This window comes from Pezoporus flaviventris, unplaced genomic scaffold, assembly GCF_033815535.1.
Source record: "Pezoporus flaviventris isolate CSIRO_AGI_PZ_B2104156 unplaced genomic scaffold, CSIRO_AGI_Pfla_v1 ptg000013l, whole genome shotgun sequence".
In the NCBI taxonomy this organism is placed as follows: domain Eukaryota; kingdom Metazoa; phylum Chordata; class Aves; order Psittaciformes; family Psittacidae; genus Pezoporus; species Pezoporus flaviventris.
The window spans coordinates 5,136,828-6,290,260 of NW_026892561.1; the positions used below are offsets into that span (position 1 = coordinate 5,136,828).

The window sequence follows — 1,153,433 nt, forward strand, 5'->3', positions numbered from 1 at the left end:
AATCTAGTGCTAATTTATTGCTATGGTTGGGTTTTAGGGGAAGACTTTCAAAGTTGGTTTACTGGGGTGATAATGTTCTGTCTGCATATTCATTGGAAAAACACTTGCAGAATTCCTCATTATCTCTTTCTGAATGATTCCATATGTACATATAAATATAATGACAGTTTCAGGTGTTTGCTTAGCTGCTAAAGAGTCTGCTCTAGAAATCTGAATAAAGTGATAAAAGCAGCAGTGGAATGAGTGTCCTGTTTCATTTTCATTCCTCCCTCCTCACAGGTACCCAGAGTTACTTCAATACCAAGACGTGGGCAAGTGGATTCTGAGAAGCCCTTGTCCTGCCCTGCTCTTGGCTGTCAGAGGCTCCTGCTATCTGACTTGTGAAAGCTGACCTTTTAAAAGAAAGATGGTCTTTAAAAGAAAAGTTTAGGTTTAATAACTGGGTCTTCTTTGGATCTCATTGTCATCCTTTCTTACCTGTCTCCTGACACCCATATCTGCCCCACAGCCTGCAATTTCCAGGTCTTAGCATAGACCTAATGTGGATTGCTCATCTCTGCCAGAGACGCTTCCTTTCTGCTGAGGTATCCCAAGCCTTTAGCTGGATAGAAAGGACAGACTGGACTCCGTTACCCATATGGGAAATGATGACATCCCATTTGTCAGCTCCCATGCTGGTAACCTTCTTCCCATCCTCTCCACCTGCCCAGCAATACCACAACATCCAAACATAAGCTTATCTGCCAAGAGCATCTGCCTTGCTCCTCAGTCAGGCAGCATGCCCATTCTGGATCCCACTCTCCCCATGTTTGTTTCAGCACTGCACATTCAAACTCTTTGCTCTTGCCTCTCCTTTCACTCCTGTCTCAATTTATCTCTGGCACCTTCTGTTCCACCCACAGCTGCCTTTACCTGCTTTTCCACCTTGGGATCCTGATCACATCTCTTCTGAACCCTATAGACAGAGTTGACTCTAGTGATTTCTTCAGAGACCCACCTCTGCTTTTGGAGTCCACCAATAAACCATGTCTCTCAAAAGCTATCCCTGACCAGCTGGGGATGGGAGCCTGAGCCCTTCACCATGGGTCTTTGCTAGCATCACATATGCATGATGAGGGCTTACGCTTTGGTGTGGCAGTGTGCACGATGTGCACGCACCATTGCACAAATTCTTGGGGAGACCACCAAGCGAGCTGAAATATACGCAACCTTTTTCTGCCAGTCTCCACTTCACTTTCCTCCCACGAGTGCTGAAGAAGTTCCCCTCCACCTGAGCAGCCAGATCCTGCTTCAGATGAGCCTTGCACCTCTGAAGGCCTGCCATGAGCCTCTTCTTTTGGAGAATATGACCTGTGTCTCGGACGTAAGTAATGCACATTGTACGCTCCACAGTAATTCTCTACTAGTCGCTTGTGTTGATTCCAAGGTAAGGCAACAGCAGGGATTGCGAAAGGTTCAGAAGCAAAGATGGGGTCTGAAACTGGGAGTCAATTTGACAGAACAATATTTACCCTTAAGAACCAAGGCATGTGTTTATCTGAGCACAAGTGGAGGGCTCTTCTTGCAGGGAGACCACATCCCCATTGCATCGCCCTGCTTGTTTCCACTCTGCTCAGTGAGCTGGAGGGCCCTCCCTTGGAGCTGCAGCAACGTATTTACATCCCTTTGCACGGGACTGGGTGACAACTATTAAAATGGTGAAATTAACTTGTTTTCTGGGCATTCTGCTCTCCTGACAAGAAAATCCTGCTTCAAACCCCTGTGCAGGCAGTGTAACTGCGCTGAATCGGACCCTCGCTGTGAGGGGCTTATATATTCTGATTGGGGCTGCGTTTGCAATTATTTTCTCTGCCACACCAAAGACCTTTACTGTAGAGCTGCAAACCAGTTATAGGAACATGAAATGCTTTGACTTCTTCACTAGGGAAACATTAATCCAATCACAGGTTATGTCCATTACAGACTATGGCAATATTGTATACAGGAATTCCCAGGAGAAGGTTCTACAAAAATTGGAATCTCTCTATAACCATGTTATGAGATTTACTGGTGTGGATAAAATGGGCAGAGTTAAAATTACCAGGCTGGCTATCTCTAAAAGACAGGTGAAGTCTGCTGGCTATCATTGCTTCATAATATTACAAATGGAAAAGCCCTGAAGTAATTGAATAACACATCTGCTGAAAAAAGCCTTGTGAACTGCTATAACCTAAAGATAGAGTGCAAGGAAACAATGTAGGTACAGCACCCAGTTAAAAGGAAAAAGATGCCTTCCTTACCTGGTGCAGGAAGATATCGCAAATGCAGATAGAGATTCTCTTTTTGCCTCCAAGACTATATGTATGTGTGTGCTTTATGTGTGTGTGTGTCTGTCTGTCTACCTCTTTTCACATAAAAATAAGCTAAACCCATTTCCCCAGCAGCCAGAGGCATGGCGCTGGATGGTGACAATTTATAAGCAGAGCACGCTGAGTTTGCTTTTGTACTAAAGGCTGCTAAAAACATTTGCCATGGCTTGCAAAGGAACTGATTTTTGTCCCCTTAAAGTCTCTCTGTCCCTGTGCAGAAAACGATTCCAAAGTACTCTGCAAGAGTTGACTCAGGTTTTCCCTGTGCTTTAGTATCACTGTTCAGTGGTCCATAGCCACGGTTTAATAGCAGAGAGCAACTTCACTGGGTTTGCTGCAGCCCAGGTCTGAGGAAGATGCATACTGATGCAGTCATTGCGCTGCAGAAGGTCTGTGCGCCCTTCAGAGGGGAGGATGGCCCACAGCATCGCCCTGATGGACAAGCATGTCACCTGCAGGCAGGGAAGAGCCACACGCTCCAGACCCAGCAGAGCTCACCAACCCTCACCTCATCCACCCTCTGGAGGTAAGTGTGCTATGGACCAGGCTTTCTGTGGCGTGTGGATGACAAGTTGACTATGAGCTGGCAGTGTGCCCTTGCGGCTAGGAGAGAGACAGCATATTAGTGTGCATCAGGATGAGTGTGGCCAGCAGGTCCAGGGAGGTGATAGCCCTCCTTTACTCAACCCTGGTGAGGCCACATCTGGAGTACTGTGTCCAGCTGTGGGCTCCTCAGTACAAGAAAGATGAGAAACTGGAGAGGGTCCAGCAGAGGCCACAGGGGTGATCAGGTGTTTGGAGCATCTCTCTTATGAGGAGAAACTGCAGGAGCTGGGCCTTTTTACCCTAGAGGAGACTGAAAGGGGACTTCATTAATGCATATCAATATCTCAAAGGTGGGTGCCAGGAGGATGGTGCCAGACTCTTTTCAGTGGTACCCAGTGACAGGATGAAGAGCAGTGGCCATAAACTGAAACACAAGAAGTTTCACCCCAATCGATATTGTGATTCTGTGAGAGGGGATTTCAGATCGGATCAGACACAATACATCTTCCTGTGGCTCTGCCTAGGAACAGAGGAGCACCTCTCATTACTCATGTTCTTTCCCATCTGGTTGCTCTGAGCGGAGGTCCACAGGCACCTGACATGAACTGCACTGCAGCAGCATGGCTGTCAGGGGCTGTCATAGATGGACAATATAGGGGAGCAGTGATTTATTTCGTGTTTCATGCACCTCCCCACAGCAGCTTACTGCACGTGGAAGGAAGATATGCTCTTGAGAGAGGGAGTCTGGAGAGGTCTGAATCCTCCCATGGAAGGAACACAGAGGAGGCTGAGACCATGAGTGCTGATGGGGATGGTAAATAGAACTTTGAAATCAGTGTTGTGTGTTGCCTCCTCCCTCGCCCCTCTTTTTGTCATGAAGTCATTCACTGGAAAAGTTCTTTATAATTGAAAATGTTTAAAAAATCCAATTTGGCAAAATATAAAAATGCTGCTTTTCCTGAAAGGTTTGAAATTTACAGTCTGGAAGCAGTGGGAAAAGAAACCATCTACCTTCAGTTGCAGCATCAATAGCCTGGGTATACGAAGGAAGATCTTCTTACCAACTACAGCAAGTTATGCCACTGGGGACAAAGTCTTTCTTACAGTCATAAGGGAGCCAATATCCTACTGTGATCGCCTGTTACATGCACAAAATTATACTGAGTATAAAGAGTCCCCTGTTAATTTTGCACATTTAGGGCTCTTACCCCTGGTATGTTCAGCCAAAGCAGGCTGAACAAACACTGAGGATTTGGACACAATTCCCTTCGGTGGGGGCTTTCTTGGTTTTGCTCCATGTGTTTGCCACTAAGGTTAATGAGGATGGTTCTGCCGCATTTATAACCCATTTTAAGGCTGGGTTAATATGTTTATAGAGGCGTAATGTTTTTAGACCCTAAGTGTTACCCATGCAGCTATTTTATGCCCCTTTACAGAGCTGGGCTGCCATAAACAACAAGGCCACTCACTGGTGTTTGCTGTGCAGAATGCAGAGCGCAGTCCTGAGGGGAGACAGCCAGCTCTTGGTGGGAAGTTGTTTTCTGGCAAATCCATGTTGTACACCAGCACTTTCATTTCTTTATCCCCTAAGGCAGATTTCTTTTCCCCCTCGGTCTGTCACAGCCCTGTCACATTCCCAAAGAGTTTGAGCAGCTGATCCTGAGTCACCAGATGAAAAATACACAGCATGTCCAGGGAGACTTCACTAAGAAGTTAGGAGGAAGAGGGGAGGAAGATGGAGAAGCAGGATTTAACTTCAGATAAGAAACTGGTTAGAGCATAGAGCTGCTCTTTAGCATAGGAGTGGCTTGTTCAACACTGACGGCTGGGTGAAACCTTTGGTCCTTTTAGGTGAAGAAGAGTTTTGCAATCTTTCTAAACAAAGCTAGCACTTTACCCTGGAAATCTTGACTGCAATTCACAGCTCTTCTATGGATTGGATGTTGCAAGGTTCAGGAGAAGGTAAGGAATATTAATTTGTGTGATTTATCTCAAACGCCATGATATTTCTATCTCATACCAAAGCCGCTTCATATACCTTTTTTCATGTGAGGAAACACCCATTCCTCACATGATGGCCCAAGACTCAGGCAGCTGAAGTGAACTGAAGCAGAACAGAAGTGGGTCACAGAACCAGCGAGGGAAGCGAATGAGACTGAGCCACAGCAGCCAGCTGAGTGATGGCAGCGGGTGCTTGGCTAAATCATCACAGAAGCTCCCAAGGCAGTGTTGGCAGAGAGCAAGCAGTAACTAAGAATGGCTGTTAAATGCAGGTATTTCATACCTCTCATCCTTGCAAAAAAACAGGGAGAAAGATTCTTGCAAAGTACTTCCTTTTCTGTCATGCTCGCACTGCATGTTTGTTACGCCCTCTCCCTGAACCAAGCTGTCATTCAGCCATCCTGAGACATCCCAAACCATTCATCTGAGGATTTCTGACTGAAACAGATGTAAACATCACAATCCCCAAGTTATTAGTTAGTTCTATGCCTACAATATGATTGAGGGATCCGTGGAAAGCCACACAGAGAAGAACCCCATAAACCCCTATGTCACTTGATATAATCAGTGTAGATGCCACCTTTTGGGGTTATTCTTGTTTGCCCAGGACAACCTCCAGGTATCTCTGATGGCCAATCAAGACTTCCCAAGCTTCCTTGCCCAACTTCATCATAATTACACACTTATTGCATCCATGTAGCCCATAAACAAAAAGCTAAAAGGAATGTACTTCATTTAGGCATTGCAGGTAGATACAGAGATAGCTGGAGTTGTTCTGCTGTGAATGCCAACTGTCCTGCCTCCTGATACAGGGGAGGTGCAAGGCATAATAGAGACAGTATGATGGTGCAAAGATAAATGGTCACAGCCAAGGTCTCCCTTCGACCTGAGGCGTGTGGTGTCCGACTGAAACTGTTCCCTGGTGCCAATGCCAGTCTTAAACAACTTAGGTTTCAGATCTGTAACTGGGTTTAGAGCAGTCTGTGTGTGGGCTGAAAGGGAAAAACATCTCATGGTTTTCATTGACCTAGACAAATGGTGGCAGTCTGCATGGTGTGGGGCCAGAGTGGAAACCCAAGCCCTGGTTTGTGCCACGTCGCATGGAACATGCCAGGTTAAAAGGAGGGTACATTCTGGGGAGGGGAACTTGTATTCAGGAATCATCAAAGACCATCAGTGTAACTAGTGCTGTCCAGGGTAAATTTACTTGAATTTGGTTCCAGCCTCCTCACTGTTTCAGTATCCAAATGCCTGCAGTTTACATAAAAACATGTTTGTGCCCAGCCTTTAAGTTCAAAACTGAAGGCACAACTGAGAGAGACAAAGAGATGCACGTTGCTGTGTCTTTGATGTGTGTTTACCAGCACGTCTGTGGTCAGTATCCTGTCTGCATGCTTCCACAATACAGAGGGAGTGTCTGGGGGTACCAACAACCCTCAGACATTTTTTTAATCCCACACTTTCAAATGCATTTAGGCCAAAAGCCTTTGTTATTGTGAGTCCTCTGGGTGAACAGCTACAGGCGAGTTAACACAAACCATAATGATGGCTGCAAGTATTAGCAGTGGCGCAGACGAGCCTTGTGTTTCCATCCTTGAGAAAAAGCACAACCAACATATTCAGCCCTTGGCTGCCCCAAAGCATTTTCTTGTGCTGTTGGGAAGATTAGAGTGCTGTGTGTTACTGGAGAGGGGATTAATCGGTGGAGCTGAACACCACTAACCCCTTGTTCTACCTGCCACAAACTTAACCAAACCTAACGGAGAGAAGGAAGTGGTCCCTGGTGTAACCATCGAAGGCACGCTGGTGTAACCCATGGGGACCACATACCCAGGCAGGGACAGGGCTGGTCACTGAACTGGGTACATCCCAATCTCATCTGGGGCAGCTCTGGCATCAGAAAAGCAGTTCAGTCCCAAACCAAGCCACAAGGCTAACCATTCATCAGCACAACTGCACTGATGCCAGTGCAGAATAGCAGGAAAGTTTCTATCCCCATGTACTTTTAAATCATCAAGCTAATAAGTACCCTGGATGATAAGATTTAATCTTTTAAATGCAGTATGGATTTCTTCCCTGAATTATGCATGATAACATCTTTAGGCATGAGCTTTATTTTCTCTCCTGAAAGAGCTGTCTGGTGGTGGTGGTGGTGGCGGTAATCACTGTGTTTTACAATTTGTGAGGCTGGCCCAGGGAAGGCTCCCTATTGCTGCACAATCTCTGCTCACTTCCTAGTTGTACCGGGCCCTAGGATGGTGCCAGAGCATCTCCAGGAGGTGTGATGCTGTTAACCCACTGGTTCAACAAGCTGATACTGCAAAAGTGGCCAAATACGATGTTCAGGGAGATCAATGGGGGTAAAGGGAATAAACAGGAGGATTTCAAAGGTGACAGGATGGATTCTGATTGAGCCTGGTCACATGCAGTCTCCACAGGGGACTTGCTGGTTGCGCAAGGGTGTATGAGCCCACATGTTATACAATGGCCACAGATTGTAACAAACGTATGAAATCCTGTCTGAACACAAGAAAACACTTTCTGACTGTGAGGGTGGCCAAATACTGGACCAGGGTAGTCCTGCAGTCTCCATCCCTGCAGATATTCAAAACCCAGACGGGCACAGCCCTGGGCAACCTGCTCTGGCTGACCCAGCCTGAGCAGAGGGGATGGATGAGATGATCGCAAGATGTTTTCTAACACCATCCACCCTGTGATGCTGTTTTTCCTGTTTCTTCTACCCATTTCTGACAATTTTACTGCTCATTTTGCAGCCAGCAGTGTAATATCAATATTTAGCTCTTTTGCAGTTTTTTTCTCTCCTTCATCTGCAATGCTGTTAATGAGGTTTTTTTAACAGCTAGGGGAACTGGGGCAGTCAGAAAACAACCAATTTGCTTAAAGACATTCAGGAAGATAGGGACAGAGGGACCAGATTTCCTGAGTGTCACCTCCTGCTCCTGGATCAGAACTGCAATGCCTGTGTAAGGGGTATTTCGGGAGAGATGCCCCATGTATCTAGCACCCAGTGACAGCAGAGGCCGAAAGCGTTGGGTGCACCACTCTATCCATGGATGCAGCCCTTGGATTGTAAATCACAGCAAAGGAGTAATGCTTCTGTGCTTTGCCAGGGAGACAATGGTGCAGGCAGCTGTGCTCCGGTGAGCTCAGCTGAACCACAAACAAGCAAGCTGGTGCTTTAATGAAGGCATATTTGCCACCAGTAAAAACAGTCTTTATCCACCAGTGCTTCAAACTACAGGTCTAGTTTCTGTATATCACATCATATTTGCTTTTTTTTCCACAGTGCTTCTACTATGGGTCTCAGATTTGGCCAAGTTGCAATGCATAACAACAGAAATACTAATCCTTAACAGCACTATTATTACCAATTCTTCACAACTGATGTTTCTAACATCATAAAAATTCCTTAACTAAAGCTCACGCTGCTGTGATTTTGCATCTCAATGTATTTTGATCTATTGACAAGTACACCTTTATAAAAAAAGTAACATGATTTTTTCTCATGAATATTGAAAATCAGAGAGAGGAGCAGATGTGCGTGCATGTCTACAGACACACACACAGAGCCCCCACTTTAAGTACTTGCTTAAATCCCAGATCCTGACAAATAGGAATGATCTGCTTCTTACTCTTTTGGTGAGCTGAATAAATATGTGGCTTGTGTTTGTATGGACTAGGAAGGAAGCAGTGGCCATTTATGGGTGATTAATCACAGTCATGTATTCTTTATTTCCTATTTATGGGTGATACAGTGGGCTGAATTTTAATCAGCTCTCACGGTTGGTAGGTTTTCATGTTCCTGCTTTCAGTAGTTAACACTTCAGAGATATCAGGAAACAAAATGAGTAGAACGGATGTGGGTTGGGATGGCACTCTGGGTTTAGTGATGACTTTGCTTACTGCCTTCAGAGAAGGAACAAAATGTCTCATGAGTGTGGGCTTCTGGGAAGGTAATTTGGAAATGAGTGCAGTTACGATAACATCACATAACAGTCAGTAGAACAGTGAGCCTAGTTCAATTAAAACCAGCTATGAACCCAGATTTCCACTGTCTCTACCTAATACACTTATGAAAACTAATGCAGAAGAGGGAACAAAATGCTACCACTGGCATGCAGACAACATTCCTATTTGAGGGTGCTTCACAGCCATTCAAGTGGCATAGTCACAATTAAGTGGGAAAGGGGAGACTCCAACCTCATGCCCCACTGAATCAGTGATGCCTTTGACAGTAGGTATGTCTAAAATAGGGATTTAAAGTTTTCCGTTCTTGTTACTCAGCAGATGAAGCTGGCTTTTCCTTATGGTCAGAACTGGGACCTACCCCTGACTGGAGGGGGAATGCTGCCCTCCATGGCCTCTGACTCTGGTACAGTTGTAGCTTGAAAGACTGGCAGAACAAGTGCTGTAAGATCTCGGGTAGAGCTCAGGAAGGCTCATTTAAGGATTATGGCTCCTTAATTCTTTCTTGTTCTTAACTTAAAACATGCAGCATGGCAGAACACTCTTCAGCAGAGACACAATATTCATCCCTTTGTTCACGGAGTGAAGAATAATTAACAGAGCCCTTACCTCTTTGGTAAGCATTGAATGATGCTCAATTTGAACTTTACAGTACTAAAGTGGTATTAAGATAAGAATCATTTACTGTATCCTGACCTCAGTTACACCATAGTAAGCCTGAATTTGGAGTCGGACCACTAGAGTAACTAGAACTGACTGGGACTAAGACTGGTGCATGCCGTATTTGGTATTCCTGGCATTTTTATTCAAGGCAGTCAGTGGGATCCATTCCATCACCCACACCTGCCCTCTGTGTGCCACACACAATGTATTTATTACGCATGGTACTAATAGCACAGCAGGCGATTAAAATGGAGAGCACTTTAAAAGTCAAATTGGCCTTTTACATCACATAATTTGGGATGGAGGCCAGATTGCTCGGGATGATTTAGATACCTAACTCAATCAGTGAGTATGAGACATCGAAACGCCTTTGGAAAAAAACCAACCCTGCAGTCCCTAATCTTTAAATTTCATCTTTAATTTTGGAGTGAAATTGGTGCTTAGAAAATACAGCTCAGGGAGGGTAGGGAAAGAAGAGTCCAGTGAGCTAAACTGAAATCTCGGTGAGCCAGGGACTAGCGTCAGCTGAAGAGGAGATGGGAAATTAGGATGTGGCTCAGGCTGGCTCGCTCGCAGGAATACATTGACAAAATCAATGCAGGCAGATGACGCTGTCCAGCCCCTAAAAACCTACAGTCCTTTAAAATGAGGGTCCTGAGTGACAGATACTTTTCCAGGCATTAAGGCTCTGACAGCCCAGCCAAAGTACAAGATCAAGAAAGTAAATTTGAGGGAGTTACTTTATTACAGATAACACTGCCTTTTCCAGATAGCCATGCTTCAGTTAAACCCGCTGAACCAAGCACCACATTGCAGTTCAGGCAGGGAAAGCAGCTTGCCCAAAGATATGATACAGGACAAGCAAAATTAATAATTTTTAGATACAACATCATAGGAATAATGTGAGGAAGTTTTTTTTTCTTTTTATTGGGATTCTTGAGAAGATTCTCCTCAAGGGCTACTATTTAAAGCCCAACTTTTTCGTGCTGCTTGGATTCAGTTTTTATATCCTAACATGAAAACAAACCTCTGGAAGGAATGCAGCACTATATTCTGCTGTGTGCACTGGGCCAAGTGGAGAAGAGCCACTTCACCGATGGATGTTAATTCAATGACAGGAAGTATTTAAGTGATTTTTATGAAATGAGGATTTAGCTCACAAAGGGGCTTGGGACATGGAGACTTCAGCAATTTGGGGGGCTAAATGATAGAGCTTTGCTTCAAAGTCAGCCTGAGACTGAACAAAACCATTCTGAAATCACCCCATTGGCTTCAGGTTATCCTTTGTCATGGGAAGGGGGTGCTTCAGTTGTCTTTTCTGGGGCTAGTGAGAGATCTCAGGGTCCAGAGCTGCCAATATTCCAGCAGTGAAGGTACGTGTAAATTGTGACAAATAAGATGGGATTTACAGAGGAGTAAGTGCTGTGCAAGAAGAGCGATGGAGGCAATGAAGTGTTTCCTCCTGGATGCATAAATGGTGTAGGGGTTCTTCAGGGTTTTACTCGCTAGCCCAGTTTGAGAAGAATATTGCTTATCTGGACACATATGTGTGGAAGAGCATGCCGATGTGTGCATGGACAGGCTGGGGTTAACAAAAGGTTTCTGTCAATTCCCAAGCATGGCCAGTTTGTCCTCTGCTACACATGGTAGCCATAGCATGGAAATGCAGATCTACTCTTCATTAGTAATCATTTAGCTCTTTTATATTACATGATGAAATTAATATTATTAAAGATGTCTTCACAATTTCCAAGTCCAATTATTTTTTTATTAAGAATTAAACTTTCAGATCCCATGTATGCCTTTGAAAATCTCAGTTTGTAGGTCAGAAACACCAAAGAAATTTGTAATAACCTACTCCTTGCCATAGGCTTTGTCCAGAGTCACATATCGATGGAGTGGGACTCAAATGATGGATGCAGACAAATAACCAAGGCTTTGTACCTTCCAAGCCCTGGGAGTACAACACAATGTATGTGGGAAGCACAAAAGAGAATCCAGCACAGACCAGTCATACTGCATGAAGGCTTCATCCAGTAGCTCTTGTTACCCTGTGGCTTCCAAGGAATACAATATTAGAGCAGTGATTTGATCTTCAAGGGCTGGATCATGCAAGATGCAAAGCCAGCCAGCACAATTCCTCTTCTACACTCATGCAAATTAATATTATCAGGGCTTAACAATGGGGGATGATGGAGACAGTCATTATGGCATCAGCCTGGTTTGTGAGGATCCTTATACTAATTTTCTTCTCTGACCTGTACTTTTTTCCAGCTTCTATCTAAATCAATGTTTAAAGGCACCAAAACTAGTGAAAAACAGACTAAAATACACTAAGATTTGAGCTAGAGTCCAAGCTGACAGGTCAATGAGACATAGTTTAAGATGGCATCATTCACCCACCCGTGCCCATGTGTCAGCTGAAAAGGAGCCACAGAAGGTTTGTGACTTCAGTCTGCTTGTCTTAGTCCTCCATAAGGCCTTTGCAAGTCAGAGGAGTAAGTGCGGTCTCCAAGCCCCAACAGTTTAGAAGGGAAAGCTATTCCCTGGGCATCCTTTTGGAAGCAGCAAGGTTGCAGCTTTAGATTGATGTTCTTCATTCTGTGATCATAGTTAATTATAAGAAATTAATAGAAACATAGCCAGATCCAAAAGTTTATTAGAAAGTAAGCATTGTAGTTTAATTATGCCACTATGTTGTGCACAACACAAAGCCCACTGAAATCTGGATACTTGATGATCTTTGGAATTTGACTAAGAGCTTTTCGGCCTTAGGGAGAAACTTGACAATTACTAATCTACATATGCTGACAATCTCTACATATCAGGGGCCCCATGAGGGTCTTTAATTGCTCTGTAAACTTCAAACTGGAGTGTTTTTCAGTAGGGAAGAACGAGATGCTGCATTCAAGCTAAAAAAGAGCGGTAGTTGACATGTTTATTAAATACCCCCAGGCTCCAAAGAACTGCAGGGTGGAAGGTTCTCTGGGTAGAAGTTATAAATGCAGCATCAGATTTATTCAAGACAGAACAATTACGCATGAATGCTCAGGTGAAACTATGGCACGATGGATCCAGGAAAACTTCCTGCAAAAGCATTTCCACAATTTCAAACAGAGTGCCTGTTCTCTGACTTCTGCAGCCCTTTCTGCCACACTGGCTTGAGTTTAATGCCCGTGCACACATAATGTCTTCATGGTTTCAGTGGGAGTGGACAGTTGATTTTTTAAGGTGCCAACCAGAGCTTTTTCAAAAGTAAAACAAGTGATGTCTGCCTCACTTGTACAATTGTAGACAGTGAGTTTTGTCCATTATGTGGCAGGGAGAGGCTTCTGTCCTCCAAGATACCTTCAATACAGGACCTGAATTTATACCAGAAACTATAGCAGGTCTGGCTCAAAATGTAGCAGGAAAACTGATCACTTCATAGCAAAATTGATAGCTTCATGTTCCTTTCCTTTAATTTACAGTTTGACACAAGCCCACACTTTGATGATTAAGGTTATTCGTGTGTTACAGACAGCGCAGAAGGTTATTCTGGCTCAATCTCTTGTTGCTGTATTGACTTGATCTTGGCTTTGATGTTTACCTTGAATGTTGTCAACATAATCGCCAAGTGAATTCTGATTGCTTCATTTCTCATTTTCTTTGTATTTCAGGAATGTCTAGCATTATCCTCTCACTGCCATGGGGGTTCACTACCCCTACTGAACTGGCCACAGCACACAGAGAAAGAAATGACACTAAACCCTCTAGAAGCCATCTAACACAGCAGCGTCAGTCTTGGCGAGGGATTTTACAAACTGCTTTATCATTTCTGGGGAGCAGAAGGAAGAGACAGAGCTTGGACTGCACCCTGATGAGATGTGCAGCACTCACCACCCTGTCTTGCAATGAAGTTGATCAGGAAGTAACTGGAGGGGATAAATCTGGAAACTCCCAGCATCAGCTGCATTCTGGGCCCTAAAGACATAATCCAAACCTTTGAATTTGAGGAGGTAGAGTCTTATCAATGCAACACGTTAAACAACCTTAACTCCAGTGAGCAATGCCACCACTGTAACACTTGTTTATTAGAAAAATGCATCTGATCTCAAAGGCCTGCATGACAAGTTCATTACATATCAATTTAATTAGCTGATTTACATTTAATTTACATTTCAATTAATGTCTTTAGCAACAAAACGTTGCCTTAATAGGGTAATTGCCTGTTAGGCAATATGTAAAAGAATAAATAGTCACATTCTGAGGGAGAATTCCTATTTTCAATTTTTTATTACCATAAATAACCTAAATAATTATTGCTGTTAAGGGGCCATGTCCCAGCTCCCTTCTGGGTCTAATTATAAAGACTTAGTACCTCATTAAGCAAAATGCTTTTGGAGTCACAGAAAAGCATTACTCTAATCGTGACTCATTAGTTTCCACAAAAGAGGGGGAAAACTGCAGAAGTCGGCACATTTCACGATATTATTCTTGTGGTTCATAAGCAGCAGCGTGTTTGAGACGTGGCTGTTACAGCTGTGCAGGCATTTCTGTCACGAAGCCCTATTTTCAGAGCACGTTTTTTGTGTAACTTTGGTCATTAAGAGAGTCACATCCAACTGGAAAAGTTGTCATGTGCACCCCTGGCATGGAGCAAGAAGCTTGAGCAAAGTATTGGTTTCCTGTTCCCTGAGAGCTCTTGTTTCCCCCATGTGGCCACAAGCATGGCGAAACACAGGATTCCTCTTTTTCCACCATGCCAGAAGGGTTGCTTTCATCACCCAGTGCATAGAAAATGGGCATGTCTTTTAGGATTTGTTTAAATTCAATGATACTTTATCACAGCACTCCTTGTCTGTAACTAGAGAGCAAAAACTGACTGCAGGCTTGGGTGTGACCAGACTGTGACTTTAAGGCTCTTAGTATTGGATTCAAGCCACCGTGGCAATGCGATGTAAACCACTGATCTCATCTATGCTCACTCTGCTGTTTTAATTTGTTCAAAAACCCACAGAAGGTTTGGCATGGTGCTGGAAGGTTTTATGCTCCATTAGGCATTGACTCTCTGTGCTAGTCTAACATTACACTGGATCCAGCATTGTCTGTCCTTCAGCAGCCAGTGCAAAGCCAATGCTAAAGCACTAAGCTGGCACAAACTCTGTGTCAGGAGCTCTGCCTGATTTGATTTACATGTGTGAGTTTTGTTTGGGTGAAGTTTTCTCTGCTGGCGATCCAGTGGTGCAAAGATCCAGAACTGATGACTGGAACTAAGGCACTGATTGCATTTGCTTAAAATTATGTCTTCTATGGAAAGAGAAAGGGACTGATTAAGGTTTTGTTTAGCAAAAACTGAATTCATAATTTTGTAGGAATAGATACAGTTTTTAAAAAGAAAGTATTTAACTCATGAGAAAACAACCTTTTCATATAGTGTTAGTTTCCTCATTAACCTTTAATCATGATTTATATGTAAAAGAAACCCAAACTCAAACACCATGCTACTCTTCCTTATATTGCAGATAAAGCCAAAGCTAGCAATAGGATTTTTTTATAATAGTGTTGTGCAGCTTCTAAGAATAAATAATCTGTGTTGGTTTTTTTTTTAATGTTTTTTCTTTTTTTTTTTTTTTTTAGTGACTGTTGCTGTCTTCATTTCACAGGTAGTTAAACTGGCAGCACAAAAAGTGATATTTCATATCTCAGAGCTGTAAAGGAGACCCCCTAACTTCACGGTCCGGCCATCCTGCTCTCATGTCTACTGAAGTAAATGATGGCTTTAGTGGATTTTGGAACTCATCTTCAACCCCAGTGTCTTCAGACAACTAAAGAGTGTGGTGCAAACACTGCTCCTTGGTACCTGGTATAACTCACCCAACTTCAGAGGTAATTCATCTGGACTATGTGCTTGGGCAAATTTATTGCCAGACCAGGCAAGCTCTAGTTCCTCAGTGGTTAATTCTCCTGTAACAGAGAGCTGTATGAATATACCATTAGAACAGTAAAAAAGAAATCAGGAGGGAGTCACTTTCTTCTAGTACTAAATGCACCCTTTCAGTGGGATAAGGAAAACAGAGATGTCTTTAAACAGAAAGAAAAGGTTCCACTTCCCAAAAAATTTCTTCTTACCTTCAGAAGTTAATTGCTTAGGACTCAGAGGTATCTCCTGGTATTCTGCATTTTACTCTTGCTCCTATACTTGATGATCTGGAATTCTCTTCTGAGCTGCTAACTGAATTTTTGCTTTTTAAAGCTCATTTAAAACCTCTCCTACTTTCCTGTGTCTCTGATTAACACTAAGCCACTCTATCCTTTCTTTTCCTGCAGCTTCTTATATTCGCCCCTTGCTGCAGCCTGCAAGAATTCTAACTGTCATCTGCTCTTCTTTTTGGGTTTCCATTTTTTCCCTTTCTTCCCGCTCCATTTTCTCTCTGTTGCTATCTGGGCTGCTCTATGCCATCCTGTTATACTTTCTAGCTCAGATCTGCCTACTGCTGTAAAGGGTTTGACGATTTTCTTTAGGAAGAATTCTAATAATAGCCACAATCCTGCCCCTTTACAAATCTTCCTCAGAATGAAAAAAGTTCTTTCCTCTAGAGTGAATTCCATTGAAAACCAAAAGTTCTTGTTAAAAAATAACATCTCCCTCTCTGTTCCTGATGGATTGGAGAAATTTTAAAGGAGCAATGTTGTAATTCACAGGGAATTCGAGCATAGATCTCAGAGCTCCCTATTAGACAGAGTAACTTCAGCTATTACTTAAAGAAAACATTTCAGTTTTCTTCTCTAATACAACAGCAAGCTACAGTTTATAACAGGAAAACAAGCCAGCCAGAAAATCCTTGAGGTTCTCTAGTGACTTCACTGTTGTCAATCAAATTAACATGAAGATGCTAAAACACTGCTGCTTTAATAGGCAAAGGGACAAAACTCCTGACACACTGCAGAGAGGCTTTTGAAAAACAAGTGCCTAGATGCCATCTGAGCTGGATGAGGCTAAGAGAAACCAGAGCCTGGGACTATCATGGGATGTCATGGATTTTGAGCTTTAACTGCCACTCAGGTGGCCTATGCCAAAACTGTGATTTCTCAGCCCCTTACTTAGCTGCTGCCTCAGCCTGGCAGCCCAGAAGTAAAGATTTTCCCTCTGAAAACTGGGGTCTGATGCTCGCCTCCTGGCCCTGATCAGAAGTAGTCAGTAAGACAACTCTGACAAGCTTGGAGCCACACTGTGCCTTTGCTCTCAAGGCCTCAGAAGTCAGCATTCCCTGCTACCCTTCAACATTCCCTTTGGCCACGCCAGGTGCTGCAACGCATAGGCTCCAAAGCAGATTCTTCAGAGCCCTCTTCTCTGTTCTCTGCTCAGTAAGCAATACTTTATCATTTACTTTTTTTTAGTATCTTTTAGAGTCACAATGTTTACAGACAGAACGTACTGTTATTAAGGTAGCCTCCTATACATCACAGACCATTAAATACTGTTGTCACTCTTCAACTATAGTATGTTCTGTTTTGACAGAAGTCTTTCTTTAGTCAGTCCCTTGTTTTCCTTTGGTATTGTCAGAAAATGAAAACTTCATTTTCCTTTTGATAGCTTCTTCCAGAGGTTACTCACTTTCTCTGTTAGGATACAGGGCCCAAAATCTAATTAAATATTTTTAGCTTCATCTTCTAGCAATTGCCTTTTGTTATGCTTTTCCCAGTTATATTAAAGATTCATACAGCACCCTGCATTTTTCAACACAAAGGTATTATCAACTGTACTCAAGCCACAGCTTTTGGCTTTCTGTTAAGGCCACTGTATTATGGCTGCTGCAGCTGGAGCCATCACAGCTAACCTTTTGCATGAAACGGGTCTTCAATGCAGAATGCAGGTGCCTTTTCGTACACTTCCGAGCCAGCTGCTCTGAATTACTGCAGGATCAGAGTTGTTGTCTCTGGGATGGCAGAAGAATGGATTAGAGTAGTTGGTGATTTCGGCTTCCTCCATGACCATCATCTTGAGTTGCTTTGCCAACCCAACAATGTCCTTTTCTTTGCTTTTTAAATACAAAGCTGTACAGGCGTAAGGAATAAAAGCTCTAATTTATTCTGCAAAAGTGTTCATCAAGTGAGAGACAGGACTCTGGGAAAAGATTAAGAGCTTACATTTTTCATTTGACTTATTTCACATAAAATTTCATAGAGGATAAAATGATGGGAGGCAAAGAAGCAGAGATATTTCTGTTTTATCTCTGTCTAAGGACCATAAATCTTTCTGAAGTACCATTAATTATAGCAGCGCCATTCACAACGCTATTGTTAAGGGTCTATCAGCAGTCCCATTATAAACCCCTATTTTCAGGGGTTTATAACTTGGTTAGAAGAATTTTGTTTCAAGCAAAAACTTCACTGGGGCAATGTCTTTATCTAAGACATTTTTATTTTTTCAATGTAAAACACAAAGGAAAGTGTTACCTCTTTTGAACTGAATAAGGGAGAACCCAGGAACCATCTAGGGGTACAAAGCTAAAGCTGTCTTGGCTGACTGTACCTGTACCATTTGTGAATTCTTAAGACTGTATTCACAGAAGTTATCTCAAAGATTAATTTAGGCCATAACTTTAAAATGCAAGTTTCCAATTAGTACAACTGAATTCAAGGTCTGGAATATTCCTCTAGTGGCTGTAATCAAATCAGATTTGATTTCTTTTTTACCTGAGGCCAGCCAAGAAAGAATATAGCAGAATTGGAAAACAGCTTAAATGTTAAATAAACTTCAGTGTCTTTAGCTTGCCTTTTTCTTCTTCTTGTTATTGCAGGCATGACCTACATCAAGAATCAGTGAAGTTAATGGTCACATCCGCTAAAGAGCATATTGGCTTAGCAGAGGAATTTCTCTTTCATGGCTCAGCCAGAACCGAAATGTTAGAGAGGCACAGTGTTTCTCCAGATGTGTAGTGAAAAATGCCCTTCAATAGGCACTAGTGAGACTGGGAGGGCCCAGGGAAGAAAGGTCACTGCTTCACCTATATAACGCTTTTAGCAGGTGGCCTTTTGCCTGTAGCAACTTGTAGGTTCATCAAGGAAGCCTAGAGCTCTGCCCAGCTGTGTCCTTGCACATTAAGAGCCAGATGCTCAATAAAATAGGATCCACAAAATCATTGTGTGTTTTTTCTAAAGCAATAGATATTAATGAATGGTAACTTCTGGGAAACTTTTTCCTGCTTTAAAGTAGAAAGATTAGATGAAAACGTATTTTGTGAAGAGTGTGCTGACACCAGCAGGAAATCTCCATCCTCTGTCCTTACCAATAGTCTAACACTCTAGCTTCCCCGTTACATAACTGTATGCAGTAATGCAAATCACTTTGGTCCTCTTAGATCCTATTAGAACCTCTCGTATTACAGAATTCTTCCAGCTCTACTTTATAGCAAACTGGGATTGTTTAGTCTTAACTTCTGCTGCCTGTTTTCCTCCACTACAGTTCTCTGCACAGGAACTGACTTTTGCAAACTGCACATTTAACCCAGCCAGAGAGGGAGATCAAAATAATTAATGCATGTGGGTATTCTCCTGTGGCATTCCCTACAGTGCTCTGATTCTGCTTTAAACACTGCTGAATGTATCTTGTTATAATGGGTTCCACTACCTAAAGTACTTTCTTCTATCAGTCTTGATTGTGTTGTCTTTTAATTTCATTGCATGTGTCCTCTGAAAGGATAAACAGGCATGGGTAAATAGAAGAACCCATTTCTACATATTATTTAATCCCTTATGTACCTCTTTTGTATTACATTACACTCTCCGAAGTAAAATAGTCTTAATGGTTTGTTTGCCTTTTCTAATATGGAAATCTTTCCATATTTCATAATTCATTGCTGTTATTTGAGCAGATGTCTTCCTGGAATTCTCCAGTTATTAATGACAAGACAATCATACTTGGTGATGATATCTAAATTAAGGATGTGCAGTAAGACAGAGGTCTCTTCTGGCAGCTCTGTCAACATTAGGGGTTTGATGTAGGCAGAAATGGCTCTCTGACAACACCCATATGAACTGCAGGAGGGTGTGGAAAACTGTGGAAAGCTCCCTTATTTCTTTTACTCTTATTGCCAGAATGATTCTGCAATGCCACTTTGCACCCAGCAGAACACTTCCTAAGTTTAAGGAGAAAATCATTCCTGGCTTCTTAGTCAAAAGCACCTCTCCTGACAAATGTTACGATTTGCTCACTAACCTCCCATCTTACGTGAACTAGTTCAGTCTAATTCACATTATTTTACAGATCCTGCACTTCAGAATATCCACTGCAAACCTCACTCTTCCCAGTTTTCCCCACTTTACTTATTTTGAAGCAAATTTTCATACATTGAAACTCCTGAGGCCTGACAGTCATCAGCACTGCAACAATAAGGTACAAATCTTGTGATAATTGTATTAAATCAGTGCAACCTCACTCTTTTGACAGTTACTCTTCATCTGTAATGATAGAAATAGGAGCAGAATTGAATTATCTTGATGACAACAGGGCTCTTCCATAGCAGGCATGTTGGAGGGCCTGGAGGACAGAAAAGGATGAAGCTTTCAAACGGAGGAGATTGCAAAAACCTTAGCATAATGCAAAGCTGTCATCCAGGCTTTTTTATTACATGGAACTAAGCATAAGTAGCGTTACAAGCAGATTTACTTTTCTAAAAGCAAAGGAATTCATGTGCTTTCACAGCAGGGAACTTTACAGCAGTTAAAACCTCAGGTCTATTAAAGTAGCATGCACTTTCTGTGGATTTGCTTATCAGTTTTGCCTATTAGCAAACGGATTTATGCTGAAAGCCAGAGTTTCCCTCGTTGTCCCCCAAATTCCTGCAGTGCAAATGTAAAAATAAATTGTGCATTTCAACAGAATGAGAAGGTCCAGATGGATCTCCCCCTGCTGCTGCAGAAAGGGCTGGACAGGAAAAGCACTGCAGCAGCAGCAGCCTTTCTTTCCAAGACCCAGTGGGGTGAAGTGGCAGAAGCTCTGCAAACAGAGGGATGGAGAAGTGTCTCTGCAGACTGCATTGCTCTCCAGTCTACCTCAAATTTTCCCTGACTTACCAAGGAAACGCAATGAAATTCATCGCTGCCTTATCACTTCAGAGGAGCTTTCTGTCCCAACTTGTGCTCCTTTTTCAAGGGTTATAAAGTACCTCTGTTACAGGGCACTGCACATGGATATTAAATTTTCATCACAAACATGATGCCATTTTTGATTTCAGCATTTATCTATCTTCTGTTCTTATATGGCCACACTTACCATAATACCTCATACTTTACAATCTTTAACACATTACTTATCCCTTCAAAAAGCATGTATGTGAAAGGTAACCAAAAATAAGAACTAAACCATATTAATACTGTTCCCATCTGAGGCTATGGATCTTTGAGATTTTTTTTTTTCTTGTTAACTCTGGAATGCTATTCATAACCTTGAGGCTGATAATACATAGAAAATTATTACGTCCAAGTGGCAACCCCTCCCTAATATATCTATTACAGGTCTGTGATTCAAAAGTGAGTCTTTTCCAGGTCTTTTCCAGAATCCTGTTCTTTGCTTAGATAGGAAAATAAGAAGTCCCATTAATAAAAATAAAGCCTGCATTTCCAATCATTTATTTATGTTAAAAGACTGGTATCAGGTATTAGCAGTGATATTTAATCCATCTACAGAGTTCACTTTTGTCTGCACTGGCATATTATGTTCTTTGCTTAGTTTCCTTTCAAAAAAAATAATCAAAATTAAACCATTTTGAGAATGTTGTTTCTTTCCAGATTGCAGCAGAAGCTTTCTACATCACACAGCATGATTCTTCTTTGACATGGTAACATTAAAATAAAGCAATCCATGGGATGCATTTGAGCCATTGCTCTCTTTTGGAGGCAATCAAAATTTGTGGCTCAGTTTCCTCCCTTCTATACAGCTGTACTTGTGAATTTGAAGAGTATTTCAAGGCTTAAACTCCCTCACAGCCTGCGACCGAGATGAACAGAAGCTGCTAAAACATAAAGTCAGACTGTTACACGTGTTACACGTCACTGCAAATACTCTTGAGAACGACGTAGCAGCAAAGACTTTGGTGAATAGCCTTAGTACGAACACAATGGTGCTCAAGATCAGCAGCATAAATTTGAATCTAGTAATGATAACAGAAAAGCAGGCCTGAAAAGACAGTGTCAGATACGGAGTGTGGAGAGGAGACTCTGAAGATGGGACTGGTCACAATACACCATGCTCACTCTGCGCCCCACACGACTAGATACATTGAAATTCACTGCTTTTGGCTGTTCAGCCCAGGAACTGTGTAGAACTTGGTTTTCCCTTCATTTGAAGGGAAGGCTCTTTGGCACCTTTCCGCAGTAGGACCAAGAAACTAGAAGTATTAGACACATCACAAGCTCCTTCTGCATGCCCCACAATACCACTGCTCAGGTGTGGCCTGATTCGCTGCCCACTTCAGCTTTTGCACCAGCAATCCATCCCTGACTCAGCACCCATGAGTGTGACTGTCCCTCCCGACGCTGAGGGGTTGGTAATTACTCTGCTTCCCATACACCCCAGCAGCACCCCAGCGGCCCTGAGGGAAGTCCCAGAACTGCTGTTCTGTAAGAACCAGCGCATACTGTGCGTACAAAGGCAAAGAGCTCCGCGGCGAGCAGAGCGAGGGTGGGAAGGCCAAAATCACCACACACATCGCAACATGGCCGCGGCCATTACCGCGGGGCACTGTGGGAAGGACAGGCGCGGCCGCGCAGGGCATTGTGGGAAGGCGGGAGCGGCGCCGGAGGGTGGGGTAGGCGCCGGAAGTGCTGCGGTTGCCGTGACGACGGCGTCGGCCCCGCGGCGCGGGCGAGCCGGAGCGGGCCGGGACCCCGCGGGCCCCGCCGCCCATGCCGCGGAAGGCGCTGCTCTGCGTCCTGCAGCTGGACGTCCGCTCGGTGAGTGCCCGGTTCGTGGGACCCGCCGTGCTCAGCCGGGGTTCGGCGGCCCGCAGGCTGGACGAGAAGCCGCGGTTTGTCCTTCCGGTGCCGCTTCCAGCGCCGCTTCACCTCTCTCTGCCGCCGCCTGTTCCGCCTGCCCGGTGGTGCTGCTGGAAGACCGGTCTGGGCTTTGTAGCTGAGCTCCGGCTGGCTGCTGGGCAACTTGTGCTCTTTTGTGTGTGCATCCCCCGGCAGCCGGTCCTCAGGCTCCCCGGTGATGTTAGCACCAGCCGTGCGCCTTCACCGTCCTCACTTCCCCGTGTTAAAGGCCTTTTTTAAGAGACACTGATTCCTGGGGAGCTGTACGGTGTGGGAAGAGCACTCCTGAACCGAACAAAGTAAAAGAAATCCCACGAAACAGCATCTTACACATGGCATATGCATCTCTGTGAGTGGTGAGGTCCCTGTGAGTGCAGGATATGGTACTGGGCAGCTATGAAGTGCCTGAAGGAGATTGTGAGGTCAGTAGGTGTGAAAGTGGAAAGTTTTCCCATTAATCACGTTAGGACCGTTCCCTGTGCACTTTGCAAAGTTTTTTGCTTATATACAACATAGGAATAAATACAACTATCATTTTCCTGATAACTTTTAAGGAGCAACTGGAGTAATCAGTGCACTGTCACTCTGGAGTTGTTGGCTTCATACACCCTGGTTGCTGTAACCCAGAGGTTTGGCCTCCTCATAGGGTAAGAGCTGCCAGAATACTTGCTGCTGAAAGGAAAACCCAAGGTGCCATCCAAAACATTTAAGTGCACGTCCAGAAAGTATCTACTGGGAAATGGACCCTGATTGCTGAGCCACCTTTGTTCCCAAACTTGTGTGGCTGCTCTGAAACAGCGCTGTGAATTTCTACACATAGACTGTGAGGGTATCACTCTAATGGTGTTGTTTTGCTGTCCCAGCAGTTAGTGTTCATAATGCAGAGGCCCACTTGATTCCTGGAAAGCTACAGAGCCAATTTGGCATTTCACTCCTGTGATGGTTTGAAAGCCTGAATTTCCTTCTGGTTAGTTGACACCCTACTCTTATGCAAATATCAACACTGATCTTTCACTTAAATAATTTTCTTCCTTCCTTGGTGTTTACTTTCTTGATATATTTTTGGACAGCAGTTCTGTCATTTCACAAGCAATCTTTGTTAGCTAGAAAGACCTGGTTCTTTTGGTAGTGTTTTATGTGATTGACTCAGCAGTCTTCTGATCATCTTAGGGATGGGTGCCACTCTTCCTCTTTAAAACTGCATTGATCAGGATCAGAATTGAATTCAGCATTCCAGATGGGGTCTCACTGTTGCTTTAGGTTATATCCGGGAAAAAAGTCCAACATTCATTCTGTATGTCTTAATCTGATAGTCTCCTCACAGCTGAGCTGCTGTTATGCTGTCATTTCTTTGTTAACACACACATCTTTCCCTCAGCCCGTTTGAAGGTTAGTTCCCCCACAGTGAAAACAAAACCTGTTGTTGATACACAGTAAGTACATCTCATGCCTGTCACTGTGGTCCCACAAAACAGGTTTTTCTGTAACATTTTGTTGACCTTTGGTGATTTCTGAATTTTAATTGGAAAATGTCATGAGAATACTCTGACTTTTTGTGTCAGGGTCATTAAAAATATTGAAAGGCATGAATCCCAGCATATACAGAGCAACATTTTTAATAGTAACCCTCAGATTGATGCCTGCCAGATTTGCACGTAATTGATGTGGAAGGTGTCCCTGCCCATGGCAGGGGGTTGGAACCAGATGATCTTTAAGGTCCATTCCGACCCAGACCATTCTGTGATTCTGTGATGCTGTCCTTTGGGCAGTTCTGTAGCACCTTAGGACTTTCATACTAACTCCCATCTTCTGCATCATAAGTAAAATTTTCTTGTGTGGCACCATATGATATCCTTTGTCCAGAAAACAGGTTTTTCAAGAAGCTGTCAGGTTTTGCTTGATTGATCTATTTTTATGAAATGCACTGCTGGGCTTTTTTCTAGTCATGTTTTCTGCCACATCTTTATTCTTTTATATATTTAAGTATTCTGGTTGATGGGGTTGGGTTTTTTCAGATGTCTTTTTCTGCCTCACGTGGTCCTTGCGTTTGTTATTTTTCAACAGATGGTGCTATCCTTGTTTTCATAACATAGGCTTTATTTTTGTATAGACTCCACCAGAAAAATTACATGCTTTCAGAGCTTAGGTTGAATATGATTCAGCCTCCTTGTGGCTGCTTGGTCCAGGCCTATGGCATATTGGGTAACTTCTGTTGCCACCATTTCATTCTTTAAGTTGTTTGGTTTTTTGCTCCTGTGTTAAGTATTATTAAAACCAGGGTAAATGATTCAGTTGTTTCTGGGACATAGGTTTGTTAGTTTTCACATCTCGGTTGTTTATGCTACTTCCATTGCTTTCTCCTTGTTTACTTTATTTGTGACTAAAGTCTTGTCCAAATTTATGATTACCTTTCCTATTCTTTTACAACATTCTGCATATTTCTTAACCCTCTTTGAAACCTGTCCACTTGTGTCAGATGTTCTGTCCTCTTTGGTTTTCCCTTGCTTTAGGATACAGATGGATTTTGCTCCTTTTAACTTACTGAAATTCCAAGATCTTTTCCAACTTGAGTCCAGCAGCTGTTTGGTTTATCTTACTGCTAGTTTTCTTCATTTCTGAAAGGCTGCTCTTCTAAAATGGAAAACTTCAGTTAAAGGCCTTATTTGGTTTACCCTGGCATTAATTAAAGTTGAATAATTCATGATTGCTCAGACTGAGATTTCATTGTTATTTGTTTTTTTTGAGACTAATTTTGGTGCCCTCCTCTGCTGCTGGCATTTAGATTGCTCATGTAGGAACAGAATGAAATTCACATTATTCTTCATGTCATTGCTACATGGAGAATTCACAAATGCAGCAGGGAAGGTAGGTAAAGCTTAAGCACTGAGGTGAATTAATAGCATTGTGGATTACTGTCAGGTAAGGAGACTAAAATATCTTCACATGGAGAAGATTATTTTTGCAACTCTAAGTCCAAAATGCTATTCTTTCTGGAAGCTTGCACTCAGCAGAAGTTAATACTGGCCATGGCCCTTCACAGGGAGCTCTTTGTTTTGATGGTAATGGACAATTAAAGGTATTTTTCCAGGCCTGCCTTTGTCATTGGTTACATAGGCAGCTACAGTTTTAGAACTGCATGTGACAAATGGATGCCATAGGGAGTTGTGGATCAGTAGAATTCTGTTCCTTTCCATGAGATCACAAAATGGTTGAGGCTAGAAGGGTCACCTAGCGCACACTACTCAGGATTGTCTCTGGATGGCTCTTGAATATCTCTAGGGAAGGAGACTCCTCACCCTCTCTGGGCAACATATTCCCATTGCTGAGTCACCCTCACAGTAAATTTCTTCCTCCTGTTCAGGTGGAGCTTTCTGTGAATTCAGTGATTTCTTTATGGCTATTTGTGATGTCCCAACAATAAGGCTAGTACACGTTTTCCATCCTCCTGGAAACTGCTGCAGGGAAGTCCAGAGTAATGCTGTCCTAGGCATTCATCATAGACCTCCTGGCTAGTAGTAAGATCAGTTAATTGCAGCATTGATATCCCTCTTCCTTAGCTAATCCATAGATAATACTATGGCAGTTTTTAAAATGGTCCCCGCCTGAACAGTTTGCACTCAGATAAGAGCTTCAATTTATCTCCTAAGTGTTGTGAAGCTCCATGCATCACATATTACAAAATAGATTTCATGAACTGCAGGAATACATGTGTCATTCGTTTTTTGGAGCTGTTTTAAAGTCACATGAACATGTAGATCTGTTGTTCCAGCCAAGGCAGCAAATTGTGCAGTTTATCTCAAAGGTAGTAAAAGCACAAGTTTCCACATGTTTTATCTTGCCCCATATGACAATTTGTAAGGATTATTCTTCTTTTGCAGGATAGCCAGAATAAATGGCACCTGTTATTTGCAGTTTTGTCCTCTCTGATGTCTTCAAACCTTTCATTTCAATAAATAGGCAGATATTGGTTGCATTCTCTAAGGTGAAAGGCACGAAACCCCAGCTAAAAATGATAGTCAATTCTACAGAAGTGTCAAGATGAAAAGCAAGAACTAAGCTAACATGACATGTAGTATGTAGTTTGGAGGATCTTGCTTTCTATGAATGAAATCTGTCTCTTTCACTCTCTGCTATTCACGCTTGCAACTGCATGAGTGTCATACAAGCTGTTTCATGCTTGACAGTCTGTTTCAACTGGGATATCTATTACTCTGGCAGTTCTTTTGCAGATTCGAAGCCCTCATTTACATAGAGTGGAAACCCTTTTTTTTTTCCTCCTCGGATTTTTATGAGTAGAAGCACTTTTTTTTTTTTCTTACACTGTATCTATAATAATCCATCACACATTGATTTCTCTTATTTCTTTCACCTGAGGCTGTTCTTCTGCTATTTATACAGTTTTCTTTTAAATCTGGTTAGGATTTCTCAAGTAAAACATTCATTTGGGAGTAGGAAACTGTAAGCAAAGAATTTATTTTCATTCCTGTCACTCTCCTCCTTTGTCTTTCTACCTGGCAATTGAAAGTCTGAGCACTTTCACCAGCAACCTTATGTTGGAAGAGATAACCTCATATTTATTGTATTGCGATAAAAAGTGAATAGTAGAACTGAACTGAAAGGTGACAGTTCTCTGGCTGGCTAATAGAATAAAATCACATGGCTGGGAAGAAAACAGTAGATAGTTTTACAGTAAGTTCTGTACATCCTTGCAGTGAAAACTCAAGAAAGAAGATCTAATGTTCATCAGAGCTTTGAAAACACACCAACTTCTTCTTGCTTAAAGAATAAGAATTGTCCAGGGAAAGTTAAGTGGCAGTATCAGGGAGCCTAATGAGGACCCTTCCCTGCCTTGAATACCCTGCATGGTGGCCAAACTTCTCAGGTGAAACTTTGTGTGCTAAGTAAGTGTCTGATAGAATCATGGAATAGTTAGGGTTGGAAAGGACCTTAAGATCATCTAGTTCCAACACCCCTGCCATGGGCAGGGACACCTCACACTAAACTCTGTCACCCAAGGCTTTGTCCAACCTGGCCTTGAACACCGCCAGGGATGGAGCATTCGCAGCTTCCCTGTGCAACCAATTCCAGTGCCTCACCACCCTCACAGTAAAGAACTTCTTCCTTATATCCAATCTAAACTTACCCTATTTAAGTTTTAACCCATTACCCCTTGTCCTATCACTACAGTAACAGAACAGTTGGTTTTTCTTATTTACTCATTAGAAGACAAAGTTAATAAAATGTTTGCAAACAGACTTGCCTTTTTTGGTGACTGGACAGAGTACAAATGTCTAAATATGTACATTTACCAGTGTCATTCTCTCTGTAGCTAGACTAAAATTTGAAAGGTTCTTTGTGTCTTGGCCTCACATAGACCTTATTCAACATGACTCCATATAGAACCTCATGTGACCCTTGATGGTTAACTCTGGTATAGTTAGTCTATGCCTTAAACGTATTAACCTGAGATTGAGATGCCGGGTTTCGCTTGTGGTTGAAGATTGGAGTATGTTTACTTACAATGAGAAGAATTTGGTCCTGATTATTTTAAAATGGTGATCGTTTTTCCTAGTCATTTTTCTGTAAAAACAGAATTGCTTCAGAAAGGATTTTTTTTCACTCTAGTCTGTTATAATCTGACTCTTGGAAATCAACCATTTCGGACTTGACCATTTCATTTTTGTCTTGGAAACAGCCATTACTTCTGAAGTTCAGGTTGTTTAATGAATGTGTTACTCTTACAGATAACTTGTCCCGGAGTACTGCTGAAAGACAAAGAGGAACTTTATCTCAGTGTCTCTGTATTTGGGCAGCACAAAAAAACTCAATGTGTCCCGGCAGCGTTTCCACTCTTCTTTCAAGAAAAACTAGTATTTGAGAAGGTAAGATAGTGTCAATAGCTAGTACGAGCCAGGTAAAACCTATCCCAAACTCCACAGAAACTCACTGCAAAACCGCTGGGCACAAGCAGTCACACTGAGGATAGGAGTCACACACAGTATTATAATGCCTGCTTTTTTTCAGCACACAGGAGGTGTGTGTGTATATTATCCACATGTTTTACTCAAGATTTTTGCATGCTAGAGATTATAATGTATGTTGAGACTTTTTAGATGTTTGTTCATTCTTCTGTGAACTGTCCTTTCTCAGTGCCTGTTCTCCTGGCTTGGAAGGAACTGAATGTTGTTTTAAAAATTATGGCAAGTTGAAGAACAAAGGCTACACAATACAGGAAAGTTAATTTAATTTAGTAGAAAGACAGAATAGTAGCTCGGGCCTTTTTGGTGACATCTTTCTCCCTTTGAGATACTTTTCTCATGGTTTGTCACCAGAATTCCCAGGTTGGTACTCTGGCCTTCTAATTTATAGTTGTTTATTACTTATTCTGAGTCCCTGCTAGCTTCATTATTAGTACCACAGGGATAATGAAACACAGTATCTTGCAGATATGATCTGGCTTCTGGACCACCTATGAATAATAATACTTTGCCCTTTCTAGTTCTTTTCCTTTAAGCATCCCCCAGCACTTTGAAAACCAGACTGAGTAAACATCAGTGGTGCTCTGGTGATGTGGGTAAGATACAAACAATGATAATTTCACCAGCTACTGAAGTGTAGAAAAGACCATAGTTCTTTAAAGGCAAACATACCACAAACTGCTTAAGGGAGATGTACTGAATACTGTTTTCAGTTTAATTTAGGGGAGGACACCAGGATCCATCTGCTTACAAAAGAGGTGAACAAGCAAGCTGAGAATATCTGCCTTCTGACAAATAGCTATTGCTCAGGTCTAGATACTTGTGCAGCACCAGTACTTTGTGTTTTTTAGTGGCTGGTACCTTGAAAGTGATCTGCACCACTCTGCTGAGACTTTTGTACTGAATTAGAGGAAAATCTGTTACCTACTGAATATCCAGTGCATCATCCTCTCTTATTCCTTGCCACCTATTTCACATGGGATTCAGCTTAAAAAGCACTGAACAGTACTCTGTACATGAATAGTCACTTCCATGGAAATAAAGCTCAAGGTGTAAATATATTAATGAACATATTTTTCATCTATCAGAATTCTAGTACATTCAGCAATTTCTCTTTCAAAATTTTCTCAGACAATACTTCTCTCTATGTGTTCAGCTCTTCACAATACCTCCTAATTAAAATATGGAGAGCTAACCCTGAATGGCTAGAAAGCATATGACAAGAGCTGCTAGCTTTCAATGAATTTGATCATGTGCCAAATGATAATTTCAGTTTCCTTTCTTTTACCAGTGGGGATAGGACTCTTGGCAACCATCTTGGCAAGGGAGAATATTGTCTTTTAGAGGTTTTTTTTTTAACTTCTTTTTCCCTAGAGGTCTATCTGATTACTTTGGTGCATTATTACTTAATTTCTTTTCCAGACATTTGCTGATATAGTTGATCCTGGAGACCTTGTGGAGTTACTGGAACGTAGGTTCTGCTTTTTATCTTTACTATGTTGTATGCATTAATGTCATGCATTTATAGGCCCCAAAGACTTTTTTGGGGATTAAAGTATGTGATAATTTTTCTGTCAGGAGCCTGTTCTCTGAAAAGCTAGTGGGTAACCAATGTAATATATCATGTACTAAGTAAGTAGAATGGTAACATTAGTGGGTTACCAATGTAATATATCATGTACTAAGTAAGTAGAATGGTAACATTAGTGGGTTTTCAGAACAGAAGATTCCTGGCCAGTGCAGGTAGAGTTTTTTTGCTGTCTTTGAATACTAGTGACTTACCCAAAATACTGTTATCTAACAAAATGCCTCAAGAAATGTGTGCTACATGCTTTAGAACAGGAAAAGGGTAAAAAGTCATAATTAATGGAAAATCCAGCGGGTTATCCAGATAGATAACAGATTCCTGTATCTGATCTTTATTATTATTAATTTTCAAATAAGCATAAACCTTTGTTTTTTGTAAAATTGCTCATTTTGCTTCCTGAGAAAATTATCTCTTGCCACATGTGGAGCGTAATGAATTGTAATGAGACAACACTGAACTCAGACTCCACAAATATGCTCCTTCATATTGGGAGTTCTATGAAAAGGCAGCAAAGTTTGCTTCATCTTCAAAAGGAAGGACAAACTTGGCAGCAGATAGGACTTACCAAGTTCTAAGTCAAATTTAGAGTTGTCATTTGTACACTGCTAATGCCATTGTGTTCATCTGTGGTATTATGCAAACTGTTCTTAATTTCCTCTTATTGTTGGTGTAGTGGAGGTAGTTCAGCTATGTACAGTGCTGTGGAGCTTAAATCAGTGAGCCAGTTTTCTTGGGGTTTGACTGGGAGAATTACTTTCCATTTTGTATTTTTTAACTCATGAAAAAACTTTTTCCCTTTCTAGTTGACACAACACTACTTGAACTAATACAGCTTGTTCCTCCAGGTATTGTATCAGTCTCTTCATAAATTATGCAGTTTAGTAGGTGAATTTCCATGAGGACATTGCCCCATTACAGCACAATCACTTCTTCCAAGATGCAAACAACATAGAAGGCTCTTCAACAAATAGTCCTCTGAATATAAAATGTTAATAGATCAAGAGGATCTCATTCTTGAAAGAGAATAATAACTGAATATTGAAATGTACCATACTCAAGCTTAGGAAAGTGATAATATTTTAAAAATGGAAAATAAACTGAACTCATCCAGTGCACACTAATTAACTGCATCACAATTCACTTGCAAAGTGGCTGTCTATGAAATTTCAGAGTGCATAATCTTGTTCTCAGAATGACACTTTTTTTTACTTCCATTTTAATGGTGACCATTGGGAAAACTCTTATCCTCACTATAAGTATTACAGGTCTCTTGGGATATATGAAGATAATAAATAGCGATTTGTCATACTTCTGTTATTGGTTTGTGTGATTATAAAAATCCATTTTAATGAAATTCAAGTGTTCCCATGAATAATGTAAATCTGCATTTTATTGGAAATAAAGTCAAGTTTTAAAGAGGACTCATTTGGAAACTGGTATTAAAAGCGCTCGCTGTCTCCTGTCCTTAGTACTTTCAAGGAAGCAGTTTCTTCTCTTGGGTGACTCACCAGGCTCTTTACGTGAAGAAATGTACTAAACACAGATTTTTGTTGTGGGAGGGTAAAAGATCTTTCGTAAGGAGTTAAATTTCAGGGGTCAGCCCAACATAAGCTGATAAGATGACTGCAATAGCACAGTTTTTAATTTTTTTTGTACTATAAGTTCAAGGTTTTCCCCTAAAGAAAATAGTTTTTTAAGAGAAGTAGTAAACCAGGATAGTGACAAAATCTTGGAATAATTATTTTGATGTTGCTTGCATTTCTTTCTTATTACTATGCCCGCTATTACTACTATTCTGTAATATGGAATGATGCAGCTTTTGATAAGGGATTTGCTGCCATAAAAAAAAGAATACTGATTTCTTCTGTGGCATGGAAGTGAAAAAAAGGGGAAAACTACTTAAGAATTGCCTATAGAAGACTTCTCTTACAGAACAGTTAAGACAATCTTATTTAATTTTTTCCAGTAATTATGAATCATACTTTCAGAGTAGATTCTGCACACTGCTGCTGATTTAACTTGATAAGGTTATTTCCCAGTGTGATATGAGTTTTAGAGCCTTGCTGTTAATTTGTAGAGAACAAAACTTGCTGAGTTTCAGTATGGTCTTGTGCATGGTGTCTGTACTATGTCACTTTGTCTATTTTCCAATTAAGGTACATATTTTTCTTTTTAGTAGGAAATGTTCTAGCTACATATGAAGAAAATACAAGAGATTTCCTGTTTCCTGACCCTAAGCTTACCCATGGGCACCATGGTTTTGATCGTGAGATTTTAATGAAGAGGTCCTCATCTTTTACAGTGAGTGAATATCTGTGGATTGTATTTATGATACAGTGTGTTCCACTGAAGAAGCCCCTTGAACTACTTCAAATGAAAAGTGATTACTTCTGACAGATTTTGCCATTTCAGGTGTTGAATGTACAAATTCACAGTTGAACTTTGATGAAGGTATAATCCCTTTTCAAAATGCTTCAAGAAATTATTCAATGAGAAAAAGTTAGTTTCCACTTGGTTTGCAGTGTGGCATCATGATATGGCTTCCATACAATTTAATCCATGATGCAGTTGGGAGTGGAAGGGGTGCAAGAGAAGAGGGAAATACCACACCAACTTCACAGTTCTCAACACTAAAACCATGTAACCCTCCTCCTCAGTCTGCCTTTGTAGGATTTTTTTTTGGACCATTTCTGGTACTGTTTAAGACAATGACAGCACAAATATATAGTGCTATGTCATCTGACTTGTGGGCTTCTCTGAGGTGCAACGTTACCATGAAAACAGTAAGGAACTGAAATTTAGCTTAGTGCTGCATGGTTATTTTTCAGTTCCAAAGCCTGTTTCTTAAGTTTGGGCCATTCACACTAGTTTAGTGACTTGCCTTTTCTACAGTTTCAAAAAAACTGTGATAAATGACAACTAATTGGCAGAATGAGTGCAATGAATTAATGTTAATTTTCTGGAGAGAACAGCTCAAGTACGTAGTAAATGAAAATGAATTCATATCACACTGCCCTTTCATAGAGTTTGACTGTTGAATCTTGGGCGTTGGTGGAATAACTCAGGAAGGCACTTTGAAGGTGATGATGTGGGAGGTGTGTTTTGTGGCTTGTTTTATCCTATTTTCATTAGGTTTTACTGGTGGATTGGCAGGAGATTTGAATTGGGAAAATAGGGGCTTACTTACCCTGTCCATTGTGATTGGATTGAAAACTCATGTCTGGAGGAAAATTATGACTAAAGGTCATTGGTACCTTTTAGCTGGTATAATCTTTCCCCTACAAGGGCAACTTGGAAATTGCCCAGTCACTTGCAATTAGAAGTGCTAATTTGTTGTCTAATGCTGTGTTACATTTAAATGAATTAAAGCCATGATTTTGTGATACAAAATGTATGGTTCTGCAGCAGCTTAAACTGTCCCTGCAAAAATAGCAAAATTGGGTTTTGACCGTAGCATTCTTTGATATGGCTTATCCTATGCGTGTTACTGGTGTCTCAAGAGAGGGGATGGGACTGTATTGCTTTCATATTACTTGTAGAATAGGTACTTTCCTAATATTGGAAAAGCACAGATAGAGAGGCAGTAATATATGAGATGGTATTAGCAAAATGGTTTCAGATTTTTTGTAAATGCAATACGAGGAATCTTTGCAGAAGCAGAACCAATAAAGAAGTTTGTTGGACTGAGGTCTTGAATACAAAAATTAGGTACTTTCTAATAAAGAGAAGGTGCTGTAATTTGTGAGCTCTAGAATATGTGATCAGAGTCATTTGGATGTGTAGCTGAATGATGACACTGTAGTAGCTTTAAGAAGTGTAAGACAGATGTAAGACAGAAATGTGCTTCCATGTCCTTGGGAACAGTGTAAATGAAATCCATCTCTGCCCTGGAACGAGGATTGCAGCAGCTGTTGCTCCATACTATCTCCATCACAGAAACAGTTTAAGAAAGGAATTTGGCACACTGACCCCAGTTTTCTGAATAATAAAGAATCTGTGTTAGATGGAATTGGAGGGATGCTCCCAAAAAGAACTTGTGGTTCCTCTCCTTGCTTGCCAAATGGGATAGCTGTGAAAGAATTTTTACCTCCAGTAGAAGTGCAGTCTCAAATGCCTCCATCTTCTAATGTTCCTTAATCTTTACTGGCAAGTGTCTCCTGCTAACTCTGTCCACACCAAGCACTGAATGTGAATGCTAAGCAAAAGGCAAAAGTGTTAAACAAGGTCATGAGAACCCTCACATTATTCCTATGCCAGTCAAAGCCGTGTTCTTCCCTCATGAAAAGTTATTTATAGCTAGCTGAGATGTTGAGTATTTTTGACTGACAGCTGTGCCTCGGCAGCACTTTGATTGCCAATAAATTTGTCTTTTATTAAAAGAAAATAAAGGTAGCAACAGCAGGGTTACGGTTGTGGAGTTCAGATAGGCAGTGACAAGCAGTGTCTGATTAACACTGCTAATCTGCCAGTTGGAAGGAATCCCGAGTTTAGAGGATCAGAACTCCTCCAGAAATCTGGCACTTGTCTGATAATGTCTCTGGCTAAATGTCTTACGAGGCTTACAAACACAATACACATACAGGACATGCCTCGAGTTATCTCTCCTGGTCCAGTGTTGCCCAGCTGAGGTTTTGCTGCCTCTTCTGTATTTCTCTGCAACCTTTGCCTTTCAGAATATGTTTAAGCCTTGACTGCTGATGACTTCTTACAGATGGTCTTATCTCCATTCCCACCCTCGTGCAGTATTTGCCATGTTACTTAAAGCAGTTTCTTTTTAGCTATGCTTTCATTAGCAAACCAATGCAAGGTGTTCTATTATATTCATATATACCTTTTTGTGCTACAAACTTGTACTTATTCTCCTGGCAATCAAAGCACATATTAGACTTGTTTTCTAACTTGTGTTCTTCTAAATATGAACCAGCTTTAATTTTTTTTCTATGAGCAAATTATTATTAAATCCTTATCACTTCTGTTTAATGGCTGATACAGAAGGATTGACAAGCCTGATCAGGGCTGTAGACACCACTAAGCCAGAGGCAGAAGAACAGATCCCAAAAACCTTCTGGCTGGATTTTCATTTACAGATATCTTTGGGGCTATATGGCAGTCTTTTCATAATGCTGTATTGAATACCCTTCAGCAATCCCTAGTTTGGGAACTGCAGAAAATGGAAGTTCTCTGATTGCTTTTGGCCTATAAGTTACTTTTGACATCTCCTTGCCTGTCTATGCCAGTGCCATCCTGTATCCGCTGTCCACAAACCATTTCTTTGAAGAAGACATAGTTTTGTGTGATTTATTTCTTTATTTTAGGTAGGAGCATTTAACCATTTCCAGTCTCTGTAAGAGCAATAGGTGCTCAGTTGTTGCTTTTTATAGAAGACTTACTAATTCTGATATGTCCTTTTTTAAATTGTTGATAGCATTTGACAATTCATTTGTAATAAAATTAGTTGATTAAAGACGGTCAGCTTTAAAGTCTCTGTTATGTGCCATAACTTGACTTGATTGAATCCTGGGCTCAGTTAATTGTTATGACTGAGCTTTCGTGGTATTTTTGTCATTTCATTTCTGTAATCTAACCTGGAGTCAGATCATATTCCCTTGTGGGAAATCAGTGTGTGTTCAGTCTGGTAGTAGAGGACAGTTTGGTTCAGCAGTAGACTTCACTTACGAAGTTCCTGCTAATTCTTAAGAACAGAGGGCAGAGTCACAAACAGACCAGCACCTTTTTGTTTCTTGGTGATTTTGTGCATTCATGTGCACAAATGCCGATGCACACAGATGCCTCAGAGCAGCAAACTCTCTCTGTGTTGAAAGGAGAGAGGGGAGAAAGTTCTAGGGATGATTGATTCTGTCTTTGCTTCTGCAGAGCTGTATAAGATGCACATAGGTGATCCCCACTTTTTATAGCATATGTGGCCTTTAGTTCTTTTATGACTTTTTTAATGTCACTCAACTTGTGTGTTATAATCTCTGCCATTTACACCCAGTACATTTGTATACGTTGGTCAATTCTAGATAAATTTCACAGCAGACAGAGCTCTTGGAGGTATTATGTTTCTAGACGTGGCTGCAGTAAAAAAAGATGAGTTGAACAGAAACTGTTAGCCACATAAAGACAGATAAATCTGCTAGCCATTAGTACAAGTGTGCTGCTTGTCCAGGAGGTCCAGTTGGACCTCACTGATTCTAAATTGGTAAGCTGCCTCTTGCCAGCCACATGTGTAAGAGGGAATCGAAAGTGAAACGTGGTTATAGAACATGGGAGACAATCCATAGAAATCAGACTTTGATCTAATGGTTACAGAATAAAGAGTATTCTTAATCATACTGTTACAAATTGATGGTAATTTGCAGTGGAACTGACCAATTTTCAATATGTTTTTACCAAAAAAGATTGCACAATTGAGGCTGTTTATAAATAAGTTTCCAAAGTTAGAGTTAATGAAACTTCCAGAGCATGACTGGAATTTTTATTGATGCTATATAGCATGGCATGAAAAATCTTTGAAAGTGCTTTTGACTAAGATATGTGTTGAAATAAAAGTCAGACCTTAATTGTTGTACGAAAGCAATATAATCATCTGTAATTGAATTGTCAGAAATGCAAATGTTAGCATCTTGACATTTACCATTGCTGTTCTGTCTTTTCTAATTATCTTTATTAAAGGCTGAAATTAACAAAGGAAATGGCTGAAAATTAGGAATGGTTTGTTACATTAGGTGACATTTACCTCTTTGATACCCTTTATCTTGAGTTGGAGCTTGATGTTCAATTATTGTCTCTCTTCTAGGGAATTGCACCAAAACTGAGATTTTCTACAAGCTCCCTTATTACAGAAAGCCTGTTAAGCTCAGGAAGGAGTCACATACAGGTTAGCATAATTTAATTGTTTGCAATTTAATTTTTAGATTTAATATTGATAGCCTTGCGTCCAATTTTTGCATGTGCTGCTCACTTCAAACTTTTCTCATTCTTTTGTTGTGGTTAAAGCAGTTATCATGGGTGCTTGACAACTTGATTAAATTTTTAATCAAGTATGAGTAAAGAGTGGGCTCGGTGCATGACAGCAAACGCTGAGAGTTCCTTGAATCTGAAACAATTATCAGCTGCTGTGTTCTATGATCAGCTGAAGTGTCAATCCCCGGTGTATTTATAGGTGGGAAGATGCCTTCTCACCATTTCTTACTGACACTTAAAATTAAGGACAATGAAAGCCAGGTGAAGTCAGAAAAGGTATCTTATAAAAACCAAACCAATTAATTTAATTGTTTTCCGTAACAGTATCAGTAACTGTAATGAAGATGAAAAAAATGATTTTTTTGTTGAAATGGCTGTCACCAGTATTAATCTGGAAATGCTGCTTCTGCAACAAGCAAAGTTGAACTAGCTGAAGAGACTAGGGGGAAAAAAGATCTCCTATGTGTTCAGTCATTTGGTAGCACTTTACTCTGGTCTCATGGATTGGAATTTTGGTTGGGTTTCCTGGCACAGGTTGTCATGTAAAGTTATTTGTATGTCCTCCTGTTTTTTGCTGTAGTACTGGAAAAATTGTTCAGCCTCATTAAAATGGAATGGTTGTCGGGAAGGCTTGCATGCAGAGAAGGTTAAGGAAGTGTTTGTGGCATTTCTAATTAGTTATTGAGAAGTTTCTTCCAAATTCAGCAAACAAAATGTATTGAGACACTTAGATAAAGAATTAAAAAAAATAATAAAACAGTAATTGTCAGAAAACTAACTTCAGTTTGATTTAAAATTTAAAATGTCCTTAAAAATATTTAATATGTTATGAATGACATATAAAATTTGTATGTGTTGCAGTGAAGGTCTAGTTTCACAATTGGTGCGAGCCAGAAGAAGCACAGCTTACTTCTGATTAAATTGAAATTAAGCTTAGAGAATTAGGTCTGGGTTTGTTTGGGCCAGTTCCATACTCCAGCTCGCTACAGGTGCACAAGTGCTAGTGCAGGAGTGAGAAAGATACTGGCATGAATAGTCCGAGTGATGCCAGATTCACACTGTGTTGGTGCAAAACAAACGCACAACCTCAGCCTCTTTTGTTGTTGGGCAGAGAAGTGATTCAGAGCAGTCCTGCAGAGAAGGACTTAGGGGTGTTGGTTGATGAGAAACTGAATGTGAGCCAGCAGTGTGCACTTGCAGGCCAGAAAGCCACTCGTATACTGGCTACATCAAAAGAAGCATGACCAGCAGGTCAAAGGAGGTGATCCTGCCCCTCTACTCTGCTCTTGTGAGACCTCACCTGGAGTATTGTGTGCAGTTCTGGTGCCCTCAACATAAAAAGGACATGGAACTGTTGGAACAAGTCCAGAGAAGGGCCACGAGGATGATCAGGGGACTGGAGCACCTCCCGTATGAAGACAGGCTGAAGAACTTGGGGCTGTTCAGCCTGGAGAAGAGAAGGCTGCGTGGAGACCTCATAGTAGCCTTCCAGTATCTAAAGGGGGCCTATAAAGGTGTTGGGGAGGGACTCTTCATCAAGGACAGAGGATAGGACAAGGGACAGTGGGTTTAAACTTGAGCAGGAGAGATTTAGGTTAGACATTAGGCAGAAGTTCTTCCCTGTGAGGCACTGGAATAGGCTGCCCAAAGAAGTGGTAACTGCTCCATCCCTGGCAGTGTTCAAGGCCAGGTTGGACAGAGCCTTGGGTGACATGGTCTAGTGTGAGGTGTCTTTGCCCATGGCAGGACATGGGACTAGATGATCTTCGGGTCCTTTCCAGCCCAAACCATTCTGTGATTCTGTATAGAGAAAAAGGCTTGAAGTCAAGCTGGACATTTCATTTCTGAGTTCTTCTGAAGCAGTTTGTGCAACATTCAGATTCATGACTAATGTCAGTTTCCTCAAGCTTGAAGAGGAATTTCCAACAGGAAGAAGAGTTTTGCTATACGATTATTTTTTGTCTTTTATAATTTGTGAATTTGGGCCAAATTTGAACAAAAAGTTAATTATATCTGTACTGTGGTATTCAAAGATAAAATGCTGCTGACTAAGTAGCCTAGTAAGAATTGTAGAATCTAGAGTACCTTGACCTATAAAGCTTGTAGATTAATTGGTTGCTCGTTTAATGCTACGGTTTACAAAGGAATTATAATGTATTTCCAACAAAACTCTAGTGTTGGAAACAGCTTCCCAGAATATGAAATCAGTCACTGAAGATGTTAAGAGTTACTTGGAGGGGGTGTCAGCCCTGGTTGCTAGATAGGCTTTGCTGGTTGTGGGAAGGGAGGTGCACATAAATTAAAATATTAAACAGGCTTCTAGTTCAATTTATATACTTTATTGTAAAGGGAGAGAGTTCTAAAAGGTTAAAAAGAGCTTAAACAGATGAAAAAATGCTTCAAGTCTATGTCTGTGCAACCCAGGTAAACTTTGTGTGAAATGAAGTTGTGACAAAACTCAATTTACTTTTTCACAGTCTCTGTACACTAACTGTGTAAGAAAGCTAATTGGGTGAGTATCAGACACTCTACCTTAACTAACATCTAGTAATGTGTGGTTTAACCTTCTTTTGGTTTCAGAGAAAATGGAAAATATGTTGCTGCATTTTAAATTGCTGTTTGATTGTAATTATATGAGGGGAAATCAGTTCCCTCTACATTATTTCCAGTGATCTTTGTTCTGCATGCTGTCAAAGCAGATAATTTCTCTTTTTCACTTTAGGATGATTTGAATTTGGTACATCACTCAACCCCAAATGGAAAATTGCAAACAAAGTTGCCAAAGAAAAATACTCTTTCACCTGAGAAAAACAGGAACAGCTTAGCAACAAAGAGCTACGAGCAGCCTACAATAGCTTCTAAATCACGTTCTCCATCTCCATACACAAAAAGACGAATGTGTGAGCTATCACAAGACGCCAGGCAACGACTGGCCCATTTAAAACTTGGTCCTTATGAATTCAGAAGAGATACCGATAAACCTCCATTTGTAGTTAGACGGGTTTGTATTCTCTCCAAAGTGCTTCCAGCTTAAGCTCAGATCAAATATTGTTCTTTCACTAAATATAGCTCCAAAATTTCATTCAGCTCTTAGTTTAGATGAATAATTTTTCTCTCCTTAACAGTCTGTCACATAGTGATTTAAATGTAAAATTAACTAAAATAAAATTTCTTTTATCCGCGTTAGTAACAGACAAAGATCAAATTCTTTCATGAATATCTTGGTTAAATTCTCCAAGGCTCCATTTCTTTTCTTCCAGCGCACTAGACAGGATAATAGGTGTATAAATTCAGCTTGGAAGTAATTGATATCGGTATTAAAAATTCCTGAATAAGACTTTAAAGAAAGAGTGTCTAGTCACATTCTGAACATTTGCACTTCCTCTCTTTCAACTTTTTTTATGTTGGCATCCTGTGATCTTTGAAACACTTCCTCTGCTCAGAGCTACATCTCTAACACTTTGACTCATAACACTAACACTTTGGTTCATAATCAAACTGACTTTAGCACCCGCATAAGGACTTTGTTAACCGTATGTGAAAAATTGCTCTGAAATTAGGTACTTATTTAAAGAAACTGTGTTTAAGTGCTTTAATATGAAGGGGGCAGATTTCACATCCTCTTGGAGGATGATATTCTCATATTTTTTTTTCCCCCTTTTAGTATTACATATAATTGCAACAACCCTTTCTTTTTAGAAAACCACTTTGACTGTGTAGGGGCAGAAATGGCATTGTTCTGATTCTCTGCTATGACATTATGATTTGCCTGCAATTCTGGAAACTTCTCAAAGCCATTGAGAATTTAGTGTTTAATTAGTTTGCTTCTCACTTTATTTATGTGTTTTTTTTTTAGTTTATGTACAAATGAATTAATAATATCTTGTCAAATTTCAGAACTCTTTTCCAAGTTTTGTTCTACATATGGGTACCTTCAGAAATTCAGATTAGCCTTAATAAACCATTAAGCATTCATAACATATTCTCTCCCTTTATTTCTCTCTCAGATATTTTACTTTTATCTCCTTTTAATCAATTCTTCAGTTTTTTGATCTATAGGTGAAGTTTAGTTTAATTATAGCATCTTTAAACACTGATTATTGATTCAATTGCTTGGTTATATTTGTACAAAAAAAGAAAAACCTTTTCTCTTAATGTACCGTATCCTGACTTTCATGGCCTTTCTAGATTGAGAATGCTTCTTTTAGGGCAGCTTTACTGCCGAGGACTCTTTTGGCCTGGAGATTTTGTTTTACATGAAGGTTAAAATTAGATTATGTTAAATGTAACTTTTTTAATTAGGAAGGGATTCAGATCTCACTTTGTGACATCTGAACTCTTTGGATTAAGTATGAAATGCAAGAATTGGTTCAAAAACTGCAGACATGATAGATGAAGGAGAAGCTATTTGCATTTTTTTTCTTTGAACAATATGATATTCAGAGCTTTCTAGACCTTCCTAGCACTGTTTCTGTTTATGCTCAGTAATGTTAATAATATATATAATGTAAGCAAAGTGTAGTAAAATCAGTTTCAAATAGTATTTAAATAAAAATAGTATATTTCAGACAGGACTGGATGTGATCTTATGAACAAAACCAAAAAAAAAATAGGAACTTGTACATCTTATACTGATCATTTTAACAGTATCTTTGCTTCAGGTTGAACAACCAAGTCCTGGTGCTAAACTCCATACCTGTTGTCATACACGAGAAAGTGCAGCAGAAGCCTGGAACAAGGCAGACCATGGTCAGTATTTTCTACTATATATCTCAGTAATGCTTTTATTTTCTGCAGAAATGTTGGTCTATAATGGAGAAAAAGGAAGAATACTGCATAAGCTACTGCTGCAAAAGGTGGTTTTGAATACTACTTTACTTCATGAAACTTGAAACGTAGTCCTATGTAGTATGAAAGTAGGAGTAGAACATAGCAAAGCTCAGGTGAGGACTCTTTCACTCTACTTGTTTTAATGAGTTGCATAGTGCAGCAAATCTGCACCTCAGCCTCTAGGTGTGTTGATCAGGCTTGGAGTATTGATCATTTTGAAGTTTAAGGGCTGTTTTGCTTCAGAAAAGAGTATTTATTTCAGCAGTATTTGTAAGTAGTGGATCAGTGACTTACCATTATTAATGAGCATCCAGGATGTGCTCCAATATCTGCTTCATCATTCATTAGTGTCAGTAAGTGAGAGTTTAATAAGAAGTGTCAGACCAGAAATTTAAAGAAGTACCCTAAAACGTGATTTTATTGCATATGTCTGGCAACGTATTTCACGTCTCATCAGTATTTGTTCATTATGTGTGCTCTGCCTCGTTCTTATTGTGCCTCCTCACTAATTACAAGTTTTTATGTAGGAAATTATTGTGAATTTGTTATTTTACATTTGTTCTTTGTAGTAACACTGAATCTACCTCGAGAGGATTCACTGGTTACCTGCTTGTGTCTTGAAGCTTAACTGTAACTTCTGAACAAAACAGATTCCTAGGATTAAAAACCTTAATACTGACAGTACAGTTTAGTCCTTTTGGCTTTTGTGCAGGTAGCTTATAGAGGGGTGTCTTTACATTGTGGTACAGCATAGATGTACCTCTTTGAGCTTAGGTCACTACAGACTGGTAGAAATAATCAATAAAGCAGATACAACTTAATGTCAGTCTCGCAGGGATGAGTCTTGTATTGACATTGGTGAAACATCCTCACCCAATATTGACCTAATAAGTTTCCTCACGTGTTTCCATGGCCTTCATACTCATGTTTGTGCATCAGTTGTGAGGGATGAAATTAAGAGATTATAAGAGGAGGGAAAAGGAGCCATAAGGAAGCTTGTCCAGAGAAGATTAGTAAGGTAGTGTAATGTGCATGAGAATTTTTGGGAATGGTGGAGCCTGATTTTATACTTACTTAGGCAATTAATAGATTAACAGAATCCAGGACACTTGCATACACCAGTTAATTATTATAAATATTATATTCCATTAAATGTGGGAATTGTTTTCAGCTAAAGAAGGTGATATCCTGAAATATTCTGAGACTGTTTAGAAATTCAGAGGGTATAATAACAACAATAATAATAGTAGTAATAATAGTTACAACAACTTTAATATTGTTTGGGAGGAGAGGTAAGCTATTTTGTAGATTTCATAAAATTGAGGACATTTGGATTATTTTATTTTTTTTTTAAATTTCTTCTGGGATACATCTTTTTTCTTTCTCCAGATTCTTCTCTTCTTGGCAGCTACAGACCCAGGAAAGCCAAAGTGAGTACTCTGAAATACTACTGTTTACACACTGTTTTTTGGGAAGCTGTGAGTGAGAAGGATTGTCTTGCATATTTTCTTGCATAGGTATTTTTGAAACTTTATCTACTGTAGTAGCAAAAGCAAGCAAAGGGATATGTTTGTTAAATCTGATCTAACCCAGTTTAGGCCTGCTGACAGCTTATTTACACATAGAAAAATGAAACTTAACACTCTATATTTGTGCTTGTAGGTACAGGCCTTGCTTCTCCTTGGCATTAAGGCTTGTGACAAGGCTATAGAAGAGCTTTTAAAGGCAGTTTGCCTTCCCAGTCCTTCTCAGAGCAAACTCCACTCTAGAATTATATAGAAGGGTAGCACTTGTGCAACTGGGAAGTCACTGTTCTGTTATTTCACATCCTTCCTTTTTCAGATCTTAGCTGCTTTGTATATTCCATGAATCTAAGGAATGATGTCAGGGTTCCCTTAGTTTTGGTGGGTTTTATTCTTTCCATCCTCCTTTAGTTGTTTTGCCTGTCTTCTTGAAGTACTGTAGGAATCATGGGTTTAGGCATTTAATTATGTATGCCCTCTTGGATTTCCTAATGGCTGGGAAAACTGATGATGACAGGGAGGAAGAAAGAAGGTGAATTATAAGGATAAACCTTGCCATATATTAAGTGCACTTTTGTCAGATTCTAAGCTTTTATTACCAAGGATTGCAGTTTTGCCTACCATGTAATTCTAATATATTGTGCCACTTCTAGCTTGTTCCATGTCTGTAAATGAGATACTGTAGAGAAAACAGGGAAATTCTACTAAATATACTAAATATGTATTTTTGGTTTTGTTTCTTTAAGATGGCTATTTTAAAGTCGTATCGTTTCCCACATCCCTCTGCTCTCCCCCAGTGGGAAAGCAGATTTTAGAAGCAGTAGATTTTATGCAGATAGCTGCAGGTTAAGTCATCATGTTCTTGATGCCACTAATCACTTGTGATTCTCACAAAATTAGGGCTGAAGAGAATGTATCTCTTTCTTGCCAGAAATATAATACAGCTTTGTTTAAAAGGAGCTGTTTCCCAAAGCTGAGAGGAAATAACCCAGCAGCCTGGAAAGAGCTTATGAATAACCTGATTACTATTGGTCTGGTTTTGTTGTGGGTTTTTGTTTTCCTTAGGTTTGGGAAACAGCTCCTGTAAAAGTCTCCATGCCAGATAAAAGGTGGTAACCCACAGAGACTTTTTAGTGGTGTGTTACATGTTAAGAGGAATCATGAAAGGAGTAATGAGTGTAATGAAGACTGAGTAGATGATGAGTAGATGGGCCTGAGTTTTCCCTTGAGGAACATCAAATCATGAGAGAGCAAAAAGTCTAAAAACAAGGGGTATCAGACTGAGGAGAAGACTAAGGTTAAACTCTCTGGCATCATTCTGAATCTGTGAGATTTCTGGGAAGGGTAAGCCTTTAAACTGTGCAATGAGACAAGGTGATAAAAGGGCTGTTACAGTAGCCTTTGTCGTAAGGTGGTGTGTAAGATACTTGCTGATTTAATTTAGACCAGGGCTCTTTCTATGAAATGAGGGTCCTTGTTCTTTCTGCAGCAGGCAGATATTCCTGCATGTGTGTGCAACCTTTAGCCTTTTGGTTTGAAATACAGAAATATGAAATGTTTACATCTTGATATTCATAATAAAATTTAGCAAGGTTTGGTGGGTTTTTTTACAGGCAAAATCTCCTCATGGAAAATACTTTGGCAGCTCTGATGTTTGCAATGAGGATGTGATCTCAATTCCAGACAACAGACGGTCCCATTCTGCTGGTTCATTAGAGCACTCAGCATCTCCAGCACTTCATAAGCATTCTCTAAGTTCTGTGCTAAATCGATCCTCTCTAAGGGAAAGGTAATGTCCTAGTTTTGTTTGTGAAATTCTGGAGTTACTAACATGAGCAGATTATAACAGTGCTTGCATGACTGTAGCTTGCATGTTTGGAGGTATGCAGGCTGAAGAGACCGAAAAATCTTTCCCCAACACCTGTATTGTTGTTTGACTTCTCTTCAGGTGCAGTTTTTGCCATCCCCTCTCTGCTTAATGAATAATGCGGCAATGAAAAGGATCTTTGACATCTCTGCTGCTAACCTTCTCTGAAATAATGAAGCTCTAGATTTCAGGCCGCCAAATGTCCATCTAAAACAGAGAATACTTAAATAATCATTGTCTCACAGACAATTAGAATCTCAGGAATGTGACTGTAGCTACATGTCAAATAGGCTTAATGGGAGGTACCTGGAAACCTTTTGTAAGCACATACTTGTGGCTATGCTGTAGTCAGATGCATGACTAGTGTGTGAAACATGCTTGGGCTAGCATTAATCTAGTAAGTGTATTATTTTCCAATCTTTCCGATTAATTGACAGCTTAAGATTTTGTTTTGTTTGAGTTGAAGTGTGGGTCTCTGCAGGAGTTGTGTTATCTATTAATTGCTATATTTAAATTAGTTTTATTAGTCTCCACTGACCACAGTGAGGTTGGGATGGAGACAGTTTCCATTATTCCTTAGTTCAGTGGATTTCAGTCCCTGGGTTAGTATTTTGGGCAAGTCTTACAGCTTCAGTCTCATGAGAGTGAGATGGAAGAAATGTCAAAAAGCAACCGATTTTTTCTTGCTTAATTCCTCCAGTCCTTCAAGGCAAGTATTCCCTACCTCCTGCTGAGTGTATTTGGTGCACAATGCCTCTACTGTACATTCAGTTTAGCAAGTAACTAGATGGCTTTCTGGGAGCAGAAAATCTTTATACAAAGCTGGACCTGAATAAGCAAATACATAAAATAATTGGGAGAAGTTGAGGATCAAACTGATGTCCTGTCCTAAATGCTGAAGTGTTTTCTGAGGCCCTACTTGGAGATGTACGTTGGTGGCTAGTTCACACTCATTCCAGACTGTTTCACCCATGTTACCGGTTGTACCTCAGTTAGTCAATGCTCACAAGGTGCCTTTTATAGCCTACACACAGCCTAGTTCTTTTTTGTCTCAGATTTTTTCTCTAAAAAGAAAAATGACAGATGGCAGGTGGGGATTGAATTTTTAATATTCATAAAGATCAAGTTGGTGTTTTAACATCTTCCTCTGCTTGAAAACTTGCTTGTTTGTTGATCTGTGTAATAGTATTTCTTGAGAACTGTTATACAGAGATTAGGATGCAGCTGGGGTTTGGAGGAAGCTTCTTTGTCATCTTGTCTACCTCCCCACTCTCTTCTGATAATGTCAGTGCATTAGTTCCCTATGTCTGGGGAAGAGATACAGTAATGGGGACTTCTTTAATCCTTTTTCCAGCTGGACTTCGTTTGGGAAGGGGAGTACATTTTAAAATGCATTATATTTAAAGCTGGAAGTGTCTTTTATATTGATAGCAGGAAAGTCTTGTATGTTGTGAGCTGCTGTTACATGCATGGTCATTTAGTCATCTGTCACTTAATCTTGAATTTGTCTGAATGTTCTTGCTTTTTCTCTTTATGAGCCCCTCTTCAGAAGAGATTTGTGATCTTGTGAAAGTATGTTTTTTTCTTCTGATTAGAACAAATGTTCTCAGCTTTTTAGAGATGTAAGATCTCTTTATGTTACTCTTTATGTTAAAGATGTAAGCACTTAATTTTGTCATCAGGAAATTATCAAAATGAGAAGGTAAAGGGCATAGGCTCAAAAAAATTCATTTCATGCTGCTGAGAGAACAGTTTTAGCTGACTGTATACTGAGAGTTATACTTGGAATGACAAACATGGAGCAGAGGTCAATGTTTGGAAATGCATGCAAACGCTGTTGTTCAGATCATAGAAATACAGAGAAAATGAGTACTACTGAAAGTACATCAGTGTTAGTGTATTGGCAAGAATATAGAGTCTTATCTCACAGTATTTGATGTTTATTTCCTCAATTTTATTTTGAATTACAAAGACAAAGAGCTTAGCGTATCCAGGCTTATATTTTTAATGTTAGTCAACCCAGAGTGAATATGGAACTTGACTCCCCACCTTGACCTTTAGTTCCCTTTTTTCCTTTTTTCTCTTTAAAAAGAGTAGTGTGAAGTGAATATGTGTCTTCTTGAGAGCATTTGCCAGAGCCAGCTGCTGTGAAGTCACTGAAATACTTTTCCAAGGTACAGAAAATGGGGTCTTGCATAAGGTCCTCTGAGCCCTTTTGTATCCTTTCTAGCAGTTTCCAGTCCCTTTGCTTGAGGGACCACAAGGACAGTCCTCTCCCCTTTTCCCCTGGGTTTGAGCCAGAAGCAGAACTGTAAATAGATTTACTGCTGAATCAGGGCAGCAAAGTTTTGAATATTTATTTTTCATATTTTAGTTTTACATTTTTCATTATTTAGGTCACCTAACATTTGCTGGTGTTGCAAACTGACTCTCAGTAGAGTGTGGCTGTACAACTCCACTTCCCACTTTGATTCTAGCTGGTGTGCAGACCAGTTCTACATACACACTCTTCAGTTCCTGCCCATGATGTGTGGCCAGCAGTATATGAATACAGTCGACTTGTCCCCATGGTCTGGTTGTTTGAGCATACGTAAGTATTCTTTTGTGTATAGATAGGTATCCTATATGCTTTGGAAAAGAGCATTAGCACTATATTCTCTCAGTGCTGCTCCAGGAAAGCAAAATCCATGGTGTATATACATCCTCATGCGCTCCTAGAAGACGGTATTTTTCCTGGGGACTTACAAGCTAAGCCTACCTTGCAGCACCGAAACCTGCAGCAAAGTACCTTTTATAAAGAAAAGGAGAAGTAGTGAAATGGATTCTGTAAGGTCAAGAAGCCCTGTGAATGGAGCTATGTGCTGGCACAAGAGAAATCCTTTTCTGAAGAGACTATAGCAATCATAGAAGTATTTGACCATTTCTGTTATGTTGAGAGGCAAAGCTACTTCTCATGCATTTGGATCAAAGGATTCTTTTTCTTACTCTGGAAATGGCAGGCTTTTGCTTTTGTTTCCAGAGTGAACTGCAGCTCAATGTCTTTTTTTTATGTTCTCCTGGTTACACTTCAGATATGTGATCTTATCCACTATAAAATTTAACAGAAACCTAAGTTCTCTTTGAAGTAAGACAGAGGTTAACTGTCTGGATCAGATGCCCTTCTGTAATATTCCTCTATTGTTTTACTACCATCTTTTTATATTATCTTTTTCCAAGTGCTACGGAAATACCAGGATTGTTAGATGTTACTGATGATAGATATAATGATAGATCCTAATAGTTAAATATTAATGAACTACTAGATCCTACATGAAGGCCTTGAAAACTCCAGTTTTCAGAAGGTTTGGCTTCAGTGATTTTGAAATGTGTCACCCCAGGATCTAGGGTACTAATTTTGTTGCAGAGTAAAATCCAGACACAGGTAGTTCACCTGGTATTTTTGACTGTGGCATACATGCTGAGACAGGGTTTACTTCTGTGAAAGTATATATTTAAGTTCTGACAAGTTTCCACTACAAATAGAACACGGAAAAAATTAGCTTCCTTGGAAAAAAAAAGCTTGCTATAGGGAGAGGATGCAACTTGGTTTCCTGTCTGTCTCTGGTCATTTATAAGTAATCATATCCGATTTTATTTTGAATTTAGTTTGGTAATGAGGTTGTTCTTGAATCTTTTGGGTTTATCACTCTTACCTCTTTGGGGAAATGTACTTATTTTGCATTCTTTAAGTTAACTTCTGGAATCAGCACTTGAAGATCAGTTATTTCATACTATAGTTTGCAAAACTGAGCAGTGCCTAAGCCTTGTTTCATATTTTTGAGCAACATCTGCACGATTTGTCATCTTCATTGGTTGATTTTGCTGCAGTGGTAAGTAAATTTGAAATCGATTGCTGTCAAAGCTGTTTTGTGTATAAATTAATAAATTCAGAGAAGATAGAAAGTAATGGAAAAGCTTCCAAAGGGAATAAGGAGGTGCAGCCCATTTATGACATACTAATGATTTAGTACCAGCATAACTTCAACCTTTTGGGGGGCAACTGCTCAGCTAGGGTATTGGCCTTCCTTAAAATCTCAGAAGCTTCACTTTTTACATGAGGGTGATTCATCCTATCACAGTTTTAAGGGCTAGATCTGAAACTTAGAAGGGAAAAGAAAGCCTTTACTGATGTGAAAACTCAACACTGAATGCATCTTTACTGCTTGAAGGCCTAACTGTAAACAGGGCTTGTGAAAATAAGAGGAACTATATAGAAAGGATGAGAACTGTTTACTCTTTTTTTTTTCCCATTTCTTACTGAAGAGGTATACAGCTAAGCTGTCAGCTTCTGCTTCCAAATATTTAGGCTTCTGTGCTTTGATTTAAGGCCTTGTCTGTGTGTAATTGTTTCAGCCTCATAGTAGTATTCTGATATTGTGAAACCAGCCTACTTCTTCCACTTCAAATACCGTGAGAATGTAAGGATTTTTATATGTTGGCATATTTTCATTACAATTCAGGAACTGGTATGTACCAACATAGTCTCTAAACCACTTCTGTGCGGCATCTACGCTAAGGTTTATAGCCATCAGTCATTTTAAGAGAAAGCAAAACAAAATTGCATCCTTTACTAAGTAGACCAGTAAAACTCTTAAGTGTAGCCCAACCTTTCTATTGTGCCTCTATACAGACCAGTATACACTGAGAACCAAGTTCATTGTACTGAATTACCACTTCACATGCTCTTAAATGAGAATAAAGCAACTCCTCCACTTACAGCGAATGCTGCATAAGTACCTACTTGGATATAAAATCTGTGAGGTTTCTCTTCTCTTTCAGAATAAAATATATTGGGCTTTCTCGAGAATCTCTTCTTCCATGTTTAAGTTCTTGCAGATTGCGTTTTCTTCAGGTTATAGTTAGCTTTAAGAGTTCTTTCTCCCTCTTTCCTCCAATTACAGTAGCGTTCTTTCCAATTGAGAATCTGGTACTACAGGACTTAATTGATTTCCGTCGTCTGCTAGTTTGTCCTTGTATGTGTATTTGCTCAGCATGAAGTCTGTATCTTTGAAGCTGATGAATTCTTCATGGAGGCCACATGCACCGAGTTATTCAGAGGCTAGAAGGTGTAATGTTGGGGGAAGGGGTCATGCTAGGCTTTGCAAATATTCTGCAGTAGGCTTCTGCATTAATTCTACTGATATGAAATGTATTAGTACCTCCTGCTGAAATGTGATATTAACATTTTGGCTATGTGCAAGAGGATGACTGGATTGTCTGACATTTGAAAATTCCTATTTATTACAGCTCTCAAGTTTGCAAGCTGCTGTTTCACTACAGTACATGGGATGTATCCTGTTTGTACTTCTAATGGAGTATTTCATCTTAATGGATAAAATTATACATGAAAACAACTTTAATCTTTAGCAGAGGATCTAGACTGTCTGCTTGGCTTCTTTGTTTGTTTGTTTGTTTTCTTCGGGTTTTATTTTTCATCAAGGTAGATATTTTCAGTATGACCTTAAAAAAAAATTCCTTATCTCATAGAAGAAAATAAATGCCTTTAGTCACATTACAGGGAAAATGGTTCTGTTTCCTCAATTGGACTCGACACAACACCTTTGAAATTAATCTTGAGAAGTTGTCTGATTGATCTGGCTCTTTCTAGGTCACTGAGCTATATTTCCAAAGTGTTTATACAATCTATTGGAATCAATAAACAATTTAAACTGATGTAACTGCAGAATGTTTGCAAGTCCCAAGGAAAATTGAAAGTATGACAAAGAATACAGCTGTAGAAGTTTATTTCGTTTATCAGGACAAACTGTCATTGAAATGAAATGACTTTCCTTTCAGCATTGCAATATGATAGCGACACCTTAATCACATAAATAAGTAGCTAGTCATTTTAAAAACTTGTTATTGGTGATTTTGGACAAATAGAATCTCTTTATTTATACTCTTAAGAGGCTGTGCTATAAAGCTTGTTTTATAAAATATTTCCAATAGGAGAGTTAGAGCATCATGAAAAGGTTTCACTTTAGAGTAGGGCTGCTAGATTTCGGGCATGATTTTATTTTAGCTTGAGTTTTAGTTGATGTAAATATTAACATTGTGACTTTAAATGTGAATTAGACTCTGTAGTTATTACTTAAATTAGACAATAACAATACTAGAAGAGCTAATTAAAAAGAAGCTGGTACTGTTTTAATCACACTCCAGGTTTTGATTTTCGTTTTTGTTTTAGGGGGAGTAAATGAAGTTGGGGGGGATGTGTGAGTGCCTAACGTTTCTTATACCGCAGCGCACACTAGTGGATTGATCCATAAAATCACCCGAAGAAAGAAATTTAATAGTTCTTGAATTAAGTACTTAAATCTTTTCCTTCTTCTGCAGACACAGCCACTATTTTTTAAATGAATACAATAGCAAGTTGGGTTTTCTTTTTTCCAAAAGTAAATACATTTCTCTCCAAGGATATTTGTAAATTTAAGATTAATAACAATGATCTGAAATCTTACATATGAATTTCATAACATTTATTTCCCAAAGGCAATCTATTCCAACTTCTCTGTGGCAGCAACCTGGATGCTGGAAGAACAGCAGCAGCTGCTGTATAAATAAAAGAAAATGCCATGACTTCATGGGTCTATCTTTTATTTGTCAAATGGGAAATGACTCACTCTTACCATATCTAGGATGCAGATTTTTAAACATGCATTTTGGGGGTTCTTTAATATTAGTAAATGTTTGGAAATGCTAATGGGAAGTCGTAAGATGATAGTCTCTTTCAGTTTACCTCTCCTTCCCTTTTGTTTACCTCTCTTCTTTATAAAAAGAAGAAAAAAAGGATGGGGTTTTCTTTCAAACCACCACCAGTGATAGAGCACATGCATTATAATGCAGTACATCAAACTGGGTTTGACTGTGTTAGGGAAATGAATGTTCCTGCCTGCTTAAGGGACTTAGACTTTTATTTCTTTAAAGGCAATGCTTTCCTCCACTAACAAAATTCACTAACCATTTTGCTTTCTCTTAGAAAAAGTTATGTGAGATCTTTCAATGCAACAGATCGTTAGATTCTAGTATGCAAAGGAATTGAACAGTATGGATTTGCCATACATGCTGTAGGGTTTGAAATTATTTGTAAGTGTTCAGGATGCTAATGCAATTGTTATAACCAGCTTTATAAAAATTCTTGCCTTTAATGATCCAATAATAAACAATGTTAAACAACATTAGAAATGTGGAGGATACATCCCCCTATAGATATATGATTCATGCTTCCAATATTGTGTCATTTCTCAGCATTCAGAAAAAGGCAATTTAATTTAGAGAAACTCAGAAGTAGTCTGAAAATACTGGGGCTATTTAGAACAGAGATGTATGTTTCATAAAGGTAAGCAGTAATAAGTAAGTCCAAATAAGTTGATAAGATACGAGAAAATAGAATAAAGTTACTTAAAAGCAGAGAAATGGTCGCTTTCTACTTACATTTCTTTTTCTCTCTGGTAATAGAAGGAATGATTCAAAAGACTGCAAAGAACTCCCTGCCCTGCCTTAACCTTCAAGGCAGACTGGCACTTCCTATTTTCAGGATCCTGCTTCTGTTAATTTTAACAGTGACAAGTTACCTGTTTTGTACTAAAGCTTTCTGTGTGTACTCGACTTGCCCTTTTTAGAAAGAGCTGCGCAGTTCTTTAGCTGTGTTGAAATTTCTGGAAGTCTGATGAAGGTAAACTAAGCCAGGCATGATCAGATTGGGGATTTCAGAGTGACATGATGGATAATGCAGGGAATATGATAAACTGGAGAGAAGAGGGCAGAGGGGCTTGCAGTCTCAGTCCCACAAACCCATCCAGAACCCACTGTGGAATCTCAGGGTTTAGAGTTATGATGTTTCTCCACTGCATCAAATTTGTGAAGCCAGCTATCAAAGCATATCACTGTTTCTTGTGCTCCTAATCCACCCAGAGTATGGCAGCCCAGTACTGCTGTTGGCTGTTGTTCCACCAACTCGGACTGCACTGATATGTCTTGCCAGCTCACAGCTTACGTGGTGACCCACATTCGTAATAACGTGATACCACACTGAGCTTTTATTTTCCTGGTGCAAAGTCAGGTTCTCAGTGTGTAAATAATCCTATTCTTAAAATCCTACTTGCCTCCCTTAACAGTCTGAAAATAACTATTGCTATGAACTTTATAGAACCATAGAATGGTTTGGGTTGGAAAGCAACTTCATCTAGTTCCAACCCCCGTGCCATGGGCAGGGACACCTCACACTAAACCATGTCACCCAAGGCTCTGTCCAACCTGGCCTTGAATACTGCCGGGGACTGAGCATTTACCAGTTCTCTGGGCAGCCCATTCCAGTGCCTCACCACCCTCACAATAAACAACTTCTTCCTTACTCCAAGTGGGGTCTCACAGGGGTAGAGTAGAGGGGCAGGATCATCTCCTTTGATCTGCTGGTCAGGCTTCTTTTGATGCAGCCCAGGATAATTTCAGCCAGCTTCTGAACTTGCTGAAACAGATGAGGGTGGTGAGGCACTGGAATGGGTTGCCCAGGGAAGTTGTGAATGCTCCATTCCTGGAGGTGTTCAAGGCCAGGTTGGACAGAGCCTTGGATGACATGGTTTAGTGTGAGGTGTCCCTGCCTATGGCAGTGGGGGTTGGAACTTGATGATCTTAAGGTCCTTTCCAACCCTAACTATTCTATGATTCTATGAGGGGTTTGGGTTTTAGAAAAGTGGGAAAAAAGTGCTGCAAAACATAGAAGGATAAAATCCCAAAGTAGCTGTTAGCTTGAAGTCACTCATATCAAGCAAGCTACCTGGTTTTTAATTTAAAAAAGCAACTTAAAATGCAGTTCTATCTTGTGAAATAAAGACTCTGAATTTGCAATTTTTTTTACTCCATAGGCTTTCCAATTTGCACTCGTTGGGGTTATCTTCCTGTTGATTTATTCCACCGAAAAGAATTTGATGTGTATTATACTTCCTTTAAAGAGAGGAAAATAAAACCTGATCACTGAGAACCGAATAACTGTATAGCTTTTCTATCCCATAGAGACAATGCAAACATTACAGAAATATTACTGAAGTTACAAAATCATCAACATTTTCTGTTTCACATCTTTTGTTGGTATTGTGCACTGCTTTGAAATCACTCTTTACTTGTACCCCAGAGGAGCAAAAGAAACAAACCTAAACATTGTATATGTTGCAAATAGAAAGAAGTAATGCATGCTTCATGATTTAAAACAACAGCAGAATAAAAAACCACAAACAAACCTGAGTCAAAAGCGTGTTTGAGCTTTCAACAAGGAAATGTTTCTTCCCTTTGTTTTTCCTCTTCCAGATTTAGCTCTGGTTGGCCTTTACCAGCAAATGGAGAGGAGATCCACATGAGAGTGAAAAATATTTTGAGGACACACAGTGCTAGACAGCGCCTAATATTTGTGAGTTTGACTGCAAACTAAATCCTTTCTTTTCTCCAAGATGGCTGAGGAAGAGAACTGTACCTGCAGTCCTGGTTTTATTTTAATATTGTCCTTTTGAGGCAGCCTTGATTGTAGAAATATGGATCTAGTTCCTAAGCTGAACTGTTTCACACTATTTTGAGTAGCCTGCTTATGTGTAGTTGCTATAGGTAACCCTCTCATGAGTTATTAAGAACAAAAACTTTCTTATATATATATATATGTATATATATATATATATAGTTCTCCACTTCCAAGTCAAGAAAAAAATATGTTACAGATCCGTAGAACATCAAGGCTTAACATGTTGTGCAGCTGCACATCAGCAGCTGCTTGTATCCAGCTGTCTATAGGGCTAATGTTATTCTTCAGATGTGTGCTTTTTTTCCTTTAATTACATGACTTTCGGTGAGCAGAGCTCTTTATCTAATAAGATTATGCCCAGGATCAGAATATTTTGTCCTTGAGACTGATGGAATTTTGAAGTGTGGTTTTAGACAGATAAAAATTTTTGCTATTGTCATTTTGAGGAGCCCAGTTGTGACCCAGCACAATCCCAAAGCATTGTACAAACTGAATAACAGTAGTGCTCATCTGCAAAGGACTCAGGGTCTTAAGTGTGAGGTGAGGTAGAAGAAAGGTAAGATAAAAAGATATAAGGGTGAGATTAGGTAAGATTAAGATTAGGAGCTCTGATGAAATGACTGGTTTTGTCTGACAGTCTTAAGACACAAATGTTATTGATGGGTTAGAAGACATACGAGTCTCCCAAAGTGGAGAAAGACATCTTTTTTTGCTTCAATTTCTCCTCTTAGAAAATAGGGATTGTTGATAGAAATCTGCTTTTGAATGGTCCTGCAACTTTAAGTTACTACTGTCCCCAGCTCTCCACCTTTCCCCTCTGATGTAGTTTACTATCAGTGAGAAGTGTGGGAGCCTGCCCCACCACCTCACACTTCAACACAGGAACAGCAGATGTAACACACTGGCACATGAGCTTTGCTGGCTGGGACACAGTGACTCCACCTACTACAGTAAACCCGTGGCAGAGTGAAGGATGCTGTCTCAATCCACTGCTTCAAGATGTACTGAAAAAAGTCTTAGCTCTGAAGTCTCTATTTATTTATTTCCCCAAATTCAGCCATCCTAGGCAGCTCTTTGTGTTGCCTGCATGCTTTCTTAATCTATTTTCTCTTTCTGTTCAATCTTCATTTTAAGCTTAGTTGTTGTGCTTTTTGTTTTAAACTCAAAAACCCTTCTCTCATGCATGCTAAGACTGATTTAGTTCATGCTTTACCTCCCTGGGTTTGTCTACCAACATTGTGATCTTATGAGCTGCTGCCTTTCAAATAGAAGATGCCCATCACACTTTTCTGTTTCTCAGCTACTCCAAAATAGGTACAAATCATGTCAAATGCTTTTCTGATGTTTCAATGAACTTAAGATAACAAATTGGATTTCATTATGGTCTAGCACCTACATGTAATGAAAGTTTGCACAGCCTGAACTATCTCAACTGGTCCTTGACTACTTTCCTTGAGCAACAGACCATGACTTTTTGGTGAAAGATTTACTAGTTTATTAGGACAGCTGGATGGCTGATTACATGGTTTCTTCAGACAGTCATAAAGACCATTAAGTACAATAATGGGTAAATGAGAATTCCATCATTTTCTTCCTATTTACTTACTTATATAGTTTAAAACATTTTACTTTAGAATTATTAAACCATACAGATATTCACTTGTTACTGCAACATTGCACAGATGCACACAATTTTTCAAGCATGTTGTTAGGTTCTTGAAGCATGGTACTTTCTGTTGGCTTTCTGTTAGCACAACTTGTCACTTCCAGAATCAAACCCTTGCTGAATACTCACAGGGATTAAAAATCAGAGATGATGCTTTTCTGTTTCCTTTCCTGTTGAAAAATCTCAACGTGTTTGTGCCCAAGAAAATCGAGATATCAGGGTACTGGATAAGATTTTTGATTCTTTAATTAGCAATATGGTCAGAAAGGTGTTGAGAAAGGACCATTTTTCTTACTCCATTTTCTTCCACCAACCAAAAGGAACGGGAGGATGTTACAGAGAAGTCTCATGGTGTTTGGTGACTGTGTACAGCTAACTTGTGAAAGCTGTGCTAACAGCAGCTGACCAGCTTAAAACAAAATGAAAATGAGGCCTACTTGCAGTGAGTACTGGAAAGTACACCAGGATTGGTTTGTTCTTCCCCAGACTGCACAAAATCTAGGCTGAGTTGTTGCACAGTTAATGGATGAAGTAAATGAGTCATCTTGAAAGTGAAGGAATAGTAAAGGAAGTGCACTGGCAGCGTGGCAAGTAGATTTTGGCTCCCGTCTGGATTCTCCTTCAAACTTTGAAAGGTTAAAAAATATCTCTTATTTTGTTTCATTCTGCTAAATAACTATTCCCAGAAGCATTCAGCTGTGTTTTCCAAAATTTTGTTTCCATAATGTTCTATAAAACTAGTGTGACTAGAGCTCTACTGCAGATTCCTTAGGGTCCGCACTGTAGCTTTCTGCTGTGACATTCTGACAGTATCCATAATGTTTCCATCTTTTTTTGCTTTCCACAACATAATTTGCCTCTGGCAAATGCTGCAGTTTTATTTACCACTGTACCCCGTTTCCTCTTCAGTGCTCTATAGTCTGTGACTGTTGAAGGAAGAGAGCTTTCCTGTTTACAAATACACTTATTACCTCGTATTATACCACAATAAATTGTGTTAGGTTTTTCCTCATCCATACACCTGCCATTCAGTTTGCTCTGCTTCTTACTGCCGTCTTCCACTATATTCATTCTCTTTTCTCTCAGTTTTGTGTGATGATTTTTACTGCAGAGTCTTTGTTTCCAGTTATTTCTTCTATAGCATGAAAGATGATTTTGTTTATTAATCCTTACAACAACTGGTTTCTTCTGAAAGCCACACTTAGTATCACCTCCTAAGCAGTGCTCTTCAGAGTAGAGTGAACGTGTTTGTGTGGTGGAATTTCTACCATCCTGCCTCAGGTGAGCAACTGGCTCCCTTCACATGAAATGTTGTCTTCCTTACTTACGTAAGAAGGCAAATATGGCTTAATTAATGTCTAGGTAGCATTTAGAAGATCAGACTGCTTTCTAGTGACTACTAAGAATACCACTGAAGGGTCATTAAGTGTATCATAGATATTTTTTTTAATTGGCTAAGTGTGTTCTCAACCTTGTATATGGAATCGAAGTATTCAGATGTGTGGAATGCTTCTGTCTGTAAAATGCATTGAATGGATAACAACGGCTCATTAGAAAAGCTAATAAATAATAAGTTTTAGGTTTCTTCCCCCCCTTTTCTGCAAGAAACAAAAGTAAGGCAGTGAGCAGTTTCATAACATTTTACCCATGTGTTTGATGGGGATTACTGAAGGTTGTGCTGTCTGCATAGTTCTCTAGATCTATATTGTCTAAAAATTCTTTTCAGTTTATTACCTTAAAATTATTAGCTGAATTGTACTGAACTTAATTAAAAGTGTTCATAAATGGCATTTGGCTCATTACACTTTGTCCCTTTCTCCCCCAAGAAATGTAAGCACTTTAATAGTCTTCTACTAAATGGAAAGAATTTTTGAAATGAGATCATTGTAATCAGAAACCAAGGTAATGAGAATTTGATTTCTTCCTTTTTTTTTTTCAGGATGAGAGTAACTCATCTAAAGGAGGCTTGACTAAGACAAGAGAATCTGCACTTAAAGCACCCTTATCCATGAGGCAACAACAGAACGGGTATGGAGTTTTTCTCTGACCAAGACAGAACAGTCATAATCCTGACATTGCCTTTTAAATTTAGCTAAAAAATTCTCTTCCTATTTTGAGCTGTGTAATATATTGCACTGGAGAAAAGCTTCCGTAGGAGTTACTCCTACCAAAAGCAGAATGCAGTTAACTATAATTATGCCTTTCATGCTGTTTGGCAGTGTGTCAGTATAGTCTTCATAAAACACTCATTTTGGAACTGGACTTGGTCATAAAAATGATCCTTGGGCAGCATGTTTTAGATTTCATCAGCCAGAGAGCAAATGTCACTTTAAAAATAACTAATTAGTTATTTTTTCTTAAACCTATGGGAGTACAAAAATAAATTGGAGTTTATTTAGTGATATGGCTTCGGGCTGTTTGGTTGTTTTCTTCTTTTTTTTCCAAAACACATTTGGAAAAGAGAAGCAGCTTCAAAATATACAGCAAATATATATACTATGGTTGTGTGATTCAGCTTGCCATATTTCAGAAGACATCTTGAAAACCTGAGATCTTGAAAGCCTGGTTTATGTAGGTTAATTATTCTGTGTACTCCTCACATTTATGACTAGGGTTTTGCTTGAATATTTTACTTAAAAGCACCAGTTGAATTGACTTTGACAACGTCTTTAGTAGCAGTTATCAATATTGCTGTTCTCTATGTATGCACACAGTATTTTGTACAACGTTTTGGGTACTTGTTGAAGGAAAAATACCAAGTAATGTAAAACATTTTTTGGATTGTATGGATTTGGATTGTTTGGAGTTTGGATTTTCTGATTTTCTTTATATAAAGAGAGAAGTCCTGGAACTGTGGTGCTAAATTTGAGAGGTCCTGACATATGAATAAACAGGGTTTATTTTGATAATTAAGTGTGATGCAATATTTTGTAACAAAGGCTTCCTGAATCGTACTTGAAAGAGGGTAAGTAAGTCAATAGGGGTATTGTAGCAAACTTCAACTTGTAATCAGTTAGATCTAAGATGTTCATTTATGATTTCTTGGCTTCTTTTTTTTCAATTCCTATAAATTGTAGTCACCTCTGTGCAAGGGATCTAGTTAGTCAGATTTCCACATGTATGCAAAGTTGCCGTTGAAGTTGTTGGTATTCCTGTGCTCACTCCTTTAATTTGTGTGTAGCCTTTCTGCTCCCTTAACCTTGGCCCTGACAGCTGCTGCAATTACATTTTGTAGGATGTGTTTGTGAGAAAGAAAGTGCAAGTTTTTGTTTTGGGGCAGCTTTGGGATTTTGTGGTTGATGCTGAAACTGCAGACCATGAAAAAAGAAAACCCAAACCTTAATACTGCAGAATCTTGAAGTGATGAGATATGAAATGTGGCACTCAGATTGGGAAAAGACTGCTCCTTGGGTTTAGAGGCCAGCAGCACTAAGGGCGAGACATGAAAGGACTCGAGGAAAGTGGCTGCTGAGTGTTTGCCACAGTGCTCATAAACAGGATACAAGGACAGAGACAAAGTTCATAGAAGGACACAGTACTGTAGACCAAATGTTGGCAGTAAAGTAGATAGATGATTGAAAACCACTGGGAGTAAGGAAAAGGTCCATGTTTTGTGAAATATTTAGTACATGATTCACTCAGAAAAGAACTGTGACTCTTAAAGGATATGTATGAGGGAACAAAACCCTATGACAGGTATTTCAGAGCAGGGAGTTGCATGAAGAAGTCTTGCTGTTAATACAATTTGTGAGTGTAATTCCCAGATTGCTTAGCTTGGGTTGTCAGCTGGTTTCCAGTTGAGGCAACAGAGGGACTCTTCTCTAGCTTGGCTGTATCCTTTTGCACACCAGTGCTAAGTATCTCATGTGCAAGGTCTGGCTAGTGGAAATGCTTGCACTCCCACCCTCCAAAAAAGGAAGGTAAACTGAAGCTTATGGGTTTTTTCTAAGTCTTTGTCAGTACCAGAATAAGGAATCTGTGAAAGTTACTGTTGGGTTTTTGAGTCTTTCCTTTACTGCAGTTAAAGTAGTTGGATTTTGAGTGTCTCTACATGTAGATCAAGCTTTTAGTCAAAGTCAAGCACAAGGCTGCCTTCAGGAAATGAATACCGGGGAAAAGAGTGTCAGAGTTATTTCTTGTATAGTTACAAGTGCCACTTCTAGCACTGTGCTTATTTGTTGGCCTGAGAATGCTTCATCACAAGTGAGGTAACACTAACTGAAGAAAAGAGGAGGTGAAACTTCAGTTGTTGGTGGGTCCCGTGGGTATTGACTTGTCTACATTTAATACAGGCCTGTATAACTTTTCTATCAGTTTTGCTGTTTAGTAGGTCGGTTCTTTGTGTCCAGACTGTGAGTAGAGTTCACCCTCTCCGGGATGATGAACAGGTTTAAGTTTGCTTCATGCTGTTGACTGACTTTAAATGTTGGAGCTCTTTTGAAAAAGTGTGGAAGAGGCCTGCCTTCCTTTATGATATTGGAGCCAAATAGAGATCTTGTTGTTTTACATGGTATAGGTTGGCATCACCCTAATATTTGAATGATAGAAATCTAAAAGGAAAAGCTATTCCTTCTTTTATTTTCATGGGACAGTGGAAACTTAGAAATGGGAATTTAGAAAACTGATCCTACATCTTCCTCTTCTTCCCTCACCATTTTCCTTTCTTAAAGTGAAAACTTTGTGTTTTGATGCAGCTAGATAGAAGTATATTTGTGAGTCCTTTGACAAAAGGTTTCTTTCAGTTGTGTCACAGGTGTTTACTGATGTTAACTTAGAATCATAGAATCATAGAATGGTTAGGGTTGGAAAGGACCTTAAGATCATCTAGTTCCAACCCCCCTGCCATGGGCAGGGACACCTCACACTAAACCATGTCACCCAGGGCTCTGTCCAACCTGGCCTTGAACACTGCCAGGGATGGCGCATTTACCACTTCTCTGGATGACCCGTTCCAGTGCCTCACCACCCTTACAGCAAAGAACTTCTTCCTTATATATAATCTAAACTTCCCCTGTTTAAGTTTTAACCCGTTACCCCTTGTCCTATCACTATAGTCCCTAATGAAGAGTCCCTCCCCAGCATCTTTATAGACCCCCTTGCTATGAGGTCTCCACGCAGCCTTCTCTTCTCCAGGCTGAACAGCCCCAACTTTCTCAGCCTGTCTTCATATGGGAGGTGCTCCAGTCCCCTGATCACCCTCGTGGCCTCCTCTGGACTTGTTCCAACAGTTCCATGTCCTTTTTATGTTGAGGACACCAGAACTGCACACAATACTCCAGGTGAGGTCTCACGAGAGCAGAGTAGAGGGGCAGGATCACCTCCTTCGACCTGCTGGTCACGCTCCTTTTGATGCAGCCCAGGATACGGTTGGCTTTCTGGCCTGCAGCGCACACTGAAGTCGGCTCAATGTTCATTTTCTCATCAACCAACACCCCCAAGTCCTTCTCCACAGGGCTGCTCTGAATCTCTTCTCTGCCCAACCTGTAGCTGTGCCTGGGATTGCTCCGACCCAGGTGTAGGACCTTGCACTTGGCATGGTTAAACCTCATGAGGTTGGCATCAGCCCACCTCACAAGCGTGTCAAGGTCCCTCTGGATGGCATTCCTTCCCTCCAGCGTATCAACTGAACCACACAGCTTGGTGTCATCAGCAAACTTGCTGAGGGCGCACTCAGTCTCACTGTCCGTGTCACCATGTCACTTGAGGACAATGTTTTAATTACTGTTTTGACCGTAGTAGATTAATAAGTTACATGTGTGTAAGAAAATGTAAAGCTTCCCTGCAATATGTAATCCATTTCTTAAAGATGGACACTGTAAGCTTCATATTTCTGGTTTCATTTCACAGACTGAGAACATTCACGTAAGGCTGAAGATAACTCTGTCCTACTTTTTACATGTCTTAAGTGTCTGAACCTTTGGGCAAATGTGAAAAATACCACCTCAGTAGCCATTTTCTGCTTATGTTTTTTTTAACTACTTGTTTCATGCTTTATTACAGGAAAATGCTCGTTTCATTACATGACACAAGCCTTTGTTTTGAAAGTTTTAAGAGAAGTTAAATAGTCATGAAGTTTCAATATACATGCTTCAGCTCTGTCAGTGTTTTGTAATGATTTTCAGAGATAAATTTCACTTTGTAGATCTAGGAAATAATTTCTCAAAGCAGCTGAAATATGAGGCTGTTATTTGTGTTTAATATTAAAACAGTGACACAGAAGATGGGGTGGGGAAGGAACATTCGATTGCCACTATATCATAATGTATTTGGGAGAATACTTAATCCAAGATGCTTCCGATAGAGCACTTTGCAGCTGCAACCACAGTAATTTAGTATACCTCTGATAGATTGTCTTCATATTGAAATAGCTGCTTGTGGTTACATTTTAACCTTGAAAGGACACAAAAATCCTACTGTGTTGCTCTTGCATAGGCTTAGTACCTAGCACGCTGCCTATCAATATACAGCAAGATTACTGCATGCTCTTTGAAAATTAATTTGCTTTCTATTTGGGAGGTATTATCAAGTGCACTCAGATAAGTGGGGGAGAATTTGTGTGTATGAATAACATGAGGCTCCCATTTCTTAGAAGTAGCTGCAGTGCAGTTTTCATTTCAATTTGTGAAAGGTAATCTGTGTTTAGCAGCTCTACATTGTGATTTCTGATGATTTTGTGCTTCTGATTCCTATTCCTTGTCTTGATTTGTTCATTATTTCTTCTCTCCTTTCTTTTGACAGTTCACCAGTGCTGCAGAACACTACTGTTCATTTGGATAATGGTGAATATTGGTCTAATCGTGCATCTGTATACAAAGGGAAGCCTCACAGAGCCATCTTTGAAGAGAGTCTTGAGAAAATATACAGAAACATGTACCAAAAAGCTGCTGGCACTGCTTCAGACAAAAACCCACACTCCTAATAACAATTCACCTGGAAATGCACAGCATGTAGTGTTCTTATTTGTTATGAGATCTATTTTTATGTAACAAATATTTGTACTCTATTTTTAAGGTGTAATTACGGTTGAGCAGGGTTTTCAAGAAGTGGGGTTTTGGTCTGGGTTGCCAAAGGAAACTATTAACTCTGCTCCTCACCTTGCTCTTCCTTCTCTTCCTCCCCCTCCAAACAACAAATCAGACAAAAACAACAGCAACTAAGCCCATCCACAGTTAAGCAAGATGGTGTTACTCCTATGGGACTATGAAAAGAAGGCTCATTTGAAAACATTTGAAGAGTAATATGTCTGCTGGCCCTTGCTGTCTGATATTAACTCAGGTTTTTGCTGCAGTCAATTCTTACTTAATAATTAAAGCTATTTAGTGACATAAACAGGCTTGGCTGACAAAGCAGGATATCGTAGTGTTCAGAGAGGGGGTCTAAAAAGGAAGGTGAATGTGAGCGTTGTCTTAAAAGCATCCCATGTGGGACAAAGGGAATTGTTTTCTAGAATATTGGCTTTGGATTATTTAGTTTTGAGAACTCTGATACTGACCTGTAGACCTGTTTTCAAAGTGATCTCAAGCACCTTTAGTCACAAATTTCCTAATACTGTCAAATTTTAAAAGAAACTCACACAGCCCAGCAGCCTTTGTATCTGAAGAAAGGTCATCTTCACACACCTTGTGCATTTGAGAGCTTCCAGCTTCTCTTGAATGCAGCCACAGTATTTGCCAATATACTTGTAATTTTAACCAATATGAATAACAAAAGAGTGTGGAGGGGGGAAGACTGCAACTAGTCAGCAAACTCCTCATATACTCTGTGCAGACCTTCTGAAGTTCCTGCATCACAGTCCCACCTAATCTGGAGCCTGTCCTTCCCAGTCTGCTGGGATCCTGTTGGCAGAAATAGCATCGCTTTTGCTAAAGGCCACCAAATGTTCATCAGCAGTTCGATGCTTTCCCCAGAGATGGAACCTTTACAGCCTCGCATTGAACAGATCCCACATTAGCAGACCAGGGCAAATTGCCCATGTATTGAAAAGCAGAATGTTTTAAAAGGGCAAGAGTGTCCATCTCCTGCTTCCTTTCAGAATGGGGGGAAAAAACAAATGCCTGTTCTGGCTCCTTCTCTGTCTGAAAGAACAGATTCAGTTACACCAATGCCATTTTACCTGTTATGATTGGATAAAGGATAAAGCTAGCAGCACAGATGGCAGAACATATGACTGTAACCTGCCAGCATGCCTAGATAAACAAGAAGTTGGTCTACTCTGCCTTCCATCCTTTAGTGCTGAGACAACGTAATTGAATTGAGAAAGCAGTTGGTGAGCAATTATGCTAGTGGGAAAGCATGTTGAAAGGCTTTGTGCTTCTGTTTCAGGAATGGGGACTCTCAGAGGAAGTGTCTTGCATATAGACATTTCTATTCTTTGGAACTGTTAAACCAGTTGAAGTGGATTAGCACTGATAACTTCCTGTCCCTGATGCAGTTTAGCACATTAGTGCTTTCAAAGGGCATTAGTTGCACAGTCCTATGCTATGGATAAGTGTTGAGTCACTCTATGAAGTAGTAGTGCACTTTTTTTGCAGAAGTGAAAAGTAAAACATACTCAAGCTGTGCCACTGAAGGCATGGTGGCCATGGAGTATTGTGCTACCAGTACCTGGTATTGATTCATCAGCCTGTTCCTGTGGCCCCATGTTTGTCCATAAAGGAACAGTTTCTTTCTCCTTGCTGCTCAGGAGAGTAGGTATATTCAAATGGATCCTAAATAGGCAGGGCACATTCTAAGAGATACTTTCCAAGCTTTTGGCTTAAATGAATCTACTGAAATATGAAGGTTGTTGCAGTTACCTAAGTTTGAGCCATAGGATTTATTGTTCTTCTTATGGTAGCCCAGTTTTCATTCAATATTCTCTGTGTTTTCCCTCCCCAGTGTCATAGCTTAGTAGAAGCTCCAGTCTTCTGAAGATTGGCTGCTCGCCTTTGGCATAATCTGCTTCTATGACAGAATGACTTTTCCATTCCTTGCAATCCAGCAGATTTTAGTCCTTGTTCTATGCATTAGAAGGCCTGACTGCTGAGGCTTTGGGTTTTTTTAAATGGATGAGTCAGGACACAAGTTGCCATGTATTCAAGACAAAAAGAGGAGATGAAGGAAGTTGGAGGCCATGGTGAAAAAACAGTGTAGTGTTTTTGAGAGCTCCAGAGGAATGGCTAGGGTATGCCTGTTTGATTCCCCTAGCTAAAGAAAGGAAACATACGGTAATATGGCAACCTTCAGTTTTTCAGCAAAGATGAAAAATTTTTCATCAAAGTTGAAAACTAGATGGGAATTAAAAAAGAAGTTGTTGACCAGCGTGAATATTCTCAGTGTAGCATTCGTATGCAGCATAACAACAAATGAAGCAGATAGACTGTGAGTGTCTTTGGCCCTTCTCCAGCTGCGAGGGGAGATGGTGTGTATAATGTCTTTCTGAATCAGCTGCTGCAGGATATGTGCTTCTCTCTTGGGTCAGAGTCATTCTACAGCTTGTATGCTGTGATACAGCAGAGAGTGTTCTTTTCCAAGCACTGTGCTGGAAATCTGGTTTGGTTAATGGAAAACTTTTCTCTGAAATGTGACTTAAAACCCAAATTACTCCGATCTGTCCATAAAATCTGCAAGCCACTTTGTTTTCAGAAGCATTTGGCCCCTTCCCTGTTTGCTCAGCTAACCCTCTTATTAATATGCGTGCAGCTCAAGTGCACAGAGCACTGCTGCTCCTTTGCTGCTGCAGTATGTGATAAGTATAGGTTCAGGCAGCGAACCAACGTAGTAATAAACTGTAATTGTTTAGTGCACCTTGCCTTCTAATACAATTTAAATCCCTTCTATCAAATGCAAATTTCCAGGTTCCTGAGTGGATCTTTAAATAGCACTTTTCTATGCTCATTCCTTATCTTTTGCCATCCACAAAGTGGTCTGTTAGTGACAGTGGGATGGCATAATTCCACCCCCGTCATTTTACCTCCTAAAGGAAAGCTGCCTACTCAAATCTAGAAATAATGGGCTAGATTAAGAAGGAATTAGTGTTTTTCTGTAGAGTCTGTCTCTTTCTCTTGCCCTCCCCAAGTTATTATAACCCATGAGTATTCTCACCAAATGCTATTCAGCATCCAGTGTTGCTTGCAGTATGCACTCAGTGCAGTATTTTAATCACTTTCATTTTAATTAAGTCAGTCTGCTTCCTACTTAGTCCCTCCCCTCATTCCTACAAATAACTTGTTACAGTTTAGGATATTGGGGTGGCTTTACACAAGCTATTTACTTGTGTTCGGTAGAAATGCAAATCCTTTGGTGGTGAGTGGTAGTTGCTTTGGAAATAACTTGGTCATTGACCTATTGTGGATTAAAGACAAAAATGTCAGACTCTAATGACTTGCCTTATCTAAGTTTTCCACTAGGAGAAACTTAAATTGGTCCACTAGGCACAGGAGAAGATGAGTAATGGGGACACATAGGAGCATCTCGGCAGTCCTGAAGTGACGGATCTTAAAGGTCTTTTCCAATCTAGTTGATTCTGTGATTCTGTAGATGGGCAGCAGTGTTTATACTCCAAATCTGAGCAGCTTGGAAGATGCTGAGAGCTGTTCTTTAGATTGTGCACCACATGCTTGTATTTTTCTATTACTTTAGAGGCTGCCAAAATGGTGAGGGGAGAAAGAAATCTACCTAGAGTTGTTGGGAATCTATATTTTTGGTAAAGTAACAGAACATTTAGCTCTGCTCAGTATTAAAGAGTCTTCCAAACTCTCTCTCATTGTTACCTCAGCTGTAAAATGGGGAGTTTGTGCTCTGTTGAAGTTTAATTAAATGACTGTGAAGTGCTTTGGGATCCTGAGGTGACTGTTGCAGAAATTATTTTGTGGAAGCCTGGCTGAAAAGTCCCATCTCATCTCCAGGTTATTAAAGAGGCTTTATTTTAATTTTCCCAGTTTTATTATGTTTTAATTAGACAGTTATTAAGCAAGTGTTAATCTTATCAAGATAGAAATCTATTAAGTCTAAGAGACGGCTGAAAAAGATAATGAAGTACTTTACTACGTGTGCTTTTAGGCACTAATTTTTGCAGTTGGTATCCCGCTCAGCTTCTGTCTCCTGCATAAGTTGGGTTCATCATACTCAGACTGATTGTTCTCATGATATCTTTTCTTTTCTAATACAAATCATTTTTGTCATCCTGATGTCTCAGTGCTGTCTGCTGTGTGTACTAATCAGCGCTATTAACATCTATCACATCATTTGTTCTCATCTTCTCCCCAGGAGCAAGGGGTGCAATGATGTGTGCAACTTGACAGTGGAAAAGGTTGTTGTGGTGTGCCATGGGGTTGTCAGAGAAAGTAAGTTGGAAGGAATCTGCCTTTTCAGACCATGTGCACAGAATAGCTTATTAAATCTACTCTTCCTGATATTCAAGCTTCAAAGTCTTTGCTGAAATGCTGAACTATGCAACAAAATTCTTCACCTTTCAGCAGTGGTCACATAACTGTATAAATCTTGTAATGTAGAATCTCTGGGTCATGGGAAGACCTACCATGATGTTCATTTCTTCAGTGGTTATGGAGTGATCATTATCAGGATGCTGAGAGTATCTCAAGAGATTTGGTTAGTAGTAAAGGAATTTGGGGGAACTTTCAAATCAATGAAACTTAGCTGCTTGATTCTGGTGAAAGTAATTGAAGCTGGAATATTTCTGTGGATGATCTTGACAAGCTACCTCACTGACAAATGATGTCTGGTATAGGTGAGGGTCTCTGGCAGCAGCAGAGAACCAGTCTTTGCCCAATTCCCTTCGGTTTCAATGAATAAACCAGTGTGGTGGGAAGTGACCAAGAACAGGTAGTATTTCTATTACTTAGTGAACTACTAAGCACAAGCCCCACTTGTGCATTGGTTTCTACCGCTTTCTCCATGGAATTCAAAATGTCATCAACCAAAGCCCTTAAAAGATGAAGCTGTAGCTCTTTTTGTTACCAGTGTTGGCTTGCCAAAGACTTGCAGTTTGTTCCCTGTTTGTCTTGAGAAATTCTGTGAAGTGCAGTGATAATTTGTCAGGATGACAACATAAAGGAACTGTAATCTTTTTCTTTGCTTGATCAGTTTGGAGATTGTGCTCTTTCTTCATGTGTATTTCCATTCAGCTCTGGGTGATTGCTTCCAACCTAGCAGTCTGAGAAGTGGTGATCTGAGCCTTCTTCTCAGCCCTTCAGGGAAAGGAGTTTGCTGTTACACAACAACATCCCTCTTGGTTCATAAGAATTGACCGATCCTGAGAATACAGCACAAAAACCCTGTCCTGTGGTCAGGCATTTATGTAACCCTGCAGAGCTGATGCCATTGACAGAGCTTCACACAGAGGTGGGGTGGGAGGCTGAAGGCTTGGAGAGTGGCTTGAGAGTGGCTTCTCGTGGCATGCCGCGAATTATGCATTTGTATACCGTGAATAATCAGTGTGTAAAATAACCTGTGAGACTTTGAAGTAACAAAAGCACTATTTACATTGCTGAGTGGGGGTGAATTCTAATGCTTATATTTGTATTGTTACACTGACTTGAATTTTTGAGCGGTTAGCTAATTGTGTTGTTACTATAGTCGTATGAACTGGTTCATTCAGTACTCCAGTAGTAAACATTTGCTAAGAGGTTGCTTTCCCTGCCTGCCTTGTTTTCACCACAGTCATCTAGTGTTTACATACATTTTAGCCTCTGTGCCATTTTTGAAGGCTTTATTTGTCTCATTTACGTTTTTGGTTTGGATAATACTTAAATATGAAATCCATCTGGGGAACATATTGTATATTCATGTTGAGGGGTAAAACCAGTTTTTAATTAAAATTTTATACAGCACTTGTATTTCACTTTGTCCTGTTTTATTATGAAACACTTCAATCTTCTTCCTAAAACACATATGTCTTGTGTGTTTCAAGATGTTCCCTGTTGCTCATGCAGAACCAGTTTCTGAGCCCTGTCAGCAGAGTGCCATATGTTCTGAGGTTCATTTAGCTTCTCTGGCGTTTGTGTAGGCAGCATATTGGATGTAATGCAGCTAAGCTCTGCTCCATTCTTTTCTTTGTAAACTTGTCAAGAGATGAAAAAAGCAGAGAGAAGAAAACACTGAATAATACTGGAGTGATTTGAATTATCAATAAGTTATGGTGACTTGACCAATCAAAACTGAGGTTTCTCATGTACTTGAGGATTTTCCTTAATTGTGGCTTATGCGGAGCCTGTGAAATGATGCATTCCTCAGTGCTACCTGGTATTACACCCCAAACAAGTGCTGAAGATTGAGATATAACCCAAGCCATTTGGAAACGACAAGCATTATGTGCTCTTAATTTTGCACTGATTTGCAAAGAAAAGCAAGTACTGGAAGATGAGGTTGTGAGGGGACTGTGCTCCTGTCTGTTGTCTTCTTGCTCTGTGGAAAATAACTCTCCACTGTTGAAATGCCTGATACTAGAAAGAGAAAACTCAAGACTGATGGTGCCCTCGTGCCATTTTTCTTACCAATCCATTCCTGTTTCTTCCGTGCCTCTCCCTACCATGAACCAGTAGGTACATCAGTCTTTAATACACTAGTGTGTAGGAACACAGCACTGATGCCTTACTGATGGTAGCCATATATTGTCAGATACTGATCTGATCTGTCGAAAGCTTTTCAGAACCATGTTGGTGACTGTGACAGAGGACCAGAGCATTATTGTGATTCTGTAACTAGAGCTGAAAAAGGAAAGAAGAAACTAGCAAAGAAAAAGAGATACATACGAAGCTGTTTCCCCTTTGCTGAGGTATGAGAGTGGAGGGAAAGGGCTGGAGTGGCTCCTTGATACCAAGTGTGTGGAGGAGAAGGGAGGGGAACTTCTGCAGTGCTGACCTAAGGTCGGTCAGAAATAAGCAGATGGAGTGACATGAGTGTAAACCTGGTTGAAGTGACAGGCAGCTCAGCTCCTGGGACTCTATTTACATATGTTTAAAACAAACAAAAAAGCTGCCTTTGTTCCCCAGGAAAATCTATTTACTTGGCATTCAGCTCATGTATAAGCTGGAACTTCTTTCATGGAAGATGTAGAAAAAAGCAAGTGACATTTCTGCTTTGATGTGAAGCTGAAGCTGAGATTTGATTTTGAAATATGAACGTAAACTGAAACTACCTCCAATTTAAAGGGAGGAGGAGGGGGGTTAATGACCTTAAAAGTTTTGGGAAGTTTTTTTTTTCCCTCCCCTTGGGGACCAGAAGAAATTATAACAGTAATCTTACTTATAGCTATAAGTCTACAGAGACAGTGGCTGTAGGTTAATGAAAAATTGACACTGCTCCTTGCCTGTGCTTCCAGCAGGATTTCTTTTCTTCAACCTGATGTGAACTATTGCACTGGATGTGTTGGTTATGAGGCTCACATATTAAATTGGATGTTGCGTTGTGGAAGCTACAGCAGCGAGTCACAGCTGAATGTTTTGGACAACTTTCCTGTTTTGACCGAATGCAGCAAAAATCGGGGGTTTCTTAAAATGGTTGCCATGGTCCTTCCCCCTCACACATGCACACACACAGTAATAAACCAGTATAAACCAGAAAGCAGGCAGAGGAATTGTCCTCAATGATCTCCAGCCCAATACTGAATCAGGAGTGCCATCAACCCAACCTGATAGTACTCTAGTAGAGAAACCACACCATGGAGCAGTAGCTGAGTGTTGCACGTGCAGTTGGTCTTATGTTTTGTACACATGTGTGTACTGTTTAACACATGTACCGTTCACACATCCCCTTGCATGGCACTGACCTCCTCAGGGGACATCCTGTGGCTCACAGAGAGTGGCTCAAGTGCCCTTTGCAGGAGTCTATTTCTGCAGTGTCCTAGGGGGCAGCTTCTTTGTCGATCCTGGGAACCAGGCACAGAGATGGCATGAGCTCAGCAGCTCAGGCTGACTTTGGTTTGTACTCTGACAACTTAATATCTGTCTGTTGTCCTTGGCATGGTGGTGCCATCTGGTCTTGCTTGGACAGCTTATCTGTAATACTGCACTGCATGGTATTTCAGTTTTTGCTTATGAAATCTTGGGCTGTGTTTGAATGGCACAGCGATACCTTGATGCCAGCCTTTGACCAGATGGCACATGCTTAAATAACATCCCCCTGTGTACTGTGGTGAAGGTTGATTCACAGAGGTGTTTGAGACAAAGGGAGGGAAGGCATGAAGATGGCTTCAGGTATTAAATGGGATCTAAAGTCAGGAATTAAAGAGCCAAAGGATGGCCACAGACTTCCCTGCTTCCCTCGAAGGACTTCATAGCAGACTTTGAAGAGTACCCAGTACTTAGGCTGAGGGGCTGTTCTGGGGCAGAAGCGTTCACCACCTCTCCTGTAGGAGTTTCAAGACTCATTTGATTACAGAAAGGTGGAGAAAATGCACGACTCTGAGGGTCACAGTACACGTGGGAAGAAGCAGCATCATGTGTGGTGGAACCTGGGGCAACGATGGGCAGCACCAACAAGGACTCCTCCTTGAGCATTTTTCTAGTCTGAAATGGGGAAAGTAAACGTACCCCAGTAAATGTATATACAGGGCCATGAGATGAGGGCCTTGAATGTGGTTTTCACCACCATCCACTGTATTTTGTCCTTTGCCATTTCCTTTTGGCCTTGTCTCTTTTCTGTCTTCCCAAGGTTATAAAGTCCTGTTTCTCTGCATGCACTGTCTGTGATTTTTATGTATGTGGTGTAAGTTCATAACAGACAACTGCTTAATGTAGCAGAAAAGGCTTGATCAAATCCAGCAGTTGAAAGCCAGAGCAAGATGCAGTCACACTAGTAGTAAGGAGCATATGCTTTATATATATATATATACATATATATGTGTGTGTGTGTATACATAATGAGTATTGACTCTTTAGAGCACCTTAAATAGAAACTGGTTTCTTAGCTTGCGGTCTTTCTGCCAAAATTGATAATTACACTAAAAGAAATATGTCAGTTTGGTAAGGAAATAGGCAGGGACATTCTGCCATATGCACTGTGGTTATTGCTCAGTCAAAGATCACAAGTTCTACCAGTAAATGCTAGGTCAAAGTAGAAGATTAGACCTTTCAGAAGCTCTGAGTCTGGTCCTACTTCAGTGCATACGGCCTGGACATGTGCAGCTGGGCTCTTGCCACTTACCGAACCACAGAGTGTCCCCGAGGTAACTGGAGATACGGCTCTAGCTTAAATAGATGGGCAGCTTGCTTCACTTATTAACTCATTACCTTTTAATCTGAGGAGAAGCCAAACCCTGCTTTGGGGTATATTCAGGCTTTTCTTATTTGTCATAATCTTTTCAAGACCTATGCTACATTGATGACTTTTTAATTAGAAAGAAGACTTAGGTAGCAATACAATGTACAGCTAAATACCCACCAGTTCAGGGAGCGTGCTTTTGCTGCTCTGCAGAGATAGATACAGAAACGCACACCTGGAAACCTCTTGCCGATATGTCAGCATTTTGAAACTGCTACAGTTTGAGGTTACCAGGGTTATTGTCTTTAGCCTGGGGCTTAAAACGCTGCTCCCAACCTAGCATCCGGGTAAGATAAGATGAATCCACCGCAGGTAAGAAGTTGACCTTAGTACTTGTAGGAGAGATGCTTCTTGACTATGTCAGGCAAAATTGTTTCAAGCAACCTTCTCCTTTCCCCCCCTGGCAAGGAAGAGGAGTGTGATGTGCTGGTGTTGGAAGCACTGTGCACTGAGAAATGGAGAAGTGAGCTGCATTATCTGGGATGGGGGGAAGCCCCCCCCAGGCACAAGGCTGTGGAGGGGAGTGGTGGGATTCCCATTGCTGGAGATGTCACAGCCCAGAGCCAGGCATGTGGGGAAAGTCCTGTGAAGGCACAGTGATGGGTACCCACACAAATATGGGTCTCAAAATGTAAGTTCATGAGTATGAACAAAGCAATGCAAAGGCAAAGCTGGTTTTAAGGTTTTGCATTACTACTGGCAGTAAAAGTAGGAGGGGGTTTCTGATATGTTTTTGTGTGTATATTTATTGTTATTTTACTTGGGAAGGGAAGAGAAGGGAAAGGAAGGGAAGATAATATGCGGAAGAAAGGAATCTAAACAGTGTACATTTACTGAGTTTGTTTGTTTTCTTCCTTAGGACCAAAAGTGCAGCAGATCCTGGGCCTTTATAGCCTACATGCCCTCCTTTCCATGAGCTTTACCCCAGTGACATTTCCCTCTGTATTTTGTCTTTTATCATTTCCTTTTGGCTTTATCCCTTCTTTTGCCTTTCCATGGTTATAAAGCCCTGTTTCTCTGCATGCAGATCCTTGTGATCCCATGTTTTAAAGGGTCTGCTTTAACCCAGGAACAGTGACAATCAGCTGCGATTCACCTAGGCAGGTGCCCGTCTGCCCAACGGAGGCTGTAGGAGCTGCTTCTCCTTGTCTCAGAAAGCAAGTGCAAGGAGCCAGAGGAAACACAGTGCCCTGTTTGCTAACTTACTCTCCACCCTGCTAAAATGCATGCGGTTTCACTTCTTTCCTTTGTAATAAGCTGTGCCCACCGCAGCGTATATTCTTTTAAATAACATTTTTAAGTATTTTCCGGTAAATTAAAGTGATGACATGTTTGTAGGGCTCATTGTTAATTTCATTTCCTTTGGCTCAGCCAGCCAGATAAAATGCAGCGTTATTAATCTCTGTTTAAAAGAAGATCCTTTGCTGAACAGTAATAAATGATCTTGATAGATTTGTCAGGAAAATGAATGATAATCATTTGCAGATAGACACAAGCCTAGTATGGAAGATTAATAAGAAAATATGTATTGGCATCATTAATAACATCTGCTGCCAATGGACTTGTATATTGGTTACAGCTCTGAAAGCGGTGTTCTTGCTAGGATATTGCAATTCATCCCGTGCTGTGAGGAGCGAGGCTGTGTCATGCTCCTGGGGCGATGACAGGCTACTCCCCAGTGAGGAGCCCAGCACCAAGGCTGCACCGCAGCCCGACACATCCACTGTTGGGTAAGTCTGTCATCACCATAGCCCTGGATCCGCTGGGCTCTGACTTCCTTCTCACTTGTATTTCCTCATGGCACTGCTAAAAACCCTCCCAGACCCCATGAATTTGCTCATTCCTTGCTTGTGGGGGTATGGCTGGCTTGGATCCTTGTTCTGTTCTCGTGGTGTGGGCTGAGCAGTGCCAGTGCAAAGCTGCTTCTAGCGCAGCACAACACCTGCAGCACCGGGTGTTTGATGTGTGCTTTTGCTCAGGGTTTCCGCTTGTCCCACCTCATGTATCTCTATAAAGGTTCCTCCAAAGCCTGCCAGAGGCATTTCAGCACTTGTATGTCTTCTGACAGCTTTAGAAAGTACCCCCGCATCACTGGGTGCACAGTGCATTAGAGATAAAGCTCTTCACAGGTGCTGAATGTGACTGTCATGGGCCTGTGTTTTTTCGGCCTTGATTGTCACTGTTAGGAAAAGAGTGCTTTATTTGGAGCTTATAATCACTTCACCTGCAGAGCCTCTGTTGGGGTTTCCTCTCTTAAAACCCTCAGAGCATATCAGTGCAAAGAGCTGTATGCTCACAGTACTGCTCTCTGCCACAGCATCACCCTGCGCTGGTAGGGAGTCAAGAATCATCCCGCACCATCCCATCCAGTCCCTGTCCTTGTCCCTGCAGCTCCTTAGCACATAGACGTGCTAATGGGGAGCTGCTGGGGTGAGCATGGGTCTGCTTGCTGCAGGAGGGACCCCATGGGGAGATGTAGCATAAACTGGAATTTATCAAGGCTGCAGAGGAGAGGCTGGGAGATGCAGGGGAAGAGCTGCACATGGATGTAGGCAGAAGGAATGGGGGTAGAAGAAGAAAAGGAAGGAGCAGAGGCATTAAAATGAGAAAAAACATGAAAAGGCAACCCCCCCCATCCCCAATCTTCAACCAGAAGGAAAAATATAACCTTTTTTTTTTCTGTTTGATTTTTTTTCCAGCTAAATATGGTGCTTTCCTAGATAATACAAGCAAAGGTCAAGATGTTTTGAGAGAACTTTGGCTTATTTCAATAAACCATTTCAGCCTCCTCCTCCCCAACCATTCTTTTATCTTTCATTTCAATTTAGTGGTTTCAAGCAGAGTAGTAAGTCAAATAAAACTCCCACTGAAATGTGTTTCTCCTGTAGGCACACAGCTGGCTGCATCTGGCAACGCGGATGTCTCCATTCCTTCTGTGGGCCAAGCTCAGAGATGCAGTCACGTCTCTCAAAGTCCATTACTTTGTTTAACTGACACAGACACCATCACTTTAAAAGAAACATCATCTTCCAGGGTCCATGCTGTGAGATGGGTCAGGGTCATATAACCACAGATCAAAGCTATTTGTGTCATTAAAAAGGAAAGAAAAGGCTTAGTAACTTTCAGTTCTATTCCCCACAAAACTGAAGTTTTCTTGGGGGAAAAGAATAACCTCAAACCTTTTAAACCCTGCCCTGATATTCCTCATCCTGTTCTGTGTTGCTTTCCACATGGCCTTAGCGGATGTGTGGTCCATAAAGAGGCAAGAAAGCCATTGAGCTAAGTGCTGCTAAGGGGCTCTGTGGCTCAGGAGCACTCAGCACCTCGCTGCTCCAGGCAAGGAGGCAGGAGCCCTGGTATTACTAAATGCATTAGAAACGTGTCCGTTATGATTAGACATTTACCAGCTATTAATCACAGCTGGTAACTTGATTTCCTCTAAATGTGTTGAGGCACCCTCTGATCTGGGCACCACCTGCTCAATACTGAGTAGTGGAAAGGCAAGGCAAGCTCTGCGTCATATGCCTCTTCCCATGGGGGTGCACAGGTGACTGATGGGGCTGAGATCTCCCTTATTCAAAGGAAATCTATTTTCTCCCCTTAGAAAATGCTTGCATTGACCTGCACGAGCACAGCACAGACCCCATCCTGCACGGCTGATTCAGTTGCCGCCATCCAAATTGATGATGAACAAAGGAACCGTGTATCCAGGTGGGCACAGAGCTGTGTTTCTCCTCTCCTTGCTGGATCATGACTCATTTTCTTTGTCTTTATAGCTGTGCTTCACTGCATGCCCTTACCTCCCTGCAGAGCCCATGCCGGACGGCTTGAACGTGCCCCTTGGATGCTGGAGTGGAGGGTTACATCCCTATGGGCATTTTTAGCCATCTCCAGGTGAGCATCCTAACCACCAAAGATATTAACAGTGGGTACTGCTCTCTGTTCTTCTGGAGATGGTTTTAAAAGCTATGGCCATACCACATTATGTGATAGTAACAAGATGGGTCAGAGAAGCCTGGACTTACTCTTGGAAACAAGGTCCAGCCTTGCTGGGTATTTCCTTTCCCTACCACAGCCAGGTCACTGTGGTCCCAGGGAGACCTTTGTGCATCAGTGCAGTATACATAACCACAATAACCCAAAGTCAGAACTGGCTTTGTTACTAAGGCACCTTTATTGCTGGCAATGCTGTTAAGGGGCAGGAGCAGCCTGACAAGTAAACAGGCTCAGGCTGTTGTAAGACCAACTGCATGGCAAAGTGGGCAGGATGACGGGGCTCGGGGAGGGTGGGAAGCCTCCCCACACCGGTGTAAAACAGAAGTCCTTCCCCTAAATACAGCAGTGCAAAATCAGCCCTGAACTGGTGCACAAAGGGAGTGAGGACTCAGCCATGCCACAGCTGGGCTTTCCAAAGCCTTTGTTCCTTGTTTGGCTTAGACCTTTAAAATTGACCCCAAGTCTCCTGATTTCACCACATGTTGCCTCACAGACCCCCTGCATCCTGCATGTGTTGAGTCTTGGTCACATCTTATGTTACAGAGAAACCGAGCCCTGCAGTCATTTCCAGAAATCAGTGCCTCCAAGGAAGGGCTGCACCAAGGTGTTCAGGCATATCTGGGAACCATCACAAGGGTCTCTGTCACTGCGTGGTTCCAGTTTAGACAAGAACATGAGGACCCCCGAGAGAAACCGAAGCCACGCACTGCCTGACCCTACCTCAGCCAAAATATGCCCATAGAAAGACATTAATGGTCAGCAGGAGAATAGCATTCACATCGCAAACAGTCTTCCACGGGTGCTTTTCCTCGATGCTGGTGAGTTTCTGTTCCAGGGCAGCTTTCTCCTCCTGGGACAGGGTGGGCTTGGGGCCGGTGGACAGACCGCAGAACCACAGGTACAGCATTTTCCAGCAGGGAGGCTTGTCTGTTGTGAGAGATGGACCAAAACACTGGGTGTTATCATCTATCTGGGACTCTTCCCTCCCTCCTTCCACTAGTTTGGAGGTGCATCGACCAATCTGGAGTGGGGTTTGAAATGCACCTTGCATGGGAGATGCCAGATGATGACAGGAGATGGGGAAGGGAAGGGTAAAGAGCTCTCTGGCTGAACCATGTACAGCACAGCCTGATTACACTCTGTTGATTGCAACACCAATCATTCATTAGTTAATTAACAGACCTCTTCCCCCTCCTCCCTGACCCAGCTTCCATCCACTTTCATGAACTCCTGACAGCATGATGGTCCATTTAGAGACACCCTGGCTCATTCATTACACGTGACACGCCGGGTGAAGTACGCGCTTTAATTGTCAGCCCTGCGCCGTGTGTATTTCACTGCCTCTTCTTTCCAAATATAAACTTTTTGTGAGATGCAGAATGTCAGAAGGCCTTGTAAAAGGTGTTACCTGGGAAAAGAAACCTCATTAAACTGTCAGCTGCTGTGTTGCACATTTCCTTTCCCATCAGTACTAATTACCAAAATACCAAGACACTTGTTTATAAGAATCCGAGCTAGTTAAGTGAGCTAGGAATTGATAAGAAATAATAAATAACACTGAATGGTTGCATTCATCTTAAACCCAAACTCACTCTGCTGGGTCAAAAAAAATACTAAGAGATTTCTTTAGTTGTTTGTTTCTGTTTGGACTGGCTGTGATTGGTACCAGTGTCATTTGGGCTGACCAGCAAAAGGAAGGAGTGAAGACATCTTATGTATATACCTTTCTTCTGAGATTTCTGCTCTGTAACCTTGGAAGGTTAAGCTCAAAACCAGAAAGCTGCATTTTTGAATGGATTTGCAGAATAAACCTCTGTCCACTCTGAAAAGAACTTGCCTATGTAGCATCTCCTGCTACCGTTCTGTCTCGTGACACCTCTTTGCCTTCATTTGACTCTTTGCCTTCTTACTAAGTACCCTTGCTAGGACACACAGCTATTTAAGCAATTTGGGTCTGAGTTTTAACCATGGCTTGTATCCTAAAGGAAGATAAAAGATATTATTGGCTTAATGTAAATGAGAAAGCTGAGGCTTGTGGATTTATCCTAGGACATCCACGAAGTGCACGTCTGCTCCTAGTGTCTCATTGTCCCTTTGGGGCACGATGCTATTTTGATACAGTACATTACAGCAACACTGGGTGAGCTTGGCCCACGGAGCCCACACAGGGGTAAGGAGGAGACATCTCTAGCACATACACAAGGGGGTTGTCTCCTATCAATGATGAGGACAGGAAGAAATGGCACTTTTATGTGCAGAAAGCTGAAATTACAGAGCCTGCCACAACTTTTGTAGTGCTAGTGGTAGCTTTGGTTATGCCTGCAGTAGTGCTGTGAACCTCCTCAAGAGCATGTTGGTGGGACAGACAGATAGATGCAGTACCATGGCACAAAGCTCCAGTGTCAATGGAGCAAGGAGCAGTGTCCCAGCAGCACAGACCTCCACCCTCCCAAGGGGTGTTCATAAGTAAGTGGCCACTGACTTGCATTTAAGAAGTCCAGCACACCATTAAGTGTGAAGGCCTTAAGTGTAACTTGGGCATAACTGGAATGGGGTAGTTTGCGTAAGCAAATAATTTATTCTGGAGAGGAGGAAAGAAAAATCATTTTACTGAATGGTTTCTTTCTAGGAATGGTAGCTCTTCTGAGCCATTCAGAGGATTGCAACATGGGGGTAAATGCTAGGAGAGACACTGGGAGGACCAAGAACCACAATACTTACATTTGTCACACCCTTATAACTGGCATACCATAAAGCTGTGCCCCAATTCCAGTGAATGTCATGAGCTTTAGAGGGACTTGCATGAGATCTTGGCTGTGCACTCGCAGGTGCATAATTGTGCTTGTTCAGAGTGTTCCTACCTGCCTCCTGCTTATCGCCGGAATCTGTGCTTTCAACCAAGTCTCTCTCTCTGTTTGCTCTGTTGATCTGTGCTCCTCCACTCTTGTAATCCTTCAGGTCGATGGCAGGTGCTTTTCTGTGCCTTGTCCACCACGTCAGGGAAGCGAGCTGCAAAGTGGGACAGAGAACAAACAGGTTATTGCCTGTCATATCCAAACTGGCATGCCTCTTGTCTTCCTTTCTGAGGGTGCAGATCCAAGATGGTGCTGAGAGACCTGTTCTGGGGTGACAGTTATTCCCCCACGTCATCTCACCTCCCTTCTGCACAGGTCCCCACACTCTGGACCAGAAGACTGGTACCACCCAGTTGGAGCTGAAAAGCTGAGAAAAAACGTGAGTTAATCTAGTTTCCTTCCTTGCATTTTTATAATTAACCTGTTCCATCCCTGTCTTCACCAGGAGTAACCTTTTAGTAGCCAATGAAGAAGCGGTTTCCCATTTGCTAGGGTCACTTGATTGACATGAAATAATGATGATCTGCATCCAGAATGGCAGCTCTCCAACAGGGAAGGGTAATAAAATCAATTAAAAAAAAAGGAAGCAGCAGCCAAAATAACCCTCTCTGGCTACAGTCAATCACAGCCAGCCACTGTACCCTCAGCAGAGAAAGAGCAGTCAGGTGTTAGCATGCAGGTATATGGCTATAGGACATGACGCAGTTATATGGCCATGGGAACACTGGTGTTTGAGCAGCTCCTTCTCTGGGACACGCGGAGGGGTCTGGAGGATCTTCTGTTTCAATTGTCATTTTATAGGAAAGGAAAACCCAATGGGAACACTAAACCCCACAGCTGGGACAAGTGGACTTCCAAATGAGCTTATGTCAGGGCTCTGAGTGGGAAAAGCAGCAGTATTGTGTCTCTGTTCTATGACTGTGTGTATGTGTTCAAGAAGTGCAACTATGGGACAGACAGAGCCATGATGTGGTGAATATCAAGTTACAATTCACATGCAGGATTACACCATACATTAGACCAAGAGAGATAGTTAAAAGTATTAAAAAATGAGCTCTGGACATACACAGTAAGACTTGGCTGTCCAAAAGCCTTTCCTCTTTTTTTTCTCTATTGAGCCAAGCCAAGACATTACCTCTGTCTGCAGTCTGTCAATGAAGATGATGGAAGATGATGAGCAGGCTGCTGTGGCTGCAATCTGCTTTACAAAAGCAGGTCTGAAACTCTTCTCCTCCCTGGGATGCGGAGAGTGCACAGAAGGTGTTAATCTTGCAAACCTCACAGTGGTCTTTTTGCAGCTGTGGGATGGAGTTAATCATCCCAGGGGCTCCAGTGTGAATTTAAGCCAGGCCTGCTGCTGCTCTGACTGATTATGGCACACCAGGACATCCTAACCCCTGTGTGCTCTGGCCAAGGATGATGCTCATCGGTCCCATTGGAATGCTGCTACCCAGGGCCATGGACTGTCCCCCAGCTCCAGCCCATCAGAGGAGCCACAGGATGGGACCAGGGCAGCAAAGCTGCAGCGGTGACAACAGGCCAGGTGAAGTCTGACGAGCGGCTGCCTCCCTGCTCTGCCCGTATGGAAATGAACATCTCAAATGGGTCACTTACAAAGTAAAGTGATGTCCCTGACACATGAGTTTAATTCCTGACTTTTACACACACAGATCTAGGCAGGAGTTTCCAGCTGACACAAAATGTTGCATAATTTCCAGAAGATTTATAGCTTTATTTAAATCATTTTCAACCAAGATGAGCATTGGGCAGGGCTAATCTTTCTTGTCACGATGTGCTAAATTGCTTTGATTTGATGATCCTCATCTTTCTCAGGGATTTTTTTTTTCTTTTTAATCACTTAGGAAATGTCACTGGCGCACAGCAAAGTTTCAGGCTACTAGAGGATTTCCAGAACTTTCCTTTCTTTTCCCTCTTCTTTCTATGCGTCTCTGAATGACCGACTCTTTATATTGCAGCAAAATCTGCAAGGGCTGATGTTTACCTGCGGCTCAGACTCTGCCAGACAGGAGCAATTCCCAATTGAAAGCAGCATAGACGTACAGGTAACCTCATATGCATTAGCCCATTGACCCAGCCAGGTGCTGGTACTTTGACCATGGCCAGATAAAGCAAACCATCACCCTAGAGGGCTCCTTGGTGAAGCATCACAGCAACACTCAAACTTCAAGCTCCCCATGTGGGTTTTGGGTGGCTGAATTCCCTGAGTGAGTCCCCTTTTCTCCTCTTTGCCATTGCCAGAAGGATGCATGCTGAGGCAGAATGCAGCACTGGGTGGCCATAGAGGCCACCACGGAGATGGGTACAGTTCCCTGGCACAGATCCACAGAGGGATAGGGATAGGAGAAGCAGATGATGGCACTTGTTCTGCATGCCTGGAGAAAGCAAGCAAATACATAAATAAGAACTGCTGACAGGGGAGCTGCGTTAGTATAATTGACTTTGACCTTGAGCAGGAGAACAGGGGGTAGCTGCTTGTCTGGTCCTCTAGAGCCCTGTGTCCCTGCTCCCCACTGCAGAGCTATGTATGGGCACTGCTCGGAGAGCCCTGTGTCCCCCCCACTTTAGTTTGCTCCTCTCTTCGTGCCTGGTTCCCACAGGAGCTGAGTGTGCTTTGCTATTATAGCACTAAATATGATGTGAGACCTTCAGCTGCGGCACCTCAGGGTGCACGGTGTGGGTTCAGGCCAGCCAAAGCAGTGCTGGGCTGTACACCTAAAGGAGTCACTGAAGCCAGAGCTCAAGACACAGGGAAAACATCTCCGATCCCAAAGTACATCGTGTGGAACTGCCAATCCATCAGCCTGTCTGAGTGAGCCCTAACCCCCGGGGATGTCACCTAACTTGTGTAGCACTTGTGTTTTGCAGGCTGCTCCTCTCCCTTTCCCCACCTCCCATTCTCCTTGCACAGGGGAGTTTGCAAGAGCTCAGCAAAGTTTTCCTTTTGTTGTTTGTAAACTAGAATAAATCCTTCTGTTCCAAAATGCCATCTGGCACCTGACAGTTGTGTTTCAGCTTCACAGTCTCAAATCTAATTGTAAGCTCTTTTTCAGGGCTTTCAAGGACGGTGTGACACAATATGGACTACCTACAATGAAGACATATGAACTCGGGAGCATACCAAACAAATTCCTTGCATACTTGTTTTCCAGCAAAGCATCAATCACCACAGGGATGGGAGAGTGTCCAAAACAGCAGGAGAAAATGCTACAGCTTGCAGTTCTTGGATTGTAATTCATTTAAAGCCAGACACATTAGCTGTACCACTAACATCAGACACAAATCTCTGTCCTCCTTTTGCGCATCTACTATCTCAAAAACATTGAGATTCGATATTTAAAGTTGTCCAGTGTAGATCCTCAGCTGGTGTAAAGTGGCATAACTGTGCTCAACAGCTGCTCCTGGTCTTTGAAGACAATGGAGCTATGCTGATTTACATCTGCTGCAGGAAGATCTATCACTCTATTTGCTTGGCTTTTTCTTTGGTGGCTTGTTTTTCTTTTCCTTTTCCTTGACAAAATAAATGGTGTAATTCCTAGCTTTTATGTGGTGTCTTTCATCATTACACCTCAAAGCACTGCACTGGCAGAACTAGTTCCATGCAATCTTTAGAGGGGAAATGTCCAGGGCTCATAAAGTGAATTGACCAGCACATGGGACTGAGAAGCACCAGAGCTTCAGGTATCCTCAACCAGGACACCCAATACCAGCTTGCCCCTCTCAGCCACTATCATGGGTGATAGTGGCTCTTCACCACAGGTTTGCCTGCTTGCATGCCAAACCCCAGCAGCTAGAGGTCACTAATGGCCAAACACAAAGTTCAAGTGCTGGTTTCTACCCAGTGTTAGAGCCTGACACATCCATCCTGGTTTCCCAAAACCTTTCTGTCCTTGAGCCATCTCAGCACAGCCGCAGACTAGCTTGAGATGAGGAGACAAGCCCTGCTTGCAGGACACCACGAGAAACCGTGGTCCAAACCTACATCTGCACTCACATTTACTGCAAAAGTTGGGGTGAGTTTGACTGAGGGGAAAATGAACACTGCTGGTTTTAATGCTGCCCACTCTGACTCGTGCCATGCAGGCAATAACCCAGTAATGTTGGCACCTACCTCAGCTTAAGGCCCACACCTTCACTTTGGCTGTTCTCTGAGGAACAAGGTCAGAACTTTGCTGTTGAAATTGAGGATAAACAGTAGAACCTGAATGGAAATCAGAGTAAAAACAAAGAGGAGCAGGCTTTCCCATGCCACCGAGCTATGGGAAGAGGGCATTGGCTACCACTGTGTGGCACAAATTACCTGTCACCCCGTATCATTGTCTTTGTGGTAAGAAGGTATTGAAGGCAGGGGGGCACATGGAACATGGATGGTCATCACTATCATCCGATGATTAATTTATCTGGGTCTCTGTGTCCAGCCTCTCACTGCCACAGGCAATATCATTAATTCTCATTAAATCTCTTCAGCAGAACCATTAATGCAGAGGTCAAGCACTGAGCTCAGCAGTACGTGGGGTCCATTGCCTACTGAAAGGTTATCCTGAACAGCCCTCTTTAGAAAACTTCCCCAAAAATGCCCAGCCTATGTTTGTTCATGGCAAGCTCTACCCCTTTAGCAAGCTCTCCTCCCTCCCTGGATCTCTAGATGTACCTGGAGGGGCAGTCACCACCTCCAACTTACCCTTTGCTTCTCTGGGATAACTGCACACAGGTTTAGACAAAATCCTATCCTCCCTGACCATTCCATTGGCTTTCCTTCCTGGACCGCTTCCAGTCCAAATCCACCTTTTCTGAGCACTGGCTTTATGAAGACTATGTCAAATAAGGTCCCTTAAGCCCCACACCTATAAACTCACCTATCGCTACTGAAAATCTCCTCCAAGGAATCTCTTATGCTCATAACCTCTCTTTCCCTGATGCTATTACAGTACCTCTTCATCCAGAACTCTCCCTTTTAAAATATGACTTAGATGTTCTACCTCCAAGGTCAGACTACAAAGTCTGTAGGTGCTGTGGCCAACTTCTTCGTTTCTTAAGCTGCTGGTGTGATGTTCGCTATTTGCCAGTGCTGTGTTAATGCATCTTATCTTGCTATTGCTGTGGGCAGGGAGCACTGCACATGTTTAGTTATCACAGGTCAGATGATGAGTGGGAACTCATTAAACCACAGTAATTAATTGCTGGCAACCATCTGGCCACCCCTGAGCAGTAGTGAACAACGTAAGCAGCAGAACTAATGGTGCCTCCTTGTCAGTATTTCTCTCTCCCATGTGGATCCTCTGATAGCTAATAAAAGCTGATACTTTATCTCAAAGCAGACACAAAGACAGTCTCCCTCTCCCCCCTTCTTCTCTATCTGAGCACCTGCTTTCATGTAATCTTTAGGAGCTGGGTAACATTCAATCAAACATTGATGGAACTGGTTAATGCTTTACAAGTTATGAGGAAGCAACAGATAGAAAATGCTCTGATGGCATCACCTGCGTTTCCTCATGCAGTTAGACAGGAAAAAAATAGGTCTTTTAAACCTTTCCAGTAACCTTTGTTTGGAGGTAGATGGCAGGATTTGTTATATTGACAGCTGCTTTAAAACTTGGGACTGGGAATAGCTGCTCTAAGGTCTTATTATATAAAGCCTCCCAACTCTGCACCACTTTAATGTGTTAAGTAAAAGAAAGTTGTGCCTGACTCAAAGTTATTAAATGTAATTGAGATCATATTGGGACAAAATGTTGTTTTCCTAAATGCCCATGTTGCAGAAGATATTAATCTTGTTTGCCTGCAAGATTGATGCTGGCTCTGCTGAAACTGGGTAGATGCTACAATTAGATATATTTAATTCCTCCTCAGCAGTGCTCTGTAATGCGATTTCATCTCCTTCCCCTTCTCCTTTCCTTTCTCTTCCAGCTATGATGGGCTGTGGTGTCTGCCCAGCTCTAGGCACAGCATGGGAACTCACACTCAATTTGGAGCACTCAGTGCCTCAGGAAGCATTAACGCTATGCAACCTGGGGAATAGAAAGCTGAGGAGCCAGGGCTTCTTCACAGCATATGCATTACACACCATTTCTTAACCATGGGAGGAAAAGGAAAGGACAGATTTCAGACATCTTTTGGAAACCAAACGGGGGCTCTGAGGAAAGGTGCCACTGCACATCACTCACCTTTTCCTCAGGGATCGGTGGGGTGCAGAGACTGATAAGGACAATGACAATCGCAGTGAGGACACAGAGGACGAAAGCAAAGTAGAGGTAGTGCATGTCCTTTAACACAGCTGGCCTTCTGTCCTCCTCACCACAGGACGGTGCGCTATAAATAAACTCCATGATCATCCGAACAAGACCAACAGCTAGCCCAAACATGAGGCCCCAGAAAGCACCCTGAGAAAAGGCAAGCATAAAGGAAAGGTCACTGCATGTTACCTTTGGTTGAAATTATCCTCCCCTTTCCTTCCCTTTCCCTTCCTTCCCTCTCTCTTCCCTTTCCTTTCTCTTCCCTTTCCCAAGACCTTTTATGCCTGATGGAAACCCACACTGACATGCATCAAAGGAGGGTATCTTCAGTTTAAAAATCCTTATTTTCTCTTTCTGCCCTTGAACATGGAACAGATAGAGCACAAACAATGCAAGAGTCTCCTCCTAACAACATGCCCCCAGCTAGAATGACACATCATCCCCAAAGTGCAGAACAACTTTGCCTTCCATGTCTTCAAATAAGACTGCCAAGAAGTACCACTTGCAGTGGCTGCTTGGAAGCAAACAAACACATACAACACTAGAGACTGGGCTAAGGTCCACTAATGCATGCCAGGGAAAGTCTAATTGTCACACATTAGCTGGACTGACTTTGGACAGAGTTTGGAGTCTCAGACACTGAGGGGAGAGTTATTTCTTTTATCACATCAAACTAAATATGTATATTAATTGGTTGTTGACACTCTACTTACAGGCTCATTAATCCTCTTGCAGAAGATTGCCAGGATGAAGAGAGCTGTGATCGGTGGGGCCAGATAGCTGGTTATGGACTGAATGTAGTCGAAGAGCTGGCCGCTGTTGGCCGATTGAATGATGGGGATCCAGAGAATACTGATGACTATAAGGATGAGGATAATGACTCTGGAAGATGAGGATAAAACTGTATTAGCTCTGCAGGTGTTGGAGCACACTTGAAAATAAGTTTTTCAGGAAAATTTCCAATTGCTCTCAGAATTTCCTGAGAAAAATCCGCACAAGACTCCCAAGAAGAACCTTTCCCTGTGCAGAGAGAGTGTTCCCTTCTAGAAAGTCAATTCAACCAATTCCCAAAGTGAACTTCACAGATTTCGGAGTGAGCTGAGCTAGGGCTTGCCAGTCAACATGCATGAGAGCTCCACAGGGCATGGTGGCTCCTGTGGGCTGGATCAGTGCAAGCCTTTCAGCCTGGTATGTTCTTCGAAGGACTAGCTCTTTGATGTAACAGATAGAGGGAGCTGAAAGCTTGTGGAAGCATGGAAGCAGTCCTTCTGCTACCTTTCCAAGCAGATAGGATGCTCAGTCTAGCGCCATTGCCAAATTCTAACTCATTTACTGCTTATTAGAATTGCTTCTGTGGTCTCAGGTGCATACTGTAACCCTCCTTCATCTTTGCCCTGTATGTTACAGAGGTTTCTCCGTATTGCTGAACAAGAAGGAGGTTCTTCCCCTCTCACTACTGTATGGTGGTGGAGTATGAGACTGCCTGCACCCCTCAGCCACCCCACAGCAAAGTTTAGAACTTAATGCTCATGACTGGAGAGCAAAAGCACCACAAACATTCAGAAAACAGCTTAAATTCTGCTATCAGGAGGAGAATTTATATGCCCCTGATATAATGCAGTACCAAAGCTTGCTCGCAAAGGGCACTATAACTTACCACAGCGACAGAGAGCTGGGAGGCCCAGCTCTGCACTTTTCCCTGAAAAAGAAAGGAGTAATTGCAATGCATCACTCCTGTCTGATGCAAAAATAACATGTTCTTAAAGACCTCTGGTGCCAGTGGCTCCAGAGCTCCTCTGGCTTCTCTAAAAGTTGCACTGAACTCAGTATTTATGTTAAGTTTAGAGAAGAGAGAGGCAATGATCTGCATAGCTCAGTGGTACACTCAGTGTTTCTCTTTGACCAGGTCTGTCCGAGATGAAGCTGGAAAACGTAATGCTCTTTCCCAGGCTGTGTTTCCACTCTATATTTTAGGCACCAGATTTTCCTCAGTGAGCCCAGACTGGAGAATGTAAATGCTGCCCTCGAAACAGATGATGAGAGCAATGAGACATAAAGAAACGTAAGGACCTGCCCACAATCATCAGCTCCTGCTCTGAAGCCTTTCTGCGGATCCGCTGCCAGATGTCTATAACGAAGAGAGTGCTGCTGCTGTTGAAAATGGACGTGAGGGAGCTCATCAAGGCTGCCATCATCACAGCAATCATCAAACCCCGGAGCCCTGGGGGAGCAAAAAAGGGAAGGGAAAACCAGGATTAGACCTTTGGCCTCTCAGCGCTGTCTTTTCATCCTTATGTCTGGTAGCTGCATCCTCATCCTTAGGATGGATAAGGGCAGTCTGATCTCCCCCCAGCAGCACATGGCTCAGCCCCACCTCCACCTGTATAAAGGTTTCTCACCATCAGGCATGAGTTCTATCACAAGTTTGGGGTAGGCAATGTTGGAACAGCCCACAGCAGCTCCACAGACCCTTTTACAGATGTCTGGGTCCACACAGCCCACTTCATCTGTAGAAGACAGGAAAGGAACAAGAGGTCAGTGCAAACCCCGTGGAGCCATAGGCAGTTTAATTCAAGGGAACAGATCTTGATGCCTTGTGTGGTTTTGTATAAATTCAGAGGTGCAGCTGGAATACAGCGAGAATGAGTGGAGCTGAAGAATGCCTTCTATCATCAAATAAAGGTGAAACTTCGAGGTGGCATCCCGCAACCTGTTCAGGGGACAGATATAACTCTCCTGGATGTTGCATACTTGTAGCCCTTGGTGGTTTGTTGTTTGTGGGAACTGGACTGTTTCCATGAACCTGTTACCAAGGATGTTGCAGGCTTACTCCTGTTTGAGGAGACTGGGAGAGAGGCATTTCCCTCCAGGAGCAATCTTCTTAACAAACAGAGGTATTCTTCCCGGGAAGTGGCATGCTCTGGAGAATCCAGCAATGAGACCTCCTTGGGAGAAAACAGGAGGAGACAACAGGAAAACGGGGCTGTTTTCCATAGTCCCCCAGGAATTGAATGAATCTGTGTGGTAGGTTGCTAAAACCCCCACCAAACACCTAATGAAAGTAGCCTATAGGACCTGAAGCATTACACTCTCTATTCCATCTCAGTGACTTCCTCCAGTTAGATGCATACAATGTCCACAGCAGGGAGCTATATGCCTCTAATGGCAAAAAAATGCCCCATATAGATACTTTCAGTGACTTCCACACTGTGGAAGCACTGGAGGTGGAGAGGAAGGGCACGGGAACACCATTGTCCTACAAGAATCTGTACGAGTGTGCCTGCAGGACAGCAGTTTCTGAGGTGCAAAAGTGCTGGTGAACTTAGTAGTCATGGCAGGTATAAAGCCCTGCGGAAGCTTACCTGGGTAAAGAGCTCTGCTGATCATTCCTGGCATGACAATGAAAAACATAGGGAGGATTTTCAGATATCCTCCCAGCACCGATCCACCTTTTGCATGGGAGAGGTTCTTGGCAGAGAGAGACCTCTGGACTATCACCTGCAAACAGTGCAGAGAGGGAGCAAAGAGTAAACCAAAAGCACTAAAGAGAGAGCAGGATCCATTCTCTCTCTGTCTCCTGTTCTCATGGATGACTTTCATCCATCAGAATCACCATGTTTTTCGTGCCAATGGCAACTTTCCCATCTCAGTTGGCTGCAGCCTGCTGCCACTGCTCAGAGCTCGGTGCACAGGCTGTAGGAGAGGGCAGCGTGGAAATTTCCTTTATAGGAATCATTTCAGCCTTGACTGAAATGAAGCCACCTTGAGGACTGGAGACGGCAGCTGCACAGCAGCAAGAGACAAGGAATGGAGCAGGCTGGAGGTGCTGTGGTTAAAGTTTCCATTGCACAAAAGCACCGTGTCTCGAGAAACAGGAGTTTTCCTTGTTTGCAACTTTGGAATTGAATAAGAAACATAAGACCTCTAAGAACATGAATGGCTTGTCTGGAGCTCTGCACAAGGTCACTGCAGAGCCAGCTCCAGCTCCACATTTTCATACCCTTGTCACACTAACTGCATGAAGACTTCCCAGTATGCACCAGCCCACAGTGGGATAAAGATGGAAGAAACCCACCTTTTCTTTCTGCACTAAGAATTGCACAAGATACTCCGGTCTAGACCAGCAGGAAGGCAGTAACTCCTGCACAGTGAGACACAGTCTTGTTTTAGCTCACAGATCCAACAGCTGAGGATTGGACTGGAAATAAACGTGTGGCAGTTTGCCTGCAGAGGGAAAGACTTTCTTTACCTGGTCAGTGCACCAGGTCCAAAGAGCCAGCACAGAGAGTCCAAATATAAGGCCAGGCCAAGGAAGGTCTCCTGTGAGTGGATCCCTGAACAAGTGAAAGGCATCGGCACGTGGGAGGTGACAGGTCGTGTTTGGGACTATGACCTTTGGTGTTGCTGTGCTGTATTTCTCCTGAAGTCCCTCATACCAGCCAACTTTCTCAAATCCTGAAAATCAAAAGGCAGTGATTTAAGGCCTGGTTCATCCTGCTGTTGTTTCCTTATCTGAGACTCATAATTACTTTTATTTTCTCCCGTCTTCCTCTTATCTCCTTGCTTTTCATTCCACCCTCACTTTTGGCAGTCGAGATTTCTACAGGAGTCAGTTGGATTTTGCCCAGAGTCCTTGTGCTTTTAACAGTGCATCCTGGAAGAGCATCAGTGCAGGAAAACTCCATGATCCTAACCACCACAATGTCCTCAGCTTCTAGTCTTTGCTCATATCCCTCCAAGAGCTAAAGCAGGAAGATATGACACGAAAAAAGACATGCCTGTATCTCTGTTTGCCAAGAAGGCTCAAAGCAGAGACTGATGATGGTCAGTTCCCTGTTGATTTTTTATGATGTTCAGAAGATTCCACAGTAACTCCCAGGAAAGTGAGCAGAATAACTCCAGATTTACATGAGCACAGTGAGAGTTGAATTTGGCTCTGGGAGTGCAGTGTTTCAAGCTCTTTACCACTCTTAGTAAAGCCAAACTGTCAAGGTGAATTTAACCCGAACCTCTCCTCCACAGTTACTAAAAAGGATGAAGCAAGTCTGATGACCTGGTAAATAAGGGTTGTTAAAACTCATTTCTGCAGCATACATGAAAGGGTGAAGTACCTTGGCACCAGACATGAAAGGGTGAGGTACCCTGCTAAGGCCTAATGACCTTGGGACCATTAAACTAGTGTATGATGCCACTGTAGGTTCCTCTTACCTATGAACATGAGGACGAAAGCTCCCAGAACCATGATGAGGGTCTGCAGCACATCTGTGTATATCACTGCTGTTAAACCACCTGTCAGGAGAACCAAAGACAACCGGCAGAATGCATCACCATGCACAATGCAACAGGTACCTCACCTGGGAAAAGGATTTCCTTGGCCCCAGGACTGTGATTTCAGGACAGACCCACTGGGAGAAGCTGGCATTGAGCTGGTCCCCAGGAGCCTATAGGTGTCATAAGCCCTCCCATGAGGAATGGCCTGAAGGGCTTTTCCATTCTCATGAGAGGACTTGGAGGCAGTTCAGCATTTTAATATCTGAAGTTGCTAATGTTGCAGAAAGAGAAGATAACAACAAATATGGGTGATGGTAACTATCTGCACAAGGGGAGTTGGGAGCCTTCTGTAGTGATAGAAAATCCCCTAGGAAACAGTGATGTTCCCTCATACCAGTTTCCCTTGGGTGAGGAAGAGAGAGAGGAATAGGTTTCCAATAGCTGGGAGTGACAGGGCAGGTACTTCCAGCAACCAGGGGAATCTCTCCCTCAGACCAGGACCCAAATACCTTCCCCTATGTAGGAAAGGAGAAACTTCCATCCTAGGTTCCAGTTTATAGTGTTTCTTTTAGAATCAGCTATTTACCAGCTATGGTGTAGACAGCAGTCACTGCTAGCAGGACCACAGTGGACAAGTAGAGGTTCCAGCCCAAAGACATTTGGATGAACAGTGCTCCGGAAAAAATGTCTGTCTGGAATAGAACAGAACAAGCCCAAGGGCAGTCGGGCGTTAGTAGTGCTTCGTGCAAGGGATATATAATAAAGCAGCCTGCAGCCCTCTGCGGCTGAAAGCACTGACCAGGGAGGACATCACGAAGATGAAGAGGAGGAGAAAGGATGGGGCTGTTGGCTGGGAGCCTTCTTGCTCTCAGAGTAAGGAAAATCATCCCTCCAGTTCTCAGCATCTGGAAGCTGGGGGAGCAGGGGGGTGAAAAGATCAAGGTCCTATGCCAAGGGTCTAAAAAGCCATCAAAATAAAGACTCTTACAAGCAGCCTTTATGGCATTCATCCTTCACTGTCAGAGAGAGGTACGGGCAGAAACTGCCATTCCTTTTGCTGACTGTGAAGATGTCCATGGGGAGCAGGAGTCCAGGAATCCACAGGCAGACACAGGAGGGAAATGGGGGCAAATAGCAGAGACCAGGTTCTTCCCAAGACTACATCTTGGTGACCGAGTGGCCAGGAGACACTCCTGCTTGAAGGGCCCTAAAGAATCACTGATGTCTTGTGCCATGATTTATTTATCTGAACAGGTCAACGCCTCACTTTTCTATCCATGCGGTTCAGCATACCAGAATGACTCCAGAACAGGTTATACCTGCTGAGGACCTTACTAGAAATACACAAGCCCTCATCAGCTTTGCTTTTTTTTGACCCTACTGGCAGAGAAAGTGAAACCAGAAACTGGGTGAAACCCGGAGTTATACAGATAGCATCACTGAAAGTGATATGGGAGATACTTATGTTGGGAAACCAATTTGAAGGACACCTGCAAATCTGGTGTGGAGTGAGCTACAGGTAAATACATTTGCCAAGGGAGACAGAAGGGATGGGGCAAGATCTCTATTTGCTGTCCCTGAAATAAACACCTTAAAAGCAAGCACCCAGTGCAGTTCCTGGCCATGCGACAGGACAAACGCTGTCAGTACACCACAGGAACCACAGTGTCTTCTGTGATTTGACTTCCCAGCAGGACATACAAACACCTCTGTAGCCACGCAGGATCAGTCCTTTGACAACACTGTTTAATGAGATCTCTGCTTTTCTCTGCAGTGCCCTACTTGCTAATCTATGTTTGGGCAAAAGGCATAGGGAGAAAGATCCTTCTTGTAGCTCCTGCCTGCTGTCCAGCCAGCCGCTAAATGAGCTCTCTACAAACAAAAGCACTGCCTAACAGAAAGCACCTGCCATGCCCACAAACTGCACCAGCCACATCCATCAGCCACGCCTGAATTAGCTGCACAGAGGAGAAAGCACTGAGATGAGACAGCAGCGACCGCGGCCAGGGTCCTGCTCTGTGAGGCACTGTCAAAGACTGCTCTGCTGAAGGTCATTTTGAAAGACTGGTCTGCTTTCACCACATAAATTGACTGTAGCTGTGCACATCGTGATGCTGGAGAGAGCTTCCCTGTACCCCTCATGGGTAAAGAGGCTTCAAGTGCCTCTTTGCAAGACTTCATCCTGGGCCATACTTCAATCCCGCAGAGCAAAGCTCCTGGAGGCAGCGGTGACAGCAATAGGTGACATAACCAAGAGCTGGTGACTAGAGGAGGAGGTTTAGTCCATACTCCCATCCTGGAAATCCTCTTAATTCACCTCCCAGGACCTGAGATATAATAACCCTGTGAGAAGAACCCTGAAAAGAGCTGCGCATGTGTCCCTCATCTCCAGTCAATGTCTTCCAAGGCAATTTGACATCTAAACACTTCAGTAGGATCTAGGGAAAACTGACTTGTACTGGCCATGGGACAGTCAGCTGGAGACAAAGGACTGACATTTTCAGTCCCTGTAATGGAGTCTGAAATACAGCCCTCTTCTTCCAAGGGCACAGGTAGTTCTTAACAAATCTCTTATGTGTAAGTTCTGCCTGTTTACTAATGGCATTTAAATGAAGATAAATACCCAGCAGCTTACACTGCTTTTTTTGGCTACCAGTAGGGTACAATCCTACAAGCAATGCAGGGAAGATGCTGAGTTTTTTCTTAAGCTAGAACCTACCTCCCTTTCCCCATGCCTTTTTTATGCAACAAAAGTGACAGAAAGAGACATATGGATATCTCAGTGTCTAACTGGAGATGGGTCATGAGTGGTGTCCCTCCAGGGTCAGTGCTGGGACCAATCTTGTTCAACATCTTTGTCTGCAAGATGGACAGTGGGATTGATGCACCCTCAGCAAGTTTGCTGGTTGCACTCAGCCTCAAGAATAACCACAGATTTATGATCACTTAGGATAATTTCAGATCTACAAGACACAGGCAAATCTTCAGATGGGGTAATGCTGCAGTTCCCCTGTTTCTATTGCCTAAGCTTTGATCTGATAGAAGAGGAAAAGCAGGCAGACAGCTTACGGTACTTGCACTGTTTAATAATTAGCTGCCATGTCCCTGTAAAGTTCTCATTGTGCATTGCTGTTTAATGAGGGTTCTCTCTTAGGAGAGGTCTCCATGATCAATACAGAGGCAGGTATTTACTTGAGCAAAGCCGCATGCTAACACACTGCTACTGTTTCTGATAGCTGAGCTGGTCCTTTCAAGGACATTGGAGTTATCTCTGAGAAGCCCTGCAGGGTACCTGCATGACCCACCCCTGCCCTAGACACAAGGGTGCTGTTCAGTTGGGTACATACCGATATCCTGGTGAACATATAGAGGATGAGGGACAGCACGGACATGTAGATTTGTATCCTCTGCCCTCCAAATCTCTTCTGCAGGTACTCGGGCATGGTGACCACTCCTGCTGCGATGTAAACAGGTACAAAGATCCAGCCGAGGGCCAGAAGTGTCCAGGTAGCCTGTTAAGGAGACAGGGAAATTAAAGGCATGTGATTCAACACATGGGAATATCCCTCTCCTCTGTCGTTTCACAGGACATTGTAAGAAAACAAAAAGGTATAGCGCCATGCAATGCATTTGGGAAGCAGGCTGTCTTTTTCTCCCTGCTCAGAAGATGAGAGGACAAATGGAGGAATTATTACAATACAGTTAGAAGCCTTTGAAGTTATCCTCCTAAATCGTGTGTGTCTCGGTGTGTCACATCCTATTCCATCTACTGGTCTCTTTGGGGAAGATGGTGTATTCTATTACTCTGGATCTCTGAAAGGTGGTATTGTATTTGGTGGCCTTTGAAACCACTGATGCTGTGCCTGTGAAGAGTTAAGTGATTCAGAGAAGGATGGGAGCATCTGTTTGTTGCTTGATTAGCAAGTGATGAGGCTGAGGCAGCAGGCTGTCCCTGCGAGGCATAAAAATAAGCAACAGCAAGACTCTGCTGGGATGTTCTTGCAAGCTGACGCTGATGTGCCTCTGTCACTGATAGATAAAGGGGCAGTTCAGGTGCTTTGCCACAGGTGAAGGGCCTTTTGGAAGGTGTAAAGGCATCTCCCATCACGTATTTCTTCTCTGAAAACCACCAAAACGCCAACAAGAGTTCTTGAACATAAATAAAAGCTTGTTGGATTATCAAACCTTACCTTCCGGCTGTCTCAGGCCATTACCTTTCATCCAAGTACCTTACATTTGTCCAGATTTTACTCTGATCAGTTATTTAAGTTATCAGAAATGAAACTGATCTCTGTGAGCAGAGATTGTGAGGGATCGAGGAGAAGGGCCGTGGTTCCTGCAGCGGCAGAAACTGGCTTAGGTAAAAGGTGCTCATATGATCCCTGCAGCTAAGTAATGTCCCACGACAAAAGGAGAGAATAATGACTGACATACCTAAGGTCCCTTTCCAATCTGGAAGAAATGAATCTAAACTCATGAAGTTAGATTTGCCCTGACATACAATCTTGTTTCCATGGGCTTCGAAAATGACTTGAATAGATTTACTTAAAGCACAGTGATATTGGTGTGTATGTCCTACATGCACCAGGCTTAACATAGGCTCTGTTTTCTTCACAAAGGACTTAAAGGTGATCTTCATGGTTAAGAATAAAACCCAATGCAGTGAATAGATATCCCAGGAAAGAGCTTTTTGTGGGCTGTGCCTGTGCTTGGCAAGCATCCGGCCCTATTAACGGTCTCTGCTGCTATAGACAAGAGATTTAGAGTTAGGTGAGTGATGTTTATTGTGAGGCTGGCACTAATCTCACTCCTCATCACTGCAGCTGAGAAATTCCATTAGCATCACACACAAAGGGCCTGGTTTTCATGCTGTCTGTGGTGACAGTGGCTGTTTTCTAGGCCACTTCAACAAGCCAGAATGAGACCTGCCTTCACACCCAGATGTTCACCCAGAGACAGGGGAATGCAGTGTTGCTGATTCTTGTGGCTTTACACTGAATGTAGGAGCACATTCTGCTGTTCTGCAGATCCCCTACACCCAGAATCCTGTGATGATCCAGCACCTTTTCAGCATTCATTCTCTTTTATTTATCTTCATGAGTGCAGACTAAAGCTTAAACATATGGCCATGTGCTTCTGCGAAGTTCAAAGAGCTAACAGTTTTAGTGGGTTCCCCTTAAAGTAAAATAAAGATCTCATGTTTTTAAGGCTGTCTGAATGTCTGGAGGCTTCTCTCCTGAGGCATGAGAGCTTGCAGTCACTGATAATGTTAACATCTGATTTTGGAGACAAACCCCCCATCCCTCTGTAAACAGTGACACCTTAGTTGACAACGTAAATAACTCTTACATTCCACTCGAAGCCCCCAACAGCAAGGCCCCCAGCTGCTCCAGTGCCTGCCAGGCCGATGAATAACCCACTGCCCACATTGCTTGACATCAGGGATGCTCCAATCTGAAACACATGGCACAGGCACAACAGAAAATCACCTTGAGGAGCTTCTGTATCATTTTCGCAGGGGCCTCATCTCCTTGTAGCTGGGTGCTATGAATGGGTTTTCCTTCTCCTTTCCTTCTCTGTTTCTATATCTTACAGAGGGTGTACCTGCTCCATTCCACCACCCCACTCCAATGCAAAGCCTAATCTCAGAATCTGGGTTCACTTTGTCAGTGGTTCTCCGGAGTTACGTGCCTGTTATGGAGCATACAGTGGGGTAAGGAATGTCTGCTGACAGCCACAAACACCTCAGTGTCCATGAAACGTGAAGGATTTTTCCATTGCCTTGTTACTCAGCCAGCAACGTGCTTTCTCTAACCTTGCTGACCCTTGCTGTACCTCTTGCAGTGAACTTGCGTGTGGTGTTTTACATGCCCATGGTGACAGGAGCACTTCCTTGGAGTTCCTCCTATGGGAGGGCATTCCTGAACCATAGCAGGGATGATGTTAGAGACATGAAGGCCTTTTGTGCGTACACACAGGTTCAAAGATGCTCAGCTCTGCAGTAAACTGGAAAATGCTAGTGCCTAAAGTTAACTTTAACTGTAGGCTGTGGGCATGGTAGGGTGTCCCCAGCATGGCTCATTGACACCCTAATTGGAAGAATGCAAGCACCAAGGCACTTTAAACAGGGCAAAGGCTATGTGACTTGATTAGCACGTTTATTTGGCACAAAGCCTCACCTTTCTGTGTGCCAAGAGCAAATCTCTGGCAGGGTCGAATGAAGAGTCACCCGAAGGACAAGTCCGGCCTTTTTGTCTCTAGATTGTTTTTAGACACATTAACAACAAGGAGCTTTTCTCTCCTTAGCACTGCTTCACGAGAAACAAGGAATGAGATCTGCTTCTCACCTTCGAGAAAGGTAAAACATTAATATGGCATCAACACTGATTCCTGCCAACGGCTTTGCCTTCTTGTCTAAGAAAACCCTGGATTAGAGAGCTAGCTGCCACAACGTGAATTTGCAGCGGAGGTGGTGCTCTCAGGAAAGGTGAGCAGTTTTCCTGCTATCTCTATCAGACACCGAAATACAGAAGCTACATTGCACAGGAGCAGCAATGCAATACCAGGGCTTAGTGGAGGGTGTCTAACACACAGCAGAAATCTGTCACCCCACTAACAAAACACATGTAAGCCAGTTACGTACTCAAGGGGGAGGCCACAAGGAGCTGAGCCTGCAGGAGTGCTGCAGAGGCAGAATCAGCTCTGACAAACACAACTGAGAAGTGAACAGCACTAGAGGTGGCTTTGAACCTAGAACGGTAAGTCAGGAGGGCCAAGAGCTGACCCGTACCAAACAGACCCTGTGACCGCCTGTGGATGGAGCCAAAAGCAATGAGAATGTTTTGGGGTTTGGTTTCTTTGTTTTGTTTTAGAAAAAAAAAAAGAGCAATACTGGGGGGAAAAATGTTCCATTTTAGTTTCTTTTAATTTCCCTCCTCCAAATTAGAGAAAAGCACCAATCTAAGCTTTTCCATTAAATGTCACTTGGCTGAGACAGAAGTATAAAGAACATTAACGAAATAACGGATTTTAGAGAGGTGTATGTGTCTCTGATGGAAGAGGTTGACAATCTAACCTAATGAATTTATGGGCAATGTACATCCCAGGTTAAAAAAGACAAAAATACAGTGTTTTGGTTGAGAAGTGCATTCTGTTACACATGACTCACTGGAGAGATATATGGTGCTGGTGTCTGGCATTGGCTGAGAAGCATCTCTATTCCTGTGGCGTTTTTATTCCTTTCAAACTTTAAACTATCTTTATATGTACAATTCACACCTACGAAAAGGCATCTCCAATAGATTTCTTTGTTCTTCATAGTGAAGATTTATACTTTGGTGGTTTGAAGTTTATACCCTTTACATCATTAGTCAATAATCTCAACTTCACTCTAAATAGCAAGGGCTCAGAAAGTCCTGGGCTTTGGGATTATTTGTTCTTCAGTCTCTAAATGCTGCTTAATGGATAGCACATTCCTAGGTTACCTGCTGCTTTCTTGGCTTGGGGACAACAGCATCTTTGCTTAGTTGGGGCCAAAGGGTTTCAAACCCAGCTAGGCAGTCAGTGCTCCTCACTTCCATCAGTGTGAACATTTTTACTGCTGATTTTAGCAGAGAAATCAAGTTGAGAAAACCTGAGGATTCTGAACTATCCTTTTTAGCCCAGCAGCTCCATGCAGTAGCCCATTAGCAAAGCTGCATGGGGTGATTCCTGGGGGATCCTCTTCATCTAAACACTACAGTCAAAATATGTGTGGACTGGGGCCCCTTACAAGACCTGCCCTGCTTACATCCAAAATTGCTTTCAAACCACGTAAAACAGAGGGATGCATTTTACTCACAGGCCACCAAGTCATGGATCGTCCAGCTAGGAAATAGCCTCCAACAGTGCTCCGGCTTGCTCGTATTGATGACTGCAAGCACAGGAGAAAGAAAAGCTTTTTCCTCCATTCACCCCACTCTCAAGTCAGATCCAATGCCCATCCCAGTATCCTTAAAGCATCCCATCAGCAACCTCTTGCACCACCCTAGCCCTATTCCCTTGGGTGCTACTGCAGTCAGCTGGCTCGCCCTACTCACAGCAGCACAGGTAGTGCGTGGCTCTGACACAGGCTGAAGCAGGGCCCCTGTGAAAGAAGTCTGATTTTGAGAGACCTAGGGCTTCGTCTGCTCTCAGCCATGTGAATATAAGTGTTTTCAGCTCCAAGAGAAGCTGCTCACCTTCTGATGATGGTGTGCATTAAGAGGAAGCATTTCCCTCTTTGCTGTCCAGCACCCCTGGCAATACCTTCAGGACACATGGGTGAGAATCAGAGGACAACCTTATAAACCATGGGATGCCATAAAGTACTGCAATTGGGCATGACATGCAAAGGCACTCCAGGATCACTAGCAATGCCTGCTGCAGCTCCTGCTGCCTTGCTTCTTCCCATTGCTGTGGATTCAGGGTTTCCAGCAGCCCCACACTTGTATGGCCACATCATACAGCCCCATCTGGGAACTGCATGAGAACTGCAGGGATTCCGAGGGTGATAGGATGTCCATAGGCCAGCGAGCCCCTCCGATGTGGCTGATGCTGCCTGTGCCTGCTGTTTGCAGCAAGCAGGAACTTGCAGTCAGGCACCACAACACCATGGTTTGCTGCACATGGCAGCAGCCAGAGTGGTGAGCAGCACTGCCACCAGGCCAGGAGAAGCCTGAATGTCTGGTCTCAGTATCAGCTCCAAACACTTTACTGTGTACTTGTAAAGAGTGCCAGGCCTCACCCATTATTTTTACCCCCCTTTGTTCAGGTTTATACAGTCCAGCTTTGGAAAGAAGCTGCTTGTACCTATTTAATGACTTCCCTTGAATGAGCCAACTGGGAAAGATAAAACACCTGAGACAACCAGAACAATACAAGCCTCTGGGAACGCGGCTTTTGCAAAGCAACATGAATAACTAGCAGCAATCTTCCCAAAGCTGTTTAAAGTCCCATTTCAGTCTTCTCCACCCCAACCCTGCCCACTCCTGGTGCGAGACTACTTTGCAGCACGGGAAGTAGATATCATCTCATCCCCAGAACTCCGGGGACTGGCCCCCGGTTATTCCCATGTGAAGGTTCACTGTCACCCCCGGACTTGCTCAACAGGATAACAGCATGCACAGAGGATGCCTTCTGCAGGCAAACACCTTTGTACCCAGGAGGATCAGAAGCTCTGCACTTCAGGCAGACCTAAATCCAGTCACTTTGGGGACTCACCCATATCCCAACGGTGAGGACAAAGGCGAAGTAGCAAACCACGACGATGAAGTCTGCCACCCCAAAGGCTGCTGTTGTGTCCCCCAGCAGCACGGGCAGCTCTGTGGTGGTCGGGGTCTGCTGGCTCATGGCTACAAGTGAACTGCTGATTTTCCCTCTCACACTGGACTTTGGTGCACGTTGGTCTTCATCGCTTCCCTTGTAATAATTAACAGGAGAAGGTGTGAGTGGGAGCAGGACCCAGGCAAGACAGTGGCTAATGTTTTCCTAGCAGGAGTTTTGGCTCCACGGTTCATCAGTGAGGACTTCCCCCCATAATATTGTGGTGTGAGCATCCCTCCCAGATGCTCCTGTGTTCTTCACCAATGGTCCCCTCTCCTGCCTGCTTATCCATCGGTGACAGCCATTGGGATGTCAAATGGAGAAGTGTCACATTGCCTTTCCCCCACCCCTCTCTTACACCACTTTCTCCACAGCATCCTACAGAAGAAAGTTCCTCCTATAGGAGCTGCCATAGAGGGAGCTGCTCTTTCTTCCTGGTGCAGGTGGTAAGGATACTGATCTGTGCAGGATGGATGCAGCACCCGCACTCAACCCCTGGTGCAGGACCAGCCACATGCAAGGGCACTGTGCCCTTTTCCTCACTTGGTCCAGCATGTGCTGGGATACTCCATGCTGCAGCAAGACCCACATCCCAAGATGGATGGCCAGCAGACAGGAGCACATGTTATTCTGCACGTTCACTTTGCAGGTAGCAACAGGGGGAAGTGCACGAGGAGAGTGCTGAGTTTTCTTGGCAGGCCCTGCAGCATCCACATGGCCAGCAGGAAGGGGTTAAGCTGCTTGTGGGACAAGCTGAGCCAGTGCCAGGTCACCTACGTGGGTTGAAAGCAGCAGTGGCATCAGGAGCAGCAGGCTTGAGCTGGTAAAAGGGGGTCATCCACTATCACAGCAGCAAGCTGCAAACCACAGCTCCTCCTCCCCATCCCACCAACTGCTCGGTGCAGCAGAGTCATTTCTCAGTGGTGCAGCATGTCTTGTATGACAGGACACCTCAGCTGAGGGCACAAGCCCGGTTTGGAGGCAATGTGGGGACCTTCCAGCACCACCCCAGCTCTCCTTGGCACTATCAGCACTCTGAAACACACCATCTCTCTGTTCCTGCTTTGGGATGTCTTTGAGAGGATGGCGAAGGGTCTGCAGAGCCATTACAGAGGTGGCTGCAGGACCCAAGCCTTCTGCAGGCAGTCCCCTGATCCTCCAAGCAGAACCATCTCCTATCTCATCCACCCTCCACCATTCATGGTCACCCACCCCAGCATAACATATCAGTTGGAACGGTTTAGACTTAGGTGAGCTTTGTTTGTTAAAGAAAGGCAACAGAACCTCTCATTTGGCTTTATCCTCCTCTCTCCCAGTGTTTTCTTGCAAGTGCTGGCTACCTACTCGCTCATTAACTGCAATGCTAAAGCAAGGCCCTTGTCCATCCCTGCTCTCCAGCCTAAGGATCCCTGAGAGCAGCATCTTCCCTCAGCCTCGTTATCCACAAGAGGCTTTTCAAGACTGAAATGCTCCAACACACTGGAGTACGGTTACCTGAAATTAACACTCTGGAAGCCTAAATCCCCAGGTGCAAACAGACAGCTCTCCCTGCTGATTTACACTCACCCACACGCTTTTCCCTCGTCACACCACAGCACCCGAAACCAAAAGGACAGTCACCTAATCCTGAAACACATTGAATTCCTGAGCAGGAAGCAAACAGAGCCGGTATATCGAGTCTTTCCAAATGAGGAATCCTGCTCCCTGCGGGGAGCCCAACCCAAAGCACTTGTGCACCCTTTCCAAGGTGCTGTACCAGCAGCAATTACTATCTGCAAACACTCGAAAGCTTGCACCCCTGGAAAGTAGACACATCTCATAAGCCATTCCCAGCAGCTGTGAGCTATCACAGGTCCATGGACTCACCAGAATGATGTTGGCATGGTGCTGTTGGGTGTTATCACAGCAACTGGATCGTCCCAAGCCATAGTGGCCAGCCCCATTGCTGTTGAGCTAGGGTAGGATCGCAGTGGCTGCACTTCGAACGCGGACCATACCTCAAGTGCATCTGCATCAGTCCCCTCTTTGCTGCTCAGTGGTCTTGTGGCCCTCGTGCCTTCAATCCTGTTGTGGCTGGAGTTGCTCCACTCCTTGGGGCTGGCTGCAAAGGGGTGCTCCTCCCACACTTCCCATGGGATGTGGCTGCTGTCCCTGCCCACAGCCGCAGGGATGACGCATGCCAGTGTTGTGTGACACTCACCCTGGCTCCCAGCAGGAGCTCTGGATGAGAAGCGGGGTGCACAGTGCGAGGTGCATGGTGTGTGCCAACAGCAGGGCAGTGCTTATCTCCCACTCCATGCACTTTGAAGTCAATATTGGCAGCTATTCCAGCCCTGGGAGAGGTGGCACTCCTTGCCCTGGGAACTGATGGGGGAATTCATGTGCTCAGGAAACAATACACATTCAACACAGCTGACAAACAAGCAGGCAGTCATTGGAGTGAAGGGTATTACAGCAATATAAGCCCAGTAGGTGCCCATGGGCAGATCACTATTGATTCTGGGAGAGGCAACTCCTTTGCTCCTGCTTATCTGCAGGGGCCTGGCAAGCCACCTTGAATGCTCTTGTTAACTGCTACAGCAAACCCATCTTCCCCTGCAGCAGAGCACCTCAAAGCCTCTCGGTTATGTAGGCAAAGCTGAATGTTGCTTCCACAAAGCTAAGGGATGGGTTGGCTTATGTTATCTGTGCTGGTGGGAGCAGTGGTGATGGCAGAAGAAGTGCTGGGCATGGTGAGGAGGAGTGAGCTAGGGCACAAAGAGGTTGCAGGGCATGAGCAAGCGCTGGTGGAGGTGTTGGCTCATGGAGGCAATGGGCACAGAGGGCTAAGCTGGGGAATACAGATCTCCACCCTCTCCCCATCCCTCATCTACCTCCCAAAAAACTCCTTCCTCCACCACTCCTTGGTGCACGCCTGGCTTCATGTGGCCTTTCTTTTGCCTTCAATGGTGGCTTGAGAGCAAGGCTAGCAAAGAGAGATCAGAGACAGCCTCTGCAGCTCACACAGCGGGGCTGGGGCTACCTCGTGTGTCATCTCCTTGGCCAGAGATGGTTCCATCAGCACCAAGCCCTGCAGCCACCTCTCCCAGCACCATCATGATGCGCAGCAGAGGCACAGGGCAGGCTGCAGAGAAGCAGCAGCCCTGTTAACATCACAGTTCCAGCAGTCCCTTAGAGCTGCCCGAGGCCTCCCGCAGCACAGTTAACACACTCCCCTCTCCTTGCAGCAGAAGCAACAGCACGTTTGGTGTTCTCTTGTGCCCCCTCGCTCATGTCACAGCGGCTGAGAATGAGCCCTTCAGCGAACGGAGATTGTAAATGGCGTTTCAAAGCGTGCAGCTCAAAACCCCATCCCTACGGTGTGCTGGAGAGCAAGTGTTTGTGGGGCAAAGGATGCTCAGTTAAGTGACAGGCAATTATTTCCGCAAATGTTAACGAATAAATGGACTTCCTCTTCATTACGGAGCTGCTTCACAGGTGTCAGCAAATAGCTCCAATGACAATTAGTGCATTTCTAAATGGATTGAGAAATTGGCTTCTATACAGATAACAATGCAATGAGGCACGGCGAGAGCCAAGCCTCACTTCTCACCTTAACCCCTGGGGGGATTTTTGCTGCGTGCTGGATGGGTGATGCATTCAGCTAAACCATTATTTCTTCTCAGCCCTTTCTCAGAGGGAAAGACTCCTGAATGAAATCCAGCAGTTTAATTTTGCTTTGATATGAATGGGCTTTAAATGTATTTAATGTTTAAAGGTAAGCTATTCAGCTCAGAGCCTGCTCCCGAGGAACAGCACAAGAGCAGACCCCCGGGAAGCTGTGGCGATGCTATTGCAGCTCTTTTCTTCCCTCTGCAGGCCACATCCTGATTTTCACTCCTGGACTGTCCCATAAGCCTGGAGCGAGTCCATCACTGCAGAACTCCTTGCATTATTTCTTTTGCTTTAACCTTGGGGTGAGTCAGGGGTACCTGTGATGAAGGCAGTGGTGTAAATGCCTCGCAGAAGAGCTGACTGTGACGGGAACCTCGGTACCACCGCAGGCTCCTTTATGCATCCATCACACCAGGGAGAAAGCTCACAGCTCTGTGTGCTGCAGGCTACTCCTGTCCGCTCCTGGGGTGAGGGAAGAGTCACACTGAGGATGCTTTTATTCAGTTCCAGCCATGCAATGCTGGTGCACAGGCAGGTGTGCTCACATGGGATGTGCTTGGCTTGGGTCTTCTCCTCAGCAGGGAGCTGCAAGCACTGACCAGTGCTTCCTCCCTCCCACTCTATCCCACAGATCACTTACAGCTCCTTCGTGAGCACTATGGACCCATGACCTTGTCATCTGTGTGTATATTAAGGATCATTTGGGTGGCATGGTTTAGTGTGAGATGTCCCTGCCCATGGCAGGGGGGGTCAGAACTAGATGATCTTAGGGTCCTTTCCAACCCTAACTATTCTATGATTCTATGATCATCTTGACATTCAGGGCAGTTTAAAGCTAGCATATAGGTTTTGCTGCACTTAACAGGGACAGTTAAGTGAGAGGGCTTACCCTTGTGCTAAGCATGGTGCTACCAACCAGTCAGTCTAGGCTGAAGTGAGCACTACAGAGAGTGGAGTCTCATCCCATGTGCCTTCATCCAGGTGACTCACCTGCCACCTCAAACATGGGCTTGCACCTCCCTGTTCAGCTGAGCTGCCATAACTCCCCTTGCATCCCACTGGGAAACTTCCATGATGGCTGGGTGAAGGTGAGAAACCACAGGAGTGTCATCCCGCACTTCCAGCCGCAGCTGCCTAGAAAAATCATTCCAGGACCAAATAGACTCAGGATGGATAAAATATGTCACATTTACTGAGTGACTTTTCTGAGTAACAGCCAGACTTTGAAAGATATTAGCAAGGGTGAAACATTAAGTGACAGAACAAGGACGCTTTAGATGAAGGATGTTGTTCTTTCTTTAATTTACTCCCCTGTACAGCCTTGGAAAGATCTCAGCAGAGTAAGTGTCCTTATTGATGGATACGCTATCCTTGTTAAGACAGGACAACATACTTATTTACAGCTTTCATCATTGTCACAAAGGCACAAAGCAAACAGATAGAACTAACGAAGATTTAGCTATTACATAATGTCTCTACCAACGCCATGCAGTAGTCTGGGTAAAGGCCCCGGGAATAAATCTGTTTATAAGACTACTTTTAATGCATTTAAGACATGAAGAGATCCACTCGTGGTTTGTATTAGGAGCCTGGGTATTGCTTTTCTGGAAAATGCAATGGCTCAGGCTTGGAGGACAAATGTGAGAAACACCAAGGAAAAGAAAGCCACATAAGCCCCAAGATCCAAGCTGTGAATCGCTGTGTTCATGGTGATGCTCCACGATGGAGTCTGTTGTGAGCTGTGACAATTATGCACTGCCAGCAAGATGAAGATGCAGTAATAACAAATCAACAAGCAAAAGAGATGGAGGAGTTGCAGGAAGAACAGGACCACCTCATTTTATCCTCTCTGGGTGCCTCTGAAGATGACAGCCAGCCAAAGGGGAGGGCAGGAGGAAGAAGCCATACTGCTTGGGAAAGTAATGCTCTACAGCAAAGCAGATAAAGTAATGCTTCATAGCCCCTGCAAAGTGCAGGTTTGGCATGTACCACAGGAACAGCCAGTTTCCTTTTATGTTCTCCTGCAATCCATTGTCTGAGAATCACAAGGAACTTAGAACAACACTGGTAAAGTGGAGGTGGTGCACAATGAGCTGGAAAGCTCCTGTGGGGTAGGGAACAGAGCGCTTCCCAGTATGACCTTGCACAAACGTTTTACAGATCACACAGTGGGGAAAAGTGTCTTTACTGAACGATTTTGATGTAAAACAGCACTCCCTACACAAAACTAAATTGATCCAATGCATTTGAGCTTTCACTGTGGTCCATTTCAAGAGAAAATACCCCATGACAAAACGACAGGCATCAACAGTCTGGGTGCTTTGGAACTGCGGATTCAGGCAGATACCAGCAGCTTGATCCATCTCCACTTGGTGTCTATGTAGAAAATCCATCTCATTTATGTGAGGGCAAAACGACAAGGAAGAACATGATGCTTCATTTCAGAGTCAGGAGGCAAGATAAGGACACTCACCCTTGTGACAGACTAGTCAGTGTTAGGAGGCTGGTGGCTGTTCTCACCAGCAGGTTTGTACCAGACTTCACCTCCTTGTTTGGAAATACTGAAGTCCAACAGAAGGAACCAAGGAAAAGTTCCTTCCCAGCTGGCATTTTGCCTCAGAGCTCCACAGAGCATTTATTAAAGCTACAAGTTCTTCCCCATGATCTTCAGTGCTCCTTCATTCCCTACCCCATGTGCAGCTTCTCTCTCAGTGTCTGTTCCCCATGTCTGCATCAGGGCCCCAGGGAAAATATCTTCGCCAGCATGATTTGGCGGCTGACTCTCCCTTGAATGCAGCCTTGAGGTCTGGGGCAGCAGCTCCTCTTGCTCCAGTGAGCTGTCTATGAACACAGCTAATATCTTTCCGCATCCAAGCTCACTCAAAGACAATTATCCTTCATTGTCATTTCCCTGTAACCGCTTTGTTATGGACTCACGGAACTGGAAATGAAATCCATGGGTTTCAAGTCAAACCCTATAGCTCCAAGACCCTCTTTTTAGCTTCAGCAAGAGCTTCCCACAAAGTCTGTCTGTTCATTTCTAGTTGGAACACTTTTCAAAGCAAACTGGACAGATAAGATACAATTTTCTTGTAGAAAGAATAATTTTTGGAGGATGCTGTATTTCCTTTGACTCGTCGATAAAACAGATGTCAAAAAGCTCTATGGATGAAGGATATATACGAAGTGAGTACCGTCTTCAGAGCTACTATCCCTAAGGAAAAGAACCAGAGAGGAAGGCTGAGCCAAAATGGTTGCTGACAGAATGAAGGAAGGGGAAGAGAAGTGGGGGAGAAAAATAAAATCAAAGTTAATGGTTTGTTACAGTTTGTGGGGACTGAGGAAACAAAGTCTGGAACTGCAGGAGTTGTCAGGCAGTCAGATAGGGTTACACTTCCTCCACACACAGCCTGCAGTGTCGGCTTGATTAGGCGAAAGAACTTGGGACCGCTACAGAGAAAGCTGCCTTGCTCCCTGTCAACTTGCAAAAGCTGATCAGCATCCCAAAATGACAGCTCCCCCCAGGGATGAGATTCCTTAAAACAAAACTAAAATGAAAGTAAGAAGTCTCTGGTCCAGTTTCAAATCGTGTTTTGTAGCTGCCCTACAATAAAAGAGGTTGGAATGAGATAGAAAGACTATGACATTCCCCAGCAACACCCCCAGTGCTAACGTTCACCATGAAAATAACAACTACAACAATAACTTATACCGCTCTTGTACCTGAGTCGAGCAGCTTGTGTCCTGAGGAGCACATCAGACTTGATGAACTACTGCCATCAACTCGCACAGTGTGATGAGAGCTCGCGTGGGAGGAAGCTGCTGCTTCGTGATGCCCTGGAGAAGCTGAGGACAAAATGTATTAAAGAGCCCCATGTGGAGCTGCATTTCCAGGGGAGGGTTTGGAGTACATGGAAAGGGAATCATCTGGTTTTGGACAGTGGCCAGGACACAAGAAATAATGCCCTTATTCTTGGCCAAAGCGTCAGTGGAGTTTCATTACTTCCAACTCCAAGCCTTAAAAATGCTTGAGCTGGGGGCCAGAACAGGATTATATTGGCTTGGATATCATGAGATTTCTTCTCTTTTTTAGCAGTGAAGGGTTTTTTATTCCTTCTGGTTTCTCTTCCCAGAGGATGCATTTTTTACACTTCTCTGCACCACAAGGAGCTCTAGCAGCAAGTCTCACACTGGCATGAAATCCGGGATGGGATGCTTACAGCAGTCCCATCGCTCCAGAAACTAGGACTCTAGGGGAAACAATAAGCCTCACCAGGTCTACAGGAATGTTGCGGGTGCTCAGGTGAGGCTCTGCTCTTACACTCCCCTGCTCTCCTGACACAATCTCTACTCTTCAATGTGCAGCCTTCCAAGCTGCAGCTCCAAGTACAGGTCCCCAGGAAAACCCCAAGAAACAAGCTCTTCTGTGAGCAACTAAACTGCTGAAACTTGCTTTCCTTTGGATGTATGCCCTATGATGGGAGGGTCTGGTGTCAGAGGAAGGGGTGAGATCTCACACACCCATTCTAGTGGTCAGAGTACACTGCTGCTGTGGATTCTCCCTTAGCTAATGAGGGTTAAAGCTCACTTTATCTTTGCTGGTAGGACTGAAAGGGTCTTTCTCCTCTGCTCCATCAGTTATTTCCATGAACCTTGTAAGGCCTTCATATATTCAAAACTACTAGTCCTCTGTCATGTTTAGTTGGTGTTAATCAATGCATCCCCTAGGATGCGATGCTCAGAAGCACCAAGGGGTCCTTGCCACCTCCTCCCTGTGATCACCCCAGGAAATCTCCCTTCCAAATCCAGGGAAAGAAATTGCTCAGATCACCTCTGGCAGCATCTGTGGCTTTTCTCTTCCCACCTACAAGTGTCCTGCATGCAGGGAAGGAGGGAACAGGGCCTGGCTGTCTGGGACATTTGCATAGCCATTAGCTCTATCCACTAACCCAAAGCAGAAGGGGTGATGTGTTGAGCTGCATGTGGAGGGATGGGTGACTGCTGCAGGTCACACAACAGGCCATGCCTGGCCACCGTGTTACGTGATGTACTGACAAGGTCCAAGATAAGAGGGGCAGCTGCACTGTGGACCTGCGGGCAGGGAGAAGGTGTTTCCTGCCCAACCAGTGCTGCAAACAGCAGTGAACCCACTGTTCACATTGTGACACACAGCCTGTATTCATGTGATAGACCCGGGACACATCTGACTTGTGTCCTCTTCAGCAAATATGCAGCAGAACAGCTCTGAAGTTGCACAATTCAATTAAAGACAAACAAAATCACCCTAAACCCCAAACCCTTTAAAGACCCATGCTCTCAATAACCACTTTTTGCCTACTTGCTTTTCTGCACCTAAGTGACCAGAAAGCAGCAGAAACACACTTTAACAGAGGGTTTCCCACCTTTTCCCCACCTCCCCAAAGCAGGTTTAACAGCTCTCCAGGAACAAGTTAGCCTCCAATAAATCATTACGTTTACTTCTGCACTCAGACCCCACTTGCCCTTCAGTGCTCCGATGGAACAGGATTGATTCACCCCAAAGCACCTTGAGACGAGGTCCCTTCGGCTCAGACAGCTCTGTGCCATCTCCCATGCACTCGTGTGGGACCGGCAGGTCCCTGGTCCCCAGGGATGCCCCGCTCGGCACAGGGTAAAAGTGCCCAGCGCTCGCTGTCCGGCTCCGGCACGGCGCGGTTACCACCAGATGGCAGCTGGAGATCGCGGAGGTGCCGCTTCCCAGCGGCACATGGGGGGAATTCGGGGTTCCTCCGGCCTTGCGAGGGCAGCCTGCAAACACCGGGTGACCTTGGCACGGCCTCACCACCGCGCAGGGATGGGAGCTCCCCGCTCTTCACCCCGAGCAGGGGGTGAACGCACTCGGTGCCCCAGCAAGGGCAAGGGAACTGGATGGGGAGGACACCGTGCTCGTCCTTCCATGCGTAGGAGAAAGGAACTCGACCAATTCACAGGCCACATCTCTCCTCCCCCCACCACACGCCTGACCTCTCAAACCACGATGTAATTCAAAAGGGAAGGCTTTGCAGAGACCTTAGAGCAGCCTCCAGTACTTAAAGGGGACCTATAAGAAAGCTGGAGAGGGTTTTTGCAAGGGCATGGAGTGATAGGACAAGGGGCAATGGATTTAAACTGACAGAAGGGAGGGTGCTGAGGCACTGGCACAGGTCACCCAGAGAAGCTGAGCCTGCCCCATCCCTGGCAGCGTTCAAGGCCAGGCTGGACACAGGGTCTTGGAGCAAGCTGGTCCAGTGGAGGGTGTCCCTGCCTGTGCCTGGGGGTTGGAACTGGATGAGCTTTGAGGTCCATTCCAACCCAAACCATTCTATGATTTAGATGTGGAATCGCATTAGAAAATGACTTCAGACTCACTCATGCAGTTCCCAGTCCCAAACATATTTTAGGCAGAGCAGCTCAGAGTACAGGGAGCAACCCCTGCTCCCTCTCCACACCAAAGCCTCCCCCACAACCCATCACACTGCTGGGCTGCAGCAACTCCCTACACCACCAGATGCAGAAGCAAGAATTAACCTGCCATTATCTCTTGCTTCTCGTTATCAGTCCCCACTGCTCAGAAAGACCCCTTCCTCCCTCCCTCCCTCCCAGTCAGTCCTGCAACAGAACCATCTCACTGTGCCACACCACAACTCCATCTCCACATCCTCATCTGAAATATTCTTGTCCTTCTTTTCCCTGTTTTCCTTCTTCCTCCTCCTCCTCCTCCCAGCTGATGGCCTTTGTGGGCTGTCTCACAGAAAGATCCAAATCCCAGCTCTTACAGGGCAGCCATAGGGAGCTTCCAGAGGAGCTTTCTTTAAGGAGCTGCGCAAATGAGGGGATCCACCCATTCCCAGATGCACTGACTGATTAATTGATCCTCTGTCGAGAGGCTGGGATTAGTTCTGCTAATGCAACTGGTTGTCCTCTCAGGCCAGGCAATAGGAACACTTTACATCAGTACATAGCATTCGCAAAGATGCCCCATCAGCTTAAAACAGTCCCCTATTGCCCAAAGACCAGATCCACACCTGCTCCAGGGTGTAAGGGAGCACTGTTCACCAGCTGGACCCCTTCACAAAGGTGTAAGGCCAAGTAGGTAGTGCATCCCACCAGGGTGTCTCTGGGGAGTCTGCAGCACAGCTCAATCTGGGTGCACTGTCCCCCTGAGCAGAGTTTTACACCCAGGAGAGTACTTCCCATCCCGGCTCCTTGCAGCCTTCCGCAGGCAGCACAGAGGTAACTCAGACACAGAAGCTTGTCTCAGCAAGCTAAAGAAATGGGAATATTGCATGTTGCTCATCAACATCCATCCCCTCACCCCTGACACCCAGAGCTTCATCTCTGCAGAAACCAATGGAGCCAAAAAAGGGACTAGACAACACATCAAGCGTTATCAGTTTAATCCAGCCCCAGTTCCTCATTTACAAATGTCAGCCCTCTATCCAAGCTTCCTTTGGCTTTCATCTTTTATCTGTGTGCTGTCTCTGGTTTGCCCCTTCTGGTCGCTACTGCTTTGATCTCCTGAACCTCTGTAATCCTGAGCCCAAGCCACGATAGCGCATGCTGATGGGTTTGCACGTTTATCCTTTTGTTTTTCTTTACATTCTTTCATCTTTTTCCTCCTTTGAAACTTCAGGCGGATTCATTCTGTGCGGCCAATGGGCATTTTAAATGCCCAGCCTGGGTAAGTGACCCTGTTAGGGTTCCCCATGCCCTTGGACCTCTGCATCCCTGTGCTGCTGGTTTCTGGTGTGGTTGTACTTGGCTTGTACAGCTCTGCAAGACCCCCAGGGTTAACCATAGAGGTTTGCCTATGCCATGTTATCTGGTCCCTAAGGAGCACGGAGAGTGTCTACTGTTCCATGAATAGTTTCATCAGCATAGGAGGCAGTTGGAGCTCAGATTGTGAGGTAACTCATTTGATTTCAGCTCTTTTCTCCTCCATGAATACATTGAGAAGAGCAAGAAAGGCAGCAGCAGAAGGATGAACAGGGGCTTTTAAGAAAGTTTTGCTATTAGGTAGGGCTGTAGCCATCGGGCAGTCATGGAAGCACTCATCTTCCCCATCCTGGAGAGTGCAGGAGCACTGCAGTAGAGCCAGAGCACTGCAGTAACCCTGTGAATTCCATGGGAATGACACTCAGCTTGCTCACTCAAAAAGCAGCCCCTTAGCCTATTCACCAGTAGTTTTGGAACAGCTGTGTGCAAAGTGCCCTCATTTTTAACTAAAAACGTGGGAGGACAAAAACATGTGAACACATGGATGTGTCTTCAACTTCCTCATTCTTCACTGCGAGGGACAGGGCTGAGCAGACTGAGCTCTCTCTTGTGGTCTCTGGTTGATATGGACTCAATCTGAAAGGAACAATGAGCCACTGCACTGAACCGTCCTCCCCATTCCCCCCATCCCCATAGCCCCGGGCTCCTCTGCCCCGGGGCCCCGCATTGCTGCGGGTACAAGGTGCTGCATCAGGGGGCAGCAGCTGATGCAGCAAGATCTGCCTCTCCCTCCCAACGAGCCCTCCCGAGCTAAGGGCCCTGCTGCCTCTCCTCAGGCTGATTCCTTTTGAAAGCAAAGCACATAACATCAGGCCTGTGTTTATTTTCCCCTTAAATTAGGGTGGCTTGATTTTAATTGAGAGATCTGCCAGAATAAGGCACATTTGTGCAGCTGTCATCAGAAATGTGTGGCTGCGCATTCTATTTCTTTTTCCTTTTTCTTTTTCTTTCTTTTTCTTTTTCTTTTTTTTTTCTTTTTCTTTTTCTTTTTCTTTCTCTTTTTCCTTTTTCTTTTTCTTTCTCTTTTTCCTTTTTCTTTTTCTCTTTTTCTTGTTCTTTTCCTTTTTCTTCTTTTTCTTTTCCTTCTCGTTCTTCTTCCTTGTTTTCTTTTTTTCCCTTCTTTTCTTTCCTTTTTTCCTTATTTCTCCTTCCTTCCATCTCCCTTCCTGCTTTCATTCCTCCCTTTTTCACTTCTCTTCCTGCCTTCTGTCTTTCATATATCAACTTACGTGGTATATGTAAGCTACCCCACTTACAGAGAAGAAACAGAACAAAAGGGGAATAATTCCCATGGGATCTCAGATGAAGTGGAGGTGTCACCTTCCACTGAGGCTAACACTGTTCCTCCCTATCTAATGTGAGAAAAGAGTGCTGGGCTTCACCTTCCCCTGTTCGTGGTCATCTGGTGTATTTGTGCTCATAGCCTTGGCTGCGCATTGATGGGACTGGGCAACCTGTGCATGGTGCCCTCCAGAGAGAGGACTGCAGTGGACAGTCTGGCATGACCCAGTTTTCCACTGCTGTATCCCAGACTTCCCCATAAATACATGGAGTTTGGGAAGCCGTGTGCTGAAGGAGCACTCCAGGTCCATATTGTTCCCAGACCCAGAGCTGAACGGTTCGGCTCTGTTTCAGGTCTCTGACAGACAGTGGTCCTCGATATATGACACTGGGAATGGCTCTGGAAACAGCAATTGCCCAACAGGGAGAGGAGTCTGTCTGGTGGCCTGTATGGCGTCATCACCCCAGCATCCTCTAACCTCTCTAACCCCTTGATTTATATCAAAGAAGTCTACTTTACATTGTGGAAAGCAACCAGGGAGATACAGCCCTGCCTGATCCCTTTTCTCATCTGGAACAGCTGGAAAAAGACAGTAGCCTGAGAAGCTGGCTGACCTCCTTGATGCATTCATCTGTCTAGCCTTATATTTGTCCTTTAAATAACTTGTCAAAAAACAAACAGGCCCAAAACAACCAATCAGCAGGAAAAAAAGAGCCCAAACAAAACAAGAGAGACTTCCTTTTCCAGCCTTGCTCTTCTGCAGTTGCTGGTCTGAAGTAGTTTAATCTAAACCAGGCTCCGGCAATTGCTGGAGAAAGCAATGTCCATGGTGGGTATTTAGAGACTGGGGCTCGCCTGCCGTACACTATCCAGGGGTTTATTACCTGCTGAAAAAGCTTAATGTGCTTCAGGTGCTATGCAATAGCCAGATGTCATGGCAGAAGCAGCTTGGAGAGTGCTGCTGATAGAATGCCACCAGTGCCAAATGTGATATTCAAGTTCCAGCTCATCTATTAATACAGAAAGCAGAGGAATGGCTGAACTGGTAAAGACCAAAGGTCCATCCAGCCCAATAGCCTGTCTATGGCAGTCAGCCGCAGTAGGTACTTGAGGAAGGCTGTCAGAACAAGGCATGCAGATCGTGGCTCAGGGCCAGTGATCTGTGGTGCTGGGATTTCCGGAGCCAGACATAGTGTCTTTGTATTTAATAGCCCCTGGTGAATTTTGCTTCCAGGAATTTATCCAGCTAATTCTAAATCTCTTTGTATCCACGGTTTCCTGTGGCAAGCAGTTTCACAGCTTAAGAACACGTATTGTTTAGTGTTGCCCATTTTTTCATGCCCTGAGGCTGGGTGAGTTTTCTCTGTTGGATGCCATTCAAGATCAGCCCTGGATCCAGCTCACACGTAAGAAATGGATGGACGGGTGGATGGAGTCTGAAGTAATGTGGCTGTTGTGGTCAGATGTGCAATCATCAGCAGGCCACAAGCAGGGTGTGCTTTAGGAGCCAAGACACAGCTCCTCACCTGCCTGGTTGTTAACAACTCACATATTATGTGTATCCATTATGGAAAAAGTGAGTTTTCAAGAGTGAACAGGAACAGGAGAAAATGGGCATAATGTAGGTAGTGAATGAAGGACAGCGTGGAACAAAATGTGTTCGTCAGATTGATAGAGAATGGTGTGACTGCAGGCAGCATCCCTTGTCAGGAAAGTGAAAATAGTGTTCACAGAATCACAGAGTTTTTAGGGTTGGAAGGGACCTTTGGAGATCATCTACTTAAACATCTAATTCAAACAGCTTTATGCCCAGTCCAGGTAAGTAAGATGGGCAGGCATTGTGTAAGTGAAGACGTTGAAGGAAGACCTTAAAGTGGGAAACCCCACAGGGAAAAGGGATACAGCACACACCACTGCAGCAATAGAAAGGGCTGATTTCTCCATGGAGGTCAGTGGTTGTGCCTTTCATTTGAGAACTGTCAGTTTTCCAGCTAAAGCCCACCAAGCAGCCAGGCATTTGCAAGGTAGAATAACTGTGTTTAAAGCAGGTCACCCAAGATGCTCATCTTATCAAAGTCACCTGCATCATTTCCACCCTTATCAGGAATGTGGAATAATGGGAACTATTCCACAAGCTATGGCTCAGGTATGGGGGATTTAGAAATTATTCTGAAACCACATGTGGTCACAGCGCCTTATTTCCCCACCAGCAGAACTGACGGAGCAGAAGTGGGAATGTTTTCCACTTAGAGTCCAATTTCCAGGATTGCTTAGCTCCCACTTAGGCAACAAAGTCATTGGCCAGATGTGGGAAAGAGCCAGTTGGTGCTGAGCAATTGTACGTCACCCCTTCCTTGACTGAGCAATTCAAAGCCTTGTCCAGGGGCTATTTAGGGATCCAGAGCCAGTTTAAACACCGCACGGGTGACCTCAGGCACACGAGAGATGGTCAGCACGTTTTTATGGGAAAGTGGAGTGCAATCCAAGATGCCTTGTAGCCTTTTTTTTATTCACCTGACACATGTGCTCCAAAGACAGTGAAAGATGAGAAAATAATATGGCCTTGATAAATGACCAAAAGAAAGTTTCCGATCTGTAGCGGTTCCCATTATTCTTCTTATTCTTGGCATCAGCAGAGTTATGGCAATCTCCCCCCTTGCCCTCCCCCTTAAGCTCTACTCCCCCTCATTTTTCTTTTCCCTGTCAGATTCACAAGAGTGGCACCTGGGAGCATTTGGACCAAAGGGAAATTGACTGAGCAAAGTTGCCTCTTTTCAAATGCATTTCCTTAAGGGACTGGAATGAATGAGAATCATAGTCATAACACGGCTAAACAGTCTTTGTTTAACTTAATGCAATATAATAATCTTAAGTGTTGCAACACAGCTCCTTGCTGTGACATCCTTTTTCCATTTGCTTAATTTTCACCCCAAACACACGCTGTTAATAAGCTGCTGAGAAAATAGAGCTCTTGTGACAAAATCCAGAAACCGAGCCCCTGTATGGTGTGTTAGATACACAACTCTTATTTGGACTGGCAAGTGGCACTGAAATTGGTATTGCAAAATGGATCCATTTTTCTTGCTGCCAAATGTGATGGACAGATGAAAAGGGAGAGTTGGAGAAGTGGATGGCAATAAGTAGAGAACAAATAAAATGAAACCCCTGACGGAAAGTAACATGTGAGTTAGAATAGACATGTGATTGCCAGCAGGGAAATGCAGGATGCGGGGTGCTTTGTCAACAGCCAAAGCTAAAATAAATGTCACACTGGCATTGAAAACTGCAAGATTAAACTCCTCCTGGTGATTTATAATTCAAAAGAGAAAAAGGCAGACAGACACCCAGTGACTGCGCTCAGAAGAAAAACTCCTATTGACTTTAGTGGGGTTTGGAGCAGGTCCAGCGCAGTAAAGGTTCAAATCAGATCTCTGGAGTCAGAGGGTGTTTGGCCACTGATTTTAATCAGCAGAATCAGGATCTTAATCAAAGTTTGGTTTATATTTCCTGCTTTTTCACTCGCTTTGTAGCAAATCTGGGAGTCATACTTGCTTTGTGGGGGCTAAGTGAAAGTAAATGAAGACTGCCATAAAACTTGTGACATCTTTAAATTAAAGCACAGTTTCGTGAAGGAATATGACTAAACCTTTCCCTTTCATTTTCCCAAACTGGCTCAATGCTTCAGAAAAGCCTGAAATAAACTATTTCTGCACAAACAATGTTTTGAAAGGATCAAAAATTGTCCCGAAGATTACAGGGAAGGAGTTTTTCCCTAAAAAATAATATGCAATAGACTCTCTGACTAAGTGAGAGCGACAAAATGCTTTATTTTATGTAAAACAATTCATACAAAAATGATATAGGACCATGTGGAAAAACAGTAAATAAGATGCAAAACACATAGGTTCCCAGGCCTTTATCCTTCCAATACCTACAGCATTCTGTGACTTCTTCACCAGGCATTTCCATACCATACTTGAAAAGTGGATTTGCTTGGCACTGGGTACTGATGTCCAACCTGCAAAAGCAAGGACAGAATGGAAAGCGATTAAAAATCTCAGCTTTGGCCACTCAAACCCTTTCTAAGAGTCTCAAGAATGTTTTAAAGAACAAGATCAATGTCTGTGGATGAAGTGCTCAGCATGTTATTTCCTTCGGAGGAAAGGTGTCCACTTCTGTAAGAGTGGATGGTTCATAAGCGTGTAGAAAAGAAAACAGATAAATACTGTTGAGGCTTCTACATTCTGGATGTGACTGTTCAGGGGCTCTGGTGCTCCCTAGGTTGCTCTATTAGCTCTGGACAACTTGACATTGGCATCGAAGCCAAAGCAAAGCTTGCTTGTTTGATGTGCTTCCTTCAGGAATATTTAGCTAGTGAGAGAATGGGAGGGAGCCAAAGGTAGACTGCAACCTTACCCAAGTGATCTACCAGGAATGGTGAATTCAAGCATGTTTATTTGGTGATTACTTTGATAGTTTATTTATTGGATGAGTCAGTTTTCCTTTTAGTGAGATACTCTGAAAGCTGTAGCTTCAGCAGGAGAAATCAAAGCTATTTTAAAAGCGCACACTGGGGACTTTTGTCACCAAGTCATGGTAACACTACACATAAATGGGATCTTCCTTTCCCATCCCCATTCCTCTTCCAGCCAACTATGCACAAACAACAATTTTATGACATCTGTGAAGGCTTTGGTATAAGCAGAAGGGGAAGTAGAACTGCTTCCATACTACAGATTTATTTTAAGTCCAGCGAACAAACTCACATTGCAAAGCTAAGGAGAAACTGCAATCCACAGAGAGAAACAGACTTCATTGGATTCCTTTTAAAAGGAATCTCTCAAACCAGGCAGATTTCAAATCTCAAAAGCCTATGACTTCTCAAAAGAAGAAACACACAAATTTTAATTTCATACAATAACTGACAAAATTCCTTGGTTTGTGCTTAGTTTTCTGTAGCCTGACTGTAGATTTCTGCAGAGTCTCTTATTTCTCTCCACTAAAAACAAATAGAATGGATGACTAAAAGTTTCCAGTGTTTCAGAAGTTACATCAGGCTTTGTCAAATAGCTCCTGGGCAGTTCAAAGGGCTGTCTGAAGGGATTAAAGCTCTTTCTTGTCAGTGGGATCCTCTGCGCAGAAGCCTACCTCGACAAAGCTGAGTCAGAGTCACAGTTTTGTCAGCAATCCTTTCTAAGAGTAGGAGAAAACCCTTCTCCATGCCATGCTCCTTCATGGTTCTCACTGTTGCATAGAACTATAGACAACGCCAGAGCAGAAATGTCTGGTGGACATGGCACAGGCATTGTTCTGGCCCAGAGACCGTGGCTGTGATCATCAAGGAGAAGAATGAGTAACTCAGTGGGATAGCTAAAAATCACTTAGCTGAGATGGAAAGATGCCTTAACACCAACGCTAGGAAAAGAAAGAAAAGCTAAAGGCATAAAAGAAGGGAAAAAGTATTCCCTGCAGCTGAAAGAAGAATCCTTATAGCAGTTGTTTTAATGCATAAACATTCACAAAAACCTCTAGAAAAGATCTCTACTTCGGGGAAAGGAGACGTCTTCATCATTTGAAGGAGTTCCTTGCTGCTGGCGATGAGAGAAGTTGGCATAGCAGCAATGCCCTTTGGTTTGAAGGACAAATTACTCAGGAGAGTGTGGGCACGATCACCCACATAAACTACAAGTGGAGACAAACACAAATCACACAGGCAAGTACCCAGAAATGCAGTGATGTCTGTCTCTGCGAGACTGGGATTAGATCACATGTTAATAGCAATTTTTGTTTGACATGAAGAATACCTTTGGAGCAGACTTTGTGTAACAGCAGCATTTCTGGAAAGAAAAGGCCCTGAAAAATGTCTTCATACTTCTCTCTGTATGTGTATAAATATTGAGCTGCTTTCCTCTCAGACACGCCACTGAACTCTGTGCTTGTTTGGATGTTGAACCTGGAAACTTCTCAAGAGTTTTGCGTACGGATAATTCATGAGTTAAAGCCCAAATTGAAATGCCGTGTTACAACTTGTAGAAATGTTAGACAAATATAATGACCATATTTTCCAGTTACCTAATACCCACTCAAAATATAAAACCCAAAAGAACAGAATTGTTTTCATTGCTGTTAACCAGACAATATCACTCCAACTAAATATACTATGTGATGAAACCAATTTAAATATTGTCCAAGTATTTAACACTGTAAATATTAGACTTAACACTCCATAAAAACAGGCTTTGATGATGCAGGCTGACAAAAGGAGACTAGTTAATTGCAGATTACATCATGGCTAGGACAGCATCACTGCTAGGACAGCCACGATAAATGTGAGGTGCAAAGTAAATCTAATAAAATCAAACTAGTCTCTGTTCAGTGTTCACCTCCATCAGTTTTGCTAACCTTTCTTAGCAAAGATGGGGGGAAACGTAGTCCTAGGGAAAGGAGTATTTGGAGTTCAATGTATTCATGAAGCTTGCATTTAGAGCATGAGTCAGTAAAACATTCAAACCTGTGTTTGATTTCAGGATGTGTTTATGCCCCTTTCACTACAAAGGGACTGATATGAACTGACATTTTCCTATGGTGGGAAGCTTTCCTGAGTTAGGGTCTAAAGTCTGTTAAATCTAATGTAGGTTTCACAAAGGATAATCTTGTAGAGCATGGCATGGCTCCATCAGAGTTAAGGAAACAAAAAATTTAAAGCTTTTGGTTATTGATAATTTAAATGGGTTTCTTAAACTTCTGAGCTCAGATAACTGCGTTGAAAATGAGAACAATTTCCTGTCATTCCAGGCCTGATTTTCTTCTCGTAGCAATGCTGTATCCTTGTGTGTCTATCTGCTTGTGTGTCTATCCTCATTGTTACCTGCCCAGGTATGAATGTCAAGATGGATTCTGTCCTGTGTCATAAGAAGGCGGGTTCTGTGGTACCAGGATGTCCCCAAAGCCATAGGGTTAGCTTTAGGTCCATAGCAGTAGGAGATAGAGCTTCCAGGTGAAGCCTGGCTCCTCACTTGCACTCCTGAATGATACGGAGTCACCCTCTCAATCACCCTCTCCCCTCTACTGATGGCTCCCAAATGTGCCATATGGAGGCCTGAATTCTCAGTTGCCCAAGATAACAGAAGTTTAATGGACTACAGAACTGTATTGGTTTCCCGACCACTTGTAAGGTCACAGCTGCTGTGGTGGTGAGCTGAAAAACTATCTCCAGGGGGAGTCATTATGGTTGAAATCAATGAAGGAGCTTCTGGTGGTTGATGGGAACAAGTGGTTGCCACCATATTTTGGACATAAAGTACATGTACCTCCCAGAGTGCTGTGTCCCTCTCCTATTTCATGGGCATCTTTTTCTCTCTTTCTGCTCTACATAAGCCGAGTTCAAGCTCTTTCTACAACATCTTGCACTGCCTAGAAAAACAAGGAGATGCTGGAAAGGGCCTCACACTAGCAAAAGGTCTGGTTCCAAAGTGGCTTGTGAGGCCTGTAAACATGTCAGAGTCGTATCAAAATAATGACATTATATAGAATAAGTGAGTCCAGCTGTCGATGTTGACACTCTTGAGCCATGAAAAGTGATATAACTTAGAATAGTTGTGGCTTGTGCAGGCCCAGTTTTGTTGTCTGACTTTGTATTTGCATGCACATGGGGTGGTTACCTGCAGATAAGCAGTAGTTTAGGTGAGTTCATCTTGAGCTGGTGGTCAGCATTACTTTGGCAGTGAAGCTAGTAAATGAAGTCTGCAACTAGATAGAAACTGCCTTTTGTGTGTTGTGTGTCTTTGGTTCTCTATGTCGGGTGGTTGCCTTCCTCTGCCTGGAGGGACACAGGATCACCCACGGCCATGATCCACTTCTGTAACTGCTGCTGAAGAAGGGTATATAATGCAGATTGCAGCAACAGAGCACATCTTCCACATGCCAAGAGTACACTGGTCAGAAGTAAAGGCAGGAATGGGATGCAGGCACCCCTCCAGCTTCCCTTGTTTCCACTGTGTTTGTCTTTCTTAATTAACCCTGCACCATGTTACTGACCCAAAGACATGGCAACAGCTCTGTTGAGAACTGCAGGGATTAAGACATTTGCGTTATAATGCCTCAGCCATGAGATCATAAATGCCCTTATGCTCTATTTTGTTGTGCTGGGTTGATAATGGAGGCTGATAAAACTCCCACTTTCTCTCTGTGTTCAAGTGAGCTAATGTGTCTGGGCTCGTGAGATCCTGGCAGGCGGAGAAAGCAACAGCACAAAGGCCCCAATCTCGGATGTAATCAAATAATGAGGCTGTTTGAGGACATTACTTGTTAACATATTAGCAGGTACCAGGGGTAAGTGAGTGTTTATTTAGTCCTGGTGTAAAAGCATGTCTAAAATGATTTATGCTGGAAGCTGTTTCACAGCAAACAGGCTGCTTTCATGAAAGCGGGTCAATCACCATCTCCCGTCTGCCCTCATAAATCATATTCAGGTGCTAATGTAACCAAAAGGTTTATATAATCTGCACAATCAGTGTGGAGGTCTGGGTGGGTACAGTAACAGCCTGCCTGCATAAATGCCTTCTGCGTCTAAAGGCTAATATTTGAGGGGAGTCAAATGATTGATTAAAAAAAGAAAGAAAAGAAATAAACTGCTATGACAAGTAACAAAGTGTACGTACAGTTTTCCAGCCATATTTTATATACATGGGAGTAACTTGCCACTGTCCAGATCTGCTGCTGGGACTGTTTTCACATCAAGATAGCTTACATACATACACTCTAACAGAAAGTAGACCGTGATTTTAATGTAACAATGACAGATACCAGAAGCACAGCACTGTAAACTGGGAATGGCTTTCTATGGTCCCCAAATTTCTCTAGTTAAAGGTTAGTGTCACATTATTGACCTCTTTTTCGTGCTGGTGGAGTATTCCTTTGAAAAATGACATAGGTTGGGAACGACCTCTTGAACCTACATCCAATTTCATCAAGCTCCTTCTTGAAATTCACTATAGATCTTTTCTTCTGATGTTTGCTTCTTTGTCTTCCCTCCTCTTGTAGAGTGCTACAAGAGTGCATTTCTCTTCTTCCCAGTTTTCAGCCTGAACTTATCCATGGCCAGTTTATACTGACAGTCAGATTTTATCCTGTTCTTCATATCTGCTTTCCTATTCCAACAGTGTTCTTTGGTTTAATTAGCTTCTCTCTCCCACATATCTTTACCAGTGGATATGTTTTTAGCTTGGATTTTCATCATGTCGTAGACGACAGAACACATAACCCCTGTAACACAGCATGATGCAGAACTTGAACAATTTCTATTTCACTTCTTTCAGACATAAAAATTATCATTTTGGTTCACGTCAGTCAATAGTATCTTCTCTCAAAAGAAACCATTTGTCACATAAAACAATTTGGATTGGTCTTATAATGGTATATATCCTAGAGCAGCATCAGTAGCACACACTTTCTACTTAGAAAGCTGCAGCTACCTCTTTTGCTAACGCATTCATCAGGGAGCAACATCACCAGCACTGTTAGTGCTGAAAACAAAAGGGGGTTACAAAATATTGTCCCATAATAGTTTGATTTGGAGACAGTATTTTGTGAATGCAAGTAGCAAATGTATTTGTTCTGAGAGGTAGCATCATATTACCAGTCTGCTGAAAGTGTCTGGAGACTTATTGATGAACCATGAAGCCCAGACTGCAGGTAATGACTGTGTTGCTAGGACTTCAATAGTTAATTGCTTTTCATTATTTTCTTCTTATGAGTCATATTATGCCATTACTAAGTCAGAAAGCATTAGGAATTGAATAAGAAAACAAAAAGGGATACTGTGCAAAATAAGTAACCGAGTGCAAGGATCGGTGAATAGTTGGTATCAGCAGATTGAAGGTAACATTGTCAAAATTTAATAGCTGGTAACTAGATGCAAGTAAGAAATGAATTTGTGGGAGTATTCAATAAAATCCTGTATTTCTGTAGTGGCAAAGCTAATGAAGATGCATTCCATGTATTTGTGTCCTTTCTCAGTTTTCTTCCCATCACAAGAACTCACTTCTTGTTCTTGGTGATAACCTGCTACTAGGCTATGGATAGCCAAGCTCTTTCTATATGCTGAACTTCTTACAAAATCAAACTAAAAGGGATTAAGTAAATCCAGATTGTAAATCAGCTCTCTGGGACACAAGAAGGTTACGTTTGCTTGATGTGTGCACAGATAAATCTGCATCTGGAAGGCATGCAGTAGTTTGAGTTACAAACACTGCATGTTTGTAAAAATCCCTGGTTTATGTCCTTTTAGGTTAATTTTTGGTAGACCGACAGTATCCTTTACAGCCAGACGAGATGCTGGTCCGTTGCTAAGCAAGCTAATTTGTGAAGAGCAGAGGAACAGTGAGTCTAGGAAAACCCAGGTCAGTGGGTCACAGGTATCAATGAGATGTCCTTCCTTCTTTATTGGGAAGACTGATGTCAGGGTGTTCCTAGGAAAAAAGGCTTCCAAATATTCCAGTCTTTGACTAGAAGAACTCTAGACAGTGACTTCTTTCTTCCGTAAGAGAGTAGTGGCATCACTTCTTAGGTTTTGGGGGTTATTTTTCTTTTGGAACTCTAGAGAAGATGATGGGAATCATGGTCAGAATTTCTATCACCTTGTATTTTTCATGTGTTTCTTTTGTTTTCCTTCCTGTTGATGTGTTGAATTATTTGTGCTAAACTAAGAATAGGGTTGCCTAAATATTCTTCTCAAGTGTCTTTGAACTGGATGATGAGGGTGTGAACTTGTTTGTGTGTTGGTTTGACCAGTTGGGGATCATCATATGGGTACCCATTGTTGACTGCTCTATTCTCCTCTCCTCCAGAGACTGGCTATGTGACATTGGGCAAGTCTTCTTGCTCATCCAGTTTGCTCTATTTATCTTGAAGTTCTTTGGCACTGAGGTTTGAATCTGCCTGTAGCAGGGCTAGCGCTCAGCATGGGGATGGGGGGCCTCAAAATACACAATTCTAGTACAAAAAACAAATTTACAATAAGGCTGTTTATTGCACATAATGGACCAGCTTAACTGTGTCAGTCTCATTCTGAGAATCTCATTTAGGCATCAAAGCCATCACCACAGGATGTAAATAGTCTTCCAAAATTAAGTAAAGATGACACAAGACAATTTTTAATTCTTTTAATCCAAGTCATGAACATATTGAGGCATTTTTCTGTGTCAATTTGTTTCAATATTCTTCCTTTCTCCAAGAATCATTTATTGACTTAAGTCGTCTGTCATTTAGACAGTCAATGTGGTCTTGAATTCTGACTTAGCAATCAATAGGATAGGAGACATAATTAATATACTTATTGCCAATGATTAGACTGGTTTAACCTGATTAGCCAGCCAGCAACACACAAAGAGGAATACTAAAAAGTGCCTTTTGGCTTTACCATTAAAATAAGCGATTAAGTATCAGCCCAACAGGAATCACTTCTATTTATCAGTCCTAGAAAGGGAAATACATATTACACAGAATTAATAGTCTTTTATGTCCCTCAATAGTCTTTTAAATAGTCTTTTAAATGCTGCTTTTCCTAAATAAAATAAGAATTCACATACTTCTCTTGTTTTTCTCAAGACACTGTTGTTGTGAGGTACTGGTTTACCTCTGCAAAAGGAGAGTAAAAGTAGGCAGTAGTTTCCCAAGACTTGCTTAGGTCAATCAATAGTCAAACTGACTTGATTAGACTTTATGTACCTGTTGGTGCATAATCAGACTAGAAAGCAAGTTGTTCTGCCTCCTGTGCCATTCGTGCCTGGTTTTTGGATTAAGGAAGAGATGGACTCTGTTACAGGAGAAACCACCCTTATTGAAGCCCACCTAAGTGTGTGGTCCAAGTAACCATGCAAACCCCAAGCTGAATCCTGCTGCCATGGAGAACTTCCAAACTGGATACATGAAAGAAGACAAGTACCAGGAATTTTCAAGCCAAAGTGGAGAAGGAACTAGAGTCATGCACTAACCTTGAGCTGTGGGTTGTTACCTTTAGGACGATGGCTGCTGCTCTCCATTTCTTGCCCAAGGACCCTGGGTTGGGCTGTCTCCCACATCAGTCAGCCTGAGTGCCTGTTGTTGAGCTGAATTTCACAGTAAGCGAGCCATGATGCTTAAGATGTGACTGTCTCATTATGGAATAGTTCATGGCAGTATTCCTCTAACCTAATTGTAATAATTTAGAAGTTTGGCTTCTGAACCACACCACGTCTGGCTAATTCCATTGCAGGAACAGAGAGAGATTGGCATCTTCAGTTATGATTCATCTATCATGTCAAAGATAGATGAGATTGATTGAAGAGATAATGCGCGATGACCTTAAATGAGATACCTATTGTTTAAAAGACTGGACATTACAAGATAAAAATTTCACCCTGTCACTGCAGAATTAAAAGCTGACTTCTAAAGCAGGCCCACTGAATAACCCTAAACCTAAGGGTTGCCTAAACCCCTGTGACAGCCTTTCCTCAAGGTCATAAGATGAAGGTAAAGTAATGTTTAACATAGATGGGAAGCAGGATGTGGTGTTGGGAAAGCACATTCTCTCTCTGGTACCACTAAACAGGATTGCAGGGACCATGGAAACACATCCTCCATGCCTTGGGAGAAGTCCTAGGTAAAGGTCAGGAATAATAGAAGCAAATGCTCATTCATTTCCTTAGTACAGTTTTGTTACTGCCCGTGTGTGAAAAAACCATTGCTGAGTGGCTAGCCAGGCAGCAGTCAGAAGGTTTTTCAATCTATAATAGCACCCATCCATTAACTATAAATGACCTATATTTATTTGAGGTGTCCCTAACAAAGCCATGTGTACATTGCACAGAGCAATAGACTATCAAGTTATCAACTATTTAAAGCAGCCTGTGTTTGAATTGTCATTTTTAAGTTTAACATTTTGTTGTTTCAATACCTAAAGCCTCCTTCCCAATGCAGCAAAAATGCAAAACACATTGAGAGAAAACGCAAAACATACTAACTTGATTATTATGAGTGCTCTGGATTGTGTCACAATTCGCTATTAATTTAGAGCACATTCCAGTGGCTTCTCCCTTCCCTCTGCATCCTGGACCAATCTGTCAGAGAAATGCAACACCGATTAAATAAAAAATATAACTGTGCCTATATATATTTTAAAGCCTGCTGCATGGAGGAAATGTTTTAGATAGGCAGTTTAGGGAGAGTTGTTTTCCATTAGCAGCTTGAAATGATGGGCTGATTTTGAGGGTCATTTGCATAATGAATTTCTTCCGGGCATCAGGGACATCCACACAGTCAATTCTATGTATACCATCATGGGCTTAATGGTGAGGTTTGTCTCAGCTCCGCCCACCCATGATGGAGACCCAAATGATGGTTAAATCCCCTCACTGAGAAATTGCTGCAGCCAGAACCAATTTCTGCTCTGGAAGAGGAGAAATGGCCTTGTGGTTACAGATCCAGAATAAAGCTCAGCAAAACCAGGTCGTGTTTCTGCCTCCTTTATAGACTTCCTGTGTGACCTTGGGTGAATCACTTACTCTCTTCCACCTGTAAAGTGAAGAAAATGAATTTTCCTATTTTCTCAGCATAAGAACATAAATTCTGGGGGGTAAGGGTAATATTAGCTTGTGTTGTGACAGTACAAAATGGGGTCCTTGTGCTAACAGAACTATTGTGAATATAATATTTATTTAGAGCATCTTGACATCTCTTTGTCCGAATCAGCTTATGGAAGGATTGTTTATTTGTTTAGGTGTTTTTTCCTTATGCATATAATCAGACTTTTCAGAGATTCTATGGGTGTTTTGACACTTTTCGGGCCACATATTGTGCAATTAGTATGATAGGCATGCATTAAGGTGGAAACATTGAGTTACAGTCATCTCTTTTTAGCAAAGCTAAAAGCCAAGTTTCAGATCCTTTAGATACCTCACAGAAAGATTTCATCTCCCAGTAGAAAGTTGCTCAGAATTCACCTTCCATAACGACAAAAGGACCATGTCCACCGGAACAGTGGGCAGATCGTTCTCGATCAGTGAGGTTTGGATGTGCTTGTTTTTTGCACTTGGTGGTGATAGTAAATTTTGAGCAAGCAATTTGGGATCCAAACTCTTCGTAGTTGGACAGCGCAGCTGCAATATCTCTATACAGTTTTTACCCAGAGGGAACCATAAACATCCAGCTGAGCACACCCATTTCTAGTTTCTTGCTTATGGGAGAACTTGTTTCTCAGCAGGACATCAGCTCTCCAAGCTGCTGTCAGTGTCCATGGGACAAAAGTTTGAGGGATTAAGAGAGAAAAACAAGGCTTTGTGATCTGTACTAGGCAAATTCCATATGTGCATCTCCTGAACAGCAGACGTTTTCAATGGCCACCGAGGGTGATCTAACTGCTGAGTCCTGATCCAAGTAGGAGCAAAGCTGGGCAAATATGGGGCAGGGGGGGGAATTCTTCCCTTTCTGAGTGGTTCTGCTGTAAAAATGACCTCGTCTTCTTCCAGAGAGACATTCACAGTATGCGAATGATCAGCCACTCCTCTGAGGGATAAAACCAGACTATGAGGGGTTTGCTCCGGAAAGACTGGAGCAGGCTGGGTTCAGTCTGATAACTCCAAGGTATTATCTATGGCTCCAGTGTACCCTTGACATTTTCTGCCCTTTGTTGTGGTGTCCAGGCTAGGAGACTCATCACCCTGACGTACCCTCCAGCAGAGCAGAGTACCTCCAGGAGGACTCCATCAATCCCGCTGATCTTTTCCGCTGGCTGGAGCGGGAGCCTAGTGCAGGTGTTTCAGTGAAACTTATACAATCCAGATGTAAATCCAGTGGCAAGTCCCTCAGGATTAGACATGTCTGGAAATGAACATTATTGGGCTGATAAGATTTCTGAGCATTTTTTCCACAGGAAACCCACTGATTTTCATCTCCGGGTTTGGCATGCAAGCTCCCTAAGGCTCCTGGAGAGGCATACGTTGGATTGCCTGTGACAAGATATGAACAGGAAAGCTCAAGCTGACATGAGGAGCCAGGCTCCGATGGCAGTTAGGAAGGAAAAGCCATTCTATGTTTTACTGTCAACTTTGAAAATGTGTTCAGGAAAGGATTATAATGTCAAGATTGTAATACTGGTTGCATAAGAGACACTGTTTGAGGCAATCATTATTTGGAGAAAAGCTGAGAGAAGAGGCCATTCTCTTCATTCCTGCTGATACACCAAATAAAAAGGGATCAGCTAAACCACAGACAAGCCCCTTTTTGCTTTTGTAACTGTTCATTTTTTCCATCAGAATTGAGACCATGGAGCTAAAAGTCAGTAATGAAAACCTTCCTTGCAGCCCATGGCTTTGCAGTGCCATAGAACAGAGTGAGATTGAGGTGAAATGGAGTCGATCCCCAATTCTCCAAAGTGGGACATACAATGGTCTGAGCTTTAATCTTCACACAGATGAAACTGCTGCAGCGGGACTGGTTTCTGGGCTGATGTTTCTCATCTCTCAGTTATTGAGAGCCTGACAGGAAGCAGAGAAATGTTATCAATTCCCACTGCTCCAAACCATCGCTCTTGCTGTGCTGGCATACTTGACAGCCTGAAAATGATCAGGTAGCAGCTGCTTTTTGATTTCCTCTATTATCTTTAATCCATTGTCTCATGGAATGGTTTGTTAATGCTTTAAGGACATCCTAGCGAGGGGAGTGTGGTTTCCCCTCTAGCCAGCAGGTAGAGCCAGCAAGCCTTGCATCGTGTCACAGGTTAATAGCAATTTCACCGAAACCTGGATAAACAGATAGCTTCCTCTCTCCCTTCCTCCCCCAGAGTAAGCACCGAGTCTAACAGTGATCCTAAAAGCCTGTGTAGGGAATGAAGCTTTTCACAGTTGCAAAACACTTGCACAGGTGACCTTCTGTAGTGAAGATGTCAGTGTTTGCTCAAGTGTCTGTGCAAGCAAGTCCAGGAGATGGGAATCTCTTTGGATACAAACCAGCATCCAAACTGTGCTAGCTCTGTATTTGGCTTTTTTGTAGGAAAACATGAAACAAACACCACTTTGCTGCTTTCCACAGGGAAGGGGTTGTGGCTCCAGGCAAGGCCGCTCTGGACATGTTTGAAGCCACAATGTGCTTCTTTCTTCTTCTCTACTGCAATCATGACTTTGAGTCATCATCTCCTTTCTTTAGCATTTAAAAGCGAAAACAAGGTGGTGTGTCCTGGGAGCACTGTTGGTCCCCGTGCTCCACACCACAGGCAGCAGAGCTTCATGCTGGCCACCACCTGTGTGCTTCAATCCCTATTAGAACTCCTGTTTTTCTCATGGGGCATGGACTCAAACACTGTGTTTTATAAAAGAGTACACTTCTGCTTAGATTACATTAGAGAACATTATGCTATATCTAAGACAAAACCTAAATAATTCTACAGACAATAGTTATATATATTTTTCATTATTTCTCATGATAACCTATGTGCACAAACATCTTTGACCGATTTTATGAATCCTTAGACTGTTCTATTTCACTTTATACAATCTCATTTTAATACCATTAATGACCATAGCTCTAATTTCTTGCTTCGAAAATATAACTGACATTATAACCTACGTACACTTTTCATATAAAACATATAGTTACCCTTTTCCCCTCAGTGCTTTTAAAAAACCTTTTGAACTGCTCTCCAATCCAATTTCTAGGCATTCCCAGCACAGTCATTTACCTCTGGTAGGCACAGAAAGAGGTCAAGGATGGTGAAAGTTGCTATCACATCACAAGAGCTGATAGTGCTACTTTCCCCTCAATACCTTCTTTTGCTTTCCTTGCAAGGCCTCTTTGAGTTCCCTTGACCCCGCTGCCCTGCTCCTTTCTACTGATACAAGAGAATTAATAATAGAGCTCCGGTCTTCACTGGGGCTGCACAACCGCTGGGATATGGCAGGAAAACACACAAGCATACACTCACAACAGCTAACCCTCCACCTCCTGAAATCCATTTTCCTTGAGGCCTTTGATCTGGAGCAGGTGGGGAAGAAAGCAAAAAGCCTCTGGGAGAATTACGACTGTGCTGCCTTCCTAGGTGGCATCGCGGCTTCCTTGAGGCACCCCGTGCCATTAATGGCTCCTTTGTGCCAGTGTGTATCAGACCACCAAGGCATTTACCCAAAGGCCGTGTGTAGAAGAAAAAGTAATGTTTTTTTTCTTCTTTCTTAAGGTCAGATTTCAGTCACACAGCAGTTCATGCGCAGGCAGAGGGGTAATGGGACAGCAGGTTGGGGGAACAAGTGGTTTTTCTCATCTCTGTTCCGTGGGAACTGCCATGGCTCCTCACATAAGCGTGCACTATCTCCTCGTAACGTGACTCCAAATCTCCTTAAATCACTCGATAAAGCCCATTTTTATTCAACTTCCAAAATTCACTAGCAAAGAGAAATAGCTCATCTCAGCACAGGGTCATTGTGGCCTCGAAGTCCAGCACTGGACAAACACCCAGCTCTGATCCTGGGTGCTTCCTGCTTTTGGACTGCCAAAGTGCTGGCAAATTTTGCCATAATTTGCAGAGATTATATGCTGGGCAGGTGATAGGGCTGGTAATCAGATACCTGGGACACCTGAAGGAGATCTCTACTGTACTTCTGCACCGAAGTTTCAAGGACTGGTGAAAAACTCATACCCAGCCCCATGCTGATTGTGTGCAGGAGAGTTCAAAGAACCATGGAAGTTTCTCCCCAGCCTTGTGAAAAACCTTAACAAATACAGAAGTCTACAAAACTGATGTCTTGCATCTAATGGACATAAGGGAAAATCAGTAGATTGTACAAACTCCTTGTGCGTGCTCTACCCCATCAGTGGTGTTGGGTACAAGGGAACTTTAATTGCAGTTGAGCAGGGAATAACCAGATGCTTCTAAGAAATGGCCTGCTGCCCTGGAGGGGAGGTTTATGGAGAAGACAAGCACATTGTTCATCCTTATTTCCCCTTTCCATCCTCTCCTCCCCTTTTGGCAGCAGAAGCAACAACGCACAGCCCCAGGGACCTCCATCTGCTTCTCTGTCCTACTCACCCTCTCATCCTGCTCCTGCCACCTCCTCTCCTCCCCTTGGGCCTAGTTCTCATCCACAGACCACTGCAATGCAGCTCTGCCCATATAATGGAAAAGCCTGGAGCCAGTTGAGCAGGACACTCTCAAGCTAAGGAAACTGTTTTTCGCCACCAGTGAATGCTTTCAAACTGTCCCAGGCCAAAAGTCTGCTGTGTGTACCTCAAGCAATGCAAGAGCTGTTTCAAACCAGAGGCATAAATGTGATTGTCAGGTTAATCTGACCCCTATTCAGCTGCCTGGCTTTGAGGAGAAACACAGCTTCATTATTTCACTGCTTTCCCTGAGTGTCCCAGAAACCCTTTACATTGAAGGCTGCAGGCACAAGCATTGAAGTGCTGGGTGTCCAAGGCAGTGTCCAACTGGAATTCTGATTTACAGCCACAACGGCTTTGGAAAAGTCATCGTACTTTTGAAACAAAAGGAGGAAACCAAAAAGAGAAATAACAAGGGCTGATGATGTATCTCCTTATAATCTCTTGTGATATTCTCAGTAAGGGCCAGAGAAGCCAATTCAGACTAAATAGATAGAAAATATGCTTGAACCCACAGTTGTTAGGCTGGCTTGGAGGAAGCACTCATTGACTTCTCAAATCTCATCCATCTGTGAATGAGGTATTGAAATCAGAAACTGAGAGCGATTCCTTTCCCCAGCTACCATCCTTAGACAACAGTGCTCTGTAGTGTGATCCTCTGAAGACATTAAAACGTCTTTCCCTTCCTGTAAGTAAAGATTTTCTTTTCCTTCTCTTAAGACATTAATTACAGGGTCACTGACTTTGGCAGATTACTTGCTAAATTGAGCTGCATCCTGATATCCTATATTTTATTGTGATGACCACCCATCTTGACAGCCACTTGGGCTTGACCTGAGATTATCCAACACTGAATCCGTGACTCTTTAAAGGGAGAGGATTAATGGCTGCTTTAAAGTGATCTAAGATCATTGAAGAAAGCCACAAGCACTCACTTTTCTACAGCTCCTGGGACCTGTTTCCTCTTTTGTCTTGACATCAGCCATCACTGATCTCCAGTCAATGCAGCAATCACATAGCTGCACTGGGAGTTGAATCTGTTTGGTGATCTGGCTAAAAAATAAATTAAAATAATTAAAAAATATGCATATTTCTTCTTGTTAGGGTGGTTGTAAGCTGGATCAAAGAGGTCAGGGTCTTCCACAACCACAGATGTCACCACAAGAAGGACCACACGAGTAAATTCCTGCTCTGGCATTAACAAAGCCCTGGTGAACTGTAAGAGAACCAGTGTCTCCTCATGGACCCCAGGGATGGACCACAGGAAAATACTGGAGAGATGTGAGTCTCAAATCAGGTCATTATCTACACTGTACAGAAACTACCAAGCCAAGGAATGGCACTCACACCACCTATTTGACCCAGGTAGGAGCTTCCATAAATCCTCACTCTTCCACTGAATCTTTGAAGTACAGCCCATTCTCAATCTGGAACAAGCTCCCTGGCATTTGAAAACTGAGAGATTTTTGCAATAAAAAGTTGTTCAGCTTGTGTGCTGGAGTTATGACAGACAACCTCACCACTTCATGGCTATCACAATAATGTGAGTTCATATAGAAATCCATCCTTCCCAATACCTGGTGGAAAAAGAAGTGGCAGAGGGGGTTTTATTGCCCCACCTGCAGGGAGGGACTGAAACCCCTATTGCACCCCAGGGCTGGTGGAGACAACCCCTGGCTGCAGTTTAAGATAGGCACAGTGTCCTTGTAGAGCTGTGGCTCTGGCTGAAGCATTCCTTCATCAATGGGCACCATTTATCACCAAGATGCAGCTGGGTTCCAGCAGCGACAGAAGGAAAACACTGGCAATGTTTTCATTAAAAGGTACAAAAGATTTGCAGTGTAGCTGACAGAGGCCATATGTGACCTGCTCAGTGTTCAGCAGGGCTGGCAAAGAGCAAAAGGAGTGTCCCGTGAAGGTAAAGCTATACCTCACCTTAATGAACAGCAACGCGGGTAGGAGGTGGGAGAGGATGATCAGATTTCCTCTGACCTGGAGTTCAACTTCTTTGGATGCAACAAGAGTGGCTGAGATAGCAAAGTAACTCATCATAAAGGGGATGAGAAAAGGGGGACCCCTTTAAATCCCTTTCTGGAAAAGCTTGGCCTGGGGCCATTCACAAACTCACAGCAGCAGCAGTGATCTGCATGCAAAACACTGTGCTTTGTGTGTCACAGCAAAATAATACCAGCGAAAGCACTGCGGTCTGTGCAAGAATGCCCCCTGCTTCCACACAAATGGACATGAGGAGAGCGATACAGGAGCACACACACAGCCAGCTCTGCTAGGGCCAACAAGACAAACTGTAGGTCCTCAAAGAGATGAAAACGGGGGCTGAAACATGTTCTGTGTTCATGGAAGAAGTGGCTAATGCTGTGTTTTGTCCATCAGACTTAATTTCTTTTGAAATCAGCCCTTTGGTAAATCCCTGCTACTGAAAGAGTCAGGTATGAGTCAACTCGTATAAGACCATTTTGGAGGGGTGGAGGAGGAAGACCCACCACTCCCACCAGCCAGCCTTGCACATACATTTTATACGCATGTGATCAGCCACAGCAGTGGCCAAGAGCAGGAACACCAAGGTCTTGGCAGACAAAGCAAGTCCCCTATCATCTTGGGCTCCATCAAGAGTCTGGAGAGCTGCATCTCATCTTCTCGTTTTATATTCAGGACACACAGAAGTGCTAAAGGACTGTGGGCAGAAATTGAGTTTGTTTCTTACTGTAAGGGGTATGGTCTTCCCTAACCTGAGTCAAGACAAGATGCCCATCAATTCTGTTCACTTTATTGCTAATCTTCCCATCTGCCTGATGAATTCTGCCTGATTTTGTTTAGTTACATAGAATCATAGAATACTTTGGGTTAGAAGGGACCTTTGAGATCACCTGGTTACAACCCCCTGCCACAGGCAGGGACGCCTTTCACTAGACCAGGTTGCTCTAAGCCACATCCAACCTGGCCTTGAACACATCCACAGCTTCTCTGGGCAACCTGTGCCAGTGCCTCACCACCCTAGCAGTGAAGAATTTCTTCCTTATAGCTAATCTAAACCTCCCCTGTTTCAGTTTAAAGCCATTCCTCCTTACCCTGTCATTAGGTGCTGTTATAAAAAGTCCTCTCCATCTTTCTCATAGGCCCTTTTAGGTACTGGAAGGCTGCTAAACACAGTATGTTTTATATTTGTCACCTTTTATTTCATTCTATTGTTCTCAGCTACTACTGTGAAATCAGTAAGAAAACCTTCCTGAAGCAGCATTGGAGAGGTGGTCTGTGCAGTCACACCAGCTGTAAGAGAAGAAGGAAACAGACCTTGATCTTGTTTCATGCTGTCAAAAAACACTTGAATAAATCCAAACATTTCCTCAGTTAAACTGGAGGTCAGGGATAGAGGAAGAGACTCACAGTTACTTCATTCCCTGTAGATGGAGATCAGACTAAACCACAGCTAGCTTATAACGCTAGCCACTGACACACAGCCAGCTGTGGGATGGCACTTGGAAATGTTCAAACCAGGCTGGGATTCCCCCGGCCGGAGGCATTCAGTGCCAGTTCACCTGCCAGCTTCTGGGGCCCTGGTTCCAGCAGTGCTGCACAGAAAACAACTGCTTTATCAGCTGGGGAAATGAACCACGGTGAAGAGCTGAATGTCCGCATGGCTACTAGGTTAATAGAAATAATTGTATTAAACAGTGTTATGTATTGTTTCTTCAAGTAGCAGCCCTTCACAGCCCCACATGGCTGGAATACGGTTTCACAGAATTTACATAGGCACTTGTTGAGGTGTTGGGGGGAATATGTATGTTATAGCATCCTGACTTGCTCTCCTTGTATGTCACATGTTACTCACCTCTGCTCCTGCCCTCTGCTCGCCTCCTCCACTGCCCCATTTGTGCAAAGGAGGCTTTGTAGAGCTGGCAGGGTCAGTGATTAATTACACAAAGATAAACAGAGTTAATATTCTTCCTGGATAGAACTAATTACTCAAGTGTTTGCTTTTATAAACCCCAGATTGATTGTCTCAGGGACAAACCAGTCTAATTGAAAAGACCGCTTGTTTTCAAAAGAGGAAAAATAACAAGTTTGTGCCTCCTGGGTTTTGGAGGGATTTTTTTCCCCCTTCTCCTTTTCAAGGAAATGGAGGCAGTGAAAGAATTGGTACATATTGTTACATCCCTCACCGGACATCACAGCTACCCCTGTGGCTGTGCCTCAGCCATTCCTCATTTTCCCTTTAACACAAGCTGTTATTTCTCTCACCAGTGTGTTGTGGAGGATGCTGGTGTGTGAGAAGGAGGGTATGCATATACTGAAAAGAATGTGCATACCTAGCCCAGCAAGTTCAGGATTTAGCTGAATAAAGGCAGGAAGAGACAAGAGGCATGATGCGGTCAAGAACACGGAGTACACTCACATCTTTTGCTTGTATATTCTCTAAATTAATTCATGAAGCCTCTCACATCTGGGAAACTGAAAACAACTGGCACACCATTTCTGCTCCAATGCACTCAAAACACTTTACATCTTTCCTGTTGCCTGAGTCTGGCGTGTTGCCCCCTATTCTCTCCTCTTCATGGCACCTCAGCATCTCAAAGCACTTTGAACTACTTTGTCTTTCCTTGCATCCCGCCCTCTCTGATGACTTCTATCACTGATGTCTCCTCTGTCCTTTTCCCTTTGCCTTTGTTCTTCTTAAGTAGACTTTAGCACACAAGATTGGGCTAGTGGAACAGCTATGGGGCAACAAAGCTGCCTCAGTGTCATAAAAGAATACACTGACACATAAGACAAGGTACAACAGAGACTTGGCACAAAATGCATGACTGAGCCCTTCACCCCTGAGAAGCATGGTCCGATGGACTGAAGCAAGGACCTGGAAAAGGGGCTTCATCTCAGGAGGGGCCTTGATTATTTCTACACCAAGATGTCCAGCAGTGTAGACTGAGGCTGGGCAGCTGATTTCCAACTCCTGATCCCTGCCTACAGTACCAACCTGCCCAGCTTACGTCTGCATCCATATGACTTCTTGAAAGTGGAAGGGAGGAAGTTCCAGCTGTGGAGTTGGACTTGTGAGTGAGAAGGACACTCACATGCCATTAATTCAGGGTCTTGTTAGCCAGGGAAATACACTGATCATGACAGTGCAGGAGGTGGGTGAAATTCTGTAAGCAGCAGACCTCTTCCTATTTTCAGCTCCTAAAATCACCCAATAGAGATGAACCCCATTAGTCTGTTTCCTGCTACATATCGCCTGAGTGAGGCTGTGGAACAGGAAAGCCACCTTCCATCCTGGCTAAAAGTATTCAATCTTAAATAATCTGTGCTTAGTGATAACTGAGACAAGGGCAAACCACCTCCCAAGCATGCAGCTGTGTACAGGCTGGGGCACAGAGGGACAGGAGGCATTTCAAAGGAAGGTGATGGTTCTGAGAGAGAAGTGGCAGAACAGACCCAGGCACTCTCAGAAGAGACATGAGAGAAGCACCCGATACTGTGAGGGGATAGTAGCATCATCCCGGGGAAGAAAAAGCAGAAGCTTTACAAGCCAAAAGAGGCTCAGGACCAAGTGCAAAGAAGGTGTCTCCTGCTGCTTGTTTTCATCTGCTTGTTTTCAGCCATGCTCGGGCAAACACAGCAATACAGTCATTCTTCATAAATAAACAAACATAACACCCACTTCTGTGCCAGTGAAAAGAGCACTGTAGGCATTTTGCTAACTAGTCAGCTTCAAGAGGAACAGAAATACCAGTGCTGAATGGAAACCCCAATAAGCCAAGTCTGGCCCGACTCTATCAGGCACTTTTTTTCTGAAGACAAAAGATCTGATGCAAGTTTCTCCATTCTCCACCCCTAAGAAAGTCAGGTGAACCTTTTGCTTCCTTAAATGCAAACCATAAAGCAGGCAAACACTTTTTCACACATACCTGCATCAGGCAATTAGCTTGTCTTTTCATTAAGCCATGACAAGGATGATGGCATGCTGTTGCCTCCCGCACTTTGACTTAGGATGAGAAAACCCAGCAGCACCTTGTAAATCCCAACACTGCTGACAGCAAAAATCATCAGCAGCTCATTCCCCTGGGGAAAAGATTTGTGAGAAAGGTGCTGAGCTCTCCTTACCCATATGCTTTCTGTTCTCACTACGTCTATTCCTTCACCTGCTTTCTGTTCATCTCTGTCACAAAATTCATGTGTGAGAGCCCAGAACTGAGAAGGATTTTCCTTTTCTCTTTCCCACTTCCCCCTCCTCCAAGAGAAGACAATTCTAAGTGTTTGAGCATCTCCTTAAAAAGGGCTTTTCTCCAGCTGTCCCTCCCTTTTGTTCTGGATGGATTATATGGTGTCAAGTGTCCTCAGCAGCCATCCCTGCTCCTATCCAGCACTGCAGTGTGCAAAGAGATGCATGGTAGACAGAGAAAAGTGCAGGAAGAGAGAGAAAAGGAATTACCGGATATTAAAAATTGCTGACCCTTTACAATTGTTAATGCTGAGAGAGGGTTGTTGTTTTTCATGTGGGAGGGCTGGGCAATTTTCACCAAATTGCTGGGCTGTTTGGTGATCAGGCAGAAATTCAACGGCAATAACAGGTTCTCCAGTTTCCTGCCCAATTACCGAGAGGTTTGGAGGTGAAGCCGCAATGTTTGGCACCTTTAATCAAGCCTTTCCTGCTATTGGCAGGAGTTTTCACCCTGAGCGTGATACACCTTCTTATGGAGGTAACAACAATAACTTTTCTCCTCCAGTTTCAGGGCTGCTGTCACAGAAAGCACCTGCTTATTGGTACTGGTGTTACGGAGAAACGCTGCAGAGCAACAACTTCTCCCCAGGCTTAGTGGGAGCAGCTGCCAGTGGAAATCATTTGGTACATTTACCCTTTCCCTGTTTCACTTGCTGCTACCATTTCTTATTTCTAATCTCTAATAATAACCATCAGACTGATAAGCAGTAATTCCTATCTGTACTTTGCAAATAAAATCAGTGTCTTTCTTTACAGAGGATGAAGATGAAGGACTGGGAAAAGCAGCGTCTTGCCCAGCATCACCCAGAATCCCAGTGACATACAGGCAGATCTCTTGTGACCTGATTCAGTGGCACAGCTCAGAAGAAACGCTACCTGTCAATAAATGTTCCATAAGCACACATACATCTATACATGGATAACAGGGTCAATATTGTATGTGACATTTCATAACAGTGCTGCAAATGGGCATTTGGCAAAATGTCTTCCAAAAGCAGCCCCAACTTTTGCAGTCCAATGGGCAACGTGATGAAGCAACTCACACCCTTGTTCCACCTCCCTCTTGACCTCTTTCTTCCTGCTGCCTTTGTGATCTTACCTCATCATTGAATGCTAAAAGTCAAACCCCAAATCCAAAGAGTTTTCATAGTGTTTCCTGTTGGGAAGTTTCCGGAGATTAACATGCCTGAAACCAGCTTAACTATACAAAAGTACGGCTGAAATGCTCTGGAATTTACTAAACAAATACATCCTTTTTACAGGTACTTTGTTTATTTTAATCCATGTAGCCTGCTAAGAATTTCCTATTCTTAGGATAGGGGAAAGGGTAGGGGAAAGGAGAAAGGATAGGGGAAAGGAAAGGGAAAAAGCAAGGGGAAAGGAAAGGGAAAGGAAAGAAGAAAGGAAAGAGGAAAGGGAAGAGGAGAGGAAAGAGGAGAGGAAAGGAAGGGAAAGAGGAAAGGAGGAGAAGGCTTGGCTTGTTGAAGCGGAGAAGTGCCTGCTGCTGTTTAATCCATTGAACAGCCAGAAGCCTTGCAGGACTCGTGTTTCAGCACTTTAAGCCGAGTGTAGTGTTGCACCAAGTCAACCCCCTCCAGAATATCTAAGGAACTGCTATAATGGAGACCTCTTTGCAATGCTTCTCTCAGCAGCAGAGTGGAAAAATCTGGTAACAGAAAAAGCATGCCATGAGTTTTCTCTCTTTGTGTTGCGTTTGTTTTCTGTCATCTTACAATACTGTTCCATAGCCTCGTGTCATACACTGACTTCTTTTGTGTTAAAGTGAAAATATGGAAGTGTGGGTTTCGCTTCCGGACTGCACAGCAGTTGATAGGAGCACTTTGTGGTCAGATATGGCTACTGTAAATTTTATTGAATTTGAAACACACACTGAGAGGCAAATCACTTTGCAGATGTCAGGGCAATTCAATCCACAAGGAACGCGATCTTAAAAGCATCTGCACTGCGCTGGCTTTCGAAAATGAGGAAATTCTAAACATCTAAAACAACCACTAGAAGTGTTCTTGCTTACTTGCAATCACAAACTTGTGGCTCACAGAAAGCATTCAAGGATTTGAGACAAGGTATGCATGTCCTTGCTAAGGATACATGAATGCAATAGTGAGTAAAGCCAACGGTCTGCATAGGCTGGCATTCCTTCCCCAGCAGACCTGACATTAGGTTTCTGGGAAAGGAAATAAATGCAGGGCAAGGGCTTAGTGCGGAAAGAAATTGGTGGAGTCTTAGGAAGAGTAAGCTATTGAGGGATTTCTTTCTGTCTTCAACTACCTGCTGGTTGATGTATAGGGAAGAAAGAGACAAACTCCAGAGGTGCAAAACAGGGCAAGAGGCAATTGGTGCAAGCTGCAAGAAGGGAAATTCTGGTATGATAAGAATGAGAAAAAAGTAATGATGAGGGTAGGCAAAGAATTAAAAAGGGCTGAAGAGGGCTGGAAATCCCCATTCTTGGAGCTGATAGACACCTTAAGCAACAGGACCGTGAGCAGCCTTTGAAAGGGGCTTTGAACCAGAAGCTCCAGATTTCTCTTCCAAGCTGAACTGCACTATGGCAATCTAAGGAATATGTGGTTCTGTTCTCTGCTACTCTCTGTTCTAACCACACTTGCAAAGACAAGTCACTCAAACTAAGTTTATTTGAACTGTCCAATTTAAAGAGAGAAACAATGTTTAGATCAGTCAGGACAGACAGATCCATAGTGTTCACGCTGTTCTCTGCCTTCATCCTCAATACATTGCGTGAGTGTGGGCATGTTTGGGAATGTTGCTAATGCAACAGATTTCACCCAGCAAGACATTTTCCATCTCCCTGGGATGTTGAGAGGTTTAGAAGACTGTTTTGAGAACTGTTTTTGAGGTCCTTCTGAGCCAATGGGCAAAAGAACTTTATTGCATAGTGTGACCATATTTTCATAATAAAAACTTGGGGCATTTTTAGTGTCAGTATTCCTGACAATTGCAAAACAGTCCAAATGCCCTTTTTATGGTGTTCTGAAAATGTGAGGTTTTGATTAAACCTCAGTATGTATACATTTCTCAGAGCAAGGACATGGGGTTTTAATTTGCCAAGTAACACCACACTCTGATGAGGTTCATTTATTAATACAGCTGATTGGAAAAGCCCATCTCTGTCCCTGTGATAAATGACATTAGTTTGACATTTGGACTTCAGCCTCCATGAGGGTCAAAGAGGGGGGAAAGATATCTAAGCTATTATAGGAGCCACATACTAAAAAAAAAGGTGCTTTTTTTTCTTTTTGTTCATGTATCAGAACAAATCCTATCGTGCACGGCCAGTTTCAGATTTCCTAGAAAGTAACCAAGGGAGCTCTGTACAAAGCAGCCATTTACCTTCTCCTGGAAAAACCCACAAATTTCAGAACAGCAAACTAAATTCTTGCTTTGAATATCCTCAGAATCTCCTTCACACACAGAAGATACTGCATCAAAAGAAGATGGTTGAGGGAGATGAGTGTCCCCTTTTTGCTCCCCCATCTGGAGCACTGTGTTCAGTTCTGTGGCCCCCAACATAAGAAGGATGTGGACCTATTTGAGCAAGTCCAGAGGAGACCACGAAGATGATCAGAGGGCTGGAGCACCTCTGCTATGAAGAAAGGCTGCGAAAGCTGGGCTTGTTCAGCCTGGAGAAGAGAAGCCTCTGGGGAGACCTTATAACAGTCTTCCAGTGTCTGAAGGGGGCTACAAGAAATCTGGAGAGGGACTTTTTACAAGGGGATGTAGTGACAGGACAAAGGGGAAATGGCCTTAAACTGAACAATGGTAGAGTTAGATTAAAGGAAGAAGTTCTTTACTGTGAAGGTGGCACAGCACTGGCACAGGCTGCCCAGCAAAGCTGTGGCTGCTTTATCCTGAGACCAGACTGGAACCTTAGTGAACCAGCTAGGTAAATGGTGGGCTTGGGTGCACTTTCACACACCTGCCTTTGCCTTTCACTAATGAGAATGCTGGGTGCACCTTCCTTAAAGACCTAATGTTCTGCTAGGCTCAGAGTTGCATCTTGAACAAGCATTGTGTTGTTACAGAAATCAAACACTGATTATGTTGAAATTAGTGGGAAAACACTGAATGAACCAGGTTTTCTAAAGGAAGCTGCTGCTTCCTAGAACAAGAAAAAGTGAGTTTTATCTCACAAGAGGGCAGCCAGAGTGAAAGGAGTGCAGCAGCACATCAAGTGCAGTTTGAAACACTTTGCTTTTCACGTTCATTTCTGACTATTTTCTCCCAGCTTAAAATTTCTTGTAAACTGCATCAGAATACTGACATAAGAAGCCTGGGAGTTTATGACCTCAATGTAGCGATAGCATTCCTGCACAGGAAGTCAAAATCAGGAGGTCTTAGTTTTAAGCCAGAAAATCTCTTTGGAAGGTAAGATTGTAGTAATTCTAGAGGAGTTGTTCATAGCTTCATAGCATGAAAACATCCTGCCATTACGTAGAAAGCAAGGCTCTACATCAGCAGTTTATTCCAAGTTATTCTCTCTTAATAATATTCTCTCTCTTGCCTCTGAGCCAAGCCCCAGATTTTGCATTCAAGGCTTGAATCATGCGTTACAAGATAAAACAAAGTCCCCAACATCCTCCTTCCCTCCTCCAGCTAAAGAAAAATGAAATTACTTCAGGCCGAGAAGTCATGAACAAGCTAAACACAGCAGGGCCATAATGTGCAGCCTGACACTGCTGGCTCTAAACAAAACAATTGCACACTCATCTTGAAAAACATCTGAAGAGCTGCACTGCATGGAAAGAAGAGTCCAAGGGCCAATATTCATTCCCAGAGCAACTACGTTGGCTTTGGTGGAGTTACTCAATAGGTTTACAAAGCCATTGTGCTTCTCTCACTTCCAGCAATATCCAAGCACATCTGAATCACATTCTTTTGCTAACCGTTTCCTCTCCTCCTGTACAAAAGCAGCCTTAACGAAAGAGGCAACAAAAAGATCAGGCTGTGTTATCTTTTCTTCCTGCTCCAATATTTCAAGTACTTTGGGGCCTTGCTCCTTCCCTTGAACAGCAGCCATTTCTTGGTTTATTCGGCATAAATTATACAATTATGTTTCATATCATCACAAGGCATCTGCAAATGAATAGCAGACACCCCTTTGCACTCAGCCTGTTTAAACAGGATGCCGACAGAGGAAAGAATGTGTAATACAATGATTGCACACTATTTCCAATGGCAAGAGCCCTTTTACACCTGCATAAATAGAGCTGGGCCTGGCTGGTTGTAGAGGCATTGTCTCTTCCAGTTACATGCCGAGCTGTTCTACCAACCACTGTTTTCTTTATGGTTTGGTGTGCTGGCTTGCCTTCCACATTGACTTAAACCTCTACCTGCATGATTACCTTTGTGAAATGACAGACAAGTAACAATAGAAAGACCTTTTTGCTGCAAAGACCTTTTTGGAGCAATTTAGAACAGAAAAGAGAAGTTTCACTGAATAAATATGCTGCTGAACCTGACCCTTTGGTTGCCATAGATTTAACTTGTTTCGGTTCCTCCACTGGTTGTTTGAAATTTGCTATAAATTATAGTTCCAATAGACTGATCAAATTTTACTGATCACTATGGATCAGTAGTGCACAAATTTTGTGCACAAATGTCATGAATTCACTGAGGGTGGGAATATACAGAAGCAGCATGAATCCTCCAGACACTGCAGTAAGGATGGGTGAAGGGTCCCATCATCAGCTTTCAGCTGCCATTGCATGATCAGAAGATTTTGATATTTAAACAGACCTTTAAACCAGATGCAGTGTTAGATTAAAAACTATAAACCTGATTGTTTGGTGTTATGCAAGGAACAGTTTAATTGGAAAGTATTTGGCAACCTGTTAGGTTGTAAAATGTTTTGACATTATGCCAATCAGACCCTTGGAGCAATAGCAGCAACTCAAGAGTTGTGTTGTACATTCTGTGCTACATGCGAGGTATGTCTTCAATGGAATCATTCTGAAGTGCATTTAATGGCTGTGGAAGGTGTGGTTGAGCAATGCAATCATTTTGCAGAATAGCTACTCCATTAGCAAAGCCAGTGAGGGATTCCTCCAGGCACTATCCAGGCAGGACCTCTAGTTTTAGTCCCCAGGCTCTCCCACTACTACTCTTTATGCTGAGTGCTTGGCCATGCTCACTCTGGGAAGCTCTGGATCGTTTTTACTAACGCCAGCATTTATCACTCCTTGATACATGACTCAAACCATCTCTCTTAAATCAGGCTTTTAATGGCCAGCTGTCGCATCTAGTTGAAGAGGTGGACAGATAAAAGACATTAAGATAAAATGCTGCTCCTATAGTGCATTAGCTTTTCTGGGGTTGTCTGTGAAGGACAAGATACCACAGACATAGACAGACAAATGTGAGTGAGCCCTCCACATGCAGACATTTCTGCTCATCATGTTTCCCGCATATGTTTTAAACGAAGAATGTTTAATGGATATCACCACAGTTCTTTGCCTTTTCAGAGGGGTAAGCTGACTTCATTGTATTGAAGAGGTTGATACAAAAATAAACACATGACCACTCAGTAATTTCACTGATTGGAAATGTGAAAGGAGCAGGTCCTTTGGGGTTGTATCAGGTAACCCAGCATCCAGTTAGAGAAGCTTTTCCTTGTAGGATTTTTTTTCTGGCCCTTCTGATTTTGTTCTAGAGAGGAAGAGAATGGGAATAATGGAAAATACATGAATAGAGCTGCTCAAAAAACATCAGTGCAAAGTTTCATGTTTGAAACAGCCAACTTTGAAGCCAGCTTGGCTCAGCAAAGCATTCTGATTGTAACAACTACATTTTTGGCATGAGAGGAATAGCAACTAATCATTTTGATTTCTTTCCCTTTGTTCTTTAAATGTTTAAATGTTTTGTGTCAGTGATAATGTTCTGATTTGTTGTTTGAACATTGTCGTGGTTTAACCCCAGCTGGCAACCAAGTACCATGCAGCTACAGTACTGAAATAAAGTAAAATATAATAATAATAACAGTAGTAGTAATGATAATAATAATAACAATAATATTAATGATAAATAGTATAATAATAGAAGAATAAACCCCAAGAAAGACAAATGATGCATAGTACAATCGGTCACAACCCAATGCCCAGCCTGTCCCTGAGAAGCGATCAGCCCCTTCTGGCCAACTGCCTCCAGTTTCTATACTGAGCATGATGCTCTATGGCATGGAATACCTCTTTGGCTAGTTTAGGTCAGCTGTCCTGTCTCTGCCCCCTCCCAGCTTTCTGTGCCCCTCCTCACTGGCAGAGCATGAGAGACTGAAAAGCCCTTGACTTACTCTCATACTAAATCCAAAACACAGCACAGTACCAGCTAGTAGGAAGAAAATTAACTCTATGCCAGCAGAAGCCAGGACAAACATATAGTTCACATCAGTTATTACAGTACATTAATATGTGCATCCATTCATACTTGACATTATGTTTCAGCATTGAATGGAATACATTACCTTGATGCTGATTCTGAATAAAGGTACTTCAAAATAATGGAATTCTTTGTGATTGTAGATTTTGGGGGTTTGGCCTGCTTTCATTAAGAGCACATAGGAGCACAACTCCTAAATAGTAAAAATGTAAAGATTTGGATCTATTTTGGTTTCTTTTCTATTTGATATCATGCAGTGGGGTAATTATTTATTTTTAATATTATTCCCTGACACTTCTTTGTTCCCTCAGTAAGCTGATAAACTTGCGATACTGGACTTCTACTCCTGCTCTCGGTTACCCATTGTGCCGACAGTTTGTGTTCTCTACCAGGAAAATCAGAAAGCCTGCTATAGAGCTAAACACCTTGAGAGATGTCACCAGCTGTATCTTCCTCCATCCTGCTTTTAAAGACCTATAGTGGCAGAGAATTGAAATCCTTCCCAGGCAATCAATTCCTGTGGCTTTTTCCTTCCTCTTAAGGTTTTCTTCCTGTCTAACCCAAACCACCACTACTGCAATTTAAGTCCATTACTTCTTGCCTTATCCCCAGCGGATATAGAGAAGAGTTCATTACCCCCCTCTTTGTGGCAGTCTTAGAAATATTTGAAGCCTGTTATCATGACTGTTTCACAGTTGTCTTTTTTCTAGACTAAACAATCCAAGTTCTGTCAATCTTTTTCACACAAGTTCAATTTTCTGGCCTTCTCATCATCTTTGTCATCTCTTTTACGGAGCCACCATCATACTATCTTCTTCCTGCCACCTACCTTTGTAACTGGAAGAACTTTTTATCTCAAGGTGCACATGTACCACCAGGCACAATTCAGACTTCCAGTGGTGTGGCGTTGCTGTTACACCACTAGTAAGTGGCGACAGCATGTCATGGACCAGATCACCTGAAGTTTACTGACATAACATCAACTCAGCCACAGACATCAGGACTCAACGTTGAAATATGGAGAGATTAGGTAACAACAGTCAGCTCAAGCTGGTCAATGGCATGAAATGTTTTTATTTCCTTTTCTTTGCTCTGCTTCTGTTGCTTTTTTTTTTTTTCTTTTATTCTTCAATTTTCAAAGTAGAATTCTAATAAAAAAATATTAGAATGAGACCTATAAGCAAAATTCCTCAGGAAGCTGGTTGCCTTTGAAAAATATGTGGGGACACAGTTTTCCTTTCAGGTCAAAATAGGGATTTTTATTTTATTAAAATCAACTGTTCGAAAATCTGAAATTGTTGGGAAAAAAGGATGCTTGGCAAGTGTGCCTAACTATATGAAAACCACCAAGCAGGTCTTTAACTTGTGGTATGAATGCTATTTCCATCTGTGCATTAGCGAACATTTCAGCAAAGTACTCTGATATTATAACATAAGCAACAAACTTTACCACATCTATTATATTCCTAAATATACTTCCCAGAATCACCATGAAGTGACAGATATAACACACTGGAGGTGGCTAATTTTATGGTGCTCCTCTCTATACAAGGTGTCTATTATATAAATCTGGGACGCTTTTTCACAACATGTACGTCTCTGAGTAAATACAACTTTAAAGGGAAGATAATTATTTCAGCACAAGTCTTGGTGCAGAGTTTTGAAAAAAGGAGGCAAATTTTTGTTCCTCCATTTATTTCTTGGAAAATTGTTTTGGCTATAAACTGTTCAGGCTTGTAAATTCCTCTCTGAAAGCTAGTCACAGGCATATCTCAGATAGGTTCAGAGTGCACTTTTGTTTTAGATAAGCTATACATGCTTCGGAGACTTATCTGGCTCTCCCCTAAAGGTCTTCAGTTTGCAAAGTTAAGGTAGTAGTATCGCGACTAAAAGCTTTTACACCACATTGGTTTTGACTTTTCCTTCCACTGAAATTAAAAGAACAGCATCTGAGATGATCCCTCCAGCACTCTCTTTGGCTGGCCCTGATTAGGTATAGGAAATGCAATAGAAAACAAAATTGAGCTACTGGGTAGTAAAAGGGAACACACAGAGTTATGGGCAAAATATTCCAGTGGAACTGATTTAGTCAAACCCAAATGATCAGGGTCTATCCAGGAGAAACTTAAGTCTCGTTCTTGTGCAGGGGATCATGCAGAGCAATCCCTGCATTTCCTTGCTCCTCTGCAGGGCATGCTGACAGCAAAGTAGATTCTGCCTTTTGTTTATTTATTAATAAAGCTGAAACATTGACTAGTTCACCGTGGTAACTAGTTCAAGTGATAACTGTAGCTCAAAAGAGGCCAGAGCACTGATGTGCCCAGGGCAGGCTACAGTGAGCTTATGGGCAGATCCTACACTTGGTTGCTGTGCCCATCCAGGTGCTGGGCACTCGAGTGCAACCCAGGCAGTCACAGGGGAAGCAGTCCTTTGGCCAAGGATTTTGCTGTGCTGGATATGACTCTCTTAAACAGAAGTCTTCCATATTCATACTAAAGATAAATTCTGTTGAAAAAAAATCATCTTGGGCCTTGGGAAAAGGCCAAACAACCAACTCAGCTCTTTCAATTTGTTTTCTGAAGAATCCTGCCCTGCCTCATGGATGTTGTGTTCCCTTTCATTGCATCATTGCAATACTGCCCAGGAATATTCGTTTCCAGCTAGCAGCCTTGTGCACTTCACCTGCTGCATCAAAACCTCCTGTTCTGAGGTGATCTGAGCTGCAGGTTGACTGAAAAACCAGTTCCTCTCATTTCTGAATGTAACTGGAAACTGTAATGATAAAATAAAACGCAGCTTGGATCCTCAAGTTGGCATCTCAACTTTTTCTCCTTCCAGGGATCTACTCTCTGAGACCACCTCTGAGCCTTCCCGTTAGAGCCAGATGGTTAAAAAAGGAACTTTGGGAATGCCTCTGACATTCATATTATCATCATCACTGTTTAAAAGGCACAAGAGCTTGGGATCTTTTGCAGATCCCACCCTCCTTGTGAGCACAAAACACACTAAAAAATCATGGTCCCAAAGAGCTTTTTATCTAGTTGGCAAAAGAAAACCCATCCCCTAAACCAGAGAGGAGGAGGATTGTAATTGTAAGATGGGGGAGGGTTGCAATAAAACTCTAGTGCTGGGAAATGCTGGACCTGTTAATATAGCACTGACTGGATTGCACACATGGTTTTAACCTTTAGTTTGGACACCTTCAGGTCCCACAAATGTCTATGTTTTACTGGTGGCCAGGACACAGACCTTTTTATTAAAGAGGATCAATTCATACCAATGCCAGGTAAGGAGAGAAATCTTTCCCTGGCATCTCCAATCAGTTCTGCCCTTCTCCTTTGGAACATACTTCCTCTCCAGCTAGTGGGACATCTTGCATGTGTTGTGGCGCAATTCAACTTAAGTCAACGGAGGGGGTTAGTCATTTTCTGCCCATTCATCCCAGTGTCAGAGGAGACCTCCTCTTCTTCACAGCTCCTGAAGGGTTTCTGGGAATCAGCAGGACCTTGTGCTTTTCCTCCTGGCGTCAGCAACTTTCCCCTTTTATCACATTTGCTGCTGACTCCTTCCAGTCTGCTGCTCCTTGCAGCTGTCTGCCAAAACCAATATTCTCACAGCTGCCAGAGGCAGCTTAGACTGGCACATCATAAAAGGCAGCGAGGGCCACATTTCCAGATTAAAATAAACCCAGCCACTTCAGCGCCTTCTGACAATGTGTTTGACATGCCTGTGCTGTGGCCTCACTCCTTGGCTGTGACAAGACACAGACATGACCATGGCAGCTCACATGGGCATCTCTCTACTTCTCCATATGCTCACCAGGAGTTGCCCGTAGGGTTACACAAGCGCCACAGATTTAATCCTCCTCCTCCCTCATACCTACCTTCTTTCCCTGGGATTACAGAGGTCTGTGGTTGAATACCAGACTGACTGTTGCCTTTGGTAGGACTTACCTCCTAGCCTTGCCATGATTAGGTGCATCTACTGGTAACTTATTTTTTGCCACCTCCTGATCCTGGTAGGAATAGGAAGAGGCCTTGGCCATTGCAGTACAATACATCTTGTTCTGGAAGGAGGTTACCCTCTGGGTCCATCTGCAAGTAGCAGCAAAAGGGAAGAGCATTTCTACGCATTCCAGGCAGCACTATGTTCTTCTTTTCCAAGAAAAAAAAAAAGATGAAACTGGCACAGCAGCCTGCAATTCCAGAAGACAGGAATTCCTAACCCAGGTGGTCCTTTCCCATTTGCCGTTCCAAAGAAAACTTCGGCTTTGTGAACAATGTCTAACAGGAAAGAAATTCAGTGCAAAACAAAAAGAGCAAGCCCTGGGCAGAGCAGTATAAACAGTGCCTGAACTTTCTGCTGTGTGTAGAAATTATATTCACAGGCTTTGAAGCCATAAGGCCTCTTTGCTTTTTCACTTCAGTCAGTCGGTAAAGTCATTTGGAATTCCCTGGGGAAGGGTCCCAGGGCATGTGTTTATGGGTCACTGAGGGTGAAAACTCTTAGTCTCAGTCAGAGGGCAGCAATCAGTGTTTACTGAAAACCCATCTTGCAAGGACGCGAGCTCCCACGTGTCCCTCCTTAGCATGCTAATAAAATGGGAGCAGGTGGCATGGCACACAAACCCTTTTAAAGAATCAACAGTGATCTACAGGTCTGTCTTTATCTCTTTCTACTTCTGACACCATGAAGCAGGCACAGTGTTTTGGGGCAAAACCCAGACTGCCTTACTGCGTATCTTCCCCAATTCCTACCTTACTGCTGTTCTCCCCTTGGGCATACTACAGATGTGTTGACAAGATCCCCTCCTGCCATCTCCCTGCACCCCATGTTAGCATGCTTTAAATGCAGAGGTTGGTTTGTAGGCTCAGTAAAACTTTACAGCCACCAAGAAGCATTGCCCAGCCTCTAGACTGCTACCATGAGGAGACTGGCACCAGTGCTGCTATGGAAATCCCTGGGTGCTTCCCATCACAGTACTCACTAGCCAGACTTTCATTATTTGAACTGAAGCTGTTCTTTCTCCATATTCCTAGTGAATCTGTTCTTTTGAAACAAAGGCTTTAAAATTGGCTGGAAAATGTCTTCACGTGTAGCCTTTAGCTGTCATATGAAAATCTACCCAAATCTGATCCACTGAAATCGAAGACTACACCATGTCTGGAACTAGAAGGTTTTCTTAACATAGTAACGTTGATGTATTGTAATCAAGGACTTTTCTCAGCTGTAGTTAGTGGATCTTATCAAGAACATTTCTAGATCCCTCTCATTCCATTTCTCCCTGACCCTCTTCATTTGTGGGAAAATCTTTGGGAATAAAGAGCTGTTCTCTGCCTCTTCTGGGGCTGGGAAACTCAGCTTGTGCTGGGTAGCTTATCCACTCACACCATCTTTCTAAACTGATGGTGGGAATGACTCAAGTATTTAAGTGGAATTAAAATGGTGCAAATACATTAGCTGTATCTATCTCCCTTACAGCCATCTAAATTCCTCAGATTTTAACAGTTGTAAGAGCAATGAGATGAGTATCTCTGTAGTGGTGCCTGTGTCTCTACACTGAAGATGGAAGAAGCTCAAATATTGCTTAGATTGGTTGTCTAAATTTTGCATAGGTAAAGTCAGTGCCAGTGTGAAAGAAAAGGCCCTCATAAATCTCAGCTATGGAAGCTGAGACTATTACAGCTTTCAATCTATCAGCTTCCACTTGCATGCTTCATTAGCAAACAACTTGCTGCTATATTTTTTTAACTTCTTGAGGCTGTTTCTTAATTTCTGAGTGAAAAATTTTCCCATGAGAAGGCAAGGAGTCATCTCTTTCAAAAGTCTTCCTTGGGAAATGGTTGGGTTTAGAAGACCTTTTTGCCAGGAAAATGAGGATAAAATACTTCCCATCAGCTCTGCATTCTGGGCTGCCCAGGGTGTATCTCATGGAAGCTGCAGTTCTGAGTCTGTTGTGACCTCGTCTTCTCCTCAGCTGAACATTATCTCCAAGAAAAAATTTGGAGGGCAAGCAGTTAGTCAAATGGCATGTCTGGGTTCCTTATCTAGTCAGTCCAGAGAGCAAAATATCTCCAAACATGCAGTGATCTGTTGTATCTGAGCTGTGGTGTTTAGAATGAAATGACTTGCACTTTAGACAGGCTCATCCTTCTCTTTTACTCATTTCAGAAGACAACCTTTAGACAACTATAGTTATAAGAAATTAATTTGAGCCTCCTGTGACTGAAGTGTCCCAGTGCCTCAGGATACTCCTTACATTTGGATGAGAACTAATTGAAATCTGATAACACCTTTTTTTCTACTGGGGGAGAAATTGGTACTCTCCTCTTCCGCTCTGACATGGGATAAAACAAGTATGTGAATTTCCCATGAGTCAGATATTTTTTCCCATCCATTGCTATTTTTTATGCTGTGATGCTCTATGTGGAGTCGTACAAGAAGGAAAGCTTGCCAAAAATATCAGCTTTTCCTAACCAGCATGACAGTTACAATATATGCAATGCAGATGGAAGACGGCACAGTGTGGACACTTTTATAGCATGAAGATTCTCAGCACTGTCAAAAGCAGAGTGTAAAAACAATAGGCCTGACTTTGCTCCCATCTGCCCTGGTGTAAATCAGATATAAATCCAGGAGAGCTGCACCTCTATAAACCAAGGAAGTGAGATGAACTAAGAACCGGACCCATATTACCTTCTAATCCCTACAGTAATTCAAGTTAACACCACGCAACAGATAAATTTTATGAAAGGCAATAGGAGAAATGGGGTTAAGTTTCATGTGGAAATTGAGGGTTTGTGTAAATTCCTGTCCTCCCCTTCTTATATGCTTACAGCTTCTGAAACTTAGCAAATCTAAGTTACAAAACTAGGTATTCTTTCAGGAAGAAGCTGTACCAGCGTCACAACAAAACATGTAATCTAATCACTGCTGTCCATGTTCCTCCCCAACTCCTGTTTCTCCTTCCCCTCTGAAACTGCAGAAGAATCTTCCTGATCTTCATCCAGCCTGTTACAGTTCTCAGCCTACCAGAAGATGTCGAATTGATACAGGAGCAACATGAAAAGAGATGACTGAGAAGGGGACTAGATGTCTGTCAAATCATGACTGGCCTGCAGAAGGTAAAACCAAAATGATTATGCACTCTCTTCCAAGAGAACAGAACAGAACGAACTGGAAAGCTGAAGACAAAGTTTAAAAAAGTGAAAAAAAAGGTGGCTTTTGATAAAATCTCAGAATGGTTTGCATTGGAAAAGACCTTAAGATCATCTAATTCCAACCCCCATAAAGCATGTAGTTAAGCTGTGGAAATGCTTGCCATAGGAACTTATGGAAAGTAAAGGTTTACAAGACTTCAAGAAGTGGGGTTTTGAGGGGAAAAAGCTCAAATCTATCAAGAAATGTTAAGTACTCCAATATAGGAAGTCCCCTGAACTATATCATGCCAAAACCTGAGGGGTATTCTGTGGGAATTTCCCTACATATGCTCCTTAGACCATTCAGTGTACACCGACTTTGAACAGAGGGATGAACCATTGGTCTGCCTGTGCATAGCTGTTCTTACAGCAATGTATGGGATGTAACCGGATGGGGCAATGTCTGAATCTCTTTATCTGGGAACAGGAATGGCTGCAGAATCCACATGCTCTTCCAAAACTGACTCTTGACTTCAGTTCATCCCCAGATGTCTGGCACTGAATGTTGCCTACCCAGCAAGCCAGTTGTAGGAGACCTGGCTGAGTCTCAGGTTCACATGGTAGCTTCCTTCCTTCTTTGTTGATCCTGTCAGTCCCACATCCTGCTCTCAGCTGCAAAGTGACTCAAAATACCTCTGACAATCCTTCAAGGCTGTGGTCCAGAACCCCAGCATTTAATAGTCATGCTATCCAAGCCATTTAAATCATGGGTAAAGAAAGAACAAAGTGAAATCTCTCTGAGCCCAGCTGCACACATAATAGAGGGTTTTTTACAGCCTAACCCCAACAGGGCATTGGAAACCCTGGTTGACTTAAGAAGCCAGAAGATATTCTCCACAGGAGAGAGCGCAATTCTGTTATACAACCCATCTGGATTAATGCAGAAGGAAACAAGGCAGATGAGCAGAAGTATGTGGAAAATAGCTAGAGGATGAAGGCATAAAAACTGGCCCAAACAGGACAGCAGCAAACTTCCCAGTAATACAGCATCGTCAAAATGAAATCCTTCTTGAAAGAAAGTGGAGCATAGGATTGGAGAATTAAGGGTCTATGCATGCTGGGGAAAGGGCCAGATGACTGACTTCTCAATGCCTGAAATCAGACATCTGTTAAGGACTGTACGTGACAAACTCTTTGCAGAGAGTTAATGAGGTCACTAGAAATGGTTCAACATAATAAATTTAATGAGGCAATAAAAATAATTAGAAATGGCCTAGCTTCTAAGAGTTTGGATCTGAATTTCCTCACAGTTCAGGGCTGTTTGGATTGAAGGCTTTTGCTTGGCCCATTACAGAGGGAGAAGTGAGGAAGGAAACTGGAATTTATATCTATTCTCTGCCTTTTACATGGTTGGGTATGTTTTCAGGACAGTGTTTAGCCCGTTCTCGTTTCTCTATTCTTATGAAGCACTGAAGTCATATTACATGTGAAACAGCTACATTGATTGAATCTGTTTGAAGTAACAAGCGTTTAGGATCTGTGACACTGAAGACCACAAAATGCTGAAGAGTTAGCTGAGAAGAAAGATGTGAAGCTAAGCATCATTCAGCCTCAAATCCTCTAAAACTGGGATTTGGCAATGTAAATTATATGCAGTAAAATCCACTGTGTAATTCACCTCCTCGTCAGAATTTACAAATCCAATAGTGGCTAACCCTTATCTACCATCTTTGCTGCCTGAGATTCTGGAATTAGATCACAACAGAACTCAGAAGTATTTTGCCTATGGAGATATACTTTCCTCCCATCTAGAACTCCGCTATGATCTGGCAGCCACAGCTACCTGAAGCCTTCAAGACTCCTGGGCCATTAATACTAGTCTTAAGCACAGCAAACTCATTTTAATATGTGATGATGTGTATTGGTTAAAGACCTTTCCTGCAGTGGTAGCTATTTCCTGGAGGTAACCCTAGACCTGTAGCCATCCTCTGGGACAAACGTTCCGGCCACAAGATCATTACCACTGCTTTGTTTTTTAACAAGAACCATCCCTGTTTTGAAATCTTTATGGAAAAGAAGACTTAACAAACTGTATCCTGAAGGGACATGTATCTTTATGGCATATTGCTCTTCTACTGTAAAAGAACATGCAAGGAAGGAGGTGGACACTTAGTGTTGGGGGAAGGATCTCTGCAGGCACCCAGAGGGATCTTCCATCCTGCACTGACAAAGGATGCTTGAGTGTTTATTCTCAAGGCTTGAATTACACTATAAACAGAAGATGAAAGTTTCAATATAGCTGAAATGCTGAGTTCTAGGTATATAAATCAGGTACATTAGATACTGTCCTACATTAATATGTATATAATATTCTGTAGTCAATTACATATGCGATAAGCCAGTACAGGAGTTACTTCTTGGAAAACAAAGTGATCTCTTACACATGGCACAGCTCAAAGTGAAGTTAAAGGTATAAACCATGTGCTGTTCCCTCACCTGTACTCTGCCAAAAGTCTGTACAAGCATGGCAGCCCTTTCTGTTGGTACTATCTAGGTATGGTTATCATACACAAGTAGGCTGAGAAACAGATATGTTAGGAAAGAGCAAAAATAATCATGAGTATGATTACTCCTGATGAGGATGGGCTGCCTGAATTATACACTCCACACTTCAGCCTGCTTAAAATACCCATGTTATGCATGTAGCCTTCACTTAATAGATGATTTCAAACCTATTATTGATCTATTCAGATCATGTGCTTCTTATTTCAGGTATTAGCACAACCTGCCTCATACTGCATCTGAAATGTGGGCTTCCTTACATGCCTGATCTACGTTTGGAGGCCTGGGTTCCCAAGCAAAGAGAGCTGGTTCCAGGTTTTAGTGGGTTTGCTGAACTAATTGGGTAACAAGAAATCATTATCACCTCAGCACAATGACTTTTGGACCCTGCTGTTGTTAATAAAAACCACTGCAAGTCCAAAATCAACTCACACCAATGCTGTAAGTCCAAAATCATCTGAAGCTGGCGGGAGCCCTTTCACACCATTGTCTTTAAGGTGGCATGTTTCAAAATGTGAAATATGCAGTGGGGACATCTTCACACTTGTACACAAATGAGACTTGTCTCAGGCAGTAGCACACTCTTCACACAGCTGCCTTGCTCCCTTTTACTTACTTAACTTCTATTGCTGTCTCTTACAGGCTGTTTAATCCCAGAGCATCAACCCTACCAATGCCTGCTTTCACACTCAGAAATACTTACCCTGGCAGGGACAGTGGAAGTGTGGGACAATGTCTTGCCCCTGACATGGTTTTCTAGATTATTCCAAGAACCACATTGAATTCAGACATGGAATTATGCTATTAGATCTGTGAGTACCAGCGGCAGCAAAGGAAGAGCTTCCTTGTGTCTGTAGGCTGACAGGAATGTGCCAGCTCCCCAGCCTGATTGAGAGCCCATGTATGAGGATTGCTTCAGACCAAAAGGGTACAACTGGGGCTTTAAGCAACCTGGTCTAATGGAAGGTGTCCCTGATCATGGCAGGGGGGTTGTAACTGGATAGTTTTAAGGTCCCTTCCAATCCAAACCATTCTATGCTTCTATGAACTTGAGCAACTCAAGCCAATGCTCTGCAGATGCAAAACTAAGTACCAACTATTTTGAGCAGGAGAGCTGTTATATCACTGAATAGAGCACTTTGCTCATGAGTGGAACACGTTTATTTTGTCACATCATTTGTAAATCTCTAGTAATGGCGTAAGATTTTTATCTCTGACCTTTTCTTTCACGTTGGGGTTTCGACAAGGTAAATGCAAAAGCCATCTCGCTTGGCTGAGTTACAGAGCATAACTTCAAGGGCATTCTTTCATTTCCAACCTTCCGTTGCTTTTGACATAAATCTTGGGAGCTGGGCTACTTAGAAAGCAGCAGGACACCCCAGTCAACATTTCCTATTCTTTCTTCTCAAAATATTCTTGTTTTCATTATAAGGTACTCTCAGAAAGGGGAAGGTTTTATTAATTTTTTTTCCCTGCAATGCTACAAATATGAGGAGATCAAGAGCAAAACCCGTGTCAGACAAAATCCGCTCAAAGCGAACCATTGAGTTGCGCTACATTTTGCATATGTGTGTATTTAACCTCCTTGCTGCTACGGGATTTTTTGTTGCTCTTTCTTCCCCCCTCTTCCAAGTGCTGATGGGGTTTTAAGATTCCAAGGCTAAGATATTTTAAACTTCAGTATTAACTGAATATGTTTCCTCTGGGATATCCTAGGTAAACTAGATGCTGATTTTTCTTGGCATGCTCTGCTAAGATTTTATTGGTATCAACATTTTCTGTGTCTCAGGTCACATGGCAGCAAAGTTCCTCCTGAAAGTTCAACAAAACCCATACTAAGAAAAAGACATTCTCCACTGATTTTAAGCCATTATAAATTAGGCTCTAAGCATGTGGGAAATCAGGGGAATTACTGAAATGTGTTTATCTGTATCTAAGAACCAAACATGGGAAGGTATGGCCCAGGGCTCTGGAGATCATAGTGTTAGACAGAAACAAAATATAGAAGAAATGTGTCCCTTTTAAAGAAATATTTGTATGCACACACAGATATGCCTGTGTGTGAATATTTATATCAGCCAAAACATGACTGAAAAGTATTAAAGTCAAAACCATACAGAAAGGGTATGACAGACAGATCTGATGCGTCACTCTTTTATCATCTTCCCAGGCTGCTTTAAATGCAGCGTGAATACCAGACTACAAAAGGCAATTTTGAACACAGTGTCTATTTTGAGCACATGGATGTACACACAAACGTTAGGAAGTGTGTATGTTAGTTCTTGTTCTGAGAAGATCTACCCATCCTTCAGTAAGATGCCACATTCTCACCATTGTCCTCACTGAGCTTTCCAGGCCCTTTGTGATTTTTGCAGCCAATACGTGGGTTGCTATGTTTGGTGGGTTTTATGATACCATATGCTCTCATGCCATGCATCAAATTAAAGGCATAACTAATAAGCACCCACATGCATGTGGCATCTAATGTTCAGAAAGAGAAAGAAGGAGGCACGACCACTTCTTTTGCTGGGAACTGCCTGTGGGAGGCAAAACTGGAGGCTGAATTCAGACATAAATCTCTTCCCAGTTAGGTGGGAATTCTCATTCTTTTTAGGCTGAATCTTTCAGTAAGAACATTTCACAGGATGATATTGTTTAAGAGTAATTAGCAGGTTTAAAAAAAACAAAACCAAACCCACCATCCCTGCCAACCTAATCAAAGCATCTTAGTATGAAAATACAGGTAATTATTTGACTATGTAAACAATCCCACTTGGAATAGATTCTGAGTTTTGAGGCTGGACTGTAAATACTTTACACACAACTTTCTGTATAATCAATTTGCAGCTGGGGCCTGAGTGAATAACTGATCTGTTTCAGCTTACCTTTCCATCTGCTCCGCTCTGCCAGTGCTGTCTGCCCTGACATCCTGCTCTGCTGTTTCTCTAAAAACATGGCCATTCAGTGTACCATGTTAGGTCCTTTCAGAAGGAGCAGTCTTTCAAGGATGCCTTCAGTTCACCTGGTAAAGACTCTGCTTAGAGATGATGTATTCTGTCATTGAAAAGAGGAACTTTTGGAGACCAGACAAGTCTGCCCATTGGAAATGAATTTATAGCTGCTGGTAGAGGAGGCACAATGGTGATAATTTTTGATGGGGGAAGGGAAACTTACTATATGTTAATGTGGTTTGTTTAAGCAGGTTAGTAAGTCATACGTGCTCCTTGCTCCTGTGGTCAATGTTTTCGATGGAGGAAGACTTCTTATTGATTGCTCATTGGGAAAGGGACTTCTTAGCAGCTTTCTAATGTAGTGGAAAAATACTTAACAAGTTTTTGTTACAGCTGCAGGGACATTACAGTAGAAAAGAAGCTTCACCTGGGAATTTTCTGTAAAGAGGTTTGAAGGACTTCCTAGAAGGAGGTCATAAAGGAATATTCATAATCAGTATCCACAATTTGTCATGTTGAGAATGAAATCTCACATGCAAAACAGCCTCAGATGAGAAAAAGGAACCATCTTAACAGCGCTAGTCATCAAGAACTCTCAATGCCCAGCACTACACTCTTCCACAATCCAAACTGTTCTAGGTTGATTTCCAAATGTCAGAGCACTGTACAGAATTAGATGCTTATGTCTAGATTGCCTTTTATGTGGGGAAATCTCTCATCCATGCTCACAAGTACTCTAAATGTACTCTCTAATGTCCCCATAGGCTCATGAGTGCTCCCTGGTGCATCAACCCTTTGGAAATTTCTGTTGGAACAGTACTTGAGGGAACCACAAGACTGCATTATTTATGGAGATCATCTGGTCTCACAGTTCACTATGCAATATGGAAACAACATGCAGCTGGATATCAAAGGCCATGACAGCTGCAGAGGGCCACATCTTTTTTCAATATCACTGCTTTAAGGGGGGGGGAAATGTCTCTTTTCTGGGCTCTTCTGGATCACTGATTTGACTCAGAGCCTGCAAGAAAGGTCTGCAAATGAAAAGGTATCAGTGAATGGTTTGTGAGCTATTTTGTGAACAAAGTACAGATCATTAAAGCCAAGTTCCCTTCTGTTTCTAATCACTTCTCCCTTAATTTAATCCCTTTACAGCAAGAGAAAATGCAGAATGAGTGAATGTCAGAGTCTACAGAGCAATGGTCATGAAGGTGAAACAAAGAGAACAGTTGATTCTGGTCAGGCCTGGACTAGACTCCAGGCTAACTGTGCGGTTGACAAAATACAGGTAGGTCTGAACTCAGCACATTCCTTAGTGTATAGGGAACACAATTTAAAATGGTGGGAGCAACACAGATCTGAAGAAATCAAATGATCTGATTTGACTCACATCAGTCCCTAACTTGCTATTTCTTAATAATATCACTGGAAAATGCAGTAAAGTTGGCAAAATGCTTTTGTTGCTCATGACAAAGAAGCTGCACCCTTGAGATGCATCATTTCGGGCCCTGCTGCCTTTATGGTTTGAGTCCATGTGGTACAAAGGCAAGTTGAGGAGAAAATAAAGGAAGGCCTGTGGCATACCCAGGAGGACCACAACACTGCCTAAGTTTCGTAGGTGTTTCATTGAAAGAACAGCAGAGAGTTACTCACAGGCAGTCCTGAGAGGACAGTTGCAAAGAGATCCTACGTTCCATGACACTGGTAAAGCAGGCCAAAATTTGTTTCATGTCTTATTTTTCTTCCACCTTGGCAGCTTTCTTTTCCTGAAAGAGATACTGAGGAAATCTGTGTATATTGCTGCTGAGCAGACAGAAGACATGCTGCTCCTTTTGTTTGCTTATTCCTTCTGGATTATGCCAAAAAAAGACATGGAACTTGTTACTTTGCAAATTCTTTACTGAGAAAGCACTTGACTGATGCTGAAATATGACTACTTGGCTTCCTAGGCTGTCAGTTCTGATTTACCAGTTCTATGCTCTCGGTTCATTTCTATAAGCAAAGGGAGCAGCAATAAACATAGTAGCAAAAATACAGTGAAGCTGACAGTGGCTTTAGGATGAGATCACATTCCACATGCAGCAGTCAATCTGACTTCTTGATAGAGGAATTCCTAGAAAAAGAAGGAATTTGTGTTTATGCACCTTTCTGTCTGTACAAAGACTGTTGGAGAAAAAGAGCTCTTTCTTCCCATGCACCTCTGTTCTCATCACAGATGCTTGTGCCCTGGTGAATATTCTTCAATGCTTTGATGATCTCAATTTCAAAGGCTGCAGAGAGAAGTCCTCCACTTCTTTCAGACTTCCCCACTAAGAGATCTCTCTGTTAAGCTATTCCATGTCCCTATAGTTTCCTTTCTTTATCTACACTGATCCTACTCTCTCAGGCTGTGTGAAATAATTCCTTTCATATAGGATTTTTATTTTACATCTCATATAAGGAGGAGAAGGAGTTGCATGCATGCACTGTCCTATCTACGTTGTGTGGGGTTTTTCAGCCATACCCAGAAACCATTAATGCTGATACCATTGTATTTCTATGTGTCATTTCTTAGACACATTCATGTGCTCTTGGCCACACACCATGCAATTGCAGTGGTGAATGCATTGTAAGACATAGACAGAGATGGAAGCTGAAAGATTAAAAAAATAAATGAGAAATGGAACTGTAGATAGATTTGACATCCCAACATTTCCTTATCCCTCAGCAGATGCATTTATTATATGCACATTTCCAGCAACACAGAAAAAATGCCTTTTTCAAACTCACTGCATTGAAAAAGGGGTTAGTTTGACCTATGAGGGGGATCTCAACATAATATGTACAACTTAGACTTTCAGTTCTGAAACCTCTAAGCCTCAAATGTCATATGTCTTCAGATGGCATATAAAGGCCTCATTAGTGTCCTACAGTCCAGAAATGACCAAGACTCCCATCATTGAAGGTCACAATGCTAACAGAAGTCAGCAGTCAGCCTCAACAGGCTGGATAAGAAACACAGGTCTTTCTGTTTAGAAGGGAACTGTTTTGTGTTCAGAACTCTTGAGTTCCTCCAAGTTCTAGAGGTCTGCTGCAGTATGTCCCAGTGGGTCTTTCTGCTAACCCCAGAGAGCTTTTGATGGGCAATGCTAGCTTTGAAGCTGGCAAAAGTCTGAAAACTTTGCATAAAACAAGGCAGCTTCAAGCAGAAGTTAAATACACTCAACTGTAGCCCTGACAGCAGGACTAACCACCATTAGTCACAGTTATTTGTGCAGAACAATTAATACATTTTTCCTTTGCTAAACAAATGCAATTTGCAAGCTTAAACCATACAAAAGGGTGGAGGGCTTTTAACACATGCCAGTTGCATTTGATTTCTCTGTCTCCAGATGGCAGAGAGTACAGAAAGAGCCTACAATTCTCGGTGTGAACATAAATCTCCATCTGCAGCCTCTGTATGCCGCAAAGCCTGTGACTCTTTGAGCTGCTTTGCACAGGCTGGGCTACTGCTGGGTTTGTGTGACCATCTTCTCTCGGTCCCCAGGTGCTCCAACAGACAGGCCCATATCTGCACATGGTTAAGGCAGAAGGCAGCAGATCTAAGCACATCAGGGATCTTTAACCAAACCTGACCACAGCCATTGAATTCAGGATGAGAAACTTAACATGAGCGGTTTCTCTAACTAGAAAGCCAACTGTATCCTGGGCTGCATCAAAAGGAACGCGACCAGCAGGTCAAAGGAGGTGATCCTGCGCCTCTACTCTGCTCTTGTGAGACCTCGCCTGGAGTATTGTGTGCAGTTCTGGTGTCCTCAACATAAAAAGGACATGGAACTGTTGGAACAAGTCCAGAGGATGTATCAGGGGACTGGAGCACCTCCCGTATGAAGACAGGCTGAGAAAGTTGGGGCTGTTCAGCCTGGAGAAGAGAAGGCTGCGTGGAGACCTCATAGCAGCCTTCCAGTATCTGAAGGGGGCCTATAGGGATGCTGGGGAGGGACTCTTCATTAGGGACTGTAGTGGTAGGACAAGGGGTAACGAGTTAAAACTTAAACAGGGGAATTTTGGATATAAGGAAGAAGTTCTTTCCTGTTAGGGTAGTGAGGCACTGGAATGGGTTGCCCAGGGAAGTTGTGACTGCTCCATCCCTGGCAGTGTTCAAGGCCAGGCTGGACAAAGCCTTGGGTGACATGGTTTAGTGTGAGGTGTCCCTGCCCATGGCAAGGGGGTGGAATTTGATGATCTTAAGGTCCTTCCAACCCTAAATATTCTAGAATATATATAGATATTCTATACTAGAATAAGGACATTAAGTAGAAGAAGAGTCTGAACATCTGTCTTTTACAGCTAGCTTAGTCTTTAGAACTTGTTTTCTCCATGGTAAATGTCAGTATCCACACACTGGAGATAAATTAACGAAGACTTCTTCAATTTCTGTGTTCAAGTGGGAGAAACTTGACAGATATGCATTTAATCTATTTGTGATTTAGAAAGTCAACCAGCTACCACAGAAATAGCAGGCCTAAAGACTGGGTGCTTGCTGCCTAATGCCTGGCCTTTGCAAGTGCCAACCAACTATCATCATGAAAGGGGTGGACAACTAGGTGTGTCTGTTGTCCCTCTTCTTTGCTCACTACCTGGTGCAGAATAGAAATTCACATTAATTCCCAAGCCAAAAAAGGCCAAAGCTACTTCTGGGTGCTACTAGGAGCCTGCCAGCACACATCACATGGCATGAGGGTTCAGATGGTGGGGGCTTTGCTCTTCACACTGCTGCAGAGGAACACAGTGCCTGTGGGAATCACGCCTTGGATGGTTTTATGATGCTCTGAATGTGTAAGACTGAATTTATAGACTTTTCTTATTGGTGTTTTCTCAGCATAGTGGCTCCCTCTGTGAGAAGGAAGGCAAGCAAGCAACTATAACTTTAGAAAGTATTTTATTCATTGGGTTCTGTAGTCATCAGGAAATCAAGAGGCAGAAAAAAAGCACCCTCTCAGGAGAGGTACAGATTAGACTTTGAGTCAGTCCTACAGCCAGCTGCTTTAAAAGCCTCAAAAGGGGCTTAACCATTTAACAAATGATTTAGCTGGTGAAAGTCTGCAGTATGAATTACTGTGGAATTAAGGAGATGAGAATGATGAGGAAGGAGTGAGGGGCTTTATCAACTCAGCTGAAAAAGGGAGAGAAGGCAAGACAGCTCATAGATGCCTGTGCTTTCCAAGCCATCCATGAATGTTTATTGGGATGTCATGTCTCTGACCCCGGAATGGGATGCAAGCCAATCTGTATAAAAAGATACTTTTATATTCCTGGCATAGTTTTGTGGTGAACAGAATCTGCTGTATGTATATTTTATGTTTCAGGTTGCAGGGCAGGGCCCTGTGTGGGAGTTTTATATAATGTCTTTCAATATTTATTTGATTAAAATTTACAATTATGATCCTTAGAGAAAATGATTCTCAGATGCTGGATTCTAACTCCATAATTTGAATGAGATTATGCACACACACAGAGACAATATCTTACTCATACACAGCAGCCACTCTATCATGTAGGCTTCTCCAGCCCTCCGCTTCTAAATATCTCTGGTAACATGTTTATCCTCACAGCCACCATATGGGTAAGCCCATGACAGATTGATACACAGATACATTGACCTAGAGGCAGACAGTGCCTACAGTTAAGTGTCTCCTGGGGACCTTGTGGTTATTGAAGACAAACTGGTATGTCCAGAAGGTATCTAAGCCTACCAAAGACTCGGCTGCCTTTTGAAGGCAGAAACTTCCAGTAATCTTTACCAGTTCTCTGCAGAAGCAGTAAAGCACAAAAGCTGCAGCAGTTGATATTTACATAGCTATGTCCAGACAAAGTTAAAGTCACCACTATAAGTGAATTGGATTTTCCAGACTTCCTTGTGTCTTAGTCTTACCTGCAAAGATCCCCATCTACAGGTCTTATTTGTACCAGGCAACATGGGCCTACACTGGCCTCACGTCATACAACTTTTCTAGTGTGTTTGGGAAGACAAGTGAATGGTGGCTACAGTTAAAAAAAAAATAAAACGAAAAGGTTCAAACTGGAAAGATTAATGTAGGAGAGGCACTGTGTTGGCTGACAGAATGGGGCTGCGGAAACACAGCCATTGGAGGAACAATAATTTAGCTGAATACTTACTGTACTGTACTCTGCTGTACGTTTCAGTGCAGTGGGAAGAGTGATGTTCTCCAACACAAAGATCCTTTGCTTCTTAACCATTCCAGACCACAGAAACTGGAACAATTTCCTAGTAGAATGACGGTCAAACAGATCCAAGAGTACACTGTCAGTAATGTAGAGACACTAAACATATTCCAAACATTATCCCAGCATGTTAGTCTGCTTCCTGTTGCTTTCTGCCGTTCTAAGATCGCATCATCACAATTGTGCTCATAAGGAAAAGCCTCCAGTGATTCACCCCACTGTTTCTTCCATGTGGACCTCCCTGATTTCTGAGCTCCTCACAAATCATTTCAATGAGGTTAATAGCAGTCTACTCTTATAGTTCTTTCTCCCATATACAGATACACACAGAAGGCTAAAGGAGATTATTGTATCATTTTGGGTGCATGAACAATAAAACTGGACCGTGCTTGAAAGACTAAACTGGGTAGGGTTTGCATGGTGGTAGTTGAATCAGCTCAGATGAATGATGAGACAAATGTGTGCCACACAGGCTACCAAAACTTGAGTGGCTTGGAACAAGCCAGGGCAGGCAAGCATGTGTGTCTAGTCACACTAGTGAGAACAATAATGTCTTTACCGTTCACATGTAATTGAAGCAGCCAAAGACCTGTCAGCACAGTAGTTCTCATTAAACATGAGCATTTGCCAATGGTGAGTGGAACCTGGCATTTCCCAGACAGATGTGTGCAGACACACATACTCAGCCTGAGGTTTCTGGGAAGCTTTTAGCCATACAGCTACTCACTGTAGGCCCTAAGAGCAACATCTTTGGTTTGCACAGGGCTTATTGCACACTGAAGAATCTTCTGTACAATGTGGGCACGGCTGGTCCAGAGTTTCCAGGAAGCACTCAGTTGTAGGCACCAGAAAGTGTTGTGATTTTCAGGTACAATGATCAGTTTATTTCTCTTAAACTCTGCACAGAGGTTCTCTGCTCTTCCTGTTGGGTAAGGAAATCCTAGGCAAATACCAAAAATCCTCAGATTCCACCAAAAATAACTGCCAAGTAGAAAGTCTATGGAAAGGCAGATGTGAATTTACCTTGACCTGTTGCACAGATGCCAGGGACAGCAAAAAGTTAGGCTCTAATCACTACTATGCTGTGCTGTTTCCTCTCACATTCCCACGTGGGCAGGAGGGAGAAGGAGAAATCAAATATCCTAAAGTTGAGTTTAGGTCATCAGGAGTCTTCAGGGTTAATGGAAACCGTTATTGCTGAGATGCCAGGGAAAACTATTTCAGACCTATCAGCTCTGCCAAAAAGAGAAAAATCAATCAAACATTTGAGTTCCTGTGTAGGAAGTAAAAATAATTATTCTGTTATTTATTACTGTAAAAAAAGCTTCATTTCAGCCAAAATATCTGAAAAAAAAGCATTCAAATTTTATGTGTTTGTGGCTGTAGGAGGATTTGAGTTGGATGGCTTAAATGAGTCCCTGTGTGTCTGTGTAAATGTCACAACATGCCAAATAAACAAGGGTCTGAGGAGTCTGAATACGGCAGCATTTGAACTTGGGGAAAATTCAGATTCATGGCCTGCTTGTATTTTGGCACAAGAAACTGAAGCAAAGCCTCTACCTAAACACACCCAGGACTGAAAAGTTCAACCCCGTATCCTGTCTCTGCTTCCATGCCTGTTGCTGACATAAACAAGCATGAAATGTGCTGTTTAGGCTTTCCATGTGCCACAAATGGGCTAATATTTTCAGCTTCAATTTGGAAATGCCTCTTGTTGCAGCTTTATAATGAGCTGTCTCTATAGCAGACAGCAAAAGCCAAATTCGATCACCTCAAAGGAGGTGACCCTGCCCCTCTACTCTGCTGTCACTTGCAGTATTGTGTGCAGTTCTGGTGCCCTCAACATAAAAAGGACATGGAACTGCTGGAACAAGTCCAGAGGAGGGCCACGAGGATGATCAGGGGACTGGAGCATCTCTCGTATGAAGACAGGCTGAGAAAGTTGGGGCTGTTCAGCCTGGAGAGGAGAAGGCTGCGTGGAGACCTCATAGCAGCCTTCCAGTATCTGAAGGGGGCCTATAGGGATGCTGGGGAGGGACTCTTCATTAGGGGCTGTAGTGACAGGACAAGGGGTAACGGGTTAAAACTTAAACAGGGGAGGTTTAGATAGGATATATCTTTCCTGTTGGGGTGGTGAGGCACTACTTTGCTGAGCAGTCATACAGTTTAATAGAAACATCTTAGTAGAGCTATCAAATTCTGCAGCATGGTTCAGTAAACATAGGTGACAACCCAATTCCCTGTTACTTCTATGGAGAGGCCTAAATAACATATGTAGATCCTCTGGAAATCATCCTTATTCTTTTGGATTAATCTTTGCCACAAAAGCATTCAAAATAATACATATGAAATGGGGGACAACAAAAGGAGACAGAGGAATAAAACCCAAGAAATACAAGTGTTGCACACTATAACTGCTCATCACCCACTGACCAATACCCAGCCTGTCCCCCAGGAGAAATCATCTCCTCCCAGTTTCCAAACTGAGCTTGATGCTTTATGGTATGGAATACCCCTTTGGCTAGTTTGGGTCAGCTGTCCTGTCTCTGCTCCCTCCCAGCTTCTTGTGCCACTCCTCACTACAGAGCATGAGAGACTGAAAAGCCCCTGACTTAGGGTAAACCCTACTTAGCAACAAATAAAACATCAGTGTGCTACCAACATTATTCTCATACTAAATCCAGAAACTGGCACGGTGCCAACTACCAGGAAGAAAATTCTATCATCTCTTCATGTCTATCCTAGATGACATGGTCCGAGACTGGATCTTACTTAAGAGAAGATACTTCCAAAGGGAAATTCCACAGGAGATGAGTTCTCTAGTGATGGAGTAGCTCTTGGCTCTTGGCTGCTCACTTTAGAAGACATATCTGTGGAGGCCACAGCAAATTTTAAGAGACCTTACCAGAGTATGCTTTACAAGGCCCATTTTCACAGAGAAGGCCACCTCCAAGGCTATGCAGTTGAAAGTGTGTATTCACCTCCTTGAAAATGAGGGCTCTTTTGACAATCTGCTCTAGTTCTGCATGCACTGATCTTTTGGTTATTTTATGGTTGACCCTTTACACTGTATTTAATGACTTTATGGGAATCTGGGAAATCATCCAATCATTCATAGTTGAAATATTGCACTTTGGACTTGGTACCAGTACAAGCAATCATGTACTTTATAAGACTGACTGGGAACTGGTTCCCCACCCCTTTTGCTCTTTCAAGAACTACAACCACCACAATAAAGTAGCAGTAGAATTTATGGTTTACAGTAAGTGGAAAGAAAGCGCTTCTGGTATCCCATCCCTGGTGCTAGCTATTTTGCTTAAAGCATTAAGGCTCCTATGAAATGCTTCATGCACAATCACATGCAAGTATCTACCAGGCTTTCACCTGACCAGAAAGTAACAAAAGTCTTTTTGCCATTGCAAAATAACACACATGTTAGCTCAGATCAAGTAACACAGAAAGACAGAGTTGCTCACTCAAGGCCTATAAAGATTCTCTCTTTGTGACTTTTTTACTTCTTTGACATCAGTATGTTATATAAAAGTCACTCTTTGTGGCAAGGCTCTCTTATACACCCAAATGAACTCCTGACATATGGGGAAGCAACTTTAATGTGACCTGGACAGAGATGAAGGCAGGTGGTCTTTAATTTCAGAGAGAGCTGAGAGAAGGGGATCTTCCCAGCTTGAAGGATAGCTCTGCAATTTGAGTTAAGACAAACACAGCTCCCAGACCATTGCTCTGGTATATGGACTGTTTTTAAAAGGAGGAGATGTTATGTCTGTCAACCTGCCCAGAAATCCTTTAGCCGGCAAAAGGAATCTGAAACCGAGATTGACAAAAGCCAAAAAGGAATATTTTGCAAAGGTTTGAGGGGTGTTGGGACTGGGGAGAGCAAGAAAATTCCTAGAAAACATAGCTGGAAAAACAGATTGGCCATTGATTTGTAACAAGAGCTTAATCTGCCTCAGTCAAGCATAAACGAGTAGGTTCCCAGGGCTGTGGCTTTCTGGACAGAGACAGTGGCCAAGTGGAGGAAGAGCTGCCCACGGTGGTATTGTGTGTAAAATGCAATTGAGCATGTAATATGGATGAGCCTGAATTATGTGGGGGAGGCAAACTCCCCTGATGTAGTTTCTGTTTTCTGGTATTGCATTCAGGAGCTTCTATCATAAAGAATCAACACTCCAGAAAAAAACTTGGTTTGATGTTTAAGTAAAAGAACTGGGAAAGGATCATGGCACTAGAGAGCACCCTTTGGAAAGCACATCAGTATGAACCCTCCACGTCCCACAATGCCAGCAAGGTCTTTTTATTCCTTCCCAGGCTCATAAGCCTTTCTCAGGCTAACTGAGGGTGATATTAAAGTCTTGCCTTTGCCCTCTCAGAGGAGATGGGAGCGAGTACTGCTGCAACTGGTCCCTGTGAGATGTCCCCTCATCACTGAAAATAGATTCATGCTGCTTGCAAAAGCACCACCAGCACTGCCTAGGAGCAAGCAGTGGAATTCAAACACATTCGATGGCTGCCTGTAAGGCATGTCGTTCATTTTACGAGCAATTGTAAACCAGAAAATTCAAGGAACAGTCTGTGGAACTACAAATACAAAATGCAGAGGCTCAATAGATTACTTGGGAGTTTCTCTCCAAGAAAAATTTCCTTTAGACGTTTATGAATAATATGGCTTCTGTGCCACACACAGATGTCACAGCTCTGTACTGGTCAAATAAACCTTTTCTCCCAGCAGGGATTTCCATTGCCACAGGTCTAAGCACCGCACCAGCAGTCAGCTGCTACGATGGCAAGTGTGGGGGGAGAGCTTCATTATTAGTTATCCAACAATGGGGAAACTCAGGTGCTGAGCAGTGAAGAGCCCCAGGTCACAAGGGGATCAAAAGCAGTGCTGGATCTGGAGCACAAGCACCTGACATAAAAAACGTAATTCAGTGTTCCCCAAAATACTCCATGATTCTAGGTGTGGGGAAGTGAGAGGAATGGGTGAAAACAGAAAGGCCTTTTAAGAAGAGCTCCTTTACAGCTTCATATAGTCTCAGATGCTCAGAAATAAATGACTGTCAAAATAGCATCCAAGGCTAATAACTTTATGAAGATATTCTTGATAAAGGAAGGCATAATCTATGATGCTGCATATATTGCATATTTGCTTATCTCTATCCTATAAAGTTTAAACACTACTGAAGTATATAAACTAGGAAAAACTTATAATAGATGTAGCAATAACAAGGCATCAATGATACTTTGAGTTTGCAGAGAGCCTGAAATGGTAGCTCCAAACATGCCCTTAGGGCTTGCTTTTTATTGCTTTCACCTCTTACAACATAAAAAGAAGCTTATCATGAAGTGCTACAAAAGCAGCTGTCCAAGGCTTTGCTGAATTCCCATATTCAGGCAGAAGGCAGAGTGCTTTCACCTTATTTTGAATGAGGTTTGGCTTTCAAAACTTTGAGAAAAACTTAGTCCTTAAATGCTGCTCCCTCCCCAGCACCATGCAGGTTGGGCTTTTTCCTCTGTATCTGAGCATGTTTGAAGTCTGCTCTGCTAGTTCTGATATAGAATCACAGAATCATAGAATTGTTAGGGTTGGAAAGGACCTTAAGATCATCAGGTTCCAACCCCCTGATACCATTCTTTGAACACTGTGGTCACTAGCTTCAGAGTTAAATAACCTGTAAGTGTATTGAAGTGGCCCAAATTGGCTGATTTTTATATTCCTTTTTCACCAAATGACCCAGTGCACTATGATTTGGTCTGACAGAATACAATGCTCTCCCTCCCTCTGCTAATTTCTCCTTGTGACCACTGGGAGGAAAAAAAAATCCATTGTTCGTGCAGGTCTGGCTGATAGGCTCACCTGCAGTGGCCTCATCTTCCTGTGGCTCATTTGAAAGCAATACGTGTTTAATGCAGAAATGCTGTCTGTTCATGGTCCTTCTGTAGTACACAGAGAGACTTTGCTACCAAATCTCTCTGCAAAAGCAAGGAAAATCCCAGAAACTTGCTCTGACTGCTGCATTGACAGACAGAAACATGTAGATTTTTCTTGGCAAAACTTATCCATGGCTCGACATAGTGAAAACAAAAGTCATAACAACATGTAAGAGGGCAGAAAACTCGGGGGGGGGGGGAAATCTTACACTCCTTCACATGATTTTTTGCTTTTAAAACCGTCCCTCAGAAAGCATGCTAGTAATTATGCATTTGCATGTTATTCTTCATTTAATGATCTTAAAAAAACCCCACTGTCAACCCAAAGAAACGAGCACATCCATTACCTAAAATTACCACCAATCTTCAGTGACTTTTGCATTGGCTTTGTCTTAGAGAAAGCAAACGTTTCACATTAGGGGCTATACAAATGAAGGGTTGCTCCCCTTCCTATCCCAGGAATGGAACCCTCAGGTTAGTCAAGCTTTCATTTCAGAAACCAAGGGCCCTCATAAAATTTCTCTCTCTTCAAAAGCTACCTCATCCTCCAGCAGTGCCCTTCTCAGTGGATCCTGCAGGAGGTCACATTTGGCATCTTTCGGGATAATTCGAGTGTAAATACTAGGGCTCATTCCAAACCTAAGGGACACTTGGAAACAACGTTGTGATGGCAAGACAAAGAACCAAACAAGTTTTGAATAATTCAGTTGAAAAGACATTTTAGAGTTCCCATAGCATCTAAAACACCTTTGTGGGGCAGGGAAACATTATGGAGGCCTTCATGGAACAAGACGCCCTGCACAGGGAAGTGGGAAAGGAAGACAAGTTCTGGGAGCACTGGAAAGAAATGAGACTTTCTGAGAGACTATAGAGCTGTTACAAATCACGTAATATGGCAGCTGCTGTTCAGTTATGGTTTTGTTATTTAATGACATTGGCCTAGGCCACACTGTAGAAACAGCTTTGTTCCCCCTGACAGTGGCTTGCTCACATTGTAAATTTTAGCTTCATCCAGCTTCTAGCTGTAGGGCTCAGCACCAGTTACAATGCGACAAAAACAGAGCTGAAGCAGCTAAACAAGATTTAGGTGCCAAGACCAAAACTGCAGTCCAGAAACTCAACAGGCACCTAAATAGGCAGAATTTTCAGCAGAAGGGTGCCCACAGCCAGGCTGGAGGTGTCCTGCAGAGGTTACTTCTTGTTCTGGTGTTTTCTTCTAAGATAAAAAACAGAGGGCCCAGATAAGATCTGTGGAAGAACAGAAATTAATATCTCTTCTTATGAGGAGACCCTGAGACCCATCTGTCCCACAGCCAGGTTTCAGAGTGGGGCAGAAAATCAAATACTCTTAACTAGTAGCATCCTACTTAGAAAGTAGATCCGGGGGTAGATTAGAGGACTTTTTACCCCTGGAGTGTTGAATTCTCTGAAGGCATTAGAAAAGTAGGTGGGTCTACAAGGACTTCACTGACGCCAACACACTGCAGGAAACTGAGAATCAGCCTTCAGATTTAGAAGGACTCCTCTCAGTTGCATGGCAGGAGTTAGTTTGCTACTGTCTCACTCAGTTTCTGGGCATGAACCTGTGCTCCTCGATGGGAGGAAAGACTGGCAGAGAGAAGGTAGTTCAGAAGACTGCCGGAGTAAGAAGGTAGAGAAGAACAATGCAAATATTCATTCACATTGGCAAGACAGTGAAGTTTTGTCTTTCAAATACCTGAAGAAAAAGATGCTCCACTTGCTCTCCATGTCAGCATGTGACCTACGTAAATAAGAGGTTTCCAATGTGTTCTTTCTGGTAGGGAAGACATTACAACTGTTCCAGCTTATTCTGAACTTCTGAAGTAGGATCAGCTACTATTTAAGATAAAGCAACAGAAGCAGCAGCTTCTCCCCAGGATGAGTTTACTTACTTTTCAGCCCTTTTTTTTTCAGAACAAAAAAGAAGCTATTTACAGAAATATTAATAACTGCTGCTTCAAGAAAAAGCTATTTGAGCTGTTATATAAACTGCACAAGCCACTGCAGTATTTAAAAATCCTATTATTCACATTAGTTGAAGGCATAACACTCTTTCTTTGAAATAAAAATAGCAGGACACAGCAGAAGAGGCTCAGAAGAGCCCGAATATAACACCAGCTTTGCTTTTTTCCTCTCAATTCTGAACAAATACAGCCAGTATTTTCAACAGGGTTAAGTATGCAGAGGCTAGGCCAGGTTGCAAACAGACCTAACTTCTTATTCATGCATCAAGGAGAAACAGAAAATGTTGTATCTTGAAGCCTCCCAAGTGAAAAAGCACTTCAGCTTGGACTTTGCATAGCCACCTGCTTCTATTAGCTGTAAGGTAAAAAGATAGGTTGCCACAATATTTTTCACTATAAACACTATCCACTTAAATATGGCAAGTACTCACTCTCTGTGCTCTCTGCACACACCTCAATGAGTACTGGAGCTGAAAAACTCTCATGGTTGCACTTAATGACTCCTCTCTCACCTAATTCACTGTGTAAGGGTGTGAAACCATCTGCTTGCTTTCCCTGGAGAGCTATTGAAGGCATTGTCATGACAAAGATTCCTTGCCTACATTGTAACAAAAGAGGAAGAAAGGCAAAGAGGAGAGGCTACAATTAAAATGGATACACTACCTAAGTTATTACAACTTTCCATCTCTCCTGGTAACTCCTCACTCCTCAAACCCAAAGCAATCAGGGTGGAACTCCGCGTGTTCCTCACTATTCATGACATGATCTGGTGACCTGTGGAGCATCCTTTTCCTGCATCAGTCTCAAGGAAAGACAAGCCCAGGAAGCATGGGGAGGAGTTCAAATGGAGCTCCTGGCTTCTTGGAAACTGCATGGATATTCAGTAGAGCAAGGGTAAGTGCTGTTTCTATACCTTCAATCACTACAGCTTCCTAAGAACTGGTTCTAAGGCTCACTGTATGACTGTACGATTTTGGAATTTCCCAAAACATCACCCTATGGTTTTCACTAAAAGTACAAAGCCAGAAGGGCATTCTTGTGTCTTCCATGCTCATGTTTTCAATTCCACCCTGACACTTCTAAATGAAGTGAAGACTAAGAATAGCCCTAAGCACTCCTCTTCTGAGGAAACTAAACTCTGTCATAGATACCCAGGTGCCAAGAACCCAAAGCCCCTGCAAAGTCATGAAGATGATGTCCACATGATAAGGTGAATCTCCTCAGCTCCCTTCCACCTTTAGCTCCACCGATCAAATGCAACTTTGAGCTATTAAGAGACATGAGGGAGGCATTAAAGCTAGACAGCAGTCTCCATACTGCTATGAAATGGTGCCAGAGACTCAAAAACAAGCCTTCAGGTTTAAGGGAACTCTCCTGTATGAAGGGAAGGTGAGGTGATAGAATAAATCCCTGTGACATAAAGAGTTCAGTAATTATCTGGGGAATGGCAGACAAACAAACACCCAGCATATGGAGCCAAGAGCATCTTGGTAGTACATCCCTCAGCTCAACCAACCTGGAGAAGGCTTTTGAACATCAATAAAAGTGTGCCTTCATGCCAAATCATGAGTATAGTTCAAGCAGCAGGCTGAAGCAGCTCTGGAGCACCCTGCTACTCTAGGGGAAGTCCTCCTCTCAGAGAGCCATCAGACCATATGCCTATATATGTAACTGCCCATCTTCACAAACCTCCTTTACATACCAGAGCAGTAACTTTTATTTGTGATCAAATCCCATTTGAGTGACTTATTGTGAAGTTTTCTGCATTCACCATGCAATGATCCTAGAGGGTGTTAAGTGGATCCCTCCTTCTCTCTCACATACAGCCAACACCTCACAGGGCTGACAGGAGATTCCCTGGGGATTCCTCTCCATCGTGTCCCATGGTGTGACACCAGCATTCCTTCACCCTTTGGAGTGGGTCCAGTGAGGGGTTTAGACAAGTAGCAAGGGGAAGTGTTTGCTCAGTTGCTGCCCATGTTCAGGATCTCAGCCAACATCTCACATTCTTATTCCTGAATCCTCCTTCTTCTAGTGATACATGTGGATGCTAGGGATATAGATAGCAGCAGCCTAGAGAATGTAAAGAAGGACTACAGAGCCCTGGGAGAGGTGGTTAGGGGCTCTGGAGCTCAGGTGGTCTTTTCATCAATTCTCTAGGGTACAGGGAAGGACCTAAAAAAAACTAGGAGGATTAGCCAGGTTAATAAATGGTTAAAAGGGTGGTGTCATAGTTAGGGGTTTGGGTGTCTTGAACACGGGACCCAAGCTTGTAGGCCAGGTCTAGTGGGGGCTGGTGGAGCTGCTCTGATAAAGAAGGGAAAGAGCAGTTTTGGTAGGAGGCTTGCCGGACTGGTCAAGGAGGCTTTAAACTAGATGTGCTGGGGGAGGGGGGCATCATTCCATTCCAACACACACAGTCAGTTGCCAGCACCTATCATAAATGCTTGGAGCAATGCAGAGATATCCCAGCCCCTCCCACCAATGAGCCAGCTTCAGTTGGAGCTCGGCTCAGATGCCTCTATACAAACGCCTGTAGCATGGGGAATGAACAAGAGGAATTAGAGATGTGTGCACGTCTATGGGGCTATGATATAATGGGCATCACAGAAACATGGTGGGATGGCTCCTATGACTGGAGTGTTGGAATGGAAGGTTACAGGCTCTTTAGGAAGGACAGGCCTGGCAGGCGGGGAGGGGGAGTTGCCCTTTATGTTAGGGATAGGCTGGAGAGTATGGAACTCTGTCTGGGGACAGGTGAGCAGTCCACAGAGAGTTTGTGGGTCAGGGTTAAAGGGAGAACAGCGATGGGAGACATTACTGTGGGGATCTGTTACAGACTGCCTGATCAAGGAGAACCCGCAGATGAAGCAATCCATAGATAGGAAAAGCCTCACGCTTGCAGGCCCTTGTTCTCATGGGGGACTTCAACCACCTTGACATCTGTTGGAACAACGGTATGGTCCGGCACAAGCAATCCAGGAGGTTCCTCGATTGTGTGGAAGACAACTTCCTTCTGCAAGTAATAGAGGAGCCAACAAGGAGAGGTGCCGTGCTTGACCTCGTGCTCACCAACAGGGAAGGGCTTGTTGGAAATGCGACGCTCCAGGGCAGCCTTGGATGCAGCGATCATGAGATGGTTGAATTTGAGATTCTCAGGACAGTGAGAAGAGTGTGCAGCAAGCTCACTGCCCTGGACTTCAAGAGAGCAGACTTTGGCCTCTTCAGGAACCTGCTTCGGAAGGTTCCATGGGATACAGCCCTAGAGGGCAGAGGGGCCCAAGACGATTGATATTCAAGGATCACCTGCTACAAGCTCAGGAGTGTTGCATCCCAACCAGAAGAAAGTGCAGCAGGAGGGCCAGGAGACCTCCTTGGATGGATAAGGAGCTGCTGAGGAAAATTCAAATGAAAAAAAGCGTTCGACACTGTCCCACACGACATCCTTGTCTCTAAATTGGAGAGACATCAATTTGATGGATGGACCATTCGGTGAATAAAGAACTGGCTGGATGGCCGCACACAAAGAGTTGTGGTCAATGGCTCAACGTCTGGCTGGAGACCAGTAACGAGTGGTGTCCCTCAGGGGTTGGTGTTGGAACCGGTCTTGTTCAACATCTTTGTTGCTGACATGGACAGTGGGATTGAGCGCGCCCTCAGCAAGTTTGCAGATGACACCAAGCTGTGTGGTTCGGTTGATACGCTGGAGGGAAGGAATGCCATCCAGAGGGACCTTGACACGCTTGTGAGGTGGGCTGATGCCAGCCTCATGAAGTTTAACCACGACAAGTGCAAGGTCCTACACCATGGTCAGAGCAATCCCAGGCACAGCTACAGGTTGGGCAGAGAAGAGATTCAGAGCAGCCCTGTGGAGAAGGACTTGGGGGTGTTGGTTGATGAGAAAATGAACATGAGCCGGCTGCAGTGTGCGCTCGCAGCCCAGAAAGCCAACTGTATCCTGGGCTGCATCAAAAGGAGCGTGACCAGCAGGGCAAAGGAGGTGATCCTGCCCTCTTGTGAGACCTCACCTGGAGTATTGTGTGCAGTTCTGGTGCCCTCAACATAAAAAGGACATGGAACTGTTGGAACAAGTCCAGAGGAGGGCCACGAGGATGATCAGGGGACTGGAGCACCTCCTGTATGAAGACAGGCTGAGAAAGTTGGGGCTGTTCAGCCTGGAGAAGAGAAGGCTGCGTGGAGACCTCATAGCAGCCTGCCAGTATCTGAAGGGGGCCTATAGGGATGCTGGGGAGGAACTCTTCATTAGGGACTGTAGTGACAGGACAAGAGGTAACGGGTTAAAACTTAAACAGTTGAAGTTTAGATTGGGTATAAGGAGGAAGCTCTTTCCTGTTAGGGTGGTGATGCACTGGCATGGGTTGCCCAAGGAGGTTGCGAATGCTCCATCCCTGGCAGTGTTCAAAGCCAGGTTGGACAGAGCCTTGGGTGACATGGTTTAGTGTGAGCTGTCCCTGCCCATGGCAGGGGGGTTGGAACTGGATGATCTTAAGGTCCTTTCCAACCCTAACTATTCTATGATTCTATGTCAGGGACTTATCCCAATTTCAGGCTTCGTCTAGGATGGAGAGCAGAGTATTGGCTCTGCCAGAAAGCTCTGGGTAAAGACTGCCCTGAAATAAATGGCACCAAAACTATTCTAGCCTCCTCACCTGGCTGAAACTCTCCCCAGAAAACTACTCTATTAAACTTCACTCCTTTATTCCGTTTCTGCTGTGCATGTTACTGACAGTCCAGATTTCTTTCTGCCTTCCAGTCTGGTCTTTGTTGTTGTTATTGTTGTGTTTTAAAGCAGCCTGTTAGTAGGTCTCAGCACACAGCGCCTGGCTCTCAAGTGTATGGGGTGCCAGGCCCAGGAATGTCATTAGCAGACGTGTTTAGAGAAAAAGGGTTAGTTAACCACAAAACCGCCCTGCTGATAATTTGTTTAACTGCTCCCGTGGTCAGAAGTGTGGTCAGGCTCCCAGCATCCAGGAGCTGTTAATCACCTGTCAGCGGGCTCTTGCAGCGTCTTCTGCAATTGCAGCCCTTGTCCTTTGAGGCCCTGTCAGCAAGGGAAATGAAAAGAGCAATATTCCAAAAGCTTTCAAGAGGGCGAGCAGAACTGTGGCTGACTCTCATCTGTGGTGTGTCTCATCTGGAGTGGGCTTAACTTGCTAACGGAAACCTCCATTCGAGCAGTAAAGTACCATGCAATTAGCAGTATTTTGCAGCTGGACTTCTGAGGAATCCATCTTTTTTCTGTTACCCCACCCTACCCTTAACAGCTTCTGAACATATGGGCCAATTTCAGCAGAACTAGACACATGAGGGAAGTCTCATGCATATTATGTTCCTACGTGTCACAAAACCAGGGCAGAAGGAAGGATACTTTCAGTGCAATCTCAGCTGTTATGTACCTGAGACAACATCTGTCTCCTGAGAGGAGACCAAGTGCCCCAACTGTAAAAAGAAAAGTCAAGTTTGCATCTTATTAGAGACATCAGAAAACCCAGTGTCAGGACTCATTGTCCCAGGCTCCTGGTGTGCTAGGACAGCTATGGTTTTGCATTTGAGTATCGCTTGGGGCTGAACCCAGACCAACAACATGAGTCTCTGCACTGAAAAGCAGTCTCTGCTCCACAGTTACAGGCTGAAAGGAGATGTGGGCCAAAGCACACCAGCAACTGAGGGGGAGTGAAAAAGGCTGAGGACATTGCTGAGACAATATGTGTGTTTCACTAATCAGCCCTAGTGATGAAAGGAAGATGTGATGTTTGACAAGACTGTCACCATGCAGGTTTGCTCTGGGACAATCCAGCATAGAAGCTACTGTGATCCAGTCATATGCTTGCTTCATGTTCTCAGTAGTTCATGCCTGCTCCCACAGCTAGGCACAACTCCATTCCCAGACTCTCCCCAAATATTTGCCTTACCAATTAAACATGGGGTCATCTGGACTATACTGAGCACCATCCTCCTGCCCACCTCTTCTTGTGAAACCAATCCCAGGTTTCTCCAGATAACTCTCTTCACCCCAAACTTGATACCTTACCTCCAGGTAAGGTCTGCTTGTCTGACCACAATGCCTGGTGGACCTCACTGCACTCCTTGCCTGAGTTCCTCTTCCAGAAGCTTCTCCATGCCAAATGCCATCAAGGCCTGCTATCAAAACTCTTTAGGATGTCTCCTCTTCCCGCTCTGTCATTGACCCCTGTGGCTATCTTGCTTTAACCAGTGATTTTGACTGTCCCACTGGCACATTTTGTCCTTTCCCTTTTCTCCCATCTTAGCTTGTCATCCCACTTCACAGAACAGACAGAACAGCCACGTTTTTGGTCCATCTCCACATACTCTGCAACATGGATCCTGGGCCTGTTAGGTCAGTGTCTTATGAAGGTAGAAAGTGGACTAGGAAAGGTATGAAGGCCGGAAGCAATTCCCCTGTGTTACTGTCATGCCTGATTTGTGATCACCACAGTGGGGTGCCCCTTTGGGAATCACCTACCCAGGGTCACTAGATTCCTTTCCTTGCGGAGCTGTAGGAGTCCCACATGGTCCCTCAGATGGAGAAGCTGAAGCACATTCTCCTGATGCCCAAACAGTCCTTATCAATGGGTCAGTTGAACCAGAGCTGGGTCCTGCTCTCTCCCTACAACATTGGAAAACTTGGCAAGCCTGCAAATCAGAGAGGGAAAAAAACAGAGCTGGCCATGAGAAGTAACAGCAGAGAGGGGAATAATGGCTTCAAGTCTGTGTTAGAGGTATGTTTTATCCTTTCCCTGAACTAAAAAGAGAAAAACATGAAAGCTTGAAGGAAATGCGTATTTCCAAGAAAAATGCTATGTGATTAAATTATAAGTTTTGATCACTGGTGGTGGGTGTTTCATCACACTGGAAACTACTGTTACAGGGTCACTGTGCACTAATTAAGCTTTATTTGCTCCAAATCACCTCATCACTCCCACAGCCTGTGTGCACTGTCTTAACTTCAGCTCCACACAGCCCGTTCTGGGCACACACGCAGAGAACTGCTGTAATGATGCTCTGTCTGCTCCGCAGAGGACTGCTCCCAGCCATGCTGCAGGCTCTGCTCCTCACCCCTCCAGCCACCACTTGTGCACATACGAGCACCACCTCGTGTCTGTCCTAGAAAGAAATGCCTGGCTTCAATGCCTTTGGGGGCTGTGATTTCCCAGATGATGCATGCACATTTTTGAGAGCAAGCATAACCTTGTAGGCAGCAAACCCATGGCTCTCCTCTCCTGATAAGCACTGCTCTTCCTTTACATTGTGCAGATGAGGACTGCTTATTTAACCACCGGTATACATAGCACAATAAAACAGACTATATGAAGGCACAGGGGGATGTTTTAGGTTAACAGCTCAGCTAGCCTTGGCAGGGATCAGTTGATGGAGTTTGCAGCAGTGATTCTGGCAATTACCTTGACCTGTGACTAAGGTGAGCTAATGTCAGTTATTGCAATAGCTGCAGTTTCCAAACCAGCTCCCTCATCCCACATGAGCTTGGTGCAGAGGGAGAAGTGGGCCATATGTTTAGAAGTCACTGCAAAGCCCCAGTAAGCCCATGGGAAACCTTATGCTGCTTTTGATGGGTTTTAGACTGGACCTTTATGCTTCAGCAGCCTGCTAATGCAGAACAGTGACTTCAGCAGGCTCTGCTCAGGAACATGAGGCAGTATTAGTGAAGAGGCTGAACCAAAGCAACAAAGAATAGATAGACGGGGAGTGACTTTGGGGGTAATCAGATACATCAGCGATGTGGGATTCAGACCAATATTCAGTGTACACTGGAAACCCTCCCTGCTCCTCCGCATGGGGAAGCTCTGTTTAGCTTCCACCTGGATGCAGGTGTATCCAGGTTCTGCTGGGGGATGGAAGGAATGCAAGCCTCAGGGTGAATATTTATCCAGGCTAGACACAAACTAAAAGACACTGCTTACACTGCTGTGGATACCTCTGGACTTAATTTTCAGAACAGCCAGTAAGCAGAGCCATGGGAACCAAATCCAGTCCTGCTCTGCTGGATTTTGAGGCCACTGGGGACTTAAAAGCCTCTCAATTGACCTCCTGCAAAACTCAGCCCTTAAACCTCACCCAGAGTTTCCTTCAAATGGGCCAAGAAGATGTGGGGAATGAGGCTGGGACTTCAGAGCAGGGCTGGCTGGCTTTCTGCTGGACTTTCTGCCAGTTACAACAATGAGACCCCATGGGCTTCAGATGTTTTACACCATGGTGTACATAGAATATCCTTTGGCCATGCCTTTCCATCCTGTACCTTGGTTAAGCCCAGATATTTCTGCCTATTCAGTACTTAGTTTATTCTAAATAAAAAGGGCTGTTGACAGCATGTGAAAGATATATGTAAAACTGATTTGTCAAACCTGGGCCTGGCAAAGCTTTCTGAGACTGCAGACCAGGGCATATGCCTACAGGCATGATTTCTGTTTCCTTGTTGCCAGGGGACTCGTGTCTATCTCATTGAGTTTATTTGTGGGAAGCAAAAAAACCCCACAAAATGTCAATAAACACAAAATGCAACAAAGAAAACGCCAAACTGACTGACGGGCTTTCTTCATACCACTTCCTTTTGTGGAGAAACAGCATCTGTCCACTTCAATTAGAGCAAAATATTGAGGAGATGTTTCCTAATGAGCTGGCAAATAAAGGTGCCAAAGGGGTGAGAGCTGAACTCTGGAGAGGATGTTGGCTTTCCCCCCCTGATTCAAATTCTATCTTTACTATTATTATTTTTGCTTCCTCTTTCCATTTAATTTGGCAATTGACTTTTGCAAGAATAAAGCTTTTTAGCATTCCTCCTTCCGTGAACTGAGACTGAACACAGCCAAAATTAACTTCTCCCTGGGAGGTGAAGATAGAAGAAAAGGAAACTGATCTTCATTTCCTACCTCCATCCCCCTGACATTATATCCTTTATTTGCAAGGCTCTCACATCATCTGCGTAAAAGAGAAAGAAAATAGTATACCAAATTGGAATCCTCTATCTGGAAATATTTATCCACTTAAAAATGGCATTGCCATAAGTAGTTTGATTTCTTATCTACTCCAGATTGCACTGCTGTAGGAAAAGTAACCCCTTTAGCCCACTACTGTATGCTGTGATTCATCAGTGAAACAACAGGGTTTTGGAGGGTTCAAAGTATTTCCTTTCTAGTCTGACAACACAAAGCAAAAAAGGATTTGTTTCTGAGGAGGGACTAAAGGGGGGAGGGAGAGATTTGCTGTTCAAAGGAAAAGAATCTATTGAAAACAATGGAATAATTTGATGATTTTTAGACATACATTTTAGAAGGTGTGTGCATTTAGGAAAATACTCAACTATCAATTAGTTAAAATACTAGAAAGTATCTATCTATATCTTTTGCACTTAGGCACCTGGAAGGGAGAGGTAGGAAATGTTCTGACTTCTGAAGTGCAACACTTCTGATTTTGTAGTGCAACATTTCCTACAGGCTATCTTTCAAAAGCAGACAATACAAGTCTGTCATATTTTTGTTTATGCTGCAGTCAGATACAAAGGTTGTAAACTAGAGTTGATCACAAACCCTGTCTAAAGCACGTGTGCACTTCCATGACACTGTTTATCTTTAGTGTTTGGCCAGTTGAGATAACACAGTGGTGTGTCAAACGTGTGACGTGTTATCTAGATACCGTGAACACTTTTGTTACAGGGACATGTTGACACAGTGCTTTGGAGTAGATGAAGACAACATGATGGCTCCACTTATGCTAAAGAACAAGATGAGTGTTCTTATGTTAATATCCCTCCCCCATGCCTAACACTATCAGCCTGAGCTTGCAGGGTGGAACTGATCAGCTGAATTCAGCAACAGAAACGTTAAAAACCAAACAAACCTTATTTTAGGTGTGAGAAGAACTTCATTTTGTTAATGTGGAATTGGAGAGAAAAGGGTAGCCAGTTCTTTAATACAGAAAACATGTACCTGCATGGGAACTTGCCTTCAGGTTGTTTTTTTAAGTGTTCTTTTGCTTTGTTGAGAATAAAAGCACAGTATTTGAAGCTGACAGGCTTGAGGACATCTGAAGTGAGAAAAATAAAGAAATAACATTCTTAAGTTCCTTCTTGACCACTTGGACAAATCACAGCTGGGGCCTCCCTAAACATCACATGCCAAGTTCTGTCACGCCTGTATACCTGAATAAACTACACTATTTCAGGTCTGCCTCCTTGCTTGAGGAGCTCTACAGTCCACTCTGTGCACCCTACTGACATCCCTCGATATACAAGGAAGTCATAAAGGACAGAATTTAGCTGGAAAGCTGCAATTTTGGGAGTGCAGGGAGAAATATAATCTCAAAATAAACAGCTCTTTAAGAGCATGTCTACCCTGTGACATAGATGACAGCAGAAAAGGGCAGGAGTTGGTAGGGATCCGAACTGGAAGTCCACTGAGAGCTGTGTGAAGGTATAAGATTAGGCCTGGAAGTACAACAGCCACATTTGTGGGGTACCAGACAATGCAAAGCCTCTCAGCTCCCAAGGTAGGACAGGAATAGCCTGATTTCTGGAGGTAACACGACAGAAACCAACCTGTGTCCAGCTGCCTCCCAGCCTCCCTCCTGCACAAACCATTTCAGGGAGGTGAGGATTGCATGACAAATTCAATTAGCGATGAGCCTGAGGGGGAAAGAGGTTGTCAAAACAGACGATGAAAACAAATGCAGTTTGAAGCCAAGGAAAGTAACCGGCATTAAGTCATGCCCACGAGCAAGGGAAAATAACATACTAGGAACTATGAGGTAAAGTGGACTCATTTGGTTTTTTATCATTGTGTTCCTTAAGTTTCTTGTTTTTCTCCCCTCCCATTCTCTCTACCATGCTACTGCTTGGCTACACAAGAAACACTTTGACAGCCGCACAAAATCATCTAACATTTCCATGGCAGTGAAACACTAAAGCATAAACAGTTTATTTCTCTTTAAATTTGTAAGGAAAACAAACATTTTATAAGGCTCCAGTTCCCTCAGCCTTTTCCTCCCCTGTAGCCCCCAAAATTATTGCCAGTGTAAAAGACAAGAAAGAAAATAGACCTTAAGTAAACAGAGTGGTGAGTGTTATTTACTATCCGCTGGTTATATGCCAAGGAGATATCAACCAAGCAGACATTAGGAAAATATTTATCCAAGCATTAATATATTCTTTACACATGACACATTGCACATCATTATTTAGCTGGGCTGATAACATGGAAGCTTTACTAACAGCATATTTCTTCCTGTGCTTAGAAGTCTTTAAAGCATTTTTAAGCCTAGCAGTAAATCACAGCCTGGTTTGTAGATGTATTCTGTATACACATGCATATTCTGCTTCAGCCCTCCTAATCACATTGCTGAATGTCCATGACTTGTCTTGCTTGGTACTTGAATGTCATTTTTGTGATTGAAAATGGAAAAGCAAAACAATCAATGTCTGCCACATCCTAAATTCCTACTAAAATTCCCAGAATCTCTGTTGCTTAATGAGGGGACTGATGGGTGAAGCAGATCAGATAATACAAGAACAGACAAATCTGAAAAGACTCCTGAACAAATCAAGAAAGCCTTTAAAATGTCTAAAGTACTCCATTGTGCCAGGGTTGGGAGGTGGTGGGCTTATCCTGGTGATCTGTCAATATGTCTTTCCCCAGAATAAATCCCAAGAATTCTTATTTTGGTCTTATCATTCTTTTACTAAGCTTGGCAGATGAAAATATTTGGATAGTTCCCATCTGTCCTAGACAAGGAGATGAATCTCTGGTTGTTCGGGCTGTTCCTGTGTAATACATACCAATTCCTAGATACTGGCGTTAAAGTGCACCTGATCACGTTGATCAATAATTGAATTAATGGGCACAGAATAGAGGCATGAATTTCTTAACATAATTAGTCAGCAGTAAAACATAAACAGTCAGCATAAAAGGTGTGGTACCCACTGAGCAGAGGACTGAGCTCTGAAGGGGAGGAAGAAGAGGAGCAGAGATGTGTAAGGATTAGTCAGTGGGCCCCTAAGTTTCCTCACATCAGGCCTCACACCAGTCGCACCACAACTGTGAGCAGTCTTCAGTGTTGCCTTCAGCAACAAGCCAAAGGTGTGGACATCAGACACCCCATAACTCAGCACTGACCTGAAACACTTCTTCATACTTCTCAGTGGTACCATTTAGCCAACTCTAAGTATTAGCAAAACATTAAAATACTGCAGATCCTACTTAGCCTGTCTTATATGGAAAGCTGGAGCCTGGAGAACTTTCGTGACACAGCCAGAGTTGGTGACACTCTCAGGAACAGAAACTGGGTCATGATTCCTTTTGTCCTGTCTGAACTCCCAGGCCCCCATCAAAAAGCCTGGACAGTCTTTGCAGCTACAGATTTGCTCAGCTATCCACAGGGACTCGTAAAGGCTAAAGCTGCCTTTAAAAATGACTTCTTAGGCATGCAAAGGCATAAAGATAAGTTGTAATGTACAGCTCCAGCACATGCTTGCCTACTAATCCATCTTTCCAGTGAAAAACAGTCGCAAGGAATTGCAATCATTCTGTTTATAACACCAAGATCCACAGGCCACTCAGTCCAATGGCATCTCATTTTCACTTAGTTAGGGATTTGTCATGCTCTCTAACAAAGGGTTGACTTAATAATGCTCTAATAATTCATCATATTAAGGACAGAAATGAAGAAGGAAATTGTTAACACAGTTAACACTTCGAAGTTAAGTGCTTAAAAACCCTTAAAAAAGGGTGCTGCGACCTGTCAGTGCCATTGGCTGATACCACATGTAATCGCTTGCATCTGGGACCTGGTTTTCCAGCTCTTGAATCAAAAGGGAAACTTCAACCCTTCCCAAATCTCTAAGACTACTGAAGTGAGTGAATTGTTCCAATTAGGTTATGACTGTTGGTTTGCTGCATACCAATTGTAGAGCACTCCAGCCATATAACTGAGAGAAAGGGAAGGGGAAGAACAAGTCTGCACATTATTTCCCAGTGAGAAACACTAAAAGAGATAAGAACATTTCAGAAATAACTGATAAGCTACATCCTGCTGATGTTTGGTTTTATTTATAGTAACGGATTAGCTGAGCTGAATCAAGGATTCTGGGTGAGGAATGTCTCCAAGATGAATGGGAAGAAAAGGCTCATGTGAGTGATGCGCCACTAACAGAATCATAGAATCAACTAGGCTGGAAATGACCTAAAGATCATCAAGTCCAACCATGTAAGAACAGACTGAACATTGCCTATTGATTTAATGGCAAGAGTAAGGCTTGCTTCAGGAAGTTAGGCTTCATCTTGTAAATTCACAGATTTACTTTTAAACCCAGATGGGATTATTAGCCTTGGACCAGTCTCCAGTATGGCAAAGGTTCAGCAGCACCTGCCTCAAGCCCGTAACTTCTGTTTTGAGTTTTAACACCTCTCAGGACTGTAAGGAGGCCAGCTTGAGATATTCCAAATGACAGAGACTGCAGTTTATTCCATTTCAATGGAACATTAATAGTTTAGCAAGATTCACAACTTGCACTTGAATTACAGGTGGCAATATTCCAGCATGGTTTATTTAATGTGTTTATAAAGTCTGCTGCCACGTGTTCTGCTACTATCTTTTCCATGCTTAAGCTAACACCAGTGAATTGTGTCTCCTACATACCTCTGGGATATACATCTCCAGCCTAACTGGTAGAAAATTGGTTGTTGATGCTCAGGAAATAACTGATTTTCCATCTATTATAATGTGTCCTTACTGAAAGCCTACGCTGCTGATACACAAACCACTCATTACAGTTTCTAGTTAACAAATGGGTTTCGTCAATTGCCCCAGGCACTGCCTAACAAAGTTGTGCTTAACGGCTAAGAAGACCAATTTCTTCAGGGATATTGCTTAAATGGAGCACAGATCCAGCATGCACAACAGTTACTATTCATCAGGCACCAGGAGAAAAAAAGCCTGGCAGCAAGCCACAAGTGTAAAGCAGCCCTATAAGCTGGCAGAGTAGTTTATAATTACTGCTATTAAAATATACACACACGCATATATATATATATATATATATATATATATGCACACACACACACAGAGAAGATTTGCTGAGATATAAAATGCTGATGCTAACTTCAGGGCAATATTTCTATGATGATTTCATTCCACGATTAAGTATTTCGGAAGGAAGATACAAGATATTAATTAAAGCAGAGGGTAAATACCTCTTTAATTAGCTGATGAAATACAATTTGCATGGAAGTGAATTCTTTTTAATAACAGCTGAATGTGCCTGGGGCAGTGTTTCAGCACATCCCCAGTTTTTCCTTTCTGTCATCCTCAGGGAATTATAAATAGATGTTTAGAGACTAATTCTGATCTAGCCCAGTGTTTTTATGAATTCATTTCACTTTAGTGGAATTACTCTGGTCTGAGGAATCAGAAAGAGAAATCAGAAAGGGAAATCAGGCCAGATGATTTTGCTGCTTTTTCCTCCTGCACAGCACAGTGGAAAGAACCACTCGGATCAATGAAGGGATGAGATTGTCTAGATGTGAATACAGAAGGGAGCAAGAGAGATGCGACTGAAAGGCCTGGCTTTACTACTCTGACACAGTTATCACATAAATCCCTGTTTGAGCCTGTTTCCTCAGCCACTTAGTTTTCTGACTCCATTAGATATTCCCTGCTTAGACCTATGCCAGTCCAGAAACACTGAAGAAGGGTATTCTTGTAGCTATGGAATTACCAGTGAATGTGAGATACCCTTTTTGCATTTGCTCTTGCTTTGTTTTGATTTTGGTAGCATCATTGCCTCAGTTAACAGCCTCCAAAGAGTTCTAGACTAATATGCAGATGCTGAATATTTTACTTTAACATCTAGGATCAACATGTGCTCCCAGATCATCTCTTTTCAGCACACTACTCAAACTCTGCTCTGAAGTCGGGATTATTCATTTCGTTGTGGCCTCTTCTATGTCATTTATCACAAAGGAATCCAAGCATTTCATAAATGATGATGATAATGGGTTTATTTTCACAGCTTACTGGTGAGGAGTTAGTTTGGCTGCTTTATGGATGGGTAATGGGTTCACAGATGTATTAAGATCCATGTTTCTTCCAAGACTGAAAAATGAAAACGGGCTGTGATTTGATTTTTCAGCTGATAGTGCATCCTGGGTCACTGCATGCGTTCTGACCACCTTTTACCACAGACAAAACTGTGAAAGCTCAGAACTTCCATAAACCCAAGCTTTGCAAAGCCAGGATGCATCTAAATAATTCCTCATGGGAAACTGGTATAAAGATTTGTTCAAACCCAGATCAAAACATGGTTGCATGTTCAGCCTCCTCCAGAACCTCAGGCTGAGCTTCTGGCTGCACTTTCCTCACCCTCTTCTCACATTTGCACCTCCAGGCTTGCAAGACCTCTGTATAGACATGGCCAAAACCAGGCATTTCTAAGTCTGTAGAGAAGACAGTTGATGCCTGCTTTACAGGTGGCATCCATTGATTCCCTGGAGCCTCCTGGGGAATACTGGATGTGGTCCAGGTTCCACACTATGGAAATCCCACTCTAAATCTCTGACCTAAAGAACATTTTAGAGTTTTCTTTCTCTTTCACTACTGCTTCCTTCTAATGCAAGTGGTGACTGGCATCGTGTAGGGAACAAAACTGTGGTTTTGGAGGGTGTTTTGACCTTTCCAGTTCAAGCTTTGTTGGCAGCAGAGACAGATGTGTCCAGAAGGCAACTTATTTCAGTCTGCAGAGTGAGATATTTCTATGCACTAAAAATATACTAGGTTTTGGTGTTTGGAGGATCATGCATATAATCATCTGCAACAGTAAAGACTGACATAAAAAGAGGTTGAATTAATGCTTTCAGGGGCATTTGCATTATTAAACAGCTAACAAAAGAAATAGAGAGATTGCATTATGTGGATGGGATGGACTTCAGCCATCTAAACAAAGGCTAGATCAGTCAGCTCCACAAGTTGCCATTAATAAAGGACCTGAGGTCTTTGCTGACAACTGAAGAATGGGAAAAGCTAGGTCTAGAGGCCCTGTTCTAAGCTTGTATACAAATGAGCTGTTGTGAATGGTCTCCTCTTCCCATTCTTTCCAGAGATCTCCATTTTCTTCATTCTGTTCCTGACAGATATTGAGAACAAGAGGAATTGGAAATGTCAAATTAGCTATTTCTTTCACCATGCTGTAACTAGAAGGGGGAAGCTTCAGAAGGAGGGAGGAGATGGGAGAGGTATTCACATGCCATAATGTGCCACCACCAAACAACTGCCCCCGAGATTTTATGAGATGAATATTTGTGGGTTTTACACAAGCAAAATAATGTACTTTTCCCCTCTACACACATTCTGGGAATTTTTTCTTATTTTCTTTTAGAGCAATAAGGTCAGTGTTGGCACCCACCTTGATAGATTTCAACCTGCAGAAAGCACAGTCTCCCTCCCCAGCCAAACCTCTTCTACAGCCCAAGTTTTACAGGTCAGCCTCTTTACTGGATTACTAAACCTGTTCTGGTTGTCTGTTCTGCTTTAGTTCATCAGCAATTGCCTTTTCCCTTGGCTTCCCATGTAATTTTCCAAAGCATTTTCACCATGCTATCAGGAAAACCTTCATACTGAACCCACCCGTTTTCCCTCTCTGGTACTGCATTCCACTCTTGTCGGAGAAGGACAGGTGCTTTTGGACATACTACAGCCCCACAAACAGCAGGAAATCTTCTATCGAGTCAAGGATGAAAATAGTTACCTGGCATTTGACCCCAGCTCCAGAGTTACACGTGGTTTTGGGAGGCGAACCCTCATACTTGGTTTTAAAGGATGTCATCTAAGTCAGGACATCTTAGACTGATTTCACATGTGGATGACAACACAGTGCTTCTCCGGAACCATTTAATATAGCATATAGGGGGAATGTGATTTGGTTTTGAAGTGTGGGGAAATGAAGGGAGAGGAGACAAGGAGCCCTATGCAGAACTAGAGAGTTCAACAAATGATTTCTACAAAGAAAAATGCTATTCTTTGTATGCCAGCACCTTTTAGTTGCAGGACTTAAAAGAGTTTGGGGTTCTTTGTTAACCACTTGGACTGATGCCCAACAGTTGTTTTCATTTATCCTCGACATTTTCAACTGCTCCCATTGAAGTGAGATAAAGTAGCAGAAAGAAAAATAAACTCTCTTTCTTTCTCCCCTCTTTCCCCGGCCACTTGGGTCACTGTTCTGTCTTGTTTTATGGAGATGTGACCGGGTGCCGTATGAGCCGGCACGGAGGGTGAGGCAGGAAGGACAGCCTGCAGTTGCGGTGAGGGGCTCACAGCACTGGGATGCACCTCCCACCTCTGCTACAGCCTTCCTGCACTCTCTTTGCCAAGCCACTTCACCTCTCCATGCCTCAGTACCTTGTCTCAGAAAGAAGGTATCGCTGCTTCTTTCTCATCTTGTACCAGCTTTGTGTCTCTAGACCGGAAGATTTATTTAGGCCAGGGTAATTTTTTACTACTTGTTTCTTGCCCTGCCTAAAACAATGGGGCTTTGGTCTGTGTGAACATTTAGTTAACAGAAAAATTTAGCTAATAACAAGAGTACTTGTCCAGATCTGCACGTCCTCTGGGTTTGCCTTAGCTTCCTCATGGCCAGAGCTGTTAGAACAGTTTTAATCATTCTGTGACTATACTTGACAGTTTTGAATGAAACCCAAACCCAAATTGAAAACTGATTTGAATTGTTATTTCTTTTCAAACCCAGAACTGAACCTACACTCTTACTTTGAAGACTATGTGGGACTTCAAAAAAACCCCAGCCAACAGATCAAAACTTTCTCTGCAGAACTCAAATGAAAGAATGACTGCTTTGAGTCCATAGAAGATTTACTTCCTCGATGATTTCAGTTCCCTGTTATTCATCATGTCATGTTAGTTGAAGTTATTTGCGTAAAAATTAATAATTCCTGAAAGCTTTAAAGACTCTTGCATAAACTGTTACTTAGAAGAAATTTGTTATGAAATTCATAGTCACTCATAGTCAGTCTTCCATTTAGAAACCTTTGGTCAACTCATTAGGGGGAAAACACAACTAACAAACAAACAAGAAACATGTTAGTGGCAGCAATTCCCTGAAACCACGAAAGAGAAAGATAGCAAAGGTCAGCCTGACAGAAATGGTGTTTGGATCTGATTTTCCAGCTCAGTTCTGGCTACTGATGTGCCTAAGCTGTGGTGCTTGGACTTGAGTTCCTCTCAGTTTTGGTGAAAAAAAGGTAAAGAGGAGCTTGCGATGCTGTGCTTCAGACACTGAGGTGAGCAGCAACAATAAACCCCAGACATGGAGCCAAAACACGCCTGAGAAAGGGTCATCCCCATATCTTGCCATATCTCAAGAGATACGAGTTTGCTCCTTGCTCTGGACTGCTACAAAAAGCTTTCTCCCGTTAACAGAGGTGTGGGGGATATTGGGTCGTTGCTGTTGAGGCAGCCCACTGCAAATGCTAGTTTTGTTTTGCTTATGGCTGGCCAGGGAGGCTGGTGCACCTTAATTGTGCTAGCTGGAACCAGTTGGAATTTCTTCCCTCAATTCAGCTGCATTTTTTGACCAAGTCTTATGATCCAGCACAAAGTATACATGATGTTTTGTCTGCTGGCTTTCTGAAGTTTGACTCTGAAATGAAAAGTCCTGCAGAAAAATGAAGAATCCAAATATTTTACTTTGATTTTCATGAGGTGTTGGTGCTACTTCCCAGTCAGTCTTGTGCAGTTAGGCATAGTTTCTTTATGGACTTTGATCTCTGCAACTGCAGACAGCCACTGTCAGAAGCCAAAATCATTGCAGATGATCCCACATATGAGACAGGCGTACACACGACTGTGCTCTTCTTGGAAACCTTCTGCCTGCTGCTGTTTTCATAATCATAAAATCGAGGCCGTGTTGAGTGAACAGCACGGCCTTGGTTTTGACTGGACACAGACAGAAGGAGAGAGAAGAAACAGGCCTGGGAAAAGCCAAGGTATGCCAAATGCCTGCAATTACCTGCCTCTGCCCTTCCTTTCGCCACCTGTGAACAAGTAGCGACGAGTGACTGCAATGACTGGAGTTATTAATCGACAGCTCAGATGAATTAATTTCATTTTAGGTGGAAAAAAATGTTCCCAAACATCCAGGGCTAGGCCAGCAAAATTAAGGAAAAGCAGGAGAAGAGGGAAAAGGGGGAAACAGCCATTGCTCAGAAAATCCTCCTCTCTTCTTCATTCTTACTCTCACCCTTCCAGGCAACAGCTTCAGTCCCAGCCTTATCTGAGCCTTCGGTAGCCACCAGAACACCTGGATGATGTGACAAGGTTGGGAGGGGTGAAGCAGATGTGTTCTTCTACAGATTATCTCCCACGTAATATCTGAGATTTGCTCCCCTAGATGGGGCTGTAAAATACATTGCCCACCACATAGCAGGTAAAAAGGAGGAGCTTCCTTTCTACAGGAGACACTTATAGGAGTACTCTGTGAGCACTGAGATATAGTTAGTTTTGCCATGCCAGAAGGCATTTGTGTATAGTATGACAACCCCAGTTCGTCTTGCCTTTCCACCAGTGAAGACAGAGAAGATTGAAACCAAACGCGAGTCCCCGCTCAGGTGTTTTTCATAGCTCAGATGAAAAACAATCAGACAAGATGACTCTCTTAGGGAAAGAGCAAGGTTTCTAGAGGCAGTAACAGCTGTCTGCCTGCTAAGGGAAGCTGCAGCTATTCCTGAAAGCATAAATCCTATCTTCCTTCCATATCCTTCCTTTCCACACTCCCAGCTTCATGGCAACTCTGCCGTATCTCTATTACCTACAGGGCTGACGTGGACAGACCCAAGGCACTCTGCAAACCACCCAGTGACAGAGATACTGCTGGTGGTGTTAGAGCAGATGTCTTCTGTCTCCCTGGCTCCCTTCCTTGTTTGCTTGTTGCTGCGACCTGTAAGCTGTTTCCACCCCACTAAGTGACTGGCAAATCACCACAACCCACTGTGTTGGGAAGATAAAGGTAGTATCTGGAGCACTGTGTGATCAAATGCACCCAGACACCTGATAAAATCCTCCCTCCCTCTCTCCTTCTCTTGGAGAGTCTGTAGGCAGTCCCTCCTGCAGGCTTCTGCGTACATGACCATGTCTGAAACTCTCTTTTGTGACACCTATGCAGGGACTGGCTGGCTTGGGCTAAGTCCTTTACAATAATTGTCTGGTCCTACCCCTCCTCTGCTTTGAATGGTGAAGATGGGGTCAATGACTTGCAAAAATAAGGCAGACTGGATCAGATGATCATGCAGTTCCCCACTGGGTGTCAAATCCCAGCACACCCACTGCTAGCCCATTATATTTTAATAGGAGGAGGATGATAAGTCAACACTTCAAAGAGAGAAAGAAGGCTGTGGAGAGCTTCCTGGTTTCTTTTTCAAGGGGAAGAAAGAATCAGCCTTAATTGGAGTCACTTCTTATCTGTTTCCATCATTTTTGTTTCCTGAAAGAGGGAGGTTAAAATGGACAAGAATAGCACAGGAAGAGTCTGAAAGAGAAAACAATTTTTCCTTGTTGCTGCAAGTCCCCTTTGTGATTTTCTTCGTTTTGCATGGATAAAATGACACAAACCTGCCAAAATGTGCACAGAGTCAGATTCTTATCTCCACCCTCCATTACCAGAGCTTTGTCCTTCACAGTTTGCCAGACACCACGCTCTGACTTTCATGGAATCATACAATCATTTAAGTCAGAACAGACCTTTGAGATCATCAAGTCCAACCATTCACAGAAGGGACTGGAGGATGCTCAATGAATGAGCTAGGTGCAAGGAATCTGTTCAACCATACAGTTAAAAATCATGGCCTCTTTTGGATCTGCTGCTACCTATAGAGATGTAAGTAAGCATTTATGTCATTGTGCTGGAAAACAGTCACCATTTTTGGCTCTTAGGTTGCACCTCAAGAAATTTTATGAGGCCGAGAAGGAAAAGCATTGGCTTTACCCATAACAAAAGTAATAGCAAAAGGCAGAATTGCAAGGATTTATGTTGCACAAGTGTTTTCTCAAAGCCATGGAGCTTTTTTTCACTGAGCAAAGAGGAATATGTCATTCTGAGTTTGCCAGCATGGGAAGTAAAATGACAGCGTGGTGAAGATGGAGCAGCAGTCATAAAGCGTGTGGTGAGAGGTAAATGCTGGCTTCTCCCCATAACCTTTATTGCAGCCTGCCCACACTTGTTCACACAACAAACTTGTCTCCACTAGGTTTTCACCTCAGGCCAGGTGCCTCATGACAGTGAACCCCAAAGAGGAACACAATGTTTTCCTCTAGTAAAGGTACAGCCTGAACCTCTACATTCCCTTCCTGACCTAGCACTAGATGCAACGGCCTGGGCAAGAAGAACAGGAGTGAAAAGCAAAGTAGACCTAAGGTCACTGCCACAGACTAGCTTCAAGCTCATCCCTTACTGTGCCAGTAAAGCATCATTAATTTGTCTTTTGTCTTCTTCTTCCTTTTTTAAGAAAACCTCATATTTCCCGTGCCTCTGGGGAAAATTTCTCCAAGGCCCATTGTTGGATAAACCATAGTAAAAAGAACTATGTGGCATTGCAGCTGACCCCAGTTTAACATCCTGAGCCTGTTATACCTCAGGGTATAACTACTGTTATACCCTAAAGGTATGTTGCTGTCCTCTCATAGACACCGATGGTGTCTATGCTTCTGTTCCTACTGCTCTGTGGTTGGCAGAGGCATGGATTAATAATATCTAAAAAGATATTTTTATATCTCTAGTACCTTTTGTATCTCCCTTCATTGTACAGAAACCATGTATGTTCTACCACTTGGAAGACATGTGAAAGTTAGGACCCATAGCTCCTGGGGAAAATGGGAATGAGAGCAACATTCTGGTGTGAAGAAGGAGAATGGCATGATAAAAGGGTCTGGATGAGGTGGGTCAAGTGTGCAGTCAACATACAGGTCCCACAGAACTAGGAGCTCACCTTGGTGGAAACTGAGGTCAGCAAATAAGAAGGCATAACTGACTGCAAATCCAAACTAGCATGGTGTCCTGGGTTCAGCAGTAGCAGTCATTTTTCTCCTTCTTAGTAGCTGGTGCAGGGCTGTGTTTTTGACTCTCGGCCTGGGAACAGTGCTGATAACACCGATGTTTTTAGTTGCTGATCAGTCATGTTTAGTCTGACCAAGGACTTTCTGAGTCTCATGCTCTGCCAGGGAGGAGAGGAAGCCGGGAGGAAGCAGAGACAGGACACCTGACCCAAACTAACCAAAGAGGTATTCCATACCACAGCACGTCATGCCCACTATATAAACTAGGGGCAGTTATCCAGAAGGGCTAGATCACTGCTCAGTCGGGCTGGGTATCGGTCGGTGGGTGGTGAGCGGTTGTATTCCCTTCCCTTGCTATTTCCTGTATCATTATTATTGGTGGCAGCAGCAGTGATTTGTGTTATACCTTAGTTACTGGGCTGTTCTTATCTCAACCCATGGGAGTTACATTCTTTCAATTCTTCTCTCTGTCCCTCCAGGAGCCGGGGGGGAGGAACTGCCTGAGTTACTGACTGCACGTAAACCACGACACATGGAATAACTGAAGCACTACCTCCAGAAGGGGAGCTGTCAGGTAAAGGAAAATCCAACAAAAATGACAGAAGGATTTACTTTTAAATTAGTTACACAAGGAAATGAAACTTGTGAGCTTGTCCTCTTTGTGTCTCCGTACATGACATGAAATACATGGTAGTATTTCCCAATGATTTTTATAGCTGTCTGTTTCTTGAAAAGACAGATATGGAAGAATAAAACAAAATGTTCTTGCCTATTTCTTGAACAGAGGTCACAGCAGAGGCAAATCACTCACTGAAGAACTGCATGGATTTTCCCACATTAACCACTGGAAAATCCACATTAGTTTGCCACTCTTGAAGCAGAAATTCATAAGATGCCATTGGAAGTGATGCTCATGGCACAGTCTGCTTTAAACTAACACAGACTTAGGTCATGAAACAAGTTCTCCACAGTGTCAGGGTTTTGCCCTTAGTGAAGAAACCAAAAGGTCAGACTAACCAAATCCAGTTCCAGATAAATGTAAATAGCAAACATGGTGGAAGCAACATAAAGTGAATCCTCCAGATCAGTGAAGACAGGAACAGAAATACCCCTGAACAGAGTAAAACATGCACAGTGTGAAAATATCCATGATTTCATTCCTACATACTTGGGTTACAAAACTGGTCCAGGTTTTGTAATGTAAGAAGCCATATAGGATTGGATTTCAGTTACTCACACAACCAGGTTACAGATACACTACATACTGGTTAAGAACTCTACATGTCTTACCAATTCTTCCACTTCTAGAAAGGAACTGGTACGAATGAAGCCACTTGTTACCAGGACAGACTGGACACTACACACCTCCTAACCCAAGCTTTGGTTTCAAAGACCTCTCACAGGGCAGCTTGACTGGAAATGGAGCAGTTTCTTGTATCCCGGGAGACCTGACACTACTTTTCCAGTAACTTGTTGGACTAAAACAGTAATTTGTGTGAAATCTAGGTGTTCAACTGGGGAAAAAAAAAACAGGTATACAACTGTAAAATCATGTCTCCCTTTCCCTAACAGGCATGTGCTGCTCAAGGTACGGTAGGTGGTGGGTGGGCAGGATTCATAGTGGCATGGAAGGAACAAAGGAAAATGAAAATGAAAGGGGCAGAGTGTTCAAATATTAAATGATTCCATTTTACGCTGCTGATGCAATCTGAGCAAACCAGCAATTTCCTTTCGGCCTCTGTTTTATGAGCGATCCTATTCAAGCTTTGATAATAAAAGGAACACAGGTGGGTAATTAAGGAGGTGTGAAACACGAACGAATAGCCAGCTTTCTGCTAGTGCTTTTCGCAATGTGTTCTGGAAGGCTATCTGCATCCAAGTGCTGAGTGATTGAGTGACCTCACACACTGACCTGGGGACTCATTTTCTTCCAAAACAGAACAAAACTCAAAAGGTTTCTGTAAAAATTTTGCTCCAAAAATTGCTGACAGGTTTGCCATTCCGAGGACTGTTTAGTACCACCACTACCTCACTTGTGAGCATGCTTTTCACAGATCCTAGCAGAACACAGAGACAACCATACTAGGTCAAACCAAAGGTCCATCAAGATGCATCTGGTAGTAGTCAGCAGTGCATGTTTAGCAAAGAGTGTAGTAGGGCAAGTGTAGAGTAATCCTTCAACTTGCATTGCCTCTCAGTTCTTGGTTTACAGGTTTATAGGTTGCATTTTAACCTTCACATTTAATAGCCTTCTGTGGAGCTCTCCTCCTTAAGTGGATGAGAATACACCAGCTACACACCAACTTGAGCACCACCCCTCTGAAAACTGAGAGTGAGGTTCTGTCTAGTCTGAGGGCACTCTTTACACAGGACTGAAACATACAGTTAGCATTTTGATTTACCTAATCATAAAAACACATATATCTTTAACACATGTAATATGGTTTTCTATTTATTAAAATTCAGACTTTGGTGATTATGTTTAATTATATTGCATATGCTACCTAAATAATACATATGCACATAGGAGAGAGTGCTAGCTTTAATTTTGTTACGAAGGCTCACAATGAACAATAGATTTAATCCATTTCAGACATCAATTCTCTTCCATATTAATTTTCCTAATATTCAATCAGACAAATTTAAAAGTCTTCAGAGCCAACAACAGAAAAGTTTCACTGAGAAAACACCACAATGAAATTGAGATTTCTTCTTCCTGACACAAATGCCTTGTTAAACAAGCAGCAACATACCCATATATGCTATTTTCCTCTAAAGATCAACCTACATCTGCTAGAACACCTTACAAAGGCCAAATACAGAGGACATGAGCAGCTACAGTGAATCACAAAAAGAGGTCCTTTGATCCAGTACTCTGCCTTTTATAGCAGCCAGTAGCCAGAGTGCAAAGAAGCAGAAAAGGACAACTACTGTGAAGTTTCCCCTCTACACTTCAATCTCTCAGTAAGCAGAAGTTCACTACCATAAGCAAGAGCTGCCTTTGGATAAATCACGTTAAACAGTCTGTGCTGAACTTCTGCTCTGTTAATGTGCCCAAACCCTTTTTAAGATGTTTATCCTTGAGAACTGTGCTTACAGCCAGGTGAATGATACGAGCAGGAGCAGGCCTCCTCTGCTTCATTCCTCATTCGGTTAAATTCCCAGGCAGTTCAGTTGTGTGATGCCCATACACACTGCTAACAAAACTTCTGGGAAGGGTGAGTTTTTTAGTTCTTTTCCTTGGAAAGCAAATCCAAGATCACTGGTTCTGTAGCTTACAGCCTCCCTAACCATCTCTCACATCCATGAACATCATGGGACATAAGAAAAGGATAAGGAAAGGAAACCTGAACATTTAGAGAGCTAGATCCTTAAAATTACTCCCTATGCAGCTTCCATCTGACTTGTGGGAGTAAAAGGGTTTATAGCTTGTTAACTTCTGCCTGTATCACTGAACTTCAATGTTGTTTCATAGAATCATAAAATGGTTTCGGGTGGAACAGACCTTAAGATCATCCAGTTCCAACCCCTGCCACGGGGAAGGACACCTCACCCTGGACCATGTTTTACTAGGAACTACGATCCAAAGTCTGCTTTGTTTCCCCACTGTTACTTCAGGTTTGTATTTTGCCTTTCTATTTTGTTGTTGTTGTCGTTTACTTTCCTAAAGACTACTTCATGATGCAGCAAAGCCACAGAAATAAAGCTAGATTGCAAAGCTGATGTCTAGATGTTCCATCTGGGTGCAGTCTAACTTGCTGGCATCCTTTCCCAGGGTTAAATCCTGAGGTTAGCTGATCACAGTCAGCTGAAAATTTGCTCTCTGTTCTAGCCCTACTGTCTGCGGCTTAGCAGTAATGGTTTGAAATGATGAAGTTACAGTTGTAATTAATTCAACCAGATCACAGCCATATATCCACAAGGAACACAACTTCAGAGAGCATATATATTATTCCCAGATATAACTATGAGGACTTCTAAAAACACACGGATGTGTGTTTTGGTCTTTCTTCTTCACTCCAGTCCTTGCAGACTGGCACCTCCTCCATTTCTGGGAAGGTCCCTCCTATAATGAAATAAGTACAAGAATGCTGCTCCCGTGCATGTCCTTCTCATCACCTGAAGTGTGGAAAGCTGCATAATTACAAAGTGACCCCAATGGCTCCACAGAGAACTATAATCTCGAGATTAAATCCATTTAAGAAGCATGATCCCAAATATCCAACTGGAGCACAGCAAAACCAAAACTCCCTACCGACTGTCCCTGCCATAAAAGTGATTTAGATTGGTTCTCCCCATACATGAGTTCTCTCCTGGCCATCTGAATCAATTAACAAAACAAATAATAGATCACGGTGTTTTTCTTTCCAGCCAGGTTTGTGCTTTTTATGAGTGAGCAGTTAAAAAGCATACATCTTACAATGTAAAATCCTGGAAGCTCAGGGGTCCCTTAGCTGCCGAGCAAAACGGAACCAGCAAAGTTCATTTGTAGGGAACAGTAAAAGAAGTCTTGTCATTCCTGCTGGAGATGCTCGCTTCAGGGTAGGGCTGCAAACTGAACTGCTCTGATCTTCTGCTCCTGTGAGACCATCCAAATGCTGTCCTTAGTAACTGAATGCCTTTAATTCTTCAAGGGAACAAAATGTAAAAGGACCGAGCCTTTAACCAGTTTCATAACTTCTCTGTGCCCCAGTCTGATTTTCATGCCATAAAATGGAAGCAATTTACCCAGTTCTGCTTAGCTGCAAGTTGATGCCTGGCTGTATACACAGCCTTACTACCTGGAGAAGTCTGGACACTATTTATTACTGACCTTCAAGTCACCCGTTTCTCTCACAACTCTTCTGTGCTGCACTGACATTTCCCAGCTCCTGTTACGAGCTCTAGCTTTCTGCACTGGCCTTCCCAACATTTACCAGTATGCATTGCCTAGGACTGCACTCCCAAGGACTCCACTAGCCTGTGAGGATCTCAGCTTTCTCTTAATATCCAAAATGCCCAGCATAGCCTTGATGAACAGAGCAGGTTTATCTAGAAATATAAAAAACATAAAAATATCAAAACATTTTCACATCCTCCATGTGACACACATGGAGGTGCACCCAGAATCTGCAAACAGACTCAGACCAGTTCTCACTAACCATAAACTCAGGGGACAGAGCTGCAAAGCTCTCCAGAAAAGACCTGAACACCTTTAAGTGCCTTAAAGCAGTCTTGAAGGAAAGAGCCCAGACTCAGCAGCTTTCACACAGCTGTGGCTGCTTTGAGCCCATGCTGCAGCCAGACCAGCACTCAGCAGCACAAGGGAGAGCACACAGATCACAGCTGAGCATCTTTATCCCCCCTCTTGAGCTCTCTTTGAGCCTTGCAGGGCAGACATAGACAACCTACTTTTCTCATGTTTCAGCCTGTCATGTAGAAAGTCCTGCTAAGGACGCAGGGTCTCTGAGTTCCTTACACATGTGGAATATCACCCTGATCCAGAGCAACATGCAGATTTCCCATGTGCTTGTTTGTGGCTTCTACAGCAACTCAGCAGCCAAATTCATGCTGGGCTGAACTCCTAAAACATAAATAGTTGGCTGATACATCTGTTAAATCTCAAAGGGCAAATAGCAGAGGCTGCTCTCCCCTCCAGCAACTGCTGCAAGAAGTGGTGCAGCATCTTGTTCTGTGGGACACAAAGATCTCCTCCCATCTGTCATGTAGATTTGCAACAAGAAGGAGGTGATCTCAAAGCAAGTGACTGCTTTATTGGCACTGGGCAGAGCACAGGAAGTGGATGGAGGAGTCCGAGGCTCAGCAAAGCCCCATGTGCACCAGTATGACTGTACAGATGCACAAGCCAGGTCTGGCACAGACACAGGCAGCCAGCTGAGGCTTTGCTTGTGCTGTCGCTGGTTTACTGTTCAAAGTAGCTGCAAAGAACATTGCTATCTATGGAAGAGCACAAGGGATTTACATCTTTCTGGTGTAAAGTGCATACCTCCAAATGATGTAACTAACAAACAGCCCCAGAAAATCCCCAGAGCTTGTGCAGATGAAAGGGAAAGCTTCAGGAGCTCTGGAGAGCTGGCAGGATATGCAACAATAGGACTGAGTAGTGCAAAGACATTGACATAATTGTCTCCATTTATTTTCATTCTCTTTGAAAACTCAGAGGCTCCCATCACTTAGGGAAAAATGTGGAAAAGAGTAGGCAGACCCCTCATTATCACAGCAGGTTTCCACCAACATGAAATCTCCATGGTCTCTATTCTTTGGCAGTGGCACTGGTAAACATGTTTTATCAATTGGCCACTGTAAACAAAGCTGAGTCCTGCTTTGGAGCAAGATAAATATGAAATGCAAGTTAGGTGGATGGCTGCTAGTCAGACCTGATTCCTGGGAGAGATGGGGGAAATGCAGAAAGGAAGATCCTTGTCAGAGCAAAGATGAGTAATATCTTGCATGTGAACATGTCAGATGCTTGAGAATCCAACCTAGGAACTATCGAGTTTCCACTCACATCATCAGTGTTTACTCTGGAGTAAAAATTAGTGACTTTTTCCATTAAATCCTATTGATCTATTTCTCCACCAAGAAGCTTCTTCATCTAAATCACTGGTTTATTGTGCCTCTGATTGTTTAAGGGGATGTCATGGGAGCTATTGAAGAGTCACTTAAAATGCTATTTGTCCTACCACACATAGGCAAGCAGTGTTTCCATTCGAAACCTTGCTGCATGAATTAAATCTTTCAACACAAAGTGGGCTTTGTTTGCAAAATTAAAGTAATATGTACACGTATTCTACATGTCCACAGACCCTTGCAGAAGGATGGCTAAATCACTCTGCTGTTCAGCTGCTCGGGAATGAAACACAAAGGGAATATTGAGTGAGGAAACCCACATACACGGGTTACAGCTTTCTGAACGGGATGCAGGTTCATGATGCTTTTGCATCAGCAGGTGTAAACAGGGTTTAGCAGTTTACATGCATATTTACAGAAGGCTCACTCAGAGCCTAAAACAGAATAAGCTTTGTATTCCTGTCTCCTTAACAAGTTATCACTTTTGCCAGCTCAAGTAGCAGAGATTTTTTTTGTTTGCTTTGACCTGGGAGGTCCTGATGTATTCTCTGACAGCCAGTGATGCCCACAGTGGATTATCAATGTGAAAAACAAATGAACAGCCAGTCCTGGCAGCAGGCGGAAGTTCCCTGTTTGTGCACTGTACTTTGTAGGAGGGTATGAGAGGTGCTTCATTGTTTGGAAGTTTGCCTCCTTCCAGAAGATGTCCCTAAGCATTTGGGATAAGAAAGCAGTTCAACTGAAATATGGTCTGAGAGACAGCCCTCCAAAAAAGGGAATGCAGCTCCGTTATAACGCCCTTCTTTCTGGCAGCATTACCACAAAAATTTGGAATAGAAGAATTTTTCTGGTTATCCTCAGCTTAACAAGCAACAGAACATAACCCTCTTACCTATTCACGTATATTTTATGCTTTGGGAGCGACACTGCTATCACAGCCTTGGAAAACTGACATTACACGAAACAAAAGTAATCCTCTCCACTTCAAACCTTATATCCCAAGATCTCTGAACTTCATTATATTATTGTACTGTCCAAAAATGTTTAAAAGTGTTTCAGGCATTCCACTGAGCAACTAGAAACAGACATTCCTTTCCCAAATCCTCTAACATCTATGTCCCAAATATAGAAGAACAAGCAGTAAAGTGGGAGAAAAAAATAAGGAAAAGCAGGAAAAAATGTCTTCAATTTTGCTGGCACTTCATTTTGGAGAGGGGTATGCTCAGAAGCCTTCAAGTTTGAGAAAGAAACATTTCATACCATGTTGTTTTGGCACTTTAAAAAACCTTGCATCCCACAAGGTTTTAAGAGTCACCACTGAAATATTCCTCTGAATGAAATACATCCATTTGTCCCCTAAAAACTTACTGCACAAATTCTTTCACAAATGATTTGCTATTTCAAATCACAATTAACAAATCTCTGAAACTTCCACTTCTGTGCATGATTTTACAATGTAAAACCTGGTCTCTTGCAAGCAGATGAGGAGAACATTCCTCTGAGGTGAACTGTAGCACTTCAACACCTAGAAGTCCCACCAAGGCTACCAGAGCCCAACACAGAAAGAGGGAGACTATTCAAATGCCTCACTTTTTCCACTGCCCAGCTTTTCTTAGATTGTTATGTGGATTTTCATTAGGCTCCCAAGTATGGAGAACTTTTATTATTGCTATAAACTCTGCTCCTGAAGCGGATTTTCTGACCCTTTCATACCAGACGTTTGGCTAAGTGTAGTATCAGTTTAATATCTGACACACAGCCTGGTGGGAACCATATCCTGCCACTGACACAGGAATAGATGTCATCAGACAGATCCATTCCTCTGCCACACTTCTAACTGAGCTACCTGGTTTTAATAATGGCAAGGAAAACATCTGTGTTGCCTCGCCATGTGACTGGAGTTCAAGAGAATGAGCCACACGCTGCAAGCATTTCTTGGAATTGTGAACTACTGTTCTATTCAACATCCAGCTGGAGGCCGATATCCACAAATACTCATGAGTGTAGATCAGCAAATGCCTGTCTTTCATCTAGAAACTCTGATTCCTGTGTCAACAAGGCCAGGCAGGATTCTCTGCCATCTGCGGTTTCAGACTTCAGATGGCTATGCCACAGCTCCAAGTGAATGAGGGGGCTAATTCATAAATGACAAGTAGAGAACCATCTAAAGACTTAAGTCTAAATGAATTGAATGCAAAAATTATTAATTACTGTGGTTTTAGTCTATTTAGTAATATGCCCAGAAAGTCATGTAGTGAAGCTGCTGCGTAACTGGGAGCCCAGTGGGGTGTCAGCACATCCTTACACTGACCAAGGCTTAATACTAGAGAACTGACCATCTCCAGAACCATGACAAGATTATTCATTTCTAATTTAATGGAAAGTAACAGCAGTCATAACCATTCTGAGAGAATTCAGGACTACTCAGGGCAGAACCATAGAGCAGCTTTCAAACTGCTAATACAACAGCCATTGAAATTCAGAAATGCTCTGTTTCCTCAGTTATGACTCAGGGAAGATCATTGCTTTAGCATCTGTCCTAGTTCTGATCATCTCCTGGCACTCACTAGACATATGTTCGGGCAGCATCTACATAGAGTTTGTTTTCCTTTCAGTCATATGCAAAAGGAACAAAAGGGACTTGGGAGAGAATTACTGTTATTTTTGCATTCTTTTGCAACTCCATCTACTTCCCATCTCCAAAGCCCTTTGTAAAACAATGGATTTTCCAGTGCATTAGGACTTGCCACTAGCCCAAGGATTTTCACTGCTCCTGGCAGCCCGCTGCATTGGCAGACTTCCCTCTGCATCCTCGACCTGCTGCTGATTGATCCCTGTAATCCAATCCATTTTCAACAAGCCACTTCAGCTCCAATAAAAACAAGGGGTTTTGCTGATTGCTGGTTTCAGCTGCAGCTGTTGGAGCCACAAATCTAGAGAGAAATGTTTTAAATCTATTTGTAAAAAATCTACTGATAAAAATAAAATTATTCACTGCTTTTATTTAGTTAAACTCAAAGGGATAATAATCACAGCTTCTTTTTATGCATTGTACCTTCTTCAAGATTTTATGCCTGTATATCTCTCTTGGTGTGATTAGGATGCTCCTCTAAGTAAATAAGAAATGTTAGGGCTGAGTTTCCCCAGTGCCTTGGTGTATGTAAGCATGAAATAGCTGGCTTAACATGGGTGCTGCAAACATTTCATAGACTTTAAATCTTTAACTTAGAAGAGACTGTTCTAATCTGCCTCTTCTGCAAAGCATCAGCCAAACAATAGTCCCATGGCACTCAAGAGTTTTTGCACTACAATTACAATTTCTATCTGAGCTGGGAAAAAAAACCCTAAGACATTGCAAGATACAAATCCTGACATCCAGACAGCAAACTAGAGACAATTCCCAATGCTTCCAGGTACATTATTATTCCAGTTCTGCAGTTACGTGCAAAACTGAAGTTCTGTATTTTATCTGTAGACTGAATTGGACAAGCTGCAGCTTCCAATTCTGGGATCTAGCAAGGGGTTTTGGAGATGGTAGTGGTGTAGAATAAAGCAGTTATTCCATGTAGCTAACCAAAAGGAAAGTTTAGATACCTTATTTCAGAGAAGAGCTCACCCTTTCTCTCCCCTTTGTAAAGAATGTTCTCTCGATTCAGAACAACATTGCTCTTTCCTTTTCCACCCTTCCATAATTGTATTTCTGCTATTACTATTTGTGGCTCCATTGGTTTGACCAAGGTTGCTGACAAAAATAGGGACTGTGATGGGATCTCCTGAAGTAGGAACCATATTTTGAAGATAGCATATTCCACAACCCCTTCTAACACTAAAAGTCACAAAAAGAAGACTGATATAGGCTATGTCCTGGGTTCAGCAGTAGCAGTCATGTTTCTCCTTCGTGGTAGCTGGTGCAGTGCTGTGTTTTGACTTCCAGCCTGGAAACAGTGTTGGTGAAGCCGGTGTTTTCGGTTGTTGCTAAGTGATGTTTACCCTGACCAAGGACTTTGTGAGGCTCATGCTCTGCCAGGGAGGAGGGGAAGCCGTGAGGAAGCAGAGACGGGGCGCCTGACCCAGGCTAGCCAAGGAGGTATTCCATACCACAGCACATCATGCCCGTGGTGGGGGGTAACTGGGAGTTACCCAGAAGGACACAGGCTTCCGGGTGAAACTCGTTTCTTGGCCGGTGGTATCGTATTCTCTTCCCTTGTTATTTTCTCTTACCATTGTCATCATTGGTGGTAGCGGTGGTGATTTGTGTTGTACATTGGTTGCTGGACTGTTCTTGTCTCAACCCGTGGGAGTTGCACTCTTTCAGTCCTCCTCCCCAGTCCTCCTCCTTGTTCCTTGATTGCTCTCAGCCCAGCACCACTCACTGGGAGTGAGTGAACAAGCTGTCTGGCTAGGGTTTAAACCACGACACCCTAAAACCAGTAGTACAGAGAAGTCCATACCAGATAACTGATGACTATGGTAAGATGTGTATGAGCGATACATTTTTCAGAGTTATTTGTTTCACTGCAGTAGTTAGTGGCCTTTGGCTGATAGTTTAGCTCTCCTTTTGTTTATGGCTGTTGCTTGCAATAGCTAGTTTTACTATGAAGGGCAAGGAGGCACTAGAAACATGAAGTATGGGCCAGAGAATTGTATTGGGAAAATTATGAGAGCCAGCAAAATTTTATTTCATTGAGCCTTATATGCTACGTTTGGCCCAGCAGGGTTTTAATGAAATGTTATTGATTCCAAGGCAAGCTTCCAATGGAAATCTGCCGAGATTCCTGGGGGTCTCTGCTGAGGCTGAAGACCTTCGATGTGCTGATCCTTGGCTGTAGCAGTTCTGTTAATGGGTCTGTTCTTCAGAAAACAGACCAGAAAAGTCCCAAAGAAGCTGCTCAGTAAAACGATACTCCTCTCAGCAATGCTGCTGCCATTTGCTCCAACCCTAAAAAGATGATAATTTCCCAGAGCACTTGTAGGGCCTGGAGAACTTCTGATATATTAAGAATAAAAAGGAAAATAGTTTCTGGTCCAATTTAGCCAAATATTTGGTGGGGAGAAGGAAAAAGGTTGGAAAAACAAGTTGAAAAGGCCTGTCCCTCAATATCAGTGTAGAGCAGAGAAACAGTAACTCAGAGTTTAAGTATGAGAAATATTTACTTGAAGAAAGGGAGAAGGATGGGAGCTTATCACCCAAAGCCACCAAATGGACTATCTCAGATAGTTTCCTTGCAAAGGAGAGGATGTATACGAATTTGCAGTGAGCAGGAATTGAGCTGTCACTACCAGATAAATTAGAGCAGTAAAGAAGAACATAATATTGCTTATGCAAGTCCACAGCCAAGAAAGTCTTTTAAACAACTGGTAAGCTTTGAAAAGGACACCTGTATCAGTAAAATAGTTAGTTTACAGTCTTGAAATACACTCAGTAGATGCCAGCTGTATCCATCCATGACATAAATTAAGTAGTAGAGATCTTGGGTTGTCCAGAGGAAACCATCACAAACAGATATTCTCTCTCAAAGCCTGCAGCTGGTAAGCAAGTTCTGTCATTTTAAACCACAAAAGATACTCAGGGCTCAGCCTGAGGAGCTGGGGGGTTCTTTTCCATTTGCATGTTTGGGATCCACCCAAGACTTAGTTCCCTTGGACCATAAGAAGCAGGTTTATTGTGTGGGGGAAGGAACTCTGCGGGTCACCCTGCCCTCAGCTAAAGCACAAGATTTCCTCTCTTACAGTATATCAAGAATTAATTCGCTAACCCCCTTCTGAAGCAAGATTAATGTAATGAGTGGGAAGAGTAGTGCATAGCTGGAATAAGAGCAGTAACCTTCATTTAACTGAATATGTTTCTTTTTAAAGAGTCCTATGATAGGGAGCAAGTCTTTGAACAGACATGGCAGCATTGTAGTCTATCTATCTCCATGTAATGTAGTTTTATTGTGGCACTGCTACTAATTTTAATGTCTTTAATGGTATCTTCTCTATTATCTTCTCCAAGATCTTCTTCCTTTCTCAGAGGGACTTCTTTCTGCAGATCTCATGAAGCTTCACAGGAAGCTTCAATTTCTTGGAGGACTGCAGTTCTCCTAAATTAACTTTGTCTCCTTGTGAAGAGTTTAATCCAATGGGTACTTAGGAGAGAATTTACTACTTTGAAGAAGGTCACCACAGCAACTCGTCATCACTCAACATGTAATTCTCAGTTCAGATGAATTTCATCATTAGCTGAGATGAAAATGAAGGCTTACCCTTGCCCCCTGCTCTGAGTAAACAGAAATGTTTTCATGGGATTTTCACCCAAGCAGGTCAGGTTTTCCTGCTTAAGGGTATTTAAATACTCCTCGCTCTGCTTCCAAGCTTCACAGGAAAAACAACACAAATAAACACAACCATAGCCACACTGTAACAATCCAGTTCTAAACAGAAAACACTTATTGCAGTAAAGAGCCACAAACAAGCAGGTCTCACATGTATTTTGCTTCCTACATTTACTAGAGCCCATAGGAGCCCTCTATCAGAAAGCAGGCAACCTAGTGGTTGAGTAATGTGTGGTGAGACTCATAAAATCACAGAATGGTTTGGGTTGGAAGAGACCTTAAAGCTCTTCCAGTTCCAATCCCCTGGCATGGGTAGGGACACCTTCCACTAGAGCAGGTTGCTTCAAGCCCCGTCCAAACTGGCCTTGAACACTGCCAGGGATGGGGCAGCCACAGCTTCCCTGGGCACCCTGTGCCAGCACCTCAGCACCCTCACAGGGAATAACTTATTTCTAACATCTAATCTCAGTCTCCCCTCTCTCAGGTTAAAGCCATTCTCCCTTGTCCTGTCACTACAGGCCCTTGTAAAAAGCCCCTCTCCAGACTTCTTGAACAATTTCTATCTGATTTCTTTCCAGAGGAAAACTCTGTACTTCTTCATAGCACTGGCACCCAAGAGCTGGGAAATGCAACCAGCTAAAACAGTGTGCTCTTGGGCAGCCTCCTGTCAGGCTCCTCACAGCGCAGGGTCATTGCTCCACAGCACAGACAGCACCTTCTCTGCGCTCACATTTCCTTCATTCTCAGATTGGGTCAGTTCCTCTCACCCCTGTGACCTCGTAATCTTGTTTCTACCTTGTCTGTGTTTCTTTAAATGCTCTTTAGACAGCTGGCCATTCTGCAGCACAAAGAATAAGGGTAAGAAAAACTGAGGCTGGAGCAGCAAAAGGGGTGTATGAGCATATCCACTTCATTCTGCCAGACTTTGAGAGGCAGCACTGGCTTGCAGAGCTCACAAGAAGGGGCAGCTTTCACAGGGTAGTAACAAAGCTTGGCTTAAAGCAGGGTTTATGCAGAAGTGGAAAAACAGATGAAATTAACTTGGGAGAGTTCCACCGCTTGAGTTGGAGATTCCCATTAATCATATCAGTCTGTACCCAACATAAAAAGTTTGCCTGTAGAGACTATCCTCATAGATGCGATACATAACAATTAATAAAGGCAGGTGGTTTAGGCATCAGCTCAAGGCCCTTACTGTTAGAGCAGCACTGTCTTCAAGGGAATTACTTTAACCCTTGAGATGGAGAAAGATGGTTTCTATTTACTTTCCAATGAAAATTACTTTAGAAAGCAATTCCATCATTGTTCTCCTGCTGTAACAATTGAAACCTTGTGCTCAATATTTGGGCAAGATATGCTCTAGGAAGAGCTCACAAACACCAGTGTATAAGTTGTTGTAACGCCACCAACGTTACTACAGTTCTGGGCCCCCACATTAATACTGACAAAGAGGGAATTGACTGTACAGTGTGGTCCATCATCACCACCAGTTTTATGCCAATAAAGCCCAAAAGACTTCCCTGTTCAAGTTTTAATGAAGCTTAGGATTTACACATCCTCTATGCTCCTTCAGTCCCACTACTTTTCCTCCTAAAACTCACATCCTCACTTCTACAGTCATTCCTTTTCAGTTTTGTTCTTCCAGACCTGATTCTCCTTTATCCTTCTGCTTTGTTTCCTCCAAAACCAGATTCCGCTGTGATGCAAAGTTGCTGTCATGCTTAGCTTCTAGGTGGCATCATAGAATCGCAGAATCACAGAATGATTTGGGTTGGAAGGGACCTCAAAGCTCTTCCAGTTCTAAACCCCTGACATGGGCAGGGACACCTTCCACTAGAGCAGGTTGCTCCAAGCCCCATCTGACGTGGCCTTGAACACTGCCAAGGATGGGGGAGCCACAGCTTCTTTGGGCAGCCTGTGCCAGTGTCTCACCAGCCTCACAGATTAATTACCCTGATCCGGTTACACTGCATATTAAAAAGCCATTGCCATCTGACATCTAGAGTACCTCTCTATAATGTTGCTTTGTAGGTGTGGCTATACTCTAAAGCCGAAGCATTTGGCCTCCTAAATCTGTGGTGGGAGTGGATTTCATTAATCTGCAGCCTCAGAGAACTTAATATCGTCCACAGCCTCAAATTTCATTTGAAAAGAGAAAAGGAAAGCTGCTTAGGAGAAATTGCTTGAAAAGCAGTAATCAGGGAGAAGGGATGGTGCACAAGAGAAGAGAACAGGGTTACAGGACGGAGGAGGTTTAGCTATTACTGTACATGTTGAAACTGACAACATAATGCGTGTCACATAATTCAGCAATAGTGCCATTTCCTTGCAAATCAGAAGCTAATATATGCAGCCCTACACTGTGCAAAAATCAATCTTTCACCTTGCCTTGGAAAAAACCTCCATGCACTATGATTTATGGCAGAGGAAAAGAAGCTTAGATTTTCTTTGACTTTATGCAGTACTCCTTCCACATGTCTAATGTACTGCCTGCAGCTATGTTTCTTGTGGAAGGTGAGTGTGTGTGTCAGCGCTGCCCTTAACAGACTTATGATGAGTTTTTCTTATGTCCTCAGCTTTTTCTTTTTTCTTTTTGTAATTGCTCTTTCTCGCTGTTCTCTTTTAATCCATTTATTGCATTTGCTCTTTCGATCTGGGGGCAGTTTTATTTGCACTGGTTCAAGATTCTCAGACACTTCTAGATGATAAATATCTCGAGTGAAATACCCATGAAGAATGACTTGGCTTTGTGGTTGGAGCTATTAGTGCTCTGAGTTTGACCCCAGAGGCCACATCTAGAGGTAAGAGAATAAAATCTGTAATTGCGGTCAATTGCATCTTTGATCTTTCTACTGTGCTGGCCCACAAAAGGGCAATTATGACAAATCTGATGATTTTTGTACTGTAAATAAACCCATGTTTCTGGACATTCATAAAGGATTAATTCCCATGTCCTCTAGCACATAGAATAGCAGGTTTTGCAACATAGGTGTGTGTGAACGGCCTTCCAGTAGCACTAATAAACACTGTGGGAATCCAAAAGCAGACATGTAATAGCTGCTGGTCACTCCTGGTCTGCAATGGGTTTGACCTGCTGACCCCAGGGTGAAAGGCTCTGTACTGCATTACCACTCCCAGGAGCTCTTTGACTCTCTCTGAGGTTAGGTCTTTTATTATTTTGCAGTTAACCTCAAGACAGCATCACCTCCAATGGATAACATCTGCAGAACACTATCTAGCCATCTGAAGCTTTTTTACTTTACATCTAATCATTGGCACTCAATGAATCTGAAGGTTAAAAAGAAATTGCACGGCCAAATACTCACGGGAGAAACAGTGACATTAGAACGTGGAGAGGGAAAAAACCCGTAATAGATTCTTCCTGCCACTGGAGTATTTTTTCACTTATTCATGGGGGTTTGACATTTCTTTCCAAGCAATGACAGATGTAATGATTTGGGGCAAATTCATCAGAATTTGTTCCTTTTAGCAAGAGAGAACCAATCAAAAAATTCCCAACACATGTGAACATCAATAAAGTTTTCATTTGTGTGATGACTCTACTTCCAGGTTCTGTCTTTTACCACTCAGTCAGCTATTTAGACACTTCACTCTCATTCATTCTGATGCCATCCCCTGTAGAAGATGCACACAGACAAGCATTCCAGTGGGACAGGCACCATGCAAGTACATGCAAAAACCACTTTTCCAAGTTACAAACTGTCTGTGCTTAGTAATTTATTGCAAGCCCTTTTGGTCCTAAAATGTCCACTCCTACAATTCAGAATAGGTTTTCCTAAAACCCAATGTAGAAAATACTTTCCAGCATGACCAAAGTCTTAACCACACACAAAAAAAACATTCAAAATGCAACAAAGCTACCCTATATTAGTGAATTTCTATCATTGGCAAAAGATTTTCTAATAGCCCACCTGGCATTCTGCAAGGAGGATGTTAGTGACCTCATTGTGGAGCTAGCTACCACAGGAATGAAAGAAGACCCACTTCCAGTGATATTAGGAGGACTGTTTAGGACTTACTCCACCCACAGTAGATCTGACCTCTGGAAGCTATGTTTTCCCCCATTAACAATGAGACTTTATTAATTCTTGGGGATTATTTGGGAAGCTGTGACTGTGTACATTTGTATACAAATGACAAATCATCACTTAATGAGCATGAACTGATTTCACTTTGAACTGTCCATCTCATAAGCACCAAGATGTCCAAGAAAGGAAACTCATTTGTATATTCCCAGCAGTTCTTTGGGATACAGCCTGCAAAAGCAGTGGGAATTAGACATAAGGAAGCAGCAAGATATTTTCCTCATTACATACTCACCCATCAATCATAGTTCTCTTTGAAACCTGGCTACTAGCCACTGGTCCTTGCTGGGAAAATGCTAGAAGTGCAAGAAAAAGGGACATTTTTGCTCTTTGTGCCAACTTTCAGAGCAGAGTTAACTTGAAGCTGCAAGTAGTACAGCCCAGCTCCTCTCTAGCAGATCTCTGAGAGGAGATCCATTGTGGAATTTCACAGCTGGATCTCAGCATCTCATTCTGCTCCATGGCTTGACATTTTGGACACGTTTCACCATTGTTTCCCCAAATTTTCATCTGCAACTTTATTAAAAGAATAAATTAAAGAGGAATTCAGTCCATCAGAGAGTGCGTTCTGCTCTAATTTCTGTTTCCCAGTATAGCAGCAGGCCAATGAATAGAGAACTGAAGGCAGACACACTACTGTAGATAATGGCATAGAAGAACAAATTAGATTTAGAGACAAACCAGCTTATTGAGCCAGCTGGTATTTTCTGGCCCACATTTCTAGGACTTCATAAAGCAGTCTGGTTGGTTTGGAGAAGAAGCTGACTCTGGGGTGGTCATTTGTGGCAGGAAAGGCAAAAGCAAGTATCACTACCTCTTGGATAAATGAAACAGCTCCAAGGGACACAAAGCCAACAGTACTGTAGAAGATGCAGGGCATCTCCTTTTAAAAATCTCCTTTTTAACATTGGGAGGACACCTTTTTAACCTTTTTAACACTGGGGAATGAGGAGAAGACCAGGCCACAAGTCATGTGGGAAATATGATCCCAAGAAGTGGTAAAACCAAAATAGTCAAAGCAGAAGAATGTTTCTGGGGAGATTAGGAATACACAGTGTGACAATGACAACTTCTAAACCAGCCCGAGCCCAACATTTTAGAGCCACAAGATGTTGAGTCTGCAAGCAGAGAATTTCTCTAGGATAAGCCTAGATCATAGGCAGAGAGTCTTTCCTCTGAACTTCTTGCTTTGCTTTTCCATTTTGGAGGTTTATTCTGTCTGACAACCTCTCTCTTTGCACTTATGTTGCACCTAGACACAGTGACTTTGGAACAGGTGAATTTCCCTGTTCCGTATTTATCATTCAGACATCCAGTGATGAATCTGGCAAGGGCAAGCGTTTTGAAGGAAGACTGAAAACTGGTCTTGGAAAAAACCTCTCTTACAAGACAGTTATTGATCATTCCTGATGCAAAGAATTTTTCACAATTGGCTGAAAAAGGGGGTCCTCTGTCTTCCTTCTCATATCATCATCACTTAGACATAAGGAACTCAGCAAATCAATTCCTAGGCTTTCTGGAAAAAAAGAGAAAGGAAAAAAGAAATAAAGAACTTGGCATTCAAGTTGACTGTGCTCTCTTCAAAGTCCTGGACCAGCTCTGACCATCTCTCTCTCAGTGGAATGGAATTTCCCAATATACCATGGTCATTCTGGCACTTGTTTCTCTGCAGCAGCTATAAACCTACTGCAAGTCACTGGACTCTGTAAAAGGAAAAAAATTACCCAAGTGTTCTTGGCCTGGGCACAGAGATCAAGAGAGGGACAGAAATGCATACCTCATCCAAAGAAAACTCTGCCTGGCTTTACACTGCGAATAGTTCAGTGAGAAAATCTGTTTAATTGTGCACATCTTGCAGAGGTTTCTGGGAAATAACCTGTTAGATGCTCACCTAGAACATATTTCTTTAGCTTTTGAAGGTTTACTTGTCTGCAGGGTGTCTGCCAAGCAAAAGAAATGAAGATTAGGGAGCAAAGAGACCCAGTGGCAGCTGTGCATCAGGTCCCAATTAAGACATCAAACTAAACCCTTCAGCCCTAGTTCTCAAACATCCTTGTGTATAATATTTCCCATGAGGCTGGAATTCTTCTGTGAGGTTTATGATAGCTTTAATGTTCAGCATCAGGGTTCAGTAAGCTTTCATGACATTCGTATTGCTGTTTGAGACAGCAGGGTATGTTTTTTCACCCCTGCCCTTCCAAATAAAAGATAAGGGCATTCCCTATGTTATGACATGACTTGGACTGCAGGAGCCATGAAACTGCATTTGAATCTGCCACTGAATCGTGCTGGTTCTGAGCATTCAAATGTTCTAAAACCTAATTCTAGCCCTAACTTCAGAACAGTCATTTGGTCCATTAAACATTCAATCAAATTCAACTGAATTCAACTGCCAATGAATCTCACATAAGATTAGGTAGAGAGGGCAAGCCCTTATATGAGAGGCTAAGAAGCATGCAGAGTACAAGTTCACTTATTGTGGCTTCAAGAGACAACCACCTGATTGTGCTTAAGATACTCCCTGTACAATTCCTTTGTGAAACAGCACACTTAGGACCACACAGCCACTAAAGCTCAAGGCTGAAGTTTAGAGACATTTGATCAAGACCTCTCCATGGTGGCATCTGATTTGGATTCAGGTCCCAAGGAATATTCTGCCCAGATCTCACTTAAGTCCCCGCATTATTGCAGGAAACCTTGTCTTTCCTACCATTTTCCGGAGTCTCTTGGAAAATAGTGACAGTATCACTGCATACTCTCACGATGAGGACAGTCAAAGTGCTTGGCTTACTAGCACAGTGAAACCATACATTGCTCCCTGCTAAGAGGACCTAAGTTGCCCAGCTGTCCTCACTAGCCATTAACTGAGCAACCTGCAGGAGATCACTTAAAATTCCCCTCACTGTTCTTACGAGACAGCCCTGCTGTGAACAGGAGCAGCATGCCCAGAGTCAGCTCCCACTGCTTCACAATAAAGAACAGAGATCTGATTTGAAAATAACAGCAGCAAGAACATGTACTCTGCCAAATAGCTGAGCTCCCTTCTTTAATGTCACATCACAATTCCTCAGCTGTCTATGGTGCTTTCCCTTAGGAGTGGACTAGCTAATTCCTTCAGAGAAATCTCAGTGCATCCCTAGAAGCAGCTTATTCCAGCAACCCCTGCTATTAAGAAGGTAGAAGCATGCTGTCCAGCTCCTTGAACACTGTCACAGTGAAACATACCCCTCATTTCAAGCCCCGTGATATGAAACGCATCCTTAATGCAAAAACGCAGCTGATGTTAGAGGCTATGACACTGTAAGCAGCTTTTTCCATGCAAAACTACCTGAAATAAGCATACAAATAAATTTTTAGATCTCAGAGCCACAGAGATGTTACAAATGGCTCAGAAGGGACCAAGAAATGTGAAGCACTGGACAAGGGCCACTCACTTCAAAGGTTAGCTTTGAAAGTTGTGGATGCAAACCACTTTATCTCTCTGTAGAGCCAGGAGTCACTCTTTGGAGTAGGGGCCTTTAGAAGCAGAGATGTAGCTGACAAAAAGCCTAGTAGCATCATGATTCCACCAGTCTTGGTGCCTACTACTAGATTTTCCAGAAACAACACTTCTGACAGAGAACAGATACCAGCTCGCTGTTGCATGGGCATGCCAGATGATGTTTAACCTGGCAGTACACCAGCTGCAAGAAGACAGACAAAGCCTGAATCTGAATGCTGTTAGATAGTGTCTAACACGATTTCTCTGCTCCATTTCATCATATTATCTGCCTGGACAAAATCCCTTCTCTGAATTTCTTTGAATTAACAGGGAGAACCTGAATCATTTCCATGTCTACACAACAGTAAGAGATAATGATGTTTCTGAACTCGAATTTAGCATTCAAAAGCCCCTTCCAGTGTCTTTCTGAGACACAGCTGAAAGAACTTACTTTTAAAACTCAGTATTCAGCTCAAGTGCTTGAGCAATATAAGTCTACATTTCTGCAGCTTTTCTAGGACCAATGAGCCAAATAACCCAATACAACGTGCACAATTCCTCTGCCCTTATTGTGAAGGCATTGAAAACCTTTCTTGAGGACAGTTAGTTGGGGGGTTGACAAGGCAAAATGGCTCTTCAGAACTAGTCTGAAGTTGTGAATGACAAAAGCTGCATGAAAACTTGCACAGTGATGTAGCCAAAAATGAAGAAGGAACACACACCAGGAATTTGGGTAGATTGCTGTTGAGAGGAGGGCTTAGCACCCTGGTCTCTGGCTGCGGATTGAAACATCAACAGTGAGAATTAACATTTAAACACATGCATGCTATCAAAATGTGATCTCTGGATAAAAACGTTCTTCAGAATTAAAGAAATAAACATGTATTTCTAGGAGTAGCAGGACTACTGAAGCTTTGTTTCCTACAGGCTAGATTTCTTTGCTGTCTAACAAGAGTAAGCTTGTGCTGTAAATTGTCTCACGTTACCCAGCCTCTGATTTCCAAGACTTTTCTAACAGCTTGGTATTTTTGGAAACTGCACCCCTCTGTTATACTTGTGGTTAAAATAAATCAGCAGATTTTAACACTCTTGGGGCAGGTGGGGGGGGGGAGTGGGAGGGGATGACAGAGAGAAGCAGACATATGGAGCATGTAATAGCATGTTTCTCACTTCCTTAGGAAACCAGTCTTTAAAGATGGCAGAGCCCTACCACATTCTGCTGGAGCGGAGTTTTAATTGGTGAGCCGTGTGTCAAGAAAATCCCCTCACCAAAGAAAGAACTTGTTGCTCTATCATGAGTCATCTCTATCCAGCCCCTTAAACCACACAACAACTAACACCTTTGTTGGAGGTCGACGAAGGAAGAGATGAATTACTTCTTAAAATGCAAGTCAGATGATGAGGATAAAGTTTTAGAGTGGATAATTCCCCTTTTCAACACCGGATTCAGGCAATATTAGTGTTTCTGAGCATGATCTAAGGTTTACCCACCATGTTACTTCCTGGGGTTAAAACATATCAGAGAATTGGAACAGTTAACGAAAGGCCCTTGAGTGTACTTTCGGAATCTGATTTATGTTCTCTTTTATCTCAGGCTCCACCTCTTCAAGTCATCTTTCGAGTAACCTGCTGAAAATACAGCAAAGAAAGGAAGGAGCTGGAACATTGCTGGTATTTCACCACAACACATACATCAGTAATTTACTTGGCAACACTTTCCTATGGAGCACTTTGGTTTGAAGGTGAAAAAACAACCCAAAAACAAACAAAAAAAAACCACACACCCTCAAACAGTAAGATTTTATCAATAAGTTAACAGTGAGTTATATATCAGAGGTTTGCAAACTAGCTGAGGGAAATTAGGGGATGACTTACAGACCAGGCTGAATTTGTATATATTTCTCCAGGAGTGAATTTCCCCAACTACAGCAAAAAAAGGCATCAGGAGCAAAAATGCTGACTTTGGAGAAACCTTATTGTTGCCTTTCAGTACTTAAAAGGAGCCTGTAAGAAAGATGAGAGACTTTTTAGCTGTGCCTGTTGCTATAGGATGAATGGCAATGGTTTTAAACTGAAAGAGGGAGATTCAGGCTGGATGTGAGGACAAAATTCTTTACGATGAGGGTGGTAAAATACTGGCCCAGGTTGCCCAAAGAGCTGGTGAATGTGCCATCCCTGGAGACATTTAAGGCCAGGCTGGATGTGGTTCTGAGCAACCTGAGCTAGTTGAAGATGTTACTGCTCATTGCAGGGGATTGGACTACATGACCTTTGTAGGCCACTTCCAACCCAAACTATTCTATGATTCTATGATTTCAAAACACTTCTAAGTTTGATGTGAGCTGCGGATTGCCAAGTATTAATTGGTCAAGCACAACAAGGGCTCCGTAATCGTTGATAGCATGTGATTCTTTAATATTTCATGGCATCTGCCTGTGAATGCTGCACATTCACATGACATTTAGGACACCTTGCTGTAGGGTTCTGACTGATTTTAAAGTCTCTTTTCTTTAAAGACTTCAGTCTAAGTGATTCATTGAATCTCAGGGCCTCTTTTCAGCCGTCTTATGATGCAGATGTGCTTGTCTTGCACTGCCTCCTCAAGGTTCAACTGCTTATCCTCAAGGTCAGCCCTGACCCTGAAACATCTTAAGCATTTTCTTTCCCTAATCAAGGGAGGAGGCTTGGCACTGGAAAGAGCAAAACAACACAGAAAGGCTTCACATGGACTTTCTACACATTGGAATTTTAACCTCAAAACACAAATAAGATTACATATTATTAGAAAGGCATACCACCACACTGTTTCATCCTTTCTTTGGATGTCCTTGGAACAGTTAGCCAGTGTGCAAGGGGACAGGGCTGGCCACAATACAGATGTGCTCCTGCCTTTTCTTATTTATGCCCCAAATGATGCTTTGATCAGCCTCTGCAGGAATCACAGACTCCTGCCAGGAGATTTCATTCCCACAGAAACCATCATTCCTAATTCCCATGTCAGCCAGCTCTCCTTGGCAGTGCCAATTCATCTCTGTGGTATCACTCCCACTATTTGGTGTCAGTAGTTACTGTGGTAACTACTTAGCTGGGAGCTAAGTACCATGCAGCCACTAACTCACACAACCCCATATCCCCTAGTGGGATGAAAAGAATCAGAAAAAAGTAAAACCCATGAGGCCGAGATCAGAACAGTTTAATAATTTAAACAAAAAATATAATAATGCTATTATTAGTAATAATAGGAAAAAGAGAGGGAGGATTAAAATTCAAGAAAGACAAGTGATACACAATGCAATTGTTCACCCACTGACCAGTGCCTATCCCATCCCTGAGCAGCAATTGTCCCCCCTGCCAGCCAGTTCCCCCCAGTAAATCCTTAGTTCAGTACCAGTGCCCTGTCTCTGTTCCCTTCCAGCTTCTTGTGCTCCCCTCTCACTGGCAGAGCATGGGAAACTGAGAAGTCTTGGATTAGGGTAAGCACTACTTAGCAACAACTAAAACATCAGTGTGCTACCAACATTACTCTCATACTAGATCCAAAACACAGCACAGTACCAGCTACTAGGAAGAAAATTAACTCTATCCCAGCCGAAACCAGGACAGTAGTGGATCACTTCTGCCAGCGGCATCTTGGTGCCAGCACCTGGAGGGTCTATACAGCAAGAACAGCAGAAGTAAAGCAGTTCAGTGTTGAAGTCAATAGCTGTGGACAGTATTCAGAATCTGTGTGTTGCACACTTCTTCCAATCTAACAACATTATTCCTGAGCAGTATGCCCAATCCACTCCCAGATCATTAGGGGAAAACGACATAAATGGTCAGAGCCCTGTTTTTGCAGGTGGGAGAGGAAAAGAACCAACAGGAAAAACCAAAGGGAAAACGAGGCCATGGGAAGCTTCTGGAAACTTGTTGGTCAAATCAGAGATTTTCAGTCTGCCTGTGATTGTTGCACCTCCATTTTAATGCTGTTAAGTGCCCTTTCAGCTATCACCTGAACCAGTTTGGGTCAAGTCTCAGAGCCAATTCACTTCCTAACAGAAAGAAAAGACAAAAAACAGCCATGGGAAGATGGAGAAGGAAATAAGAGTGAAAGAAATAAGGATAAGGAAATAATTCCTTATCCTTACTGATAAGGAAAGACATTCACTCTCTCTGACCTGGCTGTGGCTCAGAGGTAGGTGGGAGTCTTCCAGGGGAATTCCTGGGAGCCGCCCAGCTCATTTCTTAGACCAAAGAGGTCCGATTTGGAATCACATTAAGCCAAATATGTTTGGTGAAAGGACCTTATCTAATCTCTCACAGAGCATCCTGCCCATGGCTCCATGCCACTGCCACACTCCAAATACTATTGAACGCATTCCCAAATATTCACCTATCTCCTGTCCTCCTGGGAGAAGTTCCCAATTGTTCAGCTCGACCTTGCTGTTTTCCTATTCCCCTGGAAAGAGCTCAGGAAAGCAGAAACCATGCACAGCCTTCTGATGAGGTGAGGTAACTTGGGTTCCAGGGAGATTTCAACAAAATTCCGTAGCTGTGTTTGACATCGGTAAAGCCCAGGCAGAAAGCATTCTGCATTGACTTCTAACACTTGTTTTGGCTGAGCCAGGGTTTATCCTAAAGCAGCTGTCCATGAATTCGCTGGGAAGCACAAGCCTTCAGTTGCCTAAACACATATTTACACAATGTTCACAAATCTGTTGTGCTGAAAAAGATCTATCCTTTAATTATCCAACACAGTCAACCACCTTCGCTGGGATCCTGCCCAAGTTTATTTAAGAGGAAGAAAAAGTGATTACAGAAATTACCACAGCTTTTTTTTTTTCCTCCTTTTTGAAACAAAACATTTTTGTATCAGTGCATAAGCCACAAGAATGATCATCAGTTTAATAGCTTCCTGCGGGTGAACTCTTTCAAGTTGAGCTGTCAGTTAGGAGCATGGGTGGGGAGCCCATGTGGAGGCAAAGCAAGAATAATTCCCATTCTCAACACCCCCTGAAGGCAGCCAAAGAGCTGGATTACTCTGAGACAACTTACTTCACCCTCCACATGTTGTGGGCAGGTCTCAGCCTCCGCCATTCAGAATGTGCTGAGGGAAAGCTGTTCGTTAGCAGGTTGATACCTCTGAAAGTAAGTACAGGGTGCTCCGTGGTCTGCAGGTGAACACAAAACACCACAGGGCTGGATCTGTGCTGCTGCCCTGAGTGCTGAAGCGTTTGCACAGCTCACAAAGAATGGTGTTATGTGGGCAATGAAGACACGGGAGAGGGCTGTAAAGCAACTGTTTTCTACATGTTAGTGTTTGGGAGGGGTTTAATGCAAGTTACATGCATAACCCAAAATATGAAACCCTTCTAAAAACCAGATTTTTTTTATTATTATTATTTATTCCCAGAAAAGCTGCTTTTGCTGGATTGGATGCACATATAAGCACTTCCTACATTGAAAATGTTATTTCAGGTACGTTGTTAGCAAAACAACACATACTTGGGGACGGGAGGTAATATTATGCTAGTGCAATGGGATATTCACCCTACATCTTCCCGTGTGACAAATTACTCTCTTCTGATGAAGGCATTGTATGCTTGGGAACTAGGGTAGCCCAAATCTCTTCCAGCAGTGGGCACATGATCTTCTGTTGACCTTGCAAAGATTCCCATCTCCCAGCTATCAGAAGTGGCTTCTAATTTTGCCTAGAACTTGCTGTCATTTTTCACTGCAAACCCACAGTTTTTCTTTAAATACTTGCAAAAAGAAGAAAATACTTTAGTGTTTTTATTGAAAACCAGTGTCTGAATTCAGGGCTTTGTGATTTTTTTTAAAACTTCAAACATACATTTCAGCTTTGAAGATGTTTCAGCTCTGGCACCGCTTCCTTTACCTCTGAGATTTTTACAGGGGATCTGGACAGAAATGAACATTTTCTCATGCTTTCTCATAAAAAGTAAATGCCAAGTAAATTTCCCAGCCACTAGAAGCTGTGGTGTCTGATTTCCAGGCTGCCCAGTTCCATAGAAATCAGGACAGCTGATGTTAATGACCTGAAATCAAAGCCATCAATGTCTATCTGAACTTGCCTGTGTTTTGTAGTACCACTGTGACCATAGTGGTTTCCCACTGTAACACCTGTTATCATTGCACAAATATGCTCAATCATGTTTGAGAAATACAGGGGGAAAAAATCATTAAAAATCAAACCAAATAATGATAAGCTCAGACAAATCAGAATGAATGACACAAGGGGTGAACACATGGAAGGCAACAATGTCATATTAATGCAAGACAACCTCATGATTCAGTATTTATTGCTTTTTATGTTGGACTGGGAATTTGTTTTGTGTTGCCTGTGGTCCCATGATGCTGGGATCCTTGTGATGAAGCTCACACATATCCTGCCTCTCTCTCCTCTCAGATGCATTACCATGGCAGCCAAATGCTTCTCCAAAGCATGTAGCCTGTACAGAATAGTCTGCCTATCCCTGCTCCTGCCTCTTAGAATAACCTTGAGTGAAAATTCACCCACTGCCTGCACCTTAGCTTCTCAAGGGCTTAATAATGCCTACAGCAAAGGTAAGTCATGGGGTAGTTGCCAGCAGTTTAAAGAAGTTCTGAGATCCTTTGATGGAGGGATGATAACTGAGCCTGCACTTGAAATAAACTTTCAAATGCCTTTTTGCTAACCCTTCTTTCTACATCTCTATTCTCTAAGCTAGAAAACGGGGCTTTCCTTTTCCTCTGTGTAATAACAAGGAAAAATAAAAGGCCCTTTGGTAAAATGTCTCATTGGCACTATAACATCTTACTTTAATTAACAATGCAAATCTTACATAATCACAGATCTTCACCCATTAATGATATTAAAGCATTACCATGATCACATGTAATTGAAGTCATTATTGCTGTAGAAATAACAGTAGGAAATTATGGCCAAATTCCCTTCTTCCTTGCACCTTGTGCGGACAATCTGAGCCTGCGCAAGCCTGCATGAACAGCTCTTACTGCAGGGAGTTCCCATTAGTAACAGTGTCTCTAAGGGATTCCACTGGAGTTTTAGCCTGAGACTGAGGCTGACCTCATACCTGCCTTTGATTTGGAGGGAATGACTTCAGCCCTGGCCAAAATCCCATGTAAAGCAGAAGAAGCTAATGTCCACTTAACCTAAGGCTGCTTTCTGTCCTTGTTGCAGCAACTCTGTCTGCAAATGATACGTAGGTGGAAATGGAGAAAGATTGCTCTTGCTCTTTCTTTGGTCTGAAAGATCCTGCTAGAGGTGGCATTTTCCCAGATTTCCTATTTTTCCACCAGCCTGGGAGAGATGCAGCACTCTTGTATTTCTTCATTTCCATATTTTGCCTCCTTTTTCCCCCAGCTATGCTCTCGCTTTATTCTCATCTCACCTTGTATTCATAACAACTATGAATGAACAAGGACATCTTGAGCACCCCAGTGAGTAAGGCAGGCTGAAGGCTTGAATATATGTTCTTACTAAAAAGGGTTAATTAAATAGAGGATATTACTCCTGTGAAAGTGTAGCCTGTCCCTTTTTACTACCTGGTTGTGCCTGGGGAAGGCTGCACCAAATTACAGCTCCAGTCTTATTTGTCTTTGGAGATGTACCTTCAACTGGAACAGCCTTTGGGTACGTTTCTTCCCACATTGTTTTGTTTTGTTGATTGCCTAAAATATTGATATTTAAAGTTTCTAAAATCGTAAATACCATATTCTGTACTCCTCTTTCACTTGTCTTCTTTCACCATGGCAAGCCAGGCCACTAAGGAATGGAAGGAAAGCCGTCTACATGAATTCAGGTGCTGAGGGTTACAGGTTCCTGTTTTAAGAACTCCTTTCTGGGTAGAGGAATTCAGATTTTATGTACAGTCACAGACATTTATTCCTGCTTCTGCCTCTCAGTGCCCTTCACAGTGAGCCCCCAGCACATCTCAGAGCTAAAGTGCATCCTCCAGAGGAGATATTTGGCTGCCTCATTTCCCCTTGCCCCCTTGTATTTCTATTACCCTTCAAGAAACCCTGGGTCAGGATGTGAGAGAACGCAAGTGTTTCACTGTCTACCACAGTCCAGAAACTCACATTTTGAGATTACGAGCCTGAGCTATTCCACAGAGCTGCCTAACACTGCTGGCATGAAGTCAGTGATAAAACTATCATTGGCTTCCACAGAAGCTAAGTCAGGCCAAAGCAGGGAGCAAGGCGCACTTGAAAACTTCACCTGCAAGGTCTTCTGGCCATCAACAGTATATGGCAGCACTTCATCCCTGTCTGGTTGCCTTGTGTGAGGCTGGGGTTGGAAGTGGTTTTACTCTGACTCACTTTTTCCATATAGCTTCCCTTAAAACAGAGCACTATCACAGAATTACCAGAAGTTTTGCAGATTAAAAAGAAACAAAACAACAAACAAACAAACCCATAATGAGAAACAACATATTACACAGATTAATCAGGAGGTTGAAACAACATAAACTTCCATATCAGCCTAAATAATGGGAAGCATGCAGTCTAATTGAGGTCTCCTCTTTTAGATACTTCAGGCAAACAGAGGTATCTGGTTATTGTTAGTGATGAGAGGAAGGTGGGGGTCTCAAAGCAGCTACAGAAAGCATCCAGGAGACAGGATCTCTCCAGCAGCCAGTTGCTCCATGCGTGCTCTGCAGGCTGGACAGCACAGTATGCAGACAGCTTTCTCTGGCTTGGGTTCCTTCCAAGATCAAAAATTGAATCCACCTGAGGTAAATGGGCTCACAAATCACCTTATCTTGCGTGACATGACAGACAGATGTTTTTCTCTTACACTGAACTGCACAAATGGGACATGTTTTCCTCAGGTCAGGTTCTCAGGTTAATGCCTGGCATATGGAGCTGCCTTCTCGCCTTTCTTGGGGAGGAGACCAAAGGTAAAGTGCAGACACCGCGGGCTTGCCAACAAGTCAAGGGTGGCGGAAAGCAATCAGGTCTCAAAGATGTTCGCAGCATCAAGCCACCCCTGGAAATATTCTTTGTCTTGTCTTATTTGGATTATAAGAGATGGAAGCAGGGACATGTCTGTTGGTAGATGCCTATACAACAAGGGCTGCCGTATGAAAACCAAAACCCATCCTGCCTTGTGACTGTACACAAACTATACAAATACAATATCCACTCCTTTCCCACCTCCTATGATCTGAATTGCCACATGTGAAAGAGGACTTCTGAGGCCAAATGAGCACAGCTGTGTTCACAGGAGGTGACAAAGAAGTCTACATAGACAGTGATGCTTGGGGTTGCTTCTGTGCCCACCCATGGATTGCCAGCCAGAGACTGCTCCCCAGCCTATGGAGCACAGGGGTTAGTATTGCATCAGGATGTCCTGCTTCAAGGACACATCAGACCTGGCTCCTACAGCATGCCAGTGACTGTCAGGCATCCATTCTCCATCCCCCACTTAGCGAATTGTCTTCTAGAAGCATAAAAACACACCTGCCACAGTAAAACAGAAAGGCTTCACATTAGCAATTTGGGGGAACCATTTTAACTGCAGGGGATATTCCCATCAGCAAAAGGTGATCCCTAATGCTCTAAGCTCTACAGTCTCCCTTCTTATACTCCTAGTACAGAGCTCTGGCAAGCAGTGGTAAACATTTAAACTTTAACTCTTCTGTCTTCAGTGGTTAAAGACAGCACCTATGTAAACAGCCCTCTAAACGTGGTGACCCGTTTGAGCCATGTGAATTGACTTTCCTTATAATTCATCCCACACTAAAATGCTATGGGACACTAGGAGCTTCCTCTCCCTGAGAGCTCAAGGTGAAACCTTAGTGATGGACATGATTTGGGGGTGTTCAGCTTCTTCCAGAGCAGGGGCTTTCATTTTGCTTTCTCTATAGATTTATGGTCATGAGTGCAAACCGGCAGATCAATGTTATGAGATTTCTGGTGATGAACTTGGGGACTGAACATGCTTCTAACGCTTTTATCAAAACACTTTTATCGACACCTTTATCAAAAGGGCTCAGCCTAAGCAGTTTTGTTAGACAGTCAGAATAGCATGAAGTATTGCTCAGTGCAGTAAAATAGCTGCCAGCAGACCAGCTGAAACAAGGATTTGCAGAGACAATTTGATATTCCTGTACCTATATATCACATGTAGAAATCCCTGCGTTTCCACATGAACAGGATTTGCATACGCAAATGCCAGTGCCTGTCAACTACTGGTTTGAAAGAAGGATCCCTGAACATTGTGGTATACAGCCTATAGAAGTTTCTAAAACGAGCAATAAGGCAGCCTAAGCTAAGATAGATAAAGAATTCGGACAATTTATCCTCCCTGTTGGTATGATCATAAACTGTTGGTACAAATGTCTCCTACCAATACAAGTGCAAGTACATGGCTCTTAAGTGAATTAGCCTCTATTGCTTGTTTGGCTTTCTTCAGCAAGGGTACCACTCAGATCCTTCTGGGTGTGGGTCTGGGTGCAAGCTAATGTGTATGCAGTGTGACTGGGCAGGAAAGAGCCTGGAAATGAGCAAGGAGCAAAACAGCTTTCCAGTGGGGAGACAACTGAGAAAGCTGACCTCCATGGAGAGCTTTGTAGAACATCAGGCTGCTGTCACTAGCTTGAACCCAACCTTCTCCACTCAAAAGAATGGCAAACTTAATGAAACTATCTCATCTTTCTCCACAGAGGAAGTCCACAAATAACAGATTTTAAAAAGCCCACCTCATAAAACCATTCATGTTTAAATTTTAGATACATCAAAAGCATTTTTTAGGATTTTTTTTTTTCTTAAGCATATTTTCCAGGAAAAGGAGAAGCTAAAAATTATTTTTTTTTTTTTACTGTCTAACAGATCTTCTGTCCAATATGGCAAGCAGATCCACCTCAGTCCTGAATTTGACACTGGAATTCAACTATGTTTTATGGATTTATGTAATTACTCTATTTCATATTTATTCAGTACATTACACTTATATTGGCTCAAAGGTTTTGCTAATGGTATGGGGAGACCGAATCACCAAATACCTTTAGCCTGCACTCTGCACATAGGAAGCTCATGAATAAACTAAAAGGAAAACATAATTTGCACGGCTAATTTATGACACACTGCAGGCTTTGGGTAGGTATTGGGTAGGTATTTCTGACCTTTCCAGAGACAACCAGAAGGGAACCCATATTAGTAGTACTCTGTTCTAGCTGCGTCATATTGCACTACAAAGCTACGTTTCAAATCTTACTATGACAATCGGTCATTTCTGGTAGCAAACAGCAAATTAATTTGCTAGAGAGGGAGAGAAACACAATTTTTAAAATTATGAGATTCATTAAAATTCAAACTGAAATGTCATTTCCAAAAGATCAGAAAAGTTGAAACATGTCATTCAAATAATGGTCCAGGTTGAGCCCTTTTCCTACTTCCTGAAGAGAATTAAAAAACCAAACCAAACCAAACCAAACTAAACCAGTTTATATTAACCCCAAATATTACCATTGTTTTGTGAAACAGTTGTTTTCCTTGTGGATTGATGGCAATGATTTTAGAGCAATTTCTTCAGTGGCTGAAACAAAGTGATTATTTTCCTGATTCTCATTTATGATAGTAATCATTCAGGTAGATAGTGAATGTTTTCAAGGTCAGAATCAGTTGTACTAGCACATTCCTGCTTTCAACTTAAGCACATGCTTAAGTGTTTTGCTAGACTGAGATCTGACACCTGTTTAAATCAAAACATGACTCCATTGAACTCAGTGGTGCTGCATCTCTAGGTTAGCAGTATATGTGAGAAGAAAATGAGACCCATATGGGCTTGGAAAAAATCACAGCAAAATGTTGGACTGGTGTTGTGGATTAAAAGGAGGCCTAAAACTCATGGAACTATTGTTATTTTAGTTGACAGTGCTGTATTTATCCAGTATACCCTGTCTATTATATATTTAAGATAACATGGCCTCGTCAGTTTATACCAGCTCAGGCTTTGACCCTAAAAGTGAATTTTAAGAGTATTATGCAGTCAGGAACCAGATCTTGAGAGTTACAGTCCTTTAATCAGGGAAGAGAAGTGACATCATGTGCTTATCACAACACAGCTCACATTTCAAATATTGCACTGCTAGAGTCAATCCAGCTGAGTGAACAAATAAAATCTTCAGGACTGAAGATGACATCTGAGCAAACCATGAGGATTCTGCCTATGAAGAAGATGATTCAGTAAATGAACTATTTCTTTCCAAAATAATTATATTGAGCTGTTTTGCACACACACATATCTACACTGTGATCATGAAAGTCAATGAGATAGATAGTTAATGTACCATGGGCTGAGCTTCATGGTCCACAACTTGATTATCAGTAGATATATTTAGCTAGACTAGAAGAAGCTATGGTTCCATGACCCCCATACAGGTTTATCTTCATTGTCATTTGATAGAATCTGGAGATACATGTCAGTCCTCCTGCTTCTTCAAACCATTTCTGAAGGCTCATTAAATGGACCAATATATCATCTCTGTGGGCTATATAACAAAAGTTCATGTTTTCTTCTTGCAAAGAGGCCTGTTTCTAGATTGACCTATTTATTCATTCAAGGACATAAGGGAGTGGTACCTAAAGGTAAGAAGAGTTAGCCTAGATTCCCAGTTGATATAGCTTGGCAGAGATCCACTAGTGTACACACAGAGAAGGTAAAGATCTGCTACTTTCTTTAAAAATAACTCGGGAAACTGATTCAGTGAACTGCTAGCAAAAATCTTCTGCAAACAGGATGGTGCCTACAACTCACACCTCCTGCCATGAACACTTCAACCAAGGAAATACTTAACAGAATATGCACAATTCCCATTCAAGGAGCTCAAGATCTGTTTTATTTTAGAGTCTTATTTTGTTACAGGCTTCACTAACCCTCTGAAAAATCCTTTAAGGAACACACCAAAGAAGGTGCAAACCTCATTTCACTGATCCTATCTGATCTCAAGCTGTCTGTCACTTGAGGTCAGCTACAGACTATGGTTTTATTCAGGTGACTTCCTATTGTATAAAAGGTGTAAAGTCTATTTAGTGTATGAAGGTATATTGAAAGACACTTTAGAATAGGCTGAGGTCATTAGGAAGGCTGTAGCTTCCACAACAGCCTCTACTCTGCTCTCGTGAGACCTCACTTGGAGCATCGTGTGCAGTTCTGGTGCCCTCAACACGAAAAGGACATGGAACTGTTGGAACAAGTCCAGAGAAGGGCCACGAGGATGATCAGGGGACTGGAGCACCTCCCGTATGAAGACAGGCTGGGAAAGTTGGGGCTGTTCAGCCTGGAGAAGAGAAGGCTGCGTGGAGACCTCATAGCAGCCTTCCAGTATCTGAAGGGGGCCTATAGGGATGCTGGGGAGGGACTCTTCATTAGAGACTGTAGTGATAGGACAAGGGGTAAGGGGTTAAAACTTAAACAGGGGAAGTTTAGATTGGATATAAGAAGGAAATTCTTTCCTGTTAGGGTGGTGAGGCACTGGAATGGGTTGCCCAGGGAGGTTGTGAATGCTACACTGCCCACGGCAGGGGGGTTGGAACTAGATGATCTTAAGGTCCTTTCCAACCCTAATTATTCTATGATTCTATGATTCTATTCTAAGATTACATAAAACAAAGAAGATGATGCCCCGTTCAGTTATTTCAGCACAACCCTGAGGAACACTTCAGATCTATTCCCTTGTAGAATGACGGTATGCACATTGCAGAGAAGCAGCCAAGAAAGCGGTGTGAATATCATCTGAGGAATACCTCAGACCTGAGAATTAGATAACTCCTACATTACTATTGTGGTCACTAGAGCAGTGCTACACAAGTTTGTTGCAGTACTGCTATCGCTGGCAAATCTCAAATTAGCAGATATGAAGTCAGTGTCTTTTATACTGTGTGAGTGAGCTGGGAGGTAAACACTGTCACTCCAGAGTAGATTTCTGCAGTTCCGCATCATTGGTGTGTCAGTCTAACTTGCTACCCAGTGGAGTACAACACTACAAACACGAAAGGATAGTAAATGTCAACAAAGACAAAAATGAAAAATAAAAGTGTCTCTGCTGCTAAATCCATGGCTACAAGGCACTGTGGACACTAGGAATTTACACAGTTTTAAGGGGAGAGTGAACAAGTTCATGGAATAGAAATCCACTGAGGATGCCACAAGCCTGTGACTGCCTTAGCATGTTCAAAATTGTAACAGTTAGAGGTCAGCAATGCATGAGGGAGAGTTATAGTATGCACTTTGCCTTTTCTCATACCCTTTGCTAATTCCTTACTCTCAGCCATGACTGGAAATAGGATTCTGAGTTTGATGGAACTGTGGTCTGGTCCATTATGGCCATTCGCATGGGGCTGTCAAGGCAAAACCCCACAGAGCTGCTGGCCTGCAATCTGTCATTTTCTAGCAATTATTTGTTGGTTATACAGATGCTCAGAAATACTCTGATCATTGCTAGCTGCTTAGGTAGGCCAGATGCCAGCATTAGGAAAGAAAAATGCCTTGCATATAAAGGCAGTTGACAATGCAGTAGTGACATTGGTAAAGAAACTCGGCTATCCTGGCAATGTGCAGTCTTGGAAAGGCATGACTGCTGAGCACAGGCCAGGGTAGCCCTGGGGAGATTAATGCAGTGTGTCTGAATGAAGGCAACACCAGACTTCGCACAAAAGCAAATGTCTACAACACAGTTGTCATTACTCCTTTGTATGCCTGAAAAGATGGGACAATTTATAGTTGTCATGGCAAGCGCTCTAGTCAGTTCTTCAAGCAATGCCTCTGAGTTTTGGCTGGTACAGAAGGGCATGAGGAGACTTCCACAACTGAGATCTCGGATTATTGCCAAATCCTCCTCTGTTCTGCAAGTTCAAAGCCATCTCTGATGGTCCACTCTGATCAGGTAAAGAGTCAAAGGACTCTGAAAAAACACTACCAACCCCTGCTTAGGGCAGACCATTAGCCATGGGTCACAACACTGACAACCTCGGCTAGGACAGAAGACAATCTTTAACTGGGAGACAGGATGATGGCTAATAGAGTTAGAAACAGGTTACTAAAACAGATAACACAAAAGGGAGAGAAGCAAGTAAGCAAGAAGATTGTGGAGAAACTAAATGTGAAACCAATCTATTTACTAGGAAAAGGAAGCTTATGCAGCAGCAAGGCTGGTGGAAGCAGGAGTGTTTCTGGATACATCATTCTGGCACATAAAATGGGATGCAAAAAAAAACCCTCCATGACTAAAGTTTTGAGGCTGCACATGCGAAAGGCATCACCTTACAGAGCAAAGAGGTAAAGCTCCTCTGTTGTGGCCGTACCCAACCCATGGAGCCAGACACTGAATATTGACAAATTGGAGGTAGCTCAGAGAAGAGCAAGAAAAGAAATAAAGATTAATTGAGTTAACTTTGTTGTTTGCATGACTAATAGCCCGTGCTGAGTCCAGTGGAGTTACTGTGCATTCACATCAGAGTGAGTGAGACCAGAGCTTGGGGCTCTCCTCTTTGCATGAACCTTCTATAGTTTCATGTGCAGAAGACATTTGCAGGCCCATTTGGCTGTTCCTACCTGCTCTGGGCCAGTGCTATAGAAACTTTGCTTTGATTACCTAAGTAGGTTTCATTACAGGACACTGTGATTAGATATTTCCCTAAAATAGAAGTAATGTGTTAAAAAAAATACAGGCTTTCCAGGCAACATTAACTTTTTATAACCCTACACTGCTGATTTTCATTATTAAAATGGAAGTAAAAACCCAGTCTGACAAGAACATCCACTTCAGGTATGGCAGCCCCAGACTACATCACTAGAAAAGAAAAGCAACTGCAGCACCAACAAATGGTTTTCTGATCTTCAACATGGTCTGTGTTACTTTCCTCTGCTCTTTCATTACCTCCCGTCAAAGACTGAAGTTTATTAAGCTATTCCCTAAATGACCCGGGATGCATAATAACTTCTTATCTCTCTGTATGTTCATGTTCCCCCACTACAGTTATTGAGGCTCGGTCTTTCTGACCTGACTTCACATATTTTTCTTGGAAATGGATTTGTTTTCAAGGGGATCACAATTTCAGCCAACTTTTGCATCATTAATCACCTCCTCTTTATTTATTTCTGTTTTAATAAGCCACTAATTTCCCAATCAAGGAACAAGGACAGCTTTGGCTACAAGCCGAACCCAGACACAAAGACAACAGCAGTAGGAAAAGCTACACAAAACCATTTTTGTAAAGAAGGAATAGATAGCATTACAGATCAGGTAGAAGCTATGAACTACAGGTAACAGGTAAAGGAGGCAAAAGATACCAGGAAAATCACTGCTGGCAGAGTGAAAGCCGAAGACAAGTGGTCAAGCAAGAATGTAATAACAGAAATTCTAGCAACTACAGCTGTCTGTTACTAACTGGAGAGTGTAAAGTTGCTGAGAAGAGACAACTCAGAAAAGCAAAAACATTCAGCAAGTAGTTTAGCTCTGGGTTTGGAATACTTATAATGGAGGATAGCAATAGCATAGGATGTTTCACCTTAGAGAGTCTGGTCTGTGTGCACATACAAACTCCCAAAGACTTATGCAAATGTCAGTAGATGATTAGCATGTCCTAAAAACCTGGAAAATACTAGAGGACTGATACATGGGAAATACAAGGTAAGTTTCAAAAAGAAAGAGCATTTTTACCCTGCCAATTTGAAACCAGGGAGCCTGAAACCAGCACAGGCAAAAAAAAAATGGAAAAGTTGACAGACAATTCAGCTGAAAGGCAAAGAAAGAATGGAAATCTGAAAATAAAACTAATTCCAGCAAGAAAGTGTTACGGAAAATAGAGTTTGATATGCAAACGTGATATCAGCTGGAGAGATGGTTGGAAAATGTAATGTGAAAAATCTGACTGTAAATGCAAATGTAATCTGAATCTGACTGTATCTAACTGAATACTGAATACAACATCCTACATGCAAACTGACATAACATATCGATAAAGGAACGTTTTAGGCGAAGCTTGGTTATTTTAGACCTGCAGAAGATGGTAGAGAGGACACGCTGATAGAATGGAAAAGAACTAAATATATGACCTTCACTCGACTAGATCAGCAGAGGAACAGGCAGCCATATATGCAGGTGGTTTTCTTGGTACAACACCAAGACCAGTTCTTGTGTGAATAATTCAAATACATACCAAGTTTGGAGAGGGATTTTTTTCTGGGGGGACAGACACAATACAAGAAGTAAAGTGACATACAAAACACTTCTTAGCAATTGACTTTGAGCTTGCTTGGCTATCAAAATGGATAGAGACAAGTTGATGAGAAGAAATAGAAATACTTCGCTGAGTGAAAACACCACAGGTGAATGGACTCTTTCAGCCAGCAGAGAAAGGCAGAGTTATAGTCTGTGCCTGAAAGGCAGAGCCAGAAGCTGAGAAATAAAGACACATTTTGAATGGACAGGATGATTAATTTTAGGACAAACTACCAGGGGAAGTGCTGAATTCTCATACGACTCAGGTCAGCACAGAGCGGGATCCATCAGTCAGTGGCACACAAGGGATCTGATTAAACCATTTGCAAATCATTTCTGGCATTAAGGACTAAAGAAAAGTAGCAATAAGCCACACCATCTGACCCAAAAACCTGCGGCAGGGAAATGTCTCTGGTCAGCTGCACGTTGCAACCTCACTCTTCCTTGCTCCCACTTGCAGAATAGATTGCTCCCTCATAAAGTGCCCATCTTGGCTACACAGGAGCTTAAGAAATGAACAGAGCTTGCTTTGAATTGGAGAGAAACTCATATACATACCTTACCAGCAGGGAAACACATACTTTACAAGGTAAACCGCACCTAAGACTTTTTTCCTTCCCTCTCTTTTCAAATCAATCAGACCCTGTAAATTTGACTCTGTATGCACCTCTCTTGCTTTCTGTCAAAGAAAAAAAATCAATTCTAGGTGAATATACAATCTCTTCCATTCAGGACTGGTACTGGCAAAGCACAGGATGATGGGAAGTTGATGCTGGCAACATGGAGATGGGCTGCAGCCACTGAAATTCAGCACAATTGTCACAGGCTGACAGAGCTTAGATGTCATCAAGAGCTGGGGAATCTGGGTCCCTCACCCTGCTCTGAGAGGCAGGGTGCAGCAGTCAGGTTATCACAACTCACTCAGCAGCCACCATGGGAACCCTCTGCCTTCCAGGGACACTGGTCCCACCACCACTGCTGTCTTGTCCCTTCTCCTGCTAGAGTTCAAGTCCACGCTCAGCCCTTGGCCTCCTACTCATTGTATCTTTCCACAGCCGCATCTTGGAATAACCTGGTTGTCTGGGTACCACTGAGATGCACAGGTTTTAGATGTCCATTGAGAGACTTCTCTGAGCACAACTCAAAAGCTGAAGAGAGGTTTTAGACTTACTTGAAATTTGGGCTTTGCCAGGTTTGAGCATAGAGACCTTCAGTTTTCCAGTGTGTCAATGCAGTTTCCTGTGCCAGCTTCATATTCACTGGAGGAAATAAATGAGAAAGAAGGGGTGAGAGAGATGAACTTCGCAACAAGCCACATAAGTGTGGAGAAGCAGAGAAAGGTAAGTAGAGTTTATTTTATCAGCACTACCCGGGAAGTCTCAGTACAAAAAACTGCTCTCATCCCAGCCAGCACTGCATGTTATTCCTGGCACCTTCATAAATTGGCTTGCAAAAAGCCCCTAGGAGTCCCTTAGCACCTCTCCACCTCCAGCATTTCACTGAACATGAGGGCTGTTCCTGAACTGTCAGGTTGAAGCATCTCTTGGGGAGGTAGCAACACTGCAGCCAGCTTAGACACATTGACTCCAGCTGCTAACTAAGAAAGGCTGGGAAGAGGCTGTGCAAACATGCAGCTTTGTCCCTAGTACTGCCCCAACTGAGTACGTCAAGCCAGTTTAGGTATGCAGATATAGAGACTTTGCACCTTCAATTGCAATGCAGGTCAGTTTAAGGGAAGTATCTTTTGTGCATTGTTTCCCTGGGAGTGACCTATAGCATTCTCATACTAGACGTGACAAAGAACCAGTAATCTTTTCTCTTTCTTTTGTTTCAGCTCGTCTTCCCAAAAAGCCCCAGCCCCATACTCCTGCTTTCTGGGCAAAAAACACATTACATCTTTAAAGCTCATATTTTTAATAACTTCCAAGTTATCCATCGCCATTGTCTTGGTCAGAAGGGAAATCTGCTCATTTCAGAATGTCCTATATCTGGCTTTTAGGCATGAAAGATGAAATAGGGGGGTCAGACTCGGGCCCATCGTTTTGTGTGGACCCATAGAGGGCACCAGACACTCATTTTTCAGGGCACTAGCCAGGTGCTTCATCTGTCCTCCCCCAAAACTGCAGAGGGCTGGGGTCTCCTGGGATGAGGAGTGGGCGCTCCATGGGAATATACAGTTCGAATTCTAATGTGAACTGTTAGAATGATGTTTCGATTTCCTGCCAATTCCAACTTAAATGTTAAATTAAAATGCTGATTGGAGCTGAAATTTCTTTCTCAAATATCACATGAAATGGGGAAAAAATCAACTAAAACATTTTCTTTTCCATTCCAAGAGTTCAAACAAGAAACAAAACATAATCCGTGACACGAAAAGTCTCTTCACATGGGAAAGTCCAATTTGGAAGCCATCAAAAACAACTGTTCTAACTTCTTTGTCTTCCCCGTCTACATCACAGAATTAAATTAATTTACAGTTTGGTTTCATTGAATCTACAATTTTCACCAAAAGAAGTTCTAAAAGGGTATTTTTTTCCCTTCTAGACTGAATTGTCTCAAATCAGTGCTCTCCAGGGGAAGTGTTACAGTTGCTTCTGTGAAGATCACACTCTGAGAAACCCATTTCACTATTTACCCACCACCAGTGATAAATGGCATGTAATTGAAGGGGAAGAAAACAAACCCACTGCGTGACTCACTGTCATGTGAGCAGTGTGCTGTCTGCCATAACCACTAGTCCTGGTATATTATCACAATGGTTTATGTAATCTGGGAGTGAACTCTAGATATCATCTAGCACATCTGCTCCCATCTTCCAGCCCATGTCCTTTTCAGAACTCATTTCCACATCTGACAGGGTCAACAGGAGCTCAGGCAGTCCCACACCAGCACTGTTGCACCCCACGATGCAGGGCATCTGAAGTACCTACCAAGACTGAAATATGACAGAGATTGCTGCATAGGGAATTACCATTGCACAAACATGGATGTAGCTAGTTAAACAGATAGGATCTAGGAAGTCATTCTCAGTAAACTTAAATAAATTTGGGAAAGGGAGGGCAGGAACACCACACTCGGAAGCAAGATTAGGATCAAAATATTGAGGCAGTTCCTCTCTTTTGGTAACTGTCCAAACTAGTATCCTCAATTCCAATCCCTCCAAGTCTCCCCGGGTTTCAAACTGCCTCCTCCTGTGAATCTCTCAGTTCAGGCTTCTCTTAGTTCCAGCAACCTTTACTCCCCCTTGTCTCCCATCTTTCAAATGTCTCTTTGCTTCTTGCAGCACAGAGGATGCAACCTTCACAAATTTGTCATCATCTTTAGCGGAGTTGGATTAAGCCCCAGATTCCTGCAGTAACTGGAATTTGGGTGTCTTTCTAGGACTGAATATTTCTGTACTACTCTTCCTTAAGAGATTAGATTATTCCCTAAATAATATGTTTCCCAACTGTTTTGTGTGGCAAATCTTCTCTGCTTCCTGCTTTATACAATGGTTTGCATCCTGTGCACGTGGCCTAAGGGATCAGTTGTTCAGCCTCAGGGGGCAGTTAATTCACAGCACTGTAATCTGCACAGAGGCATTTAATCTTTCAGGGAAGATGCACCTGAAAGGAACTTTCTGAGAAGCACAGTGGTTGATAGAAACCACTGAGTAAAGCCAACAGCTTAGCCAGAGGCTGGGAATCTTCTTTCTGCTCTGATCAAGTTTCCCCAGCAATTAAATGCAGAGCCTTCCAACAGAAGTATTTCTTCTAAAGCTGATGAGCTAAGGTCCCTGGGATTCAAGATCCTCTCAGAGGTCCCTGTTGCATCATCTAGCTCATCCCAGGAGAGTGTTTGATTCTGCTCCTGCTTGTGGGTTGAGCCCTTCCTGGCACTGGGCTGACCTTTCCTCAGCCCTCATACCAAAGTTCAGTCTCCATATAATGGATTTGCAAGGCAGAGACTCTCCCTCTTGCACAAACTCCAAATACACAGAGGCCCCAATCTCTGCCTCGGGTTTGGAAGTGCAACTAAGGCTACAGGCCCTTGAAAGCTCTTCGATGAGGTGATCACAGAGTGATGCATCTTTCATTTTGCCACCTTGCTCTGTACCAAGATATTCTCGATGACTTTTTCAGACTCTTCAGGATGTTCAGGCTTTTCCAATAGAGTCACTATCAAACCTTCTGCCAGGGTTTCTCTGGAACTTGGCTGAATTTCCAAAGCTCTCTATTTCTCATTTGGCTTCTTCTACTTCTTTTCCATGTAGGCTGTCCCTACATGTCCCCTTCAATAGCTTAATCTCTTTTTGCTTAGAGGGTTGGCTGAGGACAATGGGAAACTGCACAGGAATCCTACTTTTAAAGCAGTAGTGAACTGGCACTACATCTCCTCTTAGCACCACTTGGGTACCCAGAGAGGAAGTGAGTACTAGGATTTGGACATCACCCTCTCCTGCAGCAGGTACACCCAGAGACAATTTATAGCCATTCAAAACTCAGATTTATGGCTCGGGAGCCTTATCCCAATTTAGCTCACTGCAGGGACTCCATGTTGGGAACCACTGTGCTGTGACATCCCTCAAAAGAGATGCCTCTTCCTTCTTCCATCACCGTCCCTGATACCACTCTTTCTGTTTTGGCCACAATCAAGAGTTTTCACACTTTGCCTCAGCTGCAGATCCTTAAGCATGGAAAGGGAAAGCAGAAAGACTTGCTTTTCTGATTTACCCATCTTCAGCACATGCTTTTCAACCTTGCAGTCCGCCACTGCCTTCAAGCCAATGTAACCCAACTGCATCCCTCAGTGCTTTCACACATGCAGCTCCTCTCATGCACTCAATAGAATGCAACAACCAATGTTACGTCCTTCTCCCATCTTTGCAGCAGAAATGTAGGTCTCTTCAGCTAAGTCATCTCCCTGCTGCCTGCAAAGCCACACCACTGAATCAGTGCCTGGATAAACCAGCTGCATTTACAAGGTCTAATGCTTTCCTTTTGACTTGTCTCACCTACTGAGCAGGTCTGCTAGGTGTGCAGGTGCAGAGACCCCTTCATTTGCAAGAGGTGAGGGCACCAGCACACATCAAAAGGGCCACATAAAGACACACATTCAGGGCTAATGTTTTCAAACCCAGGGGAAAAACATATGGACAAAAAAGACATTAAGCAGATAATGAGTTTTAGGTAAATATCTCTTGAGAAAAATGGCTCCCTGGAAGCTTATAGGCTTTTCCTGCCATTAATGAGGTTCCTGCTCTAGGCTGAGAGATTTCTGTAGTGCAATCATATATGGATGTGTTCAGGATAATGGGGCTTGAAATCAACAACTTGTCAGTCTTAACAAAACTAAAATCAAATTGCATTTGAAAAGATGTTCAGATCAGATGAAATGATGTTTTCCACATATCTGATCTTCTAGGAAAAGCAGAAAGGAAAAGAAATAAAAAGGCAAACCCGACCTAGGAGTTATCAGGTTGAAGCAGGTTATTCAATCACAGTGTCCTACAGATGCATTTCCCCTCCACTCAAATGGGTTTGAAGTTTGGAGTCTCATTAAATACCCGGGAAGATAAGGTCAGCAAGATGGGTATGAGAAGAGCTGCCTTGTCAGACCACTGTTTTGTGACAAGTCCCACCCGTCTCCAGTCCTAGGTTGCTACCGTGGCTCCCTGAACTTCAGGGAGTGTCTTGGTGCTGCATAAAGTGTCCCCTTCAGTGTCCCTCTCTGCAGCTCCATTCTTAGAGTTGAGGGTTTTTTCTGTTACATTTTGCTCCATTCTCTCATTTATTATATCCATAACTGTTTAGTTTCTCCTCAGTTTATTCTTCTTCAAACCCCTTTTGTAAAATATTGCTCTTAGTTATTTTTAGGGATGGTCTGATGACATTTCTAAGGGGAAGAGAAATGGGAACAGTGAATGTCTTGTGAAAAGAATAAGAGTAGAGAAAATACACAGCAACAATTTGGAAACCCCAAAGCCTCCAAGGGCTTCCTGAGCCAGACTTGGATGCTTTGTATTTAATAGCCCCTGATAGACTTTTTTTCCCCATACACTTCTCCAATCACCCTTGGAACCCCTGTAGGTGTTTAGCAAGCATAACTTTCCCCAGCAATCTTCACTATGAACTGGCTACTGTCAAAATGATCACCTAATGCTCTATTGCACTTCTTAAATGTTTAGCATCACTATAGTAGCTGAATTTCTGGCAGACTTTCTGATAGATCTAACATGCACACAATCAGCAGATACCTCTGGCTGCAAGATTTGTCAGGTGAAAGATGACCTAAATATAGTTAGTGAAATCTGTATTAGTATGATTTATTTTAGATTATCTGAATGAAAGGAACTGTATTTGTAAGAAGAAATATAACTGAATATCTGCTACGAACCGGTGAGCTTTTGAAAGTTTGTACGATTGACTATATATATACCTCTTGATATATATATCAACAGGTATTAGCTGCACTGAGAAAACCTTAGAGGTCCAGTCTGTAGACTGAGAAAAGAGGAGAAACCCAGTTCCAGAAAGTTTCTGAACCAAGTTAGCAAAAAAAAAAAACATGGAAAGCAAAAAGAAAAGGGAATAAAGAGGGCTCAAGTGTATATTTAACTGATGGACCCCCTCTCCTTATACCCCCAGCATCATGAACAGCAAGAAATGTTCAATTGCCTCCAAACTAAAGCGTGTGGGAGAGCAAGTTTGAATTTGAGTTTTATGCTGAAGCTTCTATAGGTCTTTTATTTAAGTTGCTTTGCTTGCTAGTAAAAGACACCTTCAGGAACTCGTCCCCAAAACACTGTCCTCAGGGACCCAAAGGAAGAACAATGCAGTGATTTTATCAGCCCTCCGTCGGCGGCATTGCAACTGTAGGAAAGGAGAGGCTTCCCTGGCAAACAACGAGGGGTGTCCTGCCCCTCAGCCCTGGATCCAGCCGCTGAGTGAGTCAGAGCAAGGAGACTGTCAATAAGCGCAGCCTGGGTTGCACAACTGCCTGGTGGGGAGGGAGGAACACAAGCCCCGGGGAAAAGGAGGAGCCAAACAGACCGAAAAGTAAAAGTCACCTGCAGGGAGTACGATCCAGGAACCTTAAAGTGAACTCCACGAGATTTTCATCACCATTTCCAAAGGAGCGGTTAGCAAACTGTGGAATGAAACGTGAAATCATCGGGCAAACGGAGTGAACCGCAAAATGAGTAACTTCCTCCCTGAGCTCCCCCGGAGGGACTGGTATTGCTTTAAGGTGCACGGCCTCTGTTATGTAAATCGTCTCGAACCCTAAGAGGTTTTGCAGATCTACATGATAAGTAACTGTTTTGTCCCCCAGCTACTAGCACGATGGGGGGGGGGGGGGGGGAGAGAAGGAAAGCGGAGAGCTGGAAGGAGGCTGTAGGGAAGAAGGTTCTTGCAACAGACTGGTAAAGGAGGATGAAAGTCAGCGGAGTAAAAAGAGCGAAAGATGTATTCAGGCAGGATTATGGAAAGGAAAGTCCAGGTGGATAGAACATCCGGAGCCAGGCAGGCCTAATGCCAATCTACCAGTGCAGGCTCCCTCCCAGGGCACCAAAGTCCAGGGAGCTACAAAGTTGTCTAGGAGCAAAGCAAAGATAGTCCTGCTTCTCTAAACATTTCTCCAAAGTTCAGAAATAATAAATTCAGGCAATTCTGGAGCAGTGATTTGGGTTTAAAATGACCTGATGGATTTTTCTTCCATGAATTTGCCTCATTTTTTGACCCCCATATAAACTTTTCACTTTTATGGCTTCACATGGTGAGGAGTTCATTTAATTCAACATGTAACACATCACCCTTCCAGAGAGGTACTGATTCTCCAAGGAATGGTGCTTTGATCAGACAAAGGAAGAGTTGTGGAGGTTGTCTGAGAGCACTGATCATGCAAAGGTCCTTTGAGTCTGGATAACCAATAAAAGAGGGTCACAGAGACTTCGGGTATTGCAGAGCTCAGGGAAGCAGAAGAACCTTTGTGGTGATAGGAACAACAGCAGTCCAGGGAGCAGAGTGTACAAGCAAAGGTTTAGGAGTTGAAGGCCATTTTCAGGCACATCATATATAGAAGGAAACATGAATTGGCATGAGGCCACATCTATAAAGGCAGTAGTGATATGAGCTGAAGCTAGAGAAGAATCTATGCCTGAGTCATTCCTCCCATAGAGGAGCAACAAGTCAAGCTTGGTAGCAGAGAGTGACTGAGAGGCTAAGATGAAGACATGAGATAAATGGATGTGGGGAACTAATATCATCCAGTGAGGGGAACAGGAGCAGAAGGCTGACATGGAAGCGATTTCTCTGTGTCTAAAGGAGATTTTCAATTCTTCCAGGGAACATTTTTCATCTCCCATTCTTCAGGTCTTGTCACAACAGAAAGCTCCATTCTCTTCATGTTCTCAGTGGTGCATCTCTCTTCGTATCAGCAAACTTACATTAATGGAAGGGAGCAGAATGAATCCCAGGGCTGGAAGAACAAAACTCCTTCACCACAAGTCCCCTGGTAGAGCATGTGAGAAGGCTCTTTCTTTTTAGCCTTGGAGAGGATATCAGATTCCTTTTAACGTTGCATCTATCAATGCTGGGCCACAAGACGTTTGTTTGCTTCAGGTGTCATGGGAGCTGAAAAATCTTTTTGTGGGGAATGATATTATCCCTCTAAAGTCTTATCTTAAGGAAAACATACGCGATCTTGCAGGGAAGCCTCTCCTGGTTGCATTTTAACTTAACAGGAGGTTCCTTTCTCAGCGTATCTGTTAGCACAGGAATATCCGCACACATGCAGACCCACACCACTTTAGCAACCAAAGAATGCAGAACCCTCCTCTGATGGGCTGGGGGAGGGAGGCAGCTGGGGGAAGAAGGCTTCTCATGCCATTCCAGCTTGGAGATATCCCTGGAAAGAAAGGGGTAATTACACAAAGCCAACGATGTTGGTTCTGAATTGCTGTCAGCCAGTGGCCTCTGTGCCAGCAGGGACCAGCCCCACCATCCTCCAGCCACCACCTTGGCCTCTCCCGCTGCCCAGTGCTGGATGAGACATCATCCAACCTGGGCTCAGAATCCTAAACCTTGCTCTGAAAAAGCCCTTACTGGGCTTGTTAGAGTGCAGTAACTGCACACTGACCGTAGTGCTGTGGGTCATGGCCATATGAACAGGAGGGAGAAAGTAGCTTGTACATTGCTGACACTGCCCTAGAGGGAATGGGGGGATTCTGTGGTCTGAGATAGGGCAGAAGGGATTCAAATTACTGACAGATTTTGGAAATCTTTTTAAGTGGTATCTTCAAAGGGTATGTCCTAAGTCTGATGGTGTCAAAGAATCTTTCAAAGGGGGCATTGTTTGAGCACTTTCAGATGTCTCACCTTTAATGTCTCTGAACTTCTGCTCCTCCTGTACCAGTGTAATTGCCTACCTTGAATGTGATTTACCATCCAATGAAAACTTTTACCCTCTGAAAGGCTCCCATAGTCCCTGGGATTGTAAGGAGCAGGTTGAATAATCACACCAAAAGTTTTTCTTGTGGTCTAAATGTTGTGGTTGTTAGAAACTGAATTCTTACATTCTTAGCACAATTCATTTATGCTGCTATTCTCTCCTTGCCTTGTGACTGTTCTGATTTTCCAATATTTGTTTGCTATGGCTGAATTATTTTTGTTAAAAACCCCACATTTTAATTTTAAAATGTTAGCTAGCTTTACCTGTTTCTATCTTATTTCATTCTAATGAAAACTAAGATTCAAGTAGAAATAGGCTTGCAGGAAAATCTCTGAAGTCAAAATATAATGAATGAACCGAAAGGCAGATGTTGCTATTGTATTTTTCATAGAATCACAGAATCATAGAATAGTTAGGGTTGGAAAGGACCTTAAGATCATCCAGTTCCAACCCTCCTGCCATGGGCAGGGACACCTCACGCTAAACCATCTCACCCAAGGCTTCGTCCAACCTGGCCTTGAACACTGCATTCGCAACCTCCCTGGGCAACCTATTCCAGTGCCTCACCATCCTAACAGGAAAGAATTTCTTCCTTATATCCAAGTTTTAACCTGTTAGCCCTTGTCCTGTCACTACAGTCCCTAATGAAGAGTCCCTCCCCAGCATCCCTATAGGCCCCCTTCAGATACTGGAAGGCTGCTATGAGGTCTCCAAGCAGCTTCTCCAGAAGCTCATTTGGGCAGTTATTTCCAGTTAGGATGGATTTGTATAGCACCTTCCACACTACTAGAGCTTGCCTAAGTGCTATAGCTAGTGCTACAGCTTGACTAAGGTTTGTGCGCTTTACTTTTAGGCCAACACCAGTAGTAATACAAAATACAGCAGCATGAGTTCAGCCCTGCTGCCAAGGAAAAGGCTTCATAGGGCCAGCTATTCCTCATCACTTCAGAACCCCAAGGAAATCCATCGATTACTCACCGTATCTTGGAGGTCAGCAGTTTCAGGCTGTTTTGAAGTGGGGGCCTCTTCTAAAACAAACTTAGATCATCACATATATATACACCCTCTCGCACACACAAACCACATACATCATTTGTATAATAAATCCCTTTCAAAACAAGCAGTTCACTGCTCTTGGATGATTTACCCACATAAGAAGGTGAAGAGAACAAACATATCATAGTCATAACTCTTCTCTATTTTACCAGAAGCCTAAAATTTTATGGTGACAAGGGTGGCATGGAAACATGGCTATAAAGGTACAAGAAGCTTTTGGAAGCATGGGTGTTTTCATGGGGATTGTGGTTAAAGAAGGAACAGGCAATGTTCAATGGCAACAGAGATAAAAAACAAGTAAAATTCTGGACATTATTGGATCTGAAAGAGACTGTAGCATCTCAGGATAAATGCTTCTGTCTTTCCTGCCTCCTCCCTAAATACCCTGCTGGAAAACAGGAGGTGGGGCTTCAGGCAAAGGGGAATGTGTCATTTACTGGTGCTGTTTAAATCTCCTTTCCCCCACTCCTGCAACTGCTGTGATTCTGCTCACAGGTCCACTGTTGGTAGGAGGAATCCAGTACCCAGTCTGGAAACACCAGTAAGGAGTGAAGAAAACCCCAAAGAAAACCTACTCCTGAAATCAGCCAGTGCATTAAAACCAGAGGTGCTGTGGCCACCACACTAAAGGACAGATCACTTTTGTTTCTGCCCAGCAGCATCTTACCTCGTCCATCAGCCCAGCTTACTCATCTTGCTTTGACTGCAACATCAAATCACAGAATTAATGGGGTTGGAAAAGAACATCAAGTCAACCTTTACCCCAGCACTGCCAAGTCCACCACTAAACCATGTCACTTAAGGGCCTCATCTACATGACTGGAAACTTCCAATCAGCGTAGTTTTACTTTGTGGGTCAGGTTTCTTCTTGAGGTAGCTGCTTGTTACCTCACAAGAAAAAAGGAGAGAGAGAAGAAGAAAAAAGAAGAAAGGAAAAGAAAGTGCTTGTTGCATTTTACACCCCATAGTGGCCTGAATCAGAACAACATCTTCCAGCATCCCACGCCTTCTCTCAGTGCTGTACTGTGGCAGTGGTGGTTTTCTAGTGCAATTAGGACAGGACAGCAGTTTGCAACCAGCTTTGTCCTGAGGGATTAGAAAGATTTACATTATTTTTAAGCATTTTGTATTGTGACAGGACATTTTCCCTTGGGCTTTCCAGGTCTTTGGTGCAATCCTGAGGCTAAGCGCTACCTTTAAAACAGAAGATCTGGTTTTCTGGCATTCATTTCTAGAAGAACTGAGAAGAGCCCAATTTAATATGCAAGACTTCCAGAGGTCAAGTAAAATCTATTCCTTGTATACAATCTAATGCTCTTGCTGTAAATTCAGATTTGTTCACGACCACAACAAAGCCCTTCCATGGTTGAGGAAGATCATTACAGGATTTTCCTTGTTATTACAGCCCAGCAGAGAAAGCGGTTTCAGCGCAGCTGACAGAAGTTTCCATCTAGCAAACTCTGCAGATGGGCCACAGGCTTCCAAAAGCTGTATCAGTCAGAGATGAATTGGATTAAAGATAATCTGTGATGTGAAATCCTGTTAGGAAAGCCTTTGGGTCTCCACTGCTTCCAGAGCCGAAACCCTCCTGGACTGAAGAAAGGCAGCTGATGTTTGTTTTGACAGCTGCGTGGAGTGAGAGGTGTGTGTGTGTGTGCGTGCCGGGGAACAACACATATGGTGGCCATGTGACACGACCCACAACCAGATGAAAGAAAATTGTCTAATATCTCCAGCAGCGTGGTTCAGATTCCACTGCAACCAAATTGGCGGGCGTGACAAATGCCAGCTAGTCCCTCTTGCCAGCGCTGATTTAGGAGGCCGAGCACTCCATTTGATCACCTGCATACTGTGGTTTTCATCTGCTTCTAAAAACGCTGGGACATCAAATAGGAAAAAGCCGCTGGTTGTTAAATCATCTTGTTGCTTCTCCAAGTTTCTTACTACTCCTCCTCCTCCCTATTTAAAAATGGGGTGTTTTTTTCCTTCCTTCCAGGTTAATGCTACTGTGGCAGCTCTGGGAAACAAAACTTTGTGTCCCTGTAGAATAGCAGCATCAGAACATTCACCATCAGGGCCCAGGACGGACTGCCAGGCTTGAGCAGAAAGGATCTGACCATAAAACTGGCAGGCTCAGGAAGTGACAGGACAAATTCAGAGAAGAGGAATCCATCTGCAGCTATTAACCAAAAAGTGACCTCTGCTCTCAGCCTCTGCTGGAAGGGTCTGCAAGGGAAAGAGTTGCTCAGCCCATGCTAACGATTCGCTGTCTGCATTGCCATTAACTCTGAACGATAGAGATGAACAGGCTTAGAGCTCTCCTGCCCTCACCACTGCTATTGGAGATGGTCTTCATAAACATCTGCTAAAGAACATCCTCTAGCCCATCCAAATAATACCTACTGCAGTCTTCATTTACTTTTGACAGCAACACTAATGACTGCTTCATGCTCACACAGGACCCACAAACATTGCTGTGTCCAAAGGAGAAAAGGATTCCTTCTGCCAACCATGGATGACACCAGTGCTGAAATATATCAACAAAAATAACACATGCCCTTTTAACATACTTTTATCTTAAGTCAGATATAATACATACAAACCTTTGGTATGTTTATTCCTTATCCCTATCTGCCTATAACAAGTCACAGAAGGTATACACCATTTCATGCTGGTTGGGAATGAAGGGGTCACTCCTAGGGACTCTACACTGAGATGGGAATTTGGTGACAGGATTCTAACCCTACTTCTATAACTGGCCTCCTCTGTGGCTTTGAACAGATGCATTTTCTTCCTGTATTTGTGTATGTGTGGCTTACTCAGGCATGTCTCCCATGGTGCCTACAAGGTACCTATCAGTAGCTAAAAAGAAGTGGCTGGTTGGGGTCTGTGCTCAGTCACTGTACATAATGCACAGTACAATAAAGACTTGATGCTGGGCAAGTCTTCCTGGTCCTGCAGTAACATACTTGGCACCAGTGGTTATTCTTCACCTCACAGTTATAAAACTGGTAAGGTTCAACCTATAGCTTCACCTGCATTTCCAAAAGTGAGCTAGGAAACTCCTTCAAATACACTATCTTCCCACAGAGTTCCAGCTGGAATTGCCAGTGGCATAGTATGAGGACTGTTTAGCTTTCCAGTCTAGTAATGTAAAATATTGAAATGCAACTGTCTCAGCAAGAAAGGATCCTAAAGATCTAAAGATCTCTTCTAAAGATCTTTAAAGATGCTCACTATAGTTCAAGCTGAAGAGAGATCACCTCTCAGTTTGACTATTAAACCTTCATATGGACAAACAATCCAGGAAAAGTCCTTACTGAGAAGCTGGAGCAGCTTGTTCAGTTACTGCAGAGTGACCTTCCCAGGAGCTGCTCTGGTTGCAAGTGTCCCAAAACATTCTGGACAGAGATCTTAGTAGAAGGAGCAGTACATTTAAATGAGATAAATATTTTACACCGATGATGCTAGAACATATCTTGTCTTTTCCAAACCTTTCCTTTGTGGGGACATCAAAGGAAAGTGGTTTTATAGATTGTCCGGCAGCTAATGCTCCCTCCCTGCTTCAAGCGGAACTTGTCCACACAGAAATCACTTCAGTTTCATTTGAGTTCTCAAGCTGACTTATTAAGAGAGCAGAAAACCACACATAATGAGTACTTAGTTAAATTAAATTTAAAACTACTTTTGTTGATCTTAAACCTTTTCCTAACCATTTTAAATTGGTATTACCAGAAATATATTTAGGTAAGACTGTCCACACAAGCTTTACATTAAATCCATTAGGAGAATAATCATACCTTTAATTCAATCAGCTTGGTGTTGATTGCAGACCAAAGACCATTAAGTGGCTGCAAACAGCCTATAGTTTTGTCAAAAATACCTTGCCCAGTTCTCTAGTGAGCTTTGCTGGAAAAGAGTAGCTTGAAAGCTTGAGCAATGGTAACCCAAAGAAAGATGCTACAAAGCTCCCTGCTTTTCTGGTCAAACTAAAAGTCCCTTCTGCAACTGGTTGATGAACATCACATTAAGAAGATATGATTGAGAAATAAAGATTGTTCTCAACATTAAAGGGGGAAGGAGGGTGCAGGGAGGGGAGAATTACACATCACTCAACTATTTCCTTGCTACAACTTATTAGACTTTAAATGTGTTCATGTTGTACCCATCAGCCTCTGTACTGCTATGGAGTCTGTGCCAAAATTATGACAAATGAGATTTTTCTGCTCACTACAAGTTTTATCTGAATTATCTACCATGTTAGAGGTCATGGGTATAACACTTCATTTTTCTCTGTACCACAGATATGCTGAAAGAGGATGCCAGTTCATGAACCATTTCACAGGCCTGCTGTCATGAACTCAAGTGAAAAAAAAAACCCTGTAATGCACAATTAGACTTATCTTCAAGAGTTCCCAAGGATGAAGTCCAGTCTACACGGCTTTATCTGATCTTTCTTGTAAACTAGAATGAGGATAGTGTGGGAGCACAGTATCCACCCTGTGTGATTGTGGCAGAATGAAAGCAGGATGACCGGAATGGTGGAACCCCTGCAGAGTGGAACCTTTACATGTCTTACCTGAAGTGGCCTTTGAAACAAATTGTCTTCTTCTGCCCAATGACTTGCTAAATACACACCACACACTGACATAGCAAGCTGACCCTCACAGCAGAGGAATCTCAGCCACCGTGCAGAGACAGAGCTCCAGGGAGAGCTTGCATTCTGTGGCTGTTCTTGACCCTTAGATAACACTGGAAAGACCAAGCTGGGATAAAGCCCATTTAATGTCTTCCTCTCAAATATGGTGCTGGTGCAGCTTTGCTAAAGTTTGAGGCTACAAAGAACTCCAAAGCACTGAGAAAACAAAGCAAGACCATGTGAAATGTGGGATTATCCCAGATGGTGCAGTTTAACTTCAGTTGGCAAAACCATGACCTGAGTCACCTAGTGAGATGGATTGCAGTGCAACTGGATGTATATTATCCATATTATTAGCCTAATATTTCAAGCTGATCTTCTGCTTACAGTTCCCGTCAGCACATAGACTGGCTTATCCAACCTCTTGAAAACATCTTGCAGAGATAAAACATGTGTATATATCATGATCTTTGGTAAGTCAGTATCTTCTTTGGTGAAACAGTGATGTTTAGGGGGGGGGACGGACTGATCATTTTCAGATGTTTTGTTTAATTCAACTAAGCAGTTAGACAGATAATAACAACACAAGAACAGTCCTAAATGTTTTAGAGTCAGAATCTCTTCATCACCCTGGACAACTCAGTGAACCGCAGTCCTGTGAACTACATTTACACTGCGAGTTTCCTTGTCATAAATTGTAACTTGGATGTGCCACCAGTTTTAAAACCCTCTGCAACACTGTCCCTTTGAGGAGCTCATGGGATGTATGATTAAGTGGGACGTCACTTCTTTGAGCTAAGCCTTATTTTTACACACACATGCTTTTTGTTTTTAGACGAGAACCTGAAATAGAGACAGGGGCAATGGAAGATGCAAAGCTCAGCCATGAATTAGAGCAGAAAGAAACACTGGAGACACACAGTCATTTGAACATACACTGGTTATATGCATAGCCTGGTGAATAAAAGCTTCCAGCCCCCTGTAATACAACACCTGAAAAACCACTTGATATCCCAGAAGCAGGCCCCACTGTGTAACAGGAGATTGCTTGTAAATTTAGAAAAGAAATTGCCAAGCTACTGAACTACCGTGGGAAACCTGCCAGGGTATCACCTTTAGAAAGGCAGCCCTGGCTACCGGGACTGTGGTTGCCTCTCATTAAATGCACGAACAGCTTCTGGAATAAGACGTTTCTCTGTAGTATTACTCTGGCAGACTGGAATTAAGGAGTCAGAGAGGACAAGCCCTGCTCTCAGCTAGCAGGAACCTGACAGCCATTTTCTGGCCCTGCTTTCTCAGCTGCTATTTGGAAAGGATCACCCAGGCTTTCCTTTATGGGGCATGGCTGAAAAAAGCAGGTCTACTGTCTACAGCTCTGCCTTGTGCAGTTTAGCCATGACAGTGAATCAACCACAAAGAATACATTAGTAAATACATTGTAAGAAAAACTAAGAGAATATTTTGCTTATAAACTGCTTGGGCGAGAATGGTAGCTGGTTTAAATGGCACAGACATGTTGATTTCAAGTTTGCTACAAGCTAGAAAGCTCAGGTGGCATACAGACACCTCAGCCCTGTTGAAGACTGTCCTGATTCCCACAGGGAATAGAAGAACAAGGACTGAAGACTTACATTGCTGCACAAACCACCACCATCATTCTCTCATCCCAGCTGCCCCTAATTACACTAGAGCAATCTCTTTGATTTGGAGACCAGGAAGCTACGTTCCTGCAGAATCAGGATGTGGCTGCCTGAGATCGGGGTGTACAAGTCTTCACATATAAACTTTGTTCCTTTTTGATGAATGTCATTTGATGAATGCCCTATTTTTTGTTATTTATGTTAAAGAATGAAACAAAGATTGTGATTACTCAGCAGTCAGGTTGTCAAAACATCCCTTTCGCTCTGTTCACCTAAAAAGTTGAATCAGACTTCTAGTGGTATTTAAATACATAATGACGATGAACACCAAGAATCAGATCTGCCTCTCCCAGGTGCAGAGAGACCCACAGAATACCAAAATTGGAAGACACTTTAACTGTACTTTTTCCACAAGGTGAAATGAGCACTTATAGCTTTGACTTCCCTGAGCTATTTTGGATGTCTCTCTAAGGATGGAATAAAGTGCATTCTGAAAAGACCTATTTCTCTCTCAGTTCAGTGATTTTTTCAGAAGCACTGAGTCATTTATCTGCTATTGAAGCTGAATTCTTAAACCATATGAGGGTTGCCAGTGTGGCATGCTTTATCTTTGCTCTTCACATGAAGACAAAGTTTTCCCTCTCAGGGAAGAGCTATTTCTTTACGGTGTTTCAAAGCTTGGCTTATATTTGACACAGATCGGTGTGCTCGGGTTTTGAAGGATCTATAATGCAGATTCCTTGAAAGTCCTGACTATTCTCAAGAAACACACATTAATTTTTATGCCTTATGACCTTTACGGATATTGATAGAAATACAATTTCTTGTGTTAGTTGTCAGTGACTCAGCTTAGCTTTGTCCTCATCATCTGAAGCTGTATAGGAATAGTAAAAAAAAGGGAAAGAATTAATTGAACATACTTAATTGCAAAGACAAAATGCTACAAAACGCTGGAAATTTGACAACTGGATGGAAGAAGCAGTTCCCAGCACCTTTCAGACACTTTCCTCCCTCTTCTGATGGTTACTTCTTCCTATACACCTTTATTTCCTGTACAACCCTTGACTTAAAGCGCTGTGCAGAGTTACAGAAGAAGGAAGGATATTTGCTGACTGTCCTGCTGTCCCCTTGCAGGGAGAAGACAGACTCTATGAAATGCTACAATTACTCCAACAGAGTCAGAAGTGCACTGTGCTCATTCTTCAAGTCTAGACACTGCTCTGGAGAGACATTCGTCAGCATGGCTGCAAACATTGCATCTGCATAGTGCAGCAGAGCCTGAATTTTACCACACCTTATAGGATGGCTGCTTAGGTTTCTTTAAGTGATAGATAATGCAAGATGCTTTCATTAATTAGAATAAAAATGTTGCATATTTTATACAGAAGAGGTGAATGAAGCAGAGCAGCTGACAGTTTTGAGGCTTATGCAAAATGCAGTAAAGAAGCTTTCAGGACCATCTGCTCCAGAAGGTTTTCTGCAACTCCAGCAGATGTGTTTGCGGCATACAAGCCAGTTCCCTCATGTCCTTCTCTCTTCTTTGTCACACTGCCACTTTGGGAAAGATAAAACCAAACCAACCCCAACCAAAACCCAACAGGCTATTGTACAACTGGAAGTCTCCCTGCCAAGGGTGATAAAATGTTGCTTTTCCCTTTGTTTCAGGATTTCTTTCCCACAGGTTCTTTTCAATCTTGGGCAAGCCTGAAAATTTCACGACATGTTCCTAGTTTTTCCCATTTATTTTGAGAGCCAGGATGGGATCCGGAGGCATATTTCCATGGCAACCTGTATCAAATTTTACTAAATGGAATATAGCCTGTGGATGTTGAGGGGGAGACACCTGGGTGAAGAGTGCAACTTAGATATAATTTTGTGGTATAAAAAGGCAGCAGGAAAAACATGGCTTGAAATTGAACCTTGAAACATGTCCTAGAGTGAGGGAGAACTACCAGCCCTTCAGGTAGCAGTCTGACAGACACAACCACTTTCTTAGCACAAGCTTTTTAAACATGTAGCCCTTCTCTTTATGTTTCCTTAATGCCCTCTTTTGTCTTGCTACTTTAAACACAGTTTTCTGGCTTTTAAAATCCCATCTGCACCTTTCTCTGTATTCACTGGCACAGGTCTTTGCCTTTATAACCCACCAAATATGGACTCTGTCTTTCCAGTGTGTTGCCATCATGCTAGGGAGGGCATTCCCATGAATCCATAGAGGCAACTTGTTGCTTTCCTTCAAAGCTGCAATCCTTATAAAAGCTTTGATAATAGACTGACAGACTGAGGCTGGTGCCTCTTATGATGAGGAAACAATGAAAGATTATTTCATCAGCTGTATCTGCTGTTGCCTCTCATCTCACTCTTGAGCAGGGACTGCCTTTATGTACACTACCTTTATCACATAGCACCAGCTTTTCTCCAGGGCAGGGGCTTCTGAGAGTTCTAGTAATGCAAACAAAAGCTACATGTGACCTCTCTCACCCAGCACCTCTGGCTCTGTATTACATCCTGCACCCACTAGCACACAGAAGCCCTTAGAAGTGCTGAAAGCAGACAGAATGGTATGAGCTACAGTCACAGCCAGCAAGCACCAGGGCTTCAATGGCACCCAAAGTCACAGGTTTAATCTCTGATATTCACTCAGCCTACCCTAAAAAACGTTTTTAATGTAGTCACAAGAATTACCAAAACTATCTTCAGTACCAGCACGTCTTATAACTTCTACCCGGAATGGCAAACAGCTTTCTGCTGGTCCTGTGACAGGACAAGGATGGTATCCTATGGCTTGAGATTCTTCTAGGGAATAAGCAGTCCAAGTGCAGCTTTGCATGTGAGAGCTGCTGGCTAATCCAAATTCCTAGCTGTGGCAGGAAATGAGCCAGTGGGGACACTGAGTCTGAAAAAGATGGGTTACTTCAATACACTACCCAGTGGGACTCTGAAGGGAGCCACTGTCTCTCACTGAGAAGCAACCCTGTTTTCTGAGAGATCTACCTTGAGTTTTGTAGCTCTTGGCTAGAAGAGGATGTTGCTGTGAGGCAGAGAGGGCTGGAGAAGTAGGCCACTCCCTCAAAGAAGTCTTTTGCTAGTCTAGAAGTATCATTAAATGTGAAATCACATTATTAACTTATGCTGGCAAGTGATTAGGGTAGAGCCAGCATGAGGCTGCCAATAGCAATATGTCACAGTAAGTATGAATAACTTGGGTAGGTTTCATGTCTTTAACAACGCATTGCAACCCATGGGTCATGTGTCTGCCAGACTCCAGCATTTGAATCCGCATCACTGACATCTGAGCAGCCACTGGCCGACATCTGATACTGCTCCACTGAGCTTACTAACTCTCTCTACTTGTCCTGCTGAACTGTTTGTGGCCACTCCATCCATTACAGCTACCCAGAGGGACAGGAAATCAATGCCGGTACCAAGTCAATGCAAATTCTGAGTCAGCTGCATGGAGCAAAGGAATCACAGCTTCCAAATACGGCATCAGACACAACGTGGAAGAGGAGAGTTGTGGTTAACACAGCTCTGAATATTTCTGGGCATTTTACCCAACACAGCAGGAGCGTCTTCAGATGAATGAACTGGGCTCCTGACACTGTGTGTATAAATTTTCAAGTGGGTTTTACTGTCTCCTTTCTCCAGAGGAAACAAGGGCCATGATAGACACACACATACACACACACACACAAAATGAGTAACAGAAACACACACAGACAGAAGTCCCTAAGATCAGCTTGTTGATGTAAACCATAATAGAAAACACACTTCAGTTTGCGGAAGATTCTCTGGAGACTTGAACCTAAAAAGAAAAAAACCTAAAGTATGCACACACTTTCTCTCTACTATTTTTAAGCCTCAGTTCCAAATGGATGCTCAGGGTCACCTAAGCTGAGCTGTGACGGATGCGATGTTTAACTAATTGGGAAGAAAACAGCAGGGCGGGATGTGGCAGCAATAAAATATCAGCATTCCATTGTCACGCCTTCTGAATTGCTCAGTGCCTGTGGTGGGACACTGCGCTGCGTGGATCAGCCATCTGGTGGGAGAGTCCTCAGATTTAGGAGGATCTGTCAGATTTCTGGTTTCTCCATGCGTCCTCCTGGGATGAGGAAAGACGTTAATGACCCATGGATGTTTTGTGCAAAAATGTAGCATGCCATTAGTAATGCGCATGGAAACATCTAGCAGAGGGCAGAGATAAGAATGGAAAACGATATGTGGAATCTCTGTTATACTGCCAGCCCCTTCCCCTTTTCCCTCAGGGTCCATATTTTCTTATTGCTGGGGTTACCAACAAAGGTTTATTGTCAAGGTAAAAGACATAGAGTCAAGGAGTCCAGTGGTTGTGCCCATAACTACCAAGTTAGGCATTCCAGCCTGCTCGCCTTCCTTGCCTAGTTCCAAACAAGTCCAGAAGGTTAAAAAGATGTTCTTGGAGTTATAAAACCCTAATCTGGGGGACAGAGGAAGCAAATATCTTTTTAGACTATCTTATTAATGACCTGGATAATCCCTCTTTGCATTCTGCATCTTTAGCTCAAATACCTATGGAAAATCTGCGAGAAAACCAGAAAATTCTGCTGAAAGTGTCACTGATCTCACAAAATGCTCCCATCACAAGGGAAATCAATGGTGAAGTAAAGACTTAAAACTGAATCCTACAAAGCCCAGGCTAGCATACTATCATGAGGAATCCCTCATGACCAATGTGAAATTCTTTACAACTACCATAAAAAAAAAGCAGGAAAAATCCAACCTTCTTTAAAACCACAAAAGGCAAATTTTTGGTTCTCAGAGCTAGATGCAGATTACTCTGTGATTTAACAACATAAAACACAGTTTTGCAGGCAGTGAAAGCAGTAAAATGAGAATATTTCTGCCCTGATTGTCTGTGAATTTACCATCTGCAGAGAGGAAAAGGCTCAGTTGCTTTGCTCAGTTCACATACCAATGGCTTGGTTCTGCCTTGAGCTAAATTCCATTGGATTTCCACCACTGTCCAGTGAGGCCAATACTGTTCCCTAAATATCTATTCAACGTCTGTCAAAAATGTACTCAGTACAAAACCAAGTTGCCTCCTGCCCTACAATGTTAAACATTTAACTATTACCGTGTACTGAAGACTTGCTGAATCCAGAAAATGGCCTTGGTACAGTTTCCCTTCACTAGAAGAAGCTACCTTTTCCTCCCTTGAGCCTCATAAGATCTGTAGATCTTCTGGCTGTAATCGGAGTTCTAATCGTTAACATTTTAAATCTTCTTCCAGCAGGTGGAGGTAGACGTGTGCTGGATTTTCCTTTGGGAAAGCAAGCAAGATCAATAGCTCAGAAAGTAATTCTACATGCACTTAAACAACTGTTTGCAATATTTGCTGTACGATCTACTGTTCTCCTTTATTTGCAACTCAGTTTTGTTTCAATACAGCTGAGGGAATGAAGAGGAAAAAGATCTCTGCATTTGGAATGTGACAATATGTCTCCTTGAATCCTTGAGAAATCCTGTGTGGATACAATTAAAAACTCATCACCAAGTTGAAAAAGTTCCTGTTGCTCTTATTTGTTTTTCTCTAATTTTCAGCTTTTTCCAGAGTCTCAATTTGGAGATGGAAAGTCAGCTGTGTGCTGGGAAATGCTTTATTTTTCCAAATGCATTCTGTCTTACAAACAAGGGACAAATGTTGGAGTCTGATCACATCTGGAAGACCCATGGGAAGCTCTCTTTACAGGCTCCTTCTCCTCACCTCATGAGAAGGAAGAGTTTTGGGAGGGGAAATATGCTTCATGTGGGTTCCCACTGACAGCGCTTTCTCAAGCCATCGCCACAAAATTACTGGTGTCTGGGCACATGCAAGAGAGGGGTCACAAACCTTGTAGGGCGCTCTCAAGAGACACTTTCTCTGGACAGACTTCACTGGGTATGGAAGGGCCTCTCAACTAATGGCTTAGATGCTCAACTCCAAACATTCCCATCCCATGGTGATAGATAATGAGCTTTAAAAAATTGCAACTGCCATCACAATGGAGAACAGAGGAAGCTGAGGACTCAAATTCCTGCAGGATTTGTGTTCCAACCTGAAGGAATCCCTGGCTTGTCAAAAGGATTAGGGTGAGCCTAACAAGGCTCATCCGCATCTTCTCATGGAAGTTATTTAAGTACATTTTGGGGCAATGAGGATTTTTCTCATTGGGTTTCATTTGCAGACCCCTTTTGATAAGGACTTTCCCTGGAAAGCCTCAATTGTCAGGGTTAATGGCTTAAACACTGTTGATAGATTCTGTTTATGTTCAGTGAGGAGGTTCAGGTGACCCAGTCTAATGTAAGCTTTCCATCAACTGTAAACAGCAGCTTTTTATGTCAAAGCTGTGTTTCTGCCTTTTGACAAAGCATTAACACATCTAGGAAAAGAAGAACCCAGGGTGACGACAGCGGGAAGAGCGAAGAGGTTTAATAGGTCATTTCCACCACAAGTTCTGATAAGTTGACAAAGTATCATGTCTTTTCTGTCAAGGTCCCAGAAAGTGTTCACATCCGCCATACTCTGGCTCCCATTTTCGACTCTGCTCCAGGAGCTATAAGAAACTTGTGGTGGTGTCTGCTGGCTGGGAGGGGAAAAGTCTTTCTGCTGTCTCTGTCCAGACCTCCCCAGTCTGATGGTGAGCAAGAGGACATTCTGTATTTGACCACAGCCTTGTCCTGAGGCACGCGTTTAATAAAGTCTTGGCTGAAATTGGTCGTGCCTGGGAGAGTGTTTCCCGTTATGGATTTAAAGGAAGCTTCCCATATGTTGCCTGTAAGCAGAGCTATTCCTAGTCTGTCAGGTCTGTGATGACAATCAACCTAAATTAAGCCTTACTCTGTGCCTGTGGTCTGGAGTTAGGACATGACACCTTGGCTGGTATCTTCAATAGCTGGTCCCACCAAGAAATGAGACAGATCCAAGACTCTGGCTTACAAAGTCAGTCAGTTATGAGGAGGATTGGCCACAGGCCCAGCATAAGAGCAGAGTGAATGTGGAGCTGTATAACATGTGGTGCAGGCGCACCATCTTTCCTCTCACATTCCCAACTCCAATGGCTGGATATGCAGAAAGGGAGATGCTGCAAGGCGCACTGTGTTGCAACGGCCTAGAAAAAATTGGTCTATGGGCCAAAATGCTGACCCCTATGTATAAGGATGAACATCCAGTCAGGAAGTGGAGTGTGAACCTAGAAAGAGGAGAGAAAGGACAGTGCAGATGAAATTAATTTTATCTATAACAAATTAGACGGGGTAGGATAAGGAAGGGGTTCTGTGGAAATTGTATGGTTAACTTACTGCAACTTGTGTCCTATAAAAAGACCATAAATATACCAAAAACTTGTGATGAAAAGCCAGGTCGTCAGTGACATTATTTACCTTTTTTGTCTCAGACACAAGTAAAGGTAAGCACAGTCCTGTTTTAGAGGGGAACTGTGTGACGATGCTTGTGTAATCCATGAATCCCACTACCTTTTAGCCCCGGAGCATCTCAGAAACTTTAACACACATGGAGCCCACTCAAAGGATGAAGACCTTAAAATCCTGTGAAAATGTGATGGCATGTAAATAACTTCGGTTGGGTTTTGGCAAAGCCATATTTACCAAGAGCACTTGTACGTGGCAAAGTGAAAAAGTACCTGGATCTGCTCCAGGCCCCACCTTCTGCTGTTGCAAAGACTTCAGAAGGGAAATGAGAAACTGTGCAATGTGTGACAGTCTTATTTTACTGGATGCAAGGACTGGGATTAGAGAAAAGTCAGAGATGGAAGGATTTTACTGAGCTCGCACATCACAGTCTCACTCACTGCTTCTCACTCTGTGGAGCACACTGCTTCCCAGTGAGGTCTTGCCTTCCTTTGCTGTACCAAAAAAGCCCCAGGCTGAGACTACCTCTTGCATCTTTTTCTTTCTGTAGGAATCTTTTCCATCTCCTGCAGGCCTTCAGGATAAGATGGAACTTATCTTTATAACCATTTATTAACGTTGTCGACTGATGACCTGGCAGGAGAACAATGTGGCAGAGCAGTGAGTCTGCTGAGAAACGACCAGTGGGAGGGCTGAGTGAGACAGCAACGGACTGTAATCAGGCTTGTACCATCTGATTTTGCTTCTCTTATGCTGACAGATTCTTGGCTCTGGCCCAGTAATTCGCAGAGGGTGAAGGGTGGCAGCTAATATTTTGGCATGGGAATTAGAAGAGCATTGCGGGATGATAGAGAACCATCACCTCGGATAGCTTCAAGGTGGTAAAAATGTGGTTTATGGGGTTAAGCTTTGTTAGAATGAACTTGCTCTGCCAGACTGAAACAGCTGAAAAGTCTGTTATCTCCATTTATTAGTTTAATCCTTTAATCCACCTTGCTGTCCAATTAGATTAATGAAACTAGAACCCTACTTCCAGCTTGACCTGTGTTATCGCACTTATAAAATGGTCATAAAGGTGTTTATGTGTCTGAAAGGGGTGGGGAGGATCCTGGGTGAGGACTGCCACACAGTTCGCTTACTGAGGGCTGAATAGCTCATTAGTGACCTGAAGAGCAGAAGGGGGCTTGGGGGACTAATCCACTGTCAGAAGACAAAGCGATGTTCACACTATTACGTTGCCTAACAAAAATGTTAATGGTTCAAAGTAGAATTTATTGCTTTCTGAAATCACAGATTTTATTTTTTATTTTTAATACATAATGGCTAAACTGCTTTATTTAGTAAGAAATGGATCTGCTTGCAAGCAGAATCTGTGACAACCATTTAATGGAAACCAGTGCAATGCTTTGCTGGTGTGCCTGTAGGGTTTTCCTTAAATTTCTAGAGGTGTTCAGATGAGTTTCCCTGACAAGCAATGTCACTCTTTTTCTCTTTCCTTGGGCCAGATTCTGATCCCGCGATTTACTGTCCAGATCATTTTTACTTCAATAGTCCTCTTGACTGATGAGACTGCTTTATGGCCTTAAGGCCAACGCTGAGCTATCCTTGACACCAGAGTCTCTTGGATGTTCAGTGGGATTGAAAGAGTAACTACTCAGAGAGAAAGACTTTTCTGAAAGGACTCCCATGCTCCACTCTTTCTAGTGCCTGAGGTGCAATGTCTATCTCAGCATCAAAGTAAGATTTCCTGTGTGTTCTGAAGCATGCTAGGTAGGGAGACAAAGGCGGTTAAGGCACTGATCAGAATCTGGGAGATCATTGTATAATTCTCTGCTCTAAGACTGGTTGCCTGCATGACCCTGGGGCAGTCCCTCAACCCTGCGGTGTTTCATTTATAACATGGGCAGGGTATCACAGCCTTCCTACACAGGAATGCAGTAAGGAGAAAGTGTTAGAGACTGGGTTGTCTTTAATGTCCTGTTGAAGATAAGATACCATGGGAGCCATAGGAGTTATAATCAATTGAAACAAAGCTCTAAGAATTCTCTGTTTCCTTGTTTCTCTCTGAGCATTCTCTTGATTAATAGGTGAGGGCACATGAAAGGTGTACTATTTTTTAACAGTCTCTCTACTCTTGCTACTTGTTCTTTACCCCAAAGTCTTACTGCTACAGCTGAGATACTACATGGTAAATCTACCCCTAACCACGACTTTTTAGTCACCCTTTACCCTGTGATCTCTGACCTAACGCCTGTCAGAGACCGCTGCTTCGGTCAAAGCCACAGGAGCATGAGGTAACACACAGCTTTCTCATTCTGAAAACCTGGTGTGGGAATGACATGAGCTCACCCACCACTTCTGCACTGGGTAAACAGTCTGCAAATGGAATAATAATAAGAAAAAAGTGCTTATGATTGCAAAGGATCCTGGGAAAACCTTTATAAAAGCCATAGTGGTGAACTGTTTCTAGCCAAGTTTCTGGCAGTCACAACGTTCGAAGAACCTTATCCCTGCAGACTTCAGTATTCCCAAACAAGAATTTGCTGGCACAGGACCTTTCTCAGAGGGGCTGAATGATGCCCTATAGCCTGTAAAATCATAGAATAAGTTAGACTGTATGGCACGTTTGGAGTTCTCCGGTCCAACTCATGTAACAAGACTTCTAAGGGTTCCACTAAGAAAGATTATATGACAGAGGTAGCTTTGGGAACTGTAATAGCAACATCTTTGATGATTAGGATGGCTTTATTGCTTTTCCTGCTAGGGAAATTAATAAAGGTGTCTTCATAAGGCAGCAACATCCAGCAGGTTGGAAACGAAGAATTAACAGCGTTGGCTCTGTTTTGAATATACATTTTCTTGTTGTATAACACTGAACAGAACAATTGTTCTTTTTGAATTGCCTAATGAAAATGCTATCATCATCTTCAGCAGCAGTAAGAGAGATCTGTGTCTAGCAGATAAACATTTCCCAGAAGTCAGGAATCCTGATTCCAGCTCTGACCGTGGCTTGCTCTGTCACCTCAGACAATTTCAGTTCTGTGCACTCTTTTTCCCCTTTGAGAGGTGCTGATGAAAATGTCTATGAGTGAACTTTGAAAATACAAGTTATTATATTAATTGGGAGAATATTTAGTCCTGCTTGAGTGACTGTCTGTTTGGTAGAAAAAGCAGGGAAAACATCACTTTTTCTTGAAACACAGTCAGGCGAAAACTGCCAGAGAAGCAGCTTTTTTAGCTTTCAGTTGGTATTTACCTGAATCATACTAAACTTGAAAAGTTCTAGGCTTAATGAAGCCTGAGTTCAGGGCTTGGTCAAGTAAGCAAGTTGTCCCTGCTGTTTGCAAAACAGAGATAACTCTTGAAAGCTGGACTATAGCAAGGATGATCACAAACAATCCAAAGCCTGACTGTGCTCTGTCTGCCAGGATCACACTGCTATTAGGGACAAGCAGCATGTGACAGCACAGAAGGAGTTATGAGCAGAGAAACCAGGTGATAAGTTTCCTTTCTTATTAAACATTCAGTTTGGCTCAGCAAGTAAATGCCACTGAGGAAAAGCTCTCAGATCCTACATCTTCGAACATGCTGAGGTTAGGCTGTGCTCTTTGGAGGAATCTGGACACAATATTAACTGGCTTAAGTTCTGTTTTGAAGCTGATTCTACGTGTGGAAACAGCACGACCTGTCTTTATACCTGAGTGGACGCAGAAATCCTGGGAAAAGAAATGGAAGGGCACCTTTATCCCATGTAAACGAAACCTTAGCAATCTCTCAGTTCAGACAGACAACTTCCCTGCAAAGTGACTGCACAACTAGGTCTAGAACGTGCCCCTTTTCTAGAACATAAACCAGCCATTTCCAGATGGTGGAAGAACAAAGAAGAAAGATCCTAATTGGATCTCACTCTTTGTGGTTTCATTTTCTCCCCTCCCTTGGCTCCCTAATGAGAATCAGCAATTTGAAGAGTTTGTGGACACAGTGTTCACTGGAGGAGCTTTCATTTCATGGTTCTCCATTTGTGCTCATTGCCAACTTTACAGCTAATTGAAACAAAACCGAACTTGTAGATTAAATGGCAACCCCTGGGATTTGTTTCTGCAATTACCAGCACTCCTCCTAGACAGATTCTAATTCAATAGCAAGTTCCTGGACCCACATGAAGAAAACACTGGGAAAAATCTCACTGCCTGGATGACATCAGAGTTAACTCTGTCCAGTCCATTACAGCCCATTCGCAACTGTACATGAAACCCTGGCCTGTTGAAATCTGGGAAATTTGCCACCAGCTTCATATAGTTAGATGAAGGCTAGGATTTCACCATGGAAGACTGAAGGAACTGTCTTTTCTTGACAGCATGACATATCCAGTTTTGCAGCTTGCCCTGCAACGGCTTAAGTTTTACAGAATGCATTTTCCCTCAGTGTGGTCGAAGCTATTCATGCATTTCATAAAAACACATGCTCAGCCTTGGAGCATAACATTTTGCAAGCCCTTAGAAGATATCCTTTGTGCCCACATTGAATTCCTTGAGTGGGAAGAAAGGAGGCTACAAAATGCAGCATCTGCAAAAAGCTTTTTGAAAGCAGTTTCCAGGGGTCAAAAAGAAACCAGTCACCTCTGAACTATTTTCACAACAGATATTCAACGTGAACAGTATTTACAGATCAGGGAATGAATACATGATTAAGCAGATTCAGAATGGGATACTAGGCAAGAACAGTTGGCTTTTGCTGTATCTTCTTGTTGGCAAATAGAGCCAGAGAGAATGCAAACTGACTGGCAATGATTCCTACTACCATATCCGTTTCCATGGTGTAAAGCAAAATACATCTGCCAACTCACTGACAAACTTTCTCCACTTCTAATTCAATTGAACCTGCTCTCATTCCAGACAATGCAGCTGGAGTTAACCTGATAGAACAGAGCAGGAACCAGCCATATCTGGTTCTGGATCACCTTTTCTTGCCCTCTCAGCTCACCAGTAGGATTTTAAGCATAGAACAAACCCTAAATTGCTCTAAGTGATATTAGAAGCCAAACAATCCTTGGCTCAGGCAGGGAAATAGGCAGTTTTCATCCAGCTTTTTTCAGGGCACATCAAAGGACATCGTAAAACTGGAACAGGTATGGAAGAGAATGGCTGTTGTGAGAACAGACTAAGATGTCTGAAGGTAGAAGACAGATATGGTCAAGATCTATAAAACCACAATGAACATGAGTGAGTGATGAGGGATGATGGACAGTACCTTGCAAGTTCCGAGAGCTGCAGGAGATCAACTGGAGTCAGCTGGAGGTACAGGGCAGAAGAGGGGAGATAGGTCTTTACACAGTTGCACAGTTAAAACTATGGAGCTAATGCTCTGCCATGTGCCAGTCATTTATATGGGCTCAAAAGTTAGTCAGACAAAAGCATGACAGAAAAATCAACTGCAGAGGTACTAAAACACAACATGTAGATAACACTTCTGGCTCTAAGTGTTCAAACCAGAATTTTCCAGAGGCCGAGAGAGAACACTTGGGGAACTATTGATATGATATGCCTTGTGTTTACACTGTTCACTGGACATCTGCTATAAACTACTAGTGCAGACAGGTTCCTTAAGAAACTTGGTATAAAACCATATAAGCTGTCACTCCGGGTCAGGCCTGTGCTCAGAACCAGACACTTGCTTACGCTAAAGGAGGGAGCATAAGAAAGAAATACAGCCCTGCTTCTCCAAGCAACTCTCCTGTGCCACTCAGGTTCTCACAGTCTGCAGTGTAAGGAAATTCTCAGCCAGAGACTTATGGATGTTTATTTACCTCAATAGATTTAAATTGTGATTGAACAACTCTAATGGGAAGGATATCCATCTATGATTTCAGTCTTTACATGAGTTCATCTTCCTGAGCATCTCTGCCTTCCTATCTCCTTTCTGAAGCATTGTCTGATTCAATAAAGCACAATGGAGACGAAGAGCTCAGTGATGCCACATTTCTCCACATGTTCTGGAAACAGTCAGGTAGAGAGGAATTAAATCTTATTAGCTCTCCCAGGGAGAGAAGACACTCTTAGCCCTATGAGACATCAGAGAACTCACACAGAGGGGTGCATATTGGAAAGGTGGCAGTATGTATTCTGCCCTCCCAGGGTAATTAGAGTTTTTGTCAAGTTGGCTGCTGAGACCCAGTCCATTTGCCCAGTTCAATCCACACTGGACTTTCCACATCTTTGTTCCAAAGCCCTATTTATGAACACAAAGCCAGAGACTTGGCAGCTGCCATGCAAATGTCACGTTTTATGAGCAAAACAATTGATGTAAGAAGGGCTTTTTTCTTTTTTCTGGCAGGTTTTCAATCTATGGCCTGGGTCACTGTGCCCCCTGACTCCCTCACTACACACTACAGAAATGGACACTGCAGATTTCTGTCTGAGGCCAGCCTTGGCAATGGAGCCAACGAGAAGAGAAACAGCTTGTGCTCTAATAAGTAAAATATTTGCGTCTTGTTTCAGCTAACATAACCTCTCTCAATAAAATATTTTTCCCAGGAGGAAATCTATGAAAGGGAGGGGGTTCATTTATTATGTCCCCAAATCCTTCTTTTATGCTCCCCTTCAAAAGCCTCAAAATCAAAGGACACTGTACTCTGATGCTTTTTGTTCCCATTCTTGACTTTGTTATTATTAGTTATTACAACTATTATACTGACTACCATGACGAGTTCTCAAGAGGCCCTGGCTAATCAGCACCCCATTCCAGGAATCCCTCTGACAAATCTCTCACAGCATATGCATACACAAAGCTTGCTACCTAAAAAGACCAGCTAAACAGATTGTTAAGGTGTTCCCAAGCCAGGGAATTGCAGCATAGAAAGCTAAAACAATTCCAGTGACATCCAGTGCAGGAGCCTCGGTCAGAGAGGGAGCAAAGCTCTTAACTGATACTAAAGAGATCAGCCTGGTCATTTCTCACTGTGTTTCAGGAGACCATTCTGCAACAAGAAGAGATCCTTGAGAGACTCTTCACGCACAGAAGAGTCATCAGTGGTATTCTGCACTTTGGCTCATTGCTACCCTCATAGCCCAACAGTGCTCCAGGTCTGCAGCTCAAATAGCTCTATGTGTGATTCAGGGTAGGCCCTAGTTCAGGTGGAGGGTTACTGGCCTGACACATACAGGGAAGAACTGCTGGGAACTGTCACTCCCGAGCATCAGGACAGCACATGCTGCCTTTCAACAGAAGACTAAGCTTCTGCTCCTTAGTTACTAACGAGATTTTAACCTCTTCCTGGGCACCTCATCACCACTCTGTGTTGCAGGTGATAAGATCACTCATGGCAACTGCTCTGTCTTGCTAGTGTTATGCTACTAATATTTTTGACCTATCCCAGATGGCAACTTGTATCATCTCCCTTATGTAAGGAGACAGAACTCCTGTACCCAGCCAAGTGAAGAGGAAGACTGAGTTTTGATGGAACAAGATTTCAGCTCAGAAAGCATGCAGTCAAATCTTGATTCTTACAAAGATGTCTCCATCTACTTAGAAACAAAGCTGTGTTGTCACTAACCACAAAGCACACCTTTGTCAATACAAAGAGTTCCTCCCCCCGGTTTTGCTGTGACTAAATGCAGGGGATTACATGAAGGGAGGTAGCAGACACCTCTGTTCTTGTAGAGATACCTTCCTCTCAGAATGCTATTTGCTCACTGCTTACCTAGACTTCACATGCACCTATAGGTCATTCTTTGATATCTATCTCTATGTCTCCATTTCCATAACATCACAGAGCTATGTGTGGCTGCATGAAGCTGTGTTCTTGAGGTAAAACAGAAGAAACATCATTTTCTTTACTTGCCTCAGACCTCTGCAAAGCTATCGCACCTTCGCCTTGAGAGTTGCCAAAAGGCAGCTGTGGGACAACCCAGGAGGCACAGCTGTGATTTGAGCTGGCCCCTATTGGATCCCCAATAGTATATACCTGACAGAAACAGTAGGAATTTCTCAATCTCGAAAAAGGTTTCAGTGGTGACTCACCTTATTATATCCCAGAGAATCCAGCTCAGTCATAAATCCCTAGTAACCTGCCTGCATTATGGTTTTGTGATGGAAATCCAGCTACCAGCTCTCAGATGGCAAAACCCTGCAGATGTCACTTACCTCAGCTGTGTTTGAACTAGTGACCTCAAAGCAAAAGGGTCCACGTTCACCTCCTACTCTGCAGGCTCATTCAACCTCTCCTTCTCAGTTACCAGCCTCCCAGAAACCGTGCTATGGTGGGGAGGGAGAAAGAGGGAGAGCAACAAATAAAAACAGCCTCAGACTCTGTTACCTCTAAAGGAACCACAAGAGGAAAAGTCCCATGGATACCAATGGCAAAAACACACACAACCTGGAAGGAAAAGAGAAAAGAAAACCCTATTTGGGATTTTAAAACAAAAGTTGAGTGCACTCACACAATACCCTTTGGCAAAGGAGCCCAGGCCGGAAAGTGTTGCAACTCCAACATGCTGTGCTCAGAGAAGGTGTTAATGGTCCAGCCATCCTGTATTATTACACACAAACAGGAGAGGCCCTGCAGAACTGTAGGGGTCTTTTAAGATCCCCACCCAGATGGAAAGAGCAGAGAGTTATGTAGGATTAACACAAGGAGAGAGGAAGGAAAGGGCTGAAGGGAAGGCAATGTCCCAAGCACCAGAGCTCTGAGCTAACAAGGCAGGCCTGTTGTGTCTCACACATCAAAATGGGGATGCTCTGGCTGCCCCCCTCCCTGACCCTCACGGCAGGACACCAGAGCTCCCCTCCTCTCTGGGACTCTGTGGACCAGACTGTGGTTTATTGAGCAGCTGTGTTTAGGGTCACCAGTCCCAAACTCCTTCAAATTCCCAGTAGGAGTCACAGGTTTCAGGGACTTTTTCTGCTCAGAAGGAACCACCCAAGCTGTGTTTGCAGCTGATGCCTGTACTTGTGGTATCCACCTAACATGATCAGAGATACTGGCTTTTATATTTGGGAAAAGAAATACTGGAAAGGTCATCCCAGGGGCCTATGTGTGTTTGCTTAATGAGAGCTAGTGAAATCTTCACCCCAGCGTCAACCTCCCTGGCCTTACAACCACACACCAAAATCTTAAGGCTATGAGCTCCCAAGAAAAAAAGCTCTGGGTGAAAGCTGGGAGTGTGCGTGCTTGTGGTCTGGGAATTTACAAGGAACATGGAATGGGTGGTATCTTCCCCAGTGCCTGACACTACAAACACAATGGGATACCCAAGAGCTGCTTCTCTTGGCCAGTGATGCTGTAACAAAACCTCATGTCCAGAATAAAAAGAACTGATCCAGCTACAGGCTGGATATTATTACATTATTAGACTGCACAGCACCACAGGGTGTGAGAAATCTTCATTATGGAGAGGTTTTAATAAATACTGGCATTTTCTAAATCAGCCATAAATTAAATGGCCTTAGGTGAAGGAGACACTCAATGAAGTTCCACCAGATAACCTCTACAAGAGAGCCATTTGTGATAGTACTGAACACTCACAAATCTCTACTGCAGCAAAAAAAGTTATGCATAACCTGCATAATCAGCCACTATGAGACGTTGTTCATGCCCAGGATAAAATACTGCTAAGGATTCAAACAGGCCAATGTTCTGGAGAGGTCAGTACTGGCTTTTACAGTTGCAGACATCATTTGCTACCATCATGTCTACATGGATTCCTCTCAGAAATGTTTGGAGACCATTTTGAACTGGTCTGTCAAGGGGCGATTCCAGAGTTATAATCAACTGCACACTACTAGGCCAAATGCTGGACTCTTGAACTTATGTATAATTTTCTTGTGGATTAGATCAAATTTCCTGATGCAGGAAAAACTATTAGGGCCTCCATTCTGTTTTCACTTCGGAGAGCTTAACACACATGTTACTGACTTCCACCAAGTGATTTCCAACATATACCTGTGAGAACACAGGATCAAACCACAATGTGTTATGTTTCAAAATATTTTTTCACAATAAGTTGGTTCAGTGAACTCACTTTTCACCCCTAGAGAGCTGACTGTAATGAGATCACACGGAGAAAGGATATGGAGTTTCACCCTAATCTCCAGGAGACAACAGGCCATATCCAAAAGCCCTCTCTCAAAGCAGTAGTACTTTCAGCTGCAGAGCAATACCATCTGTGGAGGTAATTTGAAGGAAGCAGAGATGTCAGGATTTCAGCTGTCACATGAAGATCTAAAGTGTCCATATCAGGGACGCTGTAGGGAGATGTTTGCTCCCAGCCTAGGAAATTCTTTAGTCTATGCTTTTCCTAAACGCTCGCCAAGTAGAGCTTCATGAATATCTGAGACATTTTTTCTATTGATCCTTTCTTTTTCCCCCCAACTTTCATTTAGGAAACAAAAAGTTGTTTGGAATCATATTTTCTAATAGGAACAATGTCAAGACAGGACCACATGCAGTATCTCAGTGCAGATAAATCTGCTGTGACTTTTCCTTTAGCAACAGAAAGCAGCATGACAGGTTGATGTCTGAGCTACATCAGATCTGAACTGTATTGCTACAAGGAAATGAGAACCATAAAAGCAGCTCTCATAAAGTCATTCACCAAATTAGTGTGATGGGATCGCACTAATCCTAGTCCAATGCTCCAGCTAACAGATCTGTAAGGGGAAATGTTTATCCCTGCTCTATCTGCATCATTCCAAGATTTAACTGGTGTATTTAATCTTTCATACTCAACACTAACATTTTACATTCAAGGAAAAAAAAAGCAACGTGGTGTTCATCAGTTGTAATTAAATGACACGCTTTATTTTTTTCATTAAATAGCCTAAAACGAAATAAACTGGAAGAAATATTCCAACAAATGATTTAGAAGTATTTCATATGTATGTTAGAAGGGAGCCAAATATAAATTGACAGCTTAGCGCAAGAGAACTTCAGTCTGGGTTTTATTGCAATAACAAAAGTGCGTATTTAAAAGCCTTCACACAGAGCATCTATTCAGCAACAAGCCCGAAGACAGTGAGGGAATTAAAAAGAGGATAGTGTTTTGAATTAATCTAGAACATTTTTGCGGATTAGTTTACAAGCACAGAATGCCTCAGGGGGGTCGGGAGAGCTGGAGCACTGGAGTCAGAGGGATCTGTCTTTTTCCTGTTGCTGGTGATTAGTTCATATCTCTTTGACACCATGTTTACAAGCCCCTAATTGCCTCATTAATACCTCATTATTACTTAGAAAGTGAAGAAGCTTTTAGCTTTGAAGCTATTTTGCTGCACTTGAAGGCAAATATAGGGTGAATTTCCAATGTGTTGGTACTAATTAAAGCTGAAGTCTGTTTCCTGTTGCTTGTGGGTGGGTGTTAATCACTTCAAAGGAAAAAATTAGGCTTCAATTTATATTACACGCCTGCACACACACAGAGGAATAAGTGCGAGTAAGAAGCCCATTCCTGCAAACTGGATTTACAAAGAGACACAGATCCACCCACCTGTTTTCTTTTGTGCTTTTTCAATGTGGAGAAGAGAAGGCTGCATGGAGACCTCATAGCAGCCTTCCAGTATCTGAAGGGGGCCTATAGGGATGCTGGGGAGGGACTTTCATTAGGGACTGTAGTGATAGGACAAGGGCTAACAGGTTAAAACTTAAACAGGGGAAGTTTAGATTGGATATAAGGAGGAAATTCTTTCCTGTTAGGGTGGTGAGGCACTGGAATAGGTTGCCCAGGGAGGTTGTGAATGCTCCATCCGTGGCAGTGTTCAAGGCCAGGTTGGACAAGACCTTGGGTGACATGGTTTAGTGTGAGGTGTCCCTGCCCATGGCAGGGGGGTTGGAACTGGATGATCTTAAGGTCCTTTCCAACCCTAACTGTTCTATGAAGGCTCATTCCCTTGGTATTAGAACACCTGGAGCAGAGCGAAGCTGGCCAGTTCTGTACACATAGATACAGCACATACCTTCCCATACTGTCATACATGTGCAGGGCACAATATCCTATTTGGCACCAGAACTGGGAAGAGAAACTGATTTGCTGCTGTCTAAAACTGACCTGGATCTATTTGCCTCCTGCTCTGAATGGACATTGTCTCCAGCTCATCCCAGAAAAGCTTGTTTCAAAGCAGAACTAAAGTCAGGCACAAAAAACTCATTGCTTGGTCTTTCACTTCCAACCATATGAACATATTTCATGTATCTATATCTAGATATGCATATATGTATATGCATATAAGAATGGATATATACAAAATAACACACAGCATATTGCTGCATTCTGTAAACTCATTCTTCCTGAAACATGTCTGAAGCTGTGAGACATTTGAACAGTGATCTGGTTTCCAAATGACTCTGCAGAAGTGTTCCAGCACACAAATTGCAAATAATCACAATTATGGTTCCTGGATTATTGTATAAAGGAATAAATGAGATGTTTAGAACCTCACTTGTGCTGTAGAGATGCACTGGCTGATAATGTTTTTGAGGAATTGTCTTCCAGCCCCAGACAGAAGAAAGACAAGGCAGGCATTAACCACAACAAAATCATTTCCATGGGAAATTTTTAAGAGAAATGTGCTTTCCTTCAGTTAGCCCATTTTCAGGGGTCTGGGGTATGCTATGAATGGAGAAGGGGTGAAGGGGAAGGAAAAGATACCCATTTTTGGTAAAAGCATTCAGTTTCTTAAGAGGAATTTTGGATGAGAAAAACAGTGACAGTCTTTGCTGAAAGCAAATGGAAAACCCTACACAGACTGGAAGAGCTGGATACAAAAATAAAATGCTTTCCATAGAAACTAAATTCCCATTTCTCACCAGCATTGTTTTTTCATGATGGGGGCTGGGGGTGGGCACAAGAGAAAAATGAAGTTTAGGAGGTTGAACATTCCCCAGTGAAATAGTAAAGATTTGGTGAAGAGTCCCCAGGACTCAGGGTTTAGCTCAGACTGCTCAGAGTCACCACTCATTAATGGGCCTTCTTGTCACAGACCAGGACAGCATGGGCTTGGATTAACATTAGCAATCTGAAGGCAGAGCTCAGAACAACTCAGCCTTTCACGCTCTTCGCACACCCTACATCTCCTCTAAAAGGAGGTAAGTGGATAAAATCCCAACTTCATTTGACTTCTGCATTAAAAACAACCTAAAAATATCGGTGACATTAAATTACATCCCTAACTTGACAGCATCCCTTTGCACGTGTGACTGTAAAGAATATAAATATGGGCAACGGAAAATTTACCTAAAATTATTGCTCATAGCCACAGCCTACAGAATGGGTAAAGAAGGAACCCTCTGCTCCTGAGTTGTATTTACAGTATTTTTGATTTATACCAAATATTTGAAAAAGTGTTATAACAAAAATAATTAAGGCAAGCCAAATCCTTCTCTTGCCAGCACTCAAAGCTTGTCCGACTGGACATACTGAGGCTATCAATCGGTGCTGTGTATTTATAACCTAGTGCTCAGACAACTTGGAACGACAAATGCAAACAGCCACAGAGAAGTCACTCTGTTCGCTTGGCACAAACAAAGCCCTGAGATGAAAAGCAGCCTGGCGTTTATTTTGGGCCAAGCTTCATCTGACGATCCACAACGTGGCACGGAAAGGGCAGTGTTACCAAAGGACACAAAGCACATGGAGATGCCTCATTAGAGCAAACACAGACCAGGGTGCCAGATTTTGTTATTCTTGCTTCTTCCTTCCCAGAACGGATGTCACTTTCCCTCCTTTCTTCTCCCCAAAGCACACTGGTTTGGAGCTTGGTGGTTGGTTTTTGATTTTTCTCTTTTTTGAAGGACCAGGCTTGTCAGCAGCCTGCAAAGCTCTCCCAGCTTTAATTTAAAACTGAATCATGTTGATTGAAAACACGGCTAGCATCTAACTGCAGACATGTCTGAAGACTTCCACATGCATAGCCAAATGAGGACTGGTGAGGACATGCTGAGATTTGCCAAAATTATTAAAGCAAGCTCTGCAGGAGACACGATTCACAACTGTGCACTAGTAGTAGGCAGACTGGGAAACGTCCATCTAGAGATCTGGTAGATTCCCTTAACCACTAAGCCACAGAGACCTAAGTTGTCTGAGCAAACAAGACACTGTGGTAGCCAGTCATTCTCAAGAGGTTTCTCAGACCAGGAAGTTCAAATCCCAGATTGAAGAAGGAATCTAAGTGGGCTACAGGTTGGTTTGATACAGATATCTCATTTATCCTCTTATCAACATGACCAAAGCACAGAAAAAGCAACTGAGGAGCATGGGAAAAGTAAATTAAATCAGCAGAGTGGCCAGGCAGTGAACATACATCACTGGAAGAGTAACAAATACCCTTTTGTGGGCACTTACTAAGAGAACAGCAGCAAGCTGACAACTATCAAAAGATAATGAACGGAGGTTGCAGAAGACCAGGTGCAGTTTGGTTTTAGGAACACTGATATATGCTTCTTCAGTTGAAAGGGATAATCTTACCATCTTCCATGGCTCCTTCAAGGGAGGATCTGGTAAGGCCTTTCATCCTTATCTCAGTGGGCAGACACTGATGCTAAGCCTCAAGTCACATTGTCCCATGCATGGGTGGGGGCAGCTCAGCTGGTTGATGGCATGATGCCTTCATTCTTCTCATACCTTCATTCCCTTAGATATGTCAGGGAGCTAAAGGTATAAGAAAGTCTTAATAAAGTTTTAACCTTCTGGTGACACTGGCTTTCAAAGGAGGGTCATAGGTGATTTCGGATACTTTTCTCTTATTTCAATTTTAAAAAAAGAAGGATTTCCCACCGCTCCTTAAACACCGGAATAGATACATGTATATTTTTCAGCATATGGATTCAAATCCTTGGTTTCTTTGGCAAAGGGCCATATAAATTCTCATGGATTTGTTACTGCCTGCTATAAATTTACTACTCAGAAAGAATAATATTTTATTTGCTTTATTGTTGGTGCCTCTAAAGAGGGTGAAAATGGACTTAAGTCTTTCATTGGGCATCTTGATGAGGGAAAAGAAGGAGTACAGGAAGAAGTCAAAAAGGACACAAAAAATTGAGATAAGGCTCCATCACCTATAATTTAGTTGATAAAATTAAGTCTCTTTTGCAATGAATTACAATGCCAAGAGATTTGTTCTGTAAATTCTGTCCAGAATTTGGCAACACCATCTCTAAGAAAGCAAGCAAACTCATAGGTTTAGCTCATGTAACCCTGGGGACTTAGGCAATACTTTCCATCTGAATAAGCAGAGGGTTTGATCTTACTCATGCTGGCGCTTATGCTCTTCCTATTCCACACAAAGGAACATGGGCAGTGGAGACAGTTCACTACACAGGACCTCAAACTCGTGTTCAGTTTCTGCATTCATGGGTACATACACAGCTTCATACAGTTAATCCATCAAGCTAAAGCCATTCCCTGGGCAGCTGCACTTATTCCATGATCCTTTACTGTTTCCACAGTGACCTCATTTAGAAAGGACCCTGCAGGGATCTTGCCTCCCTAAGGTAATGAGGTAGGCTTGGGATGAAGAGACCAGGATCTAGACTTGTAGGAAGAGAGATCCAAGTGTGCAGAAAAGTGCATGGCTTTGTCTGTTGGTGTAGAGTGAAATCAACATCCACACTGTTTGTGCTTTGGAGCTTCTCCAAAACTTATGTTCAGACCCAGACTTGCCTCCATTTATCAAGTTTATTTAGCTTGAAGAGTCTGACCATGTTATTACCACCACATTAATATTAAGTTTATGCTACTGAGTAAATTTATGAGTTGAAAGCCTGATCCTTGTGTCATAGGGGATCCAAAACGTGGACAGATGAAGCAATTTGCCCAAAGTCAAGAAAAGGGTGGGTTGCAAAGGTAGGAATTGGAGCAAAACCCCCAGGTCCCAGGTGGCTAGGCAGCTCCCAGGGTAATCCCTTCTCCAGTGACTGAAATGTCAGTGAGTTGCTCTCTGAATGCTTCCAACATGAACTCTCCAAAATACAGCAAATGGGATTTTTCACACTTTGACTAATGAAAGCTTGGCACATGGCATGAAAAATAAAATCCTCACTGCCAGCAGTACATATATATAAAATAATGTTTATTTCTACAGGGCTTGTGAATAAGCAAGACATTTTTCATCCGTGAAAGGCAGTTTCTGCCTGCATGTGGAAGTTAGCAACAACAACAAAAAGTGTGACTGATGGTCCCAATGAACATCATCCCAGGGAGATTCAAACAGTTGTAACTTTTTGCTTCTGAAAAGAAAGTCCCTTTTTTACCTCACTCTGCAAACTTTTGGGTTTATTGTGGCTATATTTCTCTGCTCTTGACAAAAACACGCATATAATCCATCCTTTTGTTTCATGTTTATAGAAGAGCTATCATCATAGGGCTAGGCATTTAGAGATAAGAGATTCAACAAAAGGATGTACTCAGAAAGCACAGAACAGATTTTGCATCACTTGCAAGATCTACTTCCATGTGAAAACAAAGTGAGTTTTGGAAAAAGTGGGGAGAGCTCATTCTTCTTGCCAAATTACATTTTTCTTCGTCTGTTCTTTTTTCCCTGCTCTCTTGGTGCTCTACACATGATGAATCCAAAGAACAGGAAAGACTGGCCTAACTCCTCATGCAGGCAAAGTAAAAGTGGTTAGACACAAATTGGGACCAACAGTACACTATAAACACACTTTCAAAACAGAGTATTTTCTCTTTGTCTGCTCAAAATGTTTTGGAAAAAGAAAGTACACTGAAAAAAAAAACATCCTGAAAACAGTAACTTCTGTGATAAACTGATACTGGGACCCCTACCACATAGATAAAAGATGACCTGGCCACAGTCTTCCAGTTCACAGCTAACATTTGATACCCATAAGGCTCAGTAGAGGAGCCCTTGTAGGCATTTTAGGACTTGCAATAGTGTGAAAGGTTTACTTTTTCTCAAGTGCAAAGGGATTACTGGGGCTATTGTAAATTCGCTTCAAAGAAACAAGAGAAGAGCTTTACAGTTCTGCAATCATCAGAGAAATGTAAGAAGAGATAGGTAAGTTGTGATGTGCTTTAACACAGCATAACCATCAGGTTTTATTTGATTAATTCTTCCCTACAGCTTGTAATGGATATACACAGTGTGATTTCAGGGCAGGAGTAGCTTCAAAGTACAATCTGAGTAGCACAGATCCAAGCATGCACAGCTGGATCGCAAATATATAAGCCATTTTGCGTTACACAGGAGAAAGGAAAGGGGGAGATTACTATGATCTGAAATGTAAAAGCTTCTTTCACATGATTAACTACATTTAAATGTTTTAGTCAAACCACAGAAGATGTTTCCAGGGAACAGAAAGAAACAAGGACTCCACACTATGTGTGTGGGTGTACAACATACAGGTGTCCTGCTCCTCACCTGCTTCCTAAAAACAGAGCAAAATCAAATTCATATTTGGTGATGTGGACACAGATCTGGCAGTATTACAAGAAAATTTCAGGAGTTGAAAAGGTTCCCTATCACTTTCCTCCTGTGGTGCCCTAGAACGATTGTGTATGGACAAGGTAATGATGATGACCCTGCTGAAGCGTTATAAACTTCCAGCCTCAGGGTCTCTAAGCACCACTAGTAGTTCTGCCTAAAGCAGAATCTTCCTCCTTAGTCTAGTGACCTCCTCTCTGATTTTATAACTTTGCAGGCAAATCTGTTATTCACCCTTTTTAATGGACTTAGGATAACCTGGAAAGTCTCATCAAGTACTTACATACAGGTCCAGAAGAGCAAAAGTACGCTTTGCTCTGAACTACTATTAAAAACCAGTATGCAGATGAGCAGAACCAAAAAGGCATCTGGTGACTATGCAAAAGGCAGACAGGCAGTATCACTCCTTTCTATACTAACTGGTAAACTGGTACAGTCTTCACCATACTCTTACTCAGGAAGGACCTCGGACTTGAATACACTCTTGAAAGTGTTGCCTGTGCTTGGTTTGAAACAGTGGGGAGTCTGAATGACCCTTCTCTGAAGACATGAAAGCTTCCTAGTGAAACTTGGCAGCTGAAATTACCTTCATGGGGAGATCACCTAGACCATCTCTGACAAACTCCATGGCTCAAAAGGTAAAACAGCTACTGCTGGAAGAACATTCCCAGAATCCACCTGTAGGCCCAATCTTCCACTCAGGAAAATGGGGATAGGACATGAAGGAATCATCTGAGCTACAGTTGCTGATGCTTTGATCACTACTACAGGAAATATCTAGAAACACACTAGATTGGCAGTGAAAGAAATAGCCGACTTTCAGAGGAGGTCTTTTCAAGCACAGGTGGTAGATGAGACATCTCACACCATAGCACTATCCAGGAATAATATGGGAAAGAGTAATTTGGGCACAGGATGGATGGAATGAGGTCAGTGGCTATTATTGAGTGGTAGCCCCAGCCCCCAACTCCTAAGTGAGAAGGGTATCGGGTTGGGATAGTTGAGGCCCATCTGATCCAACCCTGGCCAGGCTAGATGAGATCCTTTCTAAACCTACTTGCCTGAGATTCATGAAACCCAACATCCAGACCCATAAGGCACTTATATATTATGGAAGTTCAGATCCTGGCCAATTTCTATTGTTAAGCTCACAAAATGCTAAGATAAATAATGGAAAATGCTTCAGCTGCTATTTATTTAGGGCACTTTTGCCATGTGACATCAGAAAATATTCCATGGTGGAATTTATTAACATAAAAATGGACTTGGTGAGACTTTGTGATCTATTAAACTTCCAACTAACTAGACTTTTGTTTATCCAATCGACAGATGGTGCTTTTCTGAACCGGTTATGTTGATTCACAGCACTGAAGTGGTTACTGGAAAAAAGGACCGTAAGTTTAATAAGGCACAGGCCCACACACACACCCCAAATGTGAGCCATATTCCACCCGCTCCAAAAGAAAAAAAAAGCAGCATTTTTTACACAAAATTACCAAAATACTGGCACAATTTGGACAACCATTATGTGTGTTCAAAGCCCCTGGAATAAGAATGCTGTTGGTAAATCAGCTACTTCAGAGATATGTACCACGCTATTGTATTTGATTTTATTCCAGGTTAGGAGAAAGACAGTCACACGTATACTCTTCTTTCTGAAGTGTTGTGAAGGGCTGGTTCTGCTGTTTTATAATAAAGATTCATCCCACTTATAAAACCCCTCTCAGGCTTTTCATGAATAAATACCAATGAACATAACATGACACCAAAGTTGTGGAAACCAACAGCAATTTAGAAACCAGGAAAAGAAAACATTGTGAGTAACAAGAAAGAGTGGAACATGTACAGGACTCTCGAGCAGCTGAACTCACAATCATTTTCCAAACATGAAAGATGTTTGAACTGTTTATGAAATTAAGTGGAGCTTCTGGAACTGCAGACTGAACTATGCTGAACAGGAAGAAATCTCTTTGATTATTAGGCCTCAAGGAGATAATCTTTGTGCTACAGAAACCGCTACAGTGTTTGCTATGCAGTAGGGAGATGACTCCTGTTCAGGTGGATGAGTTGCTTTCAGACCTTTTGTTTCCCAATGTCTCTGATTTGACATGTTTTAGGAATAGAATAGTAATGTTTTGTTTGAGACAGAAGATCTTGAAAAGACAGAATCCATCACACGTGTAGTGGGACAGTAGAGGACAGGCTCCATGGGCTCAAACCCAGAATATCTTTGAGAGGATAGGAAAAAGAACTGAAAAGCATATAATTGAGCATTAATAGCACTCACCTATCCCATCATTTCGTGTGTATATATATATATAAACACACTAATATATATAAACACACACACAGATACACACACCTTCCTAGGTGCGTGCATATGCAGTATTATATACATACACAAGCGTAGACTAAACTTTATACAGAGGGAGAATGCATTACAGAGCCTGACACTGGGAAAGGTTTTCTTCAGCGTATTTACACGCTCAGTCTCAGGCAGGATGTGGTCTGTCATTGCAGAGGCCACAGCACAAGGTGAGACTTTGCAAAATGTAATACAAGCTATTAATGCCGGTTGGTCTGCAAAATTCATACCTAGTCCTTAGAAAGGAGGATGTTGGGATTGAGAGGGGATTTTCTTCAAGAACTAGATCGGTTGTTGCTGGAATGCTGAGACAAAAGACACTGAATTGGACACAGGAGGACAAAAAGGCAAGGAAAAAGAAGACTGACTACAGTGACTACATTGTATCGGTGTCAACACACAGGAAAGAAAGATGTGAAATGTTAGAACTGTTGTGATAACTCAGCAGTTCCAGTGTGACAGCCTTAAGTAGTAGAGGCTTGCTCTTCTGACAACTGCATGTTTCAAATCATGAACTGCACGATTGAACAGTGATGTTTTATGTGAATACAACTGCTAACATCAAAACCAATCTTCTGCAGGAAAAACTTGTATTTGTTAGGCACAGCACAAGTGTCATGGCAAATAACAAGTCATGGCATGATAGCTAGCAGTGCAACTGCTTTAAGTTTATTGCTTTTCAAGCCCAGGACAGCCCCAGATAATGCCACCTGTGCATAAGCGAGCAGAGAAATCTAATTAGGATCCTTAATCAGACCTGAGCAACATGGTGTAACATTGAAATGAACCCTGCTCAGAGTGAAGGTGGTGGAGACTTCATGAAGTCCCTTCCAAACTAAATTATTCTATGATCTGTAGCACACAAGCAGATTGAATCTCATCTGGCATCTCTAGCAAGAGCAGTAGACACCTTCAGTTTCATTCATGGAAAAGGGAAAAGCTGAGGTTTGACATAGGACTGCTTTTGGGTGAGTTGGTGGGTCAGCCAGAGTTCCTCATTACAGGAAAGGCTTAAGAAATGCAGAGACTGAAATCCACTGGGTGCTTTGAAATTCTTCAAAAGAAAGCACACCATTGCAGAGACAGGGAAATACTGATATAGCACAGGCCAACAATACAGCATTTTTCCTGCGAGGAAGGTGAGAGAAGAAGAAGAGACAAAAATGTAGTTAGCCCTGTTAGGAGCATGTGCTGCTGAAAAAGTTATGCTTCCCTGCATGCAAATACTGCTCCCTCACAAGCAGTTTCCTCTTAGATCTAATAATCTCCTTTACCTGTGGAAATGCCCTGTAATTACAAGTTCCAATGCCAGCTTCTCGTTAACAAAGAATCTGCCCTCTATTCCACGGGGTTTTGTTTTGCCTGATTAAAGATATTGTTAAAGCTTCCACAAATATTTTTTGTACCCACATGGACTCCTTATTGAGTCTGGCTGTCTTCACTGCCTGTCTTAGGACAACTTACTTAAGTTGTTGCCTCACCGCACCCCTGAAGCGGTTGCCTTTAAGTGGTTGGTGAAATGACTTGTATTTATTTAGTAAAGCACTTTGAAGATGATACATGACATAAATACCAGCTAACACTGTTGTGCTTCCAAAAAAACAATACAGCTTTTGTTAAGATTAGAAGCCTATTCCCCCATTAGATTTATTGAAATTTATTAAAACAAAGTAACATTCCCTTTGCAGTTTATCCCTCTTATCTCTTCACGGTTTTTAATAGTAAGTATTCCCATCTGATTACAGCTAATCACATTATTACACTGCTTTTACAGCCTTGGGGGTTATTACAAAGCTTCTCTGTTACTCCAGATCAGCACAAAACAGTAGCAGGTAGGGAGCAATATACATTTTCCAAAGATCAGAACCATTATTTAATGTTTTCGTAAATATTTACTTTAGAAGCAGGCTAAATGTTACTTAAGATTTGGTCTAAACTGCTCTGTTTAAAGGAAAAAAAATCACTGGGACATATGGAACTCATCTGAAGGAGAAAAAAAAAAGTTACAATTACACAAAAGAATTAATTTCCCTTGCTGTTACCAAAGAGATGTCTTCATAAAAGCTTGTGGCATGCTTTTGTATCTTAGGTGGAACATTGTGATACAGATCATGCGGTTTGTGGTCTCCTCTTCCTACTGCCTGAAGCTCTGGCTGCAGTTTCCCCAACCTGACTGTCCCACCAGATCGGTACACACCCGCATCAAGCTCCCACTGGGATTTCTGTTCCTGTTCTGCTCTTTTTTCTTTCCCCCTTCTTCTTCTTAGTCATCTTACCCACAAGCGGCATAAATCAAGGCGAGGCTGTGTTTTCACAGCTAGGCAGTTCTTGCAACATCAGGGCTGAGTTCAGGGAAATGGCTGGAAAACTTGCTATACCCACACACACACACCTGCCTTTTGGCTAATGGAAGACGAGCACAGTGCCAAAGGTGTTTGTTTATTCTTGCCCTGGGTGCTTTGATAGGTATGTCATCGATGAGGGTAATCACTCTACCTCAAAACACGGCACCAATGAGTGAATAGGGCCTCACATCTCCTTATAGACCTCCCAGGTGTCTTCTCCAGCACATGAGATGAGATGTTGGGTCACATCACTGGAGATGTACCTACCAGCCTTCTAACAAGGCCCCTCTGTTCTTTTACTACTTTGGAAGTGATTTGGGAATGAGCTAGAAAAAGGGTGGACCAAGTCAAAGCCACTAAGCCAGGCAAGCACAGCCATGTCACTTTTGAAGCGGCACTTGCTGAACACAAGGATGCAGTTTAGTCCGGCTGTGAGCAAATGCAGCAGACTTCCATGCTACAGTGTCACTACAGTTTCAGGCATGTAGCTTTTAAATGGCTTATGGCAGCTTAAGGAAAAACAACAGGATTATTTGGCGTGACTGGAATCAACCCTCGTGGCATCACATCTGCTGGGACACGGACTGCACAGGCCTTCCTGCTCTGGACTTCATCTCAGGTGGGAGCACAGCCACTTATGGTGACCATCCAGCACCCTGCACGCCTGTGGAGGCACGCTGGGGAGAAAGGTGGGGCTGCTCAAGCGAGAGATGGCGTAGGCACATGCAGCCAGGCCCTGCCCTCCCGTCCTTGCAGGGCTATGTCATCACACTGGCAATGCTGGGGAGGCAAGTTGAGAGGCATCAGTGCCATGTACCCCAAAGGCAGATGGGGTGGGGAGGGCACGCACCTGCCTGCTGCCACCCCACATCCCAACAGCACTGGGCCATGGGTGACTCTGGGAAACAGCACGGCCTGACCTGGCACAGCCATGACTCGGTGTCTCACTGGACCATCCTGTGCTGCAGTGATGGGACACCCTATGGGCTAATAAACTTTCTGCTTCTTTCTGTCCCTCTGTGACTTTTCCTTATCTGAACCTTAGTCCTCAGAGTAGACCCAGAAAATTGGGCATTTCTTTGCAAAAGCTAGAAACACCATGAGGAAAAACAATCCCCTGCTCCTTTGCATTAGTTTTACCTGGCTGGAAGATCTGGGAGAAGAGAGAAGAGGATGAAGGTCTTCACTTAGAAAGGAGGCAGCGGTCCTGACACTGTGGTTAGGAGAACACTCTCCTGCCACGAACAGAGTCCATAGGCTGCACACAGCGGTTCTGAAGTCCCTTCAGTAGCCTGCATAGCTACATTTGCTCATCCATAACCACAGCAAGTCGTGCTCCTCTCAGTCTCACAGGGCTGTGGGGAAGCCACATTTATAGCCAGCTAGGCCTGAGTCTGCCACCATGCTTGGCAAAACACCTTGAGAGAGCAAGGACCCCGGCTCATTATAGTAATGAGTGTATTTCATCAAGCAAGCATTGGTAATTCTGATCCTTCTCAATACAGTGAGGAGCTTCCCAATTTCGGAAAGGGTTCACAAGCATGCAGGTGGTGGGAAGATCAGGATCCAGATCTGCCTGGCCATGTGCACTGCATACAGCAGGTTGGGTGGTGGAGATACACCGGGCCACCAACACCACAGAGCTGTCCTGCAGTGAGAAAGGACTATGTGCAGCATCCCAACCCCTGCTCGTGCAGCGAACAGATCCACAGGCAGGAGGAGTTCCCGCAGAATGGCTGTGAGGGGCATCGTCAGCCTGTCCTCTGCTCTGAAACCTTACAGCTTAAACAGAGATGGACACTTGGGAGGACGCTTGAGTTGCAGCTGCTGGAAGAGAGCGCCTGCTGCAGCAACCTCCAGAGAAAGCTCCAGGGATCCTGAACGTGTCCCATCAGCAAGAGCCAGCTCATATCTTGTTGGAGGAGGGTGCTTCCTCCTAAGGCTTTCTGGTTCAAGTGGAAGCTGGATAGCCAAGAACATGAGCGCGACAGGTTTGAAAACACACGGGGAGAGGCTTCCTTCCGTCCTCCTGTGAGGCTGAGGAGGCAGGGGACCCCGCTGTTGGGGCCGTGCCGCTGAGGGTGTTTGAGGCACAGGGCACAGAACCCACGTCCTTGACCTGCCCTCCACTCCGGCGCTCGGCGAGGCCTCGCTGCCTCTGGTGTCGGAGGGGCCATGGGAAAGCGGTGCCTGTGAGGACATGTCGCCTCACGCCTGGCAGCCGAGCGGGGGTCAGAGCGGCCGGCGGAGGGCTGAAGAAGGGGGCGCCTCAGGGCATCCCTTCCAAAGCCGGTTGCTCCCCGTGACAAGCCGCGCCTGAGTGACTCTGCCAACGTTCTGTGAGCGCGGGAACGCTCTGCTTTTAGCGTTTAAACCGAGGGAAGCGCCGCGCAGGTGCCGCGGGGGCTGAGGGGCGCCGGGCGAGGCGGGAACGCCGCCACCTCCCCTCCACCGCGGCCGTTGCGCTGGGGCGCGATCGCCCCCTGGCGGCGGCCCCCGCTGCGGGAGGCACGGGCGGGCCGGGGCGGCTGCGCGAAACTTTGCTCCGGCGCGGAGCCCGGCCCTCGCGGTGCAGTGTGCGCCGGGTCCCGGAGCGGCGGAGCGGGGGTGCTGCGGCGCCAGATAAAGCACAAACGAGACAAAACCCCGTCCTTTTTAACTTTTTATTTCGTGGGTATTACTTCCCCCTCCAGCCTCCTCCCGTACAGCGTAAAGGGAGCTTCTCCGGTCTGCACAACCAAAGCATGGCGGAGGCTGGCGATGAGAACCGTCCTCCCCGCAGCATCCAGCGCCTCTGACAAGCGCGGAGCCAGAGGGGGTGGGGGTGGGAAAGGGCGGGAGGGGGGAGACTATGGGAGGGAGGGAGGGGGTGGCCAGTCCTTCCCCCTGCACTTGTCAGATGCAGATGGGACTGGCAAAGTTTGTTTGAATAAAAAAAAAAAAGCCAAAAAAAAGAAAAAAAAAAAGAAGAAAAAAAAAAGGGGAAGAGCAGGAGGAGGGGGAGGGAAAAAAAAAAAAAAAAAGATCCTAGAAATCCAAAAAGGCTCATCTGGGAAGGAGAGAGAGGAGAGCGAGAGGAAGCGGGATGCAACTCAACCTGACGCTGATCTGCTTCGTCTTCGGGGGGTTCCTGCCCGACGCCGCGGCCCGGCGGGAGCAGATGGACACGGGGCAGTGCGACCTGCCCCGCTCGGTGAGCCGGGCCGGGGCCGCGCCCGCTCGGGGATGCGCGGCTGGCCGCGGCGCTGCGCGGGACTCCGCCGCGGTGCGCGGGGAAGGGTGGGGGGGGCAAACGGGACGAGGCGCGAGACGGGCCCCCAACCCCAGCTCCGTGCGTGGCCCCGCAGGTGTGGCGCTGCCCCGCGTGTCCCCCGGCTGGGAGTGTGTGTGGGGGGGAGACCTGCGCTGGGAGCGGGACCGCGCCGGGGGGACGCGGGTGGGCGCCCGTGGGGAGAGCGGGGTCACGGCGGGACGCGGCCCCTCCGGGCTTTGCTCGCTCCGTGCCAAGACGGGGCTCGTGCAGGGAGATGGGGTGGGGGGAGAGGGACCCCCGCGGCCCGGGGGCAGCGTGACCACTGTGGGCCGCTGAGCAGCCCCTCTGTCCTCCCCGCAGCAAGGAGAGCTCAACTCCTTCCTCTGGACCATCCGCCGTGACCCCCCCGCCTATCTCTTCGGCACCATTCACGTGCCCTACACGCGCGTGTGGGACTTCATCCCTGACAACTCCAAGGCCGCTTTCCACGCCAGCTCCAGCGTCTACTTTGAGCTGGACCTCACCGACCCCTACACCATCTCGGGGCTGGCCAGCTGCCAGATGCTGCCCCATGGGGAGAACCTGCAGGACGTGCTGCCCCGGGAGCTGTACCGCCGCCTCAAACGCCACCTGGACTACATCAAGCTGATGCTGCCCCACTGGATGACCCCGGACCAGCGGGGCAAAGGGCTCTATGCTGACTACCTCTTCAACGCCATCGCCGGCAACTGGGAGCGCAAGAGGCCTGTCTGGGTGATGCTCATGGTGAACTCCTTGACGGAGACGGACATCCGCTCCCGAGGGGTACCGGTGCTCGATCTCTACCTTGCCCAGGAGGCCGAGAGGATGAAGAAGACAACGGGAGCGGTGGAGAGGGTGGAAGAGCAGTGTCACCCGCTGAATGGGCTCAACTTCTCCCAGGTAAGGAGGCTCCTGGGCCTCATGGCTTATTACAGGAGTTGGGGGTCATTCCCCTTGTGTTTCGGTTGGTTTATGGGAGTGAACCCCAACACTTTTGCAGTGGGGTGCATTGCTCGTGGGCCTCAGCAGTCTTTGCATCAGGCTGCCCATTCCCTGTTGCGCCGATCCATGCTGCCTGTGAAAAACCCTGTGATGTGTCAGTGCTGAGTGTTCATCATTTGTATTATTTATTTGGGAAGCAAATGGCCAGGGTATGAATGTGTGTCTATTGGCTTGCCACTTGTGAGGGAAACTCCCATGTTGCCCGTCCTGACCTGGAGCTGGGCAAAAAGTGCTTTTTCTTGTTTGTTTGTTTGTTTTCAAGTGAAGCAGCTCTGTGGTACTTGCCAGGAAGAGGATGAAGCATGAACAATGAAAGAAGAAATTTCAACATTGTTCAAATAGATTTAAGTATGTGCAAACTGTCGGTTGTCTCTTTAGTAGTCACCTCAGGTCAAAACAAACTGACTCATGTTGCCCTCATGTCCTGAGCTAAATTAAGTGTGCAGTCTGCATGGGTTTTCTTTTTCATTTTAGAACAGGTAAAGTTCAGCAGAAAGGACAGGATGTAGATTAAGAAACTAAAGTTATTGGTGTAACTGGACTCCAGAATTCTTTCAGCGGATTTAGCTTTAAACAACCAAATACTAAGCCATGCGATCTATTTCATTTCAGTGGATTAATCAGGAACACAGTCACAGCTATTGACTTTGCTTTGTGAAACTGTTTATATGAAATCAGATTTACTAGAAATTCAGGAAATGAATGTGTGTGGAAGAAAACAAATAATCCAGGGAAATTTAAGATGGTGTCAGTTACTGCTATGATATTTCGTTTTTAACCTGCTTTTCGTCATTAGTTTTGGATCAGCCTATTTCCAGCTGTATCTTACTGTTCCAGTTTGAGCACAAAAATTCTTGGTGATGTGGGAATAGGGATTAAAGTGCAGATCTTTGGTGTGATTAAAACATCCTTGGAGTGCCTGCACCCCCTTCTCCCCTGAAGTCTAGTGGGAACTCTTTTAAGGGGAAAAAAGTCTGGCTTTCACTAACGTTTGGTTCATCCGATATTTCGACTAACTCTGCATACAGCCTTCAGAGGAGAAGATTGGTTGCATATGCTTTTGGAGGGATTTTCTTGTTTATCAACACAAATAATTAAAAGAAAGCCCCTCAGGACCTTTGCATTAATTAACACACAAGCAAAACAAGGAATTCGTTTTCCCCTGTTCTGTTTGAAAGGTTTAAGTGCCTGTCCTCTCTGTTGAGCCCCTTCTTTAAGGTAAGGTAAAAATGATTACCCATACCAGACATCCAATAGCATTTGGTTGTATTAGGTCAAAAATGGCAGTCAGAATCAGGCACATGAAAGCACTTGGTTAAAAATGTACCGCTTGGAAGCCTTTTAAATGTGAATCATATTACATTTTCTTACGAGAGGGGAAGAGTGTGAGTGACAGAGAAAGGCAAAGGGACAGGAAACAAAACTCACTGCTGCTCTTGACCTAATCTGGTTTTCTCTCATTTTCCAACTTTTAAACAAAGCTTTCCCTTTAGTTTTGCTACAGTAATAACCTAAAAAAGAACAGCAAAAGTATTACTGCTATTGGCAAGTAAAGGACAATCATTTATGCAGATCATTTTTGCTGATTAAAGAACATACGTTGCATTTTAATTATTTCAGAGAATTGACATTGCTGCTAAAATGGATGGGTGTTCAGGAAGATTTTTCCTAGATTGAAGCTTTTTTCTGGGAATAAGGCCACCAGAACAACATGAGACAAAATTAAACAAAACAAACCAGATATTTTCTTGCTTCCTCTAGATTTCATGCATCCTGACACCTGGCTCCTTGTTTAACAATAGTAATTTGTAATGTTATCACACCGTCTGGCAGTCCCACTGCTTGGTGTATTACTGTGCTAATTTAGTGGAGTGGATTACTATTGCTAGGTTTCGCCTCCCAATTTCAGGTCTTGGAGCCTTCCTTAAGCAACACATAATTAAAACATGCTAAAATGGAAATCAGAAATGGAGCAGCTTTTGTCTTGCAGGGTGTTTGCACAGTTTGATGGGAACATCTGTGATAAATTACAGTCCCAAATCTGCTAAGGGCATCAGCAGTTTTTACCTGTTTTCAGCATTACTGTTACAGGAATAGCGCACATAATTTCTGCATTCAGAATTCAGGTTTTAAAACTGTGCCTTGCTGAATCATGTCAATGCTTTTGTTTCCCACGTCCCCAAAGTCCAGTGTTTTTGCCCTAAGCAAAAAGAATTAAAAAAGCTTTTTTTCTTCCTTTTTTTTCACTCCTTCCCCTCAAAGGCAGCTTTGTGCTACTGCAAATATTTAATCTGACTACACCAAATCTGTTAATCTGATACCATGAGGAGGAGGAAATCTAGGAGTGGTCCCGGTGTGGTACTTGGTTTTGATCTGCTCTGAAAGAAAGCGGATACACTTGCATTTTTGACCAGGAACGATCTTTGAAACTGTTCTGTGCGTAGCTTTGAAATGTTGATTGTCTTAGCTGGATAAAAAGATTAAGGTGGCTCATATAATTAGCTGCTTCCTGGAGAGCCAGCTCTTGCAGGTAGAGCAGGGCGCATTGTTTTCTATTGTAAACCCACTAACTTTGTAGTTTGATGCTCTGCTCCCCCTGTAATCCCAGCTCAGTGTTTCAAGCTGCTCTCCCAAACTGGCACCACTCTGATTGCCCTGTTTTCTCGCTAACCAGCTGCTTTCCTGCATGGTTTGTGGAGGGAGCATCCTTATTCCCCTTGGGACTCCAGCAGCTGCTGGTCACACACAGTCCAGGCCCTGAGTGTTGTATAGCTGGTGGCAAGGTGTCTGAATCACGGCAAAAGGCTGGGTTGGGAGCCTGGGGACAGGGGAATTCAGATCAGGTTTGGGTCCGGTTGAAATTTCACCACTTCGTGGTGTACAGAGTTTCAGGGTTTCACTGAGGTGGGACAGAAAGAGCTGAGAGGCATGCAGAGAGGAGGAAGCAGACAGCTCCGCTGCCTGACAGTGCAGATGTTTGTGAACGGAGTGGCCAGGAAAGTGCAAGATGAAGCGGTCCAGAACTGAGAAATGCTGGTGAGGGGCAGGTGGCATTCAAGGCTTCGCTCAGTGGGGTATTGGCAGAGGCATTACAGCCAGCACCATGACAAGCAGTGAGGACTTGTCCATGTGTCCTCTGAGGGCCTGCTTGGGGTAGGGTTAAATTTTCCCTTCTCTTTGGGACCCTTGGGTCTGTGGTGGAAGGCTCTCCCCACACAGACATATACAGTCATTAGAGTGTGAAGGATGTTGATGGTGACTCCTACTGATGCTCAGGTCTGTCTGTGTCTGCCCTGATGGCCCAGGGCTGTGGTGGGACCCCCGCTCAGCCCCAGGTATCGCTTTGTCACCATGTATGATCAGCAAGGGGAAGGCCTTACTCCTCTACCCAAACCCCTCTGCCCTAGGGAGGTGGATGGTGGCTCTCGCTTGTGTTTGTTCCTCTTTCTCAGCAGGATCCTCACACTGGCACAGTGTTGATACCCCTTTCTCCAAGTTAGAAATAAAATCCCTCTCCTAGCCCATCCAAGCTGGTTCTCTTCAGGGGGAATCTGCATCCAGCTCATGCCAGATGCCCTGAATCCCAAGGTTTGTGAGTGGAATTTTGTGTCAGGGCCGATTTCATCTGGTCCCCTTGGTGGGGAAGCCGTCAGGCTGGAGGGGAGCCTTCGACACCCTCTTTCCTCTCCCTTCGCTGGCCAGGGCTTGCGAAGCCCTGACTCCGGTCTTCTCCGTCCTGTATCATTTCCAACTGCAGGGGGAGATGTTAAATATCAAACCGGTGTTGATTGGATCAGAGAACAGCCTCAAAGAAAGAAACCTTAGACCGTGCCAGATTAAACTTCACACTTCACCATTCTTCCCCTTTCATTTCTCTGCCGCCTCATTCTCTGCACAAATAAACCCCGTCTCTGTGCTTTCTACCAATGAGACAGCATTCAAGGGACAGGAATGACTTTGTTAACAAAATCAGTCTTCATTTCCCAGGTCCTGCTGTTCCATCAAACCCTGGGACATGGCAGCTTTGATTACTCTAGTGATAGGATTAGAGGGGGAACAAGTGCTGGTTAATAAAAGGCCGATGGGTGGTCCATCATGTTTGGTCACTGACAGATCTGCAGTCTTGAAGCTGGACCTTCAGTGGCAAAGCAGCATGATACAGTAATACATAGACAGGGCCACGGCCTAGACTTGCTATTCCATCTCCTCTGTCCCCTTGAAAAACTAAATATATGTGTGATCACAAAGATGGGGTTCTCAGAGCTGAGCAGGGGCCAATGTAACTGACGTCAAGGGAAATTTAACTGATTGTACTAATGAAAGATCCAGGCTCAAAGTTTTCTGAACCAGACTAAAGGGCTCACTTTCAGAGCTAGTTGGCTTTTGACAGTCTCTGTAGTTTATTCAAGGGAATATTGTGTTTTTTTTTCATGTATTACTTTTTTAAGTGTTTTTTTTTTTTTGCCTAATAGAAGTAGCACCTTTTGCTTTCAGAACAAATTCAGGCTTCAGGAAAATGCCAAGAATCATCAAAAATAGCTTGCTGTCATCTGTTTTGATTGCTGAATATTGTTGAAAGTAACGTTAAGAGGTTTGATTATCCACAGTTACAGCGCACATAGTTTTCAGCTTGCTGGCTTTAATTCAACTATCACCCCCTTCACCCCCCCCCACACCTCAGGGTGAAAAAATTCCCCTAGTAAAATAAAAACTGAGGTAGAAATTCATACAGCAGAAATAGAAATCTTTCCATGTAACTCCCTTTGAATACTCGTGGAGCTGCTTTATGTCTTTACCAGGGGAACTGCTGAGGGTGAAACTATGCAGGTATTAAAACTACAGTAGTCACAGTAACACCTGAAAGGATCAGCAGCTGACGCCTTATAGCTGTAGCTAACTGTACGTGTTGCTCTTCACAGCCAGTTACTGTGTGCTTCTTCACCACAGCCCCCTTGAAAGGCCCACGTTTGATGCCTGTTAAGAAGAGGGCCAGTCAGTTACTGATGGCTCAAGGGGCAGCTGGCAATTCATCTATTGTATTTATTGTGTATATAACTGCAGGAAGCATTTGTAGAACAGGCTAGATGTTTTTTTCTCTCTGATCCTTCACACCTCCCTTGGTTAGATCCAAGCCCAAGGCAGGTGTAACCTGCCTCCCATGAATGGACCTGAAGAGGATTCTGTTGGTTGATCTGTTTGCAAAATTTAGGGAGGAATTGCATCTTTATAAGGTGGACTTTGAAAGGAGAAGAAACCAGGAAAACAGTGTGAGCTCCTACTGTATTTGAGGCAGCTGAAGGTTATCAGTGTGTACAATAGCAGGATTGTGCCATTATTTCTGTGTGTGTGGTGAGGGATGAGGTCAGAGTGTCAATCTCTTTGGCTCCACAATGCCTGGTCCCAGCAGTAGGGAGCCCTGGTACCACTGCAGCATAAGAGGCGTGGGGAGCATCCAGGAATGTGCTTTGCTCTCTGTACAGATGCAGCTCTTGAGCAATGCTTTGGGGAAGCGGATAAGAAGAGGGTCAGATGACCCAAATCTATCAATTCTTAGGCAGTAATGCTGCTTTCAGATCACTGTGGGATATCCCCTGGAGCATTTTGCCACCTCTGAGCTGCTCACCCAGTAAGTGTAAAATGCTCCCCTCTCCAGTACATGATCTTTCCAGTGATGAATTTCTCTCTGTTTGTTGTCCACTGTCAGTTTCTGATGCTGTTGCAACAGCAGTCAGGATCCTGCCCCGGGCCCAGAGTGCTTTGCTTATAAACAGAATGAACCATTGACCTTAAAAACCTCAACTTCAAGTATAGTGCAACCTACAGTCCTTAGGAAGTCTTTAACAGCCTCTCCTCAGTTCCCTAGTGAGTAGCAATCCACATTATAAAGCCAGCCCACATCATTCAGGTTAGTCAGAGGTTCCTGTATTGGAAAGGCCAGAAATGCTCTTAAGCCAGGGCACTCACTGCCCTTGCACTCCTGTGGAGATAGAGATCTGTGGCAGGGCTCCTGGAAAAGCATATTTGGGAACTTCAGAGGGACGTACTGTAAAATAACAGGTTTCTCCTGTGCTATTCTTGACACTGCAAACCCTTATTAGTCTCTTCACTGTCATTAGGAGTTGATGAGACAGGTAAAAGGCAGAAGAAATCACAGAATTACTGCTTGAGCCATGTGAAATTGGTGTGATTTCCTTGATCTTCTGGTGCTGTTAGAGGGGTTCCCTGCATGCTTGGGTGAGGGACTGGAAAATGACTTCCCCAGAGCACAGTGTTTAGGATAGCACAGAAATGGAGATTTTTCAGCAACAACCAGCGTTTGGGGAACTTCATTGTTTTAACTTCAAAAAGTCAGCATGTGAAGAGCCCTGTTTTTCAGAGAAACACATCTGCCTGATATCCACACACTTTCCCAAATCCTTCTTTCAAGCTCACAAGCAATTCAGATCCTAGATGCTACTAGGCTTAAAATCTGCAGAAAGCACCGTGGGTGGATCACAAAACTTAAGTATCTTTCTGAACCTCTCAAATTGTTTATAGGTTGCAGTAAAAGACATTTTTCTGAGCATTGCAACAATTTGTGAACCTAATACTCTTTCTGTAACCCATAAAGCATTAGTTTCCAGCTCGCTTGAGACAGCAGAAATTCAACTGGTGCCTGCAGAGCTTAAAACTGCAGATATCAGTATGTGTACTTAATATCTTGGTCCTTGGACTGGAATTGGAGCAGGGCTATACTCTCTGCAGAGTGGGAACAGACATGAAACTAAACAGCATGGCTGGTTGTATCTGTCACAACAGCTAGTAATCACAGAATCATAGAACAACCAGGTTGGAAAAGACCTTTAAGCTCATCCAGTCCAACCATTCCCCAGCACTGCCAAGACCACCACTAATCCATGGCACTGAGGGCCTCCTCTACATGGTATGTGAATACTTGCAGGGACAGAGCCTCCAGCACTGCCCTGGGCAGCCTGTTCCAATGCGTGAGCACCCTTTGGGGAAGGAATTGTTCCTCATCTCCATCTAAACCTCCCCTGGTGCAGCTTGAGGCTGTTTCCTTTCGTCCGGTCCCTTGTTCCTTGGGAGCAGAGCCCAGCCCCCTCCTGGCTCCATCCTCCTGTCAGGCAGTTGTAGGGAGCGATGAGGTCCCCCCTGAGCCTTCTCCACGCTGAATCCCCCAGGTTCCGCAGCCATTCCTCATCACACTGCTCCAGACCCTGCACCAGCTCCATTGCCCTTCTGTGGCCCCACTCCAGCACCTCAATCTCTCTCTTGTAGTGAGGGGCCCAGAGCTGTAATGATGGTGCCTTATTCATCTCCATAGGTTTGCTTTTTCTGGTGTTCTAGAGAACAGCATAGCTGCCTTGAGTTACTGTTTATTGTATCTAGTCATTTAAATGCACGGAGAATTCAAAGTGGCATGGTTAATACCTGTGTCAGAAGCTTAAGCAGGAATTAGCACAGGTGACTGCTGCTTTTATCACTAGTTATTCCGATAGCAGCCCGTACCATTTGGGTTTCCAATTTTTAGAGCTTCTGCTACAAGTCATTTCAGGTCTTCTAGCACAATATAAATGAAAGTTGCTAAAAACTGTAAATGAAAACCATGTGTTCAGCATTTTGGGATGGATGTTGTATGACTTGAGGAGGCTCATTAGCAAAAGTATTTTTAGTTTGAATGAGATCAAAGGCCCTAGGTTTTCCATTCTGAGGGTCATTTAACAGAGGCTTAGACACCCCATTTCTCATCGTACATAGACTCCCATAGGTCAGTTATGCCTGAAGAAATCATCATCCCTGAGATACTGTAATTAGATTTATTATCAGTAGACCACTGCTGATCACCTCATCCAGGCACTGCAACAATACTGAGTGTTGAAGTCTTGCAGATGTCAAAAGGGAGCTTTATTACTGACTTCCTCAAAATCCCATGGCATGGGATTGCAGCCCATGCCAGTGGGTAGTGATGTTAGATGTGAAAGACCATCATTATGAATCAAAACCTGTGTGTTGTACTCATTCCAGAGTGTTCCTTGAAGCCAGGGATAACACTGAACCATTCCCAGAAACTCCTATTGTCAAATAGAGAAAAGACTGTAAAAAAGAAAGTGTTTTGATTTCTTCTTTTCCTAGGCTCAGTTAATGTGAAAGTTACAAAACCTCTCAAATGAATTCCAGCGCAGAGGTTCATGCTTGTGTATCCCTGCAAAATCACAGCGTTCTTTGAGATGGGCATGGAGGAAAGCAAGCAATTCATTCATAGCCAACATGGTATCTGTAACAACACAACTAAAGGGATAACACTTAATGCTTTATGTTTTCCTCAAATTGCAGCAAACTTGCTTCTTTTAACTCTTGTATTGAGGCACCTGTTGGGAGATATCCCCAGTACATAAAACAGAGAAGAAGCTGCCTTCACAGAGCAAAGTAATACTCATCAGGCTCCCTTCGTGAGCCAAGGAACTAGAAAAAGGATAAAAATCTAGAAGTTATTTTGAAACCTCTTTCCATTTTAATAAAAGTCAATTTATGAGGAACACAGGGAAAATATTTCTTTAAAGTAGGTGATTCTATGTCTTGAAAGTATCCCCTCAGTGTTTTAGAGACTGTATTAAATCCAAGGTCTCCATTAGGCTCCCTCACTTTTGTTAACAATCACAGTGAAGACTGATTATTCTCTGTACACTTTCTGCCACTGCACAAATTTTGCTTTCCTTTGATTTCTCACAGCCTTTTCCTATTACAGGTGACAGCCTAATAGTGATGGGGAATATTTATTTTAATGTGAGACAAAATGCTCGCAGTCAGCAGAAGGGCAGAGTGATTTGAGAAACATGCCCAACTTTGTGAAGGTCTTTGTATTTCTGGCATGTGATTGGTTTGCAATTTCAGAAATGAGCATCAAGATTAATGTTATTCCAGCAGCGAACTGTGATGGTGCATGTCCCAGAGTGTCCCATTGTTTCTAAGGCACTGGAAAAATCATCATATCATCATAATGCTATTAAATACAAAAGAGCTAAGCCTTACACTGTGTGAAGAACTCATCCTGACATACTAGGAGCTAAGGATGCTAACTTGTAGTTTCCTTTCAAGCTAAGGTAATTCTTTAATTTGGGGATATCACAGGAGCAAGAGAGGCACAAGTATGTTAAACAGCCTCCAAATGACTGGTTTTATAAGAGTTAATTATACAGAAAGCCCTTCTTTTCCATGATGACTCTTTTTCCTGATTAATATGGGAAAAAAACCTCATGATTTCCTTGCTGAAGAAAGAAGATAACTCACTGAGACATAGACTCAAAGTCAAGTTTCTAGTAGCAAGATACTGCTGAAACAATTCTAGTATGGGCTGACCTTCAGACAGCTGGGATGCCCTGTTGGTAGACAGTTACAAGCAAACTGAAGCTCAGTTCCTTCAGCCTGTCTCTTTTCCATTTGCAGAAACCAGGTTATACCATCTTGAAATAATCCACGTGTCTTGGTGGTGAGATGAAGTTCAGTGGGTCAAGGCAGCAGGCATTCATAGGCATGAAACACTATTGGACTTTATGGATTGGCTTGTCCACTGTATGCAGACTTGCACTGACTAGCTTTCTACCCAGCTAATTGTGTGAGGCCAGGGAGGGTTTTCTTTATTAACCCAAGTGGCTTGGCTGTGAAATGAGACATACTGTACACTATATAATTCAAGCTCACTTTCAAAGGCATTTTTGTTGAAGCTGGGTATCCAGAGAGACCTGAACCTTTAACATGTAGTCATCTGAAACACGCTCTAGAAACTTCGTAATTTAAGGTCTGCATTTACACTGGTTCATGTTCCAGTAATGCAATAGTGCTTGCTTTAAAAAAATATTTATATCTTAATGTATAAAGGTGTGTTTTTTTTCTGAGAAAGAAACTGACTGCTTTGAGCACTTGCTGTGTGTTAACTATGTCTGGATCAGCTTGTAAGGAACATAGTGTGGCGACTTCAGCAAATTATGGCTCTGAAGTTGGAAGAAAGTGTAGTTGGTGTGCTTGGTGTACATTCTTAAGCCTGAATGTGTTAATTGTTGAAAATCACTCGTAGTAGTACCCTTTTGTGTCTTGGGAAGTACAAAGAGCTGTAATCTCCCAAAAGGTGTCATATTTTGGTGTATTTGGAATGAATTTTGTCATTACTGATGAAGAGATCCCAGAGGAAGATATCCCTAGGAATGCAAAACACAATTACCAAAACCCACACAAGATCCCTTATCATTCTCTCTCTAAAGCTGTTGCAGATTCATTTGAATTATACTGGAAAGATTTATCTCTTATTAATGGAGCACTCTTCATTTTTTAAAATGGAGTTGTTGTGCAACACATCAAGTAACAATGTCATAACACATCGTAAATCAGTTTATTCACTGAAGGATTCTAGATGAGTTAATCTAACATCCTGGACACAGTTCATGAGCAGTTAATTTTAGCAGTTCTCTTTGATATATATCAGTTAAGGCAAAGCAACTCCAGCCATTACAGAGTCAAAACTGGTTAACGGCAAAGCAAGTACAGACAAAGATTGTTCAGAGATAAAGGCTTTGGCAGATCATTCAAGGGATCTTTGCTTTATATAGAACAATTGTAGCTCTAATACCAGCAGTGCAGACACTCTGGGACAAAGAAAAAACACACACACACACCAAACCACAGAAGAAAACCACACACACCACTTGGTACTTGCATCTAACAAGAAAGTCAAGCTAAAGTTCACCAACCCTGACGTAGTTGCCCAACAATTCCATGGTAGGCAATGGGATGGGAAGAAACACCCCCAAAAAGTGCTGTTGGGAGAAACTGAGAACGTTTGATTTGAAACACAAAGTCATCCGGCAGCCTGCCAAATGCCATTTATCTCAAGGTCATGCAACATAAATAACCCCAAGGGTTAGCTCTGAAGCAGAGGAGCAGGAGGTAGCTAAACAAAAATAGGGGAACAGATTCCTCTCTCTCCCCTGTGGATGATCGGCATGCTACTGACAAGGTTTCAAGGGCTGGCACTCCTAATGGGTCTGCTATATTAAGGGTAGTAAAACACACCAAGAGCAGGAAGCACAGCTGAACATTGCGTCATAGAATGGACCAGTTTGAGGCCAAGCCACTAAGCTGTCATGTGCAAGAATTAGTCAGAGAGACTATTTAAATATGAAAAGTCAGCTGTAAAAATTTTGCTTTTGGAAGCTGAAGTCTGAAAAGATTGATCCCTGTTGTAAATATGTATATATATATATCCCTGTTATGTAGTAGGGATGGCCAATGTTTGATTGGGTGGTCGCATGCGTTTTCCCATTCTTCCAACATGCCAAAGCATCAGAGCTTTCTTACATTTTTTAAGAGAATAACAAGCTCAGCAGCTGTCATGTTCAGCAATCCATCATCCCTATCAGTCAGGGAAGGAAAGGGTGTGTTTTGCTGAGATCGCTTAAACCCGAGTACAGCTTTGAAGGTACCAGTGGGAGAATCCCAAAAGACTTGGCACCCATTCTTCCATTCTCTTGGCTAAAGCTCAGCGGAGTTCCTGTTAAATTAAACAAGTATGCAGTTCTTGAACCCAGAAGTGTATCTCTGTGGTCAGAGTATTCTTCCCACTGGTTTAAGTAGAAAGGAGTTTCGTGGAGCCAAATAATCCATTAAAAGAATTAGGAAGAAAAAAGTCAATATTCTTCTAATTTATTTGTGATTTTAATAGGCTTAAAAAGCAGACTGAGTGGAATTACTTGTAGTTTCATGTTGAATTCTTGAAGCCATTAAGAAGTGAGCTAAACTCACCAAGGCAGTGGAGAGTTTGAAATTGAAAGTGTTTTGATTCAGGTTTCCCTTTCCTAGTTCAGCCAGCACTGCTGGGGATCAGTATACAGAGTCCTGTACATAAAATCATAGAGTCATTGAATGGTTTGGGTTAGAAAGTACCTTAAGATCATCCAGTTCCAACCCCCTGCCATGGGCAGGAACACCTTCCACTAGACCAGGTTGCTCAGAGCCCCATCCAAACTGGCCTTGAACACTGCCAGGGATGGGGCAGCCAGAACTTAATTGACCAATCTGTCCCAGTGCCTCTTACATCTCTGTGGTCTGAGCACCAGTCCTTCTGGACAGAAAGGAAGCTGGGCATCTGGATAAGGAAGCCTGATCGTTAATATATGCATATAGGACAATTTTGTGTCTGTAGGCCTTACATAACACATTAGAAACCAAGGCATGATTCCAGAAGCTGAAATAGCCCAAATATAGAATCATAGAATAGTTAGGGTTGGAAAGGACCTTAAGATCATCAAGTTCCAACCCCCCGCCGTGGGCAGGGACACCTCACACTAAACCATGTCACCTGAGGCTCTGTCCAACCTGGCCATGAACACTGCCAGGGATGGAGCATTCACAACTTCCTTGGGCAGCCCATTCCAGTGGCTCACCACCCTCACAGTAAAGAACTTCTTCCTTATAACTAACCTAAACCTCCCCAGTTTAAGTTTGTACCCATTACCCCTTGTCCTACCACTGCAGTCCCTATCCATCTATAAATTTCTCTTACCTCTTTCAACTCATTTAATTCTCTTAGTCAAAGAAATATTTGTATGTGGAGGGACTGCAGCCAATGAGATGGTGGTGAGAAGGGAACATCTACAGAAGTCTAGGCTGATTGCAGACTCCAGAACCTACAGTTCTTCAGGCAAGGGATTATGAGACTCATCTTCATCCCTTGCTGAATAGAGGAGCTCCACCCATCTTTACACTCTGTTTTAGTCCCTAATGAAACTGATTTTCTCAATCCCAGATGATCTTTAAAAATGGCAGAGAGCATAGACTTACATCATTAGCAATGACCCAAAGTCTTTTGTGTTGCAACAGCTTTTGTTGAGGGATTATCGTGTTGAAAATCCACTCATTTTGGCACAGGCTGGAGAACTCAGCACTTCCACTTTGCATGTCCTGCCATCATTCAACAGACAGACCCTGTTGCTAGACATCGCAGTAGGGCAGCCAGTTGGCTTCTCCCAACCTCCTTAGGTTTCCAGATGTCATAACAAAATGAGAGAGAGAGACTTAGCCATCTTCCATGTGTTTACAGTGGAGCTGCTAGGCACAGACCAAGCCACAACACTGCACAGCTTTTCAAAAAGGACTTAATAGGCCTCTCTGTAAACAGATCTAAATATTTGCTCCAGTGACATTTATCGCATCACACGTCTGGCGCAGCATTTCGTCCTTGTTTTGCTTGCGTGTTTGGATTCTCGTATAAACATTAATGAAGTGCTTGAATACAAATGAATAATCCTCCCCCCTTCTTCCCACCCTGGATGGGAGGGGAATGGGAGGGCATGAAGTAATAATAGTTCAACCTTCAACCCGTAATTGCTCAGTCCATTTTGATGACAACTTTCGTTCTCACGTGCTTTAAAAGACTTCATTCGGCGTGTACATCCATGCAGAAGGCATTGCACCTCTCTTCAAAGGCAGCTGCAGCTGGGGTTGGGGTAAGGGCAGTTAGCACACAGCAGCATGTCATTTGGTGCTTGAATAGTCCTAGCAAGTTGACCTGCTGCTGGGTTCCCAACGGGATGGTAGAATCGTGCCTCATCTACAAGGCTTTTAATAGGAGGTGTACTTAATATATTCTTCCCTAGGCATCTGCTTTTGGCTATTGGCTGGACAGAATAATGGGTCTGAAGCACTAATGACCCTAATGGGCCTGATCTAACTCCATATGGCTATTCATCTCCCTTTTGCTGGAGAATTGAGGCCTTGTAATAGGTATTTTGCAATTGCCTACAGCTTGAATATGGCTGAAGACAGCGTGCTTGTATGTAGCCCCTTCCATTTTCTCAATGCCTTTATGGGGACATAGAGGCCCAGAAAGCGGGCAGCTTAGTCTGGCTTTTGATTTCCTTGCTAAAGGAGGGGGAGTATGGGTAAGGAAAGACTCACCAAATCTTGTTTCCATTGGTGGTTACTGTGAGTGCAGCCTTTGGAATATGTTTATATTGTCTAGGTATGAAGCCATAAAACAAACACGTTAGATGCATGTTTCCTGATCATAAGAGGGGTGAAGTTGTGAAGCATATCAAGGCTTCATCTTTCAACCTGCTCCAGACTGAGAAAACATTGAGTATCTCATTCCTGTGTGGGAGCAGTTACACTACTGCTCCTTTCTCCACGTGCAGTTCAGAATGTCACAGTTTCTTCCATGCACAATGAATTATCATCTCCTGCCAGGTAGGATCTGCTTTGCTCAAACTTTGCTAAGCGTCTTTAGTTTCTGCAGCTGGACTCTTAGGAGCAGTGATTTGGCTTGCTTGGAAGCCAGTAATAAAAGAAACTCCATATTAGCCAAGAGGGTGTCTTCAGAAATTCCCAAAACTCATGCAGCTAACCTCTCAGTTCTTTGTTAAGAGCAAAACTGCTGCGTTTAAGCTGTGGGACATAAAAGAAGTAATCAATGCCTAGAAAGTAATCAAAAGTTCATTCTTTAGATTATCTTTAAGTTAAAAATCACCCTGTACAAGATGTCTGTGGGTTTGTTGTCTGCAATAGTAGTAAGTGCAAAGGATTTATTTCCCGATAATCAGGCTTTGGGAGGTCAGGATTAATACCCAAGAGGAAAAAATGCGTGTGTTCCCTTCATCTGAGTGATGAGGTATAAAATGGGTTAAAAATTAATACTGTCTTTGGGTCAGCATGTATATGAAACCATTCAGACTGCACATACTTATGTACTATTAGAAAGTGCCTGTCAACTCCATTAATTATCAAATTGCTTATTCAGGCTATGCATTCCTTGCATATATCTGTATCAACTTTGCCTCTTGTAACAGTATTTGTTTATATGAGCCGGAACTCTCAGTCCTGAGCAGTCTAAAATGCCTCTAAGAAGAATTTCTTCATCTGCATTTACAGGGAACCAGACTAATTGCTATTGATAGGATGCTTTGTGGGGTGCTTTTCAGTGGGGAGCTGGGGGTAACAAAATAATCTAGAAAGGTGTTTTCTTGTCACCTCTGTCCATGCTGATAGTTAAGAGAGTGGAGACTAAACTTGTTACAGTTCTCAGTGGCTGGGAAGTGGACACTGGGAAAAGAAAAAGCTGGGAGAACGGGATAGAAAAAAGAATTTGCTGATACTTTTGTCATCCTCTGCCTGATGCGCCAACACTAATGGAGGCTTTATTTTTTTCTGATGATTTATAGTCCAGTGGGTTCCAGGGTCCCCGTCGCTCAAGCATTCTGCCTTTTGCTCGTTTGCTGGAACACAAACATGGAAGTGTATTTGGAACTCGCTGGAGCCTTAAAAAAACAAAATTAAGGCAAGCTGCCAGATCAGAATCTAATACACAACATATGTTTACAGGGTTATAGTCTCTTGCCATGCTGGCTTTAGCTGCGCTGTGATGTGGAGTAAATGCCTTCCAGGAGCTTTTAGCATCCATCGTGCTTATCAGAACAGTAAAAATACTGTTTCTAGTTCAGCAAATGTGCCTTTCCTCTTGTCTGAAGCCCTTCGAATTCCCACCGCATTTGGGATCAATGGAAAGACTATGTTCTTGATCTTGTTTGTGTAGTTCTCCTCTTTGCGAGAGATCATCTGCCTCAGGATTGACCAGGCTCGTCTACCAGTTTGGCAAGCATCCCTGAACAGGACCCATGGTTTGCAAGGAGAGGATAATGTTGACCACCATCTGCCATGTGCATTTGTAGTGTACGTTTTGGCACTTTACAAGGAGTCTATGAAGACAAAAGGATTGTTCAAGTATAAGACACAAAGGATTGAAATCAACGAGGTGTTTTAAGTTAACATAGGTTACCTCAGCTGGTCCAAATGCAAGAGATGCCACTGATTCACACTTAGTTTAGGCTACAGGCTGTAAAGAAATAGCCAGCAGTGATTCAGTTTACCTGTTATCACTTTTAATATCCTATAAAGAAAAGCTGTTTGCTTCAAACTTTAGCCCCCTCTTGGGGGCCTTCGGCAGTACAGGGAGGTTGGTGTTTGTTGTGGCCAGTGCATCCCACTAAGGCCCCATGGTTCCCTTCTGGTCTCTGTTACCTATGCTTTACACAATGCTGGTATCTAGTCATCTACACAATACAGTCATCCAGTGGTGCTTCCACTCAATCTACAGCAAGACTGTGGAGACTGGAGTGTGCTGCAGTGGAGAGCTTCAAGCTCAAGGCAGGGGCTTTTGTGACAATCCAAGATTTAGGAGTGGTAAAATTACACTTGAAGTGTCTAAGAATGTTGTGGGATGAGTCAGAGACTTGGTGAATGAGGCTTTGAAAGAACAATAGGTCATCACTTTTTCTTCTCTTGCTCATTCTCCATATGTAGGATTTACCTCAGATGATCCGTGAAGCATACTAGACCACCTGGATCCCATGAGCTCTACATGCACTACTCCAAGATTATTGAGGGCTGTGCTTGCAGGTGAGCTGTATTAGCAGGAGGCAAGAAAAGGAGCATATCTGGAGCCTCAGAGACAATACTGACGTGGCCCTTTGTGTTTGAGGTCTCTGCGTGCAAGATGGGCAAGATGTTAGAGCTGTTTGATCTTAGAAGATGCCCTTTTTTTTGAACAGAAACAATGCTCATGTAATTTTCTGTATTTGAGGAAAAGAAGTTCTTTGAAACCTCTCAATTTCAAAAGTGAAGTAAGAAAAAAACCAGGAGTCTCATCAGCAAAACAAAAGTCTGGTGGCTAACCCAAATGGACATTTTTGTGCTGTTAGCTCATAACGACACATTGAAGATAGAAAAGACTCAATTCTTAACTTTTTTTTTTCCTTGAGATGCAATTGTTGTTCCCTGCTGAACTGTAGGAAACGAGATAGAAGTTTTGTAGTAGCTTTGGGTGAATATGTTAATAGAGGAAGAAGTCCTCAGGTACTTTGTTCATGGGAGCTCTCTAACACAACTCCAGGATGCCTGACTAGCAGGTTGTTTGAGATATTTAGACAGACAGAATATGTTCTTTATAGACATTAGGAAAGTTACAGTGCTTTACAGCTTACAAGTTACTCTTGCCCATAGGAGACTTAATGTGTATTTTCATCTGATTTTGAATGGGTCAAATCTACGCTCATATTTAGTAGTGTCATGGTGTGAGCAGTCATTGTTCTTTAGGTAGGTTTGGCTCAAAAAAGGGAGCAGGACATGGCAGTGTCACCTCAACAGTTCATCAGGGAGCTCTCTCAGATTGTCTTAGCTTGCAGTTAATTTCAGAAATAAAAGTCATGTGCATGAAAGCCACATAGGCTGTAGTATAAATACAGATCTTGCATCTCTTGCAGCTCCAGGGCTTCATTCTTTGCAGCTCAGGTGACCCAGCTCTCTTGGCTTTACCCTTTGACCACAGGCAACCAACTTATCCTTTCACTTAAAGAGATAGATTGAAGAGGTAGTCATGGTTTGGACTGTCATTCCTTCATCTCTTTTTTCCCCCCAAGAAGTGTCTCCTTTCTATCACTAAGGAGATTAGCTGCCTAGTCAAAAGCTGCTTCTGAGTCAAAAGTTTAGCCTTCTGCTTGCAGTGCTCGTTTGTCTTTGCTGCTTGGTTTAAAGCAATTTCTATATCTGTTCCCCATTCTGTTTCAGTTATGCATAGTTTTATTTGACTGATAAGTGCAGAGTAAGGTTTAAAAGAGTCAGTCCATGAAAATCCATGTTGGCTAATTACTTGTCACAGTGGCTATTGGGACAGTGACATCTCCCTGACATAAGTTTGTTCCATTTCGTATGTTTCAAGACTATTCTAGGTCCCAATCACATGCTCCGTGCAGAAAGCATGTACTGGATGCTTTGGTGCTGCACAAATGCAGATGTAGGCTTTGGATTATGAGATTTCAAGTTCTGAGGATCAGAATGGGTTTTAATGCTCTCGACGACACAGCCAAATAGTGTTGTTATGATAAAATTCTAAATTCATCTCTGAAGCACCTCTTTCTAGCGTTGCCTCATGCATTCTCAACTAGCAACGTATTCCTTTGTCTAAGTGACTTCCACTGTTGGAACTTTTTCCTAACATATTTAAGGTTTTCCTTTACTACTTCCAGATGTAGTCCCTTGTTTTACCGTTCTTTGACTCTGTAAATATACTTTCCGTTGTATTAGTACTGCTCAGATGTTTGGATGGAGCTGTCATGGTACACAAGATCATGTTTTCTCTTTGAGGAACCATTTATTAGAGGAAATTTTTACAACTGCAGACAAACAAATAGGCTTCTGCAGGGACTGAATTTCAGTTTTGTCTTGTTTGTTAACCAAGACTCCTACCCTTTCTGGGACAGTTCATAGAGACACCTCGTGGCTGTCAGGAGCTCTACAGAGCGCATCGCAATCACGTCAGATTGATTTATACAAAGCCTTAACATTCAGAGTCATTTGTGGAAGAGTTATGAGGGAGGCTGCCAACCTGGTAATTAAAAGCTAGAATTACTTTTAAGTTCTGTTCTGATGAAATAAGTAAGCAAATCTGTTGGAAAGTAGAATTACCCCTCCCCAAAACAACAGCATCATGATGTCTGCCTGAGTGTAATTAAAACCATCAAAGGAAATCTTCTATTTAAAGTGAAAAAAAAAAACGTTGGTTAGTCCCTAGATTCCATGCTCCAGTTTATACTCCCACTCTCCCTATTCTTTAAATGTAGAAGTAATGCAGGCAGCTCAGACTGCATGAATGCAGTTTGTTGGTGTCATTCTTCCCCTCAGTCAAAAGGTGTACTAGTCAGTGTCAGAAAAGCAAAAAACCCAGATCCATTCCCTTCAAACACACAAGTCAAGAGTGGGTTAGACAGTAAGCTTTGTGCAAGAGAAAGCCAGACTGACTTCTTTAGGTTTCAGGTCATCCATTAATGTAGATAATTTAAACAAGTCAGTGCTGGTAAGATTGCTCACCAGGCCATAAGTCTTTCAAATGGCAAGCGAGCAGGACTTTGAATCCACTATCTCCCTGAATTGGCAAAGTGTGCAGCTTTTCTTGTGTACGATAGAAACTCTTCCATGAAAGTGGTATTTTTAGGAACACAAGCCCTTAGAGAAATAAAGCCGTTTTGCTGGATGTAGTTGCTCTAGACCCAGCTGAATAGAGGCCTTGTAATTTCATTAGTCTTAAATGTTTAGATGCAATTATTCAAAACCATATCATATCATAATCAAATCACAATTTTGTGCATATATATAAATATAAAGGACAGTTAGGGGAGTGGAAATAATTATGAGCTATTTATCATTCCTGTTACCTCTCCTTTTCTCAAAGAAAACTGAATCATGCAAAGTGCTGGAAACCTTCTTTCTGTAACAAAGGAGAATAAAGTCCTTCATGTGCTTTGCATAAGGCTGAAAAAGGCTTTTCCTAGAGAAGTCAGTCAAAGGTCAAAGACTCCCTCAAATTCAGGAGTTGGTTCCTGTTTACAGCAGGAATAAGGAGGCAAAACAGTATCAAGAAGGACAGAGTTATGGCAAGTATGAGTTCAGGGTATTTTGCTCTTAATGGTCAGTCCCCATCTTCGTGAACACATAAACATGGGTGCAATAAAAACTGCTTTTCCTATTTCTAGAGCATCTTGTTGGAGCATGAGAGTGTCATTACAGAAGGTGACAACTCCAAGTTAGCAGCAGAAATTCATAAGGACTTTTTTGCCTTAATCAGAACCTAAGACCACCTAAACAAGGTTAGAGCTAGATGTGTGTGTTGAGTATCATGCTGGAGCTGAGACCGTATCTAAGGGTACTTCCACGCAGTCTCCTTGTGTTGGGCTGGATGTCCAGCTAATACCTCTTTCTATTCTGTGAAAAGCACACACTATGTAGGGTAACATTCAGGTCTTCCAAGTATTAAGGCTTAAAAAAAAAAGAAGTCATCATGTTTACTTCAACTTTCCCTTTCTAAATTGCTTTGACAGCCCTGTGCTTTTCTAACTCATTTCAGGGAATATCCCGTCTGCCATTGGAATTATTTGAATTGTACAGAAAGAAAGGAGAGCCTGTTCCCCTCCGAATTCCATATATTGTGTCGCTGGAGCTTTTCATGTTCCATAAACAATGCTCTCTTTTTCTAACCCTCTCCCCCTCCTGCCCATAGCCTGACTTGCTATAATTTTCTTGACATGGACAACTCAGCATTTTTGTGAATAGCTATGACTGATTTTCTGCAGCTTTACAAACAGGAGCTTGCTCGTGATTGCAGGAGGATCAGGTAGTTTGATGCAAGCGAGGTTGGGTAGGGTCTCTGAACTTCAAAGACATCTCAGCAGTGCATCTGATTGTGAATGATTTCTTTCCCTTAAAGCATTTGTGATCTCCCATTGGCAAGTCTCCTCTCATAACTAAGGAGACACTTGGGAGAAGGTTGGTATTTTCAAATGTCTTCTTAATCCCTATAGATCTCTAGGCACATACAAGCTAGTGGCTTTATTTTTCCACACCCCTTCTTTTTGTAGTTAATAATTCAGTTATTATGTGAGTGACATCTCAGGAGGTACTCGGAGCTGCAGGCTCTCTGCAGTTTAAGTTCATTTTGGGCTTCCTGTGAGTCTCTTAATATTTGAATGGTGTTTCATGGTCTGTCTTTGGTGACTCATGAAGTTGGATCCCAAGAGAAACATCACAGCCTAGATAAGTAGCCATGGTAGGTATTGCAAAAGCAGTAGTGCTTCTGTAGCTCTTCAGTGGCTTAATGCCTTGGTTGTTGTTTTTCCTTTCTTTACCAGGAAGATGGATAATTTCCAATCTCAGCGACCACACATGGGAAAGATGAATAAGCAGCATTTGGGAAGGGTGTCTGACGGGTCACACCCTTGTCTGGCTGTGCTTGCTGGTGCATTTTGCATAGCATTTCTGGCATACTTTTGCAGTAGTGAAAGAGTTATTGCAGCATTTGACTTCAACCTTATAAAGGCTATAAAAGAAGTGCCAAGCCCCTGTAGTCTGGAAGCAGCAACACTGATCGTGTGCCATGTCACGAAGAGGAAGAAAAATCCCTTTAAGTGTTTGCACTGAACATGAGTGTCACTTTAAAGCTCTAAGCTACTTTTAAAGCTGCTTTGCAGCCCGACAGCTTTGCGGTGGACCTGAGAGGTCTTGGGTTAATGTCATCTAATGCATCCTAATGGGTAGTCTAATTGTAACTGCCATTCCAGCTGTCCCTTGTGTGTTTAACTCACATAAATGAAAAACACAGCTTTCCAATTTACTCTTCAGCTTGAAATATTATCTTCTACTTAAGTAATGCGTTTTAATTGCAAAAGCAAGATGTAATATGTATGGAAAAAGTGGGTGAGAGCATGAAGATTGTATATGAATAGCAGGGCTTAGCTTTTCCTTTCATCACCACTGACCTGTCTTCTCTCAGCTGACTGCTGACTAAACAGATACCAACCAGGACCTAGCTGATCCAGAGAGGGGATAAGACAGCAGGTTGAAATGTACAGTCACCTATTCCAACTCCTGTCTGCTGCAAGATGTCCAGAGAGTTAGATGGGAGCTCTCTGAAGCATGCACGTGCCCACTTGATGTCAGTCTGGAGTGACTCTCTTGATTTAAACTGGCAAAGAAGATCAAAACCCTGCTTAGAAATTAGGTGGCAAAGACAAAAAAGTAGAGAAAAAACACATGGAGAAGTCAGCAGACACTTGGAGGCTGGGAAAGACTGCCAGCCAAGCATTCCTGCCCTTGCTTATGATTCTCCCCCACATACAACTGGCTGAGTACATCTGGGAGCAGCCAGCATAGTGATCTATTCATAGAGGGCCAAATTCAGGAGCCGACCTGCAAGGCTTGAGTACACTGACTACACAGGGGGAAGGTGGAGTGGGGGCTCAGAGGGGCTTCTTGGAGTTGTGCAGGACAAAAACCCCCTTCTTTCTAGCTAGCTGAAAAACAGGCACACCAGAGAAAGAATGGTGTAGTGGTTGGGGGCTTTAACGTGGGACTTGGGGCAGCAAGGACCAATTCTTTAGTCCATCAGCGACGAGATCAGATTTAACTTCTGGGTTATTTTCTTTCTCTCTCAGGACGGGAAATACAGCTCAGCTCTGTCTTGACTTGGTGTTGGTAGCATGAAAAGAAAACTTACGGTGTGTTGGGATCGCAGAAAGTCATTGCCTAGATAAGTGCCTTGAACACAGCCCCTCTCCTGCAAACAGAGCAGAGCTGTGCACACCGCCAGTGCTCTCGGGTCCCTGTACCCACGCAGTGCATGCAAACCAGCTGTAGGTTTGGGTTTTCCTAAGGAGACATGAGGGATGGAGCTTGGTGTATCCCTCAGTACCCATTGACAGCAAGTGTCTTAAAGCAACTTGGAGTTCACAGTCATCAGGTAAAGAAATGTTGATACTCTCCCAAAAGTCACTCCTGGCTCTCCTATCACCTGGCCAGTGTCTCAAAATCGAGACAGGATTATTCCATTTAGTCATTCAGGAAGACTCACCTAGGCTTGGAAAGCAAAACGAAGCCTAAACCCTATTGGCATTTCAGTGTGTGCACCTGGGCAGAATTTTTCAAGTCACTGAGCCTTCCAAAACCAGGATGTTGCTGAGGATGTTAAGAGCTCCTGTATGTGTTTGCGTGTCCTTTGACTGGAGCTGGAGTTAGCCAGCAGCCAGACCACTGAGAGGTCCTCAGGTTGTGCCTGTGGAACTGACAGAGGAGTAACAGAGTGACCTGAGGTGCTTCTTGATTGCCCCTTTCTGCTGAGAGCAACCTGCAGGGGTAAGGAGGAGCCTAGAGATGAGCTATGGAAGAGTTAATCTACCCCTTTCCATTTTATAAACATGAAAGGAAGTTAAAAGGATATCAAAACATGAATCATTTCAGAAGGTTTTGAATAATACTGCTCTGGGTGAGATTCATATAATGATAAAGACAAACTGTTGGGTTTGCATGGATGCTTGACTTCAGGTAAACAAGAGAGGTGCTGGTTCCACCTCATTTGTACGAGGCAGGAACCACCATCCCTTGCAACTACCAGAGTGCTGTATGTAGAACAGAAGGCGCCTACTGACAGTGGCCTGCTTGTGCAGACACAGAGACAGCCTGTGCTGCCCAGGCTAGAGAGAGAAAGGGGGCAAACCCATTTAATTTATAGGTTAATTGTGTAAAATGGAGCAATGCTTTCATTTTTGTGTAGTCTCTGGCTGCCTTGGTTCTTGAGAGGGACCTGTTGTTGCTTAGAGCTCCTGCAGGGATGCTCTAGTTCAGGTACTGCCCCATACTCATACAGGCCTGAAGCAGAGAATAGGCAACATAGCAGAGCTGTGATTTGGTCTTCCCTGCACTTGACTGGTTGAGATGTCCGGTCCCATCAGGACACATCATGGAGAGATACATTCAAGGAGCACATAAACTGCTGTTATCTAATGATGGTGCTGTTTCTATATGCTGTTATGGAGGACTGCTTTGAGACCAGTCTTTGCTTGGTATTGGACAGGACAGAGGTTGTGAAGGAGAGAGCATACCCCCCCTCAAAACGAGCAGCCAAGTGGTCTAGCTGTCCTTTTCAGGACTAGGATTTGTCTGTTCTCATTATGGGTTGTGTGCTCTTAGCCTTGCTTTGTTCCCCTTACACCGCTGGGAAAGAGCTTGTAATGCCACATGCTTCTGTGTCTCTTCTCCAGTCCTGGTATAAGCTCCCATCTGTAATCCCCAGCGTTGGGTTACCCAAACAAAAATCCAAGGCAGAAGGTTATTACATGGAGTGAAAGAGATTTGGGTTAAACTCTGCCTCATATATGCAGGAATGATGTGTGACTTCTGTAATTCTGTTTGTCTGGGTTTTTAAGCTTCTGGGTTAGAAATGGAGAAATATAGGTAATACCGTTGCACTAATAGTTGGAGACAGAGGGGGTGAATAGTTTGTTAACCTGATTAAACTGTGAATATGCACATGTAGGCAGGAGAGAAATATGTGTTTCTTATGAAGCAAGTACCCCTCTGCCTTTTTCTTAATCCCTGCTACTAAATAAGATGTGATCACAGTGAGGGGTGACAGTACTGTGCATCCCCTACAAATGGGGAGTGGGAACTAGAGGATCTTAACGTCTTTTCCAACCCTAACTGTTCCATGATTCTATGATTCCATTCCAAAATGCTCCAGAAGTTGTCATAGTCTACAAAAGAAACCAGCAGTGTATAGCTGGTAACTGGCTCTTTCCTAGATTCATGTCCTCTGCTCCCTCCCAAGACACTGTCCTGGGATTTTGATTTCAGGTGTGCCTGAAGAGGAGGAAAACACACCATGTCTAGACATACGGTAGCCTTAATCTCTTTGGTCAAAGTAGTAGGTTTTAGTGGCAGCTCTATGGCAAAGGCACAGAGGGATTTCATGCCCATGAGAATTTTATGGGTTCCAGTGGGAAGTGTGAGATTCAAGCCTCTGACCATGCATTGTCCTCCTTGGGAAACACTGCACAAGCTCCTAAGGGCAGGGCTCAGTCTGAACCAGGGCATTGCTGTGCTTATAAAAGCTCAGAAAACATAAAAAGAATGGGGGGGGGGGGGGCTTCAGCCCTATTCAAGATCTAAAATACAAACTAAATCTGATTTCTGTGACTTGTGAGCTGTGTTTAGGAGAACTTGTTTTGCTTTTGGAGCTGATTCAGGAAATGCTTAATTTCTCCCATTATTAGTGGTGTGTAATTGGTAACCAATCCCAGTGGGGACACCTCTAATCTGATTAGTGAGCCATTCTTAGGAAAGGGGCAGAAAGACCAGCTGTGAATGACAGATATTTTTTGCATGTGCTTGAACAGTGCTTCCACTATCTAAATCCTCCTATAGGTCAGGGATTATTGCTGCTCTTGGGTCTCTTCTCATTTGTACCCTCTTAACCTCTGATGTAACCTCAGATCAGCATCTGAACATGAAAAAGCAGTTAGTTACTCCAAGTCTTTCCATGGAAAACCTACTTCCTTAGCTCAATACTGGCTGTCCCTCTGCTTTTTTTACTGTACATTTGAAGGTGATTTCCCTTTGGGGAACAAAGCTGGTTGTGGCACTGAGCAGGTGTTTCTCTGCATTTTAGCTACTGGCTATCCCCATCCTGTGTGTACAGAGGAGTTATCAAGGGGTGTAAATGGCGCCACTTAGACCAGAAGAAGCTGCCCATCTTTCCCAAGTGCTGTCAACGCTTAGCCATGGTATTGCAAAATTAATAAGGGAGACTAATTACAAGGCACAGATGGTTCAGAATGGAATTTCTTTGGTGAAAGATCTTGTGTGTATGTGGCTGGGCTAAACTGGTTTCTCCATATGCTCTAGAGATACCTTTCCTTACACTTAACACCTGTGTGAACCCACCTCCCTGACGCTGAGCTCCAAAGGGTTTCAAACAACTTGGACAATTAGGGGCTGCTCTCATTCTTTTATATGGTACACCATGTACTAGTACTTAACATTTTACCCTAGTATTTAAAGAGCTCTGTGTAAGAGTAGGTTTATCTCTACATGGCAGTTGCTGTGTAAGACTGCAGAGTCACTGGACTCCATGGCACAGGCAGTACATAGTACTTCATCTATACTCATAGATTCTACTTCTAGGAGGGTATCACAGGTACATGAGTAAAAGTATAATCTTGTCTCAGGGATTGCGTGTGTTGTATTTAAGAAGTAGCTTACAAGGTAGGTGCATTGCTTCAAATATGCAAGCTCTTTCAACACTGTGCATTTCGTATCCCTAAGGTACATCAGGCTCTGCCAGGTTTCAGCTTTGGATGGTATGAAATGCAGAAGTCAGTTCCTACCAGCTCCAGCTCAGCTGCGTATGTACACACAAAAACACACACACTGAGGGAAACTAGAAAAACAGACCTACAGAAGAAGCTATTTATCTCGTTCTTTGTTCTCCTCCTCCTGCGTGTGAGCACAGCTGGGAATCCTGCTCTGCTGGGTGTTTGCAAGGGGGCACATGGTTCATGCAAAGCCTTCTGCTGGAGGCGAGCTGCGAGTTCGGATCATGCCTCCTCCACAGAGGTTTCTCAGTGTGAGGAGCAGAGCTGAACTGACCTCACAACAGGAGAAAATGAGGCTCAAGAAGCGATTTGGCTAGGAGAAATGGCAGGAGAAAAGAAACTAAAGCAAGCTTCTGAGAGGGGGATGTTTCAGTGGCCTGTTTTCTATTGATCATTAGATTAACTGCCGGTCATGTTCCCAGTTAGGCATTCTCAGAGCTTATTTGATCCTGGGCAACAGGTTTATTCGCCTAATTTATTGTTGCTTTTAGACTTTTAAACTCAAATATAAATGAAAGGCTTTTGTTCTGTGCAATTTTAAAAGCATGTCCGGGATGGGGAGCCCAGTATTTAACTTGGCTTCATGTTCTGAGATGTATTTCAAGAGCTTCTGGGCAGTACCGGGATGAGTTTGGGGCTGATGTTTGTTTTCTGAAGTATTTTGGGGCTTAATGTTTCTGCATTAAGAAGAAAGGTCACTGCCAGCTGTTAAGCACTGAGGAAGAGCAGTTGTAGGGAGCCTGTTAGGCAAGCCAGTTGTAGGAGGGTAGCTTCTTAAACCAAACAAAATAAGAAGCTATTTTGTTATCACAGAGAATTTCTGTAAGCATTAGGAATAATGCTCCGATTTGGAAAGAAACGCTTCCGAAAATGTGGTGAGTGTACAAAACCTTAATGAGTTATAGTTAAAAGGTCTGTGGATTATGCTCTGAGATGACTCAGAATGTGTCTGCATCCAAGAAACTGTGACTCCCTCAATAAGCTTAATAAATGTATGGGGAATGGGACCAGGCTGGCCCTCAGAACGAGCTAAGATAATATCTCCAGAAGAAAGTGTGTACAGTCCATGCTGAGGAAAGAGGAAGAAGAATGTGTTTCTCAAACCGCATAAAAATGAGTTTTCTGGTGATTCAAGGTTCAGTGCACAATGGAAGTGAGATCCTTTAAATAAGTTTGATTTGGGTAAGAGAAGCTTAGTTTTTTCTTCAGAGATCCTGACATTGAAGCAAGGATGACCTTACTTTTTATGGAATACTGCTTGGATGGAGGTACTTTGGGTCTGCTGCCTTGGGACTTCACCATTTCAGCAGTGGTTCATTGTTGTCCTTGGTGTGCTGGCTGATCCAGGGCAAGTCGCAAGTCATTTCAACTCTTCCACACTTTGTTTGCTTACTGAGGAACACTCTGAATTGTGGTGGATGGTAGTTACATCCCCACTATGTGGGGAGATTGTGGGCAAGGGCATCGAATCTTCATCTTTCCATCACATACTTCCATTCAAGTGCTCTGCAGTACAGTGCTTTCAGGATTCACTAAGCTCTTCAGGGTACCATGCCCCTTCTCTCTTTGAATCTGTTTGAGATATCCTGTCCTGCAAATAAGATACATTTGGGATGTCAGTAATTAGAATATATTGTTCTTGGCCCACAGGGAGTCTGACACAGCAGCTCTACTTAAATACTGCCATCAGCCTGCAAAAGCCAACAAAATCCCACAGACCAAGTGATAATAACTGTTTCACTTTCTTAAATCTCCCGGTAATCTGAGGGATGAATGAGCTTCATAGCTGAGAAGTGCTCCTAAGTGCAGTTGACTGGGTTTGTTTTTAATACCCATATTTATTACAATCTTCTTTTTTTTAAAGAAAGTCTTTTCACAAGATTTGCCAAAGAACATAAAGGTTTGTCCTAATGGATCAGAGCACTTATCCTTATAAATCCAGTACCCTGTATCTGCCAGTGGTGACTTGGCTCAGCTTGCGAATCAGCTTGTATAGTACAGCTGAGTGCAGGTGTGGCTTTACTAGAGAGCTAAAAGCCTCCATCCTTCCCATCTCCTGTTATACTGACCATGGTGACCTGGTCTTAGCATCCCCTTGTTGATACTGTCAGGGCTGCAAAGCCTTTGGGAAAGTCTCAGAGGAAGCAAATAGTCCCCAGAGAAGCATGGAAGCAGCTTTGTACTGAAAAGCTGTCCTCCAGGCAGGTAAGCAGGACTGATCCTTCCTCTTCTTTCATAGCTCAAAAAAAAATCAAGGGAATTTAGTGGTGTTTTTTTGTACCATGGGTTGAGCTGGTTTGGAGGTTGGAGTGATGGGAAAGAGGAAAACAAAATCTGAAATGCAGTGTGTGGCTCACAACCATGCATAACAGCTGCCAAAAATAATAGGATGGGTCTTGTTCTCTGGGTAATCTGCAGTAAAAAACAGAGGTTGACTAAGAACTTCATCAGTAATCAAAGGCTTTGAGCTTTATTTCTTGTGTGCATTGGTGTCACAAATGCTTCCTCCACTTTCCAGAGAGGAAGCCACAGCAAGTAAAAGGTGGTGTCACATATAAGCTGAAGTGACAATGTCATGCTATTATTCCTGAGGTCATAGAAAGCCTGAAAGGCATTTCTGCACTAGGATTATTTAGACATTTGGGTCTTTTTCCCTTGCGTGTTACAGAGCTATACCGTTATGGAAAACCATTATGGATTCCTGCTGCAGTTTGGGACTGTCTAAATCCATCTGTCCTGGGACAGTGAGTGCTGTGCAAGCCAGCAATATTGTTCTGAGGGAAGAAATCCAGCTGCTGTCTGCCATGAATAGGCCATGTAACCTTGGGCCAGTTGTGCTCTGTTTCCCTTTTCACCTTGTTAGGCTTTAACCATGTGCCACAAGACAGTTGCCTATTGAAGGAAGGGGCTCAGCCTTCCATCGTGGGCAGATGAGAGAGAAGAGGAAATGTTGGAAATCCTCATGTTTTGGATAGGAAAAAATATCCCAGTTGTGATCTGCTGTTGCATGCATGGGTCAGGGAAGGATTACCCTGCGGTTGAGGATGAGGATGGTATCAAGGGACAAGTTCTGTTCCCAGCTCAGCCACAGACTTCCTTTCGGACCGTAACACTTCATTCTTTGTGACTTTGTTTACTCACCTGTCTGATGGGAATAATACCGCCTACATCAGAGGCAAGTTGTGCTACTCTATGTTGATGCACATGGTGTTAGTTAGGAACATGAAAATGCTTTGTGATCCATGGATTTAACAAAAAAGTGCAGTGTAAATGGTCAGGGCTGTTACTCGAGAGTTGAGTTCCAGACACTGTCACAAATCAAAATATCTCCTTTTATTTCTCACTGTAGAGGGTTATAAAACATCCAGTGGGCATACGGGTGCACTTCAGAACACAAGTGCAAGGTTTGGACAGCCCAACTGAAAACTAGTTTCATTTTTAAGCTTTACGTATGTTCTAGTTTCCAAAGCTATTTTTCATGTTACTTTTCTATTTACTGGCAAAAGGCTCCTTTGAGATTGTTAGTGTTAGAGTTTGTTAGTGTTAGATATCCACTGTCCAGTACCATTTGCTTCCATGTTTGGTATTTCAAGTTTTACATTACATCTCCCTTGGCTTTAGAGAACTAAATTAATCCTGTGCTCATTAATCAGCTGAAATTTGGAAGGAGCTTAAGATCTTTTTTTCTTTAGAGTTTTATTTTGTTACAGGCTTCACTAACCCACTGAAAAATCCTTTAAGGAGCACACCAAAGAAGGTGCAAGCCTCATTTCACTGATCCTATCTGATCTCAAGCTGTCTGTCACTTGAGGTCAGCTACAGACTATGGTTTTATTCAGGAGACTTCCTATTGTATAAAAGGTGTAAAGTCTATTTAGTGTATGAAGGTATATTGAAAGACACTTTAGAATAGGCTGAGGTCATTAGGAAGGCTGTAGCTTCCACAAGAGCCTCTACTCTGCTCTCATGAGACCTCACTTGGAGCATCGTGTGCAGTTCTGGTGTCCTCAACATAAAAAGGACATGGAACTGTTGGAACAAGTCCAGAGAAGGGCCACGAGGATGATCAGGGGACTGGAGCACCTCCCGTATGAAGACAGGCTGAGAAAGTTGGGGCTGTTCAGCCTGGAGAAGAGAAGGCTGCGTGGAGACCTCATAGCAGCCTTCCAGTATCTGAAGGGGGCCTATAGGGATGCTGGGGAGGGACTCTTCATTAGGGACTGTAGTGATAGGACAAGGGGTAACGGGTTAAACCTTGAACAGGGGAAGTTTAGATATTGGATATAAGAAGGAAATTCTTTACTGTTTGGGTGGTGAGGCACTGGAATGGTTTGCCCAGGGAGGTTGTGAATGCTCCATCCCTGGCAGTGTTCAAGGCCAGGTTGGACGAAGCCTTGAGTGACATGGTTTAGTGTGAGGTGTCCCTGCCCATGGCAGGCGGGGTTGGAACTTGATGATCTTAAGGTCCTTTCCAACCCTAACTATTCTGTGATTCTAATTTAAACAGCTTCACAGGGTTGTGGTGTAGAGCAAGCCCTTTGCCCCCAGTAACAGTGGAGTAGCTCCATCAGCTAAGCTCTTCTTCCAGCCATGCCTTAAGAGCAGTAAGTGTTTTACTGTGTGTGATGAGACCACTGAGCTACCCAGTAAGCAGGCCAGCCTATCTCAGAGGGCTTTCACATAGTGACCTCTTCTGAGCCTGTAGTGGTTAGACAAGCCCGGAGCTGGGGAGGAAGAGTCATGGTCCAGCTGAGGTTGCCTTGAGCCACAGCGGATCCAGCAGTCCTGAGAAAACAAGCTGAGGCAAGTCATATGATTCCTCATTAATGTATTGGGGAGGAGTTGGGAAGGGAATGACTGCTAGGGAAGCCAAGGGGGCTATAGCCTCCCTTTCTACTGGGATGTGGCCACTGTGTGGCCCTATTCACCACTACCAGCACCCTCAGTTCACAACTCTTAAGCCAAAGACAACTCTTAAGCCAAACATCCTACTATAAGTTGCCTTTCATTTAGGCAAGAAAGGGACTTAAATATGCTGAACATGTTGGAGGAAAGTTCACTACAGGTTTGTTTAAAGAAACTCAGGACCAAGGGTCAAGTCCCTTTCTCATCCCGTTTTCCCTTTCAGGAGAATGCTGTAGAACACGGAGTTGCTACTCAGAGTAAGAGGCAGCTTTGTACTCCAAGAGTAGGACAAGTATAGCGACCCTGTCACTTAGGCAGGGAAAGCCCTGACCATCACTGTTTGTTGCACATTATAACAAGCTGCTTGTTTGCTACAGAAAAAGAAATATCTCAGTTCCATTTGCTTTGAGCTCAAGGCAGGCAGCAGCCTTGGCAGGCTTCATCTGCTATGGATTTTCCCCCCACCTTTCATCTACAAAGCTTAATCTTAAAGCCCAGTAGGAAGGGAGCTTTGTATCTTGCTTTTGAGCCTAACAGGATTACATGTAGGACAAGGAAGAAGGAGCCAAAGGGAGGGCTCCACAGTGACTTCTTACAGCTGTTTCCTCCATGTCCTTGAGAACAGGAGAACGTCAGAGCTCAGAAGAAAAGTCTTAGTTCCTGCCTTAGTTTTTTTGCTGTGGTCCTATAGACTCCTGTTGGCTTATTTATATACCTAATCCAGGGTAGGACTCAAGAAAGCTCTTCCCCCCCCAGTAGTATTTTAGGAGCAGTAAGGCTAATTTCCTGTATTAGCACTCCATGCCCTCTCCCTGTCATTTCCCTTCTTTTATCAGATGTTTCCCTGGATGTGAAATCAGTATTTCTGGGTTAATGTGTTGTCCCATCCCTATTTCTTTTGTTAGCTTTGTGGTGTCTGAGCAGGACTCACACCACCTTCCACTTCAGCAGTCCTTCAGGGGTCCTTCACTGGCCCTCACCGGGATGTTGCTGGAATTTCATACCATTGTTATCTGCTGCCCATGCAGAATTAGTCAAAGCTACTTGCATGCTGCCCTTGTGTATAAGAGACACTTCCTCAGGAGTGGAGACAGGAAAATGGGGGAGGGTGGTGAGGGGGAGCAGGGGTCCGTCCCTGTGGAGCGTGCGTCTGGATGCGGAGGAAGGAGATGAGGGGAGAGGGGAGGCATAGTTTATTGTGCTAAAGGGAAACAGAGAGGACATTCTGCCGGTGCTTATTGACACAAGCCTCGCAGCGACTCCAGGCTTCCCTGCCGGCTGTGAGTGATGGGCAGAACAGGCCGCTGCCTTGTTCGGGGGGATCTTGTGCAGACAGACTTCTTGTGGATGCGTGGATCCTCCTTGGGAAGCTGGCAAGAGGACAGAAATACAGGATCCTTTGGCTGATAGCCTGCCTTCAGGGGACACACATTGCCCCATTAAATCAGGGGCATCCTCTCCAAGGAGCCATCTTTGAATTCTTCTCAAAGCCGGCGGTTCCTGTGCCCAGAATTAGGAGTTATTTCTGTCTGGGATGACCACATGGGATACATCCAGCCTCAAGCTCATGTCCATGACCAGTATCCCCAGTGTCCAGGCTGGACACGCTGTTCCTGACAGGAGTGGATTTGCAAGCAGAGCAGATAAGGCAGATTGTGGATCACCCACTATGTGCTGTCTTGATCTGTGGGCTGGTCCTGTGCAGGCTGTCCTTGAAGGCTGAGCCTGTTCATGGGACGTGGACCTGAGCCATGGGTGCAGCATATCCTGGGTGCATGCTGTGCCCTGGAAATCCAGCCAGAGAGTGCTGTTGTTCATTTAGTTGTAATTTAGGTAAGGATTTGTATTTTATTCTCAGAAAAGCCCCCAGAAGAGCCCTGTGTGTCCTGGCAATTTATCTTTCCCATCGTGAACAATAAACATGCTGTTACAAATTGAGGAGGAAGTATGAAAACCTTACTGTGGTTGACTAACTCGGAGAAATCAAACCACTACAGGAGTCACCTCTTGAGTTACTGTTTGAGTTTGTTTCCCTTGAGTAAATGGCTCCTGCTGAATGGTTGGAAGACCAAATCGGACTGGTTTGGCTGTAGAGGCCCTTGCACATCTGTCTTGATGGGAGTAAGGGAAAAGAGGGAGCATTTATATATGGATGAGCAGGCATAAAATATTTTGTGAGTCAGAGAAAGATGGGGAGTTAAGGAAAACAAGATAAAGGGGAAAAGATGTAGGAGAAAGCACTTGCTGTGTCACTGACTGGTGTTCAGGGGTGTATTAATTAGCTAGTGCTAAGAGGTAGTGATGGGGATGCAGATGAATGAGATGTAGATGAGCTGGAACTTAAGGAAAAGTTTTGCCATTAAGTAGTCTTTTGCTGTTAGGCACTCTTTTGGCTGGGCAGGGATATCTGGAGGTGTGAGGAGCTGTGATTACCAGTCTTTGTGTGTGGGAAGGTTTCTACATTCAGCTCAAAGGGCCATTAATCAACAAGTCCAATCCCTTGTTTATCACAGGTCATTGAGAATGGCAGTTCCATTCCAATGGAGAAACCTGTAATGGTTGGGTGGCCCAAGCATATCTTCCAGAGGGCTGGCAAATCTTGATTTTGAAGAGATGAAAAGATGAGCCACCGTTTATCTTGGGAACTGAATGGTTACTTGCACCCTCCTTGTCACATTTGCACCCACATGCTTGTCCAGATTTTGCAGGCATTAGAAACTATGGGGTGGCTTCTAAAGGGGACCTAAGGGTTGCAGAGGTGGGTTGCGAGCATCTGATGGCAGGGAGAATTTCTCCAAAGGTGGAAAAATACAAGCAGTTGGCTTTGAAGGAGAAATGTTCCTTTGCTAGAGGTAAACTTAGGTACTGCCATCCCTGTGAACTTCAGCTGTGTGAATGAGGACCAATAAATATGTTGCTCTGCCAAGGGAATGCGCAATGTTGTTAGCTGACCTAGAGGGAACACAAGTCTCTTTAGAGTAGCGGAGTGCTATAGGTATTTGAGATCCAGGGTAACTGAGGTTTTCCTGTAACCAACTTGGAGGTCATGAGTGTGCTAAAACGTCACCCTGAAGCCACAGACATGAGGAGAAAACCCCATTGTATCCCAGCTGTGGTCAGACAGGGCAGTCAGTGGAATACAAGGCAAATACTGTGCACAGGAGATAAAAAAGCAACATGTTTTCTGGCAGCACGAAACCGAGGCCAGGGTGTTTGTTTACGAAGAGAGACATTTGCAAACAGGGAAAGGCTGCCAGAGATACGAGAAGCTTTCTGATGCATGGCAGGTGCTCCTCAGATCTGAGTGAAGAAAGCAGCTCAGAAAGACATGTTTTTCTGAACACTGTGAACCAACAGAAGACAAACAAGTTTCTAGGTCTGTAGCAAGTAGCAGAAAAACAGTTTATTGCACTAGAATAAGTCAAAACTGTGAGCCACGTGATGTGGGGTTGTGCAGTGGGACCATGTGCACAGGGAGATGTCTAATGGATGCAAGGCTTATCTTGAGCCAAAAATGAAGCTGCAGATTAAGGATGTTTAGAAGGGTTTCTCTGTGTGTGAGCATCAGGGTCATGACTCTTCCAGTTCATAGAATCCTACCCACCAAAGTTTGGCTAGTTACAGGTGCTCATGCTGCGCTGCTTCACAGAGAGACCTTTTCATTGCATAGGGAATATCAGTATTTCTAAATAACTTTCCCAATAAGAGCAGGAAATCAGCATTCTTGCCGGGGAGGTGGAAGATGCAATGAAATGAACGTTTTGGGAGATTTTTGAGTTAGAAAAGTTACACTCGGTGTGTTTGACCAAAGTTATATTTGACAGGGTAACGTTATTCTCAAGCAGACAACAGTTCCTAATGAACTGTTGGGATTGGTGGATGTGGGAGTGTTTTAGTTCCAGTGCTGTGGATAGGAAAATAAATTAAAAAGGGAATAAAAGGCAACTTGGAAATTCATGTTTTTCCTGCTTGCTTAAACTAGGTGAGAATCTGGCTCAGCCAGCAGCTTACCATCTTATGGGGGATTTAGGACTGAGAGTCTCAGGGTACGGGACATATTTGAATTGAGGCCACTTGTAGCCTAAACCTTGAATCCAGTAGTGCTTTGCAGCTGCAGATAAGGGTGAGGTCATACACCAGATTGTGGTCTCCACAATACATCATTAGCAGGATAATCACATCTGCAAGAAGGACCCTTAGCGTCATGCATTATTGAATGAGATCAGGTACTTGTGTTCCTGAAATAAGTCCAAGAGTGTGTAATTTGCCTGCTTATTATTTTCCAGAGTGAAGCTGCCAAGAGACCATTACCAGGAGTTATGTGAATTGACAGGGAAGGCTCAGAGGACAGTTTGAACCCTGTGATGGACAGACATAGATTCTGCAGTCAGGAGGCTATCACTCTAGTTAAAAAATGATAGCCTACAGACATGCCAATTCTGGTGTGTTTGCTGTATCTTTTTTGTTTCTTAATTGCCTGATTTCCAAATGCAGCTATCTCTGATACTGACATCAAGGATCAAATCCAACTGGTTTAATTGGCTGCTGTTCATTTAAGACAAGAAGTTTTGGTCCTGAGAGAATGTCATGTTTTAACATTTCCACTCAGCTATTTGGTGTCACTAGGGTATGTCTAGATAGATACAGGCAAACTCACTTTGTCACTCTGCTCAACAGATGCAGGCTCTTCTGCCTGCATTCATCCTGACCAGACATTGTATAGGCATATTAACTCCAGTGTGAGCTTGAGACATGAGTGAGGCACGTGTACCATATGCGGTGGCTTTCAGCATGGTACACACAGCAGTATACTCACAGCCAGCATTTGTTCTGGAGCTGGCTCATTTCTAGCCAACTTGGAGCATAAAGGAAGCACAAGACCACATCTTCTGGCAAATTCCATCTAGACATACCCAGAGACAATTGTATTTCACAGATTGTGACACTGCAGTCTGACAAGTAGGGTTTGGGATTTATTCTTTCTACCAGGCATACAGAAGGTAGCAGACCGGAGCAAGGCGACTGAAAATTGAGTGCCCAAGCTTAGGCAGTTGAAGCAAAACATACCAATGGTACTGGCTGTTTCAGCTGTAATGGACAAGTTGGATCCTAAAAGGATTAAAAAGAGAAATCCTGAATTTTTTGTTATTCAGGCTCATTCTCAGCATTTCCTTCAAACTGGGACTTCTGAGGCATCCTAAAGGGAACCCTTGAGCATGGCTAGTCTTTTCAGGAATATAGTCCTAAAATCCATCCTGTGGGTCCTAAATGAGTATCTAGAGCCACACAAATTCATTGGTTTTATAATCCATTCAGAGTGCTCTCATCAAGCCTTCCTCACACCTTGGGATTTAAGCCCATAGCTTCTTCTTGAGGTATAGCAGAGTGTTTGGAATGACTGCAGTTTTGATTTGAAAGACTTTGCTAGACAGAGGATGCTCCCTGGTTCTAGGGACAGCAGTGACACCTTTGATCTCTACTTCCTTCTCCTGGCGAGTTACAGTTGTGACATTTGGTGTCTCACCACAGTCTCAAACTATAGGTTTTTGGGAGCTGCTTTGTGGCGGGGGGGAGGGGTGGCATATGGAACAAATGTTCTGCATTCAATTGCTCCCCTGGGCTTCAGTGCCGGCTCAGCACACTCACAGATCTAGACAAAGAAATAGGGTATTTCTGAATTTTGGGATTTGAAAAAAAAACCATTAAAAGTCATTTTCCCCACTCTAATATACGAGAATTCTTGAAACAAAAACAAGTTCCTGTCTCTGCCACTTACCCAGAGCTTTAGGGATGCAATCAACCCAGCAGTCATCTCCTCGCCAGAAATAAAAATATCCATGGTGGGGTTTTATTTCCTTCTTTTGGAGACCTGGGATAAGCAACACATGATTTGGTGCTGCTGACATCTGGCAGCATCGTTCCTATTTACTGTAAACACGAGTCATCGCCCGTGGAGTGTTTTATTGCTTGTGGTTTCCATCTTGTTGTATGCAGCAATTATGCACATGGCACAGTCTTTCCATGTCAATAAAAACGTTTCATTCTCAGCAAGAAACATAAGAATAAACCCAGCAATTCTTACGGGCTACTGTGCTGAGTTAAATAGGATGTGATGGGGAGGAGCGCTGCAGGGGGCTCGGCGTGATGGGCAGGGTGGCTTTCTCCTATGGGGTCAGTAGGTGGGACTCATGGACTCAGAGCACAGTGGAGAGAAAGTTGGTGCGAGCAATCACTTCTGCAGCCTGCGGCTGAGAAAAGGCCTCACAGCTTTTGTTTGCTTTGTTGGCAAACTGTTGTGCAGCAGGATGCCTTGCGAGGGCTGCTGGAGACTTTTCTTCATGCTCATTTCTGTTTCTGTCTTTATACGTATCTTTTTTTTTCCCCGGTTATCCAGGAGTTTAGAGGTATTTTCAGTAAAGGATTCATGAGAGGATCTTCAAAGGCGACCACAGCCAGGGGAAAATCAGAAGCATGAGTGGAAAAGTAGTGTTTTAAATTAGTATGAAAGCTTGGGGGAAGTCACTTAGGCCCAAATACACAAGTGATTTAAGCCTCTTATTCCTGCTTAGGTGCTCTGCTTTCCCTTTGGAGTTAAAACATCTAAAGGCCTGTATGATAAAGCACTTCCCACTTCATTCTTCCCTTGACTTATTGGGAAACTGAGTACAACGTTTGGTGGGAGCATGAGGGCATTTGTCTGGGGCTCCAGACAGTGGGGCTAGTCTTAGCAAGTCATCCACCATCATTCTATGGTCTCTGGGGAGGGACAGGCACTTCTGGTGGGCGATTCATCTCCACAGAAGATAGGTGTCTGAGATACGTGGGATGAATCACTACGTGGAAGTGCCAGCTTCTCTCTACTACCTGTCAATGGAGCCCAGCCAAAGAGCTCAGACTAGGCGCCTGAGTTTTAGGCAGCTAATGGTATGGGTGGCGAATTTCACCTCCAGGAACTTTGGATGGAATTTGTCTGAAAATGACAGTTGTGCAAGCAATAATAAACAGTCTGTAGTTCCACGTCTGGAATCTCCTTATAAATAGGGGCATGCAAATCAATTAGATAAAAATCTGAACATTTCTGAATCTCCTGCCCAAACTTGAATAGAATTTTCTCTTGGTTTTGATGAAAATCCCCTTCGCTCTCCAAATATATCTATCTCTTGTTCTGCTCACAAGCAACCTTCTCCTTGCTTAACACAGGGATGAGGATGCAGGAGTGTTGGGTTGCTCTCAGAGCATCTCATCTCTGGGCATCCCTGGCTTGGCTGGCACGGTGAGAGCTGGTGCTGGTAACCTTCTGGGAAGAGCCCAAAGATCACACCGTGGCATGATTCCTGGCTCAGTGCTGCTGATCGAAGTGCTTCAGATAAGCTAAGACGTAGATAATCAGCCCAACTCGTGAGTGCTTATCCAAACCAAACCTTTCAACATACATCCACCTTGACTGTACATGACTTTGCCCCTAGCAATGGAGATTACACCCACTTTTTTCTTCTCCACTTCCAGCGAAGGAGCAAGAACCTACTTGAAGACAAGGAAAACACCTTAGGCTTTTATGTTCCCACACCTTTCTACCTTTTTTTTTTTTCCAGAAAGGTGTGTGATTATGTATTCATTTCTCATTGTAGTCACTACTTGGGAAACCACAAATTCAGGTAAGGGTGCTAAGCAGTTTATTGTGAAGGCATCTGCTCCCTAGCTCTGCTAGAGCAGGTGGGTAGGCCAGGGCATGTGGGTCTCACTTTCATCAGCATCAGTTAACAGTTACTCTTGGGGATAAGACTGTAGGCTCATGAAACCTGCCCCTGTCCGATGTGCATTGATTCTATTTGCTGCCTGCAAAGGGGAGGATTTAATTTGTTATTTTAAATCTTCTCTTCTAACCTTCAATGTTTTGTTGGTCTTGTGTTTTTTTCTCCTCTTTCTTTTGAACCCCTGGAGATAAGAGAAGTGACCTTATAATTTGCTCCCTTTAGTGTCATATAAATGCTCAGGTACCTTGCGTCTGTGTCTCACTCATGTGCTCAAGGTAAACCCAGTATTTGGCTGAGGGTCAGGAAGAATTTCTACCTAAGTTAGACTGACACAAGCCATTCTTCTCCTTCTGTTTTTGTGAGTTTCCTAAGTAGCATGGGGTATAGGCCACTTTCTCTGACCAGTAGGCATTATCGCCTAACAAATTACCTGTTCTAGCCGGGAGTTAGGGTTTCTTCTTTCTGCCTGTAGTGCATTGTATTTTTTTGTGGCTTTTGGTTTTTCAAATTAAAGATTTTAAGTTGTTATAGATTATGTGGAAGTGTTTTGTGGCTTGTGGTGTGGAGAGTTATGTGGAGTCAAGTTTGGTGGACCTATCTGAATAAATGTTGTTATACATCAGCTGCGAGGGGCTGCCTGCGATGAACCAGGAGATTCCTGTGTTTGAGCCCAGGAATTCTTCATGTCTTCATTCATTTGGGTACATGCAAGTAAATGTTACTGCACTTTCTTTTAAAAACTGCCCTAATCTTTATATTTATGGGGAATTCAAACTGTCCAGAGGTGCTAACTCACCAGGCAGCCTTAGACATTCGTGTTCTCTCATTCATTATTCATAGATCAAGCAACTCATTGGCAACGGTATAAGAAGCTTCAGTTCTTACCTAGAAGGTCACCTCTGAAAAGAGGCCTTTCTTTCCCCATGTATCTCTCCCCTTTGCCTTTCTGTTAGGGAGGCCTGGGCCAAGAACACAATTTTTTTCACAGAAAACTTAAATAAAAATAATTATAGAAAAGGCTAGAAAATAGCTGTTGGATGAGTTCTGTGTATACATATGGTAAATGCTCCTTTCCCCTTTTCCTTTACAATGAATGTTCTGGGTTCAGTCCCGTTCTTTGATGGACTGGACAATCCTGATGCAAACAATTTATTTTAATCCCATGAAGTGTTAATTTTTAATGAAACTCCCATTTTTCATCAACCACAGAATCATAGAATTGTTTATGTTCAAAAACACCTTTAAGACCATCGCGTCCAGCTGTTAACCTGGCAATACCAAGTCCATCACTAAACCATGTCCCCAAGCATTGCATCTATGTGTCTTTTAAATACCTCAAGGGATGGTGACTCCACCACTTTCCTGGGCAGCCTGTTCCAGTGCTTGACAACCCTTTTGATGAAGACATTTTTCCTGCTATCCCTACTACAAGACTCCAAGCATGGATGCTAATTGGTATAAATTGTGGCATGAATTATGGCCCTCCTGTTGGAACAAGTCCAGAGGAGGGCCACGAGGATGATCAGGGGACTGGAGCACCTCCCATATGAAGACAGGCTGAGAAAGTTGGGGCTGTTCAGCCTGGAGAAGAGAAGGCTGTGGGGAGACCTCATAGCAGCCTTCCAGTGTCTGAAGGGGGCCTATAGGGATGCTGGGGAGGGACTCTTCATTAGGGACTGCAGTGATAGGACAAGGGGTAACAGGTTAAAACTTAAACAGGGGTAGTTTAGATTGGATGTAGGGGAGAAGTTCTTTCCTGTAAGGGTGGTGAGGCACTGGAATGGGTTGCCCAGGGAGGTTGTGAATGCTCCATCCCTGGCAGTGTTCAAGGCCAGGTTGGACGAGGCCTTGGGCGAGATGGTTTAGTGTGAGGTGTCCCTGCCCATGGCAGGGGGGCTCGAACTGGATGATCTTAAGTTCCTTTCAGACCCTAACTATTCTATGATTCTATGAATGTGTATGCACAGCAGCTTACTTCCTGGAACCCTTTAGATGGGCAGCAGATGGAAAAACCTTCCAGCACTAGTTACGTGACCTGCATTTGACCATGGTACCTAGAACCTGTGGGTCCATATCCTATGAGTTATTAAAATTTGACTGTATTTACTTTTAAAATACTGAAATAGTGTTCTGAGTGACTGAAGCCTCTCACTGGCAGAATGTTCTGAAATACATATGAAAATTTGAATCCTGGACATACAGTTTAAAAATCATAATTTAAAATGCAATTACATGTTTTATTTTCCTCAGAAACAAGATGAGGTGCACTCTGAGGGGTTAAAGAGGGAAGGTACAAAGAACATTTACAATGACAGTAAATAGACAAAATACAGAATCATAGAATAGTTAGGGTTGGAAAGGACCTCAAGATCATCCAGTTCCAACCCCCCTGCCGTGGGCAGGGACACCTCACACTAAACCATGTCACCCAAGTCCTCGTCCAGCCTGGCCTTGAACACTGCCAGGGATGGAGCATTCACAACCTCCCTGGGCAACCCATTCCAGTGCCTCACCACCCTTACAGTGAAGAACTTCTTCCTTATATCCAATCTAAACTTCCCCTGTTTAAGTTTTAACCCGTTACCCCTTGTTTTCTCCTAGTCTTGGCTGGATTGGAGGAACACTCTGTAGGTCTCCAATCCAACTTGTTGCTCAAAGCAGAGATAACTTCAAAGTCAGGTCTGGTTGCTCAGAGCTTGGTCTGGTTGAGTTTTGGATCTGACAAGGACCTCTCTGGATCCCTGTTTCAGTGCTGGACCGCTCTCCCTGTAAATGTATTTGTTTTCTGATACCCAGTTACAACCAACCTTGTGCTTCTCTATAAGCCCTTTCTAGGCAGTGGTTTGCTCTCTCCCTTTACCTTTGCTTCTGGGTAAGAAAATAATTCTTCTCAACTAAGAAATATTATAAAAAATCTCACTGAAGTACCTTGTATTGGTTAAAAAAAAAAAAAGGAAAAAAGATCAACAAAAAACCCCAGAAACCAAACACAATTTATTAAACAGCACTGGCAGGTTTATCAGTGATTTCCAGGGTTGCGGAGTTAGCCCAATAGTAAATCCTTTCATGAGTCCATTCCTTCATGTTTTTAATGCACTTTCCAAACCCAAAAAAGGTTAAACGCTCCCTAATACTCATCCTAACCAAACAGAAGTTCCACCTCTCTAAGCTGTGACCTCTAAGGGAAATATTTGCAAAACAAAACTGCCTGACCAGAGATGCTAGGTGTTGGTAAACGTTAGTGGTGAGTTGGCTGTGCAGACATTGGCCACATCTCTCTCTTTTAGACAGTTTTGGTTTCAGGAAACTTGCTCGAGTTGCTGGTTAACAAGTGACAACAAAATCAGAGCATTTGGAAGTCAACCTCCCCCTTCTTCTGGGGACAAACTTGCAGAAACCAAGCACACACTGGGGTCTGTGTATGGAAAGTATGTGTGGCACTCCAGCACTTGTGAGATTGCTTCAGCAAGTGGAACCTAACCAGCCCAGCCAGACACTTCCATAGGTGTGGGAGGTTGGTAGGTGGGGATGTTTACCTGCTTGGCGTATGGTACTGCAGTATGTCTGCGTTTTCATGTGTGTATCTTCCCTGTGCAGACATCCCTTCTGCCCTGAGCGCTCAGGAGTGGTTCCTCTGATGGTGTATGTGCCTGCAAGCCCCAAGGAAATAGCTGGGAACTTGACCTAATATTTTCCATTGTCTTTCCACGGGGTAAGAGCAGCTCTTTCCGAGGTATAAAATTATGAGCATTGAGGAGTGCTTAGGTACTCAGAAAAGCTAAAAATGGACTCCTCGAGTGCAGCTGGATGGTGCTCATAAGGATCTATTTTTACTTGACTTGCGTTTGCACAGAGGCATCCATGCACGCCTTTCTGTTGTTCCTGGAGTCTTTCAAGCATATGGTAAATAGGGTTTCAATGGGTTGGAACCTATTGCTTCAGGAAATGTTGTTGCAAATTGTATTTCCACTGCAGAGCATTGAGGGTTTTTCATGACACCCCCAGCACACGCTCTGAGATCCAAGTGGTCTCCAGAAGAGAGTGGCCAAAAGGTTTAGAGGCAATGAGAAATCTGTAAGGCCTGCAGAGAAAGTGGTAAAAACATCACATAAACATCAGAGTATAGAAAAGCAGGGGCTCTTACTCAGAATGCAGTGAAATCATGTTTCTCTAACTAGATTAATTTACATCTTGTGGTATATAAAGAAATAGAAATCACTTAGGTTGCAATAGGCCATGTTTTTCTAACTAAATAGACTGGTTTATGCTTTGTGGCTGGGACTGTTGGTTTATATTCAGTCCAACTTGCCAGGCTGGATTTCTGATGCCTGTGTGGTTTAGTGATAATCTTCAGCTGTAGCTGTCTTTGGGGCACCTCCTTTTTTTGCTAGCTCTTTTCCTAAGATGCCTATGAACAGAAGTTGCCCATGAACACCTGTGGGCAAAGAGTATTTTTCTTTAGCGATCACTCGTCATCCATTAGAACTGTTCTCCATCTCTCTTGAGCCTCGACCTCACAGGAGCCTTTCTATTATGTAGGAAATCTCTCAACCTTTCTCTTCCACATCAAGTGTTCTCATCCCTTTTTTTCCTGGAAAATCTTTGTATCTGTTTTGAGAATCTCTTCCATGCAGCGTACCCTTTATGATGTTAAGGTCTCATCCAGTTTTCCTCCCAGATTACCCCCTCTCCACTTTACCAATGTATATGGGCATAGACCCAGAGGTTCCAGTGTGTTTTCCATTATACCATTTGGCAGTTCTCATTTAGTGAGTTGAAAAAGTGAGAAATTGAGCCAAATGCCCAGCACAGCAAACTCATAGGTAGGACTAACATGGTGGAGAAGAGGGATGGATTTGTTGCATATGGAAGACGTGCAGGGAGCTTTAACTAAAAGAGTGTCTTATTTCATGAAACCCCTTTAAATTCACAGGTTAGGGTTTGAAGGATTAGATCAAGGCATCAACCTTTGATTTAGAATTTTTGGGGAAAAAAGTGTATCTCCTCCTTCTGCTAGACTAGAGCATCCATTGCCTTTTGTGGCATCACACTTGTGACCTGGGTTTGGACAGAGGTAATCAGTAGACTTGGAGAGTTATAGTTTTGATTCAGATCATACCCACTCTTAACTGAGCACCTCAGTTTTTGCTGTGAAGCTGCTGATGGTGCCTGTGACAAGGTATTGGACTTAGAGACACCACTGTTGTGGTACTGTCTGTCAATTCCTGTGTTTCCACGAGTCAGGAAACCCTCCCCCAGTCCTCTCTTAGCAGTGTATGCAGACTCAGAAACAATTACCTTCTGGCAAATTGTGGTGCCTCCAAATTGTTCTTTGTAGCTTGCTGAAATGCTGTCTTCTGGGAGTCAGCTTCATATAGACAAGGTATGCACTGCACATTAGCATGTGTTGAACACAGTAAGATGAGTTCAATGTCATCGTTAGTCAAAATCATGAAACTCAGAAAAGCGGGGACTCAGCTTGTACCCAAAATGAAAAACAGGTAGAGTAAACATGGCATAGCAAGCTATCTATGTGTGGATGAAATAATTAAACAAAACAGAAGAATGTATCTACCTTGAAAGCCTGCTAGAGTCAAATCGAAAGCAGATGGAAGGCATTTAGAAGAAATTCAGGCTGACTGAATTGCATTCAGGCAGATAAAAGACTTTGCTAAAGAATATATCTTCCACTTAACGCAGAGAGGAAGTCCTACAACTCATGTGAGCTTCAAGTGATGACATATGGTTCAAGTATCATGGTCCTCTTCTGAGGAAACAGCACAAAGGCTTGTCACCACCCCGGTGAAACATCCAGAAGGCTGCAGCAGGGCTGAGTCTGCTCTCTTCAAGCAGAAAGCAGAGCCAAGCACTCTGATGACAACAGATGAACCGATCTGATGTGGTTTCTCTAAGGATAACAGCTTGTAATCAGAGGCCTTAAGCCCCTCACCCAAAAAGGATTTGTCCTTCTGTTGCACAGATAATGGGGCAGGTATTTCAGCTCACTGAAATCTATCTGTGAAGGCAGAGCTGTCTGTGGATGTCTTCAGATTCCTGTTGTAAAACTGCTTTCTTATAAACACATGCAGCAAAATAAACCACATCTGTGACAAAATATCCTTTCTATTCATTGCTTTTGTGAGCCTTTAAAAAGCAATGTAATGTCCTCTCAATATAGCTGACGATAACCTCTTCTAAGTGTGTGAACCACTTTGGGGCTCACTGATTACCAGCAAGTCTCTTTGTTAGAACAGCAAAATTTATGACAGTTGCAAGATGCTTTTTGGATAACCACATGCGTATTTGAAGTGACACCCGCTGGTGTTGAAACTCAAGCCAAAATGTGACAATCTCATCCTGGTGCACAGTGTGAGTCACAGGATGTGCCCCCTGAAAAATCTCAACTTGCAAAGGTAAAATGAATCCCCAAACTGCCTGTAATCAGGCCTCTCCCCCCATTATTCCTGGCCCTAATTACTAAGGAAGAAACTGTAAGTACACATAAGGCAGTTGAAGGTGTGTGTTAGTCACCTGAACAGGGAAATTAATTAAAATCAAATGATTCGTTATAAATTATTCTCCCAGCTACATTCATAATGATGTGAGAAATATTCCAAATACTATTAGGAAAGCACTCCCTCCGCCCCTAGTATTTCTGGCACCTCTAGAAACTGCAAGTGCTGAAACTCCCACATGAGGGATGTTTCCTGTGAGCTGTACTGCCAGATTGTACCTGTATTTTTGGATAAGTACTTGAACATTTGCCTGATTATGGAAAAAGAGGCTGAAGCCTGAACTTTCCTGAGGGTAGCTGTTACCAGGAGGATCCCCACATTTCTGTGCTGGCGCCAAGCACGAGTAGTTAATAGGAAGAAATGCAATGCCTAGAGAAGGGGAAATGGGGCTAAGGCTCAGGATGGGGCCCTGGAGAACCACAGTGGGATGGTTGCAACTCTGCTTGGCTCTTGGAGATCAGAGAAGTCCTTGCATTGATTTGACCACTGGCTTTTTAAAGGGCAGCGGCTTCTTCCTTTCCCATTGGGCTTTTTGCTGCACAATGCAGCCCATCACATCAAGTCCTTCTACTTGCCCTTGTAGAAAGCAGTAACACACTTCTTCTTCCCCCCTGAAAAACCCAACCCACCATGCACCCTCCACCCTTGTAACTGTCGTGGTCTCCTAAGGTGCTCTGAATGAGTGTGTGTGCCTGCCTGCCTGTCTGTTACACATGTGTTTAATTCACATATTTTCTACTGGAAGGGATGTGAAAGTGTGACTTTAGAATTTGAAACAGAACATTTGGGGTTATAAAAATCTAGCTTGGCTCAGAAAGGCTGTGTGTAAGCAGAGACATAATTGACTTCTGCTGCCTCTGATGGGTCTCTGCCAGTCATTGAGATAGACGGGCTGCCATGTAATCTCTGCATTAGGGCGGTTGCACCAGCAGTTCCACAAACTGGGCATTTATTTTAGGCATCCCAAGGGGATCCTGGAGGACCAGTCCCCACGTTTGTAGGCTCTCTTTGGACATTGCGAGAAAGACATTTATCTGCTTTGCCTTCATGACTTTGTTGTTTTATTTGCAGCCACTGCCTTGCCTTGCCCCTTTTTCCTTTTGCTCTTGTGTCCTGCAGTCTCCTATCTCAAACTGCTACATGAACAGCGATAGAAGTTCCTGAAGAGCAGCCCTACCAAGTGCTAGAGAAGGAGAGGTTCACAGTGCTGCTGGAGGTGAAAAGCAGTGCCTGGTAACTTCACATTGACTTAAGCAACAAAAAGGAATTCAGCAGAGAAGCCTGTGAGTAATCTCTGTTGAATTCATATGGAAGTTTTATAATACCCCAGAACTGTTTAGCAATACCTTTCCAGAGTCCTTTTCTGCTTAAGGTGGTCTTCATGTCCTCAATATCCTCAGACCTTCTGGTCCTGCACTAGTACTGTCAAACTACTCATTCAGTCCCTGCAGAAAGAGTATAAGAGGTAGTTTCAACCCAGGCTCAAGGTCTGGGCTAGGCTGTGTGTTTGGAGAGGAATCCCTCCAGGTTTACTGAAGCAGTTTTGCCATTTACTGAAACACAGTGTTCATTGACAAACAACGGTCACCAGAACACTGAAGGGGAAATTTTATTCTCTTCATTTATTTAAGACCAGGGATTTGGCTGGGAATTTTGTTTATTGAAATATTGAAGGAAAGTCTGTCTGGACTTATCTTTGTAGTATCTGAACTCTTCCCAAGGTCGTGAGGTGGGGTTGCAAACTTGGTCTTCTCAGGCCCTTTCTAGTTTCACACCCTAAAAGTGGTGTGAGAGTAGTTTTTGCTGTGTCTTCACTGCTATAATGGGGTGTGTTTTTATCCAGTGGTTAATTCACACATTATTATGTGCAATGAAAATGCACCAGTGCATCGCAGCAGTGTAACTTCTAAGATCAGACAGGGACACTCGAGTGGCAAACAGCCTGCTCTTAGGTTTTTTCAGAGATACGTGTTGTCTATTAAAAATCTCAGAGTAGCTTAATACAGTATCACAATATGTTGAAGGCTAAAATGTTTATCACTGTTATCTCATATTGTGGGGAAAGCCTTAGTTGCTATACAGCACTTAGAATCATACAATAGTCAGGGTTGGAAAGGACCTTAAGATCATCCAGTTCCAACCCCCCTGCCATGGGCAGGGACACCTCACACTGAACCATATCATCCAAGGCTCTGTCCAACCTGGCCTTGAACACCGCCAGGGATGGAGCATTCACAACCTCCCTGGGCAGCCCATTCCAGTGCCTCACCACCCTCACAGTAAAAAATCACCTCACTTACACTTGAAAATCACATGTGAAAATGTATCATGTACTTGAGAAGAAGCAGTCAGAGGGAAGCAGAAGGGAGAACTTCTGTACTTCATCTTGAAAAAGGCAAAAGTTGATGCCATCTTTCCTGGGAGTACAGATGACCGAAAAGATGTTAATTTTTACTGTGGAAGTTGTTGTATCAATTTATTTGCTCTGAAATGTTGCTAGTTAAATTGTTTGGGTTTATCTTTTCAGTTAAAAAAGGGCCTTCTACTTTCCTTTTAAAATAGGTTGATTTCTAAAGATGAAAACCTGAACGATTTTTTTGTTAGAAAATGGGTTTTTCATTACTGGTTTTAATTGTCACAGTAGCTTTTTCACAGTGTGTAAGGTTTTGATGAGAAATGCCCCTCTCCACTGAAATAAATCCAATATATTTCTTGGCTCCTCCTTGGCTCATCTGTGTGTGTGCCAGGTGTAATTTAGTGGTTGTAAGATTGCTAGATAGCTAAGATAAGCAGGATGTGATTTTTCTGTTAAAGCTACTAGGGGAGTTTGTTGCTCAACTTCTCTAAATTAATGAGAAAAATGTGGACTTTGAAAAGCACAAACAACAGCTTCCCTGCACTTTCTTTTGACACTTGGTGGGAGGGCTGTAGTCTTCATTCACTTCTACCGCAAAGCTGCTATGTTGCACAAAGAGGGCTTCCCAATCCAAAATTGGACAAGAATAGCCAAAACAACTGTAGGACAAGAAAAATCTGCTTGTTCAGGAAATGAGGAGACATTCATTTATCATTTCACTAGCTAATAACGATATTTTAGCTGTATTGCAGCAGGGAAATCATCTTGCAAACATGTATTTCAGGTGGGGTTCCTGAGGGTGCCATGAACCTCTCAGCAAACCAGAGTCCATTTGGACTCACGAATGCTGGAATGAGCGTGACCTGCAGTTGGCCTGGAACAAGTTATGTCTCCAGTTCATGCAAAGTGTGATGGTTTCATATGGCTAGATATGACCCTAATCCCAGCAGGATTGCCTAGGCTGAAATCAGCAACTGAAGATGGGAATGTTTCCTCCAAGCCACCTTCCTGAAGCTCATCCATCACTGATTAGGTGTGAGAGCTCTTAATGTGGTAAATTAGTGACCTTAATGAAGAACAGAGATTCAGATTGATATTGTTTGGTAACATTTCAGTTGGTACAAGTCAGTTTGATTAATTTGACTGAATTTATAGAATCACAGAGTGGTTTGGGTTGGAAAGGACCTTAAGATCATATAGTTCCAATCCCCTGCCATGGGCAGGGAATTTAGCCAGAGTTAACCTCCCTTGGAGGTTGCAGTGATAAATCAGAAGAACAGGGTCATACGTCAAGATCCCCAGCTCAGGAAGGTGGGAGTGGGTAAACCTGATTTGCCCATGGTAGAAGTCAATGAGTGCATTTATACTGTGTTGCATTGCTGGATCCCTTCTGGTCCTGTGCATAATATTTAAACCAATATCTGCACTGCCTGTGAATGGAACAAAATCCCATCCTCATCCTCAAGTGGAGACAGGGCAAATAGTTAAGTGAGACCATGTTTGAAGTGTTGCAGACCACTGAGATAAGTGAAGCTGCAGGTGGCAAACATGCAGTGTTATGGCGGCAGGACTAAAGCTATGTGGGAGCCAGTGTAGGAAATGTGGGCTAAAAGCAGCAGTCTTCAGGAAATGAATCTGGAAATTATTGTTGAAACAGCCCAGGGCAAAGCTGCAGAACAGAAATGGCTGCTGACCTCCTAGGGTAAATTGTAAGAGCTGGAATGAGTAAGCAGAAGAAAATACATAGTTTAGAGATCAGGAACTTGTATTCGCTCTGCCTTACAATGCAAGGAGAAGAGGACATCTGATTGACATAGAAAGGTGATGAAAGAAGTGCTAATAAAAGAGGACTTCTTTGCAGGGTACCTAACTAAAAAGGGGAGCTCATTGCTTCAAGGTGTCTTTGAGATCAGGAGCTTAGGAGGAATTAAAAATAAACAAACACAACCCCCCCAAACCTGCAATATTTCAATATCTCTATGAATAAGAAGAATATCCAGTGTCATCAACAGTTCTGCTTCACTGCATAAACTCACCTCTGGCTCATCAGGGTTAATACTCTGTTCCTCTGAGAAGGATACTCAAACTGCTTACTGCTCGCAGTTTTTCTCTGGAAGTGCTGGCATCACCCGGAGTCAGGCACAAAACAGGGGACTAGGCTGACTACTGATGTGATGCAGTATCCCTGGGTGATGCTTTTAAGGCGTCTGGCTTTCAGTCTGCCCTCGTAAGGAACATTGTGCCGACCGGGGGCTGCTGGACCACAGACAAACATTATTGCTTTTGGAAGCGGTTGTCTGGGATAATGAGGTGATAGACAGTCTCCATGAGGAATGTTTAAAGGATGTTAATCTCACCTAGTGAGAAGGGCCTGCAGAACTGTGGCACATATCACGTAGTTAAATAGGTCATTGCTGCAGGATATTGTGGAGGCCAAGAGTACAGATGGATCTGAGAGGGGAATAGGCATGCTCATGGAAGGTAGGTCTGTGAGTAGCTCCTAGTCCTGATGCGACCTCTATTTTGGGCAGCCCTTGAAGTGATGATTTCCAGACACCAGGAGGACATGCCATGGAAAGCAACCATTTTCTATGTGATGTTTTCTTTCATACTCCTTCCATCACCGTGGAAGACAAAGTAGTTGACCAGACGGATGTAGATTCTGATTCTTCTTTTGTTTTGATCTTTATGTACATAAGAGGACTTCAGAGCTCCTGAAGGGCAGATGAATCACATTGGCAAGGGGTTCAGAAATCGGAGGATAGCCTGAAAATCCTAGGGAGCTAGATGGGAATAAGCAGACATATTATGCTCAAAGAGTACTTAAGCATATGGAATAAGTTACTGGGGAATGGCAAGCAATGTAAAGACATTATACTAAGACTTTAAGATGATACTTTAAGGCGATACATTCTGAGTTCAAGGGACACCTCCATCTCTCTCTTGAGGAGGGGCTTGGGAAAAGAGCAGTCTTGCGGAAAGGACTAGGATTAAGAAGATTGCTGGGAAATGGCAGGCGGATCGTGCTGTATGCCCTTTCCCTGTGCCTAAAATTTCTCATGAGAGCAAGAGAAAATAAACCGAGGAATGGTAATGCTCAGGGTTACACAATCAGGGTCGTAGGCTGCTGACCTTGCCGCTAATGGTTTATGGGCAGCCACAGGCGTCCGCCACTGCCCTGTGTTTTCGTTACACATTATCTAGCAGTTGCCAAACAGCTCGGTCCCAATATGCAGGAAATTATTTGAGAGCTATATTTAGCAAGATGAGCCCATATCTTGATTTGGCTGGAAGCTGAGGCAGATTGAATTAATCTAGGGGAAAGACGGAGTGTGTGGGGTCCGGGCAGAACATTTTCCCCCAAGTTTCCTGAGGTCTTCTGACCTCCCTGGGGTTTCTGTTGTGGGCCACCAGCCTGAGGACTGTCACAGTGAAGGCAGAAGAAAAGGGGTTTATGGGTTCCTGGTGCTGCATGTTGCTGGTCCCACCTCTGCCACACAGCAAGGACAGCCACAGTGAGAGTGAATCCTCCTGAGGGACCAGAAGATGGGCTCCATCCTTCTGCGGTGGCCCTGATGCTGCAATCTCAGCCAGCTCCTCTGCCGAAGGCTGGACATGATCCACCCACCAAACACGATGATTCCCAACACTCTCCCACCTCAAGTTCCCTCACAAGCTCCTTGGCTCTCTTGCAGCTTTGGTTTCTCAGCAGAAACTGGGATTAGGAGGTGAAATTGAGGTTCTTCCTCTGGGTGGTCGTCACTCAGTAGAAGACAGCTAAAAGTCACATTCTTCAAGAGCAGCCCTTGTCCCTCCTTGTCCCACCTGTGGTGCATCAGGCAGGTCATGAGGGAAAAGCCATGGCACTGTATTGGAGAGAAGACACCTGCAAGGTTGAAACCCACATGGTGGAGGGTTTCTCTCCAGGTTCTCACTTCTCTGAAGGTGTGCAGGGAGGCTCTCCCTGTAGTTACCTTCCCTTCATACAGACGTCTTCTTGGAGGTTCCTGGGAAGTGGTTTTTGATGGGCTTGATTCACAGCCCACAAAATCAGATTGGTTTGGGATCAGACCCCGTAAGGGGTTTTTATTGTATTTCAGTGCACGGGAACACAAAAGAGTGGAATCTGGTTATTTGAACAATAATTAGCCGCTCTGTCCCCTATGGGCAGGTAGAGTCAGTGCTGGGATGAGTCTTTAACTAAAGTGCTTGAAGTTCCCCTGCAGCTACTGTGCAGCAGCCAGGTCTTGCGGGAAGAAGGGATTTTATCAGCGCTGTGCACCATTAATGAGTATTTACTGTACAGTAAGATTTCGGTGTGCTACACTGGTTCTAGGCTTTATGGGAAGCAAGGAATGTGCTTGGGCAAACGCAGAGCTCTGGGTTTCCGTTTAACATGGTAAGGTGTTTTGCATGGCCTGAGTACAGAACAGAAGCTATCTGACAAGAAAGAAATGACGTGATAAATATTCAGTGAGATGTCTCCCTGGGAGAAACGCTAAGAGGAATCTTTTAACTTAGAGTTAGTTTGAAATGTCACCATTTTTTTCCCATCCTTTCATATATTCATTAGAGAGTCAGTTTGCTGATCTAAAAACCGGGAAAACCAACCGTATCCTGGATGTATCAGAAGAAGCGTGACCAGCAGGTCAAGGGAGGTGGTCCTGCCCCTCTACTCTGCTCTCGTGAGACCTGACTTGGAGCACTGTGTGCAGTTCTTGTGTCCTCAACATAAGGATGTGGAGGTGTTGGAGCAAGTCCAGAGGAGGGCACCAGGATGATCAGGGGACTGGAGCACCTCCCATATGAAGACAGGCTGAGAAAGCTGGGGCTGTTCAGCCCTGACTGAAGAAGGCTCTGAGAAGAGAAGGCTGCATGGCTCCAGTATCTGAAGGGGGCCTACAAGGATGCTGGAGAAGGACTCTTCATTAGGGACTGTAGTGGTAGGACAAGGGGTGATGGGTTTGAAGTTAAACAGGGTAAGTTCAGGTTAGATGTAAGGAAGAAGTTCTTTCCTGTTAGGGTGGTGAGGCACTGGAACAGGCTGCCCAAGGAAGTTGTTAGTACTCCATCCCTGGCGGTGTTCAAGGCCAGGCTGGATGGGGCTCTGAGCAAGCTGGTCAAGTGGAGGGTGTCTCTGCCATGGAATTAGATGATGTTTAAGGTCCCTTCCAACCCGAACTGTTTTATGATTCTGTGATTCTCTGATTGTCTTCATCCAGTTCAGTATTTAAGCATGTTCTGAGTTCAAAGGGAAACCCAAACTTGGGGTGCTTTTGTGAATGGGGGCTATCCTGATGCTTTTTATTAATACAAAATTAATTGATGAGATTCTTTGTAAATGTTGTCACAGCACTTAGGCTTCTGACATTTGCTATTTCATGTGGACAATGCAGTGGCTGAGTAGAGCAGTTGCAGTGGTTTATTTCTTGTAGGTGACTATAGCATTCAGTGCAATTGTGGCATTTTAAAAGCTGGCAGTGCTAGAACATGGATGGCTGTTGGCCTGCCTCTGATGACAACTCACAGAGGGCCAGACCTGTCCCCCATTGTTGAAAACATACCCTTGGTTTCAGCATTCATCACCATTTGTCTCTCATAATTGTATTTTCCTGAGTACTAGAAATTAAATCAGCAGTGACAGAATATTTATGGCTCAGAAATATTCCGGATGATTTCTGGAGAAGCTGTTTCCAGTTTGGTTATTTATGTTCTTTTATCATGGATTTTATAGTGGGAATGGGGAACTAAACAGCAAAAAACATATGAAACACGCTGAATGATTTCCTCCTTGAGCCAAACATACATTTACTGTAGGCAAAGAGAAGCCGATGAGAGCAATGTGCGCAGTGCAGAGCATCCAGCCTGTGGCCGGTGCTTCAGCTCCTGCCAATAGAGAGGTGTAGCTGGTTGCTGAGCTCCCCTGGCATGTCCTCTTCATCTAGAGGTTGCCATCAGTCCCTGGAGAGAAGCTGGGGCTTGGAGGAAAGGCTGGAATTGCGTGGACTCCCTGCTGTCAGTCTTACTTGCCTGTGGGCGTTGCAGATGAAGCTTGTCAAGGGGTCTGACCGCTCTCCCATTGGGATCACGGCAGAGCCAGGCTTTTCCTCACTAGTCAGAGTGAACACTGAAATGTCTGAATTTCCAGTGAAACAAAAAAATGGCAAGAATGCATTCAGGAAATTGAGAAGTGAACTTGTCAGGTCCATTTCCATGACATCAAATTGTTGAAGACTGACTCACCTCTTCCCTGTCCCGCTCTCTTCTTGTCCATAAGGCGGTTGAAATAAAGCACTTTGGCTTTGCTGAAATCAAAGGTTTTGATAATCTTTCTTGCTAGAAATGTTGGCCAGTATCAGCATACTTCTGAGAAACGCTCTTGTATCAGTATTTTCCCATATAAAACAGTTCCTTATGCAAACTCAGTGATAAGATCTTTTTACAGTTCCTATCTGCTCTCAGCTGCAGCCTCCCTGTGTTACTGTAAATTTTTATCACGTGCTATAAATAAGTAGTAATAATGCACGGAAGGGATCTCACAGGGATGTGTCATGAGTTAGCCATAATGATGACGTATTGTCAGTTGAACTGATGACCCTGTTACTGACTGACTTATTGCCATTGTGCACGTACGAGTGGCCAGCATTCCTGCAGGATCCCCAAATTGTGTATGTGGCCATGATCCACAGGATGTACTGTGTAGCTCAGAGAGCTGAAGGAAGGAGTAGCTGCTGGGCTGGCTCAGCAGCATCAGAGGCAGCATTTCTCTAAGCATCCCCCTGAGATGGAGATCACTGGGGAAGGGATGCAGGTGCCCTGGGATCCCACTGTGGTTTGGATGCACTGATCCTTGCTTCCATGCTGGGTCCTTTCCAGTGATTCACATGCTTAAAGCAGTCCTCGCATTTAAAGGCTTTTGGGACATATGGGTTAAATGTTGTCTGTGGTTCAGTACCTCAGGCAAGATACAGCTGTGAAGACTGTGGTGCCTTTCTGCTCTTGTCTACAAAAACTGAAATAAATCACTGCATCAGTCATAGAATCATAGAATGAGAATGATTTGGGTTGGAAGGGACCTTTAAAGGTCATCTGTCCATCCACTCTGCAACGGGCAGGGACATCTTCAACTAGATCAGGTTGCCAAAAGCCCCATCCAACCTGACCTTCCGTGTTTCCTGGGATGGGGTATCTACCTTCTCTGGGCAACCTGTGCCAGTGTTTCACTACCCTTGTCGTAAAAAATTTCTATTCTAAATCTGCCTTCCTTCAGTTTAAATCTATTTGTCCTATAACAACAGGCCCTGCTAAAAAGTTTGCCCCCATCTTTCCTATAAGCTCCCTTTAAGTATTGAAAGGTGCGGACAGTCCTGTTAAGATTTTCTTCTGGATTGCTTTTACAGCTAGAGATAACTGTCAAAAGGCCCAAATTGCTGTTCCTGTGGTACCATAAAGAAACCCCATGCAGCAAACAGTGCACGTAAAATAGAAAGTAAAAAGGAGGACCTTTGTCTGCCTTTAATAGCCCAAGTGTTTCCTCAGGCGTTGCAGGCAGCCTGTCCTTCCTGTCGGGATGGCTGGCTGCAGTGAAGGAGATAACAGCATATCTTTTTATAGGATGCTACAGACTATCGATGGAGAGACCAGTTCAAAGTGCAAGTCACTGAGCTCCTATAAATTGTTCCTGACATTCCCGATAAAACCCATTCTCTCCCTTCCTCCCTCAGTTTTCTTTTTGCAAGGGGAAAGGGCTTGTAATAAAGATACTGTTTTTCTACTTCAGTCAATACTTTGATGTTTAAAGCTGTTTAATATTCATTAAAACTGCTCCTCAGATGTAATTGCAAGAATTACATTTCCCTTTTTATGATTGTTTGCAAACATTATGGGACAGGCACTTAAAACCATCCCTATGATGGAAGGATGTTACATCCATCACAGGGCTTTTCCCCCACAGAGAAGCAGGATCAGGCCTGGGATTCCCCTGCTCCTTGACAGAGGTCAGAGGTACAGGGGCAAATAGATTGTTTGGCTGGGAAAAGACCTTTTTTGAGTTAGTTGAGAGTGTTTGGAAATCTGTGCCAAGTGGTGACATCCTTGCCCTCCCCTTGCATGCTCCATTCCTGGGAAAAGGTGCTGGTTTAATCTCTTGGGAAAGAAACATTTAGATTTCTTATTTCAACATAAAATTCATTCTGAAATTTGTTGAAAAGTTGTGTATACCTACTTGTCTGTAAAGGGTTTTGTTTATGGGATGGAAAATCTCTGACAGATGAAGGGAGCCACTTGAATTTGAGTATCCTGAAACAAAAACTTTCACTTGACTAAGACTGGGAAAACTGGAAGGAAAAAAGTCTTCCCAAGGCAACCTGAAACAATCCCTCCCGTTACTGCTCACAAAGAGTTTAAAAGGAAGAAAGTCAACTCTTCACCCACCTTGGGATGAGCTGTGGGGCATCGTTGTCAAGGTCTTTCTTCAACTCCTACAATTACAGACCTGTTCCCTGAAGAACTGTTCCGAAGATGCTTTCATGCCTTGCTGTGCCAGTGCATCTGAGCATTTCACAATGTGTTTTCCTCAGAATGCGCTCACAGTGAAGTGCTAATATCTCTATTGTTTCGATGGGAAAATGGTGAGAGACTGGTTTATCTCATCTAATTTTAGTTATCTAAAAATTAGACATTTTGTCTTAAGTTGCTTGTCTAAAGCCACATTATTGTTGATTTTCTCCCACTGCTGGATCTTCTCATCTGGGTTGTGGAATGTGGGCAGGGAGGCTGTTCCTGCCTTTAGGAAATTTCTGAGCTGTATTATCGGGGGAGGAAGAAAAGGCAGGAATTGATTTATTTCTTCTGTGGTGGCTCCAAGTGTCGTTTGAGATGTGAATTCGGATTTCATGCTGCAGCTGTGAAGCAGTGCTGCTCCTCTGGCCATCTGCTTTCAGTGGATATATGGTTAATGAGGCTGGGAAATCATGAGTGCTGGAAGGGAAGTAACCAGTTACCGTCTTCATGAATCTTTGGCTGGGAGACATTTGCTAAGGTGACCAATAGGCCAGGGAGGCTCAGATGGACCTTTCTCTACGACTGCCTATAAGAGAGAGGTTGCATACAGATGCAAAAGCCTTGGAACATTTAAACCCAGCAATTAGAGCAGGTGGCAAGACCTTTCAGGAGAGTATTTCCACCTGTGATGTCAAGCTCCACTGGGATTTCTTTGCAGTCCAGCTCCATGCTTCAAAGACTGTCATTCAGCCCCAAATGTGCTCCAAGAGCTACAAAAGAGCCACTGTCCTCTGCTTAATCTGTGGATTGTATGTCTCTATCGGTGCCTGGCTGAAGTATAGTACACACAGCCCTAATAGAAGCAATTAATGTCAATCAAGTGATACCTCCTCCCACACTCCATTTCAACTAATACAGCGATCTTAATTGCCCAAGTTTCTTTGCTTTTGAAAGTATGTTCCACTTAATGATGCCTTTTCTAACACTGGAAGTCTGTTGTAGCAATCCTGTTTCTACTGAAAATAATTTTCAGCAACAATTCTCTCTCCTCCTGCTCCCTTTCAGCCCTTCAACTTGTCCTTCCTTCATCCCCAAGCTATGCACAGACAAGTTGGCTCCAGCCAGTACTCATTTCTAGTTGTCCTAGTGAAGCACTTGCATAAAGGCTCTGATGTTTGACAGGGTAGTATTGTTCTGGTCGTGTTAGTAAAGCTTCTGGGTTGTCCCGCAGGGTTTGGAAATGCTCTTCTTAGCTCAGGGAGGTGTCCCAAGAAAGGAAAAAGGAGTTGGCTCACTAGCATAGTGCAGTTGCTCTGTCACATTAAAGCTGAGGCAAAATACTTCTTTTTTAAAGAGCTTTAAAATAGTCCCTAATGTAAAAGCTAAGCAGCTGCAGCAACACAGAGCCTGAATAATTTCCATGTATTTGCTGCAGCGACATGGAGCCTGAATAATTTCCATGTATTTATGTACGTGTGTGTGTGTGCCCACACGTGTGTGTATTTTTTTCCCTACCCCTTTGAGCCAGTGCTGTAGTAAGCAGCACAACGTCACATGCTTTCAGGTCAACAGTGATTTATTTGCCACTCAGGTGTGAAGAACAACCCATTGGATTATGTCAATCTAAGGTGGGCCGTCTGATTTCAGTTCCAGCTCCCAACAATTAATGCCTTACACACAATTTCGGCACAATACCCAGTTTAGGGCCTGTTATGCTTATCATCAGACCATGAAGTATTAGTTACAGCAAGCCAAAATATGTCAGATACCCCTGGCTTTCTCTAGCATTCTTGAGAGGGAGTTAAAAAGAAAATGTTTCTTCTATGAACAGGAAACTGAAGCTTTGAAACCCTTCAGCACACATGGTCAGCCATGAAATCGAGCTTTGATTCTTCTTGCCAACTGGTTGTAATGGATTTCAGAAAGAAATCAACTTTCCAACACTGAATTAGAAGAATGATATGTTCTGTTTAATGGATGGAAACAGGTGGACATCTAAGTGTAAGATAGGAATCACGAGGGAATGTTTAATTCTTTTAGGGATGGGAATGCAGAAGTTTCTAGGCAAGACATAGGCTTCATGGAATTCAGTGAAGAGGTGATTCTTAGGCTTAAGTTTCCACATTAAGTAAAATATAAAAGGAGTGCATGCTGGCGTCATGGGCCAGGTGGAATGGGGAGTGAGCGTCATGGCTGGGAGAGCTGAGAAGAAGGATATGGACTAGTTCAACATCTCTGCGTTTCCTAAGAGCTATGGTGGGCTGCTTTGGCTTGGTCAAAATCCATGCCAGATGCTTTACGTTCTGCCAAAGTGAATTTTCCTGAAAGCCCTTTCTTGGATACTTCTTTTTATCCTACACTTGCTTTTGGAATTTCTGGGAACTCTTGAACTAAAAAGCTCTGATTTATGGGTCTGCACGTTCAGTGCTCTCCGAACTTCTTAGATAAAATGTTCTCTATAAGCCACAGCATTATAATACTGTTTTGTTTTTTTTTCACCACATTTCATACCAGGAAATGAAGAAGTATCTTACAAGCTCTTACCCTGTGCTTGTATTGATAGTGTGTATGTGGTCCTATGGCAATAAGGAAAGGTTAAAGTGTGGGTAGGTAGGTAGGAATGTTAATATGATTTTAATGGAATGGACGGAGAGCAGGTAGGTGATGGGGTTCTGCAAGCTCATGGTGCGGCAATAGTCCATCACGTCTCTTGAAGCAAGTCTGAAGAACTAGACCTCTGTCCTATGTGTCTGCTGATGTGTCAGCGTGGTGCTGCTGGCTGTCATTAAAGGAGCTGAATGCTGTATGAAAGCAATAGCAAAGTGCTTAGTGCACTCCTTGTGAATTCATGACTCTGATGAGATGCTTGTACCTTCAAGAACTCTTTGCCTGAGTTTCCCTTGCATGTGGAGGAACCCAAATATGGTAACAGCTCTCACATACAGGATTTAATCTTTCTGTCCTTCAGAAACTATGCTAAGAAATTGCTTGGGAAATGGTTTTGGTTTTGGTTTGTTTGGTTCCTCTTTTTTTCCAAAAGCAGACTAAAGATGTAAATCCTTTGATATATCCTGTTCTGGATGGGAGAAGGTACACTTGTGAAGAGTATATATTCACTTTATGAATGTGTATGTGTTAGTATCTAAAACTACTACTAGCCCATTCATGGAGGGAAGCAAGAGTGACTGAGTGTTTGTCTTGTCACTTGATGGAAGTGGAGGAAGATGTCTGAGATGCTGTGATGATACCAAGAGTATTAAGAGTGATTTAATAACAGATATTTTAGAAACAGCATGGGCAATCCCAGCAGTGTGTGTAGAGCACAAAGCTCTCATCACATCAAGAGGGTGCTTTGCAAGTGGATGATTGGTATGAGGCATAAGGTTTTTTAGCACCCAGCTGTACTCTTCCATCTTATCGCATCCGTTTTTGTTCTGGCTGTGTGTGTAAATAACCTGTGAGTTAGCAGTTTCGATTTAGGGGGCTTAGGACTCCTTAACTTCATGCATTCATGCCTGTAGCTATGGAAGGATCTACTGATCCCCAGTTTCTCACTAAAGGTGGAGACTGTTGTCTTTTAAAGAGATTATGCATTGTTCTCAAATAATAGTAGTAGTTCTTGAATGGGTCACTACCATGAGAAAGTGCTCTTTTGCACTGATTACTGGAGCTGCACTGAAGAAATTCAGAATTCTCTGCTGTGTTTTTGTATTCCTGATGTGCTCACCAGTTCTGGCCCAGCAAATACTCACAGGCAGTGGAGAGGAATGTTTGTGAGACCACAGCTAGGCCCTGCTGTATCAAACCTCTTTGATTCTGCAAAAGAAGATGGGAAAATTTTGTGGAACATTCATTTTTTTTCACATTCAAACATTTTCAGAGTTGATCAGTGCTCTTAGGTCGTGTTTTGAGACTGTCTTAGAAAGCCCAAATGCTCATAGGGTGCTCTTTACTTTCAGATTATATTGCTCATGAGATGTTCTGGTTTTGTTGCTTCACTGAGCTCAGAAATGCTTTAGCTTTCAAAATGCTTTAGCAAAAGCTGTGTGCTGTTTGAAGTTTCAGTTACATGCACAATGAAAATCCAGACGGGAAGAGTGAGAAATTTGGACATCTATTTCCATGGCTTCCATGTTCACGAAGTACAGACTTCTCAATCACTCTATGATTTTTCTCAGCAATATTCATGGCAGCAGGGAAGTGTAATCCTCACTGTATCCCAATAGACACCATCCAGTCACAAGATGATAGAATAATTTAGGTTGGGAGGCACCTCTGGAGGTCATCTAGTCCAGTTTACCACTTAAATGAAGTGGTAAACTTCAAAGTCAAGTTCAGCATTGAAGTTCGGGTCGCTCAGGTTACCAAGGAGTTATTGGCAAAGCCGATAATTAAACTGATGTTTCTTGTATCCTAGCGTGTATCCCCTCAATTACACCTTTAATCCACATTTTATAACTGGTTTAAGAAAAGAGTTTTAAAACCAGGCTGATCTAGTGTAGTTTATGAGTTGATAGCATCATCTATACATGGACAAAGGGAACGTTCAATAAAAGGACACTAAGATGAAAGAGTGAGCAGAGAGGGGGACTTATGACAAAATAGGTGTTTAACTATGAATGCATTGGGGAAAAAATTTGTGATGTACACTGAAGGTTTAAGAAGGGCACCCAAATGCTTTTATTTTATACAGCTGATTACCTCATGCAGAGCTCCGAAGTTCAGGCTTTTACTAACTGACTAATATCTAAAGACGTTTTCTGCTTGTTTTCTCTGCAAACCTCATTGCACCGACAAGAAATACATTGTCCATATGGGGTGAAGAATGGCATTTAAGTATCGTGTGTTGAAATCCCACTCACTTTTACACATTATGCTTCAAAGCCCTGCTTCCTGGATACAAAAGTAGTTGTGTTCCCAGCAGAAGGTTTACATAGTTTAGCATGAAGTAAAAGCACCGTGGTATGAAACCAGCCATGTATATAAACCATTAAACAATTTCAGCGCAAAGCTGCACAAAATGCCTGTTAAATTTAACAGTACTATTAAAAATCCACATTTAAGCTTTCTTTGTTTTTAGGAATGAGGCTCTGAAACACGGAAAAGTCAGTTAAAAAATGCCCGACAATAAACAACCAAACCCCAGCCTTTGCCTGGAACATAATTTCATGGCAAAGACGAAACGTCCAGGTCCTATGCTTCCCAATTGGTCTTGCTCCAATCCTGAGCTGACTTGCTAAGTTTTCTGCAGTGTAAATGTTCCCTTTATGAAGTAGGCTCTAGCCAGTGCCCATGGAAGCCTCTCCTAAGGAGGTGTTATTTTAATATATGAAGGGCAGTCATTTCATTTCATAAAGATAGCTTGTTCCATGGAGGAAATAAACATCACACTTGACAGATGCAGGGACGCTCAAAGATCCTCAGCTCCTGTGGGGGCAGGGGAAGGCCTATAAAGCTTTTCTGTGTTCCCTGCATTATAGTGCATGAGGCTTTTAGATGTCTTCCCTGAAAACTAATTCTGTGGTATAACTGTAGCCACCTAATAATTTTGTTTTGCTTTTAAATGCCATGCATGAATGCCATAGAATGCAGTGAGAAGCATGGTATTATGTGGAAGGGTGCTGATAGCAAATGGAGAAGGGTCCCTAGGTAAGTACATCATCTTCTCTACATATAGTTGTAATGAGCTTACGCATGACCAGTTTATGGGGATAGCATTTCTGTTGGCATAACAGAGTGCAGATTAATGGAATTCCTAACTCTTGTTACACTCAGCAATTTGTGTCACCATCTGTCCCATCCCAAGCACACAGGAGTCAGAGATGGTGGATTGCCCCCCAGAATTCCTATTTTAGGTTCCCTCAGTTTGACGATTTCGTGCCCCCAGCATGTTGTGTGTGACTGTGCCTTTTCAAGATGGTTGCAGTCTGTGTCTTTGATTTCTTTTTGGACATCGTGTGTACTTTGGGCTGATCAATGACTATTTCTGATGTAAGGTCTAGAGGCCAAGATACTGGCTTAGCAGCTGGAGGGAAGAGTTCAGATGAAAGGGATGAGAAGCTTCCTGCCTTATCTATTAATCCAATGCTGTATTTGTTATCCAGAAATTATGGGGAGCTGGCTGCCGGGCAGAGGTGAGGCTTATCCAGAGTTATTCCAACTGCATTTCTCAACGTCATGTTTGTTGTGCTTGGAAGGAGCTGGATCGCTCTGTCGTCTCTCTCTCTCACTCCCTCTTGCTGAACATAGTAGCTATACTATATTCTTACTGGAGACCTGTGGCACTTAATGGTGAACCAGAGTTGCTTCATTTTCCCCTCATTTGATGAATGAAGTTGGGGTTGAGGTGGGTAGGGGGAGTGGAAGCAAGGAGAGAAGGAAAATCCACCTTGAGAAAACCCAGGTTTCCTTAATGAGCAAAAGATGTTATGTTGAGGACAAAACATTGCAGGAAAACTTTGTTGGCCAAAAAGAGGAAGAATGCTCTGTCTGTCTCACAGTGCTTACAACCATCCTGCTCGATGCAAGAATGCAAAGTGTATTGGTGAGAAGAAAACTGAAAGCAAGTTTAGGTAAAATTCCCTCTCTGTCATTCCAGTAGCCTACATACATGCCATTCAGTCATCCAGCATCACTGCTGCTTGAATGAATGTAAAAGAGAGAGGCTGTGCTGAAATCCATAATGCTTTCTAAATACAGCTTGTCATATAGGAAAACATAATTTAATTCCCAGGGTAAATAGCCTAGAAATGGAAGAATCTGCTTTTTCATGCACAACATGTAACTTCTCTTGTAACAGAAATAGTAATTTCATCATCAGCAAATGCTGTTGTTGGCACTACTTTAGCATTGTAGAAACAGTTCTGTGATAAAACAATTTGTTATTTCTTTCAGACTTCGGTGTTGTGGGGTTTTTATTGTGATTCATTATGTATTATGTACCAACAATAGCTCTTACCAGTAAAAATTGCTGTGGAAATGACCTCTTAGAACAGTGTTGTATGATGTTGTATCCACTAGCATCAGGGAATTTCTTAACGGAAGAAGTAAATACGATCAATTAGTTGTACAACATTTAGTTAAACTTCAGTTTCCTTTTCAAGAGCTTGCAGAAATGGCAGAAATCTACTCCATTTTTCTTTTCCTTGCAAATTTTCATTTCGTCTTTGGGTTTTGCTTTTCAAAAGTTTGTATTTTTATCTAAATTAGTTCAAGCTGTCACCAATGCATAAGCTTTTTGTCATTTTCTTTCCACACAGCAATCTTCCCCAAGAAAACAAAGAAAACAATGTTTAATTCACTGCTTTGCATTTTTCTTACAAATATTGCACTTATTCCATCTCATTATTCATTGCAGCAGTGGCCAGACCATACTATCGCAAAAGGGTTCTGTCATGATGAAGGGCTTCTTTTGGGTTTGAGAAGTATCTTGAGGGAAGCCAACCAGTGCCATTTGGCAGCTCCATTCTTACTGCTTTTGTTCTCCTTGGACCAGATGGCTTTCTTACTCACAGGTTCCAATGGGACTTCTTGTGGGGTAAAATACTATATAACATCAGTGAAGTTACAGCAATCCGGTCCTCCCTTTGCAAAGAGAGATTAAAAGTCCATTTCTGCAGGGACTATGAAAATTAGAGAATCTGCTAAATAACAGCTCTGAAATGCTATATATGTGTACTTGTTTTGAATGGGGAGAGGAATTTCCTGGAGTAACTCTGAAGCTAATGTGAAGGAGGGAGGGTGATGGACCTGCTCGGTAGCTCATATGGGAAGCCCCTTGCGTGTTAGGTCCTACACAACCAGAACTTGTCAAGTCTCAACCATCACAGCCTGGCCCCTTGGTTAATCATTTATAACCATGAAAAGTAAGGGCAAGGTGGGTGCAGAAAGTTCTCATTCTGTCTCAGTGGCGTGTTTTGACCACTCTTGTGTTTATTTTGCTCAGGCATAAGCGACAACACAAGATGTAGGGCACAGTGAAGCAACGCCTGGGAATTTTGCCACTGATGCTAATGGTGTTGGTCTCTAATCCCTTTCCAGCAAAGGCGAGATGATGCATCAGCAAAATGGACGCCCACACTGGGAGAGACACCAGGACCATTCACAGCTGCCGAGACACTGAAACAGTATTTTGGGAGGGAAAAAAAGAAAAAGCTCATTCCTTAATATATGGTCTTATAGGGTAAATATTTATCCAGCCATCTAAAGGCAGGAGTAATCGCTGCAGTTTTCCCTTCACTCAGAGACTGGAGATTTTCCCTGACTGTGAAAAAAAAAAAGAAGTCCAATTTTGTGTATGTGAAGAAATCAAAGCATTGCCCTTGAAATGGGTTTTTCAGCTGTCTCCTGGGTATTCTGGGGTTAGTTTTCACCACGTGAGGTTCTGAAGTGCATACTCAAAGGTTCAAACACAGGAAAATTGGCTATCACTGCCAGCTCTGTTGGGTGGGGAGAAAGCAGTTCCTTTATAGAAAAAGGAGGCGGGGGGGGGGTGTGTGGAGGGAAAGAAGGAAAGACTTTTTTTCTTCATCTTCCAAGGGACTATATGAGAATGAGCTTGAAGAAGTCTTGACTTTTATTATATCCTGTAATCAAATTTGAGCATCTTATTTGCTTCTTTTCTCCAAGACCACCCTGACGGTAACAGTCCACACACACACAATTTTGGTATGCATAAACCCATAAATTTCATAACAGAATATAGGAGCTGAGGTTGTAGGAGGACTGTAAGGCAGAAGGTGCTGAAATGTAAAGTCTGTGTGTGTTTGAAGGGATGTCATTTATTACATACTTCTGCCTCTTAAAAAAAAACACCTTACTGTTACCACACAGACTGTATAAATATATATTGCCTAACGCAGGATGGTGTGGTGTAAAGGTTTTATTGGCATGCAGTAGCTTAGCTTGAGTAGGAAAGGCCTGAGCAATCTCTGTATAACCTCAGATGTCTGCCAAGAAAACACATCCTTGGCATGGGCAATGGGAACATCCCCAGTGATGCTGCATAGGTGTAAATCTAATGAGGATAATAACCCATGTGCTTCAGGGCATCAACCCATTACTGGCTGCCTGGGATTAGGAAGGAATTTCTCTCTTGGTTGTGTTATTCTAACGACATTTATTGTGGGGCTCCACACACTTCTCTCTGAAGCCTCTGCTGCTGGCCGCTGCAGGAAGAGGATAATGAATTTGATTGACTACCTGGAAGGGCCTGGTCTGGCAACTCAGGCTCTCTTCTGCGAATTCTCTGATGATACCTGCCTTATGTGGTTTGGAAACTGTTTTGATGGGACACTTTGTGCACATCTTTCTGTAATGCCAGCTCCTGCAAAGCTTCTTTCATTAACGCATGGAATATTTTAGGTTGGCAGGGAGATCTGCAGATCTCCAGTCCAGCATTCCGCTCCAGCCAGGACTGACTTCAAAGTCAGGTCAGGTTGCTCAAGACCTTGTTCAAGCTCTGAAAATCACAGGATCACCAAATGGTTTGGGTTGGAAGGGACTTTAAAGCTCATCCAGTTCCAACCCCCCTTGGGCAAGGACACCTTCCACTAGACCAGGTTCCTCCAAGCCCCGTCCAACCTGGCCTTGAGCCCTGCCAGGGATGGGGCAGCCACAGCTCCTCTGGGCACCCTGTGCCAGTGCCTCAGCACCCTCATAGTGAAGAACTTCCTAATATCTGATCTAAATCTCCAGGGGTAGGAATTTTGCTGGCTGAGGCCACCCTTGGCCTGAATTGTCTCTGGCAAGGTCTATCTTTCTCCAGTGAACCTGGGAAGAACATAGATGTTCCCCTTAGATTTAAGACCTACTTACTAGGCAGTGGTATTTACCTGAAATGGGTCTCAGCCAAATACAGAGTTGTCCAAGGTGAAGGGAATAGTGACACTTTATGTAATGCAGATTGATGAGCTGACTGTGAAAAAATCCCAATGGAATAATAGAGAAGGTAGTTTCTTCAATTTGCAGTGGTGTAGAACTACTGTTCCTGAGCAACAAGTCCTTAAAGCCAGCAAGTTTCTCGATACAGCTTTATACCTGACTTATTGTTGCACATATAAAATTAGTGAAGATGTATCCTGTTGACAAATGGCTTTGGATTTCAACCATGTGAGCTGACATTTGAACTCTAAAGGCTTAATGTGGGCTCTCCTTCCTGCAGCTGGTAGAAAAATCCAGACTATTGCTCTTTCTTCAGGAGAGAGACATTTCAAATAAAACATTGTGAAATAACACATCTGTCTTTTTAGGTGACAAGGAAAAAATAGTGGGAGGGAAAATTAGGAAATTCCATCTGGTACAAAAGTAAGCAAAAAAAATAAAAATCTCAAAATCTTTTAAAGATTCTGGGTAGGAATCATTGGCAGCTCCTAAAATTCCACTGAATTCTAGACCTCCCCAGGAAAATCTGCTTCCCTGGAAATGGATCTGGAAAATCCCTGGACATGGTGCTTTTTAAAGAGAAAACAAAACCACAGGCGTTACCCCTTGGAGAAAACCATCCCCAAGAGATTGGGATGAGAAATGATTATCCAAATAGCAAACTGCTCTTCATTTGGTTTTATACTTTATGAACAGAGGCATAATGCTTATTGTAAAGTCTTTTATACCTCAGGAAGTCCCAGTGGATTTCTTGAGGATGAGTAAGGTTTTCCTATTCCAGCCTACAGAGGAAAGAAAAAGGCCAATTGAAAAATCACTTTTTATCCCCATCTAAGCAACTTCCATAATTTTTATTAGCAAACCCAATTGAAGTCCTTCCTTCAAGGCAAAACGCCCTCTGCACACTGTCTTCTTTTGAGGGGCGTAAATGGAGTGACTGGAATCTGGAAGGATCTCTCTGCAGTTCAAAAAGTGACTTTCTCCTTCCTTTCCCCCCTGCCTAGTGCCACAGCAGGGGAAGATTGTGGGAATAAGGAGAATAAGAGCTCCCGCAATGTTAAAGTTTGCTGCTGTGTCAAATAAAATCTTCTGTATTTTCCCTGAATTATGAAGAAGGGGGAAAATTAAAAGGATTCGTGTTAAGTATGCTGCCCGAATGCTGTGCCAAGCTAGTGCGGGCAACCCACACTGAGAGTCCACAGAGCTGCCGCATTCCTCACCCCGCGCACGTGGGCAGCGCTGGATGGGCCGGGAAGCTTGGAGGAGCAGCAGCTTTGGCTTCCACAGCCTGGGCACAGGCCAGCATAGCTGTGGCTGGTGCTCTGGAGGCTGCACACGGCCAGGCTGGACCCGGAGCCAGCCAGGGGCCGTGAAATGGCAAAACTAAACATGCTCTGGGTTGCTGTTCTTATTGTGGGAAAGGGTCTGCTTCTGGAAAGCAAGGGGGGGAACTGTTTGTTTTGTCTTAAAAATCCTGAAAAGGAGGATGTTTCAGGGAAAAAAAAAAGGGTAATGTTTCAATTTGGGTACATTTCTATAATATCCCCTTTGGAGCTGTAGTTTGGTTAACCTCTGTGGGTCAAGTGCCCAGCTACAGAAACCTCTCCTCGGGCTCGCTGGCCAGAGAGCCTCAGGAAACAACCACCACCCTGGTGCTTTGTGGAAGATTTAAGTAGGGAATTTAGTCTCTGGAGAAGAAGGGAACACAACATACAACATGCCCAGACAAACACTGCACTAAGATTTATTTCTTTTCATTTTCTTTGTTAATTTTGCAGGAAGATTATTTTTCTCCCCCAATTGACTCTAATGGAATTAACATTCTCTTCCTCTGTGTGATCCCCAGACCACTACAACTGTGTTTTGCCTGTTGTTGGGAGGGACATGAAATACATGATTAAGTTCAATGAGATCATGGTGGTTTCTAAGGGTATTCCATCCCTTTCCTCTGCCCTATCAGCTATCTGAAGCCTCTTTTAGAGCAGCAGAGTGGTAATCTCTTTCAGATGCTCCCAGTATTTCTATGTCTTGGCCAGATCACGAGCGAAGAGGGGATCATCAAAAGCAGAATAAAACAACACAGCAGCCATCCAGCATGAAGTGATAGAAATCTGGGGGTGAGAGAAGCTGATTGCTCTTGTGTTTTATTTTCAAACGCAGAGGGCATGTCACTGACTCTCAGTTGTCGTTTGCTAGGTTGAAGCTATCTGTGGTTCCAGAAAGCTGTGACATAGATAGAATAGACACAGAAATATTTTGTCAATGGCTGAAACTGGCCTTACGTTGGGATCAGATGGGCAGGAATTAGGAAAACAAGAACAAGGAAACTTTGTGCATAGCATCAAAGGCAGAGCTGGCTCACACTTTGACGAGCAGAAGCTTGGTCCTTATTGTTTGTTGACTTTCTCCCAGTTTGCGTGCTTGAAGCACTTGAGCTTGTGGGCATGTTTAATGGTGTGTTGACACTGGAAGGCAAAACCCGTGTCTCATGGGTGCAGCGAGCCTGTTAGGCAGCTGAGATATCCGAAGTAGGTTTATAGGGACATCCTGAGTAACTGGAGCTGTGACAAGGATACATCTGCAAAAAAAAGAGAGAAGTGTTGTTTCAGTGGATCATACAGAATCAGACCTGATATTTGGAGCCATGTGGCTGTTGTAAGTTGTTAAGATCTCTCCCCTGGGCACAGTGTATCTATACGCAGACTTACACAACTATGTTTGTAGATGCTGAGCAGAATCCTTATCACCTTTTTGTTCTGTATCAAGTCGTTGTTGTTCTTTGACCCACTGTGACCAGTGGAAATTATTTTTGGCAGGATTCTTAGTGTCTAGAAAGGGTTGATTTTGTGCTGCAGCCATGCTGTTTCTGTAGTGAATTTTAGCTTTTCCTCCCCCCTTTTGTTCCTCCTGTGTTTGGTTATTTCTGTTCATGAAAGGTGTAGGAGTTAGCAGCTTTACTCTCCCATCATTGTGATGGAAACTGGCCTAGGGCATTTAAAGTTACTAGAGAGCTACTGAGACAGGTAGATCCAAAGGAAGCACAGTTAGATAGGACAAAGGAAATTAGGCTATAAGGAGCATTGAAAGAGAAGTTTGAGTTGTCCTGAAAAACACTTGCACAAAAACATTCCAGTATGATTGGTTAGAAGTTGCCAAAGCTATTGACTGTTGACCACAGATGATGCAACATCTGTGTAAGCGTGTTAGGAGTTCAGGTCCAAGGTGCACTGCACCTCTCTTTCTACCTAATAATCTATATGTACTGTTGCAAACACCCCCATTTTTCAATAATCATCTGTCACAAAGCACTCTTTCTTTGTTCCCTTCTGGAGCTCAGCTTTCTGTCCCTAACCCCATATGCTAGTAACCCATCATGGATGAGATGTGCTACCCATCTTTGTGCTCACCTTAATATCAAGCATGCTCCAAGGGATGTTTAGTCCTGAGCTATGCTTTTTCACATGAGGAGCAAAGCAACCTTCCCTTGAGTTTTGCTGAATGAATGGAGTCTTGGCGTATTCAAGGCCAGGTAGGACAGAGCCTTGGGTGACATGGTCTGGTTGATGTGTCGCTGTCCATGGCAGGGGGTTGGAACTGGATGATCGTAAGGTCCTTTCCAACCCAAACCATTCTATGATTCTATGATAGAAAACTTCTCTTTTTCATTACGCCTCAAGCACAATACTGGCTTGTGAGTCTGCGTTCACAATTTGAGGCACGGCAGCTCTCCTGTGTCTTCTCAGAAGACTGGATTTTGCCTTTTGTGACTGTGGGTGCATTCTCCAGAGCTCACAATTGCTTGTGTTCTGTGGCACTCTAGGCTGTGTGTTACCAGCTTTCAAATGTTTGTATAGATTGCAGTCATCTTGCAGAGTCTGTGAGTCCTGGCCCTGTGAGTGATGGCAGTAGGGAAGGACCAGGACGTGTGTGCTGCGTTTTTATTGCCAGTCCTGAAGCTGCTTTAATAGCTGCTAGGTCTCTCAAACTGTGCTCATCAGACTGAGGATCTCAGGGTGGCTGATGAGCTGGTGAGCACACGGTGGCTATGACTGACAGCACTGACCATCTGTATTTTCTGTTACACCAAAGGAAGCAATGGGTAAAGTGGGAAGAAAGAAAGAAAGGGCACTCATGGCTTTCAATACTTTTAAAAGAATCATCAGTTTTATTAAAGACTAAAATAAGAGATGTGTATCTAATAAAAGTGGCATTAGTGCGGAGCTAGGTAATTAACATAATCGTGTCTAATTTCAGTATAATTAGCATGCTGTAATTAAAAAAGCCATTAGTATAATTAGAACACATGCAAAATTAGCACAGGAGTATTTTAAGTATAGGTTCTGCTGTCCTGTTGGTTAATCTGACATGGTCAGTGAACCTGCTGTTGTCGTTTTGCCTTTCTGGTGAATAGCTCACATCCTTGCACAGCAGAGGAACTAGTGAAGGGTGGCAGTGGAAGACACATAGCTGTAGTTCTGTGCTGTGAAGCCTTTGCTAGCAGAGCGTGTGTTGTTGAGCTAATAATTTTCATGGGAGGATGCTCAAGCGTATAAATTAGCCCTATGTGGATTAGCAAGATTTTCCTGCCTGCATCCAGTAGACAGCTGTTTGGGACTGTACTTGTCTGGATAAAATCTGTCCTGGAATCTGTAGTCTTCGGCAAGGTTGCATCAGTTTTCACCAGCCAAAGGTGCAGTGGCCTTTTGAATTGCATCTGGACATTCATTATCGGAGAGGTTAAGCTGCATGAAGGCTATTTAATTACAGACCTACAATGGTTTCTGCATGCTTTCCCTGGAATTCATTGTGCGTTCAGGAAGGTGTGTAAATCAAACAACCGGCACATCAGGCAGGGGGGAGGGTGTGTGGGGGCCGAGCAGGAGGAATTATTGGATGCCCTCATAAAACTTTAAAAGGCTTGAATGTCAAGTTTAAACTCTTGGGGCCTTAAAACCTGAGTCTCAAGGCACTTCTACCTGCTGTTTCATCACATAAGCTTTTCACTGTTCATGAGCTGCAAACCCAAGATGATTATGACTTCTATTTCCCTGCAGTGTATTTAATTTCGCTTTACTGTTGTCATCATACCCATGTCTGAACCACCTTTCATCTCCTCCTACCACTCATCATCCTTTCAGTTGTAGCCAGTGATGCATAGGCTTTTTAAATAGAGTGTTCCTTGTAGGCTCTTATATCAAAATCTGTTTAACCTCTGGTGCTTTCAAGCTTAAGGCAAAATCACTGTGTATTAGCAGTTCTAATGCGTAACTGCACTCAACAGGAGAGTTAGCAAATCTGCAGAGTGATACCGCAGCATGGAGGGGATAAGTGTGCTGCCAGCTGTGGCCAGCTGTTTGGCTTTACACTCCCTGCTGAAGCGATGGGTGCCCCATGCTGACTCTCCACAAAGACCTCTTGTGCTTCATGGCAGTGGATGCCCACTCTGCTTGACCTGTCCGTATGGTAGAAGGGGCAGAGATGGTCCTAAACTCATGTGGCAGAGTAAGGCAGGCACTGGGCTCTTCCTCCCTGATGCCACTGCCATCTCCTTGCAATGGTTTTGTCCAGGGGGAGCACTAAGTGTTTCATCCTCTGCTGTCCCTGGGAGCCCCCTTGCATCCTGTCTGCTTGTTCTTTATCTCTGTGTGCGCTGTCACCGGGGTAATCTTAGATGCTTGGGCCTCTTCTCTGCTGTAGTATTTAAGAACAAACACTCTGCATGCACCATCAGAAATGTTCTACATGATACCCTAAGTGACAGGGGGATTTACAATCAGATAGAAGTAGTGGCATCCACAGCAAAGCAATCAAACTGACAACTCAGTAGCTCAAATTTGAATTTAGAGGAAGTTTGGGGTCATGTGCAGTCAAATCTCCCCTTTGATTACGGTTGGCAGTAACAGTTCCTAATGTCCCTGCCAGAAACTAGCTTGGGAAAGCTGTGTTGAATTGTCTTTTCTGCTTGGCAGCTGGAGTTACTTCATCTTGGTTCCTTCATCACCCCACAAACCAAACCCTTTAGTAACAGCTCTCATAGATACGGGAGAAAGTGTCTGGGGAGGGGATGTTCAACTGAGCTCTTGGCTCCCCGGTTAGCTCATAGAATCATAGAATAGTTAGGGTTGGAAAGGACCTTAAGGTCATCTAGTTCCAACCCCCCTGCCATGGGCAGGCACACCTCACACTAAACCATGTCACTCAAGGCCTCGTCCAACCTGGTCTTGAACACTGCCAGGGATGAAGCATGACATCTCTTTGGGTCAAAGCAATCACAATTGTGGTAACAGAAGAACTTGTACATAATGGTTCAGTTTGGTAAGTTCCCCATAAAATACTTAATGCATGATGCTTCAGTTAACACTGAGTCCAGAGGGAATCTTATCACTTGGTGGTCATCTTGCAAGAGAGAGAAAAAAATCTGTGCTCCACAGTGCTCATTTCCTAGAGTAAGTGAGCCTCTTGGCTCAGTCTGAGGCTTCTTGCCTATTTCCATCCCAGCTATTTGTTCTTTCACTCCAGATTTATAGCATCCTAGAAATAATTCACTTGATTTCTATTCAAAGAGTCAGAAACCATGGCAAGGTATTGCACTGCAGAGTATCAAAATGCTTTGTTAATGAGAAATGGGCAAATGAATCTAAGGAAATAACACTACTTTCCCTGAGTATTTCCTCATGCCTGGGACCAAACCCAAAGCCAAGCTGAGCCTTCCTACTAGGATGGATTCATGTTTCTCCAGTGTTGTTTTTGATTGCTTCTCACATCCCATCCCTGCTTTGGAGTTTGGGTTTGGATAGAAGCAGCAGTTCTGAAAGGTTATGAAATGGTTGTTTCCGTCATGTCTCTGGCCCACTCAGCCACAGAAATAGTTAGAAGTTTTGGTGGAGCCTCTGAAAATTCATTTTGAGCCATGAACTATGGGGAAATCTATGGATGGTTTGGGAGAGGCTGCATTCTGAGGCTTTCAAAGCTCACTAGCGAGATTATTGCTTTGGAAATGCAGGCTGTAAATGAAAGGTAATGGAGATATATCTCCATTTGGTTGTTATTTCAGCACTGCTGCTAAGGTGCGAGGAGTAAAAGGTTTAATAGATTCCCCTTTTATCTCATCTTTGTGCTGAGAAAACAGGGGGTGCTTTGATTTAGCAAAGCCTCATCAGCTGTTATGATTTGGTTTTGCAAACCTCAAGCTGGGGAGGTTGGGGTCTGGCTTCCATTATATTCTAACCAGAAGGTTCATGCAGAAGGGCTTTTCTGCTCAAACTATCCTGAATTTGTCCAAAGTTCAGTTTAATCCCAGCAAAACCTAAACTCTCAGCCCTTTAGGGTCTGTCTGTCGCTGTTGTTAATGCACTGCAATATGCTGTGTAGAGTTTGATAGACAAATGAACTCTTGGAGGATATTTATCACACACATACACAAACACACACAAATAGGTATATATATTGCAGTATTATGAAGTTTTATTTCGTTTGACCACAGTGGTTTCTACTTAGCCACAGAAATCTCATGCGTATACGAGCCAGCTCCGATTTTCGTTTGTGCTGGGGTGAAATCAGAATCTACTGAGCGTGCTTCAAATGAAGGCAGACATTGTGCCAGCACCGTGCCACCAAGGGAAGGAGCTCTGCTCTCTGTCTTGTCTTCTTGCTGTTTTCTCTTCTCTGTCTTTATAGAGCTGCATCCTAAAGTGGATCAGAGAGAGGAAAATGAATATGGTGCTTATGTGCTGGATGTGCTGGATGTGAATGATACTGAGAAATTGGAGATCAGCCCTTAAAAATATACTTACAGTATAGGCATGTAACTAAATTAATAGCAGGCATAACTCTTTTAAAAGTCACTTGACTTTAATTGACATATCAATATAATTGGCAATTATCTTAATTGATATACATGGCATAAATACTGTGCTCTGGAAAGCTTCCAGTCCTTCTCTATTAGAGTATTAAGCCATAACATATGCAGATTACATGGAAATACCACTGAAGCGTTTGTTAAAAGAAATTCCTTTCTTATGTCTCTTTCTTATACTTTTTTATATATCATGTATATATGTAAATACGCAGAAAACAGTCACAAGGACATACTGAGTATTGTCAGTACAGTCTTTTAAACAATTTCAAGTGATTCCACTAAAGGGTTTCTACAAGTTTCACACTCTGCTTTTGTGGAAATCAGCTTTCAAGTCAGTCAGGCTAGAGATTAGATCCAAAGATTTAAAACCCCTATAGATCAAAAGCAGATGCTCTTAGAAGACATTTCAGCCAAGACGAGCCGTCTGGGGACATTGTTACAGCAGGAGAAGACAATTTATCATTAAAACATGAAAGCCTCTGTTCAATAATAACCAGATGTATTAAAAAAAAAAAGGAAAGGAAAAGAAAAAGAGAAAGAAAAAAATAGGGGTGTCAAGGTCTTGATTCATTTGTCTCCCACTAGAAATCATCTTTATCCCATACTTAGGAAACGAGTGCAGATTCTTTGATGCCAAGACATAATATAAGAAGAATTGAAACATTTTACATTGTAAATCCTGGGCAATTGTCAAAGAAATTTTAATTATATAAAAATCTGTGATGCCTTAGGTAAAGATAAGGAGCAATCAATTTAAAGAACAGTTTCCGTGACTTAAAATAACAAGCAGGGGAAGAGCTGACAGGAGCATTTCAGACCCTTCTTTCTTTCTTAGTACCAGCTTTCTCTTTTTCCCATCTTCATTCTGACCTAATGCAACTCAGTAATAGCGCTTAACTTTAGCCTAAAACCTCCACTCCAAACACTTGCAAACATCATTTAAGCCTTCTCCATATAGAAGAGGAATTTCTGTGAGCCAGACGTGTAGGGAAACCAGGGCACAGTGAGATGGGATGAGTTGCCTCCTCATACGCAGCATACAGATAGGAGAGACAGGAAGTGAGATTCTTAAGGTCTCCTTTTCCCATCTCATACTCTAACCACTAGAGAGCATCCCTTCCTAGTGAAATGTATAGCTCTGTAACACAGGAAATGCATTTGCTGCCAGTATATGGGAAGTAGGAAGTCTTCTTCACTCTCTATTCTTGTTTTACAGGCCAAACTATAAGAGAGTGGGTGTGATTAACAACATTTGTTATAATGTATTTAAAATCATTTCCAGGTCTGTGGTTAAGCATTTCAGGCTGAAGTTCCCTTGAGCCTGAGTACGTCTAAGGACTCAGAGCGAGTGATGTGTAGTCAGGACAGGAATTCTTTGCCATTGCCACCAAGCAGGTCACAGAGCAATCTGCCCGAGCTCTGCATCCCACCCGCACAATGGGTCACAAGCCTCATTTGCTTTTGGCATAGCAATGTGAGAGTGAAAGGTGTGTCAGAGAAACGGGAAGGATCTTGCTGAAAAATGGTTTCAGTGATGTTGAAAACTCTCATTCTTTGACATGGAAGTTTTTGGAAGAAGTATATTGGCTTATAAGAAAAGTGAGTTGGAAGGAGAGACCTGTCCATCCTGCACAAGTTCAGAGGGGAACACACTTGTAGGGCTTTTTTGATACCTCCTTTGAGCCAGGCAGATTTGAACTCTCTCTGATTCCTAGGTTATCCTGAAGGATGGGCTCCCCCACCTCTGACTGTGAGGAAAACCTTTGTCCTGGCCCTGAGGAACCTTCCCAATAAAACTGTTGTCAAAACCAGTAATGAGAGAAATTGTCAGATTCAGTAAAATGTGAACTTCATTTTGCCTACCACGTTTAATATCTTACATGTGAGGCTGTGTCATCATTTGCTTCCTATGTAGCTTCTGCCTGTGGTATCCTTAATAAGGCATTTGGAAGAAAGAACCAACTGATAAGACAGGCACAGATGCTGTTTGGCCCCTTAAGAGGACAGGGAAGACGATTTAGAGAACATCCACTAGACTGATCAGCACCTCTGAAGATGTAGGACATGGATGTTTGTGGATTTCTACAGCTCTTTGAGTATGGAGGACAAGCCAGAGGTCTCTTGTCTGTAGGTGGCTTCTGGGCTCCAGTCAAGCCCTACTACAGTGGTTCAAAACCAGATTTTTCCAGGGAAAGTATAAGGAGGCTGTGCCAAGTTCTGGAAAGCGTATCATCATTCCTGCCCTTTAGGAACTGGAAGCACTTAACGAACTAATTCCATTCTTTTTTCTTTGAATAAGAAAGACATTGCCATCTTCTAGTCCAACAGGAACACTTACGGTAGAAAGTACTTAGCTTTCAGGAAAACTCAACTTGGGTGAGCTGGAGAACAGTCACCATGGAAAAATGAAGTTAATTGTGTTTTTATTTCTCCTCTGTGTGCCAAGCACCATTCATTTCAAACAAATCTATTTACTGTGCTAAGCATAGTAATGTTGATGAGAAGTATCAAGAAAGCATGAGATGGATACTAGCTTTTAATTATTCTGTTGATGTCTCTGGAGCCACATATTGTAGTTTGGAGACCTGTGCAGACCTACAGACCCACTGGGAATGACAGCCCTTTAGTGACACATTTGCAAGTTGCAACATGCTGCGGTTGGCTGAAGGTGTACGGTCTGGTATTGTGATTTCTGCTGTTTCCAGTGGGCTTCATCTCCTTTTCTTCATTTGGGAAGAAGGCTCTTTGCATCCATCTTGGAAGGCAAATGTTCATAAGCAGAGGGGACTGAAGCAGGCAAATCAGGTCCAAGGCCAGATTAACAGCAGTGCTATCGTGAAAAAGCTGAGTCCTGGCTTTCTTGTTCTGACTCACAGCAGAAACTCTGACTGAATTGTATCCAGCCTGGATCTGTGCATAGATCTGTAAACCCCAGAGTTTGAGAGTTCACATCTGGGGTTCCTGACATTGGTTTAAAGGCAGGAAGAATCGGAAAGAAAGGGCTGGTCAGCAACTGGGGGAAGACAAGAATAAGGAAAATAGGACTTACAAGGGGAATGACAGGTAGAAACATTTGCCCTTTGATTGTCCAATGTTCTTTCGATTGTACTTGCATATTCTGCATGTGTACAATCTCTCCATTGCTTCTAGATCCCTAGTGTCTGGGTTTCACAAGGTGGAGATCCTTCTGGATGCCAATGGCCACCACACTGACACTGGAGCTGCTATTGTGCCTGAACAGAAGCTTGCTTAGGGCACAAGTGGTTCATGTGGTCACATATACCATTTACACAGTGTGGGAGAGCACACACATAAAAGTTTAGTGCAGAAGTGCACAAGCACAGACTCACACAGCCCTCGGGCCTTTTCTGTTAACAATCAGACCCATAAAGCACATTAAAATAAACCAATTTTTACAGCTCTGCACTGCTGTTCAACCAAGCATTTCAAGAAGCAAGCAAAAGCACCCACTTCTCTGGAAATATGAGACTTCATTCCTATCCAGGAGCACAAACTGTACTCAGGAGGGAGTTATGAAACCCTGTTTAAGTTCAGATTTGTATTCAGCTTTACATACCTTTGATTCACCCTTCTGTAGGAGGTGTTTTTAATTTTTAGCCTTTGATAGCTCTATACTGGTGTGGGCAAACCATTTCCCAACAGTTTTTCCTCAGGGTTACGAGAGCATGAGGCAGAAATAAGCAAGGGTTTTTCCTCCCTTTTTTCAAGTGTCAGTAGATACAAGAGGAAAGTATATTCAAGTGCAGAGAGCCTTCTTGCCAACTGCTTCATGGCTGCCTTCACCGTGAGTTAAAAGGGCATAAGCAGATGCTGCTCTCTGTCCACTGCTGATCTTGGGCAAGGCTGAGTTTAGGGTCCATGCTGAAGGATGATGGTACAGAGTGGGTGAACCCATCCACGTCTGATACAACCTGATCACTCAGACGGGGTGGCCAGTGTCAGAGAGGCATCCTCTGAGCAAAACAAACAAGCAAACAACCCCCTTCTCAATACAACACAACAGCGTCTACAACAAAAGGGTCTTGATTCTACTCTATCCAAGCCCCAAGCCCCAAACAAACGAGCGTTTATAATAATCAATTGTAAATGCGTAATTGTGTATTCTTCTTATTTTTCTTTGAGTTTCCTGCAATCCTTTCAAATAACATCACAAATCCTTTTGCATTTGTCAAGCTAAGTGAGCCTCTCGTTTTTTCCCAAACCTTGCTTGGCTGTAAGGGCTTTAAATATTGCTTCACTTGACATAAAACAAAGATTTTTTTGCTGATAAGCGTGCGTAATGGTTCAAAACTGTTCCAGAGAGCAAATCTGGTTTCTCAAAGGTAAACGATACAAAAAGCTGGCCTTTGATTAAATATTCCAATCGTTACATGCTAATGGTGCATGAAGCTGTGATTTATCAGCCAAAACAATGTGCTGGAAAATGAACATCATTCATTAAGCTTGAACCAAACTCCACTTGAGCTTTCCACTCACAATAATTCTTGGCCGAGAGCAATTGGTGTCACGCAGCAGAGGCCTGTCTGTAGGAGACTTCTCATTTTTTATGCTGCTCTGCTCTCAAGACATGAACTCTGCCACCCGAGCTGTGCTCTGCAGAAAGCAACTACCTGAGCATCCATCAGCAGCACTGGCTTGTAAAAGAACGAGGGGCCACAGGGGATTCTGTTTCTTGCATACCTGTTTTAGGCACTGGGAGCTGTTCTCTAAGTGCCCAGCGAAGCATGAGGTTCAGGATGAGCAGGGGCACATGCTCACCAGACAGCAATTCCAAGGGGCTTGCTTAGCCTCAGCACAACTGTGCTGCTCTTCCAACAGTGAGTGAAGATTAGGAAGAGTTGTTTTAACTCATGCTGAGTGCAAGCAGAGAGCTAGAAATTACTGCTCATCTTTGTGTAGTGAAAGACGACCTAGGAAGCTCATCCCACTGCTAGGAAGCTGCAGGAGGATGGACTGGTAGCAGATCCTGTCGCCTTGGCCTCCTGCCTCCACCCTGTGAAAACAGTGCTGGGTGCCAAAGAGATAGAATTACATGTCAGGCTGCAACATGCTTATTTTTAGGCATGCCGATGTGAGCTGGGGACAGTGGGACTGATCAAAAGTGGTTTCGTGCTCTTTGCTGCCTCTGCAGAAGGGTGTTTGACAGCGCAGGGCTGGAGATGGTGTGCCTGCTGCTAGCAACACATTTTGCACTGTTTTGATAGCATCCTGGGGCTGGCTATGGTGTAATAACAAGGAGTTGGATCTGTTTATTAAAAAAAGATGTCTGTTTTGTTACTGTCTTTGCTACAAAAGCAGCTGAAGAAAGGAGATGCCAAATTGATTGTTGGTGTAGCTGCAAAAGTGGTTCGTCGCTACAGAGATTTGTACCATTAGATTCAACTCCTAATGTAAATCGGGGTCAGGAAGCAGTTTAGTCTGTTCCCCATAGTCTCAAAACCTCAAAACCACTGTGATTAACTTCCTTCTCACCCACTTTGCACATCCAGCTGAACACCGAAGACGTAAACCAGAAGAATTTCCTGCCCCTTCACATCACTTCATTTCTATGTTCACACGCAGGGAAGAGAAATAACAAAATGATTTTGACCAAAACCAACTCATCAAGCTTTAGAAGGAGACAACAGGAGAGGGAAGAGGGTATTTTTGGCTGGAGAGGTATGCACAGGCATGTGGAATTCACACCCTGATTGATATATGGTCATGGGGCTTGAGCAGCAGTGGCAGTGCCAGGACCCATCTGCTGCACCGCTGCCTGGAGCAACTGCCCCACATGACAGCATGGTTGTCATCACTCCTAATAAAGCCAGAAATCCAGGTAATATGGGAAATGGGGCAAGGATGCCAAGCACTGTTCATAGTATATGTGATAACAGTGGGACTGCCATGCTGTCTGCCCATGTTGCTGCACCATGGGGTATCTGAACTATGCTGGGCACACACCGGTGACTGCTGTGTGCTCCACCTTCCTCTCCAGGGCCCAGTCAGGACTGAGCCAACAAACGTGGTGTTCGGCATCACATCTAAATCATAGAATCATAGGATAGTTTGGGTTGGAAAGGACCTTCAAAGCTCATCTAGTCCACCCCCCTGCAATGAGCAGGGACATGCTCAACAAGATCAGGTTGCCCAGAACCACATCCAGCCTGGCCTTGAATGTCTCCAGGGATGGCACATCCACCACCACCTCCCTGGGCAATCTGTGCCAGTGTCTCACCACCCTCATTGTAAAGAATTTCTTCCTCACATCCAGCCTGAATCTATCACAACAGGCTGCTCTAGAAACTCCGAGCTAGGTAGAGGGGGCCTTTTTGTCCCAGCTCAATGGTTTACGTCAGGGATGATGGATAGCTCTGCTTGTAGAAGTAGGTTACACCTGCGGTTAGCTGGCAGCGTGCACACGGTTGTGCTGGGAAGCTGACATACTGCTGCTCCATTAGCAGTGTGATTGACTAATTTGCTTCTCCTTTGATCTAACAGAAAGCACTTGGCAATTTTGGAAGAGAGAAGGGAAAGCCCCTCTCACCTCAGTTGGTTGTGTAAGGGGAATGCTGAGGGCTGTGCTGGCAGTGTGCTTCTGAGGTGGGGCAAAGAGACCTGAGAATGGGACTGAGTCCAGCCTGGGCAGGGATCAGCACTTGGCCTCTGCAACAGGGTGCTAATCCAGAGAGTGGGATGGATGAGCTCTTTGTTGCCACTTGATTCTGGGAAGTGAAAGGAGGCACTGGGGCACTGGAGGCACACTGGCAAATCATTGTGTGACTGCAGAGGTCGTTGCGTGTGAGTTGAGAAGCACGTGGTGGGCAGTGGGCTGTCCCCACTGAAAGGTAAAGGTGTGATGGATGTCCTGGTAGCTCTGCTGTGTGGACTTAGCATCCCTCCTGTCTCTGTGTTCCCTCTGTTGCTGCTCCTCTTGGAGGCTCCAATTAGATGCCAGGTTAAGAGCTGTGATCATACGATACAGCCACTGTTTTTAGGGATAAGAACTTTATAAGTGGCAAGTGTTCCCAGTCATTGAGCCAGAGAAAGGAAGGAATGTAAGGAAAAAGGTGACGAAACATCTCTGAGTATTTCCAAGGTCTGCCACAGACTCTCCATATGACCTTTGGGAATCCCTGCATCATCTTGGCCCACCTTTAGCAGTCTGAGTGCAGCCCCAAGGAAGTGCAAACACTTCCTTTCATCCACTCTTTAAATTATCAGCTCTTCTGAGCAGGTATTGTTTTCTGCCTGGGCTTCTGGACTACCTGCCAATAGGTACAACACCATAGTGGGTTGTGAGCAGGGGCCCCATCTAACCAAGATACTTAGGTGCCAAATTCCTGTTCAGTAAGAGCTCCTGCTTACTTTGGAGATGTGGGCTTAGAGCACAGCAGACCACAAATAATCCTCCTGGCACACTTCAGACCTTTGCAGAAAAATAAAATAGGTCTTAAAGTCTGTGTGCCTACGTGGCAAACCCTTCAGAGACATTTTGATTTATTGGGGGACACAAATTTTAACTGTGAGCTTCCTTCTCAATAGTCATACGTTACTTTTTCCATTGTAGTTTATATTCCCTGTTGCTAAAACTAACAAAATGTTCATGTTAACAGAAAGTCTTTTCCCTGCTGGGCCCCAAATTAAACATTCCTGGAGAGTTAGGTGGCAGTTTCTTTATTCTGTGTTGCGAATTAACATGTTTGCATAACTTAATGGTCAGTGCATCAGACAGGAGTTCCAGAAGAGATCAATCTTCAGCGCTGTGTTTGACTTCATGGGCCAAGTGTCCTCCTCTCTGTACGGCATCACCGTGTAGGCTGCTGAAATAGCCTTCTGGTATGGGGCTATCCATCACTGGCTTTGTGTCTGGTTTCTGTGAGGAAACCACAGAGAATGAAAACACGTCAAATGGCCTACTGAAAGCAGACTTATCACTTCTGAAAGCTGAGAGCAAGCAGTAGCACATCCCATGGAGAAAACCAGCTCTGGCTTATGGGGAAGAGCCCTGAATTCTTCCACCTTCAGTGGACACACCTTAAAAAAACATCTTTACCTCCAGCTTCAGCTCTCTTAGTGCTGTGAAACCCTATTTGAGGGATCTGGGGAAACTCCAGTGCCTCTGTTGTCTCAGCTGCAGCATATAAGCTGCTTTGGAGGAGGAAACCACCCATGAGCACATGATTTCCTGTCCTGTGCTTTGCAGTTTTCTTCTTTTAAGAAAACAACTCGGGATTCTTCCCAAATGCACTTTTTTGGTGTGTACTCAGAGTGTTTTCCCTTGCCAAGTTGAGGGCCTAAAGAAGATGAAGGGAAGAAACTCCCCTGGACTTTCACAAGGCAAAGGTCTAAAGGATGGTGTATATTTGAAAGAAGAGGAGGGGAGGTACCATGCTTATAGAAATTACATTAAATAGGAAGTAGCATCACCAGTATTTCTAAAATCTGGGGTACTGCCACCAAGCTCACAAGATGCTGATTTTAATTGCTACATACCTTGTTCTTATTATTCATTTGTGTTAATGAATTGCTGAGGCAATTATGGGCCGAGATCATAATGGCTTAGCTGCCATTCAAGCTAAAATAAGCCCTGCCAAGGGAAGTGCATGGTCTCTGAGGAAGGTTCCCAGCCTTATTGCCCATGAGCGCTGTCTTATCTTACTTGGTGTTTCACTAAAGTTACCATGAGGATAGGACAACCTCGTGGCTAACATTTGCAGGGAAGGTTTGGGTTAGTAATATGAGTGCTCTTAGGATCCTAAGCATGTATTCCCACTGACGGAGCCCACCTTCGTGTTACCACCTAGATCCACCCAAAAATTTAGGATGTCCAAGGAAGCTGTGAATGCTCCATCCCTGGCAGTGTTCAAGACCAGGTTGGACAGGGCCTTGGGTGACATGGTTTGGTGTGAGGTGTCCCTGCCCACGGCAGGGGGATTGGAACTGGATGATCTTAAGGTCCTTTCCAACCCTAACTATTCTATGATTCTGTGTATTTTCTCATAACATTTTATGGCAGTCTGGGAATACAGAAAGATGATTACGTCACTGATAGGGCAGTTGTTGTATGGTCTCTTTCCTTCCTTGCTAGCGAGTTTTCTCAAAACTGGGGGTTTAAAATTCCTGGAATGAATCAAGCAAACATTTTTTTTTACTCTGGTTTCTTAGAACTGATAATGCCTGATTTTAAAAATACAACACACAGGATGTTCATATTTTAAACAATTTTGCTAGTTCTGCTGCTTAGAAAATTGGCAGCCTTTTCGCGTATTTATCTTCTCACCCATGCCGTGTTTCTCAGATCAAGTCTACAAAAGCTAGTTCTATTCTATCTCATTCAATTTCATTCTACTCTCATTGGGTTTCTTCCCAGCTGGTCCCCTCTTCCTTTTATCTCGCTGTGTTCAGTCACCCCTCACAGGCAAGCAAGTTTAAACACAGGTGTTTATCGCTCTCTAGTAGTATTTTCTTACTGCTTTTTGCTCCATGTTTTGTGTTTTTCGTTTGGAAAACACAATGGTACAGACAGGCAGTAAACAGTTGAACCCAGGACAACAGTCTTCTTTTGTTGTTCACATCCTCTTGAGATCATTGTAATATGCTTAAAGATATATATTTTTTCATGTATCTCAAAAAAAGAATTAAAGAATATATTGAAGTTTACAGGGGTCCTGTCAAATGTATCTTGCCCATTATCAAGCATTAGAGTTGACAGTCTAAGTAAATGAAATCCTTGAATACCCAGAATGTGTCTTTAAAAACCGGATATCTCATCCTCTGAAATTTACTGCATAGGACTGATTTTTGAGACTTCGTGTGTTTAGGAAAGATGAAACTAATACATGTTATCAATGCACAAGAGCTCTCCAAATTCTCCTGTCTAATAAATTCCCTCTTTTGCTAGAGGAAATTGTTTTGTTTGGATGGATAATCACTAACTCCTCTCTGCCACACTGCAAATTATGAAGCGGTTTTGGATGTCTGCTTTCTAAATGAGTGTATTTGTTGTAATAAATGCCCAGACATAACTTGTCTTAATCTGGTCAAATTATTTATTACAAAAAATCCTTTATTGTAATGACATTAATTCTCCTCATAACTATTCAGTGGGCAATTTATGGCACTGCAGGCCATGCCGCAGGTTAATTTATAAACTGTTAGCACACACTTTTCGTTCTTTATTAATTTGTAATTAGTTACTTCAATCGTCTGATGCCAACCTTGTGTTTTGATTGGACAACAGAAGTGTGATGAATAGAAGAAGAATTGTAAATTCAGATTTATAAGTCAGCAGCATCCATCACAAATACATAGAAGTATTTGTAAATGAAAAAGGCAGTCCTCACCATGTATGTCTTCTATCTGAGTGTCCCCCAAGGTGATGAGTGCATGCAGAAAAAGGGCAGGAAAGTGGACTTTGCCACTGCTTTTGGTATCCTGGCAGCCAAACCTCTCACCAGTTTTATTTAGGTGACGGAGAGTTTAAGGCAGAGTCACCAAAGGCAATGAGGTGTAGGCTGTTGGAACAGGAGAGACTGAGTGGGTGACTTACTTTGAACATATAGCCAAGGGTGAGGAAGGCATCCTGGATCAACTGGAAATGTAAGTTAACCCTTTGATACCAAATGAGAGATTATCTATAGAAAGACGTTGTCCTTAAAGAATCCTGGAGGTGAAGACAAATAGTTTGGGTTCAGTAACCAAAGAGAAAAAGATAAGAAAATAGAAGTAGGTGCGAGATCATCTAAATGATGGGATTTGTAACAGTCAGGAGGGATGCGTGCCTAGAATAACTGTGTATGTCAAGCTCGGAAAAGAAGGTACCATCAGGACTCAAACATGAGATTGAAGAGTTTTAGGACGAAAGGGAAGGCTATGTCATGTGAATGCTTTGTTGGAGAAATGTGGAAGGCTTGGTCCTACACTGGGTGTGTAGACCTATAGGGAGACCCAGTAGATGAGGACACCCACCCAGGCTAGCCTGTGCATGCGAATCAGTCCAACCTAGAGGACCAAGGATGTCTCCCTGAAGGGTGGTGTGGTGGAACTTGTATCTGTAGGTTAAATGACAACTCTTACGGGTATCTTATTTACAGGGAGAGTGTAGGCTCTTGTTCAGGAATTTGGTGAGGGTGGTGGGATAGGGTCAGTTTTGTTTTAGATGGCAGAAGACTAAAGCTGGGGATGTCCTTCTGGGCAGCAGTCAGCGTGGGACTACCTTTTTAATGCACATGTAATGCACAGGTGTATGAAGTTAAATGCTCTGAAGTCTTTCCATCTTAACTTTCATCCTGTATGTAAGGATATGGGGTGAGGTTGGAGATAGACCTTGCGGTGCCTGCAATGAAAAATACAGATGTTTGTCCTAGGAAGCACGACTTGGTTTGGAAGCAGCAACTGGATTCTTTAGTTGGGTAATACACATCCAAAGCAGTGCAGACAGCAAAATATTCTTAGTATCTGCTGGCTGGCCAGCAATGCAGGGGAAGGTTCAAGCCATTCAACAGTGTCTGTCGTGAAGCTGCTATTTATTCATCTTTATTATACTAAAGTTCCATGTGTTTTTGCTATTCTATGAGAATGTTGGTCTGGCAAAGTTCTTACAGATCCCTAAAACGGTGACTGGTTTTGGAATTATGTGTTGTTTCTGGTTTCTTTTCCTTTAATTTTATTTTATTTTTCAATGGCTAGAAATCAATTGATCTTTTTGTAACTGGCAAGCCGGTGTAAAGCATACTTAGAAAAAGCTATATCCCTTGGAATTTTTGGCTCGCTTGCTTGCTTAAACTGTGGCAGGACATCCTGATGCTATGAAATTACATGGATAAAAAAAGAAGTCTTGGAAGAAAAGGTTGGGATTAGTAGCTTTGTTACTGAATAGATTTGATGAGTTCCTGCTTTGATAGGAGCATTATGATGATGAAAGGTAACAACATCTTTGACGAGGTCTGATGCATTTCAAAATGAAAAGTGAATACAAAACTCTGGAACGTTTTAAAGGATAGGCACTTCATGTTTATTAAGCCCCCTCCATGGCTTACAGGTACTGAGCTTGTCTTTACAACAGAAACATCTGGCTTCTTTGCTGTCTTGATTAAATTATTCCAGTGATTCAGGGAGGGGGGAAAAGCACTGGGAGAAAAGGGAAGTAAAGCAAAAAAAAAGATATATTTGTGGAGCGGGACAGTGAATAATGCAGTAATTCCCCTCTAGTTGCACCCCAAATATTGTGTGGAGTGAGACTGACACAAGGGAGAGGGAGTGAGCGGCCATCTGGACCAGCAGTTTTTCAGATTACCAGAAATTTGTGATGTGTTACTTGGAAAAGATGTAATTAAGATTTATTTATTTTCAGAATGCTCTGCTCTTTTGTATTGTTTTAGCACACATGGCATTCATATAAATCAATTAGAATAATAATAGCCTGTGAATATAGCGTCTCATCCACAGCCCACTGGAGTCTATGGGAGGGCTTTGCATTGACTTCACTCGGCACCGAGTCAGTCTCACTGAGAGCCTTTGATCAGCCAGTGACAGCCATTAAATTCCCTCACATCCCTCTGTGTGGGAGGGGTGGCAGTTTTCTTTGCACATTTTGCTGCTGGACGCAGTGAGGAAGGGTGTATGGAATGAGTGGTGCTGCGCAAACTCAAGCCTGACGGACGCTTCTCCTCCAGCACTGACCTCTCCTGGTTCTTGGTGGTGGGAGGATCACGGCAGGTTTATGTTGCTGTACATGACAGGTTCATTGACTGCTGGGAAGCTGAGAGTTGTAGAATCATTGAGTCATAGAATGGTTTGGGTTGGAAGGGACCTTAAAGATCAGCCAGCTCCAACCCCCTGCCATGGGCAGGGACATCTTCCACTAGACCAGGCTGCTCCAAGCCCCATCCAACCTGGCCTTGAACACTGCCAGGGATGGGGCAGCCACAGCTTCTCTGGGCACCCTGTGCCAGCACCTCAGCACCCTCAGAGGGAAGAACTTCTGCCTAATATCTAATCTAAATCTCCCCTCTGTCAGTTTTAAGCCATTCCCTCTTGTCCTCTCACTACAGGCCCTTGTCAAAATCACCTCTCCAGATGTCTTGTAGACCCCATTTAGGCACTAGAAGACTGTTACAAGATCTCCTAGGGAGTCATCTCTTCTCCAGGCTGCACAAGCCTAGCTCTCTCAGCCTGTCTCCATAGCAGAGGTGCTCCAGCCCTGTGAGCATCTTCATGGCCTCCTCTGGACCCACGCGAGCATGTCCACGTCCCTCTTGTGTTGGGTGCCCCAGAGCCGGAGGCAGTACTGCAGGTGGGGTGAAGGGGAGAATCACCAGCTGGCCATGCTCCTTTTGATGCAGCCCAGCATGTATGCTATACCTCTTCTTCTAAAATACTGCTGCTTTGCTTTCTGTATTTTAAAGACTCTCAATGGATTAAAAAGACACAATAGTGATGCTCACCAGAGTCTTTTCCCCACGGCCCTAAAAACAAGTCCAGTCTCTCTCAGCCACCTCCTGAGACAGCACTTTCATGAGTCTTTGGTAGGCTGGTCATGCTACACATTAGCGGGAGATGCTGGGTTATCTACTGGGGACTGCTGCTTTGGAGGAGGCAGCAATCCATGGCATGCAGCTAAAAGGAGCCACTAGCCACCAGTACACTGAGCTGTGGTACCCACTTTACCACCAGGAAGGTCTGACTGCCAGAAATGCTTTTGAAGCACCACAGACTGCTTCCCAATTGTGCTAAGAGTATGTATGCAGCCTGCTATGGCAGCTCAGCTGACAGCCTGTAATTGCTTTCATTATGAAAGCCCATTTGTTTCTGAATGTGGGACCATGTGTAAGATAAACATGGGGATTGGGAAAGCAGTGTAACAAAAGCAACATTGTCCACTTGGGTTTAGCCAATAGGAAAATCAGTCAACTCATCTTCAGTTCACGTATGGCTTCTCTAACTCACTTACTATCATTTTCCCAATAAATATTTAGTGAATGTAGAACTGGGTCTATTGTTTAAATCAAACAATTCTACACCACATTAAACACAGTGGTTTTCATTACCTCTCAATGAAAAGAAAAAGACATCTCCCTAGGAAAAATAATGCTACATTAAAATAAGAAATGATGCTAAAGGAATAGATCACATTTGCTATGTAACAATATAGCAGAAAAGAGTCCTCACTTGCCAGTGGCTCTCTATCATAGTGAAATCCAAACTGCTTGGAGTAACTATTAAGGGTATGCGTTTGTAAGTGAAGAGAGTGGGAGTAATTAATTTGATTTTGAGCAGTTGTCTTCCAAATAAATTCCATTCCGCAGCACTGGTGGTGGTTATTTGGTAAGAGAGAAAAGAAAACAAGAGCCAGACCCTGCTCGGGCTGTGGGGCTCATTTGGGTTCATTTTCTAAAGGGTAAAGTTATTTTGTTCGCTGCGTCTTGAGCTTGGAACAAACCCAGACATGTTTAATGTAAAAGATACTGCACTAGTATGCTGTTGATACGCCAGCAAAGCCTAGTCCAAAGCCTGTTAACATTGGTTAGTGAGACATTGTTGACTCCAGTGGGCTTTGGAGCAGACCCAGGAACAGCTCCATGTACTAGTTAATAATCCTGTTGCAGGGTGGAGCCTGATCCCTGGCATTCGACAGGAATTTCCTCATTTGTATCATTAGGCTTTGAATCAGACTAATGTGATAGTCATCTCATCCTATGTTACCAATCTCAGGATTTGGTATCTCGACATGCAGGGTCACTTTTTCACCAGGGGACAACACGAACACATTTGGAGGGCAGCTCAGCTGTCTCAGATGTCTCTGGCCATCTTTCTCTGGATGCTCCCATCTCTTCTGGCTCAGTATGATGGAAAGAGCTAAACTGGAGAGATAAGGCAGTTAATTGTCAGATAGCTGAAATCAGATAAAATCAGTCCCACCTCTGATGATCCCTGTGCAGCTAACTTATGGTATTCTTAGTGCGTGAAAGATGCAGATGAATTACTTGATACTTTAAGTCATCATATCATAGAGAATCAAACCCAGAACTTGAATGTGAATAATTGCAGGCATAATGAAAAGTGATAATGAAGGCAGTACTTTCTCTCTTCATCCAAAAGCAATTAGTCTCAAACTCATAAGTAGGACAGGACAGGGGCAGATCTTCAGCATTTACAAATAGTGAAGATATTGCCATCCTCAGAATTACCTTGATTAGCAGCAGTATCACGTTCTGAATTGAGACTTCCTGTAGAGGGTACAATATTAAGGGATGTCCTCTAAGGAGCATCAAGACAGCTGAATAAAGAGTTAGTTTTAGAAGAAACCAAAGTTAGTGACTTGCAAAAATTTGCTCTGTTAGTCAGTGAGAGAGCCCAGACCAGGATCCCACATTCCTTTCTTCTGCTTGCTGCTCCGTTCTCCCACCCTAAGTAAGGAACAGAGATCTCATCCTAAATAAAATTATTACTTGAAATCATTATGCACCTTTAAGGAGGAGCCTTGACTTGTTTTGAAGCAGACACTTGTGCTATTCTTAAGGGGTAATGCATTCTGCTACTCCTTCTTTTCTCTTGAAATCACTTGAGTTGGTTTTGCCTGCATGTGTGACTTCTCCTGGCCTAGAGCCACCACCGCCTGGGCTGTGTGCTTGCCTTATGTCACCAGCCATTCAAGCAAAGGCGTGATCAGTCTCTGAGTGGGGGGATTGCCAGGAAGAATGCCAGAGGAACAAACGGTGAGGTTTCTGAGGTGGGTTTTCTCCCTGAGTCAGCTCTGAGCCACTAAGTCAGCCTGGTTTTCAGGGTGGCACGTCCCCTCTCCAGCAGTCATGAGTAATCTGCTGTTTCTGCTCAATATCAAAAGGATGCAATGAATTAAAAACAAAGAAAAAAAAAACAAAACCCCAAAAGCCAAAATGTTTCAGACATTTGCATTAAATAAATGTTTATTTTACTGATGCTTATCGTAGATGAGCGAGGGAAGCGATGATGAAATGCAGTGAAATATATACGCTGGGGTGAAGTAAAGTAAAAGGTGAAGTGTAGCAAAGGTCTGCTCAACCTCCTTGCTCCAAGCCCTAGGAATATTCAAGGAAAACAAGACTGGACTGAAAAAATAACAAAGAGAACTGCCTTTTCCATGTAAGATGTTATTCATTAAGCAGTAGAGCCCGTAGCTTTGGGAAGGTCCCTGGGGCATGAAATTAGCTAGGTTGAAAGGGGGTTTGAAGAGAAGATGCATGTGGCCATACCAAGCTCTACCCAAAGGCTGTTACATGGGGTGCTGCTCAGTACTATCTGCATTTGCAGCTAAGATATTCAAGAGCCTTCAGCAGGCTATTTGGAGAGGGGTGAGGGATGGAGGTTGGTTTAGACTGGTGCAGTGGAGCTGCAGGGGTGATCAGATAGCCTCCTATTGCTATTTGAAGGGCAGTTACAAAGATGTCAGTGTCAAACTATAGAATGCCGCATGGCAGAACAGTGAGCAATAACAAATCACAGCTTGGGAGGTTTACACTGGACATAAGGAAAGGAGGAGGGTGGAACAGCACTGGAAGCACTCCTGGTTACCCAAACCATAATGGTGTCTCTGTCCTTGGAGGCTTTCCATTCTTGGCTAGACAAAGCATTGGTTGACCTGAACTACTGTCAGAAATAGTCTTGCTATGAGTGGAAGTTTGGACTGAAGGCTTTTAGAGATTGCTTCCAACCAGCATTTCTGTGATCTTATGATATCCAGTATGGAATTTCTTTAAAATCATGTCATTAAAAACTGAGTCCCTGGAACTTGCCAGTCTCCATTATAAATCCCTTGTCCTGATTTCCCTTCTGCTGGTATCTTTTTTCATCTACACTGCCAAATCACATCATACCCCCTCACAGGATATGTCAGCCAGTGCTCAGACATGAAGAGTATTCTCTGTGCTTGCTGGAAAGTTACTTGCAAAACAAAAAGCACGGATTTGCTTTTGGAGGTGCTTGCACCACCTTCTGCAAGTCCATTTGTCTGGCCAATAGCCTGAAAAAGCTCTTTAGCCCCCAGTTGGCATTGCTTATGCCAGTTTTATTCTAATGAAGTTTTGAAGTACTTGCTGGATTTGTATTTGTATCCTTGGTTACTGGCTTCATCCAAAGGAAAGACAATTCCAGCTTTAACCAGCACTTGAAAAACAGAAGGGCCACCTAATACCACTTGGTTATCAAGTCTGCAGTGAAACTGTGAGTACAGAAGGAGGCTGTACAGTTCCGGCTGCCATCTCTCTTGACTATTGCCATGGAGATGCAGCCATCCAAAGCTGAGCCACGCATCTTTTACACAGTAAGAAGCTATTTTGAAGTGTTTAGCCAGATAAGTGAAAAGCAAGTGGTTATCTGCGCCTTTTATTTTACTGTTTTTTGTCACTGGCTATTTACTTTCTGGGCTGGAATAATTTATCATTCCTTTTCTGTCCAATAGGAGAGATAAATGAGGGTGAATTCTTCAATGAGCAAAACATACGTTTGGAAACATCATTTTAGTATCAAAATGAGATTTCCATAAGACCTTGCTGAATGAAGTTGTAGCAGTATGTCTTGATCCCTCACTAGGAAGGGAAGAGCAGACAGAAGTTTCAGGACTAAATCTCCTTATAGTTCATCATCGTCTTCCTTTGTTATTTTTTTGTTTATGGGAAAAAAAATGAATTTATAAAGAACGGAAAAATACCAGATTGGCAGCTCTGGAAAATAAAAGCTTCTCCTAATGCAGAGTGCTGATGTGGCACAGTCAGGATTAATACAGAATGCCTGCCTGAGATCCAAAGAAATCACTGCAAGTCGTTTGGCAGAGGACAGGCACCCTGCCCTGGTACTTATCCAGGGGTGTTTCAGAGGGCACAAGTGCCAGCCAGTGCTCAAAGGCTTAAAAGTCAGTTGTGCCTTTGCGTTTCTCTGTGCCACTCCTGTTGCTGAGCTGCTCTGCCAAGGGGAGCATGCACTAAGGGAGAGGGGAAGAAGGCCAACCTGGGGAGGTTTATGCTCATTAAGAAGTCATTTCAGTCACTGAATGGGCTGTCAGCAGTTTACTGCAGCAGAAGTTGATGGGGATCCACAGTGAAACTGTCTTGAGAGGGTTGGCATCATTTCTGGTTTCTGTAGAGACGATTCTGCCTTGAGCAGGAGGAAGCTGAGTTCTGACCTGAAATCCTGAGAGTTTGGAAATCTGTGCTTCCAGGCTTGGGAGCTCAACACCTCTCCAGTTAAGAGCTGATTTACACACATATGAGGTTTCCCTGACCAGTGGCAATGCAGCATAGCCTAATGCATGAGTCTAGCATGAGTATGTAAGTCTTGGCATACATGCACAAACCACTGAAGTTTATATCTGACCTGAAGCATGTGAATTAATGCACTGTGCAGATGCCACCTGTCCGTGATACTGACTGTGTGCTGGAGTGTGCCATTGCTTTGGGTCCAGCATGAACTAGGTGATGTGTTTGCACCTGTAACAGGCATGGATTTGGTGTATGGGCAGCCTCTCACCTCCAAGTCAAAGGGAGCCCAGGAATTAATGCTATGAAAAGCAAAGGAGCCAACCTCCTGGCAAAATTCTCCTCTTCGGTTAACAACCCTGTAGCCTGGGGAGAGCTGTAGGTGGTTGTGAGTGGGGTTTGGTGTATTCAGTCCTTATTTTGCATGCTTGAGGGGCGCTCTGTTGTGTGTGGAGAAGGTTGTTTGCTTTTATTTTGCGTTTTTCCTCTGAAGTAGATGACTTTTTCATCAGGGTGCAAATCTGTCAAATGGCCATTTCAGTCTGCCTAGAAATTATGAGGCTCTGGAATCTATTAGAGCATAAATGTCAAAAGAAAATTACTGCGGAGTTTGCCTGGCCTTTCTTGTTTTACTCCTTGACGTTAACTTTCCTTGTTTGCTGATGTATGCTTTTTGTGCTGTGGTTAAAGAAAAGAGACCTTCTAAAGATGCTGCAGTTACTGAGTATTTTTGCATGTCTGCAGGCTCTGTGTGTGTGTATGTGCCTGTACAATTCTCCATCAAGATAAACCTGCTTAGGAAAACCTTGTGGTTAAAAAAAGGGGACAAGAGAGAGCCTGGATGGACTGGATGCCAGAAAACCAGACCTAACTCACTCTTTTTTTTCCCTGTGAATATTTCTGAATTATACTTGCAATGCACCATAACAACAAACAACATGTTTTCATAAGTGTAAATAGATTCGCTGTAGAGGAGGTCTGTGCCAAAGCTGGTTTTGAGCAAGCAGATGTCAAGGGCCTAAACAAAACCTGAAGCGTGCATAGGCATTGTGAATTGCTCTTGCATTCAGAGGCAGAGTGAAGATGGAGAGCTTGCTAAATTTTACTACACTGCCTGTGAAGAGATGCCATGTAGGTGACTATGGGGTATGAGATTGTTCATGGCGTATGTACCAGCTGCTTCCAAAGCTCAACTTTGATTTTCTTTTAAATCGCTTTGTACTTCCAATATGGAATTGAAATAAAATTCAAAGAAGTGTCAGATCCTCTGTATTGGTTGGCATAACGCACCAGCCTTATTTCTGCTAGCCCTGAGGACCCTGGTTGGGGACTTGGTTCTGAGCAGGTGCCGTCAGTGGCTGAGGGATATCCCAAGTAGAAGGAAGTGGCACCAGGAGCAAGTGCAGAGAGGTTACCTTTATGCCTTCTTCTCAAATGCTGGAAATCACTTCCATGTCCATAGGAGTCATCAGGAGTTACTGGTGTACACAGTACTGGGAAAGGAATCTGAACAGGCGAAATAAGACGTCCCAGAGTTTGACTGCATTGTGAACTTTCTTTTCTTCAGTTTCTTTCTACATAGATGTGTTTAGTCACATATTTCAGTATAGCACTGGGAGAAGGTGTGGGGCAGTCTGGAGGTTCCAAGGATTTAAGAACTGGAAACCTACAGTTAATTTTTGTTAAAGAACTGCAGTGGATTTAGGTGTTTTAAGCAGCAAAGAATGAGCTAAGGGTCTTGTGCTGTTCTGCAGGGCTGGAGCAAGTCCAGCCACAGTTTGCTGCTGGGAGGGAAGTTAGGACAGCACCATGTCTGGAAGGTCTAGATGGCTTCTCAGTTTGATGCAGCAAAGCCTGGGGGCATGATGCGCATTCACACGAGTGCTCCCTTGGACTGTGGTGGAGGTGTTGATTATTGTCAGCAGGCTGCGATGCTGTCAGTGGAAATCAGACGTGTTTTACAAGGAACACTAGGAAGGTTGGCAGGAGACCTTTTTTCCATGTTTGCAAATAACGTGATGTGAAATTCAGCAGCTTTGTGGCTGTTGAACAGGGCCGCAGAGAGTCTATTAGGACACATGTGTTTCCAAACTTTACCCGTGTCGAAATACCTCCCAGTAGCTGTGGATCGAAGAAGAAGGCATTCATTTTTCTTGAGTGCATGCTGTAGCACTGAGCTGCACCAGAAGGGAAGTTTACAGATTTCAGTTTGATCAGTGTAAGTCTGAGCTAGGGATCACTAAAACCTAGTAAAACAGCACTGCAGTCCTTAGAAAGTGAGCTTGGTGAGACTGCAGTGGTACCACAGCCCAGTGGTGCCCTTGATCATCCTCAGTGGGGCATCCATCACTTGAAAACACATCTTGCTGTGTAAAACACTGTCCAGAACTTGCCACTTTTTATTATTACCTCATCAATTATGTCATAGGATACACTTAATAAAATACTTCGGGAAAAAGGCTTAGCAGTTTTAATGTATGTGCAACACCTTCATTGTACTGCATCTCTTGCTACTTTGTGATATACTGGCATTTGATGTGATTAGTATGAGCAGTAAAAGCTTTCAAGGGCATGCCCCTGGTCCTAGAGCCTGGCTACAGAGATGCATAAGAAGGTAAAAAAAATGTGGGGTTTTTAGTTTGCTTTAGCTTTATGACTTTTAAACAGATACTGAGATTCTCTAAGCATCTCTGTGTCTGTTTAGCCACGCAAACAGGGGTGACGGCAGAGATTAAAATCTTTGTGTTTACAATGCATAACATTTTTTTCCTGTGGTCTTTGAAGTTTTGGAGAAAGTTAGTTTGAATTTAGAACTAGAATTATATCTCTTTAATATTGCTTCCAATGAATTGAGTTAGTTGGAACTAAGGCAAGTAATTTGTTGCTGGATTGCTGCGAGCACTGAAAATCAAATAATCTGGGGGTGAACTCCAAAGGAAAAGTTCTTTTCATATCCTGGGTGAAATGGAAGAAGAATAGCTTTAATTCAAACATGATTTTTGGAACGCTAGATTTTCCTTTTCTTCTGACAAAAGTAATTGTGGAGAATTTTGAAAACTCAACATGTGATTAAGATGTCTCAGTCTGAGCAATAAAAATGTTCAATAATTTTTTCTGAGACCTTCACAGTGAAGTGTTTGAAATAATTTTACTTCTTCCATTGAAACACTTCAGTGAATATTTATTTAAATTTTGAAGTGTTAGTAATTTAAAGATCATTTACATAGATCCATACAACATATGACATGTTCCAAGTTTCTCAAGTTTCTAGATAGCAGACATAGAAGCACAAATTGTTTCTTATTTGCTAGATATGTAAAAGCTTAGATGTAGAGACTGCATTTGCAGGAACTCCTTCCAACATGTCACTTGTAATTTTTCCTTAGAATGACAAAATTCATTGAGTAGATTTGGGCAGGAGACAACATAAAATAGGCTGGGTCTTTCCCCTCATACCAGGAATCAAAGGAAAGGCATAAATAAGGTGATGACAGGACTGCCCAAACCAATACAGAAGGAAATGTTCCCGAGATACAGCACCATCTCAAGCTGGGTGGGAAGGGACTTGAGTTTCTTCTCACAAACTCTCAATAGGAGTTAGCAAGAAGACAACAAATGGATGTTGTGGCTCGAAGGGACAGCTGTGAGGCTAAATGATGCAAATTTTATGGGTGATCATAGGGATATGCAGCCACCACCAGGACCGGGGCTTCTGAATGAAGGAGGGTGACCCACTGGAGAAGGCAGTCCGGGAGAATGTAGTGAAAATAGCAGTCCTAAACCTAGGTTTGTGAGAGGAAACAAGAAGGTTACCTCACAAAATAAATATTACTTAAGCTGTTCGCTTGAGAAAGTTAAGGCCAAGGCATTATGCCTAAATACAAGAGATTTATCCTTCTCTTAGAACTTGCTGCTTCTGCCAGAAGTTGTACATTACTGCATTAGGTTCTCCTGGGGACTACACCACCATCTGGTTCAACCTGTTGTTCTAAGGACTTCTAAGACTGTATTTAAGTATCTAACCTACAGTCTGTACTCAGTTGTGCATAGTTATTTACAGGGTTACATACGTGCACATGCTGTTTATAGAGAACCACTAAGGTTTATGATATGTAAGCAATGCCCTGTAGGCTGTGGTAAGTGTTCGCAAGTCTTCCAACCCAAAGCAAAATAGTTCCCTAGTCAATGTATGTTTTATTGCACTCCTGAAGAATGTATTTTCCTCTCCAAATCTGGTTCACTTTCACTTACTGTCTGTTGAAACATCTCTTTTTTTATAATTCAGAGGGACTTGCAAGAGCTGTGGCCAGTAGAAGGACTCTTACAAAACCTGTCTTGGGTAGGCAGGAAGAGGCTGCTGCTATAGTCTTTATCCCAGTATACAATGATACGGGCAAGAGTGGGTATGACTGGAGGTTAGTACCTGAAACAAGCCACCATGGGAGCTGCAGGCCCTTGTGAGGGAAGATGAACAAGAGGTGTGCTTGTCTGGAGCACTGAAGGGTGTTGAGAGGGTCTCCTGTGTGCTGGTGGGAATTGCACCAAGTCCCAAGATGAATCTCATCGCTATGGCAGGATCAGTGCTTTGCTGTCCTTGGTAATAAATATTAAAGTCAGGGAAGTCTGGAATACCGAAGTCTCCCCAGGAGAGCAGATGTGCGTAGTTAATGGAAATGGTGCAAAAGCTCAGGAAACCCAAGTGAAATGGAGAAAGAGGTGATGCTACGACAGTATCGTGCAGGTGGCACTGCTGCTGAGGGAGCCAGGTTTTCTCACACACATCAGTAACTCTAATAAAGCCTCAAACCATCTTCCGCTGGAGAGATCCTGGCCACACATGGAAGTGCACAACCAAAAACCATCTATTAAATCATGATAGCTTAACTTTCCTATGGCCTTATTCTGTGGCCATTGCTTCTTCTAAGTAGGATTCACTTGTGCAGTGAGTCTGCAGGAGGTGAGGATGTTCAGTGCTTCCCTAAGCTGAGACTTTAACCTTGAAGTCTCCTCTTCTGACGTATGAGTGCCTTCAGGTGCCCAAAATTGCACTTCAGTTATTTGCAATTTAACTGATGTCAAGGAATTACTACTCCACAAGACAAAGTGTTCGTATTTGGATCCTGGATGGGGACATAGTTGCTTATAGTGGATTTATCCCTCCAGGTACAGTCACTGGAGTGGCCCTTTGGAGTTTTGGACGATGCTTGTCCATACCCAGTGTATCCTTTAGGAGTTGATACAGACTTTCAGCTTGAAACCAGTAGTATATGAACATCATGGTTTAGTGTGAGGTGTCCCTCCCCATGGCAGGGGGGTTGGAACTTGATGATCTTAAGGTGCTTTCCAACCCTAACTATTCTATGATTCTGTGATCATCTACAGCCAGGATGGGAGCATGTTGACAATCTCTGTGTGCGTATGTGTGTGTGCAGGCTGGAAAAGCATTGCTCCATCCACAGATGGCTTTGAGGGGAGTAACCACAACACTGCACAGAACCTCGTAACACAGTGGGCTAGGGCTTTACAAGCAAAAGAAAACCCCAATGAAAACAAACATCCCCAGGGCTAATAATCTGCTGCTCCTCTTTTGTGAATGGGGATGTGGGACAAGGATGCTGGAGGAAGGCAGGGTGGATATGGAGTTGTTTAGCACTTGCAGTAGCTGGGGTTTTTTTCTATCATGGCTCAGTGAAACGCAACCTCAGGTTTCAGTGGCTGGTTAGCCACAGCCATTCCAGGGTTTACTTTATTCTCTTTTATTGGTATTGTTATTTTTGTTTTGTAACCAGGAGGGCTGCAGTGGTTTCCAGCGTGCTTCATCTCTGTAGACCTTGTGAGCCTCTCCTGTGGGAAGTGAGAAGGAAGGAGAAAGACACGTTTGAACTGGAAACAAAATGGGAACAAACCCGAGTGCTGGTATTTGCTGAGGAATGCTCCCCACAATGCTGAAGTTGCATAAGTGCCGTCTTTGTTTCCATCAGAAATGTCCTTTTTGGGTTGAAACAAGGCCACCACTAACAAGGCCAGGAAAGAAATTTCCTAATGGATCGAAGTGAGTTTAGGATTCTGATGGAGCATTAGATTCTGGGTATGGTTCATATAGCTGAAGAAACAGAAATACAGTCCCTCCACAGCAGCCAATACATACAAAAGTGCCTCAGCGCAGACGCAGCCCAGGCATCCTCACCACACGGCTAATGGGTTTGAAGGGAAGCCCTGTTCCTCTGTGATGAAGTGACAGATAAAAGAACTTAAAGGGAAAAACACAGGGAATTTTGCTGCATTTGGGATGAATTTTATGGTGAGATGGATTGATCACAGGCACTGTTATAGGGCCATACAAATCCTCAATGGCAGTGAACCAGCTCAGGCTAAATTTGGCTTTGATAGTGCATTATATATTCCTCTGAAGTTTGCGTGGAGTGTGTTTTCCTATCTGAGTTTTTTTCCCTCTTTAATTCCTTCATTTCCTTGGTCAGTTCCTGCAACATTCCCTTTTCCCTCTTTGAACATTCATCACCCTGAGAACTGGTTCGAGAGCGATGTGCAGCCTGTTCCAGTGAGCATGATGGGTTTTCTGCTGCATTCTGTGTCTCAGAGCACCCTTCTGAGGCTCCCAGCAGAGAAGCAGGTGAAACTGTTTGCCACAAAACACAATCTTGTGTACATTCATTATTCAGCCTCACATCTTCTCTAGCCTTGGGTCCATCCTGCCCCTTGAGCAACCCGTGTCTCATTAATCCAGAGGTGGTTCTCAGAAGTGGATTTGTTGCCACTATCATGGTGTTAGTTCATAAGAACTGGGTCAGACAGGAGTTGATGGTAAATATTCATCATGTAAATGCAGTGATCTTTTCCCATGTTTTCTGGCCAGTTTGGGGCAGACAGGGATTTTGAAACGTCCTGAGTTGGAGGCTATATCTGAAATAGAAAGGTCAGATCGCTCCCAACAGTGAAAAATACTAGACAGCTTCATCCTGGCTTTCCCAGCAGCTGCTAGTCAAGTTAACACCACCTGAAAGCAATGAAACCCAAAAGGAAAGAATGGAGAGAGAGCAGAATACCACACTATCCATCGCTTTCATAAGCAATTCACCTTTTCTTCCTGTGGCAATGTTCTTTCTGTCCCAGGTAATTGAATTGGGCACATTTTAGCCACGCTAACCTTTGGCTTTCAACAGATCTCTCATATTGTGGTCAGTTGTTTTTTAGAAGACAAATACCATCCGCAGTTATACTAGTGAGAACAAAATCGCATGGGCCATCAGTTCCCATGCTTCAGGCATAAGCTCACAAGGGTTGAGGTCAGGAAGAAATTACTCCGCTCTTAGCAGATTGAGGCTTTGACACCTTCTCCTGTAGCATCTGGAAGCAGCAGCTGCTGGAAGCAGGGCAACGGCCCTGCTGGGTCAAATCCTGCTCTGATCAAGAGCAGGTCTTTATGAGGCTTTCCCACTGCAGAGTATTGTTGTACTTTCCACTTTGTTTTGCTCCCTCGTGAAACTAAGCCTACATGATTGCCAGTGATTACTTTTCATTCTTGGCTGTGTTGGGCAGTTGTAGCAAGAGTAGGTCACACAAGACGTGTGGCAGAGCCAGAAGTAAAAGCCCAGCTGCCTTTCCCCAGTCATAGGCAAAAGAGCCAAGCCCAGCCTTCAGTGGCTCAAACAAAAAGAGCCATTTTAATGCAAGCAGCCCGGAGGGGTTTGCATGGGTGGCAGATGAATGACTCAATATGTCTCAGTGCACAGAATTCCTGGACCATAAGGCCCAGAAGTGAGGATTCCCTATTGCTTTTGTTCGCTTTTGTGAAGCTTTGTGCACATTTGTGCCTCGGTTTCCCCACCTAATATAAATCTGATGGTCTTTCCCTTTTTTTGGCTCAGCAAATTGAGATCTGTAGGGAATTTTATGGATGAAATTAATCTCTTTAAAGGAATGCCAAGGCTCTAGGGCACTTGAGATTTGGGGTTTGAGTGTGCATATATTTACTTGTATATGTCTGTATGGTTCTCTGTTTCCACATGTCTCCCCCTCTGTGGAACAGTAATGATCCTGCAAAGTCCCTGCTCTTGTGACCACCATGAAATGTTGATACATTAAACCGCCTGAGCAAGATGCTGATGCCCTTCATCTTCTCCTCTGGGGAGAGAGTACAAGGAACCTGAACTTAAAGGAGCAGCCAGCTGTTTGTGCTGGTGTGAAGCCATTGCTTTCCCAAGGAGAGAAGGTTTCAGGCCTAATGAGCATCCAGCAGTCAAAAGTGGATCTAAGAGTTTCTGGGTGGTAATATTAACACTTTGGTAATGGCTTAGAGGAAAGCACTAAGTCCTCTTGGACCTGGTTGCTGCCTGGTCGAGAAACCGTGGAGCTCAGATGAACATTGTTCCAGCTGGAACAGAGCCTCCGAAATGATCCATCCTGGAGAGGGGGACAGGCAAAGGAGAGAAGGGAACACAAACAGGGAAGGCAAGATGGAAATGTCATAAGACTCCAAGACAGGCACAACCTTCTTTTGCTCTCCGGATGCTGCTGAGCCGCCTTGAGCTGTTCTCAAGAGGAAATGGGAGGGAATCCAAAGTTGTGCTTGTGTCTTCACGGAAGTTCCCAAAGGGCATCTCTTCACATACAGGCACAAAGACACACGTGCATTTCCAGATCCCTGTCTTGCACGCTTCACATGCTCAGGAATGTCTCGCAGGGTCGTGCTGTCAGAGATTCCAGCAAAGCTGGTTAATATTCCTGTGCTTGCCAAGCAGTGCGTGCATATAGCTGGGAGAACACGTTTATATTTAAACAGCAAAACAAGTGAATAAGTTCCCCATTCCTTCCCTCCTCCTCCCCATTCTTTCCCTCCTTCTGTCTGCAGTTCAGGTGGACTCCTAGTCCTGGGGTATTATTCCTGGCTGAGAGGGAAAGTTTATGAGTCCCTTGGTACTTCTCTTGGCAGCTCATCACAGTACTTCTGTAATACTGCAGCACAGGTCTGGCCAGGGAGCAAAGCTCAAAAGAAGATGGGAATTTGGGAGAACCAAGAAATGTTTCAGGTCAGGAGGAATATACCATGAGGGAACATGGCGATGTGTAGGTGTGGTGTACAGATGAGCTCCTTCAAGCCTCCAATTCATGCCCTGAGCTGGGGAGAGAAGCACAGAGCAGGGAGAAGACAGCAAATCACTGCCACTCTTTATGAGCATCTCCATTTTCAAATGCGGAAGTCTTTGGGGAAAAAAACCCAAAACCAACAAAAAACCTCCCAAAGCAGGAGGCAGATTGTTGACACTTGTACAGTCAAGCCAGTTGCTTTAGGTACAGCCAAGAAGTCATGTTTGGCCTTGGTGAGGTCTTTCCTAGCAGGAGAGGAGGGATAGATTGGGCTTGATGTTGAGCTTCCACCACAGATTTTTCAGGGGAGATAAGGAATGCATCTGTCAAGAACTGGCTCATCCCAGGAGACAAAACTATAGGCTGTTGGCAGATGTCATGGTGATAGTTCCCACAACAGCAGAAGACTGCTTAGGTGATAACACACCTAGATAACCCTGACAGACCATTCTTCCCTGTTCCAGATGATTTGGTTGAACTGATTGTGACTGAGCACTTAAATAGTGTGTACCAATCAGGCATCGATTATCTGTACCCATCCTGCAGCACTGATTGAGGCTGCTCAAACTTCTCTTCCACTGTTACACACTACAGAAAGTCTAGAGCACAAATGACCTCTAGACAATTGAGTGCATGTGTATGGGGGCAGAAATCCTTCCTGCTCCTGAAGACATCTGAAACAGAAGGGTTTGTTATATTCATTCCCTGCAAGCAAAGGCAGGATTAAGACAGGATTAAGGGCAGGAGTATGTCAGATTGAATGCAAGTAACCCCGTTCTCAGCCTCATCAAAGATGAGAAGGAAAACACAGCCAATCATTTCAGTTGCAAGAGGGACCATGATGATCATCCATCCTGATGCACTGAAGCCAGTTTAAAATGTGCTTTCTCAAGAAGATATCTGCTCCCTGGATTTATGTTTTGACGTTAAATGCACAAGACACTAGCTCCCTGGTTGTTCAGATTAGCTGCATGTTTCATGAAGAATGCAGACTTGAGGCTTTTCTCCCAAAGTGTTAGCCTGTATAGTCTGTGAGTCTATACTGTTTTTGACTGGAATAATCCAAAATGACTCCTGTGATTGCTCCTGTGAAGAATCTGGCCCTGACTTCGGTGCTTGTCACGCTCACATTGAGCTTCTGCTTTGAGTAACACAAATGGGAACAGGTTTCTGCAGCACAGGGCATTCACTGGGTTTTGAAAGTGTTGCCAGCAGAGGTCTTAAAGCTTCAGCTCTCCTCCACCCAAACCTCTATTCCGTGTCGTTGGGAAGGATGCCTGACATCCTGAACGTCTGTTTTATAAGGGAGGATTGCCTGGGAATAATCCCGTGAACCTGTGTGGCTTTCATGGTAATTAATTTTAATGCAAGCACCCCTGTGTATTTGCAGAGCTGTAGAAATATGGTCAGATCAAAAGCATTAGATTTTGCCTTTGGATGAATGCTGAAGCCAGCACTTTAGGGAAAAATGAATGTTGGATGTGCTGTGTGCAGTCTTTGCACCTTGTATAGGATGCATCTTGAATACTGAGTAGTAAAGGCATGGCTTCTCCCTCCGGATTTTACTCCCATGTTGGAGTCCATGCTGGACCGGGTTAACATGCACATTGGAAAGGCAACAGTGAGCATGGCTGGGTTTGAATCTCTGGGGAGCAATCTGCCCCTTGCACCCTGCTGATTTATGACATGACACAGCCAGGACTTGCTGAGTCCCAACATTGCAGCAGTGCTGGGAGTGATGGCTCAGCAGTTACAGGGTTTAAAATCCCTGCGCATGTAGGTCTAGTCCTTGGAGGCGCTCAATTCCCACTGTGAGTGACCACATCCTCCTTTTTCCACCCATTTACCTACTTTTCTATGGTTCCCCTTCCTGGGGGAAGTCCAAGCAGGACTGTGCCATACAAGGACAGGCAGAGAATTCCTCCACCACTGTATCCAGGCTCCTGCTTTCTTTAGCAAGCAGGCTAATTGTTTTTTCCTAACTGTTATAGAAGGTGTTACTATAATTTAAGCATGTAGGATATATAATTATGCAATTAGGATAATACTAAGAACAGTCACTATAGCACTGGCTTCTCCCCTCCCACACCTTGGCAAGAGAAATGAAGCAGGTCCCAGGTGAGAGGAGGGAGAGAAGAAATCTGGCTCTCTTCCTCTGCAAAGTCCTGTGTTGCAGACACCTTGGGCTGGTCTTGGATTTTCCACCCTAAATCCCATTTAAGCCCCTGATCCCTGTAGCAGAGAGCAGTTATGACACTGTATCCCAGGGCAGCGGTGCGGCAGCTGAGAGTTTCAGGCCTGGGGCATTAAATCAAACCATTCTTGATGGGTTTAGGTAATCCAAATGGGCACCATTCCCTTCTGTTCCCCAACAGGCCTGAGGGGGCCACTGCTCAATTAGTTTACTGGATTAGGGATACAAAAAGATTTTCAAAGGAACAAATAATAGCTATATTAATAATACATCTGGGGAATATGTCATAAATTAAGGGACCAAATCTTTGGAGTGCTGTGCTGGACCATGTGAGAAGTCCTCTGTTGCCTTTCCTAATGGGAGGATAGTTTATGCCTTCGAAATAGAAATTAAAATACTTCCTGCTAGGAAAGAGGAGTGCACAAACCACAAGCATCCCAGTGACTTGCCCTTCCCTTTACTGCAGCAATGGGTGGTTGTCTGTGAAGAACTCGAATCTCACTTCTGGCTGGGAGGAGGACTTGAAACCAACCCTGGAGAAGGCCATGTCCGTGCTGCCACCCTCACTTAAGGGGTTGATTTAGGGCATTTCCAAATGAAAAACATAATCTGGTATTAATGGAGCTCCATAAGAAACTGGGGGCATTGTGCTTGGATGGACTACTGGTCCTACACATGGTGGTAGGCTCCAGTTCCCAGATGAGCATCGCTCCAGCAGCTGCATGCCACACATGCCCATTTATATGCAGGCCATTTGGAAAGGACAGATGATGTTAGGCTTAATTTGGGAATGTCTGAAGCTAATGCTGCAGGAAGTTTGGTTGTTCCAAAGAAGAGGCTTAGACCCAAGGTGGGATCTAACCTCAGTGCTGATGGGGAGTGAGGTTGGATTGACATTTCAGGCTGCTTTGCATTGGTGGCCAGGCTTCTTGTCTTGCAAAAATTTCTTGGGAGCTGTGATGAGGTATCTGATGGAAGATTGGCTTATTCCACATCTCCAAAAATCTTTCCATCCCATGAGGTACATGTAGCCAACACCACTTCCCAACTCCTAATGGATCTCCGTGTGGGAGGGATGCTTGTCCAGGCAGCTATACTGCACGTGGGTGTATTTGGTGTGCTGCCACCGAGTGCATTCTGATCAGAAGCCAGCTGGGAATCTATAAAGTAGTTTTGGCTTTATTTTCTAAGGCATCATTAACAAGTCTGGCTTTTGCTAGAGCTGGACCTGGCCTCCAGCTGGACGTGGGAGGAAGCAAACACACAGGTGACAGTGGTGGCAAGACAGAAGTTATTTCAGGACAGACTTCCCTTGGAGCAAATTGTCTGTCTGAAGGCTCAAAGGCTTGAGCCTGAGTCTCGCTCGCTGCAGCCAGGCTGGCTGGAGATGATCCAGGTGTAAGACAGAGGTGGAAAACCCCTCAGTGCCGCAGCATGGTTCAGCTTGGAAGGCATCTCCAGAGGTCTCTGGTCCAATCCATCAGTGAAAGCAGAGCCAGCTTTGAAGTTACAACCCCTCTGTGTGCTCCCATGAGCATCTGGGTTCATCTCAGTCCAAGCAAGCTGTGTTCTCTTTCAAGTAACGTATGTGCGCTGGCTCTGCACTTGTGAGAGCAATGGGTTTGGGAGCGCTCTGAGGCACAGCTGAGCTGACTGCTCCCAGCATCATCTCCAGTGTGGCTGTGCATCTCTAAGGAGGTCATCTCTGGACTGGAGCAGCTGGAAGGGAATAAGTGAGCACAGCCCTCGGGATCACCCCTGCCCTCCATGGAGTTAAACTGCCAACACAGAAACAAAAGGGAAGCGAAAAAGAGAAGTCAAGTTAAAATGCACAAAGTCCGTGAGAGGGCTGGGAATAGAAACAGAACAAGTTTGGGGAGTCATGAGCCAGGAATTATCCTGTAGGTGAGGTCGTCTCTCTGGTCTGGCCATGCTCTTCTCCGTGGGTGCTGCCCTAGTGTCCTGCTTACCCATGCATAGCTGATGGATGGCTTCAGTCAGTGGGCCCCCAGGAAAAGAGGACGTGTTTCTGCTGAAGAAATCCCATCTTATGCTCAGAAAAGTTCTTCCATTTTTTAAGGAGGAGGCTACGAAGGTTGAAGAAAGAAGATGGGAAGCATGGGAGAGCACTGGGATGGGGCTCAACAGAAGTGAGTTCTCATGCTGCCAGTGTTGGGGATATTGCCTTGATCTCCTGTGCCTCAGTTTCCCCATCTCTAAAAGTAACACACTGGCGTAATTCCCATGCATGCTCTCTCACACCATGCTGGGGCCTCACATTTCATGGCATTCAGGACATTTTGGGTCTCCTACACTTCAAATCACTGTCAGGCCCCGGGCAGCAGAGGCAAGAGGAGGATCTGATAATGTTTGGTGTTGACTTATGCTTGGTGTTGACTTACACTTGGTTTTGACTTAAGAGTTAGCAGCCATACAGCTGAATAAAGGCATGGATGGGAGCTCTCCTCCATGAGAAACGACTTTGGGCTAGGGGATAGGACATGAAGAAGAGAGGGTACAACAGGGATCCTCAGTGTTCCTGCAAGTAGAGAGGAGAGGACATGTTTCTGCTGGTCAGTGCTGTGCTGGCTGTTTCCAGCAGAGCCCACGTGTTTCTTCTTCATAATGGAGACAAACAATTGCAATGCACACGTTTTGTCAAGCTGTCACTGTCTGATCAGAGCAAGAACCATCTCTGCTGAAAGAACTTCATGTTGCTTGTCCCTGCATGCTTCGTGTTGCACCTGAACACAACTGACACCTGGGAATATGTGGGGTGGCTGCAGTCAGGTGAGAAAGCCCCTGAAATGTGATAGCGAGTTATCAGGCACGCTGATAGAAAACCTTTAGTACTACCAGGAGACTAGAGACGTCAGCACAGGTCATCTGTGGGGACAGACAATGGTAATAGAGGTGGTTAGGGGGCTTTATTTATTTTTTTCCTATCCATGTGCTGTTATTGTGAAATGTATATTGTGCCCTGGGAGCACTGAGCCCTTTCTGATAGCTGCGCTCTGAGCATCACGCTAAGCAAACACAGATATCACCGTCGGTGCTCAGTGACCCTCGCTCCGGCTTGACCCACTGGGCTCGAGATCTCTTTGGTGAAAGTCTGCTATGTGTTAGCAAGTGGCTGTTCAAACACAGATGCTGCCTGTGTCAAGGAGGCTTTTTGCTCAGAAAGTACAGGCAAATATTGATCCTCTGTTGAGCCTGGAGAGCAGGCTGGAGCAGCGCAGTGGCGTGTGATAGGAGCTGAAAGAGGTCCCACAGCACAGGAATTGAGGAGGCTAAAGGGGCTCTTATTTGCTGACTGGGCAAAGCTTGACGTGTGTCTAATCCCCCCGGCCAGTGTGGTCGTGCGGGTTTAGCTTTAACCAATTTCTAATTAAAAGTGTTTACAGATGAGCGCTTTATTTACTGAGCATTAATTATAAAGGGCTTTACTATAGCGGGGAGCAAATGAGTTTCCTGTCTGCTGTAGCAAAACCCTTGCTGAGAGCTCGCTTTCCTCAGACAGTCCATAATAAAGTTATTAGAGGAGCAGGCTTTGTGACGAGATCCTGAGCAGAAGGGGGCAGGAGAGGTGGGAGCTTTTCCACCACACATGTGCCTGCTGACACAGGTTTAGGAGTCCTCTATTCCATGTTTTCTGGCTGGACTCTTGCCAGTCACCATCCAACATCATCTGGGTTCAGAAGTCGTTAGTTTAAACCCTGGTGTAATCATGTATTAGATTACATGTGTAAAATGAAAGCAGGAGGATATTGGCTGGTTTAAGATCCTCTCTGTGGTTGGAAAAGGGCTGGCTGCTCACAGGGGGATATGGGATCACAGCTCTTCAGGTCTGTGTGTGTCCATAATAACGTGTCTCCCGGCAGTTCAGACAGAGCCAAACACTAAATATTATTCCATGTTTATCTGCTTTTTTGATTTGACTAAATCAAAGTTTTTTCCTCCACGCCATGCCCATTTTGACAAGATTTCTCAGCAGGAGAAAAGCCAGTTGGGAAAATTCTGTTGCAGTGCAATTGTGACCTTGGGATCAGAAAAAAGTTCATTTTAAAATATCAAGATTAACAAATTTTTCTTTTTGTAAATGATTTTCTATGTTTTTCTACACAGAGCATAATAAAGTGCATAGTAAAATATTACTAGTCTTTTAGTAAATTACTAATATTTACTAGTATTCTAGTAAAGAGCATATCTCTACTAGTAATATTTTATTGTACGCTGTAACAGCCTGTAATTTCATACACGTTTGTAGCACAACTTCCAGAACTGCTGTTCTTGGGAAGTTTCAATTCCTGGGAACGCAAGCTCTGGGATGTTGACATTTCCCACACAATTTGCTGTTCTGGCAGTTCTAGTGATAGCCGCCACTGCGTGCAGATCTGCTAATGGGGTACATGGGAATAAGGGATCAGGTGCTAAGAGCCAGCTTCAGCCTCTTCGCTTTACGGTGATCTCTACTGATTTATTAAATAAGGAGTTTTGCTGGACTTCTTTGTCTCTTTGTCTGACTTTCTGGTGCTGCTTAAAATGTGTTCTTTAACTTGTAAACAAATGATTTCTTTATAATTCAAAAGAGTAACTCCAGATACCATAGCCAAGAACTGACACACAGGAAAAAGGTGTATACATTGCTTGTATACATCTATATTGAATTAATAACGGCCAGACAATAAAAAAGTGAGATATTCCCTTGCGAGTGTAATGTTGTGATTGAGGTGGCTTTTCCTTAAAGTGCTGGGGATCATTCACCTTGAGAGAGAGACATTCTGGTAAAGAAGTCTGTTTTATCATGTGTAGCACACACATTTTAGGGGCAGTCTGTAAATGAGACAACTTCTGCATTGCATTTCTTTCATACCCTGTATATGATTTTGTTCTTACTGTGGTCCAGTACACAGCCTTGAAATGCTTATGTTTAAGCTGTCTCGATCTTATTGCAAAATATCATCCTTTAATAATATGGGAAAAGAAGGAAGGGTCCAGAAGGCATCGTTAAAGATCCTCATAAATCTGTGTATTGTACATCATTTTGGTTTGCTTTACCCCTGCTGCATTTGCTGTGCTGTGGACCCGTTCCTTGCCATGCCTCTCTAACAGGGAGGATGCTTTAAGTGATGATGCCAGCTCAGGGTGAGCATGTGGCTCTTCTTGCTTGCACACATCTCCCTGTGTTGCTTGGGAATACCTGGAGGGAGATGTTGGCCCGTGGTGAAAGCTCGCTGTGTCTGAGATGGGGGGACTTTGTCCAGGCTTTGCTTCACTGTTAATTTGCATAGGGCTGTATTATTCAGCTCAGCAGTTCCCCAGCGATCCTTAGGGTAAAGTTGTGTTCTAGGCTGGTGCCCTGTCTGCAATGAATATGCCTGTGAAAGCCCGATAAATGCCAAATTATACTTAAGGGAAATCTTTACCTTTGGCTATGATACTGTAAATTATTGAATGCTGCAGAGAAAATTACCACAAAGTCCTTCTAAAAATACCTACCTCTGTCATAGTCATAGAGAGCTTCAAAAGCTTTATTGAGGGGGATTGGGAGATCGATTTCCCTTAAAGATGCAGTTTCCTCATTTAAAAAAAATATATAATTTAAATGGTGCTGTAAAAGCTAAGTTACAAATAAAAGGGGAATCAGATGAATTCAGGACTATGTGCTCACTGCAAAACTTGCTAGGGTTGTAGCATTCCAAAGCAAGCAAGCAAGGTGACAGCACAAGACCTTTGTCTGCTCAGGATATGGTGCAAACGATGCGCTTAATGTCTTGAAACCCGTGGAAGCCAGCCATCAGCCTTCGAATCAAGGTGATGTGGTGGGGCTGAGCAGAGTAGCTCTGGGTGTGATGGGGGCTGCAGGCTCTCCGCTGGCAAGCTGGGCTGTGAGCCCAGCCTTCAGTCTGCTGCAGCATCCTCTCTGGGGTCCTGCACTGTGTTTGTGTGATATGAAGTGGTTTAGTGCCTTCTCAGGCATGCCTGGACAGGCTGTCCGAGGAAGCCCCTGTACGAGTGGAAGTGCTGTAGCAGCTAACAGATCTCACCCGCTCCTGACCATTGCTTCAGAGCATGGAGCATGGGCATCTGCTGAAGGGCCTTAGAAACTGCCTAAATTGCAGTGAACTGATCAGTTCTTTACAGACAATTGCCCATTTGATGAGAAATACCTATGAAAAATACCTTCAAGTATTCCTGGCAGCAGCACCTGGGTACCAGTATGGGTTTGGGAGCAGAGTGATGGGACCTGAGGTGGGAGTGTGCTGAGCACTGACTCAGAATGGCAAGGGAGCTGTTTTGCTTGGCAGGTTGTCCTCAGGAGGTACAAACTCGGTCTGTAAGGGCAGACCAACAAGCAGCTCTCCATCCCACACTGAATTCAGGCAGGCTGGTCTCTGGCTTCATGAGTGAGCTGAATTCAAACCTCTGGTCATAGCAAGGGAGACAGTAAGCAGATGAGCAGAGCTGGTGAGAAACACCTTGCCTTTAGGCAAGTCCTTGGTGTACTGTTAGCAGTGCAGGATGCTTTAACTTCCATATTAGCCATTGGCTTCTTTAAGCGTGAGTGGGGCTCAAGTTCCCTGGTGAGCAAAAATCCCCAAATAATAATGCCTTCAGCTGCTTTTTTTGGTGTTTTTAATCTGACACTGAGGCCCTTTAGCCCATGTGAGCCCATGGGTCTTAAAGACTTTCCCCACCAGTCTGCAGTCTGTAAGTAATGGTTTTGTCAGTCCTTCGCTATAGGACCTCAGTGAAAAATCATTTCACATCCAGGTCTATTGTATGCCCCAAGTGTGGTCTGAGGCTAGCAGGGTTTCCTCAACCTCCCTGCACTGCCTCCCCTCCTCTCTTTCACTCTGTACGTGATTTCATTTAGGACAACGGTGAAAGATGTGAAAGAAGATACACACAGCAAGATGTAAAGCCCTCCAATCTGTCAGCATGCCTCAAGGAAGGGAAGAAAAAAGACCCTTACAGGCAGGAGTATTGTAACCTAAGACTTGACAAATTCAGTATCTTCAACACTAAGGGGTTAGCTTTGGTAGGCAAAGAGGAGTTCAGACGGTGGTCCAAGGTTTTATTAATGGGAGTGCTCCCTGGTGATGGCAGCGCTGAGATCTTGGCCCCGACCAAGAACCAGGCTCCTTCACTCTGCAAAACCAAACTGGAAATCCAAAGAGGTTCATAATGCTTTACAGTTTGACAGCACTTCTTCAATTCAGACACCAACTAGACATTAATAAATGAGACCTCCTGACATCCTTGCTGTGAGCAGAACTACATAGCAAATGGATTTTCCAATTTGTTGAGGTTTCGGGAAGCAAGCAAAAGAAATTTTGTTCCATGTCGGAACAAAAAAAAAGGCAGGATTGGTTTTGGGTCAGTTGAGCCATTTTCAATATATTCAAAGCACTTCATTCAGATTTCAACCCCTTATAATTTAATAGAAAGTGGAGTCTATTTTAAAGAAAGCAATTTTGCAGGAAGAAACCGAACTTCTCAGTGGAAGTATGGAAACAGACCATTTGAATCGTAAAAAAAGATTTCCCTGATTTTTTCCAGAAAAGAAATATTTTCATAATGACTCTGATTTTATTTTTAATCCATTTAATTAAAACAAGAGTTTTTCTAAAGAAAACTAGACATGCAGTTGATACCATGTGTCAGCTCTGGCCTGCTTCTTGTCTTCCCAGGATGTCCCCTTCCCAGCCAGATCTAATTCACAACTGTTCCTGAGTATAATCCCTTTGTTTTCTTTTTTTCTCCCAAGGGAAGCATCCTGCATAGCCACCACAGTTAAGGGGCTCTCCCTAAATGTCCCTTTTCCCAGTGCACAGCATCAGGCATTGGCCTGTGACTGTTGAAATTCTCTTGTTGGCTTCAGACTGTTTTATGATGGAAGTTTAATGAAAACTGTTGCATTTCCATGGAAATCTTCCAATTTTAACCAACCGGTATTTCCTAACAAAGAACAGTTTGTCAAAACCATTCCTGTCCAGTTTTCCTGCCTCCTTCCTCAATTAGGTCTTTAAAAAACACAGACACAAACAACACGTGTGTAACAGGATAACAGCACCTCAATAGTCTACAGTAAGCGGATGGAATCTGAAAATGAGGAAGAAACGGGGGGATGGCTGTGATTTTTGAATGAGCTGGGGGGACACATTCAGAACTGCACAGCCCCGAAGATACAAGATCAGCCTTTGTCTCTGTGTGTGTTTCTATGGGAGCTGCCACATTCAATCAGAGAAATCACCCAGGTTGGTGAAATTTATGAAGTTGCCCAGTGATGGGTCTGCTCTGTAAATAAAGGCAAATTAGGCGGCAGGACGTTAGCACATATTTCACTTGTGTAATAATAAACCTTGTATCAAAGTCTGCAACACCATCTGAGTTTTATATGCCCCGTTTCCTACATGTTTTGAACAGTGGAACCAATTTATAATGTAATGATTTTTCCATACATAATTTCTTTCTTATGATTTCCATAACTCGGGAGTTTTTACTGTGAGTAGGGCTGAAGGCAGACTCGTAAAGGATATGAAAAGAGGGCTGGCTAACGTGTCTCATAAAAAACAAGCTCAAGCGATTTGCTACTGACTCTCTATGGGTTTGATTGTGCCTTGAGTTTGGACCATGCCAGGAACCAACAGCCTGTGTTTCCAACCGCCTTCACACCATGGTCCTTTCACACCAGGCTTGCGGTGTTGCTGCTTGCTGGCGGGAGATGGGAAAGTGGGAATCACTGGGCTAGGAGGAAAGGGGAGCTTGGGTACCTGTGCTCATTCACTGGCCAACAGGGAGGATTAGAAGTTTACTCCTGTTTTAAGCCAATCTGAAGGCGTGTTGATGAAGAGGTTAGATAGGCTCAGTGCGGGGCCAGAAGCCAGAGTACATGCCCTGGTCTTAAGATGGACTCTGTCTCCCATCAAAGATAAAACAAGCTGTAAAAGCAACTGAGTATTAAGAAGGGGTTGGATATGTTGTTTGCCGTGTTGCTTCGCTGGGTACTGTTAATGCAGGAGCCAGACTGTCTTAATTGTGCTGGGCAGGTGGATGATGGGGTGGGAATTGAGCTCTAGGGGAGCAAAGTCTTTTCTTTGTTTGGCATCACTTTGTGAGCATCTTGGAGTCAGTGGATACAAACCCACCTCTTTTAGACAGGTGAGGCAATTTGGCTGTAACAGTTCACCTGGTACTCAAAGTACATCCTTTGTTTTACAGAAAAATACAGAAAAGGAGGGGAAAACCTCAAATACTTGTTTCAGCCATTTCAAGACAAAAATCCTTCCAGCTTTTATTTCCAGTTGAAAATCAAGGCATTTAGGAAGAGCTTTAATTTAAGCAAGTTAAGCAAATGGAAACTTTCACCATTTAAGTACTTCGTTTTAGGCTTGAACAAAAAGTACAGTTTGACTCAAATGAAAGCTTTGCTTACATTTCAAGTTCATTGAGGCTCCACTGTCAACCTCCCGCAAAGCCAGCCTAGGTTGAACCAAAACGCTCTATTCATTTCTACCTGCAAATTGAAAGAGCAGTGCTTTATCTGTGAATCTCAGTATCTTCCACCCCTGCTCCTGAAATGATGCTATATATCCACCATCCTTGCTCACTGCTGTGCACCTCTAGACCCTGCATACTTTTCAAGCACTGCAAGTGAGCTGTCTTACTCCATCTTACCGCAGTATAACAAAATACCTGCAAAAGCAACTTCCAAAGCACAGCTACTCACAAATTTAGGACCACAATCCCACCTGGACCATAGTCCTGCCTCTGTCAAAAACCTAACCTTTACTAATGCCAAGGGAAACCTTTTATAGCTACACACTTCCTTTCTCCCCACCCTGCTGGGATGAGGTTAGTTAGAATCAGGTGCTTCATTAACTGGTGTAGGTCTTTCACCCAGTCGCTCCATCCTTGTGCAGGAGGACGCTGAGGGATCAAGTGGAAGGGGGAGAGGCAGGTGGGGAATAGGGAACACCTGGCCTGAGAAACACCAGTTTCATCTATCCATGACATTGAATCCTTCTGTTCTTCATATCTGTGCAGCATCACTTCCACCACGGGCACAAGGTCAGATGAAGAGTTTACTTTTTTCTCTCTCTATTTATTTCATAAGTTTCCCTACCTATAGTTAAGCTTAAGGCACCATTTGTTTTTCTATACAATTCCCCAGGTCCTGGTGACTATACATCCAAGGTGTATCCTGCCAGTACTGCAATCTAATCTTGCCACAGGTAGAAGAAACTGTCCGTTTAACACATCAGATGATGCAAGTTCTGCGCACTCTTAACCAGCATCTCAGATAACAAAATAACCAGGTGATAGAGAAGAACATGTATATATTGCTTCGTATTGCTGTCCCCATTTTTCATTTCCAAAGTTTGGTTTTTGAAGAGAGAATACTTTTATCCAGGTTCTGTCTATTGGGTTTTTTATTCACTTAGGGATAAATTACATGTTGATAAGAACTCTGTTCTGAGCATGGATGGGACCACACAGTGCAATCTGCTCTGGAAGCCGCTGGAGCTTCAGTTCTGCTTGAGCAGGTCTGAAGCCCCTATAGATGCTGTGTGATGGGTGAATAAAAAGCCTAAATTAGAGAAAATGCAGGGTTTTAAGTAATCTCTGCTGTGTTTAGAAACCGATGTTGATGGTGTGCCTGTATGAATTGGGCATTCCTCCTAATTGATGTATCTGCCAGATGCTAATGACATCCTTTTCCTAGAAATCTCTTAATCTGGAGAAATTAGTATTGTGGGCTCACACCACGTGAGTTTTGTCTCAGCTGGATAAATAGCATGAATCGCTTTCCCCTTTCAAAGCCGCTCAGCTGCAAATACCCATTTAATCTGACTTTATAAGTTAATAAATCACAATAATTAAGCTTTAGCTCCACGTGCCAGCAGAGTGCTGGGGAAGGCACATGGGTTGATGCAGTCCTGTGTCTTACAAAGCTTTTCACACCAGAACTATCTTTTTTGGGCTGCTTGTAGCCCGACAATGCTGTTTGTTGGGGTTAAAATGTGGTCATGTGTGAGCTGGTGGCTGGCTCCTAAGTGAGGGTGACTCCTCCTGGGAGTTAGCAGTAGCTGTGGCTGTTTGCAGGATGGAGAGCAGGTCCTTCAGTGTGCTGAAGGAGGGACAGCCCTGGGCTCAAAGTTTGCTGGTCACAGAGGTGCCTGGAAGCCTTGATGTAGTTTAGGCTTAAAGATGGGGAGGAAAGGGACTGTATTTTGCCTGACATCAGCTGTTTATGAGCTAATAGAGTTGAAATGGTATTCTCAAGGGGCAGTGAACAGGAGGAGAATGTATAGTCTGTATATCTAAGGCATGCTGAGGGTGCCTTTGCTTTTTGCTGCATGGAGGTAGGGCCTGGGTAGCTAATCCTGTGTGTCCATGTTGTGTTTATGCAGAGTCAGGCTCAGGTCATCTACCTGTGATTTAAAACCACTCCTACCTCGCAGTGCAGGTGTGCTTAGAAATTGGCAGTGTGGGTTTAGGTATTTCTAGCCCAACCTGAAGTCAGGGATGCATTTGCAGAGCCATGATGAAGCTCTGTAGCCCACAGCCAGGTTTTTGAGGTATCTGAGCTGCTCTCATATGCAGATTTGCCTTCTGTATTTTGGGGAGAATGGTGTATGTGTTTCCCAGGGAAGCCATGTGTACCTCGAGCCCTGGCTGTAGCAGCCAGCTTGGTGTCAATCCTGACTTGACATCAGTGGCTCTTTGTCTTCTCTTACCCTGCAGTTGCTGCATCTTTGGCCACAGGTTTTTGAAAGAGAGCGTAACCTGGTCTTGAGCTTCATCCTCTCTGCAAGTATGATGGTCTGTAGTGTTTGGCATTGGGCAATTGATGACTAGTTTTTCAGAGATGCTGAGCACCCGACTTCTCCCTGAGTCTGTGCAGACTCCAGCTGTAACAGTGGCCACAGTGGGTTGTGCCTCTGAGTTGATGCCTGCCTCTTGCCTCCAGCCCCGAAAGCTGTGGGTGCAAAGTTGTAGGTCACTTTTCAGTCCCAAACCTTTTCCCTTGATATCATACCCCCCTCCCTCCTACCCCACACTCTTTGGCTTTGCTGTGAGCAGAGATTTATGCACAGGAAATGGAGAATATGACATTTTGTTTGTGCCTCTGTCTATGTGTAATATCTTTAATATGAAACTAGTTGCCACTTAATTATACAGGCTAAAGACCTCCATTCAGTGTGTTGTATACAATTTATGAGTCTCGGGTCTCCCAGACACACATTACAGCCGTGTGGCAACACCCAGGTGACTAACATTCCTTTTTAATTCAATTTCCTTACATAAATAGCTTCATTAAGGATCAGTTATTTGCGCAGAGAAAATACTGTTTGAATAGGTCAGACTAAGCCATTGAATTTAGGACCCAGCTACTGTTACAGCTGAGAGCAGCACCAGACCTCAGTGTTACCCTCCTGTTTGACAGTTTGCTTTCACCTTTAGGCAGAGAATCTCTCTGGTGGAAGTGGTGGGCTTACTTCAGGGTTAATTCAATGTGCAAGGCAGGATTGGAGCTTTTATGGGAACAATACTAAGGAGGATGTTTTCAGTCTCTTAGTCAGGATTGGCCCTTTTGCTGGGATCTTCCAATTTGTTCGCTTTTATCTCTGATAAAAAGAAGTTCCCTTGCTTGCAAAGTTGGGTTAGACAGCACCTAGAAAATCAGTTCCTGTCTTTAAATCTCTAGCTTTACATCTGGGAGCAAATGGAAATCAATGGGACATTGCTGAACTCCTTGGGAAATGCCTGTCAGTCACCTCTAGGCACTGTGGCGCTGCTTTCCATAGGCATATAAGCATGGGGGGGTAGATGCTTTGGGGCTCACAGGACTCAGGTCCCAGGCTTCGGGCAGCAAAAGGGAGGGAGAAGCACTGGAAATGGGCTGAATCTTTTCATTCCCTTCACCCAGATTTGCAGTGCTTACGCTGTGTAGGTGCTGTAAAGGTATCTGTACAGAGTGCAGAGGCAGATTAGACCAAGTGTCCAAACTGATCTTGGAAAAGCTATCTTCAGGCTCTTATATTAGGGGGTTCTTCCCTTATAGCACAGTAACATACCCCCTTCACATGAGCAGAAATACACTCCACATATCAAATTAGCATAAAGATCACTTTCTGAGATAGCCAAGATTATTTCCTCCCACAAATGCCACCACACTACAAGTCTCCAGGCTTCCCTCTCCAGCCAAAAGTGCAAAGCATTGCCATTGCTGATGGCTTTGACATTTCCAGGCTATGTCTGCAAGACTGTACTGTTAAAAGCGTATTTTGGGAATGCAGGAAAATGCCAAGAAGGTTGGGAAAGTGAGCTCTGTTCACTTACATGACATTGCATAAATGTTTCTAAGTGGTCTAAACACTCTTTGTGCAGGACATAAACCAAATCCGAACTGTCCACAGGTTGGACAGAGCACTCTCAGTAGACATATTGTTGCATCATTATCTATTATGTAGAAGCATCTGATTTTTATTACTCTCTGAGATAGGATATCGGGCTCTGAGGACTATCACCCGGAATGTATGTGCAAGGCATAGGAATGGCTGCTTCTTAAAACGCTGGCCAAGTGCAAGTCTTACAAAACCCCTTCAAGATGGGTGGTCTTGCTTGTTGGACACAGGCTTTTGCTTTTCAGCAGGGAAAGGGTTGAGTGATGATTATCTCTCGCTTTTTCCCATTCCGTTTCTTTTTGTGATAAATAAAATGAGCCTTGCTTGAAGTGATTGCTTTTTAATGATGCATGTCAGATGTGAAAGCAGTATTGCTCCTGTTTGAAAAGGGCATGTAGTGTAACAAGCTGGCTGAGTTTCATTCCCAAATCACCACCGTTCCCTCTATCAGCATAGAAATAAATGAGTCCTCGTTGCCTGTGGAGGCCTTACCTTGCCTGGATATTACCTCCTTGTTCTCTGTGGGGAAAAAGGGATGTAAAATAGCAGACCCCCCCAGCATTTTGTTTTCTGATTGCCAAATGACCTCCAAGTAGAAAATACGTGTGATCCTTGAATACATGTCCAAGGAATTGCATTTCTGCAAGGCTCGTAACACCATTAATAACTGTGCTAGTGCCCCATGAGGTCACAGCTGTAGTTTGGGTATTGCTGACCTAAAGAATAGGTTGAGCAGTTTGGAGGGGAAAATCTCAGAGGCAGCTGAGCCTGTGGAGAAGGCCTGAGTAGGTCTTTTGTGTTGTTTCAAGACTGTTCACATGGACATCAGTGACTGAGAGCTTGTTACTGCTCTTTGGCATTGCCAGTCTGTGGGATTAAAATGGGTTAATTGGAACTGCAGTGGACTATGAGATGCTGCAGCTAAGGGAGGGAGGTGCAGGCTACCCATGGAAGTTAATACTAGGTGTGAATGGTGAGGGTACTCATTATTTTCCTTGGTAGTTACCATGTGCTTCAGGTGGAAGATAAACCTGGGCTTGACTTGAACCATGAGCTATTTGGAGAGCAGGTCATGGAAGACACCAAGTGAAAGAGGCAGAAATGTGCTCTACCCCTTCATCCTTCACATTTCAGCACACAGTCTCCCAGAAACTAGGATGCTTTCCAGTGCATTATCCAGTCCAATTCGAAATGACCCAAGCAGTGAACCAGCACTTCCCCTGGCATCTTGTTAGGATGTTTTCTTCTCCTACCCAACTCATATTTCCCATTTCTTTATTTGAGCTCATTACTTCCTTTTGCCTGGCTGAGGGTAAATGTGCTCCACCACTAAATAGCCCACAGCAATCAGGACTTCAGTCATGTACCATTAATCCCTGGAGCACAGCATTACTTGTTCACCTTACTGCATGCTCCAGGAGAGAGTGAATGATTGACACTGTTCATAAATGCTTATAGTGTTAATTCTTTAATGTCTTTAATTTGCTCTGTTTAGGCTGGGAGGTGTGTGATAACAGATGCTGGACAGAATACTGCCCCTTGTCTGCTGCTTATCACTGCTGGAAACATGCCTCTCCTATCGCAGTTTGCACAGCCCCAAGGCATGGAGCAAAAATGAAGGCTATTTTCGTATAAATAAACACCAAATTGCACAGAGTTCTGCATCTTTGGTGGCCAAGAAAAGGGATCTGTGTGCTGGAATCTGCTCCGTGAAGTAGGCATAACCTTTCTCATGCCCCTTATTATAAGCAAGGGTTCTGCCTGGCTACTTAAACCCAACCTCATTTTTAGAAGGCCTTTATGCACTGAAACCTTTTGGTGTTTCAGCCTCAGCCTTTGCCAAGCACTTAGGCAGGTGGAGGATGTTAAGGCCATGAGCTGCATTACATGAGATGATGCTTGTACTCATTGTTGCTCTGCTGGAATGTGCTCTGAATTCCCCCCAAGAAGGTGGTTACATTGGATTTGTTGGCTCCCTTGAAATAAATCCAGGGCTGATTGCACAAAGGCAGTTTTTTGTTCACATATGATGTCCTGTATTTCTGGGAGAGAGTGGAGTGGGCTGAATAGTTCAAGTGGCAATTGAGGTACAGTTAATGGAGCTGGACCCATCCCAGCTTTTCGCTTGGATTCATATTCCTCAAGGGCTGGCCGCATCATTTGGTCATGGCATTTTATAGCAGACAGCTCTGTGATGCTGAGTTGTCATTTTCACAGTGGTCCATGCCACACTTTTTGGGTTGGTCTCATCGGCATCATAATCAAGACCTGGATTTCAGCAGATTCCAAGCCCCATCAAAGCCACCAAACTTCTGCCAGTGCTTTGAATAAAGCAGTTGGAGGGTGCTTCCAGTGTGGGCAGTGATTTGCAGAAACTTCAGTTCATGGTGGTTTGAGCTGAAATTCATTCACTGTGATGCTCAGGAAGATGAGCACCCTTTACATGAGTAGAGAGGGCCCTCCAACACATTCACAGAGATGAAAAAGCAAGTGAGTTCATGCCTGGCAAGTTGGATAAAGAAATAATTTCTCCTGTCTCTGTTTTTGCTTCCAATTTACAATAATCATAGATTCCCTTTGTATTTCTTAAAATATCCATGTTTAGCCTAATTGCAGGCAATAAATCAAACCCTAAAGTAAGCAAGAACATCTGACTGTCAGCAGTTGCAAGGGGGAGATGTGACAGCAACCTGGCCTGCCTATCCAAACTTACACTTCTAAAAAATATGTGGAAAATTGAGGGATGCGATGAGAGATGAATTCCATGGGTCACCCTGCGCTTTTCTTTCCCTTTGAACAGCATCTCGGGAGAACCAGGGGTAAGGAAAACATTCATTAAAATCCAACCAGGGAAAGAAAGACCCACTGGGCAACACAGATTTGTGGCTAAGGGGGCTGCACAATTTTGGGAGGTCATTTTGTCACCTGTTTTTTCCAGCTAAATCTGAAGATGACTCTGATGTCATCGGAGAGGATGATGGAGCTGTTGGCATGTTGTATCCCTTACATTGTGGCTACTGATGGACACAGCAGAATCCAGTGGAAATCTTCAGGTCCTGAGCCCAGGTGGCAGTAAATGGTACTTAGTAAAGCATGCGAACCAGATACTTACAAACCCGAGGGGAAAGCCATGAAATATTCATGAAGACTTTCTTATGAAAGAGGCTTATTCATCTATATATATAAATATATATATGTGCATGCTTTTGAAATCTATTCAAACCAAATAAGACTTTCTTAGTCACCTTGCATAAAATAGGAAAGCAGATGACTTCGGTTCTACCTCTATTATACAGTCATCTGGAGACTGAAATAGCTCTGGAAAAGGAGCCTTCTGAAGATGTGTGCCTTTCTTCTGGCTCTACTGGTGTTTCAGCAGAGCAGCTGCTCTGGGGAAGATCACTTGCTGCTACCTTGATGTAGTGAATCAGTCAGCCTTTGTAATTTATCACTCTCTCTGCAAAAGTAATTCTGAAGTGTTCAAATATATTGAGGGACAAAGCTTTTAAATACCCTGGGAATGACAATGTTTAGGATATGATGGAGGCCAGGCTGTGACTGTGTGCCCACTGGGAGCATCCCTGCCCTCTCTGTCTGCACCGCGGGAGCATTGTTCCTATCTCATCCTGCTGTGCTGTAAATCAGGTTGGTGACTCCAGTATGGTAGAGAAACCCCAACAGAAAATCTGCCCCTAGGTGATGTGTCCAGGCCACACAGAAACCCAGCTCCTTTGACAATGATTAAATACAAAGCTTGTATTGCTTAAGCTTGATCTGTCAATACTCTAATTTTTTCACCATCAGTAAAGCCCTTTTGAAATCTCGAAAGAAAAAGAAAGGGGAGAGATGAGACTCTAAACTGAAAAGGTTATTTTAGGAGTTTTGTCTGATACCTGAAAATAAGTAGCTCTAAATTAGACTCTCACTTGCCTTTTAAAGCAAAGTCATCTCATTTAGATGACTGTATTCTTATCCTTATTAAAACATTCTTTATTCTTATCCTTATTAAAACATAGGAGAATGTTTATGGTTGCATTTGACAAAGTAGCTTTGGCATTTTCTTCTCTTGGAAATTCATAAGCAAAGTTTGCCAGATCATCTCTGTATGTTATGACAAAGACAGAAACAGTAACTTAGGAAGTGAAATCACTGCTGATACTACTTTAATAGGCAAGAAACAGCTGATGTTGTTTTTGTTTGATTCCAGTGAGGAATGCTGTCCTGCTCCCCAAAGCATCAGGTACTGGGATAACCAAATAGTTGCAAGACTGAAGGTATTTCAGCCACACATATCAACATTTTCCGTCTTGCTCACAAGCCTAAGGGACTCTTTTCCCTATTTGGCATTATTCTAGGCTGGGATCAGTTGGCACAGTTTGCCCTTTGCGCATACTTGTTAGTGGTGGGAAACCCTGCACAAGGGAGAAGAGAGACAGAGCTTTTCTGCTCAGGGTAGCTGTGCTTGGCAGGGCAATTTGCCACAGCCCCACTTAGCTGATTTTGTTTTTAATCTTTTAGGTTTGTTTCTGGTCCCCGTCTTCCTAAACCTCAGCTGGTAAATGCTTGTGGAGTTGTTTTAACATGTGCTAGCCAGCGATGTGTCAACTTGCTGTCTCATCTATAGTAAACTCTGTGGGAAGAGACTGCTTCGAGCTGCATCAGTTGATGAAAGTCAGCACAGTGTTTTCAGTTCCCATGGGAGCTGCCCTGCTTGCTGCTGTGAGACATCAGGTCTAAGCCAGTCATTTGGTTTCATTCTCTAATCCACGGACAGAGAGAGGCACCTGGAGCAGAAAGCTCACTGCAATGCAAGGATGGGCAGAGCTGCCAGCTGGGGTCTCTCCTAGCTCAAGTGTTAAATCCTGAGGCTGATTTCAGATCGTGCTGTCGCAGGGCGTGGGGTTTATGCTTTTATCTTGTCTTCAGGACAAGGTTGCCTTAAAGGTGATGACAGGTCGCCTTGGTGGGGCTGTGAAGGTCTGGCAGATGGAGGGAGTGCTTTCCCAGCACAGGGAGCAGAACTGGCACACAGATACAGTGGAGCCTTATACCAGATGTGGCTGGAGTTACCTTCCTGTGCCAGGTGTCTCCCTGCTCTGGCTGGCATTGATGGCTCCACTCATGCATGTAGTGGCCAATGATGCGCTTGTGATCCAGGTTGTGAAAGCTCAGCCCTTTGCACTTGTGGCTGGAGAAAGGGTAAAAAGATTCAGCAAGTACAATGGGTTATTCCTGCCCCAGGTTTCAAGTGGTTTAGTTTGGGCAGAATTATTCAGTTGCAAGAAATCCAAACTGCTTGTTTCCAGTGTTCCATAAACAACTGAACCCCCAAAGCAAAACCAAACCCTACCAAAACTCCATCAGATGGAGACATTGTCCGTTTCCATTTTGTTGCTGCTGAAAGAAAAAGGTTTTCAGTGAAGAATATGAAACTCCAGTAGTGCGCAGCCTGACTTGAATGCAGTTCCATGTCTACACAGAATTGGAGGAAAGCAGGATTGGGGAAGAGCATAGCAAAAACTAAGCTTGAGAAGTAAACTCCTTGCCTCACCATATGGGATCGGGGCTTTAAGGATCATGCCTGATACGGCTTTAGAAGTTAATTTCCTCCTGCACCTCCTCATTAGCTGCCGTCAGGTACTTAGGCAGGGCTTGCAATGGCCATGGTGATTTCCTTTCCCTCCCCAGGTATTCTTCTGCTCACATTCCAGTCCACAGGGTTAATATCTTCATCATGTTTTATCTATGGCCAAGTTTGGCAGCCAAACGCTCTCACCTGTTTCTTCATTTGTTTCACATGCACTCCTTTTACAGAGAAAACATCACTGGCAAAAACAGAGTCTGACATCACAATGCCTGGGGTCTGTTTATTTATCCTTTCATCACCTAGTAAGTATCTAGGACAAACAATATTGAACTGGAAGGCATGTACCTACCTTTCATAACCTCTTCATTTTCTTTAAATGCCCCAGCCTTGGGCTGTACTTAACATGAAGCTCTGGGAACTGCATTCATAAACCAGATACTCAGCTGTTGTAAGTTACTGTAGCTCCATTACAGTGATACGAGGCTGATTTATGGTAGCTGACCTGTGCAGAAGCCAAGGAGAACACATATATATGGCAGACATTGCAATAACTAAATTAAGCATGGGAAAATGCAGGCTAGCTCCTTGGAAAATCCTCCTAACCAGGTCTGTAAGTGCCTGGAACAGGTGCCCAAGCAAAGTGTTGGAAAGTTTACCTTTTGTGTGGGTTGCAATATGGCAGGGCTGAGTGTTTGGAGAGCTAGGAACTACCCAGGAATATATTAACCAGATGCTGCACATGCCTGGGTAGAGAGCATAGTAATAAAATGACTTCACTCCTGAGAAAAACGCTCAGATTGAAACCTGGCCAGTTCATGGGTGTTTCTGTACTGAGTCACAGCGTTTGTGTGTGCACCTCTGGACAATGCACTGTGGAGCTGGTGACAGCATAAATAAGAGATAACGATTATCAAACCAGGTCTGGGCAAGGAGTTGGCTAGTTTGGCTTCAGTGGCCAAAAGCTCATTTATAGGCAGATAGGCAGACATCGTCCCCATCCCCACCTGCCTTCTGATGGTGTGCAGGTCACCTCAGATGAAGGTCATGCTTGTGTTAAATACCACTTGATGGCTTTTTCCCTAAGTGTTAAGATATGTATTTGCTCAGCCTCCCAGCCCATGCTGGCACTGTGCTCTGCCGCTGCATCGGGGCATTGCATTCAGCAGTCCACATGTTCATGTCCATGTGTGCGGGCAGCCTTCTGACACATCACACAGCCCAGCCTGGTGTGAGGTAAGGGTAAACTTGTTCTGTCCCTCATATCCAACGTCATCCGCAGTCCTCTCAGCAGTTTCTTCTGCTGTTTGAAATTTGTGCCAATTCAGAATTCACTTGTGCTGAACAATGTGTGTTGTACTCCAACATCACTCACATAGGTTGGCACTGAATCCGGAGAAGGGCTTTGAGGATGCCTGAACGTAATTCATTGAGAAGCGAGCAAGAAAGCTGGCCCTGACCTCCATGCCCTGTCAGCAAGATCCATGCCAGTCTTTCTCCCAGGCGTGGTTCTCACCTGGGATGTATAATCATGGAGAATATCCTGCTGTGCTGGCTTGGGTGTGAGTAATTCTTGCCTGGGCTCTGCCTCATGCCAGGCAGCTATTGCTTCCAGCAGGATCTTTGCTGTAGTGGCTACTTCACTGCATGTTCAAACTGTTCATTGTGGGATCTCTCCTGATGTGTCGTCGTCCATTTCACAAGGATGCTTTTCTCATAGAGGTCACCTTGTGTGCCTGGTATGTATCCCACGAGTGCTGCCAGAGCCTCCTTCTGCTTCATCACAACCTCCCTCTTGAAAGAGCATAATTTCTTTGGTTTCAGCATTAAACAGAATTTAGTGAGGAGGACTTGGGGTTTGTTCAGCATTTTTCATTGAAATATCTTTAGATGCCTAGTCACGATGTAGAGCTCCTTCAAAGGTCTGCACCCTTGATGGTGCCCATTGTGTCCTCTGTTTTGCACATCACCAGAAATCAGTCTGAAGAGTTGCAAGTACATAACTAGACCCATCGGGCTGCTGTGTAACTAGTGACCAAAGCTAACCAGTAGCACGGTGCATTGCCTGGCCTTGTTCTCCACCAGTGTTTTCATTCCCCTCTCAGCCAGGCAGCATACAGTCAAGGTCTGTAGTAACAACCAGTGAAGAAGGACTGGGCTTTGTGAGCTTTAGGAAGTAAGGCAGAGAATAAAACATGGTCCATTAACCTGCCAGAAAAGATACATGGAAGACATAGGAACAACTCCTAAACCACCCTGCTAGAGCATGAGATTTTTTTTTCCCCGAAACTGATTTCCTTATGAATTATTTTTTACTGCATAATAACTACCAAGAAAAGTATGTTTTAGTTATTCACACTGACCTTTTAAACTTCCAAGAGATCTGTGTGTTTTCTGAGGCCCCGTGTAGGGTCTATTAATAATTATGCACTCCCACTGAGTTCCATTGATTAGTTTGGGTCCTATTTCACACTGTAAAATGAAGAGAAAAAAAGAAGTCCCTAGTGTTTGTTTTTCCTTTTTATGTTCAGCTCTCCTCGGCTATAGATCAAGTTTTGCTGTTAGCATGGGTTTCGGCCCATGTTGATGCGTTGCTATGCCATGGGCTCCCAAAACCAGGGAGAAGGCAAGATCGGGTGTCGGGGAAAAAGGGAAAAGGTGCGATCTGTGATCCAGCAACGACAGCAGAGTTCGGCTGATGTGATAAGGGGCAATGTGAGTGACAAGACCATGCATTAGTGTTCTATAGCCCCGCTCATGCCTACGCTTTCATTTCTGCTAGCAAACATTTCTTTGTGAATAAATCTACTTTCTTGGCAATGCTGTGTTAGTGCTTTAGTTTCATTAAAGAGCCTGGAAACACCCCAGTGGTTCAGGCTGAGATATATAATACTGCTAACACAGATTTGTTTCATAACCCACAAACTATTAAAAATATTAGTGTCCTCTTGGGAGTTGCCTTTCAAGATTCCCTTTCTCTTTCTCACTTTCAGAGCTGGGCTAAGACAGCCAGCAATAATGCAAAGCAAGCTCAATTTATTCAGCTAAAAAAATAGATAACACACGTATTTTACTACTTTCTTCGTCTGAATGTTGCTTTGTGTTCCATTTCTTATCCAATGTAAACAGCCATAAAGGAGAGTTGCTGAGACAACATGTGGACATTTCAAAAGGTAGACTTTACCTGTCCAAAGGGAGATGACTTTTTGTTGGGAGTGAATTTAGTCTGGGACTTTTTAACGGGATATGGTAGTCCCTTCAAGACTGAGCAGGGAGCTCCAAGTCCCTTCAGGACTGAACAGACCTGTATGTGTGTGTTGGGGGGGAGTCTTTATTCCACCCGTCTGACACAGAAAATAATAACTGCAAGCAAAGTTAATGGTCCCTGGAGGGAACTCGAGCAGTGAGTAGCTCCAGAGTCCACAGTGAGGGCTGCTGGGACTTGTGAGTCTGGGAGCAAGGACAGGAGGCTGGTTCCAAAACCCCCTCTCCTGTCAGCCAAGGTTGTGCAGGGAGACAGAGGAGCAGGCAGTTTCTTCTGGATGATCTATCAGCTCGTTTTACTTCTGGTGCCGGAACTGTGTGTGGGTAGGAGCCTGGAAAGCTGATGGGGATGTTAAGAGGAAGGGAGCTCCAGGAGGTGCATCAGGGTTTGGCTTTGAGTTTTGTTAACGCACCTTTTGGGGTGTTTGTTTGGACTTTGCCACTGGGTATCCAGGACAGAGATGAGACAAGGAGGACAAGGAACTCAGTCATGAGGTGTGGAAGCAGCCTTGTGTCCACATCATCCGACAGCATCGTGGGTGAACTGGAGCATTGTGTGTTAGAGATGGGCAGAAAAGCCTGTATTTCAGTAACTCTAATTTGAGTTCAGTTAGGCATAGTGAACGTTGGCTCTCCCCTTCACTTATTCCCTAGGAGAGTCAGAATTGGGTGACAGTTGTTACAAGGAGGTATTAGGCTGCTTCTGTTGCTTATGTCTGTCACAGTAGCACCAAGATGTCCCAGCAGACATCAGAGCATCCCAGCCCATTGTCCCCATGTGGTTTCTGTGGCTCACCACATAGCACGGGCTGTTGCTATCTAGTTAAGGAAAACAAAGGGTGGAGGAAAAGTGGGCTCTTTGTTTTACAGAAGGGGGATGGAGCACAAAGAAAAGCGATAACTTGCCCAAAGTCACCCAGGGAGTCATGGACAGAACTGGGAACTGTGATGTTGCTCCCTTTCATCCCAGTGAGTATCCGACCAGCAAAATAATCCAGTTTAGTTCTGCTGACAAAGCAATATTTAGAAATAGTTGCTTAAATCCCGGCTACTTTGCATAGCAACCTGATTCATGGCGAAGTTTTTGTTACACAAGATTGACAAGTCAAAGCTTGAGATTTCTTTTTTGCCCTGGTTCATTTGAAGAAAGTGTGAAGGAACTTCTGAACTGCCGAATCCAAATCTGAACCAAATTTTCCCCCCTTTGAACTCTGCTTATTGCAGACTGTAATAACATTCATCCACATTTCACAGGGTGCCCTTGCAGATGGAAGGAAATACAGTAGCGCTGTTTGACACAGAAGAAATTAGATTTACGTGAAATTCCCTTTCCCTGTGTCCCTCACTTTATTTCCAACAGACCTAACAGTTAACAATCAGCAGTGTTTCACTTTCAGACAGTGTGGTTTTCATTACAGAGGCTAAGGGAGTTTAAAATACTCTCCGAGCACACAGCACACATAACATCCTACCCCGTTTCTTTTGATTTCCCTTTGCGGCACTAGCGTTACAGATGCTGTACAGAACGTGTTAGAGGACACTGTTTTTATTTGCCATCATTACAAGGAGGAAATATATTTAGAGCCATCTGTTCAGGCTCTTTGATTTCAGCTGAATGTAAGACATCTTTGATGAAGAGTTGGTTTTGGAGCATGGTTGTGTCAAAGCCTGGCAGGCGTGCAGGTCGAGGGAATATGGCATCACAACATGCCTTCAGCCTAATCGGCAGGTGTGGACAGCACGGCCTTACCGGGACGGGGAATTTAAGCTCTCACCTTGTCAGTTACCTTTCCTCAGTGGGAAGTTCAGTTCTGTTTAGGTGTCACATGGGGTCAGCACGGAGGGAGAGGAACCTCAACACGGGGAGTGATCCCATATGCTGGAGGCTTCTCTCTGCCCGGCAATACAGCAGCGAGGGTGCAGCGCCTCCACCTCGCCCTAAGAAGCATAAGCATCCTTTATTTGCCAGACCCGGAGCCTGAAATAAAGTCAGTATGGTGTTTTTGGAAAGCAAAGCATGCTTTCCCTAAGAGCAAGGGTACTTTAGGAGGTGCTACTGAGACTGAGCTGGACAGAGTTTGTGCCTTTTTTCCGAAGAAATGGCGAAATTTCAAAGACAACACTGGGGATTTTGAGAAGTAGAGAGAGGTTTTTGAGTATAATCCCTGTCTGTTGGCTTTCAGATGCATGCCTGAATAAAATCTGGGAGCAGTTGTTTTCCTCTTAGGGGTTGAGATACATTCACACATCGGATTATACCTTGCGAGAGCTTGTTTCCAGAATGGCTCCTTATATGATGCCAGAACTTGTAAGGATGAGTTATATGGGGTTTCTGGGGCCATGAAGGGCTTGTTCTGTCTCTGCTTCTGCCCACCTGATCTTTAGGCTATATTACTGTCAACTACTGTCAGCCCTAATGGAAAAAGGCAAAAAGAAAGATCTTAGGGATCAAGTACTGTGTAAATACAGTTTAAACTTTTTTCGTTTCTGTGCAGTTTTAGAGTATATCCCTGAAACAAAAAGTTATGTCCCAAAGAATCTGCTTTCTACATTTGGATTTCCATAAATATGACAAGCAATATTCAATTTATGTAAACTCTGTTTTAGGTTGGCATACTACATGCCACAGGCATCATATGACATGTACACCATTGTAGGACTTGATAGAACATTTACTTCATGTTGTGTGAAAACTATGTAACAGCACAAAATAGCACAGCTCTCTTTTAGTGGTGTGAATCTGTGGTAGGTGGCTAATGCTGCACTCATTTGTGGTCAATAGATGTAGAAAATCAGGCTTTGCATTTTAAAAATCACCAGAAACATGCTTATTTTTGTCAAAATAAGACGATACGAGACAAGGATAAAATAATTCCTTTAAGTTATGTAAATACAGACTTACACCTTTATTACAACTGGTGGGAAATACTGGAAGCTTCATAGTTCAGACTTTACAGTGACCAGGGATGATCCAGCTCTTCATAAAGCTTCCTTTTATTCTCTGAAGTGCTAATCTCCTGTGTAGTTGCTTATAAAAGCAAGGAAATCCTCAATGAAAATTTATAACCACATTAAACAGTTCCTTTATGAAAAACTTCTTTATAAAAATAATGGAAATCAAACACTTCAGATATATATAAATATGTAATGTGTATATACAGACATGTATATAAAAATCAGCAAAACTAGAGCAAAGCAGTGTAGGTTGCAGCTTTCCCTGGAAAATCCTCATCAGAGAAGATCCCTGGTGTTGCCTGTGGTAGATGTATGGTGGGGTGAGGCCATTGACTCTAGTGTCAATACTGGTGATATATTTGATATAGCCCATTTAAAAAAACACGATCAAAACTTTCGTGGTGGCTGAGTTCTTGACAGTTTAAGTTGTTGGGGTTTTCTCTTTTTACCCAAATGTGTCTGTTTCTGTGAGAAGTTGTATCCATATTGAAAGCCCATTGGCCAAACCTCATATTGTTCGTTCCAAGAGGCTTTGGTGGGTGGCCAAAGGATTAGGGATTTTTTCAACAAAAGTGCAATATTTTCCATTAGAAAAATCCCCTCTGATTTTCTGGGAAACTCTGGTACTTAGCTTCCCATGTATCTTCTCTTTGTCATCATTGTCAGAAACTTAACTGGCATTTCTCTCTGACATTTTTAGAAAGGAATATTTATACTAGAAACAATGCAAATAAAAATACATTGGCAGAAACGAGTGACATTTACAGGCTGATATAGTCCTGACATTTTTATGCTGCCAGTGGGAATTTCGCCTGTTTGATGACTGATTCTGTCATTCCTACATCATCTGGGTAGACCCTTTCAACTCAATACATCAACTTAGCTAACATCCCCAGTCTGCTTGCTAGTGAAACTCGTGGCTGGGGAAGGAGGTGAAATGAAGCCTAATATTGTACATAATGAGGAGTGTTGTTGACCCACTGCGCTGTGATGAACCTCAGTCACCACCTTGGTTAGAATAGCAAGGTTTGAACCAGAAAGCTTATGTGCTACTTGAGATGTAACTAATTGTGTCTTCCAGTTCAGAGGAATAATCAATTCATAATCCCAATGGAATAGGTACAGAGGGTCCTATGGGACGTTTTCACCACAGGGTTGTTAAAGTCCTGCTCTAGAGATGAAACTGCCCTTTATGCTGAGGTCTAGCCCAAGACGTGCACTGGTCAGTGGCCTTACTTAGAGATGTGAATTGAATTTGAAGGATTTTGCGACATCCTTCATCCCTGTTGAAAAACAGAAGAGAAAAGAACTGAAACTTGGCAGAATTTCTTACACTGGTAGATGTGAAGAGTTCTATCTGTTTAGCATGCTGGGTTGGAGGTGAGGAGATACCTTGACCAGGTACAAGTACCAGGTACCAAGTGACATTTGTGTATGGTGTATGATGTAACCATCACCAGTGGGAGGAAACAGATGCTGGTGAAACTGTTATTAAGAACAGGGCTCTAACAGCCTGTGTTGTTACCTGCTCTAAGTCCCCAAAGGCGGTGCTGGGTTCTTAGTCTCCTGATGAGTTTTAGACTGGATGTGATTCTCATGTTCAGCCAAGGCCTTCTGGAAGAGACATCGTCTGTATTCTTGGGGAAGGGGTCTGGCCTCAGGACTGTATTGAAACAGTGCAATCAGAGAAATCGTTATATTGTATGTTTAGGTTATTTCAGCTTTAAGCATCTGAGGGGAGGTCAGATAAAATAATCTGATAATTACTTCTGGCCTTAAATCTGTGAGTCTGAGAGGAAGGAGGGATGATTGCCAAGGAAGAGCTCGGGTACCCAAATGATTTGCTTATTTTTCCAAGGGCCTGCAGCTGTTGTAAGGAAAAGATACTGCCTCTTCCAACAAAGCTTGTCCTGCTTATAAATACTCTGTTGTTTTGCAGTGTTAAAGAAGATTTGTGCTAGCATTTTTTCATTAAGCCACAAATAGGTCAACACCAGCGGAATCTGAAAGTGATAAGAACAAGAGGGTGATCAGGCATTGGAACAGGCTGCCCAGGGCAGTGATGGAATACAGTCGTCTACACTACCAAGTGACATGGTTTAGTGGTGGACTTGGCAGTGCTGGGGTAGTGGTTGGCCCTGATAATCTTAAATGTCTTTTCCAACCTACTTGATTCTATGAGGTGTCCCTTCCCATGGCAGGGGAGGGTTGGAACTTGATGATCTTAAGGTCCTTTCCAACCCTAACTATTCTATGATTCTAATTAAATACTGACTAAATACTGTTTATTTTAAATAAGGCACATTCATTGACATTGAGATGATTCACTGGCCTGTGTTTTGATGGCAAATGAATGTCTTCATATTTCATTTCACTAATGCTTTGATATCGCTTTGCTTTATTGGCTTGATTTTTTTCCTTTTGACATAAAATAGCTTCATCTGTTATACTTGAGAATTATAATTAGATGCTGTTAGTCTGTCAGTGGAAAAGGAAACAGTTTTGCTCTTACTGAAATGAAATGCTTCAACAGGTTCAAAAGGCATTGTTTGATGTCGTGTTTGTTTTTATTCCCCAATTTTTGCTCCAGGAGAAATTTTGAAAACTTGGGTTTTTTTTTTTTTGTTCTCAATTTGAAATGAAGACAGGCTTTGGGCTTGGTCTCCGGCTCTGCAGAAATGCGGCTTCCTTGTATTGTGGAGGCAGAACAAACAATAAAATGATGCTGACATCTCTGAAGAAAAAGCCCTCCAGGTGAACAGATTTTAAAATCTGGAAAAAACAACATGCCTGGAGCAGGAATTGGAATTCAAAGCTGTTTGGTCCATGTCTGGTTACAAAAAACCACCCAAATCTCCAATGTTTTGAAGCAATTACGTGCTGTTACCCACTCTTTTTACTCCACTTGGTGCCACAAGAAGGGAAGAGCAGAGCCGAGGAGGCAGACGTTACAGCTCTGCAGTTTCGGTGACGGGGAGAGCAAACAGCACTGATTTTTTGAGGTCAGTTCATAACCAAGAGAGAATGGAAAGGATTGTGCAAGTGGAAGACATGGCCAGAAACAGGTCGGCTGAAGGCAGACTCCCAGCAACATGTCGTTTATCAGGTTGTGAGAAATGTCTGATTTTCCAGGGTGTGTGAATCTACCCACTTCACTTCTTCTGCTCAGTTGATGAAAAGCTGGGAAGTAGAGGCCAGATTCCAATTTCTGAAGCAATGAAGGAGTCAGGATGTAGAGGTGAAGGAGGGACAGAGAGTGTTGGTTCAAAATAATTCAGAAGAAGTCAAGAGTTGATGTTCCTTGGCAGGTGCTGTAGGTTGCATAGCTTTATTTTTGTGTTTTTCTCAACAGAGAGAACTGCATGTTCAGGCACAAAGTTTGCTGCTTTTGACCTGCATGTGTTCTGGGAAGAAACAGCTGAATGACTTGCAGGTGTCAAACTAGTCAGGGTAGCCAGGTAGCCATCAGAAAGAAGTACCCCTTTCAAGCCAAATTCTTCTAGCAAACCCAACTGTTTGCTCTATAAAGCAATCCACAATTCCTAGTGTGCTGAATTTTATAGCCCTTAGGAAAGAGAGAAAGACAAACACAGGAAGGGAGGAATGCTGCAGAAACTGTTTTGTTAGAGGGAGGTTTGATTTCTCTTCCAACGCAGCATTCTCGGGTTTGTTGTTTAGTTTTGATTTATTTTTCTTTTCCTCCTTGTGGTAATGGCACATGTAGCTGGCTTTGTTTTCTACATGCCAGGTAGTAATTAAAATTAGCAATTTGGTAATCAGCATCTTTGCCTTGGGCACTAGAAACAGATGTACTAAATAATGCCAATAGTTGTTTCAAAACCAGACGAGACTGATGGTGAAGACCTGTAGTGAGGCAGCTCTGTTGAATTCAGTGCATCCAGTTGACACGTGGGAGAGAGGATGAAGCCCAATGACAACTCATGTCTTGTCATCTGCCATCCCAGGTAATAGGTTGTGTGAAGTTTCCACAACTTGGCCTGAAATCTTATGAGTAACATCTTGTGATGCAGATCAAGATCACATCCCTGAAATCTATCCATGGAGACGAACAGACCAAAACATCTTCAGCAATGCAAATTCACACCAGCCAGCCTCATACACGTATCACCCCTTCAATAAAGCCTACAAAAGGGACCCAAATTCTACGGTGTCCCATCATAACCCATCCCTTCATTTCCCCTGCCGCTGGGTCCTCGCACAGGCGCACCCATAGGCATCAATGGGTATGGGGCAAATCGGGGCTGCCATTACACAGGGATGGCACTTTCCCTCTGTCCCCTGCGAGCACTGATGTCCTCTTCCCTCCCTCCCTGGGAGCCGGGAGCTGGTCCAGCGAGGCCAGCCAGCACTAAACCCAGACTCTGCTTTTCTACTGCTTTTATTACAGTCGGTGAGAGCGGGCATTGGCTGTGTCAGGCGCTGTGGTCTCCGCTGATTGTGTTTGTGGTCGGGTGCTCGGCAGTCCTGGCGCTGCCGTTTGCTCGGTGTGTGGCCTTGGAAGACTCACTCAGCTCTGCAGCGCAGCACATTTCCCTTCTGTTGGATGGGGAAGTGACACCTGCGTTGCTTGAAGGGCCAAGCCACAGCTGGGATAAACAGTAGTGTCTTACTAATGAGTGTAACCTCTTCTGTGAGCAGCTATGAGCTATGAAAATAAAGAGTATTGCATGTGAGTCCTGCCGTGGTTACATCCTATCCCAGACATGAAGATGCTGAGTTCATGAGTCCTTCTTTGCCAATTCTTTGAAAAGAAGGTATATAATCAAACGGCACCAGCTACTGAATGTTCATATATTGGCTTATTTCTTTCAAGGCAAGTGTGGGGATGATCTAACTGATAGAAAAGAATTGTATCAGTAATGGGACGGTCCATGGTGGTGTGGGAACAAAGGAGGATGCAGCTCCTTGGTTCTACTTTCCTCTCTCTGCGTGCTCAGGAGCTATGCTTGGAGGTTAATTCACTTGAGTGGACCCCTCACTCTATCCAAGATGGTTCTGTTACTGGGTGCATATCTCGTGATGGTGAAGGACCCTGTTCAGGCTCTTGGATGTTGGAGCTGCCCACTATAGTGTGGTGGAAAATGCTATCAGAATGTGGCTGCTCCCTCGCTTAGAAAGCTCAGGGAAACTAAACTTTGTTGAGACAGCCTCTGAATATACTGCTTAATCAGTGACAGCATGGTATCATTGATACAATGAATAGATCTGTGTATGCAGAGTTGTGTGCCTCAGTTTCCCCAGCTGTAAAGGGGAAGGGATATTTTCATTGCTCTAATAAGAGGGCATGAATTACTGTAGCTTAGATATTGCCTAAGCTAAATCCCTGGATGGAAACCTCTTTCCATCTGCCCCATCACTAACAAACCTATGTGATCCTATTATCTCTGAGTATACAAGGGCATCTAAATCCTGAATCCTTGCTGGGAATAGCAGACAGTACTCATGGATCTGTAAGGATGGAGGTCTCAAGTGGGGAACTAAGTGGGGGATAATTCCTGTGTGTACCCACGTGACTTAAGAAGGAGTCTACTCCTTTGCCTTGAGAAAGAACTAGGTGAAGCATATATTGGCCTATTCCCTGGAGAAGTGGAAGGAGGGCTGCAGGGTCCAGGTTCTCATTATATTTGCCTCCTTCCATGCCTGTTGCAGTAACGTCAGCAGAATGCACCATCAGCTGCTGCAACAGGAGATCTTTGTAAGGTGTGAAGGCATCAAGCTGAAGGAGTATATGGTAAAACAATACCACATGTTGAAAGCACAATAGGAGCGAGTCCATTTTGGCACAGCCTTCCACATGAAATCCCTTTTAATTTCAGTGACATCACAGCTCCAGTCTCAGGGAACCTACAGCAATATTTTCTGTGCCATAAATAAACCCACTTGGGGACTAATAAACTAAACCGTTGCTAATTTGTAATGTGCCACTTTTGCAGCAGCATCCAAAATTCATATGCACTAAGATTCCAGGGCTGGAAAGAATGAGGTGGCTTGTCCCTAACCACTGCTTAAGTTTTTAAGTTCCACTGGTGAGTCGGGTGCAGTTCGGCTTTAGTGAGACCCCTGGGGAAGCACGGCCATCTCAGCCTCCAGTCTTAAGGAAAAAAAAAAGGCTATTAAAATAAAAGCATACCTATAAATAAAATAAAAGTCTGGGAAATGATGTCTTTGTGACCAAAACAGGAACACTTGTGCCATTCAGGGGCCTTGCTTGCACTTCTGACTATCACCGCTGATAAGCACGAGCGACTTTGCATCAGTATAGTTTATAGGCACAGGTGGGCCCTCTTGCTTTTAAGATCTCTCTGCTTGGGATTATTGCTTGGCTCAGTGAGGCCTTTTGGTCTGGTTGTGAGCAGAGGGGAGTGTGGCATCGCAGCGGGGCAGGTTGGTGCTTTCTGGTGTAGCTGGTTATTACTCTGATTGCAAGTGTTCCATGTGTACCTTGGTATCCCTCTTTCAGTGTGTTGTGCTCTGCTCGTTGGGGCTGATTTTAGATCAGGCTGGACTTTTTCCAGGGTAAAATAATGCTTCAGGAAACACAGAGATGCTGCTTTCTCAGGGCACATCTTCATGGAAGCTGTCAGGAGACTGTTTTGAATTCCCCCCTTTTGTTACCACCACAGAAGGTGATGTTCTCTGTATTGTCACACCTTAGAAGTGGGAAAGTTTGCTCTTTCAACTTTTTGGGCTCATATCAGCATGAAAGCTGGGATTCAGAGGACTGGGATTTCTCTCAGGACATAACACTGTTTTTCTGACAGCTCTTTGAGTGGTTCAGGACTGGGAAGGCATTCAAAGCAACCACAGACAGATGAGTACCTGGCAGTTATCACTGAAGCATCAAGCCCCTCCATAGCTTTGCTTCCTCCTTGAAAATCCTTTGTGTCCAGGATTGGCCTTGTCCTCCCATTATATAGATAGTCTGCAGCATCTCTCACAGTGAAGTGGTACTCTCTCTCCCAGGATTAAGGGAGGAATTTGCACAAGGAAAACCAACAGTAAATAAATAATCAGATGCATTGAGGTTGCAGTTTACTATACCATAAATAAATGGTATTTATATACCAAAAATAAAGATTTGCCAGTTCTGTCCCAGAGAAGTTATGGTCTGCCACAGACTTCCTATATGGTTCTGGGTAAAAAAGGTTAAACCATGTCTCTCTTCTCTGAGAAGGGACCCCAGATCATCTTTTTATCCTCCTATTGTCACTAGAAGAGTAGATGGGATGGATGAAGTTTGCACATTGCAATGGGCTGATGCAGTCCATAACTAATGCACTGGGCACAGGCCAGCAAAAGCCCTCGAGGTCCTCTCAGCAGTACGAGCTGGGGCATTGAGCAGAAGCACTGATAGTGAAGGTCATGTAAGCACCAAAGACAAACAAAGCCTGACAGCCTGAGCTTCTGCAGTGGTGGTTTTATTCTGTATTTTTTCTAGATAAGAGCTCATGTCCTGTTAGTGCATCTCGGGGGCTGTACGTCAGCCCTGTGATTCTGCTGCACCATGTGCATAGAGAGGGCATTGCAGCCATCCCCTAAGGCAGGAGGAGATCTCCAGGTGGAGCAGGCCTCCCTCCAGGTTTAGCAGTTTCTCCAATTTACTATCCATGAGTGAGTAACTGGCATCCACCTGGAAAACCTTCTCATATCTTGTATCATAGCAAACTCGAACTTCTCATTCAGAGGGCACCCACCAAATGTGGTGGTTTAGCAGACAAACCAGTGTAGGCTTAAGTAAGTCATAGTAGGAAGAAGTATTGTTGAGCGTTTATGGCAGGGTCAGGAACTCTCTTATTAATCTTTCCTTTCAGTACTGGCAACCCACCCGAAAATAACATCTCAGAGTTCAGGTATATGGGACCTCTGGGAGCTCAGTAAGTTGGTGCCTGCCTGCAGAGCTCCCTAACAGGCTGCGCTAGCACTCTTAAATGATGATTAAGTCAAGTTACCTTCTTGTGCAGTTGTGACAGGCTAAGGGTTGGCATATGGACAGCTATTTATCTAACAATCTAACATGCTGCATTGCAGTAACTTCAGCTGTGGTTTGCATGCTTAGCACATGAGACTCCTTCCTACCCCATCCCTCCCAAAAATGCTTATAAACCATAGACGGACTTCAGCTAATCTGCACGTGAAAATAAACTTGGGGTTGTTCACATCAGCATTTAGTTTGGATTAGGAGCTTGCTTTTGAATCAAAATCCCTCAGTCTTACCCCTGTTGCACCTTGGTGCTTATTGTGGATTCAGTCTGTGGGACCAGCCTCGTGCTAAGCCAAAATAAACCTCCCCAAATACATATAATGCTTAAGTCAGGCCCCACCTCTCCCCTGATCCATTCCTGTCAGGCCACACTACTTGCCAGTGTAGCCAATTCGGACTTTGATTTTTTAATAGCTTCCCCCAGTCCCTCCTCCATCTCACACGTTACAAGAAACCCTTTTCACACAGTTTCACTGTGGTGGGTGTGAATCGGTACAATTCACAGCAGCAGGATTTACCCACTGGAGTGGAGGCTGTGAAGTTGGACTCTGAGCTATGGAAAATTGTCATTGTTGAGTCTTTTGACTGTTCTTAGCTGAGCTAGGCTGACTTGCACCAACTAAGTCTACTGTTACTTCGTTAGCTCTCTTTTCATGTTCATTCCTATTTATCTATCAGTATGTTTTGTGCTAACAGCATTATTGCAAGGCCAGAGGATTATATTATTCAGACTGTCAGAGCTCATCAAGTATTGCAATGCTTTTAAATCCTTATTAGTAAAGGATCCTGAGTGATTAGCTACTATGTGATTGCCATAGCCAGAGTAAGATTTCTTTCCCTGCCATTATTGAATACACTGAATAGTGGTAAAGCTTTTTCTTTCTCTTCTTCCTCCCTGCCTGTCTCTCCCTCTCTCCACCTCCTTTCCCTTCCTTCTTTTCTTCCTCTTTTCCTTCCTCCTTTTCTCCTTCCCTTTCTCCTTCCACTTCTCCTTACACCCTTTTCCCCTTTTTCCTTTTTACTTCCTTTTCCCACCCCCTCAGCCCTGGCCCTCCCTGGGCTGGAAAGTCACAGAAGCTGTTTTCCATCAATTTGTTGATATGTTTTTCGTCTCCTAACCTGGCACAGAATCCGCTTTTGTTAGTTTTCCTTTCAGGAATACATGTGCACTTCAGCATGAGGTCTGACAACCTTGACCCTCCAGGCATGACTAATTCCCATTTACAAGACCACTACAAAATCCATCAGATCAGAAGTGTCGGGAAGGCAGGAAAACCCCAGCGTGTACAGCAGGCTGGAGCTGGTCTCCCTTGGCTTGTGACAGAGTGAGCAGGGTCAAACAGAAGTGGCACTTGAAGGAACAGGAGGTGGAGAGGAGGGAAGGAGGGTGTTGCAAGCAGCCAGTGATGTGTTGCTTAATACTGCACTGTTCATAGCCAGACACTGTGGCTCTGATAACAGCCAGGGTTACGGCAAGGATATAGACTGAAACAAAGGAGTTAAGGGATGTCTTGTGGTGTTTGAAAGCCTGCGGTTGGAGGCTTTTGTGGAGTTGAGTTTGAAAGCAGGAAAACAGCAGACAAATCCCCTAACAAGTTTTTTTTGGAAGCTGCCTTCAAAGTTTTATCTTTATGCTCTTCATGAGTGGTGTTAGTGATAATCCCAACTGGGTGTGCGTTGGGGTTTTTTGATCCTATCTTTTATATAAGCATGCCATAGAATTGAGTAGAGTGTCCCAAACTCTTCTTCTCACCTAAACTCTCAATGACTTCAGCTCCCTGTGAGGCCAACTCTTGAGTGCTCCTCAAAAATCCCACACAAAAGAGACAGAAATCAGTGTTGCACAGACAGCCTGTGGGTCAGTCTCTTGAAACATTCAGTCATAGCCCACAAGCCAGCACACAAGAAGGGGAATAAAAACTTGCACAGATGTGAGGTCTGAAAGAATTAGAGCACTCCATGAATGAAGCCTCAGGAGGCAGGAGGTAGCCTTGAGTCACAAGAATGAGGATTGTATTTAGTTGCCCAAAGGGAGCTAGAAAAAGAGAGTAAGAGAGAAAGATGAGGTCTAGGGGGAGCAAACACTGGAGAGAAGGCAATATTGAAAATAAATGATGGATCTCAGTTCCTGTTTCAAGCATGACCCTTGGACTTCAGCAGGGCTGTGGCAAATAGCATTTGGTTTTATGGACGCAACTCACAAATCTGGGTTGGAGTGCATGGATGAAGCATATAGACGGCTGATTCAGCGACTTTGCTGGCTTGTTCACTTGGAATTGCTTGAGCCTCTTTTCATTTTCCCCTTTGGGCTTCAGGATGGGAATTTCAACATTGTTTGAAACCTTCTCAATCACGTCTCTTAAACCAAAACCTGGTATGAACGATGGGGAAGGTGGTTTTGTAGAGCTTCTGTTCTAACCTGGAAAGTGCTGAATTCTCTCTGTGTGGGCCTGATCCAAGATCCATAGAAATCAATCTTAGGCTCGCCATATACTTTAATAGAAATTAGAGCAAATTGCAGAAGTTTCCTATTCCTGTGGCCCATTTCTGTGGATTTTCGCCCACTCAATTTAAAAGAGCAATTTTTAAAAATTACATGAGAAACAAACCACTTTAGTTGTGTTTTTCTGTGTTAGTTTTTTACTTAATGTTCTTTCCTTACTGTTACTGTCTGAGAAACGACGGCTGTGACTTTTTGTATTGTTTTAATGGAGCATGAGGAGGAAAAGTGATTCAAATACTTGCTAAAGGAAGTTTCAGCTTGAAAGTGGAGAGGTTGGTGTGAATGATGTCCCACTTGAGTACTCAGAAGAAATTAGATGTCCACCACTTGATGACCAATTACTGTGCAGTGTCTGAGGCTTTAGCCTGGAAAGCAGCAATGCCATCGCAAAAATACCATGCTAATTGAAGACAGCTCCTCTCAGTGACTGGCTCTTCCCATCTCTGTGCATCACGGTCCTTTGGGACACGGGTTCATGAGGCTATACCAAGTGACTCATCTCTGTCTTCCTGTCACCCCTTCACAAGAAGGAAATCCATTGTGTCTCACTCTCCTCTTACCAAAGGGGATTCATCCAGACTCACACGAGCAAAGCTAACCCACATCTTTTGAACTTTACCACTGGGCACAAACTTTCTTTCTTTCTAGCTCCACTGCAAATCAGTACTGACCCACACTGGCAGAGCTCTTGCATGAATTAGGCCTGGAACAGCAGAAAAATTGTCTGAGTGGTTGTGCTAGCAGCCTGCCTGACCATGCTTCAAATTCAGCTCCAGTTGTGAAGGCCAAACACTGCCTGTGCAGAGACGCATCATCTCTCAAGGGCTTCGATCTCTAGAATGAAGTCCTGCGTGGATTCCTTGATGGCTGATTTTACTGCTCAGCCTTCCTTTCACATTATCCCTGCCTTGGCACCTTTTTCTGCAGGACTTGTAGGAACATAACTGCTTGGAGATCTGTACCCTGTCCATCACCTGTTGTAAGAACAAGCTATAAATTTGGGAGCCTTGAACAAGAAGTCTGAAAAACTAATGCAGGGACAAATGCATTCTCATCCCTTCAGGCTTCCAATGCTATATGCACTTTATTTTCAAGGGTGGAGAAATATGATGGAAATCATCCACTTCCTTCAGCAAATATCAAACTCAAATTCAGGAGTGTTTAATCTTTTTTCTCCTCTCTAAACCATGTTTAATTAATGAAGCTTATAGTTAGCATCACTTTTTTGACAGCTTGTACTATGAACTTGGTACAGCCTGTAAGATAAATGTCCGCTGATGGAAATGAGAGGGATCCTTTACATTGTACATACATGAATGGTAGCCCAAGACCCTCCTGCTCAGCCTTCTGTGGGAAACCAAGTGTTGTGTTTTGTGTTTTGTGTTTAGGGTTTGGATTTTTATTTTCCATCTTAATATAATAACTCAGAAACAATAAATACTTTAGAACAAAGTTGGAGCAGCTCAATTAGGGTTAGCTCTGACCATAGGCATGTGATGAATGGGCTTCAGTTTAAATGCCAGTGGTTGGTATAGAGGCATGCAGTGGCTGCCACTCGAATCCTACAGCACCTATGTGTTCCAGCCACAGTGGACTGCATGTAATGGGCCAAATTTAGTAGGATTTTAGCCTAGTCTCTGTGATTTCTGAAGCTGCATTTCGAAACCCTGAAAAAGGAGAAAGGGAAGAAGTCTTAAGTAAATGTGACTCTGAAGGAAATAGCTCCATCACCCATAAGAAACTGGTAAAATTGGTCCTTCTCAATTTGTCCCATCAGTCAGTTTCTTTACTATATAGGCAAAGAAGGTCAGAGTCCTTCACTTTCATGGTGTAATCAATGGAGTGGTGGTGCTTGGTGCAATTCCATCAGCATAAAAGAGTGACTGCGAGATTATACCAGTGAGAACCTGAAAAAATATCACCTGTAATTAACTGATGTAAAGGCAAATGTTTGCAGACCTCAAGGATGCTGAGTTCTGATTTAGCACAGCCCAATTTCAGCCAAGGCAGTATTGGTCTGAGATAAGTTTTATTGATATGAAGCAGCTTCAGTGAATCAGGGTTCGTTTCTCCTTGCTGACAGTGATGGAAACGTGTCCCTGAGCAGTAGGCTTTGCTAAAGTGTTAAGTGGTGACATTTATTACTTGAATCTCTTCAAGGAAATACTGAGTGATGCTGGGTTATATGGACCAGGTCTTTATGAAGCTGTTCTGATACTAAGGTTTATCATAATCTTCCTTCAAAAGGATTGGGGTTTGCTGGACCACTGACCTGAGAGGGTACAGGAATGCGCTGTGGCTGGGGATCTAGTTCAGAATATGGGTTGCCAAGCTTACTATTGTGAATCAATTATTGTTATGACTTAGCATGATATTAATCAACGAAGTGATTGTACTGGGCAGCAAAGGATCTAGAATGTAATAATTGGTGATTTAATGCGTGTTAAATCGACTATTGGAGGAAGATGATTGCTTCCCAAGCTGACATTGCCGTTTTCTATTGAGTGAAGCACATTTTCTAGTGTTGGCCTTTTTTAATTGGAAGCCATTTAAGCCTTTTGAGACATAGTGAGGAATCCAACAGCTGTAGATCTTTCAGAGAAAATAAATAGACTGTCATCTGTTGCAGCACTGTCACACTGTTTTCCATTTACAAATGAAAACAAAAAGAGGCTAAAGGCTGTTTATTCCCATTATTTTCCCTTCATTTGTTTGTTTCTTTGCATGTGTGGGTGTGTTGTTAAAGTTTTTGCCTTGCCTTGTTTTGCAGTGTTTTCATGGCCCACATTTTGATGTGTTGCAGCTCATTTGCAGAGTGCGAGGCTGGAGAGCACGAGGGTGGGCAGTGTTTAGTTTCTGCTTGTAACTCAAACAGGTAGTAAGTGGGTAGGTTGTAGTTTAAGGAGTGAGAGGAAGACAGTAAAACTAAATGTTTGGGAGCTTTTCAAAGTGTCCAGTGACCACAGTTCTTATGTAGGACAGTATCTCCTTCCCATCCCTCTCCTCCTCCCTTTCCTGAATGGTTTCGCAGAGCGAACTGTGACTGAGGCTGCGCTAAACTGAAAGTGCCACGGCCTGGAATGATAATCAAAAGAGATACGTGTTGTTATAAACACTCAGTCATTTTCCTTCTTTCTTGTGGAGTTGTTATGAAGCCCAGAGGTTCAGAAGTTCAAAAATATAAAGGAATAATTTGTACAAGAAAAGAAAGGAGTCTATTTCACAAGCCATTGATGCTTCCACTGGGAATTAGCAGTAGCTGTTAGAGTAGCTGGGGTCACACAGAGCAACCATGCATTCTGCTCCCACTTAGGAAACCCCTAATTTTTAACTTCTTAACAGCCACAAGCTTAGTTTCTGGCAATGAAAAGTGGAGGGAATGTTTGGGGAGCTCTTATTAAAAAAATAAACTTCAAATGATGATTGACTCCCCCTTTATATCTCTAGAATGGGGCCCATAAATCTCAACAGTTTTCTCGTCAATGGCTACTTGTTCTTTTTGGTTGGTGACAACTTTTATTTTAAGTGAGCTCAATTCTTAAATTAACCCTTGTGTTGACTCAAGCCTCCTTGTTTGTCTTTGCTTTGCCTCCTATGGATGGAGAAATGCTTAGCATATGGTAACAAATCCATTCCCATTTCGTGATCGACATGAAATGTAGGCATCTGTGTGTCGCTGGAAGAGGGAGGAAGCAGACCTCAGGAGATCTGCTTCCAAAGAAAGCACTGAGATTGCAGCTACTGAGGCTCCCCTTTGGGTCCTAGACATAGGATTTTGATAGCAGATGAGCACTGAAGGATTAACTTATTTGAGCACAAATATTCAAATTACGTGTGGGCATCCAAACTCCCTGTCCCATCCAGGATGGGTTCTGGCACTCCCTCCTCTATCAAGCTTTGAATAGGAACTATAGGGATATAGCTGTCCAGTGGTCCCTGGGTTTTCCCTCTGTTTACAACAAAATCCAGCCTTTGAAGACCAGTAAGGAAATAACTAGTATAAACCCCATAAAAATCTCAAGCAGCATCAGCCACTGAACCTACCAGAAGACACAGCTGATAAATGCTTTGTCTGTGCATGTCCATTAGCTACTGAGTCTTCTTCACAAGTATGCAGGCTTTTGGAGCCAGCAGTCCCCACACTCCCGTGCCTGCCTGTGTGTGGCCAGCCAAATTTGGAAGCTCTATCTTATATCTTTCTGTCAGTGACCTGTTACGCAGTCCTGGGGTCTAATGCTTGTGTCAACAGGAGGTTAGGTTTCATGGCATCCTGAGCGGAGCAGGAATGTCCTGGCTTATATTTGTCTCCCCAGGAGAGGGAGAGGTTGGAAGAGAAGCATTCAGCAGCTACTGGGCAGTCTTCTGCCATCTCTTGACAGGTAGTGATATAAATCAGGGGCTTGAGTGGGATGCCAAGGCAAGACCTCATTGCTCTGTTTAGATCCCTATCAGCCATGATTAATTCTGTGCTATAGGTGGAGAGATAAGCGTGGCTTCCTGTAGTCTTAATTGTTTCCACCAGTCTTTGAACTGATGCATCCATCTGGTAGCATTTAGTTGTGAATACAGAGGGTCAAACTGTGCCCAAGACTGCATGGTAGGCAGCAGTACCAATTCTGAGAAACACCGGTGCCAGAGGAGAATTGGGTCCCCCAGTCATGCAGTATGACTGAGGGAAGGGGACTCGGGTTAGTCCTGAATAGGTGGTTTGCAATATCATCTGAAAACTTGCAGAGCTTCTGAAATTATTAGAGAAGAGACTGGCAAAAGTGCCTTAGGTGCCATTGGATGGACTGGAGACTTCATACAATGCTACAGGAACTTCTTCTCTGCCATTCCCAATGCTCTTGTGGCAAGTCCAGAGAGAAGACAATGTGGATTGCTTTTCTTGAGCAACTCCCATTGTCATTAAAGAGATTGTGTGGATATTTCACAGAACTACTATCTTCTTGCATCAGGGATCTTTCCCCTTCTCCCAAGACTCCCTTTCATGGCTTAGTTACTTGCAATCTTTGCAAGTAACAGACTCTTACACTTATCTCTCTACCTTAAACCTGTGCACAGGGCTTAACTTTGCTTTGACATTCTTGTGTACACAACCGTCCCATGACAATAACTTGAAAAATACCATGCTAGGTTTGCTCCCTCTTTAACGTCACGATGTCCCTATGGGAAATTCTGCAAAGGGCAACCATCTTGATATATTTGGTGGAGGGGGTGTGTTTTGAAAGCCAAAAGATGTTTGGCAAGCGCAGCCTGCAAGGAACAGAACAAGCTTATTTCAGCTGACAACTTTGGAGAAAACCAGCATTGCTAAGTTCCCAATTAGTGTGGGTAGACACTAATAAGAAAATGTAGGGCTAGCAATTCAGAGGGAATAGTTTATTGCTTTTTGGTTAATCCCCTTTCAGTTTCTATCAGCAAAGAAAGAGCAGAGCTTTTTCTCTCAGTCATTTGTGCTCAAAGCAAAATGCGGTGAAAACAGACAAGCTAAAATGTGATTTAGCTTCCTAAAAGCAAAGAGGAGAGGCCACGCCATCAGAAGAAAAGAAGTCAGGATTTGCAGTTTAAAGAAGACTCCATGAAATCTTTGTCCTAGTAATATTTGTATCCTAATGCTTTGAATCCAGTAACTTCTAGTTACTAGAGCTCAATAAAGAATGTTTCTAGTTACTAGAGCTCAATAAAGAGTGTTTCTAGTTACTAAAGCTCAATAAAGAATTAATGAAGAATAAAATACCTTTTGCAGTCTATTAGTGTGAGGTGTCCCTGCCCATGGCAGGGGGGCTGGAATTAGATGATCTGAAGGTCCTTTCCAACCCTAACTATTCTATGATTCTATGATTTTTTACATCTCTGTATTAACTGTCAGACATTTTTCTCAGATGTATTCATGCTTTGAAGGCATTTACTGAGTAATTCTAGACCTGCAGCTCATTTCTAAGTTGTACTGAGCATTTGCTATTCAAAATCCAAACTAAGTTTCTTAGAATTTAATAATTAAACCTCAAAATTCGAGGAACAATTAATGGCAAGCAATAACTGTCCTTATGTAAAATATAAACATGGGGCAAAATTCCCTGTGAAGTGGATTAGCAAAGCATGGCTGGGGCAAACTAAGCTGACCGCCTTCCATCTGCAAAGAAACCAACTAAAACCACCTGAACATTCTCCCCCATCTTACGTCCTTTAGGGAAGGTAAGAAGATCAGGGAAGAGATGCAGAACAGATGTTATCTTCAAAATGAGCTGATCCCCCACAGGTTTGTGGAGGATGTCATTTCCTACCCCCTGCATCATCCCCTTCTCCTCCTCCAGGGCGTGCAGGCAGGATGTCAGTGGGTGTAAATCATCAGAATGGTGCTAAATTACACAAGATGAGATTGGCTCTGAAATTTCTAACTCCTAGGAGTTAGGATTAACTGGAAGTGATCCTCTGTGCTCTGCTTAATACCCACACCAGTGCTTTGGGATTTCTTGTTGGATGTCTTCCCTACTATCCTGAGGTAGAAGAGTGGGTTGAAGCCTCTGAGCTCTAGCCTCACAGTTACAATTGTACAAAAGGCAGCAAGGAACAGAGCTAGCTTCATCTATATTATTCTATGGCAACAGCAAAGAGATTTGCTTTGGGGAGTTTGAATGCAGGAGAAGGACTCTTCATCAAGGACTGTAGCGATAGGACAAGGGGGAGCAGGTTCAAACTTAAACAGGGGAAGTTCAGGTTAGATCTAAGGAAGAAGTTCTTCACTGTGAGGGTGGTGAGGCACTGGAATGGGTTGCCCAGGGAGGTTGTGAATGCTCCATCCCTGGCAGTGTTCAAGGCGAGGCTGGACAGAGCCTTGGGTGACATGGTTTAGTGTGAGGTGTCCCTGCCCATGGCAGGGGGGTTGGAACTTGATGATCTTAAGGTCCTTTCCAACCCTAACTATTCTATGATTCTGTGAATTGCTTTTTCCTGCCTTGGGGTCTCCCGGACTGTGTGAGCTGTGCCCTCATGTTCAATGTCTTCAATGGCTATAGGATTGCTGGAAGTCTTCCTGGTGAAGCACAGCTGTGGAGGGAGCAACCTGCTGAACATTTATGGAGTGTTTCAGGGATGGCAGCGTGTGCTTTCTTACACATGGGCATACATACAGAGCATCAGTATTAAACAGGCAAGGAAAAAGAGGGGAGGGGGAAAGGTTGCTTTTAGCTCTACATCTGGGAGTGCATCTGAGGAGTGGGGAGATGTGGCTAAAGGGGCAGAAGGTGAACCTGGGGCTTATTTCTTTTTCAGGTATTTTCTCTGCTGTTTGTGAGTGCGGACCAGAATGATGCCTGAAAACACTGTTAATCACCTTTCTTATTATTTATTTATATGGGGAAGTATCCCACCTTCAGGAATATTTGAAGCTGTGCAAAAAGTATTCTTCTCTAGATCCTTTCTTCGTAGTTAGAAGAAAAAAGAAACCCAAATGGAAAACCAAAATGTTACTTGAATGGATTCTTTAGAATTCACCAATATATGTGTTTCACAGCAGCAACTGATTCTTGGCTCTAGCCAGGAAAGCAAAAATCTGTGAATGCTCTTCTTGATGCCTCAGAAGTATATTCTCTCCAGTAGCTGTTTGCATAGGCATCCTCTGACTGGAGTAAAGACTGTTTAGACTAAGAAGGCTTCAAGCAACATGATCTTTTAGTCCCAATGATAATGAAAATATAGCAATTATAGCCATTTCTTGAAAGATAACCTCCCATAATTCATAATCAACAGAATTGGACTGAGGGAGCCTAATACATAGTAGAAAATACAGTGTCTGAATTTGTCATTCTGACCTAAAAGGGTCGTTATATAGAAATAATTAATTTTATAAATTTCTTCTATCTTGGCAACTTGACGGTGAATAGATTGCAGTTCCCTTGAAGCTATTTGTTAGCTGAATTTATTTGCTGGATAATTGATGTAAATAACTCAGTGAATAGTAAGTAATCAGTTTTGATTTCCACTTAGTTTGAAGGCAAGTGCTTTGCTACAAGTAGATGGTATTAGAAATTTGAGCTGCTGTGATTGGATGGGTGGGTCACCTTCTCTCCCTGGTTAACTGATTTTTGAATCATTTTTATGTAACTTGTTCCTTCCAGGTAAAACTCCTGTAGAGTTACAGGGCTGTAACGCTATAGAAGGAGTGTACAGCGCTCCTCAGGTGATAAGGGCAGCAGCATGTAGATCTGATGCCTTCTTTTCTTGCTCATGTACTCTGAGCTTCAAAGTGTCTTTTATTTTGTCTTGGGCATCTCTGTGTATGATGAGAGATTTGCAAAGGGTCATATTTGGCTGCAGGCTGCTGCCCCGCAAAGGGACCACATCAGACTGCATTTGAGGAGCACCATAGTGTAGCTCCAGCCTTACCCACCCTCCTGCAGAGCGCCTGGCTTGTCATCCCAGTGAGTTATGATTGATCATCTTCGGTGTCCTTTCCCAGGCTTTGATGAAAAACATCTCCAGTTGTTTGTAGGGTTTTTTGTGGCCATCTGTTACTCAGGACTGTAATGTCACTGCCTAATTGTGCTGGCTTTTTGCTAGAGGAGGAGGTGGCGTATAGCATGGGCTATTCATTCACACGCTGCTTCTGTATCCAAAACCCCTCCTGCTCTCAGTGGGAGGTTTGGGGTGAGCCCTTCCTTTTGGACCCAGGGACTCTTGGGATGGTCTTTATTCACGAATACCATGCTCTTTGTGCTGGGCTCTTTCCTCTTAAACTTCTAAGGAAATGAGCCTTTTGCTCCAGCTACCAGTGTGATGGGCAGTGCACTATGTACCCTTGTGCTGGTTTCCTCTCGGAGCTGCTGCATCAAAGCACAGAGGACTTGAGCTACTGCTGGTGCTCCCCATATTACATGCTTTACAAGGTTTGCAGTGCAACCCTGAAGCTGATCCTGAGGATGTCACTGTGAATTTCTAGGATGAAAGAGGGGCTGTACTGGTGAGGCCACTTGGGGATCATTGTGCACAGCAACAGATAGGATCCCATCAGATGCCCTGATTAATGGTACAGGGTTTTCTCTAGGTGAGGAAGACCTGAAGTGAGCAGGTTGCAAGATCAAGCCCTTTGTTTATTAGCAGACATGGGGTCCCCCATGTTTGTTCACCATTTCCCATAATGGCAAGAACATTTTGCACAATGAAATTAATTCAGACTTGTTCTGCTTCCTCTTGAAGGTCTCCTTTTCTCATGCTGTTCCAAATCTTGACCTTTTTTCTCTTTCCTTTTTTTTCCTTTTTCTTTCCCTGCTGACCTCATGAGGACATAATCACCTTCAGGCTTAGGAAATGTTCCCTTTTCTACAGCTGCCAACTTGGCTGCATCCACATAGACACTAGAAAACTGAAACAGTTGCTGCCCCAAAGTGTTTGTCCTTGGCCAGGGGCTCCATCTGGCTCACTGGAAAGTGCTCCTCTTCCCTATGATTTATGCTCCAGTGTGCTGATGTATTGGCACCTCTTTCAAATTGGCACCTCTTTGTGCTGATACCCTGGGCTGGGAGCTGGAAATTCAGGACATAGATCTCTATGTCCCCTTCAGCTGTTCTTGCTGCAGGAGCAGCGGTCTGGAAAGGGGCCGTGCTGGCATCGCGAGGTGTTAAGCTGGGATGGCTGAAGGAGTTAATCTGCTGCCTCAATGTAATATAATAGAAAGAAAAACATGCCTGTGGGGCTAGTCCATTTTACTGTGTAGCTTCAGCTGGTAATTAAAGAGAAACAGTTCAAAATGAAGCAGTAACATGAATAAAACCCCAAATTAAACACACCCAGGGTAGGTTGCGTTTCTCAATGGGTGGATGCTTAGCATATCATGAACCCAGGCTTTCTCTTTGGATAATCTCAGGCTGGTTGCCTAAAACAGGGAGTTCCCCAGACCCCACCAGAGCTATAAGTTTTTCCCATGAGGGTGCCCCTTTCATCGCAGCTCACTCGTCACTTAGGCCAACTCGGTACGCTCTGCTTGGGGCATGTTCCCACATTCCTTCTGTTACGGTGGAGGCACAAAAGTAAAACTGAAACCCCAGATGGGCCCGGTAACCATTTTACTTCTGAGTCAAGAGAGCAAATGTGGTTTCAGGTTCTTGGGAAGGAGTTCATTTGTCCCCTTTGAAGGTGATGGTCCCGAAAGCAGGGACAATGTGCCCATTTAAGGTGGAGGAAAGCGATCGTGGGCACTGCCCTTCAGGCATCCTGCCAGGCATCAATTTAGGGAATGGAATTGCTGAGCAAAGTAAGAAGCTGTGACCTGCTCTGTGCATAGATCAAGCGGCTGGCTACTCTTAAATAGAGTGGTGCAACCAAGCACAGTGATAATTCAGAGGTAAAAGCTTAGGGAGCAGGGAGGTGGGTGGGAAGGAGTGATGGGAGAAGAGGTATTTTCAACCACAAGCTTCCAACTGGCAGATTTCCAAAAGATGGGAAGTGTTGTCTGAGAAAAGCTCACCCTCTGCTCATCTCATTTCTTACATTCTTTCCCAAAGTATCCGTTACCAGACACTATTGGGGGTGTTGGACTTATCTGGGATGACTGCTCTTGTTTCAATGACACCTTTGGAGCAACGTGCTACAGCCACCGTGGCACCGCTCCTGGAGCACTGCTTTTCTCTGCAAACCTTCTCACAGACTTATCATGCCCGCAGAACTCTTTAAGTTGCATGGGGGGATTTCCATGACATTGAGGCAGCATTGAGGTTTCTGAGTACAAGATTTTGCTATTGCCTAGTAGGTCGTGAGATACCCTTGGGACAGGGATAACTGGGTGGAACTTGTTGCTCTTCAGCCAGAAAAGCACTCTCAGAATCAGACTGCTCAGAGTGCAACTCTTTTGGTGCAAATATTTAGCCTTTTTGGTAGGTTTTAGTCATCAAATTTAATCTACTGAACTCAGTACAACTGAGAAACTGGACCTATGCAAGAGTACTGGATGCAAGCAAATCCCCAAAATACAAACTACACAAAAGCCATACCTTTAGGCAGCAGATTTAACAGAGGCAATTCTGCCCCCTCCACTGTTTCAGTTCTCATTAAGTTGCAAATTCTTCCTTCTGTTATTTCTTAATTTATTTGCTTAAGCTTTGAGCATTGACCAAAGCAGGGAGTTATCCTACAGTTACTGCTCACACAATTACTCAATAACTCAAGCTGAGTTATTGGCAAAAGAGACTGCTGATGATGTGCTGAGGGCATTGAAATGAAAACATCCACCCCAGTGTGGTGGTTCACAGAAAGGGAAATAATGGAAATTCCATATCAAAGCTCTGCCCCCACTCCTTTTCTTCTAACTTAATCTGGACTTTCATTACCTTTAGAAAATGACACAGTTCACTACGTTTAGCAGAAGGGGTTTTGGATCTTACACTTCTTCCAATAATGTTTGTGATGGTGTTTCTGCTGACTTCAGTTAATGTATTTAGGGACCTAGTCTGGGGATGTTTTAACCTATTTAAGGTGTGCATGGTACTTATAGTATATATATATATATCAGGAATGACGCCATTTTTCTGAACTGCTGTCAAGACAGAAATTAACCCCATAGTCTTTGTTCTCTTAATGACCTTGTGCAGGGGAAGGCTTGTATCTGAGAGCACAAACTATCGCTAGCTCACCTGTTCTATCAGGTAACCCACCAAACAACTGCTCTCCAGGCTCTGAGGTAACGATGTGATTGCCCTTCTGAATTCTGGAATGTTGTGCAGAGGTAATAGGATAGTAGTGTCAGCCCAAGGAATGCACAAGAGCTGCTGTCAACCGGGAGAGTCCTGCTCTGGCTTGAGGACCTTGGGACTGACAGAATGGGGATCTCATGTGCATTGTGGTGTTTTCTGTCTACAAATTGTTTCTGTTGTTTTTGAATGCCTCAATTCAACCAAAACACAGACAATAATAAACCATAATTACCTTTGCACATGCAAGCTCATCATCGAAGCTTTGCGTTATGTGAAAAGACGGGGCTGAAGGCAAGCTGTTTGAAATAAGCTTTAGCAGGAGCTCTGGGTATGCTTCAGCCAGGCTGAAGGCTGGAGCCCCAATCTCTCCTCAGCTTTCTCAGCATCAAGAAAACCAATTTCAGTCCTGGAGCTGCACATTAGTCGCATGACTGCTTTGCACCAGGCCATGTCCATGTGTCACCGTCATGGCCAAGCCGGTAGGATAGGTGGTGGTTAGGGGGTTCTCCAAGCACCTTGGTCAGATTCAAACTGTTTTATTAATCTGGTTAATTGGTAGTTTGAAAGGGAGGGGAGAAAAGCAAGGTCCTTAGGTCTCCCTGGTCAGTGCCAAGCCGCAGACTGTTAACTACTCCTGCCTTTCAGAAGCAATAACTGTGGGTTTGGGGAACATATGGAACCAACTAGACGAAAGGCTTTTATGAGGAGCTTTAACAGGGGGCACAGTTTGTGAGCAGAAATTCCAGTGGATGAGTTAATAGTTTCACTTTCCTTAGCTGTCCCTTTATAGGAACAACAACAACAAAGTCAGGCACGTTCCTCTCACAGCCCTGACTGTACAATGTGCCGATGCATCCAGGATTTCATTTGGACACTGGGGGAGTCCTTTAGTAGATCCCCCAGGACCTGTTTTTTCAGAGCTATTTCCTGATGCTGACCTCATTAGGTGAGTTTCACAGCTCACTAATTCCTAGCAACTGCACAAGAGATTCAAGGAAAGGGGAAACCTGTCTTCTGAAAACCAATGGAACTGAACAGATTTGGGCAAACACTTTTATTGCTTTTCATTAATCTGGAGAAATCTCAGACTGGGGGTTTATTTCTTTGCTTTTCTTTCTTCTTTTTTTTCACCCCTAAGTCACTGTTTTGACCTGAAACTGTATATTTGATTTTCTGTTTGAGTACAAAAAAGGATAACAAGAAAAGAAGAACCCCTGAAAAACCATATAACTCAATATTTATATTACAGTTTGCTTTAAACCAAGCAGGGCATTTCTCTTCCAGAATTGCAGTTTGGGCACTGACAGGATATAGTCACTCAAACATTTCCTAATGCTTATTTAATATTTGCATTGTGGTGGCACATGTCCAGAAGAGAGAGCAAAGGAAAACAACAGTTGCCTGCTCAAGAGCTGACATCATACGATGAAATTTAAGTACTTGTTTTTGTGGTATTGTTATTAATCATGGTTCTATGCACGGGTCATCCTGTAACTCCAGCTACTGGAGTCCTGTGGATGCAATGTTTGTAGCTCAGCCTCAGTAAGTTTAGGACTGGAAAGTCAATTCTGCCCCATCATGTAAGAGTGGAATTTGTCTGAGCATTGAAGTTTGGCCTTAAGAGTTTTCTCAGGGCTGCCTTTCAATCTCATGTCTGCTGTACAGTAAACACACCAGAAGAACGTGGGTCCATTTGTGTTCACCTCTAACACAACATTTGTTTCTTCTATTGTAATTCCTGAATTTGTAGTCTATTTTAATAGCAATATATTTAGTAAGGTACTTTATCTGGTAATAGGTTTCCTTGTCTTATTTTACAATGGCCCCACACAAAGTTGTTCTTCCATTGAGGCGTCTTTTGTAACCTTAGCCAGATAAATTGAAGAAGTGGACCTGGCAGCCTTTCCACTTGATTGGGAAGCCATAGTGTGGCCTCCTAGACAAGGTGACAGGCATAGAGTTGGGCTGGTACCAGAGTTTGTCAGAAATCGATTTCTGGAAAAGCATGTGAGCATTAAGGATAATCAAAGTCAACTCACTCACCTATGCAAAAGTATTAAGAATGTAGAGCTGAAAGGATACAGCTAACTGCATCCTTGAGCTGAATTTCAGTAATGATCATGACAAGGAGTCCAGGTACTGAATAGCATCTTTTAAAAGAGTAAGCATCTTATTTCTTCTTGCATGCCATTCAGGACTTTAGTGTCAAAAGACCTTACAAGCAGATGACACAAGTCAGGCACGATGCTGTATTTGATGAAGGTTGAGTTTTGTTTTCTGGGCCTTTTTAATTCTCTTCATCTTGGCACAAATGCACATAAGATGTATATGGAGAAATCTGTCCTGTACAAAGGACATGATTTCTTCTCTTTAGCTATCACAGCATTAATATATTGCTGGCCTTCAGGAGCCTTCAAATGTTCAGTCTGAAGCTGCAGACTTGTGTCACAATTAAACATGATACATGAATGTTTGTGAGAATAGATTGGAAAAAGATGTATTTTTATCCAGCTTTGCTCCCAAAACCAAATACAACAAAACCAAATACAATGAAAAGTGTGATTTCTGGTGCAAAGCACAAGTGTTCCTAAGCCCAGTCTAGGTACATGTCTGTTCACTTCCCCTCCCTATTTGAAAAGGAGGCAATGCTATTTTAGATCACTTTCTGTGGATCGGGTTTATTTGCCTGAAAGCCAAATCTCATTAAAGTCTCACATAAAATCAAACCTCCAGCCTCTCCCATGGGCTCACAAAACAAAGTTCAAACTGTCACAAAGCAACTTGCACAACTGTTGATACCAACACTTTTATGCACTGCTGCCCTTGAGACTCAATGCTGTTGTGGAGAGAGGGAAATACTGTTTGACTATCAAGGTAATCAGTAAAGCTGTTATAGCTATAGTCTTCGCTGGGCTCGTTTGGTCTTTAATTGATGCCTGTAGTGAGCTTGCACAAGTGGCAAAGTCTGGTCTCTGCAGATTTGGTTGCAACTGAAGTGCCCAAGATGATAGAGGCAAAAGAGCAAAGGTTAAAGTGAGGCAGCAGCATGGGTACTGTTGGGTGATGGTGAGAACAGTTGGCACAAACATAAGTGAACAGCCCGTTCTTGTTCACCAGTAAATGAAACTTGGGGTTCCTGCTGATGTCTCTGCAGCTGGGGATCCCTCAGTTAAAGTCACCAGTGATGCAAGAGCTCTTCTCTGTCAAATCAGCTCTGACCTTCCCATGGCAGAAATAACTGGTCCAGCCCCCTTATCCTGGAGATGGCCATAGTGTGTGCAGATGAGCTCCTAAAAAGTATGGACCACTGATTCCTGGTGCTGTGTAGAACTGGTGGTACCCACTCTCTTAGGCAGTAAAACAGCACCCATAGGTCCACCCTAAGTGCTAAGCTGGTGTCTCCAAACACCCAGATTAAATCTGTGTGTTGGGTTGCTGCTTTGCAGAGGGGAATGACACTGATCAGATAAAAGAGCTTCCTCCTGGCAAGGTGGAAACCCCCTTTCTGTTGTCCATGGTTGATTGGTCACAAATGGGGGCCAGAGACAGCCGTGCAAAAAAGGCTTTCAAAGCGTGCCGATGGGGGGACCATAAATTGTGTGAACGAAAATGCCCTTTCCCAGAGCCAAAGTCATAACTTCCCATCACTTCCCAGAACAAATACTGTCTGCTGTATTTATTAGGTGGGACTGTGTATAGGCAGTCGCTCTAAGGGTGTTTATTTTGAAGTCATCAGTTGTTCAGTAATCTCAGGCACCTCTGGGAGATTTAACTCCGATAGAGGTTTAGGCTGGAGGTCGTGGGGTCACTGATACTAAGATAGAGTGAAGGAAAGGAAACAGCATTGTTTTTGTGGCATTATCTGAACAGTAAGTAAAAATAAATTCAGGTTTTAAGATGGCTTTAACCTGACTCTGAAGGAAATGGCCTACAAATCCAGCCAACGAGCAGGCAACTGCAATGAGACCCCACTTCTCTTCAAGATTGTTTTGAGCCGCCTGACCAAAACCCGTAGTGGTTATGGTTTGATTAAGCAAGACTTCTCTAGGAATCTGTTTTAAGTGGTTCCAGTTTTTCTTTTGCATATTTTTGTTTCTAGCTTTAACTTCCTTACTAAAATAAAATCTCTTTAGTTGCTTTTTGGGCAGCAGTTTGAACCCAGCAATATGCTCCCTGCAGTCATAGCAGCATCACTTCTAGGTCCCAAAGCTGCTCAAGAGGCAGAGTTAAGGCACATGAGCATCCCGACACTAGTGAAGTCTGGGGTCCGAAGTGTGTGGGTCCATCTACTGTTGTACACTCAAATAATTCATTCTCTCTTGTGTGTAGTCTAGGAATCATAGAATCATAGACTATTAATTCTCATAAGAATATTAATTGTTGTAAGTCATGAACTTGTACTGTGGGCTTTTCTGCAGCCTGGCACTTACTTTCAAGGAGCATTTTCATTAAGACCTCTGACCCTCTGCAAATGTGACTGAAGTCAGCTAATAGGTTTTGAATTTATTAGGAGGAGACAGACAGACGGACCCAGATCATTAATGCACAGGGCTGTTTTCCCCAGTAAGCCAGAATAACAAAAAGAAAGAAAAAGGGATTGGGAGTGAAGTAAGGATTTGTTTATCACCTTCTTAATATTCTATCATAAAGCAGAGTCTTCCCCTCAGGGTTTGCTGGTGGTTTGTATATGTGTGTGCCTGTGTGTATACATAGTTTTGTATATAAATATCCAGCAACATCCCTTGTTTAAAAAGTCACAAATGAGAAGGATTTTATTAAAAGCATTTTGGGAAAAACTCTGCTCTCAGTTTCCCTGTCAATGTTTTTCTAAGCTTTCATTTTTTATTAGCCAAAATGTTTAGAATCCCCAGGAAATCCTGGGATGAACCATTTCCTCTTCGAGCTGTAGCCCTTAGGGGAAAAAGAAAAATCTCAGCTTCTTTCAAAGGTTAGACATTTTTCAAACTGTGTTTTCTGCAGATTTTTTAAATTAGAGAAAAACTGAGGTAGGAAGATGCTTAACTTGAGGCTGTGGTCCTGAGAAAGATTGTTCTCTTTGTAGAAAAGCCTTAAGAGACCCTTAGATTTGGGCAAGGAAATCTTTTAGGCTTGGATGTTAATGGGAACCGATTGCAGAATTGAGGTGTAACAGGTTCAATTGGAAGACCATCCTTATATTTTTTAATAGTAAATTAAAAAGTAACATTCACTTGTTCTCAACCAATTGTGTGTTTTATCATGTAATAGCTTTCTATTAAGAGGCTGTTAATGCCATGGAGATACTTTTATTGCTGTTGTTGTTAATAATAATAATAGTAATATAATTAAAACATAATAATAATTAAAACATAATAATAATATACCTGAGGTTTTGCAGGAGCAAATCCAAGTGACTGTTTCCTTTTCTTCAGGTAAACTTAAAAGGGAATCATAATTTTAAACTAATAGGTGCTTTCGTCCTGCACATACACACGTACATTGTTAATTTTAAACTCCCTTGGGGTTCACTCCTTAAAGAGGTTCAGTTGCTTAAAGTTAAGAATGTAGGTAAGAATCTGTGTCACAGACTGCAGCTTCGCTGGGCCAGCTGGAGCTTGGCATGGGTTACTTTACCCAGCTCTTGAGATGATGGTTATTCTTTGGGATGCATAGGGCACTGCTGTTATAAGAGAATCTGAAAACGTGGTGAAATGCGAGGCTAAGGGATGCAGGAGTCTCTTATGAAAAATGACACACCAATATAGTTTTTAGGAGTCTGAATTTGCAGTCACGATGGATCACTTTCTTTTAGGAAAAGTGTGTTTGCTTATTTATATAATTTGTGACAACCTGTCTTAACTGCTGTTCTTCTCACTTATTCATCTACTTTTTACCGAGTTTCCTTGGAAGGGGTTCTTAGAAAGCTGAACGTGAAAAGCCCAGGCTTGGTGTTTCAGTAACAGGTATAAATTACTCCCACAGTCTGTCACAAATATGAAAAGGTTTGTGGTAATTCACGTGAAATTTAGTAACCTTTTTGGTAATGCAAGGAAAAGAAATACCATCTCTAAGGACATCTATTTTTTGTAGTTACCAAAATTTACATAGTGAAGAGTGCTTGTGCCTTTCTGCTATTTTCAGGCTTGAGATGGGGACACTTGACTAGTCTGCTGGGATAGCGTTAATGATTCAGCATTTCTGTTCACTTTGTAAAAGGGTTGATGAAGGGGGAAAGACTAAAGGAGGGACACTAATAATGAATTTGCTAAAGTTCTGCTACTAAAACTACGCAGAAAGTATGCCACAGCTGTGACTACAGAAGTTCAGAAGATTTGATTTTCATTAAAAACCTTCCAACTGAGTTTGGGCTTTGGATTTAAGCTAGCAGTCTGGAAGCAGTCAGAGACAGTTTCCTTTTTCATTCCAGTGTCTCTCATGTAGCCTACTAGTCAGCATAGATAGCCTAAAAGTTCTCAGACCATGACCTCTGAGTCATATATGCGTGGTCAAGTTATACTTTATGTGTAAAACCAAGGAGCTTATGATAAGGTCTTCTGCTAGTAGGGGATGTTGAATCTGACTCCACTTCCAGTTGGGGATGCCTGAAGACCAGCCCTTGTTACTGTGGGCCAGAATGGATTCATTAATAGGTTAATAGACTTCAGGTGCAGGAGAGTTTTCCAGTTTGTCATTTTAGGCTTTGCTGCTTTGATTCCCAATATTTAACTTCTCCCGTTTTATTGACTGTGTTTCTACAGGTGCTGTTCGCTCTAAACCAAACTCTGCTGCAACATGAAAGCCTCCGAGCAGGTAGTTTGCAGGCCCCATATACCACCGAAGATCTCATCAAGCATTATAACTGTGGAGACCTGAATGCTGTCATATTCAACCATGACACTTCTCAGGTAGGCAAAGTTTTGCAGATGGGCCCCAGTTAATTGACAACAAATCAGCAAAGAGTGATGTCCCTGTTAACATCTTATGCTCCATCTCCACTTCACCTCTTCAGTTTGATGCCCTGTGTTTTCTTTCCATCCTCATTTACCTGGTGGGAGAGTGAGGTTTCCTTTCTATTGCTTGGGCTCTGGGGAATCATAGAATCATTTAGGTTACAAAAGGCCTTTAAGATCGTCAGCTCCAACCATTAACCTGGCACTGCCAGGTCCACCACTAAACTGCATCCCTAAGAACCACATCTACATGTCTTTTAAATACCTCCAGGGATGGTGATTCAGCCACCACTCTGGGCAGCCTGTTCCAATGCTTGACAACCCATCTGGTGAAGAAATTGTTCCTAATATCCAGTCTAAACCTCCACTGGTGCAACTTGAGGCTATTTCCTCTTGTCCTGTCATTTGTAACTTGGAACGAGGAAGGGAATGCCTGGAAAGCTTTCTGAGGAATGTGCTTGACAATAAGTTAGTATGGATGTTTGTGGGGCTGTTGAATGTAGTCTCCTCATTCAGGGCATAAAGAAAAAAAAAGACTTTGTAATATTTGAGCTTATATATGAAGAGGAAGTGAACTTTATGTAAATAGTCTATAAAGTAAATAACTTCTCAAACATGTCATAATTCAATGATTTTGTATGTGTCTAAGGCAGCCCTTCAGTCTCTGTTTATCTTAGTTATCCAGTGCTATTAAAAACTCTCAATGGAGCAGGAATCTGCTTTCCAGACCAGTTTGATAGTTCATGGCAAACTCTGAGATCCTCATTTAATACATAGGTTACTCTTTCTCCTTTCCTGTTGGAGAAACTTGGTCCTTGGATGTCTCCTCTCTCATTTTTTGTTGTGTTTTCCCATGTTCTTGCTCAGGTGCAGTGGCTTACTTGGAGAGGACCTGTATGAACTTGGACAATCAGAAGTCCTTAAATTCTGGACAAATGGTCATCTATCCTTCTTTTCCCTATCTGGTTATCATTTTCAAATAGTAGAAAGTGTGGTTGATGATAATGGATGGAATAAAAACCTTTTGCTATCCCAGTTAATCCAATCTTAGAAAAGGAAGCATTGTTTTAGCATGACTGATCAGGGCATAACGGAGTGGTTAATGTGGCAGTGCTGAAACAGAAGTCTGTGCAATACTAAAGCTACCAGAGCTGTTCATTCTGGACAGCCTTGCACTGAAAAGTAAAGGGAGAAAGCGACTCAGGTAGGAATACATCTCTGAAGATGGGAGGTGCAAGTTCAATCTTTAGAGAACTGGGGCATCCTGGAGAAATCAATGGTTTTAGCTATCCCTGCAATGCTGAGGCACAGCGCACAAGGTAAACATAATGACAGACTGAAGCACCTCCCCCTATGTATGGAGACAAGCTGAGAGAGCTGGGGTTGTTCAGCCTGGAGAAGAGAAGGCTCTGGGGATACCTTAGAGCAGCTTTCAGTACTTGAAGGAAGGTACAAGAAATCTGGAGAGAGACCTTTTACAAGGGCATGTAGTGACAGGACAAGGGGAAATAGCCTTAAACTGGGTAGATTTAAGGAGATCAGATATAAGGAAGAAGTTCTTTACTGTGAATGCAGTGGCATACTGGCACAGGGTGCCCAGAGGAGCTATGGCTGGCCCATCCCTGGCAGTGTTCAAGGCCAGGTTGGACGCACCTTTGAGCAGCCTGATCTAGTGGAAGGTGTCCCTGCCCATGGCAGGGGATTGGAACTGGATAAGCTTTAAGGTCCCTGGCATCTGGATGTTCTGTGTCATCTTCTAATCTGTTAGTGTATTTTCTCCCGCAGTAAAGCCTTTGTCCCTTTGACAAGTTGTGGCCGTTCACACTGGTTGCATTGACTCACAGACATCTGTGATTTGTTGACACAATGTCCTGTAACAGACCTGTGGGTTAGACTTGAGAGGAACAGAGTGCTGTAAAAACTTCTTTATCCCTGCAAATTGTTGGATCAAATGCGAGTTTAAAATCAGTGTTAAAGAAAGAAGCAAGCAGCCAACAACCAGAGTTCAAGCACTGGTGTTACTCGCAGTTCCAGAGTGCACACAGTTGATAGAGATTGTAACACTTGCAGGCCATGGAAAATTAAAATCCCTATATGTATACTAGTCCCTGCAGAACTCTAAATGTTGTGGAGTACTTCCTTTCATAGGTTGTTGTTTTTAATTTGGGTAAAGAGGGTTTTTGTTTGGTAGTATTTTTATAAACCAGCTTTACACCATTTATTTTAATTGCAAGCAGAACAAAATAGAAAATTAAACCCTAAATAAACTCCCTATTCAGGTCAACTTTTGCCAGTTGTGATAATTCCAAAGTTTATTCTGCGTGGTTTTGCAAGGATAATAGACTCTCTCTCTGCCATAGAAAGTCTTTGCCTTTTGGTTACCAAATTAGATTAGCATGGCTTAAAGATTACACATGAAGCATCCCCCGTGGGATCTTTCTCTTGAGACATTAAATGTAGGCATAGAGATTTGGCATACGCTGAGAGTGTACTGAATGTCTCATCAGGTGACAACGAATGATGGGCCTACAAGTGCAGAAAAACTATAAATATCCCAAATGAAGTGCATCATCACTTACACTTCAGGGCAGGTACCCATGCCCATCCAGTCTTGGGAGAGAAGAGTGTCACAGTGTTTTTAGAAGGTGTGCCCATTCTTCTGTGATACCCACCTGCTGGCCCAGCTCTTCAGAGGGTCTGGTAATAAGTCCTTGGAGCTGGTACCATTAATGCAACTTTGAAATACCACATAGGAAGGAACAGAAGACTGGGACTGGAGTTGTTGGACTCAGCGCTTAATGTGAACAGTGGAGGGCAGGAATTCAGCTCTGTCCGATGTATCCAGGGAGATCTGGAGAAGGCTGCGGCTCTCACTCTTTGAAGATTCATTTGGGGGCTGTTTATAAGGTCATTAGCGCCTGCTTATCCCTGGAAGATCAAACAGGAGCTGCAGAATAAAGGTGAACTTGGCCATCAGTTGCCTCAGTTCCGAGCCATTGTTTTAGGTCACTGTAAGAAACTGCGAAGCAGCTGAGAAAGTCTAACACTACTGCAGGGATAGTAGTGGTAGGGAGTATTTATCTCGGTGCAATAACTTCCTAAATTCCTCTACCGTGAATCTTGGGAGACTTAGCATCTTCAGTAGTTGTCTACAAGATAGTGAGATGCCTTTAGAGCAAAACTCATCGTGGAGTGGAAAAAAGGACCAGAAGCAGACATACTGAAGCTGTAGACTCAAGGAGTTATGGATGAGTTTCTTGAGCCTCTTACTCCTCCCCAAGGGAATTTGGGAAATGCGCAGTTTGTCAGCACCAGTCGTCTTGACTCCTGCAGTGTTTGGGAGAAGAGGACAGAATCATTCTGGAACCAAGTCTCCCAGTGTGCAGTCTTTTCCCTGTGCACTGGGAGGAAAAGTTCAGGGAAGGTTATTTCTAAGACCAAATCAGGAGCTTGATCAGAGAAGAGCTCCTTTGGCACCCAGGGACAGGGACAGGAGCTCCCCAGGCAGATGCTGCTGCCTTGGGGTTGGGAAGCCCAGCTTAGCCAGGGTAAGGTGCCTGAAATGGAGGGGTGTGAGCAGGGCCCCAAATCCCTGATGTTTTCTGTCCTGGAGCCATCAGCATTGATGGCAGTGAGGACTAAACAAATCCTTCTCAGTTTCAGTGGTGTTTTAGGGTTTTTTAAGTCTTAATTAAGAACAGTGAAAGCACACCTCTGCTTTCCCGTGGTTCTGTGACATTCCTCATTCCTTTCTATTTCTTCTTAAATCTTGTTTCCAAGCACCAGTTTTCCCAAATGCATAAATCCTTATTTAAACTCAGTAAAGTTTTAAGGGGCTGAGTTTATTCAGTTAGACCATGACCCAAAAGGGGAATAGGAAACATCTCTCCTTCTACAGCTTTCTGCAAACACTTCATTCTCTTGTGACTTTTGTAATCAAGAGGCTTATGTTGGAGTTTCTGGGCAAAGAGTCAAAATGATATAGAAGAAAAGTATTCCAAGTTAAAGATAGGACAGGCGTATTTTCTGCTCTTTCTTCAAACTATTTTCCCCTCAAAGAAGTCAGATTCTTTGTGTCCTTTTGAAACAAGTTCCTTACAAGCAAAACCCCATTGCATTCGATCACTAGCTTTAACTTCTGTATTCTGTGTGATGCTCTCGCAAGGGAATTGAGGTCAGCATGTCCAGATGCGTTAAAATGTAAATGATCTTTTAGTGCAAACTTAGTAAATTATCTACCTCTAGAGGATACTTTTTCTTACCTGAGACATTGCTGCATGACCTGAAGCCTTGGTGGAAGAAAAGTAGGGTGCAGATCATGTTCCCTAAATCTGATATAAACGTCTTTCTCCAAACTTAAACGTCTGAGGTTTGGGTTCAGCGGTTCCTCGCACCAGTTGCAATCTTGTGGTTTGTTTAGAGTTGTTCATTTGTTTAAAGACAATTCTGTAAAGCAGACTCATCTTTGCCAGCATAGAATCAGCCTGTTCTGTGTTCCCTTGTATTTCTATATGTGCTTTATTAAGAGGAAGATCAAAAAGCCAAGGCTGAGACTCTTCTACTTCAACCTCTCCCAAAAACTGTACCTGTTGTCTCCAGCTATTGTTTCTACTCTTCTGTCATCAGCCATGCTCCTGCCTTGAGGAGAGGTTCCTATCCCAGGAGAAGATGGTTTCTCCTCTCTCATTACTTACCTGCCATATCAGAGGCTTGCGGCTACACTGCTTCCTTTACAAGTAGGTTTCTTCAAGACAGTTTCTCCTGGTTGCGTACTTGTTATTTACCTGTCCCACAGGGGGTAAACAGTATGGTACAAGAGTCATACCTGCCACTTTGAAAGCATCTTTCATCTAGAGAGTCCTTATGGCTTGTGTGTTAGACTGTATTGAAAGCCCATTGAAATACTGGAGAATATTATTCTCCACAGGCTTTGTATGAGTTTGAATGGGCCCAGCTATCATTGGATATCAAAATGAAGATATCAAGTGAGGCCAGTTACTGAACTAGTTTATGGGATTTATGCTCACCTGAGTGTAACCATCTTCTTGTTGCCAGGAGAGGTAGAGTCGGCTTCATCCTGCACAGAAAAGCAAGGTATTCAGTGAAGTTGCTTGGTGATCACCACAGCCTGCAGACATGTCTCAAACCCTTTCAGATACTCAGGGATTACTGTGCTTCCTTCTTCAACCTCTGTTCATTAGAAGCAACTGAGCTTCTTACGTAACTTGGAAGAATAATATCACCCATATCTTGAGTTGCCTCTGCAGTTCAAAATCCCATGGATTCATGTAGACATACAGTGTTTAGGTAGTGCCTGTTGCCTTCTCAAAAGCTATGATAGTCCTCATAACACAGCATTGAAGATCCATATGCTAACCCCATGTCAGTAGTCAGCCTCTCTAAAGAAGAAAAGGGTTAGTGCCTCACTTCACAATGCACTTGCTGTTTGTAAATCGCCAAGTTTTGTTGTGTCACCCTGCATTTAAACAAGTCCTTTAAGATTTAAGGGTCCTGATAAATCTAATTACATCTTTAACTTGCCCTGTTCTCATTCTGGATAAAATACGTCTGAATTTCTAGCTCACTTTTCAAATCAATCAAAACTATCTGTGGAATGCCTCAGCTTCAGTAACTGCAGAAACACACAGCTGAGACCATTAGGTAGAGTGTTGAATGACAAGCAGACCTAATTTGTCCAAGGAATGGAGTTTTATCTAGGCAAAGAAAGATAAATCCATAAACTGAAGGCACAGCTATTGTAACGCAACGCTTTGGAAGCATCTTATCGTTTTCAGCTCTAACAAAGTGCAGGCGAGCTGGCACAGCCTCTCGTTCTTCCAGGGAAAATGATTGTAGGCTTTCCAGTGAAGCAAGTGCAAGGTTGTCCCAGGCGCCAAGGGAGCCAGTCCCATGAGTTTCTCATTCTGGATCCAGGGAAGGGGTCATTAAGGCTCCCAGAAGTGTCTGTTAACATGACATTGATGGCAGTCCTGATGCTGCCTGGGTGTTTGGTGACACGTTTGCTCACCACCGCTTGTGCCCCCTTGTCTCCCACCTTCTCTTCTTTGGGCTGTAGTACAGGATCCTGCTGTTGCCTTCCCATAGTTCACAAGAGCTCCTGATCTGCTGCGGTGGGGTCATACTTTCTTTCTACTTGCACTTGAGTTACAGCTTTGTGCCTTGGTGTACTGTGAGCATTTGGAAGTAAAAAACCAGAAGTGCAGCCAAAATTTTCGGAGTCTAATTTTCATATTATGTCAGAACAGGATTCCAGATTGGAGCAATATTATATTTTGGCTTATGTGTTTCAGAAAATTGGTTACAGATCCATACTGGGAGAGTTAAGTCTACTTGTTGATGACAGTGCTGGGGAAAGCACTGCAGAGATTGTTTTTTTATTAATAATCTGGAACATGCCCAGATAATTTCAATGCTACAGGTTTTGAAAATAGGTTCTTGCTTGAAACTTGTTATTGCATGTTTTCATTTAGAGTTGTCTTACCTTGGAAGTTCCTTCCTTCCTCTTTCCCAGTTTCCATGGAGAAATCAATGGAAGAGGAGAGAAAGAGAAATTGGAACAAGGCATTTAAAGGCAGAGATTTTTCTTTCAGAGACTGCTGTGTTATTAGAAAAGGAACATGTTCACCTTCAGAAAAGGGATGATTTACATTAAAAACATTGAAGGATTGTTGACTACCTGTATTTATTACTAAGGGAATAAACTATAAAAGAGTATGAAGGAGTGATTGGTAAAAACATTTGGAGTTCAAGGTAGTAGCATGCTGCTTTCTGTGCATTGCTGTATGTTTGTTGTAAAGCATTTACTATCCCTTCTTTTTTAAAGAGCTGGTTTATGAAGTGTTTCTTGGAAAGACTTGTTCAAGAGAAATGAAAAAGACTTGTTAGTTTTTTAAACAATATCTTGTGGGTTCAGTGCACAAAATGCTTTTCCTCCCTTTGTTTTATCCGGAAGATGTGTTTGTCACCTCATTGTGACAGGGAGGGGGGGGGAATGTGGAACAAGGGGGCACTTCGCTTGTCCTGGCTGACTTGGCAAGATTAGTATTAGACATTATCTGAAAAGACTGTGTTCTTGGGTACTCCTTGACACAACATTTCTTGGTCTGGCACTATTGTTTTGCATTACTGAATAACAAACACTGTAGATCAGGTTCTCCAGTGTAAACTCTTTGTGCTCTCTGATGGTGATTTCAGACCTGGATCTTCTCTTCTCTGGAGGAGCGCATTACTGATAAAGCCAAGGTTTATACAGTTCCACCAGCTTAGATGCAAAGAAAGCAGTTTCAAAGATAACTTGTCTTTACTTCACCGACTTCATTTGAGTTATTCCTTAGTTTTCTCCTGGCTGGTCCCTCTTCCACTTCTAGAAGCTTTCATGGAGATGTTCTGCATCTTTATGTCCTATACTAGACCTCTCAAACCTCAGCACCTTAAACAGAACTGAAAGTCATCATGCCAGATGCCAGTTCCAGATGCCAGCATACGTAGGAAGCTTAGGCTGGTTGGATTGGGAGTAGCCTGGAGTTTTGCTAGGGCCGAATGAGAGAGCAGGGCCATCTCTACACAGCAGTGCCTTGTGGTGTCAGCTCCGGAGGTCTATCTCCAGCCCAGCTGCTGTTGTGTTATTAACCAGCTTTTTGCTCCTTGCTAAGCTATGTGATATTTTGCAAACCATATCTCTTGGATCACACTTGCCTTGGGTTAAAATCGTACTGCAGTCTTTACATAAACATTCAGGCTTTCCCTAGAATCTTTCTAAACAGGGATGGGAAGAAACTCATTGAAAAGCCCTGAACAATATATACGCAAGGCAGCCAAACCTGAGCCTGTACCCGCTACTGACCAGCTGTTCTCTCACAGTGTAACAGAAGACAAAATGAAAAATACCTTTGGAGAAAGAATTGCAATGCTTTAATAAACCAGCCCCAAAACCAAACCTTCTGGCCCCATTTTTTTCACTTTATTGCCCTGCTTTGCCCTTTGATCAGTATCTTTACTCGGGTGTCATGGCAATATAATAGGTGATGGTTTTAGTGTCAGGACAGAAAAAAAGAATATTCTTCGTCAAAGGAAACAAAGCATTTGGAAGGGAAATAGAAAAACTTGAACTTTTCCATATGTTTGCAAGCTTGTGAAAGCTGGGAAAAAAATATCCCAAAGTTAAAGGAGTTTTAAATGAAGCAGGAGTGTCATTAGGTAGTTAAGATTCACCCTCCCCACTGAAACCAAAACCTCTATTTGCATACACTGCAGGCTTGTCATCCTTATTCAATTAATGAACAGGTCTCTGTAATGTGGTCCTAAATATACACTGCATAGTTGGGGGAAGCTTGCAGAAAGGGGGCCGGGATCATTGTTCTGACTGTGTTTTGTTAAGACTTCTTTAATCAAAACATTCATTCAGATAGAGAGGCCGGCTGCATATTTTGGCATCGCTACCAAGGGGAGCAGGGACGGGGTTGGGGTAAGGAAGGAGGGAGGCCTTGGGGGAGGGGTTGGTGTTTCTTGCTGCTTCTTTTGTTTCTTTTATTCTATGTGCTTGGAAAGCAGGGATTTACCTGGTGTGGGAAAACAAATAAAAACCATACATGCAGGTTGTGACTTCTCAGGGATTTGGTGGAAGTCTTTTTAACCGGGATAGAAGCATCACCCCCCAAGCTGTTGGAGATGCACAGCCCATCCCTGTGGCCCTTCTGCTTCTCTTCCCTCACCTTTTTCTTGTTTTGAACACGCTTTCCTTCAACCCAAATGTACAAGAAGGTAAAATCAGGCAGGGCACGCGTCTGTCATTTGTCTGGGTGCTGCAGCAGCAGGGTGGGTTTGGGGTTCCCCTGAAGGGCATCCGTGCAGGTGTGGTGGGGAGTGAAGCTGCAGAGACACAGGGCTCTAGGGGTTGCAGCCCACCCTTCCTGTAGGCAAGTTTACGCTCAAGCCAGCAATGATCCCACAGTTTTTGAACCACCTTGCAGAGTTGTTCCTTGGAAGTATTGTGCACTACCCATAGAGACTTCACTAAGCTCTCAGCCCTTTTACCCCCTCCACATCTTCTCTTATTTGTCATTTTGCTCTATTTACACATTTAGATGCTTGTCGACCTGAGTTAGCCAATTTGAAACTCAGTTTCAGGGACCTCAGCCTTCACATTGAAGTTACCATGCCATGCTGAGTTGGTACCCAAGCTAGTTTTAGATCAGGCAGGCCAATTACAGAAAGGTTGGTGGCATGAACTGTATTTGCAATGTATTTGCTGCATAGATGGATCCTGAACAGTAATGTGGGTGAGCAGGGATTAGCCAGAAGTGGTTCTCTAGAGCTGGTCCTAAGAAATCTGCTTGTTCTTAGGTTGGCTGTCTCAGTACTCTCAGTGTTTAGCAGCCTGTCTCCATGAAAGGAGTCCTCAGCTTTTAGCTCAGGGAGGATTAGATGTACCTAAGCAGAACAGAAATGCTGGAAGCTGCAGCAACACATCCCAGTTGCAATGACTTAGAATCATAGAATCACAGAATAGAGTTGGAAAGGGCCTTAAGGTCATCCATTTCCAACCCCTCTGACATCTCACCCAAGGCTCTGTCCAACTTGGTCTTGAACACTGCCAGGGATGAAGCATTCACAACTTCCTTGGGCAGCCCATTCCAGTGCCTCACCACCCTCACAGTAAAGAACTTCCTCCTTATATCCAATTTAAACTTCCCCTGTTTAAGTTTTAACCCGTTACCCCTTCTCCTATTACTACAGTCCCTAATGAAGAGTCCCTCCCCAGCATCCTTGTAGGCCCCCAGGGAGTAAGTTTACGTTCATGCAGCCCCACTCTGGTGAACTCCCAGTTTGCAAGACCACACTATTCACCAAGGGAGAGCTGCCTGTCCTTTTGCCTTGCAGTTTTTCAGGGCTGTTCCTTGGTTTCGGAGGTTTGGGACATTACTGACTCCTGCTAAGACAAGGGATGTAATGGAAAATCAGTGCTCAAAACTGGCCTCCAGCTGCATGGAGAGCTGTCCCTGGGGAGCTGCATGAGCACAGACTGGTGATGTGAAGCTTTCCGTGAATTCAAATCAGTCTGAGTCCATACCTGAGTTTGGTGTCAGGGTGTGGTTCTGATAATCCATTTTAGCAGCCCAGAATCCACCAAATTGACCTGCATATCCTGAGTGTGATGTGCTGGTTGTGCTTCTAATATATTGTCAAGCTCTATCTTGGATAGATGTTTGCCCTGGGAAAGGGAAAGGAGTGATGGAACTGACCCAGAAGACTCAAGACTCCTTTTACAGTCCACTAAGGCTTCTAATGTATTACTTCAAATTTTGATGCTTAAAGAAAGCCATCATGGATTAATCACAACATGCTTTGACTGGACACTGTTTTGCGGAGCTCCTTCCTGGTCTCCTTTTCCCTGGAGCTGGAAGCTCATCTACTTGGCAGCTGACAACTTTGGGCTTTGGGCTAAATCATGTTAACCTGGCACCCCCTTAACTGTTGAAGTCTCCATCAGGATGGAAGCTCAGGAGTGCTGGAGGAAAACCAGTCGAGTCAGCAGCAGCCACATCCGCCTTGCGGAGATGCTTGCTCTTGCAGCCCATTCACTTTGCACTATTTGAATCCTTCATATCAGGCATTGCAGTAAGTGGATACGGCTCTCCAGGATGCCAGAAGGGTCCATAAATCAGAGGAAAACAGGTGTCTTCAAGTGCCGAGCAGTATATTTTGCAGCAGTGCAGTAAAAATCACAGTGCCCTGTCAAGGCTGGTTAGCGGGAGGGTATCCTCCCTTCATAAGCAAATGATAACTGGAGCTCAGATGTCAGCCTCTGACCCAAGAAGGGCTGGTGTGAATTTAGGGCTGTTCAGTTTGTTGGAGGAGCCAGCAGGTTTCAGGATGCTGCTCTGGCTCCCTGGCAGCCCCCCTAAGCTGTGCTGTCAGCTCTTGAGATCCTTATCTTGCATAGTGCAGTCAACCGTATGAAAGTTCCTGACCTGTGTGGTACAGGGAAAATCCTTCAAAGCAGGATCCTTTACTTGTCTTCAGGCCCTGCCCACATAAAGCTCATAAACCAGAAGAGTAATAAAGAGAACCCAATCTTTATCATGTTTAGCAACAGAAATAAATGTATTTGGCGTGATGTGGGAACAACTCCCTGCAAACAACTGGATATAAGGATTACTAGCATGGAGATTGAGCCCTCCTGTCAAGGAAAGATGGATAGTTCCGTACTGAGGCGCTAGACTGGAACTCACAAAGCTGGTGGCCAGCTCTCCACATTGTCATAGATGTCCCTTGTGAATCTGGGAGTGCCTCCTCCTATTTTCTCTATTTAGCCTGGGAATGCTCTGAGGAGAAATAAGGCATTTTTTATTATTGAGATTCCATTGCAAGGATTAGTGATGGTACTGTACTTGCAGCAGTCTGGAGTTTGGACATTGCACAGGAGTGAGGCTGGAAAGCAATTAGGTAGCTGCTGATTAGGAGACAGTGGGAGAGAGGAGTCTCAGAAGCCAAGACGGTTGACCAAGGCATAGGAAGATAATGGCAGGAATGATTTTAGGATCACTGTATTTTCCATGGCAGGGGTTGGCATTCCATTTCCCTGTCTAAGCTTCCTCTTCTCCACCTGCAGATAGACTTATGATTGAAGACCACCACTGCCTGCATGCAGGCAAGAAAGGGCACACAGCCTTTGTTCACGTGTTGGTAGCGTTAGTTTCCCATTGACATAATCTTACGATTTGAATGCACATTCCAGAAGTAGGCTATCATCCCTGGAACAGAACAAGGACAGAAGAGGTTGTCAGAGGATCGGGAAATGTAGTGTACAGGAGTAGGAACGATAACGCTATCCCTCCACATCTGATTGTGATTTGATACTGGACTGAATCTAGAGCAGTTCCACTGCAGCCAATAAATCCAAAGCAAGGGAAAAAAAAAAAGAGATAACCAAATTTGATGGTTCTTTTATGTGTCTCAAAAAATTGTTTGCAGATAGATATTCACAACCCTGGCACTGTGCCTCTGCCCAGAATATTTGTCCAAATATTAAAAACTAGTAAATAAGAAAATGTACTTAAACGCAGTCCTGTGTTCATGAATTTTCAGCTAGCTTTGGCAGTAAGCCCTAAATGTGATAAAAGACTCTGCACCAATATATTCGGCTTTTCTCTGCTTGCCTTTTTTTCATTTGTCTCTATAGACAAAGCTGACAGCACAGCAGAGATCTTGAGATACAGCTGATGCATTTTTCTAAGCTAAAGTATGTTGTTAGCTCTTCTGCTAAAGATTGCAGCAGATTCCCAGCCTCCTTCCACAAAGTATTTGTGGGAATACAGGCTGCCACTGAGCATCTTGTACTTTGGATCTTCCTTTGGGTCCTTCAACAGCAAAATTCAGCCAGTGCCTTGTATGTAACACCAGGTTGGAAAGTATTGCTGTGCCCATTTTACAGATGGACTTTTGAGGGACAGGAGGAATAAAGCCAAATGCTTCAAAGATACTTAGTGGAGGTTAAGTGCCGAGTTTCCTTTGAAGGTCTAAACCCAAATGATATGCTTGTGATCATGCAAGAGATTTGTATCGCCCATGGGAGCACAACCATTTTTTCAGGGTAGTGTCATAACCACTTCACGATCCTTTCTCTTTCTTCTTCCTAAAGCTCCAACTGACTTCAAAGGTGAAGAATTACAGCCTGCATCCCACAGCACTGTGAGCTCGGATGTGTGCACGGAGCTTTAGCCACACATACTCCATCAGGGATACTGACTCAAGTAAAATTACACAGGCAGTGTGAAGGGAGAGAAATTTCTGGAAGGCTGGGACTTCTTTTTTGTTCTCATATTCTCTTCCTTTACCCTCAAAGTCTTAAATAAGAAATGCAGACTGTACCTAAGGTCTGAGTTTGAGGTCCATCTATACTGTCCACAGGAGAACTGTAACCCAAAGTAAATAGGAATAGAAAAAAGACAGAGTTCTAACTGATTGAGTCAAAATATTCTTTCTTTTGAATACCTCTGAATGAAATATATTACTGAGTTTCCATGGGAAATCTGTAGCATGTGTGTGTATTTTATATGTATATATGTGTATATGTGTGTATATATATGAGTTGGTTGGATTCTCATTAAACTGAATAGCTTGCAGAGATTGGACAGAAAGGATCATTTCTCTCTTGTCATGTGTATCTACTACACAGTGAGCACACACTCCAGGTGATGGGTTGCACTGTGTTATACTACTGATCCAGCTGCTACTCTTCTACATGAACAGCAAAATTAGACGTTAGAATATTCAACACACATCATCCACCCCACTGTACAATTAAATACCAGTGGCAATATTCAGCTATTATCAGGTCAGTATCTCACCCATTGGCACAGCAAATGTCTCATCAATTCACTCTCAGTTCAGAACAACAAATAGCTATAATTAAAGTGTTTAAATTAATTTTTAAAGTGAATGGAAACAAAAATACTTGCTAAAGGGAAGGCACATCCCTCTGGTGCATTCTTTAGCCCATCCTTTTAAAAGAACCGGTTTTCTTTTTTCAGACAAAAAAACAACAAACTTAAATTCTGGCTGCAGTTAATGGCTTCCTAATTGTGTGTAACTGTTTCTTGACTTCCTGATCCCTGTCTGGTGGTTAGGAATCCAAAGGGTTTCTTAAATCAACAGGAGCAGCTGCCTCCTTGAAGCCAGGCATGGTGTATGTCACTGACTGTGGAAAGGAACTGCAATACAGGGAGGAGGGAGGTGATTAATGGGGCCAGTGTCGTAGCTCAGAATGTGGTTGCACTACTGTGTAAGGGCATACTTACTTCAGTCATTTATCTTCTGTCCTCTGCCACACACATGCAGAAACATACATGTATGTTTTATTTTTGACAATCATAGGAATACAGGAATGCACAAGGTGCATTGGGACCTGTAGCTGATATTGTGCCTCTAGAGGTGATGCCTTCCTTTGTCTTATTTCTTGGACAAGCTTGTGAAATGCTGACAAAACCCAGTCCTTGGTTTTAAATTTCTCTCTCAGACACTGGGAAACTCTCACAGAAGGGAAAGAAGAAAAGGGAGGGGAAAAAAAGGCAAGCAAATGGCTCCATTTGGTGTATTTTAGGTTAGATAAAGATGAGTTAACACATTGGATGTGGATATATTATTGCAAGTGATGAAGTTGCACAAGCTTGGCAAAGACCCTCTTGGTCAGAGTCTGATCACAACTTCTATCCTCAGTATATCTAGACCCAAAGCATCAGAGCTTTCCCCTGGTTGGAATGGGATGCACGAAGTCGTTGGATCCCCCAGCATTGCTACTCCTGCTTTGGGTAAGAGCAGGTTGTCCCCACTGGCAGTGCCATACTTTCCCCAGAGCATCTCAGGTGCTTTAAGGCCAGGTCCCATCAGTTCCCAGCCTTCACTTCCCTTCAGCCAAAAGCAGGGAAGAAAAGACTTCTCTTATGTGGGTGTTGATGTTCCCCAAAACTTTCACCTTCCATTTCCATCTCTGAAGGCTGCCCTCACTCCTGTCTGCTTAATCAGAGCTCTTGCTTGTCTCTCTGTTATAGCTTGGGTCTTGGCTCATTCCTGGGTCTGCTCCCCTGACTCAAGCTGTCCCTGGGGTTTCAACCTTTCTTCTGTGCCTATGAACATTTCTCCTCACAAAAACTGGGACTGAAGGAACAGTTCTTGTGGAAATCTCTTCTTTGGAATGTTCCTGGGATTTCTGTGTTGCAGTACATGGTTTTCTCTGGCATGATGTAATAGTATCTAAAGCTGCAAGAAAACTGAGGCGTTTACCCTGTTTACATCTTCATATATATGGATTTGCTAACCTTCCCTAGTTTAACTGTTATGTTGTTAAAATGGAGCATGTAAAAGCCAAATATTGCAGCCCTTACTCAAGATCATAGTGACCTTGGCTGAGGACACATAACAGAATTTGTTCTGATATTAAATAGCCCATGAACTGTGTTGAACAAGGTGTAATATTCAGCAATATCCAAATAAATGGTTTAGTAACTCATCCAAATGTAACACCTAAGACTACATCCTGCTGAAGGAATAGAGAAGAAACCAGGTTCTTAGCAGTGATTTGGTTTTTGTTTCTCACAGGCTCTAGTGGTTGGGTTTTTTTGTATGATAGTGATGCTCAGGTGGTTTAAATAAGGCTGGATTAAAAGCACCGGTGTTTTGGGGATTACTTAACCACTGTCACCTGACCTGCATTCCCTCTCCATTTCAGGTACCTAACTTCATCAATACAACACTCCCACCACATGAGCAGGTGACTGCTCAGGAGATAGACAGCTACTTCAGACAGGAGCTCATCTACAAGAGGAATGAGAGGATGGGGAAGAGAGTGATGGCGCTTTTAAGGGAGAATACAGATAAGAGCTTCTTCTTTGCCTTTGGAGCAGGTAAAGCACGACTTTTTCTATGTTGTGTAGTTATTGTGATTGGAAGTGCTCTGAATATTTCAGGGGTTCTGTCTCTGGCCCTGTGGAGGGGTTTATTTGGGGGCTTCCCTTTGAAGCAGAAAGGTTTTTGCTTGCTTAAACCTGCTTTTAAAACACAGTGAGTTGGTGCAGGAGGTAGGTGTGGGTCCAGCCATGCTGTGGACAGGCCCTACTCCTTTGCTTTTCATCCAGTTGTAGAAATGTGAAGCTGTTGATGCTTTTCTCACTGCTCTGTTTGTTCCCTTTGCAGCCCAACCTATGGGCTGCTTCAGGTGTGCTCACACCATGTTTGTGTTTGTAGCTACAGTGTAGGAGGTAGTTGAACTGCCTTTGAATTTGCAAGCCTGGGTACTGAACGTGGTGACTGTGGGAGTGTAAACCTTGCTATGGCATTTGCATGCGTGCGTGGTTCATGGTGCTGGCCTGGGGTTTCAAACCTTCTGGTGTTGCTGTAGTTCCTGTTTCTTGATGGCCGACTCAGCTGCTTTAGTGATGGGTCTGTACAGACTGGTGGTTTTGGACCTCGCACAAGTGTGTGAGTTATGTTTGTAGCTAAATACCAGAATGTTAAATCATTAAGGAGAAATCCAATGTGTCCTTGCCTGTTTAAATTCTCTCCATGAAGTCTGCAGAACAAAGATGTCTGTAGTACTAATGTGAATCTGGGACAGTATGTGCTACTCTCCTTTCTCTCCCCTTTTAAATGTTTTTCCCTTTCCAGTGTAATTCACTTTTCTCTGTCATTAAAGTATAAATAATAACTATTCAGTGAGAGTCCTGAGCACCAGCTTAAGTGGCTCTTTGAGCTCCCTCAACTTCAAGGAAGCCTGAGACTTGCATTGGGAACTGATCTGCTCTTCCTGTTCCCTCTCCTTGACAGTTTCTCATTCTTTGACAGAGCTTTGCTTCTCGTCCCATGTCTCTCGCTATGAACTTTGGCAACAACTCACTTTTTGCTACTCACTTCAGTGGGAATTTTGATTAAAAGCCGCAAGGTTTAGCAGAGGCACATGCGTTTTGATGTATTTGTTTTTTGAGTGTATCCAGACTGAGTTTTCCTAAGCTTATTTAATCTCAAGCTTGCCTGATGTTTCTGTCTGAGGAGTTTGTTTAACTGTTTTTACAGTAGGAAGATACATCATGGTGGTTCATAACTGGACAGGGATTCATAAAAAGCAGATTGGAGAGAAGTTTATCAGAGATTATTGAGCACAATGGTTTTGATTTAGTCTTCAGTTTTGAAAGCCCCTTAGTCAGTATATGATGGAGCACAGAGGGTAAACTGGACATCGCTGCCCACTTGTCCTGCTCTGTACACTTTTTCCTAGGCGTCAATTACAGATTGTGGCTTGAGACAGGATCTTGGAGTAGGTGGGTCACGAATCCAATCCATTGCAGCTGTTTGTTTCTGCTAATAACAGAAATGAAATTAAGCAAATGGATACTAATTCCCTAGGAAGTGACATTTAAGTTGTGGTAGGTTTGAGATTTCATTCCCCATCAGCCATTTCTGGTGATGCTGAAAACTTTCTGTGTTGCTGGATTATTTCTCTTTCCCAGCACTGACTGTAGCAGGACAGAACAGATGCATGCAGCTGGGTTTATGGAAAACCAGGGCGCAGGAGACACCAAGGAAAACGTTTTGGTTGGGTTCTTTGTTCCAGCATCCCGTTGGTGTTTCTCACTGAAGCAGGCAATCCCTGCAGGCCATATCACTTTAAGTACAATTAATTCCTCCTTTCTTTTCTGGGATGTTTTGTTGGTTTTTTTTTTATTTTCTTCATGCATGAAATAGTGAGAAAATGATTAATTTTTCAATGGCAAAACTTTTTTGTGTGGCCAAAGTGCAAAGTTCTTGATTTTCTCTTAGGATTCAAGTGGAGTTTTTCTCCTGAAGGTTTTTGTTGGGTTTTGTTTGTGTGTGTTTTCCCACACATTAAATTGTAAGACTGGCTTTTATTGATCCATTTGTGTTTTGCGTTCTTATATCTACTACTTGAATTAGCCTGTTTGAGGAAAGCACCTTGGAAAAGCTTTCCTAAACCCAGTGCTATGGGCTGAGGCTGCTGTAGGAGAGATTCCTACTTGCATGATTACTCTTTTGATTGGAATGTGGCAGGCAGTTAGTTTAGGTGCCTGTGCAACTCTATGTGTTTACAGCCCGGTTACTAGTGATATTATGCATAGAGTTTCTACCTTCTTCATCCTGCTTTGTTAGCAAACGAAGGCAAACCAATGTCTTTCAGCTGGTAGGGTTGTTTTTTGGTTTGGGTTTTTTTTTGGTGGAAAATTGGGCATTTGGGGAAAGCGGAATTTTTCTGTTTGCTTCTGAAAAAGCAAGTCCACTTCTTGCAGATGTTGGTCAAAATCCCAAGTGATTGGGTGTCGTTCTCCTCTGTAAAGTGGTGGTCCTGGTTAAATTGTTTTGCTATGTGCCATTTAGAACTGAGCTGCGAAGGCCCTGTGGTGCATTGCATGGGAGGTTGAGAGTCTGGTCTGTAGCTGAGCACAAGACTATAAGGGGACGGGTATTTGAATATTTAAGCAAGCTGGGGTAAAACTTTTAGATCCTCGAAGTGAAGCAAAGCATTTTTACACTGTTGAAAGATTTTGTTGTTGTTGTTCCAGTCAGAAGCATTAAACAAAAAAATTACACAATTCTAAAAGGAGCTTTTCAGTTTTCTGTCGTTTTTAAATATAAAAAGTAGTCTTTTCAATAGATTTTCCCCTTCCTCACCATCTGGGGCATTGCTCACAATTTAAATGCATTGGAGCAGTTCAGACTTTTAATTTATTCCTTTATAAAACATATAGAAGCAAAAATGGCCATTTATTCTTTCTACTTTCATTTCTTTCTTCTCTCCAAGAAAAATAACAGGCTTTGGGTAAAATGGGACCCAGCTCTGTGCACTTCATTCTTCTCCTGCCAGGGTTTACCGTATTCAGGCTTAATGTGAAAATCTCGCCATCCCTATAGTCACAGTAACTATACACTAGTAATGAAACAGCATTTATTGTTTGCGTAGTTAAATGATATTCTTCAGGTACCAGGCATGGCAGTTTTTCCCTTTGGATGAATAAAGGTAGTTAAATAAAGTACTTCCAAGAGAAATTTGGGGGGTTGCTTGGGTTTTGGGTTTTGAAAAACCATCCTGGATTGCTGGGAATTGTTGATCCATAATAACAGTGAAGCACATTAGACTTGATATATACAGGCAATTTATAAAGGTCCATTTACAGTTAAGAAAGAGAGAGGCAGCCAAGAGCACATGGGCTGTTAATAAGAGTTAATATTTTGGCAACTAAGACTATACACATGAAGTCAGTGTTTAAGAAAAAAAAATCACTCTGGCTTATTTCATTTTTATGGGCAAATAATTTTCAAGTAACACTTATGATAACAGATGGATAAATTTATGTCTGCAGTTAATTTCAACGATAATTTCCTTAGGATGTTTTACTTGCTTGCATTGCTTGCTTGCTTGCTTTCCTGTCAGTTTTGTAGCTGAGAGCTGAATTTACTACTTCAGAAATTCGGATGCTACTCCAGTTTGTGATGTTTATTAGCAGCCAAATCAGTAGGCTTTACTGCAGTGGGTTTGGTTATTTGAAATAATAAAGACATCATGGAGAATTGACTTGGAATCCAAGTACCATAGCATCTCCCACAGGAAAAGGGAAATCAAACTGTCTCTGAACCACAGTTGTGCAGTGAAGGAAATCACGTTTTCCTACTCCACCAGATCCAGGCAACCCCTTGTATCTGAGAGGTCAGAAGAGACCCAGGCTGTTGTCCATGATGCAGTAGAAGGCAGAGGGGGCTGGTGACTGCATCTCCTGATGAAGTCAGTGTGTGTTAACAGGCATTGATGAGTGTGAGAGTCAGACCTCTCTCCTTCAGCTGTGGGCTTAGGTGGCTGAGATTGGGTACCTGCTTGTTGATGGGTTAAGTTTCTGACATGATTGGCAAGGAAAAATAAGATAAAGGCTCTATTATAGATGTCTGTGTTATCCCATGCCCCCTCCCTGCAGGTGTTCAAGGCCAGGTTGGGTGGAGTTTGGAGCAACCTGATCTAATGGAAGGTGTCCCTGTCTGTGGCATAGGGGTTGGAACTTGATGATCTTTAATTCCAACCCAAACCATCCTATGATTCTATGAAAGCAGAGGAATTCATCCCAGAGTAGAAATAGCAGAAGTAGATTTTGATCATTTCTACGCTCTGAACAGATGAATTCTCTCCCCAGCCTGCAGTTTTCTCAGCCAGCGTTGGGCAGGCAGCATCCTCATCAGTAATGATTCTGATTATAAGAAATAAGACTGTTAACAGTAATAATAGAATCATGGGTTGGAAAGTAACCTTTCCAACCTCTCTAACAATAATATTATGTATTGTTTCCAAAGTCTTTCTTGAGTGTTATCTGGTGGTTCTTCATAACGGGACTTGGAAGTGGCTTGCACTGTGTTTTCACTAGGGAAGGAGAGAACTGCACAGCTACTCTACAGGGTGGAGTTGGTGTGGTAGCACAGTGAGAATATAAGATCTCCTCCTAGTCCTCAGCTCCAGCTCTTTCCCTTTTGCTCTTTCCTCAAAGGACTGCCTGGGGGAGTTTCAGCACCCATCATTTTAGATACTGCAGATACCAAAGATTGGAACAGACTTGCCCTTCACTTTCTAGAGTGACTAGGAACTGAGAGATGTCTCCAAGATTACTTCAGTCTTGTGTGTTCAGTGGTGAATCACCACTGAGACATGCTTATTTTTTTTTCCCTCCAAGAACTAAAGAGCATCTGTGGACATAGGTACCCAGATGATGCAGCTGTCTTGAACATGCTTCTTCCATGGTTAGAAGGTGATCACAGTTGAGATGGGACATGATGGCTGTTGAATTTGGGTGGATGAGGAGAGGTGGAGGTGGGATTTTTTTGTTGCTGGAAACTACTTTTTCTACCCAGTTTGTGCAAGGAAAGGAAGTGATGGCTAGTATATGCAGCTTAAACCTGAGTAATTAAAATCCAGAGAGCCTTTGTGAAAGCCACTAGCACTTTCCACCAGATCAGGCGCTCAGGTTCACATATGGTTACTTGAAAGTGTTTTTCCAAAAAGGAAGTGCCTTGAGCCACCATCCAAGGGCACACTGAGGGCTGGGGATTTACAGATGTTGAATATGCAAATAGCTGGTTTGCACTCCCAAAAGGTGCAGTGTTGTGTGCAAATCAGGCACAAAGATAAACCCACTGTTAGACTGCTAGGAATTGATTCAGCCTGGCATCAGAAGTCCGTTCCTCCATCTTCCAGGGTTGTGTAGCTCTTTCCCATTGCCATTCTTCATCTTGGATTCTCTGTAGAACCTAAAAGAAATAGAAGATGGGGGCGTGGGGGAAGGAAGCAAAAAGAAGACGCTTGCAGGCTGGAATATAAAGAGACTTTATCCCCTAGGACAGGCGTCCTGGTACAGCACTGATTAGTGGTGCTACTGACATCACTAGCACAGTTCATTGGTGAATTGTCTCGGTGGAGCAAGAAGTTGGCGACCAGGAGATTGAAGTTGGCGAGCCTACAAAAGAGAAGAACAGGGTGAAGTAACAGTTTGCAGATGCTAGAATTCCTTCTGCTTGTGTTTATTTGGGCATCCAGATGCTTATAGTGAGGTTGGCCTGGTTTTGCATATGGACAACTTTTGCCATTAGTTTTTAAGGCAAAGTATCACTTTGCTTTGAGAAATAAACTTGCATGCTAATTTTGACCAAAACCATGTAATTCATTCATTTAAAAGTCTGCATTTAACAGGCAATGCCTGATTGTCTTTTCAGACATTCTGTTGTAAATCAGGAGATACTTCACTGGGGAAAAGCTCATTCCAAGTGCAAATCCAGTCTGTAGCCTTTCAGAACAAAACAAAACAGAAAAAAAATCAAAAGGGAACTTTTTAAATTTACATTGGTCTTGTATTGTGTGGTGGTTTGGAAGGCCCTGAATATTTGCTTTTCACCTGGAGCTTAAACCGACAATGACGCCTGAGTTAGGGAGGCCAAAATAAACCTTACTGGGCTACCCTATTGTGAAAAGGGATCTACTGTTCTGAAGGCTGATTCCTGTAAATCTAATTTAAGAAATACTCCTGATGTTAGTTGTGGAAGCACAGTACAGCATAATGCAATGGTGAGAGCTATCTTGAGCCTGCTGTCACCTCTGTCAACCGAGGAAAGGAGAGACACTGCAAGTGAAAGAACAGATTTGTGTAACTGGATATGCATTTCACTTTTCTCCTTCTGTGTCACGACCTAAACTGTTGAGGGAAGCTGGACAAGCCCTGGGCTCTCCTTGGTGGCCTGGTGAAGAAGTCACTGTGTTCAGCAGGAGTCCTGCCGGGCCACTTCTCACCCTTGCTTTCACCATTGCTCCACTGAAGACAGATACACCCCTGCATCCAGGCCTTTATGTCTGCTAGTTGCAGGTATTCAGGTAAACGTTAAAAGCAAATAAAATGGGCCTTGCAAACCACAGTGTGTGCATTTACCATCTCTGGTGTAATTCTTCCCGTGATGAATGGGGAAAGTTGCCTGTGTGCAGTAGGATTTTGGTTTAAAGAAACATATACATTAATGTCAGCTCCTCTGGGTCCCTGACATTTTCATATTGTATTTATTATTACGCCCGTGCCAAGTTCTACTGTGTAAGTCTAATTCTGCCTGCCTGTTCTCAAAGAAAAGAAAGCTATATTGGCCCCTTCTGTCCTATAACATAGAGAATTTGGCTATGCCCTTGTTGTATTTCTCTTCAACATTTAAGATGTAAAAATGTAGGCATAATTCAGGAAATTTTCTCTTTCAGAACTGCAAAGAATCACAAGAGATTTACGCCCAGGCTTAAGCACTCTGCTGAACAGGAATGGGCTTAAACGTGGGATGAAATACTCATTCACCCACACACATATGCAAGAACTTGCTGTGGATCTGCAGGCCACCCTGTAAGCTCTCAGGAGATGAGGCAGAGCTTCCATATGACTCTACATTTCATAACAGGAGTGTTGAAATTAATATATGGATGCCAGACATCCATCATCACTTTCCATCCCAAAACTGTCTCATCAAAAGATTCTCAACTAGCTTTAACAGTGCTATTGGGAAGCTTTTATAAGGGCAATGTGGAGATCCCAAAGACTGGCAGTGTTCCTTTTCTACTGAGGTTTCTGTGGGATGCTGGTGTGGAAAGCAAACAGGATGCAGATTGCAAAAGATCCAAGGATCCTGTCTCGTCTGGGATATCTTTATGTGCTACCTGCAATGATTTAGGTGTCTCCATACCCGAGTGTACTTCCAGTAACCCTGCTGTGTGGTGGTATCCCAGAAGAGAAGGAAATTTGGCTAGCGGATTTCCTTAAATTCAGAGCCTGTTATGCTAGTATAAATCCTTCAGTGGTCTTTCACATCAGTGCGTGTTCGTGTTCCTTTCTGCTGCCCCTCCTGCCTGTCTGCTTACACCAGTGAAGGAGCATGGATGTCCCAAGGCATCCCAGACCACCATAGCTGTATGCCCTTCCAGAACCTCAGGCTATCAGAGCAGGAGCTGGGAAGGGAACTTAGTAGGGTAAGGAACCAGTTTGCACTGCTGGTTGTGTTGGTCTCCTACAGGTTCAAGCTATTTCTAACCAGTCTTGGGGCCAAGTTGCAGGAGGACTGCATATGGAGAAGAACCAGTGATCTTCTTGATGCTCTGGAAGTCAGGGCATGACTGCTGGCTAGAGTTAGTTGTTTTGCAGAAATAGATGTAAAACTGAAAGCTTCTAAAAGCCTGGCTGTAATTTATGTGGATTTCTTGAGGATTTTTACTGGTATGGAAACTGGGACTGGAAATCTCATTAAACTGGGCGTTCTTGTGAGGGTTCCAGGTTTTCTTGGTCATGGTTATGCCAGGAATACCATCAGAGCAAACTCACTGAGAAAGGATTTATGGATTTGGAATCGGATCTTGTTCTCACTGAATTAATGGTAGTTCTGCAACTGACATCAAGGTGGCTGGCATGTGCACCTGAATGAGACATTTATTTGTCAGTCCAGTCCTTTAATCTGCACTGCTGCTTTCACATTACTGAGAAACATCAATGCCCTCTTTATAAGCCTATTAAATCCTAGTTCCATTGTTGTTTTCTCTGGTAGATCAGAAGGGACGTGTCAAGGAAAAGAAACGTGTGTGCAGTATACCTCTGCCCAAAACCAATATTTAAATATCAGAAATGTAAAGTGAAGGTAGAATTACTTAGAGAGGCAGAAGGGAAATAATTAGTGCTCCAGCCAGCAAGAAGAGATGTCGTAAACTTTAGTTATTCACCTCTCTTAGACATTCAAAACACAAACTCTGCCACTGTTCAGCTATTTTATAGAGACCTGTAGAAAGCAACATAGGTCTGTTGGACAAAATTGCTCTGGTAGTAACTAAAACTGGGCTCAAACCCAAGTCCAATAGCTGAGCTGCCATCTGAAGTTGGAAAAAGTTTGGGTTCATGAAGCCTGAATCTCTGCTCCCTTTCTGCTCTGTGCAGTAGACCTAATGAAACCATGAGTCTGGTCTTGACTGATGGGGAGTGAGAAGTAACTCCAATCCATGGAAAACACTGCTGTTTCAAATTATTTTTTAAGAAGATTATTAACAAAACTTGAAAATACGGAAATTCTTAGAAAAAAAAAGAGAATACCAATATGCTGGTACTGGGGTGCTGCTTTTGATAAAAGCTCCAGAGCTATGGCTGCTGGAAGCCCATAGGTGACTGGCTTGGAGGTAGGGAGTCCCGTAGGTCTGGCTCTTGGTAGACAAGTTTGCTAGAGAGTTGTGAACTGAGAACTGGCAAAATTGGATTTCAGAGCTACCAGGCTTCACTTTTGCCAACTTCCAGGCAGGCAGGGGAGAGAGGAGGCAGGTGAATAAGCAGAAATCTGAATGAATCTGTCTTGGAACTTTGTTTTTCAAGAGATATTCAGTAAAACCCACCAAATGCTTTGGTCTCGATTAAGCTGTTATCCATAAACTGAAAATTATTCTTCCAGATAACTTTCAAATACATTTTCAATCTAAACACAGCATTTTGGTGGAGTTCCGCTTTGGATCTATCCCTGGCAGAAAAGTGAAGTCTCCACCATTTTCCCAGAATAATGTTGCAGGCCTGAAACTTGTGTCTGAAATAAATAACCTGAGGATTTTTAGTATTTTTCTTCACTTTATTATGGGAAATACCTGAAATACTGAGGTTTGCAAACTTTTAAAGCTTGTATTTATACACTGAAGGTAAATGGAGAGAAAAATTGAATGCCACCACTGGGTTAACTCGGTCTGAAATTCGGCACCAGTTTTCAGTATTTACACAGAATTCACATTCACTTTGCGTTTTTCCTTGAGGTGTTTGAGGTACAGTGAAACTGCTGTGAGGTTCTTATCACTTAGCGATCTGGTCTGGTTCCAGTTGAAAACGTTGCGGTACCTCTCACTGGGAGGATTGGTTTAAAAGGAGCAGAAATCTGCCAAAGAAATAAAGACTTCATTATTGACACCAATGCTATTTTTAATCTGGTTTCCTAAGGAAATGAGGCTTAAGCAATCACAGTATTTGTGAGTATGCGTGTGTGTGTATAGGTGTGTGTGGGTATGTCTTTTCCCCCTCGTAAATTTTTCAACTTGATAGAGCCTCCAAGATAATAAGGTCTTGCATGCTTCATGACAATAACCGATTGGATAGGAGAAAAAAGAAAATCCTGTTTGCGTGCACTGACAGAGCACAGCATAGCTCAACTTCTATTAGATCTGAGAAAATCCCTATGGGAGAAGAAGGCAAGACACATCTCTGTGGACACTGCATTTTATGGGTTCCTCTGTGTGGGGGAGGATGGAGCGCATAGTACATATATCGGTCATATAAGTCATATATACATGTATAAGTCATGGCATGGTTTGAGCAGAACAGTGATTTTTAGAATTAATAGCTATTAACCAGAGTGTCTCGGGAGCCACGTGCTACCTCTGGACTGCCCTCTAATGAGGTGTTCATTCCTGAGGCCAGAGCAATATTGGGGCAGGTTTGTAAATGTGACCGAGGCATGGCTCCATGACCCTCTATAAACCTAATGAGTTGAGTCGTGGGCACTCAAACTGTGCAGCCTCGCTATTGCTAATTGGCCAAGTGTGCCATTAACCGTGCACCAAAATGTTCTTAAGTAGCCAAGGGGTGAAAAGAGCATCAGAAACCCCTAGGAGTCCAGGAGGCAGCCTGGGGCAGCATTCCTGTGTGCAGAGTTCAGGAACGCTTTTCCCAGGATGAAGGTCATTCCCTTGAAAGCTAGAACAGCCCCACTGGCACTGGGAACAAAAATAAGAAACGAAGGAAAGAGTAAAGCATTACATGGAGGAAGATGGTTTTGCAACATCAGCTTATCACGAGGGGATGGTTGTCCATTAGCCGTTGGCGAAGATGCTCAGAAAGCATAGTGATGAGGAGAGTACTTGAAACCTTTCCAGAGCAAAATACAAACGGGGATCAGAAAAGCCAAGACAGAGTTAGTTCTTAATTTTTATTAATTTTCATTTTCCTTGAAAATGAAGTTTATGTATCTAGTATCTTGGTAACAGTGATAACTTGGGAGTGGAGCTCTACCCCCTTGAACTGTAGGTGCCTGAAAATTCAGTGCATCTTCTGTGTAAGATCATTTCAAACCCCCACAGGACAAATCCTCCCACTTATCTCAGATGCATGTTTTAAGATGGAAGGAATCGCCCTCTGGAGACATCTTTCCACTGACTACAGAGGAAACCTAGAAAACTGGCCTCCAACAGATGCCTGACTTTCAGATGAGTAGGATTAATTGAACCCTGAGAGTAGGAGTGAAGAATTCAGGGTGGTTTGTCCTTACCTCTACCTGACCTTGAGCAAGCTGCTTAGTGTAGTAAGAGCTCCCTGAGCAATGTTTTGCATTGCTGCCAATGACAGAGCCTTACTAGTCCTGAGGAGAACTTACAAGCAGAAGACTGACACAGGATTGCTTTCCATCATGCTTTGGAGAGCATCTTGGCATGGATTCTAAGAGAGCCCTCTGCCACCACATCTGGAAAACTCATCCAGGGCTAGGTTTCAGTGTTGTGGGAGCGGGAGCTGCAACCTGCTGTAGCAGTGCCCAATTCTTGCATCCTATTGTATGATAAGGTTGAAGCCCAAAGTTGGCCAACTGTTTTGTTCATTGTTCAGATCCCCCTGTGAGGCCCACTGCACAATGCACTGATTGCATAGGAGAGATGTGTAAAGCGTTTCCATCCTTCCTCATATCTTGGCTGAAAGGAGAGAAAGCTGTGTAGGTATTAGCACATTCATTCATAAGCTTGGTCTGCCTGGAGCTGTGCAAAGGAGATAGAACTGCTGACAAGAGAGAAGGCTCTCCTTTCTGTTCATCAGTGATGGTTAGCCCCTTTGCAAGGGAATAAGCAAGCAGTTAAAATAACAAAAAAATACTTTGACATACCACGTGTCTGATTTTTCACCGTTCTCTTAAAGCAGCAATGCAGCCAAATCTGTTTAAGTGCTGTCAGTGAGGAGTGATTCAGTCCTGGAGACCCTCTGAAACAGCCTTCTGATAGAACTTGCCTTTTTGCATGCAAGACATAGAGAAAAACATGAAAGTGTGGGGGTGGGTTTTTTGTTTTGGGGTTTTCAGTATTATGGATAGCCTCAGAAGATAGCCTCCCCTGTGGGGCCACTCACTAAGTCTGTAGTATTTATTCAGCATCTCCCTCTAACACCAGCATCTTAGAAGTTGTCTTCCTGAATTTACATTCCCAGTTCAATCGTCTCCCACACAATAAAAGCTCCAGTGTTGGCTTGCCTTTGACTTCAGTGCTGCACAGTGCTCATGTCAAAAGGGAGCCCTTCTTCCTGGCCTTTTTGTTTTGCTTAATACCTGCCAATCACCCCGCTTGCCATTGCCCAAAGTTTGTTGTCTTTGCAGTTGGTAGCAGCGTGAGCTACCAAAAACCTCGCTGAGCTTGACAGGGTGTTCTGTTAGCCTAACCCTAACACACGATCTTCCACCTCCCCAGCACACAAAGGGCCTTTTCACGGGCCCACCACAGCTCGAAGATTCCATTTCATGTGTTACAATTAATCTGTATTTATTGCCACTTATCTTAAATGGCTAACAATATCAAGAGTTTAAAAAGTGCTTTCAATGTCAAACTGGGTCAATTAAAGCCCTACTTAAAATATTTGCGAAACTTCTAGCCTGAAAGTTGCCCCCTCAGTCTGCTGCTAACCAAAATGGTTTAAATAAATACACACAGCTTGAGAAGGAGACTGACGTTTGGTAAAATTCACCTTGATATTTTGGTAGGACCCAGGGTTAATTTCCTTTCTCCTCTTTTTTATAAAAGGAGAAAAATGAGCCGGTTGGGAATATTTGGAAGATTGCTTCAATCAATTGGAAAAAAAAAATCTCAGGAGATACCCTCAAAGCTTTAATGGCAGAAGAGACCATTAGATTGACCAATATGATCTCCTGGAATTCCATCCTGTTCTTCTGCGGACCCTAATTGCATGTGTTTAACTCTGAGCTTCAAACCATGGGCCACGTGCAGCACTTTTACTATTTTCTTTAAGCTCCTTCAGTGTTGTGTGTGGGCATGGGAAATAAAGTACTAAAACATGAAATGCTAAAAAGTTACAGTAGTAAAAGCTGTTCTTTTACTGTTTAGGTTGGGTTTTACTGATGTTTGAAGGTGGCTGGAGGGATCTACTTCTTCCTTTCCAGAAAAGTCACCAGTTCTGTGTTGAGCTCTTCAAAGAAAGCTCAGTTTGCAGAATGGCCTTTATAAATAAGTGCTCATGAGCTGCCCATGAGAACTCCAATATCGTTCAGCCAAGGTTGCACTGTGTTGGGATGGTGACGCATCACGTGGAGGGAGTCCCAGGAGGGATCCCCAGGTAGGGCTTAGTTGTGTTGGATGCAGGAAACCCACAGAGTGAGAGCCTTCTCCTTAGACTGGCGGAATTAACAGCCTAAAGGTCTGTCCCCGTGGAGCCGTTTGGACTTTAAGCTCTGATCCTCAAACACTTACACATACCGTGAGTAATGACACTAATGAATTTGATTTCCTATGGGTTTAGGTCATCTGCTCAGATTCCCAGCAGTCTAATAAGGTTTGAACTGTAATGGAGGCGTTTCTATTAATTAGGGCATTTGTAGTGTCTTTATGGGTCTCTTGATGTTCCCAATAAGGCTCTCCCTGCAACTTTTCTTTCCACATGAGAGGTTGGCGAGTCTATCCAGCCGCCTGTTTCCATAAAATACATGTAAGAAAAGACTGCCTTGGAGACAGCTACTCTTCTGTCTAATAGATTTGCCATTTGCCCATGGCTTCAGAATATTTCAGGGGAGATGATAAAAACCAAAGTATATGCACAAAGGGACAGCAGGATCCTGTAAGCATGACGTTCTTTGGAAGCAAGGCTAACATGAGATTGCCATATTTAGGCAGTGTAAATACTGCACAACTTGAGGACACCAAATGGGTTTGATCATTTCTTCCTGTGGAATACTTAAACAAATCCAGCTTTCTCAAATGATCTGTAAGTACCTTTTTATAGGTTAGGAAATGCATCTTGAAGAATTGCTTATGTGTAAGAAATGCCATTTAAAAATAGCCTTTTTTTTTTTTTCTTTTGCTGCTTGGCATCCATAAAAGCAGTATGATAATATCAATTTGGAGGATAGCAATATGTTCAATATTAGTGTTCTAATGAGTGCAAAGATACTGGCTTGTGGACGTGCTTTTATTGCTCATTAGTTGCTGCCATATTTGTTATTCTTCCTGGTTTTGTTTTTAATCTCAGTTGCTGTATCAAGAAGCCAAGTGATGCTGATGACTCATTACATCGCAGGAATGGGAAACAGCATAGAGCTGACAGCTTGCAAACAAGTCATAGACTGAAATATGTTTGCATAAACTTTGGGGTTTGTTTTAAATGCTTGCAAGGGGGAATACTGCAAGTTTCCCGTTACTGCTTCTCATCCCCAGATTGCCGAGTCCTACTAGCCCGGCTTCAGACATGTGTGGCATGGAGCCTTACATGACCCTGATGCATTTAGATGATCATATATCTATATTTATTTATTTGGTCAGGTAGATGTATTTATTTGGTCGGATCCAAAGATCCAAAATATCTCACTTAAAAAGGTGAGGTTTGAGATCTTTTTGAAGGCTGTTGGCTTTGGCAGTGTTAACCAAGGCCCTGACGGGCTCTTCTCAAGGACAAGGACTACTGCCTTGGACTGACTTCTTGTTAAACTCTTTCATTTCCTGAAAGAGCCATTAACAGACTGCATGTTAACATTCAGAGCTTTCTCGTACAGATCTGGATACCAAAGTGCTCTGGCCAGCTTCACAGGAGGCCAGTGATGACAAGCTGAGAAGTGTAACAACAGGGAGGTGAAAACTCGGAAACTTGGTGGCAGTGTGTAGTAAAGGAGGAAACTAGTCGTATCCCAGATGGAGTAGCCTAGCTCTACACATCTCTGCTAGGAACATTTGATCCCATAGGCTAATTTCCCTTGAATTTGATGGAAAGTAGATGTTCATGTGGTTACGTTTCTATTTGGAAAGAGGTGGCTTGGGCAAGAGGAGGAAGTTTCTGTTAATATTCCCATTCAGGAAGAGGCTGTGGTGTAAACTCAAATTCACTCCTTACTAGGTATTGGAAAAGGAACTCATTCTCCCAACATGGATCTGTAGGGAAACATACTTTGCTGGTTCCATTGATCAAGCAAACACTTGTATTTTGTGCTATTTTCTACTAAAGTGTTCAGGCTCTCACCTCCTCAGCTGCTCCCATTGGATCCAGATAATGAAATTAGAAGGCTTTGCCAAAACTCGACTGCCATGAAGGAGGTACTTGATTGAGTCTCACCAAGGGGCCAGCAGAGAGGAGGCTGGGTACCAGTACAGTATGGCACAGGCACCAGTCTAGTATTAAGAAAATACAAACACGGTTGTGTTGAAAATCTCTCCCTGCTGGGTGAGAAAAGGAAATGAATACAGGAAAATAAAACTTGAGTCTTAAAAGGGAAAGGGCTTTGTTAAGTGCAGTCTGGTTACAGCCTTGGATCACTGTAACTGTGGGAAAATGTGTACCCAAGCACATATTCCTTTATTTTGTTAATTCTGCGCTGTTGTGCATTGTCCCGGAGTTCAGTGCATAGTATGGAGGAGAGCTGGATTTAATTGTCCTGCGTTTATTGTACTAAAGGAATGAATTATGAGCCACTTTACAGCATCTCCAGTGAAAGTGATTATCAGCACTGCTCCTCGCCAGAGATATAACTCTGTCAAGCAGACTCCCTCCTCTCTTGGGTTCCTTGGAAAAAGCTTGTGAATTTGCCTTCTCCTGCCAGTGAAAGCTCAGGGTGAAACACAAAACCAAAAGCTGCCAATAGCTATATATTCAGTTCAGATGTTGTAGGAATTTCTTATTCCTTGGGGTTTTTTTTTCCTTTTTCCCCTGAGTGGAAGATCAGTCAGGATTTTTGGAGCGTGCAACTGAAATAATGCATCAGAATGCGTTCCCAGTTGATTGCTCTTTGATTTTGCAGGTGAACTGTGTGCTTGAGAAGACTTGGCTGTTGGGTTTAATTAGCTTTGACCAGGGCTCATGCACACTTACAGTACAATTGGTTATGATGCTATGGAAAGGCACCCATCGCCTCCATGCATCCAACTGTATCTCATGGCTGTTTTCACACTGCTCCTCCCTGCAATGCACAGGTAACCCCAGAAATAGGTTTTTAAGATGAGGTGTATGTATAAAAGGAATGTTATGAGCTCTGCTTTCAAGACATTGTACAATAACTCATCCGCAGAAGAGCAGGGAGTTTTGCTCTAGGTTTTCTATTGACTACTGCGATGTATTAAAGGACAGAGATGAATTGCAGTGACGATAACATTGCATGCCAGACAGATATTGGAGGGAGATAAAGAATGTCCCCCAGCACTGCAGAACAGCTGCAAGGGGAGATTTTGTGTCAAGGTCTGTTTAAATCTGCAGACTTCTTTTTGATACCCTCAAGAGATCTGGCCTGCCCTGTGTGCTTTGGGGAGCCGTGGGTCCTGTCCCCTCTGCTAGCTGGCTTCTTGTGCTGCCTTGCAAACAAATGTGAGATTTCTATGTGCTTGGAGATTTTTATGCCTGGGAGATTGCCCAGATTATCTATGTGCTGATTCACTTGTTTGAGATAACAACGTGTACACAACTGTGTAAACTCCTATAAAAGGGTGCCTTTCTGCACCCCTCCACATGAGCGGATTTCACATGGACTTATCAGCAGGTCTGCAATTGCCAGAAAGATTCTTCTTGAAAAGAAAAAGGGGGGGAAAGGGCTGTAAAGAGCCCTGAACTCTAATGGCACTGCTAGGTAGCATGTGCAATTCATTTAACTATGAGTCTACAAATGTGCTATTGGCTCATAGCTGTGGTAACACTCATGGCAGCAGTCCCCAGGCTGAAAACTGTCCTGCTAATTGATAACAGCTAGGAAGAGAGGTTATAGGGAGTGTGATAGTGACAGGACATGAATTAGGAGAGGAGCATTTTTGGTCGCATCTTCTGTATGCAGAGAATTATCTTTGAAACAATTCCCTATGTAACTGTGCTCACGCATTTTGGAAAATCAGCTGTTTAATGCACAATCTAGGGATGAGTCTTTTCATTTCTTCCATTCTGTCATTCAACTGATTTATTCCCAGTCCTTTGCCTGTATGTCAGAGGAGTATCATCTGTAACAGAAGAAATGTAGGAAAAAGGACTTGGAAATTTACCTTGTTTGTGGGCTGGAAAGATTGTCTGAACTTTGCACAGAGTTTCTGGGAAAACTTGTGGAATTAAACTGCTGGATGAGCCTTTCACGGGATGGGAAGTGGTGAGTGGCTGCTTTTGTTGTCCAGAAATGGGGCAGAGTCTCCTAGGAAGAGCTGGATGACAACCTTGTGACAAAATGATCCTTCAGCCCAGAATACCAATTCACCATGGCTTTTTGCAGGAATCTAAGGGACAGGTTCTTGGAGGGAGGGAAAACCACAGCACAATAGGATCAATATTTTATGCCCTGAGACTTTCTACTTTTTCCTTTGCAAATAGCTGTTTGCCTGGTGTTTGCTAGATTCATTTGGGACAAGGAAACGGGTTCATGTCCTCTCCTGGTTCTTGAGATAGCATAAGGATTTGAGTGTTTGGTTTGCTCTTAAGAGTGATTGCTGCAGGAGGAGGACAGCAATGGGTGGAGCATCCCCAAGAAGAGCTATTCCAGAAGCATTACTGCATAGCAGCCTATTGCACGCTCTACCTGTGGCTGATTTAATTGGGTGGCATTGCTCTCCTTAGGATTCAGTACATGCAGATCCAAGGGCTAGATTTCCAAGTACCCAAAACCTTAGGAAAATTTGGCTCTTCAATCAAATGGAAGTTAGGTGCTCAGTAAGTAGAGCCTCTGCTGAGGGCTGGGTTTTCAAAAGGCCTGAGCTCTTAGGCAGCAGTTTTGAAAACCTGGCTGAATTTCAGTACAAGAATGGCTTTAGAAACCTTTTATATCTTCATTGAGCACAAAAAGACTGAGTGTCTTGTGAGTTAGTACCTTCATTAAGAGAAACTGAATCCTGTTGATTTCAGTATGCGTTACGGCAGGATCAGACCCTTCAGCGTGTGACCTGTCAGCACCATACTTAAAAGCACTGCCATGGCAACAAGGGCAGCAACCCCAACAGCCTGGGAATGGGAAATGGCATGAGGTGAAGAAGGGACATCCTCTTCTCATTGATGGAGATTTTCCCATAATGGAAAAGGGGGGGGAAGCTTGATAAGTCAAGTGGTTTGATTCATAAGTGAACTTACTCTAAAGTAAACACAATGCTGTATGTGTCTCCTTTGCCAGTGAGATCATCTGTTTCTTTGTTAGGGAAGAAAACGTGTTTCCCTTCCAAGTCTAGGGCACTCAGGCAATTTAGATGAACAAATAAAGATGAGGTTTAGCAGCACTAAATAAATAAAATACAACTCTAAGTGGCCACCAAAGAACAGAGCTGCTCGGATGGAATAGTACTGGGACGTGAGCCAGGTGGCTGCTGTTTGCCATGCCTGCTTATGATTCCCCATCCAAGCACTGCTCTCATGCTTCTTGCTGAGGTAAGGTTTATGGCTGTAGCAAAACATATCCTGAGAGATAAACAAGCTATGCTACAGATGAACAGGAGGGCTGAGAACATAAAATAAATCTGTGCCTCTGCCGTGGTCTTTGCTGGAAGTACTTGGGCTCTTCCCAGAGCAACATAGATCAAGGCTGAGTATGGCAATGAATATTCATCTCGTGGTAAAAGTGGTGGATGTCTTGTTTCTGGTGTCTTTTACCAGCTGCATCCTGGAGTTGTTCACTTGTATTAAAGGGATCATTCCTAATTTTCTCCTCTTTGAGATTAGGATCTGGCCACCCCTTATTTCAGTGCTTCTAGCCATGGAGGAGGTGCACAAAATATCGTGCACATGGGGGAAGAAATCAAAACGTCATGGATTCAGTATGTGCAAAGGACCGAAGCGCTACTGGTTCATTGCTATTTCCTCATTGCATTAAGAACTGGTGTGAGTAAATATTAGCTGGATAGGACTCTTTGTCCTTCCATTTTCAACTCTGCACATTCTCCAGTTTGGCACAGAACTGGCCACTGCAAGTGGAGCACTGTGATATCCCAGGTGTCTCTGCTGCAGCTCAGTTTTGGGAGTGAGAATGATGTACTCAAATATCAACCTTACTGAAAACTTTTACCAGTCAAAATGCCTCATCCCACTCATGAACAAATCACTTCCATGCTCTGCTCGTTATGTAGCTTCCCTGTGTAATTCCAGGGTCCAGGTCTAAGATGGAATTATGTCCAGGGCATTAGTCCAAGCAAACAGGGACATGTCTCTGTTGTGTAGTCATGACTTTTGGCAATAGCTGTGTGTTGGCTCCACCCTTAGCGTGGGAGGCCTGAGAGATTGGGTTGGCTCTTGAACTGACAACTTGACTGGCTTCTGAACAGATCCCTGAGTGAGATGATTCACTTTGCTATGACCACGTGGCTGAGCTAGTGCAGAAGTGGTTCTCTGGTCTGCTCTGGAGTGAATGCCATAGCATTTACAAATTTAAACTACAAGAGCAGAGGTGCTGTAGGTTTCAGTATCTCTTCAGCATACATAATATAGCTGAGTCACGGAAACTCTGCAGTGGAGAATTGGTCCACCCACCCTGTCCATTGCAAGTGAGATGTTTTATTCTGCTTTGGTCAGGATCTCATGTACACAGCTGCAAAAACTGTTTCTGCAATGGATTTCTCAAGCTAGCTACCTAAAATGCGGGTGTTTCATCCGTAGCAGAAATAGGCACCTCCAAAGTTACTTCATCCATCCTATACAGTTCTTTAATATGCCAAAACTGAATTTATCTGCATTTTGCTGCTTCCTTTGTGGAGGAAGCCAATGCAACTCTCTTAAATTAGACATCTGATGTTTAGATGGGTGGGATTAATCTCTCTGAGAATACCCTCTAATCTGTGTTTCTTCTGTACCCGTACTTGTCCCTGACTTTCCAGGCTGTGTGCAGTCTGAATTTAAATCAAAGGCAATTAGCCAAATGCCTAATTCTCCTGGCAGTGTCGTAGCTGCAGTGTCACTCATACTGTCTCGGGACTTCTTATGATACGTTCTTGCTGTGACAGAACTGCTGTGCAGGCAAGCTGCTCTGGGGCTTCCTCTATTTCCTTTATGTGCTTATTTATTTGTTCAAGGTTCAGGGGGAAGTCTGGTTTGACAGCCCTATCAAACCTCTATGCAATTACATAGAAAATGTTGAAATAACTAATTTTAGATCCCATCATTCTCCTCCCTTTCCCATTAGTGCCTTCCTTGCCCTCATCTCGTTTGTGCCTTCAAACCCCCACCCCCCCCAAAAAGGGTTAATTTAAAAGAAAACAAACACCAAGAGCATATGTAAAGCATTTGACTGTATACACAGACTGGAATGAACCTAAACTACACCAAAGTGCTTATTGATAGGTACTATTAAACAAATTAAATCTTTCCAAAGTTGAGTTACTGTAATATAAATGTAACTGATGTGGGCTGTAAGCTGCGTGCAGAGCAAATGTTGGTATCGACGGGATACTCGATGTAATGTGAAAAAGGCCAGTGCTTTGGATCCAGATGCATTTGGCCTTTGGGTTTCACATCTGCTATCTTTAGACTTGCCATGAATGCGTACTTGAGTTATAGTTACCCTTGTTAGTTATTCGTGCTGTTATTAGAGGTATTCTTTGTATTACCTCATTGTTTTAAGTACAAAGACCTGGATATTCGTGGAAGCTGACTCCAGGTACTTGAGTGAGGGAATTACATTAGTTATTCAGACATTATAGATTTTCTCATGTATATATCAAGAGTAAGAAGTGTACCTCTCCAGGGAAAGCTGCAACTCTCTTAGATTAATTTCACTCTCAAAGCATCTGTCTCTTTGCATCGACTCTAACGGAGCATAAGTAAAATGCTGTGGTTTAATATTTAAAGTTAGGTAAAATCTGGGCTGGGAACTGGTACATCCCAAGGACCTTATAAGGGGAACAAACCAGTGTAATTCTTCCTAGTTGACAGATAAGAGACTGAACTAATATGCCCAAAGCAAAACAGAAAGTCTGTGGTAGATTTAGGAACTGATTGTGGTTGTTATGACCTTAACTGTTTTCATGCTATTGCCGCTGCACACAGTTGGTGTTTTACATCGCTCCAAGCAAAATACATATTTCTAAGGTATTGTTAAGATATCTTTCTCTGTGTGTAAATATATATAAGTAGCTGTTAAGATACACCTCAGTTTCCTGATGCCATAGTTAACCAGGTGCTGCTGAAATGTACCTTTATTTCACAAAATGCCTGCTCAGTCCAACAGAGCTTTGACTGGTGTTGGATTGGAAATGCATCCACTGAGAATTACTGAATCCAAAGACCTCACCTGGTTTGGGAGCCCCCTGAGCTGCAAAAGGCTGGAGGCAAAGGATCCCTATGGAGCTGCCCTAGTGTTTGTCTTCCTCAGTGGACATCTGCGTTGGCCGTTGGCAGTGGTGGGATGACGGGTTACACCGACCTTTAGTGTGAAGCACCTCTGCTCTTAGGTGATTGTGGTAGAAAATATATATGGTCTGGTGGGCTTAGCTTAATACTGGTGCACCTTTCCATGTCCAGAACATGGGAAGTCGACAGCAAAACTTGTCCCAGAAACAGGGAGAAGAGCCTGGGTGGGCTTCACAGCATATTAAGGAGCACAAAGCATGAATTCAACCTTTTGTTCAGCTTTCCAATAACCGCAGTGCCATGAATACTCACAACTCCAACACTGACGATCTCATGGGATGTTGTGATGCTGCTAAATTTAAAAGACTATTTTTAGCATAAACAGTTAAATCACGTTGGGAAGCATGGTTCTGATTATAGATGTGTAACATGTTTGCTGTAATAAAAAACAGAACCATGTCAGGTGATCTTGTTAATGCAGTATTTGTACACTGGGGTAATAGATGCAGTTGTGGCTAAAAGACAGTGTAAAAAGATCATTAGTTCTATTTGAATAGCAATTCTTCATTTATAAACTTCAGCAGAGGAGTAGCTAGAAGCAGAGGCAAGACCTGCTGGTCTTGAGGTTGGGGAGGCCTATAAAATGAGAAACATGTTCCATTCCCAGGACAGATGTCCTTTCCCCATTGCTGATTCTCCTCAACACCTGCTGCACTTTAGACATATGCTTACCTTCAGCTTGACTTCACTTCAACATAAGCAGTGCTTAAAGTTAACATGTGCTCATGGGCTTTGCTGGATGAAGACGGACTTAGGTGTGTGCCTGAAACTTCCCTTTAAATTGAAACCCTTCTAAACAGTTTCTTTTAAGAGTGGCAAGAGGGAACTTCTGCTGTCAGAGTTGCTGATCTTGATTTTATAAGGGGCTCAGTGTGCTTGGAGGTGCTGGAATCATAGACCCTTCTCAGCCTGGTCACCCTGGTGAGCATGTCATGTTTATGATATGCATTACTGCCAGCAATCAAGTTCTTAGCCAGTACATGTATAGCTGGCAATAGTGGGCAGCTTGGTGTAGAGTGAGCCTGTATTTGCCTCAGGCCATTAGGCAATGGGAATGCTTGCAGGGTTCACCGCAATGATGGGTGATGGGACTCCTCACAGCACTGCTTTCCAGTTCATTTAGTTCTGGTGCCCTTTGGCTCTAGTCAGCTGTTTCTACAATTGTAGTGTGTGTCTGAGCTGACTAAGAAGACTCTGAGCCCTAAGGTATTTTGAACTGGGGAAACATGGGGAAGAACATATGGAAGAGCATACTCATTACTTACCTCACCTGTCTGGTCCCCTGTAGGTCCAGGGATTTACAAGGAGCTCTCCCCAGAATAGACATCCTGGTTTTTATGGGGCTGAGTTCAGCAGTTTGTGAGATCAAACAGGGAGCACTAAGTCCTGAATTTGTTTCAGGTACTAAATTTAAAGTCTGATGGGGAAGTTGGGGATTTCTATTTATTTATTTATTTATCTTCCTGCTGAAGTTTTAGGGTTTTTTGCAAACTGAAAAAAAAGAGCTGGTGCATAAAGTCCCACGTAATCATTTTCTCTCAGAAAATGTCATTTGCTTAAAATTGAAATTATTCATAGGTGTAATCTGGCAAAATGGTATTTTGTAAAGGAAGTTCAGTTGGGGGTTTGACATTCCTTTCCTGGCACACCAACATGAGCAGCTCTAGTTTGTAGTTGTAGAATGATCTTTCATCTTGAACTTTGATTTTTACAACATCACATATAAAAATAATCAGTTCACAAGTGCACATCAAAAGCTATTTTCATTCTTGTGGGCCCATGAGATGCCTTTGGCATCTAGACGTCAGCCTGGTTTCTTGGCTCTTCATTATCAGACACATGGCACTGTTTAGTCAGCTGCTCCCTCCTGTGATACATCCAAGATAAGCCTATGGCTTGGAGAGGCAGAATTGCACTAATTCCCACCATCTTTGAAATGCAGCTTGTTCTTCCCAGCTGGACCTGCCTTGGGTGCACTGGGCAATGTCCTCGGAGTTAGCTTAAGGAGTCTTTCCCATAAATGTAGCTACTGAAGAAGCACTTCATGGCTTTCCTTCCCTTTGGAAGAGTCATCTTCATCCCAGCTGGATGAGCTCTGCTAGAGTGATCTGTGGCTTAGCTTTGCTTTCTTTAGCCCAGACAATCCAAACCTCAGACCTGTGAACTTGAGCACTTAAGCTGAGAGAAGCTTAAAACTGCTATCTAGAGACAGCTCCTATTTTCATAGGTGGTCCTTGAGGGCTGCAATGAGTATTCCAGTTCATAACTGCATTGTACAGTGTCTCATTGCCCTGCAGGAAGGGAAGTGTCTGAAACTGAAGCCCAGGTGTGAGTTTGGGGCCATTTGCAGATGCTCATTTGGGTGCAGGTTGTATGACTGGTGGGGTTGCTGATACCTCTTCAGGCCTGTGGCTTCCCATTCAGTAAATGTGCTGTAGGCTCCAATTGCTACGCTTGCTTTCATCTCTGCTCTGCTTGTCAATGGCCTGGAGAGATGCATTGAGAGCATTTAAAACCCCTTTGGCATGAAGCTTGGTAGCTCTACATCCCACAGCCTTTGAACCAGAGACTGCAAGCCAGCTCCATCTGAGCTGAAGGTGGTGGTGTTCTCCTAGAGGAGCACCACTTGAAGAGGCCAGTGGTGGGACTTGGAATGAAAGGAGATGGATCCAACTGGATGGACCAACAGCAGAGTGGCCTGGGGTGAAGTAAGGGCTCCATGGGGTTGTGATGTTGCATTCGGGATGCATTGGCCCCACACCAGCAGGCAGTGGCATGGCTCCAAGGGGATGCAGTGTGGGGCCCAACAGCTTACATCTGCTGAGACAGAACATGAGAATCCACAGTGGAATCAGCCTCTCCCCCTTCCCATTTCTTGTTCCAGAAAATGGCTAATGTAAATAAATTGTCTGTTCACATGTGTTTTGGCATCTGAATGGAAACACTTGTCTGTGCACCCACCAGCCCTGCGCCTTCCCTCCCTTGGTGCTTTTGCTAAATAAGCTTTTCTTGCTCAGCCTCAGCTCAACCTACAGTTATTCCATTGGTATTTCCCTCTTGGAATGATAACAAGCTGAAGGAGCAGGCTGTAAAGCTGGTGACATATACCAGCACTAATAATGTCCAAGAGCTAAAAGGTCCCTGAGCCCTGGTTTGTGAAGCAGATAAATGTTGGGCAGGGACCCAGGGCTGTCCGAAACGTGCATGTCGTGCGCTATAGGTACCATTCCACTTGTCCTGGTCTGTCAGGGATCAGACTTCTTAAAAACTCTTCCCTTGGTGCTAGCAAAAGTATGGCAGTATCCTGAGTGGAACACCAGTCTTGCATGGAAACTCTTGATGTGGCTGTACCTTAAAGTTATTGATAATAAGTTCCCAAAGGGGAAAATAACATATAATTATTAATAGAATTTCATTAAATGATAATACAAATAGGCTATTGCAGGAAAAAATGCTCATACAAATTCATTTTGACTGGGTCACTATAACTTCAGGTTGTTTTGCACAGAGAAGGAGAAGAGAGGTGGTAGGTCGGGTGTTGCAAACTGTTTCAGATGCTTCCAGTTGGCAAAATAAATATTCAAGCAATTACAATGGCCCTTGTTAAAGGAGGAGATGGAACATATTGTCACCCTCCTCCTCACGATGCGCATTTCCTGTGCTGCAGGATAATCAGCCACCGAGGCATCCTTAATCTTGTTGGAATATTTGTGGCTGCACCTGCATGAACTTTCTCTCTCCTGATTAACATTTGATTAAATCCACTTTTAAAATGCCAGCATGACTGCAGCACTGGGGGGCTGGGGAGGCGCTTGCAGGGAGTGTTTTGCTCTTCATCCTGATTGCATCTGAATTAATTATGCAAAGTGCAGTGACAGGAACAATATTGATGTAACAGAAGTTTATTAGGTTTATCCAGACGAGAGGGGCTGTAAGCAGCTTCGCATGCTTCAGCTGTGGCCTCCCGTAAGGAGAAAATGTCATCTCATTATTATTCAGATCGACCTGATTTGGGTAATTTCTTTCCGAGAGCAAGGTAGTTCTGGAATTGCATTAGTTTACCGACATTTGCATGTGTTAATAGAGTTCTTGCTTGTTTTTCATGAAATCATAGAATGGTTTGGGTTGAAAGGAACCTTAAAGCTCATACAGTTCTGACCCCCTGCTACAAGCAGGAGCATCTTCCACCAGACCAGGTTGCTCCAAGCCCTGTCTGACCTGGCCTTGAACACTGCCAGGGATAGGGTAGACACAGCTTTTCTGGGTAACTCTCCTCTATTCTTTCCTTACCATTGCAAATGGAGTTGGGCTGGAGGGCTGAAAACTTCCTAGACTTTATTTTGGACCCCCTGTGCCATCTTCTGCTTGTGGACCCCTGACCCCGCACACACTGATGCGGGAAGATGCTTTCTTTTCCCATGGACGGAAGAGTCCTCCTGCAAGGACACAGGGGTGCCATTGCCTCCCTCAGCCCTGCTGAGGGAAAAGAAGGGGAAGAAGTCCCAGTTGCACTGCAAGGACATGTAGCATGCATCACATCTGTCTTTTTACCTGTATATTTGAGGCACTGGTGACTGAGTTTCTGTCCTGCTGTGTGAAAATCCAGTTGATCCTGCCAGGAACAAATGTCTTAACCATACTTGAACACAGATTATACTCTTATCTCTGGCAGCAGAGTTAGTGGGCTCCCTTTTCAGCAGGTCGTAGTGTGATGGAGGGACTAACCACAAGCCCCTACATGCATATGTTCTGGATTCAAAGGGGGGCTTCTTGGGCAGCATTTGACAACTCCTCATGGAGGAGAACAGGACGAAATGTAGTGATGACAGCAGCATGTACTGGGTTTGTCAGGGTTTGCTGCAGCCAAGGACCTCTGAATGCCCATTGCCACAGACTGCTGCATCCTCAGTAGCAGTTACATTTTAAACCGCATGACTTGACCATAAACATCCAGCCTTGTGTTATCGCCCTTATACTGATAGTCACTGGCTCAAATCCAGTTAGTCTACCTTAGTGGTCTTTAGTGCAGTGTGCTGTGACTGACTTCAGCTTCTCACAATCTAATATACAATAGATAAGTGCTTGGAAATCTTGTAAAATAAGAGCTGTACAGCAGTTTTCTCAGGCCTCATGAACATCTGTTTGCTGTGATTGTTTTTTTTTCCCCACTACCAACAGGTGTTTGCACATGATTTATTTAAAGAAGTCGCTTACCTGCCAGGCAGCTTGTTATGGGAATGAGACACTGAACAGATATATTTTATCTCACTCTGCGATACCTGTTTCTGTTCCTCTGGATGCTGTGGCCAATTAATATAAACCCATAGTTTCTCTGGAAAGCACAGCAGCTTTCTTCTCCTGTCAGCTGAAGTTTAGGACGTAGTCAGGAAAGGAAAAAAGAAATCTGTTTTTTCTTCTCAAAAGAATTGGGATTATTTTTCTAAATGAGTAACAAAAAGCTGTTCTCCAGTTATTTTAGATTCACACACACAGACACTTCTTTCTGACAATGGAAAGTCCAGAAACTCAGGGGAAGATTCTTGTGGAAGCTTTCCTGGGGTGAAAGGGGGTATCTTTACAATCTTTGTAACACCTGTGCCTACAACTGAAAAACCTTTGTTTAAAAGAACATTTGGAAAGTTCGTTTTCAAGCCAGCTACAGATTAAAGGTTGGGGTTTTGGGGTTTAGTTGTGGGTAGTTTGTTTGGGTTTTTTCCTCATAGCCTTGCTTCTCTGTGGCAGCTGCTCTGTCATTGCTGCACCACATCAACTGGGTTCCTCTCATCATCTAATTCAGACAAAAGGTCCTCCAGTGGGAACTGCCTGGACCTAATATTGTAGAGTGGTGCACAGTTTGCTCCTGCAGATCTGCATGGTGACTCTGCATTTGTTTCACCTTTTTCCCATGAGCCAACTGAACTCCCTGGACCTTTCTTCATAGGTTTGGAAGGGGTTTGGACGAGCTGTTTCTTCCAAAGGGTTTTCTTGCCCAATTGCTGGAGGCTGAATGGGTGAACAAAAACATCTGGGCTAAAGAAAATGAAAATAAGATAATAATAGTAATAATCCAGATTGACTTGTTTATTGAGCTTTCAGTCTCTGGCAGATAGCTGACTGTATTGGTATTGAATTACGCTGTGCAAGTATCTAGTCTTCATTTGTAACTCAGCCTTTATGATTTGCTCCGTACTGATTCTGCACCCCGTCCCGCTCCCACAGTTCCCATTTTGAAACATAGGCCTGTTACTGAGGGGTATTTTTTTCATGATGATATGGTTGATAATAAATTTTATCACTGTTTCGCCTTTCAAAGGGGCTATTTGTATATTGGTCCTTACTTTTCCTATGTTCTGTACAGATATTTTCCTCCTGCATAATCAAGCAGCGTGTTCTTGCAGTGGGTAGATTTTCCAAGGGATATTTCTTTCCCACCAGTGATGCAAATTATTGAAAAAGAAGCAATATAAAGAGAATAAAGCAGGTAACAAAGCATAATTACTGCTATTGATGCATTTGTAGTATGAAGGCAGTATTACCATAGAAGGATCTCTTGGAGCTTGTCTGGAGGTTACTCATCTGCTGACTATCAGGGCAGCAGCTTTCAGACTCACCCACAGAGCCTTTCTTTGCATTTATAAGGCAGCCCTACCACGTGAAATGGTAGAAATGCATGTCATGGCAAATAAAGAAGTTGTTAAGCTCTCTCTCACTTAATTTTCCAGCTTGGCTAGTTGGGTAGTTCCATCCTTCTCTGACTTAAGACTGAGTAAATGCTGCCTATCTTTATTTATTCTGTACTGTCCTCAGCTGAAGAAGCTTCATGACCTGGATGACTATCAGCAGGACATGAAGGGAAACCGCATCACGAGAGGACAAGCTTTCATTCTTCTGTATGTTCTTCACTACTTGTATCTGGACCTGTCTAGCTGGGCTGCCCATGGTTAAACTCTTCTTCATTGATTATGAAGCTTTAGGAGCCTCTCTTCCAAACATCTGAGAAGCATCTAACTTGTTGCAAAACCTCCGAGTGAATAACCTGGATAAGCCACTATAGTTCTTATGTGTCTGGTGCTGGGATCCCTGTGCCCAGCTGGAGAATTATGACCTTAAAGAGGATGCTCTTCCATGGAGAGCTGGTTTAGTTAACAGGAGATGTGGGGAAGGTTCCTGTGTTGGCCACAGGCCTTGTGCAAGCACCCTATGCTGCTCCTCTTGTCAGAAGGGCTGAAATACTTTCTTTCTGCCTTGGCCTTGGGATCTGAACAGAGTAATAATAATAATTAAAAGGCTGCAATGTCTTTATTTTATCATGAAGTTCCCAGTACAGAAGATGTGCTGCACCCTTTTAAGCAGCTTTATTAAAGGGCTTAAAACCGCAGGTATTCATTAGGTTTGGTGTGTATTCTGGGGGAATCTTTGTGGCTGTGCCACCAGGGGAAAACTCTCCTGGTGTTTTTCTGAACTCCTTCCAAGACAGTCATTGAAAATCAGTGTAAATGAATGCCGGTATCATCACTGCACACGTGGGATGTTGAAAAGCAGGATTTCTCTTCTAGGGAAGGAAATGTGTTTGCACTCTTAAGTTGAACCAAAAAGCACTATTCAAGAGGTTTTGGAACAGAAATTCCAGCTTGCCCCAAAATGAACCTCAGTAGAAAACCTACTGTGTTCACCTCTTGAGGATGACCAAACACTGCCAAGCAGTGAAGGTAGCAGATTAGCCATCATACAAAGGTCTGATCTGTGGCATCATTTTAACATTGATATTAATATTTCAAAATAACATGACAGTCAAAAGCTAAAGCTATTCAAAAAGTAAATGAATGCTGGTATAAAGAAATGATGAAAATTCTAACAATGGTACTACAATATCTCAATTATTGAAACTGGATTTTCCTTTTCAGTAGTTTTGTCAAAACAAACATCTTCTGTAAAATGATTTGGAGCTGAGGCAGCATTTCCCAGGAGAAAAGCATTGCTTAAAAGAATTATTTAATTAGGCAGATTTAATGCACATAATGAAAATTAATAGTTGTTTAGGTTTGTGTCATGGTTTAACCCCAGCCCCACGCAGCCATTCACTCACTCCCTCTACACCCCCTGCACTGGGGTGAGGGAGAGAACTGGAAGCATAAAAGTCAGAAAACTCATGGGTTGAGATAAAGGCAGCTTAAATAGTGGTGGAGTCACCATCCCTGGAGGTATTTAAAAGACATATAGTTGTGGCACTTAGGGATATGGTTTAGTGGTGGACTTGGCAGTGTTAAGTGAACAGTTGGACTCAATGATCGTAAAGGTCTTTTCCAACCTAAACAATTCTGTGATTCTAAATAGGTGAAGCAAAAGCCACAAGCAAAAGCAAAGCAAAACAAGGAGTTAATTCACCACTTCCCATGGGCAGGTGTTCAGCCATCTCCAGGAGAGCAGGGCTTCATCACAGATAGCCATTACCTGGGGAGACCAACACCATCATCTGAAACATCCCTCCCTTCTTTCTTCTTCCCCCAGCTTTATATGCTGAGCATGACACTGTATGGCATGGGATATCCCTTTAGTCAGCTGTGGACACATGTCCTGGCTGTGTGTCCCTTCCCAGCTCCTTGTGCACCCCCAGCCCACTCACTGGTGGAATGGGATGAAGAGCAGAAAGGTCTTTGACTCTGTAAGCACTGCTCAGCAACAACTAAAACATCCTTGTTACCAGCATTGCTTCCAGCACAAATCTAAAACATAGCCCGTGCAAGCTACTATACAGAGCATTAACTCTATTCCAGCCAAAACCAGCACAGTTTGTAAGAGAAAAGCACTGTGGAATTTAATAGCAGAATGTTCTGAGAAGTGCACCTTTTAATCAGGGAATTAATGATTCTGGTTCTCATTCTTCACCTCCTCTAGCAGCTGAGCACCAGCTGGGTTGGCTATAACTGAATGCAGAAAGCTAATTTGATAGTGTTTTAGCTTACTTTGTGCTTGTCTTTATCTTTACTCTGATTTTCAAGTGGCCTCCTGCTACAAACCATCCCCTAGATGGTAGGACAGAGAGATCTGACGAGCACACTTTCTTTTGTGGGTTTACAAGGTTGAGTGGCTAAAGGATTGTTTTCATTACTAACATCCTGCTGTAGTAAAAGATCAAATTTAATACATATGATGATTGTTATATTACTTAATCCACTGTTTGCCTTCTAATTTAGCTTGAGTTTGCCTTGTTATTTGGTGTGTTAGAGGATGGCTACAATTTAGCTATTTGGCACAGCCCTCTTATCACATGTACTTTAATATCACATGCTGATGGAACCTCCAGCTGTAAGACATCATGGGATAGCAATCTCATCAGCTTGTCCTAGCTGACTTGGGTGGAGGATACATCTGGTGTCAATTTTGTCTCTCCATCACAGTCTTTTGTTCGTGGGAAGGCAGGTACACCAGATAACCACATGCTGTGCCAGGGAGACAAGTGTCTGGTGCTTGGTGCATGGAGGTTACTGAATGGGTTTGTGTCTATGGGGACCTCTGGTTGCGTGGTGGTGAGCTGCATTTGCACTGGTTTTCTGGTTATCCAGGAGGGAATCTTCATGCAATGCCTGCTGCAGGTATCATTGGTGGACAGCAGAGCCAAGCGTCCACCAAGAGCAGCACGGACCTCCTCAGACCCCTGCCCACCAGTCACACTTGGGCATTACGAAGCAGGGCAGGGAGTGAGCTGACTGGTACCTCGCAGGGATGACCAAGCCCGTGGTGCTTGGGAGAGCTGCTTGTCCGGTTTCCATGCGCACATACCCTGTGAGAAAAGAGCCCTGCTGGGAAGCGCAGAGCTGTAGCTTTTCTGGGGCTTCAGAGTTTTGTGCAACCAGGGTGACTCAAAGCTGAGGAAAAGCCACCAGGCTGCGTGGTAAAGACCAGAAGCGCAAGCAGCACGTGTGGGGAAGTCGGTTCATGGATCTCCTGTGATTCTGGAGGACTGCTCTTTATTAAACTGTTTTTTATTATGCTGGTTTGCCAAACCTGAGAGCAATAGAGAGATTTTCATTCTTTAGAAGGCGTGAGAAAGCAGAGCCAGGCATTGCACTATTCATCCCAGAAGGGCAAGTTGCATCTCTAGCATCAGGATATCTAAGTGCATCTTCAAGGGCAAATCACATGGAAACTTCCCTCTGCCAAGCAAGCTTCACAGAAGGATGATTTACGTGTAAGTCCCTCTCAGGGCACTGAGCATCATCCAGCCCATGCAGAGACAATCCTGGCTACTGCTGGTAGGATAAATTGCCATGGAATAATCTGTGACATTGTAGGACTTGCTGAGGTTGATAGGGTTTGTAGCTTGGTATCATGAGTTGCTGGAAAGGTTTTGAACAGTGTTGACCTCCTGGTTCTCATCATTTTGGAGTCTAGTAAACCACTTGTCTCATTGTAGGCAGGCAAATTCTGGATTCACTGAAGGAGATTGAGCTCCTCACTATTTGTGGGTGCTCTTTTGGTTATGAGCCAGTGGGCAGTGGAGCACTCCAACTCAAATCACTTCCAAATCTCTTGGGGAGGTGGTGGCAGTGGTGGTGGGTCGTTTTTTATTTGGTTAGATAAAGGAATGTTTAGTAAATAGCTGCTGGGATCCAGGATAATACTGTGGTGTTTTCCTTGGGGTTTCTGTGTTTTTCTTATGTTTTTTTGTTTGTTTTGTTCTGGGTTTTTTTCATCTTTTTGTTGTTGTTGTGTGGTTGGGTGTTTTGTGGTGGATAAAATGATTCCAGTGGCACTTTACGAAGATATTCACATTGTAGAAGTGAAAATGTGACTGTACGGCTCCCTTTTATTTTAAGGATAAGCAGGATTCAGCCCATCGGAGAGGAGATATTTGCCTGTGGCCATTCAGTTTGTGTGCCACACATGTGATCAATTTAACCAGGGGAGGATTTAGTCAGGGTGGGGAGGCCGATATTTCTTGTGACATGTGGAATGTTAAGCCACAAAAATGCAACCGCAAAATCAGCAGATTAGAATTCCCATTTGTAAGGAATAAATAATCATTATGGTGAGATGGTCCACGAGGGATTAACATGGCTGCTTCCAATTCTGTTGCTCTGTTGTTCGATGTGCTGCGACATTTTTTCCACACACATATCTCCCCTTTTCTTATTCCCTCCCTTTTTCCCCCCTTTTTCTTTCCATTTTTTTCTCACGGTGTTGTAGTTGTCACAGTGATTTATGGGAATGAATGCGACTTTGTGAGGTTTGTCTCTGTACATACCTCTTGTTTTTCTTGCTTGTAATTGTTATGCACCTGTTGTTCCCCATTGGGGCCCAAATGCTTGGAGAACCGATGCTCACATTGCAGTTGGTTTACTCAGTTTTACAGCGTTTGTTAGTTGCATCTGAGAGATCTGTTCTGGCTTCGTGCCGAAGAGCTGCCTGGCAGCGTAAATCATTCTTGCACTGAAGAGAAGAGCACGGTATCTATTTCAGGTTCCCACTCACCAGAGCCTCGTAAATCTACACAAATGCTTCAAGAAACAGGTTTGATTGTTTAGAATGAGTTAATGCTCCAAAGCCCTTCTTAGTCCTGAGCTGAGTCTGGGACTCTGACTCCCTAGGCTTATAGGGTTAACTGAGATTTATAGGATATGTCTGCATCACTCTTAAAAAGCAAGCCTGAGAGCAGTGGAGAGCATGTTGGCTTCTCTACTCCATAAGCTTCTCATCTACGCTGAGGCCTCCCTGACCGTGTGTCTTGGTGCTGAGTACCTGATGTCATGTTAACTGCTCTGTTAACCTGCCTGGCATGCGCGGGCGTGTGTCTGCATCCTCTGATAGGAAGTCTCGAAACAGGGGTGTTGAAAGCATTCAGACTGCCTCTTCTCAAAACGCAACATGTGTGTATGCTTAATTTGCCCTTTCAGTCCAAAGACTAAGGAGGAGGCATAGGCTGTTTTATTACATAGGACAGAAATGTTTGGATGGCCTTAGATGCTCTGAGTTACCTTCAGAGAAGCCTCCCCCCTCCATTGGGAGGAGGCTGGCTTTCCGACTTAGACCTGTAGTAGGTGGTGTGAATGAGGTGAGTGGTGCTACCCTTTGCAAGCCTTCAGGGCCATCCAGAGTGAGAAGTCACCTGCAGCAGTTTGTAACCCTCAGCTCTTGCATGGCTTCCTGTTCCAAATTACTGGCCTAACTCCATGAGCATGGAGTTATCCTTTATCCCACATAGATCCTATCTAGTTTGCCCTCGAGGTAGTCACTCTGGTTTAGATCTCTCTTCTGTGCTAACAAAATTCTTGGAATGTGGCAAAAATTTGCTTTCAGAAATTTTCCGATCATCTCTTGATCAAAGATTTGCTTGATGGCAGTGTCTGTTCTCGGCATTTTACTATTGAGCAATTTTTTCTCTAATATGGTCAATGCAACTATTCCCAAGTGAATAGGAAGTCACTATTTTGTATATCCTCAAGGAATGTGTCAGCAGTTTCATCATTGTCTTGCAGCTATTTTTTATATACACTTTACAGTGGACTGATGCACGATGCAGGAAAAATGTGGCCAGGGACTTCAGGTTAAGTAAATCTGCATTTGGCAGCATTTCTGAGTCTGATTTCGAATGTAATCTATAAGCTACAATCTCACTGTGAAGAGAGCAGTTAATGGAGATCTATTTGCAGCTCTAGTGATTTCTCGGGTGCCTAAGATGACTTAGGTTGTCATCATTGGCTGCAGGGAGAACAGATCAGTCCTGTTTTCTCTTATCCATATGCCTCCTTGAGTAAAAACTGAGACTTCTGCTCTGCTTTTAAATTGCTGAAGCAACCAAATCACTTGAAGGCCTTTAACAAAAACTAAGGTAAAACGCAATCACAGAAGCTTCATTTCCATGGGAAGTCATACTGAAAAATGGCCCTGCAGCTGGACTTGTCCTCGCTGATTACTGGAAGCATCAACTCACAGCCTACCTCACCCCCTGCATGCAGCACTAAAGTGGCATCTCCAAGTATTTGAATTTGGCAAGCACAAGCAGAGCAGACACTGCACATCCCATCTTGTAACATTATAGCTTCCCAGGGGATAGCTGTATTTAGAAAGGAGCATCAGAAGTTTGATGCAATATTCATATCTCTAGCAAAAGCACAGTAATCGGCAGTAATTCTCAAAGCACTGCTTGGAATTTAGGATAAAAAAAGGATTGAAAAACAAAACCCTACAACTTGGTATTTGCCTGTCTTTTGTGCTGTCTGATTTTAACACATAATTGATGAGGATTTGATTCAGCAAATCCTGCTGTACCTAACTCAGTGTCTGAGGAATCCCGTTGACTCTACTGAAACACAAGTGTTGTGCTTGGCATGGTGTGTGTGTTGTGGGAAGCATGGCATGCTCTAACCCAGAAGATTCGTGTGATCACAAAGCCTTCCTGCACCACTGATTCATGGGTTAGGTGGAGGCTTCAGGCATCTTATGCAGGCTTGAAATTATTTAAGCGTGTTGGCAATGATTTCCAGGACAAGATGGATGAGTGGTTATGCTGTTTTGTTGTTAAGATCTGTTTTTAACACTTGCTCTGGACATGTATTAAAGGCTGTCGCCATTTGGTCTAGCTGTTAAGTGTGCAGATCCATTGCAGCTAGGTGCAATAGCAGAGTCATCGTTCCACTCCCCAGTCCCAACTGGTGTGTTTAGTGATGCTAAACAAAGGAGGCTTAGGTGGATCTATGGCATTTTTTAAGGTAATAATTGTTATGAAGTTGTGAGCCCTTAAATAATGTAGGTCCTGCACCAGAAATGCTGATATCGAGATATTTATGTTTGATAAACTGTTTGTACTTTGCATTCATAAGGGATGGGCAAGGGGTCATGGGTGATGGAGCATCCTTGGACCTTGCTTAGAGAGCTGGGTCTATGCAGATGGAAACCAACTAATTACATCAGACCACCATACCCCCCAAATATAGGTGACAAAAAGAGGGACCAATTGCTAGATCTGATACCGTGAAATGTCTGTAGTCCTAGACAGAAGAATAGACTTTTAAGGGAGCTTGAAGTTTTTACCTCCTGTGCTGTTAATGCAAACCTCAGCAAAAGAGGAGGACTTGTGGTCACAGAACATCACTGCTTTGGGATAGCTGTGTCAAGGAACAGAAGGTTTTCTATTAATTTATCTCTTTTAGTGGATACACAGAAAGTTTTGACACATTTGTAGAAGGCACGTTCACCAGTGGCTCGTTAAAGTTATGACTGAGGTGTAACCTCTGGTTCAGCAATTCCCTGAAGCAGAGAGAGTGGAAGGATATGCTGAGAAATGCTCAGCTGTGTCGTACGTATTCTTTCTAGTATTTCTCTAAGCACAGAGATACTGTGTAGATCCTGGACTAGAGTGGCTGCGGGGGAAAATAGCTTGCTTGTCTTCAACTAGAAAATCCTCTGAGTGTCATTTGTATCATTTATACCCCTAAATGTAATAAAAGAATTACTGGCTATCTCTGTACTGTAGCCTCTGCTGTTTGCAAACAGATGTGTTACTGCCTAAACTCAGGATTTGGTATAAAGTGATCAAAAACTATAAAGTATCAAAATTAGCCTTTTAAAATCCCCACAATGATTCCATGATAGAAAACTGGCCAAGTACTTAGGCGGTGCTCCCCAGCCTGTGATTTGGAGAGGTGACTAAAAGAACATGGCTTGTTTAAGTGCAGAGGACTCTTTCCTCTGTATGCTGTTGTTGCTATGTGAGAGGAGCTGTGCCTCTACCTCTGAGGCCATAAAGCCGATTTTTAGGCGCCCTTGTGAAATACTTCACTACTTAACTATGCGCTGTCTTTGGGGAGCACCTCTTCTCCCCTCTCCCCTCCCTAATAATACTTCATCTTAAAGTTCTGCAAAAATGTATAAATAAATAAAATAATCCAGGTTCTTTTCTCTTAAACAAAAATTTAATTAAATGCAAGTTAGATCCCTTTGGAATAAAGAAAAGCAGCTTTAAAGACACTCTAGACATTGGCTTTAAGGATTTCCTTCCCTCTCTTTTTGCCTAATAGACTCCAATCCTAGGATTGTATTTCTCTGCTTCAATGCTAAATGACTTCTTAAAAGAAGCAATATTCAAAGGCCTAACCCAGACATTTTATGGGATGTCATACATTTTCAGCTGTTCATAACATAAAAAATAAAATAAAATACTGCAGGTTACTTTATCAAAGAGAAAGTTGATTTGTAATTCCCAAGGTAGAATTATGAAAATACCTTGAGAGCATTACAGGAACAGACATTTATGAGAAGTAATAAAATTAGCTGACCGCAGTACAAATTTGCTGAATGCTTTTGGAGGAGAAAATATGTTCCTTCCCCCACTGCCCAGCAAAAATCAGATGAAAGCTGTCAGTTTGTGAGGCCTTTTTGGTGACAAATCAAGGCCATTCTTTAGCAGAGTAGTGTTTCTGCAGTGGTACCCTGGGAAAATGATGCAGACCTTATCTTCCTCCCACTGAAACAATGAAGAGCTTATGATATCTATAGGAGCACTACTAACAAAGCTTCATGTATGGGAATGGGGCTGTTTTCCAGCTGTCTTCCATCCCCAAGCTGTAGCTTCACTGATTGGGTTGGCTTGAGGATGAAGTGGGGAGGATAGAAAGACTTAGCAAAGGGTCAAAGACCAAATCTTAGAGGATGCTGTATATTCAGGTCCATAGAAAATCCAACTTTCAGAACTACCCTGTTCTGAGAACAGTTGTGGAACTTGTCCTGTCTTTGCTTTTTGAACATACATGGCACCACCCCTATCCAAGCCCACAAGGAGAACTACAAAGTCAATGAGAGTCCCCTGTGTGAGTCAGTGTGGCCCTAAGGCCTACGGATGCCACAAAACATACCAGAACCAGATGGGGCACTGTCACTTATTATTGCTTTGCATATAGTCAGTAATGTGGAATCCATTAAAATGTAGCTTCATGGCATCTGGAGTCATTTTTAGGACATGGAGGGATGTGTCTCTTCCCTTTGAGAAACTCTTCCAGTGTTTTTTACTTGAAACTGGCAAAATAAATAAGTAAAGTACCTTCTTTCTCTTTTGAATGTGCCTCATGTCTTTCTCTGCTAAACTGATGAGTCTTTCCATGTTCATGAGTTTTCCTAGCAGAGGTGTATTACATGCAGTCAGTACATCTCCATCTCATGCGAAAATGACCAAGCTACTTAAATCTCCTACTGTGAGGCCTGTTTCCTGGTCCTTGAATTATTCTGTTGATCTTCTTTCTATTTGTGGTTTCTTAAGAAAACAAGGCTTATGTTGGTATACTGAAAGTGGATTTATAAGTCTGCTTGCTCCCCTCCTTCCCCCTCCCTGTTAACCATTCACTAGTTTCACAGAGGCAAGAAGAGTCTTAAAGGTGTTTAGGCTGTGCATGCTACCTGAAGATACACAGACAGAAAGAGGAGGGAGAATCCTATTAGTGTCCTAATGAGGAAAAAGCTGGAGCGTGTGTGCTCAGCCACTGTTAGACATCTGAAAATCCATGCTGGAGCAACCTGCCCAAACTAGTTTTCTTGAGTTACACTTTCCTAAAAGTGCTTTTTGAAGGCTCATCACTGGAGCTATGTGTGATTGTCATGATTTAATCTCATCGCACTTGGATACCAAACCAGGTATCTTGGATATCCAGCCCAGGAGAGCAGTGTGCCAAGAACTGGGCTCTGTGATCGATAATGACCATCCAGGCTCATCATCCAAGACCTCTAGCCATTATCCCATGTCTGAAAAATTCCCTCTGGGCATTGGTTGTGCTTATGCCTGCCTTGTTTCAAGAGGCAAATCTGTTCAGATGGCTCTGTGCCTTCCTAATTCCCCACACTGACAGACTGTCTCGTGCGTGTGGATATTATTGGCAGTGTTTTGGGAAGACATTCCAAATCACGGATGAAAATGTTGACTGGTGTTGGGCTCGTTACCAATCCCTATAAATTTTTTGCTAGAAAAAGCTCCCATCACAGATGATTCTCCATTTTTACAGCTGCTTTTTGAAATCTTTTGGTACAATCAGTGTTCAAACTCTTTTGAGGAGTTTTCTATTAATATTACGTAGTTTTAGTACTATAAGCATAAAATTAATCTCCTTTGGCATACTACTGTAAACTGATGCAATTTTACCAACTAATACTGAGTAATCGCCGAAAGGGAAGGATATTTTTTTGACATGACTATATTCTCTAATGTCCTATCGGCCACCACAGATGATCCTACTTTGTTCCAAAGGATCTTCTCTGCTTAGTGAACCGTCTGTCCCATATCCCTGTTCTTCTTTTGAGGATTTATTCCAAAATAATTCGTTCAACCAAAGCCAACTGAGCTGATACAAAAACTGACTTAAAATGGAATTTGTTTTTTTGATTCCCCTGTATCCTGAGTACCGTTTGTTCGCTTGTCCGAACTTTATAATGCCGTAGGTGGCACTGGGGAGGAAACGAGACTATTTGCAGTATCAAGAAGTTTAACTTCAATGCGTTTCCTTTTCTCAGATCCAGATTTAATATTTATTTCTGAGTCTGTACCTAATTTTTTGCATAAACTCTCATATGCGGTTAAATTTTGAGTGGTTAGCAGTATTACTTAAGTGAGAGAACATACGCCTTCAGGATACATGCATGTTTCCTGGGCTAAGTATAATTTCCTTTTTTTCTTCCATTGATTAATCATTTTGGTTTTCCCTCTCTTTCAATCTAGTTAATGAACCAACTTTCTTTAATCCCATGTGAAATTCACTGTATGTCCCATCAATAGCGTTATTCATAAATCTTGTGTTCCCCTGTAGCTAATAAGAAACAACAGTTCAGATATTGTTCATCATCTCCACTCTGTGCTGGAGCTAAGTGAGTTTGAACAGCGGAAAGAGGACAGATTATGTCATCTCGGCATCTCCAAGCAGGTTGGTTTTATTAATGAGGCTGAGGTTAGAAATACAGAAGATCAAACCTCAGCCTTCATCTGAAACATGTGTGAAAGTAAATTACTTTTAGGTTTCACTAGAGAACAGGCTACTGTTAGTAAAAAAACAATATCACAACGTGGTGTGCACTTTCAGGCACTGACATTTCTACATTTCTAATTTATTTTAAGTTGGAGAATTTTCATCATCGGATGCATCCTAGCCTAGCACTGTGTTCCTTATTTAGACCTGTTGCTGTTTTTCCTCAGTTTAATGCTTGGGCACTGTTATGGTTGTTTTGCATTTTTTTTATTGTTTGTTTTTTCTTGGTGGGAAAGCATCTTCCCCATGTCGCTCTTCCTCAAAATAGCCTTTGCAGCTTCATGGAAGAGATGCACTCCATCTCTAACCCTGCAGCGAATGCAGCATGAGCAGGAGCACAGTCCTATGTTTGCGAAGGATTCAGATGCTTAGTCCACGAGCATCTTCTGCTCAATACCAAACTGAAGGCCTAGAAGATGACTAATATTAAAGTTCCCCGCAAGCAGAGATGACAGGCAAGGAATATGTTTGCTACAGAAAGGAGGCTTCTGAAGACAGGAGAACATACTTAACCTCAAAGCCAGTGTTAACGGAAGAAACAAAGGATGTAGGCTGGCCAGGAATGAAGACAGACAGGATGCTCCTTCAGCATTAGTTGGCTTAGCAGTAAGAACAGATGCCTGTGGGAGAAGCCCTAGGCAAAACCAGGTGGATATCGGCTTAATGAGGGAAAATATTATATGAGGCCATGTCTTTGGTAAAAAAACAGATCTGCTAATCTGGAGGGCCTTTTCTACCTGAAGTACAGCCAATTTTTGAAAGGTTTTGCTGTCTAGATGGAAAAATCTGTATAGTATTCTCCAGTCTTTAGCTGAAGCTTTTCTACTTCTTCATCAGTCTCCTCTATCTGCCTTTGATGCCTGTGTATCTCAGAAGTAACAGAAAAGAAGAACTGGTTGATAAAATGTCAGAGACAGAGGAAAATATCTGAAAAATAGCTGTTAAAATTCAGAGGCATGGCCTTCACGTTGCTTGACCTTTTCTATAAACTGTGGGCATGCATACATGTTATAAAATACGTATGTGCATGTATATGTCTACACCCATTTGTAAATTGTCCGTAAATGATATATACGTGCAAAACCAGTTGCAGGACGTGCGTTTTCCCACATTCGTGTATTGTGACCTTGTGAATTATCTCGCACCCAAAAAGGAAAACCTCCATGAGAAAAGCGTTATTTCCTGCTTATTGCTCCTTTGCAAATTTGCTCCTTTTCAAAAGCATATGAAAAGCTTTGCTGCTTTGCTCTCAAGTGGAAAGCAGTAACAAAGCCTTTCCACAGACCAGCAAAATGTAATCCTGAAATTTTCAGGGCAGGCTTTTCAAATTCCTAATGTAAGAGTGTGCCTGTCCAATTTTTAATGTGCTGGGGGGGTTTTATTGCATAGCGTTTTTAAATTATTCCCATCAGTTGCAGATTTGAAGTGCTCATATTTTTTCTTGTTACTCAAAGTCTGTATTTTAAATAACTTATGTTTTCCCTTTATTCTAAAAGTAACCAGTGCTATTCAAGCAGCCTAATTATGCTAAAAGTAAAACTAGTTCTTTTGCCTAAAAACCTTGTTTTGATGCAGTGGAAACTACGTAGTAACTTGGGTCAAGGGTGACAAATAAATAATGGAAATACATCACTTCTCCAACATTTTCTGTATCTCAGGAGATCCAAAGATTTATGATGTATTCGAAGTGGGGCACCTTGATTTTAGGATTTTTCAACACAAAATTTCTGGATATATTGCAAGAAGAATACCAGGAACAAAATATTTCACAGAACAGTTAGCTGATCCAAAATAATTTTGCAAATACATTTTAAAACATTTTTCCTGGAGAAACCAAACCAGTATTATATCTTTCTTTAATTGAATTTACTGAATAGTTTGTGAAGAAGAATCAACATCTGTGCACGTATATCTGCATGCTCATTGCACCACGTATTTCCTCATAAAAGAAGCAATTAAGATACGACAAATGATTTTCTTTTTTGTCATTCCTCTTTGTTATTCTCATTGCTTGACATGAAGGCTAAATTAGTTCATGGCTCCATTGAACTTGGTGCCTTACCATGCAGAGCAAGATGTGGATCCTGTGCTAACACTGTTTTGAAAGACGTAAGCCAGAGTGTGCCATGTTTTACAAGTCATTTCAGTAAACTGATCGTTGCTGATTCTGTGGTCACAAGGAAAAGCATTTAAGATATACACATAATCATACGTATTTCTTGACCTAGAGGCTACAGGAATGAGTCCTTAATGCTGTTTACCACCTTGGGGGACATTAAAATGATGGGACTGGAAGGGCTGTTTAGGTTATAGCAATCTAATTATACCCAGAGGAGAGAGTACCACAGCATTTAAAACCAGCTGGTAGGGGAAATCTCCTGTGGATCCAAATTACCCCTTTCTTCAGATAAAGAATAAGCGTCTTTCGTTAGCTGAGCAACTAAACTGTGACAGTTTTACATGCAGTTCATACCCACCGAAAGCAGGGAGTTTCCTATTTGGCATGTTCAGATGCTTCAGTACCTAAAGAAGAAAACTCTTTGGTTTTCTTTGATTTGTTTTTTTTTCTGTTCTCCTTTTCTGCAGCTGCCAGCAGCACCACAGGTACAGAATTACTCCATCTCAACAGAAGCACAAAGGGTTTTGTGTTGGATCTGCAGAGTGGTGCAAATTTTAAGTTGTAGATCCCGTTACATGGTGCATATTAAAATACCTGTTCACTCTCCACAAGCACTTCTTGTTTGTTTCTTCTCAAATTCAACTGTGGCAGCTAGGTGGAAAGCCTGAATGAAAGGTGGGAGTTTGCCATAGCTGATTGCTATTAGATAGGATAGCAGAAACATAAGACACTAGACATTGTGCTCTAATGAAAATATATTGCAGCTTTCTGGGGGTAACTAAAAGAAAGGAGAAATAATGATTTGTCTCCTCTGACATGTTAAAATACTTCTGATTCGCTTCTAAACCTTACAAAGCTTCATTTGTAAATCTAAGCAATGAAGCTTAGATTTAACTGTTTTCGAATATTTCCCAGGCTTTCTTTGGGACAGCCACTGCATTTTATCGTGTGTGTTTGTACATGTGCATAGATATAGATACAGATTGAATGTCACCAATACCTAGTTCCCCAGGTCATGGCCTGTTTAACAAAATGACTGTTCAATCTGGGAGTGCTTTCTTTAGGATAGGGTTTCTGCCTGTTTTCAAGGTAAGACAGAACAGTCAAATATTTATGAATGTTACAACATTCCAGATTTCCTTTCCAAGGCTACTTGAGGCCACTTGAAGAAGTAAATCTGTCTTGGTGATGGAGACAAGCTTCATTTGCACGCTTCCTTTCATCTCTCTCCAAACAAACGGTTCATTCACACTTCCTAGGTCAATGGTAGCAACTGTGCTTGGTTTCTCTGTGGAATGAGTAGGACCCATCATGGTCATTTACATGATGCAGGTCTATTATTAAGGAAAGGATTTGCACAATCAAGGCGTATGTTCTCTTTCCTTTTCTTTTTATGTATTTGATATACTCAGGTGGGCTGGTAATTGAGACTCTATTTTTACCCTGGAATCAGGCAGACAGGGCACCTATCTTCCTTGTATGACTGTTCTTCTGCAGGTATTTCTCCTTTTAGAAGTTATTCATGGACTTCTCCCTAAGGTAGTCATAAGCTACAGCTATGGCTAATGAATTCTAGTTGCCCTGTACAAGGCAGATTTGGACCTGTGACTTTGAGCTGAAAGATGACTTTTTTAGTGTCCCTCCAGTTTTCCCACCTCTATGCCTTTCATGCTTACATTGGCACTTTCTCTGTTCCTTAGTGAATCATAGAATTGCTTAGGTTGGGTAAGAGCTTTAAAACTGAGTCCAACCATTTACCTCCACCAGATCAACGCCCCCTCCCAACTTGGTGTCACCTGCAAATTTAATGAGGGTGTACTCAATCCCCTCATCCAGATCACTGATAAAGATATTGAAACAGAACTCAATCCAGAACTCGATCCAGGAGCACCACTTGTGACCAACTGGATTTAACCCCATTCACCACCACTCTCTGGGCTTGGCCATCCAGGTGTTATTTTTTTTTGTCCCAGCAAAAGGTACACCCATCCTATCTGTGGGCAACCAGTTTCTTCAGGAGAATGCTGGGGGAAGTACTCACAGCATTTTCTTCATCTACTGTGCAAGTCACTTTGTTGTAGAAGGAGATCAGGTTAATCAAGGAGAGCCTGCCTTTCATAAACCCATGCTTACTGGGCCTGATCACCTGGTTGTCCTAAATGGGCTGCACAATGGCACTCAAGAAGATCTGCTCCACAGCACTGAAATCAGACTGACAGGTTTGCCATTCCCTGGATCTTCCTTTTGACTCTTCCTGTAGATGGGTGTCACGTTTGCTAACCTCCAGCCAATTGGGACTTCCCTGGTTAGCCAGGGCTGCCGGTAGATGATGGATAGTGGCTCAGTGAGCACTTCCACCAGCTCTCTCAGTACCCTTGAGCGGATCCCATCCAGACCATTAAGTGGTGTAGCAGATAGCTGATCATTTTCCCTTGGATGATGGGGGCTTTATTCTGCTCCCTGTCCCTTTTTTTGTAGCCATGGGGCTTGGTACCCCCAGAAAGCTGTTCTTACTGTTAAAGACTGAGCAAAGAAGGCATTAAATACTTCAGCCTTTTCCTCATCCTTTGTCATTCTGTTTCCTCCCACATCCAATAAAGGATGGAGATTCTCCTTAGCTCTCCTTTTGTTGCTAATGTAGAAACACTTTTAATTGTCCCTTTATGGCAGTAGCCAGATTGATTTCTAGTTGGACTTTGGTCCTTCTGATTTTCTCCGTGCATAATCTCACAGCATCCTTGTAGTCCTCCTGAGTTGCCTGTCCCTTCTTCCAAAGGTCATAAACTCTCCTTTTTTCCTCTGAGTTCCAGCCAAAGCTCTCTATTCAGACAGTCTTCTTCCCCACCAGCTCATCTTTTGGTGGGGAAGATGCAGTGACAACTCCATCGATTTTTATAGTCATTCTACTCTTGACCTCCCACAGTGTCTGTCAAGTTCAGTTTGACTTTGCTGCAGATGGGGCTCTGTGCCTAGAAATCTCTTCCTAGCCTTAAAAATTAAGTCCCTCAGCTGCTGCTAAGGAAACTTGGCTGGATGATGGGAAACTATCATAACAGGGCTGGAATGAAACCTTCCTCCCAGCTGCAGCGAGAGTGCGAGCAGGCTGGTCTGTGCCTCTTGTTTCAGACTCGGAGCCCCATCCCCATATCTCTCACTGCCCAGGAGGATGCTTGTTCCTCTCCCAGCCAAGGTCAGCTGGCAAGACTTTGCACTGCAGTCATGACGGTGTGACACAAGGATCGGTGTGCTGACCTAAAACAAGTTGTTTCTGATCTTGACCAGTCTCATGTCAGGTTTTTGTGTTCTGGCCAGTTGTTTGTTACCATTTCTGACCAATCCTGTCCAGCTACCCGCCCCAGGAGAATATATACTGGACCTAAGTAGAGGTAGAAGCGAGTTTGCTCTGCTAACAGCAATGCCAGAATTTCTTTGGGTTTGGGGCCTTGTTTTAATCCTTCCTGATAGGTAGCTGTCAGTGTCCTGTGCAGCTGTGCTTAGTGGTTCCTTGTTAGCTTTTCGCAGCAGGGGCTGCTCCCTCCTCAAGGAGTGCAGGAAACAGCTCAAGTGGCTGTAAGTTTTCATCTCCAGCACTCATCTGGAAGGCACCTGCTGCACCATGGGCAAATAGAAAGTTGTGATGTGCTTGGGAGCAAACGGCGTTCTCTGAAATCCCACGTGTAAAGAAGTTGTGGTTGAAGCCATAAGGAAAGCTCCCATGAATGTCGGTCGTGCTAGCTCCATATCCTACACATTCCTTGGGGAGAAGGTGGCCGACTGCCTTCTTTAGTGAGAAGAAAGCAGATAAATGGGGCGGACTATGCAAGATTGCCTCCTGTCCTGTCCTCTATGGGATCATGTTGATGAAAGCAGTTGAGTCACCTCTCCCTGGAGGTGTCTGATGGATGTTACAGCCAGATCTTGGCACTAAAGAGTGAATTGGGCCTCTCTGCCCAGCCTGCATCCCCAGCTGAGGCACGAAGTAATGTCTTAGCCAAATGTGCGCTTGAGCACACCATAGCTGCTTAGCTTCTCCTGTGTGAAAGAACTTCCTTCCCTTCGGGGTATTCCCTTGATTTTTAAAGAGTCAAGCAAATATTTAAGAGTGGATTAGAGTCGAGCTCAACATATCCATCATTCACCATCAATTATCCAGGTCATTAATATGATTATGCTCAGCTCGGGACTTCTCTGTGTCTGAGCATACCAAGAGCTAGGAGGAACTAAAGGTGGAAATTTATAGCAAGAGCCTTTCCCTTCCCCCTTCCCTTATTTAATGGCACACAGGCTTTGACCTAAAGTGTAATTTTCTGCAACATTTAAGGCAGATAAAGTATCTTTAGCAGCCAAAGGAAAGCTCAAAGGTAACATTATCTAACTAGCAAACAGATGGAGGATTTAACATTCTTGGTAGCTGAAATTTTGGACTCTAGCCAAGACATGTTAATGGATTTTTAGCAGTTCTTCCTTTCATAGGAAAGCGAAGGACACAGTTTTAAAACTAATAAAAAAAAATGGGGCAAAACTGAAAAGCAGGGGTGGGAGGGAAGCTTGTGTTTCAGAAACTGGGGTGTGAAATGTAGGGTTTAATTAAAGAAAGAAGATAGTTCTCCTCAGAAGCCCCAGATCTTTGACTTAATGGAGGAGACAAGCCTGTTGAATAGTAAGAGGGATTGTTGTTCAGTGTTACCTTTGCCTTCCTATGAAAACTGCAGACAAAGATGATGTCCCTTGAAGAGCTCTTCTTCCAATTGAGTTGCAGGCTGCAAGGCAAAGCCTGAACTCTCTGCTCTGCAAACATGTCCAGCTCCTTGTACACTGCAGCCAGCTCTGGTTCTCCCTCACGGCCCCTGCTATTTTGCTGTGTGCCAGAGGGTTTTCCCGGTAACCACAACCATAAGCTTTGTTGCTCCGTAGTGTATTCTCTGTGGATTTTAAACATGACAGACTAGGCCCTGAAAAAGCTGTATAATGGAGACCACAGGGCTTACGAGATAAGAATGTGTTTTCCAGGAATTACTGCTGAAAACTCTGTGCTGTACAAGAGGTAGTTGAGGGGTGTGAGCTCTAAGAAACCCTGATAGCTTGCCATAATTTGGATCGACCAAATCCTATCATGTATTGTCAGTGAATCTTCAAAATTGTATGAAATTATGAGTTGTTCATAAAATGCCTGTATGTCATGATAACAGCTTCTATCTCAACACTTGCTGGGTGAGTTTTGTTGTTAGGCTGTATTAAAATTACAGGCTCTCTAGCAGGGAGCTGGGAAGTATCACATACCTGGGCCAATTAATAATTGAGAGGAGTAAAGATGCTAATTCAGAGGATTGAACTGAACTACCAGGCACCTCTGCAGAGCTCTGGATCCACTCATTTCATAAAGGATAGAGGCTGACGTTGCAAGGTTGGGAGGCATTTGCTTTGACTAGCCTTGCTCTTTTCCAAGCAGAGATTTGGGAGCAAATGGATGACATTAACACTCTACACTGATTACAGAGCACTGAATAAATCATACAGAGGTCTAATTCCACCAGATCTCATTACCACCGGATTGAACTTTTCACTAACTCACATGTCTCAAGTGATCTGAGTCAGCACATCAGCTCTGAGCATCCCAGGATTTGGGAACGCTGGAAGCGGATCTGGTTCCAAACGCTGGCGCTCAAGAGCATTCTTACAAGTCGTTTTCCAGCAGGCAAAACCTAAAATATCACAAAGAGAGGGTTGGAGGCCAACAGAAACTCCAGCTGAGAGCCCGGAGCTGCTCCAATGCCAGAGCATCCATCTTCTGAAAGTTTAATGAGATGAGTTTCCATTAGGCACTTTCACAACCAGGCCACCAGCAGTGGCCTTGGACGTGGTGTCTTGCTCCCCACGGTGTCTGGACAGCAGGAGCTGTGGTTCAGACCTCAATAAGAAAGCAGGATGGTGAAAATTTGTGAGAGCTAATTAAACGAGACAAGATTTTGCCTGGCAGGGAATCATGCCAGATACTCTACATCCCGGGAAGCCATTACAGGCTTTGCCATAAAGTACTTGTGGAGAGAGAGCAGGATGTCTTGCCAGACTTCACTTCAAATATATTACTGAAACTTTCCCTTTTCTTTTTTTGGAATGGGTATGGTCATAAATTATCTGCTTAGCACAAGGTTAAACACAGGACAGCGAAAGCTGTGAAGTCTCAGAGATGAAAGGCCCCTGCATAAGTAGGGAAAATGGTCATACATAACATTATCAGGCCATGCTTCATCTGAGAATGGAAAGCATGCTTTGAGAGCTCAAGACATGACCATCAGTCTTGGGAGGTCTGTATTCATATTCCTGCTCTGCCACTGGCCATCTGTTGGTCTTGGGACAAGTGTTTAGTTTCTTAATGCTTTTGGAGTCCTACTGGTAGATAGTGAAGGTACAATTCTATCCTCTGCTGTAAAAAACACAAATGCCACACTAATGTCTGGATACTGCATTAAGGAGGGTGGCAGGAATGCTGTCCTTTGGAGATCTTGCCACCTAGCTCTGACCTGGAGGCTGCAGGGTCTTGGGCAATCACCTCAGTGGGAGGTGAAACAGCATTTCATGTCTTCATGTAGACCCAGCCTTGTATCCTGAGCAAAGAAGTGCTTGAAGCAGCATCCTCAGTCAAGTACAGGTGAAAGAGCAAGCTATCAACAGGACTAGGTCCCTACACAGGCACCCAGCACACCTGCAGCAGCAGCTCTGTGTTACCACAAAGGAAAAACAGGCCTAGATGGCTTTATCATTAAGTCTAGAAACAGTAGTAGGATGCGAGAAACAGGTAATATTCCCTTAGAGTTTCTGTGGTACAGACCAGGCTTGCTCCAAATCTGGCTTCTGGACTGGCACCTGTAGTTTGGAAGTGGGAAGTGATGGTGTTTGCAATTGAGGTCTGTTTTTAATGCCTCCTTGGATCTGTGTTTTGGGTAGGATTCATATAACCAATTCCTTGACTCAGAGCAAAAGGTACAAAAAGTTCTAGCTGATACTGAGGAGTATTTTGATTGTGGTAGGCAGTAACTGAGCTTTCTAGAGAAAAGACACTAATACTAGTAGAGACTCTTAGATACTACTTATATAAGAGTGGGGCAGTTTCAGATACATTGCAGTTGCATAGTCTGGGTATTGTTTCTGTGCAGAACTGTATTTATCACATCCCTCAGCTACCTCCAGCCTTTGGGAATCACTGTGCATCCTACCTTTCTCTGTTAGAGTCATAGTTGCCTTAGTTACTGTGTTTTTTAATCCACCTGTTTCTACATCACATATAACACAACTTAATTAAAGTCAGAGCTAGGGAGAACCTCTTCCAGAGGAAGAAATGTGAATACCTCTGAGTAGTTGAATGCTTCTGAACTGTATTTCAGAGGGAGCAGTGAGCAGGTGTCAGGAGAAGAGAGATGAGTTCTGAGAATAAAACAGCAAAGAGGATTGGTCTGGAAGAGAAGTAGCCTGCAGATGTGTTCACTGATTCCTTGGAAATTAAAAGCAGATATAACAGTTTGGGGAAAAAGTTCTGCAGCATCAGGTCTGCCTCTGTGTACAGACACTTACGGTATTGTTCCCTAGTTCAGGAAGGAAAGGTTTTTGATGTTGTATGCCAGTCCTGTCTCATCCAACCCAGATTTCAGTCTCTTGTGGGTAGACATCAGTCATAAACAGACTGGAAAACTTAGACACTTTTCTTGGAAGGAAGAGTAGGGTGTTTTTTTTTTGTTGTGTGGTTGTTATTTTTTTTCAACGCACCACTGATTTCAAAGCTGTGTGGTTTGGGCAATAGCCCAGAATTCTTGGGTTTCTGTTCTCCTTGTTCATCTTACAAAGCATAAATATCGTATTTCCTCTGTAGGAAAATACGTACTTGTGTATCTATGTACATCTGCATTTGTGTGGATGTGGAATTGTTAATATAACAGGTTTTCGGGATCCAGGTATTGGATGCTGAACACAGTGAAACAGTGATAGGGAAACAGAGGTCAATACTGAGAAGTAAACTATCCCTGTGTCCTCATGTCTTACTTCTGCTGCCCCAGTGCCAGGGCAAGTGGTCTTCAATGTTCATTAACTGCTGTTGGTTGATGCAAGCCACAGATGGAAGAAGGCCATGGCAGAGAAATCCAGGTGCTGGGGCAGCTGTTGGCAGCTCAGGAGAAATTCCCTACCTTGTGCATCACTTCTGGCTGTTCCTTTATACTCTGTCAGGGGACGGTGAGGTCCACTCCCTCGCAGTGACTCAGGAGCCTTGGGCAGGGGTTGCAGTGACTAATGCTTCGGTAGCACGCTTTGCAAAGAGGCACTTCTGCTCTGATGTCCTGGCCAAATTCTTTCCTGGAAAATTGGATGGGATATTTTTCCCTTGCAGTTCCAGATGCACAGAGTGTTCATTGCTGCTCACTAGCATAGACTGACAGCTAGTCAAGGTTGAGGTATGCTGTCTTTTCTGTGACCAGCTAAAGGATTCCTTGAATATGTCAGCTGTAATAATAACATTTGGGGACAATAATGCAAGGGAATCTTGGTTTGCTACTGCATTGTAGAAGTACTCTGCATCTTTTGATAAAGAATGTGTTGTAGTAATTACTGCAAGATAGTCTTGCTCCTACCTTCACTTACAACTAAAGCATGCTGCAGACAGCGTGTTGCATTTCCCTATAGTGAGTGAACAAAACGTGGGATCCGATCTTTCCCATAACCACAGTACTTAGAGGAAAGCTCAGTTTCCAAGAAAGAAGCACTGAACACACAACTCGGAATCTCAGCTGAAAACTGAGCTGGAGGAGCTGTCTTTCCTTCTGTGTTCTGTGCTCAGAGAAGGTTGGAGTTGGGCTTCATCCAAATGGCAGTCAAGTGATCAGAGAGTGGGCTCGGTGAGTGATGGGGCAGAGGGTGCCCGAGCATGGGTGTAGCGTAACGCACAAGTGCAATGCAAACACTCTCACCGAGCTCTTGCACTCGGAGGTGGACTTCAGATAACGCGTTGACAGCATCAGTCAAAGGAAAATAAAATTATTGAGGGGTTGTGAAAGGCTGTCTCTGTTGGAATCAAATGGTGTATATAACCTCTGCTTTCTGCGTGCACAGAGACACGGGGTGAAGGGATGCATGGGAATACCAGAGGAAAATCCCAGCAACTCTGGTCACAGCAGTAATGATAGTGAAAAAGAGTAGCTTGATACAGTTCATTGATATAGGGGTTTTACTTCAAAGGTTATAGTTCGAATCGTTCTCTCTCTGTGAGCAAGTTGCATTGCCTGTTGGTTCAGGCAAGACTGTGTGCAGCAGAAGCTCTGCTTCAGTTATTGATGTGTGTGAATTCAGGGTACATAACAAAGTCTAAGTATATTGTAGGTTGCCTGCAAATCTGCAGAAATGGTTGTTTATTGGTTCCAAAGTAACTTGCCAGCAATGGGGCTTTCTGGAATAGGAAATCTCCATGTTTCAGTTAGTTAGCACAGCAACAGGAGACATAGTTGGACTGTGGCTTTGAGAAACAACCACAGTATGAATAATTTGTCTTAAATAGCGTGGCTGCACATTAAACAGACTTCTGTGATTGACTCTGCTTATTTCAATGGGACAGCTTTCTAATTAGCTCATACTTGTTAAGTAAGGGTCACAGCATTAGACCCTGGTTTCGGTCCTTAAACTGCTTTGAGATCTTTGGGGGCTGCACATGGAATTATATTGCTATGTATAATTTATAGGGTGTTGTCAGTTGAAAGCTCCTCTGTGTTTCGTGCATCAGGCACCCTTCAGGCCAGCTGGCAGTTGGCTCAAGATAGTGATACCATGATAGGAAATATGGTCAGACATTGCCAAAGGTATTAGCACATCTACCTGCTGTATGCCAGAATCAATGCTGCACTTGCCTGTACCAGTCACTTGGGCTGAGATAGAAACACCCTTCAGTGTAGGAAATAGGGGGTCACAGATCTTCAGAGGGACATAAACAATGGGTTCAGTCAGCATCAGAGTGTTTTCCCCATGTTTTGTCTTGTTGAGGTTAGTATCACTAGTAACGGCAGTAATATGTGCTAGATGCACCTAAAATGATCAAGTCTGTGGCAAACCTGAAACGTCCATTTAGTCTAAAGGGCATTTCCTTCAACATATTTTAACATTTTGATGGGTTCTGTTTAGCTGTTGACACTGAGAGCAGAGCAAGTGTAAGGCACTGAACGAGAGCTGGTTTTCATAGAGAAACATAGCTGTTTTCCACTCTTATGCTGATAATGAGTTCCTAGTACTGGTTGTTAGAATAATACTTCTGGCAGAGTGAGAGAAACAGAGACACAAGAGGGATCATGTTTCATGGACCATAAACTGGGGCACACTAAAATAATCCTCTCAGATATGGTCAACTGAATATGAATCCATGTAATCTTGAGCACACTCTGCATGAACTCAGAATTAATCATCAGAAAAAATGAACCCGTGAACACAGAGCTGGATGTCAGGAGGAATATTTCATTCTCACGGTGAAATACTCAAGGCCAACTTGCAGCATCGTCCTACAAAGAGCATCATAAAAACTAAACCAGAAGATGTCGTTATGAATTATTTGCTAGGAGTCTTGACTATCCCTTGCATAGTATGTTAGGATGCCATGTGGCATTTATTTTCCAAAGAGATTAGGAAGTGCAAAGTCATTAAATAAAGCTCAGCTGGAAAACAGTGATCTTCCATTTTCCCCCCTGTAGCGGCCTTGGGCCCTCTAAGACTGATATTTAGTAACCCTTTGAATTAATACTTCAAACACTTTGAAAGGTGAGCTTTGGTTCTTACGCTGACAAGTCTATGGGTCTGATGTCTGCAAGCACAGGAAAAAGAGGTGTTTGCTGCTCTGCTGGGGCTTCTCATCCTGGATGTGGAGTCAGTGATAAGCATTGTGGCGATGGTGGGAAAAGCAGCAGTCATGGTATCCTGAAGTTCAGTTGTCAGTAACTTTGTCAATGTACAGGCATGTAATGGGACAAATACATCCTCCTGGGAGGGAAGTGGGTTATGCTGCTTTGAAAGATGGGGCAGCAGGGGCACAGGCCAGTTACTTTGCAAGGAAATCAAGTGTTTCTTGAGACAAGCAGTCCCAATATCTCAAATAGAGTTTTGGTTCCTTCTTGTTGAGAGAGAGAAACTTTGGAACGTTACTGTATGATTCACCAGCCCCTGGTTCATTGTGACTCTGAATACCTGGGACCACCGCACAGATCTGTTGACTTGCCATCCTCTTTCTGGAGCCCTGTGATGTACCTCAGAAAGGAATGGGGGACGGAGGGAAAAGTGAGACTTCTTAATGTGCCTCAGGAATTCACGACAGATCTTGAATCTCTCTAGGAATGTTTTTCTTTTCTCACTCCATTGGGAATTGGCTCTGCCATAGCCAGAAACATTTTCAGAACAAGTCCCTTTCATTTTCTTGGCCTCTCTATTGCTCTTGCTACTGACCCAAAACATTTTGATTTTTTTTTTTCTCTTTCTTTTGACGTTCCTCAGCTAATTGGCCTGAGTGGAAAGTGTTTTGTTTCCTGCAGAAACTTGGCTGTGAGAAAAAGTGTGGAGGTTGGGAGAAGTCTGGGGCAGGACAGTGCCAAAGGGCTTATATAATAGCCCAGAATAGTCAGCCAAAAATACAGTATAAGAGCTTTATAGGTGGAGTTCGGTGGGGATGAAAAGTACTGCGGGGTTTGGACACAAAAGCGCCAATAGGACAGTGAATTTGGACGCAAGGGAAAACTTTTAAGCATTGTAAATAAGAATGAAGAGCTAGGGTGGGCAGGTAAGTAGCCGCAGAAATGAATTGAAGCATTTTGAGTTGAAGACAGAAGGAAGACAGTTTCCTCCTGTACTTTTTGTAGCCTAAAGCTCTAAGAGCTCCCTTGAATTCAATGGAAATCTTGTTATTGACTTTAAGGGAAGAAGATAGGACTTTGTAAAGAGATATTTTGACTCTGCCAAGCACCCATCCTGGCCCACTTCTCCATGATCAGACATGGAGTTAGCATGATCAACATATCCATGGATATGTACTTAACAGCCAGGAAAGGTCCCATCACCATGCTCAAGCTTTAAGGTAATAGATTTCAAGGAAGAGAGAGAGGCAGAGGATTGGGAATTCATCTGCGTTAACAGAGCCTTGGGCTCAGTCTGGAGCAGTGAGAATGATTCATGCTTGTTTTGTTGGCTGAACCAGATGACTGAAGGAAGAGTTCTGTTGGGTCAATGCTGAACAAAACTGTTTTCATTTTCTCACCAAAGGAAAGCCTGGAAGAAAATTCAGGCTGTGCAAAGTGTTTAATTGTTTAATGTCTGTGTTTGTGTTCTGTTTGAAATGAAATGTACTTGTTCCATTTCAGTAAATTATTTCTCAGTGCTTTGAAATAAAACTGAGAAGTTTTTGTTTGTTTGTTTAGTTTGGAAAAAGCAAAAGGCAGTATTTCAGTGCCCTTAAATTCCTCATCAGTAATCCTCAGCAAATGTAATTTGGGAACTGTTTTGGTTATCCCAAAAATGAATTTCTTGGCAGATATGTTACACAGTCTAAACCATCCACATCCAGCGTTCATCCAGTTCCCAGCTCCATCATGAACTCTCTGTTTAAGACTAAGACCCATTGACTGATGTGTAGGACTGGTACGTAGACACAGACACGCAGCCTGACCACGCACAGAAGCATAGCTGTACCTTTAGTGTAATAGCTGAGGGAGATGAAGGAAGGATGTACTGCTCAGTTTGTCCCGAAGGAAGCTTTCCTTTTCCAAAAGTATAGGTTAGTTGCAGAGGGGTTACTTTGTTCAGAATTTTTATTCATATTCAGTATTCTATCTTATTATATCGGATAGAATATTCTGTATTCCTATTCAGTATTCTATCTTATTATATCAGATAGAATATTCTGTATTCTATCAGATAGAATATTCAGTATTCTATCTTCCCTGTTCCTCAGAGTGACTTTTTTTGTGTTCTGTCTTTTGTAATCTTTGGGCCAGTTGCAATGATGGTTTAAATCAGTGTGACTCCGTTAACACTATTTAGTTTCTAACCCATAACGCTTCAAAACACATGGGTCCTGACTTACCTCAAACAAATGACTGCTTCCCCTAGAGTCAGCTAAGGCTGCTGGTGTTATTAAAGTTAAGCAGGAGCCTCTTGTGTTCTGCTGTGTTCAGGTTTAAACAGTAAGGTGATGACACTTGCTTTTGTTATTTCTTGGAGTTGTTCTCCTTCCTCTTGGTATGTGCGGTTTAAAGGCAGTCCATCATGTTGCAGACTCTATAAACTGTGGGTTGCTTAATTTGTGTGATTCATAACACAAGAAAAAAAGAACCATCATCATTCTTGGTATTACATCCAGCTCTGTTAGCCAGAGCATTGACCCTGACCAGCTAATGATAGGTATTTAATACATATGCGTGTGTGTATATATAGATATAAATATTCATTATGTGAGGTCTGAGATCGTAATGGAATGCTGGCAGTGCCAAGTTTTGTTCGATGGTTCAGGCCTCCAGCTGTGCCAAACTCTGGGTTCCCTTAATGTACCATTAAAACAAAACCCAGGCTTTGCTTGAATGTCATCCAGCTTTATTAAGAGAAAGATCAAGTGTAATCTTATTAAGCTTGTCACTCAGAAACCATAAGGGTGCAGCTTTGGTGTGTCTGTTCGGTCCACATGTGTGAACAATTTTGCTTCATGATACTCAAACAGGGGCTGTTATTCTTTAATGAAGGCTATGAATAACAGAGCTACAAATTGCACTCTAAGCTTGGTGATGTGTGCACACACTCATGTGTTAACAGAAAGGGGGCAAGGGTGTAGATTGTTTGCTTGGATTTTAACATATTCCTCAAGCATGCTTGAACCCACCTAACCGCAACGTTTCTCACAATCTGTTGTGTATGTTTTGAGGTTTCTAAGCTTCCATAATAACTCAAGTTTGGGATGTGACTGTGTGTCAGAGTGGACAGCTGGGTCATGGAAAACTAACAGGATCACGATCTCACTAGAATCTCTCTAGTGAGAATCTCTCACTAGAAATTGTTATCTCCAATACTATAAGAGGGGTATTCAGATAAACTGTGCTTGTCTTCATAGTTGCTCCTTTTCCCCAGTGTTCACAGCTGGGCAGCAGGAGATAACACTGACAACTACTAGTGTTTTATACCAGTGTAAAGCCAGAGTAATGCAGTGGTGATTCAAATCAAGTATTTCTGCTTGCTCAAAGAATGGATGTATATAGAAAATGTGTTTATACATTTATACATGTGTGTATATATATATATATACATATGTATATATATACAAGAAAAAATTGAAATTAGTCAGGATGTTTGGCCATGTGGCTGAGAATAGATCTGTATGGGTGGAATTCACAAAGATAAATAGTAATGAGTAGAATGTAGATACACACTTGATAGTCTAATTAGGGATAAATTTGTAATAAAAGAAATTCTCTGCAGGCATAGCATGTACAAATTAATACTTCAGAAATACAACTTTCCATGACTTTTGGTTGATGAAATTTAACATCTGCAGTCAAGGTATCCTTTATGTACAGGGATGTGGAGGCTTAGTACGACTGTTTGCATGCACTGAGTAGCTTATGACTGGAAGTACTTGGAGGATGGAACTCATCACTGTTGGTTTGTGTCGGGCAGTGTCCAAGAAAAGTTGCACGTGATATTTGGAGTAAGCAGTGTTTGTACTCACATAGCACCTCTACAACTGAGAAGTACTGCAGGACTATTCTCTGTTCTTTTCCTACTATGCAGATGGTCTATTTGAGAGCTAAGATTTACTGACCCTCCTAGTAGAGTCTTTGCTATTGATGGCTAGAAGTCCTGCTCCTTCCACCACAAGACCTTTAGCCAAAGGATTGTCTGTCCTTCCCAAATCATTTCCTTCTTCTGTTTTGCTTTTAAAGAAATTAAAAATAATAAAGACACAGCCAAGGGATCTCCCAATGCTTTAAAAATATTGTTGTCAAAGTGTCCTATGGAGATTCTTTTTCAAAGTTGTAGGTCAAAGTTGGTCTGTTCCGTCATGCCCAGGCAGAATTGATCCTGATCTATGGTGTTTAAAGGGACTAAAATGGGCACTCTGTAGCCCAGTTTTCTATTATTTCACAGCCTTGGGCACTCTTTGTACTTTAAAAGAGATGGCTCTCCAGGCACAGGTATTCTAGATCTTTTCCCATCTTTTCCTGTGTCTGAAGGCCCTGCAACACAAGCAGCTTAATAAATATCAGTGATGTGTTCCTGCTTTCCTTCTCTCCTCAGAAACAATAGCTTGTTGTCTTCATCTGCCTTGTTTTGTGGGTTTGCTTCCTGGTGTTACAGTAGGCATGAATCAAGCAGCAAGCTTGGAGTGTAAGGTGGGAAGGAAAACCTGATTTACACCTCCTGAAATGCCACAGCAGCACCATCTGCACCTCATGACCCCAGTCTGAAAGGGGTTTGTGGAGTCCTGAGGCTTGTTTCTCCTGCTTTCACATAGGAAAGAGCCTCAGCCTACAGCCTCAAAGCTCTCCTTGAAAGTCTGCACTGGTGGGTGAGGCTCACCATGAGGATGCAAAGCTGAATTAAAAGGGTCAGGAAGGTCTTTTAGGTTTCCTCTGTGTGCTTGAGTGAATTTGGAGATTGCTGGTGTAATTCAAAGGAAGCAAATGATCTGTCCAACACAAAAGCTGGTTTCAATTGAGATGTTAGCTCAAACCTTGAAAGTCATACAGCTATGCTAAACTGCCCTTTCAGCAGGGCCAGCTAAAACCACAGAGCAAAACTACATGTAATTGCTTTTAATCCATGACCAAGGACAAGCTTGGAAACGTGCTTGCTGCAGCGTGCACCGCTCTATGGCAGAAGAGAAAGGGTTGAGTCAAAACGGAAGGCAGGGTTGGATGTGGGAGGCTCAGGGGGAACATGTCTCATCAAAACCAGAGTGGAGCTAGCAAGAAGAGGGGATGCACATCTCTGCACAGGTGAGTCAGGGTCCATGAGCTCTATGGAAGACTTGCCCTCGGATGTTGATGGAGACCTCAATGCCGTTGAGTGAGCCTTGCCTCCAGTTGTTCGCACTGGTGGGGCAGCCTCCAAGTGCCACCGGCACTGTGCTGATTAGCTCAAAGGAAAAAGCCACTTCCAAGTTTGAGTGACTTCAGCGCACCTTATTCACAGCCTGATTTGGGAACTTTCTGGTGTGTTATTCTGCAACAACAGTGACATCCAGTGGCCAGCTGGATTTTACTGGGAAAAGCATGAACCGTCAATGGTCTTAACGTGAAGCTTTCAAATATGAAAAGATACTGACTAAGGAGGCAAGGGTTTGGGTTTCTTGCAGAGTTTCCTTGTTAAAGAAGTCTAGTCAAATGGTTTTCGTTTTCCTGTGCCAGCAGGGCGCTGCTTGAGAAGCAGGCTGGAAAGCATCAGTACTCTGCTCCAGCACAGAATTCATCCTGTGCCCTTAAACTTCAGGGAGCCAGCAAGTTGCTGAGGAATCACTGTGTCTTGTGCTATGGCATCACCACGTTTTTCACTTATGAGGCATTCACAATCCAAATAAACCATCAGAAAGGGGCTCCTGGAAAAGATGAGGAAACTAGTGTAAAATAGAAACCGGTCTGTAAAGTAGTTGAGTGGGAGGTCAAAAGCAGAAAGAATAAGCAAGGATCCGTGTCCTGTCAACTGGGAGCTTTGATTTGTGGTTTTCAAACAGAAAATGACAGCCTGTCTTGTAGTCTTTTGAAGTAATTTCACAGATTTGACAGACATTGCCCCCAACTCACTTTCCTGGCGTGGTTTAATTTCACACTAGAGCAAGAGCACCATTCTTTTACATTCAGTTTAGAGCTGTGCTTATGTAAACTGGGGGAACTGGGAGAATCCCAGTGAAATGATCAGTGGGCAGGTTCCAAATAAACGCCGGGGAAGTGCTGTTTTACACTGTGTATAATTACATAGTGGCCACAGGATGTTGTGGAAGCCAAGTGCATCCATGAGACCAAAACTGATTAGACAAAATCAGTAGTCCAGCTCTGGAAATCACTAAATTTCTGATTGCCAGAGCCTGCAATAATATGCCATGGTGGTAACCACTATTTACTTCCTACAGCTAGCTACTAGGTACATCATTATTACCTGCCAGAAGCCTTTGCCTAAAGCAGGCAAAGATTCTGCATTTCATAGTACTGGCTGTATCCAAAGTAAATCCGAGTTACCACAAGATCTGGTCCTTGCCTCAGAAATCTCTCCACAAGTTCAGTGAGATGCTCTACATACAAAACCCTGTTTTGCTGACCAAGGAGCTTTCCAAGCCTAGCAGCTGCCCTGAGCTCGGACTCCATCAAGTCATTGTAGGTGTTGTAGTACCATGTTCACACTTACCTTCTTTGCAAAGTACAAGTGTGGAATGGAGGTATGGAAACAAGTTTTCTTCCCCCCTGCCCCAGTGCTTGCCTGGCTTTGGCAAGCAGGTCCATGTGCATTCCAGACTAGTTTAGGATGGCTCAAGGGATTTGCGATGGGATATGAAACACTTTGCTCTGAGGCTACCTGCCTGCTGACAGCTGTTGGGACTTTAGCATCGCTGCTGTCTGTGAGGGCCGGCATGGCTGACATGGAACGAGCTGATAGCTTTGGTTCAGATGGGAGCATGTTGTCTGCTCCAGGAAGGCTGCAAGCAGACTAATGAGGTACCTTGGGCAAAAAAGGGGACTGTGTTTCCCTATGGATTTCCTCACTGCTTGAGATGTTGATGACAGTTGGCAAACAATAAAGACAGTACATTCATACCAGACTGTCCACACTTAGATGATCTGATGGTCCCAGCTGGTTGGGCCAGTCTCGGAGACATCTCAGCAACCTGAGAAGACTCTTAGAGATGCTGGGGTTACCTCAGGCTCATCTCCTTGTCTCTGTCTGCAATACTGGTAATGGGTGAAGTTCCCAAGGTTTTGTATATTGGCCATGTTCACTGAAGGGGATCACGAGTGTCACAGAGACACGTTCACTTCCATACAGCTTGCATGGCTGCCACGCATCTCTAGTGACACCTTACATCATGGTTTTGCGTAGAAAGGTGTGTTCCCAAAAACACAGTAGAGTGAGAAACATGCATTCTGCTACAGGCAAAAATACCAACAGCTATCCTTCATGCAATATAGCGGACTGTGCAAGCCCTGTCCACTTCAGCCCTACCCACATAATCTTTTTTCCTACAGGTTTCTTGTCCTGCTAAGTTGTTCCAGCTTATACCAGCAAACAGCACAAATACATTTTAGAAAAGAAACACTTTCAGCCTGTAGGCTTTGTTGTTTATCGCCCCAAGGACCTTTTCCTTAGCATAGTCAGGAAGGGATTGAATTCATCATATCTCAAACACAGTAGTCTTGAAGTAATAGGTTATTATGAGCTACTCATCCACCTCCCTCTGCCCTTTAAAATTGGATCCTTGATATCCACGGAGTTATTTCTTTAAGACTGTATACTGAAAGGGTCATCTTCTGTTGGACATTCTCTCTATGGAAAACTCCTGTTGCAATGTAAGTAAAGATAAATTATTAAATAGCCCAAAAGGCCCCATAACCAACCAAAGCACATTGTCCAGCACAGATCAACACAGCTCGCCCTCCCTTGCAAACTGTGGCATGCAAGAAAGGTGGGGGACAGGGCAGAAGGATAGGCTCTGTGCTATGTTTGGGAGCTTCTGGGCAGGGGTAGGGTAGCTAGATGGGCCATTATGCCATGTCTAATAGATGCTGAGGCTAAAGTTGCTATTTAAACTCACATGGTCGATGGAGAGAGAGAATTGCGCACAAGGCTTACGTTCTTCCCAAACCTGGTATTTGAGATGTTGGAATGAATTGTTGTGTGGAGGTGCCCATGCTCTCCAGTGAGACTGACCAGCTTAGACTAGTCACTTCATTTGGAAATGTCAGAAGCAGCTTTGAACCCTGTTGTTGGGTTGGTCTGTCACAGCTCAGTTGTTGCTGTGGTCTGGCACAGAGGCCAGAGGAGATGCTTGGGGAGTGACCTCACTTCTCTTCTCACTTGTGGTGTTATTCTTAACCTAAGTGAAGCAGCTGGTTTAGACTTGAAGAACAAATGACCTTTTGGTAAATAATACAAATAAAAAATCATTGTTTTCTTTGTCATATATTTAGGGAAAGTGTGCTAGAGAAGGTGTGCAAAGACAGCACAGAGCTGAGTGGAGACATGTGATTGGTACTGTACTGGGCCTGAAAGCAGAGAGCTGTGCCAACATGGGCACTAGTCCCAAGATGATAAGACCAGCCCCATCTTATGCTAAGTCTATTAAGGATCTGTGTACTGCATTCCAGGCCACTTCCAGAGAAGGATTTCTAGTGTGCCACATTTGGGTGCCTCTGAAATAGCTCTTTGCCCTGAGCAGAAGGGATACTCAGAGGGATAAGCAAAGGAAGAACAGAATGACAGAGACTTGAGGAGAGTTTATTGTACCAAGGGCCAGCAAGAAAGTAGAAAGTGGCTCTGGGAATCTGTCTGTTCTTCAGGCTGAGATGCTCCAAGTACAGTATTGCACTGCAGATCGCAGAGACACCCCAGGGAAACACAGATGTGTGCTCCATTACCCTGACATCGGTCTGGAATAACCGCCTCGAGTTCTGGCCCCAGAGTTCTGCTCTCCAGAGCATATTCTGTAAATGCTCATGGGTGAGACGGGAGAGAGGCGATTACATGCAAGGAAGGAATGAAGGAGAGCCATGGGAGGATTGCTGGACGTTCAAAGTGCTGCACGCTTTGCCTTTTATGTGTTATTGCTTTGCTTCCCGTGACTGTCCGAAGTGGCTATGAGTCAGTTCCTCACAACTGCAGAAAATAACAACATCAAACAAGAGGGAAAATGATTTCTCCATCTGCCGTGGCGAAGGGGTGGCATGATGTAAGGAAGCTATGATGAAAGCCTGCTTTACAAGACCATTGCATGTGGCTTGTACAAAGTATATTTTAAGGCATGCTTTGGGCTTGGATACTCCTGCCAAACAGGGGAGGAAGAAAGCTCATTCCCTGCATCCCTGCTCCCCTCCCCAGCTTTTTGTTACAATGCTGAAGTTTCCAAGTGCCAAACTGTGCCCTGCAGCAGAGCAAAAGCCAGCAACTTCGGGGGACAGACTGCCCAGCTTTGAGCACTGGGCACTCTCCTTTATGATCCTTTAGGTGCTGCTGTGCCCACCAGAGCTGCTCTGTCACTCCCCCTCCTCAAATGGTCAGGGGAGAGAAAATACAATTAAAGGCTCATGGATCAGGATAAAGACAGGGAGAGATCATTCACCCATTATTGTCACAAGCAAAACAAGCTCAACTTGGGGAAATTAGCTTAATTTATTAACAATCAAATCAGAGTAGGATAATCAGAAATAAAAACTAAATCATAAAGCACCTTTCCCCTATCCCTCCCTTCTGATGTGCTCAGCCTTGGCCAGTGGTGGCTCCATCTTGCAGCTGGCTGGCATTAACTCTGTTGAACACAGGGAAAGCTTATCGCAGCTTCTCACAGAAGCCACCCCACTACCAAAACCTTGCCGCACAAATCCAGTACAGCTGCTTAAGGTAGCATCAACAGACCTAGTAGGGATTGTCTCTGAGGCTGCTGAGTTTCTGTGGGTTCCACTTGTCTCTCATTGCATCTACTATCCATAGTATTTTGGTGCTGTTCCTACCCAGGAGCTGCCCCAGGGCACTCTCAGTTCTGTGCTGTATCTTGGAAAGCCCATATGCAGCTTGTGAATACCAGCCTCTAGGAAGCTTTTGTCATAGCTGGTCTATCTGCGATATGGGTAGGGATGCATTTGGGATGCTGATGAGATGATACGTACGCTGCATGTCTCATCCTCTGACATGGAGTAAGGCTTATGTTTCATACTAACTGTGTAAGTGGGGAGCACTGGGATCCTTCCAGCCATTCCCAGAAAATTCCCCTGCTGAATCCCCAGAAGCTTTATTTTTTTCCATGTTATCAGTAAAATCTAAAAATCAGTATTTTCAGGTAGTCGTAACATCATACTCATCACTAGATGCTGTTTATCACCTGCCTATTTGCTTACCTGGTGTGTTTCTTTAGGCTCTGATAAGACACTTCACATTAGAAGGGTACTCAGGCTGGAGGAAACTTCCAGATGCATCTAGATCCAACTCATAAAAGCAAGATCTGTGAGCAAATCTAATGTTTGCTCCTTGTCAAAGTGCACTCAAGATACTGATTCAAGGCAATCCCAAGTGAGATTTTAGGAAAGTAAGTGGTTTAGGAAGAAAAAGGAGCAATCCTATGCTAGCAATAGGAACCTAAATCTGAGTTTGCATGAGAAAGGTTAAAAGAGGCTGCAGTTTTTAAAGGATGACATTAGCAAAGAATGACTGGATGCAGCGATAGAAGCAGCTATGATGCTGGATAAGGAATGGAATTAAAAATTTGGAGGGTTTATCCACAAGCCTGATTCACCATCATGGATCTGGGACACCTGCTATGGCAGGAAAGAACAATGTGAGATGTCATGTGCTTCCCTCCAGTAAATTCGTGCTGTTGCCTAAAGACTGTTAGGGTGGAATGTTATAATGGAGAAATTATAAAATTCAGATAAAATTCACTGCCTGAAGTGTGTGCTGTAACTCCTTACTACAGCCTCTTCTTGACACATTCATCACGCAGCTTCCAAATGCTCAGTGTGACTAGTCTCAGAGCAAGAGAACTGGAGGCATACTTTTGGAGGCAGCAAGCAAAAGAACCCGTATTTGCCCCAACTGTGAACGTGGAGCTTTCAGCGTATGCATTTTTACCTGCACTCATTCTTGTGAAGCCTAACTACCATAAACACTGGTGCTGCCAAGGGGCTTGAAAATCAGTGTCGAGAGAGAAGGAGGAATAGAGACTGCCGCCTCCTGATTGCAAAGCAGCCCGAGGTCTAAATGGCAACAAAACGTTATACATAACGTCTGATTCACTGCGTGGAGAATGTAAAGAACTGAGACCTCCCGACACAGTTTACATTGGCCCTTTTTATGACTAATTGTGCAGAAAATAGCTCTGCTTGTAGTGTGCATGGAAACAGTTCAGGTTTCTGCTGTGTGTCAGCTAATGGGCTAGCAAGGCTTTTTTAGCACAACTTCAAAGGATCTGGCAATGGAGGTCCTTTGTGAGGGAATTATCTCCTGCTTCTTTGTACCCCTTTATCCTTCTAAGCCGTGGAACAAAGACTTTCGAAGGGAAGAGACAAAGTAATTTGTAGTAGATCTCTAGACCCAGATAAAGTACATAACATTTGCTTAAAAACACTTTTTCAGCTTCTGCCATCAAAACAAAGTTATGTTTTTCTGTGTCGGAACACCCAAGTTCATTTAACTTTTGAGGGATGCAACCTTATGCTTAGGTATGCTGTTGATGGGGGTCACCACAATGTCTGAAATGGTAAAGGAGATCTTTAGTTTCTGTGGTCAATTAGAAAATATGTGGCTGTTACTGTTAGAGTTGGCTGATAAGCGTATTTCTCACCGCCTCAGGATATTCCACAAAGAAAGGAAGAAAATGCCTTTATTTCAGCAGTGTGTTTGTGCATGCACATGCTTTAAGGAAACCATGTATTTTTCACCTTGTAGTAGAAAAAATAAAGTGGTTTATTCTTTCTTTATAACAGTGAAAAATGAAACCTTGTGGAGATAAGGAAATGCATTACATGTGTCTGCTTTGTGTAGTCCAAAGCACAGATCTTAATTAAAAGTGAAAAAGCAACCCAGGGATGAAGAGAGTTTGATTAATGGTAGCAACCGTGCTGTATAACGTGTTCCTCCAGTGTCTCCGGAACCTCTGTCTTGATAAAACAAGACACGAGTGGAAGGGGAATAATCTTGACCTCATTAAATTTAACGAAGAAACACCCAAGCCACTCAGCCACTCCACTGTGGCAAACTGTGAAGTGACTCAGTGTTTAGCACTGGGTCTTGTCCTCAAGCAAATCCCATGAGTATCTCTTTATCCTTAAAGGATGGAAGGACTGCATCCACAGTTCTTTATCTTAAACTGTTAGGAGAGGCTGTACTTCATATCTCCATTGCTCAAGTACATTCTTCCACTTCAAGTCCCTACCTAGAAAGTCTTTTTACGTCTGCTTTCTCTCCTTTTCCCATACTTGCATGGATTTCCCGAGGCAGTTGTGTTCTGACCCCTTGGATCCAGTCTTCATCAGCTGCCAAGGTAAATTTGGTTAATACTGCAGAAATAGTTTACTGAGGTTTAGACTGAAGAGAGAATAATAATGGAGAGGCAAGAGCATTCCCCTGTCTCTCATCTGTCTCATAAGTATCTAGACGCAGTAACTTTTCAAGAGTTATACTTTCTTGATTTTGTTATTTTCATGAAAATTTGCAAGCCAGGCAGAGAAATTTTTAGAGGTTTTAGCAGAAGCATGCACACACACACATATGTATAAAAAGCATGGTTTTTATATCTATAAATAAAAAAAATCCACTGATGTTATAAAAAATCTGGCAATGTTAAACATGTTCTGTTTGCACATATGGGTAGTCAGAGGCCAAGACTCAATGTTTTTCACTGATGTTGAGCTTAATTGTCTCTAATATACAGTTTAAATTCGTTTTCATTCATGCCACAAGCTGTCAAAAGTGTTATGTTGTTGTCAATATCTAATCAGCGAATGCTTATCACAGTATATATATGTCACCAAGAAGAGTGGTTCTATGTAAGAAATTTCTCATATAGAAAATGTACCTGGATTTTAAAACTGGGAAGGATAATTGTGATGGCCTTAGCAGCTGAAGGCCAGCCAAGGCATCTCTTCCAGGAATTACTTAACCATGAAAGTACAGCAATGACATGAGCATGTTTTCGTGGTTCACTTTACTCACCTGCATTGGACTTCTCAAGTGCCACCTTTTGCCTTAAACCCTCCTTTTCCACATTTTTCTGATCCTGAGGAGCTCCTTGTCATGGGATACCATGGATTATTCTTGGGAAGATGTGTATTGGGTGGGAAGGCTTGGACTTCGAGCATGCGTATTTCCAGGTTTTCCATTGCTGAGGTAGAGCATGACTTCAAGCTGCTTGTAGTGTGCATAAGCAGGCAATGAGTCGGCCACAACAGCATTGCTCTGATGGAAAATAGCAAATACAAAGCCAGTTGCAATATGTGAATTCTGACTGAGCAGAGAAGTGAAGAAAAGGAGTCAGACCTGATCTGTATAGAAATATTGCAAGTAGGTGGACAGGATGCATGAACAGGGTAAGCTGACGGTGGGATAGGTGGTGATTGTCCCAGATGCACATGGGATAATGCAAGCAGGAACATTTTAAGCTGAGTCTAAATGTAAAGCTTTGCACAGACGTGCTCATGCCATTTCCTAGTGGTTGTTAAAGCTTCAGGCTCTGTTTATGCGTGTGGAATGGAGAATTATTTGGGGATAGTTGAAGTTGGGGATTGGGTTTGATTTTTTTGTTGTTTTGATTTCTTTTACCTTGGTTGAACTGGGGCATTGAAAATGTTTCACTGTGTGTTGAATTGTAGACTTAAAATGTTGACCTAAAAGTTTGTAATGACGATTTTGATTTATTCAGAGATTGGAAGTTTGGTAGGGTTTTCTTAATGGAAGCTGGTATTCCTTCATGCTAGGAAAGGCAGAGTTAAAGGAATGAGCCTTAAGCTTGGAGCAGAGGGTAAGGAGATGTGTGATGCTGAAGTTCAGTCCCTGGTCTCAGAAGAGGTCCTGGAGACACACATTCCCCATGTGTGTGGGTTTTACCTTGTCAGGAACCTCCTTTGTTGACTGTAATTGCAGTCAAAATCTGACGCAAACTCCTGGATAGCTGGAGGACAGCTCCCAAGAGAAAGGGGAATGGCAGAAGACTTGAAGGGCTGGGGATGACTTACCCTGTGGAAACACGTATCTCACTATGCTTATCCTGCACAGCAGATCATCAGTCCAATGAGTTAGCAGCTTTCATCGTAGTCTCCACACAGAGGGCAGGAATGGGAAGTCCACAGTATCACCTTTTGGTCTTCATCCATCACCTGAAGCGACTTGCAAACTTTGCTATGTAGCTGATGTTGTTGACAATCCTGCCATTTGGAGGACGAGGAGGAGAACTCAGAGCTGTTGCGTAGTTATTTTCTTCCCTGGGTTTAAAGTGGTTAAAATTGTGTTCTTTTGTACTGTCACGATGTCAAAGATTTGCTGGATTCAGGACAACTGTTTACATTAAGAAATCTCTTGGCGTTTGAGACTCTGGTTCAGGGAAAGTAGAACGCTGTCCTATGGACTCAGAAACATCTCTGACTTCGACACCTTTGCATTTGGTTGCTCAGTGTCACTTTGCCAGCGACAGAATGGGGACCTTTATTTGCTTTGGCCATTGCATAAAAAGCCAGGATGTGATCAAACCCAGTTAATCACTCACAAATGTCTCATTTCTTGAATCTCTGAGGGTGTGTAACACATTTTTGGGACTGCTCTGCTCCTTTGGCTTTTGTTATAAATAAGTTAGGGGAAAATCAAATTTTGAGTTTTCTTAAAAGGAAGCGGAGGAATCCTGGAAAACACTAGGGGTCTGCAAATGTATGTTTAATCATTTAAAGAAATGTCCTTTGGCTAAAAGCTCTTAGCAGTGCTTGCAAGTTGCACTGAAAGCCATACGGCTACATCATTCCCACAACTGATGTGAATTAGCACCCTTGTTGGCAGCGTGAGTGGAGAGATGCAGGCTTAGTGAGTACTAGGAACTGAATTACTCCTAAAGCCATAGCAACTTTGTGCAGTATGGGTGAAGTGCCCTAGGGGTGACTCTGCTGACAGTTACACCAGCTCCTTATACAGTGGCATCCATGGAGAGAGACTCCGGCATGTCCTGTCTCCTTGTTTTCACTGCGCAAAGCATTTGGCTCTGCTATGGAGCCAGGCAGTTACAAACATCTCCTGCAAACACATTGTGCTTAAGGCAAGCAGCAGCAAACCAGAGAAGTGGTTTTTTTACACATGGCATGTGGTGGAACTCCCTGCTACAAGATGTCACAGGGCAAAAAGTACACAGAAGCAGAGGCTTGAGCACATTCATGGTGAATTGGTCTATTCAGAGCTGGCAGTGAGGTGCAGTGACCTGGGTATAAATGGGGGTCACCCAGCCGTACAGAGCTGGAAGCTAATGGACATAGTGGAGGAGGATTGTTCTGTCCTTTCTTAGTGTCGTTCATGTAGATACGTATATGCCTTTAATATTCACCACAGGCTACAGTTGGAGACAGGTTACTGGGTTACATGGATTTTAATAAACCTGTTAGTAGGCTTCTTGCCTCTTTGCTTTAAACATCTAACCCACCCCGAAAACAATGTGGGACTCTGACAATAAGTTGAAAGCTTTGGGGGGATTACACTGCCTTATTGAGTCTGTACCTAAAGCCCTTTGAGGGCTCCCATTGACTCCAGTGGGATTTGGTTCAGACCTCAAGTATATAGGACTCTCTTAAGTAAACTCTTTCAAGGCCCATACATGCTGCAATACTTACTGGGCTCTTTGTTACTTCTGCGAATAGGAATGCGACCTTTACACTTCTAGCAGAGAACCGTGATTTACAGGCCTAAATCTTCACGTTTTGGGAGAGATAAGGTTACCATCCCAGCTCCTCCCAAACCAGCTGTGCAGGTGGCTGAGCAGTTGATGAAGCATTTCCTGAATCACTGCTGGCTTAGATAAAGCACTATGTGTGTAGTACAGCAGCTTCAGAGCTTCTTCATAAGCAGATGTCAACGAACGATGATGGGCAGGGTGGACATCTGGCATTGTAAGTTGTTCTAATTCAAGACTCAAAGCTCTAGTGATATTTTTGCCACTGCAGGGTCATTTTGATATCCATGTTAGAACTTTATTTACTCTGTGCACATACTAAGAATGGCCACAGTGGAAGACAAGACTAGCAATTCATCTAGGTTTCCTTTTATCCGCCCAGTCCCTTGGCCATATGAGGGGACAGAGGGGTAAATAAGATGGAAGAAGATCATATCAGGCTGTACATGGTCTCTTCCCTTGGCCATTGCCATTGCGGTAAGCTGTGTGGTGAATAGCTGAGTCTGAATTGCAATAGACTGCATAATGTGCCTTTCTTGCTTTTGGAGCTGGTCTAGGTTCTGGTAACCTTGCTTCCCAAACCTGTTGTTCCAACAGGAGAACTCGAGTGAGAGGAGCAGTGTGATTGACAGTGCTATTTTCTACCTGTATTTTAGGTCACTTCCTCGGTAACAACACTGTGATTGATGTACTGAGACAAGCAGGATTTGAAGTGGAGCACACCCCTCCTGGACAACCAATTGGAAAGTAAGCAGCTGCCCACAGATTATTGATCACTTTCTCTCCTTTTCTCTTTTTTCTCTCCCTTTTTCTGTGACTAAGCAAGTTCACTGCATTAGTATGGGAAGTGGGTGAGGGGGTGAAGAACCTCCCTTTCCAGTTGCAGTTCCAGACAAAAAGTGCATTGTAAAGCATCTGTTGTGAGTTTGGAAACATATGGAGCTTCAGTGGCTGTTCTGTTTCACTTGGAGACATTATTTGTATCACAGCTGCTTCACTATATCAGGTCCATAGTGCCACAGTTTCTGTTTTCAAGAAACATCTCATTCAGCTCGTATCTCCAAATAACTGTTTTGTCTTTTTAATCCCCATGGAGTTTTAGTCACTTCTCCATTGCAGAGCAGTAGAATGCCACCAACTTCATGTTTTCAGGCCCTTCTGTCAGGTGGCTCTTCTTCAGGTGGATTTCAGTTTTGTCTGAAGGACCACATTTAATGTAGCACCTTGGAAAGTGTGGTGGACAGGTAAAACAGATTCAGTATTCACTGAGCTGCTTCATCTATCTGATCAAGTAAAGCCGGCAGGAAGGATCAATAACCAGGCTCTTGGCGATACTCATTAGTACCAGATAAAACATGGTACAAAATCTTCCTTAGTTGGTGAAACAGACTTCCTTCCCCCCATAGACTTCTCTTTTTAATGGCCATTTAGATGAAATCTCTGTCTAAAGATATCAAAGGCGATAAAACCGTGGGAGGGATGGTGAGAGACCAGCTAGCTTTGCAAAGTTAGCCTTTCCCTTGCATTCTGCAGATAAAAATTGGCCGAGATTGCTCTGTCATAGGATTGTTGTCTTCATTAGGAGAAAAGTGTTAGCAGCATGCTTCTGTCCCTGGTGGGCAGACATGACATGGCCCAAATATGAGGCGAGTTTCAACATGGAGAATTACTGAGGGCTAGTAGACCATGTCTGAAACAGCTATGTTTAATATAGTTGGAAAATCTTACTTATCTAACCTTGTTTGTGAAACATGCACAGTTATTCATTTAAAGTATAATATGGCTCAACTGTACATAAGTGTCTTTGACAGAGCATTTATCCTAAATGCTTCTTGGAGTATGTTGAGCAATAAGAGCGCAGTCTTAAATAACAATGGGGGAAAAGGGGAAGAAAAAGCTATCAAACAGAATTACTCGGAGGAGGTTTAAGAAGCACTTTGGCAGAGGGAGAAAAGTCAACATGGCAGAGGGAAGAGCAGTAAAGGCTGTGACTGACTGGAATTAGAAATTTGGGCTAAAATCAACAAAAAATGCCTGTGTCTTAAAATACAGAGAAATAGAAAAAACAAGCAAACTATACCAAAACAGCTGAGGTATACCATTCCTAGGTTTCTGACAAAGAAACTTTCCGCTCAGGGAGGCAGGCACTTTCCTCAGCAATTTTCATTTAGCTGAAAGTATCATCTTCCCATGAAAAGTATTTCTACTTGGAAATTGTGAAACTATTAATTTATTGGCTGTTTGCAAGCCCTTGAGAAGAAAGAAAGATGCAGTGCTCCATATGGCCTTGGGATATGTCTACACACATCACTGAAGACTTGAAATAATGTTATGGGGCAGGAAACTTGAAACAAAGCCAATGCTTAGTGTTGACTTATTTGCAATGTGGGGCACCTCTGTCTGTGCATTCCCTTGCCTTGGCAGCAGCGTGTCTTATTCATTTGATGTCTTCCCTAAAATTGTCAGTCCTTGGGGGAAACCTACTTGAAAGCAAGTGGACTTGGACTGCTGCCTGGAACAATGTTTTCTAGTTGAGTTATCCTACACTTGGTAGCTTCTGTTCCTAGCTCCAGACCAGAACACTGGGTAGGCTGGTCCCTTTGTCTGGACTAGTGCCCTGTTCCTGTGGGGTCTGTTCTGAACACTGAACGTAGAAAACTTTCTTAAAGGGTTGTGGTGGGTTGAAAGAGCTCAAGGTGAGGACCTTATCACTCCCTACAACTAGCTGAAAGGAGGATGGAGAAAAGAGGTGGCTCATCTCTTTTCCCAAGGAATAAGGGTTAGGACAAGAGGTAACGGCCTCAAGCTGCACAAGGAGATGTTTAGATTGGATATTAGGAGAAAGTTCGTCACTGAAATTGTAGTCAGGCATTGGAACAGGCTGCCCAGGGAAGCGTGGAATCACCATCCCTGGAAGCGTTCAAAAACCATGGAGATGAGGCCCACAGTGACATGGTTAAGTGGTGGACTTGGCAGTCCTGGGGTAAAGGTTGGACTCTATGACCTTAAAGGTCTTTTCCAAGTTGATTCTGTGACATTGGGTGGACACTAGGTGCTCACCAAGCCACTCTGTCACTCCCCTCCTCAGCAGGATGGGGCAAGGGGGAAATAAGATGGAAAAAAAACAACCCTTTGGGGTTAAAACAAAGCAGTCTAATAAAGCAAAAGGAAAGGTCATGCTCAGAAGCAAATAAAAGCAAAAGATTTTATTCTCTACTGCGCATCAGCAGGAAATGTCTATCCACATCCCAGGACGCAGGGCTTCAGTATATGTTGTGTGTGTGTCCCCCCTCACCGCCCCCTTTACCTCTCCTTTTTTCTCTTACCTTGTATTGCTGAGCAGACATCCCATGGTATGGACTATCCCTTTGGTCAGTCTGGGTCAGCTGTCCTGGCTGTGTCCCCTGCCAAGATCTTACCAGCCTGTTGGTAAGGAGGAAATGGAGAGACACAGATGAGAATACAGAAAGAAAAATAAATGGCATGGTAAAGAAGTCCAGAGTTGCCACTAAATTGCATTAATGAAGGTGCAGAAAATAGTAAATTATGGAAAGTTTAAATAAAAGAGAATGTAAATGTATTTGCAGGAAATAGCTTTCTGCCTTTAGATAAAAAAGAGACTCCCAGACCTGAGAGATCAGGTATTGTGTTTTCATTGTCCTACAGCTATAGCCATCAGAAGTGCTGGGGCTGCCTCTTAGAAACAAAGAGGCTGCTGCAAACCATTTTGCCTCATTTTTTTTAGAATAGCTTGTGTTTTATGATTTCTAGGCAAAAGACAGTCTAGTCAGACACAGGTATGATAAAAGTTGATGGCATATTCAGAAAGCACAGCCAGTTAACCGTTGGGATGTTGGGGTTATCTTATGCTCTCATGAGACCCCACCTGGAGAATTGCATTCAGCTCTGGGGCCCACAGCATAAGAAGGATGTGGACCTGAGAGAGTCCAGAAGAGGCCACAAAGATGCTCCGAGGGCTGGAGCAGCTCTGCTCTCAAGCCAGGATGAGAGAGCTGGGCTTGTTCATCCTGGAAAAGAGAAGGCTCCATGGAGATCTTAGAGCAGCTTCCAGTGCTTAAAGGGGGCCTGCAGGAAAGCTGGAGAGGGTCCTCTTACTAGTTCACGTAGTGATAGGAAAAGGGGGAATGGCTTTAAACTAAAAGAGGGTAGATTTAGATTAGATACCTTGAGTGTGGTGAGGCACTGGCACAGGTTACCCAGAGAAGCTGTGGCTGCCCCATCCTTGGCAGTGTTCAAGCCCAGGTTGGATGGGGCTTGGAGCAGCCTGGTCTGGTGGAAGGTGTCCTTGGCCATGGCAGGGGGTTGGAACTGGGTGATCTCTAAGGTCCCCCCAAACCCAAACCAGTCCGGGATTCTGTGTTGCTGTAACTGAGTCTTAAGGAACCTTGCATTTTTGTCTAGCCTTCTTTTTTTGCTCTCCTCTTTCCTTTGTAAAAGATAAAATAAAGACATTTGAAAACAGTTATAAAGGCCCAGAAGAGGAATCATTTTGGGAGAGTGGCTCTACTGACCCCATGTATAACGCAGAATAAACAAGTAGGAGCTCAACCAATTTTGAACTGCTTGCAAGGAGAAATTGTTTCATGGATTGGATTGTAGAGATGCAGGTGTTTTCGTCTTGATTCTTGTGAAGCTGTACATGAAATAAGAAGTATTTTTCTTCTCTGCTGAAACCCAAGAGAGACATTTCTGCTTTGCTTCCAAGTAACTTGTATAAGGGAGTGAAGCTCACTGCATTGCATTCTGGCACTGACAACTGAAAAATTGGATTGTGTTCAGGGAAGATCAGCTGGACTCTAATGTAGAGATTGGTGGGAGTGGAGAAAAATGCAAGGGTTAGAAACCCCTGAAGCAGCTGCATGCTTATGTTTTGGCCGAGGGAATCCAAAAAGTTGTGGATGGACTGTGCAGAGAAGGATGAAGAAGAACGATTTGGGCACATAGGCACATAGGGCTGTTTGGAGGTATATTATACTGAAACTGAGGGTGGGTTTGGCTGAATATCAGTGATTTCTTGACAGTAATTTGCAGGACAGTCTTCTCAGGTTATGTCAGAAGCCCCCTTATTTGAAATGATGAAAGCAACTTTAGCAAAACACTCATATTACATCCTGCTTACTACAAATGTTGCCTTGCCAAAAAAGCAAATACTATTTTTCTGTAATATCTCTGTTCTTATGTTTTATTATTGAAATTATTAGTAGTCTGATCTTCATTGTTCAATCATAATGAAGCAGTGGTACCATAAATAGGTGGGGTAGTGTGGTATGATGCTTAAGCTCTGCCACATCCATTTCAGCTTCAGTAAGAAATAACTAGTACTGTTCCTGAGTATCAGAAAAGCCTTGGGAAGAGTGAAACAGGTCAAAGACCAAAGCTGTTTATTTTTTCAGTTACAACAGGCTGGATAAAGCCAGAAGTTTGTTGGCTTTCTGTGTCCAAAATGCTGAGCATGGGTCATGAAATGGCTCCTCTGTAAGCCGACTAAAATGAATACCTAGAGTCTCACATTTCTGTTGTCTAGTGACAAGCGCACATTTGAGCCAAGTTCTCCCTTTCTTAAGGTACTGGGGAAAAGTAAAGTGAGAGCTTGGCAGGGTAGAAGAGATAGGCAAGGCATGGAGGGGGTTGATGGCTCCAGAATCAATGAACTGGCAAAGAGAAGTTCACCTAAAGTACATTTAGCTGTTGTGGAGCTGTTTGGGAGCTCTCACTGACTGGATTTCTGAAATCCCCTAGCTCCTATTGATCTGCCTGGTGGCCCAGTGTTGACCTTCCTCAGCCTTTTCTAAAATCCCACTGGCTGATTGATGAAAACACCTTCTTGAAAGCTCGATCCCATTCTGTAAAAGAAACCTTGCTGTATTCAGCATGCAGAACGCTGCCATAAGTGCTTGAGAACTTATCCTCACGTTGGCTTCATCTGTTTATTTTGTTGCCTGAGGGAAAGCGACTCGCATCTGTTTGCCTGACAACCTTCAATGGCGTTCAGATTTGCTTCTTATTTTGCTGGCTCTTCTCCTTGTCCCCAGATAAAGGCATTGGAAACTGAATGGCTGAATCAGTATCTCGTTGCTTTGCCCTGACATAAAAAAGACAACTTGTTTTTTGTGGGGCTCCTGCCAACTGGCTGTCCCTGCCTCTCTCTGTCTTCAGAAAGCAGAGCTCCATGCTTTGGGTGCAGAGAGGGGAGAAAGTTTCCCCTCAGGTGGATTCCAATGAGTTGAGCAGATAAAGGGCCACAGCTGCTTCATATTTAATTGGAAACAGCCAAATTGCCAGATCAATCCCGGAAGCACCTGTGTCCATGATGACTCTATTGTTGCTGGGTTCTCAGACTGGCTCTGACCGTCTGCCACACGCCAAGCCCTGACGTACTGCACGCCGTTCTCTTGGCCAGAAAAACATGCAGCACTGCTCATTTCCATCAGACTGCTCTCTCTGATATTATGCTCAATGCTGCCTTCTTTCAGAAGGGGAGTAATCAGGACAAGCTTTTATTTCTGACCATCCGAGAGCTTATTATAAGCTCTCAGAGCTCTGCTGTAGAAATTAATTGCCTTCCTCTTTATGTTAGAACTTCCTGACCCAAGCAAAGCAACATGTCTTTGCTTTTGTAGCTTATTCCTTTCCTTCTTTCTGCAGCAAAAAGCTTGCTTCTTCATCTTTTCCTGTAGCACCCTACCTTGTGTGACCATGGCTCTCCTGCTCAGCATTGTCTCATAGTGGAAGTCTTCACTCCACGATGAATGCTTTCCTCTTCCACATGGGATGAAAGCACACCCAAAACACATGCAGTGATGAAGCCGTTTCACTCCATCAGGATCCCTAACCTTCACAAGGTGATATGCAAAGATGGGAAAATGTTTAACATAACATTCCCCACAGCCCCAGATTGATAGAAGTGCCAGTTCAGTAGATTGCATCCCAGAAACTTGTGGATTCCAAGGGGTTGCCAGGTTCCTAGGAATGCCCAAGCAACTTTCTGGTGCCAGCCTGGCAGGGTTACTCCTCTCTGCTTAGCTGTTAATGTTCAGGATGTGTTTGGGAAAAATATTATATTTGCAATGAAATACGTAGAAATTTGTTCAGAAAAGAGAGAATTCTGAGCGCTGTGACACTTGCATTGGAAACAACCGAGTTAATTGAGGAAAAAAAAGAAGAGCTGGGAGATGTTAGCCCATTCAGGATCTCATCTCTTCTGAGACATGGAAAAATGCTTTTTTTGGGTGGTTTTTTGTTTGTTTGTTTGGGGGTTTTCTTGGTGGTGGAATAATCTCCCCATTGAGATGCTGTAGTTCTTCTGAATCCTATCATAAACCTTTGGATCTTTCACTTGGTCTGAGTCTGAAGATCATATTCCCTTCAATAGCTTCCTTCCCTCAGAAGAAAGGCAAACCCATTATTTAGGGGGGGGTCTCTGACAGCATAATTTGCAGTAAGAGGTGTATAGGGATTAAATGGGGTTCATCTGCATACATTGGCAAATGTATTGTCTCGTCTAACGTTGGGGTATATGACTACTTAGCACTTAAAATATTTTGTCATGGAAATATGCACATTACATTTTCAAGGGATTCCCACATGCCTTTGAGATGTCCCCTTTGCAATTGAATTGTCTTTGTGTCTATAATTACCTGACAGCCACAAAGTCTGAGCCAGCTGAAGTAACTCTTAGGGGAAAAGGAATGTAAGAAAATCTCCAAGATGTGGTACAGAAGCAAAGTCAATGTACAAGTTCTCAGCCATAGAAACTTAATTATCCTGTCACTTCCTGAGCAGCACCTTACTTAGGGGCAGTGGATGTTCTTTAGGACCCCTTTAAACGCTGAACACCTTCTGAAAGAATGGAATTTAGCAACTTGCTTAAAGAAATCTGGGAAAGAGCAAGATAATTCGTGGTGTTGGTGAAAGAATATGGAATAAAACTTCTCAGGAATTTTGTGCTTGACTAGTTATCCCTGTGGGACACCCACTTTTCTCTATAATCAGATTTTATCCTTGGCATAATTTCTGGTTTCTTTGGAAAAAAATCATTTCATATTCCGTATCATTCCACTCCTTGGGAACTTGCATGCAGGGCCACTGGGGAACCTGGACTTGCTTCTTTTTGCTCAAGGGCAGTTTCATCACTGAGCTGTCCTGCAGCCAATGCTAAGGTTTCTAGGTTTTCTGCTGCTCTGCAGCCCATCAGTTTTAGGAGATCTGTATCTCATACTCCATAAACTATCTCATAGTCAACTTGCAGAGCCTTGGAGACTTTAGAAGTTCAGAACTAGTTCTTTATTTCTTAGTCAAACTTTTCAGTTCTTGTTTCCACAGGAGAAGCTGATTTTTCATCATTTCCCTGCTTCCAGCCAACTCTAATGCAGATCTTTTCACCTAAGGACATTAGTATAAGATAAAAATCCTTGTCTGTAGTACCTAGAGATAAAGTTGATCCGAACTGCAGTGAAGTCAACAACAAGGCTTCCATCAGTACAAGTAGTTTTTAGAGGTCATCGTTACTATGAGATTGTTGCTGATTCTCTCCTGTCTTTGTGAGGAGCCATGAGGGATCTGGTAGAAAACTAAGAGTGTGTTCACACGGTTGTGTAGACGCTTGCTGTAGTCAATGTAAAATAGACTGGCTTTCCCAGAGGGGTGTCTTAGATAGCTGTCCCAAATTGATTGCTGGAGATATCTGGCTAGTTTTAGTTGACTTAACATTTTGTGAGATGGATTCCCCCCTATTTGAAGGACTTGGGCCCCCTGCTCAAGTCAGACCTTGTCATTAGACTCATTTAAGCCCTTGGAAAAATTGCACCATCCCCTCTCCAGCGTTGTATCGAAACAGTGAGAATTGCGTGAGCGTTGTGTTTGTGTATTCAGCCTGCACTTGTCCTGTGGATTGATGGCCTCCATCCCAAGTGATATCAATCTGGGCTGAAGTGCAGCTGCACTTTGTAATAGCTCAAGGGGCACAAAGGTATCAAGTGGTATTGTGTGGTTTGAAAGACATCGTTTATCTAAGGAAGCTTGTGGTCTGTTTGCTGTCACTCTGTCTTTGCAGCACCAACTTCCCTTACCTTCACTATCACATTGACAGGCAGAGAGACCTCACACGTTAGAACAGATAGCTTTTCCACTTCCAGAGCTGACTTCTTTTCCTTCAGCAGGAGGTCTGTGGGTTGCGTTGCAATCAATAGAGCTGCTTGATTCAGCATGAGTGTAATTGCTAGTAATTTGGCTTGCAGGGAGCTCTTTAACATGCACAAGTTCCTAAAAAAGGAATGGGAAGAAAGGGAGTCAGTGACATTTTTCATTGACACTTTCACTTAAAATTCCTTCAAGAATAGTGCCTTAAAAGAAAACAGTTGGAGATACAGTTTTCTGCATAGGAATACACTGACAGTTACATTTTCCATCTTTCATGAGGGATCAGTTGTTCATAGGGACATTCTTCACAGTTTAAATGGTGTTAGAAACCCTCCAAAACAGCATTGTGTGACTGGTGGCATGGCCATATGATTCCTTGTGGATGGATCTTGTGGCAAGCTGGTGAAATTTACTGAAACCTTCCAGAACTGCCCCCACACGTCGGTGGTCATTCTAACATACATATGTGATGTGATCCTCTGCCATGTCTTGTACACTTTGGTGCAAAGTAGTCTCACTTTTAACAACTCCTAGTATCCAAGCCAGGTGTCTTCACACTGGCTGCAGCCCAGCTTTGGGTCTGAAATGGCTGTGTGGATGTCCCTTTAGGAGAACCATGGTGAAAAGTCAGACTGAGAAGCATGAATATCAGCTGCTCCACCTAGTTAAGTGCCAGTAGTAGGAGCAGGAATGCCAAAAAAGGATAAGTCCTTACAGCACTAGTAAATCACGAATGGTGAATATATGAAGCACTTGTCACAGTAAATAACTTTGAAGCCAGAATACATTTTCATGTCATAATCAGTGAATCATTTTTATGAGAAGTCAAAGTAAAATCATATGTAATCTGTAAAGTATGTAAAGACTTTAATTCATCCAGTAAATCATGTGTTGGGAATACTGTACCCAGCTCCAGATCAGATAATACTTTAGAGAAGCTTCAGGGCTTTAAAATCCTTCCACAAGCTAAACCAATCTCCAGAACCTTTGGAGGTTCACCTTCATGCTCCATGCAAGAAAACATCATGCCAATATGTTTCCCATTTCCTGGGGATTAAACTGCTGTGTTTGATGACTCAGGACTTCCCGAGAAAGCAACTCAGTCACTGCCTCTGTCTGGAGCAGCCTCTGGTGTCTCAGAGGATGTGTCTTCTCTTGCGCAGTGATTCATGGTTTCAGAGCAGAGGATCAGCTCTCTCTTTTTTTCCCTTCTTTCTTTTCCTTCCCACAAAGTTAATTAATAAAACAAATTTCTATTAGTGGGTGTTGAAAGACTTTGGCTTTCCACCTACACTCCCAAATGCTCCATGTTCCAGGGAGAATGAAGAATGGACCTGTGAATAGAAAACAGGAGGGAGGAAAAATAGATTAGATGTTGTATATGGATCTAGATGCAGTGGCTGTCAGTTGATACAGTGGAAGAACATCCTGATTGAAGACAGTTTCCTGCAGTCGTGAATGCTAAAAATACACTACTACAGTAATCCAATTTCAGAATTAATGCATGCAAATTTAGAGAGAAAGGTGGGGGCACAGGGAATGTGACAGAAACGGAATCATCTGTTTGAGCCTCCACCTCGACCTCTTGTTCAGCCAGGTGGCCACATAGACGACACTTGTTCTGCCTTTGTAAGGGCAGAATAACTTTACCAGTGGATTCTTTACCACTGTCACAGATTTCTGACTTTCCAGCTGGTCAGGAGAAGCACCAAGAATTAGCCTAATACACCCAGCATGGTGATAATTGCTGTTGACTTCAGCAAGAAAGCAGGTGGTCCCACAGGGAGCAAAAGGTGACAGAAGGATAGATTTAGGGTCCTTTCTACTGCTGTATGGGAAGCCAGACTAGCTCACAGCTCTGCAGTGCCACTCTCTGCTGGTGGCAGCTTGCAGAGGAAGAGATACCTGATTTTATGCTCTCATTTGTGGGTAAGAGCATGCTGAAGCCTGTCTGCACGGACTTCCAAGACACATGTCAAAGCATGGATACTAAGATTTTCATGCTAACTGCAACTCAGCAGTAAAGTCGTAGACGGCCTCTGAGTGCTTTAGTATCTGGTGCCCTATCTGGCTATTAGATTTGAATCTCCTGTCGTCAGACCCCAGCTTCACATTTCCAACCCCAGCTTCACATTTCCAAATGACTCGTGAAAACAAAGGCAGTCCCAGAAATACCTCTGTCGAGACGGCACATCCCTGTTTATGTTTGAACGGCCGATATGAATCTGGAGTCCCCAGCATTCAAAGTGCATATTCAGAGAGATGAGCTCCATGTTCTGTTTGAAGGGAAGGCAGCACTTTGAAACAAGGATGAAGCAGGAATAAATCAGGATGAAGGATATGGAGCATTAACATTACTTTACATGAAATCCCTGCTGGAAAGATGTGGCCAGTGTTCCAAAGTTTTCCTTGGAGAGTGCTCGGAAGTTGCATACCAGCCTATTTGCAGAAAGCTTAACAGTTCCCTATTGTCCTTGATGTGAAATGCATCCCAGATAAACACTTTCCCCCTCCATTGAAGAAAAACGATACGGCTTGTCCAGAGCTCTAACACAAGGGACTACACTGGGCTGCTGCTCAGCCTCTCCAAAGTTGTTGGATTCTCTTGGCATTGAGCTTTGCAAAAGGATAGAGTTCATGTACATGCCAGCATCGTTAAGAAAAGGCTAAATTATTGAGTGAGACTGGGATAATCTGCAAGGGTTTAATAACAGCTTGTGCCCACATCTTTGCATCTCTTGGGTTCATTATACCCCTGGAATGTAAATCCCAATCCACGGTGGCTAAACAAGGTTCACATGGATCTCAAATACTTTTGTGGTATTGTCTCCTTCTGATTTCGGAAGGGGAAAGAAAACATCGCTAGCTGAAACAAACTTACGTGGCTGCTCATGGCTTGGACGGGTTTACTCTTTGCTGGGTAAAAAACCGCCTGGATGGCTGAGCCCAAAGAGTGGTGGTGGATGGAGTTAAATCCAATTGGCAGCTGGTCACAAGGGGTGTTCTCCAAGGCTAGGATTGGGGCCAGCTCTGTTTACTATCTTTATCAATGATCTGGATGAGAGGATTGAGTGCACCCTCCATCAGTTCCCAGATGACACCAAGCTGGGTGGGAGCGTTGGATCTGGTGAAGGGTAGGAAGGCTCTGCAGAGGGCTCCGGACAGGCAGGATCGATGGGCTGTGGCCAGTGGTATGAGGTTCTGCACGTCTGAGTGCCAGCTGTTGCAGTTGGGCCACAAAAGCCCCACACAATGCTGCAGGCTTGGGGAAGAGTGGCTGGAAAGCTGCCTGATGGAAAAGGACCTGAGGGTGCTGATTGATGGAGCTGAACATGAGCCAGCTTGTGCCCAGGCAGTCAAGAAAGCCAACAGCATCCTGGCCTGTATCAGACATAGTGTGGCAGCAGGGCCAGGGCAGTGATCATCCCCCTGTACTGGGCACTGGTGAGATCACACCTCAAATCCTGCATTCAGTCCTGGGCCCCTCACTACAAGAAAGACGTTGAGGTGGGGCCAGAAAAGGGAAGCAAAGGTGGTAAAGGGTCTGGAGCACAAGTGTTATTGAGGAGCAGCTGAGGAACCTGGGGGTGTTTAGTCTGGAGAAAAGGAGACTCAGGGGAGACCTTGTTGCTGTATACCACTACTGGAAAGGAAGATGGAGCAAGGTGTGGTTGGTCTCTTCTACCAAGTAACAGGGGATAGGATAAGACGAAACAGCCTCAAGTTGCTCCAGGAGAGGTCTAGATTGGATATTAGGAAAAATTCCTTCACCAAAAGGTTGCAAAGCATTGGAACAGGCTGCCCATGGAGGTGGTTGAGTTGCCATCCATGGATGTATTTAGAATACATGTAGATGTGGCACTTGCAGACACGATTTAGCGGTAGACTTGGCAGTGCCAGGTTAACAGTTGGACTTGATGGTCTTAAAGGTCTTTTCCAACCTAAGCAATTCTATGATTCTACAAGGAGAGCAGTAAACCTCTGCTGCTGTAGTGGGTTTAGGTTGTAACATTGCTGGCGTTTGTTGCATTTTACATCATTTTAAGCCATTTTAAAGGAATTATTCGTAAAACCCACAGAGTAAAGGCATCACATTCCAGCACAAGGAAGATCCAGAAGTCCCTGCATGAACTTTGGAGAGAAAAAGCTGTTTTCTAAAATAAGCAGTGCTAAGAATCAAGACTCTCTAAAACCAGGGTAATACTGGTGGTGTTTTGGTCCAGGTCAGTGGGTGACTCTTCCTATGCTTCTCCCATCCTAGTAGATGCAGATCTGAAGGGCCTTGTTGTGTCCTCACTTCTGATTCCCATTTGCGTGCACACATGGTTTTGTTGGGTGCCTCTTTTCTCCCTCCATAATGCTACCTAGGCTGAATACCTCTTTCCAGGAGGAGCAGGTCATTCCGCTCGTCGACAGGTAGTCAATACATGCACATACTGGTTTTTTGCTACCATTTTGTCAAAGCAAACCTTCCTTTGTGTTTGTGACATGTTTCTTCCCTAGAAACATGTGGTTTCTTGCTAATGTTAAATGAGAATTTTGTATGTGTATCAAACTCATATGTAGATTAGGTTTTACATTGCAAATGAAACTGGGAAGCACAACTTCCACTGACATTTAGCAGGCACTGAGGTTTTAAATCCCAGAGGCAATTTTAGAAACATCCCCCTCAAGGAGAAACAACATAGACTTGAAAGAAAGCAGAATTAACTGGGGGTTTGTTTGCTTGTTTGTTTTACAAATGCAGCCATGAATTTAGGGCAATTTCTATGTATTCAAGCATTCATACAGATAGCAACCATAGCTGAATGGTCAACAGTTCCCACTGAAGTCACAGTATCACAGTATCAGTGAAAGGCAGCAAATGAAATGCACAAGCAACCAGAAGTGTTTGAAATGAGATGGTGGATCTGGGAACTCATTTTCTTCTGTTTTCTCTGTTGGGGTGCACTGTCCCATTTCTCTCCCTCTCTACCTCCCCTGCCTTTCCAAGAAACCCCTGGGCAGTCTGTGAACAGCAGACCTGATGAGGTCTAGGGATCCTATGGGCGTTCTATTTGTTGCACTGGTATCTAGGAACAGGCTGAGCTCATACATGAGTGTTTCCTCGTAAAGCCTGACTCCTTCCTGCTTACTCTCATATAAATAAGGACATGCACTCTTTTTTGAGCTCTGTGTTGCTTAGGATAACTCAGTTACAAGAGGCTGTCAGATTAAGTCTTACTAGAGAAGGGAGAAAACCGAGAGACAGACAGGCATGCATGCAGGATGTCATCATTTGCTAAGGAAAAGAGCATTGCTTCAGTATCTTGTGCTTCTGTTCAGAATTAACATCTCAATCTCAGTGGGCCTACTGGGGCAGCCCCAAGTGTTCATTCTCATTGCAGAGAGATGAGTCAGATGAACCATTCTGCAGTTTTAATTAAAACATCTCACATGGGCAGCGTTTCAACAGCATAGGGTGGCAGTTCTGCACTCCGGACCACGCTTATCTGTCCTCAGTGCTTATGTGGCCCTACCCCAGCACAGCATCTCTGAGTCTTTGCTGTATTTCTTCTCACTGTCTTCATGTGAGGAGGGGAGTTATCTCTGCGGGTGGATGGAAAACTATGGCACAAAGAGCTTTTAACTCCCTGGGGGAAACTATGACAGCACAGCTACTTTAGTGTTATTTAAATTACTAACCCCTAAACCACCGCGTGATCCCTTCCCTGTAGGGATTTGATGGGCAGCGTTCAGGCCTGGGGAGCTGTGAAAGCACTGGCAATGCTCCGCTCTCAATAAACACAAGACGCATCTCAGCCACCGCAGAGCATGACGCAGAGGTCATCTGAGTCTCCTTTGCAGTGCCTGAGGCTCACCCACTCCTTTCAGCACTTTCTTGTACAGATGTTTCCCGTGTGGAACGGCTTCCAGTGAAAGCCCAGATTTGTATCGGCTTTCTGTTTCTGGGCTTGGTGTCTCCTGGTACATGCCTGTCAATCTCATGCTTGCGGTATGGAGATATCACCTATCCAGGGTTGATCTTAGCTGCCAGGCTAGACCACAGCAGCAGAAACGAAAGTCAAGAGCTTTCTATGTCTTGACCCTAACATAAATTCAGCTCTACTGTGCAGAAATCATAGCAGAAAATGGGGTTCTAGGGGCCCTTTTGGCTATGGCAGAACTCCTGACCTGTGCTGTGAACCTGTCCCTTACAGTCGAAGGTGGACTGAGACAGAGAGGAATCCGTATTTACTGAAAGATGGAGTCTTTTCAAGAGAACCAGCAAGGAATGATACTCAATGTGGATTAAGAAGCAGTGGCAAAAGCTGACTGAAGGTTGCAAGCATAGATGTTGAGCCCTTGCTCTTGCAGACCCTTTGAAAATGAAGTGTGTATTCCAGTGCAGGGCCATGTTGGAGAGACAGTCTGGTCCCATGAGGTTGGTAGAAGGGCACACTCTCAGTGAATAGAGAAGACGCTTGACTGTAATAATGTATGCTAAAAAAACCCAACTTTAAATTACCCAATTATGCTGAGAATTGGATGATTTTGACATCAAAAGCCCTCTGCTAGCAGAGAAATACTGGCTTTTCTGTAGTTTGAGCTGCATTGCAGCACTGCCTCAGCAGAAGTCCTAGTTTGGTCACTCTCAAGGTGTTTCCAGCTTTGTGCAGCGATAAGAAGCTAACGTGACTGCTAGGATCCCTGCCAGATGCCAGGCATAGTTTTGATGAGTCTCTGACGTCTGTTAGACTTGTGATATTAAATGCTTTTCAGTACCTAGGTAGTGCTACAAGTACTAGGCTGTGATACCCTCTCAAACAACCAGCGCTTGGATAAAGCATTTCCAGGCAAGCAACAAACAAAACACAGGCTAAGAAAACACACATGCACATACAGTGGAGGAAGAGGAGGCTTCCTAAGTGACTTACTGTGCTCTGGGGAGCAGCAGAACAAGTGGTTTTCATTTTCCTGGTGTTTCACTCACTGCCATGCGGGGTTCTCTTCATGGGAGGAGAGCTGTGGGCTTAATCACTGGGTTTGTGTACATGTGTGTGTGTCTGTCTAAACAGTTTATGTAGAAGTTGGCTCTGCTCAAGCTTGTGACAAGAGACATTTGTCGTTCTTGTTCACAAAGCGCCCACAGTGAAGGTTTCCATCACTGCCGATCCCCAGTCTGATTTATTATTTTCCCTTGACAAATTAAATCTGCAGAAGTTACACAAAGGGCACCTGAGGGTCTTGATACCTCTCTGATCAAGGAAGGCAGTTGGCCTAATTCTTGTGCTGGGCTGGCAGAAAGCCCTTGGTAGCTGTGCACAGATATGCCCTCCCTTTCTTCCACTGGAACATGACTGGCACCAGAATTGCTCCAAAGGCCCATCATTCTCCTCCCCCTTTTCTCAGCAGAGGCTGTTGGTAGGGGACCTAAGGGGATCTCCATGACTCCTCTTGGCCAGTTCTAACCAGTTAGATGCAGGAGGAAGGAAACACTGCCTTTTTGCAGACCCTCCTCTTCCTCCTGTGTTTTTAGCTGTGTTGGTAACTCCTTGGAGCAGGTGAACCCCCAAAGCTCCTTTGCAATGATCTCTAAAGCAGACTTCAGGGAGGGAGGCTGCAAAGGCTCTCACTTTATGCTGTGTCCTTGTGTCCTCGTGATGCTCTAGATGTATCTGTCATCGGCTCATACCCTTCACTTATCAGGCAGCTGAGACGGAATTCTTTAATGTGTGTATAGTTTATTTCTGGGATTCTTAAATGCACCAATAACAACAATAGACATTGCAATGAAGGAGAAATATTTCCTGTGGAGCAGACCTTGGCCTTCTTGTTTGTAACTAGTCAGTGAGATTTGCCTGAGTTCATTAAAAATCAATCTTTCTTGTGGCCACAGATGCCTCTTAGGTATTCAAGCTGTAGTTCAAGGTCTAATCTCAGAGGGTTCAATTAACAACCAAAAAAGAGAATATAAAACCTGTCTTTTCTTCCTTAAGGTTTCAGTAACAATGTGCATGTTTCATTAATGAAGAATTTTAATGAAGGATGGATTTGTCAGACAGAAATAAGTATTTGATACAGTTTCATCAGTATGAGTTAGTACAGAGAGGGAACTGAGGTGAAACCAGGCTAATATGTAGAGACATTATGTAAAGTCCATTAACATTAGAGTTGGTAGAACAGCATTAGATATTAAAGCAAGTGGAGTCTGGAGGAAGAACTCTTCTGCCTTCATCATGTTTTAAGGGCTTTGTCCACTACCACACAGTAAAAAAATGCCCACAGACAGGCTGAAGTGTTGTCTGAATAGGGTTTCTGACAACTGTTTTGTTCTTTACTTGGAAACACTCAGCCTCTGTGATAAAAACAATGCCAATGGACTATAACAGTATTTTGGAGAAAGGCAGGCAGGCTTTGTGTTCCTTATTTTAGCTCAGCAGCCATCAATGGCTAAGCAGATCAGATGTTTTACAGTGTCAGCTACACAGAGGAAAAGTGGATTCGGTGTAACAGAGATGTGGGATCTCTTGCAGGCATGGTCTTCTTATGGCTCTTTGGTTCCACACTTCTGCCTGCTGCTGAGTTTAAGTGGTCCGTGTCTCTCTCATTCTAGCGATAGCGGATACTTATGTGCCTACGTTATCTGTCATCTTGCAATTGTAAGAGCCTGGACTGAACAAGGTACTTAGGGAGGACAAGTTGCCATGCTTGTACAGATTTGTGATCCACCCAGTATCTCATCTCTGCCAGGACCTGGCTCCAAGAGCATCAGAGGGAAGCAAAGGAAACAGTGCCAGGCATCACTGAGTAAATCTGCCCTTGGCTTAAATCTGTAAGTCAGTGAAAAGGTTTTAGTCCCTCAAGTTAGGCGTTTGGTACCTTGCTCAGCTGATGTCTCTGGTGAGAGTTTACTTTTAAGATGTGATGTAAAATATGGACTCTTCCAGTTGTTTCTCTCTCCAGAGGATCCAGCAGAGAAACCAGTTCCCAAAGGAGGCACACTGGGAGCACAATTCAATTTGGATTGCAAACGAGTGAGATACAGACAACAGTTGCATTAGCTGTACTTCTACTGTGGAATCAAAACTGAGCAGCCAGCTTGGGGGATGGAAGGAGTTGTCAGTCAGCTTCTTAATCTTGAATCCTGTCTGGATGACAACTAATACGATGGAACAAATGAATCCTCACTTTCTTTTCAGTGCTGATACTGAGATCAGGAACGGTTTGGGAAAAACAACCCCTGAGATAAGAATAGTTTTCAGCTGAGTTAGCAGGCCTGCCTTTACACATGGCTGTGCAGCTCAGTGTCCCAAAACCTGACAGTGCTTAGAGAGGAGCAGAGAGCTGTAGACATCAGAAGCTTCATCGACTTAAAAGGAAAGTAGGAGAGAAACGAGTTTTGATAATTATTTCTAGTTTGATTGTAGCAGCTTGAGGCAAAAGAAGGATTTGATCAGCCCCACACATGCTTTCTGGTCTCTGGAGTCTGAGATCGTAACTGCTGAGATGAGATGGTGGCATTTTATCACCATTGTCCAGCTTCTCAGATACTGCCCAAACCACTATAAATACGCTGTTGACTCAGAAGTGGCCCAAAACCTAAGGCCAGACCAAAACTTTGGAGATGTCACAATTAGAATCATAGAATAGTTAGGGTTGGAAAGGACCTTAAGATCATCCAGTTCCAGCCCCCCTGCCATGGGCAGGGACACCTCACACTAAACCATGTCACCCAAGGCTCTGTCCAACCTGGCCTTGAACACCGCAAGGGATGGAGCATTCACAACTTCCTTGGGCAACCCCTTCCAGTGCCTCACCACCCTTACAGTAAAGAACTTCTTCCTTATATCCAATCTAAACGTCCCCTGTTTAAGTTTTAACCCATTACCCCTTGTCCTATCACTACAGTCCCTAATGAAGAGTCCCTCCCCAGCATCCAATTAGACCTGAAAAACTTAGTGTTGCAGATTGGGCCAAACTGGAGAAGAATTTTATGCTTCACAGAACCTGTTGGATGATGGAAGTTAATTTCCAGCCCCTGAAAAATCTGCTGTGTATAATTAATATGACATCACCTCGAAGAAACATAGATCAGAGCTTAGAAAGAGGAAGGAGATTACACTGCCCAGTAATAAGTCCCCCAATGTTCTTTATTAAAGCAGTATATATGCATTTATTAAAAAGTTATTAAAAGGAAAGAGTAATATATTTACTCTGTTACTGATGCTTTTCAAGCAATAACAGAAAAAAAAAAATCTGTGGAATAAAGCTTGAAAATACTCCATTTCAATGAAAATTCGACCCTAAAATCTTCTTTTGTGGTGAAGTGCCATCACTTTATATTCATCACAAAGCCTAAGTGTTCTTGTCAAATTTGGACAGAAGTCAGGATTTCCAATCCAGAGGTAATGCTGATACTCCAATATTTGTTTCTGTCCAAAATCAAGGAGGAAAAGCAGAAATATTACCAATTCATTGCAAAGTCAGCACTCAAACCTTTATGAGAAGTCACTGAAACATTTCAGTTAGCATTATGTGGCAGGTCTTTCAGTGGTACAGGAGTCAGGAGTTGTAATTTGAATGTGAAACCCTTTCCTCTGTGAGGTAGACTTGCAGAACAAAACCCATGCTGCATAGCTACATGCTCCCATGTTGAACCAGGAGACGTGAGCAGAAAAGAGCCCATCTTGATTTATACAATAGGTATTCTGACCAAGGAACTTTAAGTACAACTTTCATACGACAGTGAGGCACCAAAGGCAGCTGTATTATGAATATTCTGCTTAAATCAAGCTACCTAAGTGGAAATAGGTTATCACTAAATTGGTATGGTGATAGTAAAACAGAAGAGAGTCTGAGGTGAGGCTTTGTGTGACATGAGCAGAGAAGGATCTTATTTGCTACTAACATGGGAGATGGAAGCAAGACTTAGAGGGTTGACCCATCATTCCTCTGGTGGTACAGCCCATCTTCTGAGGCTGGAGTGTGCAGTTTACACGGTTTACACTAAAGGTGCATGAACAATGGATTATTCAGATCAGGAATTGAACCAGAAAGTTGAGAAGGGGAAATAACTTCAGACTAATCTGAAGTGGAACGTTTTTAGGACGTTTTTGAAGGCAGGGGATCAGTTTTTAAACAAAAAAGGCCACTTTGTAGCATTTAAGTCTTTGAAAACAGAACACTGAAAAAGAAATTGGAAGCTTTGCTCAGCAAATGCTGAAATGAAGCATTTTGAGTTTTCTGACATCAAAGAACTCATATGAAAATGTGGAAATGCCAAGTTATAAATGTTACTGCTGCCCTATTTTTTTTTTCACCAAATTCAACTGCTCCAGTTGCAGAAAGCTTGCATTTTTATCCTTTGCCCTAGATCTGCTCCACTTCTAACGAACTGGAATAGACAATGAAAGTTTTACTTCTCTTATTTTATAGTTTCTCAAACTGGGAAGGAGAGCATCGCCACCCATGGGAATATCTTGACTTCACAAGCTTTTCACTTCACGCACAGAGTTGAGGGTTTGCATGTGCTGAGGACTAAATTCCCGTCCAAACTAACAGCAGTGATTGTTAGTTTGTTCTTGAACAGTGATTCTTCCCAAATAAATAGTCTGACATGGATTCTGAGTCCAGCGATATCATCCAAGTTTGGTGGACTGTAATCTAATTTAATCACTTAACCTAATTTAACTGCTCATGAGATGTAGTTGACTGTGGTGCAAAAATGCAAGAAAACAACGTTGTTTCCAAATTCTGTTAAGACATGGAAATGCTTTAACTTCAGTGCACAGGCTGAAGGCAACTGCATCCTAAATAAAGTAACCTCATGATAATTAAACCAATCAGGTGAGTGAATAATCAGGCATTTCACAGGTAATCTCTTTTGCTGCCTCTAGAGCCCAAATTCATCCTCAGTAATTTGCAGCAGTTACCTGAAGCAGCTCAGATAAGTTAGGTATGGGAAGAATCTAATTTTCTAGTCTTTTCTTTGGAGTTACTATCTTTCTGGTAGGAAAGAAATTATGTGCGTGTGTGTATATATATTATATGTAGATATACATATTTTTATTTATATATAGATACATAGATACGTTTTAATCTTGAAGGAGATGAACTCCTTGGTGGTATGCACTGGTGTCGCCTACTTATGTGGGAGACGGTGGTCTAAATCCAAGAGGCCTTATAAGCTATTCTGGGGTGGGTTAGGATTCCTGCCTGGATTTCTGTTCTCCCTTTGTTTGCTGCTCTCCCAAGAGCTTTGAAAATGTGAGTTTCATCCTATCACAGAAGAGGAAAAACAAGTAAAACTTCATGTGAGACAGGACATTCTGGTGCCCGTCTTGTGGGTGTGCATGACTGCTCTCTCTGAGGGATGTGTAAGGGAAAAAAAGCAAGAAGCAGATGTCTCTGTGGCCTGTGGCAAGGCAAGCAAGGATGCATACAACAGCCTGACAAATTCCTGCCTTGACAAAGACTCCTAAACTGGAATTTATGAAAACCCGTTTATAATAAGATGCTCCTAACTTAGTGTCTGGCTGTCATCCGGGTGCATCCCAAGAACAGTGGCATGAGGATAAAGCTGCCACATCACACATTCCTCACTATCACCACAGCTTCTCTCTTGATGAAACAAAATCTTTCCTTGTCTGACAGCTCTGAAAACTGAAGAGAGAAAAACCTCAGTGATGTTGCTGTACTTGGAAGCACGTTCAAAACATGGCAGTCTTCTGAGCTAAACTTTTCCATTGCTCACGCTACAAAGGCAAGATGCAAATAACAAATTGGCAAAGTTGCATTTTAGAAGATTCTGCACATATCTGAGGGAACAGAAACGTTACCGCAAGAGTGCTAAAAGAAAGGACTAAATTGATGATTTAGCTGTGTGGAAGATGTGTATGGTCAGGAAAGGCACGTCCTGACTCATGAGCTAAAGCAAGGGCAAATTCCTGGCCATCCTGAAGCCCATTTGGCTCTCACCTCAAATGTTACTAGCATTACTCAGGTAGGGCCAGTGAGCAGAGGTGTTAGTGGGGTCTGCCCTGCCTGATGCTCACCTCAGATAATGGTCAATGAACTGTTTTCCCAATGTTTGGGAAAATCCCTGTTGGTGGGAACAAGGTGTGGTGTAAGGCATAGTGTTAATACCACATTAGCCTCCATTGGTGTGGAAAGATAGGCGATTTGCAAGGGCTGTTCAGAGCAGGAATGAAATATGGATGCCCTAATTCATGCTACAGAGGAAGTTGTCAAGCTCAGAGATGGTCACAGCCCTCCAAGCTGCAGAAATTGGGTACCTGATGAGAGGGGTAGGGAGATGTTTGCCTGGGCATGGGCAAAAGGCATGGCCAGACTGCCACATGGCTTGGGGTTGAACGAAAGTGGGACCTGTACAATTTTAAGCCTGAGAATTATGAAAAGAAGCTATTACAGGACTTTATGATGTTAATGTTTTTTTTTCCTGACCAGATCCACTCAATAACCCTAGCAAATCCTGATGATGAGTCAATTTTCTATTGTCAGTGTCAGCACAGGGCAACACTAGAGACCACAAAGCAAAGAGAGAAATGCGGAGACAGCCTAATGGAGCATAGAGCTCAGCCTAAACTTCTTGCCTGTTTTGTTTTGTTTTGTTCTTTTAGTTCTTGAAAAGATTTAGAAAAGGATGGCAAATTTCACCAGAAGTGAAACAAAACCACATGTGTCTTTGTCTGTGGATTAAGTGTTTTCAGGAACTAGCAAGAATAAATGTTTTCCTGTTTTCACTGTTTTCTGTACCTTAGGACCAAGCCACATAGGGTATTTGCTAAGACTCCCAAGTTTTCTCATGCGGACTCTGTTATTTTAGAGAACTTGTTTTGCAGAACTCTGCATCCCAGGGAAGGAAATAAAGGTCAGAAGTGAGAAAAGCCTACCTGAGGGCCTGAAATACTTTTAGTTTCTCAAAGACCACCCTGTGTGAGAATGACAGATTTCAAAATGGGTGGAACCTCTAAGCCTGGAGTTGTTTCAAGTTATTCATGAAAAATCTCCAACATCTTTGCTTGGACCAAGATACTTAGGTGGTACGTTCTCACTCTTTCTTCAGCACTGTGGCCTCGCAAACTGAAAACTAGCCCTACTTTTTCTCTGGCTTTCAAAATAACTATGTCTCTTGAAAAGCTGTCTCAGCAATATTGAAGGAGTGGGGAAAAAAAAGTGTATTATATCCCCATGGTTTCGTACAGTGCAGCTGTGCTAATAACAGAGTGCATTGAGACTGAGTCCGAAGGAAAGGCACAAAATAGTCCATGAAATGATCAATTGAATCTCACAGTAAAGCTTAACACAAAAGGAGATCTTTTGTCCAGGTATTCTATTGTAGATGGGTGGGTTCTGTCTTTTTCTTTGGGTGGAAGAAATCTAGGATATTAATAAATTCAAGCCCTTTACAGTAATAATATTTGTATTGAAATCAATGGGAAAGTTGTCTTCTGGTAGAAACTTTACTTTGAGTTACTCTACTTTGAGTTAAAATCTTTAAGTGTTCTTAGAATATTTTTTGACTAAATACCAGTATTCTGTGAGATTAAGAGTTTCGGGTTCACTTCTGGTTGAATATCTGCAGGATGATGATCAGATTCGAAAACAACCACGTCCACAGATATATTTAATCGGTTTTCATTAAATTTGCTTTTTTTTTTCCTTGAAAGAAGTAAGCACACATCAGCTTACAGACTTCAACAGTCCCTCCTAGGTCTTGGGGTAATTACTAGTAGTACAGGAATAATGGAACAAGTATCAACTAAATGTAATATGCAGTTGCCACAGTGGAGCTATTCCCAATGCATCGGTTCTAAAGTACAAGTGGTTAGTTTATAACCCTCTTTAGGTTACAACATTTTAACGTTTCTGCAGTGTTTATTTATTCTCTTCCCAAAGAATGTTCTGAAATATCGAGTTTACAACCTGTGGCTCATGTGATGGTAGTGGAAACAATTAAGCTAGAAGCTTTCAAAGCCACCACTGGGATTTTGATGCCCAAACTCATTAATTTTAATAAGAAGTGAGCTGCCAGTCGTCTTAAGTGGTTTCTAAAATCTCAACCCATAAAAACACCTTTCTACTGGTTCCAGTTTACTGGGAGCTGAGAGCAAGGTAAACACATGTAACAAAATAGTAGGTGTTAAAGGGGGAAAGTACGTGTTCAGATGTCTCTAAGACCATTCAACCAAATGGTGGCCCCAGTGTTGAGCTGGCAGATGTGGACTGACCTAGGGGCTGCTCCTACCTTCAGTGTCTCAGGGAGTTACTGACTGCTCAGAATATGAGGCACACTTTCGGTGGCAAGAGAAGAAAGTCACTAGAAACAGAAATCTTCATAACAGCACGGTTTTATCTGTGTTGATCACATTGTTTGTCTACTTTGAGCTCTCACGTCTGCTTCATTCTCTTGCTTTCTTAACATGTTTCTGCCCACCACAGCCTTGTGGCCAGGATAGTGCTCATCTCCCCAGCTGGCAGATGGATGCTGGGTTGCAGGAGGATCTGAATACCAGAACAAAGCTGCCTTTGGGCAGCATCAACCAGCTTGTATTCCCTTTGCTTTGGCATAAGTGCAGCAGGCAATCAGGCTGACACCTTCTTGCCATGCGTCGCTGCCTGCTGCCATTGCAGTTACCCACATGGAGTTTGTAGATGTTTGTTCAGGTCCTTCCTACCTGCCTAACCTGCGCTATCCAAATTCACACTGTGTTACCTCCCAAGCTGCTAAATGGCAGCATATGCATGTTGGGACTTCACTGATCCACCATCATGGAATCATAGAATCGATGGGGTTGGAAAAGACCTTTAAGATCATCAAGTCCCACTGTTACCCCAGGACTGCTAAGTGCACCGCTAAACTGGCTGGATAAGGGTTAAGAACTGTCTGCTGTGGCCTGAGGGACCCACCCAGTGCAAAGCTATGGGGGCCTTTCCTTTTACATGAGTCTGGAGTTGGCTTTGCTTCAGCCAGGAGCCTGTGTCACAGCCTAAGTTGTCTTGAAGGCTTTGGAGACTACCAAGATCTCTCAAGGTTGCTGCAGTGGTGAAAACTCATCCTTGACATCAATCATGGAAGAAAGTCTTAATGGATTAAGAAAACTAGAAACAGCAGATCTCTGTGGTGTAAAATAGAGCATGCAGTATGAAGGAATTTGATAAAGGACACACGGAGAGTCTGAAAGCTTGGGAAAAGAGGAAAAATACGGGATTTTCTCGTGTCTTTTATTAACATAAGCAACCTTGGAGAATTTAGAATTCGTTTGAATAAGCATCTTTCTTTTCTCTATCTGTCATACAATCTCTGAAGAATTTCACTAATGTTGGCTACAAATAACGAAATTACTGTAGTTTTTGCCAGTAATTCTCATAGTAGCAACAATTAATTATCAGTAGCTATTGGCAGGAGCTTTGGGTGAAACATGATGCAGTGGAACTAGAGATGACCATCTTAACTGCTATTGTAGTGGACTTCAGAAACAATGAAAAAGAAGAAAAGCTGCCGTTAGTACTAGATGTGATTTTTTTTGGAAGAGAACAAAATGTTCCATAAGTGAAACATGTGGTTTCACTTGTAGCACATTTTGTACATTGTCACCAGTGAAGTTTAGGTTTTTTATTACTTTTTCATTAAAATGTCTTCCTGGTTTCACTCAGGAGGCAAAACTTTTCACGTGTCTTTTAATTGTTTCTGTCATTAAAGTCATAGCATCCATGTAATAGAAATAGTTCTGCAGACCACAGCTTCATTTTACCTATTAATTCTCTTCCATTTTCTGTACCTACAACTCCCTGGGCCATGCCAGGGACAGAAGTTTCTCTCTTGGAATAAAGACCAAACAGGAACGTCTGTTGAAGTTTGGGAAGGAATCACTGTGTCAGTAGTGGTTTGATAGAGTCTTGTTTCAGATATCTTAGCTCACAAATGTAACATGGATCTCTGTATCTATGTGTATACGTATCTATGGTACATGTCACATGTATCACATGACCCCATATCAAAGGAGAGTGTTTTTACTGGCTTTTTCTAAAACTAGTGAAACTCTAGAAGATTAAAACAATGTAAAGGGCTTTTTCTGCATAGTCCCACTCAGATGCAAGAGGCGGTATGGTAGTGTTTCAGACAGGAGTGAATGGCTCTGGCAGTATTGCTTCAAGGTGTCTGTGGACAAGTCATTGACCATCTTTTCTGCTTCATTTCTTCATTGTACAAAATATGCTAGAGTTCAGATTTCACATATCCTATCCTGGCAGCCTAGCTACTAGACCATACTTCTGTCATCAGCCCGAGCTTCCCTGTCACCACTCCTAATTCAGATGAACAAGCATAATTATTGCTGCAGTCAAAACAATTACTTGTTTTCCACAGATGATATCCAAAGTTGAAAAAGAAAAAGGAACTAATATTATCTCATCAGTTTGAGATGTTCAGGGCTGGTTTGGACAGAGCCTTGTGTGATGTGTTTTAGTGTGAGGCGTACCTGCCTATGGTGGGGGATTGGAACTCAATGATCTTAAGGTCCTTTCCAACCCTAACTATTCAATGATTCTATAAGATCTGCTTCTGTTAAGGTACCTGTTCCCCTCAGAGTCACAGTTCTGCCATTTAACCTTCAGCCCAGTGAGGGAGGTAACATTGATGCCTAACACGGACTCTCAAGCCTGTAAGAAGTAATGAAAATGTCGGAAAACAATAGCATATCAACTGCTTTTCCCCTCTTTTTTTCAGTTTAGTGTTTGCTTGAAAGCTTGCTAGGAAATGCCACCGTTGTCTTTAGTTGATGCCCAAAGCAAAAGCCTTTCTCCTTGTATACCTTCTTAGCACTCACCAAGGAGTGTAGTCCTCTGCTTTCCAGTTTTCTTAGCATGATGCTTCACTCATCAAATGTTTAAATGTTGTCTTTTGCAGTTCCAGGATGACAAAGACAAGCCCAGCCTTGGAAGGGTCCTCAGCAACAGCCCTGCCCGCTGTCCAGCTATCTGAGCAGGTCCCACTGACATCTCCTTCCCTGAAGCCACTGCAGATGGATGAAGAAGACAGCCTGTCTCCTCACCTCCTGTTGCCAGATAGCATCAGTCAGCTGGAAGAGTTTGGCAGACAGAAGAAATGGCACAAGAAGCAGCACAAACACCATCGCCAGAGGCAGTTCAATGACCTCTGGGTTCGGATAGAAGACAGGTGAGTTATAACCTTTATGGACCCTGTCCTCTTCCTGCTGTCTCCTAACTGGTTGCTCTTTACAGATCCCAGCTCTTGGTGATTAGATCATAAGGAGGATTAACAAAAGGCTGAATGGGAAAGACAGGGAGTGAGGTGATGGTTTTGGAGCCTAATGAAGAGCTAAGTAGAACGCTGCTGGGCACATTTGGTCTAAAAGTAAAAGAAAAAAAAATGCTATTGCTTAGAATATTTAAAATATACAGAAACAAAGATTTGTCAGAGTAAAAACAGGAAAAAAATTGCAATGGAAAATATTCTGTGCTCGCCTCTTTCTTACAGTAATTATTTTGCAGTCTTTGCTGTCAGCTTTCAGCCCAAAGATTTGCCCATTTTTCAACCTGGGATTCTTTAACATTCTGTTGATATACCTGACTTTCAATATTAACTGTGATCTGGGGCTGAAATGTTTTAACATCTCAAACTGCATTGAAAACAGGAAGCTGAGGCAAAATTAAGTACTTCTCTCGGGCTTCTGTGTGAAGAGAATGGAGGTAGGCATGTTTCCATGGCCATTCCAATCTTGGTGCAAGGTTAAAAATTCCCATTCAGTGTTTGAATAAAAGCCTTCATGTTTGACCAGGGATTCTCGATGTGTGCTTTTAGGATTCCTGGGCAACTTATTCTCCCACCTCTAAAACTGGGGAAGCTCTTAGTGCCTTTATTCAGGCTGAGTCATGGGCAGATAAACAGCCTAACAGGTTAAAGGAATAAATAACCTATTGGGAACTGGCTGCTCGCCTGTATATGCAATGATTGTCTTTGAGCATTGCTGTTATTCCCGTTTTCACAGCACCTAAATTCCTTGCTAGTGAAAGGAAGGCAAATCTCAAAGGCATCTCCCTTTGCTAAGGAAAAAATTCCACATTATTGTGTTTGGGGATTTATTTTTTTTTTTTAATTCATTCTTTTTAATGGAGAAGTTGCCTCACTTTTTTTGAGAGAGTTTTTTGTATTCTCAGGATGAGTGAGGTAAGGGTTGAGGTAAGTTACTATCTTAACATAGTAAGGCAATTTCTGAGGCTAACGCCAGCCTTGGTAAGAAGGTTTTGTGTGTTTTGTTCCCAGATTGTGTTCAGTGGTTGAATCCTCTCCGCAGAGGATGTTTAAGTATGAATGAATTTAGTTCAACGTAGTTGATTGCCTTGAGGGACTTCTCTACCTTGCTTCTGCCTGGGGGCTGCTAAGTCGTGGTGTCCCACGATGTCCCCGCATTTCACATGGGCGTCTGGTCCAGCTCACCATACATGTCATGCAAGTGTGATGCTTAAGTAGATCTGGTGGAAGCCTGGCAGTTAGGGGCAATCCTCTTGCACCTGTCCTATCCAGCCAGAGATGATACTGGATATTGTGCCTGATATAGCTGTGGAAATGTGCAGCCGGGGGCTTAAAGCAGTGGTGCTTGTATAGCTTTGGTGGACTTTTATGCCTTATGCTGGTTTTAGTTCAGTAAGAAATGTCCCTAGGAAAAGTATCTGAAAGAGTAGTTCCCCAGTTAGAGTTAAATTATGTGCTGTGCTCCTGTGAGATTTCATCTGAATCAAAACCTTTAATCCCTCTACTTTCATTTCACAAGGGTGGAGACTGGGATAAGGAAATGTAAGTTTCTGCTCCCACAACGCGGGTGATGAACCAGACACTGTGTGTCACCTGCCTTGCTGAAAGATCCCAGGGAGATATTAGTACAAGATCACAGGCCTAGAAATGAGGAAAGGCTGGAAGAAGGGAAGTCTGCCTTAGTGCTTTCAGATGGTTTTAGTGATTCTACAGTTCTGGAGTAACTTCTGGTGTTTTCCTGGAAACAAAACAAAACAAAAAATACAAACTGTTCAGCTAAATCAGACGCTCACAACCAGCTCTGGTTTCCCCATAAATTGGATGGGGTCTCAACTTTCATAAACCAGCTGCCGCATATTGTGCTTTTGGCAGTTGGGTTTCATCAGCATTAATTGCAAGCTGGACCTTGCACAAGACAATAAACAGTGATCTCTCTCTAACTGGTTCCTTTCTGATTGGCAAGAAAAGAGCAGAAATGTGAGCCTGTCACCAGGCTTTGTAGCGTGATCATTCTGAGGAGGAAACAGCTAGGACGGCTAATAATATGGGCAATGGAGTGATACCTGCGCATGTGAACTTGTGTTGTGTTGCCTCAACAATGCTCACCAGCACTCAACAGTGAGACTCTTGATGGGTAATTGGTGTACTAGAAGTTCACTCTCTGGCCTGTCCATAGATCCATTGTGCATTTGCGTACATTTAAATTGGGGTCCCCCATGTGGTAGATGGACTGAGGTCTCTGCATATAGTATTACCTTGAGCTATGGTCCCATATTCTCAAATGGTTCTTCTTCCAGGTTGAGTTTCCTAAACTCACTTGTTGTCACTTGAAACTTACTCACCTTTGAGACAAAAGGGAGAGATTTAGGTCATTGTATGGCTTTTGTGTGAAAGCTGCAGCTTAGTTTCTATGTGAGGTCTCCGGAATTCATCTGTTTGAACTGCCTTTCAATCTGAAAAGTCAAAGAGAAATATACAGGTGGAGGACAAATCCAGGTGAATTTAAACCAGATTATTGATTCTTCTATGAACCTCATTGAGCTGTGAAAGGACTGTGGTTCATACAGCTCTTTTCCAAAGCTTTATTGACCGTGGATTAGAGGACTTTATGAGCCATGAATTGCAGGGCTTTTATAGACTCTGCATTTCTGGGCTATCTCATACACTTCCATGGAAATCTTGGGGTGTTTTTTCAAGCTACCAACACAGAAACAAAGGAAATGAACAAGGGAGAACAATTTTAAAGGAACATCAAAGGTCTGACTCCAACCTATAAAAGGCAGGAAATCCATAATTAATGGTTCCACTAAGACTTCAGCTCACAGAGTTGTTCGGGTCTGATCTGAGGTTATAGCTACAATCTGAAATGGCCTCGTGAAAAATGAGTCATCATTTAATGTCACACATCATTATTAGTATTTACTTTCAGCTATACCTTGGAGATTGTCCTTTCCTTTTTGTTCTGTCTTAACAGCTGAGGCATTTGAGTTGGCACCCCCGAGTGCTTGGTGTTTAGATTTGTGTGTTGGAGGGTTAGTACTGCTGCGGAGGATGAGAAAGCCTCTGCTCTGTCTTCTCCCCGTCTTTGACAGAGCTACAATTTGCTGATCTCCTGGGTAATCGGCTACACTGAAGGCTATTAGAAAATAAAAAATGCTGATGAAATGTGTGGTTTCCTCTCCCTTCTGCCTCCTTCCCCCAAAATCTAAACAAAATGAACAAGTAAGTCCTGCCTGGCTGCAGTTTGTTTTTGAAATAGTTTTTCAAGAATCAGAATTAAACGGGAGGTTCCAAGGAGTGGGACTTTTTTCTTTAACTACTTGGTTTTGCAGAAATATGCAGATCTGAAGTCTGTCTTTGGGAGGAATTTGAACTTAGACAAAACTTAAACCCAAGGTAGCTCCTGTAGCCAAAAGCCAGCTGGGGCAGCAGGGAGGGGAGGCAAAACCCTTGGGCTAAAAGGCTGCAGTTTGGCATACACAGTGTGTTACTGTTCCTGTTGACTCTGTGTTAGCTGAGCTTCCCCTTGTAATATAAATAATTAATTACAGATCATTCACTGGCTTTTTAGGATGAGCTGCTCAGTTAATTGGAAGAATAGAGAAATGTCTGTGATGCTTCAGAGTAGTCCGTGAGGAAAGGATCAGGATTGCACCTTTGTTCTAGCAGGCAAACGGTCTAAGGCTCCAAGCAAAACCAGACCAGAAGAACAGCTGGGGTAGAGCATTACAGCTTATGAGGCCATTAGGGAGGGAGAGAAGTTAGTAACTGGGAGGGTGTCTCAGGTGGTGTGAGGTTTGGAATGAGCAATGACATCTAGGAGATAGAAAAGAGAGAAATACAGTGGTGGGAATAAAGAATTAGAGAGGATATAACAGGCAAATTCAGAGGTGCATTCCTGCTTCTGAGGAAGAGATTTGTGTGAAGATGGTGTTTGGAAAGACAGTGAGGACACACAGATGCTTCACTTACATGGGAAAGAAATTAAAGGAAAATAATTGTTATCTGAAGAGAAAAGAAATTCTTGTCCCAGAGGTAAGCTTAGCCCTGCAAAACCTACCATTAGTAAGAAGCAAAATGAATTCCCTCTGTCATTGGAAATGGCATTTCTCTGATAGCCCAGTGCTGACTATTCAACCCCAGAGGAATGCAGTAACATCACAAATATTAATTTCTTTTGGAAGCAACAGTTATTTTAGGTTAAAAAAGTTATACCAGTGATGGATGAAGGGAGACAATGTGTAATAAACTGCACTAAGTGTGTCTGTACAGAGTGAACCTTATCAGTTTGGATGGAATTTAAGCACTTAGCCTGTTATCCTTTCTTTCAAGACAATGCAGTGATGGAAAACAGAACTCTGTCAACTCAGACAAACTTTTAATTTCACTTAACTGCATCTGAAAGGTAAATTTCAGTAAATGAATCCAAATTGCTTCCTTTTCACAACACACGGTGCTGAAATACAGTACTTAACTTCATTAAAGGAAAGACTGCTTTTCTTTAGAGGAGACCTAGACACTTTTGAAGTCTAACAGGTAAATTGTGGTCAGATGATTTCCCTCCATATGGTAGCTTTGAGCTTGATATTTCCATCACTGGGGCCTTGTTTGTTTAAATTACTCTATCTGCCTCCCTGGTAAGGATACTGCTCGGAGAGTGCATGCCTACTGATGCTCATGGGGAGCTCAGTAAGCAGTTGCCACCATTGCATTATTTACCCTGTGTTCAATCAAGGATTAGGATGCAGCTTCAGGATGTTTCTAATGTATTATAATGAACCTGGCTTCCAAAGCAGCCCCGCCAGCAGCCAGGAACAGTGGGAGCATAGGTATGTTGGAGCCCACCTTCCCTCCCTTGTCACGCCTCGCTGCTGTTTGGGACTCAGTTGTGTTTTGTGGCCCCCTTCCTCCATCACTTCTGTGTACCATTTCCTTTGCTGTTCTCCTGGCAGGATTTCCTTCTGGGGAAACTTTCATCATCGCAGTCCCTGTCAGTGATTCCCCCCAATCTCTAGGGCATGCATGCAAATATCTGCTCATCAGAAAAGTCTCATGGTTTGACAGCTTTGGTGCAAGACCCTTCTGTCATGCTGAGTGGTCTCAAAACACCTCCTGGACAAATGCTCCCTCTTGGTTGCTCAGTGGAAGCTGAACCTTGGTATTGTGAACTGCCATAAAATCTGTTCCTAGGTTGCCCATTTTTTTATAAACTCTAGTGAGTATAGTGGCCAGAAAAGGATATTTTAGGCAGTGAAGCAGTGGTTCAGTTGGTCCTTCTTTCTCCCAGCGCTGCATGCTTCTCTTACTTCTGTGAAGGTGTCCTCAGCTACTCCTGAGCGGAGAGCAAAGCGTGGGAAATACTGCATTTTCCCCTTCAGAGTTTCTTACTGTTTCCATTTGATCCCCCTTTAAAATGAGCAGATGGCTTGATGCCTCCTTTAAACGAGCACTGACATTGGCAACTCTTTCATCATGCCCTTTGCACAGCCCCAAGTACACAAGCCCTCTAGTTGAAGAAAAATAACCGCACGATATAACTTAGTGCAGTATAAATGAGGTAAATCTCCTGACAGTAACATACGATACAGTGATGACATATCCTCCCTCCCTAGATGGCTTTTATTGAGGCTTCTTGGATTATCAGGTTGGTCAGAGTGCACAGAATGTATTAATTAAAGCTGTGAAGCCTGGGCTCAGCACACAACTCTCTCATGCATCGCAGTAATGGACGGGAAGTCCTGACGTTCATGTCTAAAACTCTAGCATCTCCATTCTAATAGACCCTCCCTGTCAGCTGGCTGTGAGAGATAACTTCTTTCCCCTTGTAAAGTCAAGGAGTTCATTTGTTATCCTCCAGATGGGGCTGAAAAGATGTGCAGCCACGCTTTCACCTGCTAGACGCACAAAAAGATCGGTATGTTTTACTTTGTTCTGTGGTTGTTCTCTGTAATGTGTGATGAAAGGAGCACAGATAAACTTAAAACAAAATGAGCAGAAGCCTTGCATATTTATCTTCACTATTGCTTCAGTGTCTCACCGTCAGTATGAACAATTAATATAAAGCAGTATGCAAACCCTATTTTAATGAAAGCTATAAATACCTGAAAATAAAATCGTTAGAGATGAAACAACACAGGAGTCTCTTGGAAATAGAGACATGATTTGTGTATAGATTTTAGGTTTATTTCGTAAAGCTAAATTATTGGTAATGCATTAGGCATTTTGTTTTCATGACATTTAAATCCATCATGGATATTAAATCCATATTTTTGAAGGCAAGCAAGTAACAAAATTGGAGCACACAAAAGCCTGGATTTTTGAACAGTGAGGTATTTTTCAGCACTGGTTATCCAAGAGCGCTTTCTGCTCCTTCCTCCTCAATGCTGATTAAGATTGAAAATACGGTGCAAGATGTTTTATGGAAACTATTAAGAGCTTTCTCTTCCTTTCTTGTTTTCTACTTTTCATTTGGGATGTGTTGAGTAAAGATAATCTGTATTATATATTTATAGCCGCCCCAGTTTGCTGTATTTCTGACTTGGGCTGAACATAGCCCTACCATTGCTAGCTTTTTAAGCAGCCTAAGATCTGTCTGATGCAGCACAAACAAAATGTTTGCTTAGGATTCAATTTCAAGAAGGAGCAGCTGCTGAATTATGATAATATCTTTCTCTGCGACGCACATCCCCACTTGTTCCACTGTTTCTTAGCCAGTGCAGTCTCATTTCCACATGCAGTGCCAGGACTCCTCTTTATTTTGGATAACCTGTTAAGTTTTCAGTTCCATGATTCTCTATTTTCTGCTTCATTTTTCTCTTTCTCCAATACTCATTTGATCTGCCCTTTTTAACTCTGGCTGCATGAACTTGGCATGAGCCCTGGAGCAAGGAGTAGGAAAGGACCGCTCCAGCATCTCCGTCTTCATCCCCAGACCTCTGCACTCACCTCTGCCTCCCTGAGTTCACCTTGCAGGAAGTGGTGATCCTACAAACACTGCACTTCACTTTGCAGTCAGTGCATGCCAATGAAAGCGTGGGCTTTTGGAGCTTAGAGCAGCCTCCAGCAGAACCTTTTTAAGATGGGGCATGTCGCACTTGTAGCTACCATATCATTGTCATCTGGTGTTGCCGCAGACTGCAGCAGGTAGGCAGCATAGCTAGGCATTGTTCTTCGTTTTTTTAACCAGGAGGTGGATCTCCTCCATGTTATTTCATCTTCTTTGCTTTTCCTGCCATTTTCACACAGATGCATGTGTAACCGAGGGCACTGCAGACTGGGCAAGACAGAATTTACTCCATTTATTCTTTGCTAAGTTCATGAACATCATAAAGCAGCCCAGGCTCTTTCTGCTGAGGCTTTTCCTTCTCTTGACAACTTGGCAGCATCACGGGCAGTCTCTGTGATGGTGGCCAGTGCCAGGAGTGTTGGGGGCCTAATAGGGGCAAAGAAACCTACAATAAGTTGTTAGCAAAACCTTTATGTTTATGCATTGGATCACTTTATATTTCTCATTTATTTCTCAGAACTGCACTTAGAGTTGGCATATAAGCTGGAGAAAAGGTTCCTGTGGATATAAATGTTGAAGCAAGTTTATTTTACTTATAGCTTGTTTTAATGTCCATTATTAAGCTACCATGATTGAATAGGTTAGACTCTATGTAAGCTTTGAGATTCTCATCCATAACTAGTTGGTCATAAAAACAAGGTTTCAGGACCGGACCTGTAGTACAAAGTGTCCCCTGTGGAGCGAGGCAAGAAAGGAGGGCACTTATTCCACCGAAACAGTTAACACTAAGTAGGTTTGACTATCTTCTGTGTTAATGTAAGGCTTTTTCTCCAGCTATTTTTAGTCTGTTCCAGCAGTGTGTCCCACTGTGGTCTGGTATGCAAGAGCTTTGCTGTGAGGTTTGCAAACACTTGTATTCCTGTGTTGTGAGAACAGACCATTTGTGTGTTACTGGAGCGTGTGTTCCTTCGGCGACTAAAAGGAAGGGCAGACCGTGCATGTGATCCGTGCACATGTTTATTGTTGCCTGTGAATAACCATGTACAGCAAATGGGCTCTGGAAGAAAGCTTGTTAGCAGATGTCGTCATGGCCCTTCCAATTTATAAATATAAGCCTTGACATTTATATTTTCCATATCCAGGGTTATCCTAGCCAGATGTTGAGAGGATTGGCTCCTTGGAGCCTTTAGCTATGACTCCTCATGGCATATTGTCTATCGCACAGCAAAAAAAATCTATTTCTGGCTCCCATCAAATAGATAAGGGAAAATGCACTGAGTACCAGCAGGTAAAGGGAATTCCTCCACATCTGAAAATGCACTTTAACACAGCTCTACAAAACTCTTTATGTTCACTCAGCTGAAAAATAAGTTGTCTGGTTCAACAGGCAGAGAAAATTCAATACACAGTAGCACTTCTACCCTGCTGTTTGGGGTGGGTGAAGAGCATGGTTTGTGTTATACTTGCAAGGCTGACTGTACTTGCAGACAGTGTAAAAAGCGCTGCGTGGGCTCATGCCCAGGGTGAGCTGTATTCCGTAAACACAGCAGTGGATAGTAAAGCACCTGTGCTCCCTAAATTGCTGTTCTTGATGCAGATTTTTACCTTCAGCAAGTGTGTTTTCCCTATCGAGCAGGGTGGTGGCCAGCTCCACATTCAGACTCCCACCTCACAGCACTACTCAGCTGACAAAATGTAGCTGTTTCCATCTTCAGAGTGAACCGAATTGCTCCCTACATTGGTACAGCCAGCACTGACCCCTTAGGGAGGTTGGACCCTTGTGCACATGAGGTTTCATAGAATCATAGAATGGTTTGGGTTGGAAGGGGCCTTAAAGCTCACTCAGTTCCAACCCCCTGCCACGGGCAGGGACACCTTCCACTAGAGCAGGTTGCTCCAAGCCCCATCCAACCTGGCCTTGGACACTGCCAGGGATGGTGCAGCCACAGCATCTCTGGGCACTCTGTGCCAGCGCCTCAGCACCATCATAGTGAAGAATTTCTTTCTACTCTTAATCTAAAATCTACCCTCTTTCCATTTAAAGCCATTCCCCCTTGTCCTGTTACTACATGCCCTTGTAAAAAGTCCCTCTCCAAGGTCTGGAGCTGTTAAGGCAGGAGCAAGTCATTTCCTCACTGCTCAGGCTATGGAAGTGGCAGAGATCCATCCATGCCATAGCTTCTCCTTGCACTCCACCTGTCAGGGAGAAGAGTTGATAGAGTCAGCAGAAAAGCTGGGTTTGGGTTGAAGATGGGACCTCTGAAAGGACACTGCTTGCTCTGTTGATGGCTGTCTGCCTCTCTACCCTAGGGATACACAGATGTGGTAGGAGATTAGTTACCATCTAAAAGCCAGAACAAACCTTCTTCTCAAACACTACAACCTTAAGCTGGACTTACTGTATATTTGAGTGATATTCATATCCAGCAGTATCTAAGCACTGAAAGACTGCAGACCTGCTATTCCCCAAGGTAAAGCTGTAGACTTACCAGAGCTACATAAAATCCATGAAAATGTCGAAAACTTCCTCCTCCAGTGAGTTACCATAATGAAAAATAAATGCCTTTAAAATTCAGTGGAAATGCAAACACACAACAGTGTCAATGCCAGCCCAGAGGAATAGGATAAGGGATGTAGGATTTACTTCTGGTTCTGCTATTCCCCTTCTGACTAGTGAGTGTCACACCCTGTGAAATTAAGTGAAGAAGAGTATGAGAGGGAGGAAGATGACATTATTGTTGTGGTGGGCAGTTAGTTTATAAGAGGGATTTACCCACAGTTATTTTGTGGTAGTGGGTTTATCTAAGAAGTCAGATTCATTGTAGAGTGAAATGGGAGGAAATCTGATTCTCTGACAGCCCCAGCAGGACAGGCTGCGCTGTGTGCTGAAAACCCAGCAGGACTCCAAAGGGCGGCTGTGGTCCAAGTCCAGTTACTCACTGGGATGAGGGAGAAGTAGGATTTATTTAAATTCATATGGTTTTAATGCTATAAAAGCTGGGTTCCTGCAATTATGAAAATGCCAGGCCAAATTCCGACTTCACTCACATCTCCTCCTTACAATTCCTGAATAACTTAACTGAACAAAGTAAGCATTATACCTTGCGGCTTGGGCCCATGATAGGGGAAAGCAAGGGAGCCAAGCCTATTGCCTGTTAGCTGCTGGGTGTCAGGGATGCCTCACGTTAGCAGTACCGTGGAGGGACATGGTGCAAATGGTCTTCACAGAAGCTCAGTTCTGCAGAGACACTTCAGGATGAGGTTCTGACATCCAGGTTTTGCAGCCTTTCCAGTCCCACAGGACAGCAAGCAGCTTTTCATGACCAGGCTGTCAGATGGTTTGGAAGTGCTTGGGCAGAAGGAGTTTGTGCTGTGGCTGGTATCGCTGTAGTTGCTTTGCGAGCAGCCGGAGGAACGCAAACCTTGTAGGCAATGAAGCAGCTTGATGTCCTTGGCATTTCTGCATGGTAGATGTGCCCTATGAGCCTTCCTCCATTTTGCAACTGAGTCTGTTGGAAAGGAAAAGAAGCCAATGCTTTTATTCAGTGGAACAAGCTTGAACTTAATCCTGCTCCAAATAACAGGTTCAAAGATCTGACCCTATCTTAATTATTCCTACTAAGTGAGACTGTGGAAAAATACAAGCAGGAAAGTGAGCCCAGTGCATTAGAGAGAAAAATGTGATACAGACTAAGCGGAGAGAAAAACTGTTACATGGGGATGGAAAAAGAACAGGGAGAAGGGAAAAGAAAATTAAAATCAAATGGAAAAATGCAGCATATTGGACATCCATTTAAGCCAGTTTATGTTTTCGTTGTTCTTTCTGTTCTTTAATACATTGCACAAGCATCTTCTTAGTTGAAATAATTGTGTCTTGGAGAAAACACTTAATTTGACAGGACGTTCTAGGTATTTCCCCACTATTGCCTATTCTAAATAATTTTAAAATCTAGAGGGGAAAGTTGATACCTTTTACAGTGTTTAGCAAGAAAGTGACAGGGTCAGCTATATACGTCTCTATGAATGTATGTGTTCCCCAAGCACATCTAAACATGCATGGTTAGTTCCATGCATCTGCAAAAAGTATTTGGGCCATAGGGCCCACACAATGCCAAACAAATATTTGAGTGCACGTAGGAGAGGGCAGATCGAATCACTCTGGTTCTAATTAATCAAAAAGTTGAGCCCAAGACATAAAATATGAGTTATGATTTTGACCACTCCAAAAATGCATGTGGGGCTGTACTGGGGAGAGCAGGCTGTTTGCATAATACAGATAAAAGGTAGATATTCTGCTCATGCTTGGGATCTGGTTCAAAACCACCTGATTGCAGCACCATCAAATGAACTCTTTACATGTTGTATATCAACAGGTTACTCAAAAATCTTCACATCTTGCATCACTGGCAAGACTTTTACAATACAAAGCCCATCTGTGTATGCACCCTTGATGTTCTTGCTTACTTTGGCTGTAAGAACGGCAGTCATTATCTGTCCAAGGACCAGTGAAACAAGCACTTGGTTACTTGAGCCGTGATGATGAGTGCCTTAATTGCACATAGAAATCAGGTACACAGCCAGATGTGTGCGGTGGGTGGGGGGTTTGTGGATGTTTTTGAGCCCACATCACTATTTAGACTATCATGGACACATCCTGGCTCAGATGTCAGTGCAGAACTGGTGAAACAAAGGGCTCTGAGCTATCCCATCTTAGCAAGGGCCAGGCCCTGGGTAAAACTGGGATGCATTATCCCGGCTCTGTGATTGCCTCGTCCCAGTGCAGAATCGCAGGGGGATATTCTTAGGATATTAGAGAATCATCAAAGCATTTCTTAGAAGGGCAAAGGAAAGAGCTAATGTTGTCATCTCCTGCCTCAGGACCACCCAGACACTCTGCAACAAATCATGGGTCTTCAGCTACAGTATCTTGAATTACTGTTCACAGGGATTTGAAAGAATTTTTTTTCCCTCTTTTTTTCCTTTTTTAAAAGGATGACATGTAGTTTCCTGATGGGCTGGTTTTAATAAGGTCGAAATCTTTGTTGTTGCCAAATCAGAGAGGAATATAACATCTTTAAGTCATTAAATGGGAATGGGGTAATTACTCAGAGGGTGTGCTTCAAAGGTTATTGGTTTTTACAACGCTCTGTGTTTTTACACCATTCTGCAGTTGTCTGGAAAGGAGTGGAGGGCCTGATTCTGCCACTGCCACATGGTTGGGTGCAGGACTTGTATTTGCAAGGTTTCCTGAAGGGCTTCAGGGCAGGAGGCTGAAAAGGGCCATACACAGCCTCCTCTGGGGATGGGGGAAAGCTGGAGCCTGACTGTGAGGTGCAGTAAACATTCCTGCATGTTGGAATTTCACTTAAGAAAAGGGCCCTTGGGCTATGCTGGAGTTGTTTCTCACCTGCTCCTTCCCTACCTGCTAGGTGCATCCTTATGTCCACCTTCACGTCACTATATCCCCATGCCTGGGGGACCTTCAGGCTGCATTGCTGTAACAGCAAACTGTTGCTCTTACCCCTGTCTCTGATGCAGCAGTCTCCACTGCCCCCATCCCATACCTTCCCTTCCATCCCATCCCCATCCCCATTTCTTCCTCTGTCCCCACAGCAAATAACACGCTTTGCCATAACAACGCGCCTTTGTGATGTTCCTGTAGTGCTCAGCCTCACTGCAGGTTGGTGTCACTGGGGGCTGAATTTGACATCATGGAGGTATTTTGCAGGTGGCCCAGGCAATTGGGAGCTGCAAATCACAAGGAGAGCCTGCAAAACACTTCACTTTGGGTTAATGCTGCTGGTGTCACGCTAACGCTTCAGGGTCTTGACTCAAATCAGAGTCGGGGGAGTGATAGAAGTGAAGTGATTTAACACGGTTTTGATGGTGGCTCGGTGGGTGACACAGGGGTGAAAATCAAATCTCCCAGCTGCGTTTCAGTGTTGAGCCTCCTCCTGCTTACACCATTATGGCCCCCCTCGAGACCCTGATCCAAGTGAGCCACCTTCTCCTCCTTCATGTCGCTCAGAGCCAAGACCCCATAGAGGGGCCAGCAGGCTGCTGTCCTGCCGTGCCTGTGACTGGGGGGCTACTCCACAGCCACAGAGGGGAGCTGCATCCCCACCAGCTACTGCTTTTCTTCATTGCAGAATCAGCAGTTTTCCTCTTCCCCACCTTGTGGCCCCATCCCAGTTTAGGAACCGATCCTTACCAGTCAAAGCTCTCACTGGGGCAAGAGCTTGGCTGGGGTTCAGGAGACCTGAATTCCAGAGATAGAGATCTTCAGAAGCAGCTCATCTCACCCACCTTAGAGACATGCCTTTGGGGGGAAAGGATTGTCCTCTGGAGACGTTTTGTTCTTCATGAATACAACAGAATAGCTCTGACTACAAGCCTCCATTTGACATAGCTACAGTGATCTCATCCTTTAAATCCTGCTATAGACCAGGGCATCTGAAGGACTGCCCTTGACTCTGATGGCACCCTCTGCAGGTGCTGCTGACAGCCTGGTTGCTGCATGTTCGGGAGGTGAAGGTGCCTCACATTGCTTCCCTTCAACCCCCCAAGCATTCCATCCTTGTGTGCAGTGTCCTGCTCACCACCACCACCACCCTTCCTGCACTTCAGTACACAGTGACAGTGTGGCTGAGGGTCCTGGCATGATAGTTCACGGCTTTCTGCCCTTTCAAAGCCAATGCCTGGTGAACCTTGTGCTTCCCTTTCCCTCTTTTCCTTCCATATCCTCTCCTTTTTCCTAGAGATAAGCCATGGCAGACATGGTCCTAACAAGGAGCAGGGTTGGAGGAGCAGACCTGTATCTGCAAACATGCACTGCCCTTTGCCCCTTTTGGGGTCAGAGGTTCACTGATGCCCACTTTAAGGAGGGGAACTGCTTGCTGTCAGTCTCCAGAAGAACCAAAGCATTGAAATAAGGCTGGATCAGAGCTTGACATTCCTCTCAGGTGGAAAGATGGTTCCTATTTGAATCTCATCAGAGGGAAAGCTCAGATCAACAGCGATGGGTTGTTGAAATGCTCCTGGTGTGGTTACCTGATCCCTCTATTGACAGCGTGGCTGCAGCTGCCTCACAGAGGGTGGATGCTTGCAGTGTGGGAAATGGCCAAAGATCTGGGCTCCCAATAACCCTGGGGTAAAGGGAAACTAGCAGAGATAAGGCTCTTCTTTTTTGTGGCTCATCCCATCAGCCACAAACCAGAGTGTGATATTGGTTACTTGTTCAGACATGCAAAGGCAGTTTACTACACTACTGCAAATAAGCAGTGGCCTCCTCTGGTCCAAAACTGGATTCCTTAATCGGATCCAGATTGGATTATTGTTTCTTTTTTAATGAACTGAACCTTGCGAGACCATGAGCCTCTTGGCCTTGTTCCCACAAAGGACTTCAGGACATGCTGAGTTGTAGGTATGTGAAAACTAGCCTTGCTGGAAGAACTCATGTGCTTGCAGTGCTTAGCATCCTGCTAGTTTGAGACCCAGAGACTCAGCATCCTGCAGGATTTATCCCTCAGGCTGCAAGAACAGTGTCCATAAAGAAATCAGTGATGGAGCCTGGGGGGAATGGAGCCTATGCTGATCTAAAGAATACCTTTATGGGATGTCCATATGGACATATTAAATAATAGCCTGAAATTTTCATATTTATTTCATATAAATATGTCCATTATGTAACAGGCACATTAAATAATAACATGAAAATTTCAGGACGTAGAGACTTCACATTCCCTGTAAGAAGTTACTCTTAAGGTTAAATCCTTGTGAGTTATTTCTAGTATGATTCCCCCTCTGTCCCCTTCATGCTCCTTTTCCTCTTGGTTGAGCACCTATTCTTTTCTCTCATACCTGTGGTCAGGCTTGTTTCCAGCCAGCTTGTTTACGTACTGCAACGGGTTGGTTCCAGAGCAGATGTATTTTTCAAGTCTTGATGGATAATTTCTGGTGACATAAATAGGTCTGGTTAGTTCCAGGAATAATTGTCTTCACTAACAGAACATTAGTTTTGATCACCAGAAAAATAATGTGATCAACTCTCACATCTGTTCATTAAATGAAGGGGGGGGGGGGGGGGGGGGGGGATGGAGAATAGGGCAAAATTTGTTTGAAAAGAAACAGGAAGCATATGCTTAATATCACTTAAGAAACCCCTAACCATCATAAGGTTAACATCAAATCTCAAATGCAAAACAGCCATTATTGTATTTACTCAAAAGTTTTCTTTCGGTTTACTAGCTCTGTAGGCATTCAGTTGAAACATGCGTTTTTTCAGGGTTCAATCTCTGCTGGCACGTTGTCTTGATAAGCTTCTTTCATCAGATGCTGTTGTAAGAAGGGCTGTCTCAGTCCACATTTGTTTACGTTTATTAAAAATAGTTGTCATGTGTTTATGTAGGTCCTTTGATCCAGAAAAATCCCCAAACACTTTGTAAGTTCTGCTTGAAGGGGTCACTTCCTCCTCCCTGAACAGAAACCCACGTTTGGACTGAGGCGAGGCACCAGATTAAAAATGTATGGAAATACCACCATTATTCGGTCAGTCCTCACTGCCTCGGAGCGCCATCAGTTTTCCAGGAGCTTCAGAACAGTTAACCATAAAGGCAGCTTGGACTTTAAGGGTAAAGAGTGGTGAAAAGACCATCTTCCTTCAGATGGCGTGTTTTTCATGCACTTTCTTCTGCTCTGCAAATAAAGAACCAGTGGTACCTACTGCACAAAGCATTGGGCTGGCAATATCTCAGCTAGAGCTACTGTTCCCAGTTGAGGGCATCTATCTCACTCCAGTGAATACTGAGCAATTAGGCAGAGCCAGAGGAGAGCAGATGAAAGAATGAGGGAAGGAACCTGAGGACTTGCAAAGAAAAGCAGAGGAAACTGTTTAAAGGAGAGAAAACTAAGGTGAAACATGGTTAAGTCTTCAAAGCACATGGAAGGATGCTGAGAGGAGGAAAGGAATAACGCTGTCCATGGGGACAGGAGAAGTCACAGACTTGCGCTGTAGCAAGGGAGATGATTGGTGAAACATCAGGCAGTAATTCTGGACGTCAGGAATGGTGAAATGCTGGGATAGATGTCTGCAGAGACTCTGGAATTGCTATCATTTCCACACAGGATTTCTTTGAGACTGGATTAGACGTAAATGTGAGGAGGTTTAGCTCTTGCTCCTGTCTTTGGGGCAGATGGGCCAGAAAGCCCCTCTTGGTCCTATCTTCTGCCATACCACCACATGTGGTCAGATGAGCTTTGCTTATATGAATAAACCAAGTCATGATAAAAATTAGTTTGTGAGCTCCTTGCAAAGTCCTCACGAGCTAAACCAGAGCAGAAATTCCCCCAAAGGGTTGCATGTGCGTTCGTTTTATTTTCCAGTTTTAAAGTGCTCCCAAATCATGGAGGTGCTCCAGCATGCCCCCAGCATAGAGAACTTGAATCATGTAATTGGATTCAGTGGGGTCTGTTGACAAAGCCTGTGCCTGAGGCCCCGTTTCTGGGGAAAGTTTTACACGTCCTAATGATAGTAAGACAATGTATGACTAATGCACTGATTTGAAAATCTGATCAAAAGTACGAGCTCATGAATATGATACCGCAGGTCATTTGGCTAAAAGATACCTGGAGCCTTCCAAATTCTTAAAACGATCCCATACACAGAAGCGAAAAAGAGAGGTATGAACAGAGGAACCAGTGGTTGCCTGTTCACCACGGATCGTGTGGAATGTTTTGTTAAAGATATTTTTATCAGACACGAAAGACTGAAATGCAGAATATCCTGAGCTGGCAAGGGGAGGCGTGATAATAATTTAGACTATTATCCCTCAGATCTGTGAGTGATTTATATTACTCTTGATGTTCATTTCAGGAATGCTCAAAACTTCCTTGAGGACAGCGGAAGGTTTCCAGTTGAGTTCAGGGGGCTGCTGCTGCTTTAGTCCTTAGGGAGGGATGGGGGTCAGTGAGATCCTACATGCACAACCAGACATGCTCAGAGGGAGTTTGGGGAAGAAGTTGTCTCCTGACACCAGAACCACCTCTAAGATTAGGTTGTAATCTAACCTGGCTGTCCGTAACCCTAGGAAGATAAGGACCCTAAGCAAGAGTAAGTCCCCCCTAGAGACCTGGACTGGAATGAGGTGGACCACCTTCTGGAGAGGTTTCTCTTCCCATTCAGTATAGAAACAGCCTAGTCACAAACTTAGACCAGAGGTTTTACAAGGAGTCTCGTAGCATTTGGTAAAAGGGATCATTCTCTTCAAACACCTCTAAACCACGCTGCCAGTTGGCTAGAAGTAGAGTTGCATTTGAGAAAATGCCTTACATGGATAAACTGTGATTCATTTGCTGTTAGCATGCTTTGTACACGTTAATGGAAACACACTGTTCTTCTCTTATAAAGCACTTAAGGATTTCTTAAAAACAAACACCCCCACCTAACAGCATTTTACCTTGACAAAGACACCTTATAGAAATCAAATGTCTTGAAAACAGAAAATTATCTCACTGACTGAGGAGAAAGGTGGTCAAAAATTCTCAGGTCTTTCAGGTCTTGTAAGTAAATTGGGAGTGGGGTGGTTGTTCCCCCCAAAAGTACATGTTTTCAAGGAAGAAATAATAATAATAATATGGTTCTGGCAGTTGACTAGAAAATGGAAACATCATATTGAAGTGTAAAATGTTGATTTAAGGCTGCTTTAGGAAGCGCTTAGATGCAGTTGGCTGATAAATGGGCTCATGCTTCTTCCAGGGTTTCCCTGGCCAGCTTGTGTCCCCCACTGAGCATCTCACACAGTGCATCCCTTAGGTGCAGAAAGGCAGTTTGCACTAGGGACATTTCAGTCATCTCACTGGAGGATCAAGCCTAGAGAATGTGTCAGAAGCAGGGTATTCCAACTGCAATTCTGAACAGCATTTTGGAAGTGTTTTTTAAATTGACATTGGAAAACAGACCCTTCTTGCTGTTTAAAACGTAATTTAGGGTTAAATGATGTAGTTCTGTAAAAATGACAAACAGTAACGAAAAGATGAGTACAAGCACGTACCCACACTTACCTTAGGGAAAACTGGTACAGGGAATATCCCCCGAAACTGTGATCCCACGGTCAGTGTTGGCAGGTCTGTGTACCACAGCATCACTCAACAGGATAAATGAGATCTGGATCAGAAGTTGGAGCATGACTGCATTTCTGTTGAATTACACAGAGCATTTAGTACCTAGTTTTCTTAGAAATATGCTTTAATGATGCTTTGTATTCACTGTAGGAAGACCATTCATACTTACATTACATATACCACTGGAGCTTGGATACAGAGTGCCTAATCTGGTATCATTCTTGACAGCACTAAATTAGCTGCTCAAAAAAGCTGGACCAGTTTTAAACAGCAGCATCAGCTTATCCCAAATCAACTCTTTGTATTAAGTGACTGCAGTAGTTTTGATGCAGTACAGAAGAAGCTCTAAAGCTATGTGTCTTGCATCATCAGTTCAAGACATAAACCAACAGCTCACCACAGGAATTTAGATAAGAGCTGTCTCAAGCAAGGCTTGCTTTCAGAATTCTCTCTTTACAGAAATTTGTTCCTCTGGAACAAGCACCACTTCTTACTGTCAAAGTTCTAATACTAGTTAGATGGATTATCTACTCGCATGAAGTAATTCCCATGTCTTTAATTCAAGGCTGCCTGTTTTTTTTACTCTTAGTCATTGCACATTAGTTAAGATCACTTCTAGCTGCAGAACAACTATCCCACCCAGAAAATGTGGTGACAGTATAAAGGTTGAGGGAAGAAATGAATTTAATTATCCCCAAACCCAGTGTGAAGTGTAAGGTGCAGTGATTGACTATTGGATTTGATGTAGACCCACGTGTGTGTGTATTTACCAGTATTTACTGTCCTGGATGGACTCGGATCTCTTCACAGTTTGTGGTTGACTGAACACATTTGAAGCATCTGAGCTAAAAGCCCTCTCTGGTGTTGCTTAGACAGAAAAAAAAAAAAACAAAAGCTTTCAATGCTACTAAATCCTATTACTGTGTGTGATTCTAGAGCAAGGTATTGTTCCTTTTATCTGATACTAGGCAAGATGCAGCCTTTTCTTCCAAGGTCAGCATCTCAGATACCAGAGCTAATTATTTAGAAAACTGCATAGCTTCTTATCCCATAAGAAATTATTTGGCAGTCATTTTTAGTGCCTCCAAATCCTTTTTATGGAGCATTCATAAAGTAACATAAGACAATCTGCAAGTATTAGTGTCGCATCTTGTTTTGAGGGGAACCTGTCTTTTCTGTCCTTGCTCCCCAGCAGAATGCCTTGTTTTTAAGTCCGGAATGCACCTTGCACATTTTGCATGTTTGGTTGTGCTGCTCTGTGACAACCAGCGGATTATGGATCATCCAGTAATGGATGCAATGGAAGCATTTTATGAAATGGAGATTACGGCTTAAAACTTCCAAATCAATTGTAAATGGACCTTTTTGACCTACAGCGTCATGGGAATCATGATGAATTCCAACCTGCAAATTCAGATCAAAGTACTAACTCAAGCTACAATCAATAAGCAATCGCACCACTGTTGAAGCAGATGCACAGGGAAACCTCACACTGAGTCTGGTTTTGGCATTGTGATTTAATTCAAAATGTTCTAAAGCCAGGAGAAAAGAAATGAGGCTGCTTTGTCTCCTGTGCTCAAGCTTATCACTTGTGGAAGGGGATCCTGAGAAGTTCTTTATGGCTTGTGAAACAGGGAAAGGACATGTTCTGTATCCCCTCCTGTACTTAGTATCCAGTCCATGGTCAGACAGTCATGTCTCTGAGACTTGACTAATTTTCAGACCTATGGTGGCAAGAAGGTACCTAAGAACATAAGAATGATGTCATCCTGGGTCAGCATAAAGATATGTTTATCACAGTCTCTGATGCTGACCAGTAATGCTGAAAAAAATGAATGCAATATGTTAGACGTACCAAGAGTGATGCCTCCTTTGGCTGTATTCTACCAACAGGCAGAAGCTGAATCAGCTGTTTCTAAATCATCACACTTACTAGCCCCTGGGGCTCTCCCTGCATGTCTAATGTGTGCAAACAATAATAATAATGGTGATTGTCATTGTTGTTAATACTACATAGAGTGACAGCTCACAGAGTTTAATTTCCTTCTCTTGTGTTTTCTCTTAGCACCACCACGTTGCCTTCCTATATCAGGATAACCAATGGCTACATCACAGTCAAACCTCCCATTTGGATTTCAAACCAGCTGGATCAGAGACCACGTTCAGATCACCCATCCCAGCCTCAGCCTACAAGCTCAGCTTCAGCCAGCCTTTTATGGCCATCAATAACTTCTCTGCTCTGCGTGGCCATAGCTTCTTTACTCCTGAATCTACTGCAGCCTTCCTGACCACATTAGTATTACTTGCAATCCCGTGGAATAGAGAAGAGAGATAATTTATGAACGAATTGGAGGTTAAGACAACAGTTACAATCTGGACCTTCTCAGTGACTCAGTAGTGCCTTCTAGCTGATTTTGTCTCTTTGCCCAGATACATTTTGAAACTCTAAAGCTTTATTGTAACACTGACTTACATCTTCTTTTTGTAGAAGGATCTTTATTTCCCATAGTGCTATGGGGTTTTGTAAAATACACATGTTCATATAAAGAAAAAAAAACACAAAAAAGAAAAAGAAAAAATGTATTTATTCGACTGGTAAACTTATTTTTCTTGTTGTATATGTTAATAACATCCCTATTAATCAGTAGTGATGGTGAAACAGATAAATTAATATTTTCTATATTTGTTTTCTGACAACTCTGCAAATGTCTGAACTGACACCAGGTGAATGCCGTCTTTCTTTCTTTAACCATTACCTTTTACAGCAGCTGTTCAATAAGTACATTTCTGCTAAACTTCTTTATTTTACTTTCTTTTATCTCATTAACATAGTTTACACTGAGTAAAGAAGGTCCTGCTCTCTGTGGCCTATGCCCATTAGAAAAATAGGTGCATTCCTAACTCGTTAGCTGCTCCAACCTAAAATACCAGTTGTTTTTATATGACTTCATAAGTCATTAGTCAAGATAACCCTCTAAATTCTGCTGTTATCCTTAACTAAACTATTTAACGTCTTTGGAAATTACCAATTTCCCTCTTTGCCCTGGGATTAATTCATTAGCTAACACAAATGAAGACACCTTTTTTCTTAATAAAAAATTGCTTTTGAAGTCTGTAATATTCCCACTGGAATTATGTTCTTCTCTCCCTCTTTTTATATAAACACAAACCTAGAACCTTTCCCAGCGTAAATGAGGATAGAACTTGGTCTGTCTGTAGGGTATAAAGATGTAGTGCCCTGTTTATCTGTAGAACTTTGAACCACTTGTATTAATGCAGATGGACAACCCAGAGGGCAAAAAAAAAATCTAGATTCCTCTTCATCTTGCCGTTGTGATGCTTAGAGTTGGTATTTCCATGCTGAATTATGACTTGTCCAAAATCTGTTCAAGAGCACAGGAGTCCAATGAGCCCTGTGTCTCTGTATGGAGACACCTAGAACATTCCTCCGTTTTGTAGCCTATGGTACCTCTACTGACTTAGATGGAAAAGTTACGACACCTTGTGCTCACTGAAAGCAGCTACTTTTCATGAATGTGATGAATATGGGAAGAAACCCATGTCCATCTTAAAAACCATTATGCTGTTTAATAAGGTTGATTTTTTCTTTTCCCCCAACAAAGCCTTATGAAAAAATCCCTTTGGATGCAACAGTTTCAACCAGAGAAGTAATTTTGCTTGAAATAGTGTTTTTCTTTCTAGGTCATCTACAAACCAACAATCCCAAATATGTGATGAAAACATCAGAGTTAAAAAAGACTCGAAAAACAGAAAAATACAAGGCAACATTTTCCTTACAAAAAAGCAGTGCTTTTTCACCTTGGAAAAAAAAAAATCAGATTATAATGGTTACAATAATACCGATTAAAGGCTGACTGAAAACCATCATGTCAGTTTCCCACCAGCCCTACAGCCTGGGCTCCAGGATTGCAGATGGTTCCATGCAATCTTCAAGCCTGCAGTGAGACATAGCTTAGGAGTCACAGTTTGTTTGTTGTCATACCAGTTAATTCATGTAAGTAGGTTAAAAAATAATTAGACAATAAAAAGCACATAGTTTATTCACATCCATGATGAAATACTGAGCTTTTCCATCCTTCATCCAAACTCACTGTCTTGCAAAGGCTGGGAGAATACAGATAACTTCTTTCTGACTTTCATGACCTCCAGCCTTTGCTCTGCTTCTCACAGAAAGTTGTGCAGGTTTGTGGTCAATCTAAGTGAATACAGCAGACAGTGCTATAAGCTACCCTTATTTTATTTCAAGCACAACCATTGATAAGGGTGAACGGAAAACTTTGAGCTTTGCCCCAAACGTGAGCTTCAAGCACACCCTGTGCATACTTTTATATTGTGTATTTTGGCTAGCAGAAGAGTAGAGATGTTAGTTTTGGACAGAAGCCATTCACCTTGCATAATATTTATTGCACAGGGCTGGATATTGGAAACATATTTTGAGAACTTTCATTTTGGTTTTATTTGAGCTATTACCCTAGAAATGCCTTCATTTGAATATAATGGCTTAACAGACCTTGAAATTCAACATTAATGCATTTATAAAGGTGACTGGTTCTCCTGATGTATTCAAGACAGAGATCAGTACTGAATTATAATGTCTTATTTGCAAAAATTGAAATGGAAATAAGGTAGGCCAGTCTTAAGGGTGATAAGTTACATAGTAAAAGTGAACAGCCAACAAACCAAAACCCATTGGATTTTGTTTGTTGTAATCTGATCGAATCCAGAAATGATTCTGTGGTACCATCCCAGAAATAATTCCAGTTGTTGGAAAACTTTTACAATGTAAATAGAAAAGACCACATAAAGATAAGGGAGAGAAAAAAGAGCAGAAAACCACCAACAGCACCAAGACTAGAAATTACAATTCTGTCATTTCCCAAACTGTGACTTTCTCCATAAGCCTCTGGGGCTTTCTTAATATTAGGAGCACACAGATATCTCCACACTCACAGCTGTAGTTACACTGCACAGAATAGTCACTGTTTGTCACCAATGGGGCTTTTTCTCTGTGTCGCTCCTCGACTGGACAGTAATACTCAATATTCAGTAGCTCAGCTACCATGGTATGTTTGGCTATCACAGTATGTAAATAGCTTGGATATCAAAGTATGTTTTAACTTATATACATTTCCTGGCATTTTGTCCATAATTCCATGACATGAATGAATGTGCTGGAGTGCACCAAGCTCCCTGAGTTTGTCATACTGCAGTGCAGGTGTCAAAGCAAGGTGACTCCTGGCTTTTGGGGTGCACACACCTGACTTCTGTCACCTGAAAGCATTTAGGTTACTTGGTCTTATGATGGTCTTCTTTGAAGGAGAAGACTTGCAATAAATACAAGCTTAAGTAGCTCCCCTTAGATCCCAGCTCAGGAACCCCACGTGAATGGGTTCAGCACAGCTCTCTAAGCAAACATGTATTCTGTTGTCTCTACCCTAAAGCACAACTTAGGGTAAAATTTCTTTTTCAGTACATGGCATGTAAGCATAGCAATGCTGGAAAATGAGACCCTCACTGTGATTGATAAAATGGATTATTTATTAATCAGCTACAGCGGCCCTATTAACTAAAATACCCTAATGCTGGTTAGCACAGATCTCTGCACATCCATTGCTGTGGATCATGATTATATTCACCATGAGTTTATAAAACGTGTGCATCAGATTTGATAGATGCTCTTGAAGTAACACTGACTACTGGCTTCTTGGGACTTCAGTTTTCTCTATGGGTTCCTTGGAAAACGAGGAACCAACTGCTTCCTTTCTTCCAAAGGACAGCTCAGATTCCATGTAATCACAAGATTCCAGGAGCAGGAGATTTAACAAAATACACATTTTATATAAATATATATATATATGTATATATATATGCCCAGTATATATAATGGTAAACATCAGTGATTGATTGATTGATAGGATTTACCTCTGAGAAGCACAATCAAGAGACTCATGCAATGTCTAACAATCAAGACATGATTTTGGATGAGTCCAAAGCTGAATGTTCATATGATTCATCTTTTTAACTCAGCTACAACTGACACCAATACAATTCACTTTATATGTAACTGTAACATTATAAACGAGTACTAATTATCTGCCAAGCTCTTGCCCTGATGGAATAAATATTCCATACCACCAGCAACAGATCTAACTTCCACTCTTCCGTTGTTTTAATGCTTTTCTTGCTTATGTTTAAGTACAGATGCTATATTAACATGCACTGCCACTTGGAGAACCAGTTAGTAAGCTGGGACAGAAGGTATTTTATATTTTATGACTGATGTAGTTCCTCTGCAATCCCTCGGGCTGTTGAATAATGCAATACCTCTTCTGGCAATAAATGATAACATGATTTATGATAACTATGCTTTATACAGGTGTCAAAATCTGCTTTGTTGAACTTCCCTTCCCATTCCTCCAAGATCCAGTGTAATTTAGGAACACCCAAGGTACAGAGCTGTATATTTATTTAAGTTCTTCAATATACAATTGTGGAGAGAGAGATGGAAAGAGGGAGAACTTAATCTGTGTTTAGTGCATTGATTAGTTGAATGATATGACCCAGTCATTACCATATACCACTGTTAGGGAGGAATTTCCCATCATATATTTATGTTAGAGAAACCAAAGTGCCAAAGTTATTATCTCAGCATAAATGTTAGCATTCCAAACTTTGCTTAGTACCATATTCCTATATTATATCCAAAAAGTATATGGGCTTGTCATATCTCTGAAGTGATCAATGTCCCATGGAGTGCTAGAGTTCAGCTTCGATTTAAGCTTGTTTCAGCTTAACTGAAGCAGAAAGTTAATTGCCTAATTTTGAGATCATAGGGTGTATGTATGTGTGTGTGTGCTCATGCACATGCGTGCATGTGTATGTGCGCATAAGCGTGTTGTATGCATGTGTTTTATCCCACCCCAAATGCACCCTTTCCTCTGACTGGCTTTTCAGGAGGCACCTTAATCTAGCTAAAGGCAGAGAGGTCTTTCCAGTAAGTAGTCAATACTGTTCTTCTATAGGAAGGATTAACCATCCCGCAGGTTCGTGCTCACACTGAATTTTAAATGGCATGTTTTGTCAGTTTTCCATTCAAATACATTTCAGATATTTTGTCCCTGTTCTGCCTCCTGCTTTTGTGAACTGTTTTGAAGAGTGTAATAAAAAGATGCTTTCTAATATTATTTTATCAAAATATTTTTGTAGCATAATATATTAATAAAATGTTATTATAAATCCATAGCAAAAGAATCTTGTATGTCTAGGTTCTTTTCTTTGCACTAAAAGACAGGGAATCATCAAAGGGCAACATTCAGTTTGTAGAGCTTGTGCATGCTGCTTCTCTTTTGCCCAGGAACACCATGGGATGGAGGAAATCAGCCTCTGGGGAAGGTTCCTTATAAAATGATGTGGTTTTGTCAAGTCCCTTCCTGCAGAGATGTGGAAACTCTTTTTATTGGAGAGCATTTGCTGCCCCTGGCATGTAACAAACCTAGAGCAGCCTCAGGGTTGGATCTGTGTTGCTCAAACGAAGCCACTGGTTAACCTCATGGCATGCTCTGAGTGGGGCTTGGGCAGAGGGAAAGGCTCCAAATGGCAGATACAGGACCTGAGAGATGTGCTTGCCTCCACCATTTCAAAGGCTCAGTGGGAAAGCACAAAACCAAACCCAAATACAAAGGCCTTTTTGGGGGAGTGCAAGAGCAGGGATCTTGAAGAGCACTGACCTGAATTTGGGGGGAAAACTGATATATGGATGGCACTGAGGCAGAGGGAAAGGTTTGGGATGTTTCACTGTGACATCTGCTCATTTCCACGCTGCCCTGGGTGAGTCCTGCAGCCTTTGGACCAGACACAGGGCATTAACACCAGTATCCCATACTGTGCACAAGCAGATTCACCTCCCCTTCCCAGGCAGTGAAGGACAGGCAAGAAAGTGCCCTGGCAAGCTCTGCAAGACAGTTATTTTCAGTAGTAAGAGGACCTTTGTCAGCCGGAGTGAAAGCAGAACCAAGCTCTTCCCTTTTAACGACTCCCTTCCCTCACTACTAAATCCATTTGCCAGGATACTTATGGTTGTAAAACATCATTGAACGCTATGGAGCTACAGCGGGACGTTAGTTACTGTCACCTCTAGCGCTGCCCTTGGGAAGCACAGAATCGGCTCTCACATTGGGTCAGGGGCAGCAGAGGTGGGAAGCCATCCCTTTGGCACGGAGTAGCTGGAGTGTGGGGAAAAGCCCGGCTGAAGCATCTGCATTCAGTCCTGGTGGCTGCAGGAAGTGCTTTTCCCCAGTGCAAACAATTGGTGTCCTTTGAACCGCTGTTGCTGCTGCTGCTGGCAAATAAAGTAATACTGGAGCTGTGGCTCCACTGGGGCTGAAGCAGAAGGTACCGCTCCACACTGAGATACAGGGATTTACTCATGTTTCTTGGCATATTCCTCTTTCTTGCATCCAAATCCTGCCTTACAGCTGACATTGCAGACTTCTTGCTGATCGCAGCATCATTTGCTTCTTAATTATGTGCTAAGTAAGTCATTTAGTCTTTAACACACCATTTTGAGAGGACTCCACCAGCGAAGCTGTTTCAGAAATATCCACTGTAGGAAATGCAGTGGGAAGTATAAACACTTTAACTGAGCTAACCACGGCATGGGAAGGAATTGCTGTTGCAAAGCAGAGGGGAACCTCTCTAAAAGCGTAGTTTAAAAAGAGCCCATCTATTGCCATACCAAGCAGTCAAAGCTGCTTGCCATCTCTATTCTGGGACTTGCAGCTTGCAATGTGTGGTCCAACCATCATCTTAACCCTGCCCTGTCCACTTTTGCACTGCCAGCTATCCCTGCTCCTGGCCAGTCTCAGGCTACCACATCCCATTGCTCTTAAGGGTCATGTTCAGTCACAGGTCTGAAAACAATACAGACCTTCAGCCAGCAGAGCCAGATACTGGCTCAGTGGTGCCGTTTGCTTAAGCTTCTCCTTCCCTTGACCTCTTTCTGTGCTCCTAGACTGTCATTGCAGCTTTTTACTCTAACTTGAGATTTTCCTGTTTATAGATTTGCACCGGAAAGAGGGGAAACTGTGATGAGAAAAGTTCAGGGCAGAAGATAGGGTTTCTTGTTGAATAGCTTAGCGTCTGCATTGCCGCATAGCAGCCTATCTCCTTTTTGGATCGGTGCTTTCCAGTTCCCAAACCACCTGAATGCCACCCATAATTGCTCCCCACACTGAGCGGGCTGGAAGGAGTATTTCACTAAATGAAGGCCTCTGTGTGCTCTCTGTGTTTCTGTCTGCTCAGTAGTTTCCAATTGTTTCAGCTTGTGACCTTCTAGTGTTTTCCACTGAGAGTGCAGACCTCTGGCTGTACTCGTAATGCATATAACACCTTTTCTCAGTCTATTGCAGTGTAGCATTAGGCCAGGGATCCCCAAGGGCTTGTGGACCACAGCCAGATGTCCCTGAGCAGAGGTTTGCACCGCTGCCCTGCACCCTTCTTTGATCTAGGCTAACGATGGATGGCTTCGGCACAGCATCTCGGTACAGAAACACCCAACCACAGCCCAGCCTGCTGCCTTATTTCTTTGTTTCTTCATTTATTTTTATTTTAACCAGTTTGAGCTTAAATTAAAACGCAGATTGCTGTTGGTCCTCTCTTCCTAATGAGTATTTAAATGGGAGGAAAACACTCGAGAGACCTTCTGCCTTTGGTCTGTAGCAGAGAATTCAAGCATAAAATGCCTGTGTGTCTTCGTCTTTTGGCAAGTCTCATATTCTATTTTCTCGAGCACGTTGTGCTGTGAACAACACACCTAATGAAGACTTTGGGGGTTTTTAGCACATGGCTCTCCTTCACCCCACTGCAGATGATTTGCCAGTATTTATTAATGACTGAACTTACTACCTCTCCCTAAGCAGAGGTACTAATAAAGCTTCCCTGTTATCTAGTGCCTGCTGCCTATTCTCATGGAACTCCTAGAAATTATTATATTTGAGACCTTCAACCCCATGTGAGCAGTTCCAAACCTTGCTAGCGAAGGGGCAGTTCGAGCACGATGATCACATAACCATCACTGGTTTAGAAACGAGGTTGGTTATAGTGTGACTTACAGGCAAATGTATATGAGGCAGCACATCTGAAGGAAAACACATCATCGCTTGTGAACTTAATCACCACTGAATCAGGGCAGAGCTGTTCCTACTGCACCTGATTTGTGGAGGGACTGAACATGTCATACCAAGCTGGGGGAAAGCTGGAGTTTAGCTTAACGTTACGGCAGTCTGTGCTCCAGACTCATCTCAAAGATGTGCCCGTCTAACGTAGCCACAAAAAAGAGCTCCGCAGCATCTCCAGGGGCTCAACTGGAGCAAAGCGGACCACTGAGAAATATATTAAAAGATCAGGGCCCAGATGGATGTGCAGATGGAGCCACAGGAACTCCAAAAATCACAGGGGATGTCCAAAGGCAAACATAACCAGACACCCACAAGTCTACTGCCAGTAATGGAAACAATAGTAATGGAAAACATAGTATGTGTTTAGATTGCTAAATAGCTGGATGGTGGAAATACGATTACTTAATTTCACTGGGGTCTTAAACTATAAAACACTGAGACCTTATTGAGCATTACAAATTCTGTATTAGTCTTCTTAATGTACTCTTTCTCCCACTACAAAGAAGAGCTTTTTAATATCTCCCTGTACATTTAGTGAGGGAGTTTCAGGTACTGGGTTTTGGAGGGCCAATATGCACAGGCTTGGATAAAAAGGTGCCCAGCAGCCACATTGTGCTACATCTGCACTAGCCCATGGCATCTCATGCACCCAAGGGTGCTCTTTGTGTCAGCACTAGAATGTCTCAAGAGCACTGCTGTATGAGACTCAAGTGTCAGGACTTCAGGATGATGAGGCAGACCTCAAGGCCAGTGTCCTGGCATTACAGCCATACTTTTACAGCTGTAAAAACATGAGTCGGGCCCCAAAATCAGGTACATCTTTGATTTAACCTGTGCCTATACAACAGTCTGTACGACTAACAAACCACTCTGCCCTATCCATAGGTTTAAAACCTTGTAAACTGCACTATGCGTGCAGGTTTGGTGAGAGTTTTAGCCAACATCCAGTCAAAAGCCTTCCACTAACTGCCCTGAGCTTTGCGTTATGTCCTGATCAACTGATTCATTTGAGCAGCAGGTCCCCATCCTGCAGTCTCAAATACCTTGCTCCTCAGCATGCCAGCTCTTCATTAGGTTGGGCTGCACCTTTGGATGCAAGCCATCATCCAAAGCACTGCACTTCATTCCATTTTCCACGTTTAACAAGGATACGGTTAAAATGGCAGAACAAATTGCACAGAGCCAAACCTCCATCGAGCTGATTTCCAGAGGAATGATAACAACAATAACTGCAACAGCGAGTTCATGCTCACAGCTCTCATTCACACCTGGAGCTCCCTTCCTTCTTGGAATGAAATGCATTTTGAACAAAGGGACCAAGATAATGCGCTAAAACATCAACAACAGGCAGATAGAGGCAAAGCAAATGAAAGACACATGTAGGAAGGAAAGTGGGAGCTTTCTGCTTTGATTTGCACAGGTCCCATATCTTTATTGTCCTAAGGAGCATCAGTTTGTTGTCCCAACAGTATCAGATCTCCAGTCCTTATGTGTGACTTTGTGTGACTTACGATTCACGTTTTCTTTCTTCATATGAAAGCCATTGGTTTTAATTATAACATGTTGGATACCCAACCCCAACTAGCAGTATGTGGCTGAATTATTTGAACAGCAGTGCAGTAGGGCCCTTTTTCTTTCCAGAGATCTCTGCAGCTGTTTGTCTTGGCAAGAACAGGTCTGTCCCAAGCTCCATCCTGTGCAAAGTCCTTTCCACCCACTCAAGCAAGGCTTTCATGAGCATTCACCTCATTTTTAATGGAAGCATTATTATTTTCTGTTTTGCACTGGCAAAAATAATTCTCACAAGGGGAAGAGACAGAAACTCACACCTACCCATCTTCCTTGAACAAACTCTCTTCATCCAAACTGTAGGAAGTAAGCAAATTCAAGGAATTTGCCAACAATTGTTTTTCTCTTAGCAGTGATTGAGACCAAAAGTAGACACAGAGCCTTGTGATATCATCTCTCAACCAGAAGGATCCTCTTGAAGACACATTAGTTCAGATAATATTTGCACTGCAAACACAATGGTGGTGGTTGTGTGGTTATGTGCTGGACAATGCTGTTTGTGTTCCCTGGCTGTGCATGAGCCTCAGGGCAGGACCCAACCCACACAATGACTTTATCCTGCTGCTGCCTTTCCCTCCAAGGGAAATGCAAGCAGCTCATGAAGAGCCAAGCATTTGTTTGGGGTTTTTTGACCCTGTTTGTGGCAATGTGCACTGAGTATGATCTGCCCCTACTGAGCCCATGAGGGAAGGCAGATAGAGATCTCTATGCAGAGACTGAGGCTAGAGGTTAGGCTTGGTTCCCCATCGCTGTGGGCTTAATGATGATGCACCAGCAGCTGGGTTTTTCCCTGTGGCTCAGCAGGCCTTGTCAAAAGATACGTGAAGTGAGATCATGGTGCATGTGGAGAGAGTAAAATTCTGAGATCTGGCTGGTTTCTCAACATAATCCTTATCTTAACTTTCCTTGAAACCTCAACCTTCCAGGGCCACCTTTATCCAAAAGCATTGACACAAAGGGAGGGGAAAAAAAGGATAAAGTATTGGTGTTAATGGAAGACTCAGACATGGAGAGAAAAGTGTATACCAGGTTTAGAGTCTCTGTAGTCTGCTGCCAGCAACAGGCTCTGCTTGAAAGGAAAGTACCTATCTCAGCATGAGGTCAAGAGGAATAATAAAACTCCAGTCATTCAGAGGCAGGGAAGAGGAGAAAAACACTCATAAATGTGCTGGATTATGTTTCTCTTGAACTTTTAAAATAATCTTTTTCTCCTGCCCAGAGATTAGTCACAGACACAAATGATACCATATCTGTGAAAAAAGTTGGATGGATGGAATGATCTCTGGGGAGAAGGAGAGGAGGAAGGGAGCAGACACATACTACTCCATGTGCTGTTCTCACCTTCCCCTTTCACTGAGCCTGTCTGTACAAATGAAAGAGTCAAGTGGAAAATTAAGAGCCAAATGGAAAAGACAAGCATTTGGGTCCTACCTAACACCAGTGGGGAGCTTTCCATTGCTGCCTTCTGGGTTCAGGGCACTGACCTCACTGCTCTGTGATCTCCTAAGGGCTCCCACTCTGCAAGAAGCTTGATTTCTCCCAGAGGTCCCAGTTAAATGCTTTTCAACACATTTTTCCAGACTCAAAATGGAAAAGAAAAAACTAAGGGACTAATGAAAGTATGCTCATAAATGCCATTCTTTGGGAAAGGCTAGCGCTTGCTATGGTTTTCAAAACAAAACTCCAGTTCTTCCAACTACTTCTGAAGCACCGAGTTAGACTTCACAGCACCCAGAGGTGTCACGTAAAGAACAACCTCAGCCCCATCTTAATAAGGTGGGAAAACGAGGTGGACAGAGGATTTTATGGCATGCCTGAAATCACAAGGGACAGCTATGGGAGCAGGATTCGAAAGGCAGCCCTTCCTCTGTGGTACACTGTTCTCAGAAGCATGGCTCATTTATTTCAATTAATAGAGCTTTATAAGGGCTCCCTTGCCTCCTTTTTCTGGCACGAATTACTGCAAAGACAGTGAATTAAAAGCACCAAAGGGCATCATTTTCATTTAGTGTTTAAAGAAGCTCTTCCCATAAAAGCAGAGTATGTGAAACTTGCCCAGAAGACTAAATTTAGGAATAACCTAAAGGATTAGAACAAAAACATAAACGTCTTTAAAATCCTTTCTAACACAAGACTGACCTGACAGCTGTGCCTTGGAGTAGTCTTTCTGTATAATACCAGTCAAGTAGTTCAACCAGGGACCGGTTCCTGTCACAACATTCACTCAAGCGCTGCAGGATTATGGGTTTCCCCAACCACATGAGATTAAATTCTTTAAAAAGCATAAAACTAATGCATGTAGTCCACTGCCTCCTCATTTTCCCTCTCCAAAAACATGCAAAGTGGGATTCAGTTAATGTACCATGCACTGTCTGAAAGCTGTCACCCAAGCTTGCTTCTTTCAGTGGTGCAGCCCAGACTGACTCTTCCCTTAGAGAAATATCCCTTGTTTATGTGATTTGTTGTCAGCTATTTTAACAGATGCTGTTGTGCTTGGTTCCAGCCAGCTTCTGCCCTGAAAATGCAGTTACAGGAGTAATGTTTGCAAAGGTATTTCAGTTTGTCCCCATGAAGGGTGACTAACTTCAAAACCGTAAAAAAACCCTAAACTGAATCAAAACTAAATCTCAACAACGGCTTATTCAATGTTTGTGCAGCTCCACTGTTTGCTGTGACCACACAAAGTATCTCTGATGTGGCAGGGATGTATTAGGGCACAACTTGCCAGGCAAGGACAAGGTGCAGTATGAGCTGTAACCTCCACCTGAAACACTTCCACTGCAGTCTCTGCCCAGAACTTGACCATGTCAAAACTTACTGTTTCCTAGAGTTAGATCCCATCGTCATCATCCACATAATATATCTGAGTTAGAATTGCAGGACTGGGTGATGCTGAGACATTCAGTGAATGCCCCTAACCTTGGCTGACATTTTTATTATATATATATATGTATATACACACACATATATATAAGGTCAAATCAAAATAGCCCAAGTTAAGATATAAATCTGTAGATTTTAACTTTGACTTGGAATGACTTCTTGTTACAATGCACTTTCACACTGTAAGTTAAGAATGAAAAAAAGCAACATGGTTTGACTTTGTACTAAATAAATAGCCTTACATGAACCAACCCAATTTTCAGTTTTGTTTTTCATCTTGAAGTACCAAAATAGTAATACATCTGTCATTGATTAACAGAAGTGTTTAAATGTCAATGAATGGAAATCAACATGTCTACTCTACGTGAAAGCACTGTAGATGTTATAGGTTCACTGTTGACTTGCATCTCCCCTCTATCCTACAAAATCATTCCCTTTTCATGGTTTTGAGGCCAGGAAATTGACTTTGCTTAGCTTTTTTAAGGGCCTCTATAGGTAGGGCCTTTGAAGTACTTCCTTCTGAGCTTATTAAATAATTGCTAATGGAAGGGCTCTATCTAAATCAAACTTCTTGTAATCCTCTCATACTTGAGACTGCTGAAGACCTCCACTCAGTTCTCTTTCTTAGCAAACACTGCCCTGAATGCAGTCACTGTGTGGCGCAAAATGTCATTGCAACGTGATAATTTGATGATGATGATGCTGAAGTGCTGGGCTGCGCAAAGTAATAATCTTTGGTTAAACCATAATCACAGCACTGGAAACCATTGGTTAATCATGGAAACTTCATATTCAGTGTGGTCTCCTGTGCTGTTCCAAGATATTATGAGAAATGGCCATAAGCAGGCTGACAGGAATGTATTTATGCTGTTATTCACATCTTGTGGCAGGCACACCACATGCCAGAGGTCATTGGCTTGTGGTTTGTTTTGAAAAACAGGGTTCATGAGTAAGACCCAGTGTTTGAAGATGAAAATCTCTGCAGCCCTCTGTTCTATTTATTAGGAGAAATGAGATTCATTTCCATAAATTGTACTCTCCCTTGCCCATGATTTCTTCCATGGCAGTAGTCTGAAGTGATGCTTCATGACATCAGGTGAATTTACCACATGCTGCTAATACGTGCTACAGGTACCAAAACAACAGCCCTGATTTATGCCAAGGCAGACCAGCTACCAGCCTCTCATCAGGAAATGAAGCCTGGCATGGCACCAGCGGGTGGTGAGCTGAAATGAGGATCTACAAGCTGTAGATGATCTCGCAATGGTCTTGTTTCACTCTGAGGTCTCTGTGCATCGGGACTGAGCTCTCTGGTGAGCCGTGTGAAGAGCTGTGGAGGACCACTCTGTCATGCTGTCCTCATTAGGGTTGCTGAGCCCATGCCATGGCTAACACCAGTGAGGCAAGAGCCTCAGGCCAAAAGTGGTGGGGAAATAGCAGAAAACTCATCCTAAATTCCCTGAATGCACAGGTGCTGAGGCTTGAGGATTCCATGCTTCTGTTGAAACAATGGTCTGGAATCCGTGGAATGGGCAAGTGTGCTAGTTATTCCAACCTTAAAAGAGGCCTCTAAGCAGGAGGGGAAAGCCCACATCTGATCTGTCTCCACTGACCACAATGGAGGCAACATTCTCCATGCTCCAGCTTTCAGACAATGACACGTTGTGGAGCTTAAACCCATCCACAGGCTGTGGATCTCTGTGGATCCCATTTTAGCTAGCCATGCTTCCTCATGCTTCTCCTCTGCCCTGGGAAAGAGATGCGCAAAGCCAGCTCAGCACTGAAACAGCAGCGCAGTGAACTGCCTCTTGCTTTTGTAGTTGCTGAACAGCTGTTTCAGTTGTGACATAACTGCTTTTAAACTTCAAAAGATATCTGTTTCTGAGCTGAAAACATACAGATTATTTCATAGAAAAGCAAGGGTGAGATGTTAGAGGGCCATGGAGCAGGTAATGGACACAGTGGAATTGAAGAGTACACATAACATCTTGTCAGCTCCATTTCTACTTGGCTTTCCCGCCTGCAATTTTTTCTCAAGCAATAACCTCGTCCATGCCAACAGTCTGCTATTTCATCTGCTGGTAGCCATGCTGGAATGTGTTTGCTTTGGGAGTTATTGTGTGCATTTCTGGCGGGCTCAAAGGACAGATAAAACCCGGTGCCCAGCTCAGCGGAGTAGTTTCTATTAACGTGAGTGAACTCACTAGTGAAAAATTCCCTTAAATAACTGGATCTTTTGCAAAGCCAATGTGGTTTAGACTTTCTGGGGATAGGGGGAGTTGAAGCATGACCAGACACAGCTCAGCTGTTTCATGCTACCTGCTGCCCCTGGGAAAACCTTTTGATGCCAGTTGGTACAGGATGGGCGCGTGCAAAGCTCATACAGACTAGGCTTGGAGGTCTTCAAAGACACAGAGGGTGCCCAACTTGTTCAGACAGTTGTAAGGCAGCACTCTGTGACACTGGAGCTCCACCCAAAACTGCGACAATAAAATGATGGGCATGTGTTACTGCAAAACCTGATTATTGTCTTATTGGTCTATGCAAGGAAGAGGAAAGGGATTTTATTAAATGCAAACAAACACACAAACAACCTGATTCCTGTCTGGAGCTACATCACCAGACCCCAAGTTTTTCTGTTTCCGTGCAATGGGAATCCTTTTTTTTTTCCATGAATGATGACTGAAAGCTTCATCATGCAAACAGCTCTCTGAACTAAATGGCTGAATTAACTCACTGATGCTGGCAGCTAGAACACGGTGAAGGAAGAGAGGTATAAGAAAAAGAGGTGCTATGTTTAAAAACGAGCAAAAAGTCTCTCAACCGCCAAACCCACAGTTAGTGGAGGGACGTGGTGGTGGTTCCAGACTGTGGCAGTGAAAAGCAATGATTGTTCAGCTCTTTTGGGAGAAGGGAAACGCACTTCAGCAGCATCATTAGCCAATTCGTCGTAGTGGCACTCCTGTGAAGGAGAACCCTCATGAGTGTGTGAAATGGGATGAGCTCCTGACACAATGGACAGCAAACCTGAAAAGTGTGGTGGAGGTGTGAAAGATCCTGGTGGATCCTTCCCATGGATTTCAGGGGCTGGAGGTACCTCAGGCACATGAGATTAGGTGTATGGGGATCTGCTGTTTTGCTTCTACCCTGTGGACCATCTCCCTGGAGAGGAAATTGATGGTCCCTTCTTTCACCTGAAGGACACTGGGGACAACAAAGCGAACAGTGCAATATGCTGAGTACAAATGGTTGCAGTTTAAACCCAGATCTAGTGTGCCAATGTGCATGGAATACTTCACATATAATACCTTTATGTTAGGAAACACATTAGCGACTAAGAAGGCTCTGACATGAGTCACCTCAGCCTCTGTTGAAATCCTTGCGCTGGCACCGATCAGCTCTTGGATATTTTCAGGGCAAACTCATGAGCTAGGCATCCATTACTAGAAAACCTCACACAACCAACATAGCCTTCAGGAACAGCACAGGGAATATACTGGGAAGTATTTCCACATCACTGAAAGCATTTGCTTGGAAGCCTTACACTGGGTCCACTATTGCTGTCGGGTATTGCAACTCCAAAAGAAATGTAATTAGCCCTCAGTTCCAGATTAAGGTTTACAATGTGCTGCTCTGTCCTTTGACTAACTATCCTTGTGTAAATTCATTCTGGCATCAGTCATTTGTGTAGGTGGATGGTTTGGAGACGAATTCATGCTAAGTCCAGAGCCAAAGATTGTGAGAAGAAAACTGATGGTTCTCCACCCAAAAACCACAGCGTTCCTCAAGCCTAATTCCAGAGGGCAGGCTAAGTGCTGCTCTTCAAGCACTTGTGGCTCAAATGCAGGCCAAGAACTGCTGCTGGGCTGTGGCACAGGAGCAGCAGAGGTGTTGCCCCAGGGGATGCCAGGTAATTTGGATCCTCCCGGCAGAAAGGGAGATGACAGGGACAGCAAAGCACACAGATCCCCAGCCCAGGTAATAAGGCTGAATCCCCAGTGCACTGCCCTGCAGGTAGCCTTTAACCTCTGCATCTCTCATTTTTCATTTGCAATAGAATAGAGCAAACTGCAGACAGCAGATATCAGCATCTGCATTCCCACATGCTCAGGTCTAATACCCTGGTCTGGAGCAGGTCATGATCTGTACCCTGATCTGTGACACATTATTTATCCTTTTGCTTATCAGAGATCAGTATGATACTAATTTTCCCTGTAAACAGTGTGCTTTGTGCTAGGGGTGAGACTTGGCTGTTGTAAGGAAATTGCAAAAGCAACACAGTTATAACTCCAAAATTATTTCAGATAAATACTGTGCTGATATACAGGGAGATTTTATTTATGTCATGTGCAATTAGATTTGTTTCCACCTTTTGAAAGGAGCGTTTCAGTCCAGAGTAAGAAGAGTGAAACACACACAAGCAGCAGGAGGACACAGCCAGAAGCTTTCCATTCATCCAGAGAAGAAAGAGCTCTTACATTGTGAAAGGGAGCCTCCTGTTGTCTTCCAACTGGCATTTTCTGGCCAGCTGAAAGCTAAAATAACCCTTCCTTTATGTTTTCAATACTGTGATCTAATGGCTAAATGGATTTTTAGTACAAAGCATAATTTCCTCCTTTGGTTTCAGTCATCACTTAATGGAAAAAAACCCTAATAATATTGATTGCCATAACATTCTGCTTACATCCCAAACAGTGGCTGCTCAGAGGAAGTGAACAGATTGTCTTATAGTGCTGCATAATAATAATAATAACAATAATAATAATAACAATAATAATAATAGTGTATTGCAGCTGGCTGCCTGGAGCTGCTCCACACTCACACTGTGCAGGTCAGAAAGCACCATTAATTTTTGCATGGTACACGGTTCTCCTCCCCTCACATCTTGCTAAAGGAAGGCACAGCATCCCAGCTCCCCAAAGTTTAGCTAAAGACCAGTGATTCTCACTGCACTATGCAGTGGCGTTGCTGAAGATGACCTGAGAGTGAAGGCACATTGTAACCTCTTGAGAAATTGCCTTCTTGCTTTGCGTTAGACACTTGTGATGCCCAGGACCTGGATGATGCTCCTAGCAGACTGATTCTGCCAAGAAAAACACATGTAGCTTTAGGCATGGAGAGCATTGGTGCATTGAGGCCATAGTGAGGGTGAAGAGCAGCACAAACCCTAAATGGGCCTGAGCTTTGCCCTGGGGTGATGGCCTCCAAAGGCTGAGGAACAGCAGCAGTAGGGTATGAAAGTAAAGAGAGCAAAAGGATTTGGGTGCTCTAGCACAAAACTTGAAGACACCTCAAATCTTAACTCGTGCACCAAGAGATGCTATAGGGACAGCATGCAGTGCATCAACACAGCTCCTAGGACCGACTTAAGCAGGGCAGTGGTGGGAACAGCTTGGGGGCTTACAAGGACACAACATCCCACAGCATCAACCACTTCCACTCATGCTATGCACATGCTCTGCAAATGTTTGGGGCCATCTTAATTTTCCTTGGCTGCCCCTGTTGTAGCAGAAGCATCATTGCTCTGAAGGGGCAGTTGAATGGGAGAAGCACAACACCACTGAAGGTGGGGAACAGAGAACAGCATTCTCCTCAGGAAATTCAAGAAACACATCTGGAAAGGGAAGCTGCATATTGGACGTGTTTCACTATGGAAAGAAAATGACTTTTAAAATCTAAAATTAAAGGAGTTTGTGGAAAGAAAAGTCCTGGAAGTTAACTGAGTTCGTATCTGCCATTAATGTTCCCTATAAAGAGATGTTCCTGCTTCTCTGCTCCACTAGTCGTGGCTTTCATGCCCGCTTCAGTATTTGCCTGTTGACCTCTTCAGGCAGATTGATGGCCCAGCTGAAATTAAATTCATGGGCACAACCCTTCCCTGACCGAGGCTCACCTCTTTAGATGGATCTAAGTCCATAGCTCCCACTGAAGAGCAAGGGAGAGAAGGTGTTGAAGTAATTTGGGAAGATCTAAACTTAGGAAGAAGGACAAGCCATTTCTACCTTAAAACACTGAATGTGGATGCTTTCACCCAGTATCTGGGTGAAACACCTGCCTGCAGACATTGATGTACATACTTCAACTAGGTTCCTAAAACTGGGCTGTGAGAACACCTTGTGAAAATTTCATCATCCCAAAGCTCACCATAGGACACTGAAACTAAACCCAGCTTTGCTGCTGCAGTGGTGAGCCCTGAAGCTGCTGAGCCCATGATGCTATTTTTCCCTCTGCAATGAAAGGGCCCAAGGCAACAAACACACTGCAACAGGTCTGCTCATCTGCCCAAAGGCAGTGCTGTGCCTCAGCTTCTTGCCTTATCCAGCACTGATGTTAGCAGTTGTGAAGGAAGATTGCTTCCTTTTTTTTTTTTTTCTTTTTAATTATTAGGAAAGAAGTGAAACAATTCATTGTTTTCGGAAGAAAATATCCCTTGAATCTCACTACTGAAAAATCAAACAGCATTTGAAAAGCAAGACAATAAGGCTGGCTTGGACTCATGGAGCATTAGAATTGCTCTGGCAGAAGCCCAAGTGATTTTCTGATAGATGCAATAAAAATGCTGCAATTGCATAAACCAATATGTAAACTGAAAATGAAATACCACCCTGCTATTTGTACACTCCCTTTTTCACTCATCCTCTTATTGTTAGCCCCTTAAGTATTGTTTCTTTTAGGTTTTAAAATACTTCATTAGCATGGCTTGCCACCAGCCTTTTTGCCTTGAAGAACAATGTTTTCTCCCACCAGGACTCTAATTAAGCCCAATTTTAATGTGGGAAATTCAGGCTTTGGTGATGTGTCCATGCTCTTGGCAGTTTAAGTGAGGAACTCATAGAGAAGCACCCAATGCAGCAGAAAAACAGCACCTGAAAACCTGATGTAAGGTGGGAAGTATACAGAAATGAATCCTTCCCTCTGGGGAACAGGTCATGGAAGATTTGTAAAGAATGATGAAGGTGAAAGGGATTCACCTCAGCCCCACTACCACCTATGAAGCACAGAGATGTTGCGAGAAATGAATCTCCTCCGGATCATAAAACTCGTTTTAATCCCTAAGGAATAAATAAGTAGACTTGTTTTGATTGATGTCTTGTGGTGCACTCAAAAACCCAAATGATACGATCTCTTTTCCCTCCACCCCAAGAGCATTGTAGCAGAGGGCTGGAGCCGGCAGCCTCCAAATTTCTCCTTGTAAAACTTCTACTGCCATAGTGCCATCTAGAGACAGTTAAAGAAATGAAAGGGGGTTTGTTGTAGCTGGGAAGGACGCCTTTAAGTGTTGGAGGGTTTACATGGTCATATCCCAGCAATGATTACTGTTTGCTAGCCCAGAAGCCTTTAATTTTAACACTGTGTTCGAGTAGTCTGATACCAAGCCTCACTGAGGCCAATGCAGAGAGTTCTGTTGGGCTCAGGACTGTCAGGATTAGTCTTGCCCTGTTTCCACAGGATGGGGAACCTCATCATGATTAGCTCTTTATTAACATAAAAGTGCTACGAGAGAACCCACCACAGCAAGCAGCTTTGGACACTTGTGTGCATGACTCCAGGGACAGTGGTACCCGAACCATAAAAATAACATCACCCTATTGGATTTACTACTATCTTCCTGTAAAAACCCAGTGCAGACAGAGAGTTCAAGCACTTGCTGCTTGTTCTGGTATTGTACCATCCTCATGTCCCTGTGACAACCTGAAGAAAAGCAAGTATTTTGAAGGGTAAAAAGAGGGATTTCACAGAGGTGAAAATTAAACATTTAGTCACATTGGATGAAAAAGTAGCACTGGCTATTTAAAACACTGGCCTGGAAAGAGGATATAGGTTTAATTCCAGATTTCCAGCTGCATCACAGAAACTGCAGGCATTTGTGTGTTCGTTTCCCTGTTCCTTGTACAGCAAACTGACAATGACTGACTGACAATGACTCCTCCACTCTGTCGTTATCTCTTCCCCCAACCCTTTCTCCTTAGACCTCTGTGTGGTTCTTCAGTACCTCAGCTATGGCTTGCACTGTGATAAAAGTAATGAATAGTATTAGTAAAAAATATTGCAAATGTCTCTCCATAGAATAATGATTTAAAGAAGATGTTTTCTTACACTCCCAGGAGAACAGATTTACAGACAAGTTTAAGCTACCAAGTCAAAGGCAAGTTATGGAAACTACGTAAAGTTAAGGACAGAGAAATTACAGCAGATAAAATTGATGATCATCCTGCAAGTACAGAAAATCATAAGGCAAATGGCCTCAGATGGCAAAATACCTATGTTCCACTGCAGCTGGGTGTTCCGAGGAGAAAGGTGGATGAAACAGAAGGCAATAAAATACAGATCTCACTCAGTGAATGCACAAGAGCAAAATAGGCATCTTTTGTACATCCCTAAAAGATTTCTCATTAGCCAGGGTTACAAATTTTCCTGTAACAGGGGTTTGAATGGAAAGTACCTTTTTGGTCACTTGGAAAGAAAAGACAGTAACATCATGATCGAAATCACACTGATGGGCTCATTTTGCTGTGGAAAAGCTTCATTGCTATAGAGCTGGTATCTTGTCTAACAAAAGCAGGTCCACATTTTGGTCATTTTAACTCATCTTGCAAGTCATTGTTGTACAAATACTCCTTTTTCAAACACCTCTCACTAAAATCTGGTACTACAAACCATCCACTAAGCAGTTACAAAGACCATACAGAAGACTTTAAATTACCATTTACTTATGACTGTGTGGGTTAAAGTGTGGTTAAAAATCACTGTCTAAACAAAGGGTCTGTCTCCAAGACTAAATTACGAGTCATTGACATTCATGAGTGCATTTACTGACTTTGATCCAAAACCTCCACTGCAAATGACACAAAAATAAGAAACCAACCAAACAACCCTTCCCCACATGCTGACAGGTGAACCACAGAGAACAATTCCTATGCAACAAACCTATATCCTGGTGCTGAATCGACTCTAAATTGAAGGAGAGGTGGGGCTGAGGATCTGGCCCTCAAGAAGAGTCCAAAAGCGTGAGCGAGATGGGAGTGATGGGGTATGAATAGAGCCTTCTGCCCTGAAACTGGGACTTTTGGGGTTGAACCCTGTGTACTCATCAGTCCTACATGAATTAAACAAGCAAAAGGTACTTGCCCATTAAATCATCTGGGGTAAAGAGCCCAGAACTGAAGATGAGGGACGTGGAGGTACAGAGAACACAGCAGACCCAGAGAGGCACTTGTCACCATCTCTCTCCTGATGTGGAGCTGAGCCCTGATAATGAGATGTGTCACACTGTACCCCAGTGCCCACAGCACTGCTCCAATATGGTCTTCTGCAGCAAGCCAAGGACCTGATGCAGCCATAGAAAGGCTCCCCACAACACTGCATCACCTCCTCCCCAGCATCCCTTGGGAAAACGTTCCCCCCAGTGTTAGCAGGGCTCAGATCCACAAAGAGGAGTGTTGTGGTAGGGAATAAATTCATCCCACATATCTTCTCCAGCACAATGAAATAATGTGGGCCACGAATCTGACACCCTTCCTCTCGTGTTGGAGAAGTGAGCAGATAGCTGTGTTTTAACATTAGCTCCTAAGTATAATTTCCTGTAATTGTAAAGCACTTTAGAGGTACTTGTGAACTTGGGTGGATAGCTCCTAAGTTGATGAATAACCCAGGACTGACTCATCTCCTGAACAGAGGAGCGCTGAAGGAAGGAATGTGGGGAAAGGTTTTGCCTTCCATTAGCAACACTATCCAAACAACTGACCTTCTCCCCAAGAGATTAGTTCACAGCAGGTGAACTATAATCTGCCCTGATCGGCAGGCAAGGAAAGCATTCATTCCAGCTGCATTACAGCCAGAGCTTTTCTTCTCTTATTTTTTCACACATTGTGAGCTCCCGACAAAGGGCTCCAGCTATCAGATCAAGCAAACATTTTGCCACTTACTTGCAGGAATGGTTCTGGGCCCGAGTTGGGATGATAACTGGCTAAAGACTGGCGGATGAGTACTTTTTCCTGGCATGGCCGTCGGCACCTTTGGAGTTGGGAAATGGTCATTTGAGAGTGTTCAGAGCAACAGGCAAGTTTTAGATGAGGACTGTTTTGTGCTGGGAAGTTGTTGCCCATTTATGGTGCTAGAGATAACCTACTGGAAATTACTATTCAAACGTGACATAGTGTTACCACACATCTGATGCACTTTGTTGTCAATTGGAGAACGTTATTTACAAAACAAATACACCATTTCTGCCTTTCTGGTCCAGAGCCTCATGGGAAACCTACAGGATGCCATTAAAAGTTTAAATTCGCAGATCTGCTGCATGTTCAAACTCATCAGCTCACTGGTTTTTATGGCACATATTATTTCCCTAAACCCAGCATCATAAAGCCTTCATTATCTCACAGCCAGTAACCATTCATCTCTCTTTTCTCCCCTCTTTCTCTCTGTCTTTAGCCAACAATCTTATCACTTCTCTCCTTGCTAGCGCCATTGCCTTTTCTCCACAGGTATCAATCAGACTTTTCTCCCCATGAATCTGGGTAACTAACAAAATCCAATTAGACCCAGAGCAATTGTTCTCACCTAAGATTTAGTCTGAAGATGGCAGTTCTTATTTCTGGAGTGAGAAAGACCTTGTGTGTTTAAGCTTATCTGTTTGGGTTTGGGGGGGGGGATTTCTCTCTCACCTATACCTGCAGGTCTGATAAAAGGTATCACCTCTGCCTACACATACGGCTTTGCTCTCCAATCCTGTCAACTGCAGCAAGTGGGTGTTTACCAGGGATGGTGCCACCAGGAGCTTCTGCATAGCTTGTGGTCCAGCGTGGGCTCCTCTTTACCAGGCTGCAGTCACATACGGCTCGAAGAGACATCTCGTGGCCATATTACATACTGCAAAGGAGTGATTTTTGTGCATGAAACGTTGCTTGCACACAGAGGGCCAAGAACTGCCCAAGTATAAGGATGAGCTACATTGGCCCATATAACAGGATGCCAAAATACCACGCACCAAATTCAGCATCCATCTGTTCTCTCTGGGTCTTTAAGAACATGAAGAAATTGGAAATACAGATATATTATGACACTGTGCATTTAGTTGGACCTCACAAATAAGTAAGAAAGATGGCAGAAAGCAATACAATCCCAAGTCACCAAGAGGAACCAGAAAGGGAGCAGATGCTCACCCTCTTCCAGCAGAGGACTCGGAGCCACCAGGTGAAGCTTTTGGAAGCCACATTCAAGCAAGAGGAGGAAGAGGTTGTTCCTCCTGAGCAGCAGAGGATTCAAGGAAGTCCTTGCTGAAGGATGCTGGGGAAAATCCGCAAGGGTTAAAGGAAAGATTGGACAAACATAAGAAAAACAGAGTTCCACTGAAGGCAATTAGCAGCCAAACCACAGCACTGTGTGGAAATCCCCTGTGCTGCACAGTCACTCTGAGAAAGCACTTGGTGGAAAGAAGATGTCCTTGCCTTGCTGTCACTGTTTCCGAGGCATCTGCCCATGGCTGCTGCAGGAACCCTGAATAAAGCACTAGGCAGACCTGGATATGACCAGCACAGCTGGTTTTACACTCAATATGAAGTCACACAAAACTGGGAACATCCTGGGAGCATGGAGCAACAGCCAGTTTGATCCTGACTTGATCTCTTTGAGAGCTGATATGGAAAGTGAGTGGTGAGAGCACATTGGCAGCCTTGGTTTAATGTGGTACAGTAAGGTCAGGCTCAGCACCAGGATTTTCAAGTGAACTGAGGGAAGAGTCTCTCAAAAGAAGGAAGCCAAGGGGCAGCCAAGACCAGCTGTGAGGATGCTCTAACTCATCAGCAGTGAGTGGTGAGGCTCTGGTTAGTCTGTGGCTTGTGACAGTTGTGCAATGAAACCACACTGCACATTGCTCCATGCAAGAGTGCTGGTGGCCAGTCAGGGCTGCATCCTGTGCCTGGGGCTCTGAGGGACACTTGCCAGTGTACATCTGAGATGCTGCTGTGCATGGGACAGACGGAGCTTCCCATCTCACTGCGAAGGAGGTGCCTTCACTGGTTCCAGCTTCCAGGACTACTGCTCTCCTCTCAGCTGGCAACCTCTTGCTGTCCTGCACCACACAGCCCTCCGCAGTGACCCAGAAAGGGTGAAACATTGCAGGTCTGCCATACCCCTGTGCTGGGAGTGGGACCCACTGCCCGCTCCCAGCCACTGGAACAGCTTGAAATAAGTCTCATTTATCCCCATTCCCCGACTCTCCCCCTTTGGTTTCTTTGGTCTCAAAATGTATGGCAGGACTCTGATAAGAACCCTTTCTCTGCCGAGACCTTTGACAGTGAGAACCAGCACACCAAAACCCAGCACTAAGGTGAGGAGGATTGACTACCTGAAATACCCCCATCCCTCCCAGAGACTTTCAGTCAATATGCCACATAGAAAAGCTTCTGCCGTTGCCAGGACACCCTTAAACATGAGAATGAAGCATGATTTTAAGAGAACAAATATCACCAATTGAGGCAAGAGGAGGTAGCTGGACACCAGGAGACTTTTGCGCACATCTCCAGCTCTGCAGCTACTAGTGAGGTAGAGCTGCTCCCTGTGGCTTCATTGCTATGGCTGTGTGTGCTTCAGGAAAACTACCATCTCTTGGATGTCTTCTGTGGCCACCCCCTCCTGCAGCAAGCAGTGTACACATAGGTAGGAGCTGGCATGCCACTGTACTCGTGTAAAGGAAACATTCCTGATATAAACTGATGCACCAACACTGGTCCCCACCTACCCCAATAACATGCTGTTTGGTCTTGGCCTGCTATGAAGTATCCTTCCTGCTCCCTTGCCTCCATGGACCCCTATCCAGGCATCCCCCATCTCTGGGCAGGGCAGGATAGGAAGCTGAGTCAGCTCTGTCTTACCTCCCTTATTCCTTGCCCAATCCCATCCCCTTCTGAGCACAGTGAAACATCCCAAAACACCTCCACACCATAGGGTTTGAGGACCTGGCCCACCACCCCAAAGCTTCTATGCACTGCTGCATGAATGATGCCCCAGGTTTCAAGGTACACAGCTCAGTCCCATAGCTAGCTAGGAAAGGGGATTAAATTAATCTTTGTTGACTCCTGCTAAATGCTTCCTCCATGATTAACACCAGAGGTGATTTTGATAGCAGGATTCATTGTCAGAATAGCTTATAAAACAATTCCATAAAACTGTGTAAATCTTGTGTTGATCTTACCTTTTACAAGGAGTCTTAAAGCCATATATCCCAGCATCGTTTACAAGGTTGTTGCAGGTGTGGGACCAGCCTTAGAAATATAGCTACTACTTAAACTGTGTATTTTACGAGCCTGGGGAAACATCCGTTTGAACAGTAAAAGGAGCTTTCCAGCCTGCTTGCTTCTCTGTGCAACAGACTAAGCCATAGCCCATTGGACTTCAGTACCTCCTGAGTCACAGCCAAGATGCAGGGACAAGATTTCTTTGTCAACACACCTTAGCAAAGTTTTCCAGTACATTGAACCTTGGCTTCCCCAAGCCCAGGTTTACCCTGCAAGCCACTGAGCACCTTAAAACTGCTTGATACATGCAGACTATGGGGCTGTTTACCATGGGCTGCAGTCATTCCTCCAGTGAACCTCACAGGCAATTTAGTGGTGCTCTGGAGTGTAAAGAAACAGGTGGAATAAGGAAGAATGAATAGCCCAATCATGTAAATCAGGTGACAGAAGGCATTTAAGTAGGCAATATATACTGCAATTATATACTAGGTATTTAGTAGGCATCAGGGTGAGTCTGCTGGATAAAGAAAGAGCCAAGAGAGATTTCTCCCCTTGAGTTAAAAATGATCAGAATTTTAAGCCCATATTAACACTCAAGATTACATCCTATCCTCCATGCCCTCTGAGTTCTCCTCCTGCTCCCAAAGCAGCGGTCCTGAGGTGGCTCAAACTATGGGAAGTGAACCTTCCTCTCAGTGTCCACCGAATATAGAATCTATTAGGTCCCAAGCCATCAGATGACTCTGCTTTGCAGAGTACATGGGCAACCAGCTGCCACACTGCACCCCAAAGAGCACTGTGCTTTGCAGCTCGATACATGGGTTCCCTATTCATAAGACTGGGAGGAAATGGTTGCACTTGGGTTTGAAGTTCAGGGACTCTGGGTTTTAACAAGGATCTGTTCTTTGACCTTGACCAAGCTGCTTATTCCTTCCTTTAAGGAAGGGGCAACAAGGCTTCTCCACCTACAAGAGACTTGGCAAAGAAAACCACCAGTGAGCTGCAAAGCAATGCCCCCACTGTGACACGGGGCTATGGGCAATCCTCTGCCCCACTATCCTCCTCATCAGATGCCTGGCCTCACCTTCCCAACAGTTGTGTCTCAGTCCCTTCTTATCTCCTGCTCCTATCTTCTGTGTAAGAGCAAATATTGACACTGTTCAGGAATGGCCCTTGGCTATGAGCACATCCCTTAACCTTCTAGATAGCCCTTGACCTCTCTCCTGATCCCTGAAACGCACAGGATAAATGCAGGAAAGGGCCACAGTGACTCACTTATATGCTGGTTTGCAGCAGTTGGAGGGCTAAACCCAGCACATGACTTCTACTTGGCAGGAGTGCCATCAGAGGTGAAACAGAACTTTCTTCTATCCCTTCCTAACCAGCACTGACACTTGCTCCAAGATCCCTTCAGCACCATAGCAAAGGCTTCTTAATGCAAACCAGAACCGAGATGTGACTTTGATGTAGGGGGGAGCTGAGCGTGAAGCTGGACAGGGAGGAGTTTCTGTAGCTGCTTTGACTCCAGACACAGCCCAAGTTTGCCTGGAGCAGCAGGAAAGCTCAGAGAATAACTGTGCAGACTGGGACCTGCAGTTCACCTGCTTTTGTGTAGGAGCTGCTGTTCTTCAAGTGTGACACCCTTCTTGTTGGTCACCTGAAGGAGGAGATGGGGAATCAAGCAGTGAGTGCGGGCAGAGGCAGGGAAGGCACAGGCTCTTAGGAGGCATCACAATCTCCCTCTGACTCCAATGGGAAGAAAGAGAAAGGGAAGCTGGAATTTGGCAAAGGGAAGGGACATAAAAATGATTCCTGCTTGTGTCACCAAAGCCAAGCAAAAGCAGAAGGCATGGGGACCATTTGTCTTCTTTAGAAAACTGGTGTTCCATTTCTATTCTATTCCATTCCATTCTGTTCCATTCCATTCCACTCCATTCTACGATTTTCCATTCAACGACTCCTCATTCAACCACTCCCCACTCCACTCCATCCCATCCCATTCCCCAAGCTTACCCTGAGCTGAATAACAATGGTGCTGTTATTCCTCTGCAATGCCAGGGCTTTTCAGCTCCAAAAACACTTTTAAGGACACAAATCACAAAGCTTAGAAGTGGAAACAGGATTTTATGATTCCATTTGATTTTGGTTTGGTTTCATATATTTTATCTTATTTTCATGTTATTTTACATTATTTTATGTTATGAGGTTTAGTTTTGAGTTGGTTGCTATTTTCATTCAGATTCAGAGCTAATGCTCACAAGCATCAACACCTTCCAAGCACAGGCTGCTTTGCACAAGCCAGAACCCCTGGGGAGATGGAGCCAAGGGAAGAGCAGAGCTTGCTCCTGCTCTGAGCTTGCTCTGAGCAATGCAGCCAGACAGTGCCAGGGAATGGAAAGGAAAGGAATGGAATGGGTTATGCTGTGTGATGCCTACAAGTCTGCATGAGAACTGCAGGGGTCCATGCAGGAGAGCAGCTCGCTGCAGTGCAGGTCCCAGACCCATCCAAGAGACAGGGACAGGCTCAGCTACAACACAGCTCAGGCAGGGACTGAAGGCCCCAGATTGAGCTGAGACACATCCCCTGGGCCCTTGGGTGTCATGGGGGTTCCACCAGAGTTGGGTCCCAGCCACTGAGGCCTTTGAGCACCCCAGTACCCTGGCAGAAGTAGACCTGCTCTGCTCATAGGCTGTCCTTTAGACACTGATTTAGACCTAGCCTCTTTGGAGACCAGGTACTGGGCATATGGACCTTCTATCTGATGCAGTACTGTTCTTCTTAGGTTCTTGTGTCTCAGTATGTTTTTCCAAGGGAAACAGCTCAGGCATTTCTAAAAAGAGTAAAAGGAAATAAAACCAAATCCTTGGGAACTGAACAGGTATTGCTCACCTCAAAAAGATTTGCAAGCATTTGCTTGAGGAGCACGTCCTAGTTCAGATTAAGGCTTCCAGCCTTGTTAGTGCTAGAGATGTGGAAATCCAGCTCAACTGGAGGAACACAGAAGACTTCCATGATACCACACACATCTTCTTATACTCTGGGGCCTCTGGGGAGATTCAGAGTAGACATTAGGAAGAAATTCTTCCCTGTGAGGGTGCTGAAGCGCTGGCACAGGGTACCCAGAGAAGCTGTGGCTGCCCCATCCCTGGCAGTGTTCAAGGCCAGGTTGGACACAGGGGCTTGGAGCAACCTGCTCTAGTGGAAGGTGTCCCTGCCTGTGCCGGGGATTTGGAGCTGGATGAGCTTCAAGGTCCCTTCCAACCCAAACCATTGTATAGTTCCATGATTCTATGAAGGATCTTGGCACCAGCGAGTGACAGACATTTGGATCAGTATTGTGTCATCATCCTCAGATGAAATGAGCTGCCCTGCCAAGGCTCCAGTTCATGCTGTCCCTCACGTTTAATAAAACCTGAAGAAAATACTTCCCTACTTTTCAAAAATAGGCATTCTAAAATAGCATCCAGCTCCTGCATTTGACAGCATCATAAACCAGTGCGGTGGTTATTGCTCGTGACGCCTGAAGAAACACCAAGCTGGAGGTGCTAGGATCATCTGCGGGTTACATGCTTGTACAGCATCTGAGAGGCTAAATCTGCTTCCTCATCAGAGGTGGTTGTTTCAACACAATTAATAATATAACATTATATAAAATGCTTTATATATTTAATGTACTAATTATCCATGATAATAACAAGCAACTTTAGAGTTGAATTTATGAAGCTCCATTATCTGAATCCCATTTGTATGTGGTTTCACTGGGACTTAATAAAGTGCTGAGCTCATTTAACAACTTCCCTTCAGCCAGAGCAGTGGTCTGTGGTCCTTCCCTCTCCCCTGGCTATTTATTTCCACAAAACACTAAGGGGCCTACTAGGACTCTACTCCATACACAAACCTGGCTGAAACCTGCCTGTTTGAGTGATTAGGCAGGGACTGATAGACCAATGTAGGCAAAGCAATCACACAGCCGCCGTTTCCTTTCGAACCCAGGCTAAAAATAAAGGACAGGCAGTAGAAAACCAGACAGGAAGGCAGGAATGGATCTATCAATAGCTCCTGCCCTGTTTCCTGCTCATTAGCGTCTCTCAGCAGATGTCAGGTAACCTCTAAAAACCCTCCAAAGAAGCTTTCATTTATCAGACCTTTCTTAAATTGAGATAGAGGGAATTTGGACCCTGTATATTTATGGGCACCCCATTAAAAAGAAAAGGAAGCAGGAAAGAAAAGGGGGGGAAATATTTTTTCTGAGTGCATGCATTGTATATCACAGAGAATTTTCTTTATGTTCTCAATGCAGCCACAGACCACCTGTGGACCCTGTACTACGCATATAACTAAACGACCATGTCACACCAATCTGTCTCCCCATTCCCTTGGTGCTACCATTGGCTCTGACTGCAATCCCAAGCAGAGCAGGAGAGAAAACGCATGCTTTAGCAGCAGTGGTCCTCCCAGGAGGTGAAACGCTTAAATTCTAGGTAGGAGTAATTTGCTGTCTCCAAAAGCTTGTCAGCAAGATGTTAATGCTGGTGGGTGGGAAGGTAGAGTATAGGCTTGGTATGTTAGCACGTTATTCCAGAGGTGAGGAAAAGGGATTTTCATCAGAGCCCCGCACCAGCTGCCGCTGCTGGTGATGGTGAGCCTTGTGCTCACTAGATGGCGAAGGCTGCCTTCCTCCCTGCAGCCCGGCCGCCCAGCGAAGCGCCGGCAGAAGCAATGAGGGATGATGCTGGCGGTGGAAGGAAAGGGCTTGGATCGCTGAGGGGAGATTTAAAGGAGACATTTAAGGCCTGCTAAAGGCTCTTGAGAAGGGAGGTTATTAAGGTTTAAACGGCGGTAAGGTTCTCTTTGAAGAGGTGGTAGCGCATGTTTCAGAATCTCCCTCTTCACCTGATTTGAAATGGACCTTAGGCAAGCTACCGAGAACTGGTGAGGAAAGAGATATCCCAATGGGTTTCTTCTGCAGATTTCTTCCAACCTTCAGGAGTCTCCCTGTCTTCTCACCAGTAGGATCAAGCTGATGTGATCCACATTTGTCCCTCAAATCTACCTAGGGAGGACATAGGGTTTAGTTTATACTGAATCCCTGAAGTTCTCCTGGGGCAAAAAAAAACACCTTTCAGAGTTGACAGCTAACAGTGATGCTTCATGATAACGTCCATCAGCCACAAGAAGTCTCAGTGTAAGGCTGCTGCTGCTGCCATGGGTTGAGCCCTGCCCATGTAGAAAGCTGTGTGCCACCTTCACAGCACCTTTCCTCTGCTGTCCTAGTGGTGTTCAGCAGGTACAGGATTGCAGTGGCAGAGACAGCAGCATAGCAGAGCCTCATTTAAGTCCTTCCACAGAGTCTCTTCCTTGTTAAAGCTTAACATGATTTGCCAGGCTGGGGCACTTGGCAGCCCTAGGTACCTTCAGTCTCTCAACCATCGCTACGGAAGCATAAGTAATGATGATGCTCTGTCTTGGGTACTTGTCTACAAGCCAAAGATGTCATTCTCAAAACAAAACAAAAGCAAACAAGCAAACTAACAAAAAAAAAACCACCCCAACAACATATACATAAATATAAGAAATCAAGTAAGATGTAGCTGTGAGCCAAGAAACACTGTTTTGAAAGTCTTCATCTGCAGTAGTGAGTCATAGACCAACACAGCAGCTATGGAAGTGAGTTAGAGGAGGGTAATTTCAGCCCCATTTCCAGCAGCAGCTGGCTCCCAGGAATGTCCTGCTCTTGGCAAGTCACCAGTGTTTACAAGGCAAGTTTGTGCCATTGTAGCCGGAATCCCTTACACAGTCTCAGCTATTTGCAAACAGCTCCTTGTCCACAAGTGCCAGTATTTTCAGTAACACCAGTTCAAGGACAAAGAAATGCCTCTGCTAGATGTCAGGTGAAGAACTGATTAAAACAAGCTCAGCTGTATAATTTCCAGGCTCCCTATCTGCACTGCTGCCTTTATTTTGGCCATGGCCAGTCTGCAGCTCAGTTCCCAAACAGCCACATTTAGGCATAAGCAGCATCGTACAGTTCTTGGCTACGCTCTCACAGGTGCCCAGTTGCAGCATGAGATGTTCATGGTGTACAGATGCCAGCTCAGGCATCTGAAATGTACCTTTACATAGAGAGCACCACCTATGCTTCCCCATGAGATGTTATCCCTCATGAAAATGAAAGCTCATCTGCATGAACCTCTCAGCTGCAGCACCAGTAAGTCCACCTGAGAAGACAAACATGGGATAACACACTCACCAAGTGATGTGTCATTATATGCCCAGACATGAATATATACAGTAGCAAACAGGTCTTTGAATATTGCTCAGAGCTATTTGGTGCAAAGTTAACCCTGAAGGTTATGTTTAGCAGCCTCAGTGTTTTCATTGCTTCCTCCACCCCAGGATCCATTATACCCCATAGTCCATCTTTTGCAGAATAATGCAAATCTGTTTCTATAAAGGAACCCGAGGCTGTTCCTACCCAACTCACTGGGATATGAAAATACCTGGAAGGTGATACTGACATTTCTCCTGAAGCTCTTTTCTATTTAACAGAAGCAAAGTCACATTACCGAGAGAGCCCTTAGTAACAGGAAGCAGTTGTCCGGTTTAAAGAGCCAGCTAGAAAGCAAACAGCTTTGCCTCCTTTTTAAAGCCCCTCAGGACAATATTTACTTTTCTAAAATATCATTGTGCCACGGCTTTGGGACTTTGCTTGACAAACTTGGGGGTCCCTGAGCAGTTCAAAGTGGGCTTGACCTATAGCTGAGCATGGAAAACAGGAACTGCATATAAATAACTAAATTACAGGGAGATCGATTCTCAGTCAACTCATTAGCAATGCCCGGCGTCTTTAAGTGATAACTCCACTCTCTAAGACCTTTACGTAATTACTTGCACAAGGCACATTTTACCCTTTGGTTCGCAAGTTTCATAAATGAAGGTTAAGTTTACTTAACCACCCAGGATTTACCAGCCATGTTAAAGCATAAAATGCGTGTGCTGCCAGGTGTCTCTGCAGAAACTGCCTTGTTGATTCAGAGACTCCAAGGTTAAATGATGACTTCTAAGTCCAAGTTAGTTTCCCATCAGGGAACGGGAGGATCTGCACTGTAACATTGTACCACAGTTCAGCCAAGGTTGATTTAATGAGGCTTGGAGTTAAGATAGCAGTGATTGTGAAAACCTGAATGAAAATCAGGGGTTTGCTGTACGTTGCACCCATAACAGGGATCTTGAGTCTGTCACGCTCCAGTCTGGTACAGAAAGATGCTATGCGTTTATTTATAGCCAGATACCCGTTTCTGTTTTCTGTCTACACTTACCTCACACATGCACATCTATAGGATGCATGTCTATATAGCCTGAGCATCTCTTACTCCACACAGTTCATACAACTGAGTGGTGGGCCAAATTTTTTAGAATCAGGATAGACTTATTAATGTTTTTAGCAAGTCACACTAAACAGTGATAGACCTGGTGTTTGCAGGGTGATGGGTTTTCTTACCTATGTGTTTGATTATCTATCACTTGGCAGCATTTTAGATGTCCTGGTTGTACTCTCCCTGCTTTCACACACATTTGAGTTTCTCAATCATCACTAAAGTACCCAATGGCTTAGTAAAGTTGTGTACCAGGAGAAATTGGAACAGAGAGACAATAGGACATGCATTTTCCATCCTCCAAACCCAGTTCTTTACCTGACAGCAAAGCTGTCCAAATCCTCTCCTTCAGCCCGGGTATGCTCCACCAGAAAACACAATGGGCCATGATGGACCTTCCAAGGCAGGTCCTTAGGTATGGCCAAGGCTAGACCTACCACTCCATGGAGTACTTCATCAACCTCTCTCCACTGCTGCCTCTCCTAGAGGTCCTGCACTCCTTCCTTCAGAACATGGCCAAAACAGAGCAGTGTCTCCTTGTGGGTCACATGTGAACCCAGGCAGAAGCTGAGAACTGGCGTGAACCTCAGGTAGTGCAGAACAATCTGCCAGGGACCTCTTCTAATCCCATCAGATGATGGAGATGCCTGAAGTCTGCTCACATGTTTGTTCACAGTTCCATGCACCTGACTGAAGAATTGGTGCATCTGGTCTTCCACTACCTTCAGATGGAGTGAGCTAGACCATCCTGGTAAAAGTGTGGCTCTCGCAGTCATGCTATAACTGCTCTATCACTCAGAATGACACACTGGTGTACTGAAAACTCCATCACCCTCTGATCCCAGGGAAAGTGCATAAAAGCATGCAGTAATGTAACTTGCCACTTCTTTCTAAGCTGCCAAAACAGTGACCTCAAGTTAGCTTCACAGCATGAGAAGCCCAGCTTTCCTCCTTCCCCAAACCTACAACAAATCTTACTCTCTTCAAATTCCCACTGCTGTTCTCCTTTTTCTAAAGACCAAAAGAAGATCAATGAAAGCGGCTTCCAACACATTTGTTCTTTCTTTCACAACAGTGATTTTCCACAGAGTTGACTATATGGGGAGGTCTACAGTCCTACTGCTCCTGTGTGTCTGGAGTTAAGTCCAAGAAGTTTTGCATTAGAATTCTGATGGCAACAACATCTACACATGTGCCTGTAGGATATTCACACATAACCAGCAATTCCTACCTGCAACACAGAAGAGTTCCCCAAGCCTCATGGAGTTACAGAGTTATCTCTGGAAGAGAACACCTATCCCCAGCTTTCAAAGCAAAGTAATCACGTGGCTACAAAGCCCCTACTGATTCAGCTGTAGAACTTGGCTTTGTGACTTAGGGCTAATCAGTTCATAGGTGCTGCCAAGTTCTGAAGTTATTAGGAAAGGTAATTTTTAAGCCATGGTGCAATTGAACAGTAATCAGTTTGCCCACTGCTGATTTGGAAGTTTAAGATCTGCTCACACTGCCAGCATTGGATTGGAGCTGTAGGTGTCAGAGCACAGATGGCTTGAACTGGTTGTATCTACATAATAGTTAGACTGAAATTCAAAGTGAGTCAGCCCCATACTGCCAAATATTCTTGCAGTGAACCTAAAGGCAGAATTTGAGCTGATACATGTACAAATGTGATTAGAGCCACTGATGAATCATTACTCGTATCTGAACAGGATTATAGCACCTCTCTACCACTAAGTAGCCACTCCTGTCAATGGCAACTTGGTAAGTAATGAGCAGTTGAACTTCCAACAGGACCAATGGTGACAGGTCGTATCTTACACTCCCTACAATTCTGGGTGCTCCTGTGCTTCGTGTGTTTCTTGAGGGACTGACTGTTGGTTAAGCTATCATGGTCTGGGAGTATGAACAAGGCAATGTCTGCAAGAGGTAGTATCTTATTAGAACACACACAGTTGGATAAACTAGGTTAAGCTTTAAAGCACATGAGCCCTTCTTCAGGTCTTGCCTAATTAAAACCCGCAGACCACTGCAAATCTAAGTGCGATTTTAAAGGCAGGACAGAAGTGGTGGTGAAAAGATTTTGTAAAGGGCCTAGCACAATAGGCTATACATTGCAATAACTAGCCATTAGTCTTGGGGAAATAGCTCAGCCTCTGATCTGACATTTTAGCAGCCAAGAGCACTGGGTAACAGAACTTTCTCTGAATTACTCTCTCAAAACCTTATCAAAAGGAAATGGAGGCTTTTAAAATCACTGGCATCTATGGAAGACTGGTTTATCAAATTTCCCCTGGTTCAAGCAGAAAACCTCTGTTTTCCTCTGCTCTTTAACCTCTTCTTTAAAATGCCATTTTACTTTGAACTGTCAAAAGAGGCAGCAAGGGAAGCGGCTAGCTCACCATCAGAAGGAGGTGAAAGCTGAAACTTTACCCGTCCTTGGTGAGTTTGCTCACGTATCAATGGCATGCTATACCAGTGTGTTTATTTTTATGACTAGAGTGTATCCCTTAACCTCAGGGATCCGAACACTTCCCTGGAATGTACAGACGTTTCATATCATTTATTTCCCAGTGGCCCTTTCCCATACCACCTCCACACACACATACATAAACACACACGCTTCTATTCACATTCTCTTGATCAGACTGATGTACGCAACCAGGCATCAGCTTAACACAAACACACACTTCTATCCATAGCATCAGTCTTGTCTATAGCCCTCTGCGTTAAATATAAATGAGCACATTCCTGTATGTAGATGTACCTATTTACAACTCATATATGAACATAAATGGCTACGATTTCTGTGTGCATCTATCTATTCAATGCATGTGTACATCTCAAATGTTTGTGTGAAAATGTACACATGTCGAAAACCAGGACTGCAAAGGGCAGTAACACATGCAACCGAGTCCCATGGCTGCTCAGGACCTTGCTGGGTGGCTTCCATAACCAAGGGAAAGTGTCTGGATTGGATCCAAACAGCTTCCAGCAGTGGAACACTTGGATTTCACTCATCTCTGTATCAGTTTTAAGGGGAAAACTGCTGCCTGGAGCTAATAACCAAAATGATGGACCAGATTCCTTCTCAGAAGCTGTACAGCAATTAGGATTCTGTGAACTCGTTGCAGCTTTGCTCTATTTTAACTATGTCCTCTTGCCATATTGACTCAGGCTCTAATGAGATACTACCAAGCATTGAGGTTGCATTCAAGCTCTCATATAAGCGGCCAGATGAGGATTGGACTCTTTTATCAGTTTGTGCTGCTTACTGTGGGCCAAGGTCTTCAGCTGGTGTAAATCAGCACAACTCCACCGAGGCCATGAAAAATGAGGTGCATAAGTTAAGCATCTGTCTCAATGGCTGATGTTTATCTCTGCTCCCATGGCCTCAATTGCACTTAAGATGAACATAAACCCATGAAAACAGTTTAATGGGACATGGGCTTTCTGCTGATCATCTGCAAGCAGCTGAATTTTACTCCACTTGATTGCTAAACCAAGTTCTACAGATATGCATGTTACAAATAATTTGTCATGCTCTTAGGCGCGTTCCACCCCAGGCCACAAAATGTTCTCAGTAATTGAAGTATACAGCCAAATTCCAAGCTAGCATAAATCTCCACTGATGTCAAGCCATATGGAAATCCATATGATTTGAGGGCTGTAAAAAACAAAGAATAAAATAAACCAACCATGCTTTCTAGTGAGAGACTCAAACAGCTCAATCTGATTAGTCTATCACAAAGATGAAGAGGTGACTTCACCAGGATATCTAAGTACAGCTAGAAAAAGAAAATACCAGGTACAGAACAGTTCTTTAATCTAGCTGAGAAACACCAAGTGAGATTCATTGCTTGGAAGTAAATGCCAGACAAATTTGAATAAGCGATGAAGCATAGATTTTTTTTAACACAGAATCATTGATCAAAGGATAAGGTGGAGTCCATCACGGAAAGTCTTCAGACCAAGGTCAGATGCTTTTCTTCACAAGATTATTTTGTCTAGAATAACTTGTTGGGTTTGATATAACAGTAATGACATCAGTCGTTGAACCTGAAGTGATCTAAGAGGCTGTGTCTATAACAAGCCAGTGAATTAAGACTGAGAAAAGCCACTGTACTATTGATAGGATTAAATTAACTACAGATTGATTTAATTTCCACTATAAAATGCTTAGTGGGACTGCTATGTAAAAAATTAAAGCATAAACCACTGAACCTGATAAAATACAGAACTGAGGGACAAACTAATGATCCCTTCTCAATAATTTATTCACTTAAAAGCCCCATCAGTTATCTCTGAAATCACAGCAATTTTAGAGCTAAAAAAGTGAAACTAAACTCTGTTAATTTCCTTCCAACCATAATATAGCAAAAGAGACGAGTCCTCTCTAACATGAAAGGAGAGATATTACTGATCACGGGGAAAAAAACGCTGTATCTTGCTCGAGCTGCATTCCTTTGCAGCAAAATTGATGGTTTTCAATGGATCCCAGCCACCAAGCACTGTGGTTGCTCCAAGTTGGAGCACTTATCCCAAGATAGGCCCAGGTGCCAAATTAATTTTTAAAGCAAGTTTCCAAAAAAATATCATTGCTCCATCTGTTCTCTAGCAGTGGTGCATTCCTCAGGCCACAATGTCATCAACTTCTTGTTATTATCCTTACTGTTTCTTCTAAGACAATCAAAATCAAAGACAGAACAACAGATCTGGGGTGTTTGTGCTCTGTTTGCATGCTACATTGTGCTGGAGGTACGTAAGATTATTTGGTTATTTCCATCCATGGCTCTTTGGCAGCAGAGCTTGAAGTCAGAGCCCTAGCTTGTCAAATAGATGATGATTACATGTAACACATAATCCCAATGAAAATGAGATTTTAGATGGAAATCTAAAATTGGGATGGGGATGGGAGTGAAACCAACTCACTCCAGGCGGCTTTCTAATTTCAGTCATTGGTTCAAATCCCTCCCAGAAGCCCCAGGGCAATGCAGGGCCCTAAAGTTTCTTGGGAACTAGTCCCATACTTTCACTAAAGTCAGTGAGTTGCTTTGTCATGCCTCTGCTGGAAACCTGGGAAGGTTTTAAACCAATGACATCCCAGTCCAGGGTGCACAGACACCCTTTGCAGTACCTTACGCTAAAGCAGAACATGGAGCTGCCAGGACCAAGCAGATACATTTGTTGACTGAGCTTTCACTAGTGGCAGTACCAGTGAAGGAAGAAAAGGTTGAGGGAAGCCACGTACCAGGTGCAGAAATAAAACCCATTTCCCGAGAAATGAGCATCAAAGCCCAGAAGTCCAGATCTCACTGACGTATTATTGGCTTCTCCATGGCTGGGTGAGTAGCTGCTGCTTTATCCGGCTGCACTGCTTAGCTGTGATTTAGGAAATAAACCTGCAGAGATGGGGGTTGAACAGCCAGGGTGGAGGTGAAGGGCATTTCCCTGGGCAACTGCTTAAGAGACTGGTTGGTGGCACTTCAATACCAGATGAGGCTCAATAGCAATGCTCCTAGGGCTGGAGGGAGATGGGAGCCAAACTCCAGCCAGAGAAAGTGCCACAACCCTTGAGCAAGACTCAGCGCCTTAGGATATTTTTGTGGTATTGACTGGCCCCTAGCAGTGATTAACATTGTTAGAAAGAGCCATGACATGGGGACTCTTCTTCTGGTGCCAAGGTAGACTCCAGCCTTATCCAATGACCTGATGACCAGTACGTCAAGACCAGAGGGGACTGAATCATGTCAAGTCTGTTTTTTAACAGCATCACTAACCTGCAGCATGATATCTGATGGTTACATGGTTAAAGCAATCTTCCGATCTTAAATGAGACTACATCATGCTGAGATATTAATGATGTAATTTTAATGTGGCCACTACGTCATCTTGCCTTTACAGAGATCCCCCACCCCCATAGAGCAAAACCTTGAGCCTCTCCAGGAAGAGCTGAGCCCTAGTGCTTCAGCCTGAATGCAAATAAAGGTTCTTTAATTCTTCCTGCTATGGCCAAAGGTGTTTTCCTCCTCAGAAAGAGTGGGCACAAATAAGAGGTAATTAATACAAACTAATTATACACATTTTCCTCTAGCAAGCTTAAGGTCAAAGCAGCAGTTTCCCCACTACACAGTGCTAGAAACCAGAAGCAGACAGAAATCACTGTAGGGCAGAGGCTACGGCTTGCACTTGGCAAAGAGGATGTCTCTAGTTACTTAGATGGCAACAGATTAGAGGATAAATCAGGCTTCCTGATCCTACTCTTTAAGGCCTTGAACGACTGGAAGGTGGTGATCCAACAAATGTTTTTATCATAAATCCATTGCTCTTAAGTCAATGAGATAGAGAAACACTGAATACTTTACACATCTATCTGAACTGTAGCCTCTTGGAGAATCACTACATAGCAGAAAATAACCCAGAAAGTTTGTAAATCTGCAGGCAAGGTGCTGCACATCCCCCCTCACAAACCCACTTTGTAAGACAGACAAGTCAAAGTCAAAGGTTGGAACAACTCTTTGGTTTCCTCCCCTTTCCCCCCTCAGTTTGTCTCTGATTATTTTGCACACAGATCACAGGCAAAAAACCTGTGTCTTATTTCACTAGGGAGGGGAAAAGAAACACACTTAATGGCACTTTAGAGAAACTTCTTTTCTTTCCTTTCAAAAACAACAATCTAAGTAAATTAATAGGCCTGCTCTGATGAGTATGAGTCATTTTCAGTACAAACTAACCACCAAAGCTGGAAATCTGGTTTTAAATTTAGAGGAGAAGGCAGAAAATAAAAGACTATTAAATAATTCATGCTTTTTTTTAGAAAAAACTATGCAGTATTACCAGTGATCAGAAGAGAACAATAATCTTCCAGCATCAGAGATTGTAACGTAACCTCGGAGCCATGGCCAAGCAATAAACAGAGCTCTTTAGTGACCAAGTAATTACAGAGTTTGAAATCGAAATATTATACCCTGTAACTAATGCAGAGAATAAACTCCACTCCACATGTGTTTTTACAGCTTGATACTCCATTAACATTAACAGAGGTTTCTGTCAATTTGCATAGATTAGCCTTTGAGAAAGATCCCCCTTGCTGTCTTCTTAAAGTACGTGTTTTATAGCTGTGACCAGTTAGTGCATCTGTGTCTTCCCCTATTCTATTTTTCCTGTATTTCTCTCACACACAGATATCCTCCCCAAAATGCAAACTGGTTTTCTGTGGGTGTACACGTGTTTCCTATTGATGGCTGTGGGATCCGTGTGGGTGTTTGTGACTGACAAACACGCATATGTGGGCTCACATGCACTTAGTATTACTGCTATTGGAAATGTGTCGTGGTTTAAACCCAGTCAGGTAACTCGTTCACTCACTCCCCCCCTTCTTTCCCTCCCCCTGCTCTCAGAGGGACGGAGAGGAGAATCGAAAAGAATGCAACTCCCACGGGTTGAGATAAGAACAGTTTAGTAACTAAGGTATAACAGAGATCACTACTGCTACCACCAATGATAATAATGATAAAGGAAATAACAAGGGAAGAGAATACAACACCTCAGCACCAGCTGACCGATAAGTCGCCCCCCAAGCCCGACCAAGCTCCGACCGATACCTCCTCCAACCCTGCAGTCTCACAGCCCTTCCGGCTAACTCCCAGTTACATCCTGGGCATGACGTGCTGTGGTATGGAATACCTCTTTGGTCAGTTTGGGTCAGGTGTCCTGTCTCTGCTTCTTCCCGGCTTCCCCTCCCCCCTGGCAGAGCATGAGGCTCACAAAGTCCTTGGCCAAACCAAAACATCTCTATCAGCTCTGTTCCCGAGCCGAAAGTCAAAACGCTGCACTGCACCAGCTACCAAGGAGGAGAAACATGACTGCTACTGCTGAACCCAGGACATTATCCACCCCTTATTCCATACCATTCACGTCATGCTCAGATCCCACATTTTCAATATACCATCACTCTTATCTCGGTGCACTCTTATCTTAGTGCATGGACCAGTCCCTATAAAGCTGCTGCGTCCATCTGGTCCATGTCAGGCTCCATCTCTTGTAACAGTCTTCCAGAGCAGGAGAGACGGTGTGCAGTGTTCACACTCGTGAATAACCTGGGCAATAGTGTCCATTGTTAAGTCCACCCCTCGATCATGAGTCCATCTCTGTGTTGCATCTCTGCTCTGATGGCCTGAAGTGCCATGGGCCCACCAGGCTTAAAATAATTCACTGTCCCCTTAAGCAGTTTCTGCAGCTTGTTGCTGGGGACTCCATACAGCTGCCTTCCATCTCCGACGCTTCCAAAGCACTGGAGGGGCCCAGTGGACTAGATACGTGCCCATACTGTCCCACACACCCTGCCACTCATGACTGTCCAGCCTTGGGGAAAATCTCTTGGTCCCCCTATATTGTTGTCTAACCCCAGACAAGACCCAAACCTGACTCTGCTTAACTTTTGAGATCAGACAAAATGGTTGTGGGTAGAACACACTCTGTATGTGTGCCAACATGCTGATCCCCATCACAATCAGCAGGCAGGTCCCAAGGATACCCAAAGGCCATTCAGAGCCTTCAGAACTCTCAAACGATGCTGCTGTGCTTGTCACTGGGGCTGGTGTAGCTGCTGTGCTTGCCGGCTCTCCCACCACCGGCTTCTCTTTTCCTGAGTCCAGCTCTTCCTCCTCTGCCTTGCTGGGAAGTGCTGCGTGGTCTCCTGCATCCTCCTGGGGCTCCGCGGGCGGCTTCCGGGGGATGCTCTCGGCCGTCGCGGAGCTGGGCTCCTCCGCGGGGCTCGGGTCCTCCGCGGGGCTCGGGTCCTCCGCGGGGCTCGGCTCCTCCGCCGCCTTATCCCGCTGCTCGGCAGCCGCTTCCTTCCGCTCCTCGACCGCCCCGGCCTCCTCCACCCGCAGCCGTCCCCTCGCGGCCTCCGGCCCCGCTCCCGCCGCCGCTTGGTCCCCGGGGCCGCTCTCCCGGGCCGCTTCAGCAGCCGCCGGCTCCCGGGGCCGCTCCTCCTCGGTTCCCCGCAGCCTCACGAAGATGGAGAGTAGGGCGAGGGCCAGGACGGTGAAGAGCAGCCGGACGGCCAGGTACAAGTCCACGGCCACGTCCGTCCCGCCCTGCTGCTGGAGCCCGCCCGTATTACAAGCCATTGCCATAAAGCACAGTGAGACAAGAACCTTAGCCCAGGCCCCACACTTGATAAACACTATCACAGCAAATACCGGCTCTACGTAAGTTACAACGGTCTGAAGCTGTGAGATCAACAAGAACAACTCTGAGAGCCAATAAATCAGCATTGTGACGAATGACTATTAATCCAGTCAAATCTGTCGTTATCTCAACCCTTCGTGCCCCACGTTGGGCGCCAAAAAGAACTGTCGTGGTTTAAACCCAGTCAGGTAACTCGTTCACTCACTCCCCCCCTTCTTTCCCTCCCCCTGCTCTCAGAGGGACGGAGAGGAGAATCGAAAAGAATGCAACTCCCACGGGTTGAGATAAGAACAGTTTAGTAACTAAGGTATAACAGAGATCACTACTGCTACCACCAATGATAATAATGATAAAGGAAATAACAAGGGAAGAGAATACAACACCTCAGCACCAGCTGACCGATAAGTCGCCCCCCAAGCCCGACCAAGCTCCGACCGATACCTCCTCCAACCCTGCAGTCTCACAGCCCTTCCGGCTAACTCCCAGTTACATCCTGGGCATGACGTGCTGTGGTATGGAATACCTCTTTGGTCAGTTTGGGTCAGGTGTCCTGTCTCTGCTTCTTCCCGGCTTCCCCTCCCCCCTGGCAGAGCATGAGGCTCACAAAGTCCTTGGCCAAACCAAAACATCTCTATCAGCTCTGTTCCCGAGCCGAAAGTCAAAACGCTGCACTGCACCAGCTACCAAGGAGGAGAAACATGACTGCTACTGCTGAACCCAGGACAGAAATGCTAGGTTTAAATGCCTTCTTCAAAAATCTCATAAGAAACACTAGCAGAGATGGAAAAAAAATAGTTCTCTAAAGCAGCACCCCATTATGATAGTTAAAAGACTTTTTCTTCCTACAGCCCTAAACAGCTACAACAGAGAAAACTGAACTCCTAAGGACAACTATAACATTCATCCCTGGTTTTAGATCACAGTTGCTTTAGCAACATACCAAAAGACACATTAGCTCTTCTCTTCAGTGGCTTAGCTCCCACAGCTTTCTTCTCCATGTGTCCTAGGTCACTAAAGAAGCTGGAAAATGAAGCCTGAAGGTTTTTGCCGAGTCCTAGCATGGGCATCACAACCCAGAAGTGCAACCAGCAAGGCAGCCTTCCTCAGGCTTGTGTAGCTCATCTCCACAACAATTTCCTTTTCCTGCCTGGGCTTTTATCTTGGACAGCTTTGGGAATATGTCAAAATCATGCTCATTCCTAACAAAAAGACCTTGCCAACCTTCAAATTTTACAGTTTTACAAAGAAATTATGTCCATATACACACACGATGACTACATACACACAATACAGCTTTGCAAAGAAATAGTCACTATATACTGTGACTACACACATACGCACATATATATGACTTAGAGAGAAGACACAGGTTTTTTGCATGCCTCAGGCCCAGAAACAGCTGATGTATTAGGGCTGAAAGATTATGGAGAGATCGATGTGAAGCAGCAGTAGTGTGGGATAATTTAGTCCCAAGGGTTAATTGACTATGAATGATCTTAAGATCACCAAACAACCTAACTAATAGCTTGTAATATGAGCTTTACATACAAGACACGTACAAGACACAGCATCTTGTAATATGCCACGTGTTACTCTATACTTCCCATTATTGCAGATTCAATATTATACGGAATACGGTGCATGGTTTATGCTGTGTAGTGTTTCTTATATATATACAACATATAATGTGATACATTATTCTATGTTATATTATATATTGTGCAATTTGGTACCTAAGCAACGACTGGATGGTGGCTTTCACCTCTCCTCTGCTACAGGATCTCAGTCAGAGGTGGAGAGTTATGAGTTGGAGATCAGAGTGGCGAGACATAAGGTGGGCAGGTACCACCAAAGTGTTTGTGTGTCCTCACTTGGACAGGTTTTGCCCCCCATCCCCTGCAGCAGAGCCTGCCTTCTCCGGCCTCGGCTTGAAGCGCATTTAGCAGCAGAAAAACTGTTTTGCCTCTCCCCCGCCAAACAGCTTTGTTGGTCGAGAAAACCACCATCAGGCAACCCGGCTGGCAGCTTACTGGGAACTTTCTGCCTCTCTGATAGCCACTACAGCACCTGAACGAGGCGTAAATCGCATTTAAGTCCTTGGGGAAGGAGAAAAGGAAAGGGCATGGAATTTCTGACGACTTCATGATTTTCACAAGGATCTTTGGGGACCAAGCAACAGCCGCAGCAAGCCCACAGCCCACCCATGCTCTCGCATTTCTGACCGCAAGCCTTATGGCGAGCCGGTGCCTCTGGGTTTGGAGCAGACCCCTTTCCCTACAATAACGTTTGCTTAACACGCATCGCTGGCTGTATTTAGCCTTGGAGCTTTGCTTTACTCGCCTTCCCCTCATCCTTCCTTCCTCCGGCCCAGCGCTCCCTTGCGGGGGTAGGTACCGGGAGGGGTACGCACAAACCGGGGTCCCGGTCGCACTAACGGGGGACGGACGGTACCTCCCCACCCTCACCACTGAAAGGAGGGAATGGGATAGAGGACCGGGAGACCGGGAGCCCAGAGCCCCGGGCAGCCCACCCTTCCCCAGGCGGAAGGGAAGCAGCAGGAGGAGGTGGAAGAGGAGGAAGAGGAGGCGAAGGAAGAAGAGGCTCGTTTCGGTGCGGGGAGGTCGGGAATCAGAGGGGAACGGGTGTGGGGGAGTCGGTGACCGGTATCCCGTCCGCCTTCGCCCCTCCCTTGGCTGCCTACAGTGCGTGTCCCTGGGCTCCAGGCGTGTGCAGGCACTTCCTCGTACGGGTCATTTAAGGATGTATGCTCCTCTGTATCTAAATGGTCGTTTCGGTAGATACGTATCTCTCAAAGGTCGTTTAGTGTTAAAAATATACACATATATATACAGAGAGGCAATTTCTATATCCACGTGTAAACGGCAGTGTGTTTGATAAAGTTTTCCTGCAAATACCGTGTGTATGTAGTCACCTGCGCTGTAAGCCTAAGATATGTGTAATTGCATGATACGAATATACCGCTTTATAATTTATAAATCTAATTCTCATGTGAGAATATAACTCATCAAAATACATGTACTAACATCAGTTGAAGGTTATACTTAAATTAAGGCTATGCGCAAGTTTACTTCGCAGTATTTTCTCTAGTACGTAGAACTGTATATACAACAATTTCGAATGACTAGCTATGTGTGTATAATGTGCTTCGTACGCATGAGGCATATTTCATCGCGAGGCTCACAAATGTGTACTGAATTATGGATCTGTCATGTGCCATATACATATATTTATGTATATACACAGGTATAATTGTGTGTGTGTGCGCATTGAACTTGTAAATTCTCGGGAAACGAACAGGACAAAGTAGGAGGCAGAAGCCCCGGTCAGACATCTATCAAAGCAAACCCATCCCTAGGGACATAAACACGCTGATTTTGTTTCGAAGCCTGGCTCGGCTCACCCGTAGACATGTCATTGAGAAACCCCGGGGCAGCCGAGCCGGTCCCGCCGGCGGAGCAGCCCCCGGGCATTGGGATGGGGACGGGGGGAGGCAGACAGGAGGGTCCCGGGACCTCTGCGGTCCCTGCCAGCCCCTGGGGCAATTGTCCTGGGCAGGGAATGATGGCTGCGGGACTGCGGAACGATGCGTTTGTACACGCTTGTTCTCGGGAGGAGGAAGCGTGTATGTCTGCAACAAATTTCTGCAGAGGAATTAACATAAAATTAAAACATAAGATATAAATCCTAGCGAAACAGACGCCAAGATTTCTGACAGAGCAAACGCGGTCCAAAGCCACTGTTGTTTGTAGCAAAAATCAGTCGGAAGTGAGGGGGGAAGCTGATTTAGGTTTGATTTTGGGACAAACGTTTTTCGACGTTTTTGTAAAACGATTTTGCATCAGGCGATGGGATTGTATGAAAAATATTCCAGGCTCCAGCCCAGAGAGGGCAGGAGCCAGAGAGGAGGGATCGGTGGAGAGAGAATAGAAAAAAAATACTAAAGGTGTGCTGGGCGGCTGCTGAATGATGGATGGAGGAAGACTGAGAAGTGTTAAAATGGGAGGGGAGGATGGTGAAGTGCGAGAACCGCAGTTAGGGGATGTGCGGGGGAAAGGGTCGGGGCACTGAGGGGCTCAGGGATGAGGCGATTTCGAGTCAACCATAGCAACGCTATGGGAAGAGGGATAAAAACAAGAGATAAGAAACAGAGAGCTGTAGCGGTGCGCCGGGGATGGTAGCTGGAGCCACGGGCGGCGGGCAAGATGCAGCCCAGCTCGAGGCTCCCCGCGGAGAGCCCGCCTGCCTTGGAGGTTTGTTGCTCGCTAATGATCAACATCTTCATTTGTTAATGAGAAGCGCCTGGAGGTGCCGGCGCCTTAGCGCACGGGCGGGAGACACCGCGTTTGGTGTGTCCAAACTGAGGTGCCATGGCAGGAGCCGCCTTCCGGCATGCACCTGCATCGGGGGGACACACACAGGCCCACCAACCCTCTCCTTCCCCTTCGTTCCAAACGGACTGCATCCTAACATCGCGCTCATGAACGGGGCATTGCGCTTGAGCAGGTCCTGCGGGACCCGGCGTTTTGGGCTAGCGCATTGAGGTGCCTGGTTCCCCTATTATATAAACTGTATTATTCTTATCTACTTTCCACCTCCGGCAGCAGCGCGGTCTTGGTCGGTCCCCCGAGAGCTGCCCGGTGCATTTCCCCCGGCGGGGCGCAGGGGGTGCAGCGGGACCGTGCGGCCGGATCTGGGATGTGGGGAGCGACGGGGCTGGATGCTGGATTCTTTCCTTTTTTTCCCCCTTTTTCTTTATAACCTGTCCCTGCCGAGCAAAGCTGCCCCATGCATTTCCCCCACTCCACCCAAAAATAAACCAGGAATCCCACCCCAGCCATCATCGCCTCTGCTGCTACATCTGAGCCCCGTTCTTGGCCCCTTGGAAAGATGGGGTACAGATGCTGAGATTAATATCTCCATCTCTGCAGCCAAATTCCCAGCAGCCCGAATCATCAACCGCTGTCACCCTCCTGCTCAGGCAAGTCCCGCTGGCTCCAGCCCTCCCTCTGCGACCCCGGTGAGGGACACCCCTCAGTAAAGGCAGATTTATTGTGCCTAATCAGCAAATCGTTTAGATCATTACAAGCCCATTACCGAGGGACAGGCGGGGCGAGTAGAAACCTTGGAGACGTCTTAACCGTTTGAACCAGTGCCTTTGAAAACTGGAGAAGAGAGAAGGGTTCCCTGGAGAACCTTTGGACCCCTCATCCTTCTACAGGGATGTCCCCTACTCGTTTGTTCTCATTTGCTGCTTTCCTTCAGCCTCTTGTGTGTTTCCTCAAAATGGGCCCAGTCTCCCTAAATGTGACTCCCTCATCCTTGTCCGGACCCCCTCCTGCATTATCTGCTGCCAGGGCAATGCATCTTCACAGTAAGGCCTAGGGGATGAGACTATTTCACTGGTTTTGATGGATTATTTTATACCGCTACTGCCTTTTACAACCTTTTCCCTGTGTTTATTTCCCAGTACCCCTCACTGACATGTTTGCAGTAAAAACACCAGGGATTCAGTGCTGCCCGTGCTGTGAGTACCAGAGGTTTGCCACATGTGTTCACACTGGCAGTGCATCCTATCAGGGAGGAGCCGGGGGCAGAGTCTCTTGGGTCTGCATCCACTTGGATCCACACTAGGAGGAATGGGAAGGGGGCTACTCAGCCCGCTGAAAATTAGGACTCCTGCACCACCCTGATGCAGCATCCTTGGTACCTATCCTGGGTACCAGGGACATCACCAGCTACACAGAGCTGGGAGAGCTGCACAGATCCCCATGGTGGGGCCAGAGAGACCCTTGTCTCCCCCCTCACCCCTTTTACCTCCACCCTGGTAATTATGCAACCTCTCCTGACCCTGCTTTCTATCCCTTTTATCCTGGCCTCAGTGCCTGTTCGCCCAAGCAGGCAGGGCTGAGCCGTTGGAGACTGCTCTGAGGTCCTTCCATCTGGCACTTTCTCTCTGTTCCCCCACTCAATAAATAAAATAAGGGTCACCTTTTTCTTTTTTTTTCTTGTGGATCACACACCAAGGCCCATCACAAATGAGACCCCCGAGGCTTTGATGCCTGTGTTTGGACACAAGCAATTATCTCTAATTATTGTTTTGCTTTTCAGTTTGCCCAACTTTCCAACTGCCTTGAAAAGAAACTTCAAGGAGGGGGCTCAGCGAACTGAATGAGACATTTCTCCACGAGAGCCCCTCCCAGAGCCCCCTCTCGCTTCCATATTGAGGGAAACACAATCTTCACAAATGTTTAAGTACAATATGGGTTTGGCCAAGGGTTTTCTTTTCTTTTTTTTTTTTTTTCCCTCTTTTTCTTTTTTTTTCCTCTTTTTTTTTTTTTCTTGAAGATGATTTCTAAAGACACGGGAACATTTGTACAAATAAGGCGCAGATGGGAGTGGGGTGGGGGAGCGCACTGGAGCTGAATATCTGGGAAGGGAGGTGAAATGGTTTTCAGCTGGGAAGGAAGTGGAGAAGCAGAGATTAAAACTCCCTTAGACTTTCCCACCACTCATAAATAATACATTAAATTGCGCTTACTGCTTTCTGCTCACCGAGGAGCACTGGGCAAAGGCCTCGAGTCCTGAAGAAATTCACAGTCTGGGGGAGTGGCAGGATTGGGATGCAGGAATGGGGAGAAAGAGTGATATTTTGGGGAGCTGCCTGGAAGGATGGGAAACAACTGAAAACAACATGTCGAGTCTACGCTCATGCGTACACACACAGAGATCTACATATGTGGGGTTTTTTTCCCTGCTGGTAAAATGCATAGGGATATATATATATATGCACCTACACACATATATATGCAGTGCTTGTGCACAAATATGCTGCCAGACTGAAACGTGTCTATGTACACAGGTATTATACATACATATAAGCATAAAAGTGTGCACACAGGCAGGTGCCACGTGTGGATATGCACATCCACAGGTCCATCACATCTATGTGCTCATACTACACAAGAAGGTGGGGGGAGGATGTAGATAAACAGGTCGACACGCTTGCAGTAACAACCATAGTTGCCTGCACTGTATGTGTATGTGATAAAGTCATTTAAGAGCCAGGATTTTACTCAAGCTCCATTATACATCCCTTCCAGCTTCTTAAGTGACAATAATAAGAACTCTGCAACACAGGTTTCCTACTGAATACCCAAAGCCTGTGTGTTTTAGCTGCTAGCTCACCATTTATTTAGCAATCCTGCGCAGTAACCAGAGCAGGCTATGCCAAATATGTCGTTCCCGCTGAAACAAATCTTTAGCTAAAACACATCGATCATTTTCTGCAGCTAAAATTCCTCTGCAAATCAGTGCCATCCAGTCATTAGTTCTTCACTATCCACCCTAATGGGCCATCATATCTCCACCTAAGAAAATACAGTCCTGCTCCTAAGCCAGACCCAAGTGCACAGGCCAAGGGTGGCAAAGGTTGGGGGAGCTTTTGTTTATGGCTCCCCTCCTTTGGCAGTAGCACTGCAGAGAAGTGGTGTCATAAATATTTGTCTTTCTGCCTGTCTGTCTGTCAACAAACATGTCTAAAACCCCACTCTAACTACAAATACATAAACATGAAGTGATAAGAATGTGCATTTGTACACACCATGCTTATATGTAGTGTTTCTTTATATTCAAGGGTATGTATGCATACATACATATACATAAACCTAGGCACATACGTCCCTTGGGTATTTTATTTTACCACTTGATTATTAGCAGTGGCAGAAACAATAGACATATTTCTGTCACATCTAGTCTGGTAACATAAGAGCATATTATCCTTTTAGGAAGGTAATTAGCATCAGGGATCTGATTCCTTTTGCTGCCCTTCTAATTAATTATACTTGGTAATGCCATCATTAAGAAGAGCGGAGTGTTTGTTCTTTTAATCTCTGTGCAAGGGACATGAGTTGGGAACAAGCTGCTTTGGGGTAGCCTTGCTGAGCTCTTTATTCCACCACTCAGCCCTCCTGTTTTTTTTCCTTCCCAGCCAGGCTTTTTGCAGTGAGAGCCTGCACCCCAAAACCTCCACCAAACTCCTCCCTCCCAAAACCCCTTAGGAAACACAGTGAATTAAAAAAGTCTTGACTTAAAAACGACCCATATGTTTGCAAATGCTTTCCAAATGATCCCTTTCTGAATCCATGTGCTGTGCACGGGGTGGCGGGGAGGGGGAGGAGGACACCCCGCTACAGATTGCAGCTCTGATCTCTGGGTTTTTCCTGAGCTCGGGGGCTGTCTGCGGCTCGGTGTGACCCTTCTGCCAGGGGTCGGTGCACTCGCCCGGAGGGCGGCTGTCCCCATCGTTCCAGTACAACCGCGGGCCCCGCTCCCACACGTGGGGTCCCGGATCTAAACTGCTAATTGCACGGGTTCACAGATCCTCCAGCCCAGTGCATCGCTGAAAACCGGCTCCTCGCCGGGCCCGCATCTCTTGGGGACCACACACAAGCACCGCACAGAGCTTTTGTGTGGCAGAGAAAAGGGGACGCATAATAGAAAGGGCGAGAAAGAGAAAAAGAGTTGGTAAACACATTGGCTGTGGTACCTAGAAACCAAGGCAGTGCGACAGGTTCCCAAGAGAAGATCAAAAGTTGGCCTTTGGGATAAGCAACTGAGCAAACTCAAGTATGCTTCTATAATGAACTGCACAAAAGCAGCCGAAGGAGTACTGTGCTAAACTCAATGAGCTGTTCATAATGCACAGATATGTAAATTATATAGATATTCCCGTACCTGCCGTACCACTCCTGGCACACATAGGTAAAGCAAACATAGGTAAAACGGGCAAAGTACAGCACATCAATCTGCCATTCACATCATGTGCCACACCGTGTATAAATAGATATGCACCACAAAGATACATGCAAGTAATTCTCTCCACAGAGGACTAGATCAAAAAATTCAGAGCTCTGCCATGAGACCTTGATGCAGATAATTACACAACTTTGCCTACAAGTACCTGCAGAGATGTGTGAGTTTCTGGGCACAGTAACAGTGCTGAATACACAAAATATGTGTGCACATCATATATAGTTCTGCATGTCTGTCAAAATAAATCTATGCTCTTAGATATCCATGTTATGTATTCATATAGTTCTGTGCATCTATTTCAGTTGCAAAGATGTACAATCTGGATGTAGCAGGCACAGATGGCCACGCGTTTATTATTGTGGTAAACGGGCTAGTTTTACATCTAAGAAAAAAAATCACCCTTACATGCTCCTTAAAGGCATTATCTCTTTACTCAAAACTCTACAATGAGAGTTGTCTGAAGAGGGCAGGATGTGTTTTTATACTCTAAAACTCCAGCAGCCTGGGAGATCATTAATACTCATTTATCTGTCACCTGACATGACATCTGTCATGTCACTTAGCTTTCCATTAGGAAGAACAGGGAGCAGTTATATTAAGTTATGTCTCAGCTATCTTCTTATAAAGAAAAGACCTCATTTGTTCCAGGAGCTAATATGCTGGTTTTCCTTCACGGTTACTCACTGAGGCAGTAAGTACGGATGTGACAGCCAGACGGCTGATATGAATGCACATGGACATTTAAGGTCCAAAAGGAACATAATACAGCGTAATCCCAGTTTAGCATTATTTTAAAATGAGAGGGAAACACTTGAACTCTCCCTACCTAATGATAGGAATTTTGCCCTGGATAAGATTACATGGTTTTCAAGCATGATTAGCCATATGTCTAAACTGAAATGAGACAAAAACAAACCAAGCAACTCTGCAGCACCCCGTGCTGAGCTCAGCACTTTTTAACAGGCGCATTACGGAACTCGTTCAGCTGAAGTGCAGTCAGAACAATTGTTTCACTGAGAGAAATACGTTGTTGGAAAAACTGAAGGAATATATCAGCTTTAATTTGCCCATTGCTTTAGAAGGAGGGCACCTGATGCAACCCAGTTTTTCAGCTTGTATTACGAGTTACAAATAGTTTGATTCCCATATCATAAATGTAGGTAGAACTTAAAAACAGAGGTTTCTTAAATGCTTGCTATCCTATCTCTCCTAATTAGTTTGTCTTAATAAAATAACCAATATGAATTCATAAAGAAATATGCCAGTGAAGACAGAAAAGGATCAATCTACGCATATGTTTGTGGGAAGCATCTGTGATGGAAGGGGAAGAAGAATACCAGTTTAGTAGCAATTATTTTTGCCGTGTGCTTACACTAGTACACATCCTCAGAGCTCACAGAGAAGGTGGACAGGGAACACTGAATTTTTTCACAGTTCACAAGAATTAGGGACTAACCCAAAAATCCATGACAAAGCAGATTTAAGACAAACAAGAGAAGCTTTTCACAAGGTGTGTTTTCACAAGCTCCAACTGTGGAGCTCCCTGACACAAATTCAAAAACAGGCGTTCAGAAAACAATTGGAGCAAATACTGGAAGAAAATAAGTCATTGTCAACACAAAAATGAAGATGCAACTTGCAGCTCCAAAACCCATGCCGGAAGGCAGCAGGAGGAGAGCGATGCAGGCATTCCTCCAAAGCTACTGCAGGTTCAGTTGTTTTGGTGTGTGCCTCCAAGCTGCCCCTGGTTAGTGGTTAGAACACTTCAGGCACACATCAACAACATCAGGGACTGAATGTCAGCCTTCCCCATCACTGGCAAACAGTCACTACCCAGATACCACATATAAACAGAGGATGGAGGCTTACTTCCACCCTATTCTCTGTATGTGCTTTAACAGCAAGAACTGATCCTCTGCTTGACCACAGAAAACAGACTTTTCATTACCATCTACAGTCAAAAATGGGTCTCAGTCTGCTTCCCAGAGAAACATCCCTCCTAGAAGCAGCGCCTAAGACCCCATGGCAGAAAACAACACAGGATTACAGGTACGATTCTAATATCAGCATTGTCTGCATGCTCATTTTGTGACCCACTGTTCAGTGGGCTGCCTTACAGGAAACAGTATTTTAAGTGTTGCAGTGGAGACTGTGACTGCAATCATGGGACTCTGCCATGTGAATGAGTGCTTAAGTCATTGTCTACAAAGTCAACTTGTCTCCCCTTTCACTGACTATAGAGGGAATCAAACTATCTGACACTAATCAAGCAGTTTCTGATGCATTTTGAACTTGCAGATTGACAAGACTATAATTTCAAGCCTCCTGAGGATGAGCCAGCCTCTCTCAGATGGCATTTGAAGGCAGAATCTGCAATCTTCACGCTGTGGGCTGAGAACCACAAGAGAAAGATGATTCCTTTCACAGAAGACATGGTCTGTTCTAGCTGTACAGCAGTCAAAGTGCTCACCTGAGCCATCGACACTCATTGCACTTGTTGGCTGTCATCTTTCTGTTAGCCAGCTCTGCAGGTGAGATGAGCTGAGCTGAATATCAGCAGTGTTACAAAGTCCATGTCAATAAGAAGCTTTGAAACAGCCTGTGGTTAAGGAAGTACCATGCCAAGGATTCAGCAGAAGCCATCTGAGAGGTCTCTGGGCTTTAGGGGACCAGCTTTACAAAGCAAAAGACAACCTGTGTCTTCCTCACTGTGTTGTCACTTGGGCGTTGAGCAAGACTGATGTGTCTCTGGGATTCTCCTTGGGAACTGGGGGTGGGGAGGGGAATTTAAGTCCATCGAAGCAGCCACAGTGGCACAGAAACAAGTGGGTTGGGAAAGAGGAGCTGGGAGGGAGTGGAGGATCACCCCCAGGTGTCACAAATGCAACTGGGAGTAAAGCTACTGTCATGCAGCTCTTGGAGCCCTCACATGCAGCAGTGTTGTCTGTTTATTTACATTAAAATAAGACTTTCTGACACAGCTATGTGCCTTTCCCTTTGCTGACGGCTGAAGAAAGCCGTGGAGCTCAGACTGCCAAGAACCTCGAGAGGAATTTTAGGAATGTGTCAATTAGCTGGAGAGAGTGATTAGCAGTGATTCATACCGGCTTAGTGCCTCTTCCTTATTGCTTTCTGGCAGGTGAGTTTGCCCAACTCGAGCTCAGTTTTGGCTGCTTGAGCCAGTTTTGCAGCCGATGACTTAAGAGGTGTAATTTCCCCGGCAGTAGCCGGGTGTGAGTTCAGCCTGGGTGTGAGCAGGGTGTGAGTTACAAGCTGAGAGGGAAGATGGAAGTTATTCCAACTCCAAGTCCTCCAGAGTCTTTAAATACTTCAGTTCACCTCAGCCTCCCTGGATGTGGTCCCTTCACTTGGCTATAGCTTTTCTGCCAGCCTCCCACACTCTGTATAAAACCAAACTTCGGCCCTCTGTGTCCTTTAAATTATTTGCCTTTATTGTACAAGCTCCAAGAACAAAGCTAAAGAAAAACAATGAAAATAAACAAATTTTAAACACAACCACATTTCATGCCCTTTCCTAAAGCCAAGCTCTTATTATTCTAAAGAAAGGGGACACAAATAAGAGGGACAAGAAGTGATAAATGAGTTCCTCTGACAGCCAGCAGATCATGCCTCTTGCTCAAGAAAAAGTAGCTCACAGTGCTCTTTTTGGGTCATAGATATCATGAGACTTCATTAAGGACTCACAAAGTACGCAGGGAGATTTAAATGAGAGCTATTTTCTTTGTGCAAAATAAACTGATATTAATGGCTGGAGCATGAACAAGTTGGCAAGGTACAGGCAGACCACAGTGTGGTCAGCACAAATTACTGTCATTTGGTAGAATAATTGCAGTGGCAACTGTTACTGTTGTTGCTAAGTGGTTTTTTTTTCCCTACATGTCTTTGTGGTGCACACTATTTATGGCTAGATTCTGCCATTCCCATGGAGTCAAGGCTGCCCCCTCTGAGATCTGGATCATCCTAGCTTGGTCTATTCTTAAGGATAGAAATAACTTCATTTCCCCCCAGCTACAGTCACTGCCTGAGGCAGGTAATGCTGTTGACATCAGATTCTGCAGAGTGGTAGGATAAGATGACTGTCTATTGTATTGCAACTTAGAGGTTACAGCCTCTAAGTTGGTGGGTGGAGGAGACAAACGATTGTGCAACATACCCCGTGTCCTGCCATGTGATGGAAGGACATCCCATGTCACTTGGCAGGCACAGGGCATGGGACTACTTCCAGGCTTGTGCAGAGCTGGTGGTTACCTCCAGCTTTGTACATCTGCCATGTAGGACCTTGAAGTGAGGAAGACTTGCGGCACCATGCTGAATGCAAGCAATTTCCCCCGAGGAACATAAAGCAGAAACGAAGGGCTAGGGCTGAAACATCTTTCTCCCTTTCATTCCGACAAAGTAACTGAATTGTACAGCAGCAAAAGCTGATCTGCAGAATGAATGCAACAAGGCACTGGTCTTAGGAGAGAGAATGGAAGAAAAGCGTACAGCAAACCCAGAAAAAGGGAATAAAGAGACAGTATAATTTTTTTTTTTTTCCCAGTCACTAGAAGCATTTTAAACATGGTGAACCAGAGAGCTGATATATTAGCATCCAATTACCCTATGAGAGCAGAACAAAGAGCTGAAGCTGTGCCTGAAGAGAAGGTGAAGTTTTCTAACACCGTCGGCCCCGAGCTCCCCCTGAGCAGTGTACCTGATAATTAAAATCAAAGAGGGCCAGGTGCAGCCTGGGTACAAAAGGGAGAACAAAGAGGTGAGCTGCTCTTTGAGCAAGAAAGAGCACATTTTGCCTGTTGCCTTTAACGCAGCTTTATGTTCTCAAGTGATCTCTAACTTCTGATGTGCCAGGACTCTCCATCACGTATTATATGAACATGGGAGATGCCACTTTTGAACTCTTCATGCTCATATTTAATCTCATCATGACACCACTTATGAAGGATGGATGCTGAGTGCCCTTGTTTTATGTACTGCCCAAACCTTTCCTAGCCAAGTTTTGTACTGAGGGGTACAAAGTCAGAGCGATAAAACAGGTCAGGTCCAAGCCAGGAGGTTCCTGCTATCTCTTCTGGGTGCAAAAAACGTAAGATCAGAAAAACCTGAATTGTCTCTGGGTTTCAAGGGTTGGTGCAGACTTAAATGTGTGAGAATTTGAGAATGGGCTATATGTTCCAGCTTAACATTTAGGAGATGAAAAGGTGTCTGAAAACTATATTGTGGAAGAACTTATAAATGACAACTGCGCCACTGCTCCCTCTACTTTCTCCTCTCTCCCCACCTAGCTTTATCTGCATAAATATTAATACTGCGACTCCTAATTAAATCCAGGAATATATTTACCTTCACAGATGAGCTACTTAAGTGACACAAGAGAGGCCTCTTGTTTCCATGAAACTTTGCAGCCTGTAAAATGCAGTAGTTCTTTCCAGGGTTATTGCTGCTCAGTAAATAATGGGAAAAGATGAGGAATATTTCTGAAAGAGGTCAAGTACACTCCAAACAGAAACATGCTAATAGGGAGAGATGTAAGAACAATGTCAAATGTCAATGATCACAAAGTAGCTCCCGAATATATATTTACCGAATGCAATGCTTCTCCGCCGAGCAGAGTTGACATAATGACATGCTCTTAGAGGAAACTTTCCTGCTTATTCAATTAGAGATGTGGTTATCCTTTTTTTTCTTTTTCTTTTTTTTTTTTTTTTACTGAAGTGCAACCAGAAAGTTCTTACCCTCAGGAGCCAGGCTCTTTGAATAATAATAATAACAAAATAACCTAGAAAAGGCAAACAATGTCTGTTTTTCTCAGAGCGGCTTTTATAATTCAGTGAGCTTATCTGCACTTCTCTCCACACCCGGTAGAACAGTACAGCCTAACTGGTATTGAATGAACTGTTATGCTTGTGGGAACATCACATGGGCTGATGATAAAGTCAAGATAAAAGACCCCAACTGTAGCTTCCCTGCACACAAGAACTTATTATCATGTCAGGAAAAAAATCTAGGCTGATTTGACATGAGACCGGATAAATGTATGTTGTCTGGTCCTTATCAACCATGTGTGTGCAAGCAGTTTGGCTGATAACCTGCTACAACCACCTAAAAACCACTTGAAGAGTGGACGCTGGCAGACCCATGTCAAACAGGACATAATGAATGGGGTTTTATAATGTCTTTCTGGAGTCTGGCAAATTGCTTCTCGTGAGCTGGATGATGCGTGACAAAGCAAACCAGGAGGGCTGCTATTCCAGTAAGGCTGTGGGCAAAGTTCAACACTTGTGGAGTCCCTCCCTCTCCTCCACATCACTGCTCCTGGCTGATCAAAAGCCACTGTAACATGTCAGAGAGTAAAACTCAGCTTCACTCTGAAATTAATAAACCAGGGCATCTTATGCAAGACACATGAGCTAACCCTGTCCCACTGTTCACTACCAGGAAGGTCTCCACTGTGTTTAACTTCTGCAACTGCTTTAAAACTGTCACTTCCCAAGGGACCAATGAGAAAAAAAATGGCATGGCATTTATTTGCTTTGGATCTAGTTCAAGTCAAAACCACGAAGATGGTCCATAACCAAGTTTTGATCAGAGCTGATCAAATCCAGGGATAGTCAGACTTGAGGGAGGTCCTTGGGAAAGGCATGGAGCAGCTTGAATAGAGAAGTGCAATACCTGCAAAAAATGGGTCAGAAATTCAGAAAATACACTATATGATCGAAAATGAGTGGGTTTGTTCAGTCTAGAAAATGCAAAGAGAGCACAGCCTAGCAGTCCACAAACCCATGAATGAAAAGAAGGAGGTTCTAGACCTGTGTGTCTCCTACAGGAAGGAGACAGAGTCCTGTCCTTAAGCTGCAGCAAAGGTGGATGCTGTTAGACTTTACAGGAAAAGCTGTTCAAGGTGAAGAGAGGGGAGCACTGGAAGAGGTTGCTGGTGGAGTTTATGGTACCTGCATCATTAGGGAGTTTTAAGATGAGATTCGAAGTGCGTGTGCCAGGAATCAATTAGGTCTGTTTAGGTCCTGGTTGAGGAGGACAAATCAATACTTTCGCAAGGTCCCTTACTACTCTCTTCCAGCATCTGATGATTCAAGTATATGTAAAATTGCCTGGATAGGCTTCCTCAGACACACTTACAATTCAGTTTAACCACAATCTCTTCTTCAGAGAAAGCCTTACCCAAAGTCTTGCAGAAAAAGCACCATGCAGTTAGGTCACTTTGGACTCCAACCCACCTTGATGCACTAAAGACGGATTCATGAATCAAAGTCTGGATGAGCAGATTTCTTATCCTGGGAAATCAGACATGGGCATGCTGATAGCTGGGGTTCCAGGAAGGCCTAGGAGACTTGGGACAAGGAGTACAACACGGACCTGGCTCCACATCTGAACTGCCCCAAGATGTTTATATGTAAGCTGTTGGTTGGGGGCCACTCTGCAACTTTCCCATGTTGGCCGCTATTGTGAAGAGCCACATGAGGGTTTTCCTAGTGCTGGGAAGCCTTTCAGGGATCTTTATCTTACCTAAATAAGGACAAAGGTCTTGTGCAGTGCCAGCACTGCCCCACTGGAGTCAAAAGGCATCTTTGTTCAAACACCAGTGGCTCAAGGCCCAAAGATGCAGAGCTCTTGCCCAGGAGTAGGACCCAGGAGGCAATGGCCTGTTCCTGCCAACCAGAAACATGGCTGTTTATCCACAGGAACAACATCGTCCTCTGTGTGGATGATGATGGGTTTATTTTGTAGTCAGCATCACAAATTATGGCACTTTTCCATCTATTGTCCCATATGCTAAGTAAACATCATAAACTGTTCTGTGCTATGTGCTTCTGAAAATCATAACATGAGAGTTTTACCATTAAGGAACAATGAGAGGGCAAACAGGGAAGCCAAAACATGTAAGTCTGCTTTGTTTTCCATACGGTGGAATAGTGTGCAACTTGGTTTCTCCTGTCATGTCTTTTATGGTGCTTTGTATTTTTAAAGCTACTATGCCATGTTACATGGCTCCATTCATAAAATTAAATTCCATGGGGCAGGAAATAATTCCCTTTTTCATGATCATATCGTCTGAACCCATGCTGCAGGCGACGGGGTGAAATTACTGCTCCTGATACACATTTAAGGAGTTTCTTCTGCTGCACGGATCCCACATCAATAAGGAATTCTGCATATGCAGCAAGGCACAAACCCACTGGGTAGGCTGAAATGATTTTTGTGTGTGCATGTGTGTGGTTCGGTCTAATTTAAAGATGTGCAGATAGAGTTTTCACTCAGCGTGCGGTATTCATTAGTGAGAGGCAGCAAACTTGCCCGGAGATCTGAAGGCCCCAGAAATCAAACTGTGGGTGGGTAGTGATTGGAAAGGTTTAGAGGGTGATGACTTGATAATTTCCCTAGTCCAGAAGCCTGCAGAGAACACACACATAGAAAGTCTGGTCTAGGGCTGCCCCATATCCCAACTGCCCTGATGGAAGTATTGTATGGCGAGGCACTGGTCTGTATAGACATACTGGTGTACGACTGACCTACCTAAGGGTATCCCAGACAGGGATATCTACAGGCAGACCTAGGTAATGTTTGGCCCATGGGCTATGGAGATCCCATAGCTGGCTACTGAAAACTTGAAAAATAGCTCTTAAATGCACAACAGCAGTTTGAAAACAAGGGGATGAAAGACCATTGTCATCACTTAGATGATAATGCATTTCCTTCTGGGTTTGCCTTGATAAATGTGTAATGCTCAGATCCTGCTTGGACAGCACTGGCAGCCAAGGTGGGACCAGGAAGCTCACCACTGTGGCTTCTCCATCACAGCACTGGCCCATCCTTGGCAGGACTGCTATGCTGATGCACAGACAACTGAATAACCTATCACCCTCCTTGTGCAAGGGAGACCTGGCAGGCACTGCTGCAGCAGACACTGTTGGGAGCAAGCGGTGGAGCCAGTAGTACTCCCCCAACTCTCCCATAGAGGATGGATGGAAATCTTATCTCACCTCCTGCCTCCAAACCATCCCCAAAGCTCAACCTGCTCAACCTCTACCTGTCTTGCCTGAGTTTATAGCTCAAAGCTGTGTTTTACTCTTCTTGCATAGGATGTGCACAGCACATAGGAATTTCAAGGACGTCCTGCCGCAATCCAGACTGAAGCTGAATGAACTCAAAATTCATCCTGATACAAAAATTTCCTTCAGAAGGAGAGACAAAATATTTTTTATATTAAGAAAAAGGGGGGTTGGAACTAGATGATCTTAAGGTCCTTCCCAACCCTAACTATTCTATGATTCTAAGAGTATTTACATGTTTTCTTACCCGATGATTCTATCTATTGGCAACATATACCACCGGACTGAAATACTGGCATTTAGAAGAGACTGGTAAATCCTAAACAAATGCTGTTGCCAGTATCATAATAGGGCATTTGGAAGGCTGTATGAGCTTCCCGTACCCCTGACATAAACGCAGCTGTGTCCTTACATACAAAAAACAAGCTTTCAAAACTTAACCACAGAGATCATCCATTATTTTGAGTTATTTCTCAGGAGACCTCATTACACCATATTAAAAAGAAAAATAATCTTTTATATTTCAGCTCTACTCATTTACTATAACTGTTACAGTGTACCAAAAAACCTTCAAAGTACTATAGTATATATTATCATATAAGGTAATACACTGTAGTACCTTTGTACTTTCAAAGCCATTCTCTTACAGCTTTAAGAATGATCTAACTCCCTCCTACAAACGTATATAGCGCAGAGTCAATCTTATGTTGTTGTATAGTATACACTGAATATATCTATACGTGCACAGCCGAAATACTAATTCTTGAGAGTCTGTGTGAGGAAGCATACTTTAAAAGCCTATATATTATGCAGAATATATATTTATAAATGCACATCTCTCCCTATCCTGCAAAATATACACACAGTTTGCTCTTTTCTGCCTGGTACATCTGAGAAAGGGACACTGCAATTATACAATTTCCTAACCTTCCACTTCTCCTGCTGTCGGATATCTGAGCAGGCAGAGCATACATGTGAGGAACCCATGGGGCTGACCTGGCAGAGAGCAGTCCCGGCTCTCCTCCAGCACGGGGTATAAATGTATCTGACCCTCTTCTACAAAAACACTTGGACACTTCACTCACTGACCCTCACTGGCCAAGAGTGGATGAAGCACTGTCTTTAATACTGTGACTAGCAAAACATCTGCTGTGCCGTGGGTGATTTGCTGAACAGCTCAGTGCAGCCTGGTACAAGAATGTGCTATTAATACAGTGATGGTGAAACCCCTCCTGAAGTGTTTGGGCGTGTCACCATTTAATCCAGCTTCAAAACCCCAGTTAAAGTGAGCAAAAGCGAAGGAGAAGTGGGGCAAGAGGAGGAAAGAAAGTGAACGCTCTTTGTGCTTGGACGCGGGGTTGTAGGGATGGGAAGGGATGCCCAAATTCTCCGTTAAATGAGAACTGAAAAGTGAAGTGTAGGAAGTGAGCAAGGCTCCTCTGCATTCCCGCTGTTCCCGCCTTTGCTGTAAATATGAGGAGCAAAGCGCAGACCTGGGAGAAGCAGCTGAGCAGTTTGTGAGATGGAAAAGGCAGCCCCCAGCAGCCTGCACCCCCTCCCTCCCTCCTTATCCATGTCACTTGAAGGCTGAGAGGATTTTTCTCAGCACTTTGGTACCTCTGTCTCTCCTTGAAAGCCCCACATCAGTGCAGGGGGCTCTTGGATGGCTGCCCCCCAGGTGCTGTGAGCCCTGTTGCTCTCCACAGCCCTGAGCATGGGGATTGATGCAGCCGGTGTCCCTGCTTTCCTGAAACCCAAACACGATGCTGACAGCCGGGTTTTAATCACGCAAGGGCCGATAACCATCAAACGCCGCTAATTTCCAACAAATTATCTAATCCAGATGCTTGCCGGATTTGAGTAAACACTGCACCCAACAGGATCATAAAGCAAATAAGCACAAAGAGGTTTAGAGTTTCAGCTCCCCCCTCCCCTAGCCCGGCTCCCTCAAATAGGGAAAAATGCAAATCAGGTGATCCAGCATTTGTGTTTGAAACTAGATCAGTTCCCATGGGATCACATAAAAGACCCCCCCACAGAGCAGGCAGGGTTTGGATGGCCAGTATGCTGGGCAAGAAGGGCGACAGCCATTGCTCTTGGCTGGAGCAATGATCACAGTTGAGAACACAGCAGCCAGGAGGCATTTACGGATGTTACTGCCTCCCAGTGAGCAGAAGAGCTTCGCAAAACCTTGCTGGGACCCTGATTCAGCCCCTCTCCCACATGGGGTGATGTTCAGCCTGTGTACTGTGGCACTGCTGTCCTGCAGCAAACACCCTGGCTGCACAGGCTAACCCAGCAGCATCTCCCCAGCAGGAGGAGAGGGTGGCATGCAGATGGAAAGAGGCAGAAAGCATCTCTGGTCTGCATGGTTTGTGCGTGCAGGCAGCTGCCTGCAATCTGCCTGCCCAAGGAGGAAGGCATGGGACTGTGCTGCTGGCCCACCGGGTTTGGGTCGCCTCTGAAATCACCCAAGCTGGATTTTCTAAGGCAGAGAGGTTAAAATTCATGTGCTTGGAGGGAAGTGGACACATGGATATGAATGGAGAAGCATGTTTTTGGCACTGTGAATTGGTTCAGGAAATGGTTAATAGGTCTTACTCTGTCTCAGGACAAGAGGTAGATCCTGGTTTATGTACCAGCCCTTTTAGGCTTCGGTTTTGCAAGGGCTGTGACCTGGAGAGACACACGGGGCGTATGTATAAACACACATAGTGTATGTATACACACACAAACACACATACCCATAGACTTTTACCTCCTTCCACACCAGCCTATAATCATAATTCTCCTATAGCATCACATCTAATGCATTCCTCTAAAGGAAATACACATTTTCTACAGTCATATAATATGTTCTGATGTACAAACATGCCTTTTGTAGAGCGTGTAGGCAGGGTATACATTTAAATATACACTACATAAAGTCATGGGCCAATACCGCATGAATGCAGATGGCACAGCCGTGCTCTGCCAAGTCTGGGGACTCATGTAAATAAAGGATATATTTTATGCATGACCTTACACACAAACACAGACACACAAACACGCTGGAAACATATGGGATGGAAAACATTTTTTTGCATAAATCTGCAATATTGGATTCAAAGATACAATTACCCAGAGGTTATGTAAGCTTTGAACACGGAGGGGGGAAAAATGCAGCATGTCTGAACAGGCCTTCTGGTGAAAAAGGGGAAATGGCACCTCCCCACTTACAGACCATTGTCTATTCTGTTTCAAATTGGGGAAAAAAAATGTTTTCCCAATACTATAAACAACAGCCATCCTTCTTTCAGCAATTCATGGTGGTCTTCCTTCACTAAATGTTCATTAAAAGAGTCGCCCCAACTATTCGCCTTCCCAGGCTTTTTTTTTTGTCATATGAAGAAATAAACCAGCCTTGTTGCCTGTTCCCAAGAATTTTCTGTCTACCCCCCTTGCAATTAAAGCTGGTCTTTCCTTGCAGCTTCATTTCCCTCCGCTCCCCCTCCACCTCCTTGCCTGTCTAATCTCCTGTTCCCCTCCAAGTGCGTTATTTGGTTTTGGAATTATATCTATTTACCCAGGGTGGAAGTTGCACAACGGATGTGTTTATGTGAGAAAATTGTATCACTGACAAACACTGATTGGCATGTGGACATTGGGAGAGAAAACTACAGAGGACATTTTCATCAGCTTGGAATAACACAATGATTGTGTTTTCAGCAGAGCTAATGGATCACATACCCCTGCTCACTCTGATAGCTGTTTACACAAAGGACAGCTTCCCAGATGCAGCAAAAAAAAAAAAGAAGAAAAGGAAAAAGCTTAGAATAAGAAAACCCACCCTGGCAAACACTGTAATAATAGTAATAATGAGCGATCAGGAATAATCCTTTGAAGGAAGATCATCAGTCTAATTCTTATTTGCACTAAGATCCCTCCACACTGGGGAAAGGGGTGTTGAAGTGGATGCAAATTATACGGTTGTGCATAGGGAGGTTTTCACCCTGCCGGGGTGGGATGAGGCCCTGGGGACAAGGACAACCCCTTTCTCCTTCTCCGTGCTGGTAGAGGTGCCACAGGGTGTGAGTGCTCCCCGATCCCACTGTGCCTAATGCAGCACCTGGCTTTGTCTGGGCTTGCGGAGGAGAATTCCTTATGATGGGGACTTTGGTGATGCTTATGTTTAGGGCAAGGCAGGGAACCTGCTCTTTTGTCCTTTGGGTGAGTAAAGAGAAAGTTAAATTTTTAGCACAGAAAGATGATAACACAGATGATCCAGTCGGTCTCTGCTCATCCCTGCTCCATCCCATCCACAAGGAAAGGGATGGAAGCGTAGGTGGTCAGGGGAGTCAGAGTCTCCTCCTCACCCCAAAGCCCCCTCCTTTCTCATCGTGTGTTTGACCTTCTCTAGAGCTCACCTGTTTCTCATGCAAATATGTATATCAGGAACAAAGCTGTCAGCCAGGGGAAAACACTTTACACAAGCTTTCATCACTCATAGCCAGGCTCTGCCAAATGAGATGGACAGACAGAAATGCACAGTTCTGTCAAACACTTTTTGGAGACTGTATCTGCAAATATCCATTTTATCTGTCTCTCTCTATATGCTCCCTTCTCTTTTTAATTTCTTTTTTGAAGAAAAGATGCCGTTCATCTAACGATCGAACAAATGACTTGGAACCCGGGCTGTTCATCTACCGCGTGCTCCCAATTTCACATCTCTTCATGCCTTTAAGAAATCTAAATCTGCCACATGGTGTCCAGGGAAACCTGGCTGATTTTGCTCTTTATTGCTTCTTACATGCCTCGGTGTTTAAAGAAGACCCGTCTTTTGAACAGCAGCTAGCAATCTGATAATATTTCTCTTTGAAAAGTCAACATACTATCATTGTTTCGAATTCAATTATCCAGCCGGCTTTCTCTCTGTGGTATGCAAGCACTATATTTAGGTTATATTAAATTATGTTTTAATAACATCCAATGGATTTTTTTATCCACCTCAGCCTTTAAAAGTCCTTAGTCCTTCCAAAGGAGAGGGGAAAAGCAGTTTATTAGTGCATCACTTCAGAATTGTTTTTTAATTGGAAACATTTTGCAGAGAAAAGACCATTAATAAAATTCGATTCCAAATCAAACTTCTCTGTGTATGTTATTTTTACTCTGCAGTCAAATGCTTTTATTAGATTTAAAACTTTCACTGTTCTTTTTTATCTCTAGCTGTATAATGTTCTGCAATAAAAAATAAAGGGCCTAGCGACTCCAAAGTCTGGCAAAATAATATACTTTTTTGGATGTCTGTGTATGTTGCCAATTAGTTTTGCTGTAAATACAGACCTCCATCCATCATCAGTCTCTGGGTGGCTATAAGAGATCTAATTTGTTTCAGATGCCTTGTGCTTGCCGAGCTATTCACCAACTCCGCTGACCTGCTGCGAAGACCAAAAGCTGCAGAAGGATGACTGACAAGGGAAACTGGAGAAAGACCTATCTACTTAGGGTCGGATCCTGCCTCCCAAATGGGAAAGGAAGCTTTCCCCCTCCCTCCTCCCTTTCTCTCCTCTCTTTTCAGGAGCCTGTAGGTTTGGAGAGGATCTCGGCGGCGTAAGACCCGCATTAGGGAGGCTATGACAGGGTAATGGAAAACTCTCCTCCTCAATTGATTCTCCCACCTCCCCTCTCCTCCTTTTACAAGCCATGCTTCAAACCTCCCATTCCCCAGGAATTTTATGAATGCCTGAGCCCAGCCAAAATAAACTCGTAAAGAAAAAGTTTCAAACAAAGGTCACAGACCCATACAGCAAGTGCGAACCGGTAAATATCAAACCTTGGGATAAACGGCATCAAGTGGGAACCTTACAGCCCTACACAGCCTGGCCACACATAGTTTGTCCATCTGAAGAACATTTGATTCCCCAGCTACCACACCCAGGTCCTGCCAGCTTTCTGTCCCTCCTCATGGGCATCCCTACCCTATGGAGGTAGCAGAACCTCGAAAGTGGAAACATGTGGGGAGACTTTGCCTCCTGAGACTTTCGTGCTGGGGAGGACCAGATCAGAGCCACTGGCTTGGGGACTCATTGCAAACAGCCAGAAACATCCATCTGCATTGTTTTTCCATAGACAATTGGGATACACACTAACTGCATGGTGTGTATATGTGTGTGTGAAATACATCTTTTTTTTTTCCTATAGGAATTATTTTCTAGAGGAAATAATCCTTATTCATTTTGAGAAATAAAATTAAAATTAAAAAAAACCAAACACAAATAGAAAAAATATTATTGCTTGGCTAAAAAATTCCCCTGCCAAGCTGTGAAACCCTCTTAATGCTTGACGCCAGAGGCAGTTTGCTCATCCCCCTTATTCTCACTCCTCTCCTGGGGTGCAGCAGTGTTGTGCAGTGCATAATGCTGGTGTGCAGATGGATCCAGCAGTGCTGGGGCACCGCTTGCTGCAGAACCCTGGCTGCTCACTTCCTGCCACGGCCAGGATTTGGCTTCCCCCATGCAGCAGCACTGTTGTGGGAACTGCTTCTGAACAGCGTGCACAAACTGCACAGCACAGATCCCTCGCCCCAGCCTCATATTTTGGGCACTCGCACTGAAGAAAGATGGATTAGCAGTTCCCACCTCATCCTGGAGAGGCCCAGACTCGTAGTCCGCAAAGGAAACACCAGCAGGGACAGGGACAGGAAGCATCCACAGCCCATCTCATGTGGTCATGTAAGAGCAAGCTCAAGAGCTGCTGGGGTAAGGGATCAAACAAGGAGTTTGGCTTGGCTGCGTCTGCTCAAAGGTGTTGGAGAGATCTGGGTGCTGATTACCGCTGCAGTTGCTAAAGCATTTTACATGGGAAAGTCACTGGATTACAAGCCATAGTAGAAGCAATCCTTGGCGCTGAGAGCAGAATAGCTGAGAAGGAGACAAGCAATGCTCCTGCAAAGGGAAACAGTTGGGAAAGGGAGCATGGCAGTTGCCTTTTCATGCTCCTAACTCTCACTCTCCCAGCAACAGGCGCTGCCATGGCGCGCACTGGGCACACAAAAAATAGGGTCTGCCATAATATTCTCTCCCCTGCCTGATTTACACTTCTGCTCCGGGGATATTTTTGTGAACTCAGGGATCCAGAGCATTCATGTGCTTGGGATCAGCATGCACAGATTCCCTCTGAAGGATCCAAAACTCACTCAAGAGGCCCTGGGCAGTGATTTCCCAGACAGAAGCAGTTGGGCTGAACCAGCCACGGGCAGTTGTTTCTGCAGCCACATGGTGAAGATGACAGGGAAAATTATCTGTCAGAAAATTAATCCAGCTATGAAGAGTGGGGTTAGGATGCATCCACCAGGAGAAAGGGTTGGGAATGCTTAAATTAGAATCTTTGCTTAAAAAAAAAACAGCCTAATAGCACAGCATCAGCTTTGTCTGCAGAGAAAGGTTTACAAGTACCTTACTGTGTCCAAGGTTAAGATGCTAAAATTGCTTTGGGGAAAAGGATGTAGGGGTGGAAAACAACAGCCAAACTACACCAGTGTGGAGGAAGACGTTCCCATAACCAGGTGGCTGCTCCCCTGCCCTGGCAGACATGGGGGGCCATGGAAAGCACTATGTGCCCATGATGGGGGACACTACCAGAGACCCACCTGTGACTGAAGGAAAAGCAAAGCTGGGCATCCTGGGGACACCACCTGAGCCTTAAACATAGCACATGGCCAGGACCTGCCAGGGCAGCTGGGAACACTCATGTCTAACCCATGCCTGCGCTGCAGCCATCTGTCCATGTTATGGAGATACTTGTCAAAATGTGATGCTGCTTTTCAAAATGAGCATCATTGTTCCAATGTTCAGGGAGGGGAGGACCCTCCCTTTTCAATTGCAGGGCATGTTTAGTTTTCGTCATGTTAAAAGGGGGGAATTACTTTTACTCAAAACCATATGTAGAGCATCAACAAATGCACATCCTGTGAAGCTGGGCGTGTTGCAAGAGGGGTTACAATGCTGGCAATTTATAGCAGCTGCCTTGGTAGCCTCTTCTTCCACACATTATTCTGTCAACATTGTATTTTCCTTGGAAAAACATCTACAGTAGTTTAAATCTCTTTACTGAAAACAGATCTACTACAGGTGCTTTAGAGTTCATCCACGGGATATGAGAAGGTTGAACGTCCCCAAGAAAGGGAAATTTATGTCAGTAATGACTAATTGATTTGCTTGGCTTTAAAATCCCTAATGTATTTTCACATTTTTCCCCGCCTTCTTTTTTACAGTGCTAATAAAAGAATCTACATCATATACTTGTGTTATATGTGGGTTTATTCTGGGAAATCCTTAGTTTTGCAATGAGTTTATGTTTTCCCTCATTTCCTTTTACCTTTCCTTTATAAAAGGGCTTATTTTTATAGCAAATCAATAGGTTAAAGGTGAACATTAATGAAAAAGAAAGAGTGTGTTTGGAAAATATATGGTGAAAACAAGGCAAAATCAGAAACCAAATCTTTGTTCACTGGAAATTAAAGACACACTTTTCACATTGAAGTGGGATAAATGCAATATTTTGTGGTAAAACATAGTGAGAACTGCACACTTCTCTCCAAAGACTCCCAAACCCAGTCCCAAAAGTCTTGAGAAATGTTCTGATCCTCATAGGGATGAGGGGAGGGGTTAGTGCACCTCTGTTGGGGGTCGTTTATGGAAAAGGTTCCTGCAAGATCCTTTCCAAAGATAAATATTTTCACTAAATCCCTGGAGCAGCTTACAATTCCCTCTGCTCACAATTACAATTTCGCCATTAGGAAACTTCCTTGAAAACCCCTCTTTGGCTCAATTGGAATGTGTTTTTTCAACAAAGCTGAAACATTTTGATTTCAGCTTATTTTTTTTCTTCTTTTTTTTACTTTGCTCTGCAATCATTCATCATCCTCCGACAGAGAGTATTCAACAAGACAAAAACGGCAAGTCACACACAGAGGAGGCAAATGTGTTGTTCTGAAAGCGACAACCCGTTTCATTTGGGGTGAAATATTGCTCTGTTTGGGGGTAGGGATGCAAAAGAAAACAGTGGCGATAGCAAAATTATTCCCTTAAATATTGCAATTGCCAAGGCAGCTGAAAGTAGTTCCATCGAGGGTTTTGTTGATGTGGCCACAATGTGTGCCAGCCTCTCCAGACATCTACCTAGAGATGCACAAGGGCCCTCTCAATGCCCTTCAAAGAACTGGAGAATTTCAGCTGAATTTAACGTACGGTTTAGTAGCAGAAACAAAGGCACAAAATTGCTACAAGCATCATTAAATCCCTGAGTACCACAGGCAAACGATGCTAGCACAGACAGAAGTACTGGAGGGCTCTTAGAGGGTGTTCCTGGCTCTGCCATGGCTTGAAGAGTCCTGGTGGACCAAATCACATTATTGCCCTGTGCCTCTGTTTCCATCAGTGTTCTGAGGCAAGCCATGGGATAAACCTTTTCTAGTGTGTTTTGAGATTTATGAGTGACATTATACCACAATGTGGCTGAAAGCGTGTGGGTACACCAAGGTTTCCAACTTCACACTATTTACAAACTGGTATTACTAAGAAGGCTACTAATACATAAAAGTAGAAACCGAAGCACTTAATTAGAACTGTACTCAATACCATTATAGCAAGTAGAGAATAAAAACATTTACAAGACCACTTGGAAGGAAAACAAATAAGAAATTATATTGCCTTTAAAATAAATTCTTCAGTTCTGTGAGGTTAATGTCATTCTGTTTACAAAACTGTCCCTGTTAAACTTGCATTCCAAATTTAAAACAAGAATACCGAAGGAATACTCCATTAATCACTAAAAGGTCAGCTAGGAACAGAGGCATTCCTTCAAATAAGAAGGAGTATAGGAGAGCCTAGTCCAGGGAACACGAGGTCTCCATATGTCTCTATATGCGTCCAGAAAGGCTTCTACATACGATTTATAAACACCCTATGGAGCAGAGAACCTAACTTGCCAGCTGACAAAAGCTGTGGAGGTTATGGAATGGATGGTTGCCCATTTCCTCCTGGGATCCTACTGTCAAGATCTTCTGGGATGCAATCTGTTCTAAAATCAATTAATTTTTACAAGAACCACTCCCACTGAACCTTGCAATATCCATCCTCTGCCACTGTCTGCTCGAGTTATTATTTCAGGTCATGGGAGCTTTGGCACACTGAAGTATGCACATGGCAGTGTACATCGCTGGAAGCTATTATCCCAGGGAGCTCACAGGATACAACAGCTTGGGGATGTTGTTTCCACTGAGAACCAGAAATCACTTTCTGAACTGACTGGTGTTTGAAGAGGGGCCATCTGTGCTGCCCAAATTGACACTGACAACTGTGTTTGATGTCTCTGTCTCAAACTGTCTCTGTTTTCTTGACTCTGAAACTTCTATCTTTGTGTCAGTGGAGGATCAGATGAGGAGTGATAGGCTGATACTGCAGAAAAAAGGTTTGGATAAAATATTAGGGGGAAAGAACAGCTCTTTTAAACAGGAAGAACTGCAAAAGCCTGGAAGAGGTTGTCTGGGGAGGTGGATGGATCTCTGAAAATAGAGGCCATTGAGAACAGGTTAAACAAACATCTGACCAAGATGCTTAGGCAGAGCTGGACCATGATGAGGGCAGGAAGTGGAAAAGATGACCTCTGATGGTCATTTCCAGCACTATTATCTCTTCCTATTAATGCTCAGGTAACTTGTGGTGCTTTATGCTGAGCGTCTTAAAAGCTTCTTATTCAGAATGCTGTCCAGAATTACTTAATTCAGATACAAGGGGCTGGAATGGTCACATCAACCACATTTCCTCCACTCAATCTCAACTGAAGCACAAGAAGGGAAACACGCCTACATCCAGGATTCATGGAAGTCAGGAGAAATCTCTTGGATTAACAGACTTTATATCAGACATGAAATAGCCTGAGTGAAGAGAAAGCAGTTCAGAAGCAGAAAATCCAGATGGGTTATTTCTGGTTATTGCATTAAGTTTCAGGTACCTGTTGGCGAAGAGCTGCAAAACTACTTCTGTGATAAAAGGTATGATAATTACTGGTGAACCACATTAGTGAATTTCTTTACCTGGCATGAAACACAGGCATGCCAGGACCACCTCTTTCATACTTGATGCTGTTTATAAAAACATTACAAAACCAACTACAGAAGTTCTAGAATTGCAATGGTTAATATTATCTTTATATTGCAAAGGATTTGCTATCTCAGCCCAGAACAGGCAGGACTTGCCTCAATCTATATTAGTGATGACAGCGTCTTAAGATATCTAGATGTTTTAACCCAACTTTGGCAGCAATTTGTTACCTTCAGCTATCTAAATATTGAACATCTACTTGAAAAGCCTTCTCTTAGACCCTCTCTTTTAAAGTCAGTGGAGAAGTGTTCACACCTCTGGAGAGATCTTCATTCTTTCCTACATCAAATGTCTAGCTCAGTTGTATGAACCCTCCTGTAGAGACACCACACTCACCATACAGGCTATAGAAACAGCCTCGATTATGTTAGACATTTAATATCTGTACCTCTGACAGGAGGTGATATTCCTTTAGGAATATTTCAAATGAATGGGTTAAATTTATGAGAGTGAAAACTCTTTCTATCTCCATACTTTACTTCCATGATCCAGTTTCATGAGAAATTTGCTATTTGTCTTTCCTAACGAGAGCAAGCCAGAGCTCTGCTTTCTCTGCCTGCTCCAAGTCTGCAGTGCTGCATAGTCCTTGCTTTGAGAGAAAATCCCTTTTTCCAAGACACCAGAAATCTTTGGTAAAGGAAACACAGGGTTTGGGCTGTTGTTTTTTTTTTTTTTTGTGTGTGTGTTTCTGTCAAATCAAGATATCAGATATGGTTGTTATTATTTAATAATGATAATAGTACCAATTTCTCAGATGTAAAAATAATACAATAATGATAGGCTTCACGGAACATGCAAAAAAAAAAAAAGACTAACAAATTTAATCAGTTGCAGAAATAACTGAAGAAAATCTGTGACATGAAAAGCAGAATAACAACTGTTTGCGGTGAGCTGGGCTTTCATAATGGGGGTATCCCAGCAGCCGTATGAAATGGAAACAGGGTCTACTGTAAAGCCGTGTGTCCTCCAGATGGCAACATTGATTGGTATTTCTAAAGGAGTTTGGAAGGAGCAATCTTTCTCTGGGATACCCGGATCTTTGACACAGACTTGTAATAGCACTGCCCTCAAGATTCTGGGCTGTGGCAGGAAAAGGCAATATCTTTGACAATATTCATGACAGTAAAAATGAATAGGAAAAGTGGAAGTTCGTACACAACCTTTGGATACAGCAGATTGTTCCCAGGAAAAAGAAACATTAATGTCTGCGACACAACTATCTGGCAAAGGACAAAGAAATATTTTAATCCCAAAAATCGATCCCCAAGAAGCGATGAAGACAATTGAAGATGAAAAATTACTGAGATCTTAAAGATGCTTGAGTGCTTTTTGAAATCAGTGCATTTCCCTTAGCATTTTTAGTCACCAGGACTGCTGGTGTGAAGACACCTCTCATTTTTCAACAGCACGTTAACCCCTACAAGTCTTGAGATGAAGAGCTGACAACTGATGGACAAGATGGTAGCACCTACGACTGCATGAGTAATGACAATTAGTGTTCTTCTGAGGCTTTTCATTGAGGATTCTGTAACCCTTCAGAAAGATTAAGAGGATGAATTGTATTTAAGTCTGAGACTTACATGCATTTGCCACAGATTAATTCTAGTCCCTGAGCTGAAGCTAGGTGAAATAAAGAAATGGATAAGCTCTTTTGCTTTTATTAGCTTTAGTAAGGTATCATTTCTTTCCAGTACAGTATAAATTAAGTTGCATTGCAATTACACTGTATGAATTCTGCCTTGACTTTGTGATCACTATACTCTTCAGAAGTCCTGCTCTTAAACTGGCTGGGGCACAGGGAAAGATCATGGTCAAACCCCACATCATCATGAGATTTAGGGCCAAATGGCAGGCTGGTGTGAACTGGCTCAGCACAGGTGACTGCAACAGAGTGTCACCCAGAGGGCTAGGGGGAGAATTTAGTCTTAGTTTCTGGGTTGGACTGGGTGATACGCACTCACTTAAATCTTCCATATTATTGCCATTTACAGAGCAAATTAAAAAATTTTCTAATACAATTTATTTCTTTTTCATTTTCTGCTAGTTCATGCTCAAAATGCCTTGAGGTTTTCATGACTCATCTGGCCTCTCTAATAATGTTGGCTATTAATGTAGGGTTTCCTGGAAAACAGATGAGTTCAAAGTTTCAAAAATCCTGTTTTCCATTGAAGTTTAATTTCTAGAATAATTTTCCATTTTCAGCAAGAATGAGACTGAAAAGCAGAGAACATTTTCCATTAAAGTCTGCAGAGAAATTTCCTTTCATTTCTCACAGAGGACTGCAGGGCTTAAAACAGCCTTCACTTTCACCACCAGTGTCAGGACAAGAGCCAACATCTTCTGCTTCCCTCTTCTGCCTTAAATCAGGTCTGAAATAAAACACTGAGTTCCAATTTCAGTGCTTTGTTGTCCTTTTATTTCTCTCTGTCCCAGGCTACTCATGATAATCATGTTCCAGTCCTCACTATGTCGAAGTGAGGGCCTCATACACTTGGCCCTACTGAGGAGGAGGCTAATCTTTACTGATGAGGGGAGTTAACTGGGATTATTTTGTCCAGGGAAGGGCTAAGACTATAGTCAATGACTTTATTCATCCCTATAGCTATCTAAAGGGATGACATTTTCTCCCAGTTTCCACTCCCTTCCTATACATTTTCCATACTGAAGGCTCTACAACAGGTTTTGCAGTACAAGCAAGAGTTCAGCCTATATTTTTTGGTTTGTTTTGATGTTTTTAAAGGTCAGTCCTGTTCCAAGTGACATGAACAAAAATAAATAAAACAAAGACCAAATTTAAGAGATGCTCGGATTGGGGTTTTTAGGGGTACAGGACGAGAGCAGGGCTTTGATTTCTTTGTCCATCACAAATCTCAAAATTACAATGTTTAGTTTAAAAAAAAAAATGTGGATTTTAGGAAAAAAGATTGGTTTGGATAAAAAGTGGGATTTTTTGAAAATGTCTTTAGCCAAACTTTTAAAAACTGAAGCCATACTCTTACTGAATGTGGAGAATGGTTGCAGACAGCTTTTTCAGTAATTAAGCTTTCACCGAAAACCACCCAGCCAAATGTCCTGGCTCAGACCCATTGTGCTCCACAAGCAATTTGTTAGTAGGGCAAGCCTGAGCCACACCATGGGTGACATGTGGCACCTTCACCCATCATCAGCACATTCTGTGTGCCAGCAGTGGGAGGGCAAGGATTGCTTCTTCTTGTGTTGTATTGGCCAAAATTGAGTCAGCATGATTTAAACCCAGAGGAGCTGACTGGCTTAGATATGGCCTTGAGTTGTAGATGGGAACCAATGCAGTAAACCTTCCTTATTTAGCCTTTAAAATTTGGCTGATGTGCTCGTGAGCTAATACATGGGTGTTAGAAGGAGATCACTGTCCTTTCACGAGATGCAGACAGCAAAAGACACTTCTGATGAGGCCACAAAGCTAAAATGTTAATCTGATGAATTCTACCTCTATGGCTCTGGAGTAAGAGGTTAGCAAAATACTTTCTGTGCCAAGAAGCTCTAAAATAAGCTTCATTTTAGATGTGATAGGGGAATATCTGCTTTCTAATTGCACCAAGGTGTTTGCTGAATTAGCTGAGATACGATACAGCAGCAGTCACTATAAAACCTCAGTGTGAAAACATCTAATAGAGTCAAAGAAACCAGCACTAGAATAGACCCCAAGGCAGATCAGCAATGCCTAAACCTAAACCAGGCTCAGCAATGTCCACTCATACTAAACAAACCCCCTGGCTGAAAGAGCTAACATTACATTTGTTCTTATTAACTTCTGCCAGGTCTGACTTCCAACAGTGAGCTCATTCACAGCGCAGTTACCCATCACTAACTGCAGCCACTGGTGCTGTTGTTGGTACAGATGCAAAGCTGAGACCTAAACACCATTATGACTTCACCTTTCCCTGTTCTGAAAACCATGAAGAGAGAAGCAGCTGGAAATGCTGTAGTACCTATTTACAGGTGAGGGTGAAATGGCACAATTGTCATTGTCCTGTAGAGATATGATAACCAATGCTCTCTGTATTTGAGTGATGAAGGATTCAGACTAAGCCTGATTTGTCTACAGACCTACACAGTCACGAGGTCCTAAGCAAGGTCCAAATAGGACCCTGTCTTAAATTCCAGTATCACATGAGAATATGTGACAGAGACAGGAGGGAAGCTCTGATGTCCTGACTCCAAGGTCCACACTGCTGCTGATGGTGCCACAGTTCTGCTGCCTTTTTGTTTTAGCTATGTTACACAGACTTACTTTTCATGTTCATAGTATATCTTCAAAATTTGGGTCTGGTTAAAAGTGTGTGTGGGCCTTATCTTTCTGCTCATTAAACAAATTGGCCATTTCCAATATTCTGCATCTGTCTTAGTAGAAGTGATTTGATACCAGTAGATTATTCTACAATATGTTAGGTTTTTCTCAGGCACCAGTAGTAGAAGTAATTTATATGTCCAGTGGAAACCAGCATTTATTTTCAGTAATTTCTCCCCATTATGTTTATCAATAAGTATCTTTCAGCAAAATGCCAAATCCTGCAAGCCTGTTTGGAAAGTCAAATATGTTTGTGTAATATAAACCTATGTCATGTCAGGAATTAGTTTGACTAATAGGCCTTTAATTAAATCCTTGTGGGGTCTTGGTGTGAAGAATAGACCAAGTTTCCAAAAAAATTAATTTATAAGATAAATTCACAAATACATCTATCTAATAAATCTTTCCTACATCCAATATTTGTCCTAGAAAAAATAAAAGGACAGATAATTTATTAGACTATTTCCTATTGCATTATAATGACTATGCTTGATACTTTAAACATATCCTTCAGAGCCCTGAAATGATGGAGGCTATAACTAATGAAGATAAAGATTTCCAGGGCGCATTGATCCAGGAGAGACATTCTTACTGTAACTTCCAGACCTATATGTAATCACAGAAATATTTCCCTAGAGAACACAAATTATAGATGACTCTAAAACTGCCACTGGAGATATTTTGCAGAAACCACAACAGGAAATGTTTATTTTCCCAAGCCTAATAACCCTTTCACAACACAAATTATTCTGGATTTTTGAGAAAATTACATTAATTCCTTTTTATTTTTTTCCTTGCAAGATACTTCACATTTATATAAATATCCCTATTATTCTTTACTGTCTTTTCCTAAATCAGCTCCTTGATTTCTCACTTAAATGACCATTGTGTAGGAAAGTAAATACCACAAAGCATCTCCATTTTGATTACTTCAAAGAGCAACATGCTTGCAATACAGATGAGCACAGCAAAAGGTCAGTTCTACCCCAGTGTAAATGCAGAGAACAGAATGGAAGTGCCACCTCTAAGATATAGTCCCAGCAACTAGAAATACCAGTTGTGGTACTTGGCAAATACTTGCCAGAGACTTAGACCTACCCCTAATCCACAAAGCTACCACCCCTCAAATTCAAAGATATCAGAGGAAACATGCCCTTGTTGCCCTTCTACTACAGTATGTCTGGGTGGACCATCCTCCTCCTCCAGTGGCAAAGGGCCCAGGTTTGGGGTTCTTTACCGTGTATATATTTTACTTAATACCAATCATACGAAACAAGCCACTTCCAGGTAAATCAATTGAGACACCATATGTCTGGCATGGAAACTGCACAGCCCTGCTCCTCATGTGAAGCGCTGGATGGCTTCACTTAATTCAGGCTGAGGGGGAGGAAAAGGAGTGGAAGACAACAGCTGAGGAAAGAGATGCATTATGTTGTGATCAGCACTCGGAAGTGCTTGGTTTATTCCTAATTGCAGTGGATATAGTTCAGCTCTTAACAGCCTTCATAGCATTACTCCTGCTCAGCACACGGGTCTATGCAGATACAGCCTTTGGGATGTGCTTCTGAGGTCAGGGCAGCTGCTCTCGCTACAAAGGCTACTGAGCTGAAGTTGGGCTAGCCACCTCCGCAAGAGTTTGAGAAATAAAGTGCATCAAAAAAAAACCACCAGCTTGGGTTGCTGATGATTTTTAGAGGAAAATCTGATTTGCAACCTGTGTTTCAGCTCCCAGTGTTTTGTGTGCATGGATTTTATAGCAGTGGAAATGAGGCATTTAGTAACCATGGCTAGTGCTAGCCCTGCTCTGGGCAGACACTCCACAGGAAGTCTCACCTCTCCTTGGTCCAAATACCACCTCTGATCCAAAATCCTTTGCATGGTATTGCAGGCAGAGGTCTTTGGGCAACAACACAACTATTCAACACCAAGGAGTGGTTTGAAAATCAGGGGACAGAAATAAGATGCTAAAGCTCTTTCCCACTGGTTTAGAAAAACCCTCATGTCTGAGCACTTGCACTCATCCCTAATCCAATGAGCAGAGTGTGCACTTGTTTTTAAACATGCATCAGGCACTAATCCCCCAACACAGCAAAGATCAATATTTCTGTACCACACTGATTCATTTCCTGCTGCAAAGTACATCCCTATTTAGGAACAGAGGACCAAAATGAGATCAAGCCTCATGTAATCACAAAAATGCTAGAAATGTAGGATATACAGCACTTCTGCTCCTGTTTATCCACTCATAAACAGAAGAAGCTGCAAAACATTTCCCCCAAACTTGCAACAAGCTTAAAACAAGCTGCAGAAAAGACCAAAAGCCACAAATTACAACATAAAACAGGAGGAGAGCAGGAAAGATTACAGGCCCTGGGATGCCTAGGGGTCCTGCAAACAGCAAGGGAATTTGTGAGGTGCTAATTCCCAGGTGATCCTCAGCAGCAGGCCGTGCTCTGTGCTGCAGCTGAAGACAAAGAAGAGGTGACAGGTCCCTGCCTCTGTCATCTGATGAAAAACTTATGCCTGACCCTAAGCTTGATGATTTACTGTCGGTCGTGTGAGCAGGACTCCAACTAGGCTCCAGAGGAATTGCTAACACCAGTTGGAGCACCAACACAGCCAGCTCTGTGACTTGCCTCTAGCTGTGGCCAATTTCCAGTGCTCCAGAAGAAGGCAAAGAAAACGTTCAGAAGCCAAATTACGTAACATTTACACAATATTATAAACTAACACAACTCTGGTTTGTTTTTCTGTTCCCTTGAACATGATACGACTCAATGGAAACTACTCTGCGGGAAATAGGTGGCACATTTTGAATCTTCAGCTTCCAGAAATAAGATATCATTCAAAGAGAATTTGGAAACAGTGCACCTGTTGGAAGGATGAGCTCAAAACCTCTTGTTGAAGAAACCTGGAGTCTGGGAAAAGTTGAAAGAAAAAACCCAAACCTGCCTCTGGTCTGGCTGTTGCCATCACAGTAGCACAGGACCAAACCCAAGCCATAGAATAACAGAATCATAGAATTGTTTGGATTGGAAAGGATCTTAATTAAGATCATCCAGTTCCAGCCCCCTTGCCATGGGCAGGGACTCCCCACACTAAACCATGTTGCCCAAGGCTCTGTCCCACCTGGCCTTGAACACTGCCAGGGATGGAGCATTCACCACTTCCCTGGGCAACCCATTCCAGTGCCTCACCACCCTCACAGTAAAGAACTTCTTCCTTATATCTAACCTGAACTTCCCATTTAAGTTTGAACCCATTGCCCCTGGTCCTATTGCTACAGTCCCTGATGAAGAGTCCCTCTCCAGCATCCCTGTAGGCCCCCTTCAGACATTAGAAGGCTGCTATGAGGTCTCCACACAGCCTTCTCTTCTCCAGACACTTATGTAAGTCGTGTGTCAATAAAACAGAATTCATCCTTACTATGAAACAAAACAGAATAGTCCTATAATAGGAATTCTTTTTTCTTTTTTCCCTTTCTTTCTATTTCTTAATGCTTGTACCAGCATTTCTTAAATCCTCTTTCAGCTGCTACTTATAATCCTGAAGTGGTGTTTGAAATCTGTCTTTGAATTTCAGGGTGTGAAGCCAGCTTGAATCTCTTGTCTCCCCATCTGCTCTCCTGACAAGGATGAAGACAGACAAAATGTTATGCAGACTTGTTGACGGAGGTGAAACTCAGTGGTTGCCAAAGATGGTTTCTGGAAACATTGCAAACCCTTCACAGAAACCTTACTGGCATGCAAGACAATCTTTGCTTTTTACTAGTAGGCCCAAAACTAACATTTTCATAATAATTTTCCAGTATCAAAGTGATAGTTTTTATCCAAGACAGCTGAATACTACAGAACTGTGTAACAACAATTCGGTGCCAAACATATGCTATGTATATATTTTAACACCTTTGATAATAATAAAAAATGCATGTTCCTAGCAGTTTTCTCAACTTTCATGCAATAACAACATCCTCAAGTTGATGCTTTTTGTTTTCCTTTCATATTATTACGAACCTGTGTTTAATTCTCAGTGCCAGTTTGGCTTTTTAACCTCTCTTTCTACATTCCATTAGTAATGTCTGATTAAGAAATTAGCCTTTCAAGTGCTATAAAAAATCCAAGAAATACAGTAACACAATACCATGGAAAACTGATATAATCTTCTCAAAACTATAAAAATTGGTCACCCAAAGGAACATCTGCATGGTAAAAATTTTAAACAAACTCGAAGGGAATCAGATAGCTCGTAAAGAACCAGGCGGCTAGAAGAGCCATTGGTCATTTACATATTTTGCTGTCATCCTGACTTGGAAAACACTATCATTTTGAAGCATGTTTCTTCAGTTTTAGTTACCAGCATCTGGAATGAATTCCAGGATGGAACACTGAAAGTTTTTAAAAGGAAACTCAACCTTACAATAATTATTCCTTAAATCATTAATATGGTGAAAGTGCCAGATGTAAAAATATGAACAAAATAGAATAAAATATGCTCCCAGGTATCACTCAAATCCCTAATGTACATCTGTCTGTTTTCTCAGTTCATTAATATCTGTTGTAATCTCAGATATTTTCTTTTATGTAAAAATTTCCACTTGCTTGTTATGTCTTCTGTCTTGTATTAGAGTTATTGCTTTACCTCTCAGAATAACTCTGGCTGGGTACATTGTGGGATTGTGGATCTACTGTAATATGGGCTTTCCTCCAGCAAAAGATAACAGTGTGTTCGTCTTCTATCCAAGAGCACAGAAAACTTTTGGTTTGAAGGATATTCAAAAGGGATGCCATCCAGAAAGCTGTTTTATGGTGACACCAGGGTTTTGTCATCATGAAGCTCCTCCTAGGTGTAGGTTTCATTCACAGGTGCAAGATAGGATGCAACGAGACCTAGGTGTAAGGGACTGTTGGGCTCGCTGAGCTTGGGATAGGACAAAAGCCCAAATGCTTGGCAATTCAGTCTATGCCTTTGCTCCCTGTACAGACTTTCAAAGCAGCAGGATGAAGGCAGCAGAGGGAAGGACAAATGTCACTGTAGATGAATATGAATTGTTTGAAGGTCTGTTCTTTTCACACGACCAAGTAAATCATAAGGCCAAAATCAAATCCACTTTTGTAAGTGAATCCACTTGTAAAGTCATACAGTTCAGCAAAAAGTTGCACTTAAACAACTCAGGAGGACCCATTTCATTGAAAACTCTAGGAACACCTATTTAGACCCCACCAAAACCCCAGCTATTCGTTTCCACTAATGTCCTCCCTCCACAAAGAAGATGCCTCCTCAGAGCTCCACAGAGCACTCCCAGCACCGCTAAGCAGTTTTGCAGATTAATGTTTGTCTGAATGTTACTAATTAGGCCAGGCGACTATATAATGAGATGCTCACAAAGTTTATTCATCACTAAAAATAAATGTTAAGCATCTGGTTTGCAGGCTATTCCCATGTGCCATTCAGGTCCGCATGCTGTAGAACCAGATGGAGCTGGAGGGAGACCAATCACAGCGCAGAGGGATTACATGTCTTAAAACCATGGTTAACTTAAATAAGCAAGTTGCCATCCCTCCATAAATCCCACATCTACCACCAGATGTGTGACAAGACTATTGCACAGCGCTTTCTAGCTTGGGCTCCCTTGCTCTGAGGGAGCAGAGGAGAAAGCCAGCCACTCATAGCAAGGGCCATCTCTCCCTTGCACGCAGGCCACTTGTCAGCAAAGCCACTCTCTGTTGGTGACCATCTGAAAAGAAAGCCCGATGACTCACAAAGCAGAAAACCATCAAATGGGGCTACGCTAAAGTAAACTCTCCTTCTGTCCCAGGCACTGGTGGAAATGACTCATCTCGGGTAAGCTTGGGGGAGAGTTTCTCTCTGCCACGTTAACCAAATGTTAAGTGGGTTTCTCGAGATGGTTTTGCAGTGAAACCATTGGTGATGCTTGGTTAAAAGCCCTGATTTAATTACTCAGAGAAGCAGCAGATTTAAACAAGGACTCTGTGTCTCCTGAGAGCATTTATTAGGCTGTGTACAGGGTGACGGAGAAGGCAGGATTGACAGTTGGATACTTTATTTTCCTTTTTTTTGTCCCTCAACAATGCTGTGCAAAAAGCAGCACTTTCCTGGTGTCATGGGCTTCACATTGACGGGGAAAACAAGACTGGGGAGATCCTAGTTTCTGGGATAAAGGAGGTCATTCCTCATCCAAGAGAAGAGAAGAGAAAGGGAGATAACCCAATCAATTAGCAGAGAGAAGGGAACAAACTGGGTTTTCCTGAAGCTGGCTGAATCAAACCCTCTAAAGAAGAGGAATATTTAAACTGCATATCCCTTTATGGGTGGGCTTAGAGGCTGCTTTCAGGTTGGGAGCCTCATTCTGCTGAGCACTGCTAAGCATAAATAGAGGAGCTGATTTCTTGTCACCCTCAAAGAGCCAGCCGTCCAATGAAGCAATGCACAAAGGCAGAACTGACAGAGGGATGACTTTAACCTTGAAGGTAATTTTTAGCCCTTCTGTTTCATTCCTAGAAAGGAACACAAGGTGATAAATTCATATCTGGATTTCAAGCACCCCAAAATTCAGGGGTTTCAGATTCTGAGGTTTTGGGTTTTGTTTGTTTAGTTTAGTGCCTTACATTGCCAGGGAAACATAAACTCTATGGCTTCCAGGAACCACAGAACACAAGTAAACTATGTAGATGAGACTATTAACATAGGAAAAATGCTTCTTTCCTATGAAATAAGAAATTCACAAAGCTATCTAAGAGTGGGAGGGGAGCTATGTCCCACTCTTTAAACCAGCAGTGAACCTTTCAGCTGGCTGTTATTTGAACACTGCTAGGTGTTGCATTCTGCCACATTTACCAGTTTGCCTATTCTATGATTCTATGAAATGCAAAATGACCAGATGGACACAGTAAGGTTTTCAACCTTTCTGACCCCACCAAAGTACTGAGATTCTGAAGAGAAACTGTGGCAAAAACAAGAAGCCCAGCCCTGGACAACAGTGAATCCAACCACAAGACACAATGCTGCAGGGCATCTGACTCTTGAAGCCTCACTGCTCACTGAACAGGCTCATGCTACATGGTCCAGACTTCCTTTCTGTCTGCTGCCACCCCTGACACTGCAGAGTCCTTGATGTGGGGTTAAGCATGCTAGGAAGAGCATGTGGGGCCACAGTGGATGTGATCCATGCTTGTCTGTGTGATGATAAGCAGAGACACAACATAGTGTCAGGAAGGGTGGTTTTGTGGTTATGTGGTTCGCCCACGGCCCAGAAAATCAGTCTCCATCATAACATTTTTGCTTTGTTGGAAGCAAACCCTTTAATGTGGCTGTAGGGCACTGAGAACATGAGGCAGTTCAATGTAGTGCTGGTGGGATCATATAGGTGTGATGCTTGGGGAAACAGTCACATGGACAGAGGAACAATTACAATCTCATCAAATTTCACTGTGTTAGAGCCAGGTTAAAGAAAAGGGGACAGATTATGGAAAATTACAGCAAAGCTGGAAGACATCTGGGGAGGTTTAGTAGCACTGGATCAAAGGTGTCAGGAGGGGAAGGAGCTTGAACCTGTTTTAGTTACTGGAAACATCTCCACTTAGCTGGAAGCAGTGGAGACTTCTTTCAACATCATCCAGGGCAGGAAGAGAAACCAGGAAAAACTGGGGTTGGAAGGTAAAGATGGAAGAAGGGTCTTCTGTGGCCAAGTATGCACATGTGGTGAGGAGAAGAGGAAGAGGGCACTTGACACACTAAACCCAGGTGGTACTGCAGCAGAAAAAGAGGTGAACAACAGCAGGTTCAACAGATGCTTGGAGAGCCAGGTGTAGTTCTGATGGAAAATCTGACCAGAAAGGACTAAGCTACCTCCATACACAGACCTAGGATAACGATCAACTATCCATATACAGCTGTTATAATGGTTTATGCCAGCTGGAACAAGTCTGAATGCACAACTGAGGATTGGCGTTGGTGGAGCCAAGCTATAGGATGCTGCTTTGGAGGTTTGGCAAGATTAACCCATGGTTCCTCAAGGAGAAATCAAAGTTGCCAAACTGGTGAGAGTAAATAAAGCAGCTGACAAAAATGAGGACTGGCCAAATGAGAAGTGTATCAAGTAACAGCCACAATGCACCCGCTTGCCTGTGCCCTATATTCAATATATTTCCTATATTCAATATATGTCCTGTGTTTCACCTTGGCAAATAGTACACACACATATATATCTGCAGAAATATCACTAGATGTTAATGCCAGAGTTAGCATATGAGTGCAGCAGGCTCAGTAACTACTCCACATCAGTGCCCCAGGCAGAATGTTCTCTATTCTGGTTTACGTTAACCCTTTTCCAAAGCAGGATTAAGCCACACCGTTTTGAGAGCAGATTTAGGACAAAAAGCATATGTCCTCATGGAGAACCAGTGCCTGATGTCAGAACTGAGGCCACTGTTCCACAGTTTTGAGACTACTTAGAAGAACTGAAGTGAAAAACAAAGCAAGTGATAATGGAGACACTAGGTGAGGAGTGCACAACAGTGCAGCTGGGACAATTTTAGAGGTCAAATTGCTTCTAACAAAAATATTTTGTGGGTGGCATGAAAATTTTCCTGCTGGCTTGTGCCTATTTTTATTCATAGAACCATCAGTTTCTATCACTTGGGAAATTCTGTTCATTTTTTTAGTTATGATTTATGGGGTACATTTAAAAAACTCAGAACTAATAAATACATGATATGGGTGTTCTGGTACAGAAAAAAATTCCTTCCTGACAGCACTAAAGGATTTTTTACCCATTGCTGTTCCTGAATCCCTGAAATACAACTTTTGGGTTCTGGCTACAGAGAAGGTTTGAGGCTTGACTCTTTCCTTTTAGTCCAAATGAAAGCAATAGCTCAGTCAGGGTCTCCAGTCCAGTACTTAATGAATGGTAAGGGAATGGGAGCAAGACAGAGCACATTCCACAGCCTGGTGTGTTTAAGGAAAGGGGTATAGCTTTCACTCTCCCGCTGTTAGACAATAATGCGCTGACTGAAAATGTCAAGCTTCAGTTTAAACATAATAAAAGACTGGAGGGCCCAGGGCAGAGAATTTAAACACATATTAATTAGAGCTCGCAATACCCTGACATTTGCTGGATTTTTAATAAACTGATTAATATTTCTCCTTCATATTTCAGTGGTGTGAAATCAGTGTGGCACAATTAATTTCAACAAGTTTCGGTCAATGGGTGCTGAAGGAAGATGAACATAGAGCATCGCAGACTTGAATTAGAAGTACTCTCACTTTGAGCAATGTGGAAACCCCCTGCCCTCTGCAAGAGAAAATTGCAGCTGAGGATCTTGAGAGAATTTATTTACTTGCAGTAAGTGATTTACTTTATAATTATTATTCAAAAAGAAGAGAAAGGCAGAGAGAACAGATCATTAAAGCTCCCCCAAGAATGCAAAAAAAAAAGGAGTAAAAGACATCCTCAAATGTAGAAGCACAATGTTTATGCTTCTGTAAGCATGAAGTCTTAGCTTCATATGTTCATAATAAACCAAGAAGAAGAAAGAATATTTTCTAGGAAACATTGAAGTTTCAGTTGTTGTAGCACAAGAGCAACATCTCTTTACTAGGTTATATCTAATCTCTTTAGTAGCATTTACATGAGTGGTTCAGAAGGCACCAGTATTTAATACTTCCATGCAACTAGCCATTGAATGTTGTAGGTTGTTGTAAACATTCCCAACCTTTTTGTGATAGTTCCTTCCTCTCGTGTTAGCTACTACAATATTGCTTTAATGTAATGAGAGTCTTCAGTCAACTGCGTCTATGTTGCGTAAGCTTTGATTAAAACACCCAAGAAGCAGAAGTCTGGGTCAGTTTAGGCATGAGTTACAGCTCAGGATAAAATAGCAAGGCAATAACATAAGCCACTACCGCGGTACCAATTAAGATACAGAGCACAACTCTAGTGTCTGAACAAAAGCAACTGGACAGACGCTAACTCTTGCATTGCTTAATGTGTTATAGCACACATACTCAATCACAGCAGACCTGAAAAAGTCACATACACATGACCATGCTCTCCTCTTGCTAGTAAGTGAAATGTGTGTGGGTGTGGGGGTCTCAGCTGCATAAAAAGAAACCCTGGGGTGCAGTTCTCATAGAAAGAAATGGACCAAGAATGTACATTCTGTAATAAATGGAAATTTTTTAGTATTCAGAACATTAGCTCTCACACACAGCATTCAAATCCTACACATAAGAAAGTTCAAGCAGAGAACAGAGGTGGACATCCTCTTTCCAGATTTTAGTGAAATTTTAGATTTTGAAAATAAAGTGTTCACATTTCTCTGTATTTTTCCAAGCTATCACTCTACCAAATGTTGAAATGAAAAAACTGAGAATCTTGAAATCTAAATAAACTGCAGTTTAACAAAATAAACATTGAAAGGGGATATTATTTTAAGTCATTTGGCTTCAAAATGACAGAAAGTGAGTTTGTATTAGGTTGAGGTTGCTATTATTTTTCCTATTACTATTATGCTCTTGGTATTGCCAATATTAATAAAATACTTGTATCCACTAAAGCCTAAGAATGCTTATCAGAGGCCTATGTGCCAGGTATTTTACTGATGTTCATTTAAAAGACTGTCCTTGCCTCAAAGAGCTTCTAATTTACTGTTGCGCTCAAGGGAACAGAGAAAAGAAATAGTTGCTTAGCACAGGAGCTGGATTATCACAGATTCCATCAAAACCCAGTCCATCATCATCAAGATGTGCCACAGGAGACCTGAGGTGACCCAGGCAAGCTCAAAACACCCCTGTGTCTTAGTGAGAAGCAGACCTGACCTGAACAGCTTGCAGACTAAATAGATTCAGCACAGATGGGATAAGAAGAGAGAGAGGAAAATACTGATTCAGTCTCACAAAACAGGAGGTAAGAAACTTCATCACTGAGCTAGCAGAGCATGGCCTGGTGGAATCATTCCCCAAAGTCAGATACAACACATCCCCAGTGCCCCAGCCTAAAGTCAAAACTACAAGGACAATCTTTGCAGATAGCACAGTAGGAAGGGTGTCTGAGAAGAAAGCACTCTAAGAGAGTCATTCCAATGTCAAGTAGCTAATATATGCTAGGACAGTGTTTAATCAGCATGGCTCAAGGAACTACAACCACCTGGCTGGATCATGGTCACTGATTCAATGAATGCTTTAGTGAAAACTGAGAAGTTCTACACCAGCAAAACCTGCTTTCTTTGTGGTCGAAGAAAAGGCTTCTGACCCCACTGCTAGACCAGGCTAAGGGCTTTGGTACCTGCCTAGGTACCTAGAGCCAAGCTCTGGTCCCAGCCCTCCCCTGGAAGCTATGCTCCTTCCACCAGAGGTTGATGGACAGGAGACCTGTTTGTTTTTACACCACCAGAGCTTGCCACTCAGCACTGCAATGTCAAAAGCTGATTTCAAACAGGCTGGGAGCTGCAGCAAGACAGATCTGCTACTGGATGCCACAGCTGCTCTTAGCTGTGAGGGCAGTAACTGCATCTGCCACCGTAGCTACCTTCAACAGGGAGCCCAAATCAGTCCCAACCTGTGTCCATGTCTCCTCGGGGGGCTGTGGGGCTGCTGGCAGTAACTCATGCTGCTACAGATGTTGGAGATCACAGTCTTTCAGACCCTGGAGATCAAGCCCATACACCCTACTGTTTTCTGAGGCACACAAGAAGAAGTTGAAGAAAGCTTGGAGCTTATGGAATGGGTTTCCCCTATTGCTCTGTACAGCCAGAGCGTGGGGGCAAACTCAGCTCTGGGTAGGTGACAAGGTAAAGATGGTTCTCCTCCCCACAGCCAAACAGGCATCCCCAGCGGAGACCGTTTTGATGATCATGCTCATCATTTAGGTTTCATCTAGCCCCCACACAAGTCCACAGATGATGTGCAGAGACTTCTTTCAGCCCCTATTGGGCATTACCAGTATCAATCCTGGTGCACAGACTAGAGCCCTCCTGTCTCCACTATAAATTAAGCCTTAAAATATGGGTTAAATATGATGGATTTGTAGACAGTTGCTTAGGAAATGAAGTGCTGCGGGGGATTCATTACACTACAAGCTGACGGCTGATGCTTAAATATTGCAAAACCCATGGGGTTTCCAGAAGGAACTTGACATGAAATATGTGGTGAAGAAGCAGTACAGGCTGCAAAAACCATGACATTCCAGAGGGACAGATATGAAATGGAAATTACTGAGGCCAGTGATGGCACAGGAAGAATAGGAAGCTGGGAAATACCCAGCCTAGTTGAAAGAGATCTGAGATGGGGAGGAGACAGGAATCCCAAATAAGAGTTGTTCAGCTCCTTTGCTTCCTTTCTAAGACAGTCCTCCTTATAACCTGTGCAGCTCAAGAGACAAGTTCCTTGTGATGGATGTTGGTGATCTTGGCATTAGATTTATAGCCTGTTTTACAGGAATGGGAGCCTGGAGACCTGGATTCTTGTACCTCAACTCTCGTATCAATTTCCTGAATAGCCTTAGCGAGTCACACAGACCCACTTTTTCAAGCTTGGCAGCCTGATGTTTGATGCACAACCCCATGGTCAGCCCCACAGCAAATCTTCCTTCGACCTATAAGGCCCACTTTGTAAATTGAGATGGTGGCCTCGATTCCTTGAGCCTGTTTCCTAAACTCTTGCTAATGGTATTACCCTTCTGCAAGGTCCTTCCAGAGGCTCTGTTTGTTCATGCCCACAAAGAATAACAAATGCAGGGACATAGGAGGTATGGAAAAGCAAACCAGATAACAGCAGCAACATCACTACATCATCAAGAGAGCTGTATCAGAGGGGGCAGAGGAAATTGTTGTTTTCCCTACCTCCCTCCAATTCTTCACTCACATCCACCTCTACAGAGATCTGAGCTGGAAGAGACTAAACTGATACGGAATAAGAGAAAACAGCAACCCCACAGGATTATCTAGGACTACCCCAAATAAATCACAGAAAAGGAGGCTCATAAGTGCTTGGTACTCATTCAGCACATGTCATCTTCTAATCTTGGGGCAGCTTACAATGTCTGCCTAGGGAGCAGCAGGCCCAAGCATTTCTGAATAGAAGGCTAAGTTAGATGACTAAATATGGTAATTTTTTATGAGCTTGGAGCACCCACTTTGGAGTGCTTGGCCCAGGACTGATTCCTTTTGAGACTTAGGCCTTTGATCTCACTGCTAGACAAAATAATTAAAGGAACCGAAATACAATCGAGGTTTCTTTCCAGCTTAAAAAAAAAATAGAAAAATAAAATAAAAAAAAAAAACTTGGATATCTTTTATATCTTTTTTGGACTCTTCAGCTAAAACATCACATAGAAAAACATGGTGTCTTTTGAGCTCATTCCATCAGCTCCTTTCTTTTAAGCTCACATGTGAAACTGCTCAGACCTTATATTGGGAGCGAGAAAAACTGGAAGCATCAGGTAACCCCAGGGAGGATGTTCAGCTTTAAACCAGACACTTTTTCCTCCAAGGACCATTACCTAAAATGTTCTTTTCATACTGAATGCCCCTGCTGAGGGATTTTGCTCTTCTCTTTGGAAGAGCATCTTTGCTGATGCACGCAGATTTGGTAATCTGGGTGGTGCTTTATTTTCCTTGACCCAGCTTGCTTGATGGCTCCACTTTAGTGACTAATATGATCTGCCTCAGAAAACACACAGGAGGTTCCAAGGCTGAAGTAGGAGGGAGAAGAGGTCTATATCATAAGGCTGGGTGAGGATTTGAAGGGTCTCTGTTAGCTCCTGCCACCCAGTCTGAGGTCTCTGGAGTAGGTCTGAATAACCTAGTGGTACTTTTCCTCATCCTCAGCAAGGAAAAGGAGTGGCAGAGTGGCTGAGGGGGTTTCCTACAGGTCCAAAGGTGCCAACTAGAGCATCACTTGGATTTTATGCTATAAACTGTCCTGAATTAACCCTAGTGGGAAAGAATATCTCGTGATTTAGAGTAAGTAGTCAAAAGCAGACATGACATAGTAACTTCTATCATCTCCCTGGAGACCTTAGTTTCTCCAAGAAGGCTACATCACTCGTGAGAACTAAAAAAGTCATCTCTAGGTGTTTCAGCAGCAACTTTTGATACCTAGAGAATGAGGGCTGAGTGAAGCCTCTAATGCTACCAACCATCTAACCTTGTCTCTTGGCTTAAGCTAATTTTGTGTCCTCTGGCCGTAAATTGGTATTCAAAAGCCAGTGCCTGGAACTTTAGTGAAATATTTACCTAAAAGGGCACTAGTTTTATCCTTCACACTCTACTTTTATCATGAAGCATCCTTCTCCCCCCTGCCATGCCTTCTTCTCTTGTTTCCCTTTTCTCCCCTCTTCAGTCTGACATTCTGACAAGGTAGGGAGGCAGGAGACTGCATTTCCTCATCACTGAGCCTGTTGAAATGGCTATTTTGGTGATGCTCCCAGCCTCAGGGAGGCTGCCAGCACCAAGGCAAACCCAGTGTGACCACACAGTCTGCAAGTCCTGGGCTGGCTTTGAAACCCTTTGGAGCAAGTATATCCTACTCCTTGCAAGCGTTTCATACGACATTCCTTTATTTTACATTTTGTTCTGTGGGAGTACATTTGTTATTAATCACTGGCTTGCGCATTAGTAGTGTGCTTTCTAACAGTTAAACCAGATATTCCATCCTAGCAACTCGAATTAATATTTGTTTGAATAATCTATTTAAAATAGACGATGTCTGGCCAGCAGTGTGGTCTGGCTGGCAGCAATCTGCTCTCCCAAGCGGACGTTTTCATTTGGTTTGTTCCATATTTTCTTCCTCTGTTCTTCTTTCATATCTTTCCCCAAAATCTTCCATTCAAATTGCTTTCTCCAGCCATGGCTCCTCTTGCATTCAGTCCACGTAGGTCAAAGTACTTTTTTTGTTTTTTTGTCCTAATAGCTTTGGACAAATGGGTCTGTTAAAACCAAATATTTTTAAGAAACTCATTTTTGTGGCTTTTTGTATTATTTGTATTTTTCTATCATAGGCCCAAAGAAGTTGTGAATGCGCAATCCCTGGCAGTGTTCAAGGCCAGGTTGGATGGAGTCCTGGGTGACATGGTTTAGTGTGTGGTGTCCCTGTCCATGGTGGGGGGGGGGTTGAACTGGATGATCTTAAGGTCCTTTCTAAACTAAATAATTCTATGGTTCTATGATTTCAGATTCAAGTTTAGGTACATATTCTGAGTGGAATAAATATTCTGAATGAAATAAAATAGGCTGTTTGCATGCGGATATGTGCATCTGTATGTATTATTTTGCAGTATGGTCATTGATTACATTTATCATCACACTGATGTTAAGGATTGTCTTCCAAAAGATCAAAGCCCTCCTATCTTAATAATTTTTTACCATGATAAAAATGGTCAAAAAGAATGAGAATAATGAGACACTGATTTGGGATGCATATAAATGCTCTCCTTTTTTGAAAGTTTCGAACTCTGAAGCCAACTTTCACAGTTCAAACTTGTCTCTAGAGCACACAAATGAGCAGTAGTTTATGTCCAGTAGCAATTTCTCCACTGAATCATACTCAGACTCTGGTCCAAAGTCCTTCTGTGTTTTGAGGAAGCTTTTCTGTCTTGGGTTGGCCGCAGACTGCTTTGGAAAACTAAATCTACAGAACTGTTCATTTTCAGAATGTTGCACTGGTAAAAATTTGCTCTGACAACACCCCTCTGAGGTACAGAGATCACTGTAATGTGCTCTGACTTCACAAGATGCTGCAAACACAATCAGGGCAGTGGGAGTCAGCTTTGCCCTGTCAGCTCTGGACCAGGTCCACAGAGAATAAATGTATGGGAAGAGGTAAGAACACAAGTTATCCAGACCTCAGTATTTTTCAATGCCTAAGACATTATATATGCTGTGGAGCATTATTGTTTCTTTTTGCTTAAATATGTTTTCAGAAATCTGTTTTAATCAACCGCGGTTTCAAACAAAACCCAGCTGCAGATGACTGCTTCTCAATGAAATGTGTACCAAGAAAATTATTACATTCTATCATATAAATTTTTCCCTTCATCTAAAGAAGTGTTCTTTGTAACACTTTTCACCGAGATTAAAAGAAATTCTTCCTTTTGCCAGAACTAATTACTTTTCTCCAGCTGCAGCACAGCAGGTAAACAGCAATGATCAGTCTAAGAATTCCCTCCTCAACCAAGGGAAATCAAGGTGGGTTTTTAAAATAAACTCAACTGAGATAAATGGGTAACTTCCCCTGAAAACCTGCATTTAAATTGGTAACCGCGACTTTCAAGAGGAATTTGTAGGAATCTTTACATCACAGATGATTTCCCTTTATTTGAAGTCCTCCAAAACAGCGAGAAACCTGGAAATTATGTATGTCTGAGTACTTATTTAATTTATTTTAGTCATATAATCATTGCCAGAAGAAAACAGAAGAAACCAGAAAAGTGATTTGCCTTTATGTTGCATAACAGCTGCCCTATCAAATTTCAGCCTGGGATATTTATTCTTGGAGACACAGACTACAGCATATATCCATCATATATATATTTACATTAACCCACAATTACATTAATCCAAACACACACTCTATAATTACTGCAATTTATACATCCCTCTATGATTATAAAGTAAAAAGCATTAATAAACTGGCAAGATACTTGGCTACATGACCATCTCTTAAAAAACCCACTGCCTTGTTCTCCCAGGTATTCACATGCATCTCTCTTAGAATTTTCTAGCATGATGGGCACATGGAAACTTCCCCTGTGCTAGCACCTACCTCCACAGAAAGACGTTGCCTGGTCTGTTTTATGCCATTAGGGCAAATGAGGCACGTTTTGCCCCGTTACTGATGCACTGAAGTCAAAAGGCCCACTGATGTCTACCCCACCTTACCAGGCTCCCATGAGGACATGAAGAGGGACATGGAGAATTTCTTTCTGGCTCAACACAACAGAAGAACTGTTGATAGCTGGAAGGGACTACGTAAAACTTACACTGCAGCTGCAAACTAGCAGTTGTACTGTAAGCAGAACCTGCTACAGATGTGGCAAAGAACAGAGTAAGCCTCTTCTACTCAAAAAGCACTTGCAGGTTTTGAAGTTCATGGCTTGTTTGTTGCAGATATCTATTACCTCACTCCAGGCTGTCTGATGATAATTTCATGGTGGAAATACTCTTCTACTTGAGGCAATGCTTTACCTACCACGATGTCTCACCATATTCAACTCAAGGAAAAGGTGGTGAGCAAAGCAAAGATACCCATGAATGAAACAAATCTTTGGCACTGCAGCCAAATCTAGACTATGAAATTGCTCTCCACAAGGATAAGTTGCTACTGGAGGACTTCAGCACCCACAGAAACAAATGAGAAATCAACCTCTTTAAACTGAACAACCTTCAATGATTTCTGTATATCCATGAAATATTCACTCAATCAAAAATTATAATAGCAAACCAGTAGCTCAAAACTCATATACCAGGGAAGATATTTTCTCCCAAAGGCCAGAAAAGAGAACTGAAAACTAGAAATATGTTGTTACAACTGTATCCATCATTAGATATATATAAGAGCTACAGATACTACTGTGCTGTAAGACAAACTGGGACATTCAATCAGATATCAGCAGGTTGGTAGATCACTGAACATAGAACACCTTTACTATTATCAGATTTTACATGAAGGTGTCACCTTTAAATATTTGCAATCCCTTTTTATGTACAGAATTTAGTAGGACGTAGCAATTTTATTATCCCGTGCTTAGGTACAAGACCTAAGCAAGGGATAATAAGTACAGAATCTTTGGTCTTAAGATTAGTCCAGGGCAAACCCTTTCTATCAACTCCTTTCTCAAACTAAGGAGTTTTTAGCTAATCTTTGTAGAAATCAATTGTAGTTAAATTTGCTCAGAACAAATGCCAATATACCATACTTACTTAAAAGCTTTTTCTTTTGTCAATGACTTTGGTGTGAAAGCAGTATGCTCCACTGCTATTTTTTCTTCTCTATTCTTTATCTTGAAAAGCAGCTGGTCCTCTATGAATATCTCACTATCAGACTCAAAGACAGAGTATTTTAGCTCCCTTCAGGAGTTACTGTAACTCCTTTTCTAACAGACCCTTCCCTTGACCTCAACTCCCACCCTCACCTACAGATTTCCAGGAAGGTTGAAATAGAGATCTGCAAAGCAAAAATGGTCTGAGATTTTCATTCTGCATCACTAGATGGTAATTTCTTATTATTAGTGGGCTAATACACACAGAGTAGTGACTGAGCTCATAAAGAAGTATTTCTCACTGATTTATGGAACTTCGGGAGAGAAGGAAAGAAGAGACTTCTGAAAAACTGAAGGCCTGATTTTTGGTGCTCTGATTTGTTTTCAATAAGAAAATTTGAATGAAGAAATAAGGGCCAATGCTTCTGGTATTTTTAGTATTAACATCACAAAGTTCCAGTATTTATTAAAACCATCTCTAACACTAAACCCTTGCAGCTCCCCCTCTGAGTCCATGGGAACTGTGAACCCTTCCAGGACTGGACCCTCTAAATACTAGCTTGCAGTACGCAACTTCATATACAGCCAATTCCCAAGTCTTTATCCAGGTTTTACTCAGCCTTTACTCAATCAAAGCTCCCACTTAGAGGCAGTAAATAGGACTTTAGGAACAGACCCAATGGATAGGTTCCACTGCATGCAAGACAACTATTATTAAGCATGGGTGTTAGTCAGCAATAAGCCCTCCTCCACCTCTTAAACTTTTGGTGTTCCCACAAGCGAAGCTATTGAAAGCCTGTGCTTTGGAAGTTCAATTCCCTTTGCTGGCTTATAACACAGCTGCTATATATTATCTTATACATTTGACCACAAAGGTGCATTCTATAGGCAAGATTCATCCACTCCTGCCATCCCTTTTTATTCATTCACTGCTTTTCAGTGTAATGTTTGGGGACCCTGTTCTCAGCCACTTGTACATTTCAGCACTTGAAACACACCAAGAGGGACAATCGCTTGACTGATATCTCCATCTTAGTATCTATACCCGTCTCTCTGTTTCTCTAGCTTTCTACCCAAGCCATTGTGTGCACCAATTGTACTATCATAAAGCAGAGTGTTGGGCTGTTTTGTGATGATGAAGAACCACGCAATCACAAGCTTTATTGCATACCATCCCATCCAGTGACCCCTGTTCTTATCATGAGAGCCCATTCAAGGGGAAATTACACCAGACTTCAACAAGGAAAAGTGTCCCTCTGTTTCCAGGCTATTCAGGACAAAAGGTGAGAACCACAGAACAAGCCTCTTCTGCTTTAATTGTGAAATGTTTCAAGCAATTGGAAAGGGGGGAAGAGGTGGGAAGGGGGGTTAAGGGGGATAGGAGGGAGAAAAAAAAACGACATAAAAAGAAAAACTCTATTGAGATCAGGTGGTCCCATTTCCCGGAGATAAACAAGTTCAATAATATACTGGTCAACAGAGTTACCCTATCCTCAACAGGCTTTTGTTTTTTAAAAAAGGACTAAAATAACCACTTGGAAATGTTAAACCAAGGCATGGCATTTTAATATGAAAATGGAGGCCTAGTATATTTTTGGTCCCTCTGACAACGATTGCCCTCAATTAGATCACTTATACTCAGTAAATTGGTTGCTGCGAGGGGTTTGTGATCATAAAAATAATCATACATGGCAAGTTGCTTTCAAACTTGGGGTGGGGTGGTTTTTTTTTGCTGTTGGTGGGTTTTTTTCCTCTGCTTTTCGCTTATCGCCATAGTAACGACAAGTGCATATTTTGGCGTGGTTCCAAAATAATATTCAAGAATGTTCTTTTTGTCCATTTTTAAGAGGAATCATTATGAATATTTGAATTATATTTTCCAATTAGGTGAACTGAAGTGTTTTCCAGCAACTCTGGTTTTTATCCCTCATTCAGAGAAAATGTGAGATTTTTATTACACCAAGGGCTTTCAAGACAATAGCTACAGAGACTATTTTTGAGTACTGGTTGTAATATCTAATTCAGAGCTAATTTTTAATGGACAGGGTTCCACAGGGATTTGTTTGCAAATTTCATCAACTTGAGTTCCTGCTTCATTTACTGAAATGCAGTACTTAGAACTGACCCAGTAGGCAGGAACACTCTTGTTCCTTTTAAAACATTACTGTATATTACAATAAACAGTGACTGGTTATCAAAAATAAAATGCTTGATTGCCTGCAGATTTAGAGCACACATTTTTTTGTCTTGGATGAACTATTGAGTTATATTCACCACTGGCACAGCTTAAACAAACACATGCATTTTGCTTTAAGCCTAGTGTTTCTTCAGAAGCCAATAGGATGCGCTCAGTTCAGAACAAAAGCAATTTCATGAGGAAATGCTCCTGTGATGGACACATTTTGTGCTTAGCTGTCTTTACTAAAAAGCATAGCTGAATAAATCTCAGTTATCTTCTCTCACAAAACAGCATCATTACAAGCCATTTAGAGTCCTCAATGATATCTGTGTCTTGGTCCTTTTTCTAGTATAATTTTATATTTTCTCTTCTCACATGCTCTTTTATATTTGCCCTGGTAACACACTCTTCAGCCTGAGTCCTGAGTGGATGAAAGCCAATCCAGCTTGCCAAACCCATGCTTTTACCCTCCTTCAGCTGTAAAGTGTCTGTCACTTGAAAAGAAATCCAAAGCGCTCAAATTGTTAAGGAATTGCTTCAGAAGGGCTTCATACACTCCTGCCTCTGGACTTCTCTCCAAAACATCTGCTGTTGACGCTTTCCTGAGGGACATAAATGGTCATTTCGTACGAACTGAATAAGCAAATTAGAGGAAAACATTTTTAAACCCAGTAGTCATTTTAGCAGAGCTTGTTTCTGGTGGCTCTATCGTACACACCTGTGACTTGCTGCTCAATGGAAATCAGAATCTGCAAACACTCCAGAGTCTAAACTTCAGGATTGATTGCAAAATCAAGCAGTGTTTTCCACGTCTAATAGCATTAGGACAGTCAACCTGCTGTATGCTTCTGCACAGGGGTAGGAATAGTCTTACACATTGAACTCATACAAGACCCTTTTCTAAAACGGGCTGTTGGTGAAAAGGGTCCTGAAACTTCTGAAGTGTCATCCAGGGCCTCTCAACTTCCCTTCCAGTCTTGGCCTCGATATAGGATTGAGTCAGACTCAAAAGGCTTTGAATCTCTGAAAAGCCATATCTACTCATCATTGTTTGTGCCCTGTAGAAACATCTTGTCCCAAGAAACCGCTAAGATGAAACGTAGCAGAAATATCAAAAGCATAAAGCATCATTTATGTGGCACTGGAGAAGGAGCAGGAGCGAAGGAGGGAGACACAGCAAAAGGGAATTTTACAATGCCAAAGCGTGATGGGCTCTTTGCAAACAAAGGTGAAGGTCTGGGTCTTCCAAGATCCTCTGATCTCAGACTATGATGGATTAGATCCACTGGCTGTCTTTTGTAGAGTTTCAAGCTAAGCAAGCAAACTAAAACACGGTGCTATATCCATCCTCTCTTTCACTACAGCATGAAACAAGCAATTAAAAAAACAAACTACTCAGTCATGTTTGATCAGAAAGCATTTAAGCAACACAGAAGGAATCCACAGTTTTTAATATTACATTAATATACTAATATCTTAATCCTTTACCAGTGACAGACTACACATTTAAATCCCTAATGGGACCTGGTTTCCAAATTACATTATTTAATGTTTATTCAGTGAATAATCCAAATAGTATTTAACACCACTGAAGAAAAAACACACACACCCCCTGGGCGGATTGTCTGCTTTTCCTTTGCTTCGTAATTACCCAACCAAGGGCCCTATTAAATAACTCCCTTTTTTTATGATCTTAAAGTGAAATGAACCCTCTATATGAGCATTGCACAGAAGAAACACTCCAGGCACACGTGCACACTGTAAAATCCAGTGCCATGTCAAAAACCTTCCACTGATCAAGATTGTTTTGATCCATTTAGGGACTTTCTAGCCAGAAGTATTTAATATCAAAGGGCCTGATCCAGGCCCTATCGTGGAAAAAAAACAAAAGCAAACACCAAGGGAGCATCAAAGAAATAGAAATGGCTTCTCAGTGACATCTCTGCGTGTGGAATAGGGGAAGTTAATTGCCTGTAACTTTATAATATAATTAGGGCACTTTCAACAGAATTTGTGCCACTCAGCTGTGGACATGGCTGGCAGGGCTGTAATCACCCAAGTTCCCTCATTACCCAGCAGAAAGGCTCTTCCCCTTCTCTGTGGTGGGAGCTCAGGAAGCCATGGGGCTAAAGGGAGGTCTCTGACTCATGTTGCTCATGCTGGGTGGTGCAAAAGCAAGCAACTCTGTGCCACGACAGCATGTTAAGGCACTTCCCTGCCTAATCCCCATGGTGCTCGCTTCCAAACCTTGCCCAGCAGCATCTCACTCCTGTGGATGCACAGGGGTGGAATAGTCCATTCAGTCCTTTGGGCAAGTCAGTCCCAGAAGTCATTTATTTCCCTGGGGAAAGGTGATTGGTTCCTCTAACATACAGAACATAACCCCTTCATGGCCAATGATGAGCCACTTTGCATTTCTAAGAGGCAAAGCATCTTCTTACCCCCAAACACTCCTCAAGTAGCAGAAATCACCACAGATGCCGGGCAACAGTGGATGCTCCCATCACAGTCCCCACATTTTCATGCCTCTCTTTCAAACCCATGTTAAACAAAGGCCAGCCTTTTTAATTCTTTCATCAAACATCTCTAGTTGAAACCTTCAGTCTTTGATAAAGAAATTAATTCAAGTAGATCCTGAAGTTGTGAGTTAAAAAGTGTGTGTGGAAGTGAATTGGAGCACATGAAGGAAAGACGGTTTTGCCGCTTTTTGGAGCCAAGAATGATTTGGGGATTCATTTGGAACAACCAGGGCTTTTTGAAGAGTTGTCCTTGGTTAAGGTCTGGTTTATATTTCCTACAAATAGCCAATGGTGCTTGATTCTGGCATTTAACTGTGACAATCTCTATAGTTAAAAAAATATCCAGAACAATGATAGAGACGTGTTTTGACGTGGTTTTGGTCAAAGCTCCTAGTAAACTGCCATCATTTCCATTAAAAGTCCTGCTTGGAGAACTGGACGTATCAACATCTTCAAGAACATGTGGCATGCAGTGGAAAGAGGCATGTAACTGCCAGTTTGGATGTAAATGGAAAGATACAGGGATGCATAGACAGACAGCTAGACAGCTCCCAGTAAACCATCACCCTCTTCAGTGTGAAGTTCTATATTATCTCTTGCAGTCCTAGGTCATGACTACCTTCTAGAATAGAAACTGTTAGACATGGTATGGCCCTGTATCATCTTGAAATACACTGCAGAGGAATAAGGCCAGTCTTACCCTGCTAGTCCACAGTCAGACTGGGAATGAGGGGTGAGTGGAAGACTGCCCACCCCTCACACTAGTGCAGTTTAAATGCTGGTTTAAAGACTGCATCATAACTGCATAGCACTAGAGAGTGCAAAGCACTTGCTCTGGGCATGAAATATTTAACTTCCCTACCTTAATAATACCAGGAGATTTTGTTCCCAGAATTATTGTTCACATTTTTATGACATGATTGGTTGAAAGAATTATAGTTCTTTTCTGTAGATCAAGGCAAGCATTCCCAAAACTTATACTTCTGAGAAGGTTTGGGTGGTATTTTTTGTACTGCTGACCATAGGGTATATTACCAGAAGCAGAGAAAAGAAGAAATAGCACCTGATTCCTTTCCTTGTAGAACAGGGAACCTCAGTAATTAATGAGATATATGAGGTGGCTCTTATACAGGCCTCCCTCTAACAAAGCCCCTCATAATTACTGGTGGATTTCATCCTACCTTTCTATGAAGCAGTGAATATTTATCCTTACTACGCTGAGGGAGAACTCCAGCAGTGATGAAGTAACTCCTAGGTGGGGCTGGGAGCCTGACCTGTGCCTCCTGCTTCCCACTCTGCTTTAAGCAGCATGGTGTTTCAGTGAGTGATGCTGGGAGCCAGCATAGGGTCGTGTGGACACTGCAAAAGAAAAAGAGAAGCCAAACTGCACTGCACAGTCTGAAATCTGAATTTACCGGCAGGGTCAGGGAGCTATTTTACTTGCTACCACTGTGAACTCCAGGAATGGAATCAATTAGTATTAGTTTAAAACATCATCTGTTTCAGTTTAACAGAAAGCTTCTGTTCAATGAAATACAGGGTTGGTAAATGAAAAATAAAAGTTGATCTGATTTTAGTAACTCCTAAGGTACTATTTTAGGTGTGGCAAAGAGGTATATCATACATCTGCCACAAAAGTGTGCAGCAATACATTACTCTTGTTTTTCTTCAAGTCTTCATAAGGGAATGTCCCTGCAAGTCATGCATGAGTGCACATCACAAATCTCTGCTTCACAAGATGCTTCACCAGCAACTTTGCAGATGTGTGTTCTTCAACGATACTTTTAGGTGATAAACAGCTACTTTAAATGGATGTTTGCCCAGGTAATTAAAACCGTCTTTAACATCATGATGGAAGAATTCCTTTCCAGGCATCATTTCTATCTCTAGAGAGATAACTCCCTATGTGTGGTTTTTATTTTACCATAGATTTTGACAGGCTATGGTAGGAGGATTCATTAGAGAGCTACAAAATATGAGTTGTCTCAAGGCAACGAACTCACTCCAAGCAATACTGCATTTATATTTTGTTTCACAAAAGGTTTTTAAAGTACTGTCAACCTTTCCAATTCAAAACAGTCCTAACATATTTCAGTTCCTCAGGCGTACCACCAGCTTGTTCCTGACCTAAGTGTCTTATGAGGCTAACAGCACATATTATCTTATAGATAAAGCAGGAGCAATACTATTGAAAACTGAGCTTATGGTGATTTTACCTGTAGAAAAGTAAATTTGTCAGCTGCAGTTTCACCTTTTGTTTTATACCCAGAATTATGAGGCCAGAGCTAAAGAGCACTACAGAGACAATTCAGTTTAATGTTACTGTTCCAAGCATTATTACTATAAACTGCTTGAATTTCTCATCCCAATTTTTTGTTCACTGAATCCCCTTTCCCTCTTTCAGTAAGTTCTTTTATTTTCTCTCTTTATATTTTTGAGAAAATAAAAAATACTTTTTTGGAGAAATTAAAAAGAAAAACAACCCCCAAGTACCCAGCAAAACAAAAACAAAAGAGGGAAGAGAACTGAGAATGCTTTTTTTTTAATCTCCTGTCTCCTATACCATTTTAGAAATATAGAGACTGAATGAAGGAAAAAAACAGGGAGAAACAGCAGAATATTTTTAATACTCCCATCCCTAAAAAAGCAACCCTAAGCGAACAATTATCTGTGCAAAGCGTCATCATCTTCCAACCAGTTATTCAAGGCCTCATCAGTCCCACAGGTCCCTCAGCTGTGCCTGTTCTAGCTGGCAGAACAACCCTCTCCTGTCAAGGTCACACCACCATAGACATAACTAGCAATGCTTGCACTGCCCAACTCTCTTCAACTTCATCTACTGGTTCAGCACCGCTGCTAAGAAATCACCATGAAGATAGGGAGAAGAAAGCAGAGATGAGATGATTTATTTCAATGCCAGGAGGGGTTGGAACTAGATGATCTTAAGGTCCTTTCCAACCCTAACTATTCTATGATTCTGTGATTCTGTTTCAGTAGGGACAACTGAACTCTCATCAGCATGATGAATTGCTGATGGAGATGGAGAGGAAAGGCCAGCCTGGCCTCCTGCAGACACTCCTGCAGACACCCAAGAGTCAGCAAAAAAAATCCATAGAAAGGACTAGGGAGGGAGTGTGGGGTGAGATGAAACAGCCACTGGACTTCCTAATTGGTGGAAAATGGCATCATGGCCCACAGTACACTGCAGCAAGGAAATGCAGAAGTGGAAACTTACAGATATATTTTTACATGGTGATAATGATTTTAGCATCTGCATAATGTGCATGCGCCAGAGCCTGGATCACTCCTCACGTAAATCACTTAAAGTCCTGTTCTGCCTGAAAGTAATAATCTGTTTGCTTTTATTGCTGTGTTATAAACTTTCCATCCCGATCTACTAATCAAATGCAGTGACACAAGGACTGTCAAATCAATTCTGCAAAGGGGGTGGTAGAGGAATTAAAGGTTTGGGCTCGGTGAGGCAGGGCAGCAGGAACACCCTGAAAATATAAAGTCTTGGGGAAGAGGATGGTCATTGATCAGGACAGCGGTTCTTGGGGCTTCTGAACTTCTATAAGCCCACAAAACCTACCCTGAAGCACAGCTACCAGCTTCCTGCTAGACATTTCCTAAGCTGCCAGTAGACCTCAGTGAAGGAAGACCACTTTGTGCAGACAGCTGAGACCTCCAGTGATGAAGTATTAAGAAGCTATTCCCTTTCCAGATGGTGTAACTGATGCTGATTAACCTAAATTATGTCATGCAGTGAACAGTATCAACCCATGCTGTGTGCACCATCTCAGATTGCAAGAGAACAATGGGGAGCAGAGGAGACAATGGAGGCCACGGGAGCCTGGTACACGGCAGGGTCACAAGGCACAAAGTAGAACAGTAAAATAGATATTTCCAGAGTGCATTTTCCTTTGCTGTGGATCTGCTTTGCTTCTGTGCTGCAGGAGAGAATGACATGGCATCCTCCTGGATTAAATGAGTGACAAGGTAAATGGGAAAGCAGAGATGTGGTCTCATTTCTGTTATTGTTATTACCTTTTGTCATTCCTTTTAATAAAATTCTTAATAGACGTAGACCAAATCTATCTTGGATCTGACCAACACCACATAAGGCTGAGTCTGGATTTACAGAAGTGGGAATTTGTATTCTCCTCATTGGCTCACCCATTTTGCCATTCCCTGAAATAACCTGACTCATACTTTCATAACAAGAATGGCTGAGAAAATCATTATTCTTTTATTACAAGGAGAATGGTTTTTTTGCAATTCTCAACAATTCCTGCAGAACAATAAATTCATTTTAAGTTCTTTCACACCCACCTACCTGAATAGATAAGCTGGGGAAAGAAAGAGCAAACAGAGATCTGTTTGAGATTAAAGACCCTCTCTAGGGGTAAGGACATATGTATTTATGTATGTTTAGGTCTGCTGTTTATTTTAGGATTATCTTCTGCAGGAACAAAAATCTAGGAGATGGAAGGGCAGAAGATAAACAACAAAAGAAGACAAATTATCTGCTTGGACCTGGATCTAAATGACTGACATGGCTCATCTCTGCATGAAATTACTGTTATTGAATTATTGTTTATATATCTAGTACATTTCATTGGAAAGCTTTCAAGTATTTGATTTCAACTCTAGTCCTGTGGGAACCAGTTGGTCCATTAGATACTGAATATATAATGGAGAATACCAATTACATTGTTGACTGACACAACCAGAGTGACAGCAGCACTTGGTTTATTCCAGAATGAAAAAAATCTCTTAATGCTTATGATTTCAAAGGTATTATTATTAAATTTCTCTCCTAGAATATACCTGATAAGTGAGGAACCTGTGATAGAACAACATAAAACTGGGGCATTCACAGATCACAAACCTAACCACTGGGGAAGAAATCACCTCTTTTGATTTATACTCAGGATGTCAGCATAAATTTTAGCTTCCAACAAACCTAAAATATGAAAGCTGATTTCAGATATAATAGCCTTGTTCCTCATGTCTTGTACTATGTCCACACACAACCATTAGAGCACTGCTTGTTGCATTCCCATGAAAAACCATAACATTGACTGCGGCCAAATTAACCCATTTGTCAGCATCTGCTGACCTGTGCACCTGCATTGGAGTTTGTAACAAAATCCTAAACTAGCATCACTGGGCTTCAAAATGGCTCACAGAGTACATTCTACACTTGTTGAGACTTCCCGGGGGGATGCGACTCATTGGAGAGATGGATGGATATTTCTACAAAAGTACATATATCAAGTTAACCTAGAAATTTCAGGAGATCAGGTTCCCCGAGAGATTCCCTTGGTTGTTAAAATATGTTTTATCATTTTTTCTTGTTAAAGCCCGTATTTGATTTTTCATGGAAAAGTCACTGTAGTGCAATTGGTTCTCGGAGAACAAAGCACCACAGACGCTATGAAAAAGAAGGAAAGAAACCAAAACCAAATAACTGAATAAGACTGTTTTAAATAACTCCCAAATTGTTGTAAGATCGCAGGATTCGTATTAAGAGGCTGAAGAAAGGGGGAGCTAATTTTCTCCAGAAAAAAAATATGTAGTCCTTTCTATATAGTATGCCATTCTGAATTTTTCATTTGCATGTGTTACTGAGCATACACATATAAATATTCATATTCAAACTACCCTTCTTGAACAAGCATGAGTGAGAGGGACATTATGGAAATGAACCTGGATCAATACCAGAGTCTAAATGGGATTCAGACCTATAAAGACGTCAGTGTGCAGGCTTTCACTTCTTTCTTCTTCCTGGATCCTGACTGCTGTAGTTGAGAACTAAGATCTTTCTGAGACAGACAGACAGTAGGAAGACTAAAGAAATTTAAGGAATTCCCTTCGTCTAACATATCAAAACGTTCAAAAGTTACTAAGCAGCAGAAATGTCAGGTGTTAAAATATTTTCTTAAAGAAAAAAGAGAAAGGCAAAAGAACCACCAAAGGCTGGGTACGAGATCCAAGATAACTCAGAGAGGATTCATACACATATTTGACACATCAGGCTATTTTCCATCAGGCTAAAATAGCAGGAGAAATTTTATATTCTCCCTTGTTTCTGTAAGTGTTCTTATTAAAAATATATATCAAAATTGCAACAAAAAATTGAGCAGCATGTTTTTGTTCACCTGAAATTTAAAACCCAGGGCAACTTATTTAGTACCACATATTTGTCAGAATTGTTGACCTTTTGACCAAAACCACCTATGTAATATAGCATACAGCAAGAACATTAAAGGAGCCAGATTAGAAGCCAGATCAGTAGATTCTCTTCAAAGCATTTGCAGAAGGTAGCTCATATAAGCAAGCCCATATCCAGTAAGATGGAATTGATTACCTATTTTCTGCACTTCTGTTACAGGCTTTTGTAGGATCCAACATTAACAACGGTTAAAAATGAAGAAAATTAATCTATTCTTAAAAAGAAAATCCATACCAAAAAAATCCCTTATAAATTTTCAATGCATTATTCGATATATTACAAAAATAATTTAGTGTTTTCTAATTCCATTATACTTTCATATTAATAAATGTGCCACTCTTTTAATGGGTGGCAACAAGGGAGAGCTTTCTATGCAGAGTAAAAGAAAAAAGCAGTAGACTAGATCCCAAGTTGCTTTCTGAGCCCATCATTGGCATTTCTAGGACAAAAGATCTCACTCAAAAACCTCAATAAACATATTTTGTAAATAGTACAGTAAGCTTTCATAGAGCCCTGATGCACATGGGAGATCTGGCAGGAGCAGTAGGGTGCAGAGCTGAGGCAGAGATTTTTCAGACTATAACGTAACTGGGAAAATCCACATCCCAAAAACATGTCAGAGGAGAACAGAAAGCACTGGCTTCCTTTGAAAAGCCACATCTTGGGAGAAATAGAGAATCCTGAGGGGCGTAACAGAGAGAGAAAAAAGATGCTACCAAAGAAGGTTCAACATTTTTCAATTTCCAGAAAATCTTAATCCATGGATATAGGAACTGGAGTGAATGGAACTGGAGAGTATCTGCCCGCTACCAAACCTAGCTGGAATTTTATTTTGGAGAAGCCAAAACAATAAAAGTTGTGAGAAAATTAAAAACTTTAATTTCAGCATCTTTTAATAAAATGCTTTGATTTTTCTTGAGGGAGAAACTCTATTTCTCCTTTTTAATATCTCTTTCAATATTGTCCTTAGGTAATGCACCAAATAATTTAAAAACAATTAAAATCAAACAACACATTTTAATTTTCTTAAAAAAGGATTTAAAAAACAAGCTAAAAAGTGACAACTGGATTGAGAGGAATTTAGAAACTTCCTTTAGGGAGAAATTTGAAAGTTGAGGACTTCTATTTCAGAAGCAGAACAGCCAGATTGAATTTCAGTTTTTTGCTGGGCAGAAGACTTGTCCTCTACAAAAACACCAAGAGTCACAGACAATTAATGTTCTGATAAAGCTGTCCTACTAAAACCCAATCCCTTCATTAAATCTGAATCACTAACAGGCCACCCAAAAAAGCAAAAGAAAACTGGACTTGACCTTCCAAGGATATTTCCTTTATTCCTGGTGGTCTCTGCCATTCTTAGAGTCACATTTTTGCTAAGCAAACAAACTGGCATGAAAAGAAAAGCTTTTCTCATCCATAGATCAATTAGATTAGATCATATCAGATCCCTGTCAGTCTGCTGAAATCTATGGGGTGCTTTTACTCTCAGCCAGCCAAGACTGTAGCTGATGAATTTTGCTACCAAAAAGATGAAAAAATAAAGAGCAATAGAAGCTTCCTTCTCTTTCGCTGTCTGCCTAAATATATTCAATCACATAGTGGAGAACAGAAACACATACAGAGATACAATTATTTAAAACAAGCTTTTCTACCATGCAACATTTTCCTTAGAGATGCAGGACCTTCTCTATAAAGTAGTTTCTATTTATTTTATTTATAATAAAATAGTGACACACAAAAAAATTTCTGCCATTAGGAATGTCTTCAATTTTATGTTACTTTTTCCATCTGTATTCTCTCTATAGAAGTAAACCTCAACTCCGAGATGGGTTTTAAGATTTACATGTTTATTTCATTTTGTTTAATATCCTAATCGGTTCACAGTAAATTTGACCACACACACATACACAGGGATCCCAGCTGGTTGAATGTGGTGAGCCAAGCCAAAGGCATAGTCAAAACCTCAGCCCTGCTGCTCAAAACTCTGCAAAATTATAAAGAAGACCCTTAAAATTATAGCTTGGCATCACACATCAGCAACCATGTTGATAACGCTGTTTACAGGAAAACAAGCTAAAAGCAGTTCCCTACTCTTTGGTGCCTAAAGGGTTATGGGCGAAGGAGGATCTTGCATTTAAATACTGGTGATATATGAATTTACTCCTTATTTTGTCCACTGTTGTGGTTTTTATAAGCATACCCTGACGCTGCTGTACTTTCCTTGTAGGTAGGAGAATGACATGAGTTAATAGCTGAATGAACTCTTCAAGTGTCTTAACCCTATTTCTTTCTCTCTCCTTTTTCTTTTTTCTTCTTTTTTTTGGCAGTTAATTCCTGATCTTTTGCTGCTCCCTGCATTGTAAAGCCCAAAACAAACAAACCTAAGGGCTTGTTTGCAGCTTTTAGGGCTGCTTTACATTTCACGGGGAAACACGAGGGGAAAGCTGAGACTGTGATCTTCAGAGGCATAAAAACCCTCAGTTTCGAAGGCATTTGGTCTGTCCTGATCTCTGTCACACTGCTCATCAAAATCCAGACTAGAACAAAAAGCCATCAGTGGAAACACGTGGGCATGCTGCAGGAAGAGCAGCCCAAGGTCTTTGCCCCTTTCCCTGGGGTTTTTCATAGAAAAGGTGATGTGCTGCAAGTATGAGGCTCTCCTTCCTGACATACAAAAATCTGCAAAGCGGTGCAGCAATGCACAGGGAGCCTGGGCAAGGGTTGTGAAGATGCCTGCCTGCACTTCCTGAGCCACTGCCTTTATTTTCTGTGACACAGAGAGTACGACAGTAAAACCAACAGAAATTCAGCATACGTTTATCAGTTTAGTCTAGCAAAAAGAGACAGGAAGAGACAACAAAGATCTAAAAATAAAATTAAGGAGAAATCATATTCAAAAAGCTCTCTTTCCCAAGGACTACTCTCAGAAACAGAGCCTCAACATGGTGGGATGGACAAAAAACACACCATCTGTGTTTCTAAGCAGCCTGGACTTTCCAAAGTACGTGGGTGCACTTTATGGGAGACCTGGATGAGCATGGGTGAGGTCACAGGATGCAAAGGTCAAAAACACCCTTGATCAGAGCTGGGTAAATGGCTTGAGGACACAGAGGCATTTTGAGTTGCCTGCAGCTCATGTAGCTCTCCTTGCTCTGCCTGTGAAGCTAAACCCAAGCCAAGCCACATTGCCCTCTAAAGCTCGTTATCAACATTTCACATCTGGCCTCCACATCTTAATTTAATGATGAGATGGCAGCATCCCCTCTCCACTGCACAGCACAAATTATCACGTTGCTTTCTGAGGGCATAAATCTCATTTAGCATTTCTACCCCTTCAGGGAGTTCCACAGACCAGAGAACAGGAAAAAGATATCCACCCGGATGTGCATAAGGAGTTTCTTATGTGGGTAGGAGGCTGTAAAGCCACCCATTCCTGATAGATGCTGCAGTTTTGCGTGCTTCCTACCCTTCCCTAAACTTCCCATGCCAGTCTATAGGCTGCCAGAAGACCACGGAGGTTGATGTGCACCAGCTGCAAATGTGCTCCATTCTATGTGGAGCCCCTCAAACCACCCGCCTGTCACTTCAACTCGCTTCTTTTTGGGGTGTTTTTCTTTGCTATATGGATGTAGAAGGAAAAATTCTGCCTGGTTCCTCTTTTCTTAAGACCTCCTGTGGTTGAAGCATTCCTCTCTCTTCAGTGTGCATCAGAGGCTGGTGGGGACAGCCCACGGTGGAGACAGAGCTGAGCTTCTCTGCCAGCCTTTAGCAACATCTGGGTCCTGCCATCTTAATTCTGTCCTCTCCCCAAAATACCAGAAAATACAGAAATACCAGTTTTCTGGCTACACAAGTTAAATCAATAAGAGGGAAAGAAATTCCCAGTGCCATAACAGGGACAGTGATGTCCACAGCCCCATTCTTTCTCAAAAACTTTGTTATTATGGGATGGAGTGTTAAGGATCTGTCAGCATTTCTATTACAAACCTCAGTCTTTAGAGGTTTATAAACACAGCCATTTAAAATAACATTGCATTAAAAAGTAGGTATGTGAGTTGTCAGCAGTGGTGTTTCTGTTTTCTTTAAGATGGTTTAAAGACGTTTTAGCAGATTATTAGCCTTAGAGAGGTCAAAAATAATCAGAGGTGGGTTTTTGGCTACATTTTTGGCTACCTCTGGATAAATACTGGTTTAATTTGAAAAACATTGAGTACATAATATGAACTGTCTTTAAGCAACAACAACAGCAAAAAAGGAAAAGCCTCAGCTAATGGCCATGCTATTTAAGTTTTAGAAACAGCTCCTGCACATGCACAGCGTATACTCAGCTTTGAAAACATTCCCTATGATGTGTGTAACTGGATACAACAATAGTTATATGGACAAGCCAGTTGTTTCCATGTCCTGAGCTCACTCCTCACAATCCCACGTCACCTCTGGGGGACAGGCCACCCCGAGCAGGGGTTGTTCCCAAACAAGACACTGAGGATGAGATACCAGGGACCACAGAAGGAGGAACAATGGTACCTCAAACCCCTGTCTCAACCCAACCTTCACCAGCTGAAGAGAACAAGCTCTGACCCCATTTCACAGCCTGGGATGCATTGGTCAATGAGAAGATGCCCTCCTCACCACAGGCACTGACAGCACCAGCACCTCCTGCCAAGGCACGGCTGGGCTAACCTCCAGGAGAGAACACAGATGATAGACATTTAAACTTTCCACATAGGTGAGCATTTGGACCATCTCATTTTAGGTGGGCAAGTTCATGACCAGAACAATTATGGTTTTGGCTGGCCCCTGCCTTGCACCTTAACCAGCTGAGGGCAAGCCCTGGAAACCTCATAGTCTGTGAAACTGAGGGGGAAAAGAATGGAAAGGGAGGGAGAAACTGCCTCAAAACCTGCCTGTGTGCCATTAAATGCTGTTACCAGCAAAAACTCAAAATGGTATTTTTTCCTTTCTCTCCATGAAGAAAATTGCAGGCCTGATATTTTGTTACAGCAATAATTGCCCCTGAGATTGGCTTGCAATTATTTTGGTGAGTCTGCCCTTCCAAAGTGAAATGATACAAACAGCACAGCATCTGTGGGGCCAGGTAACAGCCAGCTTAACAGCTTATAATTATTTCCCATCAACTCTTGATCTTCTTTATCCGATTGTTGCTTCAAAGTATTTCAGCACAGAGGAGATGGCCTCAGCACTCTCCATTTATCTCTGTGCCTTGGTGTAAGTTTTGGAGCACTTTGCCTGGGTAGAGACTAGAGACTTCCCGTACTGCCTGCAGCACATTTTTAACTAACAAAACAATGGTTTAGTGCTAACCTTTATATATTACTCATACAAGACGTCTGGGATTTTTTTTTATAATTATTAATGTCATTGATAGAATATCTATTTTGAAAATTGTCCATACACAGGAACGCAATGAAAATCATGACTGTGGGCTAGTAACTTTATTATGTCAGGGTAAACTGTGTAGTGGGATCCTCTTATTCTGGAAAAAACAACCAATTTCAGAGCCGGACAAAAATAAATGTAATTGAGATTACATTATGGACAATGTAAGATGACTGCTTTGTCTACCCTTCCCTTTGCAGAACCTGTCGCTCAACACTAATGAAAAGGCAACCCCTCAGTCTGCCCAGAACAAGTGCTATTGCTTCCTGAAGACCTCCTGCGATTGCCACCACTTCAGCCCCCCCATCCTGACCAGACCCACCCTAGAAAGGACCAGATGACATTACCTCCTCCAGCAGCTCCAAGCTCATGCCAGGTGCTGCTCTGATTCCCATTTCTGCTCCCTCTTTCTCTCTCACGTCTCCTGCTCCTTCTATAATTTATTTCTTTGCTCTCCCTCCAGCCTGTTATGCATTTTGTACGTATATACACATATATATAAAAGTCTGCTCTTGCCAGCCAAGATTATATTACTACTACTACTTATTTATGTATCTGTGTTTTTGTGAGCCTGCAACCAGAAAGGCAACAAAAAGCAATGCCTTAAATATATTGCCCCTGCATGGCGGAGCAATCCTGGCACTGATAAGGCAGGGTGCTGACCCTCTCCAGCACAGAGGCCTCAGCATGACTCAGCCCCAGAAGCTGTTTCCCAGCTTTACTCTTCTCTTTCCTTTTCATACTTGCTTGTCTTTGGGACTTGGTTCTGCTTTCTCTGGCCAGAAAGCAGATCAGACTCCAGCAATAACAGTAGCAGAAACAAGCCCCAATCTGTCTTCATTAAAACTTCTTTCCCCAGAAAAGACAGTTTCACCATCTCTAACACTGTCTAACCATGGTAAGAAAGGGGTTTCCTCATGACAATGGACTGGAATTAAGATAATTCAAAAGCAAGAACCTTAAAATTTTGTATTTCAGACACTTTCATTTCTTCTATTCTGTTTTCTGGAGTCAGAAATCTTCGTATTCAAAGCCCCAGACATTATTTACAGCACTTTATGGAGACAGACCTATCAGCACTCAGGCTCTCCAGACCCATTCATCCGATTTTCGTTAGCACTGTACTGCAAATGCCCACATTTAGCAAATGAGAAACCAAGTCGAAGAGGCACAACAGTACCACATCAAAATGAGCCTCTTCACAAACCCCACACAAGCCTGCTACCCACTTGCATAGCCTTCCTCCCTCAGAGGAGCTAAGATTTATTAGCTAAAGGCTGGTTATGCTATCTCCTTGCTGTCATCCACAGCATCTTCTTCCCAGTGATTTGGTTTTTTGCACTTTATTCCAGTGGAAGAGGATTTGACCAGGTGGTTTCACTTCTTGCTGGTACTCGGGATCACTGTCGACCTTATCCCAGGAGAATGGCACTACAACTCAGTGATTGTACATGCCAAGAAAAACTATAGGGGTGATAAACTCTGCAATGGGGGATGAACAAGGGCTCTCACACCTTCACCCTACCAATTTCTGCTCAGACCTTGGAGAAGCTCTTACGTTCTCTCCGTGCCCCTACACCCAGCCACAGCAGGCACTGGATCAACCCCAGACCACAATCCTCGACCCACCTTCTGTAAGCGGATACATTCTGTATTTAATGCCACGGTAAATTAAAAAATGGCAGACCACATCAAGCTTTTATTTTGCGTACAATAAAAGGGTTTCCTCAGTCGTAAAGAAATGGGCAAGGAGAGGGGGAAGAGGCCACCGCACAACAAATTCCTTCCTTATAATGTAGAGAACTTGTGGGGGTGGGTTAAGGGGGAAATTTGCCAGTTAATAAAATGTCGTGTATGAATTATACATTGGGAATGGCCCCAAACGTGAACCAGACACGGTTTGGTGTGCCGGGATCACTGTACTGGCAGAGTACAGGATCACATCCAGTTCTGCAAAGGCTTGCATACAAGCTTATCTCCAAGGTTTAAGCGCCTCCTGCCTCCAGTTAAACAACGAAAGACATGTGTAAGTATTCACATGCCGAAGGACTTACTTTTACAAAGAGCGCTTTGTTCTGCAAAGGTTGCCTACACTGGAAGAAATGCTAAAACAATAGAAAACATCACAACTGTTTATCCTCTTGGTTAAAAAATACGATGTAAGCATCCAAATACATTTGCCTTATAAATATACTTAGATTTTACCCCACTTTTTTCTGCTATACTGGATGCAGATGTTAATAATAAATTTCTGTACCCAAAATTCACAAACATCAGCAGAGGAAAAGCCACTGACTTGAAGGGGATGTTGTAGCAGCTCAGGAAACCAGCCCTGCTGATCTTCCAAATTGAAACCAAAACTGATTTTAAAAGTACTCCAGCCACGATGTTGCCTTTGTAACGACTCTAACATTAAACTCCCTTATCACTGGCAAATAAACTATTTGTGTGTTCTGTGTATTTCTCACAGCCTACCAGCCCCAGGACAGTGGTAGGCACTCTATCGACAGTAAGATACACACAGCCCTCAACCTGAAGTCCTTGTGACGTGGGTATAAAACCCTAGACAGGTGACAACAGACCTACGGATAAACTTCTAGGGAAACCAAAATAACTCATGTCAAGATGGAAAGCCGCATGTTTCTACACCCCAGCTGCCTAACCATTCATCTTTATCATGCTATATTTATCTGTCGCTCATAACTGTTTGTTTTATAATGCTTTTTTGTTTAGCTACAGTAGCCTTCCAGACTTAAACAGGGAAGCAATCCAGGGCTTGCAGTGAACCCGCCTGCCATGCACACATAGAGTCAAGTTTGCTGCTGCACCTCCCAGCCAAAGCCCAGCCAGGATAGCATGGGGACCGCCACGTGTGGTCATCCTTTTATCATCCCTATTTCTCTTTTCCACAGCACAGCAGAGCTCTGTCTAAGCCTCGTTGCGTTAGCACGATTGTGGTAACTTTAATACAGTTACCGCAGCAGAACGAGTACATTTACTGCTGTGCTGCACAAACACCACGTCATGATCGGAGCACGCCGAGGACTCCCACAACTTCCACACCACATACCTCCCATGCAGCAATCCTGATAAATACTTTGGGTGGGGGAGGAAAGGAGGGGGTGGGAACAGGATATTTTAATTGACTTGACACTAAATTCCACTCCCCGCATTGAATCAACTGAGCATTAAATTCATGTGTCTATTATGGTATGTGCAGATGTGTCAGAGCACACACGTTAAGTGTTTCCAGTCGCTCACTGAGTTATTTTCTTGTTGGATAAAGATCATGTGAAATCCATTAAAGCAAAGACCAACAGAATTTGATAACAAGATGCAACAGCTATCTAAGGTTCTTGAACAATCCCAACAATTTCAGGCAGAAATATAACTTTTCAGCACTTCTTCCTAATATTCAGTAGAGATGAAATATTTCTGGTGGAACCGAGGGCTTCTTGGGGGGTTGGTTTGTTGTTTGTTGGCTTGTTTTCTTTTTAATGCTACTCTATTATCTTGGGATTTTTTTTACAAAATAAGATCAAGGGAAGATGACAATATTTCAATGTTTGGTCTATCAGTTTTTCAGTAGGATCTTGAATGATGCTGGAGCAAAATATTTGACAAGATGTATTTTTTTTCTGGCTTAAAATATCTTCAATTTAAAAATTTTTATTTTTTTTTAAACAAGCAGCAAAATTTAAAAGAAAGGCCTTAAAATGCTTGAAAAATATTTAAATTACTGAATGGAGGATTTTAATTTTTTTTATGATTTTTGGTACATGCACAATTAAGATATTTTAATGAGAAAATGCACAACAACTTGGAAAACTGTGCCAGCAATGTTCACAGGACATAGGAACCACGATGTAATTGCTTCTGTTCAAAACAAAACTATATTCCCATCTAGCATAATCCTATCCAAGCAAAGAGTGTTAGATCAAGATAGGGTTTGTCCTCCAGAAAGAAAATTGTCCCTTTTTTCCTCGTAGGTAGAGCATGCTCTGGGCTGGTGTGAATCACCAGGATACAACAGAGGATGTGGCCTCACACTTTTTAAACAATTCCCATCAAAACCAGCAGGGCCTTGCAGCAGCAGAGCCCTTCTCCAGTGCAGTGATTTGTACAGACCAGGCTTTGTCCTGGAACGAAAGCAACAAGTCCCTTTCAAATTACCAAAGTTCCTGAAGTCACTGCATTTGTTTGCACAGTTCTAAGCTGTTCCCTTCTTCCTCTTTATTTCCTTTCTTAAAATTTGGATTTAAATTGTTGAGAGGGAAAACGCTGCCCTGCTGCTCATCCATCACCGCGCAGGGGCTGGGGAGCGATGGAGAGCGGCAGCAAGAGCAGCGGGGCCTTTCAAACACAGCGCCTGGTCCAATCTATTGTTACCTAACTCACCCGCAGAAAATAGAGTCCGATATTTCCCTTGAATCCAAAATGATCTACCACAGCAATTTTCATTACTCCAAGAAAAAGCGAGTGGGAGAGGAGGGAGGGAGGGAAGGGGAAAAAAAAAGACATTACTTCTCTGAATTACACGCCACTTTCATAATTCTCCCTGAAGTACCACACAGGGACTGTGTTGAAGGGAGGAAAATGAAAACAGCTGTGGAGGTTTTGGGTTACACTGCAGCTCCGTGCTGCCTTTGGCCCTTGCCCACCAGTGCAGTTTGTTCTAATCCTGGTCGTGAATGTCCGTATTTGTTACCGCTCGCTAAGGCGAGTCTTCTGCCTCTTGGAATAATAAAAACTGTTGTGTGCTTATCTGCTAAGCTTCTTCGACAGTTGCAAAAAGTCATCGAGTCAGCAACACGCCCGGGGCTGTCACTCAAAGGGGCTACCCATGGCTCCTGCTGGATGGAAGCACTGATAGATGGGGCTTGTATGAGGGTAGGAACTGCGGGGATGGGAAAATTCAGCGCCCCTCATAGGGCTGCCATCACCCCAGAGATCCCCTTTCTCCCCCGCCTCCCTTTTTTCCCCTTTCAATTTCTGCTACACATGCCTCAAAACAAAGAGGGCATCTCCATTGGTAAACCAGGTCCTAAACATAGGTCCCATCGTTTTCGGAAGGGATTTTGGCTCCCGAGGCAAATTTTGATGAGCATGAGGTGGCTTGCTTTCCGCAAGGCTGTGATTTAGAGCCATACAGCCCTCCCCTTTCTCGCTGTTATCCCCACCACGCTGGCCAGGTCTCCCCTGCATCCTCCACTCTCCCTTCAGGTCCTCAGCGCTGCCATACTATTTCCTGCTGCTCGGCTCCCATTTTCTCCTTAATCCCTGACTTCCTCCACACTCTCCAAATAGTTCTCCTCGGCCTCAACTTTATTAACTTAAGCTGTTTATTCTTCTGCCACTAGAAAGTTAATTCTGTGCATTCCCTTTTCCTCCTCCCTGTGTCCCTCTACCCCCGCCTCCAGCATCGCTGCATGCTGAGAAACCATTTACCCCTTTGCAGAACCACGTATTTTCTTTTTCCCCCAATACATTTGGGAGAGAAAATTTGGGGATAGGGGGGGTAGTTCCTGGCAGCTCCCCACTGGAGGATCGTATCTGTTTTTAATTTAGATAGTTAAAACTCGCAGCCCCGCTGGAATCTGGAAGAGGAGCGTGTGTGCGTCTCTGTGTGTGTGGTTATACAGGCGCACATTGTGTTTGTATGGAAACAGGGTGACATGTTTATTGTGTGTGTGCACCCGTGTTGTTTTTGCTCATGTGGAAATGGTGCGGGGTGTTGCCTGTGGCCTGGGAGTTGCCTGTGTCTGTGTTACATCCACGCAGAGCTGAGCCTGACGTTTCTATCTGTGCTGGTAAGAGAGAGCAGCCAACTGTAATATCCCCTAAGTATGGACCAGCTCCACCACAGTAACCTGAAAACCTCCCCTGGGAAAGCCAGCTCTCAGCACAGCACCTTGAGAGATGCAGACTGCACACAGCCATAGATTTGGAAACATGAGCACCTGCACTTAAGCACCTCCAGTCCTGCATGGAGCAGCAGCAGCATAGCACAGAACAGGGTTACACCTCCGAAAGGCTTACTAGATGGGCATCACCAGGCCATGCATCCAGTCATGGCCAAGGAGAGCCAGCAAGCAACTGGCACATATCTCCATAGCAGAAATGACAGTGAGCTCAGCTGTATTTTGTGCTCCTCAGCCCCAAAACCTGAGGATCCCTGCTTCCACATACAGCACACACACGTCTATATATAAAGAAATCACATATGGGAGTATGCACATGCACACCCAGGGAGTCTTCCATGCACACATATGCAGGACTATGGAAAACACCGTGCTAAGAGCCAGCGTAGAGGTAATACCTCTGCCTCTAATGCGGTTTACTTCCTCTCTGGATCCCAGCAGAAGTGACTTATTACAGGAGCTCATAAAAATTCCCCTGAAGAAAATTACAAAATGAAACAAATTGCCTTAAGTGGTGACCAATAATTTCACCAGGGACAGACACTATTAGACAAGGTCCTTTTTCTCCATTCCACCCTCCTCCAGCTGGGACAAGCCTTGTCTAAGGGACAACATAGAGCATATTTTTAGGGGGTGATGAGTTGTGTCTCCATCTAAGAGGAGCTGAAATCACCGTCTGCTTAGAGATGCATGTGGCAATGGGCATATCCTGGTGGTGGGGCTCACCCCTGAGCAGAGACCCATGATCCTTCTCCCAGCACTTCACCATCCATAGGATGTTTTACTTAGGGATACAAAGCCACCTTCTCACAGTCAAAGCCCTGCCACTCCATACATTACCCAGAGCAGGAGAGGAGCAGAGATTATTCACTTGGTTGCCACTCCTTTGAAATAGTTGAATAATATTCTCATGTCTCTCCCAGTCTTTAAACTACAGAAAGCACTTCATCTGTCCACTCCCCTTTGGCCTCCTCTAGAAACATCAACTCCTCCTTGTTGTTTTCCTCTGCACTCCTGAATTGCCGAGGGAACAAATTCCCTGTGGCATTAAGCAGTATTTTTGGCCTCTGGTCAACAGCTGGCCCAAGAGGAGATGTTCTTTTGAGACAAAATAAAAGAGAGAGGAAAAAAGTAGAACCCAGAGTGTTCCCTCCCCCTTTCCCTCTTCCTCCAAAAAACTAAAATAAAATAATCACACAAGTGATGAAAAATGGGCCATGTGTAAAGAACTGCAGACCCCAGGGGCAGGTCTGGATTGAACTCCCTATTTATACATGGTTTTACATTATTATTTACTACAGTAATCAATGTAAAAACACTGCCTACCCTAGCAACCCCTGTGTCATATGGTGCGTATACATCACCTCTGGGAAGCAGGTCAGCTCTATAAAGAAAATCAGCCATATTTAACGTGAAACTCTGTAGTTTTTACAATGTTTTTAAAAATGTTTTACAACATGTAGAAATGCTTCCATAAAAGCAGACTTATTAATCCCAGTTTTAAGCCGCCTTTTAAAGTGTAGTTTTCTTACACAAATATTTTCCTTGTCTCCACACTGCTCCCTGCCCCACCCCCCCCATTTTAAATAATGTTATAATAGAACAGAAACCAGGTCCTCAGACAGAAAAGACAGCTCAGCACCGTGCTCCTCCACAGACCCCTAGTTTCTCCCCAGAAGGCAGGAGAGAAAGAGGCCGGTTGCCTACCCCAGAGCAGATAATTCTCCTGGGGACTACCAGCAATGAGGGATACCTGCAGGATTTAGCATGTTTTCTTACGCGTATCTCAGGACTGAGTCTTTGCACCAAACGTGAGCATCTCCAATGAGAAGCCTAAATTAGGAAACTAACAGGGCCCCTTTCCCCACCAACGGAGGGCCATAGACAACTCAGGTCTGAATTGCCCTCCGGACATGCCTGTCCTTTATTAATGCTGTAAAGAGTCTAGTATAATTACATGCCTAATGTAAGAATGAGATGCAAAACAAACCCAAGCTCTATTCCTGGAGATGCCTCCCTACTTGGTACCCACCATACCCTGCCCACATCCCTGCTGTCATACAGTGGGGCTGAGCATCCCACCACAGTGCCAAAGGTACCACCAGTCCTGAGAAGCATCAGGTCTGGACAGAAGGGGCATGATCATGCCACAGATATAACCAGAGTCTGCATGAGGCTGCTTGACAGCAGCACTTCAGCTCCTGGCCACCCATGAAATTGCAATTCAGTCCTTCACTCATGCAGAGGAGCAGAGAGATCCCAGGATTGCCCATGGAGGGCACTGGTTCCCGTAGCAGAGAATTTGGAGGCTGCAGAGGTATCAGACCCCCCAGGGCAGCCCAGCAGCTCTCAATGCAAGTGCCCTGGGAAGGGGTTGTAATACAGGGGTGAGAACTGCAGCAAGCCCCTGGTTCTCCTGCAGCTCCCACCTGAGTAAAGCCACATGAACAAAGTCCATGTTTTACAAGATCATTGCTTAAATCTGCCTAGCAACATCTCTGAGGAGCACTACAGGTCAGAAAAGTGCTCTACAAATGACAGCTCTATATTACTGCCTTAACAAAGGCCAGTGTATAAAGAAAAACATCCATTGCATTGGCATTTAAAGTTTCCATCAGACAGATAGATAAAAATTAGCTCTGAGATAAGACAAGCTGCCCTGTCCAACCCCATTTCTAATCCTCACAGCAATTCCCTTTGAGGAAGAGCCCATTTTACAGACAGCAAAACTGAGACATGGAGGACTTGGTAACTTGCCTGAGGTCACACATTTTTTCCTCAATCCTGACAGCCAACATTCAGAAGCATCACGTCTTTATAAAAGGACTGGGTGCTGCAATGTTTCAGTGACAGGGACAGGATTGCTGGTCCATGCCATTTGCCTAAATCTATTCACACCCACCACCAGCCTCATCTCTGTAATAAGCTTGACCGCTCCAACGTAGGGATGCTGTTTATCTTCCCCCACCACGACCCCAACTCTGCAGCTTCCCTTGCTGGCCTTCATTGGACCCAGATTTCCACCCTGCCTGCTGTTTTTCCAGCAGTAGTGTTTTGGCTCCTGGCAGACTAGAGAGACATTTCTGTCGGCAGCTCAGGAATTCCCTTTGTGTCTTTCCTGAGTTTAGGCTCACCTTGATGCTAGTCTCTGACCCCTCTTTAATGCAGAGGAATGTGTGAAAAATTTATTCCCCTTTTCATTAAGAACTCATTTAAATTCACCAAAAGGTGACCCGGCTCCCTCCACTGTGGCTCAGCACAGCTGTTTTATTTCTGGCTTTGAGTTCAGCAGAAAAGTGAGATCTTACTTCCACTGCTCCAATAGTTTAATTCTTTGGCATCGACAAAGAATAAAGCGATGCGGAGACACATTTGAGGTACATTTCTCATGCTCATAAACAGTCTGTCCTGCTACAAGGAAAGGCTGCATGTCTCTGGGTGTAACATCCTCCACTTAGCTTGCTTAATTAGCAACTGCAGGAAGAATGTTAATTTGATTTTCCATTAAAAAGTTAGAAAAATATTTGTTTTGTTTATTTGTTTTTCACAACACACAAAGTGAAAGCCAAACCCGTCATTTCTACTCTGGTTTGTTTTGGGTTTTTGACAAGTGAAAAACTGACAATTCTAGGCTCAAAGTGTTTTGCGGACTGATCTGGAAAAGGTGCCAATACAAATAGTGTCATCCTTTGTGCAAAACTTCATCCAAAAAAAAAAAAAGGGGGGGGGGGGGAGGAGAAGCCAGTTTTCATCCAAAAAGCACTTTGGAAAAATCAAAGCCCGGTTGTCAACTCACTTTATTCTCACTCTGATTCTTATTAATGTCCCTTAATCTCCCGTGTGCTGGATGGACTCCTTGCAGCAATGGGTGTAGCAGTGGCAGAGCAGTCTGCAGGCATACCACAGAGATACAAGGGGCTGGATGCAGCACAAACACATCAGGAGATACAGAAAAGGCCATTGACGAGAGGACCCCATCATCTTCAGCAATGTGAGGGTCACAGAAGGTAATAGCTTGTCATAGGTCCTACCCAAAGGGAAGGTGAGGAAGAGGCAGGGATGGAGAAGGGTGCAGGGGTTGTAGTAGTCTCTACCCTATTTTACCCTATCTAGGTCAAGACTTTACTTACTCCATACCCAGCCAAGACTTGTTCACCAGTCTACTCAACATCATCCCTCTCCAGTGCACTGACCACAAAATCACCATTCATTTCTCCCAGCACAGCAGAGCTGCTAAGCAGACACCCATGGCAACCCTTCCACAAGCACCTTAAATCACAGCAGATCTGCTCCACCACTGATGTCCCCAGAATGCCAGGAGAAGGTGTCTACCTAGCACAAGCCACAACCAGCTGCAGTTTTCCTTATTTGTGTCACTTGTGTATTGGTTTGCAGGGGCAGGGGGGAGGAAAAGGCCCTAATACAATTTAGTTTTTAAATGAACCTATTTAAAACTATGGATGCCGACTTTTCAGTAGTCTTCTGGGGGCTGTTACAGAGGGGCCCTGGTTGAAATCTATCTGAAGGGAGCTAACCACAGCATTTTGCTCACACATGTGGTATAACGTAAGTTCTTTATTGCTTTTCTTTACACACATACACCCCCCCCCCCCGCCATACACACACATTTAGAAAAGCTCTACTCTGTGTATCTTAAATATCTTACAAGTGTGTTTGTGTGTACACTGGATTTACAGCAGAAAGGGGAAACTATTTCTGCCCTCAATTAAAGAAACTTCTGAGCAAGCAGGACTAAACACCAAGCTCCACTCAAAGGCCAGGAGGGAGCTGCTGGAGGAGAGTGTGACACTTGGAGATGACAAACTCCCTCATCATATCGGGATAATGAGTTCACATCCTAGGATTGCAGAAGGGTAGCCACTGCACCAGGGAAGGACACCAGACTCAAGACTCATGCATCTGCCTCAGACAGACAGAGAAGCTATTCTGACCCTCTATGTCTAAAGCTTGGTCCTCCAAAAAGCCAAGCTTAGATTCATCTCCTCTAGCTTTTGGGCAGCCAACTGAAGCACACAAGCTGGGAGCATGGTCACCTGAGACTGCCTCTGTGGTCATAGGACAGAAATTAGCTCCCTCAGGGGCAGGCTTATGGCGGTAGACCATGCATAAAACATCTGCTGGAAGTCTTTCTGCTTCTCCATTGCTTATTTGGCTGCCTGGATTCATGTAGGGTGTTTGCAAGCCCGACTGCATCCCTCCTCTCCTCCAGACGCTGCTGCAATTGCAGGGCTTTGGGCTATGAGTAAGATGAGACTTCCTCTATCACAACCAAAGCCAGCGCACCAATGAAGGAATATTTGGACCTCCTCTCAGAGCACCTTGGGCAAATGTGGGCATCAGCAATGACATCTATGTTCAAGAGTGATGAGCAGCTCAGGCCACCTACTACCCCACATCCTCATGTATTAACCATAGGGAAGATGCAGAGTACTATGCTTCAGTCATCTAATACTGGCACCTCCATTGTTACACCTACCTCTCTCATTGACCATCAAGAGCAGCCAGGATCCAAGATCATGCTATGGGAGATAAGCTGCATGTCTCACTACCAGGTGCCCTGAGATGGTCCTAGATCCTCTCTAACCACCCCTTACCTCAGTGTCCAGATTTGCACCAATATTCAGATGTTGTGTATTGGGTGTTGTTACAACGAGACAGAAGCTCAGCTGGTGTAGATCACCCCTGACTGGCTGAAGCCACCAGTTGAAGCCCCAAAGGTGTCATCCCAAAATTTAAGATTCCACAAAATGCAAATCCAACCCCAGTTTTAACCTCATGGGGGGTTTGGGAGCTCTGTTTTGCTGCGTTAATGTGCTTTTAACATTGTTTCTTCCCTGGTATGCGTGTTATATTAGCACACATGCACACGCGCACCCTGTATACACAGAAAGTCTATAAAACAGGGCACTCGTATAATTTTAAAATAGACAAATCAGTTTAAAGCATTAAAGCAAATCTGGTAAAAGAAAATCTCTCCTGGGTTGACATTGTGTTTGCCAAGTTTTAGCTTGGAATGAATTTTTATGACCGAGTTATAAACCCTCGAAAATAGTGGTTTATAATGGAAATCTTGACAAATCCTTAACACAGGCCCCATTGTAACATATTCTGTACATATCCCATTGATCTATGGTAATAACAAGTTTTACATAAAACATTTTAACCATGGGAGCGACGTGGTTATCTTCAGGCTTCCAAAAATATTTTGCAAATATATAGGTGGCTTTTTCAATTGGGCAAAATCAAGAAATTGGACATAGAAAATGACATCTAAATATTCATCTGGATTTAAAAAATGCAGAAAAAAAATAGAAGTCACAATAATCCAGAACCCATGATGTTTCTTTGGCTGAAAAGCAGCCACTGACTAAGCAGCAATTCTGTTTTGATATAACTCTCAATGCAGGATGGGGGTATTATCCACGAGCAACAGAAATTACTTTCTTAGAGGATTAGCTGTAGGCCTGAAACAATAAGCAACTTAAAAAGCAAGCTATTCCCTGAGCAGGCAAGCTGATAAAACCAGGATTCAAAGGATTTGCATGCTAGGTCTCCAAAACCTCCTTCTCTCCTGCAAGACACTCGCTGCCTTTGCCCCATCAGCTCCACACCGCTTCCCTGTCTTGGGCTTAAGCCCGTGCTTGAGCTACACTGACATGTCTAACCCAGGTGCCACAGGCTTTCAGCTCCACTGAGGCCAGGGATATGATGTCATAGGGATAAGGAGTAGCAGAAGCTGTGCATTTTACCCTGCCATTGGTATTGCATTGAGTGATGGTGATGGGTGCTTCAGGGATGGGACCAGCTGAGGGGCAGGTTGTGCCTTTCCCCAACATCTTCCACCCTCAAACCTGTGTTTGACCAACATGCTTGGTCCTGGGCCCCCAACCCACATAGCATCCCTCTAGACTCCATAGCATGAGAGTCTGTGGATGGGAAACCTCCCTGGAGGTGGAGAAAAGCAAACAGCAATTTTCAAGGCAGTTATATCTGCAAAAGTACTTTAGTCCACTGACTAGCAGATGCTGAGATTGCAGGCACACAAACCCAAGGTAGCAATAAAAATTCTGTCCTCTTTTTATTTTTTCCCCTGACAGTGCTAGAAACTCTCTCTCTGAAATATTTTTAAACCACAAATTTTCCTAATATCTAAGAAATTCAGACTTGATTATTTAGCCTTACACTGTTCTCATTAGATAAGGATGTCCAAGATCGCAAATGAGAAACTGAGGCATATAATTATGAGAAACTAAAGAACTAGGGGGTATTTCAGGCTTTTGAAGATTTTTAGATATTGAACTAGATGTGCAATCAAGATGCCAAGTGAGTTTTTTGTGAACTGGAATGCAAAGGGAGGAACCAAAAAATGATGATTTATTTGCTATAAGGTAACATACCTTGCCTAAAGTGAGTTAGTTTCCTAGGCTCTCTCTTGAATCAATTGAAGAAGACACCTTCATGAGATGAATTAGACCATCTAAAAACAGTAAAGATGAATCACTGCCTGGACATACTTTTCTATTTTCCTGATTATGGAGGGAACCTCTGTAAATCAACCCCAACAAGTCACCTGAAGGAGCTGAATGGCTTGTCTTGACAAATCCATTGGACTTGGACCTCTATTGCCCTCAGCAAACCTACAGCTTCCTCATTTACATGCAGCCAAAGGGCAAAAATGGGTATTTTGAGTGTGCACATAAATGGGAACATAAGACTTGATCTTAAAGGCACTTTCCCACCTAAACAGTTCTATGAAATAAAGCTGCTTCTACACAAAGAGGTAGACAAACACACAGAGAAGTTCAGTCTCCACAAGCCTGACTTTTTCTCAGTGTTAAAAGCAACTTCCTCTTCATTCAGTCATCCCAGACCGTAGGTCTGAATTCCTGCACTTGCATATAAGGGAGTGAGCCATTTCCATCTCTGATGCATTCCTCTTACTTCCATTGAAACAGATTACTACACTGCCGCTTTAGCATGAACATAAATTTTTCCGACTTAACATGTTGCTTTAGGACTCGGTTCCACTCGACAGTAGACTTCCATATGTGCTGTAATGTTTGTGTTTCTAAGCAATGCCTTGGCAACCACATCAGGGTCGCCGAAAGACGAAAACTAAAAGCCTGCTTTTTAATTTTCTTTTTCTGGCGCTCCGAGTTGGAAACTCAAAGGAAAAGAAGCTTGCCCATCTTCCCCAGAAGAAACACACTGTTAACACACACCAAAAAGGTTTTGGTGGCATGCATCTATTTCAGGAGAAAAATAAACACACATCACTGGGATTGGGTTGGAAGAAAATATTTGCTGACATGTGAGAGGCACAGCAAAATATCTTGTCCTTGTGGAAAATGCCAGCAGGTGTTGTCTAAGGATGGGTTTTTTCCTATTTAAATGCCAGTCTTTCCACAGACGCAGTCCTGGCAGCATCCTTTTACATATTTTGTTGAACAGTTGACAAATTAGCTGCATAAACTTGCACAAATTCCATTCCCCAGCTATTCATGAGCAAGCAACAGTTTATTCAAATGCCTGGAACCAAAGAGGATTAAAGCTTTGCTTTTCATTTTATTTTCCTTTTTAAAAGGTGAGATCTAAATCTCATTGAAGTCTATGGAGAGATGCAGAGGTTTTAGGATCATTATGAAAATCTGGTCTGACACATGTTATAGAATTTCACTCAGCTGCCCCTACAGCACGCCCTAGAATTTATGCTCGACTGAAGACCAGCCCCATTATTTTGCTGGGCTTTGAGAAACAAGCATTTATGCCTCAATTCTAGAAAGCATTTAAACACATGCTTAAGTCCCTCCCTAGTCAATAAAAGCACTTAAACACATACTTTGTTCCTGCTGAAGTCAACTGGATATTGACACAGCAAGTAGCTGGCTGAGCAGAACAGCCTGCAAACACGAGCCTCAGTAAACAGCATTACTGTACTTCAGAGCTCAGAATTGGGGATGCAGGTTTACATTTTTTCAGCAATCAAACAATGGGTTTTCCATCCATGGAAAATTCATGGACATCCAAGGATATTCATGGACATCCATGGACATTCAAGGATATTAGGATTTGGTCTTGCCTGAAAACGAGGTTGCAAATATAAACATATATATTTATATATGTATATTTTTAGGAATAAATGAATAAATATATACCTGTATTTGTATATACGTTTTTAACAAGATGCTAATGTCCTCCAGTATTTCATGTTGCTCCTAACAATGTGCCATAGCCAGGAGAGAGCAAGTCTTTTCAATGCTTCTGTCCAGCTTCTGTTGGGAGATATTTAAATGCAATGCAGCTCATGTCAGTACCAAAGTGACCGCTCCCCCCACCCCTTCCCACCACAGACAAACAGAACTGCTATGGCAAAATGCACCCAAGCTCCAGCAACATCTGCTTCCATAACACTAAACTGTTCTGGTGGAAAACAAACCCCCTGGTACCCTCTATGTCAAACTGTGGTTGTCTCCCTATTAAGCAGACCACCCTAAAGCACAGCTCCAACTTTTTGTACCACCGCTCCTGTGGATGCTCCCCAGGCCCCAGAGCTGCCTCCCACCGCACGGAGCCGGCTCCTCTGCACCTCAGTGAGCTGCAGGACGTGCTGGCTGCCTCTGCCTTTCCTCATCCCCATTTAGAAATTTATTCTAACCTCAGTGAAGTGGTTAGGGGCACTTAAGAGCCAGTTATGGCTCATTAGAGGCTGCACTGGGTTAGTGGGAGCAAGGAAGATGCTGAGCTGTTGTGGCCAGGTTTAATGGCATTTTGCTCCCCCTGATGGTACCCAGATTCAAGGGGGCAGCAAGACCCCTAGGAAGGAGTCTAAGAAAGAGCAGCGAGGATTTTTAACCCTGGTGGGTCCACAGCAATTATAACATCTCCCCTTTGAAGCCCAGAAGCAATAATCCAAACCCCCAGTACTGCTCCCCTGCCCCTGTGATGATGGGGGAATGGGTTCTGTGCACCACCTCCTGTCTACAGTAATCAGGGCTTGCTCTGCCCATGCTACAGGGCAAAGCCCCATAGAAATGGAAGTTGCTGTAATTATAGCTTGCCTGAACATATGGTTACAAGGATCTTTCGGTGTGTAAAATGCATGAATATGTATCATAACTAGATGTTACCGCTTAAGTTACATAATCCTGCACAAACGCATATTTAAGAAGGACCTGACATCCTCTGGTTTTTAAGGGGCTTTAGCTGCGATTAATTCTCTGAGCTTATTAATCACAACATGTGTTAGTGTTTGATAAATTGCCCAAAAGTTGCATTAGCTAATAAGTATAAGAACAAAACGAAATAGTTTCATCTGTTTTTATAATAAGACAAAGAGCATCATGGGAGCATACACGGTGGTCATGAATAAAAGAGAAACATTCATTTATGATAATTGGTTTCAGCTCCCCGTTTGGCTGGTTCTTGTGACCTAAATGTATCCAGTTGTTTCCTTTCTTTCCCGTTGGTTTTTGGGTCACTCCTAATGGTTTAATTCAACAAAAAATGTCTACCATTTCCTGTAACCTCTGTCTTTTTTCATTCCTCTTTCCAAAATGTTTTTTTCTGTGCAGCATCTAGAGAAATCTCCCTCTCTCTCTCTTGCTCTGTTTCCTTCCAAGTGAACAAAGTCAATATTGTTGACAGAGAAAAGGTTTAACTCCAGGCAAAAGGGGAAAAAAAAAAGCAATAGTCATTTATTTGTCTCCACTTTTGAGTTCACAAGGGTTTTTTGTTTGATCCTGGCGGTCAAGACTTTGACACGGAACATGCCCCCTCTGACCATGAACAATTTATGGAGGGAGAAAGAGACAAAAATCCTCATTCATGTTTAAGAAAGCAAAGGAAATGGCAGTAGATTAATATTTGTGCATTTGTAGCAAAATTTCTGATAGGTCTGTAACACATTCAACCACCCTGGTTGAGAAACACAAGAGGCGAAACTCAGCCCTGGAGAGTTGAGTTTTGTTACTCTTGGACACCTTTCAAAACATCAGCCCTCATTCTGCTTTTCTTAGGGCAGCTTTTTCTTCCAGCAGAGAGTAAAAAACACTGCATGGCATTTGCAAGAAGGAGGCGCACGCTGGCGGGTTTACCTTGAAGCACAAGCCGGGAGCCCTTGCCATGGTCCTTCTATTTGTGCTCACGCCTGATGCTCCCTGAGCATGCAAAGTGATTTTTACATCTCCCATTTGTTCTGCTCAAAATGACAAGTAATGCATTTTCTAGCACAAGGTCCTGAGTTCAGGCTGGTGGGAGGTGCGGTGCAGCATAGTGCTGGGATGCCAGAAGGCTGTTAGCACTCAGCAGAGGTACCCTAACATGTGCCATCAGGAGTTCCTGTTCCCAGTTATAGTCACCACATTAAAACGATTGGAGCTGAAATTCTCCCTTGCCAGGTGTCTGCCTCCAGCAGCATTTTCTAGGAAATTACAAGGAGGGTGGAGGGGGGGAAGGCCTGGCAGTTTTCCAACCCAAGATTAGAGAAAAGTGCTTAGTCGATGTAAAAACAAATTCTAACAATTATTTTCTTGGAGACACTCTCACGCCTCCATCCTCTGGAAAGGGGACTGGAAATTTGGTGTCACCCTGGGAACAGGGATGTGCCTTTTGCATCCAAATCTGGCAAAGTGAAAAGCCTTTGAAAGCATCCCACTGAAGATTTATTAGCCTCTGGGAGAAAAACCTCTACAGATTCTGCCTGCCTTGATCTTACTCCATTTTGGGGCTTCTGGGGCTTACTTAGGACTTTTCTTGCTACGATTCCCTTCTTGGCTGCTGGACATGGTTGTGAGTCTGGGCACAAGAAAAGAGATCCAGAAAACCATCCTTGCCATCTCAGCCCATGAGGTCCCCCCGTAGTTGCTTACTGCCCAAAAGAAGCAGAACTGTAAAGCAGGAGAAATGGGGCAAGGAACAAGGAGAAGCCGTGAGCAAGCATCTAGGGAAGAGACTGAGATTGGGGAAACCCTTGCTATGACATCAGGGAGTTGGGAGCAGGCAGAAAAATGAGGCAGGGCAATCTGGCAATGATATATAACAAAAGCACAGATAAAGCATATGCACAAGGAAATCGACGAAGGCAACAGATACGGCCTTAATTCTCACGTTTCAAGGCTTCAGTTTCTCATGCAAAACAGTCTGTATCTGTTATCATTTCTGGAGAATCCAGACCTCTCCAACAGACCAAGATATCAGACAGCAAAACATCTCACTGCTACATCAACCACCTACTGAAACAGCCGACAGGCTAAAAAGACACAGCAGGAAGATGTAGTGAGAGGGCAGAGATAGACTAGAAAATGCCATAATTTTCAGTATGCCAATGGTATTTATGAGGTGTAGCAAACTGCAGTGGTAAATCAAAGTTTGCTCTCAAAACTTTCACACCAATGTCATCCAGAGACTCTCTGGCTAGAAATCAGTTCCCCAAAATATCATTGTGTGATTGTAACAATACGATGTCAAGGAAATTTTTGGCCCTTAAGAACCACTGTTCCTTGAAACCTTGAGCAGCAGGAATTCTAGGTTTCTGGTTTTGGGATGTATTTGACACAACCATGGGCTTGGTCTCCCATATCTCCTTCAGCATGACCCAGCACAGACACATCCTCGGGGAATTCAGCTGCAAGCACAATGTACCTCCCCTATGAGTACAGCAAAGCTCATGACTGCAGCAAAATAGCATGACGAACAGCCAGAAAACTCCTTTCATTTCAGAAAATTAAAACCCACTGTCTAGACAAGAGATCAGGAATTATCTTAAATTCATAGGAGTGATAATTGACCAAGGAGAGAGGAAACTAAAAATTAGAAAGGCTTTATTGACAAAGAGGACCGTACCAAGAAGAGGAAACTACGATTTCACTGTCACGGTGCTGCTAAAGGCTCATAGTAGCAGGTTTTGTTCCTAGCTTTGCACTTTTCTATCATGGCAAATCCATGTGTTTTTTCATATACAGTCCTAGTGTCAAAGCTTTCAAAGGAGGCAGGCTTGTTACTGCATGAGACACCTGCTTTGTGTCTATTTGCACTAGTCATTACTTAAAACATGATTTAAGGGAACTGCACATCCTCTTAAAATACAAGAGGCATTAAAATGCTATTGTATACTCTCAACAGCTTCAGAAAACCATTTCTCTCTACCCTTATCAAACCAGGAGAGATGGTGAAACCAACTTCTATAGCACAAGCACACAAAACCAACTACACCATGGACTTTCTAACAGAATAGACTGATTAGCTATGTGGGGAAAAAAACTAGCACATTAATGAATAATCAAATTCTCTATGGGCAAACTTTAACACAAAAAAAATCTCTGCATGATATTAGAGCTTCCCAGTAATTCCCAAAGCAATATAACATAATCACCTTACATACCTAGTTTCACTTCTAAAGGATTTTTTGGCACAAGTCTACATGAATCTGAGCCTCTCCACTCTCCCATCACTTGTAATGATGTTGGAACAACGCTGTGAGACATGGATCTTCTCTCTTTTGCCTCCTCTCCTCACCCTCCCCCAAAATCATAGCTCAAAGATGCTGGGGCATGCTTTGTCACAAAGCCAGCTGAAACACCAAGCAGGCAGGTCAACCAGCTTCTCATTTGCATCTTCTGCAAATAATATTTCAAAAACTCTAAAAATCTTGCTTTTGTAGAAAAAAAAACCAAAACACAGTATCAGGAGCAGGGTACAGAAAGTAGCAAGATTCACAATAGTCACTAAATATATTCAGCAAAGTCAATATTCAGTAACAAAACCTTTTGGCAGGATAAATACGCCTCTAGTTTATCGTGGAGGCAGCAGGTTAATTAATACTGGTTGCCTGCGCTCAAAGACTGGAAATCTTGCAAGGTGCTCTTTGGTTCCAGATCTGCCTGACAGAGGTATCTACAGCTGCTCCAGAAACAGGAAGCCATACAGTTAGCAATACATTCTGGTTCAGTTATCTCAATAACACTTTGAGGTGATCTGCAATTCTATGCAGAAGCAGGCGTGACAGCCAGTTTTGCATTACACAGCATCTCTGTTGCTCCCTGTTTTAGATGAGTGTTCTCACTCTCAAGGAAGACTTTTACACATCTCCCAGCTGCACAGGGGTCCCGCAGAGCTGCTGGTGTGTGGGTTTAGCTGTGAGAAGTGACTGGCTCTAAATCTTATCAAATTATTTCAGTTCCATGAATTAAGCAGCTTCGTTATATCCCAAAATATCCCCAATTAACCATGCAGCTCTACAAGTACAGGATTTCCATCTTCCAAGATGCTGCTACAAGCCTCTTCACCCATACTGAATTGACCATGAAACAAAACCACTTGCTCCTTCCTGGGCTACAAAGAATTAGACTACTGTAAATAAGATGTGGGCTGGATCACTCTGTGCACAGGGCTCTGCACAGTAACTCACAGCTTCAGCTTGTTTTACAAACACTAACAGCGAGCGTGACAACAGCTGTGCCATTTTTCCATGTCATTCTACCCAGCCACGTGCTTTTGCAATGGTTCCGTTTCATTATACCCTGCATATGTTTTCTCCTGTTTTCCTAGCTGTTACACCAAATTAAAGGTAGTTCTAATCTAAAAAGAAAACAAAACAACAAAAACCAACAAAACCACCTCAAACCAGCAGAACAAGTGACCCTTGCGTTAAAGTATGAGCACTTTCTACCATATTCCTTTTATTTTCCTCATTTTATGACCTTTTCCCCATTTAACGTCCTTTTCCCTCTGCCACCCAGCTCACTGAAGGTTGTGTTAGCATGTGCAGCATGTCAGTGTATTTCCAATGTGTTGGGATTTATGCACAGCTTTGCATGTGAGAACAGGAATCGCTCACCTTGCAAGCTATGCAGATGACATGCTTCTCATTACAACAAGCTGAGAGATGACCTGACCCATTCCCAGCCACAGCCTGCTCCAGGCACATGTTTCCTTCCTTATACCAGGGGCTGAAGCTTCATTCAAAAGAACCAAATGGCAGCTTGGGGTGGTTTACCTGATGTCTTTGAGCACCAGGCTGTGGTTGTCACCACCCTGTGAAGAGGCAGTGGAGAAAAGCTCTGCCAAAAGGCAGAATGACAGGGTTTATAGAGCATTTAACAGCAAAGTAAATATCTCCCAGAGTGTCACACGCAACCACAGCAAGGTCTGCTCCAGCAGGACAAGGGAGAAAGGGGTGTCACTGAAAAGCGCCCTTGCAAAGGTGTCGCTTTGGCAAGACAAGGTCCTGCAGTGGGTTGGGTCGCTGTCCTGCTATCACAGCCCCTCACAGACAGTCATTCATAGAAAGTAACAAAAAAACCCATACAGAACTTAAAGACAACCTCATCCTCCCTTCAAGGTGCATGGTGGGTTTGCATCGCGGCACAGAGCTACAGTGTGGGCAGTGCACAGCTTACTTATGCTGGCAAACAGCATAAGAGGAGAACTGGGAAGTTTCACAGGGCCGGTTTCCAGGTCAGGCACTGAGGAGCCTGCAAAGTGCCCCAAGGCGATGCCAGTGAGCACCAGCACCTCTTTGTGCTCCCTCCTGTCACCCCCTGCCATGCAGGTGCTGGAAGCAGGAACCCCTGTGTGGGATCAGGGTTTTCTCACTGCACATTCAGCACATTTCAGGAGGGGTTGTCCCCCAGCACTCCGAGCCAGCTGCAGCACTGGCTCAACCCAGAAACAGGGTGAGAATGGAAAGTGGTGGCCCAGCATCTTCACAAGCTTTGTTTTAAGGGTCTGCAGTTCTTACTCTTCAGTCCAGCCAGGCAAGCAGCAATGCCAAAAGATGGCTGTGCAAACTCCCCTTGCCTTCTGTGTGGAGGAACTGGGATTAGCACAGCACAGGCTACCAAACTGCCCCAGAGTCCTTCAGCTGAAGGATGAGAGAAGAGGTGACACGCCAGAAGTGGTGACTTTGCCATCCTACCAGCCTCAACTCAGACCATAGTCTAATGATAAAGCAAAAGCCTCTGCCAAAAATACAGGCAGGACATTCTTGCCAGAATATATGTTAAAGAAAGACACACAATTATTTTTTAGAGTTGCTGGCACAGTGCTCACAGGAAACCTTTCCCTTTAAACACTAAAATTAAACAAACACATGAAACGCAGGGAGAAATGTAATTACTTTATAGCTTGACTTTGGTCTATTGCCTCGGGTATCCAGTTCCCTTTCTTACTGATGTGGAAACTCAAATTCCCCCCTAACAGTGTCATTAATTCCTTAGCCTGTGGAGCCCAGCTTTCCTGCTGCATTTTGCATCAGGAAATCCCAGCTGCCCGCACCTTGCTCCGAAATCAGCTCTGCAGGTGACAGCAGAGCTCCTGCCCTGCTCCCGGCACAGCGAGGGGGCAGGAGGGCTCCCCTCTTCCCCCAAGAAGGGGGGATTAAAACAATTGCATTGACAAAAACAACAATGAAAGACCCAGGCAAAGATCTAGCTCCTCTGACGTCTAGCCCTACCAAAACTCCCCTCGCCTGCCAAAGAAAATGACAAGGGGTGTCTATTTCTGCTTGCCTTCTTCCTAAGAAAAACACCTTCCCTTCTCCATCTTCATCCCCCCCGCAGCTCTTCCCCTGCACACAGCTGGAGCTGGCTAAGATTGGTGTTCAATGAACACCCGGTCCTCAAACACACCCGAGATGCTGTCCTAAGGAGGCTGACAAGAGACTCCCACCGATGTGGGTACCCCACACGCACCACCAGCCCTAGGATCTAAAGCAGTTTTAGTGCCCTGTAAAGAAAGAGACTAGGTTTGGAAGAGCACAGGGAGCCCCATGGGAGGAGAAGCATCATCTCGCCTGGCTTACCTTCTCATTCTGGATGCTGATGAAATACAGCCCAATCAGGCAGCCACCCCAGCTCCTTCCCCATGTCCAGGCAGCTGCTCCCAAATAGGCTTTCTTGGGCACCATGCAAAACATCTCAGCTCTTCTCAAACAGATGAGGCGGTCCTGGAACCAGACCGGTAGAGCCTGCCCTTTGCAAGCTGTCATGTAATTTCAGAGGAATCAAGATGGACTCTCTGAGTATATGCACCCCTTGTGACACACACACACATGCAGAATGCGCCTGGCATCTGAAGCAGCCGATGCTGGATTTATCCCTTCCCTTTTTGCCAGTGACTGACATAAGTGCCGGGAACTCTTGGTGGAAAACTGCTTATGAGCTTTGGGCCTGATCCAAACCCCAGTGAAGACAAAAGAAAGACTTGCGATTGCCTCGGAGCTGGCTTTGGATCAGTCCCATTATCTCTGCTCAGAGAACAGCATACAAACAAAGCAGGCAAAGGCTGGGACATGGTAAGCCTATGCCCAGAGGCCCATCTCATCTGAGGAATGGAGCAGCAGTGAGGCACATCTGAACCTTCCTTAAAACATCCACCCAGAGCCCTCCTGGGAGGAGGTGAGACTTGGGAGCTGCAATGATCACATCCTTCAGCCCTCACTCCTGGGTGGAGATGCCGGGTCTGGACCTGATATCCAGATTTCTCTGTTCAGGGCTGTTATCAGCCATATAAAACCTTCAGAGCCCGACCTACATCCAGCCTTACATTGTGTAAATCATCGACACTGCAGGCTGAGTCTGCTTTTATCCATAAAACACCATCAGTTTGGACACTCTAGCACCTTTTACATATTCCGAGAGACCGAAAGAGTTACACTTGAAGCCTCCCTCCCACCTAAAGTCCACAAAACCATTTGTTTTGTCAACAATTAAGAAGCAATTTGCATTCTTCCTAAGAGGCAGCCTGCAGAACTGAGACATGGTTTGACATGGTTTTATCCCACTTCCCTGGCAGCGTTACCTTTCTCATTTACTAAAAAAAAAGCATTGTTAAGTCATACTTTCCTATGTTGTAACTACACAAGGCTTTTTCTTCCCACAGGGAGAATAAATGATAACTGTGAATTACACCAAACTTACCTAAGCAAAGTGCAAAGCAGTTCTCTGTCCTGGGATTACAGACTTGCACACTCCTGATCCTTTCTTTGTAGAGTTTAGGTTGCACAACTTTTGTATCATTAAACCTGCTTCCACTGGAGATAAGGGGCTTTTTTTAAACCAGTACGCTTCTACTCATGACAACCCTCAGTGTGGATGCAGTTATGCTACAACCCTTCTTGGGAAACTGCTAAAAAGCTCCCTTGCACCCCAAGTTTAACACACACATCTGAATTCTCACATGTTAACAGACTATCCTGTGTCAGCTGAATTACAATAAACAGCAACATATGTGTCCTTCAAATGAGATGAGCATGAGCCAAAGTGACTTATTCTCAGCTCTTTTTACTGAGGTTGAAGCTGTGGTCTGGCTTGGGTCCAAGATGGAGCCTGCACACCTTTACCTGGGCTCAGTGGTGAGTGAGGTGTAATGATGCTCTGACCTGCTTCGGGCCTCACCCCAATCAGTGCTAGCCTAAGAAAGGCTTAAACTATGCTCAGATACCCCAAAGGGGGCAATTCGGCGAAGCTGAGCAGCACCTACAGGTTTCAAAGCTTGTTGGCATTTCTATGATGCCAGATTCTGAAAGTCACAGCTAGCATCGAGGGTCAGGTAGAGCCAAGCTTGAAACACACTACACTAAGTTTCTTTTCAATCCTAGCTTGAACTGTAGCCTTGCAAAAGCTAAGTCTCTAGGATTTTCCACCCCTGATCCAAAGTAGCAGAGAAGAGAAAGTGAGGATTTAAAGGGAAATAAGTTAAACCTCATAGCATGCAAAATGAATTCTCTAACCAGAAGGGTTTCGCCACATCCTCAGTATGGTGTCACGGCTTGAAAACATGCCTTGTTTTCTAAGCTCATTTATTTCCTAGGAAAACTCAGCAACTAAAGTATGTCTTAAAGAAATCCCTAGAAAGGCATCTGCAAACAGTTGCACTGAAACTTCAATTGCTGCTGAACATAATTCATGGCAGAGCAAAACCCTGGAATCTCTGCGAGCGTGGGGTACAAATAGCTCAAGGAGGTGTTTGGTACGAAGGAAATGGTGAAGCTTCTTCCATTTCCCATGAATATCATATGCACAGCTCCAGCCATATGTTGTGTTGAATCTGCCACATTCTTCGGTGGTGGGCACAGATGTGGACAGATCTGACAGATCAGGGTCTTAGGGTCACACAGGAGTAAATTGGGGGCAGATGATTTGAGAGTCACAGCTTATTTTTAGAAAAAGAAGGGGGGGGGGGGGGGGAAGATTGCTCAGAATCATTTCTACCATGTGTCTGAACAAGAAAAGCATTTATCTCACTAAAAACAAAGAAGAGTTTCTCTCAAATAAGGAGTTTGTTTTAAGAGGCTAACAAAGATTTTCCTATGCGTTCTACAGATCACAGGTGCTGCAGAAATGCCTATAACTTTGCCATGTATTTCCATGCTTCATTAACAGATCCTATTTTCAGACAGTCTCCAGCAAGGCTCCATCTTTGCAAGCACAGAAGCGACTCCTTTGACAAATAAGCAAAGTTTCTTCCTGATTGCCTGACTTATGCTGTTCACTGGTTGTTCCTCTGATTAGTGCTATTTTGCTTACATGTGCACTGTGGGTGATAAAAGATATCGAGGAAATGGAAAACCCTTTTCCAAGAATATAATCATTACTAGAAAATGGAACAGAAAACAAGGAAAAAGACAACCAGTGCTAATTTAAACCCACCAAAATACAATGAAAACGCAGCAGATACGCTCCTGCTCATTCATTATTTATGCTCATAAGGGCATACTACACACACACTCCCTCTGCCTCCTGCTGTACAAAGCTTACAGCAGAGAGGGAGGATGGAGTGTCGCATTACTTCATTAGTCCCACAAACTACACCGCTGAATATTTACTTGTACACTGTGCAGCTATGCAAAACTAATACAAACAGAATTCAAACCCAAAGAGGACAAGGAGAGCTTCACAGCACTGCCTGCCACAGCACGGGGACCTCCCTTTCTAAGGCTGCTTTGAGAAGGAAAAGAAAAGAAAGTCCAGGATCAATGGGGATGATCTCGAGAACAAGATGCTGATGGTAGGACCATCCCAGCTGGCCTGGTTGCCTGAGTCTTAGCATTATGGCCATGCCCAGTCACTTGCAGTGGATTTCATTCGGGACTGTAGTGACAGGACAAGGGGTAATGGGTTAAAACTTAAACAGGGGAAGTTTAGATTGGATATAAGGAGGAAATTCTTTCCTGTTAGGTTGGTGAGGCACTGGAATGGGTTGCCCAGGGAGGTTGTGAATGGTCCATCCCTGGTAGTGTTCAAGACCAGGTTGGATGAATCCTTGGGTGAGATGGTTTAGTGTGAGGTGTCCCTGCCCATGGCAGGGGGGTTGGAACTTGATGATCTTAAGGTCCTTTCCAACCCTAACTATTCTATGATTCTATGATTCTATGATTTTTCCAGGCCACCAGCTCAAGTTACTGATAGCAGCCTGGCACACTTTTATATGTATGAAGTAGAAGCTTTCCCTGGAACATGCCATGGGTACAAGCATCCCAACGCAGGCCCCAGACTTGCTCAAAGAACAATGTCACCCCTTTGCTCCCCAAGCTAAGTGCTCTCCTGGGCTCAGGCAGGAATGGGGTGAAGCCGCTCTGAAAGTGTAGCTGGAGCTTTTCCATTTCCTCTTATGAGTCACTGAGGGGTTGTAGATGTGATCAGTCATATATTGTTTTTCCTATGTTTTTCCTGTCTGTTTGGCTAAGAGTAAAAGGCCTAGGGTGATAAAGACTAAACTCTACTGATGTCTCTGCACCTCAAGGTTTCTTGCAGGCTGCTTTTGGGTCTTCAGAGGGGTCACACCAACTGGCAGAAGGATTCAGATGGGATTTAGGCTGTGTAATGCTTGGCCAAAAGTATATGAAGTGTAGCTTAGTGATTAACTTGTTGAAATAGGGCTAAGAAACCCCAGCTTGTTAGGTGAATATGGGCATTCCAGCCCAGCAATCCAAGCTCTGGGCACAGATCACGTAATTTAAATCCTTTTGCCAACTGTTTGAGATCCGCAGTGCTAAGAATGGTGGCAGGCAGGTGGAGAGGGTGGTAGTTTGCTGTTCCCCATGTTTTGAAGTCTCCTTGAGCTCATCGGAGTTCTGTTTTGCTCAAATGCCTAGCACCAAGCATGGCATTCGAGCTAGGACTGCTGGGAGAGCCAGACAGAAGATGGGATGCTACTGGATCTGCAGTCCCTTCAAACTCACTTTTCTGTGGGATTTGTTTTCATCTTGGATTATTATTCAGCTGGGTCAGGTCCCTAACGCGAAAAGCACAGAAGTTTCCATATATAAGGGAAGGGACTGGAGCAGGCACTCAGCATGAGGAAAAGGTAGGACCACCACTTCTAAAGGAAATATGAGATTATGCCAGATTAACCCAGCTGCTTAGCTTGAATTTGCCCCTCTAACTTGGTGATGCAGAGCAATTGCCATTAGGAAACAGACACGCAGGGGCTGGACATTCTCCTCTGGGAGAGATATTTACCCCATGGTAAATTGGACATGGTAAACCTGTGGAGACTGGCACCTGTGGGCCAGAATTGTACCATAAACTAACATCATGACATGCAGTGATGGGCAAAGTGCAAAGACATGCCAGGCTGCTGTAGCTCTGGGAACAGACCTAGCAAGCTGGGAGTCCATGCATTCCTACCATCCCTTGCAGAGCCAAACTGCTTCCCAGGAATCAGAAGTTCAACATGAGCTAAGATTTGGGAGGAAGGTTGTTCTTTGTTGATGGTTTTACTTCTTGTCCGCTGGCTGCAATCATTTCCATTTTAACAGTTGTTCTGCAACACAAATAAGCAGAGCTCCTCTAGAAACCCTTATATCAATGATACTTTTCCTTCACTTGAAAACCAGACTACTAGCCTCAAAATGCATCCCCTGCTGGCAGAATAGCGGTAACATTTTACACACCCTCACCTCCCTCATATGCATGTGTCTGGACACTTCAGAACATGTCTCATCTATCCCTTTGAGTACAGACAAGCAGCACATGATGGATATTTGCTTTCAGGGTCCTCCTAGACTGGAGACTCCAGGCTACAGCCACAGCTTCACTTGTCTTCCCAACAGAAAGCTTTTCTCCCCAGTAATCACCCAAGCTTCTCATTCTCTCTATTGTACAGTCAAGATGCAGAGAGCAAGTTTTCCCGTGAGATAACAAGCCCCTTATATGCCATTTTCTCCATTTTCCTTTCCATACAGTAAAAGAGGAATAAAGAAGGGAAAAGGAAGGAGAGAAATGTAAACCATGACAAGAGAGAAACACAGGTCACATATATGGGTAATACCCAACTGCCTTCCCACAACAAATGACACCCTCCAAAGGTGGAACTGGCACAGTTAAGAGATGAGGGTGGAAGAAGGGATAGTTCAGCTCCCAACTCTGCCATAAGCTCCCTTGCAGGTCTTGAAAATCAGTATCCATACACCAGAATGTCTCAGTTTGGGTCAATCTGCTGTTTAAAAGAAAAAAAAAGAACACCTTCACAGGATTGTTCAAAGCTTAACTGAACATTTGCAAAGCTCTAGGAGAAATGAGCTGGAGGACACTTTCAGAGGAACAAAGCATTATCATCATAAAGTGTAATCTTGATGGTTTTTACGGGCAAGCATCAGCTTCCAGCAGTAATCTTTAAAGCAACATCCATTATCCATAAAATCAGCTTTCAGCTAACGGTCTGTAACAAGTCACAATTGGCTAAATTCCACTTATTTTCTTCCTTTTTTCCGTAAGAGCACTTGGGAGTCCTGCAACAGCTGCCAGAGGGGAACAACAGAGCCCAGCTGGTTGATGGCATGGAGTGGCAGGGAGAAATGAGGAGCATGCAGCCAGTGCACATCAGGCAAACCTCCAACCTGTGCAAAACAAATGACTCAAGATGCCTCCACAGGGCAGAGATCTCACCCACCCACATCTCACCTTGCCTGCAGGGCTCATCTGGGGCCAGACACTCTGCATCATGGCTCCAGATGGAGACGAGGGTCTCACAGACACCTCCTTACAAGGAAATCTGGGCAGCAAAAGGCCAACCTCTACCATAACCCATGGCTGTTTGCTTCCCTGGGAAACTAATTTTTTGGTGTGTAGAGACAATCATGCTTTTTTGGTATCAATGGATTTGCAACATCATTTCACAGCCAGCAACAGGTGGCTCAAAGAGCACAGTCCATGATGGGAATGCAGCAACTTCCCTGTCACAAATACATGGGTTTGGGTCTCAGCTGAAGTCTCTTTCTTGGTGAAACATATGGATAAAATGAGAAAAGGGAGGGATTTTGCCTAAATAGAAAGAAAATTGCTCCTTGTTTTCAGATTTTTGTCATTTTATGCCATACTGCCAAAAATGTTATGTTCCTAGAAACCAGCCCTTCTAAGGTGTTGGTTGCCAAAAGAAATGGAAGCAAAGGGTGGTTTTTCAGCTTTATAAAACCAAAAGCCTCATGGGAAAAAAAAAATGAAAATTTTCCTTGCAAACTCTTTTCTCCTGTTATTTACTTTGCAGGAAAATAACTTTCTACTGGGAAAGTGATAAAAATGAAAAACAATCACTGCGCTGTCACTCACCCAACCCTTTCACAGATTTTCTGGAAATGCAGCAGAAATAAAACTCTCACTCATACCACAAAGGCTCTTTCCAATTTTCTATGACTTTATGGCACTGTAGCAGGGCTGACTTTGTTTTTAAACAAGCAGCAGCTAAACCCTGGGTTTGAAGCCATCTGATAGATGATCTCAGGAAACAACACCACTTCTGTAGAGTGCTCTTTTGCTTCCTCTCTCCGAATTGGATTTAGTGGTTTATTTATGATATGAAGGAGGAAGTACTTTCACTTACTCTAATGACAAGAATGAAGGTAACTTGGTTTCTCCCCAGCTTTCCCAAGGATTACTTGGATGGAGTGAAGAAGTCTGGTCCCATAGCCTCAGGCTCTCTGCAGTAATGTCAGGGTGAAGACACCCATCCAGCTGCCTCGGGGAAATCTACACTCAGTGTTCAAGGTAGATCTGAAGGTCAAAAATTAGAAGCATTTTCCAGACTGTATCCCATTTCCAGCTGCAGCATCCCTAGGCCCTACTCTCCAAACTCACTGCCTCGCGGAAAGCTTCTGAGCCTCATGGACATGATCTGGGGTCCTGCTGCCTGTTTCACCCAAGACCAAGAAAAGGAATATGAAACAGCTGATGGTCTTGGTGCAAGAAATGACTAAGCAGGTTTCTGGCTGGTAAAAGAGATGCACAAGAGGGAATATGATCTGGGTGTACAAAATCCTGGGCTTGGACAAGCAGTTGTTCGTGACCTCTTCTAGCACAGGAATTGCATTTGTAGAGTGGGAGCATCAAACGAAACCAACCTGTGGCAGGTTCAAAGCAAATGCAAAGGAATAGGTTGGGTGGTTCAAATGCAACCTGAACTTCAGCTGTGAGACTGTCACAGGATTTATAATTAACCGATAATGCAGGTTAAAGGGAGAACTGCACAAGTTCAAGAAAGAAAAAAAGGAAAGCACCCAAACACTGAGGGTTGTTAAAGATTAAACCTCCTCTAGTTCAGGAGGTCCGTGGAGAGTACTTAGAAGATGGAGAGTATTCGGAAACATCATGCATGCTTGCCCTGCTCCCCTTTCCTCTTATGTTCATACCCATTTGTAGCCTCAGTTAGCAACAAAATGCTGGATGAGATGGACCCTCATGGTGGCTACTTCTATGCTGTGAGATCAAAGTCCTGAAATGCTGCATGGAAGCATACCCAGGCCTCAGCTGCCTTCACACCCAAGATCCTGCCACCACCTCCAAAGAAGCTGCCTTACTGCAAACAAAGGGCAGTGGGAGCTACTGTGTTGATGACATACAGCTGCCATGACCTGCTTCTCTGGCAAACGTGGACCTGCAGAGAAACAGATACTGATTTCTTGACTAACAGCTTCACAAACAAGCCACTTGAAGTGAACCAAACCAAATATTGAGCTTTCCCCATAGTAAAAGCAGCTCCTTTTTGTGGCAGCAAGAAAACAGTCCTGGACGTGAAGATGACACCCAACCCATAGGAGTGCACGCTGCTAAAAACCTCTCCCCACAGGCATACACATCCCTCCCTCTCCAGGGTCCTTTAAGGTCCTGGACTTCATTATGAAACCATACAGGACCACACTAATGACCATGAGTAATAAGGTTTTCATGGCCTTTGTGTATATGGGTTGGATGGAGAAACAGATGAGATTAAAGCTTTGACCTGTTTCCAGTTTAAGGTTTCCTACTGTGATTACAAACCAGGATCAGCAGTCCTGGTATACAGGAGACCAGCACAATCCTCCAGAAGCATCTCAGATACCATTTTTAGTTACACAGGATTATTCTATGGATATTCAGCTCCAGGTCCCAGTGCTTTCCTCAAGATCCCATTCTCTAAGCCCAGCAAAAGTTTTCTTAACATCCTAAATTCAACGTTGATCTCAATATCTCACACCTGAGAGAAGAGCAGCAGCTCATACCTATGACACTGCCTTCAACAGGGCTCAGCCAAGGAAGGTGCATAAAATGGTATTAGCAACAACTTGGAAGAAAGGAGCCATGTTGGTGTCATTTAACACAATGAAAAGCATAATTGGTTACAGCTGACAAACAGAATTGCATTAAACAGAACATTGGATGCTGGGCCATGGTTTACATCAAATTGTCAATCTCAATATGGCAGTCCCCTAAAAAAAGCCACTTTTTCTGTAAACCCTCAGGAAACATAGCAAATCATGGCAACATGTTTATAGTCCTCAAATGCCACACAAGGAACCTGATACGTATCTTTTATGGTGAGATATACAGGAGGGTGTTTCAGCACGTCCATACTCATTTTGCAAATACATTGCACGGTTTTATTAAGCCTTTCAGAATCTCTCCGAGATCGACTTTTAGATGAAGCCGTGGAGTGGACAATCCTCAAGGCCAGACTCACTCAATAAAAGTGAGATTACTCGCCTTATCTCCATGTTGCTTTCTGTCTTCAAGTCTGGCAATTAAGGCTGGAAACAGCAGCGACAACATGCAGATCTTTACAGCCTGCCCCTGAACTTCGCCGTTCACTGCTGTTATATAAACTGATGACTGCTTGGACTTTGGCACTAACTTGACACCAGCAACTGCAGTAAAAGGAGGATATTATTTATGTCCAAACCAAAGTTTGTTTCTGTGCTTAATGCAGCTGGAATTCAAGTTATTCCAAGATGGTTTGGCGTTCCTGCACCTATTTACACACCAGGTCCTCTGAGGGCAGGTTTGCATGGGAGCTGGCACAGCCAAGCCCTGGTGCTAACTGCACCCTCCACCTACTTGCAAGCCCCTAAGATGAAAGGCCAGTGGAAGAGACACCTGGGTGGGGTTAAATGGAAAAGGCACCTTCAACACAATCTAAAGCATTTTTTGTTTGGGAAGATACACCAGGTCTTGCAGTACTTACACCCTCTCATGTTAGGAAGTTACATGAAATATGATGTCCTGGGAGGTTTGCACTTTAAATTCTCCAGTGTCCAATGCTCAGGCTGAGCTTAAGCTGAAGATCTCCCAGGGGAGGCTAAAAGTCTCTTTCCTTCAGATTTTCATGAATCCAGTAAGCAATCTTTTTCAGGCCTTCAGCTGTGTGTCAGTTTTTCCAACAAATCTAACAGGTCAGTGGAAATAAGGATAAACAGAGACTGCATACTTGCATAAGGAAAACAAACTAAAAATTCCTACAGTTTAATTTTCAACTTAAGACCAGAATTACTTACAGCAGGAAGAAACATTTTAAAAACTCAAACAAGCTGTTTAAAATGATGATCCCAATTACCTACTCTGTAGATGACCTACTACGATACCAGCATATCTTCAAGGTTTCAAGATAAGGAACTGCAACAAAAGGTAGATCTTTACAGCAGGATGGCAGCACCCTGATTTCATTCGAAGTCCTGGTTTACTACCATGAGCCTTCAATCAGTCTTGTGGGAAATAGCTTTGAGCTAGCTTCATTAAAGAACAAGCAAGAAGAAGAGTCAACAAAACTGCTCTCTAAGTTTTAAATACCAGGAGGGGAGGAAGCTTTATTGCTTTATGCTACTACATTACACAGATACAACAACAACTGTCAACAATAACATTATCTGTATTACAGCAGAGATCCCAACTGAGATTAAGGTCTCATTGTGCTGGACGCTTGTAAAAACCAAGAAATATACTGAAAGAAGCCACCCCCTAAAGAAGCTCAAGACTAAATAGGCAAGAGGGAAAGAAGAGAGGGAAATGAAATGACCCCTGCTTTTACAGATGGGAAACAGGAAGGCAAAGGATAAGTGACTTGCCAGAGGCTGCAATCAGAAGCCTGTGGCAGACCTATAACAGAGCCCGGATTTTCCAAATCCAACTCCAATACTATCCAAATCCAGTAGCAGACTTGCCTTTAAATCATCCCTAATAACATTACAGTTGGATCTCCCTCATTATCTAACTGAAGAAATCAGAAGTGGATACATGTTTCTTTTTTTCAAGAGCACTCTTATTTATTTGCTCAGAACTGTAAACTCTTCATAAAATGGGTCCTTTGTGTCTAATTTCCTTCGCTTATCCTACAGGCTGCATTTTTAGGTGTCATGCCAAACACAAACTTGCTCCAGCAACTGCCTACCCCCCCTTCTTCCTAATGCTCCTTTACATGCTTAAGGCTAACAATCCTGTTCCCCTCCTACACCCTCCACAACATCTGCAGGAGGCAAGGGAACATTTAATGCAACTAACATGTTCTCATCATGCTGCTGTGAATGGCAAGCTCCCGAACAAATGTCCTAGTCCTATTACACAACATGTTGGGTGAACGCTTAAACTTAGGTGGTTAACGAGAGTCAACATGATAATTTGGTGTTAGTCTGAATTACCACGGTTGGATTACCCGTTTTTCAGCTTCTTCTGTTCTAATGTCTCTTAGTGGCCTTGGTTCCTAAAAGGCCTAATCTGTGCATTCCAATTTGCCCGCTCGTGTAAATACTGCTAGTACAAATAGAGTAATTATTGTCAAGCCATCTGAAAATTATCAACGCGCTTCACTGCTTAGTAAGCAGGGTGAAGCCCATAACAAGATAGTAATTTGCACCCTTTTCTTCTTAATTTGAGGAAAAATTCACTTCCTTCGGTGCGTAAGTGAAGCATGGAACATATTATTTAATCCTAATGCAAATCACACCAGCAGGAAATGTCGTAAAGAAAGAAAGTAATCTTCTGAAGGAAAAATAAATTATCGACCACGTTAAGAAGGAAAGAAACATTCTCGAATAATTTCTTTCTTTGTTGGTATTGGCTGGCAGCATAATCCTTCCAAGTAAATTGTAATTTCCAAATTAGATTATACATTATGTCATATTAGTTTTATATTAGAAAAACAAACTGACTGAAAGGAAAAATGCCAAAGTCGACTTGCCTGGTAATGTAAAATTTTTGTGTTTTTACTGTGAAATACTTAATGTTGCTTTCTAGATTTTTTTATTTTTTTAACAAGTTTTACAGCAAACATAAAACCTAAATGAAGGCAAAATATTTACTTTACTTGACCAAGTCCTGTTTGAAACACAAATAGGAAAAGAAAGACTGAGCATTTTCAGGACACCACATAAACATAGCAACAGCTATCTCTGTATATAAATACAGATACCAGCATAGAAATTTTCATGAGTTATGCACCAATCAAGACTATAAGAATCTATTGCACTCAGAAATAACTTGCATAGAGAGAACTTCAAACCTGCACAGGTCAAGCGATCTAAAAGTCTGGAAATACCAGAATGGAGAACGTCTGTGTGAGTTTTGCACAGCTTTTTGGCTGTCTGTCTTATGCAAAAGTCTTTAAATGCACCACTCTCTTATCTGTATCTTTTAATACAACCCATGCTTTGGTCACTGAGCAGGATGGATGGTGTTCGCTGGATACAGTATTACTGAGCATGTCTTTATAAATAGAGTTGATGCTTGACCCAAGCCTCCTTTACAATGTACTTCCCAAACCCTGCATTCAAGAGACTGCCAGCCTGCTTTTCACACGCTCAGCTTGCATTTTAGAAAACCTTAAAAATACCACTAATTGGAGATAATGCTTTAGCTTCAATGTATGTCAAACGAGGTGCAGAAGCATGGGGTGACCTAGGAACAAGGCTATATGGCATCAATGAAGAAAACAAGGTAGGTACAGGACCACTGCTGCCCCGGTTTTGGCTGGGATAGAGTTAATTTTCTTCCTAGCAGCTGGTACTGTGCTGTGTTTTGGATTTAGTATGAGAATAATGTTGGTAGCACACTGATGTTTTAGCTGTTGCTAAGTAGTGCTTACCCTAAGTCAAAGACTTTTCAGTTTCCCATGCTCTGCCAGTGAGGAGTGGCACAAGAAGCCAGGAGGGAACACAGCCAGAACAGCTGACCTGAACTAGCTAGAAGGATATTCCATACTATAGAGAATCATGTTCAGTATAGAAGCTGGGGGGAGTTTACTGGGACCCACCAATGGCTGCTGGGGAACAGGCTGGGCATCCGTCAGCAGGTAGCGAACAGTTGTGTATCACTTGTCTTTCTCAGGTTTTATTCCTCTCTCTCTCATGTTCCTTTTAATTTCTATTATTGTTACTATATTTTGCTTTATTTCAATTATTAAACTGTTCTTATCTCAACCTACAGGTTTTACCTTTTTCCTACTCTCCTCCCTATTCCATAGTGGGGAGCATGCAGCTGGCTGGTATTTAGTTGCTGGCTGGGGTTAAACCACAACAGCAGGGAAGAGGAGACTGAGGATGTCTTAGCACACATGAATTGCTAAGACAACATGTTGTATGATATTTGGAAGACAACCATCCAGGTTAAACATGGGAATACTGTAATTTCTCCACCACCTTCTAAGCTGTCCCAAGAGCAAAAGTACATTACTATCACTACCATTTCTCAGTAAGTTTAGACAGCTAAAAACAAATTGTAAAAGCCATCAATAAATCCTGAGTGCTGCAGGAACCAAAAGCCCACCAGTCTGTTTCTTCCAGTAGCTGGCTGGAAATGCTCAGGAAAATGGACCTTCTAAACTGACTCCCCTTTCGGTTCCTTGCCTGTGCTTCTTTCCCCTTTCCACACTAGGATGGCTGCTTCCCTTTTCACTTCCTTTCTTGATATCTCTGTGGAGATATCAACAGCCAGGGGAGACCCTCGTGGTCTCAGTCCCTAAGCCCTCAAGTAGGGTAACCACAGAAAAGATCCAGCTTGGACATTGGGTGGGGAAGATGTTCATACTCCCTTTTGGTGACTGATTTTCATAAATGGAAGCACACAGGGAAAAAAGCATTCCCCATTTATCAAATTTTTATTGAGCTCAGTACAATTGGATTATTTTTATTTTTATTTTTTTACTTTTCAGTGGCTTTTTCTTGAACAAGTCCACATGGACTCTTGCAGACACAGCAGAATCATTCCCACCTTCTCAACAAGAATGGAACAGTTTGGAGTGTTCCCTAGGGTGCAGTAATGTCCCTTGGAGCATCACTTTCTCTTCTCTCTCTAAATGACTGTATCAGTTGGGTATGATTTTCTTGGGGAACAATTCTAATTGGCATGGAAAATTTCAGGCTGAAAAGAATAAGTTTAGGAAAATTGCAAGCAATCAAAGCAAGGCTCTGATTGGGGAGATTTCTGGCCAACTCTTTCATGGGCATAAGCTCCTGAGTAAGTTTTAGCATGTGCTTTCTTGCATGCATGCACATTAATGCTTTGCTGAAAGTTGTTACTACTAGCTACAGAGTTCTGGAATTAAGTGAAAGAAAAAGAAAATACACTTTTTCTCTTCCCCCCCTGCTCCATGCACCCTTTTTGGTAAAGAGAATCCTCTTTTCTTCTATGGTGTTTTCAAGTTGATGGGTACAAAATGCTTTGGTGTTAAAGAAACTCTAGAAAACATGAAAAGCATCTTTATACATACAAAGGGAAAATAACCTGTAATGGAGGAGAAGGTATAAAAAAGGGAAAGAAATCTGTGCATCCCAGTCCAGCAGCCTGACAGCACCTATGGACCCTAACAGCAATTACTTTGAAATCATGTATATTCAGCATCCTAAAGATATCTTTGCCACTCACTAGACTTCTTCCAAATGACAAGACCACTGAAAACTGACCTAACCCTCCTTGTGCGCAAAGGAATGTCTGGACAAGAAACCAGCTTGGATGTTAAAGAAAAAAAAAAAAAAGAAAAAAGAGAAATTTGGCCTCTGAAGACCATTATGAACACACGTATTAAATGAGCCAAAACAGAGGTTTAAATACAAGATCCCACTTCATCTCAGCTACAGTCTCCCTACTCCCGTAATACAAAGCTATAAAATACAACAAGGTGGGTTTAACTCTAATATATTTTTATATCATCACAGCTACAACAACATTACTGTTATAAAACAGACAGATACAGACATGTCTATTTCACTTCCTGCAAAGGTTACACTCACAAACTTTTTAAAAGGAGCCAAGAGATTATTAATAGCTGTAGTAACATGGTAGTGAGCACAAGCCCTATGAGGTACAGACCACTGCAAAGTCCTTCGTAGCTCTAAGCCATGATTCTATGCAACCTGTTGGCTTCCATAACAATTTATAATCTTTTTTAAAGCATCAATTAATCACCTGCTAATCCTTAGCAAACACTTCTAAGCAGATATTTCATTAGAAGCAACATACACATATAATCTTATGATTTCGTATGAGACTGTCATTGATGGCAGTGTAAAGCAAGCAAGGAGCCAAGACCCATGCTATGTAGCTTCACTTGATTTTTGTATTTGATCATGGGCATCATAGTGCACCTATTTGGATAGTTTATTTCCAGTTTGGTCACATTTTCTAAGCCTCCAATGATTTACACAGCCTTGTTGCTCTAGCTTAATCCATTATATTATATACATTGTTTGCACTCAGATGGCTAGAAATGGTTTACTAAGGTATAACCATGTTTCATGAAGGGACAGGGATATCGCTGTCATCCAAACCTCATCACAATGACATAGGGGCCTGATACGAGACTTTAAGTCGTTTGGTGTGGACCTGGTCTCCCTCAGCTTCACCCATATCAAACTGGCACAACCAGCCTAAACTCACCTAGGCCAACAGAGAGAGACTTCATAGAAGAAGGAAAAGAAATGCTGGCATTGCATTTACTTTTCCATCACACCTTAGAAGAAAGGCAGCTGATTAATGTACAAGTCTGCAATAAGCTTTATTTCTCAAATTCTTACTCCACTAACCCATGGAACTTCCTCTCCTCGACATCAAAAGGCCCAAGAGTCCCACTGGATATGAAAAAGGATAACATTCTGATGGTAGTTATAACAAAAACCTCCATGATGCAGCGAAGGCACAAACCACAAAAGATATTATCCTTCAGACTTCTGTAAAGCAATATCTAACGTAAGAAATTTATTTCTCTGACATCTTGATACAAAATTATGTGCTCTGGATTTTTGAACTTTACCTCTAATTATTGGTCTCAAAGAAAGGACTAAATGGGTCGTGACCTGATATGGTGGGTCCCACCAAACCACCGTCTCAGTATTTGGCTTTGGTGTGATGTATCTTTTCATGTTTCACCCTTCAGGCCTGACCCCAGATATTCCTTTCTCCGATGACATTCCCAGAGAGGGAATAGATGCAAGATCTGTTTTATGCACATTTGTCAAAATGTCTTTTATCTTCTCTTTTTCCACTTTTTAGAACTAGCAGAGATTTTGCTGGAGGACCAAAATACAAGTCCAGGTTCTAAACTCCAAACTCAGAGCACAGCCCTCCACAAAACTTTTTATGACACAAAATACAACCAACAGCTGAGGAGGGGAAAAGAATAAAAGCAACAATTCTGAAAACCAAAGGCTCTCACAATGCCCATAAAACAGCAGTTTCAAGAGAGTTAGAGTCCCAGTGAAGAGAGACAAGACACACAAACACATGCATATACAAAGAGTCCTGGAAACCATGTCCAGAATGATATAATTGGTTTGCAGGCACACTTCAATCGCTCCTTCATTTTGTAGACTGCCATTATTTAGCTTAATAGGAACTCAAAGAAAGGAAGGCGGAAGTTAAATGAAGTAACCTCCCACCCAGCCCTGATGTATTGTACTGGCTTCCTTTATACTGGCTCATTTGTACCTATAGAAACTGCTCTCAATGACACAGGGATTATTATCAATAAAGAATCTGACTTGACCATAGTCACCCATTACCATGAATGCCACTCAAAAGCTTCCATTAAAATAAAAAATAAAAAATACAAGATCTTTTTTTAATGTAATATTAGTTGAACTCTACTGGAAATACACATACTGCAAACATCTGCTTTTACACACAGCCTTTGTGCTGTGATTTCAGAGGAAGCCTGAAAGGCTCAGTCCAAGGTTGTTATCTGGGGACACATTAATTTAATGAAAATCTTTAATACACCATGTCAGAAGGCCATCTTCATCTCTGTGATTCCAGGGAAGTGGAGGCGCTGCACTGTAAAGAATTTGGCTTCCTACCTACATAAAATAAACAGTTCCAATGCCTGTAGGTCTCAAAAATAGTAGTAAGGGTTCTTTTTTAATAATCCTCAGTCTACTATTTCAATAGCTAGACTACACATTGCATCTCCCTGCACGTATAATACAGCTGCTTTATGTTGGCCTTCTAACTGTTCATTATTTTTGTTTTTATAATAACAAATGTATGGAAACAAATGACCCTTTCAACGTGCCGATCTGTTAAAAGAAATAGCAAACAATTCTAAAGCCACAGACTCTTGTATTGGCACAAGAATGGTGGCCCTTAGTCATTTCAGGCTCCAAATGAGATAACACTTTGAAACAACATTCATTAATGTTTGAAATCCCAATACAGAGCAATTTAATTCAAGCAGCTTTGTTCTTTAGAAGAAACCTAAAGGGGAAGGCGGGAAGGGTAAAAAGACAGCTTAAGTCATATAAACTTTCACTAAAGAGCAAATCAAAACATCTGAGGTTCATTCAATAGGGCTAGCTGGCCTCAGCGAGAAGACAACAAACAAAGAAGCATTGTATTGTTCCACGAAGTGAGGTTTTTCCAGGAACATCCCGTCAGATGCTTTCCAAGTGAACACCATGCAGCTGAGAGTAGGTGGATTTGAAACAGCGTAAGATCAATAAAAATCCAGCTTTCTATTTCACAGGAAGTCGACTGTTAAAACAGTAATGTACTTGTCCGTAGCATGTAAAACAGAAAGGCCACACAGAGGTTGGGCATTGGGTTACTGTTCAATGTGTCTTAGTAACACAGTACATATATACTGAACATCTTCCCTACCCCACCCTGAAAGCTTCAAGAGCCAAATAATCCTAGCCTTTTAAGCAAATGAATATGGATAATCTCCAATAAAAGGCAAAATCCAACTGCCTTTTCTAGAACAATCCCATTTACTCCTTTGACCGTATAAAGAATTCTTAACATCATATTTTGTCACCCTATCTTTAATTCCCAAGGCTCAGATACAGGGGAAACAAAGGGGGTCAGTAATGAGGAGCATTACTAATGGTGCTCTGACTCATGAGAAAAGGAAAGGATCAAGAGTTCATCAGTATGAAACCAAGCAGATTCTGCTGGTCTCACACATCTACCCCTTCATTTTTTCATGTGATTTGCTGCTCAAAGTTTTGAGTGAAAAGAGCTCTGAATAAAAAACCCTGAATCAAATGGTCTTTGCATGCATCCACATTTGGACCAGCAACATGACAAGAATGATCCAAGGTCTTGAATGGCTGCTGCATAGGACATGGTTCAATAGAGAAGGACTTCTCAAATTAGAAGAGATGACTGAGATGGTATGTGGTAGAGATCAGTGGCACTCTGGCCACAGTGAGTAGGGATGAGCTGTTTACTCTCCTATTCAGCACAAGACCTGTGAAAGAGACAGGAAAATGGCAAGAAGTAAGCAGACTGAGGACAAACTAAACCAAAGTGCTCTTCCCCCAGCACCTCCTGAAGCTAAGGAACTCCTTGCTTGGGATGCTATGAAATGTATGTGGGTTCAAAAAGTGATCAGCCAAATTCATCAGGAAAAACAACACCGCCATTGTCTGATACGTGTTTGAGGAATAAAATGCTGAAGGTTAAAAAAGTGATGCTTGAAAAATGTCACCAGATCCTTGCCCTGTTGTAGTTTTTCTTTGGCATACATATTGACCACTATCAATGGCAGAGACCTTTGGCACTACCTGCTATAACTGATGTTACATTATATGAACCACCACAGCAATTGCCTGTGTGTGTTCCTAGCCCTCAGCAAACATGAGGTAATTTGGATTAATTTAACCCACCCAGAAGGAGGTTTAAGCTAGGCTGAGTCCTTTCACATTTGCCAGTGGCCAAAACACACATACACAAAGTTATCTCAAACCTAGCCACCAGGAGCCAAGGTATGGCCAAGCCCTGTGGCCCTGGCCATTGACTCTGCACATTAGAGTTCACTGTAGCTCAGCAGGATAATCAGTCTCTAGATTTGCTTATCTGTTTCAGCCTCCCACAGATCCCACCAGACTGACAATGTTTCAGTCGCAATCTGATCTTTGGGGTGTACCTTCCAGCCAAGAAGTCACAGAGATATCCCAGTGGATGCTGACAAGGTTCTGAGTGGTTCATGTCTTGGCCACGTTACTGTTTTGGGAAGTAAAGATTTTCCCAGAAGCAGGTAAAAGCAGAAATCAGGTGAAGCAATTCAGTTTTGCTAGGTGGGCTGGGCAAATCAATCAGCTTTCCAGGTTATTTCCAGTTTAATGTTTATAGATACCAGCTCAGGCACTGAGTTCAGAGAGCCTAATCTCTGGTTTCCAGAAGAATTGCTCCACATTGCTTCAGCCACTTGAAAGGCATATTGTTAGTCCAGGTTTGCTACATGAGTAAATGTTCTTGTTTTTGAGGGATTAATCATACCCTCTCCAGAACTTCAGGACAGATTTTTTCCTTGCTCTTGTAACACTGCAGCAAGGAAACCATGCTGACGTCGATAGTCTCCCACAGGAATGCTGTTGTGGGAGCATCTGCAAGTGGTTAATAACTGGAAAAGAATAAGACAAAAAGGTTCCAGTTGGCAGTGGTGCTCCAATGGATGCTCCTGGGGTGTCAGAAGTGTTAAGATGATACTCAGTCTTCTTATCACTGTTTGCTTCCTTTTCCAGAATATGTATGTGACGAACAGCCTAGAGGCATGAGTGGGAAAGAACAGCATCCCTAGGGGGTGGAGATGAAGCGACTGATTCTTCTGTATCAACAACCAGGTCTGCAAGACCTTGCCTGGAGTTGCATGGATCTTCTTAATGGTAAGGGAAACCAGATGCTCATTAGTCAAAGATGTGGCTATTATTCAACCAATAACATGCTGATCTGGATTTTAACCTGTGGGTTTCACTACCTGCAAAATGGCAATGGGACCCTCAACAGGGCTGTACGGGAGTTAGTGATTTCAACACAGATGGATTTGTGCAAACTTCGTGTTAGATTGCTTGGCTCCTGGGTTCTCCAAGTCAGGTTGGATCCTCACCTGGAGGCAACAGAGCAGTTCATCTGGCTAACATAAAATTAGGTTAACTTGCACCAGAGGAGGTGGTGAGGGGTTGAAATAAAGCTAGCATTTAAAGCAATCAAAAACTTAAGTTTTTCATGGAGATGGATCATCCAAGGCCTCTGTGGAGGGAATTCCCATTGACTTCAACACACAAGGAGAGCTTAGAGGAGCAGACCCCTGAACCTGGGTCAAAGCAATGAATGATACCCAGTTCTGCTGCAAATGATATAAATCAGCCACATTCATTCCAATCCAGGCCCTGCAGCATGACCCTTAACCAACCTTTCAGTGAACCTGAGATATGGTTTTCAAATTTGTAATGAAACCTGAAACTAAGTGATTTTCACCTGGTTCTGGCTTTCACAGAAAACATTTCACAGCAAGCTTTATTCCCTAGGTGTGATCCCCTAATTTCTTTGTTAAATTCAACCAGGTTTTTGAACCAGGAAAGCCAAAGAGTAACCTGGTGACAATTACCTGAAATGCATTAAATTTTGTGTTAGAGTATGAGCTCAAAGTCAATGCCTCCCATTGAGTTTCCTAAGGAATTTTCAAGACGTGCCTCAGAAAAATTAAAAGAATAAAATCTATGCTAGACTTTCATGTAAAGGTTTCCACAACCAATAGCTCTGATTGCATCCTTGGGCAGGGAACAATAAGGGACGAGAACAGCAGTGCAGTCATCAATCATCTTGAAAGGTAGTCCGCTTGAAAGCTGCTGGTCTGCAGAAGGGCTTCCATAATATAGGAAAACTCGAGTTTGGAGTAGGCTGTGTGCCATTAATGCAAGAAGCTCTATTTCAGATTGTCTGCTAGCAAAGACTCCCTAGGGTTCTTCCCGAAGGAGAACTAAAAGGTCCTGCCTAGTTGAAGCCCATTAACTAGGTGTATCTCTGAAGAGAAGACAAATAGATCTACATAGATCTAACATGACTTAACTTGCTATGCCCCAACATGTGCCTTTAAACGTGTTGGAGTGTGACTCCAAATGAGTGAGGATAGACAGCACTGAACCAAGGAAAAACTCAACTCCCGGAGCAATATCTTGAGTGAAGAAGGAGCAGAATAAAATCTAGCAAAATGTATTGACCCTAGGAGCAGGTGCAACTGAGCTCTGAAGCCCCACACTCAATGCCTCCACTAGACTTATAGCTCAGATGTGCTCCAGAGCATCACTGAGTGTTTAAGTCCAGGTCCTCAAAGGTTAATTCTAAACCTCCACAAACCACACAGGTCACTGTCATCCCTGCAGCTGCAGGGAAAAAGAGTGGGAAACAGGTTGAACAAAAACACTGCATTGCTGCTCTTACCATCCTAACAGAGCAAGCTTTGATGGTAGAGTGCAAGCATGAAGGACACAACCTGGAGAAATGTGTGACTAAATGTCTCTTTTACAGCTCTGCTCACCCCAAAACCATCACCCTGGGAAGAATTCCATCTTTTGACTGGCTAGTGCCGTATGGGAACAGAGTTACCAGCGGACAAGGAACTCATATCTTTGTGCATGGGTGCACTGACAGCCACCAGACAGCAGAGATGCCCAGGTGTACACAGAGCTTCTCATCCCATTTGCTCTGCAAAGATTTGCTCAAGAGACACGATCCAATCAATCACCCTTTGAACCAAGAATCAGTGTGTGTTTTCTTTCACACTGGATTTCTAGACAGGTAGCATTGCCTCACATTTGATAATGCCGTTGTTATAAAGGACACAAACCCATGATTTACTCTGCAAAAGGCATAACTCTAACTGAAAATAGCCTAGGAAGGATATAGCGTCATACCTAACACTACATTAAATGCAAACTGAGAACCTGATATATTTTAGGAAAATTCAGCACACTCTAGACTAATAAACATTTTACAATATTATTGCACATGTTCATTTCACTTTGTACAAATAATCATTCCCTTCACATCTAATAAGTCTGCTTGACACATTTGTGGCCTTATAAAAACACCTTCAAGGGTCTTGTTTTGAGGCATCGATCATTTATTTATACAAAGCTCAAAGACAATGAGTAACGATTCTGATGATATAAAAGTCTTCAGCTCTGATCTTTGCCTTGCTGTTTGTTATCTCAAAACTCTAAAATAATCTAAAGAAGAGTTTATTTTAATGAATTTTTTTAAAAAATCATTTTTTTTCTCTGGCAGCAACATCAAATCAATCAAAGTGAAAGAAAAGACCAGAGCTGTTTGCCTTTTAGTGTGTTTTCAGGGCTGGAAATACAGCGCAATTTGAAGCCCTTATTTGCAGTTTTTGCTGTCCACACAATCACTAGAGGTGTTAGAAGCTGGGAAGGCACAGACTGAAAATCAGGCTTCCAGCCATCACCTGTGCCATCATTTGGAGTTGAATTCACCCACTTTCCAGATAGAAAGCTCAGCTAGAGCTTCACTGTAAATCAGAAATAACCAATGTTGATGCAAACAGAAGTGTCTAAATCAAAGTGCAAATGGGCTCATGAAGCTGGGTACCCCAGAGCTGACACACATTTCTAACCTCACTCCTCATTGCTGTACCACCTTTATTTTTCTTGCCACTCAAAGCAAACCCCAACTGCCCATCTCTGGTGGGCTAAACCCTTTCAAGGACATAAATGAGATCACTTTCTTATGCACTCATGAAATCACAAGGATTTAGGGTAGCAAGTACGCTTATCCGTGGTGGTGATTGCTCCGTGGTGTGTTATGACACAGCCACCCTGTGCTGACAGAAGGGAACAGTCACCAAACATGGCATTACTTTTCTAGGCTTTTTTTTTTTAACGAGTCACTAAAATGACAGCGTTTTCATTAAACTCTTGATAGCTGATCTATGCCTCAGAGTTAACCAAAAGCAGAACTTCCACTCCAGTTATGACCTCAGATACATGTAAATTCAAATGAGGTGCCAGGGAAATATGATAGAAATAGGAGAATTATAAGCACTTACGTAACAATACAAGCATTCTGAAACTTGGTTTACAATTAAAATGGATATATAATTAACTGAATTTTACTAGGCCCAGATTATGTTCAAAGCACACTGAAGCAGATTAGCAGATTTATGGTAACACATGTTAACTAGTTGTACAAGACTAGGTTTCCATCCAAGCCAATTCTCCCTCGTTTTGTTGTCACTGCTTTTAACATCACATATTAAAACACAATACAAAAACACAATACAAAAAATAAATGCCAGAAAATAAACCAGCTGCTAATCTTAGGAGAACTCTGAAATAAAATGCATGGCCTCTGTTTACGACACAGCAGTGGGGTCTCACTGCTGTTAACTCAGCTTGATCCCAGACCCAAGGAGACCTGCCCAACTCCTCTAGGTACGTGTTCAAGTGGTAAGGCAGCAGCACCACCTCCAAAAGGTGGCTAGTAACAAGGAAGAAACCTTCCCTTATGAAGATATCCCTGAGGGTACCCCTAAGGCAGCACATGCATTCAGCCTTGGTCCTGTTCCCATCTTCTTGGACTTGCCATGAGAGAGCTCAGTCCATACTGACATCAGCTAGGACCTCTCTAGAGGGACAACGGACCTTCCCCTGGTGGTGTTGAGCTGAGGATCTGGCCCCTCACAACGCCTCGCCTCATTGTGCACTTGCGAAGATTTACAAACCCATTCTAGCAAATGATGGTGGATCTGCACTTCTTAAGGATCTGCTCTCACCCTGTTTACTCAGCCTTCTTTTTTGTGCTTGCACCCACTTTCATTTCTATTGGAAATTTACCAGAAAAGGTACAAAACCTGTAAATCATACTAAAACCCATTAAACCTGAGATTAATTTGGTCTTAAAGGTTAGCTCCATTTTCTTACCGCTATTTCTGTCTGCAATCTGTCTTCATCAGACACTAATTAATAAGCAGACACAGCTTTGGAAAACTGCCTTTAATCTTAGGAAAGCGTAAATGCTCATGGTTACTAATGCAAAATCTCACTACACAATTCATCAGGAGATTGGAACATACAATTTTCTTTTATAACAGCTTACTGATTTACAGGACTAAAAGCACAGGTGAAGCTGAAAAGAAATATTACTTTCGAAGTTTAAAGTAATTTGCTATTTTTTTTCTCTCTGCAGTGCCAAAGCAGTTGTATTTTCCTAAGACATTTCCATTTTTTTTCTTGAGCAACAGGATTAGATCCTCCTGTGTTTTACACCAAAAGCCTTTGCTTGAAATCAGGGTTTGTTACTCCTGATTTACAATGGTGCAAGTCATTTGGGGATTAACCCTGCCCATAACTGTGTGCAGAAAGGGGGGTCTTGTGACAACTACGAGGTAAAATATTGCTCTCCAAATTATATTTTTAATGATCACTTCCTTTCATAATGATGCAAGATTATATACTGACTGTGAAGAGCTATTTATGTGCCATGACTAAGATACGTTTCATCAAACACCTATTTCTCATGCCTAGAACTAATTTGTATTTGATTAAAGGTTTTCTATGTGTTTACAGGAAAAGATTATTCACATTGAATTGCTTTTCTCAACAAAACAAAAAAGATTGTGAGTACTGCCAAAATAGTGGTTTTAAATACATCCCTTTTTACCCTGCGCATCACAGTAGGGATTTCTTAATCAATACCATGCTGGCTAGCATGAATACGCTGGCAGCTGCGCTAGGCCAGTGCAGCAGCACCACAGCAACAGATAACTGATGTGATCCTTCATTGTATCCTTTACCTGGACCAGAAATTGTCATCTGAGGGGTACAGAAAGGTCTACAGCTCCACAACACGTAAATGGCAAGATGTCTTAGGATGCATCTCACTGCCAGAAGGAGGGGGGGGGGGAAATCTTATTTCCTTCTTGATTCTTGAAGGCCTCCAGTGATGGCAATTCCATCTCTTCCCCAGGCAAGTTATTCAGTACTAGTCGTACTCTGCTTTCAGCCTCTTTCTGCATTTTCTTGAGTAAACAAGCTATGCTGGTTTACCAAACCATACATCATAGGCTACATAGGCTGGAACAGTTTCCTCGTCCCGTCAAAATGACAAAGATACACGGAGCTAAAAAGTGTCTTGTTCAAATCACATCTGCCTGCCCAGGCCATGCAGAAAATATCAGTGCTTTCTTTTACCCAGAGCAGATTGCCAAATTGCAGATTCATCTCTGCAAACAGTGTTCAGGGATTTTTGGATTAGACACCTCTGGTTTTGGATGGCTGGAGTTGGTTGAGATGAATCCCACTTTCCCCATTTTCTTAGGGAAATGACGGAAAGTGGATGGATCTGAGCACAAGCGTTTCATCAGGTACTGGGTTCCTGAAGGCTCCATGTGTGAGAACAGTTTGGGTTTACTCCAGACTAGTAATTTAGGATCCTGCAATAGCCATGGAGAGAAACGCTTCACTTGCGGCAACTTCAGAACTTCTCTTGGGATAAGAAGGATTCCACTGGGGAGCTGCAGTCTCTCCCCAGTCACTGGAGGGAGAACCTAGACAAACCAGGACCAGATGCCCAAGGTTGTTGTGAATGCTCCATCCATGGCAGTGTTCAAGGCCAGGTTGGACAGAGCCTTGGGGGTGACATGGTTTAGTGTGTGGCGTCCCTGTCCACAGCAGGGGGTTGGAACTAGATAATCTTAAGGTCTTTTCCAACCTTAACTATTCTATGCCCCCAACTAAGAAGTCAAGAAGTCCCTAAATGTACATGAGACCATTCCCGCTGCAAACCCTTCTGTGCTTGAGTTCCTCAGACAAGATCTCCATGAAGACCAGAAGGTTTAGAAAAGCAAAACATCCAAGACAGTGATGCACCCAGAACCCACATAACAGCAGGTCCATGCCAAAAACCTAAGACATGGGCAAGTCCCACCATTTTTCCACCTTTTTCTTTCCCATTATTCTTTTTCTCTTCTCATTATCTCCATCATCACCCCTGCTCTGCGCTGAAGCAAAGCTGCAACATGTGGAGCACATGGGGAAGGATCCTCTGCAGCAGCATTAACCAAGAAAAAAGAAAAAAAAAGGGGAGGAAAAGCTCCTCTGAAAAAAAAGGTTTTAGTTGAGACACTTGGATTTTTCAGTATAAATAAATTTATTCATGAGAGCACTTAAGACAAGTTCTAAGGTTAACAAACACTGCACTATGCAACTCACAGCTGTGACAAATATTTAAGAAACCTGATACAGCATGCCTAAAAATTATTCATTTGCAGGCCTCGTTGCTTTTGAAGATCAACTGTTTTATTTGTAATTTTTGACATTTTCCTTCTTTTCCTGTTTGGCCTGTGAATTTGAAAGGGTTGTAAACACGTACTCCAGCTCTCTGCCTCAGGCGCTGGGCTGTTGTCAGCATGCCAAAAGGAAAAGGAAGCTGATAGGTCCTTTGGTACATACCGATATGAAGGGCTTGTAAAGATAGTATTTGTTTGGTTTTTTTGATCTGACTTTGAATCTGGCTGTAGTACCTACCCTTCAGGGAAAAGCAACTTTTAAATAAATGCTTCAAGATTGTGCAAACATTTCAGTAGTTTCAGAGTCCTGGTGTTCTGGGTCAGGGAAGGAAGAAAATACATGTCAGTCAATAGAGATGGAAACGATAAAAAATGGTTACAACTACAGTCATAATTTTTTCCTGGGTTGGGTGATGGGTTCTTTCGGCGGCTGCACCACGTGCAGCTTCACTCATGTGCCTTCTGGCCAGCCTATAAAATGCACTGTGGATTTGATGCATGTGCACACACACGCACACAATTGGGAACAAATTAAAAATGCACAGTTCTTTCAAGCTCATTGTCCTTTAATGCTACGATTTGCTAATGTTGTGGGATCAAACAAAAATATGTTTGATATTTTTTGTTAGTCCTCCAAGAGCTTAGAAATGGTTATTTCCTTTCATTTCACCAGTTTAGCTATGTTTCTGCTTTTTTTTTTCAATGCATTATTTATTACCCAGCACTTGAGGATCCCAGCTCTTTGCAACACAAGGTGCTGTACCAACACATAGGTCAAACTGGTGCTCACAGCTGTAGGACCAGATCCTTTGCATGAGCACAAGGTAGAGTCTGCATGCCTTGGAGAGCTAATAAGCTTGAGGACCAAAGAGCAGGAGGACAAGTAGAGACACAGAAGGAAGTGAAATGGCTCACTCAAGGCCACAAAGCAAACCAGTGATAAATCTGGGAACAGGAGCCACATCCTCTGGACCTTTATCACAGCAGAGTAAATCACCCGTTTCCAGTTGCCTTCTGCACTTGCCTGTTAATTCTCACCCATGACTCTTGAATCTTTCAGTAAATTGCAATGTATTTATATAGAAAGGTGTATTTTTCAGGTGAAAACAACAACAAACTGCTTCTTGTACTATGGGTGATTAGGGGAATGAAAGGGCTGGGGGTCCCAGAGGAAGGTGACTTGGGAGGACAGAACCCACCCTCTGAACACTCAGCAAGGAACCAAGGCTAATGCATACACCTGGGGAAACACAGGTCCCCAAATGCCTCTTAACAAGTGTCGTGGATTCAGACTCCTTGTTTGCACAACTTAATTTTTAAGTGAATCTAAATTTTTGCTGCTGACTTTTATCACCCAGAAACTGGAAGGACTTTATCTGTCCGTTAGGTCTTTTACTACAGTGTTTGTTGGGTTTGATCTTTACTGGAAAACAGTCCTGAGGGTTACACACCTGAGCTAAAGCATAAAAAAGACAGGAAATGGTGGGGTTTTTTTGTCAAGGTGGCAGGACAAGATGAAGTTCAGGAGGCATGAGTGTTTACAGTCATCTCATGCTGGTTTCTCCCAGATTTCACCTGGCTTCAAGTCATTCACATTAACAGCATACACTTTTCCAAAGGGAAAACCAGCCCTTTGACGAAACACTCCACAGCAGAAGCACATCACAGGGACTTTTGCCCCATGAATATTTGCTGTTGAGGAGAACCAGAATCTGCAGCAGGGGGAAATTTGAGGTGAAATAGAGGATAACCATGAGGAAAAGGGGAGAAACAGAGGCAGAGCAGTTAATGATTTCCTGAAAGCCAGAGGGGTGCCAGGGTGAGGGTTTCCCGGCCTTCAGATAGCTGATCTCCCTCTTCTCCCTTGGTAGAAGGGAAAACACCCTCACTGCAGACAATGCACAGTGCCGGGGCATATTTTCCCCCTTGTTGGCAGCTTCTGAACATTAGAACACTATAGGCTTGGGCAAGGAGAGAGAACCAGAGGAGGAAGGAGAACAGTTTATGCATCCAGTGCATCTTCCTGGCTGAGAAGTGCTGTCTGCCTCCAATGGTCCAGCAAAGCCATCAGGGGCTCACCAGCCCTACAGCAAACTCCTGGGTGCTGCTGCCTTCCAGTCGACTCCAGCCACAAAATTCAAAGCATCCCAGGTTTGTTACACTGCTCCTGGACCACCAGGCCAGCTCCATAGTGTTTGAAGGGAATCTTTCCACGCAATAAAACCCTCAGGCCATTATTCCTCGGATGCTTGGCAGCGTGCTGCTGTCACGTTTTCATGGCAATAGCAGCCTGTGGGAGGTGGGATCCAAAGTGGAGGCAGTTATGAGGCTGTTATACTTTTGTGGCACAAGCCGGGGTGGGGTTTTGTTATCCAGCATCTAACAGTGTAGCATGTCCTCTCCTTGGCCCGTAACTGCCCCACAGAAAGCACCGCTCCCTTCTCCCCCTCCTTACCCTGCTGCCACATATCCATCCAACCAGTGGCTGGGCTTTTGGGGGAATTTGTTTCCAAATGGGAACCAGATTGGAAAACGGATTAGCAGGAATAAGATAAAGAATTAAACCCAATCAGCAGGCAACCGCGTTTTTAAAAGACACAGATGCACGCGATTATCTTGCCGCATGTGTTCGAGTCAGATCTCAACATCAGAGATGGGCTTGGAGAAAACCTCAAATCCCCCAAGAGCTTGCCGGGGCTCCGGGGCAGGCCTCTGCACAGTGAAGCCTGCGTGCATCCCAAAAACCACTCCTGGGAAGTGGAGGGATACAGCCCTTCAGCTCCCTGTCCCATCAAGCCCATCCCCTTTGGGCAGAGGGCATCCCTCTCTGCTCACTCCAGCAGCGGGTGGGCATTCCCATGCCCCCAGCAGCGGCTGCAGAACACCGGCTAAAGAGGAGATGGAGCAAAACTTCCCAATATCACAATGCCTAAATAATCCCAGACAGTGTTTGGGGAGGGGGGGTGGAATGGAGAAACGGCCTTTTTTTCTCCTCCACACCCAGGTCACAGAGTGAGTCAGGGATCAGGGAACGGGGTGCTGGTCCAGCTCCACCCGCTCCCCAAGCAAGGACAAGGAGGGTGAGAAAATTCAGGGAAGGGCTGGAGGAGGCCATGGCTGTTTCATCATGTCAAGAAGTGCTCCAGCGTCTCCTGGCCTCACGCTTACTTAAGACCTATCTGAAAAGTAAATATTGCACGAGACAGAACAGCATCTGCACACTATCAAGTTTTCCTGGATTTCAGGCAGTACTTGGGTTCACCAGCATCAGGGGGTCATTTTCTACTGGAGCAACAGTGATGGGGTGGGGGGGAGAGCAAGGAAAGGAGGGAGAAAGGGACTGAGTTCAGTACAAGGATAGCTCTGTCTTTTGGGAAGCCCCTTCTCCCTGGCAGAGCATCACCATCAAGTTCTTGCCGCTTCGACATTCGATACAAGTTCATGAGTTCAGTAGGAAAACATGAAACCAGAAAGGGACAAATCCTGACCCCAAACAGGCAGGGAAAGCACTGGCCCAGCCCTGGGAGTGCTGTAATTTAGCAGCCAGACCACCCTATCATTCCTAGAACAATAAAATTATGTTGCTTCTATAGGACTAAATCCCAAGCCCAGCATGGCTCTTTCCAATTGGTGACAGCAGAGTCAAACTGTGTGGTTTGCAGCACCATCAGCTAGGGAGCTCCGAGTATTTTGCAAATACGAATTCAGAGGCAAAGTCAACTGTGAGAGAGGGGACACTTCTTTCACTGCTTCTCTGCTGGGGAAGCAGAAACAGGAGTCAAAAAACCTGAGTTCACGCATGCTAAAGCCGGGCTCTGCTGTTGCAGAGCTTTGCGTAAATCATTGTGCAAATGCAGGGGCAGATTCACCAAGCAGCTACATATGGCCAACCTCTGTTTGGCCTCCTTCCACTGACCAGGGTTGAGTCAGCTGTCTGAAAGGACAATGCAAGAAGAAATGCCCTGGAAGTGGCATGTGTAGCACCATTTGCCTGCACAGTGGTAAATGGTCCTGGAATAGGACTTCAGCAAAGGAAAGTTTAATCTAACACATTGGGCCATAAGGCAGGTGTGAACAAGGACAATATTGCTGTAAGTTGCAGCATTTCATCTGGAAAATTCACCACAGCTTTGCCATGTTTGGTCATGGGTGACTTGAGTCCTCCCCCTCAAAAGTCAAACGTTTTTAGAGCCTTCTTTTGTGAGGTCTGTTTGGCCATACGTGCGTGCACGGGGCTATCTTCTGTGGATTTCAATCCAGTGGCTGATCTCCAACACATCTTTATCCATGGAAGGAGACCATAGAGGTTCATCAGGACAAACATGATGTCTTCTCCTCAACTGTTTTTAATCAGTTAACATAAACAGACAGTATTGGACATGTTTTATACAAATGCTGAACTGAGTCAGATGAGTTTCATCCTGAAGGTACCCATCTCCCCCCCAGCGAAAAAGGTGGTGCTGACTAGCTCCACAGACATGTGTTTTTCTTGTAATCAACTCAGTTCAGAGATGAATCACACCTAAAGTTCCTGTAAGTTTTCCAAAAGTCTTGCTGGAGGAAAGGGAGGGCCCCTGCAAGGTTAAGGCTCAGCCACCAACAGGCACTAGAGATGCCTCTCAGGCGCTGACCCTGAGGCACCAAGACTTCAGGTCTCACTGATTTTGCTGCTCATGAAACACTTTTCTGGCACTGACAACTGGTATGCAGCAGGAACAGCAAAATTGCACAGATGGTGGTCTAAGGAGATAAGCAAGGCCAGTTTTGAAGGGAGAGGTTGGTAAAATAGGTTTGACTGCGGAGAAAAACACTCCAGATATTCCAAATGCCTGTTTTCCCTTTTCAATGAGCCCCATAGGTGAACCCCAACAGCAGTGGAGTTGGGTCCTACATTCATGACTCTGTTACTTCTTCATTTCACCTGGTCAACCTTCACTCCTGACATGACAACCACAAAGACCCAAACACAAGTGGCTTTGCCCAAACTCACCAGTGTGAGGCAGAAAGATATGGGTCAACTGCTCCTTTCCTCCTCCCCATCCCACAGTCACCCTCAAATCCCAACCCACTCTCACCCCAGTTAAAACACTCCACCTCCTGCAGTCCATACGGCCACTCCAACCCCAGCTGGTCAAATCCAAGAAAAAGATTTGTTTAAGCTTTTTCCAACGTAGGTTTTACTGCAGACATTGCTTTTAATAAAGGCTGCACCACAATCCTTTTCATAATGGCACTGAGCAATCTAGCAATATCCTCATGCACTTAGAGAGTGAGTTAATGAAGGAATAGGTTAATTGAAATAGACTTCACTATGGAGAGCACAAGCGGTTGAGCCGAAACGTGGCATAAAATAGAAATGAAAAGAAAACCCAGCTTCTCAACCCGGCCTGTAGCTTTCTGGCCATACACGGGAAAGAATTATTGTTTCTTCTTCGTCTTCTAATATGTTCGACAGTAAAACCACCAATAATACGAAAATAAATTACACCTGGGGCAACCTTATATTGCACTAACAGTCTGGCTCTGATTAGCCTTGCCTTTATCATGCATGCATCGTATTAGTCCGTTTCAAAGAATTCACGGAGAAATTCATACTTCGACCTTAAAACAGAGAGTAAAAACACAGCTGAATTTAATTACCCGCTGACCGCATGCACTGGGTTAGGTAATAAAATATAGAAGCAGTAAGATATGTAATGCTTTATTAAGCTATCTCAGATACAAGAGCATGCCTGGCAATTATGCCTGAAGGCTACTGAAGGCTACTCAGAATCTCTCGCGGACCACCCAAAGAGAGAGCTAAACAGAACCTGGTTCTCACTGCACAGCAAAGACATCCATAAATAATACAGCTATATGCAGGCAAAGTGCCTCCTTGCTCCTATCTGCCTTTAAATCCATATGTTTATCAAACACACATTGCCCTGGCATCAACGAATTCTTCTCAGCCTTGCTCGAGACATGGGTTTTTAACACTTTCCCGGTGCAGTCCTAAGCCCAGCTTAGGCCCCAAGTTTATGAGCGTTTAAATAAAGCAGTTAAAAATTAAATAAAGCCCAGAAATGGCTGGATGAGTAAGGAGAAGCCGAGCCTGCCTCCCCTCCTCATTCCTAAGAGGAAACCTTGGCTGCAATAAAAGTGGAAGGGTGAGATGTGAACCAGTTTGCAAAGATGCTCTGCAGATAAATACAGTGTTTAGGAGCACACAGCACATGCTGGTGAGATGGTTGAGAGGGAGGAAAGAAGACAAATCCTATCTTGATTCCAAAATTAACAATTTAAAGGACTCCAGTAACAGGCACAAGCTGCAAATATTGGTCTGACCAGATCAGTGAGTTCAGGCAGTATTTTTTTTAATTGCTCTAAACTAACATCACCCTTTTTATATGCCTCATCCAACCTTAGGCTGCTCATAACATGTAAACTTACACTAATAAAACAGAAATATACACTGAAGAGTGGAAAGGTTGTGATAAACAGAAGAGGAAAAAAAAAGCCCATTGGAAAGATACATTGCCAGGGAATTGTACTGTAAACTGGATAACCCAAGTTATAAAGAGATTCACATTTTCAAGCCCTCATTCAGGCAAGAGGCCCAGGTTGTGGGTTTCCAAGAGGAAAGACAGTTGTCTATCTCTCTGCTCCTGCACCGTCCCCACCCTATGACATTGCAGGGTGCCATCAAGAACTGGCCACCCCAAATCTCAGCAAGAGCTTGGAGGGTGAATGCCAGGCAGCAGGATTAGCATGGAGGCAGAAGAGCCAAGGGAAAAGTGAAAGAAACAAGATCTGCAGAGATCGAGGCAGATTCTCCAGTGGGAGGGGAGCCTGAATCAAAACCTCACATCTAAACTTCCTGATGACCACCCCTTTTTCTCTTCTTCCATTTCCGTTTTCAGTTGTTGTTGGCTTCAACTACAGACAATTTAGGGTAGGCACACTTTTGCGTGTGGCTGTGCCATCCCTGGAGACACCACACTTGGTTGGAGTCTGCAGGCTGTATATAAATATAATCACTGACATAAGAATCAAATTAGAGTGGGATTCACAATATTCACATCTAGCCCCTCTTACTTGTAACCAGCTGAACCCAACTTGCAGATATCAGAAAATTTCCACCTCTGGCAATCTTCTCCCCTGTGCTTGCCATGTAGGTCCACTCCTCTTTCCCTGTGATGGGAAATCTATTTCTCTGCGTATTCAAGCTTGGGGTTTAGCTTTTTTTCCTTTTTTTTAATAAGAGAATAAGTCAAAAGAATAGGCCAAAATTTGAATTAAATCTTCCCAGAAGAAAAAAAAAAAAATTAAATAACCAAAGAAAAAAAAACCTACCCCAAGTTTGGGTCACTTTTTCCTTTCCCACATTCCCTGGCTCTTGTTCATTTGTTGCTCTTCTGCATTTCAAGCTATCTGGCCAGGATCAGAGGCAGACTTTCTTAAACAGACTGTGGTGTGAAAGGCTGCTCTGGAAGGATTTCTGGCCACCACTCTCAGTGCAAGATGAGTTGGAAATCTCCACATCAAGCTGATTCTCAAAGACTTCCACAGCAATGCTGGAGGGGAAATAAAGAGCTCTGGAAAATGGCCATACTCACATCTCCAGGAGCTTGTGAACATTTGCGGTTAAGGGGAACTGAGCAGCAGCTCCATCAAAGTGACATCTCTCTGGCTGGATCAGTATTTATACAGATCACTTTTTGCTCCACAATGTCCTTTAACAGTGATAGCTGATAAGTCTCCTAGTTCACGCAACATGTTACCCACTGCTGAACCAAAGAGACAGGGACCACTCAAGGACCCTGCCTGCTGCTGCTGGAGATGAGGACCAAGGCTGTTGGATCCCACACCTTCTCTGCTCACACTAGAGTCTGAGGGTTTCCTGGGGTGCTATATTTAACACAGGTTTCCTGAAATCTGTCCTTAGTGCTTCAGAGTGGGGGGCTTGGAGATAAAAACCAGAACTTTGTATGCCAGATCAGGAATTCTCTCGCAGACTGCGCCTGCACAGAGCGCCCTCGCAACAGGCAGCAGGGGAGCCTTGCTCGTTCACATTGCCTTTATAAACAGTTGTTTATTTTATTATCTTTATTTGAAACAGATTATGCAGCAGAAGACTTCTGGAAAAATCTTTTCCATCTGACTACTATTTTTGGCAACATACGGTACAAGATAGAAATGTGCCTGCTCGCGTTTATTTATTCGTCTTCATCCCAAGGCTGCAAATGGGGGGAAAGATGTATTAGAAGTAACTTAAGAGAAAGCCTGTGACTGTCAATGTAAAGACGGTTCAGGTGCAAATCAAAAGCCTTCTCCTAGAGCCATCTGTGGGCCACACACAGCAAAACAGGATTAATCATTCTCTGAGAATTCATTTTTACCTCCATACTATGTCCTCTCTAAGCTTCCCCTAGGAAAAGAGCTCAGGAAATCCAACACCAAACCTAGCTATGTACATGACCAGAGCTGAGGGAGCAGCTTCTGCAAGGAGCAGAAGACAACTGTAATCATCTGACAGGAACCAGAAACAAAGAGTGACAAAGACATCTAAAGAAGTTCTACACTGACATACTCCTACTCCACAACAGACTGCTCTGTTGAATTAAAGGCATTAACACTTTCTAAGGAAATTACTGAAACAGCTATAGAGAACAATACAAGATGATAGATGCTTGTAAGATTCAGTTAAAAGCCCTGATTCACCTTTGTCACAGTAGCCACCAGGATTACAGCACAGGAGGCATACATTTCAGGAGAGGCTAGAGAATTTTCTGGATTATGCATTAAAATTAGTTGTTACAACACCAAAATACAACTACCCTTTTCTCTGCGTATGCAAAAACTGTCATGAAAATGAAGAGCAGAGGTCACTTCATTTGAATTGACTGGATATCTTTTTTAATACCTCAGTTACTGATAGTGGATTTTTTCCAGTTTGCTGGTAATTTTCCCAGACATACACAATCTCTCCCTTTTGTTTCCCCATTCAGAACACAAATGAAGCAAAGAAACAAGAAAATAGATGTTTTTTAACAACATTGGGGAAGTCTTGCTCAAAGTAGAAACTACCTATTAAACTTTGTCTGGAGGGGAGGGTGAAGAAACCATTTTCTGTCAAAAACATTTATAGAAAAAAAAAAACCAAAACCTCAGGCTTTCCCTTCCCATGTGTAATTGCTGAATCTGTCTTCATGATGTAGAATTTCTTTACAGGACACGAGCATATGCATTCGTAAGCCGTCAAGAGGCTTTCACACAACCTGCAGCGCCCGTAACGTCCCTATAAAATTTTCACTTAAACATTATTCATTGATCTGCTTGTAAACTTCCCAAACAGCACGTCGCCTAATTAATCATTTTTATACTAGATGCAATTGTGTGTTTAAGCTGCAGAATGGTTTGCTGTGGCTAATCACATCCATGCACCGAGCAAAGATGGAGCTGTTTGACAATTGAATATGAGGCTTTAATTATTCTATTCAGAAACAAAGTTTTCATTAGAGAATCCCAGAGCAGCTGGTTACTGTAATGATGTCCCTAGTGGAATTACAAACAGGATGAAAAGGGTTGGACAATGTTATTTGACTTACAGCATCGCGATGTTCATTTTGAAAGCCATGAAGAGTTGGACAAGATTCTTTAAGCTTTCTATTGCTGGTGCCAAGACTCAGCTGGAGTGTGTTTTCACGACACTCTCCACTTCCTATTGTTTTGCAAAACGCTTTTTCCACCTTCTTAAAAGGACTCTGAAAACAATACACCTCAGAGTGAAGATTTTCTGCTAGGAGGAGCTACTGAGCTGAGCACAAACTTGATGTCTTCTCTGGAGCCCGTTTGTCCATGACTGCATGGAAATTCAGTGCATACAGCTTCGTTTTCCGACCTCCAAACTCTTTTAGGGAGCAGAGGAAATAGGAGAAGGTGCCACTACCATTAACACTACCTAATATGGCACATATTCCCCCAGATGCAACCCTACCCAAGTCACACAAATGTGGATATTAACTGTTCAAAGACGTGGGTGCAGGGGCACAAGGAAGTCCTCGGTGCGAGCTGGACTAGCTCCAACCCCACATCACATACTGCCCTAATGATTTTATGTCTCTCACTGGGAGAGAAAAAGGAGTGGACCCAGTCACAGTGAGAGCCCATTACTCCTTGCACTGCTCCTTTACTCTGCCAGGATATGGCTATAAGAATCTGGGGCAGGAAGGAAAAGAAAGTAGACAAACCTCCCCAGTCAATTACAATAAGATTCAGGACTTCCAATGAGGCACCAGAGCTTTCAGAGGAACCTTCCCAATGCTATTATAAGCACTCTTCCCTATAACAAATTCACCTCAGCTTGACTCAATCTACCCCTTTATAGCAAAGGTGATGGAAAAATTAAGCTCTTTACTCCCTTAACATGTGCCCATCCTTCAGAGGACTGGGAGAAGGAAGAATGTTAGGGGGTCAGTATAACAACAAACTGTCATGAGAGGTACTTTTTCTTGCAGGAAAACCCCTTTCCTTTGCACAGTCCCCTCAAGCCATACATGTTAATGTCCAGAATTAGGCCTTGAAATATAACATCTCTATTGAATTTTCTCCACTCCCTCCAGGACTTCCCTAACCAGTTAATGTCCCAAGTGTAAGCCCACCATGAGAAGAAAAAAAAAGAGGGGGAAAAAAAGCTCATGAAGACATACATCCTGCTGAGCCACCAGAGAACTCCAGGAACATCAAAAACAGAACCAATTCCAGTGAGTTCTGATGTGGTTTCAATTTTGGATTCTGTCATTGGGAAAGTAATCAGGTCAATCAGAAATGTGGTGGAAACCCAGCTGAGAACATGAATTACTGCACATTCTGGACCACCCAAGACCAGAAAAGGGAAATAAAAAAAGTTCTGTATCTTAGTAATACTATAGCTTTTATCATTAGGGCTAGAATTATAGTCGCAGTGAAACTATGGAAACAATACAGGCTTGTAAATGCTTCCCATTGAAATCTACATTTATTTTTTAGTGTGTGTGTCCTATTGCTGTATAAAACTACTGAGAAAGTTCAGTTAGGGCTGAGGGCTGGGGGTCACATCCTCAACGGATGCAAATGTGGAACAGCTCCAGTGCTGGGAGGATTCAGCCCTTTGTTGAATTAAATTCCAAGTAGAGACTGAATATTTTGTTTCTCCCTCAGTTTACAAAAAATAAATCTATTTGGGGCATTTGTGTAAGTAAGTGGTTGTGATCTCTTTTCCAAGGATGTTTGGAAATGAGAAACTGAAGCACTGGAGAAGTCTCTCACAAGATTTGTTAGTGTCCCTCCCCCCCCAAACAGCTGTGAAAATAAGTCTAGCTGGAACAAACGTGGATTAAAATGGAGATATTTTACAAGTGCAACCCTTTGTAGCCAGGCTCTGCTCACCGTTCCCTTTACACACGTCTCACTGAATTCCTTAAAGCATGACACAGAAAAGGGAGTGAGTGAAGGAGAAAATTCTTTCTAGGCAACATGAAAGCCTTGGGTAGGGCCTGCAAACATTCTCTACCATAGAGATTCATTGTATATCTCATAAAACAACTAGCCCACCCTTCAGGTGAGGTGAAGTGGGAACAGTTCCTCTCTGCTATAAAGGAGCTGGCTGTGAAACTGGCCCAGTTGGGGCTACAAGCACTCAGAGAATTAGGAACATGAGATGTCTGAATGCAAGGGGTAAGTCAAAACCTGAGGCCCAGGGAGCCAGATTTCAGGCATTAACATCAGCCACAGAAGTCTAAGACTGTCACTTTCAATTTGGCCTCCATAAAAAGAGGCCAAGGTATGCAATCTGGACAGCACACAGAACTACACTAGCCGAAAACAAGAGTCCACGTTTCACCTTCTCCAATCAAAGCCAAAGAGAAACCAAACGCTTTCTTACATTGAGGGTGGTCAAGCACTGGAAGAGGTTGACCAGAAAGATTGCAGTCTCCATTGCTAGAGATACCCAACACTCAGCTGGGCAACGAGCTCTAGTTTACTGAGCTCAGTACTGATTTTTCTTGAGCAACCTGCTCTGCTTTACTTTGCTCTGAGCAAGGCACTGGGCTAGATGATCTGCAGAGGGACTTTTCCAACCTCATATGTTTCATGTGAAGACTTTGCTTTGGTTCTGCCTCTGCCTGAAGTAGGCTTAAGAGCTTCCTCTTCTTGAAGATATGCCCAAGAAAATTCTCTGAGAATGGAGACCAGCCAGTGAGCAGCCTGCAGACTGAATGGATGAGAGGAGAAATGCATGTCCCCTGCTCCACAAAATGAACAGCACAGGACCCCAAACACCACAGCCTGCAGCTAGATGCAGCTTGTACAGCTCTGAGGACCAGAATACGTGGAAAAGTTTTTTTCTTTTTATTGCCTATCTGTTTTTAGACAGGAGCGTGGGGAACTGAGCAGCAGGGTCATGCTCTTTTCCTCCTGTGGTCTGCCTCAATCTAAACACTGGCCACTGTGGAGTCCAAAGCACGTTCTGCTATGGTAATGAAAAGATCATGGTCATTTCAAAGGCAATTAAGCCCTCGTAACTGATTGTGTTTTTACCACAGCCATCTTTTCCCTTGAAGCACACACCCAAGTGGAGAGGAATTGATGGACATTTTCACATGCCCTGAATGCCATTCTAAAGGCTTCTCGTTCTATTTCTGGCTAGTCAGATTCCAAAAATCTTCTAAAACCAAAACGTTACAAAATCAAATCCCTAAGAAGGGATTGCTTTTACAGCCTCATCACTGTCATAGGAAGCAAGAAGAAGAAGGCTGCAGTGGTCCTAGTCATCCATAGCAAAGATGTTATTAGGAAAAATTATGGCCCTGTGGCCTAAATCAACCGGTAAAGTGGGGCTCTGATCCCATGGCGGGGCAAATCCCACCAAGGCATGCCATCCTTCTTTCACATGGGTGGCACATGCAAGCAGCTACCATCTCAGATGGTATCGTCTCAGTTATTTATAGACAAATAGATGCATATTCTGCCTGCGCTTGATGCCAAGAAATGTTCTGCAATATGGTGCTGAGTTAGTAATAGAGCACAAGACCTCCCCATTCAGCCAACTCTCTGATACCTATGTATAAATCACCAGCTAGTGAGACCTTGCAGTTCTGCTTCACTTTTCAGCTCTGAAAACTAGGCATTAGAAATCTGGCAAAAGCCATCCCACCACCTACATCCCAGTCCCTTGGCAGAGAGAGGATCCTTGCTTCCTTACCCATGATGTAACACGTAGCAATCAGACTTTACAAAGAGATACCTTGAAACCTCCTACCCCAGAAGCCAAAAGGGTCCTCTATGTATATTATATATATACACACACAGAGATGTAACATGACCAATCAAAACCTGATAAACTATTCCACTAGTTTCCCCTGATTGCACTTAAATCCATGATCCTCTGTCTGAACCCAAATGGAAGTAAACAACAGGTTATTTCTTGCCACTACAGCAACCTTAACATATTGGAATGCTTGTATCACGTCTCACTTTTTTAACTCCCTAAACTAAATAACCTTCAACCCTTCCACACAAGCCCTATGGTCTTGACCTCCAACCAGTGGTGTAAGTCAGGACCATCTTCAAAGGTTTTCACTGCACACAACTCAAATGAAGGACATCTTCATGTACCTCATGTGACACTTGCACATCCCACCAGGTTATTTCCCCCTCATCATCACACTTTAGCTGACTCAAACTTAAGCTTGTGCTTGACACTTGATTCCAGTTTTTCTGCAGAGCTGCTGCCTACAGTCTCTTGTATTCTCACAGCTGATTTTCTCCTACCAAACCTTGCCCTGCTCTTTACCAAAAATTCTCCTCTTGGATCATACTTTGCCAAACTCACTTATATCTTAAACCTGGCCTCAGCAGATCTTCGGAGATACCTTCAGAATTAATAGGTATGTTCTCCTTCAGTCATCCCAGGTGGTAAGGAAAGACTTATGGAGCAATGAGTCCAGAACAGAGCCTTCAAGATCCCCCAACCTGTAGTGTGAAAGTTTAACAATCAAATAATGATAATCAGTCCCTGAGTATTCTCTCAAGCCAGCCTAGAAGATTCAATCTCAGCAAGGCTTCCATAGCTCAGTTGCGAGACAGCAAAGCTCCTGCTTTCTTTCAAAGCCAGTTAAAAGTGACAGTCAATACAACAGTCATAGCCTTAAATGACTATATATACATACATACATATATGTATCTAAATAAAATAATCACAGAGGGAGCAAAAGTTTGCTACAGCCTGAGCCTTCCCTCTGACCAGAGGTACCCAGCTCATTCCCAGTGAAATTTCATGGAAGTCACTGGCATCCCACTGGGATGTGCTAGGCACATATTAACTAGTTAAAATTACAAGGAAGATTGCATGCATTCTGCTGTAATCTATTACTTCTCACTGGGTTTTTTTTTGGAGGGTTTTATAGTCATTATAGCATCAAAGCAAAGCACGGCAGTATGGGAAGTCAGGGTCACAGGCCAGCTTACTCCTGTTCAGCATCCTCACTTGCTGTGCTTACACTCAGCTTGCGTGGTTGGAAATTTCTTGGCCTAACAAGGCTTCAATAAGATTGCAATCCTGCCCTTCAGTACTACTCTGCTTCTATGAGAACTTCAGCTTCTCTCCCAGAGTTGGCTTCTTATAGCCATCAGAGTCCTACGGCAAGTGTGACGAGTTGCTTGGCTCCCAAAAGACAGCACATCCTTTCCCTGAAGCTCCAGGCATTGTTTGAGAAGCAATGCTGCAAAAGTTCTTAATTTAAACAGACAATCATCAAAGCTTAAGAAACCTAGGCACTAGCTTAAAGTTTTCAACAACTCTGTACCTCCGTTTGGTTTTATTTTGTTATGAAGGGCAGTTACAATGGAGATACGCATCATCCACAATTAAAACAGACTGCTGTATTATAAACAGAAGGGCCTGGAAATAAGCCTGACTCAAAAACTCCAGTTCTGGATACTCCCAGAATTTTTGTGAAACCTCCCCAGAGACTCGCATCCAAGCTGTATACCTTATAGTCCTCTCTTCTGACCTCTGATACCCTGTGACATGCGGGGGACACAAGCAGAACACCAGCTAAGTGCAAAATGGAGCTTCCTGCCTGCATGAAGTGCCTCTGCCTAGGACTCTGTCATCTCCTCCCACTCATTCATGCCCTCCATACTGCAGCCTCATCATCTCAGACCCCTAATCACTTGATGTACACAGTGTTCGTAAATTAGGAGACAGTGTTATTTGGGGCACTGAACAAGATTACTGTGCAATTACACCAACGAGCCACCTTTATCTCCAGGCTTGAAATCATGCCTTTACTTAAAACACTTTAAATCAATAAAATTATACTGTAGCCATCAACAGTACATACAGTTTTGCTTACTGGAATGACCCCCATTATGTTCAACGGGATATATGTTTCTGCCTGATTCAAGCACAGCAAACAGACTTCAAGTAATGGCAAATGTCAAGTGGTTTCAGGAGAAAATAATTACAAATCATTCATGTCACCCTGCTATGTCCTAGCTGTTGGTTGGCTTATTCTTCCTGATTAGTGCTGATTTGCATACAACTCAGACCACTGCAGCAGTAATGGAGGCTCCTCCAGAGAAAGGAAGGTACCCTGAAGTACAAAGATGGGCGGGCTACAGTGGGAGAGATGCCACAAAGGTATGAAAGGTGCATAAATCCTGAGTATCATAGAGAAGACACATAGGGAATGATCAAACCATTTCATCCTACTTACTAATTGTCAAAGAGAGCCAGCATGAAACAGAAGAGAAAGCAGACAAATATCTTTCACACAATGTGTAGTAAAGCTGTGCAACTCCCTGTTGCCAGGGGCTGCACAGAAAGGAAGTTTCTAAGGGCTTCAAGTCAGTCTCCAAGTCCAAGGGCAGCCAGAGCAGAAGATGCGGATGAAGGGCTGGGCTCTCTTTCTCCACCACAGCAGGGAAAATGGGCACACAGAGATACCATTCATGGCATGGCACTGTACCTGAAGGCACTATTGATCCTACACTATCACCTGCATGAGGACTGCAAGAAAATTGGCTCCCAAGTCTGGATGTGATGGGAGAAGTGAGGACCAGGTTCAGGGAGGGTATGGCTGACTGCAGAGCTGCCACAAAGACAGCAGGCAGAGGAGCTGCTCCTCAAGAAGCAGACAAAGCCACATGAACGTATGAAGTATAACTAGAGCGGGACTGGAATGGGCATTTCCAAAGGATGACACAGGGAATCCAGCCCCACCTTGAGTAACTTAAACTCCCTCTATAGCCTGTCCCAGGAGATACGGGCCATTTTCAAGGAGCTGAGTCAGTGGGGAATTGTCTGGCACAGTGACATATCCCTGATGAAACACAGTGCTAATTAACTTCATGGTCAGGCAAATGCTGAGCATCCCTGTTGAACCAGGGCCTACACACGGCATCGAGATATCATAAGCCTGGAGAAGTAGGCTAGAAACATCTAACAACAAGAGGATTTCCCATGATAAATCTGGTACTTCCTGCTTCTGGCTGTGCTGGGTTTACCACACAAATCGTCTTTCTCACAGTCTTTCAGCACTGCTCATTCCATTCTCAGCTGGGCTCCAGACGCACAGAGGTGCAGGGAAAGGAAAATAATGAGACAAAGTTGGGATAGGCAAACCTCGTAGTGCTGGAGGCTTTTCAAGGCTCTCAGATTCTTTGGTGGGTTTGAAAACCAGGATAAGATTGTGAACCACTTTGCCCCCCCCTCCGGTAATTTAAACTGCATGCTCTCCCTCATGTACAACCAAGGGCGGCTCAGTTGTTAAAGGCACAAACAATCCCTTTCTTTCTTTTTTCTGGGAGACTCAGCTATGGCTGGGAGAGTGAAGAAACCTGGACCACCTACCATAAACTGGGTAGTCAGAGCATATTGCACATAGTCCATAGTCTGTGTTTAATTCCCATGCCAATGCTCCCACTCTGGTGCCCATCTGCCATCATAGCATCCCCATTGTCACTCCATGCAAACTTTCCTTGTTTTCAAAAAGAGAGATAATCCAAGAATTGTAACACTCACACCCAAATCTGGAAGTGATCTGGAGTTTCCCCAAAGCCTGGCATCTCATTTCTGGTCTATTTTACACAATGACCAGAGAGAAGCACCCAAATTAGACCCTTGATGCAAGTTTAAGCCTCACATAGTGCCTCCAGTGATTTTGGCACTATTTCCCGGTTCAAATTCATCTAGTGCTTATGCTGTTCCCTGCTCCAAAAGATTTCTCTTCATCTTTTCATATAGCTTCATCCATAGGAGTTTCATCCCTTAAACGTGCACCAAATTCACCTTTAATGATTCCTTTTCTTCCTTTTCTTAATTCATCCAATGTTTTTCAATAGCAGTAATAGTCCTTCAATAGCGCTCAATTCTCTTCATTGAGCGCTGCCTCTCTGCTTTGCCCACGGCTCAGCCCTTTGAGCTTTTTAAACACAATCCTTCCCTCTCTAAAACCTGACTTGTTGGTATCTTTGTACAACACCAAGATGTCACGTTCTGTACATGTGCTTGTACTCACATGTACAGAAGGCTGCCACTCTAAGCTCAGTGATGGGAGGTCTTAAACAGCTATTTTGTTCCCTGCCTTTGGCACTGTATTAAGAACTTGGTTTTCATCTGCTGTGCGCTATCACCTTGAGGTCACTTTCAGACATATTATATTTCCAGGTCCCCTCCCATCTCTAATTGCATGAGTTAAGATTGCTTTCAATTTTAATTTCCTTCCTTTTGATGGTTTCATCCCATTCTTAACATGACTTGAACATGAGTTGCTTTTTTGTTTTTTAAGCTTCCTCTGGACATCTTTGCTGACTGGTTACTGATTTATTTAACCCACATTCACAATATACAGCTAAGAAAATGAGACTAAATGGTTGAGCATTCATTAGAAACAGATCAAGAAGAGACTACATCAACATCCCCCTCACTGCCGCTTATACCCTCACATCTGGCCACTAAGTGCTTCTATAAACCAAATACTGCATAAAAGGATGAAGCAAGCTGTAGGGTTGCAGCAGGCAATCACTGTCTCTGCTCCACCAACAGCTTATCTCAGAGGATTCTGAACACAGCCATGGTAGCAACATCTTCATTGCCCTTCTGCTGGTCCAAGTATCTCCTTGCATTTCCAACACCACTCTCCCTATTTGCACCCCTTCATGTGACCTCTATCTGTTGCTTCTCAGACCTGCAGTCTCAGACTCATCAGTTGTCCTGATATCTTCATTGCCTGCAGCCTCTTCTCTGAAGAGTACGAGAAAGCCTAACAGAAGGTTGGATATCCCATCAAAACTACCCATTGAAACATGCAGTGTCCACATCTCTGACCCCATGGACTGAGATGAAACAACTGCTTTGTCCAACACCATTTGACTACATACCGGGTGGAAATAAAGGATTAACTCCTGCTCTTAATTTACACATTTTGCTATCCCATATTATGGCTATAAATTCTTAAACCACATAGACAGGCATCAAGTTAAACTGGGTGCTTACTTCCTCTTCCTCTTGATGTCTTCTATTAGAAAGACCGAATCACTAATACTCTTTTGATAGGCATTAACACATTTCATCACTATATTTTGGATTTTCCATGAGTGTAGCCCAGATCAGATTTGAACTTTATTTCCAGAGGCTTTTTGTTTACCTGTACTTCAAATTTTACTCAAAGAAGCAGGGCATTGAACTACAAGGATATTTGTGGGTTTTTTTCAGTTTCAGCTTTAACTTATACAGGTCTAGATCAAGTCAAAGAGCTTAAAACAATCTGCCTCAGCTTCCCTGCACACAAGTTTCTTGAAATACAGCCAAAAAAGATGAAGTTTCTCATCTAATGAGCCTTATTTTGTTTTGAGGAAAGTCCCATTTCTCCTTGATTCTTCTGCTATTTTCCCCTGTTCATGTCCACCAAATTCCAGCATTTTTAGTTCTTTTCCAAGTGGCTTCATGCTCTAACTGGCTGTGCTGCTGAATATTTTCCTCTCTACATCACTGTTAACAGGTCTACGCAGCGGCCATGCATATCTGTTCATGGAGTTCTTCACCATGGCTGTGTCAGTTCAAAAAGGGCATGATGGACTTAGGGGTGAGCTTGCCACCTGACTGTGACTACAGCTCCTTGCAAATACAGTCCCTGAGCCTCACATAGGTCAACAAGTGCAAACCCATGAACAACCGGGAGCTCTTGATGACAGCTAGGAGTCTCTCTGCAGACCCAGAAAGTCAGGCAGTTAAACCAAGGCCATAAAATGAAGTCAAAAGCTGGCCTTAAAATAATAAAAAATAAAATAAAAATGAATTATATCAACTAATATAATAATAGGGAGGGTTTATTGAAACAGTGACCTAAATTAGTCAGAAACAGCAACTTTATTTGGTTTATTGCATTACCATCAGTCATAAAAGCACTTCTTTCCACTTGCCCTACTCTGGATCTGTGTTTGCCCAACTGCTGCCTCTGCATTGGACATGAGCAATCAGAACACAACCAACAGGAAGAAGGTCCTTACATCCGAGGCTGTCCAGGGACAGCTTTCAGTGCAGCCTGAGCAGGAAGGGAAACTGGCCACAGGCAGAAAAGCTTTTGCTAAAAGTCATTCAATGGGCCTGGGCAAAGGAGGAATAACAAGAAACAGGGTAGCCCAGACCCTTCTCTAGTTCAAAATCTTAGGGCTTCAACAAGCTTCAAGAAAACAGATTTGCAACCCTTCTAGAGGCTGAGCATAGCAGCACTTGCATGTAGGAAGTCTTGGGAGGATCCATAGGCTGATTCAAGGACATGATTTCAGGATCAAGCTCAAGAGCAATGTGGTCCAGGCAAATTTATGGAGAGTTTGCTCCATCCAACCCCCAGAAAAGAAGAAACAGAGAAACTTCTACTCTCCTACTGATTAACCACAGTGCAAACTTCATAAACGTGCTCCTGACCTCCACCACAATGAGCAGATTTGAGTCATTCCAATAAAACAGGAAATGACACTTTGCCACAACATTACTAAGTCCACATCCCATAAAACCTTTCAAGGAAGGGGGGGAGGGAGAAGAGAAAAAAAAACAAGAGTAAAGCCAGGCAATTATCTGCTATTAACCAAGTGCTCAGTGGTACCACATTGCTCCTAAAAATAATGACAGAGCAACAAAGCTTATTTGCATCTCCCATGTCCTTTGTGGGTTCCTCATTATTCTAATGAGCTGCTGGAAAATGCACTTCAGTTCCATCCCCATCAGTTATTTCACTGATCACTCCACTTTCATTTCCACCTGGCACCACAAGATGTTTCATAATTAACACTTTGATCCTTTCTTTTTCTTTCCTCTTATTTTTTAGGGGTTTGTCTCTTTCTTTTCCACCCAGGGACAAATACAGACACCCACTTTGGGAGGAGCAGAGAAAACTTCTGGATGAGGTTGCTCCCACATTCTGCACCAGACTTTGGAGCAACCAGCCTGGGCATGGCTGTCAGAGCCACATACCATACCGCCTTTTCTTGTGTGATGCCGTTTCCCTGTGGTTGGTACCAAAAAGAAACCAGAAACAGTTTAAGAATAGATCAGCTTAATGTCTGCCACGTGGGCTCAGGAGCAAAATAGGGAAGGGATGGAGGAGGGCAGCAACACAGCCATCGCACGAGCAAACACACTGTGGCTTGGTGGGTTTTTTCTGTCACAGTGAGTCACACCATTGACTGCAAGTCAGTGTGCCTTTCCTCATGTGGAGGAAATAAAAGTCATATTTATCTCAACAAGCTTTATTCCACCCTTCAGAACCATTATTCAGCTTCAAACAAGCTGAGATGGGGCTGGCAAAGAGCAGGGCTCCTTTTGACTTCCTCCTCCTGCCGCACCTCTCGGTCCTTTCAGATCTTTGCTCTGGGGCATCCTTTTTTGGCTGAAAAACTGGGCTGTGGTGGGGTGCCTGAAGTTAAATACTGCTGCATATTTAGAGGGCTGGAATAATTGTAACTGCCAGGGGGAATGGAGCTGCACAGCATCGGGCAAGAAGAGGACCAGCCACCGCAGTGCAACAGATGTACAAAGAAACACAGCTCACCCTCCGCTAGCTAAAACCAGTGGTGGGGTCTTACACATTCAAAGGCCCAAATATTGGTCCTTCCTGAAATTTGGGTGATTAAGTGCACTTCCCCCCCCCCTCCCCCCCATCAAACAGTATTTTCTCATGACTGAATTGCCTCCTCTTTCGCAGAATTTTACTTTCTGTTTGGTTTTTATTTCAAAATACCTTTTGAAATGATACCAGAATAGCTACAGAGAGATTCTGCACCCTCCAAACCTCAAGTTTCATGTTGCTTTGCTTTTAGCAAAATACAGAAAGCAGTTTTTAAAGTATTTAAAGAAAATAATTTTAGCTCCTCTAAGGAAGTGTTCAAAATTTTTGCTATTTCAGTTCTTTGTCAGGAAGAGATTTCTACCTAACTTTAATATTAGAGCTCATCATAAAAGTGTTGAAAAAGACACTTGTGTCAAAGCTGAATCTTTCTCTGGAGGCTTAGTGATTTACATGAAAATTTTACCAAAAGGGGCAAAAATTCAGAGAATGCATTTCTGTACTGTCCTTATGTTTTGGGGATTTACAGTTACAATGTTATTTTAAAAGAATATTGGATATTATACAAACCCAAACGTGAGCGTCAAAATGCTTCGAACTCTCTAAAACAAAAGCTTTCACAGTTTTGAAAATGAAGTTTCATTGGAAAATCCACAGTTTTGATCTTTGGGATCCAATTTGCAGTTTTGAAATGTTGATTTCTTACCATTTCATTAAGAAAGATGTTGATTCTTCCAACACTTAAGTTTGAGCATAACTTTACTACAGCTGTATTTCAATGAGGGTATTTACAAGGGTAAACTCATGCACACATACTAGTGTTGACAGGATCAGGGCTTCTGGTAACTTGCTGACACTCAGTACAGCCTATAATGCTGTACAATGATAGCTTTATGTACACCAGACTTTGACCTTATTCATCAAAATACCCTTCTGACTTTGCACCAAGGGCTTTTATGTCCTCTGAAAACAATAAAAATTCCTTTTTATGACATTACAACTTTAATTTCAAAGTGTGAGGAGTGAATGTGGTGGTGTTCTCCTTATTAAGGCAGAGCAAGCTTGTATGCCATGGCTCAAATTATTTTTACTTGGGCTTTACATAACCTTGGTACAACAACAAGCACATTGGGGTCCAAAGTGCAAACCCAGGGCACACACAATCTAAAACCCCACCTTCCAAAATGGACGATGACTTTGACCTCTGCAGCCATAACCCATGAGGTGTGATTCTTACACTAGGATGACTTCTCTGCACAGTGGTAAGAGGAACTTTTCCACCAGTCCTCAGATCCTGGAGTCATGGGAACACAGACATTTCCCACCTCTTTAAAAACATGATTCTCTAGAACTCATTGATGTGAATAAACCTTTGAAATGTGTCTAGCAGTGAAAAGGCAAATGATACCAAATCTCCTTTGGGGTAAAGGGGTGATACAGAAGGCATTGGTGTACGAGTCTGGCTCCAAGCTATGTCAAAGTAATTGAAAACGGGAAGTGCTGAAAATCAAACTCAAAAGATATAGATAATACAGAAAAATGTTGCAAACCACTTCTTTGAACAGTGAAAGTAGGTTAGCCCTGAACTAGGTCCTCAGCTGGTGTGACTGGCTTAGCTCCACCAAATTCAGCCATGGTATATTGGTGTGAATACATCCCTGGATGAAGGCTACCTGCTGTCTCCAGGCAGTCTTGCAGGGCATTCAACTGCTGTGGAAAAAAGGAGAAGGAGATTCAAGGCTCCTGGGACCTCAAATATGAAAATGAAATCAGAGATGCAACCCCCAAAAGGGCACCTTTTGCCATGTGAGGATGACCTTTAGATCAGTGTAAGCAAAATAAAAAGAACAAAAGAAAGGACGAGGGTAAAATATGGAAGAAACCAGTCAAGATGGAAAGGACAGATGGTGGCAAATTCAGAGGGAGAGAGGAGACTGAAACCAAAAAAAACCCAGGAGGGTGAAAAAAACAAGGCAGATTAGGAAATAGGAATCAGAGGTAGAGGAGAGAGAAGGGGAGGGATGGGCAGTGATAAAGGGAACAGGGTTAAAATGAGCAAACAGAGAAGGCATAAAGAGAAGGGTTCGGGTTAAAGGAGCAATTGCCCTCTGGCAAACATACTGCAATGTAAATGGAAACACGTATGTCAACAAGGAGCGTCCTGAGATGGGCCGGAAAGGAAATAGCTTATGTGATGTGAGCTTCTGCTGGGAATCACCACAGCCTTCTCCCCCCACTCCCCTGCCACCCTGGATCACTCCTTTCTGCAGATGCTGATGTACTGACAAACAGAAAGGCACTGTCAGAGGGGTTCCCTGAACCCAGCCATTACAGATGACATTTTCAAAGGTAGCTTCACACAGTCTTGAGCTCAAAAAGAGCTTCAGAAAAAGCTGATAAGCACACACAAAGGTCTCTAGAGCTCTTAAAACCGAGTTCAGCACCTGAGCTTGAGTCCTCCAGGAGCTCTGGTCAGTGTTCAAGACCAGAATCCTTTATTTCACTGCCTGAATTGCATCAGTCAGGACTCAAGTCACTCAGAAGCATCTTTTCCTGGAAGTTAAACTCGCATAAACCATTTTTCCAATTCCAGCCACCCTTTTACAAAATCCAAACATCCAGTTGCACCTTCAGACATTTTCCAAACATTTCTGTGCTTCTGGTCTTCCTTCCTTAGGAGAAAGCTTATGGAGGATGGCAGCAAGACAATAATCATGGCCATCTTCCATAGAGAAGAGGAAAATCCCATAAGAAAGGAAAAGAATCCAGCAGAGCACTAGCTGCAGAGACATCACTGTTGCCCAAGCCTTCATACAGTTGCATGGGGTTTTCTGCACTGTTTGGACTTCTCTGGTTAGGAAGCCATATATTCAGGAAAGCCTAGTCCGTAAATGTTGCCTATTACACCAAAATCTCCAGATACATTGTGAGTGCACAACAGGGCTATGCTTCCTCCTGGCATTGGACCTTAACTGCCCAGGGTTTCCAAGGGGCTCAACATACCCAGGATGCTTCTCTTGGGGTAAGGAAACTCTTTTTTCCTATGGTAAGGATTCAACCTCTGGCTAATGGGATTTGTGCATACTGATTTCTGTGGCCAGTGACACAGAGGGGAGCAAAATGACCTAGTATTTATGCTCAGATGCCTTTTTCATGCCCAGCAGCATAACACAAGTTTAGGGCACAGCTCAACTGAAAACATGCCTGTGTCACTGGTCACCTTTGTGACACCTCACTGCAATACAGCTACCTCTGCTTCTGCCTGACAACAGTCCATGTCAACAGGAACACTCATTTCAGTGTTATTACAGCCATAAGCAGGGTGTTACACCACATTAAAGACTCAGTAGAGCTGCAGAGATAATGTATTGGTATAGTCAACGTCTTAGACTACTACAGAATTAATCTGTGCACCATCAAGATACTGACAGCAGATCTATTAGCTGTTAAGCATGTTACTGGGGAGAAGCTGACACGTGGTAACTCCACAGCACTAAGCTAACAAGGACATGTTCAATACACGGCACATCACAAGTTGGAGGAGACTGTTCCCAAGAGCCATTCATCTTATTTCACTTTTGCTGTCTTGACTTCCCTTTGAAGTGTTAAGAAACACTTTTCAGATATCCTCATCACTTTGTCAAGCACAGATCACTACACATGTGACCGGGATCATTAATGCCTCTATACAAAGACCATTTGTCTATTTAAAAAACACCCCAAACCTTTACATATGCAGAATCCAATTCTTTGCATGAAGTCATGCTTGAAGATGGCACAGAGATGAAGGGGTTCCTGCAGCTATAAACTCAGAAGACGGATGAAAGTTCAATCACTGACACTGAATCTTTTTGACATTTAAACATTTCCACTCCAGAACACATGACAATCCTTCAAACAACCATGTTGTTTTGTTTTTACAAGGATACCAGTTAGCCTGCGTTGTTTAGATTGGTAATACTTGCAATGTATAAACTTTCTTAGCACATGGCAAGTGAAAACAAATAACCACCATCAGATATGCATTTTCTATGTCAAAAGGGCAAAGGAAAATTAAGTGGCATTTCTGCAATAAACTGCCTCTAGACTTCCTTCCCAGAATCTGGAGAACCATTCAAAGGTAGAAGCAGAAATGTACATACTGACCCAAAAAAAATTTTCCAGTGTGTACTTTCTCCCAGTGTTGCTGCAGCTATGATGGTCCAAAAATAGAGGAACAAGGTTTCTAGACAATAATCTTTTCCTGGATCAGCTGAAAAAGCTAAAGAAAACAAGCTTTGGGCACACAGAGTTTTCTAAATGCTGTTCACATGAAGGGCATCTTTCCCTGCACCCTTCATGCCAGCTCTTGTACCTCTCCAATCACTGAGGTTTTCCAATAGTTTTCTTATGTTTTCCTCTGTGATGCCAACTACCCAAGCACTCCTGAGGGTGGTCCAGATGGTTCAGGAGACCTGGGTCCAGTTCCCTTTTGTCACAAGCTGCTTGAAACACCTTAGGAAAGCTGCAGGGGCATTTCTGAGCACCCATTTCTCCATCACCTATAAGGTAGGCTAAATGCCCATCTAGGTAAGGGGAACAAGGAGGCAGCAGTACAAGATGCAGAGATGTGCAGAAAAGCAGATAAACCAACCTGCAGTGATGCAAGGTGCACAGGTGGAGATGGGACTCGTCTCACATATACTGAGAGCTCTGAAATGGTGTGCCTGGACTACTCTGGTCTTTCAGACCACAGCATGAGTTGTCTCAGCTACCTGCAGTATTGTCCTGCTTAAGATGCAGATGCCTCACCAGGCTGCTGAGGGAGCCAGAGGAGAGGAACAGAAGAGATGCCTGGAGGAGGAATAAGTCGCAATCCCTATGTTTTTATGTGATTCTTATCTCACCCCTGAAGTTTCATCATACTGCTCTGGATCTGACTGACCTAAATGCATTGCTGCATTTAAACAATAAATATGCATGAATGCATCTCCTTCCTGCACCACTATACAACCAAAGAAACAATTTCCTTTTAAACCAGGCAGAAACATTTAATTCTTCAGGAAAAGACCAGCATTATTGGATTTTAAAGCAATAGATGTATCAATACTCTATGAAAGGGGAGCTAGAGAGCTGGGCAGCCACTGAATGACCAAAAGGAGCCTAGTAGTCACAAGTAATCTATACAGGTTATTCTTAAATAACCCATCTTCTGAGCACAAGAGATCAGTCTCATTTTTGAAGATGTAAATGTGTTGTGCTACACAGCTGCTCCAAAGACAGATGCACAGAGCTGTTTGTTCAGCGCTCTTAATCCAAATAAACAGTTGCATACTCTTACCTACAACATAAGTCTCTCATCTTAAAGTGTGGCCAAGAAAAATATTTTCCTAGCTAGCTTGTTATGAAAATGTTTGAATAAAAGAAGCAACATCAATAACTTATGTAAAAACTTCAACCTCTAATCAGCTGAGCTTTAATAAGGTTTGAGATAACAGCGCATGTATTTTGCCAGGAGTATAAAATAATCATAAAATATTATAATTGATGTGCTGTTCTGGTTTATTACATCTCACAAAGTAGATAGTCGGTTGCATAGAAGAAAACATTTTGGACCTTGTGTTAACATATTGTAATAATTAACAGCCATTATTTGCATTTGGGGTATTTTGGTGAAGGGTTTTGTTTGTTGGGGGGTGTGTTGGTTTGGGGGGATTTTATTGTTTAAACAGCCTGTACGAGTTTGGCCAATGACTTCAATCGCTTTGAAATCAAATGAAGCTATTTATGACACAAACATTTGGCCCATAGTGTTCTGAAAGAAATGAAGATGGCAGAGCTTAATTCCTGCTCAAATTAAACCTTCAAAATAGAGAGGAAGAGAGTGGAGGGAGGAAGCCCCAGACTGCAAATAAACCCTTGACAATAAGTTACACCAAGTTGTTTCCTTTTTGGAAGGTAGTGAGCTGCAAATAATCGCTAATAAAAGGTTCACTGTGTTTGGTGAATGCAAATCTTTATTTAGTGGCTGCAGTGCAAGTCTTTTTCTTGCTCTCTTGACAGTTTAAGTACACGCCAACAATATTTGCTTAAAGTCTTTGGCTCCATTAATCTCAAACCCTGTTACACAGATTGCCAAAGCTGATGACAAACCCCAGTTAGCATGGATCATCTACTTGCCCATGACAGTATTTTTCCCATGACATTAAAAGGATGGTATTTCTCCCAAAGAAGGCACAAGTCTACGGATTCTCAAGGTTTGAAAGGGTAAGTCTATGGCTTAAGGTGACTGAGAGATAGCTGGGGACTACATGGAGACAAGGAGGAGGAAGAATACCCTTGCACTCTAATTGGCTTTTTTGTTTGCTAACAGTTGCTTCTAATACGGACAGATCTCCATAAGAAAACACAAAATTAGCACCTGTTAGGACAACTTAACCTTCAGGGAGAAAAGCAAACATCCTTGGGTTGTCAGGATTCTGAAACAAAGGTTACAAAGGAGGCAATTCTTTTTCCTGGCTTGTTTTAACCCCTTCTTGCAACACACCGCAGCTCATTAACAAGCATTCACCCCTAGTTCGCGACCTCTCTGAAACATGGTACATGAAACAGCACCATAAAATGGGGGGCTAATTAACAACACCATCATACCCTGAGCATCAGATAGGAAAAGTATGTGTAAAGGGAAACTGAGGCATGGTAAGAAAAATAATAGCAAGAGCAGCATGACCCGGAAAGTGACTGTTCTCCTCTCTCCACCACACCGCTAGGCTCCATAAGAAGGTGCCCTCTCACCCTGATGAGTAACACAAAACTCAGCTGCCTCTCTAGACAGGAATAGCATCCATCAATGACTTCTCATTGTCTTATTCCTTGAGAAAAAACTTCCCAGAGCCAGAAAATTCAAAGCAAACCCAGAAATGAAAAACCAGTTGTGTCCTTTCTCCAGACTCACCAGCAGATGCGTCTGGCCAAAACAACAACTGTCGTTGCGTAACTGTGTCATAGAATCACAGAACATCAACTAGGTTGGAAAAGACCTGTAAGATCAAGTCCAACCATTACCCCTGCAGGGCCAAAACCACCACTAAACTGTATCACTGCAGGCCTCATCTGCACAGCTGTTGAACGCTTCCAGGGATGGTGATCCCAGTGTCGCCTTTCCCAGAAGCTTGTTCCCACAGGCAAACGCCAAAATGCTGAATTTGGAGGGAAATACAAGAAATCTAGTGAAAAAGCTGAGGAAGAAAACAGGTACTTCCAAATGAAAACCATGATATTCATCTATGGCTCTAGGCAGCGCAAGCAGGGTATGTATTATGTACACCTGGCTAACAATAGCATCACCTCCATCACTCTGCCTGTGGCTTGCTCTTGATAGATAATGACTTGGTTAAGCTAAGGGCTTCAATGAAACTATTAATATGTGAAAGCATAAAGCCTGCACAGAACTCTGCAGGACTGTGACCTCAGAGAGTAAATTGAACTAAAGTGATTGTAAATGAGCTAACATCTTTCACTTAACACTGCCTCCTGTTTCTCTCCAGCAGAGGCACCAACCTTTCTCTCACTGGAATCTTCCACTTCTCCATCAAAACCACAAGCATCTCCCAATTTTTCTACACTTTAACCCCAGAGGGGCTCACACTGTAGCTAGCAGCCTCCAAGAGGACCGTAATAAAAACTGAGTCTTTGTTCTGATTGCAGATTAAAGGGAACAATCCTCAGTACAAATGTAAAATAGCTTTCCCGAGTTTTCCTTCCTTCCCCCCCCCCCCTTTTGAATAATTGGTATCTGCATACGAAGGTTCAATGTCACCAAACATGAGGCTTGTGTACAAAAGCACAAGATCCTTGACTAAAGCACAGCATACTTAACTGCTCAAAAGCAATTGTTGTAAAACTTGACGGAATTGTGCCTGGCAATCGTATTTTATTGTCGTTTGTACAGGGAAGCTTCAGCATTTTCTGGGCTTTTTTATTTTTTTACACTTTAGGGAAGTGGTGGATATTTGAAGAAACTTGAGCTCAGGAGTTCATGGCCATAGTTACTGTTTTCTCCAGAATGTACATATTTTATACAAAATACAACCCAGGTGTTCAGAAGAGAAACACTTTCCACTTATTCAGGTAAGAATATAGCCCAAGGTCATATAAAAAGCTTGTCACTGAAGTTTGCACTGACTGTAGAGCAATAAATATAGGTCTAGGTTGACACAGCATTGAGTAATTTGTGCCCTATACCAGGCTAAGCCCAAAATCTTTACATGAGAAAAAGAAAGGAAAGAGAAGAGGGAACCTCAAGACCACAAACCCCCTGGGATGCAAGAAAAGCAGAACCTGCTTCTTCTACAGCAAGGATTTAAACTTTCAATCCTCTTCATTCAAGAAAATACCTTTAACCACCTCACTGCCCCTCACACTGCTGCTCCAATTTGGGCACTGAACTTTCTCGCCAGCTGAGTGAATTATATGCTTATTTGCACCCCTTCTTTCCAAGGATCCTTGCGATAGACACATACAGGGAAGGGGAAACTAGAAACAAGAGACAACTCCTTAATCTTTTAAGTAACAGCACTAGGAGGGCTGCTTCCCTCTGGTAAACGACTTGTGGAAGGAAAGGAAAGCAGGATGCCAGCAGGGCTTGCTGCTCCCACCCTCCATCACCAGCACACACTGGGCACACACATGATGGGCAGGAGCAGAGCAGCAGGTTTCACTGCTGAAATACGCACAATGCTCACCCAAGGGATGCCCTTCAGCCCTTTGCTGGCACTCTACCAGCTGAGAACACATGATCTTGGCCACCTGTGAAAGCAAGGAAGACATTCCTACTCCACCAGTACAGAGGGAAGTCAGTGCCTATACAGCATACCACTGTGCCTGCTCAGATAACATGCTTCCCCAGGAGCAACAGCCAGCAAGGAAACACCTCCACAGCCTGCGACACACACCTGCATTGCCCTGCCTGAGGCATAAACAAGGGTGCAGTGGCAGGTGGCTGAATGGGACAAGGAGTCTCAGGCAAGCCTTTGCTTTCCAGATGCAGTCCAGCACATCTGGGGAGGCAGCATCTCTTCTCAAAAGGGCTCCATGTGAAGTGCTTCAGAAGTGACACCCTGGAAAGCATGCTGCACACATCTTCCTGCCTCTCTGCTGAATATGCCATGAAGCACATGGCATGTCACAAATGGCAGTTTTAAATAGTTTGGGGTTTTTTTAAATGCTGGGATCCTTATCTGGACACCAGCTGTTTATGCTCCTGAAGGTTTAAAACAGTATTTCTAGCACCAGGATCAACAATGCACTACGTGTTTCTCTGCCTTAGAAGGAAGAACATACACATATATTTCAGTAATAGAGGAGCCAACAAGGAGAGGTGCCATGCTTGACCTCGTGCTCACCAACAGGGAAGGGCTTGTTGGAAATGTGACTCTCCAGGGCAGCCTTGGATGCAGCGATCATGAGATGGTTGAGTTCAAGATCCTTAGGACGGTGAGAAGAGCTTGCAGCAAGCTCACTGCCCTGGACTTCAAGAGAGCAGACTTTGGCCTCTTCAGGAACCTGCTTCGGAAGGTTCCATGGGATACAGCCCTAGAGGGCAGCAGGGCCCAAGACTCTTGGTTGATATTCAAGTATCAGCTGCTGCAAGCTCAGGAGTGCTGCATCCCAACCAGAAGGAAGTGCAGCAGGAGGGCCAGGAGACCTCCTTGGATGGACATGGAGCTGCTGAAGAGAATTCAAAGGGAAAAAGAGGCTTTTAAGAGGTGAAAGCAAGGACAGGCAGCCTGGGAAGAGTACAGGGATGTTGTCCAGGAAGCTAGGGACCAGGTTAGGAAAGCTAAGGCCCAATTAGAATTAAACATGGCTAGGGATGTTGAGGATAACAGGAAGGGATTCTACAGGTACGTAGCAAATAAAAAGAAGAGAGCATAGGCCCACTCAGGAAGCTCTGGGGGAACTGGCTACATAGGATTTGGAGAAGGCTGAGGTTCTGAATGACTTCTTTGCCTCAGTCTTCACTGGAAAAGGCTCTGACTGCACCACCCAAGTCTTGGAAGGCAGACACAGGGACTGTGAGAATGAAGACCTTGGGCCCACTGTAGGAGAGGATCTGGTTCGAGACCATCTTAAAAATCTGAACACGCACAAGTCCATGGGACCTGATGAGATCCATCCATGGGTCCTGAAGGAGCAGGCAAATGAAGTTGCTAAGCCACTGGCCATCATATTTGATAGATCATGGCCGTCAGGTGAAGTTCCCGAAGACTGGAAAAAGGGAAATATAACCCCCATTTTCAAGAAGGGGAAAATGGATGACCCGGGGAATTACAGAGCAGTCAGTCTCACCTCTGTGCCTGGCAAAATCTTGGAGCAGATTCTCCTGGAAGGCATGCTAAGGCACATGAAAATCAACAAGGTGCTTGGTGACAGCCAGCATGGCTTCACTAAGGGGAAATCCTGCCTGACCAATTTGGTGGCCTTCTATGATGGGGCTACGGAACTGATGGACAGGGGTAGAGCAGTTGATGGCATCTACCTGGACTTGTGTAAAGCGTTCGACACTGTCCCACACAACATCCTTGTCTCTAAACTGGAGAGACATCAATTTGATGGATGGACCACTCAGTGGATAAAGAACTGGCTGGTTGGCCGCACACAAAGAGCTGTGGTCAATGGCTCAATGTCCGGCTGGAGACCAGTAACGAGTGGTGTCCCTCAGGGATCAGTGTTGGGACCGGTCTTGTTCAACATATTTGTGGCTGACATGGACAGTGGGATTGAGTGCACCCTCAGCAAGTTTGCCGATGACACCAAGCTGTGTGGTTCAGTTGATACGCTGGAGGGAAGGAATGCCATCCAGAGGGACCTTGACACGCTTATGAGGTGGGCTGATGCCAACCTCATGAGGTTTAACCATGCCAAGTGTAAGGTCCTACACCTGGGTTGGAGCAATCCCAGGCACAGCTACAGGTTGGGCAGAGAAGAGATTCAGAGCAGTCCTGCGGAGAAGGACTTGGGGGTGCTGGTTGATGGGAAAATGAACATGAGCCGGCTTCAGTGTGCACTTGCAGGCCAGAAAGCCAACCGTGTCCTGGGCTGCATTAAAAGGAGCGTGACCAGCAGGTCGAAGGAGGTGATCCTGCCCATCTGCTCTGCTCTTGTGAGACCTCACCTGGAGTATTGTGTGCAGTTCTGGTGTCCTCAACATAAAAAGGACATGGAAGGGCCACGAGGATGATCAGGAGACTGGAGCACCTCCCGTATGAAGACAGGCTGAGAAAGTTGGGGATGTTCAGCCTGGAGAAGAGAAGGCTGCGTGGAGACCTCATAGCAGCCTGCCAGTATCTGAAGGGGGCCTATAGGGATGTTGGGGAGGGACTCTTCATTAGAGACTGCAGTGATAGGACAAGGGGTAACGGGTTCAAACTTAAACAGGGGAAGTTTAGATTGGATATAAGAAGGAAATTCTTTCCTGTTAGGGTGGTGAGGCACTGGAATGGGTTGCCCAGGGAGGTTGTGAACACTCCATCCCCAGTGGTGTTCAAGCCCAGGCTGGACAAGGACTTGGGTGATATGGTTTAGTGTGAGGTGTCCCTGCCCATGGCAGGGGGGTTGGAACTTGATGATCTTAAGGTTCTTTCCAACCCTAACTATTCTATGATTCTATAAAGAAGAAGTTCTTTACTGTGAGGGTGGTGAGGCACTGGAGTGGGTTGCCCAAAGAAGTGGTGCACGTTCCATACCTGGCAGTGTTCAAGACCAGTTTGGGTGGACCTTGGTCTAGTGTGAGGTGTCCCTGCTCATGGCAAGGGGGTTGGAATTAGATGATCCTAAGATCCTTTGCAACCCAAACCATTCTATGATTCTACAGTTCTACACATAGATGACCAGCTAAAGCAGACAAATTAAAAGACCTAAGTGAAACATGTGACTAGAAATCATTGCTGTCTACCAAGCAATGACTGCAAGCTGGGACTGCTGCATCTCTGGGCTGTCTCTAGAAATGGCAGCTCAGACCAAATACCACATTAGAAATTTCAGAATATCCTTCAGCCTGAGGAGATAAGATTTATTTCTTCTCCAGTGCATATGTGCTCATCAATATGATCTATGTGCACACGTTTTGTACACCATAAATCCTGTAGAGCCAGTACCTGCCAGACATACTATGCATATGCATACTTCTCTACAGGATTTTCTGCATGAAAGGAAGCCTTAGCAATCACTAAGTCACAGCCACACAGCTGGAAGGGATCTCAAGGCATCCAGTCCCCCCTACAGCAGTCTATCTTCTCTCTTCTTTACCCCAAGCCCTCTCATGATTAGATTAAAAAAATACCCAAAACACACCACAACAAAGAAACAAAAACCCACACCCACCAAAAACACCACACCAAAGCTTCCTCCAGCTTTACAATGAGGAGATAAAATTCAAATGCAGAGAGACTCATCCTAAATCTCCGGGGGTGTCCATGGGAGCGTCATTCCTTGTGTCTAGTACTATGCTCAGATCGCTCCCATCTTCTTGCACCCCCATGGCCTCTCCCCAGTGGCAAATAACTCACCAGTTTAGGAGGGCTCCAATTGCAACGTATAGAGTGAGTATATGGACGCACTTTTTTATGTATATGTACACACATACATATAAAAGTCCCCAGTACTCTGGTGGGAAGGAGGAAGAGGGAAATCCCTCCTTTCATCTAGACCTAAATGGGAAGACCTGGTTTGCACTGGAAGTGAGATTTCAGAGACGTAAGGAATGAATGGTCTGCTTTGTCTCCGCAGCTTTGATATATCAGTTCCTCCTGTGACAGACTTGTTAATCTTTCCAATGTTTCTTTTTCAAAAAAGACAAACACAGTGGATAAATGTGAAGGGCCAACCACATCCCCTCCCATAGGAAGTCTCGCCACATGGGCAATTCTTCCAAGTAAAGAAAACAGCCCACTTTATTTACAGGGTAAATCATTTTGACTTATCTTGCAGGGGTTTGCTCATAGCAAACTGACAGTTTCCCCCTGTTGCACAGTAAATGGCTGACGGGGAAAATGTTTTCCTTCCCACCATGTAGAAACAACCAGCCAGAAGGGAGGAGGGGTCGGGGACTTCATTTTTCTAATACTCCATTAATGTTCTCCTAGCTGACAATCACTGCAAAGACCTGAACTCGCCACTCCAGGCAGCTCGAGCAAGAAACTTGAATCTCTACAGGGATTTTTAGCTAAGTACATTGACTCAAGTTAGAACTTTTGGTCTTAAAGGGTATGGTAACCTTTAAAATGATTTCCAAATAAGTGCCATTACTCTAGAAAAAAGAAAAACAAAAACTACCCAAAGTTTCTCCTTCTTTCTTCTACTTAAATCATTACCCTCAGAAAATGGTTACATCTTTGTTACCTAAAATGACAGGGCAGGAAGAGTAAGAGATTTTAAAGATGGAATATACCCACAGAGATTCATTAATTTCTTTCATATGCATTTTTTAATGACAGCCCACTGATCCCTCTTTTGGGTTTGGGTTTTGTGTTGGTTTGGGTTTTTTTTGATTGTTTGGGGGTTTCTTTTTTTTTTTGTGGTTTTGTGTTTATTTTGGGTTGGGTTTTTTTGTTTGGTTTGGTTTTAACGTACAGCCTAAATACACAACCAAAATTGTGATATAGAACAAATTTATATTGCCTTGCAGATGAAAGTTTTCAGCTCAGGGATGTAACTAGCCCTGATCTTTCTTCTGTGGAAGTCAGTGAGATCTCAAGATACCGCATTCAAACACTCAGCTCAATTCACAAGCTCCGATCCAGATTGCAGCAGTAGCTGCCATGGTTTTTCGAATCCAGCCAGCCTTCCAACTACATTTTCCTTGTGTCATCGCAAAGCAAAACACAAATTTTAAGACCAAAAACCTGTAGGGAGGTTTGGGTTTCCTACCATGCCAGGTGAGCAACAGGATAACGCTGATAGAGTATAAAAGTAGTGCAGATACTGTATTTGCTGAAGGTGTGCTCATCAAAGTGGGAAAGACAGGATGAATTAGGCAGCTCAAAGCAATGCTTAGATAGGTCTGCTTTGGGATTGAAAGAGAAGAGAGCATTCTTACCACCACACTTGCACTGTTTCATCGGCATAAGCCACTCCCCACAGACTTTGTTAATGATCGTATTCAGCTAAACTGGGATGAACCGCAAGTGCAACAGTCAGTCTTGCTGGTTTCAACAGTGATTGCAACAGGCTGCAAGTATGTGCTTAAGTGTTTTCCACAATAGGAAGCTAAATAAACCATCTAAGATGATGGTCATCACACAAACAACATGAAGAAATCCACCAAGACTATTAGATGCCCTACACAAAGAGAGCAAGAGTGGCACTTTGCAACCTCAATACAGCAGGTTAAGTAATGTGCATGTTCCACATCCCCCATAATATCTTGTTTAGGAGAGACATTCATCAAGGCCAGACCTCAGGCAAAAATCTGTGTAATTGCAATGATTTATACCTTTTGACACTCTGGTCTGCTGACACTGGAAAGACAATGTACATCTGAGTTTGCTGCAAATATCCACTAACACGTTTTTCTGTTTTTGAGGGGTTAGAAATATGAAAACATATGTTCTGATTTATAAACTGCAGGTCAAACATGCAGGTGTTAATGGCTTTTTCCCTGAGATTTTCAACTCCAGCCAGACCTGTGTATGAGCGACCAATTAAAAAATAGAAAATAGCTCAGCATAATGGTGTTCCCATCATCTCATAGTAACAAAATAGCACAGCAAAATTAGAAACACAGACCTTTCCACCAGGACTCAACCTCCAGGTAAGAAAACAACTTGGGATCTTGCTCGAATCCAACAAATGCTTCTGCTTTGACCTTAAATGGAGTGATTTACAGTAATAATAAATGTTTTAAAGACCTTTCCAATTTAAATGGCTGACAGTTGAAAGTTTTTGCTAGTACAGTTAGCTGAATGATTAAAAGTAACTATAACCCTGCTGGTACTAATGAAGGCTGCACAAAGGTTCAGATTGCCTAATAGGTACATTTTTCTTTCTTGTTTTTTTCCCTTCATTGTTCTAATATTCCCTTTGGGTCCCATCTGCACAGGTAAATTTATGATGTTGAGGATTATCCTGAAATATGGGTTCTATCTGCACTGGGTTAAAAGCCCAGGCAGGTAAATACAGTCATATCATAGGATTTGGGGCAGTTCTGCTGTCCCCATGCCTGGTCATGAGCATCATGCCACCAAAGGCAGTGTAGGTTAGGACTTCATTGCTTACTCTGCCTGTCTACAAGCAAAACAGGAATGACAAAATCAATCCAGGGCCAGGACTCAAACTCCAATTTCCCATGAAATACAGTGACAACCATTGTAGATGCTTTCTAAGCTATGGCCAGAGAGACAGTGCCCAAGAACAGCTCAAGATTACCATTGTCTAGGTGAAGCTAATTTGGGAGGATTGAGCTGCTTTCTGGAGGGCTTTTTCTTTACTCTCTAGAAAAGAAACCCAAGCTATTCCAACCAAGATGCCACCTTTAAACACCTACATTGGGAAAATTCAGGCTTTTAGCCCTGAATCACAGGATGAGACAGAAAAACACCTTTGCCTGCAAGCTCATGACTTCCAGTCTTCTGCATGGGAAGCTCCAGTGTCCCTGAACTGGCATGTCAGACCGCACCTGCTTCAGGTCAATGCAGCCATTCCTGTAGCCCGCAAGGCACCAGAAGATGCCTCACTTGCAAAGATGCAAAAGAACCATAGAAGCAAGGCGCTTGGAGATTGCCTAACTCAAGCTCCCCCTTGCAGCAAGGTTATTGCAAACATCGGAGCAGGTCAGCCACTAGCTGAGTCTTGCAAGCCCCTAGCTGTGGTGATCCTAGCATCTTTCCTGGTTATCTGTTCCAGCACCACACCATTCCAAGCAAATCATTTTGTCTTAACTTGCAACGTTGGTAAGAAAAGACTGATACATCCAGATGTGCAAAGTACAAGTAGGCATTTAAAGATTAACCCGATTTTTCATTGCAGTAGGTGGGTCATGTCACACAAACATGCAATTCTTTGATACTTACTGGTGTTGTGGTTTGTTGGGGTTTTTATAAGGCTGGTTAGCCCTTTGGTTTACATAGGCTGAGAAACACTGCCCAAAATTGCCTGGAAGAAAAACCCCATACACTATTTCTTCCTGTTTTAAAGAGTATTTTCCCATCAGGTAGCATAACTTATAATTAAGCCAAAGATTTGTGAAGACAGCATGTCAGTATTGCCTTGAGACCACAGAATTGCTGAAAATTATTGTTTAATGGGGATTCAAAGTGGTTTTGCATCACTATATCAATATATAAATCAGCTACACAAAGTAAAAATGAACTGGCCACGTAATTCCCAGCAAGTCTAGCTTCTAGCTACAGTGTCGTGTAGAAAGCACCATCTTTTTCAATCCCAGTAAAAACATGGTATATGTGGTAGAAACTACAACCAAAGAAAGCTAGAGAACATCCTTTAAAAACATTCCAAACATCTTTCTTTTTCATGCCATGAGAGATGATTTTTTTCCTATTTCTTGTGAGGCACTCTGCTGTTTTGCTTATCATTCCTCAGGGACTGGTGACCTCATGAAGAAAAACAACCAGGACAGAATTAGCCTTTATTTATATATTAATACTTTTACCTCCAGCAGCAGCAGATACAATTTTGAGTCGAAAATCATAAATTTGTGAATGTTTGGATGGCAGCGCTCCTGCAAAGCTGTGGTAGCAGGAATTGCTGGGGAAGGCTGAACTGTGGTTGCCGATCGCTGCAATTATTAACGATTGGATCCAAAAATTAAGTGTGCACTCCAAAACCGACAAAAGCCAGGAAGATCTTTTGCATTCCCTGGATTTTATATCAAATCTTAAAGTAGAATCACAGCACGGTGGGGGCACTGACAGGGAACACAAGACAGCAAACCTTGTCCAATACAAGCTCTCAACAGTATTAGCTAACAGGACGGCTTTGGGGAGGACTGGATAGCCAAGACCCCCCCACCCCACCCTACCACTGCCATCCCCCTTGGCCAGGGTCAGGTTAGCAAGTGACTGATCCTTGTCCTCACCCTGCCCAATGAAAGGTCCAGTCTCTCTGCCTCCCTCCCTCTCCAAAGCACCCCTTAGGGGTCTACAAGAGGGAGCTCCCACCCCGAGGGCCAGCAAGGCGGTGAAAAATGATACGAACCGAACAGCAAAATCAATATTTGGTCAGGCCAAGGAGGGACTATTGATTCTTTTCTCATGATATCCATGTCTCCTGCACTTCCTGCTTCTCCAGGGCACTGGAAACCCAAGTCCCTCCTAGACCAAGGGTGGCCAAGCTTTGACTCTGCAACATCTGTACCTCACAAGAAGTTCACATGTGATCTCCGAGGCCGATGCTTGTCCACTTGAGTGGCAGCAGGGACATGCTGGCACACGGGCTACTGGGTAAACCAGGAGGAAGTGGGATACCAGGAGATGCTAAGGGCAATGGCACTGGATTAATGCAAGGGAGATGCTGCCAACTCCTGCCTCGGCCCTGCTCCTCACAGCTGTGTGGCTATGTCAAGTTTTTAGACTAACTTTTCATTCAATCCCCCACATTAATTTTGTCTAGTCTTTCTTACTGTCTCTGTCCCAGAAGACTTATGACTTGGGCAGAGACAGTGACTGGGTCCCTACAAATAGAGCGTCCAGGAACGGTTCCCAAACCTCACACTCAGGATCAGTGCCTGTGCACATCCCAGCCCTATGTATGGGGACCCTCATCCTAGCTCCAGATTTCCACGTGGTATGGGAAAAGGCAGCCAAGACCAAGGGCTGTTCTCCTATTAGGCTGATTAACACTTTCTTCCAGTTTCTCCCAGTTCCCTTACCACTGAGGGCCTTCTTGCAGGTAGCCATAGACAGTACATCATGATACCCATCACTGGGGACATCAGGCCAACAGGGGTATAAAGGCACACCTCTGTATCACTAACCGCAGTCAGTTTAGCATCTCAAAACATGGCAGTTCTTTTCCAGGAAAAAGAAAAAAAAAAGCTATTTTAAGGCTCTTCTTCCTCTGAGAAAGCTGGAATCTCCCTAAAAGCTACCCTAGATAAAGAGGAGTTTGCCAAACCACACACTGAACTGCTTGGTGCCTCCGTTTGTCCAGTTGCAATAGTTTTGAATTACTCTGGAAAGCACCCAGGAATACAAGGATGAGAAGAGCACGGGAAAGGTTTCCTCTTCTTTCATCAAAACTTCTTTCTCCTGGGTTTAAAAGCAATACTCCCCGTAGCAGAAAGGCTGCTTTTAGCCAAGGCTTACAGAAACCTGCCAGATGCCTTGAACTCCAGGATGGAAAGCAACCAGTGAAGCTTTCAGCTTCTTACCTGGGCAAGAGGCCATTTGCTCTGAAGCAAGAATAAGATGGTGAAACAACCCTCCATGCATACCTGCACAACACCCATAAAACCAGGCCATGCAGAACATCTGTGCAGACATACGACAACAACTGAACAACCAAACAGCACAGGTTATCCATGCCAGGGAACACATATGGAGGATTCCCACAACACCAAGTTCACCCAGAGTTTGATTCCACAAGAAAACTAAGCCTCCCCAGCCAGCTGCACATCACACATTCTGACCCCTGGTATGGCTTACACTGGGAATGCTGAATCCCACTCTTCCACATAGTCTAGATATAAGAGGAAACAGTGCAGATGGAGGTGACTTTTGCCTCACAAGGTCTCAGAAAGCTTCTCCAGGTTTTGTGGGATCCTGACCTCTCATTGTTCTGCCATCAGCCAGAAGGGCCTAATGGAAGTGGAAGAAAGCCTGGGAAAGCAAGGGATACCACATTGGGCAAAACTGCACACCAAGGCAAACACGAGGGCAACAGCAAGAGGCTCACCGAAGAAAAGCATAACAAAGATGTGAGCAGGGGTAGGCATGCTACTGAGAGCACCAGGTGGCACTCAGGGACAGCAGAGACACAGTGCACAGAGCTCTGCCTCCAAAAGCCTACCCTCAAGTGAAACCAAATCAGCAGGCACCTGAATGAGGGCAGCTCCCATCACTGCTTGCAGGAACACAAACCAACCATGGCTGTGAGCGTCCTTTGGAGGTTGCATCTGGCAAAAAAGGGTTTGGGACAGTCTATAGAGAAAACATTCAGCCCTCAAGAAGACAAATATACAAGAGGGCTGGCTAGATGGTGGCTGCCCTTGTTAAACTTCATGGAAAAACACAACTTCTGCAAACCAAATTCCCTCACTAACCTCTTCCCCTTGTTGAAATATTAAACAAAAATAACTTCTCTTTTTATCTTTGAGCCAGTGGGACAAATTCATCATTAAAGAAACTTCGCTGAAGTCAACAGGGATATATCCGAGATGAAGAAATGAATTTGACCTATTGCGTTTTGTGTCCTTATGTTCTAACTAATAACTAAATTGCGCAGACTTCTAGTCAATGGAATCTGAAAACCTGGCCAAAGCAGCTCGCTTCCTTCCCCCCAGTGTTGTTATCTGTACTTTCATATTGTTTTCTCTTTAAGTTTAGAAAAACAGGTATTTTCAGCCAATTTTATCACATAATAATTTTATGAGTCTATTGTCAAAATCTTAACATACAGTTTTTGTATATTAATTCCTGAAGCAGAAACTATGAAATAAAGATTTTTTTCTATTTAAAGCATTTAAAATTTTGCCAATTCCCACAAAATAAAGTTTTGTAGGTGTTTTAGGCACACACAATTGTTAAAATGACTCCAGCCAAAGGATGCCTAGTCTGATCCAAGGATCTCCCTGGAAGATGCATGGAATGAAGTAAAACAGAGCTGCAGTGCACAACAGGAGCTGAAAATCAGTGTCTCAGCACACCAATAGCAGTTTCTACAGGGCCAGGATACACATTCCCACCAGGCAGAATATGAGGGATTCTGAGAAAGGAAGAGTTGCCAGCAAAGAAACTGGAAGATGATGAAATATAGAAGATACCAAAGGCAGTGTTAGGTGGAAGATGCATTTTGTGTCTCATGTTATACTGCCTGCCAGTCGATTACGGTGCAGCCTGTATAAACACATCATGCGTGCTCTGACAGGGAGTCGGGGTGAAGCAGGGTGTCAGGGTAAAACAGAGGATAATAAAATCACTTTAGATTTATTTCTCTAAATTGGAAACTTCATGCTTACACCTGACTAAATCATCAGCCTGAAACTTTAGCTCGACTCCCACAGAAAAAGTATGAAACCTTATCCCATCTTTGTTTAACAAAGGCCAATCAAGCTCGCCTAATGAATTCTGCAGCTGGAAGAGAGGGGACACGTATGGCTGTTTTAATTCTGCAGGGCTTCATCAGACCTGTCTCCAACATACCCATCTTACTCTTGAAGTGACTGAAGAGGTTTCGGTGCTCTCAAAGCTGGGTTGCCCCACTGCGGCCCATGGGCAAAGTGAACGCATGAGTGCGTTATCGGGCTTTAGCCATGGCCTTCATAAACCCTGACAAGCATTAAGAAAAGCATCGCAGGTGGCTGGTGGCAGGAGCTGGAGGATGGTAGTGCTTGGCCCTGCTCCTCCCTAGCCCAGCAGGAGCAGGGCACCTCTGCCACCATCCCACCATCAGTGAGTCTCTCAGCAAGCAAAGTGCAAAAGGACCCTTTCTTTTTTTAATAGAAAAAGAAAAGTCTAGCATAAGGAGCTGGTTAAAAAACAATAAATCAGTGGTGAAATGTGGATAACAACCTTCTCTGTAAAATCAACATGGATTGTGTTCCTGCAGAGAACAGTCTGACAGCCTGGTTGAAGCCTGACTGCTTGCAGCCAGATTTCTTTTTCTTTCCACAAGCTCAAGGAGTATCTTGGATCAGGGGGAGGCGAGGAGGTCTCTTCCTTTTGTACATGGCTCTGCTGCGTTAGAAAATCAATAAGCAAGGTCCTGACCTCAGCATAACTTTGGGCATCACTCACGACTCCTTTGAATCTCTTCCCCCACAAAAACCTAGCTTTCCTTTTAATCGTGCACACCAGAGGGAGTGCTGGCAGGGAGGGGAGGTCTTGCCTTAAGATATCGGCAAAACCCGTTTGCACCCATCTTTCCTGACGGGTAGAAATCAAATTAGAAGAGGAACGCACCCAGGGAGGGCGAGGGGAGCGGGGTTAGCTGAGGTAGAGCACAGCCCAGCAGGAAGTGCTGAAAAAGAAACCATATGGAGCGTGGAGGTGCTATGGATTAATATGAAAATTCCTACTATTTTTGTGTTTTTCTTTACAGAGGGCAGGACATCAAAAATAAAACGGACATTCTTTTTCTCCCCGCTTGTTTTAGCACTGGGCTATTTTCTGTTAAATCCCCTTAAAAATAATAGTAAGGATAAATAAAACACAAAACCAAACAAACCAAAACATGCTCTGCCACACATTTTCCCTCCAGCCGACTCCTCGGGCTGGGTAAATTGGGTGATTAAAATATAGGAAGGCCTCCAGATTCCCCTCAGGACTGTTTTTAATATCTGTAAAACTGCCACTTTGTCTTGCCAAGGTAAACACCATCGCATGCAGTTCAAAGGTGAGCAAGCCTAAATGTTTCCCTTTGCCTGAAAGGAATCTGCTTTGGGACCCCGCGGGCCGTGCCGGAGGGGGACGCGGCCGAGCCTGGACCACAGCGCAGTGGCCGGAGAGGCATCTGTGTACACAACGCTAACTTCTCCCACACAAATACTAAAGCTTTCTCATTAAAAATTATTGCTGTGTCAACAAGTGAGGCCGCTCAGCCCCCAGTCTGGAAAAGACGTTCTGGTTTTCTCTTGCCTTTCGCTGGGAAAGCGGCAGCAACGGTGGCGAAGGAGGAGGGGGGGAAAGAGGGATGGGACGTGAGACCGGAGTCATCTGATGCTGACTTTGGATCTCTTCTCCCTTGTCACTCAAGTTGAGATTTCCAACTGTTCCACTTCATCTATTTTAGTTACTTGCTACCCAGATTTTTTCCCCTCTCCTCCTTTGCTCCCTATCACAGAGCTTTACGTTTCCCTCACATGGCTGGGCTGGCCTCAGCGCTTGCCGTTACTTTAAATGGAAATGCAATTTTAAGCCATCTCTTTTGTCGTAGCGGCTGCAGTGCCTTCAGAGCAAAAGATTTGCTGTTATCTAGACCCATCTACCCAGATGCAGCTGTAAATCTGGACGTGCCCTGCCCATGTGTGATCCCTTCCACGGCTGGCCAGGAATTCCTATCAAAACAGCACACAGACCAAATATTTTCCACAATCAGAAAGACAAAATTTAAACCAAAGCCCCATCAATTCAGGCTCTTAATTCTGCCCTACAACACTGGGCGCTTTGCTCCAACACACCAAAATAAATGTTTAAAAATATGCTTTGTTATAAAGCGAGGTGAAGGATGAGAATTCACTCCAGGGAATGAAAAAATGGGATGGGTTGGGGTGGAGAAGCAAAGGCACAGAGCCGACTGTGTACTGTAAACCCAAAGAGCCGCCCCTGCTTAAGGCATTCATCTCCAGGGAGGGCTGGGTGGTGGGGCAGAGGCCAACATGCCCCAGCCCTCCAAGAGGCTCCCGATGCCCTATTCTCCATTGCCATGCCATGATGCATGAGAGTTTGTGCCGAGACGACATGAAATACAACTACATGTAATTAACCTGATGTAATGCTATATATCAATAAGTTAAAAAAACCAACAACTCGCTTTGAGGTCAGGCACCCACACACGCAACTCAAACAGTGGAGACCTAATCCAAATTTATTGGAGTTTGTAACAGCTGGACTTATGCCTCTAATACCTTTTAAGTGCCTCTTTTAACAGTGAACTGAGTGTGTCTTTCATTAAGGTGGAGTTGAAAGTATGTTAAGTTCATAAGCATGAAAATAGCCATTTAGTTCTTCTGGAAAATAATTCTGCCTTCAGTTTACTCTCATTGAACCCCATTAATGTCTGGTATTTGGTCTTTAGTGTCCCATTTGCATAAGCTCTGTTTATTATAGGGTCTCTTGATAATGTGTAAGTATTAAAATATTTCTTTCCCCAAATACAGAGGCATTAATCTTGGAATCCTCCTAATGTCCTTAATTTGCCATCAATTCCCACAACAGGAACAAATGCACTTTCTAATCAGCAATCTTTTCTCGCTTATAGGCCCTGATCCAACAAGCTTTTAAGCAAACAATTTACTTTAAGCAATGAGTAGTCATACTGGAACCAATGGAACAGCTTGCGTGTTGTGATGGATTGGGGCCATAGAAAATTGCCTTGATGAAAATGTCAATGCTCCCAAGAGCTGGTGAAAATATATTTTTATAATAAACACACAGAGGAACTGTTTTGATCTGAACATTATGGGGAACAAGCTTTGAACCAATGCTTTTTCACGGTCAGACCTAAACAGAAACTGAACACTGCCAGGTTGGATGACAGTTTAAAAAGGCAGCCCAGAGCCAGATTGATGTTTGTATATAATGAAATTTAGTATTGATGTGATATGGATGCTGTCCAGCCTCTACGACTTGTTAGGGCAATGTACAGAAAATGTGGAGGAGATAAAAATCAAAGGAGCATAAGGAAAATAAGTCTCAACATTAAGAGGAAACATTGTTTTGAGGAGCTATTTTGCCTCAAATGGTTTTAAAATAAGCTACAGCCAGATGTAAAATACAGAAGTGACAATGATGTCTGAGCACCATGCAAATATCTATCATGCTTGATTTTGAGTGAGCAAACCAAAGCTGGGCCATTCACCAGAAGTGATCTAATAACTAGAGATAAGGTCACAGAGCCTTCACAAAACCATCACTTCATCCCCATACCAATGTGCCCATGGGTATGCCCACATGTATGTCCACACCAAGCAGCATATGGCCATGGTGGTTTTGGGCAGCATCTCCATCTCCTGCACCCGCAGGTGAATTCAGGCAGCACCACTCTCTAAAGAGGTACAAATGTTACAACAGACACTACATGTCAGCACATGGGACTGGCAGATAAGAGGTGATAACAGACAGCAACTAACCCCCAGAGACTAGCATAGAGTTAATCCCAGATTCCTGCTCCAGCAGATAGGGAGTCACCCCTGTTCTTTCATTAACATCATGTCCATTTATTTGCTGGATTTGCTGTGTTGCCTGCTCTACAATCACTGAGGCTTACTCCCACCAGGAGCTAACTGCACACAAGTCAGAGGGTTGATGGCAGTCCCAGCTGGCCCCATTCACCAATATCTAATGGACAACATAGGTGTTCTTCTAGAGGACCACTTTGCATCACACCAGTTTAGCACAAGGGAGAGAGGAACAGAAGCCAAGCCAGAATGAGGAGCCCCATGGCAAATAAAAATGCAGGTACTAAAGACACAAGGGAGACAGGAAGGAGCATTTCTGGGAAGTAGAAGCCCTGGCTCAGAGACAGATGGGATCTGCATAAACCAACCATAAATGTCTTAAACTAGCCTGAGTTTGCTGCATTGCTGGAGCACGTCATCTGCAGACTCTGTAAGGTACCTTTGCACTGAAACAGATTCTGATGTTTTCCACACAGAGGAAAAACTGAATAGGACTCCAGAGAACAAAATTAACAAGTATGTCTCACACCACTGCAAGAAGGGCGTCACTGCTGAAGAGATCAGGGAGGAGATTACAAATAGACATTAACAGTAGAAGCCTTTGCCAGGGCTTTGAGGAGACCAAGAAGCCTTTCATGGATGAGGGGTTTCCTAATATAAGAAAAAAGAACAAAGGACAAGACAAATTCAATGCCAGACCCACCACTAACCCAAAGAGAATAGAGCCTCCACCCCAGCACTCCCTTAACATGTGTCAATGGAAGCATCGTTCATCTCATTTTTTCCCAGTCATCAGCAAGCACACCTAGCCACAGGTACAGTAGTGGGTTAGGCACACCACGGACTGACCCAGCGCGGTGGATGATACCTTTGCACCTAGTGGTTTCCGGCATGCAGCCTTCAAGCTGGTCTCAGGGACAGGAGGCATTCCAGTGAGCTCACAGCTGGGTCAGCCAGCCTCCCACTTCCAGAGGGGAAACCACAGGCTGGAAGTGGGAATAAGAGTGGTACCAGCACTGCAGTAGGAAAGGGGAACAGAGGTGCTGAATGAAAGGGTGAGGTTGAAGAGGTAGCTGTGTCCCACCAGTGCCTCCACACTGGGTATGTTTAGATGTGGAAAGTTGCTGGTCTTGGGGGGTGCACTGGGCACAGGGCCAGAGAGGAGCAGGCTCTTCACCAGCTTCACCTGCAACAAAGCCACATCCTGACTGCAAATCTCGCAAATCAATTATGCCCACAGGTTGTTGGGCTGCAAAGGCGGGAGCGGGAGAGAGGCAGCTTGTTTGTTTTGCTTTTCTTAGTAAACCACAAGACCATTTCCTAGCACAGTTATCCTGAGAATGACAGGCAGAGGCAGGGCCAGGGCTGCCGGGTGCCTGGGAAGAGGCTGCCAAGTCCCAAGGATCACCATTGCTAATTGGCTCCTCTGAAATGAGCGTGACAGAGAGCCACATTTTCTCACCCACAGGTTTCGGGGTTATATTTAACTGGCCGAAGCAGAATTAAATGTCAGCTTGGCTGGAAGGGGAAAAAACAAAACAAAACAAACAACAACAAACAAAGTGAGAACTTGTCATTAAGCCGGGGGGGGGGGGGGGGGAGTCAGTGCTAAGCACATTGCGGGCGATGCCCACACACAGGGCTGGCAGGCACAGGCAGCCCTGACAGCAAGAAGGACCTGAAGGATTCATCCCTTTAAAACACACATAGTTTAGATTCAGGTTGTTTGTTTTGATATGTAAGTAACACAGGGGACCAGGAAGAGGGAGGACAGATGGTGGGAGCCTTTATCCCTTCTGATTTCTCTGCTGGATGTTCCCACCCCCTCAGTTTGATTGCAGCCACAGGTTTCCACATCCAGCAGCACCGAAGGCAGAAGCTTCCAGCAAAAAGGGGATGATGTGGTGAAGAGAGACAGGGACATCTGGAGCCACTGGAGGAAGTTTAATTCAGCTGGAGCACAGGTCCCTTTGGGGGTGATGAAAGACAGTGGAGGAAGGGAAAGAAGCAGTGTCTCTCCCACACACAGCACCCACTCCAAAACAGCCATCAGGGCTTCAGACAGCCACACACACACAATTCCTGGCATGGGAAAGACAGCTCCAGGCCTCCATCCTTCTACTCACTAAACCATGGGTTCAGGCTCCTTTGGGGCATGACACCAGAGGCAAAACAGCACCCACTCCCACAGCCTGCTGCCTATCCTCACACAGCCCTCCTCCTGCCTTCTTTGTACCTGTCTCCAGGTATGCAGAGGTGGAAACAGCCCTTGCCACAACTCTGAACAACAACCAACCCCTTCCCTTTTGCAGGAGGCAGTGTTGGCATCTCACAGGCTTCAAAGCCAATAGGGCCATGGGGCTGTTGGAGCACTCGGTGGCCCCAGATACAAAGGGGATATTTACCCTCTGCCAGATAGGGTAATGCAGGACATGTGCAGAGACACAGGGCACATCCAGCCGGATGTAGTTGTTCGCTTGCTTTGGTTCAGGGATGAGAAAAGGACTATATTACCAAGTTCATTCTGCAACCCACATAACATAGATCATTCTTAGGTCAGGTTTGTGAAGGTGAGACCAGGACTAACAAAAGTGAGAGGCATAGACCCCACCTCCCCCTCTCCCCCCAGTCATACTGGGCAGCACCAACTTGTCCCCACTCCAAAGTGTGCCCTATAGCTGTGCCTTATCCAGGGTCACAGACTGGGAAAGGAAAAGCAGGATCACAGGGAGTAATAAAGGGAGATCTTAAACCATGGGAGATTTGAAGCTTCGTGTGCATTATCTAATAGGAAAACCAAACTAGGAGTACAGGTATAATCCTAATTTTGCATTATAAGAAGTTCTTTCTAGGATTTTTTTTTTTTTTTAAATTCAGGGAGTCTCTTCCTCCTCCCATTCTCCAAACAAGAGAAACCATCAAATTCTGGGAAGGAAAGCTACTTCAGGAAAACTAGAAGCATCTTGTCCAAATGTAAGGTTTCACTTTCCAGTTTTAAGTGAAGCATTCCAGATCAAATAGAGTTTGAAATCATGCTATTCCAAATCAAAATGGACATTGCAAATGGAACGATTTGTTTTAATGCACTTTAACCTTGAGGAGAGTGACAGGGTTAAACTTCCTGGCACTATTGAATCAGAACTCCTTATCAATGGGAACAGGTTATTTTGACTATTCCATCTTAAACAGGAACCAAAACTTTCATGAGCCCAGCAAACTGTTGACACGTACAAGCTGTCTTCAGGCTGGCAGGTCTATTTTCTAACCACCCCTTCTTAAATGAAGATGGAAACACTAAGCCTCAGCTCATATGTCTACAGGCTTATTTTCTTTAGCTCCCATCTTTAAAAACTGGATGCCATAAATAGCCCAGGGTTTTCTCCCCCCCCCCGACGACTGCAACACAGCTTTTTAAACCAAACATTTGTAATTATCACAGCTGTAATAAGTACAATGTTTCTTCAAAGGGATTACATTGGACTGTGGTTTCCAGCATCGCTTTGTTGTCTGTTGTGAAAACTCCGCACCATAAATTAATTTGATTCTATTATCTTTCCGATGCAATCTGCTTTCTGACAGATCGGTTTTATCTTGGTTCATTCCTGTTTCTTATTGACAGCTCAGAGCACTGTTGAAGAGATGCGAGTTATTAATGTTGACAGGACTTGGAAACAGAATAACTTTTATCCAGCAATGTATCCTTTGCAATGTTTTTATTCCCCCTACTCTGGCTACTCTAAGAGGCTAAACAGAGAAATCAAACAAGCCGTACAGCTTGACTTTCCTGGAACCCTTTTCAGTTCTTTCTACAACGTCTTCCCACATCCACCGAGGATGTTATGGTATAAGGTGTTATTCATATTGGACAAAACTACTAAAACAATAACATACTGAAGGTTAAGCACAGTACAATCCTCTTGGAAACCCAAGCACTGGATGAAACAAATTAGAAGTTCATATTTTTACAAAATGATGTAAGCCTATAACGCAACCAACAAGAGAAACTCTGAGGAAAATTAGCAAAACAGCTTATATAATACCCAAGCTTAAGATAACACCTCACAATAGGTGAGAAAAAGAGGCATAAAGAAGTTGAACCTATTTAGCCAGAGGTACTTAGCTGGATAACTGGAAATCAGGCACCTCTCTACCTTCTGCAGGCCTGATCTCTGGGTTAAAGTAGGGAACTGAATCTAAGTGTTCTCCATTCTGCTTCACCACTATCCTCAAAACACCCTTCCATTCCACATGATTCATTTTGCCTTAAATGCCTATTAAATATTTTCTTGAAAACATTAAAGCCATGCAAGCAACACAAGAGAAGAATTAAACTGTCACACCTCTCCCTTTGCACCCTCTCTGCTGGAGCAAATAAATTCCAGACACCAAAACTTCAGCAGCAGCAGTTGCAGTTATACCAGGAACAGCAGATAAAACACCTCTAAATCGCTGTAATTCTCTATTCAGGTTCCCCTGCAAAAGCATTTTACAGCCACCCTGGGCTCATGCTGCACAAGATACCAGGATTTACAGCTGGGGATTTGAGCAAATCTGTAATTCCTAATGAATGGGAGAAGACTTTGTGTGCAGGGAGCATGACCCCCAGCAGCTTTCCTTTGGGTTTCTATCTCTCTTTTCAAAGTGTATCATGTTTATCCTGCCAGAGGCAGAGGGACCATGTGTCCAGGAATGGTCCACATAGACCCAGGATGGAGAAGTAACTATTCCTGCACCTAGAAAATTAACAGTCCCAGGTTCCCACCTGGAGCATGACATTTTCCCACTGGTCTCTGACAAGCTGCACCACTGGGAATACACCTCTCTAGACAGAGTGGCCGAAGAAGACCTTACCTCATATGCCTGGGGCTGCCTTGGTCTGACATGTCCCTACATTGACATTTATTGGGTCTTTTCCCTAGTTCTGTTGATTTACTTTGACCACTTCCCACATTCTTATCTTACCTCCAAAGGCCGTATTTCTTGGTATCTTTAGCAGTAGGCTCTTAAAGCTCCGCTGGCTTGCCTTCCAGTAGAGTTAATAGTACCTTTCCCCAATTATCTGGAGCCCTTGAGAGCCCCCTGTTATTACTGGAGTGTTTTTCATTAGCTGTGCTGGTTCCAGCCTACAGGAGAATAGAGCTCAGCACAGGAGTTGAACTGTTTTGGACAGGGCGAACAAGAAACCCTGTAACACAATTAGAAGTACCCACAGGGTAACATATAACTTTACTGTCAAGCCCTGAAATAACACAGCTAGCTAATGAAATAAAACAAACTTTGTTTTAATTAAAATTATGAACATTTTATCTCCCTCATTTTAGTCTTTAAATAGAGGCAGTTCAGCAGTCACAACAGAACAAGTGAAAAAAACATTTGTAAAGCAAGGGGCAAAGGCAACATCTCTGGGTTTGGAGCAACCTGCACCACAAACTCCTGCCTTTTCCTGAAGATAGCCTGCAGTACATGTGAATGAAATATTCCTAGTGAGGAGCTAAACCTAAAACACCCCAGGGATGTCTTCAGGGGCCCATCCTACCTCCAGATTCAGATTGAGCAAAGGATATTCCCCACATCCCAGGAAGCACCTGCAACTCCAGCAATGGGATGCAAACTGCTCAGGAGCCACCCAGACCTAAGAAGTGTGACCCAAACACAAGTGATCACAGTCTCTGTCTTGTAACACCCTGGTCCCTCATGCCTGAGGACAGCAGCTCCGCTGTCCTCACCCATCAGCAGCAGCTTGCTGGCTGGCAGCACTCCTTGTTCCTGTGCTCCCAGGACATGAGCAGTCAGCAGCACAGCGCTTCCTGCTGCCACCCCATGATCCCACAATGCTGAAATCAAGCCTGGCATCTTGCTGCCTCCTACCACCTGGACTATGTTGAAGACAGGTGGCAGGAACCTGATGCCTTATCCCCACACAGCATCACAGTACACACCGTGCAGATGTGCATGCTGACAGCAGGCACAAGGCAGTGCGGTGGAACAGGTCTGGCAGTACATGTCTTTGCCCCTCCAACCACTATTAAAGCCAGTTTTATTCCCATGTTTCCTGGCCTCTTTATCCAACAGCTGATTGCTTCTTAACTGCTCCCAAAAGCCTTGGAGAGGCCTAGAGTTACATGCGAGAGGGACACTACTGTGTTCCTCACACTTGATGTGGTTATTCAGCATAGGAATGAGCCTGCCTTGAGACACCCTAGCCTAACAAGATGTGTTATAGAAGCTGTACACACACAAATGGAGAAAAGGGAGAGGTGGTAAAAATAATCAACTTTCCTTTCCTTTACCTATAAACAGACATTCTGGCAAAAAGTATTGGGGCAAAAAATATTCCATGCTTGACCAGTGTAGATGAACAATGGAGGTCTGTGGAGAGCTACACTATATGATCAGAATCTGATGAAAAGCAGAAATTACCCAGGAAACTGAATCCCTTTGGTTGAAATCCCAGCTTTCTGTCAGAAAGCCTCCAACAGACTTTCAACAGTTTCAGTATATCTTTTTCTAAAGAACCAGTTTGGTATCTGCTGTAAATTAAATCTGGTCTCTTAATGCTCCATGTATGTGTCTACCACAAGTACATTCATTATAAATATAGATTAATTCTTCCACACACAAAAGCACCAGTGAAATTCAAAATAAGAACATACATTATGTAGATATAAATACATCTACCTCTTATTCTAAAATTCCATATAACCTCTGGATCGCCACATTTGTTTATTGCCTTTGGCATTCCTTAGCCATTTCTGCTTACATACAGTAAGCTGGGTAAGACAGATCATAACTACATAGGAAGGGTGATAGAGCAGGGCTGACCTGTTCATTGGGCTTTTCCTGTTCTTATCTGCTCCCAAGTCCACTGGAAGCATAGGTAAATAATAAACCATACTGCATCACCATTTCCAGAGCTGTTAAGAGTGAACAATATCGAAAGGTGCTCTGTGGGGAGCATTAGAAGATGTTCAGAAAGCAGATAGCTCCTCTTCCCATTTAAACAATCAGATCCCCAGCCCCTGATGTCTTGGGCAATGGACCCTAAATCACCTGCCCAAGCCCAGCATCTGTTTCACTGCTTTGAGACATCGGCAGTTTCCCAAAGAAACTGGCAGGATCAGTAGCTTGCTCTGGAAGTCTCCAAATGCAGAGCATGGGAAAAAAGAATCCTAAACCAAAGAGGAAGCAAGACCCAAAGCCAAAGAACATGAAATCAGCTGAAATATCCTCCCTTTCTTCCTGTGAGAAAGCTCACTTGCTCTGGAAGGGCAGTGATTCCATACCCAGAAGATGGGCAGCCTTCTTCAGAGTTTAACTAAATTCTTGACCTCAACCACTGAATCTGAAAGCCAAAGCTTTCAAGTTACAGGGAAATCTGTCAGTAAATAGGCAGGACTGTGGTATGCAACTGCGGTGAGGTCCTTGTGCCAGACTCAGCATTGCACATGAATTTGCTCTTTCTACAGGATCTAACTGGCAAGAGACCTGAGCTACCATGAAAACACAAGCAATGAAAGATACTTCTAAAGTGACCAGTGTAGGTGCCGCAAACCACAGCATGGGCAAATCTCTATAAGGCTCTTTGATGTTACATTGCTTGCTGATTAAAACCAGCTCAGATTTGCTTGCGTATACTGTAATTATATCTAGAGACAGCAAAGCATATGCTGTCTATGACAAATATTAGATGGTCTTTAAAAGCCAATAGGCTTCCAAAGCCAGAGCAGGAAAGATTAAGGAAAGAGGTGTGAAAGGAAAAGAGCAGAGGAATAGGAAAGAAAGTCTCAGAAGCAAACTCAGGATGTTAACACATAAGAAGTGATGTAAAAATAACATAGGAGGTCAGTTATCAGTGATACAGTTCACAATTCAGAACCTATTTATCTTAAACAATCTAAAATTATTCAATCCAATAAAAGCAACAGTTCTCATTATACACTTACTATAGGGAAGTATTATTTCTGCGTTGGCTTACAAATTGTCTCTCTCTCTTTCTTTCTCAAACTCATCGCAATCTTAACTAATACAAGTAAATCTCTGCACATGAAATATGAACCACTGGCAGCTCTAAGGCTCGCTTTTCATCCCAAGCCTAATGGGCAAAGCACTGTGATTTCATTTCACAAGCTTTTCCAACTGAGCTCAGAGTCAATCATTTGCCAGAGCTTGACTCTAGCAAACAGCCTGCTGGAGCCGCTGAACTCATGGGGCCAAATCCATCAATGGTGTGACTCCTCTGAGTTTACACTTCAGGCCAGAAACTAGTTTGCTCCAAAGCATTAAACGTGTCTCTCAAGACCTATGATCACAGAACATTGTCATAGCACTTAAGAAGTTATGGTATGTTAATTAAACTTGTCAAAATATATGCATGGCCCTGCCTCTGCTTCACTTGGATGTGCACAAGAAGCCAAGGAGTTCATTTATAACAAAGGAAACATCACTGCAGCTCCATGAGGTAGTGAAGAGGCTGTCCAGCGCTGTGGGACAGGCTTTCAGGTAGAAGTTGTGTCTTTGGCTCTCCAGCACAAGGCTCCTGGTCCTCCAGCAGTGCTACCAGGCTCAGTCACTCATTTAAAAGCCAGAATCAAACCCATGTATTTCCCATCCCAACCCATTTTCCCATAGCATTGGCACTTGATGACTCTTGTGTAGGAAGGGAGCTCCTGTAGCTCAACAACTAACATCAGGCAAAAATGGGCAAAGGGCCTAGGAGACTGATAGCAGAGTTTCCCCTATACCCAAGGGAAATGAGAGGTGCTACAAGTACACAAATACATTTTTTACCGACCAGTTTCAAGCATGGTGAAGATGAGGTGCAAACACCTACTGATTGAATTAAAGGCTGCTGCAAAAGGTGATGTGAATTGGACCCCAAAGCAGTGGATCCCAGGAGGAGCACTCCCAGGAATGAAAACTAAACACATGCTTATGCAGAAGAGCTGAAGCTCTGGTCATTTCCTCATCTCAAGAATGCTTTTTGTCTTTTGGAATTTCTTTCTGCAACAAACAGTGTAGAGCAGCAAGGCTACAGGAAGAAAGACACATCAGACCTTGACTGCTCTTCAAAGGGGCCAACAAGCAGGTCCTAGCCCCGTGGAAGTCTCAGGCACTGGTCTATAGGCACTGTAGAGCATCCCATGGTGGAGAGCAGCAGGACCACTGCTGAGAAAGCCAAGGTGGCACCATAGCTGTGTGTGAGGAGAACCCAATGCTTATCAAAGCACACCTGGAGCATCACCTTTTACACCCCATAGAAGGGCAGAGGACTTGGCATTACAACCTCACTCAACCCACTTCTGAAGTCTTCAGGAAAACCTGAACAGCCCAAAACAAGGTTTGCAAGAGCCAGATTCCCCCAGTCCTACCCACTGGACAGCCTCCTGACTGCTCTGCTCCCAGTGGTATAGGATCCTTTGGACCAAACCCTGTACCTCTTACAGCAAAGTCTGTAGCCACCACCATGTCCCAACCAAAGAGCTGCTGGGAGGAGTCGTTCCTCACAGGAATCACAGGGAACACAGGAAGTTTCCTTTAAAATTTAAATTTTTTTTTATTTTTTTTTTTTTACTAAAACTGCGATTTCCAAACATGGGTTAGGGGAATAGAAGGAGGGAAATGGATTGTCAAAAAATTCTTGTAGTGCTTTGTTTAAGTGCTTTGCTGGATCTGGATGCAAAGAAATTACAGAAAAAGTATGGACAACACTACAAAACATATTAGAATAATTTCAGCCCTGGGCAGAAATATTTCTATTCCCATTGCTTTTGATAATATATCATAAAATGCCAGTAAAAGCATTGTATGATAGCCTGTGAAAACAGTATCAAGTAAAGGAATACTTCACTACTGCTTTTTGCTTGACTACCCTAGAACTGCCAGCTACAAGAAAACATCAATTGCCAGGAGTAAGTGCATTAGTTGGAACACAAGGCTGGATTCCTCAGAGAAAGGCATTTTTGCTGAGCAAGAATGATTATTAAAATTCAAATCATGCAGCTTATACTTCAAATCCAACAAGCAAGAGCTTTCCATGGTTACCTTAAGAACACTTTCTTAACATTAAGATGAATTAATTGTGTATCATCTTAAGTCAATTATGCAGAACAAACAAAAATACCTGTGTGGATCTAAGAAAGAAAATAATATTTGCTTCCAAAAGAACTACATGGAGCATTCATTGACGATTCTTCTAGGTAGCTCTCCAGTTATTCACATTTAGCAGAGACCTGGCAGGAGCTAGCACTGCAGTAAAGAAGCCTGACTTGTGGCTAGGTCCCTGTTAATTTTCTCTCCTTGTTATTCAGCTCAAGTCTAGAATAAAACCCATACAAGAAAAAAAGGGCTGAAGCCTTAAATGATACCAGTTCTTCCACTTCAGATGGTCTCAGTCAAAAGATCAGTGTTAACTTGACAACATTAGGCATCCTGTTTGCTCTACAGTAGTTATTAATGACTGTAAACCCAGGAGAAGAGAGAAAGACAGAGAGCATACCACATCCCTTAGGTCCTGTTTCACCAAGACAACCCTGGATGCAAGCTTGAGCTCCCCTGCAGGGGCTCCAATTTACAATTGCCTCTCACAGAGATGCTTAGCACAATCTTCCTCAGAGAAAAGCCTGCTGAGGTGTAAGGAAGTACCTGGAGGTTGCACAGGGGATGGTAGCACACTTACAACCTGGTGAGCAGGACCAGAATAGCCCTGGGAAATCACAGGTTCAGGAGCTCAGCAGCTCTCTGCTCAGGGATGCTCACAGGCTGAAACAGGATAAGTACAGAAGGTCCCTCTCAGCTACCAGCCTGCAGATTGCATCCGTGGTCACCAGCAAGACAATGAACAGGAGAAGCAAATATTAAGCTTATCAAAGCAAGTGGCAGCTGGAGAATATCCTCAGCTTTGGCACACCTGCTCTACCAATTATTCTTATTCCTCCCTGTTCATTTCACCTAAACTCCTAAGCCTGTTCTTGAAATGCCAGAAGATAAAAAAGTGACAGTAACTAAACTCAGCATTTCACAAGCTTCACTGAACTTGGCAGCAGTCTCTGGACATCCTCAGAGCACTCAAAATTTAAGGCCTGAATCAATTCCTATTGGAGCTTTTCCATTCATTCAACAGCATAGGGATCAGGATGGTCAGTAAGAGGACAGGCAGGAGAGGGTAGCTACCCAGGATGTCTGGGTCCCTTTCCCGTCCCTATCCCCAAACTCACAGCCCAACAAGCCCCTGTACCTCCCCACAACTCTTCCCTCTTCACCACATCTTTAAGGGCAGCATTTGGCCATTTTAGCTGTTGCAGCTCTGCCCAAATTTCACTCTTTCAAAAGGGTTTCCCTCCCCTCCCCCAGTCCACAAGCTCAGAGACCAGAGATGAAGCCTGGGAAAGCCCAGCCCAGAAGAGAACATTTTGGATAAGCATGAATATGTAAAAGCAGGGTGTGGAGACTGCATGGGCTTTGCCAAAACCAGACTGCCCGGGTGCTAATAAAGTCCCATTTGACATCCCGAACTCCTGGAAAAACATCTTCACTTCTCCAGGGTACTTGAGAATAGCGGGGAGGTGGGAGGCAGCTAAGCAATAACAGCTTGTGCTACGGGATCAGGGCCTCCATCAAGGTCAAAGACACTTTTTATTCCTGGAACATCTCCAGTCCCTGGCCGCCCTTGAAACCTGGGAACATAGCCACCTTTGCCCCACCTTCCCTGGCCGTGCCAAGCCCAGGCTGGCCATCACCCAGGTTTGGGGCCACCAATTCTCATGTTTAAGTAAAATAAGGGGAAAGGGAAAAGAAGAACCACCGAGACATGGAAAGGTCAAGTGCCTGCGCCAAGGCTCAATGGCACATCAGTGGCAGAGCTGGCATTCAAGCACAGGAGTGCCTGTTTTCTACGCCAGTGCTAAGGCATCCAGACCACCCTGCTGCCTTGGAGACCACACCGCCTCTGTGAAATGTGTGGAAATTCGCAGGCATTTTCCCCGATTTTTACAGGGATTTTTTTTGTTGTTGTTCCACGCTTGGCTCACAGCTGTTTGCCAAAATCAAATTGCTGAGGTGTTTCTGTCTCTTTAAAACTTCATGAACAGACACTTGGACAAAAACCATCAGTGAATCGCAGCTGCGGTAGGGGGATTTGATTTAGCCATGGCAGGCTGAAAGCAAGAAACCCAAACCGAGATACAGCCTCATCCCTCTGTCATTCCATGCAAGGGTTTTACAGCCACACAACCACACTGACATCACCCACCACCTCTTCACTTGGTGTTCAGAGAACCAGACTGCTCTTTGATTTGATTAAAACAGCACTTTCTGCAATAATCATTCAAAATGAAAATAAATCAGAAAACATTCAGGCCTCCTCCTGTTCCAGTGCTATCAGGCTATGCTGCAGGCATATTTCAGTAGGATGATGGCAATCCACTCAGTTAAGCATCTGCACCTTGCATTCACACCACCTGTCCCATATTACCACAGCTTGTCAGCTTGCTGCTCTGCTTGTGAGACATCCACAGCCCCAGCGCCTGGAAAGCCAACCAGAAGCTCCTCCTACTCCCACTCGTCCTTGTCCAGGTGATGCATATGGTGCAGATGAGCCTCCATTCCTGCCCAGCATACCTGCCCTCAAGGTCCCTGCTGATCCCACAGCCTTCCCTCCAGACCACCCGTCTCCCTATGGACCAACCCCAGGGTACATCAGGTGCATCAGAGTAACAGGGAAAGATATCCAAAGCTTACCCTAGGCAGAGGCAATGCTGCAAGCAAAACACATGGAGATGCTATTATTTCCTCCTTAAAAACACCAACGCATCTGCAACCAAACCACATTCTGCAACTTGCCACAGAGGTTCTGCACAGCAAACAAAAGGTTAAACAAACAAACCCCGAGCGAGGTCTCAGGCTTGCCAGATGCAAGATAGAATTGCTTTCAGCCAGTGACATTTCTCCTTCCCCAGCTGTAGGTTCATATTTTTAATGTCAGATTGCAAAAATAATATAAAGGGAGGGGAGAAGGCAAAAAGAAAAAGCAAACATTTAGCTCACAACTGGATGGGAAATGAACTGGAAGCTCGCTTCTCCCTGGTGAAGAGAAGCCAGCTGGTGCATGCAAGGTCCTGAAAACCTGTCCGGACATCAGCAGAAGTGTGACCAGCAGCAATACCTCTCCCATAGCGGCTCATGCGTTTTCTCCTATCTCACTTCATCTCTCACTAAGCTCGAGCAAAGACACGCTATTGCAGATTTATCGCCATCTGAAAAACATTAAATATCTCAGGGTTTCGAATATTTGCAGACAGCTGAAGAAGTGGCGCTGATGGAACTGTCTCTTTCTGGCATAAAGCTATCAATTTTCCATGAAAGTTGAGGCCTGCTTTTTATTTCATTTTATTTTTTTACCCCTGGTAAAATACTAACAAATGACTTACTCCCCTTTTAGCAAATGCGAGGGAAGCGGACAGTCATTATTACCAAATGTGTGCACGCACAAGTAACTAAGGGAAAATAAATCCCATTTGAAGGTTAATTAACTAAGGCAGGGTCACAGCTTGACAATCTGCCCTCAGTAAAGGGGAGGCACAATGTCGGAGGGTCTATGTAGCAGAGCCATAATGAATTGTGACTTGAGGCTTGTCTATGCAGGGAAATTACTGTGCAGTGAGCTACAGGCTGAATTTATAGTGCTCACTCCACATTTATAGCATTAGATCCTTTGTGTAGACTAATTAGGAGCTAGTTTACTTAATTTACCTTCTGACAAATGCTTCTTTGCACAGAAGCTCACAAGAGTATACTGAGCCCCATCAACTCTTTGTTTTTCGCCTGCGCCGCTGGCTTTGCACATTGACTAGCAAGTCTACACCAGGGAGCAAGAGAAGGGTTAGGAGAGACATGTTCAGCCCCCAGCATGTAAGAGCTTAAGCTTGAGCTCGATACCCTTAAGTATCCCCAGAAAGCCCCCAGGTCTGGACAACAGCAAGTTTGCAACCACCATCACTTGCGAGAAAGCTGAGGATGAAGGGATGGAGAAGTCAGGGTACATTTGTCATCCCAGCATCATGTTCAAACCACTGCCCACCCTATCCCTGCCTGTGGCTGTGGTGCCTCTCACAGCCTCCTGTTCCCAACAAAGCAGGAAAAGCCACAGCAGTTTAGCCCAGGAGGCTGCAGGGAATCAGAGTAGTGGCAGCAGAGAGCCATGCTTTCATGCAAGGCACCAAGGAACTCTGGTGGAGGGGAATAGGTCTGAGCCCAGCCTAGATTTCTTCAAGGAAGTTTCTAAAAAGGATCAGCTGGCTTCAATTCCATTCTGCCTGGCTTCTTGGCCAACCTGAAGGGCACCAAGCCAACATCAGGCCACCTCAGTGCTTAGATATATCCACCACAGAGGTTTTGCACAGCTATTCTACTTGCACCCCTTTGCCATAAAACAAGGCCTTAGTATAGGGTCAGCATGCTGCAAAGGTGGGTTTTGCTGAGCATCAGCCAGCAGAGGGGTACAAGGGCCAGAGCTGGCATAGGCAGCAGGAGGCTAGTATATGTGACAACACCCTGCTCCCAGGCAGTGACTGACAGCTATCTAAAGCCAAGTCTTTAAGGTGGCTTTGCAGATGCAGGATCACACATGCAAAACTAGTCAAGACACCAGGTGCCAGAAGTGCTGGGGAAGGTCAAATATGCCATTACCAGCTAAAAACAAACACATCTTCTGGCATTCTGGCCTTTTGAAGCACCATACAGGCAGGGATATTAGCAGATGTCAGGAGGAGGAGGAGTGGGAAGAGCTGTCAGTGTGGGATCTGCTGCAAGCCCCAACAGGGACCTCTAAAAAATCATTTCACCTCCCTGTGCTGCTCTTCCCCTGCAGAAACAGAAGGCAAGTGACCTCCTCTGGGGGGGGGGAGAATTTTCCACATCTTAGGGGGTAGGAAAGCTCTGATAAGAAACAATTCAAGCCATGGTTTCCTTGGTGAAGTGTGGCTACTTTCACACCTCACTTCCCCACGTAACAGAGAGGACAGCTGTGTTTCAGGGGTAACTGCAAGGTGCAACGCATCCCTTCTGTCCAACAGGGTCTCCAACACAGTGAAACAGTGAGACAGCCAGTGGGGGACATGCCATATGGTGGGCTAAAAGCTCCCCCTTTTGGGGAGATCCCTTTGGAGACATCTCCAACACAGGGAGGTAGTGTCTGGCAGTCATATTTCTGTGCTGAAACCAGAGACTGGCAATCATTTCTGCTCTTATCTCTCATTTGCTGTAGAGCTAATGAAAAGGGTTCACTATTAACGTTCAATCACACTCCTCCCCTTGTGCCTTGGAAGTCCACCATCCTTGTTTGCGGCAGCAGTTTGTCATTTGCCACTCTCTCGCGTTATAGTTTTTCTCCTCCCAAGCTGTGGGTTTCACTAAGCTTCCGAAACAGCTGCTTTACTAAAAAGGAAATGCTTAAAGCCAGCTTGACTACAAGGTGAGCCCTGCTGAAGGCTTAAGTCAGTTGGTGAAAATATTGTCTTCTTTCCAGTGGTCCAAAACCCAAAGGACATAGAGATAAAGCCACCAGAGAAACTGCTGAAACGAGAAACAGGCACACAGGCCACAAAGACAGAGCAAACCCCAAGAGGCACTGTCTAAGCAAAACCATATGTCAGTCTCAGGAGATACATTCCTATCCGGCACCCACTAGTGTGCTCGCCAAGAGCCTCATACAAGTCCCTCTTTCAGCACAGAAACATCCCAAGTGACCTGTACAAAGTGGTAACACCAAGCAAGCCATTCAAAAAAGACCTCCTGAGTCTCTGACATGAACCTTTTCTTTACTTGAAATCTACCTTGCTTTTTTTCACCCTGCCCTCCTCACCATTTTCTTTACTTTCAATACATAAATGTTCTTTCATTATTCACTCATAATTTGCTGTTACTCGAGGCTCTTTACTTTCCCCTACTCTCTCAATCTGAGCACTGAAGTATCAAGCACTCACAAGCTTTCACAAACATCACGCTACAGGCACTGACCAATTCCCTGTGAAATCAATTTCAAGATGATGTCATCTACCTGGACTTGCACAAAGCGTTCAACACTGTCCCACACAACATCCTTGTCTCTAAATTGGAGAGACATCAATTTGATGGATGGACCACTCAGTGGATAAAGAACTGGCTGGATGGCCGCATACAAAGAGTTGTGGTCAATGGCTCAATGTCCAGCTGGAGACCAGTAACGAGTGGGGTCCCTCAGGGATCGGTCTTGGGACCGGTCTTGTTCAACATCTTCGTCGTTGACATGGACAGTGGGATGGAGTGCGCCCTCAGCAAGTTTGCCAATGACACCAAGCTGTGTGGTTCAGTTGATACGCTGGAGGGAAGGAATGCCATCCAGAGGGACCTTGACACGCTTGTGAGGTGGGCTGATGCCAACCTCATGAAGTTTAACCATGCCAAGTGCAAGGTACACCTGGGTCGGAGCAATCCCAGGCACAGCTACAGGTTGGGCAGAGAAGAGATTCAGAGCAGCCCTGCAGAGAAGGACTTGGGGGTGTTGGTTGATGAGAAAATGAACATGAGCTGGCTGCAGTGTGCGCTCGCAGCCCAGAAAGCCAACCGTATCCTGGGCTGCATCAAAAGGAGCTTGACCAGCAGGGCAAAGGAGGTGATCCTGCCCCTCTACTCTGCTCTTGTGAGACCTCACCTGGAGTATTGTGTGCAGTTCTGGTGTCCTCAACATAAAAAGGACATGGAACTGTTGGAACAAGTCCAGAGAAGGGCCACGAGGATGATCAGGAGACTGGAGCACCTCCCGTATGAAGACGGGCTGGGAAAGTTGGGGCTGTTCAGCCTGGAGAAGAGAAGGCTGCGGGGAGACCTGCCAGTATCTGAGTGGGGGCCTATAGGGATGCTGGAGAGGGACTCTTCATTAGGGACTGTAGTGACAGGACAAGGGGTAACGGGTTAAAACTTAAACAGGGGAAGTTTAGATTGGATATAAGGAGGAAGTTCTTTACTGTGAGGGTGGTGAGGCACTGGAATGGGTTGCCCAGGGAGGTTGTGAATGCTCCATCCCTGGCAGTGTTCAAGGCCAGGTTGGACGAGGCCTTGGGTGACATGGTTTAGTGTGAGGTGTCCCTGCCCATGGCAGGGGGGTTGGAACTTGATGATCTTAAGGTCCTTTCCAACTCTAACTATTCTATGATTCTATGATGTTCCACCATGAGCCCTTTCACCAGGATGCACAAGGAATTAAGGGGATGGAAAAATAAAGTGGATTTGCAGTTTTATTTCCAACAGTCTGTTTCAAAGTACAGATTCACATTCAACACTGGATATACACATCGCATGCCCATGTAGATGGCCCCTTCTCCATGAAAAACAGCCTAGGGAATAAAATAGGTATAAAGCTACATACTCTGCAGGCTGGTCCTATGATGTCACAGCCCACCGATGTGTGCATACTGTCATATATTTACCTACTAAAATATAAATAATATTTTATGTAGGAGTCCATTTACAAGGCAGTGTTTATGCAGAAATGGGAGTGCCTGTTCTGCAGGAGAGAGGGGAGGTTAAAAGGGCTGTGTTGCTGCACTGATTTACAGGCTGCCCAATTTAATTAGTATTTGAATATGATTTGGGGGGCTGTGGGTGGTCATTCACAAGGGAATGCCAATATCATTATTAGAAGGCTTTTCATTTATTTCACATGGTCATTTAGCTGTCTGAAATCCAAATACATGAAACTGCCAAAAACCAAAAACATCCTTTTCAGGTACATTTGTATAGCACCATTACCCATAATACCACAAGAAGCAGGTAAGAACCTTTATTCCTCAACCACTAAGGGCAAGACTGTAACAGCCATTACACAGACACATGCTTTGGGGAACAAAGGAGTTCAGTGGCCTTCTCCAGCACAAGGAGAACAGTGGCTTCCACTGATGCTGTCCTGACCATGAGGTTCCCCTCCCTCACACCCCCACCCACCTCATATTTCTATGCTGTGTGTGCATATAGACTTACTCTTATTTTAAGAACATTAATATATACATTTGAAAACCCAAACCATTAAAAAGTAGTTGGCTCGGACTTTTACTGGAACACGTGCACAAATATGTTGTTTGGATATTTTTACGGCCATTAACTTTTCCATATATAACCCAGACCTCCCATTAGGTGTTGTGAACTGGATCACCTCTTTACTTGCCAAGTTATATTTCAATTAAATTAAAGTCACCTTTGGTCCTAATGAACCCCTGTTGTTTGCCTAATGACATGATTAATTCCAGCTGCAAGAAGTGATATTAGCCTGAATGGGTACATGGTTGAAGACTGATTCTCTTCCAAGATTTATGGGTGCTAGAAAAGGCTCCATAACTCATGTTGCTGAGTGTTACTTTTCAGGCAGTAAGCAGAGGCTTCTGTCACAACAGGCCTCCACTAGGGCTTCAGAAACTGGGATTCACCAGAAATTTGTTCCTGTGGTAGGAACTTAACATAATTCTTTGCACACAGATATTCAACTTCTTCCTTCCAAGGCTCAGCAGAAAGGGAAGCATCCCAAGGATCTTGAACCTGGTGACAAGCACCCTCACCTGGAAAGCAACAAAGCCAGAAGATATTGTAGCCTGTACTCTTCATCCACACCCTCAAGAGATGAAGGGATTCCCTTCAACCATGTTACCACAATCAACTTAGATGGTCCAAAAGAGAAAAGCAAGCAGGGACCAGGTTTGGTCTTTGATCTGAAGAGTGCTGAACGCCGGTTCTAAAGTTTTATTTTGCATCCAAGAGTGGCTAGATAACATGGAAAAGTAGCACTGGAAGTAGAAGCCTTAGGCCACCAAAACCTCAAGTCTCTCGCACACATTTAAACATGCTCGGAAGAGAACAGCTCAACCTCCTTGAGAGACCATACTCAGTGCTGAACTCAATGCTATTAGAATGGTCTTAGACACACCTGAAACACATCTACTGGATCTTCAGGAGATGCAGACACGAGAAATTTAGCTATCCACCTGTAGGATGAGGTCTCAGCTTTGCCAAAATGGAGCTGCCTCAGTGCTGTAGCAGGATCCAGACTTCAGGTGCCCCAACACTTAAAAGCAAAGGTCCATTCAAATACAGAACCTCTCTCTGAACAATTTCCTATGAAGCAAAGATTTCCATGATCAACAGCCATGGATGAGCTTGTCATTTGTGGCTATATCTAATCCCCTTGTAGCCCACTTGTACTCATGGCCATGATGGCATCAGATGGCAGAGTCCCACTTGTTATTACCTCTGGTGTAGTAAATGCAGGTCTCTGCCAGGGCACAGCATGGTGCTGGAGGAGTTGTGTCAGCTCTGGCCACAGTATCCAGATGCTGACTGTACCACTCCATGAGATCCAAAGAAAAGATCATAGTGACCTGCAAAGCTCATGGCTTCTTTTATTTCACAGGTTTACAGGTGAATTTGTGACCAATCCCTACTCCATTCCCATCCCCTCCTCCACTCCATACCATTAAGGCCATAGAAATTGCTTCGGTAGTCAAAAACATGACTAGATTACCAGTCCTTTTATTAGTGCCAGTGGCAATCCGATGCCATAACCCAGCCTGGCCACTTGCTTCACACCTTCCCAGTGAGCATAAGCTGTCCTTAGTCATAGAGATGTCAATAGCACTGTCTTAGTTGTGGAGATTTCCAGAGAAGAGGGGGAGCTTAGCAAGTCTGGCACCACAGAAGCTAAAGCAGAGTTCAGACTGTCCAGAGATGGAACAGGATAAGAACAGATGGAGAAATCTCAGCTATATAAAAATTTTTGTCTCCTTATCCTCAAAAAACTGTCATTACAGAGAAAACTGCTGCCACATACCTGCTTTAGGATTGTATCTGTGTGAGATGATACTTACCACTGACATCCAGAGCAGTCCTTCCCTAATAATCAGCCTATAGGATCAGTTCTGAGGAGAATTCTCACATGTTTAAACCCATATTGATCAGGAATAGTTCAAGCTGGATGGAGTTTAAGATAGATATTAGAATAAGGCCTATGATTTTACAGGCATCAGGGTAGCAGAAGTAAATATCCATTAGTCCAAGGTTCAGAACTATCTTACTTCATACAGAACTTCAATACAAGTAACAGACAAAATACATTATCATATTCAGTTCCCCTGACTTCCCTACCTAGACCAGGACTGCGCTTGAGCAAGAGTGAAAAGGCAGAGCCAAACCATATTACATATAACTCTGCAAAGAAATACAGAGGTTCAACAGTCACCAGACAAACCCAAGAATAACCATTACATTGTGGAAAGTATTTGCCATTAAAACATTTTTCATTAAAAGTGGCATTCCTGACACTTCTGTCCTCGTGAAAAGCAATACCAGCCTCACATCAAAGTCTTAAAGAAGAAGTTTCCATTGCTATAATTGACTTCTCTGTTGAAGTTGTGTTGTTCCCCCTTGTACAGAAAATCTCAGCAAGGTTTCCAGGCAGCCAGAAAGTTGTCCTGTTCCATATTTTTGGAGGAATTTGTGGTCACAAGGCAGCTAGGAGAACTTTAAGCTATATCTAGTGTGCAGAGGAAACGTGGGGTAAACACCTACCTCACTGGAACCAATGGTGTGCTTAATGAAAGGTCCTGCTCAACCTATAAGCAAGCTTTGACACTGGAGCAGCTACATAGTCTATCTGTTGACCAACAATTGCCAGAGGACCACAGGAGAGTTAGAAATAATGCAAGAAATAGGCTTGTACAGCATGTTAGGCTTGTACAGCATGTTCCTTCTCCTGATACACCTTTTCTTGCAAGCTTCATTATTGACTTACAAAATCAGATGTGAAGAGCCTACAGAATGAGGCAAAATCTGAGACAAGTAATCTAAAAGGAAACCCAAGAAGGAAACACTCATCACAGCTGACTTCTAATCCAGCTTGGTTTCAAACCTGCCATTACTCCAGCAGGAAGAGACCCTCATACATAAATCAGTACTGGTCCCAGCAACTACAAATTCACTTCTTCCAGGCAGGCACAGCCCTGTTATTTCCCTGAAGTCTGTTTTTTGGGTTGCTAACACATGCAGATTATTAGATCAGCCACTTCAGGAACATGCCCCACATGAGAAGTTACTGTAAAGTCTTCTGGTTTGTGTGCTGCATCTTGGAGACATGACAGGGCAGGCAAGACCCTCCAAAGTAACTAAAGATCTAGAACAGAACTTAACCCAGTTACTCCTGCATTGAGCCCAGTAATTTCCAACTGAACAGGACATCTAAGAGAACATTCCTTCTTGTTTTAAGACCAAAGACTAAGATTACATGATTTCTCTTTGCAGCTTACGCCTCACTAATCCTACTTCGAATACAGGTCTGGTATCCAGGTACTATTTTTGTTCACCCACACCAAGGATATGAATTAGTACATTTTCTCCTGGTGATGGCAACCTAAATACTAACAAAGTCATAGCTTCTTTGAGATGTCAATACTTAACTTTGTTCTCTTAACATGAGCTAACTGTAAAGACACTGATGCAATGATGGTGTTGATTTCTCCATTCTCCTAAAAATGTTGAACCCATTCTTCCAATTTTTCTGCCCCTTGGCTAGTCTTTACCGAGCTTAGACCAAAACTGCTGTGAATTGGCTGAGGAAGGGGCAGAAACAAAAGAGTAAAATAAAGGAAACCTCACTTGTGTCTCTCAATGCAAAGGAAACAAAGGCAGTTAAACTACTCTATGAACATGGAAATAAACCAGCTAAACACTACAAACAGCTGAGAACTGGATGAATCTTGTGCCTGCTGCTGCCCAGAGAAGCACTAGATCAGAGAAATGAGAAACCATTTTGGACAAGAACATATGAAAAATTAAGATTGCAAGACAAGTTTCATTGGATTCTTTGCTCAGAAAAAATCTTGGTTTTCTTCATTAAAGCAGAATTTTCTTACATTTCAGGAAATGGGTCAAAAACTGCCTTGCCACTTAAGCTGCATATTACCAGGATACAATCCAGAGCTCACATGTCAGAGACCTGGTCAAGAGATTGTGATGCAGCTGCTCTCATTCCCAACAGAAGACATCCTGCCCAAGTAAAAGGCACCATCTCAGCTCTTCTGCTGCAAAGCCAAGTACACCAGATTGGTGACCAGTGGCCCTCCACTACCCCTATAATACCTGATCTAATGCTGCCTTCCTGCATCAAAGCAAACTTGAGTAGTGCCCATATTTGTGGGCTCTGGCTTCCAGGATCTGGAGCTGATGTTGCCAGAGACTGGATTCTCTTTATAAAAGCCACGTCCTGTTTTGCTACTGAATCTTTACCCAGCAAAACTCAATCTTTGACACATCTCCCCATGTCTACCACTTAAATATCACTGACACATATAATTAACCCCAGGTCAAACATACCACTCTTAACATTTTTGACAATCTGGTTTCAGCTGTTGTAGTGAAGGTCTTTGATTGTGACAAAGATGGGTAACAGACATTAACACATAAGCAGGGTCAAGAATTATCTGCAGAAAGTTTTTCACCCAAGCAGTGAGGATTGTAATCTGTATTTTAATTGCTAAAGAAAAAGGGATTTGTTAGGATTGGTGTCTCTGTACTAACATAAAACATGCTTACACATGAGGAATAATTTTATATGTAGAATAAAATATTACACAGGCTTAAGTAAGGCCCAAAACCATCCAAAACTGGATCTAAAGCTGAACCAGGCTGCCACAGTCAAAGAGGCAAATCACCCAGAAGGGGTGTGGGAATGAAACCATCCCCAGATTTCTTCAAGGCCTGCTTGAGTCCCACTGACATCTCCATTCCTTACCAAACAAGATGCCCAATGCCCACAAACCTGGGCAAACAGCTGAGTGAGAACATGCTAGGAAACCTCATCAGAGCATGAAGTTAACAAGATGCATTCCCCAGCATTTAGTAGCTTCAGTTTGAATCTGGTTTTCTTCCTGTGCCATTAGACACTGCTCAGCCCCAGGACTTTGTGCCAGATGCAAGGATTACCCAGTGAAGTCTCCAGCTAATGCTGCATGGACAGGCACATTAGATGAGCACAGCTCCTGCTCTACTTGTGCCTAAGCCCATCCAGAAGGGGGAATTCCCAGAAATCCCAGATGTTGCAAACACATCCTTTCCCAAGAGGAAAATAAATATTTTCAACATGGTTTCACAGAGCCAAAAGGCCTGGTTTGCTGAATTAGTGTTTGATTACACCCCCGCCTACGCCTGATCTCCTTCACCACTCATCCACCACCCCAGTAGCACCTGTAGCAAACCACCACATCTGTCCTAAAATAATATGGCTGGATAAGCAAAACAAAAATCAGACCTCAAAAGCAGTTTCACACAGTTACACAGTACTACTGCCACTCCAGACTCTTTACAAGCAAATCACAGAGTCACATATATTTCTCACTAAGTTTGCCCACTATGAAATCTCAATGCAGGTGACCTTCTCCTATCCCACCAGCCTGCATTACTACATGGGACAATTTAGCAGGCAACACAAATACATCCAGTCCCTTATCCTCAGGAGACTCCAAACACTGTTTCTAAAGGTTCACACAATGTAATAAAACAAACATTTCTTTGCAGCAAAAAATTTCACATTCCAATAATGTTTCATTTGAATAGAAAAAAAATTTTCATTTTAACACAAAACATACATCAAAACAACTTTTTAACCTTCCCTTTGACAATATAAATAAAAGTAACCCCATCCACGTTTCATCTCAGTCCTCAAACCTAGAGGAAGAGCCCTGTACATCAACCAAAGCTGCCCTCAACAGCACTGCAAAGAACTTAGCCAGAATGAATTCTTGAAGCACCACAGGAGAACTGAGGAGAGATATGAAGAGGATAAAGCTCCACATGGGTACAACAGAGCAATAGCAATAAATACATGACAACAATCAGCTTCACCTTTAGATTTATCTCTCTGAGTATAGTAGATATTTCTCACCTCTGAGCCCATGATGGATGGAGACACACAAGGGCAAGACATCAAGCTGGCTGCCTGGCATAGCTGGTGGAGCTTCTTCTCTTCTTTTGGAATAAAACATGTCCCTGTGTCTTTACCTTGCAATCCAGGTCTGGGTTACAGCTAGGCACTGCTGTCCTGTTGATCACTGATCCCAACTGCCAACACCCCAGGGAGCCTGGGCAGAAGACAAAGCAGAGACCCATCACTAGCTGCCCAAGACCTGCTCCTCCCCAGAGACCCCAACCATTCAATGATGCTTGTGACCAGCATCTTTCTAAACCAAGCCCTGGTGGGTACGTGGAACATGGACTGCCATGGAAATAGAGGCTTAAAAGCTGCAACCAAAATCACCTTGTAGAGAAGTAGAATAATACAGGGCAGGTTCTTCCCTTTCTCAAATGACATCCCAGCTGAAGTCTCCTCCTGGAGATGGAGGCTGACACTCCAGGCAGACTTTATTAGCTAACACTTTTCACTGGGGATACCCATAGCTAAGCCCAAAATGGATCTGCTGGCAGTGCTCACCCCTTGCTGTCACATTGCTGGCACCTGGCCATACCCCTGAGTAAGAAAGCAGACAAAAGAACAGAGAACATTAGGGGATGAACTCCTGGAGCAGCAATAGGCTCATGCTGGAGTTCCAGCCCCTTCATTTGCAAATCAGTTCTGACTGACACTATGGCAACTGGGGCACAAGAGTCTTCCTCCTCCAAGGGGAGAAACAGAGTAGCTCCATTCCCATTGCTTATTTTTTCATGCTCAGCACTAAAAAGCTTTATCCAGACTGCAATTACTTCATCATTGACATACAGCACAGACAGGTTTGGGGGGGGGGGGAAGGAAGAAAAAGAAAACCCCATATTTCTGAGGTTCTAGAATGCAATAGAAAGACTTCTGAGCATGCAGGTAAACTCAGTTTAAGACCCTCCAGTCGTATTACAGATATTTTGCTAAGCTTTGTTTCAAAAAGTGAAAGGCGCATTCTTCCACAATACCACTGTTTGCATCCCATAAACTTCAAGAAGGAGCAATGTTTACTCTTGAAAAGCTATTTTGCAAATACTTTTATCAAAAAGACTAGGGGAGTCTAATCCTTTTACACTGTTTTTTTTTCCCCTCTCCGACCTCCTTTATCTTCCACCTACCATTTTAGTAAGGCAGAAGAGGAAATAGCAGTTATTCACCAAAAATTCAGCTCATGCTTAAAAAAAAAAGCAAACCATTAAAAATAGCTTCTGAAAGTGAGTGACACATTTTTCTCTCCCACAAAAAAACTCCAGGTTTTCCAAAATAACATTAAAAAAGCATTCAACCAGCTTCCTTTACTCAGTATTAACCTGTCTCTCTCTCTACAAACAGGGCTCCACATTTAAACCTCTTCTAAGAGATGCATAACAAACCAACATTAAGCTTGTTTATTGTTACTTACTAGCTCAAAAGTTTCTGCTTCCCAGCTAAAACACCAGCCTGCACTCACAAGCTCAGAAGAGCTAGATCCAAGGTCAGGCTCCCTAAGCCCAAAGCCTCTTTAACTTTACAACCAACAAATCCATCGCTGGTGAATGTCACAGAGATTATTTTCTAACAGCAGAATGATATTGCTGGCCTAATTGGAGGACAAGCAGACGAAATACTCGCAGAGAGCTGGCCACTAACCTAGCTTTCCTATTCTTCCTCTCCAAGCAAAGCACACTCTTCCATCCTCTCCCCATGCTCAGCACCTTCAACTGTAGAGAAAAGCCTGCTCCAACTGGAGGGTGATTTATAGGAGAGGTGTCTTTGGGTGGAGCTTGTCAGGACAGGGAGGGGCTTGTTATGAAGAGATGGGGCTAAAACATACACAGAAGGTGGTCACCAATGTATGATGGACAGCATCAGGAGCATCCCTGCCCTGGCTCTAGAGCAGCACTGCTCTGTAGGGTTTGGGTTCTTTAAGTGTTCTTCTTCAAGTGCATGGCCCACATCAATGTCATGTACTGCCTTATGCATATTAAAGGCAAAGCCAGGCTGGATGCCAGCACGTTGTTCAGCGCTTCACAGCAATAGTTGGCCCATGTTACTGCCTCAAAGTTAGAGGGTGCCTGCACGGATTCCTTGGCCAGGATGTTTGTCTCAATAGCGTTCAAGAAATAGAGGACTCCAAGCCAACTCCTACAATCAAAGTCTCCAGTATTATGCCCAGTAGAATCCACACTAAAACTGCTGCTGAGCCTCATCCAAGTGCTGGCCTATGAAAGTAGGAGAGAAATTCCCCTGTTACAGTTCAAAAGCTTAATTTTAGTTCATGAGTGCTGAAGATTGATCAGAAGAGATGGGAAGCATCAAACATACCTTGATTGACTCTCGTCTCCACTGAGCTGAGCTCTGCCACATGCTGCGTTTAAACTAGGTTGGCCATAAGCCTTCTGGATGCTAGCATGGAAACTGCTCCATGGAGGCAGGAGCCCTGCCAGGGCTTTGGTAGGCTCTGTGTGGTATTGCTGGGGCTTTCCACCTAGAAAGGATCATTAAAAACTGTGCTTTTCAGGGTCTGTGCTAGAAACTGGGATATAGAGCATCCCCATGCAGCAACAGCTCACCAAATAAGTTCATGTTCCCAGTAACAGAGCTCTGCCTCTTCAGCCCTCAGAAACAATGATCGCATATGAAGGTAGAAGGACCAAGAGATCAATGGGGTCTTCTTCAGCTCTACCTCCTTGAGGCTGCATAACCCTGGGGAACAGACCTTGAATCAAATCTTTCTTGTGTCCTGGTACAAGGCAGCACAGGCACCAACAGGGTTTCCAGGTAATGCTGCATTCTCCTGAGAAAGCAGCATCTCCAGCTTGCTTTGCCGATAGAAATACTCCAGCCAAACCATGAATGACGAAGGTGTATCCGGGATGTTCAGAAATTAAATGACACTAAGTGGTGCTAAAGCTAAAATCTGTTTTCATTACAATGAGGTGAAATAAAAAACTTTGCCTGCAAAAGCAGGTGTCTACTACTTATATATATATATATATATATGTGTTGTCCTTCCCCTATAACAGTATAAAAAAACACTTTGCTCCACAACTCCCTTGCAAGCACTGCGTACCTCTGAAAACCACGCCCAGACTAAGTTATTGAGAGCCAATTATTTCCCTACCATGCAAATCAGGCTCTAATGAAGCCAAAACAGCTCAGTGTTGCCAAAGTCAGGGGAGACCAAAGTCAGGGGAGACCAAGGATGTCTGTGGGCACTCGCCCTCTGCCTGATCTCAGAGCTGTGAACATGCCCTGGGAGCATTAACCCATGTAGGGCAGGAGAGAAGGGTGCAGACAGCAGGATATGGGGTTAGGGCAGGTGGAGAAGTGAGCGCACAGCTTCTTTTCAAGCTGCCACTGCAGCACCTTGGCAAGAAGCTCTCCAACTCACAAGCCTCCCCACTTTACAGGCTTGAGGTCTTCTTTGTGTTATTTCAGGCACCATTTGCTAAGGCACAGCCAGCGTCCAAATAGCTTTTTTTACAACCAGATGCAATACACCAAGCGTCTCTACACACAGACACAGATTTACTGGAGGGTGGTGGGAAGGGGACCAGGTCCCTGCCTCACCCCCACACTTGCATGTCCTGATGCAATACTTGTGCACTGCTGTGGCATCCATGCATCCTTCCCCAAAACACACTGGTTGCAGACACTTGATGGCTTGGCTGGGTTCTGGTGGCTTTTGCAGGAGGAGGTTGGGGGGTTCATTCAAGGATATCCAAACTATTTAAAATATACTACCACATTCCTTTATGCTACAGTGGCTGGGGAAATACTGCTGCCCTTTCCCTATACAGCACAGCAGATGTGGAGTCAGGAGCTTGAGCACAGCTTTAAACCATTGCTGTAGATGCTCCAGCTTTACTGGTTTCCCTCAGGTCTCTGCCTTGTCATGTCTCACACAGCCCCCGATCAAAGCCAAGGAAGAATAAACAGCAGAGACAGTCTGGAAAGGCTGGATATTCCTCCCCTTTCTGCATGACCGCCATGAGCTTGTCTTCCAGGGTTTCATAGCTCTCCCTGGACCCAACTGTTCATTTCATTGCTCCGTGCTTGGCCTCTCCTCTGTCCTCTCCATGACTCCTCACAGTCGGGGGTCACTGAAGCTCGAGCTGCTGAGGCTCCCCAAGACCCCATCCCTCATTCCCAACCCATGAGTCACTTCCTCTCCGCAAAACTCACCTTTCAACTTCCATTTTTTATTTGCTTATGATATTCTCTCTATCTCCACAGGGTTTTTTGCTCTTCGCCATACAATTGCAGCCCTGTTGGTTTGGGCAGGAGTGCTGCTACTGGTTTCAGGAACAAATGGAGGGGTGTGAAGACGCTACATAAACACACACAGCTAAATAATCCCTCTGTGCTACATAGAGTGTAGCCCCTCTGGAGATGGGCTGATTTGCATCAGCTAAAACTGCAAGCTGTGTTGCTGTGGTCAGCTTGGGGTTTCTTTCCTCTCAAGAAAACATCATTATTAGATGATCAAAATTTGGTTGGACATGGAAATAAATCCATATGAGGAAAAAAAATAAAAATAAAGACATACATTTTTTTACGCATTTCATATGCTTTGAAACTGGCACCTTTTCTATGATTTTTCATTAGTGCTTTCTATTGAAATTATTGGTTTTGGAAACCACCGAAATATGGCTTTTGGTAAGAAAATGTAGTGTCAGGCCAATAAAAGAATTGCTATCAGGATTTCAAGGAACATAGTGAAAAATCAGCTCTAATTTCCTAAGAAAATGTGAAAATGTAATTAGTGCTAAACCAGTTTCATTAAGTTTCTTTTGAAAGAGGTTAAAAGATAAAATAATTTGTTTATGGTGAAAAATCATAAATTTTAGCTCATCATCAAACCTTGCTGTGGTTTGGGGGTTTTACCCTCTTCAGCCCCTGGCAACTACCACCAAAGGGACTTTGGAATGGCAAGGTCCATCCAGGGCTTCTGGCTTAATGGTCCCTGATAGACACATCCCCTCTGGCTCTGTCTTGTTTAAAGGATTTACTCTCATGTGGTGTCTTCATTAAAGTAACCCTTATTCTTCTTTCATTGGGTCAGGTGTGGATGGGAAATTCCTCTGGGGAAGCAGTGGATGTTCAACCAAAATGAGTAAAGTCATGGCTAACCATGGGATTTTAGCATATATCACAAGCTGTACCTACAGTCAGAGCAGAGATACTCCAACAGCCACTACTGACCCTTTCAAGGTCTCACTCCTGTTTTCAGCACCCTCTTCCTGGGCTCTTCTTCCTTTGCACCCTCAGATCACTAGTGCTCAATAATGTCTCAATGACAGCCAGTGCCATGCCCCAAAGACCTGACACCTGAGCGCTCTTCCTCCTTCACCAAGAGGGTGATCTTGTCGAAATCAGGTTCTTCCTCCTGGGGTCTCTTCCAGAGATCCCAGCCTCTGTCCAGACCTCTCCAGCCAGGCATCTCTTCCAAGAAGCTTCAGGGCAGAGACACATCTAGGAAGTCAAGAAGCAGGGGTTGTATATCCACAGCTACTCCAGGAGATAAGAGCATCCTTCTTAATTTATCCCACCTCCTAACAGCAAGCTCAGGCCCCTCAGATACTGCGCAAGGCCATGTGCACAGACTGGGAATTAGAGCATATGCAGTACGAGTTCATACGGCCACCAGCCCAGGCCCTTGGCCAAAAACCACAAGGCTATATTGGAGTTTGGGATTGCTTCTCTTGGCTTACCAGTGGCTCATGTATACCCCAGTCTTATCATCCTGCTTATCACATTGACCCCCCCAGACACACTCTCCAGCACCTTCCCTACTGCAAGGTCCAGCTCTTTGCCAGGGTTTGGTCACTGACCATGCCCGGTTGGGCTCTCTTTGGTCACCACCATGATGGCAATGCATGCAGACCAGGGAGCAAGGATTGAGCAGAGACAGGGACAGGGGATTCCCATGGGTGCTCCCCTCCATCCCTGGTGACCATGGAACTGTGACAAGATAGAGGGTGGCAGGTAACAAGGGTCAGATGAGGCTTGGTAAGGTGCTTCGATACCTGCATTCACCCCACAGGAACCTGGTGGTGAAAGCGTGTCTTAGAACCATAGAATCATAGAACAGTTTGGGTTGGAAAGGACCTTAAGATCATCCAGTTCCAACCCCTCTGCTGTGGGCAGGGACACCTCACACTAAACCATGAAACCCAAGGCTCTGTCTGACCTGGCCATGAACACCACCAGGGGTGGAGCATTCACCACTTCTTTGGGCAACCCATTCCAGTGCCTCACCACCTCTATAGCAAAGAACTTCTTCCTTACATCAAATCTAAACTTCCCCCATTTAAGTTTGAACCCATTACCCCTTGTCCTGTCACTACAGTCTCTAATGAAGAGTCCATCCCCAGCATTCCTATAGCCCCCATTCAGATACTGGAAGGCTGCTGTGAGGTCTCCACGCAGCCTTCTCTTCTCCAGGCTGAACAGCCCCAACTTTCTCAGCCTGTCTTCATACAGGAGGTGCTCCAGTCCCCTGATCATCCTCATGGCCTCCTCTGGGCTTACTCCAACAGCTCCATGTCCTTTTTATGTTGAGGACACCAGAACTGCACACAATGCTCCAAGTGAGGTGCCTCTCTTCCTCAACCCCAGCTCAGCAAGCCAGAGATGAATTACTGAGGACAGCTGAGACAGGAGGCAAACGGCATCACGCTGAAGCCGAACAAGGCCTGTGACTATGCACTGTGGGATCCTAAATATTTGGAGAGCAAAGGTCAGGAGAACAGGACACTCCTCAGCAATCATTTTCTTCCTTCCCCCGCGGCAGGGACATGGGGCTGCTATGTCTGGAATGACCCTGGGCATTAGCTGAGACCAGTGCCCTGATACGTCACACTGGGGTTCAGTGGTACCCATAGGCAGGTCCCATTCTCCTCCAGGTTTTGGCTGCTGCCAGGGCCTGGTATGGTGCCCACCCTGCAGCCAGTCATTATTTACAATAGACCTGATGTGGTGAAGCCTGAAGCCGGGAGAAAAGTGCACCCTGCATCCTCGGTGGGGTATGGCAGGAGCTGCTAGGGGTGGCTAATCCTCCTCACCGCATACCCCTCCTCGTGCCCACTAGCCAAGCCTCTGGTCGTTGCCAAAATAAACACTCAGGCACGGCAACGCTGACATTTGCCTTCCTTGAACAGGCGCTGCGAGGAGGAGGCAGCAGAGTTATATTTTGCAGGCTGGTCACGAGGTGAGAGACAACCTGCTCAGCACAGGGAGTTTGGGATCACATCTGCCCCCATGACTTTGCAGCCATCCTCAATATACCCTCTCTACATGGACCTCTTCCCCTGCTAAGATTGCTGCCATGTCCCAAGCCTTAGTGGTGCTCCTGGGTGTCTCTGCAGGGTTAAACACCTCTTGCCATGTTTTGCTGTCCCCATGCAAGGATCTACGGGGGTCCCCAGGGCAGCAGCCCCATGAGCAGGATGTTTGAGTAGGAGACAACAACATGTACGGCCCCATCGGGCACGAGGCAGGCAGCCCTTGGCAGCCCACACATGGCCCATCCCTCCCTTCAAAAGAGCATCCCTCCACCAAGGGGGTCACAGCTCTGCCTGCTGTCGGTGACAAAAGCAGCCACCTTGCTTGGCTGGTGGTTATTGCTGGGGTCTAGGCAGGGTTGATGAGCTGGGATTTCACCTGCTGGCTCTTTTCATGCTGAGGGAGGTTAAAAAGGCATCTGGAAGGAGGTTAGAGGGGTGAAGAAGTTGAGCCAGAGGATGGAAAGGGTTGGTCCATAAGACCAGCATGGAAAGTCCATGAGGCCCTTGACGTAGTTTAGTGGTAGACGTGGTAACCCTGGGGTAAATGTAGGACTTGATGGTCTTAAAGGTCTTTTCCCACTTAATTGATTCTATGATTTCATGATTCTGTGGTTCTTCAGATTTGCTGCTCTGTGGTCCCCAGACCAGCTGGGAGGAGAAGAGGCAGTCCTGTCATTGGTTATGTGTGCAGACATCACCCCGGTGAGCTGCTGCCTTGGCTCCTTCCCTTCCCCAGATGATGTAGGAGATGTGTGTACAGAGGATCCCAAGGCTGCCCACCCCAAGTCCACCCACAGGAATGGGCATCTGTCAGACTTCCAATGGAGAGGAGGTCATCAGGACACTTCGCAGTGGACAGGGAAAGGTTTCAATGAGGACCCATCCCTGGATGCCCACTGACACTGCTGCAGCCTTTCTCACCTGTCCCAATTCTCTATTCCCATTCTGTCTTGGCTTTTGGGAATCAGGTAAGATCCACTGACAGAGAGCCAGCATCCCTGGGATTTCCCCTGGAGAGGTGGCTGGGGACAGAGGGGAGTCTCCAGGAATGTGGTGCCAGTCATTTTTGTTCTGGGAGAGATGCCAAAGCTGAGCACAGCTGCCGAAACAGGGGATTTCCTCACGAGCAGGCTGCTGTCCTGCTGCCCCTGCCCTGAACACTGCCAGGAAAGCAGGAGAGATGGCAACCCCCCCTGCATGGGGGAGAAGCATCAGCCCCCCTGCCACAGCCACAGTCCCAGACTGTCAGGGCTGGGTCTGTGTGAGCGTTGCTGTCACGCTCGGTAATGACCCAGATAATACAACTCAGTGTGAAATGAAGGAGGTTGTTTTTCTGGTTATCGCCCCAGGTTAAGGCATTTGGAAACAAATCCCACGTTTTCAAGCTGAACTGAGCACAGAGGGACAAAATGCAGCAGCACAAAGTCACACTGTTAAATCAAACGTCTTTTTGTTCATTTGCATTACAAAAATGGTCAGAAATAACAAGGCTGAACAGGGAAACTGAGGCACAGAGCAGCAAAGCAACATCCCCAGGAGCAGTCCACAGCTCTGCAGCCGCATCCCCAGCACCACTCTGGCTGGGTAACATCCTTGCTGTACCAGTCCTGGGTCCTATCCCTAGGACAGCAGCAGGCAAAGCAGTTTCAGAGGGTATCGAGGGCACACAGCCCTCAGGGCCTGTGCTAGCGATGAATTCCTTGAAGCCGCTGGATGCTTCTCACAGCTGCAGAGCAAATTCAATAACAATACCATGAGCAATGCCTTTTTAATAGGCACGAGGTGAAAAGAACCCAGCGAGTCAATATTTGTGGACGAAAACAAAATAAGCTGAGCTGTTAGCACAGAGGAATGCAGGGGAGGCCGGGGTAATTATTAGTTCATCTGCCAGATAGCCGTGGTCCTGCTCGCTGCCTCCTTGCTTCCCCCAGTGCCCGTGCTGCCTGTGCCGGAGGGAGAGCAGGGAAGATGGGGCAGAAAAGAGCAAATGTTTTGGCTATGGCAACATCAGGCGTGTGGCTGGGGCTGTCTCAGCGCTCTGTCCGCCGGAGGGCGAGAGCTGCCCCAGCCCAAGTATTCAATGTCAAGAGGCTGGAATGTGCTTAACACAACATTTTACAAGGGAACATTAGTCAAGCGTCCACGCTGACAGAACTGGTCAGCGATAAGAAGCCAACATATGGGAGCTGCAGGGAGAAGGCTCTTGTTTCAGGTGAAGGCTTGCAGAGAAGGTGTTGAGGAAGGCAGAGGGGGGGGGGGGGGGGACAAAATGGGCCAGGCAGCCCTGCTTTTGGTCTAGCTCTCCTGACAAGCATCACACAGGGGTGACGCACTAACAGCAGGGTCACCCCCAGCTATTGCATATGCAGCCTGAGAGCCCTCCTCCAAACCCCCTGCAAGGTGGGATTAGGCTAAACAGTCCAAAAGCCAGTGCCTGCCACACAGACTTGTTTGCAGGAGTACCAGTGCTTGGCTGCCCATGCTTATTAGGTGAGAGCTTTAGGTGAGAGCTTTATGGTGACACAATTCAGAGTTTCCTCCCTTGCAGCAGGGTCCCTCAAGACAGCCACTTCCACCTGAGCCAGCATAATCAGGCCATGGCAAGGAACGTCCATCCCTATACGCAAAAGGGAGATGTGCCACAGCCTGGAAATCAACCAGAGGTCGGGTCAGTAAAACATTAGTCAGCTGAAAACAGCACTGCCCTCCATCTATTCCTAGAGCTATCCTTGTTCATTAGTCTTCTTGGCCCCTAGGCTTCAGAAAATAACCCAGTGTCATGACTCCTTAATAAGATATCATCTTCAGCCATGACAAACACGAGCACTCAGTAAATAATAGCTCTGCCATGTAATGTCATGCCTGTCCCATCTGTTGTAGTGATGACTGTGCCCCGCTCACCTGCCACCCTCTCCCGGGCAGCAGCCAAGCCCAGCCAGCACTTGCCCATCCTGCCTGGCCCCTCCGGCTGCTGCCAGGCTCAGTTTTGGTGTGGGCAGGGCAGCCAGCCCTTCTGCAGAGGAGGGAATGTGCCCGGACACAGATGGTGGGGTGTGATGCAGCACGGGACAAGCACTGGGTGCTCCAGCACCCAGCTGCTTCAGGAGCCACAAAAGGGTCTTCTTTGTCTTCTTCACTCTTTCCTCCTCATTCTCACCTTCTTTCTCTTTTTATCCGTCTTTTTTTCTAATTCTTACTGTTCTCTTTCTACCTCTCTTTCCCTTTCCCTTTTTTCCTTCCTTTGCTTTTTTCCTTCTACTTTCCCTTTTTTCCTTCCTTTTCCTTTTTCCTTTCTCTTTCCTTTCCTTTTCCTTTCCTTTTCCCCTTTCTCATTACCTTTCCTTTTCCTTTTCCTTTTCCTCTCCTCTTCTCTAGCCTTTATTTCTCTATTCCTCTGTTCCTCTATTCCTCTATTCCCCTATATCTATTTCCTTTCCTCGATGCCACAGTCCCACGCCTCCATGTTGGTACCTGCAGGCCTGTTTGAGCACAGACTCCCTGTTTTCACTGCAAACTCATTCCCAAAAAGCTCTCAGAGCATTGCCTAAGGGGAGAACAAAGCAGGAGATTGAAAAGCTCGCCTTGGCAGCTTTGTAACAGAGGTTCCTTTCTCCCCCCATCCTCTCCCACTAGAGAACATTAACTCCCTTGTGCCTCAGTTTACCCAACTGCATATCTGAATAAATGACCTGTTGCCAGTGGTGTGTTGCCACTAGTTGTCTGTAGGCACAAAAATCCACCTCCTCTCTGAGCTGTGAAGAGGAGATACTGCTGCAGAGCACCTATTGCCCATCGCTGCTTCAACATCTCCCATTCCCCTTTTCCCTGCCCCATGCCCATTACAACTGGTTCAGCCCCTTGCAGGGGCTGGAGGGGCAGAGGCATTGGGTTGGAGCTGCACAACAGGAGTTAATTGTTGGTAGCAATTAAGAAAATAGCTTAAAAAATCGGTATGGACTAATCCAAGCTGTTTCTAGAGGGGTATTTGAAGTGTAATGTCCTCAGTCTGAAGTGAAAGTGGAGACAGACACTGCCTTTACAAGACACCTTTTCTTGCCCCTTTCCCTTCCTGTGGAACTTGGGTTACACTGAGTGCATGAAGGATAGCAGGAGGTGGCAGTGCTGTTTGCAGTGAAAACTAATAGGGCCATGCCTGCTTTCATCAGGAGTGTAATCAGAGCCACGGATAATGTTTTAAAAGGCACAGCAGCTTCAAGTGCAAGCAGGGATTTATTAATGAAATCGAAACCACGCTCCAGCCTTTGCAAGTCTTATTTTAAGAGTCTGAAGGAGAAAGGAGCAGGCTGGCTGCCTGGGCGGGCAGGGAGGAGGCAGCCAGGGCTCTGCTACCAAGCAGTGGTGACAAGCAGCAGGGATGAGGGCTCACAGCGCTGCCGAGCTGCCGTGCTTGCTCTGCCACAGGTTGCCTACACAGCCTTGGTCATGTCACCCAGCTTCACTGTGCTTCAGGCTAAAAACTGCACAGAGGGACAGCTTTAGAGAGGAATTTTACTTCTGTATAGAGAGGAATTAGACTTCTGTATAAGTAGGGATCATTCTCCAGGGACTCTGCATTCCCTTTGGGGCTCTGGTAGGACACAAGGGGGTGGGCAAGGGGTCCTGCAGCAACAGGTTCAGAGAGCAGCTCTGGGACCCTCCTTGACTCTGGCACCACCACACACAGCAGGTGGGGATGGGAGGGGAAAGGGAAAAACATTCCAGCAGGTTTTCCTGGCAAACAAATGGGTCTGCAGTCTCCTAAGGTCTCTGGTTCTGCTACAGACCCAAAGACTATCCCATATTTGAGGTCCCTGTTTTCTGCTGTCTTGAAACAAGGGCAGAGCAGTGGCCTGGTGCCACTGCTGACCAGCTAAATTCCCAGTTTTGACTGGCTTTCAGTGCTTCTGGTGCTACTCAATAGACTCAAACATCTCATCTATGCTGATGGATAGAGAATGTCTCACTGGTCCTCAACTAAGCTAAGGGAGGCAAACACAGATCCTTTGGGCTTGGAATAGACCTGAGTATGACTGTCGTGGTTTAAACCCAGTCAGGTAACACAAAGGAAAAAAAACATGACTGCTACTGCTGAACCCAGGACAATGACTTAAAGGTGTGTTTGAAGGCTGAATTTGGTGCTTGGAGAAGGAGACCCTGCTCCTGAGACCATGTTACAGTTTAACCCATCCAGTAACAAAGTACCATGCACTGCTCACTCACTCCACATGCATCCTGGTGGGTTGAGAGGAAGATAAGAACAGTTTAATTATTAAAATAATAATAATAGTAGTAATAACAATATAAATATTATTAATAATAATGAAAAGGGATATAACAAAAAGAGTGAGAGGAATAAAACCCAAGAAAAGCAAGTGATGCACAGTATATCTGCCCACCACACACTGATTGATTCCCAGCCTGTCCCCAAGCAGCAACTGGCCCCTTCCAGCCAACTCCCCCCAGTTTCTACACTGAGCATGCTGCTCTATGGTATGGAATACCCCTTTGGATAGTTTGGGGTCAGCTGTCCTGTCTCTGCTCCCTCCCAGCTTCTTGTGCCACTCCTCACCTGCAGAGCATGGGAAACAGGCAAGTCCTTCACTTAGGGTAAGCACTACTTAGCAACAACTAAAACATCAGTGTGTTATCAGCATTACTCTCATACGAGATCCAAAACACAGCACAGTACCAGCTGCTAAGAAGAAAATTAACTCTATTCCAGATGAAACCAGGACAGAGCACGACGCATATTTAGGGTCTGTTTCTCCATCCCAAGGACAGTGTGGCTGGTCAGCAGGGGTGAGTTGTGCAGAAAACATAGTCCTTCATCTGGGAAACCCTGCAGAATTAGCAGTTCTATTTGGAATAAGCCTATTGTAGAGACTTTCTTGGCCTCAGATGCCCTTACCATCTGCACGCATGAAACACTTCATAGGGTTCTAATTTCCTCTTTACCTTTTTTATATAGCCCATAATAAGATCCCTAATTTTAATAGACTGTATGGATCTCACTAGCACAGAATGGCTCCAGTAGAGAGGCTTTAAACCTCTATTTTAACAGGATCAGCAATGGAGCTGAGTCCTTTGCTTGGTTCCAATGCAGGTGCTGGCAGGATTTCTACAGCCATCTCCACCAAAGTCCCCCCTACCTGCCAAGAGATGCTTGAGTGTAGGTGCCCCATGTAGTGTTTGTGGGAACTTACCCATCTCCTTCAAATGCTTGTGAAGCAGTACAAGGAAAATTAGCAGTACTTAGCCAAAACAGAAGATGTGGAGGGCTCTGGGCTTGCTCAGCCAGAGGAGAAGGGTAACAGGTGGTTATAGGGAAAAGAGAGCTGCACTCTGCCTGGGGGTGCATGGGAGTCCATGGACACAAGGCACAGCAAGGGAAATCCTACCTAGATATTAGGAGAATAATTCCAAGTGAGAGCAGTGACAAGAGAGCTAGGAAAGGAGGTGGAAGGGTGGCTTCCCTGGAGTCAAAAAGAGCCTAAAGATATGAGACCAGCAGGGTTCAAGTCTTCAGAGCAGCACACCACGCCATATCCGGATCTGTGCTAGAACCCACTTAATGGCTTGGGTGAGAGGCAGGGGAGAGCATAAGGTCTTAAAAGGTGTTAGAGTGTCCCTCACTTGGGGCACAGCTTGACTTGGATGTCAGCAGCCTTTTGGGATCTCAGCTGGGGAAGGTAGGGCACAGGAGCTGATGGGGCCGTTACATCAGATGGGGGAATGCAGAGCCAAGCAGCAAGGATGCATGGAGCACACATCAGAGGATCTGGGCTGGTTCCTGACAGCTCCTTTCTCCCAGAGCTCCTGGACAGGAGACAAAACGAGATTTCTTGCTCCTTCCACTCAAAGGCAGCTATGAAAGTCTGATTTATGCAGAACACTCTGGAAAAGGAAAAAGCTTGGCTGTGGAATCAAGTTCAGCTCCCAGCCAGAAGAACCTTCTATGGGATCAACAAGTTTTAACCATGCAAATCAAATTTGGGGCCAAACAGAGCCCTGTTTCATGACTTCTGCCTCTCCCTTCCTCACTGCACAGGGCCAGCCTGCCTTCTCCCTGAACGAGCCCTCACATCCATTCCTAGTGGCAGAGACAGGCCAGGATGTTGCAACAACTTTTCTTTTTCTTTTCTTTTCTTTTCTTTTCTTTTCTTTTCTTTTCTTTTCCTTTTCTTTTCTTTTCTTTTCTTTTCTTTTTTCTTTTCTCTTCTTTTCCTTTTCTTTTCTTCTTTTCTTTTCTTTTTTCTTTTTTCTCTTTTCTTTTATTTTCTTCTCTTTTATTTCTTTTATTTTCATTTTCTTTCCTTTTCATTCCTTTTCTTTTTGTTCCTCTCCTTTCTCTTCTCCTTTCCTCTTCTCTCCTCTCTTCTCCTCTCCATTTCATTTCCCTTCCCTTCCTCTCTTCCCTTCTGTTCCCTTTCCCTTTCTCTCCTCTCTTCTCCGCTCCCCTTCCATTTGTTTCCCTTCCTTTCCTTTCCCTTCTTTTCTGTTTTCCAAGGTGCAGCTAAACATGTCACAGCTCCTTCACAGAGATGGTTCCCAGCTGCCCAAATGTACAGGAAGAGGTCCACCTGTCTGTGAGCTTGTCACCAAAAGCTGTGGCTCAGCATGGCCTCATGCTATGTGACCCCAGACAGCATGGAGGAGTGCTCAGGGCACTGGGGAGAAGGAACTGCTTGGCTCAGTTGCCAGCAATGAAGGTGGGCAGGTGATTGTTTTTATTGGTGCCTTTGATTCCATGGGTGGATGCAGCAGAACAAGGCCACTGTATGTCCTTTTTCCCCAGACCCATCTCCAGAACAACCCTAGAAATGGGTTGTGGGAGCAGTCTTTGGGTGCTCTTTGGGGTGTCTTAATCATAGCAATAGCAAATCCTCACCCTGTTGAATGGGTGAGACACATACAACTCAGTACTGATGCAGCATGGAGAGGTGAGAACTCCCACAGAGCTCCCATTAGGAGAGTCCAAGGGAGGCCCAGAACCTGCTGTCTAAGCTGGAACTATCTCTGAAGCTTGCGCCCAACAATCTGGCTTACAAGACAGGCACAACAGAGCCTGAGTAGGTCCCTGATGCATCTGGACATCCACCCAAGGTGCACAATGATAGGAGAGGCAATGAACACAAGCAGGAGAAGAGAAAGCTGTGATATTAGGGGAAAAATTCATCATGAGGATGGTTAAACACAGGGGAATATAGAGGTGGTGGAATCTCTGTCCTTGGAGGCAATCAAAACTTGGCTGGACAGAGCCCTGGGCAAGCTGATTTAGCATGGTTCTGCTTTGAGGGCAATTGGACCAGAGACCCTCAGAGGTTCCTTCCAACATAAATTATGCTATGACCAACATCCACAGCACTACCCAAGATGCTTTTGCATTATCTAGAGCTCAGTAAGTCCATCTGGGTTTCTGCTTCAGAATCACCAGGATCCTAATTCTCCCTTATGATTTAATCCCTTAATTCATTTGCCATAATCCTGCACTATGTGGCTGGAGGAAAAGGAAACGACATAGCAAAGCAAACAGAGAAATGCAACAAGTGCCCCTGAGAATAGTATATTACTCCTCTTCTTTCCTGTTTGCCTTCCTGCTGTTCTGCTTCCATGAAAATTTGTGGGATTTCATCCAAAGCTCCAATAACCTTCTCTCCAGCAGTGGCTGGAGATGGACGCTTAAAAGAAATATCAGAAAGCAGGAGCACAGAACAATCCTCTCCCTGCTGCACCCTGCCAATCTCTGGCAGCTGAAGCTTCAAGGACATCTGAAGCTAAAGGCCACATCCAAAACTGAGCACTTACCATCTGAGAAGCTGCCAGCGGAGTGAGAGCCATAGCAGAGGGAGTTTTATGGGGTGCCCTGGGGAAAGGTATTTCCTCTTCTTCATGTGAAACAGGCTGCCGGGTTCTTTAACTGGACACCTCCCTGTGCCTTCTTCCCCTGGTCCCAGCCAGTGGAAACTGGAAAGGGACCAGTGTCACTTGTAGATCTGCTTATTGCTGCAAGCACTTCACCCATCCCACAGACATGGAGCCTGGGCATTTCATCCCTGTCCTCCCTTTCCTCTTCTTTCCTGTGCCCCTGATCCCACAGTGATCCCAGGAATTCATTTATAAATGCTGTTTCAGGGGTAAGACACAAGCCCCTTTCCCTTGACAGGCAGCGTTGGGATGCTTTTCAGCAGCACTATCTCTCAGCCCCAGCCATTGTTCACCCAGAGAAGTGCCATGCGCCTTTGCGGTGTGTGTTCAGCTTGAAGAGCCCTTTGTAGACAATTCATCCACGAAGCCACAGCGGGAGCATTTTACACTTTGCTCTTCCATTGTGCTGCCAAGGGAGACATGCTCACATACACACACATACACACCTGCACACGTGTGCCTGCACACAAGTACACACGTGGAGCAGAGCCTGCAGTACACACACTGGGACAAGCATCCTGCTGCTGGTTTAGAACACCTCATCCCTTGCTGGCAAGAGTGCTGAGCACCCTGGCCCTGGTTCGGGGTGCTGAGAGGCAGGAGGTGAGTGCTGGGCACATATGGTGCTTACAGGCAATGATCACAAGGGAGGAGCAATGAGGAATGCTCCAGTCAAGCACATGGCCCAACCCCACGTGCATACCTGCAGGTCAGTCACAGGCATGTGTGCCAACAAGGTGAGGGCAGATTCATGCCAATCCTTACCTCCTTCTCTGACCTCCTCTCTTTTGAGAGCCCTCACTTCTCTGCTTCCTCCCACACTGCCTCAGCAAAGGTAATGTGAAACGTGGTTATCTGAGGAGATGCATGTGTGTGTCCATACCCTCTGTTTCTACAGAGGTGTGAGTGAGCTTTATGGAGGAAAATAAACCACAATCATACTCACTGCTACTGCCCACTACTGAAGCACGTGGCAGTGGTAGGAATCCTCCTCCATGGCATTTCTGGGTACTCAAAGTTCATGCGGGAGGCACCAGCTGCGAGAGGATGCCTCTCCTGCCCCCATGCTGACACACAGGGCTGGCTTAGAAAAGATGTCGGTGGAGCTTGGAGAAGAAGCAGAAATATGTATTTCCCTAATAATCTGAAAACTTCAATAAATGTTTTCCCTCAGTAGGACATAGCTGAGGAATCTGGGGACTGTTGCTGGAGCCAGCCACTCTGGAAAGAGAAAGCAAAAAGCCAGTCCAAGTGCAACAACTGCCAGGACAATAAAGGGATCTGAAGGGGTTCAAGGGTAGGAGGGTTTTTTTTTCTCTCGTTATCGTTTCTTGATTAATATTTGTATGTCAGAACCAGCAGAGCACACCTCCAGATCACGCACGGGATCTTTTTCTCCTTACTTGGGCAGCAGAACGTACAGGCAGGATAATTGTGCAAACAACGATGTGTGCCAAGCCCACCGCACCGAAGGGGAGAAATAAAAATACCGGTTATTTAAAACACGTGTATTAACAGAGGGGTTCACCTCTCCCCTGCCTTTGTGTGCTGCTGACATCGTGGAGGCAGATACAAACCTTGCTGGAGCATCAGGCTGGCCACAGCCCTCATGAGAAAGAGGGGCTTTGCTTCACTGGCCCCTGGCCTCCCTGGGATACCCATCAGCACCTGCGCTGTCACCCATGTCATCCATGCTGTCAAATGACACAGATTCAGGAGGAGCTGGTTGAGATTGGTGGCAGCAATGTCATGACACTTGATGTGGGAATGCTTCTTGCATGCCTGAGGCTCGGCTGCACACGGTTTGCAGCATCTCCCTGGTACAGTGACAAATGACAGCCACAAAGGGACAGGATCCAGACAAATAAGTTTTATGCCATCAAGGCTTTTTCCCCTTTCCATGTTCCTCTCCCCACCCTCAATGCATTCAAAAGATTTCAGCCCGAATGTTCCCAATTTGGGGCTGAACAACATTCCCAGCATTTGTGCATTGTAAAAGGGATGGAAGGACGCAGAACAGCAAGGGACTGGTGCCACCCGGCCCTGTCCCACAGCCCAGCTTTGCACCAGGAGCTAAACCCTAAAGAGAGGTGCCAGGTCCTTCCCTGGGGTCTGATGTTATTGTGCTCTCTCCCATCATTTCCCAAGCAATTACAGCGATGTGATCTGTGTCCTTCAGCACATGGTGAGAAGGGTGACGCAGAGTCCTCAGGGAGATAATGGGAGCCAGAAGGTCTTATCAACTTCTTGGAAGGCAGAGTCAAGCCCTTCAAACAAAAGCCCTTGAGGGAGCGAAGATCTCCCCTCAAGTGTCAGGCACTTTTCAGCAGTTTATAAATACCAAAGTCCTTGCTCAGCCTCTGAGCACTGGCTGCATCCTCATCTCTGTTTACCCGGTCCTGAGGGAGCTGAGCATCTGAGCTTCATGTGGCATGGGGAAGGCAGGATCAGGCCTCAGGTATGCCTGTGTTCCCAGGGGCACCTTCAGCTGCCATTGCTTGGTTCAGCCTTCTCAGGTTTGAGTTATCTTTTTTCCCCTTCAGACCAAAGAAGGGGTTAAACTGAGCTTGGCTTTCTGGGAGTGGGACAAGACAGTCACTTGGCTGGAAAGGGAGCAGGATCCAGCTTCTTTCTTTCCTCCTTCTCCTCCTTTCCTCTCCCCCACTGTGTTTCTCTCCTCACATCCCACTTCTGAGAGCACTGTCCCGCTGCAGAGCCTCCCAGGCCCCCTGATGGTGAGCTGTGAACCCTAATGATGGGAGAGGGGACAATGGCATCAGACCCCAGCTCTGAGCCACACCAAGGGGTTTCCAGTCCATCGCCACTAGGGACCCAAAACATGGGGGCAGCTCACTACCCTCATACCCCCAAGCCCAGAGATGGAGCTCCCTCCAGGTCTCCACTCCCTATGGCTGTATCACCCAGCCCTTTCCTACTGGATGCTTTTCTGAGAAGGATCCTCTGGGACACATGGTAGGATGCGGACAAGCTAACCCTGACTAACCCAGGCTAACCCTGTCCCTCTGCCATGGCACACTCAAATCTGCCAGCGCCCTGGGAAGGAGGTGTGATTTGCTGCTGGTTGTGGTCCACATCTAGGCTGCTATTGCTGTGCTTCGTTGGAAAAGGAGCTGAGCCCCTTCCTTGCTCCTGCCACCTGCCAAGGGCAGGAGGGTGATGCTGGAAGGAATGAGGCACAGCTGAGTTCTCCCAGGCACGCTGCGAGGCACTTAGGGCTGGTGCCACCGGTTTCCAACGGGATCCCAGGTCTGTGTTTCCCTTGGATTCTCCTCTTGTTTAAAGTTGAGCAGCGATTGCCCCAAAAAGCAAGTGAGGTTTTGGGGCGTTCTTGGTTTTATTCCTTCTAGGAACAAAAGTAGCATCCTGAGACAGAGACTTGAGTCTCGCCAAGGGCAGGTCAAATCCCACCTGGTGATCACGTTTGATCTCCAGGATGAGAATGAGAATTTGGGGGCGGGATCAACAGAGACCCCCAAAACTAACGGGGGGGGGGGGGGAATGAATGGATTTGCCAGCGACCCCTCCCCGAAAGCAAGCAGCCAGCCTGCCTGATCGGTTCCTGCCTCTGCCCCCGGGTTCCTCCTAACGAGGTTTCCAGCTCGGCTGAACCCCCGCGTTGCTTTGAGGACTGGGACTGAACGGGGGGGGGGGGGGGGGAATCGCCGTCACCGTTCCTCGATTTCTCCTTCCCAGCGTTATCGAGGGTTCTGGTTACATCAAATACACGAGAAAGCGGGGCAAAACTGGGGAGGGGGTGCCGAAGATACTGTCACCGATTCACGGAAAGAAGAGGGGGGTCGTTTAAAACCCTGTGCCGATGCTCCCTTTGACAGAGGGTTGTTTTCGGCGGTGGTCCCCGCTCCCTGCGCAGGAGTTTGTGATGGAAAGTCTGCAAAAGCCATTAGGACTTTTGTGCCGGGGCACAAGAAAAGCAACGCAGACACCACTCACTTTTCTAAATAAACATTAGTCTTAAAAAGTTTGCACTGCTGACCCCCGCAGCTCTGATTACTTGTAATTCTCTGAACCATATTTTAAGGCTTCAAACTATGTGGGGTTTTGGGGGGGGATTCTGCTCATTCCTCCCTACAGCCGTGCTACAGATGTGCCCCGGTACTGTGTGCCCCGCGGTGGGGGGGTCCCTTCTCCCCCCCCAGGCACGTCACTATTCACCAGCTCCTCCGCATGTTCAGCTCCCTCCACGTTCCCAGGAGCAGCTTTCCTTCCTTTCTTCTGTTTCTCTTTTGGAAGGATTGGGACCACATTCCCAATCCCGGTGCAGAGATGCTATTCCCCTCTTAATGCTCATCTGGAGGGAAGAGTCATGGGGGGCTGTGGCCCCATCCCCATCAAGCTATACCCCGAAACACACACACATACCCCCCCCCCCGAAACAGCCACATCTTGGCAGCGCGGCGGAGGCAGCTGCACCGAGGTATCATCAGTGTAATTGGAAGGGTCACATGTTAAACCCCCGCTGTTGTTCGCGGTAATGTAGCTGTGTCCCTCGGTTGCACATTTACCGATTTCTCTCAAACCAACCATTGTCACAAGGTTCATTCCAGGAGGAGTGATCCAATGGGTTGCCACGGCAACTATAATGACATTAAAATAGAGGAGGCAGCCGTCGTCGTCGTCGTCGTCCCCCCCGTGCTTCTGCCTCCTTGAAAACCGGCAGAACCGCGGTAAAAACCCCGCACCTTTCCCGCTGGGGCAGCCCTGGAAATAACACCGGTACCCAAATACAGTGTTTGGGGGGAGGGTTGGTATATTTAAACCCTCCTGCGGGAAGCGGCCAGGAGGGAAAGGGCGCCTATAACCAGGATTTGGGAGGGGGAATGAGCAAGGGTCCATCCCTGCCCGAACGCTCGTCGGGAGCTGCGAAAATGGTACAAACCGGTGGGTTATAAGGAGCCCCTGCCGAGGCACCTGCGTTTTGGGTGGTGGGATCTGCTCCCTTGTCTCGGCCCTGTGCTGGAAATCCACTTTAAGTTACTCGGTTTTCGAGAAAACGTTGGCTTCCGATTGGTTTGCCTTTATTTTATGTTTTTTTCCCCCATCGGCGCTGCTGTTTTCCCACAATTTTATTTTTCCTCTTGAAATCTGGGGTGAAAAAAAATATGTGGTATTTTCATTTTTGAAAAAGGACCCATGATTCCTATTATCCCAAGGCACCCTCCCTCTCCATGAATGTTTTCCTTCTGTTCTGTCACCTAAGAAAAAAAAGCGCGACCAGGGAATAATGTGCAAAAGCAAAAGGAAATTTCTGGGAATATCGATCGTAATATCAACTGGATCGGGCGGGGGGCTCCAATATGTGTATTTTCCATATGGGAGAATGTACTGCCCGACTTTCGCAGCCGACAGCAGCGCCTGAAATCCGGCTTTTCGGGACTTCAGCGACGCTTTCCCAATACCTCTCCCGATGTCAAAGAGGGTCCGAGAAACGAGTCGTTTCTATCAATTTCTCGCCATTTTTACGGCGTTTTCCACGGGAGCCCTTGAGGCAGGGGTTTGCCGGGCAAGGACGGAGGGGAAAAGACCAGACAGCTCAGCTTAGAACCGGGGTGTCATTTCCTCCACCAGACTGTGCCCGACACCTGCCTGTGGACGGGATAAAGCCCAGAACGGCCCAACGGTTGGAGCGCCAAAAATAAAGAGAAAAAAGGAAAAACATAAAAGAAGGGGGGGGAATTCGGCGGGACCTGAACCGGAGCCGCCCGCAGCCGGTTCACACGCTGTTTGAGGCGGAGGAGCGGCTTCCTCCAGCCGGCCCCGACGGCGGAGCAGGCGGCATCGGCTCCTGCTCCGGGCCGTCCACGCCAAGCATCCCACAAGCGCCCCTGAATGGCTCCAGGCTCCCAGCTCGCAGCGCCCATCAAGGGTGGGGAAGGAGCTGAGGAGCGCTGGGACAGGGACAGAGGGGATGGGGGGGCACCGCTTGGCCCCAACCTCCCTGAGGGGCTCACGACCCTCCGGAGCTGCCTCCCTCGCACATAATCTCTGTAGCTGCCGTGCTGCCCCAAGGAGGGCGGTACCTTACTCCTAATGCCACGCACCTCCCAGCAGAGACGGGGAGGGAGGACATGGGCACCCCTCTGCAGCCTGGCCGAGGGTTCCCCATCTCCGGCTGCAACTGGAAAACGCGCTTGGGCTGGACACACACACACACACAGCCGGGGTGGGCTGTTTCACCCCCCGCAGTTCCCCGAGGAGACCCAGGGATGCGGTTTACCCCGATGAGCTGGAGCGGGGAGAGGGGCAGGGATGGAGGGGAAGGACCGGCCGGAGCCGCGGGAGAGACGGAGTTGCGGCCGGGTGGGGGGGGGTGTCTCCCCTTCCACAGGGCATGTCTCAGCCACCAGCAGCAACTCCGTCTCCCTGGGGCTCTGGGACCCTTCGCAGTTCCGTGGAGGGGGGAAAGCTGCAGGGTTACGGGAAGCAGCCAGGGCTCAGCTCTTCTGCGCTCCCGGGAGGCCAAATATGCCCTTTTCGATGATCTCCTGAGCTCAAGAGCCGTCAGAAACGTCCCTCTGAAGTGATCCTCTTGGTAGAGGCTTGTTGAAAGAGATACACAGTGGAGGAGCATGCCCGAGAGGAGATGGGAGCATTGTGGGGCAGAGGAGGAAATGAAATTAAAATAGAATTAAAAGAAGAACGAAAGAGAGAGAAAAAGGTGGGGGAAATAAATTATCTTCCATGTGAAACGTGTTGGGCTTCCCCCGAGACACTGCAGAAGGGAGGCCTTTCCACTACGGTGGATAAATTTACTCGTGTCCCACATGACCGAGGGTGGGGAACCCAGGGCGGGAGGGGGAAGAGAAAGGTCATGGGACTGGGATTTGGGCTGTAAGTCACACAGGAGACGTGGATTTCAGTGCCGGGATCCGCGTTAGGTGGCAGCGGCCTCGGTTTTTGCAAGTGAAGTCATTAAATAGCAGAGAGAAAATGGGGGGGGGGGGGAGGGAAGGAAAAAAAAAAACAAAGTGGGGGGATTTCAAAAATAACCCCGTTAAAATCTCGGGGGGGAGGGAAGGGAGGGAGCGGTGGGAAGGCACGTTTGGGGGATACAGGAGAGCATCACTGAGAGACCCTGCTGGCCCCCAGATCCCCTCACCCCCCAGAGCTGGCCGTGGGTGCTCGGCGCTACACCCCTCGGAGGGGGTCTCCCTCCCGGCTGCGGGTCCCAGCGGAGCCCTGCCCGCTCCTTTTGTTGCTTCTATTTTGCGGCCACGTTTGTCTCCTGGGAAGTGGAGATCAGAGGAGCGCTGCAGGCGGGACTGGGGCGGGGGTGCAGCTCTGCCCCGCCGGCCGCTTCACATCCCCCTCGCCCCAAGCACCCCGCAGGACCTGCAGCGGGTGGGGACCAGGGGGTCCGTCCATGGACCCTGGCATTTTTGGGTCCCGTCCTGATACGGGGAAAGTTCTTCCTTCTCCACTTACTTTGTTTAAATTTAAAGCGACAGCGGCGGCTCCTCCGGCCCTGCGGGGGTCCGGGGGTGCCCCGAACACGGCTCCCGTCCCACCCCGCTGCAAGGTTTCCTACACCCTCGTCTTGTCCTCTGTGTGTGTGTCCCTCCTCTGAGCAGGGCTGATGGAGGAGGACCATGGGGGGCACCCCAGAGAATGTCCTCCATGTGGAGGGGAAAATTCCCACGGATTTTAGAGGGAGTCCAGCTGGAATTAAAAGCGATCGTGTGCCCGCTGGTGGCTCTCACTGCTGAGAAGTGATTTGGAAGAGGGGAGGGAGAGGAATGGGGGCTCCTTCAGGTTACACGGATTTTCCGAGGACTCTCCGCTCGCCTCCATCGTCAGCGAAAAGTGGAGGATCTGGGAATTTGTGCGAGAATGAAAGGAATCGCGGGTGTTGATTAAACTCTTTTCAAAAGCCCGGTGCTAACGAAAGAGGGCTGTAATTAAATTTAAAAGGCGAGTTATAGCGCGGAGATCGAAATCTGATCGAAACGGCCAAGGACAGCACCGAAAAGTGTTTCCTTGCCACTCTGCGACACGGAGCCCGAGCCTCGGTACTCCGAAAGGATCGGGAGGAAGAGGGGGGGGAAACATCACCAAACCGGTAATTAGAACGATCCCGAGGCACCGACATGAAACCTTCCCTGTAGGAACAGCCACACAAACTCATGACACCCGACCTCTCACCGGGGAGATAATCGATCTCCCTTGCAGTTTCTCATTCCGGTTTGCGAGACCTGCCTTGGCACACGGGGAGATGAATGACTATAGTTCACTCCATACCCATATATCTGATTTATCCGGATCCCAGCAGCCAGGGCGGTTAGGAAGCGGGGCATCCCTCCTGCCCGCCTCTGGGAAAGGCCTCTGGGATGCCGATATCGACTGCCCGTCGGGGCTGGAAAGCCCTGGTACCGTTCACCCGAGACCATCAGCGTTTGAATGATGAAGGGCTGGAAACGCGCGATCAGAACTTGCCGCGAGTGTTTGGGGTTTTATGCCTGTCCCAGATCGCAGCGTCACCTGTTGCTGCCACGGGCTTGGGCTGCCAACTTGAATCTTACTCAATAAAACAATTAAATGCCAACGGCGCTTCCCGCATGGACGCCGGGGGGGGTCCAGGATCAAAGGAGGAGGGGGGGACCCCCCGCTGCGGTCGGGCTTGAGATTCCCCCGGGTGGACAGGGCTGGAAAATTCCTGGAGAGAGCGGGAAAGAAAGTGGCCCTCGATGAACCCAAGATGAAGCGGGTGAGACTGGAGAGACAGGGAGAGAAACATGAAGGAAAGAAGGAAGAGGGGAAGAGAGAGAAAGCTAAGAAGAGCAAGAGAGGGGAAGGGAAAGCGGGAAGGGGGGGGGGAGAGAAAGAGAGAAGGGGAAGGAAAAGAAAAGACGGAGAGAGAGAATGATTTGAAAATAATAAGAGGAGAGAGAGATTAAAAGAAGGGGAAAAGGGATAAAAAGAAAGAAAGAGGTAGAAAGAGAGGAAACGCTAAATGGAGAGAGCTAAAGAGGGGAGGGGAGAGAGGAGATAAAAAGAAGGAAGAAAAGAGGGCGAAAAGGGAAAAGAAACAGGTAAATTGAATAGAAGAAAGACGGGAAAATGGAGAGAAGGAAAGAGAATGAGAGAGAGAGCAAGAAAGAAGGAAAGAAGTGAAGAAAGAAAGAAGAAAGAAGAGAGGGAGAATAAGAAAAGACGGGGAAAAAATAAAGAAATTAGGAAGAGCAGACGAGAAAGAAAAGGAGATGAAGAGGAGGAGGAAGGAAAGACGAGCCGTGGTCCGGGAGGCGAGGGTAGAGCGCGGAGCACCGGGCCCTCTCCTCGCCCAACAGACAAACGAAGGGACGAGAGCAGTGCCCTGACCTACCGCGAACATCTCGAGGAGGATTTCAAAAGTACCAACTTAATTTCCAAGGCAATTTTCCTGCTGCTGAGTCGGCTGCGACAGCTCCTCCCGCCCTCTCCAGATCGGAAAATGGGATTCGTTTTTTTTTTCCTCTACTTTCTGTGCCGGGAAAGGAAAGAAACGAAAGGGAGATAGGAAGAGAAAGAAGATGCTGGAAGGCAGCTATTTTCCAAAGTTAGGAGGCAGAAAAATGTTTTCAGGTCGGGCACTGGGGCACAGGGAGACTTGGGTGTTATTATTAAATCCTAAATCTACCGTGAAGAGGGGAGTTTCTGCGCAGTCACAAGGAAGGGCCAGAGCAATGCCGAAGGAAGGACCGAGCTATTGGGAAAGATGCTTTCGCTGTCTTAAGGGGGTTTCTATAATCCAGGTTGATTTATTTTTGTTCGGGGCTGCGAGGAACTAGAAAGAGAAAACCAAAAAGCTACCGGAGAAAAGAATAAGATCTTGACCTTTCCTAATTCTCCAAATCGACAGTAATGGAAAGCAGAAGGTGCCAGGGGAGGAGGCAGGAGGCGAGGCCGAGCGGGCCGGGGTTCCGCAACCCGCAGCCCGGCCGGCGAGAGAAGGGCCATTCGCTTCCTTCCTTGGTACCCGCTCTGCTTAAAGCGGGTTTAGTTAAGCGAAAGCAGAGAAAGAAATTAACCAACATCCCCTCTGAGGTCCCGACGGGGATATTCCGAGGCAGGATTGGTTTATCCTGCTCCGATAAACCCGTGGAGAACCCCCTGTTTTCCGCTTCTCCCCGGCTGCGCTTACACGGAAAACCGCCGCGGAGTAAATACGCGGTTTTGTTACAACCCGTTCATTTGACTTATGGAAAGGAGAGGAGTGGGAGCACATTTAAAACATAAATAAATAAAACCCAGCTTCGCAGCTGCCTGACCAAAGCCGGAGCAAGGAGAGGAAACCTGCATCCCCCAACCCCGCTCGCAAACAGCCGCCGAGCCCCGGCGCAAAAATGAGAAGGGAAAACAGCCCAAACCGACAGCAAAGGATCGGGCCCCGCGGCGGGAGCGGGGTCACCGCCGGCCGAGGGGAGGCTTTAACACCGGCAAAACAACCACCGACAGCAACTCCGAGAACCAGGAGAATTCGCCTGCGGACGAGGGGGAAGAGAAATGCAGAGTCGCCTTTTTGGCCAGGGACTCCCAAGCAGCGACTGCAACAGCTAATTATTTTCCTTTCAGTGCTCCGTTATTGCCGGTGTCCTCCCCGCCTCCCCTCCAATAAATAAATAAAACCCTCCTTTAGGCAGCGAGGCGTGAAAAATGATCCTCGCTGAACGCTTAAAAATAATGTCCCGTGAAGATCGGGGCTGCGGAGCCAGCCAGCCCCGTAATTAGGAGCCATTATCCGTCCTGCCTCGCCGAGGCGAGGTTTCACCTCAACCCCCCGAGCTGAGCCCTACTAGGGGTTCCTGGCCCTGTTAGAACCCCCTGGGTCCTTCCCTGCTGCCCCCAGTACAGGCGGATATGGGGAGCTGGTTCTCGAAGGGTCCCCGATGGTCCCCCCTCCCCGTTCCCCGAGCGACGCGGATATTTGCAGGCGACGTGAGTTTGACCGGGGCACGGGAAGAGCTCGAGTGCTTGGGAGAAATTTAGGGGATGGGGAAAATCCAGAGTTAGAGCCTTCTGGGGATCTTCCCCCCCCCCCCCCCAAGAAACTAACCCCAAAACCCAACGGCGCAGGAGTTCGCAGCCCCCGCAGGCCCCAGAGAGACGAGCCCGCAGCTCCGGCCCGTCCTGCGGGGGATACCCAGGGCTCCTGGATAACGGGGCAAAATTTCCCCGCTCCCAAGTCAGCTCAACTTCAATCCCTGCCGGTGCCCGCAGCTTAAAACCCCGCAATGACTCCTCAAGGCAAAAGAAGGGGAATGGAGCCGGAGGAAAGTGTCCCAGTGACAGAACCCCCTGAGCCTCCTCCCTTGAGAGGGGGGAGAAAGGGGTCTCTCTGGGGAAACACCGCTTCCCTGCAGAGAGGACCCCCCTCCATCCCTCCAAACCCTGGGACCACCAACTTGGAGAACCTCCTGCACCAGCGGGGGCTGCAGGGACACCGGCTGCTGTTTCTTATCCGCTCCTGGCCCCTTTGGCTGATTTTCCTCCCGCACTTGGCAAACAAACAAGCCCCCAAAATATTAAAAATAGCTACTTTATATTAAAATACACACACACCCCCTTCCAGACACACCACAACCACCACCCGGCCTCGCTGCACGTCGCTTTCTTCCTTCGGATCCCTTCTCCTCAAAGCATGCTCGGTTATTAAAGAAGGCTGAACAAAGATAGCCCCGAGAGCGGTTATCAGCGCATTTTAACTTCATCAAAGACTTCGGGGGAGAGAGAGAGGAGGGGTCTGGCACCTTCTAGTAATGAGCTTGTCAGGAACACCCCTGCCAGAGCAATTGAACAATTTGCACACAAGCAAAAGAAAAGGAGCCGGGAGGGAGGGAGGAAGGGGAAATGCTACAAAAGCCCCTTCAATTTCCAACCATGTGCTTGGCAATCTGGAAAATAGATTCATTGGCCTCCTCTTTTCTCCCATGTCGAGTCTTGTAGCCCCTTTTGTGGGAGCTGGACATGAAAGGGAGACAACCAAGTGCCGGACACGAAGATCGCTTTTCAAAAGCAAATGTGTGTGAAGGCGAGATGTGAGACCGCTCGCTGCGGGGAGGCGGCACGTTCAGGAACAACATCAACAAACTGCACGGAGGTTCGCGGTGGCACAGACAGGGGCAGAGGAGGGGGGGGAGAAAAAAGGGGAAGGGGGGCAGAGAAAAGAAAAGCCGACACTCCCCTCCCCATCGGCGCACATCGCCCGGCTCCTGCCTGAGCCCCGGCGGGCCCCGCACAAAGCCCCGCTCGCCCGGGGACCGGCCCCCGCTCCCTGCCTCGTACGTCTCAGCTCTTGCTTTTTTGTCTTTTCCTTTTTCTCCTTCAGCTGCACAGGGAGAAAGGCCTCGATTCTTTAGATCAGGGTCCCTGCCAACAAACAAACCAAAGAGCCACGTTTGGTCCCTGAAATAAATAAATGGGTAAGGGGGGGGGGGGGGGGGGAGAAGTTTGGAGAAGGGAGCGCTTAAAGATGTTTATTTACTTTGTAAGTTGTTGCAAAATTTAGGCGGAGATCAAGTTTCATTCGGTCATTCAAATGCTGCAGGCCCAAGGGGGACGTGTGTGCGGGGGGGAAACCCTCCAACTGATTTTCTCATGTGTCAACTTTTCCAAACAAAATAAAAGGAGATAGGGGGGATAGGAGAACCTTTCTCCCGACCCCCACCTCCCTCTCCCTAGAAACAGGCATTTTTTTTGGGGGGGGGGTGGGGAACACACCAAAAAGCAAGTAAATAAAAAACATCATGAAGAAAAAATAAAAATATCCGGGGGTCCTTCCCCTTGTCGGCCCAAGTGGGGACCCCCTCTCCGGCCCGGCCGGGAGAGGCAGAGGGAGGGAGGTAGCGCGGAGCACCCCGCGCAAGCTGCGCGCCCGGCCGCAGAGGGGAGCGCTCGGCGCCGTCGGCTTCGGGCACAGAAACTCAGCGGCCGGGCGAGTGTCGCCAACCCCAGGGTGGGAGCCACTCGCTTCCCCGAGGCCCGAGCGGGGCTCTGGGCTCTCAGCGTGACAAAGGACATCGCAAAGAACTTTTGGGATTATTAATATCATTTTTTTTTTAACCAGGTCACAAACATTTATTAATTTACACCAACGGTGGACAAAATTCTGTTGCCTTTTCCACATCAAATTATTCACAGATTCTCTCAATAAAATAGATATGACGGATGCACAACCAGTGAAGAGTTAACTGGACTCCGCTCATTAGCTCCCGAATAATCTATATACAAATAATTACCAGCACACCAAAAAACCCACGCACGGAAGGGGTGGGAAAACTGGGGTCAAAAAAAGAATAGGATGGGAACTTATCAAACGGATCGGACTTTCTTTAAAACGTGCATTTGAATGCCTCATTGGAAAAAGAAAATGGGGAAAAAAAAGGAAATAAAAAAAAAAAGGAAAACAAAAATAAACCGCAGTCCTGAGTTTCACTGACTTTTCTTCTTAAAAATAAAGAAACCCTAAACAGTGCCTTTTCAAACCAAACCCGAAGCTTCAAAGAAACTAAAAATAAGATCGAACCATTAAAACATTTTCTTTGAGAGCAGGGGAGACACGGAAACACATGGCAAAAACCGCCCGGGAGAGAGACTTGCAGGGACGAAAAAGGGCTCGCTGCTACGGGGAGCGTCTGCAACTCCCCGGGGCGCTTTGCCAGGCGATTTAGGGGACCCCTCGGAAAACCGCACCTCTCAAAGGAAACATTTCCGACCCTAAGACCGCTTCTTTCTTAACATTTCCCCCCCCGGCTTCACACACCCCCCCCCCCCGCAAGACGTTGCGTGTTCAGCCAGCCCAGGTCCCAGCTTAGGTTACGGCCACTTTATAAATACGCTTTGGCGCTTGCGGGACCAAACCGTGTTGTTCTTTCCCTTCTCCCGCCCTCCCGAGTTATTTAATGATTTTTTTTTTTTTTTTCCCCGAGCAAATAGACACAAATAGATTTGGATGCCGCAGAGCCTGGAAATAAAGTAAAAATTAAAAAAAAAAAAAAAAAAAAAGGAAATATTTCCTACCTTTAAAACACAACAGGAGGAGATGGGGGAGAAGGGGAGAGGGAAAGGGAGCCAGTTTCGGAGGAGGGGGGAGAGCTGGGAAGGGGCCTTTTGCTTCGCGACTCTCGCCCCCTCCCCGGTCCCCCCCGTCCCCAGCACACTTTAAAAATGACAGCTGCTCAGGGTTGTGATTTTACTGGAGAAGTTCTGGGCCGGCTGCAGGAGCGGCTCGTGTGCCAGGCTGACCTGGGGTTGTGCCGGGGCCAAGGCGGGGCTGAGCACGGCCAGGACCTGCGCCGGGGGGCCTGCCTGGCCGGCCGGGTAGGGCGCGGCGGGAGCGGCGCTGGGGTTGGTGCTGGGCGGTGGGGGCACGGCCCCCCCGATGATGTTGTCTATGGAAAAAGAGGGCCGGGACGGGTGGTTGGTGCCGGTGCCGCCGCCGCTGCCACCGCCACCGGCGGGCGTGGGGTCCGGCTTCAGGGTCTGGAGGAGGGCAGCGGGCAGGGCGGTGGGGCTCAGCTGGGGGTGGTAGAAGGACTTCCTGCAGTTCAGCTCGCCGCCCAGGAAGGAGGGCAGCCCCGAGGCGGCGGAGAAGACGGAGGCGGCGGCGGGAGGCGGCGGAGCCGGTAACGGGCAGTGCGGCGCCGGGAAGGGGAAGGCGCCCGCGGTGCCCCCGGCTCCGCCGCCGGGGTGGTGGTGATGGTGGTGGGGATAGCCCTGGAGCTGCAGGCCGTAGTTGTAGCCGTAGGGTCCGTAGGCGAAGCTGGGCAGGAAGGCGGCAGGGTCGGCGGCCCCGGCCCGCAGCAGCAGCTCGGGGTGCGGCGGGTGCAGCTGCTGCTGCCGCTTGAAGCGCTTCCTCCGGCGCAGGAAGCTCCCGTTGTCGAACATGTCGGCGGACTCAGGGTCCAGCGTCCAGTAGTTGCCCTTGCCCGGGTTGCCGGGCTCCCGGGGGATCTTGACGAAGCAGTCGTTGAGGGAGAGGTTGTGGCGGATGCTGTTCTGCCAGGCGGGGAACTTCTCCCGGTAGTAGGGGAAGCGCCCGCTGATGAACTCGCAGATCTCGCTCAGCGTCAGCCGCTTCTTGGGGCTCTGCAGGATGGCCATGGTGATGAGGGCGATGTACGAGTAGGGCGGCTTCACCAGCGGGTTCTTTCCCCCCGCGCCTCCGCCACCGCCGCCGCTGCCCGCGGGCGCCTTCTCCCCGGGCGCGGCGCCGCGGGCACACGCCGGCTCCGAGCCGCCGGCGGGGGAAAGTCGCTCCGGGGACCCCCCCATGCGCGCCTTGGCGGCCCCACTCCGCGGCAGCGCGAGCCCCAGCGGATCGCCGCCGTCCTCCTCGTCCTCGTCCTCCTCCTCGTCCTCCTCCTCCTCGTCCTCGCTGTACTTGCCCCCATCCTGGGGCGGGCCCACCACGTCGATATCCGCGTCCTCCACCTCGGAGAGCGGCTCTTCCTCCGGGGAGCGCTCGGACATGATCCCGCAGCCGCCGCCGCCGCTGCTGCCCAAAGTCATTGTTGTGCGGCCGGGGCGGCCGGGGCCGGGCTCCCCCCCCCACCTAGCGGCGGCTCCCGGGATGGGCCCGGGGCCGTGCCGGAGGGCTGCGGCCGCCGCTGGGACTCCGCGCCCCGGCGCCGCCGCTCCGCGCCCCGCTCGCCGCGCCGCTGCTGGCGGGGCCGCGGCCGGGCTGCGGGGTGGTGGCTACGGAGGGAGGGGCAGCGAAGGGGCGCGGGGCGGGGGGGAGGGACGGGGCGCCCGGAGGCAGGGCAGGGAGCTTGGAAGGAGCGGTAATAAATTATAGTAAAATGATAATCATAAGGAGAGAAAAAGGGGGAAAAAAAGAAAGGAAAAGGGGAAAAAAAAATCGGGGTTGCGGCGGCTGCTTGGCTGGGCTGAAGGGAGGGAGGGGGAAGGAGGGAAAGAGGGAGGGAGGGGCGGGGGAAGAGGGAGGGGGGAGGGCAGAAGTTGGGAAGGCGGCTCCCCCCTCCCCACCCCTCCCGAGCTGGGACCCGATGGAAACGCTCCCACTCTGCGCCTCCTGCCAGCGCTCCCCAGGCCTTTATACGGCCGCCCCGGCATCACGTGGCGCCCGCCGCAGCCCCCGCGGGTCCCGGTGAGGGGCTGCCCGGCCCGACCCGGATCCCCGGGGAGCGCGGCCCCCGTCCGGGCAGGGATGCTTTCGAGGAAAGGCGCTGCCCGCTCCGCCGGCTTTCGGATGCTCCGGCTACGCCTGGAGCCGGCTGCAGCTGCAGGGGGGTCGGCGCTGGATAAAGCTTTCCCCTCCCTGTCCCGAGCGCCCTCCGCGGCTGGAGGCTCGCAGAACCCGTTCCTGCGGGAAGGGGCGGCCGCCTTCCTCCGCCCGGGGCCTGCGGAGGGCCCCTTCCCGCCTGAGGGCTGCCCACCCCGGGGCTGGAGACCCTCAATCCGCCAGGGCCTACCCCTCGGTACCCTTGAGGGGTCGTGTGAATTTGGGGATCCCTGCTCCCCTTCTCCACCCGCTCACGTCACCGACATGTCACTGAGTCCGGAGCACCTATCCTGGAGACTTGCCTTCCCCCAGGGCTCCCACGGGCCCGCACCCGCTGGAGGGATGCTGCCGCCTGGCAGGTGCGGGGAGCAACGCGTGGCCAAGCCTCTCTCCCCTCACGAATAAAGCATAGCTAAAGCTGTGCGTGTCCGCGAGTGCTGGGATGGCATCCGCGTCCCGCATCCCTGGACAGGGCTGGCTCGGCTGGGTACCACTTTCTGAGGTGGCCCACCCGCAGCTCGGCCAGGCCCCAAGGACGGGGAATCTGCTCCGGCCTCGGGATCTCCTGCCTGCCGCTCTTCTGCCATCGCTCCCCCCTGAGGCGCAGCATCCCCCGATGCCTGGGAAGGAGGTGCCGGGCAGCGGACACCCGCTGTGCCGCTGGATGCAGCCGAAGCGGGAGAATTTCCCTGTGACCAGAGCCACCCCAGGTCCCCTGGAGCCTCAGCAGCGTCCCCGCTGGTGGCGGAGCTCCGCTGCCCGCCTGCGGCCGCCCCTTCCCAAGGAAAGGCCGAGATGGCCACGCCGGTGCTAGGCGAGGGACACGGCCACTACTGCAGCCGCCCACCCCCACACCACATGGGGTGTCTGTGGCAGCCGGTTGTCACTGTCGCTGCCTCGGATACACAGAACCACGCTCGTACGTTTGGGTTTCCCCCTCCCTTTGAGGCTCAGCAAACACATAGTCCCTTCCCCAAGAAGGATGCCTGAGGAAGGAGGAAGGCGATGGTTTCCTCCAAGGGAGTGCCAGGGGCAGATCTGCCCCTCCAGGGCCGCGTTCAGCAGTGTGAGAATCTGCGGTGATGAATTGCCAGTCGCTGCCGTTAACAGGTGCGAGCATTTGGTGATAAAATCTCCAGCACTAATACCGGGGAGCCGGGCCAAACAGCTGCGCGGCCCCGCTTCCAAATGCCGGTCACAATTACTCAAGCCCTAACGACTCGGTCCACAGGCTCGCCAAGCTCGGGGGGACCCCGAGGAGCGGGCAGGAGCGGCCGGAGCTTCTCCAGCACATCTCCCGTTGAAGCAGCTATTTCAGAGCCTCTGTGCGGTCCCAGTCGCATCCTCTGCCCTCACCACCAAAGCTGTAATCGGGGAGGATTTCTCTACCGAAGGGGGGGAAATAGATGAATAACGGGGCTGAGAATCTTTCGGGAAGGTGGGAATTCTGTCCTGCAGGCGTGTGGCAGGGCCGGTGGAGCTTTCCTAAGCTCTTTCACTTTTATACTCTTCTGATGCTGATAACCTACTTTTGCAACACATGCACATACATCTCCCACTCATATGTGTGTCTATATGTATTCAGCTATATATATTTGCATTTATGTATATTTCTTATATATATAAATATAATAAGCAAACATGGATAAGTGCTTCGGAGACGCCGCATCTTTCCTACCGACTTCATTTGAAACTCTCCGTTCATCAGCCCCGCGGAAGGGGCGATGGGAAGAACAAACGGAAGAGAGCGCGGAGGGAAAAGACCCGCACCGCTTTCCATTTTTATTAAGTAAAATAATAGCTATGCCTCCCCTACATAAACGAAAGTGTCATAAAAAATTCCGAAGCAGCTGCCAGAGATTTCGACCACACACACAACGGGGCGATTGAATTTCCACTTGGTGCATTTCGTGGCAGCGAGGAACCGCCGGGAGCTGCGCCTTGTGCCTCTGCAGGGCGGCGAAGGGGAAGGGCAGGAGGGTAGCAAACGCCTAGGGGATGCCCCGCAGCCCCTCCGCGCCCTGGGGCCAGGGCGGCTGCCTCTCTGTCGTTCTGCCTAGAGGTTGGTCCCTCACTGCTCGAAGTGAAACAGATGTAGGTGCCTGCCCTGCCTCCTAGGGTATGATTCCCCCACCCTGCCCTGCCCCGGCTGCCTGCTCCCCCCCTGCCTGCAATGCAGCACCGGGCAGCCCGCGGGGGGAGCCCCCGGCAACTGAGGGTTTGGGATTGTGTGTGTTTGCCGCTGTATTCATGGGCATTGGGATCTCGATGAGCCCGAAAATGATGGGGGGAGGAGGGGGAAAGGGGTCGATTCGAGGCAGCTACTGATGGGGTGCGGTCGGTGCCTTGTCCCACTCCCCCGTGGACCTTCCCCCCTCGCCCTCTGCCTCGCAGCATCGCGCATCCAAAGCCACCGCAGCTCGAGAAATAGTATGTCCCGATCAGCCACCATCAACACGATTCCTGCCTGTTTCAAGGCAAAATATCGCCCCCGTTAAAGTCGGGAACAATCCAAAAAGAAACGACAGGGAATGAGTCCCGGTCCCTCCATCTGCGAGCGGCTCCCGTTCTCCGAGGCGGTGTTATCCGGAGCTCTGCCGCTCAAGAGCGGCTGTAGAAACAAATCAAAACGAGAAAAAGGACCTAAAATACACCCATCTCGAAATGATTTAGAAAAGGGAAACCTTGGGCTGAAGCAAACCAGATGGTCGGATCTCAGACACGTACTCACACACACACACGCACTCCCGGCCGTGCACCCGCACACGGAGCGAGGGGTGAGTTTTAAATCACGGGTGTATATGCCGGTGTGAGAAATGATGCGATGTCCCGAAAAAGAAACTCGATCGATCTACCCGAAAGGATTGCCCAGGGCAGGGAGGGAAGCGTTTTTCCTTAGGCAGATTTTTAATGCTTTCCTCTCTGAAGGGTTTCATTACAGACAGCCTGGCTTCCCATCTCCCGTTTTAACCCGATCCTGCTCTACGTTTCACGTTAAATTGCGGTATCAAACGTGCGTGGGGCTGAGAGCTGGCGGGGTGCCGAGAGTCTCCAAAAAGTTTGAAAAGTAGGGGGAAAAAAAAACAAGCCGTAAATAAAAGGCCATCAGCCGATCAGGATTGTTTCCCCCTCTCCTTTAAATTGACTTTGCCTGTCTATCCCGCCTGTCTTAATGAGGGGTTTGATCCAGGCGTGTAGGACCGGCGTTTGGACGGCCCACAGCAGGTGAATCCCCAGTGTCCCTGCGCTCCCGCTCCTTGGGAGCAACGTGGGAGCGACTCGGAGCCCCTGCAACCTGCAGAACGGCCGCAACGATCAGGCACAATTCTTTATCCACAGGGAAAAGCTTGCTCCCTGCCTGTCTGCAGAGACCGTTATTGCCGGGGTGATGGTGGAAGGGAGGGCAGATCACCGACTCCGGAGCGCGACGAGGTGCGATCGCTGCTCCCGCCCTGGCACTGGCCATGTCCCCGCCTAATGCATCTGGTCGTGGCCGGAGCATCCCCGTCGCTGGGCTTTACCGGGGGCAAAGCTCGGGGAAGGCCAGCATCGGGCCCTGAGGTGTTTCCGAGCCTTGCCTTGGGCAATGCGGGGGGGTTAGCTCCAGCCCAGCCGGCGTTGCTCCCAGATGCTTCCAAATGATCTGTTGGTTTTGTGATACATAATCGTTCTTGCTTCCTCTGCTGAGCAGCATCTAAATTCGTTTATTCTGATGAGAACCGCATCTACAAGTCCCCCAAGGCTCAGTGATGGATTTTCTGTATTACCTCGTTATCAAGCTTGGCTGACCTCTAACTTCTCTGAAAACATGAACAAGACAGACCTGCTGCTGCCTGGGCTGCCCCAGGGGGCTCTTTTTCCACTTATGTGATTTCCTTTGATATTATTTCTCTTCTTTCCATATCCAAGGCTTAGACCTTCAGTGCTCCCTGCAGTTCAACCTGTTTTCCAGCCCCGTGCCACCAGCTTCCAACTTGCAAAGATTAGTTTGCCGTCTGCACGCCAAGAGCTCCCAGCACAGGGAGGTTACTGGGAAAGATGGTGCTAGATAGTGCCAGGTGTATGAAATTCCCTGTCTGGAAACCACTGGAGCCAAGCGCTTATATTCATCCCTGCAGCGCTCGGATTTTGGACAACTCGGTTTGGTTGACCTGGATTTTCAATGCAGGTGTCTCAAAACCCACCCCAGAAAAAGGCCTGGATTTCAAGGGAGTCTTTTCCCAGACACCCCATGTGAGTGGCTGAACCCCATGAAGCTCTGGAGAACAAGTACCTGTGTTTTTCCTGCTCTTCAGATGAGCGGCAAACTCCTCTCCTCCTATACACATCCGTTTATTCAGTGCTGTGATCTGACTTTAGGACCTTGGGTTTGGGCTTGCTTTATTTAAAATCTGTATTTGCTGCTTTCTATTCGTAACTGATCCCATACCACATGGATTTGAAGCTCAGCAAGCTCATACTCAGCATAATACTCAAATGATTAACTCTGGCTTGGTATAAGCTTTTTTTTCATGTGACATGAAAAGAGATGGATACACACACTTACACGTGTGAGGGGAACACAGTGATTTCAAGCCATAAACCACCAGGTGCACTTTTGAGACTCACCAAAGCCAGCTCTCCTGCTTGCCATAAAAAACACATTAGCCAAAGGCTGATGCTTGTGGAAGGCAATTACGCTCTGGCACATGGCAACGTGTTTAGAACAGCCTGGTAACTGTGCCTACCACACAAGGAAAAAATACCCCTGTGAAAACAAGCCTGCTAAGTCACTTCTTTCTCTCTTAAATCCCTGAAATTAAAAGAGAGGATTTCCTTGGGGGGTGGTGGGAGATAGTTGTCTGAGGGAATCAGATTTTCCAAAAGTGGGTGCATCAGTGCAAGAACCCAAGTAAATGGCCAGATACACAAGGGTGTAGAAACTCGTGATGAACTTTCAGAGTCCAAGTTTTCCATGTGAGCATCTGATCATGCCAAACGTGCCCGGGAAATCCCTGCTGCTGAGTTCTCTGCACTTGACAGCTGAGCAGCCCGAATGCCCAGCTCACCCACTGAGTTTGCAGAAGTCCACTTCTTCCAGAAACACCACCTGAGCACCCGCAGTTTGGGGGCCAGGAGCAGTATAGGAGAAATACAGAATACAGGAGAAAGGGCTTTCAAAGACATAAATTACAGAGAAGGTGGAAAATTAACAGAATATAACTCCATTGGCACAATTTCCAGTCTTTTGAGGATTTGAGTCCTTTATATTCTTTTCCTGCATGTAGTAAATGGCTGGGGATAGGAGTATTTGCATCTGGATGTATGCAGCAATCTCCAGCTGGAGATCAGGTTGGGGTGAATCTGCTGTATCCTTATAAAAATCAGCCCTGCACATACATGCTGATACGTACAGATCTGCCTTGCAAAGAGGTTCCTAGATATATTTTGACTCTTGACCTCAAATAAGTCTGCACAGGAATGTATCACAGGGCTCCTTTTCTCTGTTCCCATCTTGGGAAGGAGCTAAATAAACAGAGGCAACCTGAAGTGTGAGGGGGGCAGGTGAAGTATCTCACCCATGCAGAGCAGAGGCAGAATCAAACCCCTTCACTCTATCATTTTATCTAATGAAGGACAGACAGGTAGGAACAATATCAGATAAGGCATCAGTGCCATATTCTGGAGCTGAATCTGCACAGAAGGGTGACTCTTGGCTTAATTGGTGATGCCAGTTCCTCCACTGCATCGCCACTGGGTCACAGCTTCACCACACAGCTTGGTTTCCACATTTCCACACCCCAGCAGCTCCTTTCTTCAGCTCCAGGACAGGGATCTAATCCCTGCTTTGCCCCTGGGACATAGAGCCCTGGCACAGTCCAGGCTGCCTTTGTGGCAGCATCAGTGTGGCTGCAAGGGACAGTTCTCCACCTCTATAAAATAGGTGCTTTGCAGTGCACACTAGGGAAAAGGAGCACAACAAGAAACCCATCCCCAGCCTCTCCAGACAGGTGTCAACTCCTCCTGCCCCTTTCTACAAACCATCAGAAGAAACCGTTGCCCTGAGCTGCACAGAAGCAAGAGAGGGAAAGCCTGTCAGCACACAGATTAAGGTTAATCTGGCCACTCTGGGGGTGTTGAGGCTGCATGTGTACACACAACTCCCCTTCTTTCACTTGCTGCAGGTGAGCCTGTGCTTAATCTTGCTTGGAAGGGGAAGCTGCGTCACTCGGATGGAACAAACAATATTGAGGGCTGCTGAAGGAAAGGCTGATGTTTCACATCTTGCTTTACATTACTGGGAGAGACCTGATTTCTGCAGGAGAAGATACTCAGCATCACCCAGCCAATTGCATCTCACAAACACTCATTACAAAATGCCTCTTTTCTTATTACTATTTTCCAGGCTTCTGCACAGTTTAGATATTGAGCCTTAAAATTGTGTTATAAGAGGTTGTAAGTTACCTGCTCCCCGAAAATACATCGCTGGGGTCCTGCGGGGGAAGCAGGCTGGTGGGCTTCCCTCCCAGCGCAGAGATAAGCGTGCCATCTAGAGGAAATCCCCTTTATTGCCAGGAATGGCGGCTGAAAATTATCCAATAAAGCATAATTAACCTCTGGCTCCAGGGAAAATCCTCCATCCGTGCGCTGCTGCTGCTGGCTGCCGCACAGGCACGTTGCATTGGGCTGACGATGCACCAAGGCATCGGGGTGGCTTGTGAAGGTCCCAAGCACTTGGAAGCCATGCCAGCCCACACTGGGACACGCTGACCTGTCCCTTCTCCATAGGTGATATCAGCTGTCCAGCCCTCCTGGTATGGGCGTTTGGATGTAAAGAAGGAGAAGGAAATATGAGTGTTTCCAAAGCACATGTTCTTTGCCATGTCTGCCCCAGAGAAAGGTAAGGAGGCTGCCCATAAGGATAAGGCTGTATATACTATATAACGCCCTCCAGTGGCTGCTAGCAGCAGTCCTGGACCTATGGGTGCCAACGCCTGAGATAGGTGACGGCCCTGGTGTATTAAGGGAAACAGTGACAGGGTCATCTCCTCAACCAGCAGCTCCCACTCTGTGGAGCACAGCCCTGCAGAGTCCTGGGGCTCTGCAGTGGCAATGGGGGTCTAGCCTCCTATGGGGCAGATCCACGTGTCCACTCATTTTTCCTAAGGAAAAATCTCCTTCATGCCTACCTTCCCAGGTTGGACTGCTCTCTTACACTGCTGCTGTCATGGGCACCCCCATCCAAGCCTTCAGGCATGGTTGTAGGTCCGGGACACCATAGTCCTCATACCCTCCTGTGGTCAGAGGCAGCCCACTGAAGCCCACACCATCCATACCTCCCACCTCCCACTATTTCTACCACCACCAGTGAATAGCACAGCTGCAGTCACCAACACAAAGCTGTTGTCTCACTAATAAAAACAAATCCTTCCAGCCCTAAAGATAATTGAAAAACAGTGATCTAGGTCCAAGCAGGGGGACAAGTACTACTGCCCAGCAGGGAGCTCTCTTGTAAAAATGGGAATGCTTGCAAATAAAAACCCTTCAGAGATGGAGAAAGAGCATGGAAGATCCCACATGACAGAAACTTTATTCTGCAGCAAAAGCAGGTGCGTGATTAAGCAAAGGCTGTTTGGAGAGGAGCTGTGGTTGCATTGATTTGCTCATGTAATGGAGGATTTTTCAATATTTTCTCTCCTTTTTTACAATGAAAATTGTTTCTGCTTTTGTCACCATTTCAGAAGCTCCCCAAGATGCTTCTCTCTGAGGCCCCTAAGAGAGGCTGAACCCCAGCAACACCTGCAGCACCTTTTTGCTTTTAATAATGAGCCTGTTTCCATTCTGCACCCTTGTCACCTTCTACGCCACACTTACGGGCTCTCAGGCCCAATTCCTGACTCATTTCTTGCTCTCACCACCCACACAGTTTTTGTTCCCCCTGCTCCATGGCAGGGAGGGAAGACATGGATGTCTCCATGGCTCATCACAGCCACTTGCTGCCAATGCTGCAAAGAGATTTGCAGCATTGCCTTAGGAGCTTCTCCACTTTATAGGTCTCTTATTTCCTGTCATTACCAAGAAGAGCCTAGTTGTAATAAAAATCTGGGCTCTGATCCTACAAACACTTATGCCTGAGCTTAACTCTAAGCACGTGAGCCGTCAAAGGGGACTATTCATGTGCTTAAAATTTAAGCATGTGCTTAAGCATCTGTAGGCCTGGAGTCTGTCAGCTGGGGATTTGTCCCTTAAGCCCATATTCTGGGTCATTATCCTTTTCATGTCTTCTCTGGCATCTCAGAAGATGCTTCAAAGGGGAATTTTCAAGTTCTTCAATAAACTTTGCCTTCCCGAGCAGCCTGGATTCTTGCCTATTCTGTGGGGCAATTCTCCTCTGTTGCCTCCCCTCCCCCTGTTAGTGATAATCCTGTGCTATTTCATGCTTGGCCAGACAATTAAGCCCTCTTGCTGCTTGGCTCTGTCTTTGTTATGTATAATTGTTCCAAATAATTAGCCACTATTGCATGCTATTCTGAAACTACTTTGTATTGCATTTATACTTAGAGGGTGAGCATCAGCTTGGGGAGAATCCAAGCAGCAGACAGCCTGGAAAGAAAGGGCTTTGAGCCAGGGAAAGACGGATACGAGCTTAAACCAACACTGCGGAAAACCTAACAATAAGTAACCAGCCAGGAGTAAATGTTGCTTGGAGGGGGTCTGCGGCTGGTGGGGTCTGGGCAGGAGAGCCGAGGGTGGGCTATGGGGTCTTGGACAGGGTGTCATCTGGCTGCCACCTCGTGGGTGCTGGCTACAGTGCAAGAGGCAAAACGATATACTTCCATTGCTTGCATGGTGACCTGAAGGAGCATCTTGGCCAAGTGGCTGGTTTTGCCATTGCTGGACAATGTAGGGAATGGGTAGATGTGTTGGGAGGTGTTTGGGGTCTGGCAGGAAAACGTTCCCTAGCTGTGTCTTTGGGATTCAAAAGTTGATATTTCTTGACGGTAAAGGCTTTCATGGACAAGTGCTGGATGGCATGCTCTAAGGAGTTACAGCTCCAGGTAGGCGTCTTTTCGAACCTGAAAATCTTGTGGAGTAGCACAGTCTCCTTAACGCAACTGCCTCTTGTCTTTCAATCAGGGAACATCTGAAAAGGATATAACCAAGACCTGACCTACATTGATGGATTAATTCCTCTGCTGAAACCCATGGCCTGCTCTGAGCAAAGAGCCAGGATGGCCAGAGACAGTGCGCTTGGACAATTTTGTGCTTTTTGAGATCCATTCTCTCCAGCCAGGTTAAGCCACTTGAAGCCTCCTGAGATGGATCTACAAGCTCAGTTTGGTTTCTAACACCTGGTTAGCAGAAGGAGATTTAGAACTGAGATGTCTGTGGTGCGGATGGAAAGCACCCAAAATGCCTGACACAGCTGGGCCCATCCTTTGCAGATGTTGTACTGCTTCTTTTGACTCAGCAGAGCTGATGCAAGTGGAAAATGGACTTTTCCCAAGTGCGTACGTAACACCTCTCCTCCATGCAGCACTCCAAGGTGCTACAAGGCAGGCCTGGTTGTTAGTGTTGGGATGGCACAGTTTGTTCAATACATGCATAAAACCAACTGTTGCAGTGTAACCATTCCAGCATTCCCAGTGCAAATGCATGGACCTTGGATGCTCTCCCAAGACCTTGTAGGTGTTACTTAGCCAATGCTCAGGCTCTGCCACTTCGATGCCTGACCACAGCCCTGCTTCTTGGGTGCTGTAAGAGTCAGGCCAGCCCTCAGCTCTGCCATTCATATACGCAGCACGTTCCAAACACAAAGTCAGGCTGCCAATGAGGCTGGCAGCTGCAGACAAGTGTTCCTTCATTACCGTCCCCTCATCTCACTAGGAATTAAAGGCTCAGATTCTTGCTGTGCTTCCACCTGTTTCCACATTTTTCACTCTAGGGAGAATAACTGCATGGGGACAGCCAGCATCACCCAGCCCTGTATCCTGTCTCCAGTGACAGCCCGCAGTGGGTGCTTAGGGAGAAGGTAAAAGAAGGTATAGCCAGAGAAATCCTTCCTTTCTGAAACCTTCACAGAGTCAGGAATTGGTGGTTTAGGGATTCCCCAGTCTGGAGGCTGTACCATCCCACCGTGTTTAATAAAGACCCTCACCCTGACCATACCCCAAGCCTCCACGATATCCTGCCTCCAAGCAGACCTCAAAAGCCGGGATGCTGCCGGTACGTACTAAGATCCACCCCGGGGGCCTGGGCCCATGGCGGGGGCTGGAGCGGCTTCCCAAGGCTTTCCACTGGAGGTCAGTATTGGCCTGAGCACGGTGTCTGTGCCCCCTCGGGCCATCGAGCCCTCTCATTCCTCTCCCAGGGCAGGGCTGCTCTGGCCCTGTTCAAACATCACCACCTCCTGCCCGAGTATGAAGGACCCACATGTAAACGACCCAAATATAGTTTGGCAGAGGTGGGGACAGAGCCCTTACAGCCCGATATGTACCTCAGAGCTTGGGCAGTGCTAATGCCTGTCTGCTAGTTTATGAAAGCAAATCTCACCCAGTCCCACTGCACCCACTGCCCATCTCCCCATCACCACCTGACTTCACTGCCTCAATCTCGACCTCAAACAAACACCACTGACTGGCTTCAAGCCACATTTGCAAAGGGTAAAGCATTGCATAGAATAGAAGCTACTTACGGTATAAAATTCCCAACACTGGGACTGCTAGTGGGCAGCTCCCAACATCCAGGCAAAATCAAACACTACCAGAGGGACCGACAGGTTCTTCAGGAAATGTGTTTCGACTAAAACTCCAGTTAATGCTGTGTTTGCTTACAACAGGATGGAAAATACTACTTACGGCTTGGGAATATTGGCTCTTTCTTACGGTTTGTTTTAACCTGTGGGGAAGCAGCAGAAAGGTGGTACAAGCATGAGACATACAGAACACTGTCATGTGCAGACAGACGTGGCAGCTTGGCTGGTCCTCCCTGGACAGTCAGTATTTCCCAGAGGAAAAGAGGAGTCTTTTTCCAAGTGGCAGCTCATTTTGGTTATTTGTTTCTGAATGTGCAGGCTGAGAGATCTGAATTCAGCCTGATCTTCCCTGAGTAGTCAGACTGTCTTGGCGATAGCCCAGATCACCACCCAAATCTCTTCAGCGTTCAGGATCTATTTCAACCCCTGCTTCTGCATCTCATGGGCTCTAGTTGGAGTATTGTGTACTGGTATACAATAGTATGGTTCTGGCGCCCTCAACATAAAATGGACATGGAACTGTTGAAACAAGTCCAGAGGATGATCAGGGGACTGGAGCACCTCCCGTATGAAGACAGGCTGAGGAAGTTGGGGCTGTTCAGCCTGGAGAAGAGAAGGCTGCGGGGAGACCTCATAGCAGCCTTCCAGTGTCTGAAGGGGGCCTATAGGGATGCTGGGGAGGAACTCTTCATTAGGGACTGTAGTGGTAGCACAAGGGGTAACGGGTTAAAACTTAAACAGGGGAAGTTTAGATTGGACATAAGGAAGAAGTCCTTTACTGTAAGGGTGGTGAGGCACTGGAATGGGTTGCCCAGGGAAGTTGTGACTGCTCCATCCCTGGCAGTGTTCAAGGCCAGGTTGGACAGAGCCTTGGGTGACATGGTTTAGTGTGAGGTGTCCCTGCCCATGGCAAGGGGTTGGAACTGGATGATCTTAAGGTCTTTTCCAACCGTAACTATTCTATGATTCTAAGCTGGGGCTCTCCCCACCACGGGATGTCCAGGGGACCCCTTGCCATCATTCTGAAGGGTGATGTTCATTCCACAATCTCTGAGAGTAAAGAAAATTTTGCTTTTGGCTTTTGTGTAAGATCGAGAGAACTAGGACTGTCATTACTCAATACTCCCTAAACTCCCCAGGTAAAGAGGGGAGGATTTCAAAGGAGACTTGGCTTCGCAACTGAAATCTGGGTGATAATTACTCCCGTTTCATTCAAATCCCTCTTATTCATTAAACAGGGACATTGAAAAGAAGCTAAAACACATGGAGGGTTCAGGTATAAACTTTAGAAAGCTTAAAACTACTCTGTCCCAGCAAGGCTCATGCTTTACATGACACTTTAATCCTACTCATTTGCTAGATTCACCCTACCTGTAAACAAAGCTTTGAAATGAAAGCTTAAAAGCCTGGCTGGGACACATTAAGTTAACCAAGAAGACACTCTTAAGGCATTAGTTTAATGACAATCACAATACAAGTTGCCAGAGGTTTGTGCGTGTGAGGATTAATATCTACAAGAAAAAGAAGAAAAGGGGTCTATTCCCTGTGCTTTCCACCTTGTTTGGCAGCATAAGGCCATGGTGAGGGTGGTTTATTGTTGCTCACATGGGGCTTTGGCCTGAGGCTGTCTGAAAGAGAGATATAGGGCTCTGGGGAGATATGCAAACCCAACACTGCACACCAGTGTTTGTGACACACCAGGATATGTTCATCCACTCTCTCCAAACCAGGTTTCCAGGGATCCAGTCCACTGCAGTGACTCCTGCTTCATGCAAGAGCTCCCTTGGCTGAAGAGACCTCTCTTGCATAGGCACTGGGGTATGGAATGAGTCTCCTGCAGAACCTCCCCATCTGAAGCTGGGTGCTGCTCTCCAGAGAGCCCTGTGGCAAGAGGACGCAGGTGGGTGGGGGACAGGAGCAAGCCACAGCCCAGCCCTTTAGGCACCCTGATCCCCATGGCTCCACTAGCACTTAACACCCAGAGATGCCAGAAGCTTGGAAAGCCATTTCTGACATCGGCTTCCTGCTCCAGCAGGGCTCCAGGGTGACTGGGGCAGGCTCAGCCTGGTCTGAGATGTCCCTGCTCAGCAGCCTCTTCACAGTGCATCTCACCCCAGCAGAACAGCAGCATCTCCTGCACACCCCTTCCACCAACATTGGTTTCCTTTTATGCCAGTGCTTGATTCTCTCCTACCTCAGCAACATCCTGCTCGTGGTGCAAACCCATCAGAGTCCCAGCCCAACACTCACTGATGCTGAAGAGAAGCTGGGGAACCCAGAGGTTTGGAAGTATGTCTGGCTCTGACTGCCTGGATACTTAGACAAGGCTTTAGAAGTGCTTAAGTTTGCAAAACATTGCAGGATCAGGTCCTGGAAACGAATGTGAGCTATGACAAGTGTCCTTTCTACTGTCCTTGCAAGTGACTATTTCAGCATCCCCCCAACATCTATACAGACAGTATGCTACAGATAGGAATGGCACGCTGTAAACTTTTACTACATAGATCTCTGTCTATGGATGTCTTCTGTAAAGACCCGAAGTATTCGAAAGGATAAGTTTTTTCCCAACACCCATTCCGAACAGGGCTGTCACTAAGGGAAAAGCACAGAAGCTACTACTGGAAACAGTGTGAAAGCTGAGGTGAAGCTGGAAGGACCAGAGAAGAAACCCAGAGCCCATTGCTCAGCTGAAAGCAGCAGACCAGGGCTACATCAGTGTTTTAGAGACAGATGAAGCCCCTATTTTAAGAAAGCAAAGAGGAAAAAAAGCATTTTCTTCCCTTCCCACTCATACTAGCCTCAAACACTCTCAGTTTCTACTGACCACATAGGAAAAAAGAATGGAAAACCGTAAGCTTCCAAGCTGTGGGCAAAGCTGACTTCCTTGGGTACCCGCCTGTACATCCTGCTTTCAGTCATGACCAGCAGACAGGGAATGAGGTGCTCAGTTTGCCCCAAAGCTCAACTGTTGTCCAGCTCCTCCTTAAGCAGGAGGAAGATGCAATAAAGACCACAAACTCCTCCGCTTCAGAGAACACCTTTGAAAAATGAGAAAGAATTCCTAGTTGTCATTTTTACCCAGAGGATGTTTAAATTTGAAAAAGCTAAATCCAGGGATGGTGAATTCTGCCTTCAAGACAGTCTGGCAGGCAGTGCTGTAAATACACAGCGTCAGCCCGGCCACTGAACAGGTTGGAAATCTAATTGATTTTGTGGCCAGGAAGGAAAGCTGCGATCTCCTAATGTGATGTGCTAAACCAGAATTTCACCTGCAAGGGATTCCTTGAAGGGAAGATGCATTCCTTGCTATGCAAAGGGAAACCGTCAAGTCCAGTAAGAGCTGCGCAGGTGAGCCTTGCAGGTGATGGGGAGCTTATTTCAGCCTTTGCATGGCTCAGCAGTTACCGTTCGCTTTTTAATAACCCGTAATAAAATAGTATCGCTATCCATGTAAGACATATAAAGTGTTACAACAACAGCACGAGTCTGTCTGCCACCAGTTACAAGGTTGAACATTTCCGCTCTCCAAGGTCCAGCCGGAGCCACAGGAACAGCAGCACTGGTCATGTTGGAAGGAAAAGCTTTATTTTAATAAAGTCTTTTCTAACAGTAGAAGTTATTTGTTAAAATAGCAAAAAGAAGCAGTCAGTGTTGTTTGTTTTTTTTTCCTACAGGGAAACAAAAATATAAACATCTTAAATATTCATTTAAAATCCAGTGAATTGGTTTAGTGGTTGTTTTTTGTCTTTTTAGTAACTTTCATTCCAGCTATACAGGAGGAACCCAGGGAAGAAAGCCCATTTGTGAGACAGTTCCTGCAGTTACACCGTGCACCCACCTCCCGGGTGTGCTCCTCCTTGCTCCAGAGTTGTCCCGAGGTGCCCTCCTGCAGACAGCATCCCTGGGGTTGGGCTGTGGGGAATGGACACCCCCTGGGCATGGGGAGACCTGCCTGGCAAACAAAGCCAGAGAACGTCTTTTCCAAGAGAGGATGGGGTAGGAAAATAGATCACCTTTCCTTCAGCTAAACATAAGCTGAGAAAGAGATGAGTTAGGTCACCCCATAAGTGCGTGTCTGCACACAGCCAGAACCTGAGGACCCCCAACCCCACCCCAGCCAATCCCCATGGCAAGGAGAAGTCCATATGTCCAGAGTTGCCTATGGGAGCTTTGGGACATCCAGCCAAGCCTCTCCTGACCCCATCACATGTACCGCTCCAGGCTGGCGGGGAAATTGGGCTGCCTCATGTAGGAGTTGCTGGAGCCGAATTGGCCGAGGGACGATGCAGAGAGCCCCAGGAGCTGCTCGCTATGTTCAGCACAGGCTGGAGGCCGCATGGCTGGCAGGGACAGTCTGTTGGGAGCCCCATAGAGCTGCGGGCTGCCCGGTGAGTAGCTGCCCTGTGCCACGGGCAGATGTGGGGGTGAGGCAGCATAGGGGTAAGCCAAGGTGTTAGGGCCAGCCCGGCCCAACAAGCTGGGACTGACAGGCTGCGCCTGGAAGCAGGGAGGCTCGGAGCTGCTGGTGGAGCAGGTAGGAGCCAGCTCAGCCCCGGGCAAGCCCAGTGATGGGTGGCCCAGGTCAGATGGCGGCGAGGGCTGCAGGGCCTGCTGCCCGCTGATGAGGCTGTCGATGCTGAACATCCTGGGATGCTGTGCTGGAGGTGCTGCCCCGGCAGCATAGGGGTGGAAGACAGTGCTGGAGAGCTGGGGGCCGTAGCCAGGCGAGCAGAGGGTGTTGGGGTAGGGGGCTGCTGGTGCTGCAGGGCGGCCGGCGGGTGGGGGTGTGAAGGCACTGGAGTTTTGCATGTAGCCGGGGTAGGTGGTGATGTCGGTGCGCTTGAAGCGCTTCCTCCGGCGCAGGAAGCTCCCGTTGTCGAACATGTCCTCTGCGGCTGGGTCCAGCGTCCAGTAGTTGCCCTTACCGGGGTGGCCGGGCTCCCGGGGGATCTTGACGAAGCAGTCATTGAGGGTGAGGTTGTGGCGGATGCTGTTCTGCCACTTCTTGGGGTTCTCCCGGTAGAAGGGGAAGCGCTCGGTGATGAACTTGTAGATGCCCCCTAAGGTGAGCTTCCTCTCGGCGGCGTTGGCGATGGCCATGGCGATGAGGGCGATGTAGGAGTAGGGGGGTTTGCCCCGCTGCACCGGCCGCTTCCTGCGGCGGCCACCGGCGGGGGGCGGCGGCTCCTCGGGGGGCGGCGGCGGCGGGCTGCTCCCAACGCCCCGCGGCTCCGGCTTCACCGACGGAGACCCCCGGGGCGGCCCGGGGGAGCCGGGGCTGGCCGCAGCGGCGGGGCTGGGCGCCGGCAGCGTGCACATGCCTCTGAGGCAGGGGAAGCCAGCCGCGTTCATATACGGCCCTCGCCTTCCTCCTCCTCGGAGGACGGGGGGGCTGCGGGAGAAAAAGCCCCCCCAGGGGAGGGGAAGGGGGAAAAGGGAGGGGACGGGGAGGGGGGCAGGCGCCACGGCAGCTCCCGGTGGTAGGGAGGTCCGTCCTGAGCAGCTTGGCAATATATAGGGCGGCCGCCCCCCCCCCAGAGGGGTGTGTTGTGCCCGGCCCGCCCCGGCCCCTCTCCTCGGCGGGAGGAGGAGGCCCCTGGGGAGGGGTCCTGAATCCCATGGCTAAATCCCCCAGCCTCTCCATAAGGCTCTACCTCGCAGCCATGCCCCCGAGCGGTCCCTCCCCGAGGTTCCCGGGTGCCAGCGCTGCTGCCGGCTCCGCTCCCGGGCCATCTTTTACTTTATTTTTAACGGGTGTTTCCTCCCAGGGGAAAAACTGAACAAAGCGAGTCCCCACAGCCAGACCGGGGCGAGACTGGTGCGGCAGGCAGCCCCCAGCAGCACAGCAGGTAACCCACCGCCGGGATCTCCCCACCGCTTGGATTTCGTTGTCTTTCTTACCATGCGAGAAGCGCTCAGAGGCCGGCCCAGCCAGGGGTTTCTCTCCAAAACCAACCCCTTCGCAGCCTGGTGAGACCTCTTAGGTAAGGAAAGACTGAGAAAAAGTTGGTTGGTTTGGTTTTTCTTTTCCCTTAGGAGAAAGGAATGGTCCGCAGAGCTTGGGGGTGCCCGCAAGTACCTCCTGCAGGTTGAGCAAGGAAAGTGGGACAGGGATGGCAATTGAGGGTCAGACAGAAATAGGAATTTCTCTATCACTGCAGAGGGGCTGAACCCATGGCTGAAGCTGAAGGAAGACACCGGCCTCAGAAAGCCCTGCTGGGTTTCAGGGAAAACCTGTTTGGATCTCATCCCACATCCCAGAGCTGGCTGGCAGACTCACAGCCTCCCATCCACAATATAAGCCAATACCAGAACTGGAGTGCTGCTGGCTGCTTTACTGGCACCAAAACAGTCCTTGGGCTTTCACACCATCCTCACCCATTGCTGCCGTGCATGGCATCACCTCTGAGACAGATGTCCATCCATGGACAGCCCGGCCTGGAGCAGGTAGGGGAGCCACCGCATGAGGGTGGGCTGGACCAGCCAGGGGAACTTCCATAGCCAGCTCACAACTTTGTATGTAACTACATGTCTGCATCCTGCAAGCACAGATGGAAATGTCTATACCATTAATGCAGTAGCAGATCAGTCCATATGGAGTAAAAATCACAGCTTTTACCCCTGTAATTTGGTTGAAAGTACTTCCAATAGCAGAGCGGGATAAAAGTCTTTTTTCACAGAAGTGAGTAGGTGATCCCACCAGGTTGTATCATCTCCTCCCTTCCTTTTTAAACCAAAAACCAAGCCAGCCTTTTGGAAAAGATTCTTCAGCTGTTTAAGCATGTCCTAGTGGTTTTGAATTCACCAACCAGGTTGTTTCCCACCATCGCTCATTCCTGTTTGTGTCTGCGTGTGGTTTTGTTCTTGCTTTATTTTGCCTGCTGATATTTGCGGCTCTTCTTCCATTCCCCAGGGCTCAGGCAGGGAATCATGGGTCTAACAAAGCCATGCTGGGTCCAGTCCTGGTCTGCTGTTGGAGTAAACTGCTTCAGATTCCCTTCTGCTAAGTGAGGATAACAACGGGAGAGCAGGCACTGATTGGAGGGCAGAGAGCAGGTGAGAAAAGATGAAACAAAGCCTTAGAGACACAAATCTTCAGGGAGAAAAGCATATCAAGGGCATAGCAGGGACCATTTCTTCACCTTGGGAGAGCTGAGGGGAAAAATGGATTCATACTTCACACAGAAATTGAGCAAGTATCTGAATGTGGCCAGTTAGTTTCAGTCAGGGGATCTGACTTTTCCACTCACTACAGAGGGCAGCAGCACAGATGCCCAAGAAGGGAGTCACTAAAGATCACTCCGGGATGCATGAAGAAAATTCCCCCTCAAGGGGAGATGGAAACTTTCAGCTCTGCAGACAGTGGCTGGTGAGATTTTCATGTCAATACAAGGACTTTAATGTATTCTGATCTTGCAAGAATGGGTTGGGATGGAAAAGGGTTATGGGGTATGAAAGAGGAACGGCTGTTTTCATTCAGTCAAATGAAACAACCCTTGCTTATCGCTCACTTTCTCCTTTTTTTTATTAGTCTAAACATTAGAAAAAGAGTTGGAAATGAAAACCCAACAGTATGGCTGGGTCTAGAGCTGCCTGCACCTGAGATCACATCTAGCACAAAGACATCTCAGCTGGACAACGGAGTATGAAGACCCAACTGTGTGAAGTGTTTACAGTCCAAGGCCCTGATCTTATGTCATTTTATACGCAGTGGGAGAAGCTCAGGCCCCATCTCCGGCTGGCTGAGACTCCAGCTGGTGAGTAGTTACTTTAAAGCTGATGGGACCATTCAAATCACTCTCAACTTCACCGGGTTAGGACCCAGATGTCAAACTAGCTTTGACAGGCGGATAAAACAGTGGGACGGAGGCAGGCAGGAAACAAACTGTGTTTTACCATCAAATAAGGAAAGCCAAACCAGACAGACTCAGATTCCCACATATGCTTTCTCACTCAGGGTGCTTTTTCTGGCCCAGATCTTTTATAAAAAGAAGACTATAATAAAGACGGCTACCAAACAAATGCAATCGGGATCTCTCTTTAAAATGAGGTGACAAGGAAGAAATAAATCACATATACTAAGTATGTGTAAGTCTTGCCAGCATCTGCTGCCTTCTGAATCAGTTCATCCTAACAGAGTATGCAGAATCATTTTCACTGCTTTTTTTACCTTCAGCCCCCAAACCATTTGCAGTAGAGCTGCACCCTCCTTTAGAAATATCACTTTACAGCATGAGTGAACTTGCTTCACTGCAGAGGAATAGGGGCTGTGCACCCTCAGAGAGCTGCTGTTCCAAGCACTCCATGCACCCAAGCAGGGTACATCAGTGGTACCCAGCTCACATTTCCAAGCTGCTCTTTGCAACCACATGGTTTAGAAAACATGCAAAGTGTTTCTATTGAACTGCATGCAAGATGAAGATAACTTGGTGGGATGTTCACATTCTTTAACGAGGCCATGCTCAGACACCAGTGTTTTTGCCCTGTCTTGGGTGAAACAGTAGCCTAGGTATCTGCACTGGGCAGAGTTGCATTTGGAGCATCTTTCTTTGCAAAGCCCTCCCTTTAGTCATGAAGCAGTATCTCAGCCACCCCTGGGATGTGCAAGGAAGAACAGGGGGTGGGAGTCCTGGTTCCTCACCCAAGGACTTTCCCACTGAGCAGTTCAGAGCATCCTCCAGCCAGCATTGGCCTCTGAGGGATATCTCAATGATAGATGACCTGTTGATGGTGCTCTTAGCGTGACCCTGAAACACCCCAACTAACAACCAAACACGTGGGACATCCAAATGCTGTATGTATACTACTGCCTTGAAATAGCAACAGTTGGACTCATTCCCACCATCAGCACATCTCTGTCTGAACCCTTCCATGCTCCAAAGTCCCAGATGGAGACCGTCAGAAGAAGCTTGAGAGACCCTCCCATCACAGCTACTTAGCTTCACCACCAGAAGGTGAATTGAGTCACTCACATAAGAGCTCAGTACCTTAAGATGAGGCAACTACACCTGCAGGGGAGGAAATCCTTTTATCCTGGGAGAATTTCCTCATGTGAGGAGGAACATGTGGTGGAGAACAGAAGCAGTAGACTCTGACAACTCTGTGCTTGTAACCACAGCTAGCACACATGCAGGAGCTGGGGCACCATGGTGCTTGGGTACAGGATCAACAGCCATACGAAAACCAGCCCAGGACACCAGGCAATGACACCTGGGGTCAAAGGAGCCACAATTAAACACCCTTCCCTGAGCTATTGCACTTCTTCGAGGTGCAGGAAGTGGATAATCAAACCAAATAAATTATTCCTGAAAATTAATTCTTGGAGTCAGTAATGGCTTTGTAGGCGATTGTGCAGCAAGGTCCAGGTAAAATCAGTTCCTCATGAAAAGTATAGGTAAAGCATACACCAAACTGGGGAACATGAGGGAAAAATTCCTGCAGAAAATCTTGCAAACTACTCTTCACCTTTGCAGGCAAGGGTTTGGTTGGGTCATTCCCCCCCCCCACTACATCCAGTCCAGATTTTCTCCCCCCTGTAAAGTTTTCTTTTATTCCCATGGAAATAAAGGGCATGGGAGCAAAATCAGCCCTTTCTTTCTGTTGTCCAAAAATAATATTCTTAATAGAAATATTTATTTGGTTAAGCTTGAAGGGAAATAAAAAGATAATTCTAAGGGACTTGAGCTACTGAAAGCCATGATTCAGGAGCAAAATTTGGTTTGGAGTTTTGGAGACTTGGCTTCTATAAACTTTGGTGCTATTTTTGTTCAAAACAAACCTCAATATTTAGCGTGAATAATTATTTAATTTTCCCTTTTCCTGGAACAAAAATACCCCCAAATTCCTGCCCTAGGTCCATAACTCATGGCCAAAACCCAAGCCTAAAAGAAAGCACAAGAGCCAGGCTGAGCTGGTCCCTCTCCCTGCTGGCTCAGCTGTCCTACCCAGTGGTTTCAATACACTGAGAAGTGTGGTTCACGCATGGGGTTAGTAAAGAACATTTAAATATCTATTTTTATAAGGTAATACTAAATAGCCTAGAAACCCAAAGACACTGTTATGTCATTGTAATACAGCCGCAACAGGGGTCCAAAAACCCCTCCCAGTACACCTGGCCAGCCAACAAACTGCTCTGAGCAGGGGACAGTCTTGAGTGTCTTCTGACCATCCTTCTACCCTGGAAGGATTCAGGCTACACATCACACAGAGGAAATGGAAGAAACCATCACACACAAGTACTGAGGACAACCCTTGCAAGACCAGATCTTCACAATAAACCTGTCTTCTGCTTTCCAGCTGCCTCCAACTCTGCTTAAAGATTCTCCTTAAACTCCCCCAACAAAACGCTGATGCACACTGACCAGGTTTTCCAGGTTTTTGTTCGGAGGAAGTGAGGCAGGTGGTTAAAGCTCGGTGCCCTGCATGGTTTTTCTACCAGACTCATTCATGGCTTCTCCTCAGAAGACTTTGATGCTTTCACCATATAAACTGGCAGCAAGGTCCATGGGACAACCTGACCTATTGATCCTGCTGAAAGCTGCTGCAAATCTGAGGATCATAAGAACAGGACAGGAACAGGTAGGAAAACTCAGCCTGGACATGAGCACTGCAGTAGGACTGTTTCCTGCACTCCCACACGATTTCCCTCTCCCTGACTCTATACCAGGTTAACCTGAGCCTTCCACATCGGGAATCCCTGCCCATACTACCAAGCATTTCTGCCGCACAGACCCTGTCTACACCACAGCTCCAGCTAGCCCCCAAACCCCCAGAGGCTTGTAGTTTTCAATGAAATCAAGGAGCTGATGTCCAAGTGCCAGAAACTGAACAGCAAGGCTCCCAGACGAGGATTTCCCCTTTTCCTTGTCCATTTGTTACTCTTTCACAACTCCCAGACCAACAAGCTGCAAGCCAGGCAGACAGTTAAAATCCCACTTTCCTAGCTCGCTGCCCGCTCTCTTTTTCTTCTGTTTAATGCTCCTGCCAGCAGTAATTTAATTCACTCCAACCATAATAGCCTTTTTCCCTCCCCTTAGGCCAGGAGCACACCTCTGTCATGGAAAATTTCCCTGTGTCTCCTACCTTCAGCCTGATCTGCCTGCAGCCGGGCTGGCAGGTTGTTTTTTTCCTCACTGCTTAAAATGCTTTTGAAACAAAGGCTCTTTAATCCCCCCAGCCTAGGCAGGCATCTCTGGCAATCCCCTCCTGATAGTGCAGGGGGAGCACGAACCCCAGCAGGAGGTACAGGGCACCCCATGAGCTGGTGGGTCCAGATGGATGGAGGCTGGGTAGTCAAGCACAGCACCGCTGCTGGGCATCCTAAAGCCTGGTGAGAGAAGCAGCAAGCCCAGGAGCAAGGCATATAGAGATGGTGGCCTAGCCACTGCCTAGCCCTTCTACCTCAAAAAGGGACATCTCGCCACATGTCTATGCTGGTGGAGAAGCTGTCTGTCTGGAGGGTAGACAACTTAGCTAAGGTTGTGAAGACCTCATCTGCCTCTGAGATCACTCCACAAATGATCAATTGCATTTCATGAAATGACTTCAAAGAGCATGTGGTGCAGGAAAAAGTTCTCCATCCATGACAGGCCAGGGTTCATCATATCATTTCCTCGTGAGAAGGCAAGAGAAATGATTCAGACTCAAATCAGACTGGACAAATATGAATCACAGTGTTTGTCTCACATTCCTCCCAGCCAAACCATCCCTTCCTGGTGCTACTTTGGGCTGGGGAAATCATCCCAGACATTTCTTTATCCTGGGGGTCCACAGAGATCTAGCCAATTCATTTCCATCTGCCACTTGTGAAGTAGCTGTGGCCACTGGGGTCCTCCAGCTGAGATAGGAAACTCCATATCAGAGGAGTGTTTGATGCAAGTAGGCAGCTGGCACCAGCATCCAGGTCCTGGGCAGCATCTGCCACAGCCAAGTGCCTGGGGATAGTATTTGTGGTTTATCAATCACTGCTTCCTCTGGAGCAACTGTTCTGGAGGATCACACCATATCACTTCTCTTTCCGCAGTGGTATCCCAGCTGCACCCTAGCTATTCAAGATGTGGGTTTTGGCGAATTGTTTCTGTATGAGAAACAGTTAATGCCAGTCACCAGCATATCTGGGACAGATCTATGACCTAAGGAGATTGGTTCACTCAAAAGCGGCACTCATTCCTCCCAGACCTCCAAGCAGTGGACTCTGGTTTCTCTCCTGAGGCTCCAAGCCTCTCTCACATCTCTTTCTGTTGGTTTTTTGCCAGCTCACAGGGCTGTCCTGCCCAGCTCATGGTCTTCACCCAGGCACTATGACACAGGTCACTGATGGAGATGGCTTTAGACTCAAAACCTGGATTGGATCCTGGGTACCCAACAGGATAAGTGCAAACCAGGACATTGACCTCCCTTACCAGCTGAGCATGGAAGAGAGCTCAGCTTGCACTACATCTCAGGCTCAAGGGAGGCCCACAAGCATGGACTGGAGACCACACGATGTCAACCTCAAACACCCTTCTTTAAAAACATCCAATACAGTATGTTCTTGGGGAAAGGTCAGAAATTATTTTGCCCATTTCCAAACAGGGATAGCAAGCAGAGCATAAAAGACTCATCTGGAGTACAGCAGCAAGCCAGTGGCATAATCAGGGCCACAGTCTGAATACTCTCTGATGGAACCAAGAATCTCATTCATGTTGACTTTGCAGATGCATCTAATCAGCATCTCTGAAAGCTTTTCCCCATACATCTTGTTGGTTTAGTTCCACTGTATATATTGCATGCATTTAGTTTTTGTTTGTGTTAAATACATTTTTTACCATGACTCTATAGGATGGAGCTAATGGCTTAACTAGACACATTAAGTTTCCTCTAAACCTTCAGAACTTAGCTTTTGAACAGCAATGGGCGAGTAACAGACTATGATGGAGTTTCCTGGAAGAAAAACCTGTGGTAAAAGAGCACAAGACCCTTCTTTTTCCATTGCAGGCAGAACATCAGTATTTGTCTCAACTTTTCGTCCACCTGCTCCATCTGATGGACTTGAAAGGAGAGGGCTCAGTAGCAAGAAGGCCATCTTGCATGGCAGGTCTGCTGACACCCAAGACACCAAGGAAGGGAGGGTTTTCTCTCCCAGGAATGACCAAGAGGATATTTTGCTCTTGCAGAAGAAACATTGAATGACCTTCAGCAGAGCTTCATGATGGGAGCCAGGCTGGGAGGGAGGTGGTGTCCCCAATGCTATGGGAAGAAAACCTCTTCAAAATGGCATTAAATCCTTCACTAGAAAACATGAGTTGAAGATCTTCAGGACATAAGAGTGGCAGGACTGATACAGATTTTGCTTCCTGAAGAAGTCAGAAAGCAACACTGAGCATCAAGTGCCTCCTTCCATTTTCTTGGTCAGTTTATTGCATTACATACTGCTCTTTGGAAGATGCTCAGATGGTTGAATATTACCCATTTTCTTTCCACCAAACTTGGAGGGCACAAGATTTACACAAATATTCCTGCCTTGTATCTCTCTTAGTAGGCATAGCATATCTTCAGACACAAAAGACCAAAAATGGGCAGCTTGTCCCCCACCACACAAGGGGGGAAACACCCAGGAAACCTGTAGCAAGCCTGGGAGAGGGGCTAAAAAGAAAGAAGTCAGGATCTGGTCATAATTTTTCTGGTATTAATTGTCTGGGCAAGGTTTGTAAGAGCAATTTAGGAACCCAGCTCCCATCCAAACCAATGGGAACTGGCATTTGCATCCTGCCATAAAGTTTTAAGAAAAGAAAAGAAAGAAAAAGCAATCCTAAGATGCATAAACATGTTCAGGCAGAGTGGAAGCCAAAAGAACTGCCTCGAGTCCCAGGTGAAGGGCACATCAACACAGATATACGTACTTAACCACAGGGCTGAAGGGGTTAAGAGGAGCCCCAGCAAGCAGCCAGCAGCATCCCAGCACCCACCAGAGAGTCAGCAGCTTCTACTACTGAATTATCTGGTCGTAAACAAGTCCTAAGGAAAAAGGGGGCAGATGCAGCCTCCAGCATCAACAAAATCCCAGCGGATAAAAGATGAGCAAAGGAGGGTGGAAGGCCTTTTCAACAGCCAGGTGTCTGTGCTGCAAGCGTCCCGTGGGACCGAGGTTGGCCTCCTTCCCAGGGCTGCCAACCCTTGTGTTTTCATCACAGGTTCCTCAGGGTGGGAGGAATTTATTCCCATTGAATTGTTTTGTTTTTCCTTACACCACAGCTGAGGAGTCCCGGTTGCAAAGGACAATGTTAAAACTGTGCACATCACCAGAGGGCAAAGAAACATCCAGCACTGCTGATCGTGATGAAAGCAGGTAGATGGGGGAAAAGGCTTTTTCTTTTTAAGCCAGCCTCAAGAATTTGGCTGGCCTGAGCACCAAGCCCAAAGTGCTTCAGGTCCCCCATCATCAGCTGCCAGGAACACATCCCAGTGCTCAGCAAACCCCACAGAGAGGATGTCAGCACCAGCCAAGCAGCAGTCCTTGGTCTCTGGAGTTAGGAAGTCACTTCTCCACCAAAGGCAAGACCAACCCAGAATGTCCCCAGAGAGCAAATCACAGCACACACCCTCTGTCAGCAGGAGCCATTGCCAACTGCTCTGATGGAGCCACCAGACAAGAGCTAGGCTTGGGAGAACTGTATTAAAATTCATTAACCTAATTACTGCTTGTGTACCCGGGTGGGCAGAGAGAGACTTCAGCAAGCAGAATAAGCATGTCACAATGGTAGGCGGTACCCCTGCACGGCCAGAGCCAGGACTTGCGAGCAGGCTCTGCCTCTTCCTTCACCATTCCCCATACATACGCTCAGATTACGAACTTGGCAACCCCACACTCAGCAAGTACCATGTTCTGCAAACAGCGACTTGATGCCCCAGAGGGGTTCACAAACCTTGTTCAGGCTGATGCTTGTGAGGGACACCCCCATTCTGGGGAAAACCAATGGCAATGGTTACCCCAGGCTAAGTCTGCCATGGGATGCTCTACACAGGATCCAGAACAGAGCCCTGCATGCCACATATGCCATGGGGACAGAAGTAGAGCAGCTCCATGCAACCTGATATCCTTGGTCACCTTCAGAGCATTGCTGCACAAATGTCCCTGCAAAGGAGGAGCTGATGGCAATTTCCCCCCTCTCACAGCTGCTTTCCCAGGATGTCCCATCAGGGGGGGTCATCACAGCCAGGGTGATTCCCATGAGCTTGATGAGAGCAGGCTATGTCCCATATATCCCATATCCAGACTGTGTCTGGATCTCATTTGATCCAGGCCAAATGGCCTCCCGATCCTCCACAGAGCAACCAAAATCCCAAACAGAAAGGCAGGACATACTGGAAACCAGTTTAACCATATGCAGCAAGGCTGGAACAGGCCAGTTTCACCTTTCTGGATGAGGTGTGGGAGATTGTGGGTGGATTTAACAGTTCTCAGCAGTGCTTACATCTGGATGGGAGCAGAATCAGACCAGTGCTGAGAACATCCCAACACCCTTCTTCCCAGGATGAGACCCAACCAGAGCACAAAGTCATCATTCCCCTCATGTATCTGGGGAGCTCCCACACACACCATTAGGAGACCAGGACAGAAAAGGTTTTTGAGATGTAGGAAACCAACAGAGGGTCATTTTTCAGATGGGACATCTTTGCTCAAATACATATGAGAAACACATCACCAGCCTTAATAATAGGCTGATAGCTGCTGACCGTTGCTCAGCAGACTTACTTGGAGAAGAAGGGTCAAGAAACACAAGAGGAAAGGTTGGATTTACACCATCTTGCTGGAGTCTCCCCACACTGAAAACGGAGGCAACATTCATCACCTGCCTCAGAGGTGTATTGCAAGTGTTAACTCATTAACCTGCCCATCCAAAACGGCACACAGAGCATGAAGAGCATCCGCGCCTGATGTCAGCACCATTTACTGAATCACACCCAAACTCTTGGATCGGGACTGTGGGAAGCAACATTAAAAACACAGTGAGGTACCACTGCCAGCCTACACCACCAGCAGCAGACCGGAGAGCAGCAGTCACATCGTCACTGGCCCGGGCTTCACGTGTCACTGATTGACTCAAGTTTTAACTATGCCCCAATATCTCCACATTTCCCCAAACACAAAGCATTCAGCCAGGCAGTTCCTGCCAGCCAAAATTTCATAAAGAGCAGCTAGTGACTAAGGCAGCCCAACCTTCAAGTCAGATGTTAACAGCTTTGGACAAGTGTGGGATTTTTACACCCCTATCTGCAGGAAAATCTGATGTTTAGTGCCCTGACTGTGAGCAGGTCACTCTTAAAGCCCTGAACATCCCAGGCAATAGAGAAAAAAATAGAAAAAGAAAAAAAAAAGGGGGAAAAAAAAAGTGCCGGAGGGGAATTGTACTGGCTCTAATCCCTTCTGCCATTCTGCATATTCATGGAACATTGTCATAACACATCAGCAGGACAAAAGGTCTGTCGGCACCTCCTCCTCATTCCTTTGATAAACCACGAGACAAATGCTGAGTAAACACTTGGAATCCATTCACAGCACTATTCTCATCGGGATGAGAAAGGGCTCCTCTTTCTTGCAGGCCCAGAGCTGCTCAGCCTAATAAAGTACGGCCCACGGCCCGTGAAAAGAGAGGCCTATGGATGATGAAAACATGGATTATCTCATTTCACCCTCCTTGTATCAGACCCTGCTCACATTCTGAGTGCACTTGGTCTGACACGCAATTACACACACAAAAACATAATAATAATAAAATAACATAAAAAAAGGCAGCCAGAGGAAGGGGGTGTTTAGTGAACAGGGGGGGACTGTCCATGAAATTTCACAGATGACCTTTCCCTAGTGGGAAAGTAATTTGTTCCTACCCCAGCCATCGCCAGGAGTTCTCTCTTCTATATCAGCGTTCCCCTGAATATTGTAGTTGGTGGGAGAAGAAAGAACACTTAAACTTTGCAGATCACTTTAATGGCCCAATTCAAGCTGGTGCTGAGCCCCTGATAAGTTGATGGGGTGCTACTGAGCATCCCATAAGCATTCCCAGGCTATGCTGCTGCCTCAACTCCCTGCTGCTTGGTTGGCAGTGGGTGTAGGCTTCTCTCACAGCTCTAAATCAAGAGACCTGAGGAAAGGCAAGCACTTGAAGGAGGGGTAACTTCTGTACCATTGGAGGGATGCAAGCACCTCCATGGTTTGGTATCTTCAGGTGAAAAGCATGATGCAAAATGAGCAGGTCTGGGCATGATACCTCCTGTACTGGAGCTCCAGTATGGAGGTTCATCTGGAGATGAAACTGTCCAGTCCCTTCAGTCAGGCTCAAAGCTCTTTAAGACTTTATTGAAACCCCACAGAAAGGCAGAGACACCAGAGAGACATTGCCAGATAATTAATAATCCCCCCAAAACAAACATAAAGGGTCTCCTTACCATTAGGCGTTCAGTGACTTGACCAAGATTACACACGATATTGATCCCCAAAGTCTCCCCAAAGCACTTTCCAACACTTATCGCAGCCTCCTCCATTGCCCAACTTCCTGGAGCTAAAAATGCCTGCAATAAACCCAAAAAAGCTTTAATAACCCAAAACAGGGCAAGGAATGGGTTCTTTTGAAAACAATCATCTGAAAGAACTACTTTTCCATTTAAATATAATCCTGTGTTTGGAAGAATATGAGCGGTTTTCAAAGTGAAAATTAATTTCAGAGATAGTACATGGGGAATGAGCACACTTAATGCTATTGTGCCCATAATAGAACACAAGACACAGTTATGAACTGCTGTCAAATGATTAAGAAACAATAAATAGGCTGCTCATTAACTAGGGTCGCTGCTTTTTTTACAACAAATGGCTCATAAACCTGACCATTAACTGAGGGATGAGTGTATTGGTTGTGAACGGGTATTTAATGCTTTTGTCTCTGGCGCATCCTTAAGTTTCAAACAAGATAGCAAACACCCTGAGCAGTTGCTGCTCAGCCTGGCACATTGCTCCTGAACGTTACTACTCAAATACTTGCATTTTACAAGGTGTTTGTTACAAAACCTCCCAGAGGACTTGGCATAGCCTCAGAGCAGCTCCAGGCGCTTGCTGGGCTGGAGTAAAACCCACATGAGCCCCCAGCCAAGCAGGCGATGCTGGCTGTTTGTTTCCCCCAAGCGGGTGACTCCTTTCCCTAAGGAACCAAGATGCAAAAGCAAGTGTGAAACTTGCAGGGCTTCCAAGAGGCTGTTTGTTTTGCTGCCTGAAAGCAATTTTCAGGCTAAACTGTATTTGCACGTGTAATGGACACATTTCTCTGTGCTGGGACGGGTGACAAGCAAGCTGCTGCCTGCCTCCTACGAACACCTACATCTGACCGCAGTATAGCACAGCACTTCATTAAAATATTAGACTAATGGAGTGATTTTCTTCTTTAGATGATGCTTTTATTTCCCAGTTGCTGCATTATAAAAAAAAAATTAATTAAAAAGAAGTATCAGCAATGTTGTTGAACCCAGACCCTCCGAGATTACTCAAAGCACGTAACTCCCATTCAAGTCCAAATGTGCTCAACTGCCTTTGGGATATGAGCCTCAGAGAGCTCATCACTCAATATTTCTTGGGGACACAAGTCCCCATGTAGTTTATTTGCTTGCCCAGCAGCGGCTCCAGCCTGCCGGGCTTTAGGGCTCTAAGTTCAACCCTGTGGGATAAACACTGGTTTTGGGCATGCAGAGATGGACAGCAATCTCCCACTAGTACCAGATGCCCTTGGCTCCGCTCCCTTCTCTATCAGTCAGGATCCAGATCAGTTTTGAAGCAGAGCAGGAGCAACCTTCAGCCTGTTCTGAGCAGATTTATGGGGATTCTCCTATGCTTTGCACTAGGTCCTATGGCTCCTGTGTCATTCCCCAGGGTCAGGATTGAGACAGTTACACTGCAAACAAATCACCTGGTCTTTAAACCCAAGCTGAAGCAGTTCTGAGGATGCTTGGTGCTTTGCAGGGTAGGAGGCTTCATACATCACATTCCAGCCTGCTGTTCTCCACGGTTGCCCTTGAGAGCTGCTGGGGCCTGGGGAAGGGTCAGAATTTGGCTCTGAAGATTAATGGGGAGTTTTTCCTATCGACTCCTGCAGAAGCAGCTTTGTACCTGTTGCATCCTGTCAGCAACACTCAGGTTGGAGCATCCAGTCTTAAATTGACAACGTTCTCTCAAAACCCGATAAGTAATTGGGGGATCTGCTAATAGGGCTTGTCAAAATCAATTGGGGTTAAACACCTTTAGCTACAATAACAGTCATCTGACTCCAGGCTCCAGAATCTGCCGGGCTCAGAGGAACCCCGGGGGGGTTATTCCTGGCTTCCCATTGCTTTGAGACAGATAAAAGAGCAGACGATGCAGAGCTGGGTAATCCATTCAGCCCATCCCAGCCATGCACTGAAGTGACAGCTCCCAGAGTTTCTGCAGAGCTGGCTCCTCCTGGGAATTGTGTGCAGAGGGGCCAATTTGCTGAACAAAACCTGGGCAACCAGAGTTTTCTTAAATTCAATTGCCTGAAGGAGAAGGCAAATAGTGTTTAAGCGGAGGAAAGTGCATTAAAACCACATCTTTGATACAATGGCTGATACACCCCACGCTGCCAACGCCTGAAATGATAATATTTTGTTTCTTAAATAAATAGCTCAGCAGCAGGATCCCATCCTCCCCCGGCACAGGGAGGCTTCACGCTGCAGCAACCACATTTCCAGCCCTCCAGGCTAAACTGCTTTAATGCTTCCCCTCTTTGCTGGTCTCATTACTGAAGGTGAACCAGCTCAGGAGGGACCCACAGTGGTGCTCATGCTATGTGGATGATCCACACATCCAGAGGGCACTTTCAGCTTAGGTTTCCCCACCAGCTCCCAGGAGGAAGGTGTAGGAACATCAGTTAGCATGGGCATCTTTCCTGAGCTGCTGCAGAGGGCTTTTCCTGCCCTCGGGAATTTACTGCCTTTAGAGACCTGCCAAATCTTGATGCAGAGGAAGGCAAAACAGTGGGTTAGGAAAAAAATAGACATTCAGGATTTGGGGCACTTGTGTAACCCAATGAGCTTTTTGCTGCTTCTGCAGTTATGCGATGCAGCACCACCTCCTGCTCCTCCCTGGGAGTTTCCATCTGTTCCTTCCTCCCTCCTTCATTTGGGCAGTGCCTGTAACCATGGTGGCATTGGAGACCTCAGGAGAGGGTCTTTGGGTGTCCCAGGAGAGGCTCCTTGGGGACCTGAGACCCTGAGCCAGACAAAGCAATGCAAGGGAAAGGAACCCAGCTCTCATCCTGCACCCCAAGCAGGGCATCCAACCAGCATCTGCCTGCTGGTTGCCCCTTTGCAGAGCAGCAGCTAACTTCATCCTTAAGTACAACATGTGGTACTTGAATGAAGTCAACTCTGTAGTGAGTGATTTCAAATTGTCCCATCAGGTCTCAAAATTCCAGTGAAAGTATGAGACAATCAAAGAAAAGCACCTTGCCATTGCCTCCACAGACCGCAGAGAAAGCTGCTTCCAGGCTTTCCCCCATGGAGATTTCAGCTTCTCCTGCTCCTGTGAGGATCCTAACAGGGTTGTCTCTCCCACACTGACCAGAGCATTTTAACACCTCACCTTGGCTGGGGCCCTAAAGCCCAGTATCAAGGTGAAAGTGAACAATACAGAGCAAACAATTACCCCAACACTTCCAAACAGGCACATGCAAGGGGAGAGGGAGGACAGTGGCAAAACCTGAGCAGAAAAGGAAATGAAGGGTGCGATTCCAGGGAATACCAGCATAGAAAGGGAAGGAATTAGCTAAATAAAACCTTTCCTTCAACATCAGGGAAGCGCTTCCATCTGTGAGAGGTGCCACAGCATGGACATACTTGCTGTTACTAAGAACCAGCTCCAGATTTCCATCAAGCCACCCACTTCCTCTCTTCCGTGAGCCCAGCTCCATCCAGCAGAGACCAGACATCCACATGTAGGATCCCAGCCCATCATTTTTCAGGAGTGAAGACGGTCCCAGGGTGTGAAAAGAGGTGTTTTGGAGGAATCTGGAAAGGGAGGGATTGGTAACAATTCAACACAAAAAGCAGCTGAGAAAAACCTTGGGAAGACCAGCAGCAAAGGTGCCTGCCTGATGCTAGAGAACAGCAATACTTGGTCCTCCCTGGTGATGGGATACAGCCAGGACCACCCGTGCAGTCATACACACATTGAGAGCTGTTATCTGGTAGCCCAAAAAGAGGGTAAAAATAGTAGTAATCCCAAGGTTTACTACTGCATCCAGAATTGTCTCCTCTGGAGCCCAGAGCAGCTGTAGGAGAGTTTCACTACCTGCCTAGAGCACGTGCATGCTGGTGTAAATCAGAAGTTGTAGATGAAATGGTTCTGCTGAAATGAATTCATTCCCTGGGAGACATCAGAAAGGATCAGGCTTCAGACAGCACCCTTTGGAAGCTCCTGGCTGTGTGGATAGGGGTAGAGCACTGGCTGCTCGGTGCCCTTCTTTGCCCATCCTCACTGTGCAGGAGGAGGGCAGCTCGGGGGCTTGGCCCTCTTGTTCTGAACCCACACAAGGGAAGAAGAAGAGCTGCTATTCCCTAGCCCTCTCCTGAGTCACTGCAGCAGGGGAAGCACAACCCCTGCATGGGAATGAAGGGCTTGATGGGTATCAGAGAAAGGGGACACCAGCCACACCACTGCTTGGGGCAGACATCAGCTCATCTGTGTCTCATTTTATAAGTGATTCCATCCAGTCCAACACATTCCTCCTGGTGCCAGCAGCAAGAACCCTCTGCAGGGACACCAACCTGCCCCTTCAGCCAGGCTCTATTCTTACCCAACCCCCCAAAACATTACATGTGAATGGAAACTCAGAGCAAGTTGAAGGCCTTTGCACAGCTCCACTCAAAGGAGACTCCAGTTTCTAAAGGAAGTCTAAACCAACTGTCATCGGCCAAGGGGCTCATTGTCCCTTGGAGCAGTGGCTGGTGCCACATAGGAGGTATTCAGTCTAAATTAACTCTCCCCCTAATACCTGAGCAAACATTTTCAGCTTGAGACTTAATATCCCTGGACATATCTGCTGTCTCCCAGGTGAATCCCCAGATAAACAAGGTCAGCTCAGCTCTAATGCTGCTGTAAAAAGCTGTCAGTCAGCCCAGGAGGTCTTGGCTGCAAGGTCAAACCAGTTCTGAAGGTTGCTGGGGCCAAACCTGGCCTGTCACTCATTTTAAGTGCAGGAAGGTTTGCTTTCTCATTACAATGTCAGGTATCCCAAATTCAGGATTAGCTGTCGGCCGCCACAACATTGTTCTTTCAAAACCAGGTAAAACAAACACGTGCACACACGCATCCCTGGCCCTGAATAAACCTGTGCACTGAGCTTGCCTGCAGCTGGGAAGTGAAAAGAAACCTGCCCTTCAAGAAAAGAGAAAAGGGATGTTCCCACACACTGTGTGACAGCTTCTGGCACAAAAGAACTCCCAAAAGCAGAAAGCAACATCCCTCTGTTAAAATATGCACTTGAATTGCAATATCTCCCCCAGAATAATCCACTGCTGAAAAGCCTCTTTGTCCACCCTCCATCTCAAGGGGGACATGTGGAAGCTGTCCTGGGCTAGCTGTGAGCAAAATAGGCTTGCAAAAGATGGATCCTTGGTTCCACATGTGAAATGAATGCATCATCTTCCCCAGATCCCACCAGTTATTTAAGCATGGGGACTTGTTTGCCTCTCTGCTTCCTTCCTCCTATCTGCACATCACTTGTGACCAGATGATACTTTGGGGGCAAGGACCAAACCAAACAACCCTACAGAGTCCAGTCCAGCCTTGGCTTGGTCCTTCTATTGCCCTTGCAATAACAGCAGCACATCGCAGGGATAACATTCACAGTCTGGGCAATGAAAGGGAACGTACAGATGTTGTCCTCAAGAAAAAGGCCTCTACAGTGCTTCTCTAACCACAACAGTTTAAGGGTGGATGTAGTCTGTTTGGGGTGGATACTGTGGAAATAAGTACACAGGGAGAGATATATTAAAGGGCCTCTTAGGGCAGTTAATCCCTTTCAGAAATGCACCAACTTCCACCATAAAACTTACTTGAGTTTTTGCCCTCCCACCAGCTCCTATGTTAACTGGCCCCCACGCTTCACTTTGGCTCCTAAAAGTGAAGTGTGTGAGTCTAAAAGCAGCATAAGTCTATCCATGGCCAGTTTATCCCTTTTGTGGGAACCAGCATCATCCTTAAGCAGTCCTCTTCCTCCTTTTCTTTGGTGTTCAGCCACAGCACTGCTCCTGCCTGTGCTTGGATGTAGTGTTCCTGCTGGTGCAGGGGGCTGGCCAGGGCAGCCCAAGGCATGTGTCAGGGAGCCTGCCTGCAACTGAAGAGGAAGGGAACTTTTCAGCCTGTGTCTGAGGAGGGAAGGATGGGGAGCAGGGACCTGCCCCAGTCCCTCAGAAGGATAAAGAAAAGGCAAACAAGCTCCTTGGAGGAGGAATTATCAGACTGCGCACAAAGAGGCAAACCTGAAGAGGCTTGTGCCAGGAATGCCTGGAGTGAGACAGGCTGACGACTGACAGCAGCACCCTCCCTCTGCAGCAGGTGTTGCGGTGAGCTTGTGGCAAAGAGCAGGAGAGGCACATTTATCTCAGCCCCTGGTGCCTCCGCACACCAGTGGAAGCTTGGTGTCCCAGTCCTCAGCTTGTGTTGTCATTTCCAGCTACCTATGGAGGCTAAAGGACTATGTGGAGTTTGTTGTGACGCCTCAAAGGAACATACCATCCTTCACCCTGCTGCTAAGCAGATACAGCAGAGGTGCCTAACACCCCACCAAGAACCCAGTCAGCATCCCCAGGGCAGTAGAGAGGACAGGTAAAGACTGCCTCTTTGGGGTAAGCATCTTCACTCTCCAAGGTTGTCAAAAGACCCTGCACTGTATCTCTAGGTTTTGCTAGTTAGCTGCTATTTCAGTGCATACATGACTGAGGAAAGCATCTCAGACACCAGGATGGTTTATGGGGAGAGATCATATGAATGGATGAGTATTCATGTTAACTATATAAAGCCTTGGCTCACAAGGCAAAACTAGGTTAAGAGATTGACATCCTTGATGCTAGGCTACATGCGACAGGTCACTGCCACACCTCCAGCAGGGATTAGATTTTAACCCGGACCACTTGGTTATCCAGCTAACCTCTCAGCCCTATAAAACAGTTACACCTGCACAGAATAAGGGATTGGGAACTGTGGCATAGCTGGAAGAGCAGTTTGGCCAGGAAAAGCTCATTTTCAGCCCAAATCTGTGACTTCACCAAAATTCAGTCGACACCATCAGCTGCCCATCCTGCAGCAAACTTCTAAAGTGATATCTCACGTTGAAAGAAACCTCCACAAAGCAAGCAGACTGTAGCATGTTATGGATGCTCACCATCTATCACCTGCAGGGCTACAGCATTTCCTCTGGAAGCTTCTCTTCCATTATGTCCATCATGAGGACATCCCACAGCCAGTTGACAATATCCAAACTCATCATTTTGTTCTTTCAACTTTGAAGGCATGTTAACAATTTGAAAACAAAGAAACAAGACACTGTACTGAAACATCCCCAATATTTCAAGTTCAACTTTGTTTCAAGTTCTACTTAGTTTCAATAATCTTAGAACAGCCCTTTTTCAACAATTAAACCATTAATCTTTTTCAGATCCACTCAGGACCTTATCTAGATACAACATTTCCTGATCTCAAAGCCAAAGAGAAAATAGGCATTTCTTTCCCCTGCTCCTATGAGACAATACTGTCGCAACATTCATTGCCGCTTCCAACCCAGGCTATCATACATTCAGGCATTAGGCTTTCCTCACGTTGCAACACAGGCTAACATATCTGATTCTCAGTTTCATCCCATTACATCATACTCTCAAGATCCTAAGAGAAACCCAAAAGCCCAACAAATAGACCAAAACCCCAGCCACTTCACAAACAATCCACTTCTTGATGAGGGCTCTGAGAAACTCTCCCAAGACTGCCCCAAAGAGGTCTCATGAGCTGCTGCCACCAGCTCCTTGCACTGCTGGAGATAGCTGCAGCCACTGGAGAAGGAGAATGAACCCCCCAGATACCCACTCTTTAGCCTAACTCATCATCACTTGATCATCAGAGCCCTTACTCAGCCCTAAAGCAGCTTACGTGTAGGTGCTGCTCCATCTTCTCCCCTTTCCACTCTTCATCAGTTTCGGCTGAATCAAGATCCACTCTCCAACAAAAGCACTGGAGCTAGTCCTGGTATATTACAGTGATAGAGAAACTTTGGCCAAACACCAGTTCCCTTCCTTTTCCCAACAGATGCCATTCCCCCTTCTGGAGCATAGCTTGATGGATGTTTTCACCACTATCAACAAACACAACACACATGCTCTTACAGTTTGCAAAAGATGTTCCTCCCCTCTCCTCCTGCCTTGCCTGCTCGAATTCAGAGATGACCAACAACTATTAAACACGTCAATGTAAATGTTAGTAGATTGCTTCTAATAGGAAACAAAAATGTTTTGAGCAAAGCTAATTGCCGGGAAATAAGGTCGTTCCAATATTTCAGCGGGGGGTTATAAATCTCTTGGTTCCTGCCTCCTTCCAGCGTTAAGGTTTTACAGATGTTGCTTGTCAGAATGAGAAGAATGATTTCAGATGCTTGTTTCCACTTTATGTTTAAAAAAAAGAAGGCAGAAATGCAAGCAGTGAATTGCTGGGTGAGGTTTCTGTCTACAAGAAAACACAAATCTCAACAAATATTACATAAAATCTGCACTGGGGCTCCTAAAATCTTATAATGGTACAAAATACTTAACACACCGACAACTGACAAATGTTAATGTGTAATTCGAGTTGGCTTGCTGCACTGACTGCCAAAATGCTTGTCCCAGTCCTCTGCTTCTTTTTACCCTTCTCCACCACCAAATGTTCAGTGTACATGGAGGGATCCTCTAGCACCACAATCAAGATGAGGAGGAGAAGGGGCTGGAGCAGGTGTGGGGGAGAGAGCTGTTCTCTGCAAAAGCTAGACTTCAACCCAGATCCTAATGTTAAAAGGACAGGAAGAGGGAAGAAAGCCTGTAGTAAGTACGAGAGGATGGTTAGGGAAGAGATCTGATGGCTGCCTCCGAGTTGACTGGACAGAGAAATTCATTCACCCTTTGCATGGGAAATACCCCTCAGCAAAAGGACTGGCTCAGCTTACACAGAATAGCTGTTGAGCTCCTGGGACTGGGATGAAGCTCCCCTCCCAGCCCTGTGCTAACACCCCATGGTACATGCTGTACATGGACACACAGCGTGCTCTTGTTGGAAACAATTCTTAGTGTATGAAAATCTTGCTAAGAAAAATGTGAGCAATGCCTACCAAAATAAAGCACCCAGCTGCACAGTTCTGTCCCTGGGGAAGCAGAGGAAGCATGGAGACAACCAAAGGCAGACTGTTGCAGAGCAGAGGTTAGTCCCTGCAGGAAGGTGCCCATCAAGTTTCTCATCATTGTATTAATTGGGATAACATATGTATTAAACAGGAAGGTTACACTAGGGCTCCTGCTTAGCATCACCACAAGCTCTGTCACCTTCCCAGCCAAGCTGGTGTCCACGCTGGCACCAGTCACAAACTAGGACTTGAGCAGGCTTCAGGTGCCTGTATCCAGAATCGCCACCACAGAAGGCAAGGTAGCTCAAATCGTGATGGGGACACGTACACACGAGCACACCGATTTGCTCAGCTTTAAACCAGCTCACTGAGTTAACACTCGCAGATGTCTCTGTCACACACTGCAGCCTGTTAATGTGACCATTTTTTTCCAGCATAGCATAATCCATTCATTCACCTTCAACTTCACCCACCCTTAACGCCATCTGAAAGAGGGGAGGGCTCTGCTTCCCTCATACCCACCACCCCCAGAGACCTCATTGAGGCTTAGTGGCATCCTTCCCAAGGCACCAGGCTTGCTCCAAACACGCCTGATACAAGCCAAGGGGCCAGGACCTCTCACAAGAGACATTTGGGCTGCTTTATTTTTCCAATCCAGCAGGAGCTGTGCCTCTCCTGCTGAGAAGCCTGGAGCCAGCTCTGAAGATGATGGGTCTGTTCCACATTTACATTATTTTTCCTTAAGCTCAGAGATCGCCGCTGAGCTGTCTCTCATCCCGTTTTTGGCACTTTTTTTACGTTTTAAACTGCAATCATACCCCCTCCATCCTTCCCACTCCCCCCAGAAACCCAAACAAACCCAAAACCAAGCATATCCAGGCAAGGGAGCATCCAATTCAGCTCCTCTTACATTCCCAGGACAGCAGTACCACTTCAGCCATGGTGGGGTTACACTTTGGATCAGATTTCCACAAGACCCAAGTGGCACCCCTAAAACCTAAGCCAAGCCAGAAGTAAGCCACTGGGACAGCAAAGCTTAAGTCCAAAATCTCCCTTATTCAAGTAGAGTGACTCGTATCTCTCTCAGAAACCAGACAACCAGCACATATGAAGAAACAGGTAAATATCCATCTTAAATCTCCTGATACTCATACCCAGATGGACCCTGGCAAAGAGGGGGCTGTACTCATGCAGCCCTTGTGCTGTGCTTCTCATTTCCCAACACATGGACTACTCTGCAGGACCCAAAAGTGGGGATTATATTTAGGTCACCTGGAGCTGGGACCAATACCTACATTTGGAGAAGATAAAGAATGCTTGGATGGCCCATTTCAGGATGTTAAAATCACAGAGGTGAGCATGGCACCCCCCTACATCAGAGTCAGCACCTCCGGAGCCCTGGGCTCAGGAAACCCACCAGGAAGGACAAGCCCCACTGCCTCCACACATGCGACCATGCCAGCTCCTTGCAGGAGGGGTTGCACAGCTTCCAGGTGTGCACCCTGGGGTGCCCATTTCAGGAAGGCTCCTCCAGCCCAGCTATAAATAGCAGCCCCAACCACATGTTCCCCAGCAGCTCACTGCATTCTTCCAGCAGATATGCCAAAACAAGCCAACGTGAGGCTCCGTAATCAGCAGTTTGTAGGTCTCCTGGGGCCATTGAAAGCCCAGATTAGACTTTACAGCTGACTCAAACGCACAAGCAACCAAGCTCTGTCAGGGCCACAAGCAACTGTGAGATGATTTAAGAGATGGGCCCTTGAAGTTGCCAATTATTTATCTAGTTGATGACTCAGACAAGCAGTTTTACTGTCCAAAACCTTGGGGGAAAACATGTGGAACTAATCAGGCTACACTGAAAAAAACTGAAGATCAAATTAATACAAAACAAATTGAACGACACACACAACACCAAACCTGGATTTTCCTTCCAAATAGGCACTGTATCTAACCAAGATGCTTTTTCTTGCTTATTTATTATTCTCTTGCTTTTAAAGGGCAACACATGGCAGTAGAAGTCATTTCTGCAAGCTCAACAAAACATAATCTCTTCACAAGGAAAGGCAATGGTTGTTTATTCAGCAGGTCCTTTCTATTCAGGATGTTGCCATCCAAAAATAAGAATGTCATTGAAAACATTAATAAACCAGTGCATTTTTGTGATTATTCTAGAAATACACCAATTTCAGTGCTAAACCAATGATTACAAACAATGGTTTATGCTTATAGGTACTATGAGTGTGTTGCCTGTTAATGTAAACTAAAGAGGGAGACAAGGTGGTTTGGTAGTCTAAGAGTGGCTGTGAGATTTTGGGTCCTCCATCTTTCATGCCCCGGGACTTTTGGGAAAGCCACTTCAGCTCAGCTCATCAGGAGCTGGATGCATAACTCCCAGAGACACACATTTTGGAATCTTGTGGGATTTGGGACCATCACATAGCAATGATACCCTTGCCCAGCTAGGATCCGTGTCATGTTAATCTCTAGTTTCAAAGGTGCTCCTATGGATAAAACCTGACACTTTTCTTAAAAACTAAAGATTTTGCTGAAATTTCATTCTTGGAGAGGGAAACTCAAGTACCAACCCCACTAAAACAATAGGCTTAGAAATAAGTCTGAAAATTGTTACACCCAGTGTCGCAAACGACATAGATAATGCCTAATCAGCACATCGAGACTCAGGCAAACCAGCACTCAGCCTCACGCCAGCTATCCTCTGACCCCTTGCATCCCATTCCAGCACCAGCAAAGCACATCCCCTCTCCCACCAGGCACCACCCCTCCTTAGGACACCAGGGCTCCACTCTGAGCCAGAGGCTCCTGCTTGCCTTCCCATTTCACTGCCTCCTCCTCTACATGCAGCCTCCCAGATAACATCAGGCCAGGGCGATTATGTCCTCCCCGGGCCAGCAAACCTGATTTTCTGACTGACCTGCCCAGATCACTTCTCATCAGCCTCACGCATTGGTTGGTGCCAGGGCTCTTCCTTTACACAAGTCACCAGGTATTGTCCTGGAGCCAGACTGTTTTCCCCTCCTTGTGTTCACTGCTGTCATTGCTGGAGCCATTCATTTCATGCACGCTCTAGCGATTCATATCCCCATGGTAGCATCAGGTCACCCTGAAACTTCCCCTTCCACCATGCCCTTCCTGTTTGCCTTCTCTTCACCTGACTTAAAGACATTCCCATCAAGCAAACCGTGATCTGGGACCAAAAAGGGAGAAGGCTACAGGTTAGCAGGAAAGGTATCTGTTGCAAGAGCCTATTTCATCCCTGGAAGAGGCATTATGCCTCATCTGAGATGTAAGTCTCCCCATTGGATCAGTACAATGCTCTTCAGCCAGGGCTCAGCAGTGAGCGTCCCACTGCTGTTCATCCCCAGCAGCTTCCTGGCAGCTGCTGGTGGGTTTGTATTACTTCCAATGGGTATTTCAAGCAGTTTCATGGGTACATTTTCTGATAGAAAGCATCAAGAGCCCGGTTTCTGCCTCATCCAGCTCACAGCCGTGTTCTTACCCAGGAGGCAAGGGGAAACCATCAGGGGCTCCTTTCACCCACAGAGCAAGGGGGACCTGCAGCCATCCTAGATGCCTATTGCTCCTGTTGCTCAACAAGAGGCAGCCTCAACAGCAGCTCTATTCACAGCCCTGCAGACCCTGCTATCTCCCCCACTTTCACCAAAACAAACCTGTCGTCGGGAATGCACCTTCACTCAAGTCACAAGGCAGAGGAGACCTGGCAAACACTAAAGAGCAAGTGAAAGCACACCTTAAAACAGAGCAATGGCCTCATGCAGTGCCCCAGAGACTTCATTTTTACTGAAGGAGAGGGACAATCGGCATTCAGGCTGACTTGAAAGATTGAGCAGCATGATGACAGCTCCCATTTCAGGGGAGAAAGGCAGAGGGAGAGGGGATTTGGAATCAGACTAAACCCTTGCGGCAGGTACCCATCAACACGCACCCCGAGGTCACATGTGGAAGGCAGCTTCTTTAAAATAATAGGACAGCTTGGGGCTTTCTTTACCTCCAGAAAGGCTTTTCCGCTCTGCTGATGGTGGCTTCACGCCCAGGGACCTCATGAGGCGCTGGTAGCATCACCCCTAAAGCAGCAGGGTTTGGGGATTACCAGTGCCCGGGTGTGGAGAGATGGGTTATGCAAAGCCTAGACAAGGGTCCCACGTCTCCATCACACACACCATTACAGGCTTAAAAGAACAAAGGATCAAGCCCAGGACTGCAAGTTTGCTGGGGAACAGAGGGTCTGCAGCAGCAGGGTAGGGAGCCAGTAGGCCCACAACAGCAGCTCAGCACCGTGGCAAAGTGTTCTCATTTTTATCATGTCTCTCAGGTGTTAAAAGCACCTTTTTTAAGCAAAAAAAGCCATAATGACATCACCTGCACGAGACAGAAGGGCTGTAAGGGCAGGGGACAATATGGGGTGGCGGTCTTTCTGTCTCACCTCCATCACCTGCAGAGGACGGAACAGGGTTTACTTGTAAAGCTCACTTGCCCATTGCTTAGAGCTTGCTTTGACTTACAACCAGACCAAGTACCCCAGCTCCTCAGCATCACACATACAGATCTGCAGGCAGAACTTGCCCCCAGTCTGATAAACCAGGGCAGCTCCTCCAGCAAGTGGGGCTCACTGATGTGCTACGGGTGTACACAACTCATTTAACCGTCAGCATTTCCCTTTCACCTCTCATCCTTTCCTCATTTCCCAGTTTAAGTCTGCGGTACACAAACAGCATGAGAAGTTTTCCCAGTACTACACAGTGAGCGGAGCTAGCAGCACTTCTTTAAGGCTCACAGTTGGGAGTTAGAGTGTGTTGGGTAGGATTCTTTATTTTCCTTTAAATAAAACTCCAAGAGACGATCTAGAAATCCGAGTCTGCTCTAAGAAGGAAAAGCAGCTTCCCACCTCCTTGTGGTTATGGGACAGAAACAAACAGACCAAAGAAAGGGAAATCAGAGGGGAAAAGTACAAGCTTCAGATAAAGCTCCCTGAGTGTCTGGCAGGCTTTCCAGTCACAGGCTCTGGAGTACCAAAATCTCCCCAAGTAACACCAAACTCCTTGGCAGCTTGGAAGCTTTGGGCAATTGCTGATGGTGAAAGGTATCAGCAGCACAGGAAAGACCTGTTCCTGATGGAAACCTCCCCCCAAGGCATCCCAAGGTTTTTTATTCAGCTCTCCTCAATGACACCAGATGAAATACAAGAAAATTACTCAGCCACACGTGCTTGGCACTGCTCAAAAACACCTCCATCAACTGCCAGTCACCCAGTCCCTCTCAGACAGTCCAATGAAACAGCCTCGCTTTGCCATAATAACTACACCCCAAACTCTCACCTCTGTCCCTTCCCTGGATCCTAAAGCAGGGGCTGCAGAACCAGTGCTTCCCAGCCTGGACTCCCATCAGCAATTCTGCACCAGCTTCTGGGGACCAGAAAAAGCCCAGTTAGCAAGTGCCTGTTCTTACCTGCCTGGGCTAGGTTCCTTAATCAGACCAAAGAATAGCACATGAGGGTTACTCTGTGTCTGTAGTAAGGACTGTCACATATAGGTGTTTGCCAAGGACCTCACCCATTTCTGTGACCTTCAGCATCCCCTTGGCTGTCTGGGGGGGGGGGGGGGGTGGGTGTGTCTGATCTCCCCAAATTTATCTTTTTCCCCCCTCATGTTTTCATGGGACTGTGCAGTTCAGATTGGGGACAGAAGCATAGATAAGGCAGGAGTTAATGAATGGCTTGTGATGGAAGAATAACAACAAAACTAATTAAAGCTCTTCATATGCCTCCTGTCATTAGCTACTGTGGTGACCCTCTGCCTCCTCAGACGGTAGAAATCTACCTGCTCTCCCAAAGGGACTCAAAATCTCCCTTCTCCAGAGTAGTCCCCATCACAGTGTCAGTTAATGGAAGAGTAATTTTTTTCACTAATTTTCCAAATTAAGGTTATCACTTTTTATTATTATTCTTCTTATTAAGGTCACTTGTGCTTTATCATTTTAATTAACCGACCTTCTTAACTTTTAAAAACACACATTATGTGAAGCATAATTATCCACTCTTTTATTCTGCAGCAGAGATGGACATTAGCAGGTTGGACGTGACGGCTGAGAGATGTCACATCCTCCACAGAGGTCCAGACTCCCAAACTGCTTTTGGTTCTTAGGCTCTGCCCACAACTGTGTTAACTTGTTCTTTGAGCACTTCTCTATGGGTGCCCTAAAATATTGCACTGATGAATTTCCCTGAAGAAATAGCTCCTCTCAATACTTTGGACAACAGAACTTGTTTAACACCCTGACCTAAACACCTAGAATAACTCTGGGGGTAAATGACTCTTGATTCATTGAACTGATGTGGTGAATACTCCTAAGTCTGTCCTTCCCAAGGCACCTTGTCCTGTTAACAGCACTGAGTTAGGGTCTAGCTGGGTCAAATATGAGTAGCTGCTCTTTGCAAGCAAAGGCTATTTCTCCAACCATGGGATTGGAGGTGGGATGCCAACCCCCTCCTGCTTCTTCCCATTCCCCTACTACGAAGTCATCTTGGGAAGCATGGGGCTGTTATTGCTGAAGGATGTCCAGGTAGTATCTGTGCAGCTGTGGCTGAAAGAGTAAACCAAGTCCATACTTTTCCATCAGAGTCCTTTGGAAGGAATAATAGGATGGAAGGGCAATTAGGAGATTTTGTCAGAGACCGTCAATCAACAGACAAAGCAATATAGGTTTTGACTGTGTAGCTACAGTGGTTTCCCTCTAAAATTCCTGTGAAAGGGAATCGGGTGTTTACCTCTCATCTTTTCCCAGCAGCTTTGCTTTTAGTGCTCCCTCTGCTAGCACAGGACAGATCTCACTTCTGAGGCGCTCTGAGATGGAAAGACACCAGGAATGCTTCTCTGCTGTGGTGCCAGGTATGTGAGTCCTTTGCTAATGGAAAGTTTTCACCCAAGCCAATCTCAGAAAGTTGCCTAGTTGGTCCAGGATGGGATTGACAAACCCATCATGACTGTAGTGGCACAGAACAGCCACAATAGTAAGTCAGTTGGCTCCATCTAGTTGTTCTCATTAGATGCAATTAAATAAACTGACAAAAAAGCACTATGTTGCCAAGTCGCCAATACAGCAGATATTAGTGCAAGAAAAAAAAAAGTCCAAAAATATCTTTTTCTTTAAGAGGAATTTTATTTTTTTAAGTTACACCATTAAAAAAAAAAAAAGCAGACTTTTAAAGTAAAAACGAGGTTTTTCAATGTGTGCGAGCTAGCGTGCAGCCTATGAATGGCATTTCCAAGCGGCACCCTCTTCTCTGCGAGCCTTGCACCCCTCCTTGTGGTAGATGGAAGCAATTGTCGTGTGCGCAAACCCTCGCCCTGCGGGGCTTCGGCTTCCAAGAAGAGCCCGTCTAAACGCCCAAGACACGCTTTTAGCTCTGGCACTGAGCATCGTCTCTGTCAGGTCGTGAACGTCTCCCAGCCAGAGATATAAACAACTTCACCCTCTCACTTCAAGTCAACTGTAAGCACGAGTTTCAAACATAATTAAACTGGAGGGTGTAGATGTGTGTGACACATTGGAACCGTTACCCTACCCAATCTTAATGTTTGTTTAAAGGTTACTTTTGGATGAAAGCTGGTTAGAGAATAAATAACAGATGCTGGAGGCATCCATTATGTATTTTTGCAATTAGCAGAAAATCCTGGTACTTTTCTTAAAGAACATACATAATTTTGTGGGATGTTTATTGCTGGAAGCAATCTGCTCTCGCTGGCAAGAACAGCATCCAAGAGCCCAGGGAAGCTCCACAAGAAGTCACACATGGTAATCCAAATGCAATGCTTGCTTCAGGAACTGCACTTACAATCCTGAGCTCTCTGTCGCAAGGAAGTGGTCAAATGCACTTTCTTTCCGCAGAAAATTTTAAATTAGAAAGAACATGGTAAAACTATCCCTGTTCCTATTTTCCACGGACATTTTGATTATCCAACAAAAATGTGGCTCCGGATTATACTTTCATTTGAAAAATGCATCCAGGATGTTTGATGCCATTGTTGCCTGGTGTGCCCAAGGGCTTCTCCCAAGATACAGCTACCATCTCCCTTCTTGGAATAGGGAGATGCTACGATACCTTGGGAAATCTTGCCCATGCAAGATGCATGGCCTGGAAAGGAAAATGGAAGTAAGGAAACTGCTACAGCTCTCAGAGAGCATCTCCCTCACAAAAGTTCATGTATGTGGAATATGAGGTGGGGCAGCAGCTTGAGACTGTGCCAGTCCTCCCCCTGAAACAAAGGCACTAATCATTTCCATCATAGCCAAAAGAAACTGGAGGAGGTATTCATACAAGGACAGAGGTGTGTGGGTTAGAACATAACATGGACCTCAAGGTACTTTTTGACCATATCTGTGGAGTTCAGAGGGTTGTGGTTTAAGAAGAAAACAGTAGTAACATCCTAAACAGCAATCCAAAGAGATAGCTCCATGCTCAGGTTGGAAAGAGGACCAGCCCATGTTACATCATCCAAATACCTTCCTTGACAGATCCTGATAGCCCTTGAAGACCTCCACGATAGATTAAGCTTCACTCCTAAGACTTGATCCAATTGAGAATCTATCCTAAAATCTCTTTCCACACCTCATGGCACTAAAATTCATGCTGAGCACAAAAGTTGTACAAGATACTAGTCCCACGTCCCATCCACGTACCATTACACATACCACGTGTGGTATCGCACAGCAATCTTTGCCATTTCTTACACAAAGAAACTGCATTGTGCTAAAAAGCCCTCCAGAATAAAGCAGATAATATCTTTTGGGATGGCGCCTTGTATTTTCCTTGTCTCACTGCAGCAGCTATTACAAGAAACTAACCCAAACCCTCCTATTTGTAAATTAGACAGAAAAAGCACAACTCAAACTGGTATTTGGTTTAGGACTGAATGGTTTGCAGTGCTTAAGACGCATTTCAGACAAAAGCAAGCTTTCTGCCAAGCACTTGAGGGAAAAGAGAAAATTTCTGCTTTGCTGTTTGAATGTAGTTATAAACCAGGGTGACAAAATTGCTGCCTGCAGAGAAATACACTGTGCATCTTGTCCTTCGCAAGCACAGCCCAATTTGTCTTCGTCCCACCCAGTTTACCTTCTTAGCGCTTTATCCTAAAGACAAATTCCTGTCTACACATTCCCTGGAATTCAAGGTGGCGGAGTCAATGCAGGGAGACAGGCAACTTCCAGGCAAGGGAATGCTTTCACATGAATTTCTATACAGCATAATCACGAAATAGCGAGACTAAATGCAAGCATCGCTGCTGTGAGGAGCAGATATGTATCTAAAGCTGAAGCTTGACCAGTGAAGCAGAACTGACTGAGCTTCTTTAAGCGTCTTTCCTCCCATCCTCAATCATCTCACTTTCATCCATTGAAGCGTAACAGGTCAGTGCTAGTCTAACATCCAGTGCTTGAGTTTGCTCATGCGACTGCTGCTAAGCACTGTGCTGAAGCAAGACATACACAGCTGATCTCACTCCAGGGAGAAAAAGCAGAGGTACTACATTGAGACTTTCTTGTGGGGGGGGAAGGAAGGAAAAAGCACAATGTGCTTTACATCAGTTTCATAACAAATTATGTACTAAGCTCACTGGCAGAAATAGGTTCCGATTGCTCCAGTTGAAGGTATTTAAAGATTTTGTTTCTTTTGCAAGACACAGACTGTTACAAGCACCCCCTTCCCCATCCCAGAGTATCTGGCAACTCAGGTAAGGAAAAGACATTAAAAGGCAGAAAGCAAAGAGGATAGAGCATCAGCTGAGCAGATTAGAAGACTCAATAAAGGTGCCTATTGTTACCAACAGAAATACTCTACAGACCACAGGCTGAAACCCACCATCTTAAACTAAGCAATCCATGAAAAGTAGCCGAGAGCTGCAAGATTAAATTCCTCTATACCCCCATATCTCTACTGGAAGATTTATGAGGGTCTGCAGATCAAAAAAGCGTAAGAACTGTTGCTATATGAAACCAATGTTCTTAGTATTTTTGCTGCTATCTCCTTTGTTACCTGATCAAGTGAATCTTCTTTGCGAGTCTTGCAGTTTTCATTATTAGCTGTTAACCCCATGATCTTCGGACTGTGGCAAGCACCCAGCCCAGTCTCCAAGTCCTCCTGTGTTGTGCCTTGAAGAAATAACCTGATTGAGCCAAGGGGCCAAGTGCTAGACTCTGAGCAAGCAGCCAGGTGGGTAGTCACACACCATAGCTTTCAGAGACATCTGTATCGCAGCAGGGACCAAACTGGTACTGAACTTCAAACTAAGCAGAAAAGTAATCCCCTAAGCTGCAACTTTCCAAAATGCTGGCAGCTAAGAACTGCCAACCAGGAACGACAGTTGGCAGCTCCAGTCTGAACTGAGGGCTTTTTCCATTTAACTCGCCCATTCTCCCCAGTTCAGCTGGGGCAGCAGCACACAGATGTCCCCATTGTTGCAAGACACAGCATTTTCCACAAGACCTTGGAACTCCCTTGTGAACTCTCTCTCCTTATTAAGGAGCAATGCTCCTAGTGGGGAATATCTTGCATTGAGGCAGTCCTCAAGTGCATGTTTATGGTCTTCTCCGCCTGTCCTTAGTCCATCAAATTGGCACCTTTGGGGCAGGGATTTTCCATTCAAGTTTCCCACTTGCAGGAGCGGGAAGTTTGCTTTTGAGGCCAGCTCCCAGAGCCTTGACCCTGTTAGTCAGTCCCTGAGGAGACACTGCAACCTCAGGGTGAGGTTTCAGCAGAACAGTTTGGTTTATGGTTTAGCAGCAGAAAGATACCTCCAACTGCCCTGCTTTTCCCACCCCTTTCACAGCCAGCTGGGCAAATCTTTCCAGGTAACGTTTCAAGTTCAACGTGTTGTTTAGTAGAAACCTACACATGAATAAACAACCCATTTAGTGACAAACTTTAACACAAAATGTGAAGGCTTATTTTAAAATAAGCCTGGCAACCTCTCAGTTTCCCTTACAAAGAACATTATGCTGTGCTAATCTCCTTTAAGGGCACAGTCTTGAGTACAGCACGTAGGCATGTGCTGCAAAGGAGCAGAATGGCTTTCAGGAAATCAGCTGGTGATTGAGCAAGGAAGCGTAAGAAATCAAGACCAAAAAACATCTCCAACAGCAGCTGTGCAATAGGTTTGTGTTTCCTAGCCTGCTTCAAGACCCCCTTTTCTTTTATAGATGTGCCAAATGAATTATCACTGTACAACTATACAATTCATTTGATAAACCTATATGATCAAGAAAAGGTACCAGCTCCTCAGGCATTTGCTTGATCTTATCCCGTGCCTAACAGGGTCTTCAGTTTTGATAGTGAAAACTGAACTTTTATAAACCTACCTGTGCATATGCAGCCATGAAAAGTATCTAACACTAATAAATACCCACTTTACATACATATATATATGAAAAATATCCCTCGTGACAGGTAACTGTAAGTCAAGCACTCGTCTGAAGCCACAGAACAAAGTTTATTGGGTTTCCTCAAATTTCTTTGTACAGTTTTGCTGCTAAACAGACACAACACGTTGGCATATTGCCTTTAATCTTTATTTCAATCGGAAGACCAACTTGACAGAATTGGTAACACATTTAATGGCATTTTCAATAAATAAAATGACAAAAAAAAAACCTAGTCTTTGCACAGACACATTACAATCCACTCCAAATATTGCCAAAACCATTGGGTTTTCCTAAAAACTTGCTCCAAAGGGTTTTTTTCCCCCCCTTTGTTTCAGCACTTAAATAAACAGAAAAGTATATGATGAGAGAAAACAGATACTCTACTCTGAACAGAACTTGTAAAAACCAGTAACTTGGAAACAAAAGATAATTAAATCTCTCTTATTAGATTAAAGAATCCTGTTTGAAGTCTTTTGGGTAAAAACCCTGATTCTAACCTTTGTATCACAACATGCAGTTTCGCTAGATCCTACCCTATGTCAGCATACTTATATGGTAGGAATTAAATTCCATGATTTCTTGTTTTTTTTTTTTTTAAGGGGAAATTCATAAAGCGAAAGCTTTATCCTCCCACACTCACAAAAGTAGTCATGGTCCATATATTCTGCAGTAGTAAACAGTTATTTGTGCTCAGTCCATTGTTTGAACTCCTACCATACTGGGAAGGATGCTGCAGTTTACCCTTTGTTTCTGTACCCATCCCTTCCCCAGTCCAGCAGCCTCAAGAACCTCACCGAGATGAGAATTCATGCAAGTGCAAATCTGCCTGCACAGATCAGATTGCAGGATGAGGACCACCATGTCTGATTCTAATTAGAAGCTAGGCTTAATTTAAAGCTCTTCCTAAGCACAGAGAAAGTCATCAGTAAGGAAAAGCTGAACCCCAAGTTCTCCAAATTGTGATTCCCTGTAATTTATAACATCCATTAGTGTATCAAAAACCAATTACAGTGTCAGTTAATGTAAAAAGAACCACTCTATCGCTAGAGTTATTTAAAACACTCATCTTCAAGCCTCTGGAGCCTTCTTCAGTGAAAGCTTAGGGCATGGAAGGAATGCATGGCTGGGCCCCCGCAGACCTATGCATACTATACAGGGGAGAGAAAAGGTTACTTTAAACAAAAGGCAGAATTACATCACATCTGTGCAAACATTTAAACCAGTTTGTTTCAACTACTTATCTGCTTATCCCAACTATACCTACTGACCATACTTGGCTAATTCAAGAGAACACAATGAAGCGGGACCTCATTTATTTAAGGGAAAGGAACATCTTCTGCAGGTATCTTCCCTTCCGCTGACCACATCATAACAGAAGTGCAATAATTTATAATCTTTCCAAACAAACAGCTATTAAAATTATACAATTTTAGGGGAAAAAATTCACTAGTTTAACCATAAAAATATTTCCCCAGGTAACAAACCTTAAAGCATTCAGTAACACAGTATTTCAATAATAATAATACAGAAAATCCCTTCCACTTGTTACAAAAGAAAGAACTGTTAGAAGATTCTGCTTATTGTACATTATTTAAGAGTTTTGCTGCCTTCTGAAGACCATGCTGTAATTAAGAACATAACTGTAATTTAAAATCAGTACAGAAATACTGACCTGACTTAGAAACTATATTAACTTTCTGCTAATGAAGACAAAGTACAGCCCAGGGCCATGTCATCCATGTACTCAGGAACTTAAAAGACAGTTTACATCCAGAGTCATAAGAAAGCACCACTTTCCATAAAGTACTTTGTATGTCTATTGCTGAATGGCATATTAAGTAATTTTGTGAGAAGTGCTAAGACAGATTCTCATACTAACTGTAGCTTGACTTACAGAATTCAGGTTTGGGTATAACAGGGAACTTTGTGATGAAATTATACTCTGAAAAAAATACCTGCTAAATTTGGTCCAAGCATCCAAAAAACAAACAAGGGCACAGTTCTCTCGTTACTTAATGCTGCTGTTTGGCTGATCCTTAAAATAAATAAATAGGTGTATGGCAATAAGGAATAAGGGCTGCCCATGACGGGAACAGAACTGTGACAATACGTAGTCTCTTCAGAGAGATGTTTTAACTGTGGTTTTACTGTGTGAGTAACTGAACCTGTACTAATGGAGAACCCTGAAATTTATATACTATAGCCACAAAAAATTATTTCCTATTTAAAAAACATTTGTAATTAACTGCTTTTCCAATCATCAATAGATATGTGGAAAACAATTAAAAATAAAAGAATCTTTTAAAACAATTACAAAGAGTGGACTGCAGTAGCAGCTATTCAAGCAAGATTCAAGCACAAGTTGAAATGAACTTCCAAGCTGGGAATTAGCCTTCTTTGTCGAAAATTTGTACAACTTTTTCAAAAACCTAAAAAGAGAAGGAGGAACATTAATTTTCTCACGTGCCAGTTAAACAGTTACTTCAAGTTAAACCAGTGCACAAATAATTGGGAGTACTTTTAAAAATATATAGGTTTGTCTTAGAACATTCACAGTAATTCTTTAATAGTGAAATTAGCATCGGTTCTGAGAAACTGAGACTGAAGAGCAATACTACTTCAGAATAGCAAAAGCTCATGGAAGGGAAAAAGATAAGACATTGTCAAACACAGAAAGTGTGTTTAGTCCAGCTCATGTTCAAGCAGAACTAATTGATCTCTTAAAGTTATTCACATTTTAATCAGTTCTTCAAGAGTCAAAATTAAGAGTTCCACAACCTCCCTCAGTAACACCCATCAGAAGAATGCCAAAAATACACACCCTGCCACTGTCATCCCCATGCTTTCTGGCTTTTGTACTTACTTCATCAACAGATTTAGAGGCATCCACTTTTCTGACTTTTCCCATTCTCTCATACAAATCTATTATAGGCTTAGTAGACTGCAGATATGTATGAATTCTAGGAGAAAGCACAGGGGAAAAAAGCATTACATAGTAAAACATAAACAGAAGGGAATGGAAAAGTTTTGAAGATAGTACCTCTTTTCCAGACTCTCCCGATTATCATCACTCCTACCACTGCTCTTGCCTCTTTCAAGACAGCGGCCAATACATATCTATAAAAGACATCAAAAGGATTATCACAACCAGGAACACAAGGTGCAATCTTGAAAGCAGGAGTAAAACAAATCCTGAAAAATCCAAATAGGCCTGACACACAAAATACTGCCCAGATCTGGTGGATGTAACCACAGTTCACATGGAATGTTAAGATTCTTACAGAGAAAAAGGAAGGCTTTACACTTCATCATTATTAAAATGGGGACTCTTAAGATAGGATTGAGATCAGTGGAAGTAAAAACAACATCAAACTCAGTGGTTTGACTGGGTCTCCAATTTGAGACATTTGAAGAAGAAAATCACCTGACTTTCAAGGACGTGTTCAGGCTTTCTGAAAAGCAGAATGTCAAATTAGACTACTAATACATGCTTGCACTGAAAGAAAGTCACTGTATATTCCCTCAACAATTTCATAAGGCTATACACTAAATTACTATAAGTTAAAATATTCTTACTTGACACCGCTACAACGAAGACTTCAAACTCAAAGTAAAAACTGAAGAACTAACCAGAGTTAAAACCTCCTCAATGAACATTTTGAAGTTTTGAAACTTAAAGTTAAGTAAGGAACACTGACACATGTACACTTCATGAATACATTTATCAAACTCATGCACGAGCACAATGGTTAAAAATTAGTGTTTCCTATAAAGTACACCCACAGTAAAAAACATTCAGATCACATAAGCATTGTTGTCTATTATTACATCTAGTAAAAAAGTTAGAACCCCCAAATTAATACTCCACCAAGTGAAAAAGGTCATTTAATCTTACTTAAGATTTTAAATAGAAAAAAATAACCCTTGACTTGTTCAGATTAAAAAAGAACTGTGATTAAGCAAAAAAAAAGTAACAAAATTTCTCAGGAAACTGAGGAAAAGGGTAAAAGGAAGAAAGCTTAAGGTGCTGGGATTCGCATATCAGTTTTTATGTCTCAAAGGCACTGACATGTTAAAAAGACAGCATATCATGGCACTTGTTAAATGAATATAATGTATCACTGTCAAAATGTCCTTGTAATCTAATGACTTGCTGAACAACATGTTGATTACTGGCTATCCTACAGCACAGCTCACAACTGAAAATGAAGTCAGCTCCTACCAGCACACTAGAATTAAAGCAGGCCTTGCTAGCAAGTTAATTTCAGACTAACCAGTTACTAAGAATAAACAGTGTAATGCTTTCTGAAAATTAACCAAGTCATTTTGTAATGTATTTAAAGATTTTATAGATTTTTCTTAAGAATGCAGCTGCCTGAAGAACTTCAATATAATTTATTAGCTCATGCTCCATCCCTGGCAGTGCTCAAGACCAGGTTGGACGAGGCCTTGGGTGATATGGTTTAGTGTGAGGTGTCCCTGCCCATGGCAGGGGGGCTGGAACTGGATGATCTTAAGGTCCTTTCCAACCCTAACTATTCTATGATTCTATAATTATACCAGGCGCAATGAGCTGCCATTTCAAAACCATAGTTTTTCATCTGCAAAAACAAGTTGCCAAAAAAAAAAAAAACACCTCAAAACTCACATACCAAGTTTCCCTTCTACTCTTACACTTGTCCATTCACTACCTGACAGCTTTCTTGTTCTTGAACGATTCCAACAATATAGCAAGAAAGGAAGTTACAGAATAACACACTTCATTACCTCATTGTCACAATCAAAAAAGAGAACAAAAGAAACATCCGCCTTTCCATCCATAGTCTTATTCCAGCCTTGAAGATTATCTTCATTCCTGGGAAATCCATCAATTAAGAACTTGTTCTTCTGGGAATTGGCAGCCATTGTTTGATCCATGGCCTGATAAAAGAGAATCCAATTCATGATCTCCTGCACATACAACCACTAATCTAATTATTAAATTACCCCCAGAATGTTGGCATGGTGAATTGAGCAGCATTTATTTTAGGATTATTGCAGAATTACAAAATGTATTTTTGTTTCACCTTCAATACATGATTAATTCACCTACACACCAATATTTCAAACTTAATTCACTGTTTGATAAAGCTCAATCTCGTAACACCCAACCCCAGTTTTAAAGGCAATTTTCTACAAGATACTGGAAAGTACTGTTACACAGTAAGATGCCAAAACACCCTTGATCTAAACTTAATTTTAATAGGAAAACTACAGATAAATTTAATGCCATGAGCAACAGAAGCCTTTTCTGTCTTCAAGAAGATCCTCTGGTTGTTTTCTTGGACATGTAATAAGGATAAGGCTGGAGTTATTCCTGACACAGGAATACTAGGAGGTGCTCTCCCTCCACCTGGCCATCACTTTTGATAAAACTTACAGAAACGTAGTGCCTTTAAGGCCTCCACTCTCAAGTCAAATACAACTGAGCTGACCAAGACGTGTACAAGCTAGTTAAGGGAAATGAAAAATGCATAGTCTCACCGATTTCCCTAGAGCTACTAAAGTAATAAAGTTAAATTAAAATTACCCATTCTCACAGATCCCCAGGTATCAGAAGCCATCACCTACTGCCCTCCAACCAGTCAGAAAGAAACATGAGGAACTGCTAAGAAAAGCCCAGTACATGATGTGCACCTATGTGTCTGCCATTTCATATTACTCACACAGAGGAAACACAATTCTTCTAGAACGCAGCCACTGCTTTGTTGCTTAGTCTGCACGAGTGAATCAGTAGGAAATAGCTCTTTCCTTACCCTCTTGATTAAGCTGATTGTTATTTCAACCGGTACAATTTCCCCCTCCTTAATGTAGTTCTCAATGAGTTCTCCATACTGTGAGCCTGGCCTTTTTCGTTCATCTCGAAGGAGGTCACCAGCAGAAAGGTGCGTGTAGCCGTATTTCTGAAACGTGCAAAACAAACAGGCATAGACTCCTTTGAATGAGTGCATGTACAAAGTTAACATCAGTTGTCAGTGTCAGCCACATTTATCTTTGCATTACAACAGAAAAAAAAACACAGGGAATAGCATTCTGCTGGTGACAGATCTACTCCATCCTTAAAGCGTAACCTGACAATACAGCATCCTCTGCATTCACAACAAGCACAGCACTAGAGAGATTCTTGGGGAAAATGCTCAGTGGGGCTTTGGTTAGGCATTTGTGGACTGTTTTCAAAGGTAATTTTGTCATGTTTGGAAATGAGACCCTGAAATGTTACATTGTGCAATTAAACATTTAACAATAACCAAATTAGATATAAGCTATACCCCATCCAAACAGTTTAACTACTTAAAAAAGGTGGTTATCAGTGACTGGGTCAAGCCTTGATTTACGAAGTGAAAAAGTTGAGATGGTGCTTTTACTTGCTACATTTATGCAATAGGTTTATAATTTTATCTAACTGCCTACTTAAAGAAAATACATGAGGCAATTCCAGGTCCTTTAGAGCTGAAGGAATGTTTCAAGCACAGTAATGGTCAGAAATCCGGTGGTAAATAACCACACTGGTGCCACCCTATGTCACAGCAGGTACAGTAAAGAGAAAGAGCAGAGAAATCAGGTCCAAATCCATTTGGTACCAGTATGCAGGAAAACAGCAAACATCATTAATCTTTTATTTCACCTCAAACTACATCTAGAGAAATGTTGCTAATACAAAATACCAATGAAAAGCATTTATTGCACTTGAATTTCTCAGGCATTTATCATTATAAATAGGCATCTTGTGAGAAATAAATTGCTATAAAGGAAATTTCAGAGCACAAATCAATCATTTTCTCAGCTCATTTAACACCACTAGAAAACTAACCAAGTATACCATGCTTCTTGAACCAAATTTAGTCCATAAGAACGAGCAATAAAGACATCTTCTTGGTGACTACCTAAGCCAGCTATACGTCCAAACCAGAGTGCATCTAGACATACTCATCCTAAAGTTTTAACACAAAACAAAGGGAGCTGCAAAAAGCTTCAGGGTTATCAGCCTGGCTGCAGCAACATCCAAAGCAAATTTCAAAAAGGTGCCTGAGCAGCATAGCAATGTGACTACACACTTTTTAAGGCTGCGAACTTGGGATTTAAAAACTTGGCTACTGGGCTAAGTACAACAGAAATATTACACAACCCACTAAGTGATGTTAAAAACATTTCAGTTGCTTTCCAATTTCACCCACAAAAGCGTGGAAAAGTCAGTTCTGCCACAGTCATAATTTCAGAAGGGATATAATTACCTAAATCCCCAAAACTCTACACAGCTGGCAAAAAAAAAGAGGAAGCAAGATTTTGCTCTAAATAACTGTGAAGAAAAAGCTCCACAGACATCCTCTGTAAGCTCACTGTACTCCTGCTTTAAAGTACATTGCATTTGGATATGCCTATTTAATTGCAAATCTAAATATTAACTATCAACTACAGAAGCCATAAACCAGAATAAATCTTCCTTATAAGCAAAAAAACCTTACTCTGCTGAACACTAAATTAACATGTAGTCCTTGCTAAAGTTAAGGGAGGATGGTATTTTTAACATCAAGTTTCTACAAAGGAGAAAACAGGAGGAAAATATAATCCCTTCGGTTTTAGAGGATTACCAAACCATTTAACTTTCCTTGGCATTTCCCTTTCATGCATGAAAACAAAATTGAGTTAGACAAGTTTTGGAATTCTCTGTCTTCTACAACATCAACCTCAAATAGTTCTCAACGGCTGAACAGGAAAGTAAAAGATAGAAGTGTTTTAAAGTGCTGTTGTATAAATAGACTTGTTTTAGATAATAGTAAATTGTATTCTTGAGTAACTTTCAGACTGGATTAACCAGGCAGTAAGAAAAACAAACCTCTCCTTCAGGGGCAAAACATCTATTTGTTAACTGTACTGAGTCAAGAGCCAAAGAAAACATGTCGGTTTAAACAATGCAAACAAGCACAGAGAAAGGCTTGGCTGCTGCTCCACACACAGAAGGCTTCAGAGATGTGTTGCTTTCACTACTCTTGCCAGTTTTAACCAGTGCATACAGGACACAAAGTTTTCTTTCATCTTAGGTGAGATAAACCCTCAGTAAGCATCCTAAATTGGAGAAAATCATCACATTCCCCAAGAGCTTGCTAAAGAGACTGTGATACAACTGCACAAAAACCAAGGCAAAACACTCTTGCCTCTTGCCAAGGTTTGCATTGTGCCAGCATGACTTCCCAGCAGTGCCAGGAACATCTTGATGCAATCCCCAGAACATGACTTGTTGCAACTGTTGCCTAATTCTTCTCCTCAGCAATCAGAAAGGGTGCAGGACTGCGCTGCCAAACAATGAAAAAGCAGTTTCTCCAGGTCTTGAAGGAAGCATATATGGCAGATTCATAATGTCCGACTGAAAGGAAGACTTGAAATAGAAACTAGGTTAAATAAGATTTCTAAATACTTGAATGCCAAGCACCTAAAAATCTGGATTTTTAGATTACAGAGAAGAAAAAAGAAAATACAGAATTAACTGTTATAAAACTTGTTTCAGAGATAATGTTTTCTGCTATGTTAGTGGACTGGCATGCTGTTCTATAAGAAAAAGATTAAATCAGTAAGTTGCTATTACACAGTTCTCATGATTTTTAAAACTATTTTCATATTTGGAGAACCACAATTCAAAGTACAAATACAAAAATTAACTGTGAATGAAGAAAATAAAAATAAGATGTCTTCAGCACCACCATAGACATCTTTCTTTTTCGCTTTCAAAAAGAAGAAAACCCCACAGTGATGCGGGACAGGCAAGCTCAAGTTCCCATCAATCCCACCGTGGAGGTGTCACTCATAACAGCACTTTGTAGTGCTGTGTAAGCAGAGCAAAATATTGCTTACTTGCTTGTCTCGCAGTGGCCTGATAAATTAGTGCCATTCAGGACACACTGGGACATGGCAAACTGTGTGATCCACATCTCCAAATTACAATCAGAGACTGCAGCCTTCCCGGAATGCCCTTTGCTCCCCTGTTCTAGAGCCACTTGTAGCTTTCTTCTGTCAGCCAGGATTTGCAACTTCCACTCTGCAGACAGAACATTCTTTGTTTTCAGTAAATACAACAAACGGATGAATACAACTGAAAACACATGAGTCATATCTGTGTCACACTTGAATAAGGCAGAATCTGCCCTAGCAATCTTCTCAAGGCAGTAAAATCAGTGGTGTGCAGCAGCTGCTATGAGGACTCCTTACACAGCCAGCTTTTGAGGGGCAGAAGGTTTATTTCTGATTCAGCCCTGTGTGGTCCAGCAACACATCTCTCCACTAAACACACAGCTTGAGACTTCCTTAAGTGAGCAGAAGCCAAGAAACAGCAAGAGAAACACAAATTACTGCTTTGACCTTGACTCCTATCTTGGCTTATCACTGTTACTCTCAAACTGAAAGTTACAGGGCTTAAGATATAAACAAATCAAACTTTTACTGCCCTAGTTCTGACCTGTCATATCTTGGGCAACCTTAATAAACAACCAAATCTGCTACATACATCATTCAAAAACTGGTTAAAATAAAAATAGAACCATGTAAAGCTTGCAGGCTTTTCTTCTTTTTTTTTTTCCAACCTAAAAAGCTTTTGTCTGTCCTATAGCAATTAGCCCACAAAATTAAAACTCTGAGATATAAACTATAATGGAGAAATAGACCTTTTGTCTACTTATTCCAATTAAAAAAAAAAAAGAAAAAAAGATATTTTATTAGTTTGAAATATGTTCTTGCCTCTGGGGGAGGAAAACCAAACAAAAAGCCACATTAACAAAGCAAAACACACAAAGAAGATCCCACTGACTGCACCCCCAGGGAAGAGGGGGCAAACAGAGCACCCCAGTGCTCCAGGAACACTGAGCTCAATAAAAGGCACCCAGTATGCTTGGGAAAGTCCAAAATTCAATGCCCAGGGTTCTGCAAAATGGAAGCATACAGGGCTAAAACTTCAGGGGGCAGATTTAAATGATCACTCACCATGTTTTTAAAGAAGCTCCAACGTTCAGAAAGACAAACATATTCCAAAAAACAACTATGGGAACTTAAGGCCAAGTAGAATACTAATACTTGGCACTCCTGAAAGATTTCAGAAGTTGAGTTTAAAGAAAACAATTTTTAAACCATTTTTATTTCAGAAGGCAGCTGAAACTGCTTCTCTCAGTGGACTCCCAGAAGACAACACATGACAGCAAAATGTAAATCCACTGCTACTTTCAGCAGTGTTTCTGATACAATGAGTTCTTCTTTGCATTGTTTTCTTTACCCTAGGAAATCTCCTTATCATATACCCCAAAGCAACTTAACAGCTTATTCCATTTGGATTTTAACTTATGCTCTTATAAAAGGAGAAGGCTCAGCGTCCCACCTTGTGGAATTAATTTGAGATTTAACCACAAACATACAGGATAGGGCTGTGGTAGAGGTGAATTAGTAGAGGTGAGTTATATTTTAGGTGCACAGAGAAGGATGTCTTGCATATCCGAAGTACTGACAGATCCCAAGAACCTTGCCAAAACAAACCAACCAACAAACTAGATGTGTAACTTGCATCTTGCTTGGAATAAAGACAACTTATTTAGTTATTATTCTTCCCACCAACCAAAGAGTTTTGCGTTTCAGGCAATGGTTGTAAGGATTTTAAATCTAAGTACATGAAAGCATATTGTGTGCAGATTTGAAGAATGCATTTTTCTCCTTGACTTTACCATAACATATTATAAGCAAAGCTCAGAAGTCAGCAATAAAGCACACTCATTTTGTCCTACACACACATAATAATCTCACATTCACAGAAGATACAATGTGGAAAGCATGAAGGTTATTGCAAGAACCTGCTCCAATATTCTGCCTCACTCAACAGCTACACAACAGTCCCAGATGATAGCAAGCTCCACCTAACAGAGCTGTGGAAGGTTTCCGGAGTTAATCTGCAGAGCTAGAAGGGAAAGGATAAAAACTTAGGAGTGAATTCTGCTTCATCCCATCCTATATAGGAGGAACTGGCCCAGAGCAGCAGCTCTGCTGCATTTGCATTTCAGTGATAATTCTGTGAGTTTGTAGAATGTACATGAGTCTTTCCCCTGTATCAGAGAAACCCAGCCTAGTTCAGCTGTCTCCTCCAACCTTATCTGCAAAGATAAAGTAACCTAATCGCTTACCTGCTGTTCCCTTTCATACACTGTGTCAATACCCATTTCCGCTGGTTATTGCATTTTCTTCCCTCAAATAATTTCTCCATTTTGGTCCAAATTTGACATGAATACATGCCTTCTCTGGAATCAGGGACTCCAGCACACACATAATGAGTATAAGTAAGTTATATAGTTATATAAGTAGCACTTAAATACGTATTTCACCTACAACATGTGATAGCCATCTCCCTTTACTGGGAATGTAAAGCACAGTCAGCAAAACAATTACAACACTTCTTTGAGGAATCATTCCCAGGCAGCATATAATACCACCTCTACTGTACAAAACACAACTACCCTTGGTTTGTTAATCAAATAATTTAATGCTAAAATCATACAAGATCTCACCTCAGCAAAGTGAGACTTCTCTCACATGTGATGTGCTCTGTCCCAAATCTCTAGTATGAATAGCAACTGAGAAGTATTTATAGCTCATACTGACTTTCTGTTCAGGACAAACTTCAGATTTACAGCAAGATACTGGGTCAGATTCATTCCAAATGTAAACTAATATTATTCAGACCATTTACAACAAGGATGAATGAGGCTTATTATTAGCCAGCTACAGCCCCTTTCCTCTGTGGAAAGCTGCCAACAGGGTTTAAAATCCAAACAAAAATACACCTTCAACCCAAATGCAGCAATGACTGCATATAGGCTATTCGACTGCCTGCATCAGGGCTCTCTGGGGGGCTGTTGGGAGCCAGGCCAAGGATGCGTGCTTAAAAAAGGTGCTGCTCTGCAGTACCTCTGCTGCATTTCATCCCATTTCCCTGTTCATGTCCCCCTTTTCTAAAGTTTTCCAGCAGGCTTCAGCCCAACTCTCTCTTCAACTACCTCAGACCTTCTCTCCCTCAAAGTTTTGTCAGAGGTTCCTGTATAAGTGTCCAAGTGAGCAGAAAGGCCATTCACTGCAGTCAGCAGGTCCAACTGCTTTCTGCTGTCAGCCCACTGACTTCAATAAACTTCTACCCACACAGTGAACAGGATTAGCAGAATTAAAGCAAATTTACATTTATTAGTATTTGGACTTCCCTTTCTAGGCTTAGAAAAGAAAATAAACACAGTACTAGCAAAGTTAGCATTCTTTTTCATTTTTAGCTGCAAATACAATTTCAGTAGCAATGACTCATTTGAACTCCTCCTAATAAAGTGGTCTTTATCCAATTATATTAGTCTATCAAGCCAAAGGCATTTATACTTCTACACACAGGCCAGCGGCCACACAAGGTACACTTCAGCCCTAAGGCTGTATTAACGGTTTGGTGAAAGCCATTAATGACAGCCTACAAGATTCCCCTACAGTTTAAGCTCATTTGTTTGCTATGTGCCAGGGGCAGAATCTGACCTTACCAAAAAGGCTTTATGAGTACTATGAACCTTTCATTCCTCAATCTAATTTAATGAATAAGCCAGTTTGAATGAGAGTCTATAATCTGAGGTTAAAATCCTTCAGGACCAAAGTCATAACAGCATTTCTCAGTCTGGACCAAATCTGCATATCCAATACCAAGGGCTGGGATATAATGGCAGCGTGGATAAACTGTAACAGCACTGCCAGGGCACCACCAAAATAGAGAACACACATTAACATGCCTGCACCAGGAGCTCTAAGGTTCCCCCCCCCAAGTAGTTAGCTTCAGGAACATGGGCACTGCTACAGTTCTTAGTCTTTTCTTTCAGTCCAGGTATGGATAAACTTCAATTCTACATGGCCTTCAACAAGAAAAATATATACAGCTGCTCAGAAAGGGAAGGAAAAAAACAAGAAAGACAAGCTGTTTCAAATCCAACAGGCACACATGTTTGGAAGCATTCAGCCTTAACTACTTCCGTAATTATCCACCTCAATACAGTGCAATTATCCCTGTGTTTTGTGGCTTTTAAAAGGACTGTACTACACCACATAGCAGCCACCGTTCTCTCTTAGATAGTTGTTCTGTCTCAAAGGGGTGTAAAAATGTATTTGGAAAGCTGAAAATGTGAAAAATATAGCAGTGTCTTCACAAGCTATACCGTAAGGGTTAGGCTTTTTGAAAGAGATAACAAGATTAACCATCTGTGGGTCAGAACATCCTCTGCTCTCTACCATATGCTACCATAGAACAAAATTTTAGTTCTATTTGTAACATTTTACTTTCACATCTCACAGAGATGGCGTCAGGTCAGAAAGCCAACACCCTGCAACGTCTACTGTATGTTTATGAGACAGGCTTCTGAAGACACGGACCTTGATCCTGCACATTTGAAGTCAACGTATTCCCAAGTACTGTAAGCCACCTCCACTCCCAGGCCACAAAACAAGCAGCCTAAGGCATGTGGGTGGCAGCCCCGCAGTCACCTACGTGGCCACGCAGATGTGTACAGAGCCACCCAGTTGGGCTGGGCTGCATGACAGGCTGGACAACGTGTCACCACCCAGGAAAGCAGGAACTTCTTGAAGGCTGCAGTCCTGATCCTCCACCAAGGCCCAACGTATGACCGGTGCTCCCAACCAAAACACTACCGCTAACCCTAAGCGGGTGTTCTACTGCCCAGGGGGGATGCCAGAAAAGGTAGACCCACCGGTGGAGTGGGATCCCTGGAGCTGAGGGAAGGCAGAAGAAGAAAAAAGGCCGACAGGGGTTGAAAGGGAATGGAGCCGATGGAGAGGCTGCTGCCTCCGCTGCTTCACCAGTTAAAGGGGGGATGCGGATCATGCATGCGCCCTCCAAGAGGCGGATCAGGGTTAGACAAGAGCCCAGGCCGCAAGGGTGATGCGGGGCTCGCCGCCGGACACGCTCCCCCCAGCGATCACCCCAAGGAGAAGCGCGGACCCCCACGGGGGCCTACAACCCCCAGCGTGCCCAGCGGCCGCGGCCGCACAACCTCCCGCCGCCGGAGCCCCGCGGCACGCTGGGACACGTAGTCTCCTCTCCCCCCACATCCCTAACCCCGGTGCGCTGCTGCCCTCACCTCCACGATGCGAGCGCACTGCGTCCCCTTGCCCGCCCCGGGCCCGCCGAGGACGAAGACGACGACGGGCTTCATGAGGAGAAGGAGGCGGCGGCGGAGCAGCAACAGGACAGCGGCGGCGGGGCGGCGGCCGGGGGGCGGCCGTGGAGGGGGCGGCGAGCGGCGAGCACCGTGGCCAGGACTGAGACCGGCAGAAGGACCGAGCCAGAGCCGCCGCAGCGCACCCGCTGCTGAGCTGTCCCCGCCGATGGGAAAGTGCTTCCGGGTCCCCGGCGGGGTGGGGCGGGGCCGGCACGTGCGCATGGGGCCCGCGGCGGCGGCCGCTCTTCCGTCCGGGGCGCACCGAGGCTGCCCCGTGAGGGAGCTGCCGCATCCCGGACCGGTCACCGGGCCCCGACGGGAGCCACAGACGTGTGCCCGGGTGCAGGCCCCGACTAAACCACGGGCGCTGTTGGGCAGCTAGCGGCCCGGGACACCGTCTGGGACTGGCTAAAGCCGGAGCGACGCTCCCGCCGGGGCGGGCACCGGGTCGGTTGTACCGGTTTGCTTTGGAACCTCTGTCAATCTGCAAGCCCGATCCGGCGGCGGCGGCCCGCGCTGCCATGGCAACCGCTCTGCGCCTGCGCGCTCCCCGCCCTCCCGCTGACCGTTTTTTAGACCGCCGGCGTTTTTAAATCCCCCCCTTGCTCGCGCGCTGGCGGTTGTTTCCCCCTCAGCGTGCGTTCTGATTGGTTAAGCCGAGCTGTTTCCCTCCCACGCCGTGCGTCGATTGGGTGGAAGCAGGCAGTAAGGGGCGGGAGCGCAGCCGGTTGTGTTTTCTGATTGGCTGGCGGGCCTCGGCGAGTGAGGGGTCGGTCGTGGTGCCTGAAGGCGCCCGAGTCGGGCGGGAACGTAGGCGGTTCCCGGAGCCTCTCTGCGGGGACTGCGGCGGTTGCGGGGCCTGGGGGTCGGGGTGTCACTGCTCGCTCCCTCTTTCCCTCGGGGAACGCTGGCACGACCCCTCTGGTGCTCGGCTGAGGCGGGGGCTGTTGTGGGCAGGCCCCGCGGCTGGGCGCTGCCCCACGGCAGGGACAGGAGCAGGGGGCAGAGTGCGGCCGCTCTGCATGGACCCTGTTGTTCCCAGCCTGGATCTGAGGTACCCGGTCTGGGAGGGAGGGTGCTCTGTACCCTTCCTGGCGAGGGGGTGCCCATTGTGGCACACGCTGGGTCCTGTGCCGCCCCGCGAGTGGTTATAAGGAGCTCTGGGGGCGTGTTTCTGATACGTGGTAGCCGAAAACTAGTGAAAATAAGGGGTCTTTAAAACGTTCGCCCTTTTAACATGCTAAATGGGACTTGTTTAGAGGGGTGTTGGCTTCTAATGGGAATCAATTAACGGTTACATGAAAGGTAGGCGAGTTGCTTAGAGCCCCGCCTTAAAAACAGAACTCTTTCCTGGGAGCTTGAGGAAATGCAAAGAGCACCTTGGCAAAGCCTGACGTTTCAGTTAGCTACGAAGGAAGTTCCTGCGGATTTAAAAGTGTTGAGATATTTGCTGAATGTTGTAGACCATCAAATGTTTTGTATTTTACATAACATAGTTTAGGCAACTCTTAAAAATATAATCTCACTTGTGTAGATTGGTTTATGTGGCTACACACTAATTTCTTCAGGCCTTTTTGTTTTTTCCATTTTTGCACTATATTACTTGAGTTACGGCTTTTTGTCAGAAATCTTCAAAGCTGAAGTGGAGTGAATGCTGACTTGAAAAAGTGACTAAAACAGGGCTTTTGGAAGCTGTTGTTATATCACGATTTTCAGTGTGCTATTGGAGTTTAATCACTGCTAAGCTTTTCCTTTCATACACTATATCCAGAGCAGCTTCTTGAGCTTTATCTGCAAACTTGTATTTTGGCCTACACATCTTGTAAGATTCCATGAAGAAACTGTCAGGTGGAAAACAAAAGATTTGTGTTGATTTTGTAGTTCATATGCTTGACATCTTCATAAGATAGTTTCTGCTTCATTGGCCTGGTCTTGAAACAAAAAGTACCAACAGCTTATGAATGCTATGTGTTGTTTTTCTTATTGTAACTCCTTTGTTCCTTCTTATAAGTGGTGTTTGAAAGTGCTAAGCTTATTCTGTTTTCATTGCTTATCTCTGTGGTTTTCTTCCCAGATTTGTTCCCGAAAGGATGGTCCCTTTCAGTTTCCCTCTGTCAAAGTGTGCACTTTGGGACCCAGGCCCTATGGGTGATGTCATTGGCTCACATATTACCTATTACAGGTATGAATACCCTTTTTTAAGCAGCTAAAGGTTAAAATCAATCAAGAATTACGTAATTCAGAGCCTCGTTTATCTTTTGAGCCTAGTATGTGACAAGACATAAAGGAAAAAGAAACAACTGGGTTATGAATTATAAATATATAGGGATTTTAATTGGAAAGATTTGAGAGTTTCTTTCTGTGCTGTAATACAGTCAAATGGGTTTGAGGTCCCTCATCCTAAAGTAAGTTACAATTTCTCTTTGTTTCCTTCTCATATGGAAAGGTGTAAAGGTAACTGTATATTTGTCATTTTCTTTAACACATTTTTGCTTGTCTCTAAATATTTACAGAGAAACAAATATTTCTGACAAACTGGATACAGATTGGTGCTTCAAATAAAACTTAAAACTGAATATTTTGCTTGCTTCAGGAATCTCGTTTAGAATGCCAAAAGTTTGGGAATTTCTAGGGCAGGATATTCCAAATTTGACTTGCAAAACAAATGGAGGGTAAAAATTGATCCTTATTATTTAAATGTAATTTTATACAGATGTTACAAAAATCTTACTGTAAGAGCAAGTATATGCATATATGTGTATATAAGGGTGGACAACCCTTGCAAGTCAGAGGGGCCTCCACTTGTACTTGCCACATAATGTTCTTTGAGTTAATATTCAGACCTCGAAGTTTTAACCAAGTTTAAAATACATTATTTTTATGGAGGCATTTCATTTTAGTCCATCTTGATTGGGTATGATACGAGCCATCATCGCAGTATTCGCATAAACCAGTAGCTTCACTTTCAAGTCTGACCTCTTTCCAAGTCAAAGTCAGATAAGCTATCTCAGGCTAAAGTGATGTTGTATTTACTGCCCTAGATTCAGAACTTGAGCCCAGTCTGCTGCTGCTTTAAGCATGTTGTGCTAAAATGAGAGAACACCGTGTCAAAATTAATTGAGCCTTTTGGCCAGTTCTAGTCTTTAAGTTTCAGACACTTTTGTGTTTTGCTCTTAGTGTTCCTAACTTTTCCCACCTTCAATAAAAATAATTCACTTGTATTCATCTATAGTTCTTGTGACTGTGTGGGCCAGCAGAAGCAAAAGCTTTTCCCTCTCCTTGTTACTCATTCTCCATAGGAAAAAAAAAAGCTCTTCCCTCTCTTTGCTATTCATTTTCCATAGAAAATATTGTTTCCCCTCTGTTATTGGTTTGCTGGACCAGTCAAGCCAAAATATTGCTGAGATGGTCTTACAGAGCATCCTGTGGAGCTACTCTGGTTAAAATATGGCTTTCTTGAACATGAATGGTAGGGATGATGCACAGAGCAGGAGCTGAAATTCCATTGATGTTTTATACAATGTTGTTAATTCTTACCTTTTTGTTGTTTAGGGCTTTGGTATATTTCTGTATACTTTCTTCTTAAGGACAAAAAAAACCTCATGGAAGCTATTGCCATATAATAAATACTTCAAAGAAGCATGAAATATGATTTGGGTCTTAAGCTTGCTTATTGTCTCTTTTTAGAAACCCAAAGTTATCTATGATGGAGAAAACCTTGCGACTTGCCTATCGCCATGCTAAGCAGAATGAAAAGAGATTATTTTCTTGTTTTTTGCTTGGGACTCTTGCAGTAGATGAAGGTAACTTTAAACGTCAGGTAGACAGACAATATCAGTTGGTTGAATCAGTTGTTATCAAGCAGCCCAAGTTGCTTTTGTACTCTGATTTTATGTATTTATTTATTTTAAAGATGGGGAAGGCATAACGGTAACAATAGACCGCTTTGATCCTGGTCGAGAAGTTGCTGGTGGATCAGGCAAAATTCCAACTGCATCTCTTCCTGGAGACTTTTTGATTCCATGTACAGTTAATGCCTGGGGACCTTCTTCAGATATTATAGTGCATGGTGCTGAAGATATCAGCTTGGCTTTCCAGGTAGGCACCTCTTGGCAGCTTCTGGGTCTCCTAAACAATAGACTGTCTTCTAGGCAGATGACTGGACTATGCACAGGGCTTGATTTCCAAGTGCCATCAATTTCAAGCACAGCAAAGTTGTGGCTGAAGCAAGATGATGAGGTTGGCTATGTGAAATGACCTGCTTGAGAGTCATTGAAAAGTGTATCAGAAACTATTAAAATCAGTTACTTTTTCATGGGTTTTTAAGGATCACAGAGTCTTTAATCTTGGGCTAGAATCTTGTTCACTGACCAAAAGTTTTTCAGCTGGTCTGACCACCAAAACCAGCAAGAGAACAGTGACTGCAACTTATTTAAACAAGAAACAACAGGTTTTTCTTTCAGATCTATCATGAATGAATGTCAGTATTCACGTTACTGTAGGTAAACTATTGCTAGGCAAGTGACTTGCAAGAAAGCACATAAAGTCTATGTAGGTTAGTACTTATAACTGAAATGTGTGCCTGACACTTCTGTGCTCTGCTGTAGGCATCTAATTTAGCAAATACACCTTGAATTCCTGTAAATACGTGCCTGTGGTGGTTGTGTGTATTTTACAATATAAATAATGCTTACTTCACATCTCAACTTCCTCATGATGATACATCCAAATGTTAAAATAGAAATTTCTTCAATGTAAGAAAACTTAGATCACTGAGCCTTCTAGTTACTTACTATTTTATTAATTTTCATACAATGTAAGTAACCCCAGATTTTTTAATATATCATACAATGATGCTAAGGTATGCCTAGCTTAATTTCAGGTATATTTTACATCATTGATTATATTCGTTATAGCCATGAGTTGTGGAAAGCTGGGTTAATGGCTTTCTATACAGTGCCTCCTGCTGTAGTAGTAGCTATGGTGAATTATTTGAGTTCCTGGTATAAAACTTGAATCATGGTAGTGATATGAAGTCAATGTAGTGTATTTACCTTTTTTCTGTTTTCCCTATTCCTAGGGTCTGCAGCACAGTCTGTGCAGTAAAGAATCACTGGACCTTTCTAAACTGCTCACTGTGAGAGCTCACATTATTTTCACAGAAAACCTGGATAATCTACATTTTAATTTTTACTGGGCTTCAATTACTGCAGCAAATATCTTGGAATACACCCCTGTGAAGTCTGTCCCAATCATTCCCACAGCCCTAGCAAGAAATCTGAACAGTCCAATGAACATTGCACAAGTTCAAGGAACATGTAAATGTGGGTGAGTAAATAGTGATGATAAAGCTATCAAAGTTGCCTGGCAGTTTATTGCATTTCCTAAAGTAGGTAGGTAGGCAGGCAAGATCTCAGCCAGTGCTTTGCTTTTTATGAAATAACTGACATAAAAATGACATAAATTCTTGAACTTGGAAAAGATTTTAAAGATTAGAAACAAGAAATGGGGTGGGGTGAAAATCGTAACTGGTTCAGTAGGAGTTCTTGCTTTTGACTTCAGTAGAAGCATCTTCTTGCTGGGGCATAGGGGTATGCCTCTAGTTAACACCATAAATACAAACAGCAGCCAGCTTCTTAAATAATATCAGTGCTAGCCTTAGAATGAAAATCAGATGAATGTGAAACATCTTTTTCTGTTGATCAGGCTTTTAAGATGGTATTGGGGAATCATCCTTCTGACTGATAGCTAACTTAATAGGGTGAAGTTAAGAGAGACAAGGGAAATAATTTAAAGTAACTGAATGTTATTTTATTTGGAAAGAGACTTTGTGAATGCCTCTCTGAAAGTTCCTCTTCAAATTTAACATGACTTGCACTCCTGGATTTGTTTGAATACTATAATACTAAGCAAATTTTGTCCTTGATAATTCTTTAATGCACAGGAAATTGATGGAAAGCTGAGGAGTTGCTTTAAGTGTGAAGGAAGGATGGGTTTGATTATTTTTCTCTCCCCCTTCCAACTTTTTTCTTAGTGTTTTCTAAACATGTATTTGTCTTTTCAGGATTTCTTTCTGAAGTACTGCCTTCCATAATACTAAACGAAACCCCAACTTCTGCTTTCTTTCAGCTACCTTACTATGGACCAGACACGAAAATTGCTTTTGCTGCTTGAGTCTGATCCCAAGGCTTATGCTCTGCCATTAGTTGGAATGTAAGTGTTTGCCTCTGTTTTTACAGATTGATATACATATTGATTTGAGATCTATTTGAGGGACTATGTAGTGGAAACTTGGTAATGAAATTATCTCTAATTGGATATTTCTTCTTGCTTCTAGTTGGCTTAGTGGAGTTACCCATATCTGTAGTCCTCAAGTCTGGGCCTGTTGCTTGCGATATTTATTCAGTTCTTCAATTCAGGAAAGGTAAGTCGCTTTTATCTATTAATCAAGGAAGCTATTGGCTGCCTAGAAATGCATTCCACAGAAATGCATGGCAACATGGGCTCCGTTCAAAGATATTTAAGGGAATTCTGTGATTTATGTTATATGGGAGGTAAGGCGGTTTTCTTTGTACTTTCTGATTTTGACTTCTGCCTCACAAATTTTTTATGACTGAAGTGTTAGAAAGCTGGGCTGATATCTCAAACACAGAACATTAATATCATTAAAGTCTCTGCATTTTACTTTAATGAAGAAGCAGCAAGCAGGAAACAGCAGTTTAAACAGTGATGTGTTTCAGGTTTGAACTTTTCTCATGGGTTTTCTCCTTGACATAAGCTTACTCTCTGGTTGTACTGACTAACACATTGAAGCATATTGATCTGCAGCTAATGCTGTCTTGACTTCCTGCTAAATATTCTGCATTTTTTTTCCTTTTCCGTTCTGATTATTTTTGTTTTCATTTTCATTGTGATGTTGGTAAATAATCATTCCTTGTCTGCTACATCTTTTCACTTGTAAGATTTGTCAAGTTCTACTTGCACTGTAGCTGGGAGGGAGTGCAGATATTTATAGTTTAAAACTGCTCTTCAGGCAAATTAAACTTTTAAATATGCTGTATGCATAAATATTTCTTCTGCTTCACCACATTTGCTTTTAAATTCGGAAATAAAACTACATTTGGTGAACAGATGTGTCTGTAATTACAGAAATGACTTTTTCCCCTTAACAATTTAAATATGCCCAAATACAGATAAGAGCCCAATTAGATTATTAGATGCTTGACTCTCATTAACTTTCAGTGATTTCATCTTGGAAGTGGATTAGGCAGAGTTGATGAACCATGCAAACAGAATTAACCTCTGCAGACTAACTGCTTAATCTGTGTATCATTTTGTTTTTAACTCTTGAAGTTGTAAGTATCATTTTAAAGTTGTATGTGAATACATTTTTCAGATACCTTGTTTGTCCTGCTTTCTCCATCATATATCTTATTTAAAAAGAAAAACCATCAACCCCGCTCTATAAATAAGTGTATTGCAAATGCCATAAAAATAAAAATTATTCTGAAAGTAGTACTACTGCTTTATGGAAATGGACATTATTTTCATTATCCTTGATGTTTTGTGTTACGTGTTGACTGTTGTTACTGCACTCGACCTGTAAGAAAAAAATAATAATAATTTATCTTCCAAAAAAAAAAAGTAAAGAAAATTCCAGATCCATTTTGTTTTTAATATTTAGGGATAGCTGAAACACTTTTAAGTGCCTTTATAATACATCTTCAATTGAATTATTAAAAAAAAACACAATATTATTTTTATTGATGCTTTCTTCTATGCTATGATTAAAGTTTTCCAGGAATTCATTTAAAGTACTAAGTGATCCTAGAGGTTTGAGCTAGAAAGTCGATTAATTATTCGTACTTCCCCGCTTTGCTTTGATACTTGCATGTGGCATCACTCATGAATCCATCTGCTCTATTTATAGCTCAGTACCACTCAAAGTGCAGTGACTCACCAGTTTGCTAAATGGTGTGATAGTTTGCTCAGTATATTGAGAAACTAAGGGCCTTCTTCCTGTTTCTTAAGGTTTTTTTTTAAGAAGTGGGTTTTTTTTCTATTTTAGGGTTTTTTCAGAATCTGGGAGTTTTCTTATTGTGCTTTATTCGTTGACACACAAGGAACCAGAGTTTTATGAATGCATCCCATGCAGTGGACAGACTGAACTAGGGTTTCAGATCTTAACTTGCAATGAAACAGTACACCTCTTCAAAGTAAGTGGCTTGGTTTCCTACTACATTGTGGTACTTTCAAATTTGACTTTTAGTTTAAGTACTTAAAGCAAGAGTCATTACAATGTAACTCAAATGGAGCTGCAGTGTTTGAAAATGACATAGCTCTATAAAGCTACCTTTTTACAATGATTACTGTTAATTCAGTTTATGTCTCAGATTGAGAGATGACCTTCAAAAGTCAGCAACTGCTCACTTTTCTGATAGTAATCCAAAATCTGTCTCTTAAAATGTACTGTGCTGTCTTGGACTCAGTGCTCCTTCTTTTAGTGCCCTTTTGGCTTTATGAGCAGAGATTCTGATTTCCCATAGCATTTGTTAATCTGGTGTGCTGTGTATGTGCTGGACACATCAAACAACTGTGGTGGGTGATGCCCATCAGTGCTTTCTGGGGAGCAGAGCTAAGTGCTGGTGCTTGTGCTTTGCTTGAAGTTGAATGCAAAAGGGAATTCAGTGCTTACTAATCTGCATATCTCTTGTGCTACGGTAAGAAAGCAGGAACAATTTCATCTTTGTGCAAAGCAACTCTTTGAAAGAGTTTGATGCAGGGTCTGAGACATAACTAACCAGGTTTGAGGAAATCAAACGAAATAATCAGTTCCGTACATGTTTTCTTAGGCTTGTACAGAGCCTGAAGCTGACGTGTAATCTGCTCAATAAATGGCAGAGAAGCAGCTAGTATAACATGTGTCCTGTATGTTTACTTTTCTCTTTCCAATTAAATGTCCATGTTCAAGGCTGCCTTCCACTTTTTCCCTAGGTACAGCTTAGCTTCCTGAAGATGACAGGCCTCTTAACAGAGGCTCACTTTTGTTGTCTCCAGCTGTGGTGCATGAAACAGTGTAAGGAGCAGTTGCTGTTTCCTATAGTGGTGAAGGCTTGTGGAGGAGTATCTAGGCAGTTACCACAAGGAAGCATCTGTTCATGGCTATAATTAGGCCAACTACTTTACAGCAGGGGGAACAGTGTTAAACAGGAAGGGAAGTTGCCTGCCTCCTTGTAGTGGTGAAAGAATTGAGAATTGAAAGTCAAGGACAAGCGGCAAGTAATCAGATACAAGCATCCTTAAAACTGTTTCTTTAGGAGTAGTACTTCAGTGGCTAAAGGTTGAAAGTTTCATGCTTCACACATACAAAAAATTTCGTTCCAGAATGTCGAACCTTCAGACAAAAGCCCTATCCAGTTTGAATTGAGTGCAGAAAACCAAAATGCAGAAACTGAGTTCTTCAGCAGAGTTTGCAAGAAACTTCCTCTCAGAAGGTAAATCTTCTAGATGTCACATGTATGCAAAAATATTTATTGAATGAGGGTTTTTGACCTCCTGTGCCAAGTGTCAGTTTAGCTGTGAATAATGATCTCGCATTAAAATCTATGTATGTGCTTTTGTTTATTCCTAGAGTTAATATTCCTCAAGTAAGATGGTCAAGCTGACTGTATTCCAAAAGAAACTATTTGTAGTTCTACTCTTGATACTGGTGGTTTTAACTTGTACAGTGAATGTTTCTAAAAAGGCTTCTATACTGATGGAGCTTAGTTTACTGTATTAAGCTTTCTGAAAGATCTGTCCGTTTGAAGCAAATCTCCAAATTTAAGTTGGTAAAAATTTGTTCTTCCTTCCCACTTTTCAGAGCTGGAGACCTGGATAGGTTGAAACTTAGCGTTTTTTAAGAACCTGACTTATCCAGCAATTTTTTATCTATAAGATGGCCTTTATAATCCTTTAAACAGTGTTACGATCTTTACTGTAGCAGTCCTGATCTTTCTCATATAAATCAGTGCTTTGCTCTTAGGATGTCACTTAGAGGGTGTGTATGTCTGAGGGTGAGGGGAGGGTGGGTTAGTTTCTTTTTGTCCAAAAGCAGCATTTGTATTATCATTTTTAGAGCTGTTTGCTCCCTCCCTAGCTAACCAAGGAGGAGAGATGCGTAGCAGCTACTACTTAAAAAAATGGTGCTGATACTGCGCTGTAGATGGCACAGTGAAAAATGTGAAGATTCATGTTACTGCTGCCAGATTTGACAAGCAAACATTTTTAGTTTGATTCATGTTGGTTGTAGTCCTTCCCAAGGCTGTTCACCCAGCAAGTTGTCAGCAAGTGATCATGACTCTGGTGTAGAAGATGAGGATTTATCACCCAGACCAATTCCAAGTCCTCACCCAGTGAGTCAACAGGTAACTAAATAATTGATATCATCTCAATGTGACGCTTAGAGCAGAAACACTCATTGTAAGGGGACAGGAAACAGAGTTGAAGAAGTGGACCAAGAGTCCCAACTGCTGCTCTCCAGTACCTGCCTTTTTTCAGAATTACAGACACTTTAATTTCTGTATATGCTAGGATTTGGAAACAGAGAAAAGTAGGTTCTACTCTGGGAATCTTGCTACCATTAAATGGAAGAGCTGCGGTATATGAGGTAAAGATAGAGGCAGCAAACTCTTTCTTGCGTACTTCTGGGTAAATGAAGTAAAGATCTGCTGATCTGTCCTCTTTTACTGCAGCATATGCAAGTGCAATGAAATAGCAGCCCTCAAACAGCATAGGTCTAGAAGGATGTGAGAGGTGCAACAGTACATTTTACAATAAACAACTATCTTCTGGGTCTAAAAATAGTAAGAGAGAACATGTAGTCTGCTTCTCGAAGGGGAAGGAGACATACTCTGAAATGCCCTTCAGGATGACCTGGAGCATTCATTTAATAGACATGGTTATTATGCCACATGACAGTAATTTTGTCTAAGAATGATCCTAGAGATCTTGCTGCTTTTTCTGTATCTGGATTTTCCAGTCTTCAGAGAAGTATTCAGTGTGTAGCTGATTTGGAGCTGGTAGTGGTCATATATTGATTTTTAAATTGAAACATTTTCTTCTAAGAAATTCTGCATCTGAAAAGATGAAAGACAGTATTTTAAAATGACCTTAAACTTGCTTGTATAATTGTCCCTTCAGGTTACCAGGATCTTTCCTTCTGTTCCTGAACTGTCTCTTGTTTTGGATGGGAGTTTCATAGAATCAGGACAGTCGTCTAAGCCTATGGGGACTTCAAATGCTAAAAGTCAACCCACAGCACTACATCAGCCTATTAAAAAGAAATGGTGCTTGAAATCTACATATTACCCCACCCAGCACTCTGAAAACAAGCAAAACTTTTCTGCTAATATGGGAGATGCCTCTTTAAGGCAACTACCAAACCATTTAAACCAGAAAATTCCAACCTCAAGGCCTTCCAGAGGAAAGCAAGCTCTACTACAGCAACCCTTTCACCCTAAGAAAGCTTGCCCTCAATCAAGAAAAAGTTCAGGGTCATCTTCTCCTTCAACCCCTTGTAGTGGGCCTTCCCCAGATACATCTGCACATCACCCCAGAAAGCCATCAGAGAGACTTGTATTAAATCCCAGTGGAGTATCCCAGGAGGGAGAGCCTCCAATTAGAACATCAATATCCAATTCCAAGCAGCTTCCTGCTGCTATGCAGCCAGTCCCCTGCAACTCCGTGTTTTCACCACAGATCTGCAGAAGACCACCAGACCTGCAGGTGTCAGCTCAAGTGCCACCTTGCTGTCCAGCCGGTGCATGTGCCTGTCAGTATCCTGCTCCCACTCAGTATCACCCGATAAACTCATGGCAAGGAATTGGTAAAATGAGCCCCCAACATGGAGCAGAAATCCAATCCGAGATGGCTCAGCAGAATCCATGTACAGTGCTGCATCAAAACATCATTTGTCCAAATGTTTGCTGCAATCCAGGATATACCACAAGCAGCCCTATAAGCATGAGATACCATGGGAGAATGGGGAGCTGTTCTCTCGACAATAGCTTATCACCTGGAATAAGACTGCCTTCAAGTGCAAGCCCTTCTAGTCCACAGTTTTGTGCAGCCCACTCACCGTGCCTGCACATGCCTGCTTCTAAAGCAGGATCAGATAATGGAATGATGGGATTATCTCCAGATGCATACCGGGTTCTTACAGAACAAGATAGACAACTCAAATTACTTCAAGCTCAGGTTTGTGGAAACAGCAGCTTTCTCCTCTGCCCTCTTAGTGATTATGCTTTGATAATTCCTCTGCCAAAGGAATTAAATTAACTGTTGTCTCTCCCTGTTGGAACATGAGAGCCTGTCATACCAGCTGCAGTTTGGGGATAGAAGGGGTCTTGATTAGCTCTCCTAATTGGTGTGGTTAAATGAAAACTGTTAGACTCTTGCCTGATTAGATTTTACATTTATTTTTCTCCTATTTCCAAAACAGAAAGGTTTCCCTTTCAGCAGACTCTTTTATAATGCAAACTGATATGCCCTGTGTATAAATACTTTTCTATATATATACTTTTATATATATATGTATACTTTTATATATGTAAAAAAAAAAAACACTGTATAGGTTATAGCCTTTGGAATTATTGCAAGGATACAGATGAAGCATAGGATGTTCTTGTGTGTTGCTTTGCTCACCTTCAAGCCTGTAACTTCCTGAGCAGTTGAAGCTATTGCTTTGAAAACTTCAGTTCTCTGTTTGCAGCAGACTAGCAGGATTCATCAGGTGTTTGTTGCTGCACTGGAAAATTTGGCTTTGGGCATCTTGCTCAGTTCTGGTTTGATACCAGGTGAAGTTTCTTCTAAATAACTGGCCTCTTGAGTGCTATGCTGCTGGCCCTGTACTTTACAGGGTCTGATTTGGGGCTGAAGAGCTAGAGTTGAAATTGATGATGAATTGGTGACGAATGATAGGAATAGGAAAGTTGCTTACAAAACATATTTTTCCTGCTTAAACTAGAAAATTACAACTGAAATAGGCTTGAGAGATAACTGCTGTGTGTTAAATCAAGCTCTCAAATCATGGGTTGTGCAAGAGAGAGGGTAACCTCTCCTTATTGCATAAATACAGCCTTTACTGTTACATTTCTCCATGGAGCTGTGCACTAATCTGAGAACAGGGTGGATGCAAATACTTGAGTGAAGATTGCCTGGGCAAACTTAATTTTATCATTTAAGTGCTTATTTTTGTAATTAGCACAGAGTTGGTTTAGCATGATGTAGGGGCAGTTGGCATATAAATGCTTGGCTGTTAAGTAGGTAATAGGCTTTGTGTATGAATGAAAGGGATAGAGAATATTTCCAACAAATGCAGTGCAAATAGGTTTTGCTCAAGTTGTCTTGGTGTAGTTCTGCCAGCTTGCTTAGAACCTCTTCTTTGCTAACTCTGCCAGGATCAAAATTGATGTTTTGATTTACGCTGCATGCACTGCTGAGAACTGGAAGGTTATCAGGCTTCTGTGGCAATGCAGCCTGGATTTGACTCCAGATCTTGGAGGAGCCCAATTTAGTAATTCGTTTCTGCCTGTTATACTTTATATTTTGTTGTACAAATTGTAACATGCTGATAACTGTTACAGATCCAACGCTTACTGGAAGCTCAGGCTCATCAGGCTTGTTCCTTGGATCCAGCTGCAACTGGCCATGCTCTGCAGCCTGAGAAGCAGGGGGATATTGTTTCTATGGAAACACCATCCTCATCTGGCCCACACATGAGGAGAAGTGTGAGCGTGGCTGTAAGCACAGGTAATGCTTTAGTCTGTAAAAATAGACTAGCATCGCTTTTTCTGTATGTTTAAGTTACATTTGGGCATAGAGAGAATGTTTTTCAGGAATGCTGAATGTACACAAGCATCCACCAGGTACAAGAACCAGCTTAGTTCTTGAGGTGTTATTTGCAAGTTTAGGATGAAGTTATTTTTTTTTTCCTCTGGACTCCGCAATAGCAGTGATTGCCATCACTGGAAGAAGTATTTTCCCAATAGCCCTAGTCTTCTACTTTAAATTTGACATATTGAAAGAAAAAATCCATCTCTTTTTGAATTAATAAACTTCTGTGAAAAGTAATAGCTTCTCTCCCATCTGGTGTTTTATTAAATATATTATTGAAGTTTTTTGTAAGTCATTTACATGCACGGAGACTGTATTTGGTTTAATTTTAGCCAGTTATGCAGCTGTGTCTGTGAAGTTACATATTAATGTTTTGGTTCCTGTTAAATCCATGGAAATATTGTGGTTAGTCTGGAGAAAATTTTCAAACTGGCTGAAAGTCAATGCATTAACATGCTTTAATACAACTGTTTATTTTCATCAAGGATGCCTTGGAAGAAACTAAGACTTGAATGATGTTTTGGCAACTCTTAGCTGTTCTAAACCCTAAATCACTTTTACACTGGTGAAAAATCCTGAATGTGAAGAAAATAATTCCTTTAGCTTTACAAAGGCAAAGGGTCTCAGAAGATAGTCATGAGTTTCCTTTAAATAGGTAATTTTCTCTTCTAGGTGCTAGCTTATTTTGGAATACAGCCTCAGAAAAACAAGACGACTCCACACCACAAGGGAAAAAAGAGGATGAAGAGATTTCTAAGGAAGACATAAGCATTTCAATTAATGCTGAACAAGATGCAAGTAATACAAGTATTGCTTCTTCCTTAAAGGTGGTTGACATGCCCAGCTTTGTAGACAGTATTCACCTTGTGGAAGAAGGAACTAATCAGCACATTCTCCAGTAAGTAACCTGAAATACCTTGTGTTCACATAGTAAACTGAACTGCCTTTCACAAGTTACTACTTTCAGAAGTATTTTTTCCAGGAATTATACAGTCACCTGATTTTGGCTGTTGTGTTCTTTCCCTTCTTTGTTTTTTAATTATGCTCTGAATTGTACAGCTCACCCAAAAAACAGCTGCCTTTAGAGTCTGCATTTATCAGTCATGCAGGTTTAGCTAGCCTACCTATCAGCAGCAACTGATGGCAAAAGCCTTTAACTTGGAAAAGCATGTACAGTGCTGGCAGCATTCCGTTTCTTACCTTACATCCCATGGGGTGGGGGGAAGGGGATGCTGCTGTAGTCAGTTGTTTTCCTACAGTGGCTTTTCCCTGTCAGTATTCAGAACCCCTTCAGTTCTGAAGGGTTTAGGATGAGGGATTTATGATTACGCCCTGAATTTCTCTGCATTTTACACCTAATTACTTTGTGTGTGGTGAATGCAGGTGCCAACTTCACTACTGTTAATTTAATTATTTGTAAGCTCAGATTCTTCATAGTGCAGTGCCTAATCTCAGACTAATTTGGGAAGTGATTTTAAACATATTTTAAATTATTTATACGGATGATATTTTTACAAAGGGAATAGCTCAACAATTAGGACTTCTAATCATCCAATAGTCTCTAAGTATGAAAAGCCAAAGGAGGGGGAATACCCTTCCAGTTTGTTAGGTTTCTAAAATAATCATGTTGGAAAAGAGGCTGTAATTAAGCTATAACTTGAATATTCATAGTCCTTGATTAAAGCATTATCTGCAAACATATACTGCTACTGTAAATGTTACTGATTCAAATCAGTCTTTTGAACATTGTACTGGAGAGAGATGCCATTGTGAGGTTCTCTTCAACTTGTATTCATAAACCTGTAAAATAGCTGTAGAAGTATCTAATAGTAAGAACGTAGATCATCACCCAGATTTCTTTGAGGAGGAGGGGAACGTTTTTGGGAACGATGAATAATTGCTAGTGTAACAGTAACTGATAACCTACATTGACTATCTAGTACGTCACGTGATTTAAATCTTATCGCTTTCAACACAGGCAATTGATCAGTTGAGTTCTGAAATTCCCTTATCTTACACTTGTCTCCTCAGGAGGAACAGGAAGGGGGAGGAGGGCTGCTTAAAGATCTGCTTCGGGATGATAGTACTATTGATATGTCTGGTCTCAAATGACTGTTGCAATGTACACACCAGCTATCTGAAGAGGATGTAGAGCATCACATTGTAACTCAGTCTACAATATTTATCCTTTTTATCTGGAAATTTCAGGATAGATTATGGTTCCTCTTTCACATCTGCTGTGGAGAAATATTTCAACTACATGTTTGTTCTCAGTTCATGATACTCGGTGTGCACGGTGCATATGGGTACTTGTAGCAGTGTCTTTGAGAAGTTTTTAAGGTGCTTTTAAGCTGCCATGGTAATCTTGTTATCAGTTACCTTGGTAAAAAAAAGGTTTCAGAATATGTGGAAGATACTTATTGCTAAAGGCTTTTAAGTGTCCATAAAAATGCTGAAAACATGGGACAAACTCCTAACTTGTTAATAACTTCAATTTCATCTGCTCTAAGCTTTAGTTGTAGAGTGTCATTGAGTTTTGCCTAGTCCAAAGGAGCCATTGCCATTTTCAAATCACCTTTTGAAAAGCTAGTCAGACTGTTGTAGTTTCATTCTGCAAGGTGTATTTCTTCAGTCCTCTGCAGAAAGTCTGACTGCAGAGAAGGAGCAAAGCCTCAAGCAGCAGACAAACCAAGAAACCTTAGGATCTGTTTCCAGTACTCAGTTTTTCTCCTCTTCATGAAAAGATAAGGTACACGTAGTGCTTCTTCTGTTTCAAGGAAATAGTTTGACGTTTCTGTGTTCTCTTTCAGAAATGGAAATGTTCCCCAAGCACTTGTTCGGAGTTCATCCGTGGAAGAAAGTATTAGCGTGTCTTTACAGAAAGAACCAACAGAGGGAGCCAGCAACCACGTGGTGGTAACAAGTGAGCAGAACTCGGAGCCACCCGCCTCGTTGCTGCCTCGGAATCCATCAGAGGATCAGAAGCTTTACCAGGACTTACTGGTAATTCATGTACATGTAATGTAATTCATGTACCTGTAATTAATGATAATCTGCACTGAGTGAAGCAGTCAAAACAGCACATGAATGGAAATTGTATGTGGTGTTGGTGTTCACATTTTACATTTATGGAAATCTAACATTTATGGAAAAGTTCCGAGTTTGTGGTTGTTCTTTTTTTTAAGGTATGAATGGTTATTCTGTACATCATTCTTCCATGCATACATGGAATACTGTCTGATAAGTCTGTAGTTCAAAGACAGTGTCAGTTAACTTCCCAAATTAGTACCCTTTAAAATAGCACAGCTTTTTACCTTCAAGTCCATTAAAGGGCTTTAATCTTGAATATCAGTATGTGATATTCAGAATGAATATGTATTCAGAACAGACTCTTAGTGAAAGCTTGAAATGTAAGATATTGTATTGTTTGCTTACGCTGCTGTGAGTTTATGTGATTGCATCTGAACTGAATCTGAATTTGGCTTCTTTGTCAGAATGAGGTGTTAGCCCATCTAATTATATTTGAAGTGGCACAAGAATACACCAGGATTTTGGGTTTTAACAGCTGCATGTCATGATGGTTTTGCCCATGTGGTCTCTCTCCTGCTCCCTTTTCCTGTAGGGCCAAGTAAACCACCTGCTAAAGTCCTCAGAAGAGCAAAATCACTTGCCTGTAAAATCAGGGTTTGTTAATGATGATGGTCCTAAGTATCAGGATATTGATGATACAGCAGAAATGGCTTCAGAGACTGACAGGGAAGCGGTGGACAAAGAAAGTGTGATCAGTGCCACACTGAAACAGCTGAAGAGTCTTGGAGTGACAATTGACTCGCCTGGCAAATTGAAGAAAAACACCCACAAAGTGGAGAATGCCAGGTAAAATACTGATTGTTTTGAGTAGGAATTTGTAGGTGCAACCAAAAATGAAGATTGGCTCAAGGAGTAACAAGAAGGGGCTGTGTTTACTGCCACTGGGGATTTGTTTGGCAACTTGATCCACATTTCCTGCAAAGATGAAACACTGGCTCATGCTATGGGTATTTCAGATAAGGTTAAGAGCTCTGCTAGCTAAACTCAGATTATTTAAATATAACACAAGTAGCTCTAGCTTTTAGAGCATCTGATGATTCTTAAAGTATTGCACACAGTTCCCTAGAATAATACCAGAGCTGCTTGAGTAATTTCAGTCCTCTGGGCTATGTCAAAATATTCCAGAGGAACACTGAACTTGGGAGGCTGAATGTTAAGCAGCTGTATATTTTGTCACTGCTACTTAACCTTTGTCTTGTACTTCACCAGTAGAAGTGAAATCATTATCATGGCTTTGATATATAAATATCAAAACTGGTTCTCTCCTAATTGTTTGTTATTACGAGTGAGATAGCCTTGATGAAATAGAAGGAGCAGAAGTAATTTCTGAAGGGCATGTTTGCGACACAGGAATTTACTTATGTAGCTGCTTAGGCATGGGCTGGCTACAGTTTCTAAGCTCTTTTATCTCCTTTTCACTTGAATGTCATCAGGTATTTTTCTGGAATTTCTGGGCTACCTTCCTGGCTGGAGAGTCTGTCAGTATTCTTTTAATGTCAATAGGATGCTAATAAGTGAACCTGTAAGACAGAACTGGAATTCTCGGGGTTTTCTCTTCCAACCTGGCAGGGTGGGATTCTTCCTTCTGCCATTCACGTGACTGATAAGCACTTCTGAGAAAAGTTCTACAGCTCAGCAGAGAAGGAAGCAACAGTGAACTCCATAGCATAAGGAGTGATTGTTCATCTGATCCCATTTATTCTCCCTAAGCAAACTTCCTGATCTGTGCTCAGTGAAATAGGAAGACTCTTAACAGTCAACACGAGGAGTTTGTGTTTATGAACCAGTATGAGACAGATGTACTAAGTGCACTGGTTTGTAACCACTACTAGTGTACCAGAGCTTATTCTTTCAGTTTTTACACCAGTTTCTTGTGTACCTTATGTGTTATCAAGCACAGAATGAATGAACATTTCTCTTACTGAAGAATGCCTTCAAAATCTAGAACCCTGCAGTTTTCTGGAAACAGATAGTATGTCAGAGTTCCTGTAAAAGTCATGGAATTGGCATGAATTGGGAAAGAGATGTTCTTGGTCTCTGCCACTGGGCTTATATCTTCTATCTAGAAGCTGCCATCTAACTCAAAATTTATAGAGTCTTAGGATCAGAGACGTATAATATCACATTCACTGGTGAGAATAGGCCAAGAGCTTACAAACCCACTTTAAAAACAAAGTCAGTTCTGAAACCCACTAGAGCCGGGTTCTTCCTCGTAAGAGGATTGTAGGTAGTATTGAGTCGGAAGGGAATATCAGCAATTCTCTAACATGGTGTTTGGATATTGCCAGTGCAAGTAGCTGGAGAGCTGCTGTTTAGTGCCGAACATATGATCTGGACACTGAGGAATCAAGCTGTGGTGATCAGAAGGAAGGAGTAATTGGTTCAGCAAGCAAATAGAAATTATCAGATGATATTGTGAAATGCAGGTTTTTCCTGTTATGCTAAACTAACTTTTTGATGCTTTCTTTCAGCATTTTAGCCTGCATAAATCCTGAAGCAGTGGTTCGTGGACTAAACTATATGTCATTTGCCAATGTCAGCATGTGTGGCTTAACTCCTAATGTTGTTGACCTGAGCATGGAAGCAAATGCTATAGCCCTCAAGTATCTCAGTGAGGATCAGTTATCTCGACTATCCCTCAGTCGCTCAGGCCAAAACCCTCCTGTAGATCTCTCTTTCCAGGACATCTTGCATACAAATGTGGACAAGAGCATGGTGGGTCTTAGCTTAATTTCACCAAACAATATGTCTTTTGCAACCAAGAAGTACATGAAGCGATACGGGCTGATACAGGGCAACGACAGTAGTGAAGACGAAGAGGAACTGCAGGTTCAAGATGGCAATTCTGCCACTGTCAGAAGTGAAAGCACACTGGACAAAAACTGTGTGTTGGAAGGCTTCACACACCGGACTGAATTATCCAGAAGAATTGATGAAAAACTTCCAGTTCATCTAAAAAGTCACAGCAGAGAGTTGAGTGCTGGTGCTTCTCCCCCAGCATTAAACAGCCCTGTATTAAAAAACATTACAAATGAAATGTTTCCTCCTAGAACAGATCAAGCAGATGAGAACTCAGTTCAGATTTTAAAGGATTTAAAATCAAAACCCAGATTGTTACCTGGGAGGGTTGAATTCACTGAACAACCTGGCAGGAAGGACGAAGGAGATACTCAGGTCTTCCCCGGAAATCTGCATAGTCCAGTCCTTGAAACATTCAACCAGTCAAGCAGCATGAATTCTGTTGGCACCATTCTTGATGTGAAACAACTCAGGCAATTGCCAAAGTTGTTCTGAACGTCCCCCGAGATGGTTACAACTCTGGAAGGGATTTCTCCCTAAAAGACTGCAGGAAACCAAGGATTAAGTTATCTTTGAAGAGGTCACTCTGTGGTAGCAATATCAGACTTGCAGAACAGTGTTTTCAGCACAGGCTGGGGACAGCCACCTATTGAGGGCCTGGCTGAGGAGGTGCTGATCAGCACTGCAGTATGTGTGCACTTTTGTTTATAGTTTGGTGTGATTTTAAAGTATCTAAAAGGCAAATCAACCTGAGCCCAAGATATTCTCTTAACCTGCTTTTAACAACAATGCTTATTTAAGTGTTCTTCCGTTGACTGTTTTTAAAACACTGACTTTTACATGTTTGTGCCATGTGAGCCATTGCCACTGTGTGAGGCTACCTGAGCTAAAGCACTAACTTCTAGAAATCAGCTGAAATGGTTGGATTACTGGGGGGGGGGGGGAAGGTTGTGTCTGTTGGGAAGGGAAGATTAACTGTGGCTTTACTTCGCAGAAAATTATCTTGAATGCAGCCAACATGGCACATGTAACTCCCTGTATCATGAAACCTTGGAAGGGAATTGGAAAACTGAGCACTTTTAAAACCTTTTTGTTACTTGTTTTTTTTCTTGAATGAATGTGTGTTTTCTATTTATTTAAGAAGTGCATATCATAAAAGTCAGAGGTTCCATTAAACAGAACAAAAAAATCATCACGTGTCTCTGATGTAGCCTTTATTTAAGATGTGCCCCTTCCCAGCCGTTGTTTAGAGCAACTAACTGCAAGTGTGAGGATGTCTCTTGCTACTCAACCCTTCAAGAGTCCCAATACTGGGGGCCGGGGTAAGCAAAAGTAACAGGTTTACATTGTTCTGTAGGAATATAGAAGTAGAAGCTCATTGAGCGTGACAGTCTATTGACAAAACAGCCCTTGTCCATCAGCTGGTGGGGTATTATCATCACAGGCTTAAGAAGAATTCAGTTATTTCATGATTTGATTTCTGTTAAGATGTGGACCTTTGTTCAGTGCGTAGCTGTAGTAGGCGTCTTGATGCAGAGTCCGTGTTGTTGGGTGCACAGTAACGTGCCGGTGCTGCCTGGACACAGCTGAGTGAGTGTGGCATCCTCCATCCTGACCTCTTGGGCTTGGAAAGGAGGCAGCAGCACTGGAAGCGGCAATTCATTCCCGTTCCCACCATTCCTGAGAGGAGGACAGTGTGGAATGACGGTGGAGCTCTCTGTTTTCTCACTGGCTTGTAGCTCATTGGCACGCTTTTAATGGGAGTTTGTTCAACCTTTGATGGCATTGTTTCAACAGGAGTTCAGCCTGCGGTGCTGACCTTGTCTTTCCTGCTCTAGCAGTGTTAAACTAGAGATGAAAACACTGTGAGGTAAACTCCTGATCAACCGACTGCACTGATCACTCATGGTGTGGTTGAGCGGGCACTAATTGCTAATTAATTTATTACAATGACATGAGAGTCTTTTCCAGCATCCACCACCCTTGTGGGCCTTTGTAGATTAAGAATTGTGGGTGAGATAAGCCCTTTGCAATGTCAGAGCCAGTACAGAAAGAGGAAGGCAGCAGCTCCCTTCGAGCCGTGTCAGAGTTTCTCCTCTCACGCAGCCTCTTCTATCCACAAGCGTATTTGTTTCCTTTCAGGAAAGGCGCTACTTTGCTGTGCTGCAAAATAAAACCTCCCCCAGTCCCTGACTCTCCCCTGGATCAGGCACAAGCTCATTATCTGGCAGCCCCTTTTCTGCTGAATCAGTCAAAAAACAGTTAATGTTTTTGAACATTCCAGTGAGATGAATGAGGCAATTGGTACCTCTGAGCTATTGTTGTAGGGTTTTGTTCTTTGTTTCCTATTGTAAAACGTCTGGAAACACAGGAAGATGACAGTCGCATTGGTTCATATTTTAAAGACTTTCTTCAAATGCTCGAGGGCTAGAAGCACTTTGGGAACAAAAGCCAAACCACTTGCACGAGGGTGTGGTGTTAAACTGAGTTACACAAATCACACAGCCCTGGACAGCAACCTCTGAGCCAGCACAACCTTCGTCTGCTTGACCACAGCAACAATACAAACCACCTTTCCCTGCAGCGGCCTTTTCCTTTCACAGGGTAGCAGTGAGTGACTGTAAGATGCTTGGATTCCTTTTCCCTGAAGCATCCAAGGCAGTTTGAAGTCAAAATCGGGTGGGAAACCAGGTCTGGCTTTGTTAATCTGAGCACCAGTGACCAAACCCAAGCACTAGTTCCATCACTTGCTCAGGCGCTGACATGTGTGGGGGCTAGCGCAGTTTAAGGTGTTATTGTTGGGTTTTCTTTTCTTCTTCTGTTGTTTCTACCTATCTTTTATTACAATTAAAGAAGCTATTTGTAGTGCTTGCTCAAAAGGTCTTGGGCCTGCTCAGAGCATCACTGACTTCTTTATTCTGTCTAATTTTGAGGCTCGCTACCTCATGTGGGTTAGGAGGTAAGCCCAGGGTCATTCATTCACTGTGACCAGTGGTGGAGGAATCTCCCAGTTACCACCACACCAGCGTCCCCATTAGGGTCGGGAGTGCTGCTCAGCAAGGGGCAGCCGAGCAGGTAAATGGGGGTCATCCACGACCACAGCTCCCACCCGGCATGGGCAGGCGCGGGTAGGAACGGCCCGGCTGCTGCTCTCGGTGCACAGAAGATGCTGGGCTTCCTCATCCCCCCCGCCCAGCCCCGGCCGTTCTATCTTTAACGCTTCCTGTTGGTAAGAAGAGCCGGCTTGAAAATGGTCGTGTTTCCTGGCGGGAGGCACGACGGGCTCTGCACCGTGTCTTGAGTCGTGACCGGCGCTGCCCCACCGCCCCACGTGTGCTGCCGGCATCGTGCGGGCTCCTGCTCGCCGGGCCCCGACCCCCGCCGGGACCGGGATGGGGGGGGATCGCTGGAAACCTCTCCCACGGCCGCGTCCAGAGCGGGAGGTCGAGGGGAAGGAGTGAAAGGAAGAATAACAGCTCCGGCATTTCCCCCTGCGGGAGGGCGTGCAGGTGGCGGGGACACAATAGCGGCCCCGCGCCCCCCCTGGCCCCGCACGGCAGGTGCGGCCGTTCCTCACCGCCCCACCGCCGGACGAGGCCGCCGCTTCTCCCCCTCGGCCCGGAGCCGCAGCTTCGCTCAAGTCCCTCAGCAGGGACCGGGAAGCGGCCCCGGAGGCGCTCAGCCCTGGGCCGCTCCTCCCTGCCCTGCTCCAGCAGAGATTTCGTTGGTTTTGGGCTGTCCCGGCAGGCCGATGCCCCGAGCTACGGAAACTGCTCCTGCCGCTGGCTGTGGGACCGCTTTACCTGTGGGTGTCCGGGGGAACGGACCCAGAACCCTCCATCGGCCCCCACGTCCCCCCAGTGCTTATACAGGGAGCCTCTTGCAATTTGGGAAGGGCTTCAGACGCGTCCCGAGGCCACGTCGGGCACCCCGCACCGCACCCGCCGCTCCGTCCCGCAGCTCCTATACGCTCCCGCGATGGCGAGGGCCGGGGGTATCCCTGTCCCCGGTCCCGTCCCCGTCCATCTGTCCCGGATCCCACCGCGCTTGGGCCGAGCTCCAGCCCCGACGGAGCGCGCAGCCGGTCCCAGCCCCCGAGCCCCGCCGGTTGCCCCACATCACTTCGGGGGGATACGGGCTCTTTCTCCCCTTCCCCAGAGCCTTCTCCTCCAGGAGCCAAGCTCTCACCTCCTCTCACACTCCAAATTCCCCGAGGGCGAGGGGTACCAATACTCATTCCACTCCCTATGCCCCAGCCCTGCAGGGATGCTCGGCCTCCCCGGCTGAGACAAGGAGCTCACCCCAATTTATGCGTTCATCGAAAACACCCATTGTGGGGGGAGGAAAGCTGGGAACGGGGCCACTTCCCTCCAAAACATCTCCTCTGCATGTGCTTTATTTACCTCCTCATGTCCCAAAGCAGCCCACACCCCTTCCCTCTCTCTCAGCGTCTCCAACAATTTATTTTGGCTCATTAAATTTAATTAAGAACGGAGTAGGTTTTCCATATTTAATAATAAAAAAAAAAGGAAAAAAATAAAAAAAAATAAAAACAGGGGCATAATAACCTCCAAGAGGACTGAAATAAAGAATTGCCATTCAGATGCGGGCAGCCACAGTGCAATTTTTTATTACTAGCTTTTTTTTTTCGCAGTGTCTTTTTAAGAGCATCTAAGCACACACACATAAAAAGCTAGAAGGCATGCATTCCGGAGTTATTCCTATGCATATCCCTGCAATAATTTTCCGCTTTCCTTCGATAAAATTGCCAAATAATAATGAATCATTTCATAAATAATGGGTTTAGAAGCTTATCAGGGCAGGCGGGCCACTGCTGGGGTTTTATCTCTCTCGGCCACATTGCAGTAGTGTTCCGCTCTCCATACTAAATAGGAAACTGGACGTGATGTGGAATTAGAGCCTACCCAGCTGAAGCCACCCAACACTTACTACAAATATAGCCGCGATGCGTAGGCCACAAAATGGCTCCACTCACTTTTCCCAATGAAAAGCAAATGGTGAGTAGAGAGGAATCCGGCCCTGCAGGGAGTGGAGGGGCAAAGGGAGGGTTTGGGGGGGTTCGGGGTGCAATGAGGGGTACTTGGGGGGGGCTTCTGCCCCAGGTAAGAGGCAGGAGATAGGGGGGAAAAAAACCAAATCTTTTCCGCGGTTGGGTTTTAGGTTTTAATCTTTTTTTCTTCTTCTTTGATGCGGGTGGGTGAGGAAGAGAACACCCTTTCCCCTTGGAAGCTGTGGGGTGCGCCCCCCAACCAAATCCTCCGGGACCCCCGGGTACGGAGGAGCCGGGGGGAAGAGCCCACCAGGCCCGCCTTGCCCAACCTCTCCAGGGAGGGAAGGGGTTACCCTGCCCTAGCCCTGCCGGTGACCAGGGGCTGATGGCTTCTTCCCGAGGGGGGTCCCCCATATTTCGCTCCCTCTAGCCCCTCCGCTCGGGGTAATTTCCCTACAAAGGGCCGGCGGGAGAGGTGCGCTTCGGGGCTGGAAATTTCCTGCCGATCCGCTGCTGGAAAACAAAAGGATTTTGCATAGCAGACACCAGCGGGCGGGGAGTTAATGCCTTCCCCCCCCCCATTTTTCTAAACGAAATAACCCCAAATATCGGCAAAACGCCGCGGATGTCGTTGCGGGTTTGTGTATTTCGTTGTTAACGAAAACGGCAGGAGACGCCATCGGGATTAATTCGCGTTCTACGAAGGGAAAACCCGTATTTTTAATGATTTCGTTGGCGCGGGGGGGGGGGAACCGGCCTCGCTTTCCTGTTGATCAGCGGCGGGAGCGGGCTCACCCCGCCGGCAGCGCGGCCCCTCGGCCGGGAGCGCCGCCGGTACCCGGCCCCTTTAGGGATCCAGTTTCCCCCTGTAAGAATTGGATTTTCCAGCCGCGAGTGGGGAAACGCTGACGCCGTTTCTCCCTTCCGAGCCCAACGGGAGAAAAACAACCCCGTCTCCGGCCCCGTCTGGGATTTCCTCTCGGGGAGACCGGCCTTGCAATGTGTCCAAAACCCGCCCAATTCGCCCCAAATAGAGGCTTTATTTTTTCCTTATTCTTTTTCCTTTTCAATATATTTACTTTCTCCGCGCCAGGCCGTGGCCGCCGAGCGCTGTGGCCCCATAGGGGAGGCGGTGGTGGCCGCTGTCCCGTCCCCCCCCCCATAACAGGGGCCACCCCGGGGTGCCGTCCCCTCCTTCCCTCTCCCCTGCACTCCTCTCTCCCATTGATCTCGGGCAATCCGGGCCCATGAGATCCACCCTCTCCTCTTTTTTCTCCCCCTCCTTCTCTTCCTCCCAGGATTTAGCAGTTTTATCCCGGTGCGGGTGTCCTTCCTCCCTGTAAAGTCGTAAGTACCTTGAGGTGGGAGGAGTAAATTCAGCCTGACACCGAGAGCGCTTTTGTTGAAACAGGAGAGACTTGCGGTGTCCCTACTTAAATATGACACATGTGAGTAATCTCTTCCTATACAATATCGGAATAGGCAATTAGATTTTTCTTTCTCGAGGGCTGGAGGGAAGGGGGCTGGAAGGCAGGCACAAAGCTTGTGTTTCTTTATGTTGGGCGGTGGGGGGGGTATTTTTTCCCAGAGAGATGGTGAGATATGGCCAAAAAAAAAATGGGTTTTCTCTCGCAATCCAGCCCAGCAGAAAAGAGTCAAAAAATGCCCAAGGCAAAGGAGCGAGAAGGATGGGGAGGAGATCTGCTGTGTGGCAGCTCCCTGCTCCGCCGAGATCCCTATTTATAAGGGGGAGAAGGAATAATAATTACAAAATAGAACGAGAAGAGGGTGTGGAATAAACAGCAAGGCAATAATCGCGCTACCGCTGCCCGCTCCGCGGCGCGAGGTGCCCTGCCGCGACAGTATTCGTTCTATAGGCGAAAGGGGACGATGATGGTGCGCGGCTGGAGGGTTGCTCCGCGCCGGGCCCCTTCCTCCTTCCTGCGGTAGCGAATGCGCGGGGGGATTGACGCCACCACGGGCTGCTTTAACCCCCTCTCCCCCAACAAGCGGCTCCAGGTGTATTTCGCTGGTTTAAATATAACAGCAATAATAAATAAAACGGGAGGAGAGGCTATCGCTCATGAGGCCGCAGCCGGCAGGCCGGGCTGCTGTAAGGCTAACTTCGCTGAGCGGGGAATGCCGCCGGGTCCCCAAAATGGGGAGAAATCCCCCAGTCGGGGGCACTGAGCCTCCTGGTTTGCTCATAGAGCTTAATGCCCGGGTCCTGGCTGAGCCCTTCTCGATGCATCACATCACGCACCCCGGTGGTGTCACCCCTCCACGTGTAGCCGTGTAAAGGGCCGCGGATGCGGAGCGGGGTGTATGTGTGTATTGAGGGTGTCCGGCCCGGTAGCCCCCTATGCGGGACCGGAGCGCTGTGCGACGTCACGGGGCCGCACGGTCCCGCGAGGATCCGTGACGTCACGGCAGGGCCGGGGCGCCTCGTGACGTCACGGCACCGCACGGCTCGGCGGCGTGGCCCCTCGGTGCCCGTCCCACCGCAAACTCCAACTGATTTGGGGTGATCAAGTGCGTGCCCCACCACCTTCACCCCCATTTCTCGCCGTCGAAGCCCCAGCCCGTCGGGGCGGTGTCCGAGGCCGGTACATCACCCTCCCCTTCTTCCCATAGCCGGGGCCGCCCCTCACCGCTGCCTCTCTCCGCAGGACGATGGACAGGCCGCCCGCCCCGCCGCCCCCCAGTGACCCCCGCGATGCCCGCCCCCCCCGGCGGCACGACTCGGAAGCGGAGAACACGAGCGAGCCGGAGAGCAGCCGCGGGGGTATGGAGGCGCCGGCGGACCCCCAGCTGCTGCTCAACGGGGCGGCCAAGGAGGCGGGCCGGCCCTCCCCCGGGCCCCCCGCCGCCCCTGTGCCCGTCATCGAGCTGGTGCGCCGGGGGGGCTCCCTGGACATAAAAAGCCGGGAGGCGGCGGGAGAGGCGATGCAGAGAGCGCCGGGTCCTGAGCCGTGCCGCGCCGCCGAGGCTGCCTGCGAGGCCCGCATGGTGCAGCTGAGCCCTCCCGCACTCCCACTGCAGCCCCCCGGCAGGGCCATGCTCTACAACCTGGGCCAGCCGCTGGCCACCATCAACAGGTCCGTGTCTACCCCATCCCACCTCACTTCACTTTTGGCGGGGGACCGTCGGAGCGGCTCTCCAAGGGGTCCACGGGGCTTGGAGAGAGGGAGGCAACGGAGGGAGGGAAGAGGGTGGCAGCAGTAGCAACATCCCTTCCTCCGTGAGGGGCTTGGCGCTTAGTCATCGCGGGTTTGCATGCAGCTTTGCAAAGGAAGAGAGGGAGAAAAAATAACCCGAAACGCAAAACTATCGCTGTTGGAAAAAAAAAAAAAAAAGAGGAAAAAAATAACAAAACCCCTAAAAAATCAGGGTAGAAGCGCTCTGGGCAGAACAGAGAGATCAGCCAGTAAAGGTGGCACTTGTCAAGAGCGGGTTTAGGTCATCTGAGATACCCGGGATCGCTTCATCCTTCGCTGAGTCCCGCAAACAAGCCCGAAGGATGGAAAACGCTCTCGCCGGAGCCCGCTGCCACCCGGGGGTGCGATGTGTGAATGTGCCCGACAGCTGCGGGCAGAGAGCAGCGGGAGGGGGTGGGTTTTGCCCCAGAGGAGGTGCGTGTCCTGTCGCTGCACGACTCCCGGCTAGAGTCGTGAATCGTGAGCTCCCCGGAGGTCACGGAGCAGCTCGACCCGTGCCGGGGGTGCCGGTGTGTCCTCACGGTCCCTCTGCCTTTCTTTTACAGCGGGTTTTTCGGCGAGCCCGACACCTTCTCGATGTACGGCAGCAACCGGGTGAAGAGAAGACCGTCACCCTACGAAATGGAGATCACCGACGGTGAGAGCATTTCGCCCCAGTTCTCGCTTTTGGGGGGGGGTCCTGTCTGCTGAAAGGGGCAAGCTTGCTGAAGGGGGCAAGCTGCTGAAAACCCTAAATCGTAAAAGGGGAATAAGGGCAGCTTCCCCCCCCCCCGGTGCACCCGGATCTGTTCCCCACTTGTGTCCAGCAGCAAGCTCGGTGGATTCACTTTCACGCAGCAAAGAGTTTAATATGTGGCACTTAAATCCCTGCCCTGCACATTGCTTAGAGAGTAAATCAGAAGGAAGGCACTAAATTTAAGTCTTTCTGGAAGCGTGGAGGCTGGACCAGGGCCATGCTGTGTTTGTAAACCGTTTCAGCCAGGAGACGTTCGTAACGCAGAACACAGCCCTGGGCAGAAAGATACAACCTGCCTTTAAAGTGCCTAAAAGCAGAGATAAACCCGTGCTAGTCTGCGGGGTCCCAGTGGGATTGTTTCCCGTCCCATTACACCTTCTCTGCACTGTGATTCTGCGATATATCCTCACGCTGCTGTGGTCTGCCCTGGAGAAAATCCCGTGTCTGGTCTTGTGGCAGAGCCTGGGAGCAGATGTGGACGGTGACAGGCTGGTGTCCGAGCAGAGATCCCGGGTGCGGGGGTCCCTGTCACACTGGCAGGATAATTTCAAAGGGAGGGAGGGAAGGAGAAGTCAGGGCAGGATCCCGCTTCCCGCTCCGGTTTGCACGTGGAAAGGCTGACACGTTCATATATGCAAAGTCAACAGCCCGTACAAACGAGATCCATTGAAACTGCGTTTTGTCTTTAGCAATTGTAAACGCTGTATTTCAGTTGCTGGACAAATAATTTTCCTTCTTTCTAGCTAGCCGTCCCCTTCCTTCCACCCGGCTGATCTAAACTCAGATCAAATCATAATCCGCATCACTCTAAAATAACACAGTCCGAAATGATGGGCTCAGGGCATTATCTGCGTTCATCAGACCCTCTCTCGCCGCTCCCTGCTCTCCTCCATCCCCTTAGTGCTTTCATCCCGCAGCCCCGTGGGGCCGGTTTGCCTCAGCCCCCGGCACACGAAGGTCTTTTTGTCTGGGTTTCCATTTAGAGGCTTAACGGTTACTATAAAAAGTCCATCAAATCACGGTGTCTCACTAAACCTTTTGAGTTGCTATTAAATTAGATATTAAGGGTATTTGGCTGTAACCAAGTTTTTGGATATGAGCTTTAATGCAGGTGTATAGATCAAGCCCAGTCCTGCACGTTCTGGCTCGTGTGAATTTCCAAGACTCTGCTCTGATTTTTCTGGGGAAAAAAATGGTATCATCAGAGAGATGATACTGCCTGAACAGGAGCTATTTGCAGGGATGTGCATCCCGCGCTGTGGAATCCGTGTGGTCTGCCGGGCTTTGCTCATCGCTCTGATGGTCACCTGCCGGCTGACATCTGCGGCACACTGAGCATCGCTCCTGCCGGTCCTCAGCCCCCAGGACCTGCAGAGGGGCAGGAGAGTCTTCACAGGCACTTGCTGTTCGGTTTCCTCTGTGAGAAAACAAATGGTGGTTTTATTGCAACTATTTATTTATCTTTTTCGGGGAAAGTTCGATGCATTGAATATCTTCTTTAGAAATAGATGTAAATAGAGATAAAAATGTTTAAAAGCATGTGCAAGGATATTCCAGAACTTTGGAAGTTCATCTTTTTATTAGTATTCATCAGATCTCTGATTACGATTAAAAAAGCATCACTCAGTCAATTGGAACAAAATCCAGGCAAAAATTCTCAGATGACTGCTTGAATTAATTATGAATCAAGTTTCTTTATGAGAAATGAGTCTCTTCTGTTATAACACAGCTGTGGGGCATTTTACATTTCTTCGTTGCCTGATGTGTTTTGGCCAGAACCTGATCTCTTTCTAAAAGACAGGTTTAATTCAGTTGTTGCAGGTATCAAAAAATGTGAGTGGTGTCAGCATTATGCTGGTGCTTGGTTTGGGTGCTCCTGGATGAAAAAGAACAGGTCTTTTTTTTCTGATTTCTGGTGTATTTATGAATAGATGCCTCTTAGTCAGCAGCTTTCAGTGAATAAATGCATGTTTGGAGCCCGTGAAGACTCGAAATATCTTGGGATTTATTTTTTAAATAAACAGTATCCATTTTCTTTTTTCCCTTCATCCTCTGAAAAGGTTTTAAGCTGCATTTCCTTCTGGATTCAGGGCTGGTTGCTTTGTCTTGTCTGGAAAGAGCATTGAAGTGTCAAAACCGCCAGATTATTGTAGTAGGTCGTGGCACATTCTCCACTGCCGTTCTAGCAGTGCCTGGTGTTGAAGTCCTCTTGGTCCCCACCTGCACCACAGCGGTTTGTGCACATCAGGGACAAGAAACCTTCCCTTTCCATGAGCTTTTGCACATTAATTCATACCAAGGGCATTTACGTGCTGTTTGGGAGTGGAAAATTGCCTTTATTAAAGCATCAGACTAGGATCTTAAAGAAGATGAGTTTCTTACATCCTCCAGCTTATTCCAGGGGCTCTTTGTGATTTTGGGGGACTACCTGCTCCTGAGCGTGCTGCAAGAAGTCAGTTGTATGGCTGCTTACACCCTGGAGAAGGCAGTAGCTTTAAACTGGCTGCTTGGGAGTGTGTCCCCACGCAAACCCTGTGGTGGGGGTGCGTGTGTATGTTGTGCTGGCCCAAAGGGGCTCACGTTTCCCCTGAAGGGAGGAAAGTGTGATGGTGTTTAATCACCTGGAATGTGGATCCCTCTTCTCGCATTGTGCCTGGTAGGATCTGACAAGGTGCACCCTGACTAGGATGCCTCTGAAATCCCATCTGTTCAGCTGCTCTGCCACAGTCAAGGATGTAAGAACACCTATGTTTAAATGCCAACCCCCCCCCCCAGATGCTGGTTTCACTGGGAGATGGCAGAGCTATGGCTTAAGCTGCTCGCTATGGCTTAAGCTGCTCACCATGGCCAGGGACTTCCTCCCACCAGGACGGAGTAGGTGGCAAGTGTATCAGAATGGGGGCTACAGGGGAGAGATGGTGTGGATGGGAGTACTCTCAGCCTGCCTTTTGGCATATGACTCATCAATGTGTCATTTCCAAGTCTCTACTTCATACTTTATGATTTTCATTGTATGTGATGCTTTTCATGCTATGCAGCTTTCTGCTATGGTTAGTCTCCCAGCCTTTCATGAAATTGATGTGTCCTTCCACTGTTGGTATATCCTGGAGGTGAGGATGGAATGGGTGTAATAGTAAAAGCATCTTACAGCAGTGTCTGCTTACACGAACTGGTTTCTATGGACCCAAGGTACTCCTGTAGCACAGTACTTTTGGGTAGAGATGTTTTTGGGTCCCTTCTAACACAGAGACAATGTCTTGCTTGTGCCAACAGGAGTTACTCTGATGATCTGGAAGGAGAACTGGTGTATTTTGTGCATCCATGCTGTGTAACACACGCTGTCAGAAATACAGCTGTAAAATTACAGGGTTTTAACTGTAATTCACACGTAACAGCCATATGGATACACCTCCATCAGTTTAGAGTCTCTTCTCTAATTAGTGTCAGATAGGGGGTCTTTGCCCTGCAGCACTTACGTGCAAAGAGAGCAGGCGGTCTTCAGGTCTACTGTGAAACTGCCTCATTCTCCACTCATGACTACCCTTCCAGCAAGGACACTGCTTTCATGCTGTGGGTCACCTTGCTGCCTATTCTTATTGCTACAGGGTGAACCTTGCCACCCCATTTCATACAAAGCACCCAGAGGGCTGGTGTCAATCATATGGTCCTTGTTAGCTCTGGATCCTGTCTATATTAGGGAAGATCTCTGGATCTTAGAGTTGCCAAAGCCTCTGGTCAAACTAACTTCTTCCTGTCCCAATGGCATGTCCTTAAGACACTTCTGGGATACAAAATAAAACCATTTAGTGAGATAAACTTTAAATAAGATCTTTGTTGCTGAGATACCCTAAAAATACAGCAGCCTTCTGCACATGTGTCATGGACAAAGCCTTCCTCCTTGGAGAGGTAAATTTAGGCATCTCAAGGGACATCTAAAAAGGCACAACTCCATTTTTGCCTTCCAGTGGATTGAACAGAAATTACGGGTACCTCAGCTCACCAGGTTAGCTGGAAACCCCTGTTTCACTGCTTTGCTGATGTGACGAAAATATATTGATTAATTTGGGTTAATTCAGCAAAGTAGAAAACGACCTTTTTTTTCCCTGCTCCTAATTCTTCATGGTTGCAATTGCAGGTCCTCATACGAAAGTGGTTCGTCGCATTTTTACCAACAGCCGGGAGAGGTGGAGACAGCAGAACGTCAACGGGGCCTTCGCAGAGCTTCGCAAGCTCATCCCTACCCACCCGCCCGACAAAAAACTCAGCAAGAACGAGATCTTACGCCTGGCTATGAAATACATCAACTTCCTGGCCAAGCTGCTCAATGACCAGGAGGAAGAAGGAAACCAAAGGGGCAAAGTGAACAAAGACTCTGGGATAGTCCAGGAAGACCTCCTGCAGGACATGTTGTCTCCTAACTCTAGCTGTGGAAGTTCTTTAGATGGAGCAGCAAGCCCGGACAGCTTCACGGAAGAGCACGAAACACTAGATTCGAAGCACACGCGGAGCCTGCACCACGCCATTCTCCCTGTAGAAGGCAATGCACAGCGGTGATGACGTTCCGTATCGCTCCCAAAGCACCAACGGGGAAGGCGAGACCTGAGCGCGCGGGTGCTGGAATCGGTGCCTGTAGTATTTGTGACTCTGCCTTTCCCCATGGGCTCCCTGTCCTTCCCAGCCCGGGATGGAGAAGCCGGCATGTTGGCTGAGGACAAGACCAAACTAGATGGACGTTCAGTATTCAGGTACGTGATCGTACAAAGAAGAAAAGCATTGAAGTCATCTTCATTGTACATACTGCTCATGATGTGACTCTGTGGAGGGGAAGGAGACACGGCCAGAACCTCTCCGGCATTTAGAGGGCTTTCAGACCATTGGACGACCGTTGCTTTTTGAACAGTCACCTGGTTGAGACATGAAACTCCTCTTTCACTGCCGGCAGAGGCCACTGATGCTTTCCAGCTCCACGTGGCACTGGAGACTGCTGAACCCTGCCACTGCTGCAGCATTTCTCCTGTGGCTTATACAAGTGGCCTGAGCAGGAGCTGTGCCCACGTGCTCCTGCTGTCCGAGAGCTTTTGACTGTATCTTTTTAAAGAGGTGAAAAAAACACCCTCAGCAAAAGGACTATTAAAAGGATTAAGACTATTTCTTTTCCTCTCTTTTATTTTTCTTTTTTCTTTCTTTTTTTTTTTTTCTTTTTTTCTTTCCTTTCTTCCTTCCCCTTCTACCTAACATTCGATTGTTTGGGGTTGTTGTATTTATGACATGGGATTACTTCTGTTTAACGCTGTCATGCAGTATCCACTGAATGAAAAGGTACATAGGTGTTTTCTCCTGCTCTCCCAGTCCCTGATTCTTCTGCTGGTAATGCTCAGCAGATAAGCTTCAGGCCTGTTGTGGTATCCTGGAGTTTTCCCAGTAGTTTCTGTAGGGCCAGAGCTTCTCTCAAGGAAAATGAATTGATAAAGGAAAGAAAAATAAACATTTGGTAGTGAAGCATCCCCTTGGACCGGGGAATTTTTAAATCCAACAAGCAACAAAAAGGCAAAATGGTTTTATGATGCATCAACAGTGTGCGTGTACATAGGGTTATAAAGGGGTTTAATGGTATGCTTTGGATTTTTTGGTTTTATTGTATGAAAATGGTGGTGGTTCAGCTGTGTCAATGCCTGCAGGCTGGACTACAGTGCTGAACATATTCTGGTGATAGGAAGGTGTTTGCTGCCCAAGGCTGGTAGGAGCCCACAGCCTCTCCAAATCCTGGGGGGAAGCACTAAGAGCAGAGGTGGGATTAGCCTCCCTCCTCCAGTACTTGGATTGATACAAAATTGATGCCTGTGACGGAGCTGATCCTCTGATCCCTGTTGCCCGTCCAGGAGGGCATTTGGGAGACAAAAGGACTGGGGGAGCAGGAGGCTGCTGCTGGGAGCTGAGGACCACACCATGCCATCACCACTGCATAAGGCCCATCTCTCACATGATGCCTAATGGAGCTATTGCCCCAAGCCTATCCTCCCCCTCTGCAGATATGTCAAGGCACAGAACTCTCTACCATGCTACAGTAAAAAACCACCAAAATCCATAAACAGCCTTTGGAAGGGAAAAAGTCCGTTAAGCAGGGACAACTTCCACCGCACTCATCCCTTTTCAAGGGTGCTGAGGTACAAGGGAACACGAAGGATTTGGGTGGGTGTCTGCGAGCCCATCCCAGGCTTAATTCAGAGCCCTGTCATTTCTGTCCCTGGTTGGTTTTAATGCCTCTTTGTAAATAATATGTGGGAGGTTGGCACGTTAGGTGGAATTAACTGCCTGGGAAGCTGTCCTGGTCCAAGCAAGGGTTTCCAAGATAGACCCAAACCCTCCAAAACCATCAACCTCTTCCATCTTAAATTGAGGAAAAGGAGGAAAACTCCTTCCTGGATCCAGAACACCAATGCATGAGGGTTTTCTTACTAAAGGTGGTCCACGGAGAGGTGCTGGCAGGTGATGGAGTGATGCTGAGGAAATGGTTTGGGCTGGTCCCAGCACTAGGGGTAGGGGAGACTGGCAGTAGGGTACCCTCTGGTCACACAGAGAAGCTGTTCTTAGTTTTCAGCATTCAAAATAACCTGGGGTGGGGTGAGTGGGAGTTTTACCCCCTTTTTATTAAACTATTGCAAGAAAAATCATGGACACTCAGAAATTCCTCATTCCCCACAAGTTTATAATTATTATTCTTTATCTTTTTGGTAGCTGAACAGTTGGGAAAATGGTACAACCTTGGTGGCATCCCCCCATCACCCCCATGCACACACGTGCCTGCTCATAGCCATTAGCAGGCTCACCGTAGGTCTCCCGGGGTATGTACAGTTGTACTTTAATCGTGATTTGAATGGTACATTTCCTCTGCCCACCTCTCCTCCTGCCTGCTTCATCTCTCGCTGTGTGGACCACCGCTCCCTCTGTTTCTGTTGGAAACAGTGCTCCGGGGCAATGCTGTACCGTGTGAGTGAATTCCCACCTTACGACTTTTGGTTTGGTTGATTTCAGCCCCAACCCTTTCTCTGCCAACCTTCCCCTTGGATTTCTGCATTTTTTCTGCAGAAACGAAGTAACCAGACCTGGTACCCTGAGTCTCAACCCACTGTGGATGTGCTATTTAGCAAAACACATTTGTTGTAATGTGTGTGTATATATAAATATATATATATAATGAATATATCAAGAATATTTCTAAATAAAGTTTTACAAAGCAGCCTCCACTCGCTGTCTGCCTCTCTCCCAGCTCCCAGCTCAGATCTTTGCCACCTCATTCCTAGACACTGTGGGGCAATGATGCCAGGATGGCCCATCCCCAGCTAGCAAAAGCCATAAACAGGCAGCAAAAGCCTTGCAGAAGGATCTGCTGATGTTTTTCCTTGCTTGGCTCATGCTGTCCAACCTGGGCTGGGCTTTTGTAGAGAGAGTAGCAGGGAGGAAGAGCGTGTGGGGCCAGCAGGAAGGAAGACGGGCGGCAAAGCAATCCCCTCACTGCAGGCCAGTGCTACCAACCACCACTGCGTTACCCCTAGCACGTTGTTTGCAGGTCCCCCAAAGGCTCTGATGGCCTTTTCTCCTCTTTTATCAAGGGGGATGGTGTGAGGAGGGGCCTTCCAGGGGCCATGCTGCTTCCCTTCTCACCATGGCAAGTATTTGGCCATGATTTTATGACTAATGATGGTAATTCCTCTTTTTTTTTAGAAGAGAAAAAAGAAGTTGCTATCACAGCCATGTGCATAAATACGTTAAAAACCAGCTGAGCTGGTAACATTAGTTAGAGAGGGTTTACAGGCTAAAGGGTCCATTGAACACGTGTGTGCATATATATTTTTTATATATATATATATATATATATATATATATATATGCACATGACTCCGGCACCATGCTGTTGATGATGGCCAACATCATATCTAGAACATGAAGCAGATGAACAGGAATGGTACCACAAGTTATTTTCCTGTCTTTAATTTCTATGAGTTTCAGAGTCATTACTTACTTAAAACAAGGTCTTTTAGAGCATCCCTTGCTCTTTCAAAGCATCCCCCCAAAAGCTTAGCTGCTAAACTCTCCTCACACCCAGCAGCCCATCAGCCAATTCTTGCTTTTAAAGAGTCTGGGTGACATTTCCCCACGGGTGAAAGCAGGGGCCCCTTCTCAGGCTCCAACCTGGGGTATGCAGGGAGCCCCGTTCAAGCACAGCCCTAAGCTAGGGACACAGGAGGCCCCCACAGCCTGACCAAGCAAAGCCCCTGCAGTTGGGGCTAGGCTGGTTTCAACCTCAGGCACCGGGACAAGGTGTTGGGCGGGCGTGGAGCAGTGTGGGGCTGTTGGATGTTTATCTGGGGCTGGGTGATCACAGCTATGCAGCTGGTTTAACCCTTGTACACCATCCTGCTGATAGCTCACCTACCGTTTATCTCTGCTCTCCACCACCCAGCACTCTCCCTCCTTACATTGCCAGGACACCTCCCCCTTCTGCTTTTTTCCTTTATTCAATTAAAAGGTCCCTCATTACCATGTTTTCTTTGCCATCAGCAAAGGGAAGAACATCCTCGAGGTGAAGGTTTCAAAACACTCCCTGCAGATACACATTTAATATAGAGCTCTAATATTTAATATATAGCTCTATAGACAATAGTAAGTTCTGGGAGGATGCTGATGCCACCCGCACCTCGATGGGATGGTCAACATACATCATTCCTTATGTATGCCAGTGGTGGGGAGACCCTGGGAGCTGCTATGCTGGGAAAGGCTCCAGGGATGTGTTCCCATCTGAGTGGCTGCTGGCCCTATGTTGGCTGTGCTGGAAGGAGCATCCTCCTTCCAGCACCTTCCTCTCCAGAGCATCTGGACCTCCCTGCTGCTCAGCCACCAAGATGCAAATGTCACAGAAGGTAGCAGACATCATCTGCCTTTCTTTTTCTTCTTCTAAAGTAGTTTTTGAAAGCCCTTCTCACTCTTGTCTTCTGGTGGAATCTCTCATTCATTTCCCATCAAATGATATTACTATTTTACAGCTGTGTTGTATTGCGAGGTGATGAGCACTGCTCTGTGGATTCAAATATACAGGGAAAAAATAACAGCCCAGCCTGGATTTTATGTTGTTTATGCAAAACAGAGAAGAAAGTTGGTAAAAGCACTTTAGGTCCTAGTATCCACTAAAGAAGGGCAATAGCCTGGGTGTCGTAGTTGGCATTGCTGTAGGCTGGGACAGGGCTGGGGTTCATTTCTCACTGGTGGCACCACAAGCCTTCTGCAGCAATTTGTCTGGTAAACAGCAATTGAAGCAGGTGCCCTTAAGGATATGTTGTTCATCCACACTTCTAATGTGTCCCAAGAAACTGGTGACATTCAGGCTCCCAGTGGCAGAAAATTCCCCTGACAGTTGCATGGATATCACTGGGGAGTGAGAACAGAGGGGAAGTGGCATTGAGATAAAATTGATTAAAATAAAAATGAACTAGAGAAGGTGGGAGGGACACAAATGTATGAGACAATGAAATGAGAAACACAAAAACCCCAAAGCACCCCAAATTTGGACAGCTTTTATTTTCAAGCCTCATTATCTGGGTTTAATTACAACCTTTCTGGCAAAGCCATGCTGAGGGCAGCCTGCACTGGCACCCCTGCCTGGGAACACCGCTGAAGCCAAGAGCAAGGACCTGCATCATTAAGGGCATTCCCACATAACTGAATTAAATACGCTCACAGAAATGACAGGACCCAAACATTCCCACCCTTCAGGCAATGAGAAAGCTTTGCCTCTTCGCTATTACAGGCCGATGACAACAGGAGGGAGTAATTTACGGCTCTCTGGGACTGCTCGATATGCTCCTCATCCCCAGGCTCATCCCTCACATTCCCACCACCGCACAAAGGCTGCAGCCAGGCAGCGGTGCCCAGGGGACACTGCGCTGTCACACACAGTCAGGAGATGAGCAGCGAGCAGGATCCCTTTCTCCTCCTAGCCCTTTTCTTCCTCTCTGGTCCTCCTGCCTCTCCTTTTGCCTTATTTCTTCCTCCCTGTTCTTTTATTTCAGTATCCATCCAAAAATTGGTGCTGGGGGAGCTGGGGTTACTCAGTGGGGCTGGACGGCACAAGATAAGGATGCTCCAAGACCTTGGGGTCCAAGGAGTGGGGACCTGCACCACTGATGGGGATGCAGGAAACCTCCCGTGGGGGGTCCAGCAGGCACTTTCAAACTCATCCCCCCGGTAGACGTTCCTTTTCCCCTGCTCTCGGAGCTATTTTCGGCTGCCCCGGTGACCTTTCCGGGGAACAATTTACTATTGTGTTTTGGTGAAGCCCAGCCTCTATTTTTACACTCTGTTTTGCTGATGCGGGCACAGGGAGCGAGACGGGAATCCAGCAGGAAATGGGAGGGAGCGTCTGGATCACGGCTAAACCACTTTGATGTGCAGGGGCTGAGCCCGGTCAGCAGCACGTGGTGGGGCCAAGGGCTTCGCTCCTTGCCCATCCCTCCAGTAAATCCTGCATGGCACCAGCTTAACCCTGCTGTGCCAAGGTGGGGATGGGTCCTGCAGCAAAGGGCTGTTGGCAGAGGCCAGCAAAGCCACAGTGGTATCGTGTTCCTCGGTGTGCGCACCCTGCGAAGTGAAAGGCAGGCTGCTGCTGGCATTGTGTTGCTAAAGGGTTGCTGGAAACAAGGGGAGGAGGTGACTTGCTGACTGAGCTGGGAGAGGTTTGGGGACTTGCCCAGGGGCGTCCGGGAAAGCCCTGGCAAAGCATCCTGGGTTGCATCAGGTGAAGGGAGCAGATTGACAGCAGGAGGTGGCAGGTCTTTGTGTGAGGTGCTGTAAGTGGTTCTTCCTCATGTGGGACCCTGAGCTGGGCTTAAGGGGCCAAAACAGTGCCAAGCATCACAGCCTAGAGTGGCTGTGCACATGCCCTGTGCACGCTGTGTCTGTGGCAGGGAACACCAGCCCCTTTGACTGCAGAGGTATTGCTGGCCATGCCTCAGTGAAGGGACTAGGATTGCTTCCATCACCATCACTGTCTGCAGCACAGCCCTTGGGACAAGAATAGCATCCTACCTCCCCAAGGCTTGCCCACAGGCACCAAATCCAGAGGCAAGGTCCTCCTGCATGTCTTAAGGGTCTCAACCACTGCCCAAGCAATGCTGCCTGGGAGGGCATGCAAGCAAGGAGCTGCTTTACAGCAGCTGTCCCATCTCCAAAGCACTTCACTTGCACTCCAGCAGTGACACGTCCCTTCACAGGCTGCTGGAGCTGAAATAAAACACATCAACACCCGTCCAGTCGTGTTTCTTGCAACCATCCAGCAATGCAGCATCACTTCTCTGAGCACCCGGCCTACTCCATGCCTGGGAATGGTGTTGAAATGGGAGCTGGGGGTAGCCTGAGGGTGGCTGGAGCCACTTAGCAACATGTCACTGCGGGTGTTGGGACCGGGAAGCATGTGTGCACAAGGAGTCGCAGACATTCTCCCACCCCACAAATACCTGTCCATGCCCATGACAGTCAAATGTGCACACTGGCTTGCTCACAAATGCATGGTCCATGCGTTCTCACATGTGGGATGCTGCATGAACACGTTCACAACTCATTTTTGTACATCTCAGATCTGTGGGCACATCTATGGATGTGCCGCTGAGGACATAGTCCTAAACACACATATCTGGATGGAAGTGAGCACACAGTCCTGCGTGTGTCTTCAAGCCACCCAAGCCCATGATGTGCTCACACATACGTGTCCCCAGCACCTTGCATGCTGCCTGCAGGTGGTCCTCATCGTAGAAAACACCAGGGCGGTTTTGCTTTTGGTTGCATCAGCAGGAATCACTCCCCAGCTGCTCCCTGCCTTATCCTAGCAAACTCTTGAGCTGCCTTTTCCCTTCTTCTATGTCAGAGAACACCAGCCCACCCCGGATGCTTTTCCTAGGGTGTTTTCTAAGGTGACAGAAGCTTGCCCAGCGTGCCAGAGGCGACAGCCGTTGCTCCTATCTCGGCAGGCATCGGGCGGGAGGGCTGCCTGTCCTGTTCCATGGGGCCACCCTCCAGCTGCCCCGCTCTATCTGCCTGGATGCAGGTGCTGGGGATAAGCTCCCACAACCACCCCCAGCAGCAGCCCTGGGGCAGGGCTGGCAGAAGGGTGCTGTGAGCAGAAGCAAGTGTTGTCCCCTCCAAAGGTGACGCTGCCCCAACATCAACACTGCCTTGCCGCTTGGGTCTGCCTCCCGCAGGACCCCACAACCGATGCGTTCACAGTGCCGCTGCCCAACGGGGCCCCCGGCGGGACGGTCCCACACGCGGCGGCCTCCCCACCCCGAGCCCCACCACTGGCCCCAGCGGCCGCGGGCACTCCCGAAGCAGCCGCCTCCGGGCCAGCGCCTGCTTTGAGCGGGTCTGGGGGAGCCCCTTGTCGCCGATAAGCGACAGATCAAAGCCGACCGCAGCACCAGCGCTTCCTGCCGGCGCGGAGCAGGCGGAGCCGGAGCCGGCGGGGCCCGATCCCCGCCCGCTGTCCCCCCCTCGGCCACAGTACCCCCCGAGGCCGCCAGAGGGCGCACCGCGGCCCCCACGAGTGCGGCCCCGAGGTGGGGTGAGGAAATGGGATTTGGTAAGAGGGTTCAGTGTGTTCTTGGGGCTTCACAAATGATGTATGTTAAAGGCTGGCCTTTCCCCCCTTCTTTTCTCTTTTCCCTTTTTTGTTTTTCCTCTTCCCTCTTCCCTTTTCCCTTCCCTTCCTCATATCCATACCCTTTCTCCCTTTCTCCCACTCCATTCCCACTCTTCCCCCTACACTGATCAGCCCTCCAGGTCTTCATGGAGTTACCATAGACCTAATCATTATGTTAACATCTCTCTGTTTGAACACCACAGCTATTTTCCTGCAGAGTTTGGTACTTGTGGGTGGGAAGGCACAGAGAATGCTCAGGACAGCTGGTGCTCCCCCAGCTCAGTCAGGCCCTGGACATCTCAGTGCTGCCCCATATATCCCTGTTCCCCAGTGCATGGAGGCAATGGGCTCTGTGCCTGTGGTCACTGGCTCCCTGTTTGCTCTGCCAGGGGAGCACAGGCTGCTGAATCCCCCAGGACCTCGGCAGGGGTGAGGTGACTCTGTGAAGTCTCACTCTTCCTGGTGGGAATGCTGGTGGCTGTGCCGATGCACTGCTATTTACTGAGTTTTGATTAATAGCCACTCCTGGAAACAGCCTCTTCTCCCCAGTCCCAGGCAAATGCATCTCTCAGGGGTCTTCACCTTTTGTCCTCAAAACCTATTCAGGGCTGGATTTGAGGGCAGCCTGATCTCAGCTGCTGTGGCACAATGGCACAGCTCAATGTTGCTCAGCCCTTTCCTATCCATGTCATCCCTCCCACAGGAGCCCTGGCTCCCTCACCTCATCTCACAGCACTTGCTTGGCTGCTGCAGCATCCTGCTAGGGCCAGCAGCCTCCAAGGCTTCAGGAATGGGTTAAAGCTCCTAAAAAGCTTCCCCAACTCCAATGTGCCCCGAGAAATGCCTCTTTCACCCTTTGGACTCGCATGAAATCCCTCTGGCCTTTCACGTCCCTCCCACCCCCTTCCCAAACAACAGAATCCACTGCTCAGAGCAGAAGATGACGTGATTTTCCCCATCTCCTCTATTACCTGCATCTGTTTGCTTGGGTGGCAGCCAGAAAAGTGACTTCATACATTGAATTTCCCTCCCCCTTCCCCCTTTATTTTTCATTTCATTTTAAATCCAGCCCAATGCTCTCGCATGTTGCAGAATTGAGGGTGAAGCATCCAGGCCAGATCCTGCCCCTGTGTTATGGTAATCGCGGCTGCCACCCAGCAGATGCAGCTCACTGAAATAATAAGGCTGTTTAACAAGGCACAGAGGAGGAGAGGGGAGCTTTTGTTTGGCACTTGCTGGGGTTGGAGTACACTTGTAAAGCAACAACTGGAGCTCGTTGAAAAGAAGTGGAGGTTATGAGATGCGTTTTGCTCACTGCTGATGGCCCCGTTATTCTTTTCCCTTTGGATGCCAGGCAAAAGCTTTGGTGCTGAGAAGGAAGAGAGATGCCACCTGAAAATGTGCTGCTTTTGCTGATGAGCATGGAAATAAATAGGGTTGGTGCCCACTGGCATGATTCTGGTAGGTTGAACCCCACAGTGCGAGGATGCTCAGGCTGATCTCCTATATTGTGAGTGCTCCTTGCTCTGCCCAGGGCCCTTCCTTTAACCCAGTAAGGCTGTGGGGGCTGGAGGAAGGAAAACACCTTCTTCAGATGATGCTGAGCAGGTGGTTCCTACTGCAGTCAGGCTCTTCTCTACCCACTGGGGACCCAGAGGGTCATGCAGTGGTGTCCTTCTCATGGGGCATGGCCTTCTCTGATGCTTTTCTGCTCTCCAGGAGGCTGAGTCCTGCCTGTTGCAAGACACAAGGGCAAGCAGGACTCTAGGGAGCACTTAATCGTGCTTGGAGCTGTTGAAACACAGGGCTCACCTCCAGCAAAGGCGGTCCAGAATTTGTCAGGACTTGGAGGGCAATGGGATGCTGATGGGGATGAAAGAAATTCAAGTGACTGCAGGAGCTGGGGTGACATACACCCTCATCTTTGGGGGTTACAATCCCATTTTGAAATGCTGCAGTTTTGCACGGAGAATGACAGAAGGGAGGTCTGGGTGCCATGGGGTTTTTGTCTTCCCACAAGCAAGCAGGGACAAGAAACTTATTAGATAGGCTGGGAGTCTGTCCATCCATTCATCCCCTCTACTTAACTACCTACCCCTCTGTCTCAATGCATTTCTCTCCAGCCCTATCTTTGCTCTGACCCCACCCCCCCATCCTCCCAGCTATCCCCTTCAGAAGACAGGAATAGAATCAATATCTTCCCTCTCCAATTTAGGTAGCTCCCCATAAATCTTCCCAGCTTCAGTCTGGTCTCCTAGGACTCCCCGATCAGTTGGGAACCTATTTAATCAGCAGAGATGATCAGCGCTGTTTGCTGCCGAAAGGCCCTTTGAACTCTTTGTCTCTTCGTTGAATGATGCTCGTGTCCCCTGAGGATTTAGCCAGGCTGGCCCATTCCGTGTGACAAGTCTCAGGTTAATAACTCTGGGCCCTGGCAGCACCCACCAAAGCCCGGCTGCAAGCCCACGGTGCTGGGAACAGTCTCAGCCCCTCTGCCAAGCCCTTATCACTGCATCTTCCCGCGGCCCCTCTCTTGGCTCGCTGCAAAGCTCTGTAAAAACACACTGAATTGTAAGCCCAGCATGAAGAGCATGCAGCCTGGTGCCAGGGGAAGAGAATTATAGCTCCTTTTGAGGAGGCTCGGTAAGGGTTGGAGATGGGGTGTGAAATCCCAGCTCCCCGTCCTGGTGGTTCAGGCTTAGGTTTTAGTATGCTTTAGTGCATTTTAGGTTTTAGCTGGTTGGGAATCAGCCTCACGCTTGTACCTTTGCTCAAGGATGGTGGCTTCTGGAAGAGGTTTCCCTTGCCTGTCCAGCCCTTGGGAACAGAGTACTCAGCATTGCTCCAGGAAACAAATCTGGAGCTGCCTCAAATCATCAGGACTCCTTCCATTGGCTTGGACCAGTTTTCAGTCAGGGAAACACCTTCAATTTCCAGGTTTCTCCTCTAGGCTGTGTGGAAGTTATGCTGGAGGTGGCCTCTTCTTGCCTCCCCAACAGCCTCTGAGCAACCCAACCCAGTAAGAAACAGCCAAATCCTCACCCTGTCTTCATCCACCTCTGGCCCAAGGGGTAGGTGTTTCTCTTTCCATTGGCTTTTGCTCTCCATAAACCACAATTTAACATAGACCACAAGCAGAGCAAAGTAATCTAGGAGCACATTAGAGTGTTGGAAAACAATAATCCGAGAAGGAAACACATTATCTGGCCTTGTTACTTTACAAAGTAATTTAAATTAATTTTTCCCTAGAGTGGTTAGGGAGCACTGCAACTTGCCCTTGTCTATTCTCTCTGGCTAATGAAGCTTTACCAGCGACTGCTCGTGAATTCCTATTAAGACCTCATCTTAGAGGTTACAGGGCAAAGCAATTTCTGCTCCTGGGAAAGATGCCTATGAATTTGTAATTGTAAGTCCGTGTTTGATAGGGATTAGCATCTGAAAGGGGTAGAGTGGTGGGTAGCAGAGAAAACACTATTTCAATTAGCAGAAGAAAAGCAACTTAACATCTGATTATAGTTTACACTTTCAATTTTCTTCTATTCTGGCATCTGGGATAATTATTTCCTGAAACTGTCCACTCCCAACAAGCCAGCTAACTCTTTCCTGCTTCTTCTCTTGGCTGTCCTGTTTGAGATTCACATGGATATGGTTGAAGAGTTGGGTTTTTAGCTTTCCCTTCTCCTCCCAGGCAATAGGCAGACTTGCTGAATTCGAGCCTGAAGGGGAGGATGCTGTACCAAGCCAGACTGGAGTGAAACATGATGTTTCTCTTCACACCAAGGAGGTGTAGGATGAGGATGATGGGGCTTGTCTCATAGCCAAGCTCCTGGTCAGGCTTGTGGCAGGCAGCTTAACCTGGCACTGGTGCCTGACTCTGAGGCAAAGCCCCAGTGCCTAAATCTTGTCCCCGTGTTCAGAAATCATTTCCAATCCTCCCTCTTTTCCTCCCACCCCGTAAAGGTAAGTACCATTTGCCCTTCAAAACCTTGGCCCTTGCACTAACCTGTGCTCCAGCTACTTTAGTCTGGCTTCTTGGACTCCTATTTCCTAACGACAATGCAGTCGTTTCTTGGGTGGGAGATTCCTCGTGAGAAGGCTTGTTGTTATTTAAGGAAATCCATCCTTAATGAAGGGACAGGAGAAAACCCCTCCACTAAGTTACACTGAAGCCTGAGATTATCATTTTTATGGGCTTCCAATCTTTCCTGCCTCATGTCTTATCAGCAAATGCAGCTGGAGGCTTCAAAAACCCTCCCAGCTTGCTGCTGATTTTATGGGATGAAGATTAGAGATGATCGGATAGTAAATTATTCATTCCATTCGATAGCACCAGGCAGGAGGGAATATCCACAGCGAAGTCAGCTCCTTTCTCCCTTTCTGAGCATCACGTACTGGGATCCTGGTTATCTGCCACTCCAGCAATGCAGCAGCACTTTCCCCTGTGCTCAGAGATGATTAGGGGTGCAATACGCCTTCTGAACAGATGGGAAAGCCAAGGGGGAATCACGGATGCAGGCTTATTCCCCAGCAATAAGTCAGACCAGAGGCAGGTGGATTTTCTTCCTGTTCCAGGAATTTTTGGTTTGATTATGTTAAGGTCCTTTCCAACCCTACCTATTCTATGATTCTATGATTATTCCCAGCCCAGAACAAGGTGTGACAGATCAGGTAGGTCTTTTCTTAGCCTAATTTTCCAAGTTGCAGGGCCTGAGGCTAATGTGAACATGCTGTCAGCTCCATGGCAGCTATTGAAGCCAGGAGCAGAGGTGCTCAGAGGGGACAACTCCTAGCAGCTCTGTGCAAATGGGCAACTGGATAGAGGAGACAGCCCATTGCTGCCCTTAGATGTACAGAGTGGTAGCATCAGGTTCCAGCACAGACAGTGTCCGGTGTGAATGCTGCCCAGAGATCCATGCCAAAAACCAGCTGGTGTGAAAAGCATCATCCAGAGGGTCCCATGAAATACATACGGGCCACAGTGATGCTATTGAGCAGATCTTGAGGGACAATGAAGGGCATGCCTAGTGCCTGATGCTGATGCTCCATCTCAGATAGCTGCCGGGTACCAGCTCCCAGCAAGTGTCCTGCCAGGAGTGACCTTGGCTGACCCATCCAGGCTGCCTGGGAGGAGAAGGAGGTAATCCACATCCTCTCCTGATGAAGGTCCAGGAGGGATCATGGCAATCACCATGTCACCCTCTTTTCCCTGCTGCTTATTCAGGGCTTGCAATTAGCATCATTGCTGGGGGACTCATGTATGGTCTAATAAAATGTCCAATTAGAATGCCAAGAGATGTCTTTTTCTTGTCCCTGTGTGTGTGCAGGAGGGGAACAAATGGCTCAGTTGAACCCTGTGCTGACAGAGGGAGGATGGGGCTGGTGTGGGGTGATGCCCTAATGCCACACCATTGCAACCAGGGTTTTCATCAGCATGTAAATAACAAAATACATTGCTTTAAAAGCCTTTTTAAAGAAGGGAAGCAGGGCACAGAGCTGTGAAGGATGAAAAGCCTGAGCAGGGGCTGCCTTTTTCTGGTGCTGTTTATCCACATCTTGGCACACCAGGCCAAGAAAATGCCCTTTTCACAGCGGCTATAGCTCCTGGCTCTCCATCCCAGGCAGAATTTGAAAGCCAGTGTCAATACGAAATGAGGGAATTCTGGGCATGCAAAGAATATTTGGTTTTGATGGCAAATGTCAAACGAAACAAGCAATTAAAAATTGTGTTTGTGGTTGGGCTTGGTTTTTTGTTGTTTTCCCTTTTCTTTTGGGAGCAGCTATTGAAATGCAACAAATTCACCACTCTTTTTCCTTAGGAAAAATACAAAAGGGAATGTTCAGTCTTGCTCTCATATATATGCTTCATTTTTATGGCTCTTTCTGAGAGAGGGGGAGGAGATGGAGTGAAGGAAGGAGGGAAGGAAGGAGGAAGGAAGGAAGGAAGTGAAGGAGAAAGAAGAATAACCTCCATTAAAACACAGAGCCCTGCAATGTTTTTCGAAGAGGAACTGGCATCTCTACTGTGAGCTGTATCACCCAGGAACACATTTTAGGCTCAGGAATGTTGCTTTGAGCCAATGTTAATTTTGGCTAAAAATGACACATTTCTTGGGGGAAAAAAAATGCCAATTTTTGGAGGATATCAGTGTAAATCCTGAAATTGCAAGATCTGCTTTGTGCAAGACTTGTGGAGGCAACTGGTCGTGGGTCCCTGGGAGAGAACTGAGCTGCCTGTGGCTCCACTTGGGTTTGACTAAATGCTGCCAAGGAGATTTGCCCTCTGTGCCTCAGTTTCCTCCACCTCTAAAATGGACCTGTACGGCTTTGACTCACCACATCTGGGTGATTCTGAAGGCTTAGATGAGAGACATGGCAAGATTGCCAGCACGCTGCAGCAGAAACACAAAGCTTCTTATCCCCGCGGGTCCCAAACTGCAGCCAGAATGGCAAAAGCAGAAGGTGGATGGCAAATTATTTGCCAAAATTTCAGACTTTGCCCCTGAAACAAGGCTGCTGCCATTGCAGTGACTTGCTATTTCTCATCCCCCTCCTAGGCCAGACCCAGGGTATGCAAGCAGGCAAATGCCATGGTCACAAGAGCACATGCCTTCCTAATAGCTGCCGGGGGGCTAAAGAAGGTGCATTGAAGCACAGGGGAGCTTTGAGATAAGCAAAGGAGAAATTCTCTGTCTTCATCAGCAAGCCCAGACAATTAAATAATTACATTCCCATACATTTGGGGTAAAGGTGGGAATGTGCAACGGTAAAGAGATATTTGCTCCTCAGGAAGGAGCTCACAGCAAGACCCCTCTCTGGAAGGCACAGCATCCCTGACTCCATCTCAGGGTCTGGTCTGTCATGTCCTGTTCCCCCAGCACATGATAGGATACAAGTGGATCCTTAAGACATCCCTATCCTTGGAAAAATCAACCCAGGGTCCCTGGAGCAGGGCTGAGCAGAGCCCTGAGGTGAAAAGACAACCTGGGGTACGTGCAGAGGAGGACCAAAAGGGACCCTGTGAGCAACTTGCTGCAGCCCCAGGCATGACTGGGGTGTAGATAGCAATGGCAGAGAGATGCCTCAGACCTTGAATTTCCCAAGGGCAGCAGCAGGACTGCTCTAGGGCTTCTGATCTGCTGATAAAGCCTTCTGCTCCAAAAAGCTAGGTTTTTTGATGGCCTTTTGCTAAGAGACAAGCAACAAGCAGGCAGCAAAGAGTGCAAGCTCTGTGTGCTTTCCCAAAGAGATTATGTGGAAGCAAGTCAAAGGAACCCAAAGTTCACTCTTATTTTTATTTCTTTGCAAGCCATTCCTGTTTCTCTTTAACAAAATCACATTGCTTTTACAGGGCCTTATTATGGGCAGGTCCCTGTCATGCCACTTCCTTGAGGGGTGCAGTGAGAGAGTCTCTGTCTCAGGGAGTTCATAAACAAAACCTAGCAGTGTTGGGAATGGGATTATCCCATGTTGCAGGTGGGGATTTGGCCATGGAAAGGGATTTGGGAGAGAGCTGGGAACTGGCCTTCAGTGCATTTCGAACCAGCTCTGGCTTGTTTTTTAGGACAAATTACATTATTGTAGATCCAGGGGAAAGAGGAGGGATAAAGGAGGGCAATCCTGCACCCGTGGGTATGTATTCCTGAGGGTGCTGCATGTTCCTGACCATGGGTGTGTTCCAGGTGCCCATAGGGGAATACAAACACTCAGATGGGGTCTGAGGACAGGACCACCAGACCCAAAGCCTGGGAGCTCAGATGCTGCTGACAGGGATGCTCTGTGATGGCTTACAGAGATGCTACAACACAGCAAGAGAAGAGCGACCACTGGTTCACAGGTTTAACATTTCCTTCAGAAGTAAGTGAAGCTGTGTAGCTGTGAAGCCAATAGCTTGTATTCTTCCTGCAGGGTGGGTTTGTCAGCCATCCAAACCTGGCACAGGCTGGAAAGCTGCTTAACTCGGGACGTGCAACGTTCCCCATCCCACAGAATCGGTGCTGCTGATGTGAAGGGTCAGCTTTGCCATCTGCTGCAGGTCTTTGGGGGTTTCTGCCTCTTTTGATGTGAAAGAAATTTTGGGAACAGCCCTGAAGGCTCAATGAAATGAATGCTATGTTTAATCTGTTTAACAGTCTCTCCATTCAACAAGGCATGGGAGGCAACACTTGGCATCAAGTCTGGTTTATTAAATGGATGTTTTAAAGCTACAAATGTGTTTTGTTTGGTTATTAATGACACTTACTGAACAGGAAACAGCAAGGAAGAGAGTGGGAACTGTGCCGGGCAGCTCCCTGTACCCTCAGGACATGGGGTCCTGTGGGATGGGGAGGGATGTCAGAGCTGGGGCATTGCTGGACCCCTCTTCTGCTGCGGGGATGGAGGGCTTGGGGGACACCCAGGTCCTGTCCAGCCACATTCCCCAAGCGCTGGGGGAGAGATTTATCCATCTGGGCGTCACTTCTTCCTCCTGGGTGGATGCAAATATCTTGCACCTGAGTCCCCTTCCACGCCCTAAGGGGACTGTCACGTTCAAGTCACCGTGCCCCAGATTCCCCTTCTACGGGAGCCAGACAGAGGCACCTCCTTCCACCCCTTTTCCCCGCAGTCGGATTTGAATACCCAGGTGTGAGCATCGGCCTCCCTCGTTAATGCGTTTGATAATTGACCAAGCGCTCATCGCAGTGGGAGGGCGGCGTGCCCAAACGCAGGAGCGGCCGCGTTCCGCTGCTCCCTCCGAGAGCTCGAGGCCCTGCCTGCCGCCATGCCTGCCCGCTGCCTGCTCCTCATCCTCCTGGGGCTGCTCCCGGAGCCTGCCTGCTGCCAGCAAGGTGAGTGCAGGGGAACGGACCTCATGGGGAAACTGAGGCAGGAAGGTGTGCGGAGTCCCGGGAGGCGGGATGGCTCTGGGGACAAGGGACAACTGAGAAGGAGCCTCTTGGGAAGAGGAGAAACATCCCAGCTTTAGCTCTGGCTTCACATCAGCGGGAAATGGGGATGGGAGGGTGTTTGGTGGGTTAGGAGGTGCTGCCGGAGCTGGGGCAATGGAGACTTTCTACCTGTTTTGCCAAAGGCTGAAGCCGCTGTCTGAGGTTTATCTCACATGATTACGTGGAGACAAAGCAGCTTTGATTTACGGTGCACCAGGATGAGTAATCCGTTTTCTTCAGGCTCTTTTTGTCTCCTTTCTTACTTGTCCCCTTGTCCCTGGGTCGCTCCCTGAGCTCTCAGGTTTTCCTGTTAATCTGTAATTCTGATCATTGCCGAGGTGAGGGGGCAAATATTTTCCTTTGCAAACTGCCCTCCCGTTCCCTTCCTAAAGACTTAGAGAAACTTCCTATGGCCAGGGCATTACTTTTACAAAATCCATGGAAGGATTTGTCTAACGCCAGAAATAATGAGCTGTAATTAAAACTCATCCCGTGCTGCCAAAGTCCTGGAAAATTCCCTCCCCCTTTCTCCTCCTGATGTTCCAGCCCTGACCGCTCTTCCTGTGTTTGTTTACCGACTTGCTGAGGATTTAACAGTCTGGGGTCTCCGCTGTCAGCAGGATTGAACGTTTTGCTGTTGCCTCGAAAGAGGTGGGGGGGAAAAGCCTTTAATGAGGCTGCAGAGCCTGACACAGCTTCCTCAAGTGGATAACATGGGCTAGCAGATGCTTTCCAAGCACTCAGTATCAAAAAGCAGATCTATGTCTTCAAGCCAGCTGCTGAGGACAGAAATGGACTTGCAACACGGGCAAGGGCTTATACTGTCATCGGCACTTCCCTCGGTCTCATTTGTAGCTGCAGATGCGTGCACACACATCTGCCGGGGTTGCAGATCCCACGTTGCTTAATCTGGTTTAGGAGATCTTGTTTGGGCAGGAAAACCCTGTCATTACCATGGGGCAAAACAGAGAGGAGGTGGCAGAGCCCAAGGGACAGGCTGCACCAGGAGGAACATCTCTGGTAAAGCACTTTTCCAGGAGCACAGTCCCATTTCCACAGGTAAGACTCATCCTTTTGGCCATTCCTCCTGGCAGGGCAGCAAGGCATGCTCTGGTGGGGCTCCAGCCAGGCAGTGTCCCCCGGGGCTGTGATCCATATATTCACTCCCTGGATAGAAGATGCTATCAAGTTCTTGCCTCCTCCTCTGTTATGCCCATGGAAGTTCTCCATGTCCATGGGCAGAGACGTTTACTGTTTCCCCTGCTATCCTCATCTTCATTATCCATCATCTCCCCTTGCAACTGGTCTCTACAGGGTCTCTTAAAGCCAGAACCACTTGATTTTGGTTCGGTAATTCACCTTTTGGCTTTGGATGCTTGGAAATATGGCTGGAAACAGCTCCTGAGTGGGGTTTTGCTTGCACAAACATGGAGTACCTCCTGAGCCTGGCTGCCAGGAGGATGCTTCCTACCACTGATCTTCTCGCCTCCTTTGTTCAAAGATCATGAGATGCAAATTTGGCAATTTCAGTCATCGCTGACTTCATTCCCCGGTTGACCTTGAACTCCCTTAACCCAAGCAGAAACCTCACTGAATGCTGGACCTAGCCATCCCCTCCTAGGCTTAGGCTGGAAACTCTGGCTCCGGCAGGAAAAATTAACTGCAACTAACAAATAAATGTGGCTGAGATAACAGCCAAGGGCAGAGCGAGGGAGGAAGCAAAACAGGCCAAAGCTCAGCCTGGAGGCAATAGGTGTGTTGGGGCTGCACCCAGCCGATGGTGGGCAGCAGGGGCACAAGCATCCCTGCTTACGATGTATGGCAGGATGGGACCAAACCCTGCTCTTCATCACTGCCACCACCCCTTGTATGGCCACCAGCAGCCTGCTGGTATAATGGGATTTCATCCAAAACGCACTGATACAAGTGGGAATTTCCACCTGAGTTCCTCCTGCTGAGTTTTGGCCCCGGGACCTTGCAGTAAACATGGCAAGTGTCCCTGTGGGGAAGTGTTGGGGCTGAAGGATGCTGTTTGGTGCTACTCTTACAACCGCTTACCAGGGGTGCCACCACTTTCCGGACTGGCACAGGAGGTGAGTCAGCCTCAAGCTGATTGCATTTCCAAGAGGAGGAAGGAGCTTTTCTTTGTGGTGTTTTGGTTTGTTTTTATAAATGAAAGGCATTTGCAGTAAATGTTCCCCCCTCCCCAAAAGCAGAGGAAGATGAGGGCTGTCAGCAGTGGAGCTGGCTGCCTACAGGGACTTTTCACGTGCAGAGCACACAGCCCACCTTTATTGCTGCTAGTAAAGTTTATTAACTGTTTACAGCAGAGGTTTGTTTCATTTGTCTCCCATGAGACAGATGAAGTGTTCAGGTAGCGTAACGCTCCCATGTCAAGAATGAAGTACCAATGTGCTCAGCCTCATGGGTGCTGGTGTCAGGGTTGGGTCCATATGGTCCGAGGCTGATGCTGAGGCTGGCAGGTAGCATCTTCCACCTGCCTGCACGGAGTGACTTCATTTATGTGCAAGGGCTGGCGTTTCAGTCAGCAGAAAGAGGTAAAGCTGTGCCTGAATATATAGTATTGAAACCCCAAAGGGATGTGTGTGTGTGAACAAAGTCTCCTGATGTAATAGCACTTAAAGATGGGTTTGACTAAGTCTGAGTTCTCTGCTGCCCAAAAGCCAGTGGGAGGCAAGGCACAGTCATCCCAGCAAGGACTGGGACAAGGTTTCATCTTCTCATCCTTCTGTCCCCAAGTTCCTCACGCATCCAGGAATATGTTTTGCACCCTTCCCATCCATGGCTGGATTACTGCTTAGGTCTGGCTACAGAAAGAACCTGCTCTTCCATCCCAACCCAGGGGGGGCCAGGGATGCTGCAGCCAGCTCCTGGCCACCCGCTGCCTCCCCCTGCTGCAGCCTGGCCCCCCGCCAGCCCTGCCTGGCCTTTGCACTTGGAGGCTGTTGCTCTGAATGCTTCAGCCTTCAATTTCCCGTCATAAATCAGTTTGCTGCTCTGGAAACTTGTTGAATGGTGTGTTTTACTGAAATCCATGCTGGCAACCATTTGCTGGGAGAGTTTTGTGTTTTGCACTATCCCTGTCATGAGGTCCTTGTTTTATAGCAGGCAGTATTTGGAAAACAACCTGGGAATGACGTCTGTGGGATCTGGGGATGGAGAATAAAGCTTGCTGAAGTCCGTCTGCCTTCTTTCTCCTGCCACTTCGGGGAAACATCCTCCTTCCCTCCCTCCCTCCCTGTCCCCTAGCCCTTTGCATCCCCCATTGCAGAGTCATCTGCACCCCACTGCATACATATATGTATATATATACAAAGCTTCAAGGCACCATGCTCCACACACAAAGGCCAGCAAAACTGTTGTTTTCTGTTCAAATAACTGTTGTTATTTGTACTTTATTTCATTGCTATCACTCAGGTAAGTCTGCCTGGAGTAACAGCAACATGTTCTGTTCAGCTTTGCAGGACCAAGCTCTTGGCTGCACATTGCTGAAGCTGGGTGGAAGAAGCTTGGCAGATGAAGACTGAGGATGTATTTCTAACACATATTCTCCTTTTCCCTGCAGCACGGGGCAATCTCCAGCCATGGTTGCAGGGTGTCATTGCAGTGGTTGTGTTTCTAGTCCTGGTGGCCATCGCTTTCGTGGTCAATAAGTTCTGGTGTAAGGAGAAAGTGTAAGTGTGGGAGCCCTTTGGTTGGGTGTAGTTGCCTCTGCACAGGTCACTTCTATCTGCCTCCGTCCTCATGCCAGGGGTGGGAACACCGTGATCACTGCCCTGGGAGCTGGGTGGGGAGGGCAACGACTCCCTGTCCTGCTCTCTCTGTCCTTTTCTCCCTGTCCTGGCCTATGCTCTCTGTTACTCATTGCCAGGAGCAAGCTGTGTGAGAAAGATGCATGTTTTACATGGGCATGTGTGTCCTGGGGCAGGCCTGAGCCTGGTTTCCTATGGATCTGGGGGGGCAGTTCACAGCTGCCTTATATCCACAGGAAAACAAGCCCCCAGAAGCTTCATTTGCAAAGCAAACTGAGCCAAGTTTTTAGAAGGCACTCAGAGAAGCTGGGACAAGAGGGAGGTAGTCAAGTTGTGGCAGTGCTCTTCACCCAGAGCCCACAGCACAAATGAGGTGGCCTTGTTCATCAGAAAAAGGCTCTCTGGGACCAGCTACCTCTTTCCTGCTGCCAGCCAAGCAAAACCACTGCTTTGCTGCTGTTGCTGCTCCGCTGACCCAGGCTAAGCTGCAGCAACTTGGTCTTGAACCTGAGCCCAAAGTCAACAGGGGGGTGAAGTCCTGACCCCATAGCCAGGTTCCCAGTACCTCTGCCCCAGCACAGGCACTTTGGGCTTTGCAGCCAAAGGTGATGGAGTCTTCTTGTATCTGCACATCTCTGCAGTCTCCCCAGGCCAAGGAGGTGGGGACTTGGGGTGTATCCCAATGCTCAACAGGCTGGCTTCTGTCCCAGATGCATTTAAAGGGAGCCCTTTGAGATGCATTCAGGTCCAATGCAGAATGCAGTGTATGTACACATAAACACACACACTGCATTATGCACTGTATAGGTACAATTATGCATTATATGTACATATTCTACACATACATATATATACAAATTGCATTATATATAAATATACATTGAAAATATATATATATATATTTTTTTTTTTCCTATGGTCTGATTTGCAACTGCAGTCTTTTCCAAAGAAGAACTTTTGTCCCCAAAGTGGAGGAGTTCGCAGCCCATGAAGTTGGAGGCAGGGATAGTGGGATAGTGTTTCCTACCTCTGCCTGTGCCCAGCTGCCTCTTCCCAGCCCATAGGCAGAGGATGCTGAGGAGGGCTTGAGGGGGCACAGTGGCTCGTTTTAATTAACCTGGTCTCTTCAGAAGAGCTGACAGTGAGGCTCAGCAGCCTGGAGCACTGCCAGCTCCCTGCTGCCACTGTGACAGTCGCTATCAGCTCAAGGCCCTGCTTGTTTATGCCAGTCTGTTCCTAGGAAAAACCTCTGGAATCACCTTTGGGCAAGGGCTGAGGAGGCAGGGATGTGCACACGGGGTGGACCTGCGCCCACCCTCTGATCAACTGCCCCAGCACCATTTGGCTCGCTCCAGAGGTCAGCTTTTAGGCTCTGGCTGAGGTTAAACACCCAGTCCCTGCCCCGTGATTCCTTCTGTGAGCGATCCATAGTCGCATCTGAAAGAAGGCAGCTTGGCTTTGTATGCATGGGCGTGCACGTCCTCCCAGGCTGTGACACTGGCAGAACCTCAGCATTTCCCTCAGCTGGGGCCTGTCTGGGACTATTTTGCAACAGATTACATAGAAGAAGACTGGAAAAACCAGTTAGCGGGACAAAACAATCCTATGTATTGACAAATGAGGTTTGCTGACTGCTGGCCCAATGCTGGGCACCAGCTCCAGAGACAGGGGCTGGCACTCAGCATCCGGAATGGCCCCTGCAAACCTGCCGTGAGGACATCTCTCCTCGCCCATATCCTACTGGGAAAGGGGCTGAGCTGGGTGTTCAAGGCAGGATCAAGCATCCAGGTCCCTTATCCTCCTGTGTTGGAGCAGTCCCTTCCTCTCTTCCATCACCATTGTGAGCTGCTCCTGGGCACAGCCCCTCCATTGCTCTATCTCAGCTGCCCTCTTCTCTCCCTCCAGGGAAAACGTCGAGAGGGTGGTAAGCGTTGAGGACAAGCTGGATCCTGTCATGTCCAATGGCCACGAAGGGAAATACATAAGTGCTGCGGCTGACTTCAGGTGAACTTGCTCAGATGTCCTCCCCATGGCGCTCAGGCTCTGTTCCACCACCCCAGGGACAGCTCAGACGTGCAGAGCTATAGTCTCTCCCACTCAGGGTTTTGCGTGCTCCATTCACTTGACTTGGGGGGCTTTTATCCTCTCTAGGCACCAAGGAGAAGCCAGTGAGGGAGTATCCTCAGTCTCTCCTATTCCTGCAGCTTAGCCCCATGGCCCATCCACCACCATGAAACCTGCTACACTGCATTTTTCTTACCCTACATCATGCTTTTCAAACAGCAGAAACCACCAAAAGTGGCCACAGGTCACGATGCAGATGTTGACTGCCAAAATAGCCCGTACTAGAAATCACAGCAATTCCCACCCTGTGCTTGGCTCCCCTCCTGCCTTCCCACCTTACCCCTGCTCAATGCGTGGTCAGCACCAGCAAGGCTTCAGGGAGGCTGGTCTTGCTCCAGTGAGCTAAGTGCTGTTGCTTCTCCCTCCAACACAGGTCCAAAGAGAGCCAGCATGCCTACGAGAACAACGTGGAGCCTGAGGAGAGGGTGATCACCACTGCTATGTAGCATCTGCCCTGGCTGGCCATGCTCCTTCCTCCCCTCACTTTGCTTCCTGCTGTCGCGATGGGCATTTCGCAGGGACCCTCTGCACTGGCATCCCCCATACGTGTGTGTTGCTCCCAGCCTCTCCACAGCATCATCATCTCTTGATCTTTTCCCTTCCCACGCACAGAATGTGCTCTTCTGCCCTAGGGGCTGGTGTCCACATGGACATTGGTCCCTAGGAGAGGTCTGGGGTGCCACCTCTCCTGCTGGGCAGTCACCACACATGGTTAGTGACGTTGATGTCCCTGGTCCCAAAGGGGTACTGACCTGCTCCAGGCATGGAGAGGTCTTGCTGGGTGCCTGGGACCTCCCAGCTGCCCGCCAGGGAGCTGCTGATGCAAAACCTGCTCTCTTCTTCCCCTTTCACCGTCCTTTTTAGGGCCCTACTCCATGCATTTGAGTGTCAGAGCAAACCTTCTCCCCTGTACATATCTTCCCTGTGAACAATAAAGAGAATTGTTGCCCACAGGACAGCAAAGAGGGTCGTTTTGCTAATCATCCAAAGGACTTTCTGGCATCTCATCCAAAGGCATTCCCAGCCTTCAGGGCAGTTTGGGAAGGTAAGGACACTGGGGAAGGGGGTGTGAGGGAAGGTGGTGTGAGGGAAGGCATTGTTCTGGGGGTTGGAAGGATGCTTAGGGGTCAGCATCCACATCTTTGCCTATGATCCCTCCCGAGTAGGCTCCATCTCTTATTTCCTCACTTGGATGAAGCCAGGAGCAATTCTCTGTGTGTCTGTGCATCAGGAGGGAAGAGAAAAAAGTGGAACATTTTTCTTGCTCAGGATTTAGATCTCCCCAGAGCCACAAAGGGCCATACAGGGGGGGTGAGCATCATCCCCTCCACTTGCCAGGTGGGGAAACTGAGGCATGGCACCAATCCAGCACTTCCCAGTGCTGCTTAGCAGGTGAAAGCCAGTAATCCCTGACTCCCACCAGCCATAGGGCAGAGGCCTACAGCCATTCCTGGGGAGCATTCCCATAGCTGTGAATGGCAATCACTGCTGTTGCCAGGATGTGCCTGGGGACTGCTCTGGACAGTGCTGGTTCTCCCATGGGCTGCTGGACATGGTGCCACCTGCTCCTCCCAGGCTGTTCATTAACCAGGCTCCATGTTTTGCTGTGTGGGGACAGTGCTGAGGCCACCATGGGAGCAATGAGTGTTCCCATGCCACAATGTTTGCAGGTTGAAATGAAAGACCTTTAATGCCTTGGCCGTCCCTGAGACATCAGTGTGCAGAGTCTTCCCCTTGAACAACAAGGAAAAGGATAAGGAGCTTTGCAGTCAAGGGCAGTGCAGGGACTGCAGGTGGAGCAGGATTGGGATGGATGGGATGGAGGTTTATAAGAGGGGCGTTTTTGGCAGCCTCTGGGTTTGGGGGGGAACTGCGTGGTTTTGGGGCTGTGCAAACACAAAGGAGGAGGAGGTGGTGGCGGGAGCTACCTCTTGCTTTCACTTTCTCTTGAGTATTGAGGCATAGAGAGGTGTTAGACCTGCTCTGAAACAGCGGCTGTGATGGGTTTGGATCTGGGAGGAGCTGTGGCCTCTGTGCAGGGTGTGCTTTGCAGACCCATTTGCAGGCAGCAATGCCAGAAGCAGGCAGGGAGAGTGTTGGGGCTGAAAGTACCTCTTTGCCTCTCACTAGCACAGCTCCTGCTCTGTGGTTTTCCATCCTGAAGGAGCTTTCCTGCTGCAAGGGCTATTCTCTGCATTGCCAGTGACCTTAAAAGCCCAAGGCCGTGCTGAAGAAGGTGCTGCCCAGCATGGTGGAGGGAGCATGCTTCTTCCCTACACTTTCCACATGGTGCAGTAAAACACGCTGTTCAGCTACAGCGCTGAAACCTGATGGGTATTCCCTGAAGCGAAGACGCAGCAGTCCTGGTGGGGAGCTCAGGCCACTTCCCACTGCTGGGATCCCTCTGCGGTGGAACAGGGAGCTGGATCCTGGTGCTACCACTCACCAAGAGGTACTTATCACTTCCCACAGGGAAAGTTGTTGATGTCCCTAGTAGGTGGTGACACAAAAATTCAGGCATGAGGATAATCCAGGAGCCTTCCAGTAACAGACCCACCCTGGAAGGCATCTCCCCAAAGAACCTCATGTAGGCAAGCGTTTCGAAAGCACCCTCAAGCTCAGCATTGAGAAATCACAGCTCCAGTTGAGAAATTGCACGGGGGTAGAAGAAAACAGGCAGAAGGGTTGGAGGGGTCAAGGCACGGTGGCTGCCGTCCCCAGCATCGCATGAGAGCTTCTACCCTTCTACCACCTGCCCTTGGGGAGGCTGAGCCAGCCCCAGGCCGGGTCCTGGACCCCCCCACTTGTGCCCCTGATGGATGCTGCTCCCTGATTTTCCTCTCGCAGATGCCAATATGATGAGGGTTTGGAAAAAAACAAGCTCCTTAGAGTTCAGCTTCGCTCAGTAGGGTTTAAGGAGGATTAGTCATTGTTTGCTGCTGCTGCATCAGCACTCAGGCTGGGGGTGTGGCGAGAGGAGGGGAACCCATTAATTTTTACCTCTCGGTTGCAAAAGGAGTTAGAAACTGCATCCTTATAATGAGTAACAATGGGAGTTTATTCCCTGCCATGTGCACACCCTGAATGTGTAATGAATGTCTGGGCTGTTCCCCTGGATGTGGGTTTGGAGTGGAGGTGTGCTCAATGGGTCTCAGGGTCTCTTTTCCCAGTGGATCCCTTCCATAGTCATAGGTCCAAGCAAGGAGAAGGATGGGGCTTCATTGTGCCAGTGCCCCTTCAGAGTTCACTTTCTAGGGGACATCTTTTGCAAGAACCAGTGTGTTGTTCCATGGTGGGGTATCCCCTCCATGCAGTCCTGCCTCAGTTTCCCTTGCCTGTTAAGCACAACCCGAGGTTGTCTGTACGAAGCAGGCTGCCTTCCCACGAGCCATGCAGCAGGCTCGTAGATGCTTCTTGGTGTGATCCTAAAAAGAACAAAAGGGAGCGAGCATAAATGAAATTTATTGTTGGAAAATCTTAATTAGATTTGAAGCCCAAAGGGAGAAAAGTGAGGTATTATCTGACACAGCTAATGAGTGTTAAGGGTCCATTGTTATATTTCTTGTTTACCTTTCTGTGCTGGCTGATACGGCCCGGATCCTCGCCTGTTCTGCCATAATTAGGATATCTCATCTCTTGCTGATAGGGTTGGGGATGCTCTTTAAAGCACAATGCTCTCATCCCTCCCTAGCAGGGTGAGCGTGATCAGGAAGGCAACTTCTGGCATCCCAGCACTTGTGCCTGCCACATTGACCCTGCAAGCTGGGGGATGCCCTCCAGAGCATCCTGATAGCTTCCAGATGATGGGCATCTCCAACAGCCTTGGTGACCTCCTCAAAGGCCCCTGAGCCAAATTGCCTGGGGGCCAAATCCTGCTCAGTGCCTCTCTCCACACAGCATAGGAGGTGACTGTGTCCTCCACAAGTCACCCCAATGCTCCCCAATGAAGGGGAAGGACACCCATGGATACCCCATCCTACACCCTACTCTGTAATGTCAGTATCTCTGGAGCCTGGGCTTCAGGGATACATTCAGGGTTGGGATCTGCTGTGAACAGGACAGTCTCCTCTTGGGCAGAGGACATTCAGAATGGTCTTTTTGCACTGCTGCCTCATTAGGAGACGTATCACAGCTTTCCTTTGTGGCCTAGGAGGGTGAAAGTTGTCTCTCAGATCCCCTGATAACAGGACATCTTGTTGAAAGCCACCTGTACTCTAATGCTCCCCTAATCTCTCCTGAGGCACTTTAGGGATGGATGTTTAAGATGTTTCAGCTGTGACCACAGCCCTGAAGCAGCTTGAGCAGGTGGATACCTACTGTATAAATTATTCCAAGGTGGCTTAGTTAGAGACTTGCTGTATGGAGGTAAATGGCTGCTGGAAGGACCATCAGCTCCAGCCCTGAGCATTGTACCTGGCATTGGGCACCTCGACACCCAAGCGATGCAATTTGGTCCTCCAGAAGCAAAAAGGGAGCCTGTCCCACCATTGTAATCCATTGGGCTGGGGAAAAGCCTGGTCACCCATGTGGGAGCCGGGAACGTGGCATGTTGGGGTGTCTGTGTGTGGGCAAGTGGGCTGCAAAGTTTTTGGTCTTGATTCAAGGCACTGAAAGCCAGAAGTAAAATACCATCCATTGTTGGTTTATACACCCGTAGTAGCCAAACAAACATCCCTGGAGCCTGTCCTTATCGCTTTATTACACCTGCTAGAGTGAATAGATTAAAGAGGATGGGGAGGGGGGAGAAAGCAGAAGAATCCAGCAGAAAAACTGGGGTTTGGGATTGTTAATTATTCTCTGGGGTCTCTAATCTTTAACTGGCAAACAGCATCACTAACTGTCTTAAAGCCCCTCCTGGAACATCCTGATAATAAGCCATCTGCATGAAGGCACCCCGTTATCTGCCCTCCTCCAGCCGCCTGTGACATGGCTGGACTGGGAGATAATGAATGTGTGGTGTGTAATAACGACACGTCATTCATGATTATCGGCCTGATACCCAACCTTTTAGCTCCATTGTTTGTGCTTCAAAAAAAGGAGAAAAAGAGAAAATAATAAAGGAGGAGGGAAAGAAGAAAAAAAGGGGAATTTTTGGTGCTATGGGCTGTCCCGGGGTCCCCGAAGTGTCTCCCTGCCAAAGGGGCTGGCTCTCGAAGCATCTCCCAAAGGGCTTGGTGGTACCTAGGAAGGACTCGCCTGTGGATTGGCGGCTGTTGTAACCATGGTGATGGAGGGAGAGAGCTGAGACAGCGTAGAAATGTCACTGCCTGGCAGAGAGACGTTTGGGGCAAATGGTGGGGTGATTAGATCTGTGTCACCGGGTGCTGCCCGGCTCCTTGTGCTGCTTTTGCTGCTCTCAAAGCAGTTTAGTGGCGGCTTGGCAGAGGAGGTTATCTTGTACACGATGCTGTCCAGAAACTGCCAGCATCTGAAGGCAGGGGGGATGTTTGGGTTGCCTGGTTTGACCTGGATAAGCTGAAAAGCAGAAGAATTTTCTCCTGGCTGCTGCTGCTGCATTATGGCTTCATGATGCTTCGGTGCCGCAAGATCTTCCCCCAAAGCTTTGGTCCTTCAAACTGCACATCTGGGTTAAGTGTGATTCTTAATGGGGAGAGACTTTAAAGTGTCTGGCTTAGGTTGACTCAATTATTGTCAGAACTGTTCAATAATGATTCATTTTCTTTTCCATAAAAAATGGTGGTAGTTTCTTCCCTCTTTCCCAAGCAGATTTCCCAGAGCAGTTTCCCTGGGGAAGGTCTCTGCTGGAAGTAGTTGGGGTTTGGCCATTCGTAACAGTCCGAACACTTTGGAAACCAAACAAGCAGCCTTGGTCATGGCAGCAAATAGGGTGATGGCCTCCAAGCACAGGGTTGGGAGGCCAAGCAGGGCACTGTACACATACAGGTATAGGCAGCAGCTGTGGGTCCTCATCAGCTCTAACTTTTCCTGCTCTGGCCTTATCCCATCATGCCCAAGCCAGAAGATGTTGTAGGGGCATCTTCAAGTGCTACCTAGCTTCCTTTGAACCCCATCACCAAGGAGACAGACTGGGATGAGCAGAGCTGCAAGGTGGCTTTCTTGTTCCTGGATGGGTGGCTGAAAGGTCTGACAAATAGGGCCAGTAATGAAAAGCTGCTATCAAAATGCTGCCTTCCAGTTGCTGTGCTGGAACCAGGGAGGCAGAGAACCTTTGATACCAGCCTGAGTCCGCCATCAGTGCAAGGATGATGGCATTGGCACCTACACAACCTAAATCCAGTCCCTTCCTGAGGGTGAAAAAGGGAGAAGAGGAACTCGGTCTCCAGCTGCCTTGCAAAATATATGCAGCCTGCACCTTGCTGGTTATTCACAGCATCCCTGTCCCATTAGGTACCTGTTAGCAAAAATGGAGGTCTGGATCCAGCCCTAGAAGGATTTTGTTTCTCAAACTGAGGTTGCAGCAGGCATTGGAAATGGGAGGGAGGGGACTGCAGGGGTTTATTCAGATGGGGACATGCTCAGGTTTGGCTGTCCTGGTCTGGCAGTCAGCAGAAGTGAGCTGCCTGGAGGAATGGACATGGTGTGGCTATGTGAGTGCTTGCAGTGATGCTGATGATGCTGTTGCCGTGGGCAGAAGCTGGACAGACAGCCTTATCTCTGTGGCATGGCATGTGTGCTGTCCTCCATGCCTCAGTTTCTCCTAACGCCTGCTGAGTGCCCAGCACTTGCAGTGTCAAGCTTTCCCTGTGCTATGGGCAGTATCACCTTCAAGCTGGGGACTGTGATGGAGCAGCCTCCTCTGCTGTGCGACGCAGCTGAGGAAGGGAATGAGGACCGGGACGTCCTCGGGGATGGGACCCACCAGCTGCCCTGCTGGGCTTGGCCGTGCTCCCTGCCAAGCCCAGGGGGTTTTGCCAGGGACGTGGGAGGACTCCGTGTTTTTCAGGGTCTCCCACTGCCACCTAGTGATCCATTTCACACCCTGGACCTGCAGCTCACCGAGATGGGTCTTCTTAGCCCCAGAGCCCATCTAAGGACAGTGGTGGGGTGAGGACCTATGGGGGTCCCTGCATCCCTAAAACAAGCCTGGTCTCAGGGCCAGCACCCACCTGCACCCCTTGGGCAGCTCACTCGTGTACCGAGCAGCCAGGTCTCAGCCTCTGCAGAAAAGGGCTTGAGACTCATGCTCCCTATTGGGACCTTTAGGGTTTTCTTGCAAGCTGAGTTTGTTCTTGCCACCAGCACTTGGAGGATGGTGACTTTGTTTTGCTGTGTTTGACCCCGGATCATTTCAGTCGTTTCCTTACCACAGAAATTCCTGGAGGCAGAGGTAAGGGCTTGGTGACCCATGGCATGGGAGGGGTGGAAGCAGGCTCCTTGGGCTCAGGAGGGGCAAACCCGCTGAAACAGCCTTTGTGGCTTGAGAAAACAATCGCAGGGCTGCACCCTCGGGCTCAGCCTTGCCTCTGGGCTGATGGGACTCATCCTGTACCCCGCTGGCCCTCCAAATGCAAAGCCAAAGAAAGCCACGCTTTGGGAGCATCTCCACAAGGCTGTATTCACGTTTCAGAGAGGAGAACAAGGCTGATCATGCTTTGTTTTCAGTGTGGAGGGCTGTTTCTCCAAGTTAGCTGGTGACACGTCCCTGTGCTGGGTCATGAGCACCCTCAGCTCAAGGAAGTTCAGCGCCAGGGCAGAAAACCCCATTGGCTTTTGTCTCCATAACGGCAGGCACAGTGCCAGCGCCGGCGCAGATTAGGGGGATGATGTGGAGGGTGATGCATGGGGATGCAGAGTGGCTGTAGGGAGGAGTTATCCTGCCCTGGCACTCTCAGGCTGGGGGTAGGGGAGGGATATTGTGCTGGGACAGTGTTCAGGCTTTAGACAGCCATACAAACCTTGCCAGTTTCATTGTCATGCCCAAGCAGGGAACTGGTAACAGTGCATATAGACATGAGGGTGACAGAGGTCCCGTCAGGCAGTCTGTGTGGAGATGAGCAGGACATGGAGGATGCCCATGGAGATGATGCTTGAGCCGTAGCTGTGCTGTGAAACTCACTTGGCAGTGCTATTCCTGGTGCAAGGAGGGGACCTAGACCTGCTGGGTTCAGGGTGTGTATGAAAGGGCTCACTGTGCCCTCCCTGGACAGCAGCAGGAGGTTAATGTGGGAGAGGTCTGAGGTGGCCAGGGTGAGTCTGGTTGGTGCCACCCTCTGGACGAAGGGTGGTCCTTGGGATAGGTCTTGACCCATGCTGTGGTGCCTCAGGGGATCAGTGGATCTTCTTCAGATGCACGTGGACCCCGCTGCTGGACCTGAGGATGATCTGTGGTGTCAGTGTGGGAGGGTTGGATGGGTCAGGGCAGAGCTCAAAGCGGAGCAGGGTCAGGGCCAGTGCCACCTTCATCTCGTTCATGGCAAACTGCTGCCCAATGCAGTTCCTGGGGAGAGGAGAACAAACGCTCTACTTGCTGCCTTCATCCCCAGCTGCCTCCGAGCTGGGCAGTGAGGAACCTCCAGTTGCTGCATAGATGATGGCACAGCTTATCTAGGAATCCCCTGATGCCATAACATAATGTACCTACCACTGTGGTGGGGTGGTGTTGTTTCAATGAGCATTGAAAAAATAAGTGAGATTGAGAAAGCTGGGGCCTACTTCACTGGAAAGGGCTGCATGGATCCAGCTAAAATCCTGGACACCTCAGGAAGATTATTTTTGGCTCTGTGAGTATCTTCTGCAAGTTACCGAGACTTCAGTATCCTGCATGTTGATACAGCATGGAAACCACAGACTTGGACACAGCTTGGCTTTGAGGCGCAGTGGGTGTTCATCTCTGAGCAAGGGAGCCTGTGTTCCCAATGCAGGCAACAGAAATATAAACACCTCTGAAAATCCACATGAGGAGTGTGTGAAATCCTATGGTGACCACAGAGCTTGGGGTGTAGGAAACACTCTGGAGCTGATGGAGCATGGTGGAGATCTGGTTACAGAAAGCCTGCTTGAGTTGGCCAAGCCAGCTTGGCTCAAGGGCACAGAGGGAGGATTAGCTTGAGGAGCTCCGCTCTGAGCTAGATCTACTATGTAAGGCAATACAAAGAAGAAAAGAGAGGAAGGGTCTCCCACCTGGATCCAGCAGAGAAAGGCAGGAAAGCGTGGGAATGCCTCTGTGCTGAGTTCTCTGGAGAAAACCTCAGGGGATCATAGACCTGTGGGAGCAACAAAGGCCGTGAGGTCAGGGTTTGGTTTGGTTTGGTTTGGTTTGGTATGAGCAGCACCAGGATCTCCCCCAGTCCCCACGGTAGGCTTGGACGTGGTTTCTGCTGTCCCTGGGGGGGAATGCAGCTCACAGGCATCTCCCTACAAAGCCACTGGGTGGATGAGAGTGGAGCGCTGCTGCCTGTGCCAGTTTTCCCCTTGGAGATATCCCAATCACCCTCTACAGTGCCCAAGATGCCTGAAGGTGTTTTCTCATCCATGGCAGCCATCATCAATTCAGACTTTCTCTGGTCCGGAGACAGCCGAACCTGACTCTCCAGGCAGCCACTGGACAGAGGCAGCTGTACACCTTCCTTTGAGTTTTCCAGCTCTTTCTTTCCCTGAATACTAAGATACCAGCTTTGAATCACACATTGCCTGGAGGGCTTGGGACCTGTCGTACACTAAAGTCTAAGGGACCTAAGTCTATCCAGGGCAGCAGAAAGTAATCTGAGTATCTCTGTGTCATCACACATGAAGATAGACTATTCAACCTGCTTTCCCCTCACTTTGTCTTGTTCAAAGCCTTTGGGTGTTTGGTAACTTCATTGCACTTTGCATTTGAATATGGAATGTCAGAATAGGAGGGGGAAAAAACACCCAAATGTGGCAGGGAGGCACAGGCTGCCTTGTTCAAGGGGAGAGGATGTTTGGGCTGAGATATTCTTGTTATTATAACAAAGGTGAAATACCTCGGGGTCCTCCCACACATCCCGGTTCCTGTGAATAGCGAATATGTTCAGTGCAACCTGGCAGCCTGGAAAAGAAAAGGCTTGTGACACCTCAGAGTGAAAACCCAAGAGAGGGGTTTGTGGGATGTTATCCCTCCTTGGGCTCTAGTGATGATGCCTCACTTGCTGCTGGCAGCAGCATGAAGGATGAATGAACCCAACAGACCTGCTGGCAAGCTGCGTCCATCAGGAAACGTGACAGGTTTATGTAGGAGTCGGGACACAGAAGGAACCGCTGGGAATAGGCGCAAGCTCTCTTTGATGCACATCGTGGCGTAAGTCATCTTCCCGAGGTCCTCCCTGAAAGCAAACCTGGGTCAGGCTGTGTTTGAGTGACAGCAATGGGGACAGCAGCAGCCACAGCCTGTGCTGAACACTGGGTGCGTTGGACTGCCACGTCTTCCTTCTCTTGTTGGGATTTCTCCCTCTCCTAGTCCTCCCTTGGCTGCTAGCATTGCTGCGTGAAAAGCAAAGTGTCCCAGTGTAGATGCAGTATAAGGTGGATGAAGTTTCATTCTTAGAATCATAGAATAGTTTGGATTGGAAGGAACATTTAAAGGTCATTTAGCCAAATGTGTCAAATGCACTACTCAGCTCCGTGTTGTCTGCAAACTTGCTGAAGGTGCACTCAAATACACACTATGTCATTGATGAATATATTAAACAGTACTGGTCCAGATACAGACCCCTGAGGGACACCACTCATCACTGATCTCCACCTGGACACTGAGCCATTGACCACTACCCTTTGGATGCTGCCATCCAATTGAGTCCTCATCCACCAAACAGTCCACCCATCAAATCTATATTTTTCATATAGAGAGAAGGATGTTGTGGGGTGACTGTGACAAAGTCCTTAAAGGATAAGTGAAAAGAATTTGAAATAAAGGAATAAGAAGTCCTAGCTCACCATTCAACAGTATCCCGGTCTCCCAAGATTCCCCGGATCTCCTCCCTGCACCGTTGCTGGTACTCTGGATATAATGACATGCAGTACAAGAGCCAGGAGATCCCACTGGCTGTGGTATCATGACCCTCAAACATGAATGTGTCCACCTCAGCCCGCAGGTCTTCATCAGATAGCCCAACTCCATTTGCATCCTAACAAAGAGGAGAGTACACCATCCTTAAGCACACATTAATTGGACTTTCTGATTTGGATTTAAAAATAACCCTGGATGATGATGAAGGGCCCAGTTTGGTGTCTTTTGTATCTCCCTGTACATCAGGAAGTAAGCTAGTAGAAAATACATCCGATATATGTGAGAACAGTCAGACCTGCTCGTTGCTGACTCTGCAGTCAACAGAGCTACAGAGCTGGGCTTTGGGGTGATACCAGTTCCCAGCCCTTCAGAAGGAAGGGCTCTACTGAGGTCTATTAAAGGCTCTATTTGTTCCTCTACCAAGGGTCCCTGTTAAGTTTTTCAGTTGGTATGTTTGGATGACTTTTGTTTCGGATTGAGAAGAAAAGAAAGCAGTGCCTCCAGCAAGCAGAGCGAGCGCACAGAGAACGTGTCTCCTTCCTGAACACCAAATGGCAGCTTCTGTCCAGATTATCTGAAGAGGTCTGCAAAGGTAAAACTACAGAAGGTAATAAATGAAATCACTTGAGAGGAGTACAGCCAAGCTGGACCCCTTGTAATGTTTCCAAAGGTCTCATTCTTCTGTGCTTTCTGACAGCTCACTTATGTGGAGCTATCAGTGTGCTCAATTAAAATGAACAAGAAAGGTGAAAGTCTGCCCAAGGTGTTTATGTTCTTCATCTTACACATCTGTGTTTCCTTCTCAAGTGGAGAAGCTGGGGCCAGCAATTCCAGCCAGGACTGGCCACCTCCCAGCTGGTGCATCCTCAGTGCCACACAGGTACGTTGTTTGGCATTTGATATGATTATTTCAAACATTCACCTTGGTACAAAGAAGAATGTCCAGAAAATCCAGGTGTTTCTTCTTCTGGATCTTGTCATATTCCTTCTCACTGGAGAACAACATCTTTCTTTCTTTTATTACCTTATCTGCACAGAGGAATGATCAGTTAGATGTGCCCTGCCCCTCCAGAGACCTCATGTACCTGTCTGCTTGGTCAGCAGTTTGGACCTTGTTTAATGTATAACCCTCTGGCCGGTGCATGCTGCAACCCCGCTCCGAGCAGCTCCAGATGGAAGTGGGGGCAAGGTTCAGCTAGGAAACCGGGCTGGGGAGAAGTGGGGAGAGATACCTAAATAGGGCTGGAGAGAAGCGAAGAGATACCTGTGTGGGTATGGGCCCGTTTGCAGGCATCCTGAAACTCCCGGCCTTTGCGAGTCAAGTTATAGAAGACATCCTTGTAAGAAAAATTCTGGATTCTGTTGCTCAGGAGGTAGCTCAGGTCATAAACAGCTCTGATATAATAGTCTGAGTTGCTGTAGGGAGATCAAGGTTAAAGCTGGTGTTAGCAGGCAGAGTGAGGAAACAGGAGCACTTGTTTTCACAGCATCTGGAAGTCGAAGCACTGACCTTTCAGTCTGGCAGTTGGCATTATAGCTGAAGGCACACTTCAAGATGCTGTCTAGTGTCATCAAGCTGACGTCTCGAAAGAGCTCCACTGACTTCCTGTCTGTGTTCTTCTTTTCCCATTTATCCTAGCGGTGGAGGCAGGGGTAAGGAAGGACAGACAACCATCTAGAATTAGGTCCTATTTTCCAATTCCTCTTCCCAGATCCACATTGTTAATTGCTTTCTTATCTGCCAGCTGAGGCCCTAGTTCAATGTATATTCTGTGAAATCTAATCAAACCCTTCTGTGCATTTCTTGTTCAAGGTTTACCATTACTGGGCTAGGAAAGGATGTTCTACCAGTGGCTGATTTCATTGGAAGGCAGAAGAAAGAAAGAAAGAATAAGTGGAAGGACCAGAGGGAGATGAGGAGAGCAATTTCAGAACTTCCAAACTAGGAGCCATTTAAACCCTGCCAGTCTCCCTTGGTCATTCCCAGACCTGACTATTTTCACTGGTGCACAGCTGAAAGGTAAAAGTGACAGGAGTGATGATTCTTACCAGCATCACTTTGACTGAGTCTGACATCAGGGTCACGTAAGTTTTCAGCACATCATAATGAAAAGCTGGGGTGAGCAGCTTCCGATGCTGGAACCATTTGGCTCCCTCCAAAATCAACAGTCCCTCCCCTGGGGAAACAGAAGCAAAGGTGCAATCAGCTCCTCCAGACATTGGTCACCGTGCTGGCAGCTTTACTACTGCTTTTGGGCAAGCACAGACTAATGTGCAGGATCTGGGAGAAGGGAGAGTTGGTGATGGAGCCTTTCTTCAGCCTCTGAGGCCGTTCACAGCAGCACTCCTTGGATGGAGATGAAGCATGCCCACTGCAACCAGCCATGCACACCCAAACTACCCTGAAACCAGGCCCATGATGGCAGAGGCACAGGACTTGTGCTCTCAGGTGGGTTTTCTGCCCTTGGTGTGTATCCCCCCAGTTATCTATGGTAGCATTCAGTCCCTGAGCAAACTGAAGTTTGGGGAGGTGATCTAAGGCAAAGCCGCCTGATGTGCTCCACAACTAGATGGGCACCACCAGTAGTAATGCTCACATTCAAACAAACCCTCTCATTTGCAAGCTCTGGTTTTTGAATGGAATGGAATAAAGGAAAAAAAAGAGAGAAGCTGCTGAAATGTGCAATGTGGCTGAAAGGGGTAATGGATAAAAGATGACTTACCAATCCAGGGAGTTAAGAATTTGTAGGGTACACTGGGCTTGTGTTCTGTAAGACAAAACAGACACCAGAACATTATGAATAGCTGATGAATTCAGCATAGCAAAAAAGAAAAATCAGGATAAATTTACACTGGAGTTTGTCCCCTAAATCGCAATGTAGAATCAGTCTAATTTAATTGTGTAAAATACTCTACCACTAGAGCAGAGTTTAAAAGAGCTCTTCTACAAATATGACCTCAGTGGACTTGAGAAAACCAGAGAAAGGTATAAGGAAAAATGTGTGTGGCAAAGAAATGGCCATGGCAAATCTCAAAGTTGAGAACAATGGAGGGAGTTACTGTTGATGCCCATGTATGTACCACTCACAGGCATCATGCTCCATAGAAAGGAGGAGAGGAGAAGGCTTAAGATGTCTTCTGAGAGCCATTTGCATACCAGCTCACCTGTTTTATTGGGTTTACTGGGAAGCACATCTACTGTGGTCATAGATGCCACAGAAGACAGTTAAGACCAGTGACGATGGAGACAGTGAACTGGGAGGAACAGGCAACTGGTCACTGTTTTGCACAAGAACACAAACTGCTCCATGAAACCTGGGGCAGGTTGGGAGCTTGAGAGGGGGAGAAAAAGGGGAACTGCAATATCCATGAAGGACGCCAGCAGAGGGGATGACTCCAGGCAACTTTTCCATTATTTTCTCAGTAACGAAGTGTCAAGGACATGGCTTCCCAAAACCAGATGTAGAGACTTACCCGTTTGGCTAACTATGACTTTGGCATAGTCAGGATGGTGGACTATTAGAGCAGGCAGGACTGGTCCAAACCACCTTGGAAAGGCATAGGGATATTTATCTCCCCATAACAATAGCTGGTTTAATATGTTTTCAGTAGTTATCTGCAATGACAATTAAGCAGGGACTGAATTCAGGTAGCGAAAGAGGGATGTGCCAGGGAGAGCAAAGTCTAAACTTGCCTTCTCATGGGAAGCACATACAAGATATCTTCTCCTGGAAATGGAGACAGAATAGGTGGACTTGAACAGGGGAGCTTTCTATACTGCAGATAGAGGAGACACTGGGCACTGCAAAGGGACTGTGCATAGGTGGCAAAGCTGACTGAGATGGCATGTCCCTGCAGCACCAGGCAGCCCCATGGAGAGTCCCTAGCTGGGGCCTGGCTGCAGCTGGGCTGTGTTAGGGTGGCCTGGTCTTGGTGTTGCTCTCAGGAGCTATGCTGGCATAGGCAATGCCAGGAGGACCAGTGCTGTTACATCTCTGTTCTCTAAGTTCAGCAGTGCAAGGTGGGCATGTAATGGGAGTGCAAAAGTATCTTCACTATAGAAGGCTGAAAATGGCTGCAATAAAATGCCTCTTCTTCAGTGGCTGTAGAGGGAAAGACTCTTACTGGTTGAAGGTTTAATGCAGAAGAGAGACATTTTATGGTTGCTTACATTTAAAAAACATCATGAAAACCCCAGAAATTGCCTAACTCCATGTTTAAGCACATGATTGAAAACAACGTGGCTCTGTTATTTACCAAATGGTGCCTATCTCATATCCAGGCACCCTTCTCTCCCTGCCCTGCAGAAGCCTTGGTGCTCCCTGGGCTGAGGTTCACCCCCCACCCAGTGCTTCCTCTTATCCTTATTGATACCTTGCCCAGATTTTGGAGCAAACCCACCCTGCCTGAGCCCAGCTCCCTCCTTACCAGGTGATTGTGGCCATAGAGCCAGTGTTTTGGGGGACCAGGGAATGCTTCCAGAGCTTTGATGAGTTTCTTCCTCTTCTGGTAGAATTGGACCACCTTCAGCAGCACAAAGACTACACCAAGCACCACAGACAGCTGCAGAACGACAGCAGAAGGTCTGGCTATGCTGTCCAGCAGAGATGCCATGCTGGACCTGTGTCTGGGATGCCTGACACTGCCTTCTCCTCTGTTCCTCCTGCTCCTGCACCTGATGGGGAGCTCAGTGCAGGAAAAAACCTCTCCCTCCTGCTCTGCTAGAGCTGAGCCTGATGAAGTGGTGCTGTCAGCAATTTATAGTGGCAGGAACACCATGGTAAACACTGTGTCAGTCTGGCCGATTGCCTGCTGCTCCCAACTCACCCTTTGACCTGCTTCCAGCAACCTGTGGACGGAGGCAGTTTGTTAACAACCAACCTGCACATATTCCCAACTTTCTTTGAAGTCCCATACACCGCAGGAGTGAGTGAAAGCACTCAGTTATCCATGCCCGTGGGGAAAAAGCCATAGGAGGAGCAAGGTGGGAGGTAGCTGGGCTCGGGTTCTAGCTGAGCTCCAAGATATCTTCAGCCAGTCGAGGTCTGGAAGCTGTTCATCTGCCTAGCTTAAGTGGGGAACAAATGGGCTACCTCTGCCCAACACATGGGCTGAATGGGTCCAGTGCCTTCTGCTGTAAAAGCAGTGCTCTGAGTGTCTGCAGCATCACACAACACTTTATATATAATCAAGAAAATGGACATAACATAAGGGACCATGGCACTGCTCTTCCAAGAGGGCCTACCATAGATAAGCCAGGAAACTAAACTGGTACCCAGAGGAATTAACATGGTCAAGATGTAATACAAGGAGAGGGCAATCAGAGCAGTAAAATAAGCTGCAGCAAGATTGAGAGCCGCTGTCTGGGGATAACCTAACTCCACAAACATGCCTGAAAGTTAGCAAAGTAACTTTTCCCTTAGCTGGCTTGTGGCCTATTCATTAATCAATGATTGCAAAGACAAAGTGTAGGTACAGATGGTACCATTTGTATTTCAGGCTTAGGGAGATTTAAAGTGTCTGGCTGCTACAAACCCACGTGAGGGATTGTCGATGCACTACTCATTGCCAGTTTGGGTGTAGCATGGGAAGGTGCTCACCTGCATAAGCTAGGCTGATCCTCTGCTCTTTAAGGGAGAGAAGAATCAATAGACTGCAGAAATGCTGAGGGCACTCCTCAGGAAGAAGTGCTGTGAAACTCCCTTTTCACCTAAATCTCTACATGCAACTTCTCCAAGCTCTCAACCCCTCTTGGGAGCTCACAGTAGAACCCACCATTTGGGACAGTTTTATTTCATGTGTGTGCAGATTCCCCTTTTGAAATGTGCATCCTAATTCATGACTCTTTGTTCTCTTCATGGGAGAGTAAATTATACACAGAGCAGGAGGACTCAACCTGACCCTCTGTCCAGCACAGGCACTGCAATGTTACCTATGGGTCCTTGAAAGGGAGAGGATTTGTCCTCCCTGCCACACAGCTAGAGGATGCTCAGTGCCATACAAAGACATCCTCTCAGCTGAATGGTTCACAGAGGGGTCCTATGAGTTTAGGTGGCTTCACCTTCATTGTCCTTTGGAGGGATGTGTGACGGTGCATCCCACTGCTTCTGTCTGCTCTTTGGGGTTCAGCTGTAGATTTTCTGGCTGAACATTGATACCCCTGCTGACATTAGCTGGCGTGGTACATGGTCTCTGTCGCATGCATCATCACCTGCTTCTCAGTGGTGATAAGATACATTGCAATGCTCAGGTATGATGAGTTGGGAGTGGCAGTTTCTAACAGTGGCCTCCAGCTCCATCAGTGACAAGGTTTCCAAAGCTTCTCATTCACTTCTGGGATTGCATTGTGAGGTTGGCATCCAGGGCACTTGGGCATGTCAGCTGGCTAACAGCTACCTCCTATTGTGCATCTAAATTTTGGGCTGAAGAGGGTTCTGTCCCTTGCTTCTGCATGCTGGTAGTAGAAGACTGCTCTAGAAACGCTCTTTTCTCTCGAAAACATCAACTCTATGATCTCCTCTTAGCCTGTTCCTGGGCTGCAAATACACCTCTGCTAGTCTGCCAATATGAAGACTATGTTTCTTCAGCATTTCCATAGAAACAGTGATTGCATGGGCTCCTCAGCTGTGATGAGTGACCCAGTCAACACTACAGCTGTCCACATGGAATTGGGCTTTTGTTAGCATGGCAGGAAGATCCATTGGAAAGAGCCAACGACAATGGCTGAAAATCTCTTATGTCTCCCCAGACTTGATGCTGTGGCTGCTTGAGCCCTGGCCTAGCACATTTTCATCTCCACCACGTGTCTGTCCCTTGAACTGGACCCACGTAACTTCCATTAAGATGGTGCCTCTGGTTCCTCAGGCCGGGAAGAAGAGGAAGGAGGAGTTGTATTCCCTGGCTGGCGTTTGTCATCCTGCTTTCTCCCCATCAGTTGCTGACATGCTTCGTCCTTTGTGCCAGAGCCTGGTAAGTCATTACAGACGCTTCCATTGACAGCTTAAAAGAACACACCGGCTCTCCTTGTGTTGCCTTGGAGAACATCCCTGGCAGGCACTGAAGAGCATTAGCTTTTCATACACTTGCCCATCTCCATGACGCTAATTGTATCTCGTTATGCTGAGCCAGCTGGATCCGTGCGAAAGTTCAGGGAATTAAAGGTTGCTCTTTAGGAGGCTGAAGGCTGCAGTCTGTCGGGTTGGGCATTTCTTAGAGAAGGCTTTAGCTGCAGTCAGGGCAAGAGGGACCCAATCTGTCATACCAACTTCACACTCCTTAGGAGGAGCACCTGACTCCATGCACCTCATGGCTATGGAAGGTGTAGGAGACACATCTACTACCTCTAGATCTATTTATGATCCTTCACCTGTCCTGCAGCACCACGATTAATGGGCTTCCCACCAGGAGAGGAGGCAGTGCAGGCTGGCTAGCTGGCCAGCTGGCTGGAATGAGTGTGGGTTGCAGTTTGGGAGGATGCTGATGATTCTTGCTTACCTGAGGAGTGGGAGAACGGTGAACATATGGAACAAGGAGCCACTTTTGGACTGTCCAAACCAGATTAGTGGCTCTGCAAGGTGCTTTCAAAATGTGAGGCTAAGCTAGATTGGGCAGGTGAAGAGTGTTAGAAGAGCAGTGTTACCTTGTGCTTTCTCTTGTTATCAAGTGAGGTCACAGAGTTTGGACAAGTCTACCGTGATGCTTGGGATTAACCTTGAATTTAGATTCAAGTGTTGTATCCTACGACAGACCCCACTCCCCATCCCCAGTGCTGCATGGACTCTGCCCCAAAGCTACACCAGGCCTTTTTCCTCTCAACCAGCTCTAAGACAGTGTTTGGGCTCTTTCACAGACCATCCTCTAGGAAACAGTCCCTAAACAACTTGACCCTTGTCCATGGATGGGAGGGACTGGAAGGAGGGCTCCATGAGACTGAGGACATTGGAAGGTGGGATTGCTGCTGTGGGTCCATCATGTGAAGACCTGTAGCATGCTTATAAATCCAGCAGTGTCATGTAGTTGGGTGCCTTACAAGGGCTACATAAGGAGAACAGAGTTGGAGTGTAAGACTAGTCAGGGCCAATGGAGCTCTTCTGGGGCACCTACCCTATTACCAGACCATCTGGTCTGGAACTGGGAAGCACCTTTCATCAGTCACCTATAAAACAACTCAGAAATGCCCTAAGACCCAGAGGTGGAGGGGTCAGGCCATTGGATTCTGGCTCTGTCTCAGATGAAACTTCTGTAACAACAGACAAATTCTCGCTAGTGACAAAGTCCCTGGACAATGGGTTTGACTGTGGGTTACTGAGCAGGGTGGGTTTGTACCCATCTGTCTCTTCGGTAGTTATTCAATAACCAGCAACAACTGTTGAGCATGGGGCCAAGGGGGCATGGGTTGTCTTGAAAATCTAATGAGATGTCAAGTGTTGAGCTAATAGGGAAGGAACATAGGGGATAGTGTGGATAAATCCACATTTATGGGGGTATGGAGCAAGAATCTGATCTTTGGGGATAGCAAAAGTGGGTGCCTAATCCAGCCTTCAGCCTCTGTGTTTTGTGTTTCACTGGTGGAGGGGATAGAAATGCCTTTCTCATGTATTTCAGAGGTTTCCTGGCAAGAGGGGCCATGAACATTCTGTCTGACACTTAGCACAGTCTGGGGAAGATAACTCAAGGGGTTTGCCAGGGCAGAAAGCATGGAATTCCTAAAGGAAAAGGGAAATGATCCTGAAGATCTCAGCATGAAAAAGCAGCTACAAGGGTCTCCTGATAGCCAGAGAGGTTGGCAGGGTGAGGAGAGGCTTGGCTTCACCTCCTGGACGTGTGGACCGGCTAAACTACGCTGGGTATGGAAGGGCATCTGCACGGTTGGCTCGATGTATGGATGTCCACATGATGGCAGTGTGTGCCATGACAGCCCAAGCCACAAGGGTGGAAACGGCCAGTTACACTGGAGAACTCCCATCCTGTACCACAACCAAGGACACATCAGGCGATGGAAATCACTTTCAGGGTCTTGGCAATTGCTCCGCTTACTTCAGATGCCTGAACACTGTTTTAACTCATCCTGTTGCCATTCATTGCAGAAGAACTGGTTTACTGAGCAGGTGAAATTTAGGTGGGAAATCAGAACTTTGCCCCAGAGCGTGACCTTGCAGCAGCTGCTTTCCCTGGTTGTGCCTGTGTTTGTTTGGGTAGGAAGAAGAGCCCAGGCCCATCTGTCCCTGTGTGTTCCTGCAGCGCTCAGTGCTGACAGATGAAATGTAGTTGTAAAGCCAAAAGAAATAATAACGTTTCAAGCTTCCAAACACATGATATATGAGGAAATCACGGCAAGAGCCCAGCCAGTGTTGCGGAGTAATGCGAGCGGCCTGGATCCAATCTGACTACACAGTGGTGTAGTCAGATGGGATCCATGGATGGATGGATAAATTCATCAATGGATGAATTTATATCTGGAAGCATTTTATACAGCTGTCTTACAAACATGTTGCAATACTTCATTTACAGGCTGCTGCCAGTGTAAAACCCCAGTGGGGTTTAGAGGGAAATCGCTGGTACCATCTCAGCATGGGTTTGCCTGGAGAGTGGTGTGGGTCCTGTGCCCTGCAGAGCTCCCTCTCACCGCTGGTTCAGCTGTTCCTGCTGTGCTTAGCAGCATGAAAGTACCACAACCAGGCTGTGATGGATGGTATACCCTTTGCGTGCCCAGGATGTGGCTGGACAGCTATTACGACAGTCTCTATGGGGAAAGGAATAACTGCATGAGTTGATGGCATCCTTGCTCTGCTGTTATTGAAAGGCCAAGCTGTAGCAATGAGGAAAATACAGGGTCTTTATAATCAAAACAAAGACTTACCCACTTTCACCCCGCATAGCTCCTCTCATGAGTTCTTGTTAGATTAGTTTCTGAAGGTCTGAGTCAGGCAGTCCAAGGTCAGCTCATCATCTCTGCAATTACCCTTGCTGCAGAAGGTAGGGAAGGATTAAAGAATGAGGTAACCCCTCTGCATCTAGTCCTTGGCTGTCTTTATTGCTCCGAGTTATACACCCCACATCTTTTTATTACCACCATGTCGATAATATCGAGGAGGGGAGAGGTAACTGGGGGGAAGGTGCTGTCAGAAATTACATGCTGGAATGATCAGGCTCACTCTGGCACTGGGACACCGTTGCCCCAGAAGCCCTGTTGCAGCCTCAGCCCAGCTCTCCAGTTCAAAAGCAGAGTAGCTATGGAAGATGTGGGATGCAGGATGCGGGATGTGAGATGATGCAGGATGTGGGAGGCAAGATGTAGGATATGAGATATGGGATGTGGGATACAAGTTGCGGGATGTGAGATGATGCAGGATGCAGAATATGGGATGCGGGATGTGGGATGCAGGATATGGGATGTAGGGTGCAGGATGTGGGATGCAGGCTGGCTGGCCTGTCATGCAGTGCTGTCCCATGTGGCTTGGGGAGTTGGGCTGCCATGGGTGGTGTTATTTAGAAGAATGGGATTCTAGCTCCTGGCCTTGGAGGGTGTTAGCACCAAGGAGAGCTTTGAGTGCAGATCTGATATTGGGTTTGGGTATGCAGCGGAACTGGGCTCCGCTCCACTCCCATGTCAAGAAGCCACAAACACAGCATGGAGGGGAGGATGGGAACGCTGCAGAGCACCTTTCCTTTTCCTCATCAGATATGAAGAGGCAGATTTTCAACAAATCCTAAAAGTCATAGAGGGGACAGTGACTGAAGAGGAAGAAGGCAGGAGCAGCCTGGCTTTTCCATCCCAGGCCCAGGAACACTCACACGTTGGATAATCCAGCTGGGAAAGCAGCAGGGCAGCCTTTCCTGTATCCCTGATTCAGACTGCTCCCAAAAACCAGACCAGAGGTGGGTACCTCTGTGCCCTTATAACATGTTCATTACTTTCTTTGGGCCTTCGGCTTATGCAGCAAAAAAAGTGACCTGCTCCTAAAACCTCTGAAAACACAGATTCTCCAGGCAAACTATGTTAGGGCTCAAGAAACCTTAGGGAGTGCTTTATGCTGTGCAATCGGTGTCTGCCTAAATGCAGTTTAGCAGTTGCCATTTCATAGAACCATAGAATAGTTGGGGTTGGAAGGTACCTTTAAAAGTCATCTAGTTCATCCAGTCTGTCTATTTCCCTGAGGACTGTTATGCCGGGTTCTCTCAGTTTGATACCCTTTTACCTACTCCCTTTCAGAGTGCACCATAATGTCAGCCTTGTCCTCTTGCTCATCAGATGTCGTGGCATTAATCTTTCATGTTTGCATGTCAAGGTTCATCCACTCCTTTTCAGATAGCATTTTATTTTTCCCAACCTTATCCTGAAAAAGAACTTGAATCCAATAGAGATGCGTTTGGTCCTAATGACCCAGCTATTTTGATTAGAAGTTTTCTCATTTTACACTTTAGAATAGGCAGGCAAGGTACATTATGGAGGAAATGCGGTCGCCTTTATACTTAGAACTCCAGGCGAGGTTGAAGGACACTATCTCATTTCACCCAGTGAATGGAGATGCAAGTGAAAAATATTCAAGTATTTGTATTTATGTACCCAAGTATGATGCTTGCTTTAATTACAATGGCAGGATATTAGTGATTGGAATTATCTTTGTCTGCCTCTGTATCTTCTAAATACGTTTTGGAGATATTGGTGCCTATCAGTCATTTCCCCTCTTCATTTCATTGAGGGCTGTGCCTGCCTCTTGTGCTTTGTGCTTGTGCTCGTGGGCTGGCATCGCATTCGCTGCAGCATTTCTTCTATTTATCAAGATAATGCTGTATCCTGATAGCACCCTCCAAAGAGCTCGAGGCATCCCATAGGTTCATGACATTTTACATTTTAATAAGCATGCTCCATCTCTCTCCACTGCAGGGATATCTCTTGATTGCAACTCGAGAGCTGCACCTTGTGTCTGAAGAGGGGACAGGCAGCTGAAGTGAGCATCCCCTACCATCATGCTGACGTTCCTGCTTCTTTGAGAGGAGCTGGTTCAGGCCAAAATAAATTGGATTAACTCAAAAGCAAAAATAAGTTGAACTGGGATTCAGATTGTCATAGGCGGAAAGCCAGCACTGCTGGAGGGCAGGGAATAGAGATGAAAAAGCACATGGAAAAGCACATTTACTGAGAAATCTTATTTTCATTTTACTTTCTAGAGTCCTGATTCATTCCTGATTAGCAGCAACTAAAACTGTGTGCTGCCAATGACAGAGCAGCCATTTGACAAGGATTGCCTTTACACATAGGCTTAAATGCATTTTCAAGATATGTCTTTCTCATTATAAGTTCGGATTTGTTCTTTTAGTGGAATTCATTCCAGAAGAAGGGAGTAGCATCATCATTCAGGTTGTAATATGGGGTTCAACAGGTTTCTGATTTTTCCTTAAAGAAAATAGTTTTTTTTTCCCTGGGAGGCTTTACCTCCAAACATCCCTGTTTTTCAGAGGAATGAGAAGTTTGAGAAGAGAAAAAGCATTAGAACCTCTTCTGCTTTTGAGCCAGAAAATAATAATTGGGTTGCATTGAAGTCTGCCCTGACGCTGGATTTGCTCATGTGCTCTTTTGCCAGACAATGTGGTGCACAAAATGATCTGGCAGAATTCCTTCCTCACAGCTTCAAATGAAGATTACGCATTGGAACCCTGCTAAGGGGTTGCCCATGGACCAGGTTAGGAAAGCTAAGGCCCGGTGAGAATTAAACTTGATTAGGGATGTTAAGGATAACAGGAAGGGATTCTATAGGTACACAGAGAATAAAAGACAGACTAGGGACAACGTAGGCCCCCTCCAGAAGCTCTCGGGAGAACTGGCTACACAGGATTTGGAGAAGGCTGAGGTTCTGAATGACTTCTTTGCCTCGGTCTTCACTGGCAAAGTTCTGACCGCACCACCCAAGTCTTGGAAGGCAGATGCAGGGACTGTGAGAATGAAGACCTTGCGCCCACTGTAGGAGAGGATTTGGTTTGAGACCATCTTAAAAACCTAAAAGTGCACAAGTCCATGGGACCTGATGAGATCCATCCATGGGTCCTGAAGGAGCAGGCAAATGAAGTTGCTAAGCCACTGGCCATCATATTTGATAGATCATGGCAGTCAGGTGAAGTTCCCGAAGACTGGAAAAAGGGAAATATAACCCCCATTTTCAAGAAGGGGAAAATGGATGACCCGGGGAATTACAGAGCAGTCAGTCTCACCTCTGTGCCTGGCAAAATCTTGGAGCAGATTCTCCTGGAAGGCATGCTAAGGCACATGAAAATCAACAAGGTGCTTGGTGACAGCCAGCATGGCTTCACTAAGGGGAAATCCTGCCTGACCAATTTGGTGGCCTTCTATGATGGGGCTACAGAACTGATGGACAGGGGTAGAGCAGTTGATGTCATCTACCTGGACTTGCGCAAAGCGTTCGACACTGTCCCACACGACATCCTTGTCTCTAAATTGGAGAGACATCAATTTGATGGATGGACCACTCGGTGGATAAAGAACTGGCTGGATGGCCACACACAAAGAGTTGTGGTCAATGGCTCAATTTCCGGCTGGAGACCAGTAACGAGTGGTGTCCCTCAGGGATCGGTGTTGGGACCGGTCTTGTTCAACATCTTTGTCGCTGACATGGACAGTGGGATTGAGTGCGCCCTCAGCAAGTTTGCCAATGACACCAAGCTGTGTGGTTCAGTTGATACGCTGGAGGGAAGGAATACCATCCAGAGGGACCTTGACACACTTGTGAGCTGGGCTGATGCCAACCTCATGAGGTTTAACCATGCCAAGTGCAAGGTCCTACACCTGGGTTGGAGTAATCCCAGGCACAGCTACAGGTTGGGCAGAGAAGAGATTCAGAGCAGCCCTGTGGAGAAGGACTTGGGGGTGTTGGTTGATGAGAAAATGAACTTGAGCTCTCAGTGTGCACTCGCAGCCCAGAAAGCCAACCGTATCCTGGGCTGCATCAAAAGGAGCGTGACCAGCAGGTCAAAGGAGGTGATCCTGCCCCTCTACTCTGCTCTTGTGAGACCCCACCTGGAGTATTGTGTGCAGTTCTGGTGTCCTCAACATAAAAAGGACATGGAACTGTTGGAACAAGTCCAGAGGAGGCCATGAGGATGATCAGGGGACTGGAGCACCTCCCGTATGAAGACAGGCTGAGGAAGTTGGGGCTGTTCAGCCTGGAGAAGAGAAGGCTGCGTGGAGACCTCATAGCAGCCTTCCAGTATCTGAAGGGGGCCTATAGGGATGTTGGGGAGGGACTCTTCATTAGGGACTGTAGTGACAGGACAAGGGGTAACGGGTTCAAACTTAAACAGGGGAAGTTTAGATTGGATATAAGAAGGAAGTTCTTTACTGTAAGGGTGGTGAGGCACTGGAATGGGTTGCCCAGGGAGGTTGTGAATGCTCCATCCCTGGCAGTGTTCAAAGCCAGGTTGGAAGAAGCTTTGGGCGGCATGGTTTAGTGTGAGGTGTCCCTGGCCATGGCAAGGGGGTTGGAACTAGATGATCTTAAGGTCCTTTCCAACCCTAACGATTCTATGATTCTATGGAAAGAGATGCTGTGTTGGCTGCAACTGGAGACCCATGGGCAGGGGCCTGGCCAGACACCCCCAGGGTTGCCTCTTGCCCCTCATGGGTTTCCCTCTCAATCTCCAGGATCTAAAGGGGTTTTACGCTGTTTGTGATGAAGTGAGCAAATGTCAGCAACAAAAACAGAGGCAGCTGCTGTTACAGGAATAATTATTGGTTTATTAACACAAAAATTACAGAGTATTTTGCAGTTTGGTCAGAATTTCTGAGCCCAAACTGGCACCAGTGTTTTCAACAAAACAGTCAGGTTGAGTGTGAAAAGAGAGACAGAGGTCTGCCATAGGCTGTCCCTGCTGCAGGAGAGGAGGCCTGACCCCTAGGCACTGCTGACAATGGTGCAGGGCTGGGAACAGTTATGGATTCAGCCAGGACATGAGTGCAAAGGCGGGATTTGGTAAGGAGGAAGCTGGTGGGACCTTCCCTTACAGCAGGGCAAGGGGACAGCCATGCACGGCTGCACTGAGATTGGTGCTCACAGAGCCGATGGCAATGGGTCTGTGCAAGGCCATCCAGGCTAGATGGGCCCAGGCTGAAAAGGGTTTTCAGCTGGTAGAAGAGGCACAGAAATCAGAAATCTTCATCCCCAAATCCTGCCCTGCACCTTTTGCCCTAGAGAAACATTGTCCCTCCCTCCACCAGAGGCAGGATGTTTTCCAGCATCAGCAGGTTTTCTTCAGATACAGGTGAATCCCGTTCTTGGAGCGAAGAGTGATCTGAGGTATTTTGTAGGGAGGCTTGTCTGGATCAGGAGAGAGCTGAAAGCGGAGCAGGGTCAGGGCCAGTGCCACCTTCATCTCGTTCATGGCAAACTGCTGCCCGATGCAGTTCCTGGGGTAAAACAGAGCAGCTCAGATATTCCCAGATCCCAGATCTCTCACACCAGAATACAGCCCTTCCCCTCTGCAGCTCTGGGGGCTCCAGACAGTGTTTTGGGTAGCAAAAGCAAGGGCATGGGCTGAGCTCTTTGGGAGAATCAAAGGGCAGGGAGGTGGGATAGGGTCTCTGCATCAAGGAGAGGAGGAGAGCAGGTAAGCCCAGGATGTTGCAGGCTTCCTGTATGATGCCAGCAAGGTGCTCCGCAGCTTTGGGACCTGGCTCCCTGTCCCCATGAGGGGCCTGGCAATGTTGCCTTCCCATTTTGTCTGCTGGTATCAGAACCCTTCTATGGCACAAACGCTTGTTATATGCTTGTGAACTGTTCAACGCTGCGGGGCCAGGACTTCAGGAGGTGGGCTCTGAGAGCATTCTGTGAGTGCTTCCCCATAGCAGTTATAGCAGCAGCACAGACATCTCAGGCTGAGCAGTCTCTAGGGATGCATGCTTTCTCTCCCCACTACTCCTTCAGCATTCAATACACTTTACCTCATTCCAGCAGAAAAAGGCAGAAAGGCATGAGAGTGCCTGCCAGAGACATTCTCCGGGGAAAACCGCAACGGGTCAAACACCTGGAAATGAGGAATATGCAGCAAAAAAAAAGTGATTATTTAAGAAACAAAGCACTGACTGGAATCTTCAGACACGTGACGCCCCATCATTTCTGAACAACCCCATTGGAAAGAGGATTCATTTTGAGATGGACTGAAGTTCACACATCAGACTTCTTTGCTTTCCACTGAGCCTGGTAATGGTGCTGCCAACATAAACCAGACATGGATATGGTGAAAACGGGGAGCCAGGTTTCAATCCTCCACCTTTAGGCTGAGCAAAAAAACCATCTTTTTGCTTGTTACTACAACAAGCTCTTTGGAGCACTTTGTTGTACTGTTTGGGCAGCACCCATTCCTAATGCTGCTGTCTGACCAGCCTGTGCTGCAGTTGGTCGAGACTAACACAAGACAGTCACTTCTCAGCATGATTCCTGTGGGCAAAGATGTTTGGGAGCAAGGGGGGCTCTGCTCTCCTGCTAACAGGTGAAGGGGACACTGGAAGAGGCACAGCATAAAGAGAAAAAGTTATTAGGAAGGGAAAAGAAAACTCACCAAAGGGTCTTTCCAGACTGCAGGGTTTCTGTGCATGAGATAAATGCTTATTGCGGCGATGCTGCCTGTAAAGCAATTGAGGAGGGGAAAAGGGCTCAGTGACAAAGAAACTAAAGGGAAGGTTGCAGCATGCTCACACAATGGTCTGTCTAAATCATTGTGGTCTTATCTGCCAGCTGGAAACCTATGAGGGTTTTGTCACTGGCTTCAGAGAAAACTAAATGTTTTCTATTTATTTAGTTGTAAGTAGCCAAGTGGTGGAAATGAGGAAGGCACTGGGACTGTAGGCACATCATCCCTCCACCAAAACTGCCCACTTGTATGCCAGATCAGAGCAGGTAAAGAGCAGCACAAGACAACTCCCACACCACAAACTGGGATGGAATCAGTCTCTGTCCCTCCCTCACCAAAATGAGTAAGCTATGACCTTGTGCTTGGTCAGAAAGAGAAGGGGCTTTTGGCATAGGCACAGCTGCCTTATAGTGACAATGGCAGGAAAGATGCCACAGGGATGTTGCTGTACAGCCCAGTCTGTCAGTGAGATGCCAACATCTGCACAGCCCTATGTGAACATCTGTGCAGTGAGGAGCAGGTCACAGAGACAGGGCTGTCACCTTTGCTCTGCAGCAGGTGGCAAGGACACGGCTGATGTCCAAGAGCACAGTTCTGTGAAGCAGGAATGGGATTTACAGACCTTCTGGCAAGCTGCGACCATCGGGGAAGGTGATGGGTTTGCTGAGCTGCCGGGACACACCAGGCACTGGTGGATAAAGGCGAAGGCTCTCCTTGATGCACATGGTGCTGTAAGTCATCTTGCCCAGGTCCTCCCTGCCAGGACAGAGGTAGGCTGAGCCCCACGCACCCCCTGCTGCCCTGCATCAGGAGGCCCCTTGTCCCGCGGCCATCAGCCCCACAGTGAGACCCCCTTGGGGGGAGTACAGAGGGATCCACAACATCCAGCCACAAGCTGCTGCAAGCCAGAGACTCCACACCACCTCTGAACAACCTTAACAACCTCCGAACAAGGACAAGTGAAAAGCTATAGCAAAAGGTGAAAAGTTGCTACTACAATGTCCTGTGGTGAGAAAATAGGAGAGAGCAAAGAGCAACGCTAATGGTCCAGGTCTTGGCACAGATTCTAGCATGTCCCTCGTGGTCTAGGGTGGTCTTTCTCATGTCTGCCCTAGTATACAAACCCTGAAGGGCAGGGAGGCAGATTTAGCTGAAGGATGCACTGTCTGCTCTGTCCCATGTAGTCCCTGTACCTGCAGTAACCTTCAGCACCGCAGCTTTCGAGCCTCGAATACACTGCTCATTTAGAAATGGCAGCGATGGGGGAAAAGTCACCAGCTGAGGTGCAACCTTACCACTGAAGCGTCTCCCGCTCTCCCAGGATCCCCTGGATCTCCTCCCGGCACCGTGCCTGGTGCTCGGGGTGTGACGCCAGGCAGTACAAGAGCCAGGAGATGCCACTGGCTGTGGTATCATGGCCCTCAAACATGAATGTGTCCACCTCAGCACGCAGGTCCTCATCAGACAGCCCAGCTCCGTTCTCATCCTAACAGATCAGAGACACTGATATACAGCCACTCATATATAAAAGTAATATATACAATAAATAATACATGATAATAGAGAACAGATAATACAGATAATATAATGACATATCTATTATAGTGCCCCATATATTTATATATAAAAATTAGTATCCCTATTATATATAAAAATTAATATTCCTTCAGCTATTGTGAAGGAAGTGGTAAAGACCCTGAGATACATCTAAACAAAATCAGTCTCTGTTTAGACTGAATTCAGAGCCCCCTTTCCTTCACTTAAAAGGCTCTTTATCCCTCCCCATATTAAACCACCATGACTATGAAATCCCTCTGTGTGTTGTATTCCCCCACAAAGGCTACTAAGCATTTCAGTGATGGAAAACTGGATCACCTTGGCCCTTCTTCAACTGGACAGGACTGGGATAGTTTGTTTTAATGGCTTGTGCAGTCCTGAGGGTCTCTGGTGGTTTGTGGCACCCCTGCAAAGACTGAGCAGCTTCTGCACCCTGCTGCACACCCACTCCTCACCACTCACTTTGGCACACAGCAGAATGTCCAAGAAGTCCAAATGTCTCTTCTTCTGGATCTTTTCAAATTCCTGTTCATCTTTTAGGGACTCCTTTCGCTCACGGATCACCTTGTCTGGGGAAAAAAGAGTTAAAGGTTCACCAGGGACAGGAGATGGGCACCTGAGATGGTAGTGCAGGCAGTGACCATCCCTTGTCTCACTGATCTCTGGTCATTTAACAGGAGCATTCCCAGGCAGGAATTCCTCCATTAGTCCAGTTTAATAACCCAGAAGCTGTAAGACCCCTGGCTTTATGCCTGTATCAGGACCACTGCTGCAAGCTGATGCTCTGCTTGGATCCTAGCTCTGAGCAGAATCACTGCATGGGCAAGGAGGTCACTCGACTGCCCCTGGTCAGCCATCACTCAGTTCTAAAGCTTTAGGAGAGGATGAAGGTAGGGAATACCTGTGTGGTCATGAGCAAGCTGGCAGTACTTTCTGAACCGAAATCCATGGGGGCTGAGCCAGTAAATGATATCATTGTGGTAGGGGAAGATGCGGAGGCGCTGGTGTACCATTTGGCACATGTCGTAGACAGCCTGGATGTAGGTGTTTTTCCTGGAGGGAAAGAAATGGTGGAAGTTTGTACGTTTGGAAGCTTCATGACAAGTGATTTGCCCATTGTCCTCCTGAGCTCCAAAAGTGTCTGTCAGGGTTTGAGGCAGCCAGCACCTACCTGTTGGTCTGGCAGTTGCTGTGACAACTGAAGGCACATTTCATGATGCTGTCAAGGGTCATCAAGCTGACGTGCTCAAAGAGCTCCACCGGTTTTCCATCTGTGATCAGTTGTTCCCATTTATCCTAGGGCACAAAGGAGACAGAAATGAGAACGCAAGGGACAGCCCTGCATGATCTGCAGTTACTCGCTGGTTACATGAGTGCTCAGCTGGGGATACATCCCAGAGAAGAGGAAAATAGAAGAGGATCTCTTAGTTGCCATCAAAATCCTGGAGAAGGGAAGCCAAGAGCGGGATGGTTAATACAGCAGTTGCCTCAGGCAGCTGCTATTCTGGAATCCTGGCAGTGGTGAGCCCTGGTGCACCCTACCCTGGGGTAAGAGCACCCTGGAGAAGCCCAGGACAGGCACATTGCTGGGTGATGAAGCATGTTACCAATGTCTTTCTTAGGGTAGAGTGTGTTTCCTGCACAAGGGCAGCATCTGCCGGTACTGGGCTTCACCAAGTCTGTCTTCAAGTACGTGTGACTTTGGTGCCTAAGAGACAAACTTCTGACCAAGGTTTTTCCTCCATCCCACAATCTCTCTGCCACTGTCTTTTTCCAGCATATAACATAGGAGCTCTTGCTCAGCTCTTCCCATAGGGGATCCCTAAAGAAACTATAATAGTGTCTCTCTTGCCTGGCAGACATGAAATGATGTTGAATCCTCTGTCCCTTCGTTGATGTAAGGAACCAGTGGACTTAAAAGCTGAGAAAGGGTGGAGATGGAGGAGCACAGTCACATCCTTGTTCTCTCCGGACAGACTTAAGTCCATAGCACACACCACGATTGCCACCTGGTGGCTTGAGTTCCAACAGTAGACCCTTTGCATGGTCTGCAAGGAATTACAAACTGCTAGGCACTTGTATGCATTGCAAAAGCTGTTCTGGCTCTCCAGAGCCCTGCTCCCTGGACCAGTGGTAGGGAGAACAGCCAGGATCCATGTGGAGCTGCCAGGGAGGCTGGATGGAGGGAGGCAAAGTAGAAGGAATAGATCCAGCACCCAGACTCCTGCTGGTCCACATGCACTAAGCCTGGTGCCCCTCACCTGTAATTCACACTGGTTTCCATTGTACCCAGCACTGACGGATGGAAGAATAGTGTGGTTTCATTGTGTATTAGGCAAGGCAAGGATTGCCATTCAGTCATGGCTATCTTAACAGCAAATAATAGTCTTCAACCTTAGGTCACAGCATAGCTCTGCTCCAAACTTTGCATTATTTTGGGGGATTTGTTATGAACCTTTATTTATTTCAGTTCTTCATTTAAAAAAATACCTTAAAAGAAGTTGTAGTTGGGATTGAGATTATGCAGTTTGGGGATGGCAGTAACATCCTCAAATCATACCCACGGAGCCCAAAGCAATACCACAGACACAGTCCCTGTGGGGAAGCTCAATCTGCTCATTCTTTCCAACTCAGGGGCAGGGATTTGTGGTCACTCAGAGAGATCAACCACCAGGACACAGCCTGTCCCTATAGTTACCAGGTTGTGAGTAATGGTACAGCAACAAAACTGCTCCAGTGTTTACCTACTAACCCATCAGGATCAAGGAAAAGAAAACAGGGCAGAGAGAGGAGCACCATATGAGTCCTACCAGCATCACATTAGTAGACTCTGCCATCAGGGCCACGTATGGTTTCAAGATGTCGTAATGAAAGCCCGGAGTCAGGAGTCTTCGATGTTGGTGCCATTTTGGCCCATGTAAGATCAGCAACCCGTTCCCTGGGGAAACACAGGCAAGGCATGTTTTGCTGGGCACAGACAGGCTGCTTTCACCTGCCTATGAGTACAGCCTCTGCCTGCACAGAGCATGATTAGACCTAGGCTGCTACAAGAGAGTATTTCCAAGTGTTGCCATCAGTTCTGGGGTTCCCAGACATGACATAGAGCTGCCTCCAAAAGGAAACACTAACACTGCTGGAGCTGAGAAGTTCAGATCAGCAAATGCATTTTCCACCAGTTCTCCACTGAACCTGAGCTTCTCCCATCACCACCCTCTGCTATCTGTGGACATGTAAGTGGCTCTCTTTTGTAAGTATGACTTAATGTCTGAGCTTTCTTTCCTCAAATCACAACCCTCCCCAACATTATGTAGCACCTTTTTCAACAAACAATAATTTTAGGAAGCTTTTAGCTGAAACTGCATCAAGGAATAAGCACAATGCTGTTTATTTATAGCATGCTCTTCATTATCTTCAAACCATCCCTGGTAGACAAAGCCCTGGGAATACTTACCAATCCATGGGACAAGGTATTTATAGCTGATGTTATCCTTGGGATCTGCAAAAAAGAATCATCAAGAAAGACAAAATAAAGTTGTAAATGTTGCAGTAGCATCAACCCATTTGGTTGCACCTGAAAGGTCCCTGTGGGCTCTCACTTTTGGGTGGGTAGGAAGCAGAATGGGTGGCATCCCTGCAGAATTCATCAGTATTTCACAACAAAACAACACTGTCTGGCCCATCTGTGAGAAACACAGATTAAAAGCAGATGCCCAGACTGGAAAAAAAAACATTAATATTGGTAGTCCAAAGTCTGTGCTGTGGGATAAATGATTAATCCTCCCAGACAGCACCATTCAGCACCTATCTTGATGCACTAAAGATACTTCTCTGCAATAGGAACCGGGGCTGTAAACTGAGGAAACAGCTCCCAACTCTCTTCTCTTTGCTGGGTTCAAGCACCAAGAAAAGAACATTTCAAGGAGCACTTGAGGAAGTTTGATTTGCCATTGATTTGGAGGGGCCCTGGTCCACCCTGCAGCCCTGTGCCTGAAGCTCCAGGGCATGGCATGAAGGAGGGGTATCCCTCCCTGCCTTTAGATGATTTCTGCAAGACAGCCTCTCTGTGACACCCTGCCTTGCTGCGAATGTTTAGGCTGTCATGGGAAATCAGCTTCACAGCCAAAGGCATCATCTCCTCACCTCCTCTGGACAGCAAAGCCTTGGCATAGTCAGGATCAGTGATAACCAGGAATGCCGAGAAACTCCCGAACCAGACAGGGTGAGCATATAGGTACTTCTGTGCCCAGGTCTCTACCTTGTCCAGCACCTCTTCCTCCTTGAGAAACTAGTTGTGGAGAAGTAAAAAGAGAAAAATACACAGAGTCAGAGAAAAAAATAAACAATCTCCCAGTACACTTCCTTAAAAACCTCAAGGTCTTTCTGCACCACAAAACCAGGTAATGGCGAACAAGGGGTTGTCCCTCTGGGTTTGCGGAGGATGAGAAGTAGAGATGCATGTTACTTTTAAACCTCATATAAAATAATTCTTCCTTATCACTTGACCCTACCCATGGAGAGCATGCTTAGGGACAGTGGTGGTACCTATCAGTGCATATATTTTATCTGCTCTTTTTGACATAGCCACCCCAAAGAAGACTCAGGTTTGCCCCAGACAGCATCTGCGGTTTGTGGCATGTGGATATGCTCTCTCTTGCACATGGCTGAGCAATTAGCACCCTGCAGCCATGAGAAAATACAGCAGCACTTTCACAGCAGCCAACAGCATCGCTGCTGTTGTTTGCCCCAGTGCAATGATGCCTCCTGACCAGGAAACCTGGGCCACAGCTTCCTCCAGCCATTTAGGTGGAGAAGGCCAGTGTCCAGGTAAAAATCAACAAAGTCTAAAGTTGCCAATGGAGTGTACGGAGGATAATGTTAGCTTAAGATTTCATTGATTTCCATGAATAGAATTTAATAGAGAATGAAGAGCTGGTGCTCTCAGAAAGGTTCATCTCCAGTCCCTGGATGGTGCAATCTGAAGAGTAACGTGGGCACCAGTGTTCATACCAGCAGCACTCACGTGTTGATTCTTCAAAAGTGATCACCATTTTATTGCTTTTATAGCCAGTGGTGTTATATATTAAACAGGAAACAGTCAAAGAACAAGTGAAAAGATCAGTGGAAACATACAAAGTCAGAGGCAGAGAAAAGAGACAAAACTATGTAAGGATTCTCTTTTAACAGAAACTATTCTGTCACAATACGCAGGGGGAAGGATTTTGGAGAGCTAGGGCTAACATAACTGCTGCTGCTTTGATATGAAGCTTGAAGCTTTATTACATCTGCATACTGGTGCAGAAACCAGCCACAGTCACTGTATTGACTGAGTTAAGCGAATATTTGCTCAATTGCTTTGGTGCTGAGTTATATCAGCTCAGCTTTTAGTTTGGTGAGTGTTTCTCAACCCTGGAGATGGTTTGTATTCAAATAATCACCTATGCTAGGCTTGTATCGGAGAGGATGCTCAGGAGCCACAAGGCTTCTGCATGGGCTGTGTGGGGGCACATCCAGGCTCCATGCTCAAGGCTGAGCCCCCTTCCCTGTGAGCCAGGGGGTCATATCCTCCAGCATGTCCTGTGTTTCTCCCACATTCAGCAGAATGACAAATTACATCCAGCTATCACTTATGATAGAAAGTTGTTGTTCAAATTCTCTTGCCCAAGTTCAAGATTTTGGACTTATTAAAGAGAACTACCAATTGTTCTGGTTGGAGGGATCAAGTATTGGGCTAAAAGGTGGCAGCCTTCCTTAGCACCCACCCCTTCAGCAGTGCCAGCAGAAATGGGGCTTGGCACAGTGCCTTTAACTCAGTAATACTTGAATGTGTGAAAGTCCCTTTGATAAGGCTGCTTGTGCTTCCTCCTGTCAAGAAATCACAGAAGGCATAAATGGAAGTAATTAGGAGATGCCAAGCAAGCCTTGCTGACAGAAGTCCTAATGCTGGAAGCCTCTGCATGCAACCTTGGCTTTGGAGTGCTGGCTTTGGTTTGTGCTATCAAGAACCATCCCTGCACTGGAAGAGGGTCATATGGGTTTGTCCAAGAGCAGAGGTTACCCCCAAGGTGAATAACCTCTACCTGCTCTGCCAAGCACGCCCAGTACAGAGGGTGTAAAGTCCTACGGGCTGTAGAGGAAGAGGAGAGGAAAGCTCCTGCTTCTTAACCACAGCTCCAGTTACCAGGCTGTGCATGAAAGACCATCACTTCTACTTCTTCCTCCCTTGGGGTCTTGAGAAGAAAAGTATAACCACCACTTGTGTCTAAGGAAGAAAGGTAATAGCCCCATCTCACACTGAAATGCAGCTTTTGAAATGGATCCAACACTAAAAGCATCTGGGAAGAGGCACTTAAGGATGCTTTTAATGGCTACACACTGATAGCGAATGAAACAGAAAACACACGAGCAGAAACCTGAGCATGAAGCTATGCTGTGCTCAGTCAGAACCAGGCTGGCTCCCCTCCTCCTGCTGCATGCACAGGGCAGATGCAGGAAAAGGACTGTTGAGGGACTGACAGTCCCCCTGCACTCTGCTCTCCTCTGCTTCCCACCAGCTGTTGCCAGGGGATGTCTGTTTGGCTAACTTACTGCTGGCACTCTGGGTTTTAACTAAGTCATGCTGCTGCAGTGAGACACAACCTACACAACCCCTCCTGATATTTTAATGTCATTTCTATCAAGTGATTTGGATATGCAGAGACTAATGCCTAAGAATGCTTTAAAACAGTGATGTATTCCTGGGAGACCCATTCAAAGCATGACAAATAATATCTGAGATATTAAATAGACCTGAATGAAACTGGCAATGAGTCACTTTACATCAAGAGAATAGGAAATGTCAGTGCTCTCAATACAGCTCTCAGGTCTTCCCTCTGAGGTGTGTGTAAACCTTGCATTCAGCATGTACCCAGCGCACTGCCAGTTTCCTCACTGGCTCAATGAACTGTTTGCCTCTGAGGAATTCAGCAGCATTTAATCAGCAATTGATTAAGTTTGCAGAACAGGAGTTCTTAAAAAAGTACCCTCTGAGGTAAAAGTGAAGCCGTGAACAACTCAGCCATGACGGGAGCGAGGGATTGGCACAAATGGTTAAATCCCATTCCAGGATAAACAGTCACAACTGACATAGAGTAGAACATAGTTTATATAATTGCAGTTTTAAAGTCTAACTGGCAGCTCAACAAAGCCCTGAACTGGCCCATCTTCGTGCTAACTTTGCCAAAAGACTGCCTGTCCCGTCCAGCGCAGCAAAACTGGGGCGAGCCCTAAGAGGTCTCCTCCAGGTTTCCCAGCTACTTCTCAGGGTGCCAGTGATTTAATGTGCCACAGATTTGGCCCGGGCAGGGCAGTATCAGAGCCCAGGGTGATTTTAACTAGCCTTTAGCATGTATGAAAAAGCCTGTTGCATCAGGCAGCTCAGTTACTCCTTGTGAAGTAGCTGATGAGTTGTGGAAATCAGTTTGCCAAAGCAGACACGGCGATTTGTGTGGGCAACCACATACCTCGGGGAATAGTCACCCACACCACAAATGCCCAGAACAAGGCTTGCTTATGTACATGGGCTTAGTTAGTTGGGGCTTTAATGCAACCTTACAAAGATCTGTGGATCCTGTACCAGATGCTATACTTGGGATGTGTTTTATGGCATAAACATGACAGAAAATGATCAATGCTCCGTCACGGGCACCTGGCTCACCTGGCCATAAGACGATGCAAGCTGGCAAGAGAGAGAAGGTGCTTCTGAACGCTGGGACCAGTGTCCCATTGTAGCAGCCATGTCGTGGCCGTCACAGGAGCAAAGAGGTGACGGCGGAGCCAGGACAGAGCAGCTTTGGCATTGATGCCGGGTTTACACCCTGGGATGACCTTGCGCACTCCACATGACATGATCTTTCTTTACTTGCAAGCCAGCTACCACCTCTTTCCACCGTGCATTTTGCAGCAGCCTGCATGTGCCGTTCTCCAGGCATTACAAGCAGAGAGAGCGGTGTGTATGGTTGAGAGGGAGGATGCCCGTCTTCCCCTTACCCGGAGGCTAGGAGAAGCAATTCTCCTGGACCGCAGGGACAAGTCCCCGCAGCATCATCCCCACCGGCATTACCCCTCCCGGCAGCGCAGACCCGGCTCCCTCCCTACCTCCTGGACGTGACCCAGGAGCCAGTGTGTCGGGTGTCCGGGGAAGTCGGCCAGCGCTCTGAGCAGCTCCCGCCGCCGGCGGTACAGCTGGATGGCTTTCAGCAGCACGCAGGTCAGGCAGAACACGGCGGCGAGGTGCACCACCCGGGAGACATCCACCCCCAGCCACAGCAGCTTCATCCTCTCGGCCACGGCAGCGGCGGGATCAGGCGGACACCGGTATCAGCCCCCCCGGGCGCGGCGGCCGTATTTATCCAATGCAGGGCGAAGAGGCAGGTTCAGAGCCCGAGCGGCTGCCAAATCACGGCAGCGCTTGTTGGGAGGAAGGGCAGCATCCCGCTTTGCCCGCAGAACGGGCTCAGAGCTCCCGCCCGCCGCCGGGGACCGCAAGGATGCGGGTAGGGGAGGCAGGGGAAGAGCTGGAGACCCGCAGCGCCGACCGAGGAAGACAGCAAAGAGCGAGCGAGACCGGGGCTCTCAAGGAGGCAAAACTGAAGAACATGGCTGAGTGAGGGTGTGGAAGGACCATCCCGAGGGGCGTGGGAAGCATCACTTGGGAATATTGCTGTTTCACATGCGGTTCTTTAGGCTTTTAGCGCAGACAAGCCTTCAGGCTTTCAGGAGAACGCAGGCATACCGTGAGCTTCCTCTCCCCCAGGGTTTTCATCACATACTCCTCCCTCCCAAGGTTTCCCCCTCATTTCCACCCATTCCCATCCCGGCTGACATCTCTCCCCACCGAGCGAGCTAAAGTTTTAAGTCGCATCTTAAGAACAGTCGGGGCAGCATGTTTGCCACAGCGGCCGCGGTGGTTGCTGCACCGGGCTGGCGTTGCGGTGCTGTGTCAGCCGAGGGGCTGGGTAACGCCGCAGCTTTGTGGCAGGCACAAGGCGGGCAGCTGCCAGGCAACACCGCTTCTCTACCACCGGTATCTCTGGGAGCAACGGCCCCCGCTGAGCCCGCGGGCGAGGGGGCAGAAGGTAACGGTGGAGGGAGGCACCAAGCCGGGCAGTGCCCCTCAGCTCGGCCGCTTCACGCCGCCTCCTTCCCAGCACGCCCCATCTGCCAGAGCCGGGACTCGAACCCTCAAACCTCCATCACAACTCCCGACCCCCGTGACGGGCGCGCCTGGGCCTTTAAGCCTCGAGTGGGGCGGCCCCGCGCTGCCCAATGGGAACGCGGCTTGCTGGCAGGTGGAGGGGGCGGGCTCGACGGGTCGGTCGCAGCCATGGGGCGGGCGGTGGGGCCAGGCGTGCCGCCGCGGGGCCGGCGGGGGAGCAGCGGCCGCGGCCCCGCGGAGCGCCTGTAGCCGCGGCCGGGCCGCAGGCTGGCGAGCCGGGGCGCGCTGGCGGCGGCCGCCGTGACGGCGGCGGAGGAAGAGGGAGGCGGGACCCAGCCGCCGACCGTGCCGCCGCCGCACAAGAGGATGAAGAAGCGGAAGGAGCTGAACGCCCTTATCGGCCTGGCCGCCGACGGCCGCAGGAAGAAGCCCGCTAAGAAGGGCTCGGGACACCGGCTGCTGCGCACGGAGCCGCCCGCCTCCGACTCCGAGTCCAGCTCCGAGGAGGACGAGTTCTCCGGGGCGCGGGGCCGCTGCGGCAAGTGAGTCCCTGGGGCTGCCGGCGGGAGCCGGCCCGAGCTGGTCCTACCCGCCTAGGGCTCCGGCCCTCAGCGCCGGTCTCCGGGGTGCGCTCCGCGGCTGGGGAGGCTGGTGGGGAGCTGGGGGCTGCCGGGAGAGACTTAGAGCTACGCTGAGTCCCCACAGGTCGTCTGGTGAGGGGTTGAAGTAGATCTCAACCGTCCTTTTGGCTTTCTAGTTCTTGTTTTTAATGTTTAATGCTCAGCGCAGCTGAAGTCCTTAGGGCAGCTCGGGGGCAGTTGGTTAAGTGTTGAGCACAGCTATTGTGTGTTCATGGCACAGTCCTGTGTGCTTGAGCTGCCGCCGTATTGGTTTCTCATGGACGTGATGAGCTTTGTCAGTAAATAAACTTCTCAGTTAAGTTATTAATGGGCTTTTAAGAATAACTAAAAAGCAGGCATGTTGCAGAGAAATTTTGGCTTTCACAGTTTAGGATAATCTAGAAGTACTTACTGTAACATTATGGTGATGCTCTTTTTCAAAGCCTGCTTTCCAAGCTATCAAGCAGATGTTTCTAACATAAGCTTATGTGAGAAGAGCAGGAAATCTTAGTATGGGAAACCTGGCAGCTGCTCTTAAATATGCTAGATGTGCCTCCTGAGGATGAACTGAACAGACAGCAATAGCCCCGATCCACTGTAGAGCCTTATTTATTCTTGGAAAAGCTTTTAGTTCTTGTCAGCCAAAACGTCTGCTGTTCTAGCACTGTCCCTTGCTTTGTTTGATAGAGCAGCATTTAAAAATCAAGCTTTTCTAGGTGTTGTTGAATATTCACAACCTGTTATTTATGTTTTATCCAGGGGAGACTATCTACGATGCTGCAAGTTCTGTTACCCATTATGTTCCTTTGTCATTCTCGCTGCTTGTGTGGTAGCATGTGTTGGCTTAGTCTGGATGCAGGTGGCCCTCAAGGAGGATCTGGATGCAATAAAGGAGAAGTTTCGGACTAGTAAGTATAGATGTAACTACACTGTTTCACATCTGCTTTGGGCAAGAGGGAGAGCTTTAGTTGCTTACCTGCTTATTCAAAGCCTGAAAGTACTGAGGAGGCAAACTGACCTTGAATTGAGGAGTCCTCTGAGCCAAAAATACTTGGTGGTTGGGTGAATCTAAGGCAAGTATTATATATTCTTGTCTGCTCTGTGTCTTTCGAGGAGCAGGAAGAGGTGGGCCTGTAGTTGCTTGTATGTACATTTCTAAAATTCCTGGCTTTGGTCTTGGAAGTGCTCTCTTCCAAAGGGAGCCCCTGTTTAAAAAGAGAAAGTTCTGATCAGCCCTGGAACAGCAATCTAAGGGGTTTTGATGCATCCCTTAAAATAATGTAAAACAATGTTCTTGTCTTGAGCTCTTGTTAAAATCTTTAATGCTTCCTGTGGTGTTATGCAATTTTAATGTTGCTTTGGTATTATGTTTTATCCTTGTTTCCTGTAAATGTTCATCTTGCTTGAAGCCTGTTCTTGTTCAGCTTTCACGTGTTGCATGTGGTGTGGACTTACATCATGTTTAATACTTAGAAGTATGGAGTTAATGTGAAGCATTTTGCTTGCAGCTCTCAGGTTTTTCCTGTCCATGTAAGATTTCAGTATTAACTTCTGTAGCACTGAGATTTGCATGTAGCATATGTTCTGTATACCTCATCTCTGGACGCAGTGTCTGTTTTGGTGCATTGTTCTAGTAGTGTTTAAAATCATATGCATTGAAAAAGGCAAAGATAAGCTAAGGAGCTGTGCAAACAGGGCAAAAGAAAGTGAAGCTTAGGCATTCAGGTAGTCTCTAGCTGCTTCAGGAAACCTGAGGAGTTATATTTTGCATGAGGAGCACCTCTGTTGACCACGGGTTTTGTTGCACAGCTTTGGTCTTCATCTTGGAATTTTTGTGTTCATGACACGAAGATGACCTTAAAAATAAGGCTGATGACATCAGTTAAATTAGGAGACTGCAAGGGCAAGAGTTAAGCAGAGGACTTGATTTGCTTGTGGTGAAAGAGGCATTGAGGAAATGCATGTAGAAATTCCTTGCTATTGGTGGTTCAGGGCTTCCTGTTCAGGTGTGTAACTGCTGTGAGGTGGGGAGTTGCTTGCCAAGGTGGAACCTGCTGGCTGCCTGGCTGGCTGGCTAGCAGTGAGAGGAAGTGCTCCTGATAGATGTGCTTTTAGATTAACTGATACTGAACTCTGAAAGTTAGCTGTAGGTGGTGTCCACCAGTTATGGAGGACACCTTTAGTTACAGGCCCTCCTTTGTGGCTGTGAGTGCACCAAACAGCCCTGCAGTTGCTGTGTCCTGGGTAAGCTGACTGCTGCTCTTCTTGGAATGGTCTGCTTTAAGTAGAAGTTTTGCACAATGACAACATTTGTTGGCTTTGGTGTAGTTAAGTTTCATCATTCCTGTTCTACACAGACCCCTTTGTTAAAGCAGTTGTTCTCTCCGAGCTTCCTGTCTGGCAGTTACAGATGTGCTTTTTTTTTTTTCTCCTTAGTAGCTCTGATAGAAAAGCCATGCATCTAGTATTTCATTCAGAGGTGGAGCAGTCTCAGATGTCCCTGCCACTGTAATAGCATACCTAGAAGCTGGATGGGAGCCTCAGAATGAGGCACAACATTAAAAACAACAACAAAAAAACAGCAAGAGTAACCTGGTTCTAAAAAGTAACATTGTGCTTTGGTAAAATGTGTGGATGGATGGATTAGCAAAGGCATGGGATCTGTCTGTCCCTACAGCAAGTTTGGAGAAAGAACTTTCTTCCTCTGAATCTTCATCCAGATTTTTTCCCCATAAGAGCAGATTCCTGTGGTCGTATTTTAATGTTCTGCCATCCTTTGAACAGACTGTGTTATGGGTGCTTTTTAAGAATAAGACATCTTTGTATCTAGTACGTTTGGGATAGAGGGAAGTCATTGTGGTGTTTCCCTTCTTAATAATTGTGCTACAAACAGTAATGCATTCTATCACTGTAAAAGTCTTCAGTGGAGTCTCGCTCTACACCGTAAAAGTGGCAAAACAGACGATAGTTTGTCTACAGGAGCCTCTGAAACGTCAGATTTGGTGTGAAGTGCTTATATTGAACCCTCAATTAGTTCTCAGTCTGTTTTGGCTAAAGTAAACCTTTCAAGGTTGTGTGTAACTGAAAGTGTTGTTTGGATCTGGATGATCTGAGCAGATTACTCTGTCCCTAGAAAGGACTGTGAGGACTTGCTTCCAGAAAAGTGAAGAGGGTTTTTGAAGGTGTATGTCTTTCCAGTTGTGCGTGTTTGGGCACCACAGCATGAAGCCCTCCTGAAGGCTTCCTCTTTTTGACCAGATGGGTCATGCATGGAAATCTGTTCTGGGAGCTGCCAGCTACATATGCTGTACATCCCACTGCTTTTGGCAGCATGTTCTCAGTAGTGGTGGTTTGTTGTGGAGCATTGTGTGCTACATTGCAGGGTGGAGGTAGAGATTTTGACGAGCTCTGTCATCTCCATCTCAAAACCTTTGCTTATTTGTTTGCCAGACCTAGGGATTTAGGGTTACCTAATAGTGCTTGCAGCTAAATAGCTTAGTCACTGCCAACCTGGAAGAGCTGCATTTCTGAAGCTCATTTGAATTGGCTGCACGTTTCCCTCTTACGTGTAGCGTTAATTGCTGTAATAACTGACTTTATTTCCAAGGACCCTGTTTATAGATTTGTTTACCAACAGATGTTAGGGTGCAAGGTTATATGTTCAGTTGTCTTACTGGTACACAGAACAACTGTAATCACGATAATCTCCTTGGAATTAATTTCATCATCGGCCGCTTTGGAGGCTTGAGAAGGGCACAGAAGTTCATTTCACGTGCTTCCTTTGCCCTGGTAGTGTTGGCAGTCCTTACAGTCCCATTACCTTTTCATGTTCCTCTGAAAGTAATGCAAAATAACTGCACTAAATAAAGACCTACTGAGGCTTGCCAGAGTGACAGTACTATTGCGAAGCGTTACATTTAGTACGGTCTCTCTGGGTTTTCTCTGCAGACATGGGTACTCTTAAAACAGCTGTAATTCTGAACAAACAATTCTGAATTGGCAATAAACCCATATGTAGGAACTGTTATTTCCTTCTTTTACTGCTATAGATGGTGCTGCTTTCATTTGTTTTCTGCCTTTCAACATTGTTTACCTGGACTTTTTAATTTCATTATTCTTCGAGGTTTTTTTGTATTTTGTTTTTTAGTGGAATCTAATCAAAAGACATCATTCCAAGAAATTCCTAAACTGAACGAAGATTTGGTGCAGAAGCAAAAGGAACTCGAACAAATAGAGACTGGAGAACTGGGGCTAAATAAAATTTGGATAAATATCACAGAGATCAATAAACAGGTGAGAGGGATCAGTGCTTGGTTTTGAAAAATAATAAAATAGTCCATTGAAGCTTATTTCCACAGAAATGCATTTCAAGTGCAGTGCTGAGTTTTTATCTAAGGCCTTCTGTGGCCATATGCTGAACTCTTAAACTGGAGCATAAGCCTCTTTATTAAACAAACAAAGTTTGAGCATCCATCTGGACTGGAAACTGATCACAAATTGAAGAAATTGCACAACTGGTGGATAAACTTCAGGCAGAACTTAAAAGAACCTGAGACTGGGCAGTTCTTCATTTTCCTGCCAAATAAGTCCGGTGTTCATGATGAGAGATTTGACATTTCAGAGAGCATCTGCAAATGTTTCATAAGTGTGGAAAACAGTTACCCAAATCAGTGCAAGTTCACATTGCTACAGATGAAGCACTGGTGTCTTGTGAATATAAAATCTGCTCATACGCACTCAGCATCTGAGCTGGTGTAAATCTTAGCTCTGTTTATGCAGCTAAACCTAAGCCACTTAACAGGAGGCTCAGCTGCTTTATTAACTCATGCTTCTTCAAACAAAGCATCCAGCAAGGTTCTTATTGAAATTCTTGCCACAAAGGGTAAAAGTTCAGAGCTGCTCACAGCGGTGTCAAGACGTGTCCTCTCTGACACTGGTGCTTTGGGTTTAATTTTAAGAGTATTGAGGTGCCTGTTCAGGTTGGTTTTTCTTCAGTCCCATGCAGTGGTTAAGTGCTAAATGAGGCACGTAAATAGATTTGACAAGTTTTCTTTGGCATCTGGCAGTATGCATTATCTACAGATATTCAGGTGCTTCACTGGACTTGTAAAACACTATCATCTGCATCTGGATGTTAAATATACTTGCACATGGCTCTTGCAGGCCCTCAAGTTCCTACAGGGTCTGTTTATAGTTTGAGCCAGCTCTCCTGGGAATAAAAATTTAGTTAGTTTTTTTATTATTTTCCATGAACTGTTGGGATGTGCTGCTGGGAATTATTTCAGCCAATATTCACAGCTGTGGAACCAGAGAGACTGCACTCAAACTGATCAACATAGGCCTAATGTAACATTAGGATCTTGCTCATTTCCTCAGCTTGTGAAACTTTTTTCCTCTTTTAACACAAAGAAAGTTGTTTTTGTGCTGTCAAATGTGAGAAGAAATTATTTTGACTACCAATGGCTACAAATTGATCTTAAAGTGATAGTGTTAGCCATGAATGACTAGCAGGTAGCTGGTTTTAGTTTATTTGATAACTTCTCAGTTGGAGTGAATAAGGAATCTTGAAGACTCATTGAATAACTTGCTGTCTGGGTCAAACAGTTTGACAGAAATTTCGGTAAACCACTGTAGCTAGATTGTCACTGTTACATTTCTGTATCAGAAGGTGTGGGTAATACGTGCAACTCCTCTGTTACTCAGAGAAGTTGCGTGCTTTGCTGGGTATTGCCAGGCAGGTTTGACTGCTAACTACAGTAAGTGGATGACTGTTTCCTCCACGTAAGGGCTTCTTGTACAATTCTTTGTATCTTTCTTGGGCACCACCCTCTCTCTAATGAATGTAAAATGGGCCGAGGTCTACCTTTTTGAAAAGAAGGGGCTTCTATAGCTTTCAGGCATGGCCTAGGGTCGTGGTTTAAGCAGGACTTCTAACCTAGAGATGGGTGATTTTTGTGTGTGTACATGTATAATTGTCTTGCTTTATGCTTGAATGTTACAAATTAAGTCATTAGTATTGGGGAAGGTCAGAATCAGGATTATGTTGACTAATTCTAAATATTCCTCTTTGGTTTTAGATATCACTATTGACCTCAACAGTAAATCATCTCAGAAACAACATAAAGTCTGCTTCTGATCTGATTTCTCTTCCTCTCACAGTAGAGAAACTTCAGAAGGCAAGTACTGTAAATGTGGCTATTGCTAAATGTGTTGTTCTGTGCTGCTGAATGCTGAGCTGCAGCTGTGCTCTATGGGACAGCAGTGGCAACAGGAATTACTTGAATTGTCTGAGAGGAATATTTGCTTCTCTTGTTTTTGAATTAGACTTCATATACTTGATAGTGTATGGTCCTACAGTAACACAGGGCAGGTAAAAAAGTTGAAGGCCATGTTTGTCCCTTTCTGAAAATGCATTTTTTTATATTATGTTGTCATTTTTTTACTTTAGAACTGATCGTTACTGTTGCTTTCCTTCAGGTTGCTAGTTTTAACATTAAGACACTTGCAAAAAGTCTGAAGTTTTACAGCTCAGCTTGCAAATAGGTGGTTTGTTTAGCTTTTAATTGGAAAAGAAAATGGATTGCTTTCTGGAAAACTTGCTCATTTTGAGCAGTACATAATTGTATATCTGATTCTGCATTTACAGTCTTGAGGTGTGTAGGAGTCTGACTTGGGAGTGGTGATCCTGGAACTTTAGTGTGGGAGCTTTCTAGGTGTTCAGTATATGAACAGCAAAACATGAGTTGTACTGGGATAGTTTTCTGGCAACCCCTTGGAAGATGGGCCTTACTGGGTGACACAAGCTTACTTCTGAAGTGACTTCTGTTAGTACGGTGTCTTACCCATGTCTTACCATTCTTTACCAAAGAACTGTCCTTTATATTTTGGTACAAAGAATGGTTTGTTGAAACTTCCCCAGCTCCTCCATAGCAGTTATGGGCATTTAGCAATAAACATTTATATTGGGCTAATAGCTAATCTCAGTCTAGTCTTTGTGGCTTTTATGGGTTTCCACTTCTCATTTCCTAAAAGATTAATGTATAATCAACAAGCTAGTTATATGCAAAGCAATTAGTGTGGTTTGGCTGATCAGGCTGCTGGAATCTCTTTTTACAGGATGAGTACAAAGCTGTTGTCTAAGCTTCTAATTTGCTGTTATGAAGATGTTGTATTTTCAGTGTCATATCAGAAGTAAGCCTTAAGGCAGTACCTAGTCTGAAATCTGCACCTACTTTGTGTGTGTATGTATATTTATATATACAAACAGTGTATAAAGAACTTTTTGTCATCTTGCTGCCTTCAGTCCTGTCAGGACAAAGTGTTTGGGCCAGCAGGTTTCAGCTTCTAGCAGTCTGCTGAACAGCAAGGCTTTTCCATGTTGGAGTAAGTCCATCCTTGGTCACACTTTATGAAAATCAAATAACCTGAGAACTTTTGAGTTCTTTCCAGTCTCACTGTTGAGCCTAAAGCGTTAGATGTGGCATCTGTTACCACTGCTCTCTTGATGCCGTCTGTGTGCATGCTGCACTGGCTCCTGTCATGGAGGAGAACTTCAGTGAGTGTAGGTGGTAGCCTGGCTTTTGATAGCCTGGTGAAAAACTCCTGTTCAGCTGTCTGTTGCATCCAGCTGTCTTTGGAATTACCTGCCTTTCTTTGAAGAAACTGTCTTATCAGCAGTCCTGGCTAACCAGGGAAGTCCCAGTTCACTGGAGGTTAGCAAACGTAATGCCCATCTACAGGAAGGGACAAAAGGAGGATCTGAGGAACTACAGGCCTGTCAGTCTGACCTCAGTGCTGTGGAAGGTTATGAAGCAGATCACCTTGAGTGCCATCATGCAGCACATACAGGACAGCCAGGTGATCAGGCCCAGTCAACATGGGTTTGTGAAAGACAGGTTGTGCTTGGCTAACTGGTCTCCCTCTATGGCAAGGTGACCCACTCGGTGGATGAGGGAAAGGCTGTGGATGTTGTCTACCTAAACTTCAGTAAAGCCTTTAACAATGCTTCTCACAGCATTCTCCTGGAGAAACTGTCTGCTTATGACCTGGACTCGTGTACCCTTTGCTGGGTAAAAAACTACCTGGGTGGCTGAACCCCAAGAGTGGTGATGAATGGAGTTAAATCCAGTTGGAAGACAGTCACAAGGGGTGTTCTCCAGAGCTCAGGATTGGGGCCATCTCTGTTTACTATCTTTATCAATGATCTGGATGAGGGGATTGAGTGCACCCTCCGTAAGTTTCCAGATGACACTAAGCTGGGTGGGAAGGTTGGATCTGGTGGAGGGTAGGAAGGCACTGCAGAGGGATCTGGCCAGGCTGGATTGATGGGCAGTGGTATGAGGTTCTGCACGGCTCAGTGCCGGGCCCTGCACTTGGAACACTACAACCGTGTACAATGCTGCAGGCTTGAAGAGTGGCTGGAAAGCTGCCTGATGGAAGGGGATCTGGGAGTTCTGATTGATGGAGTTCTGATTGAACATGAGCCAGCTGGTGCCCAGGCAACCAAGACAGCCAACAGTATCCTGGCCTGTGTCAGACATAGTGTGGACAGCAGGGCCAGGGCAGTGATCATCCCCCTGTACTGGGCACTGGTGAGGTTGTACTGTGAATCCTGCGTTCAGTCCTGAGCCCCTCACTACAAGAAAGACATTGAGGTGCTGGAGCGGGTCCAGCAAATGGTAATGAAGGTGGTAAAGGGTCTGGAGAACAAGTGTTACGAGAAGCAGCTGAAAGAACTGAAGTTATTCAGCCTGGAGAAAATGAAGCTCAGGGAAGACCTTATTGGCCTCTACAACTACCTGAAAGGAAGTTGTATTGAGGTGCAGGTTAGTGTCTTCTACCAAGTAATAAGTCATAGGATGAGAAAAAATGGCCTCAAGTTGTGCCAGGGGAGGTTTAGATTGAATATTAGGAAAAATATCTTCACCGAATGGGTTGTCAAGCATTGGAACAGGCTGCCCAGGAAGATGGTTGAGGCAGCATGCCTGGAGGTATTTAAAAGGATGTGTAGATATGGTGCTTGGGGACATGGTTTAATGTTGGACTTGGCTGTTCTAAGTTAATGAATGGTTGGACTCGATCTTAAAGGTCATTTTCAATCTAAATGATTCTGTGATTCTCTGAAAAAGCTGCTATTCTTAGAACAGGCTTTGGCTTTCTTAAGCCTTTTTCCCTGTAGGTACTGTTCCTGAAAATGAGCAGCTGCCTGCTGGTGTTAAGAGTCCTGAAGGTTTATTGAGAGAGTTCCTCTTGGGTAAAGGCTTTTGTTCAGACTAATGAAAGGTGCTGAAGGTGTCCTGAGGTCTTCCAGGGCAGAGATTGCTTACTGAATCTGTGTTCAGACTTGCAGAATGGAAAGCTGGAAAATCTGTGTGGATATTGTTTGAATATAGTTTGGTTAGCCAGAGTATCACTTCAGTGCCTTAAGAGCTTATGAGTATTTACAGGGTCATAGGAAAAAGGGTTTTAGATGTGTTGTTTTAATGATTGAAGAAAGCAGACACAGCTACAGGTTGGGCAGAGAAGAGATTCAGAGCAGCCCTGCGGAGAAGGACTTGGGGGTGCTGGTCGATGAGAAAATGAACATGAGCCGGCAGTGTGCTCTTGCAGACAAGAAAGCCAACCATATCCTGGGCTGCATCAAAAGGAGTGTGACCAGCAGGTCGAAGGAGGTGATCCTGCCCCTCTACTCTGCTCTTGGGAGACCTCATGTGGAGTATTGTGTGCAGTTCTGGTGTCCTCAACATAAAAAGTACATGGAACTGTTGGAACAAGCCGAGAGAAGGGCCACGAGGATGATCAGGGGACTGGAGCACCTCCCGTATGAAGACAGGCTGAGGAAGCTGGAGCTGTTCAGCCTGGAGAAGAGAAGGCTGTATTGAGACCTCATAGCAGCCTTCCAGTATCTGAAGGGGGCCTATAGGGATGCTGGAGAGGGACTCTTCATTAGAGACTGTGGTAACAGGACAAGGGGTAACAGGTTAAATCTTAAACAGGAGAAGTTTAGGTTGGATATAAGAAAGAAATTCTTTCCTGTTAGGGTAGTGAGGCACTGGAATGGGTTGCCCAGGGAGATTGTGAATGCTCCATCCCTGGCAGTGTTCAAAGCCAGGTTGGAAGAAGCTTTGGGCGGCATGGTTTAGTGTGAGGTGTCCCTGGCCATGGCAAGGGGGTTGGAACTAGATGATCTTAAGGTCCTTTCCAACCCTAACGATTCTATGATTCTATTAAGAATGGAATGAGAAGCATAGGGGTATGCTCTGTTCTCTTACTGTAGTTTCCACTGGTGGTTGTGGATGTCCTAGCTGATGATCTGATGCTAGGGGCTGTGCCATCAGCTGCTAAAACACTGGTGCAGCTTTACAGCATAGTTACTTTCTAAAGTGATAGCTGGGGACTGGAGCAGTTCATATGGGTGAAGGCAAGGGCAGGGTGAGATGGGAGCAGTCAGAAGCAAAAGTAGCTGTCAGAGCACACTGTACCTGCAGAATTCATGGGGGCTTTTCTAATGCTTCAGAGCCATTCTTTCATTTTAGAAAAGGCAATTTAATCTGCAGCCTTTGGCAGACAAGTTTTGTGGTGTATAATGTGTCTGATGGGTGCCTCTGAAAGACAATTGAGACAGGATAAATTGGTGGTATCAACATCCTAGTATTCAATATGGACACTCCATGTAAAGAGGAGGTAAGATGTCTACATATCAGGATTATTTTTCATATTGATGCCAGCACATTAATATTGTTTGGGGAGTGGGAGTAGCAAACCCATAATTTTGGCTCTAGCTTAAGCTTTCATGGTGAAGAGTGTGTCTTTGTTTACTGGCCTGGAGAGATGACGGGTAGAATTTGCAGGTTTGCTGCAGAAAAAGCTCTGGATATTTCAAATGCCCTTGTGTATTTTTGTGGCAGTCTGCCTGCAGCTTAACTAGCAAAACATTGTGTTCAGCAGTTGAAACTTTGGGACAGTGAAGTTTGAGGAAGGCTGAGGTTTTTGTTGTCTTCTTTATTCCAGACTGTAGCTAACATAGGCAGCACACTTACCAGTGTTTCGCATGATGTTGAAAATATACAGACAGCTATTGAAGAATACAAGAAATCCATAGAAATCCTTCAGAATGACGTGGTAAGAAAATGTGTTGATTTAACATGTGTTTTACTAGTTACCTGCATAACATGAAGCAAGTTTAAGAACAGTCTGGAGTTCTGCCTTATGCCTTTCAAGATACTTTTGACGTTTCAGTGGGTTGGTACATTAGTAAACTGATCTTCTAATCCCTGTGTGGCGTGTCCTATGGGGCCAAGTTTGTATTTCTCTGGACCCAGAATTGTTGGTCCCTACAGCACTTCTTATCCTGCATATTTTTGCTTTGCATGAAATAGATGTGGAGCCTTGGGAGTCTGCTTCTGTGTGAGGCAGGATACTGCTTATAGTAACTGTCTGCACTGTTTTAGAATTATGGGTAGTGGAAGCATTGAGATAGAGTTTGTTGGTTGAAATAAGGATGAAATTACTGCCTGTCTTTACCAGAATCTACTCACTCTATTTATACCAACGTCTCACTTGGGATTAAGAAACTGAGCCAGTAATTAAAGTTTTCCAGCTAAACTGCAATACAGCATTACTTTATTATGAATACTTGCAGATAAAATGTAAATTAGGCTCATTATAAAACTTAATGCAGTCAATGGGTGTTAACAGAAGCATTGCAGATGTGGCAGTGTGTATGGTAGCAGTGAAATGCGTATCATAAAACTCCACTAAATGGAGAAGAGCTCATTAGGAGGGTTTAATTAAAATAAATTTGGACCTTCTGTACTTGAAAGTGAAAACTCTGTTAGTCTAGTTAAAATACTGCATGCACAATAGCCATGAGTGCCTGTAATTGTAAGAAAACATCCTTAGCTACACCCAGCCAGTTATCGATAGCTTAGTATGGTTTTTTACAAGCATTTGGTAACATAGAATCATAGAATAGTTAGGGTTGAAAAGGACCTTCAGATCATCCAGTTCCAACCCCCACATAATTCCAACATAATTTTCTACTTCTTTTCTTAGAGGGAATTAAAACAGATACCTTCACTTCCCTCCACTGTTGTGCCAAGGACTGAGAAGAATCAGACAGAAAACTGCAGAAAGGTATTTCCCCCCTTGCATAAGGAATATTGGTACAAGTATCACTGATGTGTAACTTTTTGGGTGGGTTTTGCAGTACTGTAGCATATAAAAAGTGGTGTTTTATCAAGACACTACAGATAATATCCTTCAAAAGGAAGTATAAGGTCATTTAGCTGTAGTTGTTCCTGTGTATGTGCAAACAGGAAAGTACCCTGGTCTGAGAGTACTTTTTTTGTGTTATAACTGGGTGAGGAGTAAAACGATGAATATCCAACAAATTATACGTGCACTTTGCTCATGTAAATGGAAATGAATTAAAGGCTTTTTATGGAATGGGTTTTATAGCAAGTATTTGCTAACCTGAGCAAATTTGGGAGTGGCCTGTGTTGAGTCACCCTCAATGGGATATGAGGTGTGGAAGGCAGGGATTCAGCAACAACCAAAAGAAAAGGTAATGTGTGGGTGTTTAGCTGAATGGGTTGGAATGGAAGGTCTGCATTTATTCACATTTAAAACAGTCAGTATCTTCCTCAAAAACAAACCTTGTGTAGAAATATGCCTAGTACATTCTTCCTTGGGAAAAACAGTTGGTGTGGTTACTAAACTTGCCCTGGAAAACAAGATGAATAGGCTTTCTGTGTTTGCTGGCACAGCTGAAGTGATTACATTAGCAACAAAGAGGTTAGTCCTAAGGAAGAATCTCTGTTTCAAACTTTGAAAGCTGGAATAACTTTCTGGAAGCTTCCAGTTGGATGTTTTCAGTGATGTCTGTGGAGAGCCAGTGTAAAGTCTGCCCAGTTAAACTGGGTCAGTCACCATACTGTTAATAGCAAGGTGCTGCAGAGGTTGAGTAAATTGATGTGTGCTGGTTTTATATTTCAGGAAAGCCAGTCACTGCATGCAGCCTTGGGAGAGCTAAATAACATTGTAGTGGCATACCAAAAGTTGAATGACATCAAGCTTCTAAATGTGGATTCAGCCATTGGTAACCTCAGCCAGAGGGTTATGCTGTTAGAAAACTCTACCCTTTCTGGGAATAATCTGGACAAAAGAGAAAACTTGTCTAGCAGTGTGGTAAGTATTTGATGACTAAAGGTATACACTCATGCTGGTAGTTTCAATGCTTTCTATGCACTACAGATACAGCTTTTTCAAACCTAGCTAAAGAAAAAATCAGAATGGAATTTGAGACACTCAGGACTTTATTTGAAAAGGCTGGAATTTGTTCCATATTTCTGAACAGATAATCAGTGTTAAGAGTATCCCCGAAGGAGTTATTTCTTCCCTGCAGAATCTACAGAAAAATGTCTAAAACACTGTGACATTTAAGACTTGAGTGACTGGTTAATGAATGCTATTCACAAACCTCTGTGTTTTAGGAAGGCATTCTGGCATGGGGCTGTTAAGACCAATGAAGAGCTAGGTGGACCTCTGGGTTGTCCAGTGGTGCTTAAATGCTAAAACCCCCATAAAATTAATACTAAATAGGTTCATTTGTGGAATCCAGTGCTTTCTGTATGTCATAGTGGGGCCAGTCTCTAAGAATGTGTTCTGTATGTTTAGCAATAAGGACCATGCTGTGTTAAATTACATAACCTTCATGTTTATTCTAGTGTGTATTTGTTCTGGTTTTTCCTGCTTCATGCCTGCCAAATTTGAAAGAAAGAAACCCTATTTGTAGTAAATAATGAATACATGAATAAACTCGGCTCTCCTCCATTTATCCTGTAGGGGAATGATGCAACTACCTCTCAAAATGTGGAAAATGAAGATCAAATAGATAACGAAACTCATTCAAATAAAGAACTGAAGGTAAAAGTAAGGAAACATGAATTCCACTGGACTAGTAGAGCATGTCATTGTCTTTATAGTAATGTTTTAAATTAAACTTAATTGTGGAAAGATCTGCAAGCAGGCCAATCTGATCAAGCTTCTTTTAAAAGTCCAGAGCAGAAGAGCTTATCCACCCCATTTTGGGGACAGGATGTCAATTGGGATGGAAGAAATGTTGTAATAGTTGAAAGTCTTGCCATTCTGACTGTGTATGTGATAACACAGCAGAGCTGCTGTAATATCCTTCTGTGCAGCTGAAAGAATCTTGGGAGGTTCAGATGATGGTCCAGTGGAACAGGGAACTCTGGCATTCAGCATTTGAATACCTGTGCTTTCAGCCATGCTTTCAGCCATGCTTTCAGCAAAGCTAGCACAACTGTTGTGGGTTCATGCCATGAAGGAGCTTATGGCATTTATCCAGGTTTAAAAACTTTCTTGGGTTGACTTAAGAGGAATTTTGCACTAATGAAGTCTAAGAACTGATGAAAGGCACCTCTCAGTAATGATCTGATGACTGTAAGTTTGAGACTAACTGGCCAAACTGTGGGAAAAAAGAGGTGGTGCTGCCGAGTTTAGTTTCTGTCTTCTGGGAAGAAGGTGAGTGAACCAGTTACACTGTCAGTTCTAGGCTTGGATTGATGGAAACTCAACCTGTCATCAGGAACCTACTCATAAAAAGAGCAAAGGAGCTCTAGATTTAAAAATATGGTGGTTTTGGTTTGACAAATACAATGACTCCTGCACTAAGGTAGTCAGTATTGCAGACAGACATTTGAAACAATTCAGTTAATGTAGAAGTGTTCACTCCAAGTATGCTTTAACTGGTTTGTTATAATTTTTCTTGCTCATTTAAATAAGAAATATGGAAATTAAATGTCAGATTCTTTTGAAATTGGTGTCTGCAAAAGAGTTGCTTGCTTTTCAGGTTGAGGTGCTGATTCTATTGTTTTTCTTACAGACTGCGTGAATTTATTCCTTACATCTTTCCATGCATATTATTAAATACTGCCTATTATCTTAAGCTTGATTTAGTCTGGAGAGCTCCAAGTCACTCAAAAATACTTATGTATTTTAAATGACTTCTTTTCCTGATCTTCTCTATCTACTGAAGAGGTGCTTTTTTATATATACAGGAAACAGGAACTAGAGACTCTCAGGTATCAAAACTAAGAGAGACGCTTCAGATGATCAGTGCTCTCACAAGCAAGTCAGAAAATGACAAACTCATCGAGACATCAAAGAATGGTAAGAAGGTCATATAATAGTAATCTGTAAATCTAAAGATTCCCTGTGTAATTCAAAGAGTAACTAATCAGGGTGGGTAATTTAAACTGTTCTTTAAAGCTTTGGTGTAGATTATTTGAGTTAAAGTGGTAGGAAACTGATGGCTCTAAAACAGAAAACTGTATGACTGCTAAAGCTTGAAGGTAACCTTCCATGTGTATAGCAGGATTCACATGCATCAGGAGCTTGTATTTGAAGGCATGTAGTGATTAACCTGTAGAAATTTATACCTGGTAACATCTATTTCTGGTTTTTCAAAATCTAAGTGTAACAGAGGAAAGGTCTATGTCTCTGCTGACTTGTCTCAGTTCTGCACTTTTGCTGTATATATTCAGGTAGTGCTGAAGATAAGATTTTTAAATACTTCATTACACTAGAACTGTGCTTGTCGATTTGCTAACTTGGGAAGTTTAGACCTTGCTGTTGGGGAAGATGGATGCCTGCACTGATAAGGGGAAAGCTACCCAGGTGGGCAGGTGTAATTTGCTTAATAAAGCTTGTTCAGTGCTTCAGGCTGGGGAGTAGAAAGCACTTTCAAGTCATTCTTTGCATGGGGTTTACAAATACATATCAGTACAGCATAAGAGTAAGGCTGTGTAACTGTCAAAAGCTTGCTTCCTTCTGTTCTTCCAGTTACTAAAAGGGGGCAGCAATGCATGCTGTATTCTGAAATGATTTTGCAGCATTCTTATCCCATACAGCATCTATGACAGAATAACTTTATTGTACTTTTTGTTGTTTCTGCTAACTGTAGTTCTGTGTCAAGACTAATAGGAATTGTTTTGTAACAGTTGAAAGTAGTCTGAGTACTACAGTAAAGCCCACAGACCTTTCAAGGCTGGCTTCAAGGTCAGCTGATGACAGCACAGAGGATAATGGACAGCTGAGACATCTGTCCTTACCAGGAATTTCCAGCATTGAAGGTATGTCCTTTCTAGGCTGACCTTTCCTTTTTCTGTATATTTCATGTTAATGTTCATGAGGTTATAACTGTAACTGGAATGATGGTAGTGTAGCTGGGCATTAGTGTTAATGTTCACGAGGTTATAACTGGAATGATGGTAGTGTATCTGGCCATTCAGGGAGAAGTGAGGTCAATTTTAAAAGCTTGAGAATAGGGTCTTTAAAAAGTAATTAAAACCAAACAAGACCAAACCTAAAAGGAAAATAATAGTATGTAGAAGAAAATAATCTGGGTTTTAATCAAGAATGTGCATTAAAAGTGGATTATAATTGTTTTGAGTGACAAAGCGTTATACCAAGTGCCTCAGAGACTGGGAATGAAGTCAAGGGCAAGGTTAGGATGCTGAAGGAAAATTAAGTAGATATGTGTATGTTTGATGGTTTTTTTTTTTCCCCTCTGTTTTTTTTTAAGAGAACACTTCCTGGGCAAATAAATGGTTTCTGGATCTTGCTGCTCAGGCTCTTCGGCTACTGAAAGGGCAATGTTTTGAACTGGGAAATGAGTAGACAGTTTTCCCTTTATACCATCTGTGCTGTTGGTATAGCAACAGTCATTTGAAGCTTGCTTTTGTGGAGGATAACTGTAGCTGTCTGCAGTTAGTGGTTGTAGAATGGGCTATTAGTCATGGCCAGAAATAGGGATTACCTTTTCATGGATTTAGTATAATTTAATCCAGAAATGTTTGTGCTTTTTTTCTCCTAAACTGTTATTGGTAGCTTGTGACAACGCAGATAGCGAGCTCCATACCTGGAGGTGCTTTATTTCATTACTAGGTAGTAAAGAAACAGTGCAGTTAAAACTGGAAGAGCAGCTTATAGGATATTCCTCTGTACTTAAAGGAGCTACTTTTCAATCCCTGCTCTCTTTGCAGATCTTCAGAATTTCTTTGAAAAAGCAACCCAAGATGCTGATGGAAAACTGTCACATGAAGATCTTCAAAAGCTGCTTGGCTCAACAGCTCAAGAGTCACAGAGCTTTAAGCAATTTGACACAGATGGAGATGAGAAATACTCACTACAAGAACTGAGATTAGCATTAGGTGTCTAAGATGCATATTTAGAAATGTGATACTGATGGATGCTACTGTAGCTAAAGGAAACTACGGGACATGAAAAACTACATCTGCACTTTCCCAGTGTTTTACTGATCTTTGGAGCTAAGTTACTGTACACATTGCACTTCTTTTTTCATTTGCATTTATTGAAGAATAAACCATACAAATTTATATGTCAATAGGACATAATATTGGGACTGTGTTAAAATCCAGAAAATTCCCAAACTTGGAAACATTTTCCTCTCATTCTTTCCTTTTCAAGGGAGTTCTTGTTTTTAATTGAAAATGTGTACATACTAAAATAAAACTATGGTTTTATAGTTCACTGAAATTTGCCTTAAATTAGAGAGCTGCACTTTATGTAGAGCAGAGGGAAAGCTGTCTTGTAAAGATGGGCTGCTTCTGCTTGTAAATATTTGAGACAGAGTAAATTATGCATATTTAAGGAGAAGTTTGTGTCAGGGGCTGTGTTGGTAGCAAGCTGTTTATAATGAGACTGAGCCTAAAAGTGGTGGTTAAGAGCTTCAGATAAATTTCTGATTTTGACCAAGTGCATCCATGAATGAGTTTAGACTCAGTCAGAGGAAAGCAGGAGTAGTAAATCATGCCCATCTCTAGCAGGATTTATTTTAAGAGGGAAGAGTTGAAAGTGTTTTTATGTCATGAGCCTACAGGAGCAAATTACCAAGTGCTTGGGTTTTCACTTTAGCATTCTTTTTGCTTTGCTGTATTGCATCCAGATTACATTTTGTGAGATAAGCTTATCTGTTCTATTTTTTAAGAAAACGAATAACAGATGCTTAAGAGGTAAAAGTCTGCAATGCAGCCTGGTGAGTAGCACCTGGATAATTCATGCCTCAGGTGTGATCAGCAGTGTGCTGATGGTCTTGCTAACTGGTTACTGGAGATCTTTGGAACATGGTTGCTGATGCTGCTGGCTTCTTCCATGAACTGTTGTTTGGGTCACTATGGTGAAGTGTCCTGAGCAAAGCTTCTGGTCACTAGGAGTGAGCAGGTGGGGAAGGCCCAAGGGTAGACTTGTGGGCTGTTTCCTGACTGATGTGAACGTGATCACTTTATACCTTTACCTTTTGTGCTTTTGCCAACAAAAGGATGTAAAATGCAAGATAGGGGTGTGCAGTGGCATCTGTGTTTTCTCCTGATGCATCTTTGTGAGGTTTCCTTACAATAGAGGAAGTGCAGGGTTTGTTTATACTAGTGAACCTTCTGGAACATAGAAAATGACTTCTGCAGAAGGGATTCTCTTGCAGGTGAGACTATGGCCAAGTTGGATGATTTTGCTCACAAGCAGCACTGATGCTGTTGGAAGTTTCTTGCATGATTAGTGACCTCAAGTTGCCCACCTCGCTAAGACATCAGTTTATGTGGAAGTTAGTTTGTAACTGTTGACTTTTACAAAACCTTAGACTGGATGTTTTATGAATAACTGTATTCTGGAAGTATGAATCAGTGAAGGAATGTACAAACCAGAACCCTGTTACCTGTTGCCTAGGCTTCTTTCACTGTTGCTCTCTTCTATCCTGTTTGGGTAATGCAGACGTGACCCAGTACAGAAATGCTTTTGATGTGACGTTTGCAAACACAGTATTTAAAAATGAAACAAAACCAACCAACCTTGGCTTTTGAGAGGACAAGAAGCTGATACTTGCTTCTTGCTGCTTCCCATACCCTTTTATACGCTTCTGTATAATTCCTTAACCAAATAAAAAAAAAACCCTAGCAATAAAATGTAACCATTCTGGTATTTTATTTGTACATACTGTATCATAGCCATATGCCAGAGTTTGCAAAATATTTTTGGAAGTTTGATTTGTATGGAATTTAACTTACCTTAAAATTTAAGGGATTATTGTAGTGCCATGTGAATCTCTTAGTATTTTGTTTTGTTGCAGTCTGCTTTACTTTTAGAAGGCTCTTCAACAGCAGCAGTGAAAAACCATCAGCTAGAGACAGCGTGTGCTGCTCCAGCCACACATGTCCTCAGCCTGTGGCCAGGGAGTGAAGCTGGTCAGTCACTAGCAGTGGGGCGCAGCTGTCCAGTGGTGCTGCTTAACTTGCATGTCAAGGGCACAGTCAATTGCTAATTGCTATACTTGCTGCTGTTGTAGGATGGAATTGTGCTATCAATTCAACATCATCCCCACGTATAGTGGTTGCTTGTTTGGCCTAGGGTAACCAGTCGTCGTGTGCTGCAGGCTGGGAGCTCTGGTCCCCAGCCAGCAAGCTTTCTGCTATGCCACCGGTCTCCATCCTACATGCTTTCCAGAGCCCTTATGCTGCATGTTGGCAGGCTTCCTCCTGTGTTTTATTCATGCTGCAGATGGTAGAGGGCATAAAAGCCATGGGTGTAGTAAATACACTTGTCCGGATCTGCTCCCTGCTGCAGCTCATGCCTGTGGAGCACGGCTTTCCAATGAGGTGGTTGGAAGCTTCAGATGGTGCGCCCTAGAGAAATAAGTGATGTCTGAAATGAAAAGACATGAAATGGTGAGAGGGACAAGTCCAGGCTGTAGCGGGAATGGAGCGATGCGCTGCCGAGACTTGCTGTTATCTTGCTGTTATGCTGTGATTCTTAGGTTCGTTTTCAGGCTGTATTTGCGTTTGTTCGGATGACTCCCGTGTAGGAACCACCCTACACTACACCTACTGTGTATCTTTCAGTTCAGTTACTGACCTTTACATGCAGCGAAACCGCACCGTGCTCGTCGTGCATCGCGCTTCTGAGCTGGGTTTGCGCTATGGCACTCCGCGCTGGTTTTGTATCATGTAACGTCGCTTTTAGTGTCTCGAAATAAAAGTTCCTTTCCAGAGCGCGTCTCCGGCCTCTTCACTGCGGGGCGGAGCGCTGAGGGGGCCGGGCGGAGCGCTGAGGGGGCCGGGCGGAGCGCTGAGGGGCCGGCCGCCATGGCGGGCCCGCTGCTGCAAGGCTATGGGCTGGCGGCAGCCTTGCGGAGCCGCGCTGCTCTCCGCCCGCTGGGGTTGCTGGTCCCCCCGAGCCGCGGGGTGGCCGACCTGGGGCCGGGGCACGGGGAGGCGGCGCTGGAGGAGAACCCCTTCTACGGGAAGTACCGACATAAGATCCAGGAGCTGCGGAGGTGCGGGCGGGCCTGAGGACATGGCTGCGGATGGGCCTGAGGGGAGGGAAGGGCAGCAGGGAGGCCGAGGCGGAGGGGCTCATTTCTGGGAATAGGGTGCTGGGGGAGGTGGGATTTTGGGAAGGAAGGAAGGAAGTAATTTTTAGCTTTGTGGCCAATGAGAAAATTAACTAGTTAGGCCAAATGCTGCCTTGAAGGAGGGTGAGGCTTTGAGCAACCTGGTCTAGTCGAAGGTGTCCCTGCCCATGGCAGGGGGTTGGAACTGGATGAGCTTTAAGGTCCCTTCCAAGCCAAACCATGCTGCGATTGTATGTAGTTGTCACCAAGTTGGTGAGAGTTGTCTCTCAGCGTGGTGTTCAGCTCTGGGGCCTGCAACACAAGAGGTATGTGGACCTGCTTGAATGAGTCCAGAGGAGGCCACAAAGGTGCTGTGGGGGCTGGAGCACCTCTGCTATGGAGCCAGGCTGAGAGAGCTGGGCTGGGTCAGCCTGAAGAGAAGGCTACAGGGATACCTTAGAGCAGCTTCCAGTGCCTAAAGAGGGACTATGAGAAATCTGGAGAGGGGCCTCTTACAAGGGCCTGTAGGGACAGGACATGGGGGAATGGCTTTAACCTGACAGAAGGGAGATTCAGATCAGATACTGGATAAAAATACACTGCGAGGGTGCTGAGGTGCTGGCACAGGATGCCCAGAGAAGCTGTGGCTGCCCCATCCCTGGCAGTGTTCAAGGCCAGGTTGGACAGGGCTTGGAGCAACCTGGTCTAGTGGAAGGTGTCCCTGCCCATGGCAGGGGGTTGGAACTGGGTGAGCTTTGAGGTCCCTTCCAACCCAAACCAGTCTGGGATTCTGTGGCCAGTTGGTAAGAGAGTTTCAATAACAAGAAATTAAAAATGTAAGTTACAACATTTACAGCATGAATCACTGCCACAGTAAACATTTTAAAAAGCCAAAGGATGTTCATCACCCAGTACTTTTAACAGTCCCTTTTCCAATTCAGATCCAGTCCAGATGTGTTTGAATCCCGTATGGAAAAAAGAACTGAAGTGAAAAAGCAGCCTGTGGGATACTCCAATCAGGGAGAATTTATCAGATGCATGGAGGAAAAGGTAAGGCCATCTTTCTTTGTAATTCACATGTATTAAAGCTATAATGCCATGTCTATAGGATTAGCATAATGCTGTGAACATAAAGTGTTCCCATTAGTAAGGAGCTCCAGAATGTCACTCTCTGATGGCTAGAAGTATTGTTCTCTACTCCAGTGTTTAATTTTTCTGGGTTTTAGACTAATTTCTGTGCTTGAAGCCTTGTTTAAGTTGCTTAATTAGTTCCAGATTAGTTTAGCCAAATGGAGGGACATGATCTTGCATATATCATTTTTTAGGGAATGTAAGAAAACTGTTCAGTAATACCGGATCCAAAGTGCATAATAGTTTGCTTTAAATTAATCCTTTCTGGCCTTTAAATTAATAATTCATTAGGTTACTCATCTTTCTTCTAATTAATAATTTTATTCAAAATGCACTGCAGTGAACTTCAAGTATCTTAAACTTGAGCTCTTACTCAGAGATTTTTGTCATCAGGCATGTTATGCATGGCAGGCAAGGAAAATAAATGGTATTAAAGCATCAGCTATAAAAACTAAAGAATGTTTTCTTCTAGGCAAAAGGCTTGGGCTCAAAGACATCTAAGGGTGGATTCACAAAAGACAAGGTAAGGGAAACAAACCTTCATGTTAGGAGAGGACATGCTGATAAATTAAGGATGTAGATGTATTGCTACCATCAGTGCTTCAGCCAAGAGCTTCTTGACATAAAACTGATCTTCCTTATGCTGCAATTGATTATAAGATTTTAATTTACGGTTGGGATTGTGTTTGATCTTGAAACTCCTGGCACTTTGCGTTTTTAGTATCCTGTCATTTCTCTCTGACACCCTGGAAGCTCCTGCTCCTGAGAGAATCTGTACTGAATGCTCACAGCAATAAACAGCAAGGGTTAAGCTGCCTGTACAACGTATAAATAGATTTCCAGAGATTAGCCAGCAGAGGGACAAGAGGCTGGTTTTACTCTCTTCCACATTTCTTGTATTTTGGCAAACTTACTGTGTAAATATGTCTTGAGATGGCTGAAGGTGAAAGGCTGCAGCTCCTCTTGCAGCTTTCTGCACAGCTGGAGCAGCGTGTTCTGTGTCCTGAAAGTATGTCTTCTATTTTGACTCAGTGTGTGATTCCACTTCTCAGTGTGCTACTGCTTATAATTTACTGGTTTCTTTGGCAATTAAGAAGGCTAAGTCACACTGTAAACTGAATGAAGCTATTCTAGCTTGAGTATGTTCTCTAATTGCATCCATTCATTCTGGATTCTCACTTCGATCGGAGAACTGCCATCATGCCGGATTCCTTATGCCTTCTCTTACAGACACTTGATTCAATTCTGAATGTTGAGATGGTGAAAGAAAAGTCAGCGGAGGAGATAAAACAGGTGATGGATTTAAATGGAATGTGCTTAATAGTAATCTGCATATGAGAATGGAATTTTACTCAGCCATGTTTTATTTTTCAGTCTACAGATGAAATATTTATTAAAAGCACATTGACATGCATATTAGTAGTAGAAAATAAAATTTTTTCCATATATGTAAGTCCACCTAGGATGTAGCTTGGTACATCTGGACTTGATTTCTCAGAAACTGACTCTACTGTAATTCTTATTGTTGCCATTTAGTGTGTAGTAGTTGAATTGGCGTTAGCAAGCTCTGGTCAGGTTTGAAGCCCAGTAAAGGGAAAACTTAGCAGTAGTTCGTATGGATTATACTACATCTGTTCTACAGAAATAAAATCAAAGCTTTTGCCACCTTGTACCTTTCTTTGCATTGTATCTCATTTAGGAGCCTGTGTACTGAAGTTGGTTAGGGTGAGAAGGAGGTGGATGGGTCTGTTTCTTTGAAAAACAGTGTGAAGTGAATTATTCTTCCTGTTATCTGCTTGGCTTTGCACTGTATTCCCTTTTATCTAGTTATAAGTCACATCTGTTGCACATTTCTGATGTAGCTTGAGTTGGATCGATACTTTTTTTCCTTATCAGTCTGTATGCCAAGAAACTATGTAGGCACGATCATTTGAAGGAAAGCAGCCTTCTGGCACAGCCTGGAGAGCAGAAACCTAGCGGCTTTCCTGATAGCTTGAGAACATTATAGAAGTAGTTACATGCTCTGCAGGGATGGTGTGCAACCAGTTATAGCAGGGAGTGGTTTGATAACTCATGAGTTCCTTTTGAATTCCTCTACTTCTGTTTCGTTGATTAAACATTTTACGGACAATTCTCATTAATTCTGTAGGACTGGGGAAGAGCAACTGAAAAAGTCCTGAACTCTGGGCTTTTTTTTACCTGTGCTTGTCCATTTATTAAAGACTCTGAGCTTTTATGTAGGTAGTGCTATCCTGCTGTGATGAAGAAAAAGGTTGTGAACATGGGGAAGTGTTATGCAAAGACTTGTCTTCTCTTAAATGTTACACTTAGAAGTGTATTGTGTTAGCAGGAAAGTCAGTCAGGTTTGAAAAATGACTTCTTGAAGTGCTTACAAAGGTTAGTTGACAAAGGAAATTTCTTTTAAAGCATTTAGTATTACTGCTTTTAACTGTTATTATTTTAATTTAATATTGATGATCATAACTGTACACCATCTCCTCTGTTTCCTGCAGATTTGGAATCAGTATTTTTCTGCAAAAGATACGGTTTATGCTGTTATTCCTGTAAGTAGTTCCTCTGTAGTTATGCATTTGAAAGGCCAGTATGCAAAGCTTTCTTTTCTAATTGTGATTCTGTTGCTTTTAAAAGCAGTCATTGAAGGAAAATGAGGTTACAAGAACAAATTTTCTTTCCAGATTCAGTGGTCTTACTGTCCCAAATGAAGGCTAAAGGCTTTTTTTCCCCACACCAAAAACGTGTACTCCTTTTTTTCCTCGCTTACATCAGTCTCAGTAAAGCCAGTACCTTTTTCTGCACATCTGGCTTGAATTTCCAGGCACATTTTATTATGAGTATCCAATACTCTTTGCAGGGCCCTGGTATCTGTTAAGGTAGCATTTATATTTTCACATCATTTTTTCTAAGTGTTGCTTATTTCTTTCTTGTCTTCCCTGCAGCCTGAACAGCAAACTCCAGTTGAATAGGGCAGTACTAGAGCACTTGGCTAATGATTTGCACGTGGCTAATCACTTATGACTTACCTTCATACATTTAAAATTATTGGCAGTGCTGTCTTTCACTGAGATTGCATGGTGCTTCCTGTGATAAGATCTTACTTCTTATTCCTGATGACTTTCCCAGATGTTAATTGTTGTTAATCTGCATTAGGCTGAAGGAGGTTTTTTTCACTTTGGGGATTTCTTTCCATTCCTTGCTTCAAAGTCTCTATGTGATTGTGATCTCTTAAATCTGTCTTTTCACATCTGGGCACAAACTGTATGTTCCTTGAGTTCTTGAAACCTCATTTAGATCTGGGGTCTGATTTGCAATTGTATTTGGCCTTTTGAGCTGCAACTGAAGTTGGTGGGAGGCTGTATCCTAGATGTATGAAGTGTTGCACGCCCTTGATATGGCAACATGGGATTTGAAGTTGAGCGGCTTCATGTTTCAGTTTTCCCAACATGTGGATCTTGTGAAAACAGTTTGAATCACACATTTACTATAGCAGAAGGCCAAAGCCGGGGACTCCAGTTAAGACGGTGTAGATCTTTCATTAGTGGGGCTGGCACTGTTCTTTGGTGCACTGCTTTAGAGGAGCTTTGGAAGCTTTTTAAGGCTTTAATGCAAACCAGGTCCTAGGCACATTAGGAGGTAGTTCATGGTGTCATCTGGCGGGGGGAAAATCTCTGTATCTTTTGCCAAAAGCTTTTTGTTGGCTGGAAGAAAGGCCTTGCCTAATTCTTGAGTGCTCAAAAGCACGCATGGGGGAATTTCATGTTTGATGGATATCATGTGTTTTCTTTCCTGAACACCTTAGACTATTAATGTGCTGTGCTGGGAAGAAAAGTGCAGACAAAAGGTTTGGGGGAATGTAGAGAACATGTGAATGACATTACCAGGTTTCATCAGGGATGACCAAATGTATTTGTGGCTTTAATATAAACCTAAGCAATAAGTATGTTACTTGAGTAAATATCTAGGCTGCATTTTGATACTGAAGAATAGATGACTGTGATGTAAAATGCACAATTTGAGGCCAGGGATATGTCGCCCTGCTCAACTGTTGACACCACAAAATGCGGTGGACCTATTACTCAAAGAGGACATAATGTAAGTCTGAAGTGTGGGCCCCCCACCTCCAAGGAATAAAGCTTTGGATCCAGAAAGGAGTTTGCTGCTGTATCTTGGAGACAGCATTGTTAAAACGGGATACCAATGACATTTGGGTAACTAAGAACTAAATGCAGTTTTCCGTGCACTCATTGTTAGCTGCTCCCGCAGTGAGACCTTCTGTAGATGGAAGTTGTACCCTATAAAGGTTAATGAGATGATTCTGAATTATTGACTTTCTCTTTCTCCTTCTCCAAAGGCAGAAAAGTTTGATTTAATATGGGAGAGAGCCCAGAAATGTCCATCGGTACGTATGGAAGATACTCACAGCGTGTGGATGTAGAGCTGTAATGCAGTTCTCCTCTCTAAAGCTTAATTCATAAACCTTTGACCCTCCTCTATTCAGACTCATTGTATCAGCTCAGTAAGTAAAATCCAAGTGTTCATACACTCATCTTAGTGTTCAGATAAAAGCAATGGCTATTTATATGTATTAAACAGTTTGATCTAGCGATCAGATAACTAGAGATGAGAGATGTAGGGTTCAGAAAACAAGCGCAGAATCTCCCAGGGAATGGATTTAGCTACAAGCCATTGTTTTCCATGAATTGATGTCTTGTGGTTGTCTCTTTCATGCAGTGCTATGAAGAGCCAGGCTTTTTAGGCCAGCTTCACTGATATTCCCACATATCTTTTCTTATTGCTCAAAGCACACTTGCTTTAACCCAGAGGAACTGTTGTTGGCTGTAACTGTGAGTCACCATGGCATCACATTGTGTGTGTGTGGGGAAAGGGAGTTCTCTTGTCTTAATGGCTGCTGTGAGTTGCTCCTCTATATGTTTCTTTTCTGGCAGTGGAGATAATAGGCAGGAGTATCTGAAAGAGAAAAAGACAAGAAATCAACATGTTGGGGTTTTGTCCAAATAAGAGCTGAACCTTGTCATCTGTTAGCCTGCTTTTTTGTCAAATATGCATAGCCATGCTTTCTTCACCATGCTGTTGATCTGTGATAGATAAATACTGGTAAGCTAATAAGAGTCATTTGCATGGAAACCATCCTGGGCAGGCACCTTGCTGTGTCAGTGATGTGTCTGTTTCCAAGGGAGAGTGAGTTGTCAAAAAAGCCTATGTGTAAGCTCTGTTGCACAGCATTGTAATTCAGCAGCTGCGATGGAAAGAAAGTGGGAATTAGGTGTAGCCGAACCCTTTATTAAGGTTCGTAAAGTACTCTGTGGGTTATGTCTTAGGTGTATGCCAGCATGGCAAAGCATAAAATACTGAGAATGCATAACAGGTTTATTTCAGAAATGAGTGGATTCCCAAGATTTGGATTCACTGTTTCTCATGTGGGTTGGTGGATATATTATAAGATTCCTTTGTGAACGAGTATGTTGTTGCTTTGAAGAAGTTAAGCTACAAAAGAGCAGAACTAACAAGCTAAAGGATATCTTTTGTTTGTGCTGCTGGATTAGCATTGTTTTCAGTTGAAAGTAAGTTTTTACAGTAACTTGTGCACTGAAGCATTGCCTTTGTGCAAATTTTGCTGTGCTGACACAGAAATCAAATGCTTCATTTCCTTGTGAAAACAAAGTACCTAGACTTCACTGTGTTAGGAGGAGTGCTTTTGCAGATCTGAATGGGAGAGTTTACTGGATAGGTGGATTGGTCCTGTATATTCCACTTGCCAAGAGCAAGATCAGCCATATCCGGCTTCCCGAGGTACTTGGAACTTGGAAAGCTATTTATAGCTTTAAGTACATTTATGTACAGTGCATTGGCATTTAGTCAGGTATCCTGTATGTTTTTCTCCTCTTGTGTTGTTCTTCCCCTTGGTGTGGGAAAATGAGCAAGTCTCTAACCTATGGAGCTTAATAGATTGTAAATCTCTAGAGAGAAAATGCTTGCTGCCTGTTCTGAAACAGTTGGTGAAATTACAGGATTACATACTCTGAATGCTCCTTATGTCATATTTTATCATTCTCTGTTAATTCCGTAGAAGTGAACAGAAAAGTCAGAGTCTGAATGTTCTCCACTGTCCTGTCCTTTCCTTTCCCTGTCTCATAGAACACTGATAAAAATATATGCCAACATATTTGCTAATGTAATAATGCTGATAAGGTAATGCTGGTTTATTGTCTGGTTCCTGCTGCCCTATCATTCCTGGTGGGGCAAGGAAACCCCTTTATCTGTTATGGTTCTCTTTCCAGAGCATTTACGCTGGAGGCCAGTATTACATGGGCACCGTTTTGTTCTATGAAAGGCTTTGTTTGAATTGGTTTTACTAATTTTTTAATAATTTCTCTGCAGTTTCTATATGCTTTGCCAAGAAAAGAAGGCTACGAGTTCTTTGTGGGGCAGTGGTCAGGAACAGAATTGCACTTCACTTCCCTAATAAACGTTCAGGTGAGTGGTTGAAATACAAAGTCCAAAAATGGCTTAGGATCCAGCAATACATACTACCAACATATTACAATATCTAATACTTGCTAAACAGTTTAATGAACAGGTTGTCTAGCTTAACTTGAAAAGAATTATCAATGAAAAACTGACATTAATTATGGGTAACTTAATTAAGGGTAAATTAGTACGTTTATGGGTATCAAGTGTCTCTCTAAAAGGAGGATGAGGTAGAAGTCACATAGTCTCAAAATAGAAGCACAAGCCAAACTCTTCAGAACTGTTTGTGCAAGCTGTTTACATTACCAGTCGATGCTATAAGATGAAATGTCATCCTGGAAATTGTGGGTTCTTTTAAATGCAAAATAGTCTTTAGTCATGAAGAAAACCCAGCCTAACTCTGCAAATCCCTTGTTTTCTGTAAATGCCAGGAATAATAAAGTTTTAATTAGAACTGACCCTTAAGCCCTGAAAGATGACTGCCTCCATAGCAGTTAATACTCAAAAGTTTTGTAATAAAGCCTCCAGATCTACAGTAGAGCTAAAGTTCTTCATGGGATGCTGATGGGTTTCTTTATCTCCTTCAGACCCAAGGTGAAACTGCCCCTAGCCAGTTGGTCCTGTACCATTTTCCTGATCTACAGAAGGAAAAAGGGATAGTTCTAATGACAGCAGAAATGGACTCCAAGTTCTTGGTAAGAGAAATCTGCTCACTGTCTTCCTTCATTTTATGCTGCAACTCCTCGTACAGGTTTGAATTAAAGCCAAATTGAAATGAAGTCTTTAAAAGACCCTTTCCCAAAGAATAGTCTTACAAGATTCCTTTAACCTAATCTACTTAGTACTAGGGAAAGCTAGAAGGGAGTCACCAGTCTTTGTCTCTCTGGTGATTTCAGCTCATGCATTCTTTTGTTTTGTTTGTTACTTTTGTTTTTTTCTTATTAATAAAAGCAAATTGAAGTGAAATGTGTTGCTACCTGCCAACAAGTTAAAAAACTGTTTTGAATACTGCTTGTCAAATCAGGAGACCTCCAGTGCTTCTTGTTTCCATGCACCTTTGCTCTTTTTTCTATGTGTGGGTGTGCTGTTACTTGCATATCTGCAGTAGTACAGTGCTAGGACTAATTGTACCAGGGATTGAACTGGTGGAACAAGATAACTAAAGCATCCCATCTCTAACTGACCTACTTACACCAGTTCTGAAGCAGTGTGCAGAGGAGTGTGCAGAGAACTCATTGGTGATGCATTTGCCCCGTTGTGTCTCTTGAGTAAACAATCAATTTTTGCAAATAGGTCAACCATAAGAAGGGAAAGATGAGACTTTGGTGCATATCCAGTGTCTTAGAGCTTGCAGGGATCATGAAAGATGTATTTGACCTCTGAGGTGTATGCTCAGCAGGAAGGCAGTTTAAATGCACGGTGCTAAAGCATGTAAGTAGGTCAGGAACAAGAGGGAGGTGGTTTAAGAGATTTGCTATATTAAGGTGGCTTGGCATTGAGTCGCTCAGTGAGCAGGACTGCAGCTGCTGAAGAGTCTTTTTCAGCGGGATACTCAAACACAAGCCCTGATGGTAACACAAACTCTTTGTTTTAACTCGCAGGTGGTGCATGAAGCACAGTGCTTGGCGAATCAGGTGCAGCTTTTCTATGCAACAGATCGTTCCGAGACCTATGAACTAGTGGAGACCTTCAACCACAGATCTAGTGAATTTAAATATATGTCAGTTATAGCAGAGCTTGAGCAAAGCGGGCTTGGAAGAGAACTGAGACCTGGTCAGATTTCTGACAAGTCACAGAGCTGACCTGCAGGTGAAGTGAGCCAGCAGCAGTGAGGGTTTCCTACATGGGGTGGTGCTGTGTCTTTTGGTTTACAGATTTGGTTTGGATACAGAAAGGATCTGGAGACATCCTGGGAGTGTCAAGCCTGTCTTGCACTCATGCAAGATGAGGACTTGGGCCATATGAACAACCATAATTGCCAAAATGGAGCCCTGGAACTTCATTAGAACAAGCCATTTTCCCATCCTCTGACTTACTGCTGCATGCTGTATTTTTGAAATCTGAAGTGACAGAAGAGAAGCTCTGTAACGGACTGCACTGACATCAGGAGAGACCCAAAAACCAATGTTTCTGCTCAGTAAATGCATTTAAATGCCCTCTGCCATTATAATTGCATGGTCCAGTGCTTTTTAATCTGTGTGGAATTTATACAGGCTTGTCCATCAAGAAAAGAGAGTAGGGCTGACGGTCTCAAACAAATGCCTCTTTGTTACTTTGTGAGGTTCCTTACACAGATGTGTACTGTGGCCTGTGTTTTTCTCAGGATTGAAAAATAGAGTGACTAGATTTGTTCTGGGAATTTTGTGCTTATTTGATACATTCATTTCATCCTGTTGCTGTGTTTCTATCTTAGAGATGTTTTTCTTGAGGTGCAGGATGTGATGTACATGGTTTTATTCTTCTATTCAAAGAATAAAAACTATTAAAACCTATATTTTTTAATAGTGTGGAGGAATGATGGCCTGTTTTATAGAATTAACTTTATGCAGACTGGCATCTAGTCAGCCAATGGTATTTGAAGGGACAGAAACCAGCACTTGTTCCCATTTCAGGAAAGGCACTATCCGTATTAAAAGCAAGATGGACTGGCATAGTAGCAGAGAGTGAGCCACTCACCAGCTTCTCAAATGCTAAGTGACAGCTCATGGAAAAGATGTATAGGTGTGCATAAAATGAATGTGCATAGCTGCTGTAACATGGCAGAGTTGTTGGTAAGGTTCTGGCTTTACAGACTGCAGTAGGTTTGACTTTTCAAACCTGCCTTCAGCAAAAGGATCCCAAAACATTCATGCTTGAACTTCTCTTGTTTTCATTCCCAGCAGGGGCAGCCAGTGCAGCTGGGCAAGGGTGTACTGAGCAGTGTGACATGCAACCTGTGCCTGGATTACCAGCACACCACCACTGAGCAGGCAGGCAGCAGAGGACAGCCAGGAGCAACACTACAATATTTCCCATGTCCACATCAAATCCCTGCCATTAACTTGCCCTTAGCACTAATTACCCATTATGTCCAGGCCATGTTGTGCCTTCCCATCAGCCTGCTGAAGCTGGCAGGCATTCCCTCCCGTGCCAGAGGAATGAAGGCAAGAAGGGTACACAGCTTGTCTCTGGGTTACAGGAAGACAGTTTTTGGGGCAGGGCTGGTATCAGATATTTTGTGCTACCCTTAACCATGACCTGATAGGGAGGTTTGATTAGTTACAAGGGGCTCTGACAATCTGTTTGCCAGTGGAATTGTAGGACCCTGCTGCTGTTAATACTGTTGCTCCATGCTGTCTCAGCCCATTCGTTGGACATGAACATCGTTTAGCCAAGTACTAAAGGTAGATAGTAAGGTTTTAGTATTGGGAACTGTTTTAGTACCGACTCATATACGTGTTTTCCTGCAATGCATGCATTGGAATGGTTTTTAAATAAGTCCCAGAGTGGAAAGGCAAAAGTTGATCATACTGCCGGCAGCCATTTTGCAAGGGGCTGCATTTTCTGTCCCTGGCAGAAGTGGAATGGACTGATGAAGGGAGCAAGGGCTTTTTTCTGTAGGTGAATTCACATGCCTTGAAGTGCACACTGTAACGTGTTTCCTCCTTGTGCCAAGATGAGACCGTGTGGCACAGAAATGACTGACGTGGTGTCAATGTTGTGGTGCTGTACTATGTCTCACTGAGGTTCAAAGAGCTTGCCAGACTTGGATGTGTGTGCAATGGCAGGGAGATAGCTGAGGGCTTAGGAAACTCAAAGCTACATCTCCTCCTGGCAGGTACTGTGCTTCTGCCACAGTTAGGACTTGACCAGCACACTTGGATCTGTGCTGACTGCTGCTGTGGTGGTGATGGGGCTGAAACTGGGATAAAAACTATAGTCATAATCCTGTGTCCCACTGAATGCTTGCTGTATGGGGGAGTAAGTCAGCTGAAGAACCAGCTCCACAAACCATCCGTGCTGCAGAAACAGGCCATGGTGTGCTATGGCTGTGTGGCTGCTGCAGTGCCCAGAAGGCACTTGTCCCGGCTGCCTTATGTAGCCTCAGCATGAGCTGGCCATGAGGATGGGTACCTTCAAGCCATAGGGTGGACACAGACCCCTGGGTCCATCTGTTGCTTTGTGTAAATTTGCAGCTACACCAGTTTTAAGCCACTAAAATCTCAACGCAGAATTTGTAAGATGTGACGTGCTTGGGCTCTGCGTTGAGCCTAAAGGCTGGTGAAAATGCTGCTAGTCTTGGCATGAGGAAAGAAGGTAACTGAAAGACTTGTCCTGTACGGCCACTAGAGGGAAGATTTGTCTCCTTATTCTGAGCTCCCACACAGCTTTCATGATCCTGTCTGCTCAGCTTTGTGAGCTCGGGGTGAGTTTTGTGCTAAAAACCCATTTAGATGCCATGGCTGCGCCTATATGGTTTATAACGTGGTGGGATGCGCTAAGTTAGACCAACAGTTCTCAGCCCACTGTCCTAGATCCTGGATGAGCTGCCCTGGGAGGGGCAAACATCCTACTGTAGGTTTCCAGGTAGCTTTACTGATTTCCACTTTTGGACCAGGTTCTTCCTGAGCTGCTTGTGTCTGTCTTAAGTAGTCCTCAAGTGGGCATGCTCGTGGAGGAGAAGTCCAAGTCGCCCTGTTGCCCCATGTAGGCTCAAGACCTCTGCAGCAAGGACTTCGCAGCTAAACTGAGTGCTGTAGGAGCCACCGCCTTCCCTCAGTGCTGTCTGTGGTCTGCCTTGGGCTGGAGGAAGACCCCAAGGCCAGGGATGTAGCAGCAGTTCCTGCTAGGAGCAGTGGAGCAAGCTTTAGCACCAGACTCCTTGTTATCAGCATCTCAAACTCCTGTCACCCCCAGGAGAACTCCTGTCACCACCTGTGTCAGCAGGAAACCCAGCGCCCATCCTGCTCCCTCGGGAGACACCCTGGATTGTGAAAGGCAGCTGTCACAGCAATCAAGGAAGTGCAGACTGAGGGATGGTGTTCCTACCCTCACTTAAAATGCTGACTCCAGTGCCTGCATTTTTCCCTGTGCCTTAGCAAATGGCAAGACTCCAGTGCCCTCTGATCCGTGGCTGAGGAAGTTCTCACTCCCTATTGCTGAGCTTGCGCAGGACTCGGTGGAGCAGGGAGTGGGAACTGGCTGTTCCTGATGCTGCATAACCGAGGTAAACTTTAATGGGCATGTCCTTGGTCTCTCTGGGAATAATCAGTGCAAACCCACTGCTCCCTTTGCTGTGTCTTGTGGTCTGCACAGGCATGCGGAGCCTTCAACCCAGCCTGGGAACAAGCATCTCCCTGGCTGATGGGGTGCAGGGCATCATGTAGCATGGGAGAGCCAGGCCTGGTGCTGGTGGGGGCTTGCAGGGGGCTCGCTGTGCCCTCCCCTCATGCAGCTGTGTCGTGCTGAGCTGTGTGAAGCTGTATCACTGTGTTGGGCTGCTTTCCATGACCACCCGTGAAGTCCAATGGAGCCATCCAGCGCTCCGGGCTTGTTTCCTTCCTTGCTTCCTTCCTACTGATAAATTCAGCCATGCACCTGCCTTCAGGAGTGGGGTCAACCCCCCCTCTTCCTTCCTCCAGGGTAGGCAAATGCCCTCTTCACAATAACACATCCCTCCTACCCCTCGGACCTTTTCCTCTCTCCCAGGTGACTCCTGCCCTCCCTCCCTGTAGCTGGGACCCTCCATCCTGGTGAGTTCTCTGCTCTGTGAGGTTTCCAAAACCTCATGCTAGGCGTTAATTCCCTATACAGGAGGTGCTGCTCACCCCTGCAGACTTGCAGGGCTGCAGCTCATACAACTTCAGCCCTTGTGCTGTTTTCTTGGCCCCTCTCCTTTGGCTCCAGACTGCTGAGGATGGGAGGACCCCTTCTCGCCTTTAAGTATTTTGGCTCCGTCTCGCCTGGATGTAAATCCTGGCCATGAATTCCCTTTGGGATCTTGGCTATGTGGCCAAGCCCTCTAAATTTTGGATTTGTGCCCATTTTTTTTTGCTTGGATTTCAGTTGAAAGTTTCCTCCTGGCTTGCTGTTAGCTGTCAGGAGTTACATCTGCTCCACAGACCTCCACACCCTGCTTACAAGGTCTGCGGATGTTTCTCCACATCCCTCGTGGAGAAGCACAGACACTGTCCTTGGGATGGAGGACCTTGGCAGGACTCAGGGTGGCTCTGATATGCAAGCAGGGAGCATCCAGCATTGGGAAACTCCCCCATGTGCTGAAAGAGACTTCATGGAGCTGCTGCTGTGACCTGAACATGCTGAAGCCGGGCACAGAGCTGGTTTGCCAGAGGCCAGGAGGAGTCTGCTGGGCCACTTGAGCCAGATCCTCATTTTAGTGGTGTTACTTCAACCTGAGACTTGCAATGACCACAAGATTCGCTCAGGAGTGGGGCAGGGTTCATGGGGAAAGGCTCTGTGTCCTTAAACCAGCCTGTGGGTCCTGGGGTGGATGTACACACAGAGCTGAGCCTGTTGTGTTACGCTAGCTGATGACTGTGAGGGGAAGCAGCCAGGCAGATGAATTTGACAGCTTGTGCTTCCCTCCATCCCCAGGAGCTGAGCTTGCTTCCAGGTTCTACTTTTTCTGTAGGTGTGAGACATCCCAGCCAACTCCTGTTGCAATAAGTGCCAAGCATGGGTGAATCCTGTTCACAGTGTATCCTCCTGTCAACTTCAGCCATGTCCCAAATGGCTTACAAGCAGGGAAGCAAGGTGCTGCTGGGGTGTGCAAACCCTGATTCCCTATGGCTCCAGCCCAAAGCAATCTGCTAGAGGCTGCTGCCTGATGCTATGGGCCCTTTGATGTCTTCTTTGCTCCTAGTAAGATGCTGCTGCAGGTGACAAAGGGATTCTATTACACCTGCACAGCACAATGCTGGCAGGAAAGGAGAGCAGATGCCTTGTAGGGCCTGGGCTGAGCTCCCTCGTGGCTGGCTGCTTGGGGAGGCTGCTGGATAATGGAGGCTGTTTGCCATAACTTTAGTTTTAGGCTGTCCCTGAACATTGTGCCTCAGGGGCAAACCCTGGCATCACCTATAGCTGAGAAGCCTCATTACAGGAGGAAGAAGTCCAGATCCTGCAGAGGTGCATCCCACTGGATGGGGTCGGAAGGTGAATCCACTGCTGCAGCAGGATCAAGATCCCCAGTTCCTGCAGGGATCAGGGAAGGGAACCCTCATCCTAAACCTTCCTGCTTCACACAACTGTATCCAGCAGCCGGATCCTCCTTCCGCCTCAGGCTGCTGCGTCTGTGGTTTCCTTTCTCACACTTCTTCTGGTCCTTCCCCCCTCACCTGCACTGTGGTCCCAGCTCACCCCCTCACCTGCCATGCTTGGCTCAACCTGAGTTCAATGCACGCTGAAGCAAAGCCTGGAAACGCTTCATTCGCTAGACCTGACCTGGTGACAAACAATTTGCAGACGTTTCCAGCAGTGCTAACATCTCATCTCGCCGTGGGTGCTCCCCTGGGACAGACACACCGCTGTGCCAGGAAGGGCAGAGGGAGCACCAGGGCTGTGCTGCTGCCTCCCACCCCAAAGCATCACTTGCAGGGTGCACCACCAGCTGCACATCCTGACCCCAGAGCAGAGCCATCCCACCCGGGCTGGCTGCTCCTCTCAACGCTGAGCGTGCTGGCGCAGGCTTGCTTCCACTGAGGAGGGTTTAAAGACCACAGCGCACTTAAGAACTTACCCCACGTCGGAGACCCACAGAAAGTAAGTCTGCTCCGAGCAGAGGAAGCTGGTCTGATGTGCTCTTTCCCTTCTCTCCGGCTTTTTTGTGTTGGATGGTGTCCAGCTTGGCCTGGCACTGAAACCTCTGTCTGATTTTGGTGTGAGTGTGGAGGGGGGAAGGATGAAGGGAGAGGGAAAAGATGGGGGGGGGGGAGAAATACTGCAGGGTTTCACCTCCTTTCCCCCATTGTGCTGCTGCCCAATGAAAGCACAGAGTTAGCCAGTGGTGTGGGACTGTGTGCCAAAAAGGACCTCAGCACCCAGGAATGGTGCTTGGGAGTGGGTGATCGTGGGGCCGCTTCCCAGTGGGTTTTCCAGGGTCAGGATGTGACATCACTGGCCATAGAAAAGCCCTCGGCCCCAGGGTTTTGTTAATGAAACCCCAGTGAATACCAGAGCCTGTGGCTCTCGCTGCTGCTGCCATCCCCAAACCGCCAGCATTCCTGTCGGGAAACCTGCCCAGGACTTGTTTCTTCTTACTTTTTCTCCTTTTTTTCCTCAGTAGGAGCAGAAAGCGCAGCGGAAGGATTTGGGGCTGGAAGCCAGTCATGCTGGGATGAGGTGAGTCTTAGGGGTGGGAAGAGTCAGTGCTGCACCCCTGAGGATGCTCCTGGGGTGCTTTTAAGCATGGGTTGGGCAAAACCCGCTTGGGGTTAGCCTGGGAAGGAGCAATCCTTCATGGACGCCTGCAGAAGGCTTTTCCCCTTCCTCTGGCATGCCAGTGTGTAAATACCGAGAGAGCCTGTTTTGGGGGTGCGGGAAGGTCCGGGAGCCCTTGGCAGCAGGGCAGGGATAGCCATTGGTGGGCAGGGGAAGGGGTTCGGGCAGGGGAAGGCAGCACAGACACACGCTTCCCGGTTGGGACGGTCCCGGCAGCGGCATTGCTGGTGTCAGAGGGAGGGCGGAAAGTTGTGGGTGGGGAAACTGGGTGAGGGCGAGTGCTGGAGATGGGTTTTCAGCAGCTGGTTTATCTCCTCTCGCCTCCCTCCCGCAGCTCGCAGGCCTGGGGCTTCCCGTGTGGGGGATTACGGCGCTGACTGCGGAGTAAGCACCCTTGGGACTGAACCGGAGCGGTCGGGCACTGCGGAGCCCATTGGACACCTCTTCACAGGGCTCCCAACAAGTCACTGGTGGCAGCAGCGAGATTGCAACCCCCAGGAATGAGGTCAGGAAAAGCTTTTTCAGTGCCTTTGGGCCAGGCTGTGGTCCACCGGGAGCTGCTGCTGGGCTCTTGGTGTGGCAGGGAGGCAGGGCATGGAGCAGGACAGAGCAAGGGATGAGCCAAGTTGTGCAGCCCTGCTCCTGGAAGCCATGCTGGGTCCGGTCTGCAGGAACTGGGGATTTCCAAGCACCATCACAGCTTCCCGCTGGTGGCTCTGGGGGACTGAGTCCTGCTGCTCTGGAGACTGGTGCTCCAGGGCTGCCTCTGAGGATGCTCACACCTCTCATGGGTCTCTCTGGTACCAGGGACGGTTTGCACAAGGAGGGTTTGGCAGCCCAGAGATTCCCTGCAGCTCCCCCAGCCTACGTGCAGGGCTTTGATCCCCCTCCCGGCATCTTCTCTTGGCTCGTTTCCTGGAATTTTCCATCGTTTGGGTTATATTTGGGATCAGCAGCCAATAACCCCGTTTCTCACAGCCAGCCTAGCTGGGGCTTGGCTCCAGCAGGAAGCACTGAGAGAGGGGGCCAGCACCCCAAGACTGTGCTCCCCAGCATCCTCATTCTGCAGCTCCCCTTTCCTTAGATGATTTAAACCAGACATGGCTGGAAAAGACAGGATACGTTCCCTTCTCCGGGAGCACCATGCACTCACAACCCCTGACTAGATTGAGGCTGGGGTGGCTGCAGTTCAAGGGCTGCTTGGGAGAAGCTGCCTTGGTCTTTGGGATGCTAATCCAGCCGTGGTTGGAAAGATGCTCTAGGACAGGTTGAACACCTAACTCTGCAACAGGGCTTCTCTGGGGCTTGAAGGGAAGCTCAGAGGCAGGAGTTTGGAGTCAGCAGGCAGACAGCAGCTCTTCCCAGAGCAGTGAAAACCCAGTGGGTTTCTGGTCACACTGTCCATCTGGAAGCTGGCTGCTGTGTCAGGGACTGGCACAGAGTGGCTGAGCTGATGCCTGCCCTGGTGGAGATGGGGCAGCATGGGACTTCCACACTGCTTGTGGTGGGGAGAAGGGAATCCCCTAAAGCAGGGAAGCAGAAGTAGACATCTGGGTGACCAAAGGCAAGATCCCCCTGGGGAAACTCGGGGAGGATGCGCAGAGGTGGTAGTAGTTAACCTACAGTTTACTTTATGGTGCTGGAGCTGCATGTACCTGCACTCTTCCTCTACACCCTCCTCCCAGAGCAGCGGGAGCTGGAGTCTCCCTGTGGATTGCCTGTGGCATTGAACCCCTTGTTGTGCTCCCGGGCTGTCGCACCGCCAGCGAGGGCTGGAGGTTGCTGCTAAAGAGGCTGCCTGTGGTTTCCAGTCAGATGCTTGTGTGAGTGTGTAACTGTCTCTGGCTGGATCCAGAGAGGATGCACTTGGCACTGGAGCTGCAAGAGGTGCTGGTGTCAAAGCCTTCCTCTGTCCTTACCCTCCATGACCATTAACGCTTCCAGGGGCACCTGCACCCCTAAAGCCTTTGCTTTTGCAGCCCTTAATATAGAGGCAGCCCAGGGAGGGAGAGCAATCTTGAAACTGGGGAAACTGAGGCAGGAAGCACAGGACCGCCCCGTGCCCATCACCCTGGAGACCAGTGGTGTGTCTGATCCTTCCTGCAGGCTTTCTGACTGCAGTTTATCTGGGGTCAAAACCAGAGGTTGCCTTTGGTGACCTTGTGTTGGGAATGGGGGTGAGGAAGCCCCCCCTCCTTCCACTCTGCCTGCTTTCCCCTTTTGTTTTACCAGCTTCCAAACAGAACTTTCAGAGTTGTTTTTAGTTTACAACAAAGCCTTCGCCTTGCTGTGTTCCTCTGTGGTTTCCAAAAGATAAAAAAGAAGAAGAAACAAAAAGCTTAAGTAAAAACCCCAAGCAAGTTTCAAATCTGAAACTAGCAGCTTAGTTCGACCCTGAACTTACATTCTCCCCCCATCCAGTTCATTTCCTTTCGTCTCTGGACCCACCAGCAAGCTGGGAAATCAGTGTTTCACATGTCTCTGCCTGCTACAATCCTGGCAGCAGCTCTGCTGTGCCCTTGCAGAGCTTAACCCTGCTCTTGTTTGGTTCTTGTTAAACCCAACTGAGTTTTGCTTCTGCTGCTGCTGGTACAAACAGGGTCAGGCCTGAAGCCAGCAGCCTTTAGAGCTGTGGATAAGGTTTTGTGGGTTTGCCAGCCTTCTGCAAAGCCAAGGCTGTTTTGGGAGCATGGATGTGGGTGAGCACTAAACACGCTGTGGTATGGCTGTCCCATGACAAGCTGCAGCCTCTTTCCACCCTCCTACTGTCCTTAGCAGGGACATGGGGTGACAGCAGGAAACGTCTCCAGCTCCACAGCTGCCTGCTTCCCCCCTTTCCGCTCCCAGGAACGGGATGAGGTTTGGTTTGGGGGGTTGCAGATGCTTCAGAAAGGGACGTGTGAGCCCCTGGGGTGCCGGAACCACCTCCGATGGGAACTGCGGCGCGGTGAAGGGGGTTTGCAGCCTTTGCCAAGGCTCCTCTAGGAGCAGCTTTGATTTCACACGTGGGAACCAAAGGCAGAGACCTGCAGGCGGCTGCACCGGCGCCGGCCCAGGCCCTGCCAGTGGGATGTGTACGGTCATGTTGTAGGAAGCTGCTGTCTGAGCTTGTTGAATGGCAGCTCACCTTCAGATTTCCCAGGACAGGCAGTGCAAGCTGTGATCTGGACTTGGACAATTTGGGTTTGGGCTTGGACGGGTCTCCTTTCCCACCCCAAGCTTCAGTGACCAAAGTCTGATTTCGGGGAATGCAACAGCCCTGGACATCAGACTCAGATGAACTCCACACCACAGCTAAACCTTCAAAGAGCTCCCATTTCTGTTCTTTTATGTGGATCTGTCCCAAATATTTGGCCAGTGATGGAAGAGCACTGGTTGAGTCAGATGCATAAAGGTGGACACCAGGAAGATCTGGTCTCGCATTCGATGCTGATGCCCTTTTCCTCCAGTTAGGTTTTGGATGCATTTCGGTTCATTCCCAAAGGACTTTGCTTTTCTTTCCAGAAAGCAGGGGCAAGTGCTGGGTCCCTGTGCAAGAGGAAACTGAGGCATCGGTCACTTTGCAGTGCCTGTTTGCACCGAGCTGGTACGTCCTATCTCAGCACCTCAGCTGCAAAGAACATAGCTGGTATTTCAAGCCCTGATCCTGGCCTCTGTGCAGCTCCTCCCTGTGCTGCTCACATCCTTCCTGCACATCCATCTCTGGGCAGTGATAGCTTTGGAGCAAGGTATAGAGCAAATCTGTTCTTTGGCCCGGTGCCTCTCTGCTTCTCCGGGTCGTAAATCCCAGGATGTGTTTTTGGCTTTGTGTTAAATTTAATTTCTGGAGAGCATTTTCTCCAGTGAAACTGCCACGGCCTTTTGATGACTTAGTGATTTGGCAGCGATGCTGGCGAGGATCCTGAAAGCAAAACCGCTCTTGCTGCTCTGGTGTGTGCTGCTGCCTGGGGAGCAGAAAGGCTGCGGTGTCCTGCTGGCATCCCAGGTACAGGTCTGCTCCGAGCACTTGAGCAGTGACAGGTTTCTCCCCCTCATTCCTGGCAATCTCTATCAGAAGTATGTTATGAAAACACTTGGCAGATGTTTAGCAGGTTTGTTTCTTCATTTACGTTTTTAACTGGTGTTTCATCTGGATGGTACTGAAGCATGAAGCACATTCCCACCTGCCTGGTGAGCGAGAGCAGCTTGCAGGGAAACACAAAGATCCGGTTGTGGATGATGCAGAGGTGCAGTTGTGGGGTGTTAAGGCTCTGGCTTCAGGAGATGAGATGTAGAGTTTATTTCTCAGTGAGTGGCTCAATATTTGCAGAGGACTTGTAATGTGAGACACAGGAACAAGGGACCCCCACACTGTATTCATAGAGAACTGATTTCACTGCTCATGGCCCCTTGCAAGTGACACACGTGGTGGGATATCCTCTAGCAGGCTGGATTCTCATTACCCTGCAACAACCCAGTCTCTGCATGGAAGAGCCTGCAAACAGCAATAGCTCCCAGAGCAGTGAATGTATTTGACAACCCTGGGGTAATGGTTGGACTTGATGATCTTACACGTCTTTTCCAACCTAATTGATTCTGTGATTCTAAGTTGTTCATCCTGTATCTGTTCAGCAAAGAGACTGAGAATGCAGGTTTGGTGTGGTCCTGTGTGATGCCTGTCCAGCCCTGCAGGGTGGCAGCCCCTGGGCTTTATTTGGGTGTTGGGTAAAGGGGATGCTCAGCTTTGTTGGTGGGGTCATGGACTGGCTGGGAACTGGGATGAAGGAGCTGCAGGATGAGGACTGATTAGTGGGTACTGCATCATGCCCATCCCGGGAAGCTGCCAAGTGTCAGATGGCAAATCCTGACTTTTTGTTAAAGGACCAGTTGTTTAATTTTCCTTATTTTAACGGCTTTTATGTTTCAACCAGAGCCCTCTGCTGCTGCCTGGTGACAGGAGAGAAAAAATAGCCCATATGTGAGGGTATGGACAGTAGCAGGGCAGGGACAGCCCCATGTCCTGGCTTGCTGCAAAGCCAGTTAGTGATAAGTGCTTTGAGAAGGGCAAAAGCACCGGAGGTGCTGCTGGCCCCCTCCCTCCCATGCTGAGTGCAGGCCTGGGCACTGCTCAGCCCCAACACATATTCCTCCATAAGGGCAGACCCTGCTGGATGTCTCATCCTGAACAGTATCCCAGCACTTCCTTTGCTATTAGATTAGGATCCCCACTGCAGCAGTTATAGATGAAAGTATATGGATGTATGTGTACATATTTCAGAAACTGTTATGCATTAGCAAACTCCCCGGGAGGCTTTTTTTAGAGGTGCTATCGACAGGATATGCCTTGAATATCCTGTGACAGCCACACAGGGTGGGAAGCCACAGATAAGGGCTTTTCTTTACAGCCTCGCTGGGCCCGGAGTACCCTGGTGTACATTGTGCTTCCTTGGGCTGTTTGCTCTCTCCATCGGTTGGCATTTTGAAGAGCTCATGCTCTTTTTCTGAAGTGGGGAACAAGTCCTTTGATATGGTTGGAGCCTGCTTGGGGTGGGGGAGGAAAAAGCATCCAAGAAACATTCCCCAGTCACTGCCCTTCAGCAATAAATCACAGAATCATAGAGTGGTTTGGGTTGGAAGGAACCTCAAAGCTCACTCAGTTCCAACCCCTGCCATGGGCAGGGACACCTTCCACTAGAGCAGGTTGCTCCAAGCCCCATCCAACCTGGCCTTGAACACTGCCAGGGATGGGACAGCCACAGCTTCTGTGGGCAACCTGTGCCAGTGCCTCAGCACCCTCACAGTGAAAAGTTTCTTTCCTAATATCTAATCTAAATCTCCCTCTTTCAGCTTAAAGACATTCCCTCTTGTCCTGTCACTAAAATAAGAACCCATTAAAATCCCACCCAGCCACATGAGCTGGGGAAGGTTTACAGATACCCCACTATGAAAATCATACTGCATAACATTGCATGATGGCTGTGACCCATTCCATGGACCATAAAGCACCTAAAACCGTATGGTTTCAGGTCGGGTTGTAACTGGGTACAGCAGAGCATGGCAGGGTTTGGTACCACCATGCTATGAGCTACCTAACAGTGGCAAAGCAACACTCCAGCCTGTAGGAAAGGCCATGGTTAGAGCACTAATGGCACTCATGCTGGGGTTTCCAACCACACAAAGGTTTTTCCCTCACAGCCACGTGCTGACTGTGGTATAGAAATCCCCATCGGGCAGACCTGCAAGTGTTTGGGATGATCAGTAGGTCCTTTTGCCTCCAGTGATGCCCTCATGTGTGGGTTTTGAGGGGAGCACAGGGTTTCTCTTACAAAATATCTAGCTGGTCTCCACTGGGCAACACAGAATCTACCTGTGGCTTAGGGCGAAGTTTAGAAAACAGAGTTTATACAGCAAGCTTTTGCCTACAAGCTGTCTTTTTAATGAGGAATGTGCATCCAAGTTTTGCTGGGGCACCATTCCCTCCTGCTTGTGTCTTTGGGTAAGTCACTTCCTCTTTCCGTGAATCTTTTCCTCACTTTTATTTAACTCGTTCTCCATCTTCCCCTGTTGGGGGGATGCTGTTGAAGGACTTTCTCTTCTCTAAGCCTCACCAAAGCATTTAGCAGAAAGGGGCCTTGATCTCACGTTACCACTACAGGTGATGAGTGCAGGTAACAAAACGCACCGTTCAGTCTGGGGCGGATGGGATTTCCACTGGAGCTTCAGGGAGGAAAAGGAATAAAGGGAAATAACTCCTAAGTCAGGCAGGAAGGGGTGAGCTCAGCACTTTGCTGAGCTCGTGACTTCCAGACCGAGTCACCCAGAGGAGCATCAGCCACTCCAGCTGTTGCGTTCATTGTGTGCATGCCGAGGGCTGGCCGCATCCTGGCACGTTGTGTTGTTGTGCTGCCGTTTCCCTTCTTCGGATGCGTGTTTTGTTCTGTTGAACAAACACATGGGGCAGAACAACAAAAATAATCCCCCCTCTTCCCATTGATGTCGGACTGGGGCTGTGTGAACCAGCAGCCAGCTGCGCTCACAGTGCAGTTTCCAGAGCATCGCTCACCAGCCGCAGTAGTGGGATACGGGTTATTTATCCTGGGAAATCCCCAGGAAAGAGATGCTTCCCTTGGCCAGAAGAGGAAAAGGCCACCAGGCTGGGGCTTCCCAGGCTGGTGAACTCTGTTGATGTCATGGCTCTTGCTTTATTGCAGCAATTTTTGATAAAAGGTAAGAGCCTGGCTGAAGCCTGGTGAGGTCCCAGTGCGCGCAGAAGTGAGGAAGGGCTCTGCCTGCCATTGAGCCTTGCACAGGGTACATGTGGCACTGCTCACCCTCTCCAGTGCCAGGAGCTGCTGTGTGAGGTGGCATCAGCTGCTTCATGTCACCCTAATGTGGAGGGGCCAGGAGCTTTCCCCAGATCTCCATCCCTATGTGCTGCTAGAGCAGCAGTGCCAGCCAGCATCCTGGTGTGAACTCATACTTATGAGCGTGCCCATGTTGGCTTCATATGTGACTAAAATTTGTCTCTTTCTCCCCACAGAGACCTCCACCCCTGAAGACCCCAGCTTTGGGTTTGACCCTGCGCCGAGCCTCTGCCCTCACCCTGGCCACCCCTACCCATGATGGCATTGTGTCTCAAGCAAGTCTTCAACAAAGACAAAACGTTTCGACCCCGAAAGAAGTTTGAGCCGGGCACCCAGCGCTTTGAGCTGTACAAGAAAGCCCAGGCCTCCCTCAAGTCTGGGCTGGACCTGAAATCAGTGGTGCAGCTGCCTCCCGGTGAGAGCATCAATGACTGGATCGCGGTGCACGTGGTGGACTTCTTCAACCGCATCAACCTCATCTACGGCACCATGTCAGAGTACTGCACGGAAAGGAGCTGCCCCATCATGTCTGGTGGACTCAAGTATGAGTACAGGTGGCAGGATGATAGCAAGTACAAGAAGCCAACCAAGCTGTCGGCTCCGCAGTACATGTGTATGCTGATGGACTGGATCGAGATGCTCATTAACAACGAGGACATCTTCCCTACCAGGATAGGTGAGTGTGCTCTGGTTCTTCATGAGAAGGCTGGGGTTGTAACTGAGGCAGGCTCTGCTGATTCACCTCAGGGTTGGTATTACTGACTTTGTGATCCCAAGGATCATGGCCTTTCCTGTTCCAGGTGTTCCTTAGAGTCCCAAATTGAGCTTGGGAGCCCTTGTCTTTCTCCTAGAGGATGTAGAAAACAATGTTCTCCTTTTCTGTGCTTTTTCCAAGTATTCTGTGTTTGTGAGAAATAAGGGCAGGTAGATTATCAGCTTCCTTGCACTTCCTCGAGGAGCTGAAGCACAGGGCTGGTTAAAGGTGGTCCCAAGGCCCAAACCTCATCCCACCTTGTTGTTTCACTTCTCAGCTCCTTTCCACCTCTGCTAATTCATCTCAGCCCCGATTATACATCACATTCTTACTACTTACATTCTTACTGCCCCTGGAATCTGGCCTTTCCAGCTGTCAATCCCCAGGGTATACGATGCACCCCTTCAAAAAAGTTTGGCCTTAGGAGTTTGCAGCAGCTGCCAAAGGCAACTCAGCTTGAAAGTAACCTCTTTGCTGCTGACCTGCAGTGCTTGGCAGCTGCCAGGGCTGATGTTAGCCCTGATACTTAGCTGCTTTCTTGTCCTTTGGGGAGATGAGTTCAAGGGTTAGAGCTGATGCGTAGGCTGGTGGAGCTGCTGGAGCCTCAGGTATGCCTTGGTGTGGTTGCTTTTCAGATGAAATGCAAAGGTACTTGAATGTAAAAGAATATTTAAGGGGCTTCAGGAGGAAAGATACAGCTTTGCAAGGTTGCTTGACCTTGTTTGTTTTCTCAAGCAGCACAGTTGACAGAGCCATATGAAATCAGTGCAGTTGAGGCTCAGGATTTTCATTAATATGCTGAGAAACACTGAAGAAAATGGTCTGTGTGGGATTACTGCCAGCCACTAGCTGTTGTAGCCCTATTTGTCTATGTTGTAGCATCTAGTTGTGTATCTTTTGTGGGATAATCTCTGGCCCTTGGCTCTCTGCAGGCAAGAGGGGAAGGCAGGGCAAGTGCGGTGCCAGATCCTCATGCTGGAGGACAGACAGACAGGCTGTCTTTGGGGCACACGGGGGAGTCTGCCCCTAGGATTCACTGGTGGCATTTCCTGTGCCATGGTGGCATCCCTCCCTCATGGGCTCAGTGAGCTCCACACATCCCAATGGATAGAGGAGGCTGGAAGTGTGGCTGGCTGATAGTGTTGGTGCAGGATACTCCATGCTGGCAGTCTCAACAAAATCCCCATTGATTCTGGCTGCTGCCAAGGGGTGAAACAGCAGCCACAGGATACAAGCTAGGTCTGCTTCTTCCCAAGGAGAAGCTCTGCACACCATTAAAAGCAGGGGCAAAGATGTGGATTTACTCAGTTTTCCCTCCAGACAGAATTGAGAGTGTCCTGGTCCAATTTCATGCCTTTCAGGTGGGATTTGGGATTTGATGCTGCTTGAAAGCTGCCCTGGGGAGTCAGTGCTACAGGGAGCCTACAGCACCCTCTGCTCTCTCATGTCTCCCTGTGAGGAGCAAAAGCAAAGCACAGTTGTGGCCCTGCTGGTTTTCACCCCATTTCTGTCACTTTTGCCTCCGAGGTGTAACACATCCTGATGTGGGGAGGAACAGCTCGTGCCTCTCATTTCCACCTCTCCTTTTACTTTGGTACAGGCGCAATTCTGGGTGAGATCCGGGCTGGCTGCAGGCAGTCATGGGGAAAACCCATTTTCCTCTCTTCCAAAGCCATTCCAGTGGCCCCTCTTCCAGGCCCCTTTGTCGCGGGGACCTTTGTGTCCCCGAGTGACTTCAGCCCCCTTGCAGGCACAGCTTGGTGGTTGTGGCCTCCCACATGTGAAAGTGAACTTAGGCTGAGATCACACTTTAAAACACATGAAAGGCTGTTGTGGGAAGCAGGGGTAGGAAGGACCTGGTGGCACTTTGTGTCCCAGTGTGTCCCCTGTTAACTGTCTTTCACTGGCCTGCCTTGTGTGCTGGGTAATTGCTCGGTAGCTCTGGCATTTCAGAAAATGGAGGTGTTTGGCCGAAAGGAAATGTCACATCCTGATGTGATGTTCCTGATGAGCTGCTCCTTGTCGCTGCACCGGATGATGGGGGAGGCTGGGGGTACACACAGAGGGGAGGGATGTGGGTCTCAGGGCCAAGCAAACAGAGATGCTCACCCTCCCTCCTAAAGAGCCAGCCCCTCTGGAAGAGACCCAGGACCAAAGGAATAAGGCACCTAGAGGACACAGGGGAGAGGTGAGCTGTTTGAAGGAGAGGATTTGAGTCTGATGAAGGGATGGAGGGAAATTATAAATGTCATGCTTTGGAGGCAGGGTGAGGCTTTTCAGTATTAGCAGCAGAGATGGGGTTTAGCATGAAGGTTTGTTCCACTCCTGCTTGTACTACTGAGGTCCACTGACACAGCTGACTGCTGTCTCAGCAGGTGTTCCATGAGCTGTGTGCATCTCAGCTTTCCCTCCTAGCCCCTCTTTGCCATATGCAATAAAACTGCCCCAGCACCAAGATTTCCCATTTTCCTGGCTAAGGCCCCCTGACCGCAGACAAAACAGACATCTCTTTGATATTCTTCCTTTAAGTAAGTGTTCCCCAAACTTGCTAATGTTGCCTGAGGCTAACCACAGCATCTTTCTCTATCCAACAGCTACAAAGCCTGAAGCAGCACATGATTCAGTGGGGCTTGCTCATGGCTGTCCTGATGGTTAAAGGAGAGGTATCTCACGGGTCAGAGAAGGGAAATCCTTCACCCTGGGGTGAGAAGCTCAGCTGGAAATAAGCAGAGATGGTTCAGTGGCTTGTGGGCTCACAGGGTCCTTTGGCATCACAGGGCACAACTCCAGTGAGAATCTCTAGTGAGATACTTCAGTTGCACCACTGCACAGGTCCTTGTCCCAGCTCCAGCAAGGGAACCTGATGCCAGCAGACAGCTTGTGACCTGGCAGAGGTAACCATCAGGACCACAGCCCTTGGATAGCTGCCTCCATCAGCAGAAAATCCTTATGGTGATTTAATGGGGCCACTGTTGCGTACCATAGCAACAACTGGGGGGAGATGCTGTGTCTTCCCCATCCACCTGCAGGGCTCGGTCATACTTAAAGGCTTTGCTGCATAATCCTTCCTCTGGAGCAGAAACCTGTTTGTCTGCCGGTCAAGATGAGACAAATCCCTGCATGGGGTGAGCTATGCCAACCTGCCTGCTGTAAATCTGCAGCAGCAGCAGCTTTCCCAGACGACCCGTATCAGTTTGCATATGCTAGTGCTCTGTTTCCACTCTTTCAACCAACATAGCTGTCCTGAAAAACACATTTAAATGGAGAATAAGCATTGTTCCCATTCAGGGAGAAGAATAAATGATTCTACAGGTGTATTTTTACCAGCTGGTAAAACTATATCAGTATAAATTTCTTCAGTGAGTGGCCACATGAATAAATCACCATGTGGAAAATATCAACTCTTTCCAGTAACCATTCTGCCTGTGGTGCCTTGGTTTTAGGAAGCTCCACAGAGTTGTCCGGATGGGCTTTGCAGGGCCCGTGGCAGCCCACTGTGTCTGCATTGTCAGCCCAGCATCAGGTTGCTGGTTGCACACAGGCGTCTTCCATCAGCACCATTGTGGCGTTATTAAATCAGTGCAGATGCAGGGCTTGGACCAGACCCAGCGGCGGAAACACCCCGTGCTCTCTGCCAAATGTGCCTGCAGCTCTACAGAGCGTCAGTCACAGGAGGGTTTGGAACAGTTCTTAGAAAGCTTTTCAAAACTCAAGCTCTGCCATTCAAGCGTTGTCCCAAAACAATTATGAAATGCAGAGAGAACTTGGTGTGAAATTATCCGATACTTTCTCCCTATAACAACAGGAGGAAAACATTCAGGATTCAGCTAATTATTGCCCTTCTCTCAGCTGGCTATTTTTTACATGCTTTGTCTTCTTTTTTTCCCCTATTTTCTTCCAGCTTCTTTCACACCCGCTTGCAGCTGCCACGGTGCCATTAGTTTTAAATGGGGCTTTAAAGACTTATTTTTAGGCAAAAATTAATCACCAACACCACGGTGGCCAAAATGGAATTGAGAAATAATAACAACAACAATAATTCATTACATAGTTCATTGAAGTACTGCTCTTGCAGAGCAAAAAATACCATTGCCAAGAAGCAAAACAGCTTCCCAGTACTGATTCATCCTGAAAATATTAAATTGGCTGGAGCACAAGGGTTAGGGACAGGAGAAGGGGCAGGAGAGATCCGAGAGCCATTTGCGGTCCTGTACCATAAGCGCAGGCACTTTGTTAGCTCTCATTTTCATTTCCTTTTACACGTGGTCCCACATGGTTTCTTTATGCTTTGAAGCAATCAGCAGAGAGTGGGGAAAGCAGCTTTTTTTTGAGCATTGAATCACGTCTTGGGGTTTTCAAGCAAAGCATCCAAGAGAAACTGAAGGTGCTAATTCATTTCAGGGCTGTGAGTCACACTGCTCACCAGTGCCCTGGCTGTGTTGCAGTGAAATTGTACCTGCTGTACTTACAGCTTTGCCTTGGCTTGGAGCAGGGGTAAGGTTCCCCCTTTTCTGCTGCAGGGGATTACTGCTCTGCTCAACTCCTCCTGGGACTGGGCTGTGTTTCCACACTGGGATAAGCAATGTTCTGAGCCACCAGCTGCCTGGTCTGTGTGCAGCGTCTGGGTAGTGCATACCTAGATAACGGGAGGAGAAGAGCTCACCTTGTGTATAAATCTTTTTCCTGTATCTGATGAAGTTCATATTGCACCCTGCAGTTCCCTCCTCATCACTCATCATGCAAGGAGAGTCAGAGGGGGGCTACTGCCTGCCAGATTGTGGGTTTGCTGCTGCAAAAGCAGCAAGGCTGCTGGACAGTGAGCACAGTGAATTAAATGTAAAGTTAAATTCAGTGCCTTTAAATCAACCCAGGCGGGTTTTGTGATATTCTGCTGTCCCTTGGGGCAGCTGGGACCAGCACCAGCAGGATGACTGGGATGGCATTGCTGGGTCCCTGTATGTGTGTAGGGCTGCGAAGGGTGAAGCAAACCCAAGCAGCATCACTCGGCTGGGCTCTATCCTAACTTTGCCCGGGCCTGCCATACTCCTGCTAACAGATCATCTCAGCCATGCAGTGTCAGTCCCACCAGCCTCATTCCTTTGTTTCTCTAAGTTGCTACTTCTGCTGGTTTGTGCCACCATGCACCACCTCAGCGACGGAGGAAGTTCCCCAAACAAGGGTCACCACTGCTCCATTCCCAAGTGCTGCTTATCAGCATATTGGCCACTAATGAGGTCTCTCTGCCCCATTAGTTGTAACACTGATCTGCCTAGCCCAGCTTGACTGGGAGGTGGGTGTCATTTGGGGAGCAGCCTGTCACCCTCTGTGCTTGGGGAATGCATGGTGACCCCTCTTACCAGCCAGGATGACTCTGATGTGAACTGACTGGTTTAAAGCTCAACACCTGCAAGAACACGATAGCGCTGAGACCCCTGTTCCAGGGCTTGCCCTTTGCTGGGATGTGGTGGCTGCAGGGAGGAGGCATAGCCTGCTCTTGCTGTGTCCCCTCGCGTGCTGGAGGAGGATGTCACATGCATTGTCTGCTGGACATCCGCTGAGCCAGCAGCCATGACCCAGGGCAAGGCTATTTATGCCACATCTTTCTGCTGCTCTCCCTGGGTTGGTCAGATGCAGGCTCTGCTGGAGAGCCCTTTCCTTTCAGCTTTGGGTGAGGAGATGGGGAATGTCTCCATATCCTTGCCAGCGTGGCCAGTGCCTGCTGCGGCTGCTGTGGGTTTCTCTCCAAGCCACTAGAGATCAGCAGCAAGACACAACTGCTACTGGCGGATGCAACCTGCTTATCACATATCCACCCTGCTTCCTTCCCATGGGAAGTGCTTTGATCAACTGGCACAGGACCCTGTGCCAGACACAAGGTCCAGTCAAGCATCTGTAGCCTATGTTGAGGGTCCTGGCACAGGAGGCGCAGATGTGGCTGCAGCATGGGGAGAGGCAGCAGGACTCGATGGTCCAGGGTTGTGCCCTGTGCTGCTGGGTCTGCTCATGCCTCCCTAGGCATATGTGTGAGTGAAAGGGGTGATGTGGGCAGAAAGAGCCAAAGCTGGAGCTGTAATCCCTGGATCCAAGGGACCATGGTGGGTAGTGGTGTCATGACATGGTAGGGTGAGGGGTGACTTGTCCATTAGTGGCATTAGTACCCATTAGTGAAAGCCAGCCACCACTACAGGCTGGCCACATCTGGAGGGGATAGCCACACACTGACACCTTGTGATGGACACAAAGAAGAGCAGCCCAACTTCACCTCCCAGGAGCTGGGCTCATGTGAAAGCACTGTGGTGGGGTAGGCTAAAAGATGACCTTTAAATGTCCCTTCCAACCCAAACTATTCTATGAGCTACGATTTATGCTACACCCCTGTTCCTTGATACAAGAGCTGTTTTTGGAGAACCCAGGATGTGGCTAGAAGTGTCCCCGCTCTTGGATACCAGCATGTCCATGAAGACTTGCTGGGAACTGATTTACAGGACAAGATGCTCCCTAGCTATCCTCAGGACAAAAGGGATGAAAAGCCACTTGTCACCATCTGCCAGCTCTGGAGGTCGCTCATCTGACAGCAGTATCTGGACTATAGATGCTATCAGCCCTGGCAGTCTGAGCTCCTTTGGTCTGTTGTTCATGTCTGACCTTATTTCTTTCTCAGCTCAGGACTGGGTCAAGGTTTGCTGCTTTCCTTATCACTCTTCCCAGTCTGGTGATAAACTTCCAGTGGCTGGTCAGGTCTGATTTCATCCTTACTGCCTGCTTTGACAAGTAGGCAAGTAGGATGGGTGACAAACTGGAGGCAACAAATGCGTTGCTGTCTGCCTGGTGGCACCTTGCTGAGCTCCCTGCAGTAACTGTTCACCTCTGGTCCCACAAGACAGGCTGTTCAGAACAGCGTGTATTCCCCAGCCAGTGCCTGGCAATGTGCAGCCATTAGAAACTACTTGCCATGATGAATTTGTCTTTATTAAAAACAATGTTTCTTGACTGGTTCTTCAAAGCAGGTCTGCAGGGGATGCCCTAACAGCATCTCTGAGCCCCCAGATGGGTGATTACGGCCTTTATTTGCTCAGCAAATTCTCACTCAGTGCAAAAAGCTCAAATGAAGCTGTTGATAAAGCACAGTGTTCCTCCAGACTGCAGGGAAACTTGGAGACCTCTCTCTGATCCTTGCTCTTATCAGACTGGCACACAAGGAGAGCTCTGCAGCCAAGGGTGCAGGGCAGAAGCAGATGATTGCTACCAACCCTAAGGTGCTGGCATGGGGAGAACCTGGTTGTACTTTGCCAGATGAGCACGTTTCCCAGAAAGTCCTAATGGGATGTGCTAGAGCTGTCGGTGAGATGGGTCATGCTGAGGTCCCTGCTGTGGTAACAGCCCTGAGGCTGCAGCATGTTCATGGTTGTGCAGAGCAGCAGCCATGAATCAGCCTCAAAACCACCTCTCCATATGCGTGACACTGAGCTATGTGCTCTCCTCCAAGTGGTGTCTGGGACATCCCCCATTGCTGACTATGTTCATGCTGTCACAAAGCAAGGCAAGACTGGGCTAGGATGAGCCTGTTTTAGATCAAAGCAGGATGATTTTCTGTCACGAATGCTGCAGTACTGAACAAAGCACCCACCAAACCCTGGCCATTGGAAACACAGGCTCCATGCATGATGCTGGAAGAACAGCTCCTTGGCAATTCCCACCCATGCAGGAGAAGGGCATGGGAAACAAAACTGCCAGGAGCCTTTGAGAACAATGGTTTAATTGCCTTGTGAGGCTGATGAGAAAGATTCAAAGATAAAATTACCATTTTTAATTCTTTTTTTAAACTAAGAGACTTGCTGGTGCTTTCCACAGTGCAAATGGGTGAGCTGGTGAGCTGGCCGTGCCTGAGCACAGACTGTTTGGAGAGATTTTGAAGAGGTTATGTGCTGCATTAATAAGAAGCTAAGGGAGGAGGCTGGTACAGCCGTGGGAAGGGAGATGCTTATTCTGTTCTTTGCAAATTTGCATGGAATTGCTCAGGGGGGAGGAAGAAGCTTCAGGAAAACAAATTCCACTTGTTTCATTTTCCTCCTCCTGCAAAATAGATATTTGGTGTTTCAAAGTCAATGTTTCCTTTAGAGATTTACCCCAAGCTTGCTGACACTGGCTGTATCACACCTCTGAGGTTTTCACTGTGATAACAGTTCACTTAAGCAAGGATAGAAATGCAGGGTAAATCATGTCTTTGTGTGGGACTAGGCTAAAAGGACAGAGCTACTTGTGGTGGGTCCTGTTCTTGATCAGCCTGGGAGGACCTCTCGTGGGGGAGTGCCATACAGGTGCAATGAAATTACAACCTAAGCATCATTAAGGCAGTTTTCTTCCTGGTTTAATGAGACCTGTTTGAAGCAAGGATCAAGAAAAGAGCAGAAAACCCACCTGTTTCTAGTGATGCACCAGAAGTGATGTTTTGAGGGCGTGTGGAAAACAGTATGAACCATGCTTTTGATTCAGAGGACAAGGAAGGTATCTCTTCTGCTGGGAGGAGGTCTAGTTTTGTTCATGGACCTGGATAAATACATTTTGCCTTACGCTGTGCCTTCACAGGCTTGTAAGGAAAAGCAGGGAGAGAGGGCTCGATCCTCTGCCAGACTGCTCTGCATGACAGTTTTCTCTCTCCACTGGATGAGAAATTTTCTCTCCAAGGGAAACTCCCCAAATCCTCAGACCATGCCTGTGTGAAATTGCTGGTTGGGCAATAAGGAAGTATGGGGGGAGAGCTAGATGGCATATTGTCCAGTTTAGCTCTCGATCCTACCTCATGACCCATGACTGCCTGTTAAGCATGACAGTGACATTTAAACACTAGCTGGTTTATGTTTTATTTTAATGGTCAGATGGCTTCCAACTTGCTTCTGCTTTGCAGGTGTTCCCTTCCCCAAGCAGTTCCAGCAAGTTTGCACTAAGATCCTCACCCGGCTCTTCCGTGTCTTTGTCCATGTCTACATCCACCACTTCGACAGCATCATCAACATGGGTGCTGAGGCTCATGTCAACACCTGCTACAAGCACTTTTACTACTTCATCAGGGAGTTCAGCCTCGTTGACCATCGGGAGCTGGAGCCTTTGGTAAGGATGCCTCAGGGAGGGGAGGTAGAGAGCATGAATGCAGGACTGGTGTATTTAGTTAGGGGCTGCACTCTGAGCAGTGCAGTCACCCTCTCTGAACTCTTTTCATTCACCTTGACTCAGAAGCACACCCATGTTTTCTGTCCTGTAACCATCAGCCTTAGTGCTCTTAGATAGAACTTTTCAGCAACCCTTTATACTTTGAAAACCCCCCTTAAACTCTGCTTCTGCTGCCGTGTCTTACGCATTGTTCTTCATTGCCCTCAGGACAACGGTAACATAGCGTCCCTCTATACTGTCTCAGTAACTCTAATGCAGTTTGCACATTGAAGTGTCCCCAGCCATGGCTTTCAGGGGTCAGATATGAGCTCAAGTCTCCTCTCTAGAGTCTTGAGTATTCCTGTTAGCAGACTAAGGCCCTTGCTTGAGACCCTATTATGAATTACAATAAGGCTGCGGGAAGGCAAGCCCCAGTAGGACATACACCTCCAGAAAACTGCTATGGATGCCTCACTGGAGGTGCCTCGCTGGAGTTCCAGTTTCTCTGCAGCCTCCCTTGGGAAGCAATTAGCCAGGCAGAGAGTGAGAGTCCTTGAAAACAGCAGGACTGGTGGGAAGCAGAGGCCAGACAGCTTGGGAACTAGAAAACAAAACATAGTTTTGTAAGAGAAGCAAATGTGTCACAGGCAAAGTTAAACAACATGACCTAAGGAGGACATGTTGCAGTGGGGAGGAGAATTAATAGGGAGCCCAGTACTCAGCATGCTGTGATAGGGCTGGGTTGCAGAAAAGGTCATATCCAGCAATAGAGAGCCAGGGAAGACCAGAGGGATATAATCCCAGAGAGAGAAAGAGATGAGAAGAGTTCCAAAGCCTTACTCCTCTCCTTTCATTTGTTTTCAGTCAATTTGCTACCTGTCTGCTCCTGTCATGATTTGGGGGGATGGAGAAATGATGATCTAATCAGGGGAGACTTGAATGACAACTGCATCTACATGAATTATTTCCTAGAGTTTGATTGTGACCTGTATAACCACAATGGCCCTCAGCTCCAGAAAATGGCAGCTCAGGCTCACTCTGTCCAGTTAGTCTCCCTCACTACCACTCCTCACAACAAACTTCTTTAGCATTTGATATACAGCCCATAATGGTGTCATCTCCTTTGACTGATGCTTGCTAATGCCAATAATTAGCAGAGGCTGACATAGCTAAACAGGCTTTCAAAGCCAGTGACTCACACTCAACATGAGATGATTTATGGTTCTGGATGAATCTAACATGAACAGATTTTCATGTGTGATGCAACCAGGCTTAAACTATAAGGAAATGAGACACATTTACCTGTGGTCTAGCTGCATCTCATTTTGTGGTGTGCCCACTGCCTGGCTTCCAAGCTGCAAGCAGACCCAACTGCATGGCAGACCTCCTTCCCTCAGGCAATGACTTGCTGTAGGTGTGTGTGAGTGTCCTGCAACCAGAGGATGGCTGTGTCCAGGGTGCAATGCTGAGCTGAGGAGAGAGGACAGGTTGCTGCAGCTCATGAATAACTTTCAATACCTGAAAATGGTCCTTCAGGCCAGCCCCAGGGAGGCTGCAGCTTGACACTGCATCAATCCCAAAGTCTGCAAGGGTTAGGATTGATCCAAAAGCTTCCAACAGCATTTCTCTCTGCTGCAGGCAGGGAAGTAATAATGGGAAGTTTCTTGAGCCCCTGGGAGCCTGCTGTGGGTGTTCATGCTGCTCTGGCTTGGCTTCAGCAGTAGTTGTGAAGATGCACAAATAGTAACATCCAGCCTCTTCAGCACTCTACACTCGATCTCAGTTCACTTTCCTGTGGCTGCACTGCAGCTGTTGTCCTGCTAAAACACTAAAAAAAGTGTTTTTAAGTCCTGAAGGATTCATGAGCTGGTTTGACTCCGAAGCAAGGACAGACAGTGCATTCCGTCTGCCTACATTTTAGGCTAAGACTGCAAGGTTTTGTTTTTGCAAGTGCTCAAGGTTTGTGGAAAGGCGATAATCTCTCAGTAGGGACGAGATTAAGTGTCCTTGAGAGGTTCAGTCTCTCCTGACTACCTCATGACCCCATAAAACCGTCCTAACCTTGCATTTAGATGGCCAGAGTTAGTCCTCATGAATCCCATGACAGAAGAGACTCCTGCCTGCAGAGGTGCTTGTTCCCTGCATGTGATTATGGAAGGCCACTACTCACGTGGATGGAGCGTATCTGGAGCAGGACAGCAGATCTGAGTGCTGTATTATGGTTGGAGCTTTTCCGACTGAGAAGTAAGAAAGAAAACAACAGCACCTCCCCAGCCAAAGGATGTCCTGTTAGGCTCAAACAGCTTTGAAAAATTAGAAAGATAGTGGGATGAAGGAGTTCTCAGTTTCTAAACCTGCCTCTGGCAGAATCTCCCTTTGCTGCCTAAGTTTCCTTTTGTCAAGCTTCTCTGAGGCATGATTCCTTAGCAGCAAGTCCTGGGAGCCAAGAATGAAAGAGATCCTTTGTATAGGCAGAACCAGCACAAGGCAGTGATTCACTCTTAGCAGATCAAGAAATACGGGGGCAGAGAGAAGCCGTGCACTTGTTGCCTTGAGAAGAACAGGTCACGGTGCTGGGCGGCAGCACTGGCAGAGGTCCAGCTGATTATATCCTAAGGCAGAGCTGTGGGGATCTTCAGTCTGATGAATGTTCTGGACATTTGGGGACAGCTTAAGGAGCTCGTAGGTGGTTTGTCAGCCCACCGATTGCTTCAATCCACCCAGTTCAAGGCTGCTTTGGTGTGTGGTGCTGTGCTAGTGGGGCAGGCTGGATGCTGTTGCAAGAGGATGTTCAGTCTTCTCACCCCTTTTTCTTTCTCCTTCTGAGATGTCTGCAAACATTTCCAACGTAGTTTTGTGGTAGAGCATTGGCTTTTGATTTGCTGCTTCTGCTGCTTGAGTGATTTTTACTGTTACTCCTACAGAGAAGCCCCCTCTTTGCCACTCTCCCCCAGTGGATTTTAAAAACAAATCTCTCACCACTAAAGAGCTGAAATTGCAGCTTTTGTCCCCCTTGGTTATATCACTAAAGGGACTTTTATAGGGTTACTCATGGGTCATCCTGCTTTCTTGGTTCTTTTTTCAGTTGCAACCTTCCTCTCTGCAGCCCAGTCCTACTTCAGCTCTATTTTGGGAGTACATTTTCATGTGCAAACCTTTAGGTTATGTGAGAGGGTTGGTGTGCAAACACAGATTCACAAACCATGAACCTGATGAGCCAGAGGGAATCGCAGAATTCCCTCGCTGCAGTAGATTATCTGCAAGCTTCAGGAAAGAACAAATACCATCTTCCAACACCTGAAAGCTGGGTACCTTCCTAATGCAGCTGGCATGATGCCACCCTGGCTAAAGAAAACAGTCTGTTAACCTAAACACAGCCCAGTCTTGCAGGAGCTTTCCTTTGGCCCTCTTAATAGCACTCATTTGCATTGTAGTGTGACTGTGGTCTTTGGGTGAGCTCTTGTTATCTTCTGGAGCAAGAGCTGGGAGCAGCTCCATGTCGCCTCCCTCAGCAGCTGCAGAGGCTCCAAGAGCAGCACAGCCCTGTTTGGCTGCTCCATAGCTGAGTCAGGAGCAGGACCTGCATCTTTCAACATCTCAGCTCTTTCCTTGGACCACTCTCAAAGCTAGGCTGCCAAAAAAGCCTTGTGCCACAGGAACCGAGGAGGATGCCAGGAAGGAGCTGCTGAGGCAGAGCAGTTCCCATGAGGACTGGCATGGGAAATAGAGAAACACTGCCCGAGACTCCCACGGTCACTTCTTTGGGTTGTTTTTGGACACCTACCAAACTGATGTGTCACTCTACCAAAACCTGTCTTTTGCACTTACTGTTTCTTTCTTCTCTCTCCCCTTCAATGCAGAAAGAAATGACAGAACGAATTTGCCACTGAAGCATTTTGGCAGGTGAACTCAGCTGGCTCATTTGGAGTCTGATGGGACAAGATACCCTGTGGTGGAAGACCGCTTCCTGAGGACTTGCTCTGGGCATTTCAACTCAATGAACTATGAACACTGCAGAAGAGCCTCTTCAGGCCATGGCCAAAGCCTAAGCTTGCCAAGCATCTCTGGACAGAGGTTTTGGGATTTTTTGTTATAGATCCCAGTTTCTGTTGTATGGCTCCTGCCAAGGAAAGCCACTGACTTACTGGAGAACAAGGCAAGTTTGGTTGATGTTTGCACACTCTGGTTTCTACGACCCAATTCTGTGTTTGCTAACATCCCCTCAGCTACCCTTCCTCTTGTTTTGTCCTCATCTACACTGATTTCCAGATGCTTCATCAGTGATTCCTGCCCTGTGAACAGGTATGAACTTGGCTACCGAGTAATGCCTCTTACCTTTCCCACCTGCAGTGGTTTGTGGTAACATCCAAGATGTTATCTTGGATAACAAAGTTGGTGACATTCGATCCAAGCTGCCCTAATGTGGTTAGTTGCTGATGTACCATTTTTAACCACAAGCTACGAATGTCTCTCATTCTGCCCTAATTCATGCTTTACCAAAAGGACCATTTTTCCCTGCAAGGGATTTTTCATGTTTGGCAGAGGGACTTCATGATGTTCTTAAGATGCATTCAACACTGCCTGGACCAGTGGCAAGGTGGCCCCATGCCAGAGGAGGTGAACTAGGCCACTTTTCATCGTGATCAGCACAGTCTACCTGAGAAAAGACTCAGAAAGTGGAGGAAGCTGTTGCCAGAAAACGTGATTTTCAACATGTCAGCATTTCCTGACATGTCGTTTTGGCTCAAAAGCAGCAGATGCTGGCTGCAGAAATGGATGGTTTTCCATTTTCCAACTCTACAGTATAGCAAATCAGGTGAAGAAGGACTTTGAGATACCTAATCTACCCAGTTCTTCCAAAAACGCAAGAACAGTCCTTCTTAAACCCTTTTGCACACTGTTGCTACCTGGTCTGCACCATTATTCCTCTGAATGGTATTACATCTCAAAATTTCCTTCCCTTCTGCTTGCAGCCCCTGATAACTAATGTTGTCCCATTTGTCTTTTCACAAGAGCTGAAGTCTTTTTTCTGTTTTAGGGAGTTAAAATCAAACTGTCTGAGCCACTGCATTATGTTTGTATTTCCTGCCCTTCTGGGGAAGTTTTGTATACCAGACACAGCCGATATTTATAATCTGGGGTTTTGCCCGTTTTTGGGATGGGGGGAGGGATGTGGCTGGAAAATGTAAATATTTAGGCTAACATTAAGGTGCATAAGTGAATTTTTAGTGCTCAAAGCACTTATTTTGTTGTGAAAATCTATTTTTTTTAAGCTTATGTACCAGATATATATTTTTACATGGAAATAAAAGAGAGCAAAATGGACACAAAAACACCTCATACATCATTCAAATATTTTCTATGTAAAATAACTGGTAAAAGTCTAGATATTTTTGTTCAGTTCCTAATTAAAGAAATGTTAATAAGCTTGGTGTGCATCACTCTTCCCTGATTCATCTGTAGTAAGACAGGCATCATGAAAAAAGCACCCAGGATAACTCGAAGAGTGGATTTACACAGAGTTGCAGCACTGATGGATCTCAGTGCTATGTTGAGACCTGAAATTACATCTCAGAAAGTGGCTTGGCATAGGCAGATGTTGCTGGTCTGCATCCTCCCCTTGCAGACTTTTCACCAGCTTCCCAACTTGAAGGTATTTTTCCAGTGATACATGGTGGTGAGCTTTACTCAGTACTTTCTGCAAAGGTGTGTGGTTCTTGGATCCTGGGATCCATGTTCCAGCCTCTTCATATAACTCAGAAGTGGAAGCACGACTGTGGTGTGGTGCAGAGGCAGAAGATGACAACAGCTCTATCAGGAACCTTCTGCCATGCCAAGAAGTGAGGCATCGTTGGACTCAATGCACACGACCCTCTGGGAGCTGGTGAGGTTGGGAGTTATGAAGAAGCTGTCTTGACAGTGGGGTCTAAGGGATGAACTGACCGCAGCCGACAGCTACTTCAGGGTGAGGTATAAAGATGACAGAGTCAACCTCTTCTCAGCTGTGGAAGACAGTGACTAACAGTCACAATCTGTGGCTTGGAATATTCAAATCAGGCAATAGAAAAGAATAATCCAAGAGTGTGGTGAAGCCAGGGGACACATACCTAGAGAGGAAGCGTTAACCATCCTCAGATAAACAAGACTTGGTATGAATAATACCTTTGCATAGCAGCCTGCTTTTATTTTGTCCACCACATTGTCCTGCAGCAATGAGTTCCACCAGGTAACTGCATTACAGTAGGGGGTGAACTTTGATTATTTTTTAAACCCATGCCTGAGGATTTCAGCCCTCCTGCTTCGAGAATGTTTCCTGTTTACCTCCTCCACACCACGAAGCTTCTATATGTATGATTCTATGATGATTCTATAGATTCCTGCAGAACAGAAAGCTGTTATTTCTGAAAGATCATCCCACAGGCTCATCTCAAGCAGCAATTAAAAACTGAATTTCAAAGGTCTTTTTTCTTTTTTTCTCTTTTTAATCTGGTTTACCCAAGGAAACAAAGCTCATGATTGTGCTGTGAAAACTGCATCTTTAATAACTCTGGAAGCAGTACTGGAAGGGGAGACATGGAGATCATTCACTGCCAGAAAGGTCTTTCTGTCTTTCTCCAAGACACGGAGCTATTCCCCTGGTCCTCATCCGAGTGCCTCCCAGCCTGGAGAGTTTAATGCCTGAGCACAGCAGAGAAGTTTATGAAGCAAAAAGTGCTGAGATAAGTATCTAAGTCAAACATCTCCTCCCTTCAGGATGCTGAAGTGTGCCTATGAGGTTCCAACATCCCCAGAGCTTCCACAAACATCCCTGAGCAATTTGAAAGCAGGCAGGAACCTGGGATGCATTAAATATGCAAGTAGCTCTTGTTAGCGCCAGCTCCCTAAATGACTCATCTGCTCAGCTGGCTGTGAGGTGCCTGGGGCTCATTTTTCTCTTTGCAAAATCCCTGTTTTCTCCTGATGTAGGGCAGATGTGCTACTGCAGGATTTTACTTCCCTTCTCTGGAGCCACCGTGTCCTTTGGGACTAAACAAAAGGTTGTGGCACCCATCACAGGTCAGAGGGAGGCTGGCACAGGAGCGATGCTGTGCTATGCACTGTCTGCAGATGTTGGAGAATTTGGGAATAGCCTTGGGTTAAAAAAAGGCTTTGTGGAGCATAATGGCTCCTATCCCAGTGCCACAGGGATGGGGGAGGGCTTGGGTTCAGCCAAGGACGTCAGAGAACTCATAAGAGTCAAAGAAAACCATGAAGCAAGAGTGTGGCATTCAGCTCCCTGCTGAAAAAAGACCCTGAGTCAGAGCTGAAATGCCAGCGGCGAGTGTGGGACTCTTGTGTGTCTGCATCAATGTAGAACACAGCAAAAGCAAATGAGGTCTCACACGAGAGTCTCTTTCCGGAGAGGTGGCTGTGGGAGAAACAACAGCATGATCTGCCTGCAAATTTCTTTACAGCCTGTCCTGGGTTCAGCAGTAGCAGTCACTGCACCAGTTAACACAAAGGAAAAACATGACTGCTACTGCTGAACCCAGGACACAGCCTCAGTGAAACACCATCCACTCAACTCCAATGAGGTACCTTACTTTGATGTTTTGGGATACTGGGTGATGGCATCTGCTCCTGAAATCCTTTGGGCAGGACTCACCACCTGTTGTAGTCACTTAGTGCTGGCCACACTTTGACTAACCCAGGGTCTCTGCTCTCTTCCAGTGTCTGAGCTCACCCAACCTTCCCTCCTTCCAAGCTGGCTCACTGCTGGGGCCAGGTTCCTCAGCAGCAAGGAGGATAACTGGGAAAGCAGTGTTCAGATGACACCCACTGCATCATGAGTTCAGCAGCTCCACGACTGCTGCTTCTTAAAAATATCTGGCACTTTTTCTCCCAAATCATGTGTTTTGGTGGAAATCTTGAAGGAAATCTGGGACTTTGCAGGAACCCTGGATTGTAGGGTTCCTCTTGCAGAACAGCTGGGTCCAGGTGCTGTCTGCTGGGGCACAGGGTTGCTCTGTACTCAGCAAGTGGTGGTATGCATTTAACACCCTCCTGCTGGGAAGAGTAATCATGAGTATAAAGAGGATCCATATTTTCAGGATCGTTTTATGACTTCAGCCTCTGTTAGAAGCATAAACTTCACCACCATCTGAGTAAATCCTCCAGCAGCTATTTTATTAACTTTAATGAAGGTGTACTACTTAGGAGTTGCCATACTGGAACAGACGTCTCTTTTGTCATTTAATATTTCATATCCACTGGGTGAGTTACCAGTTGCTCTGGGCTATGCCCTAATGATGGACTAAGGTAAGCATTTTGCCATCCGTTCATGTGGCTGTCAGGTGAGCATAGGTAAGAGCTGACAGTCTCAGGACAACTTGCTGTAGGCATCCTGGGCTGGAGGCCATGACCAGCCCTGCACTCATGATCTACCTCCTTTGGGTCTTACTCATCTTGCAGTTTTCCAGTAGTGCAAGCATTCTCCACACTTAGGTGCACTGTGGGGGAGTAAGAGCTGAGATGTACACAAGGTGGATGTGCTGGTTTTGGGAGCTGCATATAGGTGGAGGTAATGCTATAGAAGGCTTTGATTTCTGATGTGATGGTTCTGATTTCCGACGTGGTGGCAAAATGTTCTGCTGTTTTGGTGACTGCTCATTTCTGAGGACTTGGAATTTTTTAGTCCTTGGATTGCTTCTGTAACCCATAACTGGCCTTGTTAGGAACTAGGCTGATGTCTTCTCTGTGCTGGAAACACTGGACAGTCTAAGTCCTTCCTGCTTGACTTTGCAATCTGCTCGATATTACTGCTCTCTGGTGCAAAAATAAATACCTAAGCATAACAGGGCTGCAGCAAAATGAAAATGTCACCACTCAGGAGGAAATCATCTTCCCACTTCTGTTCCTAGCTGTTACAGCAATTTCCTCCCAAGACACCCTTTTGTGCTATGACTTCTAAATCCATTAAAACTCACAGACATTCTTATATTACACTGTCTTGTAAGCAGCCCGTAGAAATAGGAGGATTAAAAAAAAGGCCCTTCTGCACAAGCTTGTAACAGAAAACTCCAAGAGCCTCCCTCTTTGGTGCTACACGCTTGCATAGCAGCACCTCTCATGTCTGTGGAAATCAGTTGGGTGGGATAAGGGTATCAACCCTTGCTTTCCAAATGGATTTTCTGAGAGTTCTGCATACCCCTGGCCCCAAGGCTTTTGTTTAATCCATGTGCAAGTACTTTCTAAATCTCTAGACTGTGCACATAGATGTAGCACGGACAGTGTCATAGGGTAAAACTGCAGCATCCAGAACTTTGGCCAGCAAGGCTGTTACTCATCTGGGTAATATCCCGAGGAACCCAAGGGCATGAGACAGCTTAGTCCTGTTCATTTTAATAAGAATATATCATCAAAACACCACGTGTAACATCATGTTAACATCACCAGATCTCAACCTTCTTGTTAATTTTGCATTGACAATGCAGGTATAGGCTCCACCTAACAATCAGTACCAAGTTGTAATACTTAAGTTAGACTACCTGGACACAGCCCATGTGTCTCCACTGCCTAATTGCAATGCCCGGGGCCTAGCATTTGGGATAGCACAGAGTCTGCATTTCCACTTGCTCTCCTAAGAAGGACACCATAGGAAATGGACTAGAAGGATTTGTAATCTGAGGGTGCTGAGGCGCTGGCACAGGTTGCCCAGAGAAGCTGTGGCTGCCCTATCCCTGGCAGTGTTCAAGGCCAGGTTGGACAGGGTTTGGCGCAACCTTGTCTAGTGGAAGGTGTCCCTGCCCATGGCAGGGGGATTGGAAGTGTACGAGCTTTAAAGTCCCTTCCAACCCAAATACAATGATTCTATGATGTAATGGTTCTGCCAAGTCCAGCTGAAAAACAAGGCACTGTCAAGGATGGAAAGCAATCTGGACTATCAGAAATCACTGCTGCTACTGAACAGCTGTTAGAGATAAATGGGATAGTTCAGGGGGACGCAGTAACAGCCTCTAATGATCAGCTTGTACAGTGGGCAGAAGCATTTTTCTGCTTGGTTCCAGCAGGTTTGGTTTTTTGATCTTCAGCACACTGCACAACTTCCAAGTCCCACATTACCTGGGCTTTCCATTATATAGTCAGTTCAGGATCTCTGTCCCAGTGGGGTGGAACTCTGTGAAGGTGTGAGTACTCCTCATGGGTCTGGCTACAGGAAAAGCAGGTTTCAGCCTGACATTCACATCCATACAGACACTTTTAATGTCCATTTTGAGTTTTCCTTGTCCCCTGCTGTAAACAGCTTTGCCAGATGGAACACTGAAACAGGGTCTCTAGGGGTAGAGAGAGACAACCCTACCCACATGAATCATAAGGCTTCCTGTAAGAATCGGTATTTTCTCTTTCTTTTCCTTTTTTTTCTTGGTTTTTTTTTGGGAAGAAGTGGGGGTAGAGAAGGGACATTCACAACAAAAGAATGACCCAGAAGTGTGGTCTTGGCAAATGTGATCGCATAAACCTGCCTCTGGGTTTAATGACCTAAATAAGAAGTATAATTTTCGGAGAAACTGAGCCTGAAACAAATTCCTTGAACAGCAGAGGGAACAGTACATGCTTTATGTCCTGAAAATCAGCCTAGACTAGATTGCAGGTGCTTAAATATAGATTTAGGTGCCTGGCTGTGGGCAGATGAGAAATAATTCTAGTCATGTCTTGCGATCATTTTAGTAGTAAAAAATAGGCAAAAATACTGTGATCCAATTGTAACACTGCTAAATCAAAACTAGCTTTGGTAATTACTCCTTATTTGCCTAACAGCCAGCATAGATGGCTCCTTATCTTCTCTGCTGTGTGCTGCATGGATGAAATGCAGACATGTACCTAAAAAGCTATTAAAAACTGAAAGGAAAAGTCATATGGAAGAACTGCGCATTTTACTGTGTTTAATAACCCTATTATAGTGTTTGAGGAGGTGCTTTCTTCTTCATTTTTCATGGGACTTAGCCCTGAAATATTAGCATAACCATTTCCCAGAAATACCACACATATTCTATGGAAAAACAACAAAATGAAAATCAAAATGGTATTTTTCTTTTCACTCCTGCTTTATAACAGGCTAGACTGAAACTTAAGATTTGCCCTCTAGTTAAATGTTGTCCAGCTGGATTATCTTGCAAGTAACAAAAGGACAGAAAAACAAGGATCCAGATATACAGAATTTGCTTTAAGAATGGATGCCTGCTTTTCACAGGCAGAGGATACTGAGTGGTGTAAAAGCCCTTTAACCCATTGGAGAAAGGTGTAATAAGAAGCAAAGGACAGGAATGAAAAACCGTGATGAATTCAACTTGAAAACATGCTGCAGAACTTTGAGATAATCTTCCCTGAACTGATCCAGTCCTAGACGTTGAGAGTCCAAATGTGCTTGCACGGATTTGAGCTACTCTTGCAAACTACCCTTTACTTCTGTTCAAGTGGAGGTCTACATGGGAAGATGTTCAGAAGTAAGTTCTGAACCCTTCAAGGATAAAAGGTTTTGATGTACTGTGGAAATAGGCAGGCAGCTAAGGGAAAGCAAAGACTACTAATGCTTTCCTTAAGGGGAGAGGGAAACGGGAGAATCCTCAACTTGGATGGGCCACCATTCATGTAGGAAAGAGCTGCTGGGAGTAGAGAAATCTTCAGAGCACTGCACCACCATGCACACGAGTCCATCCCCAGGAAACCAGGCTTCAATGCTTCTGCTGTTTATAGGAGATGCTCTCCCATGCCAGCTTGGTGGAAAGAACAAAACATGCTTTCATCCTGGGAGAGAAGACCACAAAGACATCATTGATTCACTAGCCCCATCCTATCCTGAGACCTGCAGACTTCAGCTATCTCAGGCACTGCTCTGCTTCTGAGCTGTTTCCTTTGATCCCTGATGAGGAACTGGCAGCTCTCTCAAACTGTGGTTCATCTTCCTGGCCCCTCGGCAGAGAAGGCAACAAGAGCAGGTAGCACTGTGTCTTAACTTGCTTTAGGTTTGCTAAGCTTGCTGCTTTGAGAGTTGTGGGTACCAACCTGCATGTCCAGACTGAAACCATATGGTGCTAGGATGCTTACGGGTTAAAGCTGAATTTGGTGTTTCTCTTGAGCCATTTTAACAATAGCCAGCACTAGCGGAATTGAACAGCTTTGGGTGAAAAATAAAACAAGTTATTGACATATATGTGGCAGCAGCAGAGTTGAAACTTTCGGGCCAGTGTAACTAAAATAGGTTGCTCTTCCTTCATGGCAACCTGGAGATGGTTTCTGGTGCTTCACAGTGGGAAGGGCTGTATCTCTTTGCCATTCACAGTCCTACAGTCTCTTTGTCATGAGGCAGTTACCATCTCCCAGCTGAAATGTGGTAATGCTGTGTGCCAATTCCCAGATCTTAAAAAATGCAAAATAAAATGAGTTAGAACATCTATATTGTGACTGTTAAAGTCCTGCTAACTTGACAACTTGCAATTTGATTTTCTCAGGCATATTCAGGTTCTCCTTCAAAGTTTATCATCGTCTGTCTGGTATCTGTGGGCACACAGTTCAGCAAAGCTTGCGGTCTCGAGGCATGAACATCTCTCACTCCCCAACAAAGTATCTCCATTGACATTTGAAATCCTTATGGAGAAGATACTATATCACAAATGAGGTAGGGAGTGTATCTCACAGGAGTTCTTACTGGACTTAATTTCAATCAAATCTTTTCTTTTTCATTTTTTAATATGAATTCTAAACTTACCAAGTTTACATCTTTTCATTCAGTCTATTACAGTGAGTGGAGAACTGAAATGTCATCCAAACTGAGAATAACTTTATAAAATGTCAATCTGAGTTGATACGGATAAACCCCTATTTCTTGCTGGGGATGCTTCTCTGCAGATGAATCCACGTCCCTGCTCAGCCTTACCGTGGGAAATAGCACTGGTAACAGTCTATTCCTGAGCCTTTTTAACACCTGAGACGTAGATCAGAACTTGTCTTTGTAAAACTGAAAGAAGAGACTCATCTGCAAACTCCAAAGCATGATTTCTGCTATTAGTCAGCCTTTTTTCCCTTGGAGCAATCATGCAGACCAGGTGTCTTGTGTCTTTGCTGAGAAGAAAACGTGATTGTTTTTTTCTATCGAATATATTTCCAGGCAATACAACCTATCTAAAAAGGCTAAAAAGGGATAAAGCTGGCAAAATTAAAATCCTCATTCAATAGGAATTAAAAAAAATAATTAAAAAGATTAGACTTAGTCTGTCCTGCTTGAAGGTGCACAGGGCCTTGGGTGACATGGTCTAGTGCGGTGTCCCTGCCCATGGCAGGGGGTTGCAACTAGGTGATCTTAAGGTCCTTTTCAACCCAAACCATTCATTTATGATTCCATAAACCCCTGTGCTGTAGCCACACTGCTCAGAAGCCAGAGGTGAAGGACAATCTCCCCTTGACACCTGAGCAAGTGCTGAGGTCAATCAGCACCAACTTGATGCTGAGCACAAATGGGAAATCACTGCGAAAAACCATGGGTGCATGCAAAATACTTGCGAGGAGCACAGGTAGCAGAAAAAGCAAGGGTATCAGCTTCCAAAGTATTTATTATGCTGCTGGCATTACATAGACAGTACAGTAACTCGTAAAGCGAAACACAACTTCCTGAGCAAAGAGGCTTCTTGAAAGTTCTCCTTACCACCCCTCCTGTGCTCTAGGTTTTTAGTTTTAAGGGGTTCTAGGTTTTTAGGTTTCAGATGTGAAAGTCTTAGCGGCTTTTTTAACTCATTAAGGTCTTTTCTGTGAAGGCATTACCTGAGCACCGTGTACTCGGTGTTAGTTATTTCGGTTCTTCCTCGGGCGCTCTCCGCCTGCCCAAGAAAGGGACGACGGGCAGCAATACAAGATGGCGGCGCACAGGGCGGGCTCACTCGGGGCGGTGCTGCGCGCATGCGCGCTGCCCTCGGCTCACGTCCCGGAGTCGGGGGACGCTGGCGGCTGTCATGGAGGTGAGGGCGGGGGGCGAGGGTTTGCAGTGGGGCTGCGCGGCAGCGATGAGGGGAGAGGCAGATCGCTGTTCTCCCGCCTCGGCCAGCTGAGGGGAGGTGTGCGACGGGGAGCCCCGGGGGTCCTTGTCCGAGCCACGGGGCATGTGGAGGGATAGGCGCTGACCGGGAGCGGTGGCAGCCCGGGTTGCTGGTGGCGGGGACCAGGGGCATCGGGAAGCGGGTGAAGTGGCCTCAGCCCGGCGGCCAGCAGCTCGGGGTCCTCTCTGAGGGATGTGGGAGTTACTGCTTGGAGCTGCTTGTTCCCCGAGGGGGTTAAACTGCCGTATTACATACTTTATGCTTTTAATAAAGAATGGTAAGGCTGTGAACTCCTATGGCGGCTGCTTTCTATGAGAAGTGTTGCTGGAGTGGGAGAAGAGTGGGCAAAGGCGAATGAACCTGTTCCTAGGACGGATGACAAGCGGGCTTTTAGTTCTTCTTGTGTGTTTCATCTGTCATAAAACAGTGAGACCTGTGAGCCCCTGGGAACACTGCAAATCAGTCTTGATTTAACCTGTTACCTCTGCGGTATCTGTCAGCCTGACCGGGGTGACCTTCTGAGAGCATTTGGAGGGAAGAGAAGCACAAGGCAGCGGTACAGCCCTGGTGACAGCTCGGCTGCTGGCTTCAGTAGTGTGTGCGATAGCCAAAACTCAGCCCATCCCAGTGATACCACTGGCACTTGTTTGTGAAGTGTCAGCTTTGTTTAGAAGTAAATAAATTGTTAGACTTTTTTTTTTTTACTTTTATGAGCTTACTGCTTATAAAAGCCTTATCATACAAATTAATGCCCCACAATTAGTGTGAAAAGGTTGGCATATATTCTGATAACCTTAAAGTACTACAGTTTGACTTATTTTTATCAAAACAGAGCTCGTCTTCGTGCTTTCCAGGTGCTAGACGGAAGCAAGGCAAAATAACACTTCTTCCACTGCAGTTCTAAAGGTTTTGGTATTGGCAGCCCTCCAGGTAAGGTGGGTTTGGGTGCCTTGGACACTTGAAGGTTTCTTGATGATGATACTGGCAGTCTTTTCCGACCTAACCCATTCTGTCCCATTATTTTGTGGTATGGTTGCTGTATCAGTGCACCCTAATGCTTTCAAAGAAGATATTTACTGTTGTGAGGAATTTCCTCTCATCTTCCTGTACCCTCCTGGTAACAAATGTTGTAACACTGATACAAGTTTTATGTGACATCAGTTGTGAAACTGCAGTGGCTTTTAATGACTATTCATTAAAACTAGAGTTGAAATTTCAGTTTCAGATAGATTTGGAAGTACAGAGGAGGGAAAAGGAAGAAATATCTTTCTTCAGACTTAAAAACACATTTAGGTAGACGAACCTCTCCAGACAAGGCTGCTTGCTAATACGGGAGTATGCTGTGTAGCTTTTTTTTTTTTTTTTCCAGTGACAAGTGTGATAATCTGATCATTTGTGGGGTGTGGAGTAAGAACAGGAAATGCTTATCTTGTATCTGTATAAAATTAAAAGTTGTCTTCTAAGAAGTGTTTGGTTTAGCCTTGAAAACTAGCGAGGGAGCTGAGTGGGGTTAAGGGAACTAACTGGTGACTCAGAGGCAGTCTTCTGAGAGTTGTTGATGCCATAAAATACAGAAGAGAGTAAGCCACTTACTGTTTAGTAAGTGGCCTTCAGAACTTGCTTGCCTTCTGTATCTCCTTAATTTAAATGAGCTCCAAGGGTTAGAGAGGCTTTGAGTGGTTGAGTCAAAGTACTATTGTAAGGACTTTTTTCATTTAGAATATGTGTGATCTGGAGTTTAAAGTAATTTTGCAGCTGAGTTCCTACTGCACTTTGGAAATTCTTAAATATGAATTGTCTGTCAGTGGTCAGGAGCACTAAGTATCTTGTTTGGCTGTGCTGTTGTATGTGGAAGGAGGAAAGATGGTCTTCACGGTTATATCCGGTGTGTATGCCATGCTGTTCCTGACAAGGCTTACCATTGGCATTTATTTGTCAGCCCCATGAAATACACCCTATTATGACCTCTCATCTGTGTAGCTCAGAGGCATGTTGTCCTAGAACAAGAAATTAAAGAGATTACACTGTTTTTAAGCTACCTTCAGTTTCATTTGTTATCCTTGTTAACTCATAGCAGGGTCAGCACACTTGCCTTATTTTCTTTTGACTTTCCAGTGGCGATGGTAACAGTTCTTTTGCTGTCATGATAGCTGATGCTTTTTGAGAAATTCATGTGTGTCTATGCAGACACAGCCAGACCTCAGCAGAAGATCTCATGTCTACAGCATGTGTGCTAAAATAGTGTGTTTTCTCCCAACAGGAGAGGGAAAGGAATGCTGTGTGCTCTCCTCTCCATTAAGCTTCTCCCTGCTTCTCCAGTAGTAATCATGGTGAAGAAATAAATTGGAGTGGGAGGAATCTGTTTGAAATAACTTTATGTGCTGTCCTGCAAGGTGAGATCCACCCATTGCTGGAAGGTTTGACTCAGAACCTCAGAAGCCCCATGCTTAGTTTGCAAAGGAAGTGGATAGCTGAGAGAGAGCATGAGAAGTTAGACTCTGCAGCTTGTGTACACAGAATATAAGGTGACTCTGGTCTTCTAGAAGTGTGACAGGAGAGAATCAGAAAGACAATTGTAGAAGTAAAGAAAAAGGTTGCTGTAACCTTTTCTGCAGACCGAAGGATTTGAGAAGGATGGTGTCAGCTGTTAAACTCTGTGGGTGTTACAGCGATAAGGCAGAATTGGTAATTTTTCTCAGACTTGCTCTTTCATGAAATCGGATTGCTTGGGCTTCCTGTGGACTCTCGAGGTGTTCACTTTAAAATATTAATGCTCCTGTATCTTATTGGGAAAATGTTGGAATGCTTTTAAGTTACTCTTCCTGCATGGATAATTCAGATTAATTAATTAAATTATACTAGAAGCTTTTGTGTAGGTGGGGTAAGAAAGTAGCTCTGGCAGCTAAGAGTGAATTATGGCAAACTACTGTAAAGATTAATGACCTGTAAGAATACTCACTTCTTACAGTTTGAAATTCAGGTTTTTAGTTAATTCAATACAGAGTAAGTATTAAAATAATCTGCCTCTGGATTTGACACAGGGCTGTTCTAGAGGACTGGGTATGTGTCTTCTTCAAGTTGTGTTCCGCTTCATGTGTAGTGCTACCAGCACAATTAATCATTATGTAGTTTCTTCATAAAGATAACTTTGATTTTTCTGAGCTTCCTGCCAACTAGTAGATTTCGGCAGAATAGGCACCTGCTGAGTGAGTCGGATGTCATTATGAGCCACATGTAAAGGTATCAAAGTGTTGCTGGAGAAGGGAGTGTCCAAGGACCATGTGCGCAACTGAGCTGGGAGGACCCTCAGCCTGAAATCTGTTTCCATTTTGTTTCTATGTCTAAAACTCTGGATGTCTGAAACTTTAAAGTGGCTTAACTTATTTTTTTTTTTGAGTTTTGAGCACACACTTTTATGTTTGAAGTCTGAGAGTCACAGGTATGTCATGCCTGTGGAATCAAGGGGCTTACTCATGCCTAACTATTCCGTTGAATCTGTGGCTGAAGAAGTAAACAATGGCTTTGAAAAGAAGAATAAATCAACAGGGAAGTTGGATGCTATTCAGAAGGTGCTGACTGGTGTGCCTGTTGTTCAGATAGTCAAAATAGTGTTTTTAAGTCTCAATTACAGAAGCCTCATCAGGGATCTCAGTCGTCTTTTATTCAGAATAAAAAGCCTTTGCTTTTGCAGCATCTGTGGAACAGTAACAGTTTTGTTACTGCAGCTGCTTAGGTACCACCTCAGTGGTCTGAAAACATCCTGTGATAGCACATCAACTTTGATTTGTTTAGTCTATTTAATTCTGGGTTGTGGCTATCCTCTGTGAATCTGCAAAAAGCTTTATTTGAGGCTCCTGATTTCTCTTTTCTTCATACGGTATTACCTGAACATCGCTGCCTCATTTGCTGATTGCTAGGAGTGAATTCAGTACTTGTGGTACCTGTTCTCAGGAGAAGCTTTTCAGCTGTGAAAAATGCTTTCTTATGCTCCTGGTGTTGGAGGCTGTTTGGCTGCCTTGAGACCAACTTCAAGACATGCTTTAACTTGATGCTGTTATGGCTGTAGCTGTGGTGCTCTGTCTTGGCAGAGAGTTGATATAGGTTAGGAGTATGATAAGTCTTGTTTGTTAGCAGTAATTCTGTATTTCGTATCTAAACTAGTTATGGTTCTCCAGAGGCATAACAACAAGAGCTAATGAACACCTTAAATCCCTCCATTGTTTTTGCAGGACTGTAAGGAGGGGATTTGCTCTTCAGTTGAAATGATGCAAGGGCTGGAAATAACACTGGTTTTCATTTTGTACTTTAGAGTTACTAAGTCTTTAATGCAGGGGTGCACTCTTGCTGTGTGCTCACATGAAGCCCTGCAAAACTGGTTCTTACAATCTCTTGAGACTCTGAGCGCTACCCAAATGTCTGTGATAATATTTATGTGATTTCTGAATGTGAATGTGATTGTGTTTCTTTTCAGCTGCGGCTTAAGCAAGACCCAGTTTGGAAGGAGGTGGGAGTGTCCACGCTTTCTTCTTAAACTGCCTTCTTCTATTGAATTCAAACACCCAAACAAGGTATCTTCTCAATAGAAAAAGCATCTGTGTTCTCCAAGTGCTTCCTGTACTTGTGCTTGTTTTCTAAATATATGTGTGCTTGTATATATATGTGCTTGTTTTCTAAATATACCCTTCCTTCCTTTGGGGAGTGGATTAGAATTAGAGGCAAGTTTGGATTTTGGCATGTTTGTTTATGAAGTGTTAGGAAGCAAGATGAAAGGTCATTTAAGATCTGGATGAAGTGAAACTTGTGGTAATTGTTCCTTCTTTACTTGGTATTGTTTGCAGGTCTTCTTTATGATAAGTGTTTTTGTCATCCTTTTGAAGGTAGGTGTAGAGACCACAATAACAAAAGGGAAGGGCTGTAACTGTACATTCTCAGATAGGCTCTGAATAATACCTATGTTAAATACTGCCTTAACACTGAATTATGATGATGATAATAAAATACAGGACTTCAACAAAACTGCAGCAAAGACAGAAACTTGCTCTCTTTTTTGTTGCAGTATGGATTTGGCTGGGTTACATTATCCTGTGAGCAATAATCCTAATCTGACTGGAGGAGGAGGACAGATCAGAATTTTAACTGTTCCCTGTTTCTTCAGCTTTTATCAGACTGCTGGTCAGACAGGAGTTCTTGGAGAACAGTCTGATTGTTATGGACAAGTGGGATGTAAGAAGTGCTTTTTATCAAAGTTTTGGCTAGTCTGCTCTGAACATCAAGCAGTCTTCTACGCCCCCCTCCCTGCACCCAGCCAGAATACATTATAAAGTGGGTGGAAAAGTTGGTTTGGTGGAAGCAGGCGTTCAATGCTTTGGGTCATGTTGTAAAATGACCTTAACATGACAACAGTTAGACATTCATCTTGGGCCTGATGTGTCTGTGGGCCGTTTCCCTCCAAAGCAGCTCATCCAGTTTCTGAGCTTTCTGTCTGACAGGGGGAGCTTCCTCAGGGCCCCACAGTGTCCTTGTCACCAAAGGTAGTCCTGCGGTATGTAAAAACACCTCAGCATTGCTGGGATGGTTGAGGCACACTGTCTTTCAGTGTCATCAGAAACTTTCTGGTGTATGCTCACAGAAACAAGCATTTATTTGAAACCTGGAGAAACCTCTAAAGCATTTGGCTAAGTTAAAGGCTTTTTTTTTGTCATACCAGCTGTTACTTACGTTCAGTATAACAAAATGAATAACGAGAATGAAGCTGTAATACCTTTAAAGGCAAAGCTGTGTTGACAAAAGCAAACTACACCATGATGTGAAATAGCAGACCAGAAGGGTAATAAGAATCTAACATAGCAAACATTTCATGCCTGTCTGATAACAAATTTGGTCAAGACTATAGTTTGAAGACATCAGCTTTTCAGTAACTTGTTTTTTGTATACATGACCAGTGAACTTCCTGGTTTCAGGGAAGCAGTTCTCTGCAATTTAGGAACTGAGTCAGACTAAAGGGAATTGAAGTAATGCAGTGAGTTACTAAACACCAGATGGTAAATATCATAGCCAAGTGGCAGAGTGCAGGGGAGGGTTGTGAAGAAATATGTCAGCTGTACTAAGATGCAGGATTCATCTCCTGTCTTTTTGCTAAGTTTTAGTCTATTACAAGCTCTGAAACCGTGTAATGGTTGAAATGGAATAGAACTTGTCTACATATGACTTGTTGACTTGCAGAAGGTCAGGTCATTAAAATGACTTGGTGCTTTCTGGAAATCAAGCACCACTTTCAAGCGGACCAGGTCTACCTCTGAGCAGCTTCGTATGCGTCATTTAGATCCCAATTCTGAATAACTTCTAATGTAGGCTGAATTGAAATCAGGGAGAGCTGGAACTTGCTGTCAAAGGCAAGCCTTTTCTTTATGTTAAAATTCAAAACTGTATGTATGTCAGTTTGAGTTAAAAGGAAGCTGTTCAGAAGTTGGTAAAATGTATGCTTTCATATCTCACTGTATTTAAGAACTCGCATATGTCATCCATTCTGATGATTTCTTAACACATTCTGCTTAAGACTTGGAAATGAGGATTTACTATTGTCTTGAGGCTTAAAATGAACATGTTTAAATGTTTCAGTTAAAGAAAGAGGGCTTCAAAATAGCACTTGTCTTAAATTTTTAGGCAAGGTGCAAGTTCTAAGTGACAGTCATAATAGCCTTTACTGACAAATACTGGCAAGGAAAATAGAATGAAGCAAAGAAAAATATATCATATATTGGTAGGCTGTTGGGTAATATTTTCTGCCTCTGAACCTTTCCTGTGTGTTAAGAGTACTTTAGAAAGAGCACAAGGCAGAAAACCCACTGCTTAAGAAGGCTCTCTGTTAGAGGAGGATTGCCAGAATACTTTTTGTTGTTGTTTTTAGGTCTTGCTCTTCTTTCATGACTAGTGTTCATAATGAGGCTGTTTCTAGGTTTTTTTTCTGTAGTACAGGGCCTTTAATTGCAAATTTTCTTAGAAATCCTGGTTGTAAAATGTCTTAGCAGTGCTTTGCTACTGCCTTAAAAGACTGTGAGCCATGATTTTTAACTGTTAAGGCCAATTTGATAGGCTATGACTGATGGTGTGAAGGGCTCATGTGAGTATGGAGTGGAACTGTTTAGCCTTTTTGGAGATAGGTTAGCTGTATGAAGCAACCTCTAGCAGAGAAAGTGTATGGCAATGTTATTCAGGCTTTCCATAAGAATATGTGGGTGTTCTTTCTTTTCCTTCCCTATTATCTTGCATCAGTGAATTGTTATCTCTGCCTTAGCTCTTGTAATATCTGCAGGTAGTGGTGCAGGAAAAAAATACCTAAATGCTGTAACCACTGCTTGTTTTGGAGCATAAGTTATCCACTGATCTGTGGTTTAGAAAGGCACATCATGTTTATGTGAGAAACTTTTTTCTGGCCTTTTAGCAGCATAAACTGACCTAGATTGCTCCTTTGACCTATTCACTCCTGCGGCTGCTTTGTTTCTTCAGGTTATTTGAAACTTCCCCACACCTTCCTCCTGTTTTGGAAATTAATTTCCTTAAGCTATCTTGGAAAAAAAACATCTACTTGTAAACCATTAGAATAACTCAAAGAATAACACCCTTGTGAGGGCTGTAAATCCTGTCTTACAGCAGAGCACGTGTTATGTTGTGGGTAGCTGATGGTGCTTGTTGACAAAGTTATTCCCATGCTTTGCCTTACTGCGCTATGAGAGGAGGATTCAGTGTAGTTATTCCTTCTATTTTTACATTTGTTTATCAGACCTTCCCAGAGCTGTTAATTAGAGCCCAAATTGTCTTTTTAGGTTTCCTCTGATATGGCAGCCTGTGATGAAGATAAACAGAGAATCTTTTGGATAGCTTAAAAACATAGGCACAGAAGAGCATGTTCGTTTTCTCCTAAAGTAAATAATTGATTGTGTGTTAAAGGCACCTTTATGTTCTGCCACACAGAAATGGTCAGCAGTCAGCCTCTCCCCATAGCAGACAATGGGAAAAGGAAAAAGAAAAAAAGAACCAGAGCCACAGATCACGTCCCTGGGAAGTTTGAAGGTTGGTGGCAACTTCTAAGCTTTTAATTTTAATGGTCTGTTTCCCTCTGTTGTTCTCGGTTTTCTTAACATTGCTTTTGGCAAATATTATAATAAGTTGATGTTTGTGTTTTTCTTATCCTCTATATTTTGGTCTTCATTCTGTGAAGCATTGTAGATAAAAAGAGTTCAGTGTGATAAAGCTGATGAGCATAAAACTTCTTAGCGGGCAAGAAACATTATAAGGTAAATTGCAAATCAAGGTGGTAGCAGTCTTTTAGATTTAAGCCCTCCAATCTGAATACTTAGTAGGCATTTTCTGATCAAGGAGTGATATGTTTTCAATCTGAAAAAAATGGTTCTGAGTTCTACATGACAGGGAAAGTGGATGAGGTCCTAGCAATTGCCGAGATATAAAATGTTTCTTGTATGAACAGATTTGTAATTTTGATGCTGGAATGAAGTCTCCTTTAAATCTTTCAGGAATTTGAAGGGGGGAAGTGAAAAATGAGGCATAATTAAGGCTGGCACATCTACTTTAATACTTCATAAATCTATTTTCTATCTTCATTACCAAGGCAATTTTTTCAGTTGCTGTCATATGAGGGATGCTCATCAGATAAATAGCTTGTCTTGGTGTTACTCACTGAAATGCTGTGGCTAATGTGTCCTTTCTGTTGGATTTCTTTGCCAGACTTGTACAAGCTGACTGCAGAGCTGCTTGGTGAGGGAGCATATGCCAAAGTTCAGGGTGCTGTCAGCCTCCAAACTGGGAAAGAATATGCAGTAAAAGTAAGTATAGAATAAAAGCAGCATCACTTCATGGGCAATATATCTTCTTCCTCCTAATATCTCAGTGAAAACGTGTAATAGAGTGGGTAATAGCAGAATATTTTGATGATTTAAATGAGCCTGCTTTAGAACAATTAAGTTTTTGTCATCTTAAGTATGGTGCTTCCAGAGTGTACTGGTAATATCAACCATGGATGGAATTCACAAACAGCAAATGACTATGTGATGGATGGATCTCAGGGCAAGTTTTCCTCTCATGTCCTGATTTGACTGTAGTCCAACAAGTTTTTATCTCTCCTTATGAAGGAAGGGGGAGAGCCATTGTCTAGCATGGCCTACCAAATAATGCAAGCTTTTGAGAATGCTGCTCTGAATTCAGAGAGCATCAGTTATTGCTGTTAGTTAATGTAAAGCCGTCTCTTATTTTTTGATAAAGGTGAATCTTCATTAATGCCACTATATTAAGTGTTAGGGCCTATCAGCAGATTGGTAGTTATTTTGTGTCCCCCATTTAATTACAAATACAAGCTTTATGCTTGATTCTTTTCCAGAACCATGCCGCAAATTTTAAGCCCCATTAAGAATCTAGTCCTGCAGGTGCTATAGTTTTGTGTGCACTTTGTAGAATTGTTGAAGTTGGAACAAATAAACCACTCTATTATGAACTAGACAGGATCAGATACCAAGTCTCATGTAGTATTGGTGCATGGTTGCCTCTTCTGTACCGCAGAACTCTGGCTGTAAAGATGAGAAACCGATACTGGGTATAAATGGTGGTAGCATTTGTGGTAATATCATGAGCTTTCATGTCACGTAGTAATTGTTCAGTCGCATCCTCTGTAGAAAGCCCTTGTATTCTTTTAGGCTCTTTCAGAGGAGTATGTGAAAGAAGGTGACTTCTGATGGCAGTACAGAGATTGAATGTATGTTTTCTTTAACATGTTAAATCCTACTATTGGGTCTCCATGAAGTTTGCACTATGGAACAAACTCATTTTGTGGTGAATTTGGTACTTATTACTTAAATGCCTATAATGACAAATCTCTTATTTTTGGCTGTTCAGTGTCTGATGCGACTTAAATCTGATTTTGTTTGGACTCAAACGGATATTCTTTTCTGCACACTGCAGATTTAAAGTGATGCAAGAAAAACCTTGTGGTAACTAGTCAGTTGACTGTGTAACATGTGGATTTAGTTCCTTACTTCTCTTCCTGTCCTCATTTCTCTTGTCCTTCGAATGCCCTCCAGAGCTATGCTGACACTGTAAATAAATGACAGATAAGAAATTAATCAAAGGCGGAGTGTTTTTTCTCTGGTGGGCGTACCTGAGATTCAGGCCTTACATCAGTTACCGTATTCCACAGCCATGCACAGTTTCTGCAGTGAATTTTCAAACCTGAGCTGTAACTCTTTCCACAGATCATTGAAAAAGATGCGGGGCATAGTCGGAGTCGGGTTTTCCGTGAAATAGAAACGCTGTACCAGTGTCAGGGGAACAAGTAAGTACAGAGTCTTGTGCAGGTTTCTATGTTCGAAGTTTCTTGAATGTTTTTGCAAGCTTTCAAGCCTCTTATATGTGACTAGGTTAGTTGCTTTGCAATAGTCCCCTCAAAACCAATTGAAATTTAGGCTTGACCTATTCAAAATAAGAATTTCCACTTCTCTTACCTGTGAAATTTAGGGAGATATTTATAAATTAAAATTCACATAACTCAGATAGCAACCAGGTCACTGTAGCCTGAATGTACTTCAGCAATGCATGGCTCTTGGCCAAATGAGGAATTAACATTTTGACACCCACCCCAGTGATTTCACCATCAGTAAAAGCTGACCCGATACCAGCTGCTGTTGAAAGGAACAGTCTTGCCATTCATTTCCCTAATGTGTGGTTTGTCCTCTTTGTGTCAGCCTTCCTGCTTTTGCACTGGAACTCTTAGATCAGCCAAAAGCTAATTTAGCTTTCATTTGGATGTGTGCTGGCTTCACATAGCCACAGGATGAAGCAACTTTAAATCTGCCACTTGTGCCTGAAGAGGAGGCAAAGGCTGCCCAGCCAGTGGCAGTGATGCCTCTGTGATGAGTTTCAGCTACTCCTTTAGATGCCTCTGTTAGTCTGGAATGTATACAGCAGCTGTTATCTGTACTCAGTTGTGCAGTTTATATCGAGCCTTCCTTAAAGAAATTTTAGTACAATACCTAAAGATAATTTAAAAACAAACTTGTTTACCATACTCATGGGTTTGAGTTGTGCTATAGAGAAGCTTATTATATCTTTGTTCTGTTTGTGGTTAAGAGCATATGGTCATCCAGTTACGTAACTGATGGAAAAGCTCAAGCTCTTATGACTACACACAGAATTTGGATTTTGTGTGTGCCATTAAGTATAGAAGAATCTGTCGTACGCTTTTGTCGTTCTCAAAGCAACATGGGGTGTTTGTGTTGTGCTGCATAGTCTGTACACTAGCTAAACAGGAGCGAGATAGCCTGCAAATCGTAACTACAGTGCTGGATTTAATATCATGCTGACAGATGCCTGTCTCCTTTTGAGCCCTATGTGTTTTGCCTTGTGATTTCCAGAGAGAAAAAGAGTGCCAGTTTAATTATTTTTATGTTCTTGCCTTCAGCACAAATGCAGTGTTCTAAATTATTAAATACAACCTATTACCGGTTATTTTCCTGTCAATTGAGAAGTAGCAGAAGTCTCTCACAACCCTGATTTTGGTGTTTGGCCTGCTTCCCGTGCTTCAGTTTCAGTGTGACTTGGAAATGTGGTTTTAATGCCATAGGCAACCAAAGCAACTTCTTTAATTTGAGCTTTTAGTTTGGTTACTTCTGCCACTTCCTAATTACCCATGCTGAAACTACTGCTCTGTTTACAGTCTGTGCCTGTTTCTCCCATTTCCCCTTTGGTTTCTTTTGTCTTTTAAAGGAACATTTTGGAGTTAATAGAGTTTTTTGAAGATGATACAAGATACTACCTTGTCTTCGAGAAGCTGCGAGGAGGTACTGTGCAGTAACTGTGCTTTCGTTCATGGAATTACCTTGTTATCTTGGTCAGTCATCTTGGTCCTGTTTGTCTCAGTGTTTTAAAGTAGAAAATGAAGAACTTGTTACAAATACCTGATAATTAAGACAAAAAGGAAGTAGAGGAATTAATATACAAAGCTTGAAGTGGGGTTATTCTTGAATATTGATGGGTCTGGTCATACATCTGCAATCCATTTCTGCAGCTAAGCAATGGAAATGTCAGCATTACTAAAGTTGAAGCTTTGGAATGTAGTTACTAGGTCAGTGTACCTTCAGACAAGGGGAGACATGCAGTATGTCAGTTACTATGCATGATCTTAGTCCGGCATCTATATACTTTGTAGTATTTTCCCTTAATGTAGGATTGGCTTTGCTTCCTGTAATTCAAGGAGAGCTGGTTTGAACAACATCTTGCTTCTGCCTTACGTTGCTGTAATTGTAAAGCAGTCTGCTTGTTGCTGTTTGAGGGCCAGTCCAGTCAGCATGTGTAGTCACTGGTCTTCAGCATTTAACAGTCACCTGAGCAATAAGAAGGCTACTTCTCATTCCAGAAGCACTTTGTGGATTTTCTCACATTTGACTGCATTGAGTATGATTACAGTATCCATTAATTGCGTGGCTGTGCAAAACTGTGAGTTAAAAGTGTGGACACCTTTCAAAAAAACCCTGAGTTTCTGAAGGAATATAGTCTGTCCATGGAACATCATCTATTGTCACTGCTCAAGAAGGTTTTCAGTGGCAAACAGTGTGAACAGGAAATGTAAATTCTTTCAGTATAGATGCAGAACTCTTTAAAAAGAGAAGGGTATGGTTTTCTTGAGTAAAAGCTTTGGTTTACCTTCCCTTAAATTTACTGCATCATTTCATTGTGGTTTTCTCTAACACTGTTCCTCTTAATGCACAGACTTCTCTGTCAAATTAGGTATAGCAGGGCTCGATTGGGATGAATCTGCATTTGTCTGTTTTCCCATCTCCACATTCTTCTATTAGTTAACCCTCCTCTTTGACTGTGAGACTGTCATTGTCAGGGTACCTGTGCTGCTGCTGGAAGGGTAATAATGCTACACCTTCTTCTCTCTCATAGCTACTGTTTTTACAGTGGTCAGCTAGATCTGAGGCTAGTTTTCTCTTTGAAACATTTCAGTATTTGAAATGTGAAGTATGTGGGTTTGAAGAAAAAGATAATGAGAATTAGGGGTCAGACCAGCTTCTGATGCACTACAGATTCAGATGTAAGCAGCCTGGCTGGCAAGAATGAGAACATTAACCTTCAATGGAAGCTTTACTTTAATAACTCCAGTCTCAGAGACTGATGTTACCTACAATGCTGGGACATAACTTGGGCTTTCCATTTTCAGCTTTGCTTTCCTGTAGCTGAGTAACTGAAGGAGCTGTACTGCTGTTTCAGCTGTGTTCAGTTTACCATGATATGCAGAAGCCCTTTTAATATTCTTGCCTGACAGCATTTTTAATTGAAAGCATTAAAATCCAGCTTATTATATTGAACTTGCATGATAAAAGAATCCTTTTCTCCCTTTTTTCCCTCTGAAATGCATTTTGGGAGGTGCTACATGATGCTTTCTCTCTGATGAATACTGAAGTGATGGTAACAACTGTGGCAGGAGTGCCCTGCTTTTCTTTCTCTTTGTGGGATTCCTCTGTGGGTTGAATATAAAGTCTGTAGAGTATGTTTTCATTGTTAATGATACAGTTTTTATCTGAGTTTGGAACTTTAGCTCTATTTAGAAGGACAATCTGAAATAAACCTGCTGAGTGAAATAAGCACTTCAGATGGCTCAGTATTGTTTCCTGCAAAGCCTGGGGCCTTTTCCACAGCAATATAGAAACATTCAAGAACTGTTATTATTTTCTAAAGGTGTAAAGAACAACTATACCAGGAAAACCCTTTGAACTCTGTGCCCTTAAGAAATCTGTAGCAAACCAGACAGTGTTATTTGTCAAGGGAAACCTGTATTTGAATCTGATAACCTGATCCAAAGTGGCCATCCTCCATCTGCCTGACACAGCATATCTCTGTGTATCTGAAGAAGCTTTTGTCATATCAAAGCATATCTGAAGAGTCTTTTGTCCATCTTTCTTCTTTTTGACTCTTAACTGTTTCCTCTCTAAATCCTTGCTGTGGAGGAGTGGCAGCAGCATTGATGGTTTAAGAAAAAGAATTACCGCAATAGAGAATGAGATGTTTCCTTCCACATCTAGAGCTGAAGAATAAAAATTAAATCACCCAAGATATAAATGTTTACTGTGTTGGGGGCTAATAACAGATGGCAGCTACTTCGTAAATTTCTCAGCTTGATTGCTTTTATAAATATACCTCTCTGAGTAAGAAAATGGAAGGCTGTAGTAAAGCTGTTCAGTGGGCCTGGATCCCTGTGGACTACATTAAAAATGTCTTAAAAAAGCCCAATTAAAGATTTTGAGAAGATTGATGGAATTCAGTTTAAATTAAGGAATTGAACCTCCCTTTATCCTTTGTTAAAGGGGATACCAGTGGAGCTCTGCCTGCAACCTATAGTCTTTATATTTGAGAGGTCTTTTGTCAGAGAGGTCCTGTCCCAGGCAAATTTTGCATTAAGTCAGTGTCCAAACCTGACCTTGATGTCAGCGGGAATTTTAATGTGTATTTAAAAGTAGGATGTGTTTTAATTTTGCTGATGTTGAGAGAAAATCCACATACACAAGGCTTAAATTGTCACATTACACAAAATGAGGAGAGCTAATTTGAGCATGGTCACCTGCGGCATGGGGTTTGGCTGAAGTGCTATATACATCCTTTGCTGATGTTTGTTACTAGTACTGTTAGCAAGTCTCTACTGCTTACAGTGTGTGGAAAACAGACCAGTCTTGCTGAGGCAGTAAAAAGTGAGTGCCTTTCATGCTCTGCTTAAACTAGAGGGCTGCAGTGTTTGAAAATTATGTCCTGGCGTGCTGAAGTATTGAAGCTGTACCTTTCTCTTAGTCATTTTCCTGTTTGGTCTACAGAAGTTGTCTGCTGTGAAAGGCTGTTACAAAATATGAGAAATGAGGTTATGAATTCATGATATTTGGTACTAGTTCGTCATTATTTTCTCAGGCTCTTTTCATATAAAAACATAGGATTGTGACATTTCAGTTCCTGCCACATAAACATACTAGGACAGAGTGATTGTTACAAATAACTTCTCTAAATTACTTCTGGCCCAGCTCATGCTGAAATCCGTTCTCGCCTTGTGTCAGACTAGTAGTGATGTGTTTTTGTCCTTGTACTTGACAGAGGCTTTTCTCAGCCCAGGCAGCATTCATGCTATGGTTTTCCCTTTCACCTCTTACTCTGGCAGGTTCAATTCTGGCCCATATTCAAAAGCGGAAGCACTTCAATGAACGAGAAGCTAGCAAAGTGGTGAGAGACATTGCCTCTGCTCTGGATTTTCTTCATACAAAAGGTAAGAGAAAGCTGTATCCGTCTTTACTAGTTGATATTGTACATTTAGGTGATGGAGCACATTTTGTTTGTAAGTAGTCAGCCTTGGCTAACATTTCTATTTACAGCAATGCCAGATGACTTATGCTGTTTTCCTCTATAGTACTGTTTTCATAATGTGTTAGTTTAAGTCATCAGCTGTGTTAAGATGGTATAACCTTTTGAAGAAGAAAAGTTAAACTGGCAACCAGGGAAAATGAATATTAGGGTTGAACCTGTTTGCTTGCTCTTGTTACCTAAGCTGCCGTATAAAGGTTATTCAAAAGGGAGCTAAATATTCTTTTTAATGTTCCCCTCTTTCAGGTCTACAGAGATGTTTTTCTGTATTTACCCAGAATTTCTGCTGGTTACGAGATGCCTTTGCCTATAGTAGCTTTTGGTCTCCACATTTAGACCCCCGCTGTTGGGTTGGGAGACCTAGAAGTGAACCGTAGTCCTTGTTTGAAGGTGCCCTCATTTCATTTGGACTTGCTCAGATTTAAAAGCAGTTCTGTTTATAGAGAGGCCATTTATGTTAAAATATTCTCCTGCTGCTTTATCTGCTTAGGAGTACTTTTGTTTCATTTCAAAATTCTTTGAGAACTGATGAAATACATTGCATTTATTATAGACAACATCTTACCTAAGCAGGGATGTATGGGAAAGGCTCAGTTCATTTAATTGCAATCCTGGAAGAAATCTTTATTGTCTCTGATATGAATTGAGGAAATTTATTTCAAATGGATTATTCTGTGCTGTTAGCATACGTAAGTATTATCCAACTAGCCTTTTAGAATCAAATTCCTGTGTGTGTTATGGTCACCCCAGAGTATATATTCATATTGAATGTGATAGATGCCTTCAAAATCTTTCCTGGGTCATAATTATCTGGTCTTGCATAAATTAAGCAGCTCCAGTCCATTCTATTCAGACTACCTCTGAATAGAATGACATTTAATTGGAGGCTATTTTTATTGGTTATTTATTATGATTAATTTTTTGCTCCATTTATTTTGGCCAAGTGGGTCTCAGCAGATCTACATTTGATGTCCGAGTTGCTTAATACTGGCCCCAGTTCAATAAATGTTTAATTGTAGGCTTTACTTACATGTCACAGGATGGCTTATATGCTTGAGTTAGAATCACAGCATTGGTACCTCAATAGGTTGAATCTCTTAAAAAGTATAGTAATGCATAGGGAATAAAGTGGTAAACCTGTGGTGTATGGATCTTGTCACATGTTGTGACCATGTTAGGAGAAGTTGATTTGAATGTGGAAACAAACTTAATTTGAATTAAGTTTTTGTTGTAATCTTCATAGCCTGTCTATGTGATAACTCAAATCTGAAGAGAATGTAGTCTTTGAATACCTGAGTTTAGAAGATTTTGACTTTGAGATACGAGGCAAATAAGGAACAGAAAGCTTAGGCTGAACATGTAGAGAAATTATTTTTTTGTGTTAATGCTATAGTAGGTTTCTTAACAGCCAGAAGTCTAGGAACACTATTCAAGGGAGTTTAACATGGACTCGGTTAATATCTTCCTGTAGTTCTCTCTCAGCTTTTAGATTTAATTCCCCTTTTCCCAAACGAGCAGAGTGAGTCATTAAAATGGCTTTAGAGCAGCAATCCACTTTCTTGCTGTTTGCTGTGAATTGATATGGTGGGGCTAGGGCTTGCAGAATCGGCTACAACATCCCCTTCCATTTTATTATTCTCTTTATGGTTCTTCCATGTGACATTAAAATAATTAGTAAGTAGCATACAGAACACTAAAGTAAACAGGAAATTAAAGCATTTTTATTGCACAGCTTAATAGTGAACTGCTATAGCTAGATGCTTAAAAGGAAAAATTGAATAAGGGCAGCTAATTCTTTTGCCAGGAGTAATTTAAAACTCAGCTGGATGATAATACTGCCTTACACCCACTTGGGATATCTGTGCTTTATTGCTGATAATCCACTGGAGGAGTGTTTAAAAGCAGTTGTCTTCTTAATTCTGTGTTCAACTGCAAAATAAAATGTTACACAATCAGACATTTGAATTCAAGCAATAATACAAAAAAGTGCTGTTGGGTTTCACACTGAAAGCCAAGCCAGCTGTTGGGAGTTTTTTCAGCCTTCCTTTAAATGTCAGCACAGGCCATTTTGATGGATTCATTGTGCCATCTTCCACACATAAGCAGTGCCAACTGCATCTTTATGAAAGCTCTGATTCCTTCAGATTGGTGTTATGCTGTGCTTTTAATGTATTTTAAATCATGTCTTGTGGAGCATGCTGAAGAAAAGGCATTGGGAACTTCCATACCTAGGATTTGGTGGGGTATTTTCTTTTTCGTACTCTGAAGTAGTATCAAGTGTGCTTGGAGTGTAATTTTTTTAAAGCAAGGCATGAGTGCAGTTAAATTACAGCCAAGATGCTCATTTGATTTGATTTCTTTGCTTCCAATTTTCTGCCTTCCCTTTAAGTTTGATCAAAACTGGAGAACTTCTGGAAATTGTGTTTAGACATTTGAAGAACTGCTTTGACAATGCAGAACCACCTTTGCCTGTGAATTGCACACATTTGTGCTCTCCCCGATGGATTAGCCTGTTCTTATAGCAGTTGAATGAATGAAAAAGTCCTTGGGTTGTTCTCCTTTAGCTTTTTTCCTGCATCTCTGACTAAACCATTTAAATTTTCCTTTGCTTCAGCAGTGAGTATGTACCTCCCTGTTAAAGGGAGATATTTTCACTTGGGAATTCAGGGGTTTTACTGGGGAGAGTGTTTCAAATATTGTCTGTGCTGGTAGGACTTTAGCAAACCACCAGCTGATCCATTTGTAAAGAAGGACCTTATTGTAGAAGGCACAAAAATGTTTTGAGTTAACTGCGTACACAGGTAAACTGTGTACACAGGTCAGTCATCTTAATAAGCTGCTTTTAATTAACATAATTAAGTTGGACTAAGGCAAAATGTTCCAAATTGTTAGTGTGCAAAGTGTTAGCAATTTCAGTTACTTGCTTGGCTGACTGTCATGTACATTAAAGGATGATAAAAGTACAGCAGGATGCATGGTGACTTTTAACAAATACACTTTGCAATTAAATTACTTGCAGTATCATTAATGGGGGGTGTGTGTATATAGCAAACTCAGGCCTAGAATGTTTCTCTATTAGAGAATTCTCTATTAGGGTATTCTTCTAATAAAGTGAAATGATGAGAAATTAACCAGGAGAGTATCTTCTTTAATGAACATTTGTACTCTTGTATAGGTATTGCTCACAGGGACCTGAAGCCTGAAAACATCCTGTGTGAATCTCCAGAAAAGGTGCTGCTCTGCTCTCTTAACCTTCTGAAGTGTATTTTTTAGCTTGCTTTCCAGAAAGTCTCTGTTTCCTCTGCTCTTCTTGAAAACTTTTGAACCCATTAGTGAACTTCAAGTAAATGTAACAGGACTGAAGCCTGAGACTAAATTTGAGCTGCAAAAATGTGAGCATCTGGCTAGGAGATAAGAAGCCAGCTGTTCTTAGAGGGGGCATGGCAATTACAACTTAGCACTTCATTTCTTCTGAGACAGTAATACTCAAATGGACAAGCAATGTTTACAAGGCAGCTGGTCACGTTATATGTGCCCAAACTGCCCCCATTCATACTGTCACTTGCCTGGCCAAGTAAAAGAATCATGGAATAGGGTCGATGCTGGCGGTGTGGGAGCAACTGGGGCAGAGGGGGCAAATGCAAGGAGTGGAATGTAGCTGTAAGAGACTGGGTTGCACTAATCCTGCTGCTAGAACAACTTGTGCTCTGTCCTGGGGCTTTCCACACGGGGCTGAGTGCGTATATATTGCATTAACCCCAGGCTTCTGGACCCCTTACTGTTTTGTCCTTATTTTTAGGTATCACCAGTGAAAATATGTGACTTTGACCTTGGTAGTGGGGTGAAGCTGAACAGTGCATGTACTCCAATAACTACTCCTGAATTGACAACGCCGGTAAGAGACCTAGTGTGGCTTCATGCTTTTTCTCTTCTGCCATAGAACAAATTTTCTTGTCTCCAGAGGAGAGCTTCCAAAGGGCTTACTGCCACCTACATCCAGTGGTGGATAGTTCATTTAAGGTGAAAAATACTGTCTTGGTTTCCCAGTCATAGCACAAATATACAAAAGCACAGGAGCTCACCGTGTTAAGTTTCCTTTTGGCTAGGAAGTAACACTTTGATCCTGTTCATCTTGGTCCATCAAAGCTTTAATGGAGGTTTTTTGTGTGCTTATGAACTGAGTTTGAACCCTAGTTTTGTGTTCGTTTCTCCGTGTTTGGGTTCTGTAGCTAACACCTATGAGCTAAGGGGAATGCAAGCTCTGTAATCAGGCTTTATAATACACATTACTTTGGAAAACTACAGTGCTATGCTTTTCTTATTACTGTGAAAGGAAAATCTGTCAGGTTTGCAAGAATATGTTACAGAAATCGCCTCCCTTGTTTACTTTCTGAAAAGCCTGATAACTAATGGGTAAGAATTAAAAACCTGAAATACATAAATTAGTATTTGGACTCTGTATAAATGACCATAGATTCATATTAAATTATCAGCTTATGATTCTGCTAAAGAACAGTAGGAACTATTACGTCTCTATAAGGTCTCTGTAGTCCTTACTCCTGAAACGTGTTAATTTTTTCCTGTGCTGTATGCTCACAAAATGTTTCAAAGCTCTTGGCAATTCCATTTAACCTTTGAGGGATGCGGGGAGCAGTTGTAATTTGATTTAACAAAATGGGACTTGCAGTGAAAGCCAGCAGTAAACTTCAATAGTCCCTGATGCCTTATTCTGCTTTTAGACCAAGCTGCCTGCTATAAAGAGAGGAGAATGACAAACATGAGTTTTGTTTTGATTTGACCCACCTTTTGATAACTTGCTTGAATTCGGTTTCCTAGTGTGGGTCTGCAGAATACATGGCACCTGAAGTGGTTGAAGTCTTCATGGAGGAGGCCACGTTCTATGATAAGCGATGTGATCTTTGGAGCCTGGGAGTGATTCTGTACATCATGCTCAGTGGTTACCCCCCTTTTGTGGGCAACTGTGGCACAGACTGTGGCTGGGACAGAGGAGAAGTCTGCAGAGTTTGCCAGGTGAATGCACATGCGCTAAGTATATGTGAGAGAGTGCCCCATAAACTTAGGGTGTAAGACTTGGCCATAATGCCAGCAGGGAAGAGTTGTGACTGTAACCCAACCAGTTATTTGGGAGGATAAACTGCCACTAAGAAGTGAGGGTGGTAATATAGAAGTTGAGTGATGATATCCCTTTCTAAAGTAAGTTTTGGCAGCTGCCTCTTTCTCCTCCTGATGTAAGGTCTTGGAACGTAATGTCCTCTCCCCCACCCCACTGTCCTCCTGTATTCTGTAATTCTCAATCTGGTTTATGGCAGTCGCCATAATTCCTCATATAAAGATTGAGCCCCAGGAGAGTTTCCACGGAGGGCCTGAACTGATTATTTCTAAAACCTGAATACACTGTTTGCACTGTTACAAGGGGGTTGAGAGGTGTTTTCAGCAGACTGTGTATCATGTCCATCAAAGGATGTGCTGCAACACACTGGAGCCTGCTTTCAATTGACTCCATAAGAGACTGGCTGGTTCAGTTCACCACATTAGGTAGATAAAACTTAGTGAGAAGATTCCCACCTGAGAAGTCTTCTGGTTGCACTCTATTTTCTTTTACTAGAACAAGCTTTTTGAGAGCATTCAGGAGGGCAAGTATGAATTTCCTGACAAGGACTGGTCCCATATATCCTCTGAGGCCAAAGATCTCATCTCAAAGTTGCTGGTTCGCGATGCCAAAGAACGACTTAGTGCCGCTCAAGTTTTGCAGCATCCGTGGGTTCAAGGAGTATGTATCCCCCTTATATATAGTTATTTTTTATTTTAAGGCTTGTCTTCCAGAATGACAAACAAGTTGTTCACCGTCTCTGAACTTTTAATAGAGTCATTATGTGTTTTAGTGCTCTTGATTAATTAAACAATACACAGTGGCTTTATTCTTTCTGGAGCTCTGTGTGATAAATATTTAGATGAATCTGTCAACCTTAAATGTGTTGCTGTTTTGTTTTGTTTTTTAATTATTGCCTTATGCATTTTAAATGGCTTTTTTGTGGATACCAAGCACTGCAGTACACTAATTATGATGTTACTCTTCAGTACAGTAAAGCAGGCTGCTGGTAGATACAGTTTTAAAAAGAACAGCAGTGTTCTCTTTTGCTTTAGTTCCCAGTTCAGGAAAGAAGGGATAGAACCTCTAGAGAGCTTCCAAAGCTTTAGTCTGATACCTGCAAACTGTGGTGTCTTCTTGTGAGGGGAGGCTGATTATGAAATGTGAATTGTAAACCCACTGTGAATTAGTTTATATGCAATATCCATTAGTTGTAAAGATTTGGGGGAGTCCCCTGGTTTTTATCACTCTCTTGGAAAAAGAGTTTCCAGCTGCTCGTACATAACTAATTCTTCTTAACTGCTTCTTCTAGCAGGCTCCTGAAAGGGGATTACCTACCCCTCAAGTTCTTCAAAGGTAATATTTTTTTTATATGTCTGTAAACTTGGCCAAGAATCATTACTGAAAGAATAGGGAGAGATGACAAGGAGGTGACAAATCAGGGGGTAAGATCCCTGCTTGAGAAAGGAACTTCATAAATGTGCAGCACTAATTTTAAGAATATCAGAAATATTAAAGCTCTGATTTTTCTTTATGGTCTAATCTTGCTTGGTTGTGGGAGAGGCAATGCAGAAGATTCCTGTGGTGCTGTGCTAATCTTAGACAGGCAATAATGATGGTTTTGGCAGTTTGCTGCCCAGGAGGGGGAAAAAAAAAGGCATGAAGGCACACATTATCCAAAGGGGCTACGTTCTGATGGGTGAACAGGGACTTGGATATGACTTCTGTGTAGTTGGTGGTAATCACTATATGAATGTAACTGTGAGCAGGGCAAGCCTCATTTAAAGTGATTTGATGGCAGATTCTGTATGCCAGAGAGCCTGAGTCACACATTTCTGTTTCTGTATCTGCCACTGGTGATTCCAGGTGGTTCTTCCCATCAGAAATGCATTTCCTTAAGCCAGATGTGCAATTACAGTGGGATTGCAAGTTTTCTGAAGACGGGCAACGGTATTGCCCTGTATGCCCATCCTTTTATAACGTGCAGAAATTGAGCGTTCTATCTCAGGTGGCTTCTTGGATTGACATGGGAAGCCCTTGGCAGAATGAGGACTAGAAATGTGGCTGTTTCCAAATTCCCAGCATGTTTTTGTTATGTATTGCTTGTTCTCACAGTGCAGAGATGCAAATATTAACCGGTCATTTTGGCTGCTGTGTTGATGTTTTGATATCAGAGATAAAACTGTGGATGTAAATGCTCTGCTGTGAGGGTAACCAGCTGAAGTGACCCTGTGTGGGCTTTAACCACTTTCTCCTTTTCCCTTAAAAGGAACAGTAGCACGAAAGACCTGACACTTTTTGCTGCTGAGGCCATAGCCCTCAACCGGCAGTTGTCTCAGCATGAGAATGAACTCAGCGCAGAGCAGGAGAGCGTTGCCCATGCTGTGTGCTCCATGAAGCTTTCACCTCCGTCCAAGTCCCGCCTGGCCAAGCGCAGAGCAATGACGCATGCCACCAAAAACACTGACTTCCAGCCAGTTCCCCATAAAGCCTTTTAAACTTCTTCCCTGCTATGGATTGGCAAGATCAGCCTATGTTCTTATTTGGATTTTCAGCGCTGATAAAAGCTTCTCTGCTTCTGACACTTTGATTAGAAGCTTGCTCTTGTGATGCTACTTGTAACTTTAAGGGGACAGCTTTTTATGGGAATGTTTTTTGCCTGTCAGATTTTGGTGCATTAAGATAATTTAACTGATGTTTTTAAACTGGGGAAGATGGGTTTGCTGCTGAATTATCTGAGGTGATAAATCACTAAGCTTTCCTTATTTTCCTCTTAGAGGAGCATGCTTTAAAATGTGAGCTTGAAAACAAGGAAACCTACTTTCTTGCTTTGCCTGGCAGAGCATCAAGGCTCTCCCTGCCTATGGCTGCTCTCCTTGGCGGCACATCTTGCAAGGTGCTGCTGCTTGTGTCAGCAGCAGGGACTGTTCTCAACCAACAGTGCCCTTCTCTTTCTGTAGACTCAGGAAGCGAAGATAATGACTGGGTGGATCTCTGTCCCCGTTACCTTCATTGGGCTTAAACTGTATGGGGTAAAGGCACAGGTATCGCTCAGGCTTGTGGAGATGAGAAGGGCTGGGTTGCTTTTTTACCCTGTTGATAGTTTGTTGTCAGCATGTGGGATGAAAGCTGGAAATGTTATTTCTTTATCTGACATCTTTTTGTTCTTAACTAAAATACATCATCTCTTTTTGTAATTGGGTTTGGTCTTGGTGTCCAGTATGTCCCCTTCTCTGGCAGTTACACTGTTAAGTCAGATAACCACAGCATAACAGATTGTTTATATAACAGGTTATATTTAGTATCTGTTTGTTTTTTTTTATATCACTGCTACCCTCAGTTACATCTTCTTTTCTGTAACCTCATGTTTCTCCAGCTCCTTTTGTGTGTGTTACCTGGAGTTCTTAATGTGAATGGACAGGCTTCAGTGAGCTTTGATGTGTGAATGATTCAGGATTATCAAACGCAGGGGTACATCTGTACAAAAATGGTGCTGCAGCTGTTACATTCTGCTCCTGCAGTGACCTCGGGCTGGGTGTGTAGAGTCTTCCTTCCAGTTTTACTGCTGTGCTGCACAAGGGGTCAAGAGTAATTTGGAAGGGTACTGGCTTGAGTGACCAAGGTGAGGTGTCCCTGGGGAAGGACACAGATATTGAGCACTTTCTGAAACGTAAGCTGTGAAAATTGGGCCACTAAGATGCCCAACATGATGCACCTTAACTTGCCAGCCATTTCTGGAACCCTTTGCAAGGGCATTGTGTACAGGGGGAGAGGGAGAGGAGGAGGCCCCTGAATGCCAGCACAAAACCCTCCCAAGCAGAAGGAGAAGGAATAAAGTAGCAGATCCAATGAGTGCTTGGAAACTGAAAGGTCAAGGCTGAATGTCTTTGCATGGCCTATTCAGAGCATTTTTACATTATCTTTTGGCAGTGTGCATACAGCTATTTTTATACAACATGTTGGTTTTTGTGACTAATATTAAAGTTGTTTCATAGATTTTATACATTGTGCTAGTGGATGGATTATGAAATGCATCTTGCTTTGTTTTTATTAAAATGCTTTAAATTATGGATTTAACACAATTGGCAGTTCTGTGTGTTTTTTTTGGTCTTAATTTTTGGTGACATAGTAAAATAGAGAATTGCTTCCTTCTCTGTGTGACATTGGATTTAGTACAATTTAAGTCTCTGAAGGCTAAGCATACCTCCCTCTTCTGTTGCTTTATCAATCTCTGGAGGTTCCTGTGATCTCAGCTTTCTTGAAGTAAAATAAAGATACAGCTGCATGGAGAGGGCTGGAAGGGATCCTGTGATCCTTTTGACAGTCAAGAGATAACTGAGCACTGGTGAGTTCAGGAACTTACCCGCACTGTTACATGTCATGTTCTCCCCTTTGATTTGTGTGTGAAGCAAAACTCCTGAAGCTTGGCCAGGAGTGGTGCTGCAGTGCAAAACAGACCTCTTGGATGGAGCCCGGGAGCCTTTGAGGCTCCAGAAGTCTAAGCAGCAGCATTAGCATGGAGGTGTGAGAAGGGGATGTTAATGGTGCTGCTTGCCCAGGAACGGCTGTATCTGGTAGGTTTATTCCAGCACTGGTAAGTAGTCCTTTGCCTTTTGCTCTGTCCCTGCTGCCTTTCACTGGTGGTAGATGTAGCCCCAGAGAGTGAGTTGGTGAAGACCAAAACTGCTGCTGTTTCTGTGTTCCTGGGTGAGCTGTTGGTCTGCACAATTAGTGCTTCCCTTTCTCTCTCCAAAATACAGCATGGAAAGTGAATCCAGTGCATGTGTCTTGCACAGTGAGAAAGAAGCTGGCTTGCTAGCCAGATCTGCTTCCGTTTACAAAAGGGAGCTTGGAGGGAGAGTGAAATGTCCAAAGAAAACCTTAGTTTGGGGATACACGTGCCGTTACATTTGGCTAGGTGAACTGCAGGCTAGAGGTGCAAGTACCCCTTGATTTGCAGCCTCCTTCTGCATGAGGGGAAAGCTTCAGCTGATGGATGTGCAGCGCAAAGGATGTTAAGCACTGGTGTGTGAAACACTGAAAGTGCCCAGCTGGGTTTGGCTATGATGAGCTTTTCCCCTGTGGCTCAGGGCCCAGTTTGGCTCTGGCAATAACCTCAGCTGCCTGGTGGGTGCTGCCAGCAGCTTCCTCCACATCTGACCTGTGTTAGAGCATCCTTGCTCCCCACTGGTGCATACTTGCAAACTCATCTGTTCAGGACTTGAAGCCATGATCTCGGGCTTTTCAATGAAGAGCTAAAATGTGGCATATTTTTCCTTCTGCAAGGCAGTAAGCTCTGGCAGAGAGGAAAGCAATCAGCAGGTAGTGGTAGATGCTGGAGCTGTGTAATGCTGGGAACTGAGAAAAACTCCCCAGACAGGGACAAGGTGTTGATTTAAGCCAATTGTCCTGCTCTTGGGTCTAGTGTAATTGTGACTCCTTCTTGAAAGTTATATTTTAGTTTCTTTGGAGGTTTGTGGCTAAGAGTTTATAATGGGGTTTGGATGTGGAAGGTTGTTTTGATAACAGGTTGTTTTTTTTGTGGCAGGATGCAGCAATCCTCCACTGCCCTGTGAGGCTTGTGCCTGGCATAATCGGTTCAGCCCACTCATGACAAACAAGGTAGGGTTTTAGTTCCTTTTCCACTGAGGCCTGAATGGAGCAGGGATCCCAGATTGGGTGGCAGACCCTTTATTTGTACTCACCATTCAGAGGAAATCTCCCATATTTACATCAAATGCTTTTGCTCAAACTGTGCTTTAAAGCTGTCTGCTTCTCTCCTTCTCCTGGACAAGAGAGGTAGCAGAGAGCACAGGAGATCTTGGAATGGTGGCACTAGAGCTATGTTTAGGTGACACACGTCTTAGATCTTTTTCTGCCTTAGAAAGTGAAGTCAGATACAGCTGATAGTCTAGCAGTCTCATCACAGATGCCTCTTCCCCTCTGATCTTTATCTTGCAATGAGAGGTAAGCTTTCCTCAGGTGTTTTATCCCCAGAAGGCCTAATTCAGTAGCCTTCCTGATGCTTTTTCATGTCAGTGCAGAAGAGGCACTTGTTTCTAGGTGAAAAGTCACTAAATCCAGAGACTCTGAGCTGTCCTTTTAAAGGAGTGCTATGTTTGCTCTTGTTGCTTCAACGTCTCTAGTAGAATGTGACTCCATCGCTGAATCCCACCATCTCGCCTTTGGAAGTGGCTGAGTAAGTGCCACGCTTTTCAGTTACTGGTTATAAAATACACCAGACAGCTTATGTGGGCTCCTTGGCTTCTCAAAAATGAAAGGGGATGCAGAAAATCTCTTTCTGGTGGGGAAATGAGGTGGATAAGGCAAAAACTGATTTCCAAGAACTAAAAATAGGCTCTGAGCATTAAAGCAACTGAAGCTGATCTTTAATGTTGACTAGAACTCTCTTTGCTCTCCCTAAGCTTTCCTTGGGAGGTGGGTAAGGAAACCAAAGGAGAGGCATCAGCATAATTAAAGGGGAGTAGTTTAAAACGAATGGCAACCAAACAGCACTAGTCTCAAAGTACCCCGCCTTCTGTCCTGTCCCCTTGGGAGTCAGTGGCACAGGATGCTGACCTTTATGTTCAGTATTTCACAAAGTGCCTTCAGCCTTGTGCTTACTGGTGCAGTTTCTGCATTGTTGCTTGCATAAAAGGAAGCTCCTCGTTTTCACTGTGTGGTATTTTCTGTCTCTCCTTTCCCCACATGTTCATTGAATCCTTTATCAGGGATGGAAAGACGCTGCTGGGTTGTGTGTTTCTGAGGGCTGTGGGTGGGCTGGCTTTCAAGGTAGAGAGCAGCTTGGTTCATTTTCAAAACTAATCGTTTTCTTTGGGCCACTCCAGTGGCAGCAACAGGCTTCAAATTTGGCTTCCATGGAAACATACTGCCATGGTAACTGAACGGCCTGACAATCCTGAAGAAATATTTGCTTGTACCCTTCCTTCCCTCCTTCGTTCTGTTTCCCATGCGATGCGCGTGTTTGGTTACCCCTGCCAGATTCAATCAGTGCGTTTGCAATGCTCCGAGCACAGAGATGCTCTTCTCTGGGAACAAACCAAACAAACAGAAGTTGTAAAAGTGATGGTGGCATTGCACTGGCATTGTTTGCAAAAAAGCCTGGTTTGAGTCTGGAGGGAGACAGCAGAGCCGCAGATCCCCTTCCAATGGGAAAAAAACCTTAAAATGCTTCATCCTGAAATGATTTTGTGAGGACTGGCTGGCCCGGGCTGGTTCAGGGAATCAGACCCTGCACCCAGTCCAACACCTGTAACACTGAGGATGGTGAGAATTGACTTATCAGTGGTTATGAGACAGAGTGCCAGTGTTCTGCTGGGTCCCTTCCAGGTGAATAATTTGATGCTAGATTGTCTGTTGCTGCCTGTCACAGCTGCTTTCACACTGAGATTGGTTAGCAAAGTTTGGCAAGGTGACAAGCAGCCCCTATTCAGCAACTTTGCTCTGATTCAGTCTGGAGTGAGAGAGAAGTGAATGGGACCTCCTGGAGTGTTTTGCTAAGTGAGAAGCAGGGCAAGAGCAAGAACTCTGCATGGCAAAGGGGGCAGAGGAGCTTGGAGTCTGATGCTTTCTGTTTGATCCAGAGCAAAGCTCATGACCTAAGCTAGCACCACATCCAATCAAAATCCTATGACCAGTTATTAGGCAACACTCTGTATGTGTATGGGTGTGAACTGTACCTCCTCCAGTCTTCCATCGCCTTAAATCATCACTCTCCAGACTTCAGAGACTTTTCTGGTCAGCTGCACTGAGCATTGTAATGCCTGCACCCAGTTCCAGGCTACCTATATGTAAAGCAGAGTTGCCTCATTTATTTCCTGCTCCTCTTTTTAATTTCCCAATTTCACCCTACTCTTTATCCAGATGTTCCCCTTGCAGCACCTCTAGATCCACTTGCTTAGCTTAGTCTGCTCCTGCAGACTGCTGTGGCCTCTGTGGAACCACATGGAGGAACAGCTCATGGAGCTACATGTGGGAGGAAAACAGACACAGACTGAGACACAGGTTGGTGAGTTGGAAATGGGGTAAGGGTCAGGTTCTGTCCTGTTCAGTTAGAGAGCTGCGTTATAGGAATAATCCCAATATAAACTGTTCCAGCTTTAGAAGTTGCTGGAGGCAATGAAAGTCATACCTGTCTCTCTGTACTTAAGTTTTACTTGGCTTAATTGCACCTGGCGTGACCAGAACACTGTTGTTTTGTGGTTGCTGTGCCTGCTGTTTTGTATTAGAAATTAGAATTGCTTTTGGGGGTGGTACCTGATAGCTTTGGGGATGCAAGAGTTGCAACGTCCTTTTGTTATGAAAAGGAATAGCTGTTCGCTGGAGACCTGCGCATATGGTCCTGCTTGTCACTAAGCTTTGCTAGGGATTTTGTTGGTGACACAAACAACGTGGTTGCTGGTGATGGGGTTGAAGAAGGTTGGCGTTCTCTAGCAGAGATGGAGCTGATCGAAGTGAAAAGTTGCATTGGGCTGAGACAACAAGTGATGCTGGAGAGGGATGTGCAGAAACGGCTGCACTCAGTGCCGTTGGGATGATCTAGGAGTGATTCTTTTTGCTAAGTTGTGAATGAGTATTCTTTTGTGTCTGTGTGACCCATGGGGACCTGCTGTTTTCAGGGAGAAATATATATCTCTGCCATGAAAAAACTGGGTGGAGCAAATGCTCATCCTAAACACTGAACGCTTGTGTGAAGCTTCCAGCTGACTTCAGCAAGCACTGGTCCTACACTGACTGGTTTCCTCTTATATGAAGCTGTGTTGTATCCTTGCTGCTCTACGGAGTAATCTTAACCTGATTTGGGTACTTCCAGGCTGTGTAGCAGCAGATTGCAATGGTCTCCAACCTAAGAGGGGGATGCCATCCAGAACATGCTGTTTGCTGTGTTTTGTGAAAGGATCATGTCACTCCTAGCTAGGGAAAATCCCCTTTATCCCCCGTGTCCCTTCAGCCGCAGCTGGATGCAGCTTCCCTCGTGTCCTGCCTTGAACTGTCTCATAGTGCTATGATGCTCCGCAAAGCCATTTTCTTGGCATTTCATCAAAGCAGAGCGCTTTCACATCTGTACACCTGCTCTCAGCTTCATTACCATGCAGGAAGGGACATCTCTAAAACTGCCCCATGTTCTCAGCAATTTACTTCAAGTTCTACTTGAAACTGGAACAGGTTGCATCCCCTGCAGGAAACACCATGGGGGCCCTCTCTCAGAGGTCTGGTCATCCCACTTCTTTTCATTGTAGGTCTGAACCGCTTGGGCAGCTCTGCAAATCTTCATCCTGCTATTCACATCAAATGTGCTACCAGAGCATCTGATTTTCACTTGGAGTTACACTGCAGAAAGCCGGCAGTGGTATCTGCCCAGCCCTAGGTCTTAGGGTTGAAACATGGAAGAGCCTGTCTGATCCTAACTGGAAACCTCTCAGGCATATAAATAAGGTCTGCTGCAGTCAGAGGCTGTGATTATGAATTTGTAGGGGAATGGGTCAGATTAATTAAGCAGGAGCAGGAATGTTCAATTACACTGGCTTCTGATCAATTACTTTTTGTCAGATCATGTCAGCACACTTCCTAATGCCAAAAGTGTTGCCTGTGGAGCAGCAAGGCCTTTGCTTTAACTAATGCCAAAGCCAAACGTGCCTCAAGACTTAGGGTTTCTCCCCTGCCTTCTTGATTTCATGGAGAAATTTGGCCGAGTTTTGTATTTTGGCTGATTTTCTTTTGATTCAAAAAATCTGGGGTAATGGGGGGAGATTTTTAGGAAATCAGATGCCAACTTGGACATGCCCTCTCACTATGGATATGTCAGCTATCACCAGTGTAGCACTGCAAACATACACCAAACGCTGTCATCTGAAAGTGATCCTGTTAGTGTTTTGATTCTGTGCTTTCCCTCCACACGTTATCCAAAAGAATGATGAATCTAAGGGGTCTCTGGGGAAGACACTAAGCTGGCACTGGAGCTACTCCAAATAGTGTTGCTCCATCTGTTCAGCCTGTGTCTCATGGCTTCCCTGGAGCTCTCTGCAGGGCTGGAATTGATGTAAACCCTCTAGCTTGGTTTCTGTGCTGGAAGTCAGGGCACCTTGCATTTCCCACCTCCAAAGCCACATAGAGATGCCGTGAAAGGTTTGGGTCATTGTGGAGGCTGAAGAAGGACCTGAAGGAAACACCTGAACACATCTGTAGCTACCAGTATCTCTCTACCAATGAGCTCATCTTCCAATGTAAATATCTCTACTTTTCTAAACATTATTCCTTCTAATCCCATTCCTTCTCAGCCTTTGTGTGTCCAGGTAAATACACTGAGCCCTTTGGGTGGGAAAAGCCACCCATTCTGGTTCCAGCTGTGTGCACTAAGGCCTGTCACTGTCTTACACATTAGCACTGATGCTTCCCTGCTCCCCAGAAATCTCTCACCAGCTATGTTAAGATTTCTTTGGTGTCTTGGTATTTGCAGCCACTAACTTGCTTCTGTACACCCAGTCTTTTCCTCTCTTCTGGGAACAATAGACCAGGGGCCGAGTCTTCACTTTTACAGCAAAACCTCTAATTGCTCCCTAATGGAATTGCTGTCAGCTATTGAATTTCAGCCCTGTTACATTACTGAGGTCCTCAGCATCATGAATCTGATGTTCTGGTCCTCTTACAAGTGATGGCTCAGTGTCGTCATCAGATCTCACTGCCTGACATCTCTTTCTGTCTGGGTCATCAACTAAAATGGTTTAATTGCTTGATGAATTTGTAAAATCATAGAATGGTTTGGGTTGGAAGTGACCTTAAAGATAATTTAGTAGAATTCTATTGTAGCTGCTTTCCCCTCACTTGTTAGATATTGTCCTGTCAGCACAGCCATGATGCAAAAATTGTCTTCTGTGTAGATTCCTGTCAAGAGCTAACATCACTGAAATTACTTTTACATGAGATGTATGTATAACCAGTCTCTTCACAAAAATCTATGTGTCCAGTGTTTCTGGGTGAAAGAAAGAATGAGTAGTTGCCTGCTGCGTATGCAGCGCTGATCTCTCAGGCTCTGCAGTAGCTAAAGGACATGCTTCTCAGATCTCCAGGTTTTGTCTTCTTAACATCACATGCCAATTAAAATAAGCAGATCTTATAGCTTATGAAGTTTCATAATGCTCATTGCCTTTTGCTTTAGCACAGGAAGTATACAGCTGTAAGGAAAACTGGAGATCTCATGTATGTGTTCTTCTGTTTTCTTCCCTATTTCTGAGTATTTTTGGCACAGCCAAAATGCTTTGACAAGCCCAGATTTCTTCTACTTTTGATTTCCAGTTGATATCTAAATCACAGTCCCTATTTCTGAGCCCTTCAAATAACACCCTTCTCCTGCCCTCTCCACGATGCTTCTGGAGTATGGGCAGTTGTCCGTGCTCTCCTCTGCAGTCCAGCCTGCATACTGACATCTCCAGTGGAGGACTTTGTTCCATAACCTTGCATTGTCTCCAAGATACCAAGTCTGTTTTACCTCTTAGGTAAATAAAATCTCTTGTAAGAGGCTGTGTCCTCACTCACCTTCCTCAGGATTTAAGACTGAGGTCCTGGTTTTGTCCCCTAGCATGCACTTCTCCAGCAATATGAGCATCCTCAAGGTCTTGACCACCCTGCTTAATTTTGTGCCTGAACCAAGCACTTTCTCATTCCAGGTTACATGAAGATAGAAGGCAGACAATGCTGGCTTTCTCATCAGGCTTTTTGGTCCAGTTTTCAGATTTGTTAAGGGCACAAGCTGCCACGTGTCAACTCCTCTTGCCATTGGCACATGCGAGGCAACACACTCCTCTCTTGTGGGTGGTTAAGCTCTCTGAATTACGTGGTATTTATTACACAATAAGAACACATACACAAACTATTACTTCGATCCTCATGGTGAGCTCTTTCAGTGCTTAAAGCCTGAGGCTGGATATGGAAGATTTCCAACACCACCAGTTACTCACAAACTGCACATAAGCATATCCCTTGCATTATGGTTTTGGAAGTATTCCTCCCTTGGGCTTCTTCATTATCAGTTTAAGACAGCAACAATACAGCCCAGTATTTGAATTAGGACTGCCAGCTTCTGTCTGCTTCTCTGCAGCCATTCAGCTTTGTCTGAGTTCCGTAGATGGGTTTAATCCCAAACTGAGTTTTGAGGAATGCTGCAAACTTTTCCAACGGCACCAAAGTCAATAAGCTTCCCTTCCCTCCCCACTGTTGTTGTAGCTGCTTTTTGTTGTATTTGTCATGGGTTTTTTTTCCTTCTGTTGAATAATTCAGCTAATAGGCTTGCACTTGAACACTCGAGAGCTGTGTTCCCTAATGAGGGAAGCAGCTTGCCAACGTTTTATGTTTCCAGCCGTTTGACTGCAAACCCAGCACCGTTAACAAATCACCATGGAATAGCCGTGGAAATACAGAGCAAAATGTTGTTGTCTTAACTAAAGTGGGCAAGGAAGGAAAAATAAAGAGAATGAAAGAAACCCAAGCGCTGCATGGGAAAACAAAGTATGAAAGTGAAGTGTGCATGGAAGGAAATTGTATTAGAGATCTCTTTGCAACCTCATGTTGTCTCAGTAGCTGCAAGCAGGAAAGCTGTATGGGAGAAAGGACGTTAATTTACGGAAGAGCTATAGTTGCACTAACTCAGAGGATGGGTGTAGGTGTATCTGTTGGCAGCTCTGCTTCTTCCCATGTTTATGTGAATAAAGGTTTATATAGACATATTTTTTTTCTTTGCCAACTTGTTGTTTTTTTTTTCCCCAAAGCTGAATATTTTATGGTCCATGTGACACAGATGGGATTTAAAAACATGAATTTGTGTGATATCTTCTTGCACATTGCTTAATCCCTTTTAAAATAGCATTAAGATCCTATTGGCTTGAGTTTGTTCAGCTCCAGATTCACACTGGCATGTTTCAGACAAACTTTTAGCCCTCCCTGCATTTGTTCTCTTCTGGGTGCCTGGCTCTGCTTACCAGAGCAGGGTTCAGCAGCGCTGGGTGCCTGATGAGTTCCTCTTGGGAGGAAATTGCAAGGTCCTTCATCTCCTTTGCAGGATAAGAACTACCGTAGCTTGGGCATCAGGCAGGAACATAAGCTGATGTGGCTCAGATGACGGCTCCCACAAGCCAGCAGCTTGCCCGACACCAGAACTCTCCTCTTGAATCCTTGCCCAGTGAAATTATGCAGCTGAACAAAAATTCCACCAAGTGCTGCACCCGAGTTCAGTGTTGTTATCTTAACTGTGTGATGTTTTTTGCAACGCAGGGAGGACACTCATCTTGGGTCTTGGGGCCAGATTCTCAGCAGTGCATGTAGGATGGGATGCTTAATGTGGCAGAGGCTCCTACCTCAAATATTGGCTTTAAAAATGTGTATCTAAAAACCTCGCAATGGTCCCTGTTGTGCTAGGTACTGTATGAACCTGGCTCCCAGAGATGATACTGAGATCAGGATGTGTCTTTGCTAATTTCTTCCCTGTTGTGTTGCCAGCACGTACACAAAATGCAGAGCACTGAGCTGAATGGCAAAATTTGGTGCTTCTGAATTGAGGTAAGCTACCTTAATTGGAAATTAAAATCCCATTCATCTGGCTTGTAATTGCTACAAAAGGGTCCTTTGAAGACGCAAGGCTGGATTAAATCAATCTTGCTATACGGACATCCAGGGAACTGCTCCAAATCAGAACAGTTAAAGATGTGAATTGTTAATGTTTGTTTGCACACAAAGCTTGGAGAAGGGAAATTGAGATGAACAAAAGTGACAGTGGAAAACAGACAAAATGAGTGACTGATCACACATGAAGCACTGCTCAAGATGGTCCTCAGGGAATGCAAAATGGCATTGTTGCTTCTGGAAGGTGGTTCCCCTTTTGTTTGCATGGATGTATCACTGAGCATCCTTCTCTCTGCCTCTTGCTTGTTTATAAGCTATCTTCTATTTTGCATCAGCCTTGCTCGTTTCTTAGCCCATCCTTCAGCTACTGGTGGCAGGAGATAAAATACCCTTTTGCTTTGCAGAGCAGGGTTATGTGTGGTATGAAGCCAGATGGCTGCCAAGATGAGCAATTGAGAGTGTCTGTGTGTTATTAATTGCAGCTGCTGTTTTTTGCAGTTAGAGGTGACGGGGGTCCCAGCAGCAGCCAGGAGCAGATGGATGAAAATGGATATGTTGTGGGATAAAAGGATTAAAATCCATTGGGATGGGGTGTGCTCAGCCCCGGTCTGGGTTTGGGTCAGACAGGGGGATCATAGGAATGGATTTTTTCTTGCCTGCCCATAAAGGTGATGGCAAGGATCTCACTTAGATGCACCAGTGTGATCCTGTCATGTTTCACTGAAGCTGAACTGATTTTCATTGTTGCTTGCTCTTCCTTGTTTTCCTCTTAGTGCTGCGTTACATTACTAAAAATACCTAAACCCGTATCATTTACTGAGCTGCTTCCTCTGCTTGTTCTTGTTTCAGGCACAAACATCCATCTCTCACTAAACGGCTATCTCATCTGCCCAAATTAAGTCACTGCTTCAAAACAGATCTTCAGCTTTAGGGACCTTGTTATTCTGTAACCCTGGTTTGGCTCCTGCTGCACTAATGAGAGATCCAGCACTCACCCTAGCATCCTCTAAATTTGAGATTGGAGCGTCTTGCCTTCTTGCTGAGTATTAGAAGGATTGCTACGGGTCAGGCTAGATCCTGTCTTAACTCTACATCCTGTTTCTATGAGTGCCCAGGAGGAGGTGCTGAAGGAAGACATGGGATTAGTATATTTTCCCTGCCTGTAACCCCCAGCCTTTGGCCATCAGTAGCTTAAGGACTTCATGAACTGGAGGTGTGCTGTGCAGGCTTAAAGGCTTAAAAAAGTGCTATTCCATGTTTCCTTTCTGTCTGATTCACCTATGACACCACACTCCTACAGCCTCATGGCTCAGAAGGCAGGCTGAACTTTAGCTGGAATTGTTCTTGGTTCAGTATGCTTCAGGATGGGTCCTGTTGGTGATGAGTTTTGCTCTGTATTGTCTCCTTAAGCCGTAAGTCTGCAAACTCTCCTCTGGCTTTGCATTGATAGCAGCAGTGTCAGAGTTTGGTGTTCTGGCTGTGACCCCTTCATGGAAAATCCTGCTCTCCAGGTAAAAGGAAACAACAACAAAACAACCCAAAATGAGTCCCTATGAAAGGACCCTTTGACCGAGCAAAGCTGACGTGAAACAGGTTAGCTCTGTAGATCGTGTCATTAGAACTATCCCAATTCAGAGCAGGGGGGGATCTGCTTTGTCACATTTGGAAGCCTGTGGTGATGGCAGTCACCTGAGGTGGTATCTGCCTAGTGACCGCTGTCGTGGTTTAACCCCAGCCAGCAACCAAACCCCAGGCAGCAGCACACTCACTCCCTACAATGGGATGGGGAGAGGATCAGAAGAGTGAAAGTGATAAACTCATGGATTGAGATGAAGACAGTCTACTTGCTGGTGGGGTGAAGAGCAGAGAAGTCCTTGACTTAGTGTAAGCACTGCTTAGCAACAACCAAAACACCAGTATGTTACCAGCATTGTTCTCATAGTAAATGCAAAACCCAGCACTTGTACCACCTACTAGGAAGGAAATTAACTCTCTCCCTGCCAAAATCAGGACATCACCCACGTACCTGAATGCCTGGGAATGTGTTTAATGTTTTAGTTCTGTCCGTGTCTGCCATCTGGCTTTAAGGAATATCTGGCACATAGCTCCCTGTGTGAGGGATTTTGTGCTCCACGCCCTATACACTTCCCTGCTCAGAGCTCATGCTCATTTTGACACCTGGAATTTGAAGGGTGGGGTTCCTGATTTTGGCCTGTTTATACTTTCTCTTTGGCAACTATTCAGTGCTTGCCAGCCATGTGGTGAGTCAAAGCAGGAAAGTCTCAAGCATCTCCCTGCCTCATATGTATGACTTTGGAATGGTGATGCCACTGTGTCGAGGGTATATTGTTGCCTGGGCCATGGTTTTTTGGATGATATCAGGGCTTTTGTATTAGGACGTGTCTGAGAAGTCCCTGTGTTTCTTCTCCCGAAGAAGCCTTCATGGGAGAGAGAAGGAGCTGACAGGGAGTTTAGGATGGGATAAGGTACTTTTCCAAAGTATTTGGTCAGGCATTGGAACAGGCTGCCCAGGGCAGTGGCGGAATCATCATCCCTGGAAGTGTTCAGAAGCCATGTAGATGAGGCCCTCAGTGATATGGTTTAGTGGTGGCCTTGGCAGTCCTGGGGTAAAGGCTGGACCTGATGATCTTAAAGATCTTTTCCAATCTAGTTGATCATATGATTCAAAGGCAAGGTATAGAAGTTATGCACTATCCTTTCCTCTAGGATGGCAATAGGCTCAGTTACACTCAACAAGGTGGCTGTGCATAGAATCATATCATAGAGTACCAGGTTAGAAGGGACCTCAAGGATCATCTGATCCAACCTTTCTAGGCAGGCATAGAATCATAGAATAGTTAGGGTTAGAAAGGACCTTAAGATCATCAAGTTCCAACCCCCCTGCCATGGGCAGGGACACCTCACACTGAACCATATCATCCAAGGCTCTGTTCAACCTGGCCTTGAACACTGCCAGGGATGGAGCATTCACAACCTCCCTGGGCAACCCATTCCACTTACCACCCTTATAGTAAAGAACTTCTTCCTTATATCAATCTAAACTTCCCCTGTTTAAGTTTTAACCTGTTACCCCTTGTCCTGTCACTACAGTCCCTAATGAAGAGTCCCTCCCCAGCATCCCTATAGCCCCCCTTCAGATACTGGAGGGCTGCTATGAGGTCTCCACACAGCCTTCTCTTCTCCAGGCTGAACAGCCCCAACTTTCTCAGCCTGTCTTCATATGGGAGGTGCTCCAGTCCCCTGATCATCCTCGTGGCCCTTCTTTGGGCTTGTTCCAACAGTTCCATGTCCTTTTTATGTTGAGGACACCAGAACTGCACACAATACTGCAGGTGAGGTCTCACAAAAGCAGAGCGGAGAGGCAGGATCACCTCCTTCGACCTGCTGGTCAAGCTCCTTTTGATGCAGCCCAGGATACGGTTGGCTTTCTGGGCTGCAAGTGCACAATGCCTGCTCATGTTCATTTTCTCATCGACCAACACCCCCAAGTCCTTCTCTGCAGGACTGCTCTGAATCTCTTCTCTGCCCAACCTGTAGCTGTGCCTGGGATGACCTACACTAGATGTCACAACCTGCTGTCCAGCCAGATCTTAAAAGTGTCCAGTGTTGGGGAATCCACCACCTCCCAGGGGAGATTATTCCAATGTTTGGTTGTTCTCATTGTGAAAAATCTTCCTCCTGTGTCCAGTCAGATCCTCTGCTCTGCATGACTCTGAGGTCAAGTCCGGTTTGGTTCTGTTTCCTTAAAGAGTATATTCCCCACAGGCAAACATTACTTTTTTTCTACATTTAGTTACAGCCATGTATGGAATTACATACGTTTCCTGTGCATGTGTTCACACATACAATTGCCCTAATTCTGAGCATCACTATTTCCTATCTGTTGTGATCTGAATGCAGCAAGAATTAAAATAAAGATTAGATTAGTTGCCATGGTAACAGCTACCCCTGCCTCATATGACGCACAGGTTCTGCGGAGAGAAGGAGCGCACATCAATTTGCACTCTTAATTTTTGGGACACTCAGGGTTTCAGCTCTTCCCAGGAGGTCCTCTGATGACAGCAAGTGATACCTCCCCGCTTCCACTCAGCAGGCTTATCCTCTTTGACTTTCTGTAATTCATAACATCTTCAGAGCTGCTGCCACCATCTCTTGGTAGAAACAATCTCGTCTTCCTTTCAGTTTTAATTAAGAGAGTGGGAGGATGATGGAAAAAAGTTTGGCCTTGGAGGTAGTGAGGCTGAGAGGGGTTTATTTGTCCCCTTGGGAAAGGCAACAGCCAGGGCCTCACAGTGCATCATAGCAGAGGCTTGGGCTGGAGTTACATAGAATCATAGAATAGTTAGGGTTGGAAAGGACCTTAAGATCATCCAGTTCCAACCCCCTGCCACAGGCAGGGACACCTCACACTAAACCATGTTACCCAAGGCTCTGTCCAACCTGGCCTTGAACACTGCCAGGGATGGAGCATTCACAACTTCCTTGGACAACCTGTGCCAGTGCCTCTCCACCCTCACAGAGAAGAACTTTTTCCTTAGATCTAACCTGAACTTCCCCTGTTTAAGTTTTAACCCGTTACCCCTTGTCCTGTCACTACAGTCCCTAATGAAGAGTCCCTCCCCAGCATCCCTATAGGCCCCCTTCAGACACTGGAAGGCTGCTATGAGGTCTCCACGCAGCCTTCTCTTCTCCAGGCTGAACAGCCCCAATTTTTTCCAGCCTGTGGCTAATAAGGAATTGTTAATGAGGTGGGAGAATTCCCACATAACATCAGTCATCATGAATTAGTGAAGAAACATGCAAAAGATGTGAGCTGTCAGATTTCCCAGGCTCTGGGCTCATTTGTCCCCATGCCTGTACATCAAGGTTTTAAATGTTTCTACTTCTACTGGAGAAAAATCAACAGCCTTCAGTAGAAGCAGTCAGGCTCATGATGTCTTGTGGTGTGAGAGCTCACTTGTTGCATTTCCCAGCTATTGGGTCTTTTAAGGTGTAGGATGAGAAGAATTACTGGGTCTGCAGGAGAAAAGCGCGTGAAGAGATAACGCACTTGGCTGCAGTTAATGATTGCTGCTGCGTGTCTGTGTGCTTTACAGGGATAATAGGTCTTTGTGATTCTTGCCCATCAGGTACATGTCCATGTTGTCTTTCAATCTGCATCCTTGGACCCTTCTCAGAGTTTATTCCAGAGCTTTCACCAGTACCAAAATGAAACCTTACAGCACAAAGAGCACAGTTGTGAGCCCACTGGTAATGAAGGGGTGAGAAGGGAAGGTCCAGGGGATGCCTCTCCCTCCACTCTTCTCACATAATTTCTTATCCATTGCTCCCTGTTATTTTTGTGTCTCCATCTCTCAAAAAAAAATGTATTTAAAGCCCCCACCTCCAGAAGAGAAATGCTTACCTTAGGTGCTTTAGGTATCAAGTTCAGCCACAAATTGAACAAACCATAGACCTTGGCAAGGGGAGGTGGAAAGTTAAGTTTAGTACCACCTTGTCCCTTCGTATCTAGCTTGCTCATAAAAGTTAATCTCTCTCCTGCACGTGTAATAGATATCCTAGCAATTTGTGAATGTACCTGAGAGCACACCTCAATCTTCCCAGGTGGAAGTCCAGCTCAGGGTTTTCTGTTGCCTTCTCCAGGGACACAGACTATGGTACCTGCTTGTGCTTGCGGCTTCTCAGTAGCATGATGAGGACTGGATCTAACTAGACTGTTTCTGAAGTTGGGATGGGGAACCATAGGCTCTTGCATAACATCAAGTCATCCTGAGTTTCCCATGGAAAACCCATTAGGAAGAACTTTCTTCGTGGCGGTGGCTGAACATGCTGAAAGAGGACAAAATGTCCCAGCTCACACTGAAGAGGCAGCAGTTTAGTTCGAGGTGTCTGTGTTGTCACAGCTGTAAGAACAGAAATACATTAGGAGTACTAATTACATGAATTAAAGTTGTGCTGCTGTTTGTGTGAGTGTTTCTAGAGAGGAATACAGATTTTCCCCATTGTTTTATTTTTGGACAGAAGCTGGAGGCCTTGCAGGGGCCAACTCTCTGCAACACAAGAACATACGTGCTGTGATTCCTGAAATGTAACAGAACACTGATGTATTTTAAATGTGCCATCGCTGAAAGCAATATTTCTCTTCTTCAGATTGATTCCCTAGAGACTTTGATGGATGAAACACAAGTTTTCTTTCTCTAGCATCCCTGATTTGAACCATACACACAGACACCTATTCTGGAAACTGCTTTGTGCCTCAGTTCACCTCAAGTTTCAAGAAAGGAAATGGGATAATCTGTTTTCCTGTCTCCTCGTTTTATGTGGGACATCCAGACTTCAGGACCTGAGCTTGTGTCTTCACATAGCCTAACACTATAGACTGTTGCTTTTTCACTGTACCAAAGCAATGTCACACTGAAGATGTGTGCCTCTATGTGGTCCAGGAGGTGTTTTGGACTGTGGAGAAAACCCCTGTGGCTCCAGGGATGAGCTGGACTGTTTATTGAGCTTGCTGTTTCTCTGCTTTCCAGCCCCTGCTGCTCTGCTCAAGCTTCAAGTGTGTTTCCTGGGGTGCATTGCCATAGGTTTCCTGGTGTTTTCTTTCCCCTGGTGCCCTTATAAAGCTCTCACTGCTGTTTTCTTCTCTTTTCCTCCTTTCCTGTCACCAGGACCTCTCTGCTAAGAGTTAAACAAGGCATCAGCTCTGGAGGGGCAAGGTCCTTTATTCTGCATGGCTCTTGCCATGGGTAGGAGAGGGCAGCTCCTGACTGTGTAAGTGGGAGGAACGGGCTGTCTCTTTACACAAGTGCTCTATTCATGGGCTGTCAAGGACTCCTGCAATAATGCAGAGCTCTGGATGTCTCTTTATGGGGGCTGCAGAAAGCATTGTCTCTTATTCTGTGTCGTGGAGACTGTAGGATATGCCAGGGTATCTGTGCCAGCTTGTGTCCTGTATTGATGGAATTACCTTGGCTATCTTAGCACTGGGTGTTTACAGAGCGATACAGTCTGCCCTGGCCTAGACCCTCTCGTTTTCTATCTAGATTCACTTGACAGTAACCAACTCTTGTCCTTCCTTCTTCAGCAAGAGCATTTCTCCCTCTCTGCTTATCAGCCTACTTAAAAACTTGTAGGAACACACCCTCCCTTCCATACTAGATGGGAGGCTTATAAGAGTACAGAATCACATCCTCTTCTGCTCTGAGCATCGTGGTACTTAACGCAAAAGGTGGAACAAGTGGAAGGGGCTAGTTCTAGTAAAACCTGAAATAAAATCTCCCTTTAGGAAAGCGTAATTTGGAAAATTAGCAAAAGCTGATGCAGGAAGATGGATGTGCTGTGTGCAGGTCAGCAATGCTCCTGTTTGCCTGCTCTCTTCAGTGCCTCCCGTTGGTATTGGTGTTGCATCTTTGTCTCACTAGATTAAGAAGACCTGTCCAGCTGCATTCCAGCTTGTGCCTTAAAGAAGAGTGGCAGTCATAGATTTTGGGATCGGAGAAGGCTTGGAGAAGGCTTTGAGAACACTTTTCTGTTACCCCAAGGTGAGCTTCCTATATTAATAGGATCCATATGTGTATTTTTAAACATTATTAGATGCAATAACTGTTAATGTGTCTTCACCAGCTGCAGATTCAGATAGAGCCAAGCTCAGTTGGTATATGGTTTACTACAGAGACAAAAAATGAGGACAGAGACTTTATGAGCATGATACAGGTGAGGGAGAATGGCTGGAAAAAGAGCTGTTTTAGTCCTCAGCCCTGCTAAAGCCTTCTGGTGTGGTCCAGTCCAAGCCACTTCATCTTAACATGTAAAAAGGCCAGAAGGATTTCCCTTGTGGCTCATCTGTGTTACCTGTCAGTGTCTTTTATGCAGGCTCAGTCCTGTCCCAGAGAGCAGATGTAATTGCAGATGCAGTGGTCATGCCTGTCCCAGTGGGCTTGCAAGACCTGAATGCAGGACACAGATGTTGGCCTTGCTCATCAGAAGAACTGTGAGGGTGGTGAGACACTGGCACAGGGTGCCCAGAGAAGCTGTGGCTCCCCCATCCTTGCAGTGTTCAAGGCCAGGTTGGATGGAGCTTTGAGCAACCTGCTCTAATGGAAGGTGTCCCTGCCCATGCCAGGAGGTTGGAACTGGGTGAGCTTTAAGGTCCCTTCCAACCCAAACCATTCTCTGATTCTATAAGGTATTTTTGTTACCCTTCTTGTTATTCCTCACTGCTGCAGCCCTTTGCTTCCCCTCCTACATCAGCACTGTTTTAGCAGTGTCTAAAAAGACTATCTTAGTGCAGCCACACTCTCTCTCTCTCTGTTTAATCTTCCCTGTTTCGAGCGACCTTCAGCTTTCTCTTTGTTTTGCTGCTGTTCAGTGTCGAAAAGATTTGAGTCTTTCCATCTTTCAGCCTGACACTTTTCCGAGCAAATGTAATCTAATGCTTACAGCGGGCTTTCCCAGGCACAGTGTGTTGTGCTTCCCAGTACAAGCTGTCTCTGTTGGCTCTAAACTGCAATAACAACCATCTTTAATCATCTTTCTTGTTCAGCTTGTAACAGGCAGCTTAACCACAGAAGATGAACGTGAGAATTTTCCTAGCCCATGTCTGCTGGTTTCTATTTCCTGTCCTCCCTTTGTAATAATTAGTTGGGTGAAACCTGAGTGGAAATTGCCTGGCATCAGAGAGCTGATGTTTGCTTCCTCTGATGGATGAAAACAAGAGGAGAGGGGGTGAAAAACACTGGGTCACACTGCTCTCACAAGACTTACAGAGAGTAACAGCAGCTCATTTTCATCCTGAAATAATTGCTTGCAAAGTCAAGAGTCTTTCCGGGTGGGATGTGTCAGCTGGAATCTTGGGAAGAGCCCCTGCCTCCTGAAACAGTGACCAAACGGTGCAGCCCACCAGGTGATGAATATCCATTTCCACCTTCTTTGGCTTTTAGTGTCAGATCCTTCACCAAAACCAATCATAGAATCATAGAACAGTTAGGGTTGGAAAGGACCTTAAGATCATCCAGTTCCAACCCCCTGCCATGGGCAGGGACACCTCACACTAAACCATGGCACCCAAGGCTCTGTCCAACCTGGCCTGAAGAGTTCTTCACTCTAATGGCAAGTTTACCCAGGGAGTCTTGCTCTACTCTTGCAGCCCCAGGGGCCAGGATCATAGTGACTACATGTGAAGCAGGAGACCTGTTAAAGGAGATTGTAGTTGAGGAAGAAAGGAGGAAATCATGCTAGGACAAAAGGCTGATGAATCTTTGAGAGAGCCCAGGATGGGCAGAATGTGGTGGGATGCTGTTCCAGGCTGAATGGTCTTGTTTAATGCCAGAACAGTCTTCACGTATCCCTGCACCTACCACCAAAGGGGTTGCTTTCACTGCAGCTGTTAGAAACTGCTGGCCACAGAATTGTCTTGTGTTGTTGAAAACCAGGGAGAAGGTGTAGAGAACCAGCATTTCTCACACAGGGTGCCAGGCTCTAAGGAATTGCATGTGGCAGCACCTGGAATAAGGGAACATCATAAGACCCTGGTTTGGGTAAAGGGCTTGCAGGCAGAGCAGGAGTAAAGGCAATAGTAAATGTTACCTTTACTCCTTTGTTTTCTGAGAGCTCACCTGTGGGTCAGCTGAACAGTGTGTTGCTTGACACAAATTGCTTTTGACATGCTGGAATCAGTATTTATCCTGGACCTAAAAGACCTGTGTGAGTGCCTTATGCAGTGGGACAGGGGTTATTAACCCAGTGGGAGGTAGGAGCCTGCAGTGCTGAGCTGTGGGGCTCTGCTCCAGAAAGCATCAAAAATAGCTAGAAAGCATGTTTTGAGAAGAGTCTAAAGTACAGCTGGTCTGGCAGAGGTGCTGCCTTCCCAAGGGAGTTTCATAGAAAGCAAAAGATGGGAAAGAGGAAGCTTGGGGTCATTTTGCAGACTGGCCTGAAGTCAGTCTGTATCCTTCGCACACAAGTGAATTGCCCTCAGGCACTGGGTGTCTAACCTGTGATGTTTGCTGGGTGTCCACAGGCACTTGGCAGGGCCCATAAGGCTTTAGCAGGTATCAGAAGCCGATACCTTATTGTGGATTCCTTTCCTAAATGGACTGAAGGTTGTTCTGGTCTAAGTCGTGCCACTTTCTTCCCATTACAAAACACTGAAGCAGGCCAATAGCTTTCGTTATTTATGTTTGGGGATTGTAGCTGTCCTCCAGTGTCTAAAGCAGGCTTAAAAGTCCAGTTTTTCTGTGAGATAGAAGACTTCAGAGTAACGTTTCTGTGAGAGCTAGATACTCCCAGGCATGGTAGCTGCTTGGGGACCTCAGTGGGTTTTACACTGGTTATGGTTACCTTTAATAGCTGCAGGAGGTTTTGGGGATCAGGGGCTCTGACCCAGCACACTGCCATGGAACCCAGGCTCCCCAGGCTCTGTGGGATCTCTGTAGACATCTCAAAGTCCCAAGATCTCTGCTGAAAAGCTGAGAGCTCAGCCCTGCTTAATCCATATGTCAAGGGGCTGTGGGACCTGGCACTAGTGCTTGGTCAGTCTAGGAGGAAAGCAGGCATCCAATCTTATCAGGAAAATGAGCTTAGATTCACAAAACCTGAGATGTTTTGGGTGAAACCTTATATGGTTTTCTTGGTGAAATAGGGTTTTGAAAGGCTTCTGATCAGCTCTGCATAGGTCTGCTACACACATCTCCACTTGAACTGTGCTATCTGGTGCTGCACTACAAATACAAAGCAGAGAGAGAGTTCCCTGCCTAGAAAAACTGGGAATCTGGTGTGGGTTGGTCCTTCTGGGCCTTCTGGGTTGCTAAGTGGGTCCATCATCTGATCTATGTCCCTGCATCATTCCTGTGGTGTTTCTTCTTTGGTCTGTGTAATGTCCTGACTGCACTGTGATTTTTAGTGCTGCTGTTGCAAGGAGCAAAAAGTGTTTCAGGATGGAAGCAGGACACAATTTCTGTTTGGTGTTTTCCCAGGGAAAGCAGCAGCTTTCCTGGCTGTACCCCAGTCTGGATGTTGATATGTTTCTCTACTGCAAGCTAAAAGGAGAACCTGCATAATAGCTCTGAGATGATACCTACTGGGCAGCCTCTTTAACAAGTTATAGGTTGAGCAAATTAAAAGCAAACGAAAAGGAATGATAATAAGTAGAAGAGGTTTGTTGCTGGCACATTCTCTGGGAGATCAAGGTATTTCATTCTTGGCTGACTCTATAAGAGGCTTCTGTTTTGCTCTGTCCTTTCCACTGACTCCTTCCCTTCCCTCCACCCTGCTGCAGAGCCATCTCAGCTGGATGCCACATGGGGCTGGATGCATCTGCAGTGCAGGCAGGCACCAGTGTGACCACTGCTCACTGCACAGTGAGGGGGAGGCTTGGAGCATCCCCTCTCCCATGTCCCATCCCCAGCACAGTAAATCTGGCCCTGGCTGTTCATTGCCACAGACCCACAGCTGCGGTGCTGCAGAAGCAGAGCTCTGAAATGCCTGGGCAGATGCACATGCCCATTGCTGGGTATAACTGGGCAGGATCTGTATAGCTCTTTATTGTTCTTTGGCCAGGTTTCCTTCAGAAGTGAGGCTTACGTGGTACTGGCCATGTGTGTGTGTCTTTGTGTGTCTCCCTGCTTTGCTCTTGTTTCTCTACCCATTCATCTCCACTCTGCGCTGTCCCCTGCTCTTGCCCTTCCTCTGTCCTACCTCCTGCTCTCTCAAAGACTGGAGGTACAGCTGGGAGGGCTAAAATCAAATGTCCGTGTGGCTTCTGCTCTGGCAAATGAGAAGGCCAGGTCAAAACCTGAACCAATGGCCATGGAGTCTCTGCAGCAATGTGTGGGGAAACTCCTTCTGCCTTGGAGGCACCAGCAGCCAGTTTGGATGCTCTGGTACCCTACTGGCATAATTGTAAGTAAGTTTCACAGAGGGGGACACAAATTTAGGTGCTACCCCAAAGATGCTTCTCTTCCCCCCTTAGTTTTCTCCTCCTGCCTGTTTTGGAGAGCAGGAATAGCTTCCAGCCCACCCCAGAGTCTGTCTTCTGGAGCTAAGCCTCAGTACCAAAAGCATAAAATTTTGTAGCAAACCCGTAAATTCCTGTGTAATGTTTCCTATGAATCCTTTGGGATTATACTGCAGGTTTTATGAATGCTTTCTAACAAACATGCCACTTGTGATATAACTGGCCAGTCAAGTGTTACCTGGGGGAGTTTTATTGCACTCATTTTGTCTGTTTTCCTGCAGTCAAGTCTTCTGCTCCATCCCCACACAGACACTTTTGCCACTCAGGAGTATTAGAGCCAGCTTTATGTTGTCTATAAAACTGGGTCATGGTCAGCTCAGTCCCTCTGCAGCTATTTCTATTTCTCTGGTCATTCACATGGCTGGAGACTTGGAGCAAGGTGCAGAGCAGAGGAGTTTATGGCAGAACAGACGAACCAGGGAGACTGAGGTGCTGAGAGTGTAATTGGGCATGTTTCATACTGAAGGTGCCCCATGGGATCTGGGGCAGAGGCAGGGAGAAAAGGGCACATCTCATCATTTCCTAAGTCACAGCCTTTCCTCAGTGTCTGTGTGGTGCTGCAATCCCTGTGCTGTGAGTGCATAGTGCGGAAATCACCAGGATCTGAGCAAGACCTCCTGGTCAGGAGTAAACAACCAAACCCCTGCTGCGTGATAAACAGAGGGAGGGTTTGGGTTTGAAAACTGCTTTTTGTCTTCTGGGCTGCTCCAGGAGCCTCTCAAGTGTTTGCCTGTGGGATGCTGTGGATCTTGGGAGCACTGCTCCTTGGCTCCCTGTTGAGAGTGGACTAAGGCTGTTGTACACGAACAGCTATGGAGGAACCACAGGGGTGTGTTAGGTGGGAAAAACATCCATATGGTGCACTTGTGCATTTCCAGGACTGCTGGATGATCCACAGAGGCACCAAATGAGTAAACTGGACCCAAAATGACAGAAAACAGCACTCTGGCTGAGCCAAGGGGTGAACTGTTTCCTTAGTGATGGGGATGTTGCTGTGCTATGGGTCATAGTTACACCTGAAATAATACTCATAGGTTTCCAGGCACTGATCCACCTTTCAGGTCTCAGGTCTGGGAAATATGCTTGAATGGCTGAAAGGTGTAAATTACTTTGAATTAATCATTGGTTTAATCCATCTCTCCAGAAGCTGGGATCCCCATGTTACTGACTCAGGAATAAGCTGCAGTTACTCAGTAATTCCAGCTTCTTGCTCTTTCTGTGAGGCATATACCATTTCCCACTGAGATGAGTGGGTGTTGTACAGCCCCAGCAGCAAGCAGAAAATCTCACTGGGAAGCACAAGTGCACTTTCAATCCACCTAGCATCAAATCAAACCCATTCAGACATGCGGAGGAGCCGACACAAGATTTCTCCCAGGTTGTATAGGGATGGGGTTTACCTCCCATTTTATGAAGTGGGGTTAAACACGACCAGATACCCTGTGCGTGAGCTGGTGGTAAAAGCCTGGAGACAAAGATGTGGTGCCCTTGGTAAGGTGGAGCTTATAAGGAAGATGGCTGGTCCTGGAGCAGATGCTTCTGTACCAAAGCGGTGCTGGCTTCTCTTGTAGGCAGCCTGACACCAGGGGTAGCAGAGAGGGGAAAGCTGGGGGCACGTATAACAAGTACTCCCAGTAAGTTCCTCAGAGGAGAGATGACTGCAAGGTGATGCTAGAAAACTTGCTAAGGGAGCATCAAGGAGCAATAAGGACAGGCTTAATTACTTAGAGATCGGCAGATACGGCGACTCATTGAGTTACTGCACTTAATGAGTTGTGAGTGGGCTCCTTTCAGCAGTTGGTGTGAATGCTCCAGGCCCATCTTGAGTGCAAGGGCAAACACATTAGCTGAAAGCTCTCCCCGAGGTACTTAATGAGGTGCTCCTTGTTAGCTGAATCTCTAGACCTGTCTCTGTGTATGCTCCCAGCCTGCTCTGATCCCGCAGCAAAATGACTGTGTGGTGCTGCTAACACAGTTCAGTTCCTAATTGGAAGGGGATGGGAGCTGAGCTGGCGGATGGTGAGAGGTTACAGCATGGGCTCATCACTTGCGAACGTCTTTCCCCCATCCTGAGAAGAGCTGAGAAAACCAAATCCTGCAAGGAATGCAGCGACAGTCATTAATAAATGGGTTTGTTCAGTGGAGTTAAACTCTGTGCTGGCTGGGCAGGGACTGCATGGCCGGGGAGTGTAATTAGCAGCAGGTCAGGATTGCAAATGAACGCTAAGCAGAAGCTTTGCTTCCCGTCGCTTTCTCTGAGGAGGTAGGGAAAGTTCAGTCCTCATCTGACCAGAAAGCTGGGAGAATGCCTCCATGCTGCCTGCTACCTGCCTGTCCTTTTATAGAGAAATTAATGATCAATAGAAGAGCACATGTAAAAGATGAGGGGGAAATTGCGTGGAGACCTCATGGCAGCCTTCCAGTATCTGAAAGGGGGCCTACATAGATGCTGGGGAGGGACCCTTCATTAGGGACTGTAGTGACAGGACAAGGGGTAACGGGTTAAAACTTAAACAGGGGAAGTTCAGGTTAGATCTAAGGAAAAAGTTCTTCTCTGTGAGGGTGGTGAGGCACTGGCACAGGCTGTTCAAGGAAGTTGTGAATGTTCCATCCCTGGCAGTGTTCAAGGCGAGGCTGGACAGAGCCTTGGGTGACATGGTTTAGTGTGAGGTGTCCCTGCCCATGGCAGGGGGTTGGAACTGGATGATCTTAAGGTCCTTTCCAGTGCTAACTACTCTATGATTCTATGAAATCTGTGTTCAGAAAAGACCATTTTACTCCTTTAAAACAGTCACAGAAAGGCTCATCCAAGGTCTTTTCATCTGTTGGGTTTATTTTTCTTTCTCTCCCTTAATCATGTTTGCAGCATCCCAGGCTTTTCAGAAAACAGCTGGTGAATTCATCCCATGTCCAAACACAGTGCAGTGTTTTGGGGGCAGTCTCTCACTTGCTAGGCATGAGAAAACAGTTACAAATCAGCCCTGGCTTCGTTAGGTCCTGCAGATCTTTCCCCAGCAGTTTGCTGTAGCACTAACCACCACACCCCAGTCAAATCAGCTGCTTCTCCTGGCCTCTATTTCTTACCCTCAGCCTGAGATGCTGCTTTGTTTATTGCCCAGTTTGACCTTCAGGATGCTGGGTACACAGACTGTTTTTCCTATTTGCTTTAAATAGTGGCAAATAATTCCAGGCACTGCTTCTTCTGCCTGAGGAAGATGCAGGCAGTGACTCCTCACACAGGGTTAAGTGTCCTTACTCTCTTTTTACAAATGATTTAATGAGTAAAAAGAGTGAAACCCTGATCTTCTGCAGACCCCAGGGAGACTGAGTGCTCAGCTGGTGGCTGCCTGGTCTCTGGGCAGTGGGGTGGGATGTTCATAGCATCTTTGCACTTCTGCTGTGTCTCTGGGTGATACATACACACTGGAAAGCCTCTCCCCATTGCCTGCTGGACTTGGGGAGGCAGGTCTAGACCATGGTCTTGGGATACACCTCACCTTGACATGGTCACTGAGCCTCAGTTTCCCACTCTATGTGTATTACCATTCCCTCGTCCTCTTTGAGACAGAAATCCTTTACATCCATGCTTTTATGTAGCACCTTTGGTCCCTGAACTCTGTGGAAAGGGTGAAATGGGAGTCTTGCAAAAAAGCATATTGAAAGATGATGCAGGAAGGGGTACCCAGCCCTGACCACATCTGTGGCACTGGAAAAGTGCTTCTGTAAACCAACATCTGCTTCTAATGACACTTCATGATTTCTCAGCTCTACAAGTCTTGTTAAAGAAGAAGTGAGATTTAATCAGAATTTCACATTATCCTGATAGTGACGATAGCTGAGAGAGAACCTCGTGTTTAATTCTTACCTGGTATTAATCAGGATGAAGGCGTTAGCAGGGTCTCACTGATGGTTGAGACAGCTTTCCCCCTTTTCCCTGCACTGTCTGCACTTGGGATGGGAAAAGGGGAAATCGCGGAATTGCAGTGACTTCTAAAATTAAATAACACTAAACTCTGTCTATAGAAAGGCACCTCTCTGTACCTCCTGTTCTGCCCCGTCACTGTCCACTCAGCTACAGCAGGTGAGTAATGCCTTCTCATATCTGCCAGCAGAGTTACAGGCTGGTAGTGCTCATCTAGATCCTACTGCTCTGAACACACCTACACCAGCATCCGCTGGCATGTCTCTGAAATGTGTGTGCTGCAGATAGAGCTGTTTCTAATTTACTGATGGATCCCATCACTCTGTGAGGAAAGAGGAACCTCTGCTCTGTGCCTGTTGCTTGAAAGAAAAGACTCTGTTGTCCTGAGGGCAAACAGTGGTGATTGCTCTTTGCAGGAGACAAGATTTGTTTGATTGGGAGTTCTTCACCTCTTTCGTCAAGGGTTATATGATCACACTACTGCTTCCTGCTGAGGATCCTATTCCAAAGCCTGCTGAATTAATCTTGTATGAGCTGACATAGTTTTCACGGCACATAATTATCATGGGATATTTTTTTCTCCCTCTGGATCGTGCTCTTGAAGGCAAAAACACGTCCACACATGCAGCTAATCTCAAACCTGTGAGACGCAGTTGCTCCCTACAGACCAGTGGGTAGTTATGGGGTCTGGTGTGGTGTGTGTGCATGTCTGTCTCTGCTATAAACAAATACAGCTCTGCTTGTCTAGTGTTTGAGAGCTGAATTCATCCTGACAGCAGGTACTTTGAGGTAGAAGAGAACCTGTTCACTGTGTTTGATGATGAGGCTGGGAGGGTGGTGCAGGAACTGAGAAGCAGATTAAGTGTATTAGGAGAGAGGCTTTGCAGCAGAGCTAATGAGTTGGAGTCAAGTGTTTTAAACAGATGCTTCCCAAGGCTGTGTGTAAAATAAAACTCGTGCAGGCACAATGATGCTAGGCAGTGTTTGACGTGATGACCTTATAATCACTTCATTTAAGAGTGTTATTAGTGGTCTGTTCTTTGCCATGTTAGAACTTGATATCCCATATGGAGGCCACAGACATCTGCTCTCTCCCAGAGGGTAAATATTCACAGGGCAGCATCCTACAGACCTTGTTCACAGCTCACTGAAGTCGCTGCAACAACTTCCATGAAGTTACGTGGGAGCTGGCTAAACCACAGGAGGATCCAGTCTGGGGCTTTTGTGCACCCTGAAGCTGGGGAGGTAGGGTACGCATGGAAAAAGTCCCCAGACTTTTGCATAAAGGCAAATAAGGACTCCCAATCCTGATATTTTATTTTCACTTGATTCTTGCTTATTTTGCTGCTCTGAAGAGTTAAGGAGTCTCCTTGTGAAGTGTTTTAGTGATGCAATGCAGGTTGAACCATGAGGGGCCCAAGAGTTTTTGCAAGCCAAGAGAACTTTCAAGAGATCACAACTGTGTCCAAAGTACTATATATTTTGAAGGGATATGAAATATACTCTGTATGTGCATCACCCCGACACTGCTTTTCACAGTGTCTGTATTTCCAGGTATTAAAGATCCTTGTAGACTGTGTGTTGCTATATAAAGTATCAGCCCTTGGGTGAAGACTGATGGGTAAGAAACAAGCATCAGCGCCGTAAGCAGTGATGGACTGATCAAGTACATGCCTCCTCTGGATTCAGACAGAAACACCATCTGTTGATAATGTTGAGTCTGACATCCCTCAAAGCTAGGTTTTCCAGGAACTCAAAATGGCTAGTGTAATGTGATTTATGCTGGTGGTAATAAGTATCTCTTGTCTGATGTGCTACAAGTAGATGATCAGGTGGATATAACAGGTGCAAATTATGTCTCTCCTTGCTGATTCACAAAGCAACATCAAATCTGTTCCAAAGGGACAGGTTGGATGGGGACACCACTGAAAGCAGTGAAATTATCAAGATGTGGAAAGCTATAATCCATAATTTTACTCACAGTAACTACCTTAGTTCGCTTCCACTATGAAATAGATTTTGATGGTCTAAATCACCATGTGGGTGCTTTTCCTCATGGGGATTAATGAAATGAACATAGTTGCACCTGAAGCACCTAAGACCATGCTTGCAGCTAGCCTCTGGTATTGCCCGTGGCGCAACTGGGCAGCACTATCTTGCTCAAGGAGACACTTGAGTGGCTGGATGGACAAGAAGATACTGTGGTCAGGCAATAAGCACTCTGTGGGTTTGGTTGCCAAGGCTGTACTGATGTAGGTTACCTGGTGTCAGAAGGTGGTGCAGATGGATGTCCTCTTTCATCTTCTTTGTGCTTTGGTCTCAGCCACCAGAGTAGGGTTCAGAGAGAACATGACATTTGGTTATTGTTTCCTTTCAGATTCCTTAATATCTGGGTTTGCTCATGATCAAAAGCCAAGTTCACCACTGCTCGTTTGTGACACCCCTAAATCCCCTCTTCAGAGATGTCCTTAATTTAACGTAAGACATACATCCAACAGAAGAGCATAAATGCTCTTGGAAGAAAAGTTCCTTGTTCATGTGATGTTTCATGCATGGGGCCTGACTCTGTTTCCATACACATCACTGGTTCTTGTGGTGTTACCTCTGCTTTGTCTGGAGAAGGTACTGAGCATAGAAAGTACATACTTACCTTAGGGATTGTGAATAGTCCCACTGAAGTTAATAGCCCAAAACCCAGAAAAAACACAATTTAAGTGTTCTACTGGATCTGGACCTCAGTATCGTGACTACTACCCCATCAAAGCTGCTAAGTTCCTTGCCAGCTTAGATGCAGATCAGATGTATTTTTGTATTCTTCCTAATGAAGAAGGGGAAAATAGGATAAATATTATAATATGTAATATGTGGCATAGAGTGTAAAAATTAGAACATACAATGCACACAGATTTCAGTTTATATCAACAGGCCTTTAACTAAAATCTCCACCATCACTTAAAGAAGATGTAACACTGTGGTCTCTGATGAACTGCGTTTGAAATCATAGAATCATAGAATAGTTAGGGTTGGAAAGGACCTTAAGATCATCCAGTTCCAATCCCCCTGCCATGGGCAGAGAAACCTCACACTGAACCATATCACCCAAGGCCTCATCCAACCTGGCCTTGAACACTGCCAGGGATGGAGCATTCACAACCTCCCTGGGCAACCCATTCCAGTGCCTCACCACCCTAACAGGAAAGAATTTCCTTCTTATATCCAATCTAAACTTCCCCTGTTTAAGTTTTAACCCGTTACCCCTTATCCTGTCACTACAGTCCCTAATGAAGAGTCCCTCTCCAGCATCCCTATAGGCCCCCTTCAGATACTGGAAGGCTGCTATGAGGTCTCCATGCAGCCTTCTCTTCTCCAGGCTGAACAGCCCCAACTTCCTCAGCCTGTCTTCATATGGGAGGTGCTCCAGTCCCCTGATCATCCTCGTGGCCCTTCTTTGGGCTTGTTCCAACAGTTCCATGTCCTTTTTATGTTGAGGACACCAGAACTGCACACAATACTCCAGGTGAGGTCTCACAAGAGCAGAGTAGAGGGGCAGGATCACCTCCTTCGACCTGCTGGTCACGCTCCTTTTGATGCAGCCCAGGATACGGTTGGCTTTCTGGGCTGCGAGCGCACACTGCAGCCAGCTCATGTTCATTTTCTCATCAACCAACACCCCCCAGTTCTTCTCCACAGGGCTGCTCTGAATCTCTTCTCTGCCCAACCTGTAGCTGTGCCTGGGATTGCTCCGACCCAGGTGTACGACCTTGCACTTGGCATGGTTAAACTTCATGAGGTTGGCATCAGCCCACCTCACAAGCGTGTCAAGGTCCCTCTGGATGGCATTCCTTCCCTCCAGCGTATCAACCGAACCACACAGTTTGGTGTCATTGGCAAACTTGCTGAGGGCGCACTCAATCCCACTGTCCGTGTCACTGACACAGATGTTGAACAAGACTGGTCCCAACACCGATCCCTGAGGGACACCACTTGTTACTGGTCTCCAGCCGGACATTGAGCCATTGACCACAACTCTTTGTGTGCGGCCATCCAGCCAGTTCTTTATCCACCGAGTGGTCCATCCATCAAATTGATGTCTCTCCAATTTAGAGACAAGGATGTCGTGTGGGACAGTGTCGAACTCTTTGCACAAGTCCACGTAGATGACATGAACTGCTCTACCCCTGTCCATCAGTTCTGTAGCCCCATCATAGAAGGCCACCAAATTGGTCAGGCAGGATTTCCCCTTAGTGAAGCCATGCTGGCTGTCACCAAGCACCTTGCTGATTTTCATGTGCCTTAGCATGCCTTCCAGGAGAATCTGCTCCAAGATTTTGCCAGGCACAGAGGTGAGACTGACTGCTCTGTAATTCCCCGGGTCATCCATTTTCCCCTTCTTGAAAATGGGGGTTATATTTCCCTTTTTCCAGTCATCGGGAACTTCACCTGACTGCCATGATTTCTCAAATATGATGGCCAGTGGCTTAGCAACTTCATTTGCCTGCTCCTTCAGGACCCACGGATGGATCTCATCAGGTCCCATGGACTTGTGCACGTTCAGGTTTTTAAGATGGTCTCGAACCAAATCCTCTCCTACAGTGGGCGCAAGGTCTTCATTCTCACAGTCCCTGCATCTGCCTTCCAAGACTTGGGTGGTGAGGTCAGAGCCTTTTCCAGTGAAGACTGAGGCAAAGAAGTCATTCAGAACCTCAGCCTTCTCCAAATCCTGTGTAGCCAGTTCTCTCGAGAGCTTCTGGAGGGGGCCTACATTCTCCCTTGTCTGTTTTTTATTTGCTACGTACCTGTAGAATCATGATGTAGAGTTACCAATAGGCACCCTATGTGGTTTTGTCTCTTCCAGATCAACTATCCTTTGCTCTGATCTGGCTAGCAGAGAGGACCATGGTGTGACAGAGGAGAATGAGCTGGGCGTTTGCCTCCTGGGTGAATAAAGCTGCATAACTTCAGGCCTGCTCTTCAGTGAAGCTGCTTGCTAATTAGTTTGACAGTGGGAACCTTTGAGAATTAAACACAGGAGACATAATCCTCCCTGCAAGGTAATTAAAAACATTTGCCCCTTGCTGATAACTGACCCGCTGATTTTCTCCTGCTTGAGAAAGCGCCATAGAAAATTACTGTACAGTTTGTGAAGCAGGACAGCCGCTGGCACAGCTGTTTCCTCTCTGCTAACTTGCTTCAGCTCAGTATTTTCCGAGGGTGCTATAGGAAGAGGAAACTTGTTTGAACATCTGGAAGCCTTTTTTATTTCTTTGTGTGAAGGGGAAAAATGATTTCTAGATTCTTTAAAACAAGCAAACAAATAAAACCCCGAAGAACCTCAAAGGTGCTATGGAAGTAGATTGCCTCATCTAAAGGGTAAAGACAAAGTTTTAATGATGCTGGAAGATCCCCATTCTGCTGAGATCCTGCTGAGTTCCCCATTCTGCCCAGGGCCCAAGTCCCAAGCAGTGTGGCATGAAGACAACTTTTGTATCTTTCTCAGTCTATCTCCCAGCAGTGTCCTGTTCTGATTTCAGCTTCCTCAAGGCTGTGTGTGGGGTCTTGGCATGAGTGGGTCATTCAGGAGAGGTTGGGCCCATGCCAGGTCACGCTATGAAGGGGTTCACTGGGCTCAGCTGGGCTGAGTGCTCTGCGAGCACTTGAAGGGAAGCTGCCAGCACCCTGAGGAGGTGCAACCCGATGAGGAAATACAGGTATTCTGGCTGCAGTCTTCAGCTAAAACGGTTAACTGGAAGTGAATTGACCCCTGTTCTGAAGAGGTTTAGTGTATGGGCATGAGCAGGTATGGGGATGGGGACATCTGCTAACAAAACAGCTGGCCAAGATGCTTTAGGTCATGAAGATAGTGCTATGCATGATAAGAATGATCCCAGGAAGAGCAGACTGTTGTGGTTTAAACCCAGTCAGGTAACTCGTTCACTCACTCCTCCCCTCTTCTTTCCCTCCCCCTACTCCCAGAGGGACGGAGAGGAGAATCAAAAAGAATGCAACTCCCACGGGTTGAGATAAGAACAGTTTAGTAACTAAGGTATAACACAAATCACTACTGCTACCACCAGTAATAATGATGATAAAGGAAATAACAAGGGAAGAGAATACAACATTTCACCACCAGCCGACCGATAACTTGCCCCCCCCAGCCCGACCATGCTCTGACTGATGCCTCCTCCAACCCCGCAGTCTCCCAGTCTTCCGGCTCACTCCCAGTTCCATCCTGGGCATGACGTGCTATGGTATGGAATACCTCTTTGGTCAGTTTGGGTCAGGTGTCCTGTCTCTGCTTCCTCCCGGCTTCCCCTCCTCGCTGGCAGAGCATGAGGCTCACAAGGTCCTTGGCCAAACCAAAACATCGCTGTCAGCTCTGTTCCCAAGCTGAAAGTCAAAACACTGCACTGCACCAGCTACCACGAAGGAGAAAAATGACTGCTACTGCTGAACCCAGGACATTATCCACCCCTTATTCCATACCATTCACATCATGCTCAGATCCCACATTTTCAATATATCATCACTCTCATCTAAGTGCATGGACCAGTCCTTATAAAGCTGCTGCGTCCATCTGGTCCATGATGTTGGTCTCCAACTCTTGTACCAGTCTTCCAGAGCAGGAGAGACTGTGTGCAGTGCTCACACTCGTGAATAACCTGGGCAATAGTGTCCATTGCTAAGTCCACCCCTCGATCATGAGTCCATCTCTATGTTGCATCTCTGCTCTGATGGCCTGAAGTGCCATGGGCCCACCAGGCTTAAAATAATTCACTGTCCCCTTCAGCAGTTTCTGCAGCTTGTTACTGGGGACTCCGTACAGCTGCCTTCCATCTCCGATGCTTCCAAAGCACTGGAGGGGCCCAGTGGACTAGATACTTGCCCATACTATCCCACACACCCTGCCACTCATGGCTGTCCAGCCTCAGGAAAAATCTCTTGGTCCTCTTACATCGTCGTTTGACCCCAGACAAGACCCAAACCTGACTCTGCTTAACTCTTGAAATCAGTCGTGGGCAAAACACACTCTGTATGCATGCTAGCATGGTGATTCCCATCACAATCAGCAAACAAGTCTCAACAGCATTAAAAGGCCATTCAAAAATTTCAAAACTCTCAAATGTAAATGGTCTGGGGGGACGACTGGGAGGGTAAAAGGATGTCTCCTTCACAGGTTGAGCACCTGAGAAGGAGAAAAAAGATGTGTAATTGCTAAGCACTTCTATTATATACCTCCCAAAGTATAAAGGTGGTGACCACACTGGGAACATAAGCCAGATCAGTTTCATGATCAATGATTCTATTGTATTACAAGTCATTACCATAAAGTACAATGGCACAAAAACCTTAGCCCAAGCCCCACACTTGAAAAACACTAATACAGCAAATACCGGATGGAAGTAAGGTACAATATACTGAAACTGTGAGATCAAGAGGAACAACCTTGAGAGCCAATAAATCAGCATTGTGACGAGTGACTATCAATCCAGTCAGATCTGTTGTTATCTCAACCCCTCGTGCCTCACGTTGGGCGCCAATAAGAACTGTCGTGGTTTAAACCCAGTCAGGTAACTCGTTCACTCACACACCCCCCCCTTCTTTCCCTCCCCCTACTCCCGGAGGGACGGAGAGGAGAATCAAAAAGAATGCAACTCCCAAGGGTTGAGATAAGAACAGTTTAGTAACTAAGGTATAACACAAATCACTGCTGCTACCACCAGTAATAGTGATGATAAAGGAAAAACAAGGGAAGAGAATATGACATCTCACCACCAGCCAACTGATAACTTGCCCCCCCAGCCCGACCATGCTCTGACCCATACCTCCTCCAACCCCGCAGTCTACCAGCCCTTCCGGCTAACTCCCAGTTACATCCTGGGCATGACGTGCTGTGGTATGGAATACCTCTTTGGTCAGTTTGGGTCAGGTGTCCTGTCTCTGCTTCCTCCCGGCTTCCCCTCCTCCCTGGCAGAGCATGAGGCTCACAAAGTCCTTGGCCAAACCAAAACATCGCTATCAGCTCTGTTCCCAAGCTGCAAGTCAAAACACTGCACTGCACCAGCTACCAAGAAGGAGAAAAATGACTGCTACTGCTGAACCCAGGACACAGAGTGAAGTAGGAAATATCCCTGATGAAACGTGGTGTGTATGTTGGGGATTGCTGTTGTCCTGAGGGAGATTACGCATTAAGTGTGGCTGCCAAGTCTCTCTGGTCAGAAAAGCAAGTTTTGGTCTACATTCAGAAACAACAAAGGCTTCATCCTTGACATGAGAACAGTCATATGGGATCAAGTAAAAATATCTATCTTGCCTATTATTCTTCCTCAACAGTAGTCAATAGTAGAAGCTTGGGTTATATGGGCCATGACACACCTAGAGGAAGCTTTCCTCCTCAGGCTGTTCCCAGTGATCAGAAACATTGGGACATCATGAAGCTGCAGCTGGTCTCTTGTGTTTGGCAGGTCCAGTCCCACCTATGTCCTGGGTCTGAGCATGTGAATACTGTTGCTGTCCACAGTGAAGTCCTGTGATTTTAATTATACACTGTACAAGGAGGTGTCTCCTTCTTGCGTTTGAATCTCCTGCACAGTCATTTCACAGCTGCCTCTAGGAATGCCAAACACTTTTTTACCTCTTTCTTTCTGTACCTGATGTTACAGAGAAGTAAGAATTGCTGAAGAAATTGGCCGTGCCCTCTTGGAATTGCCATAGAGAGCACAGAGCCATGAGAGAGCAGACCCTGAAAGTGCAAACTGTCAGGTGGACATGGTGGCATTTAGAGTTGGTTTGGAGCAACAGCAGATTCAGTCTGGCGTTCCCTTCCCTTAAGAGGCAATTAAAATGTAAATGCAGAGAGAGATGCCAGTTCTGGAGACCTCGTGGAAATCTGCAGGGGGACGTTTCGGCAGTGACCTTTGTCTAATGATCTTATTGGACCATAAACTTCCAGGCATTCTCTGTCTCCCACATGCTCCTTGTGTGATGGGTATGGCTCAGCAGGCAGCATCATGGGCTGCTGCTTTTTCGGTCCTGTTGTGCTGAGGAACTGGGCTGTTGGCATGCTGCAGCTCTAGTAGACATGGATGCTGCTCACACATTTTCAGTCCAGTGTTAGTCCCAACCAAAAACCCTGTGAAAGCATGGATCATTCTTATCCATCCCACCTGTTTTCAGTTATTCTTGCAGAGAGAAACCCCAGAAAGCCAGCATGATATCTAAGGGCTTCATATGTGGTAATCACCACCCTGACCTGCTTCAGACCAGGAGGTGGTGACACTGAACCGAAGCCCAGCCTTTGTGTGTGCAAGGCTGCCTGAGTTAGGTTTCTTAGTAATTAAACCAGAGTCAGTAACCGACAATGGGAAAAGGCAATTTTGCCTCTCATTCATAAATTTCTGACTTAAGCTGCTTTCTGAATTCAGCAGGAGCTGGGAACAAACAGCTTCTCCCAGAGGAATATGATTTCTAGTCATCTGAGGATTGGGATCTTGCTTCTAAAGAAGGCAAGGCTTCCAGGTCCTGGCAATTTCGAAATTAGGAGCCATCAGTCTGGCAAAACCCCCTTGCTAAATCATGAATGCTCATGAGCTATCAAAGCTCTGCAATGCAATGATTCTGCTTTGATTTATACCAGTGGGAAATCTAGCCTTTAAATTTAGTTCTTGAATTAGCAGTTGTTTTAATCACATGAAGGCAGTCTGCCAGGTTGTCAGGGCCACATATGCAAAACACAGAATGATTGCTTCAGTGGAGCCCTAAATATCTAATGTTTTACTAAGGCCTTTTTATTGGGTTTATGGACCATTAGCAGAAAGTGTGATGGGGAGTCATGCAAGAGCCAACCTGAAGCGGGTGCAGCCTTCTTCATGGCTTCCTCGTGCGATTAAGGACCAGCTCACAGGTCATTCAGTATTAATTGGCTCCCTTTGGAGCCTGAGTGCTTTATGAATGCTATTATATAAACTGATAGCAGGGGACTCAAATCAATGACCCTGGAGGTCTCTTTCCCTATTACAGCCACTGTTCCTAAATAACATGGCTGTTTCTGCTGAGCTCTATGAAGCCACATCAAGAACAAGTTCAGCCACTCGGATTTCTACCCAGCAACAGTCAGCAAACACTAAACACCAGTTCTGCCACAGGTGGAACTGTCTCTTCCAGATGTGCCTTGGGAGATTTTCTCTAGAAAATGCTCCATCGTGTGCTCTCCCTCACTTTTCTGGTAGGGATGAGGACACTGAGCCAATTTGAGCCTCATGTTACAGGGCCAGGGAATCCCTAGAGGAGATGCTGCATCTCTGGAAAGGCCTGAAATGAGGTTTCCCAGTTATTTATTTCTAGAAGCCCAGGCAGTCAATTTTTCTGACCAGCAGTGCTTTTCTGATACCCCGCCCCGGCCCTAGTAATACAGTGTGCTGCTAGCATTACCCAAGCTAAGGAGAAAACAGAGTTGTGTTCCTCAGCAGGGGCCGAACCCCTTTCTACAAAGCTTTTTTTTTGCCTGAATTTCTAGGATGGCCTGTAAGTAGAAATGCAACGTGATGCAGTAGAGAATGCGGCTGTAATAAGAATACTTAGGATGAAGTAGTGCCTGGAGAATAGAGAGAAATAAGTGTTCATTCCTCTTCAGCAATTTCTCTCTCTGACCTTTGTTTTTCACTGTCTCTGTGTTACTTTTCTCCTTCTCTCTCTCTCGAGATCCTGAAAGCAGTAATTTAAAAAAGAGGGGAGCATGATTCATGTTCAATCAGCTTCAACCTGCTTCGTACAGGATTCTTCTGCAATAAGCTGGAGAAGAGCTTCTGTTTGGTTGTCACTGGCAGCATCCAGGCTGGTTACAGCAGTGTGGGCATGGAGAGCAGATAAGGGCATGTGAGCCTCAGCACCGCTTAAGCTGTGGAAAGGATTACCTGCACTCCATCCAGTGCACAACTTGGAGTTTGCCTTGTTTCCTGCGGTCCCCAACTCTGCAGACAGCGATTGTCTTGTTAATACGGGTGCTGAGATCTTGGCTATGATTGAAACAGGGTCTAGAATCAGGCATGTTTTACGTTTAAGCAAACCTGAGATCTGTTTGCCTCGTTAAAACAGTACTTTTGCATATGAAGACCTGTTTTGTTTGGATTTGTGAGCTCCCACACCCTGAACATTTACATGTCTGGGAGGTCCTGTCTCAGCATCCTCACTGCCGACCAGGAGTCACTCCTGCATCCCTCCAGCATCCAAAGGCGCCCGGACACCAGTTGTAATTCGATTTTTATTGCTCAAAATGTGCTTTTCTACCCTCTTGCGTTTAAGAGATCCCTTCCTCTACAGCAAGCAGGGAGCCCGCATCTTACTCCTTGGCATTTAGCGGTGCTGTTCGCCTCCTCTCCCCGGCTCTTTGTTCCCCGGCCGGGGCTGTCCCTCTGCGGAGACCGGCTCCGGGGATTTTCCTGTGTCCGGGGGGGGAAAAGGGGGGCTGTTCTGCTCCGGGCACCTCTGTCAGCTGAAGGGGGCGGGAGCTGCAGCCCTGAAGTAGAAAAGGAAGAGGAAAAGAAAGCGCGGGGAGAGGGTGAGAGCCCGCCGGACGGTGGGGCTGAGCCCTGCTGGGGACCGCGGGAGGGAGGAGGAGGAGGAGGAGGAGGCGCGAGAGGATGCAGCGGGGCAGCGATGCTGCGTCTGCCTGAGGAGAAGGACATCATCCTCGGAGGGGAAGGAGGGAAGTGGGGAGAAGGCGGCCAAGCTCGCACAGAGCCCGCTGAGCTCTCCCGGGGCTCGCCTGGCACCCGAGCAAAGTTTGCCGAGCTCGGTGAACAGCGGGGAGGAGGCAGGTGAGATCCTTCTCCCAGCGCTTCCAGCCCTGGCTATGCTGGGACTAGCCATGGCTTTGTCATCCCCGACTAAAGGGTGAAGGAAGACGCGGGGCACCCGCTCTCTCCATCACCTTCCCCGGCACCACGCTCCAATCCAGGTAAGCGTCCTCCCCTTCCAGGCACTGAGGCTCTGCCTGGGAGTTTCCCAGCACTTTGCCCAGGGAGAAAGTCTTGTGCTTCTCCTGATAGCTAAAGGGTGGGTGGGTGCGTGTTTGTGAATATGTCTGTGTGCGGGGGGGTGGTTATAGCTGTCTGACTGCAATTTCTGTTTGCTGATCACTGTCATTATTTCACTGTGCCATCACACCTCTAGAAAGGAGATTCATCTGGGGTCTGTCAAATATTTTGGCTGTGTTGCTGCTGTGAGACAGTGTGGAAGGATGACAGCTCGATCCCCCTCTACAACTGAGAGGAAAGCGTGCCTAGCTGTGCATGCTGCTGGTGCTGCTGGTGTGGCATTAAATGATGCTCCTGAAATGCTGGCTGAATATTATCAGTATACCTCTCAAGCTCTAGGAAGTCTCATAGCTGTGAATGAAAATCTCTCTCTGTTCCCCTGAGAATACAGGGAGGGATGGATGTTCCCCTAGGAGTCACTACAGACTCTGGATTCCCATCACTCTAGCTTGGATATGCAGTGCTTGTTTGGTGTGTAGTAGTGCTTGGCTGCAATGCATTTCAAGATGAAATGTTTGAGGAAGAAACCTAGACTCTAACTGATAAGAAAAGAACCTGTTTCACACAGAGAGCCCAAAGAGAACTTTTTTCACTCCTGAGGTAAAGGAAGTTTGTCATTTTGGACAGTATAATTTGGCTGGAAAATTGGTCATTTTTGAACCCATTAACTTGGCTGAAGTAGAAGGTAAAAGCTGCCAGATGTTCTCAGGCAGGTTAGGAGTGGGATGGAGAGGGACCTTACTGCCCACAGCATCAGCCTGTGCTCTAGGATATGGCAGGAAAACAAAGATGCTTCTGTTGTACATAGCAATCAGAATAAAGATGGACTTGGGGTTGTTGCGGGGTCTCATCAGGCAGAGGATGGTATAAGGCATTATGTGGCTTTGGTTTGTTTTTCGCTTTATCCTCCACTGCTTTGCTGGTTTTCTCATCCCCATATCATCTGTTTTTCCAACAGGAATCCCCTGTGTGTAATCCCTGATGTTTTATATGGAGATTGAGACAAGAGCAAACAATGATCCACTTTGTTCCCAGGCCAAACACACTGTCTTCTATGTACTCTTGGTTACCCCATGGTGTTTGTGCAGGTCATGTCCTAGCTTTGTGATGGTGCTGTCTCCCAAGTTCTTCTGTCCCCAGGCTGATGGGAGAGGTCTCTACTTCAGGCAGGGTTCCTTTGGATTCTCCAGTGACTCCACTGCTTTCTGCTGGGAAAGGTCCATTATCATATGTAGGTGCTCCAAGCAAAGAGGATGGGGAAAGGGTTTTGTCTTGGACGTAGCATGGCAAGAGCCCTTATGATGCAGCTGTAGAAAAGGGTTTGACAAGCTACAGAACTGCTCACACAGTTTAAATAAGATCTCAACCCTGTCTCTATTTTTGACCACTCCAGCTAGCTCTGTCCCATGGTTCTGAGTATATCTATATATGTATATGTATATATGTACCTCTATATATGTGTATATATATGTATCTCTATATGCACAATGTGAATGAGGCAGACTTAGCTCCCTATGTTTTCCTCTGATGCCATCTCAGCAGGTTTGGTGTCTTGCTCATTCAGTTACCACCAGGTTCTTTTATTCCTCATCTAAGGGAGTGCAACACAAACCTTTGGATTCATTTTGCTATACCTTCACTCTGCAGGCAGCGTAACAGTCCTTGTGTAAGACCTGTCCCTTTGAACTGACAAACACATGTTTTGCAGTCATAGATGTATCTAAAGAGTTCCAGGACCCTTTTGTGCAGGCTGATACTGATATGTTCCCAGACACCCAACCCAATAGGCACCCTAGGATGAGGACTCCTGGCAAGTTACTCATCCCTGCTTTAGCCACAGATGTTTATTTGCAAACTTCCTTTCTTCCCTCCTCACCTTCCAGGAGGCAGGTAGCTGCCATTGCTTGACCAGCCCCTTGGCACAAGCTGGGCCATCGCATGGACCAAGGAGCAGCCAGTGCCTCCTTCCATTGAAGCTGCAGGGTGAGAGTTCTCTGTCCTTGCATCCCTATTTCTGTACTGTAGATCTGGTTCCCTCTCCTTCTGGGAAGCAGCCATGAACGCCTGGGAAGCTAATGGTGACAGTACCCACACTGAGCCCAGCTGTATCATTCTCTCAGGTCATTTATCCTTCCAGAGTGGATCTGTGGCTCTCTTTCACCTGCTGGGATAAGCTGTCCTTGGATGGGCTGCCCTGGTTTATCACTGTCAAGGTGTCTTGTCTCCCTCTTCCTCTGGGGAGGGCCCAGTGAGGATTTTCCCAAGCTTAACCCATAATGCTCACAGAGCTGTAATGATGAACAAAAGTTGCCAGGTAGAGAAAAAGAGCTACCAGGGACTGTGCTGAGTGATACTGCTGCAGCCTTGAAAGCAGCCAGACACCAGCATAGTCTCTCTGGAGCAAGTACAGATGACTACTGACAGATGTGATGGGAAACAGGTTGAAGTTCCTCTTGGAAATCTCAGTGGGAGCATGACCTCTGGTCTCTGCCTTGCCTAGGAGCAGAGGCAGCTGGCTTGTTTGTGCATCCCACTAGAGCCCAGAAGCTGTGATAGGAGGGAGAATACTTGCAGGGTAGAAGCAAGTGAGTGCTGAGTAGTCAGGAGGGAGAAACCCAGTGAAGTGCTTTTGTTATATGGTTTAGCCATGAGGACCCACACCGTTCCCTGCTGAGCAGTTTGCAGTGGGAAAATGTATGGTAAATGGAGGGGAAGAGCCATGCTGGGGTGTTTGCAGCCTGTATCTGCCTAAGGTTCAGACTGGCATGCAGAAGAGCTGGGCTGAGAGCAGTGTGTGTGTGTGTATGTGAGCCTTTAACCAGAAGCTATCTTGCTGCTGCTTCAGGGCTGGTGAAGGAAGCAGAATCAGGGCTCCAGCTCACAGCAGTGTGCCAGGACTCCCAGGCAGAACAAAAAGACACTGCTGGAGCAACATGCGTGTGTATTAGCCTGGTTAATAGAGAAAATGCCCCTTCTCCATTGCACACCCTCAGTTCTCTGGAGAAATCTTTGCCTACAGAGACTCCTCCCCAGCCAGGCATCCCTCAATGAGGAAGGATTTAATCCTTCCGTGTGCCTGTCCCTGTCAGCTCCAGCTGATGTCTCACTGGATATGAGCTTCACTGCAAGTTCACTGCTGCACTTCATTCAGGTCCAAACAAAAGCCCAAGCCATGGAAATGAGGTATGACACCAGATAGAGCAGCAGAGCTTTGCCTCAGCTGGAGCTGCAGGAAAATGTTATAACCTAGGAAACATGTTGAAAATGCCATTTCTTGCTGGTCCAACTGCAATGTTTGGCATTGCATGTTTTAGAGTGATGGGGGGGCGTGATTTGGTGGGGTTCTTTTCATGTAGTGGCTGCAGAGTGTTAATAGCACAACAATGATTCTTGGCTCTTGCAGTGGAAACCTGTATGGTACCAGTTTTCCTCCAGCAACCCTTCTGAAAGTGATTTAACAGCAGAGGAGGGGGAGAAGCTAGGGAGTGAGGCAAGGGGTAGGAGAGGGCAGAATGCTATTGTTTGCAATCAGGCTGGGAAGAGAAATGCTCTCCTGTCTGTAAAATCAAAGGCATCACCAGCAAACTGCTGGCAATCTGGCTTCTAGCAATTCGGCTTCCCAGCAAAATACAATGAACACAAAGCCAACTCTTATCACATCCAATAATCTCAACCATGGAGAACTGCTGTTGCCATCCAGGGCTATGTGTTCCTGCTTTGTGTTCTAGGCAAAGGTCGTTGAGCACACTGGGCTCAGTTCCCCAGCCTGAGGCTGACTGCATATGGGCACCATAGGCAGTGAGAGCCCTTACTTGGGAACAGGCTTGGATCTCTATTTAGTTGTTGGCATCAGCACAGAAGATGATGCTGGTCATCATGAACTGTGGTGGAAAGGTGCCTTTGGTTCATTGCTCTAACAACTGCATGCTTTCTTGTTCCTTTCCAGGGATTTCAAGGCAGCAGGAGACCAAAACTAACCTTCTCAACACAGTGTACATCCTGTGAGGACTGAAGTGACCTCTGATGAACCTCAACATGTTCAGTGAAAAGAGCAGCGCCTCTTTGCCCCAGAAACCCATCCAGAAAAAGACACGACCTCAGGGCCTCCCCTCCCCTGCCCTCTGCTGTGCTTGTGGACTTTGCATCATGCTAGCAGGGATCAACATCACCTTAGTGGGAGCATTTGCCTTTGGGACCTTCATCCCCATGAACAACCCTCCCATCATCATCGGACCCATCTTGCTGGTGGTGGCCTTCACGTTCTTCGGTGCCTGCTGCATCTGCAGCCGGAGGCCCCCAGCTCATGGGGCGAGGAAATCCAAACCAGGTTCCAACATTGGGCTCATCAAACCTGGCAACACAGCCTTTGAAATTGAAACTAGCGAGCACACGGTGCAGGATACCACTGCTGTTCAGCTGAGCCCCACAAATTCCCCCATCTCCTCAAAGAAGTCCACTCCAGTTCATGAGAATGCAAAGGCTTGCAAGCTCTTCACCATGGAAGGCAATGGACCAGTGGCCAAGTATACCGCAGGAGGAGAGGCCATACAGCTCAACTTGCCCAGGGACCTGGCTGCATCCTAAACCCAGGCAGAGCTTTTGTTAGCAGCCAGCCAGATGCTGCAATGGGTGGGCTAGAGATCCATGATGTGCCATCGGTCAGAGATGTGGGGAAGCTGCTTGTGAAAAGCCAGCAGACAGACGGGTTTTTCTCTGAATCAATTGAAGGGAGGTGGATGCCACAGCAGGATAATTCTGAATTTTTGCTGAAACATGCCCATTACATGGCTTTAAAAAGAAAATTGATTATGATGTTGTTGTGAAAGGATGACTCTCAGTTCCTGGGAATACACCGGCTTTTTTTGGGAGTGGATAGGAAGAGGTGAATGAATTAATTTGTCTAGCTTAATGTGGAAATGTGATGGCTGGAAGGAGGGGCTACACGGGGCTGACAAATGACAGCTCTTTCTTCTCAGAAGTGAAGCAATTCTTGAACATAAAAGAAGCAGGAATGCAGTAAATTACAGCTTGCTGCCACTCAGTCACAAGAAGATTTCAGCATTTTTAGTGCCAGGCTTTTTGGCAGTAGGGACAAAGCTGTGTGTTTGCTATCGAAAAAGCAGTGTGAAACAATCTCCCCTCTGTTGAAAACACTTGTCCTGTGTTACCTTCGTTCAGGTGACTTCACCACCCATTCTAGGAGACAACAAATCACAAGGATCACCATTAGCACTGGTATTTTCCTCTTGTTTTAATCAGTTTGAGCTGCAGCCGTGCTGCTCAGTGCAGTATGTATCTTGGAAGGTCAGTTACACTGAATCCTTGGGGAATCTGGAGTAAGCAGAGATTGGCAGGAAACTGGAAATGAAATCTTTGGGCAACATGTGTACTGAGTGCTAGGCAGCTTCCTTCCCATATTTTTGTGGGAGGCTGGCCTTGGACACACACCAGCTTGGGAAAGGGGCCAATAACTGTATGGGCTTTAGTATAGTTGTGATGGAAGATGGTGACTCTTATTTCCTTCTCTGAAGTGTCTGCAAGATCCATTACACAGAGCGGGCAATCGGCAGTAGATCTCCTTGCTGCAGGAAACTGGCTGCTCAATGAACTCATGAGCTTGCAAAGCAATGGGATGAGTTTGCAGGAGAGAATTTATCGAGAGCTGTTCAGCACAAAGACAATAGCTCTGCCTCGGAGGAACCCTTATGTGATGCATTATTGCTGCAAAAGCTTCATGTTCTTCAATGGGAAGATGGTGCTGTGCTAATGGGCCTTTGCTCTGACTCCTGTAGTGGCTGTTCACTTGTTTTGGAAGATAAGGGATTGGTGTGGGGAAGGACAGTGGTGATAGGCAAGACCAGTATGTGGGGAGGTAGCAGCAGGAAAGTGGGTTTTGTGTAGGAACGGCTGCATAGATTCTCTGTTAATGGAAAACCTCAATTTGAAATGGGGCTCTTGGGACTTTGAGTGATTAGGAAGTCATATGGACACAAGAGTGACCATACCAGATCATTCCAAAGGCCCAGCTAGCCTAGCATCCCATTTCTGGCAGGGCCAAGAGCAAGGTCTGAAGAGCATGAAGACAGCAAAACCAGGATGTTGCTTGCTCAAAGTGCTCTCCCAGCCTCCATGCTCCCAGCTATTGCTTAGGTGCTTCCTGATCTGGAAGTGATAGATTGCTTGAAGGTAGATGAGTGTCTATGGTCTGGTCTCTGCACAATCATCTCCTTTAGAGCTCATTTTCATGGGTGAGCTCTGCCTCCAGCACCGCTGCCCTTTGGCACACAGGAACTGCTGTACTGAACAAAAGGCTCCCACGGTTTTTTTCCTGCTGGTGACTGCTGTATCAATTCAACAGAGTAGCTTGATGATTTGGGTTTGATTCCCAGCTTGCTGTCTCACCAGCCTTTTGGGATGGCACACAACAAGCTGGAAGTCCTTTAGGGGCTTTGTCCACTTGAATACAGTTACCGCATCACTTTTCTTTGAGTATCTGGAGCCAAAAATACAGTAAAATCAAGTGGTAACCATACAACTCCTTTCCCTGCTTGCTCAAGGCTTGAAAACCAAGTCTGGGGTGTGCATACCGGCTTTATTACAGCTACACCACAAAATGCTACCAGTGATGGATAATACAATGGCAGACCCCATGCAAGTAGAAGGCAAAGGCCCCTTGGGCAGGAATGGAGGCAGAAGTGAGACTTTGAAGGCCAGCTACGAGTTTAGTGTGGTTCACACTTGACTTGCAGCATCACAGTCAGTACCATACAGGGAACACTGGCACAGCCCTGGGACCAGGCACATCCCGTGCTGCACGTGCAGGTTGTCATAAAGCTAGTGTTGCTCTGGGAGCTGATGCCCTTGGGACCAAAGAGACGACAACCAGCAGAGATGGTACCTGGGCAAGCAGAGGTGTAGGACCAGCGAGATGCTGATCCCTGGTGTGGTGTGTCTGTATGCCAAGCCATGACCCCAGCCTCCTGCCCGCACAGCTAGGTGGGCATGGGAACAGCTGCTGCCTTCTGAAGCATGAATGCCCTGCTTTTGCCTTTTTCTGTCTTTCAGGGTTCCCGTGTCTGTCTGTTGGTCCGCCTCTGTGATCGGCTGTAATGTTGTTGTAAATCTCATGCCTCCTTGTGTAGCAGGAGACAGGGAGTGTTTCTTGTTCTCCAAGTCAGCGTTTCTAGTGTGAGTCTTTTTCTAAATGACTATTTCTGTGTGTGCAATGTGGAATTTGGAAACGACAGACCCATTAAATAATTGCACTCAGTAAGCTTGCCGGTTCCTTCACTGTACCAACCACCCTCTCCCTCACCCCAGGACTGTGTGTTACCCAGGGCTGTCTGTATTCATTTTGCCATGTGCTCCTCAATCTCCTGCTTGATTTTCTAGACAGTGCAACTAGCTGCAAGGAAAAAGAATCCCGAAGAATTCATGTTGCCCCTTGAATGACATTGATACTTGAAGCCCTTGTTGCCTAAACACACGTCCCACCATGGACTCCCGCTGTCATTGATTTGGGTAACACAGGAATAGCCCATTTTAGCCTTTTGTTTTTTGCATGTGTGTGTTAACTTCCATCTGTGTACCTGAACAGACCAGATGTGAACTGTGGGCCTCGTGTGTATTAGGGACATGGGATGAGCAGGTCTGTGGTCCAGGGTGGATGAGGACTGTGAGCTGCTCTGAATTCAGCCCCTCTGGTGATGGAGGAATGTACTGGATTATTTTAGCTGATCCTCCCCACTCCTGGGTACAGATGGGGTTTAATTTATGGTGCGGGAAAGGGGTGGAAGCTGTATCTGTTGTGTTTGTGTGTGTCTAGGATTGGTGCCATCACCTTTCCATGCTCCTCCTGGGCTTAGCCCAACATGGTCTCTTGGAGATGAGTCAAAGAGGGATAGCACAGCAAGAATAAAGAGGATTTGAGAGCCTTGCAAATTCTCTTCGTCAAAGGGCTTCTCTCCCATGTGCAGCCAAGTGATTTGAGACGAGAGGAAATCTCTCCGTTCCAGGCAGGCTGGCTGGTTACAGACCTGGGAAATGAGCTGGCTGAGGAGGCTCCATTGACAATGTGTGTAAAATGAAAGCCTGCTCCCTTGAGAAAGGATTTTTTTTGGCCATTAGCAAGAACTCCCTGGAAGGGTTTTTCTTTTTAAAGGTGGAACCAGAGAGAAAAACAGAGAGGAGGCTTTGCTGAGCATCCACTGCTGCCCTCCTGCACTCGCAGCTGGTACCTTTCCTGCCATAGCAGCTGCCCAGCACTAACCTGGGCCCTGAGCTGCTTCTCTCTCCATCTGGAAGCATAAAGCAGAAACATCACATGAAATGTAATTAGCGTTTTCTAATTCCCAGCACAAATTTATCTGTGGCTACTTTATTTCTTTTCACCCTTGTACAAACAATGGTCTTTAACCAAGGTACCTTTTGGCCACCTGGAAATTTGTATCCCTGAAACACATTCCTATAGCTTCCCTTTCATTAGGCTGAGCTGGCTAACCCCTTCCATGCTTCCCTCCTGTTAAATGCTTATCCTTCCCTGGGAGCCCTCACCCCCCTTTGTGGCCTATCGCTCTGATTTTGGCTCAGGAGCTCCACGAATGTTCATAAACTGCCATTCTTTTGCATGACTTTAAGTCCACAGCAAAGGGGCAAAACTTCCAGGTACAAGAAATGGGGCATTTTCCCTGGGTAAGTCCTGGAAGAAGGAAAAAAAGATCCATGAAAGAGCAAAAATATCCATGAAAACATGAAATCTCCATTTGCAAAGTCCATCTGTTAGAAAAATATGAGCTTTTATGTCATTAGTCTCCAGTAAGCCCATAGCAAATGTGCTCAACTTAGAGGTTGAAAGGCTGGTTTTCTCCAGCTGTCAGATGCTGTCAGCTCAGCTGAGCTTTCAGCATCCATAGGAGAGAGCCTCAGACACCTCTTGGCTCCCAAACTAATGACCCCAAAGAGCTCCTTGTTTGGGGTAGCCTCAGAGTGACACCTTACCCGTGTTCCCAGAGCAATGTGAAACCACAGCAGATGCTCATCCTCTGCAGCAGCACACCCCTCCAGATGGACTAAAGATGTGGAGCATCTCCCCTGGCGTTGTCTTACACCATTTGCTATCTCACATTTCCTAGGGAAGGTGGGAGCTTGAGTTTTTCCTTTTAATATCAATTTAAACCTCTTGGAGACTGGCTCCATGCAGTGATGCCCAGTCTGGGGACTTCTACTCTTCCGGCTGCCCCCACTGCTGATCTAGGGAGCTCCAGCAAGGAGGGGACCACTTCTCACCCGGGCTCACAGTGAACCACAAGGCTGCAGAAGACAGCTGCAGCACTGGGGTTGGTCAGTGAGGATTGCTCTGTACTGGCTCGTTTCCATGGCTTTGCTCAGTCTCATTTACAAATTCTGCGGAGAGGAGATTTCTCCATTTCCATCAGCAGATCTCCTGCTACTTCCAATCACTCTCAGTCTCTCTGTGGGACCTGCACATGCTGACACGGCTTTGATTTCTCAGAGCACAGAGGGTGTCAGACCTGGGAGGACCAATGATGTTTTTTCAAGGCATCCTTGCATGCAAAAAGTCCCCAGGAGTTTTTCCAGGGAGCACACATTCATCAGGAAATTCTGATTTCTTGAAATTGGCCTGTCCTCAGAACACACCAGTTCTCATGAAGCTTTTGCCAGGAAAAAGTCTTCCCAGGTTCCTGATGAAATTTCCTATCCAAACACTTGAGAGTTGCTCTATTATTCAATCCTCGAGGCACCCCTAAAATAAGATCTTGCTGGGCTCTGTGTCTACATAAGGACCAAACTGCAGCTTTGGGGCCACAGTCCCTTCCCAGACCCCTTGCTTTCAGCTAAGTTCCAAAAGCCAGGTTGCTCCACAATGGTGCTTTAAACAAGCTGTGCCTCCAGAGATCTGTGCACCCTCCTAAAGCCATCACAGGAGGTAGGTCTCTGCTGCTGAAATCTTTGCTGGAGTTTCTGGCATCAATCTGCTGTGACAAGGAACATGTATATATATGTCTTATATAGCTCTCTGGCCTGGTGCCAGAAGGATATTTGACAAAGTTTGCTATAAAGTCAGACAGGAAAATTACTTATTTTGCTGGCACATAGGCAGAAAAGATGCTTCTCTTGGAGACAAATCCTCTGTTGTTATCTCAGTATGAGAAATTGGTATGATCTGTGGTTCATCTTTTTATCTCCAGCTGAGCCAGGCAAACTTGATGCTCTCATTGAGAGCTGATCTTCCCTCTCCCATTCTAAGTGTCTGGTGCTTTATCCCATTTGCTTGCTCTGCACCCTCCAGTCAGAGGCAGATTTTGCATGTGGGAAGGATGTGCTGCAGGCAAACCCAAGGGGTCTGGCTTGTGGGTGGACGTATCACTGCCGCCTGCACCCTGTGGCTGTTGTGCAAATAGGCAGCCAGCTTATTTGGGAACCTTCCATGAGGCCACTGAGTTCACTGGGAAAAAGGAACCCTTGGCTGGCAATTACAGCTGAACCTGGGAGCGGCAGATCTGTTTGCTCTGGGGAAGTAAACCTAGGTAGCAGAGCATGGAAAGCTCCCCGAGGCTGCCCTCCCCGCTTCATGCTGCGTAATGATCTCCAAATGGCTTTTCTTTCTTATCCTTCATCTGAAAACAACAACCAGCCCCAAAGCTAAGGCAAATTTTTGCTGCATCATTGCTGGGAAACCCTTTTTCTGGCCATAAATCCCTGGAAATCCCTCTGAATGTGGACTTGCACCATGGTGATGACTAATGGTCCCACCTGTGCTTATGGTGCTTCGCTGTGTTGGTGCAAGTAAGGCAGACCCTGCTCTGGGTTAACAGAAAGACAACAGGTGAGGAAGGAAACTGAGGCACAGAGCTGAAAAGGGGTCTCAACTCAGATCAAAGCATTAGTCTTGCTTATCCCAGGGAAAGAAAAGAAACACCTCAGCATCTGTACCACCCTAGAGCAAGGACTTCCGTGCATTAACCCTATGTGGTGTGCCGACTTCCTTGCTCATGTGTGCTGGCTTCATTTGAAAGAGCCGGAGGAAAAACCATCTCTTTTCCTTGATTAAACCTCAGAATACCTCTTTTGGTGGGCCAGTTTTGGTCATTCAATAAATAGCTGTAGATAGATACCCTTGTTCAGGGCAGCAATCTCTAAGGGTGAGAAATAGAGAGATGGGTTTTCTCTGCAGGGAACTAAGCGATGAACTTACTGAATGATCCTGTTGGCTGTTGTTCTCCTGACAGGATGCCTTTCTCTGGCGTAATGCTGAATTTCCCAGCAGCTGTGGGCTACATATATTTTCATAGAGCCTCATTAAGAACATAGCTTCAGTTCTTAAAATCACATTTGTTCTAAATAAGAGCTGTCTGCTGGGAGAATTAATTCCTCTGACTTCAGTCACCTCCTTGGAAATGTTGCTGTTGTCTTCAATTTCATGGCTCAGATGATTACACTTTTCCTACACCCAAGAATAACAAGATTAGGGAATTTGTGGCAATGAAGGCGAAGAAGAGGAACTGACTAAGAAAAAAAAGGAATAGAAATTGAATTTTCCCATTAAAAGAAAAAAGAAATAGCTATTTCACAGAAGCAGTTTTGCTTTCGGGAAATAGTAACAGGGAAAACTCCCTGCTTGAACCAAAGTCTCTTATTAAATCTATCAAGCTCGTTGCATTCAAAAATCTTCATGATCCTTAGATATGCTATTTCAAGATACTTTGAGAAGTATTAAATCCACTCCTGTGATTTATAAATTAATACAGCCATCTTCTGCTTCTTATTTCTCTCCAGACCTTTCCAGAGGGTTACACATCATTGGTGGGAATAGATGGGAGGTCCTGGGGAATGGGGGAAAACTTTTTCTCTTAGAAGATGAGTAGAGCCATTGGGAAAAATCAGTTCAGGGGCCTGGTTTGTGTTTGAAAATGATGTTGTTAGAGACAGAGTCATCCAGAGGTGACAGTTACCATCCACCCACCACCTTTGCCCCTGCACAGCTGGGAGGGAAATCCAGGCAAGTGACTCAAACTGGTGCGTTTTCCCTGATGATTTAAACAAGATGAGAGCGAGATGCAGGGCATGGCTGGTGGGGGGGTGTTTGTGATACAGGGGAGTTGCAGGACAATACGGAAACTGAGGATGTCAAGAGTTTGACTTCTGAAACGGGGATGATTGCTGCACAAACATGTGTGACATATGAATGTATGCATATGTATGTGCACCTGCAGCTCCTACTGGAGTCAAAGCTCAAAGGAGCAGCAAGCTGACTTTCCTCTGCAGCACCAGGGATGGGAAGAAAACACACACACACCCCCCCCCCGTGGGAGGGACAACTGCTAAAGGGAAAGGCTCTTCTTTTGTGACACCAGGAGCACTTCAGCAGGGCTAAGGCTCCCAACATCATTAGGCTTAATGTTTCTGTTATTTGTGCTGTCAATTCTCTTAATGGCGCTCCAGCAGCATGGAGTGGAGTGAGTCATAAAAGTAATTATTAACTAGGCTATGGCACTGAAAAGGCATTCCAAGTTCAATTCAGAGCCAGCCCCTGTCGATGCGGATCGTGTACGTTTGTTAACAGGCAGGTGCAAAGTGCGTTTACCGAGGAGAGAAAAGGAGGAAGCTGGTTCGGTGTGAAGTGTTCTGCCTCGTTATCTTCACAGGGAGATACGTAGCAGCAGGTGGAGGCAGTGAATAGCAGTAAGGCTGTACATCTTGCTCCCAGATTTTTCAGAGCAGCAGAAATACAGGCACTTGGGGTTTACTACATCGGTACTCAGGCTGATGTAGGGACCCAGAGGTGTCAGGAGCTGTATGCATGAGGAATGGCAAGAAGCTATGGCTGCCACCAAGACCTGGGAGTCTGAGTAGGAATAAAGACGGTAAAGGAGTGAACATTCCCATTTTGGAGGGGAGGAAGTGGGTGTACTGGGAGATGAAGTGATGTGACTAAGGTCATGTAAGGATTTGGTGGCAGAGGAGAAAACACTGCTCAGGTTTAATGCATTGGTGTTGTGACTTACTGACCACACATCCTTTTCACCAAGACGTGCTTTCTGCTGGAGGCAAGCAGTCACCCTTCCGGTCAGAGTTTCATCTCCAGTGACAAGGGGACATCAACCTTCTAGTAGGCATCTGTCCTTCCTGTGCCCAAGGCTTGGTACCCACAGGAGCCTCAACCCCGGGCCAGAGCTGGTCAGGTAGCACTGAACTGGCAGCTCCTGAAAGTTCCTATCAATGGCAAGAAAGCAAGACCCAGCAAGAAGCAGGTGCCCCCTGTACCAGTGCCATCACTGCTGATAATATTCTGAGGCAGGACAGGTTGCTCTCTGCTGCAGTGTTGTATTTATTCCATAAGATTATTCCTTGGCTCTCACAGGGTAGCTCTGCTGTGCTGATAATTGTCCATAAAGCAAATGGCAGAGCAAAAGCTCACAAGAACAGCAATAAACTCCAGTCTGGGTTTGTGTAAGATTTTCCTGTTTTGTTATTTTCCTAGTTATGTGGAAAGGGTTTTTTTTTTTAGTCTGAGACCTGGAGTGATAAAACTCATTTCTGAAGGTCAGAAGATGATATCTACTGTGATGGGCAGCAGCCACGTGGAATAGCAATTACAGACCCTGCAGAAGCAGCATTGTCTGGGCAGGCAAGAGGATCCAAGATAACTGGTTTGTATTTTGTGAGTGTGGATCTGTGTCAAGAAAAGCAAAGAGCTGATCTGAGGAGGTGACGGACTGCTTGGGTGGAAAAAGCACTGATCTGTTTTCTCTTACGATCTGTGAAGCAAAACTGATGGAAAGCAATGATGATGGGGTAAAGGCTCACATGTATCAAGCCATGAGCAATTGCCTGATGGACTAACTCCAGTCCCATGAGCAGAGGTGGGTGGTGACTTGCCCATGGGAGCAGAGATGTGGCAGACAGCACATGTCTGTGGTTGGACAGCCCTCCCTTGGGCCTCTGTGAGGCTGTGCATCCCGTGGCACCCAGGGAAGAGCTAAGAGCCCCTTTGCTCCGATCCAGACACAGTGCTGACATCTGTCTGCCCCTGCACTAGTGCAGCTCATCTCATGAAATCCACGTTAAACTCATGCTGCATGAAAGACCAAGTTGTGTTCCCTGGGGTTAGTCAGTTTAGTTGGCTCAGAAAGGGGTCTGTCAAATACCCTAAAAAGAGCAAAGGAGGAGAGAGTAGGTAGGAGCAGAGGGGTGGGATCTCTCTTTTGGAAGCAATGGGCAGCAATGGGAAGAATATATAAAATAAAAGAGTATTTTTCCTTCTAATAAATAAATGATAAATTGCTGAGAATTTTTCTATAATAAAATGAAAGAGCTGTAAAGAGTGTTCAGGGGGAAAAAAGCAGTTACATCTATTGCTGAGAGGAAGAGCCCCCAACAACAATGTCTAACCTGGACTGCACTTGCATACCCACAGTATGAAGGAGAGTAAAGAAACAGCTTTTGATTTTTTGCTTGAGGCAATGACATTTCATTGTCATCTGCACAGACATTGCCACATGGGCGGGTGTGTGGTGCTTCCAGCTCACCTTCACAAATCTGATGCTGTCACTGGTGTTGTGGTGGGGAGAGGAAGCCCTAGGTGAAGGGAATTCACCAAAAGGAAGGATGGAAGGACTGAGATGGCTTCCATTACACATGAGTGAGACACAAGAATACCTCAAGTTCATTTGGCTCTCACATGCATCTGTGGCTGGCCGCATAACTGAGATGGTTTTGAGGAAAGCAGCGTGCAAGAGCTGGGATCTGGGCCTCATGGTGTAAACATACCAGGACATGCATCATTTAGCCTAGCTCATGAGGTTTGAGGCAAGGAGCCTTCTTGCTGCTTCCCCCATCTCCCAGCTACCCTGGCCAGTGATGGAGAGGTAACAGATTTTGTTCAGTGCTGAGAAAACACACCAAGGGCTCTATGCTGGGTTAGAAAATGATGCTCTTTAACCCTGTGGTGCCTGAGGCTGGCTTGCAAGGTCAGGAAAGAATAGCAGGGGGATGTTCTTTCACTGTTTGACCAGAGCAATGAGAAGGTCCCATGCTATACATGTACTGAGCAGTACCAGGCTCTGCCAAGCTTGCCAGCAGGCTGGGTTCACTGTGTAAATGGTTGCTGAGCTCCAGTCAGCAGCTCTCATTTGTGTGCAATATCCCACCATTAAACAAAGCCATGCAAAACCCTCTAATAGCCTTCAATCATTTTCCACTTAATTCCCCTGGTTCCAAAGCCTTGTTTAAAGCTTATAGGCTAAAATCTGTTTCCACAAAGACCCTTTTGTGTGGCCTGGAAGGTGGAAATTGGGAGGTAGCAGTGAGAAAAAGAGCAGTCTTGAGAGTGTATTGTCCACTTCAGATGCCTCACAAAGTGGGGTGGGTAAATCACTATTAATGTCTATAGAGCTCTGTCTCTTTGGGGGATACAGCTATAATTTACTGTCTGTTCAGCTCTGAGCTTCAACTTGTCTAATTGTAGACATAGGCTAACCTGAACCTTATTCTGCCCCTGTGACACCTGGCCTCAGCCTCATTTCTTAATGCTTTGAGGCTTCCCTCCCTGTGGATGGTCCACTGCTGCCCTTGGTCCATGTTCCAGCCTAGCTGCTGTTGGCCCAGTAGCTATACATAAGCTGATCTTCAGCAAGGTGCATGTGAGCTACCTCTTAGCTTCTGGACTGGAGTTTCCCCAGGATGAGATCGATCTGGCATGTGACACTGAGTGGGGACTGGATTCAAATGGCTTATGCTCTCCAGGTTTGTGATGTTATAATGTGCAGTGGTTTGCCAGAGCTTCAGTTTTCTGAAGAATTTATGCCTAGGCGCAGTTAGCAGCCAGCAGGTAGATAATAGTGGTGTACTCAAGGCACCTTTCCAAGGTGAGATGCAATCTCTTCTGGATTAACAGCAGCTCCGACAGCTTGGCATCCGGGAACAATTGAGGATCACACCGAAGTATGGCAAACAGACCATACCTGACTGTTTCCAAAGGGAAGCAAAATTAAGCTTGCAGATTCAGTAACTCTTCCACTGATGTAAAATCCAGTAGGGATCGAATCATCTTTAGCTACCTGTTTTGCAGCCTAATTGATGAGCTCTTGTTGCTAGTTGCATGATATCACCAATAGCACCAACACCATGACTAGTAACTAGACCCATTTTGGTTATAGACCTTCTGATTTCAAGAAGCAAATGTGCTTGAGAGGTGAGACAAGTATGGGAATGCTGCCCTGCCTGACTCCCAAACTGCTTTAAAATTAGGTCATCTGCTCATCACCTACTGGTAAAAAAAAGTACGACATTCATGTCTTCAAAAAAAAAAAAGGATTTCAGAGGCCCATTTTAGAACAGCATAGCTTCATATATTTCTATATGATACATAAAGAATATTTATAGGAATACAGGCTATATGATGTATTTAGGAATACTTATATGATATATTTAGGAATATCTATAGGAATACAGGCTTGTATCTTCAGTCTGCTAATTTCAGAGGCTTTTGCTCCCAGCTCCCCATATATTCTTTCTGTTGGGCTTTTGTATTTTCTTCTGCATCCTTCCTGTGCTTGTCTTTCCCATCTGTGTCCAATGTCTTAAACCAATGAAACTCTTGCAGAAAAAATGTAGTGGAAACCAAGGACTTTTGCCAAATACATTAGCGGCAAGGAGTCAATGTACTCTTATCGGACATGCTTTGGTGGGAAGTTCTAGACAAGCTCTGAGTAAGGCTTCACATTTCAGCTTCATGGTTTATTGGGATTGCGGTGATAACTCTGCTTCTAAATGGAAATAACTCCTCAGATTGTTTCCATTCCGGCTGACAACCCCAGCTGCCCACAAGTTCCACAGCAGCAAAAAGAGCTTTATAGTCGTGGCTTTAATTAACTCCCTACAGCAAGAGCCACTTTGGCTGTAACAGGCGAGTGGCTTTTGGATTTATCAGCTCCTTAAATGTAATCAGAGTGAGTTTGATCCAATTATGCAGGAAGCAGCACAGGATAGCACCGCACAGCCTGCATGCAGGAGGACTCAGGACAAGGGGATGAAATGCTGACAAGCTGCGACCTTCTCATCTAAGATACAATGTCATCCTCCCTTCAGTTTCTGAGATTAAAGTGGAAGTCCTTGATCCCTCAAAATGCACTTGAGCATCTACCAAAGGCTGAGCCTGTAACTCTTTTGCATGTCATGTAGGCAAGCTCAATGCGTCTTCCAACCTGCAATGGGATTTGTGGTGCTCAGACACTGTAATGTCTTAAGAACATTAGAAGAACTCCCTTCTGCTCTGAAGGGCAAGCTGGTGCTACTCTGCCAAGAACACGATTCCTGCCCTTCCTGACTCTTGAGGATTTATCTAGGGAGTAAACTGCGAGCTGGGAGAACTGTTGCTTCATCAGCCAAGACTGCTTTGGGCACAAGAGAGATGTTGGAAAGGTCTCATTGGCCTATGGATGCTCCCTGTGTGATTTTGTGGTGCTCTTCTAATAGTGCTCATGAAGGGACCAGTGAAAACAGTTATTTCCCTTCTTTTCTGTGTGCTGTCCTCCACACAGGAATGGATGAGGAGCAGAGCAAGGGATATGTAATGATCTGCAAATTGGGGTGATCATCTAGCTTTAATCCTATGCTCTTTAATTTTGTTGCTCAGGAGCTTGTTGCTGGTCTCCGCCTGGATCCTGCCCCTTTCCCAGAGCCCAGTCCCTACCATCTTGGGCCAGACTTACAGGGCCAAATTGCACTCTCTTTGTGACAGAAGTCCAGAGTAAACTCCCTGCTAATTTCAACAGGAGCTAAAGAACTGAATCTGCAATGGAAAGCAGTGATTTTGTGCTAAGCTTGCCCTAAACCATCGGCACTATGGCACTATTGAGGGTTGTTCCTTTTCTCCAGTTCAAAACTGTTTCCTTCCCCAATGATGAGACTGCTTAACATCCTGGATTAAATGAATAGCCTTTTCAATGAGAAAAAAGGGTTAAACCAGTTGCTTTGGGGCAAGCTGTTCATAGATGTGGGTGAAGACTGGGCACAAATGCAATGTTTCAGGGTCTTTCAGGGTTTTCCACTGTGATTCAATATTAACAGGAATTTATGAATTTGGTCAATGCACCTGGTAAGATTTTTGTCTGGGCTATACTATAACTGCAGCATGTCCCCATTTCATGGTGTGTTTCCAGAGAGGCTAAGAGCAAGCTTGCTCTGCATAGTCTTAGCTGCACAATCCATGACCAGGGGAGTTCATCTGCCAACAACAGTAATTTCACCTTATTTACAGAAGCTCTTCTCTGAGCTGGAAGACTGCCTGAATGTTTCTTGGGGGCTGCTAAGCCAGTGGTAGGGAGAGCAGCCCGGCCAACACACGTGATGGAAGGTGCCCCAAGATGCACATGAGACATGGGCAATGCCATGTTCACCTGTTAGGGCTCCATGGTGCTGGGTAGTGTGGTTGCTGCTGCGTGGGCACTGAGACGGTGCTGGCCCACTGGGCAGATGGGAGATACAGAGAGCAGATGGGATGTGCTTCTGCTGGGGATGACTGAAGATGGTCTGGTGAAATTCAGCTCTGTTTTCCATCATTGCGAAGAAGCCAAGGCTACAATGGGCTGTTTATGGACTGGCTTCTTCCCTCTGTGAGAGGAGCAGGGCTGAAGTCAAACTTTGTTAAGGCCTTACTCCTTCATTGACCTCTCCATGAGGCTTACTGGCCCTTCACAAACATGTCTCAGGAAGCAGCCGATTTTCACACTTTATAACCAAGGGGAGGTATCATCCAGCTACCCTTACAGGAGGTAAATAACACAAGAGGTTGTGCTTAAAGCAGCATTTTGTTGGGTGGAATGTGCAGGGCAATGCTGCTGCTGCACAGCAGCACCCAGCATCACCTCAAATGATAGTGTCATCCGTGAGCATCTGTGGCCATCAAAACGAAGTTTGCTGCAGCTATTAAAAGAAAGGAAGCCTTGCACTTCCTTAGCTAAAACTGGGCAACTTCCACTCCAGAAGAAGAAACTGGCCACCACAGACCTCACTTCTCATTGCAGTTTTTGCTCAAAGGAGGTTGACTCCATCCTACGTAGTTCTATTGGGCCACATGCAAGCCCATCCCCACCACAGAGAGTCTATCCTTCCCCTGAGCCACCTGTTTAACGTTAAATTCATTTACATTTCTTTTATATGCTTGTGTTTTTCTCAGCAGATGAGCTATGAGTTATTGCCTGATCTGCTTTTCTTTTCAGGAGGCTACCAGGGCCTAGTTAAACAGAAAAAGATCATATGAATTCAAAGGTGACTTTCCAGCAGAGCAAAACCGATGGTTAGAAACACCAGACATAAAGAAAAGAGCTTTTACATCACTGCTGAAAAGCTTTTTGCCCTGAGTTCAGTGTTTATATGAAATTATCATCAAGTTTTAAATTTAACTGACAGTTTGGATGACAGACTTCCCAGCAGCCAGCATATGAAATAGATACCAGTCAGGTGAATACCGGCTGTGCATTAGGAGGTGGATTTTATCCAGCTGATTGATGAGGATGTACCAACATCATGAGCACTGTCTGCTTGAGTGATGAGGCACCTGAAAGCGGTGGCTTGTGTTTGATGGATGTCAGAGATCAGATCCCAAGCAAGCAGAGCAGGTTAGGTGAGACCAGAGCAAGGAGACACTGAATGATGCTGAAGATACACAGGAAGAATTACTCAGAGCCAGTGGGCTCAGCTGAGGGACTGGAACTGGGGTCAAGGCTGCAGATTAGACCAGAAGGAGATCAAGGAGCTACCTTGCTGATTAGCTTCTTGGAGTGTTTTCTGTTGCCTTCAATATATCAGGTGGGGAGCACACCCCGAGAGGACCACTCAGGATAGATGCTGCCAAGGTTTGCTTTGAATAGCTTGATCAGGGGTTAAAAGCAACTGCATTTCAGGTCAAAAGAACTGGGGTTATTTTGGCACAGGATGCAGTGGTGCTTACAGCAGCAACTGCAACCTCCAGCACTTGGGGGATGCTGGGCACTGAAGGCAAACCAGCACCATGCTTGTCTATGGCAGGAAGAGCCACCACTGCCAGTACTGAACACGGGTCTCTTTTCCCACTGAATCACTGCTTTCCACCAGATAAAACCACATTAACACCACTGTATCTCTCAGCTGCTGTGCTGCCATCCCGCCAGCCTGGCTGAGCCTGCACTGGCCAGGTCTGCCCTTTCCCACGTGCTCACACCAAGTCCCCATGTGTCACCTCTTTCTCCTCTGTACCTCCTTTGTTCTCTTCTGCCCACAGCTTTGGGGACCTGCGATGAGCTTGTGAGCCAGAGAACTGCCCTCTCCCTTTCCCCCCCTTTCCCCTTTATTTTTCTCTTTCAGCTGTATCAGCCTGTCTAATAAAAGATGTTGTCTCTCCCTATAAACCTTGCCTCTAGAGACTTAACCGCACTGAGGTTGCTATAACAACAACGGAGCTCTTTGCCAGCAAGAAATGGAGGAAAAAGCTACTGGAAAGACCAAGAGGGAACTCAGCAGAGAAATGCGCTGTAGGACTTTCCCCATTGTGCATTCAGGGCAGATCTGGGCGAACATTTGCCCTTTTTGGGTTAAAAATCATGTGTTGCTTCTGCACCGAAAGGCGCTGTGTTTAGCATCGCTTATACCCAGTTACTGGGCTGCTCCCAGGGCTCATTCATGGGATAACGTTCCCATCCTGGCCAGGAAAGAGAAAGGTGATAAGGATTTTGATAAGGTGTCAGAGCAAACCAGGCACTTCCAGAGGGTAAATGGATGCCACATCCCACTCTGGCTGCAACTGGTGTCCCCTGCCCCTGTGCAGAGCCCTTCTAAGCAGCAACAGAGAGACTGCTGTGGTTTCCTGGGCTGGAAGGAGCCAGGGAGGGCTCAGCTGAGAGAGGAGGTGGAAACTGCCACCAAGAGCATGCAGACACTTGTAGGGGATGCTTGTCATAGGAAACAGCAACTTAAAAGCAGGAAAAAATGGTAGGAAAGCTAATCTGGAGTAGTTGTAGATGCCTAGAGACAGGGACACTCCATCCTTTTCTGCTCTTTTTAGCTGATTACAAATGCCACAGTAAAGCTCTTCTAACTCCATCACTAGGGGTTTATTCGAATCAAATCTTCATTTTTCCCTCCCAAGTTATGGATTAGAGGCTCTGAATTGTTAAACAGATGAGGATTGCCAAGAATAGAGAGTTTGCTAAGCACTCTGAGAGCCAGGCATTAAAGAAAGTCAAATTATTGTTCTCGGATCCACTGCAGAGTGGAATATTTATGCCTCAATCTAGTTTTCCAGAGTCTCATCATTTCTTATGTCAACTGTACTTCATAGAAATGTCCACAGGGAAGGAATTGACTTTTGTCCTGGACCCAAACTAAACAAGCTCAAGCAGTGATTATTTGGGTTTTGAAACAGTTGGATAATTTAATCTCAACATCTATCGATCTCCTCCTGCACTGGAATCCTATGGCTAAACATCTGCAAGGCAATTAATAGCCTAGAGTGCAAATTCATTACAGATTTATCAATGGGTACTGAGCTTTAAACTGAGAAAAAAAAAATTGGGCTTTAAGCTGCTTACTTAGGGGGGAAACAAGCAATGCAACTTCACACAGCTGAAGATATATCTAAGGTCATGAGAAAACTGTTTTTTGTTGGTGTGGTTTGAAAGGCTGATCCGCTTCAATCCATATGGTTCCTGATTTGGGGCAGATGAGGGTAAATCTTCCAGCAAAACAGCAATGTCTTCTTCCAGTATCTAAAGGAGGTCTAGAGGAAATCGGGAGAGTGAATTTTTGTATGGGCATGTAGTGACAGGACAAGAGGGAATGGCTTTAAACTGGCAGGGGGAAGATTCAGATTAGATATTAGAAAGGAGCTCTTACCTGTGAGGGTGCTGAGGCACAGGCACAGGTTGCCCAGAGAAGCTGCGGCTGTCCCATCCCTGGCAGTGTCCAAGGCCAGGTTGGACAGGGCTTGGAGCAACCTGCTCTAGTGGAAGGTGTCTCTGCCCATGGCAGGGGGTTGGAACCAGGCGATCTTTAAGGTCCCTTCCAACCCAAACCATTCTATGATTCTATAGTTTTCTGATTCTATGACTCTATGATAACCAGCATTTCCTCAAAAAGCAGACTTTTAAATAATAAAAAAGATTTAGTAAAAACCTGTGAAACCAGCAGCAGTGACCAGCATTACTGACCCTGACCCCTTCCCTGGCCAGCAGCTGAGGCTGAGCTTTTCAGGTCCTTCCCTGGCTACTCCCCCTTTTGGATGCAGCTGCCTTCAGTGGTTAGCAAAGTGATTCCCATACCAGATAATTAATTGCTGCAATCTGTTAATGAGGTTTACAATGTACTTTGTGGGCCATCTGGACAAAAGATGGTTTGCGAGGATGACTGCAATGTGCCCCTGCTTTTTATCCTAAGTAATGATTAAATATGGACTAATTATGGAGGGGGACACAAACCGGTTACAAAGAGCCAGGGCTTGCAGTGATGGATCTATCATCAATGAGTAGGAACTTCAGCTAATAGGAAAATCGATGCCCTTCTGAGGAGGATGGGGAGAATCAATCAGTGCTGAGTGATATGTCAGACCAGACTCAGCAGTGGGCTTGGCTTGGGCCAAAGGCAAAGCACAGGAAGCAGGAGGGATGCTGAGATGCAGGGTGGCCACAGGACTGGCCAACCTGGCTTCAGGCACAGTGGATGCTTGGCCCCACCCAGCAGTATCTCAGAATCCTCCTGCCTAAGTTTGGCCCACATTTCACCACTGTGGCTGGAAATCTAACAAGCAGGGAGTTGCCAGTTGCTTTAAGCATTGTAATTCATCACATCTTCATATAATAATCACCAGGTGCCTGGGAGATTATCTTAGTATAAAATCCAGCATGAGAGGGTAAAAAGGAGTGAGAAAAGAGAGTAGTAAACCCAGAGAAATGTCTTCTCTTTGGCCCCCATCCTTGTCTCAGCCCCCAAATAATGTGATACTCATCCCCATTCGTCAGAGCTCATTTCCTTTTCCAAGGAAGTAAAAAGTACTCAGCTCTAATTTATGCAGCAGGGAGATACGTGAGTGTCTGGAAGGGAATCAGCTCAGTCAATCATGTGCAATGTGAAAACATGCCAGATCCACTTTGCAAAATGACTCCAATAAACGACAAAACAATATGCATGCGCTCTTAAGGAAGAGATTAAACAAAGACCTAGAGCTTATAATTGTTGCTGCTCTGGGGTAGGAATGATTTACAATAATAGAGGCCTGCCTGATGTGCATTTTAGCACGTTTTGTAAGCTTTTCCCAATACTTCAAATTTGTTTGTGCCCAGAATGATTAGAAAAAAACACCCTCTTCTACTTACCAGTGCATAAATCTTCATCCAGAGGCCATTAGAGAACAAATGGCTGCAGAAGAATGGTAGCCCCCCAAATTAGCAACTATTTATTGCCTCTACAGCCAACAAAGCTGCTTCTAAAACACCCTGAGCTGAGTATCCACCACTATAATGTAAGTTTAGGACTTACATTTAAAGGTTACGCTTCTTTTTAATGTCAAAGTACTCATCTGCAGAGAAAAAGAATGAGTAGCCTGTTATCAGACTGGGTGTGGGAACTGATATTTGCCATCAGTAAGAGCATTGATTGATGGGACCCATGGTCCTGAAGCTATTACATCAGTGAGATTTCTGCTTGGGGGGGCTTAGTCAGGAGCATCAACCATATATTAAACCAGCCTATAAGGACTAAAGCAAATACAGGTGTTTCTGCTTTTGCCTTCCTTCCTTCACCAGGCACTCTTAGTATGGCTGCACATCACCACCACACAGGGTTTTGTTCAGCATGTGAATGATGAGCTGCAAATACAAGCTGCCTTACACTACAGCTCTAATGTCTATTTTTATCCCCCTAATTCTCACTATACAATAGGGATGCTTAATATGGGGCTTGATAATTCTTTGAGGGGTCAAGCTATTTGAAATGATCACCCCTCCCTGTGAAAGCAGCACTTTGAGCTCACCGCTGCCTCCTCCCACTGTGCTGAGAATGAGTGGTGTTTTATTTATAGGCAAGACACAAAGCTGAAGGCCCAGGATGAGAGCTGCCAGCTCCAGAGACAGAAATAATATCTGTGATTGACATAAATGTCCAAGGCAACTGCTGACAGCCCAAACACAGCACAGGAGCAGAGCCTCTGACTAATAAATGGAAGGAAATTTGTACCCAAGGCTGCAAGAGAAGACCTTGAGAGATAAATACCCCTCAGCCTTTCAGCAGCAATTGCTGAAGGTAGGAGACCAGATAGATTGCATCCCACTGTTATGCCAACCTCCCCAAGCACAGCAGAGAGCCTCCAGACCAAAGCCTGTGATTTGGTGACTTGCAAATGCCAGAAAAGATCCCAAATTGGCATTTTGATCCTTAAAATTGCTTGTGTGTGCTCATGAATACCCTGGGTCACAGCAGTGGGAGGCTGTGACCCTGAAGGGTGGCCCTGATAGCTGCCATCAGCTGGAGGATTCCTGCACTCAGCAAACGGCCTCTGGTGAGTGACAGGTAATGCCCAGGCACTGGGCATAATGCCTCAGCATCTTCATGCATCAGGGTGCAAGCCAAAAGCTGCTGGAGGAAACTTTCTGGAGACAATTTAGCCAACAGATCTGGGGATATCTGTGACTTTCTAGACCCAAAGACCTACCCCGGAGCTCATTTATTCCCCACATCCCATCCTCATCCCTCAAATCCTTTCCCATGCTTGACAATAAGCAGAAACCCTTCAAATCATAGTGCTAAAAAAGCAGAGGAGCTGGAAAACTTTGCTGTGGCTGTGATGTATGACGGCCACAGCCATGGAAAAGACTCTCAGAGGTAAATATACCCTTGGCTAAGAGCTGATGGGGCAGCCTGGGCACGGAGGGCTGTAGGAAATACATATCCTCTGCAGAGCACAAGGCAGCATGGCAGTATTGATTTCTGTGCTACCAGGTGAAGCTGGTAGGTGTCACTAGCAATAGATACAATTGAAGACAGAAGGGCAGGAGTGTTCAGTTTGAATTTCTATATTGAGCCTTCATCGCTGGGCTGGGGCATCTGCTTTTGGCACAGTACGACACTGGGAGTGAAATATAGGTATGCACAAACCAGGTTAAGCTTGTGATTTAGAGACAGCCAGAGTGCTGTCTTGTCATTTGTTCTCTAGTACAGTTATTGCCCACAAATAGGATTTGTTTGATGTTGAGAGCACCGTTAAAGACAGGACGGTGGCAATGGGTTCTGAGCACCAGCATTAGCCCAGGGTAAGCGCTTGTGTCAGTTGCCCTTCAGACTCACCAGGCAATTGTGAGTGGCTGCTGATGGAGTAGCTGAGACAGGCACACACCTAATCCAGCCTACCCTGAGCTCAGATGAGTTTGCCCATGGCCTGGCACTCACTTTCAGCTGGTCTTAGTCCACCCCGCTGCCAAGAGGATGTTTCTGCCTCCATGGTCCTGTCCTAACACTCTTCTTTCTATCAATACTGGAAACCTGATCTGGCTGAAAAAAATGATCTGATCGCCTTTTCTCCTCTGAAAATATAGCTTCCTGCTGGATCAGTTCCCTGCTCTGTCACACAATTGCTACTGGCAGTGATGGGGAGGAGCAGGAATATCACACTGGCCACGGGAGACCTGCCCATCCTGGTGAAGGCTTCACTCCAGGCAGGAGCATCCTCTTCCTCAGCACCCTCTATGAACCGGTGGGAAAATTCAGCACATGGGTGTGTAGAGGGCTGCTAGAGATAGAGCAGTGAGTGCATGGGTGGCTTTGCTGCTGAGTCCCCTTGCTATGGGACATCCAGAGAGGGAAACTCCAGCCCTGGGCATCTGCCCTCATCTGGCTGGTGTACTTTTGCATTCCTTTTCCCCACACCATCTCACAAGCTTGGACTTCTGGAGCTGTGCTCTGAGCCATGGTTATTGCACACAACTTCCCCCTCAACTGCTCTGACAAGTAATAGAATTATCCTCCCCCAGCCCATAGGCCAGAAGCTCTCCAGCTTTAATTCAGTGATAAATCATCTCCATGGAGGAAGAAGAGTGAAAGAGGATGGGTGGGATGGAGCAGTATAGCCACAAACAGGGACCTGATAAAAGCTAATGAATTTACAGGGATTACACCAATCCTTTAGCGGATGCTGGAGACCCACATAGCTACACAGACCAATGTGATCTGCCTGCATTTCACTGCAATAAATAATCCCAAAGACAGGCAGTTTGCCCCCTTGCTTAAGAACAAGAAGACCGGGTAAATATTCCACTTGCTGCAGGTGGAGGGACATGCTGTGACCCTGCACCAGCTGGAAACCTGGTGAGTGCTTTGCCCGGACTAGGCTGAGCCCCCACATCCCCAGGGATGATATCTGGGGGGCAGCATGGGCTGGGAAAGTGGGTGTTGGTGCTGGTTGCCTCCCATTTATGATGGTCTGGCCCAGGACCCGGCTTGGATCAAGCCAGAGGACCCGGTCTGTAGAAGGCTGAGATGCAGCGGGTCCTGCCATGGCCTCATCCCCTTCCTCCAGAGGCAATCAACATGGTTTTGTTTTACAAGGCGATGCAGGCAAAGGGCTGTAGGCTCCTGCCTACCGCTAGCAGGGGTTTGGGCAGCAGAGGGAGCTCGCTCCTCTGCTATGAGCAATTTCTCACTCGGAGCTGTGATTTACTTGTCCTGAGGTTACGGGTGCTCTACACCGGGCCAAGCCTGCGAGGCGGAGGGCGGGCAGCTTAGCCATGGGTGATGCAGATGTGCAACATCTGTGCGTCTTCTCCATTCGGGTAGATCCCGACCATCTCCATGTTTAACAGCTGTTTCCCGTGGTGTGGTTGCGCTGCCTACAAGCACAACTCTCCGGAGCGAGACCCTGCCCCAGAGAGCATTCCTCAGGGCTACACCTCACAGAGGCTCAGCTACCAAAATACCTGGCCCAAATGACAAGCTTGAGCTCTGCAGGGTAAAGGCTGAGCTCCAAAGGGCCCCACTGAGGTGTCCCACACCTGCTCCCTGTGTCAGGCAATGACCGTGTCAGTCATCCTTGCTCCTGCTGCGCTGGTGCTCTGGATACCTCTTGAGGAGGAGGCCATGAGTGGCAGATGTGAAAGTTCTAGTGGACCCCTGGCCTCCTCCGTTGGCCATAAGCTGGTTTCTCCAGCGAGAAAGGCCAATTGGTCACTGGGGATTTGAGAGTGACTGCTCTGCACAGAGACATTTGCAAAGGACATGAATAATCTAAAAACTTTAATCACCGTAAAATGCCTTGAGGCTGGAAAGCAGCTTAATCTGTTCTTTTGTCTTGGAAAGAATTTTTTAATGTAACTATTAGTTTATGTCACTGTCAAGGCCTTTCTGCTTCTCAACCTGCCACACCAGTGGGGAGGCTGGAGCTGCACAAGAAGCTGGGAGTGATTACAGCTGTCCCCAGTTGACCCAAGAGGTATCCCAGACCATATGACATTGATCTTAGCAATAAAAGTAGGAGAAAGAAGAAGGAAACAGGGGACATTCTGAGTTACGGCAATTGTCTTCCCTGCGCTCCCGGAGGCTGAACACCCTCTTGTGGATGAGGAATAGTGAATTAATTCCTTATTCTGCTTTTCTTGTGCACAGCTTTTGCTGTTAAACTGTCTTTATCTCAACCCATGAGTTTTCTCACTTCTACCCTCCTGATTTCCTCCCCCACCCCACTGAGGTATAAAGTGAACAAGTGCCTCCGTGGGGATGAGCAGGGGTTAACCCACAACATGACCTCACCTACTTGGGCAAAAACAACCTCCATTCACACTATTTTCAGTGTTCCTGAGCGAATGCCTGAGTTTTCCCCATCCTTACCCGCACATGAACACCCGCATCCAGGATTTCAGGCAAAATGCTCCTGAGAGCTGTGCTCCTCCAAGCTCCAATGTAATTTCAGAGCAGTCCCTGGAAGACGCGGTAGATGGCACTCCAGATATGATATTCTGGGCCTAAAACTCCACTGCTGAAGTTAAACCAAAAATTAAGAAGCTGGAAAAGTTCAGGAGAGCTCTAAGCCTCTTAATTTAAATACAGATGCTGAACATCTGGAAGAAATTCCTGACACTGGAAGCTGCTTTTCCCACCTTCTTCAATGAGAAAGGTCCCACCCCTGATTTATCAGAACAGTTTGAGTGTAGGATCCTTGAAGTAGCAGTTAACCAAACAGAGAGATCTGGGGCAAGGCAGGTGGAAAAAGGGCATGGCCAATTTTATTATCATTAATAATAACAAATCCTTCGCTTGAAAAACTTCTCACCCCAGAAAGGACCTGCGATAAAGCTCGGTATAGAAATGTCATTGGATGTGGATGCTTTTCCGGTGGCTTTCAGCTGTGGCTTGGCTTCGGGGAGGTGCCACATCCCTGACCCATTTTCTTTACAGCTGCATGCAGGAGTCTTCTTAACACCACAGCATTACACGGCCATTGAGGCTGCTGCTCTGTCCCAGTGGCACCATCGTGGAAATGCAATGGGAGGCACTGCTGGTGATAGAGGTTTGACAAAAAATGATGTTTAATTGATTCTTATATCCTGCTGAGCTGCTGGATGGATCATACAGGTGTAAGCAGCCATCTCAGGTAGAGAAACAGCAAGACCCAGATTTACTGGGTGTAGCTGTTGCCTCCAGCAGGAACCTGTTCCCATTTCAAATGCCTCTCCTGAAATCTTACCTTCCACTTACTTTCCCTTTTTTCCCAGGTAGTGCAGTGGTCTTCAGGAGTTCCCTACAATGTAAGCCAAAAGAATCTCTCCTGCATTTCTGGGGGACAAGAGTTCGAACTACTTACAGATACTCTTTCAAAAGGGACACTTGAAGATTTATTTTTTAAGCAAAAAAAAAAAGTCTGGTTTTAAATAAAACAAAAGGCAACAAAAATATAACATTTTTTAAATTTATTTTTTTTTTTAGTCTGTTATCAAACTCTTCAATTTCAAGGGGAAAAAAACCTACTACTACATATTGGCTTATTTCTCCACATTTATCAAGCCTTTTACTTGCTTGGTGTAACTGTAAAATGATAAATCATAGAATCATAGAACAGTTAGGGTTGAAAAGGACCTTAAGATCATCTAGTTCTAACCCCCCTGCCATGGGCAGGGACACAAATAATACTGTATGTTTGCCTTTCATCCTACAACAGACCAGTGTAGCACTGGCCATTACACAGCATGTACTACACACATATGCAATCATATGTATTCATATTGCTGTCCAGATCAGGCAAAAGGCATAAAATCATCTGCTACTGAACTGAAGCCCTCTGAAGGTGAATTTGTCCCAGGTAAAGTCTTCCAGGAAGCAGGACAAGGAAACGTCTCTGGTTCTCAAGGCGATTTCCTTGTTCCTTGCTCAGGCTTCATTTTGGGAAACATTTTCAGCAATGTCGGGTCTGATCTGAGGTAGATTTGAGGTTAGAGGCACCCAAATCCCTCTGCAAAGCTATTGGAGAAAAGCCACTGGGATGGCTTCTTTGTGGATAAAAAGTAGCCTGCTTTAGGCGGCTCTTCTTGGGCGCCAGCAGAAGAAGAAATGCTGGAAACCACTGGACTGTGTTGCACTTAGGGTTAGCTGTAGGTGGAACTGGTTGGGGCTTTCCTTTCATATAATATGCAGAAATCAGCAAAATGGCCAAACTTTAGCAGACAAATGGCTATCAACACACCTTGACCTCTATGTTTGTGACTGCCATTGACCAGGGACCACTCTGGAGACTTTCCTTTGGTTCCACATAGCTCAGGATTGGGCATGAAAACCACACAGACCCTGCCACTCTCATGCATGTGCACGCTCGTACCTTTTGTAGTGTTACTATCTTCAGTGCTTCAAGCAGCTGAGGTCCTGTGCACACGGTGTTCACAGAGGGGTTGTTCAGGGGATTCCTTTTCATGGGATAGATCAAGAAAAAAACCCCACATTTCTGCATAGCCATCCGAAATTGGAGCTGCTAAGTCATAAGTAGAACATACAGCAACCTTGCTGCAAAGGTTATGTACAACCCTCAGGTCTGTGCATGCCTTACCATGTCTAAGGGAGGCTGGATTATAAATGTCTGTTCTTCACAACACCTCTCTGTGCACATCAGTGGCAAAGGCAACAACAGGACATTTTATATTCTGCAGGTTACGTCCTATTTCAGTGACCCAGGTGCGAGAAACCTGATATTAAGTAAGCTGGGGAACTTGTGTTTCTCTCTAAATGGGATTCTGGCTGTCATTAATCCTTTACTGAGATGTGTGTTTCCAGAAGAAAGCATGTGTAATCAGAAAGACTGATGTGCTGATTTTTGGATGAACTATATTCAGTTGCCATGGTGTGGAATGCCCTGCTGGGATAATTCACACTGCAAAGCCAGTGCAAGGAGGCACCCCCAAAAGATGGCTACTCTGTGAAGAGGGGTTATTTGGTGAAGGCAGTGTGTGCCTGTATCCTTTGGCTAGGGGATGGAGGTAAGAGCAGGTAAGGTGGCTGGCCTAGGATGCTGTGTTGCGAGAGGGATCAGAACTCTACATTGAGATGTCCCACTGTGTGATTCGTTTGTGATGTATATATTTTAGAGAATGAAGATCCCCAGAAATAAGAAGTGAATATTATTGGGTATTTTCTCCCCCATTAGGAAAAAAAAAAACACAGTGGAATTCTTCCTGTGCTGCAGAACAGGAACGTTCAGAATAAGAAAAGACAGGCAATGAGCAGAGCAGCGATGGGCCTCTGGCTCATTGCTGACCCCATGCTGTAATCCATTGTCCCAGGAGGACCTTGGATCCTGCATTTGACCTGGCACAAAACTGCCAGGTCCTTCTGGGTATCTGCACAGCACATTCTGCCTTTGGCCATCACCTGCAGCAAGGGGGAATTTGACTCAGCCTCATCTCTGTTCAGCTCTCTAAGCTAGACTGAAGATGCTGGTGTGAGCACAGAGGGAAAAGGGGTGTCCCGCCTGTCCCAGCAGTCCCTCAGGTGGTCCCCTCCATGTTACATCCATGTAGTGTAGGACCCTGAATCCCACATTCAGCCATGGTGACACATTCTGAGCACACAACCACTGCTCAGTCGGTGTCCCTGCTTTTTTCCCCCTGTATAAAATTTGCAAAGTCTTGGAGAACACAGGAATCCTCCAAAGCTCAGAAAGATTTGCAGGAGCAGAAATCTGTTTCCCATCCCTTTTATATGTATCAGCCTCCTCACAGGAGTTGTTAAAGATCTCCCCAAAGCTTCTGTACAGCAGAGTAGCTGCTGAAATAACACTGATATCCAGGAGGGTGACATTTGCACTGCGATGTGCTTACCTCTTCGTTTGTGTACAAGAGCAAAGAATAACTCAATCGAACCCACAGCAAAATTCCCATTCCCATGTACACAGTGATCAAGAGGAATTTAGGGGCTTGCTGCACCTCAAATAAGGCAACAAACGTACATATCCTGCATAAAGGTCCTGATTACAAACACAACAGATGGCTGAAATTCTCCTTCAGCACTCTTGCATTTTAGCGAAAGTGCTAACAAATATTTAACATGCCTGGAAAAAAAAAAAGACAGGAAAAATTACGAGGATTTAAAAACCATCTTTAAGTACTTAAAGAGCAGCTTACAATCAATTAAAGCCCTCATAAACACAAGAACATAAACAACGTCAAAAAATTCCTGCATATTATAAACTGATTTGCCGTAGAGTGGCTTGCGTGAAGAGATTAGATATGCTTTGCAGCATAAAACATTATTCTGTAAAGGCATTATGTTTCAGCAAACACACCACGCTAATTGTATTAGGGGAAGTGCAGGTGAAGCATAATTCCTGGATTAGAAAATCGAAGACACAGGTTAAACAATATGTGTTGGTCAAGAGAGTGCTCCAAATGTGCTGGCAGATCTTAAATGGGATTTCTTTTTTACATTGATTGAGTTACTGGCATTTTTATTGCTAGACTCTAAGATCTGCCTTTTAAGTGTGCTAAAATCTTAAGCAACTTGAAGCAAATATAATGTATTAGGTACATGGAAGCAGGAAACATATTTTGTAGCTATTTCAAATGTTTAAACAAGCCTACTGACTACAGGGTTGAAAACAGCCCCTGAGATTGCTGCTACTCTAAAAATATTTCCCCATTGGCAAACTCTTTTAATTCACTTTTAATTCAGATCTGAAAATAATTAACACATTCTACAGGGTACATATGAGGAATACAAACACTATAACCGTTCCGAATATGGTTTTGGCCAACGATGGATATGACCCAAGCTAAATGCCGGAGCCAGGCTGTGTACTGCCTGTGTTGGTGGATTTTTCAAGCAGTCATGTGTGGTGTTTCACATGTGTGCAGAGCAGGTGTTTGGATGTGCTGGCACTTACCCTTAGTGCTTTGAGATGAGCCGGCATTAGCAGCCTTTAACCTTGTAAAAGGAAGCCCCCATTACATGTGCCCTCCTATAGCGTCTTCATCTTAAACCTTCTCCAATGGAAAAGGAATAAAAATCCACAAACAGGAGGAAGCAATCCGTTTTTATTAAGTCAGAATAACTGAATGTAGGAGCTGCGGGATGCAAAGAAGAAATTAATTCGGGTCCCCCACATTTTGACAGGGAGCACACGCATAAAGACAACACCTCCCTGCAAAAAAAAACCCAGACTTTGTCTTGTCAAAACGATCCTGATCTGGTTTTGCATGACAGAAACCTGCAATAAATAAAATAAAAGATCAAACAGAAGAAAGGGAAGAAAAATGGCGGTCACCCTGGGAGGAAGCTTCCTAGTGTATGATAAATTGGAAAATGGACAGACAGAACACGCCGACATACATTTTTAATGGCCCAATTGCTCAATTAATTCTTTCCCTTTTCCCTTTTTAATGTGAAAATTGTCATAATTCCTCCCAGATTAGTATAGATACAGGCCGACAGTCTCCCCTGCTCAAGGTATTTGCAGGACATAATTCATTCATAAAGCCGTAATGCACTCATCTATCATCTGAAATATTTTTTTTCCTCTTTTTTTTTTCCTCCCCTTTCCTTTCCCCCCCTCCCCGTTTGCGCTTGGGGCTCTCGCCGAGTCTCTGGGCACTGATGTATTAGCTGGCATATGCAAGCTATGAATTATCAACTGAAAGGAGTCAATTATCCACTCTAAAAATGAGTGTCTGGGCACCAATAGCCTGAGGGGCCTTTTTTGTATTTACGAAATGATTTCATGGCAAGTAGAGGTGTGTGTGGAAGGGGGATTGAGGGGGGGGGAGAGAAGGGAAAGGGGTGGGTTGTTTCCCTTTTTCCTTGTGTCCACCCCTTAACCGGAGCAAGGCAAGGGAAAAAAAAATAAAGTAAAATAAAAAGAACATTTTGAACTTTTAATGCAAGAATCCATTTTTATATACACCCAGTTTAAGGAATGATTTCAGCAGGATGGAAAGGAGGCTTGTCTGGTGGCCATATTGCCTGGGCTTCTCCTCCTCTATCTGGTCTCAGCTCAGCCTTCAATCAAACCTGGAGCCCTGGCTGACTTCAGCTGCTAATAGACTGGATAGGAAATGGGATATTGGATAGTTTCTTGGTCCCCAGTCACTGGCTGTGTGCCTTGTCATCTCCGCAGACATTGATTTCTCCCTCTATTCTCCCTCCACCCCCTGCTCTGCTAAGGGGCTGTGGCCCACCAAGAGGTAACACCGCATCAGCAAACCTTGCGTTGAGTTATGCTTAAGGAAATGAGGTCATTAGATGGAATTACAGCGGGTTTTGATAGCTCAGTAATAGGTTTTAATGATGGAATTTAACATAGGACCCCCACTAGGGACAAGGCTGATATACATCCAGACAGGTCACTTAATAAACCTCCACTTGGCACTTGAGTTGAGGAATTCAGGAGACTGAAACACAGCCCCTTTTAACCAAGCCAATACATCACTGGCAAGGAGGCTCTTTGGAAGGCTTTTTATTATTATTTTTGAGGTGTTTGATTGACTTAAAACACGCCATTCTTTAAATATGCACATTTATTTTACCAGATGCATTCTTGAGGGGGATTTCTTTAGGCAGCAGATGTTTTTCTTAGACATGAGTGGGCTGTTGTGCTCTTGGATGCTAAAGAGCCCATTTGATGGTGTGGCAAATTGTTTGGAAGTTTGGAGAGCTTAGCTGGCCTTTAATGTATTTGTTACTGACAGGTAAATTGCAGGTTAAGTGCAAAAGCAGCATTAGCTGAGGAGTCCTGGCTTCCACAAATCTACCTTGGCCTCTAATCTGAATACAAAAGGAAGGAAGGAATTAAATTTGACCCCTCAAATATGCTGTTCACTCAATCCTAGACTTATTTAGTAAGCTCCTTTAAGGTGCTTTCTGTTTGTTCTGGCCTCATCTCAAGCAGGTACAAGAATGCCCACAAAAGAGGACTCTTTACAGGTAGCAGAGTGGATCAAAGCCAGAGCCATCGCTTTGTGTGTCCCAACAATACCGAAGGTGCAGGCTTGAGGCTGTCTTGAA

The 1,153,433-nt window shown here is 44.5% G+C and overlaps 16 protein-coding genes and 5 long non-coding RNA genes across 43 annotated transcripts; 11 read left to right on the forward strand and 10 right to left on the reverse strand.

Annotated features, from left to right (window-relative positions):
* The first annotated feature begins 22,318 nt into the window (after positions 1-22,318).
* On the forward strand, positions 22,319-69,363 carry SPATA6 (spermatogenesis associated 6). Of its 5 annotated transcripts, XR_009743043.1 has the most exons (15): positions 22,319-22,481; positions 28,307-28,444; positions 29,963-30,011; positions 30,932-30,973; positions 32,305-32,429; positions 36,928-37,008; positions 39,817-40,095; positions 41,756-41,843; positions 43,314-43,354; positions 45,061-45,236; positions 54,657-54,756; positions 58,467-58,555; positions 63,266-63,479; positions 67,775-67,851; positions 68,722-69,363. XR_009743043.1 is itself a non-coding variant. In XM_061451284.1 (14 exons), exons 1-13 carry the CDS (start codon positions 22,434-22,436, stop codon positions 63,444-63,446), a joined length of 1,437 nt encoding a protein of 478 aa, XP_061307268.1. In that variant the 5' UTR covers positions 22,319-22,433; the 3' UTR covers positions 63,447-63,470; positions 68,722-69,363. The 5 variants fall into 5 exon arrangements, 3 of the variants coding, with proteins under 3 accessions (XP_061307268.1, XP_061307269.1, XP_061307270.1); XM_061451284.1 differs by lacking the exon at positions 67,775-67,851 and having other exon boundaries at positions 63,266-63,470; XM_061451285.1 differs by lacking the exon at positions 67,775-67,851 and having other exon boundaries at positions 32,308-32,429; positions 63,266-63,470.
* A 7,937-nt stretch (positions 69,364-77,300) lies between these two features.
* Positions 77,301-102,557, reverse strand: SLC5A9 (solute carrier family 5 member 9). Of its 3 annotated transcripts, none has more exons than XM_061451300.1 (15): positions 102,369-102,549; positions 100,401-100,598; positions 99,001-99,072; positions 96,510-96,614; positions 94,508-94,672; positions 91,747-91,852; positions 91,098-91,178; positions 90,139-90,344; positions 89,252-89,387; positions 88,289-88,396; positions 87,960-88,110; positions 86,603-86,771; positions 85,821-86,036; positions 79,645-79,792; positions 77,301-77,710 (listed from the first exon to the last, which is right to left on the reverse strand). In XM_061451300.1, the coding sequence occupies exons 2-15, from the start codon at positions 100,527-100,529 to the stop codon at positions 77,505-77,507; spliced, it is 1,998 nt and encodes a 665-aa protein (XP_061307284.1). In that variant the 5' UTR covers positions 100,530-100,598; positions 102,369-102,549; the 3' UTR covers positions 77,301-77,504. The 3 variants fall into 3 exon arrangements, with proteins under 3 accessions (XP_061307284.1, XP_061307286.1, XP_061307285.1); XM_061451302.1 differs by having other exon boundaries at positions 102,500-102,517; XM_061451301.1 differs by lacking the exons at positions 77,301-77,710; positions 79,645-79,792 and adding an exon at positions 81,603-82,031 and having other exon boundaries at positions 102,369-102,557.
* LOC133268349 (uncharacterized) lies at positions 79,788-83,201 on the forward strand. Its single transcript, XR_009743050.1, has 2 exons — positions 79,788-81,265; positions 82,699-83,201. It is a non-coding gene; the product is annotated as an uncharacterized LOC133268349 (long non-coding RNA).
* A 44,795-nt stretch (positions 102,558-147,352) lies between the features above and the next one.
* Positions 147,353-149,878, reverse strand: LOC133268161 (uncharacterized). The gene is made up of 3 exons (XR_009742960.1): positions 149,758-149,878; positions 148,954-149,094; positions 147,353-148,488 (listed from the first exon to the last, which is right to left on the reverse strand). It is a non-coding gene; the product is annotated as an uncharacterized LOC133268161 (long non-coding RNA).
* A 130,900-nt stretch (positions 149,879-280,778) lies between these two features.
* On the forward strand, positions 280,779-575,752 carry TRABD2B (TraB domain containing 2B). 2 transcript variants are annotated; one of them, XM_061451306.1, is made up of 7 exons: positions 280,779-281,094; positions 281,515-282,075; positions 439,365-439,511; positions 454,804-454,978; positions 523,577-523,667; positions 549,991-550,260; positions 567,234-567,433. In XM_061451306.1, exons 1-7 carry the CDS (start codon positions 280,987-280,989, stop codon positions 567,301-567,303), a joined length of 1,422 nt encoding a protein of 473 aa, XP_061307290.1. In that variant the 5' UTR covers positions 280,779-280,986; the 3' UTR covers positions 567,304-567,433. The 2 variants fall into 2 exon arrangements, with proteins under 2 accessions (XP_061307290.1, XP_061307289.1); XM_061451305.1 differs by lacking the exon at positions 567,234-567,433 and adding an exon at positions 570,546-575,752 and having other exon boundaries at positions 280,781-281,094.
* LOC133268353 (uncharacterized) lies at positions 561,974-800,189 on the reverse strand. Of its 4 annotated transcripts, XR_009743053.1 has the most exons (7): positions 800,116-800,189; positions 798,439-798,634; positions 797,317-797,502; positions 766,486-766,567; positions 568,421-568,554; positions 565,223-565,315; positions 561,974-564,507 (listed from the first exon to the last, which is right to left on the reverse strand). It is a non-coding gene; the product is annotated as an uncharacterized LOC133268353 (long non-coding RNA). The 4 variants fall into 4 exon arrangements; XR_009743052.1 differs by lacking the exons at positions 561,974-564,507; positions 565,223-565,315; positions 568,421-568,554 and adding an exon at positions 751,883-752,146; XR_009743054.1 differs by lacking the exons at positions 561,974-564,507; positions 565,223-565,315; positions 568,421-568,554; positions 766,486-766,567 and adding an exon at positions 777,617-778,116.
* A 27,538-nt stretch (positions 800,190-827,727) lies between these two features.
* Positions 827,728-830,366, reverse strand: FOXD2 (forkhead box D2). Its single transcript, XM_061451304.1, is given in 3 exon segments — positions 827,728-829,358; positions 829,360-829,403; positions 829,406-830,366. Coding segments are annotated over 3 exon segments (1,347 nt in total). The 5' UTR covers positions 830,208-830,366; the 3' UTR covers positions 827,728-828,857.
* A 15,512-nt stretch (positions 830,367-845,878) lies between these two features.
* Positions 845,879-847,027, reverse strand: FOXE3 (forkhead box E3). The gene has a single exon (XM_061451051.1). The coding sequence runs from the start codon at positions 847,025-847,027 to the stop codon at positions 845,879-845,881; it is 1,149 nt and encodes a 382-aa protein (XP_061307035.1).
* A 32,547-nt stretch (positions 847,028-879,574) lies between these two features.
* CMPK1 (cytidine/uridine monophosphate kinase 1) lies at positions 879,575-894,194 on the reverse strand. The gene is made up of 6 exons (XM_061451307.1): positions 893,703-894,194; positions 885,321-885,467; positions 884,293-884,445; positions 882,566-882,642; positions 882,389-882,485; positions 879,575-881,954 (listed from the first exon to the last, which is right to left on the reverse strand). Exons 1-6 carry the CDS (start codon positions 894,003-894,005, stop codon positions 881,913-881,915), a joined length of 819 nt encoding a protein of 272 aa, XP_061307291.1. The 5' UTR covers positions 894,006-894,194; the 3' UTR covers positions 879,575-881,912.
* A 593-nt stretch (positions 894,195-894,787) lies between these two features.
* On the forward strand, positions 894,788-914,739 carry STIL (STIL centriolar assembly protein). Of its 2 annotated transcripts, none has more exons than XM_061451308.1 (16): positions 894,788-894,837; positions 895,858-895,965; positions 897,471-897,586; positions 897,697-897,881; positions 898,864-899,111; positions 899,913-899,996; positions 900,121-900,207; positions 901,852-901,999; positions 903,168-903,277; positions 904,054-904,189; positions 904,965-906,020; positions 907,409-907,574; positions 908,331-908,556; positions 910,469-910,661; positions 911,281-911,534; positions 913,220-914,739. In XM_061451308.1, exons 1-16 carry the CDS (start codon positions 894,806-894,808, stop codon positions 914,040-914,042), a joined length of 3,972 nt encoding a protein of 1,323 aa, XP_061307292.1. In that variant the 5' UTR covers positions 894,788-894,805; the 3' UTR covers positions 914,043-914,739. The 2 variants fall into 2 exon arrangements, with proteins under 2 accessions (XP_061307292.1, XP_061307294.1); XM_061451310.1 differs by having other exon boundaries at positions 904,075-904,189.
* Positions 914,740-918,134: 3,395 nt separating this feature from the next.
* Positions 918,135-929,749, forward strand: TAL1 (TAL bHLH transcription factor 1, erythroid differentiation factor). 3 transcript variants are annotated; one of them, XM_061451312.1, is made up of 5 exons: positions 918,136-918,565; positions 919,857-920,006; positions 921,228-921,656; positions 922,322-922,413; positions 926,648-929,749. In XM_061451312.1, coding segments are annotated over exons 2-5 (942 nt in total). In that variant the 5' UTR covers positions 918,136-918,565; positions 919,857-920,004; the 3' UTR covers positions 927,067-929,749. The 3 variants fall into 3 exon arrangements, with proteins under 3 accessions (XP_061307295.1, XP_061307296.1, XP_061307297.1); XM_061451311.1 differs by lacking the exon at positions 919,857-920,006 and having other exon boundaries at positions 918,135-918,565; XM_061451313.1 differs by lacking the exons at positions 919,857-920,006; positions 921,228-921,656 and having other exon boundaries at positions 918,138-918,565.
* Positions 929,750-936,399: 6,650 nt separating this feature from the next.
* Positions 936,400-943,200, reverse strand: LOC133268356 (uncharacterized). Its single transcript, XR_009743055.1, has 2 exons — positions 941,531-943,200; positions 936,400-936,931 (listed from the first exon to the last, which is right to left on the reverse strand). It is a non-coding gene; the product is annotated as an uncharacterized LOC133268356 (long non-coding RNA).
* Positions 943,201-943,848: 648 nt separating this feature from the next.
* Positions 943,849-950,972, forward strand: PDZK1IP1 (PDZK1 interacting protein 1). The gene is made up of 4 exons (XM_061451314.1): positions 943,849-944,022; positions 947,708-947,816; positions 949,800-949,898; positions 950,392-950,972. Exons 1-4 carry the CDS (start codon positions 943,956-943,958, stop codon positions 950,462-950,464), a joined length of 348 nt encoding a protein of 115 aa, XP_061307298.1. The 5' UTR covers positions 943,849-943,955; the 3' UTR covers positions 950,465-950,972.
* Positions 950,973-952,915: 1,943 nt separating this feature from the next.
* LOC133268359 (uncharacterized) lies at positions 952,916-956,244 on the reverse strand. The gene is made up of 2 exons (XR_009743056.1): positions 953,589-956,244; positions 952,916-953,443 (listed from the first exon to the last, which is right to left on the reverse strand). It is a non-coding gene; the product is annotated as an uncharacterized LOC133268359 (long non-coding RNA).
* A 1,980-nt stretch (positions 956,245-958,224) lies between these two features.
* On the reverse strand, positions 958,225-965,580 carry LOC133268358 (cytochrome P450 4B1-like). Its single transcript, XM_061451315.1, has 12 exons — positions 965,395-965,580; positions 964,441-964,582; positions 963,690-963,734; positions 963,016-963,143; positions 962,477-962,601; positions 962,231-962,382; positions 961,889-961,995; positions 960,894-961,084; positions 960,150-960,283; positions 959,945-960,009; positions 959,121-959,203; positions 958,225-958,437 (listed from the first exon to the last, which is right to left on the reverse strand). Exons 1-12 carry the CDS (start codon positions 965,578-965,580, stop codon positions 958,269-958,271), a joined length of 1,527 nt encoding a protein of 508 aa, XP_061307299.1. The 3' UTR covers positions 958,225-958,268.
* A 10,114-nt stretch (positions 965,581-975,694) lies between these two features.
* On the reverse strand, positions 975,695-987,558 carry LOC133268360 (cytochrome P450 4B1-like). Its single transcript, XM_061451317.1, has 12 exons — positions 987,298-987,558; positions 983,305-983,449; positions 982,616-982,660; positions 981,975-982,102; positions 980,336-980,460; positions 980,066-980,217; positions 979,627-979,733; positions 978,903-979,093; positions 978,230-978,363; positions 977,536-977,600; positions 976,919-977,001; positions 975,695-976,384 (listed from the first exon to the last, which is right to left on the reverse strand). The coding sequence occupies exons 1-12, from the start codon at positions 987,475-987,477 to the stop codon at positions 976,216-976,218; spliced, it is 1,524 nt and encodes a 507-aa protein (XP_061307301.1). The 5' UTR covers positions 987,478-987,558; the 3' UTR covers positions 975,695-976,215.
* Positions 987,559-988,578: 1,020 nt separating this feature from the next.
* On the forward strand, positions 988,579-1,007,980 carry EFCAB14 (EF-hand calcium binding domain 14). 3 transcript variants are annotated; one of them, XM_061451327.1, is made up of 11 exons: positions 988,581-988,899; positions 989,737-989,885; positions 993,125-993,270; positions 995,055-995,153; positions 999,988-1,000,098; positions 1,001,032-1,001,112; positions 1,001,974-1,002,165; positions 1,002,823-1,002,909; positions 1,004,058-1,004,169; positions 1,005,000-1,005,131; positions 1,006,044-1,007,980. In XM_061451327.1, the coding sequence occupies exons 1-11, from the start codon at positions 988,724-988,726 to the stop codon at positions 1,006,217-1,006,219; spliced, it is 1,461 nt and encodes a 486-aa protein (XP_061307311.1). In that variant the 5' UTR covers positions 988,581-988,723; the 3' UTR covers positions 1,006,220-1,007,980. The 3 variants fall into 3 exon arrangements, with proteins under 3 accessions (XP_061307313.1, XP_061307311.1, XP_061307312.1); XM_061451328.1 differs by having other exon boundaries at positions 988,582-988,899; positions 1,002,823-1,002,903; XM_061451329.1 differs by lacking the exons at positions 999,988-1,000,098; positions 1,001,032-1,001,112 and having other exon boundaries at positions 988,579-988,899.
* A 1,141-nt stretch (positions 1,007,981-1,009,121) lies between these two features.
* Positions 1,009,122-1,019,383, forward strand: ATPAF1 (ATP synthase mitochondrial F1 complex assembly factor 1). 3 transcript variants are annotated; one of them, XM_061451330.1, is made up of 9 exons: positions 1,009,123-1,009,342; positions 1,010,341-1,010,449; positions 1,011,003-1,011,053; positions 1,011,761-1,011,823; positions 1,013,044-1,013,094; positions 1,014,900-1,014,947; positions 1,016,948-1,017,043; positions 1,017,625-1,017,732; positions 1,018,639-1,019,383. In XM_061451330.1, the coding sequence occupies exons 1-9, from the start codon at positions 1,009,152-1,009,154 to the stop codon at positions 1,018,837-1,018,839; spliced, it is 918 nt and encodes a 305-aa protein (XP_061307314.1). In that variant the 5' UTR covers positions 1,009,123-1,009,151; the 3' UTR covers positions 1,018,840-1,019,383. The 3 variants fall into 3 exon arrangements, with proteins under 3 accessions (XP_061307316.1, XP_061307314.1, XP_061307315.1); XM_061451332.1 differs by lacking the exon at positions 1,011,003-1,011,053 and having other exon boundaries at positions 1,009,122-1,009,342; XM_061451331.1 differs by lacking the exon at positions 1,014,900-1,014,947.
* Positions 1,019,384-1,032,964: 13,581 nt separating this feature from the next.
* On the forward strand, positions 1,032,965-1,047,604 carry MOB3C (MOB kinase activator 3C). The gene is made up of 3 exons (XM_061451318.1): positions 1,032,965-1,033,492; positions 1,042,476-1,042,678; positions 1,046,578-1,047,604. Exons 1-3 carry the CDS (start codon positions 1,033,072-1,033,074, stop codon positions 1,046,605-1,046,607), a joined length of 654 nt encoding a protein of 217 aa, XP_061307302.1. The 5' UTR covers positions 1,032,965-1,033,071; the 3' UTR covers positions 1,046,608-1,047,604.
* A 10,061-nt stretch (positions 1,047,605-1,057,665) lies between these two features.
* On the forward strand, positions 1,057,666-1,080,902 carry MKNK1 (MAPK interacting serine/threonine kinase 1). 4 transcript variants are annotated; one of them, XM_061451320.1, is made up of 13 exons: positions 1,057,666-1,057,689; positions 1,061,255-1,061,351; positions 1,064,755-1,064,853; positions 1,065,526-1,065,623; positions 1,067,043-1,067,122; positions 1,068,553-1,068,626; positions 1,071,989-1,072,093; positions 1,075,364-1,075,419; positions 1,075,988-1,076,083; positions 1,077,025-1,077,219; positions 1,077,815-1,077,979; positions 1,078,611-1,078,654; positions 1,079,568-1,080,902. In XM_061451320.1, the coding sequence occupies exons 3-13, from the start codon at positions 1,064,757-1,064,759 to the stop codon at positions 1,079,794-1,079,796; spliced, it is 1,239 nt and encodes a 412-aa protein (XP_061307304.1). In that variant the 5' UTR covers positions 1,057,666-1,057,689; positions 1,061,255-1,061,351; positions 1,064,755-1,064,756; the 3' UTR covers positions 1,079,797-1,080,902. The 4 variants fall into 4 exon arrangements, with proteins under 4 accessions (XP_061307304.1, XP_061307305.1, XP_061307306.1 ...); XM_061451321.1 differs by lacking the exon at positions 1,061,255-1,061,351 and having other exon boundaries at positions 1,057,672-1,057,689; XM_061451322.1 differs by lacking the exon at positions 1,057,666-1,057,689 and having other exon boundaries at positions 1,078,614-1,078,654.
* Positions 1,080,903-1,111,745: 30,843 nt separating this feature from the next.
* TMEM275 (transmembrane protein 275) lies at positions 1,111,746-1,126,187 on the forward strand. Of its 3 annotated transcripts, XM_061451324.1 has the most exons (3): positions 1,115,000-1,118,839; positions 1,119,877-1,120,149; positions 1,122,865-1,126,187. In XM_061451324.1, exon 3 carries the CDS (start codon positions 1,122,942-1,122,944, stop codon positions 1,123,500-1,123,502), a length of 561 nt encoding a protein of 186 aa, XP_061307308.1. In that variant the 5' UTR covers positions 1,115,000-1,118,839; positions 1,119,877-1,120,149; positions 1,122,865-1,122,941; the 3' UTR covers positions 1,123,503-1,126,187. The 3 variants fall into 3 exon arrangements, with proteins under 3 accessions (XP_061307310.1, XP_061307308.1, XP_061307307.1); XM_061451326.1 differs by lacking the exons at positions 1,115,000-1,118,839; positions 1,119,877-1,120,149 and adding an exon at positions 1,111,746-1,111,937; XM_061451323.1 differs by lacking the exon at positions 1,119,877-1,120,149.
* Positions 1,126,188-1,153,433: the final 27,246 nt, after the last annotated feature.

Excerpts from the sequence above, each read along its gene's own strand:
- EFCAB14 (XM_061451327.1), top strand. The coding sequence starts at position 988,724 with ATGAAGAAGCGGAAGGAGCTGAACGCCCTTATCGGCCTGGCCGCCGAC. Across the intron at positions 1,002,910-1,004,057 it reads ATAAAGAACTGAAGGTAAAA|GAAACAGGAACTAGAGACTC; the intron begins GTAAGGAAACAT and ends TTATATATACAG. Across the intron at positions 1,004,170-1,004,999 it reads CATCGAGACATCAAAGAATG|TTGAAAGTAGTCTGAGTACT; the intron begins GTAAGAAGGTCA and ends GTTTTGTAACAG.
- STIL (XM_061451308.1), top strand. The coding sequence starts at position 894,806 with ATGGACCCTGTTGTTCCCAGCCTGGATCTGAG. Across the intron at positions 899,112-899,912 it reads CAAGGAACATGTAAATGTGG|CTACCTTACTATGGACCAGA; the intron begins GTGAGTAAATAG and ends GCTTTCTTTCAG. Across the intron at positions 900,208-901,851 it reads AGTTCTTCAATTCAGGAAAG|GGTTTTTTCAGAATCTGGGA; the intron begins GTAAGTCGCTTT and ends TTTCTATTTTAG.
- FOXE3 (XM_061451051.1), bottom strand. The coding sequence starts at position 847,027 with ATGAACGCGGCTGGCTTCCCCTGCCTCAGAGGCATGTGCACGCTGCCG.
- TAL1 (XM_061451311.1), top strand. Across the intron at positions 921,657-922,321 it reads CCGCTGGCCACCATCAACAG|CGGGTTTTTCGGCGAGCCCG; the intron begins GTCCGTGTCTAC and ends TTTCTTTTACAG. Across the intron at positions 922,414-926,647 it reads CGAAATGGAGATCACCGACG|GTCCTCATACGAAAGTGGTT; the intron begins GTGAGAGCATTT and ends TTGCAATTGCAG.
- SLC5A9 (XM_061451300.1), bottom strand. The coding sequence starts at position 100,529 with ATGAGCCAGCAGACCCCGACCACCACAGAGCTGCCCGTGCTGCTGGGG. Across the intron at positions 91,853-94,507 it reads ATATGTTCACCAGGATATCG|ACAGACATTTTTTCCGGAGC; the intron begins GTATGTACCCAA and ends GTTCTATTCCAG. Across the intron at positions 90,345-91,097 it reads TTTCGTCCTCATGTTCATAG|GATTTGAGAAAGTTGGCTGG; the intron begins GTAAGAGGAACC and ends TTTGATTTTCAG.
- MKNK1 (XM_061451319.1), top strand. The coding sequence starts at position 1,064,739 with ATGTTCTGCCACACAGAAATGGTCAGCAGTCAGCCTCTCCCCATAGCA. Across the intron at positions 1,068,627-1,071,988 it reads CTTCGAGAAGCTGCGAGGAG|GTTCAATTCTGGCCCATATT; the intron begins GTACTGTGCAGT and ends TTACTCTGGCAG. Across the intron at positions 1,076,084-1,077,024 it reads CTCCTGAATTGACAACGCCG|TGTGGGTCTGCAGAATACAT; the intron begins GTAAGAGACCTA and ends TCGGTTTCCTAG.
- SPATA6 (XM_061451284.1), top strand. The coding sequence starts at position 22,434 with ATGCCGCGGAAGGCGCTGCTCTGCGTCCTGCAGCTGGACGTCCGCTCG. Across the intron at positions 40,096-41,755 it reads CTCCATTTGTAGTTAGACGG|GTTGAACAACCAAGTCCTGG; the intron begins GTTTGTATTCTC and ends TCTTTGCTTCAG. Across the intron at positions 58,556-63,265 it reads ATGAGGCAACAACAGAACGG|TTCACCAGTGCTGCAGAACA; the intron begins GTATGGAGTTTT and ends TTCTTTTGACAG.
- CMPK1 (XM_061451307.1), bottom strand. The coding sequence starts at position 894,005 with ATGCGCACGTGCCGGCCCCGCCCCACCCCGCCGGGGACCCGGAAGCAC. Across the intron at positions 882,643-884,292 it reads TTTTTGATTGTGACAATGAG|ATATGTATTGGCCGCTGTCT; the intron begins GTAATGAAGTGT and ends TGTCTTTTATAG. Across the intron at positions 882,486-882,565 it reads CGGGAGAGTCTGGAAAAGAG|AATTCATACATATCTGCAGT; the intron begins GTACTATCTTCA and ends GCTTTCTCCTAG.
- TMEM275 (XM_061451326.1), top strand. The coding sequence starts at position 1,122,942 with ATGAACCTCAACATGTTCAGTGAAAAGAGCAGCGCCTCTTTGCCCCAG.
- LOC133268358 (XM_061451315.1), bottom strand. The coding sequence starts at position 965,580 with ATGGCATCTCTGCTGGACAGCATAGCCAGACCTTCTGCTGTCGTTCTG. Across the intron at positions 963,144-963,689 it reads ATTCTTAACTCCCTGGATTG|GGGAGGGACTGTTGATTTTG; the intron begins GTAAGTCATCTT and ends CTGTTTCCCCAG. Across the intron at positions 962,602-963,015 it reads ACTCAGTCAAAGTGATGCTG|GATAAATGGGAAAAGAAGAA; the intron begins GTAAGAATCATC and ends CTCCACCGCTAG.
- ATPAF1 (XM_061451330.1), top strand. The coding sequence starts at position 1,009,152 with ATGGCGGGCCCGCTGCTGCAAGGCTATGGGCTGGCGGCAGCCTTGCGG. Across the intron at positions 1,009,343-1,010,340 it reads AAGATCCAGGAGCTGCGGAG|ATCCAGTCCAGATGTGTTTG; the intron begins GTGCGGGCGGGC and ends TTTCCAATTCAG. Across the intron at positions 1,013,095-1,014,899 it reads CGGTTTATGCTGTTATTCCT|GCAGAAAAGTTTGATTTAAT; the intron begins GTAAGTAGTTCC and ends CCTTCTCCAAAG.
- TRABD2B (XM_061451305.1), top strand. The coding sequence starts at position 280,987 with ATGCAACTCAACCTGACGCTGATCTGCTTCGTCTTCGGGGGGTTCCTG. Across the intron at positions 439,512-454,803 it reads TCAACCATGACACTTCTCAG|GTACCTAACTTCATCAATAC; the intron begins GTAGGCAAAGTT and ends TCTCCATTTCAG. Across the intron at positions 550,261-570,545 it reads TGGGTTCGGATAGAAGACAG|CACCACCACGTTGCCTTCCT; the intron begins GTGAGTTATAAC and ends GTTTTCTCTTAG.
- LOC133268360 (XM_061451317.1), bottom strand. The coding sequence starts at position 987,477 with ATGAAGCTGCTGTGGCTGGGGGTGGATGTCTCCCGGGTGGTGCACCTC. Across the intron at positions 977,002-977,535 it reads CAGTCTGGAAAGACCCTTTG|GTGTTTGACCCGTTGCGGTT; the intron begins GTGAGTTTTCTT and ends CCTCATTTCCAG. Across the intron at positions 976,385-976,918 it reads CCTTTTTCTGCTGGAATGAG|GAACTGCATCGGGCAGCAGT; the intron begins GTAAAGTGTATT and ends GTTTTACCCCAG.
- PDZK1IP1 (XM_061451314.1), top strand. The coding sequence starts at position 943,956 with ATGCCTGCCCGCTGCCTGCTCCTCATCCTCCTGGGGCTGCTCCCGGAG. Across the intron at positions 944,023-947,707 it reads GCCTGCCTGCTGCCAGCAAG|CACGGGGCAATCTCCAGCCA; the intron begins GTGAGTGCAGGG and ends TTTTCCCTGCAG. Across the intron at positions 947,817-949,799 it reads TTCTGGTGTAAGGAGAAAGT|GGAAAACGTCGAGAGGGTGG; the intron begins GTAAGTGTGGGA and ends CTCTCCCTCCAG.
- MOB3C (XM_061451318.1), top strand. The coding sequence starts at position 1,033,072 with ATGATGGCATTGTGTCTCAAGCAAGTCTTCAACAAAGACAAAACGTTT. Across the intron at positions 1,033,493-1,042,475 it reads CATCTTCCCTACCAGGATAG|GTGTTCCCTTCCCCAAGCAG; the intron begins GTGAGTGTGCTC and ends TCTGCTTTGCAG. Across the intron at positions 1,042,679-1,046,577 it reads ATCGGGAGCTGGAGCCTTTG|AAAGAAATGACAGAACGAAT; the intron begins GTAAGGATGCCT and ends CCTTCAATGCAG.